We start from the raw sequence: 1,153,433 nt of genomic DNA on the forward strand, positions 1-1,153,433 counted from the left end.
CAATAAAATAGCTGAGGTTTTTGTTTTTCCAGTGATACTCACCATGGCTTACTTTAGAAAAGAAAATGGCCTTATATATTAAAAAGTCAGTACTTCTAGTATTAGCAGAAACCCCTGAATGTAACTCAGAAGAGTTGCAAAGCACCAAGAATGGTCTACGCCCTTCAGAATTCAGATTGCATTAACTGTCTACTGGTGGTCTTAGATTGCTAAATTCAGAAGGTGCTTTTAAAATTGTTTCAACAACTTTTGTGATTCCTTGTAAACTGCGTTGAGGACTGGGGTCTTACAGTATCTATCTTCAAGTGTAATGATTGTCTTGGTGCACTCTTTATTTTTAAAGATTAATGGTAACACAAAATGTATTTTACTGCTACATTTAAAATGTATTTATAATAAAATGCCTTTTTAATAAATAATATTGAAATTTATCAGTGCATTATGTTTGCAGTATATGCTGATGGATTGTTTTAAATATCAACCACAATATATGTTGGAATGTAGCATTGATTTTATTCAAGACCTAAAGATTTGTGGAGAAATTTGTCTTGTTTTTACTTTAGGTGGAAGGGTTGGCTAAGCTACATTTGCAGTCAGTCTGCTCAGTTATTCTTGGTAAAGATAGCTCCATCAACCTCTGGGTCTTCACCAGAACTGAAACCAAGTTTCATGCATCTTTCAACATTGCACTGACATACAGCTTAAGAACTGTCTCTTAAAATCTGTACAAATGTTTAATAATAATAATAGAAGCATTTGTTTCCCTATCAAAGCACAACACAGCTATTAAAGAGGCATGTCAGTGTCACTTAGCAGTGCACATATACATGTATCTAGTCCATGTCACATAGCCCCATACAAAAGCCTCTAACCCATAGTTTGTTTGTGATAAAGGACCTAATACTTGAAGGTGGTGGACGCCCATAGGCATTTGCTTCCGTTAGCATTACTTGCCTAAGTATGGATCAGCCTGATAGAATGAACAATATTTTGGCTGTGCTTTGCCCAATGTTGCTCTTTGCTCCATCCCTGTCTGTGGAGTATAGTAGATTTAGGACCAAAATCACATGTTGAGCACTGAGAGCAACGAATATGGTACTGAGAATTGACAGACGCTGGGGATGGTGGTTGGAACTGCAGGGTTAGAACTTTGCGCTTCATCCCAAGCTTGGTCATTCAAGTGTGGGTGTAGATATGGCCAACTAGCCCATAATTGGAAATCCCATATCCAAACACCAGTTGAATTGCAGTTCTCTGTTGCTGTGTATTTGAGCTCATGGCTGACCTTTTCAATAAGATATTGTTTTGGATTGGCCCTTTTTGGAGGAGGTCCCCTGTTCCCTTTCTCCACTTAGTCATCCAGAATTACATGTATTTCCTCTCTCAAAGGGACCCTTAATAGTTTTACTTAACATATTTGTACGAAATATCACTTGAAGATAGTCATGGTCTGCTGATACTAGCTTGGATGATATGAGGGGGAGGAGGAAATGGAACAATGAACAAGGAAGTTGGTCTTTCTCTTTACATGAAATTGTGCTTTACAAACAGGACAAATCTGAAATTCATTGCTGCTACGCTTTTGTTCTGGGTCTGATGTAGAGCAGCACGTTTTATTTATGATATTTATCTGCTGCCCCATAATAAGTTTTCATATACTAAATTGCCATTGATGGCAGGGCCACAACAACTAGTCAATGGATGGATGGATGGATAGATAGATAGATAGATAGATAGATAGATAGATAGATGCAACTAAAACAATTTCTGGCTGATGTAGTTTAGCCATGTTATCTGCTGGATTAAGAGGAGAGACTCTTGAGGTTTAAATTGTATAATGATCAAATGTTTTCCGTGTACAAGTGAAACCAATGTATAGACATCACAAATGAGTCTGCAAGTGTACATTTTGCAGGTTCACTTACCTGGGAGTTGGGATTAGCCAGCCATTGCTCCCCAACAAGGGTACATGGTGGTGTCAAAATGCAGGGTTGCCAACACATGATGTGTCAAATGATCCTAATATATCACTATGATTATTCCATGTTTCAAGTATCACATTTACCAAAGCTAGATTTGAACATTACTGAACATACAATAGGAGAAGGTTGCTGATGTAAGGGAGAAAACCCCAGAAATTATGCAGCACATGATTCAAGTACATAACATCCAAGGTGTTTCCTATATTGTCATTACAATTAACTCCTGTCCCTGTAATCAGCTCAGCTTAAAGAAAACTAACCCTTCACAGTGATTTTAAAATTTGGCCCAGCCCTTATACCAAGGGGTGCCTAGCTGCATCCATTTCCAGTTAACATGTTAATTATAGCTTATTCCTCGTCTCCTTTGTGCCTCGGGAACATAAACAAGTCTGCTTTTGAGATATCAAGTGGGCCATGAATAAGCCTGTCTGTCAAAGACCAAGGCAGGATCTACACCACTGCTTTAAAATGGTTTATAACAGTCGTGACAACAGGACACACGCCATAGAAAGTTTTCAAACCATTTTCAAAGTGTTTTTTTCTGCTTGGTGTAGATCTGGTCCAAGAGTTGCTGTCTTATAAAGTGCTGTAATTTTGCTCGTTGATGCAAGACTTGCATTTAATTTCCCACACAAGGAAGAAAAGTCAGCAACTGCAGCTTTGTATAGGTATGGCAGACAAATGGAATCTTGCTTCCCACTGTTATCCCCAGCCACACACACAACAATAGATGTTTACTCTACTGCTATACATTTTGACCCTCTACTGCCCTCAGTCTAGATTTTCTTTTCACTTCAAATTCTTGGTGGTGCGCTCTTCAGCATTCCTAGTCCTTTCTTTCATATTCTTGCCTTCTTCCCCAAAGGTTGATTAGCAAATTTCTCTGTACCAGAAGTGAGCGCATATTATCTTGGGAATTCTGAAGACTCGCTGTCTCATTCTCTTTGTCCAGTAATTTCCTTTCCACAACAAAATGAGAGAAGTTTTCTCTTCTTCTGACCTAGCCACTATCTTACTAAGAACAGATGAAGTTTTAAGGGCAATGTGTGACAGGATAGAAGTGTCTGGTTGTCCACACAATATTAACCACTTCAGAGTCCCAAATATATGTTAGCGGAGCTGCTAAGAAAAAACACAGATGGAGAGGAAGAAACAGAACCTTTCTCTCCCCCTTCATTGACGAGAAAAAGATCCTGAAACCATTTTAATGGGGAGGAAGAGAGAACTAATTTGAGCTTGAGCAGACACAGGAGATAAATGAATATTTACATTTATTGGCTCAGTCAGAAATGCTGATAAATACAATTTCTGTCAGCATATGAGAGAGGGGCATTAAGGAATCTATAAAATGGGTTTCAAATTGCATACTGCCACTGAGCTTCTAGCTAGAGATACTTATCTTTTGGTGAAAGGCTTGTGTGTGTCTCAGCCAACCCTGGATAAATGAGTTTGGATGAATGAGATAAATAACGTCAACTACTTTAAGTAGATATGGGAAAAGATTCCCTTCAAAAATTGTGACATGCATCTTCACTGGGTTGTGAAGTAAAGCAAACTCTCATTGGATATATGGTTACTGAAGACTGCACATTGCAGATGTAGTGTGGACCAGTGCAACAAGACAAGTGTGGTGTTCAGTTAGAAGCCACTTGTTCTTCTTCCAAATGGATGCTATTTTATAACATATAAGAGCAATATTAGAAAGGCATCATGTCAGATATTGCATTATAGTGTGCTTTAATCCTTTGTGATCCCCAAACTTCAGTGCCTGGTTTGTAGCAAGGTTTTGTAGAATGTACACACCAACTTTAATTCCATTATCTCAGAGCCAAACTTGATGTACATTAAATGCATCATTAAATGTGTATTATTATTATTTTTTTAAAAAAATTCAAATAGTAGCCATGATGTGTGTGATCATGATCACACACATCATGGCTACTATTTGAATTTTTTTTTTTTTTTTGATGCATTTAATGTCACATCAAGTTTGGCTCTGAGATAATGGAATTAAAGTTGGTGTGTACATTCTACAAAACCTTGCTACAAACCAGGCACTGAAGTTTGGGGATCACAAAGGATTAAAGCACACTATAATGCAATATCTGACATGATGGGAAGAAAGGGTTAATCTTCCCCTCTGCAATACTGAGGGAAATAATTCCTCTGAAGATGCTATTTGTATTGTATTGTCTGCCATTTTAAGAAGCCTGAATGCCATTTTCTTGGTTGAAAGGTAGGGTACAAATCAAATAAAGTGGCATAAATGGAGGATTTTTTCACAATGCAAATTCCAGCTTTGGAGAAGTGTTGAGTGAGTGGGCAGCTTGGTGATCTTTGGATGCAATTGGTTCCATGGGCATGTTGCAAATAAGACAAGGATACTGCTACATCTGATGCACACCAATCCTGCAGTGTATATCCAGACCCATATGGGATTGTCCTATGCAACTTTCTCTACCATCCATTGGGATTGAGAATGCAGATTCCTATCCAGATGTCAAGGCAATGCCTACCCCTGGACCCTCTCCTGTTTTACTAACCACGTGCAACAGCTTCTTGTAGCTCAATTACAACTAGATTGGGACTTATGATGATGTATTTATAATATCAGCTTCTTCGAAGTAATAGAATTTATTTATTTATTTAGAATATTTATATACCGCTCCCCATTGAAAAATTTTGGAACGGTGTACAAGATAAAATGAAAATAAAAACAGAATAAAACAGTTAAAACAAAATTTAAAAGAAGCAAAAACAGAGATTCAAGGCTGCATATTAAGGAAAGGCTTCTTGGAATAAAGATGTTTTCAGGAGGCACCGAAAGGAGTACAAGGTTGGCACCTGCCTGACTTCCAGAGGCAGGGAATTCCACAGGAGGGGCGCCACCACGCTGAAGGCTCTTCCCCTGGTGGATTCCAATCGGAGGATGGATCTATGTGGAACTACAAGGAGCAGGCCCTCGGTGACCAGGCAGGTTGGTAAGGGAGAAGGCGCTCTCTCAGGTATCTTGGTCCCAAGTTGTTTAGGGCTTTGCACACAAGTACAAGAATCTTAAACCTGGCCCAGTAGCGAATAGGCAGCCAGTGCAGTTCCCTCAGCAGAGGAGTTACATGCTGGAAAGGGGCAGCTCCAGACAACAGCCGAGCTGCAGCATTCTGCACTTGCTCCAGCTTCTGGAGCAGCTTTAAGGGCAGCCCCACATAGAGCGCATTGCAGTAATCCAATCTTGAGGTTACCAATGCCTGTACCACCGTGGCCAAGCTATCCCTGTCCAGGAGGGGGCGTAGTTGGCGAACCAACCAAAGATGGTAAAAGGCACTCCGAGCCGTGGCGGCTACTTGAGCCTCCAACGACAGAAATGGGTCTAAGAGTACCCCCAAACTATGAACCTGTTCTTTCAGAAGCAGTGTCTCCGGGACTCGGGAATGAGCCTGTCTCCCGGACTTGGGAACCACCCACCCACAGGGCTTCCGTCTTGCCAGGATTCAGTCAGTTTATTGGCCCTCATCCAGCCCATTACTGAGTCTAGGTACTGGTCCAGGACCTGCACAGCCTCACCTGATTCAGTTGTCACAGGGAGATAGAGCTGCATGTCATCAGCGTATTGATGGCATTTAGCTCCAAATCCCCTAATGATCGCTAAATAACATTGGGGACAAGATGGTGCTCTGCGGCACTCCATAGCTCAATTGCCAAGAGGCCGAGGACTGGTCACCCAATGCTACTCTCTGAAAACGACCCCATAGGTAGGACTGGAATCACTGTAACACAGTGCCTCCGATGCCCATCCCACGGAGTCGATCCAGGAGAATATCATGGTCGATGGTATCAAAAGCTGATGAGAGATCGAGCAGGATTAACAGGGTTGCATTCCCCCTGTCCCTCTCTCGATAAAGGTCATCCATCAGGGCGACCAAGGCTGATTCAGTCCCGTAACCAGATCGGAACCCAAACTGGAATGGGTCTAGATAATCAGTATCCTCCAAGAGTGCCTGCAGTTGCTCCGCCACAACCCTCTCAACTACCTTCCCTAAAAAAGGGGTGTTTGCAGCTGGGCGGTAGTTGCCTAATACCATCGGGTCCAGGGTGGGCTGCTTCAGGAGTGGTCGCACTACTGCCTCCTTAAAGACAGCAGGGACCACCCCTTCCTGGAGAGAAGCATTTATCACACCCTGGACCCACCCAGTCAGACCCCCTCGGCTTGCTTTTATAAGCCAGGAGGGACAGGGATCGAGAGGGCAAGTGGTTGGTCGCATTGCTGCAAGCACCTTGTCCACATCATGAGGCCGCAATAACTGGAACTGATCCCACAAAATCGGGCAGACACCTCAACTGGAGCTGCACTAACAACAACGTCAAGCTCGCTGCGGAGAGATGTGATCTTGTCCTCAAAGTGTGATGCAAAAAGGTCACAGTGGGTCCTCGACGGGGCCAGGGCCCCATTTGCTGGGGAGGATGTTAGCAGCCCCCGGACCACCCGGAAGAGCTCCGCTGGATGGCTACTTGAGGATGCAATGGAGGCAGCAAAATAAGCCTTCTTTGCTGCTTGCACTGCCACGCAATAGGCGCAGTTATGCGCTCTACACAGCATGCTCGGTCATCTTCGCTTCGAGTCTTGCACCATTTGTGCTCTGGCCGACATCCAGCCTGTTTCATTGACTGCAACTCCTTAGTATACCAAGGAGCAGAGCGAGCTCTACAGGACTGGAGAGGGCACTCAGGTGCCATCAAGTCGATGGCCCTCCGCATCTCACCGTTCCACAGTGAGGCTAGGGCCTCGGCTGGATCACCAGCTCTCTCCACTGGAAAATCCCCAAGAGCATTCAGAAATCCATTGGATTCCATCAGTCTCCTGGGGCGGACCATCCGAATGGGTCCCTCACCCTTGCAGGAGGGTAGTAATGCCGTGAGTTCAAATCTCATCAGGAAATGGTCCAACCATGACAATGGGGTTACTTGGACCCCCCCAATCTTCAGACTATCCATCTCACAACTTGGAGCAAAAGCCAAATCAAGGGTATGCCCTGCTTCATGTGTTGGGCCAATGACAAACTGAGACAGCGCCATGGTTGTCATGGAGTCCATAAAGTCCCGAGCCGGAGCTCCAGAGACAGCCTCAGCATGAAAGTTGAAGTCGCCCAGAACCACCGTCCTGGGTTCCTCCAACACCACACTCGAGACTGCCTCTGCCAGGATGCCGGACAGCAGGGTGGGCGGTATACCAGCAGCATCCCCAATCTGTATCTCTGGCCCAATACCAGGTGCAAACCCTCAAGGCCCGCTCCAAGATGGAGTGGTTTCCTGGTGATAGAGATGGAAGATCTAATGGAAGAATTCCCCTCCCCCACCCCACATTCCATTCCAGGATGTCCAACTCTCCCCACTTTTCACATAATTAGCCGTAAACATGTTTCCAAAAGTATTTGCCATTTCCCCTTGAAAATGGCAAATAATTATCTTATCAAGTAGGGCAGCCATGATCTACAGCATCTATCAATATGTGCTCTGCATTCTATGACTTTATGAAATATTTTCTGTTTTTCTCCCCTCTCTGCTCATCAACATGGCTGTTGGCTGATGACTCAGCAACTAAGGCCTGGTCTGAAATTGGTGCTGGAAGGTGAAGTGTGATTACAAAAAGCCATCACTTCACATGTTGTGGGATGTGCTTGCGTGAAATCCATGACTAGAGCTTTTTGTCCCTTGCCTTCCCACATCTTGGTAACAGCACAGATCTGAGCTACAAGGTTCACCAGGTCAGTGACATCTGAGTACATGTCTATGGAAACTGGAATTAGCCGAGTGGTGTGTGCATGGGTGTTGGAGAGGGGAGTGGGCAGGTAAGATTACAGAGACCAGGATGAGGCAGATCCCCTAATTTATGTGAAATGCATCCACCGGAAGCATTTGTATTGCTTCCAGTCTTGTCTTTAGTCACTGGAGTTCACTTATCATTGAGACTGTTCTTCGTTCCTCCACCCATGGGAAGGTAACATTGGTGGAATGGGGTTTTGGTTTCCTCTCCCCCCACCCCAGAGGAGATTTGGGAAGCACACAGGGACTATAGGGGGGAGGAGAGGATGTGGAAGTCTTGCTCTGCTAGCGGTATTCTTCCACTAGTACAGGAACAATTCTGGATCCATCCCATTTATTCCACAACTCAAGTTTTCCTTGTCTCTAAATTGGGGCTGGTCACTCACAAATCAACATGATTACCCATAATGGGCAGGCAAAATGTCCCAAAGCTACAATGAGCTGCTATCAACTGATAAATGATTGGAAGAAGGGATGCTTCAGCCACTCGTGCAACTACAGTGTGGTGGATGGCAATCAATTAGTATTTTGTCTTTTGAGAATTATAGAAATGACTTGCCCCTTGGCACCCTGTCCCTAGTAGATGACCTAATTATCTGCCCCGCTGTCCAGGTCCTGGTTGCCTCTTGGGACCTCCCTAGTTTTGGCAAGCGTTAGACATGTACTCTTCTGCCAACTGATCTGAAGTCTTACTCCTTTCAATAGTGCCTCTTCCTTGCAGGTTGTGTATCTCCTAGCCCCATTGAGCCTTAATGGCTCCTTACCCCATTTGACATACCTTCCCAAGCCAGAACTGGTATTAAGTGTGAAAAGGGTACACCTATTTTTCTTGTTGTAAGGCTTATGTCTTCAAGGTCTGCATTTGTTCCCTCCCTTAATGGCCTCTCTGTCTTGGTGGAATGGGGTTGCTCTTCATGATATAGATCAGGGGCGCACACCCCATGGCCTGCGGGATGCAGGTGCCCCCCAAAAAACCCTGCTATATGATTTTCCAAGTCTCTGCTTCCACTGAAAAAACTAAACTGCTTCCAGAAAAAAAGCACTTTCTGACCCTTTCCAGAAAAAAAACACTGCCATATATGTCGTAGCCAAGTTCTCTGCTGTGGTGCCAAGTACTCTCTTGGAAGTGAGGTGGTGGGTGCAGGATTGAACAACTTAGACTGTGGCTTTACTGTTGGTAATAACGATGGTAAAGCAGCAATCAGGCCAGGGAGCGGGGATGGGTCTGCACCCCATCTGACCAATGTAGATTATACGGACCAGTCAGAAGGATGAGACCCCTTCTAGCCCTCCAACCGTGTGAATATTATTTGCTTTTGAAACATGATTTCACCATCTCCACCATTTCCCCATTCATAATATTTTAATGAGTAACCAGTGAATGAACTTGAGAACTATAATATAATAATGAAAGTTGACATTAAGCAGCAAGATGTTTGCAAGATGTCCAGGAAAACATATTCATCCTAACGTTATCCAAAATCTTTATTATTATTATTATTATTATTATTATTATTATTATTATTATTATTATTATTATTATTATTTTCATAATACTGTCACATGTTCCACAAATTGGTGGTAACATTATTTACAGTTGTTCACCCATCCAGTCTCCCTCCAGAGATACAAATGGGGAGGAGGAGATTAGTATATAGTGTACACAGTGGCTAGAATATGGCTTTGACCTCCTGTTTCCCCAGCCACATACCTTATTTGATTGGGGAATGGGTCTCTAAATTGGACAAAATTGATCTCCCCTTAACTGCAGATTTTCACTCAATTGGATTAACACCATCCCTTTCTCAACTACATTGAGTAGTAGGGCACAATTATTTTTCAATGTTGTCAAGGTTGGTAATCGTAACACTTAATTTTAAAAATAATAATCATACTTTGTGTTTTAACTCTCCTTTGTTTTTATAAATAGGTGTTACCCAAGGATTCTTCGGCCAATCTACAATCTACACCGACTCCCGGTGGCCTCTTGTAAAATCTCTATATAGCTGACCTTTGGGGGTGCGGGGCGGGGCGGGGCAGGGAGATATGATGTTACTGAAGTGGCAACATGAGCTGGAGGGACTTAATGTTCAGGCTCCGCATCCATACAGGTCTCCCAGGGGTTCTGAGGCATGCGAGGCAAGGAGATGAGCAGAAGAGCAACCCCACAGAGGAAGAGCAGGACAAAGGCCGCACAGGCGCAGGCAAAAGACCAGGAGTAGTAGTACTCTATCCAGTCCGTGTCGTCGCTGTCAACCATCTTTTTGACAGATTGCCTCATGACTTCCACGGATATGATAATGCACAAGCCTGGAGAGAGGGAAAAAGGAATGCTGTGAACAGATGAAAACAACTGAGCGCCATTGGTTTTTGATTTCACTGCATCTCAGGGCCGTCTTTCTGATTGCCTCGAAACATAAGAAGAACAGAAGAGCACCAAAGGCCTATTTCGTCCAGCATCCTATAAAAACAGATGCCACCCATAGAGCCTGCAGCCTCCCCACCCCCACCCCCAGGCCGGCACCATGGCCTATAGAAAGACTAAGGCGGGTGAGTCTTCCAAGTTTCCAGTTTCAGGGTGTTGGGTGTCTGTGTCTGGAGTGCCAAGGCAGGGTTCTTGTAAGGTATGAACATCAGAAGACCCATGCTGGAACAGGCCAAGGCCTATTTTTGTGAACCGCCCAGAGAGCTTTGGCTATTGGGCGGTATAAAAATGTAATCAATCAATCAATCAATCAATATTTCATCCAGCATCCCGTTTCCCATAATGACCAGCCAGATGCCTCTGGGAAGCCCACAAACAGGACATGAGGGCAACAGCATCCTCCAACTTGTGTTCCCCAACATGCCTCTGAGCTAGTAGCATATAGCAGCTTTTGTTAGCTTTTCTCTCCATATGCTGTGTGTATGTGTGCGGCGTGTGTACACCCCCTATAGTTATGAATGCTATTCTGGCTATATATTTGTCAGGTAAATTACTTGGCAATGGTTCAATATGGCTAGGGAAATGCCCTATTTGTCAGAGGATGATGGTGTGAAACCTGTCAGGATCTGGGGAAGGTGACAGCCCTGTTCCCACATCAGTTAAGGGAGCAGATGCTAGGAGGGGTGTATGTGTATGAAATGGAACAAAAGAAGCTGCACTCTGAGACAGAATGATATGAGAAAGAACGAGGGAGAGAGAAGACAGAAAGTCTTCTAGAATGATGGGGTGCTACTCTGGGATCTGATGAAGGGTAATGGATTTGCTACTTGTAGGAGCGCTTAAGCTGTTGCCTCCACTCCTCTACTTGTCTATTTTTAAATAAATGAAATATTACCTCCAAACTCCTCACCATAACTCTACAGGGATTTCTCCCTCCAAAAGGAAGGCAAATCCTTGGAAGTATAATCCTAAAACTTCTATCTGCTCAGGCAAGTGAGAAGTACATTGTAATACACACACACACACAGACCTAGCTACCTTCAACAGACTAGGGGCTCCTCTAAACAAGTGATTCGTTGCATACTCAGGATTGGCCACTCATGGACGTTTTCGGGTTGATTTCATGATGTCAACAACTGGGACATCTCCTGCTGAATCCTCTAGAAATCCCAGGCTAAAAAGAACCCTTTTAAAGTGGTAATAGCAGGGAAACAGCAGGATCATCCGTCACTAGATGGTGCTGTCTGAATATAACTGAACGGAGCGGAAGTATTCAATTCAAACCGCTTGTCGTCCCTCTCCTCCTGTGTAATGCAACCCATAAAAATCTTGCCAAAGAACCAGGAAGCAGAAAAGCCCCGGGTAACCAATGTGATTTTTCTTAATGTAAAGACTGTCTAGGGCTGCTTCCCGATTAAGTTTTTATTTTGCCTTTGCCCCGTCTCATTCACAGAATTTTTTATGGGGAATCTAGAACACGTCATCTTCCAATCATAGCCCTCCTGTGCTTTCCCACAATTTCTTGTTTCTTAACTCAGAAAATCCATTAAGGAGAAAAAGATGGAAGAGCTGCACAATGCTTTTAGATTGGTAGCACTAGAAGCCCCCCATCTGGAAGCACCCTTAAATTAACAACTACAGCACATCCTGAAATGTTCGGGCATGCTGGAACACACACAGCCTCCACAAGATGACAAAGCAACTTTACAAATGGAGGCAAATATGTGTTCTCCCTCTCTCATATAATGAGGGGGAATTATGAGAATGATATATGATTCTCTCCCAGGGGAAAAGTAATTGTCTGCTTGTTTGGCAAGTCTTTCATGTTGTTCTCGACATTATTTTGGCCTTCAACCACATCTATCCCCACCCCATGCCATTCTTCCAAAATGTGACGTTTACATCCGTATACTCCATGCGTGATGTTCTACCTGAAAAGGTGTAAAACATGGATGCTGGCCTCAAGAGATAATCCATCTTTTTTCTGAAGGATAAGAGGACACAAATCGTTCCGATGATGGAAAAGACGACACTGAAGATGGCAATGGCGGCTGCAGAAATACTGTATTCTAGTGAAGACAAAACACAGAGGCAAAAGGGTGGAGAATCTCTGCAAACATTCCCGCCATGTTAGTGTTGCAGGATCCACTTTAAAACAAACCAAAACCATGTTCTAATGAAAAGACTATCACTTTAAAGAGGGAAGCACTCCAAAGCTTTCTTTGTGCTATAAGAGGTGACACTCTTCTCTTTGAGAGTTCAGAAGCCAAGTGCTTTCAAAATATGAAATTTGAGAGGTTCATATTGTTTGGTACAATGACACTCTTTTCCTCCCTGTCGACATACTTTCAGCTCTTATCAGTTTTTCTTTTTGGTGCTCAGATTAACCTTTTCACATAGATGCTCTTGCTCTGTGTAGATAATCTTAAGTGGGTAAGCACATTTCAGAGTCAAGGAACCAACCCGGTGTCTGAATCAGGAAGGTGTCTGTATGTGAATACACTAACTCAGCTTTCTCCAACCTTGTGTCTTCCAGATGTGTTGGACTACAACACATATCCTCCAGCTAGCATGGTTCTCTGGGGAATTCTGGGAGTTGTAGTCCAATACCGCAGGGCATCAGGTTGGAGAAGACTGCACTACCTGAATAATTCTGAGGTTTGTTTACATATTGCACTAATTTCCAGATACCTAATGCCTCTCCTCTTCTCCATTCGTTCGTCTAGGAGAAATCACAATTGTCTCCGATAGAAGTGCACTAATTTTTGCAGAAGAGCAAATCTGAAGAGCAAATACGTTTTCTCCAGTTTGTGTTTTCAGATTGCCAGTCTCGTCACAATTTTCTTTACTTTCACTTCCATTCTCTTCCAAGAACCAAGCTTGATACAAGGGCAATTCTCACATGGAAAGGAGGGGTGAAGGCCCACATTCTTTCAATAGCAAAAAGTGAACACAGGTAAAGAGAGCAGAACCCACCCATCTATCTGCAGCTTCTCTCCTCAACGTTTTATTCCTCAGTTGAGCTTTAGTACTGGAAGTGATCTCAGCTAGGAGAAAAGCACCCGGGGAGAAGCACTGTGGCAAGTAGCCCATCAGAAAGGGGAAGTTTCTGCACTCCTCGCCTCCCCACCCCCTTCGCTGTTAACATTGGATTCTTCCCTTTCTACCCAACAGGGCGGTTCCCTGTGTGTTTAAACGGCTGCTGTCACATCTTGTTCAGCCGTGATACAGATTGAAGCCATGTGGGAGAGCCTGACATACATTTAAGCTGCTTTTGAACATTTTAAAAAATGTTCATGCACTTCCCCTCCCTTTTTTTGCGGTATACTCCAAGGATTTCCTCTGTAGTGAATAATAATGAGAGAGATGTGTTTTTAAAGATCAAATGGATGAGTCTAATAGTGTGCAAATGGCTAATAAATGCAAGGAGCACAAATATCCACCCTTTTATGCATATATATATATATATATATATATATATATATATATATATATTAAAACAATGTGTTTTACACCCTTTGGAAGTAATAGAAATCCCTAGATATTTTTTGCCCCTACCCCATATCACAGATCGATCTATCTATCTATCTATCTATCTATCTATCTATCTATCTATCTATCACAGACATATATAATCAGATTTTGCAACATTTGAAAGAAATGTCTGTGATATGGGGTAGGGGCAAAAAATATCTAGGGATTTCTACTACTTCCACAGGGCGTAAAACACATTGTTTTAGTATGCAAAATGCAATTGTCTTACTGCTTGCCTCATGCTCACAAAATGGTACTGCTGAACACATCGCATTGTATCTGAAGTGAGAGAGCCAAACAGCTGAGCGTGGCATCTATTGCCATATTTCTAGCTCTGCCAACAGGCGAGTTAATCAGCCACTCATAAGCCAGACCCTTGATCTAGGGCGATAATCAGTGCTGGCCCTATCATTAGGCAGAGTGAGGCAGCAATGCTTGCTTGTTGCTGGCCTGGGCTGTCTTTCTGTCTCACCTTGCAGTCTTCTCGCAATGTGTCACAGGCAGTGTCATTAAGCAGGCAGGCAGAGAAGTAGCTAGCTCCAGAAGGCATTGCGCACACACGCACATGGGCTGCTCTGCTCACAAGGTGCAATCTGGCCCTGCTGTCATGTTGCAACAAGCAGGTGTCAGGCAGAGCAGTGAGCCAGTGGTGGTGAGATGTTGCGATGACCCCACGGAGTTTGTCCCATAGCTTGCCCTGGACTCCTTAAGCTATTCTGCTGCCCTCAAATGCAGCGGAGGACGTGATCCCTTCATCAGTGTTGAAAGAAGATTCAACTACCAGTCTAGTTGGCTTCTTTATGTAGAATGGGGTATGTGGGTGTGTTGAGTGTGTGCATGGACACTATCTTGTCCTTTGCCTCAGGCAGGTAGAACGTGCAGCACTAGTCCTGCATCTCACTCCTCTCTGCTTTGTCTTAGGGGTGGATGTGCAACAGGTGGAGTTCTTCTCCCCCTTGCCCAGGAGTGCAGGGAAAAGTGATGGACAGGTGAGCATTTCAAGCATCTCCAGTGAATGAATCGACAGCGACTAGGCTTGGACAATACTATAACCAACAGTGGGTGAAATAGTCAATGATGGGTTATTGTGTCATCTGTCAGGTCTTTTTCAAACCACGGCTGGTTATTCGGCTCAAATAACCAACACAACCAACCAATGCTGTGCAGAGCTGATTATTTGAACAACCAGTGGTTATCATGTCATCTGTTGGGCACTGTTGACTATTTTGTCATGCACAGTTGGTTATTTTCAGCAACTACAGAGTTACCAAAGCAGTGTCTGCTGCTCTAGTCCAACCAGCAGAACTCCAATGGCTGATGGGATACCAGCAGGAGGATTGAGGGGGGGAGAGAGGGAGGGATGTCAATCAAGCACACCGTTGACTAATAGTTAACTTGACGCTGGCCTTAATCCACACCATAGCTGATCCACACCATAGTGGGACTCAGCAGGTAATAAGGGATGCTGCAAAGAACAATTATGTAACTGATCTGATTTTTGGAGCCAACAAGACTGGTGTGGGAATGGTGGTGGTGGTCTGTAGTCCTTTTTGTCACATTTATTCATGCTGAGTTTGGATACGGGCCATAGTTCAGTGGTAGGACACTTGCTTAGCATGCCATCGGTCCGGGGGAAAAGAACAGTGTTAAAAGGGTTGATGAGCGAAATATATAGAATATTGGTGGAGAAAGGGACAATGGATAACTCGGGTAAAACGGTTTGGGAGACAGATTTGAAGGTACAAATAGGACAACAGGGTTGGGAGGGAATATGGAAACAAAGAGCGTTGAGAAATATGTCAGTAAGAATAAAAGAGAATTATTATAAAATTGTATGGAGGTGGTACCTAACTCCGGTTAGATTGAACAAGATAAACAATCAGCAAACAGAAAATTGTTGGAGAGGTTGTGGGGTTAAAGGAACGTATTTGCATATGTGGTGGGAATGTAACTATGTTCAGAAACTGTGGAAGATGGTGTTTTTGAAAATTGAAGAAATTGTTGAAACGAAGATAGAAAGAACACCAAAAGTTGCATTGCTGTCGCTATTTGAAGAAGATTTTAAATGTAAAAAGGAAATTAAGGAACTGATAACGAATTTGTTGACTGCAGCAAGATTAATTATAGCTAGGAACTGGAAGATACAAGGGGAATATTCTATTGAAGAATGGTATAAAGAAGTATGGGATATAGCTATTAATGATAAATTAACAAGTAATATTAAATGGAGAAGAGGTATAGCTAAATCAAATGATTTTGAAGGAATTTGGAAACAGTTCCTAATATTTGTATTTTCTAAAGGGAGTGGGAATCCACCAGCAGAAGAAAGTATGAGATTCTGGAATCAGGAATGAGATCCCGTGGTGGGGGGTGCACTGTAGGTGTATTGATTATGTTATTAAGATAAGATATTGTATTCAACTGAATTATGTAGTATGTTGTGTGGTTTTTTTATGTGATGTAATGTGTATGTTTAGTATTGTAGAAAATAAAAAAAAATTATAAAAAAAAAAAAAAAAAAGCATGCCATCGGTCCTAGGTTCAATCCCTACTGTCTCCCAGTGGAGCTTGGAAAGATTCCTGTTTGAAACTTTTGAAATTCATTCCAGGATAGACAATACTGAGCTATATATATCTTATGTTTTCAGAGGTGCCTCACAGAGTGTGGCCTTGGGGCAAAATGGCCCCCAGGTCTCCCAGAGTATTCCTGGAAGCTCTCCCTTTGCAGCCTGTGGTCCCTTTCCCATCGTTGCCGGGGATATGCACTCCCCTGCCCCACACCTGTTGAATTGGACTGAGTCCCTCCATGAGGTGCATTGCAGTGTAACAGTGAGATTTCTGTCTTACCTCTTTGTGTTGATACTTGAAATATCTCTGTGCTCTCTCCTGAGACAAAGTGTGTGAAGTATGAACAGTTGCGTTCTAAAGGGGAAAGAAGAAGAAGAAGAAGGGGGGGTGAGTGGGAGAGAAAACACACATAAATGGATAAAGGCACAGTTTTAGCCAGTTTTCTTTATTATTTTGATTTCAGTGGCATACTGAAACAGACTAGAGATTGAAAGGATGTACAGCACAACCCTAGGGGCAGATCCACACATAGCCTTCGGGACGCCCTGAAGGCGCTTTGGGGCGTCCCGAAATCGATTATGTGTACCCTACCGCCAAGCTCTCCGACCCGGGTGGGCCCGGGTGGCTCTTTCGCTGGCAAAAGGAGGCTGGCGGGTAGGTGGACGGCAGTGAACATCTCACCCAGGGAACATCTCACCCAGGGAAACAGCAGGGGGGGGGGGCAGCTGATTGCCCGGCGAAGGCGCTGGGCGCGGCAAGTCTTCATCCCGTCCCCGCGAAGGGCCTCCTCCTCTTAAGGTAGGGTACGCATCATTGATTTCGGGACGCCCCAAAGCGCCTTCAGGGTGTCCCGAAGGCTATGTGTGGATCTGCCCTGGGTATGTTTTTTGGAAGCAAGTTCCACTTTCAATCGGACTTTTCCCCAAGCAAGCATGCTGTAAGCTTTAGAGAGGTTTTTCTTTCGTTGATTGTTTCCTCCTCCTTTTAAGGGGCTGCCATTGAATGAGTCAAAGCATTGACTTATTTAACCAAGAACCTACACCTGCCTGCTCTGATTGGCAGCAACCCTTTAATATCTCAGCCTTACCCAAGCTTTCAACCTCAGTTTTGAGATGCTATCAGGGCCTTTAGTCTGCTGCCTTATATAGTAGGGTGACCACATGGAAAGGAGGACAGGGCTCCTTATTGTTATTATTATTATTATTTATTTATTTATATAGCACCATCAATGTACATGGTGCTGTACAGAGTAAAACAATAAAATAGCAAGACCCTGCCGCATAGGCTTACATTCTAATAAAATCATAGTAAAACAATAAGGAGGGGAAGAGAATGCACCAAACAGGCACAAGGTAGAGTAAAACTAACAGTATAAAAGTCAGAACAAGATCAAGTTTTAAAAGCTTTAGGAAAAAGAAAAGTTTTTAGCTGAGCTTTAAACGCTGCGATTGAACTTGTAGTTCTCAAATGTTCTGGAAGAGCTTTATCTTTAACAGTTGTATTTAAAAGGGAATTTCAGCAGGTGTCCTTTGTATGCATGCAGACTGTGGTGAAATCCCCTCATCATCACAACAGTTAAAGCTGCAGGAGCCCTGCCCTTTTTTTTTTTTGTATCTGAGCTCTTGCTTGGAATGCTTTAAGAAGGAGTACCCAAGAAGAACTCCTTAAGAGGAGGCTTTGATCCTATGATCAATGGGATGGTACTTTTAAATACAAGAATTAATTTTGTATCTGGTCAAGAGGGCATTTTGCCAGGTGCTGCATGCATACAAAGGACACCTGCTGAAATTCCCTTTTCTATGCAACTGTTAAAGATACAGGAGCCCTGTCCTCCTTTTCCATATGGTCATATTATATATATAGGCCAAGCACATGTTTGGAAATGGAACCGTGGACACCCCCATCCCTGGAACCCAGGGCCAAAAGATAGGGCTGAAATCCATTTTTGGAGACCTTCTTGGGGGCCATATTCCAGTGGTGGGCAGGGAAGAAAGCTAAAGAGGGCGGGGATAAAGGGATGGGGCCAAAATACCATCATACTTTAACTTACAGTTCTTACTGCAGTAACCAAGTTTTAAGAGAGTAATTTCAACCTTTTAAAATAAGGAGAAATACTTGCACAAAGCAGGAAGCCTCCAAAGAATCAGTGGTTTGGGGAAAATAGTGGGGGAGTCAAGGAAAGGGGGGGCATATACCCATCTGGGGAACTCCAGAGGGCCAGATTGAGATCCCAGGTAGGTTGGATTTCCCTCCCATCCACCCCCAGCCTGAGGTTCTAGCCTCCTTTTCACCTTACCTCAGGTGCGACTACCATGAGAGCATCATCTGTGGGATACAGAGAACACCCACCCCCAGGCCTGGGAAGGGACACCGCCTGAAAAGACAGGTGCTCGGAAGGAGTGCTAGACTGAGCCAGAGGCCTCCTTGTGTGAAAAAGTTAAGTATAATTCATGCAGTAGAGCTGCTTCTCTGCTATTAATCTTGAATAGGAAAGGAAAATGTCCCTACCCATGGGAAGTGTGTACGGGCCATACTAAGGGCTGATGTATTCAACTGTAATGAGTGCTTGACACCTTCCAGAATTTCACCTGAAATTGCTATGTGCATCAGCTATAGGGAAGCCAGATGCAAAAGAGGGCAGGATGCCTGCCCTGCACCTTTAATAGTTGCGTAGAAGAGGGAATTTCAACAGGTGTAGCCTGCCCTTTAAGCTACACCTACCAAAATGCCCTTTTCTCTGCAATGATTTATGAAAGGTTCAAGAGACCTGTCCTCTTTTGTATCTGCTCACCCTAATCCAGGGTTGGCAGCCTTTTTTGGCCCCTGATGATATTTGGCAATTTGAGAAAATGGCCTGGGCACCACCACCAAATGGGCCTGCTGCAGAGGAAAGCATCGGCCTGCAGCCACCTTAATTTCTTAAAAACACTCCTGAGCCCCAGAAATGGCTCAGAGGCATTTATGTATAAAGACGGAGGGAGCAGTGAAAGGCCCTCGCTTTGCTTTGAAGTAATCCTGCCCCTGCCCTAATCTGTTCCCTGCTGATGGTGAGGCAGGTGTGTGAAGGTGTCACTGTGCACAAGCATGGACTTCTTGAATCCACCGCCCCTCCCAAAAGCAATCTAAACATGGGGTGGTGGTAACAGTATCAGAATGGCAATGGCAAGTTAATTGTTTAATTTAGCAAGTCAAGCTCAGTGCAGTATCAGAAACAAGATGAAAAGGAGGACAGGGCTCCTGTTTCTTTAACAGTTGAATTGAATAGGGAATTTCAGCCGGTGTCATTTGTATGTATGCAGCACCTGGCAAAATTCCCTCTTTATCACAACAGTTAAAGCTGCAGGAGCCCTGCCCACTTCCGTAGAGTGACCAGGTACAAAAGAGGGCAGGGCTCCTGCAGCTTTAACTGTTGTGATGAAGAGGGAATTTCATCAGGTGCTGCATGCATACAAATAACACTGGCTGAAATTCCCTTTTCTATGCAAGCCGTAAAGATATAGGAGCCCTGTCCTCCTTTCCATATGGTCACTCTACAAGTTCCTATTCCTTCCCAAGTCAGGAAGGTCTACCTGTGCTGTCTTCCAAGGTCAACTAAAATTGGTCATATACCGAAAGTGGAACCCTCTCTAAGGAGTCAAAAGTCTGCAGCAATTTAATGTGACAGCTAATACATATTAAGATACTCATATCAATTATGCTCTTAATGATCAGACACTGTAAGCTAGTGCTGGAAGATTGAAACTGCAGTCCTATACACGCTTATGTGGAAGGGAGTCCCATTGAATTTAATGGGGCTCAGTTACGAGTAGTAGGCATGTACAAGCTTGTACTATTATCATATTCTGCAATGCTTTGACTGTAGGTATCCAGTGCCCGTGTTTCTGCACTACATATTCTTTTGAGAGAGGGTGCAGAAGGAAGAGCAGCACCACTTACTTGGATGTTCAGCAGGCCACAGCTTTATTGAAAGTGAATACGGCAAACATTGGGATCAACACAAGCAACATTGTGTCACCTGAGCCACTCCATAATTATGGCCCTTCCTAAATGGAGGCAATGCAAGCAGAGTCACAAGGCAGCAAGAGGCCAGCCCTAACACTTCATCTATCTGACGGCTCCCCAGTCTGGGTGAGGGCATGTGGAATTTAGCCAACTTAAATATTGTCAGCTCACAGTAAGAATAAAATCCAGTGATTCATGGAAGTTAAAATAAAACTCGCAACTCAAAGATCTAAACTCTCATAGGGGGCAATCCTATGCATGTTCAGGCAGCGGGGTGCATGGGTGGGGAGTCCTACAACCTCCCAGTATTCTTGGGCTTTTTTCTGTCTAGGATTGCACCCTTAGGGTCATTTTAAGCCCATCTGGGAGTCCAACCACCCCTCATGCTCCAAACAGACTTCTGCTGGCTTGTTGAATTACAGAGTTAGCTGCCCTCTCCATTCCGGTCTCACTTTACCCAGGCCCAAATTTACAACAGTTAACAAAACATTTTCATAAACCTACAACAATCACATTTCCATCTAAAGCTGCTCCCACCCAAGTTCAGAGAGATGAGGGGAGATTTAACGAGGAAGATAAAAACCCACTGTCAAGCAATGATAGAAGAAAATTCCTTCCCATCCCTGCGAGAAGGTCAGCAGCTTTCAAAAGCTGATTGTCAGGTTTAAGAGCTGAGCAGCTAAAGACATGCTGGCAGCTAGTGGGAACGAAGGCAATACAGGGGCTTAAATAGGCCGCTGGAGACCTGTCCTCCCTTCTATCACACTGATTGGCCGGGTAGAAGAAAATACATCTCACTTAGCCAATCAAACCAAAGAAGCACTGTTCAAATGTGGCAACAAAAATAATGGCTGCTATTCTCCCTTTCTCAACAAGGGAGGGGGACCTGTCCAGAGGAAAACAGTTGGGGGTGGTGGTAGATTTCCTTCTTTTAGTATGTTTAGTGACAAAACCAGAAGTATATGAGACTTAGTAACTTCTATAAGGAATTCTGGTATGCAAGTAGCATGAAGATGAAGATTCAAAGTTGCACTGGACCAGATTCAGCTAAGGCTTCACCAGAAGGAAGGACAGAAATGTGTTGTTCAGTTGAAGGCCTGGACTCTGTCCTGGAGCACATAATGTCAGAATTTTATGTATGTTGTTGTAATTGGGAATATGTTTTCCCTTTTAATTTAGGAGTGGATCGCAACAGTTGCATGCATGTATCCATTATGAGAAAAAGGGCAGGATCCCTTTAAGAATCAGAACGGGAAGGGGAGTGCTGTGAGACTGCTCCTGCCAAGAGGGCCCAGCCCTCAGAAGACTTGTCCGAGAGTATGTCCAATTGCCTGCCTGCTTGCCTGAGCGATTTTGCTGTGCCGTAGATGGGGATAGCTGGTGGCACTCTTTCAATTTGCAATGCATTATGAACTTAAATTGCAAGAAGGATAGGGGAGCGGGCACTGAGCTAATGTGATTTGTAGCAATTGTGTTCTGTCATGTTGTGTTCCTTGAAACGTAGCGGTTTTCTTTGTTCAGGCTTCCAGCCGTAGTTACAGAAACAAATTAAAAGCAGAAAGGAATCACTGATAACAGGGTTGTCCACAGACACCCTCCTTCTTGAGGGGAAGGGCAAGAAGCCCCTCCCTCGGTTCCCCTGACAGAAGCTGGCAGCTGAACCTTACTCCACCACTAGTGATGGAACAACATCCTCCACTGCACAGGCCTCACAGCACACGCAGCTTTGTCCTCCAACAGGGGTCTGCTGCTTCCCCTTCCACATCACCTAGCATCTGCCTCACTCAGCCCAATACTAGGGCCAGCTTATAATAAGAATTGTACAGCTAAAAATATATAATGTGTGCTTGCCACCATGAAGGAAAAGGAGACAACGTTTTCTACAACATTTCTATCACAATTATTTTTGCAGCAGTGGGATGTGTGTGTGTGTGCGTGTGTGTTGGATGAAAGCAACTGACAGCCCTTTCCATATAACATAACAGGCGTCTAAGTAAGAATGTCTTCTTTGCTTTTACAAAGGGGAATACAACAAGGAGTGAAGTAGGGCCTCCATAATTCTTTCACTGCACATCATGTGACTACAGGCAGCATCACCATGTTTTAACCCCCCCACACACATATAATAACCCATTCAACTTGCATTAAACAGATGCCCCTTATTTTTAATTTACTATTGCCCAATTGCAGAACTGGCAACTCTTCTTTCAGTTCCCTCTAATTCTGCCTCAAAAAGCATGTTGGAATAGGCATTTTTCTCCATGCTGGCTTATCATATCTTTAACCCACCTTGCGGATTCTTTTCACTGCCTTTCTTCAGACTCTCCCTGAGCAATAGTACCATGTCATCCCACACGGTTGTACTAATCCCCTCCCCCACAGAATGGCATCACGGTTGCGGCAGAAAAAAAAGTGTGAGTTGAAGAGAGAAAGAGCATCTACAGCGACAAACTGAACTATATCAGAAATCCCCTTGGGCATCTTCCATCCAAAATATTCTGCCAACTGGCTTATGGATCGATAACATTTTAAACTCTCAAATGCATTGTCAGTAAAGAATAAAAGAGAAAATGTTAGATGCCAGAAAGCATCTTGTGGGCATGATAGCAATTATTTATGCTGCTCGTTAGCACACCATTTGATCTTCTGTGCTTTAATTTAGGAGCAGGTATACTTTAGGTGTGTGGGATCTACTTTGTTTTTCACTAGTTTCCCGAGGTCCACCAATTGGAACCAGATGCAAAATAGTGGCTCAAGAAGTCAGACATTGAATGGCAGAACAGGGTGCCTCTAAACCCATGCTCAGCCAGGAATTTGTTTCCAATGCCAACACTGGTGCTCACACACAAATCCTTTGCAAACAAATCTACTCCCATTGCCCCAGCTTTCTTAATTTTAGCAACTTAATTTAGGAGGGGAGAAAGGGGAGAACATTTTTGGTTATTGCTAAAATAGTGGGAGTTGGAAATCTTTTTCGATCTGCTGCAAATCACCCGAAGATCTACCAACAGAGCCCAATCTGCCTTCTGACCAGCCCTGCTGAAGTTGATTTGTAGTAACTGTATCACAGTAATGTTTGCAAAATAGATTTGGGGATTTAAAATTCTTAATACAAGGCAAATTGCTTCAGCTTAGACAGCTGCCCTTGATGTTATCTTTCAGCTGCAATGGGTTCATAACCCCCTGTAGGAGAGACAGTACCCATCTTACTGTTGTAAGAAGACGCACCTGTTCCTTTCACGCTTAGCCAAATGCCTTCATTCTAAAATATGATGAGAACGTGGCTACAAGGCAAGGGAAAGCATTTGATGGGCAGAAAAAAAGTAACCCGGCCAGGCTCCAAAGAACTGCATCTAGGTCTATGAAACCAAGGGCATGGCAGAGTTGTTTTTCCTGAACAGCAGTTCCCCATGCCACATAACATGCCGCTTTCAAAACTGCTTTTGTGATATGGCTTGGCAGTGTGTGGAAGTAAGCCCCATTGAACTCAACGGAGCTTACTCCTGAGCAAACATGCATAGGAAACTTACACTTGCAATGCTTTGCCTAATATATTAAAACAATATAGCGCTTTTGAAAGCAATTTCACCTCCATTTTATGCAAATAAACAAATCTGAAGGAATTGAAATTCTTTTGTCAAATAAAATTATGTTTTTAGGGTGAGGAATTGCAAGCAAATCAATATATGATTGCAAAAATAAAAGATCATGTTACCGTTTTAAGGGAACAATTCAGAAATCCATTCCTTTAGTTTAAGAGGCATGTATTTGAAATAGCACTTGAATGCCTTGGGTAGAAAAGCCCTTTGTCATCAGGCCAAGCAAAATATTACAAGATATTCTTTTCACCAGCATTTTACAAAGCCAGAGTGGTCTTCTACAGCTTCAACAATAGAAATTATCCAAAAAATTAGAACCATGATGTTTAAAATTCTAATAAATGGTAGGTGATTTGCAAAATTCTTGTTGGAGAAACCAGGTCAGACCATTACTGTTTGATTAGCATCTTGCATCAAGTTTCCTGGCCACAAAAATGTCCTGGGATGAAGTTTGTTATATGGGGGGGGGGGGGAGAGTAGAATACTTCCAGTAGGGTAATTATTCAAGATTATCATGGTTCACTAGAAGTTGGGAGAAAGACTCGCTACAAGGACAAAATGGGAGCTCTAAAGCCAATATAGCTGTGGTGTATCAGGGCTAGATTCCTATCCAGCTAACTAAACTGTAAAACATGCTATTTAATAATAGTTCAGGTAGGCCGTTGTACATCATGAGAGTCAATAGGGTTATTAAGCATTTGAATTCACTCTAGAGAAACGTACAAAATAATCTTCTACAATGAATTGGTGTAGAATAATAGTCATAGAGAGTTGAGTTGATTTCTGAAGATACTTTCAGTGTGACTCACTGCACCTGGGACTACCTCCCTGAACAAAATCTCTTATTGCTCATCAGAATGACGAAGATATTTTAATCTGTACCAGTGCTAAAATGATGTTTTAAGAACCTTGTTGCCTAACGCAGTTACGGGGTGGATTTCTTAATGGATGAAACCTTTTCATGTGCTATAGCCATTCATTGCCATAATAATGTTCTGATTTCTATATTTACATGACTAAAACAAGTCCAGAGCTGGCCCAAGACCAGGTCTATGCACATCTTATTTTGTGCAGTGTATATTTATTTTATTTATTTATTTATTACATTTTTATACCGCCCAATAGCCGAAGCTCTCTGGGCGGTTCACAAAAATTAAAATCATCATAAAACAACCAACAAGTTAAAAATACAAATACAAAATACAATATAAAAAGCACAACCAGGATAAAACCACGCAGCAAAATTGATATAAGGTTAAAATACAGAGTTAAAACAGTATAATTTAAATTTAAGTTAAAATTAAGTGTTAAAATACTGAGTGAATAAAAAGGTCTTCAGCTGGCGACGAAAGGAGTACAGTGTAGGCGCCAGGCGGACCTCTCTGGGGAGCTCATTCCACAACCGGGGTGCCACAGCGGAGAAAGCCCTCCTCCTAGTAGCCACCTGCCTCACTTCCTTTGGCAGGGGCTCACGGAGAAGGGCCCCTGTAGATGATCTTAAGGTCCGGGTAGGTACATATGGGAGGAGGCGTTCCTTCAAATAACCTGGCCCCAAACCGTTTAGGGCTTTAAATGTCAATACCAGCACTTTGAATCGGGCCCGGACCTGGACTGGCAGCCAATGAAGTTGTAAAAGGACTGGCGTAATGTGATCTCGCCAGCCAGTCCCTGTTAGTAAACGGGCTGCCCTGTTTTGTACCAGCTGAAGCTTCCGGACCGTTTTCAAAGGCAGCCCCACGTATAACGCATTGCAGTAATCCAAACGAGAGGTTATCAGAGCATGGATAACTGTAGCTAGGCTATCACTGTCCAGATAAGGGCGCAGTTGGTATATCAGCCTAAGCTGATAAAAGGTGCTCTTTGCCACTGAGTTCACCTGTGCCTCAAGTGACAGTTCTGGATCGAAGAGCACCCCCAAACTACGGACCCGATCCTTTAGGGAGAGTGCAACCCCGTCCAGGACAGGGCAAACATCACCTCGCCGGACAAATGAACCACCCGCTAACAGTACCTCCGTCTTGTCTGGATTGAGTCTCAGTTTGTTAGCCCTCATCCAGTCCATTACCGTGCCCAGGCACTGGTTCAGAACAGTCACTGCCTCACCTGGGTTTGATGAAAAGGAAAGGTAGAGCTGGGTGTCATCCGCATATTGATGACACCTCAGTCCACATCTCCGGATAACCTCCCCCAGCGGCTTCATGTATATGTTAAACAGCATAGGGGATAAAATAGAGCCCTGCGGAACCCCATGGCTTAGGAGCCACGGCACAGAGCAATAATCCCCCAGCACCACCTTCTGGAATCGGCCATCCAAGTAGGAGCGGAACCACTGCAACGCAGTACCTCCAACTCCCAGCTCAGACAACCTATCCAGAAGGATACCATGGTCGATGGTATCGAAGGCCGCTGAGAGGTCCAGGAGAACCAACAGGGTCGCACTCCCCCTGTCTCTCTCCCGACAGAGGTCATCCCACAGGGCGACCAAGGCAGTTTCTGTTCCAAAACCAGGCCTGAAACCCGATTGAAATGGATCTAGATAATCCGTTTCATTCAAGAGTGCCTGGAGTTGTCCTGCAACCACCCGCTCAAGCACCTTGCCCAGGAAAGGGATATTAGCCACCGGCCTGTAGTTGTTAACATCTTCCGGGTCCAGATTAGGCTTCTTCAGGCGTGGTCTAATTACCGCCTCTTTTAAAGAGGCCGGCACCACTCCCTCTCTCAAGGAGGCATTTACAACCTCCTGGACCCAGCCGGCGATCCCCTCCTTATTTGATGTAATGAGCCACGAGGGGCAAGGGTCAAGCACACAGGTGGTCGACCGGACTTGGCCAAGCACCTTGTCCACATCCTCGGGCCTCAATAACTGAAACTCATCCAATAAAACTGAGCCGGACGGCGCTCTGAACGCCTCTACTAGTGGTGCTGCATTAAGTGTGGTGTCCAATTCATGACGAATCTGAGCGACTTTATCTTCAAAGTGCCGTGCAAACTCGTCACAGCGTGCTACCGAGGGTTCAACTATCTCACGCCCTGGCCCAGAGTGTAACAGGCCACGAACCACTCGGAAAAGCTCCGCCGGACGACACCGAGAAGACGCAATGCTGGTGGAAAAGAACTGCCTCTTTGCCACCCTCACCGCCACAGAGTAGGCTCGATAGTGAGCTCTAGCCCGTGTTCGATCAGACCCAGCACGAGTTTTCCTCCACCTGCGTTCTAGCCGTCTCCCCTCTTGCTTCATCGCCCTCAGCTCAGATGTATACCAAGGAGCTGACCGGGCTCTGCTCAGAGGGAGAGGACGCTTGGGCGCGATCGTGTCAACCGCCCGAGTCATCTCTGCATTCCACAGAGCGACCTGGGCTTCGACAGGAGCACCGGCCATATCAGCAGGAAAATCCCCCAGAGCCCTCTGGAATCCATCGGAGTCCATTAGCCTCCGGGGGCGGACCATTTTAATAGGCCCCCCACCCTTGCAGAGGGGAAAGGCCGCCGAGAGTCTAAACCTCAGTAGGAAGTGATCCGACCATGACAAGGGGGTAGATGTTAGTTCCCCCACTTCCAGATCACCATCCTCCTGTCCAGTCGAGAAAACCAGATCAAGTGTGTGTCCCTTTGCATGTGTTGGGCCGATGACATGTTGAGACAGCCCCATGGTTGTCATGGCAGCCATGAAGTCCTGAGCCGCTCCGGATACAGCAGCCTCGGCATGGAAGTTGAGATCCCCCAGAACCACCATCCTGGGGGTCCTCAACACCAGGTCCGAGACAACCTCCGTCAGCTCAGGCAGGGAGACTGTTGGGCAGCGGGGTGGACGGTATAGTCAGATGCTGGGAGCCAGTGTATGATCTTTCAGCAGTAGTCTGGACCACTTGTCCAGATCCTTCCATACCGAGTTGCTATCATCACATATGTTTTACTACCCACTTAATGTGTGTGTATAGAGATGGGGGGATGGAGACGGTAGGTATAAACCAGCACAACAGCAAAGCAAAGGCTCTGGATCCACTATGGATAGATAACAGAGCAGTTTAAAATATGTTTAGAGCTACACAGTATACTGTTTTATACTGTAGTTTTTATATTTTTGATGGTTTTAAATTTTGTATACTTTTTAATATTCACTGTTTTTAACTTTTGTAAACCGCCCAGAGAGCTTCGGCTATGGGGTGGTATATATATATATATATATATATATATATATATATATATATATATATATAAATAAATAAATAATACCATCCTTATCAGTAGCTGTGATGCTATATACACCCCCCCATATGATTCTAAAACCATACTCTAGTGTTATGCTGAATTCTGCTGAGTTCCTACTGAGCTAATACAAAATGCTTACAAGGCATGAAGGTCTTAGGCAACATCCACAGTCATTCACTATCATTATGGGATGGATCACAACTTTGAGCTCTCCTTTAATTGTTCTCAACATGTGTGTACTGCTTTTCAATGTTAAAAGCGCATCACATGCATTTTTAGTGGGGTTCTACCCTTAAAAGTGGTGTAAAAGTCATTCAACATAAACAAATTAAAAATAGTTGAAATCCTTACAACAACCCTGTAAGATTGGTCAGTATTATTCCCCATATTGCAGATGGTGGGAGAAGACTGAGGCCACATGGTAAGTTCATGGTAGAGCTGAGACTCCTAGGTTTGAACCTCAGTCTCTTAGGGAGCTGTAGAACTTTTTTTTCTATTTAAATATGCATAGGATTGCCGCTTTGGTTACTGTGCTACACCAGCTCCAGTCCTAGGTGTGCCCATTCAGGACGTGTACATGTTTTTCTATGCACAGGAACCTTCTTGCTTGCCACATTATAAACTTTTTCTGAACTTCTCCTGGACAGATAAGGGGGAGGGGGGTGTTCAAAAAACAAAAAAGGCCAGGCTGGAAATAGATGCAAAGTAACCTAGTCTGCGGAGTAGCATCCAACGTTAAGTCCCACATAATGTAGAGCCAATGAAATGAATGAAACTTAAGTCTACGTAGGACTAACATTGGATACTACCCCATGGAGTCCTCCATTTCCTTTCATGACTGACTGCTGGCCATCTCCTAATCATGGCTACATGGAAACATCTCCTTTCTCTCAGAACAAAATTGCTTAGAATCACCTAATAGTGTCAGTTGCTGCTATGGCCCACTGCTGACATGAAAAATCAGCGGGCTTTATCTATTTCACACATGACTTCCTTTGAGAACTGATCCTTTGACCATTGGAAATGAGGAAGAGACCGCATCACTAGATTAGGTGAAAGCTCTGATTGGAATGGGGAGGCTGGAAGGCACCTTTGAATAACTGTGGTTCTGTCCGGTTCCATTTCATTTGTTACTTGGTATGGGGGAGGGAACGTGTACATTCAATACCTTTTTCAGGATGGGGTTTTGCCTTCTAAAGTAGCAAACAGGCACCAGTGTAAGGAATAAAGGGATCTTCAAGGTAGACTGCTCATGATCGATGAGAGAGGGCAAAGTGTTATGAGAAACTGTATTGCTTTTAGCTGGAATTGTATTCTTTTATAGAAGGGGATGGCAGGGTCCTGCAAAGAGGAATTGCAACCTTGTGACACCTGGGAGGGAAGAAGGCCTGGACCTTCTCAAGGCTGATGGTGCGAGCTAGCACTCTTATCTCAATTCAAGGCCATAAAGTAGTGCCAGGTGGTGAGGTGTGAATATGCCATCTCCTCCTCTCTTAGAGGAGGGTGGGATGAGTAGAATAGCAGAAGCCAAGTTAGAGATGGCCTTATTGGCCTAAAGCCTTGGCAGATATTCACCTCTTTGTCCTTTGGTTTCCATCCTGTCTTGGTGGAGCTGTCTTGGCTGCTGGCTTATGATGAAAAGGATCCTACTTTGGAGTAAGTAGTCAGGTCAGGTAGCTTTATTATTTTAGCTGTTGGGTTTCCAAACAAAAGATTGGTTCTTGGGTTTTCTGTATCTTTTTCCTCGTTACTCTTCTCATTTACCTACCCCTAACCATAAATATACTATCCACCTCAGTATTGAGTGTTGCTATTTCTTTCCTTTGAGTCAAGTGCTAAATCCAGTGGGTCACCGGCCAGGAATATCCAGCTGTGTATATTGGAGCAGCTGAGATGTTTCCTCCAAAACTCAGATGTGGGGGAGGCAGTGGTAAGGTGTGGCTGCAGAGCCACAGTGCCCCTGCCTACCTTTATACCTGTAGTCACTCTTTTTTCTTGCATAATAGTAAACCTCTGTTATTTAATGGCCATTGGTTTCATAATAGGATCTCTATTAAAAGGAGTATTTTCTTCTTACCAGAGGCCTTGTTTCCTGTTTAAAGGGCTTGTTTTGATATTAAAATGCATACTGATGTATCCAGTTCCCTTTGGCTTGTTTAGTTATTGTCAGATCATATCCACAGCAGACAGTTACTTATATCAAGGCAGTTTGCCCTCAGATTTCAGTGTGAACTTGCGCTTTATGCTTACTTGAAATACATGGGCGAAATTCAACATCGTAGAGGATATTTTAGCCCATGCAAAAAGGCTTCGCCTCCCCCACACCCCTGTTCCTGAAAATCTGCTCCAGAAGGTCTCCTGTCTCTCTGGAACAGGGGTGTGTGTGTGTGTGTGTGTGTGTGTGTGTGTGTGTGTGTGTGTGTGAGAGAGAGAGAGAGAGAGAGAGAGAGAGAGAGAGAGAGAGAGAGAGAGAGAGAATCCCTCTCCCCATCCTGCTGAAAGAAGCTGTTCCATTGGCAGGAGGGGCTTTCCCTTTCTACAAAAACAGAGTTTGAATGAAATGCACAACTTTACTCCCACTGCACATTGTTGGATAAATTTAAAGCCCATAAATAACCAGCTGTCTCAGTAAAACAGATTCATAACCGGTGCATCTCAAGTGTGTTTGCTGCCTTTGATGGATGTCAGCATATGCCTGCATGGATAGAACATAGCTGAGATACACACGCCCCTCTGCTGCCTTTCAAATGTGCATAGTAAACAAATGGGCAATTATAGAGAGGGTGAGTTAAATCACAGCAGTGTGACTAAAATTTATGGTACCTACCAGAGACTGGGGTGTGGGGAAGGGACATGTCTATAGCGGGTGTTGATGGGTACTCTTGGGGCTTTACTAAAATGCGTTCTAAATAACAGCACTGGGTGTCTCCCCTTCCCCCACTTCCTGTCATTGGAGACTCTCTGAAATTCTCACATTTCTTCTGAATGGCAGATATTGTAATTTATTACTCCCAGCAATTATCTTTTATTATTTTTATAGTGCTATCAAGGCATCTAGTGCCTTGCAAAATTAAATTAAAGTGCTGGAAGCTTGGCTATCATCTACTAGCTTTCCAGCTAGCAAATTGCAAGCTTTCAATTTGTCTTCTGATGAGCTTTCTCTTGCTAATCAGAAGCAAACAAAAAAATCAAAAAGGCAGTGGTTAAAACATGAATACAAATAATTGCAATTATCTAAAAAAAAAAAATAGGCTTCCCCTCTTTTTTTAATTAATAGAACCGCTGCCCCTGGTCACACAGGCTGTCCCATAAATCAAGTTAAAAGTCTGTTTGTTTTTTTAAAGTCTCCAAAGGTTGCATTTGTTGTTCTTGTTGCTAGATTATTAGACCACAGCAAAACAGTTGTCTCCTCTGATTTATGTATTAATGTGATGCCATCTACTGCAGCCCGTTTTACTTGCCCCATTTGACAAAAGATGCTTTGTCAGTCCATCTTTCCCCTTTTGCGTAACTAGCAATTAAAATAGTGTGAATGACACTGGTATCTTATCTATGAATATTTATAATTGGGATTTCTAGTGGATTGTTATTAACTGTAATATTAATGAATAATAATGAACATATATTACAATAATGTGGAGCTGTAGTGTTCTGGAAGAATATAAGGAAAGAGGTGGTTGATCCATGAAGGCTATAAGGCCAGCTGAGATCTATGCCTGAGCTCTGAACGTGGAGATGAGTGGTATGAGGGAGCCTGGTAGGTCACTCAGTGGGTGCCATGGGCAACTCATGTTCCCATATAAAGGGCTCTGTACATGCAGATGAGTCATATGATGGAGCCTGGTAGGTCACTCAGTGGGTGCCATGGCAACATAGGCCCCTGTATTGGGGGCTGCTTGTTTGACCTGTCAATTTTATGTAAGGTGCAGTGAATGGACACTGCCATCTTCTTCAGATACTAGGAAATAATGGATTATGAATTTCTTCATTGTTCCACGAACCAAGCTGTATTCTCTCCCTTAGTTTGATGGAGGAAGGACGTTGTGTAGGACAGTCTCTCAAATCAGTGCTCCCACCTTTGACGCTGATAAGAGTAATCCAATAAAGCTGATATCACTAGCTCGGTCTTAGTCATTTATTTATTTATTTATTTATTTACAGTATTTATCTACCACTCCATATCAAAATAGATTCCGGAGCGGTGAACATAGGCATAAAACAGTAAAAAGATTAAAACAGCAAATTAAAATTGTTCAATTTAAAACAGAACACCATTAAAATGGTGGCTAGTCAGTTTTTGAATTCTTTCTGTAAAAGAACTGTTTTCAAGAGGTGCTGGAAGCAGCACAGTGTTGGCATCTTCCTGACCTCCAGGGGCAGGGAGTTCCACAGAGAAGGGGCCACCACACCAATGGTCTTCTTTTTGTGGAAGGTCCTTGTGGAACCACCAGGAACATGACCTCTAATGACCTCAGTGACCAGGGAGAAGGTGCTCTCTCAGGTATCCTGGTCCCAAGTTCTGCCAAAACCTTGAACCTGGCCCATTAGCCATAGGCAGCCAGTGCAATTCCTTCAGCAAAGGAATTACATGCTGACAACAGCTGAGCTGCTGTATCCTGCACTAGCTCCAGCTTCCAGAGCAGCCTTAAGGGCAGCCCCACATAGAGCCAGATGGATGACTAAGCCTTATAAATCACCCACATATCACAGGATTGGACCTTGAGCCAGATTCTGGATCAGTGATGGGCCTAATAAGAAAACTGGACCAGCCCTGACTCTCATCTGTTGGACTGAGGTTGGTGAGATTATAAAAAGTTGGCAATTGATATCATCTGGGGGGGGTGGTCAGCTGATGGACTGGAAAGGCTGCAGTAGCAGCCAGAGGATGAGCTGTCGGCTGGAGGGCAATGGATGTAGCTCCACTCCTGAGAGAAACAGAAGGAAGATGTTCACAAGAGAGGAACTGCAAGGCTGACAGGATGTCATGAGGGCAGAGGAACTTGATTGCCTTAGCCAGGGTAAAGGTAGCAATGGCTTCCCAATGGGGCCAGCCTGAGTCATTTTGCTTTCTGAGGCAAAAGACAAGATGGCACCCTGTCCAGTCCACCTACAGAAGCCAACTGGTCTGGTGGATTAACCTTATTTTGACACTGGTGATAGGACAACATCTTCCACTGCACCTGAGGGCAGCAGGCTAGCTTAGGGGGTGCAGGACACACAGATCTTTCCTCCAACAGCTAGGGGGCTACTGCTGCCTCCTCCACACCTCCCAGCTGCCTGAAGGCAATTGCCTCACTATGCCTAATGGTAGGTCCGGCCATGCTCCCTCAATACTGATTATAGACTTTTAAGGAAGGTTGCCTACTTTTGAAAGGAAAGAGCTCTGTTGTGATGAATGAAGCATACAAACGTCCACACACTGCAACGATGGTGGTATTTTAGCTTCTAAGGAGAGGAAAATGGATCTTGTGGCTACCTCTGAGGAGAAGTGATGTGACTGCAACTCTGCCTCTGACAGGGCTGTCCTAAGCATAATTGGGGGGGGGGGGGGATGCACACAGCTGCCTTGCTGCACAAATGGGATTAGCAGGAAGAGGAGGAATTTCAGGGATCATTCCATTGGTTCCTCTGACTGGCAAAGGCATCAGACTATTGCTGTGTTGGGGCCGTTGTCATATTTTAAAGTGACACATTCCAGATCTGTTCCATTATAGGCAGCACAGTTTCGTGTACATTAGATTATAATTTGACATGGATAAGACATTCTGCAAACTTTTGATTAGTCAGAACTTCCTAACAAAACAAAGGAATGGGGCATCTGTACAAATATGGCCATTGTAATAAAACCTGAAATACGTTAGCATGGCTGGGATGCTGAAAAGGCATGGGGTGTGTGTGTGTGTGCGTGCGCCCCCCCCCCCCCCCCGCCCATTCAGTTTTAAAAAGAACACAGGTCACATGTTGCAGCTTTCAAGCAGCTAAGTAAAGGCCTGCATCTTTGTTGTCATGGCCATGAGCAAAACACTTCATAACCTCAGATGCAAAAGACAGACAGGGCATCTGTACCTTTTAAAGTGGTGCAGGAGCTTTTGGCAGGTGTGACAGCTTGTACTGCAGAGATGAATTTCAGCACCTGCTGAAATTCTCTTTTCGACACAACTATTAAAGGAACAGAAACCCTGTCCTTTGCATCCGGCCAGCTTACCCAGTGCTTGAAAATCACACTTCCTCGCTCACCCCTGTCATTCCCAAATAGGCCACGTGTCCTTCTTTACAGAACAAAGTCCATTATCTGAAAGGCTGTCCAGCCTAAGTCTCAGAGATAAAGCACCATTAGTTTTGCTCCACAAGGCATTTATTATGCACTTGTGATTCCTCATTAAAGGTAGTTTGCAGGTGCTTTACATGACGTCCACATCCTCCAATGCTTCTCCCATTGTTTGCAACCATTTTAGCATTTTTTTTTTCTAATCAGGAAAGCCTGGTTGTGTAATGGAACACATGGAAAGGCAGATAAAGAGAATCTCTTGGGAAAAATCTGTAAAGGAGCTATCTTAATCCCACAAAGAATCTGGGAGCCTCACTAAAGTGGCAAGTTAAAAGCCTCACGTAGAAAAGCCCCATAAGAATGGAGAGCAAGAGGTGACTTGATGTTGCCTAATTAACACCTGGATAGCAAACTGAGCTGGGACACAAGTCACCCTGTGGCCATAGTCTTCCCCACTGTGGTAGAATATTTATTTATTTATTTATTAAAACATCTATATCCAACCCTATATCACAAGGATCTCAGGGTGGCGTACAGTTAAAATCATACATGTAAAATAGAACAATAAATAAACAATTCTAAAACAAATTAAACCATTAATGTATTAAAACCAATATGAAATTTTAAAAAGAAAATCCAATTAAAACAAGACAGTGTGCAGGCTGGTGGATTTAGCCATCAAAGGTTCTGTTAAAAAGCCATGTCTGAACCTGGCCCCAAAATGAAGCCAGTGCTGGTCTGGCCTCCAGTGGGAGGGCATTCCACAGCCGCGGTGCCACAACAGAGAAAGCCTTCTCTTATGTCCCACCATAGCGTATATCTCGTGTTGGTGGGGCATGGAGAAGGGCTCCTTCAACAGATCTCAGGCAGGCAGATACAGGCAGAGGCACTCCCTCAAGTATCGAGGTCCCAAGCCATTTATGGCTTCAAAGGTCATTCTGACCGGAAACGTATTGGCAGTGAGTGCAATTCCTTTAAGGCTGGTGTTATATGGTCTTTATAAGTTGTTCCAGTCAGCAGTCTAGGTGCTGCATTTTGCACTAGCTGCAACTTCCAAATCATCTTCAAGGGCAGCCCCACGTAGAGTGCATTGCAGTAGTCTAATAGGGAAGTTACCAGTGCATGTATTACTGTGGCTAAGTTATCCCTGTCCAGGAAAGGCCATAGCTGGTGGATCAGCCGAAGCTGACCTCAAGTACTCCGAGCTATGGAGTCCACCTGGGCTTCCAGTAACAAGGATGGATCTAGCAGTACTCCCAAGCTATGCACCTGCTCCTTCAGAGGGAGTGCAACCCCATGGTATTTTAAATGAGATTTATTGTAAATTAGAGTAATAATTATACATATAAATGTATACATATACGACAATTTATTTGTATAATTTATTCTATGCCAAATTTTATATAAATGTGTAAATGGCCACCTTATCCCCAGATTTTCAGGCAATTGCATAATATCTTTTCCCAGTGTGGCAGGGTTTCTCAATATGCTCAGACTCCCATGGCCCTACTGCCCAGAAATAATAGCACCCATTATTTACTCTGCCTCAATACTGCTGCTCCCACCTAGTTGAATGGGAGACTCCTCTGTGCTCTTTTCTGATCAGAGCTAGTAAGGGTGGGGTGGGGGCCAGTAGGAGGCTCTGTTGCTGATAAGCACATAGGTAAATAATCTAAATTGAACCTACACACCGAGACAGGATCTACACTACTGCTTTATAACGGTATTGAAGTGCACTGACAACTGTTGGAGCCCAGGACACATGCCATATACCACTTTCAAACCGCTTTCAAAGTGTCATATTATTATTATTTATTATTATTTATTTATATAGCACCATCAATGTACATGGTGCTGTACAGATAACACAGTAAATAGCAAGACCCTGCCGCATAGGCTTACAATCTAATAAAGTTGTAGTAAACAATAAGGAGGGAAAGAGAATGCAAACAGGCACAGGGAAGTGTAAACAGGCACCGGGTAGGGTGAGGCTAACAGTATAGAGTCAGAACAAACTCAACATTTAAAAGCTATAGGGAAAAGAAAAGTTTTTAGCTGAGTTTTAAAAGCTGTGATTGAGTTGGTAGTTCTCAAGTGTTCTGGAAGAGCGTTCCAGGCGTAAGGGGCAGCAGAAGAAAAAGGACGAAGCCGAGTAAGGGAAGTGGAGGTCCTTGGGCAGGCGAGAAGCATGGCATCAGAGGAGCGGAGAGCACGAGCGGGGCAATAGTGTGAGATGAGAGAGGAGAGATAGGCAGGAGCTAGACCGTGAAAAGTTTTGAAGGTCAGCAGAAGTTTATATTGGATTCTGGAGTGAATTGGAAGCCAATGAAGAGATTTCAGAAGTGGAGTGACATGGTCAGAGCGGCGGGCCAAGAAGATGATCTTAGTGGCAGAGTGGTGGACAGAGACCAGCAGACTGATGTGAGACGAGGGAAGGCCAGAGAGAAGAAGGTTGCAGTAGTCCAACCGAGAGATAACCAGTGCGTGAACGAGAGTCTTGGCAGAAGAGACAGACAAAAATGGTCGAATCCTGGCAATATTATACAGGAAGAAACGACAGGATTTAGCTACTGCCTCGAAATGAGGAATAAAGGAGAGCGAGGAATCAAATATAAAGCCAAGACTACGAGCTTCCTTGACCGGAGTAAGCGTGACATCATTGACAGTAAGAGAGAATGAGAGGTGAGGAGAAGGTTTAGGAGGAAAAACAAGCAGTTCAGTTTTTGCCATATTAAGTTTCAAACGACGATGAAGCAGCCAAGCTGAGATATCTGAAAGACATGCCGAGATACGATCGTGGACATCAGGAGAAAGTTCCGGAGATGAGAGATATAATTGTGTATCATCGGCATACAGGTGATATTGGAGGCCATGAGATTGAATAAGCTTACCCAAGGGCAGCATGTATAAAGAAAACAGCAACGGGCCAAGCACCGAGCCTTGCGGAACCCCTACTGAAAGGGGAAAAGAGGAGGACGAGCTGCCGTTAGCCGACACGCTGAAAGAGCGACCCTCTAGATAGGAGGCGAACCAGTTATAGACAGAGCTACAGAGTCCAAGGTCATGGAGGGAATCTAAGAGAAGATCGTGATCAACCATGTCAAAGGCCGCAGTTAGATCAAGGAGAATAAGAACGGAATAATGGCCCTTAGACTTGGCAGTGAGAAGATCATTGGTGATCTTGGTAAGGGCTGTTTCAGTGGAATGCAAAGGACGGAATCCAGATTGAAAGGGATCCAGAGCAGAGTTACTAGAAAGAAAGTCAAGACAACGAGAGTAGACCACACGTTCCAGAATCTTTGAGACAAGGGGCAACAGAGAGACAGGTCGGTAGTTAGACAGAGATAGTCGATCAGCTTGGTGTAGATCTGGCCCAATTGTGTGTGCACATGGACTTATCTGTGTGATCACACACACTACCTATGCGCATACACTTGCATGTAAGAGTTATTCAGACCTTGAACAAATGTATTGGGTGGTGCAGAAGAGAGAAATACCACGCACATTCATATTCCCATGTTATCACATGAAAAGAGCTCTTGAGAAGAAAGTTGAGGTTATAGGTCAGTCAAGAGCAGCAATGGTACATTAGCTTCATGGCTGCCCATTTTAAAGTTATCTATCTATCTATTTATCTAGAACTAGCTAGCGCTACGTACCTTGTTGCTACACCATTGTTCATGAAAAATCTACTGGATTCTGCATTCATGATGCTCTCAATTATTGAGAATTCAGCTGCATTGTGTGAAGGGGTTAACTGCAGGTATTTCTAGAAATAATGCACCTGTGAAATGTGCCATAGCCAATGGTCCTGTATTATCCTAAGTGATCATAGCTCCCAGGATCATACTAGTTTTATATCTTTGTCATATATATTTTTCTTGCATAATCATCCAAATCCTGAACTCTACTTAATGAATATGCTGTCAGGACTGGGGATGATACTGTGGTGTTGTTTTTGTAAGCCGAACTCCAAGTTTTCCCCCACCCCCCAAATAGAGAATTATGTCAGCTCTGTAAGGGGAGGATCTACACTACTGCTTTAAAGCGCTTTATAACAGTTTTGACAACTGTTGGGGCCCAGGACACACTGCATATACAGGTTTCAAAACGTTTCAAAGTGCTTTAAAAGCAGTAGTGTAGATCCCCCCCCCCATGTCCATTGGCACTCACGTGATCAACGAATCAGGAGAAAATACCCTTAGTGTTCCGACTTCTCTCTGTTTTATGTCCTCCTTTATAGAAGGACAGCAAGTGAGCATTGTAGGAAATAATTGTACAATATATGCCAAAGCAATAGGAAGTATGAAAAAATATTGTACTGGGTTAATTTGAAAACAATATTGATGGTGAGCATTCCATTTTCCCAGCGTTCCCTCTAAAGTTCTAAAACACTTCTGTCTTGATGTTTTAATTTAATGTACTCTCCGGTGCATCGTCAAGGTGGTTATATAGGGAACAGAGACACATACCTCCTGGCAGGCTTATTGGCCCACAGCCCTGCTCCTTGTTCGTCTCATTTTCTTGCATGAAGATCTGTTTGATACAGATCCGCCACAGCCCAAAGTGAGCCGTCTCGCAGGTAGCATTGTACTCCTCCACCTTGGGACTCAGCACAGCCCAGTGATCTGTCACCACTGCTGTAAACATTAAAGCGACGCCAATCAAAATAATCGACAAAGTCACTCGGACTTTGCAAGTCTTGACTTCGTCCATGGCTGGAACGTTTCACACCAGGGTAAAAGTGGCGATGGCTGGTTCTGGATTAATCAGCCTGTGGTGGCAAGAAACCCTGCAGGCGGTCTGAGTCGTCTTCCAAAGCCTTGGCGTATCTAAGCATTTTCAAATGTCAGCCCTGCGATGGCGAAGTGGAGTACGTTAGGGACTGGAGAAGACGGGCAGCTGGCTGCACGTACAGCTGTTGAGATATATCAGATGACTCGTCTGGTTGTGAGTGAGGCTTCTATTAATGCACAGAAGGGGCGAAGGAACTGGGGCCGCTCAGATTACAGCTTCGTACCTGCTGCTGGGATTTGGGTCGGGAATTCCAAAGGCTGACTTGGAGCAGCGCTGAGCTGGTGTGATGAATAACCATCCATGCAGCACCCTGCCAGGGCTCTGTGTGTTTACTCTGCACCAACAGATATATTAGTAATGCTACTACTAATATATATATATATATATATATATATATTTTAAAAAAGCATTATCATATTATGATCAAATGTTGCCTTTGAAGAACAGTTCAGAAACATCAGCTGGAGGGAAATGGCAGCTGCAAAAGTGCTGAATGGAGCTGGTTCTTAGAAGCATGGTTTCCCCCCAGTTTTATACCAACTTTGCTGGCTGCTCATCCATTGCCAAAAAGTGCTGGTTATTACCGTTAAAGCCTTAATGGACGTGGCACCAGGATACTTAAAGGACCTTCTCCTGCCCATCTGCTAAGGGGACCTTCTGCATGTCCCTCTGCCATCTGAAGTGCAGTCAATAGGCATGTGGGAGAGAGCCAACTCTGTTGTGGTGCCCAGAAGCCCTTGCTTCAAGAGAGTCATCTAGTCCCCTGCTTATTGGTCTTCTGCTGTCTGTTGAAGACGTTTTTTTCTTTCCACTAGCCTTTGCTGCCCCCTTTTTGACAACTTTGCTCTTTTCAGAGCTTGTTCTATTTTTAATTTGCTGCTTCTGCTGCTGTTGAATTTTAAATTATTATTATTGTTAGTATTATTGTTATTATTGGTTGTTTTTCATTTATGATGCTAGCTACTTTGAGTGCAGTTTCCAGAGTGGAAAGGCGCTTGTCATCTATTTGTTGACCAAGGGGTTTTGCTGGTTTTTAATTGTTAAGATGCCACTTCTTATAATGGAGAGGGTTTGCTCACCTGGCTTGTGGTCAGGCATGGGGGATGGACATTGGAGGCTGGGCAGGAAATAAACTGGACAGACACTGAGAGGCATTTTGGCTAGGCAATCAACTTCCGGCCTGATAGCTGTGGATGAGTATGCATGAGAGAGAGAGGGGCTTATATGGATTCCCTACTTGCAATATATAGAGAACCCATCATGTTCTATTATAGCAACAACACTGAGTTCGTTTGCAGAACTGCTTAGCCAAGGAACCAATTGGAGCAGAACATAACAGAGCATGGTAGAACTGGATGGGCCACAGACCCAGTACTGGAGAAGTTCTCTTAGATCTGAGCTGTTCACAAGTATCATGAGACACTTTGAATTTTGGCCTTTGACAAAATACAGTGGAAGTTTATGCTTGTTACATTGAGTCATTTTGGCTTTCCAATATAATTTTTGAAGTAGGTTAAAATTCTATATTCGACCCCAAGAACAAGAGTTATGACCAATGGTTGTTTGTCAGCATTTTTCATGCTTGAGCGAGGTACTAGACAAGGATGTCAACTTTCCCCATTGATATTTGATTTAGGTTTGGAACCCCTGGCTTGTGCAATTAGACAGAATAGTAGTATTCACGGGTTTGTATATGCTGACCTAGAATTTAAAATTATCCTTTATGCTGATGATCTTTTATTGTTTATTTCTAAACTCCAGGCATCTGTTCCTGCTTTGATGAAATTGATTAACACCTTTGCTGAGCTTTCTGGCTACTCAAATTGGTCAAAGTCAGAGTTGATGCCGATTGGAGATAGTATATTTCCTAGTGTGTTGGGTACTGGCCAAATTCAGTGGTGCCTCAATTATATTACCTATCTGGGAATACTTATTCCAAGAGATATATCTCAATTGATCAAACTAAATTTAAATAAACTGATTAGTGAGATTACTTTCTCTCTCTCTCTCTCTCTCTCTCTCTCTCTCTCTCTCTCTCTCTCTCTGGGTACCGTTAAAGTTGAGATTGTGGGGTAAAATCAACACACTTAAGATGAATATTATACCTCAAATTCTTTATGTTATGCATGGAATTCCTTTACTTATACCTGGCAAATATTTTCAACAATTTAATACTTTGTTTCGTAATTTTTTTCTGAGGTTCTTCTCCACCTTGAATATTTTTGAAATTTATTTATTTATTTATTTATTTATTACATTTTTATACCACCCAATAGGCGAAACTCTCTGGGCGGTTCACAAAAATTAAAACCATCATAAAACAACCAACAGGTTAAAAACACAAATACAAAATACAGTATAAAAAGCACAACCAGGATAAAACCATGCAGCAAAATTGATATAAGGTTAAAATACAGAGTTAAAACAGTATAATTTAAATTTAAGTTAAAATTAAGTGTTAAAATACTGAGTGAATAAAAAGGTCTTCAGCTGGCGACGAAAGGAGAAATGGATGCAGCTTCCAATTAAAGAAGGTGGGTTTGTTTTTCCAGACCTAGCTTTGTACCATCATGCCTACCTATTGTCTTGTACTAAGTTCTGGTTATCTCTGCTTCTTCAGAAATGCCACCATGGTCAGTTCTGGAAGCCTTATGGTTAGAACCTCTTCCCAAGTGGACAGCACTCGGTTCTCATTATATCAGAATAAGCAACCCCCCACTACAATTTTGGCTGCTAGAGAGACATGGTGTATAATATCATGTCAATTACAGTTTGATCCATTTTCTCATGCTAAATTGACTATATGGGGAAACCCAGATTTAAAAATTGGAAAGAAAACATGTATGTGGAAGGCATGGACAGATAAGATGATTTTTTTTTTACTTTGGATCAATTAATAGGCTCCCATGATGAGTTTTTGTCCTTTTTCAGATGTGTGTGTTAAATATAATTTACCTGCTACAGCTTAATGGTAATACTTGCAATTGCAACACTTGCTGGAATCTAGGTTTAGCCCAGCTGCTTTTACAGCTTCAGAACCTTCAGCATTGTTAGAAACAGTTTCAACAGCTGAACTGACATGTAGATCCACAACCCATATATATATATATACACACACACACTTAGTAGCAGCAAGCAGTATATACACACACACACTTAGTAGCAGCACCATAGTTTAAGTCTAGATTGGAAAAGAGAATTGGAGTGTTCTATCTTGCCTAACTAATGGACGGTTGTTCTAGCATCTGTATCTGAAGCTTCTATGGATCTTAGGTTACGTCTTATTCAGCATTTTTTCTTGTTTTGGGTCTATTGGACTCCACAACGCCTTTTCAATAAGGCCTTTTCACTTGTTCAATTGTTGGAGATGTAATGCATCTAATGCTTCTTTAACTCATATGTTTTGGCAATGCCTAGTAGTTGCCCCCTTTTGGGAGGAGGTTATAATAAGGATGAACTTTGTACTGAAACCATCTATAATATGCAATAATGTGCATCTCCTCCTAAATTACCTATCAGCTTCTTGGAAGTTAACACACGGTCAGTGCAGATGGATCTTCAGAGCCCTTTTGACAGCCAAAAGACTTACATTATCACATTGGAAGGACAAATTCACACCTCCCATAATGCAATGGATCGAGGACCTAATAACATTATCAACTTTTGAACGAGTGTTGTATAGACGCAACTTGCAAGTGGATAAATATACAGATATTTGGTCTGCTTTTCTTGAAACCTTTGTATAATTCTCTCCCTTTCTCTCCCCCCCCCCCACCACACCAGTTCATATGATGGAAATGATGATAATTCTATATAGACAATGTATGGGTGGTTTTTCTTTTCTTCCTGTTTTTCACGATGTATTTTCTGTTTTGTTTGTTGACATTCACAATAAAAAAGTTTTAATTTTTTTTAAAAAAAAAAGTATCATGAGACCAAAGAGTCTTGCTGGTGAGGGGTTTCCCATGAGGGGTGTCTCTCTCTTTTATGCCACTACTCAAAACTCACTCAGGCATCTGCCACCAAAAGAGTAGAGCTGGATTGTTGGACTTTGGGGGCGGCAGGCATCCATCCACGGCCAGCCTCTGGAATTCATAGCAAGTCCGTTTGACCTTCCATTGTGGTAATCTAATAATCTTACATGGATGAAATACAAATTAACTTTTTATGTCCTTTTTGAAATATTATTATTATATTTATATTCCTCCTTTTTTCCTCCAAGGAACCCAAGGCAGCGTAGAGAATCCTCCTCCTCTCACAACAACAACCCTGTGAGGTGGGTTGGGCTGAGAGTCTGTGACTGGTCCAAAATCACCCAGTGAGCTTCCATGGGTGAGTGGGGACTAGAACTTGGATCGCCCGACTATCAGTCCAACACTTCAGCCACTACAACACATTGGCTCTTTGCAGTCATATGTGAATAATGTTGTGCAGATAAGGACACAATCCTGTGGACTCTACTCTTGCTGCTTGAAAGCCCCTGAACTTGGAGGCTTCTGAGATTACTCTGCTCTGCTGGGCACTTCCGAGGGGGAGGGAAGGAGGCTGGAGGAGGCTCAGGATAAATTGTATCCTGGCCTTTCCGGTCTCCTCCCCTCCCTGCCCACCAACAGGCCTCCTTTTCCCCTCTCCTAGGTCAATTTCCAGCCTCGGAGGGGCAACTGGTGTGGTTCTCTATACCAGCTGGGAGGTGATGGAGGCAGGAGAAAGATTCCCATCTCCCCCTTCTGAGGTTGGAGTGCGGTCTCTGACCTCAGAAGGGGTTTTCCAAGCCATCTCACGACACCTTTGCCCAAGGACCATAGAATTGCTCTCTCCTACTCTTCTACATTGTGACATAGGCCAGCCCTGGAAGGGAAAGATGCTGCAACACAAGGCTGGCCTTGGGATCTTATAGGATACATTCTCAGATCACCCGACCACCAACTTGAGTGAACCATCAACTCTTTCAGAAATAAGTGATGGTTGGGGGGGCAGGGGGAGGAATCCAGCAGAGCAAACCTGAACCATCATTCATCCAGCACCACTGTCACAGCTGGAAAGCACAGCCATTGCAGCAGCACCACTCAGCTGGCACCTAAACGGGGTTTGAGGCGCTGCGCAAGGTTACAAATGGAGGGAAACAAGCTGACAAAAGACTTTTAAGCAGAGCATTATGTCCCCCGACCCTCTGTTTGGTAGGTTTACTTCCCAGCTTGGATTCCAAACGTAAAAGTGCTGCAATATTATTTCAGCAGCTGACCCTGCTGTGAAATGATATACAACATGCAGGTGATGGGAATGTGACATTGTCCTGATGACATTGTTCTGATGACACAGAGAGCATAAATTCTTCACCCTACTTTATTTATTTATTTATTACATTTAGATCCCGCCTTTTTAGCTCCAAGGAACCCAAGGCGGTGTATATAATCCTCTCCATTTTATCCTCACAGCAGCAACAACAACCCTGTGAAGTAGGTTGGGCTGAGAGCCTGTGAGTGGCTCAAAGTCACCCAGTGAACTTCCATGGCCAAGTGGGGACTAGAACCCAGATCTCCTAACTCTTGATTCAACACTCTAGCCACTACACCACACTGGCTCTACATCTTTAATTACTTAGGGGAGGGGCAAGTGAAAATACCTGCAACTACAGGTAGCTAATGAAGTTATCTATTACAAGGAATTAGGACTTTTCATGCAGCCTTATTGTAGTGGTCCTGTGTTGCTTGGTGTGACCTGTGTTCTGATTTTTGCAGTATTGCGTGAGAGTCTTCAGTTCTCCATTGTTATTCATGCTGTAATGAATGGAGGCTTCACTGGGTGTGTGTGTGTGTAGGTAGGTCAGAAGCAAAGCCCAGAGGATAAAGTTCTATCATGGATGAGGACCCTGAACCCTCATCCACAGAGGATTTTAACCCCTTGTCCTCAGAAGAAGACACTCCAGGGTTAATGGTTCAGGGAGATGACTCAGTATGGAAGGGCATCAATACCCCCAGGACCCATTTCTCAGAAAGACTCAGAGGCCACCTCCCCTGCATCCAGAAGTGGTTGCTTTACTGTCCTCCATTTCTGAAGATTCGGGTCATGAGGAAACTTGGATGTCACAGCCACTCCTACGTTGTTGCAGCCTGAAATTACTGAAACGGGCCAGTCCCCTTTTAGAGAGCAAGCCTCAGTTAGGAGGTGGGACCAACCAACCTAAAGCCCACTGCTTTTCTATTTAAGTTTCAGACTTCTTCTGATTTTTGCTGGAGAAACTTATAAACCACGTCTAGCTTCCTGCCCCACTCAGAGCTTTCCGTGGTGCTCATCTCTTTCTGTCTTGCTTCTTGAGAACCCTAACCTGACCCCTCCTCAAGATCTGATCCTTAGCAGAACCCTGCAACCCAAGCTACATCCTGGATCATCATCAGAACCCACAGCCTGAAACAGTATGAGTTCAAAGTCGTAGCCTTTTGTGCTGTAAGTGGTGAACTTCACTGTCAAGATGAGTGTTCTTTTTGAGAGCTACTCTTGCTATACATGATAAATTAATTCTTGTATTTAATAGCACCACTCTACTGGATAGATGGGCATAGGATCAGAGCCTTCTATTGAGGAGTCCTTGTCGGGTACTTCTTCTTAAAGCACTCTAAGCAAGAGCCTGGTAAGGCATGAGGAACGGCAGAGGCTTTTTTGTTTGTTTCTGAGCCGGACTAATTCATTTACCTTGCTTGGGGCAGGGATGGGAACTGAGAGGTTAGTGGATCCATGACCTCTCACCTGCTTGCAACTGGCCTGCCCTCAACACACCCATTTCCTCCCCTCCCAATTGTCATGCCCCTGCTGGGAGACTCCTCTTCCTCTGAGGAGCTAGAGCTTCCAGAGATGGATAAGGCCATGGAATCATCCATATCAGGAGGCCTGGGGGAGCGTTGGTCCTCAGGGGAGAAGGGCAGGATCTACACTACTGCTTTAAAGCACTTTATAACAGTTATAACTGCTTTATAACTGCTTTAACTGCTTTAAAGTGCTATAAAACTGTTCTAAAGCGCTTTAAAGCAGTAGTGTAGATCTGGCCAAGATCTCAAGTTTATGCCTATAGAAAGAGGGGAGCTCTGCTCCAGAAAACTTCATCAACTTTTCAGAGGAAAAACTTTAAGTAGAAGTACCCAAAAAAGGACTCCTCAAGAGGAGGGAACTCCTCAGGAGCAAGGCTTGGAATGTATTGCAGCTGAGCCTTGGGTGGGACTCAGGAGACTCTGGTAGTAGAACCCTCCATAAGCAGTCTAAACTTTGCTGAAAACAAAGCTGTTTCTTCAGCTCCTTCTGCCTGCTATCTTGTTTCCCTGATCTTGACTCATGTTTGGATCTCCTTGTTATCAACCTTTGGACTTCTGCCTTCTGGACTTTGATTCTGCTTGACTGATACACCCTTTACTGTATTTGATTTTGGCTACTCCTTTGACTTCTCTCAATGGAAAATCCTTGTTTGCTTGCCTTTTTCTTGCTTGCCATTATTATTATTATTATCATCATCCACTCTGTGTTTTGTATAGAAAAGAAGTGAAACTAGTTGGAGCAGGACACTGATGTTGCAAGGGAGAGGGAGCAGCTGTAGAGGTTTCTGCAATGGCTGAGAAGGGTGGAGCAGGGCGGTAATCCCTGCTTGGATTTTCCCTTCTGGGATCATGGTTCTGTTTATGGCCTTAGAGGTGGAAACCCTCAGCATCTTATGGCCCTCAGACACTGTCTAGGGGTTGTAGGATTGCGCTCGAAGTCTCACCTGATGCAAGATACTTTCTTTTTCTGCAGCTGGCTTGGGCTATAACCCAGTAATAAGATGCATGCTTTGCAAGGAGAAAGTTCCAGTTTCCATCCACTGGCAGCTGGTGGCTCTGATGTCAGTGGGGCAGTGAATCTGCTCCAGCTTTCAGTCAGAAGCATCTTAGATATCTCCTTTAGAGTTCTGATTGAAACCCAGAATGGAGTCACCATCCCACTGATATTGGAGCCACCAGCCTCCACTGGTTCCATCTCCAGTTAAAAGGATCAGGTAGCAGTTGATGTGAAAGACCATTCTCCTCTGCCTGGGACCCTGGAGACTTGCTGCCAGTCAGAGTAGGGCAATACTGGGCTGGATGGACCAACTGCCTGACCTGTTACAAGGCTACTTCTGCTGTTATCAAGGTGTTGCAAGTCATACACAACACAGCCTGGCCTAATTTGAGTGCAGAGATATTGCTGATTCTGCTATCATTAAAAATGAAACTGGGAAATGCTGCACATTTTTCATTTAATGAACCAAAGGTTATATAAGAAGTCTCTCTGTGTTTGTTTTTTCTTATAAAGTTGTTTCTTAAAAAGCCCAAGTCGTCGTTAGAAGTCCTATGTGAGTCGCTGATTAAGCTGTGAGGGCAGTGTGTGCTAGCAAAGAGAGGGATGCAAGGCTGGTTGTCACAGTCTTCCAATTGATCTTTTTTTCTCCATTGTCTAGAGAAACTGCCAAAGAGTCTTGTGGTACCTTAAGCACTAATGGATTTATCGTGGCGTAAGCTTTCATGGAAAAAAGCCATTTGATAATGGGCTTTAGTTCTGATGCCACAAAATTCTGTTAGCCTTTTAAGGCACCAAACGACTCTTAGGTCACAATACTATGCATGTTTAGACCGAAAAAAGTCCTACAAATCCCAGCACTCCCCAGCCAGCATGAGGGTTGCGCAGTATTGCACCCTTAGTTGTTTTTGCGGCAACAGAATAAAGGTTTCTCTAGATTGAAGCAAAAATCTCACACCCTTACCAGGGCCTCATCTTCTGGAGTGTTTGCAGGATTACGATCAGCACAATACATGTGCCTTCCCCCTCTTTTCTATTTCCTTTGTGAGCAAGTTCTCTGTTTCATTCAGAAACCATTAGATGGCCCTGTGATATTGCGTGATTCTGGAAGTACATCATTTTGTTGATGGTGGTTTATATTTATTACTGCACTTTCAGTGACTCATAAAATGGTGGGGAAAGCTTTAAAATGATGGGAGTGGCACCGGAGAAACTGAAAAGGACCCATAAACTTCCATGAATGAGCAATCATGAGCACATGATGAATGCCTTGTTTAGAAATGGCCCAGCACAACCAGCCCTCTGGAAGCAGAGAAAGTGCTGTGAGAAAGCAGCACCATTCTGCTCAATTTCAACCTTATGAAGGTTTCAGAAAAATCATCTTCTTAATGGATGTGGATACAATAAAAGATACCATGCTATCTTTCTGGCATCTCAGAAATCCAAAAAAACTTTGTGATCACATAGCTTTCTTATGTTCCAGTGAGCTGAAATAAGCTTGGTTGAACAATGACTTTGATTTACTTAAAATCTATTTACCCCTCTCGCTTTTTGTGAGGAGAAGAAAAGAAATATTCTGAATACACAGGGCTGGTGCCAGGCTTTTTTGTGCCCTAGGCAAGGTGAGCTACTTTCACCCCACCCCCACCCCAGCATACCCCCCAAACCCACCCCACTGTACCCACCCCACCCCAGGTAGGCAGAGACAGGCGGGGATGGAGGCCGTGTTACCTGGGCAGGACACTGCGGTGGGGCGGGCAGCTCCACGTTCTGACGTCCGGCGTGCCCGGATGCCAGAACGTGGAGCTGTCTGTTCGACTCCCCCCCCCCCAGCATCCCAGCTTGGCTTCGGCTGGGCAGGCCCAGCCGAAACCAAGCTCGGACGCTGGGGGAGGGGCAGTCAGATGGCTCCATGTTCTGACGTCTAGCGTGCGCCAGAAGTCAGAATGTGGAGCCATCCGTTCACCACCACCACCAGTGTCCTGGCTTGGCTTTGGATGGGCGGGCCCAGCTGAAGTCAAACTGGGATGGTAGGCGGGGGGTCGGACAGCTCCACGTTCTGATGTCCAGCATGTGCGGTAGGCGGGGGGTCTGCCCACCCCCACCCCAGCGTCCCGGCTTGGCTTTGGCTGGGCGGGCACCCAGCCAAAGCCAAGCCAGGGATGCTGGGGTGGGGGCAGAAGGGCGGCTTCAGAACGGCATGCCCGGAAGCTGCCCTCGCTCAGCCAGCAAAAAAAAAAGGCCCACCCTTCTTTATGCCAGTACAGCACAACTGAAGTATCAGAATGAAACTAAATCATAGACTTCTCTTTGATGAAAAATAAAAATAATTAACCCCAAGGTTTTGTTCCCCCCCCACTTCAGCCTGAATTTAGTAACAGCAATTTGTAATCATGAGGGTTTTTTGCACAGTTTCAAAACATAAACAGATCTTCTGACCATGTACGTTATTATCTTTGATATAGCTGGGCAATGTAAGTACATCTCTTCTTGGCCTCTATTTTTTTTTTTTTTTTATCCAGAACATTCTTTTAATCACTGCTCATCATCTAAGGTTTTCTCTTGCTATAATCATTCTGGTGTGTCTCAGTGCCTCCTGTGTGACATTTTTAGACCCAGGGATGACTTGTGAGGATGTCTTTGGTGTTGTAAGATGGGATGCCACCCTCAGTAGGGCAGAATGCCTTCTCAGGGCAGAGACCACCTTGTGACTCATAAGAGCTTGAGTTTTGAAACGAGGGCATATTTTTCCTGCCGTTTGGGAAGCTCTTAGATCCTCAAGGCGTTTTTTCACTATTGGCGGGACATCTTTTCTGTGACTGATATGTGTGTGTGGCAAGAGTTGTTTGCTGTGATTGAGGTTTTTCCCCCCTATTCTTTGTACCTTTCTTTCTTTCTTTCTTTCTTTCTTTCTTTCTTTCTTTCTTCCTTTTATCTAAAGTCACAGTCACCTCAGCTGACACTTTATGCTTTCCTATGTATACAGAAAGCACAACATAATTGAAACGGAAAAAAACCAGATGATGCACAGCTCCTTTCTACAGTGGTCTTGTTGTGTGGGAATGATACTGGTAGGGGTTTTTCTTTGATACTTATTCTATTTCACCTGTCTGAGACAGCTGGAAATGAACTAGCTGCAAGTAACAAAGGGAGTTTTACAAGTCTTGGTTGAAGCAAAAACAAAGGGAGACAATGGCCAGATCTACACCAACCAGGACATGGCACTTTGAACACAGTTTGAAGACGGTCTCTGGCGTGTGTCCTGGGCCCCAACAGTTGTCACTACTGTTATAATTTAAAAGCAGTAGTGTAGATCCTGCCAATATTGTAGGAGGTTGAAACTATAACATCCAATCCAATGTATTCACAGGGCTGGCGCTACCATAGAGGCCAGTCAGGTGGCTGCCTAGGGCACCAAGGTAAGGAGGGCGCAGAACGCTGCGAGGGCAGCTTCCAGGCATGCTGTTCTGAAGCCGCCCTTCTGCCCCCACCCCAGTGTCCCTGGCTTGGCTTTGGATGGGCGGGCCCAGCTGAAGCCAAACTGGGACGGTAGGTGGGGGGTCGGACAGCTCCACGTTTTGATGTCCAGCATGTGCGGTAGGCGGGGGGTCTGTCCACCCCCACCCCAGCGTCCCAGCTTGGCTTTGGCTGGGCGGGCACCCATCCAAAGCCAAGCCAGGGACGCTGGGGTGGAGGCAGAAGGGCGGCTTCAGAACAGCATGCCCGGAAGCTGCCCTCGCTCGGCCAGAGTGGCTCTGAGAGTGGGAGGGCAACTTCCAGGCACAGCGTTCTGCTCCCTCTTTACCTTGGTGCTCTAGGCGGCCGCCTGACTGGCCTCTATGGTAGCGCCAGCCCACTGTAGAACAAGACCACTGTAGAAAGGAGCTGTGCATCATCTGTTTTTTCCCCCGTTTCAGTTATGTTGTGCTTTCTGTATACATAGGAAAGCATAAAGTGTCAGCTGAGGTGACTGTGACTTTAGATAAAAGGAAGAAAGAAAGAAAGGTACAAAGAATAGGGGAAAAAACCCTCAATCGCAGCAAACAACTCTTGCCACACACACATATCAGTCACAGAAAAGATGTCCCGCCAATAGTGAAAAAACGCCTTGAGGATCTAAGAGCTTCCCAAACGGCAGGGAAAATATGCCCTCGTTTCAAAACTCAAGCTCTTATGAGTCACAAGGTGGTCTCTGCCCTGAGAAGGCATTCTGCCCTACTGAGGGTGGCATCCCATCTTACAACACCAAAGACATCCTCACAAGTCATCCCTGGGTCTAAAAATGTCACACAGGAGGCACTGAGACACACCAGAATGATTATAGCAAGAGAAAACCTTAGATGATGAGCAGTGATTAAAAGAATGTTCTGGATAAAAAAAAAAAATAGAGGCCAAGAAGGGATGTACTTACATTGCCCAGCTATATCAAAGATAATAACGTACATGGTCAGAAGATCTGTTTATGTTTTGAAACTGTGCAAAAAACCCTCATGATTACAAATTGCTGTTACTAAATTCAGGCTGAAGTGGGGGGGGGAACAAAACCTTGGGGTTAATTATTTTTATTTTTCATCAAAGAGAAGTCTATGATTTAGTTTCATTCTGATACTTCAGTTGTGCTGTACTGGCATAAAGAAGGGTGGGTCTTTTTTTTTTTGCTGGCTGAGCGAGGGCAGCTTCCGGGCATGCCGTTCTGAAGCCGCCCTTCTGCCCCCACCCCAGCATCCCTGGCTTGGCTTTGGCTGGGTGCCCGCCCAGCCAAAGCCAAGCCAGGATGCTGGGGTGGGGGTGGGCAGACCCCCCGCCTACCGCACATGCTGGACATCAGAATGTGGAGCTGTCCGACCCCCCGCCTACCATCCCAGTTTGGCTTCAGCTGGGCCCGCCCATCCAAAGCCAAGCCAGGATACTGGTGGTGGTGGTGAACGGATGGCTCCACATTCTGACTTCTGGTGCACGCTAGACATCAGAACATGGAGCTATCTGACTGCCCCTCCCCCAGCGTCCCAGCTTGGTCTTTTTTTTTTGCTGTGATCTTGAATTTTTCCTTCTCTTACTCAGGGAAATTTCCCCAGGAATATGGCCTTGTTTCAAAACTCATGCTCCCAAGGAACTGGAGTTGGGTTTTGTTCATTCCTAAACAATGACTGATGTCATGGTCAGAAAGGAACTTCCCCCCAGTCTAGATTGGCTTGTGAGTTTTTCACCTTCTCTTAGAGAGGATATCCCTTGGCTGAGCCAGTGTGGTGTAGTGGCTAAGGTGTTGGACTGGGAGTCAGGAGATCCGGGTTCTAGTCCCCACTCAGCCATGAAAACCCACTGGGTGGACTTTGGGCCAGTCACAGACTTTCAGCCCAACCTACCTCACAGGGTAGTTGTGAGGATAACATGGTGAGGTGGAGGATTATGTACATCGCCTTGGGTTCCTTGGAGGAAAAAAGGTGGGATATAAATGTAATAAATAAATAACTGGCTTGAGTCATTTGAGGATATTTGTTCTGCTAGCGTCTTCCAGTGGCACATTGTGTTCTGTACTATGTCGCTAAAATATTAAAGCTGTGCACCAGAGGTGTTCAGTTATATGTTCTTTGGGGTCACTCCCAGGAATATAGCTCTCTTTGTTGAAGTTAGCAGCATATTCCTCAGTTGATGTTTCTAGACATTTGAGTAAGATTCGTGGGAGAAATTCAGTGAAATCTCCAGAGTCATCTAATGGTGTCTGTTTGCTTTCTGAATTTTTCCATTTGTGTTCTGAAGAACCGACAGTGCCTGGCAATAGTTTCCCAATGATAAACTGGCACTGAGGATTATAAAGCACACTAAGGGTGCATTGACCTTAGGGCAAAATCCTATACATGTTTTTTTTAAAAAAATCCTACAACTCGCAGCATTTCCCAGCCAGCATAGGATTGCACCCTTGTGAAACCTGGGAAGCATCCAGAGTTTAATCCAAGCTGTCAGAACTATTTGGTTTGGCTCTAATGATTGATTCCACACTCTATTGTCCAAGGACTGGCACTAGTGTACAATTGGGGAAACGCCACCTTTTAAAGTGAGCTCAGAGGACCACCAGCCATGCACGATCTGTCAACGCTTCTTCTGACAGTGGTCCAATAGTGCTTCCTTTGCCAAGATTCAGTAGGAAAGTCGATCCTCATTTTCTAGAGATTAAATAATTTAGACATTTTCCATTCACACTTGGCTGAAATCTGATTTTTAGCTTGCCTACTGCTCCAGACAGGTTTGATCAATATTTTAAGCCCCCTTGTTAAACTTAATGAGACTGCTTTGTAGAACAACCAGGATTTGTTTTGTTTCTATAAAAAGGACTTCCAAAAAGTAAGGCCAATGGAGAAAATGTACTGTATAAATACTTTGGGTTGGATCAGGATGGCCAGTCCATCAACAGAATGGCTCCTTCCATTCATGGAAGGCACCAGGATCCATTGGAGGCTCCCTGCTGGAGAGAGAGGGTGGCAAGGCAATTCTGGCCTTCTGCAGTGCCTGCCATGCTACTTCAGAATGTCCCCAGTGCTTCAGGGCAACTTTTCAGGAGGAACAGGCTACACAGGGAAGGAGGGATCATAACGATGGCCCCTTTGTCCAGCACAAACAGAACTCCATTAAGCACTGCTTTAGATTGAATCCGTTGTTTCCAAATTTTCTTCTGTACCTGGGAGAACATAAATAATACTTTGAAAAATATTAAGGGCTGTTCAGAAGCTCCTGAACTCAGAGGCCTCCAAGATTCTGATGCCTTCCCAGGCTGAAGCCAGCAGGGTGACAAGTGCAGTGGGGCAAATCTTTGCCTTCCCATCTGCTGAGTTCTTTATTTTTGCTAGATGGGAGTTTCAGCCCATCTAGTGGGGGAGCTTTGGAGGGAGAGGGAAGGAAGCTACAGGAGGCTCTGGATGAATGCACCGTGGCCTCTCCAGTCTCCTCCTCTCCCTTCTCACCGGAACACTCCCTTTTCCATCCCTTTAAGGACGATTGTCTGACCTCGGAGTCAGCCGGAGTAGTTCTCTCTCTGCACTGGCTCTGAGGGGCAGGGGTTGGATCTCCGATTCCCCCTTTCCAGGTCAGAGTGCTGTCTCCAGCCTTGGAAGGGATTTTCTGAACCATTGTATGGTCCCTGGGAAGTTCACCCAAGAATATAGGATTGCTCTCTAAAACGCGTTTCAATAAATATTTTATTTTATTAAACATTTCCAAATATAATCATCTCTGTACTCAGAGGTCATACCTGTACTCAAAACTTGCAACTTATTAAACATAACATTAGTTGATGCATGAGCCTTAGTGTCCCTGTATTCTATAAATACATTGATGGTGCTATATAAATAAATAATAATAATAATAAATAAACTCCATCGCCTCCCCCCAAATTACTTTTCTGTTGTTTTCCTTCTTTCATTCAAATAAAGCTTGTCATCTGCTACTTTATGAATAGTTGGTTTCCATAGTTCAGCATAACAAATTTTGTCTGCTCTATGTATAACACAAACTCTTGATAATGAACAGGCATGAGGATTCAATGCCTTCTGATAGTCTGAGGACAACCTCTTAAATGGTGGAAGGAGTAGTTCTTCAGAAGCTTGGCATGGATTTGCATTGAAAAATTGATATAAGGTGCATCTGGACAAGGTCAACCATAACTGATAGGGAAATTGCTACTTTCCCAACTCAATCTGATTTCAAAGTAAGTGCCATATTGACATGACCTTCAATGGGATCCAACCAAGTCATGTTGAAGTTTTGTAAACCCAAAAACAACACCTTGAGAAATTGGAGACAAGGCAGTCTTAGAACTCTGTTCTTCAGTTTGCACCATGTTCAGTTTCTTCTTTACTTTAAACCCATCTTTCATTTGAACCAACGAGTCTCGAATGTCAGAGGAATCCGAGTCTGACAAATTAATGTCAAAATATCTAGCATAGTTTGGCAGCGGGTACTCATTCCATCACAGTCAGCAGGAATGGGAATACCAGCTCTCAGAATTATTGTGGGAAATATCCCCTGACTGAGTCAAGAATTTCTTTCCTCCTCAAACAACTTTTCAAATGGGAACCAGAATGGAGGAGGGAGCGATATTTCCTTTGGGGCAGAAGGGAAGATAGATGCCACTGTGTGAGTTTTTTTTTAAAAAAATCATCTATATACAAATATCCATAGATATTTGAATGATACAAAAACTCATGTTGGTTATGTTTGTGTGTGTGTGTATGTGTGTGTGTGTGTGTGTGTGTATGTGTATGTATGTATGTGTATACACACATATGCAATCGTTTCTCAACCTATTCTTGACTATATACACCCTTATATTCTCTCTCACCCATAGTCTTTCTTTGTTGAAGTGTCTTAGGCTACAGTCCTATACATCAGGGGTAAGCAATGCATGTTCTTGATGACCTTTAGTGCCCCCCACACTAAAGGCCATCTCTGAAATTATCGCTTTTGTGGCTCTCCTTTGCTGCCACTGCTATGCTGCTCACCTACCACTGCCTTGACCTCACCTATCTCTCCCTAAGCCAAACTGTGGCATTTAACTTCACTTCTACACAAAAATTAAATAGAAGGTACAGAAAGATGTTAAGAAAAATGTTAAGATAAAGACGAAAATGAAATTGCACCCCATTTTTGCTCTGCCCCTGCCCCCTTTGGATGCCTAACATTGTTTAACATTGAAAGTGGCCTTCACATCAAAGGCAGTTGCCCATCTGTGCTGTACATACTTACCTGAGAGATGGTCCTATTGAACTCAATGGAACGGACTTCAGGGAGGATAGGTATAGGATTGCATTGTCATATTTTTTTTAGCATTTCCCCTTGTGAAAAGTTTTTTTTATATCCCTTTGTTTAGCCTTCTGCAATTTCTGATTTGATTAGAACTGATATTCTGTGGTGTTTAGAACTGCCACAGTTCTAAATGCCACAGCAGTGAGTAACATTCCCCTTCCCACGTTTGCTGATGCCCCCTTGAATAGTTGCTACATGCACTTAACGTGTATGGACTGGCGAACTACCCATCATTATGTTGAGTAGGATGCATGTAGAGGGACTGGCAAGGGTGGACGTATTTCTTCACACAGTGCGTAGTTAAACCATGGAATTCGCTGCCACAAGATGTGCTGATGGCTGCCAATTTGGATGGCTTTAAAAGGAGGTTGGCTATCAATGGCTACTAATCCTGATGGCTACATGCTGCCTCCACTATCAGAGGCAGTAAACCTATACACCAGTTGCTGGGGAACACGGGTGGGAGGGTGCTGTTGCACCATGTCCTGCTTGTGGGTCCCTGGTCAACAGCTGGTTGGCTACTGTGTGACCACAGTGATGGACTTGATGGTCTGATCCAGCATGGCACTTCTTATGTTCTTAAGGGTGTTTCAAGGACCTCAAGTCTGGGGTTGAAAGTAGGTTTGGTCTTGGCATTAACAGTGTTTGAAGTGTAGCATTTTTCTTCCCCCCACCCCCGCCCCAGAGGTGTAATAATAATAAGCAGTCCTCCCTCCTTTAACTCAGCCCAGGCAAATGTTTTCTTCTGTCTCTCACCACACATGTCTTTGGATTACTTTAATAATGGTATGAAATGTAGCTCCCAGGCAAAAGCATGGATTTGCTAGCTATCTTTTCCTCCATTTATAAATTGGGATCAGTTTCTTTTCACCAATCACAGTGGATAAGGGCTAAAACAGACATTACTTTAAATCTGTGTTCAGCAGCTATGTCTCTCCCCAAGCTCCCCCCCCCCCGCCCCAGTGTGAAAGGTAGGGCAGCTTTTAGATCCAGATAAGGCTCCCTGACACTACGCTAGAGTAAAAAAGTGTGTGTGTGGTAGGGGAGACACATGATTGTTTTGGCCCTAATCTACAAGCTTGTTACAATCCTCAGATACAAAGTGCAAGTGATCAGCCATGTGACTTGTGCTGTAGTCCAATAACCTAGATCCCCATTAGCTCTCCAGCCCATAAGCCTTGCCAGAGACCATTAAAGTAGGGTGGCCATATGAAAAGGAGGACAGGGCTCCTGTATCTTTAACAGTTGCATAGAAAAGCGAATTTCAGCAGGTGTCATTTGTACATATGGAGAACCTGGTGAAATTCCCTCTTCATCACGACAGTTAAAGCTGCAGGAGCTATACTAGAGTGACCAGATTTAAAAGAGGGCAGGGCACCTGCAGCTTTAACTGTTGTGATGAAGAGGAAATTTCACCAGGTTCTCCATATTTCCCCACCTGCTGAAATTTCCTTTTCAATACAACTGTTAAAAATACAGGAGCCCTGTCCTCCTTTTCATATGGTCACCCTAATTAAAGTCCTTGATCATATCCACTTTAGGCCTTTCCCCGGAGGGCTGGGTAGGCATATACAATCCATTGCCCCATAACCATCTTTCCAATGGCTGAACAACAGCTCCATGCCTTTGGAGGCATAAAAAAATGGAATCATGCCAGAGACACACAGAGAAATATTACAGCAGCTTGCATTTCTGTAACTCCGCCTTTCCTTAACTACAGGTAAGAGTTTTCTATAGGGGGAAGGAGAGCCTAATGGAAGCAGAGTCTGAAATGGAATAACAATGCATTCAAGATTCAGTGACGTTTCCTTTTGAAGTAGCCCCTTGTTGATTTTTTCTAGACATCCGCTGATTTTATTGTGCCCCCTTTCTGCTCCCCTGCTCCGCTTTTACTGCACTCGAGGCTGGAAACGCCACAGGTGCCTCACAAGTCAGGCATACCAATGTTAATGTGTGTTTGCAATTGCACCACGTCTGCTCTTCAAACAAGCTTTCAGCATTTGAAAAATAGACTGCCAGTGAGTCTGCTTTTAGTTTAATTGCATCTTACCAGGACAGCAGTTGCTGTTAAATCATTAGTTAGTTCTTCCAGCTGCAGTTGGTTGTCAGCGCCTTCTCCATTACTGGCAAACAATCAGGCTAGCAGTTCCTGATCAGCTCTTGCCATCTCAATGGGGTTGACAGTGTGATGTGGTGTATCAGAATGAAAAACCCCAATAACACGGAAAGCCTGCCCAAGATATCTCCCCCTGTATCAGAATAAAAGGCCTGCAGTATGTGTGGAATTAATTCAAGCCCAGCTAGACTGAGTCACTACTGTGGCTTCCTGGAGCACCATCCTTTGCAATTTAACCAAACTGATATAATACTGAGCTTTGTACTGACACCGTTCTAAGCCACACAGTGTGAAGAAACTCCCCGCCCTCTTCTGCTAATGCGGCTTTTAGCGGGTGCAGTTTGATCTATCTATCTATCTATCTATCTATCTATCTATCTATCTAGGATGCCGGCCCAAGACATTTTGCTGCCTGAGGTAGGGTGACCATATGGAAAGGAGAACAGGGCTCCTGTATCTTTAACAGTTGCATAAAAAAGGGAATTCCAGCCGGTGTCATTTGTATGCATGCAGCACCTGCTGAAATTCCCTCTTCATCACAACAGTTAAAGCTGCAGGAGCTATACTAGAGTGACCAGATACAAAAGAGGGAAGGGAAATGAAGCAGGCAGAAAGTGTCTATATAACATGCACTTACTCTGGAATAGTCTATGGCCAGATTTACACCAAGCAGGATATAACACTTTGAAAATGGTACATGTAGCACGCCCTGGGCCTGAACAGTTGTCAAAACTGTTATAAAACAGTAGTGTAGATCCTACCTAGATAACATGCCTGAGGAGAGAGAGGCTACAGCCTGGGAGAGCTCAGTGGGAAGGCTTCATTTGAATAAGTTTGTTTGGAAGGCTGAGTCTGTGGAGTGCAATCCACCAACTCTGAAACACACATATTCGACTGGCAAGTATTACTTTAGCTTCTTGAAACTAGAGTCATGGTATGCTGTAAGGAAGTTACACTATACACTTATATCAAGGGTAAATTAACACTAGACACAAACAAAGGCTTAGATCAAAGTGTATTGGCTTTATTACAAAATATAGACAAATGTTAATACGTTTCTTTAGTACAGAATGGATTGAGTTGTCTAATTAAGCAGCATTCCGGTTGTACCAGCCGCTTATTTGGGGAACACTATAAAAACTGGAGGAAAGTTCAGGAGAAAGGCTGAGTGATGTGAAGAAGTAATCTGTGCATATCAATTAAGAGAGCAATCCAATTGCCGCTAGGCAGCATCTGGGAGGCAATAGAATAGATCCGAGGTCAGAGACAGTACTCTGAACTTGGGCCCAAGAGTCTGAATTCCCCACCCTCTCCTGCCTGCAACAGCTGTGGAGAGAACCACACTGGCTGCCCCTCCGAGGTCACAAAGGCAACCTCTGAGAGGAGGGAAATGGGGAGGTTCTGTGGGCAGGGAGGGGACTGGAGAAGCAGCCCCCTTCTCTCCGCCTCCGCAGAGCCCTAGGTAGACGGGCAAAAACGCTGTCTAGCAAAAATGCATATCAACTCCACACTCCTCCTGCTGTGCATAGGATGCCTGTCAGCCTCTGCACTCATCTGGATAGAACTGTGCCCAAAGGAAGGTGCCCTGGCAGCTGAGGGACACCCAAGAGATGAGAGGGGGGTCTTTATGGTGCTGCTTTGGCTGCTCATTTCTACAAAACCACACAGCATCGCAGCAGGAATGGCTAATCTCCATGGCAGGAGGGAGTGTGGGCTTTGTGGCGGCCATTCAACTTGGTGAGACCACCCCCTGCCCTCTGCCCTGGCTTCCCGTGCTCCAAGCAACCTACCGTGGGCCTTGACCAACCCCTGTAACACACCCAGCACCAACCCGAACTGAGGTCACCACCGACAGACTAAGAAAATGTGGTGACCTCGGAGTAAAGGAGAAAGTCATGGTAAGTCCGTCACTTCTTAAACGCACAGTTTTGGGTAAAAGCCCCGTGGTGGCTGTGAGTTGGCGCCAGTGCTGTATAGCCAATGCAGTGCCTCTGCACAGCCACCTCAGGGTAAATAGGGCATATAGACAGCCCCTAGTCACAAGGGAGCAAACTCGAGATATAGGTGACGAGACAGTGCAAATAGAGAAGGCTGCAGGTTGGGTAACAGAAAGAGTGAGAGGTGGATAGTCAAGAAGTCAAAGGGCATGTATAGCACCTCTCCTAAAGCCAAGGGAAAGAGGGTTTTTTTCCTTTGTAGGCGGAAACCAGGATTCTCATATTACCTCATAAATTGTAATTTGCTTTGAATCAGTCTTTGAGAAAGCCAGGGTAGAATTCTGTTAATGAGAAACTAAAAGCCTAAACCCGTTCATACATGTAATAATTGCTGTTGTACTTGGCCCCAAAGCCTTGCTTCAGCGGCCAATGAGCACATATTACAATTACAAGTGTTGCGGGAATGAGCGCTGCTGCCTTTTATCTTGCTGGATTATGGACAATTTGGCCCCTTATGGCTTCAGTCAGAGCAAAATGAACATGGGCCAAATAAACTGTTGTAGGTATCTAGTTTTGGTCCAATGGTTAAATATGGACGACTTGGAAAACAGGTTTCTGATGCTAACTCTTCCCTTATTATTTTACATTAAAAATGTGTTTTCAGAGTTGCTTCATGAAAAGCAAAATAACAAACCATGATGTGTTATATTTCCTTTCCACCAAACCACCTGTCATTGTTAGTTTTAAGAGGCCCTTGCTCGTTGTAGCCTCCAAATGTCTAGCTTCTTATCACAGATTTTAGAAACTGTTTGGACTTCAGATTTGCACTTTAGAAAACAACACCCTGTCCTAACTCTGCTAATAACAGCCAGCCATGTTATGACTCAGAGGTAAGCACTGCTTTGCACTCTGATGTTGTCAGGTTCATTCCTGGCATCCCCAGATAAGAGCTCACGTAGCTAGGAGATCTTGAGACCTTGATAACAATCTAAAACTGGAGGAAAGCACAGGAGAAAAGGATGAGTGATGTAGCAAGCTTGAGACATGGGCCTCATCTACACCAAGCAGGATATTGCAGTATGAAAGCGGTATATAAAAGGCAGGAGCCACACCAAGCAGGATATAACACAATGAAAGTGGTATATGGTATGTGTCAATGGGCCCAGCAGTTGTCAGTGCACTTCAATACTGCTATAAAGCAGTAGTGTGGCTCCTGCCTTTTATATACCGCTTTCATACTGCAATATCCTGCTTGGTGTAGATGAGGCTCTGCTCCCAGTCAGAGGAACTAATACCAGGCTGGGCGGATCCCTGTTCTCTGTGTGTTCACAGGATTTCTGTTTACCACAGACGAAGCTTCTGGGACATGGACAATCCATAAAAGCTCTGGATAGGAGGCAGTACCAGCGGGGATGCACTCAAAAATGGTATACAGCTCGCTTGACCATATGGAAAGGGCTCCTGTATCTTTAACAGTTGCATAGAAACTGGAATTTCATCAGGTGCTGCATGCATACAAATGACACCTGCTGAAATTCCCTTTTCAATACAACTGTTAAAGATACAGGAGCCCTGTCCTCCTTTCCATATGGTCACCCTACCATTTGCACAATAGGGAATTCTATCTATATGAGAGCCAGTGTGGTGTAATGGTTAGAGTAGTCTTATCCATCTGGCGCTCTCCAGATGTATTGGACTGCAACTCTCATAATTCCCAGCCAGTATGTTGGCTCAGAATTATGGGAGTTGTAGTCCAACACATCTGAAGGGCACCAGGTCAGGGACGGCTGTGTTCGAGGGTTGGACTGGGACTGGGGAAACATGGGTTCAAGTTCCCTCTGGACCTTAAAACTTACTGGGTGATTCGGGACCAGTCACTGACTTTCGGTCTAAGCTACCTCATACGGCTTTTGTGAGGATAAAATAGAGAGGAAGGGGGTCATGTACACGGCCTTGGGGTCCTTGGAGGAACAGGCAGGATATACATGTAACAAATAAAATAATTAATATGCTGAAGGATTTGTCTTTTGGAAAGTAGAGTCTTTCTTCCTAGACAGCCCTCAGTTTTGTCTACTGTGCACAAACCCAATGGAAGAAAATGATGTCTGCTGTTCCCCGGGAAGCCCTTTTGCAAGCAAATAACTGTTAATGGTTCCAGCTCTTGCTTTTCTCCTATTGGCAAGTGTCTCCACTTAAAAATCAATACCTCATGAAATATAAACTCTCAATTAATGAGTACCTGTTGGGAAGCACAGAGGGGGGTATAATTAGTTGAACTTTAACAGCTGTGTGTGTGTGACATGCAATTATGTTTCTCTCCTGGAGAAAATGCTAAACAAGGCGTCTTAGGCCCAATCCCTGCCCTTTTGCTCTCTTTTTCAGTAAATTAATGACCTGCAGTGCATTTGCTCAGTATTTGCAAATATTATTCTAGACAGGTCCAATTCATTAAATGACCTAAGCACATGTGGGAAGATAAGTGTATGTCCAAAAGAGCAATCAGTAACACACTTACTTTGGAATAAACCCATTGATTTCAATAATAATAATAAAATAATAATAATAATAATAATAATAATAATAATAATAATAATAATAATAATTTCTTACCTGCCTCTCCACTAGGATCGAGGCGGGGAACAACAATGAATATAAAACACATTAAAACTTAATAATAATAATAATAATAATAATAATAATAAAAATTATTTATTTGTTACCCGCCTATCCCTCTGGATCGAGGCGGGGTACAACACAAATGCAAACACCATAAAATACATATAATGGATTAAAACATTTAAAACTAATACATTATTAAAAGCAGCACATTATTAAAAGGCATCTTAAAATTCAACTGGGTAAGTCTTTTGAGTAAATAATTTAGAGGCTGCAGTATTTGGCTCCAAGCCTAGCCACACTTACCTGTGGTGTATTTCCTGGCCAATGAACCCAGTGGAATTTACTTCTGAATAAACACACGTAGGATTGCACGGGTACACTGTGGTCAGGAGTTCCTCCGTTTGCAGAGTGGTTTTGGTTTGACGAGCCCTGCCGATGAAGTAAAGAAGCATTCAGGAAGGATTTCCATGGCTTGAATGAATGTGTTTGAAGAAGCCACCCACCAACTTACCAGAAGCTAAAGGAAACAATGGTTGGATATACAACTTGTTGGTTAGTTATGACTCCTGCAGGATGGGTTAGGAAATTACAGTGGTCAAAAGGACCTAGGTCGCTTTAAGGTAGAGGGTTCCCAGCACTACAAATCGAAAGCTATTATTGTGCAGCTATTCTGTCTACCTGCTTAATGGTTGTTTTTTGTGGTAAGAAAAATTATGGAAGACGCAATGGAAAATCACAGTAAGGTTACAAGTTACAATGGCCATCTTGAACATCCCACCCCCATCAAATTCCATATTTGAGGTAGAGTGACTGCAGGCTAAAAGCCTTGGATTGTATCCAGATTAAAGCTGGATCCAGTATGCTGACAGAAGTGGACTTTCCCACTCCTTCCTCCCCACAGCAGTCCCTGCAGCTGCCAGGAAATGCTACATAGAGAGTCTGGAGACATTGCTGAATGGGGTGAGGTGTGGTGTGCATGTCTGGGGAGGGAGATTTCCCAAAAATTGAGTGGAGGGACCTTCTGGGAATGGAGCCCTTTCTCTCACAAAAGGTAGGGTCAGGAACCACCACTGCTGCCTTCCCCAACCTGGTGCCCTTCAGATGTTTTGGACTACAACTCCCAGTGTTCTTGACTATTGGCCACGCTAGCTGGGGCTGATGGGAGTTGTAGTCTAAAACATCTGGAGGGCATCAGGTTTGGGGAAGGCTACATGCATGTCTACTCAGAAGAAAGCCCTCTTGAACTCAATAGGCCTTACTCTTTCGTAGGTGTTGGACCGGAGCCTTAGCTTAAATCTGCTCCTCTTTACCCCTGCATCCGTTTCCTTCCCCTTCCTCTGTTGTCCCTCTTGTGCCATTTCCTGGATTGTATCCCACTTGGGGAAAGGACCAGCCCTCTCATTCTTTGTAAAGAGCCTTGCACAGAGATGGCACTTCATAAATGAATACTTAAAACAGTGTACTTTGCTTCATTTCTGGCATGACCCCTGTGTAAACCTTTTGTGGCACATAGATGTTTCATTTCTGCCCGTTGTGCTGCCATTGTTAAAGTCAAAGGGACGCCACCCGGGAAACAGCAGCCGCCCCGTTGTTTCAGGTCTCATTTGTGGTGGAAATTGCACCTGTTCTCAGAGGCTCCACTCAGAAAGACGGCAAGCTGGTGTTAGGTCTGGTCTGGAGCGATGCTATACAACCTCCCTCAACTTGGTGCCCTCCAGACGTGCTGGATGACAACATCTACCATTCCCAGCCTGCACAACCAATGGCTATTCTGGTTAAGGATGATGGGAGTTGTGGTTCAACACATTTAGAGGGTGCTGGGTTGGGGAAGGGGTGTGCGGCTGGTGGCTGGATCCCAATGGCCTTTGAGTGTCGGTGCTTCCCGATGAAGCACTTCTAGCGCTCCCATTTGCCAAAGGCAGAGCACAGCGCCTCCACTGTTTCCTCCTTAACAGCCCCTTTATGGCAAGAGAAATTATGCCAGAGGCAGTGGGAAAACACAGGAGGGTTGCCAGGGGAAGACGACAATGTCCGGTTCTCTAAGCTTCTGTGAACAAGGCAGGGCGATGGCACAAGAAAAGCTCCATCTGGGAGCACCTTCTGTGATTTGCTGTGTGATGAACTGTGGCAGACTGTTCAGGGAAGCAAACAACCGGCATTACAAGAAAAAGGAAGCCCACAGGTTTTAGGTGCAAAGGGAGTGCCATGGAGGCGGACTCCCCTCCCCTCCCCTCCCTCTCCCAGCCAGCCACATGCTGAAACTAAAAATAGTCAGAGACAAACTGTGTGGGTAGGGGTGGGTGCTGCGGTATGGAGAAACTTCCATCTTAATTTTCATGACCCGACAAGCTGAAAATCAGATTCGTTCTGGACGGCTGTTCTGACTGGAACCGATCCGATAAGGGCGAAGGTCATGATGGGGCGAAAATAAACTTTAGAAAGGGACCTGTAAAAACCTAGAGAGGAGTGTGAACAATTTTGTTGTCAGAAATTGGTGACATGCAGTTGCCCGACGTCAAACACACTTTGCTGTTTAAATATAAGGTGCCTCAGGCACACATATCGGCAAGAAACAAACAACCGTGTTTTAAAGGTTTTTATTTAAAAAATAAGCACAGGATACACAGTGTGATTATATGGGAAAAACTGAAGCACATTTAAAACAACACACTAGAAATGTGGAGAACTTGTAGCCTTAAGGGAAGTAACAGATTAGCCCTTGTGGATGTCATGACAGAAAGAGCAGCAGAGGACTGTCCGATAGTCTGAGGCAAAAGGAAAATGCAGAACATGGTGCCGCTAGTGGCTTTCTTAGGCCACGCCCATGTGGTGGGCCCCTGGCACTGTCCGCTGCACTGACCACAGTGGAGGAGGCTGTTTCCCTGGCCAAGGCAAGGGCCTTTCGTCCTGGCACACCCTCCCCCCACTAACTGCAGGATGCTGTGTCCAGCCTGCTTCTGCTGCAATCGTTGCCATCAGCTTAGTGCCAAATGTGCTCTATGAATGCATCGGGTCCCCAAATGCATGAACCATGAGTAAATTTGCCCTTAAGGCTGCTTCTCAGGGCCAAAACAGACATTACTTTAAATGTGTGTCTAACAGCTATGTTGTCTTTCCATTTTTACCCTGGTGGAGGTGCAGGGCCCCCAATCCAGGTCATAAAAGCCCACTTTGACACTAGAGTCCTGTCGCAGATTGGGACCCTGCACCTACTCTGGAGTAAAAATGGGGGGAGAGAGATGGAGGTATTAGACATACATTTAAAGTAAGATTTGTTTGGGCCCTGTACCAGTTTTTCCTATACCAAGTTTTCTATGCTTAGGGAAATGCATACGTATCATACAGTCTGAAAAACAGCACAATATCTTCCTAGGGGATGATGCTCCAGGCATATATAAATTCATTCATAGAAATTACATTTATGTAGAAAAGAATGTTATGTATTGGATCAAGACTAAGTTAATCACACTTAAGTCCAACCAGACTCTTAAGATAGTCATTACTATGATTGATTGATTGATTGATATCCTACCTTTCCTCCATTGCAGAGTACATGGTTCTCTTATCCCCATTTTAATCCTAACAACCTTGTGAGGTAGGTTAGACTGAGAGTTGGTGACTGGCCCAAAGTCACCCACTGATCTTCATGACTGAGTGAGGATTTAACCTTGGTCTCCCCAGTCCTTGCTCAGCACTCTAACCACTACATGTTGATTCCCAATGGGACCTAAGCGTGGGTAACTTAGTGTGGATCCAACTCTCTGTGTGATGTGTCATTATGTTTTCCTGGTCTGCCTAGAATGAGAGGCAACAGGTGCTTAGTTTTCTTTTTCATCTATGATGCTAATACATAAAAAATAATACCAAATAACTAATTATTTGTCTACAACAATATTAATGACAACTAATCATAATATCTAAAGCACACACAGTGTGCCTGACATTGTACATGAAATTTCACATGCCTCCAACCCACACACTACCCTTCTAATTTCACTTTGAGATATTGCAAATGGTTACACCTGATCCTTGGTCTGCTGGTGTGATGAGAGAATGAGAGGATCTAGGTAGAAGACACATTATCTTGTTTTTTTTTTACAAATGTACAAATGTTTAGTCAAGATCACAGCTTCCCTTGGCTACATAGTCCCACAGTGCAGCTTTTAACATCATAATTGGTTGTTGTTGTCGTATTGAACCCATAGAAATAAATTTTGTTGGCGTTTGTCCCCAATCCTCCCCTACCTTACAAAGAGGCAAGGAGTGGCAGCAGGGAAGGTTTGCTGCTGACAGGAGGTTGTGTTGGCCTGATATGTAAAGCCTGGATGCTTCTGAGCATCCTCAGGAGTGTCATTTACTGACAGAGTGCATGGGATTTGTAGTTTGCCCCCAGACCCAATTCATTTGGGCCAGATCTACACCAAACACTATGAAAGCAGTTTGAAAATGGTATATAGGATATGTCATGAGCCCCAACTGTTGTCAGTGCACTTCAATACTGTTATAAAGCAGTAGTGTAGTTACTTTAGGCATGGGCTTTATGGTGGCCACTTACTCAACACCCAAATGGAAGAAATGCATTGTCAAAAGAGGGAACAGATTTACATACAATGCGTGTGTTAATTTCTATGTATGTAGATTTAGAAATAATTACAATAATTTAAATAGAAACACAATACATCTCACCACAGTGAGAAAGAAGGCCAGTTTGCATGTCATGTCGGGCTCACCATGGGTTATTTAACCGACAATGAGCTAGGTGTATATGGCTGCCATTACGACTATGCAACCCCCAATGAGATTGTGGTATGTTGTCCAAACCCAACTGCCATGGTTTATTCAAGGGTTAAACAACCGTAGCATAACCTTACTAAACTGAGGGTTATGCAAGAGTTATTTAATACTTGAATAACCCACTGTAGATGGGTTCAGACAACATGCCACAACCCCATCAGATATTGTATATTCATAATGGCAGCCGCACATATCTGGCATGCGCTGTGGCTCATCATGGATTAAATGTTTTGGCTACGAGTTCCCACCCTGTTGTATATAATGGTAGGGTCAGTCCTGACTATTCAGCTTATATCTTTTTAGATTCCACTAAGATACCGGAAGCACTGGAAAAGGTCAGTAATACTCTACTCTTTCCTTTTATTTTACATCTGCACTGTGCTATAGTTTGATCAAATATCAATGTACACATCCATAGCCTATCAAAAAGAAAAATCTTTCCCTTAAAAGAAGGGTTTAGTTGATCCATTTTCTTGCAACTTAACTCCAACTAACTTTCTTCACATCCTTATCAACGCTTCCTGACCTCACATACTAACACAACACTGAGGTGAGGTTCTTCAATGATAGAGTATTTATACTGGAAAAGACACTTCCAACAAGTTAACATTACACACAAATTTACTTTAACAATTGGCAATTGCTCTTCCTACCTTAAATAGTGACCGTCCCTAGATACAATAATTAACAATCCGGAGGCTGTGAAGAACACAAAATGCCATTCCAACATGTGGCAGAAAGTAAACATGTGCTCAAGAGCCAAATGTTCAAAGGATGTTGTTCTTATATGCCCACAGGGTTTTGAGGGCACTTTCAATGAGCTTCCTCCCTCAGTGAGTCAACTTTCTCGTCATCCTTGTCACCAGCTGGTGTTCTTCCTTTTCCTCTTCCTTGTCACTGCTACCACTTGTGGAGTGCTAGTGAGCAAATACGCAGTAGCATCTACTGCTGCTCCTTCTCACCACCATCATTGTCTGGCCAGAGTGAGAGGTGGGTGAATAAGCAGATTGCAATATTGAAGAGGAAGAGGAAGTACAGAGGGCTCTTGTCCATGGGCCCTTGCTGGGGCATGGACCCTCAGCGTGTGCCTGAACATGCCTACCCTCGGCGCTAGCCCTATATATCCCGCACCCCCTATGAACATATTTTAAGATGGGAGTTTGGCTATGTATTTAAAGCCCCTTTTGTTAACTGGATTGGATGTCCCAAATGGTTTATATTTTAAGGAATGGAGTGGAAAGGCATTGTTGCAAAATATAACTGGAATGAAACAGGAAGCTTACAATTGTACAGTTTTCTCCCAAAGGGAAATGCTGAACCCACTAAAACCTTTATTAATGTTTGAACATTCTTTTCCCATTTAGGATATTTTCCTTCTTCTCATTCCCTTGCCAGTTTTGGGCTACAACACAGTACTTAGTAGTAAATAACTAAATACTTCATCTCAGTGTTTGAAGAAAGAATATGCAATGCACACTGTATTTAAACTAAACTTGCTGTAAGCAAATTTCAGGGCTCACATCTAAGGGTGAACGGGCAGGTTACAGTACAAAAATGGGCCAAGGCTGCAATCTTATATTCACTTACCTGGAAGCGAGTCCCACTGAATTCAGCAGGGCTTACTTCTGAGTAGACAAGTATAGGATTGCACTGAAAGAAATGAAATTACCTGCATGTGACTGGAGGTTATGCAATAGAGTTTCTTGGTGTATTGCATCCTGTGCTTGCTTGACAGTTTGAGTGAGATTGGGGATTGAAATTAATAACAACATTGACAAATAACTGTTTCCTAACTGCTCGTGTATAAAACAGAACTGCACAACCAGCCCCACAGTGGTCAAGATTTTCACTAGACACCAGTGAAAAGGAAATGGTACAACTATAAACATGTATGTGCAATTTTGCAGATTCTACTCAAATGGTAACAGAAACACTGCCACTGGAAGAATATGGTCTGTATTTTTCTTTTTCTTTCTTTTCTTTTTTTTTAAAAATCCAACAAAATCAAAGTTTCACACTGTCAGCTTTCATTTCAATGCAGATAATTCTTAGATAATCCTACATCAATCTTTTGCTTTGAAAGGGAACAATACCTATATCTATGGATATTTAATTACAGCAATTACAAATGAGGACTAATTTCTACCTGTTAGTTCATTAACACAATAGGAAAAAAACATAATTCAGGGAAATCGCACTTGAAAATACAGTGATGAGAAGAGGTATAAAGTAGTAAGCACTTAAGTATGATACACTAATGACACAAATTGCTTCCTTGTGTACTCTGTTACCCCCTGTCATAGCTTTATTTTAATGTTTAGGGAAGCCTCCCAAACAAAAGAAATAATTTATCATTTGTAAAAGCATAAATATGTATACAGACACACAAAGATCTCTAGCATTTTAAACAAGCCTTGAAATATACTTTTCCCCTCCTGCAGAAAGACTTTATTTTTAACATGAAAACAGATAAGGATAGACAAGAGAGAGAGTATGTCTTGACATACAGGATAATTAGCACGGGGAATTCATTACCATGGGGAATTCATTACCACAAAATGTGGTGGCAGCCACTAGTTTAATGGCTTTTTAAAAGGAGACAAATTCATAGAGAGTAGGTCAGTCCATGGCTATTAGCCATGATTTCTAGATGGAACCTCCAGGCTCAGAGGCATTGTACCTCAAGGTACCAGTTACTGTGGGACAAATAACAGGGGACAGCTTCACCATGCCTTGGTTTTGGCATTGCCAGCTTGTGTTAAGGATAGAATGCTGGAGTCAATGGACCTTGGTCTGATCCAGCAAGGCATTTTTTATGTTCTTAAGATGCACCACCATCCTGACATCCATTTCAGTCACAGTTCCTTTCTTTTTTTAAAGGCATCTCTGAGCTGTCAAAGTAGCTCAGTATAGAAAAACAAGCATCACTCCGTGAATGTTTCTAAAACTGCCTCTTTTCAGGTCAGCTCATATTTGCGAAGGAGAAACTGAACTCAACACAAAAGGATTCAACTGCGATCTAAAAAACAAAATAAAAAACAAAACAAAACAAAAATGTTAGGCCTTGCATGAGACCCTGATAACTGAATTCATGCCCATTGTTCTAACCTGTGCTTACTAAAGCCAGCAAAACAGAGATGGGGAAAGCTCTTGTCCAAAGGCCAGATGTGTCTTTTCTGCTTAAATTCATCTGCCCCGCCCCCGGAAGCTCCTCCCCACCACCCCAAGGGAAGAGCCAACAATGAGAACAATCTCCAAGCACCTTCCAGCAGTGGTGGCCATTCCTCCCCTGCCTGTTTTCCTGTTCTGGAGGAAATATCCCATGATCGAAGGAGCAGGTGGGTGTCTTCACTTGTCTCCCTCTCGTGGGCTAATTATAGTATCTTTACTCTCAGATCCCAGCCTGAGTAGCCAGAACTTCAGGAGGTCTCAGTGCCCCACCTTGATCTTCCCACTCGTTGCAATATATTTATTTATTGATGGTATTTATAATACAATTAAGAACCTATAGTATAATTCATTAAGTAATACAGTCAAGGAGTTAATAGTTGTGTGGGGTCCCCTGTTGTTTTTTGTCCCACATGGGTCCATGTCCTGAGAGAAAACAGGGGGTTGTTTCCAACCCTGACTGTCCACCAGTGCAATGAAAACTGCAGGTGGAATGGTTTCCTAGTTCCCTCTGCAGCCCTCCCCCCAATCTGCTCAGGAGGAGAGAAGAGCGTGGGGAAGTCCGATTGCATGACATTGGATTTAATCCATGATCCCTGCCCCTGCAATAAATAGTTAAGCCATTGATATCATCTGCAGGATATTTCCGATTGTGCACTAAGCACCGTACTGACGATTAAAGTAGTTTGGAGGTGGGGCTACAGCTCAGTGTGGCATATTAGATGATTTGCATGGTTCAATTTTAGTAGCAGCTCAAGTTAAAGAATCTCAGGAAGCCAGGCTGGGCTGGGCGAGACGTCTGCCAAAGATCACTGAAAGAACTGGGCTGGATAGGCCAATGAGCTGATTCATACCATAATTCAGCCTTTATAACTTAACTCAGCCTTCCTGAACCCATAATCCCCAACCTGCTGGCTGGGGATTATGGGAGTTGCAGTCCAATACATCCATAGGGCACCAAGTTGGGGGAAGGCTGCCTTAATTCTCCTATCCATGCTTGAAATTTAGAATGTGGCACCTGAGAGGCTTGCTGATGAATAATGTTTGTGAAGTTCCATCTCAGGATACATAGCATCAGTCTCTACATGCTTGTCATCTCCCAAGTTTTTTTTGTTACTGACTTTCGAAGTCAAGTTCTCTCTGCCCTGGTTTTGAGGGAGGGAGTTCCTCATGGGTTGGGTGATGTACGGTATTCTAAAAAAAAAGAGAGAGATTCTTCATCTAAAAATAGTATTTACTCAAGCAAGTGTAGACCAAAAAGTGATACAAAATACAAAGGATATTGAACAGTCTGGTGGGCAGGGAAGGGAGAATATAATGTTCCCTTAACAGGTCAACTGAGTCGATCCCTACTTCAATCATTTTGCACAGGGATTTTATATTAAGATAAACTGCTTAATTAAGAACCTGACTGTTCCCTACCCCCCCTCCACACCCCAAGTGTGAACAAGGCTGAATAGCAGAACCCTGATTCTAAATGACTTTTGCCTCATTGATTTTCTTGTCAAGAGTCCTGCAAAAGTTTGAGTAAAATTATATGCTACAGTTCTCAGATAGTTTGCCTTCCTCTCTAAGAGGAGGTTGCTTCTGGGGAAATATCCACTCCCTCTTTATTCAGCTCAAAGGAAATAGGACACCTGGCAGCATTTTGGGTTGGTTTGGGTTTGTAGCAAAGGGATAGCATTATAGAAAAAAGCCCACACTGAAATTTTAAAAACCTACAATAGTTAAAATGTTTTCCAAGTCACAAGTTACACTACACATACTACAAAATTGCAGGGAGAGGAGCTGCTGATTTTAAGGTGTGTGTGTGTGTGTGAGAGAGAGAGAGAGAGAGAGAGTGAGTGAGTGAGTGTGAGTGACACCGAGAATTTTAAACAAATTTTGAAAGAGCTTATAAAAACCAGCTAGAAATGTATAGTTCTGTATCTGCAGGTCATATCAATATTTCACTGTTTCTATCTGCAACCTCTTCATGTGATTTTTATCTTGAGGTATGCAAGAGCATTTTCAAAATACACACTTTTCACCTATAAAAGAGCTGCATTTTGCTTTGTTTCTCCTCTGTTTAAGAAAAAGTGAGCAAATCCTTTCAAACAGGTGTTGTTCTCCGGTTGACCATGTTGATATGAAGTCCTTCTTTGAATTCCTTTTGAAGGAAATTGTGGACTTGAAGAAAACCAGCGTCTTGTTCCATATTGTAACTTGCGGCTGTGGTGACCTTCAAGGGTTCCCTGGACAGTGTGTACATGGAGATTTCATTCATGGGAATTGAACCTGACATTTTCATGCCAACTGGGGAAACATCCCTGGATGGAGAAGGCTCTGTAGATCGAGAACTTGATCTGGACCTCCTCCTTCTGTATCTATAGCTTGGCATCCTGGCATAAGGGGAAGAGGAAGAGGTCTTAAGGAAATCCCTCTTGGTCTTAAACCTCAGTTCTTTGTTCTTTTCAATATAAATGTTCACAGCTAGAACTCCAACTGTTTCTGCCACAATGAAAGACAAGGCTCCGAAATAAAAAGACCATCCATAATTGTACTGGTTCTTTTTGTCCTCGTCCCGCTTGTCACTAGGATCACCTGCATTGCTGGATATGTAGACGATAATTCCTATTATGTTACTTAATCCTAGAAAGAAGGAGGGAAAATAGTCTGGTTAGGGGGAACAACTCCCAAATGACATGATTGTGCTTGTAATCGCTAGGGTTGGACAAGATAGAAATATCAAGCAATATAGGAATGGGTATCTGCTGCAAACTAGATATCCCAACTGAGCTAGAAAGCATCTGACTTTTAACTGAGGAAGTATCTAGATAAAACTCCAGATACTGGCTGAGATGGTTCCCGCTATTCTTCTGTCTGATGCCATCACAGATACCCTTCTGGACTAATTCCAGTGCTAAATCCAAGAAGCTTCAGAGTTTGTTTATTTATTTATTGTAGCCATGTATATGCAGCCCTACAAGCAAGTTCTCTTGGCAGGTTAGAACAAGAATAGAAGTACATTACAAATACAAACAATGGAACAGGTCAACTAGAAAACATATAAAAGCAGCAGCATAAAAAAAGGTGGCAAACAAAACTAATTAGACCTGGAGTAGCTTAAAAGGCCCAGGGAAACGAAAAGGACTTTGCCTGGCACTAAAATGGCATCAAGCTAGGTGCCAAGTAAGCCTGTCTGGGGAGATGTTCCATAATAGGGATGCCACCACTGAGAAGGCCCTTTCCCCAGTAGCCACCCACTGCATGTCACTGGTGGGGCCACTCAGAGAAGAGCCTCAGAAGATCTTAAGACACATGTGGACCATGGAGAGAGGCAATTCTTCAGGTACAGAAGGTCAAAACCAGCCATTCGAATTGGGTTTGGAAATGCAGTGGGAACCAATTTAAGAGGCATAATTAATCCATGCAATTTAGGGACCCTAAAGTCATCACAATATCCTGCATTGTCTTGAGGAATGTGTTCACAGTGTAAACTCTGAAAATAGGCTATATTCATTTCTGAAACACCACAATACAACATGAAACATGTGATGGAAGATATAGAACAGTAGAAGCCTGTGGCTAAGAAATTATCCCAGGCCCTCCAGATTTTTTTTTACTACAGCTCCCAGAATCCCTGACCACTAGCCACACTGGCTGATGGGAGCTGTAGCCCTAAACATCAGGAGGGCACAAAGTTGCCTACTCTTAAACTAGCTGATTAGTTCCAGTTAATATGGGACATTTAGCCTCACGTCTCCATTAATGTCTGTCAATTGCCCTCTTGGGGTTGTCAATCGCCCAGAGAGCTTCAGCGGTATATAAATGTAATAAATAAGTCACAATGTTGCAGTGACTGGAGAAGCCACAAATGTACAGCAAAGCCTGTGCTTCCTGTCCAAAAGTCTTGAGCCCTCAAAACCACCAGCACCTGTAAACTTACTTCTTTGCTCATTAGCCATTTCTCTATTCAATTCCCTGTCTCCTTTACTCTTAAAAACCGCCCCCTTTTCTCAAGTTTCTGATTCTCAACCCACTGACCACCCTGCATCCCACTTGCCTCTGGTTCCCCTGCTCCTTAGCTTAGCCCATACAAGGTGTCTTAAGGCACACATGTGGTTTAATCCTAGCTAAACAGACAAGCTTCCCTTCCTTCCCAGGAGCAGAAATTGCTTTTTTCTCTGAGCGACTGAACATTCTGATGCATCACAACAGCCTAGTGGTCAGTGCTGGTAGGTTTATGATTTTCCCTTGACCTCAGCAGAACTGGAGAAAGTCTCAGCAGTTTCCATTCATACATCTCAAATGTAGGAAGGTTGAAGTATAAAGTGGCAAAGAGATTTTTCTTGACCCAGCCAAGAATACACCTTCAGAACATAATGCTACTGTCCTTTCATGCTCCCTCATATGTGGGGCAGGATCATCTTATGACAGCTGGAACAGCTGCATAATAGCCTGGTCCTACTGCTGATAAAGCATTTCCCACAATGTGAAGCACTACGCACCAATTATAAGCAAGGAGATCTTGTGTCTTAATGGTCCATATAAATGGGTTGTTTGAATCCACCCACTTTTCTGAACTTCTGGTCTTGTCATGGTGGAATCTGAGGGAGGAATGTAGAACACCCATCCACACTGCTCATCCTCCTCAATGCTCTCCTTCCATGTGTTTCTGAGGTCTTTTCTCCCAACCATGCCAGACCTCTTGTACATCAGGAACAGGGAGGGAGACAGAAGGGTCTGTGTGGTGCATAGAACCATGTGGTCTTCCCAATGGCTTCCTCTCCCCAGCAACACTTGTTTAGGAGAACTCCAAACCTAGTAGTGCTGGGGAAAGGGAACTAGTGCAACAGTGTGCCGTCTTTTTCCACCCATCATAACCACAGTGGCTCCTTCATGATAGGAACAAGTGCACGGAGTAGATGCTTTGGTTCCTTTATGGCAATGGTTTGCAAACTGTGCTCTAGGAAACCATGGAAGCATATCAAGGGTTCCTCAATGAGAAAATCAACACTGGAGGTGAGCTTCCCTGAATGTTAGCTTGTTGAGTTCTACCAGTTTCCCCTGTAACACACAGTTGCCAAAGCCTATTGGTTTTGGATGGGTTCTAAAGCTCATTCTCAGTTCACCCTGGCTGGTTCCCCATGTGAACAAAGTGTGTATCTATTTTACTCTGATTTCATATATTTATATCCTGCATGTCAAAGAATTATCAGGGCAGTTAACAAGGAAAGCAAGGAATACAAAAATAGTTTAAAAAATACATAACTAATAACAAAATATATGAAACCAGTGTAAAATCACAGGGAAGAGATAAAAATCAGATTTGAAGCTAAAAGGAAAGGCCAGAGAAAATGAAAAGGTCTTGCCTGGTGTCGGAATTACATTAATTTTTGTGCCAGGTCAGCCTGTCTGGTGAGAGCACTTCAGAGTTAGGATGTCACCACTGAAAAGGTCCTTTCTTTAAATAAGACCCAGAATTTTTTGCAATTAACAGGGGTTCCATGGCAGGTTCCTCAACAAATGTGCAAAAGTTTCCTTAAATTAGAAAGTTTGAAAAATGCTGATCTAGGCAGAGGAGTGGCTAAGGCGCAGTCTTTACCTTGTCCCTGTGCCCTCATTGGCCATGTCTACCCAAAGGCAGTGTCTGATTGGTTCAGATTGCTGCTGCCCAACACTTAAGGGAAAAAAAAACTTTTAAAATGGCGCACTGTGAGGCCTGCAGCTCCACCTGGCTAGCTGCCATAGTGCTTCCTTTTGCCAGAGGGACTGGGCTTGGAGAAGGAGGAGGAGCTGGCACCTTCTGCAAGGGGTGGTTTGGTGGCCCTTCCAGAATACACGACCTAGACCTGTGTCCCATGGTCTAGCCCTGGTGATGCCACTGGCTCTAGGGAGTGTCCTCTTGAACGAACAGGTATATATTTGCCATTGCCTAAATCCAGCACCAGGTATACCAGACATTTATTGTGCCTTATAAGATCTTCCTGAGAAGAATGTACTGTTTGCCCTTAAGTGGCTCAATGGTGACAATATAAAGAGAGTTGCCCTGAGTAAGCTTTTTTATATTGTCACCATTAAGTCACTTAAGGGCAAACGGTACGTTCTTCTCAGGAAAATCTTATAAGTTGAGAGTTTTCCTGCTTGCTTTCTCTACATACAGAGCCTCCAATTAACATACACCTTCTGTGAGAGAACTGCATGGGGAAGGCCAGAGAGAAGTTTGACCCTTAGAGGATGTGGCACATTACAAACTATGAAAACTGGACTCTTCCACAGAAAATGTTCTCATGGGAGGTATTCTGCCACCTGGCAAAAGATTGCATCAGTTTCCTGTGGCTAGAACACAAAAAGTGTGCAGCTGCAGAGTGAGTCCACTGCTGGCGGGGCTGCCACTGAATGGGGTGGTCAAGGGTGAGGGCCATCTGGTCTGTTGGGCAGAGAGGAGGGAAAGGACTGCCTGTACACCTGCCTTCTTCTGCGTGTAGAATGCTAATAGACATACAATTATGCCTGCTGGTGGGCAACTGACTGTCCTCTCCCATGAGTTGGAGCCAAATTAGTCTCCTGGTTTCCCAGGGCCCTGTGGGCGATGAAACACATGGGATGTCAACTAAAATGACTTTGGCAGAAAACTCTGAATGAGGTCAATCGAATACAGGCTAGTCCAATCAAAAATGGGCTCCAATCCCACTCTGTGGCAATGAGGGCGGGAAAGAGACTGCCCTTCACCACCACTATTGCATCTGCTCAGAGTGGCCCAGCAGAGATTTTTGAGCGGCCAGAGGTTTGCTATACTCTGGCCTGCAAGAAGAAGTGATGGAACACTCAATAGCCTGCTATGGTGACCAATTTGTGTGATACTTTGCAGATAAAGTCAATCATATCCACATAGACTTGGATGCCATAGTTGATACATGTCTGGGGGATTTAACTTTGGCTCCTGCTTGTCCAGTTAAAATGGATACATTTAAATTTGTTCAGCCCAAGGATGTGGACAGGATCTTTGGAGAGGTGAGGCCTGTGATGGACCCTTGCCCTTCCCGGCTTAGGAAATCAACCTGAGAGATGGGCTAGCTAGATCATAGAATCATAGAGCAGAGTTGGAAGGGGCCTACAAGGCCATTGAGTCCAACCCCTTGCTCAATGCAGGAATCCACCCTAAAGCATCCCTGACAGATGGTTGTCCAGCTGCCTCTTGAATGAATGGGTAAGAATGACACTTTATGGCAATGTGTGATTCTGCAGACCTTTGTTAAAAATAACAAAGATAATTGGATAATTTCTGTCTGATCTCCAATATTGTATTCTTCAGCAAGATGCTGAAGTATGTGGTGGCTTCTCAGGCCAGGCATTTCTGGATGAGTTGGATTATCTAGATCCATTTCAATCTGGCTTCAGAGCTGGTTATGGGAGAGAGACTGCTTTGGTGGCCTTGATGGATGATCTATGCTGGGAATTGGGAAGTGGGAGTGTGTCCTTGTTAGTCCTGCTGGACCTTTTGGCAGCTTCAATACTATTGACTAAGGTATCCTTCTGAGTCATCTGTCTGAGGTGGAATTGGGAGGTACCGTTTTACTATGGATCCAGTCCTTCTTGGAAATGCAATCTGAGAAGGTGGTGCTCCAAGATTCCTATTCATTGATGTGGCCCCTGTGGTGTCTCTCAGGGTTACATTTAACCCCGATAACAGTTAACATATACATAAAACCACTGGGAGAGATTGTCTGGAATTTTGGGGGTTAATGACACCTAACTCTGTCTCTCCTTTCCTTCTAAATCCAAGGAAGCTTTTTTAGTTCTAAATTGGTGTCTGATGTCAGTAATGGACTGGATGAGGGTAAACAAATTAAAGCTAAATCCAGACAAGACAGAAGGGCTTTTGGTCAGTCAAATAGGGATCTGATCTGATCTGGGGATGGTCACATATGCCTTAGTCACATCCCATTTTGACTACTGGAACACACTTTATGTAGGACTGATTCCGAAAACTGTTGAGAAACTTGAGTGGCTTCAGAATGCCATTGCCCAGGACTGGTTACAGGGAGCATGTGATTCCCTTGTTACAACAGCTTCACTGGATACTGGTCTGTTTCTGAGCAGTATTCAAAGTGCCGGTTTTGACCCGTAAAGCCGTATATGACTTGGGACTAGGCTATCTGAAAGATCGCCTTCTCCCTTATGAGCCTGCCCGGTTCTTAATACCTTATGGAGAGACTTTTCTTTTGAGACCACTGCCTTCAGCAGTGCATTTGATGGCAACCCAAGAGAGGACCATTTCGGTGGCCACTTCCAGGCTGTGGAACTCCCTCCCAAGAGAGCCTTGGTTCGCTTCCTCTCAGCTGTCCTTTCACTGGCAGGCAAAAACTGCTTTATTCAAGAAAGCCTTTGGCTTGTAACAGGGTCTGTTGGATTGGGTGCTGCGTTGTTGTTGTTTTTTTAAATCTGTAATTGTTACGTTTCTATTGTATTTTAATGTATTGTTTTTTATTTATTTTGTGTCTGTACGCAACCTTGAGTGCCATTTTATGATAGAAAGGTGGAGTACAAATTGAATAAATAAATAAATACAATACATCATCCCATCCCATCATGGAAAGCAAATCCATGACAATGAACTGGTTTGCATGATCAAAATAAGCCAAAATAAGCCTACAACAGCCCATGGGTTATTGGAGGGTTGTTTCCCACCCTAACAAGCCCCCAAAGGCCATGCTGCTGAGGTTTAGACCACACGAAAGCCTTAACTACCCCCCCCTCCGTCTTGATGAAGTGCTCGTTGGTGCCATGAGGCCTCTGGCTCCCATATTTGCACTCCTTCCTGGCATTTGTATGGGAAGAAATGCAAGTGTGGAGTTGCTGCCACCACTGCCACCACGCTGAGCACTGTTGGGGGGGGGATGGGGGAGGAACGAGGCAGCCAGAGGCAGATGAAGAGAGGGATGTATGGCGCCCGAACCAGCTCTCCTCCCTCTGACCTCCCTCTGGTTGCCTGTTTCTCCCCAACATTTTTCTATTTTTTTAATTTGTATCTGCGAAGCTCCACAGATACAGATAAAAAAGGGATGCACGGGGCTCTCCTGAGCTCCTGGACGTCTGCCCCCTTCCCTGCAAAGCCGATGGCAACTAATCAGGGGGCGCCATCATCTGTGACACACCTCCACAGCCAAAAAAGTCGGGGTAAGTGCCTGACTTTTTTTCAGTGGAGTTTCTGGCGTTTGCCCCTGGATGGCTTCGCAATGGTTGCTGTGTTGTGTAGATGACCTGCCACTACTGCGAATCCACCCTGGGGCAACCCCTTCATCAAGGCAAGGCCTAGGCAGTGGTTTTGGAAATCAAACATGCTGCAAAATTTAAATAAGACACTGTGGATTATTTTGATCATGTGAACTGGGCCAATATTAGACCCTAAGATGGCCTGTTAAACAGTGAGCCATCTGCTACATTTAAATCACAGAGGAGAAGGCCAAGCCCAGATGTAGTGGGACCTTGTCGAGGATGACAGGAAATAACATCCTCTTTTATGTATGTCAGTAGCTGCTGTTAAGAAGACAGGAGTTATGTAATTATCAAGGGAGATTTCTCAAGCCCCCGGCAATTGGAGGCGATGCTTTTACACCCACGCTATGTTTGTTAAAAGGCCTGTGTTCCCAAAAAATAATTTAAACCCCCCCCCCACTAATATGTTTCTAGAATAATAAGCAGCTTGATATTTAGGGTCACTTCTAGCAGGAGTGGGATATGTTTTAATCAACAGGCTCTCTCATAAGGAGTAGTGTGGTGGTCTGCTTGTTAAAACAATGGGCTAAGTGCCTCAAGAACTGCATTCAGATTCCAGTTCTCTTGGGAACTCGCTGGATGATGATGATGATGATTGTCAGAGTAGGGGGAAAAGACAAATAATTTCCACATTATATACTTTATGCTTATTATCGGTTTCCTTCTCTGAGATCAAGCCTTTGGTTAAAAGGAAATCAAAGGGGCATTTTGGGCCCTTACTTTTGAGGGAGTGACTGGAAGTAGGTTGAGACTTAAATATTATTTAACAACAGTTTAGACATCTGTCCCAATCCAGCTGTTCCTTGCTCATGTGTTGTCACGACACTCCTGCACATGCAAGTGTTTCATCATTCACCCCATTATTATCTGCACATCCTCACTGCATCTCAAATCTTTATAGCCATTAGCCACTCCCCCTCACTGAAATTGGTGCTTTTCAGAGAAAAAAAATGGGCATCTGCAGGATGGGGCTTTTGACTCTCAAACCCATATGCATTTGACATCACTTGACTACATGCTACAGCCACTTGAACTTCCTTTGAGAACCTATGTGGGAGCTGAAAGCAGAAGAGTTACTTTGCCCAGAAGATTCTCTGGGCACTCTATTCACAAACAGGTCTTCAACTCCTTCCCAACCCACCACTGGTAAATCTCAACACCTTTACAAGGCACATGGTGCCTCTCTCAAATTAACAACTGTGGGTTGGATTCAGCATCCTGCCAGCAGAAGGATACTAGTGGTGGAATGGGACTTCTGTGGTAGAATGGGTCTTCTTCTTTGCAGCTCCCTGCAAGCCCTCCAGATTTCTATCCCAACCCCCCAGAGCAGTTTTGGGTGGCATTTAGGGGGAGGGGAGAGGTTGACATGGATGTCCCGTTCTACCAGCAGTATCCTTCACCTGGCAGAATGAAGATGCTGGGTCCAAGCCTCTGATGTGATGGCAACACATATTGACCATTGTGAACTGAGCATTGGAAGGTGTTAGGACTTTGTGGTGGAAGAGGGAATCTGAAATTCAAATCTGTAGAAGACGTCCTTCTGATCCCATCTTGGTAAAAACAAAATGTCCTTGTAATATGTGCATCTGAAGAAAGGCACCTAGTTTGAACCAGGCTTACTGTGGTGCTTCTGCATACTGTATGGGTCAAGCTGTCACAAGTGTCACATGGTGCAAACCCTAAAGAGCTGTTCATTCATAGAGAGGAAGGGTCGTAGCTCCTGCTTTGGATGCAGAGGGCTGCAGATTCAGTCCCTGGCATCTCCAGGCAGGGCAAGAAAAGATTCCAGTTTGAAACACTCAGTAGACAATAGTGAGCTAGATGAATAGCATATGACCGCTTCTTATAACTTCCCAAGCACATTGGTGCTGGACAATTTTTAGACAATACTGTTGACCTAAAAACATTCCTATGCCAGGGGCAGAACCAACATGGCCATTATGAAAGAGGCATAGCACATGGCAGTGAACTTCCACGGTCATGCAGAGTATTAGACATTCAGCACAAATCACTGTGCTATTCATATGTGAAAACACCTTTGGATTTTACAACCAAGTTGGGCTCTAAAGAACCATCTAAGAACAAGTTGTTGAAAGAAGATCAATCCTTTAGAATTTGGTTAGTTTACACCTTCAGTTTCTTTTGGCAGTTTCAGCACATCCCAGGTTTTTCAGACAGCTTTGTAGCTTCAGGCAAATGTAAGATTGTCCAAAAATCAGAGCAAAGCGAAAGGAACTTTTTAAAAACAGTTCTATGGAGCACACTAGTATAGATGAGGGGTGGGCAACTTGTGGCCCTCCTGATCTTGTTGGACAGCAACTCCCAGGACTCCTGACCATTGGCTATGCTGGCTAAGACTGATGAGAGCTCCACTCCAACAACATCTGGAAGGCCACATGTTGCACATCCCTTTGTTGCCCACCCTTCCTTTCTCCTTTTGCTGTGATGTACCATTGAGCACAACTGCCAAAAGGTGCAGCTTCTCCTCTCAGACACCATATCCATCAAAACCCCAGATTCAGGAGCATAAGCAGTCGTGCTCTGCTCCTTAAAAAGAAAGGCGTTTCTTCATCTTTTGTGTTATTTCCAGTATATCTGACTTTGCAGAACTGGGCCAGAAACTCCTTGCACCAGGGCTCTTGAGAACCCTCAACCCTCTTGGATGTAACAGTGGGGCTGCAGCTGTTTTACCCTGCTTGGATTTGTATGGTAGAGTGGATAAAGCGTTGAACTTTGACTGGGAGAACTTAGGTTCAAGTCCCAGTTTAGCTATGAAGATGATCACACTAAATAAGTACACAGAAAAGCCCCAGTGATGGCTTTCCTCTCCACTCTTTACAGCCTTTAAAATCCTGGGTAGGGTTTGCATGGGAGCCCTTATGTTGGATCTGACCAAAGGCCCATGTAAGCCTATGCGGCAGAGTCTTGCTATTTACTGTTTTACTCTGTACAGCACCATGTACATTGATGGTGCTATATAAATAAATAACAATAATAATAATAATCTAGTCCAGCACTCTGTTCACACGGTGACCAACCAGCTGTTGACCAAGGACCCATAAGCAGGGAGCTAAGATCCAGCAGAGGCTTCCTGCTGGAAGGAGGGAGTGGGTGGTGTTTTTCTCCACTTCCTCTACTCTCTGAATGCCCAGCAATGGAGGGGAGAAAATTGGCATCCCATCTATTTCCTTCAGTGCTGAGTGCAAGTCTGGATCCAACCCATCATAAATAAATACATTTGCTGATACATTCCTGGGTTATTATCCGCCCCCAATTACCAGTTTAAAAACTAGAAAGAAAACTTGCGGAAAGTCAAAAGGTGATCAGGTGCTATGCTGACCTACCTGCTGCAACAAAAAGTATCCCAGCACTGAGGATAATGTTGTTCTTGCTGCTGTAAATCCTTCCAGCTCCAATGCAGAGCCCTCCCAGTAACAGTAATATTGTGCTTAGGATAGGAAATACGCTGGAGGCACGGACAATACCTGGAGACAGGAAGAGAGGAAAAATGTGAACGAAGATTGCCGATGGTCAGTTGTGCCATCACTTTACAGGAATGGACGTTTGTGGCAATTAAAAAGTAAATCCCCACACATGGCAGCAATTTATTTATTATCAAGATTTATACCCAGCCCTTCAAATACATTATGAGACTGGCTTACAATAAAGTCTTTTAAAAAACCCATATACGTTTAAATATGCTCAAAACAGCAAATCTACAAAAGCATCAAAATAATATAAAAAGTAAAGTGAATCAAGACAAGTTTAAAAGCCAGATATGATGTTATTAGATACATGCTTGCGAGTGGGAACGGGGACCCTCCACAAAAGCAAAATGGTTTCCATTTGCTTCTCTTACGTGTTTTGCGATTTCTGCTGGAAGTTTTGGGGTTATTATCATAATCAGCTTTCCAAAGCCACTGTGTGTGGAAACATATTCTGACAAGCTACCAGCTAAAGAGGTTATAAAGAATAACCCACAAATTAATGCAGGGAAGAGCCATGAAAAATGCATGAGCAGGCTACTGAGTGTGTAATGCCACACAGGCAGCATTACCAGCAGCCACTCCATACATGCGAATTTGGATAATTAAGCCCACTGACTGTTTGACAGCTGTCCTGGAATCTGCTCCACCCCACCTATTCATTTCCTGAGCAGAAGTAATAAAGCCACAGCACCCCGGGTTTTCAGAAAGGAGATGTTTAGAATGTGTAAATAAGTACCATTTGGTCATGTCCTCACTCTCGCCACCCTCCCCAGCTTTCTGAAGTGTAATTGGGATCCTTTGTCAAAATTTACCACACACACAGCTCAGTTATACAGGGTCTTTTTGTTCTCTACAACAAAATTCTACTCAGTAATTGTGTTTTTTGAAGGCTGTTTTCTTTTCTGCCTTTCACAGGATTCTACAATGCAACTGTGGCTGTTGGGGCAGGCAGATGTTGAGGGAGGAAGCAAAAAGGGCACAGGTGAAAGCAAAAGAAAATGGAGGTGACCAATGGAGAGGAGAGAGGGAGAATATAGGGGGGGGGGAAGTATTTGTAGTGAGGATTGCTGATACTGGAAAGGTTGGCAGAGGGCAAGTGAGCCGCCTTTGAAGGCTGAGAGAAAATAGACTTCAAGCCTAGGAATTGGACTTTAACAAGAAAGAGAGAGCGATACTCAGGATATGCTGCTGCAGTTTGTTCACAATTTCTTTGGGGTGGGCTTTACCATAGGGCAATAATTGGCATTTTCCTCTCTATTACCCTAAAGGGTAGACTGCAGTCACCCCAGTAAATGCTCACTTGACTCTCAAGTAAATTACCTCAGGCCAGTGCTAAGGGTAAGCCCCACAGCCACCTAGAGGCTAAGCGGCAGTTATATCTTGGTTCAGCATCCCAGGGGTAAAATGTATTGTGTACACAAGGCCCAAGAGTATTTTCAAATGGCTGAAAATTACCCTGGGCTACCTTGGAAAAGGGACTCTTTTATGTCTTGTTTATTTCTTACATAGCAAGATAGCAAGATATGCCTTATTTATTTCTTATAGAGAAAGATGTGTATGATCATGTTTGTTAAGCAAAAATCCACATGTGCCATCTTTCCACATGTTTACAGAATATACCTTTTCAGAATATACCAAGGCTGATAGGTAGATAGGTAGGTAAAGTAGAGATTTCTACAGACCAACTTGCCTTGCAATGGCCTGGTTCAGACAACACACTAAACCATGCTGCTTAACCACAAAATGGTTAATGGAATGCATTCCATTAACCATTTTGTGGTTAAGCAGCATGGTTTAGCGTGTTGTCTGAACCAGGCCACTGTCAGAACATTGGTCCATCTAGCCCAGTATTGGTAGTCTGGGAAACAACAAGAATCATCTTCATCTTCTAGTGAAGTCGTCCCCAACTCCAAGAATTCCTGATCATTGGCTTTGTTGGATGGGGCTGATGGGAACTGAAGTCCAAAAGAGCACCAGGTTGGGGAAGGCTGCTCTAGTGATTAAGGTGCATCAGCATGGAGCCATATGTCTTTCCTGTAGGGAATCCATGGATCCTGGGGATTAAAAGCTCAAAGTCTCCATAGAGCTGACTAGAATCATGTTCCCCATGGAGGTTTGGAACTCACTGCCACGGTTCTTAAATTAAATATTCTTGGTTACTATTCCTAACAGGTAAGAGTCTTTCCTAGCTAAATAAGCTTGGAATGGTTCTCTTTCAGACCAGATTTGCTTAAATTCTACTCCAACCAATTTCTCACAAACAGCAGCAGACGCTGTACATTGGTCTTCCTCTGTCTTCAGCTCTTTCTGCTTCTTCTGGCTTCTAGGACTATTCAGATGTTTTGGGAACTTCTTGCTGAAGTTCCCTCTGGTCATAAAATAGGAACCGAAAATATATTATATATAAATTGGTTTGCTCATAAAATTATCATGTTTGTTATATTATTTTTAAAATTATTTATTTATTTATTTATAATTTATTAAATTTTTATACCGCCCAATAGCCGAAGCTCTCTGGGTGTATTCAGACAAAAATTATAAATTTCTTGAATTTACTTTTAAATATTTTTAACTTTTATGATAATTTTATGAGCAAACTAAATTATATATAATGCATTTTAATTTCCTAAAGCAACCAATTGAGTTTAGATCTGTAAAGAGAGCTAAAAAAAACCCTGTTCCATATTTTTTCATTCCCCCCACACCAAATTTCATCCCCCCCTCCGAAAAACAACAGTGGAAAACAACCAATTTCCCCCCATGGATTCAATGTTACATTTCTACTTGTATACTCCTGGGGAATGGATTCAACCCTCATCCCATTTCTTCTGAAAATTGCTGCATAATGTAATATTTACTATGCACACCTACAAATGAGGAAGTGTGAGCCTCTGCACTCACACTGCACTCAGTAACCTTGTGGTAGGCATTACACACCTGTCGCAGCTGCATATTCAACTCTGCTTCAATCCAGGCTATTACTACAAAGCGGGATTAGTGACCAAGGCTACCTATCAATCCAGTTTACTAGGCATATGCAATCTATATATTTCTTTAAGCTAACTATAGACTGTGACACCTGAATATTTTTGGGCAACACCACAAGTGAACCAAGATTGGTTCTGGCATGGTTGCAGCTGCTATCATCAAAAGGAGAAATTGGTCTCACTCTTTGTGCTGTCCAGTATCAACCCTTCTGTTCAGGCTGCCTCAGAAATCGTATTGTAATCTAGTGAATGAATACATTTCAGCATGACAATAACTGGTCTAATAGTGGGCGGGTTCTTCATGCACAGAAGGTGGGGGAATCTTTTTTTGGAATGATCATGTCACACAGGCATACTTTTAACAAGGAAGGTGGAATATGCCCTGCTGAGGCTCCTGTGCACATATGAACCACAGCTGCACCTGTCATTTGTGCTTTATTTAGCTAGAAGCATAGTTGGCAAAACGAAAATGAAGGACTGGTCAAAGCCCTCTCCAGAGCATTTTTGTGCCCCTGCTGCACATTAGCAGTAGGTATGGGGTTGTAAAAAGAACAGATTGAAATAACCTGATCCATGACTCATATTTAAGTAGATCATCAGTGTTCATATGAATAAGCTACTGAGGCTTTCGGTTAGTGTTGTTGCATGAGTATATATTTCAGATATTCGTTAACTGAGTTCAGCAAAGCCATACTGGGATGTCTCCACACATAAGAACATAAGAAGAGCTGTGGTGGATCAGACCAAGGGTCCATCTAGTCCAGCTCTCTGTTCACACAGTGGCCAACTAGCTGTCCATGGGAAACCCACAAGCAGAACATGAGCGCAATGGCACCCTCCCACCCATACGTTTGCCATCATGCCTTGCAACTCTTTACTGATGTCAGTCTCTACCCCAGCTTTCCTCAACCTGGTGCCCTCCAGGTGTGTCAGAGTACAACTCACATCATTCCATGGCTGGCCACCATGTTAGCCTAGGGAAGAGAAAAGCCGTTACTTATCTCATCTATTGTGGGCACAAGAAATCTGAAGTGATAATAATGATCACCATGTTTAGTAGCAGGGGAGATCATAGAATCATAGAATAGCAGAGTTGGAAGGGGCCTACAAGGCCATCGAGTCCAACCCCCTGCTCAATGCAGGAATCCACCCTAAAGCATCCCTGACAGATGCTTGTCCAGCTGCCTCTTGAATGCCTCTAGTGTGGGAGAGCCCACAATCTCCCTAGGTAACTGATTCCACCGTCGCACTGCTCTAACAGTCAGGAAGTTTTTCCTGATGTCCAGCTGGAATCTGGCTTCCTTCAACTTGAGCTCGTTATTCCGTGTCCTGCTATCCAGATGATACTCCTGCTCTTCCCTCAGTTTCTCTTGCTTTAAGTTCGAGAGTCTGCAGTAACTCTTCATAGGAACACAGTCTCAATGAGAACAAGAGTTAACGTCTGTTTGCAAAAATCGAAGCAATGGGGTAGGACAAAAGTTGTGGACGGTTACTATTGGGAACAGGCAGATCAATCTGTATGGAATAATTAAGGAAAGGCTGGATCAGAAGAAGGGATGGACAAGAAGAAGACTAGAAAGGCAGGTAGAATATAGGTGTTGGTGTAGCCAGTGCCGCTGCTGGGATTGGACCATGGGGTCTCTGTGTAGTGGCTTAGATGCGAGAGCCAAATGGCCAAAGGGCAAGCAAATGATATTACAATAAATAAAATATATTAGCAGCCATGGTTGAATTAATCCAGAACACATCAAAACAACAGAGTTCCTTTGATATGTTGATGTAGGCAGATAAGTTGCCCTGATAAAATGCTGTTCTAGGCTACTGAGTGTAGGGATGTCCAGATTTTGTGAAATCCATTCTGTGTGTGTTTCATGGATTGTGCAGTGTCATTTGTTCCGTTCATAGACAGTTTTGAATTATTTTTTCAATTACACAGAAAAATATGCAATTAATTTCATTAAGAAAGTTCTCAAAAATTTATGTAATTTATGTTAGTACGTAACATTTAGCACATTGTCCCCCATTCCATTTGACTTTTCCCCGCATATATTTTCCAGCATGCCATATATCGCAGCAGAAACTTGTGAATGAATTTACATACATTTTGGGAAAGTAAAAATACTATAATCTGGAGAACTAAGGAGTCCATGTGGCTTGGGGAGGCTGTTCTGTAGCAGATTCTTAGACATCTGAACTCATTTTAATCCATGTCGAATTTCTCCAGCATCCTTAATGGAGTGACAACTCAGGTTTGACTATTAATTAAGCTGACCCTATCTCATTGCTTCTTAGAGCGGCGTTGGTTCTCCTTTTCTGCCCTATTTCCAGGTCTATAATATGCTTTTTGAGGACTGTATACAGTATTTCAAATGGGATCACACCATAAATTGTATAAGGGCATTACTTTGATTGCAGCGTTATTTTCTACCCCTGTCCTAATAATCCCTAGCATGGAATTTCTTGCTGCCCTAGCTGCTACAAATTGAGTTGAAAATTTCATAGAGCAATGGCTCCAAAAACTCTTTCCCGAACAGTTGCCATCAGCTGAGGACCCACCACCACCCCACCCCACCCCATTAGTGTATATGTTAGGATGTTTTGCCCCAATGAGCATCATTTCACATTTACTTACATTGAACCTCTTTTTTTTAATGCAAAAGTAAGTGTGAGGGTCTTGATCCAGACTGTAGAGGAGATAGGGGGTTTAACTCTTTGCTACCCCACTGTGGTCCTGATCTATAAACCCACCCACCACCAATGACTTGCATTGCCAAAAAATGGTCTATGGAAACAAATGGATCAATTTTGGGCTATCCAAATTGCAAGTGTGGACATCCCTGATCTTGATTTGAATTGCAGTAGGGGGCAAAGGCTGAAGGGCCCTACTCCCTTATTAGGGTTCCAATCCAGATTCAATTCCCTTTACTTTTGAGTAAAGGGGAAACGATGTAGCTGTTAGTGAGGCCCTTATTCATCCAATTTGGAGAGATCCTTTTGGAAATCTCATTGACCAGGTTTGCACGATCATGGTGGTTCATTGTGTTTTATTTAAGCAACAACAAGCAGTGATGTTCTGTGGGTGCCATCCCAAATATTCAAGCAATGGCTTGTCGTGTCATCCAAACCTGGGGATTGTCAGTTATGCAAGGGTTAAACAACCCTCACAGAAACTATGGCCTCATAGTTTCACCCAAGGCCCATGGTGGGCTGTTTGATCATGGCAACTGTCTGTTTCGGTTCTGAATGGTGTCATCCATATACATAGCCACTTCACAGTTGACCCTTAGCTCTAGGTAAGCTACAGATTATGTGAACCACCAGAGAGCTTCGGCTGTGGAGCGGTACACAAATGCAATAAAATAAATAAATAAATAAATAAATAATCTCCTCATCAATGTAAATGTTCTGGCTGGGGACAGGCAATAGTTCTTAAGTGTTGAAGACTATATGATAGAGGCATTGTTTCCCATGAAATACACACACATTCCTTTTGCCCCATTGCCTTCACCGATTAAATCAATTTTGCAGATCTTTGGAGCGCTACAAAACCCTTGAACAGTGGGTGGAATTAGATGTTATGCTTAACATGGGAATGCCCACCAAACTGCCCAGCCCCATATTGAATTTTCTCTCCTCTTCCCATAATAGGCACAACTCACCTGTGTCATGACATCATCATATTGGGCATTTCCGTGCCCCCCATTCTAAATCACTGGCTGATGCTGGCAGAGTTAGGGAAACAGCATTGGTAAGTGTGCCTAAATGATACAGGGAGAAAGGACAGAACTTTCAACATGGCTGCCAGCTTCAGCAGCCATCTTGTGCCTCACATGACTTATGGTTCTACTCAGACACAATAGTGGGATGGCTGTACACACTACAAACATGGTTGCCTCTATCATATCACCTCCAGCTCTCTGAATAAATGACTACCTTTCTCTAGCCCTATGTAAATAATTCTTGGATTGATGGAGAATTAAAAGCTTTCTTCCCCAAGAAGCTAAATTGAAAATATTTTTATAAATACGGCATCATTTGACATGATTTCATAGATGCTACTGAAGAGTTTTTTCAAGCATTCAGATCTTTGCATCTTTTTTTAAAAAAATAAATAAAAGGGCTCACATTGATCTCTTTGTTCAGTAAATACAATGTCATCAGAACTTGATGGTGTAACATGAGCACTATATCAATTGACAATCAGGGCTGGTGGCTAAAGAGTGGGATATAGGACTTAAGGGAGAAAAATCTAATTTTCTAAATGCTGATTTCTGCCTTAAAAGAATTATCTCTTCACAGTTATGAGAAGTGGCGGACTCATTCTCCAATTCTTACTGACATTATGGAACAGAATGTGTAGAACCTAATATGATGTCCACAGGCAAAAGAGTCTGTCCTTTTCTTCACTTTAAATTACTATTTTTCTTGTCAAATCCCAAAGGCTCTTGAGTGGTTTGAAAGCATAAGGAAAGGAAGGCACATGGCTCAATTTTTCAGCGTTCCTAAGGACTGGTGGCCTAAGGCCAAAATGGTTGCTCATCTCTGGGCTCTATGTCTCATCATCTCAGTATACTCAAGATTGTGAGACAGTATGTTATTGTCTGCATCTCATTGTCTGTACACTTAAGTCCTCAAAGGCCTAGGTCAATGCAGAAAATGACTTCTATAATAAAAAGAGGATATCTTGAACAGAATGCAACAATGTTAATTAGCATCTCACTCTCATTATTACACTTGAATGGTGAGAGAGAAGGCAAATAGTACTATGTTTCCATCATTCACATAGGTTTAGGATGCAATCTTGTAGCCACTTACCTGGGACTAAGCCCTGTTGAGTTCAGTGGGACTAACTTTTGAGTGGAAGTGCATAGGATTACACTGTTAATTAGTTAAGATACTGGGATGGATTATTTTTTTTGCGCCATTATTAGTCACAGAAAATGTCTGCAGCTGTTCCACATTATGGTTGCCCTAAACACCTGAACATTCTCCAATTCACATTTTATCTCCACCCCGACCCTCACGGTTCCAAGTGCTTTTATTGTCATGCCTTTCCCGGAGTCTGAACTGAATTGAATTCAGTTTAAGTTAGACTGTTGAAGGTTAAGCAGGAATTTCAAAATTCATTGGATCCAGGCTGCTGCTATTAGATAAAAAGTATCAATTCATCTGTTAGATCCAACCATCACATTCAGTTATTCTTAAACATTAACACTCTCAAATAACACCTGACCTTGACACCAGTGTCCACTTAAACATGTTTCTGGTTATTTAACTTACGGAGAAGGTATTCAGAGCTGTCATGATCATAGTCGTTGTCTTCTGGGAAGTGGTTGATTCGAAAACAGTGCCCTTTATATATCCCTGGAAAGGAAGGGGGGAAAAAACCAATGAAACAGTTTGGAATATGCTGGAAGAAGCCTGTCTGAACAGGATTTGGTTGGCAATCCTCCCATCCTCAGGAAAAGAAAAAACAAGCAGATGAAGAGATAGTGTCTGTGAGACAGGGATCCTGGGATTGTCTATGGCCTTTAACTTGCCAAATACTGAGTGATCATCTTTTCCAGCCTGACTAGGCTAACTCTATTAAAAAATAATAAAAATCCATTGGTAACAATGGGAGGATGAACAGTCCTCTTTTCAAGATCAAAAGCACAAATCTGTATACCTACTCTTTCTGTTGCATCTTGAATCCTCCCCTCAAACAGCTTTTTAAAATTGCCATATTTTCGTAGACCCATTCTTCTGTGCCTATGCCCCTTTAACCTAAGCAATTGCAGATTTTTTCATTTGGATTTTCACCCTCATTTTCCCTGGTGTTTTCCTTGAAATCTGCTTCTTTTCTTTTACAGATTTTCCACAAAGTCGATGATTCATGACCTTTTCTCGCAGTCAGCCCATTTAATTCAGGATGGCAGATGCTTAAAATGAGTGTACTTGTTGAATATAGTCCTACTGGAGAAAACCTCAATGAGGGAAAATAGAGGTCCAATTTACCAGCTTTAACCCTTTTATAGCAGTAGTCTGGCCCAGTTCAGATGTCACAATAAGCCAGAACTGCTGAGAATTCTGCCTTACCATGAATGAGCAAGCATGCTACTGCATGCTGATCAATGATACCGCTTGGATCCTCTTGCTGGCAGGAGCACTTAAACAAACAGGGGGACATCTGCCCTTAGTTTGTTTACTGTTACATCCAAACTGGGATCATTGGCTTGTTGCTCTTTTAACAAGCCAGAATTATAAGCCAGGATTTGTTCTTGGATGAGTCAAGTGGGGGCAATCAAGCGGCAGGCACAAGCATGCTTACTTATTCATGGTAAGCCAGAATTTGCAACAATTCTGGCTTATCATGATTTGAGAATGTGGCTGTAGAGTGTTGCTTGGCTGATATTTAAACACCAGACCACTTAAGGCTGTTGTGGAGACCCACTGCGTTACTTTAAAATCCTTGATGGTTTTTATCTCTTTGGTTTTGCATAAGGAGTTTTTATGTAGTCTGGTTTCGTAACACCAATGAGGCTACAACAAGCAAACTGAAATGATGGTCGCACTTCACCCACATTAGCCCACTGATGGATAACATGCCTGGCTTTAAAGCAGGAGTGGCAAAGAAGTAGTCTCTTGTAGGTCAGCCTTCCCCAACTTGGTGCCTTCCAGATGTTTGGACTTCATCTGCCATCAGCTCAGTCAGCATGGCCGATGGTCAGGAATGCTGGGAGCTGTAGTCCAAAGCAACCAGAGAGTACCAAGTTGGGAGGGCAGTAGGAAAATAAAGTGGACTTGACCCGGCACATATAGTGAGGGCTCCAGATGAATGTGTTTGAGGAGATTGTGGGGCAGCCAGAGGTCTCTAGAGTAGCAGTCTAAAGCAGGGATGGCCAACATCTGTATTCCCAGAGGGTCATTCTTTTCTCTTGACAGTAGTATATTTTGCTGCAATGTGGTCCTGATGTAAAATAGCACCACCTTAAAAGCAATATCCTATATTGGGCAAATGGACAAAGTTGACCAAGAGTGCTTCAGTTGCCTCAACCTCATTTTGCTCTGGAGGAACAATGGGTCAGTGTTTGGGGGGCTATTCTTCAACTGGTTACTCTGGATGTCTAGGAATGGGGGTGTTCAGAGATATTTTTATTTATGCTGGTGTGCATTGTCTTAGTGACAAGGAGCTTATGGTATTACAAACATCCTGTTCATAATGAAGGTTCTAGTATGCGGTTTATTATTAAATGCCCGTCGCAGAATGACAGGCTGAGTCCCCAAAGTTCTATTCACAATCTCCCCCCTGTAATCTCGTGCTGCAACTGTATATTCCCAGCTCATAACAAAACCGATTTCTCTTGGGTTGCTCCCTGCTTTGCCAGTCTCATGCAGAGGTAGACTGTTCTGCTCCTGCCGGTCTTTAAGATGGGCTTTAATTTAAGTGTCTCGATTGAGTGTTAGTTCTGTGAGACTCTGTCAGAAGATGTTTAATGCTGTCATTACAACATAAGTCATGCCCCAGCTGAGGCAAGTTGTCTGCAGAACGTGCCGTGCTCAAATTGGCTGTATCACACTGCTGCTCTATCATGGACTGTGGTCAGAGGAAAAGCAGCTGTTGGGGAAAAAAGAGGGGAAGAGGAGGGGGAGGGAACACCAGGGGGTAAAACACACATTGATTTAGTCTTGAGGCTTTGAAAGCAGGTGGGTGCTGAGTAAGGCGGGAAATCAAGCTTCCTGGAGGAAAAATACATATAGGGTAAGCGGTGCTATCAGCCAGGCGTTGTTTGACACCCTGACAGTTGTGATTCTAGTTCAAGTGTCTGTCCACATGCTGCTAGTCTGCACATGTTCTGTCTTAAAGGGTTGGGTTTACAAAAGGCAGCATTTTACCAGAAAATCACTGGCTGTTATGTGAATGAGCTGGGGCTTGTGAGTTCTTCCCTCCTCTTCCTTCTCCTCTTCCTCCTCCTTCCTCCACAAGGAAATCAAAACCTTCCATTACTGCTTTCAATTAACCACAGTTTAGCATGTTGTCCAAACCCTAATTATGATTAATTTTAACTATGATTTACTAAAACAAACTGGCTTCATAAATGATGGTTTGAAATTGGCTTGATTTTGTAAACCATAGTCAAGAATAACTTTTGTCCAGATTTAAACTGAGGTTAGCTAAAAATAGGAGCAAAAGCTTCCAAACTTCTCTTCAGGCGTGCACTGGAGGAGAAAGGATGGGGAAGCTGATGAGGCTGAGGCAATAAATCATAGTTTATCATTGCATCCAAACGCAGCCCCCGACACTTCTGTGCAATTATAGGCCCATATTAAATTATTTAAGCATATTGGTTATTGTTGTTCGTTTGTTTGTTTTTCTGTCCCTATGTTGGATACTGTATAGCAAAAGTTTAAAATTTAGCATGGGCCTTTGTTCTGGTGATTTAGCAAAACTAATGTGGACCTGAAAGGGGTTGGTTTCTTGCAGACTCAAAAGCATGTGACTCCCTCCCCCCTTTGCATTTGAACCTCAGGGAAAGGACATATAGAAAACAGTCTGATGTTGTCATAAATCTCATCTTCTGAGATTAGTGGGCCGATCAAGTGATGGTGAAGGCAGAGGGCTGGTAGAGAGCACAGCAGACGCATTCAGCAGATTCTGGTGACAACATTGCAGAAAATATTAGCGGGTAGATGGCGGTGAGGAGGACTGCACTCATTGCAACAACCTTATTTCTGTCCCTGTTTATAATTCTGATATTTGACTGTATTTCAAGTAAGCACAGGTCTCTAGGGTGCCACTTTTAATTTTAATTGTGTAATGTGAGGTGTTTGCTGAAAAAAGCGGTTAAATGTACCACCACCTACTTGGACAGCCCTGCCCTATACTTTCTGCAGTGACTGTGAAATGTAAGATCACACACACTGATTGGAAATAGTTGTGAGGATTCCCCTTAGCTTGGCGCTCACAGCCCCAACAGGGAGGGCACATGGTGCACTAAATGCTTTGCCCACCCCACGTCTTTCCTAATGGGGGAAGGTGCATGGCGGTGAAGCATACTCTTCTCCAACTATTTTAGCTTCCATTCTCTGTGTTGACAGTAAACACCCCACCCACTTTGCATAGTAAACCTGGGCCAGATCTACATGTTGTCAAATCATTACAAATGTGGAATAAAAAGCTGGAAATAACACTATAAAAGCGATGTATGGAATGTGGATTATGCCCCAACACCCCAACAGTTATCAGTGCACTTCAATACCACTATAAAGTGTAGGTTCACCATCAAACCCACTTTTTTCTCCTGGTTTGCCTCCGCGATTTCCACCTTTGCTTCATTAGCGGGTCAGGCTAATGGTCCCTTTTACATGTGTTTGTGTTATTGCCACTGTGCTGGTGAAATCTCCTTTTGGTTGTTTGCTCTCCCACCCCGCCCCACCCCTTCTCCTTCCCCCTCCAGTTCATTGGTTCTTGTTGTTCAACTGAGCCAGTTGGTTTGACACAGCATGCTGGAGGAGGAGAACCGCGCCACCCTCTTTCATCAGCAAGACCTCCCTTCAAAGAACCCCCCCCCAAAAAAAGGACATAGCACAAGGATGGCAATACACGGGGGTGGAAGGGCATTTTAATCCTGCATGGAGGAAATAAATCAGACTTTCCCCAATCTAGGAAAACACAGAAAATGGAGGGGAAGAGGCGGGGTGACTGCAGGACAGGCACAACATCATGTGAGTACTGTGTTGCAAAACAGCAAACCATGCATGACGAGAGTGTGATAAAACACTGGTGTGATGGAGCCCTAGATCTAGCCCTGCTGCACCTTCTCTGAAGAAGTAGGCCGTATGCTATGTGTATATTGCCCTGAGTTTATGCGATCCTGCATATATTTTCAACAATGGATCTATGAAACTGAAAAAATGATGAACCCCGTTATGATAGGAAGCAAAATGTGAGTAGAACGAAATATAGCTCCTCCTGGTGAAAGAAAAAAGTAATGGTCAACACCCCCCCCAAAGTGGTTTGAGCAGGAATCTATTAATAATTTTCCCTACAAGCGGGACCCGCAACAAAATGTTGAAGTGTGCAGAGCTCTTGTTCATTGTTCCAGTCAGCCTTGCCCTCCTCCATGATACGCCCATTCTGTTCCTCCTTCCACCCAGTTTTCCATGTTTTTCTACAACCATTAGTAAGAATTCCATGGCTAATGAGCACGCTCAGTCCTTACTCAGTTGCCCCCACTCCTCCCCCCCCACCAAGGCTTAGGACTTTATTTGTTCTTCTGTGAACCTTAGAGTTTCCCCAAGCCTGCTGATAACTTCCACTAGTGCAGTGGCAGCACAGGCTGTCATGACGCCTGAGGTGGCTTCTGCCATCACCGTGACCCCCCCACACACACCTGCCCTGAGTAGAGTGAAGATGGACTCTCTGAAGAGCCACGTCAGCCACGGAAAGCAGCTAGAATGGCTCTTCAGAGAGTTGCCCTGTCAGAAATACATGGCACTGAGGAGGTCTTTCCTCAAGAGTGAGGCATTGGCTGGAAAGATATCCAAGGAGATTGTCTGTGATGCAGCAGATCTCCCAAGAAACCTCTCCTTCAGAGTAACCCCCCTCTGGCTAAACAGAGGACAGGGTGGCTGCTCTGGAGGAGGGGGGGTGTCCCAGGAAACCGCCCACAGCACAGTCAATCTCCTAGGATACCTCTCCAGCCAGGCAGTGCCTAGATCTGAGGAAGGATTTCCCCGTCCATAAAGGTATTTCTGAATATCTGCATACTTATGCTGATACATTCCTTTTAGTTGTACCATTTTGACTGGCACCTGGACAATTAAGATCACTGTTCATATATATGATGATGTCTTTCAGCTCATATTGTTAACCTCTCTGATAGCTAAGCAACCAACAGGTATGCACATTAATCCACAAGAATCAGACCCTTCAATAATAAAGGGAGTCATTTTGTACGGTAGGTTAAAATTATACAGTAATTTACCTTAACTATGGGGAGGCTGGCATCCACCTAATAGCTCCTCTGGTAGAATAATAGACAGACACTGGGGAAAGTGCTGTGTCTGTTGGTTGTCATGAAACCGAGGAGCTACATTCACTAGTGAAACCAATTACAGCTTATAACGTGTTCCTGCGTATTACTACTATTTCTTCGTATCTGAAAAGGACAAAGGAGCATTATATCAACCTAGCAATTCCTTATTCTCAAATTCTCAAATTACAAGCATGTGATCTGCTACACAAACTGACCCCTTTCGTATGTGACCTGCTCCATTTTGTATTCATCATCGTCTTTGGCGGATTCTAGGCAATGTGCAAATCTGGCTCGTTTTGAAAGCCTGCTTCTCTTTGCTGGAACTTTTACACGCAATGAAATTTATTCTTGATGTGTGCTGTGAACACTTCAGTCATCACCCAACACATTGCTTTGCTTTCCATTTACTAAATACACATCATGAAACTGTTGATCCTGTGCAGAAACCAGTCAAGGCTCATTGCGCGTAATGAGATTATTGACTTTAGCCACAATCTTAATGTGAGCACGGCGTATGCTGTGATTATTCTGGTGATCCACCCCACCCCGCCCTCCACTTTCAGCAGCACTCTTGTCTGGTCTCCCAATGCCTTCTAAACTGTTCTGCACCCTTAAGAATAATAATACAGAAGCAATGTGGGGATTTGTGTGAAGGGGAGCTGCTGAAAGGGTTTTTTTTTAAAAAAAAAAATGCATAGTATGCACAGAGATCTTAAACCTCTTAATTCAATTTAGGAGAAGCTCTTGGGGGCTGCATTCCAGTGGTGGGTAGGGGCAAAAGGGGCAGAGCCAAAATATCAGCATATTGTAGCTTAAAGTTCTTACTGCCAGCAATTAAGCCCTAGAGAGGCTTCTCTCCCGTTTGGAAAGGGGGGGGGGAACATACTTATCTGCATACTTATGCTGATACATTCCTTTTAGTTGTACCATTTTGACTGGCACCTGGACAATTAAGATCTTCGTATCTGATGTTAGTGGGGCGGTGAATCCGCTCTGGGTTTTAGTCGGAACTCCAATGGAGCTTTCCAAAGTGCTGAACCCTATCTCCAAAATGGGTTCAGCACTTGAATGGCTTCTTCAGAGTTCTGATTCGTACTGACTGGAATCTGGAGCGGATTCACTGCCCCACTGACCTCAGAGCCACCAGCTTCCACTGTGAAAAAACCCTGCAAAAGCCAGGAAACCACCAAATGATTGGTGGTTGGGAAGGGGGCATGGCCAGCCCTGGAGAGCTGAATTGGGTTCACCAGTGGTCCAGATTTGACCAGTTAGCCTGAGGTTCAACAGCCCTGTTGCATGTGCATTGCTGGAATTTAGCCTTGCAGAGGTTACCAAACCAGCTACAACCATCCATGCCTTGAAATCTTCCTTCCATCTTTCTCCCAAAAGGGAGTCACTCTCATTCACCCACTCTTATAAGGCTGCATAGACCCTTGCTCTTTTTTTTCTTAGAGGGAAAGAGATTCCAGTTCCACTTCCTTGTTCCTTCTAACCATAAACCAGTGAGTGCTGTGCGGACATGAGGCTGAGGAAGCTCACCCCTTGAGGGAAATGTGCACTGAAGGTGGGCTGCGTGTGTCTCAAAATTATGGCTACCTATAGCTGCTTTGAGGCGACTATAGCCATCATGAGGTTTTCTTCCATTCAAAGCCTTGTTAAGAGGCAAATTATGAATTGGGGCAGTGAAGTACAGCCTCAGATGTAACTGCAAGCCCAACCTTCCTAATGCTGCTGCTTCCACCACCACCATCAATAATAATCACCATCCTCCTGTTAATATGAAACTAGCTGTCTGACTTTTCTACCTAATTTTACTACTCTAAACCGGATTTATGGTTGCATAAACAAGCTCAGAATTCAGCCATATCTTACCTGTTCCTTTCTCCATTTTTCTCAGAAAGTGCATTGTTCTGCTTAAATATTGGAATTCTGACCCCAAACCTGCTTGACCTGCCTGGTACATCCATTTCTAATTTTGATGTGTTCCCTTCTGACATCTTTTATTCCCGAGATCTATCATATCTTTGAGAAGAGGGTGGAAAGGAAGCCTCTCATTTTCTAGACTAAAATTCTCCTTATGAGTCTCACTGCCTGGCTTAACTGACAGAAACTGTTTTATCTTCATTCCTGTTCTCTTTTGCTTCACTTTTTTTTAAAAAAACAAAAATCCATATACTTCAAAACATTCTTTAACACCTTGCTTTGACTTCGTCCATACTGACTGCATTGTAGCATGATGAAATGTAACTTCTTCAAGATGTCTCTTGCCTTGCATACAAGCTACAGCTGCCTGTCATTTTTCTTTGACTCCCCAAATTGTAAATTGACTGAAGCTAGTAGGGGGGAATTTCTTTTATGTTATTTATTTATTTGATTTGTACCCTACCTTTCTACCAAAAAAACAAAACAAACGGTGCCTAAGGCAGCAGACAGGCACAATTACCATTTATTAAAGCAATAAAACAATACATTAAAACACAATAAAATATAATAATTGCAGTATTAAGAAATTAAAAAAAAAACTCATCCAACCCAACAGACCTACTTAAAGGCCAAAGGCCTTCTTTAATATGGCGTTTTTTGCCCATCGGTGGAAGGATAACACACACACACACACACACAGAACTTAGGTCTAATCTACACCAAGCAGGATATTGCACTATGAAAGCGGTATGAAAGCAGTATATAAAAGTCAGGAGACACACTATTGCTTTACAGTGGTATTGAAGTGCACTGACAACTGTTGGGGCCCATTGACACATACCGTATACTGCTTTCATACTGCTATATCCTGCTTGGTGTGGCTCCTACCTCTTATATACCACTTTCATAGTGCAATATCTTGCTTGGTGTAGATTAGGTTCTAGTTTCCCTCGGGAGGAAGTTCCACAGGCTGGGAGCGGCCACTGAAAAAGCCCTCTTTTGGGTCTCCACCAAACTCACCTCTGAAGGCAGTGGTCTTGAAAGAAGGGCCTCTCCAGAAGATCTGAAGAACTGGGCAAGCTTGTATGGGAGAAGGCGGTCTCTCAGGTAGCCTGATCCCAAGCCATGTAGGGCTTTATAGGTCATAACTAGTGTTTTAATTCTGCCTCAAATTCTGTCCAGAAACAGACTGGTTGCTGTAACAACTGGTGCCAACTATCTCCTCCCTTTTCCCTGAGGCTGGTGCTTTGTCCCCAGCTGATATCTGGGATTAAAGGAAAGGTCAAATTGTCACATTTCTCTATAACAAGCACCAAGGGAGGGACCCAACCCTTTTCTTATTGCTGCTTCCCTATTATCTGTGGGGAAACCAAGCCACTCAAAGGCACGTCTGCAATTGACAATATGAATATGTATTTTGTCATTTACATTTGGGTGCTTCTTGTACATAAGTTCAAATAGCAAAGTGTGAATTGGAACTAAGTCTTATTGAATTCAGTGGGGCTTGCTTCCAAGTAAACATGTTTATGACTGAGCAGAAAAGCTATTTCCTTACTAAACAAAGAACTGCTTTTGGGGAGTTCTATGAAGTGTACTTGTGAAAGACATGAATCAGAGCACATTGCCGATCCATATTTATCAGGAGACTATGGATTGTATCCAACTGGTGTCATTGCATTGATGGAAGGCTCTTTGGTCCAATGGAGGCTTCCATCAGCAGAATGGGGAGGGGATTCGCAGTGATTTCTCTACCCCACCCCACAGCCTCCTGTGCCCCCACATCTGAGGGTTAGGGGACACTGGATTAGTTGAATCAGCCAAGCTAATGTTCCCATGAGCATAACTGCCCAATGCATGTTCAAGCATGTTCAAAGCAACTCCACATTTAGCAAAGGTGCAGCTATTCAGCTGATGTTAGTAATATGAGACAACACCTCAAACATGAAGGGGGATATCAAATTGCTGTGCTATTTTAAGCAAGGGCCAAGTTGGCTCTACATGCTTTATAGATTCCAATGGTCACATACAGCTCATTGCTGTTGTCCTTTCATTTTTAAAACATTGCTTCCAGATGTCCTTTTCATTACTACTCTTTAAACTTGGCGTTTCCTTTTTCTTAGGCCGTTTCTACACCTGCCTTTCCCCCCAGGATTATCCCTGTGCATTCAAATGTGCATTCAAATGGCACACAGGGGATCCCGGGAGCAGGCAGGGACGATCCCTCCATTTTCCTGGGATAATCCTTAAGTGAAGAAAGGGCTTAGTCAACATCTCTTCAGTGAATTTCACACAGGAATCTCTTTTTGAAGCTCCCTTGTTGAAGAATTGTAGGTTGGCAGCAGAATGCCCTGGGAGACTGAAACATCTTTGCACTGGTTTCTGAACGTTGCCATCATTTATGTCAAATTTGTGCCCATTTGTTCTTTTGCATAGATACAGATTATACTTTACGTAGACATCTATTATATTTACAGTAATCTTTCTTATTTACCATTACAGTTTTTCAGACCTGGATAAATGTTGGCCTCAAATTATTGACCTGGAAGGTTGTGACATCCATACCACCACACCCTCCGGCATCATTCCTGGCCATTGCAGCTGCCAAAAAGACATTCCTCTGTTCAAGAAAAGCAGCTCTTATCAATCGATCAATATAAGAAAATCCTGAAAAATCAAACTTTGTCTGCTGAAACTTTGAAAGTGAGTAGACATCCTGCTTGATGAAGCGAAGAATGACAACCCGTGTTTATTTTCATGTTGTCAAACTGTGACCCATGCCCACTGAGACAGCAACACTGGGATTGTCACCCCCTTTAGGGTGGACTGTCATCCTTTTGGTTTCATATCCTCCAGACTATCATCCATTCTCTCTCATTAATATGGTGATCACCCGTGGTTTGATGGGATTATCTATAGAGCCTGCATCAAGGCCCATAATTTCCTTAGGAAAAATGGTGAATGAATTGACAGATATGTCATCCCAGAAGTCCTTGTTATTTTATATATTCAGGCACCAGTAAGGGAATACTTAGGTCACGACTTGCCACCCTCTGAAAGGCCTAGAACACGCTGTTACTCTCAGGTTTCCTTGCATGTCTTGAAGCTAATTGCTTTTATCTTCTTCTTTCCAACTAAGATCCAAGTCACACAACCTCCTTCCATACACTGTTGCCTCCAGAAAACATTCAGCCCATGCTGACTCCCTGTCTAGCAGCATATTCTAGGCAGGTTCATGTGACTGCTGCCTACCAGTGTGTACCAAGCTCAGAATGTGCAAGCTATTAGTTAGTACATTGCCATGGCTGTAAGCAAAGGTGATACTGTGGTTTGCAGCACCCTATCTGTGCTAAACTCAGTGTGTGACAGCTGGTTACTGCACTTCCCTGCCTGGTTAAGACTTTGATTTCTTTTGAGTAGCTAGTAATGTCTCCCAGAGCCACTCTCCCAAATCATAGAGGTTTAGTCCTGACATGACTTCTTATGAAATCCCTGACAGATTTTGCTGAGAAAATCATTTTGCGATTCCCGTAGACAAGTAACAGATTGATCCTACATAGGTGGGCTTAAGTCCACATTGTGATGGAATCGCTCTGTTTGACTCAGTGATTCCCTGGCCGGAGAAGGGGGCCTGACTCAGCCAGCCCAGGCACACGCCCCTTCGCTGCTGCTTGTTAACCCTTTATAGTCTAGGTTCTCAAGGAAACAACACCACTCTCCAGAGATAGGGACCAAACACTTTTATTCTTCACATTACACACTAAGATAAACACGTAAGAGGTTTTGGGGAAAAACACGGACAAAGGAATAACACACTTAGGATAGCAGGGACTAATACCTTACCCTCTCCCTTTACACGCTCAAGCCTAATAGAATTCACACTCACTCCCCACTTAACCACCCACCAGCCATAGCTCCGGCAAGGTCCCTTGCTCAATTGTACCCAAGCCTGGACTAAAACAAAACAAACTTATAACTCTGCAACTCAACCTCTTGTTGCTCACTCTGACTTGGCTTTACGCCACTCAAACTAGGACTCTTTCCCTCAGCGGCCGCGTGGAGCTTCCGCCAGCCAGCCAGCCCGGCCTGGATGCTCTAACTCACCACACACACGCTGGACTCCTGACACCCACAGGAAAAAGACCGGACCCTTAGGTGCCTAGGCCTTTTATCCCTTTCTGGGACCCCCTTGTCACCGGACCCACCCTGACCAATAGAAACACCATAGCAACCCACACCTCTCCCGAAGGGAGGGGGAATGCTCCCAGACATTGCACAGCTGCAGCTTGTTACTCTCCCTGGTACCAGCCTGGGGAGGCGTTATCAGATGCCAGGCGCTTCTCATCCAGCGCGGCCTTGGCATTTCACTTGCTACTCCCTTTTCAGACACAAAGAAACCCCTCTCCCTCTCCCTGGGATGAAGCAAAAGATGTTCTCTTAAAGGGACCATGGGCTCAGCCCATGACACACATAACATTCAATTAGGTACATTTCACACTCCAGTTTCAGGCTGCAAGGCAGGCATGGAATCTGATCAAGTGAGAACACCCCCCTCCCGAACATGGTTGTCTGCAAGAGTAACTCCCAAACTGTGAAGTGATTTTAAAATGTGAGCAATTGTCCCTATAATTAAATCATTCCAGGAAGTCTAGGGTGGCCATATGAAAAGGAGGACAGGGCTCCTGTATCTTTAACAGTTGCATAGAAAAAGGAATTTCAGCAGGTGTCATCTGTATGCATGTCGCAGCTGGTGAAATTTCCTCTTCATCACAACAGTTAAAGCTGCAGGAACTATACTGCAGCTATACTGTGACCAGATTTAAAAGAGGGCAGGGCACCTGCAGCTTTAACTGTTGTGATGAAGAGGAAATTTCACCAGGTTCTCTATATGTACAAATGACACCTGCTGAAATTTCCTTTTCAATACAACTGTTAAAGATACAGGAGCCCTGTCCTCCGTTTCATATGGTCACCCTAGTAACTACTTTAATAATGAGGGGAAAGAGGGCAAATATAACCTAAAGCACTCTGTGGAGGACAATGCCCTGTTGCTCCATTGGGAACCCTGCTAGCCAGGACGAAAAGTGTGTGCGTGCTCCTTCTTCCCACCAAAGTTCTGAAACCTTCTGTGCTGTAGCCTGTACAATCTCCAATATGGGGTGCTCAGAACTGTGCGGGAGGACTCGGTATTACATAAAAAATGAGAATCCCACGGCATGGTCAGGTACAAATCTGCATTACATTTATCTACTAAAAAAGCACAAGTTGCTATCAGGAAATAGAATGGGATGTACTTAAACAGGGTAAATTTCTCAACTAATTGACTGAAGAGTTCTTAAAGGAGTCTAAAGCAAAGGTGGGCCTCCAGTTTTGGCCTACAACTCTAATCAGCCCTAGACAGCAGAGCCATTGGTGAAGGATGATGGGAATTGTAAGTCAAAATGTTTGGAGGGACACAGATTGCCCACCCCTTGGTCTAAAAGATACTGTATTGCCTTTGTAGTGGGTTGCAAGTGCCGTTGCTTATCAAGGGCACAATTATATAGGCCAAACCAAAAAGGGCCAGCTTTTCCAAAACTGCTTCAAAATCCTCTGTCGTAACCAAACTTTTGCTCTTGGCCTAGTCTGCTAGCAAGCAGGCTCATCTTGGCCTAATAAAAGGGGAAATTTTGAGAATAGGCTGTTGGGTCTTGCCCCAGACAGACCTGGACACATGTGCACTGCAGACATATTGGGAAACGGGGGGATTTCAGTAAAATTATGCAGTAAACAAAATGCGTCAGAAAAGATGTAAGCAAGAAGAGGGGTCCTTGAGGAGGCTAGACCCCACCCCGATTGTAACCGATCAGCAAGCTTAAAGCCTTAGGGCCTTGCCAGACCTACCTTAAAATGTGGGCGTGTGGAAGGGCCAGCCCACGCTAGAATAGGGTGACCATATTTTGGAAACCAAAAAGGAGGACAACATGGTCGCCTCTCAAGGGGGCGTGTCCAGTACCAAGGGGGTGTGCCCACCCCAACATAGCCTTGGTCACATGTCTGATTTTACAGCACACATTTAAAACAAATCTGTTCTACATAACATCTTAATGTTAAAATCACTGAAATGAAGAACAAGTAAGAGATTCAATGTATCTGAAATTAACTTCACTCACTCCTACTTTTGTAGGTTTTGCTGTACTTTGAAGCTTTTGCTATACTCTGTGTGTTACATTCTCCCCTTCCCTCAAATATCTTTTCTGACTGTATCTTCACTCGTTGCAAGCTGCTGTTGCTGTTAACAGGGTTTGCTACTGGCCCCAGATCTGTTTCAAATTTGGTATGGCTAAAGCTCTACCTAAAAGCTATCATGGTGCCAACTTTCAGCTCTTTATCTTTAAAAATGACGATTTTAAAAATAATAATTTTAAAACTTCAATTTTTTAAAAAAATTCCTAAAAAATCAATGGATGAACGATCAAATTTGGTATGACTAAAGCCCTTCCTAAGAGCTACCATTGTGCCAAGTTTCATGTCTTTATCTTAAAAAATGACGGAGTTATAAGCATTTTTGTTAATTCCCATTAGAGCTGCTCTTTGGAAAAAAATCCGGATTTCCCCTCCCCCTCCCAGATTTGCCATCAAAAACCCGGGCAAGTCCGGGCAAATCCGGTCATATGGTCACTCTACGCTAGAAGTAGCGCGGGCTATCACTCCTATCCACACATCGACGCGACGGGGTAAAGGAAAGCCCCGTCGCATCAGCCATTTTGTTTCTTCCTTAAAGGGGCCATGTGCGCAGGAGCGCACCAACGATAAAGGTAAGGTTTTTTTTTAAAAAAAATAAAGGGTTCCCCGCTCCCCCCTGCCTGCGATCTCTGATCCCTGCATCCCCCGTGATCTCTGATCCCCACCCATCCCCTGTGATCTCCGATTCCCCCCTATCCCCTGGCTCCGGTTTCCCCCCCATCCCCCCTGGCTCTGGTTTCCCCCCATCTCCCCACCCTGTCCTGATGGAGCGCTGCGTGCTGCCCGCCACATTTACTCATGAGTAAATGCAGTAGCCGGGAAAAGCAGCGGAACAGGCTACATGCCCACGGTCTTGGGCTCAGTGCCGGTTATCCCGGGCCAAGGGAGGGTTACCCCTGCCTGAGCGCGGGATCCCCTGTGCATCAACTGGATGCACAGGGGCCGGGCCAGGGCTTGCACCAGGCTACTCCATCATCAAGCAAGGCCCTTAGTTTCCTTTTATGGTGGTAGGAATAGGAGCTGACAAGGCACTAGGGTACAGAGAAGGCTTTGCTCTGGAGATATGGTCCTGTCTTTATCTGAGGTTCTTGGAGCATCTTTTAGCTCTATTACTTGATGGGATTCCTTGCCAATGAAATACTGTAAACTTAACTTTGCCTTCTTTCTATTTCTGCGTGAATGATGAAAGTAACTTAATAAATTAAGGAAAGCATCTTTTAAAGTTGTTGTTCTTTTGACTCAGTGCATCCTTGCACCAAGACAAACCACCTTATAGCCCAAGCCAAAATTTAACAGACAGGAGATGGGGACCTGTTTTTCATGGACTAGGCAGGCTGATTAATTGTGAAAAATCATAACAGGTCTTAGAACCCATACCTTGACTGCAGTATTATTATCACCAAGGTCATGATGCTGGATTCCATTCTTTTCCTTTTTTACTGCTTTTGAGGCTTTAGGCTCCGGGACGTATAGTGTCAGAAATTGCTGGTGCTAGAATCAGGAACTTTTGCATAGTTTTTCTTTTTCCCTATATGGTGGCGAGCTGCCAAGTGCAACAGTGCAGAAGGTTTCCTATGCTAATAGGTCTTCATCAGTTTCCACAGAGACTCTGGCAGCCCATTGGTTTCTCCTGGCCAGGTAGGGCTATTATGTTCAACTTCAACCTTTGCTTCTCTGTCTTGCTTGTTGCTGCTTAGATCTGGCTTTTCTAATGATGTCTTGCTGCATTCCTAGATCATTCTAGTTGCTGAAATTTCCCTCAAGCCCTGATCCCAGGCCTGTGTAATCTCTTGCTTTCCAAGGCTACCTAAGACCCAGCATCATGAGATGCGGTTAGGATAAGGAAACAGCTACTTAAAAAATAGCCAAGGAAAATAAAAAAACCTGTTTAATATATTCAATAGGACCCTGGAAGATGAGGTTTTATGAAAAGCCTGACCTACTGAAAGAGTTGGTTATAGCTTGAAGCTACAAAAAAAGCACCTTGTGGCATAAAATTCATATATATATATGTTAACTGTTTGCAATATACTAAAGTGGGCATACTGCATGTATACTGTAGGGATATGTAATACACAGGGGCATTCATCATCAGATTAGGGAAGGGGTTGGTTACTCCTGGTTTCGTATAAAACTTCTCCAGTCTCAAGCAATCCATCACCAGATACCAGCCCCTTTTGAAAGGTTTATTTCATTTAAGAAGTTAGAGGAAGCAACCATAAATCATTTTAATTGAAGGGAATACTTTCAATATGCTGTCTGGTTTCATAATGCAATGACCTTGATTCGGGCCCCCCATTCATTCTGTTTCTGTGCCAGCCAGTTGTCACAATCTCTGGGGATTGATGGCACAAAACAGATGATGATAGGTGAGTGAAAGGATAGAGGAAGGGGGAGGAAGAGAATGGTTCCATGTGTAGAACACAATGTTGGTAGACAGAGTTTGAGAACGAAACGTCAGCAAACCCTTGTGTTAAGCACAAGTTAAGCTGCATTTGGACAACATGATAGTCAACAGTGGGGTAATAATCAACTCAACAGTTGTTTATCTAGGGGGTACTCCCCACACAACATGACAATAATCAACCATGGTGTGGATTAGGCTCAGTGTTGAGTTGATTATTCATCCATGCTGAGTTGATTTACTCATCCCTTGCCCTCTCCCCCCACCTCAGTACTCTCACTAGTAACCCATCAGCCATTGCTGGCAAAAAACTATCCTGCTGGCTGAAATAGAGCATCAGCCACCGTTTTGACTGCTCTTGCCTAGTGACTTTGTGGCTGACGAAATACTAACGGTGGCTGAGGAAATAACCAGTGGTGCTGTCCATACAGCACAATGGTTCAAATAGCCAACTCTGCACAGCGTTGGTTATTTGCATTGATTATTTTGGCCAAATAAACAACCATTGGTTAAAAAACTCCCTCCACACAACACGATAACCCACAGTGGGTTAAATAAACAACCTTCGACTATTTAAACCACTGTTGGTTATTGTGTTGTTTCAACCCAGTAAGTATAATGCAAGGTGGGAATCTACACTGATGTTATTCTAACATTTTGAATGGGTTACTGTGACGCACAGTGTCACGTGACCCTGGGTCTCCAACGTTGTAAATGAGTTGTACTTACAGGTTCTATTTCTTAGTTCCAGCGCGGCTACAGATTCATGTGCCTCGTTCTACCGGTAATTTTCCTCTCCCTCTTCTCTGAGCAGAGCTGCTGGGTTTGCTCCGCCCACTTCTTGTTCTCTTTCCTTCGCCCCGTTTGCTAACTTATCTGCTACAGCAGATAAATCACACCAGCGTTATACTGTGCAATCACTGACAATTGCATGCAAAGGACTCAGAAGTTTTCCACCTTAGAATCTGCTTTTATTGTGAAGTACTCCCATGCATCCAGCCTTAATTGTGCTCCTTTTGCAAAAGATTCGCCCCAGCCGCTGCTGTGGGTGCAGGAGCAGGATTTAAAACAAATGCTTACATCTGCGTAAACTTTATAGATAAAGACACCAAAATTGGTACAGTAATTCAAATACCAAATTTGAATCAAATTGGGTCATCCGTTGATTTTTTATGATTTTCTTTTTAACATTTCCCCCCTCTTTGCAAAGGAGCTGAGGAGCACTCAAAGGATCACTGTAGCTCCGTGCAGGAAAATTAACAAGGGTCTTTGCTCCCGGTCCAAAACTCATGACCAGCAGGGCTTAAATGGGGCTGCTGCTAAAACTTTTCAATTTGGTCTCCCATCCAAACCCTGACCAAACCCAGCCCTGCTTAGCTTCAGCAAAGTGGCTAGCTCCTACACATTCAGGCAATTCCCTGGGACTTGTGTTAAGAAGTTTTGGGAGGGGGGTTGTGTGTGCTTATGACTATTGCCCTGCACTACTGGCTAGGAATGAGGCAGGCAGAGGGCGGAGCAAACCCAGCAGCTCTCAGAGAAGAGGGAGAACAACGGAAAGGATTTAACAATGTGCTCTGCAGTAACGTTACAGCTAAACTTAAGTCACGCTAGTGTGCCCCGTGATACAGAGAACTGATACAGAGAACCACGTTAGAAAGGGACACTAGCAACGTTATAAGACTAGTGTAGATCCGGCCAAGATATCGTTAGTGCTTTTCCTGTACAGTTGTTGTATACGTTTATAGCTCATCTTTTCAAGCAAGGTACAAAAGATACTTATATAAAACCCAAAGCAATGCACAGCAAAATATAAAATAGGTTGTTGCCCAAAGGAGATGTAATCTTAGAAATTGCATAGTAAGATATTCTGTGGGGGGAAATAAAAGGATATGGGTAGCACTAACCAATCAAAGTGGCAGCCTGGGATTTGACTCTTGCATCACTCCCTTATTGGCCTACCTCCTAGACCAATGAGAGTCTGTGCTAAATCTCTTTTCCTCTCTCCTTCACAGGCAGCATCAATGGTGTTGCTCAAATTGTGTCTAAATTTTCAGCATTTACATGAGAGGAAGATGGGTGCAAACCCATCTTTTGGATTATATAATAGTTAAGGCATTGATTGTAGCTAATAACTGGAGACTATTGCTAAAATAAGTCGAAGCATGTTGATATGGGCATTTCCCATGCTTCCGCTTCCATGATTTATTGTTAAGCTGGAAATGTGCAATAAGTATCTAAAAATGCAGATAGTGATGTTCCATAGGAAAAAGATTTGATCCTTGACCCTGATTAATTCTTGAGCTGTGCAGATGTCTATTACCCATATTAGTCATGTAATTACCAGTTGAACTGCCCCATGAGGGATTTCAGCATTATGTGTCTTGCATTGCCAGGCAATGCCAGGCAATGCAAGAAAATGAAATGTCCAGATATGTAAGTATTGGCAGCTTCCTCAGAATACCAGGTAGATTGAGACACCCAAATGCCTTCCCTTGCAATTACCATCCTCAGCGGGTGCTAACTCAGAAGTAGGAGGGAGAAGCCAAGAATTTTAGTCTGAAGTACAAACTCTATAGAACAGCCTTCCTGATTTGGGTCCCTCCAGATGTTTTGGCCTAGAACTCTCATCAGCATGGCCAATGGTCAGAGGAGTTGTAGGCCAAAACATCTGGGAGAGATCAAACTTGAGAAAATCTGCTGTAGAATATCTAGAAGTCCAACTTTGCCATAATTCTGTTTCCCCAATGATTATCGTTGTCGTCGTTGTCGTCATCATCATCATCATCATCATCATCATCATCATCATCATCATCCTTTGAGATCTAACAAAGACACCAAAGAGCAAGTTTCTAGCAGAATATGTCACCTTCTTATTAAGATCTCCAAGAGGTTTACAACAAGAATAAAAACAGATTAAAAATACATGTAATCCTTTAAATTTCCTCTGAGTTAGAAGTGATGCATTCTGGGATATTACACTGGGATGTTAGGTGTAGGCGTGGCTATGACCATAATTGCTCATTAGGTATTTACTAAGGGCATAGCTAGACCAGCCGATATTCCTGGGATTGCACCGGGATCATCCCCACAGGGCATCCCGGGAGCAGGGAGGGATGATCCCTCCCTTGCCCTGGGATATCGGCAGGCCCTTTCCCCCTGCTTTTTCTGCGGTCTCGGGATGATCCCAAGACTGCAGAACGTGTGGGTGGGCGTTGCGGGTTGTCCCGGCTCCTCATGAGTAACCACATGTAGACCAGGGCGACAATCTCGCAATCATAAAATCATGAGATCGTCGCCATAAAACCCCCTCGTCTAGCCATGGCCTAAGTCATATGTATAACAGGAGATTGGGGAAGAGCTATAAGACAGAGAAAAGCTCAAAATGATGTTGGGAGAGGAGAAGGCATGACAGATGGGCAGTGCCTGTGGAGAGGCAGCACCAGACAGCAGCCTTTGGCCTTGGATTTTCCTTTGATCTGACCGTCTCCTGCGCCATGCAAGTGCGCATGGAACTCTGTGTGAATACCTTTTACCGCGGTTCCGTGATCACCTCTGTGTTCTCAGAGCACCATGAATCACTAGGTATAACTGGATGTATACTGTTCCTGGCTTGCGCTAATTAACAGTATGCAATTGAAGCATTTAATTCCTCAAGCCTGCCAGTTGAATGAAAGCGTTAAAGCTAACGAGGGAAACAACAGTTGACCGCGCATTGCCAATGAGGCCTGTTTAAAGGACCCACGTTTCTTGGGATTCCTCAGTCTGAATGAAACGCTCAGCCTTTTCATGGCAGCTCTGATGCTCAAAATATGAACAAAAGGCAGCATGTGCCCTTTTAGCTTTAATTATTTATTAGGTGGGGGGGGCGCGTTTCCTGTAGAGATTCAGAGCAACGCTTTTAAGCATGTTGCTCCTGGGTCTCTACGTCGGTTCAAGCACTGAAGAAACGCAACAGTACACAATTATCTAATTTATTTGCAGCAGCCCTTCCAATCATGGCTAATGCCTTTGAAATGAGATAATCAGTCTGATTTAGTTGCAAGTAAGCAATGCATGAAAAGCAGAGTAAAACGTGCCCACATGGCAGGTGCGAGATCACATACTGATAAGAATTCCTCCTTGCATTACTCTGTGCCTGGGATTGTTTCAGTTATCAAATGCTTTCAAACGAAAGAGAGTCAAAAGTAAGGGGGCTGATATATATTATTGATGGGTTTTGAATTAAAATGGCAACTTAGGAGCTCTGATCTTCTTTAGTATCTTTTTCACACTTCACATAAAATAACATCCTCTCCCCTATCATAGTAATTCAGGAAATGAAAGGAAAGTCTACTGCAGGCATCAGTAGGCTGTCTCAGTCTTTCAACGTTATCACCCACTAGAAGCAATGCCCAATGAAGAGATTAACACAAGGCACAGTTGAGTCAGGTCATAGGTCTATCTTGGCTCTTTCTTTTTTTTTAATCAGCTACCCTGACTGGCAGTGGGTCTCCGGGGTCCCAGGAAATGGGTTCTTTTGCCCCCCATCTTGTAATCTGATCATTTTAAACGTTCAGATGCCATGCCAAAATATGAAGTGCATTCTGGTCTTAATCCTAATCCTTAATCACACAACGCATAGTTAAATTATGGAATTCACTTCTGCAAGAAGTAGTGACAGTCACCAATTTGAATGGCTTTAAAAGGGGACTGGACATATTCCTGGAGGAGAAGGCTCTCAATGGTTACTAGTCCTGATGGTGATATGCCTCCTCCGGGATCAGATGCAGTATGCCTATCATAGAATCACAGTAGAGTTGGAAAGGGCCTATAAGGCCATCGAGTCCAACCCCCTGCTCAATGCAGGAACCCACCCTAAAGCATCCCTGACAGATGGTTGTCCAGCTGCCTCTTGAATGCCTCTAGTGTGGGAGAGACCACAACCTCTCTAGGTAACTGGTTCTATTGTCATACTACTCTAACAGTCAGGAAGTTTTTCCTGATGTCCAGCCGGAATCTGACTTCCTCTAACTTCAGCCCATTATTCCGTGTCCTACACTCTAGGAGGATCGAGAAGAGATCCTGGCCCTCCTCTGTATGACAACCTTTTAAGTATTTGAAGAGTGCTATCATGTCTTCCCTCAATCTTCTCTTCTCCAGGCTAAACATGCCCAGTTGTTTCAGTCTCTCTTCATAGGTCTTTGTTTCCAGACCCCTGATCATCCTGGTTGCCCTCCTCTGTACACCAGTTGCTGGGGAACATGGGCGGGAGGGTGCTGTTGCACTCATGTTTTGAGTCTGGATTTCCTGCAAGCTGCTGGTGAGCCATTGTGTGAACAGAATACTAGATGGTCTGATCCAACATGGTTTTTCTTATGTTGTAATGTATTTAGAAACAAGTGCCATTGATAGGATCTGCCTCCAAGTAACACATTTTGGATAAATTTGTAATGCACATCTCTACTCGTTTTGGCTGCTGGCAGAAGGGCAGTATTGGATCCTGCTCAAGTATTTATTTATTTATTTAATGGGGTTATTCACTTATTTAATGCAGAAGTGGGCAACTTGTGGACCTCCAGAAGTTTTGGTATACAACTCCCATGATCCCTCACCATTGGCTATGCTGCCTAGGGCTTATGGGAGTTATAGGCCAAAATATCTGAGGGGCCATAAGTTGCTCACCCCTGATTAATGTATATCCCGTTTCCTCTAGGGAGAGGAATTTAATGTATGCCCCATCTCAAGAGATCAAAGCAGCATATATTGTGCTATTTTATTCTTGTCAGGTAGGTTAGGCTGAGAAAAGTGACAAGCTGAATATCACATAATGTGCTTCATGGCTGACTGGAGATTTGAACATCAGTTTCTCAGTCTTAGATCAACACTCTAACCAGTATACCACACTGGCTCTGTTATGGGTGAGGTCTTGTCTATCTCTTCTTTGACTTCATCTGTTGCAATGCCCAGAGGCCTAGCCACTATTCCTTTGGCACAAGAGCACTTGCTACTGTAGTTCTGCTCACAGTCGTGGCTAGCTTATACCTTAGTAAAATTAAAGTTCTGTTCCTCTCAACCAACAAAGCAGTCATCACTAAGATCTTACATTTACCAATATGGCAAGCATGGTTTGCAGAGTTTAGGTAATCATGTTTGATAGAATGCTCATTCTCCCAGGATCTCTCTGGGTAATCAGATCTAACTCTTGTTTTTATAACTCTTGTGTTGACAATGACCTCATTTTAAGTTTTAGAGGTAGTAATACCGCTATTCCTATTTCCCTCAATGTTGCCAAGTTTACCATTGACACCAGCACTCTTATGAAATACAATGGGCCTGTTCAGACAACATACCAAGCCTTGGTTAGTCCGCTAACCCTTTTGCAGCAAATGGTTAGTGAGCATGGTTAGATCAGGGTTATGTAGCCACGACACTCTTAAGCCATAATGTTTAGCTCAAAATGCTTAACCACCATGTCTTAGTGTGTCATCTGAACAGGGCCATTGAATGCTTTTCAACCATACACATTACATTCATATTCTGTGACAGTGTGGCAGGTTTGTATAGGTGTAGGCAGCCCATCAAATAACCTGGTCCCAGGTTACTTAGGGCTTTAAAAGAATGATCAGCATACTTTCCCCCCTTGAGAACTGCTCCCCCCCACACACCTTAAGGGCAAAATGTATGCAGGTTTAACAGATGCACTGATTGGTCCTCTAAAACTCAAAGGATGGATTGGCTAAGATTTCTTTAAATGCTGTGACAGCCCTACTTTTTAAGGATGTGACAATGCCTACTGGGAGAGTGGTGAGATAATGGAGGATAGATTTCTTTTTCAACCATTCTGTGGTGATTGAAGTTAGTGATTGCCTGAAAAGAGGTAGTACTTATTCCTGATGGATTCATCCAGAATAGCAGGATGCCATCTTGTATGTTAACCCTTGCATATGGGAAGTAAAAGTATGGTCTTAGTTAGATGGGGCTTTATCCCGAGGCGAACCCTGGGATCGTCCCTGTGTGTCCACATGACGCACAGGAGATCCGGGATCAAGGAGGGATGATCCCTCCCTTGCCCTGGGATATAGCCCTACACTTTGGGCCCGCTTTTTCCACAGTCTCGGGCTCAGCCGAAGACTGTGGAAAGTATGGCCCATTGCCACGGTTTGACCCGGCTCCCATCAGGGGTAGGGTGGGGGGAGCGGGGAAATTAATTTACATTTTTAAAAAGCACCTACCTTTGCGCACGAGCGTTCGTGCACTCCTGTTTCTTTAAAAAAAATTTAAAAAATGGTGGGCTCCTGAGGTCGTTGTGCCTCATGTGTAAACGAAGGAGAGATCTTGTGATAATCACATCGCGGGATCTTCCCTCCTCCGTCGTGGACTATGAGGTAGGTCTAGCTAAGGCCTATATTTCCATATAGCTGGACCCTAACCCAATTCTTAGTGGTCCCTGTCTGCTTTTATGCTTTGGGCATTCATTAATCCTGTGGCAAATCTGCAGCACACTGGCTATGGACAGGTGCTCTAGATTCCTGCATAGCAAGAGCTCAAATCCAGCCAGCACCAAGCCTTCATCACGTTGTGTTTTTGCCACTTAGTTTAATGATTACAGATTGTGCTTGGGAAAGGACAACACAACCTATTTATTTTGGAAGAAAAGCCCAATCAAATAATAATAATAATAATAATAATAATAATAATAATAATAATAATGTAATACTAATAATGTAGACAGTTTCCAATTAAGATAGTTTGTGTCCCTCCTCAATTTGTGCAGAATGTCATTTTTAATCAGTAAATACACCTTTTTCCTGAGCATGCTTAGACGATGTGTTCCACTGTGTTTTTCTCAAGACAAATCTTGTTTAGTTTGGCTCTAGTCAGTAGGTAGTCTGATAGAACGAGCTGGGGTGGGGATACAAAAGACGCTACATGCAGGGTGTAGAAATGTTAATACGTTTCCCTCCAAGCTGTTCCCAAGTTTGCAGCACCTTCTAGTTGCATGTACAACCCATTTGTCTCACTCCATAGAAAGATTGTGCACTTGATGTTCAGGTTTCCACATGCTGAGGCTAACAGCAGCATGGCGGACACAGTCCCTTGTCACTCTATGGCTCTGTAATTGTCTTGACAAACAGCCTAACTGGGAACAGTGAGCGGAAGGACAGTTTGCACGGCACTTTGAAGATAAAGTCGCTCAGATTCGTCATGAATTGGACACCACACTTAATGCAGCTCCACTAGTAGAGACGTTCAGAGCGCTGTACGGTTCAGTTTTATTGGATGAGTTTCAGTTATTGAGGCCCGAGGATGTGGACAAGGTGCTTGGCCAAGTCCGGTCGACCACCTGTGTGCTTGACCCTTGCCCTTCATGGCTCATTACATCAAATAAGGAGGGGATCGCCGGTTGGGTCCAGGAGGTTGTAAATGCCTCCTTGAGAGAGGGAGTGGTGCTGGCCTCTTTAAAAGAGGCGGTAATTAGACCACTCCTGAAGAAGCCTAATCTGGACCCGGAGGACGTTAACAACTACAGGCCAGTGGCTAATATCCCTTTCCTGGGCAAGGTGCTTGAGCGGGTAGTTGCAGGACAACTCCAGGCATTCTTGAATGAAACGGATTATCTAGATCCATTTCAATCGGGTTTCAGGCCTGGTTTTGGAATGGAAACTGCCTTGGTCGCCCTGTGGGATGACCTCTGCCGGGAGAGAGACGGGGAGTGCGACCCTGTTGGTTCTCCTGGACCTCTCAGCGGCCTTCGATACCATCTGAGTTGTCTGAGTTGGGAGTGGGAGGTACTGCATTGCAGTGGTTCCACTCCTACTTGGATGGCCAATTCCAGAAGATGGTGCTGGGAGATTATTGCTCTGTGCCATGGCTCCTAAGCCATGGGGCTCCACAGGGCTCTATCTTATCCCCTATGCTGTTTAACATATACATGAGGCCGCTGGGGGAGGTTATCCGGAGATGTGGACTGAGGTGTCATCAATATGCGGATGATACCCAGCTCTACCTTTCCTTTTCATCAAGCCCAGGAGAGGCAGTGACTGTTCTGAACCAGTGCCAGGGCACGGTAATGGACTGGATGAGGGCTAACAAACTGAGACTCAATCCAGACAAGATGGAGGTACTGTTAGCAGGTGGTTCATCTGTCCGGCGAGGTGATGTTTTCCCTGTCCTGGATGGGGTTGCACTCTCCCTAAAGGATCGGGTCCGTAGTTTGGGGGTGCTCTTGGATCCAGAGCTGTCACTTGAGGCACAGGTGAACTCAGTGGCAAAGAGCATCTTTTATCAGCTTAGGTTGATATACCAACTATGCCCTTATCTGGACAGAGATAGCCTAGCTACAGTTATCCATGCTCTGATAACCTCTCGTTTGGATTACTGCAATGCATTATATGTGCTGCCTTTGAAAACGGTCTGGAAGCTTCAGCTGGTACAAAACAAGGCAGCCCATTTACTAACAGGGACTGGCTGGCGAGATCACATTACGCCAGTCCTTTTACAACTTCATTGGCTGCCAGTCCAGGTCCGATTCAAAGTGCTGGTATCGACATTTAAAGCCCTAAACAGTTTGGGGCCAGATTATTTGAAGGAACGCCTCCTCCCATATGTACCTGCCCAGACCTTAAGATCATCTACAGGGGCCCTTCTCCGTGAGCCCCTGACAAAGGAAGTGAAGCAGGTGGCTACTAGGAGGAGGGCTTTCTCCGCTGTGGCACCCCGGTTGTGGAATGAGCTCCCCAGAGAGGTCCGCCTGGCACCTACACTGTACTGCTTTCATCACCAGCTGAAGACCTTTTTATTCTCTCAGTATTTTAACACATAATTTTAACTTAAATTTAAATTTTACTGTTCTAACTCTGTATTTTAATCTTATATCAATTTTGCTGCATGGTTTTATCCTGGTTGTGCTTTTTATACTGTATTTTGTAATTGTGCTTTTAACATGTTGGTTGTTTTATTATGGTTTTAATTTTTGTGAATCGCCCAGAGAGCTTCGGCTATTGGGCGGTATAAAAATGTAATAAATAAATAAAAATAAATAAATAAAATAAATAAAGGACAGGCTTCCAAATTCCCATCCCACTCAAAGGCATTGTTTTCTATGTGCATTCATCCGTGGAGTGAAAATGCTAGAATACTAAAACTAGTATTCATTCTCCTGTAAGTGTGGAGAAGAAAAGGTAGCCAAGAAACTTAGAAAGCAACACACACTCACATACACTCCAGATGCAGGTATGGGGAGGTTACTATGGCCTGGAGACCCAGATCTCTTGGGGCCAAGCCAGGGCCAACCTATCTTGTTGCCTGCCTGCCTGCTGCTGCCTTCTGGAGAACTCCAGAGAGCCAAACTGGGACCTCAGGAGGGCCAGTTTTGGCTCCTTGTCTTGTGGTGTCCCCCACAATCTATATAAATGCTCAAATTCCCCTGGTTCCATGCTGAGTTGTGAAACTTAATAGAAGGCTATTTTCAGGAAGCATTTTAAAGTAATTTCTCTCTCCTCAACTTCAGAAGGTTTTCTTCCGCATTTGATATCTAGATATCGAATGGAAAGAATGAAAGTAAAACGAAACGTTAAAAATCCAGGTCCAAAGGTCAGTGAAAATGCAAGTTTTATAAAACTCATCCTTCACCATAGGGTGGCTTTAAGAATGTTGAGCTATAAAGAAATATCCACTTGTTTAAGCCACAAAAAGCTCTCTACCATATCACCTGCTGAGCAATAAAGGCCTCTGTCTCTTGCCTCGAAAGAACAAGCTTGTGAAAAACCTTTCCTACTCATCCCAGGCTGTCTAATGTTTTTGAGGTCAGAATCTCCCAGTAGATAGATACAGCAATTGCATGTAGTGCATAGCCTCAGATCTCCTCCTATGGGTGATGTAAGGAGCTCAAGCCATTGGATGAACCCCATTTTGGGGATGAAAATGCCTCGAGGGCAGAGACTGTGCGCACTGTTTGCAGGGACTTCTGACATAATCCAGGGTGCTGCCTTGTTTTATTTTTAAAGACACAGCTGCACATTCATGAGTCATACTTCATTATGAATATATATCAAAGGTTTTAACCTGAGAACCAGAATATATTAGATACTTCAACCTCTTAAGGGTTGGGTTAGCAGTTACCCTACCCTTGTGGCAAGGTGCTTCTGTGTGTGGGCCATCCTTATCCTGCCATCATGTTTAGCACAACTAACCATCTGGATTGTGTGCCAGAGGGCCAGGGCAGCTGTGGCCAGGGCAGCTGTTTCCAAGATCATCCAGGGCTGGTGAGGAAACTCTACACATAGGGCATGTCTAGACCAGGGGGGTGGAGGGGGAGGATCTCATGATATACTGATCACGAGGTCCTCCCCCTCAGTCTACACTCAGCGCACGATGTCCCGGGAGGAAGAGGACATTGTGCCCACCATTTTTTTTAATCGAAAATGAGCATAAGAGTGCTCCAGCGACAAAGGTAATTTAAACAAAAACAAAAAACCTTCCCGTTACCCCCACCCCTGAAGTTTCCAGAGCTCAGGGGAGCCGGGACAAACCAGGACTGCCGCCCACACATCCTGCGTCTCGGGATCATCCTGGGACTGTGGGAAAAACCGGGACAAAAATGTAGGGCAATATACCAGGGAAATGCAGGGATCTTCCCTGCCTGTTCCCGGGATCCCCTGTGTGCCACGATCCCCGGGATATTGCCCCATCTAGACATGCCCATAGTTGAGCAGATGGACATGGTATGCCTGCAGTCACAACAGGGAGCAACATGCAGAAGAGTCACCACGCAGAAGTGGCTGGCTATGGGGGATTGAATAATATGCACTCTGGCCCTGGAGAAGACCTGTAAATGCCAGAGACGCTTCCAAATAGGAAGTTGCTCCTTATTATTTTTTAAAAATATTTTTTTAATTTTCTACAATACTTAAACATACACCATTACAATTAAAGAAACAACATACTACATAAATGTTGAATAACATTAATATCATATCTATATAACATAATCAAACTTAACATAGAAGTGCACCCCCCACCTCGGGATCTCATTCCTGATTCCAAAATCTCATACTTTCTTCTGCTGGTGGTTTCCCACTTCCCTTAGAAAACACAAATATTAGGAACTGTTTCCAAATTCCTTCAAAATCATTTGTTTTAGCTATACCTCTTCTCAATTTAATATTACAAGTCAATTTATCATTAATAGCTATATCCCATACTTCTTTATACCATTCTTCAATACAATAATCCCCTTGAATCTTCCAATTCCTAGCTACAATCAATCTTGCTGCAGTCAGCAAATTCGTTATCAATTCCTTAATTTCTTTTTTACATTTTAAATCTTCAAATAGTGACAGTAATGCAACTTTTGGTGTTCGTTCTATCTTCATTCCCACAATTTCTTCAATCTCCAAAAGCACCACCTTCCACAATTTTTGTACATATTTGCATTCCCACCACATATGTAAATACGTTCCTTTCCCCCCACATCCTCTCCAACAATTTGCTGAGTGCTGATTATTTATCTTATTTAATCTAACCGGGATTAGGTACCACCTCCATATAATTTTAAAGTAATTCTCTTTTATTCTTACTGACATATTTCTCAACGCTCTTTGTTTCCATAGTCCCTCCCAGCTCTGTTGTCCTATTTGTACATTCAAATCTGTCTCCCAAACCATTTTTCCTGAACTATCCATCAACCCTTTCTCCAACAATATTCTATATATTTCACTCATTAACCCTTTTAACGCTGTTCTTTTTCCCTTATCATTTTCTTTTTTAACTATTAATTCCTCAAACTTCGTCAATTCTCTACAATCTCCATTTTCTCTTACCCACTTTTTGGTCCACTATTCTAATTGCCAATAATTTAACCAAGTTAATTTCTTATCTTTTAAAACCTCTTCCAAATCCTCTCTTGTATTCATTTCTCTTAACCATTCCCTTAATTTCATTTTATTTTTTTCTATTAAAACTTTACTTAATCTACTCTTTAATTCCTCCAGGAAATTCTTTAGCATTATTACCGGTGATAAAGGGGAGCTGCTCGAGAGCAACTCCCCTTTATATTTACTCCAAATTTCCCAGTGAAACCTCAAGAGCGGATTACCTATACTTTCAACCCATTTTTTTCTCCTTCCCTAAAGAATACATTTTCCAACTTCATCTCTATATTACTTGTAGTTTTATCTTCCATCCAGTCTAAATCTCCTACTCCTATAATTGCTTCCACAGTATGTCTTAACCTATTAGCTACATAATAAAGCTAAAAACTTTTCTTTTCCCTATAGCTTTTAAATATTGAGTTTGTTCTGACTCTATACTGTTAGCTTCACCCTACCCGGTGCCAGTTTACACTTCCCTGTGCCTGTTTGCATTCTCTTTCCCTCCTTATTGTTTACTGCAACTTTATTAGATTGTAAGCCTATGCGGCAGGGTCTTGCTATTTACTGTGTATAATCTGTACAGCACCATGTACATTGATGGTGCTATATAAATAAATAAATAAATAAATAATAATAATAATAATAATAATAATAATAATAATAATAATATTTGGGAGACCCAATCCTCCTTTTTTTTTTTTACTTAAGTACCATTTATTGTCCCCATTACAATAATTGTTTATGATATTTTTCCAACTTTTTATCTCTGATTCTGAAATTTTTATTGGTAACATCCTGAACACAAAATTAATCTTTGCTAAAATCTTCATTTTTATTAATGCTATTCTTCCAAACCAGGATAAATTTAATCTTTTATATTTTTCCAATTTTACTAAAATCTCTTTTTTAACTATTTAAATTCTCCTTCTCTAAACTCTCTAAATTTTGTGTAATTTTAATTCCCAAATATCTAATCTGTTCCTTAACTCTCATTTCTATTCCCTTTCCTTCCCATTCCTTCTCTTCCTTTTTAGTATAATTAAATAACATCATCTCTGATTTGGACCAATTTATTCTTAACCCAGTAATTTCCTCAAATTCTCTCAATTGCTGTTTAATTCTTTCCATCTTTCTTATTGGATTTTTAATAGTTAGCAAAGTATCATCCGCAAACATATTCAATTTTATTTTTTTAATACCACCTATTCCTTTTTCTTCTTAATCTACAGATACCAGAGTACAAAGACAATATAAAAGTCAGCACTTCACTCTAGGACAGGGGTGGACAACTTGTGGCCCTCCAGGTGTTGATGGGTCACAATGCCCATCAGCCCTAGCCAGTATAGCCAATGGTGAGGGATGATGGGAGTTATAGTCCAAAAAACATCTGGAGGGCCACTACTTGTCCTTCCTTACTCCAGAATACAGGCAGCAAGGAGGGAACGATTACTCACACATATTTCAAACAGATTTCTACACACCTGCACTTTTATGTCATGCGATCTGTATATTTAATTTGTATGTGGGTATGAAAGAACTAATTAAATTTTTGTACTATGTTGCAGTTTGTATTTTTATGAATTGTTGTAAACCTCCAAGCGAGCTTCAGTTATGAAGTGGAATAGAAATGAAGCAAAAATGAAAAAATAATTTTAAAAAATAACACTAGCCAAGTAGGATAAGCAATCGCAAGAAATAACCCTCAGAGATAAATGGTGTATGATCTGGTTCATGCATTATATTTTTATATATCATCAAAGATTGTGACAACCCACAGCCCCTAATTTGGTTGAGCTTTGTAGCCAGTTAAAATTTCTGTTTGCTATGGACTGACCTTGCTTGTTCCATGACTTGACTTGTGAATGGGCAGGGTCTTCATCTGGTTGATGAACTGAGTGCAGAAGCACTCTGAAAGCACCAACATTTGTGTGTGGGGGGGGGGAGATTTCATCCCAATGCAAATAGCAGCTTCAAAGAATAGTTTTTCCTTCAGGACAGAAGCCAGGAAAGAAAGGAATTTATTTCCTTTCTATGTCTGCTGCAATCCTGATAATTATCAGGATAATTATCTGCCCCTCAGCACATGCTATTTGCAAATGTGCATGGTAGATGCATTAACAGTGCAATCCTATGGGCAACCCAGGGGCATAGGGTAGATTGGAACTCCCCTTCTAAGAATGGACAGAGAGGTCTGAACCTGGAGGGGGATATCCGGAACCCCACTCTCAGCCCCTGCAGAAACCTCTGCAGTCCTCACCTATTTGATGAGGGTTGATTGCAGGCATCACATGGGCAGATCCTGTGGATTCAAAGCCCTTCCAGTACCCAAACCAACTATACCAGACCTCTCTGCATTGGATTGCTCTGCCTACTTCACCCTAATTTGGCCCTCTGGAAGCAGCTTCACTGCTTTTCAAGTGTCTCTGCTAAGTATGATGTCTGGAAGGGTCCCAGCACTTCTCCCGAGTTTGGGAAATGGTGGGGCATTCCCTGGCCTGCCAGACCCGGCTTGTTTTGCTGGGTTAAAAGAATCATTTGTGATGTTTTAGCTGTCAAAAGTGTATAAAAATAAAAGTAATACTGGCTTTGACCCCAAATGTTTCTAATAATGTATCTGCCCAGCTTTCCTAAAGCAATAGAAATATATTATGTGATATGCCACGTGGGTCACAGACTCACAGAGGCTGTTACTCTCTCCTCAGGGTCCAGTATCAGTGTGTGAATCATTTGCCTCTTGAACGTAGTGGCTGCTAGACTGGGTCTGTTATCTTTTTGCCAGAATAACACAGGTCTTTACAGAAAAGGGTGCTAGCCAGGCTGTGCTTCTCCTTGTGAGAAGATCTGTAGTAAGACTGAAAATATAGATCTAAATTCATTTCTGTTTAGAACAGATTCCTGTCCTTAAGTATTTGAATTGTGTGTGCAGAGCTGGCCATTATGTAGGCAAAGATAAAGCAGAATTCCTGCTAGAATATGTAACTCTCAAACCACTGCAGTGTCTCTCTCTTTGTGTATCGCTCTTCCCCAACCTGGCACCCTCCAGATGCGTTGGACTACAACTCCTATCATCCCCCAGCCAGCATGGGGTGATCTGGAATCCACCTGGTTAGGAAAGTCCGATGTATTTGAATAAGTAAATGTTCTTCAATAGAAGAATCCTGCATATTCTTTCAATGTATATATTCTGTTTTGCAGAGACTGTAGCCCTATTCAGGCATTCCTGAAGTGTGGTGATTAAACACATGAGAGGGCGGAGAGCATGTTAGTCTCACCTCCCTGTGCCGTTGCTCTTCTCATTCTTTACATGCAACGGGCAATTTTGTGAAGTGCAGAGCCTCCTCTATCCTTGGGTCTCTCCATGAGATCTGGAATGCTGATTAATCACCACATTTCGGGAACCCCTGAATAGGTCTGATCTTAACATGGCAACAAATAATTCAATACGTCTAATTTGGTTAGAACTAGCTTTCCTAAAATTCTACCTGGGCACTAAAATGTAAAAGGTGTGCCTTTACACACAACTTTAGAAAGGTTCTTCATCTGGCAAACTCTTTCTCAGCACTAAAGCATAAGCAGATATGATGAGATAAGCAGTATGAGAAAAATACAGACTAATCCAATTTTTTCTTTAAATGTGTGCACAAAGCAAGGGAGGCTTCTGCATTAAGAACCAATAACTAATGGAGACCAGAGACCTGAGCAAGAGGCAGTACTTGAGCAGTTCCTTGTAATTGGAAAAAGCAGGATATACATTTTTGTATAAAATACATAAAAGATATATACTCTGCACTCCCGGGAACAGCACACCTATTAATCAGGAGTCAGGAGATACCTCGAGAAAACACAGCACCTTCCTTAATTAGTCCTGGTTCTGAAGAAGGCCTCTTTTTGCTATTGTTCCAGGAACAAATTAGAACTTTCCTTATTAAAGCTCAGTTGTGCTTGCCGGCAGCGGGCAGAATTGTGGCTGTGACCCCAAAGTTCCAAGCAGCCACTGCTTCCTGCTTCCTTACCCATCTCCATGAAAAAAATCTATAGCAGGAGTGAGCTACCTGTGGCCTTTTAGATGTTGTTGGACTGCAAGTCCTATCATCCTTCACCAATAACTATATTGGAAGTTGCAACTATATTGCATATGGAAGTTGTAGCCCAACAATATTGGCAAATTGTCCACCCCTGGACTGTAGGATTAGAAGAACCTTCGAGTGCAAAATGCAGCAGCAAGATTGAAAACGGGGCCCAGGAGGTTCAAACATGAAAGACTGACCCTGGATGCTTGCATTAGCTGCCTGTATGTTTCTGAGCCCGATTCAAGGTGCTAGTTTTAACCTATAAAGCTATAAAACATTTTAACTGCTTTTACTGCTTTTAAATCATATATTGTTTTAACTTGGTTCATGGTTTAATTTATTCTTAACTGTGCATTTTTTTTTAATATTGTATGCTTTTATCAGTACACCGCCCTGAGATCTTAATGATATAGGGTGGGATACAAATGTTTTAAATAAATAAATAAAATAAATATACAGCTTCGGACCACAATACCTGACGGAACACCTCTCCCGACATGAACAAGACTTTTTCTCTTCTCCCAGGCATTTTATCAGCATTTAACAACGTTAAGTTTGTTTTTAATGGACCCCAGAATTGTTGTTTTTAAATGGATACTGTTGTTTTTATACTGTTTTTGTTTTTTAAATTTTTGTATACTTTTAATGTTTACTATTTTTAATTGTTGTAAACCGCCCAGAGAGCTTCGGCTGTGGGGTGGTATATAAATGTAATAAACAAATAAATAAATAAACCTACCCGTACACTACGCTCAACATCTAAGGTCCTACTCTGGGTACCTACTCCAAGGGAAGCTCACAGGACAGCTAGAAGGGAGAGGGGCCTTCTCAGTAGTGACCCCCTCAATTATGGAATGATCTCCCTGACGAGGCCTGCTTAGCGCCAATGTTGTTATCTTTTCTGCCCCAGATCAAGACTTTTCTCTTCTCCCAGGCAGTTAGCAGCATATGTTGAGTTTTTAATCAATCCCAGATCTATCTTCAGATTTGGCTGAGAGCTCAAAGTTGTTTTTAAATGTATGTTGTCTTTGAATGCGGTCTGTTTTATGTTTTTAGATTTTGTATATCGATTTTGAATGTTTAACGTTTTAATCTTTTGTAAACCACCCAGAGAGCTTCGGCTATGGGGCTGTATAGAAATGTAATAAACAATACAATAAATTTAAAAGGTAATATTTATTAATTACATGTATATTTAATGATTTGAACCCTGCCTTTTTACCAAGAAAAATGGCACTCAAGGTGGCTATGTCCTGCTCTTATACAGAGTTCCCAGTACTCTCTCATCTAGCTTGCTAACCAGGTCTGCACTTGCCTTGCTTCAATAAAGCTACAGCATCTGGTGTTCTCAAGTTATGCACTGGCCCTCAGTACTCTCAGTTGCAAAGATTTGGGCTCATACATCTGATTAACACAGCAGAGAAATTTCCATGCACCATCCTTTGTGGCACGGGTGCTCACACATCAGATGGCACATCCCTTTTTAACATACACTCAGCTTCTGGTACAGCAAAACTTAGGGCTGTGCCATAAAAGTGCAATCATATGTTGTACCTTCTTGGGCAGGATTGCAGAAGTCTTATCTGTGCTCCATTTTTGACATGTGCCCTATAGCCATCCACGCTGCAGGTGGAGTTGGGAATTGTCTCTATGCAATTTCGCCCCTTGTTACAACAGTGCTCTTGATGAAGTGACATTGCAGACAGTGCCTTGCTCATATATTGGGTTTGGATAGGTTACCACAAGGTGGGTTAACTTGTTTTGATTTGATTAAAAGTGGAGTCCTTACACCCTTGCATTTGACACATAGCCCAAGTCCCCTTTGAGTCCAATGCAATGAATCAATCTGACATTGCTATTTCTGGACCAGTCAATAGACAAAGGAAATACTGCATGTCTCAATTTACTTTTCTGTAAAGTTATAGTCTCTGTCCTTGCAGTCTCCAAACATAAAGGGTTTGTTGTACTTAATATTCAGTTGGTCTCACTCTCCTGTTGAACACCAGGCGCTGCTCCAGCCAGTATCTTTCCATACAAATCCTGACTTGCCAGACTTCTATCTGGGTTTAATTTTTAAATTTACCAGGCCAAAAGATTGAGATACATGAGACTACTTAAAATTGAAGTTCAAACTGTAAATATATTGACTTGGGAGATTTTCCAAAAGAAACATTCCAACCTGTAGGATGCCTTTTTGTTTGTTTCTTTGGCAATACAATGAAATGTGTTTTCGAAGTTGGCCCAAGAAGCATTTTTAAGAAGTGTATTAGCGGATGTGCTAAAAGAAATGCTTTTTCAGCGGTACTGTCCTTCGGCTTGCACAAATTGAGTTCTATTCTTAGAAATAGTAAACATAATTTAAAAGGGGGGAGGGGGAAAAAGAAAGCCATCGTTTAAGCTTTGGGGTGCAGAAGAGGAGAAACAGAAACTTCTGAAATGATAAATGGATGACTATATTCTAGGTTGCTGCTCTAGTTTAGTATTATTCCCGGCCCCTTTTTATGCCATGTCTTTGACAAGTCTGAATAGCTTTGGGTTTACAGTTGCGTGTGAAAGAAAATGTAGATAGCTCCATTCTACCATCATTACAGTAGTGTAGGACAGGTTGACACCCTAGAACTCCAAACAGCTGGATTTGCACTAGCAAAGCAAAACATAGTTTGTTCTTTCTGTACTATATTCCACTTGTTCCTTGCAATCTTAAATTGCTAGAAAAAGCATACCCCCCCCCCCGCCTCCCAAAGCAAGCTTCTAGGCCAGGTTTCAAAATAGTCTTGACTCCCAAAAGACTGAATCCCAGGGTCATAATCCAGCCAAAGTTGCTCACTTTAAAACTCCACCGATTTCAATGGGAGAAGGGTCCAGAATAGAGCTGCAAGATTATTAAACTGGGTCAGAGCAGTTTGATCACATTATGCCTATGCTTTGTCAGCTGAACTGGCTCTCAAGACCTTTCTACACCTTAGGGTTATCCCAGGAAAATGGAGGGATCATCCCTGCCTGCTCCCGGGATCCCCTGTGTGGCATTTGGATGCACAGGAACGATCCCGGGACAATCCCGGGATATAGGGCTGGTGCAGACATGGCCTTGGTCTGTTTTCAGGCTCAGTTTAAGGTGCTAGTTTAAACTTTTAAAGGCCAAAATGTCTTGGAAGCCATCTCCCATATGTACTTACCTGAAGAACTTTAGGGACCCTGGTTCGAGTGCCCTCATCAAATGAAGTGAGGCACATAAACTACCAGCGAGAGAGGGCCTCTTTAGGAGAGTTCCCCTTTCCTTGTGAAACCTACTAGGTAGTGAATGATTCTAGTCCTCTTCCTTTCTTGCCCTTCAAGAGTCATGCAGTGAGACTTGCTTGAGACCAGCCTGGTTTTGCATCTCAGAGCAAATTCCTCCAGACAGCTGAATTTTGCCTTGAGGTGCAAAACGTAAGAAATCGCTGATTATCATCCCAAATTGTGGTCATGAGTACAGAGAGAAGGTGGCTAATAGCACTGGATGCTGTTTCACAGCCATGTATATATGAAGCCTTCAAGGCCCAGCAAGTATGTTTCTGATGTAGCATAAAGAATTGGAATTCAAGGCCTTTCTGTAGAAAACCAGTCAGGCAAATGTCCTGCCTGTATTTTCCTTGTCATATTTACATACTCTACGTCTTTTCTAATAGCCAGCGAGACTGCCATCTGATTAGCTGAACATCAGTTCATTAGAGTGTGAATTATAAATATTTGCTAAACTCTTGCCAGCTGAATTGTGTCTGTGGGGTTAATTAATTGGGAATATATTTTGCTTGCTGATTATTATAGACATACTTATTTGCTGTTCAAGTTATAGAAGAAAGAGATCCCTAGGCTCCTAAAAGCTAAACCACACATTACACTACTCCCAAAATTCCAGCCCTCCCCCCACACCCTCTCTCTCTCTGTGTGTGTGTGTGTGTGTGTGTGTGTGTGTTTAAAAAAAGTCTCGGTGGCAACTGAGAGGTTTTTTTCTTTTTTAAACATTCTGAAAAGTGTGTGTGTGTGTGTGTGATCCTGATCTAAATTGGGGTCCTGCAAGTAAAAAAAGAGACAAGCCTCAGCTACTTCCAGAATCAGAGGCAGTAAGCCTATATACACCAGTTGCTGGGGAACATGGGAAGGAGGGTGCTGTTGCACCGTGTCTTGCTTTGTTGGTCCCTGTTCGATATCTGGTTGTCCACTATGTGAACAAAGTGCTGGACTAGATGGACCCTTGGGTCGTTACTAGACGAGGCTGTAGCGCGCGTTACCTTCGGCAGTCGCGTCGAGGCTTCCAGATGACATTCACGACGATCCGTCGTTATCCTGGGGTGAAGCCTCTTTATCCCGACTTTAAAAAAGTGAGTTCAAGTGCGCCTTTTCCTGCCGGGCCGCGGTAATTCGGAGTACGTGTGGGAGGATGTGAGGTCACTGCGGTCCGCACTGGTCAGGAAAAGGCGTGTTAAGGGGAGTGGCCAGTGGCTTCGGTCAAGTCGCATCCGCCATTTGCGCCCAGCCCGCCAGCTGGGGCAGCGCGGCGGAGCGGCTTTTTTTATTATTTCCACAGTGACAGTTAGCGCAGGAACGGGGGACCGGAAAAGTGGCTGGTGCGCTGCTGGGGCATGTGCGCCTGTTTTTTCTACTGCAACCTCTGCGTGGGTCAGTTTTCGGAAAGCCGGGCATCCCACAGTCCGCCTTCATGGGGAGTTGGTGACTCCTCGCGGTGGGCAGCCACCGTGGCCGCATAATGGCGGTGCTGTACGCTGCCTGTTGGTGTGGGTACCAGGCTGGCAGAGGGCAGAGCTGTTTGTGGGCTGCTGCCATGGCTACGGCCAGATGTGGGTTGGCTCCTTGGGATGGGGCAGAGGGCACAGAGGCGGTCATCGGCGGTGACACCTCAGAGGCATGATGGGAGATGTAGGCACAGAGTGCCCATGCAGACGATTGACCTCGGGTCATATTACACCCGCCACGACCCCCATCAGGAAGTGACTGCATCAATGTTGACCCTCAACAGCACCAGCAGCACTTCAGCTGGCACTGGCACTGCCGCCGGCGGCTCCGGCTCCGCCGCCACCGGGGCCGGCAGCGGCATCGCTGACGGCTGCGCAAGTTTGCGGTCTTTCGGACTTGTGCAAACCGTGCGGCGAGCGAAAAAAAAAGCCGCAGCAATCAGGCTGGTATGGCTGCGCAACCGTGCTCGCGGCGGCAGCAGCACAATCGGCGCAAACTTCCACCACAAATCGAAGGCAGGTGTGGATGATGAGGCGTCACGGCTGAATGGGAAAATCCGCTTTCACCACTCCTCAACGACGGAACACCCGGTAGGTCTAGCAAAGCCCTTGGTCTGATCCAGCATGGCTCTTCTTGTGTTATTATGTGCTAAGTAGCTTTGTCCTGCGTTGCTAAACCTGTTTCTTGGCTGTACCATTTCAAACAGCTTGTAGGGTCTCACATGAGTAAATGTCCTTCCACACAGCCCTTCAAATATAGAAAAACAAATCCATGTAGATATAAAACTAGATGTCCTGGGGAAATTAAGGTGGAACACTTCTCCCTGACATATGGCTTTTTTTAGACTGAACATGTTTTGTTTTGGTATGAACATAGTCAAGTATCCAAGCGCCCCCATAGTGTAGGTTTACTACCTCAATGAGAACTAGGTTTAATTTCAACTGTAGGGGCAGGAATTGCCAAGCTACTGCTCTTTATCTGCACAGATGGCAAGGGAATCCACCACTAGTTTGCTGTCTTCTAGAATGGGAACTGCAGTTCACGTGGAGGAGCGAAACTCTATAGTGGAGAAACTGAAACAAAAATGCCAAGTGCAACACAGATGGCTCATTGCACTTCCACAGAGAGATGTAGCTCATGCTTTCTTGCAGCTATAGGCTTATGGTTGATAGTGAGCAAAGTCTAGTACAAGCAGGAAACAGGAGACGATTCTGCTAAATGCACACTTATGCTATTATTAAGATTTTTCATTATAAGACTATCAGGACTGTGTTTTATTTTTATAAACTTAAATGAAAAACAAGCAAGACCTGTGTCAAAAAAGAAAGAAAGAAAAAGCTGACACACTCCTATCATAACTTGAATAGCCAGGCACATTTTTGTTTTTAAACCCAAGATGCAAATAATAATTAAAAATGCTGGAAGCCAAATGTCTTAGGCCACAACTTGATGACAGGTGATGGCTGCTGAAAGTAGCCCACATCTCCTTTTGTCCTTTTTCTGTAATGTTTAGTCATGCAAACCATGTTATGCGATGGCATCACATGGAGAGTTTCCCTGTCTCTGGAAATGGCAGCCATCGAAGTGTGAGGGATGGAGCTTCCAGGAAACCTGCAACACAGAGATATCATGTTGCAAGGTTTGCATTACTAATGTGGTAATTTAAACACATTCCTGGGCGTAAGTCCTTTTGAACTCAAGGGGGCTTGTACAGGATTACGCTGTAAATGTTCCGGTATCAGAGGCAGCAAGCCTATATGCACCAGTTGTGGGGGAACATGGGTGGGAAAGTGCTGTTGCACCTGAGTCCTGCTTGTGGGTTCCTAGTTTACAGCTGGTTGGCCACTGAGTGAACAGAGTACTGGACTAGATGAACCCTTGGTCTGATCCATCAGGGATCTTCTTATATTCTTAGGGGATGGAGGGGGGGGGCAAAAGGAAGAAGAAGAGGAGGCTCCTGCTTTCAGTGGCACCCACACAAAACGTTCAGACCTAGTCAGAAAATACGTCCAGACCCATTCTGATGTAAGGGCAGGCTTCTCTCCCTTCCTTTACTGATCATAAAGACAAAGGTAAAAGGAAGTAGCAGCAGCTCCTACATCACAGAAATCCTGTTTACTCAGAAGTTTGGCTCAATTAGGTTCAATGGTATTTTGTCCACATGGGCACAGGATTTCAGCCTTAGATTAGCTAGGGAGAAATGGAAGCGTGTAGGAGATGCTGAGAGCCTCAAGGCAGCTTCAGAAGTGATGAAAGGTACAGCTTTCCTCATAAACAGCCACGTGTGCACCAGGCCGCTGCCACTGGCGGCTCATCTTGTGGGAAGGGGATCATGTATGAAGGCTACATGATGCAAGAACCTCTTCAGATGGGATGAGCAAACTCTACAAAAGGGGCCACACTTGGGAACTGCTGTAGTTCATTTTGTCGCATCCAAAGCCACCCTTGGAGAAATGGGGACTAGGGCTCTGGGTGGGGAATGTGTTGGTGGGCTGCATTGGCCAGCATAGCCAGTGGAGAAGGATGATGGGAGTTGCAGTCCAACAACATCTGGAGGGCCACAACATTCCTCAGCCCTGGTTAAAGTACACATTATACAACGACTAACCATGCTGCTGATGGATTATGGAATTTCATTCTCTCCTGCACTTCCATTTCCATTTGTTGCTCTTCTTAGAAGTTTATACTATCAAAGAATGGTAGCCTTTTGCTTACCAAGCAAAAGATGAGCTGGGTAGCCAAAGGGGAACGTGCACATTTAACACCACTGGTGAGAAAACCTTCTGCCTGAAACTCTCAAGGGCCACAGCCAGTCAGTGTGGATGATGCTAAACTAGATGGACCAATGTGCTGATTCAGTACAAGGCAGCTTCACAAGGGATATGATTCAAATGTTTAAAAAATATCACTTTGAGTATGTTAGGAATTGTATATGGGGCTCTTTGTGAAGAGACACAATTTCTGGAACGTCTAACAATTCAGCATTGCCTTTCTCGGCTGAAGCTGTGTCTCATTAAGGGAAGAACCAATAAGCCCCCCTGCACTTGAATTTCATGACAGTCCAGTGGGTGTGTGTGTGTGGGAGATCTGTGGCAAATTTACGAATTTCCACACTTAGCACCAGATGCTGATCTCAGCAAGGCCAGCATGCCACTGCTTTGAAATCTTTGCTATGATGTGGTTGGAATGGTGCCCAGAGCCTATTAATGGAAGAATATCCTGTTAATATTTAGAAGCATAACAGAACAAAGGCTGACGTGGTAGAATTAATTATGCATTTACAGTCTTTACGGGCTCACTTCAAAGCTCAGTTGGATACTGGGCTTTTTTGATAATTTTGCAATGTTAAGAGAAAGGTGGAAAATTAAAAAAAGTATAAAACATGTGATTGTGATAGGCTGAGGGTTCTTTGCATGTAATTTCTCCCTGTGTGCTGGAATTGTTAGATGTTCTTTGTTTTGTCGACTGACCACCTCGCACAGATTACTCCTAGTCTTTATGTCTTTATTGGCCCAGCAAAGTGTAATGCAATATCTCAAGTGAAGCCTCTCAAACGCTCTGAGTTACTAGTTCATTTAATTAAAAACAGGGCATTTGCTTAAAGCTAGGGCCGGCCTATACATGGCAGAACAGGAAATCTGAGTGGAGTACTTGGTTGTCAGGGAAGAGAAACAAATGCACTAGTTCTGCTCATAATGTATTAACCTGGAAGAGTTTATTGAGTTGAAAGGATGGGATTTTAGGGCTATGCCAAGTATTTCCCAGTCTCAGCAGCAGCCACAGCAGCCAAGCTACATGTGATTCAAGCCTAAGTAATCTAAAGCCATTTCTACACAAGCCTGAAAATCCAGGCTGGTCACGGCCAAGTTCCTGTGTGTCCAAATGACACACAGGGACTCCTGGGGGCAGGGGGGGGGACAAGTGCGGGTTTTCCCAGGGATAAGTACTCCCTAGGAAAACCCGATTCTTCCTGCAGTCTTGGGAACATCCTGCTTGGCTTTGTCCTGCTTCCTCATGAGTAAACATGAGGAGAGGGGAAATAGGCACGGAGCATGGAGCTCTTCAGGCGCTCCATGTCCATCAGGGCTGGTGGGGGAACGGGATTGTTGTTTTCTTCTTAAACTGACTTTTTCGTTGAAGCGCACATGCGCTCATCTTCGGTAAAAAAAAGAAAAGAAAAAGGCGAGTGTGGCATTCCTCCTTTCTCCCAGGATGTCACACTCGCATGTGGACAAAGGGGAAGATCTTGCAATTAGAATATCGCGATATCCTCCCCCCTCCCGCCCGGAATGCCGGGAGGTTTAGAAACGGAACCAGCTCTTATAGTCCATTTGTCTGCTGTAAAAGAGCATGGGAAGTCCTCTATTCGTCAAATATATGGTCAATGCAATCAGGGCTGTCTAAGGCCATGGCTAGACCAGGCAATATCCCGGTGATCGCCCCGGGATCATCTTTGTGCGTCTATATGATGCACAGGGCATCCTGGGAGCAGGGAGGGATGATTCCTCCCTTGGCCCGGGATATTGGCAGGCATTCCCCCCCCCCACTTTTTCCACGGTTTCAGGATGATCCCGAGACCGCGGAAAGTGTGGCCCGGCATTGTGGGTTGTCCCAGCTCCTCGCGAGTAACCGCAAAGAGCCGGGAACTGGACACAGAGCTCCTCAGGAGCTCTGTGCCCATCAAGGGTGGGGGGAGGGCTAGGTTTTTTTTTTTAAAAAAAAAAACCCCAACAACCTTACCTTTTGTTCGAGCATTCGTGCACTCCTTTTCCTTTAAAAAACCCACCAAAATGGGCGGCCGCGATGTTGTGCGCCATGTGTAGGCGACGGCGACGATCTTGCAATCATAAAATTGCAAGATCGTCGCCCTCCAACCCCCTCGTCTAGCCATGGCCTAAACCAACCATTGGCTAGGACAGGGATAGGGAATTTTTCTTCTGTTGGGGCTGCATTACCTTGAGGGTAATCTTTCAGGGGCCATAGGACAGTGTTGGGTGAAGCTGAAACCAGTGATAGGTGGGTTGAGAGCCAAAGAGTTGGTGGGGCCATCCCTTTTTTCTAACTTTGTCACACTCTTTTCTCTGTCAGTCTCTCCCCTCCTTTTTTCCTTGCCTAGTGGGCTTCTGGAGATTGCTCTTGCCTGGAAGGCTTTTAAAATTTGCTGAGGGCTTTTGAAATTAGGCCAAGGGCCACATCAGTAGGCTAATGAGATATATTCATGAACGCAATTCACCAGTGAGTTTCACTCTGTATGGCACCCTTTAGCCAGCATGGATTGCATCCAGCAAGGCAAACTTCATGCAGATATATCTGGCTAATTGAACCAATTATTTTATTTGTAAATTAAGGATAGTTGTAATTCAGTAGCTGGAGTACCGAGCCTGGATTTAAATCCAGACCTAGCCATTAACTTACTGGGGCAAGATACTTTATCACTGCCTCAAATTTACTGCCTCAAATAATAAACAGTATACACCACAACATTGTTATGAACATGAGCTATAAATGCTGTGATATGCTTTCTGCGCTATACAAATAAATAACAATGAATTCTATGCATACAGACCTACCTTGTGATTGAATGCATTTTAATGGCTTTCAGACATGCAACTGAGCTAACTGACCAGCAATGTTCAGCATCAGAATTTACATTCACATCAGCCCTGTAAAGATAAGCTAGACTACAAGACAGTGACTTATCCAAGGGCTCACAATTTTATGGCAGAACGGGAATTGGAAGCAATGTCTCCCCAGTCCGAGTCCAACAATCAATCTACTGCTATTAGAAATCTGCAACAGATACAAATGAGATCAGATAAATACGACCTGGGGATTCTGCATATAAGATTTTTCTGAATCATGCGAACTTGCAGACTGGCTTAAAAAAATACCTTTTTAGGGGGATTTGTGCTAATGCACATTAGTGTGAATGCACATTTGCAAACAAATGAAATTCTTGTACAGAAAACCCAATTCCGCCAATGAGTAGATGACGGGACAAAAGACACCTGAGAATTTGCAAAACACAAATGGAATGGATTTTTTAAAAAAACATACATCTCTAACTGCGATACAAAATAAGAGTTATCTTTATTTAACCATTATTTTATTCAATCTTCATTTGGGCCCAGTCAAAATAGAATGGTATTGCCTAGGAAAGGCTACCGAAGAATGCAGTGAGGATACCTCTGTCAGCTGCTGGATAGAAGATGAAACTCATTCAGAACAGCATAGTAGAATTGGAGTCTTCTCTTTACCTGTAGGCAGGCGGTTTGTGGTTAGGCTTGAAACAAATAAGAAAACACCCACTTGGTCAAATTAATCCCAGCTCCATGTTCACAGACTTTAGTGACTTCTAAACTTGGAGTGGGTTTAGAAATATAAAAGAAAACCCTTGCAAAATCCAGCCCTTCAATTGCAAATTAATCTGTAAACAGCAGCATGTAGTCACAGTAGAGAATTGAAGGAAGAAACTCTTCACATCTACAGGAAAGGCTGAGTTAGGTCCCTTACCAAAGTTTCATTTTTTTCATTTATTCTCAACTGGGCATGCTTAATTTCCCAGCAGTAAATTAGTCTGATCCTATGCTCCAGCTAAACTGGCAGAAGAGTCTGAGGATACCAAGTAAGTATTTAATATCTTGAAGATACCCTAGTGTTGGGGACTCTATGCTAGCATATTGCCATTACATATGTATCACTCTACAACTTGTGTAATTGTCACAAATGGGTGTTTTGAAAGGGGTAGAACTTAACCTAACAGAACTCAGTGCTGTAGCTGATGATGACATAATGTTATGCCAGCAAAATAGGTGCTATGACTAAAACACTCCCATTAAAGTCATTGGGCAGCCAAAATGCACTGCCCCCCCCCTCCTGCAGATTAGATGGAAATCCCTCTTTTCCACGTGATTTTCAATTCTTGACATCTGGGAATTCCTCACAAATTGCTCTCTGGAGCTCAAGTACTGCCAGCAATATTCCCCAGCCACATCTCCCTGCAGCTCTAGAATTCTTTACTGTGAATGGGAAAAAGACACTCTTTTTCATCTATACTGTTAAGATTTTATATGGAAAAACAGACCCCATGTCATCTTCTGGGCTACTAAATTTCAGCCATTAAAGATCAATTTCAAAACCGTTATAATCAATTACCTCTCTAATTTGCAGTCTTTTTAAAATTATTATTCAAGACATGCTTTTCAGCCTGTACAAAATGTATTTTGTACAGAAACACCCCTCTTCTCCAACTTTTCCCTGGGAAATGATGCTTTGGGCACTTTACATATAAATAATGTATCCAAAGCATTTTCAAAACACTTTATTTTTAAAAGGTTAGAAAGGTTACACATTGTTTTTCTTCCCTCTCCACTCTTAACACCTCTCTCTCTCTCTTTTAGGGTCATGTTTCAAAAACTCTCAAACTTTTTCTGTATATGGAAACACTTCTACTATTTTGCAAACCAGAATATAAGGAGTTAAGTAATGGTATGAAAAATATGTATCTTATGGCAGGAATATTATGTGTTCACCTTGAATCAATGCCTCCCACTGATGGTAAAGTAACACTATTATTCTGGATTAATCCAAATGAATAGCACCCTTAGTTCTTCTTTTCATAATCACTAACCTGAATTAAAATTGACAGCATTCATATGATTGCCACATATCTGCCCTGAAAATATGAACCACTATTAATTAAATTAACAGCATAGGTTTCCTGATGCATTGACATGGCATATTAAGAGAGACAGGGGGTCCTTTAATCCTGTTGGTTTGCAAAGAAGCACAGTGCACTATTGAGCGCACTCCCTCCATAGCAACAGCAGCGGTGTTTCAAGAATTAGATTTCCACAATGCCCCTGAGCATCATTTTGACGTCTTCATTGTTCCAGAGTATAAAAAAGTTCTCTAGCCAGGATAAATACAGAGAAGATAATATGAGACAATGCAGGGAGGAAAATAAAGATTATTCTTTGGAATAATAGAAAGGTATGATTAGAAGAAATGTGCTAACATGATGCCAACACTGATGCTGTATAAATATTTAATGATCTTCTTACAGCACTCTAGCTGCAATCTAGGCTGTGGATGAAAATATAAAATAAATATCTTGCCATTAGAATATGTGACTTTTTAAATCTTGTTTTTCGGGCAGATTTTTTAAGCCACCAGCTGGGCTTCTTCACAGGAAGAGCTTCAGGCTGAGTTCTTTCTTGTATATAATTTTACCAGCATCAGTGGGGTTAAGCCAAGGATGAATTTGGCCTTTTCAGTAAAGTGTAATTTTCTCCATGGTTAGTTATTAAATGCAATCAAGAGAGATGGCTGCCGCTTGCCATGTGCTATAGAGGTCATTCCCCTTCCTTTGCAAATATAACACAAATAAAACCAAGCAGATCTGTAGCTTTAACCCGCTCCATTCATCACTCGTTGAACCAAAAAACGAGAACGCAAGTCATTTTCAACATTTGAATCTTAAAGGTCAAGCTGATCCCCCCGCCCTGCACTTTAAAGAGCAGCTTAAAAAAACTAGATGCAGCAGAGCCACTTTGCCTGAGCATCAAGGGGTGGTGGTGGCTTTGGCAGTGTCCAGCACTTTCCATCAGCAAGTGCCACGTTCAGTGGTTGTACAGAGTTTTTATGGCTTAAGAGTTTTGGAACTTTCATGTGCTGTCATTTGCTTTGTGTGCCAAAATGGAATATTTCAACAAAGTGACATTCAGAATAGAATGAGCAAAATGCCCATCATTGTGACAGCTAAGTTATCTGCAACGTTGAGGAGCCTGGGGTAGGAGTGCAATTCGTGGAGAGCATCCCTGCCAGTAAGGGCTGGACCACCTACTGTCAAGAATGTGAGGCATGTTTTGTTTTCACTGTGCAGCACTTTGAAACCATTTGTTTGACAGTGGAAAGTAAAGGGGTGCTCTCAGGGATCCACTAGGGTGAGGGCCAAGCTAACCTTCTTTCCCTGGCCCTGGAGACTCCAGCCATTGAGAATTAAGACTGCTATCTAGGGATGGGGAAGGGTTTTGTTTGGTCTACATTTTTAAGCAAACTGACCTAATTTGCACTTCTCGGACTAATATGCAGGTTGGAACACAGCCATCCTCTGGATTGCGCACTTCTCTGAATGAAATGATACAGTTTACAACTCAGAAACTGTGTACAAAATCACTTCGGGAAAGGTACGTACAAAATGCATATATTAGGGAAATTTGAAAAAGAGATGCAGAAACTGGATGGGATGGACTTAGAACTGAATGGCTGTCAAACTGTATATAGACTGATGTGTCCATCCCTACTGCTATCTTCATAGCCCCATCCTGGGTTGTTTCCCTGTCATGCCAGTGTGTGATGAAGTGCTGAGAGCTGGCTTTCATTTTATGCAGAGAGGTGCCTGACATCACTAAAGCCTCCTTAGAATCCTAGCCCCATCACCTTGGAACTACCTGGGCCGGCTCTACACTAGTCTTATAACGTTGCTAGTGTCCCTTTCTAACGTGGTTCTCTGTATCAGTTCTCTGTAGCTGTAAGGTTACTGCAGGGCACATTGTTAAATCCTTTCGTTGCTGGGTTTGCTCCGCCCACTGCCTGCCTCATTCCTAGCTAGCAGTGCAGGGCAAGTCATAAGCACACACAAATCCCTCCCTCCGAAAACATCTTAACACAAGTCCCAGGGAATTGCCTGAATGCACAAGAGCCAGCCACTTTGCTAAAGCTAAGCAGGGTTGGGTCTGGTCAGAATTTAGATGGGAGACCAAATGGAAAAGTTTTAGCAGCAGCCACATTTAAGCCCCGCTGGTCATGAGTTTTGGGCTTTGGACCCTTGTTAATTTTCCTGCAGGGAGCTACAGCTCCTCTGCAAAGAGGGGGGAAATGTTTTTTTAAAAAATCATTAAAAAATCAACCGATGACCCAATTTGATTCAAATTTTAAGGCAGGGTGCATGGGAGTACTTCACAATAAAAGCAGATTCTAAGGTGGAAAACTTCTGAGTCCTTTGCATACAATTGTCAGTGACTGCACAGTATAAGGCTGGTGTGATTTATCTGCTGTAGCAGATAAGATGCAGGGCTATAGTCATAAGCACACAAATCCCTCCCTCCCAAAACATCTTCACATGAGTCCCAGAGAATTGCCTGAATGCACAGGAGCCAGCCACTTTGTTGAAGCTAAACAGGGTCAGGTCTGGTCAGAATTTGGATGGGAGACCAAATGGAAAAGTTTTAGCAGCAGCCGCATTTAAGCCCTGCTGGTCATGAGTTTTGGGCTTTGGACCCTTGTTAATTTTACTGCAGGGAGCTACAGCTCCTTTGCAAAGAGGGGGGAAATGTTTTTTTAAAAATCATAAAAAAATCAACCGATGACCCAATTTGATTCAAATTTTAGGGCAGGATGCATGGGAGTACTTCACAATAAAAGCAGATTCTAAGGTGGAAAACTTCTGAGTCCTTTGCATACAATTGTCAGTGACTGCACAGTATAAGGCTGGTGTGATTTATCTGCTGTAGCAGATAAGATAGCAAACCGGGCGAAGGAAGGAGAACAGGAAGTGCAAACACAGCAGCTCTGGGTTGCAAGAGGAGAATTACCGGTAGGACAAGGCACATGAATCTGCAGCCACGCTGGAACTAAGAAACAGAACCTGTAAGTATGACTCATTTACAAAGTTGGAGACCCAGGGTCACGTGACGCTGTGCGTCACAGTAACCCATTCAAAGCATTAGAATAACACCAGTGTAGATTCCCACGAGGAGAATAATAAACAGCTGTAGTTTGATATCCCGGTTTCGTTTTGTTTTATATATCTGGAGTTAGAATAATCACAGTTTCCCAAGTTTGTAAGTTGTGGGAAACTCTGGTTTAGTCACAGTGAAAACAGAGGCTTTGCACTTGCAGAAAGTTGGAGTATTCAGATTGAGGCTCACCATAGTGCATTCATGATGATCTAAACCATGGTTTAAAAATGATCATCTGAATGAGGCCTATAAGAGTAGACTGTTACCTCTCACGTTTAGTAATATGTATGTTTTGACCTGCCACGGTTGGGAAATATGTTTTGACCTGCCAGCTGCAGCCAGCAACCAGGCACTGCATTAAGTACCACAGAAAGTTTCCAAATGTTTTTCCGGACAGCCCTGTGTAGAATGCATTACAGTAGTCAAGCCTGGATGTTCAGGAGGCAGTCATGACATAAGAACATAAGAAGAGCCCTGCTGGATCAGACCAAGGGTCCATCTAGTCCAGCACTCTGCTCACACAGTGGCCAACCAACTGTCGGCCATGGACCAACAAAGCAGGACATGGTGCAACAGCACCCTTCCACCCATGTTCCCCAGCAACTGGTGCACACAGGCTTACTGCCTCGAATACTGGAGATAGCACATTACCATCAGGGCTAGTAGACATTGATAGCCTTCTCCCTCAGGAATTTATCCACCCCCCTTTTAAAGGCATCCAAATTGGTGGCCATCACTACATCTTGTGGAAGTGAATTCCATAGTTTAATTATGCACTGTGTGAAGAAGTACTTCCCAGCTGTTGTAACCTTCCCTCATAGTGGAGATGCTCTAGCCCCTTAATCATTTCAGTTGCCCTTTTCTGCACTTTTTCCAGCTCTATAATTTTTTTTTAGGTGAGATGACCAGAACTGTACACAATATTCTAAGTGTGGTTGCACCATAGATTTGTATAAAGGCCATATGATACTAGCAGTTTTATTCTCAACTCCTTTTCTTATAATGCCTAACATGGAGTTTGCCTCCTTTACAGCGACCACATACTGGGTTGATGTTTTCATCGAGCTGTCCACCTCATCCCCAAAATCTTCTCTTGTTTGGTCACCGCCAGCTCAGATCCCATCAAGTTATACTTGAAGTTGGGTTTTTTTGCCCCAACGTGCATCACCTTACACTTGCTTACAATGCTTTTTGCCAAATACGCTAGATATGTCAGACTGCACGGTTTGACATATATAGCGTATTTGGTCAAAGGCACTGCTTGTCATAACTGCCACCAGAACCTCTTAAAGCAGCATTGGATCAAGGACTTCGTAAAGGGTGTATTGTATTCCTCTAGCTAGCATAAGTGGAACATAAAAATGTAACTAACTTTTCGTGGATTTGCTCCCTTGAAATTATTCAGAGAAGAGCTAGTATCATAAATGAAGGTCGGATATGATTAATACATTCAAAATATTAACTACATAATGGAAAATCCTCACTATTAAAACCATTTGGCCATAAGAGTTCTAACTTGAAAGTGATGATATTGAGTTTAGATTAAAGAGCTAGAAGAAAAATAATACCATTAGGAATTCATTTTAACTGTGCACCTTCAGTCTCTCTTAATAAAATTGTGGAATGAAATTACTTTTGCAGGGTGTTTCCCTATATTTCAGCAGGGTCTCCTTCATATCACAGGTATCTTTGTTGACTATGTAATGCCCAATTTGGTAAGAAAACACTGATTATTAGACTGTAATAAAAACAGTTAATGACCCACTTAGTGTTTGCGTAACCCATGCACCTGGCCACCATCAAATAAATATGCCTGAATAGTGAAACAGAAATCATTTTTATGTTAGAGGAGGTGAGCATCACTAAAAATCAGAGAAGCCTTTGTATGGCATGCCAAGCTGCTGAAGCGAAAAAATGTCTTCACTGAAAGGCCTCAGATGTGAGCATGTTTCAATACGCTGCTCCAGGGGAAACCCTCCCCCCCCCCCATCACTGATAATAAATGTGAGCTTGTTATCGTTGCTTTTCAGTGGGAAGTAAAGCCGGAAGCAGGGTCATGCTGGCTAATTGAAGCTTACAATACATTCAAATTCAAGCGCTACATTTTAATTACAAACTGGTGACACCACAACTTCACTTCGTTCTTCGTCCAATATCAAGGAAGCATACGCGTAAAAAAAAATATAGTAGCTTACTATTAGGAGTCATCCTGTTCATTATCCTGTATTATATCCGCCAGGCAAGAGCTTAATGGTATGTTTAATGGATGCTGGATATAATGCCTATTTTAATACATGGCTTTAAAGGCAACTTCTGCATTAAATCTTATGCCAGCTGGCTGCCAAAACAGGTGCATGTTAATGCTGCAAACACACACAAGTACACGCGCATACACCAACTAGTGTGTGCCCATATTTTGGTCTGCTGTCGTTCTGTGTGTATTTCCCATTCATGCCAAGATCAGAAATGACTAGTGGGCGTAATTTGTGCTGAAAACCTCAGCGCCCACAGCATTTGATCCTCATGTGCCTAGGTCCTCTGCTTCTGCAGCTGCAAAATAGCCCCAGAACAGTATGCACTCCTACATAAAGTCCTCAGGGAGGGAGGCGGGGTGGGTGGGGGGGCAGAGGGCTTGGCATCTATTACTGTGGCGCTATCTTTTCTGTTGATGTCATCTGATGCCAAAGCTAAACACATGCAAATCTTTCATGGAGTTATTTGCACGCATAAGATTTAAGGCTATGCCTAAAAGCTTGCCAAAAGCGCAGCCACAGAGGGAGTCTAAAATCCAGGTGGCTTGTATTCACTTGGCTTTACAGTTCTATAGGACTACTGGACATTTCTTACTTTCCCCCACAAAAATAAATACAAGGCTCAATATCTTAAAAACAAAAACATACTTATGGCAGAATGCACTTTAATTGCAGTGGGATTCCATGTGAGTGAATGGTTTCAGGGCTGCAGCTATGTCCAAACTATGGTTCCTTAGAAAATTGCTGCTAGCTCAGATATTATAGATAACCATTTGATCACCAGAATGTGTGAATCCTCTTGTCATTGATCAATGCATATGTTTTCACACATCACATTCTCTTCGCTCCTGGCATGTAACAACAGTAGTCCAAAGTTTGTGTGTGAGAGAGAGTGTGAGTGAGAGAAGCCTGACCAGCTTACTTTCATCCATCATACTATTCCTTTCACTTAAAGCCAATCAAACACAGGTATTCAGCCTTAGGACTTCTTCACACATTATCAAATTCCCACATGGACACACTTCTGAGCAAGAATCTGTGGAAAGCACCATACACTGCAAAGCCATGCAACTGTAGTATTGCAGATGTACCGGCAGCAAAACACCCACCCCCACCCCCGCACACACACACACACACACACACACACACACACACACACACACGTGTGTGTAGAATTATCACAGTTTACAAGCTGCACAAATGCCTACGGATTTAATCATGTTTAAAGTGGTTCTTACCCAGGCGGAATTGCCCAGGCTGAAGGATATAACATTTTGAGTCAGGACTTGAGGATTTTGACACTGGCTACTGCGGCTTCTGACAAGGAATCTTAGGAAGTGAAACTTTGAAATCTTTAGTGAAGCTGTGGAGAATTCTGTTAGATTTCCCTAGCCCTCACAGAGATCCTATCAGACTAGAATTAGAAGGGGACCATAAGGCCATTGGATCCAACCTTTTCCCCTTCCCCACCCCTCTGTTGCATACATGGAGAAGAGAGAGGCTTCTTCTTCTAATCTGTGGCCAGGATCGGTGCCAGACTCTAATCAGGTGTCAGCATGGTGCTGATTTGCCCCTGCCACTGCAGCCTGTCACCTGCCTGCCCGATTGTTGAAGTAGCCTGCCGGCACCTTGTCCCCAGGCACGCTGAACCCTCTGCCTACCTGGCAGCCCACACATCCACCCAAGTCACTCAGTTGCCTACCCTCCATTGTGTTTCCCAGCCATTCCCACTGGCGAAGTTCCAGTTGAGAACAGGCACCATGACATTTATTTTGTTTTTTAGTTTTTTAAATTGCTTATGTTTTGAGTAGCAGCACTCTGAACCAATCAGACACTGCTTTGTGGGGTGGGGGTACAGGAGTGATATAAAATAAGAGCACAGGAGTGATATAAAAACACCAAGTGTCCTCATTGGTTGTGTCCCTCCCCCAAAGGTAGCATCCGATTGGTTCAGATAATAATTTATTATTATCAAAATATAAGTTAGAATTTTTGTGTGTGTTTTTAAAGGGGTGCCATGGTGCCTGCAAGCTTGGCCATGGTGATTCCTTTCACCAGCAGGGTCAGACAGGAGGGTGAGGAGGAAGATGGTGGCAGCTGCAGCAGGCTTAGGGGCAGATGTGCCTTTCTGAGCTTGTGGGCCGTCGACAACTACACACTCATGCTGACTGCTAGGGCCAATTTGTGATTTGCCACATCATTTATGGAAATCATAGTTTGCCACATTTTGTCCAATGGCAAACTATGGGTTTTTTTGCAAAGCAGAAATTGAAGCATGTAAAGTAGGGAGGAAGAGATAGCAGGGAGCCAAGGCTCACCACAGCTTATTTTCATAAGGACAAACAATGTTTTCTCATTTCATCTGCATGTAGCTAGAACGATTGTTAAAGCACTTTAAATTAAAATAGAGCTGAATATCCCACTCCTCTTTTGTGGGGCCCTTTGTTCCCCATGAAAGCAGAAGGGGGATATTGAGTATGTGGAGGAAAATTCTTACAATTTTCACAGGGGCAGGTGGCTTACCAGTCCAAACGAAATAGCCAAGAGGTTCTCTATCTCCCTCTGCCCCAACACCCTTCAAATATGAAAAAAAAAAAATTCTGCCACTTGGAGCTGTGGTGCATTTGTCCAAACAGCCTGGTGGTGTTACTTTCTACTTTTGGTAAGTGAAGTGTACCTATGTATGCCCCAGCAACTCACCAGGGTTAAACGTTCTTTACACAACTACAAGACCTAATGAGATACACAAGGAGAGCTGGCCAGTAGACACGACGATTCCTAGAATCCAGTGTGCAGATGGCACCATTTTGAAATATTTTACCAAAGATGCCATAATACCAACCTTCCTCCTTCTTTTGTAAGTATGCATGTACACGCGTGCTTGGTGTGTATGTGTTTAAACACACACACACAAAAATGTTCTTAATAATGATTATTAATATAATTTACAGATAATAAAAGTATTCTTGGCCTCATAGAACTGACACCACCCAAAAACCTCAGGATTTCAAAATCAAGTTGACTTGTCATTAGTTGAAAATAACAAACAGAAAGTAAAATCGCACACTAAAATGTCCAGAATTTTGCTGGCAAATGTAATTAACATCTCTCCTTGAGCCATAAAACATGTATGCGATATATTCCATGTTAAATTTAATTTCACTTAAGCAGTGATACTCTGAGCAATGTCCTGTTTTGCCTTTTAATTATTACACTGTACAGTTTCTATTTCATAATACAGTAATATATAAAGTATGCCTTTGGGAATCAAAGAAAGCAAAATTGCTATCTTAACTGTACTGAACATTGCAATTTGGGACAAGAGCAAATGTTCAACCATCCGTATCTTTAGCAAAACGTTTTATTTAAGGCCTGTGAACAGAAAAGAGCCAATCTGAAATCCTTATTATTGGTCAACTGTGAGAAGTTGGAGGGGGAAGGAACGTAATTCAAAAAGAAGGCACTGGGTCCCTCGGAGGATCTTTGAAATGCTCCTCACTGCAAGTCAAATGAGATCAGCTAAATGAGAGGAATTCAAGGGGTATAACTGAATGATATGAACATAACATAAGAAGAGCCATGCTGGATGAGATTCCATTGAGTCCAGACAATCTAGTATTCTGTTCACACAATAGTCCACCAGCTGCCTGCAGGAAACCCACAAATAGAACATGAGTACAATAGCACCTTTCCACCCATATTCCCCAGCAACTGGTGTACATAGACAATACCGCCTCTGATAATGGAAGTAGCATACAACCATCAGGACTAGTAGCCATTGATAGCCTTATCCTCCATGTTCAAATATGTAATAAATTAAATGGAAGAACAGTAAAAATTAAGGAGTATAGGAGCAGTCTTCAGAGAAAGTGAATCTCTTCCTTATATGCCTTTTCCTCCATAGCCCTATGATTTGCAGGTTGTCTCCAAGTTAGAAAACACAGAGGATGAAACCCATTTGGCTATGAGAATGTATGCCCCAAATCAGATTCTTACTATTATGATTCAATCCTACGCAAATTTCTTCAGAAGTGAGTTTGATGGAACTTAGTCCTTGATAAGTGTGCATAGGATTTAGCCTTACTTATTTAATCCAGTGGGGAGGGTCATACTCATTAACAGGATTAGAATCACCACCCTTCTCATTTATACACTCTCTGAAGATTATCCTGAATTGATTAGATAATAAAGTTTTTAAAGAAAATCCACACCATTCTTTGGGGAAAGTTAGTGGAAAAACACACTCTTTAATAATATTTTAATCCCCATAAAACCTTGGAGAACTGTTTTTGGTGAACCTTTTAAAATGGATGCATTTAAACTGGAGGGTACAAAGCATATGCTTGAGGAGTGGAAAGAATATGTTATGATCAAAGATGGGAAGAACATTGTGCACTTGGCTTAGGAAAAGCTAGGTTGAAAGTGAGGGATAGGACTGCATTGTACAAAAACTTCTGGAATGACAGAATTGTTAAGATTAAAGATAGTTAAAGACTTGAGGATAAAAGACAAAATGGCCACCTTCAGAAAATATAGGCTGAATATGAGATAATAGGTTGTATCTATCTGAATTGCTAATGCTGCAATAGTTTGGAAGCAAAGAACCTCACTGGTTGAAAGACAAAAGTTTTCTTAATGCATCTATATTTCATGTATGGTTAGAAGGAGGCAACTGGACTGTATCACTTTGGCTGGTGGCTGCCATAAGTAATGGACTAGTAGTGGTCAAAGCTGAATAATGGTGAACAGATATTCAGCATAGTATTGGACAGTGGGGTGGGGGTGACATGTGATGGGGGAAGGCAAAACTGGAGGCAATTAGTTGATACACCATTCTAAAGACTTTTGGCTGTAGTGGAGATATCTATGTGGATGCAACCTTAAGTCCACATATTTTTTTTTAAAAAATGTGTTATTGAAGGAGACAATAAGAGAAAATACAAAAGTGGTTTGCTTATTCTGATATGAATTCTGATATTCTGAATTATGTGCAACTTCATTAACTTCAGTTAATTTCATCCCAAAGCTGCTACAGCTGGCAAGAAAACAACCAGTGGCCATATTTGGAAGTAATAAAACACTTCTATTCATAGACTCTCTAAGTCCAGTGTAGGGCAGCAGTAGTCACTTGATATAATTCAGAATGCCGCTCTGAATGAAAACACAGACTGTAACCATCTGGTTGCTTTTTTATTCTTTTGTCAAGCAGAAACAAACAGGTGTATTTTGGGAAAACAGGATAAAATACAGGACAACATATGTGGCAGTTGAGGAGACCTAGGAAATAAAAACACCAGACTACATAAATCACATCAGGACAAACCAAAATACACATGAAACGTAGCCAGTCTTAAAGAGAGCATGATGAATTATGATTTGATGAGAGACAGACATGTAATAATTCAGCTGAGCAAGTATATTGGCCAGTCCAGAGCTGAACACTACTCCAGCCTGTCTCCTATGACCACATACAGTGTTGCCAATCACCCCCAGCCACACCATGATTTCCCAGATGTGGCTCATGCAGGGCTGTACATGATACTTCCAGGATGACACCACGCAGCGACCAAAGAGACAGTGAGGTCCCATGAGTTTACTATTCACTATTGACAACGAGTCACTGGGGAAAGTGTGGGGTGGGTGGGGGTGGGGCTAGTTCAGCACTGTAGGAGCAGTGATGCTGTTCCATCATGCACAGATTAGGTCATCAATGTGCACAGACTGACAGAGGTCTCTGCACCAATGCAGCATCACAGTGCCCTTCCACCATCTTTGACACTTTGGCCCTTTCTATACCATATCGGTGTAGAGGGAGGGAGGATCTCGCGATATCTTGATCACGTGCGACATCCTTAGTCCACATGCGGGTACGACATCCCGGGAGGAAGGAGGCTGTCACACCCACCTTTTTTTTTTTTTTTAGGAGATGAGCACACATGCGCTCCAACTAAACGTAGAGGCTACATTGGCACAATAGTTATTGCAGTGGAAACTCACAGGTTGCATATTTATGTATTTAATCTATATCCTGTCTTTCTGCCAGAAAATGTCACTCAAGCTGGCTAACAACAAAACACAAAATTTAAGATCAAAAGTAATTAAAACAGTGATAAAACAAATACATTAAAAACACAATTTAACAAGACAACAAAAGAAGAAAAACAGCATGCAACACAACAGAAATGTAGATGGTGGTGATGGTGGCAGCAGTGGCAAAAGTAATCTTGTTTTGTGAGGATGCCTGCATTAAAGCAGTGAATAAGCTTCCTATTTGAATGAAATAGGCCTTCTTGAATAGAAGCATCCTTGCCTGCCTGCAGAAGGACAGTACAAAGGGAGCCAACTAGCCTCCCGTGGCAGGGAGTTCGAAAGCCATATTTGACGCAGATCCAGCAAAGGAACAGGCGCCCCACAGTTCCAGCTCAGTCTTGTACCACCAGCCCATCATTCTCTGTAGACAATTTGTTTGCTTTTTAAAAATGTATGTCTATATCAGGGGTGCACAACCTGTGGCCCTCCAAGGCCCTTACTGCCTGACCCCTTCATTGCCACAAATTTATCCCTGCAGTGTGCCAGCTGCCTGAACTCTCCACTCCTTCCCACAGAGATCCTCATTTCTTTTCCCAGCACAGCTAACAGTGAGGCAGGGGTGATCTGTATCAGGACATGGCTAGACCTACAGGGTCTAGTGCAACGGAGGAGGGAGGATCGCGAGATCTCCCCCTCTGTCTACACACAGCGCATGACATCCTAGGAGGAAGGGGATGTCGCGCCCGCCATTTTGTATTTTGTTTTAAAAGGAGACAGAGTGCAGGAGCGCAAAACGTATTTTTTTAAAAAAAAAAATCCCCGCTCCCCCCACCCACCCCCGATGCCCCGTGCCTGGCTCCCGGCTCCTCACGGTTACTCGCGAGGAGCCAAGACAACCTGCAAAGCCCGCCCACACATTCCGCAGTCTTGGGATCATCCCGAGACCGCGGAAAAAGCGGGGGGGAAGCCTATGCCAATATCCCAGGGAAAGCACAGGGATGATCCTGGGGCGATCCCCGGGATAACGGCTGGTCTAGCTATGTCCTCAGAACCACTTAGATGTGTATACAATTGCCCAAAAATCAAAAGGTGGTCCAAAAAGGTTGTGCATCTGTAGTCTAGGTTGTGTAATCCCATGATTGTGCAAAAAGGTTGCGCATCCCCATAACTGGATTTTGGTATCCTGGCTGTTTTTTCTGCTAGTTCATTTGAATACCGTGCAATAATCATTGAGTTCAGAGAGTTTGGGGAGCATTAATACAAAGGATATTCTTTTGTTCACTTCTAAAGTGGAAACTATCCTACTTTCTAAGTTATATTCTCGAAGCTTTCATATGGCCCAGGTTTCTGAACTTAGTCAAATAAGACTTAAAAGTAAAATATTTTTTAAAAAGTATTTTTGTTTAGAATATTAGGTCACATGAATGCATGTAAAATGACTTCCTGTGACTTTCTGATGTAATATTTTGCCATATTGGCCTCTTGGCAATTGAGCTATGGACTGCCACAGGGCACCATCTTGTATTTATTTATTTATTTATTTTATTTATTTATTTATTACACTTATATATCACTCCCATAGCCAGGGCTCTCTGGGCGGTTTACAGAAATTCTAAAATTGAGGTAAAAACAAGTATACAAAATTTAAAACTCTAAACCACAGTACATACACACATAAAGCATTAAAAACCAATTAAAAACTAAACATGTGGGTAATTAGGATGTGCCGCTATATGCCTGGGCAAAGAGGAAAGTTATTTAACATCTATATGAAGCCGTTGGGAGCGGTCATTAGGGGATTTGGAGCTAAATGCCATCAATACGCTGATGACATGCAGTTCTATCTCCCTGTGACAACTGAATCAGGTGAGGCTGTGCAGGTCCTGGACCAGTGCCTAGACTCAGTAATGGGCTGGATGAAGGCCAATAAACTGAAACTGAATCCTGGCAAGACGGAAGCCCTGTGGGTGAGTGGTTCCCGAGTCTGGGAGACAGGCTCATTGCTTGTTCTGGATGGGGTTGCACTGCCTCTGAAAGAACAGGTTCGTAGTTTGGGGGTACTCTTAGACCCATTTCTGTCATTGGAGGCTCAAGTAGCCGCCACGGCTCGGAGTGCCTTTTACCATCTTCGGTTGGTTCGCCAACTACGGCCTCTCCTGGACAGGGATAGCTTGACCACGGTGGTACAGGCATTGGTAACCTTAAGATTGGATTACTGCAATGCGCTCTATGTGGGGCTGCCCTTGAAGCTGCTCTGGAAGCTGGAGCTAGTGCAGAATGCTGCAGCTCGGCTGTTGTCTGGAGCTGCCCCTTTCCAGCATGTAACTCCTCTGCTGAGGGAACTGCACTGGCTGCCTATTCGCTACCGGGCCAGGTTTAAGGTTCTTGTACTTATGTACAAAGCCCTAAACAACTTGGGACCAGGATACCTGAGAGAGCGCCTTCTCCCTTACCAAACTTCCCGGTCACTGAGGTCATCCGAGGGCCTGCTCCTGGTGGTTCCACCTTGATCCATCCTCTGATTGGAATCCACCAGGGGAAGAGCCTTCAGCATGGTGGCGCCCCTCCTGTGGAATTCCCTGCCTCTGGAGGTCAGGCAGGCGCCAACCTTGTACTCCTTTCGGCGCCTCCTGAAAACATCTTTATTCCAAGAAGCCTTTCTCTAACATGCAGCCTTGGATTACTGTTATTGCTTCTTTTAAATTTTGTTTTAACTGTTTTTATTCTGGTTTTATTTTCATTTTACCTTGTACACCGTTCCGAAATTTTTCAATGGGGAGCGGTATATAAATATTCTAAATAAATAAATAAATAAATATTAGCATTTTTTCTTATGATATATAGTTTAGACCAGCACAGATGGTGGGATCAGCATTATGCATACAAAGACCAGAAACTGTTGAGCGGCCATTGTATATGTCTGTGTGCGTGATTTTCTTTAATTTTACTTCTGGCAGAATTCCTCAGATACTGCTTGAGACTTCAACTCTCACAGAATTCGGGCAGAATTACACATTAAGTTAGGCTGCAACTGAGAACAGAATCCCAATGTTAAGAATCCCACCCTTGTATAGTATCACTTACCCTTTGTCGTGATGTCATCATGCTGTGTGGTTCCCTGCCCTATTTTGCCATCACTTGCTAAAAGTGATGCTTATGCGCAATGCTACAGTAAAAAACAAACAAAAAACCAGACGTTTGTGTAGCTGGGTGGGAAACCCCGCATTTGTAATTATTATTTTTCTGGATTTTCTCTCCAGACTTTCATACCCCTACACAAAATAATTCTGTCTCTGGGGGATAGGGGTGGGCAACTCATGGTCCTCCAAATGTTTTAGTCTACAACTCCCAACTGCTCTAGTGAATGTGGCCAGTAGTGAGGGATGATGGGAGTTGCAGGCCAAAGCATCTGGAAGGCCACAAGTTGTCCACCCCTGTTCTAAAGAGAATTTTTTAAAAAAACAAACTCTCTTTATAGCAGTCAATTCCTCTTACATGTGATATTTTGAATTAGTAGATATTCACCAAATGGCACATGTTACAACTTTGTTTGCACTACAACTTTGCAAGCTCCACATTTGTGAAAAGTGGATAATATGTACACCTTAAGAGCTGTTTATTCTTTTAATTGTTTTTACACATAATGCGTTTTTATGTGAATTTTCATGTTGCAGACTGCTTTGGTTCATTTTTTAAAATTAAAAATATTAAAATAAATAAAAACAAACTCTGTACGTAACAACTAATAATATAAAAATGTAAAGTGATTTGTACTTTATTTGTACTTGTACTTTTACAGAAGTAGCATCAGGTGTTTTTAAAGTAGAGATGAGAGCGCCTCCCATTTACTACATAATTTGTTGAGTTATTCAGGGCTTTTTCAGAATAAGAAAACTATTGGAAAAATTCAGGTTTCTTACCAATAAAATACAGAATGTTGGTGCACCTGAGGGAACTGCCTCAGGTGCACCAACACTTCCACTGCTTCCCAGTGGAAATTGACGTTCATTGCAAGGAAGGGGCATGCAAGGTTTCCACCATCACAAGCCAGCCCTTCCTGTCATAGATTCCGGCCTTCACAAAAGTGAGTTTGCCTGGGAAAAGGAGGGACCAGCAAGAAGGGCTGGTGGAAACCAGTTTAAGATCTGTCTGAACTTGTTGGCTTACCTCAAGCCTTGTTGGCCCTGTCTCATGGGAGAGTTAGTGAGGGCCAGCTCTCCCATGAGACAGGGTGAATTTCCTGTTCAGGTAGTGGATCACAAGTGGCAGTGAATTGCAAACCACCCCCACCCCCATCCATGCACTGCCACTGACCAGCCCCACAGCAGGAGAGTGACAGCTGGGCTTCTTGGAAGCCCAGCCTCCTCTTCCCTGCACAACAAGAAATTGTACAGGCAGTCTCCAGGACCACCTCACATTTTGAGGAAGAACCTCTCAAAGTGTGGCATTCAGGCCTGGGCACTTCTCTGAAGAGGCTGCCTGTCTAATCTCTCATCTGGGGGATGCTCCCAGAGGAAGAGAGCAGATAGACAGGCAGGCAACCTCTTCAGGGAGTCCACTCGCCCAACCTCTTGGTCTGACCCCTCTCCCAATGCAAGAGACTGGGGCCTTAGCTAGATCTAAGGTTTATCCCAGGATCGTCCCGGGGTCATCCCTGTTCATGTAAATGACACAATGGATATCCCGGAAGCAGGCAGGGATGACCCTGGGATAAACCTTAGGTCTAGCTAAGGCCTGGGTGAGCGGTCTCTCTGAAGGAGGCTGTTATGGCAGTGGCATGCATCCTCCTGCCTCAGGAGGAACATTTCACTTCATTATGAGCAGCCCCATTCTGAAATGTGGCTACTTCAATGTGTTTAACTGAACTCTGAATGCAAAGTTTGAAGCTGCAGGCCTTAAGTTTCATTTGCTGTATATAAACTGAGCAAACACTAAATATACCAAAGAAGGAGTTTATTTTACAAAGTGTGTCTGAATTCTATTCTACAACAATTACTGAACACACAGCTGCCTCAGAGCTCAGGTTAGGAGCACATGAGCAGTTTTCAATTGTTAGAAGTTGGTTGTTTTTTTCAAGCTTGAATATAAAATCAAATTACGATAAAAGTAAAGATGGAAAACACCTTTTAAAGTACATTCACTGTGAAATAATATATAATCCCAGAAGAATACAATCCTCATAATTAGATAATACAACATTTGTTTTTAGAAAGCCAGGATGGTGTCATGATTTGTATCAGATTAGGATTGGCAAAGCCCAGGTTTAAATCCCCAGTCAGCTACAGAGCTCACTGGATGACCTTAAGTTAATCATTATAGCCCTCATTATAAAAAAGAGTTATAGGGGCTGTTCACACAACACACTAACCAACACTTGTTAACAACCCTGAACAACCCAACAACCAACCAAGAGTTCTCAAGATGGCTCTTTCAAGAAAAATAAGTCACACTGCAGAGTTAACAAACCATCCTGTGGAAAATGTCCTAGGTTCAGACAACACGCTAACCCATGGTTCAACAAACAATCCACACTCAACTAGTCAAAATCAACACACAAGGGGAAGGAGCACTGCAGCCTCCACATTGGTCAACCTGTAGTCGTGGAATGCGACTCTCTGAAGAGGAGAGCTTCCTCTATCCATTGGGGGCTTGCCTTGTGATTCAAAAAGTTAGATAATCAGTTTTCTAAACTGTGTGGAACAGCCCCACAGATAGAGCAACCTGTCCTCTTGAGATAGTTGTCCTCCATAAATGAACATCACCCAAACGCGATGAGGGCGAGGCTGGAACGCTCTCTCCAATTGTGTGTTGATTTTAACCCCTTTTTGAACAACTGAATAAGGCCATCTCTCAGCCTAAACAACCTCACAGGGTTGTTGTGAGCATATAATGTGTGGGGTGGGTGGGTGAGAGAACATCACCTTGAGCTCCTTGGAAGAAAAGTGGGATATAAATGTAAGAAATAAAGAATAGCTGGACACCAAGTTGCATTTGTATTCCAGCCAAAACAGAACTGTTCTTTTCAAAATAGTCCTGTGGACAGCTATGACTTTATAACTGTGGCTGAGTAACTACTGGAGAAAGTTTCCAAGATTTCTTTGTTTAAACAGAACTAAAAGCTTAATTTATTGGCATCACCGTCACTGCTAATTCCATTTCATTAACTTGTCACAAATGTTTGTTCAAGCAATTACTTTGAGGTAACTAGAACATCTGTGAAATCAGTATGTTGTGTCAATATTGCTTTGCTATTTCATAGCATAATTATTCATAAATGAATAAGAACAACATCAAACCAAACTTACACCTGTCCCAATACAGTGGCCCAAACCATTGTGACTATCCACTCTCTCCTTGTGTTCACAAGCATTCAGCATCCATAGGGGAACTTTGCATAAACAGCTTCAGCTATTGGGCAGTGTAGAAATGTAATAATAACAACAACAACAACAACAACAAGTATTTCACCATCATTTTAGTACAACACATTGAGAATCGAAAGATACCAATATTTGGCTACTTCTCTGTGAACTAATTTACTTACAATATTTCTCCATAACATAAACAACAAACCAGGCATGTATGCTGCCAAGTGTTGCAAATAACTATGTGCTATCAGCACATGATTTACACAAGCTTTCATAGAATAATAGAGTTGGAAGGAGCCTATAAGGCCATCGAGTCCAACCCCCTGCAGGAATCCACCCTAAAGCATCCCTGACAGATGGTTGTCCAGCTGCCTCTTGAATGACTCTAGTGTGGGAGAGCCCACAAACTCCCTAGGCAATTGGTTCCATTGTTGTACAGCTCTAACAATCAGGAAGTTTTTCCTGATGTCCAGCTGGAATCTGGCTTCCTGTAACTTGAGCCCATTATTCAAGTGATTATCATGATTCTATGATTCTATGAAAGCTTGTGTAAATCATGTGCTAATAACACATAGTTATTTGCAGCACTTTCCATTTGTCCATTCACGTTTCAGGTCACTAGGTCAAAGAAGATACGATCAAGGAATGGTAATGATGTCATGGAACCTAAGTGACAATTCAAATATCCTAATTGCAATGAGCAACTGTTAAAAAGCAAATATTATACAGACTTGTTAATGGCCAGCTCCTAGTCTGAATGGAAACTAAAAAGAAGCAAGAACACACAAAAAGAGGGTGTGGAGCAAACAAATTGTGCAAAATATGTAATATGCACTATCTAGTACCTAAGTTTGCTCTCTCTCTCTCTCTCTCTCTCATTTCCTTTTCTGATGTGTTGCTTTTCCCCTTTTCATTTCATCTTGCAATTCCTAAACTAAACTATGCTTCATATGCATCTTATAGTTTCAAATCTGCAAATTCTAGAGCTTACCCCCTGATGCTAAAGACATACACTGAATTCTGTTTGCTAGTAACACCAATAGGGTATGCTATGTGCAGCAATCAAGCCTAGTCTGTCTCAGAGTATTGGCATGTCAGCATGAATGTAATTCTAATTACTTAGCACTATGTATCAGGACCAAACTATGAGCTTTTCTACACAATCTGCTGTATCTACTTTAGGTTTTGTTGCAGAATTGAGATCCGAGCACTTACATGAAAATCATTCCTCTTCTTGCTTTTCCACTACTTAACACAGAGGTGGCACTGGCCCTGTTCAGATGACACTCTAAACCATGATGGTTAAGCTTTCTGAGCTAACCTTGATGGGTTAATGAGTCATCTGAACAACACTTTTCCTAACCATGGTGGCTACATAACTATGGTTTAACCAGCCTCACTAACCATGGACTGCAAAAGGATTAGCAGCCCTAACCAGTCTTAGCGTGCTGTCTGAACAGGCCCCTGTGGTTAACAGTGGTTAACCCAGCAATATCATAGATCTCCTTGGCAATTGTGGCCAAAAACAGTCCTGCCGCTCCTGCTGGATCTCTATGGTCAAAATGGAAGATCTCACCCTTGGCCACTAGCTGTCTCTGTGAATGGAATTGGATTTTCTTGATTCAGGTAAACCACACACACACACACACGGCCAACAATGCATTTTTGGCCTTTTTTGTTTTTGTGGTTTTGCCAAAGGTTAAAAAATGGCTGTCGCAGCACTAGCCCTGTAATGGCTGCCTACGGCTGTAAGCAGCACTGGCCTGTAGTGGCTGTTGCCAGAAGTCTGGGCTGCTGAGAATGCTTGGATATGTGAGGACATGGCCAGAGGACTGCAGGATTCTGCTTGCCAGTGGGTGCTTAGGGAGTGGTTCATTTAACACTATAGAGGGTGGTTAAGTGATCATCTGGCAGCAGCACACATACTGGTTAGTGTTAACCACCATGCAGCATAGGTAGCCCAACGACCCTTCCCCAAGTGATGTCTGAACAGGACAAATAACTTCCAGGGACTGCATAGGTGATTTCCCTCTTCCTCATCCAATCCAGATCACGTACCATCTCAGCTCATTTCTGTACTGTGTGAAGAGGGAACCCATGTTGTATAGTAGTTAAGAGTATCAGACAGGGACTGTGGTGACCCAGGAAGCAAATGCTGCTCAGTTATGAAATTTACTGTGTAGCTTTGGCTCAGTCATTCTCTTTCAGTGTAACCTACCTCACAGGACTGTTATGAGGAAAAAATGGAAGAGGACATTTTATGTACTCTGTGTTGTGTTCCTTGGAGAAAAGGTAAGGATAATCTTGAAATAAATAGCTTTATATTTTGTATAGTGAGTGACCCATCTGCACATGGTGGCAGTCTTGCTCCAGTATAGGGGAGGCAACCTTTTTGGGCCATGAACACATTTAGCAAATTGATAAACTGTCCTGGGCACCACCACAAAATGGCTGCCATGGGAGATGCGACAAAGAACAAGTAACTTGCCTAAAAGACTGAGTACAAGGCAGAAGCAAGGTTTGAGCCCCAATACACGAAATAATTCCTTTGAATCCACAAGATTTCAGCACCAACATAAACTTATTTCACAGCAATCCCAGCTGCTAGAAAGAATAATTTAATTTATTTATTTTTAAGTGGGAGGGATAAGGAATGTTGACGGGTGCCAAGGAAGGTGTTCTTGGGCATATTGGTGCCCACAGGCACCACGCTGCCTATTCACTACTCTACTCTAACAGTGACGACTTATACTATTGAAATTTAATTGCTTGTTACATTACTTTGCTTACTTGGTAATGCATCAGATCTTTCAATTACATGCTTTCATACTGTCAACACTTGCTTTGTGAGTTACTGGTGTAAATGAGTATCTTTTTACCAAATTCAGGAAATATATTATGTAGTAGATATTTGCATGAAAATATTATTTTAGCTCTGGTTAAAATAATTACCAGTTCATACATTATCTGTTTTCCGACTGTAAATCGTTCTTAGGTGTGTCAGATAGGATATAAATGAAAAAGGTAGAAATAACTGCTTAGTAGGAATAAAATCCCAATATAAAGGCATTCAATGGGATTTTGATTTCTCGTCTAATCCAGTTCTTAGACATATAACTAATTTTAGAGAGGAATCAAAATAGCAAATGTGTGTGTGAGAGATATCTCTATCTTTTAATTGTTAGTTGTCTTCAGCACCATTTTCTTGTTGGAAAGATGGGATACAAATCAAATTAATGAATAAATAAGTCTGTCTTCCAAATATTGTGTACATTTTACATCATGATTCAAGAATGGGCACACTTGTTAAATTTAATTGCCACAGATACATCTTTAAACATCCTTCTGTTTGTGGAGCCATATTGTTTAGTGAGAGGGGTCTCATGGCAAGCATGCTACAGATCTGGGAAAGTAGCATGAAGGAGTCCAATAAGCATTAACCAATGGACTGTGCAGGCTCCAAATTGTACTGTCTCAGGCTGTGGGTTTTGTCAATGCCCTCCCCTGTAGCCTGGGTTGCAGGGATCTGCTATGGAACAGATATTGAGCAGGGTTCAGGTTAGTTCAGGTTTTCTCAGGAAAAAAGATGGGAAGAGATCAATACCATGGAAAGCTCTGAGTGGTGGTGGGGCTGGAGGCCAGACAAGGTTGTCAATATGTTGCTCTAACAAGGAGCAGAGCAAGATCAAGCCTTTGATATAAATTTAGGTGAATTTAGGCTGGTTGGCCCCACTTCCATGCTGATTGAAGTGGCCTATCCTGTTGTAGCAATTTCAGGCTGCAATGGCTTGGAAGTGGCTGTGCTATGCCCTGAGTCCTCAGAGTCTGAGAATGGTAATACAACCTTTTCTGGATGTAGGAGAACTTGCTCTTGGAGTCTTTCTGGAGAACTGGGTCCTGGGAAGGTGGAAGCCTTATGATGCTTTTACATAGCCAGTTATTAACTCCAGAGACTCTTCTCTGAGGACAAGGGATCAGAATCCTCTGAGAACAAGGATTCATGGACCTAGTCCATGACACAAATAAGGCTGAGTGCATCTATATCTGCACGCAACTAGCTAGTGATTAATGATGCAAGTTAACATGACGGGGTGGGGGGAAGAAAAGGAAACCTGGGGAGGAAAACCTGGAGAAAGCACATAAGGTCTCAAAGTGGTCAGGGACACCATGGACAGTACTTTCCCTAGTTATTTCTAACTTCTCCCAAAACATCTTTCAAGGAGGACTTGAGTTGTGTTTTTTTAATTAACAGAATGCATCATTAGTTGAGGAGCAAAGATATACACCACTGCATGATCTGTATTTTATTGCATTAACCGTAGTACTAATTTAAATGAAATAACTGAAATTAAGTTCAAGTTCCAAAGTTTTCTGGCACATTTGGGAAACCTGTATGTACTGATGAAGTATCTGTTGAGATGTCAAGTTGAATCCTTCACCTCTGGGAAACATTTTTCATTGCTATAGTTTACTCGTGAAGTTATTACATTTACTGCAATAAGTGCCAATAGAAGCTACATTCTGAAAAATTATTAAGAGAAACACCACTGTCAAATTATAAATAAAATAGTCCACCATGAAAGGATGCCCCCCTCTCTTTTTCATTTCCAACTACACCTAATACCAGGCAGCAAAAGTGGACAGGAAATAGGTTATTAATAAACCCAGGAGATCTATATTCGAAGCTTTATAGCACTAACTAGAGCTACACTATTTAATATAAAGCAATTCAACCCAAAGAGAAAGCAAATATGACTGTGACACTAATTTAATTTTTAACATCTGAATAAAAACAATGAGGTTGAAGGTTAAAAAACAGAGAAAATTCTATAATGTCACTATATCATCTATTGCTAAAGCATTTCGTAAAGCTTTAAAAAAAAGCAACAGTTTTCCAACCAATATTTTATAGATGAAGATAAGAAGCACTTAAATAGGATATGTCAGCTAGCCTGAAATGAACTTGCATTTCCTGCTGTTATTCAGGTCAATATCAATTTAACATGCAGTTTGAAAAATTTTCAGTCTTTCATGGTATTTTTATCTTTAAGATGGATCTACAGCTGAAAACAAGTACCTGGTATGATCTTAAACAGACCTACTTGGTAGCAAGCTCAATAAATGGGGACTTACTTCTGAATAATCATGCTTAGACCAGGCTGTAAGAATAACAACCACATAGAGGGAAAGAGAATGGATTTGCAATAAGCATCATTTAAAACACACACACCAAAAAAACCACCTAGTGACTGACTTCAAAATCTAAATTTCAAATAGATATTTTTGAAAGAACTGTCATTTTGAAGGATATTTGAACAATTAACTCTAACTTGTTTCATTGTTGCTGGGAAGTTATTTCATATGTATCCATCAAGTTAATGGAAACATCTATCATATGATCTTAAACTCACCCCCCCCCCCCACCACACACACACCACATTTAAAGCAGCAGTAGGGAAATTCAGGCCTTTCTGGGGTCCCAATCCCAATCTGGCCCTGCGGTGTTTCCCAGAAAATGACATTCCCTTCCCCCAGTCCCTCCTTAAATTAACACACACACCCCACACATCATTTGCTGCTTTTCTAGCTTTTGTGCAGTCCCCCCCCCCATTCTAATATGCTTCTCATAATGCTTAATTAATAGTGGTAAGAGCTTTAAACTGCAATATGCCGGTATTTTGGCCGCACCCTTTTTGCCTTTGGCCCCACCCACCACTGGAATGCAGCCCCAAAGAGCTTCTCCAAAATTGAATTTGGCCCTCAGGCTGAAAAAGATTCAACACCCCTTATTCATAAGAACATAAGAAGTGCTCTGCTTGATCAGACTAAGGGTCCTTCTAGTCCAGCACTCTGTTCACACAGTGGCCAACCAGCCATTGGCCAGGGATGAACAAGCAGGACATGGTACAACAAACGTACAACAATTCTTTGGTCCTTCATTAGCTGAAAAGATTGTGTATTCAATGTCAATTGTTCACAATTTTCTAATATCCGTTCATTGAAATCTATGCAGATTTGACAACAGATTTTGATTTAAGAAAGTATAGGTGATAGAAGTTTAAGTCTGGGAGACCAATGTTTGAGAGGTTGGAGTTTAACCTCAAAGCCCCTCCGTTATCAACTTCATAGACCCTGACTATAAGCTACAATTGTCTACTCAGGAGATCTCAGGGCTCCCAAATATGGATCTAGGTCTGAGATATAAATCCCCAAAGCCTCCCCGAGGGGAATGAGGCTCCAAACCCAGGAATGGCATCTTAGATCATGTGAGGACTGAATTGGACCAGCCACCACTGAAAGCAGTACACTCTCCAATGGATCCACCATGGAGAAGATAGAAAACGGATCCAGGTCCATCCCTTCACTTTCCCTTCTATTTTCCTCCACGACAGGTGCAGTTTAGGCACATAAGGGCTCAGTTAAACTCTGTACTCTAGGTCCAACTAGATAGTGGCAAAGCTATATTTCGGAACCACTGGAGGGTCAGAGTTATGTCATACAAAGAAAAGTTATGTGGGAGGGGGTGATGTACCATGCTTCCTCAACTTTCCAGCTGTTTTTCTCCCAGATAGGCTAAGAGACCATATGTTTGCTCCATTGGAAGAGATGCTTCTGGGGGAAGTGTGGCAGTTGTGAAGAAAGCATAAGCAGGGTAAATATTCAGCACTCCTTTGTGTTTGCCACCTCTGTGTATGTAATCAGCTCCACCCTGCTTTATACTTTGGAATGCCCTCGGGAGGGAGATAGGATTGGCACCAACGTTGTGTTCTTTTCAGGCAAATGTTCCTTTTTGCCCAGGCATTTTAAATTTACATTTTTGATTGGTTTTATGTTTGCAGGTTGAATAGTTTTTATGCCTCTCATTTTGTAATTTTATAGTGATTCAATTATATTTGTCTTTTTACAATATTACATACAATATCCTGGGACCCCTTGTTGATGAAGTGTGGTTTATACATTGTAAAACACCCATGACTCATGTTCTAAAACACAGGATATGCCACCATCATGTCTTGTTAGACCAGGTGTTTTGGACTACAACTACCCTCAGCTCCAGCCAGCATAGTCTATGATCAGGGATTATGAGAGTTGTAATTCAAAACATCTGGAGCTCCCCCTTCCTGGTTGTTAGATCCGCACGGTCATATCAACATGTGTCCTTTTTGGAAGCTTTCCTAGGTCCTGCAGTCAATAAGTCTGATGCTGCTTCTCTGAAACTTGAACATCAGGTTTGTTGTCTAGAATCCTTTGCCTGCTATTGAATGACTCCAGATGAAACTCAACACTCACTTAGCACTTGGCCAGTTCACAGCCTCACTAGACCAGGACAAACTGAATGATGGATAATTTTACTGTTACAGCCTTTGAAATTTCACACCAGAGATTTGGAAATCAGTCCTGCAAAGCCTATCAAGTAATTCCTGGGATTTGCTGATCAAAATGAATAAATGAATAAACTGAAGGGAAAATCCTAAAATACTGATTCTACAAGGAAGCCATGATTTAAGAGTCCATTGCTAGGAAGAGTTTATTGATGGCATGTGCATTTTTGAAATTAGCTCAGCATCTCACAAAATCTGCTCCCAACGTCTGGTTTCCTGAAATTCATGTATATAGCCATTTCAATTACCCTTTATACGAATGATGAGACTGAAATTTGGGATTGGGGGTTGGAAATGAACACACACAAACACACCTCAGTTCTGAATCAAATAAATCTTCATGAGCCAAGCCCAAACCCTCCTAGGTTTGCAATGTCTCAACCCAGTTCCAACATTCCTCCTCCCCACTGTTCCATCTTTACCCAAAACATATCCTAGCAAAGAGAGAAAAGCAGCAAGGATGGTTGGCATGAAGGACTTCTACAGCAGCAGAGGCTCTTTCCATTACCACTGTGAAATGGAGTTCCAATTCCTCCTAGGTGCAATGTATGCTCAATTAAGCCTGGAGGCACAGAAAACTGTTTTCCAGGCTCCCCAGTGGCAATTAATGTTCTCCAGGTCTTACAGAAGATCTTCCCACCACTGAATCCCTCTACATGAGTCCTCTGTGCTGATTCCTCCTTTCACCAGGGCAGGTTTTGGGAATGAAGGGTATTGTCAGTGGCAGTGAGAGCTGGAGATGAGTTCCCCTGGGTGTGATCTTCCTGGGCTTTCTCTGAAATCTCTTGGAAAGACTTAGGAAAATTGGGCTTATTATGAGTTGAGCCATGGGAAATTCGCCCATCTCTACTTTAAACCAAAATTCACGTACAGCATTCTTGAATAAATCAAAGGCATTAAGGTCTATGTGACCTAAATAATAATTTCTCCTGTAGGTTACAATCCTATGCATGTTTGCCTGTGTGTAAATCCCACCAAAGTAAATATGCTTAAGACTGGACGGTGCCTACTGAAAACACAAACATGGGAGCATTTTATAAGCAGGTTCTGAAATGTTATAACTTTCTTTTGATCTAAATGAAGGTCTCTTAACTATTCCTGGTTTTGTGAGTGCTACTACTGCACTGTCTGTCATTTAGAATAAGCTTGAAAACCTGGTTTGTGAAGTTTGTGTGTGCTAAGTTGCAATGATTGAATTAGGTGCACTGAAGTTGATATTCCAAGTGCATTCATGTGGAAAGAAAAACTGGGCCCCAGGAGACAAAGTGAAGTAAAAAGTCAACAGTTTTCCCCTCGAAGCTTTGCTCTTATCTATCACCATCACAGGGTGTCTCTTAACTCTCTTAACATGGGAGGAGTATTAACCGGTGGAGGGGGAGCAAGGGTTACTGGGGCTCATGCAATAGAGATGTGGGTGTCATTTCCTGTAGTGGACGTATTTGCCAGGGAGCCAGGTATTTGGTTCGTGCATTTGGCTGGAAGACACTGCTTCCTTTCTGTGGAACGTGCATGGTTTGTCCTGCCATGTTTTCTCAACACCCCCTGTCCTTCCTTGCTCAAAGTGTTTCCTGCCCATTCTGCCTTACCTCAGTGCAAGCAAACCTGGAAAGGCTTGTTGAGGAGAAGCAGTTGAGGTTTTCGATTCCTTAAACATGTGTTAAGTCAAGGGCAGGCATCGGGGTCAGCACCGTTGGGCAGCTACCTCGGGACGGTCCACAGGTGCTGGCTGCTGACCAGTTGCTCCTAAGGTACACAGCCCCTGGGAGGTTTGGACCCGAGTGGGCAGGGGCTCCTCTGTTCCCCCCCTTGCTCTGTGCTATGCACAGCATCAACAACAGCAAGAACGCCCCATGTCCTCCTCCTCCTACTCAGATTCAGAATGCATGTCGCACAGGACATCTGCTGCTTATGTGCTCTCAAAGGAGGGCAAGTGAGGGATGGTTGCAAGGAACAGCTGTTGCCCTCGATTGCTTGCCTTCCCCATCACTCTGGGAGGTTAATAGGTCTGCCACACTAGCCAAAGGGAGAGCACAGGTAAGCAAGTGCTAAAGAGGAGGCTGCTTCTGCCTATCACCCTCTCTGTCTGGGTGACACAGCATGGAAAACTGACTGTCCAGAGTGGGCAGTGGCTGTGCTGCTGCCTCTTTTTGCTTGTTCATTCTGTGGCAAGCTGTTGCCTCTGCCCGCTTGCTATGCCTTCTCTCTCTACTAGGCCCAATCCACTGCTGCAGCCAGACGGAGAGCACAGGTATACAAAGAGGGAAGCACTGTTGATGCTGTCAGCTGCCCTTGTTGGTTGACCTGCACTCTCTGTGGGTGGTGCAGCAGTGGGCCCTGGGCTCAGCTAACCTAATCAGTCTTACTGTGCTTCCTAGAGAGAGGAGGAGGGAGAGCAAACTGCGAAACCGCCAGAACTTCCATTTACTCTGTCATTAGCCTCTTGTTCACTCACCTGAGCCACACAAACTGAGGACAGAGCCCACTAAGCCCAATCCCCTGTTCACTGTTGCCATTCAGGGAGGGAGGGATGACGACTAGGCAGAAGCATTGGCTGCTCCTTAAAGAGGAGAGACCGCTTTTGCTCCCACACTCCCACTGGGTCCCAATCCTCCTCACTATGATATGCAAAGAGAAACAGTAAGGATCAGCTACTTCCTCCTCCCACTCACCTCTGCTTTGTCCCAGGGGTAGGACAGCAATGGGCCTAACCCTATTTCTGACAGCCCAAAGGGAGAACACAGGCAAGAGAGAATGGCAGCAGCTGGGGCTCCTCAGAGTCGCAGCCACAATCTCTGTTTGCTTGCCTCCCCCTTTCTGGGCTGTGCAATAGAAAGGATTGGGCTTGCTAGACCCAACTCACCAATGTGGTGCCCAGAGGTGAGCAGGTGAGAGGATGAGGGGGCTGCTCCTTCAATGAGCAGCTGCCTCTGCCCAGTTACGAGCCTGTTCTCTCTGGGTTTTGCAATACTTACTCTCTTGCTCACTTTCTGTCTTGTAGCATAGTGGGCAGATTTGTGGTGATGGAGGTGGGGAAATGAGGCCAGGGGATCCTCTGAAAGGCATGTTGCCAATGCCCCCCATAACCTGGATCTGGTTACACGTAAAGTTAAAATTACTATTTTATATTTATTTACTCCTCCATCATTAATTTGTCAACCCTTTAAGGATATCAAGCATCAATAATAGGGTCTAATCCCATATCAACACCACCTTAGTTTTGTTTTGTTTTGAAAAGCCTCACTGTAAGTCCCAGACAGACTTATAGACAGGAAAGTCTGAGGAAGAAAATGGGAACTGCTCTCACTCCGTCTCATTCACAGGCATGCACGCACACATTTGCAAATAAAGTGACAACCCAGCTTCCACAACCATAGAAACTAGTGTAGAACCACCACCACCACCCCGTCTCTCTCTCTCTCCCCCTCCCTCCCTCCCTCCAACCGTTCCCCCCTCCCTAATCTTGCTTCTGCCTTTCTTCCAGTCCTTGTGTGAGCTAAGGGCCCAGGGAAAAGGGTAACGACTCAGCAGCGCTGGGATGGCGAGAAGCAGACACCCTGGGCTAAGCATCACCTCCCTATGTCCGGTTCCCATAGCAATCAGAGACACCGGTTGCCAAGGCAACAACATCCTCCCTCCTAGACGGTATCAGAGCAGAGGTACCAACTCGGCTGCGGCCGGCTGCATTTGGAGGGGAGGGTGTGTGCATTGGGCGGGGGGCTGTGGCTGGGAAGCTGCCGCCACAAACCCTCGCTAGGGAAAAGAGAAACGCTCCCAGGCACCGCCGCCAAACCTCTCATTTCAAGTAAAAGCCTTTCATTGTTCCTCCTCACCAGCCGAGGAAGTTGGGCACTTTTCCGGAATCTTTTCCTTTCTTTCGTTCTTTGTTTCCCCCTCGGCCAGCTCTTCGCCCGACACGCACACAGCCGCCCACCTCCCGCCCCGCCCCTCTCGGGTCCTCGCCCTTCCCTCGCCCGGCGGCTACCTTCGACACAGCAGATCCTCCAGAGGCCGGAGTGGGTGAGGTCCCCCTTCGCCTTCTTGGGCTGGCTCGGCGAGGTCTCGTCCGTGGTGATGTTGGTCCCGTTGCAGATGTTGGCGCTCGAGTAGAGCCAGTAGTCCGTGCCGATGGCGATGGTCATGAGGCTGAAAGCGGCGAAGGCGCCCACCGTGGTCAGCAGCATCTGGACCCCACGGTCGCACCACACCATGGTGCTTCATGCTCCACCCGACGGGCTCAGGGGGCAGCAAGGGACCAGCCCAGCAGCAGCAGCAGCAGCAGCCCCGCACTGCCTTCCCCCCACCGCGCCCGAGCGCCGGCTCTTTCTCGCCCTCCTTCCCCCTCCTCTTTCTCCCCCTCTCCTCCCTCCTTCCATCTACACAGATCACAGCGAGGGAGCCAAGACATGGGCGGAGGGGGAAGCGCGGCGGGCGAGAGAAGCGCACTTGGGGGCCAAACGAGAAAGGGGTGGGGAGGCAGAAAGTGCCCCTCAGAAAGCCCTCCGCCTCCGGGGGGCGAGGGGGAACAGCGGCTCCTCCCGCTAGCCAGCCGCCCGGCTAGCCACTTCGGCTGCGCGGTGTTGGGGCGCTCCCTCGCCTGGCCGCGGGCGCTCTCTCCGGCATGCGACGCGCACGGCAGCACACGCCACGGACTGCCGCTTCCCGCCGCCTCAACTCGGCGGAGGAGGAAGAGAGGAGGGTGGGGCGTCTGAGGGGGCTCGCGGCGGGAGCGGCCCTCGGCTCGGGCCCCGCCTCTCCTCCACCCAAACACTGGGCAAAAAGCCCCACATGGGCGGCGGGAAGGCAGAGAGGCGGCGGGTGGGGGCCACGGACGCGCGCGCTTCTCGGAGCAGACGCCCCTCAAGGCGCCCGCGAACAGTGTGAGGAGATTGAAGGAAATCTCTCTCGGCGTAGGAGGGGGGGGAAGGAGGAATTTTCCTGAAAGGGGCGGGGGTGGCGGAGTTTCTCAGGGAACAAGGAACAGGTAGCAGCAGCAACAGCCGCCGCCGCCGCCTCGTTTTGCCGGTTTCGTCTGCCCCGGCAGTCTACGCTATGGCTCCAAAAGGTAGCCTGAGTGAAGCCCGCTCTCCCGGGCAGAGTGCGCTTCGCTCTCATGCTTCCTTCTGCTGCCCTGCCTGGACACCGAAAGACCCCTGTGCTAAATGGGAGAATAGGTTGCGTTTAGCTCCTCCTTTCCCAATCTGGTGTTCTCCTGATATGGTGGACTGCAACTCCCATTATCCTCAGCCGGCATGGCCATTTGGGCTCATCCGGCTTGGGAGGATGGGAGTGGTAATCAACACATCTGGAGGATGCGGAGTTGGGGGGGGGGCTTGTTTAGCTGCTGGCCCTTGGTGAGGTCTGCTCTGGTCAATTTTTTGTGCCCGTTTTGCTTTAAAAATAAATAAATACAGGACACCTGTTTCAGTAACCTTCATGTAAATCTGGAGCGGCAAGTCCTTTTCCAGAAAGGGAAAGTCTAGCACATATAGTATCTGAGAATACTGCAAGTCTGAAATCAGGAAGTGCTTTCAGAAGCTATGGCTCCTTGGTGGGCTGTGCCTCTCTTGGCCCTTCCCTACCATTGGGCAAAGTGAAGCAGTGGCCTTTAGCAGCAGATGCTGGGATGCAGGGACAAAGGCAGAATCTACACTACTGCTTTAAAATGGTTTATAACAGTAGTGACAACTGTTGGAGCCCAGGACACACTCCCATAGACAGTTTTGAAAAAAGCTTTTAAAGTGTCATATCCTGCTTGGTGCAGATCTGGTGAAAGTACAGAGCAGGGGGTGCCATGGTGTCTTCCCTACTTCCCCTAAATTCGCCTGCTGTCCTCAGCTGCCATTCTGGAGGCTGTCCTGTAAGATGCACCTGCCAGTCTGGCGGACTTTTGCCAATGGAACAGGGAAGAGTTGCCATCTTGTCCGTCGCCTCAGGCAGCAGAATGTTGTTTTATTTATTTATTTATTACATTTCTATACCGCCCAATAGCTGGAGCTCTCTGGACGGTTCACAAAAATTAAAACCATTCATAATATAAAACAACAGTATAAAACCATAATATAAAATACAATAAAAAGCTCAACCAGATAAAAACAGCAGTGCAAAATTACAAATTTAAAACACCAAGTTAAAATGTATTTATAGATTGTTAAAATGTTGGGAGAATAAAAAGGTCTTCACCTGGCGTCTAAAAGCATATAATGTAGGTGCCAAGCGAACCTCCTTAGGGAGCTCATTCCACAGCTGGGGTGCCACAGCAGAGAAGGCCCTCCTCCTGGTAGCCACCTGCCTCACTTCCTTTGGCAGGGGCTCACGGAGAAGGACCCCTGTAGATGATCTTAAGGTCCGGGCAGGTACATACGGGAGGAGGCGTTCCTTCGGATAACCTGGCCCCAAGCCATTTAGGGCTTTAAATGTCAATACCAGCACTTTGAATTGGGCCCGGACCTTGTATGCTGGCCTGGCCTTGCCTTCTCAGCATTTTAGGTCCAAGATTATGGGGGAAGACTCTCTTGGGAAAGACGTTGGCCTTGTTCAGAAGACACCTTAAGCCACGGCTTTAACCACGGTGAATAAGGCAAGCCTTATTCACCGTGGTTAAAGCTATGGTTTAAAGTGTCTTCTGAACAGGGCCATTAGTGTGCTTTGTGGCTATGGTGCTGCTGTGTACCACACTTGAATTCGTTGCCTAATACTGGAGAACCATTGCCTTCAGCATAGCAAGCACATCCCTTTGCACTTCTCTGCTTCTGGTGATGTTATAGGTCTCCTTATACAAGCCACTGCTGGGTGCTTTTGAAGTATGTCCCTTTCCTTGGGACAAGTTCATCTCAAAAAAGTCATGAAACTGGACAGCTTCATTAGATTTGGGAAAGCCCTGCTTTTTATTGTTCAGGGAATAAGTGGTGCCTTATCAAGGCAATTAGTAAAGTGAGACAGCTACAAAAAATGTTTTGGGTCCTGTTTTAGGTGTGGCTGGCAGAAGACTTCTCTGCCCCTCCTCTTCACAGCAGCCCCCTCCAGACTCTCCAAAATGCTGCACAGAGGTCTGGGGGACCCTGCTGAGTACAGTGAGCTGTGGTATGGAGAGGGTATTTTTGAAAACTGGTTGGAGGTATGTTCCACAAATGGAGGAATTCATAGAAGGGAGGAATTGGATCCAGACCCCCAAATGGAAGTAATATTATACTTGCTTCCCACACATAAGGATATTTGAGAAAGGGGTCTGAAAATTTGGCCAGAAGGGGAAGACCTCCACCCCCTAATCCTGGAAAGAAATGGATGGAAAAAGGAGAAAGTATAATCTGGGGAAAATGTCTCTTTTTTGCTAGAGCAGAAAGGAAGGGGGAGGAAAAGAGAAAGTCAATCCAGTGAAGTACTTCATAAAGTATGTCATGTAGGAGGAGGTAGTAAAAACTTGCAGTAACCGAAGAAGAAGGTTTGATTGAAATGTGGTGTCACTCATGCATATTTTTTTTGCTTCTTGAGCACTGCAATTGAGTAGATCATTGCTACATTTCATTGTTCTCTCTTGTCTTTTCACATGACCTCCCATTTGATTTAATCTTTGCCTGTTCTATCTCAGCCCCCTTCCCTTCTGTCTCAATGGCCCACTTATTTTTTTCCTGCATCTTTTGCTTGTTTCTGGTCCCCAGCCTTCATCAAATCACCCACCCACATGCAAACACACATACATTCCTCCATGACCACACTGAGGATAATGCCAACGTTTAGAAATGGCAACTTGCTGAGGGTGCAAAGGTATTTGTTGCTATGCATTTTAGTCAACTTCCTATATTTTTCAATACAACAATAGTCCTATGTCTAATAAATGATTATATATATCATAATAAAAGAGGATGTGTGTTATTAGAGGTGTGCAAAGTGGGTCTTCTCTGCTTCAAAATTTGAGCCAGAGCTCCTTTGAGGCAATACTCTGTCCCAATTTGGGAATGGCTCCCCTTACTCTGCCCCATCGGAGAACCACCCATTTTCAGATAACCACTCTAGTCACTAGGAATTAATCAAATACTTATAGCTCCCTCATTTTTAAAGATAAAGAGATGAAACTTGGCATGGTGATAGTGCTTAAGGAAGGCTTTAGCTACACCAAGTTTGAATCAGATCTGTTCATGCTTTGAGTTTTAGGAATTTTTTTAATGGAAATTTAAAAAATGCTTACATCTGTGTACTTTTTAAAGATAAAGAGATGAAACTTGGCATGGTGATAGCTCTTTAGGAACACTTTAGGCATGCCAAGATTGTAGCAGATCCATTCATGCCTTGAATTTTTAGGATTTTTTAAAATTCCCCCCTGAAACTATTATTCCCCTCAGACAAACACACACACAGCCAGTTAGTGTTTCCCACTTCCCCAAACACTGTGCTTGGAGGAGAACATGGTCATGGACAGCACTGTGGCAATTCCTAACTGGTTAGACACAGATGTCAGTATCAAAGCTACCCCTCACCCCACCCAGTGTCTTCCAAAATACGGAGATATTCAATTCACATACACACACACAGAGCACTGATGCCTGAAAAAACAGTTGGATAATTTCAGAGACTTTAGAAGCTCTGATTGGGCACATCTCCACTCTGATATTAATTGGTGGGTTTGGAAATGGCCAATCTCTGCTCTGGAAGATCGAGTGCTCCGCGGATGTCCATGGTTACCAGATAATTCCAGGGCAGAGTGCACACCCCTAGTGTTTATCTGTCAGCAACATAGCTCCAAGACCAGGAAACCTAGACACTTGAAACTTGGCATGCATACTAAGCAGACACTAAGGGTGTGCATTTGGGGTTATTGATGTCATGACCATGGCTTCACTGAGTTGGGGTGGGCACATCATGTCCCCCTGTGCTTGAAGTCTTTGTTGTCTCAAACAAAGGGCTATTCCAACCCATGCAAAACCAGGTCCATTCAATACTAGGTAATATAATGGTGGTGTATTACATTTTAGGGGAGGGCGGACTGTAGGAAGTTTAAATCAGTATTTAAATAAGTTTTGTGTACTTCTAAAAGTACATATTTTATGGACCTTCTCAGTGAGCATCTTACACCTAGCATGATTTTGGGATGGGGAGAAGGTTGTATTGATAGGCCTGTGGTCAGATGTTTTCTGAAGAGGGGGACTGAAGAGATGGGGAATAATTTGCAGATCAACTAGAACCCCAATATATGGTTTTTAGGGCACCTTTACGGTCAAAACCCTAAAATACAATACCCTAATCATTCTAATGTTATTTATTTGCATTAAATACTAATAAAATATATCTTTATTGCATTTAGGGCCATGTTTGCGTGTGCTATCCTACTCCCTTTGCACTCAGTGGTGAGAACAATGGAAGACTCAAAGAGCAAGCTTACTTCTTAGTGAACCACTGGGTTAAATCCTGACTGCATATTTCTCCATGAGTAAAGGCACTACAGACACACTTGTTTAAGCAAATGGAAGCTTAACATCCAGTGAGGAGCCTGGAATATTCCTGAAGGGCCCTGTGGCTACAGCCAGGTGGCTACAGCCATGTGAATAGATAGAATGAAAAGACTAACAGCACAATCTTATGCATGTTTACTCAGAAGTAGGTTCCACTGTCTTTAGTGGGGATTACTCCCAGGGAAGTGTGTTTAGGATTGCCCAGGAGAAGGGGAAATTGTATGCTGATTCTCTAAACCGTATTAATTCTGTTCGTCCTTTTGGTGGTGGAGTAAAGATTGGCAGAGGACAACAAAGATTCAGAAGAGATCATAGAATCATAGAATAGCAGAGTTGGAAGGGGCCTCTAAGGCCATCGAGTCCAACCCCCTGCTCAATGCAGGAATCCACCCTAAAGCATCCCTGACAGATGCTTGTCCAGCTTTGGTCTGACCCAGCAGGGCTCTTCTGATGCCCTAACCAGACCAAGGTCCACGTAGTACAGCACCCTGATACCCGCCATGGCCAGCCAGCATCTTAGAAAACCGGATCTGTCCCCTGCCTCTCCAGAACCATCAGCCCTTGGCGTCTGCTCCCCAGGCAGGCAGGCTTTCCTCCCTGCCTGCCTGCCTGCCGTCCTTCTCCACCTCCTCCTCCTCCTCCCTTCCCAGCCCTCAGTCCCGTCCGGCCGTCCTGCCTGCCTTCTTCCCGGCGTTCACCCACCCGCGGACTCGCCGGTGTTGATCCAGTCCGGGTTCGCCAGGCTGGCGATAGCGAAGATGCTAATACCCTTCTGCCAGAGGGCCCTCATAGGTCATACTGCTAGTCAGAAAAAGGGAGAATGATTCCCTATTAATAGAATAGCAGCTTGGTGACAAACATTCTAGGCTTGTCTTGCTTTTCTAGACTTGTCAAGTGAGCTAATGCTCACTTGTCAGTAGAGGCTTGTTTGTCATTGTGGGACTTGTATGATTGTTCGGAGAGAGAATGCACTCCTATGTTAGGTAGGAGTGAACACTGAGAATTCCACTAGAAGCAAATAAAAAGAAGCTAGATGGACTTGCTACATAAACATGTTAGCATGGTTACTGGCAAGGCGGAAGGGTTTGATTTGGGGGATTTTCTTCTACTTTCACCTATCTTGAGTTGCAAAATGTTTAGAAGAAGTAACAAGATATCTAGAAACATTTTTCCCCCATCTAGTGCCCTGTAAGAGATTTTTTTTCATACAAAACCCAGGTACAAAACATTTTAGAATTTTCATAGCTGGCTTTTTAATAGTAAAGAAGAACAGATCAACAAACAACATGGAACAAAAGCATTTTGATTTAGTATCTTTGGGGGAGTGTCAATAAAAGATCTGTGATGAGGTAGGGCCCCATGGAAGAAATTTCCAAGCATTGATTTCTGCTTCTTTTTCTGAGGTCTGAGCATAGTGATTTAACAACTCACTTTGGGCTTTCCTCTGAATTACAAATAATATGAATGGGATATATTACAGATTGGCAAACATATTTGGTTTGAATGACCCAGGGAGTAGGAGGGTTAGAGCAGTAGATCTTTTAGAAATTACTCTGCTGTCTGTATAGAACATGTAACAGTTTTTTTAAAAAGACACATAGATATTCCAGGTTTCAACTTGATAATGCCTTTCCTCTTGTTAAAACAGTTGACCTTTGATTAACATTTATCCAACGTAATGGGGGGGTTCAACTGTTGGTTCAAAACATGCCTTTGAATTGGCTTCAGCCTTATTCTTCTGAGAGGTCTCGTGCATGGAAGCTTGCAGATTATCACAGGGAAACTTGCACAGAAATTCAGCTCTGAGTGATCCATTTTCTCACATTGATAACAGAAACTGAGTTTATTATACAGATACATCATTTTATTCTTTACTTATTATTTGAAGTTATCCTACATTGCTCCTCAGAGATGAGCGTAAACCTTACAAGAGCTGAACCAATACAGTTTCAAATACATTTGGCTGCATTTACATGGATCTGTAAGCCAGGATTCTGGGAAATCCTGGTTTACTATGAATGAGCTGCATGCTAGTGTACACAGCCTATTCATTCCTGCTTGCCCCCTTCTACTAGTACAAGCACCTAAACCAACCAGAAATAGTTTGTTTTGGCCATACCTGGAGTCTTGGCTTGTTGTGTAAACTATGAAGATGTTTAAGAACAGAAGCCCTGTTGTGCCCTTTGCAAGCCAGGGTTGTAAATCAAGGTTTGTTTTTGGCTTTTGGATCCTTGCTTGTTTGGGATCAACAAGGTAGGATTCTGAGTTTGGATGACACCCTAAGCAAAGCATTTCTGTTTTGTTTAACTACTTGCATTAGTGGGAGGGGCCAAGTGGGAGTGAATCAGTTGTAGTCACCAGCATGCAGCCTGCTCATGGTAAACTGGGGCCCTTTCTACGCCTTCAGAGAGGGAGGGGGATGATCCCAGACTTACCTGCTTCTGGGATCATCCCCTAGTGTACAAACGCCAGCATGACATCCCAGAAACATGTCATGGGCACCATTAAAAAGGGGGAAAAAGGTGCTGAGAGTGCACTTGCGCTCCAGCAAAAAAGTAAGTTTTTTAAAGCCCTGACCCTGCTCCCCCCCAATGTCCCTGAACTCCCCCCAGACCAGCTCCTTTCCTCTTTGCTGACCCCCGCTACTCGTGGGGAGGAGAGAAGAAGCCAGGACGGTGCCCACACTGCCTGCAGTCCTCGGGATCGTCCCAGGACTGCGGGTAAAATCAGAGGGGTCATCCCTGCCTGCTCCCGGGACCCTATGCATCATTTGGATGCACAGGGAGGACCCCGGGGAAAAAAGCCATGGATTCCCCAGAATCCTGGATTACCGTTCTGTGTGAACATTAAATTTAAGAATGAAGGATTATTTCTGTTCTTTTCTTCTATTGTTCCTCTTGTTCACTCTGCTTTTTTGTTGCTCTCTTCCTGAATTCTGGCATAACTGAGAGGATTTTTAATATCGATTCCAAAACTGGAGCATACACAAAGTCTTCAGTTCATTTGCATCTATCCCTGACTCTAGGTTGCCAATGTGCATATCTACACTGACACTGACAAAATGCTGCTGCAAAAATCCCATCTTGATGGAATCATATATAAGATCGCTTCAGGTGTAGGTGTGTGTGTGTATGTGTGTGTGATTTTACTTCTATACACATGCACTCCTGCACATTGGTCAAAACACCATACAAAAATAATCTTTGCGCAACTGTATGTACAAACAAATTGTATTTAAATGCTTTGCTTGGCACACACCTCTGGGCTTTTTGCTTGGGAGAGGGAATTAAACTTCTGTGCCAGAGCAACTCAACCTTTCTGCTAATAAAAATGGGATTTTGTGTAAATGTGCATGTATTTGTTCATTTTACTTAACTCTGCTAGTCATGGGGATGGGCACAGAGGTTTGCAGGCAATGGAAGCCTCATTCTGATTAATTAGAAATCTTGTTTAGCTCAGCTTAGGCATCCTATGAGAATAAGATTCCCCCCCAATACATCATGAGAAGTTGCTCTAATCCCAGGTGGAGTCAATAATTGTCTCCATTTTGAGGTCTGATTGTAAGAAAGTGAATTAGTCATTAAAGAGGAACTCATTTCTCCACAATGTTGTGTGCAAGGCCTGAACATAGGAATATATATGGTTTAGTCATGAGTAATCACCTCTATGTGTTATCTTTTCATCACCAAACACTTTCATTCACCCAGGTTTTAAAAATGTGTTTAGCTTGTTTTTCTACAGTTTTTTCTACTGCTGTTTTAGGATAATGATTTTTTTTTTCAAATTGTCATTTTTTTTAGACTACCCTGAAAATTGATGTTGAAGGAAGCTGTAGAAGTATTTTAATAAAATATACACTTAGGTCCTGCTGCAGATAGCATCTACAATAAAAACAACACAGCCAATCAATACATTTAAAGATGTGGCCTATGAATGGGTTTACAAGCTAACAAGGAAAGATAAGCAAAGACATAATTCCCTCTATTTTCAAACTTCATGGAGTAAGTGCTGATGCTTATGTAGCCAAAATGTGGCCACACATAGGGGGCATCTTTACATAACCGGAAATCGTATTGCTTACCTGGGGCATTTGTGCTTCCTGCTTTTTGGTGTGATAGTTACAGGCTGCAATACATGGAGAGAGAGGGGAGACCACATATTTTGAATTGAATGCTTCCCATCTAAGTGTATTCTGTTCGCTTCCATAGAGACAGTGCCATCTAGTGGTAGAAGATCCCACTGTTTCCTGGATATTACCACTTTAAACGTGTCAGAATTTCCAAGGGCTGCCATTGTTAATGACATCGTTTAAAAGATCCACAAAGTTTTATGAGTGGCCAATCACAAGCATGCAATAAATCGCTCACCCACATACAAAACGGAGGCATCTGCATGCTCAGAGGAACCGAGAGGTGTGCAGAGGACAAAAAAGAGAGAAGGAGAGAGACTTCAAAGGGGGCAAATCCCTCCTCCACAACTCAACAGCTAAAACAGAACTACCCATGTGTGAAAAACTGTTCTGAAACTTTCCCCCTGCATTCTGAACAAGGCTCAGTCTTGGACAGTGGTTCTCAACCATTTTTGCTCCATTCCCCCCCTTTCACCATTGTTCAGAATATAATTTCCCCCTTCCCAAAATAGTCTAACTCAAAAGGTGCATTCCAAATAATATGCATATAATATTGAAAATCTTTTATTTTTTTTCTATATTAGTCCCATTTAAAGGGGCAACGCAAAGCATGGCCCCTTTTACATTCTCAGCTCCCATGCTTTGCATTGCCCCATTAAATGGGAAGCTTGAAACTTCTAGGATTGCGAGGGAGGGAGGGAAAAGAGAGCAAAGGCCTGGCTTTTGCAGACGACATGTCACTTTTCTGGGACATTTTTAATAACGTGTAGGAAGACATAAACTACAGGACATCATACTTTGCTGAATAGCGGTCCCAATTCCCCCCCTGGAACCCTAAAATTCGCCCCCAGGGGGGAATTCCCCCATTGTTCATGGAGTTAGGAACCCATGGTCTAGGAGTTAGCATCTCAAGCCTTCTGGAAATAACACAGGGGGGAAAGCAGGCAGGAATAGAGCTGAGAAGGTGTTGGGGGAGTGGGGGATGAGAAACATAAGCCTCTTGTCTGTTTGTATACAGCCAAATACAGTTCAGAACATCTCTTGTCCACTCCTCTCCCCTCTTGAGAATTCCCCAAGACTTGCTCTGGATGGAACAAAGGAGAGAAAGAAAGCCCAGGATAGCGAGTGAAGAAAAGGGAAAGAAAAATGGGGATTAGAAATGGAGGGAAAGAATTCTCCAAGCCAAGTAGCTCTTTGGAGGAATGGGGTGTATGAAGGGTGTGTGGGGTGGTGGTGGTACATGCCTTAAATTTATGAGATGAGGCTGGGGGCTTTTTTATCATCATCATCATCATCATCATCATCATCATCATCATCATCAATATACTGCCATAAATGCACCTGGCATCGGACAGGTAAAACAATAAAATAGCAACTTCCTGCCACAGAGGCATACATTCTAATAAAATCACAATCAAATAAACATATGTGAATGCTCCATTGAGGAGGAGCCATAGCTCTGTGGCAGAACACACACAGGCAGGTTCAATCCTTAGCATCTCCAGGTAGGGCAGACGAAACTCCTGCCTGAAAGCCTGGAGAGCTGCTGCCAGTCAGTGTCAACAATACTGGGCTAGATGGATCAATGGTCTGACTTGGTATAAGGCAGCTTCGTAGTTCCTACAGCAGCACCATGAGGCACTCTACAAGCAGCCTCCCAAGCACTTTCTGGCATACGCTGTCACACAGCCTTAACCCTGCTTTTGGTATAATCATCTGCTCACAGCAATGTTGGAGAAGTTCAAGGTGGAGGGGCGGTGGAGGAAGAGAAGCTTTTTTGGAGGCTAATTAAATCCTTTGCTGTGCTTGCAGCCACAGAGCTTCCATAGAAGCCAAAAGTTCCAGTTTGGGGCAGCAAAAGCAGATGCTGTATGAAATGCCAGTATTCCATAGGGAGCTCTTCCCCTCCCTCTTCAAACTTCCATTGCTAGAAAGCTAAGAGTCGAAAGGTTCTCCTTCTTCTGGAAAAGAGCTATGCAGTGTGAACTCGCTCTATGATTGTACTGCACTCTTTGAAGCCCATCATTGCAGGCTTAAGGGCTAGGAACCTGGTGGTTTGGTTTTTATCATGAAAGTTGAGATTGTAGCTTGCTGAACATTGCATGCAGCAGCCAGTTTCAACCAATCCATAGGCGTGTACTTATAATTGGAAACTACTTTTTCCTTCCTGGGGAAGAAACAACACCATTTCTGTTTGGGAATAGCTTCCTTCTGTCATTAACAGAAGTAAAAAAAGAGTCTAGCCTAGCACTGCAGAATATGCAGTGTGTGAGACATAAAACACATTTTTCATCTTTTTATTCACAGAATAATTACAATGAAGTGTTTAAGGATGATTTATTTCCTAATAACTGGCATAAAATTAGATAGGAAAGATATCAAAGCCAGTAGGAGATGACAAAAATCAGTTACACTGATGTGCTTACAGCTTCAGGGTATTCTTAGATGTTTAATTCACACAAGCACACAGCAGGCACATACAGCTAAGAGCTTGGAAAGGCCACGGGAGGAGTGGGGGAGAAGGAAATTATGATCTTAGCCTTTTGATTATGGCCAGACTGTATCTACATCAAAAGCTTTATTTGAGGAAGCAATGGTTTTTATTCAGTGCTGGTAAAAAAACAACAACCCTCAAGTAACATCTTTATTTTAATGGTGGTTAGTATTCTCTGGGAAGTTGAGGGAGGTAGATGTATGTAGCCCAGGAGAAAGATGGAACTCCTTACTATGAGGAAAGAGGCTTTAGTGGAGCAATGTCAGTTATTGAGAATCCCCTCTGAGAGAAAAACTGTGGATGAATTAAAAGTGTTGTTAATCAAACCTTCTTTTGTATCTGGTCACTGTAGTCTAGCTTCAGTGGGAGAGGAAGCAGCAGCCAGACACCTCTCCATCATGCCTGGGTCCAGCTACAGCTGAGAGCCCCCTCCCTCCTGCTACCGACTGTCGCTGCTGAAGCCATCAGCGGGAGAGGAAGCAGCAGCCAGGCACCTCTCCATCATGCCTTGATTTGTATGAGACTATTAGAGGGAGAGGGAAAGGAAGCAACTGCTGAACTTTGCAACTAAGGCCATGGATTGTGCCGGGATCATCCCTGTGCATCCAAATGACACACAGGGGATCCCGGGAGCAGGCAGAGACGACCCCTCCATTTGCCTGGGATAATCCTTAGGTCTAGCTAAGGCCTAAGAATCTAGTGCCTGAATTTGCTTCTCTCCCCCCCCCTCCCAATCCCCTTTCCTTTTGTGTCATTTTTTTTGACGCCCCGTAGCTGTGTCATCTGCCCACCACCAACCACTTCTGTTGATCCACATGCGTAAGGTGTGTAAAGAGGGAGCACGTACTCCTGCAACAGCACACCTGAAATTGTGGTACACATCAGTGCCGTGTGTCCCATGAATGCCGATCACGGAAGTGGGGAACACTCGGAAGCATCTCTCTTCCATGCTAAAATGCCTGCAGGTGTAGATTAGCTTCCACCCTCTCTTTCCATTCAGTTATGATCAGATGGAGAATAACAATTGAATAAGGCTTTTATGTTTAACAGTCCTTAGTTCAATTATGTTTTCCACCAGTTTACTTGTGTGGAGGCAAATCTAGTCCACTTTTAAGTTTTGGTTCAGAACACCTGTAAAAGATATGAGTCTATCAGGCTTGTAATTTTCCAGCTCTTTCCTGGAGCCTTTCAAAACGATTAATGTTACATTGGTTGCCTTCCAACCATCTGGGACAGAAGCTGTTTTTAAAGACAAGTTGCATATTTTTGTTGGATGTTCAACAGTTTCGTATCTAAATTCTTTCAGAACATTTGGTTATATGTTGTCTGGACCTGGTGACATCAGTTTTTAATCTGTCGATTGGCATTAGAATTTTCTCCCATAATCTCTATTTGACTTGGTCCTTCCAATGTTCTCTCAGAAAAAGAAGGCAGTTGAGAGGCCTAGGTGTGTATGTCAGATACTTTCTTATGGGAGACGGCCGTGAAGAATTAATTCAGCTTCTCTGCAATCTCCCTTGAGTAATCATTTCACTCATTTGTCACCTAGTTGTCTAATACTTCCTTGGCTGGTTTCCTGCTTTTGTGATAGTGAACTGAGGGCACAATCCTATACATGCTTAGCCAGATAAAAGTCCTACAAATCTTGGATTTCGCAGCCAGTCTTAATGTTTCTTGCCATATGCTCCTCAAACTTCTGCTTGTCTTGTTACTGGCATCCATTTTGGCACAATTTGTTATCTTTCATATATTTCCTCATTTAGACAGGATTTCCATTCTTTAAAAGGAGTCTCCCCCCCCACCCCATAGCCTCTTTGACTCTTCTTGTTAACCACACCAGTATTCTGTTGGACATTTGTTGCACCTTTCTTAATCTGAGGGATAGATTCCATTTGAGCTTCTGTTACCATGGTTTTAAATAACCTCCAAGTATCATGAAGAGATTTGACCCTTTTCTGTACCATTCAACTTTCTTTTAAGTAATCTGTTCATCTTGAAAAAGTTTCCTCTTTTGAAAGTAAATGTGACCGTGCTGGACCTTCTGACAACTTACCATTCACACATATACTCTGAATTTGACAGCACTTTGATCACTGTTCCTGAGGTGCTACTCAAGATTAACACTAGATCCTGGGTGCTACTCAAGATTAAGCTGAGGATCATCTCCCCTTCTAGTTGGCTTCTTGGTGAACTGTTTTAGGTTGCAGTCATTTATCACATCCAGACATTTTGTTTCTGTCACAAATTAAAAATAAATTTACCCAGACTATATGAGGGTAGTTGAAGTTGTCCATTATCACAACATTTTCTACTTTGGCTGCCTCACGGATTTTTTGCTCCACCCCAAGATCACCCTCAGTACATTGGTGGGGCGGGGCAGTTGCATGGTTCCAGTGCTAATTCACTTTCCTAACATACTTATTTTCCTGATTTACTAATTTCCACAGCATTTGTGGAACTGAACTATAATATTAGCTCTTTCACGTGCTATTTCATCCCTTTGAAAATTATGCTGGGTGCATTCTTTTAAATCAAGGAGGGAAACAAAAGTGGGCAGGAAAAATATGGTCTCCTTTGATCTTGGGCATAGCACCTTGCAGGCCTAGAAACCTTTCCCATATTAAGAATAAAAGAGAGCACGTTTTGTATTACACACAACCTGTGTGTTGCCTCAGGCTCATGTGTTCTCTCCTCTTCTTCCCAGGTCCTCTCATGTGTGAGGATTGAACATGTTTGTTTCTGGTTTGCCATTTTGTCAAAATCTGGCAAACAATTGTTGGCTGCAAAGCTGGACACTCACATTTTCAGTCACCACATATGAGGGGAGGAGAGAAGGGGGAAGGAGGGGGGTGTATCAGCTATTGACTCATGCTTGTGTGACGTTCCTGCCCAGGTCCCACTTTTCTCCATTTTCTACTTCAAAAACTGAGAAGCAAACCCCTCAGAATCTCTCTCTCTGGGTTCCAGAGACACCCAATATACCTTATTGGTTCCCTCAACCAACTACAGGAGAAGTAACAAGGAAATAGATTTAATAATAGTAGGGTAATAAGTCAGTCAACATGTTGGAGTTTGTATTTTTTTTTAAATGAAGATATTAATATCAATGCTTGGTCCTAAATTCCCTACCTACTCTCCCCCTTCTAAAATCCTATACACAAACCCCACTAGCTTGATGTTGCTTCTTCAACCCTTAGCCCTATCCATCTGACTAACTGTCAGAACTGCATTTATATAACCTTAGAATCCTCTCTCACACAAGCCCCCCCACCTTTCACTCACTCTACTATTAGTATTAGCATACTATTAATAGTATGCTAATACTATTAACCCTATCTTACCCAGGTTACACTTAACAATATAAGCATATATATTACCATAACAGGCATATGTTACAGCTTGCAATGCTAAATCAGTGGTTAGTTATATTAACATTGTATGTATTTCTTTATCTAATGGTCTTCATCTAATGGTCTAACTCTGATTTTATGGTTGCGTTGGTATTTTAAGATTGTACATGCCATTTGTATTTTCAAAAGATATGAAATACGTTCTATTAAAATGTACATAATATTTCTGAATATTGGATGAGTTGATATGTCCTATTATCTTCTGGATATGGAGGAAGTCTGAAATAAAAATATCCATTTGTTTACTTCTTTGTCATTGGGGAAAATGGATGAAAGTAATTGGCTTGCTGATTAATATAAATATATTAACTGCATACATTTCATGTCAGTGAGTTTAAGATTCTTGTTATCTTTTTTCCATTATGTATAATTGCTTTTCCTCCTAACTGTAATGACTGTTCTTAAAAGAATCTCACTCTTTTATTTAAGCATCAGTTTGATACGGCTTACTAATGGCTGGAAAATATATTGCAATAGCTTAGATAAATATTGTCAGATTAAAAGGAACACTAAAAGCAAGAGATTGAATAAAGGATTGTACTTCTGCTAGCATTGATAACTTGCATATATGAGTGTGCAATTGCAGATAGCTCCTCCACAATGACATAGCTCATATCACCTCCTATAACCTCAAATGTATCTATTTTATTTCTTAAATTTATATCCTGCTTCTCTGTCTAAAACAGCAGGCAAAGGCAGCTGACAACAACTGACAATAAAATACAGATTAAAATGGGATCTTAATTAAAAAATAAAAAGAAATAAATTAAAAGCAAAACAATAAAGAATAAAAGATATACAGTTTTGAACCAGTTTGGGGGTTTATGTGCATGGAAGCAGACTTCTGCATGCAACCCCTACCGGGTAAAGGAACTCCATGCACCAATGTGGGCTACATGCACAGTTCCTGGATGGATTCAGTGGCCATAGCTATGGAAACGTAGTCATAATCAGGAAATTACAGAGAGCACTGAGCCTAGCTCTCATGGTCTGGGACAATTGCCCAATTTCAAATTTTTCATTCTTGAGCTAGATACATCCCAGAATCTTGCTCAAAAATGGTTTTGGAGGATACCAATCTGGATGTCTAGGACTGATATGGAACCAAGTTTGATTGCCCTTGTGGATGGCTAACACAGGAGAATGGATGCGTTCAATCATGGAAGGATTTATGCCTCTCTTATTTCCAACCATTAGTTTCCTGTGCTAACTCCCTAACTCAGAGAAGTGCAGGTGGTGGTTTATGGGAACAGCCTGGTAAACAGCAGAAAAGGCCATTGCTCAATGGCAAACCATCTCCTTTGCATGCAGAAGGTCCCTGGTTCAATCCCCGGCATTTCCTGGGCATGTAAAACTCCGTCCTGAAACCCTGGAGAGCCACTTCCAGTCAGTGTTGATAATACTGGACTAGATGCACCATAAGTCTGACTCAATATAAGGCAGCATCCTATATTCCTACAGAATGGCTGAAGCCCTATAAATGCCTCAGGTCAACATCTACTTGTGTTAGATGTGCACCGGGCTGGAAAAGGTCGGTGGATATCTGTTGCAACAAACATCATCCTTTTATCTTTGATCTGAGAGACTGGGGCGGGGGGAGTTATTTATTTACAAAACCCAAAGCATCCTGCTGAGCACTCTTTTGAATCAAATGAATTTTCTATTGTAAGTCTGAACAAAGCAGCATTAGAACCTTTAATGTACATTTGTTTTTGTGCTTGTTTCATTCTTTTAAAAAAATCTATTTGGAATAAATGGTTTTCTTCCCTAGACCTAAGGGAAATACTTTCGCAGCTGGTAGGGGGACATGAATTCCCCCCAAAGAGGATGAGGATTTGCACAAAATTTGCATATATTAATTTATACACATAGATGCAAATATAAAGATCATTTAATAGCATTTAACAATATATGACAAGTTGTGGGTTTTTTTTAATGCCCCCCAGAACTGTTGTTGTTTTAAATGGATACTGTTGTTTTATACTGTTGGTTTTTATATTTTTGATGGTTATAAATTTTGTATACTTTTTAATGTTCACTATTTTTAACTTTTGTAAACCGCCCAGAGAGCTTCAGCTATGGGACGGTATATAAATTTAATAAATAAATAATAAATAAATAATACTTAAATAGAAACATGTCAGCGCTGTGAACTGTGCTCCGGCTCAGTGTGCTGTCCATGTGCTAACAGTTGATGGGCGTCGTCAGAGCTCCTGGATTCTCTTCTCATGGTTCTCTTTATATTTAAATCAGGCCTGGGCTAGAGAGACTTTCAAAAAGAGGACACCTTCAAAGAGAGGACTGTCCTCTGTCCTTCCAATAGGGGATTATCTTCTTTAAAGTAAGGCACATGATTGTCTTATTTCTGCAGCTTGGCAAAGGGCTGTTTACTAGACTAATATAAACCATAACATACAGCTTCTTATCTTTAAAACAGCCACTATGTATCATTGTCATGGGAAGATAGAGAGAGCGAGAGAGCAGCAAATTAACCCAACTTCATGCTATGTTCTGTTCTGTGTAGGCTACATTTTAATTGAAGACCTCCAAAATTTATGTGTTGACAAGTGTTTCAAAGACAGGCCTATTTGAGATTAGTTTTAAATAGTTAATTTATTATGATGTAATTCTAACCATATTTTCTTTTAATTTTCCATTAAGAAATGCCCAAGAGGCAGTTGTGTGATCTTGCGCTGGGGTAATGCAACGTTTGAATGGATATTCTGCTTCAACCTCAGAGAAGCAAAGGAACCATAGACTGAAACTTCCACAAGTTTCCTTTCCCAGCATTCCTGCAATAAACACCAGGCGTTTATTGCAGGATTGTATCATAGTTGTCACTAATGGGCCATATGACATTCACCTGCTCCCATAGTGATATTGGCTCTACGTCTCACTTTTACTGGAATATCTCTGACTGCTTTGTCACTTTTTTCTGGCTGCCTTGTGTCCATTGTGAGGAATGTGTGCAATGCGCCTCCTTTGCGAGGTTGTTGCTTTTCGCATGAACCAGGTCACTGATTTTTTTTTTTTAAAGGATCACCAAATGGCTACTCAGGGGAATTGGATCCTCTCTGCCCACAGCAGTTATGCTACATGCACTAGTACAGATAGAACATAGCAGGATAAACATACAAAAAAAGAAAAAGAAAAGAAATTTGTTTTATTTACTGGTTTATTTTATTTTTATCCCCACCTTTCTACCAAAAAATGGCAGCTTATAGAACCAATTAAAATTGATTAAAACAATACATTAAAATGCAATAAAAACATAACAATTACAGAATTTCACAGGAAAGCCCATACATACAGCTGCCTGATTATTCTCTCCTCCAAACAGTGAAAAATTGCACATCTATGACCCTTCCTATGAAGCACCCATTTCATATGTGCTTTCTTTCCATTTCATAGGTAACATTATCTATGTAGTGGAAGGGAGAGCTCCTACAATGTCTGTGGTTGACTGCAGAACTATGTAGATGTTTGATTTTACTATTAAAAGCCCTGGGCAGGATCTACACTCCTGCTTTAAAATGGTTTATAACAGTAGTGACAACTGTTGGGGCCCAGGACACACTCCATAGACAGTTTTCAAAACGTGTTCAAAGTGTTATATCCTCTTGATGTAGATCTGGCCCTGATCCATATATAACCCTAGTGAAATAGCTGATTTGATTTAATATGGTTGCTGAAGAGTAGACTGATTACATTACTACCTGGCAGCATGAAGGGGCAAAGTGTCCCAGGTGAGAAGGAAAGGGGAGTGACTTGGAGGCTGATGGTTTTCATTTCATTGGAGCTGTGAATTCATTCCGGATTCCTGTTAGAACCAGCCACAACTCTAACGCTATCCAAGGTGCTGAATGCCATCCCCAAAATGGATTCAGTGCCTTGGACCGCTCCTATAGAGTTCTGGTTGGGTCTGACTAAAACCCAGCATGGATTCACAGCCCCACCAAAATCTCAGGTGCCAGGTTCTTCTGCAAGACTTGTATAGGAAGTTGCAAAAGCACAGAGATGGAGCTGTTGTTTCTAGACTAGCATAGTAAAAAAAACAGGAGTATTTAATGGAATTTAAGCCCCAGCGTCCTTTAGCACTTCCTGTGACTTGCATCATGAAAGGTTATTGCTCTACTATAGCCTTGGGGCCCATGAAGGATAATATATAGAAGGAAATCAGTCATGGCAGTCAATGTGCTGAAAGAATTAACTAAAACAAAAGCCATACAGATAACTAGATGTCTTGCACTTCAAAATGTGCTAAGAATTCTTCAGGGAACAGAGCTCAAAAGGAAAGAAGCCTTGATATTATTTCCTCCTTTTTTGTACATGAATAGTTTTGCAAAGGAAAAGAATGACTGATTTGTGGATTCAGAAATAGTATTCAGTCACACTATACATTGCAAAGAGGGGGGGAAACTATGCACCATCAATAAGATTTTCATGAAAGGAACAGATGCTTTCACTGAGGGCTGTTCTATATTATCTGTGTTATCAGACATCCACAAAACTGCATGCATTATCCAGGTCAGGAGGGAGTGGTTGTGTTTTTGCAAAAAGCAAAGTGAGTGCTCAGCAGAGCAAACAAAATGCATGTTGCAGAGCTGAGTCAAGAAGCATGAATGAATGAACTAGTTTCTGATATGTTTCTAAGGAGATAGGGTTGAATCCAGCATTGTAGTTTTTCATCTGTAGGGACTCCCAACCCTTTGGAGCAGATTTGGAGGGTGTGCAGAGTGCTGTAGTGGGAAGAAGAGGATGTGGAAGTCCTGTTCCATTTTTGATACCTTTGCACAAGTGGGACCACAATGTTGCATCCAACCCATAGTGCCTTCAAGCATGTGCAGAATAACTGTGACAAGAATTATCTCATTTTAAAAAGGGGGGCATAGTACCTCTGAGCATTTGCAGAATATCCATGAGACCCCTTCTTTGAGTCTTTTGCACCAGCAACTGGAGGTGTTTCTGTGGGTTTTTTAATTTAGATGTGCTGCCTATTTTAATGTCACCTGTACTTGATGTTTTATATTACTGCTTCTGGTTATTTTGATTGTTTAATGTAGTATTTTATGACGCTATATTGGTTTTTTCTTTTATGCCACTCTGGGTATGAAAGTAGAAGAGTGGGATAGAAGTATCACCCACTGAATGAATGGAGGATAAAGGACTGTACATGAGCACCCAAAGTTTGTGAAAGGGCCTGGTAAAATACATCATGCTGAAGGCTTTAGTGGCTTGATTAAACATTGGCCCTGTTCAGATGACACACTAAGCCATGGTGGTTAAGCATTTTGAGCTAAATCATGGTTCACATGTCATGTGAACCATTCCTAACCATGGTGGCTACATAATCAAGGTTTAAACACACTAGTCACTAACCATTTGCTGCAAAAGGGTTAGCAGCCTAACCATGGCTTAGTGTGTTCTCTGAATAGGCCCTATGTGTCAAGATCTTGGTTAGGGCAAGAACATTATGTTATCTTGTTTCAATGAAGAACATGGATACTCCTCCTCAGAAGTAAAAAATATTGCAAACTTCCACTATCTTTAACAGTGATGTTTCTAACTGTATTTATATGGTACCGTTTGCTGTATTTTTTAGCATTCTGAGTACAATTGTAGAAAAAACTGTAGCTGTCCTCATGTAACTATTTAACAATAAGGGGAAACAGTCTGGCCACGAAAACAGACAGAACATTGCAAAGATCAGCTGAAAATTTGAAGTTTGTATTCAAAATTTGAATTTTGAATACAAACCCATGTTATTCAGTTCCCTATACGTAAGGGGTGTGTGCATATATGCATGTACGTGTGGGTAATAATAGCTACTTCATGAGGTATGAAGGAAACAACGATTGTATATCTTGTTCCATAGTAAGTTATCGTAATGATAAAATAGTGATGACAATGTGTTAATTCAGGTGATACATTGTTGTATCTTGAGACTGAGAAAATCAGTGTTTTCTTCACTGCTATGTCTGTCAGTACCTACCACAAAGTTGGCATAAATATAGCCCATGGATAACAATCAGCAACAGTGACTTGGTTCACACAACAGGACAGTCCACTGTAGCTTAATTTACCCACAGGGGGCAGTGATGTTGTACTGGCTGCACATGGGCACCATTTTTACATAGTATCCCTTGGGCACTTGGCTTATTGTAGCTTGCCATGTTGTGTGAAGCCAGGCAGAAGGGGGTTCTTGAGGGTTGGACAACCCTCAAATAACCCATGGCTTGTTTTAGAGTTATTTGAAGTTTTTCTAACCCTTAAACAACCCCTGCTGCCTGGTTTTGCATGACACGACAAACCATGGCAAGCCTGGTGCCAGCGGGATACCCTGCAAAAATGGTGCCCATGAGCACCTGGCACAATGCGACAGCCCCCATGGGTAAATTAAGCCACATGTTGTGTCATGTGAACCAGGTCACTGACTCTACTTTCACTGTGAATTGTTTCTTTCTATGCAAATGATCATTTGAGTTTCACAAGTATTAAAGTATGCTCGTGTGGCGCAGAGCGGTAAAGCAGCAGTTTCTGCAGCTGAAACTCTCCCCACGGAGAGTTCGATCCCAGCGGAAGCTGGTTTCAGGCAGCCGGCTCGGGTCGACTCAGCCTTCCATCCTCCCGAGGTTGGTAAAATGAGTACCCGGTTAGCTGGGGAAAAGGTAATCACGGCCGGGGAAGGCGAAGGCAACGGCAAACCACCCTGCTATAAGGCCTGCCAAGAAAACGTCAGTGAAAGCTGGCGTCCCTCCAAGAGTCAGTAATGACTCAGTGCTTGCACGAGAGGTTCCTTTCCTTTCCTAAATATGAATGGTTGTTGTGGTGCTCTGAAAGCTATACAAAATAGATTAAAATCCTTTCCCAGAGGGAAAATTCTAAAACTAACGAGAACACACTCAAGCCTTTCAGTTTCCAGAATCATGGAACACAGTTTAGCTAGTTAGAAGAGCCAAATAGGGCTGTATAGGTAGGAAAGCTTATTTTAATGAGTATTGGCTGAAGCTGTGAATCTACAATTACACAGAGCTGTGGGTTTGGAAGGGAGATTGCCAGAAACTGTTTTTATTCTGAAAGACACTAATTGTGTGTGGGTTTTGTGTTTAGACAGACTGTGCTATTTTATTTACAATATTTTGCATGTGTGGGACTGTCTAGAGGCAAAACTGGGCACCTCATCAGAACAAATTGCAGAACTTTGTTAGCGTAAGGCAACACTTAGCTAGCAGTAGCTTCTGGCTATTATACCACATCACTGTTACCAGAGGTCTGAAAATGCTAAAAAGAGGCTGTGGTAATGGGTTAAAGATTCAAAACAAAATATTGCTAACACTAAAAAACTGGTCATCAATGCAGAATGTTGAGCCAAACACATGGAATGTCAAATGTATGAGTATGCTTAGGCTGTTTTAGGAATCTAAAAGAAGAATGGTGTTTTTTGTTGTTTTTTTGGTGGGGGGGAATGGTCCATGGACGTTCTTTTTTCTCCATCTTCCCTACCCACTATAGAAAACCCATGGGAATACACTACATGGGGCACTCTCTCTCTAGTTATGTAGGAAACACTGCCTGGCTGCTGAGGTCACCCAAGCTGCTGCTTGGAATACAAAAGCTATTTTCTCCCATTTTTTTTTCTTATAAAAGGGAAAACCCTCAGCCACACCATCTTTAAAGATAAGCCCATCCCTACCCAAGAGTTCTTTGATTTTGTTACTCACTCCCCACCCACCCCAATTTCCCCTACTTCGTAGGGGAATAAACCCACAGAAGTAGAAGAGTATTTGGCCCAGACTGAGTGTTAACTACTGTCTGATTGGAAGGATCGAGAGAATGCAAAATGGACCAATGCTCAGCTATTCTCCACTTCTTCTGTGAAAGACCATAATGCATATTCTTGTTTGATGGTAGACACACGCTTAGTACCAAAAACCATACCAAAATGCCACCCCAGATAACAGAGCAGTGCTTTGTAGCGTGATCATTGTGAACTGCTATCACAGAATTATTGTCTCTGTGGACTCCGTACATCATAGCTTCTGTACACTCTTCATGATGCCACATAGGCCCATTACCCTAAACCTAACCCCCACCCATTACAGAATTAACCCTAACCCTATTCCTTTGTAACTTTTGAAATCCCAACCCAAATCAATAAAGTCCACTTACAGTATTAAGGTGTTCAGACAAGGGGAGGGGGACGGTAAGGCAGGGATGGGCAGGAGGCAGATCTCCAGGTGTTTTACACTTCAACTCCCGAATCAGGAATCTCTCTAAAGGAGAAGACAAATTGTGATGCTCTTGGCTGTGATAATGATATTTTTGGAACTATATCATTCCGAAGCATTTTCATTACTCTGTGTTCCTGTATAATTTGATTCAATGTGTTTAGGATTCAGGTATCTGTTGTTCTTCTGGGGAGTTAAAAGGAATGTCCTGCCGCTGATCCAAAGAGAACTGAAATATATTACTGTCAGTACAAAGCTAAAGTTTGGGCCCAAGGTTGGTTGTCTGATAATAGTCTGGAAACAGCTAGCAGCCCGGAATATTCCTTTCCCTTGCAGCAACCCCGAGGGGACCCACGAATCTGCTCTGGAGCAATGGGGGAGCAGATTTGGAACATGTGTGGCGGTTGCAGGGTGAGGAAAAGACTGGGAAGTCCTATTGCACAAGTGTAATGCTGCTTGCATGACAGTTGGATACAACCCATCGTGTGGACCTGTGAGGCAAACTTAATTAGTTAACCAAAGTCAAGCTTTAAAATGTGTGTACGTCTTTGTTTTGAATTAGCATGCTGATAAAAAAAGAGAAAAGTTTGAAGAATATTTATGAAGCTCACCTAGATGAACACGCAACTTGAGAATATAGGACATTTATTTTTAAAATGTGTATCCCTCTTTCCCACTCGAAAAGGCTCAAGGCCATTCACAATTATTGTGAGGAACAGGGATGATAATGATAGCAAAGGACTATTCAAGTTCTTGCAGTCAAATGAAAATTAAAATAAACCTGAAGGCTCTGAAGACGTAATGGGGGACTTTTGGCTTTGTGCAAATCCCTGTCTTTTCCTTGTGTTCTCTGAGAGCACACAAATGCCCATCTCCTTTAAAGCCTTAACCAATTCTGACGCACCTGACCTTTTCTGTGAGTTGGATGGTGACTTAGAAAGTAAATAAATTTCCCTACAGGTCACAGCATTAGCCAGAAATCCTCTGACTTACTCTCTCCATTTCTTGATAAAACATGGAAGAAATTAGAATGGAGAACATTCTGTGCTTCTTCTCCAAGAAAAGGAAAGAGAAAACAACAAGGTACCCAGTAGGCTATATATATATATATATATTCACTATATTCACTAATTTCTAATGTCTTTGTGAGATGGAGATAAATAGAGATTTTAAGACTATGCAATATGTATTCTCTCAAAAAAGACACACTTAAGTGATTAAGCTGACAATATGGTGTATAGGTTTTCATAACTCTTGATTAGAATCTTCTCCTTTGACATTGTGTACATTAATGTATCAATGTCATTAATGTATTTACTCATAAATATCCTGATCCTGCAAGTAGTTTATATTTTTTAAAAATCTCATGGGGGGGGGCATACATTGTGGGAGTAAGATCCATTACACACACACACACACACACACATGCACACACACACATTTATATACAACCTTATCTTTTAAAAAGGCATCAAGGCAGTGTGTAACAATTTAAAGCAATGAAAATAAGACCATTAAAAACATTAAAATTACACATTTTAAAAGACTGAATTGAAAATGTGTAACTTTACACCTTTCCTAAGAGCCAGGAGAGTGGGAAACAATTGTAGTTCTCATTCCAGAGTTTGGGGCCACCGCCTTGACCTGATGATCCAGGGTCAGTGTAGGATCAAGAAGCACTCCCAAGCTACAGGCCTGATTTTCACGGGGGGTGCAACATCTTGCAGAACAGGTTGAATCCCAGTCTCCGAGTCAGGATTTCTATAGATCAACACCACCTTTGTTTTATCATATAAAACATATTTTAAATGGATACCGTATAAAAACAACAGTATCCATTTAAAATCAACCGTTCTGGGGTCCGTTAAAAACAAACAAACTTAGCATTGTTAAATGCTGTTAAATACCTGGGAGAAGAGAAAAGTCTTGACCTGGCACCGAGAAGATAACAGTGTTGGTGCCAGGCGAGCCTCATCGGGGAGATCATTCCATAACTGGGGGGCCGCCACTGAAAAGGCCCTCTGCCTTGTTGCCATCCTCCGAGCTTCCCTCGGAGTAGGCACTTGAAGGAGGACCTTAGATGTTGAGCGCAGCGTACGGGTAGGTTCATATCGGGAGAGGCATTCTGTCATATATTGTGGTCCCAAGCCGTGAAGGATTGCTCTTTAAGTATTTCTTTGCTGGAATATATCCCAGACTGGGGCACTTATCTACAAATCATTCCTGTGCTGCTTTTTCCATATGTAGACTGAAAGTATGCAAAGACTAGCACAGGAAAATACAAAACAACTGAGGAGCAAACTGTAAAGGAAGGAAGGAAGAGGAGGAGGAGGTGGGAAGAAATAAAAAAGAGGCTGAGAGACAAAAAACGAACAAGTAGTTCAGTGATGGACACAGCACAAGGGCTAAACTTCATCTGATATGGGAGATCCCTAATTAGAACTTCCAGTATTTTATTTTGAAATAAAGCCTGCTTCAGGGTGGTGGTGGTTCTAAATTGGGTTAAAGAAACTGTAGTAGAGGGATTGGTGTTTCCCTTATCTACTGTGTAAAAAAAAAGCATATAATTAGACCCGTATTTCATCCACTGCAAGGAAAATAGCAGCTTAGCATGAGTCGATGTGGACTGGGGGAAATAGTTCAGGGACTGGGGTTAGCTACTCACTCCTACAGCACCAGTGTCCCAATTTGATCATTGGAGCCCCCATGGCTGTGTTTAAATAAAAATTAAAATGTCTGTAGATCCAATGGTGGATCTCCTGTATCACGTGTAGTTTGGTAGTTAGCTACAACACATTGCACATTAAATTGCACTGTTGTTTGCCCCCATACTTACTGCTTTGCACTGCAAGTCAGGGTTGTTGTTTTTACCTCTTCTAAAAGGCATCAGCCCTGAAAATATCAAAATTATGTGGTGGGGTTCTTTGGCCCATGTTTGCGACCCCCCCCCCACCAAAGAAAAGGGTCTGATAAGGATACAGGGCCCTCTATTCAGCACTCTTGCTTTTCAATATTATGCACAAATTGTTCCACTTGGTAAAATGTGAGTGTTACAATAGGGTTGGAGGAGAAAGATGGATTGATTCAGGACCCATTCCTCTGCATATTTAGACAGAAAAAAGTCCTACAATTCCCAGTGTTCCCCAGCCAGGAATGCTGAGAACTGTATGACTTTTTTCTGTCTAAATACGCAGAAGACCACACCCTCAGTGGCTGACTAACCTTTAGGGATTACATGATCTATTGGAGTGATCGGTAACAGGGACAAAGGATTATGTTTCTGGGTTTAGAACATTATGAAGGTAATGTGTGTGTGCCTATTACATTATGTGTGTGCCTATTCCATTTTTCAGTGATATATAGAAATTATTTGACTGCCAACATATATATTCTGAAGACAGCTTTATTGTTATTTCAATTTATGAGTCGCCCTACAGCCAAAGTTCTACATCCGAAGCATTTATTTATTGACTGCTTCTGGTAGATGTACATGTTATTGCAAAAATTCACATTACTGCTAATGTTCTTCCATCCCACATGTGTGTTGGTGTTTCTATAATATCGGAACGGATACTGAAAAGACCATTCTTTCTTGTGTCTTATTTTTATCACAGAGTTGGCCGTCTCAGTTTAATGTGGCATAGCTCTTAAATTCCACTAATTGGTGGTCACTAGCGTGCTGTTGCTAAGCAAGTTAGTCAGTATTAATTAATTATCTAGCCCCCCCCCTTATCAAACACATATACAGGCTTGGGAGGTGCAAATGCTGTGTCGGAAGAATCCAGACAGAAGCCATTTGTAAACTGGAGGCAGCGGCTGCGTCACAACTAAATATATAAGCAGGAGTGTTTCTACTCCAGCTGCAACCTGTTTAATTGGCTTCTCTGAGAGAGGCAGGTGACTTGGTGTGTGAAATGTCAGTGCTGAGGATGTTTGTTCACAGGAGAGCATCTTCATTCATACCTGAAGGTGGAAATTGGAATACAAAAGGAAGATGCTGTTGCACGCATGCTCTGCTTATGGGTTTCCCATAGGAAGCTGGGTGGCCTCCTCGTGAACAGAACGCTGGACTAGATGAAACTTGGTCTGATCCAGAAGGGCTCTCCTTATGTTCAAAGATTACAGCTAACCAAGAAACGCACACAGTTGTGATTTGCAAAACAAATTCAAAATGCTGATTTCAGATCATGGTTTGGAGGCAATCCCCGGTTAGCAATGACCATAATTCCCAAGCTTGCCTAAACAAAACCTCTGCATGTACAAACACCTGTTTACATGGAGAGCTCTGTCCACATGATTAACATGGCTGAACATATGGGGGCTTTGAACAGGCTGAGATGTCCAAAAACGTATCAGGGGTTCCTTGGCACAAAGACAGTTGTACCAAGGAACAGATGTGTATTTTAGGAAGCACTTGTGGACCAAGTTACACATTATATGCTAGGGTGAAATATGAAAAGGAGGACAGGGCTCTGTATCTTTAACAATTGTATTGAAAAGGAAATTTCAGCAGGTGTCATTTGTATATATGGGGAACCTGGTGAAATTTCTGCTTCATCATAACAGTTAAAGCTGCAGGTGCCCTGCCCTCTTTTAAATCTGGTCACTCTAGTATAGCTCTTGCAGCTTTAACTGCTGTGATGAAGAGGGAATTTCACCAGGTTCTCCATATATACAAATGATACCTGCTGAAATTTCCTTTTCTATGCAACTGTTAAAGATACAGGAGCCCTGTCCTCCTTTTCATATGGTCACCCTATTATATGCAGATCCACGTAACTATGTAACCAGTCAGTTTTCCCCTCTCCTTGCACCACCTTTAGGGGCTTTTCTACATGAGGCTTTTAACTTGCCCCTTTAATGAGGCTTCTGCTTCCAGATTCATTGTGGGATTAAGATCATGTATTTTCCCCAGGATCGATCTTTCTTTCTTTCTTTCTTTCTTTCTTTCTTTCTTTCTTTCTATTCCATTACACAACCATTAGGTGGCACTGTGGTATAGCCCAATTGTGCAAATACACCAGGGTTTCATGCTGTCATTTAAGGAAATACCAGACTTTCCTCATTAAAGCAACAACACTATAATGGCTGCAAAGAATGGGAGAGGCCCTGTACGACAACGATGACGACGACAACGACAACGATGACGATGATGATATGTAAAGCATCCACGAACTACCATTTGTGAAGAATCACAAGTGCACAATAAATGCCTTGTGTAGAAAGGTTCTAGGAAGGAAAAACTGAGAACGGAGAAGTGTACGGGGAGACACTTAACCCTTTCTCTGCCTGTTATTTACATACTTCCATTGCTCTCCCATACCATAGGCAATTGGGTAAATGCAGATTTGAATCCTTCTGCAAAGAAAAGGCTGCTTGGGAGAACAATTTGGAATGAGAAAATGGTGGGGTGGGCAGGGAAAGATTAAGCATCTTTTCCTCTGCTGACAATTGTGGCCTCCCTGATGCAGCTTTTCTAACAAATGATTAAGTGAAACAACCCTGAACCTAAACCATTGCACCTGGTGATCTGAGAAACACCACAAGCCATGTCTTGAAATAGTCTGCAGCGTGCAGGAATAATCTGATAGACATGTGGATGATCTCATTTATACAGCTTCCCTGAAGATTAGAAGTCTGAAGACCACTGATCTAATCTACCTAATATCTCCAGCCTAAAAAGGACACCCTGCTCTTAAAACTTCCCTAACAGGTCCTTGTTCAGTCTTTGCTTGAAAAATTCCAAAGAGGTTTTCCCACAACCACAGTAGGCAGCTTTACGAGTGCTGAGGTGCTTTAACAGTTAGGAAGTTCTTTCTATTGTATTTTCTAAAACTCTCCCATGATGAGAAACATTGGCCTGATCCTTTGCCCTTGTGCATGGTCAGTAGTCCAGTATTCCCTAATGTTTGCCTCTTACAAGCAGCGATCAAGTCTACTTGGGGCCACAGAAACCTGAGCAAAACTGTGCATATTGTGTTCAGATAATATTTTACCAGACAGTTAAGCTTATAAAAAGTAACCAATGGAGGCTGGTGGTTCTGATGTCAGTGGGGCAATCCACTCTGGGTTTCAGTCAGAAAGCTTGCATAGATTCTTTAGAGTTCTGACTGAAACCTGGAGCAGAATCATTGCCCCCACAGAAATCGGAGCCACCAGCCTCCACTGGAAATAACACATATGGTTGCTAAATACAAACACTGGTGCTGGGAATTGGCCCAAATCTTGATTGTCAGTGGCCTCAGCCAAAAACAGAGCCGAACCATCAATAGCCAATACCAGAGTTTATGGCTATGTTTGGACTAACAAAGCATCAAAAACCCAGGGAAAGGTGGCTGGCCTTGGATGCTGGGGATTGCTATAGGACAATGGATTGAATAAATGCTGAGTTTAAAAATTATTCTGTGGCACTCTACTGAATACAGCTTCCCATCTCCCGAAATGTCATTTCTATTTTTGGAAACTGCCACAGTGATTAATGAACCGAATGACAAACAGTTTATTGTTTTAAATTCACATTTCTAGCATGGTGCATTAGCCTCTATCATAGCAGATCAGTTGATCTAACACAATGTGGCAGAATATACCCCAATCCAAAAATGAATCCAGCACTGAAGGAGAGTGTTGGTAGCAGAGCTGGAAGTTAGCTGCTCCTTCTTTGCATTTAATAGCTGCTCTGTGGCAGTGAGAAACATTATGAAATTAATGTAAAGGCATGCCGTGCTTCTGTTCTATTGCTTCTCTTCATCTTTCTGGTACAACATCTGGTATAGATGACTCCTTCAAACGATTCTAATGAGCAGTTGTGTGAGTCTTTCTTTGTTTTTACAAACTCAGCTCAGAAAGTGTAGGAAGGATATCATCACATTTTTAACTAAAAGATCTGTGGAGGTTATTGGAAACAGTAAAGAATACTGAATATTGATGTTGATGGCTCATTCAGTTTTGGGCTAGATCTACACTACTGGTTTATAGTGGTATTGAAGTGCACTGATAACGGTTGAGGCACATTGCACATTCCATATACCACTTCCATAGTGTCATTTCCTGCTGTTTTGTTCCACATTACCCCAAATACCATAATAAATGTAATTGTGTGTCCTACAAGATATAAATGCACAAGAGGGATAAAGCATTACTATGATAGGATTGTAATGATTTGACACAAGGTGTAGATCTGGCCCTAGTTGCAGACATATCTAGGTACACATAACACGTACTAGTCCAGGTTAGGCATGCAGTTCTGCAAGAAGATCAAACCAGTCCATACTCCAGGCACATCAAAAGACACATCCAGTCAGTCGAGTGGAACTCATATGAAGAGTATTGCAGTCCAGATGGGGATATACAACAAAATGCCTGCCTGAACCTACATCATGTCCATGTCCAGGTGTGGATCTTTCTTAGTAGGTCAGAACAGACAATCCGATATACAGCCATTCTGTATACAGCCAATATACAGCTATTCTGTATATTGAACAACACATTATGTTAAACATCAAACTGCCCCCCAAAATGGCAGCTCTGAGTTGAGTTTTCCCTTCTCAGTTGGTGGCATCTCAGTTGCAGGCACTCTTGAATGAAACTGGTTATCTGGATCATTCCAGTCTGGATTCAGGCCTAGTTTGGGGATGGAATTGGCCTTGCTCACCCTGATGGATGACTTTCTTTGAGAGAGGGAAAAGGGAAGTGCAGCCCTGTTAGTTCTTCTTGATCTCTCAGTAACTTTTGATATTGTTGACCTTGGTATCCTCCTGGACCGCCTCCAAGAGTTGAGAGCTGGAGGCACTGTTCTACACTGTTCTACTCATAGTTGTGGGGTCAGTTGCAGAGAACATCATTGGGTGGCTGGACTTCAGTTCCATGGCAGCTGAACTGTGGAGTATCACAGGGCACCATTCTACCCCCAATGTTTTTACATCTGCATGAAGCTGTTAGGAGTGGTCATCAGGAGATTTGGGGCAAGATGTCATTACTATGCTGACAACACCCAGCTCTATTTCTCTGTGACATTCTGAACTGGTGCCTGGATGCAGTTATGGTTTGGATGAGGGCCAATAAACTTTAGCTGAATCCTAATGAGCGAGAGACCATATGGGTTGGTAGTTCCCAGGTCCAGGAATTGGGGTGTTCGCCTGTTCTGGATAGGGTTGCACCCTCTCAAGGAGCAAGTCTATAGTTAGGGACTGCTCCTGGACCTGGATCCATCTTGGTCACTGGAGGCCCAGGTAGCCTCAGTGGCCCAGAGTGCCCACTACCAACTTCAGTTAGTACTCCAACTATGCACATTCCTGGATAGGGGTAGATTAGCCGTGGTGATCCATGCACTGGTAACCTGAAGATTATGCTATTGCAATGTGCTTTTTGTGGGGCTACCCTTGTGGATAGTTCAGAAGCTGTAGCTAATGCAGAATGCAGCAGCCAGGGTGCTCACTGTGACACTTACTGTAACTATGCTCACATAATACCTGCATTAAAAGAACTGGCTGCCTATTAGCTACCGAGCCACGTACAAGGTTATGTTATTGTCATATAAAGCCCTAAACAACTTTGGACCAGGACACCTAGCAGATCACCTTCCTTTATATACACCCAGAATACATTTAAGATAATCAAAGGAGGCCTTGCTGGTCATTCCAAAGCAAACGGAATGTCACCATGAAGAACAGCAGTGGCAGGCCTTCTCTGTAGTGGCACCCACCCTCTGGAAAACCCTTCCCGGTGCAGAAAATGTGGCATCTTTCAAACACCTCCAAAAACGCATCTTTTCACCCATGGTAGCTTATTTTGGTCACGTGAACTGGTCAATGTGACGTTACAAGGAGGAGAATAGACAATAGACAATAAGGAGGTATGGGGGCAAACTCAATATGGGGCTGCCAACCTAAGAGACTTTAATTGACCACAATTCATTTCTATGTGTAAACAGATAAGGGGAATGTTAAGGGACAATTATCTCAGGGTAACTGATCATGAATGAAATACTGAAGTGAAGGGGCCATCAATGTCAATATCAATAACAACAAACACCTTAAAGACTAAAATTTGCCTAGAGTCTTTTATCAGAAGCATGAGATGTTACTTTCAGTTGGTGTGTTTATGTATGTACACACACTCATACACACATATAGGACACAAATTAACATGAGGTCAACTATGTACATAAAGCTTAAGATCAGCAAAGTTACCATTCATAACCATAGTAATTGGGGATAAGCAAAGTCACTATTCAGTTGGCAGATTTCTCTGAGTAATCACTCTAACCTTGAATTCTTGGACCAATGCTTTTATGACAAGTTCCCATTCATATTAATAAGAAGTGTGTGTCCAAAGAATTCCAACCACTTACAGATGTGGTGATTCAACAACGCATCACTGGTAGATAATGTAACTGCTAAGCTGCTGTGAATGTGATGGTATGTGAGAAATTCTACTCAGTTATTAATATTCAGAGGGATTTTATGCAAAGGCTCTTCATTTTTCATGTTCTGTGACTAGGTTTTAGAAAATGGGGTGTGTACAGAATTCCAGAAAATGTATATTGATATGGTAGCTCCGTGAGATAAGCTAGGAGATGAACACTCATCCGGATTTATATTCTTTCATCTTTAAAAAGGCTTATGACACATAAGCAGGGAACCCACATTTTTTAGGCAATAAGTGTGGTCTTTTCCACATCAAACTTCAAACTTTAATTTAAGCTGTTCTGCATATTCTCTCTCTCTCTCTCTCTCTCTCTCTCTCGTTCTCTCAGAATTTATACATGTGGCTTTTCTGTTGGTCTAATCAGCTGTTTACGTAATGGGATGCAAGAGAAAATATATTGCTTTCTGCTGTATGTAACGTCTATTTGAATTTAGTAACATAAGCTGTTTGGGGTCGATTTTATTTTGAAACTGAGACATGTTAATGAGTTTGCATTTCACTGCCGCACACATTATCTTGGCTGCAGATATATGGTGTGAAATCTAAGAGGGAAGGATAGCTTATTGTACTAGCAACCAGCCATCATATAATTCAAAACCAGCACCACCAATGTGTTAAATTTCATTTGGCAAAATAGAATTAAAATAGCAATCAACATAAGGATGTTACAACAAGAACTATCTGATTACACCTAGACAGTAAAGTACAGAGGGCATGATCCCCCACTCATAAACTATATAGATCTTTATCCAGTAACTTTTGGATGCACTTTTAAGGCAAGTATAATAAGCTTTGTAGTTCTGGATGTAGTATATCTGTCCTGGTCAGGTCAGAAATATAACAGTTTTTGTGGCAGGTTTTCTTTGTTTTCCTTGCCAATCATGGTTAGATATACAGATCTCTGAATATAGTAAACATTTTACCCGCCAGTAAAAATGGATAAGGGGGCTGTCTTTGCTGCTCTTTCCTCTTGAAACCCCACAGTATCGCTGCTGTGGGGTGGGGGCGGGAAAACCCCACGGCAGCAAGACACACCATCTTTCTGGTGGCCATCCAGCTCACCGAACCTGCTCCCTGCCCCTCCTGCAATTTCTTATTTAAGTCAGTTAATACTTGAAGGTTCCATTTAATCCTTCTTTTTGTTATAACTGCAAGTTGATTAGCCTGGAACAACTCACATTCAAAATGGCAGCCAGTGTGCATCTTGGAGCCCCATGGGTTTATTAACCGACAGATTTATTAACCCACAGTGGCTTATAGTGATGTGTGATGTGAATCATACAGTCAAACAGATGTGTAGGGGAGGGAGCCTCTTCTGCATACACAGCTACCCGACGCCTCACCCATTTCTGAGCTGTTAGCAGATAACATTACATTTGCTGCAAATCCACAAAGGAATAAAAATACTTTAACAACAACAATAGTAAGAATAAGAACAACAACGATAACGGTTCAGTAATCCAGAAGTTAGAAAATCGGTGCCAGATTCTAGATACCATGCTAATGGCATGGGTATGCATACAGATGGCAAATATGAATAGTTGTAACAGAAGGCAGGGTGCTAAATATAGAGACTAGTAACAGTAGTAGCAGCCACAGCCACAGCAATAGTCGTAGTAACGGAGCAGTCAAATGAAGATTACATATTGTGCAAGATGTTAACCTCATCTTTGGTGCTGGATTCAGTTGAAAATTGGATTTCGCATGTCTGTCCTACCTTGGTATCAAAAGATGTATGGATTTTCCTGAAGTATTAATTAATGTAGCTGTTAGTCCAAGTGGGAATGTACACTGATGTTATTCTAACGTTTTGAATGGGTTACTGTGATGCACAGCGTCACGTGACCCTGGGTCTCCAACGTTGCAAATGAGTGGTACTTACAGGTTCTATTTCTTAGTTCCAGCGTGGCTACAGATTCATGTGCCTCGTTCTACCGGTAAATTTCCTCTCGCTTTCTCAGAGCTGCTGGGTTTGCCCTGCCCACTTCCTGTTCTCCTTCCTTCGCCCCGTTTGCTATCTTATCTGCTACAGCAGATAAATCACACCAGCGTTATACTGTGCAATCACTGACAATTGCATGCAAAGGACTCAGAAGTTTTCCACCTTAGAATCTGCTTTGATTGTGAAGTAGTCCCATGCATCCAGCGTTAATTGTGCTCCTTTTGCAAAAGATTCACCCCAGCCGCTGCTGTGGGCCCAGGAGCAGGATTTTAAACAAATGCTTACATCTGCGTAAGCTTTATAGATAAAGACACCAAAATTGGCACAGTAATACCAAATTTGAATCAAATTGGGTCATCGGTTGATTTTTTATGAGTTTTTTTTTTAACATTTCCCCCTCTTTGCAAAGGAGCTGAGGAGCACTCAAAAGATCGCTGTAGCTCTCAGCAGGAAAATTAACAAGGGTCCAAAGTCCAAAACTCATGACCAGCTGGGCTTAAACGGAGCTGTTGCTAAAACTTTTCAACTTGGTCTCCCATCTAAACCCTGACCAGACCCAGCCCTGCTTAGATTCTGCAAAGTGGCTGGCTCCTACACATTCAGGCAATTCCCTGGGACTTGTGTTAAAGTGTTTTGGGAAGGGATTTGTGTGTGCTTATGACTATTACCCTTCTGGCTAGGAATGAGGCAGGCAGTGGGCTGAGCAAACCCAGAAGCTCTCACAGAAGAGGGAGAACAACAGAAACAATTGAACAATGTGCCCTGAAGTTCCGTTGCAGCAAAACGTAAGTCACGCTAGTGTGTCCCGTGATACAGAGAAACGATACAGAGAACCACGTTAGAAAGGGACACTAGCAACGTTATAAGACTAGTGTAGATCCGGCCCAAGTCTGTTTTAGCCTTGTATACATGTAATCTGACAACAAGCATCAGACAATTTTTCCTGCCTGTTCTTTATGCCCCTTCAAAGACCTGGAATAACATGCAAATAAATCTTGCTGGTAGAAAAGGAATCCTTAACCTTAGCATTTATATAGCACTTCAAAGTGTTCAAAGCATTTCACATACTTTGTCTCAGCAATTTTTGCAACTATACTGCAAGGTGGGTCAGTATTGATGTCCTCATTTTTCAGATATAAGGCTGAGGACACTACTGAGTCTTGTGGTCTGGGCAAGATTAGCAGGAACTTCCCAGGACTCAGCCTGTCCTCTTAGCTAGATCAAGTTTTCAGACAGTGGCCTTGTTCAGAAGACACCTTAAACCATGGTGGTTAAGGCTTTAAAAGCCTTAACCACTATGGTTTATGGTGTTTTCTGAACAGGGCCATTGTCAGGTCCATTGGTGATCCCTGTATAGAGCCTTCAGCTATGTGTACTCATGTGAGGGATGAGAGAGGTCCACTCCAGACCATGGTATCACCAGAGTGTCCCTTATTTTCTAGGGCATCTAGGATTTTACGGGGCCTATTTTGTGAGGGCCTGACTTACTAGATGAGTGAACTGGATAGTGATAAAACAATTCCTATGAAGAGAGTCCAGTTCCTCCCCACCCGACTCCCAAACAAAACAAGAAGTGAGAACCCACAACATAGGCAAAGTTAGCTTAGCAGGAGGTCATTAGCTGTATTGCAGCAACGAATAAATATGGGCTTGTGGAGCAAAGAACTGCCTTGTTTCTGCTGACAGGGAAGCAAAGCCTCTCTGAATCGTTGTGACCCTCCTGCATGCCAGCAGAGGAGGCACAGTTGGCAAAAAGCTTAGCATCTTCCACTCCAGTAATTAGTTTAGTGAAAAATTATTTTCGTTATCAGCTTAGTTTTTCACTGGAGAGCAATTGCTGGCTTGTAAACACACACACACACACACACACACACACACACACACACACACACACACACACACACACACACACACCAGTAAGCATTTTTAATGAAACTTCCTGGGCTTTTCTCAACATGGTTCAAAATCAGCCTTGATGTGAATAATTAGCAGCTGCCAGACAGGGCCCCAAATCTATTATTTAAAAAGTGAAATTTGCTCAAGCAGAAGACCCTATTAAAAAGATCTACAATATCTGTAAATGTCAAGGCTGCGTGTTTCAATGCTGCATCCAGATGTGGCAAATCTCCCTTAATGTCATGGTTAGTGGCTATCAAAGCAGATTCATGTTAGCTCAATGCATACTATAGAACTGATCTGGCTTGGATCCAGAGTTCCCATGAGCGGAACTGCTGATCGGCAACTTCAGGACCCCTGCTACTCCCCCTTTTTGTGGATCTTTACCTTTAAACTAGACTTGGACTCAACACAGCCCTTCAAATGTAGGCTGCCTCTTGATAGAGGGCTGTCCTCCTACTGGCCTTCAAATAGACCACCGTCCTCTGTAAAATAGGACACCTGGCCACTCTTCAGTTTAGACCTTTGCTAACAGGTTTACTATTGATGCTGCTGGCTTGTGAAGGCAGATATTCCATTTTGCTCTGAAGCCTTTTGCCATTCTTATTCAAGTAAGAATGAGAAATAATTCACGACATACTGTGTGCGACAGATTCAACTTTGCTTTCATACTTCCCACACAAACACACCTTGATCTCAGAGTTGCCTCCATCTGTACAAAACAAATTTACAAGACAGAAGAGGTCTCTGTCTTGATTTATAATTTATCACAAACCCATGGAGATCAGACTGCTAGGAGGTTTTCCGCAGCCATACATCAATCATATGCATTTACCTTCTAGCTCCATCAACAGGGAAACCAGTCAGTGTGCATTAGATGTGACTAGTTTCACTGCACACTCTCAGAGCAAAAAGGAGAGCAACAGACGATATGGCTATGGGACATCCAGTGCCTATCGGTATTGGGGGATACTTCAGGACTGATGTTGCCGCTTTGCATCCATGCAGTTCACAGAGAAGCAGAGGATTCTTCCAATAGGCAGAAATAACCCGTTTGCAGAGAGCTGTCTATAACGATTCTAACATTTCCCTATGTGAAGACATATAATGGGGGAGGTAGCTGCTTTCTGGATTTCTGCCTCTTCTATCCGCTAAGGGTCTATCCCAACAGAATGAAGGCTGCACTTGTTCCAATGTGGCTCAAGGAAGCATGAAGCATTTTCATTGCATTACACATCACCCTTATCTTACTGTGAGGTTACCATCTGGAATAACTATTACCACCTGCCCCCATGCTTATAATCAATAACATGGGTTAGAGTCCCCAGTCCACATGCCCTGAAAAACTGGGGTAGAACTAATATTTTTCATTGTTGCTTTACATTTTATGGAGAGATTATTTATTTATTTATTTATTTATTGTTGTTGTTGTTGTTATTAACAACAAGTACAACATTTCCCCATTCCCCTCCACCCAGATTACCCCCCCCGCCCCAACAATTCTCCCACCCCTGACACAGAGGGTGCAAATTGTTAACAGGCCACACTGATCAGTATGTTCTAGGATATATTCTTACTGATGGTATTAAAGCACCTAAAATTTAGGCTATAAATGGAAAGAGGAAAGAACATACATATATGCAAATGGTGAGATAGTTTCAAAATTACTGGTTGTACCTCCCAGAAACGAGTGTTTCTGCTTGCTTTGGGGCTTGACCCCAGAAGTGTTAAATCATGGTTACACGTGGTAGGGGGGGCGCCCGGACTGCAACTGGCCATGTGTGCAAGTCCCATATTAGATCCTGCTCTCAGTTCCCCCCACCGCCAAAATATTCACAAGAAGAATGCTACTTCTGCTGGCCTAAAGACAGAGAAAAAAAGTAGAAAGTGCGTTTCTGTGCAAGTATATATAAATGCCCACATGCACACAGATGCATTGCACAGTTCAATGGGGATCCCCAACTTTAGTGTACACAAGGCTACCCAGCCATCTCAGGGTGAGAAAGATAGGTAGAATTTAGAAATATGCTTTTTATGGCTTCAGAATCCAGCGAGGCAATAACATTAGTGAAAGGCCCACAATGTAGCTTTGCAGAATTGGCAATATTACTCATCCACCTGCTCTGAGATAATCATCCCCTCAATCTACCAAGGCCTTTGCGCTCATTTTCTAGCCTGCCTGTCCATTCAGCAGGCTTCCCTGCTGAGGGTGCCGAACCCTACAGAACAAGTCATTTCTGCTTCCATTTCAAATCAGGCTTTTAGCTTTAGGCAGTACTTGGACGCAAATTCTACCTGCTCCTTGCAGCAACGTCTGAAGATTAAAATATGAACAATGCCAAAGTAGCAGTTGAACAGGGCAGAGAGCAGCTAGTTGATATGGTCATTTGTACAAGTGTTTTGTACAATGGAGGATGTGGGGTTACCTCCTATGGCCACAGGTGTTTCTGAACGTCAAAACCCAAACCCAAACCCTACAAGCAATATCCAGATCAGCCACCACAATCACAAAGATTGGGTGAGCATGGGGTTTGAGAAGCCAAGTATAAGAAATTAACTGAAGGTCATAGAATAGTAGACTTGGAAAGGGCCTATAAGGCCATCGAGTCCAACCCCCTGTTCAATGCAGGAATCTACCTGAAAGCATACTTGACAGATGGCCGTCCAGCTACATCTTGAAGGCCTCTAGTGTGGGAGAGCCCACTGCCTCCCTAGGTCAGGTTGCATTGTCATACTGCTCTAACAGTAAGGAAGTTTTTCCTGATGTCCGGCCGGAATCTGGCTTCCTGTAACTTAGCTCTGATAGCTAAATGGAAATTCCATGCAGAATACCTGTGAATACCAGGCACTGAGTACAAACCACAGGGTAGGCTGATGCTATCGTGCCCAACTTGCCAGCATTGGCCACTTGGAAACAATGTTGAACTAGGTAGTCTCTGGGGGTCTGAACTGTTCTTATGTGCCACTGTGTTGTTGTTGTTTTTACAAATACATATCAAAATGGTGAATTCTGAAACAAAGTTTCATGTAATGTAAACTGTTCTTAAAGTGGCACATTATATCCTTCAGATACATATGGTATGGAATGTATGGGGGATGTTATTTGGAGACAAAATTTGGAGGCAGAGGCGCTGGAAGTTTGATTTAATAATGAACATACAGCATACTGCATCTTCCTGAGATATGACCTGATAGTGTCAAATGTGTGTGTGTGTGTGTGTGTGTGTGTGTGTGTGTGTGTGTGTGTGGAATCTGCCTCTGGTGCTCTACTTGCTCACATAAGGGGTGAAATTATCTGTTCATATTAAGAAAAAGCAATCACACTCAGACACACCAGACAAGTGCATGAAAAAAGGCTTTGATACTTTTCCTGATAGTGTGCCCAGACAGTTCACAAAGCAAAAGAAGGGGGGAACCCATTGCAAGCCCAGTCTTAAAATACATATATAATTATAGAGCAAAAAGGTCTATTGAAAGGGTGGTATGACTGCCAGTTCTGCTTCTTTTGTTGCATAACATCTTTTAAGCTTTGAAAGCACTATAATGAAGCATGGCAGAATTTTGTTCCCACTGTGCTTACAGCCCAGAGATGGCAATTTCCTGAGATAAATACATATCAGTTGGTTGTCAACTAGCAAAATAAGGTGGGAGAAGAAAACCTTTCCACCTGAATAAGACCTGAGTTGAGGAGGGGGTATAATTTTACCTGTATGGCTAAGGGTAGTAAGACAGTAAAAGTAGGGGGATTTAGCTTTCCAACCTCAGTGGCTTTTAATGTGGCTTGCCTATTAGGTTTTGCCTTTTGTTAAGAAAACTGGAGTAGATTGATGGATAAATTGGAGCATTTGATCCTCTAAGTAGAAATGCGCTCTGTGAGGTAGGGTTGTATGTATGTACATTTGAAAATATATTTATAGCTCATTTCTCTTAAAAAGCCATTCACAACAAATTCAAAATAAAGCCAGAGTAAAACACATCAACAGTGCAAGCCTACACATGTCTACTCAGAATTAGGCCCCACTCAGTTCAATTCAACTGACTCCTAGGTAAATGGGTATAGGATTGCTGCCTAAATATGGTTTCAAAAGCCAGCATTCAATTATATAAAACAGAGATGAATGTGATAAAAGCAGCAGACCTAAATCCCCTATTTATTAATTATATTACATTTTTATAATGCCCTGTAACCAAAGATCTCTGGGAGATTCACAAATACTACCACAAATTATGCAGTCAAGTTTCCCACAATTGGGGAAATCGCAGGGTTCAGCACACCCAGAATGCAATGGATGAGCCTCTCTCCAGGAAAACCACCTTCATGATCATGGTGTCTCCCCTGCCAGGTAGGTATTAAAAGACTTGGAGAGGTCTCTTAGAATGCTCAGTACCTAAAGGTGTTGTATTTGCCTTTTGCTGCTGTCTATACCTAGTTTTATTATGACAAGGAAATGGAAAGAATCAGGAAAGTGGGGCTTATTCGTCACTAAAAGAGGAACAGCGCAACTCATGAGCACACTACAATGGCAGTTCGACCACCCAGTCAGGTGTCCCCTCCTGAGACAGGCATAAACTGGCCACCATTACTGAAATAACTGTCTAGGGCTGTGTCTACACCAGCCAGTTATCCTGGGGTCAGCTCGAGATTGTCCCTGTGCATCCAAATGACACACAGGTGATCCCGGCATCAACCAGAGACGAGCTCTCAGTTGTCCTGGGATAACTGGGACTGCTCCCCCCCCCCGTTTTTTCCCAGGGTCCCAGGACAACCCTGAGGTCTGCAGGCAGTGTGGCGCTCACTCCCGGGGTCATCCCTCCTCCTTGCGAGTAGCGGGACTCACCAAATGGGCATGAAGCTCTGCAGGGGGAGTCCGTGCCCATTGGGGGTAGGGGGGGCATTTTCACTATCCTTGGGATGGCTCTCGGCAGTTTTCAGCACCAAGTTTGCAGAGGTGTTTTAAAAAAAAAAGTTTACTTTTGGAGCGGAATCATGCCCGCACAATTGCACAATGTCTCCTCTCTTCTAAAAAAACCCCACCACGCTGCACTGGAACATCCCTTTTCAGTTCCGGGATGACGCACTGGTGTTTGGACCCTGGGGGATGATCCCAGAAGCTGGAAAGCCTGAGATCCTTCCCACCCACCCCTCTACCATCCTGGAAGGCCTGCAGGTATAGATTAGGCCCTGGACTACTACAGTATGTTAGGCTGCTTCTGAAGAATGTTCAGGGACTAACGTCTGAACAGTTAGTTCAAAATACAGCACCTTGATTGCTGACTGGGCAGGTGGAATGTATTTTTAACCACTTTTGAAGCAGCTGCACTGGCTTGCTGTCCATTTCTAAGCACAAAAAAGTGCCTGTTTCAACCTCGAGAACACTGGATGTCTTGGTACCCATGTACTTAAAGGATCATCTTCCCCCAGATGTTCCACTATTGTTGGACATGATGTGGGTGGTTTGGTGGCACCCCAAATCTAGAATACCCTTCCCTAGTAAGTGCATCTTCTTTCTATAGTAAGTTGCTCACTACTGTTGTCTGTGCCTTTTGCTGTTCTCTATACCTAGTTTATTATGACAGCGAAATGGGGTTATTCCTATTTTTTTGTTTTGTTTTTTAAATTTTTTAGCTTTTCTACACAAGTTTGTTAATTGGCTGTCAACCTGCTGTATCTACTTTTAGTTTCGTCGCCACATTGAGATCCAAGCACTATACTAGGAGCATTTCCTTTCCTGCTTTTCCACCACATTACCTCTAGGTGGAACTGTGGTATATCAAAATAATGCAAATACACAAATAAAAAAAGCGTTTTCTTTTTGTTTTACAATACCACACTTTCCCTGCTCTAAAATAACCGCTGAATGTGCTAGCTAGACACAGAAGCAAAACTGGAGGGTCATAAAATTATCTAAAGAACCCACAAACAATCATGAATAGGGAATGATGAGCACACAATAAATGCCTCATGTGGAAAAGCCTTTTATTTGGCTGATGATCAACTCTGTTTTTAAGCCACTTTATTGAATTGTTATTGCTTTTATGTTCTCTGGAAGTTGCTATGGCTAAAGAACAGGATTTTTTTAAAAAAAGACAAACAAACAATAACAACCAAATAAATAAATACAATAGCGGGATAGAAGAGTGTTTCCCGCCACCTAAAGATTTGTGTAATGATTAAAGGACTCATCAAGTAATTGCAGAATTCCTGCTGAAGTTAATACAACCATTTCAAGGAAATTAATAATATTCATAGCCTTCTCTTTCTGTAGAAAGTTGCAAGTGACTTACCTAATTCCAGATGGTTTTCCATCCAGACACTGATCAGATTCACACCTGCTGAGATTAAACAATGCTACAGCCCCAGGTGGCTCCAGACCGTTCAATGAATCTATAAATTGACAGATCCCTCTCCACCAATGAAAACCTTTCAGTGGCTTGAATTAGCTAAGCTTGACCAGCTCTAGCTTAGTCAATCCTTACAAGTAAGTAAGAATTTTACATTCAGTTTGTCTACTTGTATATTTCACCTGTATTGGTTTTTCCTGCTCTTATTTAGCTGTCCTTGAACAGAATGGACTTATAATGCAGAGAGGTTTGTTTTTAGGCAGTAGGTTTAGCTTTGTTTTATTTCTCCCAAAACCTGGCCTGTTTTCTATAATTCACAGTACTATGTCCTACTATATAGCTTTCATCTTTCTCACGATAATAAAAGTCAAGGAATTAAATCTGTGTTGTTACACTCAAGTGTGTGTGTGAGACAGTCTTAGAGCTCCATCACACCTACATTTTTCCTGGTATGCATGCACGATTTCCACCTCTATTTCATTAGCACATCAAGCGCTGGTCACTTTCACGTGCGTGCATTGTTGTGTTATTTTGCCATGTTTACCTTTTGACCTGCGCTAGCTGGCGCTTCCTGGCATCGCCACTGTGCTGCCCCGCCCCGCCCCTTTTCCTTTCCCCTCCAGTTTATTGGTTCTTGTGGTTGATGGCCATTGTGATGGATGTGGGCACCTTCCCCCTTGCTCTCTTGTTGTTGTCTACTGTTGTAATGATTTAGCATTTGAGCAATTAGGCACCGTTTTTGCCTTTCGAGGGGGAGAGAGAGCAATGAGAGAGCAATGAGTGTGGGGTTGGAGCAGCAGAAGTCCATTCGAGCAACTCAGCACAAGCCCGTTCATTCGAACAACTCAGCACACCCTCCTCTTTAGTCAGCAAGGCCACTCTTCAATGAACACACCTCCACAAAAGTGGGTTGTCTGACATAGTGTGAGGACAGCAGTACATGGGGATGGAAGAGTGGTTTTATCCCGCATGGAAGAAAAAAACAGATTTTTCCCACTCTAGAAAAGCATGGGAAATGGAGGGGAAGAGGTGAGAATGACTGCAGGACAGCGATGACGTCGTGTGAGTGTTGCGGGGCAAAACGGTAAACAAGGCAGGACGAAGGTGTGATAAAACGCTGGTGTGATGCAGCTCTTAGACAAGATTCTGCAAGATCCTAAGATGTGGTCTTGATTACATTCAAGGCTGAACTGCAAAACAAGCAGCTTATTTCGAGCTCACAACATGATTACATTCCTTTAAAAATATATCTATCTGATATCTTTAGCAATGTTAGCAACACACAACAAGCCCTTTTCTTAAGACAACCCTCTTTAAAACCAACCAACCAATCCAAAGAAGTCAAAGAAATGCTTGCTTTTAGCATGCTTCCTTAGTACATAAGGTCATTTAAATATATATATATATATCATAATAGTCACTCACGGTATAGAACCAGTGAGCTGTACCAGAAATGTTAGTGTTCCTGAGGAATAACAAAATGCAGCCTGAAATGTGAAAGGTGAGCGGAGACGTTTCTCATCCCCCTCTGCTGCCCTCCCTAAATAGCACCACCTCTGACTTGTAAACAAGTACAAGGAATTCCACTACTGAGTACCGTTGCAATATATGAACATTTTCAAATTAATGCCAGCGAAACAGCTAATCAAATCCCTTCAGAGCCTGCGAGAAGACTTTTAGACTATTTTACAGAGAAGAGTAGTGCGTCAATTGCATAGATTATCGTTCCACTGTTACAGTGAGAGACATGAGAATAGAAAGTCATAAACCTCAGAGATTAATGCTTTCTGAAGACAGAGCAGTACTACAAAGAGACTATGTGCGTGGGGTGGGTGGCTACATTTTAAAACCCTTAGAAACTATATTGACTATAGTTGAGCCTTTCAATTTGAACTCTCCTGCCACCTTATGCTCAAAAGCAGTAATTACCTTTCAGAAAACACACTTTTCCCCACTCTGTCACTCTCCCTCCTCAGGGCTAGTCCAAGACTTTCTGCTGCCTGAGGAAAAGGACAAGAGGGCACCCCCTTATTCCAGCTACAGAAGCTGACTGGGCAGTCAAATGAATCTTACCTTGACACTGGTGATGAGACAATATCTTCCACTACACTTGAGGGCACCAGGCTAGCTTATGGGGTATAAGGCAAGGCCTTGTGACACACATGTTTCTGTCCTCCAACAAAGGTGAATGGCCAGGAGGCTGCCACCGCTGCACCCTCCACACTACCCAGCATCTGTTGCCGGATAAAACTGCCTCATTCTGCCTAATGGTAGAGCCGGGGCTGTGTGTTTTTCTACTGTGAAACTGGGGGTGAGGATTATATGTCATTTCTAGTTTCACTTCCACTTACAAACTAGCGAGGCCCACAATCCAGAGAAATCTATTTACTATGAAGTGGAAAACCTTCACATTTCAGTTCTAATTTACAAACCCAACTAGCCAGATAAATGATCTGCTTTGTGTGGCATGTGGTTTCAAGTGCACAAACAAACTGTGAACGTGCTAAGAATGATTATGCTCTTGGTCTGTTGACAAAGAAAGGGTTTCCTCCAAGGGAAGAATGGACGCATTAGTGGTCCAGCACGCTCATCGCAGCAATAGAAAATGACACATGCATGTAGCTATCTGACTAGAAGACTCTTTTGCTCTTAGCTAAATTGATGAATCACAATGTTTGTTTCACATTGGGTGTAGTTGTTCATCCAGACGCAGACACATCATCAAAATATAAACAATATGGGATTAAAAAGAGCTTCGTGTGTGTAGATAAGCAGGTTTCAGTCAAGATCTGGGGCAAAAATTTGGGGTTGTTTTGTTTTTTGGACTAAACTCAGCAAGGGTTACAAAGGTAAGAAGATAAAACAAGGACAGGTATGAGGAAGCTGGTTATGAATCTGTGTATTTCAAGGCACAGAAGCTCCTTCATCACTCTGGCCGCCCCTTTGAAGAGCTCAGGAGAGGCTGTGTGTTGAGTCCCCTGTATACATGAAGTTAAAACATGAGGGATATAAATGGGCCTTTATGGTTGTGGCACAGTTCCTATGAAATTCCCTTTGAAGAAACCCAGGACATCTCTGAAAACTGTTGAAAACTATAGTTATTTATGCATTTATTTTTTATTTAGACAGGCTTTGAGTGATTGACTGCTTACATCTCAACTGAGCGTTGTGTTAAATTTGATGTTCACAATTTTACTGGCTATGTGAGACCCTGCACCTTGAAAAGTGAGGAACAAATGTAATCATACAAATAATGTATGCTGAAGGGGTGTGCATGTTTGTCGTCAAAGAAGAAGGGATTGGAGATGCCTATTTGGATTCACAGTACTTTCTTAGCTGGTCCATGATGTGTCTCATGCTAGGTAGAGGGACAGCATCACTTTGAACTTCTGCATTGCAATACATAGCAACATACTGTTGGAGTTAGAACACTTACAGCAGTGGTAGAAATAGTTATTGTCAGTGAAGATGCACCATTCAAAGGGGGTTGATTTTGAACAGGTAGCCTATGCAAGTATCTGAAATATGTGGCAGATATATCAAGGGGACACATGGTTGGGCACCTGTCAATGACCAACACCCAGCAGGGGCCCAAAAGCAAAAGGCCTCTGGACTGGCTCCTTCACTTTGCCATGGCAACCTGCCTGTTCATCAGCCTCTCACCCTGGCCCAGACAATGGTGATGAAGGCTGAACAATAAATGCCTCTGCCTATTTGTTCACTGGCTCTCTGCTTGTCAAGCAAGCAAGTGGTATCTGATGAGAAAGAGGCTGAGGAGCAATAGCAGACAATGCTAATGGCCATGAGAAGATAGACTTACTGAGGAGGAGGCCCAATGAGGCCTGCACTGCCTCTGACCTTTAAGATGTATTTCTGTAAACAGATTTTCTATTTGCCCATACAACTTTGCACAGGACAGCCTGGCATGTTCAAGAAAATAATGTTATATGAACTTATACCACTCTTCCCCCGCTTGTGGTTCTTTCCTGATGTGTTGAGACTACACTTACCATCATCTGCAGCCAACATGACCAAAGATTGTGCTGGCTGGGGGATGATGGGTGTTGCAGATGAACACACGAAGTTAGGGAAGGCTGATCAATACAAGCAAACTGCAATACACTCTAAGTCAGTCTGCCCTTGAAAAGTGCTTGGAAACTACATCTCATGTGGAATTCAGTGGCTAGATTGCTCTCTAGTGTATGCCTTTTAGACCACTTTCTTCCAGAAACTACACTGGCTTTTGATTAGTTTCTAGGCTCAGTTGAAAGTGCTGGTGCTTACCTAAAAAGCCATAAATGGCTTAATGCCAGGATATCTGAAAGACCACTCTTCCCGTATGAACCTGTCCATAGACTGATATCTTCTTTGAAAGTCCTGCTGTAAGTCCATCACTAAAAGGTAGGAATGTTAAACTGGGCTTTTTCTGTGCTAGGTCCACACTTATGGAATTCCCTTCCAAAGGAGGTGAGAATAGCTCCATTCCTGATGGCATTTAGCTGGGCAACGGCCCAGTTTACACAAGTTAGTTAGTGCGAAGACCACCTCAGGGTCATTTGTAAAGCATGATGCTGTTACTGTTAGCAGAACTCAGGCTACAGGTCACTGACCTGAGGCTAAAGGGTTAACAAACACCTACAGGGTGGGAGGAGATTGCTACAATGCTTGTCTTGCTACTTCCTGTCTCCTCCCTCCTTCTTCCTTTCTTCTCATTCTGCTGTTTTACCCACCTGCATGGTGTGCTGACCACGATGGGGGAACCAAGCCATCCCATCATAGGATATAAGTTAAACATTGCTAAGTAAAGTTTTCTTTTAAACCACCTGGAGTGTTTCTATTGTCTGTACGCGTGGCTACTCACAGGGAGCTGATTCGGTTGACAACAGTTCCACTCTGCCGCAACCACATTGTCACAAAGTCCTTTTAGGGTGTCTTTTTTCTTTAAACACGGTTCCTGCGCAGTTCTGTTGCAGTGTGCCCCATTCCCCTGAATTAAATCTTGCATACTGGGCATGCCTAGGGGTGTGTCTGTGACCTTATCAAGGGTATGGCCAACCCTCCCCACAAGTCATTTTCCACCCCATTGGCAGTAGCCATTTTGGACACCAGCTTGTTTTCCCACTTAGCACTATTACGTAGTAGTGCTATTTCACTGCTTGCCTTTCCTGTTTATTTTTACTTTTCACTATTTCTTAGTTGCGTTGAAAGTAGACTTAACATTGCTACTTTAAAGTCATGTAATCACACAATTGTACAATGTTGCATTAGCATGATAGTCATAATTGAGTTGTACTGGGAAGTAACTCATGTGGGAAGCAGGGCTTCAGTATTGCTGATTCACAGTCCTGTAATACACAATTGTGCAACGTTGCATTAGCATGATAGTCATAATTGAGTTGTACTGGGAAGTAATTCATGTGAGAAGCAAGGCTTCAATATTGCTAATTCTCAGTCTTGGTGGATGCGAGGGGAGAGGTGTGGGTTAAGATACAGGGCATCATTCATCTCTTCCATTAAACTTCCCTGAGCAGGGGAGCATTGAAAGGACCAGGGAGCAAGTTTCTCTCATTTGCTGAGCAGCTCCTAAGAGGTTGATGATATTCAGTTCTACTCACTGGACTCTGCCCACCCAACCCCAAAGTATGGCAGTTTTAAATTTTCAAGTGCCATTCAACCCATGAAAGTGGGGTTTTAGGTTGTGCACTCCACTTTTCTTGCTATGTGTACCCCTGATGGACCAAAGCAATTTCATGAAAATCCAGATATAACCAGAAAATCTTCTAAAACTGTTTCCATGTACATTCGGCCCGTGAAAACACTCTTAATCCACTTGTCTTTCAATGACTTTTAATTTATGACAGAAGGTTTTAGCTCTGCTCTTTTTATTTTTATGTTATTTGTTTTGATTTTTCTTGTTTGGTGTGGTTTGGTTTAGTTTTCTTCTGTTTTGTAAATTGGCTGTAGTCGACAAACATCCATTTGGTCTAATACTCTTTTCCAACAAGAGCTAACCAGATGTTCAGAAACAGGGAATGAAGGAAACATCAGCCACCACTACTTTTGTCTCCAACAACTTGTATTCAGAAGATGCCAGTTAAGTTCCATTTAACTTCTTTGAAAAGTTATTGGCCTTTTGCAAGTGATGCAAAGTGCATCACTTTGTTTAGTTTTTGGGGTGAACATGCCTTGAAATGTTTTTTCCAGTATAATTTTTTGAGGTGGAGAAACACACTTTTCAAAGCTTTTCTAGAGTGTGTAATGAGTTGCGATCTCACCATATGTTGGAGCTCTCAGGAGATCATTCCACCATGGCAAAATTGTGCAGAAAAGCCAGCTGCTTCACCACATCAAGGATGATTTTAATTGTGAGCATTGCCCTTATGGTCTTTCTCAAGCATTAGATTTGTGGCGGTTGTAGCCATGATAATCTTCAAAGAATTTTTTAACGGAGAGAAGACCAATGTTGTTGCCTTTGGAATCCATTAAGCAAGTCAAGTATCTTTGGTGACCTAGTGCAGTGCTGGATCTGAGTGGCCTAAAAATAGTATTCTCATAGCGTGGGTCTTCAGGTCCAGTAGAGCCTTGAGTAACAGCATTTGACAGCTAGACTCCCAACACCTGCAATTGGAATGTCACCAGGAATTTCCCATTGCATGGTGTATTCATTGTTAGTGATGAGTGGATTATTCACCTTTAAACCCTCCTGCACACACACACACCCGCCCACAGTAAGATGCAGAACAGGAGGAGACCAAGCAGACCGTATGATTCTCTCACAGTAGGGTATGAATATGACGTTTCATTTGGAATGGGTATATTTACCTGGATCACTGCTGTTACTATTTAGTCAAAAGTGAGTAAATATTTCCCCCTCCTCTGATCAGTCTTCAGTGAACTCTTCCTTTAAAAGGTTGATAATGGCATATAGCTGCTGCTATCATTTCACCTCTTGAGATGTCTGCCTGATTTCTATTTATTTCTTATACTGGCTCTGAAATGATGCTTGCAGTTGTGCTGGGATATACATTGTCTATATTATCTATTTCTATGTCTTTATATAAATAGTTTTCCTACTTTGTATAATGTATTTTAATGGTTTTTAAATTTTGTGAATCACCCAGACAGCTTCGGCCATAGGGTGGTATAGAAATATAAAAAATGAATAAAATGAAATGAATGTTGCCTCCGTTGTAATCCATTTATGTTCTGCCTTATTGGTGATATAGAGCTTTTCTACACGAGCCTGTTAATCGCTGTATCTACTTCGGTTTCATCGCAGAATTGAGATCTGAGCTCTACATAAAGAGCTTTTCCTTTGCTGCAGGTGGTGCTGTTCTACAGCAGAATATCTCAATTACACAAGTAAGAAAACACCTTTTCTTTCACTTTCTGAAATAATACTCCATTTTCCCTGCTTTAACCCCGCCCCCCGGAAAAGCGCTCCTAAAAAAACAAAAATTAAACTGGAGGATCACGACATCAATTAAAAAAACCCATAAACAACCATGAGCAAGACATCATGAAGACACAATATATTCCTTGTGTAGAAAAGCTCATTGGGGGATGCTTCCCTGCAGTATAACATTTTCAGCATTTCAAGAGTATCTCATGCTGTCACTCTGATCCTAACCATATTCACTTGGACCCATTTAGTATAGCATAGTGCTGCCTCCTGCACTGTTAAGTGGGCAATTTAATAAGATCCTGTCCAACTCTAAACTGAGTCTGTCCTGGCGCTTTACTAAGTAATATAGGGACATCTAAAATAAGGTAGTCAATTTAGCAGGGAAATGGTCAAGAACAGTTTTATCAGGCACATAGGGTATCATACTCTCCCTTACCTTTGCCACAGCCATGCTGGCTCTATAGAGTGTCATGTGGTCAGAAGCAGTTGCCCAGGTCTGACAAAAGCCCTGCAGCTACTTCTTCCAGTTGCATAGCTCTTGACGAGGGAAGCAGTTTTTTTCCCACAGTAAGGTCTGAGGCTCAGCAAAGGTCAAAGGTCAGTAAAAGGACAAATCAAGTAAAAATGCAGTCTGAAGGCAGAGTCCAGGAGATTCATGACAGATCGAGATTAACAAATATCTATGTCAGTGTGACTCTGACTCTGTTGTTCATGTACTCTTATATTGTAATTTGTATAGAGGCTATAGAGAGAGGCTGATTCTTCCTCTACTAAGAACTCTTCTGGGAAGATCTTCTGAAAATCTGATATTGTTCTGCTTAAGGGATGATTCATCCTATATTGCTAAGAGGGTTGCTCTTTTTCCTTTTTCCTTCAGTGCAAATTAGGTGAAAAAGGTTGGCTTCCTTTTAAAACCCTGTTCTTAATTTGCTGAATTTGTTCTCTGTATCAAAGTTCTTATTGGTCTCTGACTGTAATCATTCATTCATTCATAGTATACCTTAGGAAGGATGGGAATGAGAGCACCAGTTGTTTTGTCCTCAGGCAGACATATTTTCCCAACTTTACTGTGGCCTGATAACTGCATTATTTATAATTTTAATGTAGTAAGCCTATTATAAGAGCATCATTTTGTGAGATACACATTTTCATTTGACTGGTACCAGTAGTTATGTAGGCAGGATCTACACTACTGCTTTAAAATGGTTTATAACAATATTGACAATGGTTGTGGCCCAGGACACACTCTGTATACAGTTTTCAAAGTGTCGTATCTCGGAGCCCGTCTACACTTGTCTAGATGAAACGTAACAAGTTGGCAGAGATGACATCAGCAGTCACATGATGCTGTTGTTGTTACGTTTCTTCTGACTTTTAAAACCGTTCCACTTTCTGTTAAAATCGTTTTAAAACTAACAATGTGCCCCAACCTTTCGTTGTATTCAATGCCGTCTTTCAAAGTCATGTCTCGTGACCATGGTCTTTGCTTCCTGATTAGGACAAGTGAGGGCTTTTCTAGGGGAGGGAGAGCTGGCACAACGCAACGAGGGGGAGGGGGAGGGGGAGGGAGGGCGGTGAAAGAGGGGACAGAGGCTTAATTTTTTTAAAAAACCGCTTATCTTTCGGGGCACACGTGGCCCCTTTAAGACGCTGCAGGGCTTCCCTCGTCCCTACGCGTCGCCCCTCCTCCCTGCCGGCTTATCCCGGCAGGTCTAGCTCAGAGTCACCGGAAGAAGGAGGTTTACTTCAGAGCCGGTATGAGCATAATGAAGAACGTTCTAAAGAAGAGTGTGCCGGGGTAAAACGATAGAAGAAAAGGTATTTCGATTGACTGGGCTCAAGTTGCATTTTGTAACGTAGCAAGGGAGGACGCAACAATGCACTTAAACAACGGTGTAATGAATAGTGTAGATCCTGCCCTGGTTGGAATAGATCTGGCTCAAGTTAAATGAAAATGGGAGTTCTCACCAGATGAGGGTGCATTGAAAGAAGATATGGACCCTGTTTAGATTATTGCAGAGGGTGGGCTGGAGTAACAGAACCATAAAGTGGAGAGGGGTAAGAGAACCATGGAACACATGCCCCTCACATGACTGCAGAAATACACAGGGCAGCTGGCTCTTCGAGCTGTTGCTGTGTCACTGCGACCGCAGAATTCAGTTGAGTGAGCTAGAATGTCACCAGAAGATTTGGATGTGCTAGGCAGCCAGATTTATGGTTGCCAGGATTTAACCATGAAGAGGCCGGATTTTTTCACAAAGCGCCCGTCACATGGTACAGTAAGCCACTCCAGGGTGTGGGTACCAGAGATGGCTAATTTACCATTCTGATCAGGGAACGCTCCCACCACATGACATGCTAACCCCATGTGGGTCACTTTACTCTCTGAAGTGTGTGTGGTAAAATCCACAGCACAATGGTGGTTGAACTACAGGGCCAGCCCTATTAGACAAACTGAAGCGGGCACCTCAGCAGCAGATTTTAAGTGTCATGAAAGGGCAGCAAATTATTAATTATTAACTTATTGTTATTTCATTTTTACTATCTGGGATGGGGAGACGCACTTGTGGGTTTTTCTGCCCCAGGTGCCAAAATAACTTCCCTTGCTTTGGGTAGTATGCACTTTGGGTGCCATTTTTGCTCTGCCTCAGGAAGCAAAATGGCTTGGACCTGCTCTGGCTGCACAGCATTCTGCTTTGTGAGACATGTTGTCTGGATTGAAGCTGGGAAATAATGCTAAAATACACTTTAATGCTAAAAGAACTGAACAGTAAGGACTAAAAGATCAGGGGGGAAATCGAGCTATTTATGCATTACCACTACTTTATAACACAATAATTCATTACAACCGTTCCACTACTTAGGGTATTTTGTTTAATTAATTAATTAATTAATTAATTACATTTATATACTGCCCCATAGCTGAAGCTCTCCGGGTAGTTTACAAAGATGTAAACCGTGTAAACAACAACTCACGTACACTAATGGTGTGGTATAAACATTTGAGTGGTATTTGAAGGGGTCCATCTTCACCCATACTTTATGACGTGGTGGTGGGGTGTGTGTGTGTGTATGTATGTAGACTTAAAGTAAAGTGCATATTGTTTACTATTTATAAGCATTATCAATGTATACAATTATCAGTTTGTGTGACAACCTGAAGGAGCTGCATGTATAACTGCTTAGAGATATATATTAAGATATAATAAGTGGTGTATAAATCTATTATATGTGCAGAGTTTCTGGAGCATTTAATGAAAGAAAGTAATTACTTTTCTTGTTAGGAGAACCTTTACTATTAAGAACATTTTGCTATCTGCTACCTCTTGATGGCTATATGCTACTTCCAGCAGCAGAGGCTGTATGCCTATGTACACCAGGTGCTGGGTTACATGAGAGGGTGCTTTTGTATTCATGTCCTACTTGTGGGTTTCCTACAGGTAGCTAGCTGGCCACTGTGTGAACAGAATGCTAGACTAGATGGACATTTGGTCTGATCCGGCATAAGTGCATTCACACAAGACAACCCATGAAAATAACCTATGTTTGGTTGTGAACTCTGCATTGTTTGTGGTTAACAACCCATGGTTTGTTAGCATGGTTGGGTTCACACAACAGCCTTACATTTCAACAGCAACCTACAATTCAACAACAACCCATAGTCAACCTATACTCTGGCTTGTAGTGTTGTGTGAACAGCCTTCATGGCTCTTAAACACCCGTTGTTATGATTTGTACCTGAAAGTTTTCCAGCAATGTAATTTTAATGACTGTATTCATAATTTAAGTGGAAATACTTTTTTTGTATAAAGCCATGCAGTCTTTCTAACTGGCTGTTCCTGCTGTTGTTTCCCAAATGTATGCCATTAGAAAACAGTTTGAAACTCTCCTTCTGGTAAACAGCAAGTCGTGCCTGAGGCAATGGGAGGTTGACTGTTCTCTTCTATTACAAAGTTTTAAAGAAGTATTGCTGGGGAAGTAGACAAATATTTATAAATTGCAGCTTCAGGAAGAATGTTAAAGTCTTGGATTTGCTGTTTCTCTTCTGGCACAGGTGAGGGTGCTATAAAACAAGCACTAGAAAAGCTACTTCCAATAGATTCTGGGAAAGGAGAGAGAGTGAGAACAGAAAAGATATTCAACACGAAACAAGGGTTGTAGCTTTTCTTAAAGAAAAAGGATTGTGTCATTTAAGAACCTTGCTTTCCTTCACAGTTTGCCCTTTACAACCCGTACAGTCATCCTTACAAATCAAAGGGGAATATAAAGGCCGAAGGACACGTTGTGTGTTAATTACATGGCTTGCAGCCCGGTCAGGGAATTTTTGTAAACTTAACCTTAGGCAGAGGGGGTAGTTTCCATCAGGACTGCAGCACGCAGGGAGGGGAGGTTTAACCTTTCCTTCCCCAGCTGGGATCCTGATAGAAATCCCCCTGTCCATGCTGCATTACTCGAGCAGGTTCATAGTGAGACAGGCAATCCCTTAGATAGCCAGGTCTTAAGCTATTTAGGATTGTAATGGTTAAGACCAACACCTTAAACTCAGCCTAGGAAGCAACTGGCAACTAATGTGCATCTGTTAGGACAGGTATAACAGGATCCTTATTCCGTGTACAAGTGAACAGCCTAAGTGCCACATTTTGCACCAATTGAAGCTTCATGGGTAGCCCGCCAGATAGAGCACACTGCAAATAGTCTAAACAATCTTCAAATCAAAATACCTGCAACCGATAAACAATGGGAAACAACCGTTGATTAGTGTGTTGTCCGAACTCAACCAGTCAGTCTGTGGCAGCCAGTGAGGGAGAAGGTCTGCTGTTTGGTGTTTTAGAAGAATTAGGAGAAACCTGAGGAAAAAGTGAATAGCTAAGGCCTGACTATTAAATTCTCTGTGGGATAACCATCCATGGCTGGTGAAGATCAAGTATAGGGTGGCAATATTATGCCAGGAGGGTGCCCTAAGATCTTGCCAAAAGAAGGTCATAGAAGCAGGCAGTAAAAACCCAGATCAATTGTCCAAGCAGCCATAAATATAAGAAAACACACTTTGGGAGTCAGAGGAAGATTGTACGTAAGAGCTGGACCTGGTTGTGGTTATATTTGGATACAGTGAAGGTTTAATGGATTTGGCCTGAGGTAAAAGAAGAGGTTTGTAGCAGCAACAATGCCCCTTGTGTCCTTAATAATTGTCATTAAGCAGTCTTTTGGAAACCCCAAAGTAAATAGTTTATGTACAAAATATTCCCTTAACACATTAATTTGTTTAATAGTTCATCTTGACTCTAATGTTCTTGGCTGTGGAATTCCTGCATATTCCCAGTGAGAATTCTCCTTTTCTAAGGCCTTTCTCACCCCAACAGGAAACACCTTCCCTACAGACATTCATGCTGCCATCAGGACCTTTAAGGCTCAGGTCTAACCCTTAATTCTGTTCTTGAGCTGTAAGGACACACCTATTTATATTTTCAGCTGTATTGTTTTCCTTATTACCTTCCCTTTATATAGCCAAGGCCAGAAAGTGTAGGATTCGTGTAAACAAATAAAACTTTATTAATTACAGCAATAAGTTGTTAAATATTAAATAACACATAATGGTTCTATTAATGTCTGTTCACTCACACATAATACTCCAGATCACACTCTCAAACAATCACTACACTATCACCACAGACCTTCACTATATTGCTATCTTAATCCAATTCCTCTTTAATCCATTCCCTGTCTCAACAGTTCCCTTTTATTCTGACTAACAAAGCACAGTTTATATAGCACATGCAATTCACCTCCTTCACACAATCAGCCAATCATCACATATATGCAAACCCACCATTCTTCCAGTAACTCATCTCACTCTTCCCCTAGAAATACTCACCATAAAATACAGAGATATAACAATAATACATAACCATAACCATAGACTTATAACAGAACACATTACTACTATACTTACAGAATATATATATATATATATATATATATATATATATATTGTAATGTCACAGTGACCATCTCATGCATAAGCCTCTTATAACAACTACTAGGTGGTTTAATGAATTCAAAGAGAATCGGTGGCAGCAGAAATGGTTCAGCCTGTGGAGCTCTGAATTATAGAGACTTCCTTAAGCCCTGAAAGATAAGCATTTGCTGTAAATAAGAAATGCCATAAGTGGTATTGCCCAGTGAAGGAGCAGTTCCCCCATAGGTGTTGGCAATGCTGAGGAGAGGACACCCCTTCATCCCTAAATGTAATGATACTACAATACTGAGGAGCTTCAGTTGGCCATGGAGAGCTGGGCCACCTTTCTCGGTGGAGCCTCCTCTTCATTGGGATGTCTCAGTGCTGGTTATCGCACATGCCAATGTGATGTTCTACTGCATTAGGCTGTGATGTTAAGTTTAATATAAAGGTTTATTAATTAATAAGAATGATTGAAAAGTTGAAAGAAGGTACTCACTGTGCATTTATAGCAGATTGGTAAGTATAAGGCCACAGAGGGGGAGTGAGTGCTGGATGGAAGGAGAATGCTGATTGGATGTTGGTGTGGAGCATCTGGATTGGCTGTGAGAAAATGGGAGGAGTCAGAGGACTGTGTGACTATATATACTTCTGCTGACAGGATAGAAGGCATGATGATATGTGGGTTAGAGATGAGGATTGGGGGAGGGTTTGGTAGAGATTAAAAGGCAAGAGCTAGGAAGGGTCTCTGTATTGTTTTGAGTGGATTAGAGTGGTAGAGTAAGCAGGAGAACCTGAAGTTATATTGTGAAACATATAAGAGAAAGAACTGACTGAAACTATTACGCTTGAGAACTGAAGAAACTGATAAGCTTTTGTACCTGCACAAACTAAATGTTAATAAATTACATTTAATCACAACTGGTGTGGTCCTTGGAGTACCTGGAAAGGGTACTGGTCTATGGTGGCAGCGGAAGGGAGAATTTGGGGTAAGGGTGCTGAACTGTATAGCTGTGGGGCCTAAGAAGAGAAAGGTGTGTCACAGGGATGGCTGCAGCATTCCTAACCTCTTGACACTTGCACCTGCGCTGGGTCCTTTGATTCAGGAAAGAATAAAGGAGCGGTGTAAGGTGGGGGTCATCACAGCCAGTAATTGTCCTCTTCATGGGGTTGGCTGAAATGAGAGCTGCTTTTCGCAAATGCCAGATCAGTCTCCATTTAATGGGATTGGCTCAGTTTTAGCTGGTTCGCACATGCATTAGGCATGCCTCCTCTTTATGAAGATCGCTCAGATTAAAGCTGGTCTTCTCTTCATGTGGATGGTTCTGTTTATAGTTTCTTTTCACACACGCCAGTAAAGTCCTCTCTTCTTAGGGATGGCTCAGCATAGAGAATTTGTACATGCTAGGCAAGCTTCCTCTTCATGGGGATGTCTCTCTTTAGAGCTGGTGTTCACACATGCTAGACAGCTCTCCTCTCCATGAGTATTTCTCAGCTTAGAGCTGTTTTTCGCACATCCTTTATGAAGCTTAGAGCTGGTTCTAACATGCCAGTCAAGTCTCCTCTTCAGGGGGATGGCTCAGTTTAGAGCTCAATTCACACATACCAGGCATGCCTCCCTTTCATGGAAGTGTCTCAACTTAGAGCTTGTTTTCACATGTGCCAGTTATGCTACATCTTTATGGGGATGTCTCAGTTTAGAGCTGGTTTTTGCACATGCCAGGCAAGCCTTGTCTTAATGGGAATGACTGAACTAAGACCTAGTTTTTACATATGTCAGCAAGTCTCCACTTCATAGGGAAGGATTTCCTCATTGAGATAGTTCTGCTAAGAGCTGATTTTTGCATGCCAGGCAAGTCTCCTCTTCATGGCCATGGCTCAGTTTAAAGCTGATTTTCACACATGCTGAAATGCCTCCTTTTCATGAGGGTGGCTGAACTTAGAAATGATGTATATTCATGCCAGGAAAGCCTCTTCTTCATGGGGACAGCTCAGCTTTGAGCTTGTTTTAGCTCATGCCAGGCAAGCTACCTCTTTGTAGAAATACCTCATTTTAGAGCTGGTCAATCATCACATATGCTAGCAAGCATCATTTTCATGGGGAAGGCTCAACTTAAGGTGGTTTTCAGACAAGCGTTGTCTTCAAGGGGATCACTGAGCTTAAAGCTGTTATTCACACATGCTAGGGTGAGTGATCTCTTCCGGCAGGCCTACCCAGTTAAATTTTAAGATGTCTTTTAATAATGTGCTGCTTTTAATAATGAATTAGTTTTAAATGTTTTAATTATATGTATTTTATGGTATTTGCATTTGTGTTGTACCCCACCTTGATCCAGCGCTCAGGCAGGAACGAACCCAGGATGATCCTGGAATGAACCTTAAGTCTAGCTACGGCCATAGAGTTCTGCAAACTGTACTATATAAAGTACAGACAGAAGTCAACCAGACTTTTGATAGGTCAGCTTTTTCCATTGTACCTGAGGGCAGGGCAGGCCATGTAGCACATTCAGCTTTGTCCTCCAACATCTTGCCATCACTTCCTGCTTCCCTGCCCCCAGCTGCCTGAGACAGCTGCCACACTCTGTTTAATGGTAGTTCTGGAGTGGATTAAACCACTGCAACGAGGTTTCTTCTGATCCACACAGGTCAACAGTGATGTGGGAGGAGCCCATATTGTGACATTATCTTATACAAGCGTTATCCCTAAAGAAACTGGAACAAGACTGGTAAGGGGAGGAACTACAGCCTGGTTGTGGATGTCCAGCATAACCACATAACACAGGAAGGAGCCAAAAGGCAGCTGCTCTCAAGCACCTAAAAGTCAGGTTATGAGTGCTGTTGCCTTCCAAAGAAAGAGCAGGGCAAGTGGAACAACTGCATCTGCCCCATATGCTATTCCACACCAGGCAATGGCCATAGCTCATGGCTTTCACACAAGAAGTACCAGATTCAGTCCCTGGCATCATAGGGATTGAACCTGTAGCACAGGGATGGACAATTTGTGGTTTTCCAGATGTTTTGGCCTACTACTCCCACCGTCATGGGTAGGGCTGATGGGAGTTGTAGGCTGAAACATCTGCAGGGCCACAAGTTGCCTACCCCTGGTGTAGACATTTGCTTGATCTATACTATACTGAGCATTAACTCACTTGGGTGTAAGGCAGATTCCTATGATCCACTGCCAAAGACTCATGTAAGTTGCAAGGTTGAAAAGTCCTCCTTGCCGTACCCATCTTCTTGGGAAAGCTGGATTTTCTCTCTCAGCACGTCTAATTGATACTTTGCTCCATCTATTTTTAAACATGCCAATCAATCAGTGGGTCTTTAATTGCTCATCTCTCCCCTGACGCTCTCTAAACCCCCTCCCCTTGATTATTCCAAAGACTATTAAGCACCCCACAAATGTCACCTCTTGGCAATATAGTAGAACAATCCTTTGAAGGATGGACAGTATCTATTACAACTATTGAGATCATGAATATTTGATCTGAAACCTTTGCTGCAGACAGGCAGCACAGCTGGTGCACAGAAGAGACGAGGTAATCTCTTTATTCAGGACTGCCAAGGCTTTGGAATTTCCATTACATCATAACTTTGAGAATCCCTAGAAAGTCAGGTTTTGTCTGCCAGTCACGGCAGTTGGCTGTCATTGCCCCTTCCCTTTTATTCTTGTCAATCAGTAGGGGAGAGGGAGGAAAGGCAGCGATATGCTGTGTGGCTGCTGGTATGGTTAGGGCAAGGGTGGGCAACTTGCAGCCCTATAGCTACCTCCAGCTCTTGGCCTAATTTCAAAAGCCCTCTGCAGGCAGTCAGTTTAGACCTCTGGCAAGAGCAAACTATTCCTCCCCATCAAGTGGAAAGGAAGAGGGAGAAGAGAGAAAAGATTAAAGCCACTCACTTTTGGCTCTGATCTTGCCCACCGCTGGCTTTGGCCCCCTGAGACAGATTACCCATGAAGAACTGTGGGCCTTGATCAAAGAAAGGTTGCCCACCCCTTTAGGGAGAAGGGCAGGCACATCATTTGCAAAATGGGAAATATTTGAATAGTTCATATATTAAAAAACATTAAATGTACCCAATGTTCTTTATCTTAAACCTTTGGTGTATCCATTTTTAAAAGCTGGAATTAATATATCACAGATGTGGGTGGTAAAGTACAAGGAAAAGGTTTCTGTGTCTGCTAAAGAGAAGAGAACTGCTCAATTCAGTGCAAATGCTTTTTTCAGTCATTGATTTAGTACATGTACGGTAGGAATATGTACTTTAAAATACTAGAGGAGCATCTTATGAATCATAGCCCGAAGGCTACAACCCTATGGACATTTGTGAGAGAGTAAGTCTCATGGAATGCAGTAGGATTTACTTTTAAGTTAACATACATTTAAGTTAACCAATTCAGAAGAAAACTGTCCCCAAGAGCCATCCCCCACTCTCCTGTGCCTTTTGCCCACAGAAGTCAATCGTCAGATGTGTAAAGCAGCCTTCAACCTGGTGCCCTCTAGATGTGTTGAACCACAACTCCCATCAAGCCCAGTCAGCATGCAATTTGGAGGATATCAAGTTGGGGAGAGTAAGAGGACAGTAAGGGGAGAAGGAAAGAGAAAGAGCTCAGTTGGGCCCTAAGGATATCCCCTGCTATCACCCTGGCCCAAGCTCTTTTTTTGCCACCAGAGGTGGGAGAGAGCACATACCCCTGCCGTATCGTTCCCCTTCTCCCCACTGCATCATGCCCCACTTCCCCTGTCATGCAACTCTCCTTCTCCTTACCTTTGCTGCCACCGCATTCAGCTGTACAGAGAGCTGTGTGGCATGAAGAAGTAGCTGCATGGCTATCCATAGAGACAATGAGGTGGTGGTGGCAGCAGCACCAGCAGCAAAAGTTAGTGGTGGGTGGCCTGTTGGCCGTTCAGAGAGCCCTGTTGGCTGTTTTCTCACTGTGTCAAATGGCATTGCAGGAGAGCTGCTGGCAGGGCTCACCAGTGTACCTGCTAGAGGCAGCAGGGCAGCAGTGAAGGGATGGGAAGTGGCACAGTTTCCTGCTCCTCACACTTCTCTGTCTGCTGTGGGGACCTCACCCTGCTTCATGGAAAGGCTGGCCCTGCCTGCTATGCTTATACACCCATAAGAGCCATGCTGGATCAGACCCAAGGTTCCATCTAGTCCAGTATTCTGTTCACACAGTGGCCAACCAGCTGATCATGGGAAACCCACAAGCAGGGCATGAGTTGAACAGCACCCTCCCACCCATGTTCCCCAGAAATTGGTATATATAGGCTTATTGCCTCTGATACTGGAGGTAGCACATAGCCATCAGGACTAGTAGCCATTAATACGATTCTTCTCCATGAATTTGGCCAATCCCCCTTTAATGCCATCCAAATTGGTGGCCATCACTTCATCTTATGGAAGTGAATTCCATAGTTTAACTGTGTCCTGAATCTTCCACCAGTCAGCTTCATGGGATGACCCCAGGCTCTAGTACTATGAAAGAGGGAGGAAAAACTCTCCTTATCCACATACTCCACACCATGCATAATTTTGTACACCTCTATCATTTCCCCTCTTACTCATCCTTTTTCTAAGCCAAACAATCTCAGTTTTTGTAACCTTCCCTCATAGGGGAGTTGCTCCAGTCCCTTTCTGTAACGTTAGAGGTAAAAAGGAAATGGCCCTTTACGGCCACCAAAGTGCACAATGTTAGATCTACAAAAATACAGAGCCACATCTTTTGTAAAAATGGCAGCTCACATGGAGGATGGGCAGCTGTCAGACATGAGTGGATGGGGACAGTAAGTCCTGGGTGCTCACACAGCTCACCGGGTGGGAGCAGTAGCTTAGTGAGCCAGGTTCGAGGGCGGGTGAGCAAGCAGAGGAGAAGGAGAGCCGAATAGACTCCTGTTCAGGGTGGTTGGCTTCACACCCAGGAAAATGCAAATCTGAATGATTTGGATGTCCGAATCAAAGTTCAGATCTGGATCTGAAGCGGATTGGACCACGCCCAAATTGGGCTGAGGCAGAGTGGGGCCAATTCCGAAGCTCCGAATTAGCTTCCGAAGAGAGTTGGGTGGCGTGCATAGGACTAGGAACTTAGGCTAGAAGTAGCCAAGAAGTCCATATACCCTGGTAGTGTTCCAGCATTCTATTGCAGGGTTTTTCTGAACCCACAAATGCTTCCTGTAGGAATTTTGCAAAAACTGGTGATTAATTGACACATATGATGAAAGTGATTGACTGCAGGCATTAGATTTGCAAATACAGAATATTGGCATCTAGACCCTTAGAGTCACATTTTACCTTTTGTAGGCCAATGCAATCTTTTTAAACCACTGAAAAAGAAAATGTGCAGGCTGTTTGCACTCCAATCTATTAATTGATCTGTTGATAGAGTCCTTTGGAAGCTCTTACTTTCATTACTATTCTGAACTCTTTTATTCTGTTTTGCTTTATCCACCAACCCACCCCCACTCCCACACCACCATTTATTAAAAGCAACAGCAACTAATGAAATGGTACATGAAACGGGGAACTAATTTCTCTCTCTAAATTGCATTGCTTCTGCACATAGTCTAAAATCAACATTTTGGGTTATGAAGGTGAATTATGAATGTTCCAAAACATTAGTGCCAGATAGCAAGAAAACTTCAAAACAGAGATTTGGGCTGCCGAAATGTACTTTGGGAGGAGGGCAGTATTAGGGTGACCATATTTGGGAAACCAAAAAAGAGGACACCTAGTGTGTGTGTGTGGGGGGGGGGGGAAGCAGCTTTCTGAGTCCTGCAGAAAGTACGTTATTCCCCCGCCACCTTAAAGAACCCGATTGGAGTGGAGGAGGGGAAAGGATTTCATTCTGCACCACCACCATCCACTCCAATTGGGGCCTTTTCTATAATGTCCACAAATGACCCACTTTCCCCTTTAAGACCTCAATTGGAGCTCGGGGTGGGGGAATGACGTGCCTCAAGAAAGCATGTCATTCCCTCCTGCCATGCTAATGACAGCCTTAAAGAGGAAGGTGTGTCATTCCAGGACATTATTGAAAATTATAGAAAATCCCCCCTGACACCATGGAAAGAACAAAAACCAGGAAAAATCCGGGGAAATCCTGACAGTTGGTCACCCTAGGCAGTATTGTTAAACAGAGTACATCAATTCACCCCCTTCCCCTTGCCCATCCTTCCATATATTTTATTTAGGTCAAAATCCAATATGCCAACTTACCTGGGAGTAAGTCCAGGGCTGGCCTAAGATACTTTGCCGCCCGAGGAGAAAGAATAAGATGGTGCTTCCTCCTGTTCCATATACAAAAGCCAACTGGACTGGTAGTTGAATCTTTCTTCAATCCTGTCACTGGACAGCATCCTCCACCACACCTTAAGGCAGCAGGCTAGCTTAGTGGGTACAGGGCAGCCTGCATGCTGCCTTGCTCTCGTCTCCATGACCTTATTGCTATCTTCCAGCATCTGCTGCCTGAAGTGATCACCTTGCTCTGTGTAACGGTAGGGCCGGCCCTGAGTAAGTCCCAGTGAATTCAGAGTAGGTATGGACAAGATTGCACTATTATATATATTATTAAAATGTATACTCCATCCTCAATACATAACAGAGAAAATGCAAACCCCGTGCAGTCAGTGGTTAAGAAAGCCCTGTGAACATGTAAGTGGCAATTATTACCATGTCTGCCTGAATTTGTATTAATTTATAATACCATCTTTGAACAACAGGGTTAATTATTCTCATATTATTTATTTATTTAATTTATTTCTATCCCGCCTTTTCCCCAATACTGTTCATTAGGTCAGCCTTCTCCAATCTGGTGTCCTCCTACAGATGTGCTGGACTACAACTTCCATCATCCTTAGCCAGCAGTCTGAGGATCATGGATGTGTTTGCATTCCTTTACTCCTGCCTGATAAATTCCAGGCTGCCTGCACTGTTGAGTCCTTCTGCACCCACACACTCCAGTTACACACAGTCCAATATCGCATATCATCTATGCTGGTGGAATGCCACCTTTTTAAAAAAATGTTTCCACAGTTCATTTTTAATATAAGTTTAATACAGTTCTGTATATTCAGGTGTAGAACTTGCAATTGCAGCAGAGTTTCATAAAGTTTTTTGAGGAACCTTTGAGTTGTGTCACATGTGAGGAGGAGTTGTCAGTGCTAGATCATTGTGACTGGGGGAAATGCAGAGACCACATTCCAAAATGTGAGTGGCAGGTGACATCCTGGGAAACGAGGCCTAACAGAGTTGCAAAGCCTAGCATCTTCAAATGGGCAAGCCCAGCCTTTCCAATTTCCCAAGCTGTCTTGACCCAGTTTCACTGGCCTCATTTCTGTGTTTGATACAAATGAGATTGTGTTGCATTTTTAATTGCAATAAATGTGTTTACATGAAAAGAACACTTTGTCAGGGGAGACAGTGGCCTACTTTCCCCCCTGAAAGTGTGTGCATATATAAAGCATACTGTTGTAAGTTGACAGTCTTGGGCATCAGTGAATGGGCATCAGGTGAGCTCTAGGATTTTAAACATAAGAACCTTTCTTTTCCCTTTAAAGGCTGGAGTTTTTTTCTAGCTAGCCAGGAATTATGGTGGCCAAATGCAAGAGGGTGCACTTTTAATCATTGTGTAGGAGAGAGAATTTTGGCAGGTGTGACTTGTCATGAAAGGTACACCAGCTCAAATTCCCTCATCTACACAACTATGTTGGGATCCCCTGTGTGTCATTTGGATGCACAGGGATGATCCCGGGATAATCCCGGGATATAGGCCTTGTCTAGCTATGGCCTAAGAGCCATCCCTTTAACTTACATTCTGACAAAATGGAATCCTGCACAGTGCTGCCAAGGTAAATTGCGAAGTCACTCCTTATGACAGTTCCTATAGCAGCTGGCTTGATCCATATCAACAAACCAGATCTAGGAGTTTTCATCTCCATCAGGAGCAGGTCCTTTGTAAAGCTAATGGGTTTTAATTGGATTCAACACCAAGCCAGCTCAAAATACAATATATTATTGCTGGGAAAATCCATTCCCCACCCCACCCCAGCTACTGTGAGGATTGCAGCTAAACTTGGAGGGAACAGGGGATTCTGGGTGGGAGTGGTGAAGGGCAGACAATGGCAGTGTCCCTGCTAATAATAATAAAAAGTGTCAACACTGTCTCTGCGAGCCCTTGCGCTACGACACCGCTGATTCTGCATTTCCATGGGCCTTTCAAAATCTGGGATTTGGCTTTCCAGTTCAGCCTGGTAATATGTTGAATGGTATAAAGTTTACACAATTTCATGAAGGTTTCTCAAGATCACATAATCTCAAGCTTTGCCAATATAAGGACTGTCAAGTTCCTCTGTACTTCTGATCTATGCTGACTTAGGAAACTGTGTATTTTGGCCAAGGCATGATGCAGAGATGAGTTACAGATTGCCTTTATATATTCAGAAATGGAGATCAGCCATTGTATCTCTATCCCAGAATGCATTGCAAGATGTAATCTGAGACCTGAAACACCTATCAATGACTAATTAATTCAGTCTGTAATCTCCATTTTGAGAGTGGGTCTATCTAAATTGCAGACCTTACGGCCACAACATCTGGTCTAATTTGGGGGCTTTCCTGTTTTCCTCCCATCCCATGCTTTTTGTACCACTTACCGATTTTGGGGAGTCTTTCCGGGATTACGATATGCCTTCCCCTTTCTTCCCCTCCATTTTTGGCCGCTTCCTTCATAGGGAAGTTCCATATATTCCATTTACAGAGCCAGCAGATGAGGCTGCAACATTTCTGCAAAGTTGCACTATTCCAGAATACACCAGCTTTTTTGGTGAGTTAAATCATGGTGGAATAAAGCTTTAAAAATGGCAGGAGAGGCACTGGAGGATGACAATGTCATGAAAAGGACCCACAGATTTCAGTGAGTAATCAATCTTGATTGCACTACATAAGCTCTATGTAAAGGAGCCTTTAATGGCTCCAAATGGCATAGGAAACCTTAAAAGAAATACACTTCAATCCACTATTTCCTTGATCCGGAGAGGAAACAAACTGTCAGGCAAATGTGTTTTGAGACTCAGATTATTGAAATATAAGTATATTTATAGAGATGCAAACTTTCTGCAAGCCAAATGAAATAAAGCACTGTTGTTCAATGATAGGTTTGGACCCCTCACTTCTCTCATGTTTTTGAAACAGGGAAAATAAATAAATAAATAAATGAAATCTAACTGTTCAGATTTCAACAAAATCGATTGGGGGATATATTTAGCCATCATACTCAAACCACTGGATCGTTCATGCCTAGAATTAATACCCAGGACAAAGGTATCCCTTATTTTATGTTTCATGTCATTACCTCCAGGGATAAATTTGTGAAAAAAAAGATGGTAGGTTTCAAGCACACCCAGAGGTGTACTTGAAACTAGTCCTAATGGCTATGTGCTACCTCCCATGTCAGAGGCAATAAATTGCTGGGGAACATGGGGGGTGGGGTGGTGCTGCTGCACTGCTGTCCTGCTAGTGGGTTCCTGGTCATCAACTGGTTGGCCACTGTGTGAACAGAGTGCTGGACTAGATAAACTTTTGATCTGATACAGCATGACTTTTCCTATGTTCTTATGTAGACATGAAACAAATGTTTTGTTGAATAAGATGTAGCTTAAGATCCATAGAAATGACCAAGCAGCAATCCACTGACAAGGCATTTCCCAAATATACCCACAGGTCTAAAAAGGTTGGGACTCCTACTCTATTTGATTAGAGTGAGCTCTTTTTTTTTACATTTTAGATAGCATTAGGAAGTAAAAATTTCCAATTTTTCTTCCACCACCTGAACTGGAAAACTGGAACTGTGGAAGTCAAGCAGATGCAATCAGAGGATGTATTCCATTATTACAGACAAATTCACTACATACCTGCAATTGATATATCTAGGGAGAAAGTAGATACCACTGTCCCTATTACACCTTCAGTCAGAAAGTATCCATGAGCATATATGTACATTTGCACATGGTCCACAGTATTCAGTGAGAACAGAAGTCTTTGCTATAAGGTCCTGAATGCTTTTTGACTCTTTAATATTGTAGAAAAAGAAATAAAAGAAATAATGCAGTCATTACAAATATGTTGTAAATAGAAAGTTTGCATGTTTGATTTGCTTTTGATGCAAGATATCTTCAAACCTGAAACAAAAATTAGAATATACATAAGAGTTTTGTACACCAGAACTTTACAGCGCGTGAAAGATCAGCAGACTGGATTTTGTACATTTGATGCAGTTCTCTGAGCACTCAAATAGCTCTTACAACAGGCAAGATATACACACACAGTACAATATACAGATATTAACTTTTCTTTTCTGCATACTTTATTTACATAGAGAAAAGCTGAATGCCAGCATGACCAAATCAATCCCCTGGAGTTCAACTGGGTAACACAAGCATTTCCATGGCAACAGTTGCCCAACAGAAAGGAAATAGCAAAATTAACCAAAACTGCATTGCCAATTTAAAACTTTGGGCTTCATTTTGAAAGCATGGGAATGATCACCTTCCCTAGTCAGTCAGTTTTAAGAGTGGTTGGGGTGGCTGAGATGTTCATCTACATATCATGAGCCAAATGGATTTTAACCATTATTAATGTATTAAGCTTATAATATTTTGAGTCTGATATCAAAGAGAGAGAAAGTGTGTTTATTCTAGCAGAGCGTTAGGCACTTTATTTCAGGATGTTGCGCTTCTAATGCCAGAGGGTTTGACCTAATTGTGAAATTGCCAAGTTGGACTGAGGCCTAGAATAATCAGACTGGAAAGTGATTATTGGGGAGAGTTACAGTAGTTGTCTGCTTCCCAATGAAAACGTCAACCTTATTTCATGATGAAATGATGGGAAGAGAAAGTACCCTTAGGTTGCAATCCTATGCACACATACCTGAAAGTAAGCTTCACTGAACACAGTGGGAGTTACTTCTGAGTAGGCATGCATACGATTGGGCTGTTAACCAAATGCATATTGGCCTTGAAATTAGCCATAAATAGATGTCCGTTTAAGAAAAATGATATGATCTGCCATTCTCTAATGATTTCTCACTAGGAAAGTTCACCTACTCCTTATTCTGGTAATACATTTTACAATAAAAGTATAGTGATCCACAAGCCATCCCAAGATACATCCCCCCCCCTCAATTAGTGCCTTTCTGATATCGAAATTCTACTGGGTATGATCTTGTATCTTTTCCACACCCACTAATTATTTCTGGCTCCAAGAGATCTGGGCGTATGGACTAGCTGCAGGATCAAAACCTCCACTCTAGTACACGAGGTATGCACATGTGCATTGTTGGAGGGAAATGCCCCCCGCCCACCTCTAGGTAATAATATCATCCACTAATTGTATATCCTGTAAAAGCGGCCTTTAAAAAAGAAAAGTACAGATCCAGGACATAGCCTCTGCCAGTTGTCACTTGTCATTCAGCAGGGAGAGGATGACATCTGGTCATAATCAGGACATTTAAGTAGAGCAGGGTAATTGCTGTTCATCTGCAGGGAAGCATCGCTGGAGATGTCAGAAGGACTGCGCCCACGAACCCACGCGTCTGGGTGGAGGAACTGGCCAGAGTAGTCTGAGCAGTTGCTAAGCCGTGGACGGTAGAAGCCAGGATGAGGCCTGTACATCTCCTCAGCAGTATATCTCTTCATGAATAGGTAGACAGACATGACACCGGCACTCTGAAGGGAGAGAGACACAAAAGTGATGCTCATGTTTGCTGAAGGGGTATGGGTTGCCTTTACAATTGGATGCAACACACCACCAATCCAAATAGCCAGGCCTGACATGAACTGCACGCCCACCATGGGCCTTGCTTCCTTCTCTGGGATGTTGCTGTCTTTGCATGTGTGAGTGAGAAGGGGTACGCTGCGTCTTTGGGGCTGAGGGTGTTTCAGGTTGTGAGGCTGCCAAGAGATTTGAAAAGCAGACTTGTCATCTGCAGAAATACATCCCGCTTCCAGCATGAGGTCTATAACGACCAGCATGTTCATAGCATAACACCTTGATCACCTAGGGAGGGAGAATGCGTGGCCATTCAGATATCGTGCATCTCCTATCAGCCTCCACCATTGACAATGCTGGCTAGGGCTGATGGGAATTGCAGTCCAACAGCACCTCACGGGCCACACGCTTCCCATCCCTGACCTGGGTTATTTCAGTCTGAAATGTCTCAACTATGCCTGGCAAGTGGATATTCTACAACTGGTAACTCAAATAGGGCTAAAAGGCTGTAAGGGCGCTACGATACTTCCCTTTGACTATTGCAGGGATGGGGAACCTTAGGCCCAGGGGCCAAATTTGGCTCTCCTGGACTCCCAACCCAACCTCCCAGGGTTTCCCAGATATTCCCTTGGTCCCACCCAATTTCCCAACTTCTGTGCAGTTTCCCCCCTCATTTTAAATGCCTCTCCTTAGTTGCTGGCAGAAACAACCAGCAGGGCTTTCAGCTAAACTATGCTGTTTTGTTTGGCCCTGTCTCTTTTGCCTTCAATTTGGTCTGCCACTGGAATGTGGCCTCCAAATGTGTCTTTGAAATGGAATTTATCCCTCGGACCGAAAGAAATGCCACCCCCCCCCCTGAATGATTGGTTATGGCCAGTACGTATCTACAATTGTGAGAGACGTATCACTGTGTGCCGTGGGGGGGGGGGGGAAGAGAGGTTGAGAGGCAGGGTCTTTTCCTTCCCCTCTCTTTCTCCCCACCACCAGAACATCCAGATGTCTCTTCTAAGGCAAAACTGCGACAAACAGAAGATGGCAGAAACCACTTGTACAACATTACCAACGGAAGGTGCTGCATTGAGACCAAGGCTGGTTCTTAATGCTGGTGCAAGGGGAGAACTTCTTTCTTTCAGTCAGCACTAGGGTCCTTGTGTGCAGGATTATATAAACCACTTCTTGAGCACAGGCCTTAGGCAGAGGAGTTTGCTTTTATATTCTTTGCCCTGCCAATGATGTTTAGCATGACAAGGAGAGCTTGCACCTCCTGCTTGTGACATCAGCGTATTTATTTATTTATTTATTTATTTATTTATTACATTTCTATACCGCCCAATAGCCGGAGCTCTCTGGGCAGTTCACAAAAGAGTAGACAACATCCATCCCATAAAGGTGGTGAAAGGCCAAATTAATGCAAGCAAAGCCCCTGGCATGGCAAGTGCACCAGACAGTGGAGAAATGCATCATGTCTAGACTAAAAGGAAACAAAGTGGGATGTTCTAAAAATGCGCTTTTATCTATCATGGGTTTGCCTGTGTAAGTCATCTCATACAGACTCAAGGCAGAAACAACCATTCTCATGCATAAGCAAGCACGTGCCCTCCCTGCAGGAGGACACATGCAAAAGATGTTTTCAATATACCAAATGTCACTTCTCACACCCTGGAATGTCGCTACGCCTCTTCCCAGACACTTATTGCAAGGTTTTGCCACTCAGCCCGCTTTGTGATTTAAATGTAATTTTAAGAACCAATTCATTTGCGATCTGGGGGGAAATAATCTATCCAAACCAAGCCAGTCCATTTTTGGGCCTGACAAACCCATTCCTTTGTGTGTCAATTAACTTTAGAATTTGAAATACAGGATGGCGCAGCAAGGATCCAAGTGCTGCTTCACTTCCACGGAGCTCGCACTTTTTGTCGTTCTGGTCATGCTTACAGTGAATGAACTTCTTGGGGTTTGGGATGGATTAGAGTCAAAGCAAGCCAAAAGTAGAGCTCAGTTGAGGAGTGCAAATGGGATCCTCAGGCAGAGGCAGGACTGGCGTCATAGGCTGGCATGGTGGGGTACCTGCTGAAGGCCCACAAGCCAGCAGGGGGCTCACTGACAAGAACTCCCCAGATTTGCTCCTCCTTCTCACCCCTGCAACCTGCTCGTTTGCCCACCCTTCCCTCAGGCCCAGGCAATGGTGGTGGCAGAGGAGGTTGGAGGCTCTGATTCCGGTGGGGCTGCAGATCCTTTCTGGGTTGCGGGCACAACCAGCCAGGACTCTAAAGGATCTATCCAAGGCGCTGAACCACATCCCCAGAATGGGCTTGGCACCTTGGCTAGCTCCCATAGAGTTCCGGCTGGTTCTGACTGAAACCCAGAATAGATTCACAACCCCATTGAAATTGGAGCCCCCAGCCTCCACGGGGAGGGTTGGTGGTGATGGCAGAGCAGAAGATGCCATTGCCTGCTTTCTCAATGATTCTCTGCTTCTCAAGCAAGCAAGTGGGAACAACAATGAGGAAGAGGAGCAGCAGTTGATGACCATCTTGCTGAGAAAGTAGGGAGTGGAGGCTCTTGGTGGAGTGGAGGCTCAGGGAGTGGAGGCTCTTGAGGATGTCTTGCCCAAGGGCCCTCCCAAACCTGGAGCCAGCACTGAGCACAGGGAATGCCTTTGGCAAAGATGCTTGCATAAGCAACAACTCCAAATTTCTCTTTCTCACTTGCATCCATCTTAAATGGTCACTACCTATTGGGTCCAGTCCATTTTATACACAGGAGGCTTAGTGTACCACAGATACGCCACCATCTTCCAAAGAAGCTTCCCCAAACAAGCTGTCCTTCTCAGTGCCTGGAGGAAACCCAGTGAGGTGTGAGATAAGGAGGCCCAGCTACTTGCTCATCCTCAAAAGGCAATGTAGCAGTGACCCTAGGTACAGTCGCTAGTTTAAATAGAGCATATAAGACCACCTGTGTACAAACAATTCCATTAGAATAATCAGAACTGGAAGCAACGGCTTTCAGGAAAACTGCAGTAAGCCAACCTGAAGCAATCCAATACAGGGAAATATAAATAGAATAAATAAATAAGGCAAACTGGGCTCAATGAAACTAGTGAATTCTCGGGAGGTTTGCCATGAGTGCTATGCATCTCATTAGCTCTTGGCAGGATAAAGGTCTTTGTGGCTCCATTTCTTTTGCTAACTTGTATCTCAGACTGATCCCATTGTTCTTCAAACAGACACTTAAGAAAGGTGTCCTGTCCACCCCACCCCACCCCACCCCATTCCACCCCACCCCACTTGCTGCAGTAATAGAGTGTCACAAAGAGATGTTACTGCACTATTAAAAGCAGATGTACAGGCACAAACATTGAAAAGGGGCTGATCAATAAAGGCTGTGATAAATCCAATGAGACTGCACACTAATTGCAAAAATATTTCAAAATCAGATACATTTTCAAACTACACAGTTTGGGCTCTTGTGTCAGCATTTAGCATCAGCATTGAATGCAGGGCAGGCATGCAGGGCCCATGCAGCAGAATGAGAGGTGAGAGGCAAACTTGACAGGGTGGCTGATCGCATTTTGAAGTAGGGGAGGTCATGCACATTCCCATCTGAAGAGCTCCACCTTCCTCCATAAGAAAGACCCATGGACAGTATGCAACAATGTCATTCCATGATGTTGCACTAGCAGAAACCAGGTTCCAACCATGCCTAAGAGAAGAATCCAACTAAAGTTGCTTTTGCACAAACGAAGGTTGCACAAATGGTTATGCATTATGCATGTGCAAGCCATTTTGCAATGTGTTGTGCAACCGTGGTGCAATGCATTGCACATAACCATTGTGCAGCACACTGTGCAACCAGTTGCACAATCAATTGCACAAGCATAATTGGCAACTACTTGCTCAACAGAAATATTCAGTGGAGCACCACTAGTGCCATTTGAGTTTGTGAAATGACATCGTTGGATATTTCCCATTACGTCCAGAGTCTGAAATTACCTAACTGCATTGGACAATTTCTGGATTTGAAATGTGACTTCATCTTTATAAGGAAATGTTTTCTGATAGGCTAAAGTGAATAGTCTGGAGGTCCGAATGCCTTTTGCACAGGCAGTCCAACGAGCTCTCCACTGGTCTTACCTCTGTCAGGAGAAAAGAGATAGCAGAAAAAGCGAATGACCATCCATATCTGTAAGTGAAATAAGTCTCCGAGTCCTTGGTTCTATTGAGCATTTCATCGTTGATGCTGGAGATGTACAGGACAAGCCCCACAACCAGAGATAAACCTGGGAAGCAAGAAATTCGGGGATCAAAGCATTCACTTGCAGAGATCCACACCACCCTTTCAGCTTCCTCTCAGACTATGTGACGGATGTGTGGCTGTGGCATGCCAGAAGTTATGGGAGTACCGCTTCCTTTGTCCCTGACCATTGGTCATTCTGCCTGGGGCTGATGGGAGTTGGTGTCCAACAGCTTCTGGAAGGCCATCCCTGCTCTGGGAGAGCATTTGCAACCAGAGGAAAGAGAAAGCCCTTCCGCTGAGGGAGCAGCTCCCTGTGCTGAATTAAGCAACAGATTTATGTTCTTAGACACGGTTCTTCTGAACTACAAGTTCTCCATGCAAGTCAAAGCTTTTAAGCTCTGCAATCACAGCTGCTTGTTTAACACCCTTTTAATGCTATGAATAAAACATTGGCTTCTCCTCTCAAATGGAAACATGCTCATGGGTGGCTTCCTTGAAAGTTTCAGGTCTCCATTAACTCAAGTCACCCACCATGAGATGCAACCCCTGTGCCAGGTATAAAGGAACTGAGTCTGGAGCTGCAGGCAATCAAAGTGGACTGTGAAACTTGGATCACGGCGTTACTCCAACGGTGTTTTAGCACTGCAGGAGATTGCATCTGGATAACACACTGTGTCAGTTCAGTGAGGGCTGACCCCCTACCCACAATGATGGACTCTTCCCTCTTGAGACTGTCTGAAGTCCAAGCCTGAACACCTTTTGGAACCATGGGAAGATTGACCTCTTTGAGCAGGCTCTCGGGACTCAGACTGAAGTTGTAAAACTGTGGAGAAGTGTCCCTGATTTCAGCCCTATTCATGCAATTCCCCCTCATGCAATTCCAATGCCATGAAGAGGAGAGGGATGGACCATGCTCACTGCCCCGACGTCTTGGTCAATTTTTCCTGGTCAGCAGCACCATCCTCCTCCATCCTTTCAAGGGCTGGAAGCCTGCAATGGGGGAAACTGCTGGACTTGTGTCTAGCTGGCTCCCCGCTGCAGGCATTCAGCTTTCCAAAACGTGGGGTGGGGTGGGGTGGGGTGGGGTGGGGTGGGGGCTGTAACAGGGACATGGAAAAGGGGGCAGAGCTACAAAGTGCACCCACCCCCTCTAGCCCCTCCTGCAATTGGAATGGTGGAAAGAGGGCTGTGCCTGAATAAGGCCTTAACTCCAGTTTTTGCTTTATAACCTGACTTGAGCTTTCAGTATAGGGCAAGCTAAGTAAATACATCAGCAAAGGGCCTCTTGACATTTATTTATTAACAATATTTATATACTACTCAATAACAAAAGTTCTATGCACAGTGTACAAGTAATAAAATAAAATAAAATAAAGCCATAAAAGTCAAAATTACAAAATGAAAGTAAAATGTATACCAGGATAAAACCAACAAAATGAATAAATAAAACCAGAATAAAGGTGCTCCAGGTGGCATGCATAGTTCTCCCCCAGCCGCCATCCATTTTATCCTTGCAAAAATACTGTGAGGTCATTTAGGCTGAGAAGTGGCGACTGGCCCAAAGTGATTCAGCTAGCTTCATAGCAGGATATTCCACTATGAAAGCAGTATATAAAAGGCAGGAGCCACACCAAGCAGAATATAGCGGTATGGAAGCGGTATATGGTATGTGTCAGTGGGCCCTAACAGTTGTCAGTGCACTTCAATACCACTATAAAGCAGTAGCGTGGTTCCTGCCTTTTATATACCACTTTCATAGTGGAATATCCTGCTTGGTGTAGCTGAATCCATAGTTGAGTGAGGGATTTGAATCTAGGTCACCCCAACCCTGTTTTGACATCCTGATTACTACCCCAGACTACCTCTCGGATTGTTTAATACTTGGAATTAACGCTGGCTAATGAGAAAGTATGGCATCCTATTACATTAGAGCATGGCAGACTGTCATAAATACAGGGTGTAATCCAAATTTGCCAGTTGATCACCTTCCTAATTATTATACATCCTATCTTCCTTCTCAGATGTGGACACTAGAGACTTGAATTCAAATCCATCCTATGGAGCTGGCAAATCTAGATTAAAAATGCGACCATCTTAATACTCACCAGACAGGATGAAGAAGATTCCAGACACAAAAGCCAAGATGGTCCTGTGAGGCCGAATATGTCCAATGTTGCTCAGAATGAACCCAATAAACATGAAAAAGAGGCTGACGAGTGGGAACGGAGTGGCAGAACGAATCATCTCTGTAGAGGGAAAGAAGGGGAAAGGGTTAATGTTCCTTGTAGAAAGTAACACCATGAATAGAAAAGACATCTTCTGCACTTGCAGTTCCATTGATGTCTTTTGTCCTCCCTCTTTTTTGTAGTTTTGTTTGAGATTTTCCATGCTCTCTCTTTCTCACATGGAGAAACACATAGACCTGCACAGAAAGCCTGCTTGTGGGAAGAAAAGCAGAGACATCTTGTGGATTTTACACCCATTCTTTTTTTATTCTGCTTTAGTTAGTAGAATAATTGTTTGGAAGCATCTTATTGTTTGGAACTTTAGCATCCACCTGAATCACTAAGATTGCCACCTTATGGTCCCTGGGGGTGGGTGTATCCTAGGGGCTATCAGATTGAGCGGACGTCCCTCTCCACCCATGGGGAGGGAAGCCTATGGGCAGAGAAGGAGACCTGTCCTCGGAAGCCTCTTCTGTGCAGTGGTACGAAGGTCCACTCCTATTGCTCATCCACCAATGGAACTCCAAAAGTAGAGAGGATGAAGTGGAGATGTTCCATGAATGTATAGTTGCCTTCCCTAATCCGGTGCCCGGCAGATGTTTGATGTCTACTCCTATCAGCCCTAATCATCATGGTCAAGAATTCTGAGAGATGTAATCAAAAACATCTGGGGGGCACCAGGTTGGGGAAGGATGGTGTATAAGTTTTGGGCTCCCTCTTGAGATTCAAAGCTCTCCCACTCTCCCAACACAGCCCCAGAATGGGTAAAAACTACTCCAGCCCTGGAGCTGGCCTAGTTTATTTCCTTCTCACTGGGAGCAACTGGAAGAAAATCTTTAAAAAGAAAAAAAGAATCAAAATAGGCCAAACCCTAAGGGAAAATGCTGCCCCTGCCACCTTCTGCCCAGCAAGGCATAAGGAGTGGGATTCCCTCTGCCTTGCCACTGTTGGATTGCTTGGCCCAGCTGCAACCCAAGATCCACTCCCTTGGGAGTAAGTTCCGTTAAACTCAGTAGGGCATAGTTCTGAGTAGAGAGGCATAGGATTGCACTGTAGCTGTGCATTTTATGTTTGCCTAGCTCAGGTGTAGGCACCATGGGGTTTACTTTCAGTAAGGTGTGCATAGGTCAGCAAGCAAATACTGTCTTTTCCAAAGCCTGGTGGGATGAATGCCAAAATCTCACCCCTGTGGCTAAGAACCATGCCTTATGGCCAAATGCATATTTAGAGCTGTAGGACTCTGATGTTACCACATCTCTCTGCGAAGGGTAATGTAGGGTGACCATATGAAAAAGGGGACAGGGCTCCTGCATCTTTAACAGTTGTAGTGAAAAGGGAATTTCAGCAGGTGTCATTTGTATATATGGAGAACCTGGCGAAATTCCCTCTTCATCACCACAATTAAAGCTGCAGGTGCCCTGCCCTCTTTTGAATCTGGTCACTCTAGTATAGCTCCTGCAGCTTTAACTGTTGTGATGAAGAGAGAATTTCACCAGGTTCTCCATATATACAAATGACATCTGCTGAAGTTCCCTTTTCTTTGCAACTGTTAAAGATACAGGAGCCCTGTCCTCCTTTTCATATGGTCACCCTAGGTAATGAAATAAAATGTCAGAGCAATTCTTGGCGGGGCGGGGGGGGCATGGAGAAGAGTCAATTGTGAATGAACCACCTAAGCCCTGTCAGGCTCATACTGGACAGGGCAGAAGATTGCGGGGTGGGGTAGGGTGGGGGGCACTATTCCCACATTTTTTTGCTGCCAGGTTGTGGAACGAGCGGTTCTGCAAACCCAAGTCCTCCCCAATCTACCTCTGACATGCCCCCAGAATGCCCCCTTTTGCCCTTATTGGAGTCAGAGCAGCCCCAGCAGGGGGAGTTCTTCCATATTAGGCTTCCCTTTCTGACCATGGAAAGGGAGGTCTACTTTGTCCTCTGGCCCCTGGGCTGCTCTCTCAGCAACCACAGGCTGCAGCCCATGACAGGGATACTGCAATATTAATGGCTGCAAGTGATTCGTCTCTTCTCACAAGTGAACACAAACTATGAAAACAGCTGTTCCAGAAATAGAGATATGGATTGCTATAGCAACAGAAAAAGCTTTAAATAAAAAAAAGAAAAGAAAAAGAAACATATAGTGTGGGTAGCCTGTGTCACTTCCTCCCAAAACTTCATTTCAAATATTTTTCCCAAACTAAAGGTTTTAGAGGGGAAAGGGGAGGGGGCTGTTTCTGGTTCTTTTGAACAGATTGTCCCAAATATTTAGACAATTTAAAAAGAAGGTTTAAACAGAAAAATGCACAGTATAGATGTGAATTTTTTGACTTCACAAAATATTATTTTAATTTTGACACGTGTCACATTGATTCAGTCCAAAGATCTTTCCAGTGCAAGGAACGCATGGCCCCATACTTTTCCCCCTCTGGGGCTAATAAGAGCATTGGGGGAGTTTGGATCAGGACCATGGTGTTAGAGGAAAGGATTTGACCCCTCTCGTCCTGTGCCCCAATCCAAATTCCCTTCCCCGTGAGGCAGTTCCAATCCTAGAATGTGCATTTCATGAGTAGTTTGATCCTAAAAGAAAACTGAGGTGTCCCCCCCTCCTGGGCAGGTCAGATTCACATTCTATTATGTGACTCCATGGTTCTGTAACTCCCAGGGCTGCCCTTGAAGATGATTTGGAAGCTTCACCTGGTGCAGGTACTGGGGGCATTGGCATATTCAACCAATTATATCAGCTACCAATTCACTTCCAGACCCAATTCAAGGTTATGGTTTTAACCTTTAAATCCTTACAGGGCCCTCATACCTCCAGGATCAATCCTCCCTATATGACCCACCATATGAGCCCACTTGTCAGGTGAGGTACGCAGGAGGTAGATCTACAGATGTTTTGGAAGCCCCTGCCAGCATGGCCAGATGTCAGGGATGCTGGGAGTTCCAAAATTCCAAAACATCTGGAGATCTATTTTCTGCCCATCACTGGCCTAGTCAATCAACTTTGTTGACCTTCCCTTATTTGTATCAGGTGAGCTGGCCTCCTCCCCCACAACAAAAAAACAACTATCCAGCACCTTGGATAGTTTCTATAGAGCTCTGGCTGGTTCTGACTGTAACCAAGAATGGATTCACAGCCCTACCAAAATCATAGAATCATAGAATAGCAGAGTTGGAAGGGGCCTACAAGGCCATCGAGTCCAACCCCCTGCTCAATGCAGGAATCCACCCTAAAGCATCCCTGACGGATGCTTGTCCAGCTGGCTCTTGAATGCCTCTAGTGTGGGAGAGCCCACAACCTCCCTAGGTAGCTGATTCCACTGTCGCACTGCTCTAACAGTCAGGAAGTTTTTCCTGATATCCAGCCGGAATCTGGCTTCCTTTAACTTGAGCCCGTTATTCCGTGTCCTGCACTCTGGGAGAATCGAGAGTTGGAGCCACCAGCCTCCACTGGTCATGTGTTGTCATTTTTGTTACTCCCAGCATCTGTTTGATGTGTGTGCTGGCTAAGGTAACAGCATGGAGTAACTCTGCCATTCACTGGCTCCTCTCAGCATGGCTAATCTGGTGCCATGAACACTTTATGAAGTTAATGCATGGTTTTTTTATGCCTCTTGTATAGTGCCCTGATATCCTAGGGTGAAGGTGGGTTAAAAATACTTCAAATAAATAAATAAATGGTCAGTGGGTAGTTGCCATGGACACCAGGGGAGTGTCTGCCAGCATTGCTATGTTTCCTCTTGTTTAAAATAGCACCATGCTGCTATCTGCTTTGCTGCTTGAAGTGCATAAGGGTTGCAACCATATCATCCTGTGACAGACAGCTGCACAGCAGAGCAGGAGCAATGAATGGCTGCCTGCCTCCACCTCCATCCCACATGCGCTCATGTACTGCCGAGTCGGCTCTGGAGCAAATCACACGCAAACCCAGTGTTGCCATTGGCTTTTTTAAAAAATATAGCTTCTCCCCTATACCCACACAGTATTGCTTCAGCCCTCCGCTGAAGATAAAGTGTCTTATCTCTTTCCTAGTCTGTGAAACGCAAATGTTAGAACAGACACAAATCCCCCTCCTCAAACCACATAATAGATGCCACCTACTTAAAACATTGACCGTTGATTCAGATGTCAGCTGGACGTTCATTGGCATGACATACTCTATGGTGAAACATCTTCCGCGTTCTTCCCCTGCAAAGGGATGAGCCAGTGTTACACTTCCTTAGAGAAATGGATCCCTTTAATTAAGGAATTAATTAAGTACTTGTTTCCAATAACTTCGAGGGCATTGAATCACTTGCCTCACTCTGCACACCCATGTGAGCAGCTCACCAAATCTGAGTCTGGAGACTCTGTGTAAGTTGTTCTAACAGCACAAGCCTACACATGTTTACCTGGAGATAAGCCCCACTGTATTAACTGGAGCTTACTCCCAAATAAGTGTGTTTAGTAATACAGTCTAAATGTGGTGGTCTGAAAACTGACTTGGATTTCAGCTGTGAGACTGATGTCGCATTAACATTGCCCTTGGCTGCCTGTGTGACTGCTTCCAGAATTCTGTAGCTCTACCTCTACATTTATAAATTAACAGATTCATACAAAAATACAAAAAGTCTTCAGTGCCCTGCCTTCCAGCCAGAGAATTCCTCCAGTTTGCTCTAATGGCTTCCTTGCAAACTAATCCATACAGCTCAGTTGATGCAGATCCAAACTGACCTACACCAACCACAGGTCATTTTCTTACAAGATATGGGCAAGGTCAAGAACCAGAAATGAAAGAGTAATTCATTCGACTGCCCATTCTTTTACAATTCATGATGCCATGCATCCTTACAATATATAATGAGACTATGCTAGCCCACATACAGACTCGCATGTGTGAACCAACCCAAATGACTCACTGGAGAGGGTCCAACAGGAGCCAGACAAGGGCCATCAAGCTTTTTCTAATGGCAGTGAAAATAAGACAGCGAGGCAATGTGCATACATTAATCCATACATTAAATAATAGTCCTTTGACAGCTGTTAATTATGATTAACTTCATAATACATCATTAATAGAACTTGGTACATTATTAACTAGGTATGAGTAGCAACAGGTATGAGAAAAACCAGGATTACTTTTATATAAAGCCGCACCATACCTGCCAAAAAGCAAACCCTCCAGAGGCCAGAATGCAGAGACATCTTGATTTCAGCACTCTGGTTTTGGGGCAGGATGATCCCTTCCTCCAGGTACAACCAGTAGTCCGTGCTCACAGCAATCCCCAGGAGTCCCAATCCACACACGGCAAACACACTGCTGAGCAGAGTCAGGGCCTTCCTGCCACAAGTGCTCATTCCCAAAAGCATCAGGTTCCAATGGGACAAAAGAGAACTCCTGGATGGATGGATGGATGGATGGATGGATGGAGAGAGAAGAACAGAACTGTTAGCCATGAATGTGGACTCCTAACTGCCAAAAGTGGCAAAACCACATTTGCTCTCCTTCTCTCCGGTGTACACATTTGAGTACATATGTATACCTGGGAAAAGGGCACAAAAGCCTCTCCTGAACTGAACGTGCACGTGGCCTGCCCTGATGGTCATGTTCCTTCAGAGCCAGACATGAAGGTATTCATGGAGATGGTAAGGGGTAATTTTACACTTGGTTTGTTTGATTTATTGCCCACTTCTCAGCCAAAAATGGATAGTTATCAATAAAATCCAGAATAAAAACATGTTAATAATTTAAAAACAAACAGAAAAAGACAATAAATTAAGACACAATTAAAAGTACAATAAAAGAAATAAGCAGCACCAACCAATTAAAAGCCCCTTCAGAAACAGAGCAGCTTATATGCTAAAGGCCTGTCTAAATAAAAACTTTGCCTACTACTAGCAGAAGGGCAACAGAGGGGGCCAACCGAACCTCCATTGATAGGAAGTTCCACTGAGCATCCACTGAGTAGGCCCTCTCTCTTGTGTCCCCACCAAATATGCCTTTGATGGTGGTGGGGCAGTTAGAACCTGGCTGAGTTCTACGGGAAAAGGCAGTCTTTCAGGATGCACATGGCCCAGTCTTGTTGCATGGGGTCCAGTCTGACACACCCGTTCATCCAAATGGGTGTAAGAGCCCCAGTGTATTGAGAACAGCCTGTCCCCGTGGTATGTTAGAGGAGGAAGCTTCACCAATAGCACAGAAACAGGCAGGTCAACATTACTGTAGCTGCATTCTTCTTCCCCTCCTCCTCTGTCTTATTTTGCTCTTTAGGGAGACAGGGCACAGCTAAGACAAGGCAGGACATGAAATTGCTGATATATAGTCCCCAAAGAGTAGCGCTGATTTAAACGCACAATTATTATTTGTAACAGCAAGAGTTCTCTAGGGCTTGTCATGTGCCAAGTGGAGCAAGGCTCAATGGCTACACGTCTCAATCCGAGAACACTACTTTAGTTGTAATAGATCAAATATTTATCTAAGTGGCAGCAGTGAAGGACAAGACCTATAATGAGCCTGAGATATATCCAGAAGAAGTAGATTTCATTTTAGCCATGTTTTGCTTTCAACCGTTAAGTATTCTTCCTTCTTATTCACTCCTTATTTCCCTCCCTCCAGCCATATGAAGTCAGATACCTGACTCTATATGGATGGAGATGTAGTGTGGTGTAGTGGTTAGGGTGTTGGACTCAGACTGGGGAGACACAGGGTCAAATGCCCCCCCCCCCTCAGCCATGAAGGTCATCGGGTGACTTTGGGCTAGTCACCAGCACGACATATTTCAGAGTACACCCTCTGCCTAGTTGTGAACCGCCCAGAGAGCTTCGGCTATTGGGCGGTATAAAAATGTAATAAATAAATAAATAAATAAATAGTATGTTTCTGGTTGAGGTGAGATCTGAAGCAGAGGCTCACTGGCTCACACTCTTACTTATTACATCCAAGAGAGCCAATTTATTGGCCCAATTGCACCAAATTATATTGGGGAGACTGTGCAGGCAGACTTTCTTGGACGTCTTATATGGGCAAGATGAGACTTATGTTCAGAGTTAGATTTGAAAGCCCGCTGCCTTAGACTCTGAAAATCCCTCCCTTGGTGGATTCTTGATGCGATTAGGAAGATGCAGGGCTCAGCGCTGCAGTGCCAGAAGTCTTAACAAATTATTGTTTTGTTTGTTTTTGCAATATATCGAATCCTCCGACTGTCATTTAGTTTCTAGTCAATTAGCCTCTTTTTGGCACTGGTTCAGGGACAAGCACAGAGAGACTAGAAGCTCAGGCATGTGCAACGTGCCGTCTGTGAACTGCTTCCCTGTCCTTCTTCAGCCAGAACACATAACTCTGCTTAATAGGAGCTGGCCACATACTGCTGCAGGAGAAATCATCACCATGATATCATGGACTTTATTTATGAAGCACCTCAAAAACAAGGTGCTGTACAAAACACCTCAGAAGGCCAGCCCTCCCAAAGAGGCTTACAATCCAGTTGAGACCGCAAAGCACCAGGCGACCTGTCTGTCAAAAACCTCTCAAATTAAAATGAATGCAGGGTTCATCTCAGATCAGAAAGCACTTACTTGAAATTCCTAGGCAAGTCTCAAGGTTTTTCATAGCCAATAACCTTCAGCGGTACAAAATCTCTCTGAATACAGAGATCCACAGAGCTGGTTTGGTAGAAGGCAGAACTGTGTGAAGCAGTGAGGGGGATCACTAATAAATAAACATTTAAGTCTGTGCATCACTTCGGATCCAAATCCTGAATCCAAAGCGAATCAGGGTGGGCCCTTGGCAGCTGCCCAACCATGTCTACCCTAAATGTCTCTCATTTGGCTCAAAGTTGGTCATTTTTAAATATGAGGAAAAACAACAAAGGAGATAATTGTGGAATGTGGATACAGGAAAGATGGCTGCTGTTGAGAGGGAGAAGCAACTAAATGAAAAAATGCCAAACGCCAGGAGATCTTTGCCCAGTCAGAAGTCAGTCCATATGTGCAGGGAGAAATAAGTAAATTAAGTCCTATTCTTAACTCTCTTTCATAACCCAAATTAGAGTTGACAGTGGAGAAACAAGAATGATCTCTAATAGAGTCATTAGTAACACTAGCTCAGCACAATGTTTGATCTATTACAACAACTTATGTCTGCAAAGGGAACACGCTGTAATAATGCAGGCTGTGCAGTGGTTGTTTTGTTGTTATTGTTGTTGTTGTTGTGAGATTGGCCCACAGACTGTGTTATTTGGTGGAAAACCCTTGTTTGATTATGCAGTGGCTGAAACTATTACACGACTGGCAAGAAGATCATGATATACTCCAAGAAACCCCTGCAACCATGGCCAATAGTGAGGGATGTTGGGAGTTGAAGTACAAAACATTTGGAGATTTACTTTCTGCCCAGAGCCAGTGGTTTAGCGGTTAGAATATTGGACTAGGCCTGGGTAGACCCAGGTTCAAGTCCCCACTTCGCCATGAAGCTGACTGAATGAATTTGGGCCACTCACTGGCACTCAGCTTAACCCACCTCACAAGGAGAGGAGGCGGTCCATGTATGCTGCCTTGAGGTACTTGGAGGAAAAGGAGAGATATAAGTTCTAGGCCACTTTTAGGCCCAACTCCATCACCTTGGTCTATCTGCAAAGATAGTGGCATCTACCATGGGATATCATTATGAAAGATGTTACTGAATCCTAGCTGAGCAAAAGAGCAAACAAAAAAGCAAGAGGCGTTTGACCAAACATGGAGTCCATTCTTAAACAAGAGAAGGAAAGTGACTAATTTTGAAAGTAGAGGGTGGGGGGCAGAACTGGATGCTGCCAAACACCTTGTTTATGAAATCTGTAACTTAGGATGGTACCAAAACAGTTGTAACTTCTCCAGAGCCAGAGTAGCAACAGCTCTCAGGGCATGTCTAGACAGTGCCTTATCCCAGGGATCACCCCGGGATCATTCCTGTGCATCCACATGATGTAAAGGGGATCCTGGGGGCAGGGAGGGATGTTCCCTCCATTTCCCTGGGATTACCGGGATGGCTTTTAGCCCAATTTTCCCCGCGGGCTCGGGATCAACCTGAGACCGCGGGACATGTGGGCGGCCATTCCAGTTTTGTCCCAGCTCCTCACAATTAATTGTGAGGAGCCGCAAACCAGGCACAGGGCATGGAGCTCTTCAAGCACTCCGTGCCCATTGGGGGTGGGGAGGGGAGCAGGGTCAGGGCTTTTTTTAAAAAAACACTTACTTTTGCACTGGAGCACAGTTGCGCTCCTTTTCTTTTTTAAAAAATGGTGGGCACGATGTCCTCCTTCCTCCCAGGACATCGCGTGCCCCGTGTGGGCTGAGAGGGAGTATCTCACAATCAGCATATCGTGAGATCCTCCCCCTCCCTTCCCCTGGTGTAGACATGCCCTCAGTTCCCACTGAGTGACCCACGCAAATCATAGCAGTGAGCAGATTTCCCACCCCCCTACATTATTTAATCATTAATCTAAAGTATTTATGATCTGCTTTTCCGGCCCAAGCCCTCACAAAGTGATGGACCAGAAGGAATGATATAAGGACAGATAGGTCTACGGTGACTGAGAGGAGAACTGTTGTGAATCAGACACACACCATGCCCAGTCCCGTTACTTCCCAATGTTTCCACCGCCATTGGTGAGATCTTTTGAAAAAGGTTTGCTTAACGCCCCAGCGTTGTTGAGCCTCAGTTCTTCAGCTCTGGCACATACAAATTTGACTATGGCCAAGAGGGAAATTGCAACTTCACAGTTTGCAAATCTGCTCATGATGACCATCAATGCATACCAGGTGACTTTTTGAGATTAATTGTGTTTTTAAAAAAATGCTTATAACTTTGGGTGACCATATGAAAAGGAGGACAGGGCTCCTATATCTTTAACAGTTGTTTAGAAAAGGGAATTTCAGCAGGTGTCATTTATATGCATGAATCTGGTCACTCTACAAAAGAGGGCAGGGTTGTGATGAAGAGTGTATTTCTCCACGTGTTGCATATGTCCCCTGCTGAAATTCTCTTTTCTATACAACTGTTAAGGATACAGGAGCCCTCTACTCCTTTTCATATGGTCACCCTATATAACTGATAGCCTTAGAGCCCCACCCCTCAACCATCAATCCTATGTGAAACTCTAAAAACTTCAACAGGATTTACTCACTTCCTATGCACGTTTACTAGAAGCAAGGTCAGTTGATGTCGGTAGGACTTATTTTACAGCCAACATGTTGAATACTGAGATGTCATTTCCTCATGTTAAACATAATTGGCCCAATCCCAGTGATGCAAGCTGTAACATGCACATTTGTGGCTACGATGTGAGTCCCTATGTGTTTGGATGACAGGGCCATCCATCCAAAACAGTCCCACATTTCGAGCAATAAATACCCTTCCTTCAAAACTAATACGGATGGTACAGATTCATGCAATCCCGAAGGGATCCTTATAAGGCAGCTTTCACCAACTTGGTGCTCTCTAGATGTGTTGAACTACAACTCCCACAGTCCCCAGCCAGCATGGCTAATCCTGGCTGTGGGTGATGGGAACTGTAGTCCAATACATCTGGAGAGCATTCGGTTGTAGAAGGCTTCTATAAACCCCAAAATGTGCTGAAGAAAAAGCAGAGGATGGGTTCCATATAGGATTAAGCCAGAAGCTGGTAAAGTGCCAGTAAACTAGCTTAAATGGTTTGTGGCTTTCACTCTAAATAGCTCCCAATAAGTGAAGTTCTTGGGCTATTCAGAGCATGTCATGCAGAAAGATCCAAGGATGTGAAATGCACGTATAGTACAATACACGAAATGAAGCGCAGACAAGCTTGCCCAAAGCTACGATCATTCAGTTCAAGCTCCACGGAATCACAGCATCACACAAGAAGAAAGAAATGCTACATATTTAACACAGGGGGTGTATCAAGTATGTTATAGTTAATTTTCAGCATTTTGACAGAAAATATAGAGGTTTAAAATATTAAAAACCTACCCTTTTGCCTTGGGGGGCTTTAGAGCAGCTATTGAAGGTTTATTCCATCATATGTACAAAGTAGAGGTTTTATTTCATTTTTACTCTTTTTTCTTTGAAAATTTAAACTTTAATAACAGAGCTATCCTCTGGGGGTCATAGGAGAGGGCAGATCTATGGTGGAGGAACTGTTGCTTCCAAAGACCTGCTGGGCTTGTGCTGACCAAGGTGGAAGGTGTGGGGCAGCACGGGGTGGGGGGACTGGAGGGAAAATAAGTATTCCAGCTCCAGGGCTGGTATTTTTTTCCCTCCAGTGTCAGGGGCATTTCAGGGGGGAGAAGGGGTAGCTTTGGGTCCTATAGGTCCAACATCTCCTTCAATCCACCCCTGGACACACCCTTCCCACCATCACTGGAGTAGCAACAATGGCGGAGGGTTGGCCACAGAGGTTTCCACCATTGCAATGAGGAGGCTGACAGAGACAACAGCCCCTGAATCAGATTCTTCCAATGGGCCTCATGTTCTCTAGTGGCTGCTCACTAGAGCAAGCATGCAGTGCTAGGCCTCAGGTCAGAGGATCTCCACTTTCATCAGCTCACATCTTCTTTAACTTGGGATAGTTTAGTTAAGCTCCAGACCTAAGCCCTGCTCAGGTCTGCTGTTGTGTTTCCAAGCCCTCCTGCTGCGGTGCAAGATAAAGAGGTCTGCCAAGTAATCCACAAAACTTTATTCAGCAAATAAACTGAATAAGTGTAAACACTAGGAACTTTCTTCTAGGCTAAAACTTGGCTGACTAAGCTAGATAATTGTACTTTCAACAAAAGGTCTTTTCCCTGAGCCACTTTTACTTCAGGGAGGCTTCCTCTGAAGAAGCCTTTGGTGAGAAGCTAGTTGAGCTGATCACTTCTGGCCTTCTTTTAGCTCCGCCCCTTTGAGTCTGCAGCAGACTCTGGGATTGCTCAGTTCTGAAGTCCCTTCCCTCTCTGAGGAAAGCTGAGTTCCCACAGACTGAGTTGTTAGTGTTTTCTCTGATAAAGTCTGGCGAAGATTCATCCCTGGCTCCTGAAGAGCCTGGAAGAATCTCCTTCCCTGCTTCCTGTGTTAGCTGGTACCTTTCTAGTCCTGTTTTTTCTGGTTCAGAATCTGTTTCTGATTGATAGCCTGAAACTCCTTTCCCCACACTAAGGGGAACATGACACCTTCACCCCACCCACACATAGAATCATAGAGCAGGTCATTGAGTCTATTCTTTTTGTTCAATGAAGGAATCCAGTTTAAAGCCTCCAGGACAGGAAGCTTCCAGTCTTTGCTTGAATACCTCCAGTGACAGAGAGCCCACCCTTCCCAAGGCAGCTGGTTCTACTGCCTGACTGCTCTGACTATTTGGGCATTTTTCCTGATGTTCAACTGAGGTCTGCCTTCCTGTAACGTGATTAGAACTGTGTGAGGGGGACAACAGGACAGTGCTGGTTGACCCTACCCCCTGAGTCAGACTCCAATCATTCTACCCCATTGTCCTTTACATGTTGGAGGGTGATCCTCTGCAGAGAGGGGCCTGCTCTAACCATGCACAATTTGGAACCCTGCACAATTGGAGTTCTAAATTGTATGGTGAGCCATCACAGGCAGAGCAGGTTCTACATTCCAGATGTGTGGGCAATAATGGAGCAGAGCAATGGGAATATATTGGAGGGGTGGGACCAACACACATGGTCTGGCTTAACTGTATGAGTGGGTTGGTGGGGTGGGGGGACCGCCTGGACAGAGCCAATTGTGAAAGTAGGAAGTAAATGATCTGCTCAGAGCTATCCAAGGTCCTGCAACTCCAGCATGACCCCAACTGCTCAGGTGTCTGTCATAACTGGGCCTCTTCAGACAACATGCTAAGCCAAGGTTAGGCCGCAGCAAATGGTTAGAGAGCGTGTTTAAACCAGGGTTATGCAGCCACCATGGTTAGGAATGGTTAAGCACCGTGGCTTAGCACGCCATCTGAACAGGGTCACCTTGAGCTCCCATTCATGGTCAGTACAGGATACAGTAAGGCACATGCACTTGGCACCATCAGTGAGCATGCACCAACATTACAAAGCAGGAGAAAACTTTTGGGAAACAGATGAGCTTTCTAACCCTCCTCCAAACACTTGACAAGGAAGTTCATAATTACAAAAGAGCATGAAAAGAGCCCTTCTGGATTAGACCAAGGGTCCATCTAGACCAGCATTCTCTTCACACAGTGGCCAGGCAGCTGTTGACCAAGAACTCACAAACAAGACATGGGTGCAACAATAACCCTGCCCATGTTCCCCAGCAACTGGCATACATAATTGCTGAGCCAAGTCTGAAACAACCCAAATCTGAATCACCCTTCATGCCTGCAAAGACCTTTCCTTCTAGAGTTTATTCTGATGTGGAGTACAGCCATCAGAAGAACTGCCATTGGGATGGTACCTGGGTTCAAGAAGCAGCCTCTGAGAGTAGGGTAGAACGTTCCAGACCAAAGGAGCCTTTACAAGAGCAATGGTTTACATTAGTTTGATAAAGATAGCAGTTTGGAAAAATGGATGTGTGGGAAGAGAGAGAACATTTTCTTCCTCTCGTACAGAGAAATCCTGATTTTGTGGCCTGGTTTTTAAAAAACACTGAAAATGCATTTTTAAGAAGAAAATAAGGTCTTTTTCCCCCTCTTCCAGTCGAATCACTCCTACAGATTTCATTCCCCAACTTCCTTGCTACAAAACAATCTTAATTTATGTTGCCTGAGGTGACAATTGACAACCATTCACATTCTCTTTGCAAGCTCCTTCTTCAATGTTACATGCATTCATGCATCTTGCAAGGCTGCACCCATCCAATATTCATGTCTGCTGCTTACCATGGTTATTGCCTACAAAATAACACAGTAAATGCAGAAAAAAAGGATCATCCAGCATATGGGAGAGCTGGAAAAGAGGATTTGAAAATCAGAAGAAGCATATACAGTAGCTATTGCTGGAGCCAACTTTGTATTTGTGCATGCAGTATTATTATTATTAATAATAATTAATATCACCTTTTTCAAAATACTGGGACTCAGCGCTGGGCTTTTTGTGATAGTAGGGTATCCATGGGATATATTACCATATATCTACATATAAGCTCATAAGAACATAAGGAGTGCCATGCTGGATCAGACCAAGGGTCCATCTAGTCCAGCACTCTGTTCACACAGTGGCCAACCAATCTACACTACTACTTTAAAGCACTTTAAAGCACTTTATAACCGTTTTGACAACTGTTGGGGCCCAGGACACACTGCATATACAGTTTTCAAAACATTTTCAAAGTGCTTTAAAGCACTTTAAAAGCAATAGTGTAGACATCCCCCAGCTGTCAACCAGGGACCAACAAAGCAGGACATGGTGCAACAGAACCCTCCCACCCATGTTCCCCAGCAACTGGTACACACAGGCTTACTGCCTCTGATACTGGAGGTAGCACATAACCATCAGGGCTAGTAGCCACTGATAGCCTTCTCTTCTAAGAATTTATCCAACCCCCTCTTAAACCCATTCAAATTGGTGGCCATCATGCAAATCGACTCTAAATGTGCAGAAGAGATTGGTCTTAAGAGAGACAAATCAAGTCACCATCCTTAATGCTCCAATTACTGACAATGTCGCCCGACCCTGATATGCAGTAGCGTATCCTACTATCAGGGCAGCCTTTCCCATTAATATTCTAAAGGCTTACAGCCCGGTGATCTAGCAATCCTACTTTGCCTCGAGTGCTTGGTGTTAAGCTGAGCTTGCAAGTACCTGCCGGAAATAGAGGTGTTAAGAGAACACTGAAGTAAGGAAGAAAACTGAAAGCCAGCAACTAGGATGAAAAACGAAGAGTGAAGTGGAAGACAGGAAGAGCTGTCCATTTGACAACAGGTCGTTTGAAACCTGTCTTCATCCCAAGACTGGATTGCTTGTGGATGAAAGAATGACTCTGTGTAGTCTCCAAGCCTCTTTCCTGTAATATCCCTGCAATGTTCTAATCTTTGCAAAGTGGTACATCACTCCATTCCCACATCCCAGGATCAACTTCTAACCATGCTTCCTTCATCTGAACTGGTTCTACAGTACATATACAGTCCATGTATTTCTAAAAGACTTCTATTGCTCTTCATTTACACGCAGTGCAATCATGTCTACTCAGAAGTAAGCCCAAATGAGCTCAATGGGACTTACTCCTAGGTAACTGTATATAGGGTTGCAGTCTCAGTTTCAGTGTCCTTTCTTATCCTAGAAGGAAGGTTTCTTTTAGAAATGCCTTTAGTTTCATTCTTTAAAATGAAATTATATTCTGATGATGATTATTAATTATTATTACAATAATAATAATAATAATAATAATAGATACAATATTTTGATGAAGTCAGGTTTTTTGTTGTTGTTGTTGCCAGACATGTTGCAGCATGATTGCTTTGTAATTTGTCTTTAAAAATAAAAGGAGGTATAAATCACTATGTTAAGAATGGGGGAGAAACTAATTCTTGTATTTAAAAAATAAAACATGAGAAGCTGTAAATGCAAGCTATTAAAGTAGCTCTAAAACACAATCAATCCCAATCAATTAAAAAACAAACATTCAGTCCATCACAGAGGTAAGCCGTTTGTTCTGGGTTTCGGACTCACAGATGACAGCCAAGAGCCAACTGTGATGAGGCAGTGTAGCAGGCAGCCTAGTCATTCAAAAGCCCATTGACTTTGGAATTGAAAAACTAATGCTTCACATGGCTCTTAGCAGTAGGGTTGCCCTGGCCTTCTGTGACATCAGAAGAGGTATGCCAATGACAGCCAGAACAGTCTTGAGTTTTTTATCTGAAATGTTCCATTATGATACTACATCAGATCAGCCCCTTGCATGCTGTCTGACTCTATGAACTGATTTCCTTACCTGTTACACACTGCCCTTACTATCTATGCAGAATGTTTTACAATCCCTTTGGCTGTATTGTTTTTTAAAAATCCTGAAAATAACCTTGTAAAATAATTCATCTTTATTCACACTTTACAGAAAGGGAACTGAGGCCAAGAGACAGTGGTGGCCAAGACCAACATATAGCTGCCTTAGCACTAATGGGGCTGGACTATTACAATTGTGTCTTCACAATGCCGGGTTGGTGCCGCCTCCCTCCTCAACTCAGGTCTTTCTCTGTTCCAAGACATCAGGTAGTCCTGACACCGAGGAGGGAGCACAGGACTTCTGGGTGGCCATCTGGGTCCTGGAGCCACCCCCACCCTCTTCCTGGTGGAAGGCGACCAATCACTGGTTGCCTTCCACCAGCCTCCACCCCCGGGTTGGCCCTGGATTGGCCGTAGAAGCACCATGTTGATGTCACTCCCTTTGAAAAAATTAGGGTAAATCCCCGACTTTTTCAAAATGCAGCATTGTGGGGAAGCCTCACAGTGGCTGCGAAGCTGCACCTGCATTGTCTAACCGACAGGGTGCAAATCCACAGCCACCGTGGGGCCTTCCCCGCATGTAGAGAGCCTTCCTGAGATGCTCAGTGTTCTTAATTAAGACCACTCAGTGAGTCCAGCAAGAAGTGAAAGGGGGTGTGGATTTGAAAGGTCTCCAGTGTGAACATGCAATACTTAATTCATTGATCAGTCTCTAAGCTTGTCCTCAGCCATGTTTGCAAACTGCAAATAAGAATGTATGGATTTTTAGAAATCCGTTCCATCCGTTCGCAGATTGTCAAGCTTCTTTTGTTCTGTTGTCTGCTCATTGACGGAATTGGGTTGTTGTTGTTTTTAGAGATGTCCGAGAATTTTGTTCCACTTATGCAAGTGTGCATTAGTACTAATGCACATTAGCACTGGTGCGATATGGCTGCAAGAAAGGCAAATGCTATTTTGGGCTGCATTAATAGAAGTATAGCTTCCAAATCACGTGAGGTACTGGTTCCTCTCTATTCGGCCCTGGTTAGGCCTCATCTAGAGTATTGTGTCCAGTTCTGGGCTCCACAATTCAAGAAGGATGCAGACAAGCTGGAGCGTGTTCAGAGGAGGGCAACCAGGATGATCAGGGGTCTGGAAACAAAGCCCTATGAAGAGAGACTGAAAGAACTGGGCATATTTAGCCTGGAGAAGAGAAGATTGAGGGGAAACATGATAGCACTCTTCAAATACTTAAAAGGTTGTCACACAGAGGAGGGCCAGGATCTCTTCTCGATCCTCCCAGAGTGCAGGACACGGAATAATGGGCTCAAGTTAAAGGAAGCCAGATTCCGGCTGGACATCAGGAAAAACTTCCTGACTGTTAGAGCAGTACGACAATGGAATCAGTTACCTAGGGAGCTTGTGGGCTCTCCCACACTAGAGGCATTCACGAGGCAGCTGGACAACCATCTGTCAGGGATGCTTTAGGGTGAATTCCTGCATTGAGCAGGGGGTTGGACTCGATGGCTTTGTAGGCCCCTTCCAACTCTGCTATTCTATGATTCTATGATTCTATGGTGCGCATTAGCAACATAAGCGCTAGTGTGCATTTGCGTCAATCCTTCCACAAAATAAAAAAGGTCTGCAAGTCCATGGAATTCATGGGACTCATAAAAAGATTTTTATGAGGAATCTGGAGGTCAGAGTCAGAGAAATCTGAACTCATTTGAATCCATTGTGGATTTCTCCAACACCTCTAACTGCAACACTAATGTGCCTAACTTATTTCATTTCAAGAACTAGAACTTGCTAAATATCTTATGAGACCAAGAAGAGAATATTTGTCCAGAGGGTTTCTAATGTGTCACATTGCATTCTGCTGATCGACTTGAAATCATGAAAAGATAGCTTTTTTATTTCCCTTCTTTTCTTTCAAAATTAACATTGTGTTCTAAGTTGGCAAAACACACACACACACCACGATCACATCCCTAGCATCACAGTCCTGTCTACTCAGAAGTGAGCCCTATTGAGTTCAATGGGACTTATGCACAGGCAAGCATGTAGAGAATTGCAGCCTAAGAGATATAATTTGCTTTTCATCAAAGCTTGCTTGGGTCTTTGCTGGGCTAAACTCACTTTGGTCCAGCAGCCTTTCTCTTCCAAGCATACTAGGACTTCTCCCCCCACACCAAGCTTCTTCCATCAGAGGCCGCTGATCCCCCACCAAACAATTGTGTCTCTTGAGAATGGTCAAGTGGGGACTAGTGTGGTACAGCAAACAGCAGATTGGGTTTAGAGGTGGAAAGCCAGGTTCTTCAAACTCCTGCTTACTTGGTGGTCTTGGCAATATCCTCACCTTACTTATTTTATTTAAAATATTTCTAGGTTTAACGTAATCTATTTTATGGGACTATTGTAAAGCCAGTCAAGGTAAACACTGGAAAGCACTTTGTCCTATAGAAATTAGCTATGATTTAAAACAACTTTAATATTTCTATTAAAAAGACGTATCTTGAGGATTTACCAACCCATCCACCCCACCCACCCCGAAACCCCACCCCCCATCAAGTACTTGGAGGGCACCAAAGGCTGATCTACATACAAATGTTCAGGACAGAAGAGGAATGACATCCCTTCCAGTCCGTTGTGTTTCCAAGTACATCTTGGAGCTGGCTTTGCACATCTCCGTTACACATCTGCTACCCTTGTGATAGAGACTTTGGCACCATTTGGGAAACAGACATTTGGCAAGCTTGATTCTTTCCTGCCTTTCTTCTTGATGAGAAGAATCATCAGATTGCTTTGCAGACGGAAAATCTTGCTTGGATTCATAGTGTACTGGCTGCCTCCATGGCAGGGAAGCTTAGTTGGGAAGCTGCACACAAATAGTCTTCTTTGGTTGAATTTGTGCTTGTTTCATTAGAGAATGCTGTGCAGCAAATATCACTTACATAGCACTTTCAGAGAATTCTGAGAGTGCCGTGGACTGCAAGAAGATCAAACCAGTCCATACTCCAGGAAATAAAGCCAGACTGCTCACTTGAGGGAATGGTATTAAAGGCAAAACTGAAGTACTTTGGCCACATAATGAGAAGACAGGATACCCTGGAGAAGAGGCTGATGCTAGGGAAAGTGGAAGGCAAAAGGAAGAGGGGCCGACCAAGGGCAAGATGGATGGATGATATTCTGGAGGTGACAGACTTGACCTTAGGGGAGCTGGGGTTGGCAACGGCCGACAGAAAGCTCTGGCGTGGGCTGGTCCATGAAGTCACGAAGAGTCGGAAGCGACTGAACCAATAAACAACAACAACAGCACTTTCTGAGCATTCAAAGTACTTCCTATATGTTATCTCAGTAATGCATATAACACCCAGTAGATTAGGTCAATAATATCATCTCTATTTAGCAGATGTGGGACCTTTATGACACAGTTTATGACACAGGAGTGTTTGACCCTATTGATTCCCCTTAACCTCTTGGTGAATTTCAATATCAAGGTATCTTGCTGCATATTGGAGGCACCTACCAGAGCATTGGGGGATTTCTGCTCAATCCCATGGTAATGGTGCTGTGGGGGTCCCACAAGGGTTCATGTTATACCCCAGGATTTAAAACTTCTATGGCCATAGCTAGATGGGGCGATATCCTGGAGCAATCCCCGGGATTGTCCCTGGGCATCCACACGATGCACAGGGGATCCCAGAAGCAGGGATCTCACCCTACCCTTTGAGCCTGCTTTTTCCATGGTCTCGGGCTGATTTGGAGACTGTGGAAGGTGCGTGCTGGCGTCGCAGTTTGTCCCAGCTCCTTGGGGTTACTTGCAAAGAGCTGGGCCTGCACACAGGGCGCAGAGCCCATCCGGAGTGGGGTGGGGGAGTGGGAAAAACTATTTTAAATTAAAAAAAAACTGACCTTTTGCACACGAGTGTTCATGCGCTCTGCTCCTTTAACAAAAACCAAAACCAAATGGTGGGCGCGATGTCCTCTACCTCCGAGGTTGTCGTGCGCCACGTGTAAACAGAAGGGGAGATGTCACGCTAAAAATATCATGAGACCCTCACCCCTCCGTTGCACTAGACCCGGTAGGTCTAGCTGAGGCCTATATGAAGGTGCTTGGTGAGGCCATCAGGGGATCGGGAGTGGGTGCCTGCGGTACAATTGTAAACATTTCTGTGCTTTTAAAACATATCGCTCTTGCATCGCATGCCATCACACACCTGTGCAAAACGTAGCAGGAGGATTCCTTGCAGATCCTTTCATGCCAAAGATGAAGTTCAAGTGGCTACTGTTTGTGTGGCCAGGACCTACTGCTGCCAGATGGAGATCAGTTCAACTCAATGAATATATTGAACAGTTTACAGGAGTGCTACAAGGGGAGGGGGCTGGAAATGAGCAAAAAGAAGCAGCACCCACAAATGGATAATGTTGTTTTTATATTGTTGTCTACATGGTTCTGATGGTTTTAAAATTTTGTATACTTTTTTGATGTTTACTGTTTTTAACTGTTGTAAACTGCCCAGAGAGCTTTGGCTGTGGGGCGGTATATAAATGTAATAAATAAATAAATAAATCTCCTGCTGGCCACTGAATTTCACAGGTGTTCTTCCAAGAGGTGGCAGTCAGAAGAAATCTTTGCCAAAAAATAAACCCACCCACCTTTCTTCTTTATTCATTCTGGAATAGCCAGGACATAACATTAACCTCACTGAAGCCAAAAAGGACGGGCAGGTGACACAGGACAGCTGACTCGGACACAGGAATGGCAGCGCTGCCCTACAGCAATTAGAACAGCTTGCTAAGAGGCCCCTGGCTGCAGAGGGAATCCCCAGTGGCAGGATGCAAGCAGTGTGGTCCACATGTGAGGAGCTTTGTCAAGTTCCCTCTGCCAGCACACCATCCGCTGCCCTCCTTTATTCCCTGGCAGGATCTGCTACCTGGCAAAGGGACCATTTGTCACAAGTGCACGAAGCCAAATGACCAGCTGCCATCAATCCTCACTGTGTCCTGCCTCACTCACTGGAACATTTGCTGCACGTCTGGCCCTGCGGAAAACTACCACCTCCCAATCTTTGCTGATGGCTCGAGGGGCAGCACCTACAAAGTGTGTGTGTGTGGTTCTGATTCATTTTTCTTTTGCAAAAGCAGAGGTAGGGCTAAGCATCATTGGGCACTTGTTGAGGCCCACATCCCTGCAGGACGCCCAGTTCCAATGCCAAGACCTGATGCTGCTGTGCCTCCTTGCCCTCCCTTGAGCATGCAAAAGAGAGGACCTCCATTCACTTGCCATCCACTTTCCCTCTGGGCAGTGGTACCCAATGGGTCCAGAGGGGAAAGGCAAGTGAATAGGCAGGAGGGACAGAAGTGAGGCAAAGGAGAATCCACTTAGAGAGGACATTTTGCCCACCAAGAACTTACTGCCCTAGCCCCCACCCCACCCCAATCCTGGAACAGACACTACTACCAGTAGCCGCTGAATTAAGTAAGAAAAGCTTCAAAGACTCTTCTCTTAGTTAGAAAAGAGATTGATGCTGCTGATGATGACGATGATGATTCTTCATTGGATTACTATGCTCTTAATCTGAAGTTCACATGGTGCACAACAGCAAAACTAGGGTTTCCAGTCAACCAAGAACTCCACAAATCTCAAGATTTCTGTGGGCCCTTGGAGACCAGGCTGTGACTGGAGCCTTAGCTCCACCGTCACAGACACACATACTCTTGTAGCTTTACAGTCAGTGGTTGCTCTTGCTTCTCCTGCTCACCTGACAAGCACCAAGATGGTTGGTATTGTCGGGGAGGGGGCCAAAAGGACTGCAAGTCAGGCGCAGCTCCATGGCCACCAGCTGCCCCCTCAGCAAATGGGAGATCACTGTCCCAGGGCTGTCTGGGTCACTCCAGAAGCCACCTCTGAGTTGTCTCCCCTTTCCCAGTGGGAGAAGCACTGGAGGGAGCAGAGAAATGGAGCACAACTCTCTTGCACTCCTTTTGGCCCCCACCTGTATGGACTTCCCAGTGCCAGGAGGCAGACTTCCTACTGGACCAAGGCCCTAATGGGCCCTGAGCTAGCAGGCTGCAGTAGACCCCTACTCTGCCTGTAGGACTGACCTTAACCAAGATATTTGTGTGTGCACACATGTACGCACACACACAAGGAAAACTATTTCCCTAAGGAAAAATTAGAACAACGCAGTGGGATGTGATGTTTATTTGCATGCATGGCACACACTGTCCAGCACATATGAGAAAATGCACACCCATGCATTTTTCTTCTTGCTCAGAGTTACATCTTATGGTATTTGGATGCCTACGCAGCCAGGGAGAAAAACCTCAGATTTTGCAAAGGCTTGACTTGCCTGTTTTGAAATGAAAGTGGGGAATCCAGGCCAGGTGATGGTACAAATAGGCACTGGAGCAGAGCTAGAATCCCAGTTAAAAGCCAGGCTGCCAGTCAATAGGGTGGTCCTAAGTAGAATGGTGGTGGGCCCAGGACTGCAGGCTCTTTAGCACTTGCCTTGATCCAGCCATGGTCCATATGCTGGTTTGTGGCTCTTGCCCATTCATGCCGACTCTAAACCTCAGCCATGGAATCACACCCACTCACAGCTCCTGGACAAGCATACCTTAAGATTCATCCGTATTCTTGCTTTATCTTTGAAATATATTTATCTTAATCTTGTTTTATCTTTATTCTTGCTGTGTTATAATTTTAAAAGGCACCATGTATGAAGAGCTAACAGGGGGTTCCCAAGAGGCCTCTCATCAAGGCAACTCCCAGGGACAGCCTTGTTTAGCTTCTGCAGTGGAACTGCAACATGGACATTTGCCATTCTCTGGACAAATGCAACTCCATCCATTTCAAGTATATTCACTCTTCCACAGAAGCAATTGCTCATAAGAGACACTTGTGTATGGCTACATATTACTTCCTTATCAGAGGCATTATGCTTCTGAATACCGCTTGTTGGGAACGCAAGTGGGGGGATGCCATTGCATTCATGTCCTGCCCATGCGCTTCCTGTTGGGGCATCTAGTTGGCCACTGTGGGAATAGATGCTAGACTAGATAGGCTTTTGGTCTGATCCAGCAGGGTTCTACTTATGTATATTGCCCGAGCTGTTTCAAGATATATTATGCCCCTAAGGAAGAGCAATTCTATTCAAAGTTTGTTGAACTACAATATGCATGCTTCTTTCTGATGAATGGAAACAATCCTGGATCGCTTCCACTCTTTCAGCACTACCTCCCCTTTTAAAATTACAGTTTAAAAGAAAGAACGACCAGCCCTCTCCACGCCCAGATTTAAGCTGCGGCTTTAAAAGTCACGTTCCTCAGAAGCAACTCCTTGCATGCCACTAAGGATAAATTATCCCACCCCTTTCCTAACCTAGTCTTAGCACAGCCAATGTGGGCAGCACCTCGGTGTTAGCCTTGCGCTTAATTTACACCATGATGCAAGCGCGTGAAGCATTCCCACCTACAAAAGAGTCACATTTGTCACTAAAATTAGCCCCAACATGTGTTGTTTGGTGAATTCAAAAGGGAAAGAGAACATGGAAACAAAAGAGGCTTTGGCAGAACAGCGCCGGGGTGTGCCAATGTTCCTGCGGCAGGACAAAATGATTAGGCCTGTTTATAGTTACCTTTACAACGTCTACAGCACTGACGCTTCAAAAGACACCTGCCAAGAGAGCTGCTCCTTCCTCACAGTCGATACAGCTCCTCACTGGGTCCCACAATAACCACGCATGCTGCTAATGGGAATCATTTCCCAGCAAGACTCCGTTCTGGGGGCACTCAAATAGCGAGCGAGGGGGCAGGCTTTGTCAAGCAGACAAGAGCTCTCTCTTAGGCCAACAAGCCCCAAGCTGCTTGCCGAAGAATGGCTTGATTGTGTGGAGTGAGGGCAGGGTAGAGAAAGGAACGGAAAAGGACACCTTAAATGGCAAGTGGGCAGGGGTGGAGAACAGGTAGCAAGCGACAGCTTTCCCCAACCTGGTGCCCTTTCAGATCTGTTGGACTGCAGATCCCATCATTCCCAGCCAACATGGCCAATTATAGGAGTCGCAGACCAACGCATCTGGAAGGGGGCAGGTTGGGGAAGGTGAGAATAAGGCAACTAGCGTCAGCATCTCTTAAGGTGGTCACTTCTGAATTACTGAAAAAGAGGACAAAAGAGGAGACTGGTTTGCATTAAATTTGCAAATGCTGATTGATATGTAGATATGCAAATTTGGACAATAATGATTGCAATTTAAACAGAAATGCAGGACATCTCAGCATAGTGTGGAAGACTGTGACCATGTGACTGCCTGTTCAGGTGCTACCGATGGGTAACTCCCAAGGCCCATTCTAATGATCTTCATCTTTATAGCAGACATAGGCTGGACAGCTCTTGAAATAGAAGAGGCCTTCAAAATGGAGGACAGTCCTCTGGCAGCCCTTGAAATGGAGGACTGACATCTGTAAAAGAGGACATATGGCCACCCTAGCTTCTACCAGCCTAATTCCTCCTCTCTAGCAATCCCCCTTTGTTTCCAGGAGTCTGGAAACAAAGTCCTGTGAAGAGAGACTGAAAGAACTGGGCATGTTTAGCCTTGAGAAGGGAAGACTGCAGGGAGACATGATAGCAGTCTTCAAGTACCTGAAAAGTTATCACACAGTGGAGGACCAGGATCTCTTCTTGATCCTCCCAGAATTCAGGATACAGACTAATGTGCTCAAGCTACAGGAAGCCAGATTCTAGTTGGACAGCAGGAAAAACATTCTACCACCTCGGGACTTTACCATCTCAGTCTGCTGCATGTGTAGGCCCTCATTAAGGGATGGCTGCAATGATACTGGCCTTAAACCATTTTAGCAACTGTAAACAATCAACATTTGCAGCACTCCACACTTCAGCTCATTGATTCCAGCCTTGGAACACATGGCCTGACATTATTTTACTTATACTTCACTTAGCAACCAGGTCAGATCTTTGTTGGTGAGGCTGATTGGCCTGAATTCCCATTGTTCTCTTAAAAGATTCCATGGAAGGGCACACGGGCAGTGCCTTGTTTAAAGGCTGCTCTGTGGATTTTAGAATATGAAGGTATGGACTTTCCAGATCCCTTCGTACCAAATGGCAGTGTAGCTTGGGACGGCTTCAAACCTTACTTTCCCATATACGTGTCTTTAAAATATGGTCAATATAGGCAAATTAGTAGGTAAATAGGCATATTGCTGAACTTTCCTTTCCTTTTGCAAATCTGGCACATTTTAACTTCAAGCGCTGAGCCAAGGGTGATGAATGGCTCCCCTGGGAAAGAAAGCGAACAAAAGCAAAAACTAATCCATTTCAGAGGTAGGTGCTACTGTCAGAGAAGTTGTTCTGGATTGGCCCAGTCCTATCGGGAGTTCAATGAGATCTGTCCAGAATGAATGTTTTGTAGAGGTGCTTCTAAATCCATGTTGCAGGCCTCCTCGCAGGGCTGGCATGAAGGGTAGGCGTGGTTGGGCAGCTGCCGAGGGCCCACAGCCTGGCAAAGGTCCATTGGCATAAGCCCCCTGGAGCTGCTCTTTCTTGTCACCTGCTCGTTCACCTGCCTCTCGTTCTGGCCCAGGCAATGGTGGGAGTGAGAAGGAGGAACCTGGAGCTGGCATTGCCTCCTGGGCAGGCTAAGATATGGTCTGTGAGCAGAGACAATAGCCCACCCTTGGCAGATGTCTAGGTGCTACTGCAGCCCCCTTTCCCAGCCACCACCCTCATACCTGCTGGACATCAAGCTGTTCCTGCCACCCACCCACCCACCAGCCGAGCTACTCCTGCCTCAATGTGCAGATATATACAATGGATGCTGCACATACACAGGTTGGCAAATGGCGGCCATTTAAAAGCGCATGTGTGTAAGAAGGAATTGTCAAAGCAATGACATCAGAGCTGACAGGTGGATAAACAGCAGCACATAACTGTTGGTAGCAGTGCCCATCATTTGACTACCTCGCTGTTGTTAGCCATAAGGCAGGGGTGGTCCAACATGTGGCCCTCCAGATGTTTTAGTCCAGGGGTGGGCAGAAAGTAGATCTCCAGCTGTTTTGGATTTTAACTCCAAGCATTCTTGATCATTGGCCATGCTGGTAGGGGCATCTGAGAGTTGAAGTCTGTAGCACCTTCTGCCCACCCATTTTAGTCTACAACTCCCATCAGCCCTGGCCAGATTAGTGAGAGATCATGGGAGTTGTTGATCAAAACATCTTGATGGCCACAAATTGCCTACCTATGTAATAAGTCTTGCCTGCTCCCAATCATTCCTGTTTTCTCATGCCTCTTCTGTTCTGCTCTCTTTAAACTTATTTTCTTGTAACGACTTTCAGGACTACATACTTCCAGTGGAGGCTGGTGGTTCTGATGTCAATAGGGCTGTAAATCCACTCTGGGTTTCAGCCAGAACCAGTCAGAACTCTAAAACAGCTAACCAAGGTTAAGTACTTTGGATAGCACCTTCACAGTTCTGACTGACTCTGGCTGAAACCCAGAGTGGATTCACAGCCTCACCGACATCGGAGGCACCAGCCCCCACTGCATGCTCCACACAGTTCCCACAGAGTACTTTTTAAAACCATGACTTGGGGAGGTTCAGTAAGATAAAGCTGGAGGAGCCCTGTCTCTGAGGGTTGCATTTAACTTAAAATCAATGTGATTTAATTTGTTTAAAATCTAATGCTTTGAGTTAATTGACTTTGAATAAAACTGTTAATTCACTAAGATGTAATTCATGGCAAAGGCATGGTGAAACTGGAGGCTGTTTTTAGCCTGAATCTTTTATAGGGTCTACCAAGGGCTGATAGATATATTCAGAGAAATCACATGATAGAAACTTTCTAGGACTTTGTCCCTTCAGAGAGAAGGTGAGAATTACAATTTTGACTGCTTGTTCTGTTCTGTTTGGTTTTTTAAAGCCCTCACTAGGTGCAGAAAATTAGCACATCAGGCTATGCTAGAATGTACATAGATGGAATTAAATGTGCATTCATCTTCTGATTATGTTTTTAAAGGCTGAATCCCTTTTAAAACAGATGAAGACTTGTTTGGAAGGAAGCTGAATTCATAATGTCACTGATTGCAGCCAACTGGATGACTTCTGATGCAAGCACACTCAAAACTGATGTGCCCTGACCTCCCAGGACAGAATGTATACATTTCCACTGTGGAAGCACAATCAGCATGCAGTGGGTGCATTAATGCAGTAGCCCCCACCAATCAGACAAAATTTGTTTTACGCCTATCAAAGAGAGCATCTTGTGCCTTCAGAGGCTACATGTTTGGAATCGTTTGCCATGGAAGACTTGCAGCATACAGTATCCTGTCAGTTTCAATGATGAATGACACACGAGGAGTTAGTTAAGATCTTACTGGCCATTTTTTCCCAGTGACCTCAAACATTTTTGGTCAATCTGCACATTTGGAATTTTGAGAGGGTGTCATGGGTGTTCTCACAAAGTTGCTGCTATATAGTAGGGACTTGCCCACTCATAAAATGCCTGCCATGGTGCGCATGGGGGAAGCACAAAACACTCATTTCCCAGAAAGCAAACTCATGAGACTAAAAGAAAAGTAAATTGCCGAGGAATCTAACTACAAGGCAGAGGTGGGGTCTGAGCTACAAAACCAAAAGACACCCCCCTCACACACACACACACACACACACACACACACACACACACTTTTGAATGCAAATAGATGCTTTGCAGCATGCCAGCATCCCAATTGAAAATTATTATCAGCATAGTTATTTATTATTATTCAATGTTATTACTTGTTATTAAAGAAGGGACAAAGATGCTTGCGGGTACAAGAGGGGTGTTGGCAGGTACACCACTCCCCACGGGCACCATGCTGGAGACCTCAGCTTTGGAAGAAGACCATTAACTTAAATTGGGATTTTAATCAGTATTTAAAGAGAAGAGGTCATGGAGAAAAGGGCAACACCTCTATAGGCACAGATGGCTTTTCTACATTAAGGGGAAATCCTGCTGCCTTACTGGGGCTTGCTGCTTCTGGCGTTCTTCGCAATATCGTGATTGGCTCCATTACACAGGTAAGGGTGACCATATGAAAAGGAGGACAGGGCTCCTGTATCTTTAACAGTTGCATAGAAAAGGGAATTTCAGCAGGTGTCATTTGTATGCATGCAGCACCTGGTGAAATTCTCTCTTCATCACCACAGTTAAAGCTGCAGGAGCTATACTAGAGTGACCAGATTTAAAAGAGGGCAGGGCACCTGCAGCTTTAACTGTTGTGATGAAGAGGAAATTTCACCAGGTTCCCCATATATACAAATGACACCTGCTGAAATTCCCTTTTCTATGCAACTGTTAAAGGTACAGGAGCCCTGTCCTCCTTTTCATATGGTCACCCTTGTTAACCCTTTAGCCTCAGGTCAGTGACCAAAAGCAATCGCAAGGCAATCGGCTGCAAGTGGACTTTCAAAGTGAAACGCAATGCAAGCGGCGAAGTAGAGCGCTACAAAGCCAGGTTAGTAGCAAAGGAATACTCTCAAAAGTATGGGGAGGACTATGATGAAACTTTTGCCCCAGTAGTAAAACACACGACCATCAGAGCCATGCTGATCATAGCAGCCAGCAGAGAGATGCAAGTCAAGCATCTAGACATTAAGACTGCATTCCTATACGGTGAGATAGAAGAGGACTTGTACATGATGCAACCGCCAGGATTTGCAGATCCAGAAGGGGCGGGGAAAGTGTGTAAATTGCACAAGCGCATCTATGGACTTAAACAGGCAGCCAGAGCCTGGAATGAGAAAATTAATGGAGTCCTAGTAAACCTGGGTTTCATCAAAGGGAAAGCAGACCCTTGCCTCTATACCAGGCAGAAGGGGGGCAGATGGACATACGTGTTAGTGTATGTGGACAACTTAGTCCTGTGCTATGAGCCGGAAAGCCACAGCACAGAAATCATGCTCAAGTTGAGGCAGAACTTTGAGATTAAAGATCTGGGTCCAATATCACACTATCTGAGCATACAAGTTGAGAAGGGGAAAGACGGGAGCTTTCTCCTTAACCAAAGACAAAAGATCAAAGAGATGCTGCTAGAGTTTGGAATGGCAGAGGCGAAACAGGTCAAGACTCCCATGACCACAGATCATCTGAAGGGTCGAGGCAACGACACTCCACTACCAGACAACCAGCAGTATCGAAGGGCGATCAGTAAGCTGTTATTCATTGCAACAGTTACCAGGCCAGACATCGCTGCAGCTGTGAGCATCCTGAGTAGGAAGGTAGCCAACCCATCTCAGCGTGACTGGAACGGAGTGAAGCGTGTGATGTGCTATCTGAAAGGCACTGCGGATGCAAGGCTAAAACTGCCAAGAGGCACATCCATGGGACTGGTCGGATTTGTGGATGCAGACTGGGCAGGCGACGAGTCAGACTGTAAGTCTGCGTCGGGAAGCCTGTTCATATACAATGGCGGAGCCATCAGTTGGGCCAGTAAAAAGCAGGCGCTTGTAGCCATGTCTTCCACAGAAGCGGAATACGTGGCAGCGGCCAGTGCATGTCAGGAGGCAATTTGGCTCAGGCAATTACTCACTGACATGGGGCTGGTGATCACTCATCACAGTGCTACATGAGGACAATCAGGGGTGCATAAAGCTGGCATCGAGTGAGAAGCTGAGACCACGGACGAAGCACATCGACGTGAAGCATCACCTGATAAGAGACCTAGTAGAGCAAAGAGTGATTGAGCTAAAGTACTGTCCAACCGAAGAGATGGTGGCAGATGTGCTGACAAAACCCCTACCAGGGGAACTGCACCAGCGGCACCTGATGGGCATAGGACTGATGCAATGACCTATTTGGACTGGCGCAGTGCCCTGTGGCCTTCGAGAAGGGGTGTTAGCAGAACTCAGGCTACAGGTCACTGACCTGAGGCTAAAGGGTTAACAAACACCTACAGGGTGGGAGGGGATTGCTACAATGCTTGTCTTGCTACTTCCTGTCTCCTCCCTCCTTCTTCCTTTTCGCTGTTTTACCCACCTGCATGGTGTGCTGACCACGATGGGGAAACCAAGCCATCCCATCGTAGGATATGTTAATGTTGCTAAGTAAAGTTTTCTTTCAAACCACCTAGAGTGTTTCTATTGTCTGTACGCGTGGCTACTCACAGGGAGCTGATTCAGTCGACAACAACCCTAACACAGGTAGACATGGGCAACCACATGGTTTTAACTGAAACCTTCCGTTTCAATTTCTCTCCTATGTTTTTCATTAGATACCACCATCTAGTGGCTAAAATATCACGCAACGGCGACATTACACATTACACACTACAGTTTGTATGCATTTTATTTTAATATTTGATTATCTCTAGTGTTTTTTTGAAGTGGGCTAAACTTCAAAAGGTGTGGGAGGGGCCCTAGGTGCTGGCAGTGTCATGTAATGAACCTGCTGGCTCCTGTAAGTGGCCAGTAACGAGTATGCAATAAACCACTGCTGTAGAGAAGCTCAGACAGACCTGCGGGGATTGAAAAGTGCAGGTGAAAGGTCTGCTAGCTTGGAAGCCTTACTCAAAAGTTTTTCCTTTGTTTTCATTTTAGTGGGAAGCTGCAGGTTTGAGCAAAAGATTGCTGGGAGGAGGGCCAATCATAATGCTTTTCTTCAGGCCATTTTCCTGCTCAACATCACCCCCTCAACTGCTTTTCCAACTGCAGGGGGGGTAGGGATGGGGTACCTGAGTTCCTTGCCCCAAAAGGTACAAAAGCAGAAGAATGGGGGATTACAAAGATGTCACCAGCCTGGTCTGGAGTTCACACAGCATCTTCCAGGCATGCAAAAGTGTTGCCCATTGTATACAGCCATCTGCTCTCACCTCCCCCTCACCAATACTTTTATTAATGTTTCTTCATATATTACACTTTTCAAGCAAGGACTGTAGAAAAGACAGAGCAACTGGCCTGGTTCAGACAACACGCTAAAACATGCTGCATAACCACAAAATGGTTAAGGGAATTCCCTTAACCATTTTGTGGTTAAGCAGCATGGTTTAGCATGTTGTCTGAACCAGGCCACTGATTCCCAAATCTTGTTTCTTTACATATCCTGTATTCAGCAATGATCAAATATAAAAATTGGTGTATTGGTCTTCTCAGCTAAAGAGAATAAAAGCATGAGCCTGTGCATGTTTACTTGCAAGTAAGTCTCACTGAGTTCAATGGTCAGTGGGGATTACTCCCAAGAAAAAGTACATAGTATTGTAACTGCAATGAACTGCAGATATAGGCCACAGTCCAGCCAAAATTATGTACTTTCTAAGTACCATAGGAAAAAGTTAAGTCCATGATTAACTCTCCCATTGAATTCAATGGGTCATTAAAGCTGCAATCCCACACATAGCTACTTAGGAGTAAGCCCTGCCCAAAATAAAAGGCCTTACTTCTGAGTAAACAGGCATAAGACATTTTCGTAAAGTATTTAACTGTAGCTAGATTATTCCTGGTTTTGTGAACTGATATTCTGGCCAAACTTTTCATTCCAACATGACATGAATTTTGGATCATTATTCAAGAAACAATCAGCTAATTGACAATGTTCCCAAACTTGTACTATGCTAATTTAATCCCTTCTGAAACATGCTACATTTTTGTAAACTGGTCACGTACTAGTGGTGATCCTTAATGTTTCTATTTTTAAGTCCATCTCTTATACTATATCTTGAAAAATAAATAAATCCTGGATAAAATTGCATTCTGTGTTTACTTTAATAAAAATGTGTCGCCACCACAACAGCCTAAATTCTAATACTTAAAGCCAAATCGAGTGCAACTTGCGGTACTGACAGAGTAACTTCCTGAATTATTCTATGGGTGAATGTGCGTGGGCAAATGATGTGGGAGATTGATAGTCACATACAGGCATTAAATGTTACACTGGAACCGGCCATTATAAACAAAACTCCCATTGATGGGGAGGGGAGATATTCACCTCTTTTGAGTCAAGCCCGAGGAAGAGTTCTGTAGAACTCTACCAGTTGGACCAGTACAAGGGTGCAGGGTCTTGCTATTTACTGTTTTACTCTGTACAGCACCATGTACATTGATGGTGCTATATAAATAAATAATAATAATAATAATAATAATAATAATAATAATAATACAAGTGCCATTGGGCCCAATGGGGATTCTAGCTGCATTCCTTTGGTACTTGCTGTGTCAGGATCACCACTCCATGGATGCCTAGCTACCTTCGAGTGTGGGCAAATTCTGGGTTCATTATTGTGATGCTGAAGCTGCTTGTCACCACTGTTCTTGGCATCTTACCTAAAAGATGCACAGAAGATTCTCACAGTTTATTAACTTGATGCCCCCTAAGCCCATCACTTCTGTCACATGGTGAGACCTTCTCAGGCAATTCAACAGCAGGGCTGGGGGGTGGGGGTGGGAGGGACAAATGCCGCCACCTGTGCAAATCACAAGACTCCATTCCAATTTTGGCTCAGAGATGGATCGTCTTCTATTGGTGAGTGGAGACTCGGGGCGTGCTGTTTTTCTTGCTGCATATGGAGTGGGTGCAGGAACAGGTCTGCTCTCCTGCCCTGGCTCCTAGTCCACCATTGTACATCTCACCATAGAGCTGGCTTATCACTCAGTCATTAGAAACCTCATACTGGGTCAGGTCCATCATCTAGCCCAGTACTGTCGACATTGACTGGCAGCAGTGACTTCCCTGGGTTTCAGGCAGGAGTTTTCCCAGCCCTACCTGGAGATCGAACCTGGGACCTTCCACCTGCAAAGCAGGTGCTCTGCCACTGAGCTACTGAACATCCAGTGGTCACTCATCAAGTATTCTCTCCTATATGTGAATGAGCCTTTGAGATCCAAAGCCCAGATAGAACTTTCTCATCAACTCCAGCACATGCCGGTGGAGGCAGCTCACCCTCGCGGCTGTTAAGCCTCGGGCAATCACGGGATGGGCCCCGCATGTGTGAACTAGCGAATGTCCTTCGCTGTCCAGCCACCCGTTCCCAATTCCAAGCTCTCCTACTCCAGCTGCTCCGTGGAAGCAAAACCCCCTTAATAAAGTCCATCGCGATGCCCAGCAGGCGCCAGGGTCCGCGCAGGCTTGGCTCTCTAGCGGGCTGGTGCTCTCTCCTACTGTCGATGGCAGAGGTGATGCCCGGGGTAGCCGCACATGCCGGGAATCGCGGTGGGCAGGTAGCAACGCGCGCAGCCACCCGAGTCCATCGCCAAAGGACGCGCGCAGGAGCGAGCGCCTTCAGTCCAAACCCGCTCCGCCGTTTAGCATATGAGAGTCTCCCTTCCCAAGCAGCGGACCCCCGAGGTTTCCAACCGGGTCTCCCCGTACCCCGCACATCAGCGCCGCTTCCAGCCGGTCCCCACCTGGCTCCGCTCTCCGTTTGCCCCGGTGGAAGCGCCTTTCCCACCCCGCCCCCCAAGGGCTGCCGGGCTTACCTGGGTCGGGCAGGTGAGGCTGAAGAGGTCCCGCGCCCCGGGCTGAGGACGACGCCGGCTGCTCCGCGGAAGGCTCCCCGCACCCGCTTGGCAACTCAAGGCTCACCCGGTCGGAGGAGGGGGGCAGGCGGGCGGCAGGGAGAAGCCGGCAACGGGCGGCGGCGGTGGGCAGGGGGGCGCTCTCGCTCTCGCTCTCTCTTCCCGGACCGCGGCAGCGAAGGCGAAGAGCTCCGGGCTCCTCCGGCGCGGGGTTTTATCCCCCCTCGCCTGCCTCGGGGAGGGAGCAACGAGCGGCTGCAAAGGAGGGAAAGGACGGGGCGTGAGCGCAGAGCCCCCGGGAGACGCTGGGACAGCCGAGAAAGGCGGGGAGGGGAGGCGAGGCGGCGGCGCGGGAGGGGAGGGGAGGGGAGAGAGGGAGGGGGAGAGGAGGGGGAGAGGGAGGGAGCTCATCATCGCATCGGGGCGTGTTGCAGCAGGGAGCCTGCCAGCCCCCCCCCCCGTCCTGTCCCACGCACCCCACCCACGACGGCTTCCCTCGATCGGGCAGCCAGCCGCGTGTCCATTTCACCCCCGCTCGAGAAGAGAACGAGCCGACGGGGCGGGAGGAGGGCGGCGCGGCGCCGAGCTGGAGGGGCAGCATCGCTGGACTGCAGCAGCCCGCCGTGCGGGCAAGCGGAACAGGAGCACCGGGGGAGGGGGAGAAGAGCGAGGCTGGAGGACGCCGAGGGGAGACCACCCCCTCCCCCTCCTGCAATCCCACTGGATTCTCATCCTCAGGCGACTTCTGGGGAAAGCCCCTCAGCCTCGAAAATGCACCTCCACGCACACCAGCCCCCACCAGGTTATGCCTCCTCGTCCTCGAAGGTCACCAAGTCCGACTCGCTCTGGCCTGGACGGACACAGGGTCCTTAAACGCAACTCCTTTTCAAGCACAGCGTCATCCCTGCTTCGTTTCGTGTTGAAAACGACCGTATTTCGAACTTCAAATCCATCAGATCCGTGAAACCTTTAAAAAAGAAAAATCACAAAAAACGATTGTGCAAGATTTCAAATTTAAATTAAAATGCATTTTAAAAAAGTAAATTAAAATTGACAGCACAACAGTTAGAAATCATCCCATTCATTTCAATGGGAGAATTATTATTATTATTATTATTATTATTATTATTATTTATTTATTTATTTATTTATATAGCACCATCAATGTACATGGTGCTTTACAGAGTAAGCACGTGATTAATTGTCTTGTGATAATTCATAGGATCACAGACTTCTTAACCTTGGGTGGAAAATGCCTTGTATGTGTTAAACATGTGAATGTGTTGCAGTAAAAAGATATGGCTGTAAAACTGTCCTGCACAATGAGTAAAGACTACACCTAGCTTCTAAAATATATCCAGGATTCTCGATATATCCAGAGCCAGGAGGGTAGCAATGAAGGGGGACTTTCAAGCCAGGCTTGCACCTTGCTGGTTTAAGGCTGCTTGGTACATGACTTGATGGTTGCATTGTCAAGTGATGGCCTGCATGTGTGAGTCGATGATCAAAGACCAAACGCTACAAAGCGAATGTTCACATCACCTCCAATCCAGCGCTTTCCAGTTGGAGCAATTCACACATTCAGTTGTGACTCATGCAGTGCAGACTAATCAACTCATGACAAAACAAGTGGGGTACAGCCATGTGGCAAATGGCCCATGGTGTGAGCAACATGCTCTCTCACTTGATGGAGTAGTGTGTCCAGATGGCAGGTCCCTTTCCCAGAGAGATAGAGAGAGAACACCACTCACACCACTTCGGTGGGCCTTATGTGCTCTTGTGCTGATTTCCTGGGCATCGAGAGAGCAGCAGGGTAGAAAGATTTGGAAGGGATGTTGGAAAAATCTAAAATGGATTCAATGATTTTGGGAAACAGAATGTGCTGTCATTTCCTGCTGTGTGCAGGAAAAACGGTGTGATAAAAACAGCCCCTGAATGGGCCACATAGTCTTTGTTTACTTCCTCTTTCTTCTCTGGGAACAAAGAGGAAGTAATGTGGGAAAGGAGCGGGAGGTGGAGAAGCAATGGTAGGGAACTGCGACTTCCCCCCATCTGATGACACTCTTATACACCATTAAAACACACACACACTGTTTTATACACTTCTTATCTCTCTTCAGCCTCCACTGTGTAGCACACTTTTTGTGCGTATGCTCTGCTCATTGAATGCACAAATTGTTACACGCCAGCAAAAGTTAACTCGAAGCAGACTTTTTGGTAGACTTTTTTGAAGGGGAAAAAATGTCCTGAGGGATGCGCACCAGCGCAGATGCACAGCACCACATGGGGGATAGGAACTCTGACGAATAGGCTCTCCTGTGCAGAGATTACTTTTTTTAAAAAAAAAAAATCCTCAGCAGTGAAACACGCCAATACCCATGCACATGCCCCTCAGAACTAATTGGCCGTTCACTGAGCCCAGAACTCACGGTGAACAGCAACAACCTCACAAGGGGGGAGGACACCACACACGTTCCTTGCAATGGACGCGAGAGAGCCAAAAAAAAAACCTGTGACAAAAGCAGTCACGGATATTCCAGTAAAAGTGAGAGGTAGAGCCGAGATCACCACGGTTGTAGGTGAACGTCATGTGGCCCGTTAGTGATGACTATCATACAATCCTGCAATAAACAGCTGGTGTAGACTCCCCCTCTGTCTGGTGAATCTCAGCTTTCCAAGGCAACCAGAGTCTCAGTGATTTGAATGCAGAAGGAGTAAGACATAGGTCTGAGTGCTTCTCTAAATAAAGAAGTTATTCCAGGTGGGATTTATAGAGTAAAAGGAAGTGATCCTTGCAGACATTTGAATATTGTGAACTGCTAAGAGGTTCAGTGGTATATTTCAATAAATAAATAAATAAATAATAACTCTTGACACAAGATATCCAATACAAAGAAAGCAAAGGAGGCAGGTGCTGAGGAAAAGATAGGGAGGAGGAATACAAAGGAGAGTCAGGATTAAATTTGCTTTAGAATCATAGATCATAGAATCATAGAATAGTAGAGTTGGAAGGCGCCTATAAGGCCATCGAGACCAACCCCCTGCTCAATGCAGGAATCCACCCTAAAGCATACCTGACAGATGGTTTTCCAGTAACAGTCAGGAAGTTTCTCCTGATGTCCAGCCAGAATCTGACTTCCTGTAATGGGCTGAAGTTACAGGAAGCCAGATTCCAGCTGGACATCATGAAAAACTTCCTGACTGTTAGAGCAGTATGACAATGGAACCAGTTACCTGGGGAGATTGTGGTCTCTCCCACACTAGAGGCATTCATGAGGCAGCTGGACAGCCTTCTGTCAGGGATGCTTTAGGGTGGATTCCTGCATTGAGCAGGGGGTTGGTCTCGATGGCCTTATAGGCCCCTTCCAACTCTACTATTCTATAATTCTATGATCTATGATTCTAAAGCAAATTTAATCCTGACTCTCCTTTGTACTCCTCCTCCCTATCTTTTCCTCAGCACTTGCCTCATTTCCTTTCTCCGTATTGGATATCTTGTGTCAAGGGTATTTATTTATTTATTTATTTATTTATTTATTTATTACATTTATATAACGCCCAATAGCTGAAGCTCTCTTGGTGGTTTACAAAAGGGTTCACTGGCCACATTTTCTGTGGCATAGTGGCTAGCTTGTTCACTTGAGCCACGTGGGTTGTTTCGTTTAACCATTCCCCAAGGCACCCCTGCTTCAGTGCCATACCTGTGGTTGACTCTTTTTTTTTCTGCCAGCGACCTTCTACTTTTAACAGCTGCCTAATGGGCATGAAACCCAACAGCTGGAGCTTTACACCAGAGCATCTTCATGTCAGGAAAAGCTTTTGGCTGCTTGATGGTACCAATAATCACCACCCATTGCGCCATATTATCATGTTGTGGCTGAAAAGTGTGGAATCATAGCTTGTTAAGCCAAATTCTAATCTTTGAAGCAGATAATAAAGGATAATGGCACAGTGGTCTTTGAAGTCTGGCTTCGGGAAATATTATTGTTAGATGCATGAAGTTTTTAGCGAACTGTGTCTGTGATTATTCTGAAATTAGAGCTTTCGAAAGTGCTCCCTTTTCCAGCATCTGAAGAACAGGGGTACAGAGGCGGATAGTTCAGCAGCCTTGGCAACAGCATGCGGGGCGTAGGCAAGAGTCTTTATTTATTAAACAGCGATACAGAAAGTGTGCAGAAGATAAATATAGTTTGGTAGCTCTCTTTCAATACCAGTCAGCAAAGCAGAGATTTCCCAGGACAAAAATAAAAAAGGGCATCTCAACCAAAGCTGTGCAGTAATGAGCAGTTTCCTTGGATTTGACAAACCAATTATTCTGAGTCTTTTTAATAAAACAATGGATCAAAATGCCTTTGCTTCATTATTCAGGCTGTGCCCTTATGTAGTTGGCAAGCCACCTGGTGACTTGCCTAAAGAAATTAAATATGTATCTTACATCATCACGGGGTTTTTACAGGATTTCTAACTCCATAGGTAACAAAACCACAGCTGCTATGCACTACGAAAAAGTGTGGGAGGTCCAGCATACAGATGCCTCACAGATGAGCCATTGGCACACATGAGCCTCAATTTGCAGTCCTTCTCTCATAGGACAACCTTATTCTGGAAGGTTTATAGCTAGCAAAATTGCTCATCGTTATATATTCTGCTCTTCACCCAGAAATACACTGTGACTTCTAGTGGGGCACTTCTCATTGGAGGCTGGGCCACTGAGTATTGGTTCAGGTCATATTCCCAAATGCAATGGAGTTGCTCCCATGAAGTGTCTGACTTTTCCTCAGAGGGGTAAACAGAAGCTATTCACTGATGTGATAGATAGGAGTGTAGGTATGGACCCATTGGTGTGTGTGTGTTAAACCTGGTCACTACTTCTTGTAAACACAGAGCAAGGGGTAGAAACTCAGTGGGAATATCTGAGAATCAACCCTTCACCTCCATGCGTATCTACACCCTAGGTCCCATTTCTTGATCATGTTAGCTCTTTTCAGGAATTTCCTACTGTGGGAACAGCAGAACTATCTGAGACACTCCAATGTGTAACTATGAACATTTTTTTGCTACAAATACTCTGAAAAATCCAGGGCAAAAACGAAGAGTTTTGCAATGTAAACAAAAAGGCTCGCCTCAGCTTGTCTTCTGTGCCTAGGCTCGCTCCGGAGATGGTAAGTCGCCCACCCTGGCTACTGCCTGAGAGCACTGTGTGCATTACTGAATTGGAGGGCTGCAAAGCTGCTTGGAGCATAGAGTTATAAACATCAGACTAGCTGGTGCTAATTTTTAAAGATTATTATTATTATTATTATTATTATTATTATTATTATTATTTATTTATATAGCACCATCAATGTACATGGTGCTGTACAGAGTAAAACAATAAATAGCAAGACCCTGCCGCATAGGCTTACATTCTTATGAAATCATAATAAAACAATAAGGAGGGGAAGAGAATTCACCAAACAGGCAGTATAAAAGTCAGAACAAAATCAAGTTTTAAAAGCTTTAGGAAAAAGAAAAGTTTTTAGCTGAGCTTTAAAAGCTGCGATTGAACTTGTAGTTCTCAAATGTTCTGGAAGAGCGTTCTAGGCATAAGGGGCAGCCGAAGAAAATGGACGAAGCCGAGCAAGGGAAGTAGAGACCCTTGGGCAGGTGAGAAACATGGCATCAGAGGAGCAAAGAGCATGAGCGGGGCAATAGTGTGAGATGAGAGAGGAAAGATAGGAAGGAACTAGACAGTGAAAAGCTTTGTAGGTCAACAGGAGAAGTTTATATTGGATTCTGAAGTGAATTGGAAGCCAATGAAGAGATTTCAGAAGTGGAGTAACATGGTCAGAGCGGCAAGCCAAGAAGATGATCTTAGCAGCAGAGTGGTGAACAGAAACCAATGGACTGATGTGAGAAGAAGGAAGGCCAGTGAGAAGAAGGTTGCAGTAGTCCAACCGAGAAATAACCAATGCATGAACAAGAGTCTTGGCAGAAGAGACAGACAATCTCTTGCATTGTTTTATGTCTCTTTAAAGCTCTTTAAATTTCTAGTGTTTTAGATGCTGAGTCTTGCGCTCTCTCTCTCTCTCTGTGTATATATATATGCCACTCTGCAAATACGGCATATTGTAGGCATAAAATAAAAAAGACACAGTATGAGTTAAGTGGGGCTTCTTTGCTTACTTGCACACAGTCAAACACGGTACCCTTTATACATTCCTTGTAGGATAGCCAGGACAGTGCTGTTTTGGAAGGGCTGCCCAGTCCAAGTCCAGTTTCAAGATAAAAAGCCATAAGAAGGGCCCTTGAAGTTGCCCAACAACAGTTAGCACCTGGACAGACAGGTGAGCAGGCACAGAGGTCACCTGGTCCCAGTCTTCCCTATAAAGTGAGGTTTAGTGTATTTCTATTTAAATCATAGTAATTCTTTCTAAATTTGCATGTATGCCTATAAATGAGCATATACTTACCTTGTGGTGGTGTTTCTTTAAAAAAATGAACTAGTGACGAGTCCTTAAAGTGAAAATATGTGTGCGGGGGAGGGAACCCACCAGAAACAGGCTTCTTCCCCGCCCCCCTTTTTTTGCTACTAAACCTGGGCTTATTTTGAAAAGCAGGGGCCGCTCAAGGCGTTTTGCTGTCTGAGGTGGCAAACAGCACCTCTCCTCCTAAATCAAGGTGCATAGTAGCCAAAACAAGTCAAGCTATTTTGGTTCATGAGGCAGAAAATCCAATAAACACCTCCCCCAATTCCTTGTAGTAGAAATATAACAACAAAGTAAATAATGATTTGCTGCTCTTTTGTGACTCCCCAAATCCGATGCCTGAGGCAGTCGCCTCGTTTTGCCTTATAACAGGGCTGGCCCTGTTGAAAAGAGAAAGGACCTTTACTGGGAAGAGGTGTCTGTAATGAATTATGGCTATAGCAAATGAGTAGAAGAAGAGAATTCCAAGCACAGGAGTCCGTTGCAGGGAGATGATCACTGCAATGCAAAGGAAAAGTGATCCTGTCATCAAAACACGCAGATCCACTAGTGAGCTGGGCTGGGAAGGTGCCTTTTGAATCCTTTGGGGACATGATGAGCCATCCCACTTCCTTGTTTATTATGTTTTGATACAATGATCTTTCCCCCCTGTATTGCAAAAGCTTGGGTGCACATTTGTCTTTTCCAAAGGGAGTCTTGAAAGCTAACATAAATATTGATTGATGCCATTTAGCAGCAATAGCGAACAGAGCTCTCTTTTGCCTGCTTTGGTGGGCGGGCTGGGTCTTTCTCACTCTCAAAGTACAGTATCATGTTTGTGCTCGTACACCCACAAAGTCATGTTATGCAATTTGAAGGGGCAAGTTAAATCAGCAGAAATGCTTCTCTGATTCACAGCGTAGCAGGACCCAAGCTAGAGACTCTCCCACACAACCAAAAACACAATTAATTAGTAACATTAAAAGAGAATTTTAAAAAATGATCCTCCCCACAGCTTTCATTCTGTCTGGTTGAGTGTTTAAGAGAATCAGAAGATAACAAAAGAATAATCTATAAGGTTGCTCCAGTATTAGCAGTCGATGAGCCGAATGCATTCCAAACCTGCATTAAGTAAATTTTGTTGGACTTGTGGAAATGTTGGACTTGTGGAAAGATACCACTGGCCAAAAGGGACTTCTGTGTCCTCTCCTCCCCACCCCCTGCAGCCCCCGTGTATTCTCTGAAAATCCCAGCATAATGCTCTTGCTGCCAGAAACTAAGGGCTTCTCTAAATGAGCAATTTATAACATGCTTGTGACTGGCCACTCATCTAAGTAAGGGGGTCTTTTAAATGACTTCATGAACAACCAGGACATCTCCCATGGCAACCATGGCAAATTCCACCGTGAAAAGAAATACTTTTAAAGTGGTAACATAAAAAAAGTGGGATCTTTCACCACTACATGGCACTGTCTCAACTGAAGTGACCAGAAGGAAAGTATTCAATTCAAATCATATGGTCACCCCTCTCCAACTATGTAGTAAAGTCCATAACAATCACGCCCAAAAGCAGGAAGTACAAATGCCCCGGGTAAGCAATGTGATTTCCCTTTATTGTAAAGATGTCTTAAGGCTTAAGAGGGGCATTTCAACCTTTTAGAATGGGGAAAAAAACTGAACAGAAGCTGAGAAACCACCAAACAATTGGTGGCTGGGGGAGAGTGGGTTGGGCCAGGGAAGGGGTGTGGCCACCCCAGGGTGGTGGTTTGGGATCCTAGGAGGGCCAGATTTGCCCCCTGGGTCTGACATTCTGCACCCATCCTCTTAACTCTTTCCTTATAGGTCGGTGTACCAAACTCTTGATTTTTTTTCCTTCCCGGTTCTGTGATAGCCTTTTAAAATGAGTAAGGCATAACTATATCCTGCTTGAAAAATCTGACTTAAATACCATTGATTTAAATGGGATTGTTGTCTTGATTAGCTTTTGCTAGGCTGTGTCCACTGTGTCTGACTCAGATCTGAAAAACCTTGGCTGGAAGGCATAACCATGCCAGAAGTTCTTTAACTTATTTTAATTTATCCGAGCTGGCTTAGGTGAAAACTTTGCTCACCCCTAAGGCTGTTTTCGCTTTTCGGCAGTGACACGAGTAGCACATCTGGGAAAACACTCTTCCGACTGAACTCTGTTGGAGTTCTTCCACGCTGCTCAGGTCTGATGAGTTTGCAGCACAAACACTTAGAGCATCTGTGCACAGCTTCCAGGTGTCCTAAGGGATCTTATATTATTGCCAATGAAAAGAATATTGCTTCAGATGTTTTCTGGCCTTCACATGCAAAAGGGAGTAGAAGGTGAAGAAAATAAGAAAAGTACATCCGTGACATTTAGTTTTTGCACCTTCATGCTGTAGTTGCGCCAGTTCAGAGCTCTTCTCGGGGTCTTCACCTGGTGCTCAGATGAGGGTGCCACTCATGCAAAAATGGCAGCATTGCTAGACAATTACATTAATTCTCCCCCTCCTGGACTACCTAGAAGATACATGCAACCCAAACATTTTTGAATGGCCCACCTGGTGAATTGCAAAGACTAATTTGCAGGGGGCTGGGTGGGTGGGTGGGTGTGGAAACCAGTTGGATTTTCCTATGATGAGGGCCATTTGAGACATGGCATGAAAGAGAAGGGAAAACTGAGTATTGCCTGTATTGATTCTTTCCCTACGTAAATTCTGCCCAGTGTGTTAAATTGTAAATAGACAAAACACAACAACTGACAAAGTTAACCAGGGAGGGTGGAGAGATCAGGGAGATAGAAGAGTCTGAACATGAATGCAAACTGGAACTTGAACTCCGGAAACTTGGGGCATTATGGTTTATAGCATACAGCTGAAAATAGAAAGCACACAGCTAAAAATAGAAATTGTGAATGCAAACAAGTCACATTTTCAAACCCATGTATCATTCAGGTACACTAATCAGGGATCTGGGATTGGTGGCAGACTTGTGTTGAATTGATTTCCAGGCCGAGGGAAATGCAAGGCTTGCACAGTTGATGTAGAAAGCAGGGGGCAGAGGGTCCAATTTGAAGAGCAGAAAGTGGGGAGAGGCACTGGGCTTTCCTTCTGTCCCCAGCTGAACAACCATGACCTGTTGAGCAGGGAGAAACAGGCACAGAGGAGTCGCTGGGAGGACAACTGTGGGGTGCTCTGGTGTCCTCCACATGTACACCAGACCCCCTTTTACTCTTAAATATGAGGCTCTCATCCCCCACTTATCCATGATGGGGACAGGCCTGCATTTAAAGAGATGGCTGTGCAGCCAACGCATGAGGTTCAGCCTGAGTCACAAGGATAACAAAGGAAAACGTGTGACAAGAAGTCGTACTATATGCTCTGTTAAAATAGCACACATTTCACTCTCATATGTTGCCCTCTCATAACAAAGGCACCAGAATGCTAAATAAAGCGTTGGTGCCTCAGCATTTCCGGAAATTGCCTAATTTTAGACAGCTGCATGAGGAGGTGGCATCTATTAGTACCTGGCTGCTGGGACCTGTTTGGTATCAAGCGGCAATTTTGCTTTGATGGAGGCAGAATCCTGGAACTCACTCAGGGTCTGCTTGCGCTACATATGTATCACGCTGCGTTAATGTGAATTGGAGGCATGCGTAATAATCTGACCCTGATCACCTAGAGCAGCCTCCCCCGACCCATTGGCTGTGCTGCCTGGGATGATAGGAGTTGTAGTCCGCCCAGAGAGCTTCGGCTATTGGGCAGTATAAAAATGTAATAAATAAATAAATAAATAAATAAAATATTCCAAGACATCTGGAGGGCACCAGGTTGGGGAAGGTTGATCTAGTGAGTTCCTTTCTATCTTGTCCAGTGTGAGCAGAATCAAGAAAGGAAACTTTTTCTGCTTTTAGCTGTGTGAGGTGAAGTTGGCAAGTGATGAGACATAAAGTGCACCTTCATGCTGTAGAATGAAAAATAACCTACCCACCATATTCTGTAAATAACATAAGACCCTTTGCTGACAACATGCTAACCCATGATTAGGCTGCTAACCCTTTTGCAGAAAATGGTTAGTGAGTGTGTTTAAATCATGGTTATGTAGCCCCCATGGTTAGAAAATGGTTCACACAACACGCTAATCCATAATGTTTAATTTAAAATGCTTAACCATCGAGATTTAGCATGTCATCTGAACAAGGTCAATGTTTAGCTCGAAATGCTTAATCACTGTGGCTTAGTGTGTCATCTGAACATGGTCAAAGTGTTGTTCATGTAAGATGAAGCTATAATCAATTAGTTAGTCTTTAAGATGCCACAAGACTCTTTGCTGTTTTTGCTGCCACAGGCTACCATCTGGAAGGTATATAGCGCTGTTACTTTCTTGCTGATCCTGTTTCTGTGCCTATGATAAAGGCCTGACTCACAGGAAATGTTGCAGAACTCTTTCTTCTGGCATGGGATGAGAAATGGGAACATATTGATTAGAATCTGTGTATTACTTCACTTCCCTCAAAATGTGGCAAGCAAGCCCTGCTGTGTTCAAGGGTCCTGGACATCTGTCCCAAAATCCGTTCCATGATGGCACCACTGTTCCCAAGGGTCCCCACCAGAAATGATAGCTTCTTCTGTTCTGAAAGGGCTACAGGGCTACCACTACACATGTGTGCATGTAACATTTAGTCTGAGCTTCATATTAAAAGTAGTTGGACATTTTATTTTGTTTTGTAATTTTTTTTAGAATTCTTCGATATTTATAGTACTATTCCCGCAATACGGGCTTGTTCAGACAACACACTAAGCCATGGGTAGGCTAACCCTTTTGCAGCAAATGGTTAGCGTGTTTAAACTGTGTTCATGCAGCCACCATAGTTAGGAATGGTTCAGACGACATGCTAAGTCATGGTTCACACAACACACTAAGCCATAATGTTTAGCTCAAAATGCTTAACCATCATGATTTAGTGTGACATCTGAACATGGTCTACGTAGGTTGAAATTGTTGGGCATATGAACTGTTACAGATTTCACCACTCTTCAAACCTATGAGACAACCTTACTGTGGTGGAGCAGGGACAATTAAATTGTTGCCAGTCCAGATAGCAAACTGCCACCCCAATGTACTTTATGTCTCTTTTTTTTAGGGAAGGGACTCAAGGGAGAAAAATAGCTGTGTTTCTGGGAATGGCGGCAGCTGAGATTAAGAGTTGCCATAGCAATCAGTGACTGAAAAGCTCTCCAGACTGATGACACTGGACCAATTTAATTGAGCAAAGTAGAGTTTTAAGAACTGCTACTTTGTAACCAATTATCACAAGGGGACTGGAGGGCTATTGAATGCTAGCATTTCCTCCATCCTAAGGAACAGGTAAGGCTGCTGTTACACGTAAGTGGTTAAGGACACAAAGCTGTGCACGTTTAGACAGGAAAAAATGCCTCCAATTCCCAGCACTGCTCTCTCTCTCTCTCTCTTTAATCTCTCTCTCTTTCTTTCTTTCTTTCTTTTCAGGACTTCTGAACCATGCATAGGATTGAACCCTAAAAGAGGGCCGATTCTTGGTCTGGTGATGTGACCGCTGGAAAAAAGACAGGCAGCGCAATCCTAGACAGGTCTACTCAGAAGTAAGCCCCATTGAGTTCAAGGGGGCTTTCTTTCAGGTAAGTAGGTATTAGATTGCAGCCCGAATGTTTTTAAATGCCAACCTGCTTACCAAGTGCTTTGTTGTAGTGAACCTCCTCATTCTACCTGTTGCTAAAACCTTGTCCATATTTCTGTCAAACGTCATGCTGCTTTTCCAAATGCTTCCTAAAATGCCATTTCGTTTCACAAATCCCTTCCTGGCTCCCACACTATCATGTGGTCTCCACCAGGCAGTCTTCCCCTCCCTAATTTTCACTACTCCGTGGGGTTCCCTCCCCCTCATTTTTACCCATTAGTCTCTAAATGTAATTGTAAGCACAGGAGCAGATGTTGAACCCAATGTTGCCAACCAATTGGAACTCTACTAGCTAGCTAGCACAACTTTCCCTTTTCTGCCACCCTCTTCCCACCCCAATTTTCAGCCAGAGTGGAGCAGCAGGCAGCAGGAGCACCAAGGTGAAGGAGCAGACCCAGTGGGCCAGGCACCTGCTGAGGGCTCACTGATGAGAGTCCCTTGGAGTTGCTCCACCTCTTGATAATTGCAACCTGCTTGTCGGCCTAGCTGTTGCTCTAGCCCAGGCAAGTGTGGTGGTGGTGGGGAGGAGGAGGAGATACCATGGCCTACTTGGTCACTGGCTCTCTGCCTATCAAGCAATGATCAGAGAGGATGAGGAGCAATAACTGCTGGTGAACAATGGTGAACAATGAGCCAAGGGAGGAGGTCTATTGTTTGTGTGTCTTGCCTGAAGGCCCTCAAAAACATGGAGCAGACATGGTGGAAAAAGGAGGTAGGGAGAAAGTAAGTCAGTGAGAAGATTTCTGGTATGAAAAGGTGTGAAAGAGAACGTTCCCTTAGTTAGCCTTTCTGCCAAGGATGGGTTTGCCCATTCTCTCCCCCTTGGCCTTTCTTTCAACTCCTACCACTCACTTTGAGAACTGCAATAAAAGCATCTCATAAATCTGCCATACACTTGTCGGCGTTGGGGACAAATGAAGCAATATGTGAAATGCATATCTTTTTCATTTAAGTAACTGCTATGAGAGGGGTATCATAACTAGGACTATGGTGCTTGGGGATTTTTAAAAAATGTTCCCATTTCAGACAAAAATCACCCACTGAAGCTACTATATACCCCAGAAGAGGAGCTGCAATTGGTGCCATTGGTAACTGCCCTCCCAGGATGAACAGCAATGCTGGGTTTTTCATTTTTGTTGGCTTAGTGGTTGGAGGGAGGGCCTTCCCTAGCCCATCTGCTATAATTCCAATCCTAAACCCCCTGTGCTGTTATTATTTTTTTAAAAGCAAACCATATACATTAAAGGCAATCATGGTCCTTAAAAAATTACAAAGATTTGGTCCTCAACAGTTTACAAAAATATATATAAATCTCAGGCTATTTCTTTAGAATGAACTAATTACCAAACCTTCATACCTCTCAGTGTAAGTGGAATCATCATAATTATTAATCCATCATTTTTAAGGAGGGGTTCAATGAGATGCAGAGAGGTTAAGTGACTTGTCCTTAGAGACCAGGTATTGTCTCTTCAAGGCTCAGGGCAAAAACAAATTGTATTATAATTTGTTTTATTTCATTGTTTTTGTACAGTACACCTTATGGTGGTTGCATACAAGGAAGGACAGGAATTTTTAATGTAATTTTAATAACTCTTCAGATGAATGAATTTTAGGAGGTGCCTCTTTCTTTCTTTCTTTCTTTCTTTCTTTCTTTCTTTCTTTCTTTCTTTCTTTCTTTCCTCTGCCATGTTTTTTTCCCCTTCTGGATGGTACAGAAGTCCTGTCCTCTCTTCTATCTAGTCAGTTAGTATGGCAATTATTTACCTACCTCTCTTGCTTAATTCTAGTAGTTACTATGTTGATCAAGGTTACAAAGTGTTCTTGTTAACATGTATGTGTGCACACTTCATACATGGAACCTAGAAGCTTCTGAAAAACCAAAGATCTCAACATTTAAGACCGTCAAAGACCATAGACATGAATTTTGAAAACAGTGTTAAAAAATGACAAGCCTTTAAAAATCATATTTTGAGAAAGTGTGTGTGTGTGTGTGTGTGTGTGTGTGAGAGAGAGAGAGAGAGAGAGAGAGAGAGAGAGAGAGAGAGAGAGAGAGAGGCAGGCAGGCAGGCAGGCAGGCAGGCAGGCAGACAGACAGACAGACAGACAGACAAATTAACTAAACTGCAGGGGAAATGGCTTGACATTTTCCAAAGCAATAACCCAGTTTCATTCTTAGCAAACTGATGAAATAACATCTAGCAGGAATTAAACTGTAAACCTGGCTGGATTGGGAGAACTGCAAAATGCTAAGAAAGGGAGCAAAGGGAGAGGAGGGGTTTTGTTTATTTGTTTGTTTGGGCAGGGAGATAGTGTAGGGAAGGGATACAGGCATTGCCCTGAGCTAGGGATTTTGAAAGCAGAAAGGAAATGTGCAGCAAACACAGTGAGCCACATATAAGTTCCTACCCTGGCTATGCAGGCTTTAGGGAAGTGGTTGGATATTGGGGAAAGTCAGGCAAGGCAGCAAGTGAGAGAGATTTAATTGGCTTATGGACCTTTAAAAAAAAAGTTATTAAAAATAATTACCTCCCTTTGTCTGCTTAATTTGAGTGTAATGTGTTGAAGGCTCTGAGGAGCTTTTTCTGGAATGAAAGGGAGATAGGAAGAGAGGGAAAGGAGGTGCCACAAGATTCCCATTGTGCAGAGAAATGAGTCTTCGTAGGCGAAAGGATGCTAGTTTCAGAGCCAATTGCCTGTGGTTTATACCTCCAAATCTGAGATTAATAAATAAAATAAAGCCAAAAGGTATGTCCCTCTTCCTATGGCTCATAGGATGTGGGAAGCAAGTTTCAGGAAAATGCTAAACAGGATATAAAAATGGTTCTTTGCCTCCATCCTCTTCTGGTCATGGTGTGTGTGTTGAGCAGGGTGGAGTGGGGTGTTGGATGCCTTTTATTAACATATGCAGAGTTAGCTAGATACATATCTGACCAAAGCCTAGGAGTGCATATTTCCAATGTATTTCCAGGTAATATGGGGTGGGGTGGGGGGAGAATGATATTTCAGTTATTCAATCAGAGAGACATCAAACAAAAAGACTCAACTGTAGGTGACACAAAAGTGATCATATCCACTTATCTCAGAAAGATGTAATAAGCCTAAACTTCATGTCTCTTTCCGAAGCAAAATTGAGCTCCCAGTTCAGTTCCATGACTACACTGGAAAATCTGAGAGGTAAAAAGAAGTGGCAGCCCTAAAATAAAAACAAACAAACAAAATCTCCTGCCCTCCTGGCTGAAGTTAGGGGGTCAAATGTTGAAAGCATTGTTTGGTGGACACTTTCTCATAAATCCTTGAAGTATAATCTACAGTTTTGCAAACAATATCCAGGGAGTGGTAGAAGAGATCAGGGGATTAAGCTGGAGACTCCCTTTTAATAAGGATGGGCCTTTCCAAGCCAAAATAGACCCTTCTTTTCCAGGCACAAACTACCACAAAAATAACAGAATATAAACTCCAGCTTCTTACAGTTCTTTATAAAGAAGCTTCCCTTTCTTTTATGCAGGATGTCTTCCAGTATAAAGCTGTGCTTGGATTGTTTTGAGGAGAATTGAAGGGTTCCATTAAATGCCCCGTCTGAAAGTGCTGTTCATGTAGTGGAAGTAGAGGGGGAGGGATACTTGACAGATGCACTTGCTTAAACAGAACGTGTAAGCATGTCTCTGCAACCTTTTACATCACCCTTCCCCAACCTGTCACCCTTCAGATGTTTTGGACTTCAACGCCAGTCAGGAGGAAGAGCTAAAAGGAGTTTGGCAGCAGAATTCAGCAGAGGATATCAGCAGAGGATACACTGTCCAGTTACCTGGACAGTGTATACTTAGAAGGCTCCATCAATTGAGCTGCTAAGAGAAAAAGGAGGAGTAAGAGTCACTGCACTAGCATCAAAGTGGAAGGACTAATAAAGACGAGGAAATGGTTGTATGCAGTTCAGCAGTGGTGATCTCCAAAGTAAGTGGTATGTTTGTTTTCTTGCCTGACGATAACATGGTGTACATCTGCAGCAAGTGTGAGCTGGTTGCATCATTAGAAGAAAAGATAAGAGGTCTGAAAGAGGAAGTGGCCATACTCCAAGGTATAAGAGAGGGTGAAGAGTTCTTGGATAGAACATAGGAGGCACTGCAAGTCCAAATGTGTGTAGGGGGGTGGGGGCAATCAGAAAGAGAAACAGGATGAACAAAATGAGGAGCAACCTGCATGGATAACAATGACAATCAGGAGGAAGAACTTGAGAAGGCATTCTGCACCACTGGAACTAAGGAACTGCTTTGAGAATGCAGTTTTAGGTTGCATCAATAGAAGTATAGTTTCAAAATCACAGGTGGTCATAGTTTCACTCCATTTTGTGCTGGTCAAACATCATCTTGGATATTGAACACCATACTTTACAAAGGGATTCAGACAATCCAAAATATGGATTCTAGAAAAGGCCAAAATAAATCCACGCAGATGTAATCCAAGCTTGAATTCTTCATTGGAATCTCTGCACTACATGCTTGAGGCCTATCAAATCCAAGGGTAAACCCACACAAGCTGAGAGTTCAACGGCCAAGGCATTCACCTTGATAACTCAACGCTGCTTTTGCCCAGGCAGAATAGAAGTCCGAGAGTCAGGATCAGATCCAGCCTTCCAGCACTCTTGGCTGATGACAATGAAGATACACATTCATTCCACAACAAACAAGAATCCATTCAAACAAGAATTCATGGCATGTCCTTAACAATCCATACTTCAAAGAGACAAGAGTCCAAATTAGGAGAGTCCATGTGAAGACTGCCTCCAGAGGCTCAGATGGTAATAAGTCCAAACAGAGAGGATTTCAGGGACTGTGGGTGAGAAACTTCCTAGCAAAGGTCCCCACTCTGTGCACCAGCTTAAAAGGGGAGAATGTGGCTGTGAAACACCTTCTCCTAACTACAGTCGTGGGTTTTCTTTGTCAATGGCCAAACACCAACACGACTTCAGGTAGCGTTCTCAAAGCCTTTATTTGCAAGTCAGAACACTGTCGCAACGGAGCTCCCAGGTGTGACGCCTCATGATCAACACCTTCTTTGGATTAGCACGGTATTGGTTGCGGAAGTTTGCGCTGGTTGTGCTGCTGGCGCCTCGAGCACGGGTTGGCAGCCACACCGGCCTGATTTCCGTGGGGGTTTTTTTGCTCGCCGCACGGTTTGCGCAAGTCCGAAAGACCGCAATTGGCGTAGATCGCTAGCGCAGCCGTCAGCACTGCCGCCACTGCCGGCACCTGAGGGGGGGTGGTATGCAGCAGCAGCACTTCAGCTGCCACTGCCGTGGCCGCGGCGGCAGTGGCAGCTGAAGTGCTGCTGCTGCTGCTGCATACCACCCCCCTCAGGCTGGGCAGAGGGGAGCCAGTTGGCATTGGTGGATGGCTCACAGGGGGCGCGGCTAGCGAGTGCCGCTGTTGAGGGTCAACATTGATGCTGTCACTTCCTGATGGGGGTCGTGGCAGGTGTAATGTGACCCGAGGTCAGTCGTCTGCATGGGCACTCTGTGCCTACATCTCCCATCATGCCTCTGAGTGTCGGTGGCAATGACCGCCTCTGTGCCCTCCCCCCATCCCACGGAGCCAACCCACATCTGGGCGTAGGCATGGCAGCAGCCCTCGCTTGTTGCCCTCTTCCAGCCGCGTACCCACACCAACAGGCATACAGCCCTTCATGCCTGTACCGTCCCCCTCAGTCCCCGCTGGCCTTTAATCTTCCGCGCAGCGTAAAGCACCGCCATTATGCGGCCGCTGTTTCTGCCCACCGCGAGGAGTCACCAACTTCCCATGACAGTTGGATGCCCGCCTTTCCGAAAAGTGACTCACGCAGAGGATGAAATAGAAAAAACAGGCGCACATCCCCCACCCATCCCCCACACCCCCCCAGCAGCTCACCAGCCACTTTTCCGGTCCTCCGTTCGTGCGCAAACTGTCACTGTTGGAATAAAAAAAAAAGCCGCTCAGCTTCGCTGCCCCAGCTGCGGGCTGGGTGCAAATGGTGGAGGTGGCTTCACCGAAGCCGCTGGCCACTCCCCTTAGCACGCCTTTTCCTGACCAGTGCTGACCGCAGTGACCTCACATCCTCCCACAGCTCCACCTCCCGACTCCGAATTAGTGCGGGCCGGCAGGAAAAGGCGCGCTTAAACTCACTTTTAAAAAGACGGGATAAGGAGGCTTCACCACAGGATGACGACGGATCCTGGTGAACGTCATCTGGATCTGTCGACACAACTACGGTAGGTAACGCGCGCTACAGCCCCGTCTAGTAACGCCCTAAATTAAAATTTTAAAACCCCTTACCTTCAGCGCACGAGCATTCGTGAGCTCCATCTTCTTTAAAAATATTTTAAAATGGCGGGCGTGACACCTCTCTTCCTGAGGTTGTCACGCCTCACGTGTAAATGGAGGAGGGGTCTCGCGTTAATTTACAATGCGAGATCTTCCCTCCTCCATCGCGGAACAAAAGGTAGGTCTAGCTAAGGCCGAAGGCTATTCTGACCTTGGTTGCTATAGATAACACACATTTTTGCTTGCTTGCAGCAAGAGGCACCTTCTCATGCTTTTTGCAACATCCCAGAAACTCTACTACAATTCCCATCTTAGACATTCTACTACACTACTTAGGCCTATCAGCAAGGCCCCTGCTCAAACAGGGGGGTCTCTGTTCTGCCTCCAGAGTAGATCTTTCAACCTGCATGACACCTCTAAAACTCCATCTCTCTTCTGACAGGTTCTCACTTTTTGTCAAGGCCAAACAAGCAGCTGGACCAGGAGTTGGTTAACTCCCCACTGCTTTCCTCTGAGAATGCTGACAGAGTTAAACTCACACAGATTCTGACATTGCAGAGGCTGAACAGACCCATATTCTTCTAGACCACTTCTGATCAAATTCTGACTCTAAACTATGAGGTCCACTGCAGTACAGAAACTAGGCCTCAACAGTAATGATCAGAGCAGCCAGACAATGGAACCAACTGCCGAGGGAGGAGGTGGGCTCTTGGTCGGCGGAGGTATTCAAGGAAAGACTGGACAGCCACTTGTCCCGGAGGCTTTAAACTGGATTCCTGATCTGAGCAGGGGGATGAACTTGATGGCCTAAATGGCCCCTTCCAACTCTTGTGGTTCTATGGTCAGGAATGCTGGGATTTGTAGTCCAAAACACCTGGAGACACTAGATAGTTTTACATAGATGTGTGAATAGTTTGTGGAACAGTATTTCTTCAAGGCAATTCCATGCAATTGTTCCACGTAATTAGTTGTTTCAAAAATAATGGGATCTGCGTGAACTTGCTGCCATGGAAAACAAATTCCAGCAGCCTTCATAGGGGGCTATAATGTTTGCAATGTCCCTACCAAAAGCAACTTGGAATATCACTTATTTTCTTTTAACACTTCCCAACTGAAAGCTGAATGTGTGAATTGACTCCACTGAAAGGCCTTGCATTTGAGGGGAAATGAAATTTCTATCTGTGATAGTTCTGGCTGTGATCACTTTCAAGTTATCACTTGAACATGCACGTGTAAACAAACTCAGAGTGTGCAGCAGATAGTCAAGTTTATTTGGAGGATAACAGTGTTCCTTCAGGTATATAGGAAGCTGCCTTACATAGGAAGCAGTTCAGAATATTTGTTCATCTAGACCAGTATCATCTACTGGACTCTCCAGGAGGCCTTTCAAATCACCTGCTACCTGATCCTCTTTTAATTGAAGATGCCAGGGACCTTCTGCATGAGCCTTACCACTGAGCTAGGGCTCTGCCATAAAGATGGGACCCTTGCATGGCCTTATCTGAGAACTCAACTCAGGACTTCTCACACCCAAAGCAAGAAATGTTTCCTCAAAGCAGGGCTTGGCTCCTGAAGAAGGCATTTGTCATTGGGTGGGGCTGGATGTGGGTGGTGGGTCTCCCCATTCACCTTCTCCCCCCCTCTATCTCATTCATATGTGTGTGAGAGAGTGTGTATATGAGAAAGAGAGGGGGGGAGAGTGCAGACAAAGAGTTCCACTCAGCTGGGGAGTGGGTGGGGCAACACACCTTATCTTTTTCCAGTGCCAGTCAGCTGGGAGTCACACAGAAGTTGGCTAAGGTCCACATGCAGCTTGGAAGCAGTTGCTAGAAGTAAGGGAGCAAGTAGCGATTAGAGTATTGGACTGGGACTAAGGTGACCCAGGTTCTAGTCCCCACTCAGCCATGAATCTCACTGGGTGACTTTGGACCAGTCTCTGACTCTCAGCCTAACGTACCTCACAGGGTTGATGTGAGTGTAAAATATAGGAGGGGGATGTGTTGTACACCTTGGGCTCCTTGGAGGAAAGCTGGTATATAAATATAATAGTAATAGTAAGAAGTGGGAAAGAATGGTGGGAGTGGGGAGAAGGGATAACATGGAGAATCATGGTGAGAGAGCTTCAGCCATTGGGTGGTATAGAAATGCATTTAATAAATAAATAAATACTCTGGGATAAGAATAAATTTCAGACTCTCTGAAATGCTGCCAGCAAAATGAAAGTGTCATCTTCTCAGGGATATTTTAGCATTGGCTTGCTTAACAATGCCTTCCTCCTTTTCCGCAACTGAAGTTGACAGTATTCAACATATATCTACCATGATGGCCAACCCTTCTGCGGTCAGTCTCACTTCCTCCTCAGGAATTGCATTTGGGTCGGGAAGAAAGCACCACAAATCATTCTGTTAATCTATTTCTCAATTTATAATGACCAAGGTGCAGTCTCCTCACAACATTGGGTTATTTTTGCTGGCTGTGAGAAGAGAGGGAATTGGGTTGAGAACACCTCTGAACAGAATGTTCTTTGTATTATTATTTTTTATCACTTTGGTGTCACAGCTGTGCAGATGAGTATGTGTTAGTATGTGAAAGCAGTACTTTCTTTTCCTAGATCATGGTTTGTGTTATTTCTAAGAGTGGGGGAAAAGTGGAGAATGGGAGAAAGTAAGTTGAGTGTCTCTTCTGAAAGCAGCTCAGTTTTAATCAAATGTGCCTTTCCCCCCTGATAAGTATGTATCATGCTGAAGTTGTAGGCTATAATCCTAAACTCAGGTTTCTTCAATTGCATTGATTTCAATGTGATGTAAGCGACTCAATTGTGTACAAGATTGGAGACTCACGCTGTAAAGTGCCTACTTGTTGAAAACCATTTTCTCAGTTGGTCCAGTAAGAGGTATTATGAGAGCTATTCTGGATCATATCCATCTTAGGACCAAGAAAGTAACTAAGAACGTCCTCTTGGTGGCTCAGCTCTGTGTCTGGCATCTTGGAGAACATAAAAACATAAGAAGAGCCCTGCTGGATCAGACCAAGGGTCCATCTAGTCCAGCACTCTGTTCACACAGTGGACAGCCAACTGTTGACTAGGAACCCACAAGCAATAGCACCCTCCCCCCATGTTCCCCAGCAACTGGTGTTTATAGGCTTAGTGTCTCTGATACTGGAGGTTGCACTTAGCCATCAGGACTAGTAGCCATTGATAACCTTCTCCTCTAGGAATTTGTCCAACCCCCTTTTAAAACCATCCAAATTAGTGGCCATCACTACATCTTGTGATAGTGAATTCCAGAGATTGACATAGTTCCTTTATCTGTCCTGAACCTCCCACCAAACAGCTTCATGGGATGACCCCGTGGTTAACTTAACTCAAGATTCCTCTTGAGGATGATGGTTTGAGGTGGACAGAGATTGCCTGTCTACATTATCCTTACACTGCTAACCTCCAGCCTGGATTATTACAATGTGTTATACATGGGGCTGCCTCTGAAGATGGCCTGGAAATTTCAGTTAGTGCAGAATAGAGCAGCAAGGCTACTTACTGGGATTGGCCATTTGGAACGTATTTCTCTAGTGCTGCATCAACTACACTGGTTGCAGATCATTTTCTGGGCCTGATTCAAAGTGTTGATGCTGAACTTTAAAGCTCTGAATAGCTTAGGACCAGTCTACCTGGAGGAACACCTTCTCCCTTACCTCCCAGCCTGGCTGTGAAGATAATCACCAGAGGCATTTCTTTGGGTGCCACTGTCTGCAATCTTGCAGTGGGTGGCTACCAGAGAAAGAGTCTTCTCTGCAGTGGCCCCCTGTTGGTGGACCACCCTTCCCAGGGAGATCAATCTGGCATTTTCATTATGCACATTTAGATGCCAGGCTAAGCCCTTCCTCTTCTGCTAACCTGTTCCTATTGTTACTAATTTTACTGCTGGCTCAATGTTTTTAATATTTTATTTTCATCAGCTGTTAACCCAAAGAGTTATCTTCTACTTGCTGTGGGTTTTTAGGATTGTAAGCCACAATGTAGGCATTTGTCAGTGAGATTAATCTGTTGGAAACATTTGATTTAAAAGGTGCAAAGGATTACGTAATTATTGGTAGTACAAGGACTTAAACTTTGCAGGCACCATCTTCGGAGAAACATTTGCTCTCTCAGACATAGGAGGAGATGCCTCTTCCAATAAGGCCAGCAATAGGGTGAAGTAATGGCTTCAGATGGCACCCTCAGTGGGGCATAGATGAAAACATGAATTAGAGGTGGGATGGTGCAGCCACAGATTTTTTAAATGTTTGCTGTAGCTTGGAGTGCAATGAGGGGACAGGGGACATTTGGGCTTCTCTTCAGGTAGCAACATGGCAGGATCTACACTACTGCTTATAATGGTTTATAATGGTTATGACAACTGTTCAGGCCCAGGACACATTACATATACAGTTTTTATACCGTTTTAAAAATGTTATATCCTGCTTGGTGTAGATCGGCCGCATGTCTTGGGCTGCCAGTACAATGATACCTGAAATGTGTATGCATAATCTGAGAATAAATGGGGTTTCCCCCTATATGCATATTTAAATGTATGCATATTTAAAACCAAACCATCAAAACTCATGTAATTAAACTTCTTCCATCAGGGGCCGGACCTATTTTAAACACTTTAAAACCACCTACTGGTGGACCATTTGCCATGCATTTTCGAATAAGTCCCATCTGTTTTTACAAGCTTGCTGTTTGGCTGTAATTGCATAAAGCTGAGCTGTTATGGTTGCCCTGGGATTATTTTATTTTATTTTTTAGAATGTGCTTCCAGCAACATGTGAAGTGGACCTTGCTCATGTCTGAAAGGTATGTGTGTGTGTCAGCCATTTACACAGTTTTGCAAATGTACCTGGCATTCCCTTGCTGTGAGAGGCGGGTCAACATGATTACTAAGGGGTTTCCTGTATCTGTTTGCAGACCTGGCAGTTCATCTTCTGTGTAGCCAAGGTCCAAAATAGCCGCCCCTCCACATGCCTGTCTTCTAAAGCACTAACTGTTCCCTGGAGGAGAATTTAATCCATTGGGATATTTCAGCAACTGACTTCTAATGAGCTCCATCTGACCTGAAATTCTAACAGCTCTGTGAATCTCTTCTCTCTTTTCCTTCTGCTGGAGCAGGTGCCTGCTTCCAGAGCGTAAGATATTTATGTCCTATCAGCTTATTTCCTTTCCCACATTCTGCTGACATGGTTACAGACAGAAGCTGAGCAAAAAATTAAAAATTCTCCTCATCAGAGGAACTCAATGTGGGACTATAGCAAAGGGCTTTTGCCCAGGTACGCACTGACACTTTAGTTCTCTTTTGAACTTATGTTAAAAGCAGTGTCGACATGTGAAAGTGGGCAATTATGGCCCAGTAATACACATTTTGTTTGTTTGTATGTTTAGGATACCTAAAACACTTGGCAATATTATATATTTATTTTCCCTACCTATTGTGAGGAAAGAAAATATTTCAAAACCTTGTATCATAAAAGTGGTGGTAGTAGACATCGTTGAAATTCCGACTAGATATTTCCATAGCTGAAATCACCATCCCCCTCCCCAACATGGATTCCCCCCCACATTTCCAGAGTTGGCTTTTGAGGTGTCACCATGCACATTTGATTTCATTTCTCCACACAAAAGCCCGACATCTGTTTTCTGAAACATGTCAATGCTGATCCCAGGTTTCCGAGGGCCCTTGAGCAGAGCACCCTCTCAATGGTCCCCTTTCCTCAGTAAGCCTACCTTCTCGTCACCAACCGCTGTTGCTCTCCAGCCTCCTTCTCCTCCTTGCTACTGCTTGCTTGCTTGTTTCACAGGCAAAAAACCAGGGGACAAGTGGGCAGAGGCATCTTCTGCTCCTCCTCCTCTTCCTCACCACCACCACCATTATCTGGACCAATTCAACAGGCAGGTGAGCAAGCAAGTCACATTGGTGAAGAGGAGGAGGAACAACACCAGGGCTACTTGTCAGGTACTGACTATGCCTACCCCTGTAGCTACTCAGTTCTACATCCAATTCCAGCTTCCATCAAAGCTTGTGGTATTTCTTCACATCTGAGTAACAGGAATCCCAAAAAACAAATCAGGAATAAATATCCCTGTTGTTGAAAGAGCATCACTCGAGTTACTGGTTTGGCCAATCTCTCCTAGTCTTTTTCTCCCCAAAACACACTGCCACTTAATCCAGTTGCTTTGACGCAACAGCAGTCTTCCTGGGTAGAAATTACAGAGCAAGGCATGGGCAGAATGTTATTGTATTTAAGAAGTCTTTATTGTAGGGAATCTGAAAAGGAACACAGGGCTAAATAAAAATACATACACAAAATCCGCCTGCTAAGAAGGCAAATATAAACCCATCTACTGCTGTCCTATCCCTGTGTTTTGCCAGTTAATACATATGCAGCTTGCAAACAGAACAGATCATGGTAACATATCCTCTAAGGATTGCCATTCAAATTATTCCCCCTCCCCCGGGGGAATTAAAATATCCAGTGATGAACTTGAACAAAAGTACCACAGGTCAAGGGCATGCAATACAGGGCATCATCTAGCCAAGCCCTACACTACTTGGCCACCAAGCAGATGTACACATGAAAGAGGCTGAAAGTACTATGAATGTACATTGAGATCTCTTAAGAGTACATGAGAAGCTCCTCTGCTACAGCCACTTGGCCAGCGGCTGCTCCATCACTTTGCTATCATCAAGGCCTCTTGGAGAATGAAGAAGCACCCTGCAGATTGTGACAGGAGGCTGTTGGGACTGTGGGATGCTGCTATTAAAATGTCAGTTTAAGCACTTGAGTGTAGTTATTGAATTGCTCATAACGTTTGTTATTTCTCTCTATATGTGTTGTATTTACTCTATTTTGAATTTTGGCAAATTTCCTTGGGCATAATTCTGTGGAAAGCCACAAATAGATCCATTTTTTTCACAGCAGAAAGAAGAGGAATAATTCTGTATTCCAAGTCCTCCTTTTGTTACAGAGCTCTCACGTGTCATTATCAACTCTACAGTCCTGATTTGAGTCTGTATTATCCAGATCCACAAATTGATCCACGCACACACCCTCCTTGGGTTTGGCTTTTTTATTTATCTATTCCCTACTTTTCCACCAGGAAATGGCACCCAAGGCGGTTAACAATACTAGAAGTCCTGGACCTCTGAAACTTCTCACTCCCCATAGAACTGGGAAACTCGTAACAGTATGTAAAAGTAGTGGACTTGCCATAAGTACAAGGTGCTTAGTAGATTACACACTTGGATACTGAATCCCAGCAAAAACACAGCACGAGAGAAATTGTGTTCACAGTCATTTCCAATGTGAAAACAAAAAACAAATTCTAAAGACAGGCAAGGTGGAACAGAGACAACGCTGATGAAAAATGTACCCCAGGCTTTGGTGCTGAGGACAGAAAACAAATTTAAGACTCAATGGTTTCTAATGGGCTTCATGTGAAAATAACCTTGGGAGAATTTCATGAGAGACTTTCTCCAAAGGTACACAAAGAGCAAGAGCGAGTGAGCCTGCCAGAAACTTTCAGACAAGGGAAGTGGGAAAAGAAAAGTGGAAAAAAAAATGGGGCTGAGATGAAGTATAGCTGGTGCAATATATCATCTCACTGAAAGTCTGTTTGAAAGCTAGTGAAAGAAATGCGATTCCAATCTCAGTTCCGCTTGGATGCCCACTGGATAGTTTTGGCCAATTCTTGGCCTAACCTGCATCGTAGGTTGTTGTGATTCTAACAACAGGATGACTGTGAGCTTCTTAAGGAACAGATAGAGATGCGATACATTGTAGTCAGCAGGAGGCTGTCTACATGTGGGGAAAGCCCCACGGTGGCTGTTGATCTGTGCCCCTTCGGTTAGACAATGCAGGCGCAGCTTCACAGCCACCGTGGGGCTTCGCTGTGATGCTCTGATTTGAAAAAGTTGGGGATTTACCTGGACTTTTTCAAAGGGAGCAACATCAACACATGCTTCCATCATGTGATGTCATTCTGCGGCCAACCCAGGGGGTGGAGCCTGGTGGGAGGCAGTCAGCAATTGGTCACCTTCAATTAGGAAGAGGATGGGGGGACACTTCGGGACCCGGATGGCCACCCTCAAACCCCATGCTCCCTCCTCATTGTTGGGATTACACGGCACTGACCTTGGAGAGGGAGGTGGCACCAACCTGGTGCTGTGAAGAGAGCCCCCTGATTAAGCAGGGGTAGGAGTTAGAAGGGCCACTTACACATTGCCAAAAAAAGGAACTGCATTGCCCCAAAAAGCCCCCCAAAATTCATAAAATTCATAAAAATCTGATTTATGTGTGTAAATTCAGATTTAGAAATTACTATAATTTAAACAGAAATACAATACATCTCATGATGGGGCAGGAGAGATACTGGGCCTAGGTGATGTGTGTGCCTGTTGAGTCTGCTGTCCAAGTGCCATTGATGGGCAGCTTCATGGCACTGTCCAAGTGCCGTTAATGGGCAGCTTCATGGCACCTATTGTTCTAATTTAACAGACACCATTAATTTTCCACCATGCAGCCTGTTCAGAAAACCACCCAATTTACATAAATTATTAGTTAAAGCAGCACTTAAATAAGATATTTGCAACCCAGCATCACACCAATGTAAAACAGCCCATGGCATTATCTGTAGTTACTTTCAAGTGCACCTACTAACAAAACGTATTGTATTAGAGAATCAGTAATATGCACTACCATGAATGTGATTTATTTCATTGAATGTAAAAAATAAACGAATGAATGTCTCTTATGCAATATGTAGGAAAAGCTACAGCAGACCAAAGAACAAGATTCTGTAACCACAAATCTGCAATTCTCAATAACAAACTAGAGCAGCCTGATGCAAGACATTTTAACTCACCTGTGAATAGTCTCTCAGACTTCCAATTGAAGAACGATTGGACACTGACATGCTTGACAGAAAGGAAAACCTCTGGATCAAGACACAGAATTCTTCATCCGTATGGCCTTAACCTTGAGGAGAATCCATACAGAACTCATCCAAACTTCAGTACAGTTGCAATACTCAAATGACTGGGTTCAGATGACATGCCATGGCTTGTTGTGTGTTAGCTCGTCTAATCCACAACAAGGTGCAGTGCCCATGGGTGCCAATTTGAATATGCAAGCCCCACTCAGGGATTGTTGTGTTCTGTGAACTCATTAAACATGGGTTACACAAGGGTTAAACAACCCTCACATAACCCTAAAACATACCATGGGTTATATGAGGGTTGTTTAATCCTTGCATAACCCATGTTTGATGGGTTCTCACAACACAACCTGAGTGGGGGGTTGCATATTAAAAATTATGGCTTCATATGCTGCAGCTTCACTGGTAGTTAAATAACCCACGGTGGGCTGTCATGTCTGGCAAACTGGCCCTTTCAGTCCTTTGTTATATCCCAAGAAAAAGCCAGGATGTTGAATGGTGTGGGGTGGTTTTCTCATTATTCCTCTGCCCTCCTCCCAATTCTGCCACATCCCACCTAATTACCCACACTTCTGCTCACAAAATCCTCCTCCTCTCTCATCTCAACACTCCTTAGCTTCCCCCCCCCCACTAGGGTGCAAACAGTGATGCTATAATGCAGAAGCTCAGGGTCCCACTCATGAACTGAGATGGCATAGCTAGCCTCTTTAGAGGAAAAGCCACAATGATCACATTATTTTTTTGTTTTGCACCGTGAAATTTGCAGCTCCTTAACTAATGGGCCACACTAGCAATGCATGCACAAACACACAGATATGAGAGAGTGAAAATCAGCTTCCATTTTTTTTATGTTTTCTGAGAGTACAGCTTTTTCAGTCCAACAACTCATACTTCCCCTGCAAGTCTTGCCCACATTTAAAGCATCACATCAATCTCCTCTCTGAAGCTCACAGAACATTCCTTGCTGGTTTTGTCAGGCAGAACTATTTGAATATGCAGAGCTGATGCTAAAAATTACTGCCCTTCTTTCTAAAAACCCAGCCATGTGCTTCCCAGGTCTTAGTAATAACTTAAGAGAGGTCCCACTTTTGCTTTGGTGGCAATTTTCCAAATGACTATTACCCATCAATCTTCTCCATAAAAAAAAATAATCATCTGAAATGGAAACATGATCCAAGACAATGAAGTGAAAAAGACTTCCAGCTGATTGGCTGCCCAGTTTATCTTAACAATGAGGTGGTTCTCAGAAGTATTTTTGAAGAAATGCCCAATTACGTCTGATGGGTCCATCAGGGTTGGCAAAGTTACAGTATATCTGAGGTCAAATATCAGCTGCATTCTGCGTAATTAGCTAAGGGTGTGATGCCATCACCCCGAGTCATTCATGGATGTTTACAGGGGTCCAGATGCTGTTATCTTCCACCCTTAACCCATCTGTGTTTTCCCGCCACTTCTTCAGTCTTTTCCCTTAGAGCAGAAAATCCATTAAGGAGAAAAAGAGGGAGTAACTGCACACGGCCTTCTGTTTGCTATTGCTAGGTGCCCAACTTATAGCTTCACATTGTACATTGGCTAGAAAATGCTGAAGAAGATTATTAATGGTCATGAACACAGAATTATCCTGCAATAATCAAACAATACAAAACGTGGAAATATGGTTATAAGGTGCTGTGTGTGATTATTTTTATTGTAGTGGTACCAAATTGGTGAAATTGCCAGGCAGATGATAGTGGAAACAGTATTTGCATGGTAAGTGAACTTATGTGGATTGCCGCCACATTATGACATCCCGGCCAAGAACAAGGGCAGAAGTGTCAAAACATGCAATGAAAAAGACAAGTGTAACAAATGTAATCCAGTGCTTGTATATGATGATCCACACACTCAATTCCATTCGAAGGTATGTGATGCAAGATAATGCAAAGGTTGCATAGTAAACTTCCAATTAGACATATGGAAAACCTGAGGCTGAATTTTTCAAACAGTAAAAAGCTATATCATCATCATTAACATGAGACATTTGATGGCTAGGTCTTATCTATCAACCACATAACTCTTTGGCCTTAGCTAGACGGGGCAAAATCCCAGGGTGATCCCTGGGATCATCCCTGAGCCTCCACATGACGCACAGGGGATCCCGGGATCTCGAACTACACTTTAGGTCCACTTTTTCCGCGGTCTCGGACTGAGCCCGAGACCGCGGAATGTGTGTGCGGGCGTCATGGTTTGTCACGGTTCCTCGCAAGGAGCCAGGACTCACGCACAGGGCGCAGAGCTCCTCAGCAGCACTGTGCCCATCGGGGGTGGGGTGGGGTGGAGCAGGAAAAACAACAACTTACCTTTTGTGCATGAGCACTCCTGCACATCTTCTTCAAGAAAAACAAAACAAAATGGTGGGTGCGACGCCTCTCCCTCTGAGGTCATTGCATGCCACGTGTGAACAGAGGGGGAGATCTGGCGATAAAAATATTGTGAGATCTTCACCCCTCCGTCTTGCTAGACCGGTAGGTCTAGCTAAGGCTTTTGTTTCTGTTAAACCAAACTGGGACATTTATCTTAGTTAAGCTTAAGGATCAAATCCTTCAATTACATGATCAGGCTTAATCTAATACTCAACATTCACAAGAGACAAAGCCGTGCGGACGCCCATTTTGCTGACATGCGAACCTACTTTGCAAGGGATGTTTGAGGGTTAGACAACCTAGGTTGTCTCAAATAACTCTAAAACAATCATGGGTAATTTGAGGGCTGTCTAACTCTCAAACAACCCCTTGCTGCCTGGATTCGCACAACACGACAACCCACAGCATTTTTGCATAGTGCCTGTTGTTGCCATGCAAAAATGGAACCTGACACACCATGATAGCCCCCATGGGTAAAGCAACCCATGCCAGGCCATGGTGTTGTGCAACCCAGATCAATTAATTGATGGAAATGTACAAAAAATGGAGTTATCAGTATTTCATCACTGATTAAACCAATCAACAAGTTCTGGTTAGCCAAAAATGTTGGTGTAAAAAAGACACTTTCCCACAAAACAATGATCAGTATCTTTATTCATACTCACTTGTTTTCAAACTATTATTAATATTTAACAAAAAAACATGTCATGCAAACAAAGAATAATCATTAAGTTTAAGGAAAAAGTGCAACAATTTGTACATTAATCTTGCCTATTTTTTTAGACTTCCCCCTGCAAATAAATGGCCTCTCCATTTTCCCTACAGTACCTTATTTAAATAATTAGAAAACATTTCCTATTTGATATAGAAATGTTGAGCCTTAAAGTGGTACGATATATAAAATGTAAGATTTTATTGGTTCTGACATTTGTCAAAAGAAAAGGAAAAGGTTAACACAGTAAATACCATGAAGTGATAGGTCTCATTACTGCCAAGAAAGTCAAACTTTAGGACTTGCCATCTGTTATTTCAGGTGAACAAAATCACATTTCATTTTGTTAGCCTGGTTTGCATTCATCAAAGTAACGAACAGCTCACTTTGAATAGAAAGGAACAGCTCTGAGATTCTTAGGCTTAAAACCCTGCATAGCAATTCAGCTAGGGTGACCATATGAAAAAGAGGACACGGCTCCTGTATCTTTAACGGTTGCATAGAAAAGGGAATTTCAGCAGGTGTCATTTGTATGCATGCAACACCTGGTGAAATCCCCTCTTCATTACAACAGTTAAAGCTGCAGGAGACCTGCCCTCTTTTGTACCTGGTCACTCTACAGAAGTGGGCAGGACTCCTGCAGCTTTAACTGTTGTGAAGAGGGGATTTCATCAGGTGCTGCATGCATACAAATGACACCTGCTGAAATTCCCTTTTCTATACAACTGTTAAGGATACAAGAGCCCTGTCCTACTTTTCACATGGTCACCCTAAATTAAGCACGTGTAGGCCAACTGACTAAGATGGAGATAATTATGGGGTTGTTTAAAATTAACCCCTTTGATCCTGACACAGAAATTTCTGATGGGTGCAGGCACACCTGTAGGAGCTCAGGTGGAACACAAGGAGTTACCTCTATTCTGCAAGGGCTTCCCAATTCACTTTAATGGAAGGGAAAGCTGTGGAAATGGCAAGAAGCGAGTGGGAAGACCTGCTTTGCACTGGAAGTCCTGGGGAGTACTAAAGGGGTGAATTGTCTGTGTGCTTTTGCTAATGGGGTTTGCATAGGAGAAATTCCCAGTGGAATTTGCAAGTTTGAAAGTAAGATTCAGTACAAAATAACCCGATGCAATCAGGCTGTGGCTTGGTGCACGTTCAGATCTATTTTAATGGTATGTTTTTCTTCACCTCAGCCATTGACAAAAATAAAACCTCTTTTTTATGGATAGCCACAATAACCAGTTGTAGAAGGAGCCCATTAAGTGTCAGAGCCAAAGTGAATTTCCAGCTGAGTTGTTTTGCTGGTAGGATCAGTGGTCTTCAAAAGGAGTGCCCCCTGCTCTTCCAGTGCTTTATTGAACATTGCTAGAAAATACATATGGTTTCAAATTTCCTTAACCAGAAAAAAAATCTCCTACAGTAATCAATGATGAAAAGACTTCTATTTATGCAGACTTTGAATCTCAGTAGCAAGAAAATTGTCGACATGATTTTGCAAAAGCAGCACTTTGCTTGGCAAGAGCTAAGCAGTACTCCAGATCCTATGAGATATTTATTAAGATGTTTGGTATTTCCCCCCCCAGAAGTGCTATTAAAAGTTGTATAAAAAAGTACAAACAGCACAGCATATTCCGCAAATCATGTAAATTGAATAAATGGATTCCATATTAAAAAGCGTAATACTTTTTATAGGTTTTTTCACATTAGAAGTGCACCAGGAACAACAACTAAACACTCTTAGAATAGGCTGTGAGGAATATAAGTATTATTATCCCCATTTTACAGATGGGGAAACTGAGGCAGAAGGGTTTAGTACCTTGCCCAAGGCCACAGAGGGAGTCACTGGCAGAGCTGAGAAAAGTAGTCCCATGTTCCTAGATCCCAGAATTGCAATAAAAATATGAGAACATCTATACCTGCCCCCTCCCACTAAAGATTTTCATATGAACAGGAGGGCTTTTAAGTGCATGTTGCTTATTCACTGTAAGGCTGTATAAATGCCAAACTTCACTGGCACAGTTATCTATTGAGATAATATGGTCACAATGATCAGTGCTAAATCATTGACAATTTACTTTAAACGCTTCAAATAGATTTTGTGGTTATGGATTTGAAGGAGAGGTTTAATCACCAGATTTTGCATTTTATTGTATTGCAAGTAAACTTTTTTTTTGGTTGAGCAGAACATAGCTACCATTGACTTTTTAATTATTATTTTTGCCACATGCATGATGCAAAAAGACTAAGAAAAAAAAAAGCAGTGACAATAATTTAATTCCAATGACTGAGACAACGTAGGTAACAAATTATAATTAAAACTCTCCCCAAATTCCTTGGTAGGCATGAACTCTAAACTGAACACTGTAAAATATACAGTGTAAATACTTCCCCCCTATTATATTGGCATACCTGTGTTGAGTTTGGCTGAGAAGGAATCGCTTGCATTTTCATAATTGGAAGGAAATACTTATGTGAAATGCAATCTGTGCGGAGGGCCCAATTCAGTTGGTCCCTGTTCCATCAGACATGTATAGCTCTTCTTTGACCACAGCTCTCTACTTGCAGGAGGCTGCTGATGTGGAGGGGAGGATGCAAGAGACTGGGGAATGCCCAGACTATACAAAGAAAATACTAACTCACATCAGTGTTGGCAAACTTTGACTGTTGGTATTCCTACAAAATATGCCCTGTCATCTGTTTGTCTCATGTTACATAAAGACTTCTAAAAGTTGGAGTAGAGCTCCTGTGGTTGCTAAATTTTTGCTATGCAGTCTTAGCTCTCAGTCAATAAAAACTGCACAGATTCCACAGACGATTAAACAGAAGTAGCTATGTCTGCCATGTTTGTTGAGTCTATATTATGAAACATTAAGTTTAGTAAGCTAATGGCTAGTTAAGCATGCATTATTCCCAGAGTTAGAATTAGGAGAGAAACTATTATGGGTCAACTCCTACAGGAACTGGTGTGCATGGGTTGCTGTCCTTTAAATATAAAGCTGCTTCTTGTTAAGGAATACATACTGTCAGGAACACATGGATAAACTGTGTGTGTGTATGTTTAAATGTTCTCTGACAAATTGTAGCAGGACATTATTAATGTGCTGCCACTTTGCTAAAAAGTTTGATGGTTTGTATAACTGGTGACCTCCCAGTTATAAGAAAAGGAACACCTTAATGGGTTGGCATTGTACATATCGAATTAGATCAATAAAAAGAGCAAGAACAAATAATATTGTTCTAAGTGGGCAATTTTTAGAGCAAGTGAAAGCGGTTATGAAAAAATCAGCAGACTGCTAGCTTGCTAGGAAAGGAACTAAAAGCAAATTATCTTACAGTGCAATGGTGCAGTGTGCATAAAGTAGCTTAACACACAACTGAGTAAAATTCAACAGGGCCCCCCAAAAAGATCTATTCATCACTCATACGGCTTAATATTATTGTATAGTTTCTTATGAGTGCTACAAATCTAAGCTCCTATCCTCCTCCTCCTCCTCCTCCTCCTCCTCCTCCTCATCATCATCTACTTGCCATTGTTTCACTCAGCTTCCCTGGATGACTATTTTAGAAGCATTCAAGTACTCCCTTGCACAATTGCCTGTTACTTCTCAATTATCTAGTACTAAGAGCCACAGGAACAGACCACGTCAGGCTCTTTGGGTTGGATTCAGGAGCTTTATTCCATATGGGGAAAGGTACCACTGATGGAATGGGATTTCCACATAGTCCACTCCCCTGAACACCCTCCAAATCTCCTCTGGAGAGCTGCAGGAAGGAGATACTGTTTCACCACTGGTATCCTCCTGTTTGTGGAATGAGGTTTCTGGATCCAGCTCTTTGTCTATCTAGCCTGATACTGGGGGCTGGTTCATGGTTCACACTAAGGGATGTTTGAGGTTTAAACAACCCTCAAACAATCCAACAATCCACCCAGGTTTGGATGACATGACAAACCATGACAATAACACCCCCAATTGGGGGTTGAATATTCAAAATGGCCACTGGCACGTGCCACAACCGACAGTGATTTAAGTAAACCATGGTGCTAGAACATCAGCTCCTTGGGGGAGAGATGTGTCTTCTTCTTTCCTGCTCAGTGAAAGTACCATATACAACTGGTGGCACATTATGATGATGATGATGATCCAACACACACACACCCCAACATCAGTCCCTCTGGAATGGGTCACACTATGCTGCTGTGTGCAGGGTTAGAGAAAATGGGGGAAATTTTGTGAACAAAACATGCCCTGAAATAGATTTCCTTCTCAGAATGTTGATGGGCAGTTTTTTAGCCTAATTATGCTCCCAAGAATGCTATCAAGGAGAAAGTTGTGTTCTCCCAATGGTAGAAAATGTACTTAGTAAATGGGACACTTAAAAAACACATGCACAAATGCTGAAATTTGCTAGGCTGTGCTAATTATAGATAAGTCACAAAGCGTTAAAATTAAGCATTCAAAATTATCTGCTTAATAATGGAAAAATATACATACTTTCTCTAAGGTAGTGACGATTTTTAGAAAAAGAGGCAAACATGGAAGCAAACTGGTGTCAAAAGTTAGTTGAATACCTATATTGCAAAAAATAGTTATAAGGTACCAACATGCTTATCTAATAGTTCTAATATTCTTATATGTAATAATGGTCTATCTACATTGACTATATTTTTATGTTTATATTATTTTCTATAGTTAGAGAATATCTAAATCTCTATCTCCCAGTTTAAATACCTCTTATTCATAATAAGCTGGTTCCCACAAAATTACAGCCCATGTTGAGTTAATTAATCCTTGTTGAGCTGCAGGGCATACCGTCCGCCATTTGAATATGCAACCCTCGACTGGGGTGTTGTGTTGCCTGAATCTGGCCATCAGGGGTTATATGAGGGTTAAACAGCTTTTACATATTCCTACAACAAGCTGAGGGTTGTTTAACCCTTGCATAACCTCCAATGGTTGGGTTCAGGCGATGTGATAACCCTGACTCAAGGTTGTATGTGCAAAATGGCTCCTGAAGATGCTGTGCCTCATCACAGGTTAAATAACCCATGGTGAGCCATGGTGTGTCGTGCGAACCAGGTCAATACTGGTTCTCCGTTACAGCTTTCAAATGTCATGCTTACCTCATGGCATAAACATCTCCTCATGTTTAATACTTTTCCTGATGTCCCTTCATTTGTGATTCCCACCAAAGGTATTGCTTAGGGTAATTGCTTAGTTAATTCTGAGGTGCTAAACTCAGACTAAACTGAACAAATAACTAGTGGTACAGTACAGCTGAAAGACCAGAAGAGACAGCACTGGGCACTGTGTTAATAAATATGCCTATACTGTAGCGAACATGCAGGAATATTTTCACAAGGTGCAGCATAAGGTATAACTGGTAGAAAAATTATGACAATCACGCTCAAGAATCCCATTTAACATAAGGTGGGACATCACTGCCCTTGAAGTAAACATGATGTCTGAAAGCACCTGTTAATATTACATTCGTCTTTTCCTCACTTAAGTCGTTAAGTGAGGACAAATTTAGATATGCAGACACATTTTTTAATCACTTGAATTGCAATGTGCTTCTAGAATGATTTCTATCTAATGCAGAGACTGCCTCTGAAGCTCTCATGGCCTGTATGGGGTCCAGCTGATATTCAGGTGTAGGGTCATTTCACAAATGCCTTTTCTACACAGGTGTGGGTGAAAACATACCATCATATACAAAGATATGCACCTGGTTATTTTTTTATGTTTGCCTGCCTCTCAAAAAGCTGTGATGAGCAGAGGGTTCCCAATACATACATATGCAGCAAAACAGAGGTGTGTGTGTGTGTGTGTTACCTTCACACATAACATAGCTGTACATGTTTCCCCCTACTCTCATGAACTCCAAATGAAGGCAAGACAGCATGTGTGAAGTGCCCCTTACACTAGTCCTCAGAACAATTGGTCAGAGATTCAGGACAGATAAGAGGACATAGTTCTTCATACAGTGCATAATTAAACTATGGAATTCTCTACCACAAGATGTGGTGATGGCCACCAATTTGGATGGCGTTAAAAGAGGGTTGGATCAATTCCTGGAGAAGGCTATCAATGGCTACTAGTCCTGATGGTTAAGTGCAACCCCCAGTATCAGAGGCAGTAAGCCTGTATACACTAGTTGCTGGGGGAACATGCTTGTGGGTTCCTGGTTGACAGCTGATTGGCCACTGTGTGAACAGTGCTGGACTAGATGGACCTTTGGTCTGATCCAGCAGGGCTCTTTCTTTGTTCTTAACAATGAGCCTGAAGCAAAGAGTTTTCAAGAGAGGATTTATGAAATATTTTGGCACAGTTCACAACTGTAATATAAAACTAATCTATATATATAAAAGCCCAGAGGCCTCCTCCAAGCCACTTATGCAAATAGGAGAGAACGCAGAGGCAGTGGATTGGCCTACTGGTTGGTGATGTCACAAAGACATCGCCAACCAGTAGGCCAATCCATTGCCTCTGCCTTCTCTCCTATTTGCATGTTCTCTCCTATTTGCACTTATAGGCCAATCCACTGCCTCTGCATTCTCTCCTATTTGCATGTTTAAAAATTCTGAGCTCACACGGCCTTCTATGGAAGCTCCAAGAAAAATAACTGCCATCTAGGGAAGTTCCAAGATAGAAGGCCAGAGGGCTCCTCCAAGCCACTTCTAGGTTTTGCCCTCTGCCGCCATCTAGTGACGTTTCTCAGAACTGCGGCCTTCTGTGGACGCTCCAAGTTCCAAAGAAAGATAACTGCCAGGAGCTTCCAGACTGCTCCTCTACACCTGTCGTATGATGGGCTTTTTTGATAGTCTTTTAATAAAATGAGGAACCTCTTTTTGTGGTAATTTTGAAGAAAATATTTCACTTTGAGATTGTACTTTTTGTGCAGCAAAAAAATGGGAGGCAGACGGCTCTTCATACAGCAAGATCCCAACAATGACATGTACGCATTCAGCACCTAAGTTTACAAATATTAAGAAGGGAAACATTAAAGGGAAAAAGTGTACCATGTTACATGCCAAAAAAGGAAATTAAATGTTTAGTGATCTTAATCATCATCATCTTCTAGTAATAAAGTGAAAGGGGGAGTACTAACTATTCAAAACAAGGGGCCTGGAACTCTATAGGGAAACATATGTTAATTATAGTTCTGCCCTATTTTTCTTCCTTTTTTAAAAAAAAATTAATGGATGTGTAGCAACCACTCAACTCCAGCCAGTTCTCAAAGAAGGGAATGCACATGTTCTGAGCAGAAAACCAACTCTTTCCCCATTACACAAAATCCTCAAGTTGCTCTTTAAACTGCTTGAGATCAAAACGTGATGTAGTGAATCACTTTAAAGGGAATACGCTACATTCACCGGCAGAGTTTCTCTTTAGCAGCTAGATTGCACTCAATGCCGTGAAGAAAGCCTGCAGGTAGCCATTATGATTTAATAGTAGGCCTACGAAAGAATAAAGCATAGGTTTCCCTAAACTATCAATGTTAAGCAGAACTTAAAAAAACCCACAACCAAATAAAAACAATAATAATAAAACATTAAGCTAAATCTAAATAAAAGGTCATTCAGAACAAGAACCTTCACAAATAGAGCACAGCTGTGTCTTATAAAAATGTATATCATTATCTTCATACTTGATACAATTATCCATAATATAGATTCATTTAATGCTTATTATTAATAAACATGCAAAATTCATTGCATGATGCATATTCATCAACTTCGACCAAGTCAACTGTAGTTGAACAAAACATTTTCAAGTTGTTGTTTAATTCTCACTTTGTTTTCTGCGGTACCAGGTTTCTTAAACCAATGTTCAATGCTGATTATTATTATTATTCTTACTTTAAAAATTCCTTAATTATCTTGGGAAAAAGCAGGGAGTGACTTTGAATTCTACACTTCTATCAATTTACTGTACAAACACTTTCCATACTTTAAACCCATCATGCAATTTACTAAATAAATAAGTATAGATTGAGGAGTTAGGGACTTACAGATTTGTTTCAGAGTCAAGGTAAGAAACATTTTAGAATAAAGTATTAGAACTGCCATAACGATAAACTTGAGTAGTGGCATAAATTAAGTAGTAAAATGGCACCCTGGATCACAGTATAATCTCATGGAGATTAAAATTAATACACATATCTGTATTATGCAGCTTTACCTTTAAGCTAGTTCAACACAAGTTCTAGTTAGTATTAATCCTATATATCTAGTTTTTCCATTCCTAATGAAAACTTTATACATGTGCCTCTACTTTGATCAACTGATTTTAAAATATCTTATGGACCCAATTTGTTCATTTATTTGCTTTAATAGGTACCTGCTCAACTTTAACGTTGAAGCAATCTCTCTCTCTCTCCCTATCTTCTCTGTATTCCAATTATTTAAATTTCAGGACTGTTGTTATCCAATCATTTATCCTATCATGTAACACCAGGCAGACCAATGAGAAAGCTGGTCCCACATGGCTGTGCATGCAACTTTTCATATCCACTTAATTTTGATTTTATGACTAAATATTTTTCCCAAGCCTACATGATACTCTTACATTTGCTATTAACCCCTGAAGAAGAAGATCTGAGATGTACAGGGTACAAAGGGAGACAATAGGAGTTATAAAAACGACAAAGGCTAGCTTCATAAGAGTAACCTAAAAGCAGCAGTGATTCCTAGATGAATACATTGGGTACTATGTGGTGATCTCCTAAGACCACACATTCTTTGTTGTAAACCTCAGTATCTTTTCTTATTTCTTATCCCTACAATTTTCAGACCCAAATGGAATCAACAAGGCAAAGGTCTAAAAACTCCAGGGCTAAGGACAATTTTTCACTGTGTGGTTTCTTTGTGTCTATCATTTTCATACTGAGCTCTGCAAGATGGGATGTACAAACTGTGGGTTGACATAGGAGAACCCTTCAAAATCTGTTTGGTCTATGTTAGAAATGACCAGCTGATCAGGTGGCGTTAACACTGGCTGTCCTCTGGTAAAGAATTTGTCAAAGTTTTCAGCACCCTTGCCACACTGTAAGGAAAAAAGTAAATGTAAACACAATGAGAAGAAATATACAAACAGAAAGCCTTAAGTAAATAAATTGTAAAGTAATTAAAAGTATTTAGAAAAGTGTTCTAATCACACTGGAATGCGTACATTTATACCACAACTGTTTTTAGCATGATCTACATTTTAAGGGCAATTGACACAATATTTTTAATAAATACAATAGTTCCAACTGTTCTTAGATATGCATTCAGGTGGACTAACATAAAAACTAGTGAGCAAGGGTATGGCCAACAGGAATTCCTGTGATTGCGGTGGCATTTTATTCACTTATGGTGCTCATAATCTGAGCTAACCTGTAATAATTTAATTCACACATTATGTTTGTCCATCTGAATATGTATGTATGTATGTATCTATCTATCTATCTATCATCATCATCATCACTTTTCTTGCTCGTGGCATTATTATTATTATTATTATTATTATTATTATTATTATTATTGATTTATCTACCGTTTACCATATTTAAAAATATATCTAATTGATAGTCAAGAGTGCTTATGCATTCAAAAGTATTCATTTTGTAGAAGGCGTTAGATTCATGCATTGGATAGGGCCTATCTGATAGGCAATGCTTCCAGGTAAAAGAGAAAAGCCCAGGGGAGAGGCCACTGGAAATTGTCAGGGAGCTCCAGATGACACCAGTAGATTTGGAAAGTGAAGTGCCTGCCAATTCTGTCACAGGCATATATCCAGATGCATTGCACTGCAACTATGTTCATTCTCGGGCAACATGGCCAATGAATGATGGGAGGTACAGTCCAATACCTCTGGATCTACCAGTTCGGAGAAAGCTGTATTACGCCAATCCCACAGGAAAACACTTTCAACAGTTGCATTGAAATAGATTGAAGTGCTAGGGCTTCTATTATTCTGGTCTGCAAAATCCAATTCTTGCCTTCTCGCAATTTTAATAGCTGAACATGTAGTTTGGAAAACCTTGTATTAGAATATTGCTTTAAAATATGCTTTTTTAAAAAAAGTAATGCTATTGCTGTTGCTAAAAAAACCCCACAAGTCCAATGTATTCCCTTTACATGTTCTAACAGAGTGCATTGTAGTGAAAGGCAAACATTTTTATACTTGTTGGGATATAATTAATGACAAACATATTAACTATCTGGATTCTCTGACACTACAGATGATCTAAGCTTTGTATAAAAATACAACAGACCTATAGCAGAATATTTTGGGTAATCATTTTGGCAGTGAAATAACTAAGATTGCCTGTGGAACATGCCCCAAATATATTACTGAAGGCCAGAAAGATCCCACATATACAGGCACACAGGTCACATCTTAGAGGATATTTTGTTTATTAACTGTTTGAAAATCATTGCAAATATAGACTATGATCCAGTGAAACTTGTGTTTGAGTTTCATGTGCATAACACCGTGGTCAAACACTTGACAAATAGTGCCAATCAGCTATTCAGGGGAAGGAACACATTCACTTCCCCACCTGCACGCAAGCCTGCTTCAGCACACATATGCCCATTATCTGGATTGGAGCAATGATTATCATGCAATGGTTTAGTGAATTCCTCTTTTTTAAATAGCAACAAAGGTGTAAAGGGTGCAATTAATACTGCTCCTTTAGCTACTCTGCCCCGTTCCACATCTTTAACATTGGATACTTGCGGCAACATTCTAAAGCACAAATGGGAACCTATATGTTAGAAGCATGAGCACCATATTAAACTTTTCAAGAGAAACAGCACAGTATATGGCCATGGCTATGAATCATAATTGCCCTGCAGTGGGATTTGTCATGTGTGTGTCACCATTCTGCCAACATGCACCATCTTAAAGTCTGGTTATAGCAATAAATGTTAAAGCATTTCAAATGATACACTCTTTTATTACCCCTTTGCTGTGTTTTCAAAAGGCAAGCTACTTTGTGACAATCAAAAACTCGATGGTTGTTTTGGTGGAATTCCAGCCCACATCCTAAAAATAGATGCCTTACGGAATACCCTTTTCAGTTCTCTAGTTTATTCTGTACTAAAGTACACAGGGACTACAATTATTTCTTCCATTAAATATAATGATCATAAACCAATCTTGGTACATAAGGTATTTCAAGGCCTTCCCAGCTGCCCACATTAAAGCTGAAAAACAGCTCCATGCTCAAAACAGCAGAGCCTAGCAGAGCTAGATTATTAATTTAAGCATCAAGCAGGCCCAAAATATCCCACGTCCGGCTATCAACTGCCTATGGCAGATAAAAAATAGTTTGGATAAGCAAGTTTGCTAATTAGTTGGGGGAGACACTCTCACACAACTCAGACGGAGCTGTTAAGCCCCACTGAATTCAATGGGGCTTATTCACAAGTAAATGTGTGTCGGCACAAGTCCAGGTATTCATCAGTATGGGATACTTCCCAAGCTCTTGGAGACTATCATGAACAAGGCTGTCAAACTCTGATTAACACGTTTGAAGAAAGAAGTGATGCATTTGTACATGTCCTGCAAGTAGATATTTTGCTCATGGAGAACTGAAAGACGACGCCCTAAGCCACTGTCGTTAAGCATTTTGAGCTAAATATTATGGCTTAGTATGTAGCGTGAACCATGACTTAACCTGTCATGTGAACCATTCCACGGTTTAAACACACTCACTAACCATTTGCTGCAAAGGGGTTAGTGGCCTAACGATGGCTTAGCGTGTTGTCTGAACAGGCCCATACAGTGCTGCAAAAGGAACTATTCTCCATATTTGGCTTTGCTTAAGAAGACTGTTCTCAGTGTTCTTACAATGTTCTCTATGTGCAGGACTACAACTACATCCTCACAACCTCAGATTATCATATCTTGTCAAAACTTGTGTCTGATCATCTCTGAGACCTTGGATTTGATAACATGGAATTAGATCCAGCATAAGCCTCTGCAGACAGGAGGGCTCTTTCCATCCACAGAAGGCTTCTGATCCAGTGGGGCAATTCTGCTGGTCAAAAAGGATGCGTGATCTTTGTCAATCCGCTCCCCTCAAAATTTGCTCTGAAGGACTGCGAGGCCGTCTGGAACAGTGGGGAAAGTGGCGCTGTAAGCCACAGGGGCAGGAGGAGTCAGCGAAGGCTGCAGCCCCCACCTTATACTGATGGGAGCATTCTGAGTGAAACTTTGTTCAGGGGCCGTTTCTGCTGGGGGAACAAAAGCTAGATCCATCACATCAACTCCTCTGCAAGAAAACTCCGCCACAATAAAAACTCATTACATTCATCCTAGATCTATGTAAGGGCAGAGTGCACCCAGAGGTGTTGCTTATATTTGAGGGAAGTGCCCTAAGTAGAAAATATCACCCTTACTGATAGGCCTGCCTAGCCTGTGAAGTAAAGATTCTTTAGGAAGATGTCTTTGATGAATACCCCCCGTTTGTTGCATCTTTCACCATAAAGATGCAATTCAATACTTATTTACTGCAAGTAAATACCACTAAACTCAGTGGGAGTTACAGCTCCATCTGGGTTGCATGAGAGTGCCTCTCCCAGGAGATTTGCAAATGCCCATATTGCTCCTTCTGCTTCAGCCATGAGGCTGCCAAATCAGGTGGATGGTTGCTGGAGGTAAGGCTGCCTTTCTGGTAGCTTTGGAACTCTCTCTCTCTCTCTCTGGACAGATGCACCTCATGCTGTGTCTGTTGCTCTTTCAGCACCAAGTGAAACCTTTTTATTCTCTCATGTCTTCTAGACCTCCGTTTTTTAAAGCTTTGATCATGTACTGTTGTGTTTTGCAAGAACTGTGTTTGTTTTATTTAGCATTGTTTTAATTTTGTTGCAGTTGACTTGAATTTCGTATTGGGAACCAAACATTCTGAGAATTTTTATACTGAAAGCAGGATATTAAATATCCAAAGAGATAGGTAAAATTCTATTTTATTCGGTGACCATGAAAACAAGTTCATTGGGAAAGGAGTTATTCGTGTTACTTACTACTTTAGGCTTGAACGGAGGCTGGATTTCTCTGTTTTCTAGTCTCTCCCAGTCAATTCTTCTGAAGAAGGCATGCTCCCTGATGTCTCTCTCCCCCTCAGGCCCACAGCCAAGACGTTTTGCAGGGTGTTTAGTCATTAACTGGATATCAAACACACAAATTATGATGAGTGATTTTCAAAAATGGGAGCAACACACTACAGAGCATTATTAAGTCCTCACTCTATTAACTTGCTTTCTTGGTCTTGACATACAGATAAACTTGACAAGATGAGACCTTTAAAAAAACACTCCCAGGACTTCTTACCACCTTGCAACAGCTTGCATTCGCTTCCTGGGACTGAAGCCTGAAAGTGTTGGCTGCCTTGGAGTGGACCCGCTGCCAGCAAGGCCCATCCTGTTTGTTGTTCAGAGGGGAGGAGGGAAGTGATTACTTGTATCTCTTCCTGCCTGTTTAGTATATTGTTATTAGAGCTGTGGTAATTGCCTGTTGGTAGTGCTGTGCTGAAAATTTCTCCCACAAAAATTTCAACCATTCTCATTCAATTTAATAGAAAAGAAATTGCTTTCGAAAAGAAATTCAAAGGAGAAGAAATTTTGGAGAAATTCTCATGGGTTTGGTTCAGGGTTCTTGGGCTTACCAGATGATTGAGGAGTGTGTGAGAGCATCCTGTCTTTCATTGCACAATCATCTCTCTGACAGCCTGCAGCCTTCTTGGCTTCCCACACTTCCTGTCCAGGGGAAGACATCATGAATTTATTCCTCCCATAGGGCCTTTTCATATCAGGAAGTGCAGGCAGCCTGGGAGACTGTAGAGCTATGGTGAGATGTGTAATAGAAAGAAAAATGTAGACAGTACCCTCAGCCACCTCACAGTGATGAGCTCAGGTCAAAAATACCACCAACACACATTCAAAATAAATTATAAAATGCCCTGAGAACAAGGCAGAAAAATGGAAGCCCTTTACACGAGGAAGAAAACTTTCAGGAAATTCCTGAGATTTTTCTTTTCTTACCCCTAGAAATAAAAGGATACTTCAGAATTTTCTCCATATTTTCTTCACCATTATTTTTTGTAATGACTGCATTTCCTTCCCTCAATGCCCCAAAGTGATGGTAGGTATACAGGGCATAGTGGGGAATGCAAAATGGGGGCCAGGCTCCCAACACTGTTGATGCTGTTGCAGTGGAAATGCAAAACGGTAATGCCATTTTGATGAAGAATTTCTCCTCCCACTGGAGAAATTCAGTGAAATTGTCCCCCGATTTCTCTACCCGCAAATAGGGTGGAGAATTTTAAGAGGCTACCTCTGCACAGCTCTACCTGCCACCAGGAGAGGTGTGCTTCAAAAAGGGAGAGGGAGGTGGAGAGAAGCAGTCACTGGAACAGAAGAGAGCAAATGGAATTGTGGAGGTAGTTGTTATGGGGGGGGGAGTGCAACAGGGTGCTAGTTGTGCCCAGGCGGTCTCTAGTAACTGGTTACAGAACACTAAACAGAGAATAGGAATAGATAGTCAATTCTCCCAATGGAGGGAAGTAAATAGTGAGGACCTACAGGGATCGGTATTGGAACCAATTCTTTTCAACTTATTCATAAATGATCTGGAATTAGGAGTGGACAGTGAAGTGGCCAAGTTTGCCAATGACACCAAATTATTTAAGGTTGTTAAAACTCAAATGGATTGTGAAGAACTCCAAAGGAATTTCTCCAAGCTGGGAGAGTGAGCATCAAAATGGCAGATGTGGTTCAATGTAAGCAAGTGTAAGTTCATGCACGTTGGGGCAAAAAAAAACCCAAGTTCAAGTATAACCTAATGGGATCTGATCTGGCAGTGAGCGAACAAGAAAGAGATCTTGGGATTGTGGTGGACAGCTCGATGAAAATGTCCATTTGTAATAGGAAGATCTCCTCCCTCTCTCTCTATATATATATACGCATGCGCGCGCATACACACACACACACACAAACACAGAGAGAGAGAGAGAGAGAATGAACAGTAAGAAGGTATGGGCCAGGGAGAAACCTCATGAATAACCTACATCTTGTAACATAGCCTAAAATACTTAATATCCGAACATCAACAAATCATCCTTTTATAGCTCTGTTTCTTAGATGCCACAGCAATCTAATTTGCCACTTCCTAGCTTCCAGGAAGATGTGCAAAAACAGTCCAGAAATTTCAATAGCAATGACAGGAAGCTCAGGGGATCTCATGTTGCAGATTTATTGATAGATGAAGCAGGTGGGGCAGGAAACATTGAAGCAGAAATGCATGTGGAAGTTCCAAAATTAAGGGAGTAGGGATGAATTAGTATAGACAGACAAGACCACTGTAGCTACACAGTAACCATCAAGTATAAGTGCTTGACAGATCAACTGCTAACATGCATGACACTTAATCAATGTGGCTAACAGCGCATGGCAGGTCAGTATAGCTTGCTTGCTTACCCCCTTGCAAATGGACACAGCTTCTTTGGACATTGCTTTGGGGTAAGAAACATTATGTTCCATTATTGACTGAAAGAGTTCATCTTCATCTTCGCCATCAAATGGAGGCTGTCAAAAGAAAATCAAAGCTAAACGTTTAATAGGAAAATCAGTTAAATGTGACTCCCATGTCACAAATGTAATATATAGAAATAGTCAAGGATGCATTCTCTCAGGCTACCAGTGGGGGCAATAAAGAGCACTGCACATGGTGGTGAAGAACGTACTGGAGGGGCTAAATAAAAAGGTTGCTGTTACAAAGACAAGTTCGTTTCAGCATGTTTATGAGAGATAGAACATGGTGCTAGCAGTGGGATTTGCTCTGCAATATTTTCATTTGTTCTCTGGACATCTCGTGTGTTTTTGCTATCTTTACTGCTTTTTCTAGGGTCAGGTTTTTCTATAGAACAATAACAGCTTCATTGGCATCTGATTTGTTTCTGGGCACAACTCAGAAGGTTGGTTATAATCTATAAATCCCTATATAATTTGGATCCAGGTTATCTGAAGTAATGTATTTTCTTATATAAGCCTGCCCAGGTTTTAAGATAGCAAGAAGAGACCGTTTTTTCACACAGTGCATAGTTAAATAATGGGACTCACTACCACAAGATGTCATGATGGCCACCAATTTGGATGGCTCCATGAGTGCCACAAAATGTTGTTGCTCATACCACTTCCAGCACCCATGTTCTAGGCTGACTTCCTATGATGCAAGTGGAAAAGTTTTAAAGAAAGTCTATGGCCTCAGCTAGACCTACTGATCTAGCGCGACAGAGGGGTGAGGATCTTGTGATATTATGATTGCGAGTTAGTCCACCTCTGTTTACACGCGGCGCGTGACATCCAGGAAAAAAGAAGACGTCGTGCCTGCCATTTTTTTAACGAAGAAGGAGCGCAAAAGCGTTCGAGTGCTGAACTGTGAGGTTGTGTGGGTTTTTTTTTTAAAAAAAATCCCCCTCCCCCCACCCCCAATGGCCACAGAGCTGCTGAGGAGCTTTGTGCCCCGTGTGCAGTTCCCGGCTCCTTGCGGTTACTCACAAGGAGCCTGGACAAATCACGACATGTGCCCATGCATTCTGCGGTCTCAGGATCATCCCGAGACCACGGAAAAAGCACGCGTAAAGGATACGGCGAGATCCTGGCAAAAGGGAGGGATTATCCCTCCCTGCTCCCAGGATCCCCTGTGTGTGGATGCACAGGGATGATCCCAGGGATCACCCTGGGATATCACCCCATCTAGCTATGGCCTATGTATCAGTTTGAAAGAAGAAACTATGGTCTCTCTTATTCATTTCCCCCCCTAGTATTTCTGTAATGTTCACAGGGAAAGCCAAGACCATATTTTAAGTTTGCAAGTGACTAGAGATTCTCCAAAAATCTCTTGAGCATTAGAGATAAAAGATGCATGCGTGTTAGAGATAAAATGGCTGCTGTTACATACAGGAGTGTTGCCCCTCCACCCCCAATTGATTGGGAAGGAAAAATAGCATCACTTTTTTGAGACTGACCTTAAAGAAGGGAAGTTCTGTGGACAGTTTTAGCTAGCTTCTCAGGAGTTGGTTGCACAACCCATACACCAACAGAATTAAACAAAATTGATAAATTCCCTTAAGCTGAACTCTGCCACTCAGTATTTGCTTTTCACATTGCTTAAATAAACAGTATCAGCTTGCATGCCAACAGGAACAGGTTGGTAAATTAGGCTGATGAGCTATTAACTATGCATGCAATATGCATACTTCAATCTTGTGACTTAACCTTCAGAGAGAATAGGAAAACAGCCTTGATCTGACCATTCATCTAACAAGATTGCTACCAGCTTTTGTTTTTATTATAATGTCTTTCACATTTATCATTCACCGTATATCAGTGCTTGCTCATAAAACATTGAATGTAACAACACAGCCGCTCTTACCTGACCAGCTAGCATCTCATATAACAGCACACCATAGGCCCACCAGTCCACTGACTTTCCATATGGCTGATAGGCAATAATCTGTGAATTGCAATGACAAAAAATATTTTGAAAGTTTACTTAATATTTTTTGAAAGACAAATTTTGAAAATATATTACTGAAAATATATTACTGAAGTGAAAACTATTAAGGCTGCAATCCTATGCACACTCTCTGGGGGTGGGACCCTTTGAGCACAGTGGGACTTACATCTGAACAAACATGCAAAAGTTCGTGCTGTACATGCCACACCAAGATTATCCAAAACTTTTATCCCAAGACAAATTGTGATTTCCACATTCCCACATTTGAAGGAGTTATCAATAATGGAAATTGATTGCTTTGTAATATTTATATTGTCTTTCCTACTTTTAGGGAAAGCACTGAGGTTTTGGGACCTGCAGTTATGTTTCGCCAGGTGACAACATTCAGATAGTATTTCTCTGAAAAGAGGCATGTCCATGGGTGCTTCTGGATAAGGTTTTTATTATACAATTTCCATGCCCCATTCATGGAATTTTATGGCTAGTCCAGATGACAGTCTTCTATTTCTCCCACTCCTGTGATTTCCCACCATTTCTTCCATCTTTTTTCTTTCCATTAAAAAATGTTAAGGAAGATGTAATACCTGCACAATACCTTTTAATTGTTAGTGATAGAGGCACTGAGGTTCTGGAATGTCCCTCACTCTGGAAGGTAGAACCCTTCCTTATGTCATTTTGAAAGTGTTGAAACTATTACCTATTTCAGGAGGCTCCCAGAGGCTGATTTAAAGGGGAGACTATCCTGAGTTTTATTGCCAGTGTTTCAGTACTACTTAGAGGAGACCCATTGAAATGAATGGGATACACCCCATTGTGTTTTTTGTTGTTATTATAAACTGCCTGGAGCCTGGGATCCTGACTGCAAAAAATGTATAAAGAATGACTTAATTTGCAGAACATGAGAGCTCACCAAGGTTTAAGTTACCCATGGGTAAACCATGGCTTATTTTAGGCTTATTTGGTTGCAAAGTGAAAGTGGGTTTGCAAACCTGGTTTGCATTAAGCATTATATTTGCTTAAACAAATCATAGTTAAAGCAGTTTCTCCACTTCTCTAGTCTCTTGACTTTTCCAGGGCGCAAAAAAGTCTATCTGTTAACTTCCTATATGCCGCCTCCAAGACTTTGCAGGACTTGGCAAATTAAATTTTGGTTTCAGTGTACAATTATGATCTTAGCAGGTGTTAAAGGAACAAACCATAGTTAGTGTTAACCTGGATTAAGTGATGTATTTCCATTGGGCCAAGAACTATTCGACATTATTTGTTTGTTGAAGTAATCCACTATGTTAAGTAAATAGTTTCAAACGAAATGCACAGTAGAATCTGATAAATATGTTGCAGCTCAGTTCTATTACATGCTTTCTCAAAAATAAATATTGGTAACTAGCTGATATACCCGGCATTGCTCCCACCCCCCACCCCCCGCAAGATATATGTCTGCAAGGCAATCATCTTAAAGTAGTAGGCTGGTGCTAGGCCTGTGAGTAAACTTTTATACAAATTAAATTGCCCAAAGCATGCTGGAAGTTGTAGGCGTAAGCTCAGGTCCCTGAATAACACGTTAATCTTTGAACACCGTCTGTAGTAACAGACATTCATTGGAAGTTATTTTTTATTATTATTTATTTATTTATATAGCACCATCAATGTACATGGTGCTGTACAGATAACACAGTAAATAGCAAGACCCTGCCGCATAGGCTTACAATCTCATAAGTTGTAGTAAACAATAAAGAGGGAAGGAGAATGCAAACAGGCACAGGGAAGTGTAAACAGGCGCCGGGTAGGGTGAAGCTAAAAGTATAGAGTCAGAACAAACTCAATATTTGAAGGCTATAGGGAAAAGAAAAGTTTTTAGCTGAGTTTTAAAAGCAGTGATTGAGTTTGTAGTTCTATTAGCTCCTCTTTGAACCTCTAAAAAGGCATTTTATAACCTCACAAACTCTAACTAGGTGAATCATCAATTAAATTCTAATAAGGTTTTATGGCTACAATATAAATAAAATGCAGAAAAGCAGCCTACTATACTAATGCATGCCACATAAAATGAGACAGGAAACTGTGTTCACACTCAACGAAATGGGTACTATTTGAGGCGCTAATTGGGAGAATGTGTACTTCAAAAACAAATAATTGGGACGCTGAATGATTCCTTTTCAGGTCATAAGGAGAAAATGAGCAAAAACGGTGAGAACCGGAAAAAATCCATTTCAACTCATTGGCTGAATCACAGATGATAAAATGTCAGGCGGCATATCAAAAAAAGTGTGTGTAAGGATTTAATTCCCTGTATATAATGTGCCAGTCATAGTTGAGACTAATTAAAGATATAACTGTGTACAGTTGAGACCTCACTTTTCAGACTCCACTTTTGGGGCTGACCAAAACTCAAAGAAACCAATCCTGTCCATCAGTTTCTTTTGCACAAACACAGCTGAGTAAGTGTAAGCCAAACCAAATGTAGGAGCAGCAGCCATTATTCATCAATGATTGCAGTGCTGCAGAAAGCCTAGGCAAGTATAGTTTACCCCAATTTGTTGCCATTCATCAACTTTCATAATGATGGGGGCATGATCAGTTAGAAAAAATAGTACTGGGTAAATTGCTCACGTGTGCATTTCCCAATTCTTTCAGGAGAATGTGTATGATGCTTAATATCTCAAATAATAATTACCTCAGGTGCAATGTAATCTGGTGTCCCACAGAACGTCCTCGTCATTACTCCATCATTCATATGCTCCTTGCACATCCCAAAATCTGCAATTTTTATGTGTCCTTCATAATCCAACATTACATTATCTAATTTCAGATCCCTATGGGAAATTACAACAATTAAAAGTTGCAATGCTAGTTGACAGGATACCAATGACAAATGTATTTTAGACCTAAAAGTGGCAGATATATTTTAAAACAAGCAAGCAAAACAAATCATGGAATGGAATATATATATATATATATATATATATATATATATATATATAAAATCTTGGACTACTTTTGGAGGCTGTAGTTGTGGTGGTGAGGATAAATAGATTGAAACGGAATCCCAAAAAGATGGAGGGGAAGATTCGAGGCCTCTGAGGGAACTGAGTCTGATGTTAACAAGGTTTCTATTCCAATAATTCAAGGTCATAGCCTGGGAGCGCTCAATGGCTTGGCACTAGAATCTCAGGTGTCATCGTAGCCAAGTATTTTGAAACTTCCAGGACTGACCACCATTTGTTTCCTAATGGAAACAGGGATAAATGAACTTTTCCAACCTGAATCGAGTCCACTGTATTGGTTACTGGTCAGCTTCTCAAACAACTCAAGTAATCATTTTTATGTTCTAAAGCCATACACAATTTACTCTGTAAAGCCACATACACTGTGTGAACTTCATATCTGAAAAGAGTCTCATCGCTTTCATGCCCTCCTCTCACCGAGATAGAGTGATGCCTGTACAAATTGTTCTTGGTGGCTACAGTATCGTGGAAGAACATCAGAACTTGTCCATGGAGATATCCATGAAGGCTTGTAATGCTTTTAGAGATGTGGATTAATTTAACACCTCAATTTCTTTTGCAGAATTGCTGCTTCTGCTTCTTTTGCTCTTTCATCTGATTTTATAATTTTATTGTGTTGCACATGCTATTTATTATTTATGTATTATATTTTTATCCACTGCATAACAAATGTTATTAACAGGGCAGACTATAAGAACAAAAAAGAATACAATACAATGCAAAAACATAAAAAAGCAAAAAGAATAAATTCATTACCAACAAAACAACATATATTATTTGATTGGAAATGTATAGATAAAGCAAAATTTAAATCTTTTAAATATATTATTATCTACTTTAATGAAGTGATGTAATATGTGGTGATATAGATATTTATAGAGAACACATATACTCTGGTTTTGGTTTATCTAAATAAGGGGTAGGCAACTTTTTTTTCTTTTCTTTTTTTGCACTGTGGGCACATCTGGCAATTTGAGAAACTGTCCTGGGCAGCACCACAAAATGGCTGCCATGGGAGGCATGTCAAAGGACAAGTAACCTGCCCCAAAGAATGAGTACAAGGCAGAGATGGGGTTTGAGCCCCCACAAACTAAATTCCTCTGTTGAACCCACAGTTTTCAGCACCAATAGAAACATATTTCACAGTAATCTCAGCTGCTGGTAAGGAAATCTATTAATTTTTTAAAAGTGGGAGGGGTAGGACCTCTTGCAAACACCAAGAAAGTTATCAGGGGTGCAAAGATGCCCACGGGCATGATGTTGCTTATCCATGTTCTAAATTAATTATTAAGGAATATAGCTCAGTTTACCACACTTCTATATAAATTTCTCAGCTCATCACAATGTAGCTGTCCAGCTGTCTTTACTCAGGTCAGAAAAAAGGAGAAACATGTTCTGAAGATGCAATTAATTTATATTCACAAAGCCCGATGCATTTCAGTCTGTATTTTATTCAAAGGGCTTCTTCAGGGGGGTTGTTAGAACATAGCGTCTGCAGAATTTCCTCTAGCAAGATAATTGTCTCCTGTGATAATCTATGGAGACGGATTCTGTCTTCTAACAACTCCCTGAGGAAGGCCTTTGAATAAAATACAGGCCAAAATGTGTCAGGAAAATAAATTATTTGCGTCCTGAGAACCTGTTTCTCCTTTTTTCTGACCTGGCTTGGATGCTCTCCTCCTTTTGTTTTCAGTTGTCTTTACTGCAGAAGATCAGCAGCAGCAGCAGCAGCAATCACTCTAGCCTGGCTCTTATGTTGAGAGTCCCACCTCCAATCTAGGTGAAGTGGGTGGGAACAAGTGAAAGGGCATTTTCAGAGGCAGTGCCCAGAGAGCTTCGGCTATGGGGCGGTATATAAATGTAATAAATAATAATAATAATAATAATGATGATGATGATGATGATGATGATGGAAGGTCCTATGTCCCAAGAGACATCTCTCTCTCTCACGTGGTTTTCTACAGCTGGGTGAAGACTTCTGTCTGGTTTTGTTTAGTCTCCTTGTATTTAGCTCTGGTGGTTTTGCCCTACTGTTGTTTAAATGCTTTTTAGCTTTGTTTTTCTTTTGTTCTGATAATGTTGTGAGCTGCCCTGAGCACACCTATTTGGAGTAGAAAGTGGGATAAATGTCCTGTAAATTTACATAAATAAATAAATATCTTTTTGTGTTGTTGTGAGAGCTCACAGCTTGCCTTCTTTCTCCCCTCCTCCTCTCCCCACAACATTTGCAGTGTGGGGCAAACAAAAATGAGTTGGGGTATTACTGACTACTCACCGATAAACTATTCCTTTTTTATGGAGAAAGAAAAGTCCCACTGATATCTCTGCTGCATAGAATCTGAAAAGAAAAAACTTCAGACTAGTCAAAAGCATACATACTTCGCTCTTCTGCTGAATTAGGGCTGACAACACAATGCAAAGTGTCATGACAGCATCTGAAAATACTGGAACAGGTACAACAGAACTGTTCAAGCATTCTATTCCTCACATTGAATAACTTGAGGGGAAAGGTGGGGCCCAGTAGCTGGCTTTGTCTGCTCCATTGCAGGCCTCTTAGGACCCCATTAACCATGTTCAGTAGCCCTGTTCAAACGTTCTAGCCCTGCCGCCTTCCATGTGTTGGTGGGCAAAGTTTGATAGTGGGGAGCCTGCTCAACATGTGGTTATTCCCTGTATGACTTAAAAGTCCTAATCACAAAGCATTCTAAATTGTGGGGGGAACTTCATCCATACAGCAGTTCCCTCCTGCCTGTTGCTTAGTGGTAAACTTTGGAGGCCCTCACCATGATAGTGGCTGTAGCTACGTCCCCAAGGAGAATCTAAAAATTCAGGCAGCAGTTGCATTGATCCAAACGAGGGCTAGCAGTTTTCATCTCCAGTAGCAGCAGGACTTTTATAAAGCAAATGGGTCTTAATTACCCATTCAAGACCAGGCCACCCCAAAATACTTTGTACTATAACAAGGGACAATATATTGTTGCTGGGGAAATCCCCGCCCCTGCCAGCTACTGTGAGGATTGTAGCTAAACTCAGAAGGAAGAGGGAAGTCTGAGGGGGTGGCAAACAATGTCAGCATCCCTGTTAATAATAATAAAAAAGTACTGGGGCTGTGTAAGGAACTGGCTTTACTACACTGCCCCCTGAAAACCTTCTGCAGGGATGTGACGTAGGGGAAGAGCCAATGAGCACATTCCTGTTCTTCTCTCATCACAAGAGGGCTAGAGTATCTCAACAGGGCTAAAGTGATGCCTTTGAAGAAACATAACTCAATCTCAGTGCTATGTTCCAATGTCCTGCCATTATAAGGGACAAATCTGACATTTCTTATTCCTGTGCTTGGAGATGTTTGGGAATTTTCTAGATAGGCCAACATACCCTAACATGAGGTAGAATTGAACCTGTTGATGAATTCTAACTCAGCAATAGTCCTATGATGGCATTTACTTCTCACAAAAGGGCAAACGTGGGGAGAAGGTGTGGATGTGCACATAAGCCTGGCCCTCATTGTCCCTACATGCCTGGCTGTCGGTTAGACATTTGCATGTTGAGCTCAGTTGAAATTGCTTACAGAGCCCTTTTTGTACCTTCATGCATCTAACCAGCATGTTGGGACACTGGGGGTGGAGCGCACATGTGCACTCACATTTCCTCTTCCTACCTTTGTTCCACATGAAGCGAGGCAAATGCCTTCAAAGGGCTAGTCTCTTACTCTAAGGTAATTTAAAGTGGCCACTGTGGGGCAAAGAAACTTCAGAGTTAGAGACAGCTTCAATTCTATCATGAGGGGCTTGAACTGCAGTAAAGGATTTTTTTTTATCACACTATATGTGTTACTTGGTTTATCTAGTGCCAGGATGTTTGTGTTATCAGCAATAGCAACTGTTTTGCCAATGGCCACTGTTAATAATGTGATTGTCAGTACTTCCTGCATTTAATTTCCTGACCTTACTGTTTTCAATTTTTCTCCCATCCAGCCCCATGTACTGTATGTACTGTGTATATATATATATATATATATATATATATATATATATATACATACATACATACACACACACACACACACACACACACACACACACTACATACATAAGCTTTCATGGACTACAGTCCACTTCATCAAATGCATAAAGTGTTATCCAGAGTTTCCCATATGGGAAACTCTGGATAACACTTCATGCATTTGATGAAGTGGACTGTAGTCCATGAAAGCTTATGCCAGAATAAATGGGTTACTCTTTAGCATGACACAAGATTTTTCATAGTTTTTGCTGCAATAGATTAACACGGCTATCGCCCTGAAAATTGTTACACTTAGTTGCAATGGTTTAGAGGTTTCAGCAGGTGGGATGAGCAGGCCTCCACAAATCATGGAACAGGTCCAGGAAATTATAGTAGACATGGTGGTGGAGGGTCTAGGGCTTTTATATTATAATTGAAAAGGAGGGTAGTGATGAAAAGTCTTTGTTTGGTCAGGGAGGAACATGCCTCACAGGTCCAAAGTTGCTGTTGTTGGAATTTCAGGAATGTGGGGGGATTAGGGTGAGAAAACCCCATTACTTATTGAGGTCTCTAGGTTCTTCATTGCTCTTTTCTTTCCTCCTTTACTGACCTCAGAGGCTAAGTGGCTGGTCACCATGGGCTTCATTCTGGAAGGGCCTATAGCTTTCTCTCCCCTGGATAGAAGTTACCAATATCAGCTCAGAATGTTACACTCAGTTTAAGAGAAACAGAATATCATCATCATTAGGCAATTGTTCCGACATAAGCAGCCTGAATTGGAGCTCATCTCAGCTTATAGCTAATTTTTGGTGACTCACACCAAAGCTCTAATTGTTTAAGAGTTGCACATAATATAGTAATACAAGAAATACAATTGATTTAAAATGTTCAATGGACTAATTACTTGCAGTTAATTGAAATGACAGGCTGTCTAAAATGTAATTGTAGTTTTAAGTCTATCCAATATTGATGAGCTTTTGAAGCCGGATTTACTGTGAAGCTATGCCAATTACACACATTAGAAAATGGGGGTGGGAATGGGACAAAACAATACAAAATACTTGTATTAGAACAAAATATTAAATGACAGCTTTGATTTAAAAAATCAACAGAAAGAAACACTCACACTGCTTGGGGCTCCTTAAATTTTCCTACTTGCTGAATATGATACATGAGGTCACCACCATTCACATACTCCATGACAAAGTACAGGCGATCCTAGCACACAATATGAAACCAACAAATACGTCAGGCAGCAGAGACTGCCATTATGAAATTCTTAATACTGTGGGGTGGGGAGGGGGGGATAACCTTAAATGTATTTATATATTGAGAACATAGTAGCAAAATAATAAGCTGACAATAACAATCATTTATTGCTAGAATCAAGTCAGTATCAGAGCTGTGTTCTATTGAAAAGTTCGTGTTTGCTTTTTATCATTGTCTTCACAACAACAGTATTTATTGCTGACCCTATCTATAAGGAGAGGTGTGGGAAGCCTTTTTCCAGTTCCTTTTATTTCTAAGGAAAAAGTAAATCAAGGTTACCACATAAATTTTGAAGATCCCACTTAGATTCTATATACACACACTAAACATACTTACCAGAGATTTACACCCAAGAAAACCATGTTTAGGATCAATATATTGGACATTGCTTATAGCTACATTATCATTAACCTCAAGTCTCACTGAGATATTCAAAGAACCCAGAAGCTCTGTGATGTGAGCACAGTAAATGTTACTGTCAGAGTACAACCTTGGCAGACATCTGAAAAATAGTGAGAGTCAGAAGAGACCAAGGTCATGTGTGAACACATACCACAGTATGGAAGCAAGAATGAAGCTGTGTTAGGAAAGGGGGCTTGTCCTGCAAGGCTAGGACTCTCTTTTCAACCATGGTACACTCTACATCATCATCCTGAATCACGACATCTTTTTTCAATATTTTGACTGCATATAGTTCTTCTGCTCCCTTCCGTTCTGCCAGCATCACCTGCACAAAAAGAAAAGAAAAGTTGGAAAACTTGCTAGTTGCAAGAGACTGGAGATTTTGTACAAGGACCAAGTACAAGAAATCCATGGTAATCCAGGTTCCAGCTCTATTGTATTTTATTAAAATCTTAAAATGTTACTGTTCTCTTCATGAAAAATGAAGTTTAAACTAACAATTCCACCAGCTCTCAATAGCTAGTCACCTCTCTTAGGAATCTGCATGTTTCTTGATGTAGATGTGAAACCTCATTTTAGGAGATATCATTAAGACAAAAGAAGAATAGCAGCCCCTTTGGCGGCTAATAGGTTCCTTCATTTTACTGTACTATAAAAGGATAAATGTGACAAAAGAAATCTTTATGATATAGACTAGAGGGTATTTCTAATTTGCAAATTCTAATTTTAATCACAAAGTCATGTTGCTTGAGGAAGTATGTGGAATATGTGGGCAATGTTCTCAAATGACATTTAGCTTACTCCCAATCCTCATGAACGATTACATTCTGAACTGGCAGGATTTAGTTTATTTATTTATGTATGTATGTATTTATTTATTTATTGCATTTCTGCACTGCCCAATAGCTGAAGCTCTCTGGGCGGTTCAAAAAAATTAAAACCATCAAGTACAAATCAAAGTATAAAACAAACCAGTGTAATCCTAGTTGTATTTACTCAGAAGCAAGTCCCACTGAATTCAATGAAGCTTTCCCCTGGGTAAATGTCTATAGGATTGCAGCCTTAATGACATTAGGGGCATTCAATGGATCTGGTAAATAAATAATATTTAAGATTTGAAAACTTCTTATTGAAAAATGAATTGGTGATTTTTATTTATTTATTTATTTTGATTTTTCTTCAAGTTGCCTTTCTATATTATCAGGGACAGCAATCCTATGGCCCCTAGACAATGCTCTGACCCGGGAGCCAGGAAAACACACAGAACCCAGCCGGCTACCTTTCCATGCTCCAGAAACAGAATGTGGCAACAGGCAAAAGCAGGCATTCCTTGGGGAAGGGAGGGGAGGAGGCCAGTATGCCATTTCCTATAACTGTCCCAGCCTCCTTCCGTCCTCTACTGAGGCACTGCTGCTAAACAGATGAAATTGCTCATCTAGCAGAAATGCAGGGTGGCTGAAGCACTGTTGTTCTGCCCTGCATTGGATACTCTACGTTCAGAGGCTACCAACTATCCACAAAGGATTGCATTCTAAACCCAGGAAACTATTACTCATGAGTACTTTGTTCCATATTTTCCCCAGTATTTTCTGTTGGCCACCCTGACTCCCAGTACTGGGGAAAAAGCAGAATATAAATATCATCATCTGACAATTTATAAGTCCACTACTGGGTAAGCTGTTTTAGTTGAACAAAATATATTACCAATCTGTAAGTACAATTTGATGAGTACTCCACTGCCCTTTGGATCAAAGGGGATCCCACCACCTCTTTTGTCTCCATGACTTCAGTCATTATCACAACTACAGACAATATATGCAGTGATGTGAAATTACACCCTCATCCTGAATTTCCTTTTGTTTGTTTTTGATGGTCCTTAAAAGTCAGAGCAACTGCCTTCTTTGGGATCAAGATGGAATATCTTGACTCCAGATAAAATTGACTAGAGATTCTGAGAAGGTTTTTTGTGGTTGGGGTGGGGGCGGTACTGGGCTTCCTTTATATTGGAGAACTTTATTCTGCTGCTTAAGTCATCTTGAGCTCAAGTCATTTGGAACTTGAGTCATATCTGCAGACAACTTTTTGGCAGACTGCGGGGGAAAACTGCATGTGTTAACCTGTAGCAGAAATACAGATCTGTACCAGAAATACGCCAGCCATCTGCCCAAACACAGGTGACCTTTGGTCCTTTGCAAATTTATGGTTTGATATCTTTGCCTTATGTCCCAGAAACAGCCATTCATTCATTTCTAAACAACTACCGATATAGAGCGAATATGTCACATATGGCCTAAGCAATGTCCACTGCACTTTTGTCTATTAAGTAATCATCCTTTGATTTAATGCTGTGTCTCATCCATCAACAATAATAGGTCCTTTTTGGACCTAGTGGACACCAAAAAGGCTGCACAACAAATTATTATCCTCCTCTACAGAATGCTGGTAGTGTGGAGCTGAGGTGGGATCTCTCACACATGATATGGAGCTGTCCAATAAAAAGACCTTTCTCAGGTGAAGTGCTGGTGACAACCTTGTGGTAGAAACTTTGCTTGTGTTAAGAAATTAAATATGCAGATATGTTAGTACATTATATTCCAGGCCAGGGATTACAGACTATGAAGTTTTGGCATGGCAAAGTGTCCGGTACTCCAGCACTGGGAAGAAAAAGTCACCTCAACACAATACTGGATGGAGGACTTTGTCTGAACTTGTCCTTTATCATTATGCACACAAAGAGGATGCTTACAAGGATATTTGGTCTGCTTTTCTGGAGACTTATTCCCACTAGTTGCCACTTTGTGTATTTTACTTCTTCCCTTATCAAGGACCAGAAACACTGTATCCCTCTCCTTTTCCTTTCCCTCAAACATTCTGTATTGTTACTCTTTTTTATTGCTCCTTGTGTGTATGTATGTATATTCTGCTTTTTAGTATGTATACATTCACGTACACACACACACACACTAATTAGAAGGGGAAAGCAAATCCATAAAACAAGGCATATGGAATAAATTATCAAAGTTTCCTACCTTCCCAAAACTCCCTTTTCCAAGCACCATGAGAAAGTTGAAATCTGTTAGCTTAACCCGATCAAGGTTATTGGATGGTAAGTTACAGCTCCGGTCTTCGATTGGAGATATGACTTTGTTAGCTGAAGGTCCAAGTCTGGCTTTCTAGTAAACAAAGAATAATGTCTGCATTTGATTGATCCGAAGGTCTGTGCTCGCAGAAAAGTGTAACAAATATTGCACAAGCACAAATTCAAAAGACCCATTCCAACAATACTATGGATATTGTTATAAGTGATGCAAAGTGGTAAATCTGTGCAAAGGGCTAGAAGCAACATCTCTTATTGGGTTAACAAAACAAAACAAAACAAGAAAAGAAATCATTACATTCATGCCCAAATGCACAATATCAATTAATCTGTGGTTTTTCTTTTCAAATATGAATAGTGTTAATAAAATCCAGGCTTTTAGTGCGTTAAGAGGACATATGAAATATTCTAGTTGAAATGTTTTGACAGCCTCTGACATACTTAATAGAAAGATAACCTTCACTCAAAGTGAACAGATAGCATATTTTATCAATCAACATCACTAGGGTCATTAGTGTTCCAACCATCATCATCAAATTGATTTACAATCAAATATTGATCTTCATGGAAAAATACTGTTGCACTCAAAACGCTTTCCTTATGAGTTTAATGCTTTGTAGAGGTATCCTTTGGGGTAAACACATTTATTAAAACAATGAGCCATTTTTTATATAAATTGTTTTTCATACCACAGAATATTAACATGGGGAGAATTTTAAGACTTATCTCAAGGAAACTGCCTACCTAACTCATCATTGCTTTGTTTCTATAAAATCTGACCTACAGCATCAGCAGTTATTAAAATAAAATGGTGACAATATTTTCTTATCTTTGTTTTATTTGCAATGCATTTGAAGCATTAGGATTTCAAAATAATGTCAATTATCAGTTAGTATGATGAGCAGAGAATGCAGCCTTCCTTGTTGGACAATAAATCATTCCCTATAGGAGCTGGGGTATTTATAGTCAGACATAAGTCTGAGACACATGCCAGAGAAAAATCCCTAGACCTTCCTTCCGATTTATGTATCTACAATTAATGTCCAATCAGTACGGTTACTCGTGAGGAGCTGGGAGGAAAATGGGATGCCCGACCACACATCCCGCAGTCTTGGGATCATCCTGGGATCGCGGGAAAAGTCGGGATAGAAGGGTAGGGCGATATCCTAGGGAAAGGGATCCCCTGGGATCTCCTGTGCATCGTGTGGATACACAGGGATGATCCCGGAGCGATCTCAGGGATATCGCCCCATCTAGCCATGCCCCAAGCCTAGCAATATCCTGGTAAACAATAGTATAGGAAGTTAAAGCGTGCCCCCTGGAAGCCATTTTTGATTTGGATAATACATAAAACAATTTATGACTGACAGGCCAGAATACAAAACCATCCCTAATTCATATTTTGCAGCACAATCCAAAGGAGCACAAACAAACTGCATCCTAGATGCAGAACCATGCCCGGCAAAGGGACCCAGAACTACTCCTATAGCCATTTGAAACAGGGCACAGAGACTCATGCCCCATCATAAAAGCAATTCTATAGCTATGCCATGTAGGAACTCAATATGTGGCATAACTGTGCTATCATGGCCTAGTACGCAAGTAACGATAACCCAGTTGTTGTTTTTAAAAAATGCTGGGTTATTGTGCTTGTTAGCACACATAATGCTAACCAAACCAGAAATGGAAGGGCCATGTTTTGTGTAGCCATTTGTGCTTGCAGTGGGAGAGATCAGACAACATGTACCAGCATGCTGCCTCATTCATGATAACTCCATTTAAAAAAAATATCTGGTTTATCGTTATGTGCAAACTGGCCCATAATGATGACTCTGCTCTGGGCACCAATTAGCATTTCAAGACCACACAACATACCCATTCTCCAATGCTAGTGAACACTGATTACTGGATGGATTAGAAATAGAATAACCAAACAAATAGTGACTTCCATGCATTTTCCCAGCTCCAGTATGGGAGAAATGTCCTTCATCACAAGAGAAGAACATTACAACAGAAGAACCAGAAAGCTTTAATTTCCATTTTAGGGGCTGCCAATCATCATTCCCTAAAGAATCACATCTTGCCTGAGGCACATGCTAGCTATTATGTGATACTGTGGAATAAGCCACATGAAAAGAAACAAATGCTCAAAAATATTACAACCTATTATACTATTGACATATTGGAGCAGAATTGTAGAATGTGAAATATTAATACATAAAATACAATTTGGATACGGAGCATTATAAGTATTATACTGTAGCATATACTGCATATTCTTCCACTCTTGAAAGGTTATGTATAGTTTTAATTACATTACTGTTCAGAATAGAAAGCTAATTTCTGGTAATAATTTTACATTATAACCACAAAGCATCATGTAACTCTTCCGTAATTACATTACGCTTATTTGTGGTGTTTCTTTTTCTGATGTTGGTTTCAAATACACTTATCTCAGATAAAGCTATAATGAACATAAATAATCTGCTCATTACTCTGCTTCTGCAGGCACTTAAAGAATGGAATCCTGAAAAGTATAGGTCCTTTGAGATACAGTTTCTAAAGAAAAAGAATAGTCAATATGTTCCATACCACCACCCCTATACCAAAGTTTTGCAAATTTCTGTTACACTTATGAAAGAAGGATCACATTGCATGTCAGATTTTATTTTCTGGTTAATGCAGTAATTCATAGAGTTCTGCAAGACTACTTGCTGCTTAACGTTTGCACAGACACAATTTACAAGCCCCATTTTCTTCCTAGGCAGCTATGCAGAAAAGAGCTGCGGAATTGGAGTCCTGTTAGAACACTGGCTTCTCTCTACTAATCTAGCTAGAAACTTAGGCACAGTAGGCTGGTTAGAACACCTCTCAAAACAGTGTGGTGTAGTGGCTAGAGTGTTGGACAGGGAGTCAAGAGATCCAGGTTCTAGTCTCCACGCAACCATGGAAGCTCCCTGGGTGACTTTGGGCCAGTCTCTGACTCTCAGCCCAACCTACCTCACAGGGTTGTTGTTGTGAGGATAAAATGGAGAGGAGGAGGAGGATGTATGCTGCCTTGAGTTCCTTGGAGGAGAAAAGGCAGGATATAAATGCAATAAATAAAATAAATAAAAATAAAACTTTCATATGGAATTCCTTTTTTAAATATTCCCTGTTCAGCTCTGTCTCTCTATATCGCTGACTATAAACAAAACTTATCCATCTGCGACGTCAGGAGTCAGCTGACTGTATCATGTAAGATCCTAGTTGGTCAGTTGACTGCTTGCTGGGTCACATGATGCCCATCTAGGTCAGCCACACATAACTGCATCACAATACACATACAATTTGTGAGCTTTTCCCAGAATGGAAAAGCTTTCTGAGTAGGAACATTCTAACAATGAAGTGCCTGAGAAAAATTACCTAGTTATGAATCCATTTATGGCAACTGTTTCCAATTTTTTTAAACAGGGTCACTGATTGTAAAACTATAAACTTCTACACAAAAGCACACCTCCAACTGGCTGCCCATTCTATTCACCGTTTGCTATATGATTGCACACAAAGGGTAGGATCGAGTTATGGAACGAGTTATAATAAATTGTTCATTAATAGTTAGCATACATTTTAGAGGTTTTTTTTATCACAGTAGTTAACAAATCATCAAAAGGCAGCTCAAGGCTCTTGTTCAGGTGTGCACATTTTGGAATTTATGGCACTAGTCAGTGTTAACTGCATTTCTCCACACTGACCTTACCCATGACAGGTACCCTAATGATAATTTTCAAGTCAATATGGAATCTAAAATTACTTTGCTTACTTCCACATCAACTGATTTTATGAAATACCTCTGTAGAACTTCTATCTTTGTGTAGAGCTAGATGCCTTATGAACAATTATGAGATTTCAAACCATTTCTGAAATACACTGGGCCTGTTCAGACAACACGCTAAGCCATGGTTGGGCCGCTAACCCTTTTGCAGCAAATGGTTAGTGAGCATGTTCAAACTGTGGTTATGTGGCCACCATGATTAGAAATGGTTCACATGACATGCTAAGCCATAATATTTAGCTGAAAATGCTTAACCACCATGGCTTAGCATGTTGTGTGAACAGGGTCACTATCTTGATAAATACTAGCCACTTAATATGACTTGACTAGTTAAGTATCTTATTACCATTCACTAGTGTGAACTCTGATTAATGGTAAACCAAATTCCAATTTCATCAGAATCTGAAACCAAATTTAATGTTGGGTTCAGATCCTGATTAAATGGGAACCCTGGTTGGTGTTAACCTTGTTGAAGGTCACCATCAATATTTCTCTTAGTGATTGTTAGGGTCGAAGAGAGGGATTTATTCCAAAGGGAAAGGGAGTGAGGCAGAGCAGAGAGTGCGCATTTCTGGTGCCTGAACTCTTGATTGACAGGCAGCAAGCATTATATCTGTGTTGAACCTGGCATGGTAGATCAATCAGAGGTGGTGGGAGGGATCCCAATGGGTTTTGATAGGTTTCAATATAATTTGTTGGGCCAAGAACCTTGAAGTGAATATTTCTCACATTCAGCCCCATTCTAAGAAACATTTCTCACATTAGACCCCATTCTAATAAGAAATCAATATATCAAACAGATTTTTAGCCCAGCTCAGATATGAAGATTCTAATATTTTAATGTATATCTTCATGATAAAACAAGGTGGGTGTGTTTTTAGTTTTTCAGACCATGTAATATAGATTTACTTCTTCCATGATATTTATTGTGAAGAACTAAGAGAGCTCTTTAACCTCTGAGGCACAGTATTCTGTCATACCACATCACAAGCCAAATTTCACCATGCAGTACACAATGCATGCTGAATAGTCTTCAGGCAGAATATCATGCAATAGACTTACATTGTCTTAGCCAGAGGAGGAGTTTTAGGCAGACATTTAAAAGAGGAGAAAACATTGTGTTCAATATAAAAACAGAATGCTGCCTTTGTCCTTTGGATTCTCATCCTGGCGTTTCAGAAAGTGGTATGCTGGGTGACAGGAAATTAGATATTTTACAGTCCAGTGCCATCAGGCACTGTGCATATCTCTGTGGCGATTCTGGATCTGCTCACAGCCTGAGAACTGGGTTCAAGCAGAGCCCATTAACACTGATGTTTTCCCCTTTCCTCTGAAAATACAGCTGTGATTTAAACTGCACAAAAGGGGCACAGTCAAGTCTTTAAGGTCTATAAGACCTGTGGAAGCCTGCCATTTTGTTTCAAGTTGGTGAGCTGCTTATCAGCCATTGGATCCTGCTTCAGATACAGTGGTGTATGTCATTATTTAGTGCAAAGCAGATAAATTGTATATATCACGTTGCCCATGAGACAGGTACATGAATTTCTGCTTTGCTTATGTATTACTATTAAAACACATCTTACATTGTCCACCAAAGGCATTAATATCTCTTAGTAAAATCAAGCAAAAATCCATACAAAAATCTAGCTGGCAAACTCAAAAACATAGCCTTTCAATAACAATTAGTTGCACTATTACGAGGGAGAAAATCAAGACATGCACATAATCTTACTTTCTCTGGTTTGGACGCACCTTATCTTGTATCTTTCTTTTACCCTGTAACCACAGGCAAGATATACTTTATACATTTTAACCTCTATGGCATAAAACAAAACCACTATCATACTAGAAATAAATACTAAATCACCTTTACCTAGTACAAATAATGGGACTATCCACCTTGTCCACTCTGCAACTTTCTTTGGTCTTTTCCTACATAAAAACCCTGAGCTATTCTAATTTTATGAGTTCCTTTATAAAGAGCTAGTATGAGGTAAGGAAAGATTATTCTTGTGCCTACTTTCTAGAACTCAATGATATACGTTTGCAAACAACGACCCAGATAGATGATCTTTAGACTATACAAATCTGCAGGTGCACAAATGACAAAATCACAATCTATAAGAAATATGGGCAGGATCCAGTGCATTTGATGCAAATTATGTTCCGCTTGTGTAAATGATGGGTAGCGCACCACAAGTAGCACTTGGTATTGGCAGAAAACCTTGTTGGTGTTGTGCTAGAGATCATTTACTCAAGGACAATGTAATTTACACTAGTGGTAGTGTTGCATTGGATACCTCCCTATATTACTAAAAATACAATTATGCTATAATACTAATTTTTAACCTTGCTTCTATGAGAAACTCCATTTTTAATGTGAATCACTAGTATACCTCCCTGTGTCAGCAAACTAACTCTTGGCATAAGTCATCCTACAAACTAATTTGCTGACACAGCAGGTGTTAAGATTACGCTATAATCATATTGGCCCTTTACTGATGTGTGAAAAAGCAGTTCTATCCAAATGAACATGTGCCTGGGAATAAGTTCTTAATATGGCAGCACAAGGGAAGCCAGTTCCAGTTATAGCACTACAAAAATCAAGCTCAACCCCTCCAAATTTAATTTTATACCTTAGATTTCTGCTGCAATTTTATTTCCATGGCTTTGAAAGTAAACCATGCATCAAGAAATGTTTGCGGCTTTTGGCATGCCACGGATCCTGCCCCGTGCCTGAGAGGAGGGAGAGATGCTCTCAACTATGACATCACACCAATCTTTAGAAGCTATCCAAGCATCTCCAAGGTACAGCACAGTGGTGGAGGCAAGCCACTGCCCTCCTCCCAAGGTAAGGAAGGGTAATGGCTCAGCAGCTCAGAACTAAAGAGAGATCCAGCCTTTCTTTAAAAAAAAAAAAAGAGTGAGGGAAACTTTCCAGAATAATAATAAAAAATAGAACTCACTAGTACTCTCCATTATGGACCCTAACTTAAATGTCTGCCCATCTACACTTATTTCCTACAGAAACTCACTGAGCCAGTTCATATGACTGAACAGCCCACCATGGCTGATTGTAGACTGTGGTGAGTGTGAGCACTTGCCCTTTTGAAGATTCGAGTCATGGCCATGGCTTGTGAGTCAACTGAACCTGGGTCCCTGAGTTATGCGAGGGTTAAACAATCTTTGCATAACCCAACAAAAGACCATAGGTTTGAATATTCAAAAACTGCCTGGCATGTGAGTTTTAAATAAACCACAGTGGGCTGTTTTGATCATGCAAACTGGGTCACTGTTGCCTTTTCCCATTACATTTGCAGCAGTAATTACATCAGCATCATGCACAGCTGGCATAATGGGATGGAGTAGGGCACTGCAAAATTCTGAATTGGAAATTTATTTGCATAGGTTCATTCACATAGGATTTTTTTTAAAAAAAAATTATTTTGCCTACATTAGTTTGCATAGTGTTTCAGTTTGTATCGGAACATTTTCCAATAGGCATACACATATTTTCTCACATACTTGCTAAGGACATATTGCTAACCTGAAAAAACATTATTTTGAAATTGCTGAGCTTGCATAATATTCTATTTGCAATTGGCACACATTCATTCTTACTAAGGAACTTATGAAATGGAACATTTTCCATGGAAAAATAAAGCATTGGGAATTTTTCCACTGCACATCACTTATGAAACTCTGGCCCATGTGGCACAAACCAACACTGTCATTCTTCTACACTAGTATTTCTGGATACTGGGGGCAATAGCACAGCACAGGCTCTTGCCACATGGGCTGAGGCTACTTACACTACATAGTGGTGAGGAAAGAACACATTCTGCAGCAGCTCCCATAGTACGAAGTAAGGAGGTCCAAAAATGAAGTCACAATGACCATATTTTTCTTCAAACAATTATTACAATTCATTATACTCAACCAGAGAGTTAACTCAATTAAACTAAACAAGTATTACTCCCTCTAAACATTACCACTTCACTTGATTTACACCCCTCATTAATTTTTATACAAAATACGCTGGGTTCAAATCAAACTATGGTGAACGCCTTGCTTTCAAGCTATGATTTGAAGCTACAGTTTGATGTGGGTTTGCAAAAAGTGGTTTAGAGGCTAGTGTTAACCATATTTTACCAACTGGGCCATCATATTAAACAAGGGTTAACGAAATCAGGAGGTAGAGGAGAAAACTCATGCACAAGAGTGGCGGAGTGAGTGAGAGAGCACTTTGGTCTGACATTACATTTGAATAAAGCCTATGAGTCATTCTACAACTAACTGCAAGTAGTAGTGAGGCTACTATCCACTCCATTTAAGAAAGCACAGTATGCCTGTTGTCATAGCAACACATTTAAGGAGATCTCTAAGGAGCTTGCCTTGCTCTCTCTCTCTCTCTCTCTCTCCGTAGAAAGCAAGAAATTTGGTTTATATTCCATGTATTTTAATCCAGCATACTGGACGTATGAATCAATTCTTTTCTGCAGAGCCTATTTAGTGTTTAATTCACTTCAATGACATCTAGTGGCCAAAGAAATAAATAGCTTTGTTTCTTTCAGTTGATCCCTGTAAGAAGTCTGATTATGTGACCCACATCTCTGTAGCTTGATATAAATTACTACTTTGAACTTGGAAATACACAACAGATCTAAACAGAAACAAATATGAACAATGCAACACAGAGAAATTCAGGGCCCCACCATTTTCTTGTGGTTTGAGGAAGAGAAGTCATATGTTTTTGTTTTGTCTTTTTAAACTGTGTGTCTGAAAAGATGATGAGTCTGCTCATAATTTTAAATCAAAGAAGGCCAACTACCACACACATACTCTAAAACCAAAAACACTTTAAGACAACCTTCCCCAAGCTGGTGTCCTTCAGCTGTTTGGACTTCAACTTCCATCACCCCAGCCAGCTTGGTCAATAGTCAGGAAAGCTGGGAATTGTAGTCCAAAACATCTGGAGGGTACCAGGTTGGGAAAGTCTGCTTTAAGAGAAGAATTAAGAGTCTTACAAATTCACTCACACTTCAAAACCCATAGTAATGGCTAATTAAGGTTTCAGTCTTAATTACACTATGTAATCCCTAAAGGTGTTCTACATAACTACACTCCCTCGCAGGTTAGACTCCATGAACCCACACTTGAACGGGTATTATGATAGGAGAAATGCCATGACAAATGGATGAAGCAAGAGGTTTCTGGGTGAAATAACCAAGTTATTTCACCTAGAACCTTGTATATACTCCTATTATTCCAACCAACCCCATAGTGATGTAAGAATAAAATAGGGATTTATGTTTGGGACTGGGAAGGGAAAGAGATGTAGAATCATGAGTAAAGGCCTTAGGGAGAAAGAGTGGACCTGGTCCTATGACAGGAAAGAGGCTACAGGGATTGGGCAGAGTGACAAGGATCTGTCACCCCACCAAGCTGCTAGAGTATCGGCAAGAATACTTTTTAAAATTCCCAGGATCCCTTCTCGAGCAGATTTCTTTCTACCCCCAATCACTCAGCCAAATACCAATTTACAATTAATCTCAATATTAAGATGCATTCTATATTGTTTAATTAGTGCTCTTCAAATGGTCCAGACCTGAAACCCACCTTGGACTCCCAACCTGCAACATGGGACCCACTTTCACAATTGCCCAACATGGCGGCAACAGCTTTGGTGCAAACCACTTGGACTGATCTTATGACCCACTTTTGGACCACAACCCACCAGCTGAAGACCACTGGTTAACATAATACGTTTTAATGCACTCTTCCCCAATATGGTGCCTTCCAGATGTTTAAGACTACAAATCCCAGCATTTCAGGCCATTGGCCATGCTGACAGGGGCTGATGGAAGTTGAAGATCAAAACATATGGAGGACACCAGTTTAGGGAAGGCTATTTTAATGTATATAGATCTAGCCCAAAGTACCAGAGATGCCGATGGGGAAGAGGTATGTGCTGAAAACTTCCACATTGACATCAATGGAACATAAAAGCAATTTCTTTTTCTTGGTTGTATTCTGTATCTGCAAATATTAAGACCATGTTATCTTCACTGGAGAGGTGCCACAGTTCCATGGTAGTGCAAGTGCTTTACATACAGAAAGTCCCAGGTAGGGCTCAGAAAGTCTTCTGCCTCATGGAGAGGCCACCAGTGAGGGAGGAAGCAGCAGCCAGGCACCTCTCCACCGTGCCTGGGTCCAGCTCCAGCTGAGAGCCCCCTCCCTCCTGCTACCAACTGTCTCTGCAGAGGCCACCAGTGAGGGAGGAAGCAGCAGCCAGGCACCTCTCCACCGTGCCTGGGTCCAGCTCCAGCTGAGAGCCCCCTCCCTCCTGCTACCAACTGTCTCTGCAGAGGCCACCAGTGAGAGAGGAAGCAGCAGCCAGGCACCTCTCCACCGTGCCTGGGTCCAGCTCCAGCTGAGAGCACCCCTCCCTCCTGCTGTCACCTGTAACTGCTGAACTTTCCAACTAAGATTGTAGTGCCTGAATTTGCTTTCCTTTCCCCCCTCCTCCTCCTCCCTCCCAATCCCCTTTCCTTTTGTGTCATGTCTTTTAGATTGTAAGCCTGTGGGCAGGGACTGTCAAGAAATACTTTTGTAAGCCGCCGTGAGAGCCTTTTTTGGCTGAATGGCGGCATAAAAATCCTTAAATAAATAAATAAATAAATAAATGGAGTCTGTCAGTGCCACCATACTGGGCTAGGTGAACCAATGGTCTGACTTAGTATAAAGAACCTATGTCCTATTCCTATGAGTCAGATTTAACCACTCTCAGAATACATTACTGATTATAATGCTGCTGCTCCCACAAGAGGAAAGAACAAATTACGGTCAAAGCAGAATGGAGCATATTTGCTTGCATGTTACACCTAAAAATATTGGACTAAAATCAGGCTTAAATTTGTTGTCATCATTGTCATCTCCATCATCATCATCATCATCATCATCATCATCATCATCATCATCAATATAATACATGGTACTTACAAATTACAGGTATTACAGACAATGATACCACTCTAAAATGGTGCATTAGTAATTTTGGGGGATATTTTGCTGCAGCTCAATATTTGTTATATCAATAAGCATCCTGTTTTAATTCTTAAAGGGATATTTGGAAGGAACAGCGGCATGCCTCCTCTGTTATAGTTATGCACTACTGCCCTCCTGTGGTTTGCAAATTTAAAAGGAAAATCTTGTTATCAAGAGAACACAATGAAAACAATCATTGCCCTTATTATACAATTTAAAATTACACAGGAACAAATGCACATTGCTAAACATTTTTCCTTTAAAACTGAACTTTACTCTCTTACAATTATGCAAAACATAAGATGGGGAAATGTTTGCTGCTACTATGCTTCAGGCACGCAAAGTTCATCATGTATTGGAAACTGTAGGCAATGCCCTATTCCATCCCAGCCTCAAAAGGGTCCTGCTATTTACCCACCCTCAATCTCAGTCTAAGTGGCCCTCTGGGTCCCATTCCCATTCTTTCCCTAGTGGTGAAATTTTCCCTGAACTTGGTAATTTGGCCAAATTTGGGACAAGAGAGAAAAAGCATTATGTTAGCCAAATTCACCCAGGAGAATAATGACTCCAGGGGATATAAGTAATTATGCAGCCAAAAGCCTATCAAGACTAACATGAAAAAAATAATAATTCTTAGGCCCCAGTCAGAGCTCACTGTACTCCCCTCTGGAAATAGGTGAGATGTGTTGCCCACCTGCCCTGGCTAAGCATTTGGTTAGCAAGAACAGAGGCTTTTAAAAAATGTGTTCCATTCCCACCACTTGCCTGAACTCTCTCAAGGCCCAAAGTAGCAGCCTTTGGGGGCAGATTTAAGCACCTCTCCCCTCCCAAGCAACGTTTCATCTCTTCCTCAGTTTGCTTAGGGCCTTGCTAGACCTGCCGGATAATCCGGCAGGGAGGAGGGGTGACGGCGTGCTACAGCTAGCGCGCGCCGTCGCGATCTTCCAGACGTAAGACACGACGGGGCAAGAGGAAGCCCCGTCGCGTCCGCCATTTTGATTTGGATTTAAAGGGCCATGTGCACCGGAGCGCACCGCTGCACAAGGTAAGTGTTTTTTTAAAAAAATAAAGCCTCCCCGCTCCCCCTGTCCCTGATTCCCCCCCTGCCTGCTCGCTCATCCTCCCCCCGTCCGGCAGGCCTGTCCCCGATTTTCTCCCCCCCCTGCCAGGGCCAATGCCCATCCTTCCCCCACCCCCCTGCGCTTGCCAGGGCCGACACCCGTCCTTCTCCCCCCTCTCTCCTGCCAGGTCCGGCCTTCCCCCGCGGCCCCTATTTCCCCCCCCGGGATCCCCCCGGTTCAATGGGCACAGCGCTCCTAAGAGCGCTGTGCCCAGTCTGTGGCTTCTCCTCGCTACTCGCGAGTAAGCAAGCAGCCGGAAAAAGCCACGGACCTTGCTAAACTGGGCCATAAGCGAATCCGCTTATGCCAGGGTAAGGCAGGTTTTAGCGCAGCCTGACCCCGGATTCCCCTGTGCATCATCTGGATGCACAGGAGAGAAACCGGGCCTCACACCACGCTAACACCTGGTCTAGCAATGGCCTTAGTTTCAATGAGTAAATAGATTTTTGTTAAACTAAGAATGTACATCAAACAAAAGAAGAATTAAGACTTTAGTATCCAAAAATCAATGTGTAAGACTCGAGCATTAAAAACGTTTTTAATGGAATTGTTTATGTTATCAATTTTTTTTGATAAGCAGTGATGTTGGTCAGCAAGGTTGCATCAATGGACCTTTGGATGTTTAATTAAACTGCAAATATACATGCCATGAATGTGGGGTAAAAGGTTTTAATATCCTCACATTATCAGAAACCCTTCCAATATTTTTTCATAAACTCGTAGCCATTTTGCTTTTAGTCTGTATTTGCTTTGCACAAGAGGAAATTACTTAAAGTGAAAACATAATTAAGGCAAATGTCATAGGGAGATGTTAATTCATTAAACAACCCAAAAAGGAGTGCAAGGAAAATAAAGAAAAAAACATCTCATCAAAACTATCATTTGTTTTAAAAGCAACACACAATCCTCCTAATTAACAATACTGTTCATATCTATTGTACTAAATGTTGGATATGCTTTTATGTACATAAATAAATAACAACCTTGCACAAAGAATAAAATTAGCTTGAAGTTCCAAATGAAGGAAACAACTAACATTACAAAAAAGCATCTGGTATATTATTTTAAATCAGAACCTCTCTTACAGGTAAATAGTTCATCAGAAAGCTAAGCAATTCTACTAGAAACAGATTTTTCAGTATGTTTAATTTAAATTGCATAGAGAGTCTTTTTTTATATAATGGATGCAATCCCACTAACATAGATAAAACTAGATTATGGTAATCTTCACAGGTGCTTTCAAGCATCTATGCAGCACCACATGAAACCTTTATTTGACCAGTATTTTACTGTTAATTTCTTTTGACTTATTTTAACTTAGAGATTTATTTATTTTATTCTGAGCCTGAACTGCTGCAGCTTTTAATAAATAAAGTTCATGCTTTTTAACTGTAAGCCTCTCTGAATGTTTTTTTTTAATCAAACACTTTTTAATATTACATGTAATAAACAAACACATAAAATCCATTGGTTTTTAGATTGCGCCTTAAGTAAATATTGACCAAGAATTTCCCCGCAAGAGCTCCCCACAGTGTTGCTTAAATCCTGGTCCAATTCTAAATAACTGAGTTTACAATAAGTGCAGACTGTGGATTAGTGAATGTAGTGTTACTCTAAAATTGTTTAGATTTAGCTTCCCTTAGTCTTTTTGGTCAATTATTTGTTTTGGGAGGAAATACCTTGTCCTTGAGTAAGTTATTTATGCTAGAGTCATCAGACCCTCTGCAAATAACCACCTTCTCCAAAAAGCACCTCTATTGGGGAAGTACTTTCTCAGCAGTCATACAGCGACAATGGAATAGCCTTCCCAGAGAAGTATGCCTGGCACCAATTTTGACATTCGGTTGCCACCAGGCAAAAACATTTTTATTTATCCAAACATCTTAAATCATTGATAGAAGGCTGTATATAAATGTTTTAAATGAGAAAATAATTTATATTCCAAATCAAATATTATATGCACCAATACAGATGAGAAGAATATCTCTATATACCACATATTCAGCAGTTAGCTTATTAATGACTTTCAGTCAGAAATGGGAACAAATACACAAACAATTGACATCTTCCTTAAAAATTACGTTTCAATTATATTGGGGCCTCTTGGGGGAACCTGAAGAAGCATAGGATCTAGCAGATGCAAGAGCACATCCAACATGCTCCCAGAAGAGCCTCTTCAGGGGCACACCACTGGCGTGGAGCTTTCAGATGAGATAACAGAAGCTTCTGTAGTGACATGCTACCCAGTGAAGCATCCCTCTGCTACTGGTCCTCTCCACCAGTGGAGGGACACTCCTTCCCTATCTTAACACACACAATTTCTGCTGTTAGCTGTCAGGTTATAACTTCGTAAGGAAACAAGAAATGGCCCAATTGTAAAAATAAAGTCTTTTTCTGAAAATGCTTTTCTGTAGCAAAGTTTTTTTTAAATTGACACTAAAAAGTAGCCATTATAAAACTGAACGTTTGCAAAGTTTTTTGAGTACTTCACTATGAATTGCTATTTTAAAGTGTTTTATTCTGTTTTTATTTTATCTGGTGCACCACTCCACAATTTTCAATTTCTAAAATTTTCCAAAACTTTACAGTATATAAATACTGTAAATAAATAAATTAAAATTATATGAAATAGTTGTTTTTATTTCCTGTTTTACACATCAATCCTAAGAGGGGTGTGGGAGAGGGAAGGGAAGTGCTGGTCAGACCAAGAGATGTGTGTGTGTGTGTGTTTATACAAAGAGGCTGAGCAGATCTTTGGTTATTGGAATTTCCACCCCTCATTGAAACCAATGGGTGGTGTTTGATATCAGCTCCAGGCTGGTGTAGTTGTTGGGCTCAATTCTGAGTCCTCTCTGGGGAATAAAGGGGGTTTAGATCCAAGGCTGCCTTGGATTTGAAATTTGCAGGGTTTGAAATTTAAAACATTTATTTTGTAAATGTATAAACTTTTAAAAAATAATCAAAAGCTTTTTTAAAAAAGTCCCTGCCACCTTCTCATAGTGCAAGTAGAATCTGTCAGACTATCTAGGAACACTTAGATCAGGTGTCTGTACAAAAATGAGTTGAGTCAATACATTGATAATGATTCAGTGAAGATTTTAGTACAACAGCACGAACATCCATTGTGGGGGGTGGGGAATTCTTCAATTTAAAAAAACACATTACATGCAAACCCTCAACACCTTTCTTTTCTGTGGAAACAATTCTGGAAATTGAAACATTCACGAGATAATTCTGATGGTAAAAGTAAAATGAATTTGTAATCCAGGCACTAAGTATCTGTGCAACATTTGTGAGTCGAACACACTATGATGGTGATATGCTGCTACATTGCAATATATGCATGCTAAATAGTATGCAGGTTTGTGAATGTGTGACCATATAGTCAGTTATGGAGAAAGTATTATTACCAAAAGAAAAATAAATTAAACCAGTACTGCATATCATCAAAGATGCACTATTTTTATTTTCAGAGGAAGATAAAGAAAGAGGATAGATTATATTTGATGAATCTAGGAAGTTCTTGCAAGTGAACTTTGATATATATATATATATATATATATATATATATACACACACATACATATATATACATACACATACACACATCATTAAGATACATACCACAACATTACATTTTCACCCACCCTATAGCAAAGCAGTGTCAACTAGTTTAAGAAGGTACAGTGCATTTTTATAAAGTGGCAAAAATGGACCGGAATCTGAATTTCAGAAAGTGAAAATAATTCTGGAAGGAAATGTTGTGAATGTAAGTGAAAACAGAATACAAAGGAGAAAACTACCTTTAAGAAGTGAATATATATATATGGAAGCCCTGAAAAAAAAACAGTAAAGGGAGAAAAACTGCTTTGTTAGTACAGGGATAGGAAATTAAAACCATAATAATTAGTAGTAGAAGCAAATGGGAAACAAATGCAATATAATAATAATGGATCTACAATAAAGGAACACGCAAAAACATGAGAATCAACAATTGCTCAGAGACAGATAAAAATTAAGAAAAATGAAATAGCTTCAGTAGCGACACTACCAAGAGGAGACACAATGCAGGATGTTGCCCGCCAGCAAAAAAGTACACCATTAATAAAGGAAGCAAAGCATCCTATCTGCATAAATGGTCATTACCTCAATATATAGCATCATATGATAGTGGGAATCATTAACCAAGACAGTGTTCCTAGGCAATTATTGGGCTGTGATAAAGTATCCATCCGAGAACAGCAATAAGTTTAATGAGGCTTGCATGCAAAAATAATTTGCAGATTTTTAGAGAAAAAAATAGGGGGGGGGGGAAGAATGATGAAAAAAGCAATTGCAATGCAACTGCAAATGTACCAAATTGTGGCAAACAAGGTAACCTGAAAAGGCAGTATCATATTTCTCATCCAACAAGGTAGAAACATGTAGATCTGCTACACATGTGCATTCGGTTATGAGGCAGTATATAAATGTAACAAATAAATATAAATAAATAATTTCTTCTCCATTACTGTAGCTGTGCACTTTCCAGCTTACCACCACCACCTAAAATAAATAAATAAATAAATAAAAATCCCCCCCTGTCATTTTATAGCCTCTAGCACGGGTACTTGGACATTCTCCTCACACTGCTCATACCATGGAGTACTTCACTCTTCGGAAAGCTGTACTAATTCTATTAAATGGAGGAATTGGGAGCTGTTTTTGTGAATGGCAAAGTCAAACTGGGTAGCCCAACAAATACCAGGGTGGGATGAGATGGGCAAACAGGTTATCCTTGAACTTTGTAAGGTCAAAGTGGGACAAAATTTCAACTGACTCAGCAACAGTTGTGCCAATTTCATTTAAGGCCATGGTATAAATAGGAACATTGGCGCTGTATGTTTTTTTGCGTTCCATATTTGTAGTATTTACTCACAGACTCATCCCTGCTAGTTAGATATACCATGTGAACTATCATCTTATATCTGGCAGAGCAAAGTGCTACACGGCTTGCTTTCTAAAGGGCAGGAGAATCATCATAAAGAGCTATTTATGGCAGCTCTGAGTCACCTACTTCTGGTGAGGTGAAAACTGAGATGTCTTACTTATTTATAGCTAATATTTGTACTAATACAGCATTCTCCTAGCTTCTTAAATCAGACAACAAAACAGCAGCATATCACCAGTGATAAACAAGGCTGCCTTCCCCCCAAATCACCACATCTTCAGTGTGAAACCAATCTTGTTCTCCTCCATAGGTTCTTGCAAAATAGTATTGTCCTTTCACCATATAACAACATATACATGGGAAAAGGCAGCAGCAGATTCTGCAAGGACTTCAATACAAACTTTTGGGGTGGGGGAAGGGAATACAAGTACTGCCCCATAGTCCTTGCTTCCTTGTTGATTGCAGTAAAATATGACTCATAGGTCATATTTTACTGCTGTGAACTATATGAGCTATTTTCCACGACACTTACTTAGGGGATTTAGTGCATTGCTTCAGTGCAACCAATGCAAGCAGAATTGTGCTTTTACCCATAGTTAATCCCTCTTTCCAATTCATAGGTCAGGAGGCCCATAACACTGGCTTTACATTATCATGTATGTACACATGACCACATTTTCTAGGAATGCTTTCCAAACCCCTGGTTGTATACGACAAACCATCTTACTAAGGTGTTCACTATACAGCTGATAACACTGATTGTACTAGTGCTATGCTGAAAATTTCTCACATGAGAATTTCTGATTCAATTTGAGAGCAAAGAAATGGCTTTTGAAAAGAAATTCAAAGGAGAAGAAATTTTGGAGAAATTCTCATGGGTTTGGTTGGGAGTTCTTGGGCTTACCTTACTTATGAGATGGCTGAGGAGTGTGTGTGAGTGTCCTGTCTTTCATTGCACAATCATCTCTCTGACAGCCTGCAGCCTCCTTGGCTTCCTGCACTTCCCACCCAAGGAAGACATCATGAATTTATTCCTCCCATAAGGCTTTTCAGATCAGGGAGTGCAGGCAGCCTGGGAGACTGCTCCTATGATGGAGTAAATTAAATGCACCATATAACTTTTCACAGTGTTAGCAGCTTCCTGAAACAAGGTACTGTAATGGTCACCATGTTTAAACTATGGCTTCATATTTTGGCTTGTTTAGAAACCATTAACCATGTTAACAAGAAACTATGCTTAACTGCAGCTTCTTGTCCTACACTACTTTCCCCAATATTTCTTCCAGACAATTGTCGAAATCTCTTCTCGCTTTCCATGTTCCTTACACTATGTTGCTCCTCCTCAACGTGCATCTTTCTTCTGTCTCCGTATTTTTCTTTCCCTCTTTCATCACTCTGTCACATCTTTCTCATAGTCCTACCTCTCAATTTTTAATGCAGAAAAGGACTAAAAGTATGACATTTACAACGAAAAAGCAGTAAAATAGAAAACCCTGTGCCACCCCTGGATTGAAGTGAGGATGAATGAAGTTTAAACAAAAAGCCCATCGGGCTTTTCAGAGCAGGAAGTGCAGGCAGCCTGGGAGACTGCAGAGCAATGGCGAGATGCACAATAGAAAGAAAAATACAGACAGTACGCTCAGCCACCTCACAGTCAAAAAGATGACCAACACACATTCAAAATGAATTATAAAATGCCCTGAGAATGAGGCAGAAAAATGGAAGCCTCTTTCATAGAGAAGAAAACTTCCAGGAAACTGGAGGGCAGATTTTGTTGCAGCGTTAGCTCCACCCTTTCGCTGGAGCTGGATGCAACACTCGCACCTGCTACAGGGCTTTCATGGAAGGAGCGGTGTTGCCAGCACCTGCCACAATCACCCCTCAGAAATGTAACATATAGAAGACTGTGGCGATACCCACCTTTCTGTCCCTTTGATATGTCTGAGTTTGTATGTCTAGTGAATGCGGAATGTTTGACTGAGTGGGAGTGGCTAGTGATGCGGGGAGAAAAGGGGAGGGAGGAGTATAAATAGGTTGGCTGAGGGGATTGTGGGTTAGTTTAGTGTGTGTTTGGGGTTTGGTTTTAGTCTGGGAGGTTTTAGTCTGGCTTGTGCTTCATGAGAGTGTTTGGTGTGTGAGGAGTGAGAAGAGATAGGATTTTAAGGGACTTGGGATTGTTGTTTTAAATATAAAAATAAGCAGGTTTGATCTAAACTGAAAGACCAAAGATCTGTTAAACTTCAATAAACTTTACTTTCTGTTCTGTTACCACAAACCACGTGACAGCTCGGATTTATTACCTGCTGTATTACACAGTGTAAAAGCATCTAACAATACACCTGCAGTTCAGTACCTCAACAATAGAATCTATTTTCCAAAACCCTTTACCTTGTTCCCTCACATACAGGGGAAAGGTGTTGTTATTTTTACTCTTTCCCCAGGCTTTTCAAGAGGTGGTGCTTGGCTTGAGAAGGGTGTGCTAGGCAAGGCCTTCTGTGTGAGGTCGGTGTCATCGCAAAGACCCTAGAAAAGATGCTGAACTGCCCAGAAAGCTTTGACTAAGGAGCGGTATAAAAATGTAATAAATAAATAAATAAATAATAGAGCTGAGCCAATTTTTCTCAGTATACATGTTTCTCAGAAACATTGAGATTTTTCTTTTCTAGCACTAGAAATAAAAGGACACTTGGCATAATTTTCTCCAAATTTTCTTCACCATTATTAGTTTTTTGTGGTGGCTGCATCCCATTCCCCACCCCCTGCCATACCCTGGAATGGTGCTAGGTATATGGGGTATCGTGTGGGATGCAAAATGGGGGCCAGGCTGCCAACATAGTTGATGCACTTGCCACTTGCAGTGCAGAAAAACCAAAAAACTGTAAGAAAAAGAAGCTGTTCTACAACCATTGCCAATGGTTGGCATTGCCAATGGTAAGCCATTGCCAATGGCTTACCTGTGAGAAATTGTTGGAGAATTTCTCCTCCCCCTTGAGAAATTTGGTGAAATTGTCCCCCCCAATTTCCGTACCTACAAATAGGGTGGAGAATTTTGAGAGGCCACCTACACACAGCTCTAGTCTGAACTCAGTTTGGGTATAAACTAAATAAAAAGCTGCTATTTCTAGTTGAAGGAAAGAACACTGTGTCTTCTGCCCCTGGGCCTTGGACCAGGGGCAGCCCATCCATGAAACAGGGTGAGGTGGCCATATCAGGTGGCAGATTGTGCCACTCCATAGTGCCCCCACCAGGAGGGCTTCCCACCACAGCCCTGCCACCTCCAGCAGGTGCTCCAGAAGGCTCCACCAGCTGCTCTCCTGCTGTGCCATTTGCTGCGGTGAGAGGCTGGCCAGTGGGGCTCTCTGGAGCAGCCACCCACTCTCTGCTTCCCTCGGCAGGAGCTATGCAACTGGAAGAAGTGGCTGCAGGGCTTTTGCGAGACCTGGGCAACTGCTACTTCTGACTACATGACACTCTGTAGAACCAGCATGGTTGTGGCAAAGGTAAGGGAGAGCATGATGAGGAAGCGTGGTACATCTTCTTTCCCATTTCATGCAGCAAGAGAGATTGCACTGGAGCTGCAGTGAACTGAGGGCTACTGCAGCTGCATCACACAAATAACATCATGGCAAGGGGAAGACCAGCCTAGCACATCCATTGGTAGAAAAAGAGCAGTGGCAGAGAGCCTATTTCCTCGTTTCCTTTGCCCTCTGCTTCAACTATCATTTAACCTGGAACTGCAGATTTTAAGGGAAGCACATGCTGGCCTCCGTCACCAGCCAGAAGACCACGAGCTGCCCTCTGGGAAGCTGTGCTCTCAGCCTCCCAGGAAGATCGTACCACCACAAATTGGGGATGGTTAAAAGCTAGAGTTTCCAGAACACGAACAATAATACCTGCTTTGTCCTACTTTCGCATATTTTCAGTTTAGTTCATTGCCACGTAATTGAACTATAAAATATTCTTAATAAATGATTTATTTAAAATATTCTAAATAAATAAAACCATGCGTGGATGTCCTTATTGTGTATTTTCAACTCAGAAATGCTACTTGGGGGAACTTATTAGCATTTACCCAACTTACTTTCCTCCTGCGACTGCATTTTATTGGGTCGTTTTAAATCAGACTGTATTTATTTGCATCTTGAAATATGCTCACAGAGAACATATTCTGAGTTTTGCCATTATTTCCCCCCATGATGTCCAAGTGCAAATGATGGTGAGAAATTATATTTACATGCATCATCCTGGATGTAAAGCATCTTTTTCAGATGTGTACGTGTTTTGTTTTTTACATAACCAAGTTTACATTTTTCTAGAGCAATTATCCAATAGATGGCAATATTGTTTTTGAACAAACACCCAATATACACAGGCAATATTTTTCTTAAAGTTTTAAATAAATATTTATTAAGCACACACCAACTCAGAAAGTAGGTGTCAGGAGAACACTATATGTGATTTGCATCATTTTCTCCAAGTTGGAATAAAAGCTGTTGAGGTTTGGGAGGAAAGTAGTATTGTTTAGAAAAAAAATGTTTTCTTGAATTAGGCAAGACCATAAGCTCCATCCGACGAGCATTTTACTGCACGTTTGTTACTGGGCGCTCACGGATTACTCACATGGCATTGTCTGCCTTTCATGCATCTTCCACCCCTCCCGGCCTTTGTTGCACCGCAAAAACCCCCAGAGAAAGTCCGGTTGCTGCTCTATCCTACCAGACTGAATGGAACTAATTACTTCCTGTTTTCAGGAAGTGACGTCGGAGCAGCGAAAGAGAAGCTATGGGAGCCGCGTGTTTTGACCTAGATGTGATGGGCTTCATATCTCACGGAAAGAGCAATCCCATGGCCCCTAGACAGTGTCTGGGACACACACAGGATTGTTCTGTTTACTGCCTCTGAGGTCAGAGCCAGTAAACCACACACCCCACCCCTGCCCTTGCGTAGTGGCACAGAGAGAACCATGCCAGCTATCTCTCTACACAAAATCTGAGTAGGGAGAAAGGGAAAAGGGGGTGGTCCCAGGGGAGGGAAAAAAATGGGGAAGCTGCCCTATGCAGCTTCCTATGATCGCCCCAGCCTCTTTTCCTCCCGCCGAAGCACTGGAGGTAGACAGGCAAAATCACCCCTCTAGCAAAAATGCAAGATGGTGAAGATTGCCTCCATACCTGGCTGTCTTGCATTAGGATACTATCAACATAGGATTGCCCCCTACCATATGTTTGATTATTCTGAAACCAGTTTCAAAACCCACCCTTCAACACTTAAAACAAATAGCACTAGATCATAAAATGGGTAACAAAGTATGTATCAGGTTCATGCAGGATGCATATTCCAATTTAGAATAAATTTTTAAAAAAATATTCAATAAAAATACAATTTCTTTGTTCTCATCTGAGTCACTTGCGCACTGCTACCTTACTGCCAACATTCGCAGTACAATCCTCTACATGACTACCCTTAAGCAAGTGCCACTGAGTTCAATGGGATTTACTCCCAAATTATTCTGTGTAGGACTGCAGGCTTAAAAGCTCTAATTATCAGAAATGTTGGCACTATGGCAAACAACTTTAATTCTAGAATGCAATAACAAAAATATGCCCTCTCTCAAATCCTATGCCCACCTATCTGGGTTTAAGCCCCATTGAACTCAATTAGAGTTATGGCTCAGTAGACGTGTACAGGATTGTGCTGTAAATTCTGTAAAACCATGACACAACATAGTAACTGTTTTTTACATGGCTGCCTTTTAGAGCATATTTTTCATGAAGTTATAAGGTTGGATCCAGACCTACTGTTTGGCAAATGGAAAAGTTCCTTCAATACATGGAAGTGAACTGAATCCAGCAAGAGGCTCTCACTACTCTGTCCCCATGACCCCCAAATCTCTCAATACTTTTAATGGACTGGCTGGGATGATGTGATCAAACAAATTACCAAATAGTTCAAAACTGCTCACATACTACAATTCTGAATATGTGTATTCAAAAGTAACTCAAATTGTGTTCAGTGGGGCTTGCTCCCAGGTACGTTTGTACAGAATTGAAGTCTTAATCACACACATACCTACTCCCCCCACACACACACATTAGCAAATAACTCAGTTGTAAACATTAAGTCTTTGCCAGCTAAATGTGTATAAGACTGATAGGGAAGAGGATGAGAAGTAGACAAGAAAAAAATGTATATTTCTGTTTGTTTATTTTCTGTTTTTGTACATACCCCAGTTTTAAATCAATTGATGGTAGATATATATTTTGTATGGCTTTCTTACTGTTGTAATATTATTTCTCTCTCTCTCTCTCTCTCTCTGTGTGTGTGTGTGTGTGTGTGTGTGTGTATATACATGTCAAATGGGGTTAATTTATTCCAGTTGTTTAGTTTTGGTTTTGAGCCTCGTGTGGCGCAGAGCGGTAAAGCAGCAGTTTCTGCAGCCGAAACTCTCCCCATGGCCTGAGTTCGATCCCAGCGGAAGCTGGTTTCAGGCAGCCGGCTTGGGTCGACTCAGCCTTCCATCCTCCCAAGGTCGGTAAAATGAGTACCCAGTTAGCTGGGGGAAAGGTAATCACGGCCGGGGAAGGCAATGGCAAACCACCCCGCTATAAGGCCTGCCAAGAAAATGTCAGTGAAAGCTGGCGTCCCTCCAAGAGTCAGTAATGACTCAGTGCTTGCACGAGAGGTACCTTTCCTTTCCTTTCCTTAGTTTTGGTGTGTACATTTTCTGTTTATTTTTAAGTTACACCCAAGTTTATATACATATATATATACATACATACACACACACACACACACACACACACAAAACCAACATTAGAAAAGGTAAGCAATGAAGTTAGAAATTTGGTGATGTTTTTCTTTGACAATAGGGAGTTGTCCTGTTGGACAAGATCTGTATTTAATTTAGAGCGGGAAAGGCCAAAAGGGGTGTGTGGTTGGAGCAAAAGGAGATGGTGCCAAGTGGTCAAAGCAAAATGAGAGCCGCTGATATCATGTTGCCCAGGCCCAACAAAACCTTCAAGCATCCCAGTCCAAGCACCACCTCCAACACTGTTCCTGAGAATCCTCAGTCCTGTGAGACAGATTTTCAAATGGCATAGAATGGCGAAGATCACCAACCCCTTTCTGCTCATGAGAGAGTCCAATTAGAGGAGTTCTGCTCTGTGCAACTCTGTATCTGACCCACACCATATAAATATCTCTGGATTAATTTGATTGTGATGTGAAAAGGGTATACTAGGAAAATAGTAGATTGTAAGCCTATGCGGCAGGGTCTTGCTATTTACTGTGTAATCTGTACAGCACCATGTACATTGATGGTGCTATATAAATTATTAATAATAATAATAATAATAATAATAATAATAATAATAATAAGTATACTAGCGCTGCTTCAGGGGGAGAAACGCTGTTCCATCAAGGGTGAACTATTCCATCTGTTCCCCCCGCCCACCTGGAGACTTTAAAATCAAGGCTGGAGCTGAAATTTGGGAGGATCTGCTTCAGGGGGAGAAATGTTGTTCCAACTAAGTTATTTTTTCTTATCTGTTCTGTTTTGCTGTAAACTTGTATTTAGTATATTTTTGAATATTATTGTGATACTGATTGGCATATTGTTAAATATTGTTGTAGTTTTAATTTTTGTAAAATGCCCAGAGAGCTTCGGCTATTGGGTGGTATAAAAATGTAATAAATAAATAAAATAAATAAATATATTTCTGAATTTTTTTTTGGAGAAAGATAGCATGTAAATATAGAAGTAGTCACTTACAATCTAATACTTAAAACACTCTTATCAGTCTCACTGTGATCTTATATATAGGCCCACCTCAGGGTTCCCCCCTTCTATGTCCAATTATTGATCATGTTTTATAGCAACACACTTAACATGAGAAGGAAGTTTATGCATTTAACACTTTTAAAGCTGATTAGTCCAAACTGGAATAATGAAGCCTTCCCCAAATCTTTTGCTGGAGAGTCCAATATGAACACAATTCACAATGAGATTCAGGATAGTCCTAAACAGAATTTGCCCTTTATGCATTCCTAGAACTAATAAGCATTGCTTTACAAAAAAAATAGTGGATGACTACATGCCCAGATGTAATCTGGGGCCGTTTCTACATCTGTCTTTTCCCCCTGGATTGTCCCTGGATCCCGGGAGCAGATAGGGACAATCCCTCCATTTTCCTGGGATAACCCTTAGGTGTAGAAAGGGCCTCAAGCAGGATTCAGAAGAAAGCAAGATCCTCTCTATTAGAATGTCTAGACAGCATTTCCCTGAACTCTTATGTCTAGTGTTTCTAAGCTAAATAGGAAAAGACAACGAGGCAGATAACTGGAAGGTATGGGCACTTTTTTAAAAAATGATCCTTTGGCTGCCCAAATTACATGAATTGTGCAACTGCTATCTAGGATAGATGCATGGATTATGACTGTCATAAGTCACTTACCTTCCTTGGCTGCACTTCCCCTCCCCCCCTTCAGTCTAGCCACTTGGTGTGCCCTAGCCACTTGGGGGGCACGCAGGAGACGCATGGAGAGGAGAGCAAGGGAATGCCCTACCGCCCTGCATTTAAGAAATTAAATCTTGCCATACGTCAGGGAAACAAAGTGGCTGAAGTTCCCTAGATGTTTACCGAATAAATTTCACAGCCACTACAAAAAATGTTTATCCTCCAAATTCAGTATTTAGAACAATATGGTTTGTGTCAGAGCTTTCCAACTCCAGAACAGTGTATGATGTTTGTGTATGTCTCCTTAAGTCTATCTTTCAAGACATGGCATCAAAGATCGTAAGAGGATAACATAGTCAAGAACTGACTTATTTAATAAAGTCATGGCTTTATTAAATTATTTATCTGAAGACGAGTAATAATGAACCCTAATAGCCAATGCAATGGGTGGTTTTGTTAATGAATCTGCTAATTTCCCATTTGTGTGTGCATGCATTTTCTCAAATTAAGGGTCAAACTACATGTTATATTGATTTTTCTTCAAGTATTGTGCATTGGTTAGCAGGTGGTGTGAGTGATGAAGCTCATTTTTAGTCATGAATGAAAAATTGTTATGCAGAGACTGAACTCTCAAAAATAAATTAAATTGGATTTGGACTGCCATATGGAAAGGAAACCAGTTAAAAACATGTTCAGTACCAGTCATACTTGCTCCTCTAAGTTGCTGTAAATTCTCTGTCCGTGCCTGTTCTCTTGTCTGGAACATTTGTGCTTGTACCTGGCACTTTGAAAAAGGTCATTTGGCCTGATCCAGAAATCAATATGTGTAAAGAACTTTTGTTGACTGACACCACCCCCTACCAACTATTCATAAGGAGTTGTTCCAGGGAGGAGCTCATGAGATCCAGCAGTACAGCAAAAGATTGTGTACCTGCTGTTACCTCCATGAAACAGGTAAATAAAATTATCAGATCCAAAAGCACTGATCACATGACCAATGGGGAAGGGAGAAAGGAAGGGTTCATGGTTCTGTGTATCCAAGCAATTATGCCCAGTAAAATGGTTCTACAGATCATTAACACTGAAAGATCCTCAGATGTACAGTAAACTGGGAATATAAACTGCATAACAACAGTGCCCTTCAAGAGCACCCTAACTTAAAAATAGTAGTATGCTTTTCATTACCATTTCAAACTCTGAGTAATTAACTCTGTTGATATGAATAAGGTTCAATGAGAGTCAAACAATCCAATAATAAAAAGAGGAGATGCTGCAGTTTAATACCAGATGAAAGTTTTGTACTTGGAGGCTGGGGAGTTGCCAGGGGTTGGGGGTGAGGAGATACACAAAAGTTCTGAAAATTCATAAGAAGTTGGTTTGAGGTTAAGCTATTTGATTTTTCACTGGACACTTAATTCATTGTAGGTTTAACGTGTTCTGCAGAATGGATTTTAAAAATCCACCATTATTATAGTGGAAATTATGGTTTAACCTACAGTTGTAAAGTTATTTGTCTTTAGAAAACAAAGTGAACACATATTTTAATCTTACATAACCACTACAGGTATTTTAAATGTGTTCAGAAAATGTAAAGTATATTGACAGTTCCATTATTGCAATTGTTTACTGTTAACAATATTGCAATCAAGTCTAAATATCTAAAAATATTGCAATAAAATCTGAGAGAACTATGCTTTTGTGCATTGATGACACAGACTTACTTAACTTTGCAAATAAACTATATTACACAATCAAAAGACCATTGTCTGCAGTTAACTATCTGTCCACATATGCACAAGGAAGTCCAAGGTACATTGGCAACATGCCGTTGCAAGTAGAGAAGGAAGCATAGAATAAAGACACAGACACCAGAACTTGGGTTAAACTAGGGCCCCTTTATTTGAATAACATGGGTAGTTCTCCCTTCTCTGGATCAGCATGTGAAAGTGCGGGAATCGATGTGTCCTTTCTCAGGCCATTTGCCTGGGTTTATGGGCAAGCACTCTCCAAAGCCAGGAGTCAGGTAAAACCTGGCTCCTTTCTTATATAGAATCATAGGCCATCGAGTCCAACCCCCTGCTCAATGCAGGAATCCACCCTAAAGCATATCTGACAGATGGTTGTCCAGCTGCCTCTTGCTCTGCATGTGTGGGGAGATTGCCTCATGTCACCCCTTCCCTGTGCCTCACAGCTCAGGACAGGAGGGTCTCTAAAGGCAAACCATATCCTGACATGGGAACCTCACAGTTCCCTACGAGCAGGTCCTCCAGATATGCCAATCACCAAAAGGTGCCATAGTGCTCACCGTCCCTATTCTGATATTGCCAATTACCGCACATCCTGCAACCGGAGGGGCCAAGCCTTAGCTTTGGCACCCTACTCCCCCCCCCCAATATTAGAAGAGGGAGGGAGGGTGGGAGCTGAAAAAACAGAGAGGCCGAGTATGGAGCGGGACCAGCCTTCATAAGCTTGGCCCCGCTCCTGCCTCATGTGGCCCACGTGTGCAACACATAAGGCCTTCATTCCCCTCCTCCCCACTACAACTACTGTTCCTCCCCCTCACGCCATGCCAGTCGAGGGGGATAAGAGACTTGCAAGTGGAGAAGGAAGCATAGAATAAAGACACAGACACCACAGCTTGGGATAAACTAGGGCCTCTTTATTTCACAACAAGGGGGATTCAACCCTTCCCTGGAACTGCATGTGAAAAGTGCAGGAATCAATATGTACTAATGTCAGGCTACTAGAGGCCGAGGGTTTTGGCAGGTGGGCTCTCATAGTCCCAGCCCCACTCTGCTTCAAAGGCACACGAGTGCCTAAGCATGTGTGGTGCCTTCATTCTCCTCCTCCCCACTGGCAATGTCTGCTTCCCATCCAAGCCGTTCCGGCTGGGCGGATATCGGGTTTTCTGGATTGCTGACTAATTCACAAAACCTCTCTGTGATAAACTCCTTTACTGACAAGTCTCCTCAGAGCTAAATCAGCACCTCTGCGATCCTTGAGAGAGCTAACTCTCTCCCAGACTTGCCCATGGTCCTTGTCAGTTTCCACTATTTGGACTTCCAGCTATTGCTCTTCCCTACTCCACTCCTCTATGTTATTCTCATCTCTCTCCCCCCGCTCAAACCTAATCTACACCAAGTGGGATATTGCACTATGAAAGCAGAATGGAAACGGTATATAAAAAGAAGGATCAACCCCAAGCAGGATATAGCGGTAAGAAAGTGGTATATGGTATGTGTCAACGGGCCTCAACAGTTGTCAGTGCACTTCAATACTGGTATAAAGCAGTAGTGTGGTTCCTGTCTTTTATATACCACTTTCATACTGCTTTCATGGTGCAATATCCTGCATGGTATAGGCCATGGCTAGATGAAGGTGTCGGAGGGTGATGATCTCGCAATTTTCTAATCGTGAGATCGTCGCCCTGGACTACACGTGGCGCGTGACATTGCGGCTGCCATTTTCTGTTTGTTTTTTTAAATGAGAAGGAGCGCACGAGTGCTTGTGCACAAACCAGTGAGTTAGGTGGTTTTTTTTTTAAAAAAAAACTCGCCCTCCCGCCACCCCCAATGGGCACAGAGCTCCTCAGGAGGTCTGTGCCCCATGCCCGGCTCCTGGCTCCTCACAGTTACTCTTGAGGAACTGGGACAAACCATGCTGCCTGCCCACACGTTCCACGGTCTCAGGATCACCCCGAGACTGTGGAAAAAGTGGGGGGGAAAGCTATGCTGATATCCCGCATAGAGAGCTTCGGCTATTGGGCGGTATAAAAATGTAATAAATAAAATAAAATAAAATAAAATAAATAAATCCCGGGGCAAGGGAGGAATCATCCCTCCCTGCTCCTGGGATCCCCTGTGCATCATGTGGATGCACTGGGATGATCCTGGGGCGATCCCTGGGATATTGGCAGGTCTAGCCATGGCTGTAGATTAGGCCTCAGTCTTTGTGGCTTGCACCACCCATTTCCAGAATGCTCTAATCATCTTCAGGTGTGGCAACATTGGGAGCAAGTCCAGCTGATTCTCCATCCCCACACAATTTCTCACACACTGTATGAACTGTGGCTTCCACCGATAATATTATGTATTTGCTCAGTTATCACTTCTGAATTAGAAAGGGATCAAGAGCTCAATATAGTTATATGTCAACTCACTTCAACTTCTGCTCACCTTGTCAATGTACAAATAAATCAGTGATTAAAGTTAAAGTGATTTCAGGAGTGGTGGTCCCAGAACAGTGTAAACTCTGCCCTAATAAGGTATAATAAAAGAACTGATGATTTCCTCTTTTGTAACCTAAATTTGTCTAACACACTACTGCCTAAGAATTTAGCATTGAAGCACCATTCAATACCCAACATATTCAGAATATAAATGAGAATAAGGACTGGAGAAGGTTGCGTATTTATTCTTTTATCATTTTACACGTTTACACACAAATCTAACATTTTATGGAGCAGGAAAAGGAGCTTAAAGGTGAATGATAAAATATTATTAAGACAACTTATAAAAGGAAAGATGTACCCAAAATGTATTAAGAAACATTCAGTTTGCTATGGAAGCAGAGCCAAAGTGATGCTCCTATGATGGAGTAAATTAAATGCACCATATAACTTTTCACAGTGTTAGCGGTTTCCTGAAACAAGGTACTGTAATGGTCACCATGTTTAAACTATGGCTTCATATTTTGGCTTTTTGGAAACCATTAACCATGCTAACAAGAAGCTATGCTTAACTGCAGCTTCTTGGCCTACACCACTTCCCCAATATTTCTTCCAGACAATTGTCAAAATCTCTTCTCGCTTTCCATGTTCCTTACACTATGCTCCTCCTCCTCAACGTGCATCTTTCTTCTGTCTCCGTATTTTTCTTTCCCTCTTTCATCACTCTGTCACATCTTTCTCACAGTCCTACCTCTCAATTTTTAATGCAGAAAAGGATTAAAAGTATGACATTTACAACGAAAAAGCAGTAAAATAGAACAAAACCCTGTGCCACCCTTGGATTGAAGTGAGGATGAGTGAAGTTTAAACAAAAAGCAAGGTAGATGTGAATCTTCACACAGAGGGAGAAGACTGTGCACCACAAAATAATGGAAATGGGTATTCCTCCATTTGAACTTTTTTTCTCTGCATAAAGAAAAGGCAAAAGAAATTCTGTTCAGATGATATGATACTGAATGGCAAAAATTGATATCCTTGGCAGGTAATTTTTGTTCTCTTTTATTTTTTGCATCCAATTCCCAACTGGGAGTAAAGGGGCTAATTATTTGTTTATAAGACTTTATATGACCCATATGCTACCAACTGTCTCTGGAGAGGCCACCAGTGAGGGAGGAAGCAGCAGCCAGGCACCTCTCCACCGTGCCTGGGTCCAGCTCCAGCTGAGAGCCCCCTCCCTCCTGCTGTCACCTGTAACTGCTGAACTTTCCAACTAAGATTGTAGTGCCTGAATTTGCTTTCCTTTTCCCCCTCCTCCTCCTCCTCCCTCCCAATCCCCTTTCCTTTTGTGTCATGTCTTTTAGATTGTAAGCCTGTGGGCAGGGACTGTCAAGAAATACTTTTGTAAGCCGCCGTGAGAGCCTTTTTTGGCTGAATGGCGGCATAAAAATCCTTAAATAAATAAATAAAATAAATAAATATGAATGTTCTGCCATCTTCCATGTTAGAGACAAGATTGAACTAGGGGTTTTCATTGTGACCTCATTGTCCTTGAGGTTCAGGGGATTTAGAGACTAATACAAATCTTACTACATTGTAATTTCTCTCAGGATATTAGGAGAGAAGTGATTATAGCTCTATTATCTAAGTTACCTGGTAGAGACAATTTGTTTTATGTATCTTAATGTTTAGCCAACATCATCCCTGTGGTTACTGAAAAGGTTGCTAGGGTGTTTCCCCCCCTGTTGCTATTAAGTTGAGAGCCCAGTTTGATTTGTATAGTGTGGATTGATACTGCTCTATATGTCTCGCTCTTTATATTTTATATCTGGTATTTTTAATCTAGTCATGGAGCATAATAAATGATTTGAACTAGATAGCAGCAGAGCCAAAGAGAGATCCAGATGCTGAAATGGGGCAATTCGCCTGCCTGTGGTTCTAGAAATACTGGCAAGGAAAAAAAAAACATTGTTTCCACATGGGGGCAGAGAGTTCCTTCTCGTTTATCTTGTGGTAAACTCCCCCCCTTCATATATTTTAATATGATTTTAGATTGTAAGCCTCTAGGCAGGGTATCGCTGTTTTATTTGTATATTTTGTATAGCACCAAGTACACGGCTGGTGCTAAATAAATAAATAATGGTAATAAGATGTATTGGAAAACTTTTCTAAGAGAAGAGAATGGAACACTTAGACACAGAACCTATAGCAGCTTTGCTCTATAATAGCAACATTTTATTTGTTTAACAACACAGTTATATGTTCCGTTGCCAAAGTAGGCTCATGCCCTTAAGACTGTGACAATCATTGTGCAAACCAACCTTGGAATAAGGAGTTTTGAAGATCCATGAAGGTATGTAGAAGACCTGTGCAGTAAGCAGGGACAGGGAGCCACTCCCACCTGTTATAGCAAGTACAGCAGCAGGATAGGATCAGACTACAACATTGTACTCACTCCACAATGTGGGTGTACATTCTTACCTCAAACTTTTGTCTCAGTTCTGCATTTCCATCATCATCAGCTTCTGGTATTGGAACATTGTAGTACTCGCCTTCTTCTTCGTTAAGTAGCTTGTACCTGTAGAATGAAAAGAAAACACTTTTATGTATTTGGCATCTTTTCCTTGATATTTGTAGTGTAACAAGGATGCAAATTGTTTTCAACATGCACAGCTGAGAAACAGCTGAGATAGGGACTTGCAGTGTAATCCCTGAATTAAAACCTAATCGGGTCAAAGAGACACTCTCCTTAGAAAGTTTGCTTATCTGTGCAGCATTTGTCTGGGATGAGGAATTTACACAACAATGCATAGTAAATGCATGGCCAATATGAAGGCTGCTGCTTCCCTTCCAGAAAAATATTTGGAGAGGATGCATGCCTGACTTGCACTAAGTACCCCCATTCTTTTGGGGATCATCTGAAGGAGAAAGATGCTACTACCATATTAGAGCAATGTGTATCGGTTATTGGCTGCATTCACATAACATGACAACCTACACTCAAGGCTGAAGACAAGTTGAGTGTGGGTTGTTTTTGAAATGTGGGTTGTCTTTGAACCATAGGTTGTTGTGTTGTGTGACCAATGAACAACCCACGAAAAAAACCCAGAGTTTGTTGTTGGGTTGTGAACTGTGGATTATGAAGCAGATAACACAATAGCCCATGCTTCAACAACAACAACAACAAAAACAAAAACAACAACTCACAGTTCAATGACAGCACTCACTTGACCTTTAGTGGGAGTTGTCATATTGTGTAAACCTAGTCACTGATTCAGTGTTTAAAACAAAAATACCAAAGATTTTTTTTAGTGTCTGTTTAATTTCTGTCCTTACTATTTACAGTCTAATGACTGGGGGTTTCAACATTACACATTCTTTAAATATCTGTTTGATATGTTTAGGAAAAGTTTTAATGGGGTTTATTGCTGATTAATTTAAGTAATATATTAATAACATATTAGTGAAGCATGCTAATTTATCAAGGACTCTCTTACCATCCACATGCTGGTGATTTCATGAGTTCTGACACCCCAAAAGAAAGTGATCCCATGAAATCATTCCTAGTTGTTCGATCCCAATCCCAGACTTCCACGGATAACCTTCTATCTTTGTCTGTAGGCTTTAATTTACTACAAACAAGAAGAGAAAAACATATGCCATTCTGAGAAGTATACGAAACGTAATGAAATGTCTGCAATTAAAAATATGGATAGGAAAAGTACCAAAGTTCAACTTACAACTTGAATGTCTCATTCCAATGTGGATTAAGTGTGGAACGGATAGTTTTTGTTTTTTGTTTACTCTCATTCTTAGGATCTGGAATAAGTTTCAGCTTCACATAAGGATCTGAAAGTCCATTTGGATCCATAGGAATTAGATTTCTTGCATCTCGCACTGCAAGTATACAAAAAAGCAATCTATATTATTATATATTCAATGAAAAAGGTTTCAATGCTATGTACATCATTAAAACCATAAATACTGAAAACCATAACCAATTCCAAACTCAGCATAGAGTTATCAGGGATCTACAGCTGTTTGAAAAGGAAGGGAAGGAAAAGGAATGGGTTTAATATAGCCAAGTGCTGTAAGCAGTCCTCCCACACTGAACAGTGAAAAGAACCCCACTCCCCAAATATGATATGCCCTGGGTCCTGTTTTTACCTATCCCCAAAAGACTTCGCCCTATTCAGGCATTCACTATGTGTACTTAGAAAAACTTTCAGGCTCATGTACTTCCCTGTCTCCTCCATTGCAGCTGTGAGGAGATCAGAGAAGATTCCAATTCCATTTTAGATTACTTACAGTTTAGTGTAGTTACTCTTAACTATAGTTAGTGGAAAGGAATGCCACGTAGAAGATGGAGCAGACTTCTCTGTTGCTCAAGACGAAGGACTAGAACTAATGAGTGGAAATTAAAGGGAAGCAGATTTTGGCTAAACATTAGGAGAAACTTCCTACTTGTAAGAACTGTTTTATAGTGGAGCAAACTACCTCAGGAGGTGATGGGCTCTCTTTCACTGGAGTATTTAAGCAGAGGCTGAAGGCCAACTGCCAGGGATGCTGCAGCTGCCTCGTGCATTGTGGAAGAAGTTGAAATAGATGGTCTCCAGGTCCCTTCAAACTCTATGATTCTATGAAACAAGCCAGCTTTGCAAACTATGATTTAAAGTTTGTTTGTTTCCACTAACCACAATATTTTGGGTTCAGATGACACTGCAAACTGCAGTTAATATAAAATGGAAGCAAAAGCTTCTGAACTCCTCCATGCAGTCCTGTTGGAGGAGGAACGGGGAGCACGTAAGCCTGAGTCTCACTAGGGCTCATCATTGTAATGCTAAAGCATCATTGTAATGCTAAAACATGGTTTAGTACTACATCTGAATCAGTCCTATATGCGGAAGAACAGTAACTCTAGACTTACAAGAATTCTCACACAAGTTTATCTATATTTTACAATTTTAAACTTACTGATAAAGCAGTTTTGTTTTCCTCATTCTCTGCATGGGAAACAGCCCATGATCTGGCTTCATACAGGCACATACATTGCAAGAGAGGTTACATATGCAGAAGGCCAATCTCACTCTATCAAAATTTATAAAAACTAATCAAGGGTAGGATCCACAAATACATGAACCCAAGGAGCTGCAATCCAGTGGAAGTTACTGTGGAAGGAGGGGAGACAACTAATTTTTTTTATCAATTCTTATTTTTTGCCAATTCTTTCTTACCCCTGCAGTCCTTTGGACCACTTCCCAGCCTGTTCTGGAGGGTCCCCCAACCCTCTAAAGCAAATTTTCAGGGAGATGCAGTCTTCTGCCCTGTTTTTCAAGAGGCCACAGTCTCCCCCCTCTTCTTCCAGCAGAGCATTGAGTGAACAGAGTTTTAATTGTCAGTTTAATTTCTTTTGCCACAAGATTAATGAAGGACAGGGATAGACAGATGAAGGTAGATTATTTGACTCATGGCTCTCACTTTCGCTTAATGTCTGAAGGTAGAAAATCTTTCAGTACTGAAGGCAGGTGACAAATGCTAGACAAACATAGTCTAATATTCTGTAAACTTTAATTATGCAAAAACAGTACAGCAATAAATTTCAACTCAGAACATTCCCTAGACCAGCTTCTGAGAACATGAGCCATTTTCCTTTCTGGAAATAAAGGCATGGCTGTGGTGGGAGTTAAAGCAGCACACTGCTGCTTTTGTCTATCAGAAATAATAAACAATGAAGAGCAAAGGGCTGAGAATTTCTAGCCATGTCACAAAACACACACATTATTGTTCAAAAAGAGGTCACCAGAACCACCTTCTATTCTGCAATATAAAATTTAGCACTTCCCCATCACCACCACCACCTTGTAACCAGTATTATAAATGTAAAAGTTATAAAAGCATTATAAAAGAGTATTATAAATGTTATTTTACTTGAAGTGTTTTGTAAGCTGCAAAATCAAGCTTTTATATCTGTGTGGATTGCTGAGAACAAAATGAAAAATTGGCAGAGAAAAACAGTACTTTGATCTGGTATTAGTTATGGTAACTCTATATTCCTCTGCAGAATCTATATGATCAATTAGATCTGTAGTAAAGCAGCAATAGAATAAAGATCCTGGAAAACAATTTTCTAATTATAAAAGTAGGATGGAACAATATTTTTAGATTTGAGCCTTACAGAATTTTGTCCTGTTTAAAGACAAAGGATGAAAACCTATACATATTTAGACAGGGAAAAAAAACTCTTACAATTCCCAGCATTCCCCAACCATGTCTGCGGAATGCTGGGAGTTATAGGATTTTTTTTTAATCTAAACCCCCAAATTTATCTCAGCCTTATGTCATTATTGTAATGGAAAGGATGACTGAGATCCAAAGAGAACCCATGCATGCACAAAGAAGCATTTCTATGGCCACATCAGTGCAGCTAGGTTCTCCTTTTATCTGCAGAACGTTTATCAGCTTTATATCAAATGCCCTCCAGAAGGAATATTTTTGGCTACATGTAAGAGGTTAAAGTACAAAAAGGGAGCTGTACACAAAACCCTTTGGCTCATGGCCTATAATGAGAATAAAAAATGTTAACCATCGTTATAAAATGGCAGCATTATAATTTAATTGTATTATTCTAATTAAGAATCTAGTGCCTGAATTTGCTTTCCCCCCTCCTCCCTCCCAATCCCCTTTCCTTTTGTGTCATGTATTTTAGATTGTAAGCCTGTGGGCAGAAGCTGTCTTAAGAAATATTTTTGTAACCCGCCTTGACAGCCTTTTTGGCTAAAGGGCGGGATAAAAATGCTAAAATAAATAAATAAATAAAATATGACATTTGTATGTGTCTGAAACATGAATCACTATTACATTTTATTACTCCCTGGGCACAGTTACAGTGTTACATTAGAAATAGCATTAAAATATATTTATAATATTATTTATATAATGGCTTAGTCAAAGTAAATGATAAGGATTTCTACAGTGCTTTAGGTATTCAGAAGTAACCACTACTGATACATCATTAATGGACAATAAGAACTGCATGGCTACTAAGAATATAAGACAAAAGCATCGATTTGGAGAGACTTCGGGATTAATGTGATAAATGGTAAAACAGCTTTCCACCACAATTGTAATCCCCCTTCCAATGAGTAAAGAAGAACCTCTTCCTATGGATTCAGGATGGGAAAGAAACAAACGGAACAGATGGAGAAGAGAAGAGACTCATAAAATTAAAGTTTGAATATGCTACAACAGTCCATATTGGGACAGTTTACACTTAATGACAACTCATGAGTTAAACAACCCATGGGCTCTTGGGGACTTCAGAGCTGACAGACCTGAGTTCGCTGCAGAGTCAAGAGGGCAGAGGTGTGAGTAGGCGAGAGGCAGTCTACCAAGCTAGCTGAATGCAAAAAACCTCTTGAGAAAGATCCTCCCTGAGCTAAAGTAATTATTGGACTGCGCAGGAAATTCTCCCTTTTAGTTGAAAGAGCAGATGCCTAGCTTAGTTAGCCTAATTAAGCTTAGAGGAAAGATCCTAGCATTCTCACTTCTTTCAGGTGTGAAGAGATGTTTATTTCCTGAATAAAGCTTTGTAGATTACACGGCAGACCTCTTTATTGTCTTGTATCTCAGCGGGAGGGCTTAGAATCATGACAAAATGTATTTCAGCATAAACAAAATTATGGATTTTTAAAAGATTGATAAAAAGATATTAGTAAAGGTATGCAGTGGTGATAGGTACACCTCGGAGATATGACATTTCACGTGTTAAAGCTGCATCTCTCAGAAAAGACAGAAGATTTGTGCTAATGTAAAACACACCTGTGGTAACAGAACTAGTGTTCCAATTTTTTTTTTTAAAAAAAGAGAAAAAATAGATTCTTTGCTGTTTTGCGGGGGGAGGGAGAGCAAACAGAACCACAGTGTGGACAAATAGGACAGCTATTTGATGACAGTATGTAAATGTCCCATAAATAGTGAATGAATTGAGCATGGCAATTCCACACTAAATGCCTTGTATGGAAGGGCACAGAGAATGAGCAGAAAGAAATAGTAGACACAACCAGGAGATGCAGCTGTGGGGATAGCTGAAGTTTTCATGTTAATCTACCAAGTCCTGTACTTCAAACTAAATTTTTATACTTGAGTTTCAACAAATTATTGGTACTGCACCTTAGAAGTTTACTAAAGTGGGCCATTACATTACTAGATTTCCTTGTAGTTCTGTCATTTACCTGTTGAAGCTATAGTTTTGAATTCAAACCATTGAAAAACTAACAAACAGAACTGCCTGAAAGCCACACAAATGCTCTAGCAAGCTGGCACTACCAAACAATGTGATATTTGCAAGTGCGTTATCAAAAATATTTTCACTTGCAACATTTGCTAGATGTTAACCATTTCTCTGGCTTAGCTCATACAGGTAACTTTACCTTCTCAGTAAAATGGGGGGGGATCTCCTTCATTATTTTAGGCAGACCCATGATCCACATTTTCTGTATCTGCTCTACACCTCTAGCTTTCTGGGCTCAGAAAGTCCAGTCCCTGGAGTTGTAGTAATGTGTAGCCTTGATACAGTCTCAGAGCCAGGAAACAGCGCTGACAGCCAGGAGCCATGGGATAGAATGCTATTTCTGTCCTGCTTCTCATGGCAAGAAACACTGAAGAGAAAAGAAGAACAGGGAAAGGGGAGATGCTCAAAGCAGAATTGCTAGTGAAGTTCGCTGCTAAACACAGGCTGTGTTTTGTTTGCTTTTGTTTTAGAGATCTGGACAATTTTTAGGTTGTCTGCATAATTAGCACTCTGATATCCCCTTTCCCCTCAGTATTTCTTTTTCAGTGTTTCTTTTTCAACAGAGCAAGATGATGACGGCATTTGGGGAGGATACCAGTTATAAAGAACGATTGTCTCTGTAGTCACCTCTTTGATGGCAACCTATTTTTAATGAGGCAGGTCAGGCAGAGTTGGAAGCAGCAGCTCTTTAGTTCCAGAATCAGATATTAACACAGATAAAAACCAAATTAAAAAAATAACCTTAGAAAGCAAATTAGAAGTCCCTTTACATAAGAACATAAGAAGTGCCCTGATGCTGGATGAGACCAAGGGTCCATCTAGTCCAGCATTCTGTTCACACAGTGGCCAACAAGCCATCGGCCAGGGATGAACAAGGCAGGACATGGTGCAACAGCACCCTTCCACCCATGTTCCCCAGCAACTGGTGAATGAAATCTTTATTGCCATCACAATTCGACATAATAAAAACAAGTAAAAAGATAAGCTAAAATAAATAAGTTAAGTAAGTTAAAAATAGATAATATAGAGTAAAATGAAAATAATAAGCACAAATGGAATATAAAGATAAAAATCACATTAACATACATTAAGAACTCGCAAGTGGGGAACTAGATCAGTACATATACCAGAACGAAATCTCCAGTGGCCAACCAGCCATCGGCCAGGGATGAACAAGGCAGGACATGGTGCAACAGCACCCTCCCACCCATGTTCCTCAGCAACTGGTGCACACAGGCTTATTGCCTCGGATACTGGAGGTAGCACACAACCATCAGGGCTGGTAGCCATTGATAGCCTTTGCCTCCAGGAACTTATCCAACCCCCTTTTAAAGCCATCCAGATTGGTGGCCATCACCACATCCTGTGGTAGTAAGTACCATAACTTAACTATACACTATGTGAAGAAGTACTTCCTTTTATTTGTCCTGGAACTCCCACCAATCAGTTTCATGGGATGATCCCATTGGATTCTAGTTTTTTGAGAGAGGGATTGCTCTTTTTTCTCCCTTCTCCCACACCCAGTCCATTCATGAGGACACCGTCCTCTTTTATGAGGCCTTTTCAGTATTGAATTCCAGAGAAAAATAGCAGAAAGTGTTCCCTTTATTAATAAAGTGCCTAAGTAGATAAAACAGGAGACCTAGTGAGGGATACCAATATCTCCCAAGGAGAATAAGAAAACCAATGTCAGTCTTTAAAAATTACAACTACAGCTCCAATATGGGGAATCATTCCAGCTGCTTCTATAATCATTGCAGACATTATCATAGAGTTTTAATTCACTCCTAGTATATCAGTATCAAACTAGCACTGTTACTGCAATTCAAGAAAAAGAGAAGTTTGATGGAGCAACACAGTTCATATTACTACCAAACATTCCAGAAGCCTTCCCACTGCATATGGAATATTTTCATCAAGTAAACTGAACAATGGTCCAGGAAGGATCCAGTATTTTCAATGGCAGCAAGAAAATGTTTGCAAAATAACACATGACCCTTCTGTTCCCAGGTAACTGGAAGCCTATCGACCAGGGAGGGAGGCTAGGGCAAAAGGCCCCTGGGTGCTTGCGCTTATCCTGTTCCCATAAACTGCAACAAGGCATCAACAATATTGGATCCCAGGGGTCTTCCTACAATCCTTGTTCCCCTTGTTCCAAGAAAGGACAATAGAATGACACGGAAAGAACCCAGCAGCTGCCCTGTGGGTGAGTAGTTCCCAAGTCCGGAAAATAGGCTCATTGCCTGTTCTGGATGGGGTTGCACTCCCTTTGATAGATCACGTTCATAGTTTGGGGATACAGCTTGATTCATCATTGTTGCTGGAGGTTCAAGTGTCCGCAGCAGCTCATAGTGCCTTTTACCAGTTTCAGCTGGCTCACCAGCTACAGTCTCTTCTGGACAGGGGTATCTTGGCAAAACTGGTGCAGGAGTTAGTAACTTCAAGACTGGATTACTGCAATGCACTCTATGTCAGGCTGCCCTTAAGGCTTCTCCAGAAGCTGAAGCTGGAGCTAGTGCAGAAAGCAGCTTGGCTGTTCTCAGAAGCTGCCCCTTCTCAGCCTGCAACTCCTTTGCTGAGGGAACTGCACTGGCTACCTATCAGCTACCGGGCCAGGTTTAAGGTTTTGGTACTAGTGTACAAAGCCCTTAACAACCTGGGGGCAGGATACTTGAAAGAGTGTTTTCTCCCTTACCAACCTGCCTGGTAATGGAGGTTATTAGAGGGCATACTCCTGGTGGCTCCACATGGACCTTCCACAAGAAGAAGAGCCTTTAGTGTGGCGGCCCCTTCTCTTTGGAACTACCTGCCCCTAGAGGTCAGGTAGGCTCCAATACAATACTGCTTCCGGTGCCTCCTGAAAACAAGTTTTTTCAAGGAAGCATTCCTCAACTGATCAGCCACTGGTTTTTTATTGGTACTTCCTTTTAAATTTATTGATTTTAATTTGCTGTTTAATCTCTCTTTTTTAAGTAAATAAATAAATCTTTTTAATGTTTTATTCCTCGGTTCACCGTTCCGGAATCCATTTTAGATATGGTGCAGTATATAAATATTGTAAATAAATAAATAAATAATAAAAAAGAGCAGCCCTTTCGGGGGAACACTACTCCTCTGAAAGCTCAGCAAAATCCAGCTCCTCTTTTGAAAACAGCCTAAGTCCTTCCTTATTTCAAATTACTTTAGATATCTATTGGGAGAGGCTTTTTAGCATCTGTTCTACCAGTTTTATTCTACTTTAACTAGCTTGCTAATATACTTTAGAAGTTAAAAGACATTAACAAGGCAGTTAAAGTAGCTTAACATAATGTTACAAACCCCAAAGCCTGGGAAAAGGTGGGCAAGAACTCAAACAAAATATACATAATACACAGAACCCAAGAGTAAGCTACCTCTCCAAACAGGAGTTCCAAACTATCTGTACTCTCAGAAACATTACACAGAAACATAGGTTTAAGATTTTTGTTTGTTTCAACAAGCGGGGAGGCTGGGAGCTTGCTGATGTTTAACGCTTGGTTTCATTGCAAATGCTTAGGTTCCACCTCACCCTTCTCCTATGCTAGTTGGAACTTCATTCCCTCATGTGCCGTATGGAAAGTGTGTGCCTCAATGACATCCTTTTGATGGGTTGGGACTGTATCTAATCTCCAATGTAATACATTCTACAGACAGCAGAGGCCAACCTCCCCAAATTACAAAATACTTGTGGTGCCAATACTATGCTTCCAGGAAAACCCAAAAAATAAAAATACAATACTATTCTATGGAGGTTCCAAATGATAAAATTAATGAAACATTAGACTTCTGCATTTATTTTCAAAAGAGTTATCTGACCAGCACTAAAATGAATTGGGAATTACAATATGCTTTCTTTGTAGTATTCCATTTCATCATCCATGATGCCCTCCGAAATTGTGAGGCTCTGTAATACATTACCATTCTCAATTCATAAAGCTATTTTAATGTCTCTCCTGAGGGCAATGACTCTTTATTATATTCACAGGACTAAACTCCTGAAGGGTAATTCTATAATAACCACAGAGCATTAAACGTCTCTATTTGGGTTATGTTCTATACCACAAGGTACAGAAGAGTGATTCATTTTTCTTTGTACTGCAAACTGAAAATAATCTTAATATCTAATGTTATGGATTTATTACATTATATTTGCAACAGTAGAAAAAATATGTTCTAACAAAGCCTTGGAACTACAGGAATCAATCCTGGAGATATCCCCTTCTCCCCACTCCACTCCTGGCCGACTTTTTCAGTCCTATTCCAAACTCAAGGATTTATTATCATTCAGAAGTCATGGCATGAAAAGCACTTATACTCATTCAAACTCTCTGCCTGAACGGGATGCCCTATCAGCAAAATATGACTGCCTTTTTAATATGATAATTGCTTTCTTGCGTACACTGCCTAAAGGAAGAATATGATGACTAGTGATTATTCTTGCTCCTGAGTTATAAATTCTCCCATCATTTTATAAGGTGCCATTCTCTTTGGGAGCCGAAAGCCACAGAACTCTCCTTATACAACTAAAAATCTCTAGGTTTTCTCCTTAATGGAGCAAAGGACATACAATGGAACTAAATACAATAGGTTATGCAACATGACTTTAAAATGTTAATCCAATGTAAACAGCCAATGTCTTTAAGAATATCTTACCCACTGCCCAGAGTGATCTCTCTCTTACAGTACAATACATTATATGTTTGGACAGCAAGAGTACATTGGTGTATATTCTCAGTGATTGCCCCACAGTTGTGGAACTCTCACCCAACTGCTGGAGACCCACTAAAGTCAAGGCATTGTAGAGTATTGTAATACTTGAACTCACTTTGAACTGAAAGGGTTAAACTAGCTATGGTGCAAATAATAATACTTACCCTGAATTGTTTTAACTTCTGTTATATATTATTTTACTTGAGGTACAACATGCACAAAGTACAAAACAGTTGCATTCTGTAAGCATGGATGCAATTTCCTGGCCACTGCAGGAAATATCCACTCCCCAAAACCAAGTCTGATTCAAGTGTTGAAGAGGCAACAGAACTCCCAGAGTCCAACATTCCACTTCATAGGCAGTTTGACTTACCTTGTGTTTGATCTATTACTGTGAAAAAATGCACCATTTTGCTTACTGCAAAAATGCCCTTTCAGATTGGTCTAATAATCAGTGTGCCTTGTGCTACGTGTGTGCTGAATTTCAGTTTTACGGGTATCTGAAAGTATCCAGGGTGCTCTATTTGGGGCTGTTTTCAGATTTTTCTAATAATGCAGGTGTCTTGGACTACATGTGTACCAATTATTCAAGGTTCTAACTCATCAAGAAGTAGCCTACAATTTGATGAACTATGTGTGAGTCAGTCAAGACCATGTATCTTTGTTTTATCTATACCCATATATCATACACAGTATGCAGTCTCCATAGTCTGCACTTGCTAATAGGTCCTAAAACTAAGAATGAAATTGCTAGAATTAAATGTTGTCTATCTAATATTAGAATATAAAATCAGTCCTGCTAGAGCAGACCAAAGCCTATCTAATCCACCATCCTGTTTCCCACAGTGGCCAATGAGATTCCCTAAAGGGAAATCCATAAGCAGGACATGAGAGCAGTAGCCCTCTTCTGCTGTTGTTCCCCAGTGAGTGGTACTCACAGACGTGGTGATACTGGATATCCTGTATGAATTTGTCTAATCCCCCTTTAAAGCCATTCAAGTTGGAGGTCATCACCTGTGGCAGCAAATTCAACAGTTAATAACTATGTGCTATGTGAAGAAGTACATTCTTTCCTGACACTTCCCACCACACAGCTTCATGCGATGGGTCCAGGTATAAAAGGCAGAAAAATTCTCTCTCTATATACTTTCTCCACATGATGCATAATTTTTATAAGCCTCTAACATGTTCTCCCTTATTCACTTTTTTCTAAACTAACCCCCCCACCCACCCACCTGCAAAAAAACATTATCTTTCCTCATAGGGAACTTGCTCCAATCCCCCCACCTAATCATTTCACTGGCCCTTTGCTGTACCTTTTCAAGCTCTACAATGTCCTTTTTAAGATGTGGTGAGCAGATATGTACACTCTATTCCATTATTTGTAATAATGGAATTATGATATTGGCAGCTTTGTTTGTGATCTCTTTCCTAGGGATTGCTAGTATGAAATTTGTCTTTTTCACAGCTGCCAACACTGGTCAGTGTTTTCACTGAGATATCTACTATGACCCCAAGTTCTCTTTTCCCTGGTTAGCTACCAGCAGTGCTAAGGAGGGCAAAGTACATGTGGCATTACTTTTTTTCAGAAGCATGGCAGTCATTTTTCCTGGAATGACACTGTCTGAGGGAATGACAGGGCAGTCTGGGGAAAAGGAAAATGTGACTGGGCCACATACAAAAAACAAAAACACTTCATCATCAGAGATTATGTTGAAGAATCAAAAGAGAAGGAAAAAGAAGATACCTTTCTTTTCCTCCAGCAGTGAGCTGCTCCCCTAAAAAAAAAACACCAAACCCTCAAGACAAATGTCCATTCCCCACCCCCAGCCCTGCAAATGACCTGTGAATAGGGTTGTGAAAATCAGCCATTTTGGTTCAGTTCTGTATGTACTATGGTGGATGCAAATCTTACATCCTTTTAGCCTTAAAAGGCTAGGGTTTAATAGTGAGAGAGAGAAGGAGGAGGAGAAGTGTATGAGAGATGAAGTATGAGTTGCAGAGGCAAGCAGATCAGGAGGTGGACAGTTAGGCAAAGCTGTCAGCATGACAGTGTCAGTTTTGTATCCAACACCTACCAACTCAAAATATTAAAATTCCAGTATAACTACTTCTTCTTGCCTCAGGGCATCTGGCAAAGTAAACCTTATTCTTTTGCACCGAAGAACATTTTAAGAGCAAGTTGAAGTCTGATTCAGCCTCCTACATAAATCTTCACTGGGTAACACTAAATTAAATGCTAAGTTCAGCAAAAGAAAAAGAGAAAAAAAGAAAGGAAAGGAAAGGGGGAAAAATACTGGAGGAAATACAGAATTACTTTTGCATTCATCAACTCAAGCTCTTGTCCCCGAATGGAAGTCAATAGTGATTTAGCAGTAATGGAAGCAGCACTCTAAAGTTTTAAAAGACACGAGCCAAAAATAAAATAACACTGAATGTAATGGCTAAACTAAATGCTGCTAATCATGACAGTTTCCCTTACTCTTGAGAAGGGGGTAAACCTTCCTCCACCCACTTCCCCTCAAAATTCCACCCCCGCCAAGGTTTCCCCATGGGAGGGGGTGTGGAGAGGAACTTAGGTTGGGGAAATTTAAAAAAAACCTTCCCAGAGTGCCATGATCCAAACTTGAATCAGGGATGCACATGCTTACACAAGAGTGAGGAGAATTATACACTACACTGCATGATTAGCAGAACATTTAGTTTGGCCCTAAGACATAACCCAACAGAAATAAATTTCGCCATCTGAGGGACTTACTAAAAGAACAATAGACCACCAGATCTTACATTATGTGCTCCATATTGAAAAAACAGCTTTTGTAGAATTCAGAGACAGCAAACAAATTTGATAAAGAAATAGATTATAGTATTTTATTATGATGCCAAGAGCTACCCAATAGCCAAACTGAATGAGAAGTAAATCACCAGATGATAGATCACCTATTTCTTTCTGTCAGGTACATCTCTTTTCAAATTCTAAAGACCAAGATGAAATAGCGTTATGTCAGAGCTAACACGCAAAAATGAATAAATACTACTGAACTTGGAAGTATTAAAAGGTACAATTATCATCAGCCATTTTGCAGAAGAACTGTGATCCAAATAAATATTTTTAAGGTTATAAAATAGGAAGCTCAGGCTTTTCTGGTTTCAGATTTCAAGTCTACTTCTCTATACCATGACTAAAGAACACTAGGACCAATTTCAATAGCTAATTAATGCAAGAAGTTTAATACATACAAAGAAAAGCCATGAGATTACTGATAAATCCCATATTAACTGCCCTGTTGAATTCCCTCTCTTAATAGCCTCTTATTTACAGTTCATATTTCAATGCAGGAAGAGGGAACTGACATTATTTCTCTTTAAATACATACAGTAAAATAGTATTATATTGCTATATAAAAACTGTATATATAAATGAGAGCCTGTCATTTACTGCTGAGGAGAAGTTTCATGGTGCCTTTTCTGCCCGCTACTACTCCCCCAACCTTCTGCAAGGAATGGATGTTTTCTCTGAGGAAAGACAGAGGAGCAGAGACAGTGAAGAGAATTAGGGAAATGGGGTAATTGTGTCGCTCGATTCTTTAAAATCAGTCTAAAAAAGTAACTGAGGTATTGTTTTAATTCCAACTGCTTGAAGAATCAAGCAGCTCAATTTATTTATGAGCAGGAAGTAGTTGCACACCCACTCCTTTATTTAAAAAATTAAAATTGTCACAAGTCACATCTGAAAACACACATAAGACCACCCTAAAAAAAACTGGAATCAATAATTTTTCAGTGACATTGTCTAGATTTTTCATTAAAAGTGTGTGAACAAAGGATTGTAATTCAAGCAAAGAAAAATGAAGATAAAGTTCCACTTAAAAACAAAAGAGTACTAAACTAAAATGGTGGCTAAAGATGTATAAACCTGGACGGTTTAATTTAAAGAGAGAAAGAGAAAGAGCACAAAAGAGAGGGGGAGGCCTCAAATTGCTGCTTTTTAAGAAAGGACATTTATTATGACGTCTAATATGCCTAATGCATTATGACAAATTGGCTTGTTCCAGACACAGCATCAAACCACAATTTGGCTCTATGTGAATGAGTCTCGTGCTCACATACATCCCCCATCCCCTCAACACATTTGGATTCAATTGATTACTTCCTCTTTAGCGTAAACCATAGTTTGCTGCTACATCTTAATCAGCTGTCAGGAGCTGCCAAGGGCTAGAGCCAGGATTCTTTCGTTATGCACCACTCTTGCAAATTGGCAGTTAGACTCTTCTGGACAGTAAGGGCTAAAAAAGGTTTCCTATCGGGACTGGCAACTTGCCCGAACAACATTATCTTCCAGGTATAATATTAGTTCTGATTGTTTTTATTTGTGTTTTTTTAATGTAAAGCAGATGTGGAAAGTTACGATCAGCCACAGAAGAGTGACAAGTGCGCGTTATGTCGAAATCAGATCTAGCTGTCATGCATTCTGTTGCTAATGCTTTCTTCCCATTTTCAACCAAAGATTACAATGGATGCTGAAAAGCAAGCTGTATTACGGATCATACACACAATACATACAGGACCTGATGTGGACAAAACCAATCCCTGGTATAAGCCAGTTTTGAAACTCAGATTAAAAGAGGCAATATCAACTGACCCTAAACATGACAAAAATCACAATGGCCTCAACAAAAAGATAGAATCTGGAATATTAATTTTAAAAATAGCCAAATGAAGATCGAAAACAGAAACAGAGAAAAGTGTATTACTTCCCTCAAACCTTATTTTATATGTTGCCTGGAATAACATTTAGCTCAAACCAAATGACACAGTGGCAACAGGAAGTAGCTGCCTTTGATCGTGGATGATGTGGAATCCCAGGGGATTTTTGCTAGGTGTTCAGAATTTTCCCCTATATTTTTTAAGCAATGAGGTTGAAATGCTGATTACATGAAATATTTACTTCAATTACAAAATAATTGAATTAAATTACTCATGATTTTCCTTATAGCTAATTTTATCTGTGTATCTTGTGCTTACTTAGTTATTAACATATACGAGCTATTTTCTATGTTAAGTCTGGCCTTTAAATTAAATTTATTATTATAGTGACGTAAGCTATTCAGTTCAAATGAACAGATATATTGTAAAGCTAACAAGAGGTCCAAAGCAAAGCATGCCACTTCTAACATATCTCTTTCTTACCTGTCACATCCAGCTTCTCACCAGTCACTTCAGCCTTCAAATAGATCCTTCCTCTTTTTTCTGTGTGATCCATTCCACAAAGACTTGGGACATTTATTACACATTGCTTGTGAACATTCATATCACAGGCTGCAGATCAGAAAAGAAATAACTCAGTACCATATATTACCAAGGATTGGTGATGGCTGCAAAAGATTGCAAATGCTCTTGTTCCCGTTTGTGAGAAATTAGTTAGGTTGGAGTTTAGCCCATCTGAATTATCAACAGAAGGAAAAGCCATTGAGAGCTTATTTATCTGGAGAAGACTCTCTTGTCTGTTAGGAATGATAACCAAGCACTGTAATTTAAGAACTTTTAAACAACCTATTATTTGAAGGATGACATTTTATTAAGGGAAAGTGTTTTGTAAACACTTTCCCTTAATAAACTTCTTAATTTTTGTTCAATTTGAAAGATAGTGTCACTCCCATGCCTATGCATAGGAACTGGGCTACTGAGTTTCTTTTATGTATAGAGGGCTTATTTTGGTGGAAGCAGTTTTATAGTTGAGGCAGCATTCCCTATTGGTGAAGTCTAATCAGGAACTTTATTAAAAGCAGAGGTAGTGAGTTCCATAGACCCCAGCCTGGTGATATGGTAGAACAACCCACACATTGCTCTGTCAGTTGTGGTAGCAGGATAACCTACAGAGTTTCTCTCACATGTAGGTTTTAGAACTACATTCATTGACTGCTACAGCATCTAGGAATCTTATAGATTCTGGGAATCTTTCCAGGGCTTCACATCTCTCAACTCTTGCTGGGGGGGAAATAGCCTGGAGAAGATGATTCTGATTGGAGAAATGGCAACTTCTCTCCCCCCACCTTTGAAAATTTGCAGCCTTGGAGGCTTTTTTTCAGTCAAAAAGAAAGCAATGGGGTAAGACCACACACTTTCCCCCTTTATAGAACCCAGTCAGCCATGCAGGGCCAGAAAGAAAATTGACAGGTAAGAACAAAATCTCCCCCTCTTTGATCATGAGCAACCAGACAATACACTCTTTCCCAGTTCCTATCCATGTGATTCAATACCTTCTGCCACCACATATGAATTCACAGTTTTAGAGAGTCTAGTAATAAATGGATTGAATCAAGCAGGAGCCCTAGCTTATGTTCAATGAGGAAGAACAACCCCCTGAAGATGCTGCTGTACTTCTAAGAGAATAAATTGCTATTCCCTAAGAAACTCCACTCGGGAAATGCAATTTAGACCTTGTGACTTATTTGAGCTGATTGGGAAGATTTTAGGAAACAATAAGGTCTTTCATTTCCTGAAGGCTTTAAAAGCAGGAATGGCTAGTTTTGCAGCCCAGATCATGAATGGATTTTTTCTAGCCTCTGATGGCCCTATTTGATTTTAATCAAAGTGTTGTAAAGTGCTTTCCTTGCCTGTCAAACTGCTGAGTAAAGTAAAACATTTTCCAGTTGTAAGACATTGAGATATTCCACATGTAGCTTAATTCACATTTAGGCCTGAGTCATGGGCAGTGATAAAAGCTTTTGAGGAGGATGCCCTCACTAACACTATCATCTCTTCAGAAACCATTGATAATGTACTCTGTGATGGCAAGCTTAGGGATGCAAGAAACACACACACACACACATGTACACAAGTGCAAGCCTACAACAAGTTCTGCTGGATAGGAGAAATTAGCAGAGCTTCATCTGCCTCTGTTCTCTGGCTTTCTCTCACATGAAGTAGAGCCTGAGATGGGCCTAAATGGTTTCTCTCAAAGCTGACCATTAAGCTGTAAGGACTTGGGAGAGTCTGAATCATACAGTTGATGTCTTGGAACATAGCTAGATGGGGCGATATCCCGGGGATTGCCCCGGGATCATTCCTGTGCATTCACATGATGCACAGGGGATCCCAGGAGCAGGGAGGGATGATCCTTTCCTTGGCCCAGGATATCACCCTACACTTCTGTTGCGGATGATCCTGAGACCGCAAAATGTGTGGCCAGGTGTCGCAGTTTGTCCCGGCTCCTCGCAAGTAACCATGAGGAACAAGGCACAGGGCACAGAGCTCCTCAGGGGGTGGGGTGGGGTGAGCGGGGATTTTTTAAAAAACACACACACACTTACGATGTGTGCACGAGCGCTCATGCACTCCTTCTCCTTTAAAAACAAAAAATAAAATGGTGGGCGCGACGTCCTTGTCTTCCTGGGATGTCATGTGCTGCGTGTAGACTGAGGGGGGGATCTCGCGATCATAAAATCGCGAGATCATACCCCTCCAACCCACCCCCCATCTAGCCATGGCCTTGGTCTGCATGAACATAGGTCAGGCAACTATGGAGGTGCAGGGACCTTTGTGATCCTTATATATTTAAGGTGGAAGATGACTGAATGGTAGCACCCTGTATTGGTACAAGTGACCCACACAGGGAAACATCAGAAGCAAAGATAAGACTCCCAAGTAGGAATCTCTTGGATAAAAACCTCTCCTTCCTCTTCCATCTTGAGCAACCAAAGTGATATTTTTTTTATCATTGGTCTTTATAAGAACAGGCTTCTAAGGAATCCCCAAATAGCTTGTAAACCATTGAATTAGTCATATGTGAGAGCTTACTATTTTTAAAGCTACTGAGGAGGAGTTGAACTCAAAACACATAGAAAGAAATAGAGGTTTGTGTACTTTCTGACAACAGCTGTTTTTTTGCATTTCTTTGTTGTAACTAGTTTTGCATCCCTAGAAGGAGAAACAGAATTAACTTGTGCCCTAGAACTTAATACATCCCCATAGGCTATGTTGTATTATCATATTGGAAACCAAAGCCTGAACATCATAACAGATAACATCAAGGCAGGTTTCTAACTTGCCTGAAGAAAACTTTTAAAGTCAGGTAGCCTGAGAGGATAAAGTCCTCCATTAGAACACTCTCCTTGGGCACTGCATGCATCTCCATGATTGATATATATATTAATTAAAGGTAGGAGATCTTGTTGGATAAAAATATGGACCCTTTGACTTCAGAAGTATTTTGCCAACTGTCTTCAAGACCCTTGAATGAGGCCAAAACCAGAAATGATGTGGCAGAATGAGAAGCAAATGGAAAAGCATTTCATGGACCTATAGGGTGAGAAAAAACTCAAGACTCCAGGCTGTTCAGGCTGACTAGATAGTTCAAGAACTTTAGAGAGCAGGAGAAACAAGTCTATCATGACTAATGCTACCCAGACCTCCAGCATCTGATCCCAGTAAGCCTCACATCAGAACAAAAACTGGGATTCCTCCCAAGAGCACAAAGATTTATTCAGGGTACATGTATGATTCTCCTGCTTCTGTAATATTGGCCTGCTTTTGACCAATGGACTCGGTAGTAGGCTCTGACTACATTGGCCCCTGCTCCTAGCCCTTCTAGTTTGCTGCAGGTGAAACATGGCACACTATTTGACCTGGCCCTGCAGCCCTATTTCCATGAGTGTCAGATCCTCTGATAAAAGTGGGTGTCTGTAATGGCAATTTGGAGCAGTGGAGCAGAGGAGACCAGAAGTTCCTTTTGTTTGCATGCTGCCACAGTGGTACAGAGATTAAAGGCATGTTGGGGGCCCATCGTGAGAGTCCTCAGTTCAAGATCAGTGATTTCTTGCAATGGGGAGCATCTCTCAATTTACAATTTCCCCTACAGCTTCATGATGACAGATACATACATATTTCTGCTTAACCTTGTACCACTTCTTCTGAATCGGTTTCTGTTATGAAACTGACTAGCTTCCTTCTCAGAATGACTTCCTCAGCACTGACAACCCTGCATGGGACAGCTCCAGCTCTTCAAAAAGAAAAAGACTGAGATCCCAAGTGTTGGGAATAAGCAATGCTTCTCTATTAGAGGGTGTCACAAACGGGTTCATACCTCACAGACAGGAAGAGCAATATCATAAGATCCACTATCCTGCTGCCCATAATCAGAGAATGTCAAGTTTTAAAGTAATCTAGAGGGAACAGTGGCTGGGCAGAAAGGCAAAAAGAACACTGAGAAGCCACAAGTTTAATTTAACATTATTATTTTTTTAATGCTCAGGCCTTTACCACAATTTCTAAGGCCAGATGCTGACTGAATGCAATTATTCTCTCTTCCAGTAAGTTTCCATTAACATATTGCTATAGCCAAATCAACACTGGAGAAAGCTCCACTCATTTACACTATTTTGCTAAATGCTTTCAAATATTTAATTGAAATGGACAGTCATGCCTGTAACTAACAGTAACTGAAACAATGTTTTCCTGCTAAGAGGCTGGCCAGTGTCTAATGGCTTCATTAATTTTTAAAAATTCTGTTTTAACAGCATGAGAAAAATGCTTACTGTCACATTTCATCCCCTGGTGCAGAAGTCCATAAAGCAATGATCCACAATGGTCACAAAATGTTGGGCTTCCATATGTGTGTATTTTGAACTTGTGCTTGCTTCTGGGATCCTGAAAAAGAAGATAGCAATTGGATGTCAAATCATATTTAATAAATGAAACTTTATGACACAAAATTCTTCATACCGAAAGGACCATCTTTTACCACAGCTGTTTATGAAGCAGAAAACCCATTTAAAACTTATTGTACAACACATATTTCCTCTGAAAATGCCTGCTGCTTATCTTCCCCCAATAGCCTAAAAATACTTAATATTCTGTAATAAAATCAAATGAGGTTCATTTGATTTTGTGGTTGAGTGATTACATTATAAATCAGGGGAGCACAACCCTTTTGGCTCTGAGGGCCAAATCCAGTTTTGTCAGTAGGGCCGTAGCTAGCCCTAAGGTTTATCCCGGGGTCATCCCTGTTCATGTAAATGACACACAGGATATCCCAGGAGCAGGCAGGGACGACCCCAAGATGATCCCGGGATAAACTTTAGGTCTAGCTAAGGCCTAGGTCTCATGGTGGCACACACACACACACACACACACACACACACACACTGAGTGGGGATGAGGGGACATACAAACATACACACCTGCTTCAGAATGGCTGGAAAAGGGAGGAAGCTGCAGCCTCCTCCTTTCATCAACTATCCTGGTTTGCTTGGAGTCACTGGAGAAGGGACAAGGTGGTGGTAAAGCAGTGATCCAGGCTGCTTTGGAGTGGCTGCCCATCTCTGATCTCTCATCAGAGATCAGGGAAGGCTTTCCTTTGCTAGCACTTCCTTTATTTTTGATCTCTGATGAGAGATCAAAGGGTCAGGAAGTGCTGCCACAACAGATTTACAGCCCGTAGTCCATACTTTTTGCTATCCTGTTACAAATGATACTTTTAAAAAACCAAATAGCTATAAACAAAACTTGGTTCTTACGTACCACTACCTACTTAGGTGGCCATTTGGAATTGAACCATATGACCCAGCTACACTTTTTTTTGTACAAAAGGATTATCTGGTGTGGATCCTGCAATGTAAACCTTAGCACTGCAAATCCTCTTTTGGAACCATGCAATGCTATGGTTGAAAGAGTATGAACTGTATGGAAGCCAAGTCCCACCAATGCCATAACTATGTGGGATTGCTCCCATGTGGTTCTGTTTTATTCAACTGATCGCCTTGTTTGGCTGCATGTACAAATTGAGCTTTACATATTTCAATGTGAAAGCAAATATCCATACGTTACTGTCAACTACCCTGCACATGGTAGCAGGAGATGCAGAGCTTGTGAGTATTCTCTTGGAGAAAACTACCCCCTTCAAGACCCTAGACACCTGCTGCTCTGGGAAGAAATGGAAGATGGTTCACACAATTGGGGAAGGAAAATAAGCCACCTTAGCGTATTTTCCTGATCCACGCATCCCGTTTGCGCACCATGCAGTGGTGGCTTGCAAAGCACCTCACAACCCTAGAACAAGCCATGGGTTTGGGGAAAGGTTTGTAAACCCACCCGCCCTTCACCTTTGCCAGGTTTGGATGACATGACAAACTGTGCCCAGCAAGGGTAATCATGGTAATCACTCAGCATGCAACTGGTGAGCATGGGGGTGGGAAAATAAACTATAGTGTTTTCTGTAACTATATTTACAGAAAATAAATTATAAACTTATTTTCCTTCCCCAATCATGTGAACCTGGTTATTAAGGTGCCTATACAAATGCGTTGTATAGAGGAGAGATTGTAACTGCTTTCCATGCAAAAAGTCCTAGGTTCAACTGCTGCCATCTACAGTGGGATCAGCTTTCATGAAAGACTCCTGCTGGAGACCATGGACTGCCACTGTCAATCACAGTAGATAATACTGGTGTGCTAGATGGACAAATAGTCACAACTTCCAACATTCCTATAGTAGCAGTGTTAGCTTATTTATTTATTTAAAAAGTCAAATAGCAGGGGGAAAGAGAGTAGGTAGGGGAAGAAAGTTTGTCTAGCAGCTTTCTTCGAGCTAGGACGGCAAATTTTGATACTATGATCAATTTTTGGCAGCAAGATACATCTCAGTGGAAAGGGGTAAGAATCCTTTGCAGATTTTTATACTGAGTTATATCTAAGTGTTATTACAGAATTATAAAGGTAACTGAATTGGTTTAGTGCAACCACATTTGTCAGAAAAAGTTCCATTCAACTTCATAAAATACCAGAACAGAAAGTCATTTTGCAATAAATAAATAAAAAATCATTAAGATGCCACATTAACAAACACACTTTTAACACAAATGTACAACACAGGTCCAAATTAGGTATAAGATTATCAGGTGACATGAAAAATAAAAAGAGGCAAATATAATCTCACATACCGGTACTGGTAAGATTATTTGGTGCATCAGGTTTAGAACATTATTAGACACAAGACATATGTTATTTGTCTATCTTGGGGCAGAAACTTATAATTCACTAATTGATTGTGCCATAAACTTTGGGCATAGCTAGACGGGGCGATATCCCAGGGATCATCCTGGGACACACAGGGCATCCCGGTAGCAGGAAGGGACGATCTCTCCCTTGGCCCGGGATATCACCCTACCCTTTCATTCCAATTTTTCTCATGGTCTTGGGATGATCCCGAGACTGCGGGACGTGTGGCCTGCCATCGTGGTTTTGTCCTGGCTCCTCAAGAGTAAATGCAAGGAGCCGGGAACTGGGCACAGGGCTCCTCAGGAACTCTGTGCCCATTGGGGTTGGGGTGGGGGTAGCACGGGGCGTTTTTTTTTTTTTTAAAAAAAACTTACAATTTCGATTGAGAGCTCGTGTGCTCATTTTCCTTTTTAAAAAAAATTCAAAATGGCGGGCGTGACATCCTCTTCTTCCTGGGATGTTGCACGTCATGTGTGGACTAGGGGGACAATCTCGCAATCATAAAATCGTGAGATCATCCCCTTCAACCCTCCTCATCTAGCCATGCCCTTTGATATAGGCAAGCGTGTACTTCATAAGATGCAAGATAATTGAGGTCTGATGTTTTAATTCTTTTCAATGGGCTGATTAAGGTCAAATTCCAATGATCAGTTGTTGAGATGCTACAGCCCCTGTCCCCATACAGCATACAATCTCAGATTTCTGAGAGCAGAAAATCACTTATTACTTTTAGTCTAAAACACCAACCTGTCTCCAAATATACCTCAGGCAAGTCACATCCTGAAGCTGCTTTTTAAGCTGCACTGCAAAGCTGCTGTCTGGAGAGGTGACATGTATGTATTTTTCAAGCCTTTAACAGTAGAGACCTTTTAGCAAATAAGAATCTCCAGAATCTTAAGAATATCCAAAATGGGGAATTGTCTAAAATACCTACGCACCCCTCTAGAGGGAGGCAAAACAACATATAGGAATATCTAACAAAAACAATTAATTTTACATTTGTTGCTGTTTAGTGGGTTTAGTCACTTTCTACAGGCTGTGCTTCAATCATTTATCATTCTCTGATTTTTTAAAATTTCATGTTTATGCCACCTTTCAACCCAAGGCAACTCACAACAGTAAAACCTAAACAATTCAACAATTATTACAAATTATTTGAACAAAAATTGTTGCTGTTCTGAGGCCTACAACAGCAGACATGTTGAGAACAAGCTAAACTAACAGGCAAGCTACATTTCATAAAGTTTTTCTAGTCTAGAAACATCTGTAACTGCTATAATGTAAAAAAATTAACTTGTTACATCAGCACTCCTCCAAAGAACAAGGATGTCACTGGCAAATTTAATGTGACAACTGAAGTTTGACCAGCAATTGATGATCAGTTTGCTGCAGTTTTGATTTACTTTAAGTATTGCAGTTCTAAACCTTGATAGCAACTCCCTTCACCCTCCTCTGATAGCTGGCAGTACTGGAGTGAGCAAGAAGAATGTCAGCACTTGGAAAACCCTTCCATACAGCCTCCAGCATTTCTAATATGAAACTCCTTCATTAGCCCTTCCTCACAAATTCCCCCCATTCCCAAATCCAATCAAATGCTAATTATGTACAAGGGGGTACTTCCTAAACTGCACTCAAAATTTCTTGGGTCTCCCACTTGTTTACTGACAACATACAATATGTTCCAGAAATGCTCTTCTGGATACCAAGAATTTCACACGATCATCTGCTATATACCTATATTAAGTCCCTTGCCTTGTTAGATAAATGATGAAGTCAACAACGCCTCTTAAAATAGTTTTGCTTTTCATTAAGTATTGCAACGTATTGATTCATCATAGAGGAACTACTAGAGTTCAGCCACCTATTTACTCTTTGATGTCTTGAAAATAATTCCCATTTGTGATAACCCCCATTAGGTATCTGCTCAATGTTCAAGTGAGAAGAACTTCAGGATTCCTGTACTGGACATCCCTTTTAAGATGCAAACATTATTTATTTATTTATTACATTCTTATACCGCCCAATAGACGAAGCTCTCTGGATGGTTTACAAAAATTAAACCCTGAAAAGCACATTTTAAACAGATTCCTGTTGTCTATAGAATTACATCTGTAGTGGAAAGTCTGTAACTAAGGGAGAAGCTCTGCACCAGTAAAGCAAGTGACTGGCTGATTGTCTCTATTCCAAAGAAGTCACTGTACAGAGCTATACGTTAGCAATAACTAGTTAGCAATAACCATGTTGAAACTTTACTGGAAAGTACCTATGGGTTATGTGGCAACACATTTTACTAATAGCTTCTTCTTTTTAAAATAATAATAATAGTGTTACCAGCCTATGAAACTGCAGGAAAGAGTAGCTGAAAACCAAAACCAAGAAAGCCACCTCTTCAACTACTACTAAAACTGAAAGGACTGCATTTTAATATCAAGGTCGAGCGGTCTTCTTAAACACAACAACAATTTACTCTCCAATTATTACTTCCTAAAGCACAACTTACAAAAAAGCAACCAATTAAAAAGCTGTTAATCGTAGCTGTTAAGAAAAAGGCTAACTTAAACCAAGGAACTTAACTTTATTGTGTCTGTATTGACTGAATTCTTCAGCACTGAGTTTTCTGGCCAAGGAAAAAGCCACATATGAAATATGGGGACAGCCTATCAGCAAGAAAAAAATGCAACAAACCTACAGACATTTATTTCCAAAATTGCCTGAAAGGTCTTTGGATTGTGCCAAGATGCCAGATGCTGCCACTGAAAAAAGTAGCTTCTGCAGCCTGACATATGGCTCTTATGAGAGTCACTCAAAAGCATAGAAGGAAGGTAATACAGCCAATAATAAACTTCTTGAGATTAAGTATATACTTTAAGAAGCGGCATCAAACTATTCCTGTAAAACTATAGGAAGAGAGATGTATATATGCAATAAAAAATTTTTAGAACACCAGGACTGAATTTTCTACTTTTCAATGAGACATTAGGGTTGCATTACTGAAAATTATATATGGAAGAAATATATTAGCTTAAGTACCTTTGATATTTGCAGCACTGTGCTTTACTCTTTTCCCACAGTTCCTTCACACTAATAGGAATAAAACGATATTGAAGTTGATAGACAAGTGAACAGTATCCCAAATCTTATAGGCCACTTAATTCATTAAAACAAGGCAAACCTGACAGACAGGCGTGAATACAAAATTTCACAGGCTGTAAAATTAGGTTAAAAAGCAACAAATTCATCCACTCCTCAGCTGAATGAATGAAGACTCTTTCCTCATCACTAAGATAAGAAGCACACAGGAAGGTGGATAAGATGGCTATTTGACCATCAAACAGAATGTTTTGCCTCACCTGAAAGTACTGCAAACATGCTGTTATTCTGCTCTGAACAATTTTCATTACGTTATCTTTTCTTGGTAAGGCAGTGCTTTATTCAGAGCTTGTCAGCAGTTGGTGCAATAAAAAACTAGCACTTTCCCATTATTACTCTCTTTCTTAATAATGCAGCACAATAGCAACATCATGTGCAAACAAAGAATTCGGCAACACAAGTAAAAGCCAAAGCAAAGGATGCAATTGCAATCAAAATTGAACACCCAATGTACAATCTTTTTCTGAGAAAAATCCAAAATGTTTTCAATATGTTGTCTTTTAAAGAGACTGTAAAGGTAGGGAGAATGCTCTATACAGAAGTGACCCTGACAACATACCTTTGGCTACAGAGTGCTTTCAAACAATAATACAAAATTGACTACACTTAAGTTTTGATCTTGGAGGATGACTGAAATACTGCCCAATTATTGTGATTTGTTTAACCAATTAAACGTTTGTCTAGTCTGACAACTGAATCTATGATCTCATTGATAGTGTTCAGCATTAGAACACTGAGAAGTGGCCTGTTCAATAAAGTGAAAAGTCTAGAAACTTTAGCTAGACCTAGCGGGGTGGAGGGGTGAAGATCCCACGATATTTTTATCATGAGTTCTCCCTGTCAGTATACATGCGGCACGTGACAACCTCAGAGGCAGAGGTGTCACGACCGCCATTTTCTTTATGTTTCCCAGCAGCGCACAAACGCTCGTGCACAAAAGGTAAGTAATTTTTTAAAAAATAATTACCTTCCCTGCTCCCCCTACGCCCGATGGGCACAGTGCTCCTGAGGAGCGCTGCACCCTATGCGTGGTTCCCAGCTCCTTGTGAGGAATCGTGAGGAGCCGAGACAAACCACAGCACCTGGCTACATGTTCCACGGTCTGCGGAAAAACTAGGCCTAAAGAGGAGAGCGAGATCCCAGGGCAAGGGAGGGATCATCCCTCCCTGATCCCAGGATCCCCTGTGCATCATGTGAACGCAAGGGACAATCCTGGGGATTGCTCCGGGATAAAGCCCCATCTAGCTATGGCCAATGTCTAAAAAACAAAAACGAAAAACAGCATCGCCAAAAAAAAAGAGAATAAAAAAGGACACCACCTTGCATAACATGTGCATATTTATACATACAGATGCACACTTAGAAATAAGCATTATAATTTAAAAAGAAATGCAGCACAAAAGACAGTGACCAGGCAACCTGTATTCCTGCTCAATCTGCTGTCCAGGTGCTACTGATGAGCAAATTGAGGCATCCTTATTCTCCCTTCTTAGGGTTCCTTATCTTTGAACTGGACTTAGACTGGGCAGCCATTCAAATTGAGGATGCTTTTCAAATAGAGTACTCTTCCACTTCTAGCCCAACGATATCAGAAAGAAGCTCCAGCCTTAAGGTAACAATTCTGAGAACCAGTATTTATTCACTATATGGTGGCCTTTACAATCACTACACAGCAGAAACTATGTGGAAGTAGGAAAGAATTTCATGTAAAATGGATGCTATGGCCTCCATTCTTTCTGAATGCCAGGACATTTGCAACACATCCAGAAGTTCCCATTCAGTGAATCTTTTGAGTTCTATGGGTCACTCCACTGTATGCAGATCTATCTAGCTTTACCAGCTGCTGGACTAAGCTACTCAAAAGCTATTTGAAGAAACAGCAATGTATAAAGTAAACCGATTTTTAAAAGACATATACTAATTACTAACATAAAAATCAAATTGCAACTCTTTACAATTCTAATAATATCCATTGCTTTAAATAATTTGGCAGTTTTTATCCCACTAAAAATTCAATTAATAAATATATTGGCATACATCAGACCTATAAGGTATAATTGCATTATTATCATTTTGTCTATATATAAGGAGGCATATAATAACTTAGCTTTTAAAACAATGTTGTTAGTAGTCACCTGGCATTTTAATTAAGTGAGAGACAAACACATTTCGGGATGAACAAACTAGGTTGTTAGGCGAAAACATCTGTTTTAATGTTGAACTTTTAAGTTCATATTTAATGTTAATGAATGCGACAACTTGTAACATAAAAGAAAAAAATAGTTACCAAGCTCCCTGAGCTTGATTGCTGCCTGCTATTAATGTCCTTGTTGTTTATAATAGTACTGATTTAGCTGGCAAGCATAAAAAGCTATGCGCCGGCACCCACAGGGGTTTCTCATTTCCTAATTACAATATGGGCAGTTAAATTTGGAATGCACCCAGTATTTACTAATGTAACTATATTTTGTACACTCTTTTTAATGAAGGAACTGCAACTTAATTAGAGACAACATATAAACAAGGAATTCTGTGAGAAGTTGACTTAGTGTTCTGAGCAAATCAGGATCAAGAGGGGAATATTAATGGGCCAAGATCAAATCACATAAGATTAAAATGTGACAGGCATATTACTAAAAGATATTTATAACTTTCATTACTTGTTTTACAAAGCAAAAGACCACACCATGATGCTTTTAATTTAAATCAGTTTCTAAGCAACCTTGAACTTGTACAGCAGTTGAGCTGTTCAACATCCAAACTTGGGTCTGGATTCACTAGTCATTTTGGAAGAAAGAAAAAATCTTTATAAGACAGTCAAATACAAATTTATGTTGGCTTGAGAAAGACTGTTCAGAGTCATGAAGGAGTAGCCAACAGTGAAAAATTGAGAAATAGCTATGCACATTTTTCTTTGAAAGTATAATTATTAATATACAGAGAAGAAGTGAAGTATTGTTATCAAAACAATTCTCTTTAGTCCCTATCCCCATTTCTTCTGCTATAAAATACTGTGAAAATGAGTAAGACAACTGAATTTCCATGTATTCTGATTAGCTCATGGCCTCCTTCTGTGCTTTATGTAGCCCTTTCTCCTCATTTTTCTCCTTATCCATTTGCAAACTTGCTCTTCCCCCCCCCCCCCGTTTCCAGTCCAAAAAGCACATCCTTGTTCTAATATACTTTCTCACTTTAACCTCTTTTTATCCTCTCCTTAGGAAGATCAAATCTGTCCTACATTTACACAACACTCCTAATTTCCTTCTCTCCCTTCAGTAACTGGCTATTTCCTTTTGTTCACTTCCAAAACTCCTCATGTATGTAGGCTATATTTGTATATTGTATCTAAAGAATAGTTTGTTTAAATTTGGCAAATTGCACAATTATTGAAAATCAGTGAAGTAGTCAGGTTGAGAGATTGCAGACAACAGATCCCAAAATTTACAGAAGAATGGAAGCTTTTTATTGAATACTTTAAAACAATCAGGATAGAGAAACTAACATATATTCTTGTTTTGCTATTTAATAAATCATTGGCTTTGGAAGAAATGTGAAATTTGATCTTATGTACTATCTAATATATTTAATTTTATATTTAATTCATTCTTGGATGTTGTGTGTGGTGTATGAGAATTCAAGCTATTTGATACTAAGGCCATGGCTAGACCAGGGAGTAGTAGGGCAACAATTTCATGATTTTATGATTGCAAGATCATCACCCTGGTCTACACGTGGCATGCAACTTGCACCCGCCATTTTGGTGTTTTTTTAAAGGGAAATGAGTGCAGGAGGGCTTGAACGCTAGGTAAGCTGGGGGGAAAACCTCCCCCTCCCCCCACCCCACCCTGGATGGGCACAGAGCTCCTGAGGAGCTCTCTGCCCCATGCCTGGGTCCCGGCTCCTTGCGGTTACTCGCGAGGAACTGGGACAACCCACAACGCCCACCCACATGCTCAGCGGTCTCAGGATCATCCCAAGACTGCGGAAAAAGCAGGATTAAATGATAGGGTGAAATCCCAAACTTTGCAGAGTTTGTTCTGTTTATCACAGTTTTGGGATAAGGCATCTGAATCCACACAGTTACAGTTTTTATTATTATAAACCTGCTCTCCTTGTCCGACTACTGATCATTCCCCAAATCATTCCCCAAATAACTTTTAAGCGTATGTGTGCTATCACAAGGGTTAGAAGATGCTTAAACATTGAAGTTTCAAAGATGGTGGATCTGTGCACCTCATACTAAATTCCTTCCCTGTGAGGGGCTTCTATGAAATGCATGCATATATTATCTTTTTAAATTTAGCCATAGTATGACTGTTGGAGCACAAAACACCACAACTCACTCCTACCAGATATTTGAAAAGCTGAAATACTACCTAATCTGAAATCTCCTAGTTTCCCAGTGAAAACCAGTGACCCAGAGAACAAGTATATCAGTGAAACATCTTGCTTGGAATTTAAAGTTGCAACTAAATTATCATTTACCCAAGACAGAAACCACAAACATAAAAAGAATGAGAAAAGCACCAAGCAACATTTTTTAATGTAGCAATTCATGTTCTCTAAAAATGGCAGTTTCTGCAAACCTGGTTTTCATCTACAGCAAAATCGTTATGAATGGTGTTTATGAAATAAGCAAATCATAGAGACTACTCTTTCTCAGTTCAGACAATTTAGTCCTACGTAGCTATTTGTTTTTTTATTTTGTATCCTGCTTTTTTGCCCAAAAAAATTGTGCTCAAGGTAGCTAACAATAAAATCGGGACTACAACCAAAAACTTAATTAAAACATAAACACGAATAAATTAAAAAATACAAATAGAAACACAATAGAAATAAATAGCATCAACCAATTATTATTTTTTTAAAAGCCATCAACGGGCCTGCCTGAATTTTTTTTAAAAGGCCTTTTCTGGCTGGTTAAAGGATAACAGAGAGGGGGTCAACCTAGGCTCCCTCAGCAGGGAGTTCCAGCTCCTGGGACTGGCCACAAAGAAGACTCTCTCTTGCATCCCTTCAAAATATGTCCCTGATGGCAGTGGTACAGAGAGAAGGGCCTCCCCAGAAGAGCTTAAAAACTGGGCAGGCTTGTAGAGGAGAAAGCAGACTTTCAAATAGCTTGATCCCAAGCTGTATGAGGCATTCCCAAGCATCTGATAATCTCTGGCAATAGGACCCCATTTATGCCAACCCTCACATTATCATAGTGAACCACAGTCTTTTTGCTTGCTTGGAAACTATTCCCTGAGTACATTGCTTAAAGGTTTGTTTGTTTTTTAACCACTGTAATTGATGATGTTGCATTTTAAACAAGTGCATGGTGTAGAGAATGTGGATAGGGAGACATTTTTCTCCGACTTTCAAAATACTAGAACCCAGAGTCATAATATGAAGCTGATTGGTGAGAGATTCAGGACACATAAAAGGAAGTACTTCTTCACAGCCCATAGGGCATGTCTACACCAGGGGAGAGAGTAGGGAGGATATCACAATATGCTGATTGTGAGATCCTCCCCCTGGGTTCACACGCAGCGTGCAACATCCAGGGAGGAAGCAGAACCTCACATCTGCCTTTTTTTAAAAAAAAAGAAAGAAAAAAGACAGGAGCTAGGATGCACTTGCGCTCCAGCGAAAAAGTAAGTAAAAAACAAACAAAAAACCTAACCCCACTCCCCACCCACCCTGGCTCCCCCGTCCCGGCTCCTTCCCTCTGCTGACCCATGCTACTTGTGGAGAGGAGGGAAGAAGCCGGGATGGGTGTCCACATCGCCCATGGTCCTCGGGCTAAAAGTGTTCCCAGATATCCTGGGGAAATGGAGGGATCATCCCTACCTGCTCATGGGATCCCCTGTGCATTATGTGGATGCACAGGGACTATCCAGGGACAATCCCCAGGATAAACACTAGTGTAGACATGCCCATAGTTTAACTATGGAATTCAGTACCACAAGATGTGGTGATGTCCACCAATTCGGATGGCTTTAAAAGCGGGTTGGAGGTCAAGGCTATCAATGGCAACTATTCCTGATAGCTATGTGCTACCTCCACTATCAGAGGCAGTAAGCCTATATACACCAGTTGCTGGGCAATATGGGTGGGAGGTGTGATGGAACCGCCAGGCTTGCCTCAGCGATTCCCCAGCCAGAGAAGGGGGGGTCTGGCTCAGCCAGCCCAGACACACACCCCTTCACTGCCCCTTTGGGAGTCTAGGTTCTCAAGGAACGACGCCACATAAGAGATAGGGACCAAACACTTTTATTCTTCACACAAACACACTTCCTTAAGGGTCCACACATTAAAGTGACACATAAGAGCTTTGGGGGGGAAACACGGATAAAGGAATGACTCACTCTGGAGAGCAGGGACTAATACCTCCCCCTCCCTCTTTACACACTCAAACCAATTGGATTCGCACTCACTGCCCGCTAATGCTCCCAGACATTGCACAGTTGCAACTTGTTACCCCGGTACCAGCCTGGGGAGGCGTTATCAGATGCCAGGCGCTTCTCGTGAAAACATGGCCTCAGCATTTTAACTTGCTACTCCCTTTTTGGACACAAAGAAACCCATCTCCCTCTCCCCGGGATGAAGCAAAGATGATTTCTTAAAGGAACCATGGGCCCAGCCCATGACAGGAGGGTGCTATTGCACTCATATCATGCTTGTGGTTCCTGGTCATCTGCTGATTGGCCACTGTGTGAACAGAATGCTGGACTAGACGAACCCTTGGTCTGATCCAGCATTGCTCCTCTAATGTTCTTAAACGGTATAGTATGTCTGAAGAAATTGTGGAGTCTATTGACAGTTTGGATGCCTCTGGTCAGAAAAGTGGCTTATAAATATTTAATGCATTTTAATTTCCAGCGGCACCCCTTCATGCAGGACCCACAAACACACTCCCCAAAGCCCCCTTTCAGCCAGGAGAACCTTAGTGCATGTACCATGTTCCTTTGGCCTATCTATCATTTGTTTAATATTTTTTTATTGATCCTAATTATTTAATAATGATGTATATATGAAATGATAAACACAATAGATAAGTCTTACCTTTCCTTATGTTCAAAACCCTTACATTTATGTTTGTAAAAATATTCTGTGTCTAAAATCTTAATATGCAGGTCAAAATATTACTTTGCAGTCTGCTAAACCTTATGTAAGGCTCCAGAAAAGGAGTAATTACAACTAATCCATAAGTACATGTGGAATTTGCAGTATTTGCCCAACTGTAAAGAGCCTGCGGTATTTTAAAAATGCAGAATGACCTTTACAAATAATTTTTTGGCAAGCCAACATGGAGTAGCATTCAAGTCTTCTTCAGTATACTAAACTCTCTTTAAATGGGGAAAATGGAAAGGAAGCCACTAGTTTTTGTGATCGAAAACTACCGACAAGTTTCTGTGATTAATGGGTTATGCCATCAAATAACCAAAAAGCGTCTTTGTAAATTTGTAACATATTTGCATCAAACTAAGAGAAACTATACCATATGTTCTGTTCTTTAGATGGAAAAGAAAGGAGGGAGCAGAAACATTTAATCCAGCAAAACAACTGGAAGATAAAGAACTTAACTTGAGAGCCGCCAAAAATTAAATGAGTCTGGTGTTCTCAAGAGTTTCCTCTTGACTATTCACTCTATCCACCAAAAAAAAAAAAAGTAAGGTTGATCAAGGAAACTCTGCCCCTGTGCCGGCCTGCTAACTGGTCATTGAACCTAACTCTGTACTTTTGTCGATCCTTTCCTCTTTTGACCCCACCTGTCTGCTCTTATCCCAGCCAAGTCTACCAAGAATGGATCTTGTTCAGAATCCATTCTGCAAAGGTCAGTTCTTGCAAGCCTACCTGAATGCATTCTGTCATTCATCCCTTACTACTTTGAAAATAACTTTCCTGGAACTCCTGGCTCAGTTACTTTGCGCTTCACCACATGGGACTTTTGCTTCCAGATTCTTTGTGGGATTAAGATTGGCTCGTTTACACAGGCTGACATGTTGTTTTTTCTCTCGGCAAGTTCTATATTTTTCATTTACAGCCACTAGATGACGTTGTTCTTTATAGCATCATTATGGAAATATACCTGGCAAATAAAGCACTTCATAGCAGTTCCTAGAGAAAAAATGGACTTTCCTCATGCTATACAAAGGCAGGATAAAGGACATAAATTGTGTAAGGGGCCCTGGAAGATGATGGCATCATGAAGGACCTGAAAACTTCCATGAGTAATCAATCTTGATCGCACAATATAAGCTCCTAATGTTTGTGTGATAGTGGGGTAGTAAGCCCACAGAACCAATGGTAGATTAGGATCAAGGCAGACAGGCATTTTAGGTGTGATGGAAGTATGGTTGGAACTCTTTTACTGATCTAAAAACAAATGCCTCAAAATGCAAGCAATGCTGCCAGATCACCACTGACAATTAGAAATTGCATCTGGGTGAGCAAGTGTGACTCAAAACTCATGATTTCCAGCATATTTCCACAGCAGGTTCTAGAACTTTAAATTAGATTAAGAAATTGGACTAATGAGAAGCTCTACATTTTAGGATTTTTCTTGACATAGCTTTAGCACCTTGTCTAATTGTCCTGAAAAAGGCTGCATGAGCAAGGGTTTAATGGCAGCTAATAGCAACAGGAGCCTGATGTTAGTATGCTAGGCTACATGCCTCCACTGTAATTTCAATCCATGACCAGGATATCTTCTGAAGTTGTCTTTCTGCAGTATGCAAACCTTTGGAACTCCAAATAAATGCATTTCTCACTACCATCCAAATCAAGCAACCCTCAAGGACACCTTTAAATTGCCCAATCAACAGCATTAGCTAAAAACACAGTTCAACCCTGAATCATCCCCATCTCAAGACAGACCAGCAGTTTACAGCATCACCTGGGCATACCTCATGGTACCCTTTGTTCCTAGTGTAAAGTAAGGCAGAGGGCAATGTGATTCAACTGAATCACACCTGGGGATGGAGGGAAGCCCCAGGTCAACCTGGCCCTAGGCACAAGGAGTCAACACCAAACCAGTTCTCTCAATTTCTTGAGTCCAGAACCAACAAATATTAGTAGTGCCAATCAAAAACTACACTGGACTCACCACTGACACAGATGAAAGTAACAGCACAATTCTTAGAGGTTTATTTACAAGTGAGGGAAACAGGTGTGGAAATGGTACAATAACTAGGGCTGTGCACTGCTTTGGGTCCAAACCTTGAATCCAAATCTTGATTGGGACTGAATCGGGCCAAAGCAGTCTGAAGTGCTTTGGGCTGCCTCAGCCTGACTTGGGGTGATGCTGAGCCACTGCTTCCACCCGCTCACAGGACTTACCTTACATACAGAATCATAGAACAGTAAAGTTGGAAGGGGCCTATAAGGCCATCGAGTCCAACGTCTGGCAGCTGTCCATCCTCAATGAGAACTGCCATTTTAAATGAATGGATAGTCACAAACTATGACAGCCATAAAGAGCCATTTCTGGGCTTCCTCATGCACTTAGCCTTCTAAGTCCCACTTCATAATTTTCCAAGTGCCAATCTCACTCCTTATTTAGAAAACTGTAACTCCCCACCTCCAACCTTTCTTTCTCTGGGTTAACTTCAATGCCATGGTAGCAGAAGTCGGCAACTGGACTGTCCTCCTCATTGCAAACCAAAAACCTGCTCTGGAGGGTTTCTCAGCCCTCTGGAGCAAATATTGAGGGTGCATTGGAAGGAGATTCCCCTCCCCACCCCACCCTGCTGATGGAACTCCTTTTGTCAGCTGAATGGCAATTAGGAATAGTTTACTTCTCCAAATACTAGGGGGTTGATATACTAATCCAGAAGAATTTTCCTCTGTAAAAATCTGTGTTAAAATAAAACTCTTGTGACCATTCTCAGTCAGTTAATTTTACTATTCTGTCGAAGAAATAAAAGTTACTGTATGTGCACTGCACGCTTGCAAAAGTCCTTATATTTCCAAATCCATCAGGCAAAGATACATGCGAAAACAACATTCTCAGTTCAGTGCTTCCTGAACTTTTGTTCAAGCCGATACATCTATTTTAGTAGCCCCCTGATTGTTTTGCAATTTTTCTGCTATTAATAATTTAGTGCACGGTCCCTAAGAAATGAAACCCATGGAATATCATGACATGGTGACTGTCTACAGTGAGCTTCCTTACATCACTGAACACATCTTCTCCCAAGCATTCACTTTAGTTCCTTTGGGGTGGGGGGAAAAGAATCTTCAGACACATAATTTAAAGGTGTCTCCTATTTTTGCAACTATGCTGACATATCACAACAGAATCTCAGATCTGGTAGCCCTTGCTGGTTCAAGCTGCTCTTTTGAATTTCTAATGTCAGCGAAAGGACATGTTAGGAACCCTGAAGCAAAAGAGAGCTGATGAAAGCAACCTACACAGATAGCTACAGATGGCCATGTGTTTTGGATAGCATATTGTTAAAGACGGACGTGTCCATTGAATGTTAAGTGAAACCATATAGTTTCCCACTCAAATATGGTGGAATTATGTGCCAATATGCTCCCATCACAGATGATGGGATACCTGCCATGATCTCTGAGCCAGGCATCCTAAAGGATTTTATATTCAAAGTAATACGTAAGTGGAGCTCACACCTATCAAGCTGAATCACATAAATCCTTGTCCCCATATTGCTAGAGGGGGTACAATGCAGTAGCCTCATTGTACCACCAAACAAACAACACTAAATACTGAAGTCAATACAAACTTGTTAAAATATACACATAATTCATGATCTTCTATCAAACAGAGTGAAATGTCGATCTTCTATGTAAAATTTAGAACCGGCAAAATGGGGAGAATCTGATTTCTGACATTAAGCATTATAGGTGACACAAGGTCATATATCATTTTTAATATTGTGGGTAAATCACCATAGGCAGTACAATTGAAGAGATGCCATCATGAAACTCACTAGCATTTTCCACAGAAAATGCATGGATGATTTTGTACTCCTACTTTATGCTCTCTGCAACATGTCCAGTTCTCAAATTATGGATATTTCTAACTGGATAGCATAGTCCAGGGGTAGGCAGCCTTTTGGGCCTCTGGGCATATTTGGATATTTGAGAAACTGTCCTTGGCAGAACCATAAAATGCCTCACATGTGTGAGCATGGCTAGCCACAAAGGACATGTAGCCTGTTTGTCGTTTATTCGTTCAGTCGCTTCCGACTCTTCGTGACTTCATGGACCAGCCCACGCCAGAGCTTTCTGTCAGCTGTCGCCACCCCTAGCTCCCCCAAGGTCAAGTCTGTCACCTCCAGAATATCATCCATCCATCTTGCCCTTGGTCGGCCCCTCTTCCTTTTGCCTTCCACTTTCCCTAGCATCAGCCTCTTCTCCAGGGTATCCTGTCTTCTCATTATGTGGCCAAAGTACTTCAGTTTTGCCTTTAATACCATTCCCTCAAGGGAGCAGTCTGGCTTTATTTCCTGGAGTATGGACTGGTTTGATCTTCTTGCAGTCCAAGGCACTCTCAGGATTTTCCTCCAACACCACAGTTCAAAAGCATCTATCTTCCTTCGCTCAGCCTTCCTTATGGTCCAGCTCTCGCAGCCATAGGTTACTACGGGGAATACCATTGCTTTAACTATGCGGACCTTTGTTGTCAGTGTGGTGTCTCTGCTCTTAACTATTTTATCAAGATTTGTCATTGCTCTCCTCCCAAGAAGTAAACGTCTTCTGATTTCCTGGCTGCAGTCAGCGTCTGCAGTAATCTTTGCGCCCAGAAATACAAAGTCTGTCACTGCTTCCACGTTTTCTCCCTCTATTTGCCAGTTATCAATCAAGCTAGTTGCCATAATCTTGGTTTTTTTAAGGTTTAACTGCAACCCGGCTTTTGCACTTTCTTCTTTCACCTTTGTCATAAGGCTCCTCAGCTCCTCCTCGCTTTCAGCTTTTACTTCAGTTTTGCCTTTAATACCATTCCCTCAAGTGAGCAGTCTGGCTTTATTTCCTGGAGTATGGACTGGTTTGATCTTCTTGCAGTCCAAGGCACTCTCAGAATTTTCCTCCAGCACCACAGTTCAAAAGCATCTATCTTTTGTGGCATGGCTAGCCACAAAGGACATGTAACCTACCCAGAAGCAATCATGGGAAATTAAGATGGCCACAGCTAGAGGCTTCCACTTTGCTTTGAAGCAATTCCAGATGCTGGTAAGAAAATATAGATGTAAAAAATAAAAACAGGAAGGAGTGAGGTGTCTCAATGAGCACTAAGGAAAGTGTCGAGGGGGCACATTGGTCCCCATGGCAGCACATTGCCTACTCCTGGTTAGACATTTACCTTCTACTAGTGATGCAGAGAAAACCCACCTCAGCCCATAAGGGTAGAGGATGCTCCTGTGTCTGGCCCTCCTGGGCTCTGACGGATGCGCCTGGCAGATTTTTGCCCCATCGCTGGCTGCAAGACATTGTGGCACCCTGCTGTGCCATTAACAGAGCAGGGGGAAATACTCAATTTTCCCAAAGCTGGGCAAACTGCATATTTTCTTCCTCCATTCTAGTGGAAGGAGAAAATACACAATTTCCCCAGCCTTGGGAAAATTGCGTTTCTTTCAGCTCCCCACACCTGGGATGGGGCCCTTTAAGTCCCTATTTACAGGATTAAGAGGGCCTTTAAGGCCACGATTGGTGCAGGGGGAGGAAGGCAGAGTGTGCTTTCCAGGGTATCCGGAAAGTGAGCAATTCCCCCAGCATACCATTAGCATGCCAGGGGAACTGTGCACATTCTGGAAGCCCCAGAAAGCATGCTTTGCCTCCTTCTGCCCATGCCAATTGTGGCCTTAAAGTCCCTCTTAATCCATCATGGCTTATTCCAGCTAGCTGTGGGGGCTGACCGGAATGCATCTCTGCAGGATGGTGTGGTTCCCACTGTTTTGAAGGAACCAGTGGTACAACCACTCCTGAAAACCACTCCCCTTGACCCAGAGATGTATGGCAATGCCCCATATCTGAGTAAGGTGCTCAAGAGAGTGGTGGCATCTCAGCTGCAGGAGCTCTTGGATGAAACTGATCATCTGGATCCATTCCAGTCTGGGTTCAGGCCTGATGTAACATCCTTTAAATGCCTCCTGAAAACATACCTTTTCACACAGGCTTTCCCTGGACTTCAACTTATCTGGTTTTATATTGCCTAATGGGCAGTATAAAAATGTAATAAATAAATAAATAAATAAAATAAACAAACCTGACTCTCGTCTAAGCAGATATTATTCTGCAGTGCATTGTTTGTGTTCCATGGCTAAAGAGTTTTAATTATGTTATAAGGTTGTATTTACTTGCAAATGTTTTGTTATAGCAACCAGTCAGTGAGCATGCTTGTTCAGGAAATATATACATTTCTAAATGGGGAAAATGATTAGAATTTATGTTTTCTTCTTGACGATTGAACATCAATTCAAATCAAGCTTTGAAATTCCTGCACGCCATAACAATTAAAACATATCTGCATGCAGAAAAGAAAAAAAGAACAGGGAAAAGAACTTGTCCCTATCTCTCTGTAAAGGCAGATTGCCTGTATGATTAAATTGCCAAGGGCTGTTTGGCTGGCTAATCTGTCACCAGTCAGTTTATTGTAGCCAATACTTGGCTACTTAACAAATGCACTTGGTTTCCAAATCCTTGAGAAAACTTTTTAAAGATTTAGTTTAAACAGAACTAGACAAAGTGAATTTATGAAGAGCTGACTAAAAAAGATTCTGAATAAAGAAAGAGAGGGAGAGGGAGAGAGAGTAAAATGAACAGTACAATTGATTCCCCTTGGGCATTCATAAATCATTTATTTTTTAGAAATGGTTACCGTATTTCTTCGATTGTAAGACGCCATCGATTCTAAGGCGCACACTAATTTCAGTGCCACCAACAGGGGAAAAAAGCTTTGATTCGAAGAAAAAATAAATTTCTTTGAACATCTTTTATGAGTAGAATTTCTTAGAAAGAGCTGGGTTTGGGGGCCACTGGGCTGGGAGAGGCTTAGGGGTAAGCAAGAAACAGGCGCTTACCCTCCCAGCTCCTTGTCCCGGCTCGCGGCTGCTGCAGGAACTTCCTCTTTTGGCTGCCTGCCAGCACATGGAGGAGAGAGACGACTGGAGCTGCCGCGTGAGAGCAACTTTGGTGGAGCAGCACTTCTTTAGCCTCCGGGCACAGGTTTTTCCGCGGGCATGAGGGGTTCCAGGTGGGACAAGCACTGGGAGGGGGCTGGGAGGGGGGGACCCGGTGCTTGGGGGGGGTGAGCCTCCTGACTCTTGGAGCCGCGTGTCTTCCTGGCGCGGCTGACGAGGGCCGGAGCTGCACGGGGCGTGCTGTAGGCTCCAATCAGCCAGCAAAGCAATCTTAGAAAGCCCTGCTTGCTCAGCTTTCTAAAAGCAATAAAGCTAAGGAGACTGGATGTTTCAGACCCTTTTTAATGGAATAGAGTCTTTTTGCATCAACCATATTGCTTCGATTCTAAGACGCCATCGATTCTCAGGCGCATCCCCATTTTTAGAGCTTTTTATTTAGGGGGAAAAGTGCGTCTTAGAATCGAAGAAATACGGTATATCTGGAACTACACAAAAGAGAATCTATGCTGAATACTAGCTGTAGCAGAATATTATTGTCACTCACAGTACATTTACACAGGTGAAAGAAATTTTAAACACCTTCCAAGCCAACATTATAGACCAATATACATAGCAGAACTTACGAAATAAAACGGTGTGGGTCAAGAAGCAGTATCTTGGAAGACACAAACAGTTCAGTAAAACAGTGGAAGAGAGAACAAGTGACAATGGAAAGGTGGAATATGGTTTGATCCAATAGTGTACTCCACTGACAGAACTCCTTCTGTCAGCAGGAGGTGATTCCTCTTCATTCCCCTACAGCCCCCAAAGATCAGCCTTGGAGGGCTAGGAAATCCTCTGGAGTAGATTTCCAGGTGGCACAAAGAACTGTAGGGGAGGAGAAAAAGGAACACTAGCGGATTTCCACAACCGTTAACCTATAAGTTTTTGAAAACAGAGCTGAAAACATAGGATGTATTATCTCATGGAATATTACCATGTTATCAAATGAGATGCAAACTGGGACATAAAAGGTTAGGTAACAGCACTTGCAGCTACAAGGATTTTATATTGCTTCTGCAGTTGATATGTTATTGTTCAAATAAAAAGCAGAAAACAAGGTAGCAGCTGCATAACAAGTGCTTGGAAAACATGCTGTCTCTAAAGCTGGTTTATTTCTTCATATCTAAGTTTCTTCTACCTGTTTCACATGACTGCCACAGAATCACTAACCTTGTCGCTGAAAATGGAACTGTCATTTACAAGTACATAACAAGCCTTCTCTCTCTCTCTCTCTCTCTCTCTCTCTCTCCCTCTCTCTCTCTCTCACACACACACACACACACACACACACACACACACACACAGGGCCGGTGCTACCACAGAGGCAACTCAGGCGGCCGCCTAGAGCGCCAAGCTGAGGGGCGCCGGGCACAGCGCAGCACTCATGCGCGTTGGCTGTGAGCCGGGCCAGCCCGAGGATTCAGCTGGGCCTGAGCGGGCGAGATGGTGCCCGGTGCCCGCCCAGCCAAAGCGAAGCCAGGAACGCTGGGGTGGGGGTGGGGCGGCTCCACGTTCGGACTTCTGGAACGTGCCCGGAAGAGAGAGAGAGAGAATGTATGGGTGAATGGGGTGCATGGGGTCTTTGAGTGAATGCATGTGTTCACGTGTGTGTTTGTTTGGAGTGAGTGATGCTGAGTGTGTGGGTGCACGCGTGTGTGAATTGGGGAGGTGATTTGGAGGTGATATTCCTATTAAATAATGCATTTTAGACCCATAGACGTTCCTTTCCAATTTGTTTGCTATAATTGGCATGGCGTATTTCTTGCACTTTAAAATAAATTTAGCAATTTCAAGTTTTGTGCGTCTTATTTTTTCCAGGAAACATCTGTTCTTAAAAATCAAAGTTGGCATTTTGGGGTGGGTGGGGGGTGAAAGTAGCTCATCTTGCCTAGGGCGCAAAATAGTCTGGCACCGGCCCTGCACACACACACACACACACACAGACAGTAGAGAGATTTCTGAGACGACTGCCAGATGAGAATAGAAGTATTCAGGATTTCCCAAAACACATTAATACTGAAAACCCACATTCTAGATTTGTTTGCAAATGATCAACCAAACATTATCAAGAAGAAGTTATACTTTGAAAGCAGTGAAATGAAGAGATTGATACTGATTTCAGCACCAAGTTACACATTATTATTATTATTATTATTATTATTATTATTATTATTTATTGCATTTTTATACCGCCCAACAGCCGAAGCTCCCTGGGCGGTTCACAAAAACTTATGTAGCTTTTTATTGGGGCTGCAAGTCCATAGACATGAACTGTAAGAAATCTATAATGCCTTTGTACAGAGTAGGTTTTTAAACATTTTTAGACAAACACAACAACAACAACCAGTAAATCAAATCACAGAAAATAACATTTATCAAATATTTTCTAAAATGGCAAAATCGTTCTGATGGTTAAACTTTGAAAATTACATTGAAACTGTAATTTTAAAACACGCTCTTCAGTCTAATTGACTAATGATGTAAATTCATTGGAAGGAAGTATACACTTCCTTCCTTCACTGATTCTCTCCTGGTAATGTGCCCCCCCCTTCCCTGAAAGACAGACTTCTTCTGGTCTTGGAAGCCAACTGGAGGGATAACAGTGAAATAGTGATTGGTGCAGGCATCTTCAAGGGAGAAAACACGCACGCACGCACGCGCACGCACACACACACACACACACACGTCCCAACCAAATCTTCAGTTTGAACATCCTGCATGCCTTTCAACACACATTTACTACCACTTTCCACATTCAATTTTTGTGACACAGAAATGACCTTGCAAGTTATTCCCATCTCTCAAAACATGCCACAGAAATAGCAACCGACATTACTGCTTCCAAGAAAGGGCTCACCAAAGCACAGCACTGCAAAGTCAATTCTACCCATTTCTCTATGCAGGTGACAACATCCCTTATGTTGTCTATGGACACGAGAACGAGTTGTAGGAGAAATACAGTTAGCAGTTTTAAAAAAGTATTCAGTGGAATTTATTTCTCCTCCTACACCCATTTTTTAAAAAGTATTTCCCCTTGTCTTGTTAATTAAGAGTAGTAGTTGGCAACTGTTTTATTATTTAGTTACAGGTGCTTGTACCCAGCTCTTCAACTCTAAAAGCATTTCCAGTTCACTTTGTTTCAAAATGGCAAGTCCGCATAATCCAAAATGGAGCAGGGATATCCCAAAGAGCAGATTTAGCATTCAGCCCTTCAAAAATCAGGTTTCTGTTATGTTTGGTATGAGAGGAAGAGCACATTCATTTGTTGTTTCCTGATTTTTTCAAAAACTGTTAGAATTCAACTGATTACTGTATAGAGTCTTATTCTCAGCATGCCTCATTTAAAGACAGCATTATAGCATAAGTAGTGTTATGACTTGAAGAGTATTTAAATTATCATTCTATCAAATGATTTTGGGTGTAACTAGACACTTTGGCTTAATCAGAATACAGGCCATAAAATCACCATAAAATTCCCTACTACCAACAGATTATAAAAAAGAAATTAAGCTCTTCTAGGATATCATAAAGTTGCTATTCTGAAAAACTATGTTGTTTATGTTGTTATTATTGTTGTTGTTGTTGTTTTAATTTATTGTCACTCCTACAGGGTTACTCAGGGTTACTCAGGGGCATAGATTAAAACTGCAAAATTTAGAGCTGAGTTTGTTTTATTTCAGTTCTTAACCTCTCCCCATATCTCTCCTTATCCTATTTTCTGTAAATACAATAAATATTCCTGATTCTATTTTAGAAGAAGCATGTGAATAAATATTTTGCCACTGTGAAAGATGCAGTTGTGTGGTTATCAGCAAAAATCATTATTTTTTATTTCAAACCAGCTCCAGTCCTAATGTACAGGGATACTACCCATATTTCTTCTTTTATTATGGTGACATGATCTGTTCACATTAAAATATCAAACACAAATAAGAGAGCAGCAATAAAAAATACAGTGTACCCAGTTTAACTAATACAATCAATCAGTTGAGCTCTTATGTGCATAGCAATTAGAAAAAAAATTAACACCTGCTCAGTAACATATGGAGCGTTGTATGGTAGACAATGGATAACCAGTATTTTACTTGGACACCCTGGTAAACTAGTGGGAAGAGCAGAAACTATATGGTCTCTCAGATCTACATACAAATTGCAGTAAAAAGGAACATGCATCAGAATTTCAGAAACTCCCAATTTACATGGACACAACCTCTATTAAAAATTAATTCTCAAAAAATCTGCCATGGTGTACTACTGTAGGTAGTACATTAAGGGAAGAATCCTATGTATGCTTAGACAGAAAAAAGCATGGTTACCTGGGGGGATGCTGGGAATTGTAGGATTTTTTTTCTGTCTGAACAGGCATAGGATTGCCTGTTAGAGATAAATGCTCTACGAGAGATATCAAATAAATGAAGTACCATAATCAGGTAGAATTCCATGAGCCACTGGGAAACAAGATGAAGGCATAATCTATACCAAGCAGGATACTGCACTATGAAAGCGGTATGAAAGCAGTATATAAAAGGCAAGAGTATGGAAGTGCACTGACAACTGTTGGGGGCCATTGACACATACCATATACTACTTTCATAGTGCTATATCCTGCTTGGTGGAAATTAGGCCTGAGTCTTTCAGGATCATATACTCTTTGGGTTAAAACTTTACATGCTTGTTGTTGCTCAAGCATTAAGGGGTTCAAATAAAACACCAATTTAACTCATTTCATCAAAAATTGCATGGGACCATTTTCTAGAATAAAATCTGTTAACATACAAAAGCTAGACATTAATAAACAAAAATGAAGATGTACATGCTCCTTTCTGCAAACCCTACCCTATTTTCCAAACACACAGCCTATATAACCTGACTCGCAGTGCCTTTCCAGGGTTTCAGGCAGAAATATTTCCAGCCGTTCCTGGAGAAGGTGGGGATTGAACAACTGACCTCCATGCAAAGCAGGTGCTTTACCACTGATCCACAGACTCTCCCTTAAATACTTGAGCCCTAAATACTTACATTGTTTCATGTGTTCCAAAGTAATTTCCCTTAACACCCAATGGAACATTTTCCATGATTTGGAGAAAACCATAATTTTGTATTTTACGGAACATACGATCAATGAGTTTTTAACACAACAATCTGAAAAGGCCTGCAAACAGTTGCTTTAAATCCAGTTGGATGCTCTATTATCATAGCATCACCTGTGTCTAACAGCAATAGGAACTGCCTTAAATCACGTTTTGGATGGTATCTTTCTACCATAAACCATGATGAAACCAAGTCATTCAAATACAAATTGAACAAAAGTGGGGCCCAAATACATCTCTGATTTATACCCCTATTTGTCATGAACTTATGTAACAGCTGCCCCAGTTGACCACAAGTCTTATTTGAATATACAAAGTACAAAAATAAACTAATCATCTTCCATCCATATATGCTTTTTTCCTTTAGCTTATCCCAGGCCTCAGCTAGACCTAGCTGTCTAGCAGGATGGAAGGGTGAAGATCTTGTGATATTTTTATCATGAGATCTCCCCCTTGTTTACACGCGGCATGTGATGACTTCAGAAGGCGAGGACGTCGCAGCCACGAGTTGTAAAAATTTTGTTAAAGAAGAGTGCACGAACACACATACGCAAAAAGGTAAGGTTTTTTTTAATTTAAACTTAATTTTCCCCCTTCCCCCCACCCCAACCCCAATGGGCGCAGAGCTCCTGAGGACCTCAGCACCACAGGCGTGAGTCCTGGCTCCTCGCAAGAAACCGTGAGGAACCGGGACAACCTGCGATGCCCGCCCACACATTCTGTGGTCTCGAGACTGTGGAAAAAGTGGGCCTAAAGTGTAGGGTGAGATCCCGGGGCAAGGGAGGGATCATCCCTCCCTGATCCCAGGATCCCCTGTGCGTCATGTGGACACACAGGGATAATCCCAGGGATCGCCCTGGGATTTCGCCCCATCTAGCTAAGGCCCCAAATTATCCTTCTTCAACCAGAATCAAAGGCCCTTTTCAAGTCAACAAATGCTGTAAACAATTTCCTCTTTTTGGGTTACTATGTTTGTTCACTAAATGGGCCCACATAAATACAATGGTCCAATATTGATTTGTTGGGATGAAACCCAATTTGTCCTTGTCCTAGAATATCTTAATCCTACATCTGAGTTAATAATTTATTGGACAGATGCCTTGTACATAGTTTCGCCATAATGGACAAAGGCCTTATTGGGCAATAATTACCTGGGACCGTCCAGTCTCTATTTTTTTTAAAGGAACTATAATCCCCTTAATCTATGCTTCAGGGAACTGCAGAATCTAATTTACAGGGTAAAAAGATTTGCCAGAGGAGATGCCATCACTCCAAATGTGGTTTTTTTTGGTATAGGAACTTCATCATAAAGTTAGTGACACGGTTGTCTTAGATTGGGAGTAACAAGTAGGTTCCCTCCAGCACAAGTTGCCAAAACTGAGATGTGGAGGTCATGACCCAAGATGACACGTTTCATCTTTTCCCCTCCTGCCTTTTGGGGATGGAAAGGAAAGAAAATATAAACCTGAGCAAGAAAAGCAGTAAGGGAGCTTCCTTGTTCCTCCTGCTCTATGAGAGCGGAACATTATAAATGAGCGTTTTTCACCTCCCTTCCCTTTTCATATCCACCTATTGATGGGAGGCTGCATCTGGACACACGTAACTAATAATCCAGTCAGTGGCGAAAAGTAAACAAATCAACAAACTTTTAATATCATGCCTTTTTTGTTTCTATGAGATAGAGGACTGAAGTGCTTTTACAAGGAGCAAAGAACAGGGATAAAACTTTAAATTAGGATAATAGAAAGGTGCCAATACACTTTTTGTTTTCCTGACTTAGTTTTATGCCTGTTTTTTGCTTGTTGATACCTTTCACTCTCTTTTGCTTAAACATGCTTGAGATTGAAATGGATTTATTCTGTCTCATTTCTGTTAAGGGGGGGGGAACAGTGAATTGTTATTTTTATGCTTTTTGTATTGTTTTAAATTTGTGGTTTTTAAAGTAAAAGATTAAATATGATAATTTATTGGATAAGTCACACCTAAAGGGATGCTCCACTCAATATCTCTAATCAATATCTCTAATCAATTGATATCTGTATGAGGAAAGGCTGCAGCGTAGTGACAGAGCACATTATTTACATACAGAAGATCCCAGGTTCAGCACCCAGCATCTCCATGTAGGGTCCAGAAACCCTGTACATTGTTGCCAGCCAATAAAGAGCTAGATGAACTGATGGCGTGGTTCTGTATAAGACAGCTTCCTATGTTCCTATGATATCTGGCAACAATGTTAATAACCTACATTCACCCTTCTAATAATACTTTGACTTATAAAGAAAAATGGGAGAAAAGTAGTGCCTCCATGCGCTCTCGGATGTTCCCTGTAATCAGGTAATTCTAACCCAAACTAAGCAGTAAGTATTATAACTGTAATTATTAGCACCCACTACCTGGTAACAATAGGTCTGTGCCAAGAAAAGAAAAAAGAAAAAAGAAAAGAAAAGAGTCTCGAGTCTCTTCTGAATCTCATAATTTAAGGCCAAAAATGCAAGTGCATCAAGTGTTACTGTGTAATATGAGATGAACACACTATAAATATTAATGAATCTAAATGACAGGAAAACACAAACAGAGTTCTGAGAGTCATCTTCCCAAGGGGAGAAAACAGCAACAAATGCAGATAAGTGAATACAGAAGTGAATACATGCTAAATGTTACAGGATCTTAGGATGTTGGAACAATTAGATGCTCTCCTAAGAGAAAAAGCCACACAACAGCTAAAAATAAAAAGTGAAACTAATCCTAGCGTTGCCAACTTAATTTTCTCTTTTACTAGCACTGAACAAGATTATTAGAGATGGTTCATAACAGATTGGCTTGGAAATAATCGAAGTTGTGCCCCCAACCCCCAAAATTGGGAAATGGCTATTTGATGTGAGGATTACGAGTTTGCAAATGTTGTATCTGGGTGGAACCTCAGTGATTCCCCCTAGTATCTTTAACGCTTGTACATCATGCATGGAAATGATCTAGGTCCCAGGTTTCTCCAATACTGAGACTTTATACAATTAATAAGGAAGTGTGGTTTTAGGCAGCCACCTTTATTAGAATATAAACACTAGTCTCTAAAAAGAATGGACTGATATTACATTAAGGACAACAAACAGTCAGGATCCAAAGAACCAGTTCTGTTGCATCCAAAAATGTTAGTCCTGTGCTCCTTGAACAGCAATCTCATCCCACCCTCAACTTTTGAATCCCAAGAATTTGATGTTGAGTAGAAATCTGCTATTCAAAGGAAACTCAAGGGCAATCTCAAACTGGGCACATGCAGGCCCCTAGGAATGCCTAAAGTAGCTGTTTGATCCTGGCTTGGGATGCAAACAGTTTGGAAGAGAAAGCAAACACTTAATAAAATATACAGAAATAACTGGTGACTCAGAAAAGCACAAGCAAATCCATATGGTGTGAACATTTCATGTGTTATTAAGCAGGAACAAGAACTGCAGGCGCCCGAAAAGACTCAACTCCGACTGAAGAGCAGTTACTTTCACACTAGCAGTTTACTTTGGAATTGACATCCTTTGTTCAATCACATTTAACAAGAATCCAGTAAATGTCTTGCCAATTCGTTGCTCTCCAGTGTTTGCTGTGTTGTCCTCCCCATTTCCACACTCACCCCAATCTGATTAGTAGTGATTTAAAGTAATAAGAGTGCTATTGCAGTGCATTGTATAAATTGTAGAAGCATCTTGGTCAACTGGAAGGATAAAATAGCATTAAAACTGTGTGGAACCTCAGCAGTGCTAAAGGATTATAAAACTGTAATAATACATCTTAAAATGAGCTGCCCCCAAATAGACAAAAGACTAACTTACATATTTGTTCCACAAACCTTTCCATTCTTCTCTTTTTTTTACTTCTTACTCTGTATATATGCATAGGGCTAGATGGATGGGTTTTCTCCCATGTCCATTAGGAGTGGGAGTGGGAGGTACTGCATTGCAGTGGTTCTGCTCCTACTTGACAGGTCAGCTCCAGAAGGTGGTACTTGGGAGATATTGCTCGGCCCCGTGGATTCTCCAGTATGGGGTTCCACAGGGGTCAGTCTTGTCCTCCATGCTGTTCAATATCTACATGAAATCACTGAGTGCGGTCATCCGGAGTTTTGGAGTGCGTTGTCATCAGTATGCAGATGACACACAGCTCTATTTCTCCTTTTCATCTGCAACAGGTGAGGCTGTGGATGTGCTGAACCAGTGCCTGGCCATGACAATGGACTGGATGAGGGATAATAAACTGAAGATCAATCCAGACAAGACTGAGATGCTGTTAGTGGGTGGTTCTTCTGACCGGACGGAGGGTGTTCAACCTGTTCTGGATGGGGTTGCACTCCCCCTAAAGGAGCAGGTTCGTAGCTTGGGGGTTCTCCTAGAACCATCTGTCACTTGAGGCTCAGGTGGCCTCGGTGGCACAGAGTGCCTTCTACCAGCTTCAGTTGGTGGCCCAGTTATGCCCTTATCTAGACAGGGATAACCTGGTTCCAGTTGTCTATGACCTGGTAACCTCCAAGTTAGATTACTGCAATGCACTCTACATGGGGCTGCCTTTGAAAATGGTTCGGAAGCTGCAGCTTGTGCAAAATGCAGCAGCCAGAGTGATAACAGGGACCAGAAGGTTCAAACATATAAGACCCACTCTGGCCCGCTTGTATTGGCTGCCTGTACGTTTCTGAGCCCCATTCAAGGTGCTGGTTTTAACCTATAAAGCTTTACATGGCTTGGGACTACAATACCTGATGGAATGCCTCTCCCAACATGAACCTACCCGTACACTGCACTCAACATCCAAGGTCCTTCTCCGGGTGCCTACTCCAAGGGAAGCTCAGAGGATGGCAACAAGAGAGAGGGCCTTTTCTGTGGTGTCCCCCCAATTATGGAACAATCTTCCTGACGAGGCCCGTCTGGCACTGACATTGTTATCTTTTCGGTGCCAAGTCAAGACTTTCTCTTCTCCCAGGCATTTAGCAATATGTAATTAGCCTGGGTTCATTTTTGTGGTTTTAAATTGTATGTTTTGTGATTTTGAATTTTTGTATATTGTTCTTAAGTGTTTTTAAACACTTAAAAACACTTAAAAAGCTTTGGCTATGGGGCGGTATACGAATGTAATAAATAATAATAAATAATAAATAATGCCATATTCCCCTCTGATTCCAACCCCATAAGCATTATAAACCAGTTCTAACAGAACCTAAGCCGTAATTCAGTAAACTACAAACATTTGAAAATGCTTCTCAGTCTTTCAAAAGCCAGAGACACTGTTAATCTTTTCAGAGACATTGTGTGGATTGGATTTTAAATTCTGTATGATTTCCCCAGAGTTAAAGAACTGTTCAGGCTTCTTTGAAGCTAGGGAATCATTTACTTTATATATCGGGAATTAAGTGTAACACGTTCTGTTCCCTATTGCATATTTGTTACTAACTAATTTAAAATACTTCTTTCTTCCACGTCGTGTTAAACTGCACTACTATGATTGTACTTGTCAAAGCATTCTTATTGCTTTTAAAGTAATAGAACTAGGGATTCAAAAAGCTGTAAGGCACCTCAGAAGTTTTTGCACGCTATTCTCTACAAAAGGGCAGAAACTCATACACTAACTCATACACACCTCCTCATGTGCGAGGTGTGGCTAGCTTGCTCCCTTATATACTAGTTTTATCTCCAAAGAAACACATTGAGAGCACCTTGGAGGGAGGATTGCTCCAACGGCAAATAGGTTAGTTCAATGTATTTGATTACCACAGCCCACAACTCACAACTGCCATAAAGTAATGTTATGTGACCCTTCCTGAATTGGTCTGACTTGGCAACAGTAATCCATGCCTTGATTGCATCCCATTTAGACTATTGCAATGAATTCTACATGGGGCTACCCTTGAAGAGTGTCCAGAAGGGTCAATTGGTGCAAAATGTGGCAGCTAAGCTTCTAACTGGTGTGTAGTATCAGGAGCATATTTCATCTGGTTGCCAATTGTTTTCAGGGCTCTGGCTATCTGGAGGACCACCTGTCTCACTATGAACCTGCCAAAGTATTAAGATCTACTAGGGAGGCCCTTTTGAGGGCACCATTACCTGGAGAGGCCCATTTGTTGGGTATGTGTGAAAGGGATTCTCCTGTGTGGAATGCACTCCCTTGAAAGCTATGACTGGTCCCCACTCCTTCAATTCAACATTTTAAAATGTATAGTTTTTAATGTTTTACTGTTTTTAATGTTCTTGTGCCACAACGTTTTGTTTTAAATTGTTCTATACTGCATTGATAGCGTTTCTAGCAGATAAGGCGGTATATAAACATTGATAATACAATAAAGTTATAGTTGTATACTCAGTGACCCTGTTCAGACAACACACTAAGCCAGCCATGGTGGTTAAGCAGTTTGAACTAAACATTATCGTGCCATGTGAACCATGACTTATCATGTTGTGTGCACCTTCCGGGTGGCTACATAACCACGGTTTAAACAAGCTCACTAACCATTTGTTGCAAAAGAGTTAGTGGCCTAACCATGGCTTAGCATGTTATCTGAACAGCCCCCAGTACTTTATATATGATGAAGATCAGTTATACTTTCCCTCTTTTTGATGTACTCATTTGGAGGAAAATTATTGTGTAAGCATATATACATATGCATATGTACAGCTGCTGTAAATGTGAAATATATACACTAAAATATTTTTTTCAGTCAAATGCAAAGAAGAAAAGTTCATGGTTCATCACTGCTGCTATTTATTTGTATTTATTTGTTTAATTGTTTTTACAGAATCCCTACTTTAATAATATTAGGAATCTTTTCAAAATCCAATAAGGTAACTAATGTTCCCCAGTAGTCTAGCAAGTCTTAGACAAATATGTACTCTGAACTGGTAGTGGTGATGTTGCCAAATTTCACATTTCCTGGCTTGGAAATAAGAATCTTGGCAGCTTGTAATGTTTGCCTCAACTATGAGGCAAGCATTTTAGCCCTAGAAGTTTTTTTTTCTCATTTGGACTTTAATCCATGTCAAGAGAAAAAGTGAACTCTCTCATTCTCCAGTGCCTGCTATGCTATAGTCAACAGCACTAGAAAATGTAGTTTCCCTAGAGTTCCTAGCATCAACACTTTCAACATCTTCCAAATGCCAGGTTGGCTGGGTGGATGGGAAGCTAGTCAAGAGGGATTTGAGGTTCAATAAGGGGGAATGGGAGAGAGCACAGACCCAGTTGTCTTCTCGGTATCATAACTGATATCAACTGAATATCATTTGGTTCAGAATTGGGCTTGGAATAAAATGAACATCCTCACAAATATTAGGGCAAAGTATTCAGCCTTCTGAGCCCAAGAAGGGGAATTCACCCACATCACTCATACATATTAATAGGCTAGCCCAATGTGGTACCCTCCAGATGTTTTGGATTCCAACTCTGATCAGCCCTAGCCAGCATAGCTAATGCTCAAGGATGATGGGCATTGTAGCACAAAACATCTGGAGAGTATCAGATTGGGGAAGGTTGGTATAAAGTATCAATATGGTGGTGGCCATGGTGCTCCCCACTGGAAGAAGGCAAAAGTTTATGGGTTCAATTCAGACCAGCAGCAGGTATGCCAAGATAAGTCCACTTTAGATGTGCATGATTTATACTTATCATCTGTGTAGACAGTAAATATGTCAATGGATGTAAAATAAAATAAAAATGTCAACATGATGTTAGTTTCTGCTAATAAGAATGGCTGAGCAAAGGATTTAGGGGGAGGAGGGTTCTCTATGGGAAGGCTGCTGGCAGTATTAAGATTTGGAAGATTTCTCCATCTCAGGAAGCCTGTTATACTGTACAACAAAGCTTGTCACAGATCAGTTTCCTTGGCAACAACAGCATGACATAGGCAAAGATTCAAGAGAGAGATAAAGGACTCTTTATAGTTAGCAGAAATGGGGGAAAGCAGCTTTGCTTACCTTGGGCATTTGAAATATTTTTCTTTTAACTTAGATATACAAGTATTATTTTATACTTGTACACGAGTTAGAGATTCGGTCACATATCCTGCATCTTCTAATCAGAAGAGACCAACATTCATAAAGACAATAGTGTTGAAAAAGCATACCATTTAAGTTTACTACAGTGCCATCTTTTAAAAAATATACTGAAACACTGACTGGGTTAGAACAACATGCTAACCCACAATGGGTTAAATAAACTGTAGTTGTTTATTTAACCCATAATGGGTTAACATGTCATCTATGAGCTCTTTTCCAACCCGTGACGGGTTATTTACCCAAAATAAGCCACCCTGATAACCCACAGTCTGCAATGGGGGTTAGGTAACCCATCATAGGTTCACATGGGTTAGGTTGCTTGCATACGGAGTCACTGGCCAAGAGTGGTCAAAACTGCTGCCGCTGCTCTACCCCTCTTAGGTTATCTGTTTCTATAGCCCCCACCCCATTTCTGGTGCACATGACCAGAGATAAGGTGCACATGACCAGAGATAAGCACCAGCTTAGAATGCTGGCCTGCAAACAGGGTGGCAGGAAGGGAGATTTGGAGTGGGAAGGAAGGCAAAGGAAACTAGGATACCTGCCCACCCAGATGGGAGGACGACAGAGCAGGAGGAGCAAGGGGAAGAAATAAACTGCGCACAGTAGCTTATTTGCCCGATTTTTTGATGGGGCACAGTGGGCTATTTCCAAATAAATAAACTGACATGAAAACTTGGCCACTTCCTCAAATATGACATGTCTTAAAAGGGCACAAGACAGCAGGAAAAACAGTTTCCACCATTTTAAGCCTCAAAATACTATTACTTATTAAATGAGACCTGTCAAGCTAATGATGTGAAATATGGCATCCATGATGTATGTAATGTGATCTACAATGGTGCCAAATTTCAAACCAATTCGATAAAAATTGCCACAGGTACGGCAAGTTAAATATTGGCAATAATTGCCATATTTCCCCTTTTTATTCCAATTTTTAAACATGAATATCTCAGTCATGTTTTCTGATGTTGATAAGGGCCTTAGTAGGGGTAGTGGGGCCCTTATCAACATCAGAAAATATGATAGTAGTACAGTAGTACTAATGTACTTTATAATAAATTTGTTAGCTTTTACTGTTTTTATTGCTATTTTAATGTGTATTTATTGCTATTTTAATGTTTTAAACTGTTTTTATGTATTGTTGTAAGCTGCCTTGGGAGAGCTTCTGTCCTGAAAGATGGCCAAGAAATGATTTAAATAAATAAAATAAATAAATATTCAGGCACGTTGAGAAAAACCATTCTTCATTGGCATGGTGAAATTCTGAGCAGCGGTTTAATGGTGAATAAGGTTTTCTTGCCCAATTAAAGTCTGTGGTAGCAACTGCAGGCAAAATCAGGGGTGATGCTGGTTTATTATGCCTGCTGTGTGACATTCAGAACTCAGGATTTATTTCTGAGTAAACATGCAGAAATCAGACTGCAAACCTCCCGGGAAAGTTACGGGCAAAGTTACACAGGGCATGCCCAATCACATTCTAAAGCTACAATGCTGCCAAGATTTCAGTGACTGCAGCAGGATTCTATTTTGCAGAGAGAATCTACTAGTGGGGTCTGTGTGCAATAAATATCACAAATATTACTTATCAAAGTACACACAGAAATAAGACCTAGTCTGTTCAGTGGGGCTTGCATAGGATTATGCACTCTGAGAAAGATACTAGTTCTACTTAAAACATTATAAATATAAGTAGTCCAGTTGTACATAGTTTTTTAAAAATTGTATCCACCCACTAACAACACTACTATGAAATTCTGAAAATTGAAAATTGAATTGAAATGCTAATGAAAGTCAAGGAAGCACAATACAAGTCCTCAGTGTATATTGCTTCACCTAATACACCCAAACTACAGTCAATATTGTTGAAAGGGGGTATAGTCAGTTTGGTTGGTTGATTGATTGATTGACTGATTTCATTTCATTTCTATACCACCCAGTAACAGCTCTCTGGGAGGTTCACAAAATTTAAAACCATAAGATATGGTATAAAATATAAAACATGGAAGCTTAAGACCACAATATAAAACCACAACTTAGAAGTGCAACCGGAATAAAACCAAGCAGCAATGCAGAGATTTAAAATACAGATTTAAAATGGCAGAGCTAAAAGACTAGGATGATAAAATGATAAACTACTGGGAAAATAAAAGAGTCTTCACCTGGTGCTACAAAGACGTGGGTGCAAGGCGAACCTCTCTAGGGAGTTTATTCCACAGCTTGGCAGGGGTTTGTATGGTTGTCTTTGATAGGAATGTTCAGCAGGAGTTTTGGAACATGGTTGCTGATTTCTGTCAGTAATTCCTCCATGTTAGATCACCAATGACTCCTAAAGCTCTACTGCTTCATCTTTTTGAACCTAATAACCCTAGATTCCTGCATAAAGGCCTTCTTAAGCAATTGTATACAGCTGCAAAGTCATGTGTAGCATGTAATTGGAAGTCTCCAAAGCCCTAGCTAACCAGCAGGGGTTGATATAATTTGAAAGACTATGACTACTTATACATTTACTCAGTAAGAGCAACAAGCAGGGAATCTTAATTTTAAGAAAGGTATTATAGAAACATTGTTTCCATTTATTTTTTGTGTTGAAGCCCTTCAAACATTTGATCAAAGTACATTTGCCTATATTTTTGCTGACTTATATACACACACCTGTCATGTTTCCCAAAACCTCCTGCCTTATTGGGAGACAATTAAGAGGTCTGCCATGTAATCGACAAAGGTTTATTCAGGCAACAAACATCTCTTCCCACCAGAAGAGAGTCTAACTTCTAGGAACTTTCTTCTAGGCAAAACTGTGCAAACTAAGCGAGACAACTGTCTTTTCAAGAAGAACTGAAAGCTTTTTCTCAGGGAGACTGGCTCTGAAAAAGCCTTTGGAGAGAAGCTAGCCAAGCCGAACTTCTCTCACTTTCCTTTAGTTCCGCCCATTTTAGTCTGCAGCGTACTCTAGGATCAGCTAGCCTTGAAGTGCCCTTCCCCTCGGAAGAATACTGATTTCCCACAGACTGTGTGTTGTTAACGTTTTCAGAGATAAGGTCTGGCGAAGGTTCGTTCCCAGTTGGTGAAGCACCCGTGAGAGTTACCTCCCCCACTCCTCGTATAAACTGGTATGTTTCTGGGGCCATCTCTTCTGCTTCATAAACTGATTCTTACTGATCGCCTGAAATTTATGTGAACTGCCACAGAGCTTCAGCTATGGGGCGGTATACAAATGCAATAAATAAATAAAAATAAAACTCCTTCCCTCAGCCTAAAGATAAAAAGCCTAGTTATGACACCACCCACGCAAAATATCACATACTCACATGCACCTCTTGACTGGATTTGGACAACATGATAACCCACATGGGTTAAATAAAGCACAATATTTCATTCTTTCATTAAATAGTGAGCTATTAGGTTGTTTTACTATTGATGTTCCACATGCACATTAGTGATAGACTATAAATTATAATTTATGAATTTCTTTGTTTCTTTAGTGACCTTGTAATATTATTACATACGTTTTTGTTGTCTTTGTTTAACTTTATTTCAAAATAAAATAAAACGTCAGGTTAAAAAAATAATATTTGGTGACAAGAACTTAAATAATGAGGGGAAAGAAGGAAGGAAGCAACTGGAAAAATTTAGATAACTAGATGCTTTAATCTGAGTCTCAAACAAAGTAAGCCTAGTGCTTGGAAGAGACTGTAGGACTACTTTGTTTAATACTGGTCTACACTATTTATTTATTTATTTATTTATTATTTATTTATTACATTTCTATACTGCCCAATAGCCGAAGCTCTCTGGGCGGTTCACTAGACACAAAGTAACCTTTCTTTTTAAATATACTGTCCATAATTTGACAAAGGAAATAATTTCTCTACACATACATGGATTCAAATTCACTGTCTACAGCTGCAGCATCTGTAGCATCTCATAGCAACTCAAAGTTCCTTACAATCATAGCCACATCTAGATCTAATTATAGTTCTGGCACTTTTAGCAATTTTTCTTCAAAGGTGATGTTCACATTTAGCCAAAATCTATTTCTTGCCGAACTGCCTGTGTCTTTGTTCTCTAAGAAAATTATAAGAATATCCATATTGGAAGAATTACAAGACAAATACATGAGGCTATTTTCCTTAGTACATTTAAATGAAATCATTCTGTGTTTTGTTTACAACATTATGAACTTGTAAGGAAAAGAAATAACTGAATACCCTATCACTAGCTTATTATAAATGGAATTGCTGAGTTCTAAGTGGAAAACTGCCTTAAGTTAATACAGTATTCTGAGGAACAGAGCTAGCTGATCGTAACAGTAAATGACCTCATTTGTTTAAAAACTATGCTGGATATAATTTCGGAATAGTGCTGTATGATCATTTTTAAAATAATTTCCTTTGGTGGCAACTACTGGGAATGGAAGATTTTTTCCTTAGAGTTTTGTGTTTTCTTTTTTGAAATATAGAAGATGCCTGCATGGAGATCTGGGAGGCACATGAATTGGATACTGAGAGCCCTGACCTTCCAATTAAAACTGAAATGCACCCACCTAAAGTCAAGCATCCCCATTTCTCAAGAAGGATTGACATGTAACCTGGAAATCTTTTTTCCAGTTGCCACCTTAGCCTGGTGTCAGTTTTGTCTTTCAACAAATATAACTGGATCTTAGACCCCTGAACTCAGAGAGATCAGCCTTTTCCCTATGCCTAGATATTGTACATCCATTCCAACTTTTCCATGAAGAACATATGTTCAAAATGCAGTGTGAATTTGTGTATATAGGAAACCAATTTTTCAGTAGTTTTCATGTACTTATTTCCCTAAAACACCAACTGTCCCGTCCTGAGCCTTGTCTGCGTGGCTGGAAACTGAAACTAGAGACAATCCTGGCAGGTACAGCAGACCAGTCCTGTTGCTGCTCTCAGAATCACATCATTCCTGGAAATACGGGAGGGGATAGTTGCAACCCTTTACCCCTATGAGCAGAGCTGGAATAAACCTGCATCACAGAGGAGAGAAAGATGTATATGATATCCCTTTCATACGAATCCTGCTCTTGACCCGTTTCAATGCACTGGGCATTTCGATGACAAATGAAGAAAATTCCCGTACGAGAATAACTCCATTAAATCAAGATCTGGTGGTGATAATGACTGTAATTCAAGTTAAATCACTTCTGTATCATTGTATAGGGGTACAAAGTTTAAAAGTGTATTCTTTATACCCATTCATTTTTCTTTCATCAATTCTTAAACTGTCTGAAATAAACTGTGGGGAAAGCAGGGGGGGGGAACAAAGGAGATTTCAAATATTGGAGGATTTCCATAAAGCTATTTATAAAAACAGATAGCTATGCCCTCTTCCTGTTGCATGCCAGGATTGTGTGGCTCAAAAATGTATAATTTAATTTCAACCATTCCCCCCCCCTCTCAGGAAGCAACAGTAATTTAGGATAATCCCAGATTTAAATGTGATTTAAAAGTATGATCTGTTAAATTGGAGTGCGGGCCTTTTCTGTTGGTCTTGAAAAACTATGAATTATATTTGCATTTCTGCATGTATTTCTCCCTGCCCCCAAAGGTGTCTTCTAGCTTTCTTTGTACAGAAAATATATTTGAGAATCTCTAATTGCCCAGGGTTCTTGATTGCATGGTATCATATTGGAGCATGGGGGTTATCATGTTCCCATGTTTTATGTGAACCCAGGGGGAAAGCATGCAATTCTGCCCCTCTATCTCTATTCCAGCCTTCCAGAACCTGGTGCCCCTCCTGACCTTTTGAACTATTTTCATTTTATTTATTGCTAACTTTTATTTCACACTAGGGTACAATCCTATAGGTTGATGATCAGAAACCCCCACACTCAGAGGATCATCCAATGCAGTGTGGAAGGAGTGGCAGAGGTGATCCCACCTTGCATTTTTTGCTGTCCTCCCACCTTGCATTTTTTGCTAGATGGGCTAAAAAGGAGGCTGGAAGAGGCCCAGGATAACTTGCCCCTCTCCCCACCCACAGAAACACCCCCTACTCTAAGACTGAGTTCCTGACCTTGGAAAACAGCTGGTGCAATTTTTTTCATGCCAGCTACAAGGGGTGGGGAGGGGGCAGAGCTCAGGGAATTCAAAATATCCTAAGGCCCTCAGTCCCTGTCTAAGGGGGCCTTAGGATTGCTCTTTTATTTGTTTAAAAAACCAAAGGAGAGAGTGAATATTTTATTTATTATTTATATGCTCCCTTTCTGCATATAGCATCCAAGAGTAATAACAATGAAAATATAATGAAGCCATTCTTTAAAGTCAACATTTTCAATAAAATAAAATAAATAGTCACTAAAACCAAGATATAACATACATTTTTTAAAAAATAACACTTCTCAACAGGCCAAAGACCTGTTTACAAAACACCCTTTGCCTGTCAGTGGAATAACTTCAAAAAGGGGGGCTAAGCTATCTCTCTAGGGAAGGCATCCCACAGCATAGGCACAAACACTGATAAGGCCATTTTTTAATGTCCTATCATGGCCCAGCTGGAGGAATCCTCTTCTGCTGAGGAGCTACAGCTTCCAGAGACAATAACACTAAGGAGCCACCCATGGCACGAGACCTCAGAAGAGATGACCACAGGAGGAGGAGAGCTACAAATCTGGGCAGAGGCTGGGCAACCACCTAAACCCTGCGAGCACTGTCTCTTCAGAGGCAGGCCAGCAGGACTCCTTTAAGGAGAAGTGCCCAAATAGAAAGAAAGACTCAAGAGGAAGGGATTCCTCATGAGCAAGACTTGTAACAAACTGCAAGTGAGCCCAGGCCTGCACTATCAGTCTAGCTGGAAATAACATCTTCTACCTGCTCCAGTGCCTTGTATCTCTGATTGAACCTTTATGCTACTGACCCCACACTCCTGACTGACTCTGCTTCTTGGACTGTTTATCTAAGTTTTGACCTTGGCTGCTCTTCAGTCCTCTCTTTTTGGAACTTTCTCTTATGCTTGCTTAAAGTGTACCTTTGACCACTGCTTGTTTATTGACATGCTTTTGGATTTCCCCTTAGTTTAACTAACACTGAGTCTGAACCAGGCAGAGCAGGACAGGTCTCCATTAACATGTCTCAGCTATTAGTGAGACTGAGAGACGGCCCTTGTACTTTTGCAGAGGGTCTCTAATTGGACGTTATTGACATTTGAAGAGCACCCCATGAAGCCATTATTTCTTGCACAATGAGATTGAGGAATGTTCTGAAGTTCCTCTCCCTCCAACATTCCAGAGGGTACGGGGAACCTTCTGTGATGTGTATTCACCCCTCCATGTACAAATGGGAATGCCTTGCATTTGATCCAGCCCACCCTTAAGAAACAGAACATAATGTTCATAGGTGATGCAGTTCATCATAGCCTTAGAGGGTGCTATGGCTGGTATCATTGACAATCCTGTTGAAGCCCTGGTCAATAGATAGAATCAAGACCTAACTAGGGCTATCGACACAATTGCCCCCAAATGTCCTCTCCGACATGCTTCCAATCAGGCACCTTGGTATACAGAAAATCTCAGGGAGTTGGAGCAGAATGGACGACAACTGGAGTGCCGATGGTGGAAAACTCAACTTATATCCGACAAGACACGACATAGAGAACATCTTCATTCCTATGGGGTGGCAATACGTGTAGCAAAGAAAGCTTTCTTCTCTGCATGCATTGCATCTGCGAATTCACGTCCAGCAGAACTGTTCAGGGTGGTGAGGGGTCTGACTCAGGCACCTTCTCCCTTGAACCCGGTTTTAGAGCCTTCGGTAGTTCACTGTGATGCATTTAACAATCATTTCACAGATAAAATCTCTTGGATAAGAGCCAATTTAGATGCCGTTGTTATAATAGAAGCTGACGGTGAAGTGTCCAGCAACTCTGTGAGTAGGATTACATTGGATCAGTTTCAGTTGGTGAGTACCGAGGATGTGGACAAGCTGCTTGGATGAGTGAGGAAGACAATCCCTGCCCTTCCTGGCTGGTCGCCCAGGGAGGAGGTGCAGTTAGACTACAAGTATAACGTATAATTAATGCATCTCTCAGGGAGGGTAGTTTTCCACCATGTTTAAAAGAAGCAGTGGTTCAGCTGCTTCTAAAAAAGCCCTCCCTGGACCCCCTGGACCTTAATAATTACAGATCGAATCTTTCATTGGATGTGGCGTTAAAGCTTGTGAGCCTTAACTCCCAATTTCCCTGCTTTTTGGTGCTTGGTTGAAAACTGCAGAGCCTTAACATTGTTTTGTAAACCACATTTTTTTGTTTAATGAATATATATATATTAGAGTTCAAATTTCAATGTATTACTTTCAAGCAAATTTTAAACCTTTCTTAAACCCCTCTTTAATTTTTCCATGATTTACTTTATAATTTAGTAATTGTACTATACACTATTGAAGTTGGGGTTGTGTGGATCAGTCAGAGGAAATATTTGACATTCATTTACTTATTTCAATATGCAGATTAGAAAATAATCTTTCTGCAAACTAGGAATTATGGAAGCAGAATAACATATTTATCCATGTTAAGCTTTCTGTGAGGGTACAATGAGTTGTGTATTTTTTTAAAAAATAATCCTTTTGCAGCATTAATTCGAATTAGTTGTGTTTTAATTTATTTCTACTTTGCTATAAATATAATAAATCTAAAATATTATCTAATTCAGTATCATTAATAGAGGAGGTTGTCCCAATAACCCTAACAGATCAGTTTATAATTTGTGGATTATAATGTACCACAGAGAACAATATTACACTTTCATGGAGCATAAGATTATATATTTCCATGCTCAGGGAATAAGCCCCTCTGGAACACAAATAACTGAGGGGAGTTACAAGGGGAAACTTTTTAGCCCTAGCTGTATTCTGCCAGAGGACAGCTGGTACAGCTGACACAGAAACTAGCACTATATAGATGAGCACAACAGGAACTTCAGGAACTCTAGTCTAGGTAAAGGAGTACCCTCCTAAAGTAGCTTGGAAAAATAGCCATGGCTAGGTATTACTCTTCAATGGTGTGGTGAAGGAGCAGGTGCAAGTATGGGCCAAGCTGGGAGTTCCAGGAGAGAGTCAGGATGAGTGAGTATAACCTAGGAAGTCTGCTGTGCTTGTGGGATATTATGGATACTCTTCAAGTTTGGCTGGGAAGAAACTCAGTCTCCTTGCTCTAATTGGCTTTGCCTTTTTGCCATTTTGTATGTGTGCATGCACACTCAAGAAAAGCAAACTAAAACCAACTCTATAATCTTATCCCTTTAGGAGTTCCAATCGGGATAGATTTAAGTCATGCAGCATTTCTAAGAGAAGCTCAATCTTGAGATTTTGAGAGTCTCTAAAGATAGGCCAAACAATACACACACACACACGTATGTGTGTGTGTGTGTGAAAGAGAGAGAGAGAAACATCCTGTAAATTACTCCAGAGGATATCTTCTAACTTATTTATGTTATTTTAAATTGCTTTTTGTTTGTTTTATTCATCTTGTGTTTTATACTTGATTTATTTTAAGTGTATTTCATTCATTTTTTTATTTAAAAGTGATTTATACCACACAGAAAAAGATATTTAAATTAATAAAAAATAAAGTATTTCACAGTCCAGGATTTAGATACTCCACTGAAAGACTAAAGGTGTAATTAAAGCTCTTCTCACATTTTCCCCATCTTTAAAATGAACCTACTTATCCCATGTCTTTATTACATTTAAATCCTGCCCTTCCCCCCACCCCAAGGATCGCAGATCAGAATACATGATTCTCCTTGTACCAATTTTACTCTCACAACAATCCTCAGAGACAAACTGACTATCCAGTGTCATGCTTGAGAGGGGATGTGAACCTGGATCTTCCCAGTCCTGGTCAAACCCCCTAACTGCTATACTATACTGGATGTCAAAATGTACACCCAACACAAAACACAGCCCTTATTTAGGTAATGAAATGTCTAAATGCCATGTACCATCAGCCATTATAATAGGGTGGCCTTCCCTAATGTGATGCCCTCCATATGTTTAAGACTACAATCCCAATCATCCCCAATCAGCATAGACACTGGTCAGGGATAACAGGAGTTCAAAACATGTCGAGGCCCCCACATTGGGGAAGGCTGTACTATGGGTAACGTGACTGAAATACTTCAGACCAGTTCTTCAAAGTCTTCTGAATTACTAATAATAAAGAAACAAAACTAGAATTCTTCTAGGGTGATTAAACTTACTCAGCAACACCATTAAGAACTCCATATTTCAAAGTGATACTGTATTCTACTTAACTGTTTATAAGGGCATCCCAGCTCACATTGACGTGTGCTTAAGCTTACCAAAATCAGTGAGATTTAAGAATACTTAATTGTAGACTAGATGGTGTTCCTATATCAGGATGGGCTTTCTTTTCTGCAACAACATACTATGAACAAATATCCCACCTGAGACTAGGATACAATCTAGCATATAACTAAACATTCTTCGTTTCAGTAACTCTTAAGCATGCCTTTGCAATGAAGTCCCTTTTTCAATACCTTTGCCAAGATAATTCTATGTCTAACTTGTCATTAGATCATGCTTTCCAATACAACTCAATGAAAGCAGGTCAATACAATTTTTTGGATAATAGGCAAGAAAATTCATTAATGTTAAAATGAAGGTGTATGGTATAGCATTAATTTGAACTTTCAATTAATGGTTTTCTAGGAAGGCTTTTGTACAAAAAAAATTATTAAGCAGCTTTCTATGACAAATACAGGATGAATATTTCTCTGTTGGGTCTGTAATTCATCAAGTGTCTTTTTACATAGACTTCTCATTTCTCTACATCAGGGATGGCAACAAGTCACCCTCCAGATGTTTTGGCCTACAACTCCCATCAGCCTAACACAGCATAGCCAATGGTGAGGGATGATGGGAATTCTATCCCAAAACGTCTGCATGGCCACAATTTGCCCATCCCTGATCTAGATTAGGAGAGAAGATGCAAAGAATCATGCAACTAGTTCTGTGATGAAAGGGAGTTTCAACATTTGGTTTTCTCCAGTGGCAGAGCCCAATGGCACTGTGAATCCCACATCTAAAATGCAGGAGAGAGTTTCAAAAACAGTCTGTGAGATGTCATGGGAGGGGGAGCATCAGCTATTCATGGGGTGGGAGGAGTGAAAGACCCAGATACATGGGCTAACAGAAGCACCTAAGGAGCTCTGCAAGTTCATGTCAAGAACCTTGGTAATAGTAAGATAACCAAATAGTTGCATCCATATTAAGTTTGATTTCATAAAATGTCTAGGAGGGGAATAGTATTTAGATCCAATTTAAAATGGAAATCAGTTCCACAGCATATCTGCAAATTTGGTATGATTCAACCCATACTGGTTGGACCTTATTGTTATTGGTATGCTTCAACATTTTTTTAAGATAAATCCAAAAGGAAAAAAGCCTGACAGTTCACCCCAAACATTAAAGTAATTTCCCAAGGAACGCGACCAGCTATGCGAACTTGAAAGACCATGGGGACAAAGTAAGTATGAACAGTATAATTACTGTTTTTGTCATTTAAAGAATTTGTAAATCAGCATCCTTAAAAGAGGTTCCATTAACCTACAGGAATTTTCACATAGAAATTTCATGGTTAACAAGGACACGATCTATTAATTGCAAAGATTATTAATATCAAAGCAGAAGCATTTTTAAGGTTTCAGGGTATTTCTGAAGACAGATGGAGAGGATTACTACATAGATAACAGATTGTTCCATTAATATTAAGGCCAGTTCAGGAAAGGTTTAGGTCTTTAAAACTGTATATGGTCCTAGTGTGCAGGATGAGACTAATATTGTTTTTGTAAAAGTGCCCAGGCAAATACAAGCTGTGTATGAATTCCTATTGCTTGCTGATCCTTGTAACCTTTTACAGTTCAATTCCCAATGGCTTACAGTTACAGCTGAATTTCAACAGCTTTTGAAAAGCTTCCCACTAAAAACAACTTCTTGGAAACATCATTCTGAATGGACAAATCTCATTGTCCAGCATTATTTTAAATGAGTTTCCACTTCCTGGCAATCCATTTTATAGTAAAGAAACCTATCAATTCCATTTCTGAGTATATTTGGATTCTATTGCATACAGAGTGAGGAAATGGCATCTTGCAAAATATGCTTTCCTTTGTCTTCTCTTCTGGTTATAAGCATGAAGTAATAACTTTTAGTTTAATGATTTGGAGGAGTGTATATGATTCACAGATCAATTCATTTACAAAACAATAAAACACAAACTCCAAATTTGACTGCTGTATTTATTTGTTTTATACTCTACCCCAAATGCTACTTCAACTAACAGCAGTTTTGAATATTATACAAGAGTCCATGATTCTTAAAGGACTCCACCCACCCCCAAATCCACATAAATGGACACAGAAGAATGTGTGTAAATATTTTAAGACATGACAACTCAAGGGCAGATACATCCCTTACATTGTTTTGATTTTGAGAAGAAACTGAAGGCACTGAAACAGCCTTCTTGAATCGTTTGCTCTCCAGACATGTTGAACTACAGCTCCAATCAATCCCTGCCAGCATGGCCAGCCAACATTATTTTCAATGGTATAATGAATTCTAGTTATATAGAGACCTTATTCAGACGATATGCTATGCCACAGTGGTTAAGCATTTCGAGCTAAACGTTATGGCTTAGCGTGTTATGTGAACCATTCCTAACCATGGTGACTACATAACCATGGCTTAAACACACTCACTAACCACTTGATGCAAAAGGATTGGCAGCCTAACCATGGCTTAACGTGTTGTCTGAACTGGCTACATTGTTCAGTGTTAACACTGTTCTTTTACATCTGATTCCATGACAAGCAAAAGAAATATCAGCCTTTTTGCACAATACACTCTTATCAAAGGGAAAAATATGGTAATTGCAGAAGTATCTATAGAACACTACATTTTACCCGCATTCTCTTATAAATACTAGCTTCTGATGAGAAATATCTAATCTCTGTCATTTTCAAAGGGTTAATGGTACTTTCTAGTCTTTGTTCATCAGAAGTCTGTTGAAGTAGATTGAAACTATCAGTTTTAAATGTGTTGCTTAGTTATAAATATAATTTCCTAGGAGAGCATTGTACAGAAGATAGCACCCCTTACAATAGGAACTAATCAGTTGACCCAATTCACTAGTCAAAGACTGCACTAATTAATTGCTGAGGAAATTGGAGTCATTCTACTAACTGGAGCATGAGCTAAAATTATTATTTTTCCATCCTCTTTCTTCATGGCATTGCAACTTTAACAAATGTATCTAAGATTATCTTTGAGCTTTCTGTAACAAATCCACTCGCCAGAAGACAATTTTGAACTAAAAAAACACATGGAACAGGGCTTAATTTTAGATCTATTTATTGTGATGCTATCAAAACAAATATATTATAACTCATTCAAACGAAGGTTCTTGAAAAAGTGATTGCAGGGAGGAAATGGATTCCCAGTCTCTATAGCTGAAATCCAGAGTGCCTCTTCAGAGTTAAGTGGAAGTTCTTACATGTGTTTAATGGAGCTTTTTTACTTCCCGGTAAACAGCAGCTCCCACATTACATGAAACTACATTTGCAACTCCAAACTTTCCAAAGGTCCTTGCCACGCAGTGAGGAGATGCAGTTTGAAAACAATTTCAAAAGGCCCTCTGTGCAGGTATGATAGGCTGTTGTTGTTTTCTCCTTTATGATGAAAGGATTGGACTGTGTCTATATTTAGTTTGGAAACTTCTAAAAGATGGCTGGGACATGATGGGAAAGATGTCCTGGCAGGTTCAATGGCCAGGCAGTTTTAGGGTATTTTGTAACATTGTGGCAAAATTACCTATGAAATCATAACTGACTTTGTAAGTGACAAAAGCAGCAGACTTTGGGTAAGCTGGAGTCCTGTCCTCTTTTCCAGTTTCACATTATGCTTTTAAGACACATTCTTGGAAAAGACAGAGCATCTATTGTAATGGTTGCTTTTGTTGATTATAAAGTTATTTATTTGTGGAAGTTGGGTTTTAGAAGTATTTTGGCTTAGGGCTGTTATGTGTGGGAACAGCTTGCTGTTAGGGTTGTGGGAGGGTCAATCATCTGTTTGGGAATGTGCATAGGAATGAATTTCTAACCTGAATGTCTTTGCATGTAGGAAGGGCCCACACTCAGAAGTAGAGCATTTGCTTTGTGTACAGAAACTCCCAAATTCAAACCCTAGCAAATTCAGGTAGGGCTGGAGAAATTCCTATCTAAAATCCTGGACAGCTCTGCCAATCAGTATAGGCTATATTGAATTAGATGGAACAATGCTCTGAGTTAGTATTCGTGTGTGTGTGTGTGTGTGTGTGTGTGTGTGTGTGTGTGAGAGAGAGAGAGAGAGAGAGAGAGACCATATGTGAATGTGCCAGAGGATAATACATCTGATGAACACATTGTTATATAGGAAAATATGTAGAAGCAGTTTATTTCCTCAATTTAAATTGTTATATACTAATTTATAGGCATGCTTTTTTTCCTCAAGTCTTGCAAACAGCAGCTCCAACTTAGACGTCCTTTTTATAGTTGGCAAGGTACAAAAAGCTGTTTGATTCTACTCTGGAAAAAATTCCAGGAAACCTCCTGGGCATGCATTACTGTCTTCTGTGCTTCAGCATTTCTTTCCTGCTATTAATTGTTTATTGTTGTGTCCATAAAATTGTTACAAAACATCAAAATGTATGTTACATTTCTCTGTCATTCTTGACATTAAATCCAATTGGCTTGGATCCAGACTTAAGCACATTCAGAGTAAACCCACTGAAATCAAATGAACCTAAATTACTCTACTCTAAGCATAATTGGATACAACCCACTGAATTAATACTCTGCAAGTCTTTCCCTTTCCCTCAATCCCATTATCACTTTCCTCCGCTCCTGCCTGTTCATATCTGAGCAAAAATATTTGAAATTTATTTAATTTACAATATTTATATATCGCTCCCCATTCAGAATTTCAGAACAGTAGCCAAAATAAAACAAGAATAAACCAGAATAAAAACGAATTAAAAATACATTTTTAAAAGAAATAAAGTGCAAAATAAACCACAGCTGGTGATTAAAGGAAGGCTTCCTAGAACAATGACGTTTTCAGGAGGCACCTGAAAGAATGCAAAGTTGGTGTCTGCTTGACCTCCAGAGGCAGGGAGGATGGGGATTTATGAACTCTTAGCACTCAATGCTGCATGCATGCCAGTGGGATCAACCAGCACAACGGGAAGCTAGCACAAGAGAATTTCTGGAAATGAGTGTTTCAGCTCATTTTTGGAGTTACTTTAGGAAACACTAGGTTCTGTTGCACTGGAGGTCAGTTCTGTGGGGGCAACAGAATGAGTGGAGGTGTAGCGGCAGAATTAGAATATAAATAAACATTTTAGGGTGCATGTTTAAGCATCCTACAACTCGCAGCATTCCCCAGCCAGCGATACTAGCTAGGGAATGCTGAGAGCGTAGGACTTTTGTCTGTCTAAACACGCACAGGATTGTGTCCTTAATCTTTTAAAATATGGACAGCAAAAGTGCAGGGAAGATCAGCAGTCCAAGGCTGATGTCTTCACTTTCTGCAGTGATTTTATTTGGTTATTACTATTATTTTTTGTTGTAGGTATTATAATCCCAGTTAATTAATGTCAGTCCATAGTATAACATTAATGGATTTATTGATTGATTGATTGATTGCATTTTTATACCACCCAATAGCCGAAGCACTCCGGGAGGTTTACAAAAATTAATAGATGCACGAAGCAGGAAACTCTTGAAGAGCCCTGCTGAATCAGACCAAGCATTTATTTAGCTCAGCATGCAGCTCCTCACAATGGCCAGCCAGATGCTTTCATGAGGCCCAAAAGCCAAGCACAATGACAACAAACCTCCTCTTTTCTTGATCCCAGCACCTGATATTCACTGGTAAATTGCTTCTGAACATGGTGGTTCCATTTAACTATCATGGCTATCAGCCATTGGTAAAATTATCCTCTATGAATTTGCTAAAAACTTTGGTCGTGCCCCCTTTTGTCTTCAGCCACACCCACCACAGGAAAGTGGTCCCAAAGAGCTTGAAAACTGAATTCGACCCTCAAGTTGAAAAATGTTTGACACCTTGATTTAGAAGGAAAGATGTGAACTCCTTAGGACTAGGGCATTTCCTACTGCAGTGCTGTGTACAGACTCAGACATACAAAACTTAATTAAACTTCTATTTTCATTGTGAAATTAAAAAAAAAATCATTGGAGACCTCAGTGTCTACCTGCATTCAATAGCAGGCTAAATCCAAAACTAATGAATTAGAATAAGTATTGAGAGGGGTGCAGAAAGGATATTTCACATTTTCATAAATCCATGGTGCAACCATTTGAAGGTTTGAAAAAACAAACAGCTGACCAACATTTGCGTTTGAAATTAATAAACACTGCTTTAGGAGCATACAGTATATTCTCTTTTCTCTGATCCTTCTCTCCTCCCTCCCTGCTACTTTTTATTTTGTATACTTCCTCTTTCATTTGCTTAGATGTTATAACTGTCCATGCAAAAAATATACTGTGATTGACAAAACAATGAACAGAACATATCAAAGAACATATTAACTGGTCTTGTGCTGCCAACATCCATCATCCTTTTCAAAAAGCGCAATGTAGCAAATTATATCAGACACCAAACTCCAGTGTACTTACATCAGTGTCAGGTCCCTTGTCTGCCCCAGGACAAGAAAAGGTAACAAATTCATGGCATCTCTTGTGAACCACAAAGCAGCAAACTAGAAAGAAAAGAAAAAAATATTCGAATGATTGCAGATTTGTTAACAAAGCTAAGGTCAATTTATGTGCATGCGGATATTCACTAAACTGGCTTGAATCAGTAATCTGTTTTGGGTATTCTTTGAGAGACATTCAACTTATTCACAAATCTCAAACATCACTTTATGATAAGAGACACAACATTCTTTCTGCTTAGGTATCTGTTTACAATGCATTATTTCCTTGTATGTTTCATGGCAATTATCAGGCATTCTGTATGCTTCAACGAAGAGAAAAGCTAAGCAATGTGCTTTTGCAAATACATTTATTTATATATCTGTGCTATGGATGTTTTTCAGTTCTTTCAGATAAAGTATCACTTTTCTGAAGAAGCCGGACATGCTGAAACATGTAAAAACCTTTGCCCATCTGAAAAGCCTTGCTCATCTGTGTTTAATAATACTTACGCTTTTGTGTTATGCTGAATTTCTAGCACATGTGGTTTTTGTGTGGACCTGTTTAATTACCTGTGTGACACTTAGTTTATTTCTGTTTATTTTGTACATTGCTATATATTTGTTTTCTATTGTATTTGTTTGCCTATCTTCCTCTTTTTTGTCACTCATTACAATATTATTGTGCTGTTGTACATTTTTTAGAATTAACTGGCGTCCTATTTTGGTCTTTCTTCATATCTGTGCTTTGACAGAATTATGATCTGCTGCTGTTTTTATAAAATTGTGCACCACTCAGTCATTTTAGCTTTTTGTCTGTTTTGATAGGACTTTATGGGTGAAATCCAGCAGGTCCTTCTGCTAACAGACCAGTCTCAGTTAATGAAACAGATTCCCATGATCCTTGCACCCCTAAAATCTGCTCGCGGGACTCTCCAGAGTAGATTTGGGGTGGACAGGAGGGAAGAGAGGCAGGGGGAGTCCCATTGCACCAACAGAAGTCCACTCATGCAACTTTGTAACTCACCCTCTACTTTGTACAACATTGTTATAATTCCATTGTAAGCTCCCCTGCGTTCCTTGGTTAAAAGGCAGGATAATGAATAAGAATAAATTAAAAAGCAACATTTCTCAAACACTCTCTGTAATGATTTATGTCATAAAGTTACATTCACAAAATGTGGGAATTAATCAGAAAGTGGTTCCACAAAACCTTGATTTAGGTGACTTTTACTCTCTTAGGGATAAATGAACAACATATGAACTATTTAACACTATACTGGCCTCTGACCTGTGCTTATCTGATTGTTCAAAATATTGCTCTTTTGCCAATACAGAAAAGCAACATAGCTCACATGTCAACATTTTGTGATTAGTTTCTTAGCATGTTAAAATAATCCAAACAACTTAAGGTCAGTTCTAAGGAATCTTGTTTTGGCGACCATTGTGTCTATATACTAATAATCCCCAAACTGTGCTCAGTGAGAAAATGGCTAGTGTGTCACAAGGCACAATTAAGTAACTAAAGGCTTTTGGGAGTTAAAAGTACCCACCCACAAAGGAGACTGCCTGAGAATCTGCATGATTCATTGCTCTGGTCTTATCTCCTTTCAAGCAGTTTACATTGGGAGTGAATAATTTCTGCTGTATTGCAGATGATTACATCATCCAATCACTCCCAATGCAAAGAATACTCTCATGTTGCATAGAGATGTAAAATTTCTGGAAATTTTGAAGCAATGGAAAAAAACCAGGGGGGTTCCGGGGGGGGGGGGGGTTCGGGAAAAAACAGAAATTTTTGGAAAATTGAAATAATGCAATATTAGCACTTTTTACAGATTGAAAGTCACTTTGTTACTTTAGAAACATAAAATGTAATTATGTCCAAGTTGGTTTGGCATAAAATTATTACATATGGTACATTAAAAGTACAGTGTATTCAAACAATTATTACGAACTGAATTTACTTTTCTTTTTACCTTTTTGGTAACAAATGGAGCTACAAGCTCCTGAACTGTTAGGAACACCTGAACTATAAGAAACTTCTTTGGTTTTGCCAGTTTATGAGGAGCAGGCAAAAAATAATTTAAAACAACAACAGAGGAAACCATCAACATTAGTAACAAAGAAAATTATTTGTCTCCACTAGTCCTCCTCCACAGTGTCAAGCGAACATAAAGCACCCATTCCCATAAAAAGAACTGAGAAAAAGGGGAGACCAAGATTCAATGAATATGCATGAAATTTAATCAGACTCATTCACTATCAGTTTCAGTCTCTGCTTCAGTGGCAATGCCCCCTAGAGGCAGAAATGCATCTTGCTCTTGCATTTGAGAGTTGTACTCTCAATTTGCAACCTAGGACTTGCTTGTCCTTGGTGCACAGAAATTGTAATAATCTAATACTCTATATAGTTTTTAGAAATAATTTAAATATCTGAACACCTTGTCTTAAACATTTTATTCATCACGCTAAAATAAAACATCCCATAATTTCTCTTCATTTTTTTCAATTTCCCCAATTTTTCAGAAAAAAAAACAAAAAACAGAAAAAAACTTTTTCCCCCCTGAATTTATCTGTTTTTTTCCCCAGGCCTTAACATCTTTAATATTTCATGTCTGCATGTGTCATTCCTCTTGGCTCCCAAATCAGGAGGCATGCCCATATCAATGACTCGTTCAGAAAACACAGGGGGAAGGAGACATATGATTTGTCTCAATTAACTGCACGTGACTGCAACATAGATTCCATACAAAGTTAGCTCCTTGATAGAAATGCCAAGAACACATTTCTATTTAAGAACTGATCTAATGTCATAGGTCATTTTAATATGCAAGGTCACTTTACAGCTGAAAGCTAAGGCAACTTATTGTAGCTAGGAAAAATGTCCTACAAGGAACACCATGCAAAGCATAGCTGAATGCCGAAACAGAAGCAGCTCATGGATAATTTATCGAGAATTTATTTATTTATTTAGCATTTGGATAATAACTAATTTAAAGATTAAGTGAGAATCTAATGCACCCTTTCCCCAACTGGGTGCCTTCTAATTGTTTTGGACTACAACTCCCAGCATTCCTGTCCATTGGCTACAGATGATGGGAGTTGAAGTCAGAAACATCTGGAAGGCACCAGTTTGGGGAAGACTGGCATACAGCCTTGCAGCAAAATAGAAATGTCTAATGTTTTTTCTGCGTAAAAACAGTGTTATTTCTGTCTAGATAAGTTGTTCGGAACAACTTAATGTGGTGCAGGGTGTTTGGGATTTTTTTAAAGTCCCGTGATAACAATAGTCTTAAGAAATATAAGTTTTTGGTTTATTTAAAGGGATTCAGTATTTTCTACTGAATGACTAATCTTATTATAGTTATACTGACATAACAGAAGCCTTTGTTTAAGCATGTATATCAAAAGACGCAACACACTATACAAATTTATTTATTTATTTAACTGGTTTTAGGTAGTAGCAATGGTGGTCTATTTGGTAATGAATATGGGGAGTAGCTCTCTCCCATCCATGGCATTCCTACCTTTAATTCCAGTATTCCCAAGCAACAGTTGCCCCTGGCCTGGTTTCTAACCATTTTGGGATGGTGTAAGTATTACCCAATAGGAAGAGATATGAATAGCACAGAGTAATAAAATTCTATTTTCACTGCAGTTTAGTAGGACCTCTTTGTTTGGGAGGGGAAGAAAATCAACAACAATTCTTGTGCATATTTTCCCCATAGGTTCCCTTACTCTATGGTAAGTCTTACATTACATTCCCAGATGCAAATGCACATCATGTTGATTAATGCAAATGAAAAGGTGTGAAAAAGAGAGTCCTTAATGTGAAGTTCTTAAAATTTCCCTTATGTCAGGATTAGTGGCTAAACAATTCTCTTCTTTATTGTATATTTTGATCTGGAAGCCCTAACTTTGATTTTCAATAGAAAAATGTTTAGAAAGAGAAAAACAAAAAGTCTACTTAGTGATGGCCCCCAATTATGGAATGATCGCCCCAACAAAGCCCACCTGGTGCCAACATTGCTAATTTTTCAGTGCCAGGTCAAGACTTTTCTCTTCTCCCAGGCATTTAGCAACATGTGATGAATTTTAATCAATCCTGGGTCTGTTTTTAGGTTTGGCCGACAGCTCAAAGTTGTTTTTAGATGTATACTGTCTGTATGTTTTTATGGTTTTAAATTTTGTGTATCATTTCTAATGTTTTAATCGTTTGTAAACCATCCAAAGTGTTTCAGCTATGGAGGGTAAGGGTATAGAAATGTAAATAACAACAACAACAACCTGGAATCAATGGTGTTCCAGGTTGTTCAGACATGCTCTTTTTAAAACTTTCACCTCAAATAACAAGAGCAGTGCTATAATGCTTCCCAATCTAGGAAAAAGTGCATAGCATGGCAAACACAAGTTGAAATCCCTACTAATCACTATTGTATTTCTCTTCCCACTGTCTCCATATCCTCCAGTCAGTATCAGAACATTTTGGCAATGAACTTCAAATCAACCATTTAACTACTCTTCCCCTTAAACTCAATAATTCAAAATGCCACTTGGTTAGGGAGCAAGAAGGCTAATGAAAATGACGGCTCTACTGTGACCCTGTTATGACCAATTGAGTCCAAGGTTTGAGATTAGTTAAATGAAGAGCGACCAATTAAGAAAGTTTTATGTGCAATTTGGAAGCACATAATTTATGGCCTTATTTAAGTTATGAGGTCTGCTTCTTTGAATTAAGTGGGTATGCACATTTCCCAGTCTGTTTTATCACAGTTGCCTCCCACCATTCATCTAAAGAGCTGAGGGCTGCATAATTTATTTTTGTATTTATTCAATAGATTTATATACCGCTGATCATATTTTAACATATTTCTAAATGGTACATAAGGTTTACACCATCTTATTCTCACAACAAGCCTGTGAGGCAGGTCATGCAATGTCTGAATAGAGATTTTAAACCAGTGTCCCCCTCAGTTGATAATCTATTCACCACACCAAAATGAATTTTCACCCTGCATCTAAATTTATTTATTTATTTAGAATGTTTATATACCGCTCCCCATTGAAAAATTTTGGAGCGGTGTACAAGATAAAATGAAAATAAAAACAGAATAAACCAGTTAAAACAAAATTTAAAAGAAGCAAAAACAGAAATTCAAGGCTGCATATTAAGGAAAGGCTTCTTGGAATAAAGATATTTTCAAGAGGTGCCGAAAGGAGTACAAGGTTGGCGCCTGCCTGTCCTCCAGAGGCAGGGAATTCCACAGGAGGGGAACCACCATGCTGAAGGCTCTTCCCCTGGTGGATTCCAATCAGAGGATGGATCTATGTGGAACCACCAGGAGCAGGCCCTTGGATGACCTCAGTGACCGGGCAGTTTGGTAAGGGAGAAGGCGCTCTCTCAGGTATCCTGGTCCCAAGTTGTTTAGGGCTTTGTACACAAGTACAAGAACCTTAAACCTGTCCCAGTAGCGAATAAAACAGCCAGTGCAGTTCCCTCAGCAGAGGAGTTACATGCTGGAAAGGGGCAGCTCCAGACAACAGCCGAGCTGCAGCATTCTGCACTAGCTCCAGCTTCCGGAGCAGCTTCAAGGGCAGCCCCACATAGAGTGCCTTGCAGTAATCCAATCTTGAGGTAAATATCCACTAATGTCTGCATTAGAGGTGTATTTTGGAAAGATGATTCATGGATTCTAAAGCTGCTTCCAGATTTTTGCACTACAGAAATATTTTCACCAGGTTGAAATGCATATGTTGCCAATTTGTACTATATTTCTATGGATATCTAGTGAATTGTATAACATTTGGGAAGGCATCTGCCTCCTTCAAAATCACAGTTCAAAAAATCCTGAGAAGGATCACATATTGTGTTTTACAATGAAAACTCAAAGGGTGGAAACACAAGCACAAGAGTCGGGTAGGGATATGAATAAGCAACATGACCACATAAATCACACTTTTATTTATCATGACATAACTCGCCTATATGCCATGTAGTACCCAATCTCTAACCTCTAAAGGATATAGGGTGGGGAGAAACCCAGTAAGTTATGTAAACTAGCAGGGAAAAGTTATGTGAGTTCACCCTAAGCCCAGAACTAAGTCTGTTTACAGCAGTAGTGCGTTATTATGCAAGGTCATCAGTACAAATACTGCCAGGAAGCATTGCATTCAATTAAAATTTATAAAAATTGTACTAATAAGTAATAATAAGTGCCGGGTATCTTGAGCTTGAAGATTTCAACTACCTCATATCTTTAGTTCCCATTACCCTGCACTGAGAATACATATAACTTAAAATTAATAATTGATTACAGTAATAGGTGTATTCTCTAGTGAAGTGCATTCTCACTTCAGGAAATTATTATTATTATTATTATTATTATTATTATTATTATTATTATTATTATTATTATTCCCATTAATAAGCATTACACTAACCTTTTATATTAGGCTTACATGTTAAATCCTCTAGGATCAGTTTTGTACCTAAAAAGCCAGTATTTTTCTGGGATTACTAAATATTAATAATGAAAGCACACCACATAAATGTTATTTAATGTTAAGGAATACAGCCTGGATTCACTGCTTGAAATATTGACATACAAAACAACATCAGACTCATTAAGAACAGAAACCCACAGACAAGTTAATCAGCCAATAGATTGCATCTTGCATGGAACAGTGAAAAGTAAAAGGTTTCAGTCTGACAAGGAAGCAAAAGTTCATCTAGGGTGGAGGAGACAGGATTGCCTGGCCTATGTTCAAACCTCTGCATCATCCCTCTGAAACGTAATCTGGCCTTTCTAAAACATTCAGTCTCTTTCTGTCCACAGTCCTGTGACTCTGCTAATAAGAGCATGACTGGGATAGGGTCACACATTCCTCGCCTTATATTGGTACAACGCAGCCAGTGACTGCACTACGTTCACACGGCTAACCCAGAACAAGCCATTTATAACATGAAGCTATATAACACAAGGGCTAAAAGAAGTTGAGAAGAAGGAGCATGCTGGAGAATGGAGAGAGAAAAACAGTCAGGTTAGCATGCTGGATAGCAGCAACCATCTCTCTCTCTCTCTCTCTCTCTCTCTCTCTCTCTCTCTCTCTCTCTCACACACACACACACACACACACACACACACACACACACACACACACCCAAATTGGAATGTGGGCTTGTGGGGTTTCTAATAGGCAAACAAAGCATGCCCAGAACTAGGCCCTATAAATCAACTTCCTCCAACCTGGTGCCTCCCAGGTGTTTCAGACTACAACTCTCATCATCCCTGAACATTTGGTCATGTGGACTGGAGCAAATGGGAATTGGAGTCCAAAATGTCTCGAAGACACCAAGTTGGGAAAAGCTTCTACAATTAGCATAGCTTATCATTCAAAATGTAGAACATTTCTACCTGGCGTATGTCTACACCTTAAAGGTGTAGAGGGAGGGACGGGGGAGGATCACAGACTTACCCACTTCCGCAATCCTCTCCGAATGTCTTGACAGCCACACGACATCCCGGAAGGAAGGAGTGACATTTCAGCCGCCTTTTTTTTTTTTAACAAGGGAGAAGGAGCGCAATTGCGCTCCACTGAAAAGAGTAAAAACGAAACAAAAATGAACCTGCACCCCCCCCATCCCTAGGGTGGAGAAATTGCTGCCCCCCCCCATGGGCACAGAGCCATCCCGCGCAGCTCCGTGCCTGTTTCAGGCCCCGGGAGCCTGCACCATACCGGGACCACAGTTATCCCAGGAAAATGGAGGGGTCATTCCTGCCTGCCCCCAGGATCCCCTGTGTGTCATTTGGATGCACAGGGATGATCCAGGGATGACCTCAGAAAAAAGGGCTGGTGTAGACATGCCCTTGGCCATGCAAAAGAAAGTGAAACAATTGATTGGGGAATTCTCTCTCTCTCTCTCTCTCCAGTTCAACATGTAATGGACAACAACACATGCTAATAAGCACTGAGAACAACAGGAGGGCTTAACCCCAGGTAATTTGCCACACTCCAGAACTTTCTACACCAAGGCCTACGTTTGTGAACTTCGAAATGTTTCTCAGACTCAAAGGAGCACCAGCATTGTTTTCAGCGCTGACATACAAGGTGTTTTTTCTAGTAGGGGCAGCCTCACTTCCCAGGGTCCGATTGCTTCTTTAGCTGCATGCTGCTGCAGCTAAAATAGGTCTATACCATCAGGCCACCCATGTTTTGAAAATGATACAGTTCAGAATTGAGTCATGAAAGGGAGAATGCCAAAAAAGAAAACAGAGAAAGAAAAACACAAGGGAATTTCAAATGTCAAGAATATCTTTATTTTAACCCAGGATGAGAAAAGCTAACATTTTTCTAGAAAAATGAAAACAAGTTAAGATTGTAATTGTATGCACATTTAGTCGTGAGTCAGTCCACTGAATAAAGTGGGCCATACTTCAGAGTAAACATGCTTAGGATTGAGTTGCAAAATCTGTGGAAAGCAAATATACACAAAACATCTCATTTGCTAAACAAAGGTCTGTATTGATTATTTTGTTGCAGGGCTGTTGTTGTTTTTGAGGGTTAAATTCAGTTTATACCATTTTTTACTATTATATCAAATACAATACAAACTTACTTAGATATATTTCTAAATATGGTAAGTGGTGTGTATATAATAATAGTAACAGTGCCTTTTCAGACAAAACACTAAGCCATGGTTAGGCCGCTAACTGTTTTGCAGCAAATGGTTAGTAAGCGTGTTTAAACCATGGTTATGCAGCCACCATGATTACAAATGGGACACGCTAAGCCATAATGTTCAGCTCAAAATGCTTAACCACTGTTGCTTAGCGTGTTGTATAAACAGAATAACAACAACAACAACAAGGAAAAGCACCCAATAGAGTGCTTTCTTCTCTTCAGGAATCTGTATAAAGGGCAACTTCTGGCCCTCTCAATGTTTCAACTCCCATCAGCTCTCACTATTGGCTATGCTGCACAGGACTGATGGGAACTGTAGACCAAAACATCCGGACAGGGACAAGTGGCCCATCCCTGCCATATAGGAAAGGAATCTTCATAGTTGCTCTTGTTGACTTCTTTACCCTGCATAAATCTGTATAATGGCATTAACTAGGAAATGTCAGTTAGACATGCGTTAACACTTTCCAGTCTTTTCTACACTTAAAATGAAGTTTGAAAGAGATATTTATTTGAAGAACTCAACGTTTTTAAAAACCATGAGTAAACACCCCCACCCCCAAAAGAGACGGGGTGGGCTATGGGGATAATTAGAAAAGAGGTGTTTTGCACTTACACAGTAATTATTTGCATTGCACAATTTATTTGTTATTCATAACATGTACACTTTAAGATCAGATCCTTCTAATTCAAAACACGATCTGTTTGATATCAAAGCATTTTATGTAATCAACAGATTCAGTAAACACAAATGCATTTAGTGTATCAATTTCCAGACCTTGTTTTCTTTTTATTCACATCAAAAACAAGCAATCTGCCAACCATTGCTCCAGTTCAGTTTGTATTCATTTTAATGGGGACTTTACAATATTGGTGTCTGGCAAATAATGTCCTATGTTCATTATGCTCTTAATGGATGAAGATATTAAACTTATTTTCTTTTCACTTCACAATAATGTAATTTCTTACTGATATATATACAGATAAGGGATTATGATGCCATATTATGTACTAGCCATTTGGGCTGCAATCCTACACACATGGTTGCATGCAACCCTGGCCACCCACTTCCAGAAACTTCTTGCAGATTGGTTTTCTCCTCCCCTGCAGCTTCCCATTGGTTGGGAGAAGATTTGGGGCTCATGCTCAGGCCTGCAGGTCAAGAGGAAAGCAAGTGAAGTCCCAATGTGTGTCTGCTCACACAGTGTTGGATTTATGCCACAGTCTGTGTAAACTAAATGGTGCTCTTGTGTCTTAAGCCAACTAATGGACTTAAAGGGGTGAGGGGAGAAGGATGAGTGAGGTAGAGAAGAGGAAGAGGGAATAACAACAGTGTGGGCACAAAACAAAAGGGGCAGAAGGACTTCCCCCACAATATCTTTCCTGTTCCAATTACTTGCAGATGGCCACCTATCAATAATGTGTGTTGTAGTACAAGATTTCATTGTAGAATTTTGCTCAGAGTATTAATAAACTAGAAAGCCTTGATGTCAACCACTGAAATGTGTTTTCTTACTAGCTCAATCTACTGCAGCACTCGAAGAACTCATTTTGGGACAGAGCAAAAATAATTGGAAAGCACTAAACTGCAATACACTAAGTAATTTTTACTTCATACGTCCCAAGACTTACATTATAACTTTATTAATCTTTCATAGTTTATAGTGGCCGAGTTGCTTTTACAGAATTCACAGAAATTACTCTCAAGTCATTTCTCATAACAGCTGTTTTGATCAGTCCGGTTTCCTGCAAATACAGTTAGATAACAAACCAAGCTGTGAGCTAGGTTCAAACACCACAGTACTGAGACTTCAATTGACAAATAAAGCCTTTTTTAGATGCAAAACTTAAATTTTCTGTACCTGCAAAATGAACAAACAGGCTCATCTGACTACAATGAAGGTTTGATTTTAAAGCAGGCCTCCTCTGGATTCTGTACTAAGATTCAGAAGTGATGCATTTCAGATTGAAAGGTTTTGCATCCTAGATTGAAAGGCATCCTAAGGTTTTATCATATGCAGAGGCCCAGTTCTCTGGCTACTTTTCAGTTCGTAAGCTTAGCTAGTATTATCTGGATTCCTGCAACTTGATTCCTGTAACTCTTTGTACATTCTACCCAACTATTTGGAAAGATTATTAAGTAACAATTGTGGTTGACATCCCACTTAGCCTGGAAACAAACTGGCCATACAGGTGACCAGCTATCCCTCAATCAGCCACAATGTGAAATGTTGATACTCAGTCATTAAAATGACTTGAATGAAATGAAACAATAAAACAAGCCTGGTCATTGGTGACAAAACATAGGTTCAGAAAGCAGTCAGAAGATACAGGTGGGGAGATCTAGATCTAGATATAAGCTGGGAAGATATAGATGGGTATAGTTGGATGTGTTTCAACATAGCAAACTAAGACCCCCTCAATGGTTTCTCCTACTCAAGTTCTTTACTTTAATGATAATGCCCTCATAAGAAGGTGGTGTCATGGATCAAAGGACAGTAGCCACTTACCTTTGGTTGTGAGGACAGTGTGACTAGCACGGATGTTTGCCCCTAATTGTACAGAAATGTGAGGATTTAAGAAGTTAACAGCTCAGCATGCTTCCAGACAACCCAAATGTGTATGTGGGGGGTGGGTGTTGATAGTGCTAGCATTATGCATAATCAGATCTCCTCTTGCTGCTCAGGAAACTCGGGCCGCTTGAAGAAATTTAATATGAAGTGGAGCTTTTTCCTCTCCTCTTTTAAAGCAGGGGTGAGAAGAAGGTAGATTTCCAGATGTTTGGGACTTCATCTCCCAGCATTCCTGACATATGAGCATTCTAGCAGGGGGCACTGTGAGTTGAAATCCCAAGCATCTGGAGATCTGCCTTTTGCCCACCCATTTCAAAGGACATGAGTGTCCCAGTGCTAGTGTGCACTCAGTACAAACCTCCATTTAGATAGAGAAAATAAAGTTAGGAAACGTGTGACTAATTCTCCTGCCAGCTATGTGTTAAGAATATAAGAAGAGTCATGCTGTATCAGACCAAGGGTCCATCTAGTCCAGCATTTTGTTCACATAGCGGCCAACCAGCTTGTGACTAGGAACCCACAAGCAGGACACAGGTGCAATAGCACCCTTCCACCTGTGTTTCACAGCAATTGGTGTATATAGGCTTACTGCCTTTGATAGTAGAGGTAGCACATAACCATCAGGATTAGTAGCCATTGATATAGACTTCTCCTCCAGGAATTTATCCAACCCCCTTTTAATGTTATCCAAATTGACAGCCACCACTATATCTTGGTCTGTTTGATCTGCATCAGTATGGAAGGGCCAATGTCAATTTGTTTGTCTAAGGGTATTATTAACTGTCCACATCATAGAGTAGTTAAAATTAGCAGACCAAAACAGAAAAAGCAGTTTATAATCCTTCAGATAGGGTGAAAATTAAGATAGGGTGAAAATTGTCTAAGAGGCAAAGTACACATTACTTCATTTTACTCTAGTGTAAGCATGGGGGTGCAATGTTCAAGCCATGCTGCACTTTCAAAATATTTTCTACAAGACAGCCTTATCTAGAATTGACAGGAGGAGGGAAGCATGGGGAAAAGTACAATTCAGTATTTTTCTTTAGGAGAGACCAAATGCAATATAATTACTTGCTTAGACAAGCTAACTATGTATTATTGGTGGAAGTTCCACATTTTCAGAAATACACTCAAGTGCAGCTTCATATTATATAGTATATTAAAACCATAATAGCAGTGAAGGGAAATTACATGTGAAGGTTTTGTCATATTCCCTAGTTAAAATTTCCACATCAACCTTGGCTCCTTTGTCAGTGGGCCACTTCAAGTAAGGGGTAAAGGCCCTTTCCTAATATCATCCTTAATGCTCTGTGTGTGTGTGTGTGTGTGTGTGTGTGTGTGTGTGTGTGCGCGTCTTCTCTCTGTTATTCCTTAAGTCTCCCTTCTTCTGAAATGGGTTAGAAAGATTGAAGGAAGAGTACAGCTTCTGTATGCTTTGCTTTCCAATCCCCAACAACAAATCATGGATTAAACTCTGAGTCATTTCACACTACACAACCCAGAGTGCAGCATTCACACATCATGACAAGAACCCAGAAAGATGGCATTTCTGGGTTGTTTTGGAAAGCAGAAGTGGCAAGTGGGTGGAGGGCAGTGTAGTCACTTGCTCCCATATGACTACACGAATTCCTGGGTTTAACCCTGGAATTGGATGTTACATGCAAACAAGGTCAATGTGTTACATTATACCAGAAGGATTAAATCTTTCATTTATCATAACAATGAAGATTTCTATGCCTTTATAACGTAGGAATTTCACTACGTTAATACCACAGGACAGCCTTTCCAAAGCTGATGCCCTCCAGATGTTTTGGACTACAACACCCAGCATTTTTTTTACCACTGGCTATGCTGACTGTTGTTGAGAGTTCTGGAGGGCACCAGGTTGGGGAATGCAGCCATAGCATTTAGTGTCTTAACCATTACCTGAGCTGAGACCAGCCAAGCACATATACTTGAGTTTGGCTACTCCCAGTATTTTTTATAGCAATGAGCTGTTACTCTCTGTCTTTTTAAAGAAGTTATACAGCCTTCAAATGCAACTTTTTGAGCATGAGAACTGTTTACGCTTCTGACCTTTCTTGACTGCAACTTGGCTATTCAGATCATCCAGCTGCTGCTGCTGGTGGTTAATCAAATCAGCCAAGAAAGAATGCTCTATTCCCAAAAAGAGATAATTAGCTCTCTGGATAAACATATGCCACAATTAAATCTCTGATTATTTGTCAAGCATTAATTTAGTGCTGTAGGAGCTAAACAAGAAGGTAAGAGATCTCTTTTCTCTCTCTCCCACCCCCAGCCCAAACACACAAGGTAATGAGAGTCAAGATGTCTAGAGAATGACTGTAATTCCCCTGACCAAAATGTGCATTCCAGAAGCTGATTCCTTTATCCCTTCCAACAATCTAGGAACCATTTTAAGATTCAACAGCAGCTTGGAAACAAGAGTATGCATGAATAACAGAAAATGCACAGTTCCAAAAAGGACCAACAGTTTCCTTCTTTAATAGAAAGGAACTAGCAAAAATGTGCTGAGTTATACAAAGTATCAGTCTAACATATTGAACTTGATAACTGACTTGCAAATAGATCTCTAACCTGGCAAAATACTATTGCTACCACTTTTCTTTCTGTTACTGGGGGCCACCAGAAATATAACAGCTGGCCTGAATTTGCAGAAAGTCCTCCCTTTTGCAGAGCAATGCAAACTGGGGATAGTGAGAAGAGTTTCTCCTGATGAAGTGAAACCTTCAGATCTTGTGGCAGCCCCTTTCCTGCTTAGCTAAACTATAGAAACACAGATGAGCTTGTGTTCAGCTGCTGCCATTTCCTTCTGATTGTCAGATAGACATTCACAACTCTAGCAATGTTTTGAGTAGGGCTGTGCTCCGCTCCGATTTGGATCGTGAATCCGGAGTGGAGCGACCCGATCCGCCTCCACCAAATGCAGATCTGAATCGGGTCGGTGGAGCTGCGGATTGAGGTGAAGCAGTTCGCCTCCATCCAGAGCTCTGAATGCAGTTAAGGGGGGCGGAGGGGTGCCCATATGAAAAGGAGGACGGGGCTCCAGTATCTTTAACAGTTGTATTGAAAACAGAATTTCAGCAGCTGTCATTTGTATATATGGAGAACCTGGTGAAATTTTGTCAGGATCTATGCTGTACTGAGTGCTTGCAGGACCCAGGTCTATGCTGTATGGAGTGTTTGCAGGACCCAAGTCTTCAGTCGGGACCTGTCCTGCTGGGGTGTTTGCAAGCCTCAGGCCCCTGACTAACTACACTCAGGGGGTGTGATTGGAATCCAGCTGGGTGGGGCCAGGGTAAGAGCTATTTAAGCACTGTACTGCTCTCTCAATCCTTGCTACAGCAATACTGTTCCTGTGCTGCCTGGCTTCACTTCCTGCAAACCTCTACGCCCATTCCTGATCGTGTTGGTTCCTGCCTTTGAACTTTGCCTTGCCTCTACCTCTGCCATGCCTTGTTGGTTCCTGACTTCTGGACTGCCTTTGAACTTTGCCTTGCCTCTACCTCTGCCATGCCTTGGTTCCTGACTTCTGGACTGCTTTTGGACTTTGCTTTGCCTCTGCCACACCTTGTTGGTTCCTGACTTCTGGACTGCTTTTGAACTTCACCTTGTCCCCTGCCTCTGCCATGCCTTGTTGGTTCCTGACCCTTGGACTGCCTCTGGACCACGCCGTGGTTCTGCCTCTGTCTCGGCAGGCGGTGGTGGACCCTCATGCTGGTTCTGGGTTGTTGCTCCAGCTTGGCCCAGACTCAGGTTCAACTGTGCCTCTGAACTCTTGCACACTACAGGAGGGGGCCTCTGGCTCTGGCACATGCTAGTGATGGTCAATAAAGCTGAACTCTTCTTGATCCCGCTTCAGTGTGGTGTTCTCTGCCTCACTCCCCTGGGTCCCAGTGGCTCAGCCTAGCTCCCTGCTGCCCACGCCCCAGACGTAACAAATTTCCTCTTCATCACACCAGTTAAAGCTGCAGGTGTCCTGCCCTCTTTTAAATCTGGTCGTTCTAGTATAGCTCCTGCAGCTTTAACTGTTGTGATGAAGAGGGAATTTCACCAGGTTCTCCATATATACTGTATTTCTTTGATTGTAAGACACTATCGAGTGTAAGATGCACACTAATTTCAGTACCACCAACAGAAGAAAAAACTCTAGGACACACCTGTGATTCTAAGATGCACCCCATTTTTAGAGATGTTTATATGGGGGGAAAAGTGTCTTAGAATTGAAGAAATAGGGTACAAATGACACCTGCTGAAATTCCCTTTTCTATGCATCTGTTAAAGATACAGGAGCCCTGTCCTCCTTTTCATATGGTCACCCTAGATTTAGGGCAATAAATTAGCAAGGTTGTAAGTAATATCAAAGCAAAATGAATGCATTGATAAATCTATAAAATAAAGTGAGCTGTTGAGATTATTCAGTTTTGTGGTTTTTAAAAAAAATAATAAAGGAGTATTGAAGTTTTGTAGTAAATTTGAGGAGAATATTATAAGTTTGGGTAAACAGGAATATGGTAAAGATACACAGTGAGTCCAAATAATACTGATCTGTCTGTATTCACAGTTTATCTTAATTGTTTTCCTTTTTTGTTCACTTCATAGCAGGATACAAATCCAAGGGTTAGCTTTTCCAGTGCAATATAACCCTCACTAAACAAACTGATATAAGTTAACTATTGTGACTGCTTAAGAGCTGTAGAGAATAGCTTGAAAAATCACAGTAATGTGCAGAAAATTGGGTATGAGAGTTAATGTAAATGTTGCTTTTCAGTCAATGCTTCATGGGGAGAAATTTCTTTTGTTCTTGCCTTTTTCAGCCACTTACTTTACATACTTGGTTTTTAGAATCAAGAAATGCTTAGATGCAGTTTTTTAATCTATTATTTCAATATATAACCCAACTTTCTAGCACCTAAATTTACTTCCATAAAACTCTAGGTTTTGTAGCAGAGACAAATAATGAACAGTAAAGTTTCTTGTTTTAAGCAAGCTGGAGTGAACAACGGCTGCCTGCAACTAGTTCAGCATTTCTTACAATGGAATACTGGGCAGTATCTATACTACTGCTTTAAAGTGCTTTATAACAGTTTTGACAACTGTTGGGGCCCAGGACACATGCCATATACCGTTTTCAAAACTGCTATGAAGGGCTTTAAAGCAGTAGTGTAGCTCTGGCCCTAGTTATTTTGTCAAAAAACCATACAATGGTACATACTGAACTTTAAACAAATACATATTCCTACCATGTTCTCATAGACCATGTGGTCCCTCCCCAATGTTTGTATCTACAGGAGTAGGGAAAGAACTGGAGTTCTTATGTAGATACTAGTAATAACAGAAATGAAATCCGAATGGAATATTGTTAATAATGGTTAAAAGTTGGTTGCAAATTGGATTTCCTGATTGTGGAAAAGCATTTTGAACATGGCTTAAAATTTCCAACTGCTATCTGAGGCTAGTGGAAAATAATGGATGTGTGATTACTGTGAAATTTGCAGCCTCAAGACAAGGCTGTGCACGGACCCCCCGGAACCACTTTGTGGCCCGATCCGCAACTTTTGGATCAAGCCAATCGGCTTTGGGTCAATCTGCCCCTCCTCCACTCCACTCTGCGGAGCGAGATCCAGAGGGGCAGATTGAGATTTTGCTTCCCTTTCCTTACTTACTTGCAGAGGCAGGTAAGTGGGGAAAGGGAGGCAAAATGGGAGCCAAATAAGCCCCTCCCCCCTGCCTCCTTACCTGGCTCTGCCGCCGTCGCTGTATGGACTGCAGCAGTGGTGGCACAGCCAGGAAAGCCCCCCTGCCCCCACTTACCTGCCTCCATCACGGTCCGGCGCAGGCTTTAACTGAGGGCCAGGCCTCAAACCGGAAGAGCAGGCCTCTAGCCTCTTTCTTTCCACCCTAACTACCTCTTTAGCATACTTTTGACTAGAGTATCCTCCATAGGAGCCATTTTATGGTAGTTCCCACAACAGTTTCTCAAATTCCCAAGTAGGCCCACGGATGCAAAAAATGTTGGAGACCCCCTGCCCTAAATGGCCCTGCCTGTACACTAAACATAACCAACAATAAATTTGAATACACCTCATGCTTCATCATATTCCATGGAACAAGTTTGTCAGTCACTCTGTCGCTTCCGCCTGCATTTTGTTTTTAAGAAAAGGAGAGCTTCTTCCTCAACTTTCTTCAAAACTGCTGACTGAGATTGGATTTTTGTAAGAATTATGACCATGACTGCTCCAAAAATGAGAGATCACTGAAATTGCTGAGTATTTCTCTGTCCTGCCAGTTTACACATTTTACTCCAACCTGGTATACTCAGGGCCTGTTAGGAATGGCTGAATAAAGAAAAAAGGCTATGGAAAATTTATTTGTAAACTGGCCCTTGATCTCTTTCATGCCAATCATTATATTTCTCTTGAAAGTGTGTTGACTATCTGCCCCACAAGAACTGCCAGGAAATGAATTACCATACACCGCACTTGCCAACAGCTGCAGAGGAAGAACAAGAAGTTGGCAAAGAGTGCTTGGCAGCTTTCCTTGCACACCAATGCTGCAGTGACAGATCTAAGAACTTTTGTCTTTAAGAAATAATAAATACGCAAGTTACTTTAGTCTTTAGTAAAGGCATTTAAATTAGTTGATCATTCATTGCGAATCATTGCCAATACTACCAAAATCGCCTGCCTTGTTCCAAAGGAACAAAAACAGCCATGGTGAAACTGAGTTTTGGGGCTTTTGCTCATTGAGGCTGTGAATTCTAAGCTTTTTCCTGCATTATGTCTAATCTTTAGCAGCAAATGATCCATCATCTTCAGATCTGAATCAACACCTGCGTTTGGAGGCACCTTGGTTATTCTCTAAGGCTGCTGTAGGAATAAACCATAGCACCAAAGGTGAACTGTATGGAAGACTAGGAGGAGATCAGCTTTGTATCTATCTGTTCAATGATGTAGTTAGACTTTGCTTTGACTCATAGACCATTAGTGAGTTTAATCCTGCCCTGAGGGTTTCTTTTTCTCTACACATGTCTACATGAACATGTTATTATAGTTATTGACTGGTGAATGATTTAATTGATTATTGAATTACAATGGTTAACAGGTTTTGATTGTTTAATTGACTACATATTTTTTTTACCATCAAGGAGGGTGAAAAAGAGAAAACATTAACTTCTTTCCAAGGGGTGGTCCCATAAGTGATGGAGCAGCTATTAATGAATTAGAAAATAGAGGCCTGTTCAGATAACACTTCCTGTTCCTCAAAAGCTCTATGTATGGTTAGGCCAAGAATGAGTTTCAAGATTACATGTGCCCTTCATCCTCCTCTTCACCACAAGTTCAAAGCTAGGAGGTACTGTGACTATTCGTCTACTTAATTTTGATAATTTACAGGAATTTTTTAGTAGCATTTAGAAGATTGTGCATGTTAATAGTAAAATGAATCTTTTGACATAAGGGGAGTTGGCAGAAATAAAGACTAGTAGTAATAAGTTAAATAGCTTTGAGAAAAGGATTTTTGCACTGGAAAAAGTGCAGAAGAACTCAGAGGTGTACAATGTTAGACTTCAGCATAAAGTTAAAGTAAAAATGTCAATTAACAATGTGGGAATTAAGGTTTTTTTTAAAAAAAAAATCTTCATAATATTATTAGGAAAGTGCCCATAGGAATGGAAGGGTGACAGTTGGTATCATATCTGATGAAAAGATAACTTCACTTTTAAATTTGAGTACTAAACAATCTAAAACTGAAAATGTGTTTCGGTTCAAATTTTCTAGTTCTGATAGGGTAAAGGTAATTTTGGCAAACTTCCATGATAATAGACTTAATTTAGTTTAGGACACTTTCTCGAAGTAGTCTCCCATTCAGCTTTTCTCTGACTTCACTCCATTAATTTTAAACATAGATCTTCAACATGAAATCATTGGCTCTAGATATTTTTCCCCAAATGGCAAACACTCTATGATCTGGTTCTCATGAAATAGTGGCAACTTGTGGGTTAATTAACCCAAAATTGGCACAGCGTGTTCCAGGCACATTCTGCCACCATTTTGCAATTACAATTCATTGTTAGGTTAACTGTGGGTTGTTTAACCCACAATTAACCTATAGTGTCTGGGTTCATATGTGACATAGCAACCTCTGATCGACCCGACTAGAGATTGCTTATGCAAAATGGTAGCAGAATGCAGCTGGCAAGTACTGCAGCAAATCATAGGATAATTAACCCATGATCTGTCACTATTATGTACAAATGGGTCCTACCTGAAAAATTATAAGAAGGTAGGGCTTTAAATTGGAATAACAACGCCCTTCTATTGACAAAGAAATGCTCCACTAGGGATCTCTCCAGGTAACACTCTCCACCCACTCGGTATCTCTACAAATGGTTTGATGAGCAGTGGGTCTCAGGATTACACTTGCCCTCCTTTGTTCTCTCTCTGTAAGCAGCATCCCAAATGAACAGACACTGTCTTTACTTGAAGAATCTTTACTTGAAGGATCTCCCTGACCCTGTGATTCATATCTTGCTTTCAAGTGGGGTTTGGATTGCAGGCCATTGAAATCCTGTATTGTGGTAGTACTTTCCATTTTATTTATTTATTTATTACATTTTTATACCGCCCAATAGCCAAAGCTCTCTGGGCAGTTCACAAAAATTAAAACCATAATAAAACAACCAACAGGTTAAAAGCACAAATACAAAATGCAGTATAAAAAGCACAACCAGGATAAAACCACACAGCAAAATTGATATAAGATTAAAATACAGAGTTAGAACAGTAAAATTTAAATTTAAGTTAAAATTAAGTGTTAAAATACTGGGAGAATAAAAAGGTCTTCAGCTGGCGACAAAAGGAGTACAGTGTAGGCGCCAGGTGGACCTCTCCATTTCAGCCATTGTACCAGAGAGAGAAAACCTGAGAGCCCACAACTGCTTCAGATCTCACTATACATACATCTCAAGCAGAATATCATCTGAATGGGCCCTAAGAAGAAAAATCATTTAAGTTAATGTTGCATCCAGATACCCAAGATCGACTGTTGACAGTCTGAAGAAATGTTAGGCTTTGCTCATGCAAACTTTTCCTCATTAATCTTTTCAGCCTTCAGCCATTTCTTATGTAACTACTAAAAATAATTAGGAGTAATGAAGCTTTGTACTCCTGGAAAAAAAAAACCTACACAGTTCTCACCTACTGTGATAAGCATTCATTAGGAAACAGATAAAATAATCCTTTCCCAAGAGACCTGGAGGTTACTATTCATATCAACAAACATCAAATAACTCCCCTGGAATAATTCCACAGGACCAACAAAGATACAAGAGTCTGTAAGAACTGATCATGAGAATGCAGCATCAGTAGCACTGAGGTATAGTAATTTGTAATTTCTCCTTACAAAGTACATATTTCACACCTCCCCACCTTCTCTCAGCAATTTTATGTCAAACATACCACTTCTGTTTGTGATCCCTACGTGCAAAACTGAGAAAGTAATTTCCATGTACCTGGAACACAGCAATCCCTGAACTTGTTTCTTGTATAACTTGTCCCAATCTTCTCTCTCCACACAATGCATAATTTTAATGCACTTCTAACATAATTCCCCTTACTCACCATTTTTCTAAACTAAACAGCTCCAAACATTGTAACTGCTCCTCATAGGGTAGCTGTTCCACACCCTTCATCATTTTGGCTGTTGTTTTCCATACCTTTTCCAGCTCTTATGTTCTTTTGAGGTGTGGTGACCAGAACTGTGCACATTATTCCAAATGTGTTCACATTATATTTTTACATAAGGGCATTGTGATATTGGCAGTTTTATTTTCATTTATTATTTTAATTATGTGCAATGTGGACTTTGCCTTCTTCACACACTGGGTTGATATTTTCATACAGCTGTCCACCACAACTCCAAGATCTCTTTAATGGTCAGTCACACTGCCAGTTCAGATTCTATCAGTGTTTATTTTAATTAGGTTTTTTTGTCCCAGTGTACATCACTTTACACTTGTTTACACTGAACCACATTTGCCATTTTAATTCCCATTGCTTCAGCCTGGAGATAAGCTGGTTCACATGTAACACTAATTTAACCCACAAATTGGGGGGGGGATGAGCAAGCACTCTGCTTCTGACAAGCTCCTCACTTCCACAATCGCACCATTTGTAGGTTTTTAGCATGACATTCGAACCTGAACACTGTGGTTTATAAAGGAGTTAATAGCTCAGAGTTAACCCATGATTTGTTGGTGGTGTATGTCTACAAAAGGGTGATCACAGGTTAATTGAAAGTGGGTGTGACAATTTATTTAGTTATTTATTTAGAACACTTGTATCCCGCCCTGTATCACTAGGATCTCAGTGCAGCGTACAACAGTGGCAGAAGCAGCTCACTCACTTGCTCCAGCTCATCCCTGCCAATTTGTGAGTTAAATAGCCCATAAATTAGTGTTACATGTGAATGGGTCATTCTTTCCACTCAGAGGTAAAAAAAATACATTCCAATCTCAAAAATAAAAATGAAGCTAAGTACTATAAGGGACATGTAAGTAATTCAAAAATCTGTATATTACATCAGACCTATGATAGTGGTTCTTATCCTGGGAAGTCAATATTGATTACCTAAGGTAGGTTCTGATACCTTATATCTAGAAGTAAGTATATTTCAGTACAAGTATCTGAAGTTTGCCATTCCCCTTTTTTCAAACAGTCTAATCACAATGGCAAAACATTATATTTGCTCTACATATATTTGTTCACAGATAATAGAATACAAAGAGGCTTCAAATTCAACAGGGTTCCCACAAACTCTACCTTAATTATGCAATTATCATGGGAATTTTACAGTTCATTCAACAGTGTAGTTGCTTTTTTAACTAATGGAGAAAGGTAAATAGCAAATAAAATACCAGACTCCAAGCAAACATCTTCAACATTTCAAATCAGACCTTTAGGCTATTTGAGAACTATTGCAACCCAGCTTAGTTTTTCAGCCAGCAAGTATTTCAGCCAGCCAGCAACAAACTTACACACACGAGAGCTTCAGCATTAAATTGACATGGCAAGACCTGTATCCCAAGAAGGAAAGTGATGCAAGACTAAGAGTTGCTGGGACAATTATTTATACAGATGGGTTGTACCAATTGCCTATTGTAACACTAGCACTTTGAAGACTATATTACAACACTACAGGCAGATATGGCCTTGTGTGGAACCACAACCACAGCTCTATTACTAACTATAATGGACAATTCCTGTAAGTAGAGGTGCAAACTTCCTCCCCCTTGACCACACCCATATATAGCCTCCTTTGCTTTTCATTAAGCATAACTTTCCAACTAAGATTGTAGTGCCTGAATTTGCTTTCCTTTCCCCCCTCCTCCTCCTCCTCCCTCCCAATCCCCTTTCCTTTTGTGTCATGTCTTTTAGATTGTAAGCCTGTGGGCAGGGACTGTCAAGAAATACTTTTGTAAGCCGCCATGAGAGCCTTTTTTGGCTAAATGGCGGCATAAAAATCCTTAAATAAATAAATAAATAAATAAATAAATAAATAAAGCAGAAGGCTTCTTGTCAAACTCCATGCTGGTTTCAAAGAAACTTCTGCATTTGTTATGGGGCTTACCCAAATATCACGTCTACTTACATTAGCTGTGGGAGCATGGTGGTTGTGCTTCTGCTCCATTCCCAAATGCAGTGCAAGGGTATGAGACAGAGCACCATCAATGGGAAAGGCACATGTACAAGATCATTTGCCTTCCCCCCACATCAATAAATGGCACCACAGAAGCTTTAGTGAATTAAGTTGTGTTCCTTGTTTCAATCTATATTTGGTAGGACATGTCTTCATTTGTGGTCTGGGATCAAAAGCAACTTTGTTTTCCTTTCCTGCATCTAACATAAACTAGGCGCACCCATCTGAGAACGCCAACATTTCAAAATTCCTATCTTTGAGTGAAATCAGAAGGACAAGACACGAGAACTGCAAGATTAAAGGAGTATAGCTTTTTAAGACTTCCTCGGATAAGTTCAATGTTTTTGTTTTTCCCTCGTAATTAAACACTCTAGCCATGATGGGAGTTGTAGTCCAATACATCTGGAGGGCACCAGATCAGGGAATACTGTTCTGAAGTATTGCCCATACTACTTTTGTTGCTGTCCATGCCAGAAGTATCGGCAAGAAATTATTACAGACTTGCTTATCAAGACAGTGGCACAATCTAGCATTTCCTTTTGTTATTTAATTAAAGCAACTATGTTTCAATCTTGTCACAATCACTTCTTCCTGAAATGAAAGTTTGTGATTTTTAGTAAGCAGTTTACTATTGAAACACTCCCCTCTCCAACTAGTTCAGCCCTGAACTGTCTGCCTTGTCCTCATGTTCTGGGTTTTTCTCCTTTGCAGGTGCACACCTCTGGATTTCTAATTGAGAACACTCTGACTCTTACAGCTGTGTGCACGAAGGCATTCCAATAGGAAAATCTATTCTAAACTACACAAAGTAAAGCAGTAAGACTATAATGGCAAAATAAGTGGTCAAATTATTATAAACATATATGTACAGTACCTACCATATTTAAGTCACTGTGGTCTTTTCCCATCTCTCTCCTCCCTCATTTCTGACTTAGTAAGGAAAAGCCCAATTCTTGCTTATGCCTACTATTTTAAAAAGCCAAATTGACTAATATTTCCAACATTATCCAGCCTTAATAGATAGTGATGTTACAACACATAAGTTTGGAGTTGTGAAGTTCAGAGTATGAAATACCCTGGTTTAGAGCTGAAAACAAATTAATCTAGGCCCAATATAAATTCAGCATAAATTTGCAAATTTACAGCAAGGGCATTTAAAATGGGATGGGAAGCTCATACAAGCACTTTTAACCTTTGTTGATATCTAGCTGTAAAAGTATGTCCATACATGGAGAAACATTTTGCGGTGCTGTTCACACAACATGCTAACCTACACTCAGTGGTTGAGTGTGGGTTCTTTGAACTGTGTGTTGTTTGTTGAACCGTGGGATTATAGTGTTGTCTGAATGCAGCTGGGATGGCTTGTTAACCATACAGTGTGCCATGTTAACCATCTTGAACAACCCAACAACAAACCATGGGTTTTCAAGGTGGCTTGTTTAAGAAAATAAGTTGCAATGCATGGTTAACAAGCCACCTTGGCTGTGTTCAGACAACACGATAACCCACAGTTCAAAACAATCCACACTCAGCCACTGAGTGTGGGTTAATGAGTTGTGTGAACAGCCCCACTATTTGTTAAATATTTTCTTATAAAAAATTGTATCAAGAGGCTCCTCAAAACATGAAGAAATTATTATCTCTTCTAAATTTATGAGAATTCCCACCAGCACCTTCAATCTAGATCCTCCTTGGATAAACTCAACATAGAAACATTGCATTATTGTGGTGAGAAAGAATACCAGCTTTCAAAAGTTATTCAAATCTCATGTCATCATTAGTGATCTGCTTCAGTGATAAATAGTAAGCAGCACTGAGATGCCTAATACATTAAAGAAATAGACATGAGGTATATTGTGTGCATTTAAAACTTTCACATATTAAATTTCCTGGCTGGTACATTTAACACAGATTGTATCACAGAAGTTGAATCTGAAAGATAGGAGTTCAGTCAGTACATGGTTGGGAGCACTGGGCTGGTGCTACTATCAACTGTAGGAAGATATATCAGAAATAGGACTGAAATTAACCAACTTTGCAACTACTGAGTACTCTGTTTATCTGTGCTGTTCATACTCCTTTTCTTCCTCACCACTGTCTTCTCTCTTACCATTTTAAAAGGCTACAGACCTACCAACTAGAAGAGGCCAAGTTCAGACCTAATGACCATGGTTTCCCACTACATGACAACCCTCAGTCAGGCTCACATGCTCCCCCTCAGTCTCCATCTCTCCATGATAGGGGTAGATCAGAAGCTCCTACTTCTGGCTGTTGTGGGTTTTTTTTAAAAAAAAAATCAGAGTTCCCAGTGATACTGAACTCAGGGAACTGAGATTTTTTTAAACCAACTCTTTTGGAATGAAAAGCTTGGAACGAAGATTTTGTTCAACTGAGGCTCCCATCATCCCTTAGCACTGTCCATGTGGGCTAGGGATGATGGGATTAAAGTTCAAGATCATCAGGGTAACAAAGGTTGAGAAAGGTTGGTTTAAACTATGGTTGGTGAAAACAAACCAGCAACAAGTTACATTTCTAGGAGTTCATCTGTCAGGGGAGTATTTGTTGTTTGTTTAAAATTGAAAGCAGAAACTTTCAATTTCCTCCTCTGGGATGTGAAAGAGAAGGGTGAGTACATGAGCCTAAGAGTCAATGCAGCTCTTTCACATAGTAGGAAGCCGTGCCTAATAACCTGACAGTTTATAATTTCATTTTTCTTATATTCTACAGCTCATTCCAGACATTTCTCAAATATTATTCCTCCCTCTTCCCCCCCCCCAATTCAAAACAGATGAGGAGGGTAATCTTTTTTTCATGCCCTCTCCTTAAACCTAATAATCTAACTTAAAGGTATGCACCTCTCCATTATATTCCATTGTGCACACTGTTAATATTTGGCCATAGCAATATTGACTGTCAACAGAAACACAGAGGTTAGAGAATAAACAATGTTGAAATTTAAATGGCATGAAAATGTTGTGCAAATGTTTTGCCTGAGGTATATTACTAATTATGCATGAAAAGTACATTGGGAGTTTTCAACCTTTGGTCCAATTACCAGCAATACTACATAAAATAGGGTTGTATTCACTCTTGGCCATTGAGATTTCATCTTTTGGATTTCATGCTTTGAGAGGTCATGTTTGGATTCAGAAGAAGAATATGAGAAACTAGAGAAAGTTTTCTCATTGTTGAGAGAAGTGCCTTATATTTTGGCATAGAAAAACTATAGGAAGCTCACTAAAGAAATGCTTGTGAATTCTTGAATGAATTGAATTGAATGCCTTCAATATAATGCCTTTAATAAAAATTATCATAAAACAATATTTCCATTTAATTAAGTAACTAGACTAATGAGGAGAAAAAGATGACTTTATAGCAGGTCTGGGCAACCTGCATGCAGCTCTTGGCCTAATTTCAAAAGCAATCTGCAGGTGATGAGTTCAGACCTCTGGCAAGTCCCTTCCCTGGCAGCCTGATGAGAAGGGAGGGAGGGAGGGAGGGAGAAAAAGGGCAGGCAGAAAACAAGAGAGAAAAGGGGCAGGCAGAAAGAGTGACCGGATACATGTTTATAAATACTTATTATCAGTGAATAAATATGATACAATGGGGCTTCAGCAGGAATGGAATAGGGAATTGGAATGTCCTATTTTATCGAATCAATGGACCACTGTTTTGACATTGATATCTGGTATGTCAATGGATCTCCAGTTATGTCTTATCCAGCAAAAATTACTGTTTCGGGTCTATTGGACGCCACAGCATCTGTTTAATAAAAGATTGTCTAAATCGACTAATTGTTCGACGTATCACACAGCTAATGTTTCTTTTGTTCATATGTTCTGGAAATGTCCAATAGTTGCCGCCTTTTGGGAGGAAATTATCAGACACATACATTTTGTATTCGGAAGCTAATTTATATTTTTGGATGCACATGACATCTTAAACTATGTACCAGCTTCTTGGAAAATAACACACAGTCAACGTAAAAGGATTTTTCATGCCCTTTTGACCACCAAAAGAATTATTCTATAACATTGGAAAGATAAAACCACACTCCCTATAATGCAATGGATTGAAGACTTAACAACATTAACAACATTTGAAAGAGTGGCATACAGGCATCTTTTAAGAATGGACTTCTACTCAGACATTAGGTCTGCCTTTACAAACTTTTCTTTTTGTTCTTTCAAATTGTGATATTTGAAACTGAGGCTTTTGGAGTATGTAGTTCTATATGTCTATTTTTATTTTATTTCAATTTTATTTTATGGTTTTTATTTTGTTTAAAAATTACATTTTTAAAAAATTACAAGCAAAAAAGAAAGAGTGAAAGGAAGTGACCTACCCACTTTTGGCTCCAATACTGCCCACTGTTGACATATAGCCTCTGACAGATTATCCATGACAGAATGCAATGCTCAACAGAAAAAAGGTTGCTGACCCCTGCTTTATAGTGAAGTATATTACTAAAACAAACCTGCATACCTTAGAATTATATGTTATATATTAGAAAGATGAAAGCTACTTGTCATTTATTTAAAAACTTAACTCCCTCAAGTAAAATCCAAACCAAATGGCTTTGTACTTGGAAAAATACTATTTTGATGCGATTTAATTGATATAAAATAGAATATTTTAATCCTAACTTGGGACTCATCTACACCAAGCAGATATTCCACTATGAAAGTGGTATGAAAGTGGTATGTAAAAGACAGGAGCCACACTACCGCTTTATAGCAGTACTGAAGTGCACTGACAACTGTTGGGACCCATGACACATACCATATACTGCTTTCATACCACTTCCACAGTGTTATATCCTGCTTGGTGTAGATGTGTCATAGGCCCCAACAGTTGTCAGTGCACTTCAATATCACTATAAAGCAGTAGTGTGGCTCCTGCCTTTTATATACCGCATTCATAGTGGAATATCCTGCTTGGTGTAGATGAGCCATTGGTTTACAAAAAAATGAGGATGAGGAATATACAGAAAGCACATTATCTATGTTCAGTAAATGTTATTATTTGGGGTTAGCAGTAGAATAAGTGATGTCAGCATAAAAAATCCCTTCCCTTTTCTGACTATATAAGTAAAATCTTTCAAAGAGAGAATCAAAGGTTCCTATATTTAATTAAGAACTATAAAGTGATGCTGTCTCTTGCAAGTACATTTCACTGAAGACTTACCTGAACCATTTAGGGCCAATGCAGACATAACATTGCCTACACTCCTAACCTCCTTTGCATGAATTTCCTCATCTCTGTTTCTGGAACTAAGCCATGATAAGTGCTACATTTTCACCAGAATTTTCACCAATTATGGCTAGCTCAAAACTCAGCTTACAAACTCTTTTCTATCTAATGTTTCAATTTTTGTTTTACAACTTTAGCCATTGTTAGCAAAAATTCTGGTGCAGAACAATGATGTGGGATGGAATACATTCACCTATGTTAATGATTTGTGGTTTCTAAAGGGTTTTTTAAAACAACAAATCAACACCAAAGCTACTGATTATATATATATATGCATTCAAGATCGGGTTGAAAACATCATGTAGACTCCACAGATCAATGAAAAAGCTGCCTCTGAGGGTTTTCTTTTCACATTCAGTCCGTGACCAAGTCCATCTGTAGCTCCTTCTACCTGATCAGCAGGAAACAATTCTAATTCACGACATGGAACCTATTTACAAGCCTGCAACACAGGATCAATTTTCACAACAAAGGGGACTCGATGTCCATTAAAAGTGGAATGACTGCTTTAAATATGTTTAGTATGCTTTCAGCTCAAGCAAGTGCTGGAAGCTTAGTTCAGAAAATTGTAAGAGTTTTCCATGAAGATATTGGCCTAGTTAACAAATGCTCTTTTTTTCCTGCTAAGTCAAAAACAAAATTCAGTCTAATCCTACGCATTCTCAAAATAAGCCCCACTGAGGGCCAAACTACATGTTCTGTGAACCCTGTAGGTATTGGTGAGCCTGATATTTTCTTTACTCCAGTGGAACTGCATGTAATCCTGATTCAGATTGGTACTAGCATACTCTGGGAGAAAAGGGGAAAGCCTCTCCCTCATTTTTCCTCCAAATTCCATACACACACCAGTGGGGATGGGAGTTTAAAAACCGGAGGAAAATGAAGAGGATTTTTGTTAACCTTCATCCCTGTGAGGGGTAGAATTTCTTGGAAGAAATGGGGGAAAGTTTTAATTCTTTCCTCCCAGAGTGCACTAGTCCCAACCCAAATTGGGACTGCATACAGTTACACTGAAGTAAACAAAAATATCAGTCTCAGCTTCACTTACGCAATTATTTTATTTATTTATTTATTACATTTCTATACCGCCCAATAGCCGGAGCTCTCTGGGCGGTTCACAAAAATTATCAGAACGTGTAGTTTGACCCGGATTTCTTTCTCATGTGAGCGTGTCAGGGCCATCCCAAAACATTCTGCTACCATAGGAGCTGGCCAGCCTGACACATGACTTCAACACTGGCAGTGTGACAGCATCCTCCACTGCACCTGAGGGCAACAGGATAAGGTAGGGGGCACAGGGTAGGCCGCGTGGCACAAACAGCTCTGTCTCCAACAGAGGGCAACAGCAGAAGGATTCACAAAGAACATCCAGGGGGGACTGCCGCCACTGTCTGGCCGCCACTGTCTGTCCACCACCCAACACCTGCCCTCTGAGGCAGCCGCCTCACTATGTCTAATGGGCCTGCACTGAAGTATGCATAAGACTGCAATCTTGCAGACCTTCTATATGATGATAGTGGCGCTTGCTTCCATATTGTTTTGCACTCTAGTTTTAAGTTCAGACAGGTTAAAAAAGTTTGTATCTTCTAAGGTATTTCCTAAATGCAAAACTCTTACTTTCCCATTCCAGCCCAAGTTTGAGCATCTTCTAGGGTCAAAACCTTTTTTACTTGGGGAGTTGTTTGATGCTTACACCTTCATTTATTAGAATGACCCATTATGGTGGCTGAAAAGGGTCTTGTTTTCTTGTCTACTTAACACTTTATCCCTTTGAGTTGTCATATAGGCACACTTACAGAGATGATATTCAGCTATGTGAGGTATCTTCCTTCTCCTCCCTGCCCCCAACACTTATCCACAAAATCTAGCCACAATGCCCATTCATTTTGCTCTACAAATACCATTTTTTAACTAGATACGTGCACTGCAGACTTTCATACACCTCCAGACATGACTATAACCTCCATGACTATACTCTTGAATAGTTGATTATAAACCTATATACCACATTTTGGGCTAACAAGAGCTACAAAAGGCAACTACGAGCAGTTTAAAATCCATAAAGCAAGCATAAATAGCAATTGATCTGAGATACATAGTACACAATATATTAACTGCAGGACACAAACAGGAAACTGATAATTAAATTCATCAGCAGCAAACAATCAATGGAACACCAAACAAAGAAAATGTCAACCTGAAAATCCAAATGGCTCTCTGAAAAAGCACTGCCTTTTCAAGGGTCTCAAGATCAGCCCTGAAGTGAACTCCCCGAGGGAGAGAATTCTATAACCTTGGAGCCATTGCCAAGAAGGCCCTGTCACATGGTAATAATAGTGGAGGGAAGTTAGCATCCAAGAAAAATCTTAAAAGTATAATTTATTATCTATTAGTAGTATTCATATTAAATATTGGAAGGTTTATTTAGGAGCTAGTGACTTTCCATAAAATACTCAAGGTATTTGTAGGGTTTTTCTTCCCTTGGCCTACTTATGGGAAGGGACATGGGCAGAGAAGTTCCAGCAAGACCATCCTACAGTCAATATGGCAATATTGGTGCCAGAATTAGCAGTGAAACACTGCACAGCTATTCCCTAGAACAGTGATCTCCAGCCTATGCCCTGGGGAACCCAACTATTCGTTGGAAGCTTTTAAGTTCCTCACTGAGAAGAACAGTAGTGGTAGACAAACTTCCCTGAAACACACTTCACTTATCCCTACCTATCGTCCCCTAAATTGCAAAGCTAGAAGGGGATGATGGTCCTTCAACATGGAAAGGGTCCCCTGAAAATGACTGCCCTAGAGACTTCCAGGTCAGACAAACTGCTGCTTAACCAATTAATTTGGTTATTATAAGACATTTAGGCAAGTTGGGATAGTTTTGCTTCACTTGCCAAGTATTTTAGGATGGGCTTTATTCCTTGCAGCAATAACTAGTGTTAAGCTGATAAATGATTTTCAGTGACAGGAGAAGATTGCTTTGATAACTGGAGCCTGTGCATGCTTCATTTACCTATCTGGATGTAATTTCAGAAAGACACTCAAGACATGTGAAGTGGGAAAAGAGAACAGGGTAAACAGAAGAATGGAGCTATTTAGAGGGGAGGACTTTGTATGTCTCCTCCTCCTCCTCCTTCATCTTCTTTTATTAAATAGGTGACAAAGGACTACCAGAAGAAAAAGATACAGCAAAAATGTTTCAAAAAAATAATTACTTGCAGTATTTATTTTATGTCTACTTCTTTGCAATTTCTCCACTTATCACGTCCATTTGTCATGTAACTATCATCTGAGGAATCATTACAGTTAACATTCAAAACAAAGTGAATCACTTTGGCAAAATTCTTTGTAACTAGGACCATTTATTTTACTATGTCATATACAGAAACTGTCTCAAACATTTTTGTTTATCAAATATCTCCAGCTCGTTTCTCACTGGAGCCAATGACAATATTGAATTAGGACAAATGAAAATGCAGGATGGTGTGTCACATTAATGCTTTATTAAGAATTACTGAATAATAATAGTTTTAAGACTGGCAATCTGAGAGACCACATCCTTCTAGCCACTTCAGAGGTCTCACAAGAAATGCTGCTGATTCAGTTCCAACATAGTGGCTGGAACATTTCAGCAGTACTTTAAAAGCACATCAGTAGGCCCGGGATATCAAGCAGTGTTTTTCCCCTTCCTGTACTATTATAAGACTATGATCTATTACAGTAAAAAAATGTAGAAATAATTTTAAACATTCTGTTTGGACAACCAGATATTAGTCAGAAGGATGAATGCATATGATGAACCAGTTCAGAATAAAATCAACGCTAGGCAAACATAATGCTCAATATTAGCTTGCAATTATGCAAATACCAAAAACTAAAGGGCATGAAAAGCCAAGGAACATTTTGCAGACTAATGCTGCAATCTTTAAGTACTCTTATACTGGAAGCTCTGTTGAAATGAAACGCTAAAAGGAAAGGATTGTGCTGCATTATGGTGAAGTGACACTTTAATATTAAATGAAGCTGGTAAAATGAAAATATCGGGTTTAGGAAACAAATAGCTTATAGACATTCATATGAAAGGCAACATTGGTGTTATGATTGGCCTGGAACATGATAAAACATTTCGTACTATAATGCTGGCACAATATAACAATAGTGTTACTTCATTGGCATTGCCCTAAGCAACAGATGGCATACGTCTATCTTAGAGTGAATTTTAGTGATATGTGGGCACCAAGATGTGATAAACCTTTTAACCAAGAACTGATTTGCTTCTCAATGAAATTACGTCTTTAAAGAAACATAGCAAAGTGCCAATTCTATTATTTTTGTTTCAGATAGTGGGATTTAAAACTGTAGAAGAACTTGACTGCAAATAATGCAGCCTTAGTAATAAGTAGTCATGCAGCAACACACAGAAAACACTTGTCCTATCCCAGAACTGGTTTGGCTGTGCTACTCCTACATATTTAGGAGACGAAATATTTATTTTATTTATTATATTTACACTGTGCCTTTTTTCCTCCTTAAAGAACCCAAGGTGGAGTATATAATCCTCTTCCTCTCCATTTTATCCTCACAACAGCAACCCTGTGAGGTAGGTTGGCTGAGAGTCTGTGACTGGCCCAAAGTCACCCAGTGAGCTTCTATGGCTGAGTGGAGACTAGAATCCAGATCACACAACTCTAGTCCAACACTCTAAGGCAGTAGCCATTTGTGAGTTACTAAAGCATGTGAGAACAATGCTGTCTTCATTGCCCTCCTTAAAAGCTTTGCATTTGGCTGGGAGCAGTTGGAAGCAGAGTTTTGGACTAGATGGAGACAGGTCACTTGCCCAAGATTCACATGTGGGGTCTGAACCTCAAGATTTGTTGCAATGTCAAGGTAGTATACCATGCTCTGAGTGCTGTACACATTACTTCATCATACAGCATGCCATAAGCTTATGGAATTCAGTGCTGCAGGGTGTGGAATAGATGAGTTCCACTCTTACGGAATTCCTTCCTATGGAATTCCGTGCCTCTGGAGGTCAGGCAGGCGCCAACTTTGTATTCCTTTCGGCGCCTCCTGAAAACATCATTATTCCAGGAAGCCTTTCCTTAATGACTTGCCATGGTTTACTGTACATTCTGCATCTTTTAAAATCTATTTTAAAGTGTTTTATTCTGTTTTTATTTTATTTTATCTTGTACACCGCTCTGAAATTTTCAATGGGGAGCAGTATATAAATATTGTAAATAAATAAATAATAAATAAATGAATTAGTCTATCCATAGCCATTAGCTGTAATCGCTAAACAGAACCTCCACTTTCAGAGGCAGTATACTTTTGAATACCAAATGATGGGGGGAGGGGAATGGGATGGCCATCAAATGCACTTTTCTGGGTTTATTTTGTCCTTAAGATGGCCATCTGGCATGCAGTCCCCACTGTATATAAAGCTGCCAGTGGTCAGACTGAAATTATGCATCACCAATACTGCTCTGCTTTTCTCTCACCTCCTTTTTTGGGATGAAATTGATGAGAGTGCCTCTGACTAGAGCAGAAAAGTGGAGATCTATGATCAGAACCTGCTAAATCAGCAGCACCACAAGAGAAATTTGCTGCAGATTTTATTAGTTTTGTTGCATGCTCAACATGGTTCCCCAAATTACAGCAATGGTTAATTATTATTTTTTACAGTTTACCCACTCTTGATCGTAACTCAGGAGCACCATTCCCCAAACCTTTCAGATAATGCCCATCATTCTCAGCCAGCATGGCAATAGTCAGAGATGATAAGAGTTATATTGCAATATCATCTGGATATCTCAGGGTAGATAGGAAAGGGTCTCCTTCTCTGGCTATATGTAACCAGGAATGCTGGCTACACACACCCAGAGAAAGGCAGCCTTTCCTGCAGCTCTTCTTTCAAATGAACTTCCACTCATTTTCATAGCCATACTACATAAACACAGAATTTAGAACTGCATGAGTGAATATATAAAAATAGCATTCACATTACAACATGCTCCTGTTTCTTCATAAATTTAAGACATGTGGTTATCTGAAGAAATAAGGAAGCTACCTAAAGGTTCAGGAGATTAAATTAAAAAATCATTATCAGAAAAGTCATCAGTGAAATGCATCCAAATTTAAATCTGATAAATCTACTAAGACTTTTTGGCTTTTAATGTCTACTGATGAAGTAGTGTACATTTGATGCAGTTTCCTAAAGCTGCTTAGTCTCTTAATCCTAAAACCCATGAAAGGATGTGTCTAACCTATCTCCATGTTTTAAAAAGCAAAACAAATTTCCTGCTGCGTGTTAAATGTGAGAACCTTGGTTTAACTAAAATCTTGACTGCTTCAGTAATAAGGCCAAGGTTTACTATGAATGGGTCTTACTAGGCACAAGTCCTGCCTTCTATTTTCATGTGAGGGCCAATGTTCTGGGTACTCTGACGTGAACAGAACATTTAATTTTACATTTGTACTCTAGTCATTTTGGCCATTCTCTGTCTAGCAAAAAGGTTCAATATGGTCTGCCTAGGACATGCTCAGCTTATCCCCTCCCTTCACCACAGGCTTGACTGGCAGCCAAATAGAGCAATATAGCACTAGCTGGTATCCAGTCTACTCCTTGAACGTAGCAGCCTTGTAATGATGCTGGTTTGTCACAGTCAGTTACTATTTATCCACCATTTGGGAATGGAAAGTTCACAAGACCAGTCTCCAACCCTGGTCCTAGACAAGTAATACCAGTTCCAATACAAATGAGGAAGAAGTACTATTTGGAGAGAGGACCCATCCATGTGTGTGTTCCAGCAAAATGGGAATAGATTCTAAGGCCTTTGCTAGACCTACCTGAAAGTCTAGTCGGGAGGAGGGGCAAGCCCACGGTACAAGTAGCGTGGGCTGTCGCCCCAGTCTATACGTCAGACGCGACAGGCTAAAGGAAAGCCCCATCACGTCCACCATTTTTTTCATTTTTAAAGGGCCGGGTGCGCAGGAGCGCACAATTGACAAAGGTGAGTGTGTTGTTGTTGTTTTAAAAAGGTTTCCCCACTCCCCCCCTGCCCCAGATGTGCATCCTCTCCCGCCTATGCACAAGTAGGCAGGAAAAGCGGTGGAACGGTCTACACCTTCCACGGTCCCAGGCTCAGCCCGGGACTGTGGAAATACTGGGCTACAAGTGGAGCCCATTACCCCGGGGCAAGGCAGGGTTGACCCCTGCCTAAACCCAGGATCCCCTGAGCAACATCTGGATGCGCAGGGGATGCCCGGGCTAACCCCTCATCTAGCAAAGCCCTAAGCCTCAGTTTTCTATCTGTAAAATGGAAACAACACTTATCTAAAAGTTCCTTCCAGTGGGACTTCTGGTGCAGATGCAAACAGCTTGCTGAGCTCCTTCTCTTATCAGATGCAAATAACAATAACTTAAATGGCATGAGGTGGGGGGAAATTAATCAATTTCTCCTCAAGTCACCAACAAATTCCACCACAGTGCCCTGCAACAGCCATATCAGAGAGCAGGAAACCACCTACAATGGCAGCTACGCCTGACATAGCAAGTATGCTTAATTTATTGCAGGAAATTGCCAAAGATATGACTCTAAATTGAGGACACAAAGTCACTAAGAGAAAGGCAGAAAGCTTTAAGGCAGGAACTGAAAGTACTTGTGGAGCATACAAGAGTGGAGGGGAGTAAAACAGTGAGCATCAGATATTGAGAGCCATAGTCATAGTGCAGATACCACAAATGCAGGAATATTCTTGCAAGCAAAAAGAAGCCAATGTAACGTGCACCTGGTGGGCATCTCGAAGTGTGCAACACCATAGATGTGTATCTAACTTATTCAGGGAACTACCTGATCTACCACTTGAACTACTTGAGCTTTGTGCACAGTATGAAAATGCAATAAATAAATAAACAAATAAATACCAATTGGTTATGATCTACAAACTGAAAGAGGGCATCAGTCCCTTGGGCACCTGCAAAGGCAGACCAGCGAAGAATCTTGAAACATGTTTGTGTTATCCAGCCATCCTCTACATGCACTACAGCTGCAGCATACACTTATTTGATTGCCCAAAGCTGCAAAAGCATTCATCAATGGAATTTGTATTTCTAGCTCAAGAAATATCTGGGATTCAAAGACTTTTTCCTAACTGCTTGTCAATTTAAATGTGTTGAACATGAAACCCATGCAGAAGCTACATTACATCCCTTAAAAAGTGTACAGTCCAACTCTAAACACGGATCTTTAAAAAGTGGCTAACCCACCCTCTTCTATGCAAGTGAGAAAGGGTTAGGTAAAAAGAACAGAGCACTGGTTACTTTGTTTTCCTGTCCTCATGGTTACAGCTTATGGTTTTCCGAAGTCAAGAATTCTGTCAACCATAGCGGTGTGACACTGATCAGTGTGAAATTCCTGATCCTCCGTGATTTAATTAAGGATTTGTTCAGTAGAAGAATCTAAGCAACCCAGAGTTACCGATGGGCTTCAGGCAGCAGTCTGGGTCCCTCTATTGTTTGGCACTTGGTTGCAAAACTGTATGGACACACTCTGACAACTAGATACAACAGCAATATATTTCTGCAATTCATCTGTTGACACAGCCTTCACCAACCTGGAGCCCTGAAGATATTGGGCTGCAAGTCCCATAATTCCCAGACAGACCAACACATCTGCAAGGCACAGGGTTGGGGGAAGAGCTTTGACAGTCAGAATATCTAGGTCTTGTACCAATGATCCAACACACACCCAACTTGTGTGCTAAATCATCAGAAGATGCCCTGCTCCAGTATTCATCATTCAGCGAAAGCAAATTGGTAGTTCTTAGGAGCAGAGAATTCCTTTCCAGAAGCAATTCACCAGGCATGACATTTAATGAGCATACATATAAATAAGATGTGATAATACAGGGACTTATCTTTCTTGGCTGAGACAATGGCCTGGTTTGCAAATAATGCTAACCCATTGTTTATTTAGGTCATGGTTTGTTACCCTACCCAATGCCAAACCATGGTTTGCTGTGACTTCTGAACCAGGCCACTGTGAGAAGGAACACCCAATATAGCATAATGGAGCTGACTTGTGCAAAGCCGAAGGAGAAGAGGTTCAGAGGCATGTAATGGCAGCTTACACAATGCCAAATCAGACAGTTTCCCTAAAACAATAGGTGTTAAGGAAAAGGTGCAACTTCTATGTCTAAAACCCAAGCTAACAGGTATAGATTGCTCTTATGTTTTAAAATTATAATTTTCACACTTGACAAAATACATTTGAAATGTGTGTGTCATTTGCAGAATGCAGTGAACTAAGGTTTAGAGGAAGGGCAGAATTTCCATCTGGTATGTGATGGCTCAGGATCCTGAGCACCAGCATTGTTCCTAAAAAATAAGCCCTAAAATTATGTTTCTAAACCTTTCAGTGACCTTTCTAAATATGAGTCACTAACCAGAAGAAATGATTAACTGTGCATTTCTAAGAGTCTGATGCAATTATCCATTATGCTGCAGCATCAGCAAGCAATGGATTGCAGGACTCCCAGTAGCACTCCCCTTGCACATTTGGGGAGCAAGCCTCTCCCCATCAGCAACCAGTGTAGCAACAGGCTGGGAGGGGGTGGGGAATCAAGTTAAACCAATACGTTAAAAAGAAAATTTAAAAAAGGAACAGGCACCCATAGGAGTATTGCAGATATTTCAAGTTTCAAAATTTTATAACACCTTTCACAAGACTTACTAACCTAAATACACCAAAAACCAACTAAAAGGGGAGGGGATAGGAAAGAACTAGTACTGGGTATGATTAAAGGATTATTATTATTTAAAGTTATACATAGGGGATAATTATTGAGAGCGTGCTATGGGTGGAGTGTGGGGGTTCAGTCCCAAGTACAGTTTCCCAAAGCCTGAGAAGAATAACAAAATGAAGAATGGGTGACAGGTTGGGCAGAGCAATGTAATCCCAGCTGAAACAGAAGCAAGAACATCAGGATAGACAGGATTAGGATACCGGAGAATGCCAACAATGGCTTGGCTTAGTCAAAGGAGTTCTCTTTTCAACACGTTTCTGGTGCACAATTTATGTAAAACAGTGCACAAAACTGAGCAATAAAGCCATTTCCAGGGGTGGGGCAAAAGAAGGAAGTGGCTGTTTGAAAGCCAGCATTAATACCTTGCTATTTTTAACAGTGGTTATTGTTGCACAAAGATGCATGATGGTGCTCAGAACACACACTTCAGCTGAATTGTAGCTCTATCATTAGAGCTGCTGCACAGTAGCTCTAATGATAGGAAAATGACTTATTACAGTCTCCAACTAAGTCCAGCATACCACCCCTCCACAGTATATATACACACACACATCCACTTTCCTGGATTTCTGAGCAGTTGTGGTGACACTGGGTTTAATGTTTATCCTATAAGGTGCAGGCAACCACCTATTCACATTATAAGCTTTCAAGTGGTTATTATATGGTTCATAGTTGTCTCAACCTACCCTTGTAGGGGTACATTTTCATGAATTCCAAATTAATTTAAAGATTTTTCATATAAAAGGTTAAACGTATTAGCTGTAGTCCTCTGCAGCTCTTGCAATGCAATCCTTAATACTGAATTGCTGAACCATTTCTCAAATGACAACTACAGTGCCTATGAATACTCCTTTAATCAAAATGTTATGGAGAATGTGTGTAGATACTGCCTAACTTAACAGTATTATGAGTAACAGAAATTTATTAGATAATTTACAGAGACATCCCACACTTATCCACTGAAATCTGCTCTAAAAAGCAGCACCAGTCTATACAAACTAGAAGCAACAGGAAGGGAATTGCATCAGTAATCAATTTGCAAGATCAACTTAGGGTTCTCAAAATAGAGCCACAAAATAAATTACATAATCTTATTTGAAATTAATAAGATGAAAGTGTATTGCATTTTTATTTGGAACTAGAATGTATGACCAGCAAAACTTTTCCTATCTCCATAATTAGCCATCTGTTTCTTGAAATTCTGTTAGTTAAAATCTTTCCATAAGCATGTAAATTTTGACAGCAGGAAAGACTCATCAATAAAGCAAAAGCAGGCAATATCTGAAACAGTAAATCCATAACTTACACACCATAAAATCCTACTAAATTAATTTATTATAAACAGAACACTTACAAATTAGAAGAGATATTTGTTGATATCACTTTAAGTGGCCTAGCATGGCAGCAGTAAGCCATGGTGGCAAGTCCCCGCCCCATCTCTTGAATTTGGGCAACCAAATACTCATGCCAAATTACAGATCAAATATAAACACAAAACCTTCATTGGCTGCAATTCTCACACTTCTACTTTGGTGGTAGTCTTTTAGCTGGAACAGAGTCTTATAGGTACCAGTGCATGAATCATCATCCAAATAGTTTAACCGAAATTTGTCTCACAAACTTTAGTAGTGTAACCTCGTGCTAATTTCTACTGACTTTTGCTGAAGTTAAAGCAGAGGCCTGATCATACTTGGGTTAAATAAAAAGTGTCTTTGCTCCTGAACCAGTTGAAGTTCAAGAATGTTGTGTACTTCTGGCTCCTAAGAGTTCTTAATAGGACTGGTACATTTGTAAACATTGACATTCTGGACTTCCATGAATTAGCATCAACTTTACATTTGTAAGCAGAAGGCTGATGTAAACCTGTGTGAAGTTCATATGTCAGCTGAAATATTTAAGAGCTAAATATAAGAGAGGATTTTTTTAATTTAACAGAACAATCCTATTATCCCTGGCCCAGTGTCCCAGGGCCCATAGAATGCCTCAGAAAATCTCTTCTTAGGGTTGGAGACAACACCCTGAACTTGAAAGCAGGAGTCTGAGATCCATCCCTTTGCAGCCTGGGCAGAGAGAACTACACCAGCCATCTCTCTGAGGTGGGAAAGGAGAGCAAGGATTGGAGGAGACCAAAGAGGCCTGAGCCTCCTCCAGCCTCCTCCCCTCCAAAGCACCCTCACTAGAGGCCCCATCTAGCAAAAATAACAGTGGAGGATACAGAGGCAAAGATCGCCTCTGCTGCTCCTAATGCCTTCAGCCTGGCAGGGCATCAGAATCTCGGAATCCTCCAAATTCGGGGGCATCCAAGCAGCAAGGGCACAGTCCATAGCATTGTGCCCTAACAGTCCATTTATTTCCACCCCAAATCTCACTTCGACTCTCTTCTCTTCAGTTGTTTAATAGTATTTTAATCAGAATAGACATTAGAGCTCAGCTAAGCCAAGGCAATGGTTAATACCATTAAGCAGGAAATCCAATTATGCTATTTCCAAGTAGCCCTTATCATTAAAGAGGTCTAAGTAAAGAGCTGATGTCTAAATCTAAAAACAGAAAACAAAAATGCTTCAGAAATACTACTTATATCAGACCCTGGCGTGTGTGTTTTTTTTAAAAAAGATACACATGCACACAGGTTTCTGGAGACCAAAAGTTACACTTTTAATTTTCTAGGAATACATTCCCCCCGCAACCCACCCAATGGGAAGCTTCATTTTTCTACATCAAGCATGTCTTTAAATGGTTTATTCAAGACATTCAAAGACCACAGAACAGCATGGGAATTTTGTCTATTAGATTTGTTTTGAATTGTCTTGTAAAAATTCTGTCTCAAGTGGCATTGTGTAATAAAACAAGTTCCTCCAACAGTTGTTAGTATATATTCCCAATTTTAAAAAGCAGATACAAAATTCTAATTAAGACTTCAGTTATATTGCTTCCTCAGAGGATTACATAACCAATTACAACTGTTTTTGGCTTTTGTACTTTTACAGATATCTATTTTTAACACTTGCTATACATAAAACCAAGGCTATTAGTTACATAGTTAACGACTTAGCTGCACAGGTTTTCAACTACTGATCAATTCAAGACTCATACACAGGGGAGCCTTTGAACAGGCTTTAAATCAGGAGAAGATATCCTTGCACTACAAATCCCACCAGCCTTTAACATTGGCAATGCTGCTTGGGGCTGATGGGAGTTGTAGTCCAACAGAGAGCTTCAGTATAAAAATGTAATAAATAAATAAGCATAATAAACATCTGGAGGACCACAAGTTCTCCACCCTGCTTTAAATCTTTTATCTTACTCACTTACTTCTAAAATTCACACCTAGGCTCCATTTTGATCTGGCAGAGTATTGCAGTCAATCCAATCAACTACTGCCATATTTTCATATTTTATATAGGTATCCTTTTTGAGTTTTTTTATCTAAGTCATAGAATGTAGCAAGCAGAAGCAAACCAGTTTCAATTTCAATTTATATCATTATTGTGCAGAACTAAGTCAAACCCTGTCAAATCCTATTAATCCCAATTATTTTCTGGCATTATGGTAGCAAACTGTAAAGTAAGTCCAAGTTCTTGGAGAGGAGAAGGGAAAGGCAGATTCTACATTAAATAAACAGAATTTAAAATAAACAGAATTTTTGTAATTTTGGTCAGACACTTATAGTTATTTTAGGTAGCAATCCTATATCCACTTACCTGGGACTGACTGACTTCTGTGTAGACATGCATAGGATTAAGAGTGCAATCCTATACATATCTACACAGAATTGAGTCTCACAGAGTTCAATGGAACTTTGTCCCAGTTTAAGTGACAATATGAATGAAGCTTCAAGCACTTCCTCAGTATTGGACTTTGAAATTATTTAACAAACATTACTTAACACTACAATAGCACACAAGTAAACGAGGAACTCAGGCCTTTGCTAGACCTAGGGGAAAATCCAGGGGAGAAGAGAAGAGACCTCGCATTATGAATAATGCGAGATCTCGCCCTTGTTTACATGCGAGGCATGAGGAGCTCAAGAAGAGAGCCATCACGCCCAGCATTTTTTTTTAAAAGGAGCCGGCAGCGCACGAGTGCTCGAGCAACTCAGGTAGGGTTTTTTTTTTAAAAAAAATAGATTCCCCACTCCCCCCACCCTAGCCCCAATGGGTGCAGCGCTCTTGGGGAGTGCTGCGCTCTGTGCACGGCTCCCGGCTACACACGAGTAACCACACAGAGCCGGGGTGAAGCCAGGGAAACAGCCCACACCTTCCACGGGACTGGGGAAAAACCGGGCCCAAAGAGGTAGCCTATATCCCGGGGCCAGGCAGGGTTGATCCCTGCCTGAGCTCGGGATCCCCTGTGTGTCATCTGGATGCACAGGGGCAATCCCCGGTATCAGCCCGGGATATAGGCTGGTCTAGCAAGGCCCTCAGTCTACCATAGGTGGCAGATTATAAATTATAGTTTAGACGACCCAAAGTAGTATGCAATAAAATGAGCAATTTATTGGGGGGGGGGGGGAAATGCTCCTTAAGAAAACAATAAATCCAAAGTAATTTTACACATGCAAAAATTAAAATGAAATTAGGCTTTTAATTGAAAATATATTTATTGCACATTTACATGTGAGTACATGTGGACAGCCGAATGCACGTTTCTTTGAGCATCACCAGTTTGCCTTCTGTGAAATCAGCATTTTGTTCTGCTTGTGGGAGCAAACTAAATTTGGCATTTGTGCCTCAGATCCCATTTCTACCTTGTACTCAGTTGCTTGCCCACGTTATTTGTCTCTGACCCTCATCAGTTTGCCTTTTGTGAAATGGGTGTTGGAGAAGAAAACTGTGGGTTTAAAAGAATGACTTTGTGTTTTGGAACCCAGACCACACCTCTGCCTGATACTTAGGACTTGGGCATATTATTTTTCTTTTAGCTTCACCAATTTATCTCCTGGGAAATGGGTGTTTTGTGACTGGCCATGCCCACCATAGCAGCCATTTTTTGAGAGTGCCCATAACATGCTCTCAACATCCTGAACGTGCTGACTGGCCCAAAAGGTTTGGGGACCCCTTAACAATGTGTTAATCTATGGCAACTGACTTTTTGCTAGAAGAAATTATACCGACACTTCCTTCTAACAACAGCCCCCTGAGGAAGGCTAGAATAAAGGACAGGCCAAAATGCATCCGGCATCCTGAAAAGAAACGTTTTGCATCCTGAGAACGTGTTTCTCTTATTTTTTACCTTTTTAAAATATATAACTTAACATTTTCTATTAAAGGATTTTTTTAAAATGAAACCAAACAAGAAAACTAAGCAGAGGGTGTGGGAAGAGGGGAATCCTAGGCATAAACTGCCAGGAAAATGATGTGGCATCCTAGCCTTATGTTCAAGTTATAGCTCAAAATTTCTAGATAATTTTAGCTTAATATCAGTTACACCACTGCAAATGAAGTTCCAAAATAAAGTTGTTTTACTATTCCCCTTTTGTTTAGGGTGACCATATGAAAAGGTGGACAGGGCTCCTGTATCTTTAACAGTTGTATAGAAAAGGGAATTTCAGCAGGTGTCATTTGTATGCAAGCAGCACCTGGTAAAATTCCCTCTTCATCACAACGGTTAAAGCTGCAGGAACTATACTGGAGTGACCAGATACAAAAGAGGGCAGGGCTCTTACAAACCATGCTTAACGCTAATCCAAGATATTTTTTTTATGTGTGAATGCAGTATCTGATATATTTGAAAAATAAAATAACCCAATATTAAATCAGCTTTTATAAAATAAAATATACCCCAATATTAAATCTAACTGCAGACCTGATGTTCACACTTCCAGAAAGAACTGAGCAAATACTTTATATTCACGCTGAATCTATCCAATACTAAAAGATATAATTTGTTCCCTCAGCTGTCAGGTTATTAACAATAACTTGCCCCATGATTCAAACTGACTAGGTTATGTATTTTGATTACGTAGTAGCAGTGTCTGGGCTGAACCACTCTGGACTGCAGTTGCAGGAGGGGAAGTGACTCATTTGACTGAATCCACATAAGAAACTAGCATGTCAGGAGAGGGAATCCTAGGCCAGGACCCTTCTCCTTGACATTCTAGATATCTGTATGGAGACTTCTTCTTTTTTGGATATGGAGGAGCGTTCAGTTACATGATCACACTCATCCCCCAAACACAGCCTGACGTTAAGTTGACTAAGAACAATAGCTTCTATATGTGTATCAGAGTTTGTGGATGTGCCTACTCATGCTTTAGAAAATTCCTGGTAGGGCTTGAAAACTATAGGGCTAGAATAAATGAGTTACTGATTGTTATCCCCCTGATCAAATCTTTTGAGAGTAGATTATTTATACATGTAGCAAAGACATCTGTAGGACAAGTGAGCTATAACGATTTCTAAACCCTGATTAAAGCAACGAATCTTAATCATTAGAATTTCTTCTGACAAAACTCCCCAAATAGTGTTAGCTCATAAGTTCGAGGGTTTGCCAGACAAGCTTCACCCGAATACAACTTACTGCTTCTAGACATCACTTCATTTTACAGTCATCTCAAAATGATTTTTCTCTCCATTTGCTAGAAAGCCTGCTGTTTTTTCTCAACTGAGATTTCAAGTCTAGGGACAGTTGGCAGAGGGCCTAGATGTTACTGCATAGACGATTTAGCTTAAGGTTGCTTAAAGCCTTGAATGAACTTACACAGAAAAATAGATTTAAATCCAAAACACTCCTAAAATACTGTAAACAATTTATTTTTAAAATATTGCTGACAAAAGCACAAAGGAGTAACTGTTCACATTAATGTCCCAGAATGCTATTCAACAGGATGGGTTGAGGGAGAAAATATATATTCATAGTAGAATATTCTGCTTGGTGTATATGAGCCCTAAGTTAGAATGCCAGAAAAAAATTAAGAAGCTCCATCATGTCACCCAAACTATACCAAGAGGAGAAGACCAAATATTTTGCCAAACCAAGGGCAGACCAAAGCGAATCCTTAACTATAGTTTACCAAATGTTATGTCCGCCTACATTTTACTGGCTTTAAAAAAAAGCATCAAGTCAGCTTTCCATAAATATATGACTAATGGAAGGAACCAACTTTAGAAGATCAGAAACAAATGTGCTGTTGTTGAAATCACAGGTTGCCAGTGGTTCTTAATAAGTCTTGCATATTTTCCAAGTATATGCTTGAAGACTTCTTCCTCTTCAGTTATTGCTAACCTAGTAATATTTAGTCAGACACAACTGGGGCTACTGTCCTGGAAACAAAAGCATTATTACATCATCCAATAAAATACTTTCACTCTATTTAGCCAGTTTCTAATACAAATAATCCTAACATTTAGAGCCAGCTCAAATGATACTTTGCTTGCCACATTAATTCATGAGACTTGTCTATTCTTGTTAGCTGTGCACAATATGTAAGCCAAAGCTTAAAGATGTCATCTGTATAAACTTTAGCAATCTGCTTGGGTCTCTCCAGATTATCAGTGTTTAACCCAATAAAAGCTTAGTTGCCACCATTTATTGCAGACAATTGAGTCACACAACGCTCCAAGGTTACCCTCATTTTAAAGCACTCAGACCTTTGACTAGTGGGTGAAGCTGTCTTTGTTTATATAAAGGGCATGGCAGATAATAAAAGGCAATTTGGATTGCTCAAGGGGTTAGCAATTTTGATTGACAGTTAAAAGATCCATACACAACTTGATTGGTCACTAGAAGACCAACAGATGATGATGATGATGATTTATTACATTTATATACCGCCCCATAGCCGAAGCTCTCTGGACAGTTTACAAAGATTAAAAAGTTGATTAAAAATCAATATACAAAATTTTAAATCATAAAAGCAGACAACAGACAAAATGCAAGGACAAAATATATTAAAAACAACTATAAACTCTCAGCCAGGCCAAAATATAGATCTGGGGTCAATTAAAAACTCAGCATATGCTGTTAAACACTGTTAAACGCCTGGGAGAAAAGAAAAGTCTTGACCTGGTGCCGAAAAGATAACAATGTTGGCGCCAGGTGGGCCTCATTGGGGAACTCATTCCATAATTGGGGAGGCACCACTGAGAGGGCCCTCTCCCTTGTTGCCATTGTCTGAGCTTGCCTCGGAGTAGGCATCCAGAGGAGGACCTTAGATATTGCACATAACGTACGGGTAGGTTCATGTCAGGAGAGGCGTTCCATCAGGTATTGTGGTCCCAAGCCATGTAAGGCTTTATAGGTTAAAGTCACCGCCTTGAATCGGGCTCAGAAACATACAGGCAGCCAATGCAAGTGGACCAGAGTTGGTTTACATGTTTGAACCTCTTGGTCCTTGTTATTAATCTGGCTGCCGCATTTTGCACAAGCTGCAGCTTCTGAACCGTCTTCAAATGCAGCCCCACATAGAGTGCATTGCAGTAATCTAACTTGGAGGTTACCAGAGCATAGACAACTGAAGCCAGGTTATCCCTGTCCAGATTGGGGCATAACTGGGCCACCAACCAAAGTTGGTAAAAGGTACTCCATGCCACTGAGGCCTTCTGAGCCTCAAGTTACAGACATGGTTCTCAGAGAACCCCCAAACTACAAACCTGCTCCTTCAGGGTGAGTGTAACCCCAATCCAGAACAGGTGAACATCCTCCATCCAGTTATTATTATTATTATTATTATTATTATTATTATTATTATTTATTTATTTATATAGCACCATCAATGTACATGGTGCTGTACAGAGTAAAACAGTAAATAGCAAGACTCTGCCGCATAGGCTTACAATCTAATAAAATCATAGTAAAACAATAAGGAGGGGAAGAGAATGCAAACAGGCACAGGGTAGGGTAAGCAGGCACAGGGTAGGGTAAAACTAACAGTATAGCAGTGAGCAGAACCACCAATGAGCAGAACCACCCACTAACAGCATCTCAATCTTGTCTGGATTGAGATGATGGCCCTAACAACGTGATTGGGCCAGAAGTTCTTATTAGGAGGGAATAAAAGGTCAGTCACTCGGGAGCAGTTCAATACTGGCTGGAAGAAGACCTGAAGACCAGAGCTTGTGGCTGAAGAGAGGAGAGCCTTGAACTAAGAAAGAAGAAAGCCTGCCAGTTTCAGAGATCCTTGCTGAAGAAGATCTGAAGACCGGAGTCGTTAGCTGAGGAGATCAAGGAACTGTGTGGCAAACTTGTAATAAATATCTTAATTGTATTCATTTTATAAGCTTATCTCTAGTAGTCATGTCAATCCTATGCTTACACCATAGGAACCAGAGTACTGATTTCTATAACGTACAGAGAATTCATTTATAGTTAATGCAGTTTTCCCGAACTGTGAGATCTAAAGTTTAAAAGGGGTACATAGGTGAGATAGCCATGTAGCTTCTTTACAGCAGAAATGAAGAAGCATACACTCTTCTGCAATATTTCATGGAAGAAATCACTGGGCAAACTTATTTTTTTTATTTTTTTTATTTATTTCATATCTATACTGTCCAACAGCCAAGGCTCCCTGGGCAGTTCACAATTAAAACCACAATGTACAAAAGTCAGAATTTAAAACTTTTATTTATTTCTTTAAAATGTCATATAAAATCAGGAAAAGTTACAATCCAAGAAAAGCTTGTCTAAAAAGATGTGTTTTCAGGAGGCAGTTGAAAGATGTTATTTTCCGCCTCCCAAACCACACAAGGGAGGGTTTTCCAGAGGGTGGGTGCCACTACAGAGAAGGCCTGCCATCAAGGTTCTTAGAATGATGAGCAGGACCTCCTCTGAAGATTGTAACTGTTGCCTGGGTATATATAAGGGAAGGCAGTCTGCTAGGTATCCTGATCCCAAGTTGTTTAGGGTTTTATAGGATAATAACATAACCTTGTATCTGGCTTGGTAGCTAACAGGCAGCCAGTGCAGTTCTTTTAACACAGGTTTATGTGCACAGAGCTGGGTGTCCTTGTGAGGACCATAGCTGATGCATTCTGCACAAGCTGCAGCTTCCGAACCACACACATGGGGAGCCCCACATAGAGCATGTTACAGTAGTCTAATTGCGATGTTACCAGCGCATGAATTACCATGGCTAGGCTATCCCTATCTAGGAATAGGCATAGCTGGCATACCAACTGAAGTTGATAATGGGCACTCCAAGCCACCAAGGCCACCTGGGTCTCCAGTGACAAGGATGGGGCTAGGAGCACACCAAATTATGCACTTGCTCATTCAGAGGGAGTGCAACCCCATCCAGAACAGGCAAACACCCCAATTACGAGACCTGGGAACCACCAACCCACAAGGCCTCTGTCTTATCAGGATTCAGCTTCAGTTTATTGGCCCTCATCCAAGCCATAACTGTATCCAGGCACGGGTTTAGAACGTGCACAGTCTCTCCCGATTTAGATGTTATGGAGAAGTAGAGCTGGATGTCATCAGCATACTGGTGGCACTTTGCCCCAAATCTCCTGATGACTGCTCCCAACAGCTTCAGATATTGAAAAACATTACGGACAAGACAAAGCCATTCTACTCTTATAAAAATAAGAGTTGTCCCAAATTATTTAAACTGGAAGGTGAATCAGATATTTAATCAGCAAAATTACACTGACATTTTAATATTTGTGGATGGCTGCACTAAAACAAATTAAACACAACCTTTGGCAAACATTTTCTGCAATGTTATTGTTAGATACAACCATGTCACTCAAAAAAGCAGATGGATGGTAAAAGAGTTCCTATATTACAGAAATAATAGAAGTTCAATTCCAACTAAGGGCTAGAAAAAATTCACCCTAAGGGATACAATAGTCTTCTCAGATCATTTCATTTCCATTTCTCCTTCATCATATTCCCAGTGTTAACCTTTGCACATTTCCTATACATACACATTTCCTCTTCTCAGGATCTTGGGAGGGCTGTTTTTAAAAATAATGTTGAATATGCTTCATTGCACTCATGTACTGCTACATATTTGAAATTATTTCGGTATGTCTGCACACATAAAAGGAAAGAATTCGGGGGGGGGGGGGGCCTGTAGGATTTAAGTAGCTATGGTTATGCAGTGCCAGAAATGAACCACTGCTCATCCCTCAAAATAAATTAGCAGAAGATGTAACCAAAATGTGTGTGGTGAATAGGTGGATATGTGCAAACGTAGCATTAAAAATACTTTACGAGTCAGATAATGTAGGTAAAGAGATTGAATAATGGTCAGGATGAGGGATCTAGTAGTATCCTAAGACACCTTAGACAGCTTTTTGCCTTAGTCACTGTGGTTAAAGCCGTGGTTTAAGGTGTTTTCTGAACACAGCCTGGCTTTCTGGCTTAACTACCATGGTTAAACCTGTGGTTTAAGGTATGTTCTGAACAGGGTGACTATGAGGGACAGGCAACCTGAACCTCATCTATGGTGGGAGACCTATATTGTTTAAGGTTACATGGTTTACCAACCACATTCAACTGAAGCCAAATTCTGACAAGGCTTTTTGACTGTATCTAGTTCCATACAACATCCCAACAACACACAAGGATTGGTTGAGTGAAAACAAATATAGCTATGTGTCATCAGCATGTTGGTGGAAACCAAACAATACCATCCAATAATCTCACCTTGGATTCCTACTGGGCACCTCAGTAAAGGTAATTTCCATCAACGCAACCTCATACACCTGGATGGCTAACCATATCCCACAGAGGGTAGGGCTTTTGAACAGTCATGTAGAAGACCACATGTGACAAGTACAGTATTTCTCACTCCAGAAATCTATGGCAAACTATGCCTACAAAACATCTCATCTTTCATCTGAACATTGAAATACAGAACTCTTGTCCCACTTCACATTTGGTCACTCTACTATTGAGCGTTCATTGCCATAGTATGCATTGCAGCTGGCATCACTAACATCACACAGGTAAGTATCTGGTTGTCCCAGCTTCTTCTGTTTCTAGTTCTAAATTAATTTAAATAGCCATTAAATGGATTACTCATCCCAATTAGAGATGTTAAGGCCTGGAAAAAACCCAGAAAATTCAGGGGGGAAACGGGGTTTTTCCTAAGCCTTTTTTGTTTTTCCGAAAAATTGGAAAAATTGAAAAAAATGAAGAAAAAATTGATTATGGGATATTTTATTTTAGCATGATGAATATAATGTTTAAGACAAGGTGTTCAGATATTTACTTCTACAAATGATTTCTAAAAACTATGTACAGTATTAATTATTACAATTTCTGTGCACCGAGGACAAGCAAGTCCTAGGTTGCAAATTGAGAGTACAACTGTCAAATGCAAGAGCAAGTTGCATTTCTGCCTCTAGGGGGCACTGCCACTGAAGCAGAGACTAAAACTGATAGTGATAGCTGTAGCTCAGAAAATGAGTCTGATTAAATTTCATGCATATTTATAGAATCTTTGTCCCCCCTTTTCTCAGTTCTTTTTATAGGAATGGGTGCTTTATGTCCGCTTGACACTGTGGAGGACTAGCAGAGACACAAATAATTTTCTTTGTTACTAATGTTGATGGTTTCCTCTGTGTTGTTTTTAATTACTTTTTGCCTGCTCCTCATAAACTGGCAAAACCAAAGAAGTTCCTTACAGTTCAGGTGTTCCTAACTTTTCAGGAGCTTGTAGCTCCATTTGTTATCAAAAAGGTAAAAAGAAAAAAAGAAAAGAATTCAGTTCGTAATAATTGTTTGAATACACTGTACTTTTAATATACCAAATGTAATAATTTTATGCCAAACCAACTTGGACATAATTACATTTTATGTTCCTAAAGTAACAAAGTGACTTTCAATCTGTAAAAAGTGCTAATATTGCATTATTTCATTTTTTTGAAAAATTTCCAGTTTTTTTCTGTGGGAAAATTGGGAAAAACATTTTTTTTTCCCATGGCTTCAAAATTTCCAGAAATTTACATCTCTAATCCCAATCAAGCTTAACAAGAACAAGATCAACTCTCAAGAAAATGAAGATTAAAATAGGACTGTTTAAGGTTAATCTTGCAGCTTAAAAAACTCCAAGCATTTTCTCAAAACTGCCGCTGTAGATCATCAGGCTGTTGTAGCCCATCATGACATTTTAAATACACACCATTACAGTTTTTGAGATATTACTATGCCTTGTTATTTTACAACAAGTTCAGTGTATATCACCACTATGGGCATTGCTAGACGGGGCTGTAGCGCGCGTTACATACCGTCGTCTCGACAGATCCAGATGACGTTCACCAGGATCCATGTTCATCCTGTGGTGAAACCTCTGTTTTCCCATGTTTTATGAAATGACTTTAAGCGCGACTTTTCCTGTCGACGCGCGCTAATTTGGATTCGGGAGGCGGAGGTGTGGGACAAAATGAGGTCAGAGCGGTTTCCGGCGAGGTCAGCACTGGTCAGGAAAAGGCGTGCTAAGGGGAGTGGTCAGTGGTTTTGGCCAAACCTCCTCCGCCATTTGCGCCCCGTGCGCAGCTGTGGCCGCGGTGCGGCGGCTTTTTTTTTTAAAACCAAACGGGTCCACTTTGCACATGAATGGAGGACTGAAAAAGTGTCTGGGGAGTGGTTGGGGTGTGTGTGGTGGATGTGTGGGATATGTGCAGCTCGGTACCTCTGTGTGGGTCACTTTTCGGGAAGGCGGGCATCCAACTGTAATGGGAAGTTGGTGACTCATCGCGGTGGGCAGCCACAGGTACCGTCCTAATGCCGGTGGTTTAGGCTGCGCAGAAGATGTAAAGGTGATCGGGGAATGACGGGCACGGTAGATGCACGCAGGGCTGTGTGCCTATTGCTGTGGGTATACGGCAGCTGGCTGTAAGAGGGCAACAAGCAAGGGTCGGTGGCCATCTTCCATCGGCCACACGACGGCAGGGGGAAGGTCAGGGAAGCATCAGCCCAGGGGTGGGCACGTGCCCTGGGCCCCCTTTGCACTGTGTCAATACACTCCCCTATCCGTCCGACTGCATTTGCTGGGGGGGGGGAGTGACGGCGGCAGGCTGCTGACGCTGGTTTCGGACCTCCGCTGGTGCGAAAACTGACAAGCCCCCCCCCCTTCTTTCTGCTAACGATGCCAATGAGCAGGGTTTGCCGTTCGGGGTAGACTCAGGAAGACTAGACGTCATGCAGTTTGAATGCATTTTATTGAATACATGTGGTGCGAAGGATGTTGGGATGGGGGGGAAGGGCTCAGGGCTGGTCATCGCCGGCAAAACTCAGAGGCATGATGGGAGATGTAGGCGCAGAGTGCCCATGCAGACGGCTGTCCTCGGATCACAGTACGCCTGTCATCACCCCCGAAAGGAAATGACAGCATCCCTGCCTTGTCAATGTTGCCGCTCAACAATGCCACTCGTTCCCATCCTCCTGCCACCGCTGGCCACACCCCCTGTGGGTCATCCCCCAATCCCAACTGGTTCCCCTGTGCCCAGCCTGAGGGGGGGGCGGCATGGAACAACAGCAGCCCCACCACTTCAGCCACTGCCGCCGATCTAGGCGGATTGCACTCTTTCGCACTTGCGCAAATCGTGCGGCGGGCGAAAAAAACACCCCAGAAATCAGGCCGGTGTGGCTGCACAACCCATGCTCGACCCGACAGCAGCACAACCGGAGCAAACTCCCGCAATCAGCCCCCTCCAATAACGGGATAATCCACACAAGGTGTGGACCATGAGGCGTCACACCTAAACAGGAAAATTCGGTTTCACCCCTCCTCAACCACGGAACACCCGGTAGGTCTAGCAAGGCCCTATATCTGCTTTTAAGACACTTGCATTTTAAAACACTATTTTTGTCTCCACAAACCAGCCTAAAGATCACTTTACAGTGCAATTCTATGCATGTTTACCCCTAAGTATATAACAATCTGTTCAATGGAGCTTACTCCCTAGTAACCGTGTTTACGATTGCAGCTTTAATGTGGACAATGACAAAGATGTCAGATCAGCATCAACTTTATTTATTTATTTATTTATTATCTTGCACCTACAACTAAACTCTATAAAATTATACTTATTCAATTGCATTCATACCTTTTAACATATTTTACAAGCTATTGGGGCTGTTTTAAAATAAGTGGATTGATTTTCTCTAATCTCTCAAATGCACCACTACTGTAGAGTAGCAATTGTAATCTATATAAGGAGAGAACATGGATTGTTTATAGTTTAAAGAGAAACAAACACTTACTTTTTTAAGGTTAATTAGTGTCCTCTTTATTTTTCAAAATCAAATATTCTTGAAATTATTTCAACAGCTGGTAACAGTTACCTTCTAAATTAGTATTGTAATATTAATACTATTATTAGTATTAGTATTGTATTCCACTATAGTTTGAGTATTTTCATGCTTCAGGTATTTATTTATTTATTTATTTATTTTATATGCCATTTTTAAACTTTTACAGGTCACAAGGTAACAACAATAATGTGTTTGAGGTTGTCAGTATTTATGCTATTCTTTCCACATTTTAAGACCTTTGAGCTTAATGGATCTATTTCATTACATAGAACAAAACTTTTCAGAGCTAGGACAAGTGCTTCTGCCAGCCATACTAGTTGGTATTTTATTAGCATGACAATCTAACAAGTCTCTACATAGCCTTTTCCTGTTATTAAAACACTGTCTGCAGTTTTTAAAAAATCAAAGACCAATAAAAATTAGCAATGTACATCAGAATTACTTTAACAAAGAAAAATCACTTTAAAAGGAAATCTCTTTGCTAAATAAAATTAATTATATTTTTCTGAAAAGCACAAGCATATATGCCTCTAAGATTTTTTATTAAAAAGAACTAGGCTCTGCCATAAGAAAGAGGGGTGGGGGTAAGCATTCCTAATGAATAGATCACAAACAGAAGGCAGGAACATCCTTGTTTTATTCCATGTAAAACTCTGTCCACCATAGATAAGCAGGAAGCATCACGATATAGAAGTGAGATCGGTCAGAGTTCATGCAACAATAGAGAGAGTAAGCTTTTCCCTTTTGTAACAGGTCCAAAGTTCCATTCTGATGTTGACGAAAGTGCTGGGGAGCGCTCACTGGTTCTTTGGCTTGTTTTGCTAATAATTAGTGACTCCAGTAAAGTGGCCAACCCAGCCCAAGCTGGAGCTACTTTGGCAAAAGATTCCAATTCAACACTGGAAGCAAAGTCTGAGAAAATACCACACACACACACAGAAGGATGAAACAAAAAGCAATTACATAAATGAGAAAGTGTTATCGGAGCACAAAGAGATGTAAAATGATTAAAATCCTTTCAGATGTGCAGATCCAGTGGCATTGTTGATAATGGCAAGGTTTTAGAAATGTTAATCTGGGACATGCCCCTCTTTCAGAAGGGGGTTGATTAGGTTAATGCAATGATAGCTACACAGCTGTTATAGTATATCCCTTGAAAGGATGTTATAAAATAAGACTGACTTTACTACCACAGTAGTATGCTTCAGTGATGTATGATATTCTCTATCAAACTAAGCAGTTTATCATAAGATTACAAGGAGATTATTGAAATACATCATGCAAACACAAAAATACCCAAACAGATTTGAATGCAGTAGCTGTGTTAGAGACGAACTCTGAATAAGAAACCTGTATTTCCCTTTTTTTTTGGTCTTGTGCTTCTTACTGAATTCTTTCTCTAGAATATAACAATTAGATTCACTTCCTTTTTAAAAGAACACAATATAATTCCATTTGAAATACTCTTTTGATGATTGAGCAATGAAACCTTAACCCCTAAGCTGTAGCAATAAACCACTTGATGATCCAAAGAACATTTAATTGAATTTACGAGAACGGTAGCCCTCACTTAGGAGTACCAGATCACAAAAGGAATCCAGGAACAAACATTTTGTAACCTTTATTCTCAAAAGTGTGATTTCCTTCCAACATCAGAAATGTTACACTTCACAAATAATTCATTAGAAATTATTGGAATCATTCACTGCAAATAATACCTTACTATTACAATGTTAAAATTATATTTATGTACACTGTGATCTGTGGACAGGCATACTTTCAGGTTGACTATGAGACTACAAGCAAAACAAACAGCTTAGCGGTGACTGATGAAGAAAGAGATCTTGGGGCTGTGGTGGACAACTAGATGAAAATGTTGGCCCAATGTGCAGTGCTGTGAAAAAAGTAAATTCCATGTTAAACTTAATTAGGTAAGCAATCACAGGTAACCAATTTCATACTGCCTTTATGCAAACTTATGGTGTGACCACACACAGATTACTGTGTACAGTTCTAGTTGCCACACCTTTTGTAAACTGCCCAGTGAGCTTCAGCTATGGGGCAGTATATAAATGTAATAAATAAATAAACAAATAAAGAAAGAACACCTAAAAAGGGATATTGCAGAGTTGGGAAAAGTGCAGAAAGGGTCTACCACAGGGGGTTGGAATATATGTATATAAAATTATGCATGGTGTGTAGAAATTGGATATGGAGACATTTTTCTGCCTCTACAGCTACCAGGGGCAGTATAGTTATTAGGGCTGTGCACCACCTCAGCCCAAATCCCTGAATCCAAGCCAAGGCGGGATGGTAAGGAGTGCCTCGGACCGATTTGGGGCGGTGCTGGGCCACTTCCTCTGCCTGCATGGAAAAGCCAGCACAAGGCCTGCTGTGAGTCTAGGTAAGTCCATTGGACTCACCAGACTCACCTCCCTCTCCAACCACCCACCACCACCAGGACTTACCTTCACACCATCCTCTTCAGAGCCAAACTACGCTTTAAAGGAAGATTGGGGTGGCTCTCTATTTTGAATAGCTTTCTGGCCGAAAACTACAAGGCCATAAAGGGCCATTTCTTTGCACCATAGAGCTATTCAAAATAAAGACTTACACACTCTCGTGATCTTCCTTTAAATCACGGCTCAGCTCTGAAGAGGACACATTTGAAGTTGTCCCAGCAGCAGCAGCAGTTCTGTGTTTGGGGGGGAGGGAAGGAGCAGGAGCAGGCAGGTAGGGAGTGGGGAGTCCAATGGACTACTGGTCAGCAGCCCACCACACAGTTGCCACCCAGGAGCCCTGCAAAGGCTAAATCACCTTGAGGGAGGGGATCTCACCCCAACTTCAGTTCTGAGCCAAGGCAGGCAAACCCCAAGGTGGCTCAATACAAATTGGGGCATTTTGGAGTCCCCAAAATGGCCTCCAAGGTGAGGCAGGGGGCTGTGCACAGCCCTAACAGTTATGTGCACCAGTTGCTGAGGAACATGAATGAGAGGAGGCAATCACACACATGTCCTACTTGTGGTTTTCCCACAGGCAGCTGGTTGGCAACTGTGTCAACAGAATGATTGATAGATTGACTTTTGGTCTGATCCAACATGAATCATCTTATGTTCCTTTTTTGTTCTTAAGTTCTTAAACAGAAAATAAATGCTGCAGTCCTTTTCCCCAGGGAGCCTGTTTCCAACTTTCCATTCCCAGCCTGGCTCTAATCTAGGAATTTGGGGTAAGATGGAGAAGCAGATAGATGTACTTCCTCAGCTAGGGTGTTCACTGGGACACCCAGCTATGGCCACATAACACCTGTGTTAAAAGAACTATACTGGCTGCCCAGCCATGAACAAGGTTATGATACTATTTATTTATTTATTTATTACATATAAAGCCCTAAACAACTTGGGACCAAAATACCAAGCAGTTTGCCTTCCCCAGGCGACCTTTAAGATCAGCAGAGAAGGTCTTGCTTGTCATTCCGAAATGGATGGAACGTCATCATGAAGTATCCAGATGGCGAACCTTCCCTGTAGCGGCACCCACCATTTGGAAAACCCTCCCTCATGTAGTTTGGGAGGCAAACGTAGTATCATTCAAACACCTCCTGAAGACACACTTGTTCACCCAGGCCTTCCCTGGGCCTAAAGTAAATTAACTACGCTACTCCAATCTGCTGTCTCATTTTACTGCTCTTTTATTGTTGTTGGAGATGTTTTAATACTGTGTTTTTATGGTATGTTTTAATGTTGTTGTTTTTAATATTGTACTCTAATGTTGTGAACCGCTGAGAGATTCTATTATAATTAGTGGCATAGAAATGTTACAATAAATAAATACAATAAATTGTGAAAAGGCATTTTGCTGTTCTAAAGACACTATTACAGTTTGCTGATAATTGTGTATTTCATGCATCAAGTCTTGTTCTGTGAACTACACACAGTTTGGCATAAGTAATGCAATGCCACTGCTAAGGAAGTTCTTTGTGCAGTTCCAGGCCATTAGAGAGTAGAACAGGACAAAATCCTCTGTCTACTTATTTTGTCAGACAGATTAGTCGTTTGTAGGATGGCTTTTCTAACAAATCTTTGGGATGACACTTGGGAAAGTAGAGGATTAGGACTGATTGACTCTAATTAGCTCACATTTTTGTCTTAGGAGGATTATCACAATGTAGGACAGAGGTAGTAGTGAATAGATACCACTTGGCAAACAACCTAATTATCTCCTGATGGTGAGGGTAGAGTAACTTAGTGCATTCAGAGAATACTAGAAATAGCCATCAGAAAATTATTTGCAGCAATCTCTACACCCCCTTCCCTAAACTTAGAACAATCTAAGTTTAATACTGGGGGGTATTAAAGTGTTTAGATTAACTTGCACCCACAATTCCACCTCTCAAGGGATGCAGAAGGCAAAGGAAACAGGGCAAATTTTCACTGCTTGCTTATATTAAAAGCAAATTACAAACACAGTTGTTGTTGTTTAAAACAACAACATTCAACTGAGTTCCCTCATGAATGCAGGACTATATGTGATGGTGGATATGAGAGCACTACTGCTAGAAATAGTAGTGTTGATGCCTCCCCGTAATGTTTTGTTTGTCTCTGTTAGCACCTGCAGGGCAAGGTCACAGGTAAGTCTGATTAAATGTTACAGGGAGATGATAGAGAACTCAACATAAAACTGCCCCCTGCCCAGCATCATATCTAATTTCACTCCATGGGAGGGATGTTTAACTGATTTTGTGGGATTGAGCTGCTGGGTTTTCTAGTGGGATTAAACGACTAAGCTTTCACCCTTGCAATCAACCGCACAGTGCTTAAACCTTGTGAAAGAATATTTTGCCAGGATAAATTCGCAAGCCCTTTCCCACGTGTTATAGAATGATAAATATTGCACATATCATCTGGCACTTAGAATAATCAGAAACTAACAAGATTCCATTTAAATACGTGTGGCTGGTTCAGCACAAAAAAGTTGAATGAAGAGTTGCTTCATTGTTTTCTCTCTACAACTAAAAAAAACCAAAGTCCGCAGGGGTACACATGCTCCCCTACTACTTGGTAGAAGGACATAAAAAGAGAATTATGTACCAGAAAACATTTCTAGAACAAATCTTTGTGTTTAGAGTATTACAAATGGTCAGATAATAAAACCAAATAGAGAATCTAGCTAATGAAGTTAATGTAATACCATTGCATGGAGAAAGTCCCAGGTTCTCTCCCCAGCATCTCCAGGAATGAAAGGAAAAACTCCTACCTGAAACCATGGAGAGACACTGCTAGCCAGTGTCAGCAACACTGATGTAGATCAACCAATGGTCTGATTCAGTATAAAACAATGTCTTTTAACCTCTAATGTAAGACCAAAATACCTCAAAATTACTCCAAGGACCTTGCAACAAACGGCCTCTTTGTTTCATCCTACTAACTCCTTCATGACCTCAGTTCTTAAATATACGAGTTAATTTTGAGCTACAAGATTCCGTATTTTATATTTTATGCTGTACCTTATGGATTTAATTTTTGTGAACCACCCAGAGAGCTTCGGCTATTGTGCTGTATAGAAATAAAATGAAATGAAATAAATAAAGATGTGGGAAAACTCTCTTTCAAAATGTTGGAGGAACATGTGACATTAACAACTCGTCACTTAATAAATATGGACAGATTACCTGCAGTTTCTACTATTTGCATAAAACTGGGAATATAAAGAACACTAGTATAAGGTAGACAAAAAATTGCAGTGTGCACACACTTGAATATACACAAATCAGAACTTTTATATCAAATTGAACAAAAGTTTAAATTAGATTAAGGCCATAGCTAGACCAGGCCTATATCCTGGGATCATCCCTGTGCATCCAAATGACACACAGGGGATCCTGGGACCAGGCAGGGATGACCCCTCCATTTGCCTGGGATAATCCTTAGGTCTAGCTAAGGCCTAAGGCAAATCAACTCTTTAATAAAGACATGTATAGTTTGGCACACACAGGAAATACGTAACCTGTGTGAACATCAAACACTCCCAGACGAAGAAGCCCATTGTTCTGTGCCAGGTGAAGTCTGGCAGTATCAGCAGTCCATAGTTAATTATTTGTGAACTGTAGTAATGTCAATTTTTACAATCCCGTATGACATTGTCAATTACTTTCATTTTAGAAAGTAGAATATATAACAAAACATGAGCTTCATCATTGATAAGCCTTCTTACCAAATATAGGAAATACCTTGGAATTTTGAGTTCCATCTAAAAATACACACGTGCAGCAGTTGAGCTATTCCATCTGTACATAACAGCTTGGATAAGAAATGATGAAGAAAGAAGAATGTGTTGCTAATCTATAAAGGCAAACACAATCTACAATATCACATACCACTCCTAACAATCTCTACGTGGTTGTGGGGAATTCTCTTTGATACTGTATTCAATGCAATTTAAGTTACATTCATGCAAGTTACATTAAGGCACACAGACTGGCTCTACACAGTGATATATACCCAATCTTCAAAACTGGAGAAGTCATTTCTAACCATCTTTCCGAAGCAGAAAACATGGAGGCCTTTGCTAGACCAGGCTATATCCCGGGGTGATATCCGGGATCGTCCCTGTGAGTCCAAATGACGCACTGGGGATCCCGAGCTCAGGCAAGGATCAACCCTGCCTGGCCCCGGGATATAGCCTACCTCTTTGGGCCTGCTTTTTCCCTTGGTCTCGTGAGCGTGTGGCCCATTTTCGCGGCTTTTCCCAGCTCTGTGCAAGAAAAGCCGGGAGCTGCGCACAGGGCGTAGGATGGGGGCAGCAGGGAAACCCATTTTTTTTAATGAAAAAACCCCACTTACCTTGGCACATGAGCGTTTGTGCACTTTGTTCCTTTAAAAAAAAAAGTGGACACGACGGGTCTCTCCTTGAGCTTGCCACGCCTGATGTGTAGACTAGGGCGACATCCCGTGATACTTGCATCGCAGGGTCTCCCCTCGTCCGGCGCAGATTTACTGGTAGGTCTAGCAAAGGCCCGAGTATCTTGGCTTCTGGTGTCGGACTGGGAGTCGAGAGATCTAGTTTCTAGTCCTCACACAGCCATGGAAACCCACTGGGTGACTTTGGGCAAGTCACAGACTCTCAGTCCAGCCTACCTCACAGGATTGTTGTGAAGATAGAGGAGAGGAGGAGGATTATGTATGCTGCCTTGGCTTCCTTGGAGGAAAAAAGGTGGGATATAAATGCAATAATAAAAATCAGCACTTTCCCATAAATTTATGTTGGTTTAGCAACCTGGGAAACTGTTTAGTGGTCTAAGACTAAGCAGTGGCAGCTGCTCACATGGAGAAGAGTCTAGTCAAAATTCTAACCATCATTATCATCATGTAGAATCTTCCTCATACCACCAAACTTTCTACATAATACAAGTCATTGGTCCAATTGCTAAAGCTACATCCTCAAGCCTTTCAAATAGGTTAGCTTGTTTGTATACAACTGCAAACACCTTTTACTGCCTCACAATAGCAGTACCACTTCTGTGATCATGGGTAGAAAGTCTACTAAGTAACATAGGCCACTGACAAACATAACAATGGCCAGTGTACTGTGGGAGTATCTAATATATGGTACAGGGACAATGAAAATGCTTGGGCCCAGATACAGGCAAAGACCAGGGTGAGAACAAAAATTTGCAACCTTATAGCTATCCAAGAGCATCATATACCTGTAAACATACAAAAAGCTTTACATGGTGTGCTGGAAGAGAAGAAGTCACATTTACAATCATTTAGCAACACACCCAACTACCTAATTAGGTAAGACTTCAAGCCAATCTGGAACAATAACCTGACGCTGGCTATAAAGGCATGTAGACATTAACTACATCCAGGGGAGGTTCATAAGGTCACCCCTTTCTCAAAAGAGGAGAAGACTATTAATGGCTGCTAGCCTTGATGCCTCTATGCTACCTCAGGCCTTAGCTAGACCTACCTTTTAATCCACGATGGAAGAGGGAAGATCCCGCAATGAGATTATCGCGAGATCCCTCCTCAGTTTACATGTGAGGTGCAATGACCTCAGGAGGAGACACGTCGCGCCCGCCATTTTTCTTAAAGCAACAGAAGCGCACAAGCACCAAAATATTTTTTTTAAAAAAATACTTTAATTTCCCTGCTCCCCCCACCCTACCCCTGATGGGCGCAGCTTCCGGCTCCACGCAAGGAATCGTGTGGAGCTGGGTCAACCCGCAGCAATGGGCCACACGTTCCGTGGTCTCAGGCTCAGCCCAAGACTGCGGAAAAACCAGGCCCAAAGTGGAGGGCTCTATCCCAGGGCAAAGGAGGGATCATCCCTCCCTGATCCCAGGATTCCCTGTGCATCATGTGGACGCACAGGGATGATGCCGGGGTTTGCCCTGGGATAAAGCCCCATCTAGTTAAGGCCTCAATTTTCCATAGACAGCTAGTGTGCTGCTGTATAAAGAGAATGCTGGACTAGATGGACCCCTGGTCTGTTCCAGTATGGCTCTTCTTATGTTCTTATGAGAATAACTTAAGACTGGTTTTCCTTTTCCTGTGTCAATAAAGATAAGAGGTGCTGGGCTTGGGAATGTGTACCATTTGGTTAGCAAGCATTTACTAAGTGATATGCTCCATCTTTCAAACTAGCTTGCATAAAAATCTACGTCTGGTACGTGCTCGCACATTTGCTACCATATCTGAAAGCAGCAGCCATTTAAAATGAACTTCTGTGAGTGAAGAAAAGGCCACAAACCTTTTAGATGACTAAATATTTCCTGGCTTTTGTGGCTCTGAGTCAGGTCTGATACATAGTGTCTACTGTTCCACCTTACAGAGTTCTTGTTATTATTAAACATATAAATGTCAGCACACAAGCAGAATAATTTACACCACATGAAATATTGTAAAGTACATAGATTCCACCCACTAGGCAAAAAGAAAAAAGGGAAAATAGAGCAGGGAGGAGGAGAGGAAGAACAAGAAAAGGGAAAGTAAACAAGTGTGGTCTTGCTATCTATCAAAGGATAACTGTGGGCTACTATACAGTTTATAACCTATCCTTCTGCATGCCACACCAACATGTATGAAAAATTTATTAGCATTGCCTGCTGCATTTAAAATACATGAGATTACATTTCTCACTCAATGGGAGCCCCACAAACTTAATTACTGAAACAAATACTTGATTGAAACAGTACCCATATTTAAGTGTTGGCTGGAATCCTGCATTAACAAGACAATTAGCTTTCATTCATAATAAATGAGGTACACTGTACCAGACTAAGAATGTGAGAGATCTTCTAGTTATATATGGGAAACAGATGGCCCAGTGAATAACCCTGAGAATTAAACGTACTGGTTTCTTTCCCACTATATCACTGACAGTATCTGATCCAAGAGACATCCCCTGCTATAACAGCAAAACAATGCTTATGACAACATGAATAAAATTTAAGTACTTCCTGATGCAATTTTTTTTTAAAAAAATAGCCTTAATACAGTTCCAAACCAGCCAAAGACTCAGCTTTTAAGGCTTTCATGGTTTACTTCCTGGTGGAAGTGTTTGTTTTTATTTTTTTCTTAACATCAACATCTGCAAATCTGTTTATCGGTTCCTCAGTTCTAATGGACATCTTTGCTAGATGAGTAGGGTGAGGAATTATGCAGGGTGCAATAGGTCGCTACCACAAATAGAAAGACCTTAGTTAACTTGCCATAAGCTAAGCATGTGACCACAAATTCATTTTTTTACCAACTTTTTACAAATCAGCTATAGTAATCTACATCGATATTAAACATTGTTTTGAGATATTGCCATGTTCACGCAGATCCATGTTTTCCCAGATCCAACTGCTCCAAGATTCACTGAAAGTGCTTCGATGGAGGGATGGAAAGGCTGCCCCATTCCCTCTATTCTTTGGGAATGCCTTGAATGCCATCCATATTTCCCTACACTCTAGAGAATGGAAAATCTCCAACTCACATGTAGACCCATGTGCTAGTAGTGTCCACACAGAGCTGTAGAAAGTATCCACTGTGCTGACTTTATCAGACCATCATCAGTTTTCTTTGTATGGTGCTTTTCTACAGTAAACCACACTCAAAAGTGGCTTGCAACAACATCAGAAGAGTTTGTTTAATATAGCACCATTTCAAGGTAATTTACTAATAGTGACACTGACCGGGTTCAGATGACATGTCACAGCTTGTCATGGGTTATTTAACTCATGATGAGCCACAGTGCCTGGTTCAATTAGGGTGACCATATGAAAAGAAGGAAAGGGCTCACAGTTGCGTTGAAAAGGGAATTTCAGCAGGTGTCATTTGTATATATGGAGAACCTGGTGAAATTTCCTCTTCATCACCACAGTTAAAGCTGCAGGTGCCCTGCCCTCTTTTAAATCTGGTCACTCTAGTATAGCTCCTGCACCTTTAATTGTTGTGATGAACAGGGAATTTCACCAGGTTCTCCATATATACAAATGACACCTGCTGAAATTCCCTTTTCTATGCAACTGTTAAAGATACAAGAGCCCAGTCCTCCTTTTCATATGGTCACCCTAGTTCAATAAGTCATGCAAACATGGCAAACGTGGGTTCTGTGAGTGTTAAACAACCCGCCCATAACCCTAAAACAGGACAGGGGTTATGCCAGTACTTTTAACTCTGGTATAACTCATGCTCACCGGTTCACACAACACAACAACCTTTGAGTAGAGATCATGTATTCGAATTGGCAGCTGCACATGCTTCACAGCCTCACTGTGGTTGAATAACTTACACTGGGGTGATGTATTGCACAAATCGCCCCATTGTACAGTGATATTAATTAGTTATACAAATATTAATAGGTTAATCAAACATCTCATAATGAATGTACACTGACTGAATGATCCACCAATCATTCATAATAAGATCTTAACAAAAACATACTCCAAATAGCAGCCAAATAGTTTTTATCCAAAACTAAATGCTCCCTCCAGCAACAGCACCTAAAAAGACCCTGAGCAGCAGGAACAACCTTTTTAGCTGGAATCAAACTAAATGGAAAGGAGTCAGTTGATTAGGGACAACATTTCGCAAGACTCACAGAATCAGTTTAAAATAGCTAATTTTTTTTTCAAGTGAAATCAGATGCTTCATGATGCAACGAGCAAAAATAAATAGGTTGCAGAATTTTCTATCCAAATTTGCTGACTTTAATAAAGCATATTTAACACAGAATTCTTGAGTATATATGCATGTATGTAAGAAATACTGTTCGTTGAAGGCTGAAGAATGAATAGTATTTTCCCATTTACAGCATGAATTATAAATCTCACTCAAATGACACCACAAACCTAAACATCACACGACTTTTCCATGATATAAATAGAAAGGTGGTTTTTTTTTAACTGTTCACAATATTTAATCTACTCCATTTTAAATATCCTGGTAATTTTTCCAGTAAGATTAGACTCTATATAGGGAAAATATAAATTAAAAATGTAACAGAATAGTTGCCATATTTCCTTTTTGTAGCCTTTATTTGATTTTAGAAATTAAATTTCAAAGATGGCTCACAATCAGAGATCCACAATTTTTGGCTGGCCTTGCTCACCCAAGCCAAAAATTGTTGTCACTCATTTCCTTCCCACTACCGGTTGGTTGGAGCCTGTCAAGCACCTCTGCCTGACATAAAAGGAATCCCCACAAAATGTTCCAATGTGAAAGGCAGGTGGGGAGCCCTCCAGCCCCAGCCAGTGTTCAGCAAAAGCGCTCAGAGACCCTTCCTTCCTAGAGCACGGGCTGAAAGCTCCTCCCCTGTGGAAAAGAGTATCAGGGAGAGTGTGGGCTTCATAGGGTGTAAGAACTCCAATGCCAAGAAGTGAGTGAAAGCATCTTCTAACTCTCTTTCTTCTGGGACAGAGAACCAGGGAAACTGGGGCTTCAGCTGATGCTGGGAGATGGAAGGTCATAGCCTTCCTCCCAATTTTGGAGCTAGAGAGGGGAGTGCAGAGATTGTTGAAAAGCTGCTGGGACAACTTCCGCCCACCTCTGTAGCTTCAAGGTTGGAAGAAAGGCTGGTCACTCATCATGCTCGCCAGTGGGCAGTACCACACTCAACATGGTAGGCGTGTCAAGGGAAAAGGCTGAAGCCTTCTTACAATTCTTTCCAATTCTTCTGCTATCTACGCAAATGATTTACCAAAAATAGCTTTTCCAGGCAGTCTTGAGAAGCAGCTTTATCAAGCCTCTGCTAGAAAAACCCAATCAGAAGTGTAAAAATGCCAGTTTTCATATTGTCTCTCAAAGAAAGCATCTGTTTGCTGGAAAGAGGGCTGGTTATACATGCTATCATAAACATGCTATCTTTAAGAACAATGTTACACATCTGTAGTGGTTGCTTTAACATTCCAACCAAGTACTGCTAAGATTTTGAGAATGGATAAAATTATCCTACTTTCAGTATGTTTGCATGTTTATCAAGGACAATTCCATTTCTGGCAACTAGTAGAAAGCACTATGATTTCACAGATGTTCGCTGCCTTAACCTTTGCTCATAACCTTTCAGCTATAAATAAGTGCTTAACACAATGTTGGTTGCTACTATCTTTCTGTCAGTACACTACTATCTAAAACATTCCACCACCAATACAGTTCGTTAGCAAGAATTCTTATCTGAAGAAGAAGAAGAGGAGGAGTTTTTTGTTTGTTTTTTACAATAATTGTATTGTACTGGTTACAAGCTTTGTCTCTGTGGTTTAAGAAATTTACACAGCTAATACCAGTATGCTGGTGCTAAGTTTTTGAGGGCCCTTGGGCAAGACACCCTCAATTGTCCCACTTCCTCAGTGAGTCTGCCTTCTCATCACCACTGTCACCAACTACTATTACTGTTATTGCTCCTCATCCTTGCTACCACTTTCCTACTTGGCAGGCAGAGAGCCATCAGCAAATAGGCACGGGCATCTAGAGTGCTTCATTCTTCTCACCGCCACTGTTATCTAGGCCAGAGCGAGCAGCAGGTGAACAAACAGATTGCAAAGGTAAAGAGAAGCATCAGCTCCCATGACCTCAACAAGTACCCAATCACGGCTACTCTTTACACCGCCTTTAAAGAGATTGTTAGTCCCCAAGCATGGGCATGTAATGCTCAGGAAAGAAGCCCCAGTTCATATACAATTTAATTTTAAAAAGTAATGGCAAAGGGTCTACTAGAACCATATGACAAGACGCCATTACTTTCTGAAATGCGCTCACATTGCTCTTGCTTGGAACTTAGGTGCTAAGGGATTTGGAGTGCTGAGACACTCTTGCTTTTGCTTGCATAGCCCATGATATAGTCTAGTTTAGGAGCAGGCAACTAGGTGTCCTCCAGATGTTTTGGACTACAACTCCCATAATCCCTAACCATTGGTCATGCGGGCTGGGGTTTATAGGAGTTGTAGTCAAAAACATCTGAAGGGCAACAGGCCCTTGGTTACTTGAGAATCAGGAGGCGGCTTTGCATAAATTGAACACATAGGTGGGGGCTTCAGGATCCTTGCTTAACTTCTGCTTTCTCTTCTTCCTTTGTGACTGCCTGAAACAATTCTTGTAGCCTCTTTGCACAACTTTCCTACATTTTCTTTCCCTTTAGATTTAAGCCCCGGGGGGGGGGGAAATAAGCCAATGGATTTCTCCCCAAAATATTGGGGGTGGGGGTGGGATCTCCAGCTGTTACTATTAGATGGGGCCAGGATTTGTGTTTTCTTCGCATGAAAGCAGTTACTGGGAGTGCTGGTGGGGAATACAGTAAAAAGAACACAAAAGAGAAGGCACAAAGCAAAGCAAAAATGAAAGAAAATTACACCCTTTAGAAAACCCTACCAATTATCCAGAAAGCTGCAAACAGGTCTTTTTAATACACAGCAAACTGTCTTAGCCATGGCTAGGAGTCCTTCTGTAACTGCCTTTGAAATAAGGTTGACTTTTTCAACACAATTGAATTTCAAATACATGCAGCTATGAAATTAATTGATCAAGAGTTTCAAGTCCGGTAAATCAGCATAAGAGGCTTAATGCCAGTCCTCATTCTGCAAAACCAAATACCTTTTTGAGGTCACAGTGTTATGAGTTTTGGTAGTCTGACTGAGGAAAAGGAAATTTCAATACCTTCGAGTAAGTCCTAAGTGGCTATCAAAGTCAGAGCCAAATTGCAGATCAACACACAGCACGTTGATATCATGTATTCATTGTGGGGTAATCTTAGAATACACACCCAGGGCTGGTGCCAGACTATTTTGCACCCTAGGCAGGGAAAGCTACTTACAACCCCCCCCCCCAAATTGCCAACTTTGATTCAGCTGTTCAAGAAGAGTTTCTGAACTATTATAATTTCCTTTTATTATGTTTTTTTTTCTTAAAACAGCTAATTTGTATAAAACTGTATCCCTTAAAGGGCAGTACTGCGCCCCTCTGAGGTCTGTGTCCTAGGTGGCTGCCTAGTTGGCCTAATGGTAGTGCCAGCCCTGCACACACCCAATATTTAAAAAATTCTCTGCATGTACAAAGCTAGCATGTCAGTCTAGCCTTTTACTTGGTATATTAGTTTTATGTACTACTGCTGTTGTTTTTAATGATTCTGCAGTTTAATAATTGATCCCTCACAGCCTGGGTCAGTATGGACCCACAATAAATGTATTACGTGAGGCATCAAAATTATTTTATTTATTGATTTGTTACATTCATATCCTGACTTTCCTCCAAGGAACCCAAGGTGGCATACATGATCCTCATCCACTCAATTTTCCTCCCAGCAAACCTGTGAGGTAGGTTGGGCTGAGTATCAGTGACTAGCCCAAACTCACCCAGTGAGCTGCATGACTCAGTTGGGACTTGAATTTTGGTTTCCCAAGTTCCAGTCCAACACTCTAGTCACTACACTGCACAGGCTCTCAACTGCACAAATTAGGCACTATAACTTCTAAACCCATTTTCACATAGGCTATGATTAAGCCCTGTATTTTATACTGCTTGAAGAAATCCTTGGTATTATAAGTGTGCAAATAGCAACAAAAATGGGATGTGCCATCCACCACTCCAAGGGTTTGAGTTGAAATATGTTTCCTCCCTTCCTGATACTGGCAGAAACATTTATCACCACACCCAAATGTTCCCATCAAGGATCACCATGATTTCCCCATGCTTGGATAACATGTGTTCCTCCCACACTGCACAAACAAACCTCAACTAAACAAGCAGGAGAACAACACAAGGACCCCAAAGGGAGGTTTCCTGCTTCTGCAAGGTACCATTTTGCACAGAGTGAATCCACCTCCATTAGACGTTTTGTCCATGCTAGACTCATTCCTTACACAAAAAGACCATTCCCAATTTGTGACCGGAGAACCTGGTTTCAGATTATGCATAATGCATACATCCATGTTAGGTGGCTTCTCTAGATGCTTCCCCTCCCACTCAACAAGCCAATTGCATGGGTCTTTGCCATGGAAGCAACATTGCTCCAGTAATGCAGCTGCATGGGCCAGGTCCATGTAATCAGCCCCATCCAAGTGGTCGTTCAATTGGGTCTCCTAGTCTTACTGGAGCTGCACACAAATAAATGGTCCCTTGTTGCTATGAGAATGTCTTAGGAACATTCAATCATCCCATTATATGTCAGGCTTTTTAGTCCTTCAGTTTTAAAAATTGTGTTAGTGCATTTTTAGATCTTTGCATGCTGCTGGCATTTATCTTGGTTTTATTCTGTTTTAAACTCATGGTATTATATTATGTTTTAATATGTTAGTGTATTTTATGGTTTTAACCTTTGTCTTGTAAATCACCCAAAGAGTTTCGCCTAACTGGGGGGAGGGGAGCGGTATACAAATGTAATAAATAAATAACATTTCAAGTCTTCTGGCTGATTGCCTTTTAACTATTATTTACCACTTCCCAGTTACTGAATTGTTTTATTCCTATACAAAGAATGATGAAATAGAAAATCTGGGTATACAGTTCTCTAACAAGACTTGATTGTGCTGCATAGTTTGTTTGTTTTTAGATAAAGATCTGTCCATGGCTATAAATTGAGAGTGACTGTCCAAGTCTATGACACTTTCAATTAACATGAAGTGAATAAAGATTAGGAAACCAAACTAGTATAAGGTCACATTATTTAAATAATACACTGTATTTTTTGTAACATTTCATCTAATACTGTGAGTGCATAATTGTGTATGTGTACATACATATACACACAATATATCCTATCACTGACATGGCATTTCTGTAAACTTCTACCTTTGTATTTTATTTTATTTTTTGAAATAGCAACGTGTTCTGGATCCAAACAAGCATACATGACATTTGTCTTTCTACTTTCTTTGCTAAGCTGCCGCTCCCTCTCTTGCATGCCCAGAATTAAATCTGAAGTTACTCTTCATGAGTTCGCCAACCAGCTTTTACTGGAGCATGTGTGTATTACTCCCCAAACTATAATTGGCATTAAAAAGAGAAGGGGTAAGGAACATCTGCTTAAGTCATAGAAAAGCATAGTTAAAAGGAAGGAGAGAGAAACAGACAGGATGCGAGAGAGAGAGAAAGTCATGTGGGGTGGGGATGTTGAGAGTTTGGTCCAACACATCTGGAGGTTACCAGATTGAGAAAGCTGGATTAGAGGGATTTTAAAAGATATGATTTGCACAAATTTGCCCACAAGGAAGACAAGTGTAAAAACTGAAATACAGCAGATGAGTCCTGCAACATTTAAATATGAAGATATTTATGGTGGCATAATGGCTCAAGCCTATGTCACTGAAAAACAAACTATTTAAATGGTTTGAGCCTACATCACAGTAAAAACAAACTCTTCTCCTTGGTTTAAATTACAAAGTAACCAAAAAGTATAATTTAACCACCTTAAACATTGAGGAGAGGTGTCGTGCCTGCCATTTTTAAAAAAAGCAACAGGTGCACGAGCACCAAAAGGTAAGTTTTTTTAAAAAAAAATACTTTAATTTCCCCGCTCCCCCCACCCTACCCCCGATGGGTGCAGCTCCCAGCGAGGAATCGTGTGGAGCCGCGTCAACCCGCAACAATGGGCCACACATCTCGCGGTCTCCGGCTCAGCCCAAGACCGCAGAAAAAATGGGCCCAAAGTGTAGGGCTGTATCCCTGGGCCAGGGAGGGATGATCCCTCCCTGATCCCAGGATCCCCTGTGTGTCATCTGGATGCACAGGGACAATCCCAGGGTTCGCCCCAGGATAAAGGCTGGTTTAGCTAAGGCTATGATTCCTGGGTTAAACAACCAGGAACTGCTGCTGTGATGTGTGAACTGAGTCTGTAAACCAGAAGAAGTTAGTAATCAGTGGTATCAAAAGGTACTATTTTGTTTATGTATTCATTCATGAGATTTATATATTAATATTTCTCCAAGGAGCTCAAGGTGGCATACATGGCCTTTCTCCCCACAACAACTCTGTGAGGTAGATTAGGCTCACAGATAGTGATCTTGGTCTGTCACTGAGTAAACTTTCTGGATAAGTGGAAATTTTAACTTGGATCTCCCAGTCCTAGTATGACACTGTAACCAATACACTCTGCTGGCTGAGAGATTTAGAACTACCCGCAGAGAAGGTGTGATCTTGTTCATCTTCAGATGAAGATCATCTATCAGGGACTTCACAGGAATGTGTTTAATTTAGCCACATGACTATTAATAGATACTGTTTTTCAGAAACTGCAAGCCTTTTGTATACAAGTCATGGCAATTGCTGTGCATGTTGATTCAGAAACTAAAATTAAAAGACACTGTGCTATTTGTACTAACAAGTGGGTGAATTTTAGACAAGGAAATAGCTACATTTAGAAAGCAGACACCATGATGTCATATTTGTTGAAAGATAGGATTTACTTAAAGTTTTATTTAACACAAAGCTTTCATATTTTTAGGGTTTTAGACAATCTTTTCCCAACTGCCAAAAGAAAGTTAAAAGCAACTTTGTAAAATGTTTTCGATAACCTGCAAAATTAATTTGTATATAACACATATGATGCATACATATGAAGCAAAGATAGTATTACTATGAATATAGACAATAAATATGTCTGTAACTGTAGTCTTTAATTCCAGAATATTTTGGCATGCCAACTTGAAATTCCTATCATTTAACTGTTCTCACATTTCTAAGATTACTTTTTAGAAACAATGTTAAATGAAGCAACATCTCTAGAAGGAACAGTGTGCGGAATGGTTGGATCTGAACACAATTAATATTGCTTAGATGGAACAGTGCCTAGGAGGGACTATGGCTCAGCGATAGAGCACCTGCGTTGCATGCAGAATGCGTTGCATGCAGAATGTCCCTGGCATCTCCAGGTAGCACTGGATAAATTTCTATCTAAAACCCTGGAGAGTCGCTGCCAGTCATTGTAGACAATCATGAGCTAGATGGACCCATGGTCTGACTCAGTATAAGGCAACTTCTTTGTTCCTAGTGTTCCATCTCTTCTGCTGTATTCCTCTAGTACGCGCCTCATCCAGTAACACATGACTCTCCTCTCACACCACAAAGCACAGCCATTATTTAACAACATTTGAATCCTGCCCTTCCAACAAGACATTTAGAATACTATTTACCTCACCGTCATCACAACCCTATGAATTACAATGGGTTTGTCATTCTCTCACTCAGAGCTTTCCATGGCTGAATCTGAACCTAGCCTGGACCAAGTCAAGCACCCTATCCACATCGCACCAGACCGGCACTCAATTGATCACAGAGGACAATACTTTGCCCCAACAATTCTGTGTTTGGTGGCCTCTGAAGAAGTTAAAAATTAGACAACACTCCTTTCAGCATAGGAAAGTACATAACATTTAGTTATGCTCTCACTGCGTGGTATCCAATTAAGAGTCCTCCCACGATGGAACAGCAGTGTGTGTCAATAGATTCCTTTCCCCACTGCAGCCCCCCACACCTACCAAAAACATCTGTTCCAGAGGGTTGGGAGACACCATTAGATTTCAAACCGTATGCTCTGGTCTTATTCTTACAACGCCATCATATAACTATCACTTTTATTGTACCAATGCATTAAAAGTACACTCTAAATGTATTAAATTGATGATTCAATTTGTTTTGCAAGGAATGTCATTTTTAAGCAAAGTTTCTTCCTTTTAAACAGAGTAATGCCCATTATTCTGAACAAAGACATCATAGATTCCCCCACATATATGTATTTTTCAGTCAAAGTTCTTCCTAACTCTCTTAGACTGTAGCAGAACTCAAATGGACAAGCCTGCAAATATAGGGCAGGTCCATCTGGGAAATGTGAACCTTAATACTCCTATGTCATTATAACACTGCTAACATTTTCATCAGTTTAATCAAAGGAAACAGGATATAATATTTTCCAGAGGCATAGCTATGTTAGTCAGTTGCAGTAAAAGCAACAAAGAGTATTGTAGCACCATGAACACTAACAAACCTCTTATAACATAAGCTTTTCTGGAAACAACATTATTTTGGGTCACCCTAAAGCTTTATTACAGCTTCAATCCAGATTAATGCACATATTAATGCACTAACCTACCTTTCACCCTAAATTGACAAGAGAAGCATTATTAAAATTCAGTAAATATCTTAGATGATCTCTACATCAGAGATCTTGGGTTTTCATTATCATACACACCTTCTGACTATTGCCATCATGAATGGAACAATGGATTTGTAGACATGTAGCAGGGAAAACATGTCCACTGGGAAAGCTTATGGTTTTTATTCCAAGGCTGGCTATGAGCTCCAATGAAAACTCTTGAACCATATAAGAATTCCATTTGTGCAACAGAGCCTCTGCATGAACAGGGAAATCATAGACAGAATGTTTCATGATATTCAAAGGCATCAGGGGTGGGCAATTGCAGGGTTCCAGGAGTCATTTTCACCCCACCCCCTTAAAATGTTTTTGAACAATCCAAAACACAGGTGGTGTGTCACCGAACTTCAGTGGCAAACCACTCCATAGTGGTTTGCTGCCAGCTATGGGGTGCTAAAATGATCAAATTTAGCTTGAAAACATATCCACAACAAAGAAGTTTTTTTAAAAAATGTTGGAACTGAATTCAGGGCACACTGAGGAGGGCATGCTGCCATTAGATTGTATGTTGCCCACCCCTACAATATATGATAAACATATCAATATCGAAGGAGATATTTTTTATAATATAGCTTTCACTGTAGGTACCTGAAACAAGTTAGACAAAAGCTAACAAACCAGGATTCCGGTATTAAGCAATAAAGCTAAGCCGGGTGACTTAGATGATCAAGCTAAATTACTCCTAAACAAGTGTCTTAGCAAAGGATCGTATTATGGTATTACGAAGCAGGAAGATCTTGGATAAGGTAGCAGTATTTCAGGGAATTTTGAAAATGGTGCAAATGGTAAAGAAGATGGAAGCTAGAATTTTAAGAAGAGTGAGAGGCACGATATTGAGTGAGAGCTTCAGAGCTGTGAGAGCAAAGCTCAAACAGGTTCTATGAAAGCAACATGCTGTTGTTGGGGTGCTGTTAAAAAAAGAAGCAGCATAGAGATGTATAAAAGGGAGAAGGCAGTGTGTGGGCAAGACAATGAAAGATCAATGAAAGAGGCTCAGCTGGTCCCAGTGCTAGCTACATAGCATTCATGCCTCATTCAAGGGCATAAAGGGATTCCATAAAGATAATCAGATACCTCACTGATTCTTAAAATATACATAATTAGGCAATCTGTAAAAAGTTGGCTGAATCAAAAGGCATACTGTGAACTAAAAGGAAGCAGATGAAGTGCAAGGGTGGGAGCAAATATAATACAACATACAACTGTGCTTATTATCTATAGGCTCAGGTTTCCAGATTCGGTCTACTCCCATTCCCATCCTTTGCTACAGACATGCATTATGTTTTGCACACAAAGACCTGGTTCGCACATAACATTAGCCCATGGTTTATTTAACTCATTGGTTGTTGAATTCTGGGTTGTTGTGATGTGTGAACTCAAACACACTAACACACCATAGTTTATTAACTACAAACAACCCAGAAATACCCCCATAGTTTGCTACTGGGGCCTTAGCTAGACCTAAGGTTTATCCCAGGATCATCCCGGGGTCATCCCTGCCCGCTCCCGGGATCCCCTGTGTGTCATTTACATGAACAGGGATGACCCCAGGACGATCCTGGGATAAACCTTAGGTCTAGCTAAGGCCTCAGTTGTGAACTCTATGTTTTTAATCCAAGGATTGTTGTTACATGTGAATCCAGAACCGTGGGTTGTTCAGGAGTTGTTTTGCAAAGCTACCGAACTGGTGGTGGGAGTGGTTAAAAAAAAAAGTACTACAGTGCTACAAAGGCATTTGGGATACAGACAGGGAGTGAATCAAACAAGCCAGGTATTGAGAAAACAAACCATGGTATGTTCAATCATTTGCCAGATAAACCCTTGGTAGAGCAACAAGTTATGGGTTAACAATTAGCAGGTCATACAACAGCTGATCTGCTCAAAGTAACTTCCTTCTGAACACAAATTGTGTTCTCTGGATTGCAGCAATTGGATATATATTTCTGTAGAGAATAAACTTTTGTTTAAAAAAAACCAGTAGTTAATTTAGTTTGTTTTATATAGAGATGTATTTATGATATACTGTTTTCATAGTTGCGCAATGTTGCAATCAGTCTCTAATCAACCTTAAAGAAGTGAGCAGATTTAGCCCTTTTATGCAATTCCCACTTGTGTGAGGAGGGTAAAGCAAAAACAGATACAATCAAGGAATAAAACATTCAAAATTAATAAATAACGTCATTTCTCATTAGGACTGAAGTAGAGAAGAGAACATTAAGTTACGGTTGCAGCAATTTCTGTGTATCCATTAACTGAGTTAGGAAAGAATTCTCTAAACTATTACAGCCTATTCAGTGCACTGCTGTTTGGCACAAAGAAACTGAAATATTCTCGCTCTTATGTTTGTGTTTCTCAGCTGAATACAAAGAAACAAGAGATTCAGATTATCTTTCAATAAAGCCATCCTCTGAGAAGCACTGTCCAGTCTTGCAGACTAATCTGAAATAGGAAAACCTTTAAAAAATCAGATTTTATCCTTTCCAGTTGTCTATCAGCTACAAATTCAATAAATATTCCCTACATCCCTTCATCTTCATCAGTAATAAAATGTTGCAGAGTACCAGGCCCAGGACAAAGCCCTCCAGTGTCCCACTTAATACCTCCCTCCAGTTTGATAAATACCCTGTGTGCATGAAGATCTTCCACTCTACAACAAAATAAAATACTCAATTTCACTGTGCCTGATGTCTACTCAGGTTCTAGTTCCCTTGACCATGGCGGCTTTACTTGCAATTTATTTAAATGTGGTTAAGTACTCCTTCCACCACCGAAGCATATACACACAGAAATTTAAAGTGACAATGTCTAGATCAGCATGGCAAGGATGCTCTTACTACACATTTGTTCCCACAGACAGCTGCCATACGGAAGACAGAGCATTTAATCACATTTAAATAAACTACAAGCAAAGCCGAAATGTAGTGAAGAGCTCTATGTTCACCAGCTCTAAGCTCCCAATATGGAGGAAAGTTTTAACACATCATAAGCACTATAATAGTATATAATATAAGCATTATAATTATTGGAGGTGAAAAATGTTTTCCCTAAGGAAACCAATGCTCCTAACATAGTTACTACATTAATAAACCTACTCAGGTTAGAAGCAGAAAAGCTAGTACTATGTATACCTCCTGGCCTCTCAATTCACCAATATGTTCCGCTCTTCTTCCCTGAAGTAATTAAATGCTGCTCTTCAAGAAAAATAATTTGCTCAAAAAAGAAGCCAAGAGAATGGCCAGTATTTCATAAAGAACAAAATACAGTTAATGAAAAGGAGCAAAGCCCAGTGTTTATCCTTTATTTATTCCTTTAACATACAAAGCATTCACACTTGGAGCGTGGGGGGGGGGGGCGCTGATACGTTTTTAGATTTGTCTAATTTCCAGTAATTTCCTTGTCATGGCTTCACGTAATTTGTATTAGAATAAGTGTCATTAATTTCACAGTCAGTTTGTTCTCCTGCATGCTCTGCAAAATAAGCTGTCAGAATGTGTGTTAACAATCTTAAAATTATGCTTTCAGTGGAAAACCAGAAGGATTGCTTATAAAGTATGAGAAACTTTACGTTCCCAAAAAGAAAAAGGAAGAAAAAGTTCCTAACAGCAAATAGCTTGGGTAGACATAAATGTTACTAGTTTATATCAGTTGAAAGATTGCCAATGTTTTAGCAAATCATCCAGTTTAATTATACACAGAAATATTTATCACAAGCAGATGTGCCCAATGAAATGAAAACTGCATAACAGCCTACAGATCTAGTATTTTTTAAAAAAAACAACAACAACAAGCAAACATATAAGGCACAGTGCTGTGGCCAAGATCCGAAAAGCCACATGCTTGAGCAGAAAGCACTTTTGTAGATGTTGGGTGGGGGTGGGGGAGTGATTTATTATGCCAGCTGCATCCTGCCACTTCAAACAGCATACCATTCCAGAGTGCTCCCCCACCCTCAGAACTGGCTTCTTAGCTGTGTACAAAATGCTTCATGCAGTCCTTTGGATCCAAGCCTCTGAAATATATTAGGACTGAGCTCATAAAAATACTCTGATTTGAGGAAACTGGAATATGACCATTCCAAGTATTAAAATATGTCAGCTAAATTTAGGGTTAGAGAGATTAAAGAAACTGAAATCATTTTATGGATTTTTAAACTCAAGTGAAAATACCATTAGTTCTAAATACATCTTACTTTTAAACTAAACATTTGCTGCACAATGCTAATGCAAGCGAATGACAGAAATGGGGACTATGATCAAATAAAACTGACAGTGTTAAGTGCCCAAAGTTACAACTAAACTGCCCAAAAAAGTCACAAACTGCATAATGAAAAGTTGGCAAGCACCTAAGTTATCACAAGTTAAGAGCATTTTAAACCTTGACAGTGTCATTTTAAATCAGAATAACAATACCTTGTCCAGAGATTCTTTAAAAGAGCAGCATTAATATGAGGCATTACTCCTAGAATCTGGGCAGTTTTAGCTGTAGCAGTTCAGGGAATTTCATAGCATTGCAACTCATGATTTAACTGACATGTTCATCCCAAAAATGTAAGTGCGGAGGAAGAGGAAGGAAGAGAAGAAGGATCTTGCTGCCTAACTGTAAAGCCTCAATACACACAGTCCAAGGTTCCAAACTCAGCTCTTCATTCACCTGGTGAGGTTTCCCTCATCACTGGACAAAATGTTTCTTAGGAGGACCTGAAGTTCAGCACAGCTATGACATGCCACCCAGGTGGTCCTTGTCCTCAACTTTCTCACACTGCTCAACATCATCTTCCTCTGGCATCAGCATATTAGAATGTATTTAATATAAAACAGATATTTTTAAATATGGTCAGCAGTACATAATTCTATTAATTACTTAAATAAAATGAAGTGAAGGCAACTTTAAAAACAATGTTAGCACTGCTTCTTTTAATGTTGAAGGATACAGCCCTCCTTCAAAGAAGCATTTATGATCACCTCCACCCATCTGGTCAGTCCCCCTCTGACAACTTTTAAAAGCAGGATGGGCATGAGTGTAGCAAGCAAATGGTTTGCCTCACTCCTCTAAGCAACTTGTCCACATCCTTAGCAATCAGGGAATTTGACACGGTAGGAATGCATAAGATAGATAGAAAGCATAACTCCTGAAGTCACAAGCATCTTTTTTTTCCTTTTTTAATGTAACCCTACTTTTCTGCCAGGCCCATTCCACCTGGCCTTGACTGACTTCAGCTACAAAAGCTGCTGCTGTCCAACCCAACCTACCTGGCCTAGGAGGGCAATGGGTGCAACATTTAGTTTTGGAAAAGATATATTAATTTCTGCTGCTATCAGGGCCTTAGTATTAGTAAATTATTTGCTATTATATTGACTTAATTAATATGAAATGTTTTTGGCCTGCTGAAATATTGTTCCTGTTACTATTTAAATTTTGTACATATATCTTATAATTGTTAATAAATTATTTTGATATATGTTCTATTTTAATCATGTGTTGTGTTATTTATTTATTCACTCTTTTGATTTATCTGATTAATAAAATTGCATACACCACCTAGCAGGCTCTCAGGACAATGTACAATAAAAACATTAAAATTTCACATAAAACTCAAAGAACAAAGCTACGAAATGATACAATAAAATTTGTGAGCAGCACTAAAATTAAAGAGCAGCAAACATTAAGCATTAAAAGCGTTGCAGGACAGGGTAGACTTTACAGCCTGTCACAACAGAACAAGGACAAAGTTCACTACAGAAAAGCAGCATAGCAGTAAACTGATGATTATGATGACATTAAGTTCACTGGAAGAAAAATATTTTGGAACTATTAATTTGTTCTATTCAACCTGTATTGGTTATTGACTGCATGTTATGTCCAGCTGGTATAGCATGAACTGTGAACTTCCCATTCAAATTTCATTACAGTCATAATCTTTCAGTCATGGGTGGCCAAACCTCAGGCTTGCAGGCTGTACTTTTTATTTTATTTTATTAGAACTCCAAAATCCACCAACCCAAGCCAGATGCAGACACTTAGGCCATAGCTAGACCTAAGGTTTATCCCTGGATCATCCAGGGGTCAAACCTGTTCATCTAGGTGACACACAGGGGATCCAGTGCTCAGGCAGGGGCGAACCCTGGATGATCCCAGGATAAACCTTAGGTCTAGCTGTGGCCCCAGGATTCTGAGCCCAAAAATTTGAATAACAAAACTGAACACAACTCACAGGCCTTCCACAGAAAAATCTATTTCTAGTTACCCCAACCCTCATTTAAGCAGTATAATTTAGGCAGTATAATGTTGCTGCTATTGTTAAACAGTGGAGAGTCAGAAATCGTTGTTGATTTACAGCAAGGACTCATCTACACCTAAAGCCCTTTCGAAAGGGGGGAGAGATGATCATGAAGTTTTCTGCTTCAGTGATCGTCCCTCATGAGGCACATGCCAGCGAGTTTGCCCGCAATTAATAAGAGCTGTTCCGGGGCGATTTTTTTTTTTTTACGACTCCTGACTCTTGCATAAGGACAGAATTGCGATCCTGTGCAAAGATGAGTTTTTTAAGAACACACACACACGGTACTGAAAGACCCCGAAACCCATCCAGAATGTGTTGACAATTCCCCCCACTTCCACCCCTGATACCCCTGATCTCGCTCTGCACAGCTGGTTGCCTGTTCGCTGAGCCCCACTACTCATGACGAACAGGAACAGCTTCATGAGGGGAGTGCACACCAGCCGCGTACCTCAGGATTTTTGCAAGAGTGGGGGAAAATACAGGACAAAGGCTGTCATCGATATCCAGGAAAACTGAGGGGTCATTCCTAGATCACTATGGAATCAGCTGTGCATCATGTGGCACAGTAGGGACAACCTCAATACTATTCTGGAATAAACGGCTGGTGTGGATTAAGCCCAAATCACCAAAGATCCAGATCTACCTTTCACCCAACCTTGATCTAGGTGTGGCCCCTTAAACATAGCTTTCAGTCTTTCTTTCTGACTCTGACCCTACCTCCCAATCTGCAATATGAAGATGATAATAACACTGACCTCTCTTACCAAGTTGCGTTGGGATTATTGAGATAATGTCCGCTTTGAACACTCTGAAGTGCTGCTATGTAAATGTTAAGTATTATTATGCTTGACTTTACAACTCAATTATCTCCTCCTAGCACTATTTTAAATACATCACTTCACACTGACCTCACTACAGATGCATCCTAAGTATTTTTAACCAGTAAGGAAACAGCTTTAAAACTGGACATTAAGACGTCCAAGAAAGAATTACTGACAGAAGCCACTAGATGCAGGACAGTAATGAAAGCTCAGCCAGACATTCTTTTTAAGAGCTTAAATAAGTTGGACATGATGGCTGATTTTGCATAAGCTAAATTCAACCCAAAACGATAATCCACATTCAAGACTGAGTATGGGTTGAGTGTGAGTTGTCATTGAAACATGGGTTATTTCAATGACGTTTAAATAAAAGAAGAAGAAACAACAGAAGGCAGGTGCCACACATCAAATTCAAAATTTGCCAGCTGCCCAAGAACAGTACGAAATTATCAGTCCAAATTCTGTTCTCGTTCAACCACTTAATAAAATCAGTTTCCATGGTGGGAAAATGTAACACAATTAACAAACACTAACACTGACGAGTTATACACAGGAAGGTTTATCAACGTGCTATACCCATTCTTGCAGAAATTAATATACTGATTCACGTGGAGTATCTGAAATGGTGATCGAAGTACAGACATAAGAATATGTGGAACAGCCATAGCTCAGCAGCAGGGCACATGCTTTGCGTGCAAAAAGACTCTTGTTCAAACTTTAGCATATCCAGTTAAAAGAACATCAGGTAAATGTGCAAATTCTCTGCCTGAGTCTTTCGAGAGCCTCTGTCTCTCCAAGTAGACAGTACTAGGCTAGATGGACGCATGGTCTGACTTGATGCAAGACAGCTTTGTATGTTCATATTCAATAGCATGCTGTAACGCATATGTTGTTCAGTGCATATTTTGCCTGCAACATATTACTGCCAATAATGCAATTCATGGTAATAACAAAGTTATTTTCTATATATCCCAAGGGGGATATTCTATTTTAAAATTTTCACCACAAACAATTGACATTAAATTGAAATTCATTCATAAAGTACTTACTGTATTCTACTTCATACAATAGAATAAACAGATTAAACTAAAGAGCAAAAGGTCCATCTGAATGTACTCATAAAGCCCATGTAGATTACGAAGGGAGAAAAAAGATAGCTTTGGGTATTAAAGGAAGCCCAATGGAAAGAGAATCCACTTGTCAGAACACCCACACAGAAGCAACAGCTCCCGACAAGAAAAATGTTCTCTACAAAAATAAACCACAAAGATTCTTTTCATAAAAAATTAAAAAGTGCTCTATATGCAGATTTCATGACATTTAATTTTAGGAAATTCTACTGAAATGAAACTGCATGATTCACAGTTCATAAGATAATAAATGATTAAACAATATACATCCTTTTGGATTATTCAATACTCTTCTTCCTGGCATGCTAAATTCCTTCTTGAGATACCGTTCACACAATGACTAGATTTAATTGTTAGAATAGAAATTATTTAAATAGCCATTATTAAAATATTAGTTACTTACCTTGGCACTGAAATCCTTGTTTCCCAAACCCCCTGCAAGGGAAACAGAAGAAGGGAAAAGGGACTTAGAGATACATTTTTCCATTAAAATAATATTAAACTGTAATGTGATTAGAAGATTTATTGTCAAAGCAAAAATGATTTGTTTAGTCTGCATATTTCTTAGCTGAGTCCAGGAATATATTTCAGATTTAAACTCTGTGTCTTTAAATCTTACAATTAATTCCGAACAATTCTGAATGTGTAAATATTATATAATGATACAATTTATTTGTGCCATATGGTTTGCTTAGCAGTGTGACAAATATGCAAGTTGCTGCTGAACTCCATTAAAAGCACCCTAACTCTTATTCTCACGTTAGCATATTTTCTGAAATTCTGCTACAGCAGAGAAATGATGAATAAACGGGTTGTGATAGACTTAAATGAAATTTATGATTCCATGGGAAAGGTCTCGTGAAAATTATTTTTTTAAAAAACCAAACATATACATTATATTCACAATATAATGATTCATATTACTAGTAGCAATATAACTAAAGAATGATTAAAGGCACAATCCTGTGCACGTTTAGAGAATCCTATGCATGTTTAGTTCCCAGCATTCGCAGGCTGGGAAATGCTGGGTTGTAAGACTGTTCTGTCCAAACGTGCATAGGATTGAACCCTTAATTATTTTTACTGATTTTGATGTTCAAAATATACTATTGTCACAGGAGGATATCAGGTGGTTATACCTCTAATGACATTACAAGTGGGAGACAGCTTCTAACAAGTAGATCAGAACACTTAGGCCTAATCTACACCAATCAGGATATAGCACTATAAGAGTGGCATGAAAGCAGTATATGGTATGTATCAATGGGCCTCAACAGTTGTCAGTGCACTTCAATAATGCTATAAAGCAGTAGTGTAGCTCCTGCCTTTTATATACTGCTTTCATACCACTTTCATAGTGAAATATCCTGCTTGGTGTAGTTTAGGCCTTTATCGCCCAGATTATTATTTTTTAGATCTAGGCCACAGCTAGACCTAAGGTTTATGCTGGGATCATCCAGGGTTCGCCCCTGCCTGAGCACTGGATCCCCTGTGTGTCACCTAGATGAACAGGTTTGACCCCTGGAAGATCCAGGGATAAACCTTAGGTCTAGCTATGGCCTTAGTGAGAATGTTGGGGCCTGTTTGTAGCCTGTTCATACAGACAGCCACACTTTATATTTGAGGATACAAAGAGAGCTTTTGTACCTATCGGTACTTGACTTGTGGTTGACTTGGCAAATTCTTACTATGTAAAATTCTTCCTAAGCTGATTATATTCAGAGGTGAAACAACAAACTCAGAGCCTTAAACATGTACATAAGTACTGGCTCTCGTGGGGTGAAGGCAGATCAACTGTATTTATCAAACACATGCATTTTCATTACAAGCATGAAATGCATTAAAGAGCTTATATACAAATATTTGCTTTCACCCCACCCACGCATCTTCATCCAGGATGCTGTAATTTCTAAGATGTTTATGTTGAGGTACTATGTAGTTTACCCTGCCCAGACAGTTTCAGCTACTGGGTAGTATAGAAATGAAATGAAATAAATAAATAAAACACACTAATTCAAATCCAATTGCAAAGCACCGCCTTGTAACCTTCACAGAATGGCACACAATTGGTCTGGAGACTTCATAAACACAAAGATGTACTATATGTTTACTATATGTTTTCTTTATTTCTATGTACAAATTTGTGGGAATAAAATTAAATACATCCAAGTTCAAATAAAGCTTCACAATGTTGTTTATTAACATTGGCTCCTGATATTCACAACTGCTAATTTTAACTACAATTATGTTTAAATAAGCTACTTTAATAAAAACACTACTGCTGCAAGTGTCTCAAGTCAGCCAAATGGAGAGGTCCAATGTATTATAAACAATAATGCCATATAAACATGAATGCTAGTGAAAATAATTACTATGTCATTTATCAGAGCATCCATTTTAGCATGTTTTTAAAAAAACTTAATGTAGTTGGCAAAATTAATACTCTACAATGCTTCAAAACAGCAAACATCTAAATATAAAAATGCTGAGAATCAAATAGTTAACATATATTTGATGATGTCTGCAAGTGGTTACTTTTAATACAGTAAAAGGTCAACAAAGGTTTAAAATATAGAAATAAAGCAGAACAAAATTCAAGGATGATCGGTGATTGAGGAGAAAGGAATGGGACCGGGGGAAGGGGTGAGGCTGTCTGGGAAATTCCAGAGGGCCAGACTGGGACCCAGGACAGCTACATTTGGCCCCTCGGTTTGAGATTGCCCATGCCTACAGTAGAGAATAGCTTAACAGGGCAATGTTTACCAGAAGTAAGACCCACTGTGTTCAATACAGCTTACTCCCAGGTAAGTGTGCATGGCATTAGACCCTAAGGCAAGAATCCTAAACCCAAGTACCTTGGAGTACTGTCCACTGAATTTAATGGGACTTACTTGAAGCAGACATCTGTAGGATTGCACTTTAAGAGACATACCGCTAAAATTGTTGCCAAAGCCAACAAAATCTAGGGAACTTCTTACCTGACATTTTGTACTTGGATTCTGATACTACAATCTAAAATAGACGCAAATCTTCTAAACTATGAAGGGTCACACATGTATAATTTTACACTTTTTTTCTTTAACACACATACAAGGGTTAATGCAATCTATTTCAGCCTTTGCTTATGTGTATTTTAAAGGAAGATGGTGCAATCTGCCCATGTACACCATTTCTAACTAATGCAATACATGAGTATTTTGTCCACACCCTGGATTCAAAATGTCCTCCAAGAAGCAGTTCACAAAGTCCCTTAAGTAAGTGTGATCAGAACTACAGCCTCAAAGTCCTAACTTTCAGCAATCCTTCAGTCCAATACATTCTCAGGCTCTAGGGCAAACAAGTTATAGCATGCAAATATTTGAATGTAAATGATTCATAGTAAGCCAGGCATAAACACCCAGTCGCGTTTTTCTAGCCAGATGAGCACATGGAGGAAGTGTGCACAACCACATATAGGGTTGAATCCAGATTACAGTTGTTAAATTTAGTATCCCTCAAAACCAATAAGACTTAAGTGTTGACTAACTTATCACTATTATTTCAACTAACTTAGTCTAGATGTAACTCATAATTCACAGGCTAAAGTATAACTGGGTATGTGGCCACATACCCACACACACAGCTTTAACTATCTTGCATGATAAGAGCTCAGTATTCTATCCAGGAAAGACCATGGTTATATCCCTTCTGGTTCCTCAGTGCTGCATATCAGCTTGCTTCATGTTTGCTATAGGAAGAAATATTTTTCCTTAGCTTGCACATATAAAATTTGCTGGCTGCAAAGTATTTTCAAGTCCCCCTGCCCTCCAGAGGCAGCAACAGGAAACACAAGAAAGGAATTATCAAAGTCAATAAAGAGTTGAATGTCTTGAGAAAAAGAGAATCAAACAATCCCTTGCTTGGCAACTGCAGAATCATTTGGCTATTTGAAGGGTAGGGCTGTCTATATTTTGCATCTTCAATCATGCTGGATTCAATAAAGGAAGACTGGTGCGCACTTTAAAAACCATATGAAACAATGCACATGCACCACTTACATATGTGAAGAGATTACAGAATCAGGGATAAGAGAGCAGGTGCATATAAGGATGGTCTACAAGTGCAAAGAGGAAAACATAGGTGAGGGAAACCAATATGAATTAGATGGCAGGATAATTTACACTGAGGTTAAAGAGACGTTAACAAGCACTCTGAATATTACAAGAGCACTGATACCTACCTTTTGGAAAGTAGGGCTGTATTAGGAAAGAGCTCCCCAAATGAAATTGATGTACTATACAAGCTGACTTGTCAGCTAGATGTGTTAGAGCAAAACTACACTTGAGGCAAAAGATCCATGATTAGATCTACTGCTATTTCTTTATTTAAAAGCAGTTGTGGGGGCTCTGAATTGGATTGAAGGAGTGGTATTGTAGGGGTGGATTCATCTTTTTGTGAACCGCCCAGAGAGCTTCAGCTATTGGGTGGTATAAAAATGTAATAAATAAAATAAAATAAATATTTCTTGTACACACACACACCATTTTCCTGACATGGTAACAACATACATGTGGCTGCTATTTGGCCCTTTGGAGAAATACAGCTAGTGAACTTTCCTCCCAGTAAAACAAACAGCAACTTTTGCCTGATAGATAGGGAAAACACTGTGGGGAAAGGGTTAGATTGCCCCAGCATTGCTGCTGCTCCAATCCAATGCAGCTGCATTTAAGTAAAAGTAAAAATATTGGGAGATCCAATTATGGATCTTGTGTGTAGCTTGGCCCTTAGTAGAAAAGAATGTGCTACAGGAATGTGATAGCAAGATGTGCCACAGGAATGTGATAGCAAGGTATGGAGCCTCTGTGGCATAGATCACTTAAAGTCAATTAACTGATTACCCATTATGAAAAACACACATACCAACAGGTAGATGTATGCAGTACTAACGTGTGATAGAGTGGGAGCAAAATGATCTTTGAAAGAGGAAAGGACTGAGATGAGTGAGAGGATGCTTGTTTCTCTCTAGTAGTAGTAGTAGTATTATTATTATTATTATTATTATTATTATTATTATTATTATTATTATTATATAGCACCATCAGTGTACATGGGGCTGTACATAGTAAAACAATTAAATAGTAAGACCCTGCCGCATAGGCTTACATTCTAATCTCTACAGAAGATTAGGAAAGCAGATCTGTCAACAAATGGGTAACAGATAAAGCATTAGTATAGAATTCAAGCAGAGCATCAGTGAATTCAAGAAATTTAAAGCGGGAGGTTCTCTCTCACTCTTTCAGCAAAGTTGGATGTCTCACTTAATAAAGCTTGAGTGGGATATTGCACAGGACAGCCTTATGCAACCAGCATGGTTATTGGCCAACACATCTGGAGGGCAGCAAGTTGAGGGAGGTTAGTATAGGAACTTCCCTTCCTTATTATATCAAGTTAGGAAAGTAGTTACATGGAATAAGAAGAAGAGGAGTTCCTATGGTAGGACAGGAAGGCCTACAAGCAGGGGGTTCTTACTATAGAAAAATTGTGTGTAGGGCAGAGAGTTCATGGAAGAAGGAAAGGATATGTAACAAATGTCTTTCAAGGTAAAACTGACTCAGTGGCTCATTCACATGCTCTCATGGAAAGATGTTGCTCACGTACTATGGGTTGTAGAAGAAGGACCACCTTTAGTTCGAGGGCTATGCAGGGAAGGAGCGCTTTACTTCTGAGTCCATGCAATTGTTTACAGAGATTTCTATTGCTGAGTGGATTCCTTAGCAGATAATGTTGAATTTGTTACATATAACAAGTTATATGTGGGGACAACAAAATTCCCTCCATAAGCTTCTGCTATGACATTAGGGAAGTTCTACAGTGTATCTCTACTTTATGAAGAAGTTGCTCACCAATTGTCACTAATTCATAGGCTTGCTGACCGAAGGGGGTGGGAGGAAAACTCCTTTCTGCAGAACAGCAGTAAAAAAAAAAAAAGGATCTCTCACTAAATGAGGTTCATGGAACTGCTGAACAGGATGACAACATTAAAAACAAACAAAAGCCAAGGTTCCTGTAGCTCTAACAGCTGTACAGAACAGGGAACTTCGGCAGGTACAGATTTTCTCACCAGCTGCACCTGCCAAAAAACTAGGAATATGTTGGACTATCATACCCATCATCCCCAGTCAGTTAGGGACAATGGTGGTTGTAGTTCTCCACCTAGAGAACATTAGTTATTGGGCAGATTAGAAATGTGGTACTAGAAATAAGTAGTTCACACCAAGTTGGAGAAATGTGCTCTCAACCTTGTCCTTGAAGCACCTAATCCTATTTCACCTCTAGGCTCCTATTCATGGGAATGGATTGTATTTAACTGTGAGAGGTTTGGGGGGATGTCCCCATCCAAAATGACATAATGATCAGGGCTCGGTATGTTTTTTGGTTGGGGAGAGATTGTGCCTCTCTGGTTAGGAAGGCCCATCTCACCAGCGGGGCTGGTGAGCAGGATGACATACGCAAGAGATTCCTCTGGGACATTGCTGGTGTGGCTCTTCTGTTGCAAGACAACAGTGTGGTGGCCAAAGAGAAGGATATTAAGGGGGATTTCTCATGAAGAGGGCATTGTACAAGAATCCCTCGTGGCAATGGATGGTGTCTTCAGGAAGTGTCTTTTTCAAAGGAAATTGAATTATGCATACAAAGAGGTTTATACGGACCATATATCAAGAGATGGCTATGTACATGTCTCCAGTGAAAGGGCTGTATAAAGTGATTAGTTTTCAGATGCAGTGAGAGGAGTGGCTGAATGGAGGGAGAAGAAGAGGGCTCATACTAGGAGAAGCACCTATGAAGACGGTACAGCAGCCTTACTACCTGGGTATGTATGCATCTCTCTCTCTCTCTCTCTCTCTCTCTCTCTCTCTCTCTCTCTCTCTCTCTCTCTCTCTCTCTGGAGTGTCGAAAGATCCCTTCCATGAGAAGTTGGTGGAGTGCCCGGAAGCTCTTCCATTAGGATAGCCCTGGCAGGGGTGTGTACAGAGATGAAAATGCACCACCAGGGCAAGAGGAATTGCATGCAGGGAGATGTGTCTGTCTGTCTGTCTGTCTTTGGAGGAGAAAAGGAAAGTGGAGAGCTTTCTTTCCAGAACACGGGGAGAAAGAGCCTCTCTCCGTGGCGGAGTGCAGCGGGGTCTCTTTTTCTATCAAGGCGATGGAGCTCCCAAGAGAAATCGGACTCTCCCAGTGGCAGCGTGTGTCTGTGTGTCTTTCCGCACCAAGGCAGCGAAAGGCTCCTTCACCTGGGAAGTCTACGGAGTGGCTGGAGGTGGGGTGACGGACGGCGGTCAGCTGGGAGCTCTCGGTAAGCGACGCGAAGAGCCAACCAGCCTGCCTGCCTGCCTGCCTGCCTGCTTCTCGGGCAGGGGAACTGGCGAAGACTCTTTCCCGAAGCCAGGCTGGAAAGGAGGAAGGCAGACGGCGAGGGAAAGAGGCATCGGGGAGACCACACGCCGCCGCTGCAGTTGCAGCGCCTGGTTTGGGGAGGGGGCTGCTGGGGAAGGTGAGTGGGTGGAGGTAGCCGGAGGGGGTGGGGCCGCTCGCTCTCCTTACCAGATGAAGTCGGTGCAGTGGCTGCAGAAGGTGGGCTGCTTGAAGAAGCGCGCGATGAATTTGTGGTCCCTCACCTCGTGCACGTTCTTCTGCCGGAGGGCCCCTTTGCGGGCGAAGCGCCGCGCGGCGTCGGGACCCGAGCCGGGCTCGGGGGTGGAGAAGACGTCGGCCATGGCGCGCGCGCCCCCCGCCTCTCGCTCTTTCCTGCCTGCTCGCCCGCCTTCACTTCACTTCGCCTAAGCCAGGAAGCGGCTCCCTCCTTTTCCTCCTCCTCCTCCTCCTCCTCTCGCCGCTCTGCCCCGTCCGGCAGCCGCCGACACTCTGGCAGCTGTGGAGATGGGCGCTGCCTCCTGCCCGCTTGGGCTCCTCCTGACGTCTGAGCCACGCGCAAGGAGGGAGGCGGGAGGAGGATCCCAGCCCCGGGCCAGCCCCGACGGCTCCGCCCGCCAGCGCGCTCACTGGGCCCCCTGTCGCGAGAAGGAGGGGCGGCCAGGCAAGGAGGGCGGGAGGAAGCATGCGCGCGCCGGGGAAGCCCGTCTCTAGGGCAACAGGCGGGCGAGCATATACGCCCCCAGCCCACGGGGAGTGGGAGACGGCGCGTGCCAGCCCAGGCGCCTGTAGACTGTCGTTGCCCCCCGCGATGCTTCCCCTGTCCCCCGCACGGCGGCTGTGCTGCTCTGAGCCTGCGACGCCATTCACCTGTGGCATGCAACGCGCGCAAGCGGACACACCCCGGTACAAGGAACCGTTTCATTTGAGTTTGTCAAAATCTGCAAAGGAGGCAGGGAGGGAGGGAGGACGGCGTGGTGCAGTCGATACTTTGCCACAGGCGCTTTCAACCTCGGGATCTCCAACGTGTTTACTCAGAAGTCAGTCCCACAACGGGGCTGACTCCTGAAAGCAGCGTGCTTGGGATTGTAACCTGCCGATTGTCTCGCGGCCCTAAACACGCCTAGATGACTAGAAATGCCGGCGCTTCCAGCGGGAGTGGCAGGAATTATTTCCAGGTATAGGCTCAGGATTGTTTGAAAATGAATTGTGCCACTGAAATCCGTGAGATTTACTCCATTGAATAGCTCGAGGTGAGGTGCCTGCTCCAGCGGCGCAGAATCCGGCTTTTGGCGAGCCACCTTAAACGACCCAGAGATAGAGTAAAGCTGTTCCTGTTGCCACACAGCAAGGGCCAGAGGAAGGATTGCCCAACATTTCCACAAACAGCCGCGGCTCAAGGAGAAGCGCTGCAGGCAGCGGAGGCTGGTGGCTCCGATTTCGGTGGGGCTGTGAACCCACACTGGTTTTCAGTCGGAGCCAGCCAGAACTCTACAGGAGCTATTCAAGGTGCTGAAGCTGCTTTGGGGCTAGGCTTCAGCACTTTGGATATCTCTTTTAGAGTTCTGGCTGAAACCCAGAATGGATTCGCAGCCCTACCGAAAACGGAGCCACCAGCCTCCAAGCAGCCCGCGCGCCTCACTGTCGCCCAATGAGGCACGCAGGGCAGGACAGATTCCTCTCAGACACCCACACAAAAGGGCGGAGCGGCCTTTCCCCGCGCCCCCAAACTGAAGGCTTGCAAGAGCCGTCCTTCCCCGCCTGGCTGGATCCAATGCAAAAGAACCTGTTGCTTCACGTCACGCTTCTCTTCTCCCAACCCGCCACGGCGCGCCGGGAGAGCCAAGCACTGCACAGTCCTTACGCAACAACTTCGCGGCTGCTCACGTGGAAACGACTGACTCGGATTTCACTAAGGACTCCGTTTTCAGGGCTGGGACGGAGAGGACCTGAGTCCTTTGAATTGGGTCGGTGAATACGGCAAGCCGAGAACTGCACAGGCCGTCGCCGATTCTTGCTCCCCCCACGCCCCCAAACAACCACCCCACTCCTCCGGGTCTCCTTCCAAGTTCCACTCTGAGGACTGGTCGGAGCAGTTCTCTCTGCTCCCCTCCTCTTCTGCCCAACGTGTCCGGAAATGTCTCCGGGGAAGCAGGGAGGAACCGCGGCAGTACGAAAGAGCCGACAAAATATTGCAAACGCGTCTCTGGACACGCTCTCACAACACGACGTTGCCCTGGTAGTTCACTGTCAGTGGAGGCGCAGGCCGCACTGAATGGAGCCAGCCTAGTTGATCAAGAGCTCAAGCTCACATTTCATTCAGATCTACCTTAGTAGTACTAGAGGGTGCTAATACTACAGGACACTTTTCTAAAATCCAGCATGAGCCTAGCAGCCTTCCTCAACCTGGCACAATCCAGATAGCTTGGACTACAACTTCCATCATTCCCAGCCAAGTAATTTCAAACTTCAACGCAGGAGGCAGGGTAAGCAAGAGAAGACCAAGCAATTATTTCAGCTACGTATACTATGTTGAGTAGCAGCAGCCTTTCGCCAACCTGGAGACTGGGGATGATAGGGATTGTAGCCTAACACATCTGGAGTGCAGTCTGGCCTTGTGACTGTGATTCTGGAGCCATCAGAGACTTTTCTTATTATTTACTGGAGAAAATTTCACACACCCGTCCTCGTTGGACAAATAAGTTTTGGATGATGGAACAGAAGGTTTGTGTTCGAAGGCAGGAACAAAATCATTAGTTAGAGAGAGTGCCTGCCATTGTATCAGTGGCAGTAAAGATTCCTAAGGATTTTGTTTCCTTCAATTTTTTTTTTAACAAATGTTTGTTACTATGCTGGTGATTCATTATTTTGTTTTTATGTAGCATTTTATTTGTGACTTTGTATTTCTGCAATGCAATTGTTATACTTTATGGCTGAAGCAATAAACATATTATACTGTCATGTGGGAAAGATGAGGGTGCACAAGACTACAGAGCAGCCCTCAATGGGACTTCAGGTGTTTCTGGTTTTGGCTTTTATTATGCAAACACCTTGCCTCATTCACAAAAATTTATGGGCTGCAGGAGAAGGAGGCAGACAACATAATCTCATGTTTTTCCACTGTTTCTTCCATCTTTTTTCTTACCAGATAACTATCCATTAAGGAGGGAAAAACTGGAGTTACTGCACAATTGGCAGTACCAGTGACCACCCATCTAGAAGTATCCTTAGATCATTGCCCTGCCCAAAGTGAGAGTGTTACCTGGCACAGAAACTGTTTAGTCACTGTCAGTTCTTAGGACAGTAAACCATGGTTTTTTTTCCAGATGGAGGGGTCTAGACAAGCACTACCAATTAGAAGACATTGTGCAGCTATTCCATATTTTCTTCCTTAATGGATTTTCTTCAGAAAAAAATGATGGAAGAAGTGGGACGAAGACAAGGGAGGGCTATGAATAAAAGCCCCCCACCCTGTAAAATTGCATGAATGAGGCAGTGTGATGGCATGATAAAAGCCTTAATCTGGAAGCAGTCAGGTAGCTGCACTGTTCCCTGAGCAGGAGATGTGGTTAATTACCCGCCTATACTCATGTCGAAGGGTTTTAGCCTTTGTCCTGCACTCTGTCACCCTATGGTTATGCCCCCATATAAACGACACAGCACCACTGCACAGCCACTCCAGGGTAAACAAGCCATATAGACAGCCCCCAGGATTGGGTACTGTTGCACTTGTTGCCTTACACAGCAACCACCTCACATATAGAGCAGGAAGGACTTTTCCTCAAGAAGCAATAAGGTTCCACATAACCTTAGAGCAAAGCTAGACTTGAAGTTAAAGGCTTTTTTTTTAAATGCAAATAGGATAGGAGTAAAGTAATGATTATCCAGATCACAGCAGGCATTGAGGGGACAACCCTTTCCTGCTGCTGCTGCAGTGAGGAAATTCCCTCTCAAACCAGAATTTGCATTGGGAAAAATTTAATGGAGAATTTCCTGGCAGTGCAAGAACTTGATTCTGAGAAGCGATTCTCCTCAAAACTGTAGTTTAAGGGGTTAATGCAACCTTCTCTTTCTCTCTGTCTCTGCCTTCCTCCCTCCCTCTCTCCCTACCCCCACTCTATATATAATCTGTATGCATGTCTGTATTGACTAATACAAACCCAAACGTGAAAATGTTACAGTTCTTCTAGAAGGGTATTAACCTTCTTTGATGGAACTGTAGGCATTTACAGTAACACAATTGTTACGATTACAATTACTACAATTGCTACAATTATTAAATTCAGGGTATATGAAATACAAAACAGCACTGTAGCTTCAAGTTATAAAGCAAATGGCTCTTGCATTCAGATTGAGAAAAAACAAACAATGCATACAGACTAAGCATGTAATTCATGGAGCTCTTACACTTCTTCACATGTTCATAGGTTCTTTACTCCCTGTAATTTAGTTATGTCATACCTATTCATTATCACGTTGGGGCACATTACCAAAAGCATTTAAAATTCAAATCAAAAAGAAAAACAGCAGTGTGTTAAAATACCAACTATTCATGTGGAGGGTGTGCAATTATAATTTTACCTTATTAAAGTGACCCGGTCAGTGGGCTACATTATGTGAAGTGACACCTTATCTCATTTTGCGCTATACTTAACATTACATGGGGTGGGTAGAATATTCTATTATATGCCCTGTTCCAAGTCCTTATACAATTACAAATAAGTAGCAAATTATATAAAACAATTTGATAGAAAAAAATAATTTTTAATACTTTGCCTAAAGATTTCACTAATTATTTCCCTGATATTCCACTAGTTATATTAAAATCTATGACAAAGCAATATATGATTGATACTGCATTATTTTAATGCTTCTCTCTCAGTAAATAGTTTGCATTAGTCTGGAATGACCAAACTCAAGCATATTACATGTGTTATGTATGTAACCTCCCTGGGATTAATGTTATAGAAGAAGTTGTATAAATACACAAAATAAATAATGCACACTCACACACAACCCAAAGAGGAGGCCAAATAGAAGGAAGAGGGATATGTGTTCCAAATAAGAGCTGATCTGATACAGATTTGATCATTTGGAAATTATGTGATGTGTTTATCATACTAATTGTATTTAATTAATAATTAAATATATAATTGTTAATTAAATGCCAAGAAATAAACATTGTCTTTACATAGTATCTGAATCTATAAACAGCGTGGTCCTAAAAAATATCTACTCAGAAGTAAGCCCCAGTGAATTCAATGGAATGTACTCCCAGGTAAATTAGTTCAGAATTGTAGCAATAAATGTCTAATATGGTATTAAGCAATGCGTAACTGACTAAGCACTTAGTCAGTAATAGCTACCCAAACCTGCTTCCTCCAGATCTGTTGGACTACAACTTCCATCACCAACTAGCAGACTACGCTACTGAGAATGATGGGAGTTGCAGTCCAATACGTCTGCAAAGTTCCAGGTTGGGGAAGGCTAATTAGGGCCTGGTGAATCATCTGGGAACAATAGATATCACTGCATAACTGAAGCTATGCCCATATAGACCTGATCAGTTATTTGGATAGCCATTCCATATAACAGCAGGAGATAATATATTATAATAAATATTTTCTAACTATGGGTATGATCCAGTCAAAGAAAAGCACTTTTAAATATCATTGATTTCACATTTAAATCAATGGGAATTACAAGAGTTCCACTTCAGTTGGATAACAACCAGTCTTCTTAATCATTGCTGTTCTCACTGCCTTTGAGTTTTAAATTCCAATCTGTCCAAAAGGGCAACATAAGGGTTTCGTGCCATTTACAAGCAATGCCAGGGGATTAATTGAATGTGTAAAGGCCATTAATAAAAGTCGTGTTTCTTTAGTCCGTTCTTTAAGCAAGTACGTACAAGAATATCACAGTCTTCCAGGTCAAGTATACGAATCTTATGCATGTTTACTCAGAAGCAAGACCCATTGAACTAAAGGATTACAGCCTATGGGAGAAGTACAAGAGCCAACTAACCAAACTAACAAAAACACTGGATTTAAATTGGAACATTGCCTTCTCTCACAAGCAACAATCCCCCTGAGTGCTTTTTTGTAGGTTACAATGTGAAAAATGTAACATCACACTTGTGCACCAGTAGCCATTAAATGTTGTTATGAAAGTCCCACTGGCAATGGATTGAGGTCATTTGTCTGTTCACATGCGTTTTATGTATTGGAAGGTGGTAGTCATGGTTTAATATAGTATATTGATAAGAGCCCTAAATCTGTCCTTGGGAGGTTGCAGGGGTTACTTTTACTTAACAATGTGTGGTCCTAAGACTTAAGGATACTCCTATGCAGTGACTTGTCCAGCCTTACCTAGCCCCCTGCAACTCCTGTAAGAACAAAATGCTAGGAAAGCTTCAGGAATGCACCCTTTTCACATAAGGGGATGAACCCTTACCAAATCCCTAACACCACTGGGCCTTGGGTACATTATAAGTAGAAATAGCTATGCCAGAGTGGTTAGAGTGTCGGACTGGGATTTGAGAGATCTGGGTTTTAGTCCCCACTCAGCCATGAAACTCACTAGGTGAGCTTGGGCCAGTCACTATCTCTCAGCCTAACCTCCATTACAGGCTTGTTGTTAGGATAAAATGGAAAGGAGGACCATCTAAGCTGCCTTCAGTTCCTTGCAAGAAGAGGGGAGTATATAAATGTAATAAAAAAATAAAAAAAATAAAAAAGTTTCTAGTTGCAGGGTGTTGGGTGTTTGTGTCTGGAGTTTCAAGGCAGTGTTCTTATAAGGTAAGAACGTAAGAAGAGACATGCTGGATCAGACCAAAGGCCTATCTAAGTCAAGCATTCTGTTCATAAAGTGGCCAACCAGCTGCCTGTGGCGAAACCCACAAGCAGGACATGAGTGCAACAGCATCCACCCACTTGCATTCCCCAGCAACTGGTGCACACAGGTTTAGTTCCTCTGACACAGGAACCAGCAGCTGTTTTCCTAGACATGCTAGCAATGCACTTGAATTCCTATGTCTTTTTTGGAGACAGGATGTTCCTGTTTGTTTGTTTTGCAAGTGCCTTTTAGTGCAAGTGCCTTTTCCCCATGCTTCCCATCAACCGGGGCTTTCCCCAGGTGTGCTCAAAGTTTATAATGACATGAAGCCAGAGAGACAATGCTGTATGACCTGTCATCTGACTTATTGTCTCCCTGTCTGGGGCTTATATATGGGCACTTGTGTGCTCTGATTGGGTGCAGAGTTCCACGATGTTTTAAACTTTTGTCATGTGATGTGGGGGGGGGCAGTTTTCATTGGCAAGCAGTGTCTGGAGGCAGTTTTGGGATAAGTGAGGGCAAACATATTGAGACTTAATCCAGACAAGACTGTGGCTAGGAAAACTGCCCTGGAATAGAGGAATATAACTGGTCTTAGATGGTTTAGTTTCAGTTGTAATCTGTAATCTATTGTCTTTTTAAAGGTTTTTTTATTATTATTTATTGTATTGTTTCTTTTGTTATGTATGCTACCTTGGGAGAGCTCCACCTTTAAAGGTGGCCTAAAAATAATGTTAAATATATATATGCTCTTCATGGGTGTGGATATCCTTATACCTACCTTGTCATCTGCTTAAAGATTTACTACTGATAAGAGCATGGCCATGGTCTGAAGGAATATAGGATATAGCATAAATGTGTTGCTTAGGGTGACCATATGAAAAGGAGGACAGGGCTCCTGTATCTTTAACAGTTGCATAGAAAAGGGAATTTCAGCAGGTGTCATGTATATATGGAGAACCTGGTGAAATTCCCTCTTCATCGTAACAGTTAGTACAGGAGCTATACTAGAGTGACCCGATTTAAAAGAGGGCAGGGCACCTGCAGCTTTAACTGTTGTGATGAAGAGGAAATTTCCCCAGGTTCTCCATATATACCCTTTTCAATACAACTGTTCAAGATACAGGAGCCCTGTCCTCCTTTTCATATGGTCACCCTAGTGTTGCCCACGTCCCACCCACAACTCCACCCTATTTTGTCCATTCCACCAGCTTGGATCTTCCATTGTAGTGGCTCTGCTTCAGCGCCAACCCTACCATTACACAGAGTGGGGTGGTCACCTCAGGCGGCAGGTGTTGGGAAGTGGCAGCAAGGTATTGGGGAGAACTGAGTGCCAAGCAAGCTGTCCCGTTCTGCCAAAGCTAGCCTGCTGCCTTCAGGTATAGTGGAGGATGCTGTCCCATTGCCAGTGCTGCAGAAAGATTCGACTGGCAGTCCAGTCAGCTTTTGTACGTGGAATGGGAGGGGGGTCCATCTTGTTCTTTGCCTCAGGCAACAAAATATCTTAAGCCAGCCCTGTTCCACTGACTGAGTGTTCTGCCAGCATATCCAAGCAGTTCTGCTGGGGTATCTTTCATGGAGGTGGTATGGAGGTGCCATACCAGTTTAACAGGGCTTTTGCGATATCTTATATAGCCCTCAGGCATGTATCTCGAATAAAGGATTGTACTCTCAGGTGAATATTACAAAGATAAAATCCACATTGCAGCTCTGGTGTATCAAACAAGGAACATCCTTGCTCACTGCTTTTTTGCCCCAAATATATGAACAATGAACTGTTCAAGTAACAATACAGTGACCTTCACAGCAATCAGAAGTTCAATTGGACTTACTCCCAGGTGTGTGTAAGATTCCAGCCTTAATCATTGTTACGATGAAAACTAATAATCACTCTTAGGACATGTCCATTCCTGAAGTTTAATGTGGTGGTTCTTGCTTGCATTGGTCCAAGTGTTCATTGCATTACAAATACCTCTCTTTGGCTTTCTCCTCCACATGAACAATGATCATACACTGACATAAATAGAGCAAAGAGAGGCTTAATGGTGATTTAGGCCTTCTTTACGTAAAAGCTCTTAGTAATTTATCCCTTTCTACAGGAGCTTGGTATGTCAACAATTGTTTTGCGGGAAGATCATTGGCTGCTTAATGGTGTTCTAATGTTGATAATGCTATACGTGAAAATAGACTCCCCCAATAACCTCCCCCAGTGTGAATGCCATCAATCTGAAAATGAGCTGTAAATGGAATTTTCCCTTCAAACTTATTTTAACTTTCCCAGAGAACATTAATAATGAACAAAGCATGTTGTCTGAAGAAATGTTCAGTATTATGGGAACGACTAGACTACAGTGCACCATAGCAAAGGAAATGTCTCTTCTTTGCCCCATTACAGAATTCCCCATACTGCCATTTAGTCTTAGAATAAGTGGTTATCTTAGCAAACAGTAGTTACGATTTACCAGAAAATACATTGTATTGCACTAAGCTGCAGCACCTCTTCCCACATAAAGTATGTTTTAAAATAATTTTATTCAAACAATGCACATTATATAAAGGGTATACATTCTTCCACCTTTGCGGGGGAAGAACCAAATGGAGGATATCTTATACTCATTGATGCCAAGAGTATTCTTCCAAGTGTACCATACAACTTTTCACAAAGTATAATCAGACAACCTTTGGGCTGCAATGCATAACCCAGTTAAGCTAGAGTATCTGAAAAAAAATTGTAGCAAAATCCTACTCAGTAAATGAGTAAGGCCTATTGACTCCAATGGGCTTTGCTCCCAGTTTAAGTGTATATAGGATTGCAATCTAAATTCATTTATTTGAATAAAGCAAAGTCCAAATACTGGGTGGATTATGAACAGGAATACACATATCATACCAAATATAAGGGTACAATCATGTGCCCTGCCCTCTTTTGTATCTGGTCAAGAGGGCAGGGCTCCTGCAGCTTTAACTGTTGTGATGAAGAGAAAATTTCCCCAGGTGCTGCATGCGTACAAATGACCCCTCTTGAAATTCTCTTTTCTATACAACTATTAAAGATACAGAAGCCTGGGTCTCCTTTTCACATGGTCATCCTAGCATTGTTGCTGTCTTGCTATCGGATTTGCACCACAGTTGGCCCCAGAGCTGAGCCTGACCCAACCATATTAGGACCTGAGGGCCCCTCTGCCCATCTTGCAATTTGAGTACTGTCCATGGAGATGTGTATCGAAAGACCCCTATGCCATCACACATGCGAGGCAAGCTAAACACTTTTTAAATCTCTGTGTGAGAAAAAGTAATGTGTGTGTGATATGTCATTGAGGTATTACTCAAAGACATTCACACAGTCACAGTGGCAAGGACCATAGGGGAAATAATCCAAAATAAGTGGTAAAGCAATGCCTTTATTAGGACCAACTGAAAGGGCACAAAGAAATGAACAAGCATTTGTGTTAATCAAAATTCTTCATCTGGCTGGATAATAAGCAGCAACACCAAAAAGGTTTGGGGTGGGTACGGGGCATGGGGAGGTTGGGCAAAATGATGTTGTTGGGCAAGATGAAGAAAGCCCTATTACAAAATGTTTGTAATAGTCTTAAAATACAATGGGAGAAGTGTATTAAACACTATAACCCTGTACTCAAGACTGTAGGTACAGGAAAGCATGACTGCTCTCCCTATGAGAATTTAAAAAAAAAAGTCATCAGTGATTTGGATTTGTCTTTAAAATGTGTAGAATGAACTAGATGCCAAAAACTAGAATGCACCTTGCCAAGAAAAGGTTATTTAATAAGAGAAGTTACTATAAGTTGAGGCTAGTGGCTCCAATGTCATGGGCTGGTGAATCTGAACCAAGTTTCAGTCACAACCAGTCAGAAATCCAAAGGAGCTATCCAAGGTGTGGAAGTAGATTCACTGACCCTGGAGCCACCAGCCTCCACTGGCTGCTACTGTGCTGGCAACCAAACCATTCTTAGATGGAAAGAAGGCAATCACTAAGCTGCAGGAAAATGAAGCGCCAGATGATAAACATACAAAAATGCTTGAAGCAAAACACAAGATTGCTTATTATAATCTACCTCTAGTGTTTGGAACATGTCAGCATGAAAAACTACACTTACAAGCAGAATGTAGACTCGTATGTTCTTGTCAACTGCTGGATAAGTGGGAAGGATTTTTTCATTTTGTATTGTGTAAGCCGTACTGTGTAAAAAGTCTGAGTTTGAAGAATGATCTACATGATTTTTAAAAAAATGTTTTAAATGGAATTAGAGGTTTGATGTTGGATGGAAAAGGCAGAACCAGTGTGGATTTTTTAGAAATGGGGCTACCCATGATAAATATATCTTTATTTGCAGTCTCCCACCAGCTCCCTTTTAACTGAGAAGGTAGTTCTGGCTCATATGTTAATTGTTGGTGTGGTACATTTGTTACAAGGGAACTTAATGGTCTTGTGTGGAGGGGCTTTCACAACCCATGAGAATTACATGGGTTGTGAAACAAGCTAACGTCTCTCCTCTCACAACTCCTCAAATCTCATACTTACAACTGCTTCTACATTCCTGATCTGTTAGAGCAAAAACCAAATAATGTTTTCTAACCCTGATTAAAATAAAATACATTGAGCATGTGAGTTTTCACATTTTGAACTTGCTTAAATCACACATGGTATCATGAGTACTGTCATGATTACAGGAATAATGTATGCCATGATGCTAAACACATTTACTTGGGAATAAACACAATTTTTTTGTCAAAAAAGATACTGGGCAGGTTTGCATGACCTGGGAAGGAAAATAAGCTCCCATAACTTATTTTCCTGCCCCACATGTGCCAGTTGTGCACTGCAGAGTTACCATAATTACCCTTGCCAGATAATTTTGACATGTCAGCTGAACCCAGTCAGGGTGGGTGGCAAGTTGGTTTACAAACCAGCCCAGAACCTATGACTTGTTCTAGGGTTGCAGAGTGGTTAGTAATCCTCCGCCCATCTTCGTCAGGTTCAGACAACATGACAAACTGCACCGGACAAGGATAATTAAGGTAATTATGCAGCATGTGACTGGCACACTCAGGGCAGGAAAATAAGTCATGGTGGCTTTATCTATTTCCTTCCCCAATTGTGTGAACCTGGTCACTATATTTCATAAGTAAAATTAAAGTTAAATTAAAATGAGCATCTATACCCGTTCCTGATTGGCTGTCCGTTCCTATAAAAAGTCCTTAACAATAAGAAGAAAGTATGCTATTGGGAGCAGCATCAGCTCCTGGTGAGCCCCAGCCCTGCAGCTGACATCAGGCTTACATGGTAATTGAGCGGGCTGGGCTGTGGGTCCTGGTGTTATGACCCCTGACCTTCAAAATGTTCAGTGTGCAACAGAGGTTTCTGATGAGGGTAAGGTTCAGGCTGTTTCATTGTGGGTAGGACAGCCAGTACCCTACTCAGGACCATCCTGGCCAGAGAACAGGGTCATCCTCTGACTCACAGGACAATGTTTATTTATTTATTTATTTATTTTATTACATGTATATACCGCCCCATAGCCGAAGCTCTCTGGGTGGTTTACAACAGTTTAAAATGGTAAACATTAAAAAGTATACAAAATTTTAAAAACCATCAGAAACATATAAAAACAACAGTATAAAACCAACAGTATCCATTTAAAAACAACAATTCTTCCCAGTTTTGCAGAAGCCTAAGATTGCAAAATCAGGTGAGGGCCACTTAACAGACCAGTCTGTTCCTCCCAGGTCTCGTCAGCTTACATAAGGCTTCAGTTGTCTTCAGCTCCTTGCTAAGTCACTATCTTCCTATTGTTCTAGTAGGAAACTGCTCCAGGTGGAAGGACCTATTTAGAGCTATCCAAAGTCCTGTTTTCATCTGCCCTCTACTTAAGAGGGCTTCCTTCTTGAGATTTCCTATGGTGTCTTGACTTTGACCAGATTATATAAGCTTAAACTGACCTTGCCTATTGTGACTTGAGTCTGATTAGTAGACTGGACTTTAGTGGCCCTGTTCGGACATCCATCAGATGCAATTGCATTCCCCTCCAGGCCTCAAGACACCACAGAAGTGAGCCCCCTTTACTTTGGCCCTGAGGTCCATCTCTACTATTACAAGGGACTGTATCACGCCTATTTCGTATTAGGAACTCTTTGTAAATAAACTTGCCCTTGTACAAAATTTTTATATGGTTAGAAGCATATTGTATAAGCCAGCCTTCAGGACTGGAAGAACATGACATGACTGAGAGCAGATGCAAATGTCATTGGCGCAGTTCCAGAGAAGCTTATGCCCCTAGTTTTGTGCATGCTTCATCGAAGTCTCATTATAATTAGTTCAGAGTTAATCCACTGCAGCCTTTTAAGAGCATCATCCGGAATTCCTTTAGTTAGAACATTGCAGCCAAGAAGCAAATATACAGATGGCATATCCATCAATTCCTAGTTCATTATGTTTATACAGATGATAAATCCATTAAGTCCTAGTTGAGATTTCCAATCTTTAAAAGGGAGAGTTGGATTTTGCTTTATCACAGGGGTAACACAAGACAAGCAATGTCAACTGAAAAAGCAAGGTTTTTTTCAGTGTGTGTGTGGGGCATGCCAGGAATATACAGCTGCCTTGTCATGAAATTTAGACAAAGGTATAACAATATATATCCAGTTTTATTTTATATGTGATTACAATTCCAGTTACTAGGATCAAACTTGTTAGAGAGAAAAGCAAGAAGAAATGCTTTTTATTTTTGTACAGGGAAGAGCAGACTTCCTGTTTGTAGAATCTACATTGTTTTCTACTAGGACCCCGAGATCCACCAACTGCAATCAGATGCAATATGGCAGCTCAAGGGAAAAGAGCCAATTATCTCTTGAATCACATTAATTATACCCTGGGATGACCTGCTGACACAAATACAAATTTACATCTGAGTTAGTACAGATCATGGATTTTTATATTGTCTAACTTTGACCTAAAATTTACTATCGTTAAATGATTGAGAATTGGAGACTTTTGCTGATCTACTGCAAATCACCCAAAGATTTACCAGTAGATCTCATGACTGTTCTAGTGGCTACAATGGTTTTTAGCAGGACTCACATGCCTAGCGTTGTCATGGGGGTGGGGAGAAGGCTCCTCCCTGCAACATAATAAAGAAAAATATCACTGGGTTAGCTGCTTTTGTTGGGAGGGGGAGCACATCTGTAACTGTATATGTATTCTGCATTTTCTGCTCTCCTTTGAAATTTCCATGTTCTCCCTCCCCTGGCTTTTCTCTCCAATGCTACCCTGGCCCTCTGGGCAGTTTACAAAGATTAAAAACATCAAAACATAGTATACAAGTTTTAAAACCATTTACATAAAGCACACAATCAATATACATGAAAATAACATATATCTAAACAACAACAACAACTTTAAACAGTCAGCCATACCATACCATACCATAGGTCAGATCCAGGACCACTTAAAAACTCATCATAAGCTGCTATATGCCTGAGAAAAGAGATAGGTCTTCACCTGGAGCCAAAAAGATAGCAATGTTGACATCTGACATGCCTTATTAATTAGATCATTCCACAGATGGGGCCACCACTGAGAAGGCCCTCTCTCTTGTTGCTGCCTTCCAAACCTCCCTCAGAGGAAGCACCCAGAGGAGGACCTTAGATGCTGAGTGTAGAGTACTAGTAGATTCGTGTTGGGAAGGTATTGTGGCTCTGTCAGGTATTGTGGTCCACCGCAATACTGGACCCAAACTTCACCTTCTTATTAGTCTAAATGTATTTATTGAAAATCAACTTGGGAAAAGCTACTGTTTGATCAGCCATATTCTGCTCATCAATGATACATTGAAAGAGCTCCTTAAGTTCAAGTCATTTTAAAATCAGACATCAAATCTAACATAGATCTGCACCATTAGTTGTGATCTGCATCCCTGTGAGTTCCAGGGTCGTGTTAGCCATTATTATAAGAATATTTTTCCATATAGTTTGTAAGTTTTAAAGAGGATATTAGTTTGCACTGTTTCTGACTTCACATAGTTAGTTGCTCTGAGGGCATTTGTCAGTCGGAATCTAATAAAAAATCTAATAAAAATAAATAAAATAGAAAAATAGAAATACAAAATATGAATTTATTTCAGAGTTATCACATAGAAACTTTAACTAAATATGACACACACACATGGGTCCCTGGGCAATCTTCCAAAGTCTGCATTCCTAAACATACTTGGTAGGGAGTAAGTCCCATGGAATTCAGGGGAACTGATTCCTAAGTAAACATGCTTAAGATTATGATGCACATTAGAGGGCTACACCCTTATGGCAGCTTAAAAATAAATTTAAATACATAAATATGGGCAGTGACCAAATCCCCAGTTTAGGGTAGAGTTAATTTTCCCCCTCTACTGATAGCAGCCAAAATGACAAAGCAGTGGAAAAGGAGTATTCCCTCAATATGTTGATGCTTTGAAAGAATTTGGAATCTCCTTGCTGTGGACAAATTTGCCTTAAAGACATAGGATCATATGAAGGAAGACTTGAAGAAGCCACTTTTTAGCTTCTGTTTGTTTTTGTTTTTAATTTATAATGAACACATCAAGCTACCAACAGAAATGATGTCCATTTCTTTAGTGAGTTGTCCTTGGGCAGCTCCCATTAATAATTGAATGAGATAACCTGATGGGATTTGAGCTAGTGGTGAACCACCAATAAAGAGATCTTGGGGTTGTCATGGGCCACAGCTAGACCTAAGGTTTATCCTGGGATCATCCAGGGTTCACCCCTGCCTGAGCACTGGTTCCCCTGTGTGTCACCTAGGTGAACAGGTTTGACCCCTGGACGATCCAGGGATAAACCTTAGGTCTAGCTATGGCCATCATCGTCAGCTCCATGAAAATACTGACCTAGTGTGTGGCTGCTGTAAAAAAAGAGGGGGGAAAGGCAAACTCCATCTTACACATAATTAGGAAGGGAATTGAGAATAAAAAAACAGCATACTGCCCTTATCTAAATCTGTGATGTGAACACACTTAGGATACTGTGTACAGTTCTGGTCACTGCACCTAAAAAAAAAGATAATGCAGAGCTGGGAAAAGTGCAGAAAGGGGCAATTAAAATGATCATGGGTCTGAAGCTGTTTCAACAGCTGTGACTGTTAAGCTTAGAAAAGAGGAGACTAAAGAGAGACATGACAGAGGGGTACAAAACATGCATGGTGTAAAGAATGTGGATAGGGAGACATTTTTCTCCCTCTCACATAATACTAGAACCCAAAGGGATCACCCCATGAAACTGATTGGTGGGAGATTTGGGACGGATAAAAAGAATTACTTCTTTACACAACACATAGTCAAACTATGGAATATGGAATTTGCTTCCGCAAGACGTAGTGATGGCCACCAATTTGGATGTCTTTAAAAGGAGAAGGATATGAATGGCCAATATCCACGGCAGTAAGCCGGTGTACATCAGTTACTAGGGAACATGGGTGGCTGGGAGGGTGCTGTTACACTCATGTCCTGCCTGAGTTTCCCTTGGGCAGCTGGTTGGCCACTGTGTGAACAGAGTGTTGGACTAGATGGACCCTTGGTCTGATTCAACATGGCTCTTCTTATGTTCTCCTGAGATAAGACCCTGAAGTTCACTGTTCACTATTGTGTGTTTTTTTTGTCTCCAGCTGATTTTGTTCAGTATCTTTTGTAACTCTGTACAAAACTGGAAAAAGAGAGAGAGTAAAAGAAAGATTTAAGGGTGCAAATCTTGAAAAACATCATTGTAGCCAGGGGAGTTGTAAAAGTGCAGACATGAAGGTACTCTGGCTAGAGTGGAAGACTGTCATCAAAGTCAATCAGAAGATATCTTTCTCCCTTGGTGCATCTTAGCTAAAGGTATCAAGTGAAAGTAGTATCAGATCTTAAACTGTGCTTTGGAAGCTTTATGAATAGTAGAGTGAATGGAGGTCAGATTTTAATGTCAATCACTTTGGAGTTCTGCCCAGAAGGAATCTGACAGATAATACCCGGAGGCTAATAGAGATCACAGAAGCTAAGGCCATTAAGATGGAAGCATTTGATCTACCAGTTCAGAATATTATAGGGCACTTCTGACAGTGCTAAACAATGCTAATGGTTTTTGGGCAGGTGGTCTCTTCTGGCAGAGTATGCAGTTCAGATAGATAGGGTGACCATATGGCAAGGCAGACAGGGCTTTAACAGTTGCATAGAAAAGGGAATTTCAGCAGGTGTCATTTGTATGCATGCAGCACCTGGTGAAATCCCCTCTTCATCACAATGGTTAAAGCCACAAGAGTCCTGTCTGCTTTTGTTTCTGGTCAAGAGGGCAGGGTCCTGAAGCTTTAATTGATGTGATAAAGAGGGAATTTCATCGGGTGCTGCATATATACAAATGACACCTGCTGAAATTCCCTTTTCAGTACAACCGTTAAAGATACAAGAGCCCTGTCCTTCTTTTCATATGGTCATCCTATATATTTATTATTATTTTTTAGACATTTCTGTCCCACGTCTCTTCATTAATAAGTTCGAGGTGGCTTTCAAAATTACTAAAATGTATCAAAACAACAAACAGAATAATAATAAACAATTAAAAATGGCTAAAATAGCATAATACATAGAAAGAACAGACCCAAAAAGTTTAAAAGGAAGGAGATAAAAACATTAAACTCATTAAAAAGTTGGCAGAATAAAAAAGTCTTTGTGGCGTGCCTGATACTTAAAAGAAAGGGAGCCAATTGGATCTCAGGGAACAAGTTCCAGAACCTGGGCACCACAACAGAAAAGTCCCTGTTTTGTGTCTTAGCTGACCATGCTTTTGAAAGTGGTAGGACACATAGTAGGATCCTGAATGTTAAATGCAGTTGGAAGGCAGGATCACATTGGGGAAGACAATCCTTCAGACATCCTGTCTAGGGTGACCGTATGAAAAGGAGGACAGGGCTCCTGTATCTTTAACAGTTGTATTGAAAAGGGAATTTCAGCAGGTGTCATTTGTACATATGGGGAGCCTCGTGAAATCCCCCCTTCATCACAACAGTTAAAGCTGCAGGTGCCCTGCCCTCTTGTAAATCTGGTCACTCTAGTATAGCTCCTGCACCTTTAACTGTTATGATGAAGAGGGAATTTCCCCAGGTTCTCCATATATACAAATGACACCTGCTGAAATTTCCTTTTCTATGCAACTGTTAAAGATACAGGAGCCCTGTTCTCCTTTTCCTAAATCCTGTCTCCAAACAAGGTAGGGCAGGAACCCACAAAGTATTCTGCTGTTATCTCCAATCAGTGATTGGAAATTAAAGGGTATTTAAAGGCATTTGAGTGTGGACATTTTCCCACTGGGCTGTGCCCACTTTTCTTTCTCGCTGTTTGATCCCACCCCATGGTCTTAGTCCTTCCCACTGCTTGTATACAGCCCCCAAGACCATTGCGGACGGGGGAAGGGGGAAAGAAGGACAGGGGGCAGGGCATCAGGCATGGCGGACGGGGGAAGGGGGAAAGAAGGACAGGGGACAGGGCATCAGGCATGGCGGACGGGGGATGGGGAAAAGAAGGACGGGGGACTGGGCATCGGGGAAGGGGGGAGGATGGGTGAGCGAATGGGCAGGGGGAGCATCAGGCATTGTGTGTGGGGGAAATCAGGGGCAGGGGGAGCGGGGGACCCTATATTTATTTATTTTTAAACTTACCTTTTCCGGCGGAGCACTCCTGCACACATGCCCCTTTAAGGTTTAAAGAAAATGGTGGACACGACGGGGCTTCCCTTTGCCCCGTCGCGTCTTACGTGTAGAAAAGGGCGACTGCGTGCACTAGTTGCAGCGCGCCGTCGCCCCGACTCCCGGCTGGATTATCCGGCAGGTCTAGCAAGGCCCTGAGAAAGAGTACTATGGCAGCAGAAGCCTGTGTGTATTTACTCAGAGGTTTAACCTGCACTGTGTTCAATTGACCTTACACCTAGGTAAGCATGCACTGAATTGCAGCTTAGGTGTTCAAAACCTCCATACCAAAACATACGTATTGTACCAAGGGTGCTTCCAGAAAGACAGGTCCTAGCACTAGCAATCAGATTCAGAAGGCATTGTGAAGCTATTCCATTTTTTCCCTTTAATGGATTTTCTGTGGTAAGTAAAAAAAAAAAAAAAAAGATGGTTGGGAAAACACAGGAGGGCTATGAATGGACAATGATGAGCTCTGAACTGACACCCCCCCTCCCCGCCCCCTAAAATTCTCTGGAGGTGGCAGGGCAACAGCACTTAAAGCCTCATTTGGAAGCACCCAAAGTGTTGCTCTCTGCTTGCAGTACTGAGCCAAGCCCTTAGGACAACACAAAGGTTTTGAAGTGCATTCATTTGGGTTGGAAAAATACAGAATTATTTTGACATTTCTGTGAAAAGTTCCTCCTCTGCCAAGGTGGGCAGCCACTGAAATTGGGACTGGCTCTCTCCCGACTGTGGTTCCCCTGAGTTTCTCTAGTCAGTGCCATTATTTTGCAGAGAGCTGCTCGTTGCCCAGGTGATGCTGAGTCACCCAATATAAAGCTAGCCAGAGAGGCTGTGCTGGGCCATGGAGTGGTAAAGCAGGGATGGCATTTTGAAATGCGAAAGTGCATTTCTGTACCACCACGTGTCCTCAGAGGACTCGTGCCCAAGCCCTGATGTGGCTAATTCAGCAATTGGAGCTCTCACAAAATCACACTGGCAGAACCTGACTTGCCATTAAATGCACTTAAGAGGCTGTCTGGGACAGCGCTGGAGGAAGCAAGAGGAAGTAAACTGACACAGCCCAGAGCCCAGGTGGTAGGGAAGGGGCAACAACAGGCTGATCGCTCCTGGGACCAAGGGAGGAAATGGGCCCATTGGGACATCTGACACCAGCCAGTGGGGAGAGTGAATGAGGGGTGTGTGTGTGTGTGTGTGTGTGTGTGTGTGTGTGAGAGAGAGAGAGAGAGAGAGAGAGAGAGAGAGAGAGAGAGAGAGAGAGAGAGAGAGAGAGAGAGAAATTGCTATAATTGACTCATGTTACCATGCAGGTTTGCCTTCTGTGGACCAACAACAGGATTCTCCAAAGTAATTCTGCCCACCTTGTGCATGTTTGCTGGTGCATTTACTGAGGGCGCAGTGCTGCTCATGTAATAAATAGCTCTCACACAAATGTAATCCTCACAGTCCTGAAAGGCCTGTAAGAGCAGTATCTGCTGACATTCTCTTTAAAACTTGCAGCCATTCATTTGTTTTCATAACACGTAGAGGCATTTTATTATTCTGCTGTCCCGTCCCTTTAAGACCCCATTTCCCCAGGACAAATATTTGCATATGCAACTCTGCTTGTGAACTTTGTAACTGATGGGGAGGAGGGTCATTGGTTGCTCCATTCCAACAGCAGCTGTGCTGAAGCCCAGCAGTGTCATTTCTGTGCAATCACTGGAGCAGGTGGGGCACAATACATTACGTTATATTTGGAACAGAAAGGTGTCTGACTCAAAGTGTAATTTTTCCCTGGAAGAACTAGTCAACACATGGAGGATTTTGTGTGTGTGTTTCCTGAGTGAATGGGTGTGTCTCTAGATGGCAAACAAGAGTCACACACCCTGTTCACAAACGGGTGCAAGCATACACCCCCCGCTCTCATATGTCCACACACTTAGCCAGGTGGGTACCATTTGGGTTCCACCCTTCAAAGCAGCCTAAAAATAACTTTGAATAAATAAGTAAATAAAATACCATTGAAATTGTGCTGCCTTTTCACTTCTCTGCATCCTAGGGTGGACAGATGCAAACCAGGACAGGACACTTGCATCTTTCATAGCTGTTCTAGGATGGGGAGACCCAGGTTTAGACCCCTACTAGGTCTTGACATTCACTTGCTGACCATGGGCCAGTCACTATTCCCCCCCCCCAATCTAACCTACCTCACAGGGCTGGTTTTGAGGATTAAAAATTGTCCTGAGTTCCTTGGATGAAGGGTGGAACATACTGTAAATGAAATAATTAAATACAAGCAAGATGAGAACAAAAACCAATGGGGAGGGGTGGTGATGGAGCAGAAGCAAACACTGGCAAAAGGGCTTTGGGGAACTTTGATTCCCTTCCAGGTCCGAGACATTTTGCTGCCTGAGACAAAATGGCACCCGTTCTGGTTCTGTGTACAAAAGCCAACTGGACTGGCAGATGAGGATGCGACAGCATCCTCCACTGCACTTGAAGGGGACAGGCTAATTTCAAGAGTGCAGGGCAGATGACATGGCACAAAGATTTTTCCTCTACACTTGTTGCTGCCTCCCAGCATCTGCTGCCTGAGGCAAGTGCTTCAATCTGCCTAATGGTAGGGCTGGCCTTGTTCCCCACCATTGGTGGAACTTCTTCACTGAAAGCATGATGGTTTTGTGTCAGTTGTCACAAGCCAATGCACAGAGGCAGAGGCTTTTGTGCCACCTACATAAGTGTAATGGAGAGGGAACAACCAGATCCCCTCTTGCTTCCTTCTTTCTAGATGGGAATGAGTTAAGTCCCAAGTGTGCAGCAGCAGCAGGGGAGGCGGAGACAGTCCTTGCAAGCATCTTGACCCACCACACACTGAAGAATTGGATCCTTCTCCAAGACAAGGACCAGGTGGCATGAGGGTCTTAAAGCGATTCCTACCACAAGTGTATTTTCTGCAAACAACCATCTTCTGAAGGTTTTATTACGGCTTTAAGGAAACATTTTTCTAAGAGATTTTACAGCCTTATTAACATTCCTGGTAAGTAAGCTATGGGAACCAGGAAGGCTGCCAGAGTGCCAGAATACAGAGCATGCCGTGTTGTGCTACAAAACAGGAATTTGCCATGCAGTTCACTCCTGGGCTTGATGGTTTGCTTTGGCTGAGGCTAGCTTTCTGCTGGAAATGACACTGTTTGTCCATCTTATACTACTAGTTGCTATGTTTAACATTTATTATTGCAAGGAGGCTAGAAATTAACTCGCCCTATTTTGAGTGCCGAGATCCGTAGCTTGAAAGAAGTTTCCTTTTGTCTCTTGAGCAGGACTTTTATTACAACATTAAGTCTGAAGTATTAATGATGTGCTATATTTTCTTCATATGAATTAGCGATATGAAACAGTCAGTGGTCTGGCAAGGAACAGTGGCTTGAGAACCAGTGCGCTAGACATTGTGCAGAACACAGGATTAACGTGATGGTTTATTTTGGCCATAGGTGACACTAGCCAGGACAAGCCCAGTTTTGCCACTGTGTGTAGTGGGCTTCAGCTATTTAAGGCTATTTGGCAAGTGTAGCTTCATGGTACATGTATTTACTGCATTAACATGTTGTGCTTTTAGGAGTACATACTCAGAACATCTTAGGTGCACACCTAAACACGATATGTGTTGAGAGCTTTATGATTTAAATAAAATAATGGGGGTGAATGGTTTGATAAAATAGAACTGCATGTTCTCCCAAGCTGCCTCCAAGATTTGGTAGGAGTGAGAAGAGAAACTCTCTACCAGTTCCACCCCTTTCTGATCCGGTGGTTGCAGAGGGTCTTGTTGGACAATTGTTCCTTGGACACCTGTCAGGGGTCTTGTGAGGTCAACATGGCTCCAGTGCATCCTCCTTGTGGTTCAACATCTCTATGAAGCTGCTGGGAGAGAGACTGAATGAAGATTTAGAATGAGATATGATCAACAAATTGATGGCACCAGGTTTATTTTTTAACACCGTGCCATGTAACATCTTGTCTGACCTGATCCAGGAAGAGCAATCTTTGTCCTTTTAAGCAATGTCTGGTGGCTGTGGTTGGATGGATGAGGGTGAGGACACTGAAAGTAGTGTGTTTTATTGTCCTAGCATTGTAGATGTTTCTTTATCTTCAGTTTGTTTATTTATTTAATTTATTTAATTTATATACCGCCCCATATCTGAAGCAATCTGGGTGGTTTACAAAAGTTAAAAACAGTGAACATTAAAAAGTAAACAAAATTTAAAACCATCAAAAATATAAAAACAACAGTATCCATTTAATCAACAACAGTTCTGGGGTCAATTAAAAACAAACAAACTTAGTATATGTTGTTAAATGCTGCTAAATGCCTGGGAGAAGAGAAAAGTCTTGACCCGGCACCGAAAAGATAACAATGTTATTCAGATAAATAAATGTTCCCAATGTTGCTGATTATTCATAGATGGTTGCTTAACTAAGCCATGCATTGACATATTTTTGGTTTTGAACTTATGTACAGGATAACAGGAAAATTTGCCCCTGTTCTAGGTAGTAGAATTTTAACTCTAAATACCACACAACATACACCATTTATACCTGATAATTTTTATAGGCATGGTCAGACAACATGCTAACCTTTGGGCAGAAGCCCTGATTCCCAGATATTTTCATGCTCCAAATCAGCTGAGGACTATCTTATGTCAGCTGTTGATTCTTTATTGCCCAGGAGTGAAATTAGCATAGGAACTACTACCCTCAAACATTGTGGACTTCATTCTGCCAGTTCTGAGTCCACTGGCACACTCCAGCAAATAACATAAGCTCATAATTAGCTTTGAGCAATGAGGAAACCCACACTACTTAATAAGATTAACTGCATGTCAAATGCCCTGTAGGTCTCATAACCCCTGATTAAACTTTCATCCTAAACCCATTATATGGGGCAGGAGTCCCCTTGACTTCATCCATCTAGTCACTTTGGACTAGGATATTAACACTGGATTTCAATTAAAAGAAGGCAGAGGAGAATACCAACAAACAGGGATGTTCATTTTGCATGAGGGAATGAGAATTCAGACATATCCAGGCTAATTCCTGTTAACTCGTTGCTAGCCCAGTATAAAGTATTTCAATTACATCTGACATTAAACCTTTTGCCCAACTTGCATTATTACACAGTGGTTTTACACTTTGAACGCATACCCAGTTGTGGCTCAGATCCAGCAACAAAACTCTGTTATGTGCCAACAGCCACTTGCATGAGCAGTTGGGCATATAAGATTTTATCAGACAGAGAGAGAGAGAGAGAGAGAGAGAGAGAGAGAGAGAGAGAGAGGAGGGGGGAGGGAGAGCACACTGTGTTTGACGATGTCTCGACAACTTCCTGAGTTTCAAAAGCAGCTTCTGGTGCCACTTACAGCACAGCAGAACTTTAAAAACATTATGTGGATTTCTTTTGTGGAGACAGCTTTCTTCTCAGGCCTTAGCTATACCAAGCTTTATCACGGGGCGAATCCCGAGATCGTCCCTGTGCATCCACATGACACACAGAGGATCCCGGGATCAGGGAGGGATCATCCCTCCCTTGCCCCGGGATAGAGCCCTCCCCTTTTGGCCCCCTTTTTCCATGGTCCTGGACTGGGCCCGAGACCGCGGAACGTGTGGCCCATTGCCACGGTTTGACCCGGCTCTGTGCAATTTGTCGCGTGCTGCACCCATCGGGGTTAGGGTAGGGGGAGCGGGGAAACTAAATTAAATTTTTAAAAAACACTTACCTTCAGCGCACGAGTGTTTGTGTGCTGCTTCTCCTTTAAAAAATAAAAATGGTGGGCACGACGCCTCTCTTTCTGAGGCCATTGTGCCTCATGTGTAAATGGAGGAGGGATCTCGCGTTAAACACAACGCGAGATCTTCCCTCCTCCATCCTGGATTATAAGGTAGGTCTAGCTAAGGCCTCACAGGCCTGCTTCTTTTAGAAAATGATCTTCATTTTTGTTTTGCTTTGTATTTTAACTCCTTTGTAGTGCTTGTTAAGTAGTTGTTTAAAAAGTGACATGTTCCAGCAAGCTTATCCCTGCAGCAATAGCCTGGCATCTGGGGAAGCTGCATAGTCCCATCCTTCTGTGTAGGGAAATAGAGCTTCCCCAACCTGGCGCTTTCCCGATGTTTTGGACTTCAACCCTCATCAGTTCCAGCCGGCCTGGCAAATGGTCAGGAAGTAATCCAAAACATTTGGAGGGCACCAAGTTGGGGAAGATTGGGACAGTTGTTTTTTAAAGGGGTAAAGGGCAGCAGAGTGCACCTCTTCCAGGAAGGATGTCCCCCTGTATATTTTGTATGGCCAGAACAGTGCCCAATTGAAGCAGGACTCCTGACAGACTTGAACAAAGGCTGGAATGTTGCTGGTGCTTGCTTTCAAAAATGATCATGTAAAAGGGCCCTGAGGGCAGGATTGGATGGTCAACTCTCCCATTGTTCTTCTGAGCACCTTTTTAATAATAGACGTTAGTGCATATCAAGAATCCTAAGTCCATACAACAATCCTGTAAAGTAGGCCAATATATTATTATCCTCATATTGCAGGGGTGGGGGTGATGGCAGGGAGAGATATCAAGGCAGAGACAGTAGTGGCTTGCTTCAGTTCATTGCTAATATGACATCTGAACCTGTTATTTCCCTGTTCACACCCTAACATTGCAATCCTGCCATGTTTACTCAAAAGAAAGTCTCACTGTGCTCAGTGGGACAGACTGCTAGGTAGGTGAGCATAGGTTTGCAGCCTTAGCCACTATGCTAAATCAGTCACATCCCTGAAGGAGAAATTTGCACACTGTGCTAAACTATCAGAATAAATTGCAACGTTTTCTGGTGAGTGCTAGTTTTAGAGATTCGCCTTAGCAGAGAAAAACACCATCAACAGGCATGAGAGGTGTGTCTTTAGTTTACTTTTATTTATTTATTTTTGCTTCACCGCAGTTAGCTGACAGCTAAATTTAGACTCTCTGGTTGGTGTCGTGCTACAGGCGTGGATTAAATGACCAACTCAGTTATATTTACAAAATGGGAGCAACCCCAGCAAGTACACTGTACTAGGCAAATTTGCTTTTAACAATATTGCCTACTTTGAGGGGTGGTGGTGGAGGGAAAGGGAGCTGTATCGAGACTGAGCACTATGTTCCCGGCAAAGTCATGTGATGGCTTTACTGTACACCCAGGACTTTTTAATAGCATTGCAATGGCTTTCAAAACTGATTCAGTATTTTGCGATATGCAGGGCCTGTTCAGGCAACCCATTAAGCCATAGTTAGGGCCGCTAACACTTTTGCAGCAAGTGGTTAGTGAGCATGGTTAAATCATGTAGACACCATGATTAGGAACAATGCCGTTCACATGACATGCTAAGCCATCATGGTTAGCTCAAAATGCTTAAACATCATGGTTTAGCGTGTTGTCTGAACAGGGCCATGAATGGGGCTGTGTGTTAGTACATGTTACTCAAGCACAATATATTACTGTTGGTTGTTGTAGGTAGGGAGAATTTTAGTTTGAGAGAGTGCTGTATGAAAACCAGATTCCCTGTTTCCTTTTCCATTTTGTGTATTTTAACAATTATATACCATTGTTGACATTGTGATTGTATTCTTATGGCTTGTATCAACTCTTCTGACACTTCTCTATGGCTAACTGTAGACAGACTACAATAGCCTTCACCCGCCTGGTGCCCTCCAGATGTTTTGGACTTCAACCCCATCATCCCTAGCCAACATGACCAAAGGTCAGGAATGCTAGGAGTTCTAGTCCAAAATATCTGGAGAGCACTATTTATTTATTTATTTATTACATTTTTATACCGCTCAATAGCCGAAGCTCTCTGGGCGGTTCACAAAAATTAAAACCACAATAAAACAACCAACAGTTTAAAAGCACAATTACAAAATACAGTATAAAAAGCACAACCAGGATAAAACCATGCAGCAAAATTGATATAAGATTAACATACAGAGTTAGAACAGTAAAATTTAAATTTAAGTTAAAATTAAGTGTTAAAATACTGAGAGAATAAAAAGGTCTTCAGCTGGCAACAAAAGCAGTACAGTGTAGGCGCCAGGCGGACCTCTCTGGGGAGCTCATTCCACAACCGGGGTACCACAGCAGAGAAGGCCCTCCTCCTAGTAGCCACCTGCCTCATTTCCTTTGGCAGGGGCTCACGGAGAAGGGCCCCTGAAGATGATCTTAAGGTCCGGGCAGGTACATATGGGAGGAGGCCATAACCCACTAGGTTATGGAAGGTTGGTCTACTGGGTGGGGACGACGACGATGACACACCATCCCATAGGACAGGAAATTCCCTTTTCTACAATGTATCTATTTCAAGTGAAGCAATGGCAAAAATTACTTTGATTCATATATTGAACACTGTAATCAGGATGCTTGCCACACACAGTTTCACTTAAAACTTGTGTTACACTGTGTGGTTGTTATATCTGTTCTTCTTTGCCCACTGCCCAGTTTGGTTTTATTATTTTTGGTTGTGATTCGTTTGTCATGGTTTGTTTGGGGCAGTGGTCAAAACAAATTAACTATTCCCAGTGTGTGGTATGACAACTAAGGAGAATTACTGCAGAAAGTGACAATGGCTGGAGGGCAGAATCAGCATTGCCAACAGCCATTCACTCTTTTGCTTATGGACCTGAATGGCGTTTACCTCCCCCTTAATTAAACCAAACAGGTTTGTCCATATGGTTGCAAAGCATCAGCACATACCAAGGGCTTGTCAATTAAAAAGGGCAAAGAAGTTTTGTTTGTAAGCTCACGACTTCTTGTGTCACCTGACTCATGGGTTGCATCCCTGCAGGCTTCTTCATCCCCTGACCCCCACCAATTGACTGCCTCTTAGGCCATTGCTAGTCCAGGGTTTAGCCCGGGGCTCGCCCTGGGCTTGCCCCTCTGCGTCCAGATGATGCACAGGGGATCCCGGGGTCAGGCAGGGGTAACCCTCCCATGCCCTGGGGTATTTGGCCACAGTTGTAGCCAAATATTTCCCACGATCTCAGGCTGAGCCCGAGGCCGTGAGCATGTAGACCGGTCCGCCACTTTTCCTGGCTACCACAATTACTCGCAAGGCATTACTCGCAGGGCAGGGAGATCGGAGCCAGGGGGGCAGGGAGATCGGAGCCAGTGGGGGAGGTCGGGGCGGGGGGGGAGCAGGGAGCACGGTTTTTTTTTTAAAAAAGACTTACCTTTGCCACTGGTGCACTCCTGCGCACCCGGCCCTTTAACACTACAAACAAAATGGTGGACATGACGGGGCTTTCCTGCAGCCCGTCGCATCTGATGTGTGGATTGGAGCGACAGCCCGCACTACTTCTAGTGCGGGCTGGTCCCTCCTCACCACCGGATTATCAGGTAGGTTTAGCAACGGCCTTAGTTTCCATCTTCAACTAGCAGAGAAATTCAGGGGTGCGTTTCCTCACCCCCACAAATAATACTACCACTAGGCCACTTCAAATAGTCACCAAATTCGTATCAGAGTATAATTGCCTGCAATAAAGAGTAAAAGCGATACCAAGGAGCAAAAGATGCTTCTTGGAATAGCATCTTCTCTTTTTACTGTTGAGGCAGGACTGCTCAGGATAGTTCAAGACACGACTTACATGGATGAAATTAAATGGGCTAAATTTATCTTTGTACTTTAGATCAGGGACTTAGATGTCATGTGTAATTACATGATACCCTCCAAATAATACCTTGTGGAGGGGGAAGAAGAAATACATTTATCTTTAGCTCAGTTTGGATTGGTAATGCTGTGCCAAGAGGAACCATATCATATGAAACATATAATCTCTTCTTAATTATTCATTTGCTTTTACTGGAAGGAAAGAGTCTTAGGTATGATATACATTTGCACCTGCCTTTGCAATTGCTATGCATGAAGAGCTACCACAGGCCACAGCTAGACCTTTATCCTGGGATCATCCAGGGTTTGTCCCTGCCTGAGCACTGGATCCCCTGTGTGTCACCTAGATGAACAGGTTTGACCCCTGGACATTTTGCAGTTGGTCAAGAGGGCAGGGCTCCTGCAGTTTTAAGGGTTGTGATGAAGAGGGAATTTCACCAGGTGCTGCATGCATACAAAGGACACCTGCTGAAATTCCCTTTTCTATGCAACTGTTAAAGATATAGGAGTCCTGTCCTCCTTTTCATATGGTCACCCTATGCATCTGCGGCTTTTTAATCTCATGATTTTAAGAGGTGTCTGCTTCTGGATTCTTTGCAGGATTATGGTTGGCCCTTTACATGCACTTCCCTTACCCTACTTTTCACTTCTGTATGTTTTATTATACAGCCACTAGGTGGTGCGCTTGTTATAGCATCACTTCCTCTTTACATGGACAAATTCAAACAGATTCAAACTGGATTTTTTTAACCTCTTTATTTCTGTTTCAAATAAAGCTGCAGAAATGGTGAGAAAGCACAGGAGAGGTGCTGGAGGTTGATGATGTCATGTAAAGAACCCAGAAACTTCTGTGAGTAACCAATCTCAATCGCAGGATAAAAGCCCCATGTGTAGAAGCCCTAAGTCAAGGACGGTGGACTTATGTAGCCAGACTGAGAATGGGAATTTGACTTCTTTCTACACTAGACCAAATAAGATGCAGCCAGCCAGTTGTACATGCTGGACCATTTATCATGCTTCCTTATCCCCCTCTCTCTTTGTGTTGTGTTTGCTTTTGCTTAGGATATAGAAGGCCAAGGATTCAGTGTGCATGAAACTCAAAATATTTATGCAGCCTGCCCAAAAGAAAGGGAAAACTGTTTATCTAAATAAATATTTAGAATCATTGCAATGACTTTGACTGAGTGTCACAGACTAGAATCATATTGCATTAAGTAGGTACACAAAGCAATATGACAGCTCTAGCCCCAAAGAGGTTTGCAAACCTAAAGAGTGCAGCACAACTTTTCATGACACAAATGCCTGTGTTTAGTCATGGCAAGGCCTTGTTGATGATTCTGCCTCACTCAAGAAATGGGGAATGTGTAGCCCTCCAGATATTGCTGGACCACAACTCTCGTAATTAACTAAAATAGCAGCATTACAATCCAAAACACATCAAAAATAAAAGTCAGCAACTGATAAAACCATAAAATGTGAAATTTAGAATATAGAATATCCATTAAAACCAGACTAAAATAATCAGTTTCATATTGGTTTGAGAGGCACCACCACCACATTATCTACTGTGGGGTTGTCATGCACTTGATTTGATATTATGACTTCCTGCATGTAAATCGGGGCTGGATCTACACTAGTCTTATACCGTTGCTAGTGTCCCTTTCTAACGTGGTTCTCTGTATCGGTTCTCCGTATCACGGGGCACACTAGTGTGACTTACGTTTAGCTGTAACGTTACTGCAGGGCTCATTGTTAAATCCTTTCCTTGTTCTCCCTCCCTCTGAGTGTAGCAGAGTTGCTGGGTTTGCTCCGCCCACTGCCTGCCTCATTCCTAGCTAGCAGTGCAGGGCAATAGTCATAAGCACACACACAAACCTCCTCCCAAAACATCTTAATGTAGGTCCCAGGGAATAGCCTGCGTGCATAGGAGCCAGCTGCTTTGCTAAAGCTAAGCAGCGTTGGGTCTGCTCAGGGTTTGGATGGGAGACCAAAATTGAAATTTTTTAGCAGCAGCCGCATTTAAGCCCCGCTGGTCATGAGTTTTGGACTGGGACCAAGAGACCCTCGTAAATTTTCCTGCACGGAGCTACAGCGATCCTTTGAGTGCTCCTCAGCTCCTTTGCAGAGGCGGGAAATGTTTAAAAAAAAACATAAAAAATCAACCGATGACCCAATTTGATTCAAATTTTAAGGCAGGATGCATGGGAGTACTTCACAATAAAAGCAGATTCTAAGGTGGAAAACTTCTGAGTCTTTTGCATGCAATTGTCAGTGATTGCACAGTATAACGCTGGTGTGATTTATCTGCTGTAGCAGATAAGATAGTAAACGGGGCGAAAGAAGGAGAACAGGAAGTGGGCGGAGCAAACCCAGCAGCTCTGGGTTGGGAGAGGAGAATTACCGGTAGAACGAGGCACATGAATCTGTAGCCACGCTGGAACTAAGAAATAGAACCTGTAAGTACGACTTATTTACAACGTTGGAGACCCAGGGTCACGTGACGCTATGCGTCACAGTAACCCATTCAAAACGTTAGAATAACACCAGTGTAGATTCCCACTAGGAGTGGTTCTACCAGACTAGGAAGAGAGCAAGGTTTACCTCCTGTAGAAGGAGATTCCTTATGGATGGGGCTACCATAGAAAAGGCCCCATCTCTTGTGCCAGGGGGCTCTGTGGTTGATCTTTGGGCCTGGGCAGGTTCATACTTGTCAGGCAGTCCTTCATATAACCTGACCCCAAGCCATTTAGAGATTTAAAGGTAATTAAATTGGGCCCAGAAATGACCTGGAAATCTGTGCAGTTGGTACAAAATCTGTTATATGCTCTGTTCACCTGGGCAGTTGCATTTTGCATGAGCTGCAGCTTCCAAATCATATTCAAAGGCAGCTCCATGCAGAGTGCATTAGAGAAGTCTAGTCTGGATCTCCCTCCCATCCCAGAGACTATAGAAGTTAACTGTTTGAGTGGGAAATGGATGCCTCTTAGAAGCAAGAGGCAACCATGTAAGTACATGTGCCCGAATACTAAGGCACCATGCGGTTAGGCACCCGGCCATCTCATTCACTGCAGCAATATATTTTGAATTGTTGCTCATATACTGTAGGGCAGTTACGTTTTCCAATATGGCTTTAGCTCAAAAACCATCTTTGCCTTTAAATCAATGGACGATAAGCTCAGCTTGATGCTAGCACATGACAGCCTTAGGCAAATTGTGGGCAGAACCCACCACTGCTGATGCTTGGCCTGGTCTCTTCCCCACACATCCCACACACCTCACACACACTGTTTTGTGCTACCTGGCACAGATTAAAGCTGAGCCAGACCCAGCTGCACAGGCCTGGCCCTCTTGACAGCACTGTTGTTGGGCTGCCTACTGCTGCCATTGCCCACCAAGCCACCTGCCCACCAAAAACAACTTGACAGCAACAGATAGCCAGGGGGCAGACTTGTCCTACCTCAATTTTGATTCCACTGTACTGCATGAGCACAGCATGAGGGCATCAAGATGGCGGTTGGGGTAAGGCCAGCCATAGGAGGCCAGTGGTCCTGTCTGTGCTGTAGCTGGGCTGCCTGCTGCTGTCCCGCACAAGAGGCCTAGGAAAGGCTATTATTGCAGGCCCTGAGAAACCAATGCAGCCTACTGGAAGTGACCCAATTCCATCATTCTCACATGGAAGCTTCTACACCCAAGGAGGAGGAGAGGGGCCAAGTACACTAGCTGTTCACCGTGTCACCATTCTCATTACACATGGAGGGTTACTGCACAGAGGAGAGCTGCCTCTCTCCATGGAGGCTCTCCCCTGGAAATGGTAGATAAAACCCTTGGATTCTAACATTGCAGGGAAGACCTTCACAGACAGAGGCTCCATCTCATAGTGGAGGGCAAACGGTGGCCTTTCATGATGAGGGCAATAAGAACGGTTATGGTAGAAGAGGGTGACATGAGTGGTGAAGGGGTGGAGTCAGCATGCTCCTCTCCACTACCCCTCCTCATGTGTAGCGTTTACACATGAGGGTAATGACTGAGCAGGGCTACTCCTGTATGTATGTAACTATATGTTGGGGGGGCAACCTTGTCCTGAGAACTGACATGTCAGCATGACCCTATTGTCACTGTAGTTCCATTCATTTCAGGGGAACTACACCAGTGTAAATGGTGAATAATTTTCAGATAATTGTGTTTAATTTTTTGCTTGTTGAGCCCCAAAAAGAAAGAGAGTCATGCTCTTTAGAGACCAACAGATAATTTTAGGGTGACCATATGAAAAGGAGGACAGGGCTCCTGTATCTTTAACAATTGCATAGAAAAGGGAATTTCAGCAGGTGTCATTTGTATGCATGCAGCACCTGGTGAAATTCCCTCTTCATCACCACAGTTAAAGCTGCAGGAGCTATACTAGAGTGACCAGATACAATAGAGGGGAGGGCTCCTGCGTCTTTAACTGTGGTGATGAAGAGGGAATTTCACCAGGTGCTGCATACAAATAGCACCTGCTGAAATTCCCTTTTCTACTCTACTGTTAAAGATAGAGGAGCCCTGACCTCCTTTTCATATGGTCACCCTAGATAATTTGATACCTTCTTTGATGAATAATAATGCGATTTTTCTTCCCACTGTAAAACAGACAAGAAGAAAATGGGGGTGTTAAGCATCTACAGGGAATCTAACAGGCCACCTACTTTAAAAGGCTTTCCTTTGCCAGATTTTAGAAAGAAAGTACATTATTTCAGCAACTAGTTTGTAGAACTTCAATTTACATTCTACATGATAGAGTATGTTGTGCCCTCTGGTGATCAAGAGTGGAACTACTCATTGGATGACTAAGGAAAGACAAGACCGCTGGGATTCTTTGGGTCTTGGTTAGATGATATATTAGAAAGGCTGAAGTACGTTGCATTTATTTCAATGGGAACCAAGTTCAACTAACTGGATCCATTATTCTTGACTGTTTTCTTCTCAACAGAGGTGACGCTGGACTAACTTTTGGCCTTGAAAATACAAAAAGTGTACGTGTGTGTGTGTTAAGAGAATATGATTTTAGTCCTATAGTCACTTGTGGCTATGACTCAAGGGTACAGCAGATGTAATGTCTACAGAGGATTGGATCCAGAATTAGGTGCCTATCCTCTCCTCCCCATGGCAGCCCCTCCAGCCCCTTGGGAATGCTATGCAGAGGGTTGAGGAACCCAGTTTAATGGTGTGAGCTGTAGTGTTGGGGAGGAGCATCCCCAAAAGTCTGGTGGTGGCACCATCTGTGAACACAGTGCTTCTGTCCTTGGAAGGCAGATCGTCATCCAACCCAGTAAGTCCCAGGTTCAATCTTGGCATCTCCAGTTAATACGACTTTTGGTAGTATGTCTAGGAAAGGCCTACCTGAGACTTTGGACAGCCACTGCCAGGCCGAGGTGAAAATGCTCAGCAGGCCAACAGTCTGACTTCGTAAAAGGCAGCTTTATATATGTTCCTTGAGGATTTACTTCTGAGTCAGCAGGCTTTTTGTATCAGTCTGCATGACAGCTAAACCAAGAAATCTTGTGCGATCAACAGGCAGCTGTGTGCCCCAGGATGTGATGCGTTTATGTAGACTAAATGGATTCGACAAGGTAAGCCTGTGTTTCGGGTATGATTTTAGCTTTCTTGAAATCCTTTTCTTAGGGATCTTTCACAAACAATATACAGAAACTGTCTCTGTCTTTTATCAATCTTCCTAGAGCACAAATTGCAAGTAAGCACTTCGAGCAAAGCCATCTTGGTTTCAGCTTAATTACTCTTGGCGGCATCTCAATTTATTTTTCAGAGCCATATTTTAGGAAGCCCAGTCTGGAAGCTACATAGCAATATTGCTGCAGTGCCTTGGAGAGGGAAAAGAAATTACATAATGTAAGAAAGTCTCTTACAGTGGGAGTGGCGCATCATAATTTTTTTTTTTAGATTATAAATATAAACATAAATAACCAAAACAATGTTAAGATCAAAACCAATGTCATATGACAATATTTTATGTTTTACATTGGTTCATAGAAAAATACTTACCATTAATAGTTAATATCATGACTAAAGGCATATTTTTATATTCAATTTCACCTGGCTGAGAGGCTGTAGGATTTGGCCAAAGTTGAGTTATGCTGGTAGAACCTGACATATACTACTATCATGGAAGATATGGTGATGGAACTGCCTAGCTAGGCAGCCATTTTGCTGGAAAAGAAATGGGAGTGGACTGGCCAAAACAGGAGAGAGCCATGACCTAGATGTGGGTGGCAGAGGGAATGAACACACTTAATCATATTCTATACTCCACCAAACCATAGGCATGCAGCCTTACACCAAACCTGGACCTGGACCAAGGCCATGTCTATACCAGCCTGATAGTCCAAGTTGGTCACTGCTGAGTCCCTCTGCATCCAAATGATGCACAGGGACTCCCAGGGGCAAAGGGGACGGGCACAGGTTTTCCCTGGGATAAAGAAACCCTGGGAAAACCTGATTCTTCCTGCGGTCTCAGGTTTGTCCCAAGACTGCGGAAGGTGTTTTGCCTGTCCCATCTGGTGTGTTAGCGCGGCACCAGAAATGGGCATGGAGCCAAGCAGTGCAGCTCCGTGCCCATCAGGGGATGGGGTGGCAGCAATTTTGCCACCCCTGGGATGGCAGGGAGGGGGTTGGGGACCAATTTCGGGTTTTTTATTTTTTTAAACTTACATTTTCAGTAGAGCAGGGTCTCATTCTTGCACAACTGGCCCTGCTGCTTTTTTTAAAAAAAAAGAAGACAAAAAAGGCACCCGCAACATCCCTGCTTCGTCCTGGGACGTTGCCACCACATGTGCATTCTGGGGGAGGCTTTCGCAATCAGGATATCACAAGAGCCTCCCCACTCCCTCCCGGAATGCTGGGAGGTGTAAAAAGGGCCCAAAAGTCTGCCATTGACTTCAGTAAGAAGGAGAAAATAAAAATAGCCACTCCTGCGTTGACAAGCTGCCCAGCCCATGTCACCACAACAGAGCATAGAATACAGTGCATCGCCTCATCCAATCACAGCATACCCCCACCAGCATGTAGATCCCACTCAGGAGACTATGACTAAGATTAGGTAATACAATGAGCTTGAGCAAGAACCAGGATGATGGAAATGTGCCTTTGGTGAACATTTAATTAAATATCTCTGTAGGGAGCTTAAAAGTGTCTGTAAAAGTCAGACAGGAAACCATCTTTACCTGGAATTTTGCCAGTCTTTAAGACTTTGACCAGTTCAGTGAACTCATCATGTGTGAACATTATCAACATTGGGAGCTTGTGACTCCGTTCTTTATTTTTGAAAGAGGGTTGTATCACAAATATTTTAAAATTCTTTTACTTGCCAGAGCCATAGAACCGTACAGCTTGGAGTAATTGAAAAGTCACATTTTTGCAGGCTTAGAAAATATACTTTGGGGCTGATGTCATGCCTTATGCTTTATCCACTTCTTAGGAAATATCTCTATAATCCCTTAACCAGTGAAATGAGGAACTTACTCAGAAGCACTATTGATCAAGCAGATTAATGAATTACTAGCCATTTGGTATTACAGTAAAAGTTTGTACTTTCACTGCAAATAAAGAAGGTCTTCAGGAGTAGGATGGGGAAACCAGTAAAAGCAGAAGGGGAAATGTCTGTTGGAACAGACACACAGAGATAGAGAGGGAGAGGGAGAGGGAGAGAGAGCACTGCCATTTCCCCCTCTTTCCACCCTAGCAAGGCTCCTGTGTCATGTAGCTATTTAAGACAATGTTGTATGGAAATATTGAACAAATCAGGCTACGGTCCTAGGATCCATGGGTGGGTGTTTCAGGGGCCATAGGACACTGCAGACCTTCCAATCTGTGGGCAGAGAAGAAGAGGCTATGGCTGTTTCTACACCTGCCTCCCCCCACCCCCGATCATCCCTGTGCATTCAAATGACTCAAAGGGATCCCGGGAGCAGGCACGGACGATCCCTCCATTTTCCTGGGATAATCCTTAGGTGTAGAAAGGGCCCAAGTTTGCTAATGACATCAAATTATTTAGTGTGGTTAAAACAAAAGGGGAGTGCAAAGATCTCTGAGAGGATCTCTCCAGGATGAGACAATGGGTATTAAAATGCCAAATGAAGTATAATATAACCTGATGTTGTTGGACCACTCCAACATTTCCTGCTCATTGGCCATGCTGGTTGAGGCTGATACAAGCTGAAGTCCAACCATATCTGAAGGGCAGGGACTGGAGGTCTTGCATGTTTCATTGAATTCACTGGGACTGGCTTTCAAGTAAACAAGTTGAGGATGGGCCACCATTCTATGTACAAGTTATTATTTCAGCGTATCTTACTTAGGAGTAGGCCCATTTAATTCAGTGGGATTGCTTGTCGGTCATCCATATGTTTGTCTTCCTGCTGCACTATATTTACTTTGTACCTTTATTATTTAAAAGCTGTTCTGTGCAACATTCACAGTGCAATCCTAGATGTATCTATTCAGAAATAATAATGTTGAATTAAGTGGGTTTAGGATTGCAGCCTTCATTTCACATATTAAACATATATTTCCAGAGGAAAAATGGTCCCTGGCAGACATAAAATTTCCAAAGTAATGAGATAGGTACAAGTTTTCAAATGTTGGTAAGAGGAAACAACAAATTCTATTGAGAGCACATCCAACTTATCAGCTTCTTCCCCCATCTACATTTGATAACATCTGGGCAATGAAACATTCAGTCCTGAAAGATAAGGTGTACAAAAGATTTCCAAACAAGACTATCTGCATTCTTGCAAGTATTTCATAACATGAATGACTAGCTGTTCTATCTTTTTACCCATCATTAACAGGAATTTCTCCATCCATGACCCTTTTCTTTTTGGTTTTGTTTAATCAAATAAATATGGAGAGTTAATATTTAGCCTTTCTGATGTGTTTATTTGAGGAGGCAAAGTACTGTGTTTGGGCTCATTTTGGCAGCCTGCAGTTCAGCCACAATGTCTCCTGTCCCACTGATCTTATGGATAGTTGTCCTAGCCCATACTACTCTGGCAGTTAATGGTAAGTGCCTCTACTAACAGGGATGGGCAGAATGTACATATGGATCTATTGGTAGAGATCTATTGGTAGAGTTCTGTGTGATTGGAAGTAGATCGGCAAGGATTTCTGACTCTTATTACTTCTTATTACTTACATTTAACTACCAAGGGGTGTCCCATAATATCTTGCACAGTAAACATGCCAAGGCATGGTTTGATGTATGGCACTACAGCAGCCCCTCAGATAGGATGTAAACCTGAAAGACCTTTAGCAAGTCTCTTGAACATGCAGAATAAACTCTGTGACATTTAGGATTTGTTTTGGTTGATACATTATGCTGTTATATTATGCTGCTCTTCTTTTTCATATATTTGTGGTTTTAATGCTGGATATTTTATTTATTATTTATTTTGTAATTCGCTTTGGGGAAACTTTTCAGTTCTGAAAAGTGACATAGATATAAATAAAATAAAATCAAGTTTTGAAGAAATACACTATTGCCTATGAAAAATATTGCTACAATATTTACCAGTTTTCAAGGGCTTGCATGAGTTTTTATCTTTTTGCTGCTAAAGACTAACATGATTTCTCTTCTGAAATTTTCTTTTTCAAAAGTCTACAGACTCTTTATTTCCTAGGCCTTTTGCTTTCTGTACTTCTTTCTAGAAGCTGGGCCATTTGCTCAGAGGACACCAGAGACCTTTCTGCCTGGCAATCTGTGACATTAGACCAGCTTAGTCAATCACTGTCAGAGGCTTCATTTCCACAAAATCCCTAATTGCATTATGATATTTTAGCCCCTAAAAGCATCCCTAAATGTTTCTCTGGTTTTGGAAAGAATTCTCCTCTGTGCTTTCCTTCTAACAAACCTTCCTGCAATTAAGGTCAACAAACCTGAAATCTGACATGAGGACCAAGGCAGTATTTAACAAGCGGCTGTCATCAAAAGCCAAGTACTGCTACTGTACTTAAGAAGACTGATGCAGGAGTGAATCACGATCCTGCATCAGTCTCTTTCTTTGATTCACCATCTTTAGGTAAATAGTTAATTCCATCTGTGAAAACAAAAGTAATGACATTTATTTATTACCTGTTTATATCATTGCTCCAATAACACGGGAGAACCGCAGTTCTTGTGAAAGTGTTCTGTATCTTCTAGTCTGTCCCCGACCACCCGAAATACCATTCGCTACCGTTGACATAGACAAGGCAGAATACTATTCTGGAGAAGAAATTACATACCGTTGCAACACTGGTTATATTCCTCAGTCAGGCTCAAGGAGATATACATGCCCTTTGAGTGGCAGATGGCCTGCCATCACATTGACGTGTACACGTAAGTAGGTCTTTCTTACGATGTGTCTCCTTGCCTTCTTACTTAACATACCCTAATTACAGTATGAAGCAATGTTTTGCTTTCAATTCTTTAATGTATTTTTTCCAGCTTCATATGTTTTTGTAGATGAAATTTCCCTGCCTTCAGAAAATCTCTTCTTTAATTCTAAATATACTGAATCTTCCACATTTCTACAGTTATGTGGAGGATTCAATATATCTTCCACATTCCTTATGTTTCCCTCCCCCCACCCTATCTCCCTCAGCAACAGCACGGGAATCAGATAATTAACCTTAGCCTTGAAGTGACATCACATCATGCTTACATCTGCTTTATCAAAGTTTTAAGGCTTACTTGAAGTATGGTTTGCCATGAGTCAATGGCAATAAACATTTGAATTGCATTGTCTGTACAGCCAACATCTGGATATCAATGCAGATACAGTGTTGCCATATGGGTCAACTATAATGGCTTAGGGGAAAGTCTCTTTTTCATGCTTTTAAGGTAAGATGGCTCGTGGATGAAAAATTCAGCAATCAGCTGAAAAATCCACAGCAGCAGTTGCAGCATCTAAGGCAAGGAGTGGCAACTTCAGGGGTTCTGGAATTAATTTCAACTCCTCATACCACCACCACCCTGCCCTGGGCTAACCCTAACCCCAAATTTGGCATCATCATCATAATCATCATCATCATCATCATCATCATCAAAACAATTGGCTTTAAAGCTAAATTTAGCTGTTTTACAGCACTATTACAGGTTGTTTTGCTGACACCCCTGTTTCCACAGCAGCAAATTTGATGACTGGGATGGCCAGAGCTACACTTATGGCCAAGGCTGCAGGCAGTATTATTATTATTTATTTATTTATTTATTTATTTATATAGCACCATCAATGTACATGGTGCTGTACAGAGTAAAACAATAAAATAGCAAAACCCTGCCGCATAGGCTTACATTCTAATAAAATCATAATAAAACAATAAGAAGGGGAAGAGAATGCACCAAACAGGCACAGGGTAGAGTAAAACTTTATGTAGGCTATGTGTTGCCCACCCCTGATTTAAGGCCTGGAAAGTATAGATCCTTCATCCTCCTCCCCCACCCCCAAAACAACCCTTCATAAGCTAGGGTGACCATATGAAAAAGAGGACAGGGCTCCTATAACAGTTGTATTGAAAAGGATATTTCAGCAGGTGTCTTTTGTATATATGGAGAACCTAGTGAAATTTCCTCTTCATCACAACAGTTAAAGAGTGCCCTGCACTCTTTTAAATCTGGTCACTCTAGTGTAACTCCTGCAGCTTTAACTGTTGTGATGAAGAGGGAATTTCACCAGGTTCTCCATATATACAAATGACACCTGCTGAAATTCACTTTTCTATGCAACTGTTAAAGATACAGGAGCCCTGTCCTCTCCTCTTTTTCATATGGTCAACCCTACATAAGCTATAACTGCCTTTTAAATGATCTAATTGCGTGTTATTCCGTATTCATTCTCACTTATTGTCAGCTGCCTGAGGGGGGCTGTCATTAGGAAGAAAGGCAGGATATAAACGCCCCAAATAAATGTGTGAATAAATGTTGTTACTAGAATTACAATTATTTATTTAGTGTCAGGCTCTAAGTAGTATTGTCATTTTTAAAATGAGAAAAGTCCCTATGCCTTTTATGGTTATATCTATTTACTTATTTATTATACACATTTTTATCCTGCCTTTCCAGACTGCATGCCCAAGGCAGCCAACAACCCCAAAACAAAAATACAATAAAAGGAGAGAGTGAAATTGCACATCATTAAAAAAAAATCTACAAAATAAAAATAGCAGCCACTCTGGTTTTAAACTAAAAGCTAGAAATAAGTGCAGCAAAATCACCATCAGCCTACATGAAATTATCAATTCACCAGCCCAAAGGTCTGCTAGGACAGGAGGATAGTTGCAGCTCTGTTGAAGGCTGAATTCTGGAGCCTGGGTACAGCGACTGCAAAAATCCTCTCCTGCACCCTTACCAAGCATATTTCAGATACTACCAAAAGATCTCTGTGCACAGGAAAGTTCATATTGGAGGTAACCTGGTCATAAACTGTAGGGCTTTAAAGGTCATGACCAGCATTTTGAATTAGGCTCAGAGATGAACTGGGTGCCAGTACTGTTATAAAACAGTAGTGTAGATCCTACCCAGAAGCACATCCACAAGTCTGAATCTTCAAAGGAGATCACTACCTCACCCAAAACAAATTGAATTCCTATTCCCGTATCAGCTGTATTGTTGACCGGGGGCACCTCAGGCTTGTCTGAATTAAATTTCCCTTTGTTGGTCCTCATCCAATCCATTACCTACCTTAAACACAACCATCAACAGCTTCCTTGGAATGTGATGAAAAGAGAAATAAGGCCCTTTCAGACATCCTGACCTGATGTCAATGGGGTAGCTATGCACGACCTGGCTTCCATTTCTCCCCACTTCAATACCACTGCTTTATAGTGGTATTGAAATGCACTGAACACTGTTGGGGTACCTTATGTAATCCATATACTTCTATTGTAGTGTTAAATTCCTGTTTTTAATTCCACATTATCCATAAGAGTGCAACAAATGGCACTGTGTGTCCTACGAGATATAAATGTGCAAGAGGGAAATAGTGTTACTATGATGGGATTGTAATGATTGATTTGATTTGATTTATTACATTTATATACTGCCCCATAGCTGAAGCTCTCTGGGCGGTTTACAAAAGTTAATAACAGTGGACATTAAAAAGTATACAAAATTTAAAACCATGAAAAACATAAACAGTATAAAAACAACGGTATCCATTTAAAAACAACACTTCTGGGGATTTGATTTGATTTATTACATTTAATGATATGACCCAAGGTATAGATTTGGCCTTTGACTGTGTGGTCTGATTTTTGAAGAGGGCTACAGAGTTGGGTAGTATTTGCATATTGCTGACATCACACCAAAAAATCCCTCCTCCAGCAATATCCTCCTATATCTGCCATTTATCCCGGATTGGTCACAACGTTGGAGCTCAGCATCTTCCAGTGCTGAGTTTGTTGAGTGTGGTGTGTGCTGCTGCTGCTGCTGTTGCTGCTGCTGCTGCTGCTGCTGCTGCTTCTTCTTCTTCTTCTTCTTCTTCTTCTTCTTCTTCTTCTTCTTCTTTTTTAAAAAAACCTCACCTTCATGCAGGATCGTGCCTGTGCAATTGCACAATTGTGCAAATGTCTCCTCTTAAAAAAAAGGGGGGCACCCTGGAATGTCCCTCTTTACTTCCAGGACAACTTGCTGGCGTGTGGCCCCTGAGGGACCATCCAGGAAGTAGAAAATTCTGTAATCATCCCTCCTCACTCCCCAAAGGGCTGCAGGTGTAGATGAGCCCATAATGTCACTGTTAAATAGAATGGGGAGCAAAATAGAAGGCTAGGCCAATAGCCAAGGCTTTGAACAAGAGCCACCGGCACCAACTTCTAGAATCAGCTCTGCAGAAAGGACCATAACCACTATCAAACAGTGCTGGCCAGTCCTGACCCAGCCAAGCTATTCATAAGCAGACCATGGTCAATTGTAACCAAAACAGAATTAAAAGGAACAAATTCACCCTGTCCTGTTCCCAGCAAAGGCCATTGCCTAAAACAGTTTTCCCCAAACTGGTGCCCTCCAGTTGTGGTGGATACCAGGCATTATGGGCTAACTCCCGCCATTCCTGTCCATTGGTCATGCTAGCTGGAACTGATGGGAGTTGAAGTCCAAAATGTCTGGAAAGAACCAGTTTGGGAAGACTGCACAAAAATAACCAAAGCTTTATCTGTTCTATAAGCAAGCCTAAAACTGGATTGCACTCATCCAGCTGAGGTGAACCTATATCCTCAAGGTACTTGTCCATTAAAGGAATATTAGAAACTAGCTGGAAATGATTATTTCAAAATAAAGTAACTTTTCATTATAAATGAAATTATCTAGTACAGGACTTTTAAAGCAATGGTTTTATCTCCTCCTCCTTCACAACACCCTCCTGACAGGAGATGTTTATCTCACCTCTTACTGGCCGATACTGGCTGCCTTGAAAGCCAGGAAAGGTGACGGTCAAGAAGGCATGTGGTTGGTCTCATCTCTTCAGGAATCCTGTCCATTTCCTCAGGACATACTACAAACTGAGAAACACCCACTGACTCTGTAATAACTGTGGCATCCAAGCTGGAACAGATCCAAACTATTTTGTCCACAGAGTATCTCTCCAAATGGTCACAGTGGGTTGCTAAGTGGTCCTTATCCCACCCCATCCATTATCCTCCTTTTAAATAGTTCCTGAGAATTGCTTTTAGCAGCTACAGAACAGGCAGAAACAACAGTTAAAGCCTTTCTGGCAATGGTGGAAAAAGCTGTAAGTTTCCACCTGTCACATAGCTGTGAAAAACAATTATTCAGAAACATGTAAAAGGGAGACTAATGAAGAATCCCTAATAACACGCAACATGCCTTTTCTAAAACTGCTTTGAAAGTCATGGTCATTTATAGCTTGCACAATACTGGACTTAGGTTAGCTATTCTAGTTCCCTTTTTCTTAAGGCTGATATATACAAAGAATTTATGTGCTACTCCCTAAGGCAGCTGCTTCCATGCACCAAACTGCTCTGGATCAACCCGCCATGGGAAGAATCCACCACCACTGTGCCTTCTCAAACCCTCCAAAGTGTGTGTTTGTGGTTATGTATGGCAGAGCATCCTCCACATGGCAATTTGCATCAAGTAAACTACTGAGAAGAATTATAGAAAGCTGCCTTGGACCAGTATTGTCTACTTGAGCAGCACAGTATCTTTCCCATCCCCTCCTACCTGATCTTTTTAACTGGCAATGTCAAGGATTTAACCTGAGGCCTTCTGCATTCATGGCAGGTACTTCAGCACTGAGCCAGCCACCACCAATACAGAGGAATCCTTGCCAGTCAGCAATTTAATGTGGGTTCATTGGCCAATAGACTTCCCATAGTGATGGTTGTGAATGAAATATGTAATGGATCTTTTAGAATGACTTGGGCCATAGCTAGATGGGGCGAAATCCTTGGGTGATTCCCAGGACCATCCCTGTGCGTCCACATGATGCATAGGAGATCCCAGGAGCAGGGAGAGATGATCCCTCCCTTGCCCTGGGATCTCACCCTCCCCTTCAAGCCCACTTTTCCCATGGTCTTGGGCTGATCCTGAGACCATGGAACATGTGTGAGGGCATCCCATTTTGTCCCTGTTCCTTGCGGTTCCTCGCGAGGACCCGGGACCCGCGCATGGGGTGCCGAGCTCCTCAGGAGCTCTGCACCCATTGGGGTGGGGTAGGGGGAGTGGGAAAATTAATTTAAAATAAAAAAGCTACCTTTTGCACATCACTGTTCATGCGCTCTTCTTCTTTAACCAAAAAAGAGAGAGGCGGGCGCGAAGTCCTCTCCCTCCGAGGTCATCGCGCGCCACATATAAACAGAGAGGCAGATCTTGCGATAAAAATATCACGAGATACTCACCCCTCCATCGTGCTAGACCGGTAGGTCTAGCTGAGGCCTTGGTTACCTCATCTCTGGAACAGTTTCATGTCTGTTTATTTTTCTGTCTATCTAAAAAATAATGAAACGTTGCCATGTGTTAAAACAGCAAGAAAATGTCCATTTCCTGACCCCTTGAACAATGGAGACATACTTCATGCAGATATCAGCTACCAGAGTGTTATAAGATTTTCATGCAATCCTGGGTAAGTTATTGTCATACTATGGAACTGGACCATTCATTTTCCACAAATTAATTTTCTAACATGTGCTTCATGTGGTCCCTGGCAGGGGATGGTGTCATATAGAAAAGAAGCTACAGATGATGTCTGATGCTCTTCTGTTTACTTTGCTAGTTTTCAAAGAACTATAAATATCATGCTTCACTTCTTTGAAAGTAAAGAAAGCCAAGCTTCCAAGTCCTCTTGGTCCTGAACAGGATATTGAGAATTGTTATGTTGTTGTATCTGCAAACAAGAACTACTAACTACATTGTAGCTACACCAGATCCCCATGCCCAAATGCCAAAAAGCATGGAATGGGCTGCTGAGCCAGCTCCAGAGGGTGACAGTTGCTTTGTTGGTGGAGGAGTATGCAAGCTTCTGATTTAACACAGAATTGTTCATAGTTTGATATGTAGCTCAAGAAAGCTATGTGTGTCAATTGGTAAACTATGCTTTAATTAGTATTTTATGTATTTTATGTTTGCTGTTGTTCCCTGCCTCGATCCAATCGGAGAGGTGGGTAAGAAATAAATTATGATTATTATTAATAAAAGTGAGAATAGCACTGTACAGCCAATCTTGGCATGCTTCTAAGTGCTGATAAAGCAGTATAACAACAACCCCCCCCCCCAAGGTCATACAATGAGTTCCATATGTTCAATGGCACACCCAACAGTGAATGTAACACATTACTGTTTTTTGATGTGGTTGTACCACTAAACTGCTTCACTGTTATTGGCTCCCACAGTGTTTTGGCAATGCATTATGTATGTGGTTTGACTATATTGCATAGTAATGTCCATGCCAGCAAAGCTTCTCTCATTAGCATGAACATAAACAAACAATACGGCCAGGTCATATAGGTGGGCTTCCGATACGTTACTGGAGGAGCACACATGTACAGTCCCTGGCTTCTGATCTGGCGAAGCATTTCCACTGGTGGAGTAGAGGAGATGCTCCTTGGCAATTCTCTCCTTCCCCTCTGCCACCTGAAAATTTGCTCTAGAGAGTTGAGGGACCTCCAGAACAGTGGGGAGATATTGCAGACAGCTTCAGAAGGAGAGGAATAGGTGAAAATCCCCTTGTGTCCTTTCTAAACAACTATGCTCAGAGGATGCTCCTGCCAGTGGAATAAAAGAATGGATCCAACCCTATGACTCCAATCCAGTTCCACACACAAAATTCACATAAATAGCAATGCAGGAGTGATTGAGATGGCTTGCTTTCGCTTTGAATTGCGATGAATGTAATGTATATAATACTCTTTTGAAGAGTAAAATTTGTTTCCATGCTACTGTGAATTGCACCTGAACAAAGGTACTACTGAAATGTATTGTATCCACTTGTCCAAAACACGTTCTTCATCTTAATAGTAACATAGGACTTTATTTTAAATACTGGGTGAGGACTCCCTGGGGAGCCATGTGGATAGAAATCAGAAGAAGAGCAGAAGAAGAGAATGGCCAAATCTAACTTTATGTATGAGCCCACCTAGATCTACATTTATCCAACCCCTGCTCACTTTTCTTGAAATCTAAGAATTCAGAACCTAGAACTTTGAAACAATGTAAACCAGTCTTCCCCAAGTGATCATGGCATTCAAAACAGTTTGCCTTCATCTAGTTTTAGACAAGGCATGTTGCGTGTTATTAGGGATTCTTCATTAGTCTCCTTTTTACATATTTCCAGATAATCACTTTTCACAGCTATATGGCAGGTGGAAATGAACAGTTACAGCCTTTCCCATCATTGGCAGAAAAGCTTTAACTGTTGTCTCTGCCTGTTCCATAGCCGATAAAAGCATTTCTGAGAAGCTATTTAAACAGGAAGGTAATGGAGGAGGGTGGTGATAAGGACCACTTGGCGACCCACTGTGACTATTCTGAGATAGTGTGTGGACAAAATAGTTTGGTTCTGTTCCAGCTTGGATGCCACAGTTATTATGGAGTCAGTGGATGTTTCTCAGTTTGCAGTAAAGCCTGAGGAAATGGACAGAATTCTTGAAGAGGTGAGACCAACCACACCACACACCTTCTTGTCTGTCACCTTTCCTGGCTTTCAAGACAGCCAGTGGTGGCCAGTAAGAGGTGTAGCAAACACCTCCCCTCAGAAGAGCATTGTAAATGTGGTAGTGGTAAGACCATTGCTTTAAAAGTCCTCTTCGAATCTCCCTGTACTAGATGATTTCCAGCTAGTTTGTAAGTCAGTGCTTAAGCATGTAGTTGCACCTGAACTCCAGGTTTCCGGGAGGAATGCAATGCAGTTTTAGGATTGTTTACAGACACAGCTTTGCTTGCCTTAGTGCAGCCTTCCTGGCAGGGCCACTGAGAATTATGGGAGTTGCAGTCCAAAACATATGGCGGGCACCAGGTTGCAGAAGGCTGGTGTAAATATTTGTGACACATTTTTATTTTTCACCAGATACGGTCTGATATAAACACTCTTGGCACCTAATAGGAAACTAAGTCTGAAAAACACTTATTTATTATTAACACTTATTTATTATGAAGTGCCTAAAATGTTCTAAGTGCTGTACGCAAGTTAAAAACACGACAGTCCCTGCTTGTAGGCTTACAATCCAAAGGGGAAAGTGATGGGGAGTCATGACTAAAGTAAGCACATCCAGGCACCAATTCTTAAAGTTACATTGTACTTCTTATAATGACCAGGGCAGGATCTACACTACTGCTTTGAAGTGCTTTATAACAGTTTTGACAACTGTTTGGGCCCAGGACACACTCTATATACAGTTGTCAAAACTTTTATAAAGTGCTTTAAAGCAGTAGTGTAGATCCTGCCCTTGATTGAAAACAGTTCAGGGTGCAGAGGAGCAAATTTGCAATTGGTCTCCCGGTGATGGAATACACTCTGATGTCCCATCTCTACCTCTGCTGAACTTTTATGCTACCCAAAATATCCAATTGGTCTTTAATAGTGGAAGATCTTAACAATGCTTTGAAAAATGTCCAGGTTTCGTCTTTGTCTTCTTTTTTATAATTTTTGTGTCTCAGGTAATGAACTCTAGAGAGCACTCTTGGTCAATCTCAGAGATTGTACTGGAACAGAATGGAGGAGATAACCTTCTAGGTTGGTTGCTCCTAAGCTGTGAAGCATCTTATTTAGTTAAAGAAATAAAAACAGGACAGTAACTATAATGCGGTGCAAATATTAGAGCACAGTTATGATATGTTTATGGCAGTGCAACAGATCAGGTCGTCAACTGCAGTATCATCCACAAGATGCAGCTTCCAATAGTTGTTGATTAAAGCTTCATTGATTCGCATTCCTCTCCATATTTCACATGACAAACTTAGGGTCATAACCAATGAGACATAACCACATAATGGTAGTGTTGCATTAGATACTGCCCATTGGATGCTAGATCTGTATTTTACAGAAATGGTTGGAGTCTGTCTGTCATTTTTTAAAGAGTTCTAATTGCTGCACACTGTGGGACTGGCCATATCCCATGTGTACAGACATGAGGTTGTAGGAGAGGCCTTTATTTTATTTAACTAGTGAAATATCCATCATGACAAGGCACGTGGAATCAAGTTATAAGTGGGAGAGGGGAGATAGTTGTCTCTTCCTCAAGTGCAGTCCAGATCTCTTTCTACAAATTTACTTAATTGGTTTGGTGCCCCTTGCTATCATGCTCAGAATAAGAATGATGTCTGAGAGAGACTTGGGCTCTCTCTCTCAGACCTCTCCACAACCACTTAATTACATTTACAGAGCCCGGTTGACTTTTGTGTTGACCAGGGAATTGCTATGTTGAACTTCAAGAACTTAAGAGACTACTTATGACTACATTAGGAGACAGGCCCAAGATAAAAAAAAAAGATTTCTGATAGAAAATTTCACAGAAACCATGATATTCCTGTGGAAAAGCTGATATACCGTAATTAAAAGCAGTTTCTGTAAAATGTGTCAAGATGGGGGCTAGGCTCCCTGGTTTGGTTTCAGATTCTGAGTCAGACTCGAAGGCAGAGCTAGAAGCTCAAACAAGACAGAACGCAGGGGAGGAAATTCCCCAAGACTATCCAGGAGTAAGGTGGGATCTTCCCAGAAGCTTATCAACAGGAGTCCCAGGTTCAGAGACTTTCTTCTCTCCACCCACTTGGGAACTCAGCTTTTCTTGCAGGGGGAGGGAGCACCAGAATTGACAGATTCCAGAGTCTGCCTCAGGATTAAGCGGGCAGAGTTGAGAGGAGGTGGGAGGTGGACCGCCAGACTGGCTGCATGTCAGAATTTGGGTCAAGAGAACTCTCCCTTAAGGACGAATCCAGTAAAAGCCTGTCGGGCATGGTGGGAAATCATCCATTTAGTTGATAGGTAACTGCCTTGCTTCTTTTGGCTGTTTAGGCTTAGAGGACAGCTCCTAGCCTTCACAGATGTACATGTGTGAAGAGGTTTGGTTTTTTTTACTGAATAAAAACTTTGTGGATTGCACAGTGAGTCTCTGTTACCTTACATTTCGGTGAGATTGCTTGGAATCCTAGCAAAATGTTTTCCATTCGAGAATTTTTTTTTGGTCAAGCTCTAGTACAAATATTCTTAAAACTGCTGTTATTTCAATGTTAATTCTCAGGTACATTCTTCAAGGACCTACGACAAGTCAATGTCTAGCAGATGGGCAATGGAGTGCAAAGCTACCTCAATGCCAACGTATGTGTGAGAAGTTAGGATGTATGTATATAAAAATGCATGGGACTGAGTTGGTTTGATCCTCCATAAGGGGGAAGCAAATATATAAAAGTAGTTACACATCTACTGGAAAGTTGGTATGTTGCATCCATGTAATCAAAGACACCCTGATTAAAATAAATGTCTAAACATAAGACGTCATACCTCTCCCATTCAAAATAGGCTATTCATACCCCGCCCTACCTTTCAAATGTGTATGGCACTTGCATACTTGCAAGAGATCTGCAATTTAGTAGACCTGGAGTTTAAGATACTATTATTAGAGACATCTGAAAAGGGGACACTTGTACATCTCTCTCTCAAAATGGGGTATGTGAAGTGTACCTCAAAATAGTTGAGGTATGTCTTTCACTAGAAAACTGAAATTTGGTACACATGTAGCATTTCACTCTCTAAATATGAAAAATAAAGTTTACCTCATAGTAAAAGCCAGCAGTCCAGCACATGGGAACATAAGCCACACATGTGACAGAATACATGGATGATTTGCCTGTGAAAATAATATACTTTAAAAAAAATCACCCTCAAATAGATTTAAATACTCTAATGGTACAGGTTTAGCAAATACTCTTACATAGTACTGCATAATGAGTTCCACAAGGGACAAAAGTCTTTTGTTTGAAGTTTAACCAAATATGCATAAGAGTAAAGTTTTGATACTGTGTGATATATTTTTTTACTTTCCCCCCCAGCTGTGATTTGTCCTCCACCTCCAGTTTCTGAATTTGGAGCCCTTTCTTACCACAGGAATAATCCCGGAAACATATTCGTCTTCCAAGATGTAATCACATTTGAATGTTTATCGCCTTATGCTCTGTTTGGAAATGAAACAGCCAGCTGTCTGTCCAATGGGAACTGGAGTGAGCTACCAGAATGCAGATGTAAGTACCTCAAATACAGTGTTGCTATTTTAAAGACTGCCTAGAGCAGGGTGGGCAAATTGTTTCTGAATTGTCCCCGAGTCATCCTTTCCTTGCTGTTTTTCCTGGAGGGATCAGTTCTACTTTGGAGGTGGTTTCTGCATCATAAATTCTCATGAAGTTACTCTTTCCCCCCCTTACACAGCTGTACAGTGTCCATATCCAGAAGCAATAGAAAATGGATTTATAAACTTTGCTCTTCGCAGAACGTATAACTATGCTGAGACCGTGACCTATGGCTGTAATCCATCATACGTGCTCGACGGAGCTACAGTAGCCAGGTGTGAAAAAACAGGCCACTGGTCACCAAAACCAACTTGCAGAGGTATAACTCAGCATCTGGTATATCTGTAAGAATACACTGGCCAAGATTTTGGATATTTATTTATTTATTACTTATTTATTTAATAATTTGCATACTGCTGTCCATATTTGATATCACTAAGCAGTTCACAAGAAAAATCAAAAGCCATTAAAATACATTATGATAGGCATTAAAATACGATTGCTAACACATTTTTACAAACATTAATAAAAACATTAAACTACTTAAAGCATTAAAACCAATTGTACTCAGGGAACGCCTGGGTAAAGGAATGGATCTCTACTTTGTGCCTAAAACATGCTAGTTAGTGCCTCCCAACTACTCGGGAGGAGGTCAGTCCACAGGTTAGGTGCCAACATGGAGAAGGCCCACTTCCTGGTTGCTGTGAGATGGCAGTCTGCAAGTCAGGGTACAACTAGTAAAGGCCTCCTCCGAATACTTGCACAGGTCTGTATTGGAGAAGGTCGTACGCCTGGTAACCTGGTCCTAAGGCGTTCAGGGTCTTATATACCAACAGCAAGACTTTGTGGTTGGCTTGGTAGCTAGGTAACCAGTGCAGTTGCTTCAATACTGGTGTAGCATGTGTACAACCAGGCACTCCATCCAGTATTCTTCACCAGCTGGAGCTTCTTGCTTCTTCTAAGCATGAGGATAGCCCCACATAAAGCTGGATGTCTATTCTCCCCCACCCCAATAAAAGGCAGCCATCCCTCAAGCTGCAGAAGTTCTCCAGGCTGACCATGCACTTTCCCCCCTGAAGCAAAACCAAAGCATGAAGCTTGTGGATTGGATCTTAAAGGCTCCCCTGCCAGATGCCCCCCCCCCCCCGCCCTCAGGAGCAGAGAGGCTGCATCCCTCCCCTCTCTCAGAAGAAGCAAGAGGGCTCCCTCTTGCAGGTTCCCAAAGCATTTCAGCTTGGGAAACTAATTGCCTTTCTAGTGCCTGGTTAGGAGTGAAAACCTCCCAGCTCACCTTGAGATAAGACTCTATGAGAAAAGGGAATGAGGCTTACTCTTGTCAGCTAAACCCTACAAAAATCTGTGTTAGGCTACACAGGTCTCTTAGAAGCATTTCGAAACTCTGTGAAGTCCATATTTCTGCTCACTAACAAACTCACTACAAATGACAATGATAGTATCTTTAAAATATGTCTCATGCAATAATAAAAAAGGCATCCAGGCATGAAACAAGGAATGAACCTTGAATCCAAATACTAATCAGTGTCATTATATTTATTGTGCTGTATAAGAATCCATCAGGTGCTGGCTCATAATCCTTGGGTAATCAATTAATAGATGCCCAAAATGTTATGTATAGAACCTTAATAATAACAACGACTTCAAGATACAAGGTATATTTAAACAACAACAAAATCATTATGGCTCCAATCTAGGCAAAGCTAGTTGTGACTACGGCCACAGCTAGACCTAAGGTTTATCCTGGGATCATCCAGGGTTCGCCCCTGCCTGAGCACTGGATCCCCTGTGTGTCACCTAGATGAACAGGTTTGACCCCTGGACGATCCAGGGATAAACCTTAGGTCTAGCTATGGCCTAATTCTTCATGTAGGGCTTAGCAACATTCTCTGGATTGGGGTCTTTTAAAATAAATATATTGCAGATGTAATATAATATCTATAATTAGAATAGGTGTATAATAATAGCTGTCAGTAGTAAGGGATGATTGTCATTTCATGCATGTAGTTAGCTGCTTAAGAACACCAAGACATCCTAGAGAGGCAGAATAATTTTGATGATATACAAGGATGATACACAGGGAAGAATTGTAGTTCGTGGTTGCTGTGGAAAATACATCTGTTAGTTAATTGGCTCGACCAGCCCAATTTTGCTAGGTTTATTAATAAAGCAATGGCTTGTTATCATTTCCCCCATAGTGATTCCATATGAGCTGATATCAGACTAACCAATAGATGCTTCATTTTCCAACCATGCTATTTGCATTTTGACCCCCTTGCAGCACCGTGTAAAATGCCTGCTAAAAAAGGAACAGTGTTATACAATGGGGAGAAAGTGAAAGTGAAGCATCTCCAAAATGGAATACAACATGCTGAGATCATCTGGTTTTTCTGTAAAAATAATGAACAACACTGTAGTTATAAAGTATCTACTCAGTGCGTGGATGGCCATCTTTCAGCCCCTGCCTGTTTCAAAGGTATGGTCAAGTTTTTCTGGTTTGGTAAATGGAGCACATGAAATTACGTCTTTCACATTATCTTGATACAAATGAGTTGGCTAAAGATGCAATATTTAGAAGCGAAGTGCAAGGGCTCCTCTGATGTTGCATTTATCTACTTACTGTAAGGAAGGGAGTATTGGGATGCTAATAAATGCTGCAATTGCAAGTATTGGAATTCAGCTGTAGTTTGGAAGTCATATTTGGCACATGGTATAGACAAAGACAAGAACTCATCATCAGAAGCTGAAGTGTTATGAAGACCAATCAGCCTCTGCCCAATTGTTTTGAATTGGACTGAAGCCCTGATGTCTCATGAGACAATGAGAGGGTTTGTGGTCTTTTGGGTAATATTTTTGAGACACGTGTAGTCCACAGTACAAGCAAGGCAAACTCCCCTGTCCTCACCTATACTGAACTTCCTGGGGATATTATATTAGTGCTGAAACTGATCCTGGCTTCAGCCTACATATTGACCTGATGGCTCTGTGCTGTCCATATTTTTTGTACTTCTTAAACAAGCCCATTGAATCATCCAAAAGGAAGTTACTTTGGGGTCTGAAAGTGATCTGTATCACTTTCAGGGTTCTTTAGAAAACACACACACATGGCCAGAGATTACATATAAACAGTCAGATGGCAAAGAAGTTGTGTAATTCCATTATAATAATCCTAATTTATTCCCATAAAAGCTGACTTTTCTTTTAGGTACAACTTTATTTGTAAAAAAGATGAAATGCCACTATGAGCCTTTCGACATGAGGCATTTATTGTGTGTTCACAATTCCTCATTCATGGTACTTTGTGAGTTCTTTACATAACAGTGTAATCCTCCAGGGCCTCTCCCATGCTTTGCAACCATTCTAGCCCCCCCCCCCCCCTTTTTCTAATGAGGAAAGTCTGGTACTTCTGTGAATGGTGGCATGAAGCTCCACTGTATTTGCACAATTCTGCTATACCACAGCACTACCTAGTGGCTGTGTAATGGAACATATAGAAAGGCAGAAAAAGAAAACTCCCAGGAAAAAAAAAACCTGTGTAAAGGAGCTGATCTTTAAACCCACAAAGAATCTGGAAACAGAAGCCTTGTTAAAGTGGTGGATTAAAAGCCTCATTTAGAAAAGCCCTATATTATGCCTAGCTTAATGTGAAAATAATCCAGTTGTTTTGCATGGCCTGGATTGATATTCAGTGTTCTGCTGAACCGAACACGTTTATCATTTAATGACCGGCTGTGTTAATATTTTCTCTATATATCACTATTTATGGAATATGACTGTGACTGGAACACATCTTGAGAAATAAGTATTCTTACCTAAACTTTTATTTTAAACAGAACCTGGGATCTTTTCCTTCCTGAAAACAGAGGTAGCAGACATGACACCGTGTGGGAACATTAACTGAAAAGTGCTATCTCCATGTCTAGTTGGAAAAAAACATGCATGTAAATGAAGCAACAGTCGTTCCTAGAGCACATCCACCTCCAGTGCAAGCATATCCCTACCAGCATATTTTAAACAGCCCTTTAAAAGTAGCTATGTCACATTTGCATTTAAACTACTTAATGTCTTGATCATTTTTTCTCATGTTATAATTTTTTAAGAAACCTACTCTCAGGCTACTTACAGGCCTGGTTCAGACAACACGCTAAACCATGCTGCTTAACCACAAAATGGTTAAGGGAATGTATTAACCTTATGCATTCCCTTAACCATTTTGTGGTTAAGCAGTGTGGTTTAGCGTGTTGTCTGAATGGGCCACAGAGTATAAGTATGTAGGGGTTAACATATTGTCAAAGTAGCTTTACAACAGGTTCAATCTATGGATGTATCCAGAGCACGCCTAATCAGATTTTGATGGATGACTTTCCATTCTTAAGACTTGAAGATACGGACAAGATTTGCGTATTGTGGTTGATTACATCTGGCATGAAGGTGATATCTGAGGGGGGGGGGGTTTGAAGTTAAACATTTCTCTTTAAGAGAGGGAGGAGTCCCAGACTCCTCAAAGGAAGTGGTAACGTGGCCACTCCTGATAAAGCCATTTCTGGACCCAGAGGACTTAACTATAAATCAGTGGCCAACATCTCCTTCATGGGCAACTTACTTGAGACTGTGGTGTCCAGCCAGACCCAGCTGCTCTTGGATGAACTTTTCTTTTTTAATCCATTTTAATTGGTATTGAAGCCTCAGTTTGGTACAGAAACCATTCTGGTTGCCCTGTGGGATGACCTATGCTAAAAAAAAAAAAAAAAAAGAGAGAGAGAGATGGGGGAATGCAACCCTATTAAGTTATCCTGAACCTTTTGATACTATTGGCTATGTTATCCTTCTGGACGGATTGTCAGAATTGGGAGCAGGTGGGAAACCAACACAGTGGCTCCACTTATATTTGGACAACTGTTTCCAGAATGTAGTATTGGGGTACATTTGCTTGGCCCCTTGGCATTTATGCTTTGGGCTCCCACAGGGTTTCATCTTGTCTCTCATACTGTTTATCATCTACATGAAACAGCTTAGCAAGTTCATCTCGAGATTTAGAGTGCAATGCCACCAGCATACTGATAACATGCTGTTTCTCTCTTTTTTTGGATCCCAATGAAGTGGTGCACTATACCTAACCACAGTAGTGGGCAGTCAATCCTGATATGATGGAGATACTGTTGGTGGGTCATTCATCTGTCTAGGGTAATGGTATTTATCCACCTCTGAATGGGGTTGCACTCCCCCTAAAGGATCAGGGGAGTTGTACATCCATGTTACTTGAGACACAATAGTTCTTGGTGGCACAGGGTGCCTTATACCACCATAGTAAATCCTATGTTCTTACTTAGATGATGACAGCATGGTCTCAGTGATCCACGCTCTGATAATCTCCTGACTAGATTACTGTAATGTGTTGTACAAAGGTCTGCCTGAAACTTTGGTTAGTACAAAACATATCAGCAAGTGTATTATCTGGAACCAGATGTTATGATTACATTATACCAGTTTGTTTCCAGGTTCAATTCAGAATGCAGGTTTTAACTTGTAAAGCCTTTCATGGCTTCTGGCCATAGTATCTGAAGGCCTGTCTCTTCCCATACGAAATTCACCAGGTGCCTACTTCTGACCAGCCCTTTTATGTGGTGGCCCGCTAACTGTGGAATGCCCTCCTTAGAGAGGTCTGCCTGGCACTAACTTTATTGACTTTTTCATACCAGGTGAAGACCTTTTTATTCTCACAAGCCTTTTAAATACTTTTAGAACTGCATCTTCAAACTGTCCTTTTTCATGCTGCTTGGCTACTTATCCTCCTCTTGAATACATTGTTTTATTGCTGCTTTTAAATTTCAGTATTTAAGTGATGTTTTATTATGTAAGTTGCCCTGAAAGCTTTGACTGTAAGTTGACTGATAAGTGAAATGAGGAAAGATAGATATATGAAGCAGCAATAGTGTGTTGGTCTTTTCATGTGATCATGAAACTATTTTTGATAAGTAACCACCTGTGCAAATACATACAATAAAGCTATCTAACCTTTATGGTAAGGTGCCTTTTCCTGCTCCACACAAAAAGGTTGACCATATGTATAATAAAGTCAACATTAATGTATCCTTGCAATATGAGGCTAGGAGAAAAAGACCAGCCAATGAACTGGTCCAACCTTGAAATACAGCGGGGAGCAAGGAGGTGGTTGAAGGCACAAATTGTTGTCTTAATGGTGTCACATCTGTTGAATTGTGAGGGGCATTTGGAGCCTGCTTTGGGAAGCAAAATTTCTTCAGCTACCGCTGCCAAATGGTCCTTTTGAAATAGCTCCTTATCAGGTTGTTGACAGTGATTGTTGGGGAAAATAAAGGCAACTATAAGGTAAAACTAACTGCCAAGACTTCTCAACAAAGACAAACTTTGGTGGTGTATTTATTTATTTATTACACTTATATACCGCCCCCATAGCCAGGGCTCTCTGGGTGGTTTACAGAAATATACTAGTATATCCTTGAATACTAGTGTCCTGTGATTCTTCCATATATGTAGGAGCATGCCATGCAAGAAATAAAGTTTTAAAAAGTTGTCCAACACAAGAATCCTGCTTTTTCAGAAGCTCAGTTTTTATTTAATAATTAAACAGTCGAACAGAAAATTGTGAGGTGAGCAGGAAATGTGCCTGGAAACCTCAAACCAAAGGAAATTGTGTTTGGTGAGGGTCCCATTGCGTAAATGTACTGGCTTGTCACTGTATTACAAGTTCTTTATTAGGTGTTTTACAGAACATACAAAACCACCCTAGAATTAAGAAAATGCAAATTACTTTCCAGACAACTTTGCAAAAGATATATTAATGAGTGATGCTTCAACATACCTACACTACATATAAACTTCATTAAATTCAGTCTGGCCTTCAGACTGCAAAAGGAACAACAAATGTGATAAATACTTCCATTTGGAGGATTGCAATTATTTTGTTGTGCATCCTCTCTGCACGGGTAAAGTTTCTGTTCTCTTCTCTGATCACAGAACATGAAATTCTTTCATAGAAAATTAACTAAGGTTCTCCATAATTGCTATCATGACATGACTTCAAAGTGGGACACATTATTAGAAATGTAAAAATATTGGTCTTGGAGGCAGCAACTTTCATAGGTTTTCAATACCAATTACCAATGAAATTCTCACTCCTTCTGCACTGGAGAGGCCTATAGAGATTTTGAGAAGAAAAATTAAATAGAACCATATTTAATTATTAAGCCATTTGTTTATTGGTGTACCAGATAACAATTTCAAAATCCTGAAAAACGGTTCCACATTTCTTCTTGATCTGCACATTATTTTGTAATCTCTATTAGTACTCATCTTCCTGGTTTTCACATGTGTTAGTACCTCAAAGAGGTACACATCTTCATAAGACTGACTGCTTAAATATAAATGCATGAAGGATTGCAAGTTACAAGCTTTTAATCAAATGATAATACCACAATGACTGGGTTGCTGCAGCTTGTCCTGGCTTATTTGAGATGGGGTGCCATCCTGAATGTTCAAGTCAGGGCTGTGGCTTCTCATGTTGCCTGAATTCAGGGAAAACAGATTAAACAATCCTCACATAACCAATGGTCCCTGGGTTCAGATGACATAAACCACTGCTTGAACAGTCAAAATGGCTGCCCGTACATCCATGTGCTGGTGTTTGATTGTGCAAACCAGCCCAATATCTCTAGATTGTTTACTCACAATGACAAATAAGCATATACTATTTCCTAGATGAAATCTGCTTCAAATATTGTGTAAATAATACTTTAGGGTGGATTCCTGCATTGAGCAGGGGTTGGACTCGATGGCCTTATAGGCCCCTTCCAACTCTACTATTCTATGAACATTTGGCAATACATTTCAGCACAGATATTCGTCACACCATTTTTCACTCTTTTGAAACTAATATTGCTAAATTGAGAATACATCAAGAAATACGTGTGAAATGGCATGCATCATTACAAAATACTATTTGGCTGTTATTTCATGGCAGGATTCACTTCCTGTTATGTTGATAATATTGATTTTCTAAACAAAATTTTAAGTTTCTTGAATTCTACTTACCCCACCAATGGTAGTTCATTAATTCTACTTACCAATTTCTAAGATGGATGCATTAAAGCATTTAAGTCACTATTCCCCAGGAGTAAAATGTTGATATTTTTGTAATTTGGCAAGAAGAATACAAATGATTACCCCAAAGCCTTTGAAGCTATGCAATGAATTTTATGACTCACATTTCAAACATGAAAGGTTTGCACAGAAACCCTGAAATATTGTACTGTGTCTAGAAGTGTTTCCAAGAGCTTATTATGATGAATGAAGCTTGCCTTTTTTCTTTATACACAACTGAAAGAGTGCCTCAAGCTGTGCTCATGTTTCTTGTGGCAACCTGCTGAGGTACTCACAAAGATAAAGAGAGCATGAGGAAATTAGATTTTAGAAAGCAGCAAGCTACATTCTATCTAAATGAATGCATTTTTAAAAATTCAAATTGTGAATTGTATCACATTGGGGATTTGTACATATTCAACAATTGTATTTTCAGAATAAATTCCTCTGGAGGACCAGTATATAACAGCTAAGCTGTTTAGTATAGCTGCTTATTTTTGAAGCTGGCTCACGGTGAGCATAGAGACTTTGGGCTTTTCACTCTCTTAGACAGAAGTTACGCAGCTTCTGAATCACAAACTTTTGTTCCTTCTCTTTCACAGATTGCCCTCCTCTGGAAATTGGCTAGCAAAATAATCCCTTGGGAAATTTGGCCTAGATGTGACTGGTAGTTCCCTAGCCCTACATCTGCTATGAGTGAATGTATGCTAGGGCAAAAAGAAAGAAGGATATTACTAGGCTTGTACCTTATTGCCCTAACTGTAGCTCTCAACCTAATGCTTTGAGATGTCATTGCATCATTCAGCTGAGGCAAGATCACAATTTTATATAGTTCTGCTCATATTATGCATTATGTTGTCCTCACAGAGCAATGCAGTGTTGCATGGGGCAATGACTGAAGCAACAAACCAGCTTTCTCTTTCACTTGCAACACTAAAAAAAAAAACAATTTTAGCACTGTGGTGGATACTCAGGGACAAGCAGGGTTTTTAATTCACCTCCTCTTATTACACCCACAACTAAGTTCCCTTAAATGTTAAAAACATTCTCCAGTAGGTCTCACTGGCAATACTAGATTTGTTTTGGAGTCTATCCAGCCATCCCAGCTTCTCCAAAAGAACCTCCAACTATCTGGTTATCAGTTGCACGGACGACACAGCAAAAAATAGGCGAGCTTAGTGTATAAATCCATGGCATAACATACTAAAATAGAAGAACGTATTTATTACTAAGAAATTGGAAATATGTATCATTTAAACATATATGGGGGGAATCTAAAACTGGCTTTAAAAAAGTCTTTGTCCCTCGATAGTAAAAAGTGGAACAAGCCAATTTTCCAAAGCTGGGACTAGCTTCAATGTTTGGCTAGGCAGGTGTTAGTCTGCAAAGAAATGGAACAAGTTCCAACCATAGCCAGGAAGCTCAAGTGCAGCTGGAAATGGAAATTTGAACGGGTATTGGAACACAGTTTCTTTGGACGTTTTGTGGCTTATTGCATCCCTGCCATTGAGTTATTTGTGACTGGTGAGTTTGGTTGATATCACTAGTTCAGAAGTAGCCGTTTCGGCCATCCCATTCTGTTCCGGATGTTGTTTTGGGAGTTCTGGGGTTAATAGTGATATACTATTGCAATGGTTTTAAAATATTGTTCCCAAGTGTTGCTAACACATGCCACTGTTTTTGGTATGGTTTTTTTTAATATAAAGGGGTGGTTCCGGCCTGTTCCATTCCAGCTTTTACACCGTCTGGTGATGTAGTGCTTCTGGGAGTAAGTGCTGAAACCAGTGGAAATGCTTTTTCTGGAAGAGCTAGTGAAGCTGCTGGAATGTTGCAGCTGCCAGTGTTGGGGGTTGCACAAGCACGCACCAGAGCCAACAGGCCTAGGCTGCCCATGGGAAGGCCACAGTTGGATACTGCCTTCTGTGAAGTATGTATATGATATACATTCATGACACAGTAGAAGTAATAATAGCCCTTTGAAGGGTTCATGAAAAACCCTACCAGCTATTCTACTCCTTGCATTCTTCCACACCATTGCAAATTAATGGAATGATTTATGTGATTTGAGGTGATTTGGATGAGAGAATGGCTGACTATGAAATTAAAATAAATTCTAGTAATTATTTCCTAATTTACATATACATATTCTACATGCAAATTATATGAAGATTTGTATCCTATGGACCTCAGTCCCTAATCCAGAGCTTTCCAAACTGTGCCACGACATGTTAGTGTGTCATCTGCAGTGTGTAGGCGTGTCGCGCGAACGTATTACAATTTATGTATGTGTCCATATCTCTTATAAGGGGTTAGTTTACCCTCCGGTTTGCTAGTAAAACTGAATTACTGTGTCGCGAAATGATGCATGTCTAAAAAGTGTGTCACCAACATGAAAAGTTTGGAAAGCTCTGCCCTAATCTTTCAAGTGCCTAACAATGCCCCTAATTCCGCGGCTTTACAAACATACCTTTATTTTCATATGTGAAATATTGAATGGTATGTCATAAGACCCTGCAGTCCCCCTCCAGAGAATATGTAGTAAGACCCTGCACGACTAAGACCCTCCAAGGATATGTAGCAAGACCCTGCACTGTCCCTGAAAGGCATTGATCTTTGTGTCGTCAGCGTTAGTTCTTTAAGGTGCTACAGCGATTTGTGATACAACGAGGTACTTTCCTGATCCTCTCCTCTTCGACTTCTCAATTAACCACTTTTCCTTGCCTTCAACACAGAAAGCAAACCAGAATCAAAGCCTCTCCATTGCTACATACATATCCAAAAGCAGGGTTTGCGCGTATAGCTTCTCTGCTCGCCAGTAACAACAATCCAGCACCGCCCTCTTTCTTTCCGCTCCCGGCTGTCCTGGAGGACACAAAACCAAAGGCCGTCATCTCACGCCTTCAAACGATTTATTTGCCACCAAACTCCACTTACAGCACGAACCGGCTGACTCCGAACTCCTATGGCTTTCAATGGAGCTCCTCCCACGGGACGAGGTTTGAATCGCTTTCCCTCAACCTCCGATCCAAAGAAACGCCCAAACGTACTCTCCCAAGCATAGCAACTGAAAACAAGCCGCCGCCGCCGCCCCGCTTTTTCTATTTCCAGCCCGGTGTCTTGCCCAACCGCAGCCCCGTCTCATCCTACATCGGGAAGGCCTAGTCTGGCCGCGTTGCTTAGCAACCCTTCGAGAAGCCTAGCTTGCCCGCCGGAAGCGGAAGTAGTTTGGGCCTGTTTGCCACGCCCACGCTGAGGGAGTCGGGCGCGAAAGGGCGGGGTTGGTTTGAACCGTTGGCTGCGCTTGATTGGGCTCTTAGCAGCCACAGCGGCGTCCAGCGCATCTCAGTTTGCGTTTTAGGCCTGAACGGAAGTTTCTGTCTGGCAGAGAGGGAGGTCGGTCGCTTCTCTAGTCCACTGAGACGGGAAGAAGGGAGGAGCAGGCTTCTAAGGCCCCGAGGATTGGGGATTCCCCAAGGCCACTCAGTTCCCCCCCACCACACCCCACTTCTGTAGCATCTCCTGTAGCCTCCCCCTTGCTGGTGGGGGGTTGTGTCAACCCCTTCCTCTGGCAGGGTGGGCAACTGTGCCCAAAGCCTCGACGTCGTGGACCGTGCGAGGTAAATGGAACTGTATTATCATGAAATTGGGTAAGGAGAGAGAGGTTGCAAACCTTCTTTGCACACTTCCTTGGGAGCAGGCCCTGTTTCATTAGATGGAGCTTACTGCTGAGTAAATATGCATAAAACTGGGCTTCCCTGCTGCCACCCTGAGCACTCTTACGTGAGTATTAGTCCCATGGAACTTAGTGGGACGAGCGTTTGAATAAACGTGCATACGATTGGAATAAAAAGGCAGCAATCTTGTGTACACCTACTTGGGAGTAAATGCCGTTGAACTAAGTGGGGCTTATTTCTATGTCGGTGAGTTTAGGATTGCGCTTGCAGGAGAGGTGGTGGCGCTTACTTTGGTCCTCTGTACCGAGAATCCTAAACTAATCCTCTGTGTGTTAACTCAGAAGTAAGTCCCACTGTTTAATAGGTTTTACTCAACGAGTAAGTGTACCTAAGATAGTAGCCTGAGTTTTGGAGCTCCCAATGGTTTTTTGGAGATTGACAGCGTCATACGTGCCACTGCAGGGTGGACATAAATTATAAATGTATATCCCCAGCTGGCTTGATGATTCGTTAGCAGCACAAGCGAAACTGCAAAATTAGAATATTGTTTATATACAATGCTATTGCCTAACAAGTAGTAAGAGACTTATTCTGTGATCTGAAAGCTTGTCTTGTGATGTAGGAACCACATTTGTGAATTATCTCTTGAAATTTGGAAGACTGATGCAAGTATTAGAGCACAAGTATTAATTATTATACTTTCCATACAATACAGGTTTGGAGCCTGGTTTTCTGGCAGGTGAATCTTTTCTTGTTTGCTGGATTTCTGTTTGTCAGGATAGGTTAAAAAAAACCTTGGGAGCACTTAATATAAAAGTACGGTAGGGATGGGTGAGGAAGAAATTAAAAAGAGTACTCGAGAGAGCTACTGAATGTTTAGTGCTGCAGCTTCAGTGCTCTGATTATAGGCTTATAAGAGAGCCTCAATAGAACAATTTCTTTGAGATGTTCTTTGCAGTAACAGTCTAGTTGTAAAAAGTACATGCAACAAATATGGTAAGTGTAGCTTTACATATTAAAACTACATTGTACGTAACAAATTTAACTTTCAGATATAGGGGGAGAGAGAGAGAAAGCCATGGAAAGTAAGTGTTTGGGTGGAAAGTTAGATACTCGCCAATGAATAGGTTTTTTGCAAAGGTATTGAAGCTTTGGACAGGAGTTCATTGAACATTAAGGCAGAGCTTTGTGTACCTCCCCGTGCTGTTAATAAATCCAGTAAGAAGCTGCTCAGTTCATTACGGCTGCTCACGCAGGCTGCAGTCGTATACGACTTACTTTGAGTAAGTCCCATTGAACTCATTGAGGCTTTCTTCTGAGTAGATGTGCATTAGATTCAGCATTTTCATAAGTGTTCTTAGCATTGTGGTTTATATTTAGCTATACTAACTTCAACAAAAGCAATTCAGTTAAACAAGTTTTGTTTTTTTGTTTTTTAAAAAAGACCCCAAGAGTAGCAAGGTCCATAATTTGTCAGAGAAACATAATAATTACTTGGAAATTAGTTACACTTAAGTCAATGGGAAATACTCGCCCCAAACTTGACAGAATACAGGTTTTATAATGAATTCATAGAGATGCATTTTAGGTATTTTACAAGTTTTGCAAAGAACTTTAAAAATCATAATTGTAATGTTTGTACTCTCCAAAATTCTTTTTTCCTCAAGGCATTTGCCTACCTTCAATCCACAGAGTGAACACAGGACATGCTATATATCCTGTCAGGAGCTAGTTATTTTTAGAGGGCGACATTGAGGAGCGTATGAGGGAGCTGGTGTCTCAGTTCCCATCTCTTTAAATGTCACGTGGTAATTCCTACATTGCTGTTTAACCTCTAACCATCCAGTCAGGTGGAATATTCAGCTTCTGCTCTGGCGACACCTCTGCCTGCTGGTCCAGCCATGGATAAGGAGGTATGACGTATCCTCTGGTCCAGTAACCACCCTCCTATTGCCCTTTAAATTGATGATTTACAATGGATTAGATATGACCTAAGGACATCTAGTGGTTGTAGTCTCCAATATCTATGTATATATATCAGCATGGTTTGAAAGGGACAGCTACCTTATCGAATCTAAGCAGCTCTGGATCTTATTGCCTGAACGGGAGACCTGGAAAATCCATGCCTGCCACCTTGAGTTCCATGATGGAAGAAAGGTGGGATATATATGTAAAAAATAAAGTCTTCAAAGTGCAATATCGAACAAAAAGTCTTCATCTCAAGCATAATTGCTGAAGTACAAAATGACATATCTTTTGAGTAGCTCCCTTTATTAGCAGTGGATGGATTTAAGATTTATAACTTATGAAACGGCTTTTTTGGGGGGCCTTGATGTTCAATTGTCCATATGAAGCAATACTGGCTCAGACTTAAGCCATATTGTGCTAATTTTTAATGTGTGGATTTAGGGCTAGTGTCCTGTCACCTTGTTGTAGTTTAATTCTGGTTTTCAATGTTACGTTTTCAGTGTTCTTTTAAAAACATCTGCAGACTGATTTGTTGATTGAGCATAATGAGCAGTGAGGAAGAAACATGGGAGAAACTGGATGCAGAATTTGACCACTATGTTGTAGACATGAAGCCTTATGTTTTGAAATTGTCTCATAAATCAGGTAAGTCAAATAAAGTAAGCAGCATTTTATATATATATAAAAGACCATGGTCTTCAAACATAAAGATTCAGTATCAAATTATGAAAGCATCTTAAATTTAAACAATGTTAAAATAGGCCAGTTAAAATAAAATGCAGTTTTCAAATATCTAACAGCAGCAAATAACAAAACAAAAACCCTTTAAATTAAAAGTTAGAATAGGTATGTTTTTAAAGTTCTTCTAGAAGCAGTCACAGATGGAGCCAGCCATATATCTTTCAGGAGGTAATTCTATAGGGTAGAGGTCACCACTGAGGAAGCCCTCTATCTGGTACCTGATCTTGATTGTGGGCCGCTTAGTAAGGCCTCTGAGGATCATCTTAAGGCCTGGGAAGGTTTATATGGTGTGGGTGCGCCTCCAAACCATTTAAGGCCCAAAAGATCATCACTAGCACTTTGGACTGGGTCTGGAAATGCACTGGCAACCGATGCAGCTGGTCAAATTTATGCATATGGTTTGATCATCTAGCTCCAACAAAGATGTAAAAGACCACATTCTGTAATAGCTGACGTCTTCTTCAAAAGCAACCCCATGTAGGCCACATTACAGTAGCCCTGACTAGACATATCTGGACCACAATTCTCAGAATTCCTGACCATTAGCCATGATACCTGGGGCTGATGGGAATTGAAGTGCAAAGCTCCTTAAGAGTATCCATTTGGGGAAGTCTGATGTAGGGCACACATAACTAGGATTAATAGGTGGAAAACTAAGGTAGAGCTGTGCTGTAACTTCTGTATCGGTGATACAGAAGCCCAAACCTCCAGATGATTTACCCAAGCACTTTCATGTAGATGTTACATAGCATGGGGGACAAGATGGAACCTGGGGGTGATCCTGGGGGCTGTGAGGGGAGGAGACTGCAGAACTTGCTCTACGTAGGTTCCTATTCGTGTCCTGGACTCCTTCCTCCCCCCTCCCTGAAGCTGTGCCTAAATTTTTGCTGTCTAGGTAAAAATGCAGGGCAACAGGCGCACGGAGGAAGGATTCCCTCTGTGCTCTATCTGCCCTGCATAGGATAGTCAGCAGCCTCTGGTTTCGGAGGCTGGCAGTTATCTGGATGGGATTGCGCCATAAATCAACCAGACTTGTAGTTCTAGTTTTTTATTCTTGATCTATTGTAAATAGAGTGCAGGGAAAATGAGATTTTATTTGAATCTATTGTATCAAAGCATAACTTGTGGCTAGCTTGCTGTCTGTGGTGTGCCTTATCTCTAGATAGCTAGGACTATTGTGATAAGCTGACAGATCACCCCGTTGGTCAACAAGAGCAATAAATGTAACAAATGCAGCAGACATTTAAATTATCCACCATATACACTAAATCAAATCTACGCCAGTTGGACATAGGTGATGTGGAAGTCCATTATAATGTGGAGGTTTCAGATAGTGGTGGTTTTGGAAAATCCAAATTGTCTCCTTTAGTTACAGCAGCCCATCTGTGGTGTGTGATGGAGCTGGGCCCTTAGAGTGAAGCACATGGTGTTGATGGCAGTCCTGGCTACCTTTTCAACCCACCCTGTGCAATCCCATTTTTTTTTACCCAGTGTAATATAGTAGTGCAGTGGCATCTCTCTCTCTCTCCCCCCACCCCCAACCAATATACTCATAAAGCAATGGGATGGTGATGAAGGCTGGAAATGTAGTGTCCTATTCTTTACTGTGTAGAAGAAGCAGAATATACAGTTTGGCTGATAGAGAGGTAAGGTAAAACAAAGCATGATAAATAAGTATTTGATGGAGTGATAACTTATTGTGGTTCTAAGAATAATTATTATTGAATAGATTTGTAAATTTCTTCCCAAGGCAGATTACAATAGTCAGTAAAACAATATCATAAGATTACAGAGCAAAAACATTAAAATAACAGCAATACATAAACAAATTTGATAAAACAATCAAATGAAAACTACAGATGAAAGGACATTAAAATAGTGATAGCAGATAGGACAACTAAACTATCATAACTCATTTAAAAGCTTGCTGGAATAAAAAATTATTTAGTGATTTCTGAAAACCAGCAAGGTAGAGGCCAAACGTATTTTCCTGGGCAGTAGTCCAAAGTTGTGGGGCCAATACAGAAAAAGCCCTGTCCCTGGTATCCACCAGCTTAATAGCTCTCACTGGTGGACCAGAGTACAGGGTGGTGGTGGATGCTAATCTTAATGTTTCTGCAGGTACATATAAATGCAGGTGATTGTTCGGGTCTGGAAAAGGGATACAGGTTCTCTGACACTTAAGCTGTATATAGGGGGCAAGTCACGCTAACAACTAATGCCAGTCTATGAGAAGAATATTGAAGATATAGAATAGAAATTGTATCGTAAATGTTGCTGAGTGCGGCACATCTGCAAAACTCTTTAAATTTATTTTTGTAGTTTATCTTTTAAGCATTTCTGTTAATACTGATTATTCATGTTAATCCTTCTTAATTTAATGACGTAAATATACTTTTATATAAAAGTATTAATTCCTGTTATCTTTAATCACATGGAGATAATGAAAATTTAAAAAATAGGATTTGTCTGGGATTATACAACTTTATACAATTACAGATATTTTTTTAGAAACTTCTTCCCTTGATGTTGCTTAAAAACCTATCAACACTCCAGCATGTTAACTAATTACATGGATTTTAATGGTTGAAAAAGCATTTTTGTAGTATTAGAGATTAGAGACAAACAGGGCCTTGTTATGTGGATGTTATCTGCAAAATAAGTGTGTGACACATATCTTACTGGTCATTTTGATAGTTTCTAATCCTGCTGGTGGTACATCTAGTTCCAGGGAAAGCACCAATGTAATACCATGAGGTATTGTTAAATTGATTCCACCAGTTAAAATATGCTTGGTATTGGACTAGATATATGTAGTTTATGAGGAGGTGAAATGGAAAACTGTTTCACTTTCTGTGTAATGTATGTGGCATACTTGTCTTAATTCTAGAGAAGGATGTGTATCTTATCATATTTACCTTCATGTGTTTAGAACAATTTTGTTTATTGTGTCTGATCACAATTATGAAAATATACAGTATCAATAAATTTGAAGGGATTATTTTTATCCTATGTTTCTGATGCAAAATCATCGCTCAGAGGGGGTTACAACTTTTAAAAGAGACAGTTTTATATTAAAAATTAATAACAATGTAAAGCCATCAGCCAAGGAAGATAGGATCAGTAGTTAAAACTGAAACATAAATGCTTTATCTGTTATATCCACCACTACCTACTGGAATAAAAACGTCTTCAATACCAGGCAAAAAACAGTGAGGGAGGGAGCCAGCTGCAATTCTTGGGGCAAGATGTTTCATAATCTGGGTAAAGGGATGTGCTAAGAAAAAAGTTGCTGAGGCTGTGTTATAATGGCTATGCTATCAACACTCTGTTTCTAAGCATAATTACATAAAGGTTGGTAACACTTAGGTCTGCTTCATCCATAATATTGTTTTACACTAGTATAGGAAAACCTGTGTATAATAACTGCTTTCTCTCATGTATGAAAATCACGGAATTGTTTATTCAAACATGTCACCATGGCAAAATATGCAAGTGATTTTCATACCTTAAGTTATATCTGTATTTTTTTCTTCAGTGTACAGGAAAAATGTTTTCCATGACAAATTCTAAATCTATAGGGAGAAATCCAACATTGATGTCTGCTTGTGCAATGGGACTTTCCATTCTCCCCTACCCTGCAGCTTTCTTGGCTCCCCAGATTTACTTTGCAGGGTCTCCTAAAAGTTCCCTGTTCCATCAATGGGAGGACAGATTAATTAAATGATGTCTATAACCTATACATCTCCCTCCACATTTTAAAGTAAAATTTGAGTGTAAATAAATGTGTTAAAGGTCAGTCTTGTGTTTCCTTGGGTTATTAGGCTGCTTAGGAGTGCACTAATGTTAACTTAGAATTTTATTTTCTAAACTTTATTTAAAAAACATAGCATTTTTACTTCTTTGCAAAATGACTTACTGATTAAAAAAGTAAAAGTTCTGACCATTGTAATTTCTATATTCTAAATTAGACATATCACCGCTAATCTTTTTTCTCCCCTTAGAACGTCAAAGATGTGCCCTTTGGATTAAAAAACTTTGTGAGCCTTCAGGTGCAGGTACAGGGGTTGTTGGTAGGAAAAACCGGAACTTATATGCAAGACTACTTCTACATATGCTGAAGAGGGGAGTGCTGGAGGGCCCATTTACACATAAACCAGAAACAGGAATATTGAAAACTCTTCCTTCATACATGGTGAATATATAATTTAATGCTATAGTTGGCAAGTTAGCATATTATGTATTTATAATATAATATGCACACAGATCGCATTGGGATTACACTGCCATGTTGCTTTTAATACCACATGCAGCAAAACAATTTAGCATATTGTTGCGAGATGATTTGTACTTCAAACTGGCTAAATGTTTACTGTACAATAAATTTGACTTCTCTTGTTATTTGCTTCTGCCTTAACTTAGTTCTAGAAAGCTCATTCAAAGTGGTGTCCAGAAACAGAATAGTGTTCATTGACTTTGAATAACGTGTGTTGTACAAATTCCTGAAAATATTAAGATATTGTATAAGCACTTAAGATTGTATCCAGTTGTGTTCTTCTGCCAGTGGAACAAGCACTCCTGGCAGATCAAATTTCCCTTCCTCCCTCCAGTTCCCTCATTTACCCCAAATCTTCTCCAGAAGGTGTGTGTGTTCGCATGAGTGCAGGATGGAGCTGGGGAAGGGAATCTCCTGTTACATTGCTGGAAATCCACACAGATAATGTTTGGTTTAGCCCATTATGTGTATTGAAAGGTAGCTTGGGATAATTGTCTAACACAATATTTAAGGAGTAGCGCTATGGACCACGCAAATCAGACAATAATGTGGCACCGTATTTATTTATTTATTTATTTATTTAATTTATATACCATCCCATAGCTGAAGCTTTCTGGGCGGTTTACAAAAGTTTGCAGGCCAGGTCACAGCAAACATGTAATTTCATCAGTTATGCTTAAAGTGAAGAATTGAAAAAATGAGCTAGATTACAAACTTTTTATTTCTGTCTAGTGTGTTGCAGCAATAACATTTTTCAATCAGTTTTTAAACAACCACAAAGCCAAAGATAGGCACGTATAAGAAAATGATTCAGATTATTTTTCTTTGGAACAACTGGATTTATTAACACTGAACATACTAATGCGTTGTCCATCTGCTACATGTGTGTTTTATGTAACTCACCAAATTTTGTATTAACATTTGCTACAAATATGTGAAATGTTTGTACCTAACCAAGTACATTTCACATTTAATCTTGCTGCATAATTTATCCATTGTCAGTATAAAATCTCTGGCTTAAATTTAGGTTATCAACCTTGGGAAATTTGGTACCTGACTCTGGCCTATATCTGGGATCATGTGAGCAGACATCTCTCATGCAATGGGACTTTACTTTGCTCTCCTTTCCCCGGTACTGTACCAAGGTCAGCTCTTGAGGGTCCTGCAACCCCCAGAGCAGATTGGAGAGCATGTGGAGGACTGCAACGGAAGGAGAAATCCATTCCACTGGTGGATTGTCAGCATTAGATGCAACCTCCTTTGTATCCCTGTGTTGTGTAGGTTGTAAGAGCAGAGTTACTTCAGCATTGCATTTGAGCAGGCTACATATCAATACATGCTGCAGTTTGGATTTGGCAAGCCGTTTGGCATGACAGCTGTGAAAGTTAACAAAGATAAATAGTATCTGTTTTCTTTTTAACAGTTCTTGTGAAAACCTCAAGCTGCTTTTTAAACTTGGGGAAAGTTAAAAGAACAGTTGGGGGATTTATGCTGAGGGAAAAATATTCAGGAGTGCCCCTCTGGATCACAGCCATATAGTATAATTAGTATAAATTGTTGGATAGTGCTGATGTCTGATGATAGTAAAAGATAATAGTCATTTCAGAAGATTGTAGAGTCTACCTCTTCTGTCTGCATATGGGAGATAATTTAACATGGAGAGGAAAACGGCATCTGACGTGACCATCAGAATAAATATGAAAAGGTTACTTTAGTTGAGTTTAAACTAGATTTTTCATTTTTTTTAGTACTATGTAAATGGCAAAGATAGCTAAGAAGCTGAACTGTGTTAAACGCATTCTGAGAGATTAAAAATGAGAGCAGAGCTTTTGGAATATAAACACCTTGCTGTATATGTTTAGAATTTAGATGATGATGGATGTATTCCTGTGATAATACTTAGGTTATGACTAGGATCTGGAAATGCATGGAGTTTATAAAAAAGAAGCTAGGAGTTATTTCTGGAAATTTAAATAATCAAAACATATATTTAAAATTCCCCATGTTTTTAATGTAGTCAATCTATTTTGATGAACCAAATTCAACAAGAGTATGGAGTGACAGCCCGGAAGATTTACCTGATTGGGTCATGGGAGAGCTGCGACAAAGTGATTCTAAATTGGATGAGTCCTGGAAACTTCATTTTAGGGAGGAGTCTATGGTATCCTCACCTCTTGTACACAGGTAAGATTGGAGATTTTAGTAAATGCTTTACTAGTATTTTACTTTATTTAACAGTAGTAATTCTTAAAATAGGTGTTTTTGAAACATGTTAATGGATCATTATGGAGAGGTCCCCTGGTAATAGTTTACATTGCTGGAAAGGGACATAATTGTAAGCTTCACTGGGACAACAACAACAACAATAATATAAATTTATTATTACTCGCCTCTCCCTTTGTACATATTAGAGGTACAGAAGTGAGGTATTCTTTGTCAAGTATATTCATTCCTTGTTAACCATTCCTCTTAAATTTTTTCCTCAGTTGTCTTTCGGACTATCAAGATTTACATTATAAACTCCTTGAGGCAGAGATCTTCTTTGTTTTTGTTGTTTTTAAATGTAACTGTATGCTGTGTATGTTTCTCAGTGGCTGTGCCCAATTTTTGGAACTCCCTCCCTAGAGAGGCCTGAGTAGTTGCTCTCTAAAAAGCTTTTTATTTAGGCAGGCCTTTTATATATTTGTTTATTTATTCCATTCCAGTACCGCCGTTATGGCCAACTAAGGCAGTTTACAAAAACTCAGAAAACAAAATCATACACAAACAATGACATAGTAAAATGTTAAAAACAACATTAAAAACCATAACTGTTTAAAAAGCCAAATTAAAAAGATTGTAATTTGTATGTTTAGGCTTTTGGTTTGTTGAACTAGCTTGATTTTTTGTTTATGACTTGCCATTAACTTTTTTTTTTAATGTGGTGACTGTATGTGCAGTTTTATCTGCTCTTTAAAAAAAAACCTAAAAATTATTTGTGATTTTTAAGCTGTTTGATTGTATTTTTTAATCATTGTTTTCTGCCTTGGTATTTGCTAAAAACAATTGTTTTGTTCGAACAAAAACATAATTATTTTAGAAAGAAGTGAGCTAATTTAGTTTCCAGTTTCGCTGCAGATTGTGTATATGCAATATCACAAAAAACGTAAGTATTTTATAGCGAGTATTTAGGTAGATAGTTAAAGAAAGTGTTTATGGACTGCGACCTGATTCAGCACAATCAAATATCTTCCCAACAAAACCAAAAAGGAGAGTATATCACTTACAATATTTCACACTAGTGCTTTTTATGGTGAATAATTTATTTATTGCAACTTAGAGCTGAAGTTTAATTCTGCCTCATATTTTATAACCAGCTCTACTTTGGAAAAAAAATGCCCTTCAATAATGTGTATGATCATTTTGCTTAGGCTGGGTTTGATCGAAATCTTATTTGTGAAGCATTTCAAGTGATATTTTAGATTGATGCTGTGTTTGTTCTCAGCCATTTTTATTAATGATGCAGACTTTTTGTGACGCTCGTTTATGAAGGGTCTGTACAAATGTAGGTGCATTAAATTGTTCCAAGTCAACAGGACAAATTTGAACTTGAAAACTGTCTTTTGTCTGAAAGCCGTGAACAATAGATCATTCCCTGTGCCTAATGTTGAGAGAGAAATGAGAGGTGGCAGAGGATCTGACTCTAACCTCCGCCTATTGTCTCTGAAAGCTATTCTGTATTTTGAGTATTTTTGTTGTTGAATTTCTCCTGATTGTGCTGTTTCTATGTTCATTTCATTATCAAGTGTCCATCCTTTGGTTTGCATTGGGCACCAAAATGCAGATCCACTGATACTGAAGAATATAAATTATTTATTTATTTATTACCGCCCAATAAAAATTTATACATTTTTATACCGCCCAATAGCCGAAGCTCTCTGGGCTGTATGCAAATATATTAGAGAAAATATGTGAGTTTGGGGAGTAGACAAACACCCAGATAGCTTTAGCTTTTAAAGCAGTATCACTACTCCCCAAAACAAATAGTATACCCAAGGCCTTGGTAACTAGCCACTTTTGGTTTTGTTTCTGCCTTGCAGGTCTGAATGGAACAATTGAGTTAATTAAAATCTTCTGTGTTTGGGGCTAGAATGTTGTATAATTTCTTATCCCACTGATGAAGACCCTTGGGGTCGAAACACATTTGGGACAGGTGGATGCTCAGTGTTTGTGGACTACTTAGTTTTCATGTTATGTGTTAAAGTATTAATTTTAAATTATCAAGTGTCTTATTACTTTTTTGGGATTTGTTATTTCACTTCAGTATGCATAATACAAAGGTGACTTTGGTTTAAGATACCACCCTTTACAATATTGGTATTGGCTATTTAAATGGTGACATATACAAAATGTAAGGTTGGTGATCCTCACTATCCCCTTTCCGCAAAGGCCATAAAGTTATATTATACAAATTTAGTCTTTAGTCTTCTTGGGTCGTTATTTGTATAAGATAAAACTTATTTTATTTGCATATTTTACATATATGAATTGAAGAGTTAATAGACAAGTTCGCACAACTGCATAAGGGAGGCTTATGCAAGGGTTAAACATATAATGCACCATGGGTTGTTTTAGGGTTATGTGAGGCTTGTTTAACCTTTGCACAGGTTCTTCTTCGTGGTCTCTATGCATCACACATATGGGCTTTGCGCCTGCGCAGAGACCAGACCGGAACCTTCTATAGCTGAGTGGAACGTTTTTGGCGGGAACCCCTCCCCCACGCTACCGTGCATGTCCATGGGGTTCCCGCCCTTACCTCAGTTCTTCTTCGTCCGCCATTGTGCACAGACCTGTTTAACCGAACCTCTAGCGTTTTTCTTATTAACTTTATTCTCTCTTTTACGATCTTCTTCGTTTTTCGATCTTTTTCTAAGACTCTTCTTACTACTTTTCTTATATTAAAATAAAATAAAATATTGTAGATAGTTTTCCTCAGCGACTTCGGTCGCGTGAGGCCTGTATGGCAGTTGAAGCCCCGTTTACGAAGTGTGTGAAGTGTGGGGTCAAGCTTCCACCTATTGACGGACACTCCCTCTGTGTCCTTTGTTTGTGCTAAGGCCATATCGTTGAGGCCTGCCATCATTGCATGTCGTTTACAAAACAAACGAGGAAAAGCAGAGCTGACGACCTCCCTCCATCTTGGGGGAAAAAGCTCTCAGAGCCACGGAGGCTCCTACTATGGATAAAACGGCAGTCAGTAAGTCCGTTACCGACAAAACGGCAGCGAGTAAGTCCGTTACCGACAAAATGTCAGCCAGTAAGACCGTTGATGACCGTTGCACTGAGGTGCCTGAGAATTCCAGAGCGGCTAATAGGGCTCAGATACCCCTAACGCCTGGACGGTCACTGGTGAGTTCCGCGGCCAGGAAAATCTCCAAAAAAGGCCCGGGCTCCCAAATCTTCGACGATCGACAAAACGGCAGTCAGTAAGTCCGTTGATGACCGTTGCACTGAGGTGCCTGAGAATTCCAGAGCGGCTAATAGGGCTCAGATACCCCTAACGCCTGGACGGTCACTGGCGAGTTCCGCGGCCAGGAAAATCTCCAAAAAAGGCCCGGGCTCCCAAATCTTCGATGATGGACAAAACGGCAGCCAGTAAGTCCATTGATGACCGTTGCACTGAGGTGCCTGAATATTCCAGAGCGGCTAATAGGGCTCAGATACCCCTAACGCCTGGACGGTCACTGGCGAGTTCCGCGGCCAGGAAAATCTCCAAAAAAGGCCCGGGCTCCCAAATCTTCGACGATCGACAAAACGGCAGCCAGTAAGTCCGTTGATGACCGTTGCACTGAGGTGCCTGAATATTCCAGAGCGGCTAATAGGGCTCAGATACCCCTAACGCCTGGACGGTCACTGGCGAGTCCCGCGGCCAGGAAAATCTCCAAAAAAGGCCCGGACTCCCAAATCTTCTTCGGAAATGGAGCGGCGGAACCGGCTAGGAGTCACTCTACTCCTCCTGCCATACCGACCGCTTCGATACCGAGGCCTACCTCGGTATCGAGATTCCAGCCGCTACCGATGGCTACGGTACCGACGCACCCTCCCAGTCTATCGGAGGGCGAGTTGCGGGATTCGGTTTCAGCGGCCTCTTTCCGAGAGCCTACCAGGCCGTGAGAGGTTCAGGGACTAATCCCTCTACCGCCTTCGGAATGGGATCGATATCGCCCACTTCCAGGGTGACCACCAGTACCCTCAAGAAGAGTATTATGCGCACCCTTCGCTTACATTGAGGGTGTGTCATCTACCGCTGCCTCCACCGCCCGCCCACCAATGTCCACGGTGTCGACGCCTCGACACCGTACCCAGCTATCGGCATCGACTGCCGCGGTTACCACGATACCGACGGAGCATGTGTCATCTACCGCTGCCTCCACCGCCCGCCCACCAATGTCCACGGTGTCGACGCCTCGACACCGTACACAGCCATCGGCATCGACTGCCGCGGTTACCACGATACCGACGGAGCATGTATACCTCCAGGTGGTTACAGTATCCTTGCCTGAAGAAAATTATTCATCAGATTCTGAATTGGGGTTGTCGGCTACTCCATCAATGCCTTCACCATAAGATGAGGTTCATGACAACGACCCTTCTTCCCCTTCCGACGATATGGTCAGATCTTCTGACCATATGCTTAGAATGGCTCAGGCATTAGGACTGGTGATCCAGCACCACATGCTTTAAAGCAAATGGCTCAATTATTCTGGAAAACACCGGCTATGTCTCAAGCCACATCGTAAAGGCTAGAGACCCTCTATCGAGTCTAACAAGAAAATGTACAGTTTCTGGTCCAACATCCCAAACTAATTCGATTGTAGGGAGTTGGCTTAAGGCCGCTCACAGAAGGCACATTCTGCACCCGTGGACAGAGAGGGCAGAAAGTTGGACCTTACGGGCCGGAGGATTTACTCCTCTGCTTCTTTGGGCATCAGCCTACGAGGCTACCATGGCACGATACCAGCTCTTCCTCTGGGAGAAAATAGGATCACTAGGTGAACATCTCCCAGAGGACAAAAAAGAGCGGGCATGAGTCTTCCAAAGTGAAGCTTCAGCCATAGCCAGGCAACAAGTGTCGACAGCGCGACACCAAGTTGACTGCCATTCCAAGTCGATGATGGGACCCGTGTCCTTGAGGAGACATGCTTGGCTCCGCTCCGCTAATCTGGCTCATGACACCAAAGCCAGGATTGAGAACATGCCTTACGATGGCAAGGGCTTGTTTAATAGCAAGACGGACAAGACCTTGGACTCTATATACAAGCCTTGCACATCAGCCAAGAAAATAAGTTTCTCTGCTCAGCCTGCCCAATACAAGCTGAGACGGTGAACAAGACCGCCTGCTCAACAACAGCAGCGGCCCTACTATCAAAGCCAACAGAGGCAGCAACAACAACAACAACACCAGAGTAAGCGGCCATATCAGTCTACATTTCAACAAGACAAGCGTCAGCCTGACTTCACCAAGAAGCAGCGACTTTGACTTCTTTGTCCCACGTCCACCTCTCTTTGCGAACCGCCTAGCACCCCATTACCATCAATGGGAGTCAATGACATCAGACTCCTGCGTGCTCACTATCATCAACTCGGGGTATGCTATCGAACTCGATGTCCTTCCTCCTTCTTCGGGGGTGAAAGTAACGGCGCCATCCTTTCCTCTGCTTCCGGAGGTACAGACCTCTGCTATCGAAGAGAGCCATCTCTCCTGTACCCGCAGAGGAACTCAACCAGGGTTTTTTCTCACGCTACTTCACGGTCCCGAAGAAATATGAGGTCTTCGGCTGATCATGGACTTAAAGCAGTTAAACAAATTCATCATTCCAAGGAAGTTCCGTATGACAACGGTTACTTTTATTCTGCAGCTCCTACACTTGGACGATTGGCTTCTGGTAGCGGACAGCAGTTGCACGCTCCAGAAGGACATTTCAATCACCCTCAACCTGTTGGACTTGTTGGGTTTGTGGGTCAACGAGGAGAAATCCATCTTGACCCTACATCAGAAGCTTGACTTTATAGGGGTAACTCTGTCGTCTCGAGATGGGAGAGCATACTTACCGTCGACCAGAGCGAACACCTTACAGCAGTTAGCCATCGATACCGAGAGCCGCCGAAAAGTTTCGGCATGGACAACTCAGAGACTATTAGGCTTGATGCAGTCATCAGGTTTGCAAGATTCAGAATGAGAATATTGTAAGCCTGGGTTTTAAGAACTTTCGATCTTCGAAACACTCCTTCGGTAACGATCACGACGGATGCATCGTTGATCGGATGGGGAGCACACTGCGACTCCTTCACAACTCAGGGCCGTTGGCCTCTTTCCCAGAGGGAACATCATATCTACCACCTAGAACTGCTAGCGGTGGAGAATGCAATAAGAACTTTTTCACAATTGATCGAGGGCTGAATCGTCCTGATCGCAACGGACAACACTACAGTAGTGGCGTACATCAACAGACAAGGTGGGACAAGGTCTCATCCTCTGTATCGATCGGCACTCAGGATTTGGAACTGGTGCATAAAGAGAAATACTCACCTGACGGTGACCCATGTAGTGGGCAATGAAAACATCATCGCGGACGCCCTCAGCAGGTCTTTTCACGTCGACCACGAATGGGAGCTCGATACCGAAGTAAGAGATGTTCTCTTTCGGTACTGGAGCCTCCCTGCTGTCGATGTCTTCGCTACCGAAGAAAACGCAGCTTGTTCCAGGTTCTGCAGCAGAGCAGGAAGAGGAAAGCACTCGCTAGGAGATGCTTTCACCAGAACCTGGAAAGGAAATCTTCTTTACATCTTTCCTCTGTTTCCACTGTTGACGAAGGTGCTGGTCAAAATCCGGTCGGACTGCATCCTTATCACACCGTGGTGGCCTCGACAGACGTGGTTCTCCACGCCCTTCGACTGTTGGACGGGAATTACATCAGACTCCCGCCGATACCGACACTGTTTTCTTGACACCAGGGCAGGGTTCGACACGCAAACCCGTCGACCCTCAAGATGATGGCATGGAGGATATCATCCACTCCTCCTCTCGTATCAAAGATTTATCTGTAGACCATATATTTTTGGCGTCACTAAAGCCTTCAACAAGAAAATCTTATGCGGCAAAGTGGCAAAGATTTCAAACTTTTGCCTTGGAAAACGATCAAGCACCTGAATCTTGCTCTTTAGCGTTAATCCTCAAATACCTACTGACACTTTATCAGCAGGGACTCGAACTCACTTCCATCAGAGTTCACTTAGCAGCTATTACGTCTTTCATCGAGGCATGATTGGTTTTACACCTTTTGTGCATTCAACATCGAGGAGATTTTTAAAAGGGCCTAAAAATATGATACCGACAGTAAAGAGTATCGTTCCACCATGGAGCCTATCAGTGGTGTTACAGGCATTGACAAAGAAGCCCTTCGAGCCCATGGCCTTATCTGACCTTAGGCTTCTAACATTCAAGACTGTCTTTTTAGTAGCCATCACTTTTGCTAGACGTGCAAGTGAGCTTAGAGCTCTCAAGATAGTTGCTCCTTACACTATCTTTCACAAGGATAAGGTTGTGTTTCGCACAGACCCTGCCTTCTTGCCTAAGGTAGTGTCAACTTTTCATCTGTCCCAATATATCACTCTACCAGCTTTCTTTCCGAATCCTACATCACCTGTAGAGTCTGCTTTACATACACTTGATGTAAGGAGAACTCTTGCCTTTTACAAGGCTAGGACAGGGAATTTTAGAAAAACAAAGCAATTGTTTATTTGTTATGGGGAGCCTTATAAGGGACTCCCTGTTTCATACCGGCGTCTGTCACGCTGGATTGTAGAGACAATTGAACTTGCCTACTCTATCTCTAGACTAGAACTGGTGAAACCTGTGACAGCTCATTCTACCAGAGCCGTCACAACATCTGTGGTTTTCGGCAAAGGTGTTCCTTTGACAGAATTCTGTAGAGCTGCAACGTGGTCCACTCCATCCACGTTTGTTAGGCACTACAGTTTGGGCACCCGTGCGAGGCAGGACTGCTCATTTGAAGGACAGTGCTCTCGGAGATCTTCAGATGATGCACCAACCCACCTCCAAATATATGTCAGCTTGCTACTCGCCCATATGTGTGATGCATAGAGACCACGAAGAAGAAATGCAGGTTGCTTACCTGTAACTGTAGTTCTTCGAGTGGTCATCTATGCATTCACACAACCCACCCACCATCCCCACTTGGTGGTGTGAGACTTATAAATGACACAGTTATATGTGGAATGTACTTGTATTTTATTTACACTCATGTTTATGGGGGCACAATGTCGGACTCCTGTAAACTGAGGTAAGGGCGGGAACCCCATGGACATGCACGGTAGCGTGGGGGAGGGGTTCCCGCCAAAAACGTTCCACTCAGCTATAGAAGGTTCCGGTCTGGTCTCTGCGCAGGCGCAAAGCCCATATGTGTGAATGCATAGATGACCACTCGAAGAACTACAGTTACAGGTAAGCAACCTGCATTTCTCTCCAGGTACTCACGGCACAATATGCCACTGCGTCTGCTGGCCTCAACTAGAATATTCAAAATCGCTGCCGGTATGCACTGCAACCCACAGTGGCTTAAATAAACCACTGTGGGTTGCGGTGATCATGTGATCAATGGCTGGTGAGCAAGTCCTAAAAATAAAAAAATGTGTTTTTAGAAGGAGATGCTTTTTCAAAGACTCTGACAGCACAATCCTGTGCATATCTACACATAAGTAACTCCCATTAAGTTCAAGGGATTTACACCCAGGTAGGTCTGTATATGTTTCCTGTCTAAAAGAAGTCTATTTTTATCTGAGAGATTGATTTCTGTAGTTGGCACTATGGTGGAGTTTTTATACATACAACATAGCAAGGATTCCATTTCATGCAATCAGAGAGCACGTCCTCAGGAATATACAAAGTGGAAGGAAGAGCCAAATACAGCAACAGCATTTTTTCCCCCAAAAGGAATGTTATTTACTTCTTAAATTGTTTTCTCATTAGGCATAAGTAATTGACCTGCAATTGAACCACTAAAAGTGCAAATAATTTTCAGGATTGTATTGATTTCTTTGTGCAAGTCACTGAAATAGTCAGCAGGTGGTGTTGGTGTTCTGTAGAACAGAGTAAAGGATGCTACTACCGTTCTTTTTAGGGTGATAGTGATGTGGCATAGCAAAGCAGTTGTGCCCTTTTGAGAAAAGCACCAAGTTCAGCATAGAGGTAGATTAGTACATTATGAACAAATGTAGATATTGGGCCATCACAGTTTTGCCCCCTGATGGCTATTGCAGCTGTCAGTGATGTGAGGCAGAGATTTTTCCAGTGCTTTATTTTTCTGCAGAAAAAATTCAGTTTCTTAAGTTCATTAGTAAAAATGAAAGGATGGCAAATGCAAATACAACATCAGGTCAGTCTGGCAAAGTTGTAATATATATTTTTCAGCATAGCAAATGTGTTAAGAGAATACATACGTGTAATTGAAATACGTATATGTCTCTAAATTGGAACTAATAAATAGTGACAGCAAAAATGAAGGTGCTCAAACAACACTAGTAGAAGAAAGCTGAACTCTATCGAAATAGATGGATGTTTCTCAGCATATCATGCACAGTTCTTTAGGTTGCTAACATTAATTAGTACAGCCTTCCCCAACTTGGTGCCCTCCATGCTGACTGAAGGATGCTGGGGGTTGTTGCCCAGCATACATGGATGGCACCAGGTTGGATAAGCCTGAATTAATTCAATACTTTTGTTTATTTCTTACATTTAAACAATGTAAGGGAAATATATGCTGTTCCCTTACCCTAACGCACAACTAGGTCTTAACCCTTTTCATTTGTCTTTGCCAGCTGCTGGTAGGACCATTATGAAGACACCCATTATGTGTCCACCATTTGGGAATTGTCCACCATTTGGGACACCATCAACAGTCCACCATTTGGGAATTGTTGATCCCTGCATATAGTTACAGAGTTAAAGCAATACACTTTCAAAATAAAATACACTAAAATCCTAGCAGTTGTGCAGCCATCTCAACAGAAAGAAATACTAGTTGGAAGCCTAATTTGATAACTTTTTAAAAGTGGTGCTTATAACTAACACTGTTTTGTAACAGTGCCGTTTGGGGATGATATATAACAAGATAACATGTACATTTCTAAGATGCTTTAATAATTTGTTTAACAATTAGAAGAAAATTGAATGTTTAAAAATTAAACATTAATGAAATATTAAACAGTGTTGGCTTTTTTTCATCTATTATTCAACCAGATAGGATATTTGCTTACTATCTTCTTCACAGCTCTTCTGCCATCCTTGTTAAAAATGTTAGGTTTTTTTTTTTTTTAGTAAGAAGGTTGCTATGTAGATAGTATATTATATTCTTTAGTAATATCTGTCCCTCCAAATGTATTTTGTAGTACTTTTAAAAGAGTCAGTTCTAAAAAAAGTAGTGAAAATGGCAACCACACTTTTTGGGAAGTGTGAACTATTGGTAGAATTCTGTATTTTATCCTGAAAAAAATTAAAAGTGATGGACAAAAGAGAAAGGACAACACAGCACTGGTATTAGTTTGAATCAAAATATGTTTATAGTACTAGGAAAACAAATGACGTGCCATCTAGTATAGTTTGGCTTTTTTTTTGTCCGTTCCGTTTAGCTGAACTGCAATAGAAATGGTGATTTGACCCATGGGGCAGTATCCAACTGTGTCATTTTTTTAGTGCACGTGATGTTGTGCTAGTAGAAACTAGTTTCTGGACTATGTGCAAGAGAAGAATTCAATTAAAGTTACCTTTTCTGAAGTGTGGTTGCATAGGTGGCTTTGCATAATACTTGTGCAAAGCATTGTGCAATCGGTTATGCAACTGCTTGCACCCATTTTGCAATACGCTGTGCATCTAGTTGAGCAACTGCTCAGACCAGTTGCACTGCTTCCGCAATGGAAAGATTCAGTGGAGGTCTGCTATTATTATTATTATTATTATTATTTATTTATTTATATAGCACCATCAGTGTACATTGTGCTGTACAGAGTAAAACAGTAAATAGCAAGACCCTGCCGCATAGGCTTACAATCTAATAAAATCATAGTAAAACAATAAGGAGGGGAAGAGAATGCAAACAGGTACAGGGTAGGGTAAGCAGGCACAGGGTAGGGTAAAACTAACAGTAGAAAGTAACAGTAGAAGTCTGCACAACATCAAGTTTTAAAAGCTTTAGGAAAAAGAAAAGTTTTTAGTTGAGCTTTAAAAGCTGCGGTTGAACTTGTAGTTCTCAAATGTTCTGGAAGAGCGTTCCAGGCGTAAGGGGCAGCAGAAGAGAATGGACGAAGCCGAGCAAGGGAAGTAGAGGCCTTTGGGCAGGCGAGAAACATGGCATCAGAGGAGCGAAGAGCACGAGCGGGGCAATAGTGTGAGATGAGAGAGGAGAGATAGGAAGGAGCTAGACCGTGAAAAGCTTTGAAGGTTAACAGGAGAAGTTTATATTGGATTCTGAAGTGAATTGGAAGCCAATGAAGAGATTTCAGAAGCGGAGTAACATGGTCGGAGCGGCGAGCCAAGAAGATGATCTTTGCGGCAGAGTGGTGAACAGAAACCAACGGACTGATGTGAGAAGAAGGAAGGCCAGAGAGAAGAAGGTTGCAGTAGTCCAACCGTGAAATAACCAGTGCATGAACAAGCGTTTTGGCAGAAGAGACAGACAAAAATGATCGAATCCTGGCAATATTATACAGGAAAAATCGACAAGATTTAGCTACTGCCTCAATATGAGGAATAAAGGAGAGCGAGGAGTCGAATATAAAGCCAAGGCTACGAGCTTCCTTGACCGGAGTAAGCGTAACATCATTGACAATAAGAAAGAATGAGAGATGAGGAGAAGGTTTAGGAGGAAAAACAAGCAATTCAGTCTTTGCCATGTTAAGTTTCAAGCGACGATGAAGCAGCCAAGCTGAGATATCTGAAAGACATGCCGAGATACGATCGTGAACATCAGGAGAAAGTTCCGGAGATGACAGATATAGTTGTGTATCATCGGCGTACAGATGATATTGGAGGCCATGAGATTGAATAAGCTTGCCCAAGGGCAACATGTATAAGGAAAACAACAACGGGCCAAGCACCGAGCCTTGCGGAACCCCTACTGAAAGGGGAAAGGAGGAAGACGAGCTGCCATTAGCCAACACGCTGAAAGAGCGACCCTCTAGATAGGAGGCAAACCAGTTATAGACAGAGCCACAAAATCCAAGGTCATGAAGGGAATCTAAGAGAAGATCATGATCAACTGTGTCAAAGGCTGCAGTTAGATCAAGGAGAATAAGAACGGTTGAGTTCGTGGAATGTTACCATTGGATACTGCCCATTATTTGCACCTTGGAGGATACATTTCTACAGTTTGATCTTCAAGTGGCATACTCATAAACTACTCATTAGGGTTGAATACCATAAAAGTTGGCATCTTGTGCTGTCAAGCAGTGTTCATGAACTTTCTGAGGTAGTTTCAGAAAACTGATGGTGAACAAAATCCATAAAGTATCCATAAAGTAAGGATATCTTAACTATTGCCTTGTTAATGTTACTCTTACCTCTTTCTTGCAGTTTTACCTCTGTCTTATAAAATGTGTTGGCTATGATTCATGTTGGGGCTTATTTTGTGGCATAGGCTTTTTTTGGGGGGGGGGTGTAAGTCAGTCTATCTAAAGATTTTTCAATTGTAATGTCATATAACAGCACAGATTTTCCTTGGGCATGCTGAAGTATGATTTTAACCTTCTTCTAACTTCCATGAAAGCTCTTATCCCCATATTTGACCAGCAGGGGAAGCCCTAAACAATATTCCTCATTCTTGTTAAGTGAAAGCTGTGGGTGTTGGGGAATTTTCTCTTATGATGGCATCACAATTCTTGGAAGCAAATGTTTAGAAGTATCAGCATTATAGAACAACTTCTGCTTAGAAAGTTACTCTCCCTGGAGGTTCAGATGGCAGCTGCTGCTATTTTTATTGTTGGTATTGTCTTACTGTTTTAATTGGTTTGTTATGTTTCATGACTATCTTATTATAATACTGTTTTTTATTTTTCTAAATTGCACATGGCCTTGAGCATTCTTCAAGTGGAAAGATAAGATATAAATATAAATGAACAAATAAATGTCCAGTAGCTTTTAAGGCCACACAGGATTTTTACTATATTCTGATTTATTTATTTTTACTTCCAATAGGGAACAATATAATTACAATGGAAAACTAGCACTAAAGTCACATTCTATGAGTCCACCACATCTGTCAGAAGATGAGAACTTTTCTTCAAAGATACCAGTAAGATTTTAAAGTTTAAATTTAAGATTACATATTTTGTTTGAAATTTTATGTTTTAATGCTCAGTTCTTATGCTGGGACACATGAACCTCACACACAAGAAATTAGAAGTACAAAAGTGGACTAGGCGATTTTTTTCTGTCAATCATATAAACTAATTTGCAGTTCAAGTTTTTGAGCTGTATGGTAGTAATTGAAGTTTGAAGGAGTCCCTTTTGGATCATTTATGTTAGCCTGTACCAACATAGTATGACAAATGGGAGGAGAGGCTAAGCACTCTGTAATGCAGGCTTTTTGATAACTTTCATAGAGTAGAAGCAAATGTTTAGAACTTTCAACAATGTAGAGATGTTCTAGTTCAGGAATTTATTTCCAAAGTCTTGCATAATACATAGCCAATATTCTCCTGAAGAAGTTTGAACGTCTCAAAATTTGTTGTGACTTTTGGTTACTTGGGTTAATGAACTGCATTTCTGTATGAGAACCTACTTGAACTGTAGTTAGAAAAGCAGCAGATTTTGTCAAAAATAAATTTTCCACACGGGAGGGAATTATTTTTTCTCTTAAAATCTTACCTTTATTGTTTGTCCATATGTATTGTTACAATATTCCATCTGAATATTGAATATTCCAGGAAGATCGCCATGCAAAAAAAATTTCTTTCGATGACAGTGACCTTGAAGCTCGTCTCAACAGTTGGAATCTTGGGGTAAACCAAACACATTTCTTTAATATGCTGACTTCAGAATAAAATGGGTTGGAAATTAGCCTCAGCATTCAGTATGGTCACTAAGATCTTTGCTAAGAGCCGTTTTTAAAGTCTGTAAAGAAATTAGAATGAATCCTGAGATTTTCAGAGATAACCAAGAGTTTTGGACATCTCAAAGTAAGCTGATATGGAGACACCTTGTTTTCTCTAGAAATGTTGCCTGAAAATGAGGTTCTGACTGTTTCCCAATTGGTGAGAGAAACCAGCAGTTACTTAAGGCTATTTAAAAGTTCAGTACGTTTGAAAATATATTTTAAAACTTAAGCAGGAATACAATGAATGCTCTTTAACTTATTAAACAAATGAAAACATGCCACACAGGAAGTCTTTTAAAATACGAATGGTTTATTGAGGAAAGTAAATGCAAAAGAATCACATGCAGAAGTAGAATGTGAAACTTGCAATGATTACAAAGAAAATATATTTGTACAAACGAACCACACAAGTTACATACAAAGTTTAGACCATGCAAAGTCAACTACGGTTTAACTCTTGCTAAGGCCTGTTAGAAAAGAATGTTAGGAAAACATCTAGCTGGGGACTGCTATGACATACAGAAGTTATATTAGCTCAGCTAGCAGCGTTTTGCATTGTTACTTGACTTCTGTCAGTCTAAACTAGTTAAATGCAATGTTTAAAGCTTTCAACTATATAGCAGTGTAGTCTAAACCTTTTTTAAAAAAGAAAAAAACAACAGGAAAATTATAGCTACCTATCTCAAGCAGAGAACACACTTTTGTGGACCCAGAGGAAAATTGAAAGAGAGCTCTCCTAGAGTCCAAGGTATAACAGCAAAGTCCAGATAAGAAAATTAATCCAAATAGGAAGTGAATATAACGGTGGTGAATAGACGGTGCTGAAATTCAAGACTCACCAATCAGTAAAATAAAATACGGAGAATAACTGAATCAAGCCAAACCGCTCAGGAGCTAAGCAAGAACCTAGTTCAGAAATGGCTACCTGCAGCCTTAAACTCTAAAGAAAGGATATAGTCCAAGTAAGAAAGTATCTATTCTCTCAAAAAGAAGGCAAACATGCTCAAAAGTTCCCCAAACTAGCAAAAATCTGCTAGCAAAACTAGACCTATGTAAAAAGGAAAAAAAAAGAAGTGAGCAAAGTTTCTCTTCTAGGATTCAGTCTCTTTTTGATTCACTGACTCCCTTAAACTTTCCTGCCTTCTGATTGGCCTTTTTCCTTCCTTTCAGTTGCCAATTAGAAATTTGGGTTTGGATTGGTGACAGACATATTGGGTGTGCAGAAACCTGCAAAAACATTATTTTCTCTAAGTGTTTTAGGCAGCTGATGTTACCTCAGCACTTCTCAGGATTTACGAGAACATTCTGGACTCATGGAGTAACAAACATTGTAACCTCTCATACTGTCCATCGTTCCACAACTTGGACACAGCTTTGTCAGCATGACTGTCTCCATCTCAGACTTTAGGCAGCAAAAACTTCCTGCCCTCAAGGAAAAATAGGCCTGCTTGTGAACCAATGTTTCACTGCTAGTCCATTCTATGGCATAAATCCCCTGTTCCCAACACTTGAATCCAAAAAGGGAACTAAGCAACTGTGCCATGGATCATAATACAGTAAGTAACACTACTAAATTGAATGAATCAAAAGCACAATTTTTCTCTTCTCCCTTGTAATTTTTACCTAAGTACACAAACAGATCACATAAAAGGTCCATCAAGTCCAGTATCCCGTCTTCCATGTGTCTAACCAGATGCCTCTCGAAAACCCACAAGCAGTACATCTATCTTCTATGAATTTATCGAATCCCCTTTTAAAATTATCAAAGAAGAGGCTATTGCCACATCCAGCTGTAGCAAATTCCATAAATTAATGATGACTATTGTGCTTCCTGAATTTCTTGCTAATCAGTTTCATAGGATCTTCCAAGATCTAGTATTATCAGAGATGAGAAAAAACTTCACTCTCCCCACTTTAACGACACCATGCATAATTTTATAAGCCTTGATCTTTTGTCTCTTCTCCCTCCCCCGATAATCACTTTTTTCTAAACTGATAAGTTGCCTTTTGTCAGGAAGGTGCTCTAGCCTGCTGATTGATTTTGGTTGCCCGTTTCTGAATCTAAAAGAAAAATATTCAAATTAATAAAGTAATCTCTAAAAAGTCCATATGTCTTCAACTTGAATTTGAAAAGTCAGTGACTGTTAAAAACAACAACCCATATATTTTTACTCCTTAAAAGCTTCAAGTTTGTCTGTAGCTTATTACCTTCAAGTGCTCCTATTTGTTTAGTGTTCCTGATTTCCTCTTCTGACCCCATGTTATACCAGCTTTCTGTGGAAGAAAAAATACTTGGCTGACAAGTGCATGAAAGCGCTATACTGGGCTCTCTAGACCTGGGTTCCTAATGTGTTGCCTGAAATATCCTAGAAGTTATGAAATAAGAGATGTCCTCTTATGGCTTGATATCTGGTTAAAGAAAAGAAAACAGAATAAATGGTCAATTCTGCCAGAAGAGGGACATAAACTTTAGGCCCCATAAGGATCTGTACTAGGATCAGTGCTTTTTAACTAGTTCATAAAACATCTGGAATTAGGAGTGAGAAGTGAAGTTGTCAAGTTTATTGATGACAGGGTGTTTAAAACAAACAAACAGCATTGTAAAGAGCTCCAAAAGGATAACTTCAGACTGGGAGAAGGGACATTAAAATTGCAAATATGCTCAGTGTACGCAAATGTAAAGTGATGCACATCAGGGCAAATTATCACAACATTATGTATAATTTGATGGTATCTGAGTTAGCAGTGACCAACCAAAAAAGCTTGGGGTTGTGGTGGACAGCTCAATGAAAATATTGATCCAGTATGCAGCTGCTAAGAAAAAGGCACAATCCATGTTGTGCATAATTAGAACAGTTAATGAAAATAAAACTGCCAATATCTTATTGCCCTTATACAAATCTGTGGTGTGGCCACACTTGCAATACAGTGTACAGGTCTGGTCACTGCACCTCAAAAAGGATATTGTAGAGCTAGACAAGGAGTAGAAAAGGGCAAGTAAAATGATCAAGGGGCTGGAGAAACTCCTATATGAGGAAAGGTTACAACTTCTGGGACTTTTTAACTTAGGAAAAATTAAAGTAAGGGGATACATGATAGAGGTGTGCAAAATTGTGCATCACTACTGCAGCGGATAAGTGGAATGATGGCTGCACAGAGGCATAATTTAAAAAATTGGTGGTAGGAAGTATTATGGGCATTTTCAAACATGTTGGCAAGTGAAAATTTGGTTCAGCTTTAAGAATTTATTCATGACTAGATTTTTCCTGAAAGCCGGCATACCTTTATCTCAGTCATCAATGAAGCAGTAATGAATGTTGTTCATAAGGTTGAGGCTACTTTTAGAAATCTTAGCTTTGTCTTTACAATTACATTTTTCAAGGAAGGGAGGTTTTGTTTTTAGTTCTCATGTCCACCAATCCATGTTAGATTCTCCACTCATTCTCAGATTATAAGGTATGATTTTAGTTATCATCTAATATACTTTGATCATCCCTTTGCTCAGCCAGCATGAGCCTGGTGTGGGTAAAAATTGACTTTTCCAAATTCCTTGAATTCATGTTTTGAGGGCCTTTCCAGAAACTGCATAATTGTCCTAACAAGTTCAATTCTTGCTCAGTTCTGTGGGTTAGAAATGCTGTGACACCCATGATTATGAACAATGTTACAACTTAGCTGTAAATTGAGCTCATGAAATGGCCTATACTACACATTTTGATATACAGTATTGTGTAGATTGACTTCACCGATTGGTGTTTTTATAGAGTGAAGCAATGTTTGCCTCTTATATTTTCAAGTGTGCTGGAATTGTCCTATGATTTTATTTCAGCTATTTATATTCTAGTCCTGTTTTACTACATTTTGGAAAGCAATAGCCTTTTGATCTTGATAAATTTTGCCTTTAATAATTGGAACTCTAATGCAAGTTGACATTTGAATATTTTTGAATAGTGTCTCTTTTTAAGCTTTTATTAACTTATATCTAAATAGATATGGGGCTGTTGCAGATTAGATTTAGTGCCTAGAATGTGAATTAGTAATGCCTGGTGAGAAGCAACTGTGTTACTGATTTTTGGAAGAATTTTATACATAGGCTGCAGTTATTTTGAGTTAAGTTACTTAGTGCATCTTTTTTAGAATCCCAATTCTTTCTATAGTCTCTGTGGGATTCAAATATTTTTGTGCTAAGTGATGGTGTAAAATATTTCTGATACCCTTCTAATGGGAGTAAAATTAAGGATAGTCCCTACAGTTTGTTGGGTCTTACATTTAAGCGGGGGTGGCAACAAACACACATAGAAAAATGCAAAATAAAGCATAATTTGGTATCTTCCCAATAAATTAAGATACTGAATTAAATTAAGTTTCAGTCTGAAGGCCAGCTTGACATGCGCACTACCTCTCTCTCTCTCTGTGTGTGTGTGTGTGTGTGTGTGTGTGTGTGTGTGTGTATGCATGTGTGAGACAGAGACAGAATTTTGGATCTTGTAATATGACACGTGCTGCTGCCTCTTTGTTTGTCTTTGGATCTAACTTTACTATTCTTTACTTCTCACAGGGTGTGTGTGTGGCCAGTCAAAGTGTGTGTATGCATATTTGCATACACATACACCCACTCTCTGATTGCCCACCCACCCAACTTTCTCTATTTATGGAGGTCAGGAAGACCTGAATTCATATCTCTATTCAGCCATGAGGCTCGCTGAGTTAACTTGGGCCAGTCAGTATCTCTCAACCTAATTTACCTCATGAAGTTCTTGTGAGGGGTGGGTTACTATAGCCACCTTGTGATATAAATGCAGTAAATAAATAAAAACATAAAATTCTGTATCTTACGAAATGGTCTTGAAAGCATATGGCACAATAAATGTATTTATTTTTCAAGTGCTACAAATCTCTTCATTGTGTTTGGTAGGTAGATTTGTAATGTTATATTCAAAGTGAGGGCTCTCCAATATGCGTCTGGTTTCATTGTTCTTCTGAACCACGTAATTCTAGCAGTGTTGAAGTTGAAGAATTGAAATAAGGAACAAACATTACATGCATAGGAATGTCATTTTTTTCATCAGGTACACCATTCATTTTTTTTAACAAAAGGAAGAGTTATGCATAGGTTTCAAAAAAAGCAGACCATATATCCATGTATTTATCCACTCACAAGTGGTGCCTCTATACCACCCATTCAAATCTTGATAGCATTAAATCCTCACTCCATTGCATTATGGAAGGTGAACATTTATTCTTTCAACAAAATATTCTTTTAGCTGTCATAAGGGCTCGGAAAATCCATTTGCGTTGATCATGCATTAATTTTGAAGAAACTGGTGGGTAGTTTAGGAGGACAAGCACATAATTTCATATTAAAGACTGATTCAGTACAAAATTTAGCCTTATTATGATCTCACAAAAGGGGGCAACTATTGAGTATTGCCAAAACATGAATAAAAGAAGCATTATGTGTGTTACATCTCCAATAATTGTGCAAATTAGACAGACCCTTATTAAAGAGGCGTTGTGGAGTCCAATACACCCGAAACAATTTTTTTTGCTGAATAAGGCGTAACCTAAGATCAGTGGAAATGTCATACAAAGACACTAAGACAACAATCCATTGATTAGGCAAAATAAGGCACTCCAATTCTCAACTTTATTCCTGTCTTAGACCTTGGGTATCATATTTATTTACTGTTATTAAGTACTTATAAATATGGATCATAGTCCCACATGGCTGTTGAACTGCTAAGTAATTCCAGCAGTAATGGAGGCTCTGAAGCTGTAAAAGTGGTCAGATGGAACCTAGATTCCAGCAAGTGTTGCAGTTCCAAGAATTGCCGTTCAGCCATAGTAGGTAAATTATATTTAACACATAAATCAGAAAATGACAAGAACTCATCATCCGGACCTATTAAATGTTTAGCTCAAAATGCATAAACACTGGGACTTAGCATGTGATCTGAACAGGGTCACTGTATGATCAGATTTAAAATTGCACACTGGAAGCCCGGTGAAATAAAAATATTTTCAGCTTATGATGAAAGAGAAAAAAGATTCTGGGGGCAGGGCGGGAGAGAAGAGTATTCTAGATTCTGGCAGCATCTCAGAAGAAAACCAGGGTCTGAAGCATATCCGACACACATCTTGAGATGGTACCAGGAGCAGGGCCTTGGAACTTTATCTTAATGCTTAGATGGGCTTATGTGGGAGAAGGTGGCCCTTAAGGAAATCTGTTACAGGACTATCTAGGGCAAGGGTGAGGAACTTATGGTCCTCTAGATATTATTGCACTACAACTCCTATAATCTCTTGCCATTGTCATGCTTCCTGGGACTGATAGGAGTTGGAGGTACTGCCTGTCCCAGCCCCTGTTGGTATGTAGTCTGTTTTTATGCTTTTTATGGTGTTAAATCGTGTATATTGGTTTTTAAATGTTCAATGTTTTTAATCTTTGTATTCTGCCCAGAAAACTTCAACTAAGGGGTGGTATGTAGTTTTTGTGAATAACAATAACAACATATGGAGGGTGACTGTTTCCTCATACCTGATTTAAGGGTCTAAAGACCAAAAGCAGCACTTTGAATTGGGTCCAGAACCAAGTAGGTTGCCAATGAAAGTGACAAAGGATCAGTTATATGTTCTTACAAGGGGATGCCAGGCAAAAGTCTGGCTGCATTTTGGACTAAATAAAGCTACTGGACAGCTTCAAAGGCAGCCTCACATCAAGTGCATTGCAATAGTCAGCTTTATGGAGGCGCGTTATTGCTCTTAAAACTATGACTTAGGTTTCTGCTGAATTTGGTCATAAGGCAGTCTAAGATTAAACTCAGAGAAAAAAATCAGTCAGAATAGTCTTTAAAAAAGTCAAAGTTGAGGGAGGTTGTAGTGTTGGTTGCTTAGAACCCACAGTCATTTTGCAATACTTTTCAGATACTATGTGAATTCCCTCCATGTCCACTGATGATTTGAGTCTTAGACAAGTTCAGACAGAACATGTCCCATCATGTCTTGACTGCCATGATGTGACCAAGACACAGATGCTTCATTCCAGTATCGCTGATAAGAGAAGAGAGTATTTTTATACCAGTTTTTGGGACTTCATCTGTTAATGGGAATACCTGTTAAACCACAATGTACTGTTCCTACATTTGAGAGCTTGGCAGACTTTTCTGAAATAGACACTAATTCTATTATATGCTGGAAAGGAATCTGCTCATACCATATGATAAGTGTAACATAAACAAAAGTTGATATTTGAAAAAGTATAGATTGAAGAACATGTAATTGGGGCATTATTTTTGATTATAAGGAAAGAGGCAGCTGTGGGAAGAGCAGTGCTACAGACCATCTTTTCATGAAGCTTCTACTCCCATCTGCTGGTAAGTCACACAGAATAAGAAGGGATTGCACTTACCTGTAATTGGTGTTCCTTGAGCGGCTTTGTGTAGTCACACAGCACTCTCAGCTGCCCTCCAGTAGAGGCTATAAAGTTGCCATATTTTTCTATGATGGCTCATTGAAGGAACTGAAGGACATAGACATGCTCCCCATCCCTTCAACATGAGGAAAGATGATAGGAATGCTTTTGCATTCTGGTGAAGTTCTAGAAGGTTTTGTGGTTGGGCTGTACATGCACATTTCCCGTTGTGTGACTGCACACAGCCACTTGAACATGTATTACAAGTAAGTATAACCCTGTTTTACTGGTCATATATCCCCATTAAAAATAAGAGCATCTGGTTGCTCCTCCAGCATTGTGTGAGAAGCAGGAAGAGGTTTGCTCTACAGGGTATTTTTTTTCTGGAGGATGCAGCAAAACTATCTCCCAACACAGAATGTAAAAGATTTGAGGTCTCTTAGCTCTGTATAGCTGAGTGGAATCATTTGCTGGGGTCTCCTCATATCTGTGCTTCAAAAAAGAAGTGTAGTGGAACAATAGGACATGTCTTCTAAAGCTTACTGCCCTGGTCTCCATTTTTATAATAGCTACAGAAGGCAAAGATGCTGTCAGAAGAATGGATACTGGAAATGAGTATAAGAAACCCCTTTTCCGTTCTGTGTAAAAATAAATGCTGAAAAAATAAAACCTCAAAACAAAATTATAAAGGAATTTTATTAGAAAATATTTTTAAAATACAGGCAAAAGACTTGGAAAACAAAGGCACGCCTTTAAAAAGTATCTTTGGCCTCGACCCAAAGTGCCATGAAACTGAAAACATGCTGCATCAATATTATTATTATTATTATTATTTATTTATATAGCACCATCAATGTACATGGTGCTGTACAGATAGCTTCTCTTGAAATGGAGGAGGTTTTCAAAAGCAGTTTTTGACTTGAGCTTGGGAGATCTACTTTTTAAAAATAAATAATAAAATCCCACTGGGCAAGCACAAGTCATTGGTTGTGTCTAATAGTACTTCTTTTTATCTCAACCTATATATAAGGAGGGGATCCAAAGAGCTATTTTGGCAAATCAAGTCCTTGTAAAGATAGTTTGCCAAAGTCTCCTCAGTTTCGAAAATGGTTGCCCATACAAGATGATGACGGCATTGTAATTCAAGAAACACTTCTTGGGAGCGTGGAACTAGTTGTAGAATTCTTTGTACTGTGGCCATCGAGTGAATGATTGGCTGTTTTACCTCACTAACGACAGTTAGAAGTGTGATTAGCTGTCATCCGAATACTGTCTTGTTTTTTGCCGTGGTTTTTGTCCTATAATGTTTTGTCCCATTTTAAAACATGTCTTAAAAAGACCTCCCTAAACTACTTTTCACATGCATATACTTAAATGTATAAATATTACTCTGTATATTCAGGTATAATAGCTTGCTTGTGCAGCCCTGTAGAATTCTGGAAAGATTAAGAAATCCAAAAACATCTAAGTGAAATCTTCCAAAGCAAGTGTCTGCACTCCGCATATTTTATTTTTTTCTTTTATATAAAAATGTCCGTTTTCTCAAATCGCTGAATATGCTTTAGGATTTTATGTACTTTTGTTTGCTTGTGTCACTTTTTTTTTTAAAAAAAAAATGGATGGCATTTATTGTGACTGTCTTTTACTGTGGTATTTCTTGGGAAATGAAAAATGGTGTAGATGAGTAGCAGGAAAGGAATGAGTATTCAGATACAGAATGTTTACAGATCAGTTTGAGTGAATGTAATCCACAAGGTTACAGACAGGGAGGATTTAACTTCAAAGCACTGCTCTCCCTAAATTGGTAAATGCAGGACTTTGTGTAGAGCATGGACTCAGCCACATTTGTCCATTTGTAAACAAATAATGTTTACCTTTCCCACTTATAGCCTTGCTTTATTTTAGAACCCATTTATTGCATTTCATGCAGAATAAAATATGCAAACTAGCTGTCAGTTTTCAGTTGCACTAATAAACTGTGTTTATTGGCATAGTTCATTTTAAAAATGAGAACTTGTAAAGAAATTAAGTGCCATTTATATGAATGATGGGGGTTTGAGAAAAAAACAATTAAATCCAAAAAGCTTGTTTCTGTATTAGTCATTTCTAAAATTTACTATTGAAGTTCTTCATAAGGGAAATATAATCAGGAAGATGTTTTAAGACTGTATTCAATAGTTATAAAACACTTTTAAGTCAAAGTGCTATACAATAAGATAAAACCAAAGATAAGTGCTGCCTGCAGGGTTGCCGTATTGTAAAATAAAGGGCTGTTTTCATGTCATTCTCTAAGTTGCATTAATTGTCCTCAGTTCATTTTGGTGCCATGGAACAAACATGATAGATGGGAGTCATTCGGGTCCTTGGATAGTACAGTGTAGTGGTAATAGGGGCATTTTGCTGTTATCAATAGAAAGCCACATTGTTGCTTTGAATAACTTTTTTTTATATAAGTGTGAGTTATACAACGTGAAACTAAATAAGTAAATATCAATATGTAATGTGTATGCATATGTATATTGAGAACATCTAAAAGAAATTGCTAGAGAAAATTTCCTTTTTAAAATGTGCATGTACTATGTCCCCTTGCTTGCCTGAATGGAAAGGAAGGTAACATGTAGTTCAAAATTACTGTATAGCCACAGGATTTTAATACATTAATTTACCCTCAGCTCATGTATTTAATTGAAGTAGTTTCAGGACCATGTACACAAAATGTGACATTGGAACTGGGGTCCCTTCTGTAACATCTAGGCCAAGTAGCTGATGTCTTGAATATGTCATGTATTTCCATACTCCTATTCTATATTGTTGATTATCACTGGAGGAGTTGGGGAAATGAATATTCTAATTTTCTTAACACATGGGGAAGTAGAAGTAGGTGTTACAAAGGCATGGGGAAGAACTCATTTATGGGGCTGCCATTGTCTCTTTGTAATATGTAGCTCCACATCCTTAGTTTTGGTGGATCAGATTCAGCTCATGAGCTGTACTTCAATGGAAGAGACAGGTACAAATGCTTTGAAAGAATGATCAAAATCTGGTATTTATGAGAGTGACTAAAATCCAGTATTTAATAATGTCTTTGAAAGGAAGGAAACAAAATTGCCTTACATGGTAAGTTGGGATATTTAAAAGATAAATGAACTGAAAATATTGTAGGCTGGGATTCCAGTATTTTAAACATGTTCAAGAGCTTGAATGTGGCATGGCAAGTACACATTTTTAGCTTTTAGCTTTTTCTTTTCAACAGCAGATCGCTTTGCTCTGTCACAGGGTGGTTCCAGACAGAGAACTCCTAGTGCTAGCAATCAGAAAGTATTGTGCAGTTGTTACATCTTTTTCTCCCTAACAGATTTTCTGTGTTAAGGAAAAAGACAGAATTTATAAGAATACTCAGGAGGGTCACAAGAAGAAAACTTCATCTGGACTCCCTGAAAATGTCCATGAATAAGGCAGGCCAATGACACCATAAAACCCCCACCTGGAAGTACCTATAGATTGGTTTTAAAAGTCCCCTCAGTTTCAAAATTGATTTGCCATGTGGAGGGAAGAGATGCTGTTCAAGTAATAAAACCCAAGCCATTTTGGGTGCATGAAACTAGATTCCATGGGTTTTAGATCTAGTATTTAGGAGAATAGCCAAAATCTAGTATTTCATGTCTTTGAAAGGAAACAAAATCAACTTATATGGTAAGTCAGGATATTTAAAAGATAAATGAACTGCAAATATTACAGGCTGGGATTCCAATATTACTTTAAAATAATATTGTTTAATACATTTTGGCTCAATAAATATGTGAAATGTTGTAAGATATATTGCTGCCTTCAATTTCTATCCCAGTTTGTAGAATGCTATGCCTTTTTTTACACAGATGTGTTGATTTCTTCTAAAACTGACAAACTCTTGGTATTGTGTAGTTTTATAATAAAGGAAGTGGCTTTTGTGTGTTCCGTACTGCCCTCCAAGTTATTTACTGGAATTGATGCTTTTATAATATATATTTTCATGGTGAATAAAGATTTTTTTAAAGACTTGTAGTAGTCTAAGAAAGGAAAGGAGTTTGTGTTTTTGAAAGGAAAGGCTCTTAGGCTGCTTAACCTACAAAGATGAGTGTATTTATCTATATATCTACATATCTACATATATCTACATGGGCCTTTGGAGTCCATGAGAAGGCAGGTATGTTGAGTGATGGTGCTATTCACTACCTATCAGCTTAACCTATCATGAGGATACAAATGTGGGTGGGACACTGATCTCCTTGGAGGAAATGCAGGATATCAATGTAACAACTATAGCAGAATGTATTTTTCTCATCCAAATCATTTAATTTTTTTAGTGCATTTGTATCCCACTCTTCCTTCATGGACCTTAGCTGGGAGTTAGTTCCACAACACCTCCGTGAAGTAGTTTGAGGGGTTGTGTCTTGCCAAAAGCCATTCAGCCAGCTTTGTTATTGAACGTTTAAATCCAGCTGGTGGTCTTAAAGATCAGACTTTTAGAAAAGGTTAAGCACCTTTCCTCTGAAAGGAGACCACTTAAGCTAAATTAGACATCTTAGATCTAGTCACTCTTCTAAATTTTATTCTTGGTTGTTAATATAGGAACAGAAAGGCTTATGTATTAAAATTCTTACTGTTTCTTTTCCAGCTAGAAAATCCCAGATATTTACGTGAGAAACCAATACCTTTGTCATTGGTAGGTAGTGTTGTCCTATTTGGTTTTGTAATATTTTTTTCTAGTTATGAATTCCCTTCAAAGATGATGCTAAGTACAAACTTTCATTTTTTCAATAGATGTCACCCAAGATAGATGTGGGAAGAAACAGCACTTCTCGTGATGAACCTATGTTCCGTATGCATGAAAAGGAGGTAATATTTTTGATTTACCTTTTCTGTGGGGCTAATATTCAAAGTACTGTATTTCTTCGATTGTAAGACAAACACTAATTTCAGTACCACCAACAGAAAAAAAAAAAACCCTAAGACAGAACCGTGATTCTAAGATGCATCCCATTTTTAGAGATGTTTATACGGGGGGAAAAGTGCGTCTTAGAATTGAAGAAATACGGTAATTTATTTGGGGTTTCTGTATTTAAAACAAGAATATATATATATATATATATATATATATATATATATATATAGGCTTGGATCCAGGGGTTCTGGCTTCTTTGACAGGTAAGATATTTGAGGTGGAACAGGATAAACTGTTAAATATGACGACAAACATGATTCAGAAAGGTGATACTGGCTCAGTTCAGACAATATGTTTCTCTATCCCATGGGAAAACTCCACTCAATGGTTGAGTTTTTAGGAGGTACTCATAACAGAACATGTTCTAAGTCCACCGTGTGTGACTGTGGGCTCCTGTGGAGTTGAGTAAGAGTCAACGTGATGTTAAAGAAGTAGTACCATCAAATATCTTTTGAATTAAATCACAGAAAGTGGTATTTGAATATTTAGTATTTTATTTTTATGTTTTATTTTATTCTATAAAAGACTTGGCAAATTTTATATGTTAATATAAGCTGCTTTTAGGTGTTCATGTTTTTATTTTCTCTAAATAAAACTGTAAGCAGTTTTTAAGGTTTGCAGTTTGGCACGTGGCAGTGGGTTCATAAGTTCTATTTGAAGTCTGCAGAGCTTAATTATGTATAGCTCTGTGCAGAATTGTAGCCAGAGTCTTCACACATTTAATCAAGAAATGCAATTGGTTTTTTTTAAAAAAGTAAAAAGGCATCTTGTATGTTTCCCCCCCCAGTCACTTTTGAGTCCATGTTATTCTTGGGTTCTTGCTGGTGGCTGCTATTCTAGTACTTGCTCCCTTTTGGAATATATTATATAGAATAATTAAAAGTGGCTGCTCCCTTTTGATGTTTTAGCCATGCATGTAATGAAATCTTTACTTTCGGAGATGACATATTGGTGTTGAAATAAACATCCCAGTTCTACCACATGTGTGCATTTAAAGGAAGAAACCTCTCCTGAACCTGTTCATATACTGTATCTAAGATTATTCTTAAATTTGTTGTGGTTTTGTGTCTTCTCCACACCCTGAGTTATTTTTTGTTGTCTGCCGATAGCTCACATGTATTTTAGTATGTGGTTTCTATAAGAAGCTTGCAAATACAATATTGTTTGGTATGCAGTTTAAGATGTGACTAAATGGCAACTAGCTAAAAATGAACAGACATACGTAGTAAGCAGTCCCATGGTGAATTTATTGTGGTTTACCTTCTGCCTGTCCCACCCCAAAGTGTCAATACTTACTATGCACAGTTGAGCACAGTATTGCCACTGAAAAGATGACAGTGTTGTTTTGTAGATATAAAAGAGATTATATATATATATATATATATATATATATATATATATATAAATAAAAACAGTGGTTTCATTATGAACATAAACGAATAGTTTGGGGAAGAAACTCACTGGCAAAAATCTATTCATACCTGTATGCATGAAGTTCAACTATACGTGGGTGGCTGCTTCGCTTTGAAAACTTTATGCTGAGAGTTTTGTGTTCCCTGCAGCTAGGAAGGTAACAGGATTAACTGTTTTGTGTAACTTAGCAGCAGTGCAGGATCACTTAGAAGAAATATTATTTCCTCGGAGCACAGTAGTAGTTCTGAAGCTTTCTCACATAGCATGACTCAGAACAAATTCACCATTGTGCCAGATCAGGACCTTTCTATTGCAGTACAATAACTAGCTGTGTAATTGCTAGTTATAATTCAACTAAACCCATCTGATTAAGTACACAGAGATGTCTAACATTAATGGGATATTGGGAGCTGGAAATAGTGAAGGATGGCATTTTAGAAGGCTGTGCATGCAGAGGCATGAGTATTTGTATGGAACAGTCCCTTAGCCAAAATAAATAGAACATAAGAACTTAAGAAGTGCCATGCTGGATCAGACCAAGGGTCCATCTAGTCCAGCACTCTGTTCACACAATGGCCAACCAGCCATTGGCCAGGGATGAACAAGCAGGACATGGTGCAACAGCACCCTCCCACCCATGTTCCCCAGCAACTGGTGCACACAGGCTAATTGCCTCGAATACTGGAGATAGCACACAACCATTAGGGCTAGTAGCCATTGATAGCCTTTGCCTCCAGGAATTTATCCAACCCCCTTTTGAAGCCATCCAGATTGATGGCCATTGCTACATCTTGTGGTCCATAATTTAACTATGCGCTTTGTGAAGTACTTCCTTTTATTTGTCCTGGATCTCCCACCAATCAGTTTTTGCAAGTAGAGAAGGTGTATGTGCCAGAGCCCCAACACCCACAAGAAATAATTGAATTGAAGTTATTTTGTATATCTAGTTTAGGGTACTGGTGTGCACTGTGAACCGGTTTCATTTATTGGCCTTGATCCAAATTATGTTGCCTCCATTGCCATTAATCCCAACAGCTGGTCATATTCTAGCTCAGCACTTTTTCTGGAGACTGTGAAAGCCATTGTGATCCAGTAAGTAGGGTGGGAGGCATGGAATGGGGAGACTTCATTTCAACTCCCTATGCAGCCATAGACTTTATTGATTTACCTTAGGAAAATCATTACCACTCAATCATGTTTACTGGTACAGTGGGAATATTAATTACCTGTTTCACAGTATGGCTATAGACACAGTGAAAAAATGGATTGTAAACCACTTTGTCAGTCAAGCATGCTGTGGAAAACTCATTTCATAATATAATAGCCATTTGTTTAATCATGTTATCTATTTCCCTACTTTTCTGTTTGCTCTTAATAGCTTTTCCTTGTACTCAGGGACAGGTAACAAGTTTTAAATGTAGAGAAGAATAGGGAGTACCAGGCTCAGATTAGGTAGTTCTATGGGCATTTGTTCAACATGTTATACCTGCCTAAATAATTCTTGGGTATCATAACAGTGCTTTGGCAGGGTAATGGACTAGGTGAGAGCCAATAAACCAGGACACAATACAGACAAGATGGAGATACTTCCTGTGAGTGATTCATCTGTCTGGTTAAGTAGTATTCAACCTGTTCTTGAGGTGGTTGTACTTCCCCTAAAGCAGGGGTGGGTAACACATGGCCTGTGGCTGCAGTGGCAGCAGCAAAACATTTGGTGGCAAACTGCTGGTTGCCTAAATAGGTCAATTTTTTCTTTAAAACTTTGATTTTAAGTTGGATTTGGCTGTTGTGGTTTGCTGCCTAAGTTTGTTGGTAAACTTGAAATTGTTTTTCTGTTGCTGCCACGAAAATTAGGCGGAGTACATGTGTTGAAATCAGCACCTGGAGCCCCCAGAATTGTCTACCTGTGCCCTAAAGGATTGGGTTTGTAGTTTTGGGTGCTCTTAGCACTAAAGGCTCAGGTGGCTTCAGTGGCTCAGATGGCCTTTATCAGCTTTGACTGTTATACCAACTTCAACCCTATGTGGCCTTGCAACTCTGGTAATCTTCTGTTCAGGTTATTGCAATGCATTATGTATAGGGCTATCTCCGGAGATGGTCCGGAAACATCAGTTAGTCCGAAATAGGGTGGCTAGACTGGTAATAGGTCTGGCTGATGTGCAGATACTTTGTCTTCTACCAGTCCATTTCTGTGGATTATGGAATTCAGCCAAATTCAAAATGCTGATTTTAACTTTTTCATCCAAGTTACCAAAAGAGAATTTCTTCCCATATTTACCTGCCAGATACTAATCTGGGGCTCTTCTGCTGGTGCAGAAGAGGTACGGTGGATGGCTACAAGAGAGGATATTTTCATTGATGATGCTCCATTTGTGGAATGCCCTTTCCAGCACCTGTATTAAAGTCTTATGGGAGGCAGGGGAATACCTTTTTATTCTCCCTGGCATTTTAACAACTGTCTTTAGTGCTTCTAGATCACTGCATTTTTATTTCTGCAGTTCTACATTGTTTTATGTGCTGGTATTTTTATTCGTTACTGCTGATTTTTATTTTGTTTTTTAATGCTGTTTTCATTTATCATTTGTATTTTATGTTTTAATTTATTCTACAATGCTCAGAGAACTTGGGTTATTGTGCAGTTTAAAATTATAAAAAATAAAAATAAACAGTTGGTCATCAATACTCCACCTGTGTTCATAAACATTAGGCTTTTAAAGATACTATTCTATATCTTAAATACATTTATTGAGTAAAGTATGGGATAAAGCAATCCTATTCTCAATATAAGGGGTAGTACTAGAGATAATATTAGACATGTTTAAGTCTATAATATGAATGGTTGAGGTCTATAAAGGACTTATGAACAACAACATAAAGTGTTCCATTATAAATGAGGCACCTTTTCTATTTTATAGAACATATATAGGTGTGGGTCCAAAGAACTGTGTGGGAGGCTATGAATAAGTACTTTTAAATTAATTCTTCTGTAAGTGTTATCAGAAACAACTTTCAGTATATTACTGCACTATGTTAGGAGTTCAGTTACATTATGAGCAACATGGTGAATAAGGAAGATACTGGTATTAGCATATAAATTGTAGTGGGCCATAAAAATGTCTTGAAAAGACTTGTACAAGGGTTTGCATAAATGAAAGAACATCTCTGGATTTGGGATCAATACTATTATGCAGCATTCTTCTGCTAGGTTAGAAACAGCCCTTCCATGACTGGAAGAGTTTTTCTTTTCACAGATGGGCACTTTGGGATCCAGGGTATAGACTTGGAGCCAAAGTTTTTGTTGTGCATTGTAGAAGGCACTTTCATTTATGTATAGTGCATATGTATGTTGACACAGCCTCCTCTCCCAACTAAAACCCTTTAGTCTTGAAAGGCCACTTCAAATGGTGGGGATAGGGAGGGCTCTAGAACGAGTAGAAAACCCTTGCTGCACCATAAATGAGCAGAGATGCCCCCTGCTTGCATAGGAGATGTTTGGATCCATGCCATGGAAAAGAATTCTATTAGCCACTTGGCACTGGCATCTACATATAAGATTGTGCAGTTGGTTTAATTGGTGAGGTGAAGATCAATATTTATGTAGTGCTGTTGCATCCTGTTAGAGATTAGTTTGAATTTGGAGCAGTTTGCCGTCAGTGGAACACAGTAGGTGAGAGAGAGAGGAAGCAAGGGGAGGGAGGAAGTAAAAGGAATGATAGGAATAGTTGGGAATGTGGCCAAGAGACTATCAATGTTCTTTGAGGGCCTTCTTGGTACTCGTCCCCAATTATGGAATGATCTCCCCGTTCCCCCAACTGCTGATTGAACCCTTATAGTCATTTTTATGAATCCATCTGAGCACACTAACTCATAATGTTTTAGTTTTGAGCTTTATAGGTTTAAGGTGTAAGTCTATGCTCTCAGGTAGATTAATAAAAATGGTTCTCAGGAATTTATGCCAAATAACTTCAGCAAATAATACTGTCTGAAAATACGCTTTTATTTTAAAAATGGTACTGATGATTAAACCTTTTAATGCTTTTAAATAGGGGTGTGCACGGACCCCCCCGCTCCGCTTCTCTTCCAGATCCGCGATTTGCGGATTGGGCCGCTTCGCTCTGCCCCCACTCCGCCTATGTCCGCTCTGCTCTGCTGCGGAGCTCCGGATTCGGATCGGAGCTCCGTTTCCCCCCCCATAGGCTTGCATTAAGCTAAAAAAGTATACAACTTTTTTTCTGCTAAAGTTAGAAACCTCAAGTTTGGCACCATGACACCTCATGGATGTATACACACGCACGCCAAGACTCAAGGCAATCCCATCATCCCCTGATTTTTGGGGAATTTATGAAAATCAGGCACCCCATTCATACCCCTTTCGATAGCTCCGTCAATTTGCACGTTAGAAACCTCAAACTCGCCACCATGATAGCTTATCCAGGGATACACATGCACGCCAAGACTCAAGGCAGTCCCATCATCCCCTGATTTTTGGGGAATTTATGAAAATCGGGCACCCCATTCACACCCCTTTCCATAGCTCCGTCAATTTGCACGTTAAAAACCTCAAACTCGCCATCATGATAGCTTATCCAGGGATACACATGCACGCCAAGACTCAAGGCAGTCCCATCATCCCCTGATTTTTGGGGAATTTATGAAAATCGAGCACCCCATTTGCAGATGTGGACTGTTCTCTGACATTTGTACAGATAAAAACAAGTGAAGTGGGCACACTCACAGATGCCATCTAGACCCACAGTCATGCCAAGGTACAAGGCAATCCCATCATCCCCTGATTTTTGGCGGGGCTTAAACCTGCAGACAGCTCAATGGGGCCATTTCAAAGGAAATCCCAAGATGCCATGAATTGGGGAGTAGAGATCAACCTAAATATGAATCTTCTTCCACACTTGAAAAATGGATTTGGAACTTCCAAAAGTCTAATTGAGCGCAGGAAGGACTTCTCCCCTGAGTCAAAGCCAGAAACAAACCATCCCTGCGAGGCGGGCAGGGGAGGAGGGAGGGAAGGCAGGCAAGCAGCAGACATTTCTGGGAGCATAAGGAAGTGAGCCAAGGATAAGCCAGTAATGCATATAAAATGGAATGAATAAATAAATAAACAAACAAAGGAGGGGTGGAATTAAAAGCAGCGGTGTTGCTGAATAAACAACAAGAAGAACTTTAAAAAAAAGGCTATATCTGTCTTTTACCAGTAATGGGGGTGGGGGTGGACATGCCCAAAGGGGGAAGCATCAGCCAATTTGACTGGTCCTGTCTAGGTACCAGTCTTTTAAGAAGCAAACGCTCACTTCAACTCATGATAGGCATTGCTCCACTGGGTTACTCTTTGGAGGGCTCTGATGGCCCTCCAAGTACAGGAGAGTGAGGGCATGTCCACATGCTCTAGGGGAGCTCATCCTCTTGCACCACATCTATTCAGTTGTTCCCCAAAGTTAGGGTGGGTAGCAGTGCTGTGTTTTTTCTATCTCTTATTATTGGCTTAGTATATGATTTTAGGTTGTGTTTGTGCATTTGGTGGGGCTACTGTTTTAAAAAACACTGGGAAAAGTCCGTTCAGACTAAGAAATGGAAGTTCCCAGAATCCCAAGTTACCCGTTTTGCCTATCCCCTCCTCCAACTTTGGGATCATGTGATCATGACCGGGAGTTGACTCTGCCCCTCAGGAATCCAAAAGGTAATCTTTTTCCCGCCTTTACCCTACTTTTTTAAAAATTCTAGCAAGCGAACCGCACCATGCAAAGAGCTGAGAGTAGGCTCAAAATGACCCCCAGCCATGACTCTCTAAGCACAAGAAGTTTCAGAAAGATAGCTTCAAAAACAACACAGTTAATCCCCTTTTCTTTTCCGCAATGCAATCCTATGGGCGAAATGTTTCAAAATGGTGATCGGATCGGTCCGCGGAAAGAGGATCGCTCCGAAAATGGTCGCTTCTCTTCGCCTTGCTTCTAGGGGTCTGCGGTCCGCTTCTACTCCGCCTCTGGGCAAGGCGGAGCAGGCCAATTCGCTTCTGATTCTCCGGTTCTAATCGGAGCGGAGCACATGCCTACTTTTAAACATGGAAAAGCACAACCACAAGTATTAACTTCTCTTGCTCTGTCAATTAGAAAATAAGAATGTGTTGTTGCTTTTGTATAAGCTCAGTTATAACAAAGACCTTTAGCTTTATAGCATGAAAATGTAGTAGCAGATGAAACTTTATGCATGTGCAAAAAAATAAATATGGGATTTAAAAAGAATATAAACTACTTAGCAACAAAATGGACTGGGTTAAATGGGTGAACTGGCTCTTTGCTTTTACCCTTTACCCTTTATTCATTAACCATTCCTGCACCTGTTTTGACTCCCTAACAGCAAACATATGGCATTTTTAAATGATAACCACATCACAGCAAATATGAACATTATCAACCAGCAATTTTTAGTAGCTGCTCTGTGCTTCTGAAATCAATTAAATTGTTTGGTAACTGTCATCAGTGAAAAACTGTGGGTTCAAATAAGGAAGAAGTAACAAAACAAGGGCATATTGGTTTCTAGCACTTCCAGAACAACTGAGAACAGATGGTAGAAATGGTTCATTTTGAGAAAGAGGAAAGTTGCCTTTGAACTCCACCCATCCTGAATGCCACCCACCCATAAAATGAAAAAGGGAGTGAGGTTCTTATTTACGTTCTGAGCAACATAAAACCAAACATGTTGTTAGGAATTGGTTTTGAACTTTGAGTGGAATAGAAAACAAGTCTAGCTGCATAACACCAGTATTATTTTAGTGGTTTTAAACAACTTTCAAACAATTGATTTACTTGATGTAAACTGTGGGGTTTTTAGAGCCTTTTTGTGTTTCTGTTTACCTTTAGGGCTTCCATTCCACTGCTCGTGGTCATATTTTGGATGGCATTTTGAAAAAAATCTCTCATCTTTCCTTTCAACCAAAAATGTTATCTAAAGTATAAATGAAGCCTCTGCAGAGCAAAAGTAAATACATTTTGAATTGGTTTCTCACCTCCTCCCCCCTTATCTCAGATAGTTGCACTGAGAGAAATGAAGGCATTATAAGACATTTCTGAAAGACACGTTTCTGGCAATTCCATTACTATGAATACAAATGTACAAATTAGCGAATTCCATATTCTGGACGCTTTATAGTGATTTATGTGCAGTGTTATGCCATCTTGTGGTTGAATAATTGTATGCTAGGTGAAACTACTAAGTATCAATGTCATTTTATCAAGGTTGCTTTATGACCACAGGGCAAATCAGGGTTTGACTGTGCTCCTAAACTTGGATCCTCTGAATACTTCTATCTGAGGGTTGAGCCACGCTTCTGTCTTGTGGAAACCTAAGCAGAATATGCTTGTGGGAAAATCTTTAAATATCGTTATGATTTAGAAATGGATTTGTTGAGCCTCAGAGTAATGTTTATAGCTGATTTCCTTTACAAAATTGAAGATAGGGAATTGGGAAAAAGCCTCTTGCTTGGTAATTGGTATGATTTGATAGGATTTGCAAATTTCTTACTGGGTAACGATATTCCTCAATTTTTGTGCCATCACTCTGTCAAGAATTATCTGTCCTAATCACATAAGGGCAGGATGAGAACAACTATGTCCTCTAAGATTATATAAAGGGATGCATTTCTGGGTAATCTGCCAGGGACTGCATACAGTGGTTGGCAATGCCAGAGCCAAAAATTGCCACCCAGCCCCCTCTCTGTGTGTCATCCTCCTTTCCGGATGGTGATCCCGAGAGAAGAGAAATAGGTTGGGTGATGAATGTCCTGAGAGAGCAAGAAGGTGAGGGGTAGTGATCTTGAGTGGGAAGGAGGGTGGTGTGCGTATATTTAGCAATTAGGTATATTTGCTCTAATTTTGCTAACTTTGAAACACTGTCAAAATGAATGTGTACAAGGTGTTTGGCCTCTGAATATTTTGATAACATATGTCACTCTCTTGGTTGTCATTCTGTCTACTGGTATATTATTATTATTATTATTTATTTATATAGCACCATCAATGTACATGGTGCTGTACAGAGTAAAACAGTAAATAGCAAGACCCTGCCGCATAGGCTTACAATCTAATAAAATCATAGTAAAACAATAAGGAGGGGAAGAGAATGCAAACAGGTACAGGGTAGGGTAAGCAGGCACAGGGTAGGGAAAAACTAACAGTAGAAAGTAACAGTAGAAGGCATAAATAAATTTCAAATGGCCAGTTTGATGTTTATTTATTTATTTATTTATTTGTTACATTTATATACCGCCCCATAGCCGAAGCTCTCTGGGTGGTTTACAAAAGTTTAAAACAGTAAACATTAAAAAAGTATACAAAATTTAAAAACCATCAGAAACATAAAAACAACAGTATCCGTTTAAAAACAATTCTGGGGTCCATTAGAAAACAGTCTTAGCGTTGTTAAATGCTGTTAAATGCCTGGGAGAAGAGAAAAGTCTTGACTTGGCGCCTGTAAGATAACAGTGTTGGTGCCAGGCGAGCCTCATCAGGGAGATCATTCCACAGTGGGCTACCACCGAAAAGGCCCTCTCCCTTGTTGCCATCTTCCGAGCTTCCTTCGGAGGAGGCACTCGGAGGAGGACCTTAGATGTTGAGCGCAGTATACGAGTAGGTTCATGTCGGGAGAGGCGTTCCATCAGGTATTGCGGTCCCAAGCCATGTAGGGCTTTATAGGTTAAAACCAGCACCTTGAATTGGGCTCAAAAACGTATAGGCAGCCAATGCAAGCGGGCCAGAATCGGAGTTATATGCTCAAACCTCCCTGTACCAGCTATCAATCTGGCCGCTGCATTTTGCACAAGCTGCAGCTTCCGAACCATCTTCAAAGGTTGCCCCATGTAGAGGGCATTGCAGTAATCTAACTTGGAGGTTACCAGAGTATGGACAACTGAAGCTAGGCTTTCCCTGTCCAGATAGGGGCGTAGCTGGGCCACCAACCAGAGTTGGTAGAAAGCACTCTGTGCCACTGAGGCTGCCTGTGCATCAAGTGACAGAGATGGTTCTAGGAGAACCCCCAAGCTACAAACCTCCTTCAGGGGAAGTGCAACCCCATCCAGAACCGGTTGAACACCCCCATCTGGTCAGAAGAACCACCCACCAGCAGCATCTCAGTCTTGTCTGGATTGAGTTTCAGTTTATTAGCCCTCATCCAGTCCATTGTCGCAGCCAGGCACCAGTGCAGCACATCCACAGCCTCACCTGATGAAGATGAAAAGGAGAAGTAGAGCTGCATGTCATCTGCACACTGATGACAGTGCACTCCAAAACTGGTTTCATGTACATGTTAAACAGCATGGGGGACAAGACTGACCCCTGCGGAACCTCATACTGGAGAGTCCACGGGGCCAAGTAATGTTCCCCAAGCACCACCTTCTGGAGCCGACCTGCCAAGTAGGAGCGGAACCATTGCAATGCAGTGCCTCCCACTCCCAACTCAGCCAGATGTTCCAGAAGGCTACTATGGTCGATGGTATTGAAAGCCGCTGAGAGATCAAGGAGAATCAACAGAGTCACACACACCCTGTCTTTCTCCTGACATAGGTCATCATACAGGGCGACCAAGCCTGTTTCACGCCAAAACCAGGCCTGAAACCTGACTGAAATGGATACAGATAATCAATCTCATCCATGAGTGTCTAGAGCTGGCCCGCAACCACCCGCTCAAGGACCTTGCCCAGGAATGAAACATTTGCCACCAGCCTGTAGTTACGAAGATTTTCCGGGTCCAAGGAAGTTTTCTTCAGTAGTGGTCTCACTACCACCTCTTTCAGACGGCCTGGGACCACTCCCTCTTGTAGAGAGACATTAATCACTTCCTTGGCCTAGCCAGTTACTGTTCTAAATTGGATTATTTTGGTAAGATAGAGACATTTTGGGTTATAGCCAAAGTACATGCATCCAACACAACAACAATGGTTATATGAAGGTTGTTTCACCCTTGTACAACCCCTGCTGCATGATATAACAAACCATGGCCAGGCATTGAATATTCAGATCTCGCCAGAACACACCACAGCTGTTTTGATTGTGTGAATCAGGTCAATGTAGATCACTTCTCTTGGCTTTCCTCCCGTTAATTTATATGGAACAAAGATGATTTTTTTATCCAGGCTAGCTTTTTCTCCACTAGTTCCTTTTTGGGTTCTATTTTAGCTGCTGCAAGTCCAGTTGTGGGAATAAACAACTACCACTTTCCTTTGAGTTTTTAAAAAAGTGAAAACGGACATACTAAGAAAAAAACTCCTCAAATGATGTTAATGAAGAAGACATTGGGAAAGCATGGGGACAATTTTCTTTGGAAGAGATAACTCACTGCTGTGAAAATACGGTTTGTATCTGACCAATTACTCCTTTTATTCCAATGTTGTGCCCCTGCAGGCTATTGAAAATATAGACATTGTGCTGTTGTCTCTCCCCCTCCCCTGCCTCGCGTCTGACTGCCTGGAGAGATGTTTGAGAATTATCTTGTTTGCTGGAATGTCAGTGATAAAGCTTGTCTTGTTTTCAGTGTAAAATTGCAAAAATGAAGTTGTGTAGAAAAATCCTGAAGAGAAATGAAAACACAAAACGTGGTAGAATACTACTCTTTCTGCACCTAATTTTGATAGTATTGTTCCAAAAATAAAAGTTATTAGAACTGTTTAATAGCTTCTCCAATCATACAGTGTGTAAAAGGCATATTTGTGATAGTCTTAGCTTTGATAGAAGACTTTTGCTGCTCTTTTAAAGAGCTGTTCTTGTTGAAGGTTTGGATATCTGTAGACAAGGATAGCAGAACCCTCGGTAATGGTAGAGAGGGACAGAGCTTTGTGGCCAGTAGAGTGTAAGGCATGGTTTGGGTAGGTGAGAATAGGTGTGGCTTCTCAGCATTTACTCCTTAATTTTCAGGGCATAGAAAGGCAGGAGGAAGAGAAGATCTCGTAAAATTATGCGGGATTATAATTTATATTTTTTGGGGGAGGGAAATTAAAGAAAAATGCAGGAATGGGCTGTGTTGGAATGGATGTCACTATTGTCAGCTAGGGCAATGTGTTTGAAAAGTGATTCTGCCAAAGTGACTTTATGGAAGTTGAATTTACAGTTAAGGGTTGTGGATGGGGAGGGCATACAACTTGGAATATAACTCTTAGATTAAAATATTTTTTCCCCGGGGTAGACATTCATAAAACATTAGAAGCATAAAATCTTAGGTGGCATTTTCTTTTTGAAAACTCTCCAAACAGACATTTATATTAATAATGAATAGGTAATAGTTCTAAATTTTTAATTTTGAAGTACAAAAAGATGTAAATTTGTAAGTTTTCAAAACCAATACTCATAGGAATTTAAAGTGTTGCTTCTCTGTAGAAATTAAATGGCAAATGTAAAGGAAGGATGATTTTTCAAGCAGATTACTTCTGCTTAAACAGCTGTAAATTTTTAATAAAATAAATATGGTGGACTATTTAAGCAGTATATAAAGAAATGACCCTTGTTTCTTAAATGAAGATTTTGGTGTAAAGGCTGAAAGTACAATCTTGCCATCTATGATGATGATGACATTATTATTTTGTGATGTGCAATTCTTGTTGACTCTAGTGGGATTAAAACAGAAGTAGCTGGGTCCAGAATTGTATACTATAGAGGAGCCTTACCCAACTTGGTGCCCTCCAGATGTTTTGGACCTTAGTTCCCATCAGCCCCAGCCAGCATGGCCTATAGTCAGGAATGCTGGGAGTTGTAGTCCAAAATAACTAGAGAGCATCAGGTTAGGGAAGGCTGCTATATAGGCTGTCACTTTTATGCAGGCTGTATGAGGCTTTGTCACTTTTATAAATTTATTTATTTATTTATTTATTTATTACATTTTTATACCGCCCAATAGCCGAAGCTCTCTGGGCGGTTCACAAAAATTAAAACCACAGTAAAACACCCAACAGTTTAAAACACAATTACGAAATACAGTATAAAAAGCGCAACCAGGATAAAACCACACAGCAAAGTTGATATAGGATTAAAATACAGAGTTAAAACAGTAAAATTTTAATTTAAGTTAAAATTAAGTGTTAAAATACTGAGTGAATAAAAAGGTCTTCAGCTGGCGACGAAAGCAGTACAGTGTAGGCGCCAAGCGGACCTCTCTGGGGAGCTCGTTCCACAACCGGGGTGCCACAGCGGAGAAAGCCCTCCTCCTAGTAGCCACCTGCCTCACTTCCTTTGGCAATACCTTTAAATTATTTTACAAATTATGATTCTGATGTCAACAATAGATATTTCAGGTTATAAAAATGGTTTATTAAATTGTAAAATGCCCCATATACAAAAAGTATGCCTTTTATAACTTTAATTATATTAAGTCACGTAAAGTAGGGATTAATACAAAGACTTGCAAATACAGTTATTGAAATGAAGTGAAATATATGGTTGTTCTTAGAGGGCTGAAGTGTGAAGAATCATCCTCATCTAGGGTTGATTTCCAATTATGAGGACTGTTTAATGTAATAGCTGGAAATGCTGATGTACCAGTGTTTGTTTGGGGACCACTTTGAATAGCTTTCTATGGCAGCCGCTTAATACACAAACTCCCAAATCTATTGGCTTATATTGTAATCATGAAAATCCCGCTGCTATTTATTTATTTATTTATTATTAGATTTGTATACCACTGAACTGGCATACATCCTTGGCACAGCTTACAATCATAAAATCGAACAACCACAAAGTAACAACCTCCTAATATTAAACACTAAAAATATTAGTAAAATGAATATTCAAGCAGCAGCTTAAAGACTAAATCCGTGCTTAAAGAGGAATGTCTTAACCTGGTGTGTTGAAGCAAGGTGGATCTCTCTGGAAAAGTCATTCCACAGACAGGTGTCTACTACAACGAAGGGTCATTCCATGTTAGCGCACCTGTCGCACCACTGGGTTCAATGGCTTGGATCCATACTACTCTTATGAGATGCTGCTGCTAAAGCAAAGGGGAAGGAGGCTTTTTTTTGCCAATTTCCTCCTTGCTCCTGTGCTTCCCAAAAAACTAGTGCTGGAGATGGTGCCAGGAAATGCAAGGAGAAAGGAGGAATTGGTGAAAAATGCCTCATCCTTCCTCCAGTGAAGACTTTCCCTAGATCTTGATTTTGGAGGTGGGTGGGGAGCAGGATACCATATAAAATTTAATGGAATATCTGCCTTGAAAATTAAGCTGTTAGAATGAAAATTGGCATACCAGATTTTGCATACCAGCTCAGGATCTGGACTTTTGTTCAACGGTAAACAAATATATAAAATGCGTAGCCCTTGTCACAGTTTCTTTGACATGGTGCTTTTTAAGTCACTAAGGGTGCAATCCTATTCATGTTTAGACAGAAAAGGAGTTCTATAACTCTTGGCATTCCCCAGCCAGCAATGCTAAGTAGAATATATACTACTGATACTTAAGGCACATGTCTGTAGTATAGATAAACCCAGTCCATTATGAGATTGAGTCTATCTATACTGCAGACCTCATGGCCATAACACCTGGCCAACTCTGAGACTATGTGTATGATTAGCTAGAAATGCATCAGGTGTATTTGCTGGGTGGTATTTTTAAAAAAACTTTTAAAGCTTTTTTATTCCACTCTTCAGGCACAAAAGGGTCCCCAAAGCAGATTACAAAGATTAATATTAAAGCAGATGAAAAAGAACCATGGGACTATATTCTTATATAAGACAATAGCAGCAAGATTACTATGCCCAAAGATGGAAGGGCAAAGTAGTGCCCACAACAGTGGAATGGCTACTGAAGATGTTTGAGCTAGCGGAGATGGCGAAACTCAAGGCAATTATGAGAGAAAAATCAACTTTAAGATTTATAACTGAATGGGAACCTTTCATATAAAGAAAAATATGACTTGTACATCTGTGGATTCAACCAATAATGTAGAAAATGTTAAGAGAGAAATTAGAGATTTGGATTTGACAGTGAGAGAGTAAGAAAATATAACAACAACATTGTTACATACTTTTGTTGGGGGGAATATTGGAAGAAAATTTTATTTTTGTGTTTTTTGTTTGTTTTTGCTTTGTTTGATTTTTGTGTGTGTCTGCTTATATGTATTCTATTTTGTGCTGTAGTGTTTTTTATTTATTGGTGTTTGGAAACAATAAAAAAGATTAATCCCGAAAAACAGTTCTTGCTCTAAAGCTTACAAGCTAAGAACATGACACAAAAGGAGAAGGGATTGAGAGGGAGGAGGTGAAAAGCAAATTCGGGCACTAGTTACTTACTACAAAGTTCTAACGTGTGTTCTTTCTGGCAGGGAAGGGCAAAGCAAGCTCCCTGCAGCAGTTCCTTCTTTGGTAAATGGAATGGGGTCAAGTTGGTCTTCCCCTTGCCATGATGTTCTTCCTGAGAGGCAGGGGGTTTATTCTACGAGCAGCCTTTCCAACACTTCTGTTTAACAGAGCAGGGGAGGTCTCATTTGCTCATTCTAAAAGCAGTTTGAATGTAGATGCTGTTCTTTTGATTGCACTTCCCACAGAAGAGGTCGGTCTGGATCATTTTAACCATCTGATTCTCCCAGAGGGCCTCCTTGGGCATGCAATTTGCTCTGGAGTGATTACTCCACACAAGACATTCTTTTAAAGACCTGGGTTGTTGGGAGTCCTTCAGTCCTTCAGCTCCTCACATGGCTTTATACTGCAAGTCTGTTTTCTTGACAACTTGGCATATATTTTATTTATTTATTTGTTACATTTATATACCGCCCCATAGCCGAAGCTCTCTGGGTGGTTTACAAAAGTTAAAAACAGTAAACATTAAAAGTATACAAAATTTAAAAACATAAAAACAACAGTATAAAAACAACAACAACTCTTCAACCAGGCCAGCAATCCGCTCACAGTCGGCACTGATGGCAGAAGTCAACTTTTCTCTGTACTTGTTACAAACAGTGTCACATGTGACAGGGACCAATGGAAAGGTGGTGATCTTGGGAAAAATGGAGGCTTTGGTCTTGTGAGTTACCACTCTCCCCTGAGAAGGAAGTTAGCAAGGAAGAATTATTTTTCTTCCCATTTCTCTTATTCTACAGGATTTCTAGGAGATCTTTTTCCCCAGGATTTGTCAACTGATTTGGTAAATGCAATCATATCTTCATCCATGCTTTCTTTCCGGAGCCTGTTCACAGACATTGCAATGAAGGTAGATTGCAGTAAATCCAGACTTGGTGGCATACTTTTCAGTTCCCTCTGCACTTTTCCTGGCAGCCATCTTGCCAAGCTATTTGGTGATGTGTATGACCTCCTCCTGCCTGCTCATGGTTCCAGTTCCTGGGTTCAAACCCACCCACCCCCATATATAGGGCCCAAACTATATACCATATGATGCTGCCAGGTGAACCATGATGCTTTCTGAGTTTTTGAAACATTTTTTTTTGTTAAGTATTTTACAACTTTTATCAGGCTGCAAACTATGCACACTTACTGGGAGCAAGTCTCTTTATCCTACCACAAATAGAAATGCTTCTTCCATTCACAGAAGGGATGTGCAGGTGTTTGAACTTGAAATGAGGAGTTCAGTCTGAAATATACATACCAGGCTTCATTGTCATCTTTCAGTGCTGAAAACATATTTTGCCTTTTGTGTGTTGTATCTTTCTATTGAAAATGGTTGTATGGACTAAACTTTTTTTAATTTGAAATACAGATTTATCACCTGAATATCTATACACAATTTCATTCATACATCTCAGTGTAATATATTACTACATGGAAAGTTGAATTGGTGAGGTCAAACTAAAGGCAATACCTGGTCAACTGTAGTATTTTTCACAGGTGGTGGGACAAGGAAAGATGTTTTGTTAACTGAGGAAAGTGTGGGCTCTTTTCTTACGATTACTCCTGGTTTCTTTGTTTCCAGATGTTGCATGGGGCTGATTTCAAATAATCTTGAGTGGTGGAATTGAAGAACCATTAAGGACTAGCTCATTCTTATGAATGTTTACAATCATCATTCCAGGATTGAGTCTGAACTGGAACGTAGTAACACTGCTAGGCCTTCTTATGGTCATTGATAGTGCAGTGTGAAGATCAAAACCAAGGAAAGTAGGCAGACTGCATTGTCACTGTATGGAAGGAGAGGTCGAATGGGGAAGACACCTTTATAAAAAGTCCAGATATTTTGGCAACTAACTGGCCCGAGAAATAATTATTAATTGTTAGGAACAGTGTGTCAGGAAGCACAGCTGTATTAGAGACCAATCTGAACTAGATGGAGAGTTTTGTGACCATTACCCACCATATCTTGAATGAAGTTATAGGTTAGGAGTGAACCAAAGGATGTAAGTTCATTTTCTGCCCTTAGTCTCAGGGCAGGTTTGGTAGTCACATGAGCAGAAAAAAGTGTCTTGTAATCCTATAAACTAGTATAAGAATTATAATGGGGCCCTATGTAAAGTGCATTTAGATGACTAATATTAATCATGGAATAACTGAAATTTTCAGATGATAGCTGATTGTTTTAAGTAGAGGAAAATATGTTAAAAGTGAAGCTGTCAATAGAAGAAAGGACATACATTTTGAGATTTCAACTAATGAACATGATCAATTTCTCTAAAATGTCCCATACGTTCACCAAAGGCTTGGATCCAAAATTGCACACACTTGTTCCTCATTAGCCTTTCTCAACCTGGTGCCTTCCAGATGTGTTGGGCCAGAACTCCCACCATCCCCAGGCAACTGGTTGGGGATGGTGGATTTTGTAGTCCAGCACATTTGGAGGGTACTGGGTTAGAGAAGGCTATTGCCTCATATTAAGAGGCTTTTTAGATCCCTCTTGCAACTGCTAGTCTTCAGAATGCCTCCTTGCAATTGAAAGGCCCTCTAGGAAGCATGTAGCACAAGGATGTGCTGCCAGAAGGAAATGTTGCCCCTCCCCCATGCACAAACAAATCCTTTTTTGCTCTCGTACAGTTGAACCAGAGACTAGATAGTGAGACTATTTTGAAATAAGTGATTTCAGTTTCAGCCCAAGATTTCAGCAAGCAGAGTATTACGAAAACAAAAAGCAACAACTTGTTTTTTAAAAAAGTTCTTGTTGATTTAAAGAAGAAACAAAAGTGTGTGTCTGAGAGCACATAAAATTGGTTTAAATGGTATCACTCTCAATAGCTTTAATTATAGGGGCAGAACAGATGTTTGACATCAGTAATGTTTACATGCCCGTAAGGCTTAATTGCTTCATAGTTCTTGGTAGAGAGCATAAACAATGACAGAAACACAAAGGAATGAGCTATGGCAATGATAAAAACTTTGCACTTGCAAACTTTTCAGCTCACATAATCTGACATATCTCCATTTTATATATAATTTTGATTTTTATCAGGAACAATTGCTTTCATGATGATTAATCATCCAAGGATGTCTAAATTGTTTTATTGTCTATCATTCTGAAATACAACAGAGTAGCATTGTTCTGAAAATTATTGTGTTTGCACTATATGGCACTAAGCCTTTAAGGCAGAGAACCTGATAACATTATCAGGGAGCTATATGCTGTCATAAAATATTATTATTCCAACAAATAAACGTAATTGTTGATCAGCCCAATTAAATCATATTATTAACTTTAAAAGGGCTTTCCATTTTTGTGGAGACACTCTTTAGAATGGATATAACCAGTTACTTCAGCTTGCAAGTATAACCAGCTTATATTTTGTGAGATCAATTCTGCATTCCTGGGTATTTCTTTGGCTTCTGGTGGAAAAAATAAAGCATGGCGATATTTAATTCAAAATCTCAAATTAAGATCTGATTTATTCTGAAAAGGCTTAAATGTTGTTTTTTCATCTGTTTTTTGTATGTGATTTTTTTACAGTGGAGAAGAGTAATGAACATTACCTTCTTCCTTTTACTCTCCTGGAGGGAAGGTCTTTCTTTTGGTCACACTTCCTTAACTGTCATGTGTGACCGCCTTAGCCTTAATCCAGTGTCATTAGAAAACATAAATCTAATCTGTTAACTACTGCATACGACCTTCCTCCAAACAACCATTCAAGCAATAAACAAAAAACAATTTTAAAACTTAAGCTGTCAATATTCACTTCGACAGCGGCCTTAAAAATGACACATTCCTCACAAGGCTGAACTGAAATATTTTGCTTGACAACTTTCTATTAGAAATTAGAGATGGGAATTTTATGAGAACCTGAGAAGGGGGAGTGGAATTGGGAGGGATTCTTTGGAAGTTCATGGAGATTTCTGGTTAGCAGGACTGGCAGTTTTTTTTAAAGTTTTCAAGGAATTTTTTTCCTACTTCTGCAAGGAACAGTGCCCGATCAGAATGACAGTATATCATGATTCCAGTAGTGTTTAAGGAGAAAGTGGTTCTCCTTCCAGCTACTGTTTCCCCCCAACAAGGATTGGCTAAATGCAAACAAGGTGATTGGCCATGGTGATCTGTACTATTTCCCCACAGCCAGTTCCCCTTCTCTGTCACCATTCATCAAGTACTGTATGGCTTTAAAAGGAGGTTGGATAAATTCCTGGTTGGAGCAGGCTATCAATGGCTACTAGCCCTGATGGTTATGTGCTAACTCCAGATTTGTCCATAGCTGGCTCAAGGCTGATCCTGATCCAGACATAGCAGGATATGGAGCTCCCCATCAGCATTGGCAGGTGGCTGTAGCCCACCACCTAGGTGCCTCTTAGGGACTCAGGCCCATACAGCAGGCATTAGTCCCCTGTTCCTCCCATTGTCAGGCACATTTGGGAGCATCTGATAGAATGTCTCCGGGCAACTTCCACAACACAGTGCCTGTCTGCACTCTTGTTGGGTCACCTTGATATGCATGGTCTTTGATGTCTTGTGGATATGTTAGGGATTTGCCCATGATGCCCCAGATATAACTGAGCATGGGTATCTGTCATTTTTGCTACAGCTGGCCCTCTTACGGTATGAACTCATGTGGTGACATTGTGGGTATATCTCCAGGGTGGTACACACAAAAACTTTGCTCCCCATGCCTCAGCCACACCTGTCTAGTTTGTAAGCCATTGATCCTCATCCTGCCAGCTTACTGGTTCCCATTCTTCCCAGCAACCTGACAGCCATGACTGCTCCCCTTTTGTTTTGAACTTACCCTCAGTCCCTGAAGATGGCCCTAGTTATGTGTTCTTGGACCGTGATGCCAAAGAGATCCTGACAGTGGTGATGTGATGGCTCCTCATTAGTGATCAGCTGCTGAAAGTATCTTGCTGTGGAGCTTCCCAGCCAATATCAAGATTAGGGATGTGTGTAACATGTTCTCTCCTGGGGAAGCCTGAACTATCTCCACAAATGTACCAGCCTTCCCCTTTTCAATGAACAATGGCTACTCAGAAAGGAAAACAAACACAAACCCACTGTCCCCTTGCTTGTTGCTGCTGCCTGCTTTTATGTCTCCTTTCCAGGGAAGGGGTTAATATATTTTGCCAATGGGTAATTCCAACCAGTGACCTTGAGTGTTGTTGCTTTAGTAGCTTGTACCACAGGGGTCCCTTGGCTTTGCCCATGACAGTTACCTAGATATACCTCTGCCTTGGCCCAAGAGGGTTGGTTCCCTTCGAGTCTGAGTTGCATGTGCCTGATTGAACTGGTCCCTAGTTGGTGAGCTACAGTGTATCTTTCCAGGCTGATAGGGCTTTTTTTTTAGTGGTGGGGGCATTTGGATATTTTCTGTATTAATGTGTTCTCCCCATTCCCTGCCTACAATGCGTACAACAGCAGTTCTGCTAATGTAACAGCACTTTTTCCTCCAGTCCTGTTGTAATATGGAGTAGATAGATGTTGAATTATATAGTCTTTTTTGATTCAGTGGTTTACGGACCACCTTAAACTTCTTTATATCAATATAATTGTGTATAAACTGTTAAAGCAAGCCTTACTGAACAACCCTATACTTTGAAGGAGCTCAATGGGACTTACTTCCAGGGATTTACTACCCTTAATGTTACTATTGACTGCATTTGGTTGCTTTTTGCATCTTGTTCTGAGCAGTTATTTTTCATTGTTAAAAATTTGCGTTCAACATACTTTTATGTTTATTTACTGTCATTTTCATTATTTAGAAATATCTTGTATTTATGGTATGTTTGCAACTAATATGGAAAAGATTAGCAACAGACATGGCAGAATCATAGGAAATCAATTGATATTTTTTATTGCAGGAAAAAATATAGGGTATTCAGGTCCTTGCAAGTTTCAGTCACCAATGAGCTATTGACCAGTTTGCCTATCATTGTTTTGCCTTTTTCTGTCTGCTTTATTTGTTTTGGTATGGGCTGTTTGGAGGTGGGAAACAGCTGAGACAGCATTCTAGGTGCTGGATAGAGCTGAGAATTAATCTTCCTAACGCAAGTTGTTAAGAGTGCAAGTTGAAAATGGTAAATAGGTAAAAATAAATCAAGTGATTGAAAAAGTAGACTGCCACTGGGTTAATATAATTTGAACATTTTCGATATATTCAGTGACCTTTAATAACCACAGTAGGAAATAAATGTATTTAGGAAATAACCAGCACTGCTTCATAATGGCTTGAAATCTCATAATTGCTTCTAACACAAAGGGATATTTTTTTGGTAATGTTTTTGGTGCTCTTTGCATATCAGATTCCTAACTGGTTGCCCTTTGGCTCATCTTAACAGAGGAGGGCCAGCCACATGACTGTTGCCCATAGTAACCTGGGCAAGCAGGAGCTGGTCCTCAGTTTTAGATTTTTAGCTTAGAGATTCTGACTATTTTGATGGAAGGGAGGGACATTTAAACGTTACCTTGTTTATGAAGCTGATTAGTATATATAAACTTTCATTTTACAGCTGGAGATGAAAACAAAACTAATGGAAGCTAGAATTCATGAAGAAAAGCTTAAATTACAGCAGAAGCATGATGCAGATGTTCAGAAGGTATAGTATATTCAATAAAAAAAATCTGAGGGATGATTATATGTGTGGCATTTCCTAGTGAAAATTCCCCTTCTCTAAGGTCTCTCTCATCTTAAGCAGGAACCACATTTTCTCTCTCACAGATGGTTTCACTGCCACCAGGACATTTAACGCTCAGGCCCAACCCTTTCTCAGTTCTCTCTCTGTGAGGACACACAGACTTAATGCTTTAACCTTATACTCTTCCTTTATTACCTCCCCATGAGCAGGAGGCATAGCATTTTATAAACAAAGAAATCTTTATTAATTACAATCATAAGTTGAATAATAAGTGAGTAACTATTAAATGGCTCTATCAATATGCGTTCTTTCAACCACTATATCCCAAATCACTCTCAAACAATTCCTGTACAATCACAACAGACCTTTCTTTCTCTCAATCCTAAAATTCTAACTCTGATCTAAACCCAATCTCAACAAATCCATCTCTCTCATTTTATTTAATCACTGTTTGCCTCACACAGGCACAGCACCCAGTTAATATAGCACACACACACTTCACCTCCTCACTCTCTGAGCCAATCAGCTCACAAATGCAAATCGTCCATTTTCACCTTAGAGATACTTTCCAAACCATAGATCTATAAGAAGAATACGAAGTTATAAACATAAACTCAGTATGTAGAGACATGTAACGTCACAGTATGTTGCATTGTATTACACAAAATAATAATAAAGCTTATCCTTATGCAACATCGAGACATTGCCATTAAATATTCTGTTACTCAAGCATTTGAAAATGAATATAAATATGAGTTTTTTATTTATTGCAACAATGAAAGTCTTTAGGGTACAGCTATGAAAAGCACAGTATGCTACAATGTAATTTCTTCTGTAGCGACCATTTGATTCTGTTTTAGGATTACAAACTGCTTGGCCTTGCCAGATGGATGAGATCATACATAAACGTGCACAGGTGTTTGTGTGCACACAAACATCAAAGACCGCCTTGCGTTTGAACAGCCCTAAAACCCCTTGCTATATGTTTTGCTAGTGTAACCTTGTGCTGACAAAAGTGAGGCAGGTCTTCACAGAAGGTTTGAAGCTTGCTGCAGGTGGATGTATATAGGTACTGATGCAGCAGGGTCTCTAGTTATATGCCATTATCTGGGCAGGGATTGCTCGCAGTATTTGTGCACAGAGAAGGTTGTGTTCTTACCACTGCATCCTAGGTTCTGCTAAAAACTAGAGTCATAACATTTGGTTTTTAAAAATGTTTCCCATTCTGTTAATATTTAAAAGAGACTATGAAGTCTTCTAATTACGAAGATCTTATATTTGCTCTATTTACATCACAAGGCGTAAGAGTTATTTTTTAAAATTAAAAAGACTTTGTAAAGAGCTGGTAATACATCTGAACACAGTTGGTTTAACTTCCAATTAACTTCTGACTTGCATGGCAACAATGTTACATTCCAACAGTGATTACTTTCAATCTGAGTGAATGTTGTCTTTTTTTTTTCTTGGTATGTTGCTTACTGTGGGATGAAGGCCTCTTCCATGTGCAGAAGTGCTTTCAGAGAACTTATTATTATTATTATTATTATTATTATTTATTTATATAGCACCATCAATGAACATGGTGCTGTACAGAGTAAAACAGTAAATAGCAAGACCCTGCCACATAGGCTTACATTCTAATAAAATCATAATAAAACAATAAAGAGGGGAAGAGAATGCAAACAGGCACAGGGTAGGGTAAACAGGCACTGGGTAGGGTAAAACTAACAGTATAAAGTCAGAACAAAATCAAGTTTTAAAAGCTTTAGGAAAAAGAAAATTTTTTAGCTGAGCTTTAAAAGCTGCGGTTGAACTTGTAGTTCTCAAATGTTCTGGAAGAGCGTTCCAGGCAAAAGGGGCAGCAGAAGAAAATGGATGAAGCCGAGCAAGGGAAGTAGAGACCCTTGGGCAGGCGAGAAACATGGCATCAGAGGAGCGAAGAGCACGAGCGGGGCAATAGTGTGAGATGAGAGAGGAGAGATAGGAAGGAGCTAGACAGTGAAAAGCTTTGTGAAATATTGGTGGGAACAACACTTATGTCACTGCTGGGACATGGCAGATGATTATGGTGCTCCAGAACCCCAACACAGATTGTTTTATTTTTAAAAAAAAACAATGCAAAAGTGACCAAAAATCAACAAAAGTGGTGAAAAATAAAAGGTTATGTCTCAGGGCCTGTATAAGCTGAAAGAAAGGAATTTAACAAAGTACTTCAGCTCTAGATATGCTTTGATAATTGTCATATAGTCAAACAATGAGATAGATCGAGAAATAGCCCATAAAACACATAAGTTAGGACAGGTCAATGGTCGCCTACTGGCAAAATTGCAGGATAGTTACAGCAATTCAAACAAGACCTAAAATGAGAATGGCAAGAGTCAACTTGGTGGAAACAAATATATATTTAACAAGAAAAGTAAATGACATTTTTAAAATGGTTGTTGAGTTACTCAAGTAATTAAACAGCAGCACTAAAAAGGTTAGCATGGATCTGCGAAAACTGTGTGGAGCACCTTGAGAACAGCTAAGTCAGAGGGTTGGGGGAGTCTATTGAAGGTCAGAATCTGATAGCATTCTTAATTGTTCTTGGAGTTCTTCCCAGAGCTACAAACTGGGGAAGGTGAGATGGAGCTAGCCTATAGAGCTTTAGCAACTAAATTACAAAATGGTGGCATAACCATGCAACATTATTGTTAGATTTGTGAATAACACTATTAAACAACATTTTTAGAGCTGCACATCAAAAATTGGCAGTTGACTTCAGATGACACAAAATATTTGTATTCTTATACTTACATTGGCCCTATTCAGATGCAACTTGGGGAAGGGTGGATAGGCTAACTACAGTGCATGGTGGTTACCATTAACCACGCCAGGTGCTCCTGCCACATATGCATGGAACTCATGGCTCTAACATTGGTTAACTTAACCACTGTCTGACCACCCTAACCATGCTTCTTGAGTATGCGTAGCTTCTTGCAATGGTGCAGGCACGGAGGGTGAGTGAAGGGCTGGCACTCAGCTGCAGCATCAAGTGCTGCTAGGCAGGTCTTGGCAATGGAGATCTGGCTCACTGGCTGGAGCAGCACCAGCACTCTTGGGCGCTGTTGCTGCAGAGCTCTAGGGTAGCACTTCCTTAATCATGGGGGGCCTGTTTAGACCACACCCTAAGCCCCAGGGTTAGGGGCACTAATCCTTTTGAAACAAGTGGTTAGTGAGCATGGTTAAACTGTGGTTATGTAGCCACCATGGTTAGTAAAAGCACCATTCACATAACATCATGATTAGCTCAAAACACTTAACCATTATTATTATTATTATTATTATTATTATTATTTATTTATTTATTTATTTATATAGCACCATCAATGTACATGGTGCTGTACAGATTATACACAGTAAATAGCAAGACCCTGCCGCATAGGCTTACAATCTAATGGCTTAGCATGTTGTCTGAAGAGAGCCATTAAGAAACTATAGAAATGAAAAATGTATAGGACTTTATGAAACAGCTATAAGAAGCAGGGAAACAGCTATCATTGGGTATCCCTTTCAAAATAATTATAAAAGAAGATGACACAGCCCATATCATCACCCACCATGAAGCAAACATACCCCCAGCATTATCTTGAGCCCAGGCAATGAAGTAGAATACAGATGCTGAGAGAGATGAGGGGATATAGAACAGGCCATGACGCAAGAACAAGGCGAAGCAGAGTCAGATGAAAGAAGAAAAATTCCTGGAGCTTGTAATGTAAAAGCAACTAGAGAAGCAGAAAGTCTCGAACCCTTTAACTAATCTCACTAGGTGACACAAGACATAGAAGAGGTACAGAAATGTACCTAACAAAGTGTGTATCGTTTATTCTCTCTTAATCTCTTTTTTGGTAAAGGTATAAAAGGTAAAATGCAAGGATATAAAGTGAAAACCAAGGACAATTGAAACTGAAAAGCATGCCGTTTCATCCTTTTTACTCCGCTCTCAGGCATGAAGACCTCTTGTAAACTGCCCAGAGAGCTTTGGCTATTGGGCGGTATATGAATGTAATAATAATAAATTACAAGGATAAATATATTAGTAAGTTAAAGTTACAAGAAATGACACAAACTAAAGAAATAAAAGCACTCCAGAGTCTTAAAATGTAAGAGGGTTTGGTATCCCCAAAAAGAGTAGAAGAATTCAAAGTATACTTAAAAATGAAAATCCGGCATAATCCTTTTCAGGAAACCCTCATAAAAAGGAGGGATAAGATAACCAATAGCCCAAGAGTAGGAGATTTAGGTACATCTACATCTAGAGTGATACTGATTCTTTTATCAAAGGACTTGAGTACGAAAGTAGAAAGTAGGTACCATCTCAGAGCAATGGTATATTTTCATTGAAGTATTGGATATTAGATAACAGTTGGTTCTATCTATAGCCCAAATAACTGAAATAAAGTTTTCTCGGTTTTGGACAATTATGGCTTAAAGAAGGCTCAACACTCTGTAATGCAGTGATTAGTTGATTTAGATCTTCAGTGCCTGAGAACCACATCTGATAAAACCTGTTCCCCGTTATCTCTATGTAATCCTCTAAAATATGGAATTGTTAGTTTTGCAAACACTGTTTCCAAATTCAGGAGAGCATTCATACTCGCTCGTTTCAACATGTTGCTTCTGCACTGTCAAGTGGACGATTTAATAAGATCCCAATTAACAATCGTTTGTGCCCATGAAGAATGGGTGCAAAAAGTCTGTTGATTATTTACTCCTGTACTGTAATCTGTATAGAGATAGCAGAGAGAAGCAGATTCTCCCTTTTTTAAGAACTCTCCTGGAACGATCTTCTGAAGAGTTGGTGATATTTTGTTTGAAGGATAAGTCATCCTGTATCACTGAGAAAGTTGCAAGTTTTTCTTATTTCAATGCAAATTAGGTAAAAATTAAGTTGGCCCATTTTAAAATCTATTGTTCCTATTTAATTATGCTTAATTGTATCTTCCTTTTCCATAAAAACCTTTATAGGTCTGTGACAAACAATTCAATCATTCATTTCTGTAGAGTAAAAGGAAAAATGTTAAATATGTTATTCTCTGTCAATAACTCCTTTTAAAGTAGATCCGTTTTTGTTGGTTGGTTTGTCTTTGTGTTTGGAAAATGAATGAAACTTATTAAAATAAATTAACCGTAAACACAAATAAAGGATCAGTTTGGAGATATTACAGTTAGCTGGTTACACTTTGATTCACATCTGGAATACCTAATAAACAGTGGTCAGCATAATTATGAAGGCACAGTATCTTAAGATTTCTAGAATGTTAGTAAATTAAATATAGGGATTGCATATTGGTTAAAAGTAACCTGGGAGAAGATTTTAAGAGAAACTATACGTGCAAAATTTTGGGAATCAATGTAACTTTGAAAACCCTTTAAATCCTGCTCTGTGAAAATAAGAGAGAAATTTAAAACTTTGCATAGGGGTTATATTACCCCAGTTATTTTAAGGCACATGCATTGAATTATTTCCTCTAAATGCTGTAGAGGATGTTGAGAAGTAGGTACATATATCCACTTGTGGTGGGAGTGCCGATTGATGTATCCATTCTGGGATATATTTTATGAATTTTGCAAATTAGTGAATCAGCAAATCATGAGCAACACCAAAATGAGTCGTTTTATGTATTTTTGATGGACCAGTTGAGACGGTAATACACAAAGAATTGTAAACTTTTTTCTTTTTAGCAACAAGAGATGTGAAAAATGGGAAAACAAATACAAGTGTGAAAGATATGCTGGCAGGTGTTTGCAACTGATGGGAGGGATGATTGGGGGCACAGCTGGGGTGACAAAAGAGGATGGAAAGTGTACAGGGTTGGGAGGCTGGCTTCTGAAAGAGTTCCTAATTACCAGAGGATGGTAGGATACTAAAAGAAGAGTTAATGCTCCAGCTTTTGGGACTACCCATCTCCACAGCCTGTAATAGGGTTGTTGTATGGTATTTTTTCCTATAACTTTTTATGTGACTTTGAGATTTGCAACAGTGAAAGCAATGCCTTGCTTCCTGAATTTTATGTACCAACAAGAATAGTAAACTGCAGTGTAATGAACTGAAAGCTACTCAATGAGGTAGAGATTTTTTTTACATTTTTTGTGGTTTACCTGAAATACTTCATAACCATGTGTGGTACAATGGAACTTAGGCAGTTTTGCAAATAAACAAGTTTTATTGTTGCAAACAATGAAGGTGGACAGTTGTTTCTCAAGGGGTCGTAGAAGATTTATTCACCACAAGAAGAAAGGCATGGGACCAGAAAAGTTTATTCACAGTTCTGAATTGTATAGAAATACATCAGTAAATACTATTTTAGTATAAAAGGGAAGAGAATGTATTGTTAATAGAGGTGAGATAGTGGCCGGAAAATATTGTGGGGAGAATAATGCATTATCCCAGGATTTGGGGGATTTACTGAAAAGCTTAAGCTGGTTAACAATAATAAATATGTACAGCACTGTATTCTGGGGAGGTTCTCTCAAAAGAGAGGTTTAGAACCTAAAATACTGTCCTTGCTTTTCCTTTGAAATGAGTATTTTGTTTTGACTGACACAGCAGGGTCTCCAGATGAGATGTCCTATGGTATTCTAAAGTAAAGAATCCTTTTATTTTTTGTTTGCAGACTGAATACCCAGTTTTTAGTTCTTTTGTAAAGAAAACATTTCATCTTGAATGTTTTCTTCACTATGTTCATGAACATTCTTTTCTTTTCTTGCTGGGATCCCAAAGGATTTAAACAGAGCATTTAGCAATAATACTTACACTTGCATTTTAGAGTTGACTTTCAGAACTTGTTAGACTTCAAAATTCTTTATATGATTGTGAAGGGATGTTGACGCCTTGGGGAAAATAAATCTTCTCAAAATCAGCCTTTTGTGTAACATTTTCCCTGCTTTCCAGTTTTCGTTCACAAAGGACATTTACACTAAAACTGCATCACTCTTTAAAATAAGTTTTGTGCTGTTTTGACCAGTTGAATTCATTCTCTGCTTATGTGGCATTTAGTTGCTCTAAAGGGTATTCTAAATTCACAAAGACTTATTATGAGTGTGAGAAACACTTCATAGAACCTTTTTTTCAATATATAAAATTTACCCTGGTTCCTGCTTATACTGTGATGTATTTGGATTGTGCTGGGTTTTCTTTTTCTTTTGTTCAGTTTCATAGGTTTACTAAGCATTCATTATTTTCTCCTACAGATTTTGGACAGAAAAAATGATGAAATTGAGGTACTGAAGACCTTGTACAAAACCAAACAGTGTGAAGCTGAAGAGATTATTCAGAAACTTGAAAAAAAAGGTGATGCAGCATAAAGTACTCTGAGCTCAGTGTTATTATATTCATTTCAGCTTGAGCTAGGGGCATGCATCCAGGTCATTGTCAGAAAATGCTCTTCAAACCCGTCCAGCCCTGGATTTATAGGGTAGAAACGACCTCTTGAGCTTGCCTGCTCTCTTTTGGTTTAGGCTTCACAGCAACTGTTGTAAAAGGAAGTGGGATGAGGCTGTTGGCATCCTAGTCAACAGCTACTGCTTGGAACCCCTTTACCATAACTCATTTTGAGGGCATGACTTTGGACCTGCTTGCTTGTTCCTCCGTTCCTTTCTTTGCTGTGCTCAAGCTCTCCACAAATCTGCATTAACCGAGAAACTGCCCGTTCCACTTGTTCCTTGCTTGTAGTCCCTGAAAATCTTGCTGACTTCAAATAGATACTTTTTTTTATAATAACTAAATAGAAAAGGTTAGAAAACTGGAGAGAAAAGACAAGAAGGAAAATAGAATATTTTCAGCTGAGGTAAAGTATACCACACACGAGAAGTCTCCACAAGCTGTTGACCCACAGGCGGTTGAAGAGGGGATTAGGCGGGAACCCCTGAGCATGCTCAGTGGACGGTGGGGGAGGGGTTCCCACCTAAAAGACTTTCAGCTAGAGAAGTTTCCGAAGCTGGCCCTGCGCAGGCGCAGAGCCCATATGTGCGATGCACAGAGACCACGAAGAAGAAACTGCCCGTTCCACTTGTTCCTTGCTTGTAGTCCCTGAAAATCTTGCTGACTTCAAATTGATACATATGAATGCATTTGTGCCCCATAGATCATAGCATAACATGAATGTGCAGGGAGGGAGGTCTGCTTTTGGATGCACTTCCTTGATGGTGGGGGGAAACGCCACTGCTGTGCAGTGGTGTTGGGGGGGAAAGAAGGAATGTTCTAGGGGAATGCCAGGGCAGGTTGGGTAATCCTTCATTTCCCAGACATATCTCTGCAAGGGGAAAAATGCGCCAGTTCCATATTTTACCTCCCATTGAGACCAGTGGGAAAGATTTTTTTTAAAAAAAACATACCAGTAACAGAAAAGGGAAAAAGACTTGGAAAAAAGCTGTGTCTGTGCTCTGCTCCGGCTGGTGGGAGCCTGGGAGAGCTTTGATTTAGCCGTTATTCTTCCCTGTATTGCTCTGCTGTCTTCTTGTTAACAGTATCATGTGCTTTGTTCAACTTTTTTGCTTGCTTGATTTTAAAATTGAAATGATCCGAGGGGTTTTGGGATTGTGTGGGTTTTAGAACTAGCCCCTCATATCATATGCCAAGCCAGTTTGGAAACCGAGGAGACTTACAAATGCAGTTTATACCATGGCATTGTAGGTCATTAATCAGAGAGAAAAAGCTTTAAAATCCTCTACTGGGCATGTATCTTGGATATGCTTAAAGTATTTGGATCCTGACTACTATTTATTGAAAACACTGATAAATTATATGATCGCTCATAGTGAGAAGTTATTTAGAAATAAATTGAATGAAAAATAATTGTTTATCATTCAGGGTTATAAAAAATACAATTGAGGACAATTTTCACACAATAAAATGAAATAATGCTTTTAAACAAAATGTGATCAGCTGGAACATTCATCTGATTATATTTCTTTGCCAGATGGAGCAGCCCAAAGGTCATCTCATGCATTGTTTTTTCTCGTTTCTTTTATTTTCTGACAGTTCAGACGCTTGTCCGTGAGTCACAAGTTGTTAGAGAAGCCAAGGAAAAACAAATCATGGAGTTAAAAAAATTGTGTGAACAAAGTACAGATTCCCTGAACAATGAGTGGGAGAAAAGGGTAATTGATATTGCTTGCTGTTGAAAATGTAGAAAAATATACATTCTGCTGCCTTATTAATTGGGGGAACCTTTTTAGTCGATTAAGGATGCAATCCTATACATGTTTAGACCAAAAAGTCTTACAACTCCCAGCATTCCCTAGCTAGCATAGGATTGCACCCTAAATATTTTGAAATGATTAACCAATTAATTAATGAAATTCAATTTTTAAAAGTATTTAATAAAAGTTTCATGAACTTCTGAACAGAAGGAGCTTGCAGTTCTGGTTTAATGAAAACTTTGCAATTTTATTAACTTTTAATATTTATTTTTGTTGCAACTGGGGTTGGACATGATCTGCTGCTCAGCTATGATATTTTTGTGTAACACTATAAAACAATTATTGAAAAGGATATTATTAAGAGATCATATGAAAGTTATGATGTGGCTAACATTATTTTTATAGTTTCTGTATTTTGTGAAAGTATTGTCCTTCCAATGTGAAAAAGGAAATTATACAAATTCATGGAGAGTAAGGCTATTAATAGCTACTAGTTATGATGGCTACGCATTTCCTCATGTATCAGAGCTATGATGTACCAGTTAATGGAGAGCATGAGCAGGAAGCATTCGGAACCTGCTATGCGGTTCCAGTAGACAGCTGATTGGCCACTGTGTGAACAGAATGTTGGACTAGATAGGCCTTTGATCTTATTCATCATGGCTGCTCTTATGTTCTTAACTCAAATCAATAAGAGCAAGCGCTGATCCTTCTCAGAGCTGATGGAGGCAACTCTTTAATCCCATGATTATGGAAAAAGATAAGGTTGTGTGATCACACTTCATAACCCCCAGTCCCTCCTCTCTTTCATGTGAATACCCTACCTGTGGCACAGGTGTGCTTGTAGACTTGGATTTGAAATCAGCTTCAAAGCTAGTTTTCAAATCCTGGATTGCATCCTAATTACCATTAATCTTGATCAGCATTTTACCATAATAGCAAATTATCAGCATAATACCGTAATTACCATTTTACCATAATAGCAAATTGTGGCTATGGAGAGACTGGCAGTGTTTTGCCACAAAATGGAAGGCAGGGTTGATTGCATCATTCTTTAATGTGAGATATTATAGTTTTGGAATGACCTCTGAATAGAAGCCCAACACAACTGCACTTTACAAGCTTGTAGAAGATAGGCACAAAGAAGCCTTCCCCAACCTGATCCTCTGCAGATCTGTTGGTATACAACACCCATCATCTCTAGCAAGCCTGGTCATTGGGAGTTGTAGTTCGACACATTTGGAAGGCACCAGGTTGGCCAAGGCAAGTATGAACCATTGTAATTAAACATACATTGGTGCATTAATTTGAGACCTTTCTGATTGTGCTGGTTTAGTACATCATGCTGTTTTATTCTTTATGGCATTTTCATGTAATTTAAATACCCAATAGTGACATCTGAACACATAGTAACATCTGAACATATCCCCATCTTGCATGGAAATTGCTTTCTCTTTCTCTTTCAGTGGCACACAGAACCGGTTAACTATGTAGCTGTGGCTGAATAGTTCTACTGATTTCCTGAGCATTTATATAGAATCTCTGATTAGAGTTTGGCCTGATCTGCCTGACCAGGAGTGTGATACTTGTGTCCCAATATTGCCTTTTTAACCTCTGTCCTCACAATGGAATGGTTTCTGCATTGGCTAGGATACCTGAGGCAGTCAAAGGGGAAGAATTTTTTTTCAAGATTTCTCATCCTCTTCCTCCATATCTCTTTTGGTATTACTGTAGGTAATGATATAAATGTAGGTAATGATATAAATAGAATAATATGTTAGGAAAAAACAGATATCCTGTGCATACGGAAATCATATTTTTCAATTCTATAATGAATATCAACTACAGTTTTAGCAGCTACTGAATGGAATTCTACTTTGTGTATGTATATAGCTCCACAATGCTGTGGCCGAAATGGAAAAGGAAAAATTTGATCTTCAGAAGAAGCACACAGAAAATATCCAGGAATTGCTGGAGGATACAAATACACGTCTAAGTAAAATGGAAGTAGAATATTTGGCACAAACCAAAGCAACTGTAAGTTTTATGTATTGACTACAGATGCATATTTGCATTATTCAGGTGTCATGAAACAGATTCTGCAGTGCTGATTTTTCTTTTAAGCCATTATTTGAATGAAAAATTCAGGGAAAATATTTCTTCTTGTCATAAAAATATGCCTAAATATTGAAAACGTTGTTCATGTTCTTATAGTACTGGAAACATAGATAGTTAAAAGGCACACTATTACAGGTGTAATAGTAACACAATTATCTTTTTGGATGCTTTGGCCCATTTGAAACTTAAGAAACTGCTGTGGACACCACCACAAAATGGCTCCCAAAGAGGGTGTGGCTAGTTACATAATGGTTGTGTTACCAACCTGGCTAGTCAAAAGGCATGTAATTCACTCAAGAAACTCAGTACAAGCAGAGGAAGAGACTGAATTCCAAAGCCAATCCATATATTTGACCCCAGAGAAGCACACCTGGCATGCCTACCTCCTCCTCTGCCATCAGAGCTGCTCCCTGGGAATGTGGTGGGTATGTGGTGGATAGAAACAGAGAGGTAGAGGAGTGGGAGAAGAAAAAGCAAGGCTAAGGACTGGGAGTTGGGGTGGGGGGAGAAACAGAGGTAAAGAGGTGGGGAAGAAATAATTCCAGAGGCTGAGAGTGGAGAGGAACAGGGAGATAAAGAAGTGAGCGGGAGAAAAAGAACAAGGCTAGGAAGGGAAGGAAAGAACGTGGCTAGGGATCGGGAAGAGAAATCATGAAGAAAAAGGTTAGCGGGGAGTAAGAAATAGCGAGGTTAGAGCTTGGGAGTGGGCATATATATATAGAGAGAGAGAGAGAGAGCGTGCATGCGGAAGGGGGAATAGTTTGAGTTGGTGGAAGAAGGTTGGGCAAGGCCTGGAAGCGACTATTTTATTCTCTGTATCAAAATATACTCCAGCTAAAGTTGTTTTTAATGCTTTTCAGTTCTGAAGATATTTAACCCTGTAGAGGCACGAAATATGTCTTGACTTTTATGCTGATATCGCTAATCAGGAACTTCTCTTTATTATAAATGTATTATTGAAATGTTCATTAAATGGGCATCTTTGTTATATCGTGTGGATTACTTTCTCCAGCTGACCAGATGTTTGATGTTATTTTCCAGTTTTAATATTCTTAGTATGGAATGTTTAAACTTATTTAATATGTTTTAGGCCACTTTTCAGGACAAGCCCCTCTCAAGGATACTTACAGTATAAAATCATAAAATCATAAATATTTTCAAAATATTGCACAAATTAGATCCAGAGTATAAATACCAACGTTAAAAAAGCCAACAACAGTGTAAAACCACTTTAAACCCAGTTCAAGCCAGCACAAAGGTAAAATAAGCCTGACAATGAAACCTTCTCAATTAAAAGCCAGTTGAAAGAAGAGAGTATTCAAAGCTGATGGAGTCAATCATACATCCCTTGGGAGGGGAGTTCCACAAATCTTGGGGCACCATTGAAAAGGCCCAGTCCCTAGAAATCCATTTCCTTTAGCAGGGTTGCAGCTGGCATACCAGCCTAAACTGGTAAAAGTTACTCCTAGCCATTGCTTCTACCTGTGCTTCCGCAGGCAGTGCTGAATCCAGGACCTTGAAACTTGAACTTGGCCCTTCAGGGGAAAGTGCAGTCCTATCCAGAACTGATTGGACTCCTCTAGGCAGATCAGGTGGTTTCCTAATCCACAGTATCTCAGTCTGGATTAAGCTTCAGCTTGTTGACCTTCAGTCCCATCCCCAAACTATCTACAGATACCTGTTCGAACATTCAGAGCCGCCTCATTAGCAGGGCTGGTACCAGGCTATTTTGTGCCCTAGGCAAGGCGAGCTACTTGCACCCCCCGAAAAAATTGCCAACTTTGATTTAGCTATTCAAGAAGAGTTTCTGAACTATTATATTTTCCTTTTATTATGTTTTTTCTTAAAACAGCTAATTTGTATAAAACTGTGACCTTTAAAGGGCAGTACTGCGCCCCTCTGATGTCTGCGCCCTAGGCAGCTGCCTAGTTGGTCTAATGGTAGTGCTGGCCCTGCTCATTAGGAGGGGCTGTGGCTGTGATCTGTGTATGCAGAAGGTCCCAGTCTCAATCCCTGGCATCTCCAGGTAGAGCAGGAAAAATTCCTGCCCAAAACCCTGGGGAGCTGCTGCCAGTCAGTGTCGACAACACTGGGCTAGATGGACCAATAAAATGACTCACTATATGGCAGTTCCTGTGATATCCACTTATGGTTGACACCTTATTTTCCTAGTAGGATTAAGAGACTTCCCAGTGAGGAACTATTTTTCCTGATGTTTCTGCTTTTATCAATTTAAAAGGGGCTGGGGACAATTAATACATTACATTTCTAGTGGCAGTATATTTGATTCTGCCTTTTTTTCATGTATGAAAAAAGTTGCTTTTCAGGATTTCTGTATTAAGTGACAGAGATGAATGCTTAGTCCCCCATTCCCACCAACCCCCATGTTGCAAATGCTCATGACTTTTTAATGTCTCAGTTTTTGAGCCTTTATAACTTCTATATAACTTCGTACCTTTAGAAGGTATACTTAAAGTTTTAGAAACTGAGCCATATTTGTCAACTATATCAATTCAGTTTTGCAATTGTTGCAAGAAATTAAGTTCTTTTTGAAATTTCTATTTATGCGTTACTCATCAGGGGAGTCCATGCCAGTGCAGTTAGCAGTGGGTTACTTGCATGCCACTCCTAATTCTCACATTTTATATTTTGGTCCGGAGGCCACCTTCCACTTGGAGCAGCACCATTACACACCATTACTAGGCCAGTGTGTCATACTACAACCCAACGGTACCACCAACTCTAGTCTTTAGAGATAGAGGTAGTAAAGTAAGTAAACACCTATTGGAGGTCTGTGATTGGTCAAGGGAGCTCCTAGGAACAATAATTTGGCCCTTGCCTCTCACCTGTTCACCAGCACCTTTTAGCAACAACAGAAATATTCCTAAAAGCTGGGCTATCTGGGTAATTTCATCTTCCTCGGGTCAGGGAGACAATGGAAAGAAGAGGGCACATGTGTGCAGGAAGCACTAGAAGGCAGAGCTATTGGGAAACCCCCCCAGCAGCTTTCTTGGGTGTCAGCAAATAATTTATATCTGGAAAGCAGCTTCTTCTCTTTGTTCTGAGAGGCTGAGCATGGAGAGGGAGCAGTCCCCAGGTTGACTTTGCTTATTGGAGTGTTTGGTGAGACTTTGCTAAGTTCCTTATTTTGCACAAGAGATGAATCCTGCTTTTTTAAACAGTTCCTTTAATTTGTTTTTCTTTTCTTATGATTTTCTGTAGCTGGACTCCCAACTCCCATCAGCATGGCCAATGGTTAGGGAAGATGGTAGCTGTAGTCCCAACATCATCTGGAGGGCCAGAGGTTAGCCATCCCTGCTCTAGCCCTTTCCATATTCACTTTCCCAAACCTAGTTAGTAGATCAGAGGGCAGAAGAAACAAGACAAGAATAAGTGTACATTCCCCATTCCTGCTTCAGATCACACCTTAGCCATGGACTCACTATGTAGTTTTAGATGAGCTATTATTCTCTTAGTAATATTGGCTATTCCTTGCAGGGCTTTTTAATAACAATCCGCATGAAGCAGTTTGTACATTTGAAATGCATTCTATAAATGCTAAGTATTTTGATTAGGGGAAGGTGAGACATAAATCAGCTTAAATAAATTGTGATTTTATTTTTAGTGTCACTAGTAGCTTCCATATGTTCACATAGAAGCACATGCCTTAAGCACTATTTTAGTAGAAAGTTTGGGTGTAAAATCTTAATGAATGAACTTACCATGCAGATTATTTTGTGGTGTGGCTGTCACCTTTAGTGTCAGCATTCTCTCTTGAAATGTCACTAAGACAGTGAAAGCTTTTTTGAATTGTCACAGCGACAGCCATAGTTATGGTATCAGAACTTGTATTGCAGTGGTGGGCACAGGTAATGACTTAGGGCGTAATAGATCTACAGGGGCTGTACCTAAGTGGTAGAACACATGCTTTGCATACCAAAGGTTTCATGTTCAATCCCTAGCATTCCAGGTAGGGCTAGGAAAGAATCCTACCTAAAATCCCGAGAGCAACTGCCAGTCATTGTCGACAATACTAGACTAAGAGGGATCAATAGTCAGACTCTGTATAAAACAGCTTACTTTGTTCCTGATTTGCAAAATGGAATGGTGGCACACCTGGGCAGGGTGAAAGTATCTAGTAGTGCTTGGTGGATAGTGGACTGGGCACAGATCAAATTGGCGTATTGGCTCCCTTTATGGGGCCTCCTTAATAGGGGACATCCAGCATCTCAACATGATTCCTCACCCAGATGGGAAGCTTTCTCGGTTTGCCTGACCCTTCACCACCCACTTCCTTAATTCTAGTCAGATGTTAACGCAGACTACTAATTCTATTGGAGAAGTGTCTCTCCTTCACCCAGGTGGTTGTGTTCAAGCCTTTGTGTCTCAAGTGTCCTGCTCCTAGGTCACTTATGAGATGAATTGTAATGCAAATGCTTTATGCTAAAAAATCAGCATGTTCCTTTGGACATTTTTCATCAATTTGGCACATTTAGAGACGTGATCATATGTTTGATGTTGCCTATAAACCTCGCTCAAACTTTAGATTCTGTTGTTAATGAAAGTTGAATGGGGGAGGGGGGGAATTAGCATTCAAGCCTTGTCATAGGTAATGATAAACATGGCAAGAAATGGACACAGTCTGTCAGCAGGATTGAATTTAAGAACCATCAAAAGCAGACAGATCTTGCACAGCAGCTCCTGACTTTAATAATTAAACAAGGTAGAGTTCAAGGCATGGCTTAAGATGAAAGGCTAGACTGTCACTGAAAATTAGTTTCTCTTTTCTTATTATTTCAGACTCTCCCCCGCCCGCCTCACTCCGTTTTCATGGAGTTTTATACTGTTAAGAGTGCCATTTTTGGAACACAAGTGAATTTTGCTGAGTGATGAGACTTTCAAATTATATTCTTAGAACATACATACTTCCATTATACGTAGGTCTGTTTATGCAGAGAAAAGAAATTCTTTATCATATTTACATAGAACAATGCCAAGTTTTCAAGAGGTATTTGTTTTATTAAATGGCTGGCCACTTTTTGGGGGGTGGGGAAAGCATTCTTCCATGTGTTTCTAGTAGCTTCTGTTTTTGGACAAGGGCAATGATTATAATTTGGCAAATAAATCGGAATTCCAAAAGTCAAGCAGCAGATTTAGCATTGATTTCTAATCCCTTTCAAGCTTATAATAAAGATATGAAAGAATCCATAGGGGTTTCTCCCTGAGGGAGAGTACAAATGGAATACAAAAACAACAACAAAAATTGAGGGGAGGAAGAGTTACGAATGTTTCAATTTAAAATACTTATTTATTTATTTATTTATTTAAGCATTTTTATGCCGCCATTCAGCCAAAAAAGGCTCTCACGGCGGCTTACAAAAGTATTTGACAGTTCCTGCCCACAGGCTTACAATCTAAAAGACATGACACAAAAGGAAAGGGGATTGGGAGGGAGGAGGAGGAGGGGGAAAAGATTGAAGACTTGAAGATTGACAGTTTTTTCAAGAGATATGAGTAGATTTAATGAAAAAATAGACCTCTGGATAGGTCAGGTGTTACTTTCAGAACCTGCTATACAAGGGAGTGATTCTTTGGCTCACGTATCCCTTGTACTACCTGCCTGCTCACCTTCAGTAGAAGTTAGTGTCTGATCCAACCAATTACCATATTCTTCAGTGACAGATAGCAAGTTCAGGGAGATCCCGGTAGAGATGAATGCAGTATTTAGCCCAGTTGGACATTGCTTTGTGCTAGGAAGAGTGGATAGGATGCAGGTCCTTCACAACTGGGAGGAGCAAATAAAAATAATTCTCTAGAGAAATCTTCTTCAGAAACTTTAAAAGAAATGGATTATTAGTACATTTAAACAACATATTTTTTGTGAACCGCCCAGAGAGCTCCGGCTATTGGGCGGTATAGAAATGTAATTAATAAATAAATAAATAAATAAATAAATAAATAAATAAACAAACATATATTACATGTAGTTCTGTATAGAGTGGCTGCAAGGAATAAGAGTTAAGTTTACACCAAGGGTAGGCAGTAGGCGAGATGGGCTCAGCAGGGGAAATATTACAGTCCTCTACTTCTGATGTGGTCCCCGCCGTGGCCATGCCAAAAGATTCTCAGATATTGCAGAAGGTCACGTGCCCTACTTTTCTGCAGAATGGCACTCCTCCTAGCCTGCCAAACAGCTGTTTTGTGGGCTGAGGGCCATGGAGTATGATTCTGCTGGGAAGCAAGGCGCAAGAGAATTCCCAGCAGAATCACATTCCTAGTTACATGGTTATTTCTAGCTGTGGTAGTACCACTTCCAATTGTAGCTGTGAAGGGGATGGGTTTTGGCCCCAATAGGGTTTGGAGGGGTCCAATGCGGCCCCTCAACCTTCTGCAGTTGCCCATCTCTGGACTACACGTTCTGTGATTAAACAACTTGATAAAGATACAAGGATACGTAGTGGTGTGCACCAACCACAAGATTCAACTTTGACTGCAATTCAGCGCTTCAGAAAATGCCCATATTTTGCTTGGGCCAGTTTGCAGGTCTTATGCTTTGATTTGGTTACTGAAATTCGAGGGTTATTTGAGGGTTAAACAACCCTTGGCTGAATATGAAAGTTGCAGTGGAGGGGTGCTGTGGCTTGTTGTGCAAACCTGGGTGTTCATTTATTTATTGCATTTATACCCTGCCATTTTTCCTTCAAGGAACCCAAGGCAGCATACATAATCCTCCTCCTTTCCATTTTAGCCTCACAACAACTTTGTGAGGTAGGCTGGGGTAGAGTCTGTGACTGGCCCAAAGTCACCCAGTGGGATTCCATGGCTGAGTGGGGACTAGAACCCTGATCTGACTCGCGGTCCAACACTTTAGCCACTACACTGCACTGTTGTGGGTCCAAGGGTGGTTTAATCCTCAAATAGCCCATGATGCCTGGGTTTGCACAACATAACAAGCCCTACCACAGTTTGCATATTCAGAATGATGGCCTGCATGTATCTCAGAGCCCCGTGGGTTACCATGACGTGCGAACCAGGACAAAGTCCAACAGCTATATTGCTTCTGCTTTCAATTACAGATGTTTATATTTCATCACAAGAGAGTAAATATTTTCCTATCTCATATACAATAGGAATGAAATATCTTCCTATTTCCTGAAAGCTCCTAGATAGCAGAAAAGATCACAATAATTGATGTCAAATTCTGCATTCTGTATTCATCACTTTCTTCCCTCAATTATACATTTCTTTGAGAAGATTGCCATCAAAGTATGAACTTCCTTAATTTATAATTTAGGATTTCCTCTATCTCCTCTGAATGCCTTCTTTTTTAAAAACAAATGTGTACACATATTTTCCTCTTTGTTTAATTTTCATTTCATCTTGTCTTTTCATCCTTTTTTATCCATTCTGGATTGAAGCAGGAATAATAGTAAAGGAGCAATAGAAACCACAACAAGGGAATATATAGGTGGTTGTTTCTTCCTGGTGAGAAGGCTCTCCAGTCTACCAGTTCAAGTGGCAAGTTTGCAGGGATAGTATTCTGCCCTTGGGTAGAGAACAGGTAGGATAGGAAAGGGACCCTCTCTTAAACTTCTCTCAGTCCCCACATTACTTCCTGCCTTTGTTGTGGGTAGGCAAATTCCAGTAGAGCTCCTCTCTTGCAAGAGTCCATTGTCTTAAGAAAGAACAACCAACCAGCGAAGTCAAGAACTCTGACAGAGAAGGCAGAGTAGAGAGACACTCCCTGCTTTGGTCACACTATTTGGCACACAGGTTGACCCATTTAGAGAGGAGAGAGATTGCTTCCCTTATGTCACCTTTTTTCTTGCTCAGCAGCAAATGGCGGACTTTCAGTTTTAGGCCTTCTCCACATGGGCACCACCCATGAATGCATCAGCTGACAGAAGTGATTCTAATAGCACCAAGGTGGCCAAGGGGCCCATGGTACTTGATTCTGGTGATTCTATCCATTGAGGGACCTATAGGGCCTCCTGCTCCATCAAGACTCGGGATGTCTGAGGTTGACCAAATGGTGACTCAGTGGCACATCCTGACTTGCCAGGGCTACTCAGGTGATAGACACTCTTCTAACAGCTAAGCATTTGATCTTACCTAGAGGATGTTTTCAATTTATTTATTTTACTTGGAGTTTCCAAACTTGTTTTCAAGTACAGCCTTGTGTAAAATGATTACAGTAATCTAACCTGGAGGCTACCAAAGCCTGGATCATTGTAGCCAGGCTGTCTCTATCTAGGAAAGGCCACAGCTGACAAACCAGCCAAAACTGGGAAAACGTATTCCAAGCCACTGAAGCTGCATGGGCATCAAGTAAAAATGTTGCTTCCAAGTGCATCCCCCAGGCTGTGCACTTGCTCATTCAGGGAGAGGGCAACCCCATCCAGAACAGTTTAATTTCCTGCATCCAGGAACCCCCTGCAATGCTTTCGTAATAGAACTTCACTGTGATTGGGTTTCACTGTGACAGTAGAATTGGGTAAGCAGTTAAATAGTTGAAGGGAGTGAGCCATTAGGAAAGTTGGAAGTGGGGGCTTTAGGGAAAGAGAAGCCCTTATTTATCCTGGTTTGATTATTAAAGGGGCATGCATGGAGTGCCCCTTTAGTTAAATTGGGTTGCCACCCCAGAAGGTTCTGCCATTATAAACTCAAAATTCTATTGCTTATAAGAATGACACCTGTTGAGCTAATAATTTGAACCTTGGGATCTGTGATCAACCTAATGAGGTTTACAATTGTTTAAAATTTTAAACTGATCCAATAAAAGTTGCCACAGGTACAGCAAGTTAAATGTATTGAAAATTGACACGTTTCTCCTTTACTCCAATCTGTGGCATGGCATACCATATATTTCCTTCAGATTTTGATGAAAACTACTGATGCAGTTTATTCAGGCTTATTGAGAAGGCGTGTTTTTCAACTGTTTGCTGAAGTTCTGAGCAGTGATTCAAAAGTTATTAAGATTTTCTTGCCCTTGTAAATGCTGTGGCAGCAACTGCCGGCAAAGTTATATCATGCATGCTCAGTTTCATTCTGAATGTAGAATGCTGCCAGTATGCCAGTGTTTTCAAATGTTGCATAAGAAATCTATTTCTTCGATGTGCAATGCCTATTGCTTTACTAATGGAATGTGACATCATGTTACTACACAGGCTACATGCTTCTACACAGATTAGGGGCATGGGAGGTGTTAGGGGGACTTCAACGCTTTACTCCCACCTGCTGCGGTCCCAGTCTGGATTAGGCCTCCCACATCTCCAGTTTATATTGCCAAAAAGGCATCCAGTTGGAAAATAAATTGCAGTTTAGGGCAAGAATTAAAGCTCCTACTCCACGCTTTAAGGTCCGGATCCATACTAGGTCCCATGTGGATTAGGTCCATGCTTTTAAGTAAAAAACAGACCACCCCCACCCCAGCTTTTTAAAGTATCATGTAGTTTGATCATCAGGGCATTGGGTGAGTGGGTGATGGAATGTGCAGGTGGTGAAGCAGAAGGATCAGGGACTCATTTAATCTCATACTGGATGGGGCCCATGTGCAGTTTCTGCAGGCCGAATGACAGTGTGAGGTCTCTAATCTTTGCTGTTTTCTGTGGTGGTGCAAAGGTCATGACTCTTATTCATATATTACACTGAAAATGTGTTCACACTCTAGGTGAACTCATTAAGATGGTTGTCGGGATCTAGCTCTATTCAATCATTCAGTTCATGTGTAAGCTTTATGTGCAAGGACAGGGAGGAGGAATGAGTCCACTAGCAGTGCTCCCATCCCTTGCTCTTCTTGTGGCCCTCTACACTTGGAGGGCAACTCTCTGTAAAAGAGAGTGTCTGTACATGGAAACTTGATCATGATTTTAGAATACTGATCCTGGAGAAGTCAAGGATGCTTAATGCAGATCTTCTATCACCATTCTGAGGGTTGGGAAGAGATAACAGGAAACTGTCAACTGAGACGAGGATGAGGTAATGTTGAAGTCTGAAGAAGTTATTCTGCCTGACAGATATATCACTGTTGAAGACTATGTTGGACCTCTGCAGGCTTACTCAGAAGTAACCCTTTCTGAACATCCAGGGACTCATCCAAGAGCATGAGTGCATGGAGGGTCAGTTACAAGAAAGCACAATTTGTTACATTGCATTTGTGCAGTTACTACTGTAATGCTTACAAACTACAGTATAAACCAGATTCTAAAATTTGCATGTACAATACTCCATTGTATGGCGGTCGACTGTGATTCGGCAGGCGAAGTGAACTGTCCTTAGTGTGCTCTTTGTTGTTTGTTCTTTTTTTGTTGGTATTGGAAGAAGATATCCAGTAAACTTTGCCATCCATATTGTTCTGGAAATGCATTGTAAACTTCATGTGTTTTCCATACCAAATACTGGAAATGAACCCTGTAGTAGCATTGACAGTTGGAGGGGGACATGCAATGTTAAGCTCTTTTTTAAAAAAAAAACTGAAGAAAGTTCCTTAATGAACAATTCATAAATTTTAGGAAATCTGCTAGGAGATTAATTTTAATTTCCTGTCAGAGGGTTTATTGTTTTCATTATCAAAACAGTTTAATTTATCATTTGGGTATTTTCAGTTTTCTCTGTTTTTTTTAATTAAGTGCTCACAGTTTCTTTTAAAAAAGGAAGGGTTGTCTTAACACTGTTCTTATTTTGACTTTTAAAGTTATTTCCCCCCCCCCTTGCCAAATTCTCTCCAACTGGCAAAGTGGGATATCCTTTTGATCTTATCATATGGTCAAATATGCTGAATACAGGATGTCTGAAAGCTACTGTTTATCAAGAGCAGGATAGTAATCTCTACTGGCTACACTGCAAATCCTATAATTGAAAAGAAAAATGTGCCTGACTTTTTGTCTAAACAAATATAGTTCTTAAAGCTGTGTTGAGCCTAATTTGAATGACTGCATTTTAAAAATTCATTGCAAATGTGATGCTTGTGTTTCGGAAAGTTTTAGTGCAAGTGGCTTTTCAAAAATATAGTGCATGTGGCTTTTTATGAGTAATAAAAATCTTCAGATTACGTAATTGGGTCAGAAATTAATTCAGGTACATAGTACAAAGTAGCGTTGGATATTTTTAAGTTTCATTTAGTAGCAGTGACTCAAAATATTTTTCCTGTTCACATTCTTCTATCACACACATCTTTATTGACATAAAAATGGTGTTTGTATATTATGTGCCATGTTTCTGGACTCCAATCCAGCCTGGTTTCTTACTACTTGCATACTTCCATAGGTAACTAGAAATGTCACCCAGGCAAGCAGACTGTTCAAAAAGGGAATGCTTTGGTCCTTCTTTCCTCATGTAGCGCAGAAACTAAGCGGAGGTACGGAGTACTTGGTGTACCCTCTGGCAGCCCACTATACTTCTATGCTGGGTGGGGAACGAGAAGAAATAGTTACCATTCTTTTTGAAACTGGTGTAGATGTAATATTTCTGTTGCATGAGATTTGAATCTTTTGTGTGTTGTGGATCATCTATGGAGAGATTGTTGAATAGCAACCAACATGTATTAACATGTATTAATAGTATTAACTTTACTTAGAACCATATGGTCAAAGAGCTAGAGGCCCGTGTCCATCAATTGACTGTGGAAGCTGAAACCAGTAATCTGAAGCATCAAAAGGTATCTCAGGAAAAGAACAATCTGGAACAATCCTACCAGGCTGTACGCACAGAACTTGAAGAAATCAAGGCAAGGTACTCAATGAAATGCTTTTACTTTGTGTAACAGATGTAAAAGTGTATTCAGTACCACTAGTTATAAAATGCTAATCTTCAGTAATTACTAACTGGAAAAAGATCAAAACATTTGCATTTTTGACTTCCATATTGGTTGGCACATTTTACTTGTCTATTTACTCAGTGAATTATTGTTTGCTAAATATTCATACAGTGAAAGTTGAGTAAAAAATTGTCTCAAGCAAAATTAGGTTGGTAGACTCCCCTCTCCTTTTATCTTCAAATGACTGATGTCAGTCAATAGCAAAGCTACAGCTTCTAGAGTGGTTGCCAAGTTGATCTATTGTCTTGTGTCACCAAGATTCAGCCATGGCTGGGAGAGTTCACAGTTCAATAGAGAAATACAGTAAATCTCTAAATAATCGAAGATAGTTAGCAAGATGGTGTGGCTGAAACATCCTTGAACGCTTTGTTCTGTGGGACCAGGATAGTATTCTTGCGATGGCAATTATGAAATACCTGAATCTTGGATATATAAACATGCCTTCAACTGAATATATCTCAGGCATTATTCTACTTGGTCTATTCAGCCTTTTGAATGCTTCTTGTAAGATTTGCCACTGAAAGGTTTGTATTTAGAGGTGACTTGATTAATCTAGTATTCCTGAGTGGTTTTGCTGAGCTATTGGTATTAATGTATTTAAGCTCTTGTATTTTTTCCTTGGATGTATAATAACTGCCTTTCCCTCTGGATCAAGGCGGGGAACAACATTAAATAAAAAATACCATAAAATACATAAAACTGATTAAAATTCATCTGGATAGGCCTGCAGGAAGAGATCAGTCTTTATGGCTTTATAAAATTGATTCTGTGTTTGATTTGATTATTTTATCATCAAGTGTGAAAATATAAAGATGGTTCTGTCTGTATTGTAAAACATGTAAGGGAAGAGAAATGTATGCTATATAGTGGAGCGTATAAGATGGCACTTCGTTTTCCTTGCATTTTTTGCAGGCGCAATTCACTTCAAAAAGAAAAGGGGCGTATCGTACAAGAGTATGAGCAAAACATTCAACAACTACAAACCAAATATGATGCTGACCTAAATTTGGTGAAACAGGAACATGCTCTTTCTGCAGTAAAGGTAAGTTTAGATGTATACAATCATGAATATGGATAGATAGGCTTATGTATCAACAATATACATAAAGCAAAAAGCTTTTAGTATTAATTTTTGAGGTTTTACATAGATATGAGTGAATTTAATTTACTCAATCTGAGTCTTCTCATCTGCCTTAATGTGCTTATATCCAGGCATGTTGACAAGGCTGAATCCTAAGCTAGCAACATTACATTTTTTAGTGGATAGTATCTCTGAAATGTGTGCAGTTTTTAATCAGGTGCCAATCAGTGCAGTGTTTAAAATTCAATCATCACTATAATAGCATTTGCATTTTAAGGACAAATTAAATGTGCAGGGCTTGAGTTTAAAAGTTTCTGTACCTTGTTGGAAGTAGAACATCTCTCCCCACCCCCTTTAAAGCATAACTTGAAATAAGAGGAAGTTATTTCTTCCAGAGCCAACGTTCCCTTTTCTATTAAATCCCTACAGGCATCTGATGTGATTGAAGAATTAGAACAGTGTGTGTCTCAATTAAAACAACAGTTACTAGAATCAGAACATCAAAGGCAGCAACAGCTGAGGGTGAGCCCTGAGTTTTTCATTCAGGAAAAATGATGAGCCCTTTTTGCTTCTTCCTATGATTTGTATGAATAGAATGCTCAAGTGAGAGAGTTTCTGGAGTTCTTGGAAATGTGGTGAGCCAATCATTCAACACCAGAAATAAAGGAATATGTTCTTATTTCTGGCTAAACCCTTTAAAGAAACTTGGGGGCTATTTGTCTTATTTCCTTGCTTATTGAACTGATATGAAAAGCGTATGTATCAGTGGATTAAAGAAAAGCATACAGTGAAGTTGAAAGTAATCCCTATGTCTGTCTTACATAGTGATAGCTATATTTGTATAAATTATTATATTAGCATAAACTTGGCTCATTGCTGCTATATTTCAAACAAATCAGTATTTGCTGTGTTCTCCTTGCTGTCCAGATTGGCTCCTATTCTTTGTTTCTAATAGTACATTTGCTACATCTTCAGAGCTTTCCAGTGCCCCATTTTCCCTCCTCCTTTATCTATTAGCTACTCTTGACTATGGATAGATTAATCCTATAATTTAGGAGGCTGCTGATCATTCTATTCTTTGGAGAACTTGGAAAGTAAAGGGTCAATGAAGTCAATTCCACTGGTACTTGCTCAGTAACTGTCTTAAGGAGGTGTACAAATGGAAGCATATTCAGTGGCTTGGATACAGAGGTGTAGATAGTAACACCTTTGCTTTCACAAGGCAGGCTTGTCACATTTTCTTCATTTCCCTGTCTTCCTGCAAGCCTCCACCCCCAGTGTCACAGTACACACTGTTCCAGAAGGTTCTTCAACCTTCAAGAATGGATTTTGGGGCTGCAGGGGGCTGTAGTGGGATGGGGTCGGGGGAGATGGAGCCAGGAAAGTCCCATTGCTTAAGCAGAGCTTTGCAATCCAAGCCAATGTGTTTTGTTCAAATGTACCAACTTCTCTGCAGGATTGAACTTGGGGAACACAAACATTGATTCTGCGTGTTTGCAATAGAAGCCAGTGTGCATAGCTCTAATGGGAGTCTGGAACTGGTAAAGCTTTGAGTTCAGCTTCTTACCACTTTCCTTGACCAATTTTTCATTGTTTTTAAAATAGATACAGCTATGTAGATTAACTGTCCTATTCTACGAGCAGACTTATTAGTTCCTGAAGAGAGCTTTTAGATCAGTGGTCCCCAGTGCAGCATGACACCCACGGCCACCCATATTGGTGTCTGTGAAGGGACCTCCAACATAGCACCCACAAAACTTGATTTAAAAATGTGTTGTTGTATTTAAAATATACATACGTGGATTTGTATATGTCCATAGCAGTAAATACATATGAAATGCATGCAGTGTTCTAGCAATTAAGCATAGGCTTCAACAAAAGCAGACCAAATATCCATATAAGAATCCATTTGCAAATGGGGTCTATATGCCACCCTTTCAGATATTGAAAGTGTTATAAGGTCCTCAATTCATTCTTACAGGAAGTGAGTGTTTATCCTTCCTATGTTGTAATAAGAGTCTTTTTGCTAGTGAGTGTTTATCCTTCCTACGTCGTAATATCAGTGTTTTAGCTATCAAAAGGATGTGGAGAATCCATTGACGCTGATCACTTGTTAATTTCCATGAAGCAGGTAAACAATTTAGAAGAGTGCGTACATCAGTGAATATTGAAGTCTGTTCCAGTACAAAATTTTCTGTGTAATAACCTCCTCCAAAAAAAGAAGCAATTACTGAACATTGCCAAAATATATGTTTACAAGAAGCATTAGGTGCATTGCACAATTCCTTATTAAAGAGACACTGTGGTGTCCAATAGACATGAAACAGACGTTTTTGCTGAATAAGACAAAACCTATGATCCACAGGTATGATAGGTAGATGCCAAAGCAGTGATCCACTGATTAAGCATTTTGTAGTGGTGCCCACAACAATTTCTCACATTCACCAATGTGCCCATGGGTCTAAAGAGGTTGGGGACCCCAGTTTTAAATTATGCTAAAAGTTCTTATTGATGAAGTGATTTTCATGATCATCTCAATTTTCAGGACCAAGAGCAGAGATTTCTACAGGAGAAAGCTCATTTAGAGAGATCTCATGAAAAAAAGGTAATAAAGAGATGTTCATTTTTATTATATAGGATGTTATATGTAAGCATTACAAGTGTTTACATTTGTAAACTGAATATGCAAATATTGGGCAGATTCATGACATAGAACTGGTGAAATTTTAAAGGAGAGATGGGCAATTTATGGCCCTCCAGATGTTTTGGCCTTTGTTCTCTGCCCCAGTGACAGCTGCTGTCATTCCTTACCATTGGCTGTGCTGGCTAGGGCTGATTTGAACTGTAGGGCAAAACTTCTGTAGGGCGACAAATTGCCCATCCATGCTTTAAAGCTTGTCTAACCATCAGTAGTATCAAGGATAAACATGTTAATGTTTGTCTTAGCTAAATATCAAAATATTTGCCTTTTCAATTCACTTAAATAAAACTAGCTCTCATGTAGAGGATATAACTACTGCCCTGCCTGCTGGTATTGATGATCTTTCTTTTTCAAAGTTATTATTTCCATAAAAGTTTAAAAGTTTAATTGATAGGTTTATTAACTAAAACGTTAATCACAATTTGAAGTGTATTATTTTCCATAATGTATCACTGGGTCAGAGACTGAAGGACACAGTGTTACTCGTGCCACTGAGAAGCCAACCTTTACCAAATTTGAGGAAAAGGTCTGTTAAATATTTTTCAGTCAAGCCTCCTTTACTGCAGGTCCATCCTCGAATATAATTTCTATTTTAACAGTAATACAGAATCATTAGCATTTATTCCAAAGTAGAATATATAACATCTTAGTAAAAGGGCTATTTCACAAATGAATGTGTAACATCTATCTCAGTTGAGGGCTATTTCACAAATGACTTTTTCATACTTGTGTAGGAAACAATCATGAATAAAGATACTATACATGTCTGTCTTGGTGGCTATACACTTGTCGGGATTAGTACTAGGTTCTCGACAGTACATCTAGCAAAATAATGTGTAATCGTTACACATGACTGAGTACATCTGTGTTTTCCCCTGCAGCTGAGTAGGGAAAAGTCATCTGATGTGAAATGATCTTGAGGAAATGGTGTTCAGTAAGGAAGGTATTCAAGACATTCTCGTCCCTTCAAAGCCAAAATAAATATTTGGGGCCTGGAAGGATCTTCACTAACCCTGATAAGAATGCTGAACTTCCTTTTAGGCCATATAGGTAGCAATATCTAAGTTGAAATTTTGATCCATTATAGACCAAATTATATTAATTGCCACCTTTATTTATTTTATTTATTTATTACACTTAAATACCGCTCCCATAGCCAGGGCTCTCTGGGCGGTTTACACCTTCATTCTACCATTCATAGACAGATCATAGGACTTTCTCATTTCACTTGTTAAAAGATCCAATCTAATATATAGTACTGAACGTCTTTCTACAGAAGGGAGCGATAGAACTATCTTGATATTTCACCATAACCAAGGAAGAAAGAAGGCCATTACCTCACCTTGGTCTTAAAGCTAGCAGATATATTCAGCCATGAAAATTCAAAGTGCTATATACTCAGGAAAGATATTTTGCTTCATGTTCTAGATCAGGGTTGCCAATTTCTAGATCTCTGCTTTTCCAAAATGAACAAGATGATGAAGATGACGATGACGACGATTTATTTATTTATTACCTGCCTCTCCCTTTGGATCGAGGTGGGGAACAACATTAAGTACAACAATACAATATAAATCAAATGCATAAAGCTAGTTAAAAAAGCATATAAAACTAATACAATATTAAAATAACAATCAGGACATCTTAAAATTCTTAGGTTTAAAATTTATCTGGGTAGGCCTGCTAATCTTTATAGTGTGTTTGCATAAGAACATAATAAGTGCCATGCTGGATCAGTCCAATGGTCCATCTAGTCCAGCACTCAGTTCACACTGGCCAACCAGCCATCAGCCAGGGATGAACAAGCAGGACATGGTGCAACAGCACCTTCCCACCCATGTTCCCCAGTAACTGGTGCATGCAGGCTTATTGCCTCGAATACTGGAAATAGCACACAACCATCAAGGCTAGTAGCCATTGATAGCCTTTGCCTCCAGGAATTTATACAATCCCCTTTTAAAGCCATCCAGATTGGTGGCCATCACTACATCTTGTGGTAGTGAGTTCCATAATTTAACTATGTGCTGTGTGAAGAAGTACTTCCTTTTATTTGTCCTGGATCTCCCACCAGTTTCATGGGATGACCCTGGGTTCTAGTATTTTGAGAGAGGGAGAAAAATGTCTCCTTATCCACATATATTTCTTATATGTTGTTGCTTGGATTGGGATATTTTTCCAGCCACACTGAAAATGCTATCATTTATACCAGCCAGGGAACAAACATTTTAGTGTGGTTCTGCTGTTTTAGGCTGTACATAGCTCTATGTGGACTTTCTGATATGCTAAAAGCTAGTGTATATACTTTACTCTTTACATGTACATAATCACCTCTTTATATTCCACAAGGAGATTGAAAGTGCAAACAGCAGTTGCTATGAATCTGATTATGAGACCTGGAAAAATGTGTTTAAAAATGTATTTGAAAAAGGAGAATGGATTGCTTCAATACATGGTTTTCATGCTACCTCTTAAAAATGGAAATCTCTTCCGAAGCATTAAATGGATTTGCATCAGTGGAAATTTGTGCTGAGATTACTTGCAACACAAGAGTGATATCTTTGTTATTAATTGTATTATTTTATTTATTGTAGCTTGTTAAACTAGATATCTTCACTAGATACACAGTCACAACTATCCTTAAATTTACATGACATGAAGCTAGAGATGTGCAGAATTTGTTAAATCCATTCTGTCTTTAGTGGATTGTCAAGCATCTTTTGTTCTGTCGTCTCCTCATTGACGGAACTGAATTTTTGGATAAGAATTTTGTACACTTACAAATGCGCAGATTTGCAAGTGCACATTTGCAAACAAAAGAAATTGCACAAATCTCCCCAAAAGTTTTTAAAAAATAATTCCCCAAGTCCATATGACTCAAAAAATAATAATGTTCCGTTGTTGAATCTGCAACTCAGATTCGTAGAAATCTGAACTCATTTAAATCCATGCAAATTTCTCCAACATTTCTGCAGGAAGCTGGCATGTCCACGTGGCATCTGAACCATATTAAAAGATAAAACAGACTTAACACCTAATTTGCCGCAGGCAAAATCATTGAGAACATATGCGTTTCACACCCTGCCTGGAAGGTTTACAAGTTTTGACTCTGTTGGACCATTAAAGAAAAGCTAGCTTCATAACAAAAGACCCTCCACAGAGCAGAATCAGTAGCAACCAAACATTTCATTTGCAGATATTTAAAGTGATCTTAATGGTTTCGCATGACTCTAATTTTGTTTAAATGGAAGAATAGGTAGTGTTGAGTAGCATGCGAATGTAAAATCTGTGATCATAATCATCAAGAATGAAGTAGATAATTGTAATGGAAGGCTCACCTTTGTTTAAGAAATAATTTTTGGGGCTTCCCTTGTTTTCTCTTTTTTACAGTATAGTATAGCAGCCCTCAAGATCTTATTAGTTCACATTTACACTTGCTCTGTACTAACAATATACATTCTTCTTTAATCTGAGAAATTAAATGGGTTTTCAAAGAGGGAACAAAATATGCCAAGCGTTTCTCTAGAAATCACAGCAGTAGTTATTATTATTATTATTATTATTATTATTATTATTATTATTATTATTTACCCGCCTCTCTCTCCGGATCGAGGTGATGTACAACACAAATGCAAAGGCCATAAAATACATATAATTGATTAAAACATTTAAAACTAATACATTATTAAAAGTACCACATTATTAAAAGGCATCTTAAAATTCAACTGGGTAGTTGAACAATGGAATCCAGGCCAAAGAGTATGGGGAAGAGAATTCTAGAACATTGGAGCTGCTTCTGAAAAGGACCTGATCCTGCTGGAAGCTAATTTGGCCATCTCAAATGCTGAGGGGTGCATATGGCTGGAGACCTATCTGAGGTAATCAGGATCAATGATGCTCAGGGCTTTAAAGCAAATATAGGCAACTTGTGGTGCTCCAGTTGTTTTGGCCTACAACCACAGTCCTAACCAGCATAGTCAATGGTGAGAGTTGATAGGAGTTCTTCGTGATCTCTGTGCATCACACGTATGGGCTCGGGACCCTTCCAAAACTGAAGTCATTTTGGCGGGAAGCCCTCCCCACCATCCTACTGCACATTCCCAGTAGGGGTTCCAGCTCATTCCCCTCAATTTGTTTTTGACTGTCTTACTAGGTGCCTTGGAGGAATCTTCCGCTCTTCTAGAGCTTCTTTTTTTGGTAAATTCGTTAGATGAAGTTGTTCTTTCCATAGTATTTTCTGTTAGCTTTTCTTGTCAGTGTTAAAAAAAAAATCCTTATTTTTCTTCAGACCCATTGAGGGGGCTGTGTATGGCACTGAAGGCACCTTTTTGTAAGTGAGTCAAGTGAGGGAACAACAACACACACACACCGACGGACACTCGCTTTGTCTTTTTTGCCTCATGGAGACACACTTAGTTGAATCCTGTCATCATTGTCAGGGGGTTTCAAAACAAACCCGTCAAAACCATTCAGACAGGCTTAAAGCAGTCCTTTGGAAAAGGAAACTAAAAGCCGTCGACACTGCTCGTACATCAAGACTTACTGAGAGGGTCAAGGAGAAGTCAGGACACTCTATGGCGCAGGCTTCTTCATCTATGAGCACCTCCGCGCAACTCCCGTTGCTTACAGACCCACCTACTCCAAGTCATTCATTGGTGGTGAATATAGTCAAAAAAGGCCAGAGAGCAAAAATCGGCTGCAGAACTTCATGACAAAAAGAAGAAAAGTAAGGAGGATAAAAAAAAGAAAAATTCGCCTCTAATGTTGAGTTTGCCTCTGCTGCCTCCAATGTTAGACTCCCCAGTTAGGGTAACTAACCCAGTTTTGCCTGGCTTGGAATTGGCCAGACCCTTTTTGATGTCAGAGGGCGAAGTCTGCGACACCCCAACAGTGGACCAATAATCTACACAACTTTGCCCAGCCTGTTTACCACCTGGGCAGGAGGATATCTGTGCTCTATCTTTTGAGTCAAGCCCCAGGGGTCGGTCCTGAGAACCAGCTCCTTGACGTCGATACAGAGAGCTGTCACCTCAACTCGAATCCATGGAATCGTCACCTTCATGCTGATCCAGGGAAACAATTTATCAACACCAATCTAGGAAACCAACCCCTTGATACCGATCTAGAGAGCTGACTCCACGACGCCGATCAAGGGAGTCGAGTCCACAACGCAACCGACATTTGGTTGACTGCATGGAGTGAGGGTCTTGATATCGTGAACGCAGCCCCCGCTACCGATCTCCAGAATCGATGGCCTCACACCATTCTAGACTGCAATATGGCTGGTATTGGGACAGTTGGCACCGGGAATGTTCACGTTCTTGCTTAGTAAGGTGGGAAAGTTTTCTGAAATGTATGCCTCCTTCTCATCACCCCTACTGTTGTGGTGACTGGCAAGCCAAGAGAGGCCCAGAGAGTTTTCCAGAAAGGGCGAGATGGCAACCGTCTGCCACTGCACATGACAGACATTGTTTGTTGAATATGGCTCACTGTCTGAGAATCCTCCCCACAATCGATGGAAGATTACAAGTCGGACTCCTCATACTCATCTGTGCTGCCATCTATTTCTTCTCCGGGTGACGTTCTTGTCATTCCAGATCACGCATCCCTGTCTGAGGATACAGCTCGCTTTACTGACCAAATCCTTTGGATGGCTCAATCACTAGGGCTTGACAAGCATCAGATGACAAAAAGTTATCTGACCCAGTTTTCGATGCTATGTTTACTGGGGCCATGGCTCCGGTGTCGATACCTTTTCTACCTACACTATTGAGTACCATACAGCAGTCTTGGAAAATGCCTTCATCAGTGGCCCCCACATCTAAAAGACTTGAAGCAAACCATATTCAACAAAAAAATGAAGAATTTCTTTTCATTCACCCTAAACCAAATTCTGTGATTGTGGAATCAGTGCAGGGCCGATCTCCAAAGCTGCACACTGCACTGTCGACAGGGAAGGCTGGTGCTTAGATCCCCTGGGCAGACATATGTATTCTACATCTGCCTTAAGCATTAAAGTAGTGAATTATGAGACCACTATATGAGGCCACTATTACCAACTTTTTCTTTGGGAGAAAATATCGTCCCTCTGCGATTACCTCCCAGAGAATTGTTGTGAGTTTGCCAGGCTGTTTCAGGATGAAGCCAGCAAGCTGTTGAGGCAGCAAATAAATATGGCCAGGCACCAGTCTGATTACAGAGCAAAAGCAATGGTAGGGGCTATTACCCTTTGCTGGCATGCCTGGCTCAGGTCAGTGGGCCTAACATCGGAGACATGATCATGTATTGAGGACCTGCCATTCGATGGCATGGGATTGTTCCATTGAAAAACAGATGAGGCAATAGATACTATCCAAAAAGCAACAGATACAGCGAGAAAAATAGGCATTAATCAACACCACCAATGTCAACACCAATATAAGCCATGTAAATGGTTCTGATCCCTGCCTCAATATTTTCATAGAGGAATACTGACCTGAACTTCCACTACCAACAACCATTGAAGTGAAGGAAAAGATCTGCCCAGTCTCACTTCACGTAGGGTAAGACATCCTCGAGCCATGCTTCCAAATGCTGTCTTTGACTTCGTTCTCATCACCTGTCAGCTAGACATTCCACTTTTGGGAAACACACCTTGAAAATATTTCCCGTTATGGGCAAGAATTACGACGGACAAATGGATTCTCGACATTATGATGTTGGCTACAAGATAGAATTCGATGTTCTCTCTCCCGTCAGTACTGTAAGAGTTATTCCACCATCCGACATCTTGCAGCAGGAGACCTTTACTCTGTTGGAGAAAGTGCTATCCAAAGAGTCCCACGAGGACAATTAATGGATGGGTTTTACTCCCGTTATTTTATGGCATGAAAGAGGGATGGAGGTCTTCAACCTATCCTGGACCTGAGGCACTTGAATAGTCTTGGCCTCCTTGTGAGTGTAGAAAAAACCAAGCTTCAACCTACACAAATGATCCCATTTATTGGGGCCATAATAGATTCCACCGTTTCCAGGGCATTCCTGCCATCAGACCGAGTCGAGACCACGATTGTGCTTGCACTTCGATTAGTTTGGCCTTGAAACAGCTCAGTGTTCCTGATACAGGAAATTCTAGGACTCATGGCATGGAGAATATGTGTAGTTCAATGGGCTCGTTTGTGGATGAGACGACTTCAAAATTGGTTTGTCTGCAAATTTCCAAACCATCTAGATGCACGAAAGATGCATCTCCAAATACTACAACACATCAAAGACTTGTTGTATTGGTGGACAGGAAGGACTGTCGTTTTAGACGTGTGGTTCTTTGGTGATACTGCGGTGATTATGAACACCTTCCCTCGCCCGTATGTGTGATGCACAGAGACCACGAAGAATAAGAACAGGTTGCTTACCTGTAACTGTGGTTCTTCAAGTGGTCATCTGTGCATTCACAAAACCCATCCACCGTTCCCTCTTTGTTGTTAATGTACTTCATTGATACCGATTGAGGATCACCCTTCGGTACAGGGACCATTGGCGGTCTCTAGGGACTGAGGGGAATGAGCAGGAACCCCTGCTGGGCATGCGCAGTAGGACAGCGAGGAGGGGTTCCCGCCAAAATGACTTCAGCTTTGGAAGGTTCCCGAATCAAGGCTCCGCACAGGCATAGGGCCCATATGTGTGAATGCACAGATGACCACTCGAAGAACCACAGTTACAGGTAAGCTACCTGTTCTTTTGGCCAAAACACTTCGAGGGCCACAAGTTTCCCACCCTGCTTTTGAGGTATAAATCAGCTTTGTTTCAGTTAGAAGCTGAAACAAATTGGTAGCCAGTGCAGATACCTGAAAGCATGTAAGCATGCTTATCTGCCTTTCTTAACAGGCAGCCTGCCGCATACTTCGTTAGGTGAATTTTATGAATCATCTTCAAAGGCAGCCCCTTATTATTATTATTATTATTATTATTATTATTATTATTATTATTATTATTTGTATCCCGCCTTTTGCCCAATGCTGGGCCTCAAGGCGGCCTTACAAAGTTTAAAATATACATTGGGGGGGAGGGAAACAAAACCATAAACAATTAAAAAATACACAACAAAATTATAGGACATTAACATAGATGGAGGGCTGGATTATTCTCCAAAGGCCTGCTTGAACAAAAAAAGTTTTAGCCTGCTTCTGAAAGCCCATCAAGGAGGGAGCCAGCCTAGCTTCCCCAGGAAGAGAGTTCCAGAGCAGCCATCGGGAAGGCCCTCTCCCATGTTCCCACCAAGCGTGCCTGTGAAGAAGGTGGGACTGAAAGAAGGGCCTCTCCAGAAGATCTCAAAGCACAGGCAGGCTCATAAGGGAGAATATGTTCTTTCAAATAGAGTGCATTTACAGAAGTGTAATCTGGAAGTCACAAAGCATGAATGAGAGTGGGCACATCACAATTCTGATGATGTGTGATTGCTAGAATGTAACTCCCCCCTCCTTTTTTTAAAATGTTAGATTCATGGATTACAGAATGACTTTGATAAAGAGAGAGTGGATTCTCACAAGACAATACGAAAACTGGATGATATTCTGAGGTAAGTAAAATATCTCTAATGAGGTGTTATTTCTTTCTTGGAATGGGTCTAACAAAGATTGTTACAACTTTGCTGATGCCAGAGTTACTTTTGCATCCAGGTTTCATACTGCTTCTTCCGTGCATGAGGATTTGGTAGCAATGTTTGAGCCAGTGTGGTGTAGTGGCTAGAGTGTCAGACTGGGAGTCGGGAGACCCAGGTTCTAGTCTCCACTCGGCCATGGAAACCCACTAGGTGACTTTGGGCCAGTCACAGACTCTCAGCCCAACTCACCTTACAGGGTTGTTGTTGTGAGGATAAAGTGGAGAGGAGGAGGATTATGTATGCCCCTTTGGGTTCCTTGCAGGAAAAGAGGCGGGATATAAAAGCAACAATAAGAATAAATGAATAAATGTTTTCATCTGTAAAATGCAGAAATACAGCATGTGATTGATCTTAAGTATCAAACATGAAGACACTATATTCTAATATTGAAATTTTTGGATATAGGCTATGCCAACAAGCTCTTTCTTTCTTTCTTTACAATTTTTATGTAACTGTCCACATCTAAACAGATTCTGGAGTGGTGAACAATAGAAAATAAAAGAATAACATACCATATTAAGAATTTTAAAAGCAGAATTCCAGCGAAAACCATGGCTTCCTGAAATAGAGATGTTTTCAGGAGGTGCCAAGAAACAAACAAAAAAAACCACACAATGCTGGTGACTGCCTGCCCTCCCGAAGCAGGGAGTTCCATAGAAAGGGAGCTACCACAGTGAAGGCCCATGTCTGAATAGACTCTAATCGGGCCATAGTTTCATGCAAAACCACTAGGAGCAAGCTATCTGATGAGCTTAGTGATCAGGCAGGCTGATAAGGGTTGATAAGTTATTCCTTGGCCATTGCAGTAGAACTGTGTTGAGGGCAGTTGAGCAATGGGATATTCAAGTTGTCATTTGAAGAGGAGGAGGAGGAGATGGAGGAAACGAAGGCGGAGACAACAAGGGCAAATAGGCACTTAAGCTTCTCAAGTAGGTTATACTATCCTGGATGTAGAAATTAGAATTGGGGGCAATGTGTGTAAGAAAAGAGTTAACATTCAAATTTTATTAATATGGCTGCCCCTAGGAAGAAAATTAAAGAAACATCATCCAAGTATCTGTATAGAATAACACAACTGGAGCCTCAGTGGAACTACCATAAACTGTATTAGGCTGGGCAAAAGGTTTTTCATCACTGCTACTGTAATGCTTGGATCTGACACATGCACAACTACAGAGTTAGGTACACAGATATAGGAAATCACGCATAGTCCCCTTATTTATATGCAGCTCCCAGCCACATGGGATCAAGTCTCAAAACAATGTCTGTGTTTGAAGGGCACCTGTCTGAAGATGCAAAGAAGGAAGACAAGAGATGATTAGTTAGGTGCCATATTTCCCTAAGCTACTTCAGGAAAGCGGAAATAAAGCAATGGCCTGCCTGGTTTATTTTCTATGCCTGTGCTGTTGAAGATAAATGGCATGTTCCACCAGGAGAAAACACATGGGAAAAGCAGGTTCTTCAAATCTGTAGCGGCTCTGGATTTGCTTTTCTTCAAATCTACAGATTCAGAAGTTTCACACAACACAGAAACCAAGTGGATATTAGTGATCAAGCCAAGGAAGTGATACATATATGAAGTGTGGGAAAACATAAGGTCACAGAATTTTGTTGGACACTAATATTTTTCTCAAGGCAGGAAAAATATCGTGCTCAGTTAACGCGATTTTTAAAAGAAGAACCTGGCCACTTTTAAGTGTAACACTTACTCATTCTACTGAAATTGAAAGGTAAGATATATGTTAGAAGTACGTCATTTGTGAGTATGTCTTAGCAAAATGTACAGCCTAATCCTATGCATGCTGTACATTTTGCTAAGACATACTCATAAAAGACAAAGAATTAAGCCCCCTTATTTTGGGGCTTGCTTTGAGGTAAGTGATTTCAGCCTAAGGCTGCAATACTATGCACATTTATCTGGGACTCAGAGTAAGCCCAAATAACTGAAAATACTGGAACTTACTTCTGAGTAGACAGCTATAGGATTGCACTCTTGGTATTTGTTGCAATAAATGTAAACCTAAAATAATATTGTCAGTGGTTTGTCTTCTTCAGGGCAGAATCTGCCATGTTTGATGCTTCTTTCCTTTCAGCCAAAAGTATATAAAGTTGTGATGTTAACAGATTGTAACTGCTTGTGTAGCGTAACAGTTATCATTATATCCTTTCATTGATCTAAGATTGATCAGTATGCAGCAAACTCTATTTCTGGGGAGAAGAATGTTTTTCAACCTACCAGCAATGCAAGTGTGAAAATCCAGGCTTGTCTTTTTTTTTCATTACAGAGAATAGTATTTCCACATGTTTAGCCTAATTTAATTTTGCGCCTGTTTCAAAGTTATGGAAATAATTTCCTGAGAAAAGCAGATATCCTAAACAGACTAGAAGTTTTATACTACAAACATTTCAATAAATGCTAGAATGCAATTTATCTAGAATAATAGAAGCCATTTGAAGCTGCTTTCATACAATGTCAGACCTAAAGCAGAGGTCTGCATCCCCTTATTCGTGTTATCTCTTTGGCCTAAAGAGGATATTTTAAAGTGCTGAAGATATTATTTCACTGGAATGCTGAACCTTTGGATTCCCTATAGTAAATATATTTCAGCTTTTATAAAGAGATCACTATTTAAAAAAAATTCACCTAAATTAACAATAGAATAATTCAGAATGGTAAATTTATAGCCTTGTACACTTTTCCAAAACTTGAATTTTATGATTATGTCATTTAGATTTTTATTCTGAGAGTTCTTTAAATGTATCAAATTACAATTTCTGTTTATCTTCTCTTATAATAGGGTTGAAAATGTTTTACTCTGCCATACTGAAAACACAAAACTTATTGTTTTAGTACAGTTGCTATTTAGAAAAAAATGTCATTTATTACCACCTATCATATTTTGTTCCTTTTACTTTTGAAGCTGAGGGAGTATAAACTGAACCTGAAGATAGATGGTTTACAGTCCAATAAACATAAGTATAGTTTTCTCAAACAGTAAGAGCCCCGCTTAGGTGTTCAGATTACACGTACAATTGATGTGTGTGGGGAGGGCATTGAATACCTGAACAGCATTCCTGCACTTTCAGCTGCTATGTGCAGAGGACTCTGCTCATTGTGAACCCAATGAGTGGCGGAGTTTCTGATTGTGGCCACAGAGCATCCTCAGCTGTTGCATTCAGGTGTTTAATAAGCACATGTAGGAGCATGCTTCTTTCCTATGTGCATTAAATGAATGTGAGATTGTAAACCTGTGTCTGGATTGTACTGCTTGAGTCACATGATTGCATTATTGAGTGTTCCTCTATACAAATTATTCCCTGCCTATATATACAGTCGTGTGAAAAGGAAAGTACACCCTCTTGGAATTGTATGATTTTACATATCAGGACATAATAACAATCATCTGTTCCTTAGCAGGTCTAAAAATTATGTAAATACAACCTCAGATGAACAACAACACATGACATATTACACCGTGTCATGATTTATTTAACAGAAATAAAGCCAAAATGGAGAAGCCATGTGTGAAAAAGTAAGTACACCCCTACTGCTTCCATAGGAATTAAGATGCTAAGTAGCAGACAGGTGCTGCTAATCAAATGCCCGTGATTAATTGATCATCAGCATGTATGACCACCTCTATAAAAGTCGAAGTTTTTTCAATTTGCTGGTCTGGAGCATTCAGGTGTGTGTTAACACAATGCCAAGGAGGAAAGACATCAGCAATGAACTTAGAGAAGCAATTGCTGCTGCCCATCAATCTGGGAAGGGTTATAAGGCAGTTTCCAAACAATTTAAAGTCCATCATTCTACAGTGAGAAAGATGATTCAAAAGTGGAAAGTGATTCAAGACAGTTGCCAATCTTCCCAGGAGAGGACGTCCCAGCAAAATCACCCCAAGGTCAAACCGTGCAATGCTCAGAGAAATTGCAAAAAACCCAAGAGTTACATCTCAGTCTCTACAGGCCTCAGTGAGCATGTTAAATGTTAAAGTTCATGACAGTACAATTAGAAAAAGACTGAACAAGTATGGTTTGTTTGGAAGGGTTGCCAGGGGAAAGCCTCTTCTCTCTAAAAAGAATGTGGCAGCACGGCTTAGGTTTGCAAAGTTGCATCTGAACAAACCACAAGACTTCTGGAACAATGTCCTTTGGACAGACAAGACCAAAGTGGAGAAGTTTGGCCATAATGCACAGCTCCACATTTGGCGAAAACCAAACACAGCATATCAGCACAAACACCTCATACCAACTGTCAAGCATGGTGGTGGAGGGATGATGATTTGGGCTTGTTTTGCAGCCACAGGACCTGGGAACCTTGCAGTCATTGAGTCGACCATGAACTCCTCTGTATACCAAAGTATTCTAGAGTCAAATGTGAGGCCATCTGTCCGACAGCTAAAGCTTGGCCGAAATTGGGTCATGCAACAGGACAATGATCCCAAGCACACCAGCAAATCTACAACAGAATGGCTGAAAAAGAAAAGAATCAAGGTGTTGCAATGGCCCAGTCAAAGTCCAGACCTCAACCCGATTGAAATACTGTGGCGGAACCTTAAGAGAGCTGTGCATAAACAAATGCCCTCAAACCTCAATGAACTGAAGCAACGTTGTAAAGACGAGTGGGCCAAAATTCCTCCACAATGATGCGAGAGACTGATAAAGTCATACAGAAAACGATTACTTCAAGTTATTGCTGCTAAAGGTGGTTCTACGAGCTATTGAATCATAAGGTATACCTACTTTTTCACACATGGCTTCTCCATTTTGGCTTTATTTCTGTTAAATAAATCATGACACGGTGTAATATGTCATGTGTTGTTGTTCATCTGAGGTTGTATTTACCTAATTTTTAGACCTAAGGAACAGATGATTGTTATTATGTCCTGATATGTAAAATCATACAATTCCAAGAGGGTGTACTTTCTTTTTCACACGACTGTACATGCGCACCCACCCACCCACTTCTACACACATGCTTCAACTGCCGTTTGTGGAAACTAAGTCATAACGGGATGCACTTGAGTGGGGTTCAAGCAATCAAGCATTATTGAAGACTTTTGCCATATAAAGCAAAAGGGGAAAAATCAAGAAGTGACGTCTGAGCTTCTAAAAGAGTTGTGTATAATTCAAAAGCTTATGCTTGAACCATTTGAATGTTCTCTTGGTCCAGTATTTCTTCACTATATTGACTTCCCCCCCCCCCATTTTCTCCAGCCATCATTAAAAATACCTTTAAGGATGTGCTTTGTTTTTTACAGAAGAAAAAAAGTACCCTACATTTATGTTTATGATGGTTAGACATGTAGTTATTAGCCCCATTCAGAAGACACCTTAAACCACGGCTTTAACCATGGTGAATAAAGCAAAAAGCCTTATTCACTGTGGTTAAAGCCATGTTTTAAAGTGTCTTCTGAACACAGTCTGGCTTTCTGGGTAACCACCATGGTTAAAGTCATGGTTTAAAGTGTCTTCTGAACTGGCCCATAGTCTTCCAAAGTCTGGCATTGCTCTTACATTAAACTATTAGACACCTAAGCATTTCTAGCTCACTGTATGGAAGAATAGGATGGGTCTTGCTACTTTAAACTTGGGACTTGCACTATATGTCATTTTGTAATTCGCTACCCTTATGTCACCTGACTTGCCGCATTTTGTATATATGGAATGTTGGCACTGTCCCTAGTCAGAGAATGACACCTTATGCTTTTTAATAGCTATGACAGCAAGCAATAGAACCATGTACAGAAGCAGCATACCTCTCAATACAGGATGCTGGAGAGAAATCAGGAATGATGACCATTACACCTTAATCCTCCCTTGGCAGTCATTTCACAGTACAGAGAAGTTATATTGTGATGTAGGCTCACTCAGTGATTATTTATAATTTTTCTTCAGAAATCCTGTTTGCAAATATGTGCGCATTTTAATGAGAAATTTAACAATAAAAGGGCATCCCAACTTTTAATTGGTCTTCCCAAGCTAGCTCTTTAGGTTTAGTCCAGTTGCCCCTTGAGGTGGGAGAGTAATCTTCAACGGAAACTATATTTATATAACTACATCCCAGAAAAGAAGTGATTTATCAGTAATTCCTTAAGGAATCATTCCCTGCATGCACTTTGATTTTAGAATGGCGGCAGGATTGTATCTTAAGCATGGAAAGGGGGATTGGGGTCTCTTTTTTATCTTTTCTGTGAAGGGGGGAGCATGCAATTGATTTACAATAGTGATTGGCAGCAATTCTAAAATGAAGTACAGTACAAATAAGGCTTAGCATAATGCATCTATTACTTTAGATTTCCTGTGGGGCGGGGGGGGGGGAACCCAAACATACCTTTTCTGCTTTGCAGTACTTGTAATTGCCAAACATTTCCTGTCAGTGCTGATTTATATTTAATGCTGGCACACTAGTCACTGCCATGTTTTCTTTGTTGGAAATGACTTTAATATAAGATATTGGTGTTTCTTTAAAAGGTAATTTAAAATGTTTACACACCATGACTGAGGATGTGTAATGCCTATATGATTGCTTAGGGCAAGGGTTTTTTTCTTTCTGATCACTATATTAGTTGAATTGTAACAGCATGTTATGTGCGACAGATCACTTATTAAGCCAAATCTTTCTGCATATAATCTCATTTGTAATGAATACAGAAAATGGCAATGAGGGAAAATTACATTGCTATTTATGTGGCAAACTATCAGCTAAGTATATACATCAGATGCTTAAAAGCAGGGTTTAAAAGGATGCAGGTAAAAAGCAAGAAAGCTGGAAGAAATGAAAAAAAATGGTAAACATAGTAAAAGTTAAACATAGTAAAAGTGAAATAAGATGCATCGTGGACAAAATAATTCTGGCAATTCAACATGTGTTTGAGCTTTCAGTAAATGAAACATGGGCCTAGAGTATGTCCTGAAGGTATCTCATATACTTTTTATCTTTAAGCTCATCTGGGCCTGATGAATATGTGCATGGGTCTTGCTATTTACTGTGCTATCTGTACAGCACCATGCACATCGATGGTGCTATATAAATAAATAATAATAAAAATAATAATAATAATAAATAGGAGCCCCATGCATAATGTGCTCTAAGAGCTAAATCCAATGTTACACGAGCGAACCTTTGCTTATTCAAAAGAGGCTTCCCTTCCTCTCCTCTGTCCTGCAACACACCCTGCTCCAGAGGATTTCCCCACTCTGTGCACAGGATTGGGGGGGTACACATGTGGCTGCAGGGGAGAGGCAACATTTGATCCATCAGGGCGAAAGGACACCATTGGATACAGTCCTATGTTTCTTAGAGTACTAGCGTGCTACATATTGAATTAACAATCATTATTGTCACTTATAGACTCTCTTGCTTTAAAGTATAATGTATACAATTTGTAGATCTGATACTCTAAGGCTTCCAGTGGTTCCCAAAGTCGGTGGGATTGCATAGGGGGGCATTAAGAGGCAAAGGGGTGGCAGGGGGGCGCTCGAAGTGGTCTTTTCCAAGAAGCGCCTCTCCAGAAGATCTTAAAACCCAGGGACATTTTTATGGGAGAAGGTAGTTTGGTCCCAAGCCATATAGGGGAAGAATCCACACATGTATTAATACCGTTTAAGAAGAGTCCTTTTAATGGTGAATTGAAATGTTTCAAAAGCACCAAAACGCTAATGAAGAGACATACCCTGCTTGGTGTGCCCCGCCACGCTGGCTGCAAAACAGAGGCGTTTGCTCTCTTTTCTCTCCGTCGGCAAGTGCTTCCCATTTAAAGGGGCCAATTGAGCTACAAAATGACATTGAACTGAAGCCAAAGTTTAAGAAATCCTACCAGGAGTTTTGGTTACAGAAGGAAATTTCTGATCGCTATCCTGCACTATGGAGAGTGGTTCAGAAGCTCCTGGTTGCATTTCCAACATTATATTTGGTGGAATGCGGTTTTAGTGTGGTCTGCCTACTTCTCTCCATGCAAAGAAATCGGCTCCAGATTACTAAACGTGGTGATTTTAGACTCATGTTAAGTGACTTTAAACCAGACATTGGGAAACTGGTATCACTTCATCAAGCCCATCCATCACATTAAGTATTTACAGAATAGTGAGATACTCTACCCTAGTTACTAAATGTGATATCTATTCTTGCTAAATGACTATCAGACTTTGAAAAGAAGATATCACTGGATCAAGTTCATCAATTATGTTTAATTGAATAAACTAAAAAAATGTAATTGGATTTTGAATAAATATTTTATTGTTATTATCTTCCTTAGTGGGTTGTTGAAAACCGCTATTCTGAATAATGATTTTTATAGTGTAGGGAAGGGGGCAGTGGGCATGAGTTTGTGGAACCAAGGGGGCGGTTACCTGAAAAAGTTTGGGAACCACTGCTCTAAGCTGTCTATTTGCACAGGGATATTGTTTTCTGAAGTGTGCATTAATATGTGAGTTACAGCAGCCTTCCCCAACCTACTGTCGCCCAGGTGAATTGAACTAGAACTCCCATAATCCCTAGCCAGCATGGGCATTGATAAAAATTGTAGTGCAACATATCTGAAGAGCACCAAACTAGGGAAAGCTGAGTTATAAAAAGCAGCACTACCAATAATTCAACTTTACCTGTTCCAACTGTGCTCATGTTTTCCAGCAGCTGCGGAGGATGATTCCACTGGTCTTAAGCAATGTGGCACAATGAGATATGGATTCAGGCTCAATTTTTATTATTATTATTATTATTTTATTATTACTTAAACATACGAAGGTAACTAATATTGAGCCAGACCTTTGGTCCATTAATACAGCACTGTCTAATTTGAATTCAGTGCCTCTTCAGATATTAGATTGTAATTGTATTAGATTGTAAGCCTATGCGGCAGGGTCTTGCTATTTACTGTTTTACTCTGTACAGCACCATGTACATTGATGGTGCTATATAAATAAATAATAATAATAATAATAATAATAATAATAATAATTGCCCAGAATCTTTGGGTGATCCTGGAAATTGAACGCATGACCTTGTACCTGCAAAATAAGTGCACTACCACTGAGCTATGGCTTTGGGTTCTGCTCTACAGCATAAACCAAGCAATGAGCGCGTGTAGTTATTTTGTAAGATTGTTTCCTCAGGATTTAGCTTGCTTTCAACAGTTGGTTATGTGCATCTCTTGAGTCTTCATCTCTACGGTCTTCAGCTTTCTTCGAGTACAATCCACCTGAAGTTCAGCACTTCTAAGACCCATTCATTTTAGTTGGAGATATTCATGTATGTGGTTAACTCTTCCCTTGAAATCAATAGGACTACAAAGTACTTAACTTTCAGTGAATCATGGCTGTTGCTTTATAAATCTGATGGAAATAGCATTCTAATCCAAAAGGAAGAAGATGAAAATATCCTATAGTGCAGTAGAAAACTGATGCATTCTTTGAGGTTTACCTGATGTGATTCAAGTTCGATGCTATTTTATAATGGGACAAATGCAAAATACAGCCTTCACATGAAGTTAGACTAATTACCCCTTTAAAATGAAAGGGTATATTTTATTTATTCATCTTTAAATCATTCTCAGTATGTTCTTTATACAAGGACCATCACAGATTCCTTGATAATATGTATAATTTTATTTATTTATTTATTTATTTGTTATATTTCTATACTGCCCAATAGCCGGAGCTCTCTGGGCGGTTCACAAAAATTAAAACCATTCAAAGTATAAAACCATAATATAAAATACAATATAAATTCATACAGTATAAAGCTTATTTTTAAACCATGTCATTTAAAACAGTAGTTTTCTAGTTTAAGTGTCTAATACTTTGAAAGTATTCTGTTTAATTCTTAATATACTCAGTTTTGGTGTAGTTTGTGCCTCTTCACTGCTTCATCATGCGCTGGAATTTTACCTGGAATTTTATTTCATTGTCCTGCTAAATTGTTGGATAGCATTAGGGTTGAACTCCCTCTCCAATCCAGTTTGCCAGGAAAACTTGGTGCTCTATAACTAAGATAATTAAGTCTGCCCCTTTCGCTCAAGTTCAACTTAATCTTTGATGTACCGGTAATATTGACCTGAAAAATGCAGGTAGAAAATTTTTATGTCAGGCAGGTAGACAAACTGTGACATATTTACCTGAAACTAGCTTATTTGACAAATTTCTTTCAACTATATTACAAACTTAAGTTCAGCCTACCAAAATCAGCCAAATGGCAATGTATGCAATCAAAATATGGCTTGCTTACCCACTTTGGACCAGTGGTGTTGAGTGCATCCAAGCCGCCTGAAATGCTAGATTATCTTTTATAAACATCTACGTTCTAGGTCCACCATTTACGTTAGCAAATATTTATTTATGTATTTATGTTAGCAAATATTTATTTATGTATTTATGTTAGCAAATAATGTGAAAGTAGCTGTAAAATTTAACTTAATCAAATTATACATATATTATATGGATTTTTTTTTAAAAAATTGCATCTTAGTTAACTGGATTTTTTAAAGGAATTATTGATCTTGAAAAGGGTCTAGAAATGAGAGATCTGCATCAGACTTTTAGCAGTTCTATAGAAAAAAGGTTTCTTAAAAAAGTTTATCTGATGTATTTCAAAATTGCTGCTCTTTTTCGTAGGAACTACAATATCAAAGACATCAGTTTCACAAAACAGCCTTGTAAGAATGGGAGACCACCAGTAAGCACTCAGTTTAAATACCTCGGGGGACTCCACATCCTTCCCTGGGGCTTTCCCTAGAGACAAAGTGCACTCTTAATCTAGGATTGTGGGCCACACTGGTAGTGAGTCTTGTGTTCCTGTAGCTACCAATTCCTAGAATGTCCTGTAATACTTTTTGTATTATGCAGTGTCCCAGCTCGCTCCATTGATCTTTATGATAGAATAGTTTCTTAGCTTATTGAAAACAGAACTGGATCTATCGACCCTGACTGTATTCTAGAGCTTGTGCAGAGCTTGTTGCTTTAATCTGCATTCCTGGTCAAACCAGTTCTTCCTTTGTGGATACCCCCTGCATTAGACTTAGGGCATGTCTACACCATAGGGTGTGGAGGGAGGGAGGATCGCGGACTTACTGGTTTCCGCAATCCTCCTCCAGCATTTTTTTTCCAAAGTGGGAGAAGGAGAGCAGTTGTGCTCCTCCGCACAAAAAAGAAAAAGAAAAAAAGGTAAAACAACAACAACCCCCAAACTCGCTCCTCACCCCCAATGGGCATGGACTGCCCCAGTGCAGCTCCATGCGGGGATGATGGGAGGACCCGGGAATAGTGGCCACATGGCCTGTGCTCCGTGGGATGGTCCTGGGACCGTGGAAAAATCAGGTTTTCCACGATTCCCTATATCCTGGGGGAAGTCCTTGGTCATCCTGGGTTGCCCCTGGGATCCCCTGTGAGTCATTTGGACACACAGGGACAATCTAGGGACTACCCCGTGATATAGGGCTGGTGTAGTCATGCCCATACTCTAGTCAGATGGGGATTCATCACAGAAATGATATTGAAAAAAATGTCTTAAATATCAGAATATTCCTTATTAGTCTGCTAAGGGAGTGAATTCTAAGGTCTCCTAGTAACTGCAAGGTTATGGAGTTCGGGGAAGAAACAAGTTTATATTAAGGCAGATGATGGCAATTGGAGCAGCTCTAAAAGATTTGGGCCCCTGCTCAAAAAAGATCCAGGGCCCATGCTTAGGTGTCCTTCCTAACACAGCCCATTGTTGTATTTTGTTTTCAACTATGGAGTGGTATAGTAATGTAATAAATGAATTAAATGAAAAAAGGTTTGAGCAATATATTTTTAAATGGCTTTCCGTAATAGTGTGTTCAGAATTGGCATGTTTTCCGTGAATGCACTGAGTTGTGTGTACCTCATAAGATTACCCTGTGGTGTGGGAAATGCCATAGAAGCTGATATACAAGATCTTTACTCTTAGTGTAACTTAATATTTTGTAAGGTATTTGTAAGTCATCTGCAAATGCGTTTTTCGTGGACCAACTATTATAATTGGAATGAAATGTGTGATGGGTAGTATTGTAACGTAGGCTGAAGTATTTTCAAACACATTAAATTGTCAAAAGCTTATGTGGATGTAATCTATGCTTAAGTGTTTGCTGATGAGGATGATGAGGATTTTTTAAATTTACTTTTCTTCTATTTGTCATGAGAGTGATGTCCAAAGCACTTAAAAGTGCTGATGATACAGAGCAAATGCTCACCAGCTGGTTGCTTTACATCCATTCTATCATTATTATTTTTGTTTACATAAGAAAGTAATGATACCTCTCTCTCCACCCCCTCCCCAGTGTATACGCCTGATCAGATCTTGTTTAAAATGAAAGGCTTTGTACAATGTCACTGTTTTGGAGGTCATGTTTTACAGAATCTGATAGACAATTCCATGTAAGACAGGTTTGCATTTTCATAGCATTTTCCATAGTGTGCTGAAGCTGTTTGTGCTCATTTGGAGATGACAGACCTGAACAATACTTGCTTTCAATTTAATTCTGTATTCTTTGGTTATACATGAAGGAAATAACCTTTTATGTCAAGATTTAGATGTGTAAAACTATTTTTTAACATGATACATTAGGATTTGTGGTGTTTAGAGATTCTAAACTATTTTTCTCTGGTAGTGTTGAGGGTTGTGAATGCTCAGTGTGCCTGATAATTTTTCTTGTTTTGTTTAATAGGCTGTGGTATTGTGAAAAGAATTGATAAACCCCACTTTTGGTACTGGCGGGAGACCTTGCTTGATTTCTACAATAGTTACTTATTTGCTTCATATGTACAGAATGTTTGTTTTATTAGACCATTAAACTCTTGAGATGTTTTTCTCTACAATCCCAAAGGTTGACTCTCTAATTTAAGTAGTACTAAAATTAATTTAGAAAACTTAAGCCTTATTACGATACTTATGTCTATATCCTAGAATCTAGTCTATCAGTGTGGCACACCAATATAGTAAATACTTGAAGAGTTGAGAAGAACACAGTCATATACATATTCATATGTGTTTATAAGCATATAATCCTTTATTTCCTCTGGATTAAATCAAAACTTGTGCAAGTGAACTTTCTCTTGCTCTGTCCCCACCACACCCTCCCCACATACACACGTTGAAGAATCTGTGGGAAAGAAATAGGTAGCAAGGTGGTATGATCGCATTTGCACCTTCCAAACAATTTTAAGGCGCTCATGTTTTGGAAGCTGCATGTAAATGTAGTCCCAGTCAGATTGGTGATGGCACCAAGCATCGGATAAGGTAGAAGAAGAGATAGGAAGAGAGGCTGAATCTATTCCCCTGCTTCTCCATTCTTCAGACTAACAGTATTGTTGACAAAGGTTTAACTAGGGCTATGCATGGATCACATCACAGTCTGCTGTTATATGGTTTTGGAACTGTATATGTAGCATTTGGGTCCTTATCCAGGCACAGATAATATATGCTTGGAAATTCCAATGGCTACTAGTCATGATGGCTGTATGCTACCTCCAGTATCAGAAGAAGTATGCTTATGTATTCCACTTGCTAGGGAACACAACTGGAAGGATACTGTTGCACTCTTGTTCTAATTGTATGGATCCTTGATCTGATCCAGGAGGGCTCTTTTTAAGTTCCAACCAGGTCAGGACGCTAATATAGAAAGCCATTCAGATTTTATTTTCAAATTTACAATTTTTCTTTGCACTAAATCAACTGTGAATATTTGTGGAAATTTGTGGGGCACCCTGTGCCTCATCCAATCTGGAAAACTAAACTAGCAGTTTATTGGGGAGAATAGGCTTCAGGAGGGGCCCATCCTTAGTTGTGTTCTCTCTCTGTCTGTGACTACTTTTGAAGTCATTACTTATATGTACAAGTACAAATATATTAATCCACAACTTTCTCAATTTATCCATTCTTTTCATCTTCATTTTTTAAGGATATTAAAACATCCTTTAATATATTCTTTTTTATTTAAAATAAGGTAATATATGTTCTTTCCTGCTGGTCAAAGGAGCTTTTTTTAAAAAAATTAAACGAAAAGTATCTTTTATTTCTTAGGAGCTTGCACATTATCTAAAATGGCATCAGCTCCCCTGCAGTCCTACCTCTTTCACATCTAGGCATGCAGAATGTGATTGGTTAATCTTGGCAAACCGAAGAAAAGTAATAGCCAGAACTTCATATAAGGAACAAGTGCCAGTGGAGTGTATTGTTTCAAGAAGGAAGGAAAGAAAGAGGAGCTAAGTTCGAAATTGAGAATTAGAACTGGATGCCAAGGGTTAGATTGGTGCAGTCTAAGTAATACCTCACCTAAACTAAGCAAGAGGTATTTATCCTTTTTCATTTGTTTCTATTATATCTATTAATTCCCCAGTTTCTGGAAGCTCTGTAATTACATTGAAGAATGTTCAAGGACATTTATTTAATGTGGGTGCTAACATTGTTTTGGAGTCATTTTCCTGCAAATCTGGGTTTTTAGATTCAAGAACCAAGTTTGTGAATATTATAAAATGGTGTGGGGACGCCGTAGATAGATGCTCAATACTAACAAAAAAGTATCATTTTGAGGGTAGTAATCACTGTCTGCGATTTAAAATCCATGATAAAATGTAAGGCCAAGGAGTCTCAGTGTGTGTGTGTGTGATATATACACCTATAAGATTATCCCACCCCCAAATCAATGGGAAAAAACATTTGTTCCCAACTTAGTCCTCTGAGCATCTGAAACCATTTAGAGCAAAAGCAGTCAAAGTTTCCATCATATTGTAAACATTCCTTTAGTTCTAGTGAACATGCTGACATAACCCTCACTCTAGGGGGCACAATGTAAAGTATGAACAGAGGATAAAAAGTATGTGGAAACCTTATTTTATAGTCTCAATTTAAAAGAAAAGTATCCCATTAACCATTTCCATCCTGATTTCCCCTCACAGATTTCTCCAGAGGCCTGTTAATGCTAGTAAGAGGGTTGTAGCTCCAAAAAATTCAGTTCCTCTTTCCTGCTTTATTCCTAACACACCCATTGGCATATCCTCAATAGGGTGGGTGATGGATTCATCACCATTATAAATAACACAGTAGTTACAAAGTATAATCTTAGGCACCAAATCGTTTTGCTCTTCCACCTCCCCCATCCCCACCATTCTGCGGCTACAGAGCCATACTTAGTCCTCATTCATTTGGTTTGGGGTTATTTTCTTCTGATAGGGATTTTTGTAAATGTATTTTGAATTTCTGCAAGCCTCAGGTGTTCTTGAAGCCTGCTAATTTCTTCTGCTTGTGCATGGGTGGTGATATCAATAATAAGAAGCAAGTAATGCAAACAAACCCATAAAATATAAGTGCCACAGTAGACTATATCTCTTAGGCTGCAGTTAAATTAAAAGCTTGCCAGAATAACACCAATAAAATGGTGGAGCCCAGTATTCTGCCTTCTGGGTGCCACAGAGGAAAAGCACCCCCTCACTTCCCCACCTACCAAACCTCTGAAGATAAATGGACAGGTGGGAAGACCTCAATGGGTGACCTCACAGAGTAGGTAAATTCATATGAAGGGAAGTAGTCCTTTAGGTATTGTGGCCCTAAACCATTTAGGACTGAAAAGTAATTACCAGAATCCTGAATTGCACCAAAACTGGCAGTGGTCTGAACTCTCACAGTGGTATTTTGCACCAGCTGAAATTTCCAAACAGTCTAAAAAGGCAGTCTCACTTGCAGTGTGTTACAGTAGTCCAGTCTGGATTTAAGTAAGGCTTTCATGACCATGGTCAGTCCCAGAGCAGAGAAAAAGTGCCACCCTCAGGAGTCCATGACCAAAACTGGGTCCAGGAGTACTCCAAGCAACAAACTTGATCTTTTAAAGGATTGGGGTGGGTGGGTTGCGGTCTCATCCAGAACAGTTTAAAACCTCTACATTGAGCTAGTCATACTTCTGAGCAAGAGAAATTCTGCCTTGTCTTGTTCAACTCTTCTTGTATTGTCACTGGACTCAGCAATGGTTCAGAATCTCTGTAGTTTGAGATGGCAAGAAGATATAGAGCTGCATGTTATCTTCATATTGGTGACAGCCAACACCAAATCCTTGATTGATCTGAAGGACACTATCTGGGGATTTGAAGTTGGTTGTCATCAATATGTAGACTTTTACGGATATGATTAATGAAAAGTTTTATAAAGAACACTGAAGCAGTCGTTTTGAGTACAAGTAGGTTTGAAAAGAAAAACTTTTCTTAATTACTAAAATAGGCTGGGCATCTGATTAATTGAGCTTTTGCTATTCTGTGATAATGATGAGAAATAGTTAAATGTTATTCCTAGTTTTTTGTTTTGGCTGTTTTAAATTTACCTCTGCAATGCTGTATATATATATATATATATATATATATATATATATTGCTCTGATGAACAATAGGACCTGCAATAGAATCTTGCATGGTAGAATGCGGCTGTTGTGGATTCAAGACAGCGAAATATCCCTTTCCATAATCCACCATTCCACCAATCCCCTTTTATGTCCCCCCCAACAATCAGTCAGCATTCCAAACTCAGTCCTCAATGGAATATTTTGGATTCCCCCCTCCTCCGCCATTAGGGGTTTTGTTCTAAAGATTTTCTTGTACTTCTGCAAATATTGGAGTTTCTCCCAAGCTTGTTGAAACCTCTTGTATGTGAACGCTGTGATTTTAGTTATGTAAGGATTCACACTCAGAGAATGAATTCACATTAATATATTGGATATGGAACAATTATGTGTATTAATTTGTATTATTGATAGGCATATAATAATAAAACCCTGAGGCAATCATTTTTGGTTGCGGTTTAGTATTTAAAATGATGCATATAATTTCTTTGATGATAACATCACAAACTATACGAACTGTAAACAATGCTTCAGTTAAATGCTTGCTTACCTCTATCCTAAAACAAGAAATGCCATATTATATTCAGAACCATTGAATAATGAACAAGGCTGTTGTCTCTTTAAATTTTTAGTTCATTTGTCTGCAGTGATGAAGACAACTTAAAATGCTTTCCAGAAACTTCACAATATTAAAGTGCCCAGGGACAGGACAGGGATGATGTTTTGAAGGCAATAAATATTTCAGCTTCACATTTCAGCCTTTCTTCTTTATTCCTTTGATCTGGGTTTGGTTTAGTTATCATTCTACTTGAATGACTTCACACTGTCGCTTCTCCCTCCCTCCACCCCACATGCAAAAATTCTGCACATATTCTGTGTGCTTGAGTACATTATTATTATTATTATTATTATTATTATTATTATTATTATTATTATTCAGTAGGGTTATGTTTATTTCTGATTCTTTGCTAATAACTACCTCTCAGATATGATATTTAATTGCATCTTCACTCCAGGGTATGCTATACAAATAGTTTTAATTATTCAGTGTATTGACTTCTTTATTTCACGGTGTATGGGACATATAAAAGCATAAACATGACAGATATCATCTTTCCCCATGTGACCACAGTTCCTTCGCATGGGGGATCTCTGTAAGGCTCAATGGAACCCTCTTTCTACCTTCACTCTTCAGTCCATATGCATGGCCAGTGTAGAGACAGAAGGGGCTTTGAAAGCCTTCCATATCCCCATCCAGCTTGCAGAGTTTGTATAATTTAGCTGAGTTAGAGGGAAGGCTGAATAAAAGAGGTGCAAATGTCCCAACGCATTACCTGCATTCATATGCAGACCAAGAAGATGAAGAAACAGATAGTCTTTGAAACTCCGTGTGGATTCCATGGCATACAAGCAGGAATCCTATCCAAAATGTATTTAATTCACTGGGTGATGGTTGTTGAGTTTCATTCACATTTATGTGTTTTGTGCCATAAGACTAGGCATGCTAAAGTCATGGGGACTAGGTAGGTTCCAATGCACATCCCTAGAAAGGGAAGCAAGGGTTTGCTTCCAAACAAGCATGTAAGACCCAAACAAGAGCCCCTGCCAAAGGAAGTGAGGCAGGTGGCTACTAGGAGGAGGGCTTTCTCCGCTGTGGCACCCCGGCTGTGGAACGAGCTCCCCAGAGAGGTCCGCTTGGCGCCTACACTGTACTGCTTTCGTCGTCAGCTGAAGACCTTTTTATTCACTCAGTATTTTAACACTTAATTTTAACTTAAATTTAAATTTTACTGTTTTAACTCTGTATTTTAATCTTATATTAACTTTGCTGTGTGGTTTTATCCTGGTTGCGCTTTTTATACTGTATTTCGTAATTGTGTTTTAACCTGTTGGGTGTTTTACCGTGGTTTTAATTTTTGTGAACCGCCCAGAGAGCTTCGGCTATTGGGCGGTATAAAAATGTAATAAATAAATAAATAAATAAATAAGACACAGACACATCTCTTCTTAAACTATAAAATGCATGCATTTTGTTCTGTATTTAAAAATATTTTCACAAGCCAGACGGTCAAACATATAAAAATCAGCAGTTACTTCGGTAGGTAAAAGGCCTCTTATGGTAATGGGAGATTCATGTTGATATGTTTTAAGGGGGAAAATGCATCCAGCTGACATAGAATTTATAAAAGTAGTATATAAAATCTCTGAATTGATCATGACATTTCTTTGAAGATGCAAATAAGTCTGCAAGATGAGAGACTAGAATGCATAATTTTTTTAGATGTAGTATTCTATCAAGCTTCTTGACAGGACTTTCAAATTTATTTACATATCCTGATGTGTTATTTCATGTTATTTTGCGTCTCATTTCTATGAATTTTATCAATGCCTTTTTATGATTCTCTCACTTCTGTCCACTCTCCCTGCAACACCAAGCCACTTTTTTTTGGAACATCAAACCACAACATTTGGTACAAATAATAAACTGCGGAAAAATTATTTGGGTGCTTTTCATAAACTTTGCAGCCAGCTGTAAATGCCCTCATGTGTTGCCATGCTGATTTGTAGCCCATTCAGAGGTCTTGCAACGTATTCTGCTTTTTCTTGCAGTTTCCCCAGTTGTATCAAAGTTCTGGGCTTTCAGAAATGCCCAGTGCAGTCTTAATGCTGCCTTTGCAAATCAGAAGCCAGCCTCTTTCATATGCACTTATTTCCCTCTATAGTTTCCACGTAAATGAACTATGAAATGAGTTTACAAGCCATGGTTACAAGGGAATGGGTTTAACTATGATTTGAATCATGTTTAATGCTGTGGAGCGAAAATGGGAAATTAGTATACAGTGATGAGGCCATTGCTTGAATTGGTTTGCTGTGGTTTGTTATGAGCCCTTGTTTTGTCGGTGCTTTGCCAAAGGTAAAACATATTTTGTTTACTGTAATATAGAGGAACAGTGAACCAAGTGGTCAAAATTGGCTGAGTTTTCAGAACTAAATACAGAATTGTGTTTAAAATATGTATGTAGAGGCTATTCTAAATTTCCCTTTTCTTCTCCAAAAAGGAGCTAAGCATCAGAGTGACCTGGTTCTCATGTTCAAAATAAATATGTCACCGTAGCTTGTTTTAATCCACAGTGCATGTCATTTCCCTAATTACTTGTCCAAACCTGGGCAGCATGGTTCGTTTGAGGGGGAAAGAACCCTCAAATAACCCATGAACTGGTGTAGGGTTATTTGAGTATTGATTCCCCCTGAAGCTATGTTGCTGTTGTTCCAATGGCACACCAAGCTGCGCCTGGGCAGGTAATTAGGGAAATGGAGCTCACCATGAGCCAGTGGACATTGGTGATTTAAACAAGCCACCATGGTTTATGTAATCATGCACACTTGGCCAAGTGTTTGTGTGTACGCATGTATCCCCACCTAATATTTAATAGCTGAAGGTAATTGTAGGTCAGCATTCCTTTTCATTGTTTTTATGTTCTACTGTATATGTTAGATTTTATCTCTCTAAAATATAAAGAGAGATCTCTAGGTTGAATCAGCCCAATTAGGAAGCTGTTGATGTGAATGGCATTGCCGTTGATGATATATATCTTATGCACGAGCAAAGACTTCCCTGTTGATGTCAGTGTTGGGCTCAGATCCATATTCTCATTTCTACTATATATCGGGACCTTGCCTTTATATTATGTTATTTTGAGCGCCTGCCTGTGCAGAAACTGTAGGAGCACAAGGGAATGCATGGTGAGTTTTGGATGAGAGTCTAGGTTTGTGGTTCTGGGGTGAGGAGACTTTGTATATGTTACTTTCTTTCTTGAATGGATTTGAGTGAAGAACTTTGAGAAAACATTTGAATGGATCCAGCATTTTCCTCCTGTGACTTCTGATATGGTGGAGCATTTGCAATGGGAGAATGGGGGAAGAATCTATTTTTGACCATGTTCACCTCCCCTTGCAGACCCCTTGTCTCCCCAAAATCTATGGTTTTAGGGAACCTTTGGACCAGTGGAGAGGTGGTGCTGGGGCTTCAGGAGGAAAGGGAATTGGCAAAAATGCCTTTCCCAGTCCACTGATAGGGCTTTTGAAGTATTCACTGATGCAGCTTTCTGCTTATGGGATATTGCCACTGGCAGAAGTAAACAATAGATCCAATGGAAAACTTTAATGGGTTGTATGTGTAACTGTCTTGATAATAAGGGTATGCTAAGCTTTTTTCTACAGGGATTTGTTCTGATATGTGGTACATAAGTAATGTTAACAGTAAGATTTCTACTGAATGAAAATTCAGATTTGGGAGTGCCATGGTTAGCGTATTTTCAGGAAAACAATTATAATCTACAATTTTATTCATTCCTGAGACAGTATTAAATGGTAATCAAGGAATTCAAGCACTGCTTTTTAACAGGATTAATAGCTGAATTTGTAGTTTTATATTGTCAACTTAGATTACAAAAAAGATGGATCTGCTATATTTATTGCACAGAAGATTCACATTGGTTGAGATAACCTCTTATATAGCTTGTTTAAAATAGTGTTGTTATTTTATTACACTGCCATTTTTCCACTGATAGCTTTAGTAGGCTGTTTTTAGTTTTATGATACTGTCAGTGAATATCCATAAAATTTTGTGTCATATCTAGTTTGGATCTAGTTTGGCCTAGTAGATGTACAGATATCTAAAAATGAGTGCCTGTGGTGATGCAAGACTTCAAAAGATTTTGAATGCTTTACAGTTGAGGCAAGCCAGTTATAACTGATGGAAATAAGGTATAATTACAGAGGCTAAGGGAAGGGTTCTGTAATGAAGTAGCTCAGTTTTCGAATGAACCAAACAGACCCCATTTTGGCATAGAACAGCAAGTTCAATGTGCTTTATCCTCAGTCTCTGCAAGGTGGGAAAACACAGACAAAGGGATGAAGCACACTGAGCTTGTATGGCAGCTATGTCACGTACGCAAAGCGAGATCAAACAACATCAGATTCTATTCAAACTTGCAAATATGCATATGTCCCAAAGGAAAAGGAGATGGTAAAATGGAGCAAGGTATGCATGTCTCATGTGTAGGGCCTGTTTGCATGATTGTGTTGGATCATCGCAGCCCGCTGCGGATGCCCATTTAGTCAATGGGGTATGAGACAGGGTTTGAGGTTTGGTTCTGATTCTGGAAATTCCCAAGGTGTTATATGCGCCACTCCCTTTTTTGATGCACCTGGGATTTTCGCTGCTTTTGTTAATGGGTGAAACAGTGCCAGTGCTCGGGCGGAAGGACAGCAACAGGAGAGGGGACAGGGGGCTGACTTAGGTGATACACAGTTGCTTAATAAGTTACGCACAGTAGCTTATCAGCCGGCTCATGTGGGTTATTAACCCATTGTGGGCTATCGTGATGTCCGAATGCGGCCTCTTTCTTCCAGTCCTGCAGACTGCTACAGAAGAGGCAGATTGCTCCTGCTAGAGGTTAGGACTGATCGCTTGCAGAAGGTTTTCCTTCACTTTCCATCGCTCCCCACTTCCCCAACCTCCTTCTCTCCCTCTGGGCTCCCTGCGGTAGGCTGAGGGCCACCTCTAGCCTTCAGGCTGTTGATTGCTTTATATGCTTTTATAACTTGGAAGAGAAAAGCAAGGAAACTATTTGATTAAACACTTTATTTATACACTTTCTTCTTCCTGAAATTGTTATTTAGACAACTTCTGCTAATTCTGTAACCATATCCTTTACACACTGACATGAGAGAAATTTGTGTTGCATAAATAAATTGGGGCCAAAGAGTAAATTTATCCCTTTTAATATTCATGCTGGCTCAGCTTTAGGGGATTTGAACGATGTAAGTATATTGTATTGGGCCCCACAATGAGTACTACAGGAAAAAAAAAACTTCAAAGTGAATATTTTAACGCTTCATGGAAACAACACTTCTCAGTTTCCTGGAGAAAAAAAGTTTATTCTTCTTATATTTGTGAACCACAACCTATTGCTGTAAATATATAAAAAGCAGACAGAGCTGTCTTCTATAGCCTGGGAAATAAATAGAATCCAATTCCTAGTTATAATGACATCTATTCATGGGATTAATGCTTGAAAGAAAAGTGAATCTAAAAAACCAGATTCTTGAAAATCAAGTTGATTTTAATGCTTTTCCTTCTTAATCAGTTCTTTCAGATATCCTTTTTTAAAAAGTATGTTCTCAAGTGCCTCACTTACATTTCAGTTTCATCATCTTATGACTAGAATGGTATTCTAGTAGATCCTATTAATTATTGCTGAAAGCTCGTCGGAGTTGCTTTCTTTGTTTGTTGACATGAAGAATTTAGTTAATTTAAGAAGGCATATCAACCAGTGTGAGTAATGTCAGAGAGAGTTTAGTGGGGGGCAGTAGTCGAAGTATTTAATGTTTTCAGTTTATCAGCAGTTTGTATTTTCCTTTATGTTCCATGTAAGCCACCGGATTTTACAGGAGACATGTGTAATTTTGTTTAATTTGTTCTCTTTTAAGTTGGAAGAAAGTTGATGGTTCTCAGGTATGCCTACTACAGATATTTTCCCAAATAGAGCACCTGAGCAAGAGAATAGCGGAGCAAGGGAGAGATATAAATCATCTCATATGGAGCAAGTTGCATTTATTTTGGTAACTAAGGCTACAATTATATGTGTGTCTACCCAGAAGTAAGTGTATGTCTCTCTCATGTAAGAGACAGAACAGCAAGGCATCACGATATCCCTTAAACATACGTTATAGCATATAAGCCCAAAAGGACCTTTAAAAAGCCAAATCAAATCCTTGTGCTAAAATCATGTACTCGTGGCATAACTTAAAACATTCTCAGGTTTGCTACCTTTGGCAGTAATACGTTATAATCAGCAAGTGAAAATATATATTTATTTAGAGACATGAAAGCCTGAGAGAATAATGATATCATTTTTACATGAGAGACTAATGATGACATACCAAGAATTAATCGGGAAAATGGGTAGATATCAAATCGTATTATTCCAATACTTTAAAATATGATATATGGTTAACATATTGATAAAGCACGGTCCCTTGAGCACATACACATTTTTGAGATCTTTATTTCTTTCCAGTGATCAGAAGGCTCATTGAGTAATCTGTATGGAATATTATCAGAATTAAATTCAGCTCAAATGCTTACAAGAAATATGGAAAAGAGACACCTCTGTAATTAATTGGAAATGGATTTTTAATACAGTCTCTCAATTAACCTTAAGTGCAAATCTAAAACCGTTTGTAAATTATTATTCGTTGGTATCTCACTCCTCTAAGGCTAAGCCACATATATTCTGGAGCTAAGAATACTTATTGGAGATGCAACACAACTGAAGCAGATATGTCCAAAGGTTTAAACATTCTAGGAGTCCATCCTCAAACATAGAGGAAAGGAAAAAATTATAATTTGTTACTAGAGCCTTTAATCATGTTAGTTCTGTGAAAATAACAGTAACATTAATACAAGAGCCCCCAACTTTTTCAGGCCTGTGGGTACATTTGAATCTGTGTAGATGTTTCATGGACCACATTATAAAATGGCTGCCTTGGCACAATATGGCTGTCATGGTGGGTAGTCAGTCACAAAATGTTGAGAAGATAAGAGTCAGATCTAGTAAATTGTATTACTGAAACTTGGGTGGGTGAGCTGGGAGGGTGTTGATCAGACTCAGCTCCACCAACTTCGGTATTTGGTGCAGCACCAACTTAGACTGGACTGCTGTGGGGAGAGTTGCCATAGTTTACAGAACTTCCATCTCTCTCCTTTAGCAGTCTTGACAAGTTGCTCCTGGTGTTGGTCCATAGAGAAAGATTGGGAATGCTGCTAGTGTACTACCCACCCTGCTGCCTAGCAGCCTTCCTGACTGAGCTATCAGAAGTAATCTCAAGTGCAGTGTTGGAGGAGTCCAGGATGTTGGTTCTGGGTGACTTCAATTTCCATGCTGAGGCTATCTCTGAAACTTCAGCTCATGCCTTCATGGCCTTCATTACAACCCTGGGGCTGTTTCAGTTTCTCATTGGCCCAACACATGAACCTGGACATACTTTTGATTTGGCCTTTGCTCTGATCTTTGAGATGAGTATTCTAAAAATTGGGGGTGTCTAAGTAACCCCATTTTCATGATAAGACAATTTCCTGTTAACTTTTGAATTCAGGGTGTTAGTTCTGCAGGGATTGGGGTCCCATTCAGATTATCTGTTTCAGGAGATTTCTGAAGACGCATGCAGATTTCCAGTGGAGGCAGCTGATGACTCAGCTGAGGATGTAGTCTCACTGGAATGGTGAGAAGTGGAAGGCTGTTGACTTGACTGTACCTGGGTGCCTCTCTGAAGCAGTAGAGCCCACTCTGCTCCTTGGAATACTGGGGAACTGTGGACAATGATACAGGCATGGTCTGGAGGTTGTTAACACTATTTTCAGTGAATGGAGCCCTGGACTCTTAAAGGACCCGCTGTGATCGTTGAGCATCACACTTTGAGGACAAAATAGCTTGTCTTTGCAGTGAACGTGATGCTGTTGGTAGCACAGCTCCAGTCGAGGTGTTGAATACCATCAATTTCAGTTGCTGAGACCTGATGTGGACAAGGTGCTTGCAACACTGGAACTGACTACATGCCCTTTCTGGCTAATAAGAAATAGCTGAGGAAGTATGACTAGGAGAGTCTAGAGATTGGTAAATGCATCTTTGTGTGAAGGGTTGGTTCCTGCTCTCTTTAAGGAGGTAGTAGTGCGACCACTCCTGCTGCTCAGTTGCAAATACCCCTTTCTTAGGGAAGGTACTGGAGGGGGTAGTGGCAAAGCAACTGCAGGCACTCTTGGAGGATGTTTATTTATGCATTTATTTAATTTCTTTATCACCCAATAGCTGAAGCTCTCTGGGCAGTTCACAAAAATTAAAACCATGAAATATAGTTTAAAGTGTAAAATATGGAAACTTAAATGACAATGTAAAAGTACAAACAGAATAACACTGAGCACCAATACTGAGATTTAAAATACAGATTTAAAATAGCAGAGTTAAAAGACTAGGATGGTAAAATGCTAAAATACTGGGAAAATAAAAAGGTCTTATGGTGCTGGGAAGAGTACAACGTAGGTGCCAAGTGAAGCTTTGTAGGGAGCTCATTCCACAGCCGGGGTGCCACAGCAGAAAAGCCCCTCCTCCTGGTAGCCCACCCGTCTTACTTCCTTTGGCAGGACCTCTGAAGATGATCTTAGGGTCTGCACAGGTACATATGGGACGAGGCAATCCTTCAGATAATCTGGCCCCAAGCCTTTCCAGTCTGGGTTTTGACCTGGTCACAGGACAAAATGAACATAGCCCAAAGTACTAATTTATAAGAGAAAGGTGAGTGGGAGAACTGTAAACAATATATACATACAAACAATACATACTTGGACCAAATTACTTTCTAATACCTTTAATAATACCCCCATCCCGCCCCAACAGTGAGCCTTCCATGTCCACCAAGCACACTCAGTCTCATTGGGTTATTTTTGTGCCCCCCATAAGTTTTAAAAATCTTCTTGAAATATTTTTTTGGGTAGTTTACAAACTTGGAGTTCCCTCAGATAGAGGCAATTTTGCTGCACAAGGATCCATACTTTCCTCTAAACTTTAGAAACAATGGAAACGGTTGGTTAAACACTTGTCAATTGCATGCAGCACCCTAATCACAAAGGGTTTTATGAAATAGGACCCGTACATGATTTTGAACAGACTATATTATGGTCACTTTTGATACAACAGTTTCTAATACTCCCGATACCTGCATTTTAGCCTTTTATAATTAGTTGCTCACTGTTTGACATTGACTTGGGATAATCATTTACTTTTTGAAGCATAAGTCGTATCACCCATGCAAATGCTGAATTGATGTCATAACTGCGCATTAAGGGTTTTCACTAAATTGACTTGAGAAGATCCCAATGTGTGTCATGTTTTCCATACTTAATAATCTGACGTATACGAGGCAGCAATTAATCCGCTTTCTATCTTAGAAGAGATGGTGGAGGGGATATGCTTCTCTTGATGTATTAAGCTTACAATATAGGCATATACTGCAAAACGTTTCCTTGATTAAATAACTTTTGGATGATGTGTTAACGTTATTTAAGTGAAGATTAAAGAAAAGGGTTCTATGTGGCACAATAAAGAAGTTGTATTTAAGCTTCCTTGCCTTAACTTAAAGCTGAGGGCTTTGAAAATGGGGTAACTTTCAAGAGAGCCCAGTCGTATGTTTAGGGGCTCCCAGTTCAACGAGAGAGTGAAAATAATCTTTGATTTATCATCCAATTTGTTATTCTCTTCTTCAAAGTATTGTTAAGAGAAGTTTGGTATAACCATGGCCAGGAAATTGAAACCTGAATAGTATTTTAAATGTATAGGGTTAAAGGCCTTTCTTTTACACCAGCACACATGTTCTTTTATTTGATACTTTAACTACGATTTCCCCCCTCCCCCGACTTTCTAGGGAGAAGGAGGAGCAGCTGACTCAGGTGATCGAGGTACAGAGGCTGCAAGCCCAGCAGGCTGATGCTGCCCTGGAGGAGTTTAAGCGGCAGGTGGAGCTGAACTCAGAAAAAGTCTACGCTGAAATGAAAGAGCAGGTGAGGAGGTCACAATGCCAGCCTTTCTACAACTACCTGTCCCAGTGGGATAGCTTATTCTCATCTTATATTGCCAGAAACATACTTCACTTGATAGCGGTACATCAAACCCTTTCACAATGTAGTGGCTTTGCCAGCAAGTCAGAAAAAAGGATGTTAGCAGTTGATTCATCTTTCGAACAAAGCCAGAATTGTCATTGTTATAAAACTATCCATAGTTGTATTACTGAATAGGACTTTTTCAGGAGTTCAAGGATAAAATATTAGTTTAGAGACTCGTTTGGACTAGTCGTGTCTCCTCTGTTTCACATCTCTTCACCCCTACCACCTCTTTTTTAATGGAAAATTTCCTTTGGATTTATCTAACTAATTTTATTATTGCTGTTATGTGTGATATTGGCTTGATAGCAAAAACTCTCTCCTCATGTCATTACCAAAGCCTCTTTGTGTAGAGGAGGTAAGGTGCAAAATATATCCTCTAAAAGAGGTCTTATGTCTCTTTCAGAGCAGTGGTCAAGACACAGTAACTTTCAAGGGCAAATGAAAAGAAGTGGGAAAGAAGGTCAAGCCAAGCATTGTTTTTATTGTTTTAATCAAGTTTTATTTCCTATGGTTGTAAGCTGCCTTGAGTACCATTTTCTTGGTAGAAATGCAGGACTCAAATCTAATAAATAAATACTTATGATAAGTGGTTCCTGGTATGCTATTTCTAAAACAAAAGAAAAAGGGTTTTAGAGAGCAATTCTATGACCCTTAGACAGCTTCTGGAATGCCATAGGTTACTCATAAGGGAAGAGGGAGAAAAGGGTGCGTGCTGGTGGGCGTCGAGGGGAGAGGCCAGGAAATGCAGTCTCCAGTCCCATTCTTGCCCACCGAAAGGTAAGTCAGCTAGACTTGCTCAGAGGCCGATCTAGCTGCTTTTTGTATTTTAAACAGGAGTGAAATTGCCTTTGTCTGCCTCTTGCCCTGCCTAGCTCTTGCCTGAACCCGAAACCCTCCATCTACCTGAAGTGCAACCCATAGGATTGCACCGTTAAAGGCTCTATTATGTGAATGGATTTGAGGTTGGGGAGACTTTGTAGTGCTGGGACCCCCGTAGAACTAATTTTTTTTATAGTGGACGTTTGTTGTTTATTCGTTCAGTTGCTTCCGACTCTTCGTGACTTCATGGACCAGCCCATGCCAGAGCTTTCTGTCGGCCGTTGCCACCCCTAGCTCCCCCAAGGTCAAGTCTGTCACCTCCAGAATATCATCCATCCATCTTGCCCTTGGTCGGCCCCTCTTCCTTTTGCCTTCCACTTTCCCTAGCATCAGCCTCTTCTCCAGGGTATCCTGTCTTCTCATTATGTGGCCAAAGTACTTCAGTTTTGCCTTTAATACCATTCCCTCAAGTGAGCAGTCTGGCTTTATTTCCTGGAGTATGGACTGGTTTGATCTTCTTGCAGTCCAAGGCACTCTCAGAATTTTCCTCCAACACCACAGTTCAAAAACATCTATCTTCCTTCGCTCAGCCTTCCTTATGGTCCAGCTCTCGCAGCCATAGGTTACTACGGGGAATACCATTGCTTTAACTATGCAGACCTTTGTTGTCAGTGTGGTGTCTCTGCTCTTAACTATTTTATCAAGATTTGTCATTGCTCTCCTCCCAAGAAGTAACCGTCTTCTGATTTCCTGGCTGCAGTCAGCGTCTGCAGTAATCTTTGCGCCCAGAAATACAAAGTCTGTCACTGCCTCCACGTTTTCCCCCTCTATTTGCCAGTTATCAATCAAGCTGGTTGCCATAATCTTGGTTTTTTTGAGGTTTAACTGCAACCCAGCTTTTGCACTTCCTTCTTTCACCTTTGTCATAAGGCTCCTCAGCTCCTCCTTGCTTTCAGCCATCAAAGTGGTGTCATCTGCATATCTGAGATTGTTAATGTTTCTTCCTGCGATTTTAACTCCAGCCTTGGATTTGTCAAGCCCAGCATGTCGCATGATGTGTTCTGCATACAAGTTGAATAGGTAAGGTGAGAGTATACAACCCTGCCGTACTCCTTTCCCAATCTTAAACCAGTCCGTTGTTCCGTGGTCTGTTCTTACCGTTGCTACTTGTTCGTTATACAGATTCCTCAGGAGGCAAACAAGATGACTTGGTATCCCCATACCACCAAGAACTTGCCACAGTTTGTTATGATCCACACAGTCAAAGGCTTTAGAATAGTCAATAAAACAGAAATAGATGTTTTTCTGGAACTCCCTGGCTTTCTCCATTATCCATCGGATATTGGCAATTTGGTCTCTAGTTCCTCTGCCTTTTCTAAACCCAGCTTGTACATCTGGCAATTCTCGCTCCATGAATTGCTGGAGTCTACCTTGCAGGATCTTGAGCATTACCTTGCTGGCATGTGAAATAAGTGCCACTGTACGATAGTTGGAACATTCTTTAGTGTTTCCCTTTTTTGGTATGGGGATATAAGTTGATTTTTTCCAGTCTGATGGCCATTCTTGTGTTTTCCAAATTTGCTGGCATATGGCATGCATCACCTTGACAGCATCATCTTGCAATACTAAGAGCTAATTGCAAAGGCTGGGCAGGAAAAAGGTTTCTAAAGGGGCTCAGAGTGCACTTGCTTCTATACATCTTATATTGGTTAGCTCGGAAAGGGTAAAATATCTCAGTGGCCCCGTGTTGCTGCCTGTGTTTTGTGTGGGACCACTGGTGGACTTGCACTCTGGCAGAGATTGCACAAAAATGTATGAAACATTGGTACTGTCTACAAATAGGACACACATACTAGGCTGCTGTGTTTATATGCAGTCACAGCAGCTATTTTTTTACAGCCACTGTTGAGTAAATCATTGTGGTCCTGAATAAACCTGATCAAGTTTTTGGAGTCCTTTGCAGTCTTGATTTTTCCTTAATCCACCACTGCAGAGGATTACTTCAAAAAGCTGTATTACCTGAGGTCTAGATACTTTAGCTCTACCACTTGGAACATGTCCACCCCACAATTTACTATGAATTAGTAACTGTCACCATATGTTGAATGAGCAATATATATTCCTGAATTTTTAAAAACTTTATAGAACTAATTTGTCCAAATGGAACAGAATATTAACGTATTAGAAACCATCCATTATAACATACAGGTTTCCTAATAAAACAGTTAACTAAGTCTGTTTAATGTATACCAAGTACATACGGTTGTAATCAAAGATATAAAAAGTAAAACACTGTTAGTAAATTAACCGTAGCCTATTTGAAGCATAGCATACTTCGTTACTGGAGTTCCGTAGCAAGAGCCACTAATTCTTGAGTTATAAGTCAAAAGTTCTCTTACATCTTCTGGAGGGTATTTGAAAACATTTGAGTTAGCTCCTCCCACTGATCAACAGGTAGGAGCCAATCCAAACAATCCTCTCCATAGGGAGGGGTGACCTTGTCTTCCCAGACTGACCCTGCCTAGGGTCAGTTAAACAGGGCCTTTCTATTCTTCTATTTTTTAGAAGTTTAGGGCCTTCTATTTTTCAGATTACTTTGTTAGATTTTCTGTCCTCTTTTTTCCTCATTCCTCTCCAGAGAAATTCCAGACAGGTTGAAATCTCAAATTGCATCCTCCTAGATTTTTTTTTCTGCCCTGTTTCCTTATTGCTGGCAAAATATTTAACCTCTCCTGTCCTCTCCCCCATTATCTCTTCAGACTGTGATGTTTTTAGTGCCTACCCCAGTTTTCCAGTTGTATGACACAGATAATACAAATAATCAAATCAGGAAATGAATTGTTGATGTTGTGTTCTTACATCATGGATGCTTCCAAATGAGGCTGTTATTGTGCCATTGCCGTGCCTCATTCATGGCATTTCATGGGGTCTCCAGATGACAACATCTTCCACTCATAGCCCTCCTGTATTTTCCCTCTGATTCTTCTATCCTTTTTTCTCAATGTGGAAAATCCATTAAGTAAGAAAAGACTGAATAGCTCACAGTGCTTTTGTACTGTTAGTGCAAGGGAAACCCCATTGTTTTCAAATAAATGCAACAGCAAAGAGTAGAACTTTAGACTAACAATTTTAATGGTCTTTGGCAGCCGCAGACCTACACACAGATGGACTTTGGACCAACAGGTCATTGACCAGGTTCGCTCATTTAGATATCTGGGCATTCTCTTTAGTGAGTCCCTCTCGTGTAAAGGGCACAGGGAGGCAGCGAAATTGAAAGCACAAAAAACTATAGGGAGCTCTAATGAAGTTTTATTATAATAAAGGGGGACAGTTGATTGAACCTGCCCTAAAAATCTTTAACACCAAAGTAATAACACAGCTGCTTTATGGGTCTGAAATCTGGGGGTCTGACAACACCACGACCGAAGCCTTGGAGATTGTGCAGAACAACTTCCTTTGAAAACTTTTCTCTCTTCCATCTGGTACCCCTGCAGCTTTCTTGTGTATCGAAGCTGGTAGTCCTTCAGTTAGGGCAAGAATTGAGAGTGCTCAGCGAAAATATTTTAAACGGATCGCCATCTTGCAAAATGAGCATCTTCCTACTAAGTGTTTTCTAGAAATGGATAATAATTGTCATTGGACGGCAATATTTCAAAAGCTCCTGCATAGTTATCATCTCCCTGAATTGAAGTTTGCTCTAGGCATGGATAAGAAGCAACTAAAAGATTGGTGTTTTTGGATAGATTCCAGGAGGGACCTGCATCTTATTAAAAATTCTAAATTCTCTCGGTAGTTCCCTCTCCTAAAAACAGAACACTATAGAGCATGTTATCTGTCTAAATTGAGGCCACTGCCCCTGAGAAATGCTTTCATTGAATTGAGATTTCAAGTGATGCCAACCGCAGTGCTGGATGGACGCTACCACAAGGTACCATTTGAATCAAGATTATGTATCTGTGGTCAACAACAAGTGGAAGACATAGCACGCTATATGTTAACTTGCCCTCTGTATAGGGACCCAAGAGAGAGACTCTTAAAACCGCTGCTGACATATGGAGGCATAAATGCCCAAGCAGAAACAGTTCTCTTCCTCCTTAGCGATACCAACAGTTATGTCACTCATAAAGTGGCCCTGTTTGCACTGGCAGCGAAAAAGATTAGGAAGAGAGAACTAGATAAAATTGCTATAAACTGCCACGGAGACTCAGAGTGCTGAGCGAAATGAGAGCTTTAGTCAGAGTAAATTTAAGGTTGTCTGTATGGTTCTCTTGGTTATTTGAAATTATTGTGTACTTTTATAGTTGTATGCTTTTCTATGGATGTATTTGTCATGGCCTTCGGCTAGCACAATAAACTGATGATGATGATGACTAACAAATTTATTCTGGCATAAGCTATCATGGAGTAGAGTCCATTTCATCAGACACACAGAGAGTGCAGCACTGGTTTCCCATTGAAATCGGGGATTTTGCTGCTGATGTATTTTAGCATCTTGATACTTTAACAGATATGATACCCTTGTATCATATTTAGCAATATTCATTAATGCTCTAAAATAACTTTTATCTGTTTGGCGAGGAAACTGTCAGCAGTGTCTGTTTTGAAACTACTAGTTTAATGTATTAAACACCCTATCTTACCTTGTAGATGGAAAAGGTGGAAGCAGATCTAACCAGATCAAAATCTCTCCGTGAAAAGCAGTCAAAAGAATTCTCCTGGCAGTTGGAGGAGCTCAAGCAAAGATATGAGCAACAGGTAGGCTAGCTGTTTTTTTTTTCTTAATTAAAAAAAAGAAGCTCCTAGCACTTACCTTGTGGCACAGTGGCCAACTTATTTTTTCTTAGCAATTCCCCGTCTTACCAACAAAAGTGGACACTGTTGACGTCTGGTTTCAAAAGTAGTTCATTAACACAAAGTTTGCATTTTCTTCCTATTTGACCTTGTAATAAAACATTTATTCCCCCCCGAGGTTTCCTAACTCTCTGTGTTATGCATATTATCATACCTTTCTGTAAATGAAAATCATGTTATTTCCTATGCCAAATAATGTTTGGTATACGTTGCCATTCCTCAGGTTTTTCAGACTTGGTTTGATAAATGAAACCCAATCTCCTTTCTTCTAAATCTCACATTCTTGCTCTGTTCTCCCATTGATGATGGTGGCAGGAGCTGGAGTCAGAAAAAGGAAATGAGAATGTGGGATTTGGGGGTCTATGCAACATCCTTACTAGTACAGAGCAGGACTTTTTGGAACTTTAATTTTAGTTCACCTGAATCTGTATTTGTATGTAAGTAACTCAGTTGACTGCTGTGATTGTTTTTTTCCTATTAAAAGTCAAAATGAAATTCCTAAGAACTTCTGATACAGTGTCATGTCACAGACCTTAAAGCTTCCTTCATGTGAGCTCTAATTTTTGTAGATACATTTTGTTCATTAAATTGCACTCCATTGTTAGGATGGGAGTTATTCCTCTTCTTTCAGCACTTCTAAAGCCAAGTAGGAGATTCAGGTGAACAATGTAGACATAATGTAGCTGAGTGCTAAATGTTACAGGCTAAATTGCCTGTAAGGGTGGATAACTTTTATCCCCTTTCTATACTCTTTGCAAACCAGGTGCCCTCTTGAATTTTTTTAGATTTTAGCTCCCATGCCAATGGTTAGGAATGGTTGGAGTTATAGTCCAAAACATCTGGAGGGGGGTAAGTTAGGAAAGGTTGTTCTATACTACCTTTTGTACTACTAATACTGGAAGAGAAATAACCTTTACAATGGCCAAAGCAATCATTGGAGTCATACAAAATATCAAGGCCAGAGCTATGGAGGTGGGATGTTTGTGGCCTGTCCCCCTCAAGGACATTTCACTTCACTGGATAGTTAGCTTTCATTTCAGCAACTTTAACCCTTTAACTTACAAAAATATAAACTGAAGAAAACATGCAGGCAATATTCTAATTAATTGTTCTGTAAGTACTAAACCTGCTCTGTCCTAGTACCCCATGAGTGTAAATGTATTAGCTGATTAATAGTTACCTGGTACATTACTTTTTATGTCAATTCAAATTATCTGTCAAGTGCTTTAATTTACAGAGGAGTAGCTACATTAGTCTATTGCAAATAAGGATGTTCAGATGTGGTTAAATTCATTACGTCTGTGTTTCATGGATTGTCAGGTGCCTTATGTTCCATCATTTGCGCTATGACTTAATCAGATTTATTTTTACCAGAATTTCGTTCTACTTGTGCCAATTCACATTAGCGCTAATGCACATTAGTTAATATGAATCAATGCAAGTGTGGATTAGCACAAATCCCCCTCAACAGAGAAAAAGCGGTCCACAAATCTGCAAAAGTTGCATCTCTCTGTAGAAGTTGGCCAGGTGCAAAATCCTCAGGTTGGACTTGTTTAAATCCAATGCAAATTTCTTAGACATCCATATTTACAGCAAAAATAACAAGGAGTCTTGTGGCACCTTAAATACTAAGAAATTTATTTGGCCTAAGCTTTTGTGGACTATAGCTTTTGTGCACCACGAAAGTGCAGCCCATGACAGAATAAATTTGTTTGTCTTTAAGGTGACATAAGACTTCTTGTTTTACTTTAAATATACTCAACTACTTGTATTTTTCCTCTTCCATATTAATATGATTCATTGTATCCTAAGGTTCCTACCATTAATTTCTGGATACAAGCCTACAGAATAAAGCTTCAAAGTACCCTCTTGTTAATATCCAAGGTACCTACAAATACTGTTAGATTCATCATCGTCACTAGCAAAGTCAGTTTTCACATTAGCTGCTGCTTTCATTATAATACATCTCTGAAACCTAAGGACATACTAAGCATCAAACTGCAAGAATACCCATCACACATATTCTTTAAAAAAAAAAAAAGATTTCCCCCCTCATCTCTGCTCAGATGTCATATTCTTTAAAACTTTGGAGTAATAGATCATGACCATCCTTTTATGCTGACTTTTCTGGTAGCAAACTACAAGATAACTTCAGTACAAGTAATTTCTGAATATAATTTGTTCATGGCCTCTACAGTCCCACATATGGGTTCTAAGTATCTTTTTTATGAGTACCAACTTTTCATTTGTGTTACTTAGAGTCAAGTTTGCCAGCATATCTTTCTGTTTTGAAGATTGTCTTGTCTCGTAGCAGAACGTGGGCATTCTAAAACGTTGATTAAAGAGGGCTGTCATAATTGAGCCCTAAGATACAACAGGTAGTGTAATTCCCTGCATTATATATAATTGCCTCAGGTTTTACAATAAGTTTACCATGCCAAAGCCTGTGCTTTGAAATATGCAGCCTGGAATGTTTGAATGCTATTATGGAATGGAATTATTTATATATAAAAAGACAGAGAAATAGACATAAGAATATATTTGGCACAGATGTTCATAGAGAATACTTATGGTATAGTAAAAGTATTTTTTTCACATAGCTAAATGTTTCCAGAAATTTATCCTCATGCATAAATTTTGCAGATCAAGTTAATACTAGAGTAGCTCTTGCAGTCCAGCAGAATCTCCTTTGGCTTCAACTAGCTTCAGTATAGACTCCAGATTGAGTGTGGCAACTTGTGTCATATGTCAGAAAATGTTTCTTAGTACCGACTGTTAAGAGGCTGTCATTACAAGATAAAGTAAGCATAGATAGAACACATTTTCTTTTAAGCTTCATATTAAATAATTTTCTACCTGCGAAGCCCCATGCTGTGTCAGTAGTGGTTCTCCTTTTGAAAAATGTCATTAGGGCTCTGCAGATACAATACTTCCTGTAATCATAAACCACCTCTGCTCTCTCTCTCTCTCCTTCTGCCGTGCAGTGGCCCTCTCCACTGGCCTTATCCATTATTAAGTGTTTTGTTAGCATATATACATTGGACCCCCTTGATTTCAATTCCGCAAAAGAATTGCATAGCTGGGTTTGACCAAGACCCATTTCATCAAGCATTCTGTTTCCACCATCAGCCCACCAGAATTTCATGGAAGCTCAAAGAAGGTCATAAATGTAATGGTGATCCCTTCAGTGTCATCAGCATCTGATATTCAAAGATACACCATTTCTGTATGTGGATGTCTAGAGTATACAGCTATTGACAGCTAACTGCCATGGATTTATTTAATCCTTTAAAAATGTTAGTATACATCACTATATCATGATAGAGAATTGTAGTTAAGACGAAACTCCAAAGGTCAGTTTATGGTGATGCCCACTTGAACTTTAACTGTGGCTAAGGTAGGAGAGAGAGAGAAGAGAGGAGACAATCCTACAAATTGCTCCCATTTGCTTTAATCCAGCCTTCTCCATCCTAGTGCTTATGGCCATGCTGCTGGGTAAAATATGGCAGTTGTAACGTATCTGGAGGGCACCAAGCTGTGGAAGCCTGCTTTAATAAATAGTTGGAGATGTGCCCACCCTATCCTCTAGTGTTTAATTCTTCCACTTCTTTTTCAATTCAGGGTTTCCAGGTCATTTAAAACAAGATCTCCATATGTCTCCATCAAAATCCACTTTTATTAATAGAATATAAAGGCAAGGCCCTGGTGGGTGACAATTAGACAGCTCTCTCTTGCATTCAGCTCCTGCAGATTTGTTACTTTCCTTTGAAGTATCCAGTAAGGGGACTTCTTTCTTTACTTAGTTTAGTTGGACTTTCAAATGTACCAGCTGTAAGTAGAACAAAGTATACTTTTAAAAGAACAACAAGAGTTCCTATCTGCCAGGAACAGCTGCCTTAGATACTTCAAAGACACTGGACACCACAGAGAAGACAGCAGTCTTTCCTGCCTTTGAAATCATTTCTGTATCTAGGTCAGGCTCCAACGACCCTCAGCACACAAACTAGTGTGGTATGGACGGTCGTTGTTGTTTTTAATTTACAAACAAAATATCTTTGGATAGGGGTAACTGAACGCACTTTTGTTAGGGGCCACTTGAAGGTTTGTGTGCTCAGTTTTTGTAGTTTTCAATGCTCACCTGAGCAGCTTTTCAGGAATCCTGAAAGCTTCTCATGATATCTCATACAAAAAGGTCCCAAGTGTAAAATTTGATTTTCTTCAACTCTGTAGACATAATAGCCACCACAAATAGCCCCAAAAGCGCATGGCTTTTTTTCCTATGAGAAGGGGAACTGTGCGTGTACTCACATTTCCCAATATATACAAAAGCTTTCATTAAAAATGAACAGGAGTGTTTATTTGGATCAAGGCCTACAGAAGCCTTTAAAAGAACATTAGACACGTATGTCCCGTTGATCTCCATAGGATTTAAATATGTCCAGTCCCACATATATTGCTTTGGATGTAGAAGCACACAGGATTATAGCCTAACTTTCTTTGGATTGCACCAAGTAAATTCAATTCAATTCATTGTCTTGAAAAGAATATTCCCTTTTCTGGTTGTAAGTTACATCTCCATTAGATTTTAGCCTAGGCTGATGTGAGGACCCAAAAGCACTTAAGGAATCATGCTACAGAATAGCATAGTTCTTCACTGTAGCCCCTCCCATCTTCAGCATAAATGTCTACCTCTTGTTCTAAAATGCTTAAATATCTATCAACATCAGCCTTAACTATGGTTAATGCTAGCCAGGGTGCATTATTAACCAAAGCTTGAAACCTGATTTGATGCTGGGTTCAAAACTCTTATTAAGAACATTAAAAAGATGGCAGAGCAGCTTTTATTCTTATTTTTGGAGAAGAATCAGCAGGAAATGGGAAGTGTATGGTTTGGGATGAACCATGTTTTTGCTTGCCCAAATGCGGATGGGGTAGAAATAGGCCATCAGAGCATACAGTAGACCATGATAGCCAAAGAGGTCACAGGGGAAATGCATATGCCAGAGACATTTGGAGAGGGATACCATCTATCAGGATTTCTACTGAGGCCTCTGAGCCTTTGAAACCATTGAAATGCAGTTCACTGTAATCAAGTGTAAAGTGATGCATATTGGGACAAAAGCAGATGGGGACTGAGTTGACAGTGACTTATCAGGAAAGAGATCTTGGGTTTGTCCTGGGCAGCTCAATGAAAATGCCAACCCAATCTGCAGCTGCTGTGAAGAGGGAAAATTCCATATTGGGGCTCATTAGGGAAGGAATAAAAAAAATAAAGCTGTCCGTATCATAATGCTTTTATACAAAGCTATAGGGCAATCACTCGGGTGATGGGAACTGTAGTCCAAAACATCTGGAAGGAACACTACTCTAGGGTGTGTGTATCAAGGCTTTGGTGAATAAAGATTAGGAATAAGGATGGGTCGTATGGTAATGTTATTAATTTTAAAACAAAAATATGCCTTTTGTGATTATTTTTTATGGGTGAGGTAGTGGACATGCAGCCTGATTGTATATATGTGTATTTCTAAATAGCACCGAGTTTAGTGGGCTTGCTCTCAAATAAGTGCATGTAGGATTGTGGCCACCCAATCCCATGCATATCTACTGAGAAATAAGTTCCATTGAGTTAAGTGGAACTTACTGCTAGGCAAGTGTGTATTTGTTTGTAGTGTTCGTTTGTGAGGAAGAAGAGACGATGGACTGCTGGATAGTCTTAAGGAGGGAAGGGAGCAGACCCAGGAAAAAATGGTGTTTATTTATTTATACATTTAAAAAATTATATCCCGCTCTACGTCATTTAGATCTCAGGATGGCGTACAGATAAAAGCCTACAGTATAAAACAGTAAATATACACAGCTAAAAACAAATTAAATCATGAACCAAGTTAAAACAATATATAATTTAAAAGCAGTAAAACAATTAAAACAGTTAAAACAATGTGCCATCTTAGTGAATTTAACCATTAAAGGCTTTGTTAAAAAGCCATGTTTTCACTTGGGGCCGGAATTAAATCAGAGTTGGTGCGAGTCGGGCCTCCAAGGGGAGGGCATTCCACAGTCGGGGTGCCACAACAGAGAAAGCCCTCTCGCTTGTCCCATCATAGTGTATGCGTTGTGCTGGTGGGTGCAGAGAAGGGCTCCTCCAACAGATCTCAAGTCTCGGGCAGGCATATATGGGGAGCAAGTATCGAGGTCCCAAGCTGTTTAGGGCTTTAAACGTCATTACCAACGCCTTGAATTCTGACCGGAAGCGTTAGGCAGCCAGTGCAATTCCTTTAAGGCTGGTGTTATATGGTCTCTGTAAGATGTACCCGCCAGCAGTCCAGCTGCTGCATTTTGCACTAGCTGCAACTTCCGAGTCGTCTTCAAGGGCAGCCCTACGTAGAGTGCATTGCAGTAGTCTAATCGGGAAGTTACCAGTTCATGTACTACTGTGGCTAAGTTGTCCCTGTCCAGGAAAGGCCGTAGCTGGCGGATCAGCCGAAGCTGACCCCAAGTATTCCATGCCACGGAGTCCACCTGGGCCTCCAGTGACAAAGATGGATCTAGGAGTACTCCCAAGCTACACACCTTCTCCTTCCCAGGGAGCGCCACCTCATCCAAAGCAGGTCGCTTACCCAATTCCCAGACTCAGGAACTACCAATCCACAGAGCTTCTGTCTTATCAGGATTCAGGGTGGAGTACCACAGGAGTGGATACTGCAGGAATAATGCCTATCGTCTTTCAAGCTCCAGACATGAATTAAACTTCCCTTCATCTCCTCCTACACACCAACTCTGTGTGTGCATGTGCATGCCAGGCAACCAGGCTGCCAGCTGCTGCAGGAAACATGGTGCTCTGGGAAATGCTAATGGGCACAGAGCAATGGGCAATTAGGCACATAACATGATAAGGTGTAGGTGCAGTAATATGGAAAGGTTGAAAGCTCTCTGCTTCACTGGCCAGTCCCTTAAGTCTCCAAATGGTGGCTGTTTAAAACTGAAAGAAGCAAAGCCCAATGGCCTCTTAGTCAATACAGCACACGGTCAGCAATGCAAGGAAGTGGCACCAATATGAAGGGCACATGTGGCGGGTGGAACTCTCAGGAAAGGGAAAAGCTGTGGTGCACCAGATGTATATAGAGGTGTAACAGAGATGGAGTAAGTGCACCGCACAGCTCAGCTTCCTCCTTTGACGCCAACTCCTTCAGAGCAATATCCCACCTCCACGGAGTAATGTGAAACCACTGAGTGATTTGCCAGTGGCCACGACACTTGACTGTCTCTCTTGGTTAAAGTGTGGCAGTGCACCTTTTAATCAAGAGAAATCAGTCATCCACCACTGTCTGGTTGGCCATGTGCTTCCTGGCCAGCACCAGGGTGGCTTTCCTTGAAGGATTGAGCAGATAGACGACAACCTGTAAGATGATTTATATAATCATCTTTATATAAAAGCTCATATAAAGATGAGCTTTTATATTGTATTTTATACTATGGTTTTATACTGTTGTTTTATACTTTGAATGTTTTTAATTTTTGTGAACCGCCCAGAGAGCTCCGGCTATTGGGCGGTATAGAAATGTAATAAATAAATAAATAAAACCTAGGTAGTGGATGGGAGCACCCCTGGAATCTGCCACCACCGGAACTTTCCACCAAAGCACTGTTACTTAGTGTTTCCTGATAGAGATGATCCTGCAGAGCAGTGAACATGCAGAGCCACAACATTCACTTCATTGACAGTGAATGCTCAAATCCTATCTGATGTACAGATGAGGCAGATTGGAAGGAGGCAATGCCAGAGCAATTAAGCATGGACATAACACAGGGACTTTACTTTATCCAATTGAGCCTTTTCAAAAGGAAATACAGTCTCTTTAATCCTGGGGATCATGAACTTTCATCAGCATGAACAAACCTGAGAGAGCTACATAGAACCTGGTAATTTTTAGATAAAATTTGAATATACTAGTAATTAAACCTAAGCATGCAACTAAGAATTGAAGAAGGTCCTTCTGATTCTCTTAGAAAACTAATCATGATCTGTGTGGGGTAGGATGCTTCTGCAGTTCCAATATTTTTTATCACAGCATACAATAATTTAAGTAATTAAAAAGCACTAATCTCCAGTACTGGGTTAGTCTTTACATTTTAGAAATTACCTCCTTGATTGACAGTCAGAGCTTCTAGCAATAACAGCTACAAGCAGACGGACTTCCCCTCAACACGCAGCCCAGCCCAGCCTAGCACTGGTGGCTGGTTTCTAGTTTTGCTTATAACTGAGCTGTTGTAACACCATTGGAGTTTACTTCAGCAGCTTCTTTCTTCTTTTTGGTCTCTGTGACAGAAGTTATGTGCTTCTGCAAAATAGTAATTTCAACATTCTAGAGCCAAACAGAGTTTAGGCAGGAGTCCCACCCACTTCCACTGTGCAAGCTCTGGGTGTAGCTCCCATCTGCCTCTCAGTTCCTTTTTGTCCATTCCAGTGACTAGCAATATAGTCACGGCATTACTCCCCCCTCACCACAAGTGTTCCTGTTCTCCCGGGGATGCTGAGCAGAGTCCCCCCCAAAAAACTTCTTACCTATCTTCTCCAAATTCTGCCTTTCACCCCATTGGGGTGCATGGCCTCCAAGGCCTTCTTCAAAAAGTATGTCTGGTGCAGCAGGAAAATACCCTTAATCGATGGTCCATCCTACTATCTTCCCTGCCTTGGAGAGGCACACATGGTGGATTCCTGCACCTACTGCCAGGCCTTTACTAAACAGGCCAGAAAGAACAGATTGGTGTGCTCTTCTGTGGGAACACGCCCTCAAGGTTGCAGATACAGCTGCACTAAATCTCCCTCTGCACACCGCATCATACTCCATCTGCAAAAAGCCAACATAATCTCTCTCAGTTTATCATAGTGCCCCCTTCCATGGAAAGTGGTGCAGGGCAATGATCCCCATTATCAAGCGTTCTAGCCCTTATACTGCTATCGGCTGCTGCTCAAGCTTCAGAATAACCGGCAGCCCAAAGTGAACTAGCAGTCCAAACTGAAGGTCAAGGCTGAAAAGGGCAAGCTGGCCAAGTCCCAAAACAAATGACATGCTAATCCCTGGGCTCAGGGACCAAAGAATAAGAATAAAAAGACCACCTGCAAGAACAAGTTGGATGATGAACCGATGACTGCACCTGCTCCAAGGCAAACATGCTTGCTACCTCAGCCTCACAATCTACCCTTTGGCCACCGACTCCAATTCTGGAAAACTTGCAACTCCCTTGGGACTACAACTCCTCTGATGGTGATCAGTGTATCAGGTCAATATCAGAGGGTGAATCCAGGGAGCACTTCTGCCCAGAACCATACCAGCCTGCTCTTTGGGGCCTCTCCTCATATAAGGTCAGATCTCCCAGATACTGAGAAACCTCCCCAGTTTCTTTGGCTTCTTCAGGAGGTTTTCTCCAGCATTGCTATATGCTTTGTGATGGCCATGTTCTTACTCTAGCAGATCTCTTAATTACTATGAGGACCAGTCTCCACTGCAATGGCCACCATCCCTTCTCATGGGAACTCATGATTGCAGATACAAAAAACTCTCAGTGTGACAACCCTTGCCATCATTGTTCTTACTTCCCTCATTATTAAATAATTATTATTATGTGGAATGATCACAGGCACCTTCTAACCACGTATCACTGCCCCACTTGGTATTCACACTGCCTGATGTACAGCTACTGCAAACTTACTGCTCATTCTCCACCCTCCTCTTCCGGCCAGTATCTTCCAGGATGTAATTCTGCCAAAATGTTTTGCTACCATGCCACAGCTGCTGTCAACAGCTCCGCCAAATGAAACAATACCATTTACTAAGAACAAAATGCCTACCACATTGCCTTCCAAGTATCAGTCTTCGGGGCAGGAAGACTATTGGTCAGATTTCAGTCATTTGTAGTGGTTTCGAGCTAATCACCAGATGCTACTTTGGGAGACCAAGCCCCCCACCCTCTCCATCAGATGATGTTAGGCTGTATTCAGAACAGTACACAAGGCAAAGTTGTTAGGGATAGACGTAAAAGCCCCCTTTAAGAAGGTACAACCAGACTTGATTCCCGAAGTAGCCATTCTTATGTTCCCAACAATATTGCATGTCATCAAACAGTCTTCTGCTCCACTCATCCTACAACACAAAATCCCCACACTTTTAAGCAAGGATATCAAGAAAAGAATTATTACCGCTCAGAAGTTTAAGGTTTCTTCTCCAGATACTTTACAGTCCTCCAAAAGGATGGAGGTTTTTGGCCTATACTTGCCCTAAATAAAATAAAATGGAGAAGGATGGTGGTTCCTGATTATGCCCTCTCCTAAGCACCTGCCTGTCCTTCGCACTCTTAGAGATAACAGTAACTCTGCTGCCCAGAAGGTGAAGCACAGGTTGGAAACAGAACTACACTTAAATAAATGCAAGTGCATGCATATTAAACTTCCCTCCATATGAAAGTGGTTTCCTCTGTTTGAAAGGGCTCTCTCTCCTGTCCAGGTCCTTTCCTGAACAAAAGCCATTCTGTTCAGTAATTACTGAGAAACGGGAAAATTCAGGAGGCTATAGAATGGTTGAGAGCCCCTTTAAATAGCATTGTAGGTTGTGTGGGGGGTGGGGGGCTGCAGGAAAAAGGGGAAATTTGTGGGCTCCCCTGTTTTGTACATGGAAACTCTACAAGGGCAAATAGCCTTCCATTATTGCTGAGGCACAATTGGATACAGCCCATGGAATGTACTGCAAATGTGGAAATTTCACTAATGCATATGAAGAAAAAAAGAAAAGATGCTGTTAAGTCTTACAGTCCCATAACTACGAAATATTGATTATAAAATTTTAACATCAGTATTAGTGTCTCAACTAAATACGATTATAAAAAAATGTATTGATATAAATTGAACTGGCTTTATTCCAAAGTATTAGCAATTTGTATTTGGAATATACCAAGAAAAAACAGATTGCCGCTATATGTGTATTCTTTGATGCCAAGAAAGCATTTGATAGATAAGAGTGGATTTACTTCAGTATTACATTTCTAAATTTTGATATGTTGAATTGAACCAATTTATTTAAACCTTAGTTCTTTTATAGTGGGTAGTTAATGGTTATAACTCACTCTCCCCCCAACCCAGGCCTTTGACAAATGTAAAGTGAACTTCCTGAACCAATCCTTGGCTAGCAGAATAATTTTTTGGAGGTAGCCACCTGAGCCAATTACTATCGGGCTGAATAGTTTCCTTAGAGACAAGTCTCTTTGGTTAATCACTAGCAGGTTGGGTAACTTTCTTGGCTTCTAGGAGGGGAGGGGAAGTGAAGAGCTTTCACCACAGCCCAGCTCGTATCGTTCAGTCTAATTTGGCAACAGTGCCACTGTGGAGACTAGAACAACATATGATACTGTATGCAGATGTTCTAATGAATGCATGCAGGCCTCTCTTCAAGAAATGGAGCTTTCTTCCAGGCGGCTAAACCTTAACAAGAAAACGGGTTGCTTCACAATGGTCATGAAGAAACAGAGTTTGTTAGTGTTGGCGGAAGAAATGAAATAATTAATCAAAATTACATATTTAAAAATGCAAACATTTTTGAAAGTATAAAGCAAAATATAGTAGAGAAACATTCATTTTATTATTTTATTTATTGCATTTTTTACCTCCCAATAGCTGAAGACTATGATAATTATGCATAGATGATAATTCCCAATGAAGTATGGGAATTTTTCTTTACAAAAAGACACTGCTTTTTTTGGAGCAATTACTTATAGAGAGAACTGTTATAAGATGGCCATACAGTATACTGCCATTTGGCAGTGAGAAATAGGAGAATGTAAATATCTGTCAGGAGGCATAGGCTAACACAACAGGCTAACCCACTGTGGGCTATTATGTTTGTGTGAACACAGTGTGTTTTACGCAGGGTGGGTTAACATGTTACCTGAATGCAGTGTGTTTTCTGCAAGGTGGCTTGTGAAAAATAAATCACACTCCATGTTTAAGAATCCCATGAGAACCCATGGCTTGTTGTGTTGTTCAGTGTGGTTAACGAGCAACTTGCAGAAAACATGCTGTATTCAGACAACATGATAACCTAATCTGCAGAAAAAGCACTGCATTCAGTGTTGTGTGAACCCAGACATAGGGAGATATATATACATATATAATATGTGGAAATGCAGGACAGCAAAAAAATAGTTGGAAGACGGTGGTAAAGATAATTAAGAGATTTTCAATTAAAATTAGAGCCTGAAGCATTATGTTTATTGCATTATGTAAAACTACTATTCTGCTAGACAAACAAGAGATAGTTTTATATATTATAGCTCTGCATAGTGCATAAAAATACACACTGGTGATGAATAGGTGGGAACCTATGAATTTGTATATTACAAATGATATGAATATGCCTTTTATGAGTTAAGATTTCTAATAGATAGTTTTAAGCTATTGCTCAATCTGAAGATGTTGGTATGGCTGTATTGTTTACTTAGTAAGTTATGTAACATGTATAAGCATGCTTTTTCTTTTGTTATGTATTTATAGAATTTTTAAAAAGTGTAGGGAGTTCTATGAATTTGGGTGTGGCGTTTGATTTTGTTTATTTTGAAGTTACTTGATCTATTGGATATAGGATTTTACATTGTAAAAAACAAACACAATTGGGTGTTTGTATGTTTTAGTTTTGCATCCAGCAATTTCAGAAGTGCATGTACTTTGTTAATTCATTTAAATATATGCATATTTAAGTACCAGCAAATGCTCCACTCCACTTAAACTCATCCCCCTGCCTGTAGGATGGGGACAGTGGGGGGGCGGGGGAGGCAGGGAGTTTAAGAGGAGGTAGTCTACTGAAAATAAATTATTAGCAACAGCCCCACATGCCCTTCTGCTGTTTCCAGATTGCTAGAAAGCTCATAAAAGTGCAACAATGTCCCTGAATGCCTATTGTTCTCCATCTTCTTCCTTGTTGACTGGAAATGATGGAGTCCAGATATGCATGGCAAGGTAAGTGGATATAAAGATTATAAAAAAAGAATAGACAGTATCCTGAACTTGCCTTTCCTCCCTTGTTTTGTTTTTATTGTGCCTCTCAGTAGGCAATGAAATGGGGAGAGGGAGCTGGAAGTAGCAGGTGAGTAGTTATTAACCCTTATGTTTCAGTTTTCATTATCTAATTATTCATGCTTTCTGCTATAAATGGTAGCAACAATTTGCTCTAACACCATCTATATTTAAGTATATCATCGCAAAATCCTATCTTGACCATCACACAATGTGTCCAAGAAATAAAACCATGGGTGGGATATGTTAACAGGCCACAGTCAGAGGACTGATGAAGCAGGGACGCAACTGTTTATTTTAAGAAATTAGTGTTACCAGGGTAGGTTCAGCCTGCACACCAATGAGTACAGAACTTGCATTCCATCTTTCAGGTCACTGTTGTCATTCAGTCTTAAATAGCGACTTCTCAGGGGACACGATCCATCTCTGTGCTTTGAGTCTGCAGAGCTACTTTACTTTCTTCCACTTCCCGCAGGTTCCTCTAATATAAGGGCCTTTTCTCTGTTGGGTAGTCATAATAATGGATAATGTAAAGTCAAGAAGGTTGCAGTAAAGATAAGATCCACAAACTAAAATGTGTGCTTCTCTGCTCTTTCTCTTCTTGTTTTAGGAGTTCAGAAGTAGGGACACTTTCATACATTTTTGTGATTGGTAGAAGTGGTTTGAGGGGACTAAAGAAGGCAAGACAAGTGGACAATCAAAGAATCAATTGGGGAAGGGAAAACTGGTGCTAGTTAAGATTTATTTTCTAGGCATAATTTGTAGATTAACCTATTGTGTTATATTTAGATAAAATGTTTCGGAAGTCTTTACTTGTCTTGTTTTGGTCCCTGGATTATAGGGAAGCAAGTCCCATTTTAATCCAGGAAGCTGCCTTTCATCTAAGTGTGATCATGGCCAGATCTACACGAAGCAGGATATAACAGTGTATGGAATGTGTCCTTGGGCGCAAACAGTTGTTATAACTGTTATAAAGCAGTAGTGTAAATCCTGCCCAGGTCTAGGTTTATAAGATAATACACGTTTCCAACACACTGATTTTCACTACTTTACAATTCCACATAATGTACCTTTGTTGTTAGGGTTACAATCATGATGCTTTGTTTTCATTAAACCTTGCCAAAATGTGTTGTATAAAGTTTCCTTTCTGAGGTTGGGAATAAAATATATTATTTTTCTATTTGGTTCCAGAATGAGCGTGGGTTTTTTTTTATAGTGTTCACAATGCACATGACAGCGATTTATAAGAAAACCAAGAAACAATTGACAATGATAGAGAATGCATGTTCCTTAAAAAATGAATGCTATCGCTTTAAGATAAGGTGCCTGCGCGCTTTCCTCACACAAACAAGATCGATTTTGAGCAGACTCCTACTGTTTGCTTTCTTTTTGGAAGAAGAAGAAGAAGAGGGATTCTCACGCTGAATATAACCAACATATTCTCGATAACAGCGGGTTTTTTTCTTTCCTGAAATCCACCAAAACTGAAGAAAAATCCAAGTGACTGTTCTTAGCAGCTGTGTGGCCTGGAGTTCACTAGGAAAGCTGGCTTCCTGCAGTCCCCTATTCATCACCTGCTTCAAAGGCAGCCTAGCTGGCTATAGTTTGCAGGCCAGGTAGGGTGCCATTGTGCACAGTCTGGGAGGATTAGTATCAAAGCTGCGGCAACCAGGCCCTTGGTCTCAGGCTGCCATTCAGTCTAACCGGGAGAGGCTAAGACTGGCCAAGGTCATCGTTTCCAGTGTGATGTGGACTGGGAAAGGATCCTTCCTGAGAATAGAATGCTTCTTATGAAATCATGGCGCAAGCTTGCTGCACAGCAGGTGCCCTCCTGAAACACATACATCTGTTTGTTTTGGTGTACCGTAGCTGACAACGAAATAATAGACCTTTTATTTATTTATTTTTTAAAAACCTTTAACGGAAAGAATATATATATAGTCGCGTAGATGGGCTTTTATTTTGGAGAAATCATAACCAAATATTTAAAAGATTTAACTGAGCTTTTGTGTGTGTGTGTGCACGCATGAAGAGCAGGAGTGACTGATTTAACCATTTTTAAGCTGTATCACTGCTGGATAGCAACAGCAGGATACTTGGGGAAACATATACAGAATGCGACAATGATTTTCCCCCCGATGTTCTGACATTCATACAAGTACATCGTGTTTAAAAACGTACCGGATTTTCGTAATTGTCATGCTTAACGAAATTGCTTGGAGGAATTTTATTTTATTTTTAGCCGAGAGAAAGGATTTTTTTTTTTTAAAAAAAAAAGATGAGGTAAGAATGACGTAAAAATAATGATAACACTAACTTGATAAAATTGTGGGGGGGGGGAGAAAAATTAAGCTGTAAGATGAGTTGTCATGACGACAAGGATGTTCTATTGATGAACTGTACTCTTCATTGTCCAATCAGATAGTAGAGCTGAAGCTGGAGCATGAACAGGAGAAGACGCACCTATTCCAACAGCATAGCACAGAAAAGGATTGCCTGGTCCGAGACCATGAACGGGAAATTGAGAAACTAGAAAAACAGCTTCGGGCTGCCATGACAGAGTACGACAATAAAACTCAAGAATGCAGGAAACGAGATGCGCAGGTAATAATCAATAACATTTCAGAAGTCATAGATATTTTTTAAAACAACAACAACAGCAGCATTTCCTGTTTTCCAATGTACTTTATTAATGCACGCTGTTTGATCATTTGCAAAACTGACATATAAACACAATTTTGTTTTTCTTTCCCCCTCCCTGCCGCTCCCTCCCCCTGCCACTGCTGCAAAAGGCTTTAACTGCAAAAAAACCACAGGTAGCCAGATTAAGAATCCCATGGTGTGCAATAACTTGGCCTCTTATTTATAATCTTGTCTCATTTTCTTTCATGATGGATTTAAGGAAAAAAAGGTATTTCTCCCTCCCCCTTTATCTACAATAACCCTCTCCTACTCTCCTTCCCCCTCCGGGTAAATCTGTATTAAATATATTTGAGTTATTCATATGGGTTGGGTTTTTTGTTTTTATTTTTTATCACTGCAGGCAGCCCACAAATTGCTTGTACTTAAGTTTTCACTTGATTTCTTAGTATTTTCCCCTGATGTTTTAGGATTTTTTAAAAAATATTTGCATGTGATTGATTGAGTTTATCTGATAAACAGTTGATACTCGGTTGCGTTCTATTTGTATGATCTTTCAGTATGCGCATATATCTCTGTGCTTGAATCTGTAAAATTGTGTTTGTGTGGGTGTGTATATACTATACACATACACGCACACATACATAAACATATGTACACACCCCTCCTATCTCTATGGTCACTGTTGGAAACCCATTTAGCAGAACAAACCTAGCTCTGGTAACATTTGACTCTTCAAACGTATGGATAAATTTTGCATTGTCAGCATGGCAAATTATCTTCACTAGTTCAAAAAAATCGTTTTGGTTGATCATGGTGGTCGTTGTATTTATTATGTGGCATAGTTCTTTATCCAGAATGTATGTACTCTCAAAGGCCTGAAATGAAGACAATTAAAAATTCAAAGCTTATATAGCCAAATTGGAAGATAATTTTTGTTTTTTTCAGTTATGTTAGAATAGATTGGGTAATTTTGTACAGAAATGGGCATCATTGTTTCTGTGGTTTAACCGCCATATACTTTTTGCTCTTTGGATGCTTGGTAGAAAACCGTGGCTATATAGGTATCCTTCATTGTAAAGCCATAGACTTATGGTAGTCTGTTCTATATTTAAGCAGCATCAACAATTTCCTTTATTCTTTTGCATCATAAAAATCAGGTATTCAGCTTGGCAAAAAATAAAATAAGGAGTAGAAGAAACCCTGCTACATTATTGTTAATTCCCCCCCCCCCCGTATTTATCAGCTAAAGAGGAAAGAGAACTTTTATGAATGCTTAATAATATAACATTTATGCTTTTGGAAAGTTGCGTACTACCCCCACCATTTTGGTAATTCTCTACTCCTGTTTTTTTCATATTTTGCTTTCTTTCATCTGCCGTACACAAACTGAAACATCGATCAGTTTTTTTTAGCCTTTTTACTGGGGATATACAGTATAAATTGTGAATCTCGCATGGATATATAGTACAATTTTGGGTTTTAATAATTATATTAATACGTAAAGAATGTATGTCTAAAGTATTGGAACCACTACTTTTCTTGTTGGTTACATATATGCAAAGGATGCAGTGCAGGAAAATATTCCATAGTAATTAATGGAACTTAATCATTTACCAGTTAATCAGTTGTAGTCATTGGGACTTAAGCATTTAATAATGCATTTCATTTCCATTGATTGCACAGACAATGAACTATGCCAAACATCTACTGATGTGTTCCAAGTTGGCATGTGGCTTCAGATATGAGGCTCTTTGGTCTTTGCTGTCTTGTTTGTGGGATCTTCTTGATAGGTTCCATTCATAGAACAGGTTGGCATTTATGGATTATTGGGGTGTTGTTTATGTATGTAGTAAACCAAAGTAGTACTGTAAACCCACTTCTTCAGTGGTGTGACAAATTGTGTACTTTGTGGTCTCTATGTAGTCCCACATATTTTTTGCTGCTTCTCAGTAGTAATTAATAAAGAATTGTAAATAGGCTTTGAAAACCAAATATGCAGTAAGGAGAATGCCCTTGACTAGGCCGTTTGTTTTAAAATGCTATCAAGTAGCTGCTACAGTTAGGAATTATGGGGTACTGGAGCGTCTTTTAAATTGATAAATAGTAGCGACTTTATTGAGAAAATAATTCTGAGTCTATGTACATTTGGCATTGTATATAAGCTGTATGTATTAACGTGTTTTACTCCTATCTGCTGAAGTGCTTGGATAGTGACATGATCAAAATAATATCAATACGTGTCTTAGCAAATATCATTAGGTTGTAAATAAAAAAAAATGCCTTCACAGTTAAATTAGTTTTTATCTGAATCATATTGGTACAATGCGGCTTCTCACCCCCACTTACCCTATGACGTAGTGGAAGTCATTTTGTTTAACCAGCTTCTTCATATACTTTAAATGATTTCCAGTCTGATAAATAAAATTTAGATTGTTCTGAAAGATGCAACTGATCCATGGTTGGAGCTTTTGAGATAACAGTTATGAAGACTTTTTCCCTGACTCCTTACTGTTGCCTTCACTATAAAGCTAGGTGTCTTTTAAAAACATATTACATGTGATGACTGGGAAAGTTTTATTAAAAAAACTTTTTTTAAAAAAAGGCACTAAAAGGGTTGTTTGTATGTGTTCACCACTGCAATCTGAAATAGGTTAGTTTCCAAAACATATAAGGTGAAAGATGTATTTTCAAATACATTTTCAAAGCATGAACTAGACATTTTTAGGAATACTGTGTAATATTAGGTAGTGTTCCCAATGCTGTATCAACATTTGACATATTTTTCCAGGTTTAAACAAACTGTTGACTCATGTTAGCGCACTCTAGACTCAGTTGTCTTGACTGAAAAGAATATAACTTTTATGAGGCTAATTATTAGATTATAATTTCCATTTCCGTATAGCATTTGAATCTTATTTTGCCATCATGGCCAACATATTTAAGCTTATGTCTAGTGTTAGTTTCTTGTAGAGTAATAATATTTGAGAACAGAAGCTAATCTAAGTGACTGGTCTTCACAACACCCAAGGGATAGTTTTATAGTTTTTGTACATAGCTTTAAAATTCCAATGAAATTCTTTGCTAGTCATTGATAATATTGGGGTTGAAATAGCATTTTCCCCAACCTTAAAAAGACTTATTTGAAATATGAGAGAAGTAAATGTTTTTTTCTTAAATTCATGTTTCATATAGAATTCTAACACTATTATGTGCAAAATGTAGTTACTATATACTTCCTTACCACATAGTTTCATAGTGTTCTCATTCATATATATATATATATATATATATATATATATATATATATATTATTCATGAACACAAAGATTTACATCTTTGGAGAAGTTATTTTAATAGCCTATACAAAGTACTCAGATTATTTCTTATAAAAACTGTAATATTGTTAAAACAAAATAGTCATTTTATTCCCCACAGGAAAAGATTGGTTCATTTTTTAAAAATAAATACTTTGCTGCATTTTATAAGAAGTTTTTACCTAGCTGCTAAAAGATGTATCAATTTCACCATCACACTTTTTCTTGATCCAGTTAACGTCACCTTTTCCCTAGCACATGACACACATTTTTGCCACTTCAGTGAGTGAACTGTTCCAAATTACTGCATAAACTTGTTTCTTTTAATCTTTATTCTTTGGCTATTTGACCTTTGGATAGAGAAGAAAGGAATGAACTTCAGAAAAGCCACATTACTCTGTTCTTTGTAAAATGGGCACCAGAAAAATCAAACATCTTTTCACATTTTTTGTTACAATGTGCTGCTCTGCCATTTTCTTCCATTCATAAATGTTTTATCAGCAGAATAGGCATCATCAATAAAGTTACAGAGGATAAGTACTTAAAATGTTGTTGTAGTATCCACTTGTCCCTGAATACATTAAGATAAACTATGTCCTAGGTCTATATGGTGGAAGCGAGTCCTGATCGTTTTCCATTCAGTTCAGGAAAAGTCTTTATTGAAGGATCAGGCAAGTTGTCCCGGAACTGGTAGACCAGGGAGTCCTCTTTTAAAGCCTAAAGAACGTAAATCAACACCACTGAAGCTTTTCTTGGTCACTTGCTTAACTTTCCCTTCACTTATCCCAGCATTTATACTTTCCCCCCCTCAAAGCCAGAATACAGAGATGCAAACCTTTCCTGATGCTATCATACAGTACTGAGATCATCCAAACAGCAAATCAGTGTAGTAAGCTCAGCAGAACAGTGTATGAATTGTAATCCATGACTTCTCAAAAGTTCAGCAACAAGTCCTGTCACTGCAATTATATTTAGATATTCAGCAACATCTTAAGCCACTTCTACCTTTTAAATATCTTATCCAACTTTTTCATGGTTTATGTTCTTCAGTTTCTCTCTTCGTGCTGATATATGTGGCCCTGTACTAACATCATCAGGATTATATGTCTCTTCACGTCAATCCATTGACTAAGGTTTTTGCCACACTGTGTGTACAAACAGCATTTGCTAGAAAGTACACCTTTTTGTAGCCTTGTCAGCTAGACTCCCAATTTCTGTAGAGGCCTAGGCCTTCACCCCATATTATTTCAGGCAGAGAGGGACTATTGAGGCTGCCTTGAGGCCCAGTATTGGGCAAAAGGCGGGATACAAATAATAATAATAATAATAATAATAATAATAATAATAATAATAATAATAATTTGCTCACTCTGCCTTTCAGAGCACACCACTGACTTTTATGTTATAAGCAAGTATAAAACTTTTCATCTACGAACCTCCCCGCCTGTAGGGCCCTCAGGGCACCCCTTATCTATGTCCTTTCAGGGAGTTTGGGAGTGTCCTTCTCACTCTTCGTTTTAGAGTAAAAAGCCTAACTCATCACTGGCCTTTACATTAAACCGTAGGAGAGGAGCTGGCAGAGGTGGCAAGATGAGTTCTACCTCCATCAAGCTATGCTCTCTAGTTGCAAGTTAGAGCTGTCTATCACATAACATATTTTCCCTCTTTCTCTTCTCCCCCTCGCTCAACTGGGCCTCTTGTATTTTCCTTATATGGAGAGCTTAGGAGAAAACCTTATATTAAGAGGGCCTTTAAGGCCCTGATTGGTGCGGGGAGGCAAAGAGTGCTTTCTGGAGCCTAATGGCGTGCCAGGGGAATTGTGCACTTTCTGGAGGCCCCAGAAAGTGTGTTTTGCCTCCCCTGCATCGTGCAAATCGTGGCATTAAAGACCCACTTAATGCAAGGTTTTAAGAGGGCCTTTAAGGCCACAATTAACACAGGGGATGGGGAAATGTGATTTCCCCAAGGCTGGGAAAATCACATATTTCCCCCCTCTACTCTAGCATTAGAGTTGAAAAAGATCATACGCAATTTCTCCAGGCTTGGGAAAATTGCATATTTTCCCTTGCTGCATTAATGGTGGCTGCCATTAACACAGCGGGAAGAAAGGTCAAAGGGTGCTGGTCAAGAAAGAACAGTTCTGCCCTGACCTGCACCGCTTCTAGTGTTGGGGTGAAAATCTGCTGGGCGCATTCACCTGGGCCCATGAGGGCCAGACGCAGGGCTATCCACTGCCCTCACGTGTCCATAGTTTGTTAGTGTAGCTGGGTTCACACAACACAACAACCCAGTTCAGTGATTATCTACAATCTACCATACAAAGGTTATTTAAGTCATGGTGGGCTGAGGTGTTGGCAGTCATCCATTTTGATATTCAACCTCCAGCAGGGGGTTGCCATGGTTAGTTGTGTCATCTACTGTATAATTTCCCAGTCTTAACTTTTCTCTCCCATCCCTAGGTTTCCATCCTTAAACAAAACATCTACATAGTGTGCCACTGGAGCAGCCCCCGTTAATTAGGTTCACTAACTGAAGATCAATGGTTTAATTGACCAGTTTAAATTCACATACCAATTTAATCTGGTAGAAGAATATTTTGAGTTTCACAAAATAATATCAGTCTTCTGCCAAAATGAAGAGCGAACATACTCTTAATCCAACCTATGTTGGTACAACAGCAGATGTCATTTTACCCAGTCTGCATCTCTTATTTGAGTGCAATGAATCATTCACAATGAGTTATCATAAATTAATTTAAGCTTCAAATACTAATTGTGTGAATTAGGTAATCCAAAATCTCTGCCTCAACTTCGAAGGAAGCAGCATTTTATATACCCATGAATTCTTAACTTTCACTGATGTCTAGTGGTTTAAATGATCCTGCAAAATAAAAATTGATTTGTGAACTTTATTTTGAATGTGATAAAATGATTTCATGTTGCTGGTTGCGTAGCTGATCCCAAAAGACAGACAACAAAAGAATACCTCAACTGTTATCTCTTTGGCCAATTTACTTTGATGTAGTAGCATGCAAGCTTTCAAGTGTCATAGAAACATTCACCAGGCTGAATTGTGATGTTTCAGATTTCTATAACTAGGATGAGGAGGGGCAGATTGCAATCACTCCAGAGACAAACAAAATATATATTTAACAGAATTTACTTTACTTAAGGTTTAGGGAATAATAGCATGAAGAAAAAAATTAACACAAGAATGAATCAAATATATTCAACTCCCTTTTTAACACACAGTTCTCTGTGAGGAGCAGTGTTAGTTTTACTGGACCAACAACAGTTGTTTATCCCTGATCTTTAGTCCTTGGTTGCCTATCTTTGTGTGTGGAGGTGTGCAGTCTTCATTAAACTGCAGACTGTCTCCTCCTCCTCACGACACTGGTGGTTTCTCTTTCCTTCCTTCTCTTTTCTCCTTCCACTCACTCTCCCGCCTTCTGCCTCCTCTTCGTCCTCCTCTCTTCTTCAGCTCAACTCCCCTCTTCAACTGATGTGTTGCTCTCCCCTCACTGGAAAGCTGCCCTAGGTAAAAAGTCTCATCTTAGTGAAAACCGATTGTCTATCTGCCTTTAGCATAGGAAACAGTCTCTTCTTAGCATGTTGCTTTCCCTTCGTTTTTCCTTTGGATGCTGCCCTTTCTTGGTGTCATGTCTAGCCCTGCTCCCCCTGGGTTGGAAGAAGGTGTTTCAAGTGATCAATCAGAATTAGACTCTGAAATAGAGGAGTTGGTGCCAGAAACAGGCCACCCTGTACCAGTGGGGAAGAAAGCTCTCATGGGCTCTTCACCAGCTGGGAGAGAACTCTCTCCAGAGCTTATCTCGTCTAAGGCAAGTAATACACAGTCAGTGAGAAGCCAACATTCTTCCGAGGGAGAGAGCATAGACAGGTTAGCTGATCCTAGAGTACACCGCAGACTAAAACAGGCGGAGCTAAAGGAAGGTGAGAGAAAGTCGGCCCATCTCACATCCCATCAGAAGCTGCCTCCATTCTTCTTCTTGAAAGGACAATTGTCTCACTTAGCTTGCATAGTTTTGCCTAGGGGAACATTCCTAGACATTAGACTCTGTTCAGGTGGGAAGAGATGTTTATTGCTTGAATAAAGCTTTGTGGATTGCTTAGCAGGCCTCGTTATTGTCTCCCAAGAAGGCAGGAGGTATAGAGAAACAAGACACATATTAGCTTTGTTAGTGAGGGGTTTCATTATAAGCATCCTGTGAAGGCAGTGCATCTTTTCTTCAGTACTTGTTTCCTGGTCAGCCAATTCTAGAGCTTAGGCTTGGTTTGCACCAGAATTTTCCTGTGGGATCCTTAGCACTTCTGCCACCCAGTGAAGCCTCTCTGTCCTTTCATCTACCACTTGTCCCCCTCAGTGCCTCTTAGCAGTAGTATAAATACAATGAATAAGTTGGTAATTCCCAGAGTCAAGTTGGAGAGGCATTCAAAATTATCAGGAATGTAACACTGTTCCTAAATCTGTATATTTCCCCCACTGAACTCTCTGAGACTTTATGAATTTCAGAGTCTAAAGCAAAAACGTTTTCTTCCAAATATCTGTAGAAATCCCACCTTTCCATCTCTGCTGATGTCTGGTCCTCCTGTTAAGGAATATGACATGGAGCACAGCATGCTGTTAAGACCTTGAAAAAAAAATTGTAGAGACAGTGCCTCACTCTGGGGATATGAATTGCTATATAGACTTTGAATTAGAGGCTATTGAACTCCTAGACTCTTTACTCAAGGAAGCAAGTCCATTTATCCATCGCCTTCCTTCAATGCCTCAGAGATCAGTAAGTGCAGTTACTATCCACCGCTTTTCAGATCCCATTGTAGAACAAGACCAGCTTTCAGAGCCAGGCGTAATATAATTGAATTGGTAGGCCATAGGACATCTGGCTGAATGGCAAATATTTTTACTAGACAGATGAGTTCTGGAGATGTCACAAAATAGCACATATACCCTGGAGTTCAAACAGCCCATTTTTAGAAATGCATCCAAACACATCCTTATGAAGGAGGCAGTTCAACAGCTATTTCAGATGTGAGTTCTAGAACATGTTTCAGTTTCTCATAAGGATATAAGAAAATATCACATTGTTATTACAGTGCCAATGAAGGCTGAGGATTGCAAATAAGCACGTCGACCTTCAGGATGGCAATATTAACTTCCAAGTAGCCATGATGTGGCAAGAGTATTTCTTAAGAGTTCATAGATTTGAAAGACTCCTATTTGCATGTCTCTCTAAGGCCTTATCACAGAAAATAAGGCACTTTACAAAATGTTTGATCGACTTATGAAGCAAGATTGCATATACATTTATCCTATTTAAATTATCACATCAGAGAATCATGGAAAAGCTGTATGTGGGACTCTTAGAGAGAGGATACCATGATCAATGGTATCAAATGCCAATGAGAGATCAAGCAGAATTAACAAAGTCGTACTCCCTCTGTTCCTCTCTCAACAAAGTTTTATTGAACCATCGGGCAATCAAGGCTGTTCCGGTACCATAACCTGGCCAGAAACCAGACTGAAATGGGTCTAAATAATCAGTATTCCCCAAGAGAATCTACAGTTGCCCCACTACAACCGTCTTGAATATCATACCTAAGAAAAGGATATTCGCAACAGGGTGGTAGTTGTCAAATATCATTGGGTCCAGTATGGGTTTCTTCAGGAGAGGACATTCTGCTGCCTCCTTAAGGACAGCAAGGACCATCCCTTCAAACAGAGAAGCATTTACCGCTGTCTGGTCTCACCTAGTCACACACTTCTGGCTAACTTCTTGTAGTGAGGAAGGGCAACAATCAAGAGGGCATATGGCCTTCTTTGCTGCCATAATCATGCACATTATGTGCCCTAGCATGCTTTGTCATCATCACTTTGAGTCTTACACCATTTGCCCTTTGGCAACATTCAGCCTGTTCCATTGTTCACAGCTTCCTGGTATACCAAGGAGTAGAGTAGGCTCTATAGCACAGGAGAGGGCACTTAGGTTTGATTGAGTTGAGAGCCCTACTTCATATGTAGGGTGATGACAAACTGAGAGACAGCCTCATGGTTGTCATGAAGGCTATGTAGTCCTGAACAAAGCTCCAGATGCAGCCTCAGCATGGGAATTAAAGTCACCCAGAACCACTGTCTAGGATTCCTCCAACACTGCACACAAGCCCACCTCTTCCAGATTGGTCAGGAATGCTGATAGGCAGCAGGATAGGCAGAACACCAGCAGCATCCTCCATCTGCCTCTATGACCCCACATTTTGGCCCAATCTGCCTCTATGACCCAATTCCTCTAGGCCTGTACCAAGGTGGAGTAGTTTCCTGGTGAGAGAGATGGAGGTTCTATAGAACACCGAGCCTCCCTACTCCTCTGTTGCCCTCCAGCCTACGTTAGTAAAGTTACAAGTACCCAGGTAGGTAGAGCTGTGTCAAATCAAGCCCACTCAGTTCACCCACCCATTTTCATTTTCACATGTTGATTGTATGAGCAAAAGGGCATGATAAAAGGAATATCAGCTACATGTATTCAAGAAATACATATAGCTGAAGAGTAAAAATAAAAAAGCAATATGTAAACAGTACAGTATGGACCCTAGCCCCAGGTTCCTTCAACATACCAACAAAAATTGTTGAAAACATCTGAGTTGTTAGTGCAGGCTTGATACACTATAGATAGATGCCACATCCTGATCTGACAACAACTAACAGACTATTTCTATATCTGAAGCAAACTCATGAGCTCCTAGGATAACACAATGTCATTAAATGGGACATTTCAGAAGGCAATGAACCAAGTCCTCAATTTGATGAGGGCATTTCGGACACACTCACTGCTCCCAGGTCACCTTGCTATAGCATCCTACTAACATGGCTGAAGGCAGCACCAGGATAATTAGGTTATCCAAATACTTAGCTTCATCATGCCCCCTTTTAAGGCTGAGGGAGTTGTTTTACAATATTTAACATCACAAAGAGCATCCCAAGCAAATACCCCTTGGTTAATATTTCATTTGCTCACCACTAGAAAGGGTTCACCAATCAGAGTCTCAGTAATACATACCAGATTGGCCCTCTAATCCATAATTTCATTGTGAATGAGTATGATCTTACTACAGGCTGTCCTGTCTTCTAATAGCACCACAAGATAGGAAGGTTCAGCGGATATCTATCAGGTTCATGAGAGGTAGGGGAGGAGGGGTTTAGAAGGGGAACAGTGAATTGTTTCACTCTGATGACCCTGCTCCTGGCATATCTCCTACTTGAAATTAGGTAGACCCTAAGAATTATTTTACACAAGACTATAACTCTTTAGACTAGCTGCAACACTTGTTATAATAAGGGTAATTTATTATAGAAAAATATACACAGTTAAAACAGCAAATCAATAAGTTGATTGTTTTTATTTCCTATCTGAATAAGATGGGCACACTAAGCATGTCCTAACCCTTACAACCTCATCAGAATCCTTTGTTTTAAAGTAGTACTGGTCATATGTTCCCTGAGTTCTGGAGTAGCTCCAGCCCTAGTGTATTGCAGGCAAGAATAGCAAAAAAGGGAGAGGAATTCCTATCATAACTATCTAGATTTTCAGGATTGGAGAAAAGGAGATTATCTGTGATGTGGATCAGTCAGTATCTCAGAAGCAGGGCTTTGGAGAAACCAACCAGAAGTTTGTGCTAAGTTTTCCCATTCCCTATGCTAATGTAGAGAACAGGAAGAAGATCAAATTATGCCCTCCAGGTCAGCATGGTGAGGAATTATGTCATACAAGAAAAGTAACAGAACGAGTACCACTTTATATGGATAGTTCTATGAAGCTTGAATTGCAGTCAGGCCAACAAACTTGCTCCCTAGGTGCAGCAGGCAAGTAAGTTACAATAGAAGTGATGTCTTTGCTAGTTCAAAAATAGAATGATAGAGTTTTTTAAGATGGAAGAAAGATGTTAAGCATCTCAGTCTAGCTTTATGCAATCTTATCTTAAAATCAAACCTAGATTTGTGAAGATGAATGCCAGTTTCAACTAAGCTTATGAGTCACTGCACAGTAAAATGTTCCTATACACACTGTACTGCATGGATTGTAGATCACTGATTTTCTTCCCACATTGTTTTAAGTAAGAATTGTTCTTGGAAGCCTTAGCCAGAAATAAGTACATCTTGTCAAGTAATTCAATGCTACCCCATTTCTAGGTATTTGGTATGAAATAACAGAAAAATGTTAACTATAAACAATGGAAAGAGAATATCATAATGGGACAATCTAAATTTCTGAGATTTGCACATAACGATGAACTCAGAAAAGTGTTCTATTTTATTGTGCTCTCCTAGTATTAATTGTTTTGCTGTTATCATTTTTCCTGGAGATAAATTTGTGTGAAGCTTGAAATATGTTGTCCTTTGAACTTCTAAAGGTTTTTCCCATTAAAAGATTGCATCTCAGTCAGATATGTATGACACATTTTGTGGGAGGGCCCACTCAGCAACAGTCAACTGAACACAAACTGTCACAGGCAATCAGTTGGATGACCCAGATGACGATCTGGTGAGGCGACATGATGCTGTTCAGAGGAGGGCAACCAGGATGATCAGGGGTCTGGAAACAAAGCCCTATGAAGAGAGACTGAAAGAACTGGGCATGTTTAGCCTGGAGAAGAGAAGATTGGGTTAGGGTTAGGGTTAGGGTTAGGAAAATTGACGCCTTTCTGCATATCGACAAGTAATCAATTTGCATGAGTATCCACACATACAGATGAGTGACCCAGATGAACAGGCTGATGATGGTGATTATTAGCTCCAGGCATCGCCTGGAGTAGTCAGTGTAGATCTCAAGTTAAAGGAAGCCAGATTCCAGCTGGACATCAGGAAAAACTTCCTGACTGTTAGAGCAGTGCGACAGTGGAATCAGCTACCTAGGGAGGTTGTGGGCTCTCCCACACTAGAGGCATTCAAGAGGCAGCTGGACAAGCATCTGTCGGGGATGCTTTAGGGTGGATTCCTGCATTGAGCAAGGGGTTGGACTCGATGGCCTTGTAGGCCCCTTCCCACTCTGCTATTCTATGATTCTATGATACTTAGGTTTCTCTGCCTTATCTTTACACTTCAGCAGATGTAGCAGTTGGCTGTAAATAAGTTATGGATCCAGAGCAACAGACCGTGGTAAATGCAAATGCAAAAGGGATGGTTTACTGTTTATAAAACTGCTTTAAAATAAGGTCTACATTGCTAAATGGTTGGTGTCCCTGTAATATTATTAATGAGCACATTGTTGTTTATATTGAATTGGATCCAAAGACATAGTTATACTTAGGGTAGATTCAGTGAAACCAGTGGACGTTTTTAATCATGATTAAGTCCCATTAATTTAAGTGGGTCTACTCTAAGTATAATTAAGTCAAGATCCAGCCTAATATCTGTACTTTAGGTTCTTATACCTCTCGCTCCTTATATGCCAAATTCTTTATGTTAGTCATCATTACCATTTTATAAATAAATAACTGAGGCTGAAATATTATGGTTTAGCCCAGTGAGTTTATTTGTGAATTGTAAGCTGAGCCTGATTCTTCCAAGTCCATGTTCACTGATCCACAGTAGCCATATAGTACATGTTGTAATGCTGCATGTCAGCTAAATGTGGTCCTTTCCAAGGATCCATTATCTTTATTGAGCTAATTGTATAAAACATATTTTACTAGTAACTATTAACTTTTGTCAGTATAAATACAAAAACTACTTCTGCTGATACAGAATGCGGTGGTAGGAATTTCTGGGCAGAATTCAATGGGGCACTTATGCATTTATCAATTACCTTGATTCTGGTCTGCTGATTCTGTTGCTCAAGCAGTGGGTCCTGCTGATTCTGTTGTGACCCACCACTTGCGCAACAAATATTTAGTGCTTCCCAGAGGAAGCCCTGAAACAAGAAGAAATGGTCCTTTCCTAATTGGGGCCGGTCAGCAGAACTCCCTTACGTGAGCCCCGCCAAACTGCCCCATACAGAAACGAACATTTTTGCTTATTTCCCAGTTGTCCCAGAGGTGCTTATGGACAGGAATTGGTGGGATATAAAGGAATTGGCAGAGACATAAGTACTTTATTGGATTATGCCTTCTCTATCATGTAGATAATGATCCATTTTATCCTCAAAACAATCCTGTGAGGTAGGTTAGATGGTGTGTGACTGGCCCAAGATCACCCAGTGAGCTTCATGATGAACAGGAATTCAAGCGCAGATTTACTCTGTTTTACTCTGTACAGCACCATGTACATTGATGGTGCTATATAAATAAATAAATAAAAAATAATAAATAATCTCTTGATGGAACTCCAATAAACTAGCCACTATACCATACAGGGCATTTCTTGTTTATGATTTAAAAAATCATTGTTCTTACCAACAGCAGAATCTTACATTTGTAATCTGGGGTTCCTGAGTAAAGCTTATTGCTTCTTAGACTGCTGATTATGATGAAGATGAAATAACAAGTTACTTGTCCATCAAACTGCAATGGTGGATATGGCTAATTTGGGGACATGTTCATAGCCAGTAGAGATAGAAGTGGCAGCCCTGTCAGCTGAGCTGTTGTATGAAGGAAAGGAAAGGCTGATGGGGCTGGGGACACTGAATAAACGTACTAGCCTGGTGATACTTTTTTGTTTTTTATAGCTTCGGCTTTGTGCGGTGGAGAAACTAAACAAACAAACAAACACTGTTCTCCTTGTAGTTCTAAAAGGCTCTAGAAGAGCCTACCCCAACCTGGTGCCCTCCAGATGTTTTGGAATAGATGTGCCTGTAGTCAAGTCTGGAATATAAGTAAGTGCCATTCCAGTGCATGCTATAATACATGCATATACAGCCAGTCCCCTGTAAGTTTTTATAATTTTGCTTCTGCTCTACAGAACCAGGGAATGGAGCACATGAGAAGCAAGCTGTGTCATACTGTGGGCTGCAGTCCCACATTCTCCAGTCCACGAGTTACACAAACATCCATTTTCTTGGCGACACATGCTTTAGAAATCTATTCAAAAAATGACTTCTCCAAGGAAGCTACTTTGGGGAGAGGGGAATGAGGAGTACATAGCCATTCATTCACCCTCTTGCACTTTGAATTAGAGGGAGGGAGGATGGGTTAGATCAGAAGTCTCCTCTCCCCTGGACAGCCCATTCCCAGTCCCCCATTACATGCAGTGTCAACTTAACTGGTTTCCTGTAGAGCAATTCCACACCACAAGAGTGTATGTGAATTAATCACACGTGTTTCCTGGCAGGGTACCAATTGGAGTGGATGTCTTAATCTCTTTCTCCCTCTGTGTTGTTTTAAGAACGGCAGGATGCGTCTCCTTATATGTTGCATGTACATATGTGCTTCTTCCTCATAGGATAGGAACTAGTCCTTGGATTAATTCTATATATAAAAAATCTAACACAGAGTATGCACAACTTTTCAACCTACTTAAAAAAGGAGTGAGGGGGGAAAGTTATAGGGAGTGTGTTGAAGAACACTGGCCAGAATGAGATGTGTCCAAACTCTGTGAAAGAGATAGAGGATGATGCTGATGCTGATGCTGATGATTTCTAACTTGTCTCTCCATCCTGATCAAGGTGGGGAACAACAACAAGTATGAAATACATAAAATATTAATCAAAACACAATATACACTGTTAAAACTTCCTAAAAACATACTAAAAGCATCCTAAAATTCCAATGGATAGGCCTGCCGGAAGAGATCAGTCCTAATAGCTTTCTTAAATGCTAAAAGACTGTTAAGTTGACGAATCTTTGTTGGGTGGTGGTTGCACTTCTTTAATGAGGTTCTAATTGTTATATGAAGGAACATAAGAATGGAATCCTAATATAAAATCTGAGATGAAGTGCAGGTTCCCCTAGCTGTTCACAAATACGTTCAAGGATATATCCTGTGAAAAAGCAGCTGGCATGATACCCTTATTCTTGGAAGCATGAACATATGCCTCTTTTGAATGTTGGTTTTCAGAAGTACATTTTTAGTTGTGACAGTGATTCTGTGAAATCAATGTATGATGTGTGAAGTGTGGGAGCCAACGGATATTGTTGCTGCTTCTTCTGTATCGAGTAGGTGTCACGATTAAATATATTATTGTTTATTCTTTTAAGATGTATGTCTGCTTTTTCTTAGAAAATAGTGTTGTAATAGTCTCGTATGTTTAAGTTTAGATGTGGATTTCTTCCCTTTCCCACCCCGTAAAGCATTGTTTTGTTTTGACATCTTGTCCCATCCACTAATTATAAATGGACTGATTGTTGAGTGCCCAAGAGGGAGGAAGTCAATTTGATCCTCAATGGACATGTGCAAATTCTGATGGCTCTTGTAATAGCACTATTTAAAGAACAAAGCACACAACACACGGTTACTCTATCTTTGGCCAGTCCCATCAAATTTAACATAAATATGTGATGGAATCTAAATACTGAGGGCTCTCTGGTAGAGCTCCTCCATTGTTTCCTAGCTCTGTAACAATGTGAAATAAAGTATTCATATAAAAATATGTTTGCTATGCAGTTATAATCATATGTCATTATTCAGAAAATACAGCAGAAACTCTGACAAATTAAAAACAGAAGGATGTGTCTGCAAGGGCTTTTTCAGTCATTAAAAAGCTTCACCTCTCAGGCAAACTATTTAATGGCAACTTCTTGCTCACTGTACTGACATCTTCAAAGGCTTTGACATCTGTCAGCCTTTGAACTACCATTAAAAAATATTATCCCATTTCCATTCTTTTATGCCCATTTTTTTAATTATAGCCTTTCTTTCAAGTTGGGAACATGGTTGGTTTAAATGATGCTGTCCTTTCGTTTTCAGCCACCCAGCTGCGGTTTGAATAAATTGATGTCGAATCAAAGGCGGGACTTTAAAGGGAAAAGGTTTGATGGACTTGGACTCCGAACCAGATGAGGCTTTATGATGAAAAGGGTTTAATCCCAGCACAGGCATTGCTTCTATCAGTTGAGCAGTACAAAGCAATTCTCTCATATATATATATATATATATATATATATATATAGGTTCACGAGAAATGATCTATTTTTTTTTATTAAAAAAAAAAAACCCAGCACAGATCTCTTCAGGACTTGCAAATGTGGCATTAGCTAATATTCAGAGCGCTGATTTCCTTTCATCCACTAGCAGCTTATGATTATAGTACAGTTCTCGAATTGGAAATGAGAGCTGCAACACAGATTTAAAGCTATGCTGTCTGATTTGTATTCAATATACATGTCACTGCGGGACAAGCTAGTCTAGGCCAAGCTGGTTCAATAAAAGGAACAAGCAGTTTCATCATTTGAGATTCAGAGAAGACGACAGGGAGAAAAAGCTGCCAATTAATTAGTACCAGCATTACCTGACGCCTGTGCAAGTGCTCTTGGTGGATGTATGTACCATCCTTTCCAAAACTCTGCTAGTATAGGGTTTTAACATTATTTTTATTTAGATAAGCATTATTCTCTAGGTATCCTACTATACCAAAATAAAACATAGCATTAACCAATAATATTTCATTTATATTTGTAGTGTCACTTGCTCTGCTGAATTCTGGTTTTGAACAGCTTTAGTGGAGAGGATTTTTGTCATTCCCTTATAACAGCTGCCTTCATTAAAGCTCTAATTATGTATGATTATGAGGCGTTCAGAAGCCTTCACTTAAAAAACATAGTTTTTCTCTTTACAATAGCATGGATTCCCCTCATTTTAGAGTACATATCTGAACATGGTATTCAGTAATGTTTTTTTTTATCTGTATAGATGAATAAATATGATTTAGCTGTATACAAATATTTGCAAAATCAGGATAAATTAGTTTACTTCTTCAGAGATGATAAGGACTGGGCACAAAATAATAAGTGATGCGGTACCAAAAACTGATGATCTGTAGGTGAATTTTTTGCAGTTCGATGTTGCTGGAGATCTTGTTGACAAAATCTCAACTCCATAGACTTTTTTTTCCTTTGCCAGTCCTAGTGACTCATACTGTTTGATTGTCAGTTCTAAGGATATTTTAGAACTAATTCAGAAATGAATAGGTGACAAGCACAAGAGTAAGATAGTGTTTACTAAAGAGCTCAGCCAGAATCTTGCAATGAATAGAGCTGATGGATATGTAGGATTAAATTTTAAAATAAAATTTCTATCCCATAAGTAGGTTCTATAATGCCTCGCATGCCAAGGAATCCAATTGGGAGAGAAATTTCATGTTTTAATTATTTATTTTCATACCCAGTCCCTCAACCAAAACTCCAAGTGTGCCGTACAAATTAATGCAGGCATAAGTACAGTTGTTTAAATATCATGGAAACAACATTAAAAACAAACACGGAACATCTAACAATACAAACGTCAATGAAACTGACTTTAAAAGTTCCTGGAGAATAAAAAGATCTTTGCCTGGTCTAAATGCTAGTAAAGATGGCAGGTGAAGCTCTCTAAGCAGGGAATTCCACTGAGGCACCAATGCTGAGAAAGCCCAGGCCCTGGATGACTAAGTAGGGTTTTGCCCAATGCCTACAACATAACATTGGCACCAGACAAGTCTCCATAATTGAGTGCTGTAGTCAAAAACGCCCTATTCCACATCTACTTCACCTCCAAAGGAGGAGGCACATCAGTGGGCAATATTTAAGTGTGGGCAGACTGGTGTGTTGTTAGGAAAAAGATTAATTAATGTGTCACGTGTTCCTTAATCATTTAAACAAGTTCAAGGTTTGTAATGGAAAGGAAAATAAAATATAGCATATAGGCAAGTACACTCTATTTTTGGTATAGAAAATACAAAATGTCTCCATTTGTTTGCAGTTGTGTATAAAAGGCTATTGTTGTTTTTTAAAACTGGAATAGGTCTGTGTAGAATGCGGTACAGTGATTATTAAGACTGCAATATGGAATGAAAACAGCTGTTTTACAAGTTGAAGATGTGCCTCCCAATAGATTCACAACAGATAGCTAAACAGATTTCAGAGTATGCAAAATTCCAAGGCCCGTCATTTGTATCTTACAGAAGAGGTTTGACATTTGTAAGCAGATTAATGCTGTTAAAATTAATGGACGACATGTACAAGTTAGCAATATAACACCTTACTCCTAGTAGATGCTTTTAAAAATGGGGGATCTGTCAGAGATATTTGCAAAGGTGAAAGAAGCTAGAAATACTGGGACAGTATTTAAGTATTTAACCTTCTATCAGTTGGATTTGTAAGCTAAAGTTTAAAAGGAAAATGTATGCAACTGCATTTGCCATCTTATCTTTCAACCTTGGATAACTATAGTCAGAGTTATGATAGAACTGATTCACACTTCATAGTGGCAGACTCAACTTCAAGATACAGCAAGCAAATTTTTAAGCCAAATCCACAATTTTTCCTTACCTATATCCTATATTTCATCTTCCTTCTCCTAAAAACCTTAAGCATTTTCTAGAAAGATTATAGAACTGTTGACACATTAAGTAATCCTCTGCCTAACATGTTTTTTTTTAATTTTAAAGAAAATAAAACCAGGCCGTGATCCAGTCAAATTATTCCCAGCACGGAACATCTTGTGAACGGAGATGTAGATCTCATGCAGTAGACTTATGCCAGGCTTCTGTGGCCAATTGTGGCCCTAGTATATGTTCCAATGTGTTTAGGGACATAAGTCCCCTCCCTTTCACATTTTATATATTCCACGCAGTAAATTGGCCACTATGATTTATTATTTTTCTTCTTCTGTTTTGTCAAAGTCTGTGTACATGCTTATTAATACATTTTATTTATCCTAAAACTAACAACATTGTAATATCAGACTTTTAACTGTCAAAAGGGCACAGAGAATCTCTTTATGCTCACCATTCATTAATTTCCATGAAGCAGGTAAATAATTTTAAAGAGTGTGCCCATAAGTGAATATTGAAGACTGTTCCAATACAAAATTTATCCATATCTATTTATCCTCCCCCCAAAAAACAAGTACTGGACTTTTCCAAAACATATGCTTAAAAGAAGCATTAGCTACATTTCACTACCAGTAATTAGCTGAATTAGACAATTCCTTATTAAAGAGATATGGTGTCCAATAAACATGAAACAATTTTTTTGCTGAATAAGAAGTAACCTGAAATCCACAGACATGACAGGTACAGCACAATCCAGTTCCCTCATGGATCATGGGTTGTTTTGCCTGAGTGCTTCCAATAATAAATGCTTCGAATAGTGACGGAGACTCAGATGCTGTAAAAGTGGCAGGGCCACTAACAAAAACTGCAATTGCAAATATTATAATAGCTGGCAAGTTATATTTAGCACTCAGAATAGAAAACTAGAAGAACTAATTATTGGTACACACTAGCTGATCCAAAGGAAATTGCCTTATCTTTCCATGTCTTCCACAAAAACATTTTCTTAATGAGTGCTCCCTCAGGTCAATTTATCATGACAAAATGGATCAAAGTATAATTCACATAACATTATATGCAATACATCTCTTAACTGTAGAAACTGTGGGAGGAACACTATATATTCTTGTATGTCTAGAACCTAATGCAATCCATTTAGAGAGAGGAACAAGACTAGAAGATTCTAAAACTGACCAGGATGGAAGATCAGATGCAGGCAGGAAAGACCCAAATTCAGTCAGTAGATAATAAGCCTGATGGTATAAAACAAACTCCAGACACTGTTAGTCATAACTCTATCTCTTGGAAATTAATATAAAATTCTGACCCACTTGGAAAATTCTAAAGGAAAGCCAAATTTAGTTAAAGTGGCAAAAATAAATTGCCAATAAATGTTATCAGTCATGCCAAATTACCTTAAGCATTTCCCTAGAAGAGGTAACTTGCCTCCATGAAATACTCATTCACATGTGATCTGTCATTTGAGCATTCTTCTCTATATTTGCCCAAGGACTATATGTTGGAATGTTTAAAACTCCTGCAAGACTTACAGCAATGGAAAATGATATTGCTCATATTCAAAAGTTCTAAAATCCCCTCACTAATACATGGTCAGAAAAGGTATTTGTGTAATTTGGGGTTATACCCATACTGGTCTTCAAGGATGTATGTATAAAACCATTAATGTCCCCTGCATATTATTATTATAATAATTCACTGTCCTGTGTGGCTATTCCCAAAGTTATGCAGGACCCAAATTGATCTCATGGAAAAAAAGATGAGTGTACTTAATATAGCAGGATGGCAACCATTGGGTACAGGGCAAGTAACAAATGCAAAGGAAATTAATGATAGAAGGGAAATTAGGAAGTAATATTGAAGCTGAGGAATGGTCATTGTTTGGGACATGCTGAACAACAGGTGATTGTAACAAAACTGGAAAATCTTCAGAGAGTTCTGGAATATAAGATGATAGAGTCAGAGGAGCCTGATTGATTGATTTATTGGGAAAGTTTGAAACCAATACAGGACCTTGTCCACTTTAAAAATTGAACAATAATAACTCATAATTAATTGAAGTTAGTCCAAGCTCACTTCCAAAGGAATTTATTTATACTTCAACTAAACTAACACTAATGTCTCCTCAAGAATGGCAATAAAGATATATGCTGGAAGTGTTTCAGATGCAGACACCCCCACAGGGGGAAATAAATGAATTTTATTCGCCAAACTGCAGCACAAGGGAATGGCTGTGTCTACGTTGACACGACAGGAAAATCAGATGTTGTCAAACATTTATTAGAATGTAAGCCTATGCGGCAGGGTCTTGCTATTTACTGTTTTACTCTGTACAGCACCATGTACATTGATGGTGCTATATAAATAAATAAATAAATAAATAAATAAATAAATAAATAAATAAATAAAATAATAATAATAATAATAATAATAATAATAATAATAATAATCATGTGAACCAGAAAGACCCTGTGTTCAAAATCCTCTCCTGGATGGCCAACAAAAGATGGGTCAGTGCTGGATGAACCAATAAAGGATGGGATAACATTTTTTTTTAAAAAAAAATACATTAAACAATATCATACCTTACTATTCCAAGGAATGTGGGGGAGAGATAATATTGAATTAAGCAGTTAGCAAAGTGTGTTTTCAGAGGGTGTAGCATTGGGAAAGAAAGGGAGACTTTGGACATAATGCTATGCAGACTCCCCACAGCTCTGAATGTCCCTGGGTAGACAGGCAAAATCACCCATCTAGCTGAAAATGCAGGGCACCCGGAGCATGGAGGCAATGATTGCCTCAGTGTTCTGGACGCTTTGCACTGGATAGTGATCAGCCTCCAAGTTTGGAGGCTGATGACTATCTCTACAGGATTGCGCCTTTGTGCAGGACTTGCCTGTTTGATTTCTTCTATATCAAATGCCAAAATAGTACCTCTCCCATTAAGTGGTTCAGTGGCAATTGCCTTCCTTCTGAAACTTAAATTTGGTCTTAATAAATGTGTATATTCACTCCCTAAACTCCAAAAATTATAAAGAGTGTTGTTGGTTCAACTTAGAACAATATGTAATGCAACTAGAACTTAAATATTCCTCAGCATTCATATTCACGGTAGAGGATTTTAATGATCAAATTGAACCTGATGGGTACACTCCCCCCTTTTTCTTTTTCTAAATACAATTAGTCAGGAGCTAATAAAGGTGATTATGGCATAAGTAGGAAAAACTGTAAAGATTAGATAATGCAGCGGGGGCAAAAAAATTTTTTTTTTAAACTGAGAATAGGATTGAAGCTTCTGAATTGCTCTACTCAAGGGCACGCTTAGGGGATTACACTAAAACTCATCAAGGGGTAGTAGTATAATAGGCTTTTTTATTTATTTCCTAACCTTTAGAAGCTTGGGTTAAAAAGAATTGTAATTAACACCAACGGACAGATTTTAAGCTACACGTATAATCATGAAGGCTGATGATTGCTACCAGTGTCCACTGTATACTGAACATCACAGAGTAGGTGGAGTGATGGAGGTGAAGATCCCCTCTGCATTGAGGGTGGACGTCATAGGATTGCGCTCTAAGCTATTTTGACACATTGTTGCAGGAGCTCTGGACAGTATTGACAGAAAATAATTGCTGTGTCTTTGGAGGTACTTAGCAATACCATTTTATCCCCATATTTAATGATGTAGCCCAAGATCTGCAGAAGATACAGCCTGGGAATGACACTGAAAATCTGCAAGAATGGGATCCTGTACCAAAAGTGGAATTTTTGGGCCCTACAACACAATTAAAATTAGGGCAAGCTTCAGGTGTAGATTTTGTTTCACCTGAGCGCCTCAAATCAAATATTAAACAGTTTAATATAAAATAAACTCTTTGCTTCTCTTTTTTACTCATATTGATAAATCTGGATATCCTCAGCTTGGGCTTAAAGCCAAACTAATCCCAATTTATAAAAAGGAAACTAAGTCAGATCCATCAACTTATACACCTATTAGTCTATTATCAATCATAGGGAAACTCTATGCCATTCCTTTAAATCGTAAGCTAAGAACATGGATGATGGATGTGAATATTATGGACCCAGAACAAATTGGCTTCCAAAAAGGCAGTTCTGCTACAGATCATGTTTTGGTCCTTTTCCAAATTCTAAACATTGAAAAGGTAAATTATATGTAAAGTTTGATTAGAGGAAAAACAGGCAACTTCAATTGAGAAAAGGCTATGTGGTTGTTGTTTTTAGTAAGACCGTCATGTGATAAGCATGCAGGTCAGGTGCAACATAATGGGTGACCTCATGGATCCTATCTAAATGAGGCAGGGAGTAAAACAAGGATGTGGTTTAGTTGTTTAATTTTTATACAAATGATCTTACTCCAAGGTTACATGCCAGAGACCATCATCTGACCATCATTAACCTTATATCAGTTTTGCTGCGTGGTTTTATCCTGGTTGTGCTTTTTATATTGTATTTTGTATTTGTGTTTTTAACTTGTTGGTTGTTTTATGATGGTTTTAATTTTTGTGAACCGCCCAGAGAGCTTCGGCTATTAGGCGGTATAAAAATGTAATAAATAAATAAATAAATCTACCGAATCTGGCCATTATAGACATTCTGCTTTTACTATATCTGAACAATGCTGCCCTACTTTCAGAAATGCAAGTAGAAATGCAAAGAGTACTCTTGACAATTGGTTACTGTAAAAAAGAAAAATTGACAACTATTAAAAAACCCTTAAAGTAATGATTTTTCTCAAACAGGAAAAACATAGATTACTGGACAAACAAGAAATTGAACAAGTATATCATTTTAACTACCGGAGAGTAATTTTTCAATCAGTGTTGTCATGATCATGTGAAATACATAGTGTGATCTTGAGTGCCTCAGATATGATTACAATGTTATTGTGTGTTTTTCTGTTCAAAAGGAGGCCAGCACAGCATTCAGTAGTGAAAGTTTGTAGGGCTAAAGTAGTTACTAATTTGGCTGTATTAAACAGAGGCTGTTCGATCTGAATCACCAAAACCTACAGATGATAGCAAAGAGGATTTGTTCAACAGTGAATATTGGCCTACAACCTGGTAGTATCCACCAATCTGCCAACTACCTAACCTCTTTAAATATCTCCAGATATGGGAGAGTATTTACACTGGCTAGACAAAATGCCTTACCATCAGCAATGATAGGAGATTGTTTTTTGGGTCTTCCTCGACATTTGAGATTCTGCCCTTGTGAAAGTGGCCTAGTTGAGACAGCAACTCATGTTTTACTATATTGTAAATTCTGTGGAGACCTGAAAGTCCACTTTATCTCCCCAATCCTTTCCCCCTCCCTGGGAAATAATGGCAAGTTTTATATTTCTACGTTGTTGGCAGATGTTAAACCTAGGATCTCACTGAATGTAGCCAAATTTCTAGCTGTGGTCATTAAAACTAGACTTCAACTGATAAAACAGAGGTAAGCAATGGGAGCTCTATTTTATTGATGGATGATAATGGATTTTATTTGCATTTAAGTTTTATGTAGTTTTAGCTTTTTAGTTTGACTGGATTACATCTGTATACATTATTCTATATATTTCTTGGAGTTGTAGTTTTTATTAGACAATACTCTTTTTTAGGTATAACTGATGTAATATTAAATGAATACACTGTATTTCTATGTATCTTTATTTTATATATTCGAGTGTAATGGTCTGTAGTGCAAAATATATGAGTTGGGTTCTGATGATAAGAAGGATGGGGAAAATCTGAGGCAAGAACCATGCCTGGAGAGAATTCCGTATAAACCCACCATGCCAGAAACTGCCAGAGGGTGGGGACACTCCAAGGGGCAGAACTACTGGCGCATGGTGCTATCAAATTTTTATGTAAGTGGAAAATTGCCAAAATAGGAAACTTCTATAAAATGAAGAGATTGGTAAAAGGGAAAGGCAAAAGGGTCAAATCTCTACAGAACACTTGGAGGTTACTCAAAGAAACTCTGCTAGAATGTATACCACAAGGTCTGTAAGGTCGCCCATATAGTTAAGAAGCAGTGCAAGGAAGCTCTTAGATTAAAGAAAGCTTTCTTCAGAACAGGAAGGCTTGCGCAAATGAGAACAGAAAGGAATACAAACTTATGTAAAAATAATGCCAGTAGACAAAGAATGCAAAAAAGAGAGAGAGAGAGAGAGAAAGAAAAAAGGTTGTTAGGAGCATATCACTAATAACATTAAGACCAATAATTAAAAATAATATTTAAATACATCAGAAGGAGGAAACTTGATGACAAGGGAGATAAAGGACTACTAAAGGAGGATAAGGAGATTGCAGAAAGCTGAATGAATTATTTGCATCTGTCTTCACTGTGAAGGATAGAGGGCAGATGCCCATGCCTCAGCTGATGTTTTCAGAAAAGGGAGTCTGAGAAGATGAGACATATAGTAGTGCTAACAGATGAAGTTCTGGACCTTATTGACAAACTGAAAACAAACAAATAACCAGATCCAGATGGTATGCATCCAAGAGTTTTTAAAGAACTCAAATGTGAAATTGCTGATCTTCTAACAAAGTGGATTGGAGGGGGGCAGTGTAACACATGTTTTTAGAAAGGGATCCAGAAAACGATAGGACAGTTAGTTTAATGTCTGTTCCAGATAAATTGGTGGAAAGTGTTATTAAATTATTAATGTTTAATATTGGGAAAGTGTTATTAAATACTCTGTTAGCATATAGAAAAACAAGTCTTACTGAAGAACATGACTTCTCACTTACCTTTTAACATTCTTTGAGAGGGTCAACAAACGTGATTGGGGTGAAGCATTAGATATTTTTTTACTTGGACTTTCAAAAAGCTTTTGACAAAGTTCCTCACCAAAAAGTCCTGTTTAAACTTGACTGTCGTGAGATAAGATGAGAGGTCCTTTTTTGGATCAGCAATTGGTTAAAGACAAAATAGAGCAGGAATAAATGGACAGTTATTGTAATAGAGGGCTGTAAACAGTGGGGTACCCCCAATGAACTGATGTTTTTTAACTTTTTCATAAATGATCTGGCATTAGGGGTGAGCAGTGAGGTGACCATGTTTCATGTTAACACTAAATTATTTAGCGTGCTTAAAACAAAAAGGGATTGAGAAGAGCTCCAAAAGGATCTGTCCAAACTGGGAGGTTGGGCATCAAAATGGGAATGGTTCAATGTAAGCAAGTCTTCAGTGATGTATATTGGGGCAAAAAATCCTAATTCACATTTATGGTGTTGGGATCTGAGCTAGTGGTGACTGCTCAGGAAAGGGACCATGGGATTATGGCGGACAGCTCGATGAAAACATTGACCCAGTCTATGACTGCTTTAAAAAAGGCAAATTCCCTGTTGTGGATCATTATAAAAGGAATTTAGGGGGTGAGGAGAACTGTCAAAGTCATCATGCTTGTATTCAAATCAATGGTGAGCCTGGAATATTGTGTACAATTAGGCCACTACACCCAAAAAGAATGTCGCACCAAAATGATCAGGGGGTGGGAATTACTCTCCTATGAAGAAAACTTACAAAGTTTGTGACTTTTTAGCTTAGAAAAAGGATAAGGAAAGACATGATGGGGGCTTATAAAATTATACAGGGTGTGGAGGAAGTGGTTAGGCAGAAAAATGTCTCCCTGTCCCATAATATCTCTGTCAGTATTAGAATCCAATGAAACAGAGGTGGAAGTTTCGGCTACGAAAAAAAGTAATTCATGTAGCACATCGTATAGAATTCGTTAACACAAGATGTAGTGATGGCAATCCACATGGACAGCTTTAAAAGGGGATTAGATATACTCCTAAAGGATAAGCAGTGGCTACTACTCATAATGGTTATATGATGCTCCAGTATCAGAAGCAGTACACCTCTCAATATAAATACAGGGGTAATATGAGCAGAAGAGTGCCATTTTGCTTATGGGCTTTCCATAGGGATGTGGCTGGCTGCTTTGGGAATACAGTTCTGGACTATAAAGGCCTTTAGTCTGTTCCAGCACAACTCCTCTTAAATTACTATGTTCTTCACTGTTGAAAGGTAGTGCCCCAGATTACTAAATCATGCAGACGGTACAGGAGGAGCTGCTAATTGCTGTTATCAAATACTGCAGAGATGTCTAGGAGAATAAGTAGTGTCACATTCTTCCTATGCAGACCCTGATCATAGAATCATAGAATAGTAGAGTTGGAAGGGGCCTGTAAGGCCATCAAATCCAACTCCCTGCTCAATGCAGGAATGCCCACCCCTAGTACTGTTGATAACTTCTTCAAAATGGAATTTTAGGTTGGAAAAGGTTCAACATCCTTGTTCTAATTGTAATTGCAGTTCCAGAGCCATGCTAGGGAGCAACTGAAATTCATCCTCATTCAGAAATATCCAGAGTTGAACAGCCGCTGCCCACTGTTCAAAAAATATAAATTTGAGAGTGGCCATAAATTATCTTCATTATGTTTTAATGAGAGCTTTATCAGAAATGAATAGGTTATCTTCCTTGGTGTGTACTAAGAGCCTCCTCTTAGAGGCTCTTGCAACTTTGTAAACTCCTGGTGCCAATTTATTCGAACATGTAAACCATGAAGTTCTCTTACCCCGAAATAAGTTCATGGCTGTCCCTAAGTTGAAGCAGCAGAGCACTAAATGTTTCTATCAGCTATCAAGCATCTGGTAGACATAGAAGCCATAGAGCCAGTTCTAGAAGACCAAAGGCTTTGCAGGGTTTACTCCATTTTTCCTATTCCCCTCTTACATGACATGTTTCTGGATGGAGACATTGAAGTGGTGGCTGTCTCAAAAGGAAACTTTTTGACATTAATAGACTTATTGGTGGCTGGTCTCCATGTACCAATCAGACTAACCACAGGAAGTTGTTGCACTTCGCTTACACAGGAGGTACTTCCAACGCAGAAGTGCCATTTGTCTTCATCCTATTCATCAAAATCCTGACACTTGCTAGTAGCCCACTTGATGTTGCAGGGAATTTACCTGCTTTTGTATGTGGATGACATCTGTTGTCATATCTAGTGCAAAGGCCTATAGAGCATACAGGGAGCACAGCTTTTTTTTTCTTTTTTCTTTTTTTTGTCTACATGGCAAAGAGCTCTCTGACACCAACTATGCATCTGGAACACCTGGAAATAGTTCTAGACATGGACCAGCACAGAATGTTTCTGACAGAGGAGTGGTGAACCAAGCTATCATGCCTAGCTGTAAAAGTATGAGAAATGGAGATAGGCAACTTTATAAAACTGGCCCAATTTCTGGTTTGCTTTCAATACCGGATGCAGTGGGCCCATTGTCACATTATGCCTATCCAACATCTACCTCTGTTCCAAGAGCAAATAATGTGTCATACAGATCAAATCACACAGGATCTCCAAATGTCTCTGGGATGTTGGGAGATCTACTCCAGGTGATGCCTGGAGCTAATAATCACCATCATCAGCCTGTTCATCTGGGTCACTCATCTGTATGTGTGGATACTCATGCAAATTGATTACTTGTCGATATGCAGAAAGGCGTCAATTTTCTGGAGTCTCTGCAATCAAGCTGGCCCTGCAGGAATTTCAAGACCTTCAGAGCAGCCATATCCTGTTGAGAGCACACAATGCATCAGCCAAGATGTACATAAATTACCAGGGGGTACCTGGTCAACAATTCTAAACCAAGAACTTTACAACAACATGAATTGGGCAGAGGATCACCTATTATCCAACAAGGTGAAATGCCTGGTGGGGGCAGGCATTGGTTGGACAAAATGCATGAGATGGAGTGGCTCTTGTATCATGTCTTCAGCAATATCATGAAACACCTCAGATAATCAGTTGCAGCCTCAGAAGATATCCAAGTGCCATGATTTCTGTGAAGACTCTCCAAAGCGTTAGGAAGCAACAACACCCTCTTTGTTCCAAATGCATTCTCTGCTTCCCCTTCTACTGATTCCTCCAGAGGATCCAAGACCTCAGACCAGAGGTACCCTCATGGCTGCATCACACATGGATTCTGGATCTGATCAAACTGTTTATCCAGAAATGGAGGAATATACCCAAACAGGACTTATCCCAGTGTGGAATATTTTGCTGTCAATTTCACATGTTTCTATTAGAAGCTTGGCGACTGAGTGGCAGTGGCTAGGGCAGCCTTTCCTAATTTTGCATCCTCCAGATGTTCTGATCTACAATTCCCAGCAATCCTGACCATTGGTCATGCTGGCTGGGACTGATCGTTGCTGGTACAAAACAGTTGGAGGACCCTATTTGGGGAAGTCTGCTCTTCTGGATAGAATATTCAGAGGAGGTACTTAATAACCTATTATCCTGCAGGGCAGGAGTAGGGAAGGCTCTTAGGCCCAAACCATTAAAATTGCAGGTGACAGCTCTGAATACTGTGTTGGGTTGCCAGAGAGAGGGAGATTTGTCTAATCCTCACGTCCATCGGCTCCCAAAAAGGGCAGCACTGCTGAATCCCCCTACTATGCACAGGTTCTCTACTTGAAATTTAAAATGGGTCCTGACTGCCTTAATGGGGGCTCCCTTTAGGGACTTGCTCTTTAAAAAGATTTCTTAGGTTAAAGACAGTGTTTTTGGTGGCAGTGAGATCAGCATGAAAGGTGTTGGAACTAGGGGCCCTGACTTCCCATGCTCAGTTGGATGTTTTGCACAAGGATAAGGTGGTGCTTTAACTTAATCTTTTACCCCCAAGGGGAACCCATTTTCTTTATGGTTCCTGGCAGGTTGTGTTGCCCCCCTTTCCCCCTAAACCAAACCATTCAGAGGAAAGAGCCTGGCCTATGTTAGATCAGGGGTAGGGAACCTGTGGCCTTCCAGATGGTAATGGATTCAACCCCCCATCAGCCCCAGCTAGCATGGCCAATGGTCAGGGATGATGCCATAACACTGGAATGAGTGTTATTGAAGTTTCTTGAAGCCGAGGGTATGAAATAGTTAAACCTCACTGGGCATACGTAAGGTAATGCTTTGGATCTGAGGCTTAGGCTGCAAACTTAGGCACTCTTACTCTAGTATAACCTTCTCCAACCTAACACCCTCCAAATTTGTTGGACTGTAACTCCTATCATTCCCAACCAGCATGGGCATTGTGCCTAAGGGTTGACGGACCCTCCAGAACAGGGTGGGATGAGGAAGCTTCAGGGGGTATGAAGAACTGGTGGAAATCGGGGGCTGCTTGCCTTGCACAAGTGGAAGTGTTTTCTGCTTGAGCGCAGTACCTCTTGGATTCAAACTATTAGCATTAATTTCTAGCTGTACTTTAAATCATCTGTTAGGTTAGGCTGTCTGTCTTGGTAGTAGACTTACAATAGAATTGGCATTTGGGGTTTTTAAGCTGTGTGAATGTAGGATAACAGGCACATTCTTCTCAGTGTGAGCCATTCTCACTGCGCGTGGACTTTAAAGTGATAATCTTCTGGCAATAATAGCCATTTATCTTCAACTGTTTTACATTTCCATATTCAAATAGGAGTCAGTTACTGGGTTAATGTTCCATATTAGCTTAAGGCTGTAATGATTTTACAAAAGAAATTATAAATGGTATATGGTAGATTAAAATTATATACTGAGAAATGCTATACACTTTTAGTGCATATAGATTATTTAAAAAGAAAAAGGAAACCTGGGGGAAAGCCTTTATAGAGTGTGTGTTAATAGCATTGGTGTATCTAAAATAGTATTCTATATGTTTATACATAAATCAGATACTTCTGACACAAACAGTTTGTCATCAGTTAATCAGACATGAATTCCAAGAAGAGAACCAGTCTTGTAAGAGAAGATTTGCCATTACATACTGGGGTTAAAAGAAAAGAAAAGTAAATGTACTTTTTATATGCTATTTATTTATTTATTTATTTATTTGCATTTCCATACCACCCAATAGCTGAAGCTCTCTGGGCAGTTCGCAAAAATTAAAACCATAGAAACAATTCAAAGTATAAAACAAACAACAGTATAAAAACACAGTATAAAAGTGCAATATGAAAGCACAACCAGGATAAAACCGAGCAGCAATACAGAGATTAATACAGATTTAAAATACAGATTTAAAACAGCAAAGTTAAAAAAAAAAACACTAAGATGATAAACTGTTAAAATGCTGAAAAAATGAAAAGGTCTTCACCTGGCACCAAAAAGAGTATAACTTAGGTGCCAGGCAAACTGTTTTAGGGAGCTCATTACACAGCTGGGGTGCCACAGCAGAGAAGGCCCTCCTCCTGGTAGCCACCTGCCTGATTTCCTTTGGCAGGGGCTCACAGAGAAGGACCCCTGAGGATGATCTTAGGGTCTGGGCAGGTGGGAGGAGGCGTTCCTTCAGATAGCCTGGCCCCAAGCCATTTAGGACTTTGAATGATAATGCCAACACTTTGAATTGGGCCCGGACCTGGACTGGCAGCCAGTGAAGCTGGGAAAGGACTGGCGTAATGTGGTCTCATTGGCCAGCTCTTGTTAACAAATGTACTGCCCTGTTTTGTACCAGCTGAATTTTCTGGACCATTTCCAAAGGCAGCCGTATAACACATTGCAGTAATCCAGACGAGTGTGGATAACTGTAGCTAGGCTATCTCTGTCCAGATAAGGGCACAGTTGGTATATCAGCCTAAGCTGATAAAAGGTGCTCCTTGCCACTGAGCCCACCTGTGCCTCAAGTGACAGTTCTAGATCCAAGAACACCCCCAAACTACAAAACCGATCCTTTAGGGGGAGTGCAACGCACACACACCCAAGAACAGGCTGAATATCACTTCGCCGGACAGACGAACCACACGCTAATACTACCTTCTTCTTGTCTGGATTGAGTGTCAGTTTATTGGCCCTCATCCAGTCCATAGTGCTTAGGCACTAATTCAGAACAGCCACTGCCTCACCTGGGTATGATGAAAAGGAGAGGGAGAACTGGGTGTCATGCGCATATTGATGTCACCTCAACTCACATCTCGAATAACCTCTCCCAGCGGCTTCATGTAAATGTTGAACAACATAGAGGATAAAATAGAGCCCTGTGGAACCCCATGGCCTAGGTGCAATGGCACAAAGCAATAACCCCCCAGCAAAATTTGGAATCGGCCATCCAAGTAGGAGTGGAACCACTGCAACACAGTGCCTCCAACTCCCAACCCTGACAATCTATCCAGGAGGATACCATTTTCAATGGTATCGAAAACTGCTGAGAGGTCCAAGAGAATCAACAGGGTTGCCCTCCCCCTGTCTCTTTCCCGGAAAAGGTCATCCCACAGGGCGACCAAGGCAGTTTCCATTCCAAAACCAGGCCTGAAACCCGAATGAAATGGGTCTAGATAATCCGTTTCATTCAAGAGTGCCTGGAGTTGTCCTGCAACCACCTGCTTAAGCACCTTGCTCAGAAAAGGGATGTTAGTCACCGGCCTATAATTGTTAACATCCTCTGGGTCCAGAATAGGCTTTTTCAGAAGTGGTCTGATTACCATCTCTTTTAAAGAGGCCAGGGAGGAATTTACAACCTCCTGGACCCAGCCAGGAATCCCCTCCTTATTTGATGTAATGAGCCATGAGGGATAAGGGGCAAGCACACAGGTGGTCGACCTTACTTGGCCAAGCCCCTTGTCCACATCCTCAGGCCTCAATAACTGAAACTCATCCAATAAAACTGGGCCAGATGGTGCTCTAAATGCCTCTTCTAGTGGAACTGCATTATGGGGTCCAATTCTTGACTAATCTGAGCGAGTTTATCTTCCAAGTGCCATGCAAACTCATCACAGCCTGCTACCAAGGGTTCCACCATCTCTCGCCCTGGCCCAGAGTGTAACAGGCTACTGGACAACACTGAGAAGACACAATACTGGTGAAAAAGAACTGTCTCTTTGCCACCCTCACTGCCACAGACTAGGCTCGCTAGTGAACTCTAGCCTGTGTTTGATCAGACTCCGCACAAATTTTCCTCCACCTGTGTTCTAGCTGTCTCCCCTCTTGCTTCATTGCCCTCAGCTCAGGTGTATACCAAGTGGCTGGCTGGGTTCTGCTCATAGGGAGAGGGCGCTTCGGTGCGATTGTGTCAATCGTCTGAGTCAACTCTGCATTCCACAAAGTAACCTGGGCTTCAACAAGAGCACCAGCTGTACCAGGAGGAAAATCCCCCAGAATCCATTGGCCTCTGGGGGTGGACCATTTTAATAGGCCCCCCACCCTTGCAGAAGGGAAAAGCCACCGAGAGTCTAAACCTCAATAGAAAGTCATTTGACCATGACAAGGGAGTAGATGTTAATTCCTCCACTTTCAGATCACCATCCTCCTGCCCAGCCGAGAAAACCAGATCAGGTGTGTGCCCTTTTGCATGCGTTGGGTCAGTGACAGGTTGAAATAGCCCCATTGTTGTCACAGCAGCCATGAAATCCTGAGCCGTTCTGGATACAGCAGCCTAGTCATCCTGGGGGTCCTCAACACCAAATCCAAGACAACCTCCATCAGCTCAGGCAGGAAGACTGTTGGGCAGTGGGGTGGATGGTACACCAGCAGAATCCCTAATCTGTCTCGGGTACCCAACACAAAGTAGAGACACTCAAGACCGGCATTCAAATGAACAGGAAGCCTAGAGAGAGATTGTATTTCTATAGACCATGGCAATCCCCTCTCCCCGCCCTAAGTCAGTGCTGGTGCTGCACCGAGTATCCAGGAGGGCAAAGCTGGGTGAAAGTAACCCCTCCCAGCTTTCGTAGCATCAAGGAAATGGCGCCAGAGGTCTCCCAACAATATGACCGTATAAATGGTGTTGTGAGACAATTAATCATATTTGACTGGAACCAGAAAGGTGCTCCATGGTTAAAGGCCCACCTATCCCTGTTGTGTTGCCCCAGCAGGCAGCATTCAGACATTCACCTACAGTAAGACAGAACTGTCTAGGTATTGGATGTTGTTTTGCTGTGACAGTGCAGTCACTATTGGTGCCATTACAACTAAAAAATTTCATAGGATCAGACTGACATTACTATTGTGAATTATTTCTCACTCCGCCGCACCCCCCAAATCTTCAAAGTGCTATTCCAGCTTACACACCATTAGAATGTCTCTGGCTTGTGTATGGTTGACAAGTTTGAAGACCACAGCCATAGTTGTCAAATATTGTGCTAGAAAGATAAACATAATTTATTCATATGCCACAGAATATAAATGAAGCTCAGAAGACATTTGGGAAAGAAGTGCTTAGAAAAGAGCAGCACAGAGATCATAAAGTGGCAATTGACACTGTAGGCAATCTTGTTATGGGGGTCCTTTCCGAATACTAGTTGTAGAATATGAATGCTAATAGGTAATTTCATTATGACTGTACATAGTAAGCCTATTTCTGCTTTTGGAAATGCAAAATCTTGGTAGTATTTAAGACTTAAGAATCAATTCCAAAGTACTTCCCTGTATCCCTTTGGATGGCAGCAGCATTCATGTGGGTGAAACTCTCTTCTTACAAAACTAGGATTTACAGTACAAAATGTAAATGTGGGTTGAAAGCATATTTTGTATGCAGGCCCTGTGAATTCCAGTGTTTGCTTTGCCATTAAGCACATTCTCATGCATAAGCTGTTCGGTAAAAATATTCTTGTTTAATGTTGTGCATGCATAAAAATGAGGCAGCTTATAAGAAAGAACATTTTTACTTTACTCTTACAAAATGTAAATATTGAGTGAAGAATCAAGAAAAAACTACTAGAAATTATTCAATCAGTAAAAGAACAATAGAATAGCATTTTTGTATGTATCACATTATCTTTATTCACTTTGTTCTCTTCTTCTACTCAGACAAGCTGTTATCTTCTAAAGAGGCTCGAAACATAATGGACAAAAGTTAGAAATAATTAGACAATATGGTATGCAAAGCATAGTCAAATTTACAGATCTTATGGGGGGAAAGGCACTTTTAGTCATTTAAAACCTAAGAGAAACAAAAATGAATGATTATCCAAACCTAGGAAATAGTATTATGTGCCAAGGTAGAAGTTACAACCTCAGTGGGCCAAATGTCAAGGCCAAACGAGATGAGACGGTAGCAGATCCATGTGTTTAAAACTGGATCTTCCTCAAACGTATGGGAAGCATCATACTGGCAATCTTATTTTGAAGACCAACCTCATATGCTATGTTCCTTGAGGTGCTCCCCCTCTCCCCCAAGGCAGAATTCTCTAAGCCAGACTCACTTCTGGTGAGGGCCAGTGCAAGCTCTCCTCCCCCAATGTGGGGGAGACACGCACACCGTGTCTCCCCCACATTGCATACTCTGCCATGTCCCTTCTGCTGCGCCTCCCATCTCCCACCTATTCCATCATTGCCACTGCTACTATTGTTGCTGCTGCTGCTCTCTGAAGAGCTGGATTGGCCATAAAAAGTGACAGACCGACATGACAGGCCCAACTTCCTGGCTCTGAAGTCCTTAGTCAGTGTCAGGCGTTATGGGAGGGGGGTGCTTTTAAATTAACTGCAGTTCAGGCAGTCTCTGGGGACCCCCCTCCCACAATGTTGTTTTTAAATGGATACCGTTGTTTTTATACTGTTTTTATGCTTTTTATGTTTTTAAACTTTGTATATCTGTTTTTAATGTTGACTGTTTTTAACTTTTGTAAACCGCCCAGAGAGCTTCGGCTATGGGGCGGTATATAAATTTAATAAATAAATAAATAATAAATAAATAAATCCCTGTCTCTGAAGAAGAACCATTCAGAGGCAGGCATTCAGGTGGGGCTGAGACATGTCAGCCTTTTTTTATGGCCAATGTGGCTGGCTGTTCAGAAAGACTTCCTACCTGCCCTCTGGAACCCATTGCAAGGATCCAGAGGGCTGGTGGCTGATCCAGAGAGCCCCACTGGTTGCTGATCCCATGTGGCGTTAGCGTTAGTGGGAGAGCGTGGCTGCTGGGGCTCTCTGGAGCATCCACTGTTGTACTGCCAGTCTGGGCAGGATCCCGACAACTCTGCTCTCTTGCTGTGACAAGTGCCATGGTGAGAAAACAGCTGGTGAAGCACTCCGGAATGCCCTCCTGGGGGAGAGCATCCTGGCACTAATGGAGAGCCCTTTTGCCACTGCTCCCACTCCTGGTTTTAGTTATAATTTTTTGGCTGATGCATTTTGCACAAGCTGCAGATTCTGAACATTCTTCAAGAACAGCCCTACATTAAGTGCATTGCAGTAATCTAATTTGAATATTATCAGATCATAGATAGGTGAAAACAGGGTATCCCTGTCCAGAGAGGGGCATAGCTGAGCCACCAGCCAAAGCTGGTAGAAAGCACTCCAAGCCACTGAGGCCATCTGAGCCTCAAATGATAGAGATAACTCCAGGAGAAGCCCCAAGCTACGAACCTGCTCCTTCAAGGGGAGTGCAACCCTACCCAGAAGAGTTTGTAAAACCTCCATCCAGTCAGAAGAACTACCTACTAACAGCATTTCAGTCCTGTCTGAATTGAGCTTCAGTTTATTAGCTCTCATCCAGTCCATTGTCTCAGCCAGGCACTCATTTAGCATATACACACTGAAATAGAGTTTTGTATCATTAGCATACTGATGACAATGCACTTCAAAACTCCGGATGACCCCACTGAACGGTTTCATGTAGATGTTAAATAGTATGTGGGGCAAACCTGAACCCTGAGGAACCGCATGCTAGAGAATCCATGGGGCCAAGGAGTATTTCCTAAGCACCACCTTCTGGAACCTACCATCTAAGCAGGAGCAGAACCACTGCAACACAGAGCCCTCCCACTCCCAGCTCAAGACAGTCACCCCAAAAAGGATACCATGGTTGATGGTATTGAAAGCCACTGAGAGATCCAGGAGTAACAAAACGGTCACACTTCCCCTGTCTCTCTCCTGACATAAGTTATCATACAGGGTGACCAAGGCTATTTCCATGCCAAAACCAGCCTGAACCCTAATTGAAATGGATCTAGATAATCAGACTCATCCAAGAGTGCCTGGAGCTGGTTGGCCACCACCCAGTTAAAGACCTTGCCCAGGAAAGGAACACCTCCAGAAGCCTCAGCCACTTTTAGATGACCACTTCTCTCTGTTCACAGAAATATATTTGCAAAATGTGTGGCGTGTTGCCCTCAGACACCTTTGTGCCCATTGTAAACAAACATTACGTTTACAAGGTTCTAGGTTGAATATCACAACTGATTACTTTTTCACCAATGTACCACTAGACGGGATGTGTTAAGAAAAACCTGACTCTTATTGGCATGTGGGGGCAGGGGAGATTCCCCCAGTGCTCCATGCCCACAAATACAACAGCATTTTTGGTTTTCAAGAAGATTTAACACTTGTAAAAAAGGAAAGACAGTGATTCTCCTCTCTTCAGTGCGTAGTGATGCAGCAATCTGAGACCAAAATTCCAAGCCTGAGATCATTCTTTGTTATAACAACACTAGAGGTGTGTGGACACCTGTGACCAGATCTTTTCCATGTTTACTTCCAAATGTATGAGCAACCGGTGGCCAGTGGTAGTTTCCCCAAATGGATAACATTACCTGCTTAAATGCTTATATTGTTTGGATGCTGAACAATCCACGATGGACAGAACTTCCCCAAAGACATCTCTTCATAGTAGGACTGGATCAGGAGTTGATCAAATCCTGGGTTCTAGAAACATAACCAACTTGCCTGGGCCTTAAGAGAGGCAGCTTCAGTCCTGAGAGGGCTGCCACTGCTGACTCCAGGAAAAGGGGCATGTGTCATCTCAGTAGCTGACATAATGACAGAAAAACCACAACAATCATTTTGTCATGCAGTTGTGGAATCTGGTGATTATGCGTAGGTCTGTGAGATTTCTTGTTACAGGTAATTTATGTTAATTATAATCATACTTATGTAACTTTTATAATGTATGTTAAGGGTACAACATTTTGTTTAATGTTTAAAAAAACCTGTGTCACCAGTACCCACACATGGTTCTTGAAGGTTTATTTACTTTATATTCTTGGATATTATTGCCTCCCATTATCTATATGCAACTAGATTGTTTAACTAGAAAAGGGAGAATCCCAATAGAAACATGATTTTTTTTTAACTTACAAACAGTGTCATGCTTAATACCTTCCACCAGGTGTTTTATTTGTATGGCTTTCTTGAGGTACATTAATACCGTATTTTTTTTTTCTATAAAAAATAAATAAATAAATAGGACCAACCCAGTTGTTTTTCATTGTTCACTCTTCTCACCTGCTACTCAAGAAAAGTGTTAGTGTTGCTGCTGTTGCTGCTGTTGTTATATCTCTGAAATGGTTTACTACAGTAAAACCAAAGTGACATTTCTTTCATATCCATTGTGACCCGTCTGCACTATAAGAAATATATTAATACTTCCACTTGCCAAACTTCATTGTTGCTGCCTTCCAAGCTCTCAAAAGTATTTTCTTGAGATCAGTTTTAATGTTAGTTCTATCCTCAAGTATTTCCAGTTCCTTTCAGTTTTGTATCACTCCTAGTTTAATATGTTTATCCTTCTTTTCTTTACCTAAATGCTTTAATGAAGATGTTGAATTGGATAGCGCCAGACCTGGTACTTTCTTCTGGATAATATGATAGCTGTTGTACAGCTGCTGTTGATTCTTGTCTATTCCTCTGGGTATGTTTTTCCCACAAGTAACTACATACTTGTAATGTGGTTGCCCCTCCTAGTCCATATTGTTAAGCTCTTTAAAGTGAAATGAGGTAAAAAGCTGAAATTCTAAACCATTTACTTTGTCAGTTAGGGAAACCAGGATAGTCTGGCTTGACTGTGCATAATGAAGGCAGCTTTGCTGCTAGTAATCACTCCCTTTCCCTCTAGGTGCCAACAGAGACTTGCAAATAACTTTTTTAAACCCAGCCTCGGACTTCCCTGCCACCTCACTTCTCTCTGTCAGCTCCCCCCTCCAAGCCACCGCATTGTCTTCCTTTCCCTGATCCAGAAGTCGCATCACAGTGTTATCCTGTTGAGGTTTCTTTTCTGCTTACATTGGTGTCCAGTTGCCAGCAAATCACCACATGCCTGCCCAGCCGGAGGGTATTACTATGCTATCAAAGCTGTGTGTGCAACTGCAAAGGCAACCCAGTGCTTGTGTAATTCTTGGGCTTCATATTTCCTTTAAGGTGGAAAAGGGAGTGCATGAAAACAAATCAACCCAGAACACTCTTTCTAGTACAAGGAAATTTGTATTGCATTGACCAGGAGGAGATGCTACCACTTAGCAACTTACCCATGAGCAAATGCCACTTGTCCCAGGTGAACAATTGAATTAACCTGTGTTCTCAGGCTTAGTCTGGAGGAGGGGCATCTCCTTAGCATGTATTACTCTATGTGATAATACGATAAGAATACCTATATTTCATAGCCCTGTCTCAATTCACTGGCTGTACATGGCTATTATTTATTTAAAACTGTTTTTAGGCTGCCTTTAAGAGTAAAACCTCTCAAGTTGGCTTACAGTTTTTTTAAAAAAAAAAACCATACAAAAGTATTCAAATAGGCAATAGACATTAAAATACTATCAAACACTATAAAAAAAGTCACATCAATAAAACCTACAGCCTACAGATGATTGGAAAGCCAGCGAAAATAGGTGGGTCTTTAGAGAAGACCCTTCCCTTGTACTCGCCAGCCTAACTGCCCTTGGCAGTGGGCAAGTGAAAAGAGCCTCTGTTGGGCAGGCTGATACGAGAGAAGACAGTCCTTCAAGTAACTTGGGCCCCAAATAGCTAAGTCTTTAAAAATTAAAACCAGCACTTTAAATTGGACCCTGAAATACACTGGCAACCAATGTAGCTGGTGAGTATTGGTGTCACATGAGCAGACCGCCCAGCTCCCACCAATATCCTGGTGGCTGTATTCTGCACTAGTGGAAGTTTCTGAACCATCTTCAATGGTAGCCCCACATAGAGCGCATTACAGTAGTCAATCTTGGATGTCACTAGAGCATGAATGAGCAATGCAAAATCCTCCCTCTCCAGATAGGCTACCAGCCTAAACTGGTAAGATGTATTCTTAATCACCACTGCCACCCAAGCTTCCCCAGCACTTGGCCCATCTAAGACCAGATGTATTCCTCTGTCCAGATTTGTTGGTTTCCTTACACACAATACCTCCCATTCCAAAACTGCCTCTAGACTCCTTTTCAGGCATACTGGGTAATCATTGCATCTATCTATCTATCTATCTGTCTCTTCTTAATGCATATCAACCAAGTGAGTTTAGTCATTATGCCCAATTTGGATTGGATGAAAACAGCAGTTCTTTGAGCATAGTTAATGATTTGGGGAATAGTATCCAACACACCACCTCCTATGTCAGACTGCCCTGACTCTTAAGACCTGTTGGTGGGGCTGCTTTTTTTGCCCTGATGGTGACTGAAATGCAGCAGATTGGCACAGTGGAGAGAGCCTTCTGTGTAGTGGAACCTAAGTTCTGGAACTCCCTAACTTTGGAGGCTGGTTGGCCCTCTCTCTCCTTCTTGTTTGGTGCCTGGCTAAGGCTTTTCTATTCTAGCAGGCATATGACCTCTTGGGTTTAAAAACAAAACAAAAAAGCCTCTAAATCCTGTGTTGGAAACATTTGCTGTATTTTACAAGGGATAAATATGGGAAAGAACTATAGCGCAACAGTGCATTTCCCAATTGAATCTCAATTGCATCCAGACTAGCCCTTAGATTACAATTTTATGCACCTTTTCATTGGAATAAATCCCATCAAAATAAAAATACTTGTTTTCAAGTGAACCCCATAGAGTCAGGTTTCTAGTGAATCTGTGCCCTTGCCCATTGTAAGTCGATGGGTTTGCCGATTGCAGTTTTAAATGAGCGTTATTGTGAAATTTTATTATTCAGAAGTAAGCCATATCGTTTGAAATGGAGCTTACTCCCAGGTAGGTTTATGTAGGACTGCAACCTTAATGTGAGCCAAATAATTTTTCTGTATTGTGTCCTAATCTTTATATTTTGTATGACTTTTGGTGGCAGAGATACCCCAGTACACTCTAATATCCAAACGATTTAAGAAAATACTTACCTATGATATGGCAGTTCTCGATTGATAATCTTGTTTTTTTTAGAAAAACTAAACCAAAAAAATACTGTTGTTGTTGTTGTTGTTGTTATTATTATTATTATATTATTATTATATTTTAAAGGTCATCTGTGATATGGAAGCCCAGGTCCATAAACTGAGGGAAGAGCTAATTCAGGTGAATACTCAGAGAAAACAGCAGCTGGTTGAACTTAGCCTTCTTAGAGAAGAAGAAAAGCAAAGAGCTGTTCGGGACCATGAGGCTGACATGAACAAGCTGAAAGCTGAGTCAGGGAAGATGATGCTAGACCTGAAAAAGATGAATGCTGCAGAAAAGGAGATGGCACTGGAAAAGGTAAACACAAAAGCACAGCGACTGGCTAGGGTGTTGCAAGACTAGGAACATGATCTGTAAAACTGTAGTTGTGTATGTTTTTGAGACATGGGGGGTGGTAGATTAGTGCTTTCACTCCTTACAATGCGTATTCTTCTTTTCTGTCCTCCAATGTGACTTAGCACTCCTCAGTTAAACTCCTACGTGGTGCTTTAATTTGGGAGGGAATTGAGCAAGAGTACTCCCCTCTGTCTTCACTCACAAGATAGCTGTGCTCTGCCATTTTAAGATAATTTTCTTATTGCTTAAGGACCATTTAAGGGAATTTTCTCACTTCAGAGACAGCAGTTTCTCTTGGAACGTCTGACCTCACCTTGTCTTCTCAGAGTGATTCTGTCTCCTGTTCAGGGAGGAGACTTTCCTGAGAATTTTCCTGAGCTTTGTTTTAATTTTTGTTTTAATTCTGTCTTGTCTCTCTCTCTCTCTCTCTTCTGTCCTTCCCCACCTTTGAGGCCATGGTCACAGGGAGAGGAATGGGAGTCACATAGGCTGCAGCAGCTCTTCTTTGCTTTAAAAACTTTAGAACAAAGTGGTTAAAACAGAGCAGGGTTATGATTGATTACAAGTCAGGAAAAGCCTCAGTGGACAAATTCATTTTCAAGGGGTGTTTGAAACTCACCATAGTTTCTGCCTCTCACATCACATGTGGGAGAGTGTTCCAGAGGACTGCTACTTCCAAGAAGACCCAGTTATGTGCTGGTACCTGATGGCACACGGTCACGGAATGGCCTCCTCGGAAAGTCTCAGGTTGGTTTGGTGTATATAGGGGAAGGCAGTCAGCCAGGTATCCTGGCCTCAAGCTTTTTAGGACTTTGAATGTCAGCAACAAAAACTTGAACATGGCTCAGTAGCTAATAGGGAGCCAGTGCAGCTCCTTGGCATAGGTGTAATATGTGTATACCCAGGTGAGCATCATATCTGCTGGATTCTGCACATAGTAAAAACAAACAAAAAATCCCCCTCTCTTCTGCAGCAGGAGAAAGGGGGCTATAGATTTTTTTTCCAGGCTTTGGATTTTCTCATCTTCCAATGACTGTAGTTTTATTCCAATATAGCCCAAATATAGAGACAACCTTCCCAACTGTGCCAGGATGGATTGGAAAGCAATGGTAGTGGCACAACATGTAACTGCAACCTTAGAATGACCAAGCATGTCAGTCTCGCTGGCCAGAGGCACAACTGATTACAGAAATGACAGATGCAGCATAAGGATCATGGGTATTCTGCAAACACCCCAGCCACACCAGCTTTCCCAGATGACAGTCAACAGTATTTGCTGGAACTACGTTTCTGTGGTGGGTTAAACAGTTGGTGGCCAGAAAGATATGATTCTGCTTCTGTAGAGTTAGCCAAATAGAAAGAACATGTGGGGGGGGAGGGTGTATAGGCAGCACTACAAGTGCAAGAGACCTCATTAAAGTCAAAGGCACATGCAGGAGTTGCTCTCATGCCCATGCACAGTGTAAATACAGAAGGAATCACCCTCCCTTCTCCAGTGAATCGTCCAGTTACATCTTGAGAGAATAATCACCTAAACTTAAATGGGGGGACCCCACTGAGGGAGTCTTGGCCAAAATACTCCAAAACCTACAGTCAGTATTGCATACAGGTTAATGTCTGTTTGTCTGCATTGTATGCTATTTTGTGAAATCCCAACATCTTACTTTAGGGTGGCACTCTTTTGAGCCCCTAGGGCCACATACAGTACCAGGTGGTGGGGTGCATGCACATATGGAAACACACAGGCTCAGTTCAGACAACACATTAGTCAATGCAGTGTGAAAACGCCACTGAACGGTTGAGTTTTTAGGGGGCACTCCTCACACAACATGTTCTAACTCCACAGTTGTGTGACGGTGGGCTACTGTGGAGTTGAGTAAAAGTCAACGTGATGTTTGATTGACAGCTCCTTCACCCTCTCTCCTCCCCCAGTCTTCCCAATGGTATCCCATCAGCCATTGCTGCAAAAACCCAATCTCGACGGCTCTCCTAGAGCGGCACTCCCACCTTTTGCTGCTCTTGCCAGAGAACTATAGCCGGTGGGAAAAGTCAACTCAATACAACAGAAAACTCCACGGAGCCCGCTGCACAATACACCACACAACGATTGTGCAGGAACTCTTCTCTGCACAGTGTGGATATTCTGCATGGAGTGCTTTCCAGAAAACCTTCACTGTTGCAAACAACACATTTCTCAACGGTGGTATAAAAACTCTACTGTGGAGTTCTAAAACCACTGTTGAGATACGTATTGTCTGAACAGCCACACATATACTTAAACAGGGGTGGGATTGCTGGAGAAGGGGATCTCTGTTCTGGCACCACTAATAGTGTCAGAACAGCCATCTTTTCCCAACCTTGTGTGCACTGCACAAAAAGTGGTCAAGGCCACATACAGGCTACAGTTTGCCAACCCTTGCCCTATTGTATGAATAGTATTGCTAGCTATCAACATCTGAAATGACACAATATTCTTAATGTAAATACACTAGAATTATTGATCTTGACATTAAATATAATTTGGTTTTATTTTCCTTTATTCTAGTATATTTCTTTATTTATTGGCCACTGCTATAGCCAATTTCTTCTCTAATACCGTTTCTAGACTCTAAAGCCCTGTTGTTTTTCGTCCTAATAAAATTATTCGTTCATGGCTCAGTGTTAAAACTGCATTGAAACTTCTCAAAATACTTACCTACATTGGTCAATGTCCAGGTGTTTAAATGTTTTAACATGTATTAAAGCTCAACCTGCAATTTATTACAAGATGAAATGCAGCAACCAAATGGAGCAATTTGCATATAGAGTTGGGAACAACCTTTGTGAAACTGACATTTCATTTACCTGCATCAGGTTCTTGGTCTATAATTTAAAACAGCATTCTAAGGATTATGTTGGAAATCTGCCAGCCTGAAACCATTAAATAGCTGTGATCAACAATTCAAAATCTTTTTTGAATTTAAAGAAAGCTGCACTTGGCATAATTATTTAAAGCCAAGGTCAGAGAAAGTATTTAAACCTTTGAAATTCATAATTAAAGGATTAATATTAACTTATGAAGACATTGTCATTTTTGCTTAAAAGTTGAATTTGAATCTCAATCCTTTTCTTTCTTTGATCTTTTTATATTTAAAGCATAGCAAAAGAAAAAGTTAACTTCTTCTCTCCAAATTAAACTTACATTGCTTCATTACTATGATGCATTTTCAGCTTCTAAGAAAATTAGCTGACTAAAAAAAAGATAATGCAATGAAAATAATTTCTAACATCAACTGAAAATAATGTTTGCAAAAGAGGGACCAAAGTTGTGAAGGGACTTATAATTTTTCTAAGTCCATACAACTTGGAGTACTTGTAGACAACAATAGTACATCTGTAAGTTAAACAGACATAAAGTGCCATGCACGCTGACGCTACTGCATATAAATCCAATATAATCCAATATAAACTTCTCCTGTTAACCTTCAAAGCTTTTCATGGTCTAGCTCCTTCCTATCTCTCCTCTCTCATCTCACACTATTGCCCCGCTCGTGCTCTTCGCTCCTCTGATGCCATGTTTCTCGCCTGCCCAAGGGCCTCTACTTCCCTTGCTCGGCTCCGTCCATTTTCTTCTGCTGCCCCTTACGCCTGGAACGCTCTTCCAGAACATTTGAGAACTACAAGTTCAACCGCAGCTTTTAAAGCTCAGCTAAAAACTTTTCTTTTTCCTAAAGCTTTTAAAACTTGATGTTGTGTGGACTTTATACTGTTAGTTTTACCCTACCCTGTGCCTGCTTACCCTACCCTGTGCCTGTTGGCATTCTCTTCCCCTCCTTATTGTTTTACTATGATTTTATTAGATTGTAAGCCTATGCGGCAGGGCCTTGCTATTTACTGTTTTACTCTGTACAGCACCATGTACATTGATGGTGCTATATAAATAAATAATAATAATAAGGACTCCTGATTCCCTACTATTCCCTAATGTTCATTTGAAAGGTTCTGCTTCTCTGGCTGTTCGTTCTTACTATTCACTTTGCTTAGGGCATGTCTACACCATGCCTTTCCCCCTGGGATCGTCCCTGTGCATCCACAGGACCCACAGGGGATCCTGCTAGCAGGCAGGGATGATCCCTCTATTTCCCTGGGATTTCTGGGACTACTTTTTCCCTGGGTTTTCCCGCGACCCCGTGACAATCCTGAGGCCTGCGGGCAGTGTGGAAACTCGTCCTGGCTTCTTCCCCGCGAATAGCAGGGGTCAGCAGAGGGAAGGAGTCAGGATGGGGGGAGGGCAGGGACATCAGGGGTGGGGTGGGTGTGGGGCTTCTTTGATGGTGCTATATAAATAAATAATAATAATAATAATATATATTTTTTACTTTTTCACTGGAGTGCAAGTACGCTCCACCTCCTGTCTTTTTTTTTAAAAAAATGGTTGGCGCGACGGCTCTTTTTCCTTCTGGGATGTTGTGCTTTCAATTTAGACAGCCAGGGATGATCCCGAAAGCAGGTAAGTCTGGGATCGTCCCCCCTCCCTCTCTCTACACCCTATGGTGAAGGCATGCCCTTAGTTGTCTGTTTGAGAACAATTCGAAGTGCTGATGTTTACCTTTAAAGTGCTAAACAGCTTGGGACCCAGCTGAATATCTAAACTTTGATTCTCTCCTTCATATTTGGGTTTCTTACGACTTCATCATGTCATGTTTTTTAGGACCTTTCCGTGAACAGAAGAGACAATTAAATCTGGGATTAGGTTCTAGAACAAACTCCAACAGGAGATTAGAAAGGGTGCACTAAAGGCTGGCAAAGAGTCCCAACTCATTGCCTGCTTAAATTCCTTGAACAAATTCCTTTTTGGACAGTGCAATAACACTGCCAGACAATTTCTGACTCAAAGGAGGCAGATTGATCCCTTGTTCCTTGACGAGGCCTGCTGAGCATGGATGGAACAGACAGACCTGGAGAAGGTGCAGATTAACACCCACCCACCTCCGTATCACCCTGTGAAAAGAAAAAAAGTCCTTGGAGGAGACAGATTCATTTGCCTTTCCTAGCTGAGACCTGCAGAGCATGGAAGGAGGGGGAAGAACCCATAGCCTGGATTTCATTCTTGCAAAGCAGCTCATGCTTACCTAAAAGGGGGCAACACTGACTGACTGCTCATCTTCTCCAGACCTTAGTAGCGCCCTCTCTTTTTTCGTTCTCCCAGGCTGTCTCTTTTTGGCCAAACATGGTCTCTCTGCTGTTCACACAGCTATCAATGGGTACTAGTCACTCATGAAGGCTATATGCTACCGCCAAGATCAGAAGCAGCATGCCTCTGATACCAGTTGTTGGAGAACCCAAGGGAGAAGGTAGTATTGCACTCATGTCCTGCTTATTGGCCTTCCATAGGCATCTGATTAGCCGCTGTAAGAATAGAATGCTGGACTAGATAGGCCTTTGCTCTGATCCTGCACAGCTCTTCTTATGTTCTTACAATCAGACCAAAGTCAGGATTTTGTGCTACATGCATGAGCTGGCAGAATGCCATGTAACCTCAGCCTCTTGCTCTCCTCTCTCTTCCTCCCATGTAGTCAGGAGGAGGGCTTCAGCTAAGTTTACTTTTACTGTCCAGGAAAGCTGACTTGTCCTTATGTTTGAACCCAGAAATTATGGTTTAAAATAAACTCTGGTCATTTTCAAAGCAAGCCTACTTCAACCCCCGGACTGTTTTGATGTCCGGGGGTTGTCCAGTTCATGTACATATGAACCATGCAAATGAAGAAGATTCCAGAGCCCACTTTTGGTTAGTAGTTTTATTATGTAATACCCTAATAAAATATTTAATAAATAAATATGCCAGAGGTAAATCCTACTGAAGCTTAGGCTGCACTAAAGATTATTGTTAAAATTGGGGGTGGGGACAAACTGTGCATTAAAAAGCCCTGAGATCCCCTCCTTTACAAGTGTCTTTGGGCCACTTTGCAGCAAAGGGGTGGGTTTCAGGGGAATGCAAAGAGGAATGGAAGGGTCACTCCCTTCCCTCCTGCACTTTCTCTGATCCAAATGACACCCCCCGCCCCCCAGGATGTTTTGATGGAGAAGGAGAAGTCAGACCTTTGCTACAAATGGCTGCAGTGTAACATGTAGTTTTTCCTTTTTAGTCTGATAGATGTTTCAGGCTGTATCAACAGAACCTATAGGGTAATCTTAGGCCACAGCTAGACCTAAGATTTATCCTGGGATCATCCAGGGTTCACCCCTGCCTGAGCACTGGATCCCCTGTGTGTCACTTAGATGAACAGGTTTGACCCCTGGACGATCCAGGGATAAACCTTAGGTCTAGCTATGTCCTTAGTCAGCCAGGTGTAACACAATGACAAAAACCTTTGTGGATTTTTAAGTTTGTCAGACATTAATAAAAGAAAGAGATCAGCTGCAGTTTTAAGTGGGTGCAGATGTGATATTTTGGCTTAATGTATCTGTTAGTAACATTCATCACTGGAATTTACTTGGCATAGAAAATAAGCATTCAAATGAATGACACTAAAAGTTCAGTTGACTTGCTATCAGTGCCCTAAGGAAGCAACCTTGGAACACTTCAGACATCTCATAAAACAACTATATTTTGAACTGCTTAATATACTATTTGTCTCTATGTGCATCTATATACTGTATACTCCAGTGTTCTGACCCGTGGACACACAGCACATGTGCACCCAAAAGGATGCCATAGTCAGTTCACCTATTTGGGAGAGTCCCTCTTCTCCTACAACAGGTGGAGCTGTCAAATATGCCAGCATGCACAATCTATTCAATAGGAGCAGTTCTTTTGTACAGTAGCATGTGTACAACATGCTGATGTACACACATCTGTGGCTTGGGGCTATTGCATTGTAACTGAAGTCATGTACATCTTGTTGTTGTACTATTTGGGAGGAATTTTTCTTTCCATTGTTTTCTTCATTCTAAACCATCTTTTGAAATCTTGCATTGTTTGCTTTTACTCGACTGTGACATCTACTTCTGTCCCATTGCTAATGCTCCTCTAGAGAGGGACTGTGCACTTGCTTGCATGTACATCCCCATATAGCACTGGATTAGAGAAGTTTGCTATGCTGGATTAAATGACATGAGTATCATATTGACTCATGTTCTGGGACTCTGTACATCATATGGATGTGAAGAATAAGAACAGCTTCTCTAACCAGATTGCCAGAGCTAACTAATGCACCCCCACCCCTGAACTCTATATAGAAAGCTAATTTATTCTGCTCAGGCTACCACTATTGCATCCTTTTAATGGAAATGTTCCCAAGGCAGTCTACATAAAATAAAATAGTTTTAAAATGCAATGCATATAGATTTACAAAATAATGTAATAAAATAATTCAAAGACAAAGCACCCTTATAGTTCAATCCCAAATGCTTCTTGGAATAAAAATATTTCCAAAACAAGATAAAGGAGGACTATAGATGGGCTTCTTGTGTGAGTGCATTCCACAGCTCCGGAGCCATAATCAAAAAGTCTCTGCTGTTAGCAGAAGCTAATATCAGCTTAGGGAAAGATGGCACTTGAAGCAGAGCCTCATTGTCAGATTTCAAAATGGTGGGCATGGACGTCACATGGGAGAAGATGTTTCCTGCGGTAGTCATGCATGTAGTCCTTTATTTGCATCAGCCACAGGCCTCCCCTAACTAATAGCTCAACTTTTGTAAACCGCTCAGAGAGCTTCAGCTATGGGGCGGTATATAAATTTAATAAAAATAAATAAATAAATCCCACTCTTGTGAAGTGCTTTAAGAGCCACAAGGCAGAGAAGTTGCTTTTGCATGTGCTGCCACTTCCAATGCTTGACAAGTTCACTAGAAGAAACTAAGCCAGTTTTTTTTTTAATATTGTGCAGCCCCTTTTAATGCAGTGTCCCATAACCTCTCTCTCCCATGCTCCATGTTCTACCATGTTGCCACAGCCATTGCTTTCCGAGAAATAACTCTGTTAATATTCTTGTTAATATTCCTCAGAGACGAAGACGTGAGTTGTTTGCTTTTCCAAAATATCCCAAGCCACTTTTATTTGACACACAGTTCTTGCTTCATGAAAAAGCACAGTAGACTGGCATTTAAACATTAACTCACCTTGATTCATTATTTCCTGCAGTGTAACACATTTTGAATTTGTTAGTAGGGCCCAGTACTTGGAGCCCACATCATGTGCACCTAAGGAACCCTACCTCAGATTTGACGTATATAAATCTTCAGGCCAGAGTAGGCCAGTTAATTTGCCACAACACTCTTTGGTTGGTTGGCATACCTTATCGAAATGCCCTTCATTCTGAGGATTGTTCTTTGTTTTTACTTGTACTTGCTCTGCCTTCTTTGGCTAGATTTGCAAGATTATTGTCTCAGTTCTGTTTCTTAGCATCTGAAGAGTTCTAACCCAAAATGTCAGATTTACCTTGCAGCGATGTCCGCTTCAGAGCTACACATGGCACTGAGGAAGGTGGTGGACTTCTTGCCACCTTCTGACCGACTAATGTTTTGCTGGGATTTCTGCAAAGAATGGTGGATGAGGCATAGCTTGTGTGATCTACTCAGTGAGACGCTTCTTAATACAAGACTGACAATACTCGGGATCACTTAACACAGATTAGCTATGCCCTTCCTATGAAGTATGCACTTTTGCTTTATAAACTTAAATCAATGGACCTCAGGAATTCTAGTTAAAATAGAAGACTATGTGAGACTGATGTCAGGCCAGCCCTGATTTAGAGTACATATATCAGAAATGGTTTTTTCTTCTTCTTTACATCGACTTGGGAAATGTAAAAGAATTGAGGATGGTGGGAATGGTTGGAAAACCAGGAGTGGGTAATTTGATGCTTTTAGCCCTACACGGTCTTTTAATGTGGAAAAAAAAACCTCAGTGTGTTCCAAAATGACTTGCAGCTGCAGAACATGTCAGAGAATAAAAACCACCTTCATTAAATGGGTGAGAAAGAATTATAATTGTTTTGAAGTCTTTATGATCAGCCTGCATATGCTTCATTGTAATATGATACTAAAGTGCCTCAATTATGATTTGTATATTTTGGTGCCAGAAGGATTTTTTTCTTATGCTAAATTACTAAGTTCTGTCAGCTGTTGGGCTGTCATATAGAGATACAGTAAATCACATTATATTTTGTCATGGATTACACAGAGAAATATATTTGGAAATATAGATCAAAGTAGTTTCACAATCACATCTGAGTGTAGGAAGGATGTTTAACTTGTATAAAACCTGATTCAGGTGAAACTATTGCCATTCTTGTGAGAATTTAAAATAAATTGGAGTGTTTCGCTACACACGGGGGGGACGACGACAAATTCCCCAATGTGTTTTCTTTTTCATATTTATTTATTTATAATATTTATATACCGTTCCCCATTCAAAATTTCAAAGCAATGTACAAGATGAAATAAAATAAAAACAGAATAAAACACTTTAAAATAGATTATTTATTTCAGAGAAATTAATTCTGACCCACAGCTGCAAACTGAACACAGATAAATAATGAAACACTGAGAAATTGTAGCCTCAAAAAACTCTTTATTTATGTTTTTAATTGCATTCATGATTGAGCAATACATTCCATTCTCCTATTAATTGGAATTTTGCTGGACTTGCATATGGTTAGTCATTGATTGGTACTGTAATGCTTTCTTGCTCTGTGAAGTTGTACTATTTTCCTTTTTTGAAGCTTTTGTTGTATTTAAAATTATTTAAAGTAATCCATTGTAATCTTACTAAAGAACATTGATTGCTTCATATCATGGATTTTTGGCTGCACTTCACAAACAGCAAGGAGATTTTGCATGACTTATCAAAGGTATTTATTAAAGTATTACAACTCCCCCTCTTTTGTTAACTTTTATATTTCATAAAGTCTTTCCCATAAAACTCAGCACTATTTTTTGCACTAATGACACTATGATTTCTTACTCTTAACCAGTAGCATTTTTACAATTTACTTTGCAATTAATTCACAGTTAAAGTACAAAACAGGCTCTTCCATAGGCCTTTACAAAAACTGTCTCTCCTTTTGAATTTTCTTGTAAGTTGCCCTTTATCTGAACTTCAATAATGATTGAGTTCATTCGCATTGTACATGTTATATAACAAGGATTTGGGTAGAGGAAGACTAAGATGTTGGACAGTATCGATTTGAATGAGAATTACCGTAATAGTTCAGAATATGAGCCAGTTCATGTATCACAACAATCCTCACACAAACTGCTTCTGGAGTATATGACATCAGTGTCAGGCTTATAGCTAAGCTGTGCTTGTGTAGAAACATAGTTTATGTGAAACAGTAACTCCACATGGGAGTTGTACACACAACTGCTGTTTCCCCCCCCCCCCTCCCTCCCATGGCAGCACTTTTTGGAGCAACTGCTATGTAAATTAAAGTGATTTATGTACCACTTACCTAGCCAAAAAATACTGTATGTGGTGGAGGAGTGAATATGTAGACTAATATGGGCAAGCCCAAATTGCACAATATCATTCTCCCTCGATGAATGTGTGGAAGGATTGCATGAGCCTGCTTTACATGTGTAATTGCATTGACCTGGTGGAGCTTTCTTACTCTTAAGAGTATTCAGGATAGCAGCCTTAGGCTGCAGTTGTCCCCCATTTAAATGTGGGAGTTTTGCTATTGAGAAGCAAGATCTGCCCCTTAATCATTAAATCTGTCTCTGCAAGTCAGTGAGCAATGACTTCCTATACTAAGGTTATCATATATAACCTTTTGCGCAATGTTCTTGACAGCCTTCTTTGAGGAAGTTCTGCAAATTGGCAGTGTCACAATTGCCAGTGTAGAGGGCTTAATTCTAATTTGCCTATGTGGTTATGAATTTGGTGTAATGTAGAGGTTTCCCCTCTTTTTGTTACCTACTAGACTCTCTAAGAAAGTGCACAACACAAAAGAAATAGGATGAGATATTGATTTCTACTCACACTTCTCTTGGTTACTCAAGGTGGCTTACAATAATTAAAACCACAATATTAATATATAACAGCAATAAAAAAGCAGACACTGAAGATAAAACTCCATCTTTACACTCTACTTACAGTGCAAACCTGCGCTGCCTTGGGTTCATTGGAGGGCGGAAAGGCGGGATATAAATGTAATAATAAATAAAAATAATGCCTACTCAGACATAAGCCCCATTAACCTCAGTGGAACTTATCATGTAAATGTGTCTAGGAATGCAACCTTTGTCCTCGTCATTCACACTAGCTAAAATGTTAATAATTTGTCCTGGCTGGCTGGCTATCTAATAATCCTGCATTTGTCATCAGCTCATATCCTGGGACAACAGCCATCATTGCCATAACTGCACCAACATGTTGGGAGGAAGACCCTACCTCAGTGATCGGCAGTGTGTGGTCGTTCAGATGTTGCTGCACTGCAACTCCTATCATCCCTCATCATTGGCTATCCTGGCTAGGACAGATAGGAAGTGCAGTTCAACATCTGGAGGGTCACTCACAGCCCGCCCATGCTCTACTTTGTGCAGAAATTCTTTGGAAGGCAGAGTGAAGGCAGTGAGAGAGAGCGTGACATCCTAGTGTGTGTATGTATGTGCGAAAGCGGCCCACAGCCCTAGCACCAGCAGTATTTTCAGCTTGGCTGAAATCAGTATAGCAAAGAGGGCAGGAGAAGGATTAAGACAAGAGGCAGGGCCTGCTTTTCCAGACTTGCCCTTGCCCTATGCTTAGCAGGATGGAGAAGCTTTGGTGAGAGTGCCATGGCTGCAGAAATTTTGTGCTGAATAGGGTGGCAGTAGTTGTGGGCTAGTATCATTTGAAAGACTGTAGTGCTGTGTAGTGAAGAATGGAGAATTTACAGAGTAAGAATATGAAATGGTGACTGAGATACTGAAACAAGATGGTGGGAAGCAAACGGCTGCAGCAGTCCCCTACTCTGACCCCACCTTGCCTGAGAATTTTCATTGGCCTTTAATTAGAAATATTCCGCTGTCTTAGGTAGACATTGCACATATACCACTTGAAAACATTTAGTGAAAGGTTCATAAGGTACTTACCTATCCCTGTCCACCCCTCCCTCTGTTGTTTTCCCTGTTATCCTTTTTAGATTCAAAGCTGGTTGGTGGTGCAGACTTGTTTTTCTTGCCTTTGTAACTCCATAATATATACACATACACACACACACTGATGGCACTGTATAGATAGCAAATAATGGTAACAAGTTTTCAAATGTATCAATTTCCGTTTATGTTGTGATGGTAGCTGTGGCGTTACACCCCACAAGTCAATTCCAAATGTATGTCTGCAGTTTGTAAGTCTGTGGTTTTTAGAATGTTGGCCTGAGTGGGCGGAGTTAGAATGTCTTGGGAGGGGGGAGGAGCGATATATAAAGGAATGACTGAGGGGATTGAAAAAACTTTTCAGGGAGACTTGTTAGGTACTCTTAGAGTCTGTAGTGCTCTCTGTGTTTATGGTACTTAAGTTCTGGGAAATTTGAGGGTCAGTGTAGTGAGTGGTGTCGTTAGAGTGTAGTGTGCACGTAGTGGATGTATATCAATCAATACTGATAATAAAGAAAGTTCAAGAGTGATTGTGTGAGAAAAAGGAAAGCGCGTATGTGAATGAGTGACAGGATTGTAACAGTGTTTTATTATATATATTAAAATCCTTCTCCATTTTAAACCCCTTTCTCCATATAGTTTGGAGGAAGGTGGTTTTTATCCCTCGCCTCAGGCGTATCAAGTGGTGGTGCTTGACTTGAGCAGGGAGTAGCCTCGGCCGGGTCTGGTGTTCAGAGCCTGTGTCGCCCCATAATAAGTGGTGGCAGCCGTGAGGTCTGGTGTTCAGAGCCTGTGTCGTGGCAGTAGCTATTGCAGAAGGACAATGTTTCTTCATAGGAATCTATGTCAGATTACTAGTTCTTCTTTGTGGCCTGTGCAACTCACACATACGGGCTCTGCACCTGCACAGAGCAATGCCTGGAACATTCTAGAGCTCCCACCTTCCCGCTTAGTTCCTATTCATCTACTGCAGCAATAACAGCATCTTGAATATTCTTTCATCTTGTTGGACTTTTCCTCAGGTTTATGGCCTCTTATGGCCTGCTGGGCAGAAATCTTTTTGTTCTTTCTTGTTTATTTGTCTAGTTTTCTTATATTTGTTTTGTGTTTTATTTTCTCTTGCATGTTGTTGAATTTGTATTGTATTTCCCTATAGCCCTCAAAGACCATCTTCAAAAAGTTCACAAAGTGTGGTAAAAAGATTACACTAACTGACAGTTACTACCTGTGTTTGCCTTGTTGACATGTGTCCATTCCCAGGCATTCACTAAACAAGCCTGAAGAAACTAGGCAGCCCATCTTCATGCCTTGTTGTGGGAGTAGGCCCTACAAGTCACTGACTCAGAAGGTGAGAATAAATCACTCCACACAGCTTCTGTGGCCATTTGTTCAAGATTTCCTCTGTGTCTCTTCTAGTATCCGGCATATGCTCCCCGGCAGAATCCATTTCAGTGCTAGCTCTTGTGCCTGCTTTGAAATCAGTCTCCAGGATTGTATCAGCTTCAGACTTGGCTTCTGGATCGCCATTGGACTTGGTGCCAGTACTTAGCTTTCACTGGACTTGACCTTAGCCTCTGGGCCTGGCTTGGGCTTGCTCTCTCCCTGATAAGAACCAACACCTCTCAAACGGCAAGCTGTTCTTTGAGGCTTGGGAAATCTAAGAAGTCACACTCCAATCACTCTCCCTCAACATTCCATACAACTATACTTAAGAAAAGATGAAGCATCAGGTGAGTCCCAATAGGTAGGCACCTCCCACCTCAGTACCAACCACATCAGCACAACCAATTTTAGAGGTAATATTGGCAGCACCCAAAATCCAGTTCCCTACTTCTTCTCAGCCTTCCCTCCTGAGATCACTGATCCCAATTTTGAAGAAGTTACTGTTTGCATTTGACAGATGTTCCTCTGATGAAGTACAATATATGGATTCAATATCGGAAGAAGAAATCTGATACATGTCCCCCATATTGCATCTGCAGTGGAGCCAGTTCCTCTTCAAAACCATTCACCTTTCATCTCACCACCTAGATGGCCTGAACACTACCAGAACCGCTCTCCTCAATACCACGAAGAATCACCAGCATCCTCTGTTTCTTCTGGAAGTATCCTCCACCATCATCAAGACCTACCTTGGGATCGTCAATACTGATTGTTCTATTCTTGTTCTTACTCATTCCACGGATTACCTTATAATTGGGAACTTTCTGAACTGAGATTCTCCACCAGAGACTATCCATATTATCCTTCCTATAATAGAAGTTTTAAGGTGACCTGCTATTATCGATATGGTCTAGTGATCGCTAGAGCCCAGCACCCACTAGAGCCAAGCACCCACTATGGCTGAGACATTTGTCAAGCCACCACTTGCCCTGACACCATTGCACACAGTGGTGACCACTACGGTACCAGTGCAACTTTTCCTGCCACTGAATTTCTTCCATGGTATCATTTTATCTAAAATTCCAATAACCTCTGCTCTGGGGGCACCTGCAGTGTCACCCGTCTTCACATCTCAGTCACCCATGCCTCAGTTTCCAACATGCCATTGGTACCACCGAATCAAGCCCTTGGTTCCTCAGCCTTGGGGCCAGCTTCAGCTGATCCGCCAGCTACAGTCTTTCCTGGACGGGGATAACCTATCCACAATAGTGCATGTGCTGGTAACTTCCAGATTAGACTAGTGCAATGAACTCTTTGTGGGGCTGCCCTTGAAGACAGCTCAGAAGTTGCAGCTAGTGCAAAATGCAGCAGCTAGACTGCTGATCAGTACATCACCAAAGTCCATATAACACCAGTCTTAAAGGAATTGCACTGGCTGCCTATATCCTTCTGGTCAGAATTCAAGGTGTTGGTAATGACATGATGTCCTGATGTCCAGCTGGTGTCCAACTTCCTGACTGTTAGAGCAGTACGACAATGGAATCAGTTGCCTGGTGAGGTTGTGGGCTCTCCCACACTAGAGACCTTCAAGAGGCAGCTGGACAACCATCTGTTAGGGATGCTTTAGGGTGGATTCCTGCATTGAGCAAGGGGTTGGACTCGATGGCCTTGTAGGCCCCTTCCAACTCTGCTATTCTATGATTCTATGATGTTCAAAGTCCTAAACAGCTTGGGACCTCGATACTTGAGGGAGTGCTTCTCCCTATATCTGCCTGCCCTAGACTTGAGAACTGATGGTGGGACATGGGAGAGGACTTTCTCTGTTGTGATACCATGGCTGTGGAATGCCTTCCCCTTGGAGGCCTGACTGGCGCCAGCACTGGCCTCATTCCAGCGCCAAGTAAATACATGGCTTTTTAACAAAGACTTTGATGGTTAAATTCACTAAGCTAGCACATTGTTTTAACTGTTTTAACTGGTTTTTACTGCTTTTAAATTCTATAGTGGTTTTTGTTGGATCCTGGATTGGATCTGGTTTTTATTTTTCCACTGTTTTTACAATTACCTGGAGACCTGAAGAAAATGAGGAGTCCACAGAACGTATTCCCTTAAATGTCAAGGTCTCAGCTGGACACTTATTGAATTATTGAATTATTGTATGGAAGCATTTTTCTGCAATTAATCAATTAGTGATTGCATCATTGTACAGGACTGCCTATATAAGTAGCTGTGTTTTTCATGTTTCTTATTCTTCATCTTACCCCATCTTGATGTATGCTGATGTGTATTGATCATGTCTGAGTATTTGTATATATGCTGCCATAACTAAATTATTTCAACTGTCAGTAAAGGATTTGCTTTTAACTTACAAAGAATCCTTTGCCTCATTGAGTCTTTGCTGCGTCCTAAACTGAGAGCCGCTGCTACTTCTGCTCAACTCTGGTTCAGAGTGTGATTTTCCAACAGTTTTAGCTTGATTAATGATTTAATTTGTTTTTAGCTGTGTATATTTATTGTTTTATATTGTTTGTATCATTTTATCTGTACGCCGCCCTGAGATCCTAGTGATATAGGGCGGGATACAAATGTTTAAATAAAAAAATAAACAAGCAACCATTGTTTTTGACTCTTCTCCATCCTCAGCAGTCACCTCCACTTTCTCTACAGAGGTAACGGATGGGTATCAAACACTCTTATTAAAAACTGATGTTTGCTCCTATGTGAACCAGGTGCTTTGGATGGCAAAGTCACTTGACCTTGAGATTAAGGTTCCACCTGTGTCAGATCCAGTTTTAAATGAGTCCAGTCAGATCTTACTGTACTAGTCACAATTCCTATTGCCGACTATTCTCCATATGAAGCAATCTGGTTGAAATGTTTGTCCATGCCTCCAACTTCCCAAAAGATAGAAAACCTCTATTGGGTGGGTTTCTCTTCTGGCGTCCCACCCCCCCAGTTGCATAATTGTGGAAGCATTGCAGAGCAATGGAAGACAAAAGCCTCACTCATTGCCTGTCAACACAGAAGGAAGAAAGCTAGATCCCATGGCGTGGTGGATCTCTACAACCACTCTTCTGAAAAGCTTGCTGTTTTGGCAACCCTACCCATTAGCGACAGTCACCACGGATGCCTTTTTGCTTGCTTGTGGAGCACATTGCAGTCTGCTGCAAGTACATGCACAGTGATCCTGTATGGAACAAGAAAAGCATATCAACGCTCTTGAACTGCTTGCTGTGGGAAAGGCATTTGGGCATTTGAAAGCATCCTCACCATGCGCACCATCCAAGCAACTACAGGCAACACAGTTTCACTGATGACCTCTCAAGGAACTACAGTTACTGGTAAGCAACCTGTGCTTTTTATTTAGCTTTGTTTTAACCAATGGAAATTTAAGCATTTGACATTGGGGCTTTTCTTCTTTATTTTTTTACCTCCCCCCCCCCCTTTAGCTATATCAGAAAATAGAGAGAGATTCATATAGTACAGCTAACAGGAAAGATTTGGGCATGACTCTTTTTTCAAACTCCTTGAAGTCATTTGATATTTATTTGATTTATTATTTATTAACAGTATTTATATACCACCTTTCCACAAATGTCACTAAGGTGATACACAACAATTGAAGAAAACTGTAATTCACAATAATACTGTGTTAATACATTTAAATATTATTAAAATAACATTAAACCACTACTCACAATTTAAAAGGCCAAATTAAAGAGTTAACTGTGTTAACAAAGTTGAAATATTGAATGAGTTCCAAAAATCTTTTTGGTAATTCACATTACATATATAATTCATTCTGCTATATTTTCCCTTTAGACATGAGCAGATAAATCCTATGCAAATCCTAATTGGAAGGTAGTCCCATTGAATTCAATAGAATTTACTCCCAGATAAGTACATATAGAAGTGCAGCCTAATTCTGCTTTCCATACATATCAATAGAGAAGAAAATGTAGTATGCAGTGGTGAGAAAAAGTTTGTGAATCCTAGTGATATTTCAAAAATTCCATAGTTTTACCATGGGAACCTTCATGAATCAAAGCCAGTCCTTTTCTAAATATTCACTGGGGGTTATATTAACCAATTCCATGTCTTGTTAAATAAACTGATGTATAAATTAGGCTGCTCATCAGTCTAGAAAGGGTTACAAAACCATTTCCACCGTCAGAAAGATAGTCTACAATTGGAGAAGATTCAAGACCACAGTCACTTTACCCAGGAGTGGTCGTCCTACCCAAATCTTTCCAAGAACAAACCAGCACTTAATTCAGGAAGTCAAAAAGAAGCCCAGAGTAACATCCAACAATCTGCAGGCCACACACACCTTGGCTAGTGTGAGTGTTCATGATTCAACGATCAGAAAAACACTAAACAAGAATGGTGTTCATGGAAGGATAGCCAGGAGGAAACCACTGCTCTTTAAAAAGAACATTGCTGCTCATATGAAGTTTGCTAAAGATCACATAGATGATACCCAAGACTTTTGGAACAATATTTTCTGGACAGACAAATCAAATGTAGAACTTTTGGGCCTCAATAAGAAATGTTATGTTTGGTGAAAAGCAAACATTGAGTTTGAACGGAAGAAACCATACTGTTGAGCATGTAATGGTTTTAGTCTTCTTTGCTGCCTTTGGACATGGAGAACTTGCCATAATTGTATCAGAAGATTTTAGAAGAGTGCAGGGTATCAGAAGATTTTAGAGAAGAATGTCAGGCCATCTGTCCATGAGCTGAAGTTGAACCAGAAATGGATCTTGCAACAGGACAACGATCCTAAACATGCAAGAAGATCTACAAAAGAATGGATGTGGAAGAAGAAATTACATGTTTTATTTATTTATTATTTATTAAGAGATTTATATCCCGCCCTATATCACAAGAACTCAGGGTGGTGTACAGATAAAATCATGCAACCAATATAAAACAATAAATATATACAGCTAAAAAGAAATTAAACCAGTAATAAGCTAAAACCAGTACAGAATTTAAAAACAGTAAAACCAATTAAAACAATTAAAACTAAATTAATTAAAACAATTACAACAGGCTTGCTGAATTTAGCCATCAAAGGCTTTGTTAAAAAGCTATATCTTAACTTGGTGCCGGGATGAAATCAGTGCTGGTCGGGCCTCCAAGGGGAGGGCATTCACAGCTGAGGAGCCACAACAGAGAATGCCCTCTCCCATGTCCCACTATAGTGTATGTCTCGTGTTGGTGGGACACGGAGGAGGGCTCCTCCATCAGACCTCAAGTCTCGGACAGGCAGATATAGGGAGAGAGGCACTGCTCAAGTATCGAGTTACCAAGCCTTTTAGGGCTTTAAACATCATTACCAACACCTTGAATTCCCACTGGAAGCAAGACCAGTGTTATGTGGTCTCTGCTGTCAGCAGTCTAGCTGCAGAATTTTGCACTAGCTGCAACTTCTGAGTTGTCTTCAAGGGCAGCCCCATGTAGAGTGCATTGCAGTAGTCTAATCGGGAAGTTACCAATGCATGCACTTCTGTGGCTAGGTTATCCCTGTCCAGGAAAGATTGTAGTTGATGGATGGCATAGTCAAAGTCTGGACCTAAATCCCATCAACATGTTGTGGCAGATCCTGAGGCGTACTATTCATGCAAGGAAGCCCTCTGTAAGGAGGAATGGGACAAAATTCCTTAAAACCTGTGTGAGAGACTGACCAACAGTTACAGGAAACGTTACTTGAAGTCATTGCTGCTCAAGGGGATGCCACTAAGTACTGAATCTAAAGGTTCACATATTTATTTGCGCATGGATATTGAATGTTGAATCAGTGGTGGATAAATAAATGTTGGAAAAGCATCATGTTTGTGTGTCATTTGTTTAATCAGGTTATCTGTTTTCTTTATCTAGGATTATGATTTAGATTAAGATCTAATACTATTTTAGGTTGGAAATATGTGACAATCCTAAGGAGTTCACAATTTTTTTCTCAACACTGTGAGATGATATAAGTCACTATATTAGCTACTAGTAAATTGTTTAAGTTATTCTAACTTCTGGAACTAGAAAAAATGTACTAGTAGTGTGTTATTTGTGATCTATGAGAGGGTGCACAGACCTCTTTCTTCAAGGCATTTTAGCAAATATGGTAGCCATTCTTGGAGTCACTTTTCCTTGACATCAGTCAAATTATTCAATGCTGATTTTTGTATAAGAGACTGTGCTGTATGAAAGAGGGTTTCTAATTATTATTTTTAGAATATGGACCCATTTACATTAGCTCTTTGATGTGAAATTCTTTGCTATACATCAGAGAACTGTTGCTTCTTCCCTGGAGCAAGTCTTCTTTCTGTAGTTCCCTCCCTGCCTTTTTAAAGTTTGCTTATACTTTTACTCAGCTAATTAGGGAATATTAACTTGTAAGTGACTTTTGCTTCACTACTGTGGTTTTTAAAATATAGTTAGATTTTATTTCTTTGCTTAACTAGCTGTAGCCTGTTCTTTGAAAAATGCACAGTAGAAAAACATTCTCCAAATATACCTACTGAAATTCATGAGAGATTTTTTAATCAGATTTTATTGTACATTTCAAAACAACAACAACAATTTAAAAAATCACTTTCTGGGGGGGGAAAGGAATAAATTACACATAAATTTCAGTAAAAAGAGACCAAATATCAAAATATAAATCCATTTGAGAGCGGCACCTATATACTACTCTTTCAGATGTTGCTAGTGTTGTTAGGTCTTCGATCCATTGCAATATAGGCGGTGAGCTTTTATCCTTCCAGTATTGTAATACCAGTTTTTTAGCAGTCAAGAGGATGCAAAAAAATCCATTTTCACTGACCATGTATTACATTCCAGGAAGCAGGTAAAAAAATTAAGAGAATATGTACTTCAGTAAATAATAAAAAGCTTTCCAATACAAGGTTTATCGGTATAACTTCCCAGAAGGAGGCAACTATTGGGCATTTCCAAAACATAGGAATCAAAAGGGCATTAACTCTATTACACCTCCAATAGTTAGCCAACTTAGACAAACCATTATTAAAGACACGTTGTGGCAGAATTTATGAGAGTTATTCACACATAGCCCCCATATGGAGAAAGACTAGAGGTACTTAAAAAAAAAATCATTTAGATCACTTCCAGAAATGGAACTGAGTCCTTGCTTTATTTTTATTTTCCAGGGCAGGATCTACACTACTGCTTTAAAACGGTTTATAACAATAGTGACAAGTGTTTGGGTCCAGGACACACTCCATATAGAGTTTTCAACCGTTTTCAAAGTGTCATATCCTGCTTGGTGTAGATCTGGCCCTGGTTACTACTTTTGCTTTTTTCAAAATTTATTTATTTACAATATTTATATACCGCTACCCACTTAAAATAAAATAAAATAAAATAAAAACAGAAAAAAACACATTAAAATAGTTTTTAAAAAGCAAAGAAGAAGCAAAATCAACCCATTTAGAATTTTGATAAACTTAAATCAGGAGTGAGCAACCAGCAGCCCTGGTCAGTTTCTTTGCTTGTCACTCCTTAGATCCTTTGTCTTACTTAGGGTCCTTTATTAGAAGGTTAAGAATCCATATTTGTTTTTATATGAGTAAATTGATGCTACTTATTTTTGCAAGGATTAATCTTTCTATTGTGATTCTTGGTACCATCTCCTGACAAAGAACTTTTAACTTGAAACTCAGTGAATATTTGTATTAATAAGAACTCTGAAGACAGGGAAAACTGCAATAAAAATAACATTGGCTAAACAAAGTAATTCTTTTTGCATTCTCTGTTTTGTTTTGATTTCATCTGACCCAATAGAGTACTTATCTTTGTTTTAAACATTTTGTTTGGGTAAGTCAGCTGTTTTTTGTTTTAGTTTTGGTAACCAGTTCCTTGGCGATAATGGTGTAGTAAATTAAACTTTCAATAACTGGGAAAGTATTCTTTAATATTTACTTACCCTTAAGATAAGATAGTAAAACTAACTACAGAAACTGTGGTGTTGCCACTGATAGATCAATGGTCTCACCCTGTATAATCCAGTGTCATGTGTTCTTTGCACATATGAGGCCCCAGGTTTAATCATGGGCATCTGATTAAATTGAGATGCCCATCTTTAATTGAGTAGCGTGGCTGGGAGAGACAAAGACCTTGGAGAACTTCTACCCGCATACTAGACAATTCGGCTTAAGCATCCAAATGGTTAGTGTAGTGTCATGGCCCAAAAAACTGAGCAATCAGAATGTCCCTGGTTCAAACGGTGTCTCTGCCTTGAACTCTCTAGATAGCCTTAGACTAAGCCACTCTTCTCTCCACCTCAGTCCTCCCTCATAATACTGATTTATTATTATTATTTATTTATTTATTTATATAGCACCATCAATTTACTTAATAGTGGAGCTAGGGGTGGCGACAGCCGACAGAAAGCTCTGGCGTGGGCTGGTCCATGAAGTCACGAAGAGTCGGAAGCGACTGAACGAATAAACAACAAAAAAGTTACAATTGCATGGTTGAACACTTGAAAGAACTATACAAATAGTATTAATAGTAGTATTCATGATAAGATATTTTCCATACAGCTTTCTGGATGCTCATCATACATTTATGTTGTTTCTAGTAGACTACAGAGCATCCATAGAGCTTTCCCTTTTAATTTCATACAATAGTTTGTTCTGTTGCAGCTACTGAAGCACTATCTCAGCTCATGACTTTAGAGTTCTTCCCCTCTACGTCCATAAACAGGTGGGAAATAAAAGCGGGAGACAGAGAGTTAAAGGTGACTTGATAAGAGATGTTATTGCCCATTCATTTCTTTTGACTCACTGTTGTTTCAGGCCAAACAGATTTTGCAAATTTTTGAACGCAGCAAAACATTTCTGACTTCAGTGTAAACATCTTGAGCAGCAATGACTGTGCATCATACCACCGTCAGGTTTCTGAATGAAGTAGTGTTTGTCTCTAAACTTAAGTATGTTCAGTCAAAACTCAGCATTGTACAGCTCAGGTCCATGCAATTCAACTTCTCAGTGTTCATTTGATTGATTTTATTTCTATATTTCTTTATTTATAGAAGTAGAGAGGCAAAAGAAAGCTGTCCATTGGTCCCCGGTTACAGGATACCCTGGAATGATCGCAGATTTTTTTAAAAAATATGGTTATAATTTAGTAATTTTACTAGTGAGCAAAATAATATTTTCGTTCTGTCATTTTCTCTACCTGTGAACTAGGCAAGTAGCCCAGAGGGAGAAAATATGGGCAGTATGCTATCTTTTCACTACTGCCTCTGATTCCCACTGATATTCTTGTGTTATTTATGGATTGATGCCAGTTCATCGCCTCAAGTTACACCTAACTCTATCTTATGAAAATTGTTGCCACTTAATTGCTTTGTCATGCTTAGGGGATGTTTTTAGGTCTTCAAACTACATGAAAGGCCTTTCAAGCCATATGTTCTGCAATAGCTGGGCAATGCAGGGTGAGTTAAGGACAGAATCATAAACACTGAGATTTTGATGCCTGTGTGGACCTCAGAGCTATAATACTTTAGAAAGACAGCTGCCCTTTCAAACTATGAGCCATTATGTTTTTGCCAAAACCAAGCCCACTTGTCATTTCCGTTCTCCTCATGGCTACTCATCAAGGTATTTAGGAATGAAAACTTTCACTTAGGCAGCAGCCAGCTGCAGAGCTCATTCATTCAGAGAAACCACAACCCAGTGTTTATGATGTCAGAACTGATCACTGTACAAGCAATTGTTTGTAGTGTCACAAACACTGGCCCACAGCTCAACTGAGTGAGTCAGACAAGAGGAAAGGAATGTTTCAAAAGTTCTCTTTACAAGACAAATATCTTGTTAATCATCACTTCTGATCTGACTGGATCTGCTTAAGGAAGTTTAACAAGGTTTTACCAGCACGTAGTGTGCGAGTTTTCTGAAGAACACTTCTACAGAGCTAGAGTTAAATTGTATTTGTTAAAATATTACTGAAAAGAAACCAGACAATAAAGCCTTCATTAGCACAGTTTCAAGACCTTAAATGATTTATTTTTTATTTATTTATTTATTACATTTTCATACCGCCCAATAGCCGAAGCTCTCTGGGCAGTTCACAAAAATTAAAACCATAATAAAACAACCAACAGGTTAAAAGCACAAATACAAAATACAGTATAAAAAGCACAACCAGGATAAAACCACGGATAAAAGATAGCACAGTACAGCCTTTTGATCTAATTCCAGCTAACTGTTAGCATTCAAGCTTTGGTTGAACATAGTGCAGCCTACATTATGGATATAATTAGTACAAAATGCTGGCATATAAACATGCTATGTACCTGTAACAGCTTTTCATCACTGATAGCATGATATTTACTTCAATTACACTCCCCACAACATTGGTTCCCCTGCTTAAAGACCTGCCCCTGTATTTAAGTTTTAAATAAATCTTGTTTTTAAATATTCAGGCCTTGTTAGTGGAACTTCCTTCCAAAGAAGCATGGTTACAATCACAACCTATCTGGATAAAAGGGGAATCTTTCAAAGTCAAGGTTTTTAAAACATCAAGGGATATGATCTATTTAAAAACAAAATGTAGAGTTGGATGGGATTCAGTTCCACCATGGCTTATTCTGTTTAAAGCAGTCTTCTCAATTACAGGGTTTAAGACAGATATACAATAACAACTTTATAAAGCACCTGCAACTGGCAGTAAGATCATTAGTCACTGTGCCCTCCTGCAATAAGTAATGTGTTTGACCTTAGTGAATACTTCCTGACCTTCCAGTGGACTATTCCAGTTTGTTCCTGTCTTATATTTGGTTCTGAAATAACATGTAAATCAAAATTGTGATTACAGTTTAATGCACAAAGAACTTTGGCTTCACGTATCTAGACCCATCAGTGATATGTAGGCCATGATTCTGCAAGTATGCAGAAATGCACTGTACACCGTAATGTCAAATATGGTTGCACCATAAAGTATGATATTGGCAGTTTTATTTTCAATTCCTTTCCTAATGATACCCACATAGAATTTGCCTTTTTCGTAGCAGGCACACAGTGGGTTGATGTTTTCATCACATTTGCCATTATAATGCCCATTCACCCAAGATTATCTCTTTGAGTTTATGAGGTTATAAAGTGGGCTGTATGTGAAATTGAATTGTTTAGGGCTAAACTAGATGTGACACCATTCATGCAATTAGCAAGATTGCAAGCATGCTGCGTGAGGCCCTGATCCAGATTTGAACCGCAGCAGGGGGTCAAAGGGGTTTAAACCTCCCTATCCACTCCATGCCCTTTCTCCTGAAATGTAATTTTAGAAAGCCATTCTCACATTTGCTAATTGCATCAATAGTGTCTAGTTTGATTCTTAGTGTGAACTAAGTTAGGTAAGAAGCATAGTTATTATGAGCTCCTTTCATTATCTAGCTAAAGTGTGAGTTAGTACTTTTCTGTGTGAATTATGAGAATGCTATTTTATAAGTACTGATAATTCAATGATGCTTTTTTAAATAGTTGATATATTTACCAGTTTGTATACCACATTAGATTGTAGTGTAATATGCATTGTAGTGGGGAGAATTGATAAGAATTTATTATATCTTGTAGGGGTGACTAGTTCTGTATATATGTGTTGTGAGATAACGGAATAATGGAATTATTCTTGGAAATAGAGGGTGGCTGCCACGAATACGTTTGGCAAGTGCTGGAAGCAGTGCATAGCTCAATTTAGCAGGGAATCCTCCATCTGGGTGTTACTGGTATCAGTGGCAAACCAGGCTACATTGAGAAAAATGGGAATAGTGTTATAACCAGGTCCAAAACTAAGGATGAGGTTATTGGCATCATGAGGGTTATAGAAGGCCAGGGTTTCATCAGCTTGTGAGAGAGATCCTGGAAGAATGAGAAACCTGCCACGCGTGCTTAGACTGGCTTCGTCCACCATGCCCTCCATTTAAGGAAATCTGAACCTTTGATATTAACTATTAGATTGAGAGGAACCTAGGTTTTACTCTGTTACCAATATGCTTGCTACTATCTTCATTGTACTTCTAGTGATGATAATTTGTGTGTATTTAGGAATGTTTGCGATCTGCCTCACCTTAGCTAAAGCTTATTATTCCCTAGACTGTTGGAGCAATAAAAGGTATTCTTTGATACCATATTCATATTGTTTGGCTTGAGGGAAGTTTCAGGGACCACTACCCATATACTTTAATTCTTGAAGCCCAGAACAGTAAAGTTTTATTACTGAGTAGGGTCTGTCCTTTATATCCATTGTATTCTCTCTTTATCTGGTGAATCTCAGATACACCCATTCAAGTTTAAGAACAAGCTAGTTAGTCGGATGGAGTAAGAAGCAGTTACTCATCTCAGTATTAATAATGTAGTCAAGTATTTGCTCCTCTGATATTTGCTAAACTGAGTGGAGAGATTGAAGCTCTCTGCCTTTCCTTTATTTCCTATGTCACAAAGGTCATATAGATATTAAATATACTATTAGAAAACTATGGGAAACATATTAACAGGCTTGAAATGATGTAATTTAGTCTATACCACAGGGTCATATATTTTCCAGTTTGGCCTTTACAGAGATTTGATGGTTGCATTGCCAATCAGGTGGCAACCTGATCAGTCATCTGGGTTGGATATAGTTGGAAGCTCTGTGTAAGAGTACAATAAATAAATACTTTTTTAAAAAAAAGTTTCAGTTGAAGTGTATATCAGTTTTATCCTGGAGCTGCTAGTGAATTTTGCATTTTAATATTTAGGCAGCTGTATTTAGGGAAGCACAACCAGTAAGTTTCGTTCCTGACAGTGGGTGTTTCTGTAGTTGCTAGATGAAAGCTGGCCCCCTAGTAGCCATAAGGGGCACATCGTTTCCATTCTTCCGCAGAAAATAATCTCAGATTATCTGTTCAAGCAACACTAATAATGTCAACTGCAATATCAGGGGTTTGTTCATCAGCTCATCTTCCAATGTGATATGTGCTATCTTTTGCCAGCAGTGTCCTTTTGCATTCTACATAGGACAAATGTCAGTCTCTGCGTAAAAGAATAAATGAACACAAATCTGACATCAGAATGGGCAATATTAAGAAACAAGTAGGAGACCATTTCAAACTTCCGGGACATTTTGCTACCAATCTTAAGGTGGCTATTATTGGACAAAGAAATTCAAAGGAAAACTGCTGAATTAACAGAAGAAGTTTAATTCTAACACCCGGGGGTTGAATTGAGATAGGAGACTGTTTTCCACTAGAGATGTTAATTAGCTTATGTTTGTCTTATCACCACTACTTTATGAATGGTCACTAAAATTGTTTTAGGTTCATATAAATTTTTACATAATTATCACAGTTGGCATTTCTTGTATTTCATTTCCCTCTGACCTTACTGCTAGCATTTTTCTCTCTCTACACCCATGTGTACATATAGTATGCCTACCAACTGTGGATAACATTCCATGCATCTGATGAAGTGGACTGTAGTCCACAAATGTTTATGCCATAATAAAATTCTTAGTCTTTAAGGTGCCACGAGACTCTCTCTTGTTTTTGTCACAACAGACTAACATGACTACCCCTCTGGAGAAAATAATCTGTTTGACTCCATAGAGTCTTAATGTATATGTGCCCCTATTTCCCCCTGTCAAACGTTGAAGGGACTCTATAGGCCTTATCTCTGTCTTTGCTCACGTGTGTGTGGTCTGCTGTACCTGTGCAGCATTCTTGTGGCCTTAGTGTAGTTCTCTGCTGACACCAGCTAAGTTTCTTTATTCTTTAAATTTAGTTCAGAGAAATTAATTCTTACCTCCAGCTCCAGAATCAAACACTAAAGTGAGGTCATAGCTTTAGCCACAGAATCAGTGGCTTTGGCTTACTACTTTTTCTTATAAGTTTCTCTGTAAGCAAGCGCTGTTCAAAGCTGCTTGTTCTCTTTCATATAGAAAAATTCTCCATGTCAGCACACTGATTGTCCATGGGATGATGTGCTAAGTACTTCTCTGCTCTGTAAGAGAACAGGGAAGCCCATGCATCAGAGTTGACGGATCATAGCCAATGTGCCATGTTACACACAGCTATTTTCTTCGAATATATGTTTTTGTATTTCACAACCAGAAACACAAGAACAGAGAGCAATTATTTGTATGTAAATAATTATGAGAGAAGTCCGTTGGAACTGGATATTAAAATATATTTTTATTTCAAAAACTAAGCTTGAAACATGGTAGAGATTTTAGTGCTCTCTGTGTGGGAATGTGGGGGGGAGAGAGATGAATTTCAGGGATGCTACCCTCCCAATTGCATGTGATATCAAAACAACAAAGGACCCCTATTTCCAGATTGCTTTATACTTTATCTTTGAGATATGAAAGATATGGTGGAAAGAGAGAGAGAGACACATACAGAGGGAGAGAGAGCATATGAGAGAGAGTGCTGTGGGTCAAAGGAAGCCCAAATGGTTCCATAGCATATTGGATTTTTACTTCAATGGCAGTCAGCTTTTAGTAAAAAGAGTGTAAGAATATGACAAAGGGAAGTTGCAGGCATCAGCTGGCACACAAAATCATAGAGTATGTGTCACATTGTACCCTCACAGCCTGCAGTGACGCTTGTGGCTTTCTCTCTCTCTTTCTTTCCCTTTTTTCTTCTCACTGAGATGAAGTCATCCTGATAAGCTCTGTCTCTCTATCCCCCCGCCTTTTAAAAAAAAAAAAATCCACAGAGGCCTTTATGTTTTTCTAATAATTGGCAGCAGAGGTACTATTCTCCTCCCTCCCCCCCCTCCGCTCTTTCAAGTGATGAATAGTTGGCCCTAGATCAAAGACAAGCCCTAGCGTTTTTTTGGCTGCCACAAAAGGGCGTTGGAATTGGCAGCGCTCCCAGCTGCTTAGTGATAGGCATGTAGACGAGGTGCCAGGCAATAGGGGTCAGTGGCAAAATGTCTGTACACGTTCTTCATCTGAGATAATCTGGTTTCCTTTTTGTGTGTGTATTTCAGGCCAACAGCAGGTTGAAGCAGATTGAAAAAGAATACAGTCAGAAGTTTGCCAAATCTTCACAGGTAGGAAACATGGGGTGGGGTGGGGGAATAAACTGAAACAAAATTACTTGTTTGAGAATTTGGGGTTTTTTTTTGTGTCTTTCATTTAAAAAATGAAAATAGAAATAAACAATATTTGGCTCTGTTCTTTCAATGTTCGCATTTAATTCAAACTCCTCCTTAGCCCCTCCAAACAGTTATACCCCTAGTGCTGACAAATCAAGCTGCCACTTCCCCCCCCACCCCCACTATCTTCACATTAAATGAATCAACTTACCAACCACAGCAGATGGCAGCATTTTTAAACTATAGTAGAGACATTGTTAATTTAAGGCAGAAGATAACAACTTGCAATGTGAGTATACAAGTACTCTGAGGCACTAAGATTTAGGGTCACTTCACAATCTACTTCCTCTCCCTGTGCTATTTGGGAAACTTTAGTCTGCAGGATAGAAATTTCCTTTAGCTCAGAGGCAAAATTTCCAGATCCTATCAAGCAGGCTAGCCCAACCTAGTCAGGCTAGGTCCTTTCAAGCAGACTGTACAAGACTACCCCTATCTAGTCAGAAAACAGTGTTTGAGTCCTTCAGACACATTCCATAGGTTGAAGATCTTCTCTTGTTTCCATTTTTCATTGAGTCAAGTATGGGCTGCTGCCTGAATTAGTTGTAGACTTCAGATGACTCTAATTGCCCCAATGTTCATGTTCTTAGCTTGGAAAACAGGGGAGAAATCCTTACAATATAGTTCAGTAGGTGCTTGTGTGCTGTCCTCACCGTGGGCAGGAAGCTGAGCAAGAACAAGCTACAAATGCTTTGTTTGGATCTCCCCTATGCTAACTGTGGGCAAGAAAACATCAGCATCACTTAATCTATTAAAATCCCTAAGATCAGGCCCCTATAGCTTGGATAAGCCTTGTAATTAACTAACTATTGTGCCAGCATGGTATATGGGAAACTGAATGAAACAATGGTGTGCTGTACACCACAGTAGAAAGGCTCACACCGCCTCCTCCCTAACCATGGGAACTATTGGGACCTGGTTTGTTTTACGTATGAGCTGAATGGGAACTTAGAGATGGTTGCTAGAAACACCATATTGTGTGTGATGCAATGTAGCCTAGATACTACTACACTGAAAAAAACCGTTAATCTGACCTACCCTACCCTCCAGTCAGAGCTGTGAAGGAAGAAGACCCTTGGGAGGAATTTTGCCCAATATTCCTGACTCCACAACTTGGCATAAAAATGGTGGAGCAATAAGAAACTGAACCAGGCTGAACTGATAGACTGGGGTGATCACTTATGAGTAGATCCACTAATAGGAAGTCCTCTAGCCTTAAGCTTGAAGAAATAGCAGATTGTTGTCTTTTTCAGGCAGACAATTTGCAACAGCCATTCTTCTGGAGTGTATCCACTGACTGGGAAAAAACTCCAGCTTGCCATTTTAAACAATGAGTCCACTTTGGAGGAAGTGGGCAATGTTCTTGTTATCTATTCAGGAATATTTCAGCTCACTGAGTTTGTCTTTAATGAGATAGAAATGGAGTACCTTTTAAAGGCCAAAAGGCAGAGTACAAATAATGTTATAAATAAATTAATAAGTGACTGCACCCAGGATGTGGTATGAGCATTTCTCTGGATGTATCCTAGGAATCACTCCTAGTTGGTGTATGTGTGTCTATTTTCTAAGGAGGCTAATATAGGTGTTTCCACATATATCGTAGATGTATAGGTTACATTTTTGACACAGGGAATGAATTAAAAGATTGAACTTCAGAATGCCTTCACTTCTTTGGGGTTTTGCATCAGCCTAACAGTATCTTTTGAATATAGTTTTGGTAATGTAATGTTAATAATATGTCACTTGTAACTTTCATGTGGTTGTGCTGCTGACAACATCGCTCTAATCTAATTCTCTGTGGCCTCTTGGAACATTCACTTTTAAACACCCACACACAACAATAGATTCCAAGAAATTCTCTCTGAAGTTTGGGCAAGATAAACAATTTCATCCCCCCCCCCCAAACTCCACGAGAATTATTGCGCAAAGCATTTCTTTGTCTGACTGCTGCTTTTAAAAGTTTATTAATACATTATTAAACATCTCAGCTTCTTAACCCAAAAGAACTTAGTTGTGAGACTCTACCAGGTATCTTGCCCACTTCTACAAAATTCTATCAATTAATGAAGAACGTAAGAACACTTGTGCCGGCCATCTAATCCAGCATTCTGTTCACACAGCGGCCAACTAGCTACCAGTGGGAAACCCACAAGTAAGACATGAGTGCAATAGCACCCTCTCGCTCATGCTCCCCAGCAACTGGTGCACATGGGCACACTGCATCTGATACTGGAGGTAGCCATCAATAACCATCCTTTGTGAATTCGTCTAATCCCTTCTAAAGCCATCCAAATTGTTGGCCTTTACTAAATCTTCTAATAGTGAATTTCATAGTTTAACTATGTACTTTGTGAAGAAGCACTTCCTTTTATCTATCCTGGATCTCCCACTAATCAGCTTCATGGGATGACCCCAGGTTCTAATACTATGAGAGAGGGTGAAAAATGTTTCCCTGTTCACTTTCTCCATACCATGCTTAATTTTGTACGCTTCTACCAGGTCTCACTCGCTTTTTTTTTCTAAGCTTAAGTAGTCCCAGACATTGTAACCTTTCCTCATAGAGGAGTTGCTCTAGCCTCTTGATCATTTTGGTTGCCCCTTTTTTGCACTTTCACCAACACTACAATGTCCTTTTTTTAGGTGCAGTGCCCAGAACTGTACACAGCATCTCAAGTGTAGTTGCACCATAGATTCCATAGAATCATAGAATAGTAGAGTTGGAAGGGGTCTATAAGGTTCCTGCTCAATGCAGAAATCCACCTTAAAGCATACCTGACAGATCGCTGTCTAGCTGCCTCTTGAATCCCTTGTATAAGGGCAGTATGATATTGCTGTTTTATTTTTGATTCCTTCCTCATTGTGCAACATTTTTCACAGCAGCCAAGCTTGCACATTGGAAATTCAAGTAAATAATGTCTACCAGATAACCCCTTTCCATGTGTTTATTGACACCATTAAAGCACTCTAAAAGGTTAGTGTTAATAATGCTTTCAATCAATTTACCCAGAACTAATTACCCTGAAGCTAATTACCCTGTAACTTCCCAGATTCCCCCTGGATCACTTTTTAAAAATTGGTATTACACTGCCGCTCTGCAGTCTTCTGACATATTACGTATTTCGTTACAAGATCAATAATTTCACATTTGAGTTCTTAAAGAACTCTAGGATGATTACCATCTCGGCCTGGTGATTTATCAGCTTTCAATTTGTCAGTAAGGTTGCTACCTTTCCTAACCTGTGGTACACATTCTAGTTGTACTTCTATTATAGTGGTTTTGAGTAATTTCCAAGCATTTTGAAGGGATTTACCCCTCTTGACTCCCCCTTTCTATTTCCTTTTTGACCAGCTCCCTCATTTGAGAGAGTTTCCTATTTTGAAGTTGAATGTGACCATGTTGGACTTCCTTGGCAATATTCCACTTTAATATATCTATTAACTTTGATAGCACTATGGTCACTGTTTCTAATTGGTTTGTCAGCACTCACATCTCACACTAGGTCCTGGGCGGCATCATTTAAGAGTAAATCCAGGGTGGCATCCCCTCTGGTATGTTTCATGACCAACTGTTCTAGGGCACGGTCATTTAGGGCACTGAGAAATTTAACCTCTTTGTTGTAACAGGAACATGCATTTATCTGTCAATTATGCATTGCTACAACACTTTCTCATTTGGATGCTTTCCTGATTTCATTTTTTATCTCCCTGTCATCCTAAACATTTGGGAACAATAGCATGTCTCTAGTAATAAATTACTTTTGTTGCCTGGTATTTTCCTCCACAGCACTTCTGACCTTTTTAGGTTTTCTAGTCTGTTTGACACTATGCCCTCTTTGACATACAGGACGTTTTCAGACAACAGGCTAAGCCATGGTTAGGCCATTTTTGCAGCAAATGGTTAGTGGGCGTGTTTAAACCATGGTTATGTAACCACCATGGTTAGGAATAGTTCACCTGACACACTAAGCTAAAATGTTTAGCTCAAAATTCTTAACCACCATCACTTAGTGTGTCATCTGAACGTGGTCACAGAGCAACACCTCCTCCAATATAGCCTCCCCTGTACTTCCTATGGAGTTTACATCCAGATGACTGTATCCCATTGATTCTCTCTATTCTATCAGGTTTCTATTATGCCCACTATATCTAAGATCTCCTTTATAACCAGACACTCCAACTCTTTCATCTTGGCTCAGAGGCGTTAGCATTCCTGTACCTATTAGCACAGGAATACCTATACACAGTGTCCCTCCCAGATGTGTCTGATGTGTGCATATTTTGCTATGGCCTTAGGCTTCTCTGACTGGCTATCATGTTGCACCATATGCTCATGGTGTATTCCCTCCCCATCTCCATTTGTGCAATTGGAAAGATTTTCAGCTTCATTCCTTAGGGATGATTCTACCCAAAGTGGATGCTTTCCAGCTCCTTTCAGCCTCCCCCAAGATGCAGTTTAAAAGCTTCTCCACCACCTTTTTAATGTTAAGTGCCAGCAATCTGGTTCCGTTCTGGTTCAAATGAAGCCTGGCCCTCTTATACAGGCCTGACTTGTCCCAAAGTGTTCCCCAGTGCTTAACAACTATGAACCCCCTCCTCCCTACTCTATCGTCTCATACATGCATTGAGACTCCTCAGTTTCACCTGTCTAGCTAGTCCTTTGTATGGTACAGGTAGCATTTCAGAGAAAGCCACCTTGGTGGGCCTCGATTTCAATCTCCTACATAGCAACCTAAATTTGGTTTCCAGGATCTCTCAAAGTTATCTAGACAGCATATGATACCTGCAACCTTCACACCCGGGAGGCAATTTAACATGCAGTCTCTGTGCCCATCACAAACTGAGCTGTCTGTGTATCTGATGATTGAATCTCCTACTACCCCAAGCCTGCTGCCTCCCTGAGGCACAGCTCCGGTGCAAGAGGATATTTGTTTGTCTTCTAAGAGACCATTTTCTCAGAATGGCATCGTCCTTCCCAAGACCCCCATTCTCCATGGCTGCAAAAAGGCTGTCACAGGGACACCACTATTATGTCCCAAAGGTCTCAGCCACTAACCTGTCTGCCTCTCTCCAGGTCAGCAGGTTTGGCTTCAAGGGAAGATCGCATTGCCTAAGAGCCAGGAGCTCATTATACCAAGCACATACTCATGACTTTTATCCGGTTGGCAGGTAGTCATACAGTACATGAGGCACCCCGTGCAATACACTGGATAGCTCCCATACCCCTGCTGACTTTCTATCTCCATAACCTTTGTTATTGTTATTTACTAAGTTATTTACTAGGAGTTGACTTCCCTCGCCTCCTCGCCCTGCTGCTAAACGAACACTTGTGCTAAAAAACTTCTTTTTACCTTGACATTTGAGACAGTTTGTCATTGCGACTCCTCATACTCGGTGAGCTGAATGAAATAATCTAAAATTATTTGAGTTTGTTCTTCAACATATATCTCCATGGGCTGGATGTGATTTTTCAATGCATTGAGCCTTCACACGCTGCATGGCATCCCTCCTCATCTGTTCTAGTTCTGCATCTGTCTACATTGCTGATTTAATGAATCACAGTTCCAGAATATTGGGTCCAGCAAGCGGCACACAGCACAGGACCTGGAGAATTCATCCATCCCTAGCACAACCCCCCCTTGCAAATGCAAAAGCATTTTAGTGTATGTGGCTCTCTGGATTCCCAGCCATAACATTAGGTCTAAGCCAAAAGATCAATTTTTCATCAACAGTGAGGACTTTTTTTAATATTTATATTCCAATTGTCATTCCTTGGTTAGCTCAGAGTATTCTGAATCTTTGCTACATATCCCAATAAGTGTGCAAAAAATGTTTCAAGAGATTGATTTTAAAAATCATTTCAATGAAGTGGAAAATTGTAATCCCACATTTCCCATGTTTTCACATAACAAATGTGCTTTGTTCTGGTGAGTAAATTATTGCAGAATTTTATAGTGGAAAATTTTCCTATAAATTTTTTATGTCCAGCAGTTTTATTCTATTCCAGTCTTACTATATTTCTTTTCCCTGTGTAGAATTTTCTGCTTGCTAGTGTGTAATATGTTAATTTAAACTATTTAGTTTTCACAGTTGAGTTTGCCAACTCAAATTCTCACGTCAAGCATAAATACATGCAAAATATATACTTTTTACTGTGGTAGGAGTTTTAGCATGCTGTTTTCTTTTTAGATCATAGCTGAACTTAAGACAACCATTTCCTCTCTGACAGAGGAAAGCAACCAGCAGCAGCTTGCTTCAGAAAGGCGTCTGCAGGATGTTTTACAAAAGTTTGAAGATGAGAAGCAGCAGCTGATTAGAGATAATGACAGAGCAATCAAGGTAATCTGGGGCTTTGAGTCAATGATGCTACCAGCTGTTTGAGCGTAATTAAAAGTTTTGAAAGTATTGGCTGTGGCCGCGTGAATGCATGTAGCATTCATGTTCTTATAGCACTCAGCAGTTCTCTTTCTCTAGAAATTTGGTTGTAAAATATTTTCATGTTGTTCGAATATTTTCAGCCCCATTCTATATGCTGAAAAGCACTCAACCTGATTCTGACTTGGTAAGCTAACAATTCTGATAGTATTAATAGAAGTAACTGAAAAACCCTGTTAGGCATAGTTCATGCACATCTGCCTTAAATGCATGTCTGAACTTGTTTGTTTCCAGGTTGACACATACAGCACATATAAAGGTAGGCACTCTGGAAAGCATTGTCCACCCAGTTGCAGTCTCTTACGACTAAGTGCCTCTTAGCAGACATCACAAACGTGAATAGTGTCATCCTCAATCATTTTCCCATAACTGCAATTTCTCTGGTGCTTCACCTTCCTTAGTTACATATTTTGGAAGCATTATCAAAGCTTTTATTTGTTCTTGGTTTTAATGGCACTGTTCATGCCAGTTTGGGGTTTTGGTTTTAGCATTAGAAATATTTATCTGTTCTGATTTCATTTGGCAATGTTGTATGTTACACGTTTGTTTTTAACTTACTGACACATGTGTAGAGACTCTGGCATTGATGGGACTACATATTTGAATAAATAATTTCAAGGTTGTTTTAATGATACCCTTTTTAAAAAACAGTCATTTTCCTCCTATAATAATATGTAAACAGGGTAGACTTGTTAAACCTCTGGACTCTGTCTTTGTGGATATTGTTTATGGGCTTGGGTGGCTGGTCTTTGAGTTCATCATTGACTGATCCCATGCCATCTCTCTCCATTCAGTGTGGTTTCAAATGCATTTATGCATAACTAATTTGGTTTATTTTCAGATGCCTTAAATTATTTGTTGTTCAGTGAGCTATTTCAGTTTAGTAGCTTCATCAGGTATTTCTCCTAAATGGCACGTCATAGATTCAGTCCCAATCCCCAATATAAGTCAAGATGTGCAAGTACCATGATGAAAGAAAATGTGTCTATGAACAAGGGAGAAACAGACAACAACAACAATGTGATATAAATTATAAGAGTCAAAACTGTAACAAAATGAACCAAGTTAATCTTCCATGTAGAGATGCCGTAACTTTCAGGAGGCAAGTTTGAGAACAGTATTGTGTTCTTAAATGCTTTGCTGAATAGGAATATCCCGTGTGGATATATCTCAATGTACAACAAGGACTTCACCAAATGGAATGCTACATTTTGTACCAGAAATCTTTCATTACATTACATTATATTACTTTCATTATTACTTTTACTTTTTATTTTCTAATAACAGAAAAGCCTGACACGTTAAGGTGAGGCTAAGATTTAGCTTGATTTTTAGTGGTTTCTGAAGATTATGCTTAGACGAGGAGCAATACATTTTCTCCCTGATTTTTCATTTGGTGTGAAATAGTTTCTTAAAGCATTTCCCTCCAGGCAACTAATACAAATGAAAGGTTAATCTCTGAGGAGCTGCCCTTACAAACCTCACAATCTGAGTTTCAAAGGAGGAGAAGCATCAGCCTGCATTACTAGACAAGGTTGTAATTTGTACCAGACAAAATTGTGTAGAATAAAGTGACCCTCTTACCAGCACTCTTCACTGAAAAGAAAATTATTACCCCCAAAAGGTTCTGTAATATTGAGAAACGATGCACTTCCCCATATACTGAGTGCTGCTCTGCTCATGCTCATTTGTACAATAAAAGGGACGGCTGGCATTTATTTTAGTTCCCAAGTCTGCATTTAATTTATTCTTTAGGGCTCTTTTGTCTTGTAGGAAACACTTGCATCTGTTGTGTCATATGCTAAATGGGATTGTTTCTTATTTAGAATTAATAGCGGCTGGTGCTTTAAGCTTGTAGTAGAAAATAGAGCCCTTCACCCCATGTTGTTCTCCACCTCCCATCCCTAATGACCAGGTACCACTGGAGTGCTAAGACTGATCTATTTAAATATCTCCTAACATATACATAACAGCCTTTTTTAAAAATCTGGAAGCAAGCTTCCTAACTTGTTTAAAAATATTTGTCTAAAATAATAAAGTTTCTGTGTTGAGGCGTGCTCCACAAGCAAGCCTTCGTGGGTTTTTTTTAAAACCCCACCTTGAAAAAGCTGCCAAACATCTTCTAAGTGCTTGTTGCGTATTCCGCAAATGGTACATCACATTCACAGAGACACCAAGTAAGACTTTTGCCACAGCACTTAAAATGGAAGGGTTGGAAGCAGTTCATTGGCTAGTCACTAAAGTGTTTTTGCATGGTTTGTGCTGTATCTGTGAATAATTTTAGTGTGTTCTGTGGATCTAAAAATCCAAAGAAGACCATTTTTAAGCCATCTGGCCAAGAACTCTCTTCCTTCCATGGAGAGACTAGATATGATGGACACATGACAAAACGATGTTGGTTGCAATGTCCAAGATAAGGGCACCGACGAAGGCTATAGGCCCAAGCAGCTCTTATGGTCCTAGGTCAAGCACTACACATGAAGGTTTCCAAGCCAGAAATAGTTGGTCTGGATTCCACATGTCTTTTCAAAGGCTCCGCTTCTCTTCTAACTTTAAATAGAAAAGTCAAAGACGTTTGTATCACTACGTTGGTGTCTATTCACAACCAGATTCAGCATAGAGATGCCCATAAGAGAACTAGGAAGAGTCCCACTTACACTGCACATAAAGGAGCCTGCCTTTAGAAGTAGGTTCCTTAGAGGACTTTCTCTTCAAGTGCAGACAAGAATTCACTAGCTGGCACTGTAGACACCCAACTTAATATTCTAGAACTTCCAAGCTCTTATCAAATAACTAATAGCTGTCATGCATAGACAACATGTCTGCAAATGCCTATATTGATCAACAGAGAGTCACAAAAGCTTTCATTCTTCAACAGGAAGCCAGAAAAGTCATAGCCAAGGTGAATGTGCATTTAATTACCTTTCCAGAAGAAATGTGATTACATAAGCAGATTGGCACACCATATTGACCCTCAGCCAGTCTGAATGGATGCTCCATCCCCATGTATTCAGAAAGGTAGCCTTAAGCCTCATCAATGTTTCTGCCTGTTCACAAAGCTACATGATTCACAACTGCTCCTGCTCATCATCCAGAAAGTCACTGTCATGCAGTGAAGATTGGCTTAGGAACATAGAAAGCTGCCTTTCCAGAATCCTATTTCTATTGTACATAGATGTAAAAACATTCACAATTGCGCAAGACAGTTTCAGATATTGGGTGATATAGAAATGTAATACATAAATAAAACAGATACACACTGCGACACAGTCTACTGTTTGACATGTTGCTGTCCATCATTTTGAACTTTTGATCTCAAAATTTTTAGGATTTTGGGCTTTTAAAATAGTAAATAAAATTAAATACAACTGATCTTTGTGGTCTCTATATATCACACATATGGGTTCTGTACCTGTGCAGAGCTCGATTGGAACTTTCTAGAGATGACATCTTTAGGCTGGAAGACTACCCTTGCCCCCGTACATGCCTAGGATGGTGCAGTCGCCTACCTGCCAGTTTCTCTTTGACTGCAGCAGCAGCATCAAGAGCTTTTTCTGCAAATCGTTTTCATAAGCCAGCCTGGAAGCTACATTCTGATTTATTGACACCACCACAACCCCGGGATCATTCTATGGCAAAACCAACTAAAGCTAAATGCCCTGCATTGGATTTGACTGACCAGCCCAAGAAGAAGAAGAAGAAGAAGAAGAAGAAGAAGAATTTGTACCATCCCACACTCATGCTGTCCCTGGCTCTTTGGGCTGATATGGCTTAATTATTATTATTATTTATTTATTTATATATATATAGCACCATCAGTGTACATGGTGCTGTACAGAGTAAAACAATAAAATAGCAAAACCCTGCCACATAGGCTTACATTCTAATAGAATCATAATAAAACAAGAAGGGGAAGAGAATGCACCAAACAGGCACAGGGTAGAGTAAAACTAACAGTATAAAAGTAAGATCAAAATCAAATTCTAAAAGCTTTAGAAAAAAGAACAGTTTTTATCTGAGCTTTAAAGACTGTGATTGAACTTGTAGTTTGTAAATGTTCTGGAAGAGCATTCCAGGCATAAGGGGCAGCAGAAGAAAATGGACAAAGCCGAGCAAGAGAAGTGGAGACCCTTGGGCAGGTAAGAAACATGGCATCTGAGGAGCGAAGAGCACGAGTGGGGCAATAGTGTGAGATGAGAGAGGAAAGATAGGAAGGAGTTAGACTGAAAAGTTTTGTAGGTCAACAGGAGAAGTTTATATTGGACTCTGAGGTGAACTGGAAGCCAATGAAGAGATTTCAGAAGTGGAGTAACATGGTCAGAGCGGCGAGCCAAGAAGATGATCTTGGCTCAGAGTGGTGAACAGAGTGGTGAACAGAAACCAACGAACTGATGTGAGAAGAAGGGAGGCCAGTCAGAAGAAGGTTACAGTAGTCCAACCAAGAAATAACCAATGCATGAACAAGAGTCTTGGCAGAAGAGACAGACAAAAATGATCGAATCCTGGCAATGTTATATTATAAAAAATGACAGGATTTATCTACTACCTTAATATGAAGAATAAAGCGAGGAATAAAGCGAGAGCGAGGAATCAAATATACAGGAAACACTACAACTTCCACTGCCACCATCATTCTGATCTCATCCATTCCCATGGTACAGAGACCACCACATGACTCCTCAGTGGCTGTGGATAACACCCATATGCTGGTCTGTGTCAGAAGGCAGATGATGGGTAGCATCCAATGTTAGTCCTACTTAGTGTGGACACACTAACTTAAGTCCCATTCATTTCAATGGTTCTGCTTTATGTAGGGCTAACATTGGATACTGCCCAATGGATTCTTCACGGTTTCTTTTATGCTCAGAGTTCCCAAGTGCAATGACTCACACAGCGTCTCCCTAATACCATCACTTCCCAGAATCCAGGTGGGGTTTGCCAGGCTTGTACCATTCCAGGGGCTCTGCCTGTTTTTACACAGGAGAGGATTGGGATGATCCTAGCAAGAACCCCATATGGATCAATATTCTCAATCTCTCCCATGATCTTGGGATAGAAGTTCCCTTTGGAGAAAGGACTCCCCTCCAAGCCACTACAGGGAATGTTGGTGGTATTTCAAGTCGTACCAACGTCAGTCCTGGAAGGATTCCTCCAACTACAGGAGAACACCAGAGCTTACAAAATATGCTTACCAATGCTTACAAAATATGCACTCTGTCAGCCTCTATAGGATTTTACCATTAACCTCTTCTCTCCAAAAAGTCTCTTCAAGCAACTCCTTTTGATGTGAATCCGGTTGTGGAAGGACCAACTCGGAAAAGTCCATTTCAAATTCTTGATTTGTAAGCTCCCTATCTGATATAATTCAGAATTTTAAAAAATGAAACTCTAAATATATTTCTTTTGGAGTTGGATATGTAGTATTATGATTATTTTTGATGAATGGAATATAATTCCAAGTCTTTTGTTGGTTCAACCAAAGTGACAGGTTCTTGTGAGGCCTCTCTCCCCCCACCCACCCCAAGTAACTCCGACACAGTCAAGTCAAGTCAAATTCTACTTTGGATTTTTATAATTTATTCAATTCATATTTAGCAAGTTGTAGTCTTTGATAGAGGTCTAGGGAGGGATGGGCTACAAATTGACTTAATAAGGACTTCACTGTTTTATCTAGTACTGCTTCCCGGGTAACCTTAAGTTTCTTTTTATAAGAATATGCAATAATCTTTTCCCCTCATATGAGCTTTTGATACCTATCATTTAATAGCGCAAGAAATGGTTGATAATAATTTTAAAATACAGATGGCCTCTCAACTTGAATGAATATTTTGAGAGTAATGAGGGTACAACTCTGTCTGTGCCCTCCTTAATCTCAAATTATTCATTAAAATTGAGAGGCCATCTGTATTTTAAAATTATCATCATTAAACAATGAAACAGCCATGCGCCAAGCGCCAGAAGATATAACAGAGTAGTGCAATTTGATTCCTGAATGGGCTGGAGCATAGTCTGAAATAATAATTGTATCAATATCACATGCTGTCACAGATTGAAATAATGGTGAAGAGACCAAAAAATAATCTAAAACAATTTTGATGCACAGCCCTCCCCCCCTCCGCCAAAATATAATCCTGCCCTGTAATATGCTATATATGCCATACATAAATCAAACCTAACTCAGACACATAGGCCTTCAATGCTGAACTGATTGCAGATTGAAACTTGTGAGGGGGATTTCTTCTATCCAAAATTTGATCCAGAATCACATTAAAATCCACACCAATTATCAAATGATCGTAAGTAATTGTAGGCAAGTAACTAAGGCACTCATAAAACAGTAGGTAAATCCAAATCAGGGCCATAAACATCAACCAATTTCTGCATTTTATTATTTGACCACCAAAATAAGAAATTATTCCTCTGGATCAGTTACTGCTTGTAGCACTGTTATTGGTGCTTTTTTGATGTATAAGTATGACCACTCCTTTAGCTTTCTTAGAATTACTGCTAGCATAGACTTCTCCTACCCAGTCTTTCAAAGTCTGTCTTTATCTTCCATGAAAAGATGAGTTCCCTGTAACAGGGCAACATCTGTCTTCAGCTTTTGTTTGTTTGAGGTACTCAGGCCCAAGTAATAATATTCATAGATACAATAATACATTAATTAGAAACAGCCAAGAGAATAATACAACAAACCAATTATGTATCTAAAACACTTGTTAACTAACACCCACCATCTCATCCTTGCCACTCTGTTTACAACATATGCAAAAGTCTCACACGTGTGAAATCTATACACTACATAAATTTGGAGATAACCCACTGTTCCTTCTCTTATATTTCTAAGGCATTCCATCTCCACAAAACAAGCATTCCATCTCCACCCATATACAAACAATTGCACCACCGCATAGCCAAAATATCTATAGCTGCAATTATGCTTACAACAGCGATCTGGACCAGAAAAAAAGATTATTGATATTATCTTTCATCTCCTTTCTTCTTGAACCAACTTCATCTTTAGAGTCCTCTGTCCACACTTTAGATGTACGGAGGGCTCTTGCTTTATACCTTCATCAAACATCCTTATTTGGGAAGATGTAGGAACCTTTTGTCTGCTATGGGAGCAAGAATAAAGGATTTGCTGTTTCAACACAGTGCCTTTCAGATTGGGTTTCGAAAACCATTAAACTTTGTTATGTTCTGACTTGACTCCTGGTACCGCAGTCAGTATGAGCACATTCCACAAGGACTGTCATCTCCTTAATTTCCTTTTCAAGGGAGTTCCTCTTCAAGGCTTATGTAAGGCTGCTATCTGATCACAGCCCACGACTTTCATCAGACATGACTAGCTTGATGTTTATGTACAAAAATACAGCTCCTTCAAATGGGCAGTGTTGGCTTCTATACTGAACTGAACACCTGATCCCACCTTCTTGGTAAGTCAGCTGGTAAATCACCCATATGTGATCACCCAGAGACCATAAAGAAGGAGGATAGGCTGCTTAAATGTAGCTAGTTCTTTGAGTGGTCATCTGCATTCACACACCCCATCTTGCTACTCTGCTACAGATGTTTTTAATATGTTTCACCATTCCTCTTGGTCTGGGCCTGACATTGCAGCATCCTCAGAGAAACTGGGGGGGGGGGGAGTGAGACTCACACCCTATGCATATAGGGGGGAGGGACAGTTTTTCAACCCAAAGATTTCAGCTCTATAAAGTTCTGATGGTGTAGAATCCATATTTGTGAAAGCACAGATGACCACTCAAAGAACTACAGTTACAAATAAGCAATTTGTCCTTACAACAAATGGATTGAGTCTTCAGCAGTGTTGTAGTGGTTGGGGAACTTGTGCAGTAATTATTCATATGGGAATAGGGATATCACAACTGTGTCCCTGAAGGGTATGTTATGCCTTTTCCTTGTGTATGCAATCATGAGATTGCTTTAAAGAATCATAGTGAAATGTCAGATTTTACTTTTGAGTAGTCCTCTAACACTTGTGTTTTGTTAGTACAATTTGCGTATTGTTGGCTTTACATGTACTTTATACTACTAACTACACCAAAATGTTGTGTTATTTTATTGATATTCAAACGTGTAAGTCTTCATTCCAACTAATAGTACTCCAGGTGTTTTTGAGAGTATCGCTTTTGAGGCTAACCTTCCATTTCATCTCATCTTTTGTTACCTTAGTTTCTGATACTTGTGTAGGATGCACTGGTTTGTCCAGAATGCATTGATCTGTTTCGAATGCATAGATAATTTCCTGAAAGATGAAATGTGACTTAAAGCAATGGGGCAGTTTCCAACAGTGTCATTCTGCAAAGTCAGATAGCGCAAGTGGATCTCTGCTGAAACTTTCCATTGTGCAAACATTTGCCCATTAAACTTGCACAACCAACTGTGCAAGGAGTTGTGCCACTAGATGTGCAAGCAATTGTGTAGCCAATTGCACAAGCATAATGCAAAACGACTTGTGCAACCCTGCTTGCACAAATGTAACTTTAGTTGGATTCTTCTCTTGCACATAGTTCAGAACCTAGTTAAGGCTGGCGAAATGTCATTTGTGCCAATGGAATGACGCAGTTGGATACCGCCCATTGATTTCGAATTGTTGGTCAGATGGCGTGGGGTCTCTTGGGTTTGTTAGAACTTATCAAGAGGATCTCTCAATGAGAAAAATAGTACTGGTGGACAAGGTTCCCTGAAAGGCATCTTGTTCATTATTGTGTAGCCAAAGAAAAGTATTTTCTGTGTTGGTGTTATGCAGGGCAGCACTGAAGCCCAACAAACAGGCCAAGAAATGCAAGCCCAGAAATGAACTGTATGTACCCTAGAAGGTGCCCCAGAATATTCTGTAGGGAGGGCGAACTCCCCCGCATGCATCACTGGACACTTGCCCCACTCATCAGCTGCCCACCGTTTCATGCTGAAATTCCACATTTACCACCTGTGTCAATGGTGGCTGCCAGTGATGTAACGGGAGAGAATTGCGCAGTTTCTGGACTTTCCCCTGCTGCATCAGTGGCAGCCATAAAAGCCCCATTTAAGCAAATGGAGCATTCATGCCTTTACCCTTGCATGAATGGGCCTTTATGGCCACCATTGACAAAGCAGGAAGTGTGCTGAGGGCTCTATAGGCCTTGTGTGTACTCAAGTGGGGTCGATGCTCACACCAGGACCACCTGGTGGGGGGCAGATGCAGGGGAGACCACCATATTTCCAGACCCATTTGAGCGCTCAAGACAGCACTAATATTCTGCAATATTGGTCAGTTCTTTGGTCAATCCTGAGAAGCTGTAGAATAATTTCCCTAAGATAGAAAGTTTTACATAAATTGGCCTATCAATAGGTTGACAAGGTTATTGAGAAAACCATTGTTTTTTAATTTGTTTTTTAATAGCCCCAAGAACATTTTTTCACTCATCAGTACTGATCAGCTGTTTTGGAAACATCGTGCCTACTCAGATATGACATCAAATTTTCAACCAATTGGGTAATGGTGAAAAGTTGCATATCTGCAAGCACTCTACAATACTTCCAACATGCTTTATGAATGAAAGAATGAAATCATCTTATTTTCTTGTAGAAAGCCTTGCTATCTGCCATTTCTCTTGACTTTTTTATGACTCAGCACTTTAAAGAATTCATCATGGCCAAAAGCAAAATTATAAGTTGCAAGTTCTACAAAAGGCAAGGCCTGATACTTATCGCCTCTTTATAGAAGGGATTGGCATTTTATGGTAGCCTAAAAGTGGTATTTTTACTTTCTATTAAATTGTGGCTGAGGGTGTGTGTGTGTCTTTTACTGCTGTTTTTTAAAAAACAAAAAAGCATGATATGAAAATCGTGAAAGATAAGTGAAATGAACAAAATTTGGTTCCAAGGGACAAAGAGTAGTGTGTAGGTTTTTAGAATGAAATTAATCGTGGGATCCTAAGAATCAGAGAGAGCTAAGGTCCTTTGAGGAGGCTCCCAGGCTGAAATGTTTTAGCAAAAAGGCATTGAAAAGCCAGGATCTCACCTCTTCCGAACAGAAAGTATCAACAAAATAGTCTGTACAAAGTACTGTGTAGGCTTTCCAATTGTTAGCCTTTGTTCTGCTTCCAGAGACTTTTTGGAATTCTGCCTTCTTGCTTTTCTTCTCTGGAACAGCATTGACTCAGAGGCTCTTCCAACAGTGTAGGTGGAAATACAATATGAGCAAATTTCTATATTCACCAGCAAAAGGTCATGGTTGCTTGTGGAATGTTTAAAGCAAACGCCTGAAGACGACAAAATTTATCGCTATGTAGTAAAGATATTAACACCTAGTTTTCACAGTTTGACTTATTAATCTAAAGCATATAGGCTGGGTATATTAGGATAGATCTTTAAACCAAATATTTAACCACCACATCAGAGATTTGCAAGAAAAGAAGGCACACAAGTTGGAACTTGTGGAAAATCATGGAGAGTGTTTGGAGGGCTTTGGAGAAAGGTGACGCTGCTAAATTTAATCAGTTTTATGCATTTTATGGAATTTTTGTATTTATTGTTGTTCTCTGCCTCGATCCAGAGGGAGAGGTGAGTAAGAATATTATTATTATTATTTTGCAGGATATCAGAGTCTATATCATTCAGTAAGGGTGGCTGACAAACATAATACCACTGATGATCTGTAAAATATGTCTAGGGCTAAAATAGAAAAAAAATCTCAGGCTGGAGTAGGTTCCTCCCCTTCAGGACTTGGGTATTCCTGTAGTGGCATTTACTCCTAGGAGAATAAACCTGGGCAGGGTAGGGAGAGTACTTCTCCACGCAACACATAATTAATTTATGGAATTCAGTGTCCCAAGATGTGGTGACTTATATTGCTTAGGGAGTTTTAAAAGGGGATTACACAAGTCCATGAGGATAAACGAATCGAGCTGTCAACCATGATGCCTAATTGACACTTGCATGTTCTGAGTCAGTATGCCATTGAATACCCATTGCTGGGGCAGGGAGAGAGACAGCATAGGAGGACTACTGCCTTCGTTTTGTGTTCATGAATATCTGGTTGGCCACCGTAGGAAGCAGGGTGCTGGACTACATGGAACTTTCATCTGATCCAGCAGGGCTCTTTGATGTCTTTATGCTCTTTGGGGAAATTATTAATCACTTTTCCCATAATTATATTTGGGGGAAGCTGCATTGCTCTGTTAAACAAACAGTTTGGTGGTCCACTTTGAGGACCACCAAACTAGATGTGACAGCAGCAGAAGAACATATAGATGTTCATAGTGTGTAAATCCAGGAAGAAAAAGAAGCATATTGCTTTGAATCATGAATGAATTAAGGAAAACTCTGAGATGTTATGCCAGCCCTTGAATTGCTTGCTCTGATGCAACAGCCTTCCTTTTGAACTGTTAGCATGCATCCCTTTTAAGCCAGTTCTGCAAGACAACTGTCGCCCCTTACTATTGCACCTGTCTGAAGAAAGTTGTGTGGTTCGATTGAGATCACTTTTACAGGAAGATGCTTGATTGTACCTGGACTTGCCGTAACATTTCTTGTGTCCCCTTTGTTTTGAGACCAAACATCCATGAAAAGTACCTTGACCATTTACGTTCTGCGAAAGTGTCAGAACAGGCCACAGGGCATAGATGATTCTCCACAATTGATTAGTTCTGTGGTGTCCTCTTATATAATTGTTCTAGAGTCATCTGGTGCACCTTCCTAACCAGCCTCAGCAAGGCCATACTTTTTACCCTGAAGTCTACATCAGTTCTTGTGGATATGTACTCACATTCATTCTCTGTGTATCTGGAATGCACTGCATGCCAAATGTTACAGGCAAAATCTAATAGAGTTTTTGCCCTCATATATAAAACACGGGATGCATGTAAGAAAAGGATCATATAAGAAAAAGCAGGTTTATTTTACACTTTTTAGAAAACAGAAGAGAAACAAATTGGACCAGTACCAATTAAAAATACATTGCCAAATATTTAATACCTGCTCCACTTTTCTACAGGCTTGGAGTAGCTATATATTCTGTTTTTGCAGATGCTGGAAAACGTATTCATTTCCTCTAGTCTTAGTAAAAATGTAGGTCTGCCCTTATAGAACTATATTTAGGTTCCTTATGTTTTTCTTTCTAAAGTTAATATAATTCACATCTTTTCAATTCCTCTAAGTTAAAAACAGCAATTACTGGAGCCTGTGCAATAATTTGAACTGTATCAGCAGGTTCTAATTGTCTGCATACCTGGTGACACCCTTCACCGCTACTCTCGACGAAGCCCCTGTGCTTAGCTCACATCTGATATTATGCATTTCCTCAGCTCCACTAGAACGCCACATAGTAATTGACCAGATTGGTGAAGAGTCTGGAAACCAGAAAAGGATACAGGGAAACGAAAAGGTGATTGATGTTTTGAGATTATAGTGTGGTTTGAGATGTCAATGTAAATGCACTATATTTTGTGGAAGTGTTGCCTTCCGTTTCTTCTCTTTTTATGCCTTTCTGACTATGTTCTATGCAGTCCTCATGAGTGGTTTACAATAATCCTAATTTGCAGCTTGAGTTTGGCGCACACCATGAGCTTGGTTGCTGCCAGCTCATTTTTACTAGAGATCTAAAACTCCATTGCTTTGTACAGCTACAATTTTACCTTCTGCTTCTTAAATTAGTGTCTTCAGCCTCCAAGTCTGCTGAATGAGAAGTCCCTTATGTTTTTGAAGTCAAACTTGGAATACAAATGGTACTAAGCTGTGTTACACCATTACATCCTTTGTTTCATTGCCATTTGTATCTCAGCTGTGTAAAAAGGCAAAGTTTCTTGGTGGTATGAAATGGTTTTGAAAGGGCTGAAATTCCCTACTTTTCTCTGCAATTCTAATAAGAGAAGGCTGGTATGTAGCTACGCAAATGAAAAACTGGTGGCGCTTTAGAACTTGATCTGTTTTCTGTTATTTTTAATGCTTTTGCATTTTTTAAAAATGTCATCTATACCTCAAAAATATTTGAAACTACATATAAAAAAGTAAGAGAAAATTAAAAGAGCCTGTCTTACCAGAAATGTGCCAAGCAAACTTGGCAATAACTTATTGAGAATTGATCAGGCACTGTTCAAACATTCTGACCTTCAGAATGCTTTTTACCTGTGTAGGAACTTTTTAGTGATGAAGGGCTGGGACTAACCATCAATAGCATCAGAATGTTTTCATTCTCTACCTTAGAAACCTAACCAGATGAATTGGTAACTTGTACAGTATGTGCTCTGTGCTTCTGGGGTAATCAGTGTATCTGGGACTAATTACATAATAGGACAAAGGTGCTTATAATAAGTACACTCTAAAACCTTTGTTACTTAAGAATAAAGTTACTAAACATAAAATTGTTATTACAGAAAAATGCTTAGGCTCTCTGCTTGGCTCTTTAAGATACTTCACAATTCTAGCTTCCTTTTTACAGTTCCTCTCAGTGTTCATTCCACTATCTTTTCCCGACTTCAAGCTACAACCTTGAAGTATACTTTACTAGCAGAGATGGAATTCAGAGTGGACCCAGCTTACCTAATTATTATTAACTTGGGTTCTTACTACATAACCTTTTACTTATGTTAAATTAACAGAAAGTAATAGAAAGATTTACGAGGGGGAAATTCACCAGTGTATTCCATCTGTAAAATTGCTAAAAAATATCTATCCTGTCTTGTAAAGGAGGATAGAAAAACTTACCCACTTTACAAAAGCTTAACTTCTTGATAATATGCTATAGGCATGCATGTTATATCTTTTGTGACTTGATGTGTTGTCTGTGGATGAGACCATGTGCTTGAGTTACTGACTCGGCATGTATTTTTAGTTCTTGTTTCATATTTGTGGTAGTCTAGTGTACTAGTCTAGATTGTAGCAGATTGAAAATGGTAGCTTCATATCATACATGGGAGCCTATATTTTCTGATTTGTTTTATTCATTTGAAAAATTATATTCCACTTATTCGCAGTAGCTTTCACTAATAACACTAACACAATGAACAAGAAAGAAATCAAAACAGCAGAGGAACTGAAATATGTGAGCAGAATAACAACAGAATAAAACCAAATTCAGCTAATATTTTAGAAGAGCTTGAAAAATAAAAAAGGTCTTTGGCACCAAAAGGATATAAAGGTGGGTGCCACACAAGCCTTCCTGGGGAGAATATTCCATAAATGAGGTGCCACAACTGAGAAGGCCATCTCCCCAGTTGTTTTCCACCTGATTTTAGAGGGGCAGCCAGAGAAGGGGCTCCAAAGATTATCTTAATGCACAGGCATGTACATGTCGGAAAAGATGCCCCATCAGGTACTCAGCCTAGCACTCGTGCATCTTTCTAAGAGCTCATCCAATACATTAACACAGGTTCAGAGTAGTTCCAAAAGCCTGCTGGAACAAAAAGGTTTTGGCCTGCCTCCGAAAGTGTAGCACAGAGGTAGCCAGCCTATGTTCCCTGGGAAAGGAGTTCCAGAGCCTCTCCTGCGTACCCATCAGGCATGCCTGGGATGTTGGTGAGACTGAGAGAAAGGCCTCCCCAGAAGATCTCAGAGGATGGGCAGCTTCATATGGGAGAATACGATCTTTCAGATAACCTGGATCCAAGCCGTATAGGGCTTTATAGGTGATAACCGGCACTTTGAATTGTGCCCGAAAACAGACCAGAAGCCAGTGAAGCTGTTTTAACAGGGGAGTTGTGTGCTCCCTGTAGCCAGCTCCGGTCAACAATCTGGCTGCTGCTCTTTGAACCAGCTGAAGTTTCCAAACAGTCTTCAAAGACAGCCCCATGTAGATCACATTACAGTAATCCAAACGGGATGCAACTAAGGCATGTGTCACCATGGCCAGGTCCGACATTTCAAGGAACGGGGGTAGCTGGTGCACTAGATTTAACTGCGCAAATGCACTCCTGGCCACCTCCAAAACCTGGGCATCCAGGTTCAGGGCTGAATCCAGGAGTACACCCAAGCTGCCAACCTCTGTCTTCAGGGGGAGTGTAACACCATCCAGCACAATCTGAATCCCTATTGCCTTTCAGCTGACCAGGAGCACCTCTGTCGTGTCTGGATTAAGCTTCCAGTTGTTTGCCCTCATCCAGTCCATTACTGCTGACGGACACCAGTTTAGCACTGAAACAGCTTCCTTGGAATTGGGTGGAAAGGAGTAACAGAGTTGGGTGTCATCACCGTACTGGTGACACCGCACTCCAAAACTCCGGACAACCTCTGCCAACGGTTTCATGTACTGTATATGTTAAATTGTGTGGAGGGACAAAACAGAACCCTGAGGGAACTCCACAGGTCAATGGCCAAGGAGTCGAACAGGAGTCCCCCAGCACTGCTTTCTGGGTCTGCCCCTCCAGGAAGGAATGGAGCCACTATAAAACAATACTTCCAGCAAGGTGGCCAAGAAGGATACCATGGTCGATGGTATCGAATGCAGTTGAGAGGTCCAGCAGAATCAGCAGGGACACACTCCCCCTGTCCAGTTCCCAGCATAGGTCATTCACCAAGGTGACCAAAGCTATTTCTATCCCATGAACAGGTCTGAAGCCAGACTGAAATGGATCTAGATAATCTGTTTCATCCAGGAATCTCTGGAGTTGGGAGGCCACCACACGCTCCAATGCCTTGCCCAAAAATGAAATATTGGAGACTGGCCAGTAATTATGTAATACGGTGGGATTCAAGGAGGGCTTTTTCAATGTGGGTCTTACCACTGACTCCTTCAAGCAGGTTGGCACCTTACCTTGGCGTAGCGAGGCATTGACCACTGCACTTATCCACTCAGCCACTCCCCCTCTGGCTGCTTTTATGAGCCAGGAAGGGTAAGGATCTAGTACACACATGGTGGCTCTCACCTCTCCAAGGATCCTGTCCACATCATCAGGCTGTACAAATGGAAAAGTATCCAATAATACTGGACAAGCAGGAGCCAGAGTTACAGTATGTCCACTGGATCTGTATCAACTATAGCATCCAATTCAAAGCGGATCTGAGTGATTCTAAAGTATTAGTGAAAGTTACTGAAAGCCTGTGAAAGATCCTGAAAGCTGGCTGTAAGGCAAGTTGATCATTGTTTGAGTTTTACGACAAGGCAGGTGTGTGAGAAGACTGTATAGGTGTGTGCATTTGGGGGGGGATCATTTTTAAAGCCATGTTTGTGTTATTTTGCATTTATTTTAATTGCATTCATTTTGTATTTGTTTTGTTTTTGTTTTTCCATTGATTGAAGTGGAGACCATCCTGTCTTCTGCTGCTTGTAATTTTGAACTTTTCCGTCTTAACTGGTGTTAAATTTATAGATCTTGTACTAGACTTCTGGGGCGTTAAACATGCCAAATCTCAGGCAGTTCAGAGAAAAGTGAAAGTAAAAGCACATGAACATTGATGGCGCTTTTTAAATAAATATTAATAATTAATAAATACATGTATCCATGTTCATTTTTCACATTCATTTTTATTTTAAATTTATGTTGCATTAAAACAGTTGGTGGTATAGTTGTTTCTTTTTTAAAAAACTTTTTAAAAAAATGATCGCACAGCCCTAGTTAGAACCATTGGGAATAACATCATCAGGTTCACTACCATAGGAGAAATCTAGCATAAATAAATAAATTTATTTATTCTTCATTTATGTAAATATTCAGTAATACTTTCACTCTGGTATCCTGACCATTGATACGGCTTCCTAGACACTCACAACACATAATTAGAGTATCAGAGTAGGACATTAAACTCTTGGGTTCAGATCCTCACACAACCATTGCACTTGCTGGGTGACCTTGGGCTAGCCACTTTCTCTCAGCCCACTCTTATGTTTCACAGGGTTGCTATAGGGATAAAATAAGTGGGGAAGAACTATGTATGTCACCTTGAGTTCCTTGGAGAAAGAGCAGAACATCAATATAATAATATAATGTCATATTTGTTTTATGATTGCCATCTACCTTGTCTTTTGTCAAGCGTTCTACTTACAGCCTGGAATATTTAAGTGGAGTTTGCATTATAAACAACTATCTTCTTATAAAATAGATTAATAAAAAAAGAAGGTACTCATACTCTTTTCCAACAAGCGGAAAGTTTTGCCCTCTTTGTTAGGAAATCTCAACCCATCGCTCTTTCTACTACATTAGCTGAGATGCATTTTGCACTGGTGGACATCTCATTGTATCCCTTGTACCACATTGAGACAACGGAATTTGGTGGTACAGCAATATTCAGGGACAGAGTTAAAGATTTTGCCATCAATTGTGGCATGGCTCTAAGCTGTTTTTATAAGGATACTGATGTTTTTATGCTTTTTATGTTTTTAAACTTTGTATATCTGTTTTTAATGTTGACTGTTTTCAACTTTTGTAAACCGCCCAGAGAGCTTCGGCTATGGGGCAGTATATAAATGCAATAAATAAATATTATTTATTTATTTATTTATTTATTACATTTTTATACCGCCCAATAGCCAAAGCTCTCTGGGCGGTTCACAAAAATTAAAACCACAAAAAACATCCAACAGGTTAAAATAAATTGAGTGATTCTTAAGTCTGCTCTTATGTGGTCCGGACGTAGGATTAAATCATTAAATTCTTACCCGGCACTCTCCTGATGAAGATTTTTTCATTGTACTTCACAGTTCTGAAATCAAACCAAACGGCTGACAGTGTTTAAATGCAGGGGGAAACCCAGCCATAGCGTGTGTGCTTTGAGATGGATAACAAATTCTGCAGTTCAAGCTTTAATAACTAGAGGCGAGCTAAGAAACTTCAAACGGTTGTGTGATAAATGTTTTTGACAATGCATCAGCTAAATGTGAGACAGAATCTTTGTAAATCCTCTAAATATAAGTAGTTTAAATTGAAAGTTTTGAACTTTTTCTTCGTAAATGTATGCTAAAGCTGTTCTGGTATCTTTGAGTTTGAATATACATTTATTGAAAACCATAAGATATTCTCTAAGGTTTTCTCATGCCCTGCTGAAGGGAAAATCCAATACATATACTAACCAATTTTATTAGTAGTTCTTCAATATTAATATTCTAGCCTTTTTATTTTTGTCTAGAGGGTTATATTGTATGCAGTGATTTCTCATCTTTGAATTCTCCCACTAGTGCTCTTGACTGTAATCCAAAAAGCTGGCGTTGGTGAAAAACCTTATCGGTATTAAGACTGATTGCTGACTAGCTTTGGGAATGTCTACATGTTGACAGTCCTAATAGATCTGGGAAAAGACTAAATAATTTTTTAATAGAGTAATAACAAACACTTATTTTTTCCATCAGGAAAGGAGATTGTGGTATTGTATTATGAATCTTTGAACTTTCTCTCAAAGCACCTTCTTTTAAGGATGTCCATTGCTGGGAAATCCATCCCTTTTGGGGCTCACTGCACTTCCACCCAACTCAGCTTCCTTTTGCGAGCCAAGCCGTGTGGTTTCCCCAAGTTCTAGGGACTTTGTATGCGTTTCTTTTAGCCTCAGACGTAATTTGCACAAATAGAGATTTGTGCAAATCGCAGTCACAAACTGCATACATTTGTGTAATTTACACAGATTACAAGGATTATGCAGTTTATGGCTGTAGAGATCTGAGCTAAAGGTAGCCTTTAGGTTTTCAGAAATGCTCATTGCTGCTATATGTATGTATTTATTACATTTATATCCTGTCTTCTTTCCTGGGTGACACAGGTTCCTGGGTAAAGATGGAAACCATAAAATAATTCATATTCCTGGATCTGAAGTCAGAGACTGGGGTTCCAGGAATCTGTGCTCCCCGCCTCTTCCCCCTTGCAGCACAGAGAGAACTGTGCCAGAAACTTCAGAGAGGGGGTAAAGGGAGTCAGTGGGCAGGGAGGGGACTGGGGAAGTCGGGATAGGATGTATCTCAAGGCCTTCCTGGCCTCCTTTTCACCCACTCCGACGCATCTCAGCTAGAGGGGGGTGAAGGTGGGAAATCCATCTAGCCAAAATGCAGAGCGGGAGTGTGGAGGTGAAGATCACCCTGGTCTGAAGAGGATGCCCTGATGAGCATCACCATAGGATTGTGCCATTAGTGTGTGAGTCACCATACATCAACATTTAACTAAACACTGCTTTTCATCTGAGAATCCAGGCAGGTATGTGCTCAAGAAATTCTTGAAAGGCTGTTAACATTTTCATACATTTCGTCCTCTTTTCTAATTAATTTCCCCACCAGCACTGTTCAAAAGTCTGCAGTTTTTCTGGCTATTGTAACACATTGATTAAGAAAAATACTTAAACATATGCCTATGAACAGCCCCATTAAAATTAAATGAGATGGAGTATTCTTTGAAATGTGGTACTTTTAAATTCTTCAAATGATTCTGAAACAAATTAAAAACTAAAGAATGAAATCAGGTGGGAAATTCTTGGGATTTCAAATGAAAGTACATGTAGCATCAGTGGGTCCAGGATACCCTGTACCTGCAGCGTGCACAACAGAATCCTAACTCTCCCCATATCCATCCAACAGTTTGCCACTTATCCAGCCAGATCGAACCTAAATTTCCTAGCCTAAGAACCTCAAACATTACCTAGCCAGCTCCAAGCTATCTCCTCCGACTAATAGTAGTTTATTTATTAGTAGTCAACAGAATCAGTTATCAAATGATGAGGAAGTCCCAGGATAAAGGCCAAAGAATGCAAATGCAGCAGGACTGTTATTGTTATTAATGTTACATACTCTACGTACAAAATTCCTATAAAATATTTGGGGCTTACTCTGCAAATAATTAAGCATCAATACAACATGGAAATGGTCAGGCATGAACAATGATTACTTAGAATGAAATAGATGGATGGCTATAAACCTCAGAGGCTTAAATATTTACTGTAATGGGGTTTCTTTAAATAATATTAGAAGAATATTATTTAAAGAGAGCTACAGATAGTCTTAACTTCTTTTGAGAAAATAATATATTATAAATAGGGGTGAGCACATTTTTTAATCTAGAAAGAGTCCCAGGAGGAGGGTGGGGCTTGCCCCACTTGGAATTGGAAAGCAACCAGATAATCTGGTATGGAAGGGGCCAAAATCTGAATTTTTCTGAGGCTCAGCATGTTAGGGCTTGACCTCGAAGGTCTTTAGAGTACTTCTGAAGCTCAGCATATCCGATAGACAAGACCCTTCCTTAGTCAGTAGCAAGTACAAATTTTGTCTATGTGGTGCTTCTAGGTTCAGCTGATACTGCATTTGAATCCTATTTGCATCCTCACTGCCTGCACATCCCAGTCACCCAAGCTGCAAAGCTGGGCTATGTGTTAGTAGACAGAGTAGCAAGTTACAATTTCTCAAGGATTCTCTCCTTCTGCTTCAACGCTTCCCACAAGCTTTTCTTGCCACTGGTTGAGTGCCAACAGATATGCTATCAGCATTCTAACTAAATCAGTTCCACCATGAGCTCATTTCATAACCCTTGGGCTGAGAGTCTGTGACTGGCCCAAAGTCAACCAGTGAGCTTCCATGGCTGAGTGGGGACTAGAACCTGGATCTTCCAAGCCCCAGTCCAACACTCATTTTGCTGCTTTGTCTCAGAATGTTAAATGTAAACTATTATTTATTATTTATTTATTTAGAATATTTATATACCGCTCCCCATTGAAAAATTTCGGAGCGGTGTACAATGTAAAATGAAAATAAAAACAGAATAAAACAGTTAAAACAAAATTTAAAAAGAAGCAAAAATCAGAAATCCAAGGCTGCATGTTAAAGAAAGTCTTCTTGGAATAAAGATGTTTTCAGGAGGCGCCGAAAGGAGTTCAAGGTCGGAGCCTGCCTGACCTCCAGAGGCAGGGAATTCCACAGGAGGCGCAACACCTACAACACCTAGAGAGGAAAGGTTCAATCCTATGGGTGTTTAGACAGAAAAGAGTCCTACAACTCTCAGCATGTCCCAGCCAATCTGGACATCCCCCGTGCTGGCTGGGGTATGCTGGGAGTTGTAGGACTTTTTTCTATGTAAACATACATGGGATTGAATGTGAATTAATTCAGCCTGCAATCTCCGTATTGAGAGTGGGTCAAAAGTGGACCTCATGGGCACTTTTCCTCCCATCCTATTGCCTGGGAAATAGTTCTGGAGAACCCGAAAACGTGCACAATTTTTGTGGCATTTTGGTTGGTCCTAACATAGGCATTTCCCAACTGCAAATTTTAGATGTGTTACCAATGTAAGTCTTTCTACTTTATCCATATTTTACAGCAATACTGTTGCTAATGCTCTGAACCACAAGTTCATATAAATGTAACAGGTTTTTTTTATGTCACTCAGAATTTTCCATTCTTTTTGTAATAAGATTTACACATGTGCATGAGGCAGTACTACTTGATATTGCTGGAGTAGATTCTATTCATCACTTACTCATGTTGTAAGATGTCTAGCTGTTGGTGTCTTACAAGAAATTGGTTTCACAACTTATTCAACACAGTAAGGTGGAAGAGGCCCATTGCATGAAGAAGAAGCAAAGTGTTAAGCTCCCTCATGTGGTGGTGTGAGTTTTAAATTCTCAGTAGAATTTTTATTATCTCAAGAAAGAAGGTACTATTTATACAAATATTCTTCAGAATGAATTCTAGTTTACCTCTATCCGAATCCTCTATTTTCAGAATAAGAAACAGGCATTTTCTGTTGAACTTGCAGAAATGTTGCTCTTGGACCAGTAGCCTAATGAGCCATGTAGCAATAATTCAACATGAAAGAGAGCTTGGATATATTGGCATTCATTATTTATTTTTAAAAGTAATGCCAAGTGCTCATTATAAATAATTTCAAAGCGGGGTACAATACCAATAAAACAAAATAAAATCATACAGTTAATCTACCAGTAAACCAGGGGTGGACAACATGCAGCTTGCATGACTGACCCCATAGCCATTTGTGCCACCGCTTCCAAATTTGCGAAGGTAAAAAGTTGCAGTGTTTTTGTAGGCAAACAAGAAACCCAAGGAACATATTCCTTGTTTGCAAGCAAAATCACTCTCTCAGAAGTGGTTCTACTTCCTGGATAAAGAACTCCTTATGCACATGCCTCCATCTTGTCAAGATTCAGTCTCAACTTATTGGCAATCATCAAGTCGCACTATTGGGTCCAGACACTAGTATGTTGCAACAGCTGTAGAAGTTCCTGACGGAATAGAATTTTTCCATATGTGCACAGCAAACACGTGTGTTAACTTAAATGCACACAATTTGTTTTGTTTTGTTTTCCTTATACAAAAAAGAAAAGGGGGAATTGGATCGTTAAAATTATAAAACACCTTTTATTCAGTTAAATGTACAGTTCAACAAGGACCCCAGTGGTTTGTATGAGCCATGTTCAAGTTAAAATCACCTGAAATATCCATTTTATAAGATCACGTAATATCATTCAAAAACAACTTTATAACTTTGTGATGTATGGAATACGCCAGTGATTTTTAAAAGATTTTTGCCAACTTCTTGTTTTAGTATATCATCAACAAGAACAATTTCCGCAATATTGAGCGATTGCAGCAGATGTTAAGGGAAGGCATGGGGCAGAGGAATACCTGCTATACATTTACAAAATAGGAACTACAATAAACAATCTAAATAAATAATGAGACCACCCTGGCATAAAATATCTTCTTCTTTTTTGCATAATCTTCTGAAACTGTCCCTTTTAATTGTGACTCAATCTACTTATGAGAAGGATTAGGGACTTGGGTGTTACTGCTTTACCACAGCACTTCAGGTAGACATGACAAGACAGCCACATTTGTATGGTCTTGCGTTTGCCCAGTTTATCTAAAAGATGATGATGGAGTTGTGTCTCCATTTTACAAAAAAAAGGTTGAGAGCTGAACCCCATTGCACCTCAGTTCTTCATCGTGGTCTCTGTGCATCACACATATGGGCTCTGCGCTTGCGAGGAGACCTGGCTCAGGAAAACTTCTATAGCTAACAATGTTTTAGGCGGGAACCCCTCCCCCACATCCAAGTGTGCATGTCCCAACGGACATGACCTAACTTTCTTTTAACCCATTCTCTTTTAAGCCTTGGCAAACAGTTAAATGAGCCCATGCTACAGCTACTAATCTCACTATTCGTTCAAAATATGGCAGCCAGGTTGGTCACTGATACGTCTAGGGGTGGCCACATTACACCAGTCTTAAAGTCTCTTCATTGGCTGGCAATTAGCTTCCGGGCGAAGTATAAAGTGTTGGTTAAAGTGGATGCTAAAAAGAGAGATCAACTCTGGTGCTTGATAAACTTTTAAGAACCGTTTTATTCTTTTAATCCAAAAATGCTCTGCTCAATGCCATAACTGTGGGTGAGAAAACCAGTGAGACACAGTAGCTCCTGCTAGCACAGCAATTATTTCCAGCTCCTGACGAAGGACGATACGTCCGAAACGTTGAGCCGAGCATTTTTGGATTAAAAGAATGAAATAGTTTTTAACACGTTTATCAAGCACCAGAGTTGATCTCTCTTTTTAGCATTCACGCTTATTGGTGCGTTTTTTCCCCTACATCGGCATACTATCACCTTTAAAGCCCTACATCGTTTGGGTCCAGGCTACCTGTGGGATTGCCTTCTCCCATACAATCTGCCCCACACATTCAGGTCCTCTGGGAAAAATTTACTTCAGTAAATTAGTCTGACAGCCATTACCCAGAGGATCTTCTCTTCTGCTGCTTCCAGACTGTGGAATAGCCTGCCGGAGGAGACTCGTCAGCTTGACAGTCTTTTAACATTCAAGAAAGCTATAAAGACGGATCTCTTCCGGCAGGCCTAGCCAGTGGAATTTTAGGATGCTTTTAGGATGTTTTAGAACGGTTTTTTAAAACAGTGTATACTATGTTTTTAACCAGTATTTTATACTTGCTGTTGTTCCCCACCTCGATCTAATTGGAGAGGCGGGTAATAAATATTGTTGTTGTTGTTGTTGTTGTTGTTATCGCCCTTCCAGGAATCTGGGGCAATGTTGCTGTGTTTAGGCACTGCAGCATAAACTCCTCCCACTTGGCCGAAAGCTTCTTCTGTTACCCTGGCAATGCAGGAAGGCACAGCACTACATGGGCTCTCACTCCTCAGCATTACATCAGAAGCGAGCCTTTGGGTATTTCCACAAAGATGTAGGAATTGTCTGCAAACAATTGGAATTTAGAATTTCCCCGGGGACTGCAAATAGTCAAGGAAGAGGCTGTAAACAACCGGATCTAGAAGATCAATTGGTAACAGGTTTAAACCACCCTATTCTTCAAGAGTTAAAATATACACAAGCCTTGATAAGAGGGTTTAAATTAGCTTTCTTTCTCCACAAACTTTTGTTCCCCCCCCCCCAAGGTAATTATTTTGACATAATTCCTATCCTATCAATTCCCTCTGGAACCTCCCTGCCTGTCATTTTAATTCAATGAGATATTTGTCATTGACTTTCATTCTGAATTTCAGCAAGTTATGTTTACTCTTGTACAAAGTAACAAATAATTTTAGATAGGAAAAATAAAATAACAAGTTTAAGGAGAAATAATTAAATTGTGGCAGCTTCAAATTATTATCTAGCTTGCAAAACTGGTGCAAAACAGTTTTCCTCACTATATCTTGAATTTTTCCTAGAATGAGGTTTTATCACACACCTAGTCTGTTAAAGACATTATAAGTCAAAGGGATTTTTGGCTGAATTAAACTCAAACATTTACAAGTACCATCATGTTGAGCCTGTTCCAGTGCTCAGAAACATTTTCCTCCTCTTTCAAATACCAAGCCTAATACTTCCCAGTCATAGCCAACATTCCCTTAGGGCTTTCCCAGTGATTTCTTCTTTTTCTTGACACTATACTTATGCCAGGCCCAATCCAGTGCCAGTAGAACTGTAGCCCATAGCAGATATGGGCAGCAGGATGGGGGCATTACTCAGTAGAATTATAGTTCTGTTCATGTTATTATTATTAATATTTATAAAGCGCCATCAATTTTCATGGCGCTGTACAGAATAAAACAAAACAAGACAATCTGCCATATGGCTTACAATCTAAGTTGTTTATTTATTTGTTCCAATCAAGGCAAGTGTGCACTGGAGAGATGGCACAATCTTCCACTATAAAATGGTGGGCTCTTCATTGCTGCAGGGAGAGAGAAAGCATGCTTGTTTACATAGAGAATTTATACTATTAATATCCCTAGGCGTAAGACAACCACCTTCCCAATCTGCTTAAATGTGTTAATTTTTGTAAGCATATTCTAATTTAAAAGACACCTTTAAATAATATTGGGGTGGACTCAGAACAAAATCAATAGAAATGACACTAGATATATCACTTTCAATTGCATTCAGTATTTTAAGATAATATCACATTCAGGGATGTGACTTTCATCAGGACAGCAGTGCACAGAGATTAGAAGTAACTCTTTCCTCCTCTGCTGTGGTCATGACAAAAGCTGTCCCCCACTTAAAGTTACTATTAGCGTTATGAGGGAAGCCCCAGATTTGAGTGGTGGGCAATATTTGTCACAACCACAGTAAGATAGGAAAGAGTTAGAGCTCCATCGCGGGGGAGAATCATGCTTCCCTACCGGCACTTCTCCGTCCCGCTTTTGTTGCTCAATACTTCCACTTTCTCAGGCAGAGAAAAGAGGAAGTAAACAACGTGCACGTGGTCCAGTCAGTAGGCCGTTTTTATTGCGCCACTTCTCCTGCACACAGCAGGAGATAACAGCAAGTTCCATCTCTAAAAATAATTTGGACTTACTAGGGTCTTTTTTTATTGTGGGAAGAAGGCTAGAAGGGGTGGAAGATGAACGGGAGGTGGGCAACGTTGTGAATAGGACCCATGAAAATCCGTGAGTGACCAGTAACGAGCATGCAATAAAATGCTCGTCTGATGATGTTCATAATCTCTCCCTGTATGCTGTGGTTCTGACAATGAAGTGGTAGAGCAGAAAGTCTGAGGTTTAATCTCCAACATCTCCAGATTTAGGAAAAAATCCTGATTAAAATCTTGGAGTGCTGCTGCCAGTCAGTGTTGACAATACTGGGCTAGATGGCCCGAGGGCCTGACTGAATGTAAAGCAGCTTACTATGACAAAATCACATATACACACCCAAGCTTGCTATTCATTGCGTGTTGTGTGTGTAACACAACTGCAAGTGATGTACTTAGCATCCCGTCTAGTTTAGCCCTTAAAGAGTTAATCATATCACCTTAGGAAGATTACTTATTTACCCTTCTGCAATTATATTGGTGTCTTTATAAGATCATCTGCTATGAAAATCCACATGTTCCAGAGGTGCAGTCGGTACAGTGTTGGATTTGTAGGAAGAGAAACACAGGTTCAGATCTCCACTTGGATGTGAAGTTCACTAGATAGCCTTGGGCCAATCACTTTCTCTCATTCTTATCTGCCTTGCAGGCATGTAGAGAGTAAAATGGTGCTCTGATCTTCCTGGATCAAGATACAAATTTAACATGAATATCCATCCTTTACAATGTTTTTTGCAGAGGCCATAGTGGGGCTAGTAGCTAACCCCCACCCCCACCCTCCCCAGCAAGTTATCTTAATCAGATATGGGGCTCCATTTGAATAGAGATAGCATCTATTAATTTTACTGAGAGTGGGTCTGTAGCTTGATATACATACGTGCTGCTGTATTGGCGCAGTCGCTGAAAACTGCTATGTTAACAAAAGCTGATTCTTTAAAAGTGTTGTCTTTCCTTTCACAAATAACTGGCTTTGAGAAACTGTCACCAAGCAGATCTATATGTGTGCTTTAATATCTCCATATCAAAACTCTTCCAGCATCCTTCTTGCATCACTTCATTTCACTTATAAAAATGTATCTATAAAAAGTCTTATCTACCTGTTTCTTTATTAAAAACAAAACTTTGCCAATGAAAACATAGTTAATACCTATGTTGGTGAATGAATGAACAGTGACAAATCCATCAGAATAATGCTGTATCTCAACTGCAGCCTTCCCCAACCTAATGCCCTGCAATTGTATTGGACTAAAATTTACTTTATCAATCAGCCAGGATGGCCATTAGCCATCCTTGCAGGAGAATGGAAATTCTCTAGCACGTCTGGAGAGCACCAGGTTGAGGAAGAATTATCTACAGCATTTACAGGTAACAGTGTTGAAGCAAAACAGGGCAGTGAGGTGCATGTCATTCCAGAAGTTGATATGAAACTCCCTTGCCCAGTAGTAATCCAATTTCTCTTAAGAGTCTTCCATTAGTATCTATTCAAATTTACTGTTGAGAAACTGGCCCAGGATGCTTATGGAAAACCATTCTTTGAACCTGATCTTTTAGGAGTCAGGATTGATGCAAATGTTGTAGGCAGACGTGGAAGCCCCTGAATCCGCTTCTGTGTGGTGACTGCTCCACAGCCAAGGCACAACATTTATTAGCCACTTATGATGAGGGACAGCTTAATAATGAGTCTTGATGCCAGTGCTATTTGCAAGAGCTACACATTGCTAGGGTGAATACTCTCCAGGTGACTTTGTCAGTCCCCATGGTTAGCAGTTTACAAATGTTGTAGCATTTAACCATCCAGAAGCATTTTTGAAGTCTTCACATGTGGCATTAACATTCAAATACATCCTTAGAGCTACTTTTGAAGTCATAGTTCGAATCCACAAAGTGGTGAATAAGTAATACCGATGGCTGCATACGCAGGAAATAGTGGTATTGCCCGCCTTGTTTACTTATAGATTGTTTCTTTTAGAAGACTCTGGATTCCTAGATAGAGAGCTGATAACTTGTGGAGAGCTTCTATACTATTGGGCTGTACAGAAATGTCATCAATCTCAATTGTGAGTCATGGAATCATCTGTGGTATCATCTATACAGATGGTGGACTTCAACCAAACCCTTTTCTTTTGTATACAGTTATCAGGGGGAAAAATAGGGAGCCAACCTATGCATGCAGAATGTCATATCAAATGTGACCTTGATGACAGTATCTTAACTACGTGGCATTTTTCTTCAGTGAGTTTAAGAATAAAGTGTTGGAAGCAAGAAAACATCTAATAAATCAAAAAACGTTATCGTGTATCTTGCTTTTTAAAAAAGAAATTGTATCAATAGATCAGATTAATGTTCCTTTTTCCATAACTCTATAATGCACTCCTACTGTTGCACTAGACCTTATCTCATTTACATATTTAAGTACCTTTCAAAGTAGGGGATATCTGGTGTGGAAAGCAAAACATTGCACTTCCTTGTTCTCTGGCCAATACAAAGCACATCCAAGGTCAGGTATGGTGTAAACTTTCAACAGCAAACATATTTTCATGTCATCTGAAAATTGACTTAGCTGAAATACAAAGCTGTTTCTACAGGAATGATGGAAGTCAACTCAGAGGTTGAGAGAAAGGAATTAATACTTGTTCCTCCTACAGTTTAATTTTCAGACATTATTTGTCACTTGAGAAAAACATGCCAACTGTTTTTATAAGTTCAAACTTAAGACTTATTTTTAAGCCAACATTGTAAGGCCCTATTCATTGTACAAGAATCTGCAGGCTATATATTTTTGTTTTCATAAAACAAATATGTACTGTATTATTGATTACTTGAAATTACTGCAGTATACCTTTGCTGAGTCATGACTTTTGGACCTTAATCTTACATTTAATTTTCAAAAGGTGCTAATTAGGCTCCCAGGAAAAACTGTCAAGTGCTGCTTATTATGTTTTAAAGTGTGTCCTGTTTGAAGACAGGAAATCTTGCATATTAAGTGCAGCAGAGGGCATATCTGTATTAATCTCTCACTTTCACCCGCAATAAGCTAAATTTCCTGAAATATTTGCGATGTCCTTAAACTGCATTAAAAAGAAGTGGTACATTCCCTTGTATTACATGAATTAATAAACAGTATGTATATATGAGGTATCTCCGGTTTCTATAACTGGAGACATGTGATCATTAATGAAACAAAATATAGATGACATAATTTCCCAAACTGAAGAAAACTTGACCCAACAACAGATATTGCAGCTTTATCTCCAGGGAAGAATTACTATGGATCCCAGATTAATTTACATTTTGCAAATGTCTACCAATGTCTGACAAAAGGCTTTTTAACAAGATTGACTTTGCATTGCACTCCTTTTTTTTGGCAAATTGGTAAAAAATTAGAATGTTAATGTAGCAACTTCCCATTTGGAAAAGGAAAAAAAATGTCACCCTATCATCTGGGCTCCTTAAAATCACAGCTACCTAGGGATTTTCTGAAGGACAGTGATAACGTTATAAATAAGACCCCTGTAAAGTAGCTGGTCCCCTCTGAAATAGTCAAAGCATGAACAACACACTATGGTTCTTCATGTTGTGGGTTACCCCCAGATCTATTAAAACAGCACAGTATGTTTCATTGATAATGGGGCTGTTTACACAACATGACAGCTCACTGTGGATCATTTAAGACACGTTGAGATGTGTGGATGCCATTTTGAATATGCAACCCGGCTCAGGGATTGTCGTGTTATATGAACCTGACAGGCATGGATTTAACCCCTGCATAACATGACAACCTCCAAGCGGGGATTGCACGTGCAATTTAGTGCCCTTAGCTCGTCGTGGGTTAAATGCGGGCCTGATTCAAAGTGCTGGTATTGACATTTAAAGCCCTAAACGGCTTGGGGCCAGGTTATCTGAAGGAACGCCTCCTCCCGTATGTACCTGCCCGGACCCTAAAGTCATCCTCAGGGGTCCTTCTCCGCAAGCCCCTGCCAAAGGAAGTGAGGCAGGTGGCTACCAGGTGGCTACCTTCTCTGCTGTGGCACCCCGGCTGTGGAATGAGCTCCCTAAGGAGGTTCACTTGGCACCTACATTATATGCTTTTAGACGCCAAGTGAAGACCTTTTTATTCTCCCAGCATTTTAACAGTCTATAAATAAATTTTAACTTGGTGTTTTAAATTTGTAATTTTGCATTGCTGCTGTTTTTATCTAGTTGAGCTTTTATATTGTATTTTATATTATGGTTTTATACTGTTGTTTTATACTTTGAATGTTTTTAATTTTTGTGAACCGCCCAGAGAGCTCTGGCTATTGGGTGGTATAGAAATTAAATAAATAAATAAATAAATGACCTGCGACGAGCCGCAATATGTTGTCCAAACCCAGTCACTGAATGACCAGGTAAGCTGGTCCTTACACGCACACCCAAGCAACTTTATGAGAAAATCCAGTTCTGAGGAAAAGCCTACACATGGTACTGTAAAGGAAGAGCGCCCAGCAACCAACTGGCTTCTTGACTGGATTTAGCACGGATCCCCAGGCACAGACACTCACGGCTCACAAAAATGAGGTTTAAGACCATTCATTAGGAAAAGGGTAGGAATATATGGGATTAGCAGAATAAAACTATAAAAGCATGCATAAATGTGTAAGATCCCAGAGCAGGCAAGCTAAAAACTGAAACTACCGTCTCATACGTCACCCCAGACCGATCTCAGCCGACACCCCCTGTTTCTTTCACAAGGGATCACTTTATACCATTCTTTTCACTCCTTCCCCCCTCCCTTCAGCTTTGATGCGTGGAGTGTCTTCACACCTCTGCCCGGGGTGGTTAATCACTCAAGGACAAGCGGACAGTTACAATCGGCCTGGCTCCAGTCTTCTCCCCCATACAGCTGCCTGGTTCTTATCTCTCTTCCTATGAAACCATCAAATTCACAAATTAAAAGACATGCCAGTCCCAAGGTCCGATTAACCCTCACCTTACCCTTACAGGTACAACTTGAATTAACCTTACCTGTAGAATATCAGTATATATTGATGTTCATTTTCCCTTCGGGGATAAAAATCATGTTCAGTATTGACACTCCCATCTGTTAGCATTGATTATTAAGACCCTGCATAGCCTTTCACACCTTGAATCCATCCTATACTTAATCTTATTTCATGTGGAGCCCTTTGACAAAAGGAATTATGGCATGTCTGGAAGCAGGAATTTGGTGATCCAGCCCTCCTCAAAGAGTGATGGGTGTGTGTGTGTCTTTGTCTCTATTTAAGGTTCCTTGATAGACTTCTGATTACAGCAGGTTCAGCACATTCACACTGAAGCATCCTGAAATATGGTGAGAATTGCAGCTTTACCTCATGATTCATGTTGGCAAGGGAACTCTAAGTCATAAGCACTTCTATGGCAAGAAGTCGCCTCTTAACTCCGGTCACATAATATACCCCAACTCATCCTGGCATACAACAAGCAGTTTTTCTAGTGTAAAGGCTGGGCTGTTAAGGCAAAACCAGCAAGTATCTTCTAACAGCTGGTCATACAGTCTAGTTTTATTGCACTGGTGACCTATAAATGCATAATATTTAGGAAGCTGGACACCCGAGCATGATGAGATCTGGTCATTTTTGTTTTTCTTTGAGATGCCCCCTTAAAGCTCCACCTGGGAAGCTTGACCAACTGATGGATTGATGTGAAAGAGGGCAAGGCTTTTCATACCTACCGAAAGACATATTCACATTTTCCTTCTCCCTTTCTCTATAATATTTGATTTCTTTCCTTTGGATAAGGGAATGGAAGGGAGAGGTTAATGTTGAGATGGCTAATTTGTCATTACAAAACTTGTGGGAACAAAGCTCTTCAATAAAGGATGCATTGAAAAATGTAAAAACATTGCTCAACTTAGAACAACACTAATATTTCCATCTTAAATTGAATAATTTTAATAGCGTGAACAAAAAGTCTTATGCCAGTTTTTACGAACAGGTGTTCTAATTGACTATGTGATGTTATTTTCAGGGCATTAACAGAATGACTGTGAGGATTCTTGTCTGATCTGAATTATTCACTGTGCAAATTAAAATAAGAATATACATTGAAGTCTTTATGTACTTAATTTAAAGTGCACTTTTTCCACTGATGCTTGCCACAGATTTTATGTTCAATTCTACTTTTGGCACATCCATTAACAATCTTTATGTGCAGCTTCACAAAAGGAATGGAATTATTCCATGAACACAGAATTATAGACATTGAGGAAAGGAAAGGAGGAAAGGAACCTCTTGTGCAAGCACTGAGTCATTACTGACTCTTGGAGGGATGCCAGCTTTCGCTGGCGTTCTCTTGGCAGGCCTTATAGCGGAGTAGTTTGTCATTTCCTTCCCCGGCCATGACTACCTTTCCCCCAGAGCTAACTGGGTACTCATTTTACCGACCTCGGGAGGATGGAAGGCTGAGTCGACCCGAGCCAGCTGCCTGAGAACCGGCTTCCACTGGGATCGAACTCAGGCCGTGGGGAGAGTTTCAGCTGCAGAAACTGCTGCTTTACCGCTCTGCGCCACACATTGAAGGGACCATTAATTCTGCAGAACACCCCCCCTGCTTCAAAGCAGGACTGACTGAACCTTAATTGCTTAAAGATTAATCCACAGAATCCAGATTATGATGCACCATTGAAAACAACAAAGATGCAGTACGCCAACATGGCATAACTTGGAAATCCCATGAAACTGGAATTGGTCTTTTAGCTTGACTAGTAGTCCTGTTTAGCATAAGCCAAAAACAACTCAAGACAAATCCACCATTCTGTGATAAGCTTTTGGGGAAGGAAGAGTTGCTGCCTTCCAGACTTAGATATTTGAGGCTAATGCAAATATGAACATCTGTTGGGTGTGTGTTTTATTGTTCCATGATATTAGAAGGTAGAAATAAATTGACCACTCCCCTAATCCTTGTATGGAATGATAATGTCCCAGTGCATGGTCTGAAGGCACACACATGACAACAACCCATGGTTTCTTGCTGGGTTAAAATTCTGGGTTGTTTGTGCCTCAAAAATCCAGAATTCTGGGTTTGCATGTCACATCAAACAACCCTGGATTGTTGATGAAAGTAGATGCAAAGTGAAAACAGCAAGCGCCCTTGAGATAATGTGTTCACTCCAGTTCAGACCTGCTGATTCATTAATTGGCATTACGTACAAACTAGGTCAATGAGACAACCTTGCTGAACTTGGGTTTGTTTGAAGATTGCCTGTACATACTGTCTTGTCTCCACACTATGGAAGAAAAGCAGAAATAATTATGGACTGTGATTCCCAATGACATTCCAGCCTTCCAAACAAATGATATACACAAAAATCCTCCAAAGGAGGTCCCGATCCAACTGACATTATTCCTGCATAGGTCCATTAAGATCAGTGAGACCTAGCTATGTTTAATTTGCCCCATTGATTTCAAGGGCTTAAGCACAATTAATTTTAATTGGATCAAGTTCAAATATGTTGGCAATAATTTCACAAACCAGAAAGGAGAAGACTTCTCTGGAGAGGAATGATGTAGTAGCCTTTATCGAATGCTCTATGTGTTTCAGAGTAAAAACTCTTCCTTAAGAAGCTCAATACAAAGATAAGGTCTGCAACATTTAAAAGGTCTGCAACTTTCTTGATCTCTATGAGGAAAAACACACAAAGAAAATAAGCTTTCTTTCTCTCTGCTCTTGCGAAACGTCTTTGCAATACTATGAAACACATCAAGCAGACAATAAAGGCTACTGCATCATCCAGCACCAGAAACATCTCCTTCTGGGTTTGTGCTGTTGTTTCACTTCTCCCCTCTGTCCCATATCAGAATTAATTTCACACACGTTTTTGACTTCATAAGGCAAAGTAGATAAGAAATACAGTTTTGCTTTTTTGAATCACCTCGCCGACGGAGGGGGAATCTAAAGTGTACAAGTAATTTTAAAAGTTCAGATATTGTAAATCAGTTAGGTTATTCCAGTGACAGAACTTCTTCTGTCAGGAGAATTGGGAGGGCCAATTCCTCCTACCCCCTATAGTCCCCTGTGTGCTCCAGAAGGTTGGGAGACTCTCCGGAGCAGATTATTGGAGGCTGCAAGAAGGAGGAGAGAGGAACGAAAGTCCCATTCTGCAAGTGGAATTCTGCACTTAGTTATTGATACACTGTCATATTGACATGGAACTGTATGGGTATGTCTGAGTTTGAAGAACTTAAAGTTTCAGGTAAACATGGTTCAGAAATCAAGACTTTTCTCCTCTGCTCAGTATAGTGGGAAGGTTATATCTGGAGTGAAGGGACAACAGAAAGTATTATAGACCTTTTAACTGTCTCAATCTTCATTCCTTTAGCAATAAATGTTACTCCTTTGCAACATGTGTTTTATGGAGGACTTCCATTATGATACACTCTTTTTATGTGTAATATTTAACAATATGGATTTGGGAAGATCTGAAGCTCTCTTTTAGTGTTGATAAAAGTTTTTGGCATCAAGATATGTTAAAGCTTTACAACATTAATAGTTTTAAGTTAACTCTTGGCATCACTTCAAAACAATTATGCAAGATCTATCACAAGTGCTTCTCTTATCTTATCTGAATAGCCATTTTATCCTGTAAATGATTTAAGCCTACACTATTCCGTTATTGTCTAAGAGAGATAGAAGGGGGTTCTGTGAAATCTTGTGCTGCTAGTTCTTTTAGATGCTTTGAGTTGGTTTGAAAGTTTTGCACATCGAGAAGGAAGCAGTAGTTTGCCAGAAGCTCTCAAATAAATCATGGTCCTATGTTTGCTGGCTTGTCCATTCTGCATGTTCTAGTGGGAAATAGGATAAAATATCCATGTAGTTCAGAGGTTTAAGTTAAATGGAAAGATAACATGCAATTCATTGCAAAGTCAAAGTCTATGTTCTTATAATTAACCTCAGGTTCTCTTATTAGAGATACATTTCACTCTTACCCAGGAAAAGGTTTACTTTTAGAACATAGGAAGTTGCCTTATACCAAGTCAGATTATTGGTCCATTTAGCCCAGTATTGTCTACACTGACTGGCAGAAGTTCTCTAGGCTTTCAGGTAGGACTCTTTTCCAGCTATACTTTTGCTTCCAGATGGGGGCTGTTATTCTACAATGGCCCTGCCTCATTCACAGAGTTTTACTGAGTGTCCAAACTATGTCATTTTCAATTTGAATCCCTCCCACATTTTCCTACTGCTGCTTCATTTTTATTTCCAGAAAAAAAATCTGTTAAGGAGGAAAAGATGGAATAGCTGGAATGCCTTCTTTTAACTAATAAAACTGCTGTCAGTTCAGCTGTAGAAATGAATTAGTTAATCAGTGAGAGGAAGGTGAATGGAGGCTGCCCTTTTACAAGATCTTGGGCATGACTGGTAACTGTCATGGAGGAATTTAGAAGATCCATGTATTCTGCTACCATTCTATTCTGTTTCCTTCCCATCTAGAGAAAGTTCATGTCTACTTTGTTTTACTGTTGTTTCAGGTCTTGCAAAATGAGATGCAAAGCTGTTGCAATCAGGTTCGCGCTGCAGAAAAGAAGATGCAACAAAGAGATCTGGAGACACAAGAACAGGTATATTTTTGCTTGACAGTTTTTTGCTCTTGGGTTGGGAGAATGAGTGTGTATGTGTCAGTGTGTACACACACAGAGAAAACAATTTCTTGCTTGAAGATGCCACTGCATTTTTTTAAAACTAAATTTTCAGTGTGCTTTACATTTGTCTTTGTTAATAAAAAAGAAATTAAACCGTCTGTATCCCCGGGGCAAGTTTTTATGCAATGCTGTCTCTTTCAACTCACTATTTCAACTATTTTAGGTTGTTAAATTATATATATTTATTTGTAATTAGCAATACTGTTTATGTTTTCAGGCATTTATTCGGGTGGGCAATATAGCAACTTTCAGGAAGTCTATACATTCTGAATAAAACTTTCATGTGGAGATGAAGTAATATTTACTGTGAAATGTATGCTGAGGCCCGGTATTGGGCAAAAGGCAGGATACTAATAATAATAATATAATATGCTGCTTATGTTATGTATTACATAGTTCTAAAAATGAACCATGATATGATTAGATGTAGTACTAAGCCATGGTTTAGTGTGACAAGGATGAGCAGACAGAAACTCTCTTCCTTCCTTCATATATGAGGGGAGGAAGTTTAAATGTCTTTTTGAAAATTTGTTCCTGCCAGTTTTCCATTATGTTTGAATACAATACATTTTTGGTTCAAACCATTGTTCACAAGCCAGAATATTAAATCATGAGTTGATAGAACTAACTATGGTTTGAACAAAAATATAGTTTCCTGTATTCAGACATAATTGGGAGATTGTGGATTATTCAGACTGCAAACAGAAACTTTAAAGTCCCTTCTCCCATGCTTGAAGGAAGGGGAGGAGGACATGGAAGCATAAGGATATTGCTTGCTGATTGTCATAATGCTAATCATGGTTTAGCCATTATATGAATTAGGAATAATGAAATAAGTACATTTTTCCCCATTCTCTCCTGAGAAAGGAGTGACTTGTGAATTTTCAAGTGCTTTTTAGATAGATATATATATTTAAAAAGCGGTTCTTAAAAGATTTTAAATAGGTAATGCTATGAGTATTCTCACATTTAAAGTTGGGGGGACTTTATGAAGGACAGGTGCATTATTTGAGGAAATTAACCAATTTTCCCATTCTTGGCTATCCATTTTCATCTCTAACATATCTTCTTTTTCATGTAGCATTTTATCCTTGTGTTGTCTTGTACAGTGAGCCAGAGTGATGTGGTGTTTAGAGTGTCATGCTAGGCCTAGAGAGAACTGGATTCAAATACCCATTCAACTGTGATGTTTGCTTTCTGTTTGAGCCAGTCTTTCAACCTAGCCTGCCTCACAGGCAGAGGGAAAGGGAGAGAGAATAATGTTTTGTGCCAGCCTAAGGTCCTTGGAGAAAAAAGAGCCAGTGTGGTATAGTGGTTAGAGTGTTGGTCTAGGAGCTGGGAGATCCGGGTTCTAGTCCCCACTCAGCCATGGAAGCTCTCTGGGTGACTTTGGGCCACTCACAGACTTTCAGCCCAAGGATTATGTACACTGCCTTGGGTTCCTGGGAGGAGAAAAGGTGGAATATAAATAAATAAATAGGATAAAATGTAAAGGTATCTTTTAATAGTTTATTTGAACAGTGAGCTAAAAACTTGTTCATAATCATCCCATTCTGTTGTATGTATATAGATCAGGCATTAATGTGTGAACTGACTACACTGAAAAATGTTGGATTTGACTCATTTGTGTATGAAAATTCTGTCTCGGTGGTTCCAAGTATAAGAAACGTGGGGTCAATGAAAGCAGTGATGGACTGGTTAAACTGTAAATAACTAAGAAACAATTTCAGAATTCAGGACAGGAGAATGTTTGGGAAAGCAGGCTGAATTTATAAGCACTTTGCTTTCTCAAGATTGCTTTCTTCCTGGATGTATTTTTCCCCTACTGCTGGATTGGCTAACTAATCCCAACTATAGGATACTGTTGAATGTAAAGCTCCATTTACTCTCTGAATAATCACTTTCAGAACTGCTTATGCAGATCTCTAATTCATTAATATTTAGAAAGTTCCAATGAGTTAATCAGGGACTTTCCCAAATATTGATGATATTGTACTGATGACCTCATTAGGTCTCTTGAGTCTGATTTGGGGGGGGGCAGCCAAAAGAATTTGTTGTGGAGTTTTTCCTGTTGAAGTTAATCCTTTAGTTTTAGCTACCTCTCAAAAGGACATGATATGGCCTTGAAACGACAATTCCTTTTCATTGTTGATCCTTAGGCAGACTAGCTACAAACACACCAGATCTGAGAGAAGGCAATAATAGTAGCCAGTTACAGATCAGCTGATTAAGCAGCCATGATCATCAAGGTACTTCCTTGGGCCTTTTTTTCCTACTTGTACCAAATATTATTGTCTTGATACCACATTTTATAAAGGTTCAAAAATTGCCTTGGCACAAACACAAAAGGCAGTTTCCTGGGCTTTTACAAGTCTGCTTCAAGACAAAAAAAAAAGAAAAGAAAAAAGCAGGTTTAAACGGCTGCTGTTTTTCATTAAAAGGAAAAGTCTTGTGTTTTGATTCTATAACAACAAACAAATGAATGAGACATGAAAAAAAGTTGTGTTTTTAATTAAAAACACAAGGCTGTTTCTCATTATTTCTTGTTGGGTGGTATCTTAGTTCTCCATGTTTGTCTTGTTTTTAGATGAGACTTTGTGTTCGTGTTTGACAAATTCACTAGAGGGCAAACTACACATTACACTGCAGCCATGTGTTGTGAAACCCCGGTGGTTCCTTCTCTGTTGCAAAGCAGGTCCAGAACATTAGTGGGGGCTAAAACCATTAGTGGGAAAGGAGAAAAGTCAAAGGAAAAGAAACTGGAAGGAAAAGGAATAAGTACTTGTTTTTCTTCAGTCAATTCTCTGATGCAACCCCCCCCCCCATGACAGTGATACTTTGCAATGAAGAACAGGCCATTAGGGCTTTGCTACTTATGGCTACAGCATAATTTATACAGTTATAATGCCCCTCAGATGAATAAACTTTTTCTAAGGGCATACGATTTCCCAGGGATCGCCCTGGGATCATCCCTGTGCATCCACATGACACACAGGGGATCCCGGGGGCAGGGAGGAATGATCCCTCCCTTGCCCCTGGATAGCCGGGATGGCTTTAATCCCGGATTTTCCTGCAGTCTTGGGTCATCCCGAGACCACGGGACGTGTGGGCAGCTGTCCCAGTTTCTTCCCGGCTCCTTGTGAGTAACCACAAGGAGCCAAGAAACAGGCACAGGGCATGGAGCTCTTCAAGTGCTCTGTACCCATCGGGGGTGGGGGGGAGCAGGGTCGGGATTTTTTTTTACTTACTTTTTCGCTGGTGCGCTCCAGCTCCTGCGTTTTTTATTTTTAAAATGGCAGGCGCCACGTCCTACATCCTCCTGGGACATCGCACGCCATGTTTAGACTGAGGGGGAGGAGCTTACAAGCATTATATCATGAGATCATCCCCCTCCATCCCCCTGGTCTAGCCATGCCCTAGGCACTTCATGTAGAACATTCACTTTCACCAGTGTGTGTGTGAGTGTGAGTGTGTGTGTGTGTGTGTGTGAGAGAGAGAGAGAGAGAAATATTTGCAAACAGGCAATCGTTCATGTAAAGCCGGGATGGAGAACAAGGTGAAAACTTTTATTTAATTTAGAAAAGGTATCCTTTAAAAAAAAAGTTAGTATTGCTAAGAAAAATTATCAGACATAACTATGAATTCTCAAATGAGGAAAAGAAAGTGCTTCGTAGAATGGTTTTCATACATCTTCTTGTATGTGTTCTCCTTTATATCTTATGCATCACAACATCCCCTTTTCTTTCTTTTTTTCTTTTTCTTTTTCTTTTTTACCCTTCCGAGCCATTGGTTACTATAGACAAAATAAGTGATTTGTGGCAGGAAGATGTAGAATACTGATGGTGGCCATCTATATTGCAGCTGTTCCTGGACTGGCTTTGCTCTAAAGCAGCAGAGGGAAACTGCGGTCCAAGAGATGTTGCTGGACTACAACTCTTCATCCCTGACCATTGGCCATACTAGCTGGGGCACTTGGGAGTTGGGGTTGAACATCTGGGGGACCAAAAGTTTCTGTCCCTTCTCTAAAGCTTGCCTTAAGTTGAATTGATTTAAGCAAATGTTTAAAGTTAATTGAATACTAAGGGGCAACTTTTCAGTGTTTCTTAGACATCCTGTTCAAGATTAGGAACACGTTGCTCTTTTCAAAGCCATTCTCTGTTAGCAACTATGATATTCATTTCCATTACATTTTGACTTTGATGTCCATGAGTCTTTCTGTTGTTCTATCTTAATTCACTTCTAATTTTTTAAATAAATCTTTGGTTGATATATGCAAGAGTTTTTAGCAGCTGCAAGAAAATTGCAGTGCTGACCTCACCTAAAAGGTCTGTGACAATGTGGTGTCCTTGAACCTTTTGTGCTGTTTTCAAAAGGATCCTGTTCTTTTCTTTTCTTTTTTCTCTGAGTTTTGATCTAGTAGAAGGGAGACACTGGGCCAATAGAAACATAAGAAGTTACTTTATACTGCATCAGGCCATTGATCCATCTGACTGGCAGTGGCTCTCCAGGATTTCAGACAGGAGTCTTTTCCAGAGATGGTATAGATTGAATGTGGGTTCTGCTCTATGCCAAAACATGTGCCATACCGCTGAGCTATGGCCTTTACCTGTGAGGGTTTAAACCTGGAGCCACACAGATAATTCCTTATTTCCAAGAACTAAGTTGTCAGTTTAATTGTCACAGAACCAGAAGCTTATCCTGATGACACAGTGCACTTCTTAGACTCAGTTCAAACAACACATTTCTCAACGGTGGATTTAGAAAACACTCCACAGAGAATATCCACACTGTGCAGAGGAGAGTTGCTGCACAACCGTTGTGTTGTATGTTGTGTGGAGGGCTCTGTGGAGTTTTTCATTGCATTGAGTTGACTTTTCCCACTGGCTACAGAGTTCTCTGGCAAGAGCAGTGAAAAGAGGAAGTGCCGTTCTAGGAGAGCTGCCAGGATTGGTTTTTGTTGTTGTTGTTTGCAACAGTGGCTGATGGAGGAGGACTGGGGAGGAGAGAGAGTGGAGGAACTGTCAATCAAATATCACACTGACTTTTACTCAACTCCACAGCAGCCCACAGTCACACAACAGTGGAGTTAGAACATGTTGTGTGGTGAATGCCCCATACAAACTCAACCATTTAGTGGAGTTTTCCCACTGCTTAGAGAAATGTGTTGACTGAACTGAGCCTTAATCTCAGACTCAGCCCTAGAGTGACTAGCCTAACATCACAAAAAGTTGACACTTGACCCTGCATTACTCTTGATACACATACACTTGTTCATAGAAACAAATAATAAGAGGGTGCCCTCTGTGATACAGGGAAGGAGTGTATAGAACTCATTAGTTTTATCACTCCTCAGTAAGTGTTACCTGCCTAGTTGGAAATATATAATAGAGGGGTGTCAGATTCAGCAAAATGTTAAATTTTATTGGTTTATTTTCAATTAAGTTAAGTAGCTGAAGTAGATACTCAGAAGTAACCTGTAGTCTCTACTAAGTAGAGGGAATAAAGAAATCTCTAGCAAGGCTTTTCTGCTGAAAGAAGAAACAATTAGGTTCAAAGTCAAGTGAAATAAAGGAGAACAAACAATCCATATGGCTGGAACTGAAAGTAGCTGGATCCAGAAACCTGAACTGCTGATCTGAGGTAGTTCCATGCAGATATAGCTTGGGGACAGACACTAGTCAAAGAAGGCTCACAGCCTGAATGTAGAGAATAGCTAAGATCTCCTTCTATAGCTCCTTCTTTAGATCTCTGAAGACATGTAATGAGCAATCAAGCTGAGTCTCCAAAGAGTCTTAAAGAAGGGAGAATTACCAATTACATATAATTAATGAATATTATTGAGAAAGTAAGGATAAGTTCCAGTATCATTTTCAAAGTTTTGTAATAAATTAAAATACAAGAAAGGGGAGATGCGTATGTGGTTGGGTTAACTAGAAATGTAGTGAAATATATTTGAAAAAATAACTATTCCATTTTATTTCAAAGTACAAAATGAAAATAGAAGTGATAATTGCAAGAGAACTATGATTCAATGGTACATTGAGTTTGCCAGTTGAGTGTTTATTATTCTAACTTTCTCAAGTTGATTTTTTTATGACCACTGTATGTTTATAGTGTTCAGTCTCACTTTTCTGCATCCATGCCAGTTAAATAAATGTGTTCTAAGGCAACTATGATGCATCATTTGAAAAATTACTAATCATTTCCCATGTCTTATTCTTAAAGGAAACTTGATTGGTGGGTGCAGGTTATGGATAAGATATGTCAAATCATCAGGACCAATGTTCTGATGAATACTCTTGCTGTCTGTCTTAATAGTTTAGATAATATCAAATTTCAGTAAGGTGTCTTGGCTTGGATCCAGTGATGTCTTGCACAAATGGAAAAGCACTCCCATTTGCGCAAGGCGGCATCGCCAAATTCTCCTGATTTCTTTGTCACATTGCAGCTCTCTCCTGCTACAATGTTATACACCATTCCAAAAGTCCCATGGAGGAAGTTCAAAGGACTATAGATAGAGGAGCTCCAGCCACCCTTTTCTGGATCCAGTCCATTATCTTGACCTTGCTGGTTGTTACCAAAACAATTCTTGAATATAAGCAAATATATGCACATTTGCTTGACTTGCATAATCTATACTTTTCACAGGATGCAGCTTTTCAAAATTAGACTACAGGGAGCAGAGAGGCCAAATGAATTGTCATTTCATTTGATTATTAGTCATAATAACTGGATGATCTGCTTGTGAGTTTCCTAGAAGCAATTGGTAGCTAGCCTTGGCTATGGAGTGGTGGGTTTGGACAAACCTTATATTCATTTGTAAGCTCAAGGTTCTTCTTCGTGGTCTCTATGCATCACACATATGGGCTTTGCGCCTGCGCAGAGACCAGACCGGAACCTTCTATAGCTGAGTGGAACTTTTTGGCGGGAACCCCTCCCCCACGCTACCGCGCATGTCCATGGGGTTCCCGCCCTTACCTCAGTTCTTCGTCGTCCGCCATTGTGCATAGACCATAGACCAACCTCTTAGCGTTTTTTGTCTTTAGAATATCTTCTTTACTTCAATTCTTTCTCTTTTCTCTCGTCTCTCGCTTCAACGTTCTTTTTCTCTTCTAGTCTATCCAAAAAAAAATAGTTTTTGTAGTTTAGACTTTTCCTCAGCGACTTGGTCGTGTGAGGCCTGTATGGCACTGAAAGCACCTTTTAGAAAGTGCGTAAAGTGCGGGGCTAAGCTCCCACCATCGGACGGACATTCCCTTTGCATATTGTGCTTAGGTGAGGGGCACGTGGTCGAGACTTGCCATCATTGTATGGCCTTCACAAAACAGACAAGGAAACATCGAGCAGACCGACTCCGCTCGGTTCTTTGGGAAAAGGCTCTCAAGGCCGCGGAGGCCCCCGCGATGGAGAAGATTGCGGCTCATAAGTCCGTAACTCATAAGACGGCACTTGCTAAGACCGCACCAGACAAGTCTTCAGACCAAAGCACTGAAGTGCAGACCAGAGCTCATAGGGCTGAGATACCCCTCACGCCTGGTCGGTCTTTGTCGAGTTCAAAGGCTAAAAAGGTGTCCAAAAAAGCCAGAACTCTGATACCTTCTTCCGAGCTCGAGAAGAAGAAGAAAAAGAATAGAAAGAGGGACGCAGAGAGAACCTCCTTAGCGTAGCGTCGCCCACTAGAGTCGGTCAGGAGTCAATCTACTCCGCCCGCTGCACCTACCGTTTCGATATCGAGACCACCCTCGGTATCTGCCGCTTTGATGTCGAGACCACCCTCGGTATCGAAGCCACATTCCGTACCAACCGCCACGGTACCGACTCGTCCGCCTAGCCTATCAGAGGGCGAACTGAGGGATTTGGTGTCGGCAGCGTCTTCTCAGCAGCCCTCTCGACCGCGGGAACTCCAGTTGCAGCCATCTCCAAGGCTAACACCACGCCGTGGTTGGGAGGTAGCTTCTCGCTACTCTGACCCTCAGGCGAGAGATGATGAATACCAATGGGAGGGATATCGCCCCCAAAGGTACTTTCAGGAACAGCAGTATCCGCGGGAGGATTACTATGCTCTTCCCCCGCCTACAACAAGGGTGTGCCGCTTTCCATTGCCTCCATCACCAGCGCCTCAAAGAGCAACGGTATCGACGCCTCATCGACAACCGTCGGCATCGACTGTGGTGATTCCTGCGGTATCGACAGAGGACTTACATCTAGTTACCATATCGTCACCCGAAGAAAATTATCCTTCGGACTCGGAATCGGGTGTGTCGGCCGCTCCATCATTCCCGTCACCGGAAGATGAGGTCCATGATAGAGACCCTTCCTCCCCCTCTGACGACATGGTCAGGTTCGCAGACCATATGCTGCGAATGTCCAGAGCATTGGGGTTAGAGACTCAGGAAGCTAATGAGTCGGTGGTAGATCGTATCTATGATGTGTTCCAGACTACCACGAACCAGAGGATAGCAATTCCTCTCCCGCACGCACTAAAGCAGGCAGCTCAGTTAACTTGGAAGACACCGACGGCGACTCAGGCAACATCAAAACGCCTAGAGACCCTGTATAAGATTCAGGAAGACGATGCACAATTTTTAGTTCAGCACCCCAAGCCGAACTCAATAGTAGTTGAGTCAGCACAGGGCCAGTCCCAAAAGGCACATTCTGCCCCGGTGGACAGAGAGGGCAGAAAATTAGACATTACTGGTAGAAGGGTCTACTCTTCATCCTTGTTGGGTATTAGAGCATCAGCGTATGAGGCGACTATGGCGCGTTACCAACTTTTTCTTTGGGAGAAGATAGGTAACTTGTGTGATCACCTCCCAGAGGATAAGAGAGAGGTGGCAAGAGTTCTTCAAAATGAAGCAACGTCTATTGCACGACAGCAGTTGTCCACCGCCCGACACCAGGTGGACTGCCATTCAAAATCAATGATGGGGGCCATATCGTTGAGAAGGCATGCATGGCTCAGATCTTCAAATTTGACAAACGAAACTAAATCAAGAATTGAAAATATGCCATTTGATGGGGAAGGTCTGTTTAATACCAAGACCGATGAGACGCTGGACTCCATCTACAAGGCTAGAACAACAGTCAAGAAGATGGGGTTCACTGCTCCTCAGACTCAGTACCGACAGAAAAAATGGATGAGACCTCCGATGCAACAACAGCATCGACCCCAATACCAGCCTCAACCTCGGCAGCAACAACAGCAGCTTCAGAGGAAGAGGCCTTACCAAGGCAGGTACCAACAGGATAAGCGGCAGCCTGACTTCGGCAAGAAGCAGCGTGTTTGACTCCTCGGCCCCAGATCCACTCCCTTTTGCGAACCGCCTAGCACCCCATTACCATCAATGGGAGTCAATAACAACAGACTCCTGGGTGCTCACTATAATCAATTCGGGCTATGCCATCGAGCTCGATGTCCTTCCTCCTTTTTCGGGCGTGAAAGTAACGGTGCCATCCCCTCCTCTGCTTCTCGAGGTACAGACCCTGCTGTCGAAGGGAGCCATCTCTCCGGTACCCGCAGAGGAACTCAATCAGGGATTTCCCCCCCGATATTTCACGGTCCCGAAGAAAGATGGAGGTCTTCGACCGATCATGGACTTAAGACAATTGAACAAATTCATCACCCCGAGGAAGTTCCGTATGACAACAGTTACTTCAATTTTACAACTCCTACAAAAAGGAGTTTGGTTCGCAGTGGTGGATCTGAAGGATGCATACTTCCATATCTCCATCAGGAAGTCGCATCAAGCTTACCTTCGGTTTTCGATCAGTGCATCCCAGTACCAGTTCACCGTTCTTCCGTTCGGATTGGCCACAGCACCGAGAGTCTTCACCAAGGTTATGGCAGTGGTATGCGCCCACCTAAGGCAGAAAGGCATTTACGTTTATCCATACCTGGACGATTGGCTCCTCGTAGCGGACAGCAGCGAGACGCTCCAGACAGATATTCTAACCACCCTCAACCTGTTGGACTCGTTAGGTCTATGGATCAACCACGAAAAGTCCATTTTGACTCCACAGCAGAGATTGGACTTCATAGGGGTAACCCTATCCTCTCGAGACGGAACAGCATACTTACCGTCAACCAGGGCGAGCACCTTACAGCAGTTAGCCGTCGATACCGAGAGCCGCCGAAAAGTTTCGGCATGGACAGTTCAGAGACTATTAGGTCTGATGGCAGCTACTACGGCAGTCATCAGATTTGCAAGACTCAGAATGAGGGTATTACAAGCCTGGTTTTTGAGAACCTTCGATCTCAGGCACAATGCTCGACGAACTTACCTTTCGATACCGAAGCAAGAGAGGGCATCCCTGAAATGGTGGTTCTCGATGTCGACGCTTCTGGAGGGCGTTCCATTCCAACAACAGGCGCCCTCGGTAACGATCACAACGGATGCATCCCTAGAAGGATGGGGAGCCCATTGCAACTCCCTTACCGCTCAAGGTCGTTGGCCTCTATCCCAGAGAAAATATCACATCAATCACCTCGAACTCCTGGCAGTGGAAAATGCAGTAAAAGCATTTGCACAGATGATCGAGGGCCAAGATGTCTTGATCGCGACGGACAATACCACCATAGTGGCATACATCAACAGGCAGGGTGGAACAAGATCACACCCCCTGAACCGTTCTGCACTCAGGATATGGAACTGGTGCATAAAGAGAAGGATTTACCTGACTGCGATCCATGTAGCCGGCAAGGAGAACATCATTGCGGACTCTCTCAGCAGGTCCTTCCATGTCGACCACGAGTGGGAGCTCGATGTCGAAGTCCGAGAAAATCTTTTTCGGTACTGGGGCCGCCCTGCCGTCGATGTGTTCGCTACCGAACAGAACGCAGTTTGCACAGAGTATTGCAGCAGGGCAGGAAGAGGAAAACGTTCTTTAGGAGACGCCTTCACCAGGACGTGGAGGGGAAATCTCCTGTACATGTTTCCACCTTTTCCACTATTGACGAAGGTGTTAGCCAGGATCCAGATGGACAACTCCAATTGCATCCTGATCACACCGTGGTGGCCTCGACAGACGTGGTTCTCTCACGCCCTTCGGTTATCGAGAGGGGATTACATCAGGCTCCCGTCGATACCGAAGCTACTGTCTCGACACCAGGGCAGGGTTCGACACGCAGATCTGTCGACCCTCAAGATGACTGCATGGAGGATAACAACCACTCCTCCTCTGGAACCAGAGTTTTGACTGTGGACCACATTATATTGGCAGCACTAAAGCCTTCCACAAGGAAAGCTTATGCAGCAAAGTGGCAAAGATTTCAGAACTTTGCATCAGAAAAGGACCAAACACCAGAATCTTGCCACTTATCCCTGATTCTCAGTTATTTATTGACACTCTTCCAGCAAGGACTTAAGCTTACATCCATCAAAGTTCACCTAGCTGCGATTACATCTTTTCACCGGGGCATAGATGGTTTTACACCTTTTACCCATCCAACAACTAAGAAATTTTTAAAAGGTCTGAAGAACACGATACCAACTGTGAAAAGTATCGTACCGCCATGGAGTCTGTCAGTTGTGCTGCAAGCACTGACACGCAAACCCTTTGAGCCCATGGCGTCGACAGACCTTAGGCTTCTAACTTTAAAGACTGTCTTTTTAATAGCCATTACAACGGCAAGACGTGCAAGTGAGCTTAAAACTCTTAGGATAGATGTCCCATACACTATCTTTCATAAGGATAAGGTTGTGCTACGCACAGACCCAGCCTTCTTACCTAAGGTAGTGTCAACTTTTCATCTGTCCCAGCATATTACTTTGCCTGCTTTCTTTCCTAATCCAACTACATCTCTTGAGTCTTCCTTGCATACTCTCGATGTAAGAAGGGCTCTTGCTTTTTACAAAGCCAGGACAGAGAGTTTTAGGAAAACTAAACAACTATTCATTTGTTATGGTGAGCCTTCTAAGGGACTCCCTGTCTCTTGCCAGCGGTTGTCACGCTGGATAGTGGAGACAATTGAATTGGCCTACTCTGTTTCTAAATTAGAGCTAGTAAAACCTGTGACAGCTCATTCTACAAGGGCCGTCTCAACATCGGTGGCCTTCACCAGAGGTGTTCCACTAGCAGAAGTCTGTAGAGCCGCAACGTGGTCCACTCCATCCACGTTTGTCAAGCACTACAGTTTGGACACCCGTGCGAGGCAGGACTGCTCATTTGGGAGAACAGTGCTTTCAGAGATCTTCAGATGATGCACCAACCCACCTCCAAAGGTATGTCAGCTTGCTACTCGCCCATATGTGTGATGCATAGAGACCACGAAGAAGAAATGCAGGTTGCTTACCTGTAACTGTAGTTCTTCGAGTGGTCATCTATGCATTCACACAACCCACCCACCATCCCCTCTTGGTGGTGTGAGACTTCTAAAATGACACTGTTTTATTGTGGAATGTACTTTATTTTATTTACACTCATGTTTATGGGGGCATAATGTCGGACTCCTGTAAACTGAGGTAAGGGCGGGAACCCCATGGACATGTGCGGTAGCGTGGGGGAGGGGTTCCCGCCAAAAACGTTCCACTCAGCTATAGAAGGTTCCGGTCTGGTCTCTGCGCAGGCGCAAAGCCCATATGTGTGAATGCATAGATGACCACTCGAAGAACTACAGTTACAGGTAAGCAACCTGCATTTTCCAAAGACGTCTTTGATAAATTCCCATTTAGAGATACGGAGGGGTGGGGTGGGGACAGAAACAAAAGAACGTGCAAAGATATACTTTCTGAATAGAAACTTCATTTCTTGTGTATGTATTTCTCTTCATCTCTTTGATTAAGTATTGCTGTACAGTATACTTAGACTATAAATGCTCTGAATTAGGCCCTGTGTTCTAGAACAGTGAGGGAACTATACAATGATTAAAATGTGGTAGTAATCCTCTGCATCACATCCCTACATTGTCATTGCCTACTATCCTATCATACTTTCAGTCTGGTTTGTTGTGATGTAGTAAAGCTAGGTAGATCCAGTTTCCTTCTCTTTATCTCCTCTTTGTGCTCCTCTCTAGAATTCTCACTCTTCCCCCAGATGATCAGTCTCCTCCCATCGCTAAACCTTGATGTAATCTATAATGCAGGTAACAAAGCCTTCGGTTATTACTGTGGGTTTTATGCTTTGAAAGTATACAATGCTCTTGCCAATTGCTCTTGGCACACATTGCTTCCTAGATACCCAGAAGCATAGAGAATCATATGTTACAAAATGTGGAACATAATGAGTGATCCTATCTCATCAATTGGAAGCACTGCTATAAGTTTACTACTACTTTTTGTTGCTTTAACAGTGGTGTAGTCATCCTCCGTCATCTCTGGGTTGAGTTTCTGCTCAAGAGGTAACCCATAATTTACGTTCAAGTCTTGCTCCATACCAGGAAATATTCTTTCTTTGTTCTTGCCACCATGAGATCTTCATTGTATTATCATAGTTCTTTATACATATGTACAACACAACAGATCAGTAGTTGGAGACCTGTGTAAAACTCCCCTTGAATTTAATTATCTGTTGCCCACTAATATGATTTTAGATCTACTTCAAATGATAAAAAGCATACTCCTCAGCTGGATTCTACAGGCACAGCAACGTCAGACCTTACAAGGATGAGTTTGGACAGTCCTATATCCTCCTGCTTCCCTTTGATTTCTATAGCTTTTTTTCTGTTTCCTACCATGAATTGCAATTTAAACTAAAAACTTGGTAATTGCAGCACTCGTATTATTTGACCTGTTTGTGCCCCATAAATCTGTAGCTGTGTACTAAGGATCTTAGATTCTGTATGGAGATACTTTATTCTTTTTCATGGACTTTGTGCAATCGCACACATGGAGTTATATTTGCCAAGTTAATATACAGAACCTTGTAGAGCTTCAGTTGAAGCTTGAAGTGCTCCTGTCACTCCCGTCAGCAAAGAGTTTGGGGCATATACTTAGGAGCAGTACTACCATGGCAGGGCTACTATCTTCCTGATCAGTTTTTTCCAGAACCACTGCTGAAGCCCCCACCCTCATGGATAATAGAAGTGCCTCTGCAACAGGGCAGGTGGCCCTATATACTAAAACATAAGAGAAAGCCTGCTTCAATCTGGATAAAATAAGATCTGGACTTACATGTAGTTAATAGATATTTCTGCATGTGTCATAAATATAAAAAAGTGCATGTTCAGGTTCAAATCAAACTTGTTACACTGCTCTTTCCTGGGAAAGTCCCATCCCTTTTCAATGGACCATTCATGAAGCTAGAACCTATTCAATTTCAGCTGGAGTAGCGAGATCAGCTTTGTAGAAATGCTGTTTCATAATCATTATTGTATTATGCCAAAACCTTTGCAACTTAATTATAAAATTTAAGGCACAGTCCTATCAATTGCCTTCTCAGTGATTCAAAAACCCCAAACCCAGAGGCATCTAATCATCCAATGCAGGATGGATTGCAGATTTTGCTAGATGGGCTTTTTAGCCCATCTAGCAAGGGTGCTTCAGAGGGGGAAGGAAGGAGGCTGGAAGAGTATCATGATAACTTGTAACTTAGTCTTCTCTCCTGCCATGTCCTCCAGAACATCCCCTTTCCCCCCCCCCCTCTCTGAGGTCATGTTTCCAAACTTGAGTAGGCAGCCTGTGCAGTTCTCTCCATACTAGTTTCTAGGAGGTGGGGGAGGGGTGGATCTCCAACTCCCTCTTCTGAGGTCAGAGTGCTGTCTCCGACCTCAGAAGGATTTTATGAGCATTCTTGTGATCACTGGAACACTCTCCCAGAGACCATAGGATTGCTCTTTCTGCATTAATATTCAGTATTTATATGGTGCATTACAAGTGATGAAAACTTTTCACGTATATTATTTCAGCAATCCTTACAACAGCTCCGTGAGCTCAGCAGTTATTAATATTTCCATATTGTAGTTGGAGGAGATATAACAGAAAATACTGTCTTGCTTAGTGAGTTTGTACCAATAGGGAATGTTTGATGTCATAGTATTCAATAAGGGCACATAACAGGGTAACTGAATATGAGAAGTTAAAGAAATGAGGACTGCAGTAATTTGCCAGAACATTTTTCTTTTCTTTTTTATTCAAACGAGAAGGTACAAAAGTGCAGAGAGTTTTTGAATAAACAGAAAATTGCCACGGAGGCCAAAAGAGGTAGATGGTAGCTACAAAGAGGTTAACATTGATGTTTAACCTTGGTAATCAGGCACTGTCTCAGGAAGGTACAAAGGTGAGCACCTAACTGCCCTTGCGAAGAGCAGATAGTTGAAATTATCTGAACAGCTGGAAACAGGAAGTGGGAAGAAGAAGATGGGAGATAGAAGAGGCATGTAAACAAAGTTGAAAGGCACTATGTAAACTTGATTAAAAGGGAGGGAGGGAGGGGATTTTTGATAAGAATATTAAGTGATTGTGCCAGTGATTCAGCACTGATGAGATGTTCCACAATTTCAGTGAATTATAATTTTTCCCATTCGGTAAGGACACATTGAAAATCAAGCTTTTCTTTTTATGGCGCACAATAAATCATCTTGGAGTGGCTGATAGCTTAGAAACAATTGAGGGATTTGGCTCTTTTCAAAGGTTAGAACTGTTTCTAATAGTTTTGGGTAGGATCTACCAGAGCTGGGCTGTTCAGTAAGGGAAAAGACAGAAAAGCAGTATTGCTGGATGAGAAGAGTGAAAAGCAATGGTTTCCTAAGAGACCTTGATCTACACAATAATTTCGCTATCTGCTCAGCTTTTGCTGACTTTCACAACCAGTGAGGTCAATCTCATAGAAAGCCTCGTGCATGTACTAACAGAGGAGGCAAAAGTCTTCTATTGCTACCACCACTATATATACAGGGTTTATCTGCATGGTGGTTCATTCACACACACAAACAACAACACCCTGGAAGTGCAGGAAAACAAGCCAGTATCTAGAAAAAACAGACCTTTCCCCCCTACATCAGTAACAAACCCTGTAATGCAGGCTTCTAATACCATGCTAGTCCCATTGTTGCAATTTAAGTGGGCTTTTGTACAGTAATACATACCTTATACTCAGTGTAGTTGCAGGCTAACAAAATGGTGTTGTTGTCTTTTAATTGCTGGAATAATACTGGACAGAAACTGAAAAGTACTGGAAAGAAAAGTATAGCATGGAATCTTGTTGTAGTCCATAACAATAGGTTCTAAATGTAGCATAATAATCAAATTACCCAAGGCTACCAACATAACATGGACTCCGTGGGTTATTGTCATGCTTCTACAAGCCGTAGCTGGCTCCAAAACACGCATTCCATTTTCAAAGCAAAATGTGAACAAGGCTTCCCATTCCTTTCTATATCTAATACAAGCCCCTGCCATTACCTTTAAACCTCTCCGCAACATTGCCCCATCCTACCTTTTAGCCATTGTTTCTCATTGAATCCCAGTCCATGAACTGTGCTCTTCCAACTCACTTTATTTATTTATTTATTTATTTATTACACTTATATACCGCTCCCATAGCCAGGGCTCTCTGGGCGGTTTACAGAAATTCTAAAATTGAGATAAAAACAAGTATACATTATCTGTTTTAATTTGTCAATTCGGGGGCGGGGAGGGACCTGTTTTTTCCTTCTTTGAAACATGAGGCACTATGTACACTGATGGCATTGTATAAATAATAAAAATCAGATTAAAAAGTAGTTGAGGCTCCTTTTAAAGGATACACAGGATGCGAACCCACATTTTCTTCTTCGTGGTCTCTTTACATCACTGTGCCTGTACTGAAGAATTGTTGTCAGGAACTCCTACGGAGCAGGCTCAAGAGACACAGCTCCCACCTTCCCTCTTGGTTTCTCTTTGAATGCCACAACAGCTGGATTGGTGGCCTCTTTTGAGGAGACTGTGATGATCCGTTTGATTACTTCTCTTTCTTCTTTATCTAATTTACATTTGTGGCTTATGTTTGTGGTTTTTGTTGCTGATTTAGTGATATTTCTGAGCCTGGGTCAGAAGATGTGCTACCTGTGGGAGTAATGCTCACTGACAGGCACTTCTTTTGCTTGCTTTGTCTTGGTGAGGGACATGTTATGGAAAGTTGCCCTCATTACCAGGGTTTTATGAACAGGCAAGGGGAAATCATTCCTCACATTACAGAGCAATCCTTTGGGAACAGGCTCTCCAGGCAGCAGATTCAGGTAAGCGTTCCAAGCCATCCCGACAGTGTCCGTCCTGGCATCTGAGAATCTCATCCTAATCAGAGCAGGAGCAACCTTCTGTCATTCCAGTTGCAGTCTCCGGATCAAACACAGTCCAGACCTTTGGAGTCAGAGCAGTCAGTGCCTGGACCTTCTGGGTTGAAGCAGCCTGTACAGGAATCAAATCCACCATTGTTGCCTCCGCCGGTGCAGACTTTCAAGACCTTGAGGGCTCTGATTAAGAAGGCCAGCGCTAAGCAGATGTCTGGTGAACCAAAAAAGAAGTCCAAGAGAGTAACAGAACAACTTCAACTTGTTGTGAGATCCTTAGAACCCTTACCAGATCCTTCTAATGTGCCTTTAGTTCTGGAGGTTTCAGTGTTGTTCCCTATACCATCCTCTCCTCCTTCCGTCATGTAATATGTTGGAAGGTCTCATGGTGGCCACAGCAACTCTCTCAAAGGCGCTTAAAAATGTTAACATTAAAAAAAACCGGTAAAACACTTCGTAAACTTTAAAACCGCACCAACAGCAGAAATTGAGAGCAGGAGAGTGTGCATTGGTTAGGCAGGACATAAGGAAAAGGGGGTGTTCTTTTTTCTTTGGGGGAATAGGGGGAAGGAATGCTTGGGGGATAGATGAATTGATGGGGAATGAATGAGGAGCTGGCTCAGACATGTACCCTTTCTTGTTTTCAGTCTGTGATCTTAGGCAGATCACTTCTCTTCCAGCCTCATTACCTTACCTTCTGTAAAATGGATATTGGACTGCTGCAGTGAACGGGGAAGCAAAAGAAGGGTTTTGGTGTTTTGGAGCTCATGCTCCACCTCTGCCTAATACTCAGTTTGTGACCATCAGAAAGTCACATCTCCATTTAGTCTACCAGTCTGTTTGCATCAATTATCCTGGCTTGGTCCATGAGCAGGAGGTGAGAGGAGGAGCTAGGCCACAGGATAGAGGGCTGGTTATGATACCAGGTTATGATACCAGTCAGAGATCAGGAGAATCCAGAAACACAGGGTTTTCAGGAGGCACTGGGATCAACCATAGTGAGACGGCCTAAAAGTGGGCATGGTCCAATAGAAAGCTCATGACATGATACTGAGTCCAACACAGTGAAGCAGACTAAATGGCTGGCAGGATTCTAGAAGCAGGTTATTGTCCAGGGTCCAGGGATCAGTAACACAAGGTAGAAAGCACAAACAAGAATCTGGATAGCACAAAGCTAAGGATGTCTATGGTTCCAGCAACTAACAGACTTTAACTGGGAGTTTGTATAGGCTGATCCGCCTCACCCCATCTAGGCCCAGTTGCAGCCTGTTGGCTCAGCCTTCAAGGGTCCCTTCTCCCAAGGAGGTCCCTTACTTCCAAGGAGCCTAGTTCTTATGGGGCCTTGAGGTGCATACTCCATGGGCAGGTGGCTGCCTGCACAGTATCTTCTGACACTAACATTCCTTGGGACTGGGAGGAAGTCCTCAGGTGAGGCAGCTGCCACAGTTGAGTCAAGGACTCTGTCCACAGGTCCTCTGCTGCATATGGAACTGGAATAGGTTCTCCTAATATAACTGAAGGTATCTGGGGTAATGCTGGAGTCAGGGGGCCATAGTATCTTAGGATGCCATGACATCAGGGTCTTCCACTAAGGAGGAGCCATCATGGCCCAGGCCTGGATCAGGTATGTCATGAACAAAAAACATGGTGGATGTTACAAATGGAATACTTAACACCAAAAACTTCACTTGGTTCTGCCATAACTGGCATCTAAATTGTTGCCAAAATGAAATTGTTTGGGACTGTTAGTATGTTGTTCAGGAGATCAAGCTGCAAGTATGTACCAGATTTCAGCTTGTTTAGAGTGTCTTCTGGGTCCACTGTCTTTTTTATTATTATTATTAGTGCTCCTTGCCTACTCATGATACAATACCCTAGCCACTGAGATGCTTTCTTTTAGGAGGAGGAGCTGGAGTTCATTGGCAGTAAGATTCCTGCAGAGGCAAGGAAGAATCCTTTAGGCTGGCAGTCTAGTCAAGTAGCAAGTGTTTTTTGACCACAGCTATGCTGTGGTGTTGAGTGATGACTTTTATTCCTTTCCAACTCACGTAATCCCAAGAATTTGCTGTTATGTAGCATATTGCTTCCTAAGGTTAGCTTGGCTTCTCCTCTTTGGCAGTTTTGAATTATATAAAACTAAGTGCTTAACTACAAACAGAGGATTTTCCAGGTGGGTGATCTGGTTTTAGAAAGAAAGAAAAAAACCAGAAATACAAGTCACTGAAATAGGTTTCCTTGGCAACAGTCTATATGTTCAGAAGAATCACATGATACAGTCCTTGGGACAATGCATGATTAAATAAAATCTGTCTTCCGTGATAGGTTTCTAAGCTTGAGATCTTACCCCAGCCAATCTAGCCTTCGATAGTTTTTGTTGTATATTTGGAGGGGGGGGGAGGTTTGTGTGTGGTGCTTTGTTTTCAACATGGAGGGGAATTCAGTCTTCAAGCCTCCCCCATCTACATTATGAAGTGGTACAGTCTCAGGACAGCTGTACTAATCTGATTGTTCTGAATGTGTACATCTTCCCTTAGATAAAGGTTAGAAAAAACTAATTGTATTTCTAGCTCTGTATTTACTGAATTTCTTCTATATATAAAATGTTCTACAGATAAAATGATCACAATAAAATAACATAAAAATCAGTTTCATGGATGCCTAACAAAAGAAGGAAAGTCAGTTAGACCAATATATAACTTATTAATACTTTGAAAATCTGGTATGTTCTGAACTTATTTTCCCATTGTGACCCTGTTCAGACGACATGCTAAATCATGGTGATTAAGCACTCTGAGCTAAGCCATGATTTAGTATGTTGTGTGAACCATTCCTAACCATGGTGGCTACATAATTCTTAATTATGGTGGCTACATAACCACAGTTTAAACACACATTTGCTGCAAAAGCCGTAGCGGACTAACCATGGCTTAGCGTGTTGTCTGAACAGGCCCTGTAGAACCATGTGATGCTGTAGGTGATGAATAGTGTAAGACACAGCCTGTAATGACCCTCATTTCTGCAATAAAACTGAAACCTTTACCTAATGTTTCCTAGAACTGTTTGATGGTCATCCCACTTTTACAGAGCCAGTTCTTTGGCTTTCTGTATGCAGGCGTGAGTTTCACTATTACTCTACTCTTTCTAGGTTGGGTGATAACTGCCAGTCAAGATGATACACAAAATTTCCAGATACTACATGAAACACAGCACTTATTTTCTGGATGTCTGAGCATGAAAACACTTAGTTGCTCTGGTGTCTTGTTTCTTCTCAAGAAAATGTGTACCATATGTTGAGTGAACTCAAACACACTTCATTTTATGTTTCATTGGTTCCAAAAAACAACAACCCTGCTCTGAATGAGTTGATGGCTTATTCGGGAAAGGTTCTAATACTACAGAATGTTTAAGTGCACATAGGAGAAAAGGTTACATATTAATAGAACAATCCTTTAGAGAGCAATCCTTTGGTCCCAAGGATTCTTTGGAGACCCCCACTCAAAGGCCATAGACACTGCTATGACCTCAGAAGGGGGACTCTGGAATCCCAACCCTCACCCCACACACTTGCAGCTACCTTAAAAAGAACCATGCCGGCTGCTTTCTGAGGTCACAAATGCAGGAGTCCACAAGGGGCCATTCTGATGGGGGGCAAGGAGAGAAGAGGCCAGATTACGAAGAATCCTATGGCCTCTCCAGCCCCTGCCCCACTCCCCCCAGCACACCTCATTTGGACAGCCCATTGAGAGGGAAAATGAAACAGCAGGCGCATGGCGAGGCAAAAATTACCTCCATCGCTCCTCCCAAGCCTCCAAGTTTGGAGATTTCCTTTTACCGAGGGCGCAGCCCATAGGATTGCACCTTTACTATACTTTATTGATATCTCATACTTGCATAATGACACCAATGCCCCTCCCTAATTGCACCTCTTCTCACAGTCATGCAGGGGGAAATAAGCCATGGTGGCTCATTTACCCCATCCTACATGCCAGGGCGACTTGCATAATTTCCTTCACCAGCGCAGTTTGCCATATCATGCAAACCCAGTGAGGGTGGTTTGTTGCCATGGTTAACAAGCCACCCTTCCTGGGTTCACCTGGCAAGCCACACTGAAAAGGGTAATTATGCAAATATCCCTGGCACGTGCAGCAGGGGAATAAGCCGTGGTGGCTTATTCCCTTCTCCATGATCATGCGAACCCTGTCATCCCACAGGTATTGCTCAGTCATGGCTTTGCCTTGGAACATGTGAAGTAATGTTCTAAACATATTGAGAGTCTATCCCTAGCCAACAGAGAACCCCTTCAGAATATATGTCTCAGATAATTGGGATGGTGTTCAACGTCTAAGCATATGGTTTCTAATTGAGCATAATGATTGAAATCATAAGCCGGGAACTCTGTAGTTCCGCAAATTTCTAGATCCCTTAGCTGAATCCTACCACTGCCATAAATTAATTAGATAGCCTTAGTTGAGCCACTCTTCCATAGCCTCTCATATGCAAAGTGGTATAATAATACTGGCCTACTTTACAGAGTGGTCATAAGGATTGCAAGATAATGGATTAAAACTCGTTTGAGCATTTGCAAGTAGTATATAGATGATGGTGATGTTTGCTGGTCTACTTTTATAGTGTTGTTACAAGGATCATTGAGATAATGTATATGAAATACCTTAAGTACCTAGAATTAGCACATATTGATTATTATTGGCAGATTCAAGCACTATACCTCATCTTGTTTTAATTATAGCACAATCCTACGCACGTTTACTCAAAAGTAAGGCCCAGTATTTTCAATAGGGCTTAATTCCAGGCAAGTACATAGTTTAAAGTTCTAATCACTAATTACTGATCCAGCATGACCTTCGTTCATTTTAATACAAAATGTACACAAACCAAACTATAGTTCTCTGATCGTTGATCCCTGAGTAGTAATTGAAGTCAGTGTGGAAGGGTAATTAAATGATACTCCAGGGTAAATGGCCTAAAGAAAAGTGACTTGTTTGTTTCACATGATGCTTTCTCTTATTTCTTTGTATGAATAGTGACAAATGATGAGTTTACTATGATTTCATTGCTTATCCTTTTTCTTTAACTTGCACAAACAAGATATACATCCCTTGTTTTATTGCTTTAATTCAAATTGCCTGTTGTATTCTTTTGTACTTATTATGTTATGCATAATACCATATTTGGCTGTTTTCCTGACTGAAGATGTTTGTTGTTACATTAAGTGGGTCTTAATTGTTGTTGTAGTCTTAATGTAAGTTATAAACATTTTGCACAGAAGCTGTAAATCGTAAATCAGTTGGTTTTCAAGTAAAATAGATTTGTAACATGTTGATTTGTAGTTCAATGGAAAAACATACTAGCAGATCTAAAACATTTTGTAGCTTAAACATAATTAGCATGGAGCATTATGGTAATGAACATAGTTCTCAGGTACATGCCAGTGTGCAAGCTTTAACAAACAAATATTGAGGTATTAAATTGCCTTCTAATTTCATTTTACACATCAGGGGCCCGGTCCATAAATGCTACTCTTGCAAATCTTTATTGATTTATTTTCAGAATTTATACTCCACCTTTCTAACCAATTCTCAAAGCAGCTTACCGATCCTCCACTTCTTTTAATGGTTAAAAGAAGCAGTAATTCATGGCTTGCACAATATATTCCAGAGAAATAAGTAAGCTCTTCCTTTTTGTTTTCATCCTCTTAGCTTCTAACTCAGAATAGACTATTAGTAAATAACAATATAAAACTGGTTTTATCCCATTTTAAGCCTGGAACATTACTTGAACGTGTATGCTTACCCTGCTATCTGGCTCTTCCCCTACCTCAACTTTGCTACGTATTTGTTAATATGTGATATTCCCCACCACCCTTCTTTTGACCATCTAAGAGCTAATTCAAAGCTTCAGGAAAAAATATGTGTTACAATATCCATGGAGCTTGTATCACTTTGCAGTGCAGGTTGAGCGGTTGTATGTATGAATGTTCCCCAACATTGAAAAGCTCCTACACATCATGTTGGGAGCTTTTCACTTGAGTGAATATTTAGTGCAATCCATTCATCCGTGCAGCCTGAAGTGGCACAGTTCTGGGAGGACTGTACCACAAGTTTCTTTTTAAAGGTTTGATTTGGATCTAGTGTTCACTGTTAGCCATTTGGGCAGGGTTCTGTACAGTGACTGACATGCTTTGGGGGACTAATTAAATGTAAAGAGTAAATTCTGCACTGTGCTAATGAGTTTACTGAACAGTATTCACAAATTCGATAATAGTTCTGCAGGAGTGGGATACATTTACTTTTAATGAAAGGAACTAAAAGTAGAAAGACGCTTCAGCTTAAAACTGTGTTTGTTTCTCCTTGACTACCTCAAACAAACTGCTAACAAACTTCCAAAGTTTCATTTTCTCTTTGAAGTTAACTGCCAAATTACTGTTCAATCCAGTATTCAGTGTTTCTCCAACTAGCTGGCAAAAGAACTGCGCAGCTGCTGCAACTGAACTCATTCAGTGAATACTGTGACTCAAGTCATCCTATTTGTTTAATATGAGCAGAGGTGGAAGGCAGGAGAATGTGATGTGGCTATGTCCAAAAGACCTGCAGCATAAGGCCCCAAGCCGAACACGCTGCAATCGAATTTTTCAAATCACCAGTTTGATTACTGGTCTTGCGTCTTGTTTTCAGATAATGTATTGTTGTTTTCAAAATACATTAGGATTCAGCATGTGTCAGTCTTTTTCACAGAGATTTCATGTGCATCAATTATTGCTGACTTTCAAGTCAATCTCATGGAAGCCAATGGTTCCTCTGAGTAATTGCGCTCAGAATGGGTGAGATGGGTGCCCCAAACTATTAATCTTCACACATTGCCTGGCACAGTAAAAGAGGTTAATAATTTGTGGTGTTTGTAAAATGATTATTTCTGTGTATATCTACAGCTAAAACAGCATTCTCTTGAAAACATCTATGCCGCTGTGTTTTAAAATACAGAAGTTAAGCATCAAATGAAATGTTTTGCCCCTTTTGAGTTTGCACAATGCATTTGTGCTGTACTGTGCCGCTCTGCTTCAGAATGCAGTAATGCTCAAATATTTTGTTTAGTCTGTCAGTTTTATCCATTTCCCCCTCTTCAAACAGGAATGTGTTCTAAATCTACTAAAGTCTGTTTTCCTAATCAATGCAAAGAGAATGAGTATTGCAGTTTGCATATCTAGATTGGCTCCATTGTATTACCAGATATTTTTGAATACAACTTACATCCATTTTAGCAGTTCAGATAGGTAAAAATGCAGTGAATTTATGGGGAGGGTTCCGTATAGATGAAAGGGACCTTCCCCCTTCCTGTCCCAAGTCAATGGCTGTGGGTCATGATTTTATGCCACCTTGGATCAGTATGCCTCTGAATTCCAATTGCTGGGCAACAGTGCAGTATTGCTGCCATGTCCTGCCATTGGGCTTCCTAGAGGCATATGTCTGGCCACTGTAAGAAACAGGAAGCAGGACAAGATAGGCCTTTAGTCTGATCCAGTGAGCCAGTGTGGTGTAGTGGTTAAGGTGTTGGACTGGGAGTCGGGAGATCCGGGTTCTAGTCCCCACTCAGCCATGGAAACCCACTGGGCGACTTTGGGCCAGTCACAAACTCTCAGCCCAACCTACCTCACAGGATTGTTGTTGTGAGGATAAAATGGAGAAGAGGAGGAGGAGGTACACCGCCTTGGGTTCATTGGAAGAAAAAAAAGGCGGTATATAAATGCAATAATAAATAAATAAATAAAATCCAGCAGGGCTACTTTTAAGTTCATAGCCTAATCTGTTTCTGCATGGGCATCCAAGTGCACAGGCCACTGAAAGCAATGAAGTACATATAGACAATATCTGCATGGGGATGCATGATTGCTGAAGTGAGGATAGGGGAGAAATTATTTTGATTCTCATTTTAATGCATATTTACATAGTTTGCACTTCCTGACACAGTATGCAAACTGAAATGCAGTTATACGTCAATATGTGCACTTCTCTGAATTTTACAATGCAGTTCTGCAATCAAAAATATATATATACAAAAATGCATGTTTTAGTGCAAATAAGATAGAAAACGACATTGCATTGAGAGAAATTGCTTGGAAAATGAATTAGGTGAAATTGCATACAGAATGAATGTATTAGGAGAAACGCATATGAAAATGGGTAGAAATTTTCATGCAATATTTTTTTTTCCAAAAAATTGCAAACTGATGTGGAAACAGGAAGAAATGAACGTCAGACTGGAAAAATAAGAAACGTAGAGAAACTAAAAGTAATGAATTGTCCATCCCTAGGTAGAAAGTTGCTTCCCTATGTAGCTCTTCTTAGTTCAATCAAATGAAGAACATAAGAAGGGTCATGTTAGATCAGACCAAAGGTCCATCTAGTCCAGCATTCAGTTCGCACAGTGACTGACCAGCTGACCATGGGAAAGCCACAAGCAGGACCTGAGTGTAACAGCACACACACACCCATCTTCCCCAGGTTGAGGGAGTATGGGCGAGAGGGAGCATCTTCTTCTTTACCTTGCCTCCTCTTCTTTGGGGAGGAGATGTAATAAAAGAAAACAAAAAGGTGGAAACAAAATATAGGAACTGTAAACATTTTCCCACATGGAGCTGTCTATTAATCAGTATGCTGATATGAAGGCAAAATTTAATTCCAATTCATATTTTTTGCATTTCATAATTCATATTGCTCATTTTTGTTGGCATAAATTTGAAAGATAAAGTAGAAAAACTAAAAAGAAAAGAGCTGTGCCTAGAAGTGTGGTCTATCATCCAAAATAGTTACCCTACTGAAATGGTAAATTAAAGAAGGAAAACAATAAACATAATTAGAAGGTGGTAACTTCAGCTATTAGTAAACTTTCACTTTAAGTCTGTGTTAAAAAAAAGGCTGTTCCAGAGATGATTGTAATCACCTATGTCCTTTAGAGCCATCTTGAAATACTGCTCAGTTGTTGGCAAAGAGATATTGATTAATGAATTCTCTTTTAGATCTAACTAAAGAAGCTTTATAGTGATTTGTTCAGGAGCTTGTTAAAAATGTGAAAAGGCTAGATGAGAGAGTTCGCACAAGCGTCTGTCAAACAGAAGAAGAAAAACAGAGCAGATGAGACTTGTTTTGTAAGACCAGCCAATCCATATAAAATTTTTGAAAACGAAGTTTTGAACGACATATTCATCAAGCTTAGTGGTCCAGCAAAGGAGCAGAGGAAATGAAATAGGTTTTCTTTTTGTTCTGAAAAGCACAGCTCTTGTCAGGTCACAATTAGTTTGAAAATGTATTGTAAAGTTTTGCTCTGAATAGCTGAGGTTGAAGAACTATTAGATACAATGCTCATTCCTGGCATCCCTATGCTATTCAGACCGACCATATTTATTGGCCTGGTTCACACGTAACAATAAGCCACCATGGGTGCATTTCCTGGTGCAACTCCTCGTTGCAGTGATGGCTGCCATTTAGAATATTCAGGGCACAGCAGGGGCACACCGTAGCTTCCCTGGCTAGGATGGGTTGTTGGGGTGGTTGACAAGTGACCCATAGCCCTAAAACAGTCCATGGGTTCTGGGTGACTTGTGAAGTACCCCAAGAGCTCACCTTTGCCAGGTTTTTACAAAATGAGAAGCTACAGCACGTACCCAACATACCCCAAATATTCAGAATGGTGGCCACTACTGCAAATTGCCAGGTCAATATAAGACATTTGGGCTCTAGTCTGCAAGCCAAATATTTCCTTTCCCTTCACTAATAATGACTATCCTGCAGATAATTTGTTGCACAGGAGAAAGCCCCACCAGGCTGGATATAGCTGTTGCTACAATACAATAAATTGGATTGTATTTTGTCTATGGAAAAGAGGCCACAGGTTCTTGACAATGCCCCAAGAGTTTTCCAAATGAAGTTGGAACTGGTTTACAGTCTCATGGAATATTGAATCTTCCTAAGGTTTTGAGGTCACTGAAGAAACTGTCATTCCATCAAATAAGCCCCCATTTGATGATGAAGAAGAAGAGATCTTCCTCAAGAAAGATCGCTTTTGTTTTTATTCAAGTGTATATTTTTAGTGCATTATTGTGTAGGAAGGTGGATGAACAGTAGGCCACATCTTTTGACTCAGCTACCGTTGATGTGATTGGGAAATAAAGTCATGAAGAAGCACCAAGGAGTGTCCCGTATGGTTAAAAAAAATCCTGGAGGAAAGTTTTTAAAATTCAGTGTTGAGTAGATCGTTAGCTATCTTAACTTTATTACCCAGCTAATAGCATTGGAAAATAATTCCAATATATCTCAGATCCAAATGGGATGGCAAAGTCCAGGGGCAAAACAACATCCACAATAAATCCATTTTTATAATTCTTGTGAATGTTTAAAAAGGGTTACTTTTCAATAGAAAGCTTTTGCTCCACCCTTGCATTCATTATTTCTGAATGAATTAACCATGAGAAGAGTGAGTTGGAGCAGGAAGTTGAGTAACATGGGTTGAGTAAGACTGTCGCTACAATCATTTGCTCAGTTTGGTGTCTTAGTTTTGGAAAGGCGGGCAGAGATTCAAAGAAGACACACAACACATATAAATATTTAGTGCCAGGATCCTTGATACAGTTCTGCAGCCATTATTTAATATGTTGTTGACCTTTTCTTAAATTGTTTAAATAATCAAAGGTGGAGAGGCAACAACTTTAATACAAGAGGCGAGTACTGGGGATTCTTCAGTGGAACACAACGGAATTATTTTCTCATATCTGCATCACCCTGAATATGGGGTACAAACTAGAAAAAGTAGGCTGCGACAGCTCCTAAATAACCTTAACTGGGTCATCCCCCCTTTGCTATGTAAATTCTTACTTTTTTGCTTTCAGATGACTTTTATACAGCAAGAATACGAAACCAAACTTAAAGGTCTAATGCCAGCATCGTTGAGGCAAGAACTTGAAGACACAATTCTTTCATTAAAATCTCAGGTAAAATCATAGTCATTCCCTGTTTGTAAGCCTAGAACGGTAGCAGCCTGTCTGGAAATTTTATCATGGTTAAAACTGGCATGGCATGGAATCTATCGTCAGTTCTTTGAACAACACTTGACTGGTAGCTCATCAATAGACTTCCCACCATAATGTATGTCTCATGTTGGTGGGATGCAGAGGAGGGCTCCTCCAACAGATCTCAGATCTCAGGCAGGCATATGTAGGGAGAGGCGCTCCCTCAAGTACTGAGGTCCCAAGCTGTTTAGGGCTTTGAATGCCATTGCCAACACCTTGATTTCCGACCAGAAGTGTATAGGCAGCTAGTGCAATTTCTGTAAGACAGGTGCTATATAGTGTCTTCATGATGTTGTGGGCAGCAGTCTAGCTGCTGCATGTTGCACTAGCTGCAACTTCTAAGCCATCTTCAGGGGCAGCCCCAAGTAGAGTGCATTGCAGTAGTCTAATCGGGAAGTTATCAGCGCATGCACACCTATGGCTAGGTTGTCCCTGTCCAGGAAAGGCCATAGCTGGTGGATCATCCGAAGCTGGCCCCAAGTACTGAGGGCCATGGAGTCCACCTGGGCCTCCAGTGACAAGGATGGATCTAGGAGTACTTCCAAGCTAGGCATCTGCTCCTTCAAAGGGAGTGCAACCCCATTCAGGACAGGTCGTTTATCCAATTCCTGGATTCAGGAATCACCAATCCACAGAGCTTCCATCTTATCATGATTCAGCTTCAATTTATTGACCCTCATCCAGCCCATTACAGCCTCCAGGCACCTTCACCACCCTAACAGACTCCAACGACAAGAGCTGAGGATCATCAGCATAGAGACGGCACCCTTGTGAAGAGAGGATGATCTCCAATAGACATTCACACATTTCAAGAAAGAGGGTTGCCATTAAGTTGTTTGCAATTGAATTTTTTTGGGGGGTTATATATGGGATATTTCCCCTGGTGGTGTGATTCATAATTAAATTTCCATGAGACAAGAGTTCCGTGTTCCCTGTCGCTAAAGATGACATGTGTTTTATAGCTACTGTTTCTGCCATAGTTATTTGTGAGAAGGAATTCCTGCTGGCAATCTGCTTTAGCCAGTGTTGCCATTACAAAAATGACTAAATAAAAAGGTTCAGGATTTACCTAGGAAACGTATTCCGAGTTAATAATAAGTGTGGCTTATCTAATAAGTATGCCTAGTACAAAACATTCCAGTTATGACAACTGAAAAATCCTCAGATCCCAGTAAAGAGTGTTTGGGATTGAATTATTATTATTATTTAAAGTGAAATCTGATTTCCACCTGCAGGGCTTCTGTTAGCATACACAGCATTTCAAAGGAGTAAAAGTCACTCCAGACTTCTAAAAGTGGGCGTCAACGCAGAAAAGTATAGCTGGCAGCTGCCTGTGCAGTGAAATACAGTAGCCAGCTACAGGCTGTTCAGTAAGCAGGGCTCCCTTCTGAAGCGCAGGTGTCCTCTGCTTTGAAAATTGTTGAAATTCCTGCTTCAAAAAAAAAATCAGACCGAAAGAGCAGTGGAATCCTTGCACCTGTCAGGGTTATTAATTGTTCCAGAGGAATGAGAGGGCTTGGCTGGGTAAAAGTACCGACCAAACAGCATTAACAATGAACAAATAGGAAACATTCACTTCTCAAACAAAGCGTTGCTTATGTTTGAAATATGTCGGCCGCCTCCCTTTGGAGCCGTTCAGTGTATTCTTTGTGTACTGTCCTAGCATGGCACCATTGCCCGGTTATAACATGCTTTTAGTTTTACCTCTCCAATAAGGACTTGCCGGGCACTTTTTTCAAAAGGAAACTCTAAAGCAAATTCTTAAATATTGTCTATGGTGTGTCAATACTTTGAATGGTTTTAATTTTTGTGAACCGCCCAGGCAGCTTCAGCTATTGGGCGGTATAAAAATGCAATAAATCAATAAATCAATAATTCAATATTGACACTAAAATTGTAGAACTCTATGGTCTTATGCCTATGCTTAATTCCTAAACCATTGAGCTATTTGGAAACGTCTTTTAAGGCTTAAGTTTAAGAAAGGAGGGGAAATAATTCTGATTGAGATTTCCCCCCCAAAGATGTGTAGAATAAAGATCATATCTGTGAACATAGAGAGCCAGTGTGGTGTAGTGGTAAGGGTTTTGGACTGGGAATTGAGAGATCTGAGTTCCAGTCCCCACTCAGCCATGGAAACTCACTGGGTGACTTTGGGCTAGTCACAGACTTTCAGCCCAGCATACCACACAGGATGGGTGTTGTGACAATAAAATGTAGAAGAGGAGGGCTATGTATGCCACCTTGGGGATTTTGGAGGAAAAAAGGCGAGATATAAATGCAGTTAGTAAATAAATAACCAAGAAGGTATTTCCATAACATGTTATTCACATTGGTAGGCATTTAGGCTGCTTCCCTTGCCAATGTACACAATGTCATAGGCAGGGGGTTCAATCCAGAGATAATAGACATTGATAATGAGGCTATCAACTGAATTTAAATAATAAATGAATGCATGAATGTTTCCTAAAAAAAACACAACCAGATCTGTTCATTAGTCTTATGTCTACTAGAAACTCCTTTGTCATAATAGCTGTATTTTCTAGGTAAATTTTCTGCAAAAAAGAGCATCCATCCTGCAAGAGGAACTGAGCGCATACCGTACCAGAAGGTAAGATGATACTTCCTGCTCAGACTGTAACATTTCGCCTGACGTCGGAGAGTTGCAGAACACAGTGAAAATAACCCCAGTGTGACGGCAGTCTGAAAGCGGCTTGCTTTTCAGTAAACTGCGCATCTTTACAAAGGCACCCACCTCTCACAGCCTCGGCGCTTAGTTAGTAGTCTTAGAGCAAGGTGAGAATGGGCAGGCGCCTGGCAAGCCCGGGCCTCGCCTCAACACTCATGAGGAGACGGTGGCTCAACACACAGCTGCAGGTATGGAGAGGTGCCGCCGCCTTTTCAGATAAAGTAAGGTGATGCAATTTGTAATAATGCAGATTGTATCTTCAAAGCACCAGATCTTCACCCACGTTGACTTTACTTAGATATTTACGCCATCATGAATAAATGTCCACAAATGTTGCAACAGCAACATAAAGGCACTCTGTACCCTTAGAAAAGAGTGACTCACGTGGGTGGGGGAGTAAGTAAAAGGGGCTTTCTTGTAGGTGTCACTGAGGATTTTCTCGTTGATAGAGACTGACTGATCACTCCTCGTTTCTGCAGGGCAACAGGATATGCAAATGCTGTTTTAATTGAAACTCCATACAGGATGTGACCATAGTGTGAATGTAGAAATATATTATTTATTTATTTATTTATATCCTACCTTCCGCCTCAAGGCGGAATATATCAGATCTAGTCAACAAGCTATTCCATAGATCTCTGGCAGATTTAAGTTACTTTGATGGCAACAATGTGATGTTAATCTGTATATGAGATTCTGACCTGGTTTTCACACACACGTCTCATCTTATTAAGCCAAGATATGCATGAACCTTGTTCCTGCATGCTCTGTTCTCATGCTACGGCTTCCACCTCTCTTCTTGGCACACTCCCTTAATTAACCTTAGTTTCCTGTTACATTTGAACTGAAAAACACTGGCTACGAAGCTCAGAACAAACCATGATCTTACATCATGGTCTGAAGTTGATTTCAGTTTCTGATTCTGATAACCATAATTTCCTGGTTTGGCCTTAACAGAAAACTATGTTTAACCTAGAAAATTTTCAGTCATGCACTGAGCCATTGTCTTGCATTTTGGAAACCTAGGGGTTAGAGAGTGAAAGGCCAGAGAAATTAATTGAATGACTTTGCAGTACACTATAGTAATTAGTGGAGAGAATGTTGCACACATTGAACAGGTTTTCCACCGAAAACGTTTTTCAGGATCCTACTATTTATGGAAAACAGGGAAGGATCCACTGCCTTCCAGACATAGATGCCTGCGAAGGAGTCACCCTGAGCTTGGTAACTAAAGAATTCTGTTCTGATTGACATTATTTTCTACATGCACAGAAAATAATAAAGGGCCCAATGAGGTACATTGCAGATAATCCGTCTGCCTTCTTAAACCTGCTATCCATATCCGTGCAAGGGCAAAGGTGTCTCCGCATGGATTTTTGGCATTTATTTTCTTCATCATCATCATCATCATTATTATTATTATTATATTTATTTGTATCCCGCCTTTTGCCCAATGCTGGGCCTCAAGGCGGCCTTACAAAGATCTAAGGAGTGGTATCGTAAAGGATGTACCAGTCTCCCCTTTTGCCTGCACCCCCTTACAGTGCCTTAGATACCAGTCCAGTATAATGCAATAGCAGCTTTCCAGGCCAAGAGGGTGCAGAGAGAAGAGGGTCCTCAGATGCCCGCTGTGCATATGCACTTTTGGATCCCTCCCATTCCCTTTTTGCACGCTGGCAGGTGTCTCCACATCATACTCATGGGACTGTTCAGAACTGGTCAGTATAAAACCCTTTAGGGCACTTCCTAGTCGTGCGGGGTCCCTCTTTAGTGGGGATACTGATCTCAGGAAGTAGGAAAGAGACTGATAGTGCTTCAGTGTTGTCAATAGCACAAGGGAAATGTAAGGCTGATGAACACATTTTATTCTTTAGGTAACTACTGGAGCTGACTGGTTTGTTCAAGCATCCAGTGGACTTCTTTCAGCAGGTTTGAAGATTTGGATCTTGTGAACTAATCTGAGAGATCAGTGGTTGTTTTGTTAAAGCAGACAATGTAATTAAGCCCATGAAGCACATCCTTCATTCATAACAGTATTTTAAGTTACCGCTTATTTAAATTATTTTATCATTATATTAAAGATTTTTATGCTTTTGATATATTCAATATTTGTATTTGTCAATATACTTACTGAAAAAAACCTAATTTAGTTTGATCATATTGCTTTTTGTTACTGGCTTTTCCTAATGTAATTTTATTCACTTTTTACACATGCTAAAAATCACGTCCTTATTATTATAATAATCATTATTACTGTCCAAAATATGTTAAAACATATATGGCATTCTTTTCATGTTCACATGTTACATAATATTAAAATATTTTTGTACATTTTTGTTTCCACATTATTTTCATTATCAACAATATATCATTTGCTGCAAAAGTACTTGTGAAGGTTTTGTGTAATTTTTTTTATTATTTTTTTACAATTTTCTTTGCATGGTGTATTTGGTAGGATGAAATTTTATGGCTATACTAAGACTATAATTCAGGGGTGACCCTTCAGATGTTGTTGGCCAGGACTAATGGGATTTGGAATCCAACATGACAGATTGTCAGGATGATGGAAGTTGTAATACAACAATATTTGGAGAGCCGCAGCTTCCTGGCTCCTGCTATAATTGGTCCTGACTGTTGTTTTTGCCAAAGGATTGCATACTGAGTGCTTTCGTAAGAGATGGTAAGAATATCTTTTAGTCTGGAATGGATCACTTCTGAATAATGTGTCATAGCACATTATAAGTATATTGTACTGTCTTGACAATGGAACTTTTCTGCTGATTTACAGACGTCAGAAATGTATTTCCCTATCAGATGTGAAAGTTGTATATGCCTAGAGAAAGAAAGAAGTGCTGATATTGACATTGCAGGGGATTGCTTGCAAGCGTTATATGAAGCAAAGAGTGTTCCAAAATCATTTAGAGAGAGAAGTCAGCATTTTGTAGAAATTAAGCCATTTTAAGCTTAAGGATTTAAAACTGAACATTTCTTCAAGTGACAGATACCTCTGCTCTACAAAATTTTATGTAGAAATCAGTTTCTGAGTACTACATATGAGAGAGGTACAAATTTATTTGCCATTTACCACTCAAAAATATAGAAAAACTCTGATTAGGCCAGGACTGAAGCCACTTTTCAAGTATATTAAAGGCATGTATGGCAAATATTGCATGCTTGTGTATGTCACAACTGCAGCAACATTGTGCCAAATACCAGAACTTACACAAAATGTCATCTTGAAATATTAGGCCACATAGGGAATTAGATGGACAGTTGCTTCTGAGAAGTAATAATAATTAAAGTTTGTACAGTACTTTCAAGTATTAAGAGTGATTCACATGCACTATCTAGTAGTACTCTTTACAACAACCCTGTAAGGCCGGAGAACTCAACATTTTTGGTCCTGAGGGCTGCATGTTATGGGTTGGCTCAAGGGATTGCATGTGTGCCCAGACATCCCCATGATCTTGATACAGTTTGTTTGTTTCTCACCGTTAGGAAAAGAGCAATCTATGTGAGGATCATTAGGGGAGGCATCCTAAAACATGCAGCAGTGAAATTGGCAGGGAGAATTTGGTGGGGCGGGGGGGGCAGGGTACCCATGGGGGTGTAGTCAAGGCCTTGGAAGAACATAGGTAATGTGTATCTGCTGTAAGGTGAATCACTACAGAGAGTCACTGACAGAGACCCAGTTTGCATGATTACAGTGTGGTTAAGAAGCCACGGTGGCTTGCCATGCATGCCGGCTGGATTTCCCTAATTACCCTCACTGGAGCGCCTTTCCATGTCATCCAAACTCAGGCAGCATGGCTTGTTTCAGGGGAGAGCAACCCTGAAATAACCCATAGGCTGTTGGATTATTTGAGGGTTGCTGTTCCACCTCCGCCTGCCCCCCAAACAAGCCATCCCACTTGAGTTTGGATAACTCAGCAAGCTGCACCAGTGAAGGTAATAGGGGAAATCTGATAGGCACGTGCGGCAGGGGAAATAAACCACTGTGGCTTATTTCTCTTGCTGTGATCATGTGAACCAGCTTTCTGACAGAGAATGGCTTGCCTAAGACCACCTACTGATTCATAGCAGAGGTGAGATCCAATCTGGGGACTTTGTGATTTGAGACAATTGTTATGCTGTTTTTAGTTTGTGCTTATGAAGAAAACCTTAGCCTATTGCATACATGTTAGTTTCAAGAAGTACAATGGGAATTTGCATAACTTGGTGCTTGGCATATCAACTCTAGAGTAGTCCTTCTAGTTGTGCCAGTGCCTCCCCATGTAGATTTCTGTGACTGAATTGCCCTCATAGCATCTGCATAATGGAATAATAGATTGGTTGTATCTTTGCCTCAGTACCAAGTGTTAATGCCTCATGATGGACCTGTCCTGGATCAGCAACTGGTTGAAGAACAGAAAGCAGAGGGTATAATCTACATTTTAGAATGCAGTTTGCTGCCTTGAGATTATCACTGGGCAGTGCCGAGCAAATGATAGACTATTGAATATTTTCTGATATGCAAGAAAGTCTATTTCCCTAAGAGACCGCTCATTCTTATTCTTTCTTTTTCTTCCTTCCTTCCTTCCTTCCTTCCTTCCTTCCTTCCTTCCTTCTCTCTCTCTCTCTCTCTCTCTTTCTCTCCCTCTCTCTCTCACACACACACATGCACACACTTTTCTATATTGTAATCTCATCATCTTCACAATCTTCAATGTGTTAATAATCAATTCCCTTGTTACAGGACAGATTCTACTTTGCACCTTGGCTGTTGATGCATTAAGTTGTGATATGAATAGATTGCTTTGTTCTGCGCAACAAATGAGTTGCTGTTTTCTGCTGTAAACGCATTTGTTAGAACAATTTCATAGGTTTGTAAGGGATTCTTGCTTTTACTGAGGTGAAATATTATTTCTCTGCCAGTGACTTTTCTTGTGTTACTCCTCTAACAAATATGTTTATTTTTCTTACAATTGAAATACCCTTGCCCCTTTCTTGGCTGTGTCCTATATAATGGGGCTTTAATTGTTACATGGTGTGGGTTTGCTTTTGTTTTTTTCCTCCTACAGTAGAGCTGATGCACTCTTCTTGTTAGTTGTCCAAGTCTCTTATAAAAACAACTTCAGTGGTTCATGCTGTGCTCAAACTTTGCTCCTAGTAGAGAGGGCTCCAACTCTGACAGGAAGAAAATATTTGTGATTGCTTTAATAACTGCTAAAGGTTACACTGAAAAACACAGGGCACCCTTGATGCTAAGCAGTTCCAATAGATAATGCAGCAAAATTATGATTTCTCTTAAAAGCCCTGCTCTGCCTGCTCGAGTCTCAATTCGCCAAAGGCAGCCCTAGGTCTGGATTTGAGGGAAGAAAAGGAACTGAGAACATCAAGCAATGTGTAAAAAAGTTTCAGAACACAAGGTCATTTTAATTCATAGTTCCCTTTAAAAAAAAAAAGAAGTATTATTTTTGCTCAGCTTTGATATTTTTGTTCAGAAAATTCGTTCCTCTATAAGCCTTGCCATTAAAAGAAAGTTAGCTCTTTAAAGCACATTATCAAAGTGTAGAAATTGTAAGTTAATGAAACTGAAAATGTGTGATCAGTTTTAAGTCTGGTAACCCAAAGCTCACTTAAAATCAGCTTGGCTTTTGTGCTAGTGGCTTTTTTCTATTATTAGTTTTATTAAGGATTTTTGTTCTTTTTTTTTTTTGGTACAACACTATACAAACATGTCCCACCCCCAACCATTCCCCCCTTTTTTCTTTAGGTCCGGTAACCCAAAGGTCAGTTAAAATTAGTTGCCCTTTTTCTGGCTTTTTTCTATTAATTTTTACAGAGTCCCCTCTCTCCTCCCCCATACAAAAATAAAACACACACACTTCTTCCCACCACCACCACCACCACCACACCCATGAGTTCCTCTATGATAGAGAAAAAAGGGTGGAAGAGAAAAGCATGCAGATAAAGCCAGAAAAAGCACAATATCAGTTTGAGCCAGCGTTGGGAGCTAAAAAATGCAAGAGTTTTAAAAATGCATCAATAAAATTAAGAGATAAACAGCACGCATCAGTTAAAATGTATTTCAGCAAACAAGTCAGCTTAAACACTCAAAGCCTATCTGAATTAAAAAAAACCTCTTTGCCTGCCAGGGGGAAGGTTATCAAAGATGGCGTTTACTTGGCCTCCCTTGGCAGCCTGGGAGCATCCACTGAGAGGGCCTGCTCTTGCATTTCTGCCCAATGTGCCTCCAATGGTGGCAAAGGAGAAAGAAGTCCTTCTCACAAGGATCATAAAACCTGGGCAGGCTCATATGAGGCTTCAAAACATTGCAAAGTAGCTTAAAGAACCCAAACCATATTAGCCTTGATCCAATGCCCGTTCTGCTCATAGGAGCTGCAGTGCATATGTGGGGCTTCCAAGTGACTCTTTTTTCACATGAACCTGCCCCTGAAATGGAAGTGAATGGGGGATCCCTGCTCACATGAGATCTACATTTACATATCTCTGCTCTTGCAGGGCATACGGTCATGTAAAGGGTTTGGGATACATTGAACTGAACTATAGTTGCAATCCTGTAGGCACTTATCTAGAAGTAAGCCCCGTTGAAAATAGTGGACTTGCTTCTGAATAGGCATGTATTGGACTATACTGTTTTATTGGATTAATTTTCAACACTTATTATTTATTTATATAGCACCAACAGTGTACTTGGTGCTGTACAGAATATACAAATAAAACAGCAAAACACTGCCTAGAGCAGTGGTTCTCAACCTGTGGGTTGGGACCCCTTTGGGGGTCGAACGACCCTTTCACAGGGGTCGCCTAAGACCATTGGAAAACACATATTTCCGATGGTCTTAGGAAACTGTATTGACTGAACTATGTCATGTATCATCTTTTGTATTAAAGCTATTGTTATGTATTATTTTCATTAGCAAACCATAACATGACAATGGATCGTGTACAGAAGACCGAAAATAATTTTATGGTTGGGGGTCACCACAACATGAGGAACTGTATTAAAGGGTCGCGGCATTAGGAAGGTTGAGAACCACTGGCCTAGAGGCTTACAGTCCACAATCCACTTCAAGATGGATTTTCTTGATAAGTGTTCATGGCACAATATAATACAATAACTTGCAACCACACACAAACTTATTTTGTTTTCATTCCGTTATAGATCCAATACTTCTGAATAGTTTGATTCTCATCGCATTCTTTTTAAAGGCAGTAGAATGGTTGTGTGAGAATTGCTCCCTGTTCTTTCGACCATTTGGTCATTCCAAGAGGCTCAGCTGGTGACAACATAGCTCCCAAGGTGTGGATTGTCCCACTTACCAGTTTGGCTCAAAGAATGGTTCCAAGTGCCTCTCTGTGCTATGAAAGTTTCCCACCACTTGGATAATGTCTCATAGGTGCTGGAAATATGCCTTTCTAGGTTGACCTCATGAATTAGATGCTGCTGCATGAAATGCACAAAACATCCAAGTGTTTAATTCAAATTATAATTTGTAGAAATATGGAATAAATTAATGCTATCTTCACCAATTCAACAAGCACTGTCTTTAAAAGTGTAATAGAAAGGGCATGTCAGAATTCATATTGGTTGGCATGACATCAAAACACAGGTGGGCGAAAAAGGATTTAAGCATCCTTTCGGAAAGAACTAATATTTCAAGTTTTGTGGGTGATGAAGAGATTTTAGGGGTTCTGAGATTCTCAAAGTTAGCTGCCTTCAGCCCAATTTTTGGTGGAAAGGCAAGTATTAATTTAATGAATACATTTAATTAATAAAAGCTTCAAAACATTGGGTACATTCAAGATTAGACTGCAAAAATGGTATATATTAAGAGCAATTTGTTGTGGTTAATTTTTATGCCTCATAATGATCAAAGATGGGTGTTCCTCAAGGGGGGGAAACCAAGATGTGTGCTGTGAAAGACATGTGAATGTGACACTCCTGTGAAAGCAGTTATGCCTATGTCCATGAAAAACTGTTCCCTTTCCCAAAGCGCTCACACAGTCAGCCTGGATACTAGAAAGTAGCACTCCCCTTTCCCGCACATCAAAGGTGTGAAACAATGTAATGGAATTCTCTGTTCTCCTCCCACCAATTTTAAAGGCAGCTGTTTCTGGAATGGGGATGCAGCCTCTTCAAGCTTTCCTTTTTCCCATCAGTTGCACACAGGAGCAGCAAAGGGAAGGAGAGACAACATGACTGCCGCTTGTCCTGACGCCTGAGCAGGCTTTAGATTATATTGCATTTTAAAAAAGCCTAAGACAATGACAGATCTGCAAAAGTAACATGGTTCCATTCCAGAGAAGCAAAGGATAAAGCTTCTTCATTGATTTCCTTTTTACCCTTAAGATGTCATCTGGGGTCCCAATCCTGCCCTCCTGGGTTTCCCAGATAACCACACACCCCTTGTCCCGCTTGTTCGGTAGTTTCCCAGCTTTTGTACAGTTTTTCTCTCTTAAAGGTTGAGATTTCTCTCCTATGGCTTAGTTACTGGCAGCAAGAGCTTTGAGCTAAAATAGGCTGGCATTTTGCCCCCACCCCTTTGCCCCCGCCCACCCCTGGAATGTGCCTCTTCCCCTCCTATTGAGAATATCTCCAAAATGGAATTTGGCCTTTGGGTTGAAATAAGTTCAACACCACGGAACTATAGTAACAGTAGGGTGACCACATGGAAAGGAGGACAGGGCTTCTGCATCTTTAACAGTTGTATAGAAATGGGAATTTCAGCAGGTGCCATTTGTACGCATGCAGCACCTGGTGAAATTCCCTCTTCATCACCACAGTTAAAGCTGCAGGAGCCCTGCCCTCTTTTGTATCTGGTTATTCTAGTATAGCTCTACAAAAGAGATCAGCACTCCTGCAGTTTTAACTAGCCCTTCTCCGCATCCCACCAGCACAACACATTCGCTATGATGGGACAAGGGAGAGGGCTTTCTCTGTTGTAGCACTGTGGAATGCCCTCCCCTTGGAGGCCCGACTGGCGCCAATGCTGATTTTATTCCGGCGCCAAGTGGAAACGTGGCTTTTTAACAAAGCTTTTAATGGTTGAATTCACTAGGCACATTGTTTTAACTGTCTTAATAGTTTTACTGCTTTTAAATTGTATATTGTTTTAACTTGGTTTATGGTTTGTTTTTAGCTGTGTATATTTACTGTTTTTATACTGTATGCTTTTATCTGTATGCCGCCCTGAGATCTTATTGATATAGGGCAGGATATAAATGTTTTAAATAAATAAATAATAAAATAAACTATTGTGATAGAGGGAATTTCACCAGGTGCTGCATGTATACAAATGAGACCTGCTGAAATTCCCTTTTCCATACAACTGTTAAAGATACAAGAGCCCTGTCCTCCTTTTCATATGGTCACCCTAAGTAACAGAAGCACAAAAACATGTAATGAGCGATACAGTTTCACTAAACCATTGGGTTGCTCTGGTGGCAGAAGTGGCCACAGGCACCTCTGCTTAGCTTTTTCTGATGTGCCCGTTCTTAGGATGGATAGAGCTTGCTACAGTCACAAATGCATTTGTTACATCAATGAATTGTGTGCGCAACTGGCTTTGAAAAACTATTTGGAAATTTCAGTTATTGCAGAATGCTATTAAAATCTCGATCAGTGCTAAATTTAGGGATCATTATTTGTTATGTCAATTGCATTAGCAACGGGTCCATATCTGAACGCAATTCACAGTACTGTTTATTTTTAAAGCCCTAAATGGCTTAGAAGCAAGTTATCTAAAAGACCTCCTCCTATTTTTGCATGAGTCTGCCTGCTCTTGGAAATCATCGAGTGAGGCTCTTCTGTGCACGCTGCCATCTTCTGACAGGGAGGGCCTTTTCTGCGGAGGCATTCATATGTGGAACTCTCTGACTCAAGACATCAGGTTGTTTCCCTCTCTGCAAGAATTCTGTCACCAACTGAAAACATTTTTTTTTTTGTTCCAGCAAGCTTTTAGATATTTCTGCTGGTTGGATTTATTTTGGATTGTGTTTAGTTTTTTCATATAGTCTGGCTTTCTGGTAGTTATTAGTTTGTTGATATTTTTATCTGCTGCTTTGATTTTTCTGTTTTAATTGGATTATTGACATTTCTTGTTTATTGGCTGTTTTATTTTTTATTGTTGTTAGCTACTTTGAACTTCCCCATGTGGAGGGGGAAAGCAGGGTAAAAATTTTAATATAAATAAAGCAATCTGGAACTGGATGTGCCTTTGGACTTAAACAGCAACGGGCCATGTCCAACAGCTTTGCTTTCTAAACGTTCCAATAAAACTGTGCTGGGCAAAGAGAACGAAAGATTAGCCTTACCAGATCAGTTCCAACATTCATCTAGTTCAGTAATAGTAGCATGTTCTCAATTAGTTCCCTTTTCAGATGGCCTCGTTGCTCATCATTGAAATCACGATGTATTAGACAACAGACTACAATACACAACAAACAAAAGCAAATGCAGCCGCATTCAGAGTGCCGAATACAGCTTAGTTCACCACTATTAGAGATCTAGCGTTAATAGAAATATTAAAAAAAAACTTAGCAACCATTAACGTTTTCTTGCCATTAGAGCCATCCAAACAAAAAGCAAGAAGAAATCTATCAGAATGGCCAGGGAATAACACTCAAAGAGGATATAGTAATTGTTCTATAGCCTCTTTATAGAAACTACAGTAAATAAAAGCACTTGAGAAATAGACTCAGGCCCCAGCTAGACCTACAGGTCTAATGTGACAGAGGGGTGAGGATCTCGTGACATTTTTATCGTGAGATCTCCCCCTCTGTTTACATGTGGCACATGACGAGGACGTTGCGGCTGCCAATTTTTTGTTGTTGTTAACAAAGAGAGCACAAATGGTTGTGCGCAAAAGGTGAGGGTTTTTTTTATTTTAAATTAATTTCCCCGCTCCCCCCCCCCGATGGGCACAGAGTTCCTGAGGAGCTCTGCACGCCATGCGCAGGTCCTGGCTCCTTGCGAGGAACCGCGAGGAACTGTGATGCCCGCACACATGTTCCGCAGTCTCGGGATCGTCCCAAGACCGTGGAAAAAGCGGGCTCGAAGGGGAGAGTGAGATCCCAGGGCAAGGGAGGGATCATCCCTCCCTGCTCCCAGGATCCCGTGTGTCATGTGGACACACAGGGACGATCTCGGGATCGCCCCGTCTAGCTATGGCCTCGGTCTCACCAGACACATAACCTTAGTTCAATTTGGATTCCTAAAAACTGCTCTTCCAAAACCACAGAAGGTAAAACAGGAAAACTGGCCAGAAAAAAAAGTTTATATTTCAGAACTGCAGCTGCTTTCAAATATGGAGCACATTAGCTTGGGCAAATCCATAAGCCAACGATTGAACAGACATGCTGAAAAATAGCTATCAGACTCTATCTACATCCTGCATCCTTTGCTTAATTAATACTTTAGCAGTGTCCATGTCCAGCATTAGTAACTGAACAGGAGAGAAAGTCAGGGATAGATATGTGAGAGCATGAAATGAATCTACCAAAGTTAAATAGACAAGATTGCTAGAGTATAATCGAATCCAGAAGTGTGAGAAGTACTCCCTCGCCAGTCTCTCCAAGGAGCCCAATCCTTTGGGCTATTTCCAACAACTTAATCACACTTCTGGACCTCCTTGGAAGTAAGATGATTGATAACCTGTATTAGGCAAACTATCCTTTATACAGAGTTCTTTCTATGTAACCTAGGCATGAGATAGGCTAATGGGCATTTAAGGTTTGTTTTATCTTCATGTTCCCCCTCCTAATTTCTCCTACTCACAGTAGCTAATAATATCACTATGCCATTGGCATTTAAGGCTCCCTTTTGACACTCAAAACAAAGCACTCAGCTGTAGAACACTTGCTGAACATTCAGCTGTAAATTGTCTCTCACCACTCCAACCTGCCTGTGATCTTGAGGGATATAGAGGGGCCTGCAATTCTAAGGGCCATGAACCAGGGTATCAGGGTGATGGGATGAAATGCTGAGGAGCATGGTTTATGGAGATGCATGGAGAATCTGGCCCACAGTACATTAGCATAATAATAGCTCTTTGTGATATGGCACCTTCCAAGGACTTCAAACTATATTTAGTAGGGCCTGAAATTGCCTTGCCTCTTTTCAACCTGCTGTCTGAGTACTCTGTTCTCAACAAAGAATTGTTTCCAGGTTGTGTCTGCGGAACAGGTTGCCTTGAAAACTTCTCTCAATTCTGTGTGTCAAAATTCCTCTCAGAAACACTGCGTTAAACAAACACACACACACACACCACTATAAGAATATTAATTGCTGGGGTGGAGGGAATTTGTAACTCTGAGCCAGCCTGGTTACCATTCAAGGCAGAAAGGTAGATTTTACATTAATAAAAATAAAATGCCTCAGGTTTCTTATTTAATTTCTTTTTTTTTTTATGTCTGAGTTACGTTTGCCATTTTTTTCAGGCAGACTGTTTAGGAGCCACATGAATACATAAAAGGAGGCTTTCGGGAGACAGCGTAGGTTTGTGGAGCTTCAAATACTGCAAACCTAATAAAATGAATTAATGAAATCCTGAATGGCCCTTGTGAACCCAAAGCACTCATCCATAGAGAGTGCAAGAATCCTAGGTCAACTGTGACGTGTGGCATAGCGGGGAGGTGGGCTTTGGGTGTAGCCAGTGAATATGGTGTGAAAATATAACCTGATCGAAGAGAGTGTGCGATTTGTATTAGTAATGGGAAGATGAGACATGACATGAGCCTGCCTTTTGCCTCCGTCTTTCTCCATACGCCTACAGTATAGTTAGCAGTTGAGAGTAACTCCAAGACTCGCTGAAGCACCCACTTAATTTCATCTTTGAAAATGTATAAAACCACAAAGCTTCATTGTGCCTTTAAGGACATGACAGTAAGGTTGAACCTTTCTCAGTGTGGCTGTTAGCAGGGGCAGCTGGGAAGTCAGGAGACAGCCTGGATCCCCATATGGATATGTTTGACTCCGAGGACACCCTGAGTTCTCTAGCAACACCCTACAGCACTGGAGGCGGGTGGGGGGAGGATTGCATCAAACAAGACTGCACAGCACCAAAGAATCTGTTGTAAATTAAACTTTTGATTTGGTAGTTCTCCTCTAAAATTCCTTGAAAACCTATCCAACCAATTCTGCAGCACCTACACTGGTTGTCTGTGAGATTCCAGTTTGATATTCTGGGGCATACCTTTGGGATGGGAGCAAGTTACCTTATGGAGCACTTCTTGTATGATTGTGGTGATTGAAATTTGCTAATCAGCCCCTGCTCCATTTCCTCTCGTTACGTGAGGTGAAGTCACTAGCAGCTAGATATACTGCCTTTACTGTAGGTGCCCCCAAGCCTCTGGAATGACACATGCAACCCTCTAAAGGTCAGGTGACCATCTGTAAAGGCTGCAGGACTCATATATTCCAGCTCTCTTTTCGAGGTTGATTGGATGGGAGCTGTTCTGAAAATGTGGCATCTGAATTGTGGTGGTCACTTTATTGTTTAATCATGATTTTATAGGGTTCACATGATCCTCCCCATGTGTTTATGAATTGGGGAGTGGAATCATGCCAACTGGCCACAGCCTCTGCACCCCAACGTGCACTCCAGCCACAGCCTCTGCCAGCCATCAGTATCTCTGTGAAAGGGCCTTAAGGCATAAAGTTCTTCCATGATTGTCCTAGGATTCCCCCTCGCATGTAGGAAGAAAACATGCATACATCTAGAACAGTTGGTAATCAAACTGACCAGAGGGGAGGCAACCCGGGACTTAATTCTAAGTAGTGCTGCCCAGAACCCAGTGCAAGATGTCAGTTTTGTTGAATTGGAAACTGTGACCACAGTGCTATCAGATTTACTTTATGTGTAAGTGGAAAATTGCCAAGGTAATCCAACACTGTCACTTTTGACTTCAAAGGAGGAACGTTTTCTAAAATGAGGGAACTGGTAAAAAGGAAGTTGAAAAGGGGAATCAGGAGGGTTAAATCTCTTCCAAATGTTTGGAGGTTTGTCAAAGCCACAGTAATAGAAGCTCAGCTAGAATGCATATTGCAGGTTAGGGAAGGTAGCACCAAGTCCAAAAGGTCACCAGCATGGTTAACAAGCAGGGTCAAGGAAGATACTGGAGAAAAGAAGCCTTCCTGCAGAAAATGGAAGTCTTGCCCAAATGAGGAGGACAAAAAGGAATACAAACTGCACAAAGGAAAGCAGACAATAAATGCAAAAGAGTATTTTGAGGAGTGTATCGCTAATAGCATCAAAGCCAACAATAAATAATTCTTTAAATATTTCAGATACAGGAAACTGGCTAGGGAGGCAGTTGGACTTTTGGATGACAATCAGATTAAAGGAGTACTAAAGGAAGATAAAGAGATTGCAGAGAAGCTGAATGAATTCTTTTCATCTATCTTAGAATCATAGAATAGCAGAGTTGGAAGGGACCTACAAGGCCATCGAGTCCAACCCCCTGCTCAATGCAGGAATCCACCCTAAAGCATCCCTGACAGATGGTTGTCCAGCTGCCTCTTGAATGCCTCTAGTGTGAGAGAGCCCACAACCTCCCTAGGTAACTGATTCCATTGTCGTACTGCTCTAACAGTCAGGAAGTTTTTCCTGATGTCCAGCTGGAATCTGGCTTCCTTTAACTTGGGCCCGTTATTCCGTGTCCTGCACTCTGGGAGGATCGAGAAGAGATCCTGGCCCTCCTCTGTATGACAACCTTTTAAGTATTTGAAGAGCGCTATCATGTCTCCCCTCAATCTTCTCTTCTCCAGGCTAAACATGCCCAGTTCTTTCAGTCTCTCTTCATAGGGCTTTGTTTCCAGACCCCTGATCATCCGGTTGCCCTCCTCTGAACACGTTCCAGAGAAGATCTACTCAAGAAGATGTAGGATGGATACCTGTGCCTGAACTGATATCCTGATATTTTCAGGAAGCGAGTCTGAGGAACTGAGGCAAATAGTGATGACAAATGGTGACGTTTTAGACCTTACTGGCAAAGTGAAAGCTAACAAATCATTGGGTTCAGATCCTAGAGGTCTTAAAGAACTCCTGTGAATTTGCTGAACTTTTGATAAAAATACATTGGTAGCCAATGTAATGCCAGTTTTTAAAAAGAGATCAGGAAATTGCAGGCCAGTTAGCTTAATGTCTGATCCAGGTAAATAGAAACATTACTAAATGATCAAGTGTGCAGAATGGCAAGTCCTCCTAAAAATGAATCAACGTGGCTTCCACAAAGTTAAGTCTGGTTTCACTAACTTTTCTGAATTCTTTGAGAGTGACAATAAACATGTGGACAAGGGTGATCCAGTAATTGTTTACTTGAGCTTCCCAAAAGATTTTGAACAGATTCCCTTACCAAAGACCCCTCAGCAAACAGAATAAGAGCAGAGGTCCTATTACAGCTCAGTAACTGGTTAAAGAACAGAAAGCAAACAATGAAGTGAGCAATGAAGTGGCCAGGTTTGCTGATGACACCAAATTATTTAGGGTGGTTAAATGAAAAACGGATTGCAAAGAGCTTTAAAAGGATCCCCTCCAATCTGGGAGAATGAGCAACAAAATGGCAGGTGTGGTTCAATGTAAGCAAGTGTAAAATGGTGCATGTTGGGCAAAAAAAAAATCAGCTTCACTTATATGCTGATGGGATCCAAGCTAGTGGTGACTGAACCCATGTGCAACTGCTGTAAAAGATGCTAGGCGTAATTAGAAAAGGAACTGAAAATAAAACTGCCAATATCCTACTGCCCTTATACAAACCTAAAGCAAGAAGAGCTTTAGGCTAAAATATGCTAGTATTGTTTCCCCCCACCCTGCCCCCAGCCTTCAGGCCTACCCGACAGCTTTTCAAAAATGACATTTCGCCCTCCGGCTGAAAGACCAGCGGAACCTCTATTCTATCCTATGGCTCACTAAGAAGTAGGTTTACTCCTGGGCCTCTCACTGTTTTGATTGGTTAGGGCAAAGGCACTGGGGATGACTGACCAGCCCTTCTTTTTAAATTTTACAAAACTATAACTTATTTTATTAAAATATAATACAATTCAATTGTTTGTAAACATGTTAACCTGAATGATTCTCTGCCCCCCCCCCCTTCATTCCCTCACCACAAAATTCCTAGCTATAGAGCTGCCAAGGCTAGGTGAGCCAGGATTTCACCCCAAAGTTCTGAAATCCAAACCCAGCACACTAGCCACTACACCACACTGTCTCGAGCTTTGCTATAAAGGCAGAGGCTTTACTGTGACGTCAGAGGGCTGAAAAAAGGCACGCCCCTTCCCTCATCGTGGTACTTAAAGGTATTTTTCAGGGCTGCTTCACACATAACATTTTCCCTATCTGCAGGGAGAAAGTGTGTGTGCTGCTGTGTGAGCTGCTGTGCTAAGATCTTATCCCCGGTACACTCGTGCAGCCACTGGATGCACACGTCATCTGTCCTATGGGAGAGCAGAGAAAAATCTCTCTGCTGCATTTCTAACGTGATCAAGAGTTTGCATAGTTTTCCCTCCACAGACATTTCCTCCACGGGGAAGGGAGGGGAAGAGGCCTGCATGAGGCGGCTCACAGAAAGAGGCTTCTCCCATTCACCCCGGCTGTACTAACATGCTGCGTGACTTTGAAAACCTCCCCATCCCCCCCCCCCTGCACCCCTCTCTCCTCCAGAGGCTTTGTCATCCGGCCTATTGTGGGCCTGGCACAGCCAATTGGAACTTGCCCTGATTCAAAGTCCAGGTGCCAACCAAGTTAAAGTCTCCGGCTTCCCACCAGGAGGCAATTATTGCCTCAGTCTCTGCCTTTGTTCTCATTCTGCCAAGAATCGGGATTGAATTAAACATACACTTGCCAATGGCTCCTGCTCGTTTGCAGTAAAAAAAAATCAATTTCACACAAATGGCACCAGGGATCAATCCTGCCCTCCCTGAAGGGTGTGGTGTATGTGTAGGAGTTCTACCAAATCCAGCAGTTCTTTCATGGAGGAGCATACGTCTGACGTCCATCCTGGCTTCGTGCCATGGAATTTCTCCATAGTTATGGACATGGTTGATGTGGGTCGGGGAGGGATTCCAGAAATTTTGCTTGCTCAGGAACTGTGCTTGGATTGAACCTTTATTATATATACATTGTGAACTCCCACTAGATATACGAGAGATAGAATTGAATCATACTACTGAATAAAAGTGGACAGTTTCTCAATAATGCTCTCTTTTTAAAAATATATAAAGGAAATTGATTTTATTCCTAGGAGGAGATTCTGTGTGGTCTCTCTTGCACTACTTGCTTCTCTGGCTGGAACCCCAGACTAGGATGAACTAATTAATTGAGTTTGCTCCAGACAATGCTGGCAGTGGCCCTCTGTAGAAGCATTTAGTGGAATTAGCTGAAATGCTGCTGAAACGGTTGTTTACAATGTTGTTCGCTAGCTTGAAATCATTCAGAGGCGATGGGCCATTCCTTTCAAGCCTCACAATCCATACAGCACCGAAGGGCAGGTACAATGCACTTGTGCCAGCCGGCCTCACTGCCTTGTAGTCAGTGGTGATTCACAAGCGGCTTCTGTGGATGGGCTGAAGCAGCTGAGCTCTGCCAGCAGCATCAACAGCCTCCTGTTCAATGCATGTAGGATGAGAGTCATCCAGTTCTTCCCTACTTGATATCTCCTCCATCCCACTTTACTTACAGGGATCTGCAGCAATGCACCAGGCAGCCAAAGGCAACCGTTTGCCAAGTGGCAACTTAACCACGGTGTGCATGTAACTATTTGAGAAACTAGTTGTCTGTCACATCCCGCTCAGGGATGCTGAGATTTATTTATTTTTTAAAAAAACCACTGCAGTTGGGCTGGTTCACACATGCATGTTTATCGCCCATCTACCACAGCACCAAGCGGCAAGCCATATGGATGAAGAAACCATCGCAGACCAGACGCTACAGAGCTTTCATATGACGGCAAACACAACTTCACTTTAGAGTCAGTTCACACTTGCAACTCGTCAAACATTCAGTAATCAGGTGATGAGAAATCAAATGATGTTAACAGGTGTAGAGCACCGTGGCTAAGAGTGCTCTAAGCTATAAATCAACACATCTTAGTTCAGATCTTACCTCATCCATGTGAGGTGGCCTTGGGTAAGCCGCTCTTATTCAGCCCCAGCTCTCCTCTCATCTGCAGTATGAGTGATGATGATGATGATAACAACAATAACAGTAACAACAATAAGGCATTCCAGTATCAGAGGCAGTAAGCTGATATACACTAGTTGCTGGGGAACATGGGTGGGCAGGTGCTGTTGCACCTGTGTCCTGCTTGTGGGTCCCTGGTTGACAGCTGGTTGGCCACATTGTGAACAGAGTGCTGCACTAGATGGACCCTTGGTCTGATCCAGCATGGTTCTGCTTGTGTTCATGCATGTGAAGTGCTTCGCACATTTGAAAGCATTATACAAATGTTACATATTATTATGATTGCCATCTGCGTGGGTAGTATGTGTTTATCCAAACAGAAATATGGGATAGCAGAGAAAAGGTAAAATGCTCCTCAATTTTACAGATTATGTGGGATCATAGCTCAGTGGTAGGGCACCCATCTTGCATGCAGAACCTCCCAGGTTACATCCCTGTGATCTCCAGTTCCAAGGGCCAGGGAGTAAACAAGTGATGCCTGAGACCTTGAAGAGCACACAATCCTGGGCTAGAGGTATAAATACTCTGACCTAGGCTAGATCTACACTACTACTTTATAGGAGTATTGAAGTGCACTGATAACTGTTGGGGCACAATCAACATTCCGTAGACAGCTTCCATAGTGTTATAGCAGCCTGCTTTTTATTCCACATTTGCAACCATTTGACACAAAGTGTAAATCTCAAAGACAGCTTTCCATGTTCCTATGAATGGCTTCCCACATAATTACATTCATATTTATTTTATTATTACATTCATATCCCCTTGCAAGGAACCTAAGGTGGCTTACATGATCCTCCTCCACTCCATTTTATCTTCACAATAATCATGTGAGGTAGGGTAGGCTAAGAACCAGTGACTGGCCCAAAGTGACTCAGTGCGCTTTATGGCCATGTCAGAACTAGAACTTGAATCCTCTGAGTCCCGCTCGACCCACTACGCCACACTAGCTGTCATTGCACTGTTGTATGTTATTACTTGGGAGATGATTGTCTGCATTCACCCCAGCCTGAACAACAGAATGGGGGATGCCCAGGCTGAATGACAGGGCTAGGTGTGCAGCTGCCAACAGCAACAAAAAGCAATACTGGTGTGGAGAGCCCCAACAAAATGCATCACAGAGTACTCACAGTGTTTCTTTTCACAGAGCTGTCTTTCTGTTTGGGACAAAATTGCTAAACCAGGAGAACAGGAAGGTCCCTTGGCAGATCTCTCCCCCTCTCCATACACACCGCCACCCCAACCCACCCCACTGTGGGTGGAAATAGTAGACGAGGAAGGAAGAGCTTTCCTCAGACTAGGGTTCACCATCATCATCAGAAGGTGTGTGTTTGTATGTTTCATACATAGAGGTCTAGGTTGGATCCAGATTTAGTCATGCATAAGAGTAGACCCATTGAAACCAATGGGATAAGAGGCTTTTAGACACAGGAGTGAGATGTGAGGGTCAAAAAAGACACTGCTTTAAATGTGTGTCTAGCATGTTGTCTTTTCATTTTTACTGCAGTGTAGGCAGAGAGAGTCCTACCCAAATCTTAAATTCACCGTACACCCCTCCCCCTGCACGTGCACACAAACACACACACTGGTCCTGAACCAGCCATGGCCCTGTGTTTACTTTAGAGTAAAAATCAAAAGATGTAGCTTCTAGTTATAGAGTTAAAATAATTTCTGTTTTGGCCATACAAAACAATGCTATGTTGTCCTGAAAGTGGTCTCAGTTGATGACAGAGTAGAATGTGGCTCTGTGAGTCTTCATTTTTCTAACCTCATACCATACTTGTCCATGCGTTGCTTTATGTGGGGTTCATATGCAATATTTAAATCCATAGCTTTGGCTATGGGGTAGTACAGAAATATAATAAATGCTTCCTCCAGTATCAGAAGGTCCCAGATTCGATCCCTGGAAAGACCCGAAACCCTGGAAAGCTCTAGCCGGTCAGAATCCACAATACTTGCCTAGATGGACAAATCATTGGGCCTGGTATAAGGCAGCTTCCGATTCACCAGACACCATTGGCCCTTGTTTTTAAGGAATGGGGTTCCAGGATGCTTCTATGACTGAGTTTATTGTGTGCCACTTGGAGAGCCCTTGTGGCAAAAAAGCAGCCATTAAATGGAAATAGAAATAAATAAACGAACGCAGGCTTTAAGTATGACCTTGAACATGCAACCCTAGGCTCTCTGTGTTGTCTGGACTCTGGCCAAGGGGCCCCTTCATTTCTCCCTCTAATTTAGTTTACTAACAAAAATGCCACAGTGAGATTACATTTAAAGGAATATTCCCCTCAGGCCTGCAGAGCTGAGAAGACGCTGCCCTAGTGACCCGAGTGCATCCAAATCCCACAGTTTGTGTTGTGCGCTCTCCAAAGGGAACCTGGAAATTCCTTGCTACCTTGGAGCCCACGGTCATGAGGACACTGCAGACAGGATTACAGAGGGGGCTTTTCTTCTCCATGCCAGAGCTGGATGTTTGTCTGCATTTCTCTTCTGACATCGCATCTCCAAGGAAGCTTCCCCACCCCTCTTCACTTTCTAAGAAGGATGCTACCCACTGAGCTATTCAAAGCAGCTAAATGAGAAAAGGGGGTTAATAAAGCACATGCTGGGGGAGGGGGGGAGAAAAAAAGAAAATAAGATTAGAAGGGCTGATGTTTGGGCTGTGAGGCCTTCTTTGGGCCATGAAGGGAAAAAGAACAAGATTATTATCCCTCCACACCCCCTCCGACACACACACATACACACACACACACACACACCAGTCTCCCCTACCCAAAGGACTTCATGGCCAGAATCCCACCCCTAATCCAATTTTCCCTCTTTAACAAGTATTTTATCAACACTCACCCCACCGCTCTGCCCCCTGCCATCGCTGCATTCTGACGCCTCTTTGGCTGCCTTTTCTCTCTCTCCCTCCAGAGTGTATTTTCAGAATGAGATAACAGGAAGGTAACTTTTCATTACAGCCACTTGCGACATTTGCTTTGCTGAGGATACAACCCTAAACCACAGTGGTGTGGAAAGGCAGAACACTGAGAACCAGTTCCCCGTGGGATGGTGTAAAAGCCGGAACAAAACTGCCTGGAACGACCCCTTTATATTTTAAAAAAACAAAAAACGTACCAAAAATAGTGGCATGTGTTAGAAACACTTGAGTACAATATTTTAGAGCTAAAACCCTTGCAATATTATATTACTGTTAATCCCGCAACTCCCAGAACACATATGGAGCAGAATGGAATGGCCTGGATGGACCCTTCCGAAGGAGTGAAATCAACCAAACTCACCAGTCACATGTAATGCCATGGCAGGCATGCAATAAGCCACAAAATGTTCATAGTAACCATGTTCCAATACCGTTCCGGATCATCGTATTGCGCAAAAATGGCCAGAAGCTGCTATTCCAGCCAGTTTTGTGCAATATGGACTATACACTTGGAATATGGACTATTTGTGCAATGTGGACTATACACTTGGAAGCTGCCATTCCAGACAGTTTTGTGCAATATGGACAATGGCCTCGAACAGGTATCGGAACATGGTTTCTGTGGACATTTTGTGGTTTATTGCATCCATGCCACTGCGTTACATGTGACTGGTGAGTTTGGTTGATTTCACCCATTCGGAATGGGCCGTTCTAGGCCATTCCATTCTGTTCCGTATGTGTACTGGGACTTATGGGGTTAATAGTAATGTAATATCGCAAGGGTTTTAGTTCTAAAATATTGTTCTCAAGTGATTCTAACATATGCCACTATTTTGGGCATGTGGGTTTTTTTTTTTAATATAAAGGGGTCATTCCAGCCCATTGTGTTCCATTCCAGCTTTTACATTGTCCCCTTATTCATAAAGTCTTTGGTACTGAGGTGTACAGTGGCAACTGACTACCCAGGGATCTTTTTCCCACTTCCCATATTCTTCCCAGTCAAAGATGAGGCCCAACATAAAGGATCAGAGGTTTTGGAGCCAAATTGCTGCCACAAAATGGGAAAGACAGAATAATTGAACTAATAGGCAGATCTAGTGAGGGTTAGTTCCAACTAAGTTTTATTTATTTAAATATTTATTTTATTTTTGCATTTATATCCTGCCTGTCTTCTTCCAAGGAACCCAAGGCGTCGTACATAATCCTCCTCCTCTCCATTTTTATCCTCATAACAACAACCCTGTGAGGTGGGTTGGGCTGAGAGTCTGTGATTGGCCCGAGACTAAAACCCAGATCTCCCAACTCTCAGTCTGACACTTTAGCCACTATACCACACTGGCTCCAAGTTCAATGGAAAGTAATGGAATGGAACATGCAGCCCAATCCTAAGCATGAATACTTGGAGGAAGTAACTCCCTCTGCATTTAAAACGACTACAAGCCAAACTTGACCAGACACCATTCATGCAATTAGCGACTGTGTGAATGGCTTTAAAAAAACAAAAAAGCAAGTAAAGAGGAAATATTTGTCCTTACTCCCACATAGACACGCATAGGATTACAAACACAGACATACTTCGCTTTGTATAAGATTTACGGCCTGATCTGATATCTGCTTATTTGGAAAGAAGTTCCACCCAGTTCAATGGGACAATGAAGCAATTTGGTTCTGGGGTGTGGTGTGAACAGAGGAGGGGTTAATTTTTCCCTCCCACATCACTTCCTCAATGCAAATCGGCAAGAGCCATGTGTATTTTCTCTTCTATGGCTAACCGCACTTCTGCCTTTCCCCTGCCCAATGCAGCTGCTTTTACTAACAATCAAGAAACAAAAAGGAATTGATGTCCTATGTAGTTTGGAAATCATTTGCAACTAATGTTTATTAGATGTTGCCTTTTACCTTTGGGGAACTAATAACGTTTTCAAGTGACTGTTCAGATAAAGTTTTTTTAAAAAATAAACAAACATGATAAAGATGAGGTTTCTTGACACCACAGGCCACAAATCTATTCTGCAAGGTCTGAGAGTCCACTGGTGCCCGTGAAAGAGTGTTTTCTCTCTCTCTCTTTCTCAGCCTAACTGCCACGCAAAGGACAGTTTTCAAGGGGGATTGCATTTGGGGAGGGAAAATTCATGCCCTTCACAGATTCTGCCCTTCACCCCATTGATCTAAGATGATCTCGCTCAGGTGCAAATTATTGAAAGATTTTTTTATTTGATATGATTGGCCTGCTGTGAAATTTAAATAAATCCCAGTAATTATTTCCAAAGTTGCATAAATAGATACAAGTGAACATATGCAGATTTTATGCAGCATTGTGTCCTGTGGGCCTGGACCAAATCTTTTAAGTGCCTAACAGTCCCTGACCCTAACTAACTGACCCTAACTAACACCAGAATCATATTAACAATTTCTTGAGAGTACCTCTGAAAACTGCAGGATTGACTTTTGAGTAAATATGCACTTCAAGTCTACAGGCAAATGTTCATGTTCAGGATGGGGAACATGTGGTCCCCAGATGTTGTTGGACTGCAACTCCTATCATCTGTCAGCATTGGCTAGGCTGGTTAGGCCTGATGGGAGTTACAGTCCAACAAATTCTGGAGGGCCACACATTTCTCACCCCTGTTTGAAAGCATATGGAGCAATATACAAGCAACCATTGGTTCATTCTGAAGGGTACTTTATGCCACTGTTATATGGAAGACTAGCATTTTTAATCTTGGGACAGGCCTAGAGGCAACCAACACCCATGCAAAGCTGTTTGTTAATTTGAGAGACTATGAAACCAAGACTGAAAGAGAAGGGAATTCCTATGTGGAGTAATTCAGTAACTGAGCCACTGGCTCAGTTTGGATGACATGTTAGTCAATGCAGTGTGAAAACTTCACTCAGTGGTTGAGTTTTTAGGCGGTACTCCCAACACAACATGTTCAAACTCCACAGCTGTGTGACTGTGGGCTACCATGGAGTTGAGTAAAATCCATTACAATGTTTGATTGACAGTTCCCCTGGCCTGTCTTCTCCCCCAGTCTTCCCAATAGTATCCCATCAGCCATTGCTGCAAAAAAAAAAAAAATTCCCGGTGGCTCTCCTAGAACGGCACTCACTCCTTTCACTGCTCTTGCCAGGGAAGTCTGTACCCAGTGGGAAAAGACAACTCAACGGAAAACTCCACGGAGCCTACCACACAACATGCAACACAATGGTTGTGCAGGAATTCTCCTCTGCACAGCGTGGATATTCTGCGTGGAGTGTTTTCCAAAAAAAAACCTCCATCGTGGGGTAGAGTTTTCCCGCCAGACAACATGTTTCTCAATGGTGGTATAGAAACTCCACCATGGAGTTCTAAAACCATCATTGACTAATGTGTTGTCTGAACTGAGCCACTAAGTGGGAAAGCCATTGTTGAGCCTTTAAGAGAGAGATTTGTATTGTGCATGTAGGAGATGCAAGACTCACGTAACAGAACCCAAGGTAAACTCCTGTTTCAAAGCAGCTTTCTCTTGTAGACATGTTGGACCCAGTTCAGATATAGTCATGTTTCAAAATGCACACATGGCCCAAGTCAGTAGCTGCAGATGTGCAATTCCCATCCTCATTGGATGGGGTAGCAAGAAGCAGGCCACATCAGTCACCTTGTGTCCAAAATGCCATTCACCAGGCCCGTGTTAGTGGATTGGCAGCTCTCGGTAATGAAGCCAGTGTTTGATCCCTGCTCAGCCACAAAGCTTACTAGTTGACCTTGGGCCCTCAACCTAACCTACCTCATGGGGCCGTTGTGAGGATAAAGGGTAGTGGAAACACCATGCAACCCATTTTGAATTCTTTGACGGAAGGGCAGGATAAAAACAAATATGTTGTTGAAACTAAGAAGAGGTAGACCTAATTAGCATCTGGATAGGAGATCACTAGGCGTCCCACGGAAGCTGTCCCAGGTTTTCTAAAACAAGAACTACATGTATATACTAAACAGAGAAAATAAATCCACTCTGTACATGTGGTTCACAATCCAGCAAGGAATCTGGGTGCAGAAGCTGCTTTCAGGTGCTAATGATCATTTTGGGCCTGTTCAGAAGACACCTTAAACCCTGCTGGTAGGGGTGTAGACTTCTCAGTGGTTTTTTTTGTGGGGGGGAGCATGGGGCTAAACTTAGAAAAGGGGAGGCTAGACTTATTTGTTGACATTTGTGTATATATTTCTATTTCTGGAAACCATCCTTCTTCCGCAATGGGTCCTAGAGTGTTTAAGGCCCCATATTAAAATAACTAGTACTCAACAAAAATATTACATTTTAACTATATTATGATCATTTACACACTACCCCACCATCCATAGTCTATACAATATACCAGTGTTCTTCAAACTTCCCCCCCATAACCCAGTGCAATATCACATACCCTCAAAACCCTATTCTTGTGCTTAGTCTGAAAATGTCTGACATGTAATATGCTTTTGACTCATTAATCAAGACTTCCTGTATTAATTTAAGGAGATTCTTTATAATTAAGTAAGTCCCAGGGAGCTCTCTGGAAATTACTTCTAAGGTAGCTAAAAGTGTTTAATACTAGCTGGATTATGCCATTATCCTATCAATGCACATGATGCTGTACATAGTAAAAAATTAATATATATTGTTATGAACTACACATACACACACACATACATACATAGTTATGAACTATATACACTATGTGTATATAGTTCATAACAATACAGACAACTGGAGACTGACTGAGGAACCTGTCAGCCAGGCTGTAAACTTATTGATGTTACCTGGTTGGGCATTGCCCCCTCTGGGAAATCCTGATGGGGGCTTGAGCCCTGCCACCCACCTACCCTGCAGTTTACGGCCCTGCCTGCTGGTTAAAGCTTTTGGTTAAGCAGTAGGGTTTAAGGTGTCTTGTGTAATGTGTTTTGCTAACTCACGCACTCACGAACCCCAGTCAGACCGTCTGCAACAGGATTGGAGGCTTTAACCGTGGCTTAAAGTGTTGTGTGAGACAGCATGGCTTGTGGTTAGTGCTAATCCCACAGAACCACAGTTGCGCTAACCACAGAGCCTGAAGTGTCGTCTGAACTGGCCTAATATGTATTACTTGTTCAGTGCCTAAGTAACAAAATAGATGATGTGCAAATAAAGGGCAGACCTCACTTGTATTCCTGGGTCAATATTAAAAATCCAATGCCAGAGACCTGCAACTGTTAGGATGACCATATGAAAAGGAGGAAAGGGGCATTTCAGCAAGTGTCCTTTGTATGCATGCAGCACCTGGTGAAATTCCCTCTTTATCACAACAGTTAAAGCTGCAGGAGCTCTGCCCTCTTTTGTATCTGGTCAGTCTAGGTACTGCATGCGTCCAAAGGACACCTGCTGAAATGCCCCTTTCAATACAACTGTTAAAGATAAAGGAGCACTGTCCTCCTTTTCATATGGTCACCCTAACAACTGTTGTATCTTCCATTGTTGGGGCATGGGTCTATTGCAGAAGGGAAGAGCCCACTGCTTTTGTTATTGGCCTATGTTGTAATTACTAAGGCACACTTGACCCTGTCTAGTTCTGAAAGATTTTTGCAAATTCAAGTGCTGACTTCCCATTGGTAGTGGTGAGGATTATCATCCATGGTTTTCATTCGCTGTAAAGCCGCCAGCACTAAAATGAATGTACATATGAAGTTGAGCCATGGCCTACGCAGTTACATGGGAATAAGAAACCATTAGGTCTTGAGGAAATGTGGATAGAATGAGCTGCACCCATCTTTTGTGATTGTGCCTTGTTGATAAACACTGTTGAGTTATAGTGCAAGGGCAATATCCAGCATTGCCACTCTGCTTATATCACTGACATAGTGCTAGCGTAAGTGATGTCTAGTGCAACACCGATAGCATATCCTGGCGTGATGGGTTTCCCTGTTGCACTCGTGTATTCTATTGCACTAGAGATCACTTACACTAGCAGTATGTCAGTGGCATAACTGGAGCTGCAGTCTTGAATACTGCCCCAATTTAGGACAATTCTACGTGTGTGCATGTTTTCGCCTTCCTTTAAATTAAAACAGAGGAGAGGAGAGAGGAAAACATGGTCAGGCCTCATACTAGTGATGCTAGGAAGAACTGTTATTATTAAGACACAAAAGAAGGCCGCTCATGTGTAACAGGGGAGAAACTTGCCTTAAAGGAAACAGATTTATCTTCATTTACCTGTAAACTCCCAGCTGGCTGTCCTTCCCAGCAGGTCACTGGCTTTTGAAATGGGAGCAATTTGGTGCTGACCTTCAAGGAAGTGTTAAATGTGCAGTGTGCTGAAAGACAAGGGAAAGAAGCAGAGTTAGGAAATGGGGTCCTCTGATTACTGGGTGTTTATATTCTTAGGTCCTTCCAGGAAAACCCAACAAAGGGCCTGCTGCTTTGTTTACCTTTGGACATCTTCTCAAAGCTACTCACAGTCTTGAGGAACATTCTATTACTCCGTTACCCGGAGATATATACCGAAAATCATTGCTAGAAAGCTGAATGCTATGATTGTTTGGAGTTGAGGGGAGAAAACTGTAAACTAAATTCACCACTGAACTATGCGTGTGTGGGAGGGGGGAGTTCTGCCACTGTTCTCAGGCTCAGCTTCTTGAGAAGAAGGGATTGCTCTTGCTAGCACTATGGCTGCTCCGTGACATGTTTGTAGATGGGAGGTTTAGCTGTTGTGCTTGGAAATATCATCAGGCCACAGGAGAAGAAAACTCAGCAGACGTGGTGGCACTACTGCAAAGAGAATAAACAGGTGAGGGGAAGGAATCAAACACAAGAAGGTGGTATTTGGGAGTGTGCATGCACACATGTGCAAGCACATGAACAAGATACTGGAGCATGACTGGCAAAAAGCAACCATCAATGAAGTTTAAAACACACACACACACACACACTTAAAAAAACAACGCTTTCATCTAAGAAAAAGCATTGGCAAGTTATATGAAAAGCACATTTTATTCGTCCCCTCCTATAAATCACCTGGGTTTTGAGCATTTTTTTAAAAAAGTTTTGCTCTTCAGCTATGAGCTCCAGAAATATAGGCTGTTGAGTAAAAACATATCTGCCTAGTGATCCTCACTTCTCCATCCCAGATCCTATTGTTTTGCACATTCACCATAATGAAGTGCCACAACCCGCATTGCCCAGTTCTGGTCCTCTCCTCATCAGCATTGCAGACCACTGGAACTGCATGCTGGCAGAGTATACCTGAAGCAAAAATCTCTAACCTCCTTCCTTTCTCCTCTAGCTGGACGTCTAGCTATGTACTAAGGTGTTGGAGTACAAAGACTTCTAGACGTTCCTCTGCAGACCCTTAGATCACATTTTTGGGTAGCAAGTCAGCCCCTGGGATGCAGAATGGGAACTGTGGCTATGTAGGGATCTGTAGTCCAGAACTCATGGGGTTTGCCTTGTATGCAGAGCGGGCTGTTAGCTAGGAGCAGATTGCTTGTAGTACTCTACCCTACTGACCTTGCAATGCCTGAGCTAGTTATGTTAATGGCTGGCTGTTGTCCCTGTAAAAATGGAGAAATGTGGACATTTGTAATGCAAATGAGCGTTCTGGCCAAACGACATCTTTCATTCGGATTAGACACTCAGCAGAAGCAAGGAGCCCTAACCGCCACGTGTGAAAAAACGCCCTCGGGCTTGCCATGACATCCATCCCGATCCACCGCTCTTACGAGCATACTAGCATTGCTCTTTCTAAACCACATTCTCAGCTTGCAGATCCGGAGATTCCGCTGACTTGCATTCCAGAGGGGGGCAGGAAGGGGCACGTGTTGTCCTAGAGCCTCCGTTTCCTTACTTCTGCCCACCATACCTTGATATAAACAAGCTCTCCGGTGGAATACCAGTTAAAAGCAAAAGGGCTTCCTTCCAGGCTGGGAAGCTGGAGTTCTGTGCAAATATCTCGACATGTCATGGTGCATCTTCTGTGCTTGTGGTCTGGATTGTGCAGGTCAGTTTGTCCTGGGCAGAAGTACAGAGAATCCAGCCACGAACGAAGAAAGAGAACGTGGTGACCTGATCCATTACAGCCAGGCGGTTTTGTGAGGACCCACAGGGTCAGCTCTCCAAATCCAGGAGGAGGAAACAGACTGGGCTGTACCACTTCAGCCTGCAAGTGGGGGGACACCATTTTTGAATGCTCTTCCATATTTTTCAAGTAGAAAATTAGAATATCAGGGAGACATTCCAAACCCGCTCTCTCCCTTCAGTCTTAGGCTAGATCTGCTTTATAGCGGTATTGAAATGTACTGATAATTGTAGGGAGACACTGCACATTTCATATACCGCATTCATAGTGTTATTTCCTTCTTTTTATTCCACATTATCCAAAATACCACAACAAATGTCATTGTGTATCCTACAAGGTATAAATGCGCAAGAAGGATGTAGCATGACCATGATGGAATTGTATTGTTTTGACACAAGGTGCAGAGGGAGTGAAAGTCTTTCAGAGAGGGTGTATTATTCCCTTTAGGCCAGGAAACTGCAGTTGAGACAAAATGATTGATAAATAATGATCAGGGATACTAACAATAGGCCTAGGCCAGGCCCAGACTGCACTGAGCTCTCTTCCCAACTTCTAGCCAATTGACTAATTTCCTTTCCTCTGGGAGTTGGCCTTAAAGAAACACTAACATATACTATAGAGGGTGTTTTATAAAGGAAAGGGCAATACAGAGTTCTCAGTAAGTGGCGCATTAATCCTGTTAGGCTTCACCCAATACATCCACGCCATAGTCAATTTTTTGGAAGGGTGTGTGGTCAGATTGGTTCATTCTTTCATTTTTGGTGGCAATATTCCACAGTGCAGGAGTTTTGAAACATGTTTGCTGACTGCTGTCAGGAATTTCTCTATATGGGAACGGTGGTAACTCCTCAAGCTCTGCTCCTTCATCACTTTGAACGCAATGACCCTGGTTTTCCACATAAAGACCTTGGCATATAGCGGCAAAGTCACATCTAGTGCAGATTTGGAAGTCTCAAAGCAACCAACTAAACACCATTGGATTAATAGCATTTGAGATACCATGCTGATGTAAACAAGCAAGGATTCCCAATTTTAAAGTATATGTTGTTGGATGAATCTATCTACTGCTCATGGGTAAGTACAAAGCTGCTTCAAACTCCAGGACAGTTCAAGGCTTTACTCTGAGATATTTGCTCCATCTGCATTGGCTTTTTGCCTCTGTGGTGTATTCGCCTTTAAAGTCTCCTCTTGTTGACTCTGAGTGCAGTGGCAGACATGAGAAGGTCTTTGTCCCAGTACTTTGCCACTCACAATTTAGTATGTATCTTCCATTACCTGAAATACAAGCTATCTGGAGCAGAGTGTTCTGCCATGCCTCCTTCCCTCCACAAAGGCACAAGAGGTATGTTTTGGGTGTCCTTCTTGCAGCCTCCTCATCGGTGTCAAAGGATGAGAAGGGTCATACAAGAGTAATTCAGGTGTTTCTGAAAAAGGTACGCAAGTGTGGCCCTGCTGGATTTTCTAATGCCATTGAACTTCATGAGGCAAAGAACAAGAGAGTGCTACCACACCACACCACACCCCTGGCCCAGTTCCACCTACAGAAGCTAACCAGACTGCCAGTTGAATCTTACTTCAGCACTTGTAGTGGGACAGCACCACCCACAGCTAGAGTGGCTATGTGTCCTATTTTATAGAGGACAGTCCTCTCTTTGAAGGGCTGCATCTATACCTCTGAATAAGCACAATTTTCATGTAAACCCATGCCTTCTTTTGTCCTGGTTTTTGGTGATGCAGATCCTTTTTTGGGGGGGGGGCAATGCATAAGTGACCATCTTCCCCACCACATCTGAGGGCAGCAGACTAGCTTGTGGGTGCAAGGTAGATCAGATGGCACACACAGCACTGTCTTCCAACAGCCCACCGCCACTTCCCTGCCCACCCACACACTCCCCATCATTTCCTGTCTGAGGCATCCATCCCACTGTGTCTAGGGGTAGAGCCGGTTCACCTGAGAGGCTGAGAGATTGCAAATAGCCTAAGATCACCCAAGTGGGCTTTGAGCTGAGCAGGGGGTTGAATCAGGCCTACCACACTCCTACTCTGACATGCTAACCACTTCTCTACACTGTCTCTCTAATTGAATATAAAGCTCAGAGGTGGTAGTTTTTCTAGATTACTTAGCCCAGAGTACCAAAGTGGCCTACATAGCCTGTGCTTCAAACCTTCCCTTCTGTTGTGAAACCATTTATTTCCCAGAAGAACTGCAAGAGCTGGGATTTGTTGTTGAATCAAGCCCTTTTGCTGGATGAGAGTGGAGAATCCATCTTGCTTTCTCCTTTTAACAGTGTTATGGACCATGTCAGACATCAAAGCCCTGATTAAGCCAATACTTTAATTGTATCTTTGTGCTTCATTACTTTTTCCTCTGCTTTGATGAAGGACTCACTCCTTTGCCGTTCCTCCTCCAAATTATCACCCCTCAGCTTTAGTTTTTAGTGCTGATTTGAAAATTGCTGAGTGGATTCCCCCCTCTCCTCTTTTAAAGAGATCATATCGCTGAGAACAATGTGTCCACTTCTCCCTTCTTTCCTGCCTCTCCCAACTCCAAAGAAACTCAGCCAGTGGTTAAAGGGACATTCACACCTATTTTCTGTTGCCTTGGCTCTTCCATTCTTATGAAGCTCACATTGATTATTGCCCTTAAATTCCTCAGTCCGGTCATAGATAAAAGGATAACCACTTCAAAGGGAAGTGTTAAGAGTTTAACCCCGAGCTAAAAAGAGTGGACAACAAGGTAATTGAGGGTAATAACTGATCACAGACAAGCTTTCAAAGGCACATGTGAATCCTACTTTCAGATGGCTTTAATTTTATTAACATTTGTAGCGGCTTCTTGATGCTTTTGAATCATTACAGACTTCAAAGCTAGAGAAGGTAACACTCTAAATGGAGAACCTGACACCAAGACCATATATATATATATATATATATATATATATATATTGGTAGTTGCTCAAATCCAAGTCCACAACACATACTGTATATTCTAAAATAATCCCAGAAGAGATTTCTTGTCATTTGAATTTAGTAACAGATACAGTTGGCAAACTCCTTCCCTGTATGGCAGGGTTTACTTGGCTGGAATTTGGCCTGCCATGCAGCTGTTAAACTCATAGGAGCCTGAAAAGAAAAGAAAAGAAAAGAAGCTACTCTATAAAGAGAGGAGGTTAAATAAATAAAGGAAGGAGGGAAGGAAGGAAGCTACACTGCTTGTAGCTCAGTGATAGGACACCTATTTTGCATGCAAAAGGTCTGGAGTTTAGTCCGAGACGTCTCCAGGTAGAGCAGGGAAAGACTCCTGCCTGAAACCCTGGAGAGACATTGCTGCCAGTCAGTGTCAACAATACTGGGCTAGATGGACCACTGGTCTGACTCAGTATAAGACAGCTGCTTATGTTTCTCAATAATTCTGCCTTGAAATCTTGCCAAGTAAGGTATAATACATGAGCATTTTAAGGGCCACAAAATATTGCACACCTCTCCGTCCATGAGCACCTCCTTCCCACAGAGAGGGCAGTCCACAGCAGATGTCCACCCTGGACTGACAGCAGAAAGCTCTTCTGCTGGAGCTGTAGTGGTGGCAGGAAGGGCAAAAAGGTGGCATCCCGGGGGCAAGTCAGGGATGGATCAGGGAAGGCTTTGGATCTGTTGGATCCAGATCTCTCTTGTTCCACAGACATACACCCCAGGACAGACTACACCAGACCTGTAATTATTTCCCATGGGAACTAGTGACAGGAAGACAAACTGTCAGCAAAAAAGTGGGGGAAGGAAAAAAAGCTGCCCCACCTCCCACTCAAGCCTTGGAGGGGGAAGTGGGATGCTAAGGGCATCTTCCCTGGGGCGGGGAGTTATGGGGCAGAAGAAACCACACATGCTCTGACTGCAGCACCTGCTGGAGGAGTTGCTGTGCAGCCAGTGTCTTGGTTGGGGTGGCTTCCAGTGAAAACCTGTGTGCCAGATGGCGGGTTTCCTGGCAGCATTTCAGCCAGGGACCACATGATGTCAGTGGGGGGAGGGTGGCCCACAGAGGATTTTTGTGTGTGTGTGGGGTCATCCCAGCCCACCCCCAGCAAAATACAGTTACCACCCCCTGCTCTAAACTACTGTTGGCCTGCTGTATGTTAGTTTGGAAGCTCAAACCATAGTTTGGCTTAACGTTTAAAATTGAACTGCTGTGTATGATTATTTCTTAGACTTGCATCCTGCATTTCTTGCCCAAAGCCCTTGAAACAGAGGTGTTCTGAGCAAATAACAGGCCATCGTAAAATAAATCCTATTCTTACATTCCTATCTTATCACCTGGTCAATTTGAGAACAAAAGTGAAGAATTTCACAACTTTATCAGAAATATGCATGTGCCTCCTAGGATAAAGTATCACCATCTCCATCCTGACCATTACTGGTTGGAATGAACTTGCCTTAGCAATAGGATAAATGACAGCACCTGGAAGATCTCCACTCTTTTGCATTTCTCATTCCGAGATCTTAAGGATAAAATATATTTGAGGATATTTAACTAAGAGGATGACCATTTCTTTTTCTCCTTTTACTGATTAAAGAACACAACACTGATTGTTTAGAAGGGGAGGTGGGAGAAATCCTTAAGCCTCTTGCCTGGATAATGGGGATATACATAATTTCTCTTCAGCATTATCAAACTGCCTTTCACAGTGAATGGCTCTACTCAGAATCCAGTTATTATATCCATCTTTTAAACCTACTGTTAATAAATCGACCAATCATTCATCAGTTATACATCAGCTGAGCTGTTCACCCTTACTTCTGCATGGTGGCAATTTTATTTGTCTGGTTGGAATTTTAATTTTAATTAAATTACATCTATTTTAAAGGTTGATGCGCTCATCTTTTGATCTAAAAGACCCCCAAAGCGACCTGTGAGAGATTATACAACCCAATTAGAACTTCATGTTAAATTTCATTATTACAATTCACCATATTGACCTCTATGAATCTTCTTCTCAGAAGGTGGCTCCTCTGAGGACTTGGACCATGAAGACACTAGTATGCCACAACTACTCTCAGGTTGCTGCACCCTAAGGCTGCTAAAACAGTTCAGGACTCTCTAAGTGTCTGTTTGCAAAACACTCTAACCCACACAGTGGTTGAGTGTGGGTTGTTGTTGAACTGTGGGTTGTTGTTGAACTGTGAGCGTGTTGTCTGAACCCAGGACATTCTTCTGCAGGGTGGTTTGTTAACCATGCAGTGTGGTTCTCAAGGTGGCTTCTTCAAGAAAACTAAGCCACATTGCATGGTTAACAAGCCACCCTGAAATGTCCTGGATTCAGACAACATGCTAACCCACAGTTCAACAACAACCCACACTCAACCACTGAGTGTACATTAGCATGTTGTGCAAACCCAGTCAAAGGACCTGTTGAGAGGTCACCCTAAACCACCGTGGATTGCTCAAAAACAAGATCCATGGTGGGGTTATGGGATACCCAGCAGCAGTGGCAGGTGGAGATTGGTTTATCCATGGAGCAGGGAAGGACAAATGAACCACGTGGTTGCCAGTCGTATGACAAGTCCCCTTGTAGAGGTGTTCCTACCTCTCCCTGCTCCGTGTGAATGGGGCCAAAATCTCAGTAGTGGAAGAGGTAGGGTTAACCAGCCAAGTGGCCAGTAACTTCCTATTTAAGCCCCAGTCTTGCTTTAAACTTTGTTGGAGCAACACACTCACCCAATTCACACAAACACAGAGTGGTTAATAAGCCACAGTGGCTTGTTAACAACTGTGCGCATGCTGGTCAGATTAGCCTAATTACCCTCAGCAGTGCAGCTTGTTATGTCATGCAAACCCAGTTAGGGTGGCTGGGGTAACAATTCACCTAGAACCCCACAACAGCCCATGGGTTCTGGGTGACTTGTTAACCACAGTGATGAGCCACCCTGGCCAGGTTTACAAGACACTCCTGAAGGTAATTATACTAATTCCCCCACCCCCGGGGCACGCATGGCATGGGTAATAAACCACCATGGCTTTTCCCACCAGCCACAGTCATGTGAACCAAGTCACTGACAATTCTGTCTGACTTCCATCCCTGCTCGGAGCTTTCGCTGACCTCTTTCTGTTTTACTTCCTGAGAGGCATAGGGTACTACAGGAGACCATCTTTTTGTTAGAAGAAACTCTGCAGATACTTCCTTCTAAGGAAGGCCTTAGAATAAAGGACAGGCTGAAATGCACCAGGCTTCCTGAAAATAAACATTTTGCATGCTGAGAATGTTTCTCTTCTTTCTGACCTGCTTTGGATGCTTACTTCCTCTTGTTGTCATTTCCTGAGAGACCTGACCCAACCTGATCCCTAGCAGAACCCTGCAATCCAAACTACACCTCAGAGCAACATCAGAACGCCCGACCTGAAACACTACATCCAAATGGAATGTGTCTCTTTGGTGGTGGGTCAGCTAAGAGTGTTGTGGGCTGGGGTGGCAAATGGTAAAGCCTTTCCTTGGCTGTCTGGTGTTCCTGCCATCATCCTACACCGTTGGGGTAGTTTCTGGGAAATCATGTTTTTCATAGCCTGATAATACAGTAAAAAATCACAGGGACAGATGTGGTGCAGTCAGATAGCCTTTTTAACATGTGTGGGGTTTAGATGGCACTCTGGGAAAGGGCCATGGATCAATGGTAGATCACATGCTTCTGCAGCAGGTAGAAGTGACCCTGTCATGCCTGACTCTGACCCAAGCTAGGATGGCTCTTCAGATGAAGAGCCTGACATTGCAGACCCTCAAGAGCATGTGGAACCCCCTGATGCTAGTGCTACCCCAGGTGCCTCCAACACCTGTAGGGAACCTTCATTGGACCCTTCAACAGTGGTAGTCCCTGAGAATCCCATGGACAGGGGCCCTGAAGAACATGTCTCACCTGTGGTATTAGAGGCCGCCCAGTCTGAGAGAGTGTTGGAGCCAGAAGGAACAGACACAAGCCACTACTTGCAGGTGAAGCATGTGCTTCAGGGCCTAAAGCAACCAAGCTCCTCATGAGTCAGTAAGGGTCTCCTCTGAAGTAGGCAGTCTCTGAAGGTTAGACTAAATGGCTTACAGCCTACCTGGGTGTGGGCTGTGAGACGGTGCTATATGCCCTCAGTTGAAGCCTAAACAACTGCTGGAACAGCATCCTTATTTCAGATCCCAGTACCTTAGAAATTAGACCCTGCTACTTCTTGAACTGATTGCTTGTGTTGCTGACTACTGGGCCTCTGATAAGTTCTTGCTTTGAACTGCCCTTTTGAGGTACTGATAAAACTAGACTTTGCCCTTTTTGCCTGCCTGCTGACTTTGCTAAATGGATTACCTCACAGTTGGTCTTAGGGTTGAGTTTGACCCAGCCATGGTAGGACAGGCCCCAGGTTCAGTCCCAGTTACAGGGTTCAAAGACAGCTGGTTAGACGGCTTAACAGTATATTATGTGTGTTTGTGGGAGAGGGAGAGATTCCCTCGGTTCTGCTGTTGAATAAATTCCCATTTGGGTAGCAAAAAGACAAAGTTATCTTACAGGACCATCTGCCTTATTATGAACTTGTCTGGCTATTAAGATTTGCAGGAGAGGCCTCCTGAGGAAACCATTACCCGCAGAGCCCTACTTGGCAGGTGTATGTGGAAGGGCTTCTTCCTGTGTTGCTCCCAAACTATGGGATGTGCTCCCTCAAGAACTACATTGCCCCTCCCCCACTCTTGTGTCTTCGTGCCCATTCTGAAACCTATACCTTTTTAGTTTAGTCCTTTCAGTTCTATAGTTTTAATGTTTTGTGGTTTTTAACATTCTTTTTATGATGTCAAGGTTTTATTGTTTTAAAACATTGTTCACTGCCTTGCTGGCTTTTTAGCTAATAATAATATAATATATAATATATGAAAATAATAATATTTTTATTTCTATACTGCCCGATAGCCAAAGCTCTCTGGGCAGTTTACAACTATTCATAAGAAATCAAAATACAGCATAAACTATAGTGTAAAAATATAAATATACAAAATGTAAACCCACTTAGACAGCTAAAAATAAGGTGGAATATAAATGTTAATAAATAAATAAAATCCTCTATTATTCAAATGTCTTCTACATCTGTCACATAGTTCCTATGAAAACAACAATTACACATTAATAGAAGGCTACAATCCTATGGACTTCTGGATAATCAGCCTGCAAAAGTTGACTTGACTTGATTTCTTTGGATGCATCCAGGCCATTGAGATTTCTGAGGTTGGATTGAAAACTATATTTCCACACATTACTCTTATGTTCTTCTGCCTTTATCAAGTATGCCCTCCTCATTGTCCTGTATTCCCAAAGAACAGAAATGTCTGGTAGCATAAGTTTACCTTGGTATATATCCAGGGCAGACATGGAAGTTGCACAGGCTTGCATAAATTTTTTATATTTTCCAAATATTTATATTTTTTGAATAACCCAGTCTTCAGTCCATAATAATACTGTGTTCTTTATAGCCTGGAATGTGCCTGTGGTCTGTTGGACTCCCATGTCATCTGCATGCATGGGTAATGAAAAGACAATGGGACATTATAAATCTGTGGAATTTGTGCTAATGTCTTAAGCCATGTCTGGAGTAATAAGCAATTACATTCACATTTTGGGTGTGCTTTTAATGAGTCTATTGTCAGCTGTACAAAAGGGCTGGTTGGCTGTGAGATGACCTCAACTTGCAGGCTGGAACTTGTACCAAATATAACCCTTTTCTTTTTGCAGGCTAGAGTTTTGAGGTGGGGGTGGGATTTCCTTATGCTGCACTCCTCTTTCAAAATAGTTTTTCATATGCCATTGATACAGGTGTAACCTTCTGACTAGAACATTTTTTTAAATTTTCATTTTTCTCACAGTTGCATTTGAATGAGGGAACCATCTAACTCTGTGGTCATCTCATCTACTCTGCTACAATAGCTGTGGTATGTGTGGCGGTGACATGAGAATGGGACCTTTGGTCTCCTCCACTGTAGGATGCCAACACTTCTCTCATGCCATATGCAGGGTAAAGCTTTCATGCAGGATTAAGGCAATAGAGCATTCTCTTCTCACTGTTCAAGGGAGTTGCGTGCCTAGCCCTCATTAATATTACTGGTAAAGCCAGAGGACTGGGACACACAGAGAGAAACTCATAAACATATTACTAATACACTCAGTTGGTTATCCTTCCCCCCAACTCCATTCTCCAGCCTTGAATAGCCTCAAAACCAAATTAAACATTTCCAGCCATTATTATTAATATTAGTACTATTAGTGTTATTATTGCTCCTTTCTGTTAAGTAATGAATAAGGTCAAATGCGACATTACTTTAAATCTTTTCAGAGCAGCTATGTACTTTTTCATTTTTACTCTTGAGTAGGTGGAGGGGCCGATTCAGGTTAGGATCCTAAAGTTGGGGCAGTAGGGTTTTTTTTTAAAGATCTGGATTGGCACCCCTGCTCCTATTCTAGAATAAAAGTGAATAAAAGATGTAGCTGCTAGATACAGATTTAAGGTTATGTCTGCTTTGTCCTTATGACATATATCTGAGTGTTCTTACTTTTTTAAATCATTGTATGTCTTCCTCCCAGAGTTCTGTGTGGGCTCACCAGAGCATTGTTCTGAATGATAGAGTGCAGCCTTGCTACATGTGAAGACCACAGGAGAGAGCCTCTGAACATGTGCAAAATGCCTTTCCCTCTCACACAACTGAGCATCCCCTGAGCATCTTGAATGAAACTTTCTAGGTCAAAAGGTGTGGCTGTAGAGGTGCATGAGCCCTCGCACTTTGATCTTTAGAAGTTAGCCCTTGATTCCTGTATGTAACATGAGCCGCTTTGGACATTCTTCACAGGCAGTGAGAGAGGACATGTGAGGGACTAATACTTATATTTTTATTATTATTATTTTCCCTGGTGCTTCACAAGTGTGCAGATTTGTCTGTCTGCTACGTGAAGTCTCACCTTGTCAATTTCCTTCTATGTTACAGCTACAGCTATCAAGGGAAGTGGAGAAGTGGAGTGGGTAATATACAAGAAATGCACAAAGTGAGACTGTACATCGGCTAATCTGCGAAGGGCCAGGGGGGAAATAATACTATGAAAAAATAATACGTAAGGGACTTGTGCTTCTTCTGCCCATGCTCCCACAACACCAGTGAAAGGATCAGATGTGCATGTTCCAAGTGCAGGGACAGAGCATGTACCTCCCCCAGGGATATAGATACAATGCCTCCCTCCCCCTTGAAACATGGCCTGAAAGTGCAGCTACAAGGAAATACAAGCCATGCTTCCTCTCTTCCATCTTCTGAAGATAAGACCTCAGGTGCACCTTAAAGGCTACTCTCTTCTGGGCCCAGTTTAAATCCCTCCTAAGGAGTTTTACTCTAGACTCATTTGGTGGTCTTGAGCAAGTCACTAGCTCTCAGCCTTACTACGCTGAATAACAGCAAGGCAACTTTCTCAGGCTTGTTTGGAGAGCCAGTGTGGTGTAGAAAGTACAGTGTTGGATTTACACTAGAAAGACATGGGTTCACATCCCCATTCAACCACAAAATTCCTTTGGGGTCCCTGAGCTGGCCAGTTACTTGTTGTTGGTCTAACCCACCTCGTGAGGTTGGTATTTATTTATTTTCTTCTCAGGGATTTATATCCTGCTCTTCAGACAAAAGCCTCCCAAAGCTGCTGACGAAGCCAAAATACTTAAAATAAATACAGAAAACAACAGAAAAGAGTAGCAGCAGCAAGAACATCATGAACCAGATTAAAATCATACATCAAACTCCCCATTTAAAAGGCATAGGCAAAGATCTCTTCTAAGTGCTGAAAAGGCCAGGAGAGACTCCCTAGGGAGAGTATTCTAAAAGTGGGGTGCCACAATTGAAAAGCCCCTGTCAAAGGTCACTACAAGCTTCTGTTCTAAAGGCAGGAGGTACAAAGGAAGGGCTGTGAAGTGGATCTCAGCAACCATACAGCCCTGCAGGAGGAAGTGTACCTTGGGCCTTAGCTAGACAGGGCGCACAGAGGATTCCGGGATCAGGTAGGGATGATCCCTCCCTTGCCCCAGGATCTTGCCCGACCCTTTAGGCCTGGTTTTTCTGTGGTCTCGGGCTGATCCCGAGACCACGGAATATGTGGCCGGGGGCTGCGGTTTGTCCTGGCTCCTCGCAATTACTCACGAGGAGCCAGAATCCGCGCATGGCGCGCAGAGCTCGTCAGGAGCACTGCACCGATCAGGAGTGGGGGGAGTGGGAAAAATATATTTATTTAAAAAACAACACCTTACCTTTTGCACACGAGTGCTTGTGTGCATCTTCCCCTTCAAAAAACAACAACAAAATGGCGGGCGCGACACAGGATCTCGTGATAAAAACATTGTGAGATCTTCACCCCTCCATTGTGCAATAACAGGTAGGTCTAGCTAAGGCCTTGGTCTCAAGCTATTTAGACCTTTAAAGGACAAAACCAGTACTTTGGATTGGTCCCAGAAATATATTGGAAGACACTGCAGCTGCTTTAAGAGTGGCCTGATCTGTTCCATAGACACAGTTCTTCCATTTAGTAGCTTAGCTGCTGTATTTTCTTCTAATTGCAATTTCTGAACTGGCTTCAAGGGCAGCCCCACATAGAACACATAGCATATTCAGAGGTAGTTTTTAAAAATGCATAGTTCTGTATTAATCCTTTGCATTTACAAATATATTGGGTGTGTGTGTTAAAGGTTGCATTTTAAAAAACAACATCTCTTAACAATAGGAGTCCCCCCTCCCTGTTTTTATTTGCCTATGTGTGTGTGTCTAGGGACTACATTGATCCAATTTTCCTTGGTGTTCCTTTACATTTGCTGAAAAGGTTGGAACAACATAAATCATTGAATCTGTCTTTTAAAAGTATTACAGAGAAAGGTTTTGGGAAAGGGAGGGGGGGGAAAGATTTTTTTTTTAACCATATATTAAAAGTTTGTGGAAAATCCTCTCAAGGGAGGAGACAAAACATGACATGAAATCAGGAAAGACTCCTTGATTATTGAGGGGCTCTCTGTGTTTAAATCACCTCTGCATTATATTCATTAATTGTATAAATGTTTGCAAATTTGAAGTTACTTGACGTGCTAACAGGTGGTGATATTAAAAAGCCCTTAGGTTAGGGTGACCATGAGGAAAGGAGGACAGGGCAGCTGTATCTTTCACAGTTGTATAGAAAAGGGAATTTCAGCAGGTGTCATTGGCATGCATGCAGCACCTGGTGAAATTGCCTCTTCATCACAAGAGTTAAAGCTGCAGGAGCCCTGCCCTCTTGACCAGATACTAAACTTCTGAACTGAATCCTGGAATGGTACCTTTAATGGGTATGTGGAATGCAGCATGGTCACAAGCTCACCTCCATGCTGAGAAAAGCCTTACTTGCTGATTTTGGCAGATCAGTTTGCCAAGAGTAGAGCAGAGTTGTTGTTTTTTCCTGGTCAGTTGGGAATCCAATGCACAGAATGCTGCATCTGCATGTGGACAATCTAAGTCCACATCCTTGCCCATTCCTAGGGTTTTTAGAGTGACAAAAGAGATGAGAATTTTAAAGCATTTTGTACAAGTTCCATGGAAATTATTAAGTCTGCAGTCTTAGACATGCATAGCTGGGGGAAAGACCCTTTAAACGATATGCATAAGGACAGTCTGTAATAGGACTGCCAAGGTGTTTTGTGTTTTCTTTAAACTGGCACCTTCTTCTGTCCCTTTTAAAATAGCTTGGTTCTGTTAAACAGTGTTAGACACTGTGTGTACAGAGTGCTGGACTATACGGACCCTTCCATATAGGCCCTTCCATATAGGGCTCTTCTTAAGTTCTTAAGAACAGAAGATCTGTGCTGGCTCAGACCAAGGGTCCAGCTAGTCCAGTATTCTGTTCATACAGTGGCCTGAGGTAAGCCCAGAAGTAAGACATGTGTGCAATGGCACCCTCCTTGTTTGCCAGCAGTGGGTGTCCATAGGCATATGGCCTTTGAGTTTGGAGGTAGCATTTTGCCATCAGGTCTAGTAGCCATTCATAGCCTTCTCCGTGGAATTTCCCAAACCCCTTTTAAAGTCATCCAAATTGGTGGCCATCACCACATATTATGGAAATGAATTCCATAGTTTAATTATGCAGCGTGTGAAGAAGTACTTCCTTTTATCTGTCCTGAATCTCCCACCACTCAGCTTCATGGGATAACCTTGCATTCTAATATTTTGAGAGAGGGAGCAAAATGTCTCCCTATCCACACCATGCATAGTTCTGTACCCCTCTATCATGTCTCCCCCTTACCCCCTTTTCCAAGCTGAACAATCCCAGCTATTGTAACTTCCCCTCATAGGGGAGATGCTCCAGCCCTTTGATTGTTTCAGTTGCCTTTTTCTGCACTTTTCCCCAACTCTATGATATCCTGTTTTTACTTGCAATGACCAGAACTGTACACTGTACAGATGGCTTGACTTGAAGAGATTAGCAGATAGCAGTGCTTTTCATAGCATGGAGATGGGCACCCTCTCCATGCACGTCTCCACACTAAGCCCATTTGATGTTCACAAAATCGCCACATGGTGCTGCCGCATTTCGTGGCAGGCATTTTGGTGAGTATTGCCAGGAGGCCGTTAACCATCATATTGTCCAGCCTTCCCCAATAAGGTGCCGTACGTATATTTTGGGCTACAACTGTAAGCATGCCCAAGCTAGCCATATGGGAAAGGCCGATACAGTTAATGAGCCCCATGAGCTGAACCTGAGCTTGATGGGCTTTATGCAATTATGGATGGCTATTACTAGTTGATGGTGAAACTGGGAAACAGCAACAATTTTTCTTCCATGTAAGGCACCTCTTCCCTCTCATTTTTTTTGGGGTGGGTGGGTGGGTTTGGAACATGTATTCCAGAATATAAAAGGTTAAAACATATAAACCTCCATTTCTTCATGTTAATCACATTATTGCCTCCATATTTTTTTTTAGGAAAAGCAAAACCCAACAACAACAGAAATGAAACACGTTTCTTTCATTTGTTTAATTTCAAGTTCTGAGCACACTAGCTGGAAACTATGCTTAATAATTAAATTCGAAACATTTGGATTTCCTTTGCCTCTCTGTGATTTCCATCCCCGTTAGCTCACTTCATTCTTAGTCCAGGTTTTAAGCAACATTTTTTTTTTTACGAAGCTGTGGAAGCCAGACAGCAAAAACAAAAGGGATTTACACTTCAGCAGCATCAAATTGCACCAGCTCAGCCCTAGTTAGACATCATATGTTCCACTCCACTCATTTTGCCCCCCGCCCTCCACTGCCGCACACACCAAAAAGGTGAATTGCAAAATCTGATTATGTGGCTCTTGGTATCATACAGGCCACAGTCATGCTGCTTTGAGTCATGCACCATGAAAATCCAGAGGGGGAAAAATCATCCTGAGACAGGTGACTAGAGAGGAGAGGCCATCTTATTTGTGGAACCTTTCCCCCAGGGAAGTTCACCTATGCTCATGTCTTTTGGGCATTAGGCAAAGATGCTTTAAGGTGGATTCCTGCATTGAGCAGGGGGTTGGACTTGATGGCCTTATAGGAGCCTTCCAACACTACTATTCTATGATTCTATGATCTACTTATTTCCCCAGACTTTTAACCTTTCATGCATCCCCCCGCCCCACCCCAGCTACTGCTGTGATGGTTTTAAGCACTGCCTTTTACTGTTTTTATTGTGTTTTTATTACTTATTGTAAAGTGTCCTAAAAACCTTTGAACTGAATAATGGCATAGAAATGGGTTAAACAAACATGTTTGTGTCCTCACATGAAAAATTCTTGCCCGATTGTATCAAGATTATTTTTTCTTGTCACAGGCAACCAGGCCATTGGATATTTACAAGCCTGATATACAGTTGTGGTATTGTTGTTATTAATTATCATGATCACCTAAAACAGAGCTAACAGTAGTTTTGAGACTGGATGATCATCATAAAATATATTTGGGTCATTCAGAAAATGTCCCCAGCCTCTGCAGCAATTTTTCTCTTACTGAGAGAAAGAAGGCTTATTTGAGACAGCCCATCACGTTACAGGATAGACCACAAAATACTGGAGATCTGCTTTTGGTATTACATCAAAGAGTGAAGTTTGTTTGTTTTTAAAAAAAGATAGTATATTGCAATAACCTTTGTTAAAAATTTCATAGGCAACTTCATGTCTTATTTTGTTTGCATCTATATTCACTGCAGGAGAATGCACGTGCCAAATAATCTGTTTGGAGTATCTGTGAGTGAGTTTTTGTGCAGGACTGGCTAGAAACATTTTGGTGCTGTAGGCAAAATGTTATCCCAGACGACCTGTGTGTGACCAGATGCAATGGAGGACAGGGTACCTGTATCTTTAAGAGCAATCCTATGGGTTTCTAGCCCAGTTGATCTCTGATCTTGGAACCCTCCATCCATCCCAAGCCCTGCCAAGCTTTAGCCGGCAGAGGAGGAGGAGTGACTGAGGTTTTTTATCCCCCCCCTCGGTCTTCCATTTGGGCATTTTTCATTAGATGGGCTTCAGAGCCCATCTAACTCGCTCGCTCTGCTGGGGGTGGGGACAGAGAGACCATAGGTTCCAGAGAATCCATGGTACTGGAGTGCCCCCAACTCACCCATTTCCTCCCTTCCTGAGGTCAGGGTCCTACTACAGAGCTTTCCACAACAGTTGGGAGGGTCTTGAGAGTGGGTGGGGAATGGGATCCACAATTGTATCTCCTCTTCCCAGGTTGGATCTCCTCTTCCCAGGTCGGAGCTCTGTCTCCAGCCATGGACAGAGAGACCCATTACATCCCATGGCCCCTCTTAGATTGTGATCCAAGAGCCAAAACCAAAAGATGTTGTCTTTTCATTTTTACTCTAGAGTAGGTGCAAGGGGCCTGATCCAGATTTTAAAAGCCCCCCCATATTAGGGGCCTAATCCATATTGAGGGTTGGATGGGGGCTGCATCTTTAGAGAGTAAAAATGAAGGGAAACAAAGGACATGGTGCTAGAAACACAGTTAAAATAATGTCCATTTCAGTGTAAAAGAGCTGCTGTGCTATTCAGAGATCTGACCTCATTGGAGACCAGTTGACCTTCCCAGCAAACAGGGTAGGCACATGCACATCACCAATAAAGGAGAAATGCAGCACCAAAAAAGAGGAGAGAGGACCGTATTTGCATAAAATTTGCCCAGGTCTCTATATATGTCAAAAACATTACTCTAATTAATTTACAAAGCCAGAAATTTCCAAACAACCAGTGGGTGGGGCAAAGGGGTGCAGCTCTCTGGGAAACCCAGAGGGCCAGATTTGGCCCCAGGGGCAGAGTTTCCCCACCGCTGCTTAAGAACAAAAGGGGGGAAAGCCCTGCAGGATCTGACCAGAGGTCTATCCACTGCTTCCCAAACAGATGGCTCCATGAGCAGAACATGAGGGCAATAGCCCATTCCTGGTCTTGCCTCCAAACACCTAGAACTCTGAGGCAGGCAACCTCTGACCCTAGAGGTCCAGCAACTCCTTACAGAATTGTTCTGAGAGTTACAAGACAAGGCACGTGAAACACTCTGAATATTTTTAATTTATTTTTATTTATTACATTTTTATGCTCTCTGAGGAGTTCACAACTAAAACCATAACATACAGCAAATCAAAGCACAATATATCAAGCTTTAAACACCATGTAAAACCAAAATAAACTCAGCAGCAGTTACAGCCCACGCTGTGTGAAACAGTGTGTTTTCAGGAGGTGTTGAAAGGATGTTACGTTTTCCACCTCCCAAACCACACGAGGGAGTGTTTTCCAGAGGGTGGGTGCTGCTACAGAGAAGTCCCGCCTTCGAAGTTCTTGGCGATATTCCATTTAGTTTCAGAATGCCCACCAAGACCTCTTCTGAATATTCAGAATGCTTATGATGGTTATCTAACTAATTATTCCATGTTTCACAAATTTGATATATCTACACCCACCCACTCTTCAAATCCATATTCCATCTGAGTGAAGAAAAGCAGTTAAGCATTGTTAATAGACTGCAAAGCATTTTCATCTGCTTTATCAACTGGAATGAAACATTCAGTGCAGATATACAGGGCCTTTAATGTCTTCTTGAAGGAAAACTGGCCAAGAAAAGCAATGTTCTGATAGTGGGAATATGTTGAACAAAATATCAAGGCGAGAAAAGTTGGGGGTGGGGATAATGGAGAAGTTTCAGAGGATAAAAGGAAGAGAAAATGTATCTCTTATCGAGTTCAACCCAGTAACAAAAGTCTGTTGGCTTACAAGGCCAGCTTCAAATCCAATAGAATTGTGTTTTTTCTCTTACTGAACTCTGTTTAACAATCCTTTTCTTCTTTCCAGTTCCTCTGCTGTAAGAGGGTGTCTGCCTATGGATAATATAAAAATAGAGTTTGGTTAAATACTTGCAGTTATGAAAACCAGATATTTAAACTTTGTTGGCAGTTGGTGCACTATTATATAAAAATCATTACTTTGGATGTTGTGGGGAGGGTTATGCTTTAATATAAAGAAGAACGCATTTCAATACAATCCCATTGATATTAATGGAACTGAATTTAGTTGTGACTAATTTGTCCCATACATTTCAGTGGGACTAAATTAGCATGACTAACTTAGTCCAAATTCCACTCATGGAGAATACTCTTATGACTGTGGGTTGGATCCAGAATCTGCCTTCTACAAGAAGCAGGGATTTCTGTGAGAAGAAGGGCTCCACTCATGGCAGGTGCTTCCTCCCAATTTCTGAGAATCCACCCCCCCCCCTGCCCCCTCCCTGCACACCACAGCTCACCCCATTCAGTAGGGTCTCTAGTCTCTTTGTGTAGCATTTTCAGGGGGTTGCAGGGGCTGCCGTAGGAAAGAGTGGGTGAGGGAGTCTACTTCCACCAGCGCAGCTGTTTCAACGTAAATCTGGATCCAACTTTTTGAATGGTAGGTCAGTATTATTCCCATTTTGCAGATAGTGGGCTGACGCTGAGAGAATAGTGAATTGCCTAGAGCCACCTAGTGACCTGGTTCATATGTAATGGATAACTGTGGTGAATTTAACCCATAGTTAGCTGTGGGGATGTAGGATGGAGCAATGTGCTGCCTCCCTCACACTTGCTGCTTCCACTTTCCTAAACAAGCCTGGAATGTTCCATTCCTGGGATATTATTGTTACGTCTGAACCCAGAAACTCTGGATTGTTTAGGGGTTAAACAGCCCAGAGTTATCCCACCAATAAACCATGGGTTTCCAGGTTTGGGCATCCCTGGGTTGTTTAGGAAAGCAGAAACAGACAAGTGTGTGGCAACCAGCCTGCTTGCTCCTGTGAACTCGCAAACAACCCATGGTTTGTTAACAATAATTTGTTTGTTCGTGTGAACTGAATCAGCAGGCCAGTTAAGTCACCTTGGGAAATAAGCTGTGGTGGGTTGCCTGCTCATTCATTAACCCATGTTATTTCCAAGAGACAATCAGGGCCATGGCAGCTTGGTGTGGCTTCTTTCCCCCTCAAGTCCTCTTGCCTGCTCCCTGCACATATCCTGGTGTCACTTGCACAGCAACCCATCTCATCTCTATGGTGGGAAACTTTCCAGTCCCCCCTCTGTCCTGCTACCCCACTTTTTTGAGCACTTACTGTTTTGCCACTTTTTTTGATGCTTCAGAAGTATACAAATGGGATCATCACCACCACCATCATAATTTTCCTTGGCTCTTCATGTATGTGCAGATTCACCTGTCTGCTATGTGAAGTCTCACCTTGTCAATTTCCTTGTATGGAAGTGTGGAAGAGGAGTCGGTAATATACTAGGAAATCAACAAAGCGAGACAGCGCATAGGCTAACCTGCGCACACTTGCAATAGGGAGGGTGCAATAGTACTAAGAGAACGTATGAACCCATTTGCGCAATTCAGAAACACCGAAAAAGAACAAGTCAGCAAAGCGCTCTGAAAAGGAGCACCAAAGGATGGGGAGGGGGGGTGATTTCCACTTGGTAATGTCATCTTCTTGCTGTTATGCCTTGAACTGTCCTTCCCCGCCCCCTCTGGCACTTTCCTGAGTCCCAATGGAGTTGACAAATGCGAGTTATTGGCTCCCTCCCTCCGCCCCATTGCAGCTCCTTTTCAGAGCAATGACTGTGGATGAGTTCATGATGGAGGTTAAACACCCTGGTTTGCTGTGCTACATTGGCTCTCAATGCTTAACCTGATGGTGTGTGAGCTTGTGTATGTGTGCATGTATAGATACAGATAAGTAGTTACATGCTGCTTTTCTACATGTGGGGGAAATTGGTAAAGCAGCTTGGCAAAGTTTGTATAATTTTGAGCAGACAAATGGAAGGAAGGGAAAGGGTTAAGCAGTCACTTCATTGTTCCCCTATTCCCACTAGCTTCCATACCTGCTTTTCACTATAAGCAAACAGCTGAAAGAAATGTGTAACTGTGTGTGATATGGTCAGAGAGCGAAAAAGCTGAACCAGCCCAAACACTGAGGGCTCATCTACACCTAGAGCCTTTTCGAGAGGGCGGAGGAATGATCATGGGGTTCCCAGCTTCAGAGATCATCCTTCACAGGGCACATGCAAGCTGAGTTTCCCAGGAATAAAGGAGAGACGTTATGGGAGAGCGTGTGCCCTGTGATGATGCTTTTGAAGGTGTATCATAGCGAGAGAGCTGAAAAAAACATGGCAAAAGGAGTCTGCGATATTCCTGAACTACTGGGGGGTGGTCCCTAGATCACCACGGGAATAAGTGAATGCCATGTGGCGCGGTAGGGATGTCCTCGATATTATTTCGGAATAAACGGCTGGTGTAGATTAGGCCTGAGTAAAACAAGGGGCGATAGAGGATGAGAGTGGTCAGATATAAAAGAGGAGAGGGCTCCTGGGCTTTTAACAGTTGGGTAGAATTAATTGTTTAATCTATCAATTAATTTTTTAAAATTTAGGCCAGTGTACTGATTGTATCAGGAGCTGGCCAGATAAAATACCTCTTCCTGCTGGTTGTCTTCAGCATCTGATATACCAGTTATAGTAACTCTAAATATGGAAGTTCCATTTAACTATCATGGCCAGTAGCTGTGGATAAACCTAATCTCCATTAATATTTCTAATCCTTTAAAAACAACAACTAAGCTAGGTTATTAAACATTACAGATACGAAACACTGGAGACACAATCCAGATCTCTCATCCCCATACACAGAGCTTATATGTATAGGAGCCAGGAAGCTGTTAGTGTGTGGATCAAGTCAAAGGTATTTCTGTGTGAAGGGGCAAGATTCACAGCCAGATTCAAAGGCCCACTCTTGCATAGTTTCTGACCTGACCTGGTTTGCATATAATGAGAAGTTAGTGTGGGTGAATTTTTCCACATGGTTGTCAGCACGGCAGCAACCTCCATTTTGGGGTGCAGCAGGGGTGGCTTGTTGGCATGGTTAATAAGCCATCCTCAACCCTAAAACAGCCAATGGTTTCTGGGTAGCTTGTCAACCACCCCAAGAACCCATCCTCACTGGGTTTGCATGTAACAAGAGGCTATTGGGCAACCCCACTGTGCCCCAAATATTAAAAATGGTGGCAGTTGCCACAATGGGTTCCCACACAGGGAAATTCACCCATGGTGGTTGAACCATGTCTCAATGTACATGGTATTGCAGCCTTACTTTGGAAAACCATTGAATTTAGTGAGGGTTACTTTCAAGTAAACATGTATAGGCTGGAGCTACAAAGAAGAACCATATTTTAAGAATTTCCAAAAGGGTAGGCATGTTAGCCTGTTGCAACAAAAACAACAAACAGTTCTGTGGTACTCTAAAGACTACCAAATTTATTACGGCATAACAATATGGCATATTCATGCCATTATAAATGTGTTTAAGGTGCCACAGGACTCTTTGTCACATTTTAAGAATGTTTCTTGTGGCTCCTTTATTATTTTTCATAATGATTATAGGAAGGTTATCAGCACAGGTTGATCAACTCCTGCTTCCTCCCTGCACCCCCTTTCTAGGAAGCACAAGGATTTATGTTTCTAACCATATCTGGTAGGATTGTTAATTGACCAGAAAACTGGCCTGGCTTGCTCCTCTGCCTTTAACAGTAACTTGATCTGCAGAAATCAACACTTGGGACTTTTCATGGCATGAAGAATAACCAGTATCAACTGCTAATAATGGCTTTTGATGAGGTTTAATTATGTATTATGTTGTTTTTATACTGTTTTTTATGTGTGTGTGTGTGTGTGTTTTAAATTGTATACTTTTAATGTTTACTATTTTTAAATGTTGTAAACCGCCCAGAGAGCTTCGGCTGTGGGGCGGTATATAAATGTAATTAAATAAATAAATAAGTAAATAAATAAATATTAAACTTGCTAGCTGTTTTTATTTTGCTTGGGTTTTTTTTTACGTGTGTGTGTGTGTGTGTGTGTGTGTGTGTGTGTGTGTATGGTTCTATAAATAAATAAAGCAAGCAAGCCACATTTAAAGGCACAAGAGCAGAGAACAATAACATTTGGCAACCCTGGTACCCAGTATATAAGCCCTTTTAATCATAATAATAGTCAATGTGGCAATAGAAGCCTTAAACTGGCCAGAGATGTAAATGCTCTTGCTAAATAATACGTGTATGGAGTTTAAAACAAGAAAGGAAGGAATTGCCACCCATTGTGGAGGGGGAACGGTGGGAACCTACAGACCATTCCTATACAATGAGGGTTTGCTTCCATCCTCTTGCTGCTTACTTCCTTGATCTGATCAGGAGCTGTGTTGACCTGCCTGGGAGCTGCAATTCATTTCACTTTTTGGCTGGAGGAAAAAGGGCTGGTCACGTACTTTCTGACTTATTATAAAATCCACAAATACATATGAGCACTACTGAGAGCAGCTTAATGCACCTATGCAGTAATTTACAATTAAAAAGAAAAGAAAAGAAAAGAGGAAAGAATAACTTCAAAGGTATCAACCCACATGTGGGCTCCAAGCCTCTCATGTGTTCTATATACAGGGCCTTCCTTTCATTTTGATCAAACCTGTTCCATCACTTCAGCTGAAGTAGTTTTAAGCCTTTGATCTCCTTATCAACATGACCACTGGTGAGAATGCTACAACTCGCATTGCATGTGACAGCATATGTGATGTCAGCTGCAAGGCCTGAATAGCAGGTTTTTGACTCTGGGTGAAATCTTGACTTCCATTGGAGCCGGGAGGGACTTTTGGGCAGCACGTGTTCCTTGTGGTAAAGAAATGACAACAACAATATCCCCCATAGTGTTTCGATGATGTCATGTATTTATTCATGGTAAGATGATCAGATTCTTTGTATATTTTAAACATAGTGCTACTGTCTTGTGGTTTGCCACTAAGGATGTTTGCAGCCAAATATGATTTCCCAGATGGTACCTCAAAATACACCAAATCAGGGGGGTACTGAATGAATAGCTCCCCCCCTTCTGCCCCAGTTGAACCTTTCCTAACTGGGTGTGAACTGCTGAAGCCCCACTGAAATTAAAAGAAACTTTACAGGAGTGTAAAGTTGTTATGCCTGAGACATTTTTATCGGATTCTCTCTTGTCTTTAAGAGTGGTCCTGAGAGCAAAGACTGTGAAATGTTAAAGGGTGAAGACAGATGTAATGGGGTAACTCTTCCAAATGTACTTCTTTCTATTAGCCTTCCCCAACCTGGTGGCTGATACTTCCCAGCCAGGTGGCCATGAATTGTGGCAGCTGTGGTCCAACACAGCTGGAGGGTACTAGGTTGGGGGAAGCTCCAACTAACAATAGCTCTGCAACTTTGAAGCATATTCTCTCCCCTCCCGGACACCGTGTGATATCACGGAAACGCTCTGGGTGTCATGTCTAACCCTACTGCCCCTGTTTTGGGAGAAGGTGTTTCAGGTAATCAATCAGAATCAGATTTGACCTAGAGGAGACAGTGCCAGACATCAGCCAGCCTGTACCAGTGGAGGAGGAAGCTCTCGCAGGTGATTCACCAGCTGGAAGTCAGCCCTCTCCAGAGCTTATCTCCTCAAGGCCACATCCTACACACTCAGTGGGAAGTGAGCTTTCTTCCGGAGGAAAGAGCCCCGACAAGCTAGCTGATGCTGGGCTCCGCCGGAAGCTAAAACACTCAGAGTGGAAGGAAGGCGTGAGAAAGTCGGTCTGGTTAGCATTGCGCCAGAACCTGCCTCCACACCAAACTCTCTGAATTTACAAGCATTTTTTTTTAAAAAAAAACCCTTCCTATTCTCCTTAATCAGACAATTGTCTCGCTTTGTTTACAGAGTTCTGCCTAGGGTCAAATTTCCAAAAAATTAGACTCTCTTCAAGTAGAAAAAGTATTTGCTGCTTAATAAAAGCTTTGTAGATTACCTAGCAAACCTCATCATTTATCTCCCATCGAAAACAAAAGTTTTCTAAGAAACACAACACTGACAATCTCTGGAGCAATTTTGCATTTAAGTTTTTTTTAAAAATGTTTTTAGTTTTAAGGGGATGGTGGAGAAAGTAATGGATGAGCATTCATATGGGGCTTTACATTAAAAGAAAAAGAAAAGAAAAAAGTGGACACCCCATCTGAAGCCTGTGGGGGAGAGAGGGACAGCTAAGCCAGTAGTCATGTTTGGACACTACAATAGTCAATGGTGGGTTAATAGTCAACTCAGTCGGTTATTCTGAGGGTACTTCCCACACGATCAGAGCAATAACCAACTGTGAGTTGGTTATCAGCAACTGTGAGTGGATTATTAATCCATGGTGCATTGACTAACACTTCGCCCACCTTCCCTCCCCCTCTAAGTCCTCCCACTTGTATCCCATCATCCCTTGCTGCCAAAAATAGAGTTCTGCTGACTCAAGTAGAGCAGCAGTCACCACTTTGACCGCTCTTGCCTAGCAATTCTGTAGCAGATGAAAATAACCAACAGTGCCCTCCACATGACACAATAACCAACGGTGGTTTAAATAACCCACTCTGCACTTCATTGGTTATTTGTGTGGATTATTTTGGCACATGACATGATAACCCACGGTGGGTAAAATAACCCAACATGAGTCATTGTGTCATCCAAACCCAGTCAGTGTGTTGAGTCACTGGTGTCCATATCTGTCATGTCAGGAACTAAGTAGAGAGGTAGCCAAGTCTCAGCCTATAGCAAGGGGACATGTGGCGAGATCTCTTTCAATATGATCTCTTCATCCTCCAAAGGTCTCCGCTTTTTCTTGCGCTTTCATTTTTCTCTGCATTTGGTTTTGTAGCAGCTATTTTGAATTCTTTTTCTTCTTTGATTCTGCTTTGCTTGGATCACATTTTGGATAGCAAACACCAGTAATTATGACTTTTGGTGATCAACCAAATCTCATGAATGAGATGCATGTACAGTGCACATCCCAGCAATGGTAAATTTTGGTGGCACTGCTGAAGGCCATGTCACAGAGGGGGCTTAGTTAGGTCTGTTGTCACAGGTTTTAAGGTCCCCTTTCTGCCTCTGCAACTTTTGCTACTTTAATGTAGGAAAACGTAAAAGGTGACAAAGTTGAAAAATATAAATTGTTAATTTTGCCATCTGCTCAGCCTGGGAATTCATTTTCAATGGCAGACAAGGGAATCAGATGAAAATTCAAAGAAATCCAGATTCCTTGATGCCTGTGGTAGCTGCTATGCGTGTGTAGCAGTTTCCCCATAGGCCTAAAAACAAGGACTTCAACATGCAGCTCCAAAGATGATGAAATTTAGGAAACTCTGACTTTCAAGCATGAAGAAAACCATGAAAGGGGTACTTGTTCTTGCAGTTCCTTATCTAGTTCATCAGCTTAGCTTTTAGCAATGCATATGCCTGAAGCATTACAAATTATTGTATGGCTTTGTTGGTAAGCGTTCGTTGCTCAAAACTGGCAATGTTGAGAGAGGGGTAGGCAGATGACTGATCACAAATTGGTCCCAGTAAAACATCTAGTATGCGTTATTGTGTTTACCTCTGGACAGTTCTCGCAATGGAAGGATGAAAATAGTGGGGTCCTCCAAGGCTCTGTATTGGGATAGGTGCTGTTTAACTTATTCATAAATGATCTGGAGTTAGGGGTGAACAGTGGGGCAGCCACGTTTGCTGATGACACCAAATTATTCAAGGTTGTAAAAACAAAAAGGAATTGTGAGTTCCAAAACTATTTCTCCAGTGAATGGGCATTAAAATGGCAAATGTGGTTCAGGGTAAGTCAGTGAGTGTAAAATGATGCATGTTGAGGCAATTCTCCCCCCACCCCAACACACACACATTTCACATACATACACCGAGCTGGTGGTGACAAATCAGGAAAGGGGTCTTGATGTTACGGTGGATAATGTGTTGACCCAGTGTATGGCAGTTGTGAAAAATGCAAATTCTGTGCTAAGGATCATTAGGATCAAAAACAAAACTGACTGTACTGTAATGCCTTCATACAGATCGATGGTGTGAACATACCAGGAATCCTATGAACAGTTCTGGTTACTGCACCTCAAAAAAAGATACTGTAGAATAAAAAAGGTAAAGAAAAGCACAGCCAAAATGATGAAGGGGTTGGAGCAACTCCCTTATGAAGAAAGTTTGGGGCTTTTTAGGTTAGAAAAAAGGCAAGCAGAGGGGGGGGGAGCATGATAGAGGTATGTGTACTTTTGTTTTTATATTTTTGATGGTTTAAAATTTTGTATACATTTTAATGTTCACTGTTTTTAACTTTTGTAAACCACCCAGAGAGCTTCGGCTATGGGGCGGTATATAAATTTAATAAATAAATAAATAAATAAAATCATGCATAGTGTGGATAAAGTGGATAAGAAGTTTTTCTCCCTCTCTCATAACACTAGAACCCAAGGCCATCCCAAGAAGTTCAATGGTGGGAAATTCAGAACATGTAAAGGGAAGTATTTCTTCACACAGTGTGTAGTTCAATGTGCACTACATTGAGAAAGGGTGATATAGCTAGGGAAGGGCTTTTGGCATGGCTGATCATGCGTGTTACACAGGTGCTAGGGTTGACACCTTTTTAAATAGAATGAAGGTTCATATCTTTGATCAGCTGCATCACAGGTAGAAGCAACATCCGGGGAAGATGTTGCTTTTGATGTCACCAAAAGGCAGGTGATTATTGATTTCACAGATAGGCTGAGCAGCCAGGGAGTAGCTCATGGACAGGAAGCCCATAGTCAAGGTTGCTGAACATAGACTTAGGACACAGGCCATAGCTAGATGGGGTGATATCCTGGGGCAATCCCCGAGATCATCCCTGTGTGTCCACATGACACACAGGGGATCCCGGAAGCAGGGAAAGATTATCTCTCCCTTGCCCCTGGATCTCACCCTAGCCTTTGATCTCGCTTTTTCCACGGTCTTGGGCTGATCTTGAGACCGCAGAACGTGTGTGCGGGTATCGTGGTTTGTCCCGCGGCCATCGTGGTTACTTGCGAGGAGCCGGGACCCACGCCCATCGGGGGTGGGGTGTGGGGAGCGGGGAAAATTATTTTTATAATTTATAAAATTATTATTACCTTTTGCGCATGAGTGTTCGTGCACTCTTCTTCTTTAACAAAAAAAATGGCGGCCGTTATGTCCTCTCCCTCCAAGGTCATTGTGCGCTGCATGTAAACAGAGGGGGAGATCTTGTGATAAAAATATTGCAAGATCTTCACCCCTCTGTCGTGCTATACCAGGTAAGTCTACCTGAGGCCACAGACTAAGAAATGAGAACCGTAGGTAAAGTAGGATGAGAGCAGTGCTGGGCCAGCTCCAGATTTTGAGGGCCCTTGGGCAAGACCTCCTAGTGCCCCCCCCTCCCAGAATGAGGCTAGCTTCTCACTGCCATCATCACCAGCTGCTATTGCTCCTGTACCAAACAAGCATTTACTTGTTTGGTACAGGCAGAGAGCAGGTAAACAGTAGCATCTGCTGCTGCTCCTTCGCACCACTTCCATTGCCTGGGACAGAGCGAGAGGCAGGTGAACAAGCAGGTTGCAATGGTGAAGAGGAGGAGCAGGTCCGGCAGGGATGTGGACCCTCGGCAGGTGCCTGATCATGGTGACCACTGATGCTGGCCCTGGTGGACGGAAACAAGGCCTGAAGGGAAAAGGTGAGGTAGGTTACCCTCTACTATGACGAGGGCACCCACCGACCCACCAAAGGTGGCACCAATATTATTCATATAAGGCTCTCCCAAAGAACATGTTCCAGGCCTCCTCCCTTTAGATGCTTAGTAAAAATATACTTGTTCCACACTAGGCTTTTTGAGACCTGGGAGCTGATTATTTTTGAAGCTGAACGTTGCTTACTGCTGCTGCTGCTTTTGTGATTATTTTTAGTGCTTGTACATGATCTGTTTTAACAAGTGTTTAAATTATTATTATTAGTATTAGTATTAGTATTAGTAGTATCATCATCATCATCATCATCAGAAGCTGGTTTCTTTGTCTGACACATGGCTTATAAATTTAAACACACACACACACACACACACACACACACACACACACTACATATTCTGGGAAAAGTCACCTGTTGATTTATTTATTTATTGCTTGCAATGCAGGTGTCAGAAGCACAGTGGTTTTCCCTGTAAAAGAAAACAGCCACCCTAGGGACCCAGAAATATTTCTTAAAAGTTGGGATATCTTTTTAAGACTCTGCTAGCACTTGAATGATACAAAATGACCTTTTGTGATAGCCCCCGCTCCTAGATACTGTTTTTAGAAGCTCACCGGGGAGCATGATTTGGTTACAACTGGGGGACTCAGCGGTGGGGTGGGGCTTGTGGATTTAAGATAAGTCCCTTATCTTTCCCCCATACAAGCACTGCCCCAAACTCTTGTGATCAATGCACCCCAGTATTCTATGCATTTCATCCCTGTCTTCTCCTAATCACAGCTTCTCAGGGCCAAACTTGACATGAGTCTATTCAGGTACACTTTGAAGCAGTTCAGTAGGATTTATTCCCAGGTAAGTGTCCATAGGACTGAAGCTTCAGTGGCTTTTAATGGCTTAGACAGCCATAGCAATATGCAAACCACCAACATTCTCATTTTAAAATTCCTTTCCCATCGTTTCCTAAGGACCCAGGATGGATTACGATCTGTATTGCAATGTAATTTGGGATTTTATTATAGTGGTTGGGTCGTTGAAGCCTCTGGCACCGACTGTGCAGATGACACTGGACAGCAGCACGTGATGTCACAGGCAGGCTGCTACTGATGTCACAGACAGGTTGTGCAACCCTGGGCAAAGGAAGGAAGGAAGGAAGGAAGGAAGGAAGGAAGGAAGGACAAACGGGCATCTAGAGCAGAAGAGGCAGGGCAATTTCAGAGTGGCTTTAATAATATGCTGATTTTAATTGGATGACTTCATTTGTGAATATTTATTTATTTATTTAAAACATTTGTATCCCGCCCTATATCATTAAGATCTCAGGGCGGCGTACAGGCCATTGTGTCCTGAAAGTTGGTTTATCAATAATTTAATACTAAATATGAAGCTCAGCCAAACAGGAAGTACAGGCAGCTGCTTAGGTAGCTGAATTGCAGCAGCCCCAGTATGTGTATGCATAGAACAAAGGGGAGGCTGTTTTTGCTCCATTCAGTTGTATGGAATGAGGGGGAAAGGGCAGCCCCATCTCTCATTCCATGTAACTGAATGGAGGGAAAGCAGTCTCCCTTCGCTCCATTCTCTTATATGGAACAGAGGAATGTGGAGGAACCCTGAGGAGGAAAAACAACTGCATATATATGTACACAAAAGATGCAGGGCTGCAATATAGGCTGAGCCAGCTCTGGGCAGGAACCAGAGAAGGCCACGGTCCAAATAAAAAGGGAAGCCTAGCAGAAGATAGTTGGGGAACAGAGTGGTCCCAGGAATAAGGGCATGAGAAGGACAGAGGCAGGGCCTGTATGAGAAGGAGACAAGAGAGAGAGAGAGAGAGAGAGAGAGAGAGAGAGAGAGAGAGAGAGAGAGAGAGAGAGAATGGTAGTGGAGTATATGGTGTGGAGTGTCAGAGAAGAGAGAGGCTCAAGTTCATGTACTGATCCAAAGTAACAATCCAAATATTTGTTTTCTTTATACTCAGCCTTTTCTGCATAGAGCTCCACTCCACTCCAAGACACTTTATCCTCATAACCTACATGTGAGGTAGTTTAGGCTGAGAGGCAGGCCTAAGGTCATCCACACAAGCTTTATGGCTGAGTGGGGGATTTGAATCTGGGTCTCTCCAGTCCTGGGCCATCACTCTTAACTAGTAAGACCACACTGTTCCTCTAGTATCTTGTTACATCATTTTATCCTGGCAACACTCTGAGAATCAGAGTGATTAGTCCTAAGGCAACCAGCAAGCTGCATAGCTGCATAGGGTATGAATTTGATGACCCTCTACAAACTTTAAGTAATAGTAATAACTGGGGCCTCTCATCTATCACTGTCCACTCAAAGTTGGGGGTGGGGATGGGGGAGTCCTCCACCAAGAAGGGGCTGAACAGATGCAAGGAGGGGTGCTTGCCCTCAAGGTAAGGAAGGGGAGATGGTTCTGGGCAGGTCCCCACCCCACCTCCTGCAGTTGGCCACACTGCAGATCTTTTGTAAATAGTTAAAGTTGCAGCCCTATTTAACCCAAAGATTGTGTTTGGCCTCTTCCTTCTGGGTGAGCATGCAAAAGAGGATGTGATAGAAGTTTATAAAATTGTGTATTGGATATGTATGTGTTGTCCTTAAGATACTTGGGGTAGGTGGGAGGCACTTGATTGAAATTTAAGGACTTCATATATTGTGACATTCAGGCCTTTTGTTCCTGCCCCACCCAGCCTCTCAGCATGTGCTTACTTTACAACAGGCCAACATTTAGGGGTTGGGGCAGGCCACATTGGCCCCTGAGAAACACTTCAGGAGTTGCCTGAATGGACACACCCATTCCTGCCTGGCCAATGAAAGCACAATCCAGGACAGCAAAGAGTTTTGTCTATGTCTTCATGTGAGATTCCACCATGGAGAAACGGTGCCCATGTTTGTGTGTGAACGTGTGCGTGAAGAAAGCTTGAGGGGCAAAAGCACCCACCACCGATGTTAGAGATGTGATTGGCATTGTCCAACACTTTCATTTTATAGTTAAAAGCATCTGAGTTTGATTGAAGCAGTGGTGGGGAAGGCAATACTTAACTCCCCCACATCATTTCCCAGATCTAAATCACCCAACCTGCTTTTATTATTTGTATTTATTTATTTATTTATTACATTTTATACCGCCCAATAGCCGAAGCGCTCTGGGTGGTTCACAAAAATTATTGTTTTTATTGCCTCCATTTATAAACATCTTCATTAGAAAGGTAGACTAGCATTACACCACCAACAAGAACACTTTAAAACAACAATGGAAAACAATAATCCTATAACTGTACAGCAGAAAACATCAACCTTTACTGACATTCAGAACCCGCAGTTACAGCTCTACATGCAAGTCTCTTTGCTCACATTCAAGTGAATACATATTTGAATGTGCGTTCATTTGAACCTTTGCGAGGTGTTGGGGTGGTGGACTGCACCACGTGTGCACGTGTTCCCATAAACGAAAGAAACAGAAGAGCCAAGAAATATTTTGCATTGTATCGTGAAAGGGCTTATAATGGCCTGGTTCAGACATGCTGCTTAACCACACAATGGTTAAGGGCATTCCCTTAACCATGTTGTGGTTAAGCAGCATGGTTTAGCGTGTTGTCTGAACCAGGCTATAAAAATGATCAATAGGTGCTATCATTTTAAAAAGCTATAGACGTAGCTCCCCTCCGGGGAAAATTCTGCGCATCTGTCTAAAGGGCAAACAAAACTTAAGATTTCTCATTGACTGGTCAATCTCTCTGATCTCCTAAGGATGCCCCTCTGCCTGGACTTTTTAAGGTTGCCGAAGCAAATCGGAGCGGGGGGGGGGCGGTGGCTTGGCGAAGCAGTCGCATCCAATGCCTTCTCACGCATCGCGCCGGAGAGCAGAGCGCAGAGCGTTTCATGAATCAAAGGAGAGCGCGCGGGGGGCGGCACCTCCTCCTCCTCCTCCGCGCGCTCTGCTAATGTCTCCACGGCAGGCATGTGCGTCCACCCCCCCCCCCCGCCACCTGACTGTCCAATCGGAGAAGCCTGGAGGGGGAGTAAGATCTGGCTGGAGTGCCAATGGGAAGTGCCGGGGTCACACCCACCGGCGCGGTTTTGGGCGCGAGCAGGGAGAGCGTCGGAGCTGCCAAGTCTTCTGGAGCGCGTCTCCTGCGATGCGGTGGAAGAAGGCAGGCAGGCAGGGGCTTGGGTTTAGCACGCTGCCGTTGGGGAGGCAGCGCAGCGCAGCGCGGGCACCGTTCATTCCGCGGCGGGCGGGGGATGCAATAGGACGGCTCTCCTAAGCGTACTTACCTGGATGTAAGTCTCCTTTGAAACCCATTGCTTCCGTTCCGAGTTGACTTGGTGAGCATCAGGGGGAAAGAGCAAGCGGGGTCGTGTGCCAAGTTCTACTTCTCTCCTTAGAAGAACCTGTTTGGTTTGGTTTTTAAATGCGGAATTGCCCCGCCGCCGCCACGTCCACATTTTTTCCAGTCGTCCAGTTAACTATCCCGGGAGTAGGTTGGGGAGACTCTTCTGAGAGAACCCTTCAAAGTGCCGGCGCCAGTTTGCTCCAAAGAAACCTAGTTCTGATCGCCAGATATCTCAAAGCTCTGGCATTGTCCTGAAACGTCCTTTGACCCTCGATATTTTTAGAAGTATTTATCCGTTTCCCTACATAAAATATCGAGTGACAAATGTCGTTCAATTCTATTTCTGCCTAAGTGGGGATTTTGGCCCAAGCCGATACATCCTAAGAAGGGGTGGGGGAAAAGCTCTAGAAGGGATTTCCCCTGCCCCTCCTATTCTCAATATTTCAAAAAAGTGTTGCCTGCTTGCCCCTCAAAGGATGACCATTTAGTGCTTTCATTTGGCCAGCAGCTTTGATAGTAATGGGGTTGACCCATCCTAGCTCTGGATGGTGGGAATTCTAATGTACACAGTTGGTCTTTACATTGCCTGTGCGCCACATACAGGTTGCATGGAGCAAGTTGTGGGTGAAATGCATCCAGGAGCAACAGAAATGCATGCTTGTAGTTATGAAAGTTGGTCTGGAAAGCTAATTACAGGTTGCGCGGAGTCTTTGTATTAACACAAATTGGATTCACCAAAAAGCTGATGTTCAGAAACTATGGGCCATAGTTCTTGCTTCAGTAGGAGTGCTGTTCCTAACGCACTATGAGGCACTGTTTTGTGTAAAGTACCTAATTTGGGCCTATGAAGACTAGAGTCCTATGTAGAGCGAGGCATATCTAAGCCCATTGATTTTAATGGGTCTGGACATGGAAAAAACTGTATAGAATTGGGCTTCACAGTTGTATCCACATCCATGCAATTCTATGGGAATAACTTCCAGTGACCACACTGGGATTTCAATCTGTGTAAACATTCACAGTACTGGCAGTAATCTTGTACATATTTACTTGAAAGTAAGTTGGTGTTTCCCAGATATTTGATACATAGGGCACACATTTTTGTTTTTGTTTAAAATCAGTGACATATTTTGCTCTTGCACTCAAAAACATCCACATAACTTTTCTTGATCAGTTTCCAGAACAACAGGCAAGCATCCTCCTGACAACCATGGAATAGCCAATTCTCCAGGGCATCCCACCTTCTCTGCCCAGCCATTCAGGTTTTGGGAAAGGGACAATTCTACCTCATAATGCTTCTGGAATTCCTTTATATCTCTCACTGTCAGCTGTTAGCAAGAACCACAGCAGTGAATCCTGGTTCATTCTCTCTCAGGATGAGGTTGGATTGTTGCCCATACATTGACAAATAGGGGAGGGAAATCAGTGCTCCATATTCTAAGAGCCAGACAGTAGCAGGAACATCCTTTGGTGTTTTTATTTTTCAGTGTTCACTTCAGCCTGTCATGTACTACACAGTATGGGACTCATGAATAGAAGTCCCATTGGCCTCATTGAGACTTACTTCTGAATAGGCACTTACAGAATTGGGATGTACAATGCTTAAATGAAAGTTCTTCATTCTAGTTCCACCCCCTCCAAATTTCTACTGAGCACTAGGATGGGTTCTGCCTTTGAAAATCTAGTTCCTCATTCAGGAAGGTAATTTTATGTAAATGAATAGGGCCAAATGATCTGGGGGTGAGCTGGGGAAAGCACCTGGCACGCAACGTGGATCACCATAAGTAAATTGTTAAGATGCATGTAAGTCCCGCTTCAATTTCCAAGAAGTATGCACATGGGATTTTATCTTTTTGTCCTAAAGTAGTAATCCATGCCCATTTACTTGGGAGAACTTCCTTCTGGACCATGGGACTTGTGTGTGACTTGAGTAAACTTTCATAGGATCAGGGTGCAAGTCAACTACATTCTTTTGAGTGCCTTCATTTCTAAAAAGGCCCTGTGGTTCCCATGTATTTGTCCAGCTCCTAGCACAATGGGCTAGGTCTCTGGGCTGCATGATAAAAACTAATTATAATAATATGATTAAAGACAATCTTTCTACTATTGAGAAAAAGACACCAGTTGCCAAGTTTTATGCATGCTTATTAGTCTTGCTTGTTTTGTAAATGCAATTAAAAATTAAATCCCTGAAATAAGCACATAGATGAAGACAAGAAAAATGCATTTGAGTGAGTATGTGTGTGCGCATGCAGGCATAAAGGAGCGAATTAAAATGAAGAGAAAAACAGACTGGAATCTCTGAGTTCAGATGCACTGTGGCATTAGAACTTCCATAAAGTTCAGAGGTTTTGGATTTCTATATTCTGGGACTGCCCATAAAATAAAATAAAAAATCTAAAAGACAACAGATCCAGACTTCATAAGGGAACTGAGTATGATGGGGGAAGGGAGGTGGATTGGCCTGAAACCTGCACACCAGATCCAATCTCTAATTAGAACCTTTTGTCTAAAGTCTTTTCTAAAGCATTCCGTGTCTGTTTAATATTTAACATATGGGGGGGGAGGAGAGAACAGTTTTGTTGGTGTGCCAGTTATATTACAATCAGATATTGTTTAGTTAAGATGCAGAATAAAAAAGAAAAGGAAAAGGCCAATTTTCTAACATGAAACTTTAAAGAAGAAGAAACGGCAGTGGGGGAGGGGAGCTGTACCGCAAAATGATTTCACAGTCTTGCTTTACTAAAGTTGACCGTAGGTCCCCCACCCCAATCCTCCACTCCAAAAGAGCAATACAGCAGTTGCTTTGCATTGTATGAGAAAATAAAAGGAAGAGAGTTCAAACAGCAATTGATCTTTATCTCATGAGAGGAAGGAGGGGGTGGGAGGAAGGATAGTTTGCAAAGAAAGGGCTGAGTTGATTGAGCAACGGAAGGGTTAAATGCAGGGAGTGGAGCTGGCAGAACCGGGAGGAGGGAATGTTGCCTGTCCCTTTAAGGTTCCTACAGTACTGAGAGAATTGCAGGGATAATACGATTGGGGCGGCAGGATCACTTACTTCTGACGTTCCAAAGCCTGGGGGAGTTGGCTAGAGATTGTTTCCCTTTGATAAGGTCCTGGCAACTTAGTAACAACTCAAGAGGCCATAATAATAATAATCTAAGTCTAAAAGCTTCAGCGTAAAAAAAAAAACACCCTCTAAAGTGGGGAGCAAAATAATTAGCCCTCTAGCCCATGTGTAAGGCCAGTTTGCGGTGTTGGCGTCTCGGTTGATATTGCGCTAGTAAAAAGTGTGCCTTTATTTTATTTTGTGTGTGTGTGTGTTTTAAGGGGGAAGGTGTTGCAGAAAAGACGCTTATCTCCCTTACAGGACCGTTCTCTCGTTTGTTCACTTTGATGTGCACAGTTAAACCCACATCTCAGTGTTTGTTGGAATAGCCCGGAGGACATTTGGTGCATGGAATGACTGCTTGAAACAGGACCTGAGTTGAAAGAAGGGGGGTGGGTGGGGGGTCAGGAGAAGTGGGGGAGGGATCAGGTCTTTTGATTCCCCCCTCTTTTGGGTTAAAGCAGAAGGGGGTAGTGCAGGGAGGAGAGGATCACACCGAACTCTCGCTCCACTGATACATTTCCTGCAACGTCTTAATCCACCCCCCCATTACCCCCCCTTTTTACTCTCAGATGCCACTGCGAAGCTTGAGAGGAGGTGGATGATGAAAATATAAGGGGAGGTGGGTGGAATCGGCGCAAGATTGCGGATTATTTTTCTTCTTTTCGTAGAGAGGGAGGTGGATTTGAGGGGGGGTTGTTTTTTAAGGAAGTACCGAGCGTTCGTTTACGGAGGGGGCGGGAAAAGAGCCCCACCAAAACTACTGGATCAATGGTAAGTTGTAAAAGAATGTATGTGATTCCCGAGCTGGCTGCTGCCTGCCTGCCTGCCTGCCTGCCTCCCTCCCTTCCCCCTCCCCTTTCTCCCGGATCGCTTTGATGTCCTCTTGGCTGGAGCTTTGAAGTTGTTAAGGAAAGCTATTTATGTGTTAGTTATGAGCAAGCAGAGCCTGGTAAGAAGATAGACCGGGGTTTGTATGAATAATCATGATAACAACCGAAGCATGGGGAGGAGGGGGGGGGGAGAAGAGATCTGGGGGTGAAGGGGGTGTCTTTCACAGACCTCCCCGAGACCCCCGAACTATACATCCCGGTAAAGTGGGGAGGGTTTTGTGTTCTTGTTTCCCACAATGTTTTCTGTTTTGGCAGGGGAGGTAGAGACCTAGGATTTATTTTTGTTTGTAGGTAGGATGAGGATGCGGATGTCTCCCTGTCTCTTTCCCCCCACCTCTTCTCATTCACCCCTCCCTTTCCTATCAGCACCCTCTCTGAACTCCAAAGAGGCACTGCGTGCTTACTTAGGGGTCAGTTGTTCCGCGGGACTTGGAGAAAGCAACTGGTTTTAAGACTTCTCTGCCCCCCATTCCTCTTCTCTGTTCCTGAGGTCTCTCGGCAAATCTCTCCCCCTCCCTTCAGTCAGTCGCCATTTCTGGAGATTTTTTCCCCCTTTAATATTTTTCCACCCCCTTTTCAGGATTGTATTTTGAGGGTATGGCGCCTTATGGAATGTAGATTCTTATTTTTAAAGGACCGTTTGTTGTTGTTGTTGTTGTCGTCGTCCTTTGACAACACTCAGCCCCATTACACACACGCTTTCTGTGTGTGATCGGAGTGTTGCTTGCTCTAAGGTTGGGGAGAGCTTGAGGATATATCTGCCAGGCTTGGAATGTCTGCTCCGGTTCAGGTACATTACAAGAGAGTAGCAGCGTTCTCTTCTACTTTAAACAGGCTTTTTGCAAGATCAACTCGTAGCAAAAGTTGATCGGGCGTGAGGTGGGGGTGGGGAGAGCGACACATCGAACTTTTATATGTGTGTTAATTTCTGCTGTGGAATGGCGTGTGAGGTGTTGGTGGGGTATTGGAAGCCGAAAGCCGAGTTGCTCATATCTTTTGATTAGTTTTGAATACTTACTGGATTGGATTTTTGATTTGATTGAAAGCTTGTAGAGAACTTTGGAAGCCCATTCTGTGCTGTGCAACCTACTGAAAGGTGTCTGGAAGTAGCACTAAACGCTTAAATGATGGAACTTCACTACATTTAAATAAATAAACAAATAGCATGATGAATCAAGGGGCGGGAGAGGAATTACAATCCTTTTCTTCCAATGGGTGGAAGTTTTTAACATGTGGATGTTTTTAATATGTGAATAATATAACTTATACTTTTATAAGCAACTGATCAGTAATGAATCGGACCTAGTTTTAAAATAATACTCTGGTCAAGTTTGTCTCGTTCTTTCCATTTTCTTTTTAACTCTTAATGTGCAGCTTCCGAGGAGCATCCAACATTGTGCTTAGAAGAGTTTCTGGTGATCACAATCTAAATGTTTAAGGAGTTGAAGGATTGGGGTGGGTGGGAGAGAAATGGAAACCAGATGCTGAGGAAAGCACGTTTTGTTCTTTGCCTTGAGTTATCTACCAAAGAAAGAGGGAGGGAGTCAAAACTTGAAGGATTTCCCCCGTTTTTTTTGGTGCAAAATGGGTTTAACAATGTGGGGATCCAAGATATTTTTCCTGGGACTTCTCAGATGTTATCATTAGTAGTAGGGAAAAGTTCATGCTGTTTTGCATGTTTTGACTTTATAGGCAATGCAATAATTAAGAGGAGGGTTTGTTTTTTTTTGTTTCCAGCCCCCCTTTTGCTCCCTCCACACCAAAGTTAAAAGTGTGCCCAGAGTTCAGTCTTTCCCTTTGAAAAGCGTATCTGATACTTTTGATTAGCGCCGCAGATAGCTGCGGTTGCCTCTTTATTTTAATGTGAAGAGTTGAAAAGCCTGTTTACTTTTTGTCTTTGATGTTGGGTGGATCTGGTTTTGATTAGATCAATACTTCCCCCCCTTTTTTTTCTTCAAGAGAGAAGACTCAGAGGATCCCCTGCTGACTTGAGAAAGAAGAGAGAGAGAGAGAGGCACACAGATTACTGAGGAACTTAAAAAGGAAAAAAAAATCTCTACCAGAAGGAACTCCAGGAACCATGAGCAGTGCAGCATTGCTGACTCACCTTCCAGACCCCAGTAGCAGCTTCAGAGAAGATGCCCCACGCCCCCCTGTGCCAGGGGAAGAAGGAGAAACGCCATGCCACCTGGTTGCCAATTTGTTTGCTATGAACAACCAAAGCTTCAAGGCCATGTCAGTTTCTTCCACACCAAGGAGGAATGAGGATGGTCTTGGGGAGCCAGAAGGTAGTGCATCTCCGGACTCTCCTCTAGCACGATGGACCAAATCCTTGCATTCCTTATTGGGAGATCAAGATGGTGCCTATCTCTTCCGGACCTTTCTAGAAAGGGAAAAATGTGTGGATACTTTAGACTTCTGGTTTGCCTGCAATGGCTTCAGGCAGATGGACCTTAAGGATACCAAAACATTAAGAGTAGCCAAAGCTATCTACAAAAGGTACATTGAAAACAACAGCATTGTCTCCAAGCAGCTCAAGCCTGCCACTAAGACCTACATAAGGGATAGTATCAAGAAGCAGCAGATCGATTCTATAATGTTTGATCAGGCACAGACTGAGATTCAGACGGTGATGGAGGAAAATGCTTACCAGATGTTTTTGACTTCTGATGTATACCTCGAATATGTAAGGAGTGGAGGAGAGAATCCTGCTTACATGAGCAGCAATGGACTGGGGAGCTTAAAAGTGGACTGTGGCTATCTCCCTACCTTGAATGAAGAAGAGGAATGGAGCTGTGCAGATTTTAAAAACAAACTCTTGCCATCCGTACTTGGGCTGTCCAGTAAGACACTGAGGGCTACAGCAAGTGTCCGAGCTACAGAAACGGTAGAGAATGGGTTCAGGTAAGATAATAGTTTTGAATTACTTTTGCAGTCTGTTGCTCCTTCAAAAGTTTTGCAAAGTGCCCATGCCAACAATGCTGTGTGCCTGTTGTGAGTAGGTTTTGGTAAAGACACTTTTTTTTAAAGAACCATAAAAACTTTGGCATTTATTTCTGGCTTGTGGGGAGGGCTGCCTTTCTCCCTAATAAAGAAAGCAGTACATTGTGGTTCTTAAGACCCACCAGTTCCTAAAGCTCTCTTAGACATCAAAAAAGAACTTCAAAGTGACTCTTGTTCTTTGAGACATGCGTTAATTGTTACCACTTTAAACCACATTAAGAGGAACTGGGAAGAGCACCATCTAGGCATGTGAATGAGTAATGAAATACTAGTTTGCCAGCTTCATCCCCAGCTAGTGTTGAAATATGTGGATTATATGTAGAAAATGGGAAGCAATTATGTGATGATGGAACAAGAAAGTCCATATTATTATTGCGGTAACCTGTGTGACTGAACCTAGTGGCTTACAAGGAGACAATAAACATACACTTTCTTAAGGAATATCTTGCATTAGCTTGGTTTCACGTCTTTGAGCCAAAGAGAATATGCTTGGCCATCAAGATGGTTTCAGGTAGTGAATATTACTAGGGGCAGTAGTCTACCTGTCAGGTCAGGGTATGTGTATTCCAAGTCCGTAGGAAGCTGCCTTGTCTCATGTAAGACCATTGGTTCATTGAGCTCGGTATCATTCATTCTTGACAGGCAGTGTCTTTCTAAGGTTTCAGACGGAGGTCTTTGCTAGCCCTAGGTGGAAATGCCAAGGGGTGCACCTGGGACCTTTTGCATGCAAGGCATGTGCTCTACTACTGAGCTGCAGCCCTTTCCCATTAATGGTATTCAAACTCCACTAGAAGGTGGTTCTGCTTTTGATTCAGCATTGTCCTTGGTAACCCTAGGGGAGTGAAGTGATGTGTGCCCTTCCTTTGATTGTGTAGTCTGATGAAAGTGGGCAAGAATAGTTCCTCACAAAATGCCAACATCATCCTATTCCCTCTCTCTCTCTCTCTCTCTCAATCATGACGAGTGGTATAATCTTCTGACACCTTATTCTCTTTCTCCCCTCCCTTTTCCCTTCATAAATGGGAATTGGTTGAACAAGAATCTATAGAGCAGAAGGACCTGCTCTCTCTCCCTCTGTTGTGTGTATTCTGTCTTGCTTTGGAAGTTTCTTTCTCAATCTGGTAAGTATTTGACATCTGGTTTACAGGAATTTTTGTGAGTGTTTCTGTGATTCATGGACATCAAAGGACTTCAGGCATCTCTTCTGTTTTCAGCTTGTTTCAACTATGGCCTGCCTCTAAGAGGAGGGTTCTTGAATTGCATCTGTTGTGTTTCTTGGTTGCCCTTTAGAAAAGCAGCAGCGTTTATGGTCTTTTCCAGTGATAGAACTGGAAAGACAGCTGGTTCTAATTCGGCTTTCACTCACACCAGTGCAAAACTGGAGGGGCTCCAAATATGTAAGGAGCTTCTTCCAGTTGTTGCTTTTGTCAATGACATCAGTGTGTGTTACCTGTTTATTTCATCTCTGTGGCAGGGGATGTTTGGCAAAACCTCTGTTGTTACTTCAGTACCTTTAGCCGGTAAAGGAAGGAGTTTGAAGCCCTAACAAATAGCTTTACTTGTGGCACCTCAAGAGTTGTGATCTCTATCAGCTGCAGAAGTCTGCCATCTGTATTAGCTGTTATCCAGAACTTAAAAGGGGTTCTGCTTGTTTGTCTGTCTGTAGACACACACACACACACCCCTCCAGATTGAGGAAAATGTGTGGAAGGCATTGGCACTTCAAACTTCTGTTGGCACTGGAGTGCCAGAAAGCATGGATTTTGATGTTCTTCCGCTTTGGTGTTTTCAAAGTAGAAAACTTTCTGTGGCTGTGGAAATTTCACTTGAACCAGCAACCTCACCTTCAGTAGATGCCTTTGAACAGGAATGTATTGCTGGCCATTTTATGCCTTCTATGTATTGATGGCCATTTATTTGTGACTTTCATGTGAAGTTTGGCTTGCAGTGTTTTCCAAAGAGGCAAGGAGTTGCTTTATTTCTTGGGCCCTCACCTCACATGTTTCTTGTGGGTCAGTGAGTAGTGAGTTGGTCTTGACATTGAGTTCCAGTACCACCACTGCCATGGGCTCATTATGTGATCTTGTGCAAATAGGTTCTCAGAACTCAGTTCCTTTGCTGTGAAACACCTCACAAGGTGGTTGTAAGTGGTACCTCAATAAAGATTCTCAAGCACTTTGCCAGTTACAAGTGCCACACAGTAATTTTTAGATGAGGATCTTAGAGTTATATGTTGCCCAAGGAAACTAGCTGAGAAACCATTTCCCCAAGCTAGAGGCCACCAGACTTTGCTTCTTCTCCAGTTCACTTTGCCCCCCCCCCCCATCTTTGGAATAGTTGCTGTTACATGCCCAGTCTACCTGCTTCTGGTACCAGAGGTTGACATGTAAATGCCTTGGCTGGTGTTTGGATGTGTCTACATACGCCCTGACTTGAAAGCAATGTGTTGTTATTATTATTATTATTATTATTTATTTATTTATATAGCACCATCAATGTACATGGTGCTGTACAGAGTAAAACAGTAAATAGCGAGACCCTGCCGCATAGGCTTACATTCTAATAAAACCATAATAAAACAATAAGGAGGGGAAGAGAAAGCAAACAGGCACTGGGTAGGGTAAACAGGCACTGGGTAGGGTAAAACTAACAGTATAAAGTCAGAACAAAATCAAGTTTTGTTGTTTTTTTCTTCATATGTAGAGGTTTGTTTAGCACTGCTTTCCCCAACTGGCATCCTCCAGATAACTCTCATCAGCTCCGGCCAGTAACCATGGATGATGGGAACTGTATTCCATCAACATTTGGAGGATACCAGGTTGGGGAAAGCTGGTCTAGCAAATCACATTAGAGAGGACTGTGGAAGCCCAACCGTTTTTTATGCTATTAGGGGTTCAACTATAACATAAAGTTAAGATTGGCAAATATACTGTCCCCACCCCCTTTGCTAATCTAGTATGTTTGAATATTTGAATATGTTTGGGGGCTCTTGAGGCAAGACAATCACTTCAACCTCCATTTAGATGTCTTCTCCTCTCTCACAGGACCACAAGTGTATGTATTAATTACTTCTCTAGCAGGAGAATCTTGACACTGTTTCACTTTTGTTATACTGAGCTACCTAAACTGAAATTGAAAAGTTTGTTTACATTGGATTCTGAACATATCATGCCCAAGTTCATATGCACAAAACTGCTCTCTTATGGCGCAATCTTATATCATAATAGCCAATAAGACAGGCTCTTTGCTCCCTATTAAGTTCTGTTGTAACTTCAATGAAGCTGGCTTTGGCACTAAATCTGCCTCTAGCAAATGCCCCTCCACTGACTCCAAAGATGTTGTTGATTGGAGCGTACATGGCTTCAGTCAAAAAAGTGAAATTATGCCATTACTAAGAGGAGGGAAGGATTAATGGGCAGGTGTGCATGCACGCACAATACTTTCTCACCTCTTTGGAGAGCACTCTGAGGCAAGCCACATATTTGCTACACATGGAAGTTATAAATATTGCCAACATAAAATGGCCATCAATGTTCCTGACCAAAAGGAGGCACTAGATAGATGGTTTCAACAGTTTATTTGTGGTTTCAAATAAAGCTTCCTCAGTTTCCAGTTACAGCTGCCTTCCCCCAACCTAGTGCCCTCCAGATGTGTTAGACTTCAGCTGGCTGGGGATGATAGAAGCTGCAGTTCAACACATCAGGAGGCACCAGGTTGGGGGAGGCTCAGTTAAAGCACTCCATAGGTTCTTTAACATAGTATGGGCAGGATGGACTGATTTGAGTTTTCAGGTTCGCTATCTGTAGACCTGTGTATCAGTCATGGGATGCCATCTTGCCAACCCCCAAGTCCCACTGACAGCAAAGCAAAACTCCATTGGCTATTTTGCAGTCTCCCTGTAGACCAAGCTGGTCATGCTGCCTGGCTGTAGACTCCATGACTCTGGTTGAAAACCAAGGATTGAGGCTTTTTGTCAAGCTGGATGCTAACTGGAGAAAAACACACACCCTAAAAGACATCTCTAGATTGTGCTGTTCCTTGCAAGGCTGCCACAAAAGACACCCTTGAAAAGATTAGTTCTGTGTGCTTCCTCTGTGATACGGATCCGCTTTCTTCACACAGCACACATAGTGACATACAAAGTGTCATTTTAAAAAGATAAGAGGTAATAGTTTGAGAAACACCAGGCATCCTCCTTGAAGATGGAGAGCAATGGCTACCTGACAGTTAAAAACATTTTCCAGTACAGAGTCTTAAGGTGGTGTTGGTTGTCTTTGAGAGTGCATGCATGCAGAAATGTACGTTCGAGACCACTGCTTCACACAGAAATCAAAACTCCTTGAAGGCAACTTGATAGCATCTGGTTACAATTAAGGTTGTAGTGTGGTCAAGATCTTTTTTTTAAAGTAACTATGAAAACATCTCTAATTGGTTTACTTAATGTATGTAGGGATTTTCTGCCCAGATCTGTTTTTAAGAGAGCAAACTTGGATTATTATTGTTTTTTAAAAAAGAAATGTATTATTTAATTATATGATGGTAGGCAAACATTCCTCTCCACCCACTTGGTCTAAGTTCTGAAAAAAAGTTTGTTTGCCAGCTAAATGCCTCAGCAATTTCTTGTTTTTGGGTTTCTGTTGACTAGTTTGAGGTGGCTATAAATGCATTGAACTTTGGAGCAGTACTTTTGACGTTCAACCTAGCTTGAGAAGATGAAGTGTCTGAAGGGACTTCCTACAGCTGTTGAAGAGCTTCTCCTTAACCCTCCCATAAGGATGAATAGTAAACATAACTAATGGTTGTTCTTGTCTTGTTATGACGGACGTTGTAGCATTGCCTGCACTTTAAAAGTGAGGCTGGTAGGATCCACTTAAAGAGCACGGTTGGTTCGGTACAGATGGTGAGCATCTTGAAACCAGATACTTTACAACAATAAGCCCTAACGGGCCTGGGTTTTGTTAGAGCAGGACATGAAACGGTTTTAAGGAGAGTAATAAAAGAGGAAATACTTCAACCTTCCCTACCCACCCCCACTTCCCTGGAAAAAAAAATCTAACAGTGGTGTGAAGAATGTCATTGGAACTTCATAAACGTAGATGCTTTATCAGGAGAGGTGGCTTTTTTTGAGGTTCAAAATTTGGATTTCTCCCCGCCCTCCCTTTCCTGGTAGAGTAACTTTCAATTGGAAACATGTGGGGTTGATCTGGCTTCTTCTGTCACTCTTTGCTATCTCCAATTCTTTCTTTCATTCTCTCTCTCTCTCTCTCTCTCTCCCCCCCCCCCCCCCAATCGTCTTTTGAATGTCTTGATCTTCCGACTGCAATATCTTTGTGTGCTTTGGAAAAGAATGTGATCCCAGCTGTGCTTAAATACCTGACTCTCTTGCAGCGAGGCCTCCTGCAAAGGTCAGCTTGAGACAGAGGCCTAGAACTTCACTCACGCTGTTTGCCATCATAACTTGAAGAGGTCTGTCTGTCTTTCTCTCCGTCTCCCATCTCTCTCTCTCTCTCTCCCTCCCTCCCTTCTCTCCCCCCCTACTGCCCCCAATCCTCCCCACCTTCTTTCTTTGCTTAAGCCTTTGCAAGGGCTCATGTTTTTCCTCTTGCCAGTGAAACACAGGAATGCAACGCAGCAGGGGAGTAAAGGGAGGTGTGTGTGTGTGTGGGGGGGGAGGCCTCGTTTGTGAGAGAACTGAGTAAAGACTACTGAAGAGGTCGAAAGTGGGTAACCAGGGCAAATGGAGACAAAAGGACTAGAATACCTAGTGGTTGGGGAAGTGCTGCTTTTCATTAACACTACCAGGCTGCTCACTTAAATCAAGCTTTGCCTCTCTGAAAGTGGCTTGGGGGATTTTTTGTTTTGTTTTATTTTTAAGTTTCTCTCCTTCTGTTTTGGCCTTAAAGAAAGACACTCCCCCCACCCCACCCCACCGCCTCCCAAGTTGCTTGCAAGTGACTCTAATTTTAAGCAAGTGACTCTCTTAAAATTGAACAGCACTCCAGAAGAGAGCCCCGGGTTGATCAGGGTTTGCCAAGCTGAATTGCTTCAGAATGAGGGATGTGGTCTGGCCTTTTGTGATGTCTCTTCTGTGGAATGTGATGGAAGTGGTATATGTTTGAAATAAGGGGTGTCCTCCCCCTCCCCCCGTATTCTGTGGAGCAGGCATCTGGAATAAGGGGTGATTGGTTAAAATAAAGAACATCTGGCAAACTTAGTTTGGATTCCAGGCATTTGGGGGTTGTGTATTTGAAGATGGTGGTGTCTATAAACAAAATCTTCTAAAATTTTCAGCTACAAGCATTTACCACAGTCCTGCAAACACTTTTAAACTATACTCCCATCTTGAAGTTAGCCTTAAAAGTTTGGGGTGTAGCTAGAGAATATAAGATACAGATATGACCTCTATCCCTCTTGCTTTCCCTATGCTGTCCAGGGTGTTGCTGCCATGCTAGTCCTACATAATAGCGAATTGATGGCAATGGCCCCTTTTAACGGACCAAATTCAAGATTGAAATTTGCTCTTTCTTTTGCCCTGTTCCTATTCTTCGGCTGAGCAAAGTTTGATCTCCACTTATCCTTTCTGCAGCATCCTCTGATATTTGATGCTTATTGAGGAAAGACCTTCTGTGGAAATTCCTGATACTTCTATCACAATTTTAGAGCCTCTTAAATTCAGACTTGGAAGTAACAGTAAAATCTTGTGGGCACTTCATAATATGAATTAGTATGCACCAGTTTTCCCAAGTACTTCACTCTAGATTTTTCAACAGCCCTGTAAAGTAGGCCGACATCATTATTCCTGTATTGTAGATTGGAGGGTGAGAAAGCAGTATGCCCTTAAGGCCACTCAGTGAGTACATGATTTGAGATTCAGTTTCAGGGCAATCAACTCATAGTTCATTTGTCTGGAGTCTTGCTTTTTTCACTTCACTGTAGTGTGGTTGAGCAAGCAATAAGAATATGACATAAGAAAATTTAAACCAGCCTGGTGTGCACCAGATGTTTTGGACTACAGCTTCTAGCATTCTTGACCATTGCTGGGGGTAATGGGAGTTGAAGTCCATAACATCTGAGAACACCAGGTTGGGGAAGACTGGTTTAAACTAGTGGTTGGGGGAATCCCAACCTAATTGGAAATGTTAGATAGTGGATCAATCAGGAACTGGTAGCTCTTATTCTTCCTGGACAAGGACACTCTATTAATGATGCCACCCTACTTTAGGGAGATGGGTTGGACTGCATGATCTTTCTGCTTTGTAGAGCACAATGAAGCAATGGCATTTATATCCCTAAACCAAGCTTCTCTAAAATGTAGCAGTCAGTGAAACAATTGACTTTTATTAATTAACATGATAAATGTTCATGTACCATACTGAGAATAGCAAGGCTGCTATCTTTTACCCACTTAACTGGGAGTGAGCACCACTGAGCTCAATGAGGACACTTTTCAACAGACGTGTATAGATCGTGCTGCAAAAACCATAAAGTTATTGATACTGGAACTGTGTTGCATGGCAGCTTTCTCCCCACCATATTAAGGCCTTTGTTATCTTTTACATTGGGTGACCTGGGGTCAGTTGCTTTCCCTCAGCCTAATCTACCTCACAGGGTTATTGTGAGGATAAAGTGGAGGTGATCCATGTATGCTGCCCTGAACTTCTTGGAGGAAGGGTGGGATAAAAAAAAAAAAAGATCTCAATGTGATGAGGGAAAAAGGAGTTTTATGAATCCATCGTTTTAAAACTGTACAATAGTCAGTAACTTTAAGGTAATAGAGGCAGACCTACTAGTGAAACTACATGGGAATGCTTTATGTCTGTAGCAATGGGTGGAAAACATAGGTTGTGATTCATCCTAGACACATTATACTTCTAAGAGCTTCTTTGAAACTGCTGGGGCTTATTTCCAAGTACAGGGCATGCTAATTCTATAGTTTTCCTTGTGTATAATTGTCTATCTCGTTGCTCTTTGGTCTTTTCACGTGTCTATTTCCTGAGTTCAAAGAATAACTGGGCTTCCCATTTTTGTTCTTCTCTAGATCCTTCAAGAGAAATGATCCCATTAACCCTTACCATGTGAACTCCGGCTATGTCTTTGCTCCTGCCACTAGTGCAAATGATAGTGAAATATCTAGTGATGCTCTGACAGATGACTCCATGTCAATGACGGACAGTAGTGTGTAAGTATTGACCTCAGATGAATGTTTAAAAAAGTTGGTCTTAAAAGAATGGTACTTGAGTAATTAAATGCTGATATCCAGTCATACTTCTGGTGGACTCTAACCTAGGAGCACGGTTGGAGCACAGACAATTTTGCTGTTGATGTATGATTTGGCTCCCCTGTTTCCATAACTTTACAGGGATTCCCATCCAGCCCTCGCATGAATGAGCTTGTTCTCCCAGTAGGATTAGCAAAGCCAGCCTCTAACCTGTGGAATGTATCCATCACCTTGTCGCCATATCCACAATCTTGCCTCAGACCTTGCTTTTAGAGCTAGGTGTGCTATTATCTAATTAACAGCCATAAAAAGAAATTGCTTCCTCTAGGAAGTACTCTCTGAGGTTACTGCTGAACTTATGAGTGTGATGGACCTGAAGAGCCAATGGCCTCCTTGTGCTGCACCTAGATGAGTTCCTTCTGTAAGGTGGGAGGGTGGGGGGAGGGACTCTGTGGAATATGATTACAAGTATTTTTTTGAGAGTCCATGGAAGAAGAATGGGAGGGATGAGCTGTCATGCAAAGTCCTGGTCTTCTCTGCATAACGAAAAGAAGAGTTTTCACCTACCTTGGCCAAACATCTATGTAACCTATGTCAACTTAGACATGCATTGTCAATTCTTTTCTCTGCATGCCCCATCCTCGTGACAAGTTGTACCCTCTGCTCCTTTCATCCTGCAGGAAAGGCTGCACTTTATTGCTTAAGCATCCCAAGGTGCTGGGAGGAGAGTGTTGTTGCTTTTCTTTTTTAAAAACTTTTACAGCAGAACGGACACTTCTAAGTGCTGATCAGTTTGGTATAACATAGGGTTCCCCCTCCAAACCCCTACACACACACACACACACTCAGGCCTTCATTTCAGACACTTCATTCTGCTTCTAATACTTACATTTACATGTGAATCAATCCAATTAAAAACAGTAGGACTGACTTCTGGGTAAACATGCCTAGGAGGACTGCACTGTTAGTGTACTAGCGGTGGTCTTGAAATCAGGTGTTGGAAACACATCTTCATTGCTGTAACTCTTTTGGGATGGATGGTAGCAACAGTCAATTATGAAAATATAGACTTTAGAAAAAGAAACTCTCCAGGATACTCTGTGCATCTGATGAAGTGGACTATAGTTCATAAAAGCTTATGCCAAAATAAATTCATTAGTCTTTAAGGTTGCCACAAGACTCTTTGTTTTTGCTGCAATAGATGAACACTGTTACCCTTTGGAAAATGTACATATGGTTTGTTTGTTTTTTAAAAAAGTACTATGGAAAAGCACATTCCTGCCTGTCCTCTCTGTTATTGAACAACATTGGCATCATCATCATCGTCATTATTTTTAAATGCAGCACTATTTTATTTCTCCTTGCTGGCTTGCTGTGGTGGCTTGTATGTGCTCATGTGTCAACAGAGCATTCATTGGGTTAGTCATTTCTGGACCAATGTTGGGTCACTTGGGACGCAGAGGGCTGGGATTATACCCTCTCTTCACAGCGATGCCAATTGTAGGGCCTTCTACAGATGAGAGCACTGAGTGAGAAATAAAGTGCATGGTGGATGAAAGGCTTAACTGAATCGCTTTCAGCCTATTGTTAGTCTAGGGGAGCTTAGAGGGGATAAGAGGGTAGCAGGCCGCTTTGAAATTTACTTGAACAAGTGAATAGGAGCTCCCCATAAAGCCTTGCATGAAAGGAGGCTGGCTGTTTTTGCCTGCCATAACAATAGCCAGTACAGGCTGTGAGGAGCAGGGGAAGCTTGCCTGATTAAACTGCTGGGAGCTTCAAGATATGGGGAGGGGAATGTGGGGTGGGGTGTGTGGGGCCAGCGTGGCTGTCAATAGGACCCGGAATGGCTATGTGGTTTTAGAGAGCAAACTACCAAAACTGAGGCATTGAATCAGTTCCTGCTGCAAACTGATCCCAGACTCCCCAAATCCCCTCTTGAAGCCTTTAGAAATGTTTGAATTTCCTGTAGTGTGGTCAGGAAAGAAGCCTTCTCCAAGTATTGAGGAGCAGAGGGGTGGGGTGGGGGATACACACCTCATTTTGGAGTACTATGTCTAAATAGTGCTACAAACTCTTAAAAGCAAAGCCTGCTGATAGGCTTCAACAGCTGTTGCTAGTTGCAGTAACACCAGCACGTGCGCCAAGTTTTTCTGTTTGAATTTCCTTCCCTGCCATGGGTGTAGGAAAGAGAAACTTGAGCAAAACAGGGGGAGGGAAAAAAGTGTGTGTTTCCTCTCAAGTCTTTTGGGGGCGGCGGGCGGAGATCAGCAGAAGAGTGAAGTCAGCTGCTGCGGTGGCGGATTTTCCACCTTTGATGCAGGGCCGTGACTTCATGGTGCTCTCCTATAGTACGGAACGGCCGAGCTGTGCACTGCTGAGCCACCGTGTCTGTGTGTGCGTTGCACGCACAATCGCTTTGGTGGGGTACAAACTGAGGGACAGAATCTGCAGACGTCTGAAGCCAGTACGATCTGGACTGTGTTTTCATGGCAGCCCCCAGGTGGCCTTCCCAGAAAGAAAATGCACACACTCCTCTTCTGAATTTAGATTTAACCCCAAGGATCAAGGTTGTGTTTTTGTTTAATCTCTCCTTTTTGGTGTTGGCCACGAAGCATCAGGCAAATTAAAATTTCCATTTCTTGATTGGAGGGAACGGGGGAGAGAGAAAGAGAGAGACGAAAGGGGACTTTTTTATTATTTGGTTATATCTTATTTATGGATTTACTTTGGACACAGGGGAATACTGCTGAGCGAACTTCAAATATTACCTTATCTTACAAACCAGGCTTTTGATGTTGGCAAGATCAGAGGCTCCGTTTCAGAGCCATTGCCAAATGAAGATGGGACTGAATGCATATGCGCATGAGTCTGATATTTCAAAAGAATCAGTGAAACTACATTCAGGTTAGGTCAGGCACATCTAAGTCAAAAGGCTAAGATAATTGGCTCAGCTTAAATGGCAGCTGACTGGAAAGAAGACTTCAAAACTAGTGTTTCCCCAGAAACAGATTGGCTTAGCACCAGACTGGTTAGCTAAAATGTTTATAATTAAACTGTGCAACTCAATGCCTAAAACTGTGCTGCTCTTCAGCCTAGAAAGTTGGATTTAAAACAACAGACACCAGGAACTTTTGCACAAATATTGTACTGCTGGAGAAAAGAGGAAAATGCAATCAAATGGGTATCACAAACTGTGTGTGTGTGTTTTTAAATAGCCATTACATTTTGGATAGCCTAGCTCTTTTATTTCAAATTCCTTTAAATATTTTCAGTGTTATCTAGATGCAATCAGTGTCCACCCACCAGTGTTTGTTTTTATTCTAGTCTTGGATGTATTCTTTATCAGTTTTGTGTTCCGTTTTTCTTCCGAGGAGCTCAGCATGGTCTATATGGGGTTATGAAATCTTAGCCTCACTCCAGCCTTTTGATATATATGTATGAATAATCTGAGAATGAGTGACTTACACAAGTGAGCTTCATAGCTGAGAGGGGTTTAATATCTCCTCTTGGTGGTTTTAAAATTTGAGCACCAGCAGCTACAAATCTTACCTGTATTAATTTATGACCAATTTTTATTTTCATCCACTGCTCTTTTATTTTAAATATTCAAGGTCCACAGTCCTCAAATTCTCATTAGGATGCCCCATTCCGTTTCTCAGGGCTTGTTAAGTAAGCCTGACATCCTCCTCCTAAAATGCGATTCACCAGGCCTTTTATTTAATTTTAATTAACATCTTGTTCCAAGATAACTGCTGTTTAAGTGAACCAATTAGGTGGACACCTTCATTTATCCAAATTACTGCGTTAGGAGGTATGCAAAAACATTCAGGATAATTGGAGGGCTCATTGAATGGACAATGGGTGTTGTATGGATTTATATTGCTGCATGGTGGACTTGTAGTGTACTCGTATTACTAAGGATTCATTCGAGCAGCTTTCCACCACCGGCTGTCCTCCAGATGTGTTGGATTGCATCCTAGCCTGCCTTAGATTTATGTCTGACATTGTCCAAGATGTCTGGGGATGATGGGAGTTTTAGTGGTGGGGACTAGGTTGGGGAAAGTTGGATTAGAAGGATCTTTGTTCCTTCCCACAAGCAAGATGCTTCCCCAAAACAAAGCCAAATAATAAAATTCCCACTTACTATGGGACAGGGTTTAGTGTTTGTTTGTTTGTTTATTTAATAAAATCAGCACCTCTGTGCTAGATAATATCTAAAGTTGCCAGTGGAAGGAGAAGCATTAAGGTTGCATATCCCCTATGGCTAACTGATCTTCCCTCCAGATATCCAGTAACAACTGTACCCAAGAAGTTGTATTCTACAGACTTGGATCCTTCGAAAGTCTGTCTAGCCCAGCTTGCCTGCCTTGATTGGCAGCAACCCTTCATGGTCTCAGGCAGGGGTCCTTCCAGACCTGCTGGTTGAGATCATTTAAGTGGAGATGTGAAGGCCTGAACCTCATACAGGCAACTCACATGCTCGACCACTGATCTATGAGGCCACTCCCACCATATCTTACCCATTAGTTATCCATACCTTTTCTCCTGCCACCATAGTACTAAACAATACCTATTTCTATCTCCCAAAACGGTTCTCATTCATCTCTTGTTCCCCTTTGCCTCTTTCAAGCTTTGGACTAAAAGCTCCATGTGGCAGAGACCTATTGCACTGGATCTGTGTAAATTGTTTTTGACATGGAGCATGGTTGATTCTGGACTGAGGCTTTGCTCTATGTAATCTCACTTGAACAGTGGAAATTTGGTAAAGGATCCTAACCTCCCCTGCCCTCCTCTGCCTTGATAGAGTTGCCACAGTTGATGCACTTGACAGTTCTGTGCTTCCCCTCTCCCTGGATGCCAAAGCACTTGTCAAGTCCCAAACCACTGTGATGCTTTTGCCTTCAAAGAGGCAAACTCTGAATCTCCTCCCCTATGGATTCTTGGAATGGCATCCTAGCCTGTCTTAGATTTATGATTGCTATTCATTTCTGGATCTTTTGGCGCTTAAGTGAAGACATGGAGGTGTTTGCATGATATTTCTTTCTTGATTGTCCAGCAGCTTTCTTGGCAGTACACAAAGAAGAAATGTAACAAATCTGGGAAGGAAGAAAAAACTTCCTTCTGGTTGATGGTGCAGCTGTCTTTTATTTTAGCAGGCCATATGAATTTGTTTTTGTGACATGCTGGTTTATCTGTCCAAAGGTTCCATCTATATTTTGCTGTAATTCCAGTTCATTTGGAGATGAAAGCCTAGCATTTTTGTCACAATCTTTAAATTGAACCGCTGCCTACAAACTTGTTCCACCCTTTTCTTGAAGAGCTTGAGGCTGGTGGAATTGCACACGTGCTAAAAGACGCTGCTCCAGCCCCCAAAACACCAGCCGAGATGAAATGCACATAACGTGTGATGTTTTAGAAAGATCTATAGCCTTGGGCAATGGCACGTCTCCTGGGGAGGAGAGTTCCACAAGTGTGTGGGTAGGCATTCACCTTTCTATGTACCTTTGTTGTTGAAGCAGAGCTTGTAGAAGCAGGCATAGTTTTCTAGCAATCCTATAACATTGCAGTGGGAGTCTCTTAGGAGTGGAGGCAGTCCCTTTTAGACTCTTACAAGTTTTGGCCTTTATAGATTAAATCCGACCCCTAAATTGCTTCCAGAAAACAATATGTATCCGATGCAAATGTTGGCGTGCCGGTGTTTCAACAGAACCTCCGCCACCCACCCAGGCAGGAGGCTGCATTCCTCACCAGCTGAAGATTCCAGACAGTCACTCAAGAAGTAGCCCCGTGGCATGATTTTTTGCTGGGAGTAAAATGTTTGTTTCTTTGGGAGACAGAAAGGATAGGACATTTGGTCTCAATGAAATGCTTTTCAGTAGATGTGAACTTCCAGATAGAATTTTCAGAGTTCTGAATGAGACGCCACATTTAAAAGCTCCACAGCCCACAATAATGTGGCGAACAAACCTCAAGTCCATGTGGAAGTGGGTGAAAGAGCAATGATTTGGGGGTTGGGTTTTTTCTCTCTTGCCCTTCTCACCCAGCAAACCCACAACTGCTGATTTGGATGGACTGTGCAGCTTCGATACAACCCAGCCTGTACTTACTTTGTAGCTGTTTGGTGAAACCTCCCATACCAGTTCATAGATTTGTTCATATTTACAAATCTGTTGGGAGCAAATGTGTATTATATATGAAAGCGTTGCTGCCTCTTGTGTGGGGGTGGGGGTGGGGCAGGATAATATTAATGAGTTGGGTCCAATGCTGGTCATCGATTAGCAGAACTGAAACCACTAACAGAATGGATTTTCCCTTTGAAGGGTTGGGGACCCTTTGTAGCAGATTTGGGGGGTGCTACAGGGGGGGAGGAGAGGATTGAGCAGTCCCATTATGTGGTGTTGGATCCAACCCCTTGTATGGGAATTTGAAATTGTTTACTGATGACAATGAAGACTGAGTAAAGGAAACAAATTCCTTGAATAATTAGTCAGCCTAGCGAAAACAATCTAAGCAAGGAAGCCGAGAGACTGAACGGTCTAGGTTTCAGGGAGGTGGGTTGCATCCTGCCAGAAATGCATTTTATTCCAGCCTTTCCCAACCTGATACCCTGCTGCTATGTTGAACTACAACTCCCATCATTCCCAGCCAGCACCAGATTGAGGAAGGCTCTTTTGTTGTCTATTCATAATGGAGCCAGGAGATGGGGAGAGTTGCAGGTGCTATTAACGATTTATTGGGGGAATTCAATATTACGTATTTCATGCTGCTACTCTTCCTCAGAGCCAGAATAAACCTTGGCAAAAGCTTTCTTCTCAAGCTCTTAATAAAAAGAGGAAATACTGTCTGGGTTTGCATGAAAAAGGAAAAAAAGCAATCAAAGCTTATTTTCCCACCCCATGCGTGCCACGTAATTACCATAATTACTCTCGCCAGGCATGTTTTGTCATGTTGTCCGAACCCAGCAGGTCACAAACCACGCCACAACTCTAGAACAAGCCAGAGGTTCCTGGGTATGTTGTAAACCCACTCGCCCCCACCTTTGTCAGGTTCGGACGACATGACAAACTGTGCCACCCCCCAAGGGTAATTATAGTAATGATGTGGTACATGACTGGCATGTATGGGGCAGGAAAATAAGCTACAGCAGCTTATTTTCCTTCCCTGATCATGCGAGCCCAGTCATTGCAGCAAGTCCGTCCAGCTTTTCTACACTCCATCTAAAACAGTGCCCTGTCATAAAGCTTATCCCTGATTTAGACAGGATATGTGCTATCTGGAAAGCAGATACCTTTTGTGGTGCAGCTACCCAGGTCCTCAATTGCTGGTGCATAATGCATAAATGGGCCCACCTGGCACACATAGTAAGTGCATGCATGGAAAACGTATACTAGCCTTCTCCAATCTGGTGCCCTCTAGCTGTTTTGGACTGCAACTCCCATCATACTTGACCATTGTCCATGCTGACTGGAGATTATGGGATTTGAAGGGCCAAACAGCTGGACTTGGGGAAGCCTGCCTTAGATAGATAAAGGCTTCCTGATGGCTGGTGTACTGTATAAAATATGGCCTTAGAGTGAAGCAGGGAAGACCATATACCAATTTTGTATTGGTATCCCCATTTTTCTTGTTATCCCCAATTTGCAGATATGGGGATAATGAGAGCTGAGTCTGCATGGCTGTGGCTAGCCTAAGGCCACCTAGCAAATATGGCTGAGGGGAGATTTGTAGCAGGGCTCTCCTGGTTTACAGCCCAGTCTCTTAGACACTACATTAGCTGTCACAGTTCAGTGTATCTACTTCTTGGCTGTGCTTGGAGATTGTTTTTAAAAACGTGTCTATCTTATTAATTGTAATAAAAGGACTCTTGGAGCCCAATTGTCTCCCAAACATTTCTGAACTGAGCGGATAAGTGCTCTATGCTCAGTGGGACTTACTAGTAAGCTTCTGTTAAGAGTGCAACTTCAAGCCATCTTTTGACACCAGAGATGGGGAACTTATGACCCTCCAGATGTTTTAGCCTACACCTCCCATCATCCTTTATCATTGGCTATGCTCACTAGGGCATTCATACCAACAATAGTATAGTGTCACACTCTTTAGTTTATCAGGTTTCATAATGCGGAGAATGGCAGCAGAATTACCCCATTGTTCAGAAGCCAAAAACTACTGAGAGGTTGATAGTGGGTAACTTCTGAAGAGCCAAACCCCGTCATTGGCAGAAGCTGAAGAATGAGGATTTAAGAAACAAAGGATGGGACTTTCATCTATGGGTATCTACTACACACACTAGGGGAAAAGGAAGTTTTCCAACATATATGTTCTACATAGTTATAGAGCTGCTCCACACTTTATGCACCAAATATGATTTCTCTTGTCTACACCACAGCAAACACAAAGTTTGGCTAACAAACACACATCTTTAAATACTTATGTCCACATCTCTAGGATCCCTGATTGGGCTATGGGTGTTTAAGGATATATGTATATTATCCAGACTTTACTTATAAAGAGCTAGAGCTGTGAAGGTTGGGATGAGACATCCACTAGGTAAAGAGAGCTTGAAGCCTGTCCCACATCCCACAGAGCAGGCCTAGCTTTGCAGTTGAAGTGACAGATGTGCCTATCAGTGAACTGAATATTGGCTCAACCACCTGTCTTGCCCCTCTCGCACCATGCTTCAGGCAGACAGCGAGGACCAGCCAATCGGCACCATGCATAGCCAGCTTCTGCTTCAAACCAGCAGAACTCTTTTTCTTACCCCAGAGCTTGATCCTGGAGACAAATGGTACATTTGGACTGAATGCAGTAGAGAGCGACCCTACGGCTCTTATGGGTCTCACCCAAAGGTTATGTGTTGTTTTAAATCTTTGGATGGGTTTCCAAGAGTTGCAGGTACATTGGCTGTTCCCATTCACAAGGCTAGTTCATATTAGACATTTGGTACTCCCAAATCACATCCCTAGAAAACCCCACAATTCCTGCTTTTCATATTACGGTATCTGTGGGGGTCAAAGCTACACAAAGTCAGTCTGCTGCTGTTCTTATACAGATATTGGTATACAGGGAGAGACAAAAAACAAGGACTTCCAAGTTTAATTATGCCTCTTCTTCCCATTTATCCTAACTTACATGGCATAAAAAGCCATCAAAAATTAACAAAATAGAGGAAGAAATATTAAGGGGTGTGTGTGTGTGGGAGTCATAGCAACCAGATTACAGAACCTAACAAATAAAGCATGTTCTCATTTTGCCCTGAAGGGTTCCCCCCCCTTTTTTTTTGCTCAGAGAAATGTCTTTAGGTTCAATGAAGTTTAAATATGGAAGAGGAAGAAACAGACTTTGACTGGAAAGCATGACTAGTTATCTGAAGGCTTGGCTTCTATCACAGGCCAGGCTCCAAGTTTGTGTAGAGCCCAGGGCAAAAGACTACTGGCTGGTCCTACAGTCTAGCCTTCAAACTGACTCCCTACTCCACAGCCAGCTACAAGTACCCCTGAGCTGGGCTGTCAACTTCTGATTTAAAAACAAAAACTGGCTTCCGCTGCAGGGCCTGGGGTAGAGCCAGTCATACTTAAGTTCTCTTTCTTGAAAAAGTGTTTTTTTTCCGTGTTCATTTCATTGCAGCCTTGAGGGCTTTGGTTGAAGAACAACTTCTTATGTTTTTCATTTCTAGAGATGGGATCCCTCCTTACAGACACGGGAGCAAGAAGCAGCTCCAGAGGGAAATGCATCGTAGTGTCAAGGCCAACGGTCAAGTTTCTCTACCTCACTTTCCAGTAAGTACAAGAGATTTTCAGGCTGAGGAGAGAGCTTAAAAACATAAGGCCCTGAAGCGCTAACCGTGGGTTGAGAAAAACTGTGAAGAGAAACTCTTGAGGGAATGGTAGAGTGACAGATCCTCTTTGCCTCTCTCCTCTCATCCTATGAATACTGGCTAGATATTTGGGATATGCGGACATACCTTCCTTCGGAGCAGTAGGCCTGAAGTTCCACACTTATTCCAACCATCCACTTAAATCATAGGAGACAAAGGCTGATCTGGTATAAAACAGATTCCTATGTGTCCATCTAGTTCTGGTTTGGGGAATTCTATAGCTTTCAGCCTAATTCTGTGCAGCCGTCAGTCTCATCCAACTCTCTGGGTGCTGAGTGCTTACATTTGCTCTCCAGATTGACTTTCTGGGAATCCCTTCCTTTTATGTTTCGTGTGTGTGTGTGAGAGAGAGAGAGAGGGGAGGGGAGAGAGAAGAGATGGAATGGCACAGAAAGAAAGCACTAAGCAATGCAATCAACTCTACCCAGTTTTGGCTTTGGGTCTGCGCATTGTATTGGATCTGGACCCCAATAGATTTTCCCCATGAGTCAATTGACCTTCATAGGAAAAAGGTTCTCTACCCTTGACATAGCCAAATATTGTCTACTCTGATTGGTAGCATCTCTTCAGGATCTTGGGCATCATCTTTCCTCTCACCTGTTACCAGATACTCTTTTAAACTGGAGATGGTAGAGACTGAACCTGGGACCTTCTGCATGCAAAGCAGATGCTCTGCCATTGAGCTCTGCCCCCTCTGCAGTCTTTTGCTCTTTGTTCTGCAAACTTGATAATCTCACAGAGCGATAAGACGGGCCAGGCAATCAAACTTTGTTGATGTCAGGGGTTTAATCATCTCTCTTCTCTTTTGGGCTCTTTGTCCAGCCATGAAACGTTGACATATATTGTATATGGATGAGATGAGCTTTTATGTCTCATTGAGTTCTTCCTTCTTGGTTGCAACATTTTGGAAAATGCACAGGCCAGTTTGGATGTTTCAAACCAGTTTGGTTACAATTCAAAGGGCAATGCTTAACCCCACCCCCCTGCCGAATGTGTGGGTGGTAGAGGACATATACAAGCATTGCCCCCTCCTCCATACCATTTGTTTGTATGGCTAAACCATGGTACCAGGAATCTTATACCAGCAAAAAGCCAGCATGGGAGATAAGCTGGCTAAAAGTGTACTTCTGTAGGGTTTGGAAGGGATGAGCAGAAAGTAGACCTCGGGGTGATTTGCAGTAGATCAGCAAAAATTTAACAAGAGCAGCAGCAAAATGACTCTCCCGCTGTCCTCCAAATTATCTTTCTGAAAAGAAGAAAGTTTGGGGGAATCAGGAGTGGATTTATGTATGGAAGACTGCTTGCATTGTTCAGTTCTGGTACTCAAAACGAATTCTTGGCCTCAGAATTTTTAATTCTTATGCCAGGCTCTGGATGGTGGATCTTGGGATCCTAGTAAAAAAAGTAGAGTGTGCAAACTTGAACTTTACCCATCTCTGGGGTATATCAGCTGGGCCTTAAACTAGCAAACAAAAAGTTTCTAAAGAGTTTTAGTCCTGGGAGATGTGACGTCCTTCCTAACTGACGCTTCCCACCCCTGCTTCTCTCCACCTTTTTCATTGGGCCAGGCAGGATCAGTGCAGCCCACCGTGGCTTATTTAAGCCAGTGTGGTTTGTGCCGATGGCCATTTTGAATATTCAACCCCCGGTGGGGCAGTTGCCATGATTTGCCATGTCATCCAAATCTGGGCAGCTGGGGTTGTTGATGCGTTATATTTTAGGGTTGTTTCCCCCTCTAACAACCCCTGCCGCATGGGTTAAGATGACACCACAAACCATGGCAACCGTTCGGCCAGTGATTGAAGTTTCAAAATGGCTGCTGGCACATGCCACAACCCACTGTGGCTTAAATAAGCCCATTGGCGGTGTGATGATCATGCAAATCTGGTCATTGTCTCTGGAAAAATATTTCTGTGGGGGCTTGAAGATATACTGCAGCTTTCCTCAATTGGGTGCCATTTGGATGAGTTGGACCACAATTCCCATCATTCTCAGTCTGTATGGCTAGTGGGTAAGCCTGATATATTGCCTCTGCTCTGAGTACCACATGCTGAGGTCAGCCCTGAAGGTTACCTGGTGATTGCCTTTGTTCTCTACCTGTGAACATTTGGTAGCATCTGGCCACATTCGGAAATGAATGTTGGACCAGGCAGACCTTTGGTCTAATCCACCAGGACTTGTCTTGCATTTTTTCTTGTTTCCATCTTACTATTCCAGCCTTCCCCAACCTGGTGCCCTCCAATAATTTGGGGATTATTATTGGAGTTGTAGTCCAACAAAGCTGGAGGGCACCCTTGACACTGGGTTAAATGTGTCCAGTCACCATTGGAAAGATGAATTCTGGATAGAAAGCTCCCCCTCTGCCCCTTTGTGGCAGGGGGCGGGGAATGACTGTTGACCTGGCTTCTGGCAGTACTTTTACCACATTGATTCATTGCTGAAGGGTTGCTATAAAGTACCTGCCTCCTGTCCATTTTAAGCTACATGAATAAAGGGCTTGGAGAAGGGAGGGGAGAACCCCCCCCTTAAATCTCTGCCCTAACTTCCACAGCTGATTCCCCACCACCACACAAATCGTGCTTTGCATTTTCTCCTCTTCTTCAGGACGTCAAAGAGAGAAACACACCAGGAGGAATCCGGTGCTCATTGAAGTCACTAGGAGCTCTGCTATTTATTTGAGCAGAGCCAGGATTCCTCTCACCATTAGCAACTTCTTGGCAGGAAATAGACTTCCCATCTCTTCCGAAGGAAAGAGGATATTTGTACCAAATATGTGCTCCATCACCTATATATATATATATATATATATATATATATATATTTCAATCAATCACAGTTTGTGTATCTCTGGAAATTTCACTTACATTTTCATCTAAAGTACAGGACGTTTTAGGAAGATTTAATTCTTCCAGTGAATAATTCTCTGCAAAACTGTTTACATGGACAAGTACAAACTTATCTTGTGTCATGATTAGTGGGACCAAAATTCCTCTTCCTGCTGTCTCCTTAAGTAGTGAGAAATCTGAGTGTGTATGTGTGTGTGTATGAGATGTATGGAATTACTTTGTGTCCGTCTGCTCTTTCTTTCTTTCTTTATTTATTATATTTTGCTCTTCTTCCATAAAGAAAGTTCTATAGCCTCCGCTTGTAAATTAGATTATTTTGTCCTGGGGCGTGCAAATCGACTTTCTCTGTAAGGCAGTGCTTTGATCAGGGAACTGAATAGAGCCAGCTTGTGTAAGAGTGACAATTTCCAGCAGAGTGGCCTTTTTCTACCCTCACATCATTTCTGAAGCTAAGTGGTTGCCGGAGAGAGAGAGAGGCCCCACCTCATCTCATGGGTAGTATGTGAAAGAGTTGGCAGTTCAGATTTCTGCTTTTTAAAACACACACACGCACACACACACAAACCCGTGTGTGTCTATGCAGAATTTAAGGGCAAAGGAAAAATGGGGGGAGTGCTTGTGGGGAGATGAGAGCGAAACAGGGATGGGGGGCTTCCCCCCATTCCTTGCTTCTTTTGGCAGAGATTCGCACTTGCCTTTTTATATTCTACACTTGATTTGGAGATGTTCCCTTTTCCCTTGATAGATCTGCTTGAGGCAGCCTCGCTCAGCAGTGTATCACTGCTTGCCTGCAGCAGCTTCCTTCATTTTCTGTACAAAGAGATTGGGGGGGGGAGAGAAAAGAGATGGGGGAAGAGAGAGAGAGAGAGAGAGAGAGAGATCTAGGACACTGTTGAGACAACACTACCTCAAAGGTGCCCAGTGTGTAGCCAGGAAATAAATTACCAGCACTTCTCTGATCTGCAACCGTTTGACTTCTTTTTTCCCTCAGTTCCCTTCCCTTTCCCCCCCCCCATCTTATTTTTTTTTTAATTTCCAACTCCTTTCTGTTTATACTCCACTTTTATTCCTTGAGTTAAAGTCTCTCCCTCCCACCTCAGAGTTTTTTATTTGATGTTTGACAACAGTCTTTGAAGATTTTCTACTTCAGAGTAGCTACTGATGGGCTGGTTGTACTACAGAGAGAACAAGCAGGGTTCCTCGGAGTGCGACCAACTGCTCCTGCCGAAGGCAAACGCTATTGGGGAGGATGTCACTCCATGAGGCCACAGCGCTAGCTCATAAAAATCCAGAGCAGACCATGCCTAGTTGCGGTCGTCTTTTCATCCAAACATGGAGACACAACAAGCTTAACGGGGCCAGAAATGCCGCTCGGGCTAAGCTTCCTTGGCTTGCGCCGCCTGCTAAAGATGGCTCGTTGTCTTTGTCCCCAATTTGTGTAGAGAACCCACCGTCTTCCTAAGGAAATGACCCCCGTGGAACCAGCTACTTTTGCAGCTGAACTCATCTCTCGGTTGGAAAAGCTCAAGCGCGAGCAGGAGACCATAGACTCTTTGGAAGAGAGGCTGCAGCAAATCACAGAGGTAGGTGGATTAACCCTTTCAGTACAGATGCCTGCTGTGCAGACTCCCTTGGCTAAGATTGAGGTGGGGTGGGGGTGGGCGAGAGGAGTTTTTATTAGGGGTGGCATAGCTGGCATAGCTCAGCATATTCCTAAGATTTAAGGCAAGTGGTTGATTCTTACTTAGCCATGTACTGCACTTAAACAAAAATGAAACCTCAATGACTTTGGTTCCCCCCACCCTCTGCATCTTCCTATTTCACTGTTGAGGTGTCTTTGTAGCTTAAATATATAACGAGCCTGTCTCTGTAAGTGTGTTTGTTCCTCTTCAGGATGTTATGCAGAAATGCACGATGTTTGGAGCAGTTACTAGATCTCCCTTGTTAAGCTTGTTTGATTGATTGGTTGTCCTTCATATTCTGCCCTTGAAGGATGAAGAGAAGGAGGGATCGGACGTACCTGTCAGTGCACAGACCAGCCGAGAAGTTTCGACCATACAGCACCAGCAGCACCCGCTCACTCTTTTACCATCTGGCAGCTATGAGGACGATCCTCAGGCAATTCTGGACGACCATCTTTCCCGCGTGCTGAAGACCCCGGGGTGCCAGTCTCCTGGCATGGGGCGACATAGCCCTCGAGCACGCTCTCCGGACCACCTCCCGGGTGGCAAGTTGCTGCTGGCACCCGGTACGGCCTCCATCCCTACCACCTGTGCCCTCGTCGGCAAAGGATTTGTCACCAAGCAGACCACCAAGCATGTTCACCACCACTACATCCACCACCACACCATTCCCAAGACGAAAGAGCAGATTGAAGCCGAGGCAGCCCAGCGGGTCCAGTGCTTGTGTGCTGGGGGCAGCGACTACTATTGCTACTCCAAGTGCAAGGGACACGCAAAGGGGGCAGACCTCCCGGTGGCTCAGCTAGAGCCATTTAGGTGAGTTTCCTCTTGAGCATGTTGTGTAATTGAGGGTGGGGAAGGTGTCCACATTCAGCTACAGTGTCGTGACGCATGTCAGCTTTTCTAAGAGTTGGGATTGCTAGTAGTTTGTGAAATCTTGCGGAATTCGGGAGCATGTGGGTGGGAGAGGCAGCGGGTTGCGATGCTGGTAGTAGTGTGTGTTTCTGGCATAAGTGACCATAGTGACGAGCAAATGGCAAGCTCACTAAGTGTTGTTCTCCCTTCTCTTGCGGAAGCCTCGGCAGAACCGGGACGCTACCAAAAAGGAACTGTAAGCTGGCAGATGGCGTCGTCCTGCCAGGTGGAGAAGGAGGAGGGATCTCCATCCCACCAGGGATCCAGCTACCTGGAGGGGAGGCGGACCGTTCTCAGAATGTCTGGCAATGGATGCTGGAGAGTGAAAGACAATCTAAGCACAAGCCCCATAGGTAAATATAAGCTGTCTGCAGCGCTGTTGCTCCTGGTAAATATTTATCTATTACACAGCTGTCTATTTTTACAATCACTAAAAACAAATGAAGCTCTTTTGCTCCTCCGGTTTAATATGAAAGCTGTTCCGCGGAACCAGAAAAACCACAAAAATGTCATGTTTTTGGCAAGAGCCCCTTTTCATGTTATGACAGACTTTTCTTTTCTTTTCTTTTCTTTTTTTTTGAGAGTGAGTGCACAGAACAGAAGCTGCTATTAAAGTCATATTTTCCAGCTTTTATAACCTTGTACCTTCCCTCCCCTGTCTCTCTCCCCTCAGCGCACAGAGCACAAAGAAGGCCTACAACTCAGAGTCCACCAGAGGCGTGTCTGGGGAGCGCCCGGCTCGTCACCACCTGTGGGGGAACAGCAGCCATCCACGTGGCGCTCAGCCTGCCCACCCTTTTGTCCAGGATCCTGCCATGCCCCCGCTGACCCCGCCTAACACCCTGGCCCAGTTGGAGGAAGCGTGTCGCAGGCTGGCAGAAGTGTCCAAGCCGCAGAAACAACGGTAACGTCCAATCCCCATTTCTGCTCAGATAGACACACACACACACCAGGCCAAAGCTGGGCGGGTGCAGATGTAACTTCAAAAGCCATAGGCCACCCAAAAGTGATATCTAAAAGCTGGATATTTCCAAATCCTTATTAGTTGGTGGTTCCGGGCAAAAGTCAAGTCAGCATAAGTTCTTACATGCCTTGGTATGATGAGAATATAGGACATGGCTTCGGAAAGTTGTGATGCTGATTTCATAATGCTCATTTAGCCCTCCCAGAGATATGAGCTTGGATTCAAGCGCAGTGCCCCAGTCACCAACCTAATGCCTTTGTGTGTGTTTTTAGCTAGGAAGACTTCAGTTCAGTTTAAGCTCCACAGAAACCTTTTAAGATGGAGAAGAAATAAAACTGCAAAAAACAAATTTATTTTATTTATTTATTTATTACATTTTTATACCGCCCAATAGCCAAAGCTCTCTGGGCGGTTCACAAAATTAAAACCACAATAAAACAAACCACCTTGCGAGTTAGTTACATTTTTGTTTGGTCATGTTCACCCTATAGTTTGAGAGTTATGGCATTACACGTGCATTTGGTCTTTTGCTGTGGAATAATCATGGAAACATGGTTGTGGCTATACTGAGCTATTGCCTAGAATTGTAGGCGACCCAGTGCCCTCCAGATGTTTTTGACTACAACTTCCATCAGCCCCAGCCAGCATGGCCAAGTATCAGAGATGATGGGAGTCCATTCTCTCTCTCTCTTTTTCTCTCATGGTGAACAATTAGAATCCCTCATTCTAGACTTATTTATTTCTTTGATGGCCATGTATGTTTTCTGGAATGGAATCCAGTTAATTGGTCAAATGATACCTTTGCTGTCTTTCAATGGAACATCTTGGGATACATTAGCTCTTAGCATCTTTAATTCTCTCCTTGATTGTTTCAGTATATGGATCTTAAATGTACAGGTAGGATTTTGAAAAGCTTAATTGCTCTTTTCTTTCTCTTTCTCCTTCCCACCCCCCGAAATTTAGATGTTCAACTTCAAGTCAGCCGAGAGATCGCACCCACTTGACTTCTGTACCAGGAGGAAATGGTCCTTTTTGCAATGCAAGTGTAGCAACAGAAGAGTGAGTGTTGTCGTCATAACTCATCATTTGCTGCCTTTTAAACATATATTATCAGTGGAGTAGTGCTTTGAAAATGTTGCCTCTTCTTGGTGACTTAGTCTTTTTCTTTTTGATGGGGGGTGAAACAAGAACAAAACATTGCCAAATCGTGTCTTCTGATTCTTTTTTTAGCTTGCATTCCTATAAAGTGGACAAAGATTGGATTAGTCAAATTACAGGATAGTTCTTTTTTTAACAAGAAATCCACTACAGTCTAAATAATTAAAGTTTTCTTTCTTACGCTCTTCATCTTAAGCAATGAGTAATGTTTGAAGTCCAAGCTAAGCCACCTGACTACCGCCTTTCATTTTTAATTGGTTGACCTTAAGTCCACCAGCTGTCTTTGCTAGTAGCTTTTTTCTCTTCCTGAAGCCACTCTACAAAGACTTGGAACAAATTAGGAAGAGTAAATTACTGTGGAGTAACACTTTGTGACCTTTTGACATGCCAAGTCAATGTTGCCTCAGAAGTTGCTTCCATGGCATTCAAGGCACTGTTGCTATTCTGCTGGGTAACTGGGTTGTTTGTTATTCCGTAAGAAGATCCTCGGAAGCCCAAGGTGTGAGGAGGGCTTGGCTTTCTGCTCCCCCTGCCATTTGCGTCACTATGTTATGGCTCCGAAAATCCGCATGCCTGCAACTGCAAAATCTGATGCAACAGGCAGATTTCTAACGTGGACCCTACAATTCTTGAAATGCCCTTTTTTTTTGCCCCAGATAAACAGGGGCAATTTACAATTCACTTCAGTGTAGAGCAGCCTTCCTCAACCTGACGCCCTCCAGATTTGTCGGACTAGAACTCCCACAATCCCCATCCAGCTATTGGAGTTGTAGATGTAGAAGATTGAATGGAGTATTCTTTGGCATTTAAGTGAATGGAAAAGGCCCCGCTTATGTGAAGTTCTCTGTTTAAGGTACAACCCCTCAAAACTTTGGGTTATTGAGCCTGTGGGATTAACACCCCCATCCCCAATAAAATAGACAATATTTTCATAGAATCATAGAATAGTACAGTTGGAAGGGGCCTATAAGGCCATTGAGTCCAACCCCCTTTTATCCTTATCTGTTGTGGAAGCTTGGAAATATTGACTGGGTTTTGACAACACGCTGCGGCTCCTACAATGTCCCATGGCGCCTTAAAAGAAACTCTGGGATATAAAAAGGGTTGTTTAACCCTTGCATAATCCATGGTTGCTGGTTTTGCAAGACACAACAACTTCCAACTGGGGGTTGCATATTCAAATTGACAGCTGCATGTGCCCTGCACCGGTTGTAGCCTCATCGTGCATTAAATAACCCCCGGTGGGCTGTCATGTTTTGCGAACAGCTGCGTTGTGTGTCATGCTTTCTGAAGCTAAGAAATGCTTGTGTAGGCCATCCACTAACAAAGAGATGGTCTACTACCCTGCCTTGTCCGCATGCTCTTTAGTGACCTTTCTTTTGCTTTACTGCCGTTGTCCATGCGTATATGTACAACTGACAAGTGAGCTGCTTGGGCCAAGGTGGTCAACCTGTGAACAGCTCTTATCACTTCCAAGCTGCATGGCTAATAGTAAAGGATGATGAGTAGTCAAAGATGATGGTAGTCCCCACAAAAGTAGGATGGCCTCAGTTTCTCCAGTTCTGCAATAGGGAGTCCTATTCAAAAATATGTAATGTACAAATAACATTTTAATTAGACAAACATGGAATCTAAAAGTTTCAAATAATTACAAGATAATTGATTAAATGCAATTCAAACATATAGACAAAGGCTCAAAATCTCAAAAATGCTGACATTTATCATAGAAAAATAGATAAGCTTTGCAGGTAGCCAGTTGCCTGACTGGTTTGAGGAGATCTTCTTCATCAATTTAAATTGAGGAGTTCAAACCAATAACATAGAAGAACAATAAAAATCCTACAGATTCCTAGTCAGGGTTGACTGAGTTGACTCCTTCTCAGAGGTTTACAGAACTTGCTCTATGGATATTTTGTTTGTTTGTTTAATCCTGAGGGCTATAATGAAAGCTTTCTCAAGGAACATTCCTTCTTAGACTTCACAGAGTTCAACTCTTGAGAGTTAAAGTATTCAGCTCAGCTTTATTAAGAAATCAACATTCTGTAGCAAAGTGAGATTGGAGGGTCACATGGGTGATGAAATAGCTGGAGAACATCTCAGCCAGTCTCCACCCATTTTAGCTGAACCATAAAACATGGGCCTAGACCAGTCTCATCCTGGTCTAGGGTCATGCAGTGTGGCTGAATTGCACCAGTGCTCAGCACCCCATGTGGCCTATCCTATTTGTGTCCTGGCTTGGACAACCATTTGTTTGAGGTTGATAAAGGGATGCTGATTGCCCATGCTCCTACCATAAATTTGAAATAGGAATGCAATCCTGTGTCCATTTATGTGGGAGCGAATTAATGTGACTTACTTCTGAGTAGTCATGTGTACGATTTTAGTTTGACATTTTTAAGGGCTGCAAAGAACTTTGGCTTGTGAAGCAAATTGCCTTTCAGTGATGCTAGCCTGTAAACTTTTAGCTCCCAAATGTTACAATAGCTATTTAACTTTCTTACATAGGTTTCAGGCTGGTAATTAAAGCTGTGCATTTCTGGATTTAAGCTCCTGCAGAATATTGTCTTGCTCTTTGTTTTTAATACTCTGCATGCAGTATCATTATAGTTTCTCCATGCATCAATATTTATCTGAGATAGAGCACTTCAAGGTTTAATGTTTGCCTTTATTTTCATTTCCAATTGCTGTATGTTTTAGGTGACTACCTATGCTTTATGCTGTTAGACTCTTGACTATGGTATACATTTTTTTCTAAATGTTGTGAAGTCTTACCTGTTTCTTTCATCCCTCCTTTATGTTTCAGTCATAAAGAGCCAAAGAAACTCGCTGTTGCTCACTCCTCCCAGCCTAGTGAGTTGGTTGTCACTTATTTTTTCTGTGGAGAAGAAATTCCCTACAGGAGGATGTTAAAGGCCCAGAGCCTGACACTTGGGCACTTTAAAGAGCAACTGAGCAAAAAGGGAAATTATAGGTAAGCATCGTTGTGGTTTCTTTCTTCTTTTTCTTGTGTTTGCATAGACTGTGTGCCAAAATAACCAAGCAATATTTGTAAGCATCCTCCCACAAGGACAGACTTACTATGTCCTTTTGAAGGTTGGCTGCAAGTAGCTCACTAGTCTCTCTGAGTTTTTCTGTCCTCTTCATATTTCCCCACCAAACCAACAGTAGTTAAGAGATGGGTTGGTTACTCTGGCAACCAAACTAGGCCTCACTTGGTGGGTAGACTATATAACTACGTTGCAAGCATGGTTGCCTTTTACAAGTAGATGAGCCCATGGTGTTGTATAACAGGTGTTCATTCAAAGTTCTGATTTCATATTCTGACTACACTGCTGCTCTAGACGGTTTTCCCCCCTTGAACTAGCAAGTTCCTGTTCCTGTGATTGATTACTCTCTGCCCAATTATTCCCATTTTGCAGTTTGTTCCTGATCATTCCCATTTTGCAGGGTCCAGAGTAATCAACTGCAGAGGGGTTCTAATGTATGCAGGACTTCTTGAGCACATAAGTGATTCTTACAAGATTGCAGCCCCTGTGTCTTATTTGCAAAAGGGATGGAAGCTTCTGAAGGGTATTCTTCCTTTGACTGATTTTTGTACAAGGCTAAGTAAATAACCAACCATTAAATCAAAGCCCTGTTTGTCTATAGAGGTGTTGTGTCCTAATTTGTGAAAGGAAATAGCCAACTTTGAATATTGTTGTGGTTGGTGCAGTATTTGTTCATGGTTCTGGGTGCAAACTGTTTGGAGAATGGTGCAGGTTTCACCAAGATTACTGGAAACTAGATAGGGCAGTGTGATCTCCAATGTCATCTACTATCTCGTGAAGATCTGAATTCCTGATGTTAGCTTTGGACAGTAATGTAGAATGGAAATGATATACGACTTGGAAGTTTAAAAGATTACCAAAGGGCAGGGAGTGGAGAGAGAATCAGCAACACATTTTGTTTGTTTATTTCTGTTTTTGAGCTGTCTCAGGGCTTCCTCTATCATGAAGCTTTGCATTTCTTCACCTTGTGCTTTCCTCTCCTTCTGCTTGTGTGAATATGTAAATATCCAAAGTGTGAACTTGTCCATCTCCCCCTTAGTGAGACAGATGCCTTTGGAACTTGTGCATTTTGCCACCAAATACTCATTTCTCACTATCAGTAGGTTCTGAATGTTTTTAACTCACATGGCAGTGGAGAGTTGCTTGAAGAAATACACTGTATGTATGAGCATCAGTACAGGCTCAAAAGCCAGATAGGAATTGGTGAGGCTTTATTCCACAGCATGACCATCTGATCAATCCCATAGCTACTATTTTTTCTCTTTCCTCCTTGCCCTTTGCAGATCTTTTCAACTTCTAAGCTGTATATCATTTCCATTCTCCATTACTCTTGCACTCAGGAGTTGTTGCCAAAGTTTTGAAGCTCTGTGAAAAAATTATTGGAAGTAGAACCAATTACACAAAAGTTAATTCATTTGCATGATTTACTTTGAGCACTGATAATTATTTCCCTTGGCTTAGATGTTGGTATTTGCTTGACATGGTACTTCCACCACTCCACGCTTTGCTGCAGGAGGTCGTATTGACCTGGTTTGACATAACATTAACTCATGGTTGTTTAACTAATGGGTTGTTGAATTCTGGGTTGTTGTGATGTATAAACCCAGTCACGCTAACAAACCATAGTCCGTTAACTACAAACAGCTCAGAAAGAGAACCCATGGTTTATTGTTGGGTTGTGAACTCTAGGTTGTTTAAAATGTGGGTTGTCATTATGAGTGAATCCAGAACCTATGAGTTGTTCATGAGTTATTTTTCCAGGCTACAGAGGCAGCAGGCAACAGCAGTAAAAAAAGAAACCAGCCTGTCTGTATGCAAATACTACAGCGCGCCACAAAGGCATTTGGGATAAAAGGAGGGAGTGGGCGAAAGAGAATGGAATCAAACAACCCAGAGATTGAGAAAACAAGCCACGGTTTCTTGGATCATCTGCCCAGACAAATCCTGGGTAGGGCAACAAACCATGGATTCAGTAAACCGGGGTTAACGTTATGTACAAACCAAGTTATTGTCTTTACAATGGAACTGAAGCTCCAAAGTGCCAGTAGGTTCTCCTGGGTATTTCTAGAGCTAAGAATACTCTGGTGTCAGGATTAAGACAAGGGTATGTGATATATGTATTTCTGAGCATAATATTATTCACACGCAAGAATCCCGTGGCAAACCTGTGAGTGGTGGTAGGATGGCATTGTGGATTATAATGCATGTACAGTAGGCCCCCATTCACCTGCAATGTCAAACATGTTAATGTTGATCGGACAGGTTGGATCTCCACCTCCCCCCCCCCAAAAAAACCCTAAGTGTAGTCTGTATATGAGTAGTAGGGAACTTTTGGCCCTCAAGGTGTTGAGCTGCAATTCCTATCATCATTAGTGAGCATTGGCCATGCTGGAGATGAAGTCCAACAACATCTGGAAGTGCATAGGTTCTCCACCCTGTATATAATTGTGCTATATCTTAATATGATTTATGTTGAGCATAGAGGAGAACGTAGGGCTTATATCTCTGGAAAATCCAGATATCATGTGTTAGCTCTAAGCTTGGTAACCCATCTGCCATAAAGAAAAGAACAATCTTGTCCAGCCCAGGTCTTCACTTGTAAAGGTTTTGCAGTCTCTCAGTGCCAGTTCTACATCTTTGAAAGCCCTTTGAAGGCCTTTGGGTAATGGGCCTGAGGGATTCTACTTTCTCACTACCATTGTCACTACTTGCTCTTGCTCCTCATCCTCTTATTCAACATTGCTACTGCTTGGTTGTTTGACAGGCAGAGAGCCAGTAAGGAAGTGGGCCACGGATATTAGTAGGCCAGGGATATTGAACCTCTTTCAGCCTCAGGGACAAATTTTGGGGAAGCTGTTGGGGGCCCACATTCTAGTAGAGAGTGTGCCTGAAGGCAAAAGTGCCAGATTGAAAGGCACATGGGGTAGGTCAAAATATGAACTTATTTTAGCTTAAAGTTCATACTGTCAATAACTGTGCCTTAAGGAAGGCATTCCAACTTTTCAAAATGGGGGGAAATGTGCAAAAGCTGGAAAAGCGCGAAATAATCTGAAGTTGAGGAAAAGGGCATGGCCAACTGGCAAATGCTGGAGGGCTGGATTGGAACGGATCTGAGGTTTATTATTCCAAAGGAGTCAGTGACATCCACTGTAACTCATCTCAAAAAGACAGATGAACCAGCTGGTTGGAATGGTGAAGAAGGGGAGCAATTCTAGGGGCCTCTTGTCAGTGGGCCCCTGCTTGGGTTGTGGGCCCTGGGCAGGTGCCCAACAATGCCTACCCTGCAGTTTTTTCTCCCTGTTGCCTCTCCTCCCTTCCTGCCATCACAAAAACTTGCAGGATCAAACACTAAGAGAAACGTACTTTTTCATTTGTCCTCCAGGCCTCTGTGAATGGGATGGAGACATGGGTTTGAAAAGCTGTAGTGGACCCCACTCCATGAGCCTCAGCTTATTGTAGTGTCCTGGAGTGTACTTACTATGTGTGACTTGAACAGGCACATATTTACCTGCTACACATTATGGTGGTCACTGCAGAGATCCAGGGTAGCAAGCCAGGAATGCATCTGTGTGATAACTTCTGAGGAACTCTCAGGACGACACCAAGAAACCTTAGCTATGGTATTATAATGCCTCTGATATGAAAAGACTCTCCAGTTATTGCTACTTAGGCCATGGTGTAATTTGCTGTAATTATCAGCAAATTTTAAAATGACTGATAATGATAGATTTCTATTTCTATTTTTTGGCTTTTCACATAAGTGCACAAAAGGATCTTAGGGCCAAGGCCAGTGTTTTGTTTTTTTAATCTTGTACAGACACAAGGTGAAACTAATTATCCAAATGTGTTGCTCCCCCAGGGAATCATTTTGATCTAAGCTTTGGGTATTTTTTTTATTGTTATTATTTTTGTGTGTGGCTGGACTTAGAGTGAAACTGCAGGTGACCTTCAGGGAAGAGGGCCATACTGCCCAGAGTAGCAGGGACTGCTTAGGGAAGGACTGGGTAGTTGCTCTGGTCACATCTGGCATTGATTTTGTTCTAAGGTTCACTTAATAAGCATGTCTTTGAAGCCTTTGCCTTTCATTTTAACACACACACAGACATGCATAAATGGTTGACACTCAAAATTCTTTATTGAATGAATCAGTTTTCAACATAGGTACCTCAGGTTTCTGTTGGATACTCTTAGCCAGAGAGTGCTATCCAACATGAATTTAAGATAGGTATGTGTCTTTCTTTAAAAATAAAAATTCACGATTCATTCTCTCTCTCTCTCTTTCTCTCTCTCTCTCTCTCTCTCTCTCTCTCTCTCTCACACACACACACACACACACACACACACACACACACACACACACACAGTGTTGAGTAATGTAGCTGTAGTTAAAAAACAAAATTGGGGGGAAGAATAGCAATGCCAAGCCTTGTAGACTGTATGGGTGCCAGATGTAGAAGAAGGGGAGGAAAGGCAGGAGGGAGGGGGGGGGAGAGAGCAAGCAAAACTTGCCACATTAAAAAATGTTTCAGTAGAGAATCCATGTCTATGAACAAATAAAGACCTCCTGATGTGTTTTAAGAGGTTGTGGGGGGGGGGGAAGATATTAGTTTGCATTCTCTCTTACCCCCATTTTCCTTTTTTACACTTCTCTGCGAGAAGTAAGGTTGTAGTTATGGAAGAGGTCACAGTGTGTGTGGAGTTCCACCCCCCACCCCACCCCAGCCCTTGCAAGAAAATAAAATGTGGCGTTCAAACAAAGAATTTTTTCAACGCTGCCAGAGTTTAAGATCAAGGGGGAAGTTATTGCTACAGCTGTTTATCCTCTTGGAAAGGAGGAGATAAAACTGAGCGAAAGTCCTTTTGTGCCTCATCCAGAGTGTTTCCTCTCTCCCCGCCCCTCCCCCTCCCCGCCTGCTAGCTTGAAGGATTCTAGAAGGAAGTTTCATTGTACTTTGGTTTTGGGGGCTGGGTGGTGGGAGAATCTTGGCCTCATTGAAGTAAATGGATTTTGTTACGTTCACGGGTTCATCTGGAAGTGACCACACACACAAAAAAGCACTATGACTAAACAGTTTTCCCTTTCTAACTTGATTAAAAGAGTCATCTTGCTATCTCCCTAATCAAAGTCAGATAAATAAAACCTCTTGTTAGTACATTCAGAGTTCTTAAATATCAAAGCAAAATGGTACTTGAGTAGTTCCTTAGCCAAAGAAAGGAACTTCAGTGTTTTTTAGGTGGTGGTTAGCCCCCCTTTTTTAAAAAAAATCATATGGAAAAAATGGTTACTTCTTAACCTGTAGTGAGCCGTCTCCCACTCTTTTGAATGCACACACACAGTTATTTAAAAACGTGGAGAGAAGTGTTTGGTTAGTTTCATCTCTCTTTTTCATGCCCATCTAATAAGAATATTTTCTTGCTGGTTGTTAGATGGCAAAAGGGCTTCTTGGAGAGGGTGAGAGATCAGCCTGGGTGCAAGGAGAGGGGTGTGTGTGTGTGTGTGTGTGTGTGTGTGTGGTGGTAGACAAGCAGGCTCCCTAAATGCTAACCCTCTGAATGGAAGGCCTTCATTTTGTGCATATGCAATTAAGCAGCCTGAGAAGGAAGAATGCTGGAAGGGGGATAAAAGGAACCTTTAATCAAGAAGCTGAACGGTCTAATTCAGGATAATAGAGGGGTCCTTACTGTTTGACACAAGAGGGGAAGGGGCGCTTTTTTGTCTGCGTGAGCATTGGCTTCGTGATCTAACAATCCCAAGCCAAAGAAAGGGAAAGCGGGACACTGCTGCTTGACCTTTCTGTGTCAAATATTGCAATCTAAGCCAAGATTGCTCATTACGTAAGGGCCACTAGGAAATATCTGAGAACGAGTGCAGCAATTTCTGTCATATTTAAAGGGGATGTTCTGTTCTGGTGTTCCGTTTTGGAGAGTGTCAGCAATTTGGAGCTTTTAAAAACAACAACAACAACAGCAATGAAATATTCTCAGTTTTACCACAAGTAGCTTTCCTTTCTTCTTTGCAGTCTTCCTTGAAAACCATTTTAATAGAAATTTCTAAATTGTAGGAGTGGTGCTCCAAAGTTTGGTCATGAGGCTAGATCAGAAATGATGGGTTTTGTTTTGAATTATTATTTTCTTAAATCAGATGCTTGGCTAGGGATAACTCTATGCTCTTGCTGCCAATATCTATAAATGGTTTAAAGAAGTGTTCCAAAGGTGCCCCCTCATATATATGTACATTCAAACGCCTTGTTCTTTCTTTTGTTTTTCCAAGAGAATTCTCCTTTGTTGCTGCTCAATTGGCTGACCTTCCATTTGTATATCCAGAATAAGATATTGGCAGTCAAAGGGATGTGATACAATTCTTTGAGCTCCGGAGGCATTTCACTGCTGTTGGGCCTGTTCTCATGGGGACCAATTTCTATTAAACATATGCGGTCAAATGAAATCAGGGGTGCTGTTCTCACAAACAATAAAGACAAAATTGTGAGGATGGAGATAAAGTGAGGGGGAAACCCAGACGTTTATTGGTTTTTTGAGAGTCATTGGGACTGCTGTAATCTTGTGGTTACAAAATGCACTTATGCTTCCAGAAGGCAGTTATCTCCCATCCTGAGTTGGGCATAGTGCTTCAGTACACTGACCCACTCCCCTCTTCCATCTGTTTATTTAGATGTATTGCCTAGTTGAAATTGTCCGTTGCCAAACTCTCAGGATGAGAAGGGTAGCAGGGTGTTCTAAACCTGGCCACATGATAACTCTTGTTTAAGCTGTTCAGAGGGCATGAACTCCTTAGTTTTTTTCCAGTCCAAAAGATATATATCTTGTGACTGGATGATAAGGCATAATTCTGAGTTGCATGTCTTTCGTGTCAACACAGCTCTCTGCACAACTTGTGCTGATTGACGATGCTGAAGTCCACATTATCTCTCACCACCATTACTAGCATTCTTCTCTCAGGGCCTTTGAAGATGGCCTGTTATGCTCTCATTCACTGTCTTTGCTTTAATTGGCTTGTTCCTAAACCATAGTCAGTGTGGTGTAGGGGTTAGAGTGCTGGACTGGTTCTAGTCCCCACTTTGCCAGGAAGCTCACTGGGTGACTTTGGACCAGTCACTGGGCCTGTTCAGACAACACACTAAACCATGGTTAGGCTGCTAACCCTTTTGCAGCAAATGATTAGTGAGTGTGTTTAAACCATGGTTATGATTGGTTCACACATCATAGTTATGATTGGTTCACATGCTAAGTCACGTATTCATGACACTAAGCCATAAGATTTAGGTCAAAATGCTTAACCACTGTGACTTAGCATGTCATCTGGACAGGGTCAATGACTCTCAGCCTAATGTACTCCATAGGATTGTTATGAGGAAAAATGGAAAGAAAGGGGGATTATGTACATCCTACAATGACCTAAACAACTTGGGACAAGGATACCTAGCAGACCGCCTTCCCTTATATACATGGAGGCCCTACTGGCCAGTCCAAGATGAACGGAATGCCACCATGAAGAACCTCGGCGGCGGGCCTTCACTGTGGTGACACCCACCCTCTGGAGAACCGTCCCTCGAGCGGTTCGGGAGGCGGAAAATGTAATTTCTTTTAAACGCCTCTTGAAGTCATACCTTTTTGCACAGGCTTTCCCTGGTTTTTAATGTAGCTGGTTTTATATTGCCTTTTAAACTAATTATGTTTTAAATTTATACCTGTTATATTTTATGTTTTTTAATTGTGCATTGCCCAGAGAGCTTCAGCTGATGGGCAGTATAAAAATGCAATAAAAAAATAAAAAATAAGTAAATGCTTGGGCTCATTGGAGGAAACCATGTGAGTTATAAATGTAACAAACAAACAATAGGCAGGAGTTAAATTTTGCTAACTCAAGGGCAAAGAATCCAGCAGTGTGCTCTCAAAGCAGCTTATGGTTTATGACCTTCAGATGTGATAATAAACTATTTGTGATAAAGAACTATTTATCACATGAATCTCCACCATCACATTGTGAGCTTTCATGGCACACACGACTTCGGCAACAGCCAGCAACATGGAATAGGTCCATGGAGATTCACAAGGAGGTGATGGAACTCCATGTGTCTTCACATTTCAACATTGGTGCCATGATGCTCGTGATGACAGTCCCCATAGCCACGCTCCCAAGGAGAAGTAAAAAATCCAGACAGAACTATATCAACAAACCAATTTTAGCAGTTTTCACCTCCACTAGGAGAAGGCCTTTTGTAAAAGAGTAATTGCTCGTTGAAGAGCAAGCCACCCTAAAATCAGGGAACAAGATATCATTGCTGGAAAAAAAATATTTTCCCCGCCCCTCAACTATTGTGAGGATTACAGCCAAGCTCAGAAGGGAACAGGGGATTCGGGGTGGGGGTGGGGCAGATTATGTCAGCGTGCCCCTGCTGATCAAAAGCTTCCAGAACTATGTCCCTGTGAGTCCCGGTTGCACTATACCACTGCAATATAACTGAGGAACATTTGCTTGACATGTGTAAGCTGCTTTCAGTAGCATCTCTGTGATAACTATAATGTATGCCCTTAGTCATTGGCCATTGGTGTGGGTTCACATGGAAAACTATGGTAGTGACTGAGGTAAATGCCATGATAAGATACAGTGTGACACTTTGGGGATATACTGATCATTATTTTGCTGCAATGTGCCACAAGGAAATAGCAAGGTAGTGCCCCCATAATTTCCTTAGAAGCAAGGGTTTGCCTGTGCTAGATTGATCACCAGATGTGGTAATGGCCACAGGGCTGGATGGCTTTGAAAGGGGAGCAAAGTCCTGCAGAATAGATCCATTAAAGGCAGTACTAGTCACATTTGGGGAAAATATGCTGCTGAATACCAGCTACTCTGTGTGTGCGTTTTGTGGCGGGTGGGGTTGGAAGCATCTGGCTGGACTAACAGTGAACAAGCAAGATGATGAGCTAGACATATGTTTGGGTTGATCTTTGTCTCAATCTACCCATAGTTATACATGGACGCATGATGAGATCTTGGGGTGGGGAAGGAGATTCTGAAACACCCAACAGATGGAATGTTGGGTGTATGTGTGCTTTAGAGATGTTTAAAAATAGTACTTCCACAGTGCTCTTCATTTATTTCACATCTGTCAATCTTCTTGATTCCAGGTATTACTTCAAAAAAGCAAGTGATGAGTTTGACTGTGGTGCAGTTTTTGAAGAAATCTGGGATGACGACGCCATTCTGCCAATGTACGAAGGAAGGATCCTTGGAAAAGTTGAGAGGATTGACTGACTGACCAGCTGGCATTGTCTGTGAGTGTGTTTGAGGAGACATAAGCTAAAGATGCCGGCTTTGGACACAACCACCAAACAAAGCTCTTGAAGGAAGGTTTGAACCAATGAAGAAAAAGCAACAAAAATAAATTGAGGTCTATGAAGACTTTGCCAAATCAGCCTTAGCAATTAAAACAAAAAAACAAAACAGAAACACACACGATGTCTGTTGAGCTGGATACTAAGATGTTAACAACCCTGAACTATTTATTAAGAACATGACCACTCTGGGTTATTGAAGATGCAGACCATGTTTTGAAAGACTTCCGAATATAATATATGGCTTCCTGGGGATCCCATACCTATGGACTAAGAGAAACTCTGTATAGCTTAACTTACAGTAACCCTTATTGATATTTATTGAACAGTCTGTTTTTCCCTTAAGTCCAGTTGATGGACATGCTGCTTTATACAATGGAGAAAGGGGGATATGATGTAGAGAAAAGGGGTGGTTTTATATTTTATTTTTTACGTTGTTTCCACTATCTATTTTTTTTAAATCGCATTTATTTCTGCCACCTTAAAAAACAAACTGGAATTATGTTGTACCCAACATTTCTCCAGTTGTTTTATTTCTTGGGGTGGGGGAGAAAGAGGGAGATTGAATATCGTCCTACACATTTACTTTCAGAGAGTAGTGCATTTTGATCGATGCTGCTCTGATTCTAAGTCCTGGTGCAGACGTAACATTCTCACTTGCTGAGCTGCCATTAGGAGAATGGGAGCATCCCACAGATATTTGCACTCTTCTCCTGCCCTCCTCTTCCTGCCTTCCTGCCTTCCTTTTGGACCTAACCATGGTGTAGAGTTATGTCTGTACTGATAGTAATACGAACTGTGGTTAACTTGAACAGGGTTAGCAAACTGCTTCTAATCACAGTTGCAAATACTGATTTGAACCATGGTTTCTGTTAGTTGATGCTACCTCTTGCTTAGCTCCAGAAAGGGAGGGGAGGTGATTGTCCAACTATGGAACAAGAGATTGGGAATGTTGCATGTGCACCAGACCTATGAGTGTTCTTGTGGATTTAAGAAAACAGCCACAAAGGGTAATAATAGTAATATGATCTTGTCAGTCAATTTCTGTGGTAAGAATATACACTTGCCTGTATCCCTTTCTCCCAGTATGTCAGTATGTATTGTTTCCAGCGCCTGTCTTTAGTAAGCCAGCCAATCGCTAGTCCCAAGCACAGAATTATATAGTTTATAGGGACCCAATGGATCATACTGTCTAGTCCAGTTTCTTGATATCACAAGCATAGGAGGAAAAACGGTACATGAAACTATCCGGTTCACATTAATAAACATATAGCCAGATGTTTTGTTTTTGTTAAAAAAAATTGTTCTTCACCAAAATTGACTATACTTTTTTTTTAATGTCACTCTTTCAATAGTGGCACTTTTTGTATTGCAATTATAGTTAATAGGGCCAAACTGTCCAAATATGTGGTGCCCCGTCTTAGCTGTAATGGTCATTGGAGTGAATGGAAGTGCCCTGTCTGCGCAACGGTGGATGTCCTGGCTTCATCTTTCTATGTGAAATTCGGGCTTCCCTCAAGAGCTCCAGCAGGGCCAGAATATCATTTTTGGTGCATTCTCGTTAGGCAGGTGTGTGTGTGTGTGTGTTGTGATAAACAAAAAGCAGTCATGGTACCAGACAAATCAGTGTGTGAAAACATCACAGGTTTCCAGTCTGCCTTGAGTCAAGGAAGCCATTTTAGTTCCTTCATTGAGCAGGGTCGCTGTGGCTGCGGAATGGAGCAGTTTGGGCCTCTGCTCCTCAAGCTCTCCCACACACTAAAACCTCACTGACTGGAATATGGTTGAAATGTGTAGAATGCTTGGTTGTGCTGTAAAAGGATCACACATACTCTCTAATCTGACTGTACCATGTTTGTGTGTATGGGGAGAAAACAACATGCCCTGCCCACCCTGGAAACACATTTAATTTCTACTTTTAATTGTTGCATTCTATGCCAATGTTACATGGCTTTTGTATAAAATGACTGTATATAGTGTAGAGAAAAATGTGGTGGAAAAATACTATTAATACACTATCTCTAGTGTGTGTTTTTAAGAAAAACACTTCAATCAGTACAGTACCTGTGCCTACATGGTGTTACTATGCCATGTTTCACCCTGTGTTCAGGGTCCAAACTCTCCCTTGCTTGTTTAAGGGGTTTATGTATAATATATTTTATGCCTTTTTACTACAAGTCTTGTACTTTATGACTTTTGCCATGACATTTGTTCTACTTATACTGTAAATTATGCATTATAAAGAGTTTCATTTAAAGAAAAAAATACTTGGTACAATAATTATTGTAATTAAGAGATGTAGCCTTTATTAAAATTTTTATATTTTTCAAATTAATATAATCTAACTTTTTTGTTCTTGTTTTTAATCTAAGTGTTGTTTTGCATATTGGAGCAGGTTCCTCCATCCACCTACCCTGAAGTCCAAATAAATGTTCCTAGGAGCTCTACTTCCCCCCCCCCTTTTTATTGTGAATATTAACAAAACGGAACAAAAAAATAAATCGTGGAAAAGAAACCCCCCCCATTACATTACATATGTAGGAATATCATCATTTTTTCCATCAGGTATACTGTTCATTAAAAAAAAAAGTGTGTGTGGTGGGGAGAGTTATGCATAGGTTTCAAGAAAAGGAGCTCTACTTAAAATAAAAATAAAAATTGAGGGGAGTAGGGTTAGGGTAAAGTGGGCAGATGGTAAAAGCTGCAACAGACTGAGTTAACTTTTTATGTGTCCTGGCATAGTTACCTGGAGGTAAATAATGTATAAACTTCAGACAGCTGTCTTAAGGTAACTGAATCTGGCCATGGAAACAGACAATTTTGCAAGTTTAAACATTTTAATTTGAACATCCAAGGAAGAAATCCAAGTAGTTTAACAATGGAGGCCTCATTTGTAGTACCATGGCTCAGCCTCAGGACATGTGATTAGGGATATTAATAAAGTTGCATGTTCCCTGCATGTTCCAGTCCTTGCGTGACTCATAGTGCATTAGAGGAGACCATGTTTCATTTTGCTTTCAAGCAGTGGACAGTACCTCTGGGCATATGCAGGGAGCTATTTCTCACTGCTAAGTAATTAATATTGGGCCTGTTCAGACAACATGTTAAGCCATGGTTAAGCCGCTTACCCTTTTGCAGTAAGTGGTTAGTGAGCATGTTGCCACCATGGTTAGGAATGGTTCACATGATACGCTAAGCCATAGTGTTTATCTCAAAATGCTTAGAAAGTCATATGAACAGGACCATTACTTTACTTTAAAAATAGCTAACTAAGACCCTTCAGGAAAAGATTTGAGGCAGTGTTGGAAGAAAATGGTGTGTCTTGCAGCATTTGCTCAATCATCCCCACCTATGAGTTACCACCAAACCTCATAATCACAACACACTCACAAAGATATATTGAACTGATGTCTCACTTCAGTAAGAAACTTTTTAAAAAAAGTTTACAAATCCCAGTTGAATAGTATTTAACTTCTGAAATTAAGGTACGTTGTGGTAAAATCCAGAGAAACACAGCCTGGGATATCCTCCTTCGCATTGTTGCCAATTGTTGCCACAGATGCTCTGGAGAGTAGATGCCCCCATTCAGTTCAACATGGCCTTTGCCAGCAGCATCTTTGCTCACTGGGCTGTAAGCTCTATAGGTATGTATGTGAGGACTCCCAGCCGTTCTTCCCACATTCAGTATAAAGGCTTGCATAGAAAAGCCTGCATTCAGTTACTGCAGGACTTGCTCTTTTTCCTGTACTCTGATGCAGTAATTTGCCTTTGTGTTTCATCACATGTCTTCAGATGATGATTTGTTCCTAGTGAAAATAGTGTTCACTGGTGTTCAAACAAAGATGTGTCCATATATTTGCAATGGGTCACCAATCCCTGGATGGCTAGCCATGCCGAGGCCCTTTTAGATCACCTTGTTAGAAAGGGACACTTCTTTTGTGTGATCCAAAAACGGCACCTATTGTTTCCTCCCTTAGCCCTCTCCCTGTTCTGCTCTTTTCCAGGTAGTAACAGGGCATCCATAATTATTTTGCATGCAAGACAATACTTCATTCCTAACACACGAGGAAAACTTCACGCCGAGTACACAAGGCTAAGAACTGAATTCTCAGTTAAAATAAAGCTGCAGGTGGTTTCCCACATTTAAATGGATTGCTGTCTTTATTAAACACCTCCTCAAGTTCATGGGTTCACCTTAATTGATGAGCTGGACATAACAGATGGGTAGGCAGAGAAGACTTCAACAACATGGGGGAAGAAAGTTATTCCCCCCCTCCCTATTCTATCATCAAAGGTTAGGAACTTAGCACTGCACAGTAGTATTATTTTTTCTTCTGCTGCTATTAAAATGAATCACACTGAGTCTAATTCTTCTTGGGAAGATGAATGTGTCTGAGTCAGTTTGAAGTCATTCACTGCCATATAAGCCTTTGCATCTTTATATATCAGTGTTCCAAAATACTTGCCTCTCTCTTTTCTTCTTCTTTTCTTTTTCTTTCCTCTCTTTTTTCCCCCCTGGATGTCTGTAGAAACAAAAAATAAAATGTCTTCAAATACATGGCAGGCTGTTTAGTGGAGATAAAAGGCTGTTTGAATAGTCCTTTAAAAATGAATGAGAAACGAAAACTCTCTTCTGTTTTGATTATAAGTAGGATGTGGTGATCATTAAATACTACCTTAAATGGCACTTTCAAAGAATTGCACCACCTTGACTGTTTCAGAAATATTGGTCCAGAACCCTCCACTCTGAAGGTAGTAATACTGATTGACCTGACCAAAAAGTACTTCCTGAAGCAATTTTTGAGCTGTTCTTTCATGGACTCTTAGAATGCTGAGAATCTGAACTTTCATTAAAGAAAGTTCTAACTCTCATGCTTGCCAGTATAAGTGAGAAAATGTGACAGCAAAAATATTAAATAAATTGAAAAGTGAGATGCATATCAAGGAAACGCTAAATACACGTGTTTGATTTCTAAGTCTACATATTAAGATTTGATGAATGCTGGATCAGGATACCTTCCCTTTATACTAATAATGTCATGCTTAGAATAAAAAACAAAACCTCTTTCTTGATACAATTTGTTACTCTAGTACAGGCTATTCTGCAAAAAATATGACCCACACGTTATAGGTCATATGACTTACCTCTCTATTTAATTCCTGTAATATATCTTTCTTTATATGTGTAAGGAATATCATTTTACCAACAAACAGATCATTAATGGAAAATTAGTGAGCAATGAGTTCATATTTTCCAAAATACCTTTTCAGTACTTCTTTTTATTTTGTATTATCCTCACTGTGGCCATGTTTAGATATTCTCACATTACACAGAGTACAACAGGGGTAGGCAACCATTTTGGGCCTGTGAGCACTTTTGGCAAATTGAGAAACTGTCTTGGGCGCCACCACATGTATAGCTAGATACAAAGGACACATTACCTGCCCAAAACATTGAAAACAAGGCAGAGGTAGTATCTAAGCCTCAACACACTCAACTCCTATGAACCCACAGTTTTCAGCATCAACAGAAACTAATTTCATAGAAGGCAAAGTCTTTTTCTCTCCCTGCCCCTCCCATTTTCCCCATCTCTTTTTCTGTCTCTCTGAATCCATATGCACTCTCTCTTGTCCTGGAGCAACACCTCATAGACTGTCCCCTTCTCTCTCCACACACACACACATTCCAACAGCAACCACATGCCCACAGTCAGCCATCCTCTATCCATACACACACAATCACCTCATGACTCCATGTGGCCCAGATATATACAAGGGTAGGGTGACCATATTTGGGAAACCAAAAAAGAGGACACCTAGTGGGGGGGGGGAAGCAGCTTTCTGAGTCCTGCAGAAAGTACGTTATTCCCCCGCCACCTTAAAGAACCCGATTGGAGTGGAGGAGGGGAAAGGATTTCATTCTGCACCACCACCATCCACTCCAATTGGGGCCTTTTCTATAATGTCCACGAATGACCCACTTTCCCCTTTAAGACCTCAATTGGAGCTCAGGGTGGGGGAATGATGTGCCTCAAGAAAGCATGTCATTCCCTCCTGCCATGCTAATGGCAGCCTTAAAGAGGAAGGTGTATCATTCCAGGACATTATTGAAAATTATAGAAAATCCCCCCTGACACCATGGAAAGAACAAAAACCAGGACAAATCCGGGGAAATCCTGACAGTTGGTCACCCTATACAAGGGAAATGAAGATAGCAATTGCTGGAGGTCCTCACTTTGGTTTGAATCGATCCCAGCGGCCAGTAAGAAAAAACGTGTTTGTTTTTTAAAAAATAAAAAATGGGAAGGGTAGGGTACCTCAGTACGAAAGATGTTCCATGAATGTACTGGTGCCAGTTCGCACCACATTGCCTAACCCTGGTAAGTTGAGTGGTATGGTGGGCATGTGAGGTGGTGTGGAAGATAGTTTTGGTTTCTTTTTGAAAGTAATGAAATAGAGTCACACTAGATATTATTTTTATTGCATGGTTTGCAACCAAGCCCCCCCCCCCCCATTTTTAAAATTAATGCTAGGTGTGTGCATGGCGGTGGGATGGGGACTTCATTGGGACCACAGCATGTGGAGAAAGGAGGCAAATACTTTCCTCCACAGGTGTAGGACTCAGAAAGCTGCTTCCCCCCCCCACTAGGTTTCCTCTTTTTTGGTTTCCCAAATATGGTCACCCTACCCTTGTATATATCTGGGCCACATGGAGTCATGAGGTGATTGTGTGTGTATGGATGGAGGATGGCTGATACTTCCTAAAATCTCCTTCTTGTGTGGTAATTAGCCATAGGAAAAGCTCCCATTGGCACCAATGGGAGCTTTTATTTCTATGGTTACTGCAGTGGGGATTTTTGTTGGGGTTATCTGAGGAGGGAAGACTTAAACGTCCTCTGTGCTATGCTGTGCTCCTAATGAAAAGCACCTTCTCTGTACACCAGGTATTACATTATTTAACCCACCCACCCCCAGCCATGGTTGCCAACCAAGCAATACAAGTAACATCTGGTTTGACCCTCAGAGTGACCTTTGAGGAATAGTTTTAATATTTGAAATGCATTGGGCAATATAATGTCTTCTGTATGCCTTTATCTGTGAACCGCCCAGAGAGCTCCGGCTATTGGGCGGTCTAGAAATGTAATTAATTAATAAATAAATAATAAATAAATCTCCTCTGCTTTTGTTGTTTTGTGTGAGGGAGGCTGGAAACAGAAACAGACAAAGCAGCACAGAAAATAGCAAGCAGAAAAGGATCATGTAGTAGAAGATTAAAGGCTGAAATGTTACACTTGCCCTGGGGATGCTGCTAAAAATGGCCGGCAAGTACAGTAGGATCCCAGTATGGATGGGAATGTTTGCAAATATTTATTAAAGGCATTATGGACATACTGTGTTGGACCTCTCCAACTTCACTGGTGCTTCCAATTTGTTTTGGCGCCCAACGTTGTTGGTTGTTTTGATCTAGAAAGTGCTGCTTGGCATCTCGGCTGCTTCTGTGTAAGCAACCCTTCATAAACACTTCTCCTTGTACCCATTCAATCAGAAGTTTGGAGAGTGGCTGTGGGAGAAATGACTTTTTCAGCGGTGGCCCCCAGCTTTAGAATGTTCTCCATAGGGAAGCCCACCTGGCACCTACATTACTGTAGTTTTGGTGCCAAGACTTTTCTGTTCTCTCTTGTGGTTGGGTTTTAATTCCTGCTTCCATTGGCTACATTTACTTTTTGTAGTCCAGTGTGTATTTGATACCATTATGCTGGCATGTGTGTCTTGTTGGTGTGTCCCCCTATCTGTGCTGATTGTTAATTGATTATGGATTTAATTGTGTTTTAATCTGAATAATGCCTAAAGAGATTCAGATGTTTAAGAAATGCAATAAATAAATAAAAATTATTACCATCACATTGGAGTCAGCAAGCCCCACCAACTGTTACTAACAACCAAAAAGAACATAGAACCAGGGCATAGAAACTCACAATATGATGGCAGAGATCCATTCAATATATCATTCTAGATGTTATGGCCAGCACAGGCGGCCATCTTGTGCTGCTTGCCTCAGCTGAGTGTACAATGTATTGCAGCCCTCAGCCAATAACAAGCCATGAGAAAAGAGAGAGAATGAAGAGAAGGTGAGGAAACATACGTATTCGTACCAAGGAGCTTTGTATTAAATAACTAGACTGGGGAAAACAAAGGCATTCGTGAGAAGCATATTACATTTCAGCCAATACCCCCCTTCTTTTCTCATAAATAGGGACAACTTTTCTACCCCCTTGTTGCCCTCTTGATGCATGACATTTTGTATTCATGACTCTAAGAATGATAAAAGCAGCTGTGCTCAATGTATAAAGCAAGAGATAGGGTTGGGGTCTTGTTGATGCTGATCCCCTCCCAATTAATGTCTTGCTCTCTCCCTTCATATACTGTACATACTTGGAGCATGGCAGTCTTTACTACCCACCCTGCTCATGATATGATCTCACATCACTTGGAAGAGTGAATATTCAACCACCATAACAGGGGCTCATCATATGGATCTTACCTACTCAATAGGTGTACTCCATTGCAGGAGGGCTGGTCAGGTGTTTGATAGAACACTGTCTCAACCGCCGCTCGATCGCAGCTCAACAAAATTGGTTCAATGTAAAAAGCCATGGAAATGTATGTTATTATCTTGCAAATCATATATTTTTAAAAATATAAATGAAAGGTTTTCATGAGATATGTTGTGTCCCCATTTCGTTATTACAATTTATGTATGTGTCCGTATCTCTTATAAGGAGTTAGTTTAACCTTCGGTTTGCTAGTAAAACTGAATTACTGTGTTGTGAAATGATGCATGTCTAAAAAGTGTGTCACCAACATGAAAAGTTTGGAAAGCTCTGGTTTAGAGTGTTTGTACCCGGCCATTATAAAATAATCAAGGCAGCTTATGAAGGCAACTTTTTGTATCCCTACAATTCTTCCCACAGAACTCTAAAGTATGTTGCGTTCTCATGCAATCCCACTCTGTTTTTTATGTTCTACTTGTCTCCAAGCCAATGACAAGAGTAGGCAATGTCAGCTGAAGTATATATCATAGAACATGGGTGGGCAACCTTTTCATTCCTACAGGCTTCATGTGGTGCCACTTGGTGGTACAAAGACACACACACACACACACACAGTGGCTGAGGGCCATAGCTATATGGTGAGCAAAATCACACAGTGCAGCTCTTGCTGGATGTACCAATTTAGAGGATTATCTTCCTTCCTTCCGTTATTTGTGAAACTTCCTGTATCATGGTAAGGAAAAGACTAGTTTTGAACCCTTCTCCCTGGCATACTGGCTTTCCACAGAAACATTCTGGTTGCAATCTGATGCAGACTTACCTGGGTGTAAGTCCCATTGAATTCTGTGGAACTTGGTGAGTATAGGATTGGGCTCTATTCTGCATATGTATGGACTTTAGTATGTATGATTCCATGTGACAGTCCATGGAGAGATGCACCATATGCTATTTCTGAATGTAAAGCTCTGCCCTGACTTACATTTGGGGAGGGTCAAATAGTGGTGTTCCTTGATTGTTGAATATCTCTGCCATAGGATCGGTGCAGCATGGTAATTGGATATTCAAACTGTTCCTACACCAATTGCTAATTACAGGCAACTTCACTCTGCCAATTAGCAGAAGCCTTCTAGCTCATGATGTAATTCTGATCAGCATATTTTCTCAATGTGAAACAAATCCTCTGATTAGGTGCCCACAGCACTTATTTTGAAACTCAAACAAGCCCAATCAGCAAAGCTAGTTGTTGCAGTGAACTAGAGAGTGGTTGAAAGGGAATCATGTTGTGGCCAGTATAAGGCCTATTCAGACAACACACTTAAATCATGGTTTGTAGCAAATGGTTAGTGAGCATGTTTAAATATGTTAAGTCATGGTTCACATGACACACTAAGCTCAAAATGCTTAACCTTAGTGGCTTAGCATGTCATCTGAATGTTTGTCTTAGCATACATTCATAGAGTCAACTTTCAGCTTTGGGTGTGAGGACGTACAAGAAAAAACTGTGTGACTTGTTCCAGGGACAATTCCCATGTGTTCAGCTGAGTGCTACAGAGCCCAGCTTGAGGGCATGTCCAACTTAGGGTGATCATATTTGGGAAACCAAAAAAGAGGACACCTAGTGTGCATGTGGGGAAGCAGCTTTCTGAGTCCTGCAGAAAGTACGTTATTCCCCCGCCACCTTAAAGAACCCGATTGGAGTGGAGGAGGGGAAAGGATTTCATTCTGCACCACCACCATCCACTCCAATTGGGGGCTTTTCTATAATGTCCACGAATGACCCACTTTCCCCTTTAAGACCTCAATTGGTGCTCGGGGTGGGGGAATGATGTGCCTCAAGAAAGCATGTCACTCCCTCCTGCCATGTTAATGGCAGCCTTAAAGAGGAAGGTGTGTCATTCCAGGACATTATTGAAAATGATAGAAAATCCCCCCTGACACCATGGAAAGAACAAAACCAGGACAAATCCGGGGAAATCCTGACAGTTGGTCACCCTAGACTGCCATGAAGATAGCAAGCCCTTCATAGTCTGAAGATGGTTAGGATAGGATGGTCAAAGGAGCACATGGTGGAATTTGAATTTATTGTAACTTACATGCCTTTGAACTGAACACTAAAAACTAAACTAAAATGTCCTGCAAGTAAAAATGTAGCACATCAGGTGAACAGCTTCTAGCCTAACTTGTCTCAGTTGTGCTAGTTTTCCAATTACAGGGAGTCTTCATGTAGATGAGCATTCAAATGTGTGTCCCCGTCCTACCCTTAGTTTGATGTGTGATAGCCCATTCTGCTGCCTCTGATCTCTACCACCTCATTCAGCTTTATGTGTAGACTAGGCCTTTAGAAGTGAATAATGAAGAGTTTAATAATCTAGTGTTGGGAAATCCATTAATGTGGATGAACTGGCTGGAGCGTCTTAGTCTCATTGCTTTCCAGTTCTGTTGTTGTTTTATACATGAAAGTCAATGAGTGACAACTGTTTAAAAGGAGTAGAGGCAACTGTAAAACATTTTGGATTATATTTTGGTGGCGTGTAGCTGAAATCATAGGCTCTAACCATCAGCTTCCTTCACAGTAAGAAATTTGGCTTGTCCCATTTTGTATCAGCTTTATTGCCAATTATTGTTGTATTTGTATGTTTTAACATGGAACTTGTTGCTCATGTTTTACACTCTGAATCTGTTGCTCATAAGAGTTCTACACGATCAAGTCCCTGTATCCTAATAGAATATGGCATTTTCGTTGTAGAAAGCCAAGTCTAATCCCATTCTGATATGATCCAGGCAGTGTCTTTCCAAAGTACCATCAAGAAGTGTGAATACGCAGAAAACTAGTCACTGTGCAATCAGCTAGATCACAGTAGTGATCTGGGTGTTGCTTGGAGGTTACTGTGTTGAAATGGAAGTTGCATCAGCATGTGAATGCTGAGCCATGATGGTGTCATAATGGAACAGCAGGACAAGTAATAATGGATCAGCATTAAGCTGTTCCTCTATCATTAACGGTTGCCTCTTAATTGATCTTCTAGCCTTTGACCAGGGCCAGATCTACACCTTGTGTCAAATCATTACGAATGTGGATTAAAAAGCAGGAAATAACACTATGAAAGCGTCATATGGAATGTGGATTGCGCCCCAACAGTTATCAGTGCTCTTCAATACTGCTGTAAAGCAGTAGTGAAGATCTAGCCAACATCTCTGGCAAAAGTGAATAAGGTTGCGATCCTATGCCCACTTTCCTGAGCGTTGGCCCCATTTAACCTAATTGGACTTAATTCTGAGTCAACACACATAGATAGGATTGCACTGTAAATGTTTATTTTTTGAGGTGGGTTAAGAATTCCAATTCACGTGTAAATGTTGCCAACTGATAAAAAAAATAGTGGTAGGTGTGTTGATTTCTCGGGGAAAGATCCCACAGCCACAGTAAGGTCATACCTTTGAACGGTCCATCCAACATCATGACATTGGGGTTGGGCCTAATACAAATATTGCTCTATTGTGGCTTTTCGCTGTTTACCAGTTGATAAGGAAACTTTAATTAGTTGGGGAGTGTAGATATTTTTGCTTTCAATTCAGGCTCAATGGTTTGAAGGGATGCTGTTTGCCTGCGCATCAAGCACACCCTCGAACACTAGTATACGCCTCCAGCCTGCATTTCAGAATCTGATGGAAAGAATAGAAAAATTGGATGGCATCATGATTTAGGCTGATATCGATTGAAATGGCAGTAGACTTCCCCTCCCCACTCCTTCCCACAGCAGCCCTTCCTACTGCCTGAAAATGGTATGCAGAGAGTCAGGAGACCTCACTGAATGCGGTGAAAGTTGTGCTATGGGGATAGCCCACCCCCCCCCCAAAAAAAATTGGGTAGAAGAAACTTCTGCAAGCAGAACTCTTCCTCTCGTGGAAGGTTCCTTCCTCTCGTGGAAGGCAGATAGTGAATCCAAGCCAAAATCTTCTGGAATTTGATATTGTGCATTGTGGGAAATTATGAGGTCTTGTGGTATGCCATCTTGATACTGGGTAGCTTTGACCTCTCTGTTAACCCCAAACTAGCTATATGTTGCGCTGCTCTTTTAAGAAAAAGAAAAAAAGATGGAAGATCCTGAATAGTTATTTCCCCCCATCTTGTACATGTCTCTCTTCCTTCCTTTCTCTCTCTCTCTCTCTCTCTCTTTCCTGCTCTAAAAAGAAAAGATCAGAGTCCTTCTGAATATTGAAATTTGCCCTAGTTAGAAGGGGATTGTGGTGGTGGACTTCGAATTCTTTAAGATTGGAAATGTCCTAGATTATTGTCAAATGTCTGGTTTAACTGGGCATGTAGTTTGATTCTAAGGATTGGGGAAAGGTCCCTGTAGATGGCACATGTGAAAGATTCCAGAGGGGTAGCTGACTCAGTTTGTTGCAGCAAAAACAAAATGCTTTGTGGCAATTTTAAAACCAATATCAGATTAACAGTGCAATCCTATAGTCGTGATTGTGCCAGGGGTGATGGTGGGATCTGTCATAGTCATGGGTGTAAAATATCCACAACATCCAAACTCTCCCCAATTTTGGAGAGGAGGGGGGGGAACAAAGGAAAAGAGTGGCAGGATGGGGTGGCCTCCATTTTAATCTGTTCCCTTCCACTGGGGGATTATTTACATCAAGTTATATCCTGGCATGGATTCCTGTCATGATTGTGGATATGTTGACAATGAGAGGGGTTAGGAATTAGTTGAGGTCTTCCCCATGCTGCTTACTCCCCAACCACAAATCCACCCCATTTTCAGATGGAACATCTCTAGCTTAGCAGGCAGAAGCTTCCTCCAGCACCTAGTGACATTTCCATGGGCATGGTTTTGGCGGGAGGTGGTAGTTCTCTACCAGTGGTTTTGGGAGCCTTCTGCCCCATCCTGAGGCTCCACAGCTGACAAACCAACAAGTGTAGGATTGCATCCTTCCTTAATATGTTGCATTACTGACCGTGGGCAAAGCACCTTCCCATGTAAGCTTTCCACCTGATTACTCTATACTTTCAATGTGCGCCACAGGCGTGGGTACATAAGTATGTGACAATATGGTAGCAGTATATAGCCTGGGCAGACATACTGCTGGCATGCCAAGATTGCATGTTAATGGGCAGGGCCAGCCCAAGACATTTTGCTGCCTTAGGTGAAGGACAAGGTGCCCCCCACCCCCACATTCCATGTAGAAAAAGCTAGGACTGGCAGTTGAATCGCCCTTCAACACTGACAATGGGACAGCATCCTCTATCTCACCTGGAGGCAGCAGGCTAGCTTAGGGGGTGTAGGGCAGGACACATGGCCCACAGCTCTCCCCTTCAACACCTTGGTGCCCCCTCCCAGCATCTGCAGCCTGAGGTGGTTGCTTCACTTTGCCTCCTGGTAGGGCCAGCCCTGTTAATGAGCAAGTGGTAATAAATGCATTTAAATGAGATGGTGGCCACATGGCATGCTTACAGCTATACGTGTTCTCCCTGTGGTCACTGTGTAGAAGAATCAGAGACTTTCTTCTTTTCCTGCACTGCTAATATTCCTGTCCTGAGCATCTGCACTTAAAATATCTCAGATAGTAGAGCTATAATCATCACAGAAACAACAATCCTCGACTACATTTTATTTCATTGGGGCATCCAATATAAGTTGTTTATTATTTTCAAAGTCTTTAAACCACAGCTTGCCCTTATTACCAGACTCTTTGGAGGTTTTCTTTATTTTGAGACACTGAGAAGATATGAAAGCTAATAATGAAAGAAAATGCTGATGTTGGACATTGGACCAAAGTAGCTGCTTGACAAGCAGGAATTCAGCAGTATTTAGATTCTGAACTGGATTTAGAAGTTGTGTTTCAGCTGGGATGTGACTTATTCCTCCCATTTAGCTCAAGGGTCTTCCTAATTGCACTAGACTTCACATGCGCAGAAGCCTCTACTGTGTCATACAGTTTCTGATGTTGCTAACCAGGCAATTCATCAGAGGCCTCTGTGCATGCATGGTGATACCTAATGTGGTTCAAGGATATCCCCAGCAATACACAAAGGGCAGTATCAGTTTTGGGGGGACCCATAGGCAAAGTAGCCTCACTGAGCCCCCTCCCTAAGTGGGGACATTTCACTTGCCCTCTCCTTCTGTTCACTTGCCCTCTCCTTCTGGGCCCAACCCCAGAGGGAGAGGGCAAGTAAATGAGCACAGGGGACAACTTCCCATAGGAAGAATGCAAGACAAGTAAAGGCTGCAGCTCTATCCCCTCATTTGTGTTGAACAGGCAGTGACAGTGAAGAGGAGGCTCTGGGGGTCAACAGTGGGCCTCAGGAAGTACCCAGTGATATCTACCTCTATTGGTGGCCCTGACAGGTGATGGTTCCTGGCTTTTCTAATTTAAGAAAATAAGAAGAGTGCTGATGCTGAATAAGACCAAATTCAGCACTCTGTTCCCACAGTGGCCAACCAGCTGTCGACCAGGGACTCACAAGCAGGACACAGGTGCAATAGCACCCTACCACCCATGTTCCCCGGAAACTGGTGAACTCAGGCAGTGCCTGTTTACCCTACCCTGTGCCTGTTTGCTTTCTCTTCCCCTCCTTATTGTTTTATTATGGTTTTATTAGAATGTAAGCCTATGCGGCAGGGTCTCGCTATTTACTGTTTTACTCTGTACAGCACCATGTACATTGATGGTGCAATAATGATAATAATAATAATAATAATAATAATAATAATAATAATAATAATAATAGAGGTTGCTCTTAGCCATCAGGACTAGTAGCCCTTGGTAGCCTTCTCCTCCAGGAATTTATCCAATTCGCTTTTAAAGTCATCCAAATTGGTGGCCATCACCACATCTTGTGGAAGTGAATTCCATAGTTTAACTATGTGCTGTGTGAAGAAGTACTTCCTTTTATCTGTCCTGAATTGCCCACCAGTCAGCTTCATGGGATGACCCCGGGTTCTAGTATTCTAAATTCTGTGATCTAGACCAGAGTTCTGGCAGACTAAAATCGCTTTATTCCAGGTTCCACCAAAACTATTCTGAGTGAAATCCCTCCTTAAAACATTGCTTCTCCCTAGCCCTAATACTTTGGGATAATCTACCCTAACCTCTACAGACAATCCTCCTCTTTTAACCCCTGTATCTATTTATAGGCAGCACATAACACCACAGTGCTTCTGGTTGAACAGAAGGAGAGGGCAAGTGAAATGTCCCCACTTAGGGAGGGGGTTCAGTGAGGGTACTTTGCCTATGGGTCCCCCCAAAATTGGTGCTGTCCTTTGTGTATTGCTGGGGATATATATATATATATATATATATATATATATATATATATATATATATATATAAATATCAGAAAGACCCTTTGGGAATTCTGGCTTTCAACATGGAGCCTTGAATGCTACTGGAGTCTGCAAAGCTCCCTCTTTGAGAACAACATACATTTGCTCACAATGCACACACTACTGATACAGCCTTCTAATTTGCAGTCAGAACACTTTCAGTTCATACTTCCACACTTGTGTTCCTTCAAATAGCAACAGAGCTTTACAGGCTGAACAGTATGTTGCCTTTATTACTCTCCCAGCAACATCAGGACCATCTTTTACCAGCAGAGAATCTTTTTTATTTAGTCCACAGAGATGAATGGGATTGGAGAAAGGCCCCCATAGAGATGGTGAATGGTGATTTATGTGATAAATTCCAGAGGGCTAGTCATGTTTGTCTGTTGCAGCAAAATCAACAGAGAGCCTTGTAGTTCCTAACTTCCCAAGAAATGTAACATATCAATTACCAAAGAGTCTTGTGCCACCTTAAGGCCAACAGATTTATTGTGGCACAAGCCTTTGTGGACCACAATCCACTTTGTGCACCTGATAAAGTGGGCTGTATTCCTTGAAGGCTTATGCTGTAATAAATTTGCTAGTCTGTAAATTGCCACAATATACTTTGGTGATTGTTATGTTACATTTCTTGGGAAGGTAGGACACCCATTTTTCTTGGAAGAATATAAGGAGTGCATCATGGCTTCCCCCTCTGATTTCAAAGGCAGTGCAAGAAATTGAACTAGAATCTGGAGAAGCTAAGATCTTATCCCCCTACCCCCTTAGGACTGCTTCTTAACATGGAGTTAATTTCAGAATTATTTAACATGTGGACTACTTCTAAAGCTCTAAAGCACCATACATCTGCATTGTTGACATTTTCACTCCCTTCTCTCCATATATATTATTTACTCATTTATTAAAACATTTTTATCCCGCCCTATATCTCAAGGATCTTCTTCCCCATTGTCAGGAGTTGCTGCTGCTGCTGCTTTAATAGGAAGCTGCTTTACATTGGAACAAACTGTACACCTAGCCCAGTATTGTTTATTCTGACTGACAACAGCTCCCTGGGCTCCCTTTTTGATCATCAACTACCTCAGGTAAAGGGTCTTCTGCATGCAAAACATGTGGTCTACCACTGAGCGATGGTTTCTCTATTACCCCTTTGCTGCATACAGTCAGGTTTGCGCAGGAATGCTCGGATCACTTGATTTTAAAATAAAGAACTCTAAGACGGGAAAGCAGGGCCTTGAACCTGCTCGTCAGCCACTGGCAACTCAACAGCAAACTGAGAACACACATAGGTCATTTGGTCACAGTTTCTCTCACTTTGGTCAAATGGACTGTCATTCTTTTTAAATGATAATAATAATGTCTAAATTTCCACCTATGCGTGTAAATTAGCATAGGCACACTGTACACAAATGTAGCCTCTTGTGTCCTCTTTTTTGGCAAAGCATTTCTACTTTTTGGTTGTTCGTAAGCGGCCACCCTATCACAAAATCTGGCAATGAGCTCGTCCAGGCAGGGTTGCTACTTTATTTTATTATTTATTTACAACATTTATATACTGCTCCACACCTAAATAGATTCCAGAGTGGTGAACTATAAAGATACAAACATAAGATAAAAGAAAAAAATTCCATGTTTTGTTTTTAAACGGAATTCAGATAAAACTGTGGCCGGTCATTTAAGGAAGACTTCCTAAAATAAAGATGTTTTCAAGAGGTGCTGAAAACAACACAGTGTTGGTACCTGCTTGACATCCAGAGGCAGGGAGTTCCATAGAAAGGAGGCCACCACACTGAAGGCTCTTCTCCAGGTGGACTCCATGCGGAATCACCAGGAGCATGTTCTCTGATGACCTCAGTAACCAGTTAGGACGGTGTGCTCTTTCACAGCTGCATAGGAGCCAGGAATCATGTTTCCCCCCCATTATGCACATCCATGCCAAAAAAAGCTTCAACTGTTGATTTCTTCCCACTATTCAACTGTTAAAGGTACAGAGCTTTTGTCAAAACATGAAACCCCCACATGGTAGTTAAAAGAGACTTTATGACGGCAGGTGGGGGGAGGTTTCCCAGGAGTCCTTGATACCAGTGTAGCTCCAGTATAGGCGCTCTATAGTCTTTCTAAGCATTATATTTCATGGCACAGGTTTTAACTTAAAACCATGATTTGGGCTGTTATATTCTTCATGCCAACTATTTCCCACAGTTTCTGTATTTTGCCAGAAGAGGTCTCTTGACTTGGCTGTCTGATGCAGTTCGCACATAACAGCTATGTGTTGTTTAACCCATAGTCAGCTGTGGCTGCATGGCAGTTAGCGAGAGCACTACCTCCAGCATGCTCCTCACTTCCACTTTCCTAAACAACCCAGGAACACCCCACTCCTGAGTTGGTATGGCTACATTTAAACCCGGAAACTCTGGGTTGTTTAGGGATTAAACAACCCAGAGTTAATCCATGGTTTGAATAAAGTTTATTAGGTTAACTTTGGGTTGTTTAACCCTTAAACAACCCAGAGTTTCTGGGTTAGGATATAGTGATAACAACTCAGGGATGACACGTTCCTGGGTTGTTTAGGAAAGCAGAAGTGACGATTGTGCAGGAACCAGTATGTTTACTTGCTCCCATGCACTCACAAACAACCCATCATGTGAAATGGGTCTGTTTAGCACCTACAAACAGCTAGGGTGAAGATAAATACCTTTTGGTTGCTGTTCCTTATCCTTGGAACTCCCTCCCTTGAGTGATATATCCAAACCTGAGCTTGAGTGGGTTTGTTGTTGAGGAGTCATTGTCAATCTAAACATTTTTCATTGTGCAGGTGTTTGGTAGCTACTTAAGAGCGTATGTTTGCTGTGTCTAGTGTACCTAGGTGTGTGTGTGTGTGTGTGTGAGAGAGAGTGTAAGATTCTCTCACTTCAATATTATAAGCAGCCCAGAGATTATGAAATAGCAAGAACTGAGACAAAGAGAAATTAGGCTGGAAATAATCAATGGAACAACTTTAATGATGATGGCCAATTCACCACAGTGTTCAGTTGGCTAGTGTTTGGTCAGCACATGCCGAGACAGGCAGGGCAATTTGACATGCAGGCCCCCTGCACCTTGCTTATGTTGCGCAGTGGGGTGGGGTGAACAAAGCCTTGTTTACTCTCTGAGTGTTACTGTAACAGACAGGCCTTTGCTGGGAGCAAAGGAGGGACATTTTGGGGACTCGTGCTGCCTGTGTGACAGATTGCCAAAACGAAGCAGAAGTGACTCGCCACTTATTTTAGTGGCCGTTAGAGCTTTTGTGTTTAAAAGTCTTTGTTGATTTGCAATGTCTTAAATAAAAAGAAATGTCCTCGCCACTGTCCAATGTGGTGTGTTTAATTACCAGGTAAAAGATATCCCCCCCCCAAGCCTCCATTTAATTATTTGATTGCATAGTAACCAACGAGTGTAAGAGGGTTATAGCCAGAAGGCACTTCAAAGCAACGCCTTGATGTTTCTGAGTGGGCATTAGTGGTTTCTGAAGGCAGGAGATTGTTTTTTTTTTTAAATTAAACCCCTCCTTATGATCCTGCCAGAAAATCTCCCCACCAAAAAAAAAAAAAAGCATAAACACTGGAATCCTCTGCCAAAGCAGGGCAGGGGTGGGGGGGGAGAGTTCAAAGAGATCAGAGAGTTTTCATGTAAAGTTTAGCGTTTATGGCATGAGTGTTGGCTATGGAGCCTCACTGTTTGAACTCTTGTTTATTAAAAACAGTTTCCCTGCCTTTCACAGGGTTCCCAAAGACAAGAGAAATGGGCAGGCTTTTTCCATGCTGCAACATTTTCAGGCTCTATTGATTCCTATCTATCGGTTTTCTTTCTTACATACACACAGGTTCAAAAGCAAAGGAAATTCGAAGGAAAGGCAGGGCAAAACTTTTAAGGATGTGAAACAGAGGTGAGGCACTTTCCCTCCTCTCCTGGTGTTCTTTTTTTGTTTTTAGTTAGCATAAACAATCTCCACTGTTCTCTCCGACTCTTTATGTTGGAGATGTTTTGATGGCTTCAGCGGAACTGGTTGCTTGCAGTTTTAGGACCCGGTAAACGGCAGACGCTAGAATAGATAAATGTGATGGTGGAGATTCAGAACTTTCTAGCAGTTGGCTAGGCTGACATCAGCATTGGGTTTTAGAGGCTCGGGAACTATAGTTGACTTACAGTGCACTCCTCTATCTGTGTTATTCATAGAATCATAGAACAGTAGAGTTGGAAGGGACCTATAAGGCCATCAAGTCCAACCCCCTGCTCATTGCAGGAATCCATACGTGACAGATGGCTGTCCAGCTGCAACTTGAATGCCTCTAGTATAGGAAAGTCCACTATTTTCTTAGTATTCAGGAGTAAGGCCCATTGATCATAACAGGATTTACTCCCAGGAAAACGTGTAACTTTCCTCAGGGAAGTCAGGGTAGTATCCAGTGCTAGTCCTAAGTAACATTTAAATTAATGGGACAAGCAAGTGTAAAGTGATGTACTTTGAGCCAAGAAATCCCAACTTCAAGTAAACCTGATGGGGGCTGGCGGTGACCAACCAAGGAAGAGAGCTTGGGGTTGTGGTGGACAGCTGGATGAAAATGTCAACCCAGGGTGCAGCATCTGTAAAGAAGGCAAACTCCATGTTTGACATAATTAGAAAAAGAATCAAGAATAAAACTGCCAGTATCATATTCCTTTTATACAAATCTGTGGTGTGACCACACTTAGAATATTGTGTACAGTTCTGCTCACCACACCTTAAAAATATATTGTAGAGCTGGAAAAAGTGCAGAAAAGGGCAACTAGAATGATCGAGGGACTGGAGCATCTCCCTTATGAGGGAAAGTTACAACAGTTGTGATTGTTTAGCTGGGTAAAAAAGGAGGCTAAGGGAAGACATGATAGAGATGTACAAAATTATGCATGGTGTGGAGAAAGTGGATAGAGAGACATTTTTCTCCCTCTCTCAAAATACTAGAAACCAGGGCCATCCCATGAAGCTGACTGGTGGGAAATCCAGGACAAATAAAAGGAAGTACTGATAACTGATAACTGTCCTACTCTTATTTTGGGTGATTTCAATATTCATGTGGATGACCCTCAAGATGCTGCAGCTCTACGATTTCGCTCATTATCTTCCTCTTATGATCTTAAGCTTTGGTCTGATGCACCCACACATTCCCTTGGACACTGTCTGGATCTTGTTCTCACTCGGAATTGCTCTGTGTTGGACTTTTCTACTGCTCACTTTCCGTTGTCAGATCATCACCTAGTTTCTTTCAATATTACTCATAATCCTCCTCCTTCACGTCCCGCTTCTCGCTCTTGTCGTGACTTGCAATCTATCAATTATGAGGCTTTTTCCCAGTCTCTAGCCTCCTCCCTTCCTTCTGTCTTTTCGGCTGTCTCCTTGGACTCAGCTGTCTCCTTCTTTAATTCCTCCTTATCTTCAACTCTTGATAATCTTGCCCCATCTACAACTCGGATAGTTCGCCCTTCTCAACCCCAACCATGGCTCACCTCTTCCCTCCGCTACCTTCGCTCTTGTTCCCGGGCAGCTGAACGCCTTTGGCGTAAGACCAGGGACTGGGCGGACTTTGTCCATTACAAATTTGTACTCTCCTCTTTCTCTTCTGCCATTTCATTGGCCAAACAGCAGTACTACTCAACGCTGATCCAGTCAAATGCTAGGCATCCTCAGCGGCTCTTTGCGTCCTTCAATTCTCTTCTGAAGCCTAATCCGCCATCTCTCCCCGCCTCTCTGTCTGCTAATAACTTTGCCTCTTTTTTCAATGCTAAAATCCAAACTATCCGCTCTGATCTGGCCAGCTCTGCTCCTCTTCCAGTTCCTGTTCCTCATCTGTCAGTTCCTCCTGCAAATTTCTCTGCGTTTCCTTCGGTCTCAGCGGATGAACTGTCTACAATACTGCGCTCTTCGAAGCCTTCCACTTGTTCTCGTGATCCGATTCCTTCTCGCGTCTTTATTAATCTTATTCCTGCTATCCTCCCTTCCTTGCTTCATATTATTAATCTTTCTCTGTCCTCTGGTTCATTTCCTTCTGCTTTTAAACATGCTACAGTCTCTCCCATTCTCAAGAAACCTACTCTTGATAGGCTATCTCTGTATAACTACCGACCTGTCTCTTTGTTGCCGTTTGTTTCAAAGATCCTGGAGCGTGCGGTCTACTCTCGCTGTCTTGACTTTCTTTCTAGTAACTCTGCTTTGGATCCTTTTCAATCTGGATTCCGTCCTCTGCATTCCACCGAAACAGCCCTTACTAAGATCACCAATGATCTCCTTACTGCCAAGTCTAAAGGCCATTATTCCGTTCTTATTCTCCTTGATCTAACTGCAGCCTTTGACACGGTTGATCATGATCTTCTCTTAGATTCCCTTCATGACCTTGGATTTTGTGGCTCTGTCTATAACTGGTTTGCCTCCTATCTAGCGGGTCGCTCTTTCAGCGTGTTGGCTAATGGCAGCTCGTCTTCTTCCTTTCCCCTTTCAGTAGGGGTTCCGCAAGGCTCAGTGCTTGGCCCGTTGTTGTTTTCCTTATACATGTTGCCCTTGGGCAAACTTATTCAATCTCATGGCCTCCAATATCATCTGTACGCCGATGATACACAACTATATCTGTCATCTCCGGAACTTTCTCCTGATGTTCACGATCGTATCTTGGCATGTCTTTCAGATATCTCAGCTTGGCTGCTTCATCGTCGTTTGAAACTTAATATGGCAAAGACTGAATTGCTTGTTTTTCCTCCTAAACCTTCTCCTCATCTCTCATTCTCTCTTACTGTCAATGATGTTACGCTTACTCCGGTCAAGGAAGCTCGTAGCCTTGGCTTTATATTTGACTCCTCGCTCTCCTTTATTCCTCATATTGAGGCAGTAGCTAAATCTTGTCGTTTTTTCCTGTATAATATTGCCAGGATTCGATCATTTTTGTCTGTCTCTTCTGCCAAGATGCTTGTTCATGCGCTGGTTATTTCACGGTTGGACTACTGCAACCTTCTTCTCTCTGGCCTTCCTTCTTCTCACATCAGTCCGTTGGTTTCTGTTCACCACTCTGCCGCAAAGATCATCTTCTTGGCTCGCCGCTCTGACCATGTTACTCCGCTTCTGAAATCTCTTCATTGGCTTCCAATTCACTTCAGAATCCAATATAAACTTCTCCTGTTAACCTTCAAAGCTTTTCACGGTCTAGCTCCTTCCTATCTCTCCTCTCTCATCTCACACTATTGCCCCGCTCGTGCTCTTCGCTCCTCTGATGCCATGTTTCTCGCCTGCCCAAGGGCCTCTACTTCCCTTGCTCGGCTTCGTCCATTTTCTTCTGCTGCCCCTTACGCCTGGAACGCTCTTCCAGAACATTTGAGAACTACAAGTTCAATCGCAGCTTTTAAAGCTCAACTAAAAACTTTTCTTTTTCCTAAAGCTTTTAAAACTTGATGTTGTGCGGACTTTATACTGTTAGTTTTACCCTACCCTGTGCCTGTTGGCATTCTCTTCCCCTCCTTATTGTTTTACTATGATTTTATTAGATTGTAAGCCTATGCGGCAGGGCCTTGCTATTTACTGTTTTACTCTGTCCAGCACCATGTACATTGATGGTGCTATATAAATAAATAAATAAATAAATAATAATAATAATAATAATAATAATACTTCTTCACACAGTGCATAACTAAACTGTAGAATTCACTAACACAAGATGTAGTGATGGCCACCAATTTGGATAGCTTTAAAAAGGGGTTGGATAAATTCCTGGAGGAGAAGTCTAACAAGGGCTACTAGTCCTGGTGGCTATGTGATACCTCCACTATCAGAGGCAGTTTCCCAGTTGCTGGGGAACATGGGCAGGAGGGTGCTGTCACTGCATGGCTCTTGTTCTTTTCAGAAGTTAGTCACAACTAACTTACATTCCATGCATTTCAATGGGTTTACTTGACGTAGGACTAACATTGGACACTAGCCTTAGAATGGTACACGATCAAATGCCTTAGGAACATAGGAAGCTGCCTTATACTGAATCAGACCATGGGTCCCTCACTTTTGTCTTCTAGACTGACTGGCAGCTGCTTCCCAGGGCTTCAGGCAGGAGTCTTGCCCAACTCCAGCTGTAGATGAGAGGAACTGAACATGGGACATTTTATGTGTAAAGCATGTGCTCCCCCACCGAGTTTCAGCCTTCTGGTTCTCCTGGAAGCTGGGAACAACCTATGTTAAGAGGCTTAAGGCATTAACACAAGAGAAAGAGGTCAAAGGGAGGTGAGGGGAATTCTGCCCAATTCTGGAGTAATTCGCAGTGGACTATACCAAAGCAGACTCTTTGGAGGAAATTTAATCAGCCTTCTAGGTTTGTTAGAGACTGTGTAGTGTGAGTTCTCATTTGCACATGGCCATTCCCCCCATCCCCAAATATGCACCTTTAAAACTTACCTGCCTGCTTTGATACACATGTGTTGGCAGACTGAGGACAAAAGGACCAGAGCTTCTGTCTCACAACATGGCTGTGAAGTGTTCCTTCCTTCACATGCATGCTAAGGGTGACTTTGGGTGACAAAGCAAGGACAGCAAAAGTTCTTCAGTGATGGAATGTTAATGTGGCATATATGAGGCCTCAGGTCATGGCTGGGCCTGCCATGTGGCAAAATGAGGCGGTTGTACCAGCCAGTGGATTTGGGGTTCTTTTAGGGCCTAAATTATCAGTTGTTGTTGCTGGTGGATTTGGAGAGGTTGCTCTGATGCATTAGTGCATACATTTTTGGAAAGGCCTCTTGACACCTAATGGGATCCCTGCCCCCTGAAATCTGATTGGTTGAAGCCACTCCCCAATACGCATCCTTTTACCAGTGATGTGGGTCTCACCAATTCACTTAGCCCAAGGCAGCATCAGAACAAGAGTGAAAAGTCATGGAAGCATTAGGAGAAATTAACCCTCTGCCATCTGAAAAGAAAGTTGCAAAGAGAGAATGCAAAAACTATTTTTCATCCATGTTTTTCCTTGGAACATACATTTAGGAATTTAAGCTGAACGAAGTCAAATATCAGAATGCTTGGCTAACAGTCTTGTTGCTTTTCTTTTGACACAGATCATTGTACAACAATTTCTTGGCCAGGAGATGTCCATATTTTAATATTGTGAACTTAACACACACACCACACATGCTTTCACTAGCCCTTGAAAAATCTTGATAGATGGACTTGGAAATGAACCACCACCACCACCTGGCTTTGTCTCCAGATAAGCCCTTAGCACAAAGGCTAGAAAGGTACCTTAAAATATGGGGATAAATATAAAGGACAATTTGTATATTTTTGGTCAGCATGTCCCAAACTGCAATGACTCCAGGTCTGAGTTCTGTGAACAACACAAGGAGTGAGTGGATACCATGGATCTCCTCAGCCAGTAAGTTTGAACTATCTGGATAAACACAAGCCTTCTCCAAACAGAAAGATATAATTATTTTCTTCCTTACAGCTCAGATGGCAGCTAAATGGGGGAGTAAGAGGATACCACCTATTAACTTTGGTGTGATAAAATCTAGGAACTGCTGATACTGGACAAAATAATACACAAAATAAAAACTAGCTTCCTAATCACGTGCTTATCCTTCATGGCATTTACAGAATGTAATGATGTTCAGGCAGCATAACCAGCTACATGTGAATGGTTATCTTCACATCATAATGTTCAAGTGGACTATTATACTTTTGCTAACATGTCTTTTTTTCTTTTAGTTTTTCTTCAGACTATTTCTACGCCTCCTGTAAAACTTTGACCCCAGTATAGTCTCACAGACTATTTGCTGTTGATTTACTCTGTATATCTAAACTTGGTCTACGATGAAGGTGATTTGCCTTTCTTCAGATAAAGGCTGGCTCCAGTCGTGACGGGAGCCCTCCACCTCAGTTAACCCCCTGGAGAGCTTGCCTTCTAGTGACACTGGTGAACAGGTACATGCCACCTGCTATTATTTATTTATTATGTATTTATTTGTTACATTTATATACCCCCTTTCCTACAAGTACAGCATACATAATCATCTGTGGTATTGTGGTAGGTGAATTGCATGTTGGGAGATGTAGTAGAGGCATGGAAGGGAGCTAGGAGGAAGAGGAAGGGAAGGGTGGAGTCAGGAAGATTGCAGAGAGTTGGTGTTTAATTTTAACTTTGTGATAAAGCCCTTTGCACAGCCAAGTTCTTCTTAAGTGTTGTGAGCTATTATGGTTGCAAGCGAAGTATGACCTGTAGTAGCGTTGGGTGATATTGAGGTGATAGTCCCATTAAGTACTTGCCCAGGATGGGTGTTCCCTCTAGTAAAGAGAACTCAGCTGCTACACAATTTGTCTCAAATTCCACTTTTGCTAATAGATAACCCAGAACTAAAATTGGATTCCTTGAGTAACTTATGAGATGCAATTTAGGTGCTGTAAGTGATGAGCTACTGAAGTCTTGCATATAAATAGCCTTGGGCAGTATGGAGACTGCAGAGCCTGTATCTAACGTCAACTCAATGTCCTGGGAATTCCTTACTGTAGGGACAGACACTCTGACAATGCATGCCATTCTATCCACTGCAGTAGCTTCAGGAAGGTCTTGCACACCTGAAACAGTCACTTCTGGTACAGCAACTTCACTTCTAGATTGTTGAGACTGGGCACTCCAGCATACTCTACAAAAAATGTCCTTTCCTTTTGCACTGTCTGCACTGAGCCTCCCTTGCAGGGCAGTTAGCATGCTGTGTTGATCCACAGCGATAGCGTACTGTCTGTGAAGATTTTGAGGGCAGCAGTCCAAAGACTTTGGGACTGTTTGGAAAGGCTATGCAGCCTGAACTGGTTCTATCTTGTCTTGATCCATTAGCGTTGCCTTTGCCATTGCAGATTCTATCTGGCTAGCAATTGACATGGCTTTCTGCAAGGTAAGATCAGTTTCTAGCAAGAGGCATCACTGTCTTTTCCACTAACTGACCCTGAATAATTTTCTCTGCCATATCTCCAAAATTACAAGTAACTACTGTTTCCCTCAAAGCAGCAATATATTGACTGGTATTTTCTCCTTGTTTTTGTCCCCACTGGTGAAATTTATAGCCAGCCTCTACTACATCTCCCAACATGCAATTCACCTATCACAATACCACATCCTCCTCCTCTGCATTTTATCCTCACAACATCCCTGTGAGGAAAGTTAGGCTGAGAGACAGTGGGCTTTGCTAGACGAGGCCTTAGCGCGCCTTGAGAGCCGGTTTCCCTGCTGTGCGTCCACATGACGCACAGGGGAATCCGGAGGCAGGCCGCACTGAGGCCTCCTCTAATGCGCCATAAGCGAAGTCGCTTATGGCGTGCCTTTTCCGCAGCTCCGGCCTGAGGCCAAGGCTGCAGAACGTCTAGAGACTTCCGTGGCTTTTTGCGGCTACTCGCTCGCGAGTAGCCGCAAAAAGCCACAGACTTGGCACAGCATTCATACGAGCGCTGTGCCCATCGGCCCGGGGGGGGGGGGGAAGGCCGGACCCGGCAGGAGGGGGGGGGAGAGCAGGCATCGGGGATGGCAAGGGGGAAGGGCGGGTGAGAGAGAGAGCGCCTGGCGGCACCGCCCGAACAAGCAGGCAAGCGGTGCTGCCAGGGCAAGGCCTGGCATGGGGGGGAGGCATCGCCCGGACAAGCGCCTGGCACCACCGCCCGAGCGAGCAGGCAAGTGGCGCTGCCAGGGCAAGGCCGGGGACAGGGAGGGGGGGCTTCGTTTTTTTAAAAAACCGGACTTACCTGGTCCGGAGTCTTCGGGCCGCACGTGGCCCCTTTAAACTTTTTTTAAAATGGCGGACGCTGCAGGGATCCCGCGTGTGGAAGCCGGGGCGGCGCGCGCTAACGTCAGCGTGCCGTCGCTCCGCCTCCAGGCCGGCTTATCCGGCCGGGTCTAGCAAGGCCCAGTGACTGGCCCAAAGTCACTTAGTGAGCTTCATGGCCAAACACTTTAAACACTATACTACGTTGCGCTGGCTATTAATTACCCACAATGCCCTAAAGCAATGCTATGTTGAGGATGTTATGGGAATTCAACTGATAGGTGGCTTTCAGACTCAGCTGCCCAGTATGGGAGCCCAGGGGCCAGCATTAACCCTGGGTCCCGCTGGGGGCTTAGACCACCAGCAGCTATCGAAGGATGGCTGGGTGTTGATGCCAGCCTTGTTGTTCTACAAAGCCATCTGATTACCTCATATGTACTTTTTGAAGACTGTTTGCTCTAATCATAACAAAGTAAGGCTGCCATTCATAATGTCCACAGTTTCTACTAGACAAAACTAGTGCCACTGCACATATGTACTTAAGTGCACTTTGGGGGCATACGTTGGTATGTTCTAATTTCAGGACTGAAATAATTGCCAGTATACATTTGAAAGGTTAATTTTCTGGGTAATTGCTTTATGGAACAATTAAACAGAAGGGGACAGATACAACACAAAAGGCAGCATCTGTATATTAACTTTAAAAAGCACTTATTGCACCCAATAAGCTGGCTGAAGACTGTGTGTTCCCAAGATGTTGCATTGTTACTGTCATCCATGTGTGAACCACCTGAGGCTATTCCTCTCTGCCAGCCCTACCTTCAGGGTCAGGGGTGCATTAGAAACTTCAAGGATTGATGGGAAAATGTGAACTTAATTTTCAATCCTGTTTCCCTTAAACCCAGCCCAGCTCCAGTAAAATCAGATTAAAATGCCTCCAGCTACTGATGTTTGGAGGTATTTAAAGTCAGATCAAAGCGCCCTTTAACCAGTCCTTTTTGGTAGCACATTTGATGAGAAACACAGGTGCTCTAAAATATTAAGCTAGCAGCCTGGCTGATTCTAAATGCTGCCTCGAATTCTTGCTTCTGATCCCCTTAAATATCAATCAAGAGGAGAAAATGATGTTTTAATAGACTCATAATTCCCTCCCCCATTTCTTGTTCTGGATGTGATTTGAGTTGCTTCCCTTTCAGAATTATTAAAGTTTCAGGTTGCTGCTTTTTTGTTGATAGTTACTGAGGAAAGAGCCTATCCCTTGTGAGAGGATATTCTGCTTAAAATTCTGAATACATGCTGCTTGATGGGCCTAGAGGACAAAATGACCTTGTTGGGGACATCTTCAGGCAGACAGTCTGCCGTGTGTTTCTGTCTTCACACAATTTGGGTGCGTACATCTGCATTTTGCAAGTTCCGCTTGGATATGAGCGTGCCCAACACCTGCATGCTAAGAAGTGGTAGCATTTGCCAGGCAACTTTATTTTAAAATAAAAATAAAAATCCAGCATGGCTGTAGTTTTGAACGCTGCCATTTTTGCAAAGGAATGTGTCCAACCAGAGCTTATCACACAAGGGTGAGACTTATTGTGGCAAATATAGAAGGCCACAAACAAATAAACATGAAGCTCTGCAAATATACACAATTGGATGTGCATCTCTTTGTGATATTGAGTATGCCCCAAACGAAGAAGGTTTTGTAATGGCTGAGAGTAGTGGGGGTAAGAAAGGGGGAGGACCTGGAGATCAAGGACAGAAGGATGTGAAATAGGAGCTCTAGGGAGGGCTACAAATACATAGGTACGGCTGTATGATGTACAGCACCATGTACATTGATGGTGCTATATAAATAAATAAATAAATAAATAAATAAAGTATAAGACCTCCCATCCCAGGCTGAATCCAGGACCTTTCTAGTTGTTTGGAGGGCAGGGATGAACGTGTTATATTTGTCCTGGTACCTGTAATACCCTCCTGTCTTTTTTAACAGCCCGAAAGCAACAAAAGAGAATGCAGCAGCAGCAATAGTATCTTCCCCCACCTTGTCCCTCTTCCAGTCATGCCATGGTTTTTTCGTTCTCCCTCCAATCCAGCGCTTGTTGTGGAGCAAAATCAAGCCTTCTTGTGGGCGACAGGGCTAGGGGGAGAACAGCATGGGAGAAGCTGGTCTGCATCTGCCATCCTTTGCAGCTGCAGACAGTGGAGGCTCTGTCTTTCAGTGGGGAGGTGAATTATTAGTATTTATTTATATAGCACCATCAATGTACATGGTGCTGTACAGAACTCTAAAAGTCAGAACTCTAAAGAAGCTATCCAAGAAGTTGAATCCATTTGGGGGATAGGGTTCTGCACCTTGGATAGCTCCTTTACAGCTCTGACTGAAACCCAGAGCGGATTCACTGAAATAGGAGCCACGAGCCTCCACTGGCTGCAGGACTGTTGAAGCGCAAGGTTCTTCCACGTGTTCACTCACTACATGTTGGGCCGCTTTGCACAGATGTTTTGTTCATTTGATATAACCAAGTCCTGGGATTGGTTTTAGGGTGGGGGCATGGTGAGAAGAGGACCAAAAAATAGTTCGGGGAGGGGCTGCGAGGGAAGGAGGAGAAAGGGGTATTTAGTTGTTTCCTAGGGCTCATCTACACCAAGCAGGATATTCCGCTATGAAATTGGTATATAAAAGGCAGGAGCCACACTACTGCTTTATAGCGGTATTGAAGTGCACTGACAACTGTTGGGGCCCATTGACTTAGGCCTTTGCTAGACCAGGGGTTATCCCAGGCTGATACTGGGGATTGCCCCTGTGCATCCAGATGACATGCAGGGGATCCCAGGCTCAGGCAGGGATCAACCCTCCCTGGCCCTGGGATAAAGCCTACCCCTTTGGGCCTGCTTTTTCTCACAGTCTCAGGCTGAGCCCGAGACCGCAAACATGTGGCCCATTTTCGCTGCTTTTCCTGGCTCTGTGCAATTACCTGCGCTCCCCAGGAGCACTGCACCCATCGGTGGGGGGGGGGGGCGGGGCGGGGCAACAATTTTTTTAAAAAAAACCTTACCTTGGCGCATGAGTGTTTGTGCGCTTTGTTCCTTTAAAAAAAATGGCGGACGCGACGGCGCTCTACTTGAGTCGCCTCGTGTTATGTGTAGATGAGGGTGGATCTCATGATATTGACAACATGAAATCAGCCCTCCTCCATCCTGGGATATCAGGTAGGTCTAGCAAAAGGCACATACATATTCCGTTTTCCTACCACTTTTATAGTGCTATATCCTGCTTGGTGTAGATGTGTCATGAGCTCCAACAGTTGTCAGTGCACTTCAGTACCACTGTAAAGCAGTAGTGTAGATCCTGCAGTGCACTTCAATACCACTATAAAACAGTAGTGTGGCTCCTGTCTTTTATATATCGCTTTCATACTGGAATATCCTGCTTGGTGTAGATGAGCTCCCAGATGGATATTATTCTGCTCCAAATCAAACTAAAACAAGTTGCAAATAGGTAGTTACCCTCCAAAGATATGCCATGCCTATTGCCTAGGCTTTGGAGTTTGTATAACTTTGTTGGTGGAGGAGAGTGATTCCTGCATTTCTTTTTCTTCATTCTTTTTGTGCAGTTGAGAGATGTGTGCTGTAGAGAGAGTCGAAAAACACCAACAAAAACACACTAAAGGTGGTGGGGGAGAAGATGGCTGTGAAAGAATGGTTAGCTAGCAGGGATATTTCTCAGCCAGGTACCCTTTTTGGAGTGCAGATTGTATTGCTAAAAGGCTAGAGGGGCAGAATGGTTTTATTGGGAGAACTTTAACACAGTAGCTGCCTTGCATATGCCACACACACACACACACACTTGTGTTTTAAAGTACACAAAATAGCCCTTGTATTGGGGGTCGAGCAGAATTGTTTTGTCTCTTGTCACAAGTATATCCAAGGTAATGGGCCCTGTTCAGGTCCATAAAACCTGCCTATGGCCTCATGAGATTCTTATACAATCACATCTCTCACAGCACTTACCATCACAATGGATGTGCCAGCTGAACGAGAAAGTAGCATTTCCCTCCTAGTACCAAAATATTGTGGTTTGAATTCTGGGGAAATGCTATGTCTCCGGAACAGAGGCATAACCTCAAGAAATGATATCTGGATCATGTGTAGGAACTGCATGAGGACTGCATTTAAAACATTGTCCAGAAAGGCCGCCTATTGTTGTGATTCCAAGCCCTCCCACTGATGCAAAACAATAAAGACATCTATTGTGTAATCCACAAAGCTTTATTCAACAAATTAACATCTCTTCTCACCTGAAGGAATGTGAAGGCAAGGAGCTATCTTCTAAGCTTAATTTGACTAACAAAACAAGGAAGTTGCCTTCAACTAAAGTAGGACTGTTTCCTACAGGCACTTTATCTCAGGGAGGATCTTTCAGGAGGAGCCTCTCGCAAGCTGCTACCCCAAGGAGGACTGCCTCTCACCCCCTCTCAACTTCACCCACTTGACCTTGGAATCTGTCAACTGTGATGTCCCCTTCCCCTAAGACAGTGGCTGAGTTCTCAGGAGTGGGGAGGGGAATGGACTCTGAGCCATCTGCATTCTCGCTGATAAGCTCATTGGAAGATTCATCCTTGACTCCTGAAGAGTCTTGGAGAATCTCCTTCCCCTGCTTCCTGTGTTGGCTAATAAATTTCTGGTTGTTCTTCAGATTCTGAGTCCAGTTGAGCCCCCCCCCCTTCCAAAACCCCTTACCCCACACTAGGGAGCACAGGCCCGATATACACTTGATGCTACCAGGTTTAGAATTCAGGCACTGCCACAGTCGACATGTTAGGCATGCTAGTCACATCCTGAAGCACTAACAGTACCAGGACAGATGATGCCTCCAAGAATCCTACAGCAAAATGTTGCTTTCTATGTTTAGTTCCACCAATACTACTCCCAGTTCTTTGCTTGAGTCTTTAGAGAGTACCATTGACCTTTGTTATACCACAAGGCTAACGTTGCTTATTTTAGTTTTTCATTGGAATGGCAATAATGCCTAAGTGCCAAACATGTTAGCAGAACAGCAAGACCTTGACAAGAGCTGAACTGTGTGGAATCCTAGCTGAAGGAGCATGCTTTGCCCTCCATAAATCACTCTGGAGACACCAGGTCAAAAGAATAAGAAAGTCTGCATTTATTGCAAGAAATATATGTTGTATCGGAGGGTCCCCAACTTAAGATGGACCCCCCCCAAAAGTTTCTCTTCTCTAAGAGTCAAGAGCATGTAGATGAAGGTTATAGGAAATGAGGTCAAGTAGCCCTAAGATTATCAGTCTACCATGGGAAGGAAGGTCAGCACAGATCAGAGGACAGTCTAGGAAGTCTTCTTTCTATCTATCTATTCCCTTTCCATGCAGATACACCAGCCTTTTTCTTTTCTTTTGAAGCAAGCTAAGTGGCACCCACACTTCTAGCATAACATACCTAATTCAGGTTGTGGATGGAGTCTTCCATCAACCAAAACTCCAAGGGAGACAAAAGAATACAGTGCGTAGCCTTTGGTTGTATTAACTATTTGAATTATTTCCTTGGACACCCTTGTGGTTACAAATGACCTTACTCAATCAAAGCCCAGGCCACTGCAATCTGGAGTCCCCACTACAAAGTGTACGTTCCTGTAGAAATAGAATTCTCTGGAAATCTCCCATGCAATGATGGTTGGCAGGCTTGCTTCCATGTAACCAGCAAGATCTGATTAGCACAGCCTGAGGTGTTGTTGCTGTCGGCCATATGGAACCATATTTTAGACACATCAGTGTGTTTATTGAAATTAAAGGACGGTTTTCATTAATCCCCGTTCTAATTTGAAAACACAACCAATGTTTCTCCTCCCCTGGCTAGATGTTAGGCTCTTCAAAGCAGAATACTCTAAAAATAGCAGCAAAACAATGGGAAAAAACAATCACATGGGGCAGAGCAACACATGCTGTGAACTGTGGTGTTGTTAAACTCATAACAAGCAATTGCTCTTGTAAATGGGTAGATGGGGTGCATTGAAGCTGTATAGAAATAACGTGGAAGAGAGGCTATGGAACTAGGGTTGCCATTTGTGGAGTGTCAAAAAAGAGGACATGCCTCACCAAAAAAAGAGGATACTGATTTGCATAATAAATATGCACATTTAGAAATAATTATTATAATTTAAATAGAAATACAATATATCTCACCACAATGTGGAAAACAGTGATCAGGTGACGTATGCACCTTGTCCAATGGCTGCTGATGGACAACTTCAATGCCAGCTCTTCCTTTCCATGGTTCTTTATCTTTAAACTGGATTGAAACTGGACAGCTTTTCAAACAGAGGACTGCTCACTGGCAACCCTTCAGAAGACTGCCCTCTGTAAAAGAGGGCACATGGCTACTCTACATGGGACTCTGACAGTAAATGAGAAAAAAAGACCAATGTCAGGGTCTCTGTTTCCGGGAGTCTGAGTGTGATTTACACATGTATGACACTTGGTGGTTGCAATGTCAAGTGATGACTTGCATTTGTGAAACAGCCATTATAGAGCTGTGCGCAAAGGGCCTCTCAAAATTCACCACTCTATTTGTGTGCAGAGAAATTGGGGAGGGCCCCCAGTTTCACCAAATTTCTCTAGGGAGAGAAGAAATTCTCAACAGTTTCTCACAGGTAGGGTTCATCACTGGCAGGGCTTCCCCCCTTTTTTCCTATGGGTTTTGGATGCTGCAACAGCATCGAATATGTTGGTAGGCTCGTCCCCATTTTGGATCGACCATAATGAAGGATGAGGGGTTAGTATCATGTCTATCTCCAGGAAAGAGATGGAGCTTTTGCTGAGCCAAAATCTGTCCTCCAATTTCCTGAAAGTTTTCTTCCCCCATGAAAGAGGGTTCCATTGCTCTGCCTCATTCTTAGGGTGTTATTTTGTGATGTCTTTGAGCTTAGCTAATCACTGTGAGATAGCAAAGGGTGCTGTGTGCATGATTTCTTTCTATTACACATCTCTTCGTTGCTCTACAGCCTCTCAGGCTTCCTGTGCTTCCTGCTCTGAAATAGCCCTATGGAAGGAATTACCTCATGATATCTTCCCTTGGGCTTTAATTGAAGTTCAGGTAGCCAAGGAGGCTACAGGTTACTGATGAGATGATTATACAATGAAAAACAGGACACTTGTACACACTACAAGGCAACCTCCTCCTAAGTAAGGTAAACACAAGAAACCCAAACCCAACCCATGAGAATTACTCTGAAATTTCTTCACCATTGAATTTCTTTTCGAAATTAATTTATTTTCTAGCAAATTGAATGAGAATGGTCGAGGGGGTGGGGAAACGCGGGAGAAAAATTCAGCACATCACTAAGCCATTACAAAACTCTCAGTAGTTGGTCACGTCAATTAAAAAAATAAAAATGGTGCATTCCTAAATGCACTGGGAATGGCCATTAAGTTAAGAATGCTTTCTACTCATATGAATCTGTCCAAGCCTTGAAATCATCTACTGAGGTCTTGCACCATGTGCTCTGCCCTCTGAAGTTGGGCATGAGGGACAGGCCCTTATATATGGTTATGGCTGTTTCTGGGAGTCTGAGTGTGATTTACGCATGCGGGCCACTTGGTGGTTGCAATATCAAGTGATGACTTGCATTTGTGAAACAGCCATTATAGAGCTGTGCCCAAAGAGCCTCTCAAAATTCACCCCCCTATTTGTGTGCAGAGAAATTAGGGAGGGCCCCCCGTTTCACCGAATTTCTCCAGGGAGAGGAGAAATTCTCAACAGTTTCTCATAGGTAGGGCTCACCACTGGCAGGGTTTGTAGCACAGCTTCCCCCCCCCCACTTTTTTCCCTAAGGGTTGTTGATGCTGCAACATCATCAAATATGTTGGTAGGCTGGTCTCCATTTTGCATCGACCATAATGAAGAACGAGAGGACAGCATTGTGTCTATCTCCAGGAAAGATGGAGCTTTTGCTGAGGCAAAACCTGTCCTCCAGGCCCTTATATATGGTTGTGCTAAGATGGTAGAATATTCTGCCAAAATAAATTCACCTGACCCCTTTGGTGAACAGCCAGGGGGTTCAGCAAGCTACGAATTTGACTGTTGCTGCCATTCTCTGCATTCGCTGTGACTTTTAATTGTAGTTTGAATGTTCTCTTTGTTTTTGGTTAATTTTTAGCTGTCGTTTTGAATCTTGTATTTAGTTTGTCGTCGTCCCTGTTTTCTTGGAAAGGCGGGATGGAAATGTCCAAAAATAAAAGGTCATGCATTTCACTGCCGTTATTGAGCACTGAATGTACATGTGCAAATCAGTCCTCATTCTCTCTGTTTCAGCCTTTAAAAATACAGGAGGCATAATAAATTCAGTAAGCCAATCCTATATTTAAGTCCGCAGTTGTCAGAGACTAGCAAATTGCCAGGGACTTGAAGCATATAAAAGGAAATTTCTTTAGAAAATATATATTAATGCAAGTGGTAAATTAGAAAATACCGGTTTTCGTGCAAGTGTCACTGCTGCCTATGTGTGTAAATATATAACTAACTATAACAAAAAGCAATAAAAGCTATGTTAATCCATGAGAAACAGATGGATTTTATATTATTAAAAATGGAGGGTCAACCATGGCATGCTTCATTGTTCCAGAAGTCCTCAGGGTATTCCTAGGGCAACCTGAAACTTGCATGGCATGTAGTAGATCCTAATCTAATTATAACAGAGCAATCCTATACATGTCTATCCAAAAGTAAGCCCCACTGAGTTCAATGACTCCCAGATAAGTATGTTCAGGGTTGCAGCGGGGTAAGTCTGCTATTTCCTCTTTCCTAAGACTGTAACTAAATGGAGATGCTGAGGCTTCGTTATCATGGCAGCTTCCTCCCCACCCCCATCCCTGGCCCAGCTTTGTTTAACATCCAGTTTGATTAAGAGTTCTGGAGAACTTGAAAACTTGCTCATTATTTTGTGACATTGGTTAGAACTATTAAAGATATCCCTTGACTATGGATTTTTCTTAAATATATCAATCAGGTGGCTATGTTGTAAATAAAGAAACAAACAACAACAACAAAGATCTAATTAAGACATCTATGAAAATATTTATTCATTCATTTACTGTATTTTTATTCCGCTTTTCAAATAGTTATTGTCTCCCAAAAATGGATCACATCAATTAAAAATAAAGAAAAAGAAAAAGGGAGAGAGACAGGTCCTTCCATCAGGCTTAGGGTGACTGTATGAAAAAGAGGACAGGGCTCCTGTATCTTTAACAGTTGTATAGAAAAGGGAATTTCAGTAGGTGTCATTTATATGCATGCAGCCGCCATCCCCAGTGCTGATCATGCCTTCTCCTGTGCTAGTTCGGGCTAGGGGAGGGCTGGAGGACACGTTCCCATGCATCTTCCAGCCCTTTTCCCCTGTGAATTGGGGCCTGGTCCCAGTTGCCCCAGGAGACCTCTGTTTTTCTGGAGGTCTCCAGGTTTTCCCGGTGCATCTGGTCACCCTAATTGGATGAGGCTTGTTGCCATTGGGAGAAGAAGTTGAAGTAGAAAGTTCTGTAATGGATAACAACTCCCTTAACTATTCTGTCTTACATTTGGATACTATTCAAATCTCCAAGCTGATACTTGAACTGAATGGGGTTCCCTTCTTTGATATCTCTTTGGTGGGAATTTACTTCCTTCAGTCAGGGCTTTCTGACTTCTCCAGAGTAATAGGTCCTGTCCTTTAATTGGTGGAAAGGAAAAGCCAGCCTAATTCATAGGCTGGATCACAAAGGGCTTCCCATAAAAATATAGTAAAATGAAATTTCTTTCTCTTTCCGATGCCATACTTATTATTCACCCTCTGTTGTCTTCTATAAAGGATCCTGTGAAATTAATGATCTAGCTGTGGAATTTTAAATAGTTGCTTTATGACTAACAACATGTGCTCTGTATCAGCACAGGCTTGTATTTACATACTTCTCATGATAAATCAACATATGGTTCTTGTTTTGTAAAAGTAGAGTACTTCATATTATAGTATTATACTCTTATTAATATCCCCTTTCTTTCTGAAACGTGGCAGAGGAGATGCTATTTTCTAATTACTCTTCAAGTAAGATAGAGACAAACCTTCTAACAGTTCCATTTTGATTTCTGCTCCAGCCTGGCTCTATGGAAATCATGAAGACACTGAGGGATGGTGGCCCAAAGGTGTTATCATATGCACCGAAACAGTACTAACAGCTTCTCTCTAACAAGAAACCCATAATATGCCCCCCCCCAGTCCTTTTTCTTTCATGTTTTGTATTTTTGCTCTCTGGGCTTTTTTTTTTTTTTTTTTTTTTTTTGCATATTGATAATTTTTATGTGGTTGCAACACTTTCTCCCTTCCTCTCCCTTCCATTACACTCCTTCCTCTCCCCGTTTTCCCTATATTTAATTTGCTCAGTGAAAAAACTTCAAGATTACCTTTTAGGGCATGTTTGGAGTTGTAGGAAATAGGAACCAGAAATTACCCGTATCTGTTATTTTCATTGCAATCCCTGTCCTCCTTGCCTTATTTGTAATGACTTAGATGCTTTCAGTCATGTGGCTTCCGCATACGAATAGAAGCGAACATTAGGCATTTCTTCCTATTTATGTAGTCACAAAGGTCCTTTGTCATTTTGCTGTGTTCCCATTTCTCTCATCCTCTTTGAGCAGTGTTGAATAATTCCTTTCCTCCTTCAGTGTTTATACCCTTTGGATTCTGCAGACAGTTATCATATCCACCCTCGGTCATCATTTTGCCAAGCTAAACACACGTATCTCTTTTAACGTTTCCTCATAAATCAGCCCAAACTTTTCATCATTTTTATTTCCCTTCTCTGAATCCTATCCAATTTGTTGACATTGTTCTGCTATTTAGGTACCCAGAGAATGGATATTCCACGTAAAGTTTGGCTAGAAGGGCAGGATCATTACAAACTTAATTAAAACAACCTTCTTGCTTTGATTAACCTCAGTCATTTACCAGCCCTGGGGCTTGATCTCGCAACCCTTTCCTAACATGAGTAGAACTTACTCATGCCAGCAGGCCCCCTTATTTTTGTTTGTGATAATGAATGAGTAAGGGATTCCCAGATCAGCATCAATTAAAACCTGCTTTGAATGACTACACTTATTCATTCCATTCTGTAACTTTGCATACAACATTCACAAGGAGAGTGTTGGGAAATGGTATTGGGCCCCCTTTCCTTTCTCTTTCTCTAATCTGTCCTCCAGGGAGACAACATATCTTGCGAGTCCATGGGTCTTCACACATACTTGAGTTTCACTCCCATGCAGCAGGCAGTCTTCCACAATGACTACTCTTCTGTTGTTGTTGTTGTTGTTGTTAGCCTTGGTATTGTTGCCTCTGCTTGACTGACCTGCCTTTTGCTCATTGCTGCACGGGGTTTCCTGTCATTCTTCCTCTGCAGACAGTCCTCTAGTCTCAACTTCCAGTAGCTGAAAGTGGTTATATAGTGCTAGTGGTTCCACAGGTGCAGAGTGACTTCTAGTTCTTCTGCTCCTAACTGTCACCCTTTTCCAGGGAGTTTCCTCTTCATTGGCTTTCCTCACTTCAGCATTCCCCACTTCTGCTTCAACTTGCTGTTGCTCTTCCACCTCCTGTGCTTCTCTCTGCTGTTGAAGTTCCACCGTTTTGTCTAAGAACTCTTCATCTTCTCTTATTCCTTGGAGGGTGGACACTCGTAGCTCAAGTACACTCACTTTTTCTTCCATTAGTGCAACCAGTTTGCACTTGTACACCATGTTTATCTCAGGCAGGAATACGAACATTGCAGAAACCTTCCAGGTAGTTTATTTTGAATGATTTCTGCTGAATCAGACTAACCTCTGGTCCTTGTGGCTCACTGTTGCCTCCTGTGATTGGCAGTAGCTTGTCAGGTTGTTGGCTGGAGAGGTCCATCCCAACACACCTACTTGGAAATCCTATTTCAATGGAGATGAACCTGGGTCTTCCTACATGCAAAGTGGCTGGTCTACTATTGGGCTATACAGGCCCTGCCCTGTGACCATTGGTAACCCACTGAGTCAGAACCTGAAGCATCATTCCCCCACCCACACACTTTTAAGCCTATCTCCACAGCCTTAAGTGTTAGCAATATATTGGATTTGTATCATTGTTTTTGTTCTAAAGGAAAACTCAACATCTCAGGCTGCTGAATTCTGCATCTAATACCACACTACACTTTGTGCACTACAAGAACTGAATCATGGAAATACACCACAGGATGGCCAAAAGACATGGCAAAATGACAGTGAAGGAAGGATTAAGAGAGAGAACTGAAAAATGAAAGTATGCATCTGAGCAAAGTCTCACTTGAGTGTTTTGTTGGAAAGAGGTCATCAAATACTTTCAGGTATATATTCCGGATAGTAAGTGTGCTGTTTACACAGGAGAATTTCAACATATGAAGCTGCCTTGAATCATGCCTTTGATCCATGTAGTTCAACACCCTTTGCATTCAAAGCATGTTCTCTACCACCGGTGTACGGCCCTTCCTGCTATATACTGACTTACCGTGCACTCCTATGCATGTTTGCTCTGATGTAAGACCCACTATGTTCAATAGGGCTTACTCCCAGATAAATGTGCACAATGAAGTTTCTAATAATGGCGATTCCATTCTAAAATCTGTAAATCTATGCAGATGGTAATGACAAATGTCAGACTGAATTTAAATCTCACCTGGGCTAGATCTACATTAGTGTGTGTTTGTTTTATCAGTACTAAAGTGCACTGATAACTGTTGGGCACATTATGTATTCCGTTTACCACTTTTCTAGCATTATTTCCCACTTTTTAATCTGTATTATCCCAAATACTGCATCGGATGCCATTGTGTGTGCTATGAGATGTAAATGTGCAAGAGGGATATAGTGTCACTATGATGGGATAATATCGGCATGCCAAAAGCTGCAGATCTGGCCCTGATCTGTAATGTTCCAATGTTCCAAATAGTGTGTGTGTGTGGAGAGAGAGAGAGAGAGAGAGATGCAATCACTTGGATTATGTAAATTTAATATATTGTCAATGTGATTATTTATGATTAATGTAAAGTTGACAGATGGAGGACTCGACATATTACCACATATTGCCATGTCTTGACTGAATGCACATTGTGAATGAATATATGGATATCCACTTTGGAGGCCTATATAGAAAGAATCTGAGCAGGTAAGACTGCAATTCTAAACACACTTATTATGCGGTAAACCCCAAAGATTACAGCTTAACTTAAAGTTCCAAGTAAATATGTATAAATACAAACCAAATTTTATACTACACAATGAGCAGACTCACAAGATTATCTGTTGCCAGGGTATACTACTTCAGACTATAGGTGAAGGGGATTGAATGTTTGAAATTAATCATGTGAAAAGAAGGGAGAAACAAATTCTCAGGATTTGTATGCTTTACAACCTACAAATACAAAGTTCAGCATCCTGAGAATTCGTTTCTCCCCTCTTTTCACTTCATCAGTTGCTTTCCACCCCTCTGCTATTGCTTTTGAAATTAATCATCCACGTCATCTGTATAAAAGCTTCCTATAATACACAAAGCTAGCTCATCAAAGAGAAAGTTTGCCTAGAACCTTCTTCTTGGCATGCTAGCCATCTATGTGCAGGGAGGTTTTTGGAGAACATTTTTGGAGAATGTTGAACATTTGAACTTCCCCCTGCAGTCTAAAGTGGTACATCCCAGCATTAGATCCATCAGTGGATCCACTGGCTGACTGTTTTAACTCTTTTCGAGGGGGGGGACGACACCTAACCTCTGAAATTCAAGTCTAGAAAGTTCTCCGACTATAGCATGTGTAATGAAAGCTTAGCTAAGTTAGTATACACAAATAGATTGTTTTAGAAGTGTGTGCTTTCATCTATTAGCACAGCAAAAGCTAATAGGCTCAAATGTGTCTGCTGACACACATATACACGCATGCACATGCACACACACACATACACACGTAAACAAGGATTTACTTGCATGAATTTCCCCCCACGTATTACAGATACATCTGGCTGAACATCAGTTACATGCACTGAAACTTGATCTGTTGACAGGCTTGGAGTTATAAAGAAAATTGACACCTATTTCCCATGAATAGCTCTATTACTCTGATGAATTTAGTTGGTCTAATGGGGAAGCTTAAAGAATAACATTCTGCCTATAATGGGTTTTTCCCCCCTCTTGGCAAATAATAAGTTTCGGAAGGGCTTAACCTAAAATAGATATTTCATAAAAGATTCATCCTTGAACAAAAACATTGTGAAAGCATGAAATGAGGAATAGGCGACAATCAGAATTCTACTTGAAGTGCTTTATAGTAATTATTTTAAAAAGTACTCACAAAAGAATCTTTTCAATTGCAGAATAGCTAGCAAGAATGGTATGGTTCAAGGCCAAATAATTTCTGCAGCGGGGGAGAAAAAAGGCATCATCAGTTCTTCAGCTCCTATCTAAGGTATGTTAAATCAGCACATGTTTCAATTACTGCCTTCAATTCTTAAAAAAAAAAAAAAAAAAGATGAACGAAGGAGATGAAGCATTTCCGAACAATATCTGTAAAATGTAGCCTCTGTAGAATGTAGATAATCTGTAGCCAAACCCTGATTATGCACTTTTACTTGTACATGGGTTTCGGTTGAGGGGATATTCTTTGTAATTGAAGATTATGGACATTGTGGTTGCAAAGTAATCACAGATAACTTTGGGGCTAGTCAATTGTCCAGTGAGAATTCATTGAGTGTTGGCATAAATATGTTAATAAAAGGACAGCAACTGATGTGTTTCTTCAGTATTGCCCCTTCGTGCAGTTCATGGTGTTTCCTTTGGATTTGCTTTGAACTTTGTCATTTGTCTTGTTCCTCATTTGTTCTTGTCCTGTTCTTTGCACATTTTCATTATTGAAGTGCAAAGGATAGTGGAGGATGTGCTAAAGGTGATCAAGCTTTAAAGAATAAACCATGGCCCATGGGTAGGCATTCTACTTGACATCTCTGGTAGCAAAGTGGCATGCTTACATGGCAGTAAATTTACTTGTGGGTAGGAGCCTGCCAGTAGAAATGGCAAGATGATACGTGAACTTGTAAGTAAATTTGCTTGTGGCTAATTGTATCCATTTGCCATTTCAAGGGGAAAAGTTGAAGGAGGTAATTTTCCTCACAATGACTGTCCAGGGCAAGCTAAGCATTGCAGGAAAGTTATTACCTCTTTACTGAGATAATTATTTTCCCAAGGGCAAACTCCAGATTTGGTGACTAAATCAGGGACACCTAGGGACAGCAGAGGTCACCGGTTTCCCCTAATATGTCCGCTGGACATAATCACACTAAAAGGAACTGATAGCTCTCTGCTGATTGCGAATCCCCAGACTGTAGTCATGGAAATGTGGGCAGATTGCTCAGGATGAGAGAACATAATATTTTGGAGGAGGAAGAGGAGAAGAAATTGGGTATGGCAACTTCTTTCCTTCTGCACCACAAATATTTTATCACAGCAGGGGATGGCTTGCACCTCACAAGGGCTGGGGAGAATGTGTTTGGCCACAGCATGAAGAATTTCACCAGGAGAGCTTTAAACTGAATCCTACACGGGAGGGAGCCAGACTATAAAGCACATTGTCTTCAATGTCTATATACTATTGCCCAAAGTACGGGAATCAAACAGAATGAACTTGAACTCTTAATACATGAAGACAAATATGACTTGATTGATCTAACTGAAACTTGGTGGGATGACTCCCATGAGTGGAAGGGTATAATTTGTTCAAAAAGAACAGAAGAAATAGAAAGGGAAGCGGAGTTGCACTATATGTTAAAAATACTTATCCTGCACAGAAATAAAGGAGGATGAACCTGGTAGCCCCATTGAGAGCATCTGGATTAAAATAAATGGGGCAAGGAATAAAAGGAACATGATAGTTGGAGTCTACTACTGACCACCCAATCAAGGAGAAGATGAGGTTAAAACTTTTGAGAAGCAAACTGCCAGTGTTTCAAGGAAGTGTGATGAAGTATCAATTCCCTAGTATAAGTCATCAACCAGGGCAATATGGGCTTCTTCCATCCCATAGTCTGGTCTGAAACCTAATGGGAATGGATCTAAATAATTAGTACTATCCAACACTGCTTAGAGATGTGAAGCTACCAAATGCTCCAGCACCTTGCCCAAGAATGGCCAATTTGACACTGGGCAGTTGTTATCTGAAACTAAATTTGGTATCTTCAATTAAGGCCATCATATCACAGCTTCCTTCAAAGCTGCAGGGTGCTCACCATTCCTCTAGGAGGTATTGACCACCTTGGAGGTCCAGATAGACTTTGAACAGACCTCTCATGTAGATTTTCTGGATTATGTGGAATGTGCCTGTCTGGGGGCTGGTGATGTTGCTTGCATTGGGACTTATTATGACAGCTGATCAACCATGTGGGAAGCCAGTTCAGACATTATACTGATGCTGGGAACCACAACTACACAGAAGCAACTTTGGGTGGAAACCAAGCCATTGCCAGTTTGCCACAATGTATGAATCTTTCCTGAGATTTTGTTTTTGAAATGTTAACCATAATCCACATATTTCTAAGCTTTTCTGCACAACCACGAAGGGGCTGGTGATATTTTGAAAATGAAAGCAGAAGTTGGAGGCCATAAAAATATTGGGGGATCTCCATCCCTCACCCTGTGTTTTTGTGTTGCAGTATACCTTCACAGCATATTATTAGTAAACTCAGCACCTGAGTGTTAGCAAATACTCATAGTGTACTCTGTAAAATGTGAGAATGAATACACATCTTTCCATTAACATATGTACATGATAACAACATGTCACAGTTTCTACATATGTGGTGAACATGCTCTAAAATAAAACCTTTCTGGAAGAAATACTGTACCATATAGCTCTATATTCTTCTCATCATAATATTAGTGTCAATTGACTATGTAGATGAGACAAAATGATGAAAACATCATGCACTCATTTGGAAATTACTGGATGCAATAGAAGTTTGGTTGCAAGAATATACAAATAATTTATTTATTTATTTATTACATTTCTATACCGCCCAATAGCCGGAGCTCTCTGGGCGGTTCACAAATAAATAAGACCATAAATCATCTGTGCTGACTACTGGATCACAAAACTGTAGAATATCACTTAAGTGGCAACACTGATAGAGTTTGTTCAGTTGCAAGACGAAGAAAAGAAAGAACGGACATTTCAGAAAGCATGGCTTCTTTTTATTGAGTTTATGAATGCCACATTTAATTTAGATAGTAATCGATACAGGTCATTTACTTTGATATGTGTATTAATTTGTTTTATTTATCCTGTAAACCCATATGCTGCAGAAAACCGCAATTGGCCCCAAGCCCTTCCAATTTGCTCACGTGGCAAAATCAACACATGGATTCACTTCCCCTGTTAGTGTGCATGCTAAATCTGTAGAGCATATTTTGTAAAACTGTAAAGTATGAAGTGGCCCTGTTCACTGCTCCAGCCAACTTTGTGTCCAGACTGGTTTCAGCCCTTATTCAATTTGTCTTTACATGCCGTTTATTGGAATCCTTGGGATTTACTTGCATCTCAAGCACATGCTTAACCGGTTACAAAAATAACTACTGTTGTGAAATAAGGTTATGCTCACAGAACTGGGTTTCAGGGCTGATTCATGCATCATCTTTTCTGTGTGGGTACTTAGATCCTAATCCTGACTACAAGATACATACAAGCAAAGCCTGCTTGCTTTAGGAGTTACGAGACATCAACCCAGCCCACCCCGCTCCTTCCAAGCCTAGATCAGAGCCACCATTTAAATTACATCTAATAGTCTTTTAGGCCTTAAAGACAGATGACATTTCTCTTTCCTTTGCTTTTTTGGGATATTTGATGAGACTGGGAAGATCAGCAGGGGGAAATGCAGAGAGAAAGACAAACAACTAATTTTCTGTCTTTTGGAGGGTATGTAGGGGGGAAGTCTATTGTGTTTATATATAGATAAATATTGGCATATTTACTTTGGCAGCTTTTGCTCCACTTAATGCCGTCTGATGTTATAGTGAGAGGAGTCAGCCTTGCTTTTTTGCTTCCCAGAAGATGAAAGGGATGGTTTTGCACATGCATGATAGTAACTTGCTCGCAACTTGATATGGAGTTGGTAGAACTCCCAGCCTTCATTTTGGAGCAATTTGGGATTTTAGTGAAACAAAACCTACTTTCTAGGTAAGGCCAAGGAGTTCCCAGAAACTATTTTCATCTGCATAGAGGTAACGTAGTTTCAGTTCAGATGTAATGCTCACACCCCAACCTCTCCTGCTGCCTACTGTGCTAGTCCTAATTCATGCTGTTTCCCCTACCTCCCCCCCTCCGTTGGTGCCTGCAGTTTTACTTTAAAGTGCTTTCTGGTCCTCCTTAAATCTAGTGCTGACCCTCATTTGAAACACCAGTGTTTGAAGCTGAAACCTTCTCTGCCTCCCCTCCCCAACACACACAACATCAGATTTTAATTTTAAGCTAACTGTTGAGTTTTTGCTTCTAAATGCCTTTCTCAAAATTGATTCAATGTGTAGCTTTCTGAAACTTTATTTCCTCTTTTCATTCTGAGGCTTCCCTGGGTTTGGTCTCCCATCCCATATTTATATTATTTTGCAACAGCTTTCTTTCTTTCTTTCTTTCTTTCTTTCTTTCTTTCTTTCTTTCTTTCTTTCTTTCTTTCTAGTAAATGCCATTGGACATTACAACAGCAAATGACACTGTATTATGATTGGTCTAAATATGTTGTTCTCTCTCCTTGCATCAGAATGGGCTATTGTTTTGCAGGGTTAGGAATCTCAGCCAAGGGACTCATCCAGAATTGGAGGGTGCTAGGTGGTTCACTCAGCAGAGCCCAAGAATGGGAAACCTCAGAAGGGGAAGGAAAGGACTCCAATATGGACCCTACTTATGGTTAGAGTTGCCATCTTGTAACCACCAAAGTTTAGGATACATGTAACAAAATTTTATATCACCATGATTGATAATGAGTAGAAGTAAGTGGAACCCAAATGTTTAGACCTGGAATTAATTTGATAATTTTTCCAAATGTTTGGCACACATCTGGAAAATTGGAGTCAAGGGGTGAATCCAGACAAGCTTTTATTGTACAATTGCCCTGTTTCATTCACAAATTTTACAGGGGTCCAGACAACATCATCTACTTATTTTCCCACCACTTCTTTTGCTTTTTTTAAAAAATCTTATCAGAAATAATCTGTTAAAGAAGAAAAGATGGAATAGCTTCACAATGTATTTTCATTGGTGGCTCTGTGAGTCCTCTCTCTCAAAGCACCCCAAATTAATTATAACTGTACTGAGCCCTAGTGTGTACTGAAGATGTTAATGGTGCCTGCTGGAGCATATTATAAGCTTTTGAACAGGCTGTAGTCTGTCCCATGGAGTCATCTAAATGGTGCAAGGCACAGCCTTTGCAAGGCGTTGGTGCCTGTGACAGTACACATGTTTAATAGGATGCTGAGAGGCCCACTCAGCCTATGCCACTCCAGGTGGCTTTTTGAGGGACAGCAGGGGTGGCAAGTAAAGTTCAATCAGCACTATTCAGGGTCAATGGTCATTAGACTTTAGGCCATAGTTTGTGCCAGGCACCAGAAGTCAAAGGGTAGCCCTAGGCATCAACGCACATCCATTTTGAATCGCCAGTGAATTCTGCTCAGTCCCGAGTGTGATACAAAATGGACCTGGGGGAAGTAGAACTCCAAGTCCACTACTGGAATCCAGGTAATCCCTGATCTCTACAGCATTTCTAATGATGAAGGAAAACTGGGAAAGATGTATGTTCACGTGGAGAACAATCGACTTATTGTTCTAAGGTTAGTCTTGCCACCTTTGCATCAACCAGCTGTAGAGCTAGAGGAAGATGGAGGTTTAGAGTCAGGTGGCTAAATATTGTTATGCTTCTTGGCCAAATGAGAGAGGCATCCTTAGTACACACCACTTCCCAGCCTGTAATAGAAGAGTCATGATACAGTCCTGTCTTGCAAGGATTATTGTAAGGATTATTGGGGTTATATTCAATATTGAGCGCTTAGGAAAAGCACCAAATAAATACTATGTAAGTAAGAATGGAGACCATAGGTAAGCGATCTTGGAGCAGATAGCTAATCATGAGAAGGGACTATAATGAGTTTTGAAGGACGCAATATTGTTTGGTGTTGCAGAGACACATTTTGGAGATGTCTTCTATGAAAGTATGAGGAGAAGGCATTAAGACATTCCACAGCTTTTGGGGCCCCTATTCTACTTCAAGCGTCCCAGTGGTTAATCTCTGTAAAGCCTTCCTGCAATTAATTATTAAGCTGGCCTTCTTTGTCGCCCCAGACAAGCATGGCTGGAATTGGAATGTGTTTGATATGAAGGGGTTGGGGGGAGTCACACATGGAGTGGAATGGAGGCTAGGAATGGGCACACCACTGTTTTTGTCTCACTGCAAATTTTCATTTCCTCCTCTGCCCCCCACAATCAATCTCCAGTTATTTTCTGAATGCTCTCTTTTTTCTCTCCTGAAAATTTAAATGACCATGATCTAGCAATGAAGACGGACTTGGTACCTTGATAAACTATTGGGCTGCCCAGCTTATAAAATAGACTCCGCCCAACCTGGTGCCCTCCAGATGTGTTGGACTGGCTGGGGCATGCTGGGACTTACTGTTCAACGCATTGCAGTTCAACATAACTGTGTTTGACTCCAATTCCCAGCATGCCCCAGCCATCATGGCATGCTGGGGGTTGTAACTCAACACACCTGGAGGCCACCAGGTTGTGGAAGGCTGTTGGCAATGCTATAAAATGTAGAACTATGGCTTCTCAGGGCCAAATTTGGATGTGACACTAAATGCGCCATTATGAATTGCCATTGGGTTGGCAAAACATTCCCCCCCCCCTTTCTGCAGTCCTGGCTAAAATCCACCCCACCTCCTTCACACACACACACACACACACACACACACACACACACACACACACGCACACACTGCTATTAGTCCCAGATGAAAAGCTCTCATTGGCACTAAGGGACGTTTCCCCTGTCCACAAGGCTAATAGCAGTGCCGGGGGGCGGGCATTTTCTTAGGACCACATTGGGAAGGGAGAGCTTAAACCTCCCCTCCCTTTGTGCTGCAGTCTTGATGACCCCCCACCCCACCCCCACACATTTGCTATTAATTTATTTTTAAAAACCTGATAAGACTCCCTAATGTTGCATTTAGTGTCTCATCTAGGTTGGCCTTCAATAACCAGGGGGCTGCCTAGACGGTCTGAAAGCCCCGCAGTGGGTGCGCGGTGCTGCTGCGTCAGTCACAGTCATTGCAGCGCCTTTCCGTGAAGCTGCAACTTTAAAAAGTTGGGGACTTACCTCAACTTTTCCCCCCAGAAAGAGGTAAAGTCAGCGCCTACACCATCTATCTTCCCTCCGGAATTGTGGCGGAGGCGTTCCCGGGCAGATGGCGATCCCTGATTGGTGTCCATCCACCCAGGCCGAGGGCCAGGGGTGGGCCCAGTGGGCCAATGGCGGCTGGAAACCCAGCACCCTCCCTCTGTGTTGGAATTAGCCACCACCACCCCGCTGCAGAGAAAGTGCGGGGTTTTGCTTAACGCAGCGGCAACCCAGTGCCATATAGGCAGCCCCTAAGGCAATTACAGTGGAAGTACTGGAATTCCTAGTTAGTGGTGGAATAGGATTCACGGCAGAGTTTGGCTGGAGCAATAGTGATGTAAACAGCACCTCCATCCAACAGACTGTGATATTCTTCTTTCTTACAGTGTTGTTTCTGTTCTGTTACAGAAGTAACAAGATGTTGGTTTTGTCTTAAGACACAATCTGGAACTTCAGGCGTGTCCTAGACTAAAGCTGTCTAACTTCTATCTTCTTAGGGAGCCACACTATTCTCCAGACAGTGGTCCACGGTACCAGAAGTGCATTTTGCAACACAATTCAAGTCCTGATTAGATAATAGAGGCAGTAGTAGGATGGCTCCTTATGCAACATCGAAAAAGAGTACAAGAGAGGACATAGATTTGCATCAAACACGCACGTTGACATATATGTTTTGGTGCAGATGTAGAAATACTGACTATAATTTAGCTAGAAATGCAATACATCTGTAGCAGGGAAGGCTGTGACCTGGGGACCCTTTTGGCTGCTCAGTCTGCTGTCCAGGTGCTAACTGTTGATGGGTGTCTTAAAGGCTCTCACTCTCTCTTCCTATGATTCTTGAAACAGAGTCCTGTAAAGTCAAGTACATGGAGCTTTTCTGCATAAGGCATTTTGTGTGTGCTTGTGAGTCCTTACTCATGGTTGTTTATTTTAAATGATGTTGTGATCTTCCAGTTTCACTTCTATTTTTTAAGAGGACTTTCCCAGGGTTTTTCTTAGGGCTGTGCATGCCCCCCCAAACCGCTTCGGATCCTGATCCAGACCTTCCGGATTGGGCCCAAACTGGTTCGGCTCAATCCGGACCCCCCCCCCCCGACCCGCTCCAGAACCAGATCCGGAGTGAGATCCAGCGATTCAGATGATATTTGGATGCCATTTTGTCCCCCTTCCCCACTTACCTGCCTCCGTGGTGGATGGCGGAGGCAGGTAAGTGGGGAAGGGGGGACAAAATGGAGTCAGAATAAGCCTCCCTCCCCCCTTACCTGGCTCCACCGTCTGCTGCTGCACGGACCACGGCAGTGGAGGACGGTGGAACCAGGTAAGCCCCCCTCCCCCCTCCCTGGCTGTGTCGCTGCACGGACCGCGGTGGTGGTGGGCAGCGGAGCCAGGTAAGCCCCCCTCCTCACTTCCCTGGCTCTGAAGCTTCGGGACAGTCTGAATCGATTTGGACCGTTCCGAACCGTTTCGGGTCAATCCGGACCTCCCCTGATCCGCTCTGGAACTGGGTTTAGGAGGTCCAGATTGGCCCGCTCCTCTTCAGATTTGGAGATCCAAAACAGAGCGGAGCACACCCCTAGTTTTTTTGGTTTGTTTTTAGAGCAGGTGAAATTGGGCATTATTTCCTACTTGTGTAACTGCAATTGTCCACTATAACACAGCGCCAGCTAGTGGTTATGTAGTGGACATGCAGGAAAGGAAAAGCTCTCTGTGCAGAGCTTGGATATCAATTCTGTGATGAAACCGAAAGTAGATACAGCGATTAATAGCCTCATGTAGAAAAACTCATGTTGTCAGGAGAAAATCTATTTTTCTTTCAAGGGCTGCATTCCTTCAGGGATAATCTGTTGGGGGCCATGTGAAGGAGGTGGACAAGGCCCCAGACAAAGTGGGCAGAGCAACCCCTGCTCCCTCTTTTTCTGCACCCCCTTTTCTCTAAGTCGTACAAAACATGGCTCTTTTATTTTTATGGTAGTCTTCCAGTTGGCCTAATAAAAATATTGCACTATACGGATTTTGGAATTCTTTCTCTCTCTCTCTCTCTCTCTCTCTCTCTCTCTCTCTCTCTCACTCACTTTCTGTCATCACCTTCTGGCAAAAGGGCAGATCACTTTTGCTAGACGACTGGACTGATCCCCTTGCAAAGGGCTTTCGAAATCAGCCTGGGGGTTGCATGAAGTTAGGCTAAGGACTGATTGTGGCCTTAAGGTAAAGTCAGCAATGCCTAACAGTAGTATCACATTAACCTCTTGAAACATCTCCCTTCCAGAGAAAAGTTGTGAAGCTATTTCATTTTACAAGTGAAATTGTGTGCAATATTTAACACACCTTGATTATAAAATATATGGTACACCCGTGCCTCTAGGACCCAGATAAAATTGTGTAGTAGGCTAAATCCAGGCTGTCAATCGAGGAATGTGGTTCTTGGATGGGTTACAGTGAACTTTTAGCAAGTATTGCCCAACACTTATTTTGGCCTTTATCCTGTGCAGCATCATTTACAATATTTATATGCTATTAGAAGTAGAGCAGCTTGACATTTTTAAAACTTTCTCCACCTTGATTTGTATTGTCCTGCCCTTACACCCAGTTTCCCACACCTTATTTAAGGCCTGATTCATGTATTGCTGGTCCACAGTGGGAGGAGCTTCCCCCTTGTCCAGTTCCACTGTGCTTCTTAAGTAATATATCGATGGAAGAACTATGTAGGCAAGAATAATAATAATGTGGTTGCTTTCCATGTTAACATACCGTGACCTCCATGGAGGATGACATTGCTGTGGGAAGGAAGGAACCCATGTGATTCCTCCATAGAGATGTGAAGGCCCGGGGGGGGGGGGAACCTAGAAAAATTTGGGGGGAAATGGTTTTTTCCCTCTTTTTTTCTTGAAGCCTTTTTTTTTGGTTTTTTTCTGAAAAATTGAAAAAAAAGAGGGAAAAAATGAAGAAAAATAGATTATGGAGTGTTTTATTTTAGCATGATGAATAAAATGTTTCAGACAAGGTGTTCAGATATTTATTTCTCCAAATGATTTCTAAAAAGTATGTACAGTATCAGATTATTACAATTTCTGTGCACCGAAGACAAGCAAGTTCTAGGTTGCAAATTGAGACTACAACTCTCAGATGCAAGAGTAAGATGCATTTCTGCCTCTAGGGGGCACTGCCACTGAAGCAGAGACTGAAACTGATAGTGATGGTTATAGCTCAGAAAATGAGTCTGATTAAATTTCATGCATATTCATTGAATCTTGGTCCCCCCCCCCTTTTTCTCAGTTCTTTTTACAGGAATGGATGCTTTATATCTGCTTGAAACTGTGGAGGACTAGTGGAGACATAAATAATGTTCTTTGTTACTAATGTTGATGGTTTCTTCTGTTTGTTTTTAAAATTATTTTTTGCCTGCTCATAAACTGCCAAAACCAGAGAGGTTCCTTACAGTTCAGGAGCTCGTTGCTCCACTTGTTACCAAAAAAAAGTAAAAATTTAAAAAAGTAAATTCAGTTTGTAATAATTGTTTGAATACACTGTACTTTCAATATACCGGGGCAGGATCTACACTATTCATTACACCGTTGTTTAAGTGCATTGTTGCGTCCTCCCTTGCTACGTTACAAAATGCAACTTGAGCCCAGACAATCGAAATATCTTTTCTTCTATCGTTTTACCCCGGCACACTCTTCTTTAGAACGTTCTTCATTATGCTCATACCGGCTCTGAAGTAAACCTCCTTCTTCCGGTGACTCTGAGCTAGACCTGCCGGGATAAGCCGGCAGGGAGGCGGGGTGACGCGTAGGGACGAGGGAAGCCCTGCAGCGTCTTAAAGGGGCCACGTGCGCCCCGAAAGATAAGCATTTTTTTAAAAAATTAAGCCTCTGTCCCCTCTTTCACCGCCCTCCCTCCCCCTCCCCCTCGTCGCGTTGTGCCAGCTCTCCCTCCCCTAGAAAAGCCCTCACTTGTCCTAATCAGGAAGCAAAGACCATGGTCACGAGACATGACTTTGAAAGACGGCATTGAATACAACGAAAGGTTGGGGCACATTGTTAGTTTTAAAACGATTTTAACAGAAAGTGGAACGGTTTTAAAAGTCAGAAGAAACGTAACAACAACAGCATCACGTGACTGCTGACGTCATCTCTGCCAACTTGTTACGTTTCATCTAGACAAGTGTAGACGGGCTCCAAATGTAATAATTTTATGCCAAACCAACTTGGACATAATTACATTTTATACTTCTAAAGTAACAAAGTGACTTTCAATCTGTAAAAAGTGCTAATATTGCATTCCCTCCCATTTTTTAAAAAATAAATAAATCTGTTTTTTCCATGGCTTCAAAATTTCCAGAAATTTTACATCTCTATTCCTCCAGCCAAACATTACCAGTCTCTAGGATGGTAGAGCTGTAGAGAAGCAGTTCCCACAATGCTGTGAATCAGGTTTTACTGCTAGTCACCAGGGAAGATCTTAAAATGGGAGCTGCCATGGCTCATTTAGCTACTACATAAGGAAGAACTATTGAAAATGGTGGACCCATTTGAGCTCCTAGGCTTTCCCAGTTCTCGGAATGCCAAGACAGCATTGACTGCAACTAACATAAGCATGAACACTTGTGTGTGTGTGTGTGTGTGTGTGTGTAGTGTATCTCTACACTATATCACACACCCACACCACATACAACTTTACACAAAAGGTACAAAGTTTTCTCAACATTCAAACAAAAGTAGATGTCTTCTATCAGTGTAGAAAAACATTGGCGTCGAGAATGAAAAGAGTTCAGTCTACCAAGCCCTGCCTGCTGCTCTCTTTCATTTCACAGAATCATAGAATAGTAGAGTTGGAAGAGGCCTACAAGGCCATCGAGTCCAACCCCCCTGCTCAATGCAGGAAAATTTCTGTGGAGTTTCTTTGGGAGCCACTTTGAAGTGTGGGGAGGCTGTGGAGCAGGTGGGCTTGTTCGATTGCCTCTCACATCAATGTTTTGAAAAATGATTAATATGGAGGGAGTGTGGGAAGCTAAAAACAGCACTTTGTCAAGAACACTGACTGGTTGTTGCTTCTCACAGCCAAACATACTTTGTGACTTGTTACTGAATGCTCTGGAAATTCTCTTTGGCCTCATTTCGTCTGGAAAGTTTTCCCAAATTGCTGCTCGTTGATATATGTTAGGGTGACCATATTTGGGAAACCAAAAAAGAGGACACCTAGTGTGTGTATGGGGAAGCAGCTTTCTGAGTCCTGCAGAAAGTACGTTATTCCCCGGCCACCTTAAAGAACCCGATTGGAGTGGAGGAGGGGAAAGGATTTCATTCTGCACCACCACCATCCACTCCAATTGGGGCCTTTTCTATAATGTCCACGAATGACCCACTTTCCCCTTTAAGACCTCAATTGGAGCTCAGGGTGGGGGAATGATGTGCCTCAAGAAAGCATGTCACTCCCTCCTGCCATGCTAATGGCAGCCTTAAAGAGGAAGGTGTGTCATTCCAGGACATGATTGAAAATTATAGAAAATCCCCCCTGACACCATGGAAAGAACAAAAACCAGGACAAATCCGGGGAAATCCTGACAGTTGGTCACCCTAATATATGTAACCTGCTTATTTTTATAGCTAATTTCTCATTCCCTCAAAACCCCATGTCATGGCAGAGGGAGGCTGAGTCGCGCTCCAGAATAGCTACACATATCCTCCATGTGCTCTTAAGCTAGGAATGGAGTACTTCAGCGTGCACCTAATATTACATTGGCTTTCCCCAACCAGGTACCCTCCAGATGTGTTGGACTGCAACTCCCATAATTCCCAGCTAGAAATGGCCATTGGCAGCTGAGAATTCTGGGAGTTGCAGCCCAACACATCTGTGCCCAGTTGGGGAAAGCTTTTTAGATGTATGGCCAGTCCATTCTGTTCTGGCAGGCATTCCAGCTAGTTAAATGCCCTTTGCCATCTGCTTAGAAACGCATGATACATTAATGCAAAAGAGCTGTATGTGAGTAACGGCAGGATGAGGTGTTCCACCCACCCCCTTGTGTTCTTTGGCAAGCTTTTCAGTTGTGCACAGCTGCGAGGCCAGTATGTCTATAAGCTGTAACAGCGCCAAAATATTACCCATCTTGCTGATTCATTATTGCTTCTCCAAAAACTAGCATTCCCAGCAAGATTTAAAAAGAAACAAGAAAAAGAATGCCAACAGCTAGTTAAACCCTGCATTAAAGTGGGCTGCTTGTGTCTTGTTTACGCTGGCTTGGAATCTAAATTAATGGAGATGTTTGCTGCTACCTTGTGGATTTAAATGCTGCAGACGATCATAAAGAATTTCTACAGCACTTATGAAATGGTGTGCCTCTGTTCCACCCTCTGGCATGACATATTTTCAGAAGTCATCAATAAATAGTCTTTCCAAATTGAATTTTGTGGTTTTACCAGTGTGCCATTATAGCTCTACTTTTACATTAGAAAGCTAAACTGTTCCAGGTATATTATTACATGATTAAGACTGTGGTGTTTGCTGTGATATTTAAGGCATGACAGGGATTTCCTTAACTGGATGTTAATAAAGCGAGTCAGTATAGGACAGTGGCTTCCTAGGTTCTGCCTATGAGGAGGGTGGTTTCTCCCATGGAAAGTCCTATGTGTGTGCTATGAGTCTCCTGTTGTTGCAAGTGAGACCTGAAACAAAATGTTGCAATGTTGAGTGCTCCTATATTGGATGCCAGCCAGCCATGCCCTTTTCCATGATACTCCATTCTGCCTACCTCCATTTTCCTTATTTTTCCATCCTTTTTTCTCCTAATAGTCACTTAGCTTTCCATGCCCGCTGACCAAGCTCAGTCCTTTTCGAGCTGTTTGGGGGTGGGGGTGGTTTGTTATTGCTGCCTTAGGGCATATTTCCCTAATTATTTTTGTACTTCAGCAAATGTTGGGACTTCCCCAGGCCTGCTAATGTTGCAGTGAGCAGTGCTTCTGTTCAGGGTTCCAGCCATTGTATGCCATACACCTATTTTTGTATCATTTTTCTCCAACAGTGAGTCACCATCAATGGGAGATGTCCTGGTTGTTGATGACATCATGAAATCCGCCAGAAAACGTCCATGAGTGGCCAATCACAAGCATGCAATAAATTGCTTGTTTGGAGGAGCCCATACGTTTGGTAGCAAAACTGTGGTACACAACAGTACATATTTAAAAAGTAAGAGTACCAGCAGCATAGATTAAATATTACGTGTTTTGACGCATCCTTGAATGAATTGTCCATAGTGCTACTGCATTATCCTGCCACCTATGGACAACAATGCCTTCTCAGTGGGTAGTGAATTGCCATGTGATTTTTGATTATCATTCTTTTTCTGTTGCTAACTGACTCAGAGGCAGGACCATTTCTAAGGCGAGACAACATTGTTCCTGATGTAAGGCAAGTCTAGATGACATTACATGGTGCATTTTGCCAAGAAAGGAAACTCTAAATAAAATAATTTGGGTTAGAATCTCATCCAATCCCATGCTCTTTTGAGGCATATGCCACATCTGATAAGTAACTTGGCATGAGAGAGGCTGGAAGGGGAAAAATCTGTTTAAAGTTCTAACAAAGAGGGAAACAACAGAACAGCACGGCAGAATGTGGCTGAAGGAACATGGGATTATATTAGTATTAGATAAGTCATCTCTCATTCACTATGGAACACAGAAAAGGAATAAGAAGAAAGTACTCTGCTAATAACCACCGGAAGGTTCTGTTTATGTGGGGGGGGGGGGGGAAGCCGCTGTACATGCTGTTTTCACACAGCTCTGCCTCAACCCAATAATAAAAAGACATAAGAACTGACATCCTGGAATGGATGCAATTAGTCTTTTTTGTCTCTTCTTACTGTGTGATCAAAGTCAAGTCTTACACCCAGCTCTACCACATCTCTTTGTCCATAGTTTGACAGCTGCTGAAAACAGTGCCACAGTTGCAGCGCTTCCTTGCACCTATTTCATTAGGTGTGACTTGGCTTGTGCTGTCAAAAATGGTAAAATGGTGTTAAGCTACAGCTGTACATCTACCTGTAAAGATGTGGCATGCAAATTAGCCATGTTGGTAGAAGATGTTGGTAGAAGGTGTGCCTCTGCTTATATTACTCCTGCCTGCTTGGGCAGACAACAGCTGCTATGCAATTCCGATTAAAAGTTTCCTATTTCAGTGCAGATGGACAGGGGTGAAATATATGAAATCATTATTCATTTCCTGTGAAGAACCTAGACCAGAATGATGCCTTTCTGCCAAACGCTATTTTGGATAGTTTTCTGTTGCTTCCCTGTTTCAAGCCACAACATGCTAATCCACCCCGTGTGGTTTGTTGTTTACCATGGGTTATTGTGTTGTCTGAACACAGTATGTTTTCCACAGGGTGGTTTATTGTGTTGTCTGCACGCAGTGCGCTTTCTGTAGGGTTGCTTATTAGCCATGCAGTTTGGCTTCTTGACCATCCTGAACAACTCAACAACAAACCATGGGTTCTCAAGGTGGCTTGTTTGAGAAAAATAAACCACACTGCATGGCTAACAAGCCACCCTGCGGAAAACATACTGAGTTCAGGCAACACGATAACCCACCCTGTGGAAAATGCACTGTATTGAGACAACATGTTAGCCCATCCTGTGGAAAACACACTGTGTTTAGACAACACAATAACCCATGGTGGGTTAGCATGTTGTGTGAACCCACTGTCTCCCCACTCACCCTTTATTTGTGTGAGCCTTTTTCGGTCTTCCCTCCCTCTCTTACTCCTCTTATATTTGCGCCATCAACTGGCAAATGTTTTTTCTTTTCTTTTATCAGAAACTAAACCTAGTTCCATGGAACAACCGCTGTTGATACATAGCATCAGATTCCATTGCTGAGGCCATCAGAGGGAGAGGAAGCAGCAGTCAGGTACCCTGTATCTTGCCCAGATTCACCATCAGCTGACAGCCCCACTCTTTCCTGCTACCAAGTGCAACTGGTAAGGTCATCAGAGGAAAAGGAAAATGTCACCGTGCTTAAAGCCAATTCCACGGCCTGCATCTAACTTTGCACCTAAGAATCTTGTGCCTGAGATTGCGTTGTCCCGCCTCCCTCCTAATCCCCTTTCCTTTTAGTCATGTCATTTTGTTTGTAAAGCTACAGCCAGGGACTGTCTTTATTCTGATCTTCATAAGCTGCTCTGGGAGCCATTTTGGCTGCAGTGCGGAATAAAAACGTTTGAATAAATAAAAATGAATGAATAAATTGGAATGAGTAAAGGTGCATGGGTACAATTGCATAAAGTCAGTACCACTGTAGGGAGAGGGGGGATTAAAAACCTGATCCTGCTATTCCAGGAGGAATAAATATATACATGTATGAAATATATGAAAATGGCACAACCCAACATAAATTAATCACTAATCAATATTGTGATTGAGTCTGGCTGGAGCAATAGTGATGTAGACAGCACCTCCATCCAACAGACAGTGATATTTTTCTTTCTTACAGTGTTGTTTCTGTTCTGTTACAGAAGTAACAAGATGTTGTTTTTGTCTTAAGACACAATCTGGAATGTCAGGCATGTTCTAGACCAAAGCTGGCTAACTTCTATCTTCTTAGGGAGCCACACTATCCCCCCTACCAAGCGTTTTGAAAACTGTATGTGAAGTGTGTTCTGGGCCCCAACAGTTGTCACTACTGTTATAAACTGTGATCAAGCAGTAGTGTAAATCCTTAGCTAGACCTACCGGACTAGTGGGATGGAGGGGTGAAGATCTCGCGATATTTTTTATCATGAGATCTCCCCCTCTGTTCACACGCGGTGCATGACGACCTCAGAGGGAGAGGCGTTGCGCCCACCATTTTGTTTTGTTTTTCTTAAAGGAGAAGATACGCACAAGCGCTCATATGCAAAAGATAAGGGTGTTTTTTTTAAAAAAAATTCCCCGCTCCCCCCACCCAACCCCCGATGGGCGCAGTGCTCCTGAGGAGCTTTGCGCCCCGTGTGTGGGTCCCAGCTCCTCATGAGGAACCGGGACAAACTGCGATGACTGCACACACATTCTGCAGTCTCGGGATCAACCCGGGACCGTCAAAAAACCGGGCTGAAAGGGTAGGGCGAGATCCCGAGGCAAGGGAGGGATCATCCCTCCCTGATACTGGGATCACTGTGCATCATGTGAACGCACAGGGATGATCCCAGGGATCGCCCTGGGATTTCACCCCGTCTAGCTATGTCCCAAATCCTGCCCAAGTACTGGCCAGCCTGGGACTAGCTTTGCTTTATGAAGGTTGCTGTGTTGTGTTCTTTCAGACCATGCACTGGGTTAGTAATTAGTATTTAACTTAGTCATGACTAAGGTTATCATTCTATGCCTGCTCCCTCTGCTTCATTAAACTCTGTGGGATTTGCCTCTGACTAAATATATATAGGCCCATGTTGGGCTACCCATTCTTTTGCTTTCGATTGGCTTAAGGATGACTTACTTTTACTGAATGGTGTCCTGTGACATACTATTACTATGTATCAATTATAACACTATTAGCTGCTGTTCTAATTAATCCTTTGGAATGCCAGGCATTTTTCCCCATTTAGTTTTCAGCCTAGGAGGTAAAGCAGGGCGACGTCTGTGGGGGTGGGGTGGAGGAGGGTAAGAGAGGTGCCTTAACAACTATTTGCCTCACAGAGTTCATAAATGAGCCCGTCACCCTGTACTAGAGCTGGTATAATTTTATCGGAATGAAAACCATTCTCTTTGATCTTCTCCAGTTCTTAAATCCAGCAGTTGTGTATTCGAACATCAATGGAAATGTGGTTTCAAGCTTCCTCTTTCATTATCTTTCTCAAAGATAAAAAAAAAAAGAGCAAAAGGGAGAGAAAAGTTCTGAGCTTTGGAGATGAGGCAATATTTTTACTGTAATTTCTTTATCTGATTGCATCCTGTTTACCCATGCTGCTGTGTGGAGATCACTAGCCCTCCCTGATTTTTTTTTTTTAAAAAGATGTCTTTTCTTTAAACAAATTTTATATGTGTGTGCATGTAAAATATACACACAGTATCTATAAACAGAACGCAGTACTCAGCTGTCTACGCTTTGCTCTTTTATTGCAGAAGAGATAAGGTTGTTAAATGCTAAAGTGTCTGACTTGGGCTCTGTGTGTGACCTACAGGAATCAAGATGGAGATTTGGTGATTAAGCGTAACTCCTTTATCTTTGGCATGAGAAGATGGTGGAGCCAAAGGACAGCCTACTTTATTTTCCTGGATGATAGAATTGCGGTTCAACATGATAATTAACTATCTGACACATTCCTGCCATGCTTCAGATGTTGTTAACTGCTCTGAAATGCCCCCTCAGTCTCATCTTAGTCTGTTGCTCTCTTCGACAGTAAAAACAAAGACATGTGTGTATGCACGCACATATATATGCACCATTAGAAGAAACAGAGTTTTTTTCTCCTTACTACAGGAGTTTCTCATAGTTTGGCTAAATATTAGGGCTAACTTCTGATATTACTTAGACATGGTTCTAACATTTTGTGGTTGGCCACGTCCCCCACAGCCAGTTGTGGTGGTGCTCAGGGAACTTTAAATAAGTCAAATGTACCCCTGAGTCTAAAAAGGTTGCCTCCCCCTGCTATAGAGTGACTAACCTGGTAGATCAGGGGAATGCTGTGGATGTAGCATATCTTGATTTCAGCAAAGCTTTAGATAATCCCACCCCCACCCCACCCCCCCAGCAGTAATTTCTTGTTGGCAAGAAGAGGAAGTAAACAACTTGCACGTGGCCCATTCATTTGAAAGAGGAAGTAAACAACTTGCGCTGCTTCTCCTGTACATAGCAGGAGATAGTGGCAACTTCAATCTTTAAAAATAAGTTGGACTTACTGGGGTGTATTTTTGTTGCGTTAAGAAAGGTAGAAGGGGTGGGAGGTGCACAGGAGGCAGACAATGTCGTGAGAAGGATCCATGAAAATCCATGTGTGCCCAGTAACGAGTGTGCAATAAAACGGTCATCTGATGGCGCTCATAGTCTCATTATCACTTTACTTGGGACAGTATTTAAGGAACATTTTTCCAAAAGGTCTAGCTTTCATTTAGAGCATTAGTCTTCATACTATTCAGATCTGGAACTCACCTTTCACCCCAAGATGCAATGTGGGGTCCACTGTTAAACTTTATATTTTAAAAAACCTCCTCTTCTTTCTCTGAGCTCATTTGTCTTCTCTCTCTCTCTCTCTCTCTCTCTCTCTCTCTCTCTCTCTCACACACACACACACACACACACACACACACTCCTAACCCTACTTATTAGGATTTTAAAAAATGCACTAATGCTGCTTGTGCAATCCTTTGCTTGGAATATGACCCAGTTATAGGCCATAACCCACACTTAAAAATATTTATGTGAGTTGGACATGGTGGTATTACGACTAAAAGCATCTCACGGCTAATCTAGAATCATAGAATAGTAGAGTTGGAAGGGGCCTACAAGGCCATCGAGTCCAATCCCCTGCAGGCATTTCAGCACAGAAGAGGGATGCTTCCGAATGTTCCCCACTTCTGCAATCGGCACTCACGGGGCGCACAGCACTTATGTGTACCGTAATTTCAGGAGTGCCACTGCGGGAACACATGTGCCCATTACGCTGCTTGCACATGTAGATCAGAAGAAGCGGGCAGTGCTAGGCAGATGATGTGACTATGGGGCAGAAGGCTTTTTTTAATGACTTGTGAGGCATGCACATGAGTGCAGATGCACACATGTGGGGGATAGGAACTCTGTCGAATATGCGCTCCTGCACAGAGGTATGTTTGTATTAAAACACACACACAGAGCGGTAAAACATGCCAATACCCATCCAAAACGTGTAGCAATGGTGGACAGGTCCACTCCCGCACACCCTCTGATACCCGTGCACATGCCCCTTGCAGCTTTTTAGTTGTTCGCTGAGCCCGGAACTGACAGCAAACAGCAACGACTTCACAAAAGAGGGGCACCCCACAAAGAATGGGGCACACGTTCTTTGGAATGGAAGTGAGAGAGCTGGAAAAACCACGAAAAAAGCACTCGGGGATATTCTGGGAAAAGTGAGAGGTGGAGTTGAGATCACTGCGGGAGCAGGTGAACGGCATGTGCCCCATTAGTGATGACTGCTATACAGTCCTGCAATAAATGGCTGGTGTAGACTCACCCTCATACTTCGTGCAAATAGCTATGGATCACAATATATTCTGCACAACTAGTCTGCAATGGCATAAGACACATTTGCACAAATTTAAAATAGCCTGCATTGCTACATGCTCCTGTAGAAACCATATGCCCCCTACTCCACACACCCCACTGTTTTTTAACATTAAATAAAATTATTATTATTATTATTATTATTATTATTATTATTATTATTATTATTATTATTTCTAACCTGCCTCTCCATCCTGATCAAAGAACATTGTTGCAGATGTGTATTTTTGCAATTGTATAAATCAAAACTTGGCAACTTCTTGCTACTACAGTGGCCCATTTGCTTCTAGGGAAATTTGTCCCTTTTAAATCAGATACTGGATAATCTCGTGCAGATGTTCCTGGGACACTATGCAAGAAGGACTACGATAGGGTGTTATGCTGCAAATCATGCAGGCTGGATGTGTACTGGAATGGGAACTGAGCAATGGAAAATGTATCATGTGAGCACAGCTCTGAGAACCAGCATTCCAGGCACTTGTTGTTTTGTTTTGCTTTAAGTTCCAGGTTCAGCAACAGCTATTGCCTGCTACTAGATTTCAGTGGAGTCATCATGCTGGGTAAAATGCATCACAGACGTTCCCCCTCCTTGTACATAAGCTGTTGATGCCTTGATATAAGCAGCAGGCAGGTGTCTATAGGACAACACACACTTTGGTCTTGCTGAGAAGGCTAGCTATGATAAATGCTCAGTTTTTCCTTAGGAATTCCCCTATGGAGCTCCATAGAGTTCCATCTTGCCCCTTTGCTCTTGCTCAATATGTGCATGAGGCCACTGGGTACAAAAATGTTGAGTGATGTGTCATCACTATGTTGATGATCTGCTTCTATTCAGATGCTAGTGCTGCACTTTGACTCCAAGCTAATTGCAACTGAATTCAGATAAGATTAAGACCATTAAGGTCCTGTGATCTCCAGGAAGTTTATTTACTAGGCACTGTCTCTATTCATTGACTCTTGATCACTTAGGCTCAAAACTATGAAGTGCTTCTATTTATCTATTATGTTTGAACTCCATTCTTCCTCTGAAACTGCTCAGAGCTGTTTTATTCTTATGGCGCCCTCACAAGATAGGTGAGGCTAGGAGACAGTACCTAGCCCACAACCCCTTGGGCAATTCGTGACTGAATCTGAACATACAAACCCAGCTTTCTAGCCACTGCTACCTTGAGATGTGCGGTTGCAATTCATTCTACGTGAAGTTGCCCTGGTTATAGGTCGGTTGCTGGGGAAACTTGACATCTACCTCTCTTTTCTGTCATCTGAACTGATTTCCTGTAGGATCTTAGGCACACCTCAAGGTGCTAGATAATCTATAACTCACCAATCTACATAGCTCAAAGTTTGCCTCCTTCCTGTTGTGCCATTGTGATCCTTATGGTCATATATTGGTTGTGACCTCCATATACCACCAGTTCTGAATCGTGATAGTAGGCAGAGAGGCCCTCTATATGATTGCTGCTGTGCACCACTGGAACTCTTTCTACAGAAGTTCACAAAGGCCCAAGCAGCTCCTATTGTCCGAGGAACAATATGAGGCCTATTTCTTCAACAAACATTGTGTGCTATGGGGTGAGCAACAGATTCTTGAGTGGCTGGTTTTACAAATAGATAAAGGCCTTTTACATGTTGTTGTTGTTGTTGTTGTTGTTGTTGTTGCCACCGTTGTTGCCTATACTGAGCTTCTGGGGATAGGGGTAAAGTAACAATCACAGCACTATGCTGTCAGCCCTAGGTTGAGCCTTGGCAGGAAGACCATACCTCTTCCTGCTGTCTGTTTGCTCTCCAAAGGCAGGGTTGGGAAGGTAGATCTCCAGATGTTCTGGATTCAACTCCCAAAAGTCCTGGCCAACATGGCCAATGGTCAAGAATGCTGGAAGTTGAAGTGCAAAACATCTGGAGTTCTTCTTTCTGCCCACCCTTGTCTATGCTATTGTGTTCAATATTTTGGCCTCAAAGGGCAATGTAGGAAGAAATTACATGTACGCTCATAATTGAAACCTCTTATCTACAGAAGAGTAATTGTATTAGCCAACAGCAGCAAAGTCCTTTTTTCTGGCGTGAGATCAAGAGGTGGCCTGAGAATAGTGAATGGCTTGATGTTCACTGGAGGATGATTCTCATCGTCTTTATCTCTCGCCTTATTTCATAAGGCTTAATAACTTGGATTAGCTGCCACTGTAGACAGTCTCTTTGGAGACAGCAGCTCCTTTATGAATAGAAAACAAAAGTAGAAAGTTGTTTTTCGTTTTCTGCCAAGCACAACTTTTTGGCTTGAATCATCACTAATGCCAGATCTACACACCTTGTATCAAATCATTAGGATCCCATCATGGTAACACTATATCCCTCTTGTGCATGTATACTTCGTAGGACACCCAATGACATTTCCTGCAGTATTTTAGATAATGTAGAATAAAAAATGGCATATAGCACTATGAAAGCGGTATATGGATTGTGTAATATGCCCCAACAGTAATCGGTGAACTTCAATGCTGCTATAAAGCAGTAGTATAGATCTATCCTAGGGCTCCGCTTCATACAATTCATTAAAATTGTTTTTTACCGATTGGTTTGATTTCTTCTTCTCCTCCATTGTACCTTAGCATGCCCCTTTCCAGATCAGTCTGAGCACAGGCAGGAAATTCATTATCAATTGTGCAATCTGAATGGGAAAGTCAGAAGTTATTTGAATGTTTCTTAGTTGTAGTTCTAGGACTTCTGCTTCTAGGCAGGTGTCCAAGACATCCCAAGAATCTTCCTCCCAAGAGGCCTTTGAATCCAGGAACGGATGCTTGCAAAACATAGCTACATACCTTTATTCTGAGAATATATTTTCCTCATACGGCAGCAGTCTTACAGCTGATAATGAGTGCTCTATTTTCTGGCTGAAACTCCACGACCCTCAGCTCTTTCTGGTTAGAAATGTGGGATGAAAGCAACTTGGATGATCAATGCTTGCTCTTCTTTCAGTACGGAGGAATCTTCTATATGGAATTCCACAAATGCCTTTCACAGTCAGAGCTTACGATCTTCCAGATGATGTTCTTTGTCAGCAGGGGGAAACTCTGCAGTGGCAGCTTGTATTCTGTTCTTCAGTTACAATATCTTGGCCTCAGCATTAGTTGGTATTAGATTATTGGTTTCCTGTCTGTGGTTTTCACTTTCTATTGGCCATAATCACAGTTTGTAATTTCAAAGTTAAGGAAATCATTATAAATCTGCCGCCTGGGAAAATTTGATCTCTATGCATTGGTTGAACAATATAAATGGGCCTAAATTCAGGGCCTGTGTATTTTCTAGGGAATAAATCACATGCTTGCTTATCTGTAACACTCTTCCGTATTCTCCTACCAAACATGGTTGCTGAATCTCTCCTACCCTACTCCCTTCCAGTGTTGTAGTGGAGGGCCAGTGGAGCAACAATGATGATGTAATCTGCAGGAAACTTTTTTACAGGCCTTCTTTTAGTTGAGTGAATGAGATGATAATGGAGCTTTTAGGTTTTACCATTCTTTGTGAAAGATTGACATAGAGAAAGCCAGAAAAAAAAATAACAAGAGTCTGGTTATTATTTCCCCTTTTCTTTGATGGAGTTTCTACTTCATGCCAGTGGTTAAATGGTACCACTTCTTTGCAAGATTGTTTGTTTTCCTAATTAAAAGTTACATGTTGCATTTCAGCCAAATGAAGATCTTTTGCTAAAGTTCAGTGGGTTAAATCCAACATGAGCAGACATCCACTCTTGCAATCAGACCTGCAGCCCCTCACCCATCCCCAAAATTGGCTCCGGAGGCTCCCCATCTCTCTGATATAGATGTGGGGAGCACAGGGCTGGGGAGGAAAAAATCCACTCTGCTTGCAGTTCCTTTTTTGTTGGTGGGCAGCCAGTATTGGATCCAACCCTATGTGTTTTACTACCTATGCAGTCAGAAGACTGCAGCCCCAGGTAAAATATACACAGAATGGCTGTCATGGCCTCCAAACCTAATTATAAGATTTTTTTTATAAGTGCTTTGTTTGTTTATTTTGGATGTCTGTGTTTTATGATGGTGTCCTTAACTGGAGTGTTAGTTCTTGTGAGTATAAATAATAGAAAAACAGGATATGAATAAGTATCTCCTGAGGGCATGTCTATGGATTCTTCTTGGGAGTGTGGCCATGGGAGCAGGCATGAAGAGCTTGTGCACTTGAAAATTACCACTACAGGCACACACTCATCTCTAATTGAAGGGTGTTTCCCCCCTGCTATACAATATTAACTTACTTTTAAAAAATAATGGAGTGTTTTTAATTACAATTTTTGAGCAATGCAAATAAAGTAATATTCAGACCAAATAAAATAACATAATATAAAAACTGAGAATTAAAATAGGAATGGAGGATATGGGCTTTGACCATAACCATATAGATTGGAAAGATAAATATACTGGACTGCCAATTATAACACATACGCCTCAAGAAGAGCTGAGCAGTATTTATTTAATTTGCTGTAGCCTGTCCTGTCTTGGCTTCTGAAGCAGGTTGTGTTACTAAGGGCACGATCCTATGCCTGTTTAGGCAGAAAAAAGTCTCACAACTCCTGGCATTCGCCAGCTAGCCATGCTGGCTGAGGGTTGCTGGCCATTGTAGGGTTTTTCTCCCCCCTGCCTGAATGTGCATGGGATTGCACTCTAAACTCTCCCTTACCTGGGACTGAGTTCCATTGAACTCGATGGTGCATACTTCTGGGTAGACATGTCTATGATTGCTTTGGAAGAATGTTTAACAGAGCAGTTTACCCTGTAAGTGGGCTCTCGTTCTTATTAAGTAGCTGTGACTTAAAACTAATTCAGCAACATGTATTGTCTAGATAGACAGTTATTGGTAGAATGGGAGAGAGATGCAAAAAGTGAGACAAGCTCTGGCATTGGTAAAAATTCTTATCTTGAATAAAAAAAATATTTTCTTCAGTATGTGTCTCACTTTTTTGCATCTGCATTGTGGTGTCTGCCCCTCTTTTCTACTAGAATGGAAGAGAAGCAGTAAACTGGTCCTGGTCTAGTTACCATTTTAAAATAAAGAGAAGTAGTAGGGTGACCATATGGAAAAGAGGACAAGGCTCCTGTATCTTTCACAGTTGTATAGAAAAGGGAATTTCACCAGGTGTCATTTGTATGCATGCAGCACCTGGTGAAATTCCCTCTTCATAACACAGTATAGCTAGACTGACTAGATACAAAAGAGGGCAGGGCTCCTGCAGCATTAACTGTTGTGATGAAGCGGGAATTTCACCAGGTGCTGCATGCATACAAATGACACCTGCTGAAATTCCTTTGTTCTGTATGATTGTTAAAGATACAGGAGCCCTATCCTCCTTTTCATATGGTCCTTCTATCCTGAATATCTTGAGGCAGGGAGGTATAAATGCAGTATGTGACTAAATATATACAAAATAAATTTGTCCAGCAACTCAGAGGTTCTTGCAGGCCTCATGGGTCCTACCTCTAGAATAGCACCAAACCCATGTATGGACCAGAGCTATGGAAATATAAAGCTCAGTTGTAGAACCATCACAGATGCAGCCTTATGCACATTCACCTAAGAATAGACCACAGGACTTTATTTAGAAGTAATGCACAAGGTTACCCTGTTAGAGTGATTCACTAGACATGTCTCTGCTTAAATATTCTGATATCTCTGGCTACAGTGATGACAAAAATATATATATCTCCTCTCTTTGTTCATTCCATGCCACGTGTATTCATTAACCACACAACAAAAAGTATCAAGGTGGCAATAAGGTGAGTGATGTTGAGGTTTCCCCCAGCTGTGTACACTTGTCCCCTCTATCTTCTTACTGTCTGCTCTTTGGTTAGTCGATAGTACATATAACAAAATAGGCTCTGGCGAAGCCCCATTGCTTATATGTTTACTTGTGAAAATCTATCCTTCCCATAGCTCTCATTGTCAACATCAAACTGATGTCCTTTTAAAATAGAATTGATATCAGCCCACGGTGGGGTGGGGGCAGCTTTGCTCGAGTGTGTGATGCCTGGTTTTCCCTGTGTTTATTAAGGGCAGGTGTTTGCCTTTTTGTTCTGTAAATTCCAGATCAAACCGTTGCCCTTAAACAAACAAAAATAAATACAAGGACAAAGTTCAGAACGAAACTGTTCTGTCATTAACCTTGAACTTAATCATCTCTGCATTGTTTTGATGTGGTTACTTTAATATGCTCCATGTTTAAAAAGGGTCAGGGTAGAGCTACGTACCTTTTTTGATCTTTGCTGAACCACTTCTGTTCTTCATCACTTTAATGTCATATTCTCTCACTAAGGTAGCTGAGCCCCCTTTTGGACTGCAAAATTGGGTGCAGATGGACGACTGGAAGGGGGCATTCTGCCTTTGAAAGCCTCTGCAGCTGTGGCTGGGAGAATTCCTCCGATAGATTGAAAAGCTTCTTTTAGCATTAGTATAGTTAATCAACATACATTGAAATGTTACAATGTTAGGTTTAAAAGTAATGCTACATATGCAAATGTCTATATATTTCCTGCACCCTTAGCAATAGGTGAAGAGAGGAACTAGCAATTTTTTAAAAAGTGAAATGCTGCTATAAAGATGGGAACCCATCTTCTTCTACCTGACCCCCCCCCACACACCATTATAGGATGCATTAATGGGTGGAAATTTAAAGGAGATGTTGCTAAGGAAAGATATGGAAACAATTTAGCCCACTTTAAGCCTGTTTGTCAGGCAGAAGCTTCAGCATCATGGATGATGCTGATCATGGATGATGCCGATTTGGGTGAATATGATTATTGCTGTGGAGATATGCTTAAGGCAATACCTGGTCAGAGCCACTATTGCTTTATAGTGGCATTGAAGTGTTGGTGCGCAATCCACATAGCTGTTGGGGCGCAATCCACATTTCATATACCGCTTTCATAGAGGATCATCAGATGGCGGGGTGAGTGGGATCATGTTTCCCCACCATTGCTCTGTCTCCTGCTTCTGTCCCACAATAAGGATGAGTAGGTTCCTCTTTCTTCACACAAGGAAGCAAGAGGAAGCAAGCAACAACCACATGGCCCATTCAAGTGGGCGTATTTATGGTGCAACCTCTCCTGGGCATGGCAGGAAATAGTGCCAATTAGCATTACAGCCAGAAAATCTGATTTTCCAGGCGGTATTTTGAAGCAGGGAAAATGACAGGAGATGTGCAGGAGGATTGCAGCATTATCAAAATGTCCCGCAAAGATTTGTGAGTGGCCAGTTGCGAGCGTGCCATAAATGCTCACCAGTAACTTACCCTTCCAGGTTCGGGTGACACGAGAACCTATGAACAGGGGTTCTGTTATGAAACAGGCACCTGTGGGAGCCTGGCACAGGCCAGAAGCCACGATGACTTATTTAAGCCACCACGGCACAAATGGATCTTGCAAACCATGTCACTGTGTATCATGGGGGAAGGGGCTGTCATTAGAAGGTGGGATAGGAAAAGCCACTTCTGCCAACTTACATCTGGATCTGGCGTGTGTGATCAGCAGCCCTTGAATAGGCAGGGTCCCAAAGAGCATGTACAGAGTCTGTGTTTGTGCGCACTTTGTACATGCACATGGTCTTTCACAGGTTGCCCCCAAATGCATACAGGAGGCATGGTTCAGATCCCTCTTTACATACAGTATAATGGCTTGCATCTAGATTTAGGCGTATACAACTTGACTAGCGGAAGTGGACTTCCCTGCCCTTTCCACTCCTTGGCAGCCCCTCCAGCCCCCTGAAAACGCTACGCAGAGGGTCATGAGACCCTGGAGAATGGGGTGACCTGTGGTGGAGGAAGGAAGAGGAGATTCAACCCCCCGCCCCCAGCCAAATCAGTTGGAGGAACCAACTGAGGGCAGAGCCCTTCAGTCTACAGAAGGCAGGTCCTGGATCCAACCCTGTGTGTGACAAGGCCTAAAGTGGCAAAAGTAGCTGTACATTTTTTAAAACAACGAGAGTTCAAATGTAACATCAGGAAAGCAGGGGAAACTGATCGGAGCAGCGATTTCTTACTTTCCTCTTCAGATGCTGTTCTTGATCGCCAATGACTAAATAGCGCTAAGGAAGGAAAATGGAGCATCAGGAAATGCTATTGGCAGGGGCGGGGTGGAGGCAGCTCAGTATTCTTCCCCCACCTCCCCATAGCTTTCCTGTTCCCTCCGTCTATTTGGTATGTGTTCAATGAGAGGCAATGGGAAAGGAAATGCACAAAAGCCACATAATGATTTAAAGGGGTTTTAGGAAAATATTATCATTCTTAATGTTTGTCGGCATGTGGCAATTTTCTTTGAACCAGAGATTGTTTAAATTCCTTCTTTCTTTGAAGACTTAATATTTCCCTTCATAAAGATTATGGAAGCCGCCTTGGATAATTTAGGACTTAGGAGCCCTATTTGGCTCAAGCGTGTGCATGGAACTGATTTCCAACCTTTGCTAGGTGAAAGGTATGGATTTTTTGCACAGTGCAGGGTTATCCCTGTAAGCCCCCAGTCATAGACCGCTGAGAAGTCATCATGTGTTCTCTCTTCTATAGCTTGCTTTTTGATTCATTTGGGCAGGGGGTGTACCCTGATTTAAGTTCTTGTGAGTGGCAGAGTTCCTTCAGAAAGCTTTTGCTCCCAAGGGTCAAGTGGTTGCAAGTCCATGTATGAACAGTTATGCAAATATATTAGTCTGTTGTCTGAACCTAGGACATTTCCCATGTTTTTCTTGAACAATCCACCTTGAGAAGCCATAGTTCGTTGTTGGTTTATTTCGCTTGGTAAAGCCACCCTGTGGAAAATGTCCTGGGTTCAGACAACACGCTAACCCATGTTAAAACAAACAACCCATGGTTCAACAACAACCCACACTCAATCACTGAGTATGGGTCGGCATGACGTGTGAACAGCCCTAGGGAACAACAGCTGAGTCACAGAGAGAAAAGAAGAAAATAGTGTTGGGTCACCTAATCACCTTCTTTATCTCTATATAATGAAGTAAAAGTGAGCTGATGTTTCTGGTGAGTTGAGCAGTGGTGGTTCTCTCCTTGCTAGGAATGTGGGGCCAAGGAAAGGGCTGAAAGTAGCAAGTGCCTTTAGCAGTTGTCAGAACTGATAGCTACACCGGAGGCTTTGGCAGTCCTTTGCAGTGCTATCTTATACATATTTAGTTTGAAGTAAGTCTCACTGGGTTCACTTTACTCCTAGAAAAATGTGCATGCATGCTGACTTGGGAGTCATAGAATTTGATGGTACTTACGTCTGAGTAAACAGGCATAGGATCACATTGTTGGAGGATACTGTGTGGACTGTATGTTATTAGCTAGAATTTATCAAACCATCTAGCCTGATGGAGAAATCTCTAGATGAGATTCTCTTATAGAATCTGTGAGAGTGGTAACCAGGTCCAGATGGATTTTTCCATAGGACATTTTATTTATTTATTTTTCTTGATGTGTATCAGACCTGATGAAGTGGGTGGTTAAAACAAAAAGGGATTTGAGGCACTCCAAAAGGATCCCTTCAAGCTAGGAGAGTGGGCATCGAAATGGCGAATGTGAAAGGAGGACAGGGCTCCTGTCAGTGACCAGATACAAAAGACAGCAGGGCTCCTGCAGCTTTAACTGTTGTGATGAAGAGAGAATTTCACCAGGTGCTGCAGGCATACAAATGACACCTGCTGAAATTCCTTTTTCTGTACAACTGTTAAAGATACAGGAGCCCTGTCCTCCCTTCCATATGATCTCCCTAACCTGATGACCCTAGTAGTGGGTGACTATTTTAATGCCCCTAAAAAAAGAAAAACTACAGCAAAGAGTCTTAAAGACTAACAAATTTATTTCAGCACAAGCTTTTGTGGTCTAAGTAGACCTGCATTGGATTGTGCATGGGGTAAGTCTTAAGGTATTTATTTTTGCATGTACTTTTACTACAGTCTGGGAGAAAGATACAAAACATGGATGGAGATACACACACACACACACACACACACACACACACACACAGGACCAACTTTCCTTGGAGTTAAGGTTATGCAAGGTTTTGAGTTGCAGAAAATTTTTTCCACAAATTCTCTGCAGTTGAAAAAGTATGCTTATTACTTATTAGCTAAGACTCAATCATTTCATAGGCTGGATTATTCTCCTATAAAATCTCTTTAGTTTATTATTGTCCCACCCTTGTTTCCAGGAGCTTAGAGTTGGTATATATAATCCTCCCTCACTCCCTTTATCTTAAAGCAACCTTGTGCAAGAGATAGGTTAGAATGAGGGAGAGTAACTAAACTAACCCAAGGTCATCCAGAGAACTTAATGACTGAGTAGGAACTTGAACCCAGGTCTCCACAGCCCCAGTCTGATACTCCCTTCGCCACACCACCTCTCACACTTTCCTGATGTTATTGGGCAACCTGCTCTGCTGTCACAGAAGGCCTATGACTGGTGTCCAAAAGCCTCTATCAATGACTAAGCTACTGTGATATCACAGAGAAGCTGGGCAGCCTAGGAGGAGGCAGCTGATGGTTGAGAGGGACGCTATTCAGGAGCAACATCTAAAAAACGAAACCACATACCTATTGCTTAAGGTCAGTAGCTTTTGAATTGTTGCTTGGTGGCGCCAAATGGCTCAGTTCTTCTGGAATCTCTTAATGATCAGTCTTTGGTTACCGAAAGTACCCAGTGAGAAAAATCAATCAGAATATGTCAGTGTTTTTGATGCTAAGGGACAAGCTGAAGATGACCTCAAGGTTACTTGCCTAAGACTCAGGGAAGATAATCATATCTTTCCTTAGTGAGATCCCTCGTTCTTTCAGAATTCTTTTTCATTTGTGTGAACACAAACCATCCGATGCAGGTATTTAAGTGAACATGGAAATAAATAGACATTTCACCTTGGGAGACATCAGTCAGAAATCTGCTGATTCCCAAATGTTATCATTTCTATGCATTTCATCCTTTTTTTAAAAAAAAGAAAAAGATCCCTGCTGTTGCTTTCTTAAATATTTTAATACTTTTTCTTGCACTGAAATATTTGACTTCTGGTTGCAACGATCCTTGTCCTTGAACACATACATACAATTCTATTATTTGGGGGTTGAATTGTAAATTGCTTCAAGCGCCAGTTGCAATATAAATCCCAGCTATTTCTCCTGAAAATGGACCCTTGATCTTGATCTCAACAGGATGTATTTTAACGTGACACTGGGGAGGGGCTGTTGTTCAAGGGAAAAGACCCATGTGTGGGGCATGTAGAAGGGCCCCGATTCAATCCCTGGCATCTCCAGGTAGAGCGGGGAATGTCCCCTGCCAGAACCTTGGGTATTCATTTCCGCTTGGCGTAGCTCATACGGAGCCGGATGGATCAGTGGTTTAGGCAACTGAATTGATTTAAAATAAGAAGTCCAGATTATTATTATTATTATTATTATTATTATTATTATTTAAAAATAGCAGATTATTGCTTTGTAAAAGGCAGAGGAAGATGTTCAGACATGGTGATGAAAGAGATTTGTCACATTAGAAAGGAGAAAGAAAGCCTTTCCCCCAGAAGGGCTCCGTCACCAGTTTTAAGCAGACAAGCGGGCAAACCATTCAAAAGCATCTTGCAGGCAGCCTTCTCTCCCTGCTTCTCACCTTGCATCACCCCTTTGTCGACTTCAGTACCAGTTTGGAGTTGTGGCTTATACAGTATTTCCAGGAACAGCTACTCTGACGGAGCAATTCTAAGGTGGTGGAAAGTGTGGGGCAGGGGAGAGAAGAGGAACGGCCACTTCCTAAGCCCTGCAGGCTTGTGCTGGCCGGGACAGAAATTCCCTTCCCTTCCTCTGCCCATCCCATTCTCTCCAACGGAGGGAATTTAGTACTCTACCACTTCTCAGGCAGCCAGGCCTAGTTTTCAGACGTGTTTAGGAAGGGGGTGCATCAGGGGAATGAGGGGTCCTAGGATCTACTGCCATCTAGGGAGGATCACCATGCATGGACCCTCCTCTTTATCCACAGAGGGGCAGCTCCGCAGCATCCAACGCCCCCTGGGACATCCTCCCAGAAACCATAGGATTGCATCTTAAGAAGCATATCTCAAGAAGACCTTAATTCAGTAGGGCTCTTACATTTAATTCCGGGTTTTTTTCCCCCTCCACCCCTTTATTTTTCTTGTTTTATTTCTTCATTTTTGGCATGGGGCCTACTTTTCTTCATTGGCATCACAAATTTATTTATTTATTACATTTTTATACCACCCAGTAGCTGAGGCTCTCTGGGTGGTTCACAAAAATTAAACTCATGAAGAGCATAAAAACAACCAACGAACTAAAAACACAAATACAAAATACAACATAAAAAGCACAACCAGCATAAAACCATTGATATAGGTTAAAATACGGAATTAAAACAAGGTTTACATTTAATTTATGTTCTTAGCCTGCTGGATTTACTCTTATTTATTAAAAGTATATCCTGCTTTTCCTCCAAGGAGCTCAGGATGGATGGTATATGGGGCTCTCCCTGCTCCCCAATTTATCTTCACAACAACCTTGTGGGCAGAGATAGCCTAGCTACAGTTATCCATGCTCTGATAACCTCTCGTTTGGATTACTGCAATACGTTATAAATGGGGCTGCCTTTGAAAATGGTCCGGAAACTTCAACTGGTACAAAACAGGGCAGCACGGTTACTAAGAGGGACTGGCTGACGAGACCACATCACGCCAGTCCTTTTCCAGCTTCATTGGCTGCCAGTCCAGGTCCGGGCCCGATTCAAAGTGCTGGTATTAACATTTAAAGCCCTAAACGGCTCGGGTTCAGGTTATCTGAAGGAACGCCTCCTCCCATATGTACCTGCCCGGACCCTAAGGTCTTCCTCAGGGGTCCTTCTCTGCGAGCCCCTGCCAAAGGAAGTGAGGCAGGTGGCTACCAGGAGGAGGGCCTTCTCTGCTATGGCACCTCGGCTGTGGAATGAGCTCCCTAAGGAGGTTCGCTTGGCACCTACATTATATGCCTTTAGACACCAGGTGAAGACCTTTTTATTCTCCTAGCATTTTAACAGTCTATAAATAAATTTTAACTGGTGTTTTAAATTTGTAATTTTGCATTGCTGCTGTTTTTATCTGGTTGAGCTTTTATATTGTATTTTATATTATGGTTTTATACTGTTGTTTTATACTTTGAATGTTTTTAATTTTTGTGAACCGCCCAGAGAGCTCCAGCTATTGGGTGGTATAGAAATGCAATAAAAATAAATAAATAAATAAATAAATATGTTAGAACGAGAACTAACAACTGTCCGAAGGGGACCTAAGAGGATCCAGTGAACTTCACGGCTGAGTGGGTATTTAACTTAAATCTCACCAGACCTAGTCTAACACACTAATCACTATGCCACATTTAGATTACCCACAACACAGTTTTTAGCACAGTGTGAGTGCTATGGAAACACTGGCATTAAACCACTGTTTTCCACAGCAAATGGATAATAGTATGGGCGTGTAAACCCCTCTGAGAAGCCTGAGCCAATAGCTTCTTGTGAATTACATCATGTTTGAGTCGCTTCACATGATCTCTTCTTAAACTTCTTTTCTGCTCATGGTGATGTCTTTGTTAGCTGGAATTGAATGTGGATCCTGTGTACCTCGTGGTTTGTAACATAGCACAGGGGGAGCACTTGGTAATATAGCCCAAATATCACAGATTAGAGAGAGAACAAAGCCTACCAATAATATATTAGGAGTGGTCAGGTGCTTAACAATCCATGGGTGGGGTGGGGTGTCTTCGCAGCACCACTTTGCTGCTCCTTCCTGGTATCACAGCTGTGGGGTGGGGGCAGGAAATCCCCACAGCCGGAGGAAGTGGTGGCTTTCTGGTGGCCATCTGGCTTGTTGAGTTCAACCCCTGCCCTTTTCCCAGCCCTCCCTGCATTTCCAATGACCAATCAGTAGCCACGATCCACACACCCCCAGCGTGAACCCAAAACAAGGTCACGACCAATCCATGGAAAAAGGATGATGATAATCTCGCAACAAATGGAAGAGTCACGGTAAGTCTGCAACTTTTGTAATGTGAGCTTTGGGAAAACGCCCCATGATGGCTGTGAATTGACGGCTGCGTAGTATAAGAGACGCAGTGCTACCATGCAGCACCATGGGGTGAATAGGGTATATAGATAAGCCTCATCAGCTGTTACTGTCTTAGGCCGGCATCAAAAGCAGATGGTTTATGGAATCCCTGGTTCAGGGGTGATAAAACATTTTTGGCCTTGAGACTGAATTCCAATTTGGGAAGGGTTGCAGAGGCCTTATTCCAGCAGTGGACAGAGCTAAGCACATGGGACAGGGCCATGGATAGATATAATTCATATGAACCTGAATGTTTGCCCACACAGCATACAAAACACAGCTTAATTTTATGCAGATCTACTCAGAGGAAAGATCCATTGCAACAGCTTTCAGGCCTGCAAAACAAAGCTCAATTGTAAGCAGGTCTACTCAGGAGTAAGCCCCAATGCAACAGCTCTCATGCCTGCAAAACACAACTTATTTCTATGCAGGTTATTTAAAGATCAATTGCCTTGAAATACCCTCTTATCACTGATCGGAGCTACCAGCAGATGAAGCTTGTAGTCTGGATGGGGAACTCCAGACGTTGCATCCTGCCTGCAGAACCAGAGTTCTTCATCTTTGTGCTAGTGGGCCCGTATAAGTGTCTAGAGGGCTGCCTTCATCTTGGTGGGTCACATTTTAGGCACGCCTGGTCTGATGCAGCGGTCTAGTTCTGTCTTTCTTTTCCAGGACACAAAAAGTATGGATGGTCATTCCTGTAGATTGATCACTGAGGGGAAGGAATGAAGCTGCTGTTATCAAATTGATCCAGAAAGAGTACTTTGCCTTGTCAACAGATCTTTGCTCTTATCTTTTTTTAATTCTCTCTCCCTACTCCGCTCTATGCAAGAAACAGTAAGAAAGACAAATCCCTGTTCTTGATGACAGCGTTACAATACCCATGCCATTGTGTTAGTGACTGCAGTATACATTGCTCCTGATGTACATGAGTATGAACTGACAGGAGAAACAGGAGATTGATCTGAAGCCCCTTGAAGTCAATGATATTCTTTTTATTGACTTCAATGGACTTTGTGCGATGCTCCTTGGAGTCATAAGCATATGCAGTTTGATCTCCTGGGCTTTCCCCCACAGATGTTAACCACTAGTCAGAGCTGTCCTTATCATTCTACCTTCCTCTTTCTCCTGCTAGCCCACCACAATGGGCACTAGTGAATGCAACTCCAGCATATACTTTCCCTTTTTCTAGAAAAATAAAACAGGGATCTATGACTGATGGGTCCTGGGAATTGTGGAAAGGTCGATGAATGAAAGCCATTGGTATCCATTTTGTCCCGTCTAGGTGACTGAGAAGATCCTGCCCCCTCGGGTACATCTGCTGATTGTCTTTCAAACTGATTTTAGTAGCTTTTCCAATTAAGGCACAGATGAGGCCCAAGCAGTTCCCCGTCGCTCATCCATTCCCCACTCCCGCCCCCAATAACCATTAGAACATCAAAACAATTTTTACAACCAATAAACTAAGCTGCTTTGAAAAGTGAGGGGAAGGGATCTATCTGGAGTCACCGAGACATTGTTAGGATCTCTTTGATCGGAGGGCCTTAAATGGAAATTATCAAATGGCGCTTTAAAACATACACCCTTTTGTTTGATTAGCCTGCTGTAGATAACCTTTATTAAACCTGATCTAAAATTACAGCCATGCACTGGTGCTTCTTTGATGCCTCGGCTGTTTCATTTCCTGTTTATACTATGATACACGTTGCACTAGGAGATAAAGCACTTCTGAGGGATATTAAGACATGAAAGTCCCTTGGCTATTTGCTGGCACTGTTTTGATGTTTTCTTGCTCTCTAGAAATTAGCATATCCTTTTCAAAGACTGCCTCTGATGAGAGTAATCCTTCGCCATGATGTATTTGCTAAAAGTCATAAATGATAGTATATTGTGTAAAGAAATGACACATAAAAGGGACCCTGCTAGATTATTGATAATGAGGCAACTTGTGCAACTCTGCTTTTCGCTTTTATAAAACACATTTTTGACACCATAAATGCATTGAGCTTATATTAATGAGGATTTAATACTTCTGAGATTTTTGGGATGGGAGGGGGCCTTGCACAGAAACATTTTTAAACACACACACACACACACACACACACACACACACACACACACAGAGATTTTCCAGGATGTTTAATGTTCCCACTAATTTCAGTGATTATAGTATGTTAAGTGTAAGCTTCATTGGTAACAAGGAATGGTGGAAGGAACTCTTGGACTTGGCTTCTTCAGGTTAAAATTGCGGAGACATCCTATATTCATTCATTGGGACTGGGCCCTTTGCAATAGTGACTAGGTGGCTTTAATGTTGAAAAATGCTGTGCAATTATGTTGTACCATTTGCATTCTGAACAGGACCTTTGACATCCACATAGAGATCGATCCAACATGATTGCATTCACATCCAGAGCACTTGCTGAAGAGAAGAAGTAATTGGTACATGGCAGCCATTGCCACTAGGGCGAGACCACTGCAATAAATTAACCAAGCAGAAAGTACTTCTTTGCCGTTAGTTGACAAGGCCAAGGATTGTGCAAAAACAGATCCACCAGATGCACAATAGTGACAGGTATCCTCTTTTCATCTGTTTAACCTAATTTGCAAACCAATCAGATCCAGTTCTGGGCACCACGCTTCAAGAAAGATGCAGACAGGTTGGAAGGGGTTCAGAGGAGGGCAACAAGGATGAAACAAAGCCCTATAAGGAGAGACGGAAAGAACTGGGCATGTTTAGCCTTGAAAAGGGAAGACTGAGAGGAGACATGATAGCACTCTTCAAGTACCTGAAAGGTTGTCATACAGAGGAAGGCCAGGATCTCTTCTCCATCAACCCAGAGCGCAGGACACGGAATAATGGGCTCAAGTTACAGGAAACCAGATTCCAGCTGGATATCAGGAAAAACGTCCTGACAGAGCAGTACAACAATGGAACCAATTACCGAGGGAAGTCATGGGCTCTCCCACACTAGAGGCATTCAAGAGGCAGCTGGACGGCCATCTGTCAGGTATGTTTTAAGGTAGATTCCTGCACTGAGCAGGGGGTTGGACTCAATGGCCTTATAGGCCCCTTCCAACTCTACTATTCTACGATTTCAAACAAACAAACCAGTCATTTAACAATCCATGTGCATGGTTTGTATTACATATATAATTTTACATATGCAGACCTTATATCTGTATATTCCATCATCTGGGCAGAGTTGCCAGTCATAGTATATTCTTTCAAAGGTTGCAGGAGCCATGAGACCTTCTGTCCAGTGTACAATACCTGTTTTTCTCTTTCCAGCTTCCAAGTATGAAGGCCAGTATTGCCCACTTCAGCAGAGGATGGTGGCTCCAATATTAGTGGGATGGTGAATCCACTCCAGGTTTCAATCATAGAATAGTAGAGCTGGAAGGGACCTATAAGGCCATCGAGTCCAACCCCCTGCTCAATGTAGGAATGCACCCTAAAGCATCCCTGACAGATGGTTGTCCAGCTGCCTCTTGAATGTCTCTAGTGTGGGAGAGCCCACAACCTCCCTAGGTAACTGGTTCCATTGCCGTACTGCTCTAACAGTCAGGAAGTTTTTCCTGATGTCCAACTAGAATCTGACTTCCTGTAACTTCAGCCCATTGTTCTGTGTCCTGCACTCTGGGAGGATTGAGAAGAGATCCTGGCCCTCCTCTGTGTGACAACCTTTTAAGTATTTTAAGAGTGCTATCATGTCTCCCCTCAATTTTCTCTTCTCCAGTCTAAATATGCCCAGTTCTTTCAGTCTCTCTTCATAAGGCTTTATTTCCAGACCCCTGATCATCCTGGTTGATAGGCATAGGCCTGTGCAGCACATTTCATTAGGGTGTACATCCAGGGAATTTTTTTAAGTGAATATTTATTGCTCAATCATAAAGGACATTATTTTTACTTATTTTTTAAGCACTGTAGACACTGACGGAGGATCATTCCCCCTGTGTCTGGATCCTCCTCTGGATCCCTACTCAATGCCCCCCTCAATTTGGCGCTAATTGCTTGAGACATTAGGGTGTGCCTGTACACACTTAGCACTAGGACTGTGCTCCGCTTCTCCTCAGACTGGAGAAGCAGAAGCGGATCGGGGTGCTTCGCCTCCCCTTAAGGCGGAGGTGAAGAAGATGGGGGACCAGCGCAGCGTCGCGGATCGAGGTGAAGGCAGATCCTTCGCCTCGATCCGGAGCTCCGTGCGGCGACAGCAGCAGAGCCAGATAAGGGGGGGAGGGGGGAGGGGGATCTTATCTGGTCCATTGCGGCCCGTCGCCAGCTTCACTAGAGCCCACGGCTCAACCCAGAAGTGTAGGCCGCAAGCAAAGTGAAGGCCGCAAGCGAAGTGACTTCTAGTGAAGTTGACGATGGGCCGGGACGGACGCAGGTAAGGGGGAGGAGGGGTTATCTGGCCCTGCCGCTGCCCATGCGGCGACGGCAGCAGAGCCAGGTAAAGGGGCAAGGGGGGGTCTTTCCTGCGGGGGGGTCTTTCCTGCATCCGTCCGCAGTCCCGCAGCTGCTTCACTAGAGGCTGCGGCTCAACCCGGAAGTATAGGCTGCAAGCAGGACCTACAGTTCCTGATTGAGCCACGGGCTCTAGTGAAGCTGGCGACGGGCCGGGATGGACGCAGGTAAGGGGGAGGAGGGCCTTACCTAGCGCCACTGCGGAGCTCTGATTCAGAGCCAGAGCTCCGCAGCGGAGCGGACCCTAGGTGAATCAAGGCGGGGTGGAGCGGGCCTGATCCGCAGTCTGTGCACAGCCCTACTTAGCACACCCCTTGTGCATGCCTATGGTTTCAGTCAAAGCAAGACAGAAAGCAAAGCACCTTAGGTTAGAATTCTGATTGGTTCTGACTGAAACCCAGAGCAGATTCACCACCCCACTGACATCAGAGCCACCAGCCTCCACTGGCACACTCTCCATGGCTCTCTGTCAGTTTCCATACCACTGGGATATACATGGCCATCCTTAATTACCCACATAGTGTCCAAAACGAAGTTTACTCAAGTGATGACATCCACCCAAATAGATGTTTACCCCATTTGTAAATTAATGACCTCAGAAGTATTCATCAGCATGGCAAATGGTTAGAAGGACCTTTAACAAGAATAAGTTGCACCAATAGAAGGGAAAGAGGTGATAAGAATGTTAATGTCGGCATGGACATCTGTATTGGCAAAGTCTTATCGAAAGAAGCAGTGATTGCCCAAGGAAAGACTGTGCATAGGTCAAGGCACAAGAATCTACATGAGGATTCTTGCCAGTGGCTTAGAACTCATGTTCCTTTTCTGTTCTCCACCTCTTATGTTAAAAATGTTCACTGCAACTGGAATACCTCCTCAGATCAGCTCATACATAAGGATTTCTGCTGATTTGTAATTCATTAAAATCAAATGAGCAGCAATATACTTGATAAAGCCAGATTCAGCTCCAAAGAGCAGGCAAGTTTCATCCAGAAAGTGAAGCAGGTTTTTTTTTAACTTGTTTTGTAAACTGAAATCACGAAACCAGCTGAAATATCCCAATTGTTCCGTCACCAGCAATTTTTATGTAGAGCCTCATAATCCATCAGGTGTTGAATGGTGATCATCAGTTGAAAACAGACGCGCCAGATGTCAATAGACGCAACCCAGATAACAGACTTTGTTCCAGATATGATGATGCTTGAAGGACGAAGCACGGATCCAAGTTTTATGGGATTTTTGCTTTGTAAACCATCTTGAGGGATTTTTAGTAGGGGTGTGCATGGACCCCCCGCTCCGCCCCACAGGCCGATCCGAAAATTTCGGATCGGCCTTCTCCGCACCGCTCCGCCCATACTCCGCTCCTCTTCACCGCGGAGCTCCGGCTCTGAATCGGAGCTCCGCAGTGGAGGGGAGTGGTGCCAGGTAAGGCCGGGAGAGGAGGGCGGGGGGGGTTACCGGGCCCTGCCGCCGTTGCCACCCATGCGGCAACGGCGGCAGAGCCTAGTAAGGGACCAAGGGGGAGGGGGGCCTTACCTGCCTCCGTCCGTGGTCCGTCGGCTTCTTCAATTGAGCCCGCGGTTCAACCAGGAAGTCTAGGCCGCACGGCCTAGACTTCCTGGTTGAACCGCGGGCTCAATTGAAGAAGCCGAGGGACCGCGGACGGAGGCAGGTAAGGGAGAGGAGGGGGGGTTTACCGGGCCCTGCCGCTGTCACCGCATGGGCGACAGCGACAGCAGCAGGGCCCAGTGAACCCCACTTACCTTTCCGGCGGAGCTCCGGATCGAGGCGAAGGATCCGCCTTCACCTCAATCCTCTTCGCCACGCTCCGCCGGCCCCTCAATCCTCTTCGCCTCCGCCTTAAGGGGAGGCGAAGCACCCCGCTCCGCTTCTAATTCGCCGGTCCGATTAGAAGCGGAGCACATCCCTAATTTTTAGGTTGAAAGGCAGGGCTAAAAAACAACAACCCTAAATAAATAAATAAAGCCACTAGCTTTTCATGAACCAAGAACAGAAGTGCTGCATCCACGATATCCCAAAGGCAACTGTTGAAAAATGCAGGACATCCCCCCTGTTCACAATAAGTGTCGCCTGCTGACTCTTCTACATTCTCTGTGCCTTCTAGGCTACCAGCAATGGACTAGCCTAGCAAGTGAATCAGCTGCACTTCACAATGTAGCTTGAGCATCATGAAAGCTTTGCAGCTGTAGTAGGCTTTAAATAATAGGGTGACCATATGGAAAGGAGCACAGGGCTCCTGTATTTTTAACAGTTGTATAGAAAAGGGAATTTCAGCAGGTGTCACTTGTATGCATGCAGCACCTGGTGAAATCCCCGCTTCATCGCAAGTGTTAAAGCTGCAAGAGCTATACTAGAGTGACCAGATACAAAAGAGGGCAGGGCTTCTGCAGCTTTCCATATGGTCACCCTATCAATAGATGCAAAGGCAGAAACGTCTTAATGATGAGCGAACCAATGCCCTGGATCTTTGGGGAAACAACTAGCATAGGATAACAATAGGATCACATTATATAACTAACTAGGGGGGAATCCGCACGTCATTCTGAGATCCCTTCTAAGCGACCCCAGTGCGGCGTGAAAGCGAGCATGTAACTGGCCTTTGGAAGAGCCAACGAAGAGACGTCCTTCCCGCCACCCCCGCCGCCACCTGCAGACCTCCTCACCAACCGGCGAGGAGAGCTCGGCTGAAGAAGGTGGGGTTGAGAGCAGAAGAAGCTCTCCACCCCACCTTCTTCCCCCAAGCTCCCCGTCCCAGCCAGCGAGGAGGGAGTTGGGGGGCGGGGGCGGGAAGGACGTCTCTTCGTCGGCTCTTCAAAAGGCAAGTTACACGCTCGCTTTCACGCCACACTGGGGCCGCTTAGAAGCGATCTCAGAATGATGTGCGGATTCCCCCTAGGAATCCATCCCTGGGGTTGTTCTTCACCTAAGATGCATTCATTCACTCGTTTCAACCTGCACTTTGGTGCCAGAGGGAGCAATCCTATGGCCCCTAGACAGTGTCTGGGGGGACATAGGATTATTATTTTTTTTGGATTCTTGGATCAGATTCAGCACTCTGACATCAGAAACAGGAATCTGCACGCCCCGCACCAACCTCGCAGCCAGCATGGACTGCCTCTCCAAAGTTGCAAAAGCGACCTCAGAGAGGAGGGAATGGAGGGGATGGGACAGGCCAGCCTATGAAGAATCCCAAGGCCTCTCCAGCATCTTTCCCTCCCCCACCACAGCACCCCAGCTAGATGTGGGGGGAAAGCCCATTGAGTAAAAATGCAGAATGGAAGGAGTATGGAGGTGAAGTAGCAGAAACATCCAGAGCACAGGAGAAGAAACTGCATTGAGCAGGGGGATGGACTCGATGACCTTATAGGCCCGTTCAAACTCTACTATTCTATGAGATTCTATGAAACTAAACACCGAGAGCCTCATCAGACAAGTGTTTTATCGCATGCTTGATACTGGCCCCTCATGGTTTTTCACGGGTCCTTTTGACGACAATGTCTGCCTCCTGCATGACTCCTGGGCAAGATCTACACTACTGATTTATAATGGTTTATAGCAGTTTTGACTACTGTTCAGGCCCAGGACACACGCCATATACCGTTTTCAAACTGTTTTCAAAGTGTTATCTCCTGCTTGGTGTAGATCTGGCCCTGTTCCTTCTGGTCTTTTTTCTGCAACAAAATGTGACCTGGTAAATCCAATTTTGTGGGAGGGAAGTGAAACTTGCAACTCACTCCTTATGATGCGACGGCCACTTCCTCTCCCCCCCCTTGCACGCCCCTCCCCCTCCCCCTCCCCCTCCATCTTCTCTGATCTTGGTGCTCCTGCAGTAATGCGTGAACAGCAATGCAAGGGGGGGGGGAAATTCCGAGAAAGACAACAGTAGAGAATATGCGACTAAACACGAGGAGAACCGCCATCACGACTACTGATTTTGGCGCCGAAATGAGATGTCCACACCCCCAGGGCAGCGATTGGATAAAAGGGAATGTTTGAATACAGGCAGCCATAGCGGTAACACTGAGACGAGACACATGCTACATGGTGCAACGATTTTACTGCGGTAAGAAATGAGATATATTGTGGGAGATAGAAGGATAAAATAACGAGGATAAAGCGTGAAATTCAGTGTGTCATGTGGCCCATGGAGAAATTGTTACCTTTGCTTGACATTATATCACATAAGTGTAGATTTCCACTGGGTACAATTTTTCAGAAATGTGATGGTGATTTCAGAATGTTATGGTTGTATTTAAATACAATGGTCATTTCCCCTCCTTCCACTCCCACAATGGTCCCTGGGCAAACCTACAAAGCCTGTTTGATTAGTGCCCATATTAGAGAAAAATGACCAGGCGAATAGCTTTGTCATAGAATCCTCAGGGCTTGGGAAAACTATTTCCCAGTCATACATCTGTTCATTAAATTATACAACTTAATGAACAGAAATCTAAGTTTCTGAACTTTGCATAGGATAATAGAACACCTATCTGTGCCTGTCCTGTTTTGTTCCTGGTGTGTCTCCAAGTCATGATTACCCTATGTAACTGTTGGGAATATTGCAACCTCATCTGCAAGTTACGGGAAGGGGGCAGTGTTGCAGTTAGTTAATTCATGGGAATTTAGGCCACAGCTAGCCTTAGGATCTCTATAGCCTAGTGTGGTTTCCTGTGATTTTTTAGTTTTGCTCCCCCCCCCCCCACTGACCATGTCTATTGCTGGGAGCTTTCTTGCCAGTATCATAGAACACAAAGTGGACTGAACAAACTCTCTTTGAAACTGTACGCTGTACCTGCATTTTTATGTGCAAGAATATTGTGAGTAAACTACTTTATCTTTCCTTCACTGAAAAAGGGTGTGGTCTCTTTTTTAGCCTTGCGTGCATGTGGGACTGGTAAAGGCTCATTATGTTTTGTCTTTTGTTTTTCTCCACTAACTGCCTTTCCTACACCTCTGATTATCTTTCAGTGAGTTTAGATCTTTGCTGGGCAACTTAAGTAAATGAAAAGCTATTGTATGTATAAGAAATATGATCTGAACCTATGCTTAGTCTGCCGTCAGATCTCTTTAAGATACAGTACAAAGTTCAACATGCTCTAACTCACAGCTTCCCTAGACTTTTGATAAGTGAGGCATACTACTTTCTGAATTAAAATGGGAGGCCTCCTTCACTTGTACACTGGGAAAGACTAGACAGAGGCATGCCCAGCGCATTGACTCATAGAGAGATGCAGCGGGTGGCCTCTTCTGACAGCAGGTAATTCTGGCATGTCTCTGTATGGTGATTGACACTGGGAATTAGCCAGATTGAGGAGGGAGAATAAAAGGAGAAACATCTGGTTCTGTTTTGCTTGCGAAATTGTCTCCCACACTGACCACGCAGGGTCTTCTCTGAAGTGTCTAAATGCAGAAGACACATACACACATGGTTGTTATCAAACAGTATTGTGCAAAATTAAATTGGCTACTTTATGGCGAAATGGAGAAGGAGAACAGGCATTTCAAACACATGAGCTCCTCTTGGTGAGATCTGGAAGCCATCACTGCCCAAGGATGGCTACTTCAAACTATCTCGAAATAGTAAAAAGGCCGCTCGCTTAGATGAATAAGCAGGGCTGCGTTTAATAAAGTTATCAAGAGCATAAGTGTATGGGGGCCATGGCCTGAAACTAATAAGCTGCTTGGTGAGTTTGAGATAGTTCATATGTGCAAAACATTCCTCTAAAGGTGACCTGTGAAGGCAAAGCACCGTACCAAATTCCACTAACTGCACCAAGATGTGTACAAAACACTCCCCTTGGCTAGGCTTAGGCAGCATTCAGCACGTGATCACATCAAATCTGGCCAGCATGATGACTTTCTTCTTCCAAAGGCCTTCAGCCTCCATCGCTAAGCATAGCAGAGCAAATTCTCAGGCATCCCGGAGATACATCAGCACGTTGGGATTGTCATTACAGAGAATTTGAAGCATATGAAACAGGCAGCATCCAGTCAAGAACAAGAGCTCATCAGGCATTTGGGCAGCAGTCCTGTGCACAGTCAGGTTGGTTCAATCATACTGGAGTCAATGGGATTTAAGCAACCTAACTATGCTCAGGATTGTGGCCCAATGGCACTGTCTTCAAGTGGGTCAACCTTGTGCAACATCCCATGCCACTGCCTACCAGCTTTTGAGAGATCAAAACGAGGGGAGTCGTTTCGAGGGTGCCTACTTTGTGTCTCGGCTACTTGACTCATATGAATGAGTCTGTGTTGCCAACAAGGGCTAGGTGGTTTGAAGGAGACCTGACCTGTGATTCTTTAAACAAACAAAAAATGACACACACAGAATCTGGCACATGAAATCTTACAGAGTCTAAATTGCTTATTAGAAATGCCACCAACTAAGTTGGGCTTTTATCTGCCAACAAACACAGCAAAATAAAGGATTTGTCTTTCTTTCATGGAAACATTGGTTTGATTTGTGGCCAGGTACATGGGAAACGGGTTGCAACGCATTGCTAGAGCACATCTTCAACACACGTAAGGTCCCCTATACAACTATTGTCATCAGCACTTAACAAATCTCTTGAGTTGCAGAGCTGGCAAAAAAACCCTCTAACATGTGATCCTGGAAAACTGCTGTGAGTAATGGGCTGAATGGATTACTGCTCCAACTCTGTAATCAGATTTTTATATATCCCATGTTTAATTCCAAACATGATCCCAACAGAAAGGCAGATCAAATAGGAAGGCCCTGTGGCACCTTCAAAAGATGCTCATTTCCAGGGGAAGGAACTTGCAGAAGGCAGGTGGCTGCCGAGGATGCTTCTCACTGGAGTGGTTCGCACAATCACAGCAAGGAAAACTGGTTTACTTCTCCTGCCATGCATGCTGGTTGCATCCTGGCTAGATTTCTCTAATTACCCTTGCTAGTTTGAGTTGCCATATTGTCTGCACGTAGGCTTGTTTGGGGGCAGGGGGCAACAATGCCCCAATAACCCAACAACAGCCCATAGATTATTTGAGGGTTGCTGCCCTCACCCCCAAACAAGCCATGCTGCCTGGTTGGCACACGACCAACATGCACAGCATGGTTAACAAGCTACCATGGCTTGTCAACCATGCGATCGTGCAAACTGGGTCAACAGTCCATTAAGTGGGTTAACAGTCCATCATGATCACGGAGAGGGAAATAAGCCACAGTGGCTTATTGCCACCCACACACCCCCATGTGTGTTAGTCGCATGCTGGGGGATTTACATAATTACTCTTTGCGGCACAGTTTGTCATGTCGTGCAAACCTGGCCAGGAAATAAGTCACTGATTATGTGAACTGGGTCTATGTGTGGTTCTCTTATGGATTTGATATGCAGATGTGACCACATGGTTTGTTCCCTTCTTGGAAAGGCCCTGTTGTGTTTAATGAGACAGCGCTGTCTAGTGGCAGAGAGATCCCATGATATCTGGGTAATACCACAGTATCTGTGATTTTTTAAAATGCGTAATTTCCAGGGGATCGCGCAGGAGACATCCTGGCTGTTGATGACGTCTGTAATGGACCCGCAAACTTCCGTGAGTGGCTAATCACGAGCATGCTATAAATCGCTCGTATAGAGAAGCTCAATGTCAAGAAGGAATTCCTAGTAGATTCTAGGTCACATTGACACAAAAATCTCTTAATGGACTGTTGTCTCTGAAAGGGAGATATGTACATCTCAAAGAAGCTGTTAAAACCTAGATCCAATTTCGAAGTTTCAATGGAAGCAGTATTACAATGGTGGGGGGTGGGGAAAACTTATATAACAACAAAAATATAAGCCTATATACAAAATTCCCTTTCCCTTTCATTGCACAAATTAGAGAATACAAACTTAGTGGAACTGTAGGCATCTCAGAATAGCTTTGATTTTCCTAAACATTTACAATTCTGTTTTATGTATGTAGGCAGAAACAGAGCAAGGAAATATAAAATGTAAATCTTTAAATGAACCTGAACACCAGGGAGACTTTACATATCTCCTCTGAACAAACGGGAATGTTGCAGCTAAATCTCAAACAGGAGAATCACAGAGACTGAATAGCCATGGATGCATGGAATGAAATCAGACATGGGATGTTTGTTGTTGTTTTTTGGTTGAGGATTGTACTTTTATGTAGTTTAAGAAAGCTGATGTCGGTTTATTATCTCCCTACTTATTTTGACACCTATAATTGGTTTCAATTTTTCTTATGTTTAAGGATAATGCCAGTTGAGTTTGAGTGTTCTCTCCAGCAGAAAAGTAAGTTGCAAAAGCTGAAAATGTGTGCAAGAGATGCTTGGTTGTTCTTTGCTAGAATAGCTTGAACTTTTCAAAGTGGAGAACTTATTACTGGCCTGTGCTAGACTGCCAACTGCACTAGCTTCCAATTAGCAGCTGGGCCAAATTCAAGGTGCTGGCTCTTATCTTCATGGCCTGGGTTCTGCATTCCCATGGAAGTGCCTTCTCTCCCCCACCCCACCCCACCAACAATGCCCAGGAGAGCAACAGGTGAAGCCCATTCATTAACAAAGTAAGAGTGCACAGCAGGGGTTGTCGGTTGGCTTGTTTATACATAGGCTATCCTATAATCAAGTTCTCAGGATGACTTCCAACAAGTTTATCAATTATCCTATAATCAAGTTCTCAGGATGACTTCCAACAAGTTTATCAATTATCCTATAATCAAGTTCTCAGGATGACTTCCAACAGGTTTATCAGTTTGGGCACTGTTCCTTTGGAACCCTTTTCTTTTATCAGCATTTTAAAGTTTGGGGTTTGTTTTTCTCCCTTGCTGAGAAGCACACTACTTGGCTCTTTTATCTTAAGTATAGACAAACAAAAACTATCCCCTCCTTTTGCGTTTGCACTTTTGCTTTCTTATTTTAAAACAAAAAATTGGTCAAGGTTTAACCTGGCAGCCAGACAACTGCTGCCAACAGTTCTTCTGATGGAAAGCCCTGAAATGGGGACATTCCATGGGTGGGGCAGGGATGGGTAGGTACTGGATTTGGATCCAGTGGATCCATGGCAGCTCCCATTAGCTACACCAGCCCTGAAGCTGGCAAGGGAAATTCTCTCACATGTTTCACGCAACATGCTAACCCACACTCAGTGGTTGAGTGTGGCTTGTTGCTGAACCATGGGTTGTTGTGTTGTCTGAATGCAGTGTGTTTCCTCAGGGCAGCTTGTTAACCACCATGAACAACCCAACAACAAACCATGGGTTATTAAGGTGGCTTGCTAGAGAAAAATAAACCACACTTCATGGTTAACAAGCTACCCTGTGTAAAACACGCTGCATTCAGTCAACACGATAACCCACAGCACAACAACCCACAGTTCAACAACGATCCACACTCAGCCACTGAATGTGGATTAGCATGTTGTGTGAAACTAGCCAGTGTGATCAATAAGAAGGAAATTTGGAATATTGTCACTCCACCAGGGGAAAAATACCTTCTTACCCAACCTTCTGCTCTGGCCAGAGTGAGCCAACAGGGCTCTGAATGAGGCAATGAATCCGCCTTATTGCTAGGATTGGATCACTTCTCAATAAATATAATACAATATTTTCCCTCAACTTTTCTAAAAAGAAATACCAATTTCTACTCGGGAGAATTTCTCTATTTTGCTTGTCAGCTACAGGTACTTATCTATACGTGAAAGTGTCTAGAAATCAAGATATGACAGAAAACTCTGTTTTGGTTTTGTTTGTTTTTTAAAAACATCTGGTTTCTGGAAGATGACCTAAAACAAAATCAACTTCCTTCCTTTATTTATTTATTTATTTATTGTTGGGGGGAGGAACCTCTTTCAAATAACCATATTTAAAGGCTAGATAGTTGAAGTTTTGAAACGTTAAAAATAAAAAATCAGTTTTAACATTTGTAGCTGCAGATGAGATGAAGTGGTCACTCTGAGATTTCTTATTAGGGCTTCACAGAGTTCTTATTACAGTAATAGAATGCACAGCTTAATGAATCTGAGAGCTGAAGATCTTAAACCTCCTCAGGATGTGGAAGATTTATAAGGATTCAGGGGAGCCTGTTGGAATTATGGATATAACGGAACATTTACAACAGGGACTTTGTTCTCCCTCATGCAGCTATGGAGAGCATGGCTGAATTTGGGAGAGGATATTAGACCCATCCTCAGCAGGACAACTCCAATATGCCGGCTAGCATTAAAAAAGCAATTTAAAAAAGCATAATGCTCAGGAAGCACCTAATTTTACTGCCAGCTGGGTGTTAAATTAATTGCGCGTATATAGAAAGCAGCAGAAGATGAGAGTGAGCGAGAAAGCAGGTCTTTCAAGGGACACACTTTGTAAAAAGTGCTTTTGTTTCTCTGGTCTAAGGGGGCAGCAGTGACCCTGGTCGAAGATGCTCTGGTCAGCAGTGGACCGATAAAGCAAATTTGCTTCTGGAAGATTGAATATGGCGCATTGGCTATGAAGCCGAGTTCAAGGCCTTGGCCTTATAGGAGGCTGCACTGGCAAGACGGTACAAAAGGCAGCAGAGCTGAAGTAAACTCATCATGAGCATGGGATTTTTATTGGCAGCGCACAGAGACTCCCCCATTCAGACAGGGCACTCTCCTCCTGGGCAGAGGTTCCCCCATCTGCAAGGACACTGAGAGGAAGGAAGGGAGGCCACAACTGCTGCCAACACACTTGCCCTAACACCCAGGTGCTTGCTAGCATGTTGCCAGGGTAGGCATGGTCGGGCACCCGCCCTGGGCCCACCGACCCCCTACAGAGGCCCACTGACAGGAGACTTGTTCTTCCTCTTCAACATTGCAAGTTGCTTACTCACTAGGGGCGTGCACGGACCCCCTGATACTCTTCGCGCCCGATCCTCCCCACCTCGATCCGCCTAGGGGCCACTCCGCTCCACTGCAGAGCTCCGGCTCCGAATCGGAGCTCCGCAGTGGCGGGGAGTGGCACCAGGTAAGGTCCCCCTCCCTCCTCCCCCTTACCTATGTCTGTCCCGGCCCATCCCAGCTTCACTAGAGCCCGCGGCTCAACCAGGAACTGTAGGTGGTTGAGCCGCAGGCTCTAGTGAAGCTGGGATGGGCCGGGACAGATGCAGGTAAGACCCCCCTCCCTCCTCTCCCTTACCTGCATCCGTCCACGGTCCCGCGGCTGCTTCAACTGAGCCCGAGGACTCAACCAGGAAGACCAGGCCGCAGTTGCGGCCTAGTCTTCCTGTTTGAGTCCTCGGGCTCAGTTGAAGCAGCCGCGGGACCGCGGACGGATGCAGATAAGACCCCCTCCCCCTTGCCCCCTTACCTGGCTCTGCTGCTATCGCCGCATGGGTGGCGGCATGGTCAGGTAAACTCCCCCTCCCTCCTCTCCCTTACCTGCATCCGTCCACAGTCCCGCGGCTGCTTCAACTGAGCCCGAGGACTCAACCAGGAAGACCAGGTCTTCCTGTTTGAGTCCTAGTCTTCCTGTTTGAGTCCTCGGGCTCAGTTGAAGCAGCCACGGTCCCGCAGACGGATGCAGATAAGACCCCCCTCCCCCTTGCCCCCTTACCTGGCTCTGCCGCCGTCGCCGCCGCATGGGTGGCGGCAGGGCCAGGTAAACTCCCCCTCCCTCCTCTCCCTTACCTGCATCCGTCCACGGTCCCGCTGCTGCTTCAACTGAGCCCGAGGACTCAACCAGGAAGACCAGGTCTCCCTGTTTGAGTCCTAGTCTTCCTGTTTGAGTCCTCGGGCTCAGTTGAAGCAGCCGCGGGACCGCGGACAGATGCAGGTAAGACCCCCCTCCCCCTTACCTGGCTCTGCCGCCGTTGCCGAAGTAGGCTTATTTGAGCTTCAGTCCCACTGTATTCACTGGGGGTTATTTGCAAGAAAACATGTATGGGATTTCAGGTTTAAAGACACACAAACAGGGTAAGCAATATATGAACCTGCCCTGGGGCCTGTGAACTCCTCTGAGGAGCCTCTGCCACTTTTTCTGCAAAGCACCAGCTTGCTGACCAGTAATTAGCTTTGCTGAAGACCTGCACAGCAGCTCAAACTACAAAGGCGTGCAGTTTGGAAGAACTTTCCCCCCTTTTTTCTTTTCTTTTTTTTTTTGCGCAGAATACATAAGAAGTCTTTCTAGGCATGATTGCTTAAGCCCCTCCTGTGATCTTGCACAGTAGAGCTAAAAAGTGGATTAAGAAAAAGTAATAAGCTAAAGAAAAAGAAACATAGTGCTTTGCTCATTTATTTTATATATTAAGGGGAACGCTGACCTTTGCGATAGCTTCTCTTCGTCCCCCACCCCTGCTAGTATTCACTAGTGATGAATAGAATGCATTTGGAGCTTAAATGAAACGGAGCACTTTGAAAAAGACAGAAAATTAGCAACATATGGGCCGAGCAACCAAAGAGAGATGAGAAAAAGGGAGATGAGAGAGGGGGGTGGAAGAGGGAAGAAAGACGAAAGGAATTTCAGAAGTTGCTGTGATCGCACAGAAGAATATTTTAATGTATATATTTTCATATTATTGTGGGAGGTCAAAACACGATTGGGCATCTACTTGTAGTCATATCTGATTATGTCTTTCTTTGGGCAGGGCCTCTTTTGACCGTTCACAGGAGGAGAGAGGAAACATGAGTAACTCACCTTTCATCTTTTTACACTTCCCAAGTCGTGTCCAAAGCAAGGAGAATGTCCAAAAGAATCTGCATGTCTCCCCTAATGGGAGACCCACGTGCTCCAGATCTGGGGACAGCATATAAGACCAACTGTGCATGTATGAAAGGGAGATATACAAAGGCATGTGGCGGTGCCTTGGAGTACGTGCAGACACATATCTTGCTATTATCGCTGAGGACTGCTTAACGTTTTCCTCACATTTTCGTTGTGGAGCTGATGGCAAGCTGTGCGTTTTTCTAGCGTGCCTCAAAGACATCCACCTGCCAGCAAACATGTTAATACACCCCTGGAACAATTGTTCCTCCCAGGAGCATTTTCATCTATGCAGTTGGAAACAGGTGATGCTGGTGTCAGGCCCTGCCCCACCACGAAACTAACCTGCAATGCCTTGATAGAAACAAGTTCATTGTGACCTATATGTACCAGATGGGAAACTGATTAAAGCTACAGAAACAGGATGGGCCAATCTCACGATTCCTGTCTTCATGCCTAGGGGGTAGGGCTGGCACTGTGATCATCACCCCGCTTCAGGGAATCCATCTTTGATGTAACATATGAAATGGCTTTGAGTAACCATTACTGCCTTCCCGTATGTGAGATGAAGGAAGAGACTTCCAAGAAACACAACCCCCAGCTTAGAAAATACTAGTAGCTAGTGTTTTGGGATAGCAGAACTGACTAGGGTTTTCCTTTAAGTATCAAGCTGATTTCACACTGTGCAAACCAACTGGTACTATAGGTTCTTTCAAAGGTTTCTCAATCTGTGGCCTGTCTTTTACCAGGGCAGAGGAAATGTGCTGCTCTTAAATAGTTCCCTCCCCAGAAACAGCATGACTGGTCTGCATCTAATAGCTCTTTTTCCCATATTGTTTCAGGCAGCACTAGGCCTCAACCACATGACTACTGATCCCCGGGGCAGCCACGCGCAACTACCTGTTTTCTGACTCTTTCTCCTATATTGCCTCAGCTTTCCATTTGTTTTATATTACAACACACTCGGTCATTTAGCTATCCTAGGGTTGAATAAATAGCATGCTCCTGCCACCTTGCAGTAAGTTTAACCTAGTAAGACGGCAGTGCTGTCTCTGTTCCCCTCCCCCCCAGGGTTAACTTGCTTTTCTCAACCACTGCTGACTTAAAGTTTCTGTGGGCCCTTTGGCAAGACATCACCACTGGACCTTACCCCTCAGGGACTCTTCCTTCTCACCACCCCTGTTAACAGCTGCTATTGCTCCTCACTCCCTTGCTTAGCATTGCTGCCACTTGCTTGCTTGACATGCAGAGAGCTAGCAAAGAAGAAAGCAGTGGCATCTACAGCTCTCCTTTCTCACCACCTGGGCCAGGGCGAGAAGCAGGTGAAGACACAGTTAAAGAAGCAGGCTGCAATGGTGAAGAGAAGGTGCAAGTCCAGGGGGCTCTTGTTGGTGGGCCCCTGCTGGGGTGTGGGCCCATGCCTACCCTTGACACTGGCCCTGTTCCTAGCATATAGCCCAGCACTATCTAACAGAAGTGGTTGAAGGACTGAGGTGTGGCCTGGCATCTTCCAGCCCCTGATTGGCTAGGAGTCCCATGCAGCCCAGTTCCAGGCATTCCTGAGACCTTCTGCCCAACATTCCTCCTCCTGACTGTGGAATTGAACCAAACTGCCTCTACCCTCACTAAGGGAAACAAAATTCTAGGGCTTCAGTTTCCATGAGTTTTAAGGTAAATTGAATATTAGAATTATTCCACAGATAGCAACTTGATGTTACAGCTACAGTATATGAAAATGATATAATTGCATTTCACAAACCCATGATAGTTTTTATTTTAGATGAAGCCGTATCAAGTTGCTATTTCCCTCTGGAAGCTCCACAGGGCAGAGACCTTAGAAATCCTTCCCCACCCCCCAGGATCTCCAAGGAAGGGATGTCCCATTCCTCGCTCCACATTACTGAATGACGCAACGGATCGTGGTTCTGAATGGGTGGATCTGCCACTTCCCGGGGGTGGGGGTGGGAGAGAAGGTCATTAGACAGTTCAAGGGGGTTTCGGAGGTTCCAGGGAAAGTTTTACCCTACCCAGTGCCTGTTTACCCTACCCTGTGCCTGTTTACCCTACCCTGTGCCTGTTTGCATTCTCTTCCCCTCCTTATTGTTTTATTATGATTTTATTAGAATGTAAGCCTATGCGGCAGGGTCTTGCTATTTACTGTTTTACTCTGTACAGCACCATGTACATTGATGGTGCTATATAAATAAATAATAATAATAATAATAATAATACAGTCTAATTCTAAAACCATCTGGTTTGTAGATGGAGTATAGATGGATATTATTAGGCAGCTGGAGTAAGCAAACGTGCCATACAGATCGTTGGTCAAGGCGGGAGCGGGGAGGAATGAGGCTGTGGGTTATAGCAGTACTGAATGTGATGGTGATACTGAAATGCTACCTCCTTTGCATTGGCTTGGCCTTCTCTTTGGCTGGCAATTTGTTGCACTCTGCTCTGCTCCATATTATGCAATAGATGAAATGGTTTGGCTGTACATACAAGGCGCACTTCTAAAGATGATTCCTGAGGTCAAACAAATCCGGCCCTTTCATTTTTCAGTAGACAATACTATTTGACATCTAGGCAAACTTCAAGAATCTGACTCTCACAAACTGTCCAAACAATACGGCGTAGAGCTCTGTATAGAACTGTCTCTGCAGAGGCCACCAGTGAGGGAGGAAGCAGCAGCAGCCAGGCACCTCTCCACCATGCCTGGGTCCAGCTCCAGCTGAGAGCCCCCTCTCTCCTGCTACCAACTGTCACTGCAGAGGCCACCAGTGAGGGAGGAAGCAGCAGCAGCCAGGCACCTCTCCACCGTGCCTGGGTCCAGCTGAGAGCCCCCTCCCTCCTGCTGTCAACTGTAACTGCTGAACTTTGCAACTAAGATTGTAGTGCCTGAATTTGCTTTCCTTTTCCCCCTCCTCCTCCTCCCTCCCAATCCCCTTTCCTTTTGTGTCATGTCTTTTAGATTGTAAGCCTGTGGGCAGGGACTGTCAAGAAATACTTTTGTAAGCCGCCATGAGAGCCTTTTTTGGCTGAATGGCGGCATAAAAATCCTTAAATAAATAAATAAATAAATAGAACAAGAATATTGACTGATGGTCCTTTTTTACTACCAGTATCAATATTGCTATTCTAGTCAGCATTACACACAGTGTATCCTCCTGTATCTTTAAGATTTGTGTATAAAACAACCTAATACGGTAGAGGGAAAACACCTGTCTACAGTACTGCCCTGTTGAAGCAATTGGTATTGCCTGCCAGAGATTAAGGTTTGAATTCTTTAGTATTCTCCCGTCATTGTGTTTATCTTATGTTTCTAAAAACCTCCTTTTTTATCATGAAGAAAAAAACCCTTTTGGAGGGCTTTAATTAAAAACTAAAAACAGTACAGGACTACTATTAAAGTCTGCAAGCCCATACTCCCACAGCATTTGCTTGCACACGGCGGTGAGTGTTTAATACATTCTAAAATACACTTGGAATCTTGAAGCTTTCTGAAGATAATGATGTTACCCTGTATGTTATTCAATTTAAGTCTTGTTTACTGGTTTTACAGAATATGAAACTGCTTTTCTGATGAAGTCTAGTGGGATGAAACAGGATCAACACCGGATGCCTGTAATAAAGAATCTACCTTCTATATTTGTGTTAAAATTCAGACTTGTGTTATAACCAGTTAGTTGACTTATTTATCTTACAAATCACTTTCATTTGCGTTGTATATAAACAGTTTGCTTTATATGCAGTTGTGTGCCTTTTGGCATTGTTTGTTCTTGTGCTTTGTTCAACTGCTGCTCTTTTTTGTTTGTTGTTCCTTAGTTCAATATACAGGCATTATGAGGCCAGTTTTCTTTCATGGGCATTCACTAATTACAGAACAAGCTTCCTTCTTGTCATCATTGTCACCAACTGCTGTTGCTCTTCTTTCTCTTTCTCAGCATTGCTGCCACTTGTGTGCTTGACATGCAAGCCAGGGAGCAAGTAAGCCATGGCATCTACAATTCCTCCATCTCACCACCACTGTTGTCTGGGCCAAAGCAGGTGAAGAAGCAAGATTACAAGGTGAAGAGGAGGTGCAAGAGGGCTCTCGTTAGTGGGCCCCTCCTGGGGTGTGGGCCCTTGGCAAGGGCCCGATCTTGGCTACCCTTGACACTGACCCTGTTTATAACATATAGCCCAGTACTTCAGATGGCTGTGCTGTCCAACTGAAATGGTTGAAGGACTGAGATGTGACTGGAGATCCAGGTTGTAGTCCCAATCGGTGATGAAGCTCATTGGGTGACTTTAGGCCAGACACTGACTCTCAGGTTAGCCTACCTCACAGAGTTGTTGTGAGGATAACATGGAGAGAAGGAGGATCATGTAAGCCACCTTGGGTTCCTTGTGAGAAGGAAAAAGACATGATAGAAATGTAATAATAAATAAATAAAATGTCATCATTTCTATATGCGCGGAAAATAACTGCTAAACTAGAGTCAAGTAGGATTACACACTTCATTTTCTATGAATGAGCTTAGACAGAGAGTTATAGGAATTGTATTTTGTGACATGCATTGAACTGTGGAGCGGGGTGGGGAGAGTGAAATGGGACCAACCCCATTTTGAACTAGCTTTATTGAACAACTTCAGGTGTTGCGGGAATGAAGAACATTCCAGTGAAAGTCTTAGGATGATCTACAACTACTAATATTCTAGGTAAGCGTAAGATTACCCTCTCTTCTGTATCTATTTCCCCCTGTAGTTCCCTATCATAAGAATGCCATTCCACAGCTGGGCTTATAACATAGAAATAATAATAAAAAAACATTCATAACTAACAATTCACAGATGTTTACCTTAGGAACCTAAGAAGAGGCCTGGTGAAATCAGACCTTATCACAGAATTCATCTTGCCACAGTGGCCAATGAGAGGCCCCCAAGAAACCCACAAGCAGAGTCCCCTGCCCAGTCTACTCCTTAATGCAGTAGTAGGCAGGCTTTCAGTTTTGTGGATCTACTTTGTTTTACTAGAACTGTGAGATCCACCAATTGGAACCAGGTGCAAAATAATAGCCCAGACAGCAGACAAACACTGCAAATTAAGGAGGAGGATGGTCAGAGAACATGGTCAGCCCAGGAATATTTTATTATTACCAGAACCAAGATGACAAAGCCTTTCACCCCCAAATCCACTTCTATCCCCCCCCCCAAGCATTCTTTTTCAGCAATTAATTTATGAATGGAAATGGAAATGGTGGGGGTGGGGTAAGAGGAGAAATTTAGTTGTTGGTATTCTTAGGCCTAATCTACACCAAACAGGATATAGCACCATGAAAGCAGTATGAAAGCAGTCTATGGTATGTATCAATGAGCCCCAACAGTTGTCAGTGCACTTCAATAACGCTATAAAGTAGTAGTGTCGCTCCTGCCTTTCATACTGCTTTCCTAGAGCAATATCCTGCTTGGTGTAGATTAGGCCTAGACAATTAGGAATCAGAAACTCTTGCCAATCTACTGACTGCCATCCAGGGATCTACAAGTAAATCTGCCTTCTCTCTCTCCACCCACCCCCCTTAATGTAAACATCAGCTTAAGTTCCAGATTTCAGGATCCAAACTTCAAGAAGAAATCTATGTCATATTCTCTTCCATTTTGCCTCTGGCTGGTTGCCATCTTGCACCATTTTAACTTAAGACAACCATTTCTTAAGTCCCTTTCTATGTGTGTTCATAGGTGTGCGCAAGGGGTGTGCCGGGTGTGCCAAGGCACACCCTAATGTCTCAAGTAATAAGCATCTCCTCAATCCTCCCCTCACCTGCAATGGCCCTCCCACAGTCAGAGAAGCTGAATGCGTTAGTAGGGCATCAGTGTCTACAGTGTTTAATAAATTAATTTAAAATGTCCTTTAGGATTGAGTATTCAATAAGTGTTCACCTTTAAAAAAAATCCCTGGGTGTGCACCCTAATGAAATGTGCTGTGCACACCTATGTGTGTGTAATTTTGGTATCCATATCACAATTTCATATGACTGAAATTGGTTGCTGTCTATTTGCACTAGAACTGAAGTTTCTGTCTCAGGTTATAATCCATAAAATTATGATTTTAGTCTTAATCTCTACCTAAATTTGGGGCTGCTTGTATAAACTGTAACAGTTGAGCAGATACTTTAACAGAGGCTGAGGCGTAATGCCTGACATTTCAATGTACCTGGTGTAATGTTTAGAAATTCAGTTCATGTTCCTAGCCGTTCTAGCATTTTAGATTCTGGAGTAGTTTCAGCCCAGGGCAGGATCTACACTACTGCTTTAAAACAGCTTATAACAGTATTGACAACTGTTGGGGCCCAGGACACACTCCACAGACAGTTTTCAAACTGTTTTCAAAGTGCTTGGTGTAGATCTGGCCCTAGTTTTATTTAAGACTCAAGTTTTTTTCTCCACACAGACTAGGCCTGGTCAAGCAGGCAAGAAAGATTCTGGTAGGTGTCCATTTAAATGCTTGTTTGAAACTAAAGTTGTAAAATAAATGATGGTAGTGTTCCCAGTCCTCATGGAGTGTTGTTGCATTTGTTGTACAAAGACAGCTGCTGCAAAGAGGAATTTCAAATGGCCTCTCTGTGGTTGGTGTTCTGTGTGGATTGGGCATTAGTGAATTCCTTTTCAAATGGACCTTTCTGATGTCACTACTGTGACTTCTCATGCATCAGTTTCTCTTGGAGAACAAAAGCTAATTTTTGGCCAACAGCCCGCTTAGTTGCTGAAGGCATCTCACGGTTTAGCATCTAAGTCACTATATGTCTGTTTCACTATTTCTTTAAAGCCCCTTTTGAGTTCATATGTGAATAAGGGCATATTTCATGCATGGTGTCTAAATACATCAATCAGATAACTGGAAGAAGTGTGAATGTGGGGAACTTGATGACGTCAAATCATTTAAAGAAAAAAGAAAGACGCTTTCATTAATCCCACGTGTGGAATGTTAGTTGTACCCTAACAAGTGACTCTATCTTGGGAAAAGATTAGCTCCTTTATTTCCAAATGTACAGGAGCCTCCATATTCAGAATTGTAAATCACTGTACACCATTCATATCAGAAAAGAAAGCCAAATGGCAAGAAAAGAATTTGGAAAAATCTAAATCGACTATTCATGATTAATGCCAACATTTCTAAAAGATAAAACAAAACTCACTTTTTTTTAAACAAAAGAACACATCTGGATAAAGAAAGGCTATGGAGGTTTGGAATGTGTGGCGATTGTCATAATGCACACAGACCCTCTGTATTACAAGCAGGGGGTTGAATTGCTGGCTACTGACAGCCTGAAGAATCTCTTGCATTCAGACCCAATAACTTGATGGCATTTTTATTCTGAAGTGTAAAGCGAAGCCTGAATTTTCTATTCTTGTTGCCCACGAAACTCTCGCAGTATTCACATATTGAAAAGACATGATGAGATTGTGCCTTCATTGAAATTAATGGAGAAACCATGCCAGGACAGGGAACCCCAAGTGTGCCTTGACTCCCAGGTTGCTTACTGTGAGATAAATGCAGCCTTTTCTTCTCAGTTACCGGAATCTTAGGAAAGAATGAGATTTTATTGAGAAATTAAAGCCACACCTGTCCAGATGGGTGGCTTTTTTGTTCGAGGCACCACCGTCGCTGCCTCTCCCAGGGGCCTCCTCAGCCCAGGCCTGGGACTTGAAGAAAGAGGACTGTGGTTATAGGCAGCTACAGGACAACGCTGCAAACCTGGAAAAGGTACCTCTGGCTGAAGCTTTTGCAAGGCACACCCAAAAGGGAGGAGCATTGTGCAAGGAGGCAAAAGCGTTTGTGAGGGTGGGTGCTGGGAGAAGTGGCGTTGCCACATTAACAGGGCTGATGCTCCCTGTCTTGCTGCACTGAAGGATTGAAACTGCCTCCGACACCAATGCAAGAAAGGGAATGTCAATCTGGTAGCGTTGGCAAGAGACTCATTCTGTCCACCCAGCACCCATTCTGAGTGAAGGCAATGTCAAATATAATTTCCTACACAGCATTGTGACATCAACATGTCTGTTATGCGATCCCTGATTGGTTGGGATGACTTGAAGAGGAATAAAATAGAGCGAGCAAATGGTGACTCAGTGGCTGCGAATTGTTGGGAACAGGCATGAAAATAACTAGGTATAAAGTTTTGTGGGGGCTTTTGCTCTCTTGGTACAGCCCTAGTTTGTCATGGTTAAAGTGCTACTGAAATCAGTAACATGTGATAGAGGGGGCATTAACATGTGTGATAGAAGAGATTCAGTTTCCACGCCTACTGTAGGTAGTCTGGACAGCAGACCACTTCTAGAATAGCATGGCAACAAACACTAATTCTCCCCGAGTAAATGCCACAAATGTTTGGCATCTGTACAGGACCTTTATGGTGTTTTCATTTGTTGCAATTGTCTTATGTCTTGATGGGCACTCTAGGATAAATATGACTTTGCATAGTATTACCATAATTTCATCGGTGATGTCTGTTTGCAATGACTTCTCATTTTTGAACTACTATCTTCGTTGTTGTTGGTGATGATAATGATGATGTTTAACATCACAGTGATAGCAATGCAATAATATACTGGACTATGTTCTGGAAATTCATGTGTGCATAAAAGAAACACCTGAAGGTGTCTTGAACAGATGGACAGTGTAACTCCAGCAGAAGCTTTGCAGCCACTTTGCAGCAGCTTGAAAGCATCCTTTGTTCCCGCATGCATAGTTGTAATTAATTGACTGTTGCATCAAATGACGAATGAGCATTTCTCATTAATCACTATGAACAGAATGTTCATACCACAGAGTCATCCTGTTCTCACATTAATTAACCCACGGGGCTTCGTGATGCATGTTGGCTGCTATTTTTTAATATTCAAGCTGCAGAGGGCAAGCACCGTGGCTTGTCGTGTCATGCAAACCTGGATGTTTGTGTTATACGAGGGTTAAACAAGCTTCGGTTTCCACAGAGAACTGTGGTGATCATGCGAACCAGGTCAGTGTCAGCTCAAAAACAGCACTTATCATTTGGGAAAGTTCGCACATTCTCCCATTAAGTGATGGGAGATCAAATCATATGCATGCCAGATTCATAAATTATGAAGAGTTTCTCAATTTGACCTAAGCCACCATCACTGAAAACCTGGGAACCAATTTTGATTGGGTGACTTGCTACATCACCTCCAGGAGTGTATATAACAGCAACTAGACATTTGTTTCAAAACATTACGTAAAAGAGAATAGCATTAGAATAGTCACAAATCATTCCTTTCCTGTCCCTGCCCTCAGATGACTCAGAGTCTTCTGTGTTTCTTACAGGTGAACATCAGCAGTCCAGGTGGTAACTCAGAAGTCTGGTGATCTTTTCCTTTGAGTAGTAGGTCAAGCAGTCTAGAAAGTGCTTGAAAGCACAGCCAGGGGTATCAATCTAGAGCTTTAAAACTACTTCAGGGTCAGGATTTCAGCATGCTTTGTTGTAGGTCAGCAAAGACAAAGTTCCACTAGAGCTATCTTGCCCCTGTGGTCTCTCTCTGCAGGTAGTTTGTCCAACTTTTACTGCTGCTGCTGCTAATAAGAAATTGATTATCAGCTCACTGAATCTTCCCTGAAGAATGATCCATTTCTTAGGCTAGTGATTCTTCTAGCTTTCTCCTACTGATAACTATGTGATTTCAACCAACAACCAAGAAGAAGCCCTTGGCCATTCCTAGGGCATTTCCATATGAGGCATTTATCGTGTGCTCATCATTGCCTACTCACAGTTGTTTATGGGTTCTTTAGGTGACATCATGATCCTCCAGTTTCGCTTCTGCATCTAACCAGCACTTCCAGCAAGTTTTTTTTAGAGGAAGGAAACTGTGGCATTTAATTGTGAAAGTGAAAGAAAGTGTGTTTTCTTCTTGTGTATTTGCTCTAATTAACTATATCACAGTGCCACCTAGAGGTTATGTAGCAGAAAATCAGGAAAGGAAATGCATGTTGTGTAGTGCTTGGATCTCAGTTCTTGAGAAAACCAGAAATAAATACAGCAGATTAAGAGCCGATTAACAACCCTGTGTAGAGAAACTCCTAAGGCTTCCAACAACACTCCCCTTTGGTCTCCAGACATGGTTTAGTCACGAGGAGGTTGCTGAGACTTTTCTCAGGCAGACCCAGCTCTAGTAAGCAGATCTACATTCCAAACACCTCAAAAGCAGTTATCTAAAACAAGAGATTCTTGAAAACAGTGATTGTATGCATGCTGCTGAAATACATATTACATTTAACTCTATTGCTCGCCAAACCAATTCCCGTGGTTCTTTTGTATTCCCTTCAAAAATGCAGATGAGCCCCTCCTGAAGCTGCCTTGCATTTCAAAACAAAACAAAAGAGTGTGTCTTCCTCCAGGTGTCTACTACTCTGATTCATTTCTCCCCTCAGAGGTTTACAGAAGTGCGAATCAGTCTTCCTATGTTGCGTATGCATGCTATGAAATGGATCCAATATCTGACTCCAACCAGGGCCAGATCTACACCTCATGTCATATCGTTACGATCTCATCAAGATGACGACGCTATATCCCTCTTGCGCATTTATACCTCGTAGGACACACAATGGCATCCGATGCAGTATTTGAGATAATATGAACTAAAAAGCAGAAAATAACTCTAGAAAAGTGGAGTGTGGAATGTGCCCCAACAGCTATTAGGGCACTTCAACACTGATAAAAAGCACTAGTGTAGTTCTAGCCCAGTAGTCATGCGAATTCTTCCTTAATAGTTATCCTCGTGTGTTTAGGAATCTGGGTGTCTAGGACAGAATAAGACTATCAGCTCTTAATGTTTCTGAAATACCTATTCAGCTGCCTATGCAGGTGCTGTGTTAGGGGTTAATGATGCACTTTTGGCTTTAGCCAAGAAATATCACCTTGGTTTTTTTGGGCAGAGATGACCTGGGACTGATTCCCCATTATGACTTCCTTTGACAAGAGTGCATTTCCAAATGATGATTATTGAAATGTGGGAAGTAGCTCTCAGTAAATGCAAATGACTATGCAGGTAGACTTGTAGATCCATGCTGATGTTGGTTTTCCCTTGTGGTTTAATCACTGTTTAGTGCCTGTCAAGATGATGTCTAACTGCCAGTTTTTGTGTTGGCTTCTGTCTATTTATATCTTGCCATGAAAGGGTGAACAAACATTCTTAAAGAGGTAATATGATCTGAAGCTGCCATGCTATATTGTAGCAACCGCAGACTTTGGTCTTATTAGTCACAGGTAGTGCATGAAAAGATTTGGCAGTGTTGTACAAAGAGGGACTTGGTTATTTGATACTGCGCCGATTTCTTTTTAATAGCAAAAAGAGACAACGGAAAATAAATAACCAGTTGATTGCAACAGCCACCTTTCTATTGCAAGGTGACTTTGCAGTCACCTCAAGGAAAAAACGTGGGTTGATCTGGGTCATGAGGGGGGTCCCTCGTGTGTTTTGATCATGGATGAAGTTGAATTTAACAAACATGAGTGTTCATGTTTGCTAATCCTATAGATGTTGCAGTTCTGATCTCTACAAGGCCCTTTCTAAACCCCAGCTCTGCATGGACTTCTGGTAAGAAAGAGAAGGAGAGCCAGCATGGAGTAGCAGTTGGAGCTGCCTTCTCCAGCCTGGTGCCCTCCAGATGTGTTGGACTACATCTCCCAGCATCTTGAAGATGTAGTCCAGCACAACTGGAGGGCACCAGGTTGGGGACAGCTGGGTTAGAGTGCTGAACTAGGACTGGGAAAGCCAAAATTCAAATTGTTCAGTGACCTAGCTCTCAGCCTAACCTACCTCACAGGATTGTTGTGAGGATAAAATGGGGGAAGGATCACATGCAGCACCTCAAAATCCTAGGAGGAAAGGTAGGATCTAAACAGTGGAGACTGATGGCTCCCATATAAGTGAGGCGGTGAATCCCCTCTGGGTTTCAGTCAGAACCAATCAGAATCCCACACTCTGGATCACTCCTTTGGAGTTCTGACTGGTTCACTGCCCCACTAACATCATAGCCACCAGTCTTCACTGGATATAAATGAAATGAAATGAAATGAATAAATAAATAAATAAGAAAATGCAGCCCAAGGTTGTAAACCTCAACTGATTCATTTACAGGTAACGATAGTTGGGAATCAAGCTGCCAATCACCAAGATGTAAGTTACACTTTGGAATCTGTCCCTAAAAAAGCAACCATTTGATTGATTTTGTTGTAAAGGACAGTGTTTCCCTGATATTTTACATGGCGTCCTGGTCAGAAAGGTTTGTTATCTATTAGTAAGTAACATAGTATGGATGATTAGCAATAGTGTTTACGGTGGGTGGGGTGGAAGGGGGTGGAATTGGGATGGGAACTGTGATCACCTGTGTATTGGAATTGAAGTGCTTAGTTCCATTTTCACCAGAGCATTGCTGTGGCTTAGATGCGTTATATGGGCAGATGAGTTTAACACTCTCACTAATACTTGTACAGTGGCATTCCTGCATATGAATGCATATAGATCTACCAGCTTCAAAAGAGCAATATAGATTTGACATCTGATATGCAAATCAAGTTGCAATCATGTCATTTCCTCCGGTTCTGTCATTACAGAGCAGCATGATCAAAAAAGGACTATGCCCACTTCAAAGAGAAATGTTAACAGTTCTGGTGAGCTAATACTATTGCTGATAAGAAAGCGAACTTCATTATTCCATCCTGGTTCACATTTCCATAGCCTGTTTCTGTTTACTTAGGTAAACACATTCTGTTCCACGACATCATCATCATCATTATTACTATTATTACTATTATTATTATTAGAGCCAACAATTTTTCTTTATTTTTAGGGATATATGTTTATTGGAGATAAGCTGTCCTCTTTTTCTTTTCTTTTTAAAATATCCAGTGCACTAATTGTATGGGCGAAAACAATCCACTCCCCACGAACAATAAACGTGCAACATTCCACACAAGCCTCTTTGTCGCTTATTGCTCCTTTGATGATACTCTTTCAACTTTTCCCTCTCCCTCCTTTTTTTTGGGGGGGGTTGTGTGTGTGCATTGTCTCTATTTTTAACTGCTAGTGATCTAGCCTAGTAGACAGTGAACTAAAAATGTTTCCACCCTGCAAGCTTTAGACAAATAATACAATCTCAATTGAATGCAATGGAAGGATCGTTCATGCCTTGTGGGCATTCTATATTTTAATCTACCAAGAAGTTTGGGTTCATGGGTTTTTCTTCTTCTTCTTTTTCTTCTTTTAGCTTTCCATAAAGTAATTCCAAACTGTAAGCCACAGACTGACCTAACTACTTATTAAAAATGCTAATATCCTTTTGTGCTTTGATGTCTGGTGAACAATAAAAGGGAGAGAGCTACTCTGGGACACTCTAATCCTTTATTTGTCACTAAGTTATGACACCCAGCAGAGCCGTGTGACAGTCCAAATCAATCATTCCCTGAGCACTGCAGGCCTTCACTGCCTCCTGCAGAGCCTATGCAGTTTAATTAGCTTTTTTTTCACACTAGCATAATGTACATCTGCAGCTTCAGCAAGAAAAAGGAACGGAGGATATTTCACTGGGATGTGGCTCTTAAAAAAAAAAGTTCATAGTTTTTGTAAAAAACATTTTTTTTTTTTGGTAAAAAAAAAAAAGTCTGTAAGGAGACACATCACAATCCTTTGTGATTTTACTTCAGAGGAGTTTTCAGTGGAGATCTGCCAGACTGAGTGCTCTACATTGTTAAACGTACATTTAAATTACATTTTTTTTAAAAGCCTAACAAAGTCTTTTCAGCTAAAATACAGCATTTTGAAAGCTCATTCTTTTATAATGGGTGATCATTTCATTGCTCTGCGTGCGTGCGTGCATGTATACTTATGTGTGCGTTGATCCTGCTACCTCGAAGACTATTTCCGTATATTCAAACCAAAATGTATTCAGTGGGGTTATAAAAGTTCTGTTTGGTGATTAGAAAGGTTAGTTGTCTTTCCCGTCCTCTTCTGGCGTTAGTCTTTGCTAACACCACTGAAGGCAAGAAAAGATTGGTGAGCGACACCAGATGAGGCATCTGGCCCCCATACCTGTTAATCTGAATATTCATTTTCTGGCACTGGGTCTGTAACAAAGAAACACCCCCTTAACAAAGCATTGAAATCCAGCACCACAGGACCAGCGGTGGAGAAGAATGTGGGTCATTTAAGTGCGTGTGGGATCTTCCAGGCTGTGAGCCTGAGATACCAAACAATGCTTCAACTTGGGTCAGAAGTTCTTTAGACAAATGAGATCATTTCATCCTGAGGGGAGAGGGGGAAATATCTCTGGACTCAACACAAAAGTGGTTTGATTCTGTCACATAGCACTGCAGGCCTACAGAGATTTCGGATGCCATCTCAAAGGGGAGTTAAGCCTTGAGGCTCAAGCCACTTATTTTGGACTAGCCTTTTTAAGACTGCTCCAGAACTAAGAGTGTCATCACACAGGGGAAAATCGTGTTTGCTTACCGTTGCTTCTCTGCCCACTTGTTTGTCCCTCCTTACTTCCTCTTTTGAAAGAGGAAGTAAGCAACTTGCATGTGGCCCATTCAGTGGGCCACTTTGATCCTGCCATTTCTTCTGCACACAGCTGGAGATAGTGGAAACTTGCATCTTTAAAAATAAGTCAGCTTACTGGGGTGCTTTTTTGTGGCATGAAGAAGGCTAGAAGGGGCGGGAGGTGCACAGGAGGCAGACGACAACATGAGATGAACCCGCAAAAAACCGGGAGTGCCCAGTAACAAACGTGCAATAAAACACTCATATGATGGAGCTCTAAGGGTCCCGCAAGTAGCAATTTAACAGGCTTTAGAATTTAAAAAAAGATGGATCATGTGGCTTTTGAGAGGCCGACTGGTTCAATATGGCACGAGCTTTCATAACAATTTAGGAAGTTGTAGTTTTAAGGATAACAGTATTATAGCTGAAGTTATTTCACAGTGTGCCATGAAAACCCTGCAAAGGCCAATGTCTTTAGTGGATATTCAATAAGTTGCTAAAAGTACAGGGACCATGTTATATCATGCAGGAAAATCAGCTCTGGACAACTGGGAATATGGCGATGATGTTTCCCTATCGGAATGCACGTGACTTCTGAGACAGTCTCCAATTGCCCTGGTTCCAGTCCTAAGTTCTTGCCTTCGTACGCTGGGTATCATCATCAATGAAAAACACAAGAGTTTTATTTAGAATATGGCATCCAAAGGACACATCACAGACAGTTCTCTTCCCATAAAAGCATCAATTACACAACTATTTTTATATGATTATTACCTGGTAAAGTTACTATGAGTTGATGTTGGGGGATGGTGGGAACAGGCCTACTGTGAATGGTTTAATATAGAGGTGGGCCACTTGTGGCTCTCCAGATGGTTTGGCCTACAACTTCCATGATCTCTCACCATTGGATATGTTGGCTAGGACTGATGGGAGTTGTAGGCCAAAACATCTGGAGGACCACAAATTGCCTACTCCATGTGTAATCCCTAAAAAAAATCCCAACTCAGCAGCACCTGGTTCAATCCACGTTTCAAATATATAGTAAGAGGCAAATCTATGTAAGGGGACACCTGCACCATAAACCTAAATGAGTATTATACAGATTTTAATTGCCATGGCTTCCTCTAAGGAATCCTGGGAATTTTAGTTTGGTGAAAGTGTTGAAAATTCACTGAGTTCCAGGATTCCCTGGTGAGAGGAAACTACCACTGAATTTGTAGCACAGATACAGCCAAAGTCAACATGTAGCTTAAAAATTATATATTAAAAAGAATTTTCAGAAATGTCTATGCAGACCTTCAGTAATAAACAAAACCACAAAAAACACCCTCTCATAGCAACATATTTTAAAATAATAAAAACTGTAAACTGTATACACTACAAACTAGGGATGTGCTCCGCTCCGATTAGAAGCGGAGAATCAGAAGCGAATTGGCCTGCTCTGCCTTGCCCAGAGGTGGAGTAGAAGCGGACCGGGGACCCATAGAAGCACGGCGAAGAGAAGCGCCAATACACGGAGCGCTTCTCTTTTCGTGGACCGATCCGATCGCCATTTTGAAAAATTTCGCCCATAGGATTGCATTGCGGAAAAGAATAGGGGATAACTGTGTTGTTTTTTAAGCTATCTTTCTGAAACTTCTTGTGCTTGGAGAGTCGTGGCTGGGGGTCATTTTGAGCCTACTCTCAGCTCTCTGCGTGCTGCGGTTCGCTTGCTAGAATTTTTGGAAAAATCAGGTAAAACAGCGGGAAAATGTACCTTTTTCGAAGGGCTGAGGGGCAGTCAACTCCCGGTCATGATCACATGATCCCAAAGTTGGAAGAGGGGATGGGCAAAATGGGTAACTTGGGATTCTGGGAACTTCTCTTTCTTAGTCTGAACGGACTTTTCCCAGTGTTTTTTAAAACAGTAGCCCCACCAAATGCACAAACACAACCTGTGAAATCATATACTAAGCCAATAATAAGAGATAGAAAACACAGCACTGCTCCCCACCCTAACTTTGGGGAACAACTGAATAGATGTGGTGCAAGGGGATGAGCTCCCGTAGGGCATGGACGTGCCCTGTGCACTCTCCTGTCCTTGGAGGGCCATCAGAGCCCTCCGAAGGTAAATCACTGGAGAGAATGCCTATCATGAGTTGAAGTGATTGTTTGCTTCTTAAAGACTGGTACCTAGACAGGACCAGTCAAATTAGCAGATGATTCTCCCTCCACTTGGGCACGTCCACTCCCCTCTTACTGGTAAAAGACAGATATAGCCTTTTTTAAAAAAAATATTCTTGTTGTTTATTCAGCAACACTGCTGCTTTTAATTCCACCCCTCCTTTGTTTATTTATTTATTTATTTATTTATTTATTCCATTTTATATGCATTACTGGCTTTGAAACTATCCTTGGCTCACTTCCTTGTGCCCCCAGAAATGTCTGCTGCCTGCCTGCCTTACCTCCCTCCTCCCCTGCCCACCTTGCAGGGATGGTTTTTGTGTGTCTTGCTTTGACTTAGGGGAGAAGTCCTGCCTGTGTTCAAGTTCCAAATCAATTTTTCAAGTGTGGAAGAAGATTCATATTTAGGTTTATCTCTACTCCTCAATTCATGGCATGTTGGGATTTCCTTTGAAATGGGCCCACTGAGCTGTCTGCAGATACTGGGGTGTCCGACTTTCATAAATTTCCCAAAAATCTGGGATGATGGGATTGGCTTGAAACTTGGCGTCCATGTGGACACATGGGTAAGCTGTCATGGGACCAAAGGTGAGGTTTCTGACATGCAAATTGACGTAGTTGTAGCATGGGACTTGATTTGGGGTGAGTTAAAAGGTTAGAGCCCTGCCAAAAATCAGGGGATGATGGGATTGCCTTGAGTCTTGGCATGCATGTGTATCCCTGGATAAGCTATCATGGTGCTGAGTTTAAGGTTTCTAACGTGCAAACTGACGGAGCTATCAAAAGGGGTGTGAATAGGGTGCCTGATTTTCAAAAATTCCCCAAAAATAAGGGGATGATAGGATTGGCTTGAAACTTGGCGTCCATGTGGACACATGGATAAGCTATCATGGTAGCGATTTTGAGGTTTCTAACGTGAAAATTGACGGAGCTATCGAAAGGGGTGTGAATTGGGGTTATGGGTGATGCGTTAGAGGTTAGAGCCCCGCCAAAAATCAGGGGATGATGGGATTGCCTTGAGTCTTGGCGTGCATGTGTATCCCTGGATAAGCTATCATGGTGCCGAGTTTGAGGTTTCTAACGTGCAAATTTACGGAGCTATCGAAAGGGGTGTGAATAGGGTGCCCAATTTTCAAAAATTCCCCAAAAATCAGGGGATGATGGGATTGGAACTTGGCGTGCGTGTGTATACCTCCATGAGGTGTCATGGTGCCAAACTTGAGGTTTCTAACTTTAACAGAAAAAAAGTTGTATACTTTTTTAGCTTTCAATGCAAGCTTATGGGGGGGGGGGGGAAACGGAGCTCCGATCCGGATCCAGAGCTCCACAGCGGAGCGGAGCAGACATAGGCAGAGCGGGGGTGGAGCAGAGCGGCCCGATTCGCAAATCGCGGATCTGGAAGAGAAGCGGAGCGGGGGGTCCGTGCACACCCATACTACAAACATAAAACAGCAGCAGCAACAGCAAATAAAACAAAGTACCAAACGAAATTCAGCAAAATGGGCAAAAACATAATCAAGACCACTTATATTCAGTGTTGAAATACTTGGGCAAATGAGAACGTCTTCACCTACTGCTGAAATGACATCAAAGTGGATGCACACCTCTTTTGGGAGAGCATTCTGCACAAAGAATGCCACGACAAAATCTACTCTCTCTCCCTGATCACCATCACCCATCAAACCTAAAATGGAGACACAGAAGAGAGTCTCACTTGCAGGCTGGCCAGAGGACTGACCTCTATTTTGAAGCCTTCCTCTAAAGGGCTGTCCAGTCCAAAGCCAGATCTACACCAAGCAGGATATAACACTATGAAAGCAGTTTAAAAATGTTAGATGGAATGTGCCGTGGGCCCCAACAGTTGTCAGTGCACTTTAGTACAGTTATAAAGCAGTAGCGTAGATACTGCCTCTGTCTGGTTTAAAGATAAAGAACCATCAGTAGAAGGAGCTGAGATTTGTTGGAGTGATTAGGTTACTGTCTGCTTCACCTGTGTGAAATGTGTACAAGAGTTGTTGCCTGAAACAGGGCCTTCTCTATTGTGGCCCTTTGTCTATGTGTCTGTCCCTCCTTATGTTTTAAGAAGCAAGTGAAGGCTTTCTGATACGGTTGAGCTTCTGAGGATTAATTAAGTGATGCTTCCCTTCTCTGCTATGATTTTTCTGTGTTATTCATTAATTATCATCTATATAAATAAATATGTAAATGTCCGAAACAGACGTTATATCTCCGAAAGTTCTTCACCGATTGCTTTGAAATTTTGACACAACGTTGCATTCGAATATGCGAGCGTTGTTATGTAACTATGTTCTATATGGGGTCAAAGGTTTGTCTTAAAATCGAAGAAATAGGCCTCCTCAAAACCAGTCCTGCTGATCATTGTGACATCGCCAACCAGTAGGCCAATCCGCTGCCTCTGACTCCTCTCCTATTTGCATGTTTTCTCACAATTGGCTGATTGAATATAGATGTCACACCTGTGACAGTTACACGTTCTGAAGAAAGGTAACTGCCAGGAGTTTCCGCTAACCCTCTCACCGTAAAAACATCCTTTTTAAAAAACCAAACAATCTGCTTTACTTCATCCAAATAATGCCTCGCAGAAGATCACACTTAGGTTGTTGTACTCGCGGAGCGGAAGCACTGCGACGAGAAATTGCAAATCAGACTGAGGAAGAACGGGCATCAGCAAACGAGAAAAAAAGAAAAAGAATGCCTCAAATACGTGCCAAGGAACCAGGCAAGCAACGTTCAGCCAGACTTGAGGATGCACGATTGCGAGCACGGCAATCGCGTTCTACAGCTTCAGATCGAGTCGATGGACAACCTGGCATATTCAAAGAAACAATGATAGGCAGACTGTACACCGTGCATCCCAATCAAGATGAATGCTTCTTTCTTCGCATGCTGTTGGTAAATGTGCCCGGTCTAACGTCTTTCCATCAATTGAGAATTGTCAATGGCGTTACACATGCCACTTTCCGCAGTGCATGTCAAGCTCTGAATTTATTGGAGAACAACCGACACTGGGATGTATGCATTAATGACGTGTGCAACACGTCACATCCAAATCAAATTCGTGCATTGTTTGCAATCATATTGACCGCCTGCTCTCCTTCATCTCCAACAGAGTTATGGGAGAAATATAAATCGGACATGGCTGAAGATATTCTCCGTCAAATACGCAAAGAAAATTCAAATATAAACATGGATTTCACACCAGAAATCTACAACGAAGCGTTGATAATGATTGAAGATTTGTGCTTAGAAATCGCAAACAAAGTTCTCAATCAATTGGGAATGCCATCACCGAATTGAACTGTTGCTGCTTCGTTCGATGTAGAATTGCGTCGTGAACAAAATTACAACACGGATGATCTTTTGTCGTATGTGCAATCAAATATTCCTAAGCTAACGCTTGAGCAAAAACGCATTTACGATCAAATAATGAAAACCATCAATAACGGGATTGGAGAAATCTTCTTTTTAGATGCGCCAGGAGGAACTGGTAAAATGTTCCTAATTAGATTGATTCTGGCAGCAATTCGATCCCAAAATGACATAGCCTTAGCTCTTGCGTCTTCCGGAATAGCTGCAACATTGCTACCTGGTGGAAGAACTGCTCATTCCGCTTTGAAATTGCCATTAAACATACAATTCATTGAAACTCCCACGTGCAACATTTCCAAAGCATCCGGCATGGGAAAAATATTACAAAAATGCAAACTTATTGTTTGGGATGAATGCACAATGGCACACAAAAAATCACTCGAGGCTCTTGATAGATCATTGCAAGATTTGCGTGGAAACATCAGACCATTTGGGAACAAATTAATATTGCTTGCAGGAGATTTCAGGCAAACATTACCTGTAATTCCTCGATCGACACCAGTGGACGAAATAAATGCTTGCCTGAAATACTCTACTTTGTGGCGACATGTAAAGACATTAAAATTAACTACAAATATGCGTGTCCAGCTGCAAAACGATCGATCAGCTGAGATATTCTCACATCAATTGCTGGAAATTGGGAACGGAAAGGTGCCGGTTGATCTGACCTCAGGACGAATTTTATTACCTCATAACTTCTGTAATTTAGTGACGTCAAAAGAAGAATTGGTTGAAAAAGTATTTCCAAATATTCAAACCAATTATAAGAATCACGATTGGCTGAGTGAACGAGCTATTCTTGCGGCCAAGAACAAAAACGTCTACGAACTTAACAATATTATTCAATCTAACATTCAAAGCGAGGCCGTCACATACAAGTCCATCGACACTGTTGTGGAAGCAGATGAAGCGGTTAATTATCCAACAGAATTTTTGAATTCACTCGATCTGCCAGGGATGCCACTGCACGTACTGCAATTGAAAATCGGTATGCCAATTATCATGTTGCGAAATATCAACCAGCCAAAACTTTGCAATGGCACGCGGCTTGCAGTAAAAAAATTACTGAGCAACGTCATAGAAGGAACAATCTCAGGGCCAATCTTTAGAATTGTGCGGTTTAGATCTAGACACAGATTGCTTCTCACATGGACAATTATATGTTGCGTGTTCTAGAGTCGGCAAACCAGACAATCTCTATATCTACACAGACAATGGAACAACTAAAAATATTGTATATCCACAAGCATTGTGAAATTAAACATATTAGAAACATCCGCTTTGTCTTTTCTTTCTTTTCAATTTAACCAGACTGAGCCACAGCAACGCATGGCAGGGTACAGCTAGTAGAATCATAGAATAGCAGAGTTGGAAGAGTCCTACAAGGCCATCTAGTCCAACCCCCTGCTCAATGCAGGAATCCACCCTAAAGCATCCCTGACAGATGGTTGTCCAGCTGCCTCTTGAATGCCTCCAGTGTGGGAGAGCCCACAACTTCCCTAGGTAACTGATTCCACCATCGCACTGCTCTAACAGTCAGGAAGTTTTTCCTGATGTCCAGCCGGAATCTGGCTTCCTTTAACTTGAGCCCATTATTCAGTGTCCTGCACTCTGGGAGGATCGAGAAGAGATCCTGGCCCACCTCTGTGTGACAATCTTTTAAGTATTTGAAGAGTGTTATCACGTCTCCCCTCAGTCTTCTCTTCTCCAGGCTAAACATGCCCAGTTCTTTCAGTCTCTCTTCATAGGGATTTGTTTCTAGACCTCTGATCATCCTGGTTGCCCTCCTCTGAACACGCTCCAGCTTGTCTGCATCCTTCTTGAATTGTGGAGCCCAGAACTGGACACAATACTCAAGATGAGGCCTAACCAGGGCCGAATAGAGAGGAACCAGTACCTCACGTGATTTGGAAGCTATACTTCTATTAATGCAGCCCAAAATAGCATTTGCCTTTCTTGCAGCCATATCGCACTGTTGGCTCATATTCAGCTTGCGATCTACAACAATTCCAAGATCTTTCTCGTTTGTAGTATTGCTGAGCCAAGTGTCCCCCATCTTGTAACTGTGCATTTGGTTACTATTCCCTAAATGTAGAACTTTGCATTTATCCCTATTAAATTTCAATCTGTTGTTTTCAACCCAGCACTCCAGCCTATAAAGATCACTTTGAAGTTTGTTTCTGTCTTCCAGGGTATTAGCTATCCCACCCAATTTTGTGTCATCTGCAAATTTGATCAGCATTCCCTGTACCTCCTCGTCCAAATCATTAATAAAAATGTTGAAGAGCACTGGGCCCAGGACTGAGCCCTGCGGCACCCCACTCGTTGCCTCTCCCCAGTTTGAGAAGGTTCCATTGATAAGTACTCTTTGAGTCCGATTCTGTAGCCAACTGTGAATCCACCTAAGAGTTGTTCCATCTAGCCCACTTTTAGCTAGTTTGTTAATCAGAATGTCATGTGGTACTTTGTCAAAAGCTTTGCTGAAGTCAAGATATATGATGTCCACAGCATTCCCACAGTCCACAAGGGAGGTTATCCTATCAAAAAATGAGATCAAATTAGTCTGACAGGATTTGTTCCTGACAAATCCATGTTGGCTTCTAGTAATCAACTGCATTGGTTTCAAGGTGTTTACAGATTGACTTCTTTATAATCTGCTCCAGAATTTTCCCAGGGATGGATGTCAGACTGACTGGTCTGTAGTTCCCAGGTTCCTCCTTTTTGCCCTTTTTGAAGATAGGGACAACGTTAGCCCTCCTCCAGTCGTCTGGCACCTCACCCGTCTTCCATGATTTTGCAAAGATAATAGACAAAGGTTCTGAGAGTTCTTCTGCTAGCTCCTTCATTACTCTAGGATGCAGTTCATCGGGCCCTGGAGATTTAAACTCATTCAAGGAAATTAGGTGTTCTTTGACCATTTGTTTATCAATCTCAAATTGCAATCCTGCCCCCTCAACTTCTGCTTCACTTTTTCCAGGGGGGTCATAGACCCGCTTTTGGGAGAAGACCGAGGCAAAGTAGGAATTGAGCACTTCAGCCTTTTCTTTGTCATCTGTTATCAATTTGCCATCCTCATTAAGCAGTTGAACCACCATTTCTTTCCTCTGTCTTTTACTACTCACGTATCTGAAGAAAGCCTTTTTATTGCTTTTAGCATCCCTCGCTAATCTCAGCTCATTCACAGCTTTAGCCTTCCTGACGCCATTTCGGCACTTCTGCGCCACTTGTCTGTACTCTTCTTTTGTAGCCTGGCCTTCCTTCCACTTCCTATATGTATCCCTTTTTGTTTTCAGGTCATCTCTAAGCTTTTTGTGGAGCCACGTTGGTTTCCTCTGTTGTCTTCTATCTTTTCTCCTTGTTGGAATTGTTTGTAACTTTGCCTTTAAAATTTCATTTTTTAAATACTCCCACCCATCCTGCACTCCTTTTCTCATTAGGCTCCCTTGCCACGGGACCTTACTTATTATAGTTCTGAGTTTATTAAAATCAGCTTTCCTAAAATCCAGAGTACGTGTATGGCTACGCTCGACTTTTGTCTCCTTCATAATCAAGAATTCAAGTATGACGTGGTCACTTTCCCCCAGAGTTCCCGTAACTGCCACTTTATCCACTAAGTCATCCCTATTGGTCAATAACAAGTCAAGGATTGCCGATCCTCTAGTTCCTTCCACCACTTTCTGTAGGAGAAAGTTATCACCCATACATGTCAGGAATTTCTTGGAAGGGCCGCTTTTGGCAGTAATGGTCTCCCAACAGATATCAGGGTAATTGAAGTCCCCCATCACTACTACATCACACTTCCTTGAAACACTGGTAATTTGTTTCTCAAAAGTTTCGTCCTCGTCTTCTCCTTGATTGGGTGGTCGGTAGTAGACTCCGATTATCATGTTCTTTTTATTCCTAGCCCCATTTATTTTAATCCAGACGCTCTCGACGGGGCTCCCAGTCTCATCCGCCTGTATTTCTGTGCAGGGATAGGTATTTTTAACATATAGTGCAACTCCACCTCCCTTTCTATTTCTTCTGTTCTTTTTGAACAAGTTATATCCTTCAATTGATCCTTTAGTTATTTGTGTGGGAGTTGTGTGTGTGTGTGTGTGTGTGTGTGTGTGTTTGTGGGGTTGGTATTGTTATGTGAGGCAGGTTAACTGTTTTTCATCACAAAGGCCCGTCATGAATAGAACCACTTCGGTACCCTCCAGTTTCAAAGTTCACTTCCCATCCATTCATGGCCAATGGTCAGGAATCTTGGAAATGTAGTCCAAAACATTTGGAGGGCAGTAGGTTTGGGAAGGGCAATATCAGAGCCAGCCCTACCATTAGGCAGAGTGAGGAGATCACCTCAGGCAGAAGTGGCTGGGAGATGGCAGCCAGGTGTTGGAGGAGAGAGCTGTAGGCCATGCAGCCTGCCTTTTACCCCTCAGCTAGCCTGCTGCCTTCAGGTGTGGTGGAGGACTCTGTCCCATTACCCCTGTCGAAGAAAAACTCAGCTGCCAGTCTACTCAGCTTTTGTGCATGAAATGGGAGGGGGCACCATCTTGTTCTTTGCCTGAAGCAGCAAAGTGTCTTGGGCTGGTGCTGGCCAATATAAACAATAGACGTGTCTTCCAAACTTTCTCTCCGTTGGGACTTTTAGTGCTAGGTAACCTGTAAATGTGTGAGAAAGCAGCTGCAGTCTCTGAGCAGTCTTAAAATGCAGCCCCACAGTTCATGTGTAGTGCCTAGGTGGTAGAAAGAAAGGTGGTGAGATGGTTAGATGCTGCCTGGACCGGTGGCAGGTGGAGAAATGGTGATGAAGTAGCAGTGATACAACATGGATGATGCAGTTAACTCCTGGTGCTCACTGCATGTTATCAAGTGCTGACAGAGCCACTAGCAGAATCCATGCCCCATCCAGATAAAGAACTGGAAGTTTTATGTGTTTTGCCAACAAGGATTAAGGAGCAAACGCAACCAGGCTTGTCATGCTAATAATCACTTGAGAAAAACCGTTGAAATGTCTGCAAAAGCAAAATCGAAGGCGGAAAGAAGAAAGAAAGAGGAAACTGGCTCAAAAACAATCAAGAATTTACTTTTTCTTCCCCCTCCCAGAAACTCAGTGCCTGCTTTATAAAACAGAGACAGACAAGGCGAACATGAAATGCTTACTTGTGGTGGGAAAACGGCAAGGAAACATATTGGAAAATATACAGAGGGTCACAGCAACATGAACACTATTCGTGTTCCAAAAAGGGGGAGTGAATTAAAAAAAAGTAAGAATGAAGCTTTGCACCAAAATAGTCACTGACAAGCCAGATGCTACTGGGTCTTTGGCTGCTTATACCACCATTTCTATTTTGAAGGTGGGAGCGTCATCAGAAGATCGCTTTATTGCACACTTGTACTGGCCACTCACGGTTTTTCGCGGGTCTTTTGATGCTGCTGTCTGCCTCCCACGCATCTCTCGCTCCTTCTGGTCTTCTTTCTGTGACAAAACAAGGCCCTGGTAAATCCGATTTTTTGTGTGTGGGGGGAAGCAAAATGTACCGCCATTTCCTGCTGTGTGCGGGAAAAGCAGCATGATAACAATGCCCATTGAATGGGCCACGTGGTCTTTGTTTACTTCCTCTTTCTTCCCCGTGTGAAGAAAGAGGAAGTATTGCTGGACAGATGCAGGGAGGGGGAGCGACGGTAGGGAAACCCGATTTCCCCCTCGTCTGATGACGCTCTGTTAATTGAAAGCAGAAGCGGGTGAGTGGGTGGGAGGCGGTGCACTCACTTGCTCCTGCCAATAAAACAACCCAGGAATTGGCTGTGATGTGTGAACTGTGTCTTAATGTATGAGAGAATAGCAAACCAATAAATTAGCTAAGCTTGTTGATGAATGCAGTATTACTTATTATATGAACGTTTCTGAGTGTTTTTACTCTTCCTTTTAAACACAAATGTTCAAAACAGGAGATCTCAACTCTAGGCCCATAGCCAGTCCAAACTTTCTGGGGGCGGCCACCAAAAATTGTTTTTTAATTATTTGTTCTTTGAAAAATGGGGAGGGGGAGAAAATTTAGGTGGGGCACACACCCCCCCCCCGCCCCCAGCCCACTTCTGGCTGCAGGCCCTTACATCTCTTAGATCTACTCCTAGCCTAAGAACCCCATCCACTCTTTTGCCTGGTTCCACATCCACCAGCTGCTTTTAAATATAAAATCCCAGCTACTCCTTCCCCAACCTTCTGTGCTCTGCTAGACTTCCCTCTCTGGCCTGAATACCTCCAAGTGATCCTCCCCCATCATGCAGTCATACTTTGGGACACAGGTCACCACAGAAGTATGGTGGCCACAGCAGAAATGCAAGGCAATGAAACAAGTTTTAATTTGCTCTCAGCTCACAGGGGCATGAAGATGTAACTAGATGCTCCAATAGCACTTTCTGTGTTATAAGAATATATGAGAACATTAAAACGGGCATACGTTTGAAGTGAAAAAATAGCAAGTGGGGAGAAATAGACGAATTCTTTTCCCATCACAGCTTTCTGAAGCTCTCACCCCCAGTTACTTTTCTCTCAGTGAAGCTTAATTTCCACTCATGGAGACCGAAAAGCAGCTCAAATGGGAGACTTTCAGGTAGAGGTATGCGCTGGCCTTGAGATTTAGTTTTTTGGACCCCAATTTGGCGTTTCAGAAAACAGCCCAACTTGGCTTGGTTGAATTCGGAAGTTGCCTGTTTCAACTGAGAAATCCAAATCTTCATGTCTCTCATTCACTATCATTGGAAATCAATAAATGGCTGTAACGTCTTTCCTGTTTGTCAGAATTGGATGAAATGTGCAGGCACAGTAAGCCTGTGTGAGGGTACCTTCAGATTTTGTTTGCTTAAAAAGGAAAAGAGAAAAGAACTGACAATAACTTTTAAATTTCTTCACAGAATTGGATGAAATTTTCAAGGATAGATGCCACTTCTGAGGGGGTCAAGGCTGCCAAGTTTCAGATGAGTTGGTGCGGGGATCTTTGTGCAAGGGCAGACATTACAGTTTGAGGGTTTCTTTAAAAAAAAAGAAAAAAGGATGTGTTTATCCCCTTACATTTTTTTATGGACATCTGTTATAAAAATGACATACAGCCTAGAGGTGGCCCTAAATAAGAAAGCCACATTACGTTAGAAGTGCAAACATTTTTTGTGGACGTGGAACTTTCAAATCTAGGGGTGGAAGTAAAATATTTACTTCCCCCTCCCCCTCCATATTTTGGGGGTGCAATTTGTATGAAAACAGCATATGTCATAGAGATGTGCCTAGGCAAGAAACCTGCCCAATTTCCGAAGTATAGATGCAAGAGCTAGGGAGTTGTGATGATTGAAAAACAGTTTGAGACTTTTTGGTTTTCTGCTTAATTGGCACCAGAGTCACAGAGTCAAAAGAGAAGGGTTTGAACATGCAGCATTTTCCAAGCAGACACCACCAACCCTCTTTTAATGTTCCTGCTTGTGGGGTAGAGAACTAGCAGAGAGCACTGAACTGTGGATCAGTCTCGTGGTACATTGCTGCGTCATCACTCTCCCGAAACACTGGGATTGAAGAGTCTAGGGCCAGATCTACACCAAGCAGGATATGACACTTTGAAAATGGTTTGAAAACTGTCTATGGAGTATGTTCTGGGCCTCAACAGTTGTCACTACTGTTATAAACTGTTCTAAAGCAGTGGTGTAGATCCTGCCCTGGTAAAACCCTTCTCTGTGATTAGAAGTTAGAGCTGCCAGACACAAAACCACCCCCCCCGAGGGTCAGCTACTAGATACCACCACAGTTACCACTGTGCAAATCCAGCCTGTTTTCCCTTGAGATCTCCTTGAGTTGTCAAAAGTATACAACTAAACCTGAAGCTTCAAATTAAGAAACATTATTGAGAATAGAGACAAAGATCTAAGGGATGAGGAGCAAAACAGTAAGGTAGCATAAAAAGGGGGGAAATGTTTACTTTTAAAATAATCTAAAATGGGCACTCCTAAAGAGGAGACTCAAACTTAATTGCAAGCAGCAATGATCACCTATGATGATCCACTATTCACAGGGAATAAACTCCATTTTTTTTACCCTAACCTAATGGAATCAGAGGATTGGACTGATGGGGAAGATGGATTTTTTTTAACCAGGTATGGCCATATGGACTTAGGCACACTAAGGGCAGAGTTTTGACACTTGAGGCATATGTCCAACATGTACACAGAGGGAGATGTGCCATCAGCACCTTTCAACAATTTGGGAAAGTGTAAGTAAAACCTGAGAACTGGGGAATATCTCCAAGCTATTCCTGGTAGACAGAACTATCAGAGGAGATTTCTGGCTGGTGTATATGAAGGATACTTGAAACATGGAGAAGCGAGATAATTGGATTTCCTTAAAGAGACAAACATTACATTCTCAGGTCTTTTCTACACATGTTTTCTAAAACACAGCTCTGTCATAGGGGCTATTTTGATATCGTCTTTGCTCCGGGGTGTCTCCGAATTTGCGCTGCGTCAGTTATATGACACAGCCACAGATCTGAAGCCATCCTGGGGAAAAGAGGCAAAGATGCATGGCTGAAAAGCTGGGGACATACTCTGACTTTTCCAGCCAGAGCAAGGCCAGCCCAGCTCTTCCGCTGGTCTATCCTCACTTGGAGCCACTGCAGGAGGAAGGCAACCAGCGATAGCGTGGGGTTTGGTGACAGAGCAGCACCAACTCAGTGCCATGAAGACAGCCCCATAGTTATGCCTAGTTAGAACAGTTTTTCAGTGGTCCCAGGGGAAAATATGCTGTGATTCTTTAATTCTCTGGCATGAACAATGGGACAAGTTAGACAGAAATTATAGAAATTCTAAGCAGAAAATACTTGCCTTCTTGCAGTCACCATGGTGTCTCATATGCTAGGAATAATATTGGGAAATTTCAGATCCTATACTCAAATTTGAAAGGCATTATCTCTGCGTAAATTTATAGGTAGGGGTTTTCATTGCATGCAGTGATGCCCAGCCCAACACCAGTCCTTTAGTAAGAACCCCAGAAAAAAGTGTGTGGGGAAAAGGTATCGAGAAAAGAGACCATATTGCTACTCTGTTTCAGCCTTCTCTCTTGGCATCCTTTGGTCGGTACAATGATTTTTCTACATGAGACTGATAATTTACTATATCTGCTTTCTGTTTCATCACAAAACTGAATTCCGAGGACTGAACGAACAGCATTTCCTTTTCTGCTTTTCTGATATTTTGGAATGGTACAAATACACAACTGGAAATAGCAGTTTCTTTTGCTTTCAGTTTTGCGATAAATGCTGCATTTTCCCTCCCTAAAAAACCTTGCTGAAAGTACTCCTTAGACATAGAAGCGAAACTGGAGGGTCACCATGTCATCTAAAGAACCTGTAAACAACTGTGAATAGGAAATGATGAGCACACAATAAATGCCTCATGTTGAAAAGCCCTTTTAAAGCAGGAAAAATGTGGCATTTAATACTGAAAGCAAATGAAACTGCATTTTTCTCTTCTGTATGTGCTCTATTCTGGCATACCACAGTGCCACCCAGGGATTATATAGCAGAAAAATCATGAAAGGAAGGACTCTTGGGTAGTGCTCGGATTTCAATTCTGTGATGAAAGTAGATACAGTGGATTAACAGCTGATTAACAGCCTCGTGTAGAAGACCTCTACATCTACAAACATTGTATTAAAGAAACTCAGTCACAAGAATGAAGGGAGGAAAAGGGACTTCCCTTTAATGTGGCAGTTTAGAAATATTTCCCCCTTAATTCATATCTGCTGGTTCCTTTCCAGCTCTTCTTTATTACGTCTTCAGATTTAAAAGGCCCTGCAAAATATATCCCAATACAATTTCCATGGCTCCTACACCGTCTGCCTCCAGCCACCCTCATCAGTGTCCTCTCTCACACTCAACCTCCTCCATGTCCTCAAATCCCCTACGGTAGCTTTCCCCCAAGCCTTCCGGCAGCTTTAGCCAGCATGGTCAATGGTCAAGAATGCTGGGAGTTGTAGTCCTAAACATCTGGAAAGCACCAGTTTGGGAAAGGTTGCCCAGCTCTATTGGCCATACACTCTCCAAAACTCTGAGTTCCCTTCTCCAGGGAATGTTCCATGATAGCACCAATCTCCCTTCCCACACTCCTGGCCTACACCAGTCACTGACCTGCAGGAATCCATACTGCCGTGTGCAGTAAGGAGGTTTCAGGTGAAGGAATGCATAGCGCAAGTACTGATTCCATGCTGAGCAAGGAATATTATCTGCAGATGGATACAGAAGATGTAATTCACAGAAGTGTATGCATGTACTCAGTCACCTGCCAATCTGAGCCCAATTTACCACACATTCTACCACATATCTGCATTGGTTGTGGGGCAAAGTCTTTACCAGTTAGTGGGGTGCTATGTACCGCTGTGGTTCCTGGTACCTCTCTTGGTGCTCCTGTAATATATAAAGAACACCTCCATCAGCTCCAGAAGTACAGCGCTACTTCTGTGGTACTGGCAAGATTTTCTTCACCTGTTGGCTGGTGATACAGCTGATGAAGTGGTGAAATACTTTTGGTATATGAGAGCCGGTATGGTTTAGTGGTTAGAGGGTTGGAGTGGGACTCAGGAGATCTGGGTTCTAGTCTCCATTCAGCCATGGAAGCTCACTGGGTGGGCCAGTCACAACTCACAGTCCAACCTACCTCACAGGGTTGTTGTTGTGAAGATAAAATGGAGAAGATTATGTACGCTGCCTTGAGTTCCTTAGAGGAAAAAAGACGGGATAAATGTAATAAATAAATACTTTGCATTCACTGGTCTTCACTGCTTAGTCCTCTGTATTCACCTTGACATGGGGCAGAATTAGATTCCTCGCTGTAGGAGGAAGCACCCAGTGACATGGAGTTAATTGTACCTCTGGACTTTTAGGAGATGGTCACAGAACAAATGGAGCTTCTTGCTTTGGTTCAGTTGCTAAGTGGGAAGAGAGCCATGGAGATGGGCCAAGTTACCTTGTTTTCTGCTGAAGATCTTGCAGAAGCAAGGCCTCTGTGAGCCTGACTGCGAAAAGCCTGGTACAGTTTTTGCCTTCCTGCAACAGGTGCTTCCAACAGGCTTCCCTATAACTGACCCTTCTTCTCCCTCCCCCCACAACCTGGGATGCAGACGAAGGGTTCTCCTCCTGTCCTTTTTTTCAGACTGAAGCCTTTGAAAGTCTCTAACTTCCTGACACTTGAAAGACTTTCCAACTGGGAAGGTAGGGATGAAGCTTCTGCAAAGACTTCTATCAATGGGGAGGCCCCATCTTCAAAGCCTTTGTTCTACAGGGTGCTGGCATCCCTTCTGAGAGTTGCTAGTGCTGGAGGGGATTCCTTCTTGAAAATCCTTCAGATCACAGAGGGGGAAGTCCCGCTTTGAAGATTCTCACCAGAGTGGGGCCAAACCTCCTATTTTGCATTGCTTTTCAAAGGCAGGCTGATGGGGCAGGAGTGGGGGCAGAGAGAGGGAGGGAGGGAGGGAGGGCCGGGCGAATTTGCTTTTTTCAAAACATTTGGTTGTGCCAACGTGCACTCAAAGCAACAAGGCAAGGGGTTTGTTGCCGAGATCCCAAACCGCCAGTGGTGCATAAGTTCAATTAACTGAGTATGCTACCAGCAATTTAAATAGGTGTGCTAAGGATGAACCAAGGTCAAGCATGTTCCAAACGGTATGTTTGTTCTGTCAAGCCACGGCATGCTGCAGTGAGTGGAATGCTTTCAGCCAGGAGCCTGACTGTTTCAAATGAAGTCATAAACAGCTCTTGTTATTAGTGCAGGCAATATTCGGCATTCCCCCCCCCGCCGCCCCTTTTAATAGCTTCTCTGCCAGGCTTCTGAACCGCTTCAGATGGTGGTGGTGGTGGTGACATCACATATGAAAGTATTACGGATGAGGCAGCAGCGAATCAAACTTCCTGGCTTTCTTTTCCTCCACTTCAAACATGCATTAGCTGTGTGAGATGTGCTGATAGCTGTTCTACGCATTCAGAAAAATTAGCGTGGGAGAGTCCTCTCCCTCTCTCCAGGGTGAAGGTGAAGAAGCACACACTTCCATGCTTTGCCCCATGCAAAAAACACACACCCTTTCCTGCTCAAAGAAAGCTAGTGTGTCAAAGGGAAGGAAGGCTCAGGGCATGTCTAGACAAGGGGGGTGGGGGGGAGGGGAGAATCTCACAATACGCCGATTGCGAGATCCTCCCCCTCAGTCTACACGCCGCATGTTACGTCCCGGGAGGAAGAGGACATTGTGCCCGTCATTTTTTTTTAATTGAAAATGAGCACAGGAGCACTCCAACGAGAAACGTACTTAAAAAAAACCTCCCGCTCCCCCACCCCACCCCCGTGCCCGGTTCTCAGCTCCTCATGGTTACTTGCGAGGAGCTAGGACAAACCGGGACAGCCACCCACATTTCCCGCGGTTTTGGGATCATCCCGGGACCATGGGAAAAACTGGGAGAAAAGTGTAGGGCAATATCCTGGGGAAATGCAGGGCTCTTCCCTGCCTGCTCCTGGGAACTCCTGTGCATCATGTGGATGCACAGGGACGATTCCGGGATGATCTCCAGCATATCGCCCCATCTAGACATGCCTTCAGTGGTTGAGCACCTGCCCTGCATGTAGAAGATCTCCGGTTCGGTCTCTGGCATCTCCAGCTGCTTAAAAAGATCTCAGGTAGCAAGACTAGGAGAGGCTGAAATGTTGGAGAGAAGCTGCAATACCAGTTTGAGTAGACAGTACTGGTCTAGGTAGGCTAAGGTAGCTTAGGTAGCTTTGTATGAATCTAGCCCAGCCTTTCCCAACCTTGGGTCCCCATCTGTTGGACTACAACCCCCAACATCCCTTGACTGGGGTTGATTATAGTAGTAGTCCAGCAGCATCTGGGGACCCAGGGTTGGGAAAGGGTGATATTCCAACCCACTCCCTGATGTGCTACTTTAAGTATTTTATGCGGAACGGCATTTGCAAATTTGATCTCTTCCAACTGAAGTCTGAAGTCCAGGAATAACTGTTCTGTTATTTTGCTGAGTGTTTAGCTCATCGCGATGGAGGAGTACTGCACTTTTTGGACCTTCTGTGATCTCCAGGCTCTTGCATAGTTCACAGTGCATCCCTTGAATTCTTGATCCAGAGGAAAATGTCCCAAACTGGGCCATGCTGATCACCAGTGGAGGCTGGTCATTTCTACTTCAGTAGAGCAGTGAATTCACCTTGGGGAACCCCATCCCCAAAGTGGGTTCAGCACATTGGAGAGTTCCTTTAGAATTCTGACTGGTTCTTACTGAAACCCAGGATGGATTGATTCACCGCTGCACTGAAATAGGAGACACCAGCCTCCACTGCTTTTCAGTACAGTTGGTTGAAATTTTCCAAAAGAAGGGATGTGAGGGATTATCATATGAGATGAAAAGCTGCCTTAATCCTGCGTTTTGCATAATTCAAAGCACTTCTCTCTCTAAGAATGAGTTAAGCTACACATTCAGGAAAAAGCCCATATACTACAGACCTCCTGTAATGCAGGTAAAGGAATTCTATTGGTTTGTGTGGTTTTTTTGTTTTTGTTTTTAACGTGAGGGAGCATTCAAAACGCACTTCAATGTTTGGATTCTGAAGGGCATTATATCCCATGGACCTTTTCTGAATAGGTAGCTAAGCTTTGAGGAGAGTAAAGCCCTGAGAGGCCATCTCAAGACCCTCATAGTGTTCAAGGAGGCACCTGGAGATTCTACCTAGGTGGTACTGGTAGCAAGGTGAGTAGACCTTGCTAGACATTCCGTAGCCCCGGCCTCAGGCCGGGGCTGCGGAAAAGGCGCGCCATAAGCGACTTTGCTTATGGCGCATTAGGGGAGGCTTCAGCGCGGCCTGACCCCGGATTCCCCTGTGCGTCATCTGGACGCACAGCAGGGAAACCAGGCCTTACAGTACGCTAAGGCCTCATCTAGCAAGGCCCTTAGTCTGCAGTCCAATAGATTAAACCCTCGCTCCTTGGGAGTCTTCCAAAATTCCTATGGGGAGGAGTGGCAGAAGTGGTCTTCACTTCCCTGTCCTCCAATCTCTTTTATTTTTGATAACGAAGGAATTTGTTGGGGGGGGAGGGAAGAAGGCTGGAGAGGGCTCAGGATAACTTGTATCCTGGTCTCTCCAGTCTCCTCCCCTCCATACCGACTGGAACACCCCCTTTCCCCCCTACCCGAGGTCGATTTTCTGACCTTGGAAAGACAGCTGGTGCAGTTCTCTCTGCATCTGCTGTGAGGTGTCAGGGCTGGGGGTTGGATCTTTGACTCCCATTTCCAAAGTTGGAGCACTGTCTCCAACCTCAGAAGGGGTTTTTCGAAGCCATCCTATGGTCCCTAGGACACTCGCCCAGGGACCATAGGATTGCTGTCTTAATGTATTTGCTGCCACAAGATGTGGTGATGTGCACTGGGTTAGGGTGCAATCCTATGCATGAAAAAAAATATGTACAATTCCCAGCATTTCCCAGAGACCTACAATTCCCATTATACTGGGCATTGTAGGACTTTAGATGGCTTTAAAAGACAGTTGGACAGAATTCACAAAGATCAGGTCTACCAACAGCTATTCACCATGGTAACTAAATGGAGTCTCCATGTTCAAGGGAAGTACACCAGGTGCCTGAGACAAGTAGCAGGGAAGATCTGCTCTACTTGGGTGCTTCCTGGATGCACCTGGCTGGCTACTGGGGGGGACACAGGATGCTGAATTAGATGGCTCATTGGTCCAATACAGCAACACACTTCTCATGCTTGTTCTTATGACCCTGACCTTAAAGACAATGGCAAAGAAAAAGCTCTTTTATTGCAGGCCTGAGTAATAGGTGTTATCCAAACAACGCAAATCGGCATGGCTTTTAAGCTCTCTCTCGGTCACACACCTGCTCCTCAAAGCCCACAGCAGAGTCCAAGCTGAAAATGCTCCGAGTCTGAAAAGCTCAGGTCTGTTTTTGTCTTTGTTCAAACACCGGTCATTTGTTGACTCAGGTGGCCACTGCAGTGGTGGCAGAACAACGCAGACATCATTGCTCTAACAAGTGTCCCTCCAATAACCACTGCTCTGGGTTTTTGATACCTGGAGTGAGGATGCACATGCCAGAGAAGAATGTATCAAAAACACGCCGCTGACTCAACATCAGAGGGAACCTCAAAGGGAGAGTGAACTAGAACAAAGAACAAAAACATTATAGAAGTGCCACACTGGAGGAGGAAAAAGGAAAAAAAAAACCCTCTCTACTAACAACAGGAACAAGGTCAGCCATAAAAACCAGAATTGAAATAGAACTGCTGAAGAACAGAGGGTTAGCACAAGAAAGTAACGCCACAAAATATGCCAACCGTGTCCTTATAGATTCCCCAATAAATGCTCCCATTAAGAGGTTTTGTTTTCTTTTGTTTTGAAAGAGGAAAACATTAAGGAAACAAGTGATAGGCAGGTGGCATAAGGACTGTGCAGAATGGATCCACATCATCATCATTAACAACAACAACAACAACATCAAGGTTGCTTTCCAGACAGGTACAGTGAGGAGAAAGCAGAAGCCCAGGCCAAGCAGCCTCAATAAGCTTCTCAGCTTCTCCCTCACCCCCAGACCCAGTTTCCCAGGCGATAGTTAAAGAACTGTGTGCCTCAAGGGGAGGGTATGAGAAGTATAAGCCAGGGGACGCATTCTATTGGCCCCTAATTATTGGTTTTATTTTATGATGTTTTAAAATATTGTTTCCTATTTTTTATGTCGACTGCTTTTGAGCCTACGTATTGCAGAACAAGAAAGAAATATCTCAATGGGAATTTAGAAATGTGCTTTTGGAAATAAAATATTTCAAAAAGATGTATCTAAATGCAATTTTATGTGCAGATTTTTAAAAAGAAAATTCACAGGTTAACATGGAAAGAGGAGGGAATGGATTTATGGGTGAACTCATGTGAAAGGCATGAGTGGACTAATTTGTCCATCTCTGATTGTTAATAATGGTGTAGAAGAGGGAATTTTGGAATGTGCACCATTTGGAATGTGTTGTCCGCACCTGCCTAAATGCCCTCTTCTACACCGCTATTACAAGACACAGGGATTTTGGCCTGTTTTGCATTTTGTCAGCCTAGCTCTCTATGCTGAAAGAAAGCCACTCTCTACATGCTCAGAGACCTGCTCTCTGTTGCTAAACCTCATGTTAGTGGCATGAAACTGTATTCTTGAGCCTTGAGTCCAATTTATTCGGTTTAATGTCAGGGTTCCTCCCATAACACATGCAGTAGAACAAAACCTGGCAATGCAATGCGTGCCCATCGGCATAGGCTCTTGACATCAGGCGAAGGGTTCATTGCATTCAGTCCAATTCCTTTGTAAGGAAAGGAGAGTCTTCCCTTCCCTCCTCCCCAGAAGTGTTAGTCTACAGGATTGGGCCCTGCAATTTCATTTTAAAGCAAGCCCTTCCTTTATTTATTCCTCGATTTATCTCAGTTCCTTGCTTGTGAAGCAATGCTTGTTAGTGAAAGGTGAAAGGCTTTTTGATATCTAAAGCCAATGTTACAATGAGCTTTTCTCCCCATGAGAGCACCTGGTTCTCATGTTTAATGAGTAAACACAGGAAAACAGAGACTTGAAGGCTGATTGTTCCCACCATCATTACTTCTGAACCCGACATTAAAGAGACGTAAAAGACAACAGCACAGCAGTTCTTTGTTTTTTTCCACCATACTTCCTTAAAAAAAATAAACATAATGAGACACATTTGAAGTCTTACTTGGGGACAATTGCCTAGATTATAATTGATAATTCTTCCAAAGTGGTATTTGGGGAGGCGACAGGGATGGATTGTGTAATAATTTCTTGTTTCTTTTGAGGAAATAAATAAAATATGAATAATGTAATTACTAACTAACAAAATGCAGGGAGCTGGAATCCCACAGCTCTTGTCGACTGAAACGAGCAAAGAGACAGAATTTCAAAAGTAGATTTCCAACTTGAGGATGACATGCAACAATTCCTCCCCATGCATATGTGCCACATTTTGCTGGTGGAATCATCTGTTTTAACTGAAGTTATTCTTTATTTATGCAAACTCCCTCCTCCCCAATTAATTTATCTTAAAAAGAAGCAAATTGCCAGTCACTTAAGGCAGAGTAGTGACAAGTGGAGGAACGGAGTAGTTGGAATAAGTTTATTACAGGAATTGGGGCATCTCAACCAACCAGTATTTTACTGGTCAGTCAGCGATACTATCTTTGATGAGTATTGAAGACTGAAAAGCTAATAACATTCAGATTTTGCCTTGCTTTGCCCATAAGCCACCATTTTCCTCCCTGGCATAGCCCCGGCCTCATGGTTTCTGCTTGGTTTTACTTTGAGTCACTTTTCTCTCCTGGCTCTGCCTGCCCAGATTTTGCCTCTGACTCCATGCAGGGGAGCTAAAGGTTGGCCATCCTAACTGTAATCTGGAAATGGATTGGCTGATACCACACCCACAGTGAGAAGGATCTTCCAGATCACACGACCACTTTCCTATCCACAGTGGATAATGAAATGAATAGTTCACACACAGCTCCAGTATATATGATCTGTATATGGCAGACCGCTTCTTACACATGTATATGCTTTCTCAGAGAGAGAGAGAGAAAGAGAGAATGTGTGTGTGTGTGTGTGTGTGTGTGTGTGTGTGTGTGTGTGTTTATACAACACACTCAGTGGTTGAATGTGGGTTGTTGTTGAACAGTGGGTTAGTGGGTTATCTGAACCCAGGACATTTTCCACAGGGTGGCTTGTTAACCACCCTGAACAACCTAAAAGCAAAGCATGGGTTCTTAAGGTGGCTTGTTAGAGAAAAACAAGCCCCCTTGCAGAAAATGTCCTTGGTTTAGACAACACGCTAACCCACATTTCAATAAACAACTCATGGTTCGACAACAACCCACACTCAACCATTGCCTATGGAGTAGTGTGTTGTGCAAACCAGTCGATGTCACCACTCACCCACATAGCTCAGCTAACTGCCAGTAGCTCTTCAAAGTTTCAGTCAGGAGTTTTACCTTGGAAATATCAGGGATATTTGGACCTCTTGCATGTAAAATATCTGCTCTACCATTGAGATAAGGGAATGGCTGTTAAAAACCAGTTTAACAGCACAATCCAATCCATGAGTATTCAAAAGTAAGACCCACTGGGTTCAACAGGGCTATGTACTGTTGTACACGTGCATAGGATTTCAGCCTAAGTCTGTAACGTTGATAACATAGATGTCTATACCTCCTTTTAAAGTCAGGATATTGTTGAGCTCTTTTAAAAAAGAACAATGTTTTTCTTATTGGCTTATCCATTCTCTATGTGCTTCATATCTTAGTTAAAGTAATGGCTGGAAAATCGTCTCCTCAAATGTACCTGTCTTTAGCCAGTTCATATATACCTACTTAAGAACAGAAGTGTCATGCTGGATCAGACCAAGAGTCCATCTAGCCCAGCACTCTGTTCACACAGTGGCCACCACCGATTGGCCAGGGATGAACGAGAAGGACATGGTGCAACAGCAACCTCCCACCCATGTTCCCCAGCAACTGCTGCACACAAGCTTACTGCCTCGAATACTGGAGATAGCACACAACCATCAGAGCTAGCAGCCATTGATAGCCTTTGCCTCCAGGAATTTATCCACCACCACCACCCTTTTAAAGCCATCCAAATTGGTGGCCATCACTACATCTTGTGGTAGTGAGTTCCATAATTTAACTATGTGTTGTGCGAAGAAGGACTTCCTTTTATTTGTCCTGGACCAACAATTAAACTTTCAACTATATATTCCTTATTGAATATCCTTTATTTCATGGTGTTGTTTATCTAACCATTCCTGAGAACAGCATAAAAAATTAATAACTTTAGAAGACTTCCAGCCACTTTTCCCTTCCTTAATTTTGTAAACTTTCTTTATGAATATTTAACCGCATTTTGATATTTACCATTTCATTTTTTAAAAACTATTCTTTTAAAACCTGCAATGTAAATTTTTCATGTGCAACTGAGACCTGCGGTGCCTTTGTTTATTTGTTTGCTCACAACAGTAAAAACAAAAACAAGCCTAAAAGTCATAATGAGAATGGACAGACTGCTGACTATAATGCAAAAAATGTATTCAGCTTGGTCACTTTTACTCTTTTGCGTCTGCACGGGGCATCTCTACAGCTTCGCTTTTTCAATAACAGTAATTCATTGGCCGCTTTGTAGTCTCCAGACTATCTGAAGGGCCATCTGTTGTTGTTGTTGTTTTCTGTTTACTTGCTCTTTATTTGAATTGTCTTTAATGGCCCTGATCCAAAGACAGGGCAAATATGCCAGCATCTAGCCACCTAACAGATGGTTGGTGCTATCAGCTCTTGCCACACTAATTATATATTCAACAGAAATGGAGCCCTGAAAACAAGATCGCCCCTCCCCTTCTACCTTTACCCCAACCAAGAAAGGGAGCTGAATTCAGTCCTTTTACCCTGGCTGATTCTGTCCAAGATAACATTGCCCAGTGCTTTCCTGATAAACCTTCTGCTCGGTCAAGGTCAACAGCACCCACCTGGAATGTACTCCTAGAACATGGACAAATAAATAGCAAGGTTACAGTAATGGGAGGTCGTGCACCATCAGAGATGTCGCCATGCTGAGACTATTGGTGTTTAGGAAACCCATGAAGTGTAATGGTAGCCACAGTGACAACCATTTTTTAATTTATTTATATGATATTTTAAATGGCCCTTCATTCTTGCAAATAGCAGACAGTGTACAAGCATGATTAAAATAATACACCATACACTAAAACCACATCATAAAGATCATAAAAACAAAGAAGGCATCAAGTACAAAAGAACAGACAAAATCAACAAATTAAGATACCTGGGTAAACAAAGTGGTTTTGAGGTGGTGCCGAAGCAATGGCAGCATTGACACCAGTCACATCACTGTTTGGAGCATATTACGCCACAGCTAAGAAGGCTGTTTTCCTTGTTGACACAGAGGCCGGGTTCAGATGTCACTTCTGTCACTTCAGTCAACGATGGCTTAATAAGTTATCCACAGTAGCTTATTTTGGAAATAGACCACAACGCCCCACCACATGACTGGGCTAATAATCTACCTTGCATAGTTTATTAATTTACTGTGTCTACTCTGAGCCTCCCCCACCCCCACCCCCCACCCCCTTTCCTGCAGCATTCCTCCCGCACGAGCACTGGTGCTTCCATGTGTGGCTCCCAGCTTGCTGTGTGACACTCATGTACATCCACCTCCACACAGGATTGTTTTTTGTAGAATTTTTTTGGGGTACAAATTCAATTTTTGAGCAACTGTGTTGGTGTGCTGAAAGCCAAATCCTACAAATGTCAGCAGCAGTAGCGTATGACCAGCTCATCACAGCTTGACGGTGCTTCAAACCTGCACAGACTTTCCCATTATTTTCTCCATAGTTACAATGTGCTCACTGGTAGTGTCCAAAGACCCTTTTTCATGCCTGTCTGCCAGACAAATGTGTCTGAGGTTATGAATAAAGTGATGAAGGCAATACCTAGGGGCTTCTTCACATTTAGCAAAAATCCACAGCCTTACTGGGGCTTTATCTTCCAGAGTCTTCACGGGTTTAATAATCAGCACAATGCATGTGGTCCTTTTACCAGTTCCTTGCCATATGTTTTATTTCTACTACTAGCAGATGGTGTCATTTTATTGCACAATTTCATATTATTACAGCATTTTTGGTGTTTTCTAAAATGACGGATTCCTGCAGGAGAGGCATCAGAGGTTGATGACATCATGAAAAGGACCCGCGAATGTCCATGTCTGACCAATCACAAGTGTGCAATAAATCACTCATATGGAGAAGCTCTAAGTTTATCAGTTAGAAATTAATGGAAGAATGAAGATAGGGAAAAGAACAGGTGGGTTACAGAAACTTGGAAGAAATCTGTGAAGTTCAAAGAGCAGAGTTAGAAGAATTGATAAGGAAGAACTTCCAGAAATTTACTTATTTTGAATTGACAGATTTTCTCTCTCTCAAATTTCAATGCATTTTCTTTATAGGTATAAAAATATACTGTACATAAATAAAATGTGGGTTTATGCAGATGACTGTTTTTTTCTCATTGCTCCACTGCCAATCATAGGATAAAAGGAGCCATTATTTTAAGACCCCTGTGGTTGTCTGTCTGTCTTTTGCAATGAACTCAAGAACAACAGACATCTCTGTGTCACTCCTAATTGGTGTGCCTACTGTGTTTTCTTGAAGGATCTCGTGTTGATTTTTCACAAATACTTCATATTCCAACAGGTTGTTTCTGGGTTTGTAATAGAATGCAAAGTACCCTTCTGAAGGTGGCCCTGTGCTGCCTTCCAGAATATTATCAGCTGTGCTTCCCATTCCAAGCTTAGGGTGACCATATGGGAAGGAGTTGCATAGAAATGGGAATTTTAGCAGGTGTCATTTGTATGCATACAGCACCTGGTGAAATTCCATCTTCATCATGACAGTTAAAGCTGCAGGAGCCCTGCCCTCTTTTGTATCTGGTCAAGAGGGCAGGGCTCCTGCAGCTTTAACTGTTCTGATGAAGAGGGAATTCCACCAGGTGCTGCTTGCATACAAATGACATCTACTGAAATTCCCTTTTCTATACAACTGTTGAAGATACAGGAGCCCTGCCCTCCTTTTCATATGGTCATTCTATCCAAGCTACCAATGAAAATACCAGTTGTGGCTTCACATGCCACTTTATGTGGCCTCCTTGCTACTTCAGAAACTGCAAACATCCACCTGAAGCAACGAGCTTAATCAGGATAATAGGATAACCTACTTTTGCTATGCATACTGGGAGGATAGCTATTTCCCACTACCACTGCCATCCCTGCTTTTATTTAGTAATTTTTTAAACCAGAGCAGAATATGACAACTAACAAATAAAAAGTTTCAACTAATATTGGAGGTAGGGTGACCATATGAAAAGGAAGACAGGGCTCCTGTATCTTTAACAGTTGCATAGAAAAGGGAATTTCAGCAGGTGTCATTTGTATATATGGAGAACCTTGTGAAATTCTCTCTTCATCACAATAGTTAAAGCTGCAGGACCTATACTAGACTGACCATATTTAAAAGAGGGCAGGGCTCCTGCAGCTTTAACTGGTGTGATGAAGAGGAAATTTCCCCATGTTCCCCGTATATACAAATGACCCCTGCTGAAATTCCCTTTTCAATACAACTGTTAAAGATACAGAAGCCCTGTCCTACTTTTCATATGGTCACTCTAACGGGAAGATCATACAAGAAAGTTGTAGTGCGTCATCAGACAAGCATTTTATTGCTCATTCGATACTGGACACTCACGGATTTTTGTAGGGCCCAGCCCCCTTGTGTCTCCTGCCCCTTCTAGCCTTCTTCCCATGACAAAAAAAAGACCCTGGTGAGTCTGATTTATTTTTAGAGACAGAACTTGCCGTGATCACTCTCTCTACCCCACTTCTACCCTTCACTTCACAGAATCATCACCCAGCCCCCCACCTACCCACCCACACACGCTGTCCTCCTCTCAGCTCAGCCTATCTATATAGATCAGTGGTTCTCAACCTTCCCTTTAATACAGTTCCTCATGTTGTGGTGACCCCCAACCATAAAATTATTTTCGTTCTTCTCTACACGATCCATTGTCATGGGATGGTTTGCTAATGAAAATAATACATAACAATAGCTTTAATAATACAAAAGATGATACATGACATAGTTCAGTCAATACAGTTTCCTAAACCATAGGAAATATGTGTTTTCCGATGGTCTTAGGCGACCCCTGTGAAAGGGTCATTCGACCCCCAAAGGGGTCCCGACCCACAGGTTGAGAACCGCTGATATATATAAAGCTACATTTCTACAGCTCCTCCCACTCTCACAGAGCCAATCCAAGCACTCCCCCACCACTATCCAATCAGCACTCAGGCATTCAACCCCACCCACCCCCAACTACAAATTGTAAGTACATTGAGGCCTACTTACTTACTTATATAAGCCATAACTTGACATATATTTACATTTACGGCATATAAGGCAGCAGAACATTACACACATCCCATGAGTGGACCCCTTTCTCTTTCAGAAGGCAAGTCCTGGATCCAACCCATAGATGAGAATATCAAACAATGTGCCTCATTTCCCACCATTATGTCTTGCATTATTTCCCTTGATTCCTGTCGGGGATTTGGGGTTGTGGTCCATGGTTCATAATTGACACTCCACAGTTTCCTCTCTTAGGGCCCTGTTTTAATCCATTTGAATGTTCTAACCTTGGGCTCCCCTCATGTCCAAAGGGCTGAAATGCCCCCTGGCCAAACAACCTGTTCTTCAGCATCCCTTATTAATAGACAGCCAAATGGACATCAGTGACGCCGGCCAATAAACAGTGAAGTGGGGAAGATGTGTCTGTCTTTAGCTGTAAATGTCTTACTTCGCTGGTGCATACTATACACAGAAAATACTAACTGTCTGCTGCTGTCTGTTATGGCATGGTACAGTTACCCATAATTCATTGAGAAATCTTAAATAATATCTCCCAGTGCTCAGCCCAGAGTGTTCTTCTATCTGTCTGAATATCATGACCATGTTATGGAGGATTAAATAATGATTTGCAAAGCAACTGAGGTATAATATATGTTCTTTGTGGCTTGAAGCAAGGAGGCCTGAGGCGTGGGGCTTGGACCATGGAGACCTAGATTCAGTCTTTAAGTCCCTCTCAGCAGTGAAACTCACCGGGAGACTTGGGACCACTTGTCCTCCATTAACTGAACTGAACCGAACTCATGGGACTCTTATGAGGATAAAATGCAGGTTGGAAAACCCTGCATATGCTGCCCTGTACTCCTTGGAAGAGTGGTAGGGTAGAACCATAATTAATAAAATGAATATTTGATTTAATGCAGTAAGATGAATGGACAACATAACACAGATGCCAAGAGCATCCTTTTGACTTCCGTCTCAATCATGTCTGGGGAAATCAATACCGTTCATCAAAGCAGGATGCTACACAGCAAGCAAACAAGCAAACAAACGGGAACACTGCATTCTGCGGTTGTGTGGCGTCCTACCATCAGGTTTCAGAAGTTTTGAAAGTTCTTGTTGAGTTGCAGCGATGGCATATGAGTCCTTCCCTCTTCCCAACAGTTAACTTCAAAAACGAGGACCGGCGGGCTTGGAAAGCATTCCAGGCATGCAGCATACTCTGTGACCTTTCTCCAAATATATGGAGTGATGGCATCAGTTCAGGGAAGGGGAGGAAATTGGTGCTGCAGCGCTGAAATGATCAGACAGCCACAAATGGTAACTTGAGAGGGGCTGGCTGGCTGCTTGGCTGGACCAGAGTGTGCACAGTTTCGTTTTTGACACTTTGAAGCCTCCTCCTTTTTGAAGCCAGGCTTAGTGGTTTTAGGGACATGATGAAAGAAGGAAACAACTTGATTTTTCCCCTAGAATTTTGTGATGATTAAGAAATGTGAAGTTTGTTGCTGGAGAAGGGAAGAGTCATTCTGGCACCGCATCCTGTGAAATGCTGGAAGAAATGCTCTGGCACAATGAGCTATAGGTTCTGGATGCTCACAAATATTTTGCTCATTATGGCTAGCTGTCAGGATTTTATAGGGAGCTTTTCAAGCTCTCCATCCCATTCCTAAATTGCCATTTCTTAGAAACCTCGCCATACAGTTATCCCAACCCACAGAGCCCTTCTTCTTAGTCTTTGATGGAAGACACATAAAAATTTGATACAGATGCATGTTTACTTTCTCAAGTCATTCACACACCAAAGCCGGAGTTTCTCTTTTTTCTTCATTTGTTCTATTCAAGAAAAATAATATCTGGCCATTTGAAACCGTTCTATGTACTGTGCTAAAATGGTGACCTGGAACCTAGTATCAAACGCCTAGAGCTGTGGCTCATGGGCAGTTGGTGCTTGGCATTAGAGCATCTGCTTTGCATGTAGACAGGACTGGCCCTACCGTTAGGCAAAAAGCTTCATCACACCTAGTCAAATGGCCAGCTCCCGTCACTTCTTCCGTCGCCGCTACCACATCGCTTCCTGAAAACAGGAAGTAATTAGCCCCATTCCGTCCGGTAGGAGAGAGCAACAACCAGACTTAATGAGGTTTTTTTTTGCAGTGCAATAATGGCCAGAAGTGGTGGAAGACGGGCGAGAGACAGACAACATCATGTGAGCAATTTGCGAGTGCCCAGTAACGAGCGTGCAGTAAAATGCTCATTGGATGGAGCTTAAAGTCAGGCAGCCACCTCAAGCAGCCAAGTTTTGGTGTCAAGGGCTATTTCATATTACTACTATATTTTTATTGCCAGGGAGGTAGAAAGGTACATGTGGATTTTTTGGCTGTAACTGCCAGAATGACTTGACCAGCCCTGGGGATTTATGCACCTCAACTTGGTGTGTGTATGCGGGTGTGTGCACACCAGCTGCTACTCTGTCTCAGCCATCAAAATATCTTAGGCTGGCCTTGCACGTAGATGGTCCCAGATTCAATTGCCCACTCCTCCATTTAAAAGAATTGAGGATGTGGAGCTGGAAGGTCCTGTCTGGAGTTTTTCTACATGAGGCATTTATCGTGCACTCATAATTTCCCACTCACGGTTGTTTATATATTCTTTAGATGATGTCGTGACCCTGCAGTTTCATGTCTGTCTTTAACTAGCATTTTCGATGAGGTTTTCTAGAGCAGGGGAAATGTGGCCCCGTTCAGAAGACACCTTAAACTTTGGCTTTAACCATGGTGGTTAAGCCAGAAAGCCAAGCTGTGTTCAGAAGACACCTTAAACCATGGCTTTAACCATGGTGAATAAAGCAAAAAGCCTTATTCACCTTATGCGCCCATTGGGGGAGCGGGGGAATTAATTTAAAATAACACCCCTACATTTTGCGCATGAGCGTCCATGCACTCTTCTTCTTTAAGAAAAAAATGGCAGCTGCGATGTCCTCTCCCTCCGAGGTCATCGCACGCCACGTGTAAACAGAGGGGGAGATCTCGCGATAAAAATATCGCGAGATCTTCACCCTTCTGTCACGCTAGACCGGTAGGTTTAGCTGAGGCCTCAGTCTCCAGATGCTCAGTCTTGTACTCAGTCTTTATCAAGTTTTGTACCTGGGGTTGGGTACAAGGGAAAGGATTGGGATTCTACTAGTGTATTACTAGAGATAGGGTGACCATATGAAAAGGAGGACAGGGCTCCTGTATCTTAACAGTTGCATAGAAAAGGGAATTTCAGGAGATGCCATTTGTATATATGGAGAACCTGGTGAAATTCCCTCTTCTTCACAATGGTGAAAGCTGCAGGAGCCCTGCCCTCTTGACCAGATACAAAAGAGGGCAGGGCTCCTGCAGCTTTAACCATTGTGAAGAAGAGGGAATTTCACCAGGTGCTGCATGCATACAAAGGACACCTGCTGAAATTCCCTTTTCTATGCAACTGTTAAGATACAGGAGCCCTATCCTCCTTTTCACATGGTCACCCTACTTCTTCCCACGCTCAGCTTCCTGACATAGTCGACTCTGCCATTGGACAGCAAGTCCTGTGAAAGTAGTTTTGACTTTCAGCCTTGTAACTTTCCTCTGACCCTGCACAAGGCAGCACAAAGCAATAAGCTCTCAGTGCCTTTCACCTTGTACTCTCCATATGAAATAATATACAGTGAAATTAATCCCAGCAGGAGCTCTTTGCAAGAGAGCATAGATTCATAGAGAAAGAAATAGAAAGAATGACTGAGCTGAAGAGTTTGTTTAAATGTTGGGGTCTGGGTGGCGGGGGGTAGGTGGGGGGAGAGGGGGAGACGGGCAATGAAAACAAGTCATCAAGGCATTTGGTGGCGTATCTTCCCCAGGAAACTTTAAAGGCACCTGCGGGATGAAACAGTTGTTGGGTGTGTGTTAGATAAAATGAATTCAGTTTGAATGCAGAGGCTGCAGCCTTCCCCTGCTGGTGCCCTCCGGGAGGGTTGCACTACAACTTTCATTATGTTACAGCACCGTGCTAGTGATGGATGATGGGAGTGATAGTCCAACACATTTCAACATCACTGTCATGTATGACTGGGTGGGCCATACAGGGACTGGGACTTGACTTGCAGTAGCCCAGAGGTCCCCAATGGTGCCCACGAAGAACACTCCCCCCATTCAAAAATGTATTTTTATTTTTTTAAAAAAAACTTGAAAAACATTGCATTGCCAGGTCTTTCTTCCAGTTCCTGAATCTGCTGCTGATCAGCCATTTAGCAAGCAGGAAGAGAAGTGCTATCCAGTCTCCTTCTTCCCACACAGACCTTTCCCCTTTGCTCTCTCTATTTCTCCACTCCCAGCCTCTAGCATTGCTCTTTCTCTCCCCTCTACTACCTTGCCTTGCTATTAACCCCTCCCACCAGCCTCTAGTCTCACTATTTCTCTCGCCATCCCAACACACACACACACACACCTCTCTTTGGAGTAGCCAGGCCCCTACAGCAGCCATTATGTGACTAGCCATATCCTCCATGGGACCCATTTTGTGGTGGTGGCCACAGCAATTTATCAATTTCCCAAATATGCCCATGGGTCCAAAAAACCTGGGGACCTCCTGAGGAATGGATAGAAGCTCATTAGTGGAGAAAAGAGGGGGAAAGCACAACAATACAGCTCTGCTGCTAATAAAAACTTTTTTTCTTTAATGATAAAGATAATGTAGGGGGAGGGGAGAAATATGGTTCACTAATGAACAGAACACCATCACCTCCCCACTCAGAAAAGGAAATAAATAGCAGTAATGCCCATTGGAACCCCTCCCCCATACCCTTGATCTCATCCTCCTATCATTAAACAACCCCTCCCCCTCAAGGACACACGTCCTCTTTCCCCCTCTATCTCTCAGAAGGCACCCTGGCATGCACATCCAATCGTCTTTTTCTCCCCCCCCCCTCCAAAAAGAAGCCCCCTTTGCCTAGGGTGACCAACTGTCAGGATTTCCCCGGATTTGTCCTGGTTTTTGTTCTTTCCATGGTGTCAGGGGGGATTTTCTATAATTTTCAATAATGTCCTGGAATGACACACCTTCCCTTTTAAGGCTGCCATTAGCATGGCAGGAGGGAATGACATGCTTTCTTGAGGCACATCATTCCCCCACCCCGAGCTCCAATTGAGGTCTTAAAGGGGAAAGTGGGTCATTCCTGGACATTATAGAAAAGGCCCCAATTGGAGTGGATGGTGGTGGTGCAGAATGAAATCCTTTCCCCTCCTCCACTCCAATCGGGTTCTTTAAGGTGGCGGGGGAATAACGTACTTTCTGCAGGACTCAGAAAGCTGCTTCCCCACACGCACACTAGGTGTCCTCTTTTTTGGTTTCCCAAATATGGTCACCCTACCTTTGCCCCTTTCCTTCCAGGGAAAGGATCTTGGGTTTTCCATTGCTGCAGCTTCCCCAATTCCTTTCCCTAAGTGTCTCTGTTTCCAATGCTGCTTTCTTTTCAGCCAGCCTGAAAAAAAAATATAATAATTATTATTCTTAGGGGGAAATATTATTCTTAATAATAACTTGCTGAAAGCAAGCGCACCATCTGGAAAGCAGCAGCCCCCGCGAAGGTGCCACAGGCTCCAGGCTGGACTTGGAAGGTGCATGGAGCAGGCGCAGAACAGGCCTGATGCGTCTAAGCTGAGACGCATCGCCCACATCATCTGCCGGTGCAGCAACTTGAAGAGTCCAACTCCTCTCAGGCTTCCAAACTGGTGGGATTTTCTTATCGCCCAGCGCTACCCAGGATTGCAATTTCAAGTATGTTTCACCCTTCGACTACTAGCGCCCACCACAACATGGGCTGTACACTAGTGTATATCATTTTTAAAAAGACACTTAATGTATTTTTAAAAGCATAAAAAGATACTTAAAAGAATAAAAAAGCAGAGCTTTCCTGGAACAGGGTGGGGAGGGGGAAAGCTAAAGACTAAACCAGCACGGGAATCAGGAGCAAGCTCACCTGTCATTTACAGTGTGACGGTGAAGGAAGCCAGATTCACTTGCAGGAGTAGAAACTGCATCAGCTCCTGTTTTGAGGCACATCTGTGGGTACACTTAAAGACACTCAAGGCAAGGGCTCTATATGTCTCCACAAGCCCTTCGACAGATGAACTGGGACTGGAGTTGGCCTTGGGTTCCCTATGGAGCCTCCAGAGTTTTCCTTTCTTGGTTGTGCAAGCACTGCTTCCCCCTAGTGGCAGAGCGTTTATGATTTGACCTATTAAAAGGAGCCTGGGAAACCAAACCACACTGCAAGGAAGAAGCAACGTGAAGCCTGCCTATTTATTTATTTTATTTGTTAGACTTGTACCCTGCTTTCCCATTAAAAATGCCCAAGGCGGCTAACAACCACCCTATAATAATAATTTAAAAACAAACCAACAATGTAACAAATATAGCGTTTAGGTGGGCACACATGCCACATCACAACAAGATGTCAGCCCCAAAGAGCCCTCCCCCACCCTCAGAGGGAAGGTACCAAAATAAAAAGAAAACCAACAAGATTAGGAAGGACCATCCATCTGGAAAGCCAACGAAACTGGGGGAAAACCATTCATCCCTAATGCGGTGTAGGAGCCCATCATAGCTAGTTCTCCTGTTGCAGAGAAACAAAAAACAACAACAACCCACCACCTTTAAATGCAAACAGATTCATTATGGCATTCTAAGCTTTAGTAGTATGTGGAAACTTCATCTGATGAATGAAATACTAGGCTCTAGTTCATGAAAGCTCATGCTGCAATAAATCTTTAGTTTTTCATGTGCCAAAAGGTTGTTTGTTGCTTTTGCTGCAACAGACAACCACGGCTACCCCTCTGGAATTTTTCCTGTTACAGAGAAATTCATCTTTGCACAAGAAGTCCCTCCTTCACTCCATGTAGGGTACAGTTACAGCCAGCATAAGAGAAACCAGGCACATGGTGCAGCGGAATAACTTGCCTGACGTTGGATCATAATTTGCGTCTAAGTCTTGGCAAACCAGCCAAAGGCCAGCTGCAGCTGATCCTTCTTCACTTGCTGAAGTCCATGAGTGCTTATGGACTCTTTAACACCACCTGCACCTTCTGGGAGCAATGTAGAGCAATGTGGCTTCCTCCACCTCCTCTTCGGAATGGCTGCCATGAAGCTCAAAGAGATACACGGTTGACTCGGACGAAATGAGAAAATATTTTGGTCAACTGAGGCTCCGATAAAAGGGGGATTCTGTTGTGTGTGTGCATACATAAGCTTTCCTTTGGTGAGGAAAGAGAAAAGGGGGACCAAAAAGACACAGGGAATTAACAACTTAGAACATCTGGTGAGCTTGGCGCTCTGCTAGCAGTCAAAGAATGTACACTGGATTTTACAGGGAAGTTAAGCCCTGTCTCAGAACACACACAAACACCACACACAGGCGCTCTCTCTCTCTCTCTCTCTCTCTCTCTCTCTCTCTCTCTCTCTCTCTCTCTCTCTCTCTCTCTCTCTCTCTCTCGCACACACACACACACAGAATGGTCCTTGATTTCCACACATTGCCTTGCTATTTGTAGGCAACAATCCCCCAGCCAGCTCTCATTTTAGTTTCTGATAGAAATAGTTGGTAACTAATCCTTCTCCCAAGGCTTTGGCACTAGCAAGTCACAGCCTTTATATTATTTTCATTCCCATGATATCCCTTGTTAATTGCTCCCAGCCGTTTTGCTCTCGCTTTCCCTGTCAAGTCGTCTGCCTGCCTCTGAGGATAACAGCTAGTCCCAGGACCACGTTACATGCCACTTCCTCTTGGTTCCATCTTAATAATAGTCAACCTGCCTTTGAAACTGTTTGTCTTTCAGAACTTCTGAAGTCAGACAAATTGCTCAACACCTCCCTCTTTCCCCCCCCCCCACCTGTCAGTCATATTGTTTGACAGAAAAGCTATTAGGTTGGAGTATAGGGCAGGCTGGTGGGGTGGGGGAGAGAAACACCATTGAGGAAGCTGTATAGGGCAAGAGGGGAATATTTATTTATTTATTTTTATTCATTTATTAAAACATTTGTATACCACTCTATATCACTGGGATCTCAGGGTGGCTAAAGATAAAATCAGAACAATGTAAAACAATAAATGTACACAGCTAAAAATGTATTACATCATTAACAAACTAAAACCAATAGAAACATTTAAAAACCATAAGAACAATTAAAAACAATTAAAACTATGTGCAACCTTGGAGAATTTAGCCTTCAAAGGCTTTAATAAAAGGCCATGTTTTAACAGTGTCTGTGCCAGTCGGGCCTCCAAGGGGAGGGTATTCCACAACCAGGGTGACACCACAAAGAAAGCCCTCTGTGAATGAAAAAAATTATATAGGGTATGTGAGGTTGTTTTTATTTTTGTTTTAATTGAGCCTCTGTGATTTGGGATTATCTATGGCCTTAGCTAGGCAAATGGAGGGGCCATCCCTGCCTGCTCCCTTTTCCCATCTATGCACTCCCTTTTCTTAGCATGGAGATGTAGCCAGCATAGAAAGAACCATGCTGGCTATGAGAAGGAGGGGAGAGGAGCATGATTTATGGGCCCCAATGTTGGTTGGAGCCTTGTTTCCAACCTTGGAGCCCATAAACCGAACAATCCTATGTACCCACCAAGTGCTGTCTGCGGTGGGGTGGGGGGACGACGGCGACATAGTATTGTTCTCTTGATGACAAAATTTGCTACTGCCTTTATCTTGTATTTGTTCAACCCTTTTATGTAAGTCTTTATTTTTACAAAGAGATAGAGCCTCTTACGCAGGCTTCACAATGAGATCAGCACTAAGAGGAACTGGAAGCCACATTACCCCATGTGTGCATAAACCACCCTTCCACGTCCCAGTCTCCCTTAAGAACAAAAGGAGATCCATGATGGATCAGCACCAAGGGGGTGTGCCCACCCAAACATAGCCTTGGTCACATATCTGATTTTACAGAGCACACAATTAAGAAAATTCTGTTCTACCTAACATCTTAATGTTAAAATCACTGAAATAAAGTGAATTCACCCTTAAGAGGGATATACGTGGGGCTGCCTTTGAAAACGGTCCGGAAGCTTCAGCTGGAACAAAACAGGGCAGCCCATTTACTAAAAGGGACTGGCCGACGAGATCACATTACGCCAGTCCTTTTACAACTTCATTGGCTGCCAGTCCAGGTCCGGGCCCGATTCAAAGTGCTGGTATTGACATTTAAAGCCCTAAACGGTTTGGGGCCAGGTTATTTGAAGGAACGCCTCCTCCCATATGTACCTGCCTGGACCTTAAGATCATCTTCAGGGGCCCTTCTCTGTGAGCCCCTGCCAAAGGAATTGAGGCAGGTGGCTACTAGGAGGAGGGCTTTCTCCGCTGTGGCACCCCGGTTGTGGAACGAGCTCCCCAGAGAGGTCCGCCTAGCGCCTACACTGTACTCCTTTCGTCGCCAGCTGAAGACCTTTTTATTCACTCAGTATTTTAACACTTAATTTTAACTTAAATTTAAATTTTATTGTTTTAACTCTGTATTTTAATTTTATGTCAATTTTGCTGCGTGGTTTTTATTCTGGTTGTGCTTTTTATATTGTATTGTGTATCTGTGCTTTTAACCTGTTGATTGTTTTACTATGATTTTAATTTTTGTGAACCGCCCAGAGAGCTTCGACTATTGGGCGGTATAGAAATGTAATAAATAAATAAATAAATAAATAAAATAAAATAAAGCACAAGTGAGATATTCAATGTATCTGACATTAACTTCACTTACTCCTACTCTTGTAGCTTTTGTGGTACTTTGAAGCTTTTGCTACACTCGGTGGGATACATTCTCCCCTTCCCTCAAATATATTTTCTGACTGTCCCCCCATCTATACAATAGGATTGCTCCTCATTTAAATATAAACCCGAATTTTTGTAAAGAGCATCACACTGCAGCAGCAACAGCAATTTATTTCCTGGATTTTTTTATAGTGCAGTTATAAATGCGCACATGTGCATATACGCATATATGATGGTACAATGCTACGGAGTAGAGACAATAGACGCTATAAATTTTATATGCAGAGCTCCGTAGATTCATATAACAGACAAACCGAGAGTGGGGCGGGGGGGAAGGAATGAGGCAGCAGAATCAGAGAATTCAAACTAAAAACAGCGTAAAGGAACGAGGCAGCTAATAGGTGGGAAATTGGCCAATCACGTTGTCCTATCCTCAAAACTCCGCCCACATGTCAAAATGCAATTTAATTCCCCAAAGACACATAACCATAATGCGGTGCAAACTTGGACGTGATCAAAAAGTCACGGTAAATCGCAAATGCGAATGTGGGCATTATTGCGTAAAAAACATGGTGCTACGGCAAATGGAAGACTGTGTCATGTGTCCTGAAACGTGAACATGCGCATTTAGGTCGGGGTAAACAAGCCATATAGACAAGCCCCTGGATTGGTCATATATGTGATCCCATCCAATTAGGGATCACACAATGAACAGAATCATATCGCACAGATTTGGCTCACTGAATACAAGTGGGAGCAATTGAGAGTAAGTACAATGCAAGTCAATGAGTAAACATCTTCACACAGAATGCTAGGACATTGCCCGAAAAGGGATGTGTCTTTGATAATTCACCTCAAAAATGTGACTCGCTTCAACTCAGCTGTAATCATGATCGCTGCAAGAGACTGACATGCTGAAAGCTTCAGACTCCTTCAGAAATTCAGAATCGACTAGTCTTGATGCTGTATTTTGATTAGAACAGACCGATAGTCTGCCTGGATCAGTATCCTGTCTCCAGCCAGTAGCCAGTAGCCAATAACAGCCATTTTCGAGGGTTCCAATGGGCAGTCTTTTGAATCTTTCTCTCTTCCCCATTACAGTATCGGAATTGGATTGCCTTGAAAGTGACCATGCTCATGAGGAAGGATGCTTGGCCTAGCAACAAGGCCTCAATCACATACTGTATTATGTTCCCAAGAATGGAAAATAGTCCCTGAAGAGACGAGGAGATGGTTTGTGGTTTCTGGAGGAGGAAATTTGATGCAGGTTTGTAGCACATTTTTTCCTTAGTACTTGAATGTGAGAATCAACAGCCGTTGTGGCTGAGAAGGAAACCCAGCCTGTCCCTCAAAGAGACATCACTTGTGTGGGAAAGAGGGAAGAAGCAAAGCCAAACCATCTGTCATTCCACCACTGCAGTTATTCTGCTTCTCGAGTCAGCTGGCTCTGGGTGCAGTGGATTGGGAATGAACACAGAGCCTTAGTTTTCCCAGTATGCTCATAGTCATAACGCACAACTCCTTTATTCTGGAACAGCCATACTAATGTCAATTGGGCCACTGTAGTGTGGCATCAGTCAGCTTGTGAAAATAAAATTCCAATCTACTGCCACACATAAGGCATAACGTTTGGTGCTGATACTAACAGCTAGGATTTCTGGAGTCCAGTATGCACACTTTGTAATCATATATGGTAAGGTAGCTAGTTTGCAGTTAGATTCAGAGTGCAAATGGAATTGGAGAGCTTCTGATGTAAACCAAACACAGCAATTCCACCTCATTGGATAGCATAGCACCTGTCTTGCCGTTCTGCCAATTTTGGCTCTTTTCTATCGCTTTGTAGTTTGCTCATGGTCTAATCAGCTTCATTGGAACTGTGCTTTTAGTTCTCATTGTTTAGGTATTTTCTACACAATGGTATTGCAATTAGCTATATAAGCTTTGCAAGAGTTCATCTGCTAAATAGTTCTTTGCAAGAGCTTCTGTGATGGCTATCTATCTATCAATCAGTCAATCAAATTCATATTCTATCTGTCTCTAGAGCTAAGTGAGTGATCTGCCCAGACTACACCCATGTTTGCCTCATACTGCATCAGTTTGGGACCTCTTTTGGAGGTAAACAAAGCTGGGAAGAACATCAGGGGGAAAGCAACCATGGGTGAAATTATCCCTTCCTCATGCACCTGCCCAGGTGCATGTGGCCCATTCCCAAAGGTGCTCTGTTAAAGGGCCAGGGTTTCCCCCTGGACCAAGTACATTGGAAATGATCATCACTAGCAAACTACTGGTTACTTCTTTGTTCTTGGTTTTCAGTGATGATAGAACTATAGTTCAACAAGAACGAACTGTGATTCTGCAATGCCCTAGTCCAGCCTTCTCTAGCCTGGTGCTCTCCAGATATTTTGGACCACAACTCCCAGCATTCTTGACCGTTGGCATTGCTGGCTGGGGCTGATGCGATTTGGAGTGCAAAACATCTGGAGGGCACCTGGCTGGGGAAGACTGCTCTAGTTCAGATCTCAGCTCCACCATGAACTTGCCAGGTGACTTTACGGAAGGTGCAATCTCTCAGCCTGCATTCACTCATATGAGCTGGTGTACTGATTTCAGAGATAACGTATGCAATGTGCTCTGTGCCCCTAGGGAGAGTGTTGCACAAAATACGATGGGCATGATACTTCCCTGCACAGAGACACTGCGCCTCCTGGAAGAGGGATCCCAATTGGGCTCCACACACCCTGACCTGGTAAAAGACAACTTCCTATGTCCTCTACACTTCAGGTCATTCCAGCTCTGAATCTTGGCTCATGTCCACAGTTCAGAGGAGGTGGGGTGGGGTGGGAAAATGGGACTCCTCTGCTGTACTGCTTGTACTTCACCCAGTGTGTGCTCACAGGAGGAGAAGGAAAAGTTTAATCCTATGTGGAAGGGCCGTCATTCTGTGATAAAGCACCTGTTTTGCAGGCAGAAAGTCCCAGGTTTCAGCCATAGCATCTCCATGTAGGGTTAGATAAATTTCTGCCTGAAATCCTGGAGAGCCATTACTGCCAGTCAGTGTCGACAATACTGGACTAGATGGACCAATAGGCCAACCCAGTATAAAACCACTTCTGCCCTCTGTGTGTGCAGGCATTGATCCATTCAAGGATCAGCCCCCAATTATTACTGTCATTGATTTTCTAATATGTATAGAAATCGGGCCTTTCTCAAGAATATTTTTTGAAAGCAAAAGCTCATTAATTTAACTATTATTCTGGAAGACATTATATTGACAATAGTGTGTAGATTTTTTTAAAAAGACAAAAATAATAATTCTGCTCCCCCCCACCCCCACACAAGATAGAGAGTAACATCATGACCATATAGCACTAGTGAATGATTAAAAATTTAGATGACTGCCTTTGAAACAATAAAAAAAAAGCTTTGGAAGCTTCTTAATGAGCAGCTATCAGAAATAAAGCATTTAAAACTTCAGAAAGTGCCTCTGTGGAAATTTCATTGTCTTTGATGCTGTAAAATAACTGCAGGGTGGATTCATTTCAAGTTCTCTTTAGCATACTGGTGGTTCAGAAATATTGGGAGATATCTTTCTTAGCAATATGTGGGGAAAACAATGTCTTGGTCGCTTTCATTTATCTGCAATTTGACAGGAGTGCAGTTTATTAACTTGAAAAGAGACAGATACATTATCTGAAACAGAGAGACTATCGTAGGTATTGCCTCCTTTTTATACCAGTGGGAGTCCATGACACTTTGAACTCGCTCACCATTAAATGCCTTACTGAGTTGTTGAAGAGCCTTTTATAGGGGAGCCTGCACATTTATGATGTAAATTCATTATTTTGACAGTCTTTGAAATCTGTCAAATTCACATCCAATTTAATGTGCAGCAAAAAAAAAAAGTCTTTTCTTTTAAAATACTTTTCTTTGGAGATTTTTTCAAAGCCATTTTCATGTAGAAAACTATTGTTATACCTAATATATCCTGAAAGTGGTTTAGCAAGGAACTTATATGATTCTGTTTTAAGTCACGTCAGCTTTTAAAACATGCCATCTCTTCAAATAAGCTTTGACCAAGCTGTCTCTTTCTTTCCCCCATTAGTTAAAGTAGGCTTGATATATCCATGGATACAATTAACTACAATAGATATATGGTCCATTTTATCATCAGTCAAATCAAATCGGAGCCTCTGGGATTTTATTAGACCAACTAATCACCTGCATAGAGGCACCTATTGATATCTGAAGACCTTTGGAAATGCAAATACATAATTTAGGGCAGTCTGGCTGGCCAAAATCCGACTCAGTCCCTCCTCCCATACAACCAATCTCCAAGAATTCCTCATTGATCCCCCTAGATGCATTATACAGGCAGATGTTCACACTAAGCCATCTGATGTCTTAATGAAGAGAGGATATTTTAAATACGCCAAACTGCTGTTAAAATTAAACTACTTGATTTTAATTTGAAGGGCTGACTATTTATTCTGTGTGTGTTTGGGGTGGGGGGCACCCAGGCTTTCCATCATCAGAAGAAATCAGATTAGTTCTGATTGAATCCTAGACTTCCATCTATTTCAAGTCAATCTTCAAGCCAAGCAAACATCCTTGGGTTAGCTAATCCTTATTACACAGTGGATGCTCTGCTGTATCTTCACTTCTTTATCAGTTTGCAAGATATTTTCAAATTGGTACAGAGGTCTTCATGCAGATCTCCTTCAAAGCAACGCACAGAGGAGGCTCTGTTAAGAGTTTCAGAGAGTGTTTACAGATGCCTTATCAGTTCTGGGGGAAGGAGGGAGGATGGCGGGCAGATGGAACAAATTTCTCCAAAGCAGGCGCACAACTATCCTAATCTGTGGAAGGCATCACACACAGGAGGTTCAAAGATCTTCTTCTACAAAGAAACAAATTAAGTTGAGCTGTTAGCTGTTCGTTGCAAACGTCAGTGGCAAGATATAGATGTGGGTGCGCGCGGGTGTGCATGTCTGTGTTGCAATGTGAATTCGAAAAGCAAGGCGGAAACCTTTCGCTGCCTTTAATAATAATTTTAAGAAGCAATTGTCTCCATATCTGACGTGCTAATTACAAGTGATGGTCAAGTTTGAAAAATGCTGCAGCGCGGAGGAGAAACCCTCTTTCCATCGCCCTTTGGGCCTCATGTTGCATCAACTCCCAGAAAGAGTTTATTGCCAATTGCTCTTTATAAAACCACCCTGCTACCAATCCCCTTTGTTGCCTGGCTTTAGCATAGTGCTGTCAAATGTTATATCTTTTCCAGCTTTCAAGCCCAGGCTGTCTGTAAGCAATGGCCTTTACCGAATGACACAAGCCTTGCCAGGGCCAGCTTTAAAGGGGGAGCCCAAGGAGATGAAACCTGGACTGGCCTTCAGATATGGGGAGGGGGTCATGGCAGGGTGGAATCGCCTTGCGTTTTCCTTCGGTTGCTCCATCCCTTGCCCTCCTGTTGCCCCTCAGGGTTCATACGAGAGCATATGCCACGATACAATATGTGATCTGTTGCCAAATAGCCATGAAGCCTTCCCAAAGTGAATAAACATAATCAACAGCAGGTGTCTAACCAGTGCCTGCAGTTTGCTAAAGGCTTTCCTCCCATTCCAACCCAGGGTGGCCACTTACAGATCACCAAAGAAAAAGAAATGCAATACCAAAAAAGAGGACACAAAGTTGCATAACATTTGCATATGCAAATGTATATGCCTGATTCCAGGGCCAGCCAAAGACATTTTGTTGCCTGAAGTAGGGTGACCATATTTTAGAAACCAAAAAGGAGGACAAAATGGCTGCCCTCAGGAAGCGTGGCCACCCCAACATGCCCACCCCCAAGGCGGTGCCAACTCAACATGTCCGGCCCCCAAGGGGGCATGGCCTCGGTCACATTTATTTATTTATTACATTTTTATACTGCCCAACAGTCGAAGCTCTCTGGGCGGTTCACAAAAAGTAAATGATAGCAACCAATGAGTAGCAAAGGCACACAACTACTATAATAATATACTAAATACTAAAAAAGGAACTTACACTTATATAAAACCATTTCTTTATTTTTTATAACATAATAAACAACCACAACAGTCATAGTACTAGGGTGACCATATTTGGGAAACCAAAAAAGAGGACACCTAGTGTGTGTGTGGGGAAGCAGCTTTGTGAGTCCTGCAGAAAGTACGTTATTCCCCTGCCACCTTAAAGAACCCGATTGGAGTGGAGGAGGGGAAAGGATTTCATTCTGCACCACCACCATCCACTCCAATTGGGGCCTTTTCTATAATGTCCATGAATGACCCACTTTCCCCTTTAAGACCTCAATTGGAGCTCGGGGTGGGGGAATGATGTGCCTCAAGAAAGCATGTCATTCTCTCCTGCTATGCTAATGGAAGCCTTAAAGGGGAAGGTGTGTCATTCCAGGACATTATTGAAAATTATAGTAAATCCCCCCTGACACCATGGAAAGAACAAAAACCAGGACAAATCCGGGGAAATCCTGACAGTTGGTCACCCTACCTGAAGTGAAGAACAAGATGGCACCCTTTTCCATTTCATGTACAAAAGCTGACTAGACCATTTCTACAACACTGGTGGTGGGACAACATCCTCCATTGAACTTGAAGATAGCAGGCTAGCTTAAAGAGCATAGGGCAAAGCTGTGAGGCACACAACTCTCTCCTCCAACACCTTGCTGCCACCTCCCAGCATCTGCCACCTGAGACAACTGCTTCATCCTGCCTAATTGTAGGGCCGGTCCTGCGTGTTCCAGACAGGGTTGCACTCTCTCAGAAAGAGCAGGTATATATTTGGGGGTGTTCCTGCATTCATCATTGTCATTAGAGGCTCAGCTGACTTCTATGGAGCACATCTTACCAGCTCCAGTTAGTATGTCAGTGATGCCCTGCCCTAGATAGGGATAGCCTGGCCACTGTAGTCCACACATTGGCAACCTCGTGTTTAGTTTGTTGTAAAGCAGTTTAGGTGAGGCTACCCTCACGCTTGGTCCAGAAGCTGCAGCTGGTGCAAAATGTGGCAGCCAAGATGCTGAGTGCGGGGTTTGCATATTACACTGGAGTTGAAGCAACTACACTCGCTACCTATTAGCTTCTGAGCCATGTTGAAGGTCTTCTTGTTAGCATATAAAGCCCTGAACAGCTTGGGACCAGATTACTTGGCAGTTCACCTTTCCTAATAGAGACCAGTGTGAGCATTAAGACCATCGGAGGCAGCCATCTTGTGGCATCTGGAAGTGGGCTTCTCTCTGGTGGCACCCTCCTGATGGAATGCCCTCCCCCTTGGCATTCAGGAGGCGCTGTACTTCAGGTGCCCTCTCTTCCCGCAGGCTTTCCCTGATTGATGGTGCTGCCCAGTTTCCTTGGTCATTAAGGCCCCATCAATATTTATTTTTAATGTTTTTTTATCAAAGTTCTATTTTAATGTACTTTTTGTAAACTGCTTATATAAGCAGCCATGTAGCAAGCTGTATATAACTATATAAAATAAATAAATAAATAAATAAATAATATAGGTGTAAATATGGAAATAAAAGTGATAATTTAAATAGAAATACAAGACATCTTATCATACTAGAGAAGGCTAACTAGTGAACAGCGTGCCTGATTGGTCCACAGGTGGCAAAGGGCAACCTCAAGGCCTTTATTGTTCTTCCACCTCATGGTTCTTTATCTTTAAACCAGAATTGGGACCAGACAGCCCTTCAAACAGAAGATGCCTTCAGATGGAGGAGTCCTGGCCACCCTATGACATAAACCCCCTCTCCATCGCCATCACTACGCCCACCTACCAATTCTAGAGTAAAACAAAAACAAAACCCAACTGCATGCCTGGGAAAATACTTTTGCACAAGGCCTGATTGGATCGGCTCAGTCTCAGCCGAAAAATACCCTCGACCACACAAACCACCATGACATCAGGCTGAGGGCGAAAGGATGTCCCCATGTCGGGCTTTAAACGACAGGGTATTTCCTTTGCAGCAGAGCTTTGTATAATCATGCTTAAGTACAGGCTCGTTGTGGTGAGAGGACTGAGTCACCCCTAGTCATTGATACATTTTTTCCCACAGAAGGAAGTTTCTGAATTGCAGCCCATGTAGTTAAAAAAAGTGATCCTTTTCTTCTTCTTCCAGAAGTGGAACTAGATCTATCATATTGCTTCTCTTCGTCCTCTTTTCCCACAGTGGAAGTCACATTGTGCAGTTTGAAAACACTACCATGCTGTTATTTTCTCTTGAGAATTTTTTATTTTTTATTTTTATTTTTATTTTGTTATGTGTAGTCCCCAGAACAGTCTATACACAGAGGCTTTCTTTCTTTTGTTTTCGGTTTGTTTCATTCTTCCTTCCTTTCCAGCCTCTGTTTTGAACATTGGCCACTATTTATATTTATTTATGTTTATAATTACAGAGCATCCATTGTAGTCCATGGAAGTGAGTATATATGTTAGGATGGGGGATGGAGTATGAACTAGGATCTTCAGAAATAAATATATATATATATATATATATATATATATATGACATCTCATGGGAAAAGTTCAGAATTCTTTTTCATGTAAGCTCTCCTGCACCCAGGGCCATGATCCAAAGGGAGCACAAGACTAATTCTGTGAGCTCAAGACAGGGAGCCTCATCAAAAGAGCATTTTATTGCATGCATGTTACTGGCCACTCACAGGTTTTTGCGGATCCTTTTGATGACGCCATCCGCCTCCAGCATGTCTCCCTCTCCTTCTGGTCTTTTTTCCATCATAAAAAAGAAAACAGAACCCACCCACCCCAATGTTTGGTCTATAGTGACACTTACCACCATTTCCTGCTGTGTGCAGGAGAAGCAGCGTGATAAAAAGGCTCACTGAATGGGCCACGTGGTCACTGTTTACTTCCTCTTTCTTCCACGTGTGAAGAAAGAGGAAGTATTGTGGGACAGAAGTGTGTGGGTGGGGGAATGTGACAGTAGGGAAATGCGTTCCCCCCCCCATCTGATGATGCTCAGTGTTAAGCTTCCTTTGTCAGAGAAATGCCACTCATGTGGTATGTCTGCTCCAAGTAGGTTTACATTAATATTAAACAGTCAAATTATCCAGAAAAGTTTTCCAAATTATCCAGCCTTTTTTGAAACTGAAATTTTCAATTTTATTCTCTTAAAAAAAAACAGACAGAGAGAAAATCAAAGCATAAATACGAAATTGAGCTATAAGGAACTTCTGTGCAGTTTTGGTGGATTTATACCCCAAATCTCAAACTTTCACAAGGCAGCTTCCTGAAGCTGATAGCCAAAATAAATAAATAAATACATAAAATGGATAAAAATGATCAGTCTCATATTTAATTAAAACTGTTTTAAAATCTATTTTACTTAAAGAAGATTATGTTAAAAAGGGATTCCACTGAAATATGTAAGGTCAGATTAGAAAAAAGAAAGAAAGAGAAAAGGAAGGCTTCCTGAAATAAAAATGTTTTCAGGAGGCACCAGAAGCAAAATATTGGTGCCTGCCTGTCCTCAAAAGGCAGGGAATTCCCCAGGAAGGGGTCACCACATTGAAGGCTTTTCTCCTGGTGAATTCCAATTGGACCATAGGTCCATGTGGAACCATCAGGAGCATTTAGGTTCTTAAGAACATAAGAAGAGCCCTGCTGGATCAGACCAAGTGTCTGTCTAGTCCAGCACTCTATTCACACAGTGGCCAACCAGCTGTCGACTGGGGTACCACAAACAGGACACGGTGCAACAGCACCCTCCCACCCATGTTCTCCAACAACTAGTGTATACAGTCTTACTGCCTTCGGTACTGGAGGTTGCACTTAGTCATCAGTACAAGTAGCCATTGATAGCCTTCTCCTCCAGGAATTTATCCAAATGTTAGCTGAAGTCTCTCCATTTTTAACAGGAAACTGTAAAGTTGCAGGCATAATGTCATGATGTCCTATATGCGAGAATGTCTCCTTGAGTGCATCCTTCTTATCTAACATAAACAAGAGCCCTGGCTCCAGTGCTCTGCTGTGTCAAAGTTAACTTCTGTAACTTACTGTCAGGCCAAAGGTATTGTTTACAGAACTGTTTAGTATAATTAGCTATGCCCCAGTGTTATGTTCTGATTGGTTAATGCTGCAACAGGGCCCTGCCCCTTGCAAGCTCAAATACTGTACTGTATTCCCTATGTCTTTGGTCTGATTGCTCCCTTTGAAGAGACCAGGCCTTGATTACTAATCAATAAAGCGCTTTTGAACCCTCTGTCGCTGGAATGGTGGAGTCGTGCTTAAGGGCTGTTTGGATTTCGTCCTTGGGTGAAAAGAACATTGATCTAACACAACCTCCTTTTAAAGCCATCCAATTTGGTGGCCATCACCCCATCTTGTAGTTATCAGTTCCATAGTTTAACTCTGCACTGTTCATAGATATGTCCAGAATATGTCATCATTCCCAAAGCATGAAATTGAACCTTGCAGAGCACCACGTGACAACTCCCAGTCTTCAAAACAGACTTCTCCTAGATGTAATGACAACATAAGAAGAGCCCTGCTAGGTCAGACCAAGGGTCCATCTAGTCCAGCATTCTGTTCACACAGTGGCCAACCAGCTGCCCACAGGAAACCCAAAAGCAGGACATGAGTGCAATATCATGAGTGCAGGACATGAGTGCAATAGCACCCTCCCGCTCATGTCCCCCAACAACTGTTACACAGAGGCATATAGTGCTTCTTACACAAAACGTAATACATAGCCATCGTGATCTGTAGCTGTTGATAGTCTTATGCTCCATTAATTTGCCTAATACCCTTTTAAAGCCATCCAACTTGGTGGCTATCACTTACATCGTGTGGGAGCAAATTCCAACACTTTCTCCACGCCGTGCTTAATTTTGTATGACTCTTTCTCCCCACACACACCCCCAGCCCATTGCTCACCCTTTTTCTAAGCTAAACAGCCTCCAGCATTGTAACCTTTCCTCATGGGGGAGTCACGCCAGTCCCTTGTTCATCTTGGTTGCCCTTTTCTGCATATTTTCCAGCTCTGTAATAATCTTTTTGAGATGACCATAACTGTACATAGTATTCCAAGTCTGATCGCACCAAAATTTTGTATAACTTTATTATGGTATTAGAAGTTAAATTTTTGCTTTCTTTCCTAATGATCTCCAATGTGGAATTTGCCTTTTTCGTAGCAACCGGACACTGGGTTGATGTGTTCAATGAGCTTTCCACCGCACCTCCAAGATCTCTCTCTCTCTTCCCATGCTCCAGCCCGACTAAGTTAAACCACATTCCTTCTTAACTGTGTGTGAGTGCTTTTGTGTGGGTGCTTTCCCACAAACTTCTGATACAGAGAGCTGAGTAACCACAAACTATACTGGGTGTCTCTGTGTTTCTCAGTCCCCGTTCTAATTGTTGCTAGTACGCACAAACTAGCAGGACCATCAGCGTGGGAGGAAAACTTACTACAGTTGTGACAGAATTGCAACATTAGCAACAGCCGGTACCTCTTTGAAGAGATACTTCTTGTGTTGCTTTTTCTGTTTCCTCACTGCAGTCGCTGATCTGAGTGACGTATGGAAATAAATACCCTGAGCCTGTGCCAAGATCTTACATAACCAAAACCTGGTGCGCACAAACGGAGCTGTGATTTGCACATCCCGTTCGATGCATGCATCAAACGGATCCTGGCATGGACAAAATATGTTAAACTGTATGAGCAAGAACATTTCCGCAATCTCTCCTTTGTCAGTGAGCTAGTATCACAATGGGCACAACAAGCAGTGGTTTGGAGTAGTCCCAAATCAGCCCTGTACTAGCATTGCAGCATGGCATGGGTGTGGACTGTTAAAAGCCAACCACTTGCCTGAAGTGAAATTAGAGTAAGCAGTGGGGCCACCCCATTTCAGACCATGTATTGTTATTCCTCAGGAGCACTTAGATTTTTGTATAACTTAGTGGATCTATAATACGACTACTGAAATTCCATTTCCCCAAGTTGCCAGTTGAAGTCTATAATGGTACCTGTGCTCAGCAGCAGCAGCAGCTTTCCCACACTACAGGTAAGTTATGGAATAATATTGGCTCACCTTATTGGGAAGTTGTAACCATTATAGAGCTAAAGTGTATGTAAAGTGCTTTAGATTTCCTAAAGTTCTCTATAAATAAATGGGAAATATGTTTACTGTTAATACCTGCTTTTGTTATCAGTGTTTCCACACAGCCTCCACAAGACCGTTCACTTTCTCGCTGTCTCTCTTTTATTTTCACTTCCCAACGTATCTGTGGTGATCTGTTTCTGAATGTCACGAAGAAAGGAACACATGTTAACACATTCCGATAAATGTTGCATCCAGCAGGAGGAATGAATAACAAAAATAAAAGCAATAGAAGTCTGTTTTGTTTAAATCTCTAAAACATTTTGCCAATGACACACAGACATTCATGCACAGAATATTTATACCTGAACCAAGGCCTGCAGCAAACACGCTGAGTTTCCAGCCATTTCAAGATAGCACTTTGGGTAATACTAAAACAACCTGTATACTATCTGAGTAGGCTGGAAGATCATTTTGGTTTGCTAGCTCTGGGGGGAATCTGCACATCATTCCCAGGCCACTTCTAAGCGACCCCAGTGCGGCCCCAAAGCGATAATGTAACTTACCTGGAGAAGAGCAGAGGAAGAGACGTCCTTGCCGCCGCTGCCATCCAATTCCCTCCACGCTGGCCGGCGAGGAGGGAGTTGGGTGGCGGTGGTGGCGGCAAGGACATCTCTTCCTCGGCTCTTCTCCAGGTAAGTTACATTATCGCTTTGGGGCCGCACTGGGGTCGCTTAGAAGCGCCCTGGGAACGACGTGCGGATTCCCCCTTAGTCAACACCATAAAATGAGTAGGCATTGCAAACACCAACCAAGAATTCTATGCCAGCTTGTCTTTTTTCTAGATAAGTTGTGTGACTGCAAAGTCAAACAATGTTCAGGGCTGGTCCTACCCTGCTATGTGGTTGGATGCAGCAACCAGGGGGGTGTCCATATGAGGGGGAAACCCCGGGGTGGCTTCACAGTGGCGGTTTCTGTAAACCGCCCAGAGAGCTCTAGCTATGGGGGCGGTATATAAATGTAGTAAAATAAATAAATAAAATTATACAGTGATGACGGCACATCCACGTCTGTCACCTTGCTCCAGTGTTGCAGCAGAGGCGTGGCCAGCCAATGGCGATCCCTGATTGGTTGCCATCGGCTGGACAGGAAGGAGAGGGTGGGCCAGTGAGCTGAATGACCGCCTCTGCGCCTTCTCTGGTGTGGGAAGAAGGGCTTGGAAAGCCCCACGAGGTAGGAAGGGGAACTGGTGAGGGATGCGACGAGGCTCATGTGGCACTCATGCAGTGGAGTATGGGGTGGCAGTGGCTCTTCTTCCCCCTCCCATTAACGGCTACAAACCCTGTGCTCGCTCCTTGGCATGGGGACAACACCCAAGGAGGTCAAGCATTGGGGTGGAGGGGTTCACAGTGCCAATGTGCCCTCGTGAAGTCACCCTCCTGCTTAAGACGTAAGGCGAAATAATAATAATAATAATAATAATAATAATAATAATAATAATAATAATAATAATATATTATTTATTTATTACCCGCCTCTCTCTCTGGGTTGAGGCAGGGAACAAATAAAATATAATACATAAAATTAGTTAAAAGAGCATATAAAACCAATACAATATTAAAATAACAGTCACAATTCTTAGGTTTAAACTTCATCTGGGTAGGCCTGCCGGAAGAGACTAGTCTTCACAGCTGTCTATTAAGCTGACCAATCTGATAGATAAAAGCAGGAATCGTTTCTGAATAGCATTGCAAGGCTTTTAAAAGTATTGGCCTTAGAGGGTGGGAAGGAGCAGTAGGACTCCACTTCAGGCAGCAAAATGTTTCTGGGACCGCTGTCACTAGTGGAGGCTGGTGGCTCCTCTTTCAGTGGGGCAGTGAATCCACTCTGGTTTTCAGTCAGAAGCAAATCAGTACTCTAAGGGAGCCATCCAAAGTGCTGAACCTTATCCCTATCCCAGCTCCAGCACCTTGGATAGCTCCTTTAGAGTTCTCTGGTTCTGACTGAAACCCAGAGCGGATTCACTGGGCCACTGAAAGAGGAGCCGCTAGCCCTGTTTTATGCTTGAACAGGGAATTGCAACACATATAGGGGCAGGGAGTTACATGATCCATCCCCACCCCTAATGTCCCTGCCCTCTCCATCCCCAAACATCTTGTGTTGAATGGGAGGATCTGAAGGAGGTTTCTACATGCATTCATCTGAATGTGCGTCAAAGCTTTCCCAGCCTTGGGAGCCCTGCTGTATCACGGTTCTTGAAAGTGGGGAGACTCCTACCTGCATGATGCAGAAAGGTCAGGGGTGGAGAAGGTGGGGCTGGCATTGGGGGTGGGGTCACTGCACATGCACTACCCAACCCAAGCTGGAGTTCCAGAAGCATCTCTTCAGCCTTAGAGCTGCTTGTAGCCCTTATGTAAGATCCCTCCTGCAGCTCTAATATAAAATCTCCCAAACACTGACAGCCTTTGTGATTCTTACCTTTGGGCTGCAAGCAGCCAAGCATACATGGAACTGATGTACAAATCAAAGTGGGGCTGTTGGGCAGCGCTTAATTGGGTCCAGTTGGCAAAGGGCAGAGAACAAATTAGACACACAAACAGAGCTGGGATAATGAATTGGCCACAACTATGTTGACTTGCACTTCAATAGCTTGGCAGCGGCATGGAGTGTGGATCCTGTCATTGGTCAGCCCGCCTGATGCCCCCCTTCCTGGCCTGGCTGCCAGGAGTGCTGGTGGTGGATGGAAGGGCCAGGGGCTCACCATGCCATGAACCACTAATGTGAAGCCCTTTCCGCCGCCCCAGAGCTGGCCAGCTCGCAGCCCCATGCTGGTCTGGTCTTGGTGCCACGTCCCCAAGATCACTTATGGGAATCCCCTGTGTGGAGGGGGTAGTAGGGAGCCCAATCCTGCTCCCCCTCACCAATGGATCCAGTCCAATGCCTATCACACTTACAAAGCTGTGATAAATGTTATAAAATGAAGCATCCGCAAAAAAATTTTACAGATAGTCCAAATCTACTTATTTACAATGGAATTAATCTTGCAATGGGGAAAGCAAAAACCCTGCACTGTCTTGGCCAATTGATATGCAGGTAAAATTCCTTCCCAGCTCCATTAACTGACAACTCCTTCTGCCACTGCAAGACATTTTAATTCCTGGAGTGGATGCGTGTGAGGTCTGCTTTTAGGGGGCCTCAGGTTGAACTGCAGTAAGAACAAAAGACAGATTTCACTCCAGTGGGCCTGCCTCTTTGGCCCCACCCCCATCAAAGCACCGATTGGCCCACCAGTCCTCTCCCTGGGAAGGCCCTGATGTTGTGGCTATGCAGCCACTCCTCGCCAGCCTATCCTCCCTTCATTGCTGGTCTATGTGCCCTCACAAATCACAGCTTCCCAGTAAGAGGGAAACTTGGCTTGGGAGCCAAGCTGGATGCAACATTAGGACAGGTCCACAACTGACAGGTGTTAGTCCAAAGGCAGAATCACTCAGAGCCAAGTAGACTGTCTGAAGGGGGGCTGGAGGAAAGACATTCAAGAAGAATGGGAATATGAGAAGCTGCCTTGTCCAAGTCAGACTACTTCTCCATCTAGCCCAATAGTACCTATTCTGACTGCCAGCAGCTTTCCAGGGTTTCAGGCAAGAGGTCTCCCCTATCACCTGCTACCTAATCCTTTTAACTAGAGATGCTGGGGATTGAACCTGGGACCTCCTGTATGCAAAGCAGGTGCTCTACCACCGAGCTATGGTCCCACTGCCTGTCAGCATGGCTTCTGCAAAGTCAAGTTCTGCCCCATCAAATAGGATTCTTTGAGGATTTCAGTGAGTATGTAGATAGGGGTGATCTAGTAGACATTATGCATTCAGATTAATCAAATTTCTCATTGAATAGTGCTGAGTAAACATAAGATAAAAAAGGATCTTTTTATGGACCATGAATTGGTTAAAGAATTGGGAGCAGAGGCCCAATTCTTATGATAGCTGGAAATAAGCAGTGAGATCCTCAAGAATCTGTGCTGGCATTTAATTTATCATCAATAATGGGCAACTAAATTGGGATAGGGGCCAGATGACCCCCACCCAGTCTCCAACAGGCCAAATGACGTCAGGAGGTGTGGGATCCTTTGTGCCTTCTCCATTGGGGGAGAGGCCACACAAGCTCTGCCCCTACAGGAACCCATGAAGGCTTGCAGGCCAGATGGGGAATTTCGGCAGGGTGGAGGTTTACCTCCCATGATACCAAGGTTCTATTATGTAGCTAGGGTGATCTTATAGATAAAGGAGGACAGGGATCCTGTACCTTTAACAATCATATAGAAAAAAGGAATTTCAGCAGGTGTCATTTGCATGCATGCAGCACCTGGTGAAATCCCCTCTTCATCACAACAGTTAAAGCTGCAGGAGCGATACGAGAGCGACCAGATATAAAAGAGGACAGGACTCCTGCAGCTTTAACTGTTGTGATGAAGAGGGGATTTCACCAGGTGCTGCATGGATGTAAATGACACCTGCTGTAATTCCCTTTTTTAAACAACTGTTAAAGATACAGGAGCCCTGCCCTCCTTTCCATATGGTCACCCTACCTGGATTAAGTTTGAGCTTCAGTTTCTCAAATGCAAAACAGGGTTGACAGTGGCCTTCCCTGCAGAGCAGGAGACAAGGTTACTGTGCTAAGGGCTGCAAAGCAGGCAAATCAAGCTTTTAATAATAAAGTGGTGTGGCACAAAATCAGAAAACAACACTTTTGATTGCTTAATGGTTTTTTAAAACTTCTTTCCCCACTTGCATGTGAACAGCTCACACATGGGACCCTCATCACACACACTTCCGAAATACTAAACATACAGGCAAGTCATCCAGCCACGTTGTTTGTTAATATTTAAGTCTGCATTTCTTGCTCTTATACATCTGGATTTCCCTTCAGCAAAACCAAAGCCAGATGCAAATTGTATTGATTGCTGAAAACTTTAACAACAACAAACACTCTGAAAAACAAGTTGACAGGCAAAAGTGAATGGAAAGTCACTGAGTATTTACTACATGGCACAAAATGGGAAGCTGCAGGAGTAAGTCACAAAGTTGCCTCTCTAATACTGTGGAGTGCCCACCATCCCTTTGGGGGTTTGGTTTATTTGTTTATTTGTTTATTGCATGTTCATCCCATTCTTTAACCAAAAAGGCCCCCATGGTAGCTTACAAAGATTAGAAATTAGACTCTCCCTGCTTGCAGACTTACTATCTAAAAGACATGACCCAAAAGGAAAGGGGATTGGGAGGGATGAGGAAAAAGGCAAATTCAGGCACTAGATGCTTAATTCAGCAGGTCTATGACACATTGGAGGGGCCGTTGCTTCTTCTCCCTCTGGCATCCTCAGCACTTATAGGTTAGCGAATTCTCCCAAATCAAGGATTTGCAAATGGTAACCTGCACATCACATCTGGGTTGCAAAGCAAAAGTCTCTGACAGGCAATGCTGATTGTGAGTAATTTGTGCAAATGTGGTAGATAAAAGAATTGGGCTCTTGCACTCACTGCTGGGGAGCACAACTGTCAGTGTGGCTGTATTTCTCCGTGTAGCTGCATAGACATGCACAAGGGGTGTGCCAGGTGTGCCCAGGCACACCCTAATGTCTCAAGCAATAAGCGCCAAATTGAGGGGGGCATTGAGTGGGGATCCAGAGGGAGTGCCCTCTGACTGCCCTCTGGCTGCTCCACCACCACACCAAAGAACTGCTTACTAAAAGAGAGCACCGTTGCTCCCAGAAGCGAAAAGGAATTGCTCTGCTGGGAGCCACACTTCAAAGAGGCAAGGAGGAGGGCCCACGAATATCACCTCATGACCCTCTTCCAGCCAGTGGTACAACAAAGCCCAGCAATGCTGGGGCTTGAGGAGCGTCTCCTCATCCCCCTCCCACAACTGCAATGACCCTCCGTGGCCAGGCAAGCTGAACTCAGAGTAGGGCATCAATGTCTACAATGTTTAATAAATGAATGAATTTTTAAAAAATGTCCTTTATGATTGAGAATTCAATAAATGTTTGACTTTATAAATAAAAAATAAAATAAAATAAATTCCCTGGGTGCACCCTCCAAAGAAATGTGCTGCTCACATCTATGAGCTGCATCAACGAAGCTGATTTTAGCACATGAAAGAACAGGTTGTTGAGACCACATAGACTGGGCTGAAGAACCTCAGACACAAGGACCCAATCTAGCTCTCCCGGGGGTTCCCTAGAATGCCATGCCCCCTTCTCCTGGCCCACCCCTTTCCCCAGCCACCAATCAGTTTGTAGTTTCCTGGCTTTTGTGTTGTTTTTCCCCATTCTAAATGTTTGAAATGCCTCTCCAGAGACCTACTGGCACTAAGAGCTTTAAGCTAAAATATGTTGATATTTCTTGCATCCACCCATTTTGCTTTGGCCTTGCCCAACACTGGAATACGATGCCCATGAGCTTCCCCAGAGTAGAATTTGATTCTCTGGCTGAGAGAGGTTCTCCACCCCAGATGCTGACAGTGGTGATGTGATATGCAGCAGGGAGCTATGGTATAAACTCACTTTCTTCATATGACACCTTAAGTAGGCCTACGAGCAAATGTCACACATTTGTATTAATAGGATAAAAACCTGTAGATGCTTAGAAGAACAGGACACAATCCAGTGGGAAATGCCCATTGATACGAGTGCAAACTGGACAAGAGCAGGGGGGAATCAGCACGTCGTTCTGAGATCGCTTCTAAGCGACCCCAGAGCGGCATGAAAGCGAGCGTGTAACTTGCCTTTTGAAGAGCCGACGAAGAGACGTCTTTTGCGCCCCGCCGCCGCCACCCAACTCCCTCCTCGCCGGCTGGGACGGAGCGCTGGGGGAAGAAGGCGGGGTGGAGAGCTTCTTCCGCTCTCCACCCCGCCTTCTTCAGCCGAGCTCTCCTCGCCGCTCGGCGAGGAGGTCTGCGGGTGGCAGGGGCGGCGGGGGGAAGGACGTCTCTTCATCGGCTCTTCAGAAGGCAAGTTACACGCTCGCTTTCACGCCGCTCTGGGGTCGCTTAGAAGCGATCTCGGAACGACGTGCGGATTCCCCCCAGGATGTCATTGTTGTGATTCCAAGTCCTCCCACTCGGTGCAATTCACAAAGCCTTTATTCAGCTAAAAGAAAAACACCTCTTCACACCTGTAGCATCTATGAAGGCTAGGAGCTGCCTCTAAGCCTAATTAGCCAAACAAAGCAAGGCCTATTAACTAAACAGACGGTTTCCCGCCATGCCCAACAGGCTTTTACTGGACTCCTCCTTCAGGGTGGGTCTTCTTGACACAACTTCTGACATGCAGCCAGTCTGACGGACCGCCTCCCTCCTTCTCTCAATTCTACCCACTTAACCCTGTGGTGGGCTCTAGGATCTGTCAATTCTAGTGCTCTCTCCTGCTCCGACTAAGGCTGAGTTCCCAAGGGGGAAAGGGGAAGATGGTCTCTGAACCTGGGTCTCCTGTTCAATAAACTCTTGGGAAAGTTCCTCCCTTACTGCTGGAGAATCTTGGGGAATTTCCTCTTCTGCTCTCTATCTTAACCGAGCTTCTTCTAGCTCTGCCTCAGAGTCTGACTCAGAATCTGAAACCAAACCAGGAAGCCTGGGCCTCCTCATCTTGGCAGCCATTTCAAGAAGATTTGCCTGTCCTTTGAGATAATTAGCAGAGGCACTATTCTTTGCCCCACCTTCAGCAGAGGCATAATTTGTGGTAGTATTAGGGTGACCATATGAAAAGGAGGACAGGGCTCCTGAATCTTTAACAGTTGTATTGAAAAGGGAATTTCAGCAGGTGTCATTTGTATGCATGTCACACCTGGTGAAATTTCCCCTGCGTCGCAACAGTTAAAGCTACAGGAGCTATACTGCAGTTATACTGTGACCAGATTTAAAAGAGGGCAGGGCACCTGCAGCTTTAACCAGGAGGAGGGCCTTCTCTGCTGTGGCACCCCGGTTGTGGAATGAGCTCCCTAAGGAGGTACGCTTGGCACCTACATTATATGCTTTTAGATGCCAGGTGAAGACCTTTTTATTCTCCCAGCATTTTAACAGTCTATAAATACATTTTAACTTGGTGTTTTAAATTCGTAATTTTGCATTGCTGCTGTTTTTATCTGGTTGAGCTTTTATATTATATTTTATATTACTGTTTTATACTTGTTTTATACTTTGAATGTTTTTAATTTTTGTGAACTGCCCAGAGAGCTCCGGCTATTGGGCGGTATAGAAATGTAATAAATAAATAAAATAAAAATTAAAAAAAATTGTTGTGATGAAGGGGAAATTTCACCAGGTTCTCCATGTATACAAATGACACCTGCTGAAATTCCCTTTTCAATACAACTGTTAAAGATACAGGAGCCCTCTCCTCCTTTTCATATGGTCACCCTAGGTAGTATGAGACAAGGCCTTTTCAGTAGTGTTCTCTTTGCTTTGGAAGTTTCTCCCCTGGGATAGCCAGGTGACCACCATTTCACAAGCATTTCAACATTCAGTGAAAAGCATTTTATTTCACAGGGGTGGGAGCTGGTTTGGGAAAAATGCTGGCTTGATATTTATTTTGGTTTTTGCTGCTCCATTTTTGCTTACTTGTATTATAGATAGATAGATACTGTTTTGAATTCTTGATAGATTATTTTAGTGTGATGTTTTCATTTCATGCTGTGAGTCTTCTTGCAGGCCTTTGGTGGAAAAGCAGCAAAAAACATATTAATCAATTAATATTATGAGTTTTGCCTGGATTGATCTTGTCCTCTACTTTCAGTCATGTAGATCCATGAATCTGCAATATTTGGTACTTATTTAGACTCCAAAAGTATTTTTGCTGGACAACCAAACATTTCTTTTTAATTTCAATGTTCTAAAAAGCAAAAACAATGCAGAATATGTGGAGAAATGTATGCAGCACCTCTCTCTCTCTATATATATATATAACCCACAACAAAAACCCACAATGCTCTACAGTATTATAACAGCAGGGTTGAGCCATTTAAAAATAATTTTGTTCCTTTAAAAACAACACCACTCAACTTTGCATAGAAGAAATAATGTTTATTCACTAGGTGGAAATCAAAGAGATAAGCTGTGTCTTCACTGCTAATTTAATGAAAGTTATACTCCATTCTTTCTGCATGTTTTCTCTACTTTCAGCAGATGGGACTACAACAACCTCACTTAAGCCAATGATCCCCATCAAAGTGCCTTCATATATTAAGGAAACATCTGTATACAGAGACCAAAAAGAGATCCTTTAACGTTCCATTCCACATTCCAAAGACAAGCCACTTCACTATAAGTGGTAATTTTTTATGTTAGGTTATAATACTTAAATGTAAGTATTTATATTTGTGTGTTCTCTCCTTTTAGTTTCAAAGATCCTCAAGCACAGATACACGTATACAGAGCCCATCAACACAGCAGTATAATATTTTGGAACACGTTTTATATTGTAATGTTTTGACCTCTTTCCAAGGCTGCCTGGGGATTACTTTATTGCTAAGGACATATTCCTTGAGAAATTCCTTGCAAGCACTGAAATTCAAGCATTTTTGGTTAGGCGTGATTGGACACGAAGGTCACTCGATACGTCTGTCTTGATTGGATGAATGCAAGTCTTAGAATCAAGTTTTCAATGTCAATATTCTGAGGCCAAAAAGTGTCTTTTTACAGCTCTCTTCCAGGATCAAAGTAAAAAATTAGCTGCTTAAGCAAATGTTCTTGCCAGTAATATTCATTAGCTAGCATATTTGTTGTGAAAAGCAAATGTGGAACCAGAATGAACACATCTGACGTTAATTAACTAAAAATGTGAGTCACATTTCATATGAACAGCTTGGTCCTATACATGTTTACATAGAAATACGTCCTGCTTTGTCCAGTAGACCTTACTCACAAGCGAGTGTGTATGGAATTGCCCCCTAAGTTTCTAACAACAAATAGTTTATAAGGGGGTAACGGGCAGGATCCAAAGCTGCCTTTGTGCTAGTGGGAATGACTGGCTCAGTGATAAGCTAGCACATCCTAGAGTAACTGGAACAGGGGTGGATCCGCACGTCGGCCCCAGAGCGCATTTCTGCGACTCTAGGGCACCCCAGAAACGATAGTCTGTACTTGCCTGTAAAAAGAAACTAGGAAGAGATGGAGCCGCCGCCGCCGCCCAGCTCTCCCCTGCCGGCTCCTCGACCGGGACGGAGAGCTCGGCGGAAGAAGGTTGGGTGGACAGCGGAAGCAGCTCTCTACCCCCGCCTTCTTCAAAAATTGCTCTCCGAGCCGGCCGGGGAGAGCTGGGTGGTGGTGGTGGTGGCGGCGGCGGCGGCAGCGGCTTCTTGTCTCCGTCTCTTCCTAGTTTCTTTTTACAGGCAAGTACAGACTATCATTTCTGGGGTGCCCTAGAGTCGCATAAATGCGCTCTGGGGCCGACATGCAGATCCGCCCCTAGAGAAACTTGGATTTCCGGAATGGAGTAAGTCAGTGGAACTTGCAAAAGGCGGCTCCCTTGACCTGTCCCATTCCAGGAAATGCTAGTTTCCACTACTTTCCGGGGTTACTCTAAGAAGTGCTAGCTTACCATTGTGCTAACAGCCATTTCTGCTAGCGTAACCTAACAAACACTGGCGGACTGCCAACTTTGGGAACTGCCCAGTGGTGAATGGATGGATGAGGAAATGCATATTTGATCAATTTGATTTATAAACATGTTTTAAAGCTGTTCGAGCCTGACTACTTCTGGTCGGTACTCTTGCTGCTGTCTCATTGTCCAGATGCTCACCCCTGTGCTCGTTCTTTATCAAGTTTTGTACCTGGGGTTGGGTACAAGGGACAGGATTGGGATTCTACTAGTGTATTACTAGATTCTACCCACATTGCTACCTAGTAGACTCCCTGGCTGATCTCATGTAGGTTGTCTCTGATGTAGGAACTCCTGATGTTTTGAATTGTGTGGGACACTTCAACATCTATGCTGCAATAATGCCTGCTTTCTTTCCCACTTCCTTAGTGGCATCAATATGGAGATCTCTGGCAAAAATCTCCATTCCTTCCTCCTTTCCTGACACCTTGAACACTGCAACACAAGCCATCAAGGCCACAGAAATCTTAGGACACTTTGGCATGGACATTGGGCTCCCTGGGCGTTACATATCCCAGGGCTACTTCCACCTAGGATGCTGCTCAGCATGCTCCCAGCAGCATTCCAGGTGCAAGGAGCCCTGGGAAATGTAGTTTCCAGGGCACCTGATGTCCAATATAAAGAACTCAAGTGACCTGGAAAGTGCATATCTCAGGGTCCCTGAGGCCTGGGATTCTATCGTGCACATATTCAGTAGTTTCCCATGCACAAGAACAGAACTATCCTGGGGTGAGCTTATCTATAATAAATACGTCTTAGATATAACTGGTGTTTTGCAAAGCTAAGATTCTAGCGGCATACGGCAATTGTTCAAGCAGTAATTCGGTAGAGGAAAAACTGAGAATGTATTTTCTTTTGCTATCACTGATAGCCTCTTTTTCATTTTCTAATTTTAAAACCCAGGACCAAAGTGCAATGCTATTTGAGGTATAATATTGTTTTATTCTAGATTTTCTATTGCAGTGACTTACATGTTTCCCTCTGAAAAACAAACAACCGAGCCTATTGTAGGGGGAAGAAAAGGGACCACCCAAGTGACTGAACAGAGAAAAGTGGGGAGGGATAAATGAAACGCCATGAAAATCATTTTCTTTTTGGTGGTTTCCAAAGAGTATTGTCTCGTTTTAAATTTGTTTTTAATGGGGGAGGTCATGGAGCAGACACGCCATTTTCTAATTACAATTGAGCAGATAGCATGAAACCAAACTTCATGAAGCTTTTCCAAAAGGGAAGGTGCAGTTACAAATAATACACTGCTCAATTCATTAGCTCAGCCCACAAAATAAAATACAGATCTGCACTTGAGAGGTACTAAACATGGGAGAAACCATTACACATCTTCAGCTACCATTGCCTTATTGCTGAATCAGGAGGGGGCAATTGCCAAATCCATTGGTAATCATCCATTGATTAATAACGTAGAATGTTATCAGCGAGACCAGTTATTTAACAGAGTGACATAGAGAATTAGATTTATGGTGGGAATTTGCCAGTGTTTTTAAAATCCTTTGTGGTTAGAGGAGTCGAACTCCTGCATTTTAAAAAGGGGACTTGGGTGTGAGGCTGCTACTGTGCAGTGAAATCCCACTAAAGCCAATGGGATTGTGGCTAACTCAAGTTGTGTGGTGAAAGATCCAATTTAGTCCAAGGCCTGTTAAGTGTACTGAGACCAGGATAGTTTAACCCCCCTCTCAGTTCAGGTCATTAAACATATTGGATGTTGTTTAGTTAAAGACCTGTTCGAATTGCATTGAAGTCAACCAGCTTTTCTGAAGTAGGGGGGGAAGTCTGCTGTCACTTGTTACTAGAAAGACTGATCTTCACAAACATTACTAAGTTCTCTCTGTAAGTGCAGTACAAATACAGCTGCATTCAGTGGAAGCTGTATGACATGGTAAGGCATGGAATTCTTTTTAATAGTTTGAAGAGACAAGCTTTTAAAAGAAAAAAATTAAGGATAGTTATGAGTAGAAATGTGCAACCATTTCTTTTCGTGATTTCTCAGGAGCTGAATGGCTCGTGGCTTTGCCCTTCGGAGGTTGTGTGGTGAAAGCAAGCAAGTACAGTCATATATAGAGCACCACCAGCATGGCTGCTATCAGAGGATCACTACCGGACGACCACCTTATGGACAGTCCTCCCCACTGGTATTTAGTTGGTGCCGTAGCATGCTTTAGGTGACCATTAAAGAACCATCTCTTTTGTGCTGCCTAGTTAGTTTGCTAATTATGGTGTTCTGAGTATTTGGTTTTAATGTTTTTGCAAATGTTTTATTTAAATGTCCCTGTATTTATTATGATGTATTTTAATATGTTTTAATCCACCTGTAAACTCTCTCTCTCTCTCTCTCTCTCTCTCTCTCTCTCTCTCTCTCTCTATATATATATATATATATATATATATAACATAGCACCATCAGTGTACATGGTGCTGTACAGAGCTTTACAAATAAGAGCTTTACAAATAAGACAAAGACAAAAAAGCTCTGTATAGAGCTTTACAAAAACGGTTTACAAATTTCAAACTGCATTTGGGCTGTAATCTCAGAAGGTTAAAAACAGAGGTGGGGGCAAAGCTTAATGTTTAAAAAGAGAAGTGCCTCGGTTCTGGAAGGCAGAAGAGATCTGCCATTTGGCTTGAGGCATGTCTACACGAAGGATTTGCCCTGGGGTGGATTTGCAATAGCGGCAGGTCTTCTACGTGACGCAGCAGCCATTGCAAAGCCATCCAGGGACAAACCCCAGAAACTCTGCTGAAAAAAAGTCGAGCACTTAACCCGAATTTTTGGCCAGCAGAGGCTTGTCACAGCCCATGGTGCCCCCTGATTGGTCACCATGTGCTGAACAGGGAAGGCCTCGTGCCTCAAAGGCACACAGCTCTGTAAAAATAATAAAAAGAAAAAGAAAAATGGGGGGTGGACAAATGCACAAAGAAAAGCCAGGAAACCACAAAATACCCTGTGGTTGTGGGAAAGGGCCTGAGGGCCAAGAGAAGAGGATGTGGCCACCTGGGAAACTCCAGAGGACCAGATTGGGACCCCAAGTAGGCCCAGATCTGGCCCCTGGGCCTGAGATTCCCCACCCATGCTGTAAGACTACTATTCTAGACAGATGAGGGGTAAACCCAATTGAATACAACGGGACTTGTATAATAGGACTAGTAAACATGCATTGCATTGCACTGCACCACCTACAGAAGTCTCCTTCTTCCAGTAATTGAGGCTGCCATTTTAATACAGTCAGCATGGAGATTTCACTGGTTCTAGGGCTTGTGCATTAAATCAATTTGTGTTATAGATAGACAGCTGTGTTCCCCACAATCCCTCTTCTCCTCAGCATTCTCTTCTGATCTGCCCAAGGTACCTGACACAGAGGGCTGATTTATATATAAAAATGAGGGGTGGGAAGTTGCCCCACTTCTGCTTTGGTTTTGTTTGCTTATGGCGGATGGCTTGTGGGAGGCCTCTCGTGTGCCCAAAGCAAATTTGGGCCTGCCATCATGGATCTTGTCAAGGTACGAACTCACTCTTCACACCTCTCATAAATCTATCATTAGCAACCACACAGTAACAGGAAATAGGGGAAAGGCCACAGATATTTTCCATAATGTAAAATGGTTGTTGGGTGATATTCAAGTGACTTTTTAAAAAAACTTCCTATAAGCAAATTTAGCATTTGAAAGCGTCTTAACCTGCTGTTTATGTCAGTGAAATCCATCCATTGGAGAGATGCCATATAGATAAAGATTTCCTCCCCATGTGCTGGCAGGATTTTACCACAATGTGGATCATTCTGGGGGAGGGCTTGCAAAGAGCAACTCCACAGGAGAACATGGTTTCTCCCTCCTCTCCCTGCACTTGGAAGCAATATGTGAACCACTGTTGCGCTTACAACGTCTTCAAATGATAAATCACCTTGTGGCAACAGGGCCTGGAATCTTCTCTCAGCAGAAAAAAAAATAATTCATAGAACCTGAGTGATTCTCGGCTTTCCCACTCTGCTCACTTCAGTCAGCAGGCTAAAAAACATGTCAGCAATAAGGAAGGCAACATTGCGCAGTTAGAGCAATGTCCGCTGTGTGGCAGATTCAATTGTGAACACTCTCAAGGAGAAAAACCCGTTGGACTCATTTACTAGGGGTGTGCACAGCAGATAGATAGATGATAGATAGATAGATTTGGAACTTCAGTTCTTTAGATGTGGGGAAGGGGATCATTTCTCTTCAGACCATTTTGGACTTTAGATTTGAGACAGAGCTTCACACTGGGTTCCCAAAACTTCAGTTCTCTTCCCATGGGGGAATCAACAAACCTCAAACACGCACAGCAGAATTGGTTGAAACTTGCAGGCATAATAGACCTTTCTGAAGGGCTGAAGCCGCTAAATATTAAACAGATAGGTACAGGGTTTGGTGTTTGGCTAGGCGCCTTTAAAGTTGTTTGGGGGAAGATTTGATACTGCCACCCCTGTGTCTCCTCCCAGAAACTGTTTTGATATATGGCAAGCTTTGCCACACTCTGGCTTCATCCTTGATTGAGCGGATAACACTTTATTGAAATTTGAAAGTGTACATTTATTTATTTGTTTGTTTATTTATTACATCTATATACCGCCCCATAGCCAAAGCTCTCTGGGTTTACAAAATTAAAAACTTTTTAACACAATGCTTGTGCATGCTATACCACTCTGTGTGTGATATAGCATACACAACACACACACACACACCCAGCCAGATAACATGCTATTACTCAAAGACACACAGGTCTATAAATATTTACCTTTGAAATTAAATCAAATGCATCTTGGGCCAGAATGGGTGGAGATGGGTGGTGAAGGGAAGTGATGTAAGCATTAACACTCTGGACACATAAACAAACAAAAGCAAGCAGAAGAAAAATAATCATAAGGGTGCAAGGCATTGGGTTTTAGGAGAGAGCTGGCCTGGGTTGGAATAAGAAAGCCAAGCAAGGAAACCCAACCGCCAACAGCAGCATAGCTCTTTCAGTGCTGCTGCTCTTAGGAGAGTCACCTTGCAAAAGAGCACTGAAGACACCGGAATGACTTTGGCTGTGATGCTTCAACAACCCTCTCAAAAGCACTGTGACTGGAGTGCCTTGGTGAAGTCCTTCCCTGTTTGGAAGCTACACCTTTCAGTCACCAAACCAGACACCCTCTTCCCCCTTGCCTGACCTTTTCCTTTTGTAGAGAGTTTTGTGGAGGTTCAAAAATGTTTCAGCTGGGCAGAAAACACACACGTGTACACCGGCATTCCACCCACCCACCCACCCAGCAAATCTGAAGGTTGGGAGCAGCGTCCTTCACTTCAGAGTGAATCCGGATACTTCCAAAGCAGCCCACTTTAGTTTGCATTTGGGCTTTGTCCAAAGTGGCTGCACATCCCATCATTTATGCATGGCATTGGCTATGCATCTGCCACACAGAAACCACATATTTTGCCAATTTCTTTCAGTGATGGCCCTGCAAGTACGGAATTCCCTTTCCAGAGGGGTCCACTGAGTTCCTTCCTTATAAAATTTTAGTTTAAAAAATGTCTGGTTCTCTGTAGCATTCTAACATCGAGCTCCATCCGACCAGCGTTTTATTGCATGCTCATTACTAGGCACTCACGGATTTCTTGGAGGCCCCTCACATGACGTCGTCTGCCTCTCGCGCACCATCCGCCCCTTCTGGCCTTCCTTGCGCTGCAAGAAAAACCAGAAAAAGTCCAGTTGCTGCTCTCTCCTGCTGTGTGTGGGAGACGCAACGTGATCACAACACCTGACTGAATGGGCCTCATGCTCATTGTTTACAGGAAGTAACTGAGCAACGAAACCAGGAGCAGAGAAGCCACAGTAGCCAGTGTTTTTCCCCAGGTGTGGTGGAGCTTATCTTCTCTGTTGGTGTTTACTCGGATGCATAATGGATTAATTAAAAAAAATGGCATGTTTTCTAATTTGGGGCTCTGATCCAAATCTGAACATACGGGGCTGCGGGAACTCCACATGTTGAATACCACCATTCACCTGTTCCACGGGGAGGAGGGAAAGCAGAGAAATGCGTCCAGCTCCTTCCCACATGACTCTCTGGCCCAAAGAGCTCCTCAGCTGTATTTAGGTTATCTCACTGCTGAATTGGACAGCTCCCATGTACTAAGTCCTGCTCCCTTGTCTATGGCCCCTTGTGTATGATGGGGATGCTTTAAGTTCTATTGTGCTTTTAAATTGTTTTTAGGTGTTGATTTTCATTGCATGCCACTTTCACTCCCCCTTGTAAGAAGAGCCTCTTGCTCAATGCTAACCTCCACGCTGTTGTTGTGGTGACTGTACCACCTGAAGTTGCACTCTGGAACTCCTTGCCCATGAGTCAGTCTCACAGAGTTCAATAAAGATTAGTCATGACGAGAGCTATGTAAGACAAAGGCCAACATCTAAAACAAATGAGGGAGCTGGTGTCGCTGGGAGCCAAACGCAACATCTCACTTTGCTTTGAAGTCGCCTTATGCACTTGACTTTCCAGAAATTGTGACTATCCTGGTTTGGTCAGACAGCCCTGCAGCACTGGAATACGTGATCTATGGGATTGATCAAAGAGGGGGTTGCGTAAACAGGGACTCTGTGTCTCTTTTCCTAGAAGCTTACTAAACAGCCTTCTCATAAAATTCTTTCCTCCACCCTGATAGAATTGTGGCACACTCTCTCGGCTCCAAGCTAATCTTCAGTCTGAGGAAACTGGCTGCAGTCTTCAAAGCAAATGGACTGCAGTTCAGAAGATCTGCATGCAATTCCTGTCTCTGTTACAGACTTTGTACATGACCTTGATTGAGTCACTTAATCTCCCTG

At 41.9% G+C, this 1,153,433-nt stretch overlaps 7 protein-coding genes and 1 non-coding gene across 11 annotated transcripts; 3 read left to right on the top strand and 5 right to left on the bottom strand.

Moving 5' to 3' along the window:
- Window positions 1-9,804: 9,804 nt before the first annotated feature.
- Window positions 9,805-39,325, bottom strand: CACNG1 (calcium voltage-gated channel auxiliary subunit gamma 1). Its single transcript, XM_063123179.1, has 4 exons — window positions 38,877-39,325; window positions 16,606-16,680; window positions 12,156-12,293; window positions 9,805-10,109 (listed from the first exon to the last, which is right to left on the bottom strand). The coding sequence occupies exons 1-4, from the start codon at window positions 39,118-39,120 to the stop codon at window positions 9,883-9,885; spliced, it is 684 nt and encodes a 227-aa protein (XP_062979249.1). The 5' UTR covers window positions 39,121-39,325; the 3' UTR covers window positions 9,805-9,882.
- A 31,627-nt stretch (window positions 39,326-70,952) lies between these two features.
- CACNG4 (calcium voltage-gated channel auxiliary subunit gamma 4) lies at window positions 70,953-166,440 on the bottom strand. Its single transcript, XM_063120023.1, has 5 exons — window positions 166,143-166,440; window positions 91,445-91,528; window positions 83,034-83,174; window positions 72,459-73,059; window positions 70,953-71,622 (listed from the first exon to the last, which is right to left on the bottom strand). The coding sequence occupies exons 1-4, from the start codon at window positions 166,366-166,368 to the stop codon at window positions 72,521-72,523; spliced, it is 990 nt and encodes a 329-aa protein (XP_062976093.1). The 5' UTR covers window positions 166,369-166,440; the 3' UTR covers window positions 70,953-71,622; window positions 72,459-72,520.
- Window positions 166,441-207,313: 40,873 nt separating this feature from the next.
- LOC134397059 (U1 spliceosomal RNA) lies at window positions 207,314-207,479 on the bottom strand. Its single transcript, XR_010025340.1, has one exon. It is a non-coding gene; the product is annotated as a U1 spliceosomal RNA (small nuclear RNA).
- A 27,816-nt stretch (window positions 207,480-235,295) lies between these two features.
- On the bottom strand, window positions 235,296-247,419 carry CACNG5 (calcium voltage-gated channel auxiliary subunit gamma 5). Its single transcript, XM_063120024.1, has 5 exons — window positions 247,193-247,419; window positions 246,153-246,239; window positions 241,938-242,078; window positions 239,730-239,875; window positions 235,296-235,553 (listed from the first exon to the last, which is right to left on the bottom strand). The coding sequence occupies exons 1-5, from the start codon at window positions 247,398-247,400 to the stop codon at window positions 235,296-235,298; spliced, it is 840 nt and encodes a 279-aa protein (XP_062976094.1). The 5' UTR covers window positions 247,401-247,419.
- Window positions 247,420-313,144: 65,725 nt separating this feature from the next.
- On the bottom strand, window positions 313,145-526,027 carry PRKCA (protein kinase C alpha). 2 transcript variants are annotated; one of them, XM_063120032.1, is made up of 18 exons: window positions 525,585-526,027; window positions 518,407-518,438; window positions 436,890-436,972; window positions 387,323-387,434; window positions 382,977-383,105; window positions 368,509-368,665; window positions 368,266-368,400; window positions 367,250-367,346; window positions 340,805-340,828; window positions 335,171-335,314; window positions 332,293-332,466; window positions 331,597-331,688; window positions 328,744-328,806; window positions 326,138-326,276; window positions 323,380-323,460; window positions 321,423-321,530; window positions 318,972-319,112; window positions 313,145-315,000 (listed from the first exon to the last, which is right to left on the bottom strand). In XM_063120032.1, the coding sequence occupies exons 1-18, from the start codon at window positions 525,755-525,757 to the stop codon at window positions 314,836-314,838; spliced, it is 2,049 nt and encodes a 682-aa protein (XP_062976102.1). In that variant the 5' UTR covers window positions 525,758-526,027; the 3' UTR covers window positions 313,145-314,835. The 2 variants fall into 2 exon arrangements, with proteins under 2 accessions (XP_062976102.1, XP_062976103.1); XM_063120033.1 differs by lacking the exon at window positions 340,805-340,828 and having other exon boundaries at window positions 525,585-526,026.
- Window positions 526,028-562,575: 36,548 nt separating this feature from the next.
- Window positions 562,576-581,425, top strand: APOH (apolipoprotein H). The gene is made up of 8 exons (XM_063120034.1): window positions 562,576-562,684; window positions 563,823-563,999; window positions 569,643-569,739; window positions 574,349-574,425; window positions 575,157-575,345; window positions 575,530-575,709; window positions 577,687-577,881; window positions 579,239-581,425. The coding sequence occupies exons 1-8, from the start codon at window positions 562,621-562,623 to the stop codon at window positions 579,304-579,306; spliced, it is 1,047 nt and encodes a 348-aa protein (XP_062976104.1). The 5' UTR covers window positions 562,576-562,620; the 3' UTR covers window positions 579,307-581,425.
- A 5,545-nt stretch (window positions 581,426-586,970) lies between these two features.
- Window positions 586,971-873,763, top strand: CEP112 (centrosomal protein 112). The gene is made up of 26 exons (XM_063120035.1): window positions 586,971-587,140; window positions 589,666-589,810; window positions 593,911-594,101; window positions 596,200-596,366; window positions 609,430-609,526; window positions 610,161-610,235; window positions 622,396-622,443; window positions 622,542-622,616; window positions 644,979-645,065; window positions 652,338-652,437; window positions 654,127-654,245; window positions 656,181-656,324; window positions 667,981-668,135; window positions 669,133-669,262; window positions 669,731-669,823; window positions 671,847-671,906; window positions 680,474-680,553; window positions 707,457-707,592; window positions 713,161-713,268; window positions 728,846-729,028; window positions 769,947-770,177; window positions 798,647-798,709; window positions 804,998-805,147; window positions 840,494-840,583; window positions 868,765-868,866; window positions 873,505-873,763. The coding sequence occupies exons 2-26, from the start codon at window positions 589,711-589,713 to the stop codon at window positions 873,580-873,582; spliced, it is 2,862 nt and encodes a 953-aa protein (XP_062976105.1). The 5' UTR covers window positions 586,971-587,140; window positions 589,666-589,710; the 3' UTR covers window positions 873,583-873,763.
- Window positions 873,764-932,168: 58,405 nt separating this feature from the next.
- On the top strand, window positions 932,169-979,622 carry AXIN2 (axin 2). 3 transcript variants are annotated; one of them, XM_063120038.1, is made up of 11 exons: window positions 932,169-932,208; window positions 938,223-939,167; window positions 947,305-947,445; window positions 957,158-957,260; window positions 961,647-961,787; window positions 962,197-962,702; window positions 962,963-963,154; window positions 963,475-963,705; window positions 964,729-964,824; window positions 967,727-967,894; window positions 977,118-979,622. In XM_063120038.1, exons 2-11 carry the CDS (start codon window positions 938,344-938,346, stop codon window positions 977,242-977,244), a joined length of 2,529 nt encoding a protein of 842 aa, XP_062976108.1. In that variant the 5' UTR covers window positions 932,169-932,208; window positions 938,223-938,343; the 3' UTR covers window positions 977,245-979,622. The 3 variants fall into 3 exon arrangements, with proteins under 3 accessions (XP_062976108.1, XP_062976107.1, XP_062976109.1); XM_063120037.1 differs by lacking the exon at window positions 932,169-932,208 and adding an exon at window positions 935,841-936,144; XM_063120039.1 differs by lacking the exon at window positions 932,169-932,208 and adding an exon at window positions 936,260-936,322.
- The last annotated feature ends 173,811 nt before the right edge of the window (window positions 979,623-1,153,433 follow it).

The sequence above is a fragment of the Elgaria multicarinata genome, chromosome 3, assembly GCF_023053635.1.
Source record: "Elgaria multicarinata webbii isolate HBS135686 ecotype San Diego chromosome 3, rElgMul1.1.pri, whole genome shotgun sequence".
NCBI lineage: Eukaryota > Metazoa > Chordata > Lepidosauria > Squamata > Anguidae > Elgaria > Elgaria multicarinata.

Excerpts from the sequence above, each read along its gene's own strand:
- CACNG1 (XM_063123179.1), bottom strand. The coding sequence starts at position 39,120 with ATGGACGAAGTCAAGACTTGCAAAGTCCGAGTGACTTTGTCGATTATT. Across the intron at positions 16,681-38,876 it reads GCCAATAAGCCTGCCAGGAG|AACGCAACTGTTCATACTTC; the intron begins GTATGTGTCTCT and ends TTTCCCCTTTAG. Across the intron at positions 10,110-12,155 it reads CATGTTTTACACCTTTTCAG|GCTTGTGCATTATCATATCC; the intron begins GTAGAACATCAC and ends CCCTCTCTCCAG.
- CACNG4 (XM_063120023.1), bottom strand. The coding sequence starts at position 166,368 with ATGGTGTGGTGCGACCGTGGGGTCCAGATGCTGCTGACCACGGTGGGC. Across the intron at positions 83,175-91,444 it reads CAGCTCTGAATACCTTCTCC|GTATTGTCCGTGCCTCCAGC; the intron begins GTAAGTTAAATA and ends TCCTGTCTCCAG. Across the intron at positions 73,060-83,033 it reads GATACTTTTTGTTGCAGCAG|GATTAAGTAACATAATAGGA; the intron begins GTAGGTCAGCAT and ends CCTTCTTTCTAG.
- CACNG5 (XM_063120024.1), bottom strand. The coding sequence starts at position 247,400 with ATGCTTTTGGGAATGAGCACTTGTGGCAGGAAGGCCCTGACTCTGCTC. Across the intron at positions 246,240-247,192 it reads GAGGGTTTGCTTTTTGGCAG|GGGAAGAACGCGGAAGATGT; the intron begins GTATGGTGCGGC and ends ATCCCTTTGCAG. Across the intron at positions 239,876-241,937 it reads AATCTTCTTCATCCTGTCTG|GTTTATCTCTGGTTGTGGGG; the intron begins GTGAGTATTAAG and ends CTTGCTTCCCAG.
- PRKCA (XM_063120032.1), bottom strand. The coding sequence starts at position 525,757 with ATGGCCGACGTCTTCTCCACCCCCGAGCCCGGCTCGGGTCCCGACGCC. Across the intron at positions 332,467-335,170 it reads GAAAAGGGAGTTTTGGGAAG|GTGATGCTGGCAGAACGGAA; the intron begins GTAGGAAACTTT and ends CTTTTTGTGCAG. Across the intron at positions 323,461-326,137 it reads CAGATTACATTGCACCTGAG|ATTATTGCCTATCAGCCATA; the intron begins GTAATTATTATT and ends TGCAATTCACAG.
- APOH (XM_063120034.1), top strand. The coding sequence starts at position 562,621 with ATGTCTCCTGTCCCACTGATCTTATGGATAGTTGTCCTAGCCCATACT. Across the intron at positions 575,710-577,686 it reads ACCAAAACCAACTTGCAGAG|CACCGTGTAAAATGCCTGCT; the intron begins GTATAACTCAGC and ends ACCCCCTTGCAG. Across the intron at positions 577,882-579,238 it reads AGCCCCTGCCTGTTTCAAAG|AACCTGGGATCTTTTCCTTC; the intron begins GTATGGTCAAGT and ends TATTTTAAACAG.
- CEP112 (XM_063120035.1), top strand. The coding sequence starts at position 589,711 with ATGAGCAGTGAGGAAGAAACATGGGAGAAACTGGATGCAGAATTTGAC. Across the intron at positions 609,527-610,160 it reads ACTTTTCTTCAAAGATACCA|GAAGATCGCCATGCAAAAAA; the intron begins GTAAGATTTTAA and ends TGAATATTCCAG. Across the intron at positions 652,438-654,126 it reads TCAGAAACTTGAAAAAAAAG|TTCAGACGCTTGTCCGTGAG; the intron begins GTGATGCAGCAT and ends ATTTTCTGACAG.
- AXIN2 (XM_063120038.1), top strand. The coding sequence starts at position 938,344 with ATGAGCAGTGCAGCATTGCTGACTCACCTTCCAGACCCCAGTAGCAGC. Across the intron at positions 939,168-947,304 it reads ACGGTAGAGAATGGGTTCAG|ATCCTTCAAGAGAAATGATC; the intron begins GTAAGATAATAG and ends GTTCTTCTCTAG. Across the intron at positions 962,703-962,962 it reads GCTCAGCTAGAGCCATTTAG|CCTCGGCAGAACCGGGACGC; the intron begins GTGAGTTTCCTC and ends CTCTTGCGGAAG.